General features: G+C 39.0%; 6 protein-coding genes, 3 long non-coding RNA genes and 8 other non-coding genes across 21 annotated transcripts; 7 read left to right on the forward strand and 10 right to left on the reverse strand.

The window, feature by feature from the left end:
- Positions 1–14,112: 14,112 nt before the first annotated feature.
- Trnaa-agc lies at positions 14,113–14,184 on the forward strand. The gene has a single exon. It is a non-coding gene; the product is annotated as a tRNA-Ala (tRNA).
- Positions 14,185–151,728: 137,544 nt separating this feature from the next.
- Positions 151,729–154,807, forward strand: LOC5571520 (aminopeptidase N). Its single transcript, XM_001659716.2, has 3 exons — positions 151,729–154,369; positions 154,433–154,511; positions 154,584–154,807. The coding sequence occupies exons 1-3, from the start codon at positions 151,764–151,766 to the stop codon at positions 154,731–154,733; spliced, it is 2,835 nt and encodes a 944-aa protein (XP_001659766.2). The 5' UTR covers positions 151,729–151,763; the 3' UTR covers positions 154,734–154,807.
- A 55,861-nt stretch (positions 154,808–210,668) lies between these two features.
- LOC5571512 (zinc finger FYVE domain-containing protein 9) lies at positions 210,669–250,604 on the reverse strand. The gene is made up of 8 exons (XM_021837278.1): positions 249,924–250,604; positions 243,452–244,261; positions 241,043–242,665; positions 216,546–217,502; positions 216,233–216,479; positions 211,692–211,812; positions 211,455–211,616; positions 210,669–211,394 (listed from the first exon to the last, which is right to left on the reverse strand). Exons 1-8 carry the CDS (start codon positions 250,060–250,062, stop codon positions 211,236–211,238), a joined length of 4,218 nt encoding a protein of 1,405 aa, XP_021692970.1. The 5' UTR covers positions 250,063–250,604; the 3' UTR covers positions 210,669–211,235.
- A 471-nt stretch (positions 250,605–251,075) lies between these two features.
- LOC110674635 lies at positions 251,076–251,700 on the forward strand. Its single transcript, XR_002499057.1, has 2 exons — positions 251,076–251,281; positions 251,345–251,700. It is a non-coding gene; the product is annotated as an uncharacterized LOC110674635 (long non-coding RNA).
- Positions 251,701–253,579: 1,879 nt separating this feature from the next.
- LOC5571518 (protein UXT) lies at positions 253,580–254,197 on the reverse strand. Its single transcript, XM_001659714.2, has one exon. It carries the CDS (start codon positions 254,076–254,078, stop codon positions 253,629–253,631), a length of 450 nt encoding a protein of 149 aa, XP_001659764.2. The 5' UTR covers positions 254,079–254,197; the 3' UTR covers positions 253,580–253,628.
- Positions 254,198–254,423: 226 nt separating this feature from the next.
- LOC110674032 lies at positions 254,424–260,863 on the reverse strand. The gene is made up of 2 exons (XM_021837286.1): positions 260,741–260,863; positions 254,424–254,742 (listed from the first exon to the last, which is right to left on the reverse strand). The coding sequence occupies exons 1-2, from the start codon at positions 260,801–260,803 to the stop codon at positions 254,473–254,475; spliced, it is 333 nt and encodes a 110-aa protein (XP_021692978.1). The 5' UTR covers positions 260,804–260,863; the 3' UTR covers positions 254,424–254,472.
- A 1,295-nt stretch (positions 260,864–262,158) lies between these two features.
- On the reverse strand, positions 262,159–780,942 carry LOC5571516 (mpv17-like protein). 5 transcript variants are annotated; one of them, XM_021837283.1, is made up of 8 exons: positions 780,573–780,942; positions 774,829–775,016; positions 667,778–667,818; positions 582,795–582,826; positions 494,325–494,350; positions 339,819–339,912; positions 262,929–263,121; positions 262,159–262,862 (listed from the first exon to the last, which is right to left on the reverse strand). In XM_021837283.1, exons 7-8 carry the CDS (start codon positions 263,078–263,080, stop codon positions 262,415–262,417), a joined length of 600 nt encoding a protein of 199 aa, XP_021692975.1. In that variant the 5' UTR covers positions 263,081–263,121; positions 339,819–339,912; positions 494,325–494,350; positions 582,795–582,826; positions 667,778–667,818; positions 774,829–775,016; positions 780,573–780,942; the 3' UTR covers positions 262,159–262,414. The 5 variants fall into 5 exon arrangements, with proteins under 5 accessions (XP_021692975.1, XP_021692973.1, XP_021692972.1 ...); XM_021837281.1 differs by having other exon boundaries at positions 780,542–780,942; XM_021837280.1 differs by having other exon boundaries at positions 774,829–775,082; positions 780,542–780,942.
- Positions 263,839–263,911, forward strand: Trnak-cuu. The gene has a single exon. It is a non-coding gene; the product is annotated as a tRNA-Lys (tRNA).
- Trnas-gcu lies at positions 356,284–356,365 on the forward strand. The gene has a single exon. It is a non-coding gene; the product is annotated as a tRNA-Ser (tRNA).
- Positions 384,175–385,560, forward strand: LOC110674031 (piggyBac transposable element-derived protein 1-like). The gene is made up of 2 exons (XM_021837279.1): positions 384,175–384,747; positions 384,803–385,560. The coding sequence occupies exons 1-2, from the start codon at positions 384,211–384,213 to the stop codon at positions 385,190–385,192; spliced, it is 927 nt and encodes a 308-aa protein (XP_021692971.1). The 5' UTR covers positions 384,175–384,210; the 3' UTR covers positions 385,193–385,560.
- On the forward strand, positions 473,888–473,959 carry Trnat-cgu. Its single transcript has one exon. It is a non-coding gene; the product is annotated as a tRNA-Thr (tRNA).
- Positions 579,684–579,755, reverse strand: Trnap-cgg. The gene has a single exon. It is a non-coding gene; the product is annotated as a tRNA-Pro (tRNA).
- Positions 587,526–587,597, reverse strand: Trnaa-cgc. Its single transcript has one exon. It is a non-coding gene; the product is annotated as a tRNA-Ala (tRNA).
- Positions 780,943–781,316: 374 nt separating the features above from the next.
- Trnaa-cgc lies at positions 781,317–781,388 on the reverse strand. The gene has a single exon. It is a non-coding gene; the product is annotated as a tRNA-Ala (tRNA).
- Positions 781,389–903,533: 122,145 nt separating this feature from the next.
- On the reverse strand, positions 903,534–904,196 carry LOC110674033. Its single transcript, XR_002498588.1, has 2 exons — positions 904,084–904,196; positions 903,534–904,017 (listed from the first exon to the last, which is right to left on the reverse strand). It is a non-coding gene; the product is annotated as an uncharacterized LOC110674033 (long non-coding RNA).
- A 30,517-nt stretch (positions 904,197–934,713) lies between these two features.
- Positions 934,714–934,785, reverse strand: Trnaa-cgc. Its single transcript has one exon. It is a non-coding gene; the product is annotated as a tRNA-Ala (tRNA).
- A 142,173-nt stretch (positions 934,786–1,076,958) lies between these two features.
- LOC110674636 lies at positions 1,076,959–1,077,892 on the reverse strand. Its single transcript, XR_002499058.1, has 2 exons — positions 1,077,517–1,077,892; positions 1,076,959–1,077,397 (listed from the first exon to the last, which is right to left on the reverse strand). It is a non-coding gene; the product is annotated as an uncharacterized LOC110674636 (long non-coding RNA).
- Between the last annotated feature and the right edge of the window lie 75,541 nt (positions 1,077,893–1,153,433).

The raw sequence follows: 1,153,433 nt of genomic DNA on the forward strand, positions 1-1,153,433 counted from the left end.
GGTCGCAATCAGCTTCAATTCGTCTCACAACTATCGGCTCATTGTGATATTGGTAAAAGGGTCAAAATAAAACGCTCAGTCCGAACGATGGACAACATTGTTCACATTCTCAATTATATGCGGTCGTTAAGAGAATTTCTAATAAAAAAAAGTGAATTATAGAAGTTTTACGGCGTGTGATTGAAATGACACCCTTCAGTGAAGATATACGAAGGTTTAACATAGTATAAATAAGGGCCCGGCGAAGAAAGTCTTACAGAGGGCTGGGAAGAAATATAGATCGTATTGGTGGTGTGGCTCATTCGATCGCTAATCTCTTAGCAGCCCCGTGAGTAAAACTCGATATTGGTTGGGACAGCATTAGCTGTAATAAATTTATTGCATTGAGTTCAATGTTTTACTTAGTTTAAGTTACAAATTTTGCTTACGATTTTAACAGTTTCTCCGTACTATTCCTTTAGTTTTAACTAGTTTCAAGTATTTGTGATCGTATATTGCAACTAAATCAACATTTTATATTCATAAGACAATAATTTCAAAGTTTTAGTTTTTAATTTACCCTTACATTTTAGTTCACAAGTTTGTTTACCGAATGGCAAATTCTTGCAAGATTATTCTTTTTACGGAATTATCAATTTCACCTTCTCTTATCGAAACCGCAATCTCATCGATACTGTCATTTCATTGCTCATTGAAATTTCTCGCATGACGGATCACCTTGCACGCCCTGTGGTATTTTGCAACCATAACGAGCCGAGGGGTACTCGTCGTCACATCCACCCACCCGTAAACCATCGTGACTAGTTTCCGGTTTACCTCAATCTACGACGTCGAGCAACGCCAGCTTCACTACAAGTCTCCGGAGAACACCATTCGCTGTTCGTATCCATGCTTGTCGAACTCGTCCATCACTTCTTTGTATTACTTTCTCGATTCTTACCCTTATCCACTGATTTAGCACCGCTCCATCAACGATCAATACTAGATCACCCTCAGCTACCTCCTTTACTTCGTTGAACCACTTCGATCTTCTCGGTAACACGGACAAGTACTCCTTTATCCATCTCCTCCAGATTTCGTCCGACAAGTGTTGCGCTAACGTTTCTCAGCGTTTCTTAATAGTCCGTTGGTTGTACCGGCATCTGCTTCACTCCGCTTGAGCTCCGCAACAGGAAGTGGTTAGGAGTAAGAGACTCCTGATCCACCGATTCCAACGGTACTTATGTCAGCGGTCGTGAGTTTATCATCGCCTCTGCCTCGATCACTACCGTCTCTAACACTTCACCGTCCGGACGTCGCTGCGTCTCCAGTATGCCACCGATTGTTACCTTCACCGAACGGACCATTTGCCGTATCTCGTTTACAATCGTCTTGCGGCTACGATGATGGAACCTATGATGGAAGTAGTCGACGAGTAGAATTGTGATGGGATGTTCGCGAGGAATAATTACCGGATACTTGGTATGGAAAGGTATCCAATCGAAGTTTCCTAAACGACTTCGTTTTCGCATCACTCCGGAGTCATCGGCAAACGGCCACAGCTTGTGTAGTGTGCTTGATGTCGGTAGGCCTTCATGAACACCTTCTGGGCTGCGTTTTGGTGAATTCGCTGCACATTTTGGACGAAGCGATACACGTACGCCATGGTGCAATGTAGTTTCTCCCATTCACTAAACCTGGCTACGTCCACCAGCGCTGACTGTATTGCGCCGTGAATGTTACACGCCACTATCTCCTCTTCCGTGGAATCAATCTGCACATCTCTTCCAGGCCAGAACGCTGTTGAGCAGACGGGATACCAAAACAGTTGCCTGAAGCTCGAGTCATGGAATCATCAACAGCTTCAACGGTGCTACTTTAGATTTCGCTGCTACGAGGTTGACATCCGGACCCTACAGCGTTTAAGCTCGGAAATACGCGGCAGCGGCATATGCTGACTTACCTGTATCGATGAGCACGTGGACCTGCAACTCGGAATAACTGCTTTCTGCAGCTCCACGGATGTAGTAACGCGGAATGTGGAGATTGCTCAACTCTGTGTGTGTGTGTGTGTGTGTGTGTGTGTGTGTGTGTGTGTGTGATCCATCTAACCCCCACTGTCCGGCAGTGGTATTATGGAAAAAAGTTTTTAGCAAATATGTACATTTTTGCAAAAAGCTTCAGTCCGGGAGCTAGAAGGTGATAGCTCTATTGCAGATCCGGTGACCCATTTCAGAATGGCTGGAGAGACACGTCCATTCAGAAGTCACTTTCACTAACAACAAGCCCCGCATGTATGCATTACCGTTATCAAATGGATAACGATAATACATACACACTTCCTGTTTCAAATATTTTTACTTTGAAACTGGCACGTATTTGATGTTTAGGTACAAATAAATATGTAATCAGAACAATCTCACCAAAATCCATCTAAGGCGGCGTTGTTAATCCAACCAGCAATCAATTTCCTTCTTCTTATTCTTCTCCATCCAATTGCTTCTCCATATGACGCATGCCATTTGTCATTGCTAGACCACATTGCGTGCATGTTTTATCACTATCATTTCTAATTCTTACTTTAAAATCTTTTGTATAACGTAACCACTTAGCATATTCACAAAAACATTTTTTTTATACTCTCGGAACCATTCGTCCGGGTGTCGTAGTAGCGTCGGCCGGAAAACAAGCGCAGCTCCAAAAAAAAAAATATCACGTGGGCGCACAAATCTTATCAAAACCAATTAGAACCAGCCAAAGAATATCACACTAAACGCGTCTGAAACTTTAATCACTGTTTAATATCGGCGTTTTTCCAATATTCACTTCCGAATTGAAATCTGGATGGCGTAGCACCAGCCAATTCACCGGCAACATCGCGGAAAAAAACGAGAGCACGAAAAAAACGCGTGGAGCAAAACAAAACACGACCGTTCGCGGGCAACGCCTACTGCGATCACTCGAATGTGGAGATTGCTCAGCTCTGGGATAAAATCGACCCTCTTATTCCACTGCATGCAGATCTTCTCGTTGTTCGGGTCGTCCCAACCAACACCAATCGCCAAATGTCTTGCATCAGAATACGCCCGTGAACCAGGAAGAAATTCTTCACTTGACGTCCGATCTTCACTGCTTCCTCAACTGTACCGAGGCTATCCAGGTAATCGTCCACGATTACTGCTGCTGCTCGTGGATACTCTGCTTCAAATTCTCTGGCGCACTGCTTGGTGAATAGGCCGAGCCAAAGATGGCTACGTCCATGACGTAGATTACTGGCTCCTCATGAACAGGAATCGCTGACGATCGTGAGCCCGGATAAAGAGTCGGTGAAACATTTCTCTGATGTCTCCGGTTAGGGCGTAGCTGTACAATCGAATGTTTCCAATGACCGCCGGTAATGAGGTTAGGAAGTCTGGCCCTATCAGCAGAGCAGTATTCAAGGAGACCCCGTCAACTGCTACCGCTGCGTCCCAGATCATACTCAGCTTGTTCGGCTTCTCTGGGTTCAGGACGATCCCCAACGGCAAGTACCAGCACTGGTCCGAACTAGTGGTGGAAAGTTCATGCGGCGTTGCTTTGTGCGCGTACTGCTTCACCTCGTATTCTCGAACCTGCTGCCCAACACGTTCGTAGAGTGTCGAATCCTTCTTCAGTCGTCTCTCCATGACACACATCCGTTTGTAGGCCATGCCGTAGCTACTCGGGAACCGTGGATGGTCCACCTTCCACAAAAGTCCCATTTCCCACCGATTCTTTTGGTAGTTGACTCCAGCAGCATTTTCGCCCGTTTATCCTCCTCGGACTCTAAGGCATATCGGAACACGTTACACCCGCGTTGTCCAGCGTAATGTAGTCGCGAACCAATTGATTGAGATTTTGCTCCTGATTGGCCCATTCTCCAAAATGAAGCATACACACTACCGTCGTTTCTGTTGTCGCCGCGCATCCATAGATGCTCCATCCGATGCGACTCTTGGCGGCTATCGGCTCTGTCCACCTTCCTTCTCCGATTTTCAGTGGTACGGTGAGCTTCAAGTTGTCAAGACCAATTAAGAGTTTTTTTTTTTTTTAAATGCGGATAACGACTGCACATTTCTTCGTAGTTCATCGTCCGGGAAGGAAGCAGCAATCCATCGACTGTACGAGCGTTGGTCAGCTGATACTGTTTCGATGAACCTATTCCGGAAATCGCAGCAGTGATACGTCTTGAATTTGGCTCACTACGCTTGATGTTTCCGGTCCACTGCAAGCTCCTCGACTCCAAGTTGATCCGCTACCGTGTCTTCCAATAGCGACCCTTCGTCCACGAACGCGTAGACGTTCACTTCGCAATCCATGCCGTACACAGCAACAATTCTAAATAAATGCCCCTCAATTGTGGTTGTCTCGCTCATATAATTTGCATCTTTGGTGCATAGGTCAACGAATCATAACAGCTTTCACAAAATTCTTCTTGGGAAATGAGTCTATATTGTATGTTAGTTCGAATATCCGCTGTAGTGGAACATTTGAGGTTTAATGCGACGAAAATTATGGCTTGCAACGAAAATTAGGGCTTGCGACGAAGTAAATCGAAATCATAAGGCAAAAGAAAAACGGATATCATCTTGTTTTTTTAAAATTTCTATTAAAGTGTATTAGGATAATAAGTAAAATAATAATTCTTTTAAATTCGATTCCAATGTGCTTGAATAAATGTACCAGGTTTGCTCCCATCTTGCACCATTAGAAGGATTATTCAAAAATTTCCCATCGTGTTTTCTTCGTCGTTTTCCTCCATGCTTTGTTCTACAAACAATCCCTCCTCCATTCACAACCATGTTCCGTCAGCCCCAGAGAACAATTTAAATTAAAACGAGTGCATCGTAAAAGTGCACCTCGCAATAAACAATCAAATTTCATTGCATCCAATTGTCCTCGTTCCGAAGACTAGAAAAACACAATATCAATGTCCTATATGCAGCAGTTTAACGGCATCTTACGGTCGTCTTAGCACGCCTTGTGATCTATGAAAACGATCCCGGAAAGTTCGCAGTTTATTTTTTTGTGTCGTCACCCGCCTTGGTCCCGTTCTGTTCGAGGCATCAGCAGGATTATGGCCTGCGACGACAACGTCGATAGGGTAAATTGGGACAAAACATCGAGTTTTTTTAACTAGAACATTGTAATTTGCAATGGAACTTTCATTGCATAGAACAAAACAATAATGAAATATTAAATTTTTATGTAAGGGCGTAGCTAGACCGAAGAACTTTTTGTTATCGCTATTTCATTATCGATTTTTCTCCAAATTCATTACAATCCTGCTGAACATACTCTGAACACGCATAACATAGAAAAGAAATAATCAATTGGTTAACTGCCCATAAAGGCATAACTGTCCCATATGGAAAAAGTAGGCATTGAGAAAATGGCACTCAAAGGTTGAAGTTTGCCTGTTCATACAAATATTCATAGTTTTCTAGTTTATTTCTACATACCATTTTAATTTAACACAACCACACAGACAACTCATTTTGCTTCTATTGATTATCGAAAAATATAAACTTGAACATAATTCACGTTTTGCAGTTGTTATTTAGGTTGAAAGTTCATATAGAGACTGTTTTGCCTTTATTTTTCAATATGGGACTGCATCAACTTCATATTTTTCCACATCATTTCCAAACAACGTGTGGTAATTTTTATATGCATGGTAAAATATACATCAAAACATGGATGTTGCGACGAAATAATGTGTTGGGTCGAAAATCAATATGGGACAGTTATGCTTTTATGGGCAGATTAAGGGCTGACAAAATCTTTTCAACTGTTATAGTTTTCCTGGACATATTGATTATTCCAAAAAAATCGAACTTTTGCCCCACCTTACTCTAAGGAGCGACCGGCCAGGTGGAAAAGCGCCTTCCTGCCAAGTGCCGTCGTCTTTGTGCACTATACAAACTCAATAAAATGTTTAACTGCTGCCCGGAGATACCTCTAGCTAGATGAATAAGCGAAGAATCGGTTTTTATTTCAGCGAATCAGATATCAAATCCCCTTCACTCCCCCGGTAGAAGCAAATAAAAGCACTCGCGGAAAATTGTGCAACTCAGGTAAGAAGACGCCATAGTTCGCGAGGAGGACGAACGAGGACGATGGACTGCATTTGGCATCCATAAAATTAAATACCGTTCGGTTGTAATTTAAAAAGCGTTGTGAATGACTTTATGGTGTTTGATACGGAATCCAGGCGGGATTGCGTTTCGCACTGCTGCAGTGTCGAAGTGATGCTGCATTTATTGTTTAAAATGCCGAACGTTTCCGGGGCGATGGAATGCGAAACTTAATCCTAGAGCCGGGCTATGATCTGCAATAAATTGCATTTCAACGGTGCTTAAGTTTCACTTGTATCAATATGTGTTGAAGTACAGGCTTTCATAAAACCAACTAACACAGTCAGATTTTTATTGATTATTTCTTTTAACATTCCACTACGGTTAACTTTCACCAATGCATTAGATGCCTAATCTAAGAAACATTGTAGACATCTCTGGAAGGATTCCTAGAGAAACTTCTGAGAAACATTTAGAAGATTTTCTACTCTGGACAGAACCTTGGAATAATTTTCGAATTTTAAGCTATTTTTAGCCAGTTCAAACCATTTCAAGCTATTATAAGCCAACCTAGGCTATTTCAAACCATTTTAAACCATACTAAGCCATTCAAAGCTATTTGAAGCCATTTTATGCCATATTAAGCCATTTTGAGACATTTCAAGCCATTTTTGGTCATTTAAAGCCACTTTAAGTCGTTATAAGCAATTTTAAGCCATGCAAAGCCATTTAAACCAATTTCAAAAATTGTAAGCATTTTCAGACCATTTTACTGCCGTGAATCGCAAGTCAGTCCCATCTGTAAAAAGTAGGCATTGAGAAAATGGAGTGTGAAGTTATCAAACTCGTCTTTTCCATACGAATATTCTAAAAATTCCAGAGGATTGTAACATGCTACAATCTTAATGAAACTTTCACAATTTGCTTTTCACTAAGATATCTTTCTGAGAAAAATATAAAGATGATCAAAAAACGGTTCATTTCTTTGTTACACGGTGCGAAAATCTGTAGTGGGACTGATATGCGATTACTTTCCATTATGGGACAATTTAACTTGCTGTTTTTTTCCTACTTTTTCCGAACAAATCTCATTATCTCATTAAGGTAGCTGAAAGAGCTTTGGAAGATATGTTGAAAACTGAACTCAACTCAATTTTGACGGAAATGCAGATGGGACTGACTGACGATTCACGGCAGTTTATGCCATTTCAAAATTACAAGTTAATTTGAACAAGCTTAAGAATTTTAGGCTATTTCAAATCATTTTCGACCATTTAAAGCAATTTCAAGTCATTTTAATCCAAAACTATTCAATGCCATTTTAAGCCAATTTTGGCCATTCAAAGCTCATCAAAATCATTATAAGTCAGTTAGAGTGTCCATCCCGGGACATCCCGGGACAAAAAATCCCGGGATTTGACAAATTTCGGGATTTCCCGTTTTCCGGGATTTTATTTCTGACTCTGATTTTATTCCCGGGATTCCCGAAACTTACGTAGAATTTGATGATAACCACTAAATTTCAATGAAACACAATGACATTTTTCCTCATTATCAACCTTATTTGATAAAGTAGAAGAGCATAATGAAAAGGAGAATAATCGTGTAATTATTTTCATGAAAAGATCAATTTACCAAGTAAGAAACGCATATTTATTTGTCTAGTTGCAAAGTTTTAATGCGTTTCTTTTCAACATTAGCCGATTTTATAATCATATGCAGAGATAACAAATTTGAAAGTAAACTGCCGCAAATCGCAAGTCAGTACCATCTAAAAAAAAGTAGGCATTGAAAAAATTGACTGAGAAGTTCTCAATCTTGTTTTCCATACACATATTCAAAAATTCCAGGAGATTGGAACATGTTTCGGTCTTAATGAAACATTAATAATTTACTTTTCACTTCGTTGCCTTTCCAACAAAATATTAAGATGACCAAATAACGATTAATTTTTATGTTACACGATGCAAAAATCTGCAGTGGAACTGAAGCGTTTACTTTTCATTATAGGACAATTCATCTTGGTGCTTTTTTTTCTAATTTAGCTGAACAAAAATGATTTTTGGTTAGTGCAGCTGAAAGTTCATTAGAAGATATAATGAAAAGTGATATCAACTCAATTTCGACAAAAAACGCAGATAGGACTGACTTGCGATTCACAGCAATAAATTTCAGTCAATAATTTTCAGAAATTAACTTTTAACATAGTCTACAATTTTTTCAATGATCTTTAATCGTTTCTTTTGTTCTAAAGTTTTTATGACTTTTCAAATTCAAACAAATTGACTTAAGTTTTTACCATACTTCCATTCATAAGTGTTATAGAGAATTTGAAAAAAAAATCATAGCAAACCCGTAATAAGTTAAGCTAAGTTTTGATTTTTGTTAGGTTACTTTATCAGAATAAGAAAGTCTTATGTGAAATGGGATATGCTTTAATTGACATATTATTTTAAAAGTTTCATTATCTGTTAATTTCATTGAAAAGAAATGTATTGTTAAATTTGTACTTCCATTTCAACCGAAATGCTAGTTTTATTGAAAATTTTATAAATCCTGGGATCCCGGGATTTCCCGAGACAAGCATAGGTTTTTGTCCCGAATCCCAGGACGAGCGAAATGACCGGGAAATGGACACTCTAAAGTCAGTTGAAGTCATTTCAAGTAAATTCAATCCGTTTTTAGCCGTTTTAAGCCATTTCAAGCCGTGTTAAGCTACTTTAAACAATTTTAAGCATATTTAAGCCATTTTTATCCGTTTCAGGTCATGTTAGGCTGTTTAAAGCCGTTTTAAGGAACGTGTTTTTTAAACCGTTTTAAGTCATAAAAGTCTAAAACGGCTTAAAATGGCTAAAAATGGCTTAAAATAACTAAAAATGGCCTTGAACGGCTTAACAAAGCCATTTTTAGTTATTTTAAGCCATTTTAAGCCGTTTTAGACCATTTTAAACCGTCTTAGCCGATTCAAGCCATTTTAAGCCATTTTCAGCTGTTTTAAGCCATTTAAGCCGTTTTAGCCATTTCAAGCCGTTTAAGCCATTTTAAGTCATTTTAAGTCGTTTCAAGCCATTTTGAGCCGTTTAGAGCCATTTTAGGCCGTTCTAAGCCGTTTTAGGCCGTTTAAAGCCGTTTTAAGCCGATTAAGGCCGATAAACGCCTTTTAACGGCTTAAATTGGTTTAAAACGGCTTGAAACGGTTAAAAATGGCTTGAAACGTCTTAGAACGGATTAAAACGGCTTAAAATGGCTTAAAACGGCTTAAAACGTCTTAAAACGGCTTAAAACCACTTAAACGGCTTGAAACGGGTTAAAACGGCTTTAAACGGCTCAAAACATCTTTAAACATCTTTAAACGGCTTGAAACGGCTAAAAACAGCTTAAAACGATTAAAAACGGCTTAAAACGGCTTTCAAAGGCTTTCAACGGCCTAAAATGGCTTTAAACCGGCCTTAAACGTCATTAAAAAGCTTAAAACGGGTTGAAACCGCAATTTTTTAAGCCATATTAAGCCATTTCAATCCGTTTAAGGCCACTTTAAGCCGTTTTAAGCCGCTTTAAGCCATTTTAAGCCATTTTAAGCCGTTTTAAGCCATTTTAAGCTATGTTCAGTGCCGTAGCGTGCGGTTGGCCAGGTTGGCAACCGCCAAGGGCGCCAGCCTTCAGGGGTCGCCAAAATGCGTGATACACTTGGTATAATTTATGGGATGCATACTTTATTTCGTAAAAGCGCCTCTGAGGCCACAGTTTCTTGAAAAAGGATCGTAGTCATAAATATGATAAATTGGAATTACATATTTCTGCTGAATAATTCGAAAATTGAGAATTTTCAAAGAATGATATCTTTAAAATGAACACAGCGAAACTGGTAGTTATAAAATAAGATTTTTAAAGAAATCTGATAATAATCTCTATGGAAAATATTGGACAGACTTTTCAAATTAAACATAAAAAATACTAATTCTTTGGAATTACTGTGTATTTCAAGAATGTTTTTCAAGCGTGTGCTAGAATAAGGGCGTAAGTCGCATGATCGATTTCTATTCATCGATCCTCGCTTCTGTGAATAAAGGTGACAAGATGCGGGTTTGTTAGCATTTCTTCACTTTAGGACGCTAGGCAGCGATGCAATCTTGCGTCCTGAGGTGAAAAAATACTATATAACCCGCATCTTGTCACCTTTATTCACAGAAGAGAGGATCGATGAAGAGAAATCGATCATGCGACTTACGCCCTTATTCTAGCACACGCTTAATTTATTATCTTGTGACAAAATTCGCTATTTCATTCTATGCTGCCATTGTTAGTAAAATTTCTAATGACAAAAACCCTCTTTTGATATCTTTGAGTGTTTCTTGAACTTAAGGTGAAGATCAATTGAAGCCAAACCTCAAATTTTCAAGAGCACGGATCTGGAGAACTAAACATCCGTTTAAGCTGAAAACTTAATCGATTGGTCACCACCAGCGAGTGAAAATGATCATCATCTTCACCTTAAAACAAAACTTTCTCTCATGGTTTATACTGATTCGTTGTAATACTTTGAGAATTTTTTTTATTCTTGATTATTGCAGAAATTGATTAAAAAATTCATTTAGCATATTCTGAAGTTGCCATTATAGAGAGAAACTGCATAATTCTTAAGAAATATTGGACAAATGTGTTAAAACCTATGCAGGTATGCAAATATCAACAATGTCTACAATAATCTCTTTAACACTTCAGAAGTCGCGCTGTTGTATTTTGAACAACACTGGTGGAAAAAGTTGCTGCCCGTACACAACAGCAGCGTGGTGGTTTTGCCACACGCACGACAACTGAAAGGTTAATAGTCTGCATATGACTGAAATTTTATCAGAGGTTTTAGGCAGAAATCTAGAAGTTTCTTCAAATTCATCTCTGGTCATATGAATAGTAATTTTAGTAACAATTCATTGCGATTTTTGCACCCATTTAGACTCACCAAAAATTTCTTATTATCGCAGTCGAATCTCGCATACAATTTCGCAGAGCAAAAGTATACGAGCAAGGTCTGTCATAAAATAGGTTATTTCAGCTTTTTGACAGATGGCTAGCTAGCCTACCTGGTTAAACAGATCTTGTTGTGAACAACTGTGTGATTAGTGCGCCGTACTGTGATAATCGTTGAGTCTAATCGGGAGAAAATGTCGCAGCGAAATCATGCTGGGAGGGATGTCAAAATTATCACAAAAATCTTAAAATTCGTGAAAGACCTGATATTTTGAACATTTTCAGTTTTATAATCTTGAAATCATCTGAACTTTCGAACAGTTTTTCTTTAGAAGAGATTTGGTCTTCATTTCGTCTTTGACGTAAACCTGTGAGAATTTCGGTGGACAAGTCGTCCTAGGCTTTCAAAAAGAATTCTTGAAATTTTTCGGAAATGTTGCTTGTAAACTCGTGCAAAACAATTGAGTATAGAATAAGGGGCGCTCAAATTGGGATTCGCCAAGGGCGCCATGAGCCCACGCTACGGCTCTGGCTATGTTTATCCGTTTTAAGCCAATTTAAGCCGTTTTAAGCCATTTCAAGTCGTTTCAAGCTATTTTGAGCCATTTAAAGCCATTTTAGGCCGTTCTAAACCGTTTTAGGCCGTTCAAAGCCGTTTTAAGCCGATTTAGGCCGTTTTAAGCCGTTTTAAACCAATTTAAGCAATTTTAAGCCGTTTAAGGCGTTTTAAGCCGCTTTAAAACGTTTTAAACCTTATTAAGCGGTTTTAAGAAATATTAAGCCATTTTAAGCCGTTTTAAGCCATTTTCTGCCGTTTTAAGCCGTTTTAAGCCAATTTAAGTCGTTTCAAGCTATTTTGAGCCATTTAAAGCCATTTTAGGCCGTTCTAAGCCGTTTTAGGCCGTTTTAAGCCGATTTAGGCCGTTTTAAGCCGATTTAGGCCGTTTTAAGCCGTTTTAAAACAATTTAAGCCATTTTAAGCCATTTAAAGGCGTTTTAAGCCGTTTTAAACCTTTTTAAGCGGTTTTAAGCCGTTTTAAGCCATTTCAAGTCGTTTCAAGCTATTTTGAGCCATTTAAAGCCATTTTAGGCCGTTCTAAACCGTTTTAGGCCGTTCAAAGCCGTTTTAAGCCGATTTAGGCCGTTTTAAGCCGTTTTAAACCAATTTAAGCAATTTTAAGCCGTTTAAGGCGTTTTAAGCCGCTTTAAAACGTTTTAAACCTTATTAAGCGGTTTTAAGAAATATTAAGCCATTTTAAGCCGTTTTAAGCCATTTTCTGCCGTTTTAAGCCGTTTTAAGCCAATTTAAGTCGTTTCAAGCTATTTTGAGCCATTTAAAGCCATTTTAGGCCGTTCTAAGCCGTTTTAGGCCGTTTTAAGCCGATTTAGGCCGTTTTAAGCCGATTTAGGCCGTTTTAAGCCGTTTTAAACCAATTTAAGCAATTTTAAGCCGTTTAAGGCGTTTTAAGCCGCTTTAAAACGTTTTAAACCTTATTAAGCGGTTTTAAGAAATATTAAGCCATTTTAAGCCGTTTTAAGCCATTTTCTGCCGTTTTAAGCCGTTTTAAGCCAATTTAAGTCGTTTCAAGCTATTTTGAGCCATTTAAAGCCATTTTAGGCCGTTCTAAGCCGTTTTAGGCCGTTTTAAGCCGATTTAGGCCGTTTTAAGCCGATTTAGGCCGTTTTAAGCCGTTTTAAAACAATTTAAGCCATTTTAAGCCATTTAAAGGCGTTTTAAGCCGTTTTAAACCTTTTTAAGCGGTTTTAAGCCGTTTTAAGCCGTTTCAAGCCATTTAAAACCATTTCAAGCCGTTTTAAGCCATTTTTGGCTATTTAAGGCTGTTTTAATCCATTTCAAGCTATTTTAGGCCATTTTAAGCCATATTAAGCCATTTTAAACCGTTTTAGGCCATTTTAAGCCATTTTAAGCTTTTTTAAGCCGTTTTAAGCTGTTTTAAGCCTAAAACTACAAATTAAACTTTAACACTTCACTTTTGCAAAAAAAAAAAATATTATCACTAGTAAGGCGAGCAAATACATACCTCTAAACTCTAATATGTGTTGCTTATCCTGACAGATAGGCCTATTTCGTCTGCGACTTACAGACTTCTTCAGTGTCGAGCACTCGACACTGAAGAAGTCTGTAAGTCGCAGACGAAATAGGCCTATCTGTCAAGATAAGCAACACATATTGGAGTTAAAAGGTGTTTGCTCGCCTTACTAGTGATTTTAGTAATTTTATTTTTGCAAAAGTGAAGGGTTAAAGTTCAATTTGTAGTTTTAAACGTACTCTAATAATCCCTCCCCTAAATTGAATATGAAAAGTGTAGCGTTTTAAGCCGTTTTAAGCCATTTTGAGCCATATAATACATTTTTGTCCGTTCTAAGCCGTTTTAAGCCATTTTGATTCAATTGATTAACTCATTACGCGTGCTAAAGATAGACAAATTATGGGTGAAATTATGAAACAAATTCACGTGCTCGGCTGGGATTTGAAGCCAGGACTCTTGTATGCTAGACGAGCGCTTTACCAACTAAGCTACCGAGCCACTTGGTGACCCAATAACTGAGTTGATTACAAGTTTAGAATTCAAATCCCTACAGACCACGCGGACCCCTTTCATAACCCATATCCATCCATCTCATGTTAACTACACACGCGGGAAGAGCGAGTGCGATTTATTTAGTGTTGAAACTGTTTGCCTATCGTACCTACATCGCTTCCACAACAACTGTATTGTGGAAGAGTAAAGATGTGGGAAGGCTATCAACGTGTCGTTCTCACTCAAGTGACGACATAACTACTACAGAGAGGCAGTAACACTTATATAAATTGACGCTTATATTGAGCTGTTCGGTAATCCAATCCGCATGGTTATTAAATTAATTAACTCATTACGCGTGGTAAAGATGGACAAATTATGTTTCAACACTAAATAAATCGCACTCGCTCTTCCCGCGTGTGTAGTTAACATGAGACGGATGGATATGGGTTATGAAAGGGGTCCGCGTGGTCTGTAGGGATTTGAATTCTAAACTTGTAACCAACTCAGTTATTGGGTCACCAAGTGGCTCGGTAGCTTAGTTGGTAAAGCGCTCGTCTAGCAGACGAGAGTCCTGGGTTCAAATCCCAGCCGAGCACGTGAAATTTTTTTCATAATTTCACCCATAATTTGTCCATCTTTACCACGCGTAATGAGTTAATTAATTTAATAACCATGCGGATTGGATTACCGAAGAGCTCAATATAAGCGTCAATTCATTTTAATTCGTTTTGAGCCGTTTACAGCCGTTTAAGCCGTTTTAAGCCGTTTGAAGCCGTTTTTAGCTGTTAAGAGCCGTTTTTGCCGTTTGAAGCCATTTTTAACCCATTTTAAACCATTTTAAGCCGTTTTAAGCCATTTTAAGTCGTTTTTCACCGTTCTTAGCCATTTTAAGTCATATTAAGCCATTTAAAGCCGTTTTAAGCCCTTAAGAGCCATTTTAGGCCGTTTTAATCCATTTAAAGTCGTTTTAAGCCATTTAAAGCCGTTTTAAGCTATTTATAGCCGTTTTAAGCCCTTAAGAGCCATTTTAAGCCGTTTTAATCCATTTAAAGTCGTTTTAAGCCATTTAAAGCCGTTTTAAGCCTTTAAGAGCCATTTTAAGCCGTTTTAAGCCGTTTTAAGCCATTTTAAGCAATTTTAAGCCATTTTAATCCATTTCAAGCCGTTTTAAGCCATTTTAAGCCGTTTTAAGCCATTTAAAGCCGTTTTAAGCCATTTTAAGCCGTTTTAAGCCATTTTAGGCCGTTTTAAGCAATTTTAAGCCGTTTAAAGCCGTTTAGAGCCATTTAAAGCCTTTTTAAGCAATTTTAAGCCGTTTAAAGCCGTTTAGAGCCATTTTAAGCCGTTTCAAGCCATTTTAAACAATTGTAAGCCATATTAAGCCATATTAAGTCGTTTTTAGCCGTTTTTCGCCGTTTCAAGCCATTTTTAGCCGTTTAAATTCATTTTAAGCCGTTTTAAGCGGTTTTAAGCCGTTTAAGGCGTTTCAAGCCATGTTTAGCCGTTTGAAGCCGTTTAAAGCCACTTTTAGCCGTTTTAAGCCGTTCAGAGCCATTTTAAGCCGTTTTAATCCATTTAAAGTCGTTTTAAGCCATTTAAAGCCGTTTTAAGCCATTTAAAGCCGTTTAAGCTATTTATAGCCGTTTTAAGCCGTTTCAAGCCATTTTAAGCAATTGTAAGCCATATTAAGCCATATTAAGTCGTTTTTAGCCGTTTTTCGCCGTTTCAAGCCATTTTTAGCCGTTTAAATTCATTTTAAGCCGTTTTAAGCCGTTTAAGGCGTTTCAAGCCATTTTTAGCCGTTTGAAGCCGTTCAAAGCCACTTTCAGCCGTTTTAAGCCGTTCAGAGCCATTTAAAGCCTTTTTAAGCAATTTTAAGCCGTTTAAAGCCGTTTAGAGCCATTTTAAGCCGTTTCAAGCCATTTTAAACAATTGTAAGCCATATTAAGCCATATTAAGTCGTTTTTAGCCGTTTTTCGCCGTTTCAAGCCATTTTTAGCCGTTTAGATTCATTTTAAGCCGTTTTAAGCGGTTTCAAGCCGTTTAAGGCGTTTCAAGCCATGTTTAGCCGTTTGAAGCCGTTTAAAGCCACTTTTAGCCGTTTTAAGCCGTTCAGAGCCATTTTAAGCCGTTTTAATCCATTTAAAGTCGTTTTAAGCCATTTAAAGCCGTTTTAAGCTATTTATAGCCGTTTTAAGCCCTTAAGGCCATTTTAAGCCGTTTTAATCCATTTAAAGTCGTTTTTAGCAATTTTAAGCCGTTTAAAGCCGTTTAGAGCCATTTTAAGCCGTTTCAAGCCATTTTAAACAATTGTAAGCCATATTAAGCCATATTAAGTCGTTTTTAGCCGTTTTTCGCCGTTTCAAGCCATTTTTAGCCGTTTAAATTCATTTTAAGCCGTTTTAAGCCGTTTAAGGCGTTTCAAGCCATTTTTAGCCGTTTGAAGCCGTTTAAAGCCACTTTCAGCCGTTTTAAGCCGTTTAGAGCCATTTAAAGCCTTTTTAAGCAATTTTAAGCCGTTTAAAGCCGTTTAGAGCCATTTTAAGCCGTTTCAAGCCATTTTAAACAATTGTTAGCCATATTAAGCCATATTAAGTCGTTTTTAGCCGTTTTTCGCCGTTTCAAGCCATTTTTAGCCGTTTAAATTCATTTTAAGCCGTTTTAAGCGGTTTTAAGCCGTTTAAGGCGTTTCAAGCCATGTTTAGCCGTTTGAAGCCGTTTAAAGCCACTTTCAGCCGTTTTAAGCCGTTCAGAGCCATTTTAAGCCGTTTTAATCCATTTAAAGTCGTTTTAAGCCACTTAAAGCCGTTTTAAGCTATTTATAGCCGTTTTAAGCTATTTATAGCCGTTTTAAGCCGTTTCAAGCCATTTTAAACAATTGTAAGCCATATTAAGCCATATTAAGTCGTTTTTAGCCGTTTTTCGCCGTTTCAAGCCATTTTTAGCCGTTTAAATTCATTTTAAGCCGTTTTAAGCGGTTTTAAACCGTTTAAGGCGTTTCAAGCCATTTTTAGCCGTTTGAAGCCGTTTAAAGCCACTTTCAGCCGTTTTAAGCCGTTCAGAGCCGTTTTAAGCCGTTTTAAGCCGTTTTAAGCCATTTTTAGCTATTTAAGGCTGTTTTAATCCATTTCAAGCTATTTTAGGCCATTTTAAGCCATATTAAGCCATATTAAGCCATATTAAGTCGTTTTTAGCCGTTTTTCGCCGTTTCAAGCCATTTTTAGCCGTTTAAATTCATTTTAAGCCGTTTTAAGCGGTTTTAAGCCGTTTAAGGCGTTTCAAGCCATGTTTAGCCGTTTGAAGCCGTTTAAAGCCACTTTCAGCCGTTTTAAGCCGTTCAGAGCCATTTTAAGCCGTTTTAATCCATTTAAAGTCGTTTTAAGCCATTTAAAGCCGTTTTAAGCTATTTATAGCCGTTTTAAGCTATTTATAGCCGTTTTAAGCCGTTTCAAGCCATTTTAAGCAATTGTAAGCCATATTAAGCCATATTAAGTCGTTTTTAGCCGTTTTTCGCCGTTTCAAGCCATTTTTAGCCGTTTAAATTCATTTTAAGCCGTTTTAAGCCGTTTAAGGCGTTTCAAGCCATTTTTAGCCGTTTGAAGCCGTTTAAAGCCACTTTCAGCCGTTTTAAGCCGTTCAGAGCCGTTTTAAGCCGTTTTAAGCCATTTTTCGCTATTTAAGGCTGTTTTAATCCATTTCAAGCTATTTTAGGCCATTTTAAGCCATACTAAGCCATTTTAAACCGTTTTAGGTCATTTTAAGCCATTTTAAGCCTTTTTAAGCCGTTTTAAGCCATTTTAAGCCGCTGAATGCCATTTTGAGCCTTGTAATTCAATTTAAGTCGTTTTTAGCCGAATAAGCTGTTTTTAGCAGTTTAAAGTCATTTTAAGCCGTTTAAGCCATTTTAAGCTGTTTTAAGCCGTTTTAAGCCTTTTAAGCCTTTTAAGCCATTTTAAGCCGTTTTAACCCATTTTAAGCCGTTTTAAGCCATTATAAGCCGTTTCAAGCCGTTTTTAGCCGTTTACAGCCGTTTCAAACTGTTTCTAAGCCATACGAAGTCGTTTTTAACCAAACAGCAAGTCAAATTGTCCCATCAGGAAAAGTACCCGCATATCAGTTACACGACATATTTCCGCAATGTGTAACGCAAAAATGAATCGGGTTTTGCAGTGGAAAGCAAATTTCTAAAGTTTCATTTAAATTTTAACAAGTTCCAATTCCTGGAAGTTTTTGAATATTCGTATGGAAAACTATTTTGGAGACTTCACAGCCCATATTATCAATGTCTACTTTTTACAGATTGGACTGACTTGCGATTCACGGCAGTTTTATTTAAGCCAGAAGAATGTCAACCATAGTGTTAAGCCTTTTAAACCCGAGTTTTTAGCCGTTTTAAGCCATCTTAAGCCGTTTCAAGTAGTTTTAAGCCGTTTATATCCGTTTTAGCCAAAAGTTTTGAGCCGTTTAAAGCGTTTAAGCCATTCCATGTCGTTTTAGATAATTTTTGTAGTTAAGGACTGTTCATTTTATAAAGTGGACACTTTTTTATGCTATATCTTTTTAAATTATTTATTAAATCATAATCGGTTTTCTGTGTACCGTTCAACTATTATTCTAAAATGCTATGAAAATATAAGACCTTAGAAAATGCTTTTGGTTGAAGATCTAAATAGTTTTTCCAAAAACTCCTAAAAATAGCTGTTCATCAAAGTTTAACATTATTTTTTGCAAAATAAATATCCTTATTTTTATGAACAAATTGTATGTTTGTATCCTTTACTATTCCACAAAAGGTATATCTTTTAAAAAATCAATTATATTCCAACATTCCCTGACAATAGCTAACCTTAGTGATTTACCCATTTATGGCCAAATTTGCTGATACACCATCCTTTCACTCCCAGCAAAAGAGAAAAGTAAAAAGCGTGTTCAAAACTAGTTTGGATTACTAAAAATAAACTATATTTGTATAAACGAGAGCTAAATCGTGAGTTTAAACCACAGTCTTAAGCATAAATTCTACTGTTTATGGTAGTTTTACTATAAAGTCTCATACTTCTAAAATTGTGTGCGCATATTTATCGATCTACAGCAAACTGTAAACGGTTTTCTCCGAATTTTTCAATTGATTATCTCAAAATAACATATTATGAAAATAATATGTAGAAAATAAAATCGATTTTATTACAGCAGTGTTGCCAATTTTGATGATTGTCAATCTTCTTAGATAGGTCTTCTAAAAAAATAAATCAATTGTGTTTCTATTGTGCTTTAAATGTGACGTGGGGACTTAATAAGTAATTCTATGAATGCGTAAGGTATGTTTCATATTAAAACTTTATTAGCACTCACGTCAGGACGAATTTTTAACAAAAAAAATCGACTCATATCAATTCCCTACAAATTTAAAACATTTTTTCTTTAAAAATATACGAGAAAAATGATTTTATTATATCTGTTAAATTGTTGCTCCAAAAATAACTTGATTTTTCCATCAGGCTTCTGATTGATGATGTTTTCGAAGAACAAGCCTTTTTTGATAAAAAAAAATTATATATTATCGAATTTTCCAGCCAATTTCTAATAATCATTGATTTTAATAACCTACAAAAATCGACCGTTCTAATTGTTGTTCCATATGCGTGTGAAATTTCATTATTTTGGAGAATTTTTATTATCACAACAATACTAGCCGAATGATGTGCAAAAAACAGATTGAAATTTCATTGATAAATTAAATAGATACAGCATGCACAAGGTGTCCACTTTTTAAAATGAACAGTCCTTATTTATTTTTTTTAATCTTGGTCCCTTTGGCACCGGTTCTGAGCGACCAATTCCAATCACACCAAGTTTTTCAGCTAGATTCACAAAATATAAGCCTAGACGATAATTTTGAGTATAAACAACATTTATATTTGGTTAAAAAAAACGGCTGCAAAATTCGTAGGTCAAATCCGGTCAATATGATCCAAACACTTTAAACGTGATTTTTTTAACACCTTAGGAAGGTTAAGCCATTTTAAGCCTATTTTGGAATTTTAAATTTGGAACTTTGAATTGGGAATTTGGAACATAACTCTACATTTTAACAATCTTCAATAATGTGCATTGATAATATACAACCTCTCGTAGCGTCGCAAAGCATTTGCATACAAACCGTAAAGGTGCCACATTTCGGACTAGAACATGACGTGAATGCTTTTCCTTTTTTGAATGTAATTAAGTTTAATTAAACGCAACTGATCCATGTTCGTCCACGTTTCGGGTTTGACTCAGACTGGAAAGGCACAATCCAATCAGTCGGTAACAAAAGATGTCATTAAAACTTTTCTCAACCAACGTCGCTGTCGTCGTCATCGTCTACGGAAAGCGATTAAATCCACAAAAGACGAAAGTTGACCATGAGAAGTTCAGTGTTTCTCAATCTTTGCGGATGAGAAATGTTTCAATAATTCAGTTTTATAATTATTTTTTTCTTTATTAGAACCATTCCAAACATTACATAATTTCATATATCTTGATGTTCTGTGTTAGAAATCCTTATTTGGTATTTTCAGCTTTTGTTACCATCATATTACAATTCATTTGCCGTAGCAGTTAAGAATTTTTTCAATGCCGAACTCGAAATCTCAAAAAGAATCTATTCCCGCACATTATTATATATTTTAAAAATTGTTTCTATATCACTTATTTCAACGAAATAATTTCCAACAGATTAATTTACATTCGAAACCCTCCACCATAACCACACACTTAGAAAAAGTCGCTCAAGTTTTCGTTATAGAAGTCCGACATATTAAAGCGAGTGATATGACGTAAATTGAGAACACAAATGACGTAATTTTCCATCACATTGCACTTAATATCGTTTGGATTGCTCAACTTTCTTGCCACAATGAACGTAGTTTTACAAGAATGACGTAGTTTAAGTGCAAATACTATCAAAATTATGTCATTTCATTTTTTACGTCGAGTATTTTGCTTAACGTAAAATTTACGTAATGTGTAATATTATTGTTTTTCTTAGTGAGTAAGTATAAGCTTCAGTCATATGTTCTTGTTGACGATAAATTTTGAATGGTTATATAATTATGAAAAGCAGTATAAAAGAAAAGAATGAACAACTGCATTAGTGCTTCCCGAAGCCAATGAATGAAATGTTATTACCAAGGTTTTGTTTCGCCAAAAGCATTGCATCAGTTGCATCTTGATGCATCCCCAGTTAACCATCATGGCTTGCATCTTCAGAATTAGAAACCCTAACGGATCCATTTAATCCAAAGGGATGCGATGTGGATTCTTGTTTAGAGGTAAATAGCACTTTATGCCTTCCACCATAGTAGTAACGAAACTATTTTATATTTCGGGGGAAATCCAACCCATAAAATGAGGAAGTAAGTTTTGCTCAGTTCATCAGCTCGGCACCGACAATCAAGAAGAGTCCCATTTGCTCGCTCTGGCTCTCATATCAACAACGATTCCAGTTTTATGACCCGGTGGTTGCCGGTTGGAATTTCACACCTGAAAAGTTTTATTTTCCACCTTTGATGATGATGGCGGTTCAGCGTGAAAGGGCGACGAAGGATATAAAGATGGAGATTTATGTACTTGAATCGCAACTGATGCCAAATTTCCACATCATTATATCAAGCATTTGAAATTGTTTCTGCTGTATTGCTTCACACCCTTTATCTTATGTTTGAAAATAGTTTTCTAGACTCAAAGAAACACAACCTTTAACCCCTTCTATAACCTTTAACCTCTACTACACTGTTCTTTTAATAGAAATTAAAAGAAAAACAAAAAAAAAGTGAATCGAAATCACTTTTTAACAATCGATTTTTTTTGCGCCTATGTTTATAAGTTTTAAAAATACTTCAATTAATTGATCTGTGTCTATTTTGATCTCTGGTTCAATGTTTCTGAAGATATTCCGAAATTCCTTGGGGGACTAACACGCAGCTATAAAAAAAATAAATTGCAATAACTTTTACAGATACCTTTTTCAACATAGACAGATAGAAACTTTTGAAGTAAGGTACGGTAGGGTAGGGGGTCGTCCATAGACTACGTAATTTTTTTCTGATATTTTTAAACCCACCTCCCCACGAAATATTTAAATGTACAAAAATTTAAAAATATCAAGAAATTTTTCCATTATTATCTTCAGAGAATCCATCAGCAGATTTCATTAAAAGTTCAAAAAGAAATTCTTCCAGAGATTGTACCAGGAATACTTATAGGGATCATTTTGAATTTGGCCAGGAATTGAATTTGACAATGATTTATCAAGGAATTCCCGTAAAAACGAAAGTTCATCTGGAATTCTTCACAGTTCCATCAGGGATTCTATCCGTAGTTCCTCTAGGGATCAGAAGCTTCTTCTTCTTGGCATTAGCGTCCCCAGTGGGACAGAGCCGGCCATTCAGCTTAGTGTTCTCATGAGCACTTCCACAGTTAATAACTGAGAGCTTTCTTTGCCAACGTTGCTATTTTCGCATTCGTATATCGTGTGGCAGGTACGATGATACTCTATGCACAGGGAAGTCATGGAAATTTCCGTTACGAAAAGATCCTGGACCGACCGGGAATTGAACCCAGACACCTTCAGTATGGCTTTGCTTTATAGCCGCGGACTCTAACCACTCGGCTAAGGAAGCCCCCAGGGATCAGAAGCTATTCTAGGGAATTAAACACGAGTTCATCCATACATTCCATCAATAGTATTATAGAGAATCAATCATGAATTCCATGAAGAATTCGTTCAGGAGTTCCTTCAGAGATTATATCAAGAATTCCTCGAGAAATTCCATCAGGATTCCTTCTGGTGATTTTATGAGGGGTTCTTCCAGGGGTTCTTCTAAGTGTTCCATCAGGAATTCCTCAAGGGATTCCATCAAAAGTTCGTACTGCGATTGCTGTACGGGATTACTCAAGGGATTCCATCAGAAGTATCTCTAGCAATTCCATCAAAAGTTTCTCCAGAGATTCCATCAGCAGTTCCATCAGAAATTCCACATGGAATTCTTCCATGGATTCTATCAGGAAATTCTCTAGGGCTTCTATCAGGAGTACTTTCAACAATATTGTTGCGACGAAATGTTTCGGACTCCTTATAGCAGAAACTCGCAGGAATGTTGCAGTGTATTCAGCTTAAAGCTACAAATGTAATTTATTACCCTATAATCTAATTTTCAATTCAATGGCATTTTAACTTACAATTTAGTCTCCTTTTCCTCAATCGCAACAGAGCGTATTGTTTATGTAAATTCAACAGATAGAAATTCACCTTATCAATTAATAATCTATTTACGTTCGACACAATATTATTCGGTCTACATACACATCTACACAACTCTTGCTGGTTCATTGGGTTTGATATTTGCCTATTACGGAACCGTTTAACTTGATCGAATTGGGCAATAACAGAGATGGTTGATACCAGGGCTGTTGCGGTAACAAATATCTTTAGAAATTCCTCCAAGAATTTTATCAGGAGTTCCACCAGCGATTTAATCAGGAGTTTTTTAAAGGGTTTTATCAGGAGTACCTTTTGAGCTTTCATCAAAGTTCTTCAGGGGTTTTCATCAGAAGTTCCTCGAAGGATTCCACTAAGAGTTCTTTCTGGGATTTCATCTGAAATTCCTCAAGAGTTTCTATCAGGAGTCCCTTTCGAGATTATATCAGGAGTTCGTCGAGGAATTCCATCAATATTTCTTCTAGGAGTATCATAAGGAGATTCTCTAGGGATTCTATCAGGAGTTCCATCAGGAATCTTATCAGGAATTCCTCCAGGGATTCCATCAGAAGTTTTTCTATGGATTTCATCAGGAGCTCCTCCAATGATTTCATCTGGAGTTTCTTTGAGAATAGCTTAAGGAATTTCTACAAGGATTCTATTAGGATTACATCCTTACTCCGGATTACATCAGAAGTTTCTACAAGGATTCCATTAGAAGTTCCTCTATGGATTACATCAGAAGACCCTTAGGGATTGCAGCAGGACTTTGTCCAGGGATCCATCAGGATTTCTTCTATTATTTATTTTATCAGAAGTTCCTCAAGGGAGTTTATTCTGAGATTCTACCTGGCATTTCTTCTGGTATTCCATCAAAAGTTCCTCTAATGATTACATCAGGAATTCCTCCAGAGATCACAGCACAAGTTTTTTCCAAGGATTCTATCAGAAGTTTCTCTAGGGATTGCATCAGTAGTTTTTCAATAGATTTCTCTGGTTTATGCAGGGATCCTCCTGGGATTCCACCATGAACACCTTCTAGGATCGCATCAGAAGTTTTGTCAGGAATTCTACCAGGAATTCTTCTAAAGGTTACTTCAAGAAAAAATTCTAGGTTTCATCGGGCCATTTATTACGGATTCTTCCTAGAATTAATTAAGGGATTCTACTCGAATTTTCTTCCACGGTTTTTTCTAGGGAGTTGTTCAAGAGATTCATCCGGTAACTCTTCAAGGTAGCTCTGAAGGAATTTCTATAGAAAATTGCTGAAGGATTTTCTGGAGGAACCTGTGGAGGAATTACAAGGGAAATCACTAGAAGAATCACTGGAAGATTTTTGATAGAAGCAATGGCTGGTGGAAATTTTTGGTGCAATTTTTGATTAAATTTCTGTATTATTTCTTAGAAGGAATTTTAAAGCAATCTTTTTAAAAACTTTCAGAGATTTGTCTTTTCTAACAGGAGTCCCCAACAAAGGTTCCTGGTGGAATCGCAGGAAAAATCCTGCTAGAATCTCTTTGAAAATTCCAGGAGGTTCACTGGAGGAATTCTTAAATAAACCTTTGGACGATTTCTTGGTGAATATCTTGAAGGAAGCATTGGGTGAATCACTGATGAAATCCCTCGAGAAGTTTGTGTATAAATCTCTGGAAGAATCCTTGTATTAATCCATTGAGAAGTATCTGACCCTTTCGGTTTTCTCAAATTTATGGACCCCTCGTACGCCAACTAAACAGTTTGCGAAAAAGCCCATTTTTTTATAAATCTTGGGTGTTTCTTCACGTGATTTGTCTCATATTTCCCTTGAAACACATAGCAAACTTAGTGACATCGTACAGAGAAAAGATATAGCTTTCAATTGAAGTTAAAAAAATGTTGGCGGTCATTTTGAATTTGGACACCATCTTGAATTTTGTTAGAAAAATAGGTTTTTCACCATCAGCGCACCGCTCGTTTTGAACTCTGAGATCACCATCAGAAAGCTGAGGAAAAATTGCATAAGATAGGCTACAAAAACTAGGTGAGCAATGGTATTCACCCTATAAAATGAACCATTTTCTAAATCATGTTCCACGATTTGGACGTATATGGCGAGTGCAATCAATGCAAACATTATTTTTTGTACAACAAATAAACAAGTTTTCAATCGTTGGTGCTTCAGTCGATTCAGATATAGAATAGGAGTATTATTTTGGGTGAAAAAATCTGGCGGCTATCTTGGATTTTGACGCCATTTTGGTTTTAAGTAGTGGAATGATAATAAATCTTCGAGTTGTTTAGTAGAATACCTATAAGTAAATGAAAAACCCGAATTTAGTACTATACCATTCAATTCCACTAGAGTTTGTATCCTTTGACAGATACGCGTATTTTGACCTCAACTGTAAGGCCGTCTTCAGTGTCGTGTACTAGACTCGACTTCACACTTCACGAGTCTAGTACACGACACTGAAGATAGCCTTACAGTTGAGGTCAAAATACGCGTATCTGTAAAAGGATACAAACTCTAGTGGAATTAAATGGTATAGTACTAAATTCGGTTTTTTCATCTGCTTAGTAGAATGAGTTTTCACCGTGTTAGCACTCAACATGTTGAATTTTAATGCTACTGTTACACTTACTCTTCTTATTGTTCTTCTGTTTCCTGACGTTACATCCCTACTGCTCCTCAGCTTAAAACACTTAATCAAATAGGATTAATGATCGCTTATTTGCTACCTAAATGATTCTTCTGCATATTTTCGAGTTGAAAAATAGTATTTTTTCTTTCATTTATTAGGTCTAAAACCATTGATAGAAATGAACAATCAGCTGAACAGCTTAGAAAAATTAAGAAAGAAAGAATCTGATTATTTTTTTAACGGAGGCCTCATAAGTCATGCGCTGAGATGGTAAAAAAAACATTAAACTCCTAAAAACCAATATGTCGTCGAAATCCAAGATGGCCGCCGGATTTTCCAACCTCAAAATTATACACATACGTTTCTGCATTACGTCCACATTAGAACAAAGCCTGCTTCTCATCTTTCAATTGTGCAATTTTTCACATGTATGTTGGGCGGCAGTAAAAACGTTACTTTATGGCTCAGAAAATTAAGAATTTTTTTACTCAAAAACTTAAGATTTCCATTCTAAATTATTGCACTTTTGGCCACAAAAGCCACAAGACTTACTAATGTCCCAACGCACAATCTATAAACACCAATCAATGAACAACAATGCATATGGTAAAAAGAAGTTTGTTTATTTCAATCAATGTTTTTGATCGGTTTTCATTTATTGAATTTGTTTAATCATTATTCCTGCATTCAAAGATATGTCGAAGAATTATTCTGTTATAAAAAATTGCATTATAAAAGAAAATTCGTATTAAATAACCTGTATTTATAACTAATAAAGCTGAGTATCGGGCTCGGTTCCGGTAGGGACGTAACGACAGGAAAATGAAGAATAATTAGAAGAGGACTATACGTAACCTTGTTTTTCTTGGTAGCCTCTGAACTCGACATGTTGAGTGCTATCAAGGTGAAAAATTAATTCTACTACTTAAAATCAAGATGGCGTCAAAATTCATTTTTTTTAACTTCAAAAGAAAGAGGGGTCCACCAATTTGAGCAAATCAAGAGGACCACCCTTAAGTTTTATCGAAAACTAGCGATCAGTGACATAAAATTGGAATTATAACGATGGGTGCCGATGGCGGCCTGGTTTCAGCGATAATTGCTCATTATACTTCAACTTTGTCAAATATTTTGGACCGTGGATGTATTTTTGGAACCTTCTTCTTCTTTTTCTTCTTGGCATTACGTCCTCACGTGGACAGAGCCTGCTACTCAGCTTAGTGTTCTTATGAGCACTTCTACAGTTCTTAACTGAGAGCTTTTTTTGCCAAAGTTGCAATTTTCGTATTCGAACCCAGACACTTTCAGCATGGCTTTGCTTAGTAGCCTTACTTAGTAACGGACTCTAACCACTCGACTAAGGAAGGAAAAACCTAATCCTTGTGATTTTAAAAGTCTAATTGAAGCTTAATGTTTTTAAAAGTCTAATTGAAGCTTAATGTTTCACGACCTCCTGTCGTGAAGATAATTTCGAGTTGAACTTTTAGGAAAACTAAAAAGAACAAATAAAATTGTAAGAAGAGGCGACGAATTCAAATTGAAGCTGCCCAACTGGGGGTTTTCTTCCTATACACCACGGTGTTTTCAAATACTCCAGACACAATCTCCATAAACCCAATAATTTGACCTCAATTCGAGTGATGCACCAGTCAGCCACCAGAAGTCGGTAGCAATTTGACCAAATTCCATCACACATTGCGTTTCACTTTTAATTCGAAGTCGAAGAAAAAAAATACACACAAATCCCATCTTGATGTGGGAACCACGACCCAAATCGTCACTCAGCGTTAGGAAGCAGCAGCAGGACGGTAAATACCGACCAACCGTCTGCATCCCACATGACGAAATTCTAAATTACACACTTCTGTTTGTATGTTTCGTTCCGGAGGCATCCAAAAACTTGGTCTACCGCACATCTCAACGCCTCACATGGACCTTTTGTTGTGCGGTTAAGGGCTATGAAGGAGTTGGCTGTTATCTCGATTATCTCTTCCTCCTTTGAATGGGCAAACAAATAAAATTACTCCCGGTGTAGTTGTTTTGAAATAGACATTCAAGTGAGCTCAACAATGCTGATTCCCGCAACGTTTGGCTTTTGGGAAGGATTGTCTGCGAAACAAGTCCTTGCGGTTGCTCTTCTCCAGTCGGTGCACAAAACATTCCACTCAGCAGCAGCAGCAGCTCGCAATCACACTTGCTGCACCGATGAGTGAGTTCTCGTCATCGTACCGTTTCTGGATTTCACAGGTTCAATTTGGCTTAAATGTTTCAATTCACGTACCGGTAGTTTGGTTGAATTGGGATGCTTCTGTACTGTCGATGAGGGGTTAGGGTTACCAATACTGTTCAAAGTTAAAGAAGATCTATTGGACTCAGTTTCGTTATTGAAAAAATAAATAAACAGGATATGATCTTTAGTAAATACTGTTTAGTACTATAATTGTGCTGCTCGCTCCTTGTGAAGTTGAGCAATTGAATTAGGATCAATCGTAATATTTGTTTAACATATTATTAAAATCGCTTATTGAAGTGAAATGACGTTAAGCAGCGAACCTTCCCACTAACTTTGCTCCCGTGACTTTCGTGGAAATTCAGAAAAGAACACGGTCTCCAAGCAAGCAGCAAAGATTCAACATTATTGTTTTCTTGTTCCCACCTGGCAGCAATGACGTGACCGGTGCTCTTCATTTTGTTTTTATTGTCATTTAAACGGAAAACATTGAAACAAAAATTTCAACATTTCGGTTTGTACTCCTAGATCAATGCGCATCACGACATTTTGTACGAAGCGAATACCATTTTTGCAGAGTTGCCTTCCAGAATTCTTGCAGCATGCTCTAACCGTCATATTCTTCTAGTTTTCGTAACCTTATGAATATTGGGTTCGTTGAGGAGTTTTCAAGAACACCACTAGCGCATGACGACTCACTATTGTAGCATGTCCGGAAGAACTTGAAAAGCTATTTGAGAACCAAAGCTATAGATCTACAAGCACTGATGATGAAGTATGGTTGTGATGTCTATGACCTCGGTCATCACGTAAAAAACAAACGGACATTGCTGTATCGTATTAGCACCGAGGAGGCAGCCCCTCTAGCACGATGTAGGTAGCGCAAATCTGGTTAGGTGGTTAATCGAAGACTCTTCACCAACCAAGAAAGGCAAAAGTACAGCAAACGGATTGATTTACGGCAATAAATAAAGGACAATGATTGAAATGTTGAATCCTGGAAAGTGAGAATTTTGAATAAACCCGCAGACTCCTGGCTCGTGAAATTAGGAATATCGGCGTTACGTGACAGGTTTCCAGGAAATACGTTGGCCAAAAAACGTAAATTCATTGCTGTGGAACCCATCGCCAATACTTCATTCAAGTGCCACATCTGCTACAGCAGCGGCAACATAGCAGAACGTGGGGTTGGCATCATAATGATTGGAAAGCAGATGAAGCGAGTTATTCGGTGGAAACCGGTAAGCGACCCAATCTGTGTGTTGACAATGAAGGGCAAATTCTTCAACTACAGCCTGATCAGCGCCAATGAACGAATTTACTGCATAAAGAAAAGGCAGCACGAAGAAAACATTGGTGATGGAGATCATGCTGTAGACCCGCCTACCATAGGAGAGGTTAAAAAGGCTACCAGTGAGCTGAAGAACTTAAAGGCTGCTGGGAAAGACGAGAGCACGGTTCAGAACCTCAAACACGGAAGTGATGAGCTTTACCAGTCGATCCACCGAGTTTTTCTGAAGTTATGGGAGGATGAAGAAATTCCCATCGGTGGGGCTCAATAGGGTAACGACAGTTTATTTCGTTCACAACCGCTAACAGTTGGCGGCACCGGCAACAAGTACAGACAGCAACCTTTCGAACATTCAGTTTCTCTCAATGGCCGCCGAGCGTCGACACTGATGTTTGTATTCTACTCACTGATCTCGCTACGCTGGATTCTCAAATTTCTCAAACTTCCAACACAAGTGCATGGTAGAATGGTAGTCGAGAGCTGTCAAAATGTATGGAAAATAATGAAAAACGTAAATTAATAGTAATTAGGAAACTGGATCGAAAAAGTAGTGATTATAAATCATGCGTTATGTGAATTGATAACTTTTTGTTTTAGTTCATCTTCCATGGTGGTTGCTTTGCTTCAGGATTTCGTTTTTACTACCACTGAAAAAGAGCCATCTATTGCCTTTTCAGTTTTGAATATCGCCCTATTTATAAGAAAGGATACAGGCTAGAGTGTGCCAATTACAGCAGAATTACTTTGCTGAAATCGACGAACAAAATACTGTCGCGCATCTTGTTTATCAGGCTGAGACCGCTCAAGGAGCCTGTTGCGGCGTGCAATTGGTATTTGCTCTCGTGAGCGTGAACGAAACGATCTGTTGATCGTTCGCTAACCTGTTGCTTGATACAACAGGGCACAGGACCGATAGCTCGACTAAAATGGGTTCGGAATGACTCAAGCCTTGAAAAAGGCTGTTTTGGCTTCTACTGGTGGAGGATGAAAAGGCGGTTTGCTCACTTTACTAAACTAGGGTTTCAATGCTAGTAATGGACCCCTTAGTAGCTGAAATTCATTCTAGACGCTTTTCCGCAATGATATCTCAGACGCATATACGTTTTGTGGAGTCTAACAACAAATTCAATGTATTTACTTCATAGTACGTCTATGAAACATACAAAATGATTCGATTTTTCCAGCGAAATATGCATTTGAAAAACTGTTGTCCGAATGCCTATTATGGACCCTCCCGGGGTCCATAATAGGATTGTTTACAAATTTGACGTTGCGTATTATGGACCCTCCATTTGATTTCCATGTAATCCGGCTCGCTACCGACGAGCCTATTATGGACCCACCTGTAAATGCGTATTATGGACCCTCTTGTGTGGTTTCATTTACAAAACTGTTCAAACATCTGTATTTATGCGTCTCAAACCAAATATTTTGCCTGAAACTGCTGACTAACAATGTAATCGAAGTTCCCCCGGTGGATTTTCATAGGAATAAAGTTGCTTTGAGTGTTAATTTTATGTTTTTCTGTAGGGGGTCCATAATACGCAAAGGGTCCATAACCGGCATCGACTCCCTACTATATTTTCGCTACTTGTTGTTCGTATAATGGTTGGAAGAAAACTGATTGTTGAAAAGAAACTTATGATCTTCTTGTGCATGCAAGCTCTTTATATAGGCGACAGGTAAACATAAACTTTGCATGCGCAGCGGTCTGGGGAATGATGGAAACTTTCACTGCCTGGACGATGTTGCAGTGGGTTCGATGATGACGATGATTGTTGTGCTGGTGGTAGTGCAATCCTTTTGGTATTTTCCGCTCCCTGTTTTGATGTTGCAAACCGGGCAGCGAAATATGATGCTGTTGATGATGGAATATTCATCTGCTGCTCGCTGCTAGCATTTCTCGGAATCCATTTGGTGACGTTTTCGTGAGGGTCGCTCGACAACGGACCAGACGTTTATCTCGGATCCGCCGGAGCTGCTACCGGATTCGCATTCGTCATTCCAAAACGACGAACGATCTCCTCGATATACGCCTGTTGGTCCAACGAAAGCTTGCCTTCACGTCGATCCCGCTGGATCCGAATGCCAAGGCAGTGTGTGGCCTCACCCAGGTCCTTCATTTTAAATCGCTGCATAAAAAAATCCTTTAGCCTCTTTTTCAATCGTCGGTCGTTTGTGAATATCAACAGGTCGTTTACGTATATCGTCACGAAAATCATTTTTTCTCCATCCAGCATCCAGTACAGGCACGTGTCTACCCGCGATCTTTGCAGGCCGAATTCTCGCAGCACCTCGTCCAGCTTCGCATTCCATACTCGGCTCGATGGCTTCAGACCGTATAAAGCCTTGTTAAGCTTGCAGACCTTGCCATTTGGAACCGCGAATCCTTCGGGCTGGACCATGAAAACCTGCTCGTCACCCACGTCCATCTGGTCCACATCCTAGTCGAACTTCGTTGCCACCGCCATCAGGTACCGAATGGTCGAATAGCGTACTACGGGGGCGTAGACTTCCTCGTAGTCCAATCCAGGCTTCTGGGAACACCCCTTCACGACAAGCCGCGCTTTATATCGCTCCAGGCTTCCATCAGGTCCTCGCTTGATAGCAAAAACCCACTTGTTTCGGATGGCTTTGCGTCCCTCTGGCAGATTCGATAACGTCCAGATCTGGTTTTCGCTCAATGACGCCATCTCTTGCTTCATCGCCGCGATCCAGCAATCACGATCAGGTCGCCGCATGACCTCGTCGTAGCTCTGTGGAACGTCCTCCACAAGCATCGATGGAGCAGATGGCTGGGGGGAATAACTTCGCCAGAAAACGTACCGTAAGCTACAAAATCATCATACTTGCCTGGACAAATGCGCTCCCGACCGCTGCGCCTCAACCCTTGTTGACTTTCTTCAACTGGTCTTAATTGTTGCGGTGGGAGTGCGTGGTCGCTGCAGGCGTCTTCAAAATCATCGCCAGACGTCTCCAGCGTGTTGTTGATTGCTGCACCTTCCTCCTCATCATCGGAATTGTTGGCGTTCACATCTGGACATTCAACGGGCACAATGGTCTCTTCAGTTAACAGCTCCGTGAATTGCACCGATCGAACCTCTTGAGAGCTCTCGGTTCGGGGAACCTGCCCGTTCTCGTTAACCGCTTCCACGTCACAACTGATCTCGAACTTGTGGCTCTCCGGGAGGTAAACCCGGAATCCCTTCGTGTCCTCGCAATAGCCTACGAAAACGCCCTTCACCGCCTTCGGATCGAACTTCCTACGCTTTACCTTGGGAGCATGGACCATCACACTCGTACTGAAAACCTTCAGGTGCCACAAATCGGGCCTCTTGCCAGTCCACAGTTCTTCCGGTGTCTTGTTCCCAATGGACCTGGCCGGTGATCGGTTCACCAGGTATGCTGCCGTCGAAATTGCCTCCGCCCAGAATTCTGCCCAGAATGCGCGCATCGTTCAGCAGACATCTAGCCTTCTCCACAAGGGTTCTATTCATCCTCTCTGCCGTGCCGTTCTGTTCCGGAGTGTATGGACACGACCTCTGATGACGGATGCCATCTTTCTCCAGTGTCTTCCGGAATTCGCCGTTCATGTACTCACGCCCATTGTCTTTCCTGAGGATTTTTAGCTTTTTACCTGTTTGCCGCTCCGCCTTCGCTCGAAAAAACTAGAACGCCGCCAGGGCTTCACTTTTTTCCTTCAGGAAGTAAACGGCCACTCTCTTGCTTGCGTCATCGAGAAACGTCACAAAATATTGACTGCCACCCATGGAAGGAATCTCCACTGGTCCGGTCCGCAGAGATCGGAATGCACCAGCTCTAGCAGTTCTGATGCGCTGGTTTCGCTCTTGGGAAATGGTCTCCGTGATTGTTTCCCTTCCAGACACGCCGTGCAATCCTTCACCTGCTCGCCTTGAAAATCCACGCCATCGGACACATTCTTGAGCTGCTTCAGACTTGAATCGTTCAGGTGGCCCATCCTCCGATGCCACAACTGAATTCCATTCGCCAGCAACGTTCGCTCCGACTGATTCAAACGGAACAGGCCGCCTTCTTCCTTGCCGGAAACGACCAGCTCACCGTCCTCATTCAGCACTTCACATTTGTCTGCAGTGAATTTCATGGTATGGCCTCTCTTGCAGATCGAACTTACCGACAACAGGTTAGTTGCCAAATTGGGAATTTTCAGCACTCCGTGAACATCCATCGTGCCATCCGGAATCTGCAACGCAACCGTTCCTCTATACATGGCCTCCATGCTGCCATTGTTTGCGGTCCCCATCGCGTGCTGCAGTGCTGTTTCGTCCATGAAAACCTTGTTCGGTCTGGCCATGTGACACGTCGCTCCTGAATCAAAGTACCGTAATTTCGGGTGAAATTGATCATTTTTCACGATTTTTCTAGTCTGTTTTCTATAATGTTAACAATGCCAAACAACTAAATACAGGAAAACAAGTACGAAGGTGAGCCTCATCGATTTATGTACCGAAATTTTCTAACAAATGTCATTTTAGTGTTAACAAATATCTCTAAAATAAAAAATCAGAGAATCTCATTTCGGGGTGAAATTGATCACTTGTCAATCCCATTATTGTTAGTTTTCAAAACAACTCTATATGATAAATTGGAGCTCCCTGAATCCGAATATGCTTGTCAAATTTTTAACAATGCAATATTTATATAAATAACAAACAGTTAAATTTCAAGAATAGCGCGGAAAACGCCTAAATGTATGCAATAGGGTCCTAAAGGCCTGTACCAATTTTAGTGCCAAACGCATAAGTTTAGGCCAAAAACACATGTTTACTCAATTTTTTAATGTTTTTCTTTTGTTTGAGTCCAAAAAACATTTTTTTTAGATTTCGTCACACTCCTTGGCTTAAACTTAAATTTTGGGTGTATTTTGCTTTCCGTGTCCCTTCCGAAATGTCAGATAGGAACAACCCCAGTGTTAAAACTATATGCCCTGTGGTGTTTTTGTCGATTAAGCGAACGTCAAACATGATCAAAAGTGTCAAGGTTCATTTATGGACCTAATTTTTAAATTAAAGTTTAAATATGATATAGCCGTCATTTGAGCGGGAAAAATTGCAAAAATAGTTGCAGTAACATGCTCTTTCGTGTCATTAAATAAAAACAAGATTTCATTCAACATTTTAGGACCCAATTTCCTAAGGAATTCAATGATATCTAACAGAAATTCAATTATTTCAATCATATGAGCGAATTGGTACGAGTTTTGGTGATGAAATCTGGTTTAGGGATATATCTCAAGCATCCTCACAAACTTTCAGGTTTATACCATGTTCAAATCCTTGCTTATGAATAGAAGTTCATAGGTGTTTGTCAATACTGCACCGTGCATGATTTTGAAATTTTACATTATTTTCATAGTAATAAACATTATTTAACGCAAAAAACTTCACAACACACAATTCGACAATAGTTACGACAAGCAACGTTCATTTACTGCAGCGCACATTGATATTTGTGCTCCATTGCGAATAAATAAAATCGTGTGATACGATGATCAATTTCACCCTCCTGATCAATTACACCCGATTTTACGGTACCAGGCGTCTGCTTGAACATCGCCGATCGCAAAAATACTGCAGAGCCCGCTCGACTTCGATTTCGTCTTGCTGACCAACTTGTCCGGACATTTCGACGCAAAATGGCCTGGCTTGCCACAGTTGAAGCACGTCTTCTCGGGTTTCTTCTTGGCTTGCCCCTTGAATTTGGTCGAATTCATGCCTCGCCTGTACATGGCACCTTCATCGTTGCTGTTCGTTGGTCCCCTCTCGAACTTCACATCTTGAAGGATTTTCGCTTTCACCGCATCCGAGGTCAGATTTGCTCCGGAGGCCTCCAGTCCCATAATCATGGGCTCGTAATGTTCTGGTAGCAGCAGCAACGCCACCAGCCACGAGTCGTCCACCTTGAACCCTATCGAAGCAAGCTTGTGGGTGGTGCTCATCAGCTCGTTGACGTATGGGGCTCTGCACAAAAATCTTTCTCTCTCTTTCACTCTTACATACAATTTGTAAACAACAAGGCCAGTAAACGTCAAAATCCTATGCAAAATCAAAACAGTGCAGAGCCCCATTCCTCCACGCTTGAGCTACTCACCAACCGGATGGACGTCAACTTCCGGAGAAGGCCGATTTTCCGTGTCAACCCGGTGTCTTGAAATGCTGTACCGAGTTTCCTCCATGCTTCCGCTGCATCTGCCGCGTCCTGGACGAGGCCATAATTATTAGACAGTTTCACAAAAATCAAAATTTATGGGATTCAACCAGTCACCCCCAAGTCCTAGTTGCAATACTAAAACAAACTACCAGACAAATTTTCATCCAATTTGGAGAAGATTAGGAGGTGCCTCAAGTCGAAATTGTGTTTTTTGGCTATTTTTTACATTCAAAATATTTTACCGAGAATTTGGAAAAATGAAAATCAAAATAAATACCACTGATTGAACGTATTATTTGTACCGTAAAGTTACCCCTTTGATAGTTTTTTCGAAGAAAACTTGAATATTTATGCATGCTGTTTCAAAGAATAATAATTTATATTTTTAAAACAAGTACTGGCATCCTAGCTATCGATTGCAGTCGATAGATTTCTAAAAGATTTATTTTGAATGGATATATAATTTTTCATATAATCGAAAGTTGGTTTTCTGTTTTGGGGTAACTTTGATAATGGAGTAAGAATCGAACAAAATTGAATGAATAACGTACATTTGTAGGGCATTGCATACCTCTAGGCGTTTAACGTTATATGGAAATTTCTGACTTAGATTACAAAAATGATCCCAGTTTGTGAAAATGCTATTCGCTAAGAGATTTGAGACCGTATTCATGTTCTATGATAACTAGGCTGTCAAAGATAAGTGGCCAACTATTCGAAACTACATCAAATAGTGATCGTAGAACAGATTGTTTGTAAGCGTTTCGAAAATGCTAAAATTGTGTCAATTTTTAATATTCGTATAAAAAGCCTCAAATGCACTTGATTCCAATGAAAATAGCTTTGACATGAAGTGTCATACTAATACTCTTTACTTTTGCATCCGTTTTGCTTAACTGATTGACAGAAACTTCGTTATTTCGTTTAATATGTTGTGGGTCTCGCACTATCAAAGTTATCCGCATTATCAAAGTTACCCCGTTTTACGGTACTTTACAACTTTTGAGTACACTGTATGCCGATAAGAGATGGTTTTGACCTCATAAAATTGATTAGGGTTTTCAGTCTCCCCTGATTCCAGGGAACCAAATTATAATGAAATAAATACCGCGTGATATTCTTTACTTGGTGATAAGGATACCAGACTCCATAATTCGTTAAATGGAATGGAATCCATAAATTTTCCATCCATATAGCTTTGAAGTTGAAAAGTGTTGCAAATTACTCTGTTGAACGGTATGACATCTATTGAATCAGTTTTCAAAAACATCAGAGCTTTAAAGATCCAATTAAAAACAGAACTATATATGAGTGTATCTGATTCAGTAAGTTCTGGAATATATGACTATAAATGCGCATTTTTTTTTTTTACTTATCTCGTTTATTTGGCAGGCTCAGGCGCCGTAGGGCATAACAGAGCCGAATATAAATGCGCATTGAAGCGGAAAATTATGATAAACATATATAATATATTATAATAGTCATATATAACATATTATAATAGTCTAACTTTCTAAATGACAACACCTGACTAATATCATTGGATACAAAATAGACCTTTATCTACCAGAACTTTTTCTAGTCATTACCAGTTGGACATATCTTTCCAAAGCGTCTATCTAATCCCTGGCTCCAGGACGACACTCCAGCAAGAAAATAATCACACTTCGTCACGCCGCCCCAGCAACCGTTTAACTCACTTTCGTTTGAGTCGTTGTTCGCAGGGATGGCCGAGGCCAAGCTGACGAATGCTGCCGTTTCAAAGTACACGGTGCGGAATGTGTTTACTTTCGATTATTGTTTTGCACACACCATTCCGGGCTAAAGCCAGCCACTATTATGCACAGAACCACGGAGGGCTTAGTCTGTCCGCGTTCAGGCCAGATTGGATGTTCGGCACAATTACACCCCAAGTTCTCCGACTGCGGTTCTCTCCGTTGAGGTACACCTAAAGCCATCAACTCAACCCAAGCGCACTGACTGACTGACGGACGGACGGACGAACGAAACGGTAATCTGCATGCGATGTTCTGGAACTAGTCTCTCCTCCTGCGCTGAACAGCCAAGCCGCCGCGTTCAGTCAGTAGTGGTTGGCCCCCACACTTCTCGCGTATCGTCCTTGCTGTGTGTGGTGTGGGGATATGCAAAAAGAGTAATTTGGCTCGAGAAGACCGTGATGACTGTCCGGGGCCATGTGCGTAGCTAGAGGATGGGGCAGGGGAGGGATGAAGGTCTTCAGGTCTGGACAATGAATAAAACTAAAATTATCTGTAAAGCCAAAAAAACAAATCATATATTACAATTAAAATTTATCCAGCGGTGAAAAAACAGATTGGTATCTGGCAAAAGTCGTAGGGAAAAAATTAGAGAAATTTTTGAATGCTGTCTATAGGAATCCCAAGAGAAACTGCTGGTGGAATCTTTGTTGATTTCCTTGGAAAAATCTTTCGAAAATCTTTATGAGCAACAACTAGAGAAATCTTTGGAGAAACTCTGAAGACCTTTTAAAAAAATATCTCGGAGCAATTGAAATTTGTCGTGTTTTTCAAAATTTTAGAATTGTCATACAATGAGAACCCAAAACGATCATTTTCGTGTGAAAAGCTTAAACTTGTTTTTATGGTAGTTCGCTCCTTCTGATGCAGAACCTGGCTACTCCCATGTTCCAATCCGTGCCATGCCATGCCGTGTGTTACCAGGTTGAGATTATCTGATGAGTGTCTGCTGATCTCCTACGAGCCCGAACTCCAAAGACTCCAAGTACCGAGAGCGATAATAGCTTTTAAATTATTTTGTACGTAAAAAATAAGAAAATAACCCTGCACTGATGGATGAAATTATTTCTCGCTCGTTGTTGTGGGGATTTTCAATCCATCCCGGCCGTTGTTCGATTCCGACACGTTTTCGCTATCTCTCTCCCTCTTGGGCCCCCCGACTTGAATCCATCCATCCGAACGATATCCCAAACGAAAATATTTAAATGCAAATGGTTTAAAATGTATCTACACGAGAATTAGATGTTATTATGCTGTCATGTCATACGACCGGGTGATTATTTTCCCTTTCGGTAGAGTTAGACCGGGGTGTGCCGAACCATCCCGGATTGCAGTACGAGAGTAGAGCAGTATAGATTTGCACGTTGTTACATGGGATAGGAACGAACTAGTTCTATGAAGTCTACAATAAGCTACAGATACGAGAGATGATGCCACTTTCAGATGATGAAAATGATACTCATCTGGTGGGAAATATGCGGTGATAGAAAGTTGACCAGGTGATTTATTTTTTAATGGGAAACAGAATTGAGGTCTACATGAGTGACAACGAATTGAAAGCTTCTTTTATCTTTTCATTCGTGTATTTTGTGGCAGGCTTAAGTTTAAATCATGCGATAATTAAATTTAAAAAAAAAATATTTTTTCTATCTTAACACTAATTTAACGAATATAACAGTTATTTTAATCCTTCATTAGTACCATTTCAAACATAACATTCATTCCTTATATCTTGGTGCTTTGTATTACGCAATACAGTAGTCTGAATTTGGTAGAACTAAATCAAACATATGTGAAAATATTGTGCAATATTAGTCCCAATATGCTGTCTTGAGGAACACCAGCCTCTTCAGGAAGGCTTTGAGGTTTGGAGTTATGATGATTAACCTGAAGTGTGTGATTGGACAGATAACTTTGGACTATTCTAACAATGTATGTTGGAAAATTAAAGTTTTTTAATTTAACGATCAAACCTTCGTGACAAACACTGTCAAATGCTTTTCCTATGTCTAGAAGAGCAAGACCAGTAGCCTTCAGATTTGTTGGAACGAATCAAATTTGTTACTCGAAAAGTTGGTGAGTGGTCGAATGTCCATGTCGGAATCCGAACTGTTCATTAGAAAAAAGCTAATGTTCATTGATGTGGACCATCATTCTGTTCTAAATGACCTTTTCAAAAAGTTTACTGATAGAGGAGAGCAAGCTGATTAAACGATAGCTGGAAGCTTCTGCAGGATTTTTGTCTGGCTTTAATATTGGTACAACTCTGGCATTTTTTCCATTTTGTCTGGAAATATGCCAACTGAAAACATTTGTTAAATCTATCAACCAAGAATGATAAGCTACTATGAGGAAGTTTCTTGATGAGGATATAAAAAATTCCATCACCGCCAGGAGCTTTCATATTTTTGAATTTTTTTGATAATAGCTCTCACTTCTTCCAAATGAGTCTCCCAGGAATTAACGAATACGCTCTCTTGATTGAGAATATTTTCGAAGTCCTGAGTAACTTGATTTTCTATTGAAGTAGTCAGTCCCAAATAATTATTTGCGAGCTTTCAAACTGAATAGCAAGTTTTTGAGTTTTTTCGCAACTAGTTAGTAATAATTTGTTTTCCCCTTTCATTGCCGGAATTGGCTCCTGATGTTTTTTTTTTCTAAATTTTAGATAATATCCAAAAGGGCTTAGAGCAAGGGTACAATTGATAAATTTTATTTTCAAAATTTTTGTTTTCTTATTGAGAAAATCCTTTTTATCTCTTTCTGTCAGTGAATAAATTGTCACCCAACACGCAGCAACAAAGACATTGTCACCTTCTATTCTTGTTGCAACCATTTTTTTCCGCAACATGAGTTTGTCATCACCTGAACAGAATATGACAAAGATCGATCACCACGTGCGCGGCGATTTTCTGGGCTTCGCATTGCAATTTTCGAGAACTTTCTCCGTGTTGGTAAACATTGACACATTATCAAACAGCCTCCATAAAACAAATTTGGTTTTGTGTTTAAAATTACTGCTTAATCGCGAGTTGAAAAAGTTGCAACAATATTGCGCTCTGTGATTGTCATGACAATTCTGCGTTTAATTGTGTCCTTATCCGCAACAGTTGTGACAAACGGTTGTGAGCGAGCTTGCTTTGTTGTTTGTTTTTCGTCTATTTTGATGATAATTTGATTCACTGCTTTCTGTAGATCCTGCCGTATCACTTCCGTATCAGGATCGCGAATGCGTTGAAATTGCCTTCTCCTCACGTTTTTCAGACGTATCAAGAGTTTAAGAGCATCGTCTATAATCACGGATTCCAAGTATACTTCACATTTTGGTTTTTTAATGCCCCCATTAATAATGGTATTTGCTAACGTATTGAGAGCATTGTCAATATCAAGTTTTGTTTGCAAAGAAATGATAACATCAAATTTACCATCAATGTATCTTTCATATGTATTCCAATAGGCTCGAAAATAATTAAATTTGGAGCTGATAGGATTGAGAATCATCAAATGAGATAGTTGGAATGTAACAGGGACATGATTAGAATCAAAATCAGCATGATTAACCAGTTAGCTACAGCAGGTGGCTATAGTCGGTTAAGACCAAATCAATCGTAGATGGGTTTCTAGAGATGAAAAACATGTAAGGCTATTAGGGTATTGAATTGAGAAATATCCTGAAGGGCACTCATCAAATAAAATTCTGCCGTTGGAATTAATTTACGAATTATTCCATGAGCGATGTTCGGCATTAAAGTCACCAATGACAAAAAATTTACTTATTGCGAGTCAATTTCCGCAAGTCAGTTTAGAGCAAGTTAACTTGCTGCCCAGAGCTTTGAAAAGGCAAATAGGCAGCTATGAAAGTATATTTACCAAGCTGTGTTTCAACAGAAACATCTTAAGTTTCAAAAACTTTGGTTCCAAATGACGAAAATAGTTGATGTTTTATACGCCTATGAATGATGATTGCAACTCCTCTACATGCCTCATTAACCTTTCTAATGCATTAAGAAAAAGTTACACATTATGCATTAAGGGTCAAAAATGACCCATGACTTTAATATGCTCACAAAAATCTATTTTTGAGAACAAAAATCTTCTTGAAGCTTTATATGAAAGATATGGAACTCTAGAATGAAACCCTGGGATTTGTTCCATTTCAATTGACCCATACCTCTTAGTTTGATCTTGCTGGAAAGCTGCACGTTTATCGCTAAGGCTATATGGCCCTCTCAAACATAAAGTTATCATACTCGAATTCTGTCTCCGTTAGTACCAAATTAGAAAAAAAAATGTAATATGAGGAATCGGAATCATTTTACAAATCATAATTCATGTTTTGGATAGGTAAAACAACATTTTACTGCTAGCGAATTATAACTTTAGGCACCAATCGGAATTTCGAGACCTGCTCGAATAGAGCATCAGACGTTCTTTTAGGAAAACGTTCAGAGATTCCTTCAAGAATTCCTATCTTAACACTTCAGCCGCTGTTGTATTTTGTACAACAGTGGTGAAAATAACTCGCTTTTCGTACGCAGCATCAGCGTGAAGCTTCTAGCGGTGGCAAACCGCGCGACAACTGAAAGGTTAATATATCCAGAGACTCTTCCAAAGAATTCTCCAGGACTTTTTCGACGATTCCTTCAGGGATATTGCAATTTCTTCACTAGGGCTTTTTCCAGAGAATCCAGAAATTCTCCAAGACCTGTTTCAGGAATTCTTTCAGGAAAGCTTCGGAATATCTCCCGAGAATTTTCAAACGATTTCTTCTGGTATTCCTTCAGAGATTTCTCTAGAAAATCAAGGATTCATGCAGAGGATCTTCAAGGCTACACTTTTTAAAATTTTTGGAGGGATTAATGTTTTAATGATTAATGATTCTATAGAGTATGTTAATGTTCAATTCGTGGTTTTCATATCTTCAAGGTTTCCTCCAGAAATTTCTCCAGGAGTTACACCAGGACAATTTTTTTCAAGGATTACTCAAGGTATTTATCTTGTAACTTCTTCAGAATTTCCTCCGAGGATCCCTCTACGGAAACATACAAAGATATTCCTAAGTAGTCCTCTCAAGATTCTTCAAGGTATTATTCCGGAAATTTATTTTCGGGATTCTTCCCCGGATCTCTCCAGGGATTCTACAAATTTTCAAGCAAATTTTTTACAGTTACTATTCATGGGATACCTCCAATGATTCTCCAGAAATTCTTCCAGAAGCCCTTCACAAATTCCTATTGGAGTTTCTCCAGAGGCTCAACCAGGGATTTCTGTAGTAAAATCTCTACTACAATTCCTGTAGACATTTCTGTAGTGTAATGAATAAAGCATATCAGATAAGTTGAATAGAAAGCAACATATCCGAACAAAATTATTTAGTTATTTTTCCAGTGTATTCTTTCTTCGCACAGATTTATCGAGAGCCGATCGAGAGGGACCTTGAAAGTGTAGAAACGAACGAACACGAAGATGTTCATCGATGATTGGGAAGCATGCTCACGCTGCGCCGGAATGATGCTATTCAGCGCGGCTACGAATTGGAGAGAAAGCGATGAGGAATGAAGCCAAAAAGAGAGAAAAAACAACTTCGAAGACGGGATGGATTTGGGGGTTCGACGAACATGATTGCGTTGAACCAAGTCAGTTTATTGGCGATTTTCTGCGCGAATTGTTGGTGCGTGCGGCGGTAGTGCGGTGTAATTTTGAGAAAAAAAAAGTGTTTTGACGCGATTTGTTGTGTTTATAAATTTAATTATAATTTATAATAAATGTTTCAGTTTATAGAAGTGGTAAAAATCATGGTTTTATTACTTTTACAAATTCGTCGTAAGTATGTGAGAAGTGCAACGGTTAAAAAAAAGTATATATTTAGTGATGTTATCATAGCGATGATGTGTGCTCCCTTTGGATACTACATGACGCAGTCGGTAGGTTATTCTGTATTATATTATTAATGAATTAGAATATTGTGCTTCATCGATGAAATGTAAGTAGAAATTGTATGAAAAACGCATTAAAATTGAATATTTAGATTATTCCACGCCAAATTTTATAACTATTTGCAGGACGAGTGGGTACCTGCATGTATAAAAAAAAAAACGAAACAAGAAGAACAGAGTAGAGCGAGTGGGCTACTACTCCATGTGCAGGACGAGTGGGTACCTGCATGTGTAAAAAAATAAAAAGAGAATGCAATAAATATGAGAATAGAGCGAGTGGGCTACTATTCCAAGATCAAAACAGGACGAGTGGGTACCTGTATGCTAATGAAGAGTAGAGCGGGTGGGCTACTACTCTAGGAGTTATATAGGACGAGTGGGATCCTATGTTGAAAACGAAAATTTTGATTATGAAAAATATAAAATAAAGTAGAGCGAGTGGACTACTACTTAAAGCTTTGGCATGGATTAAAGAAAAAGCGGAAGCGTGAGACAGGATAAATGTAAAGAATTATTACCAATAAAATAATAAGTAAAAAAACATCCTGAAAACATTTGGGTGTGAAATTTTCCACTAATCACTCTTTTCTATAGTACAGTTAATTACAATCAATGTTAGTGAGCTTGATGAAAGTTTCAAGATATCTTTCAATTGAAATGCGGTACTAATCTATTTAGTGTTAATGATTGACTATTTGCATGATAACTAATTCAAAATTATACCCATTTGAACTGAACTTTACCAAAATTAAGGTACTGGAAATTGAAAATACAGCATGAACTACGAAAATGAATCTCATGCTAGGCTTCATATGATTAGGATACAGATGTATTCCAAAATGGTTAATGTACATTGTGTTGTTTTCATTAATACATGAACTATACGGAAGAGCCTAAATGTATACTAATTGTTATGCTACAAATAGAGAGTGCGATTGATATTATGCTCTTTTTTATTACGGACTGTTTTAAAGTGTGGCATGTTCCATCCATGACTAATGAAAAAAAGAGAACATGTCAATTGATTATTTGTTTTAAAACACTATTTTCTATTGGGAAGTGCTTAAAAAAATGTACTGTTGAAGCTCATTCTTTTCTGGGCTTGTCATTCGTCAGATTATGGTATCGGTATATTTGGAGCCTGGTATATTTTATGCATAAAAAGCATAACATGCATATTTTTAGTGTGCAACATCAGTAGATAATTTTCTAGTTTTGTTACATAATCTGATAATGTTGGAGCTTGATAAGCTAAATATGTAAAAAGCGATGAAAAAATCAGCGACTTTTATGTGAGGAAGAACATGAAAAAATCAGCGAATAGAAAAACAGTTCAGTATCGTCGATTTCGAAAATTTGTTTAAATTTTATGTATTTGTTAGTCAAATGATCTTTATAAGCCAAGCAAGCGCTTACCTCGAGAAGTGATCAAAACCAGCGAATATTGTAAGTGGAAGAACATCAAAATATGAGATATAAACAATGTAAGAACGAAGCAACTTCGTTTGCTTATAAGTCAACTGAAGTTTTCAGGTTTTAATACAAGGTGGATTATTGGAATCCGGTAAACTCCAGATGATCAATATCAGCGAGCATTAGAGAGGAAGGACAAGTCAAGTTAAGAAGTGATCGAAATCAGCAAGTGTTTTACGAGGAAGAACAGATAAGTTTTATTAGTTTGGAGTTAGGGGAACTGAAGATCGATTAATTAGGGAAACTGAAGATTGATTAATCCAACGATTGTTTTAACATGAAAAACATACCAATTTAAAATGTGATGGAAGTCAGCATTCGTTTTGAATGCATAAATTTCACTCGTTCGGGAAATTGATTATGAATTGTCTTACTTTGTTGGTAGAGGTATAATTTTGGAGACTGGTAAGCTCCATTCATAATACGTGATCAATACCAGAACAGATAATGAGAAATTATCAATATCACCGAATACTTTGTGTAGAATTGAAATTTTCTAGTTTGGGTTTTCGACGAATCTTTTAAAACCGGGGACAAGCTCCATCCATAAGAAGTGTTCAAACATACAATTGAGTTTCAGGACGAACATATAAATTTTAATCAAAATCAGCAATAGTCTAGAGGAAGAACATACAAATTTCTTATATACACTCAAGTAAACAGCCCTCTGGAATACAAGTGTAATAGTACAAGCGTATTGTTAAAAATGTGGAAGTTAGTTGTGTTATTGTTAAAAGTGTGGATGTTAGTTGTGATTTTATTCAGAATATCTCTGATCTACGCGGCAAATCACCCCTTCAAGTGATGTGCATCATAAATACATTCGATGAAAGTGGCACATGAAGTGTATGTGTCAAGTTCATTGATTACATTTGAGGTAATCGTGCTTTCAATGCAAACAAAGACTGGCAATTCAGTATCGATTTCGCACACACTATCCATCCTATTGCAAAAATCCATGTAGTTTGGCACATGAATAAAATGGGAACTTTATCTTGAGTGTATGATAGGAATAACAAATTTGAGAAATGATCAAAATCAGTTAATGTTTCAGAGTTGAACTTTTACAACAGTCCATGTTACGAGATGTTCAAGAACAATCAATTTCTTATTTTATGAAAGACAGAAGGCGGTGTCGTAATGCGTGAAAATAGCAGCAATATCAACATGGTTGTCGTTTTGTAAAATTGACTGTTTTTTTGTTAGTTCAGGAAGTAAATTGAAATTTTCTGGTATAGTAATGCAAGAGAGCCTTTGAAGCCCGGTAAGTTTCATCTTCGAGAGGTGATCAAGCCCACAAATATTATGAGACTAAGAACATGTAAATTGGAGATGTGATCAAAATCAGGAGTGTTTTGTGAAGAACCTGTCGATTTCGTTACTTTAGGTAGCCCACTGATTTTTTTGGTTGCGTTCTCGAAAAAAAAAACTGTTTGACTTCCTTCAGAAAATTGATTATAATTTTCTTGGAGTTGTTACCTTACGGGTCTTTTAAAGCCTGACCTGTTTTATCAATGCAAAGTGAACGAATTTGTTTTGCGATGAAGAGTATGCACATAATGATCAAAATGTGTTAAAGGAAGAATGTGATGAGTAGGAACATATAATATCAGAGATGATCAAAATCAGTGAATTTCTTGAATGGAAGAATAGGACAATCGCATCAATTTGGGATTTTGGTTCGTTGGTTCGTTTGAAGCCTCGTATGTTTTGTCGATGAAATGGAACAAACATCAGGGAAGAAAGAACTAAATAAACAAATATTAAGTAAAAAAAAAGAACTTTTAGTTTTTAAAGTGATCAACTTCGGAAGGAAGTACGTGCAATTTGCGTTCATCTGCCAACATTATGAGGAGAAGGAAGATTCAACTCTTAGAGATGATCAAAATCAGCAAATGTTTTTCGTAGAGGAATAAGGCAATTTTGTTAGTTTAGGAAATGCATTGGAATTTACTGGTTTTGCTACTTGATTGATCTATTTTTGAGCCTGCATCAAATTATTCATTGAATTGAGAAAAAGAACTTGAAAATTGTAAAATAATCAAAATCAACAAGAGTTTTGCGACAACGAATAGGTCAACATGTTTCGTTAATTTAGGAAGCCCACTGAAATGTTTTGGTTGTGCTACTCGAAAACATATAAATGTTTTCCGTTCAGGAAAATGATTGAAATTTTCAGGGCCTGATAAGATCCATCCGTACAAAATTAAGTGTTTTAAGATGAAGAGCATACAATGATCATAATATGCAATAGTTTTGAAGGAAGACAATACACATTCGATTGAAAGTTTTCTTTTTTATCACAGCCCAGTAAGCTGTGTCAAATGGAACGATAAAAAGGAGTAGGTATTTATCATTTTTTAGAGATGATCAAAATCAGCGAAAGTGAGTGAATGTACATGACAATTTCTTAAGTTTGAGAAATTTTCAGTTTTTATTTGTTTTTATACTTATCGTATCTTTATTGAGCTTGTCAAGCTTCTGAGCTATTGTTTTCGGGAAGAACAAAAATTTTGCAAGTTTATAAATTAGATTTAAAGAACCACATTTGTGGTTCTGGTGAGTAAATGATCTTTCTGAAGACTGGTAAAATCCATTCAAGAGAAACGCTTAGTGAGGACTATTAAAATTGCCAAGAATCAGTAATGGTTGCTTTATCAATATGTAAATTTGTTTTTTTTTTAATGAAATTATGTGATATCAGGGGAATTATATAATATCAGGGGCCTTCCTTGGCCGAGCGGTTAGAGTCCGCAGCTACAAATCAAAGCCATGCAGAAGGTGTCTGGGTTCGATTCCCGGTCGGTCCTGGATCTTTTCGTAATGTAAATGTCCTTGACTTCCCTAGTCATAGAGTATCATCGTAGCTCATCTAGCTTATGGTTTTGGTATCTTTCAAATGTTTCTACCTACGACATATTTGTACTATAAATGCAGAATTGTTATTCGTCATTAGCAGGATATAAAAATTTTGTTACTTGATGAACATTTCTGGAGCCTGGCAAAAATTTACTCCTTAAGAAGTGATCTTAAGCAGTGATTGTTTTGAGACAAATAATATGTAAATTTGCTAATTTCTCAAAATCAACGAATGTTTTGAATGAAAGCATAGTTTTTTTTAAGTTTCGAGTAATTTACTATTTTGATTTTATTTCGTTACGCAACCTATTTTAAGAGCCTGGCAAGCTCCATCTATGAGAAATTGTTGTCCAAATCAGCAAGTGATTTTCCGAAGAAGAACATAAATGTTGTAAGATTATAAGTTAGATTAAATAAAACGGCCTTTGTTGCACAGTGGATCTTTCTCGAAACTGGTAGTTAGATTCAAGGGCAATGATTATTCAAATATCCAACAGTAAGTGATTGTTGCTGATCAGTGTTTAAATAGGTTATTTAATAAAATAACATGAGATTTTTAGGTGTGCTGCTCAATTTATCTGCCAACATCTAACTATGCTTCAATATGGAAGGAAATAACTAATGTTGTTTATTGAAGAATATACAAACTTTGTTGTTTCAAGAAGTTGATTAATATGTTCATGCAGCTTTTGCCTGCTAGTTTTTTTTTGTTGGTGTGTGCATGAGATTCAAAAGACAGCTTTAAGATGTTGTTTGAAATTTAATTGTTTGTTTTAAATAGTTTATATGGTTTAAACTAAATTTTAAAATTATACACATTATGAAAAGCCAAAAACGTTCTGTAGCAAACTGTTAGACAATTTCAGGCAAGCTTTAAAAAAATATATCAAGTAGTATTGAAAATTGTTCTAGCTATTATGTATTTAATATTATTATTAGAGTCACCTTTGGTTAAAATAAATTGAATTTAAAAAGTTGGTATTTGTGTTCCCTACAGAAGATTACATATTAATATAATTAAGCTTGGTTCAAATCAGTAGGAAGAGAAAATAATTGGACCGTACCTTGGAAATCAGGATTAAGATTGTTTGGCGGATTTAACCCATATCAACCCGTCCCATATTCGTACGGTCATGAAGCCCACTTTTATACGCCTCTAACATAACTGCATTGAATGTAGGAAAACCACAGTAGTCATAGTTGTAAAAAATAACAGGTAGTAATGCTAGGAATGACACAGAAGAGTGTACTTATATATTCTACACAGGATTAATATTTTAAGGAAAAAAAATCAAACATATGTTAGAATCAAAATGCAAATGGAGTACATAATTCCAATGTTAATTAAGAATAGGTAGCGAACAAAGAATTAGAAGTTTGATGTACAGAACAGTTAAATGATTTTAATTAGAAAACAAATCATTGAAGACATTGTATATGTGTTTGAATCATACGAGTTTGGATAACAAGATAATTGTTTGTAATAAATAGTTTTGGTTCCAAGAGTAGAGAAGAAGGCGAATGTAGTGTAATGAATAAAGCATATCAGATAAGTTGAATAGAAAGCAACATATCCGAACAAAATTATTTAGTTATTTTTCCAGTGTATTCTTTCTTCGCACAGATTTATCGAGAGCCGATCGAGACGGACCTTGAAAGTGTAGAAACGAACGAACACGAAGATGTTCATCGATGATTGGGAAGCATGCTCACGCTGCGCCGGAATGATGCTATTCAGCGCGGCTACGAATTGGAGAGAAAGCGATGAGGAATGAAGCCAAAAAGAGAGAAAAAACAACTTCGAAGACGGGATGGATTTGGGGGTTCGACGAACATGATTGCGTTGAACCAAGTCAGTTTACGGTGAGGCCATAGTAACGCGTCTGCGTCCGCGAACGCGATGCGATCAAAGGATTTCCTGTTGTTGATATTCTGCTTTGCGGGCTCGCACACGCGGACGCGTCGCTCGACGCGTTTACTATGGCAGCGCCCTTATTGGCGATTTTCTGCGCGAATTGTTGGTGCGTGCGGCGGTAGTGCGGTGTAATTTTGAGAAAAAAAAAGTGTTTTGACGCGATTTGTTGTGTTTATAAATTTAATTATAATTTATAATAAATGTTTCAGTTTATAGAAGTGGTAAAAATCATGGTTTTATTACTTTTACAAATTCGTCGTAAGTATGTGAGAAGTGCAACGATTAAAAAAAGTATATATTTAGTGATGTTATCATAGCGATGATGTGTGCTCCCTTTGGATACTACAATTTCTTCAGCTTTTTCATCAAGAATTTCACAAAGGATTGCTTCAGAAAAATCTCTAAATGATTTCCTCAAGAAATTTTCCAGAGATGTAGTGGTAGACAATCAACTGCATATATTAATGAAATATGCTTTTCTCTACGCAGTCCTTATTATAAAAATGGAGATGGAAAATTAAACATCTAGCCAAAAAGCATATTTTATGTTCCAGGGATTTTCTCATGAGTTCCTCCAGAGATTTCCTCAGGAATCTCTCGATAGGTTCCTACAAGAATTACTTCACAGATTTTTCCAGGAATTCGTACGTCATAAATCAGTGTCGCCAAGATGCCAGATTAAGCGTTACTGGTGCAAATTCTGATACTGTTGGAGAAACTGATCACTCGGCAACACTGACATCAGTTGACAGTCCGAATTCGACCTGACTTTGAAACGTCACAATGACAAACAACGACACACATAACGAATACTTAGACACACATATAATCTACACTTAGATTAAACACACTCACAAGACGCGACGCGAGACTGGACACAACACTTATTGTTCTTACAAACATAAAAAGGATTTAAACATTTACCTTTTTCGTCGACCGGTTTCGGGCTCGATGTTGCCCATCTACAGGACGATGTCCAACTGATTACATAGAAGAGAACAAAACAGCTTCGTACTTCCTTCAGTACACGTCAGAAAGAGATAACACTATTTGAAGTCCAGTTTCGTCAAGTGAAAAAGCGGCGAACTTATTGGGGCATCGTCGTCATTCATCAACGGTTGTTCGGCATTGGAGATGAACATAGATTCCCAAGCATTTAAATGGGAAACTTTTCGGACGCTCTTTTTAAGTTTCACCTTGTCCCAGTCTATGGTGTGTTTGAGTTCAACAGAATGTACTGCCACACTCAGGCTTCCCAAATGTACCGCCTCACGACAGTATTTCGACGGCTGTCATCAACTGCTTCCCATGACAGCCTTTTGAATGATCTATCCATGACAGCCTACCATGAGGTGGTCATGCGACATGTAACGATGCCGTCTTGTACAGCACACGGCAGTTTGGTCACATTGCCTGTAGTGTGTTCGTTTGCCGATGACAAGCTCGGTTGTTCATTCATAACATGTCTCGTACACCCGAGCGTCGTACTGGCAAAATGAATATGCAGTCGGGGCCTCTCGTGTTCTGTATTTTGCGGAATGTGATACGTCACGCTTAAGCATTTTCAAACGTAATTTTTGAATCTTTAAAATGTTTGCTCTGCAATCACTAGACTATGCGTCTACAAGACGAACATAGTTTTGAACATAATCATATTATCAATGATTTTCAAATCATATTACTCAAATTACGTTCATATTCTCCTTTTTGTACAACATTGTATTCTTATGTGTAAAATGTTTAGCGTGAATCTCAAGTTTCATGACAGCCCACGACAGCATTCTCGCGACAGCTGGCTTGAGAAGCCGAAGTCTGTCACAGCCCTTCGGTGGCTGCAATGTAAGACAGCCCGTTCGGCTCGCTACGACATGATCACGAATGCTGTCAGCTGAGTTCGTTTGGTAGCGACTGTTCCAATACAGCCAACATTCATGCGTGTGTGTCTGGTTGCCATTACGTTCAATGTTTGTTGCGAAACTTACAGCAGCAAGAGGCAGTGAAAACACACAGCGAATGTCGGCAGGGTGTTTTCGGCTGCTGTCGTGTCGAGGCTGTACATTTGGAAAGCCTGGCCACACTAGACTCATGGACTCGTTCGTTATCCACAGCGTTTCGGTGTTCCCTCAAACGGATTTTAAATTTCCTTCGCGTTTGGCCAATATAAACTGATGGGCAGTCTTTGCATGGAATCTCATAGATTCCAGACAGATCTTCCGCAGGGGTCTTGTCTTTGAGGGCACACAAATACTCCTTCAGTGTGTGGCCACTTTTGTAGGCTGCCTGCATTCCGTGCTGTTTCAGTATGCCTTGAATGGGGTTGGTTAATTTTGGATAAAACGGCAAACTTATCCGTAGGGGTTCTTCCTTATTGGGTTGAAGTGTAGTAGCAATTTGGCGATGTTTTTTCCGTTCGTGTTTCCTAAGTATTTTGTTGACAAATTCTTCATCGTAACCATTTACCACTGCAGCTTCATGAATCTTCATTCTCTCCTCAACGAATTCTTCTTTTTCCATGGGAATATTGAAAAGGCGGTGTGCCATTGAGTGGAACGCGGCTTGTTTTTGTGCTCCGTAGTGGTTAGAATCGGCCGTTATATACCGATCGGTGGATGTCGGTTTTCGGTAGATACCGAATTTCAAGGTGTTATCCTCTTTCTTGGTTATCATCAAATCCAAGAAAGGGAGTTTTCCATCCATCTCTTTCTCAACCGTGAATTTGATGGTGGTGTGTCGGGAGTTCAACATTTCGAGAATTTGTGACAAATAGCGTTCTTTCACTACTGCGAAAATATCGTCAACGTAGCGTCTCCAAATTCGAGGAAAAAGTTTTTCTTTTTGAAGGTCCGTTTCAAAATCGCTCATGAAAACGTCAGCCAATAGTGGCGAGAGCTTACTACCCATGCTGAGCCCAAAGGTTTGTTTGTAAAACTAAGTTATAAACTAACCGCCCGAAACCGGTCGACGAAAAAGGTAAATGTTTAAATCCTTTTTATGTTTGTAAGAACAATAAGTGTTGTGTCCAGTCTCGCGTCGCGTCTTGTGAGTGTACTATAGTTCTTACGTTAGCACAAAATCTTAAAAATGAGTTAGATTAAACAATTAGATGAAGTTAGACTTGTAAGTACACGACAATAAACTACATGCAGATAAAATAAATAATAGACATATAAAGTTAATGCAGGACAGACAGGACAGTTGCAAGACCAGTTAGACACGGACAATTAAATAACAAAAAGGACTTAAAATTGTAAGTAAACATCTGAGTTTGCTGCATAGAGCGTCCGAAAACCCGTGCCTAAGGCTGGCCGCAACAGATACAATACAAGAAGAAAACCAAAATTGAATACTCGAAGATGTTCTCATAGGTATCTTCGGATTAATGTTTGAACTTATTCTAGGAATCATTTCAGTAAGAACATTCTGAGAAATTCTGCATGAAAAAGAGTCTAATGAGACATCCATGGTATATGTTTTGTCAAAATTTTTTTGTTTTATCGCTTCTAAATCACATCCATGGAATAGTTTATGGAGAAATCTTTGCATTGACTTTCTTTAAAAGGTCATGAAGTTATGTAATCAATGTCTCTGATAAGATACTTAGAAATTTTCATAATTAGAATAGTCTCAAACAGGCTTGGGAACTGTGACCACAATTAACCACAGTTCATCGATTCTGCCAGCCAATCAAAACACAAAGCAGAAGCAACATCAATGAGCCTATGCATGCTATAAAACATTTGAATTTTACTGTGCGCCCTGTTTTCGAGTTGCCTGTGAGAGAGAGCGAGACCTTTTTCTATTTCTGCTGGGTTTAATGACAGTTTCAAATCTCACTATTTTTGGAAGGAAGTTGTGAATTCAGAGATGCGCTCTTTCAGTTTTCATAGTGCCAGACTTATGTAGTTAATATTCGGACGTGACCTTCTATACTAACAGGTTTTCCCAAGACTTTGTCCAAGAAGGATTACCATTGCTAATGGAATTTTACCTTCGCCAACAGGTTCAAAAAAAAAAAGAACGCAGATACTGGTCCTAACAAGGATACGAAAAACATCAATTTGTACACAAAATAGCACTAGAAGGTAACGTTTTTGTGGCACTTACAAAAACTGATTTGTTGCTTAAGGTAGTTTCAAAACGAAAGTACGATGCGCACTGCACAGTTTAATATTTTAGTTTGTACTTCTTATTCCATTCATTATGATTGTTTCAATTAAATTTAAATTAACATTGTTGGACACATGAAACATTTTTAATTTCACTAGCGCCCATCTTATGGGCATACATAACGAATGTGTTTCTACCAAAACCAGCCAACTTGTTCCGATACGTAAAATTAATAACTACTGGGCACCTGAGGCACTCTTCAGAATAAAATGAAACAAATCATCGCTGAATGCCGGCAAACATAAACCGAGACGAGCAAAAAAAAAATCTCAAAACAGCGTCATAAAAGTCATCGTAAAATAAATTTGTATTTGATTTCTTTTTACATTGGAACGGGCTCAAGCGTCTTTCTGGAGCCGACAAATTTCCACCAAAAAGATGCAATTGAGTGCTGGCAGGACGACACGTTATGCAACCGAACAGTCAACAGAACCGTCAGTAAAAAAGGTTTGCCTTTCATATATGGGAAAACTTGCGCCTGACTGCGCACTTCCTCATCAGTTGCGGTCATGGGTATGCAACCCGAACAGGAAATGGAATTAATGTGGAAACAAACATTGGTCAGGGAAGAACTTGCAAAGCGATTTCAACGGAAGAATTTTATTTGATAAGTGTTTTTCATGATATTTCTCAATTCTACTTGGTTTTCCTCTTCTAGAAACCCTTCTACGATTGATTTGGTCTTAACCGACTCTAGCCACTTTTGTTGCCAAATATCCCTTGAAGCGATTCTCAATCCTATATGCTCCACATTCAATTATTTTTGAGCTCAATCAAGAGAACATTTTCGAAAATTCCTGTGAGACTGATTTGGAAGATGTGAGAACTATTATTAAAAAAGTCAGAAATATTAAAGCTCCTGGCGATGATGGAATTTTCTACATCTTCATCAAGAAACTTCCAGAAAGTAGCTTATCGTTCTAAAGCTGTGAACCATTTCACCGATTCGTTTAACTTTTAGATAAAATTTGACAGTTGGATAGTTATTTCTCCTCCGGTCAGAAATAAGCGAACACTATGCTCTGGAGCATTGTTAAACTTTACAGTTCGAAAGTTATTTTCTGCCCCCGTGAATTGTGGAATAACTAACCATCTGTCAACTTTGTTCTGAACTTCTACTCGACTGTCAAAACTCATATGGGCCGACCGTGAAGTTCAATTTAACTATTTGAGGGGAAAATAACTATCGAAATGTCAAATTTTAACTAAAAGTTAAACGAATCAATGAAACGGTTCACCGCCTTAGTTGATATATTTAACAAAAGTTTTCAGTTGGCATATTTTCCTGACGAATGGAAAAGTTCCAAAGTTATAGTAATTTTAGAACAAGACAAAAATCCTGCAGAAGCTATTAGCTATCATCCAATAAGCTTGCTTTCCTCCATCAGTAAACTTTTTTGAAAGATCATTTAGAACAGAATGATGGTCCATGGAAACGAAATTCAATTTTTGACTATAAACAGTTCGGATTTCGACTTGAACATTCGATCAGTCATCAACTTTTACGTGTAACAAATTTTAACCGTTCCAAAAAATCTGAAGGCTTTTCTACTGGTCTTGCTCTTTAGACATAAAAAAAAAAACATTCTACAGTGTTTGGGATGCAGGCTTGATTATAAAATAAAAAAACTTTAATTTTCCAACTTATATTATTAGAATAATATAAAGTTATCTGTCAAATCGTACGCTTCAGGTTAATGATCAGAACTCCAAGTCTGAAAGACTTCCTGTAAAAGCTGGTGTTCCTCAAGGCAATATTTAGGGACCAATTTTATACAATAATTTTACGTCTGATTTAGCTGAGTTACCTCAGGGATGTAATTTTTTTCTGTTTGCGGATGACACAGGCCTCTTCGCCAAAGGACGAAGCCTGCGTGTCATCTGTAGTAGATTGCAAAAAAATTTGTATAATTTTCCTTCATACTTGCAGAAATGTGGGCAAAACAAATGTTACAAAATTCAAATCAATGGAATTACAATACATTCAACTACTCGGGTCTCCACAAACATGTACGCACACAAACCGCCCCTAGACACAGGAGCGGACATCGGATGTGGTGGTCAACAGCGGTGCAACCGTTCGGATTAAAGCCTTGGATCAACCAACATTTTAATTATGATTTTTTTTCTGTGGCCCAAACGAAGAGGTTTCTCTTGAATCATTGATATGCTTTTGATGGGTTTATGAGATTTATGATTTCTGGCGAAATTCTTGCTGGGATTGGAATTTTTTTTCGAATGGCTTTGCTTCCCATGATGAGGACGATGGAAAAGATTTTGTTTACTAACATGAGGAGAACAGGAGGACGACCAGAGAGGAATGTGATTGAATTTTGACTGATTCTGCGGACCGGGGTTTCGATTCGTGCATCTGATCTGCTAAGCGGTCAGCGTAGGACTCGGACAGGGCTGCTTATTCAAACAGACACATGTTTGCGTTTCTGTGGAAATTTCAATAATAACTTTATGCTCACTCGGAGATCAAGGCAAAAGAAGCACATTATTAAAAATATTATTTTGTTTTTAAAACGACACTCGTAAAAAAAGAGCGAACACACTTTACACACAGCAGTGCAGAGAGCGCGAAGCAAAAATAAATAAATTCAGAAATCGCTTTCCGTGATATCTGGTGGCTGGAAACTTTACTGGGGAAAACCATAAAATCGACTCTGTTGGGTTCTGGAAATGAGCTCCTCTTGTACGTAGTCATAACTAGGACCAAACTGACGGGCTAAGCAGGGATACGCGATCCGAGATCTTACACGCTACAGTAGAGGGCCAGAATTTTGACCTGTAACATTATTCAAAATCATTCTGAGTATTATATATAGCTATACCCATCGGCTTGGTGTAGGAATATGGGAGACAAAGGCAGGAAAAACTGAAAAATATGAAAAAAGTGTGTGGAAGACATTTCAACAAAATATAATGATATATGTTGGCAACCCGGTCTGACGCTCAGCCCGACACTTTCCACCAGGGATCAAAGCCGTAATAGTGACAGATAGCTTGAGCTGTCACATTAAATGCGTCATTGAAACAAATAATTTGGACAAACTAAAAGTGATGGAACACGTGAAAACCAATTTTCTAAAATGTTTCTTATTTGTTTATTATTACCTAACTATCGTCTACATACTATACGGAATTGTAAGAAATTATTATGAATTTGTTTAAACCTATTACTTAAACTTACTATTAAACATGCAGCTGATACAAGTTTGCTCAAGAAGCGTCCGAAACCATCTCCGCCCCGTAACAAAACTTTAAGAACATGAACGTTCTAACCTCAATCTCGTCCGATCGGAAGGAGAATTGCGACGATGGCAACTGCGTCAATGAGCAATATTGGCGAGACGACGAGCTATAGGGTAACCAATATATTTTGGACTCCTATGTATTTTGGACCCCCTTGGCCATTTTCCTGCAAATTTCCCAGTTTAAATCGAAATACCAACTCAATTTGCATGCCATTTGGATAGATAGGACTATTCCGCACTTGCATCAACCGTTTGTATAAAGAAAATGTGTTTAATTAATCTGAAATTGATTTAATTTAATCGGTGCATCCATGCAACCGTTACAACACGTTACACACAGAAATTGGAGCCGTCAGAAATTTTTCAAATGTAAACAGGAACTTTTTTCAAATTTCTGGACAAAAAGCGTAGAATTTCTTCGGATTTCCAGTGTCGATCGATTGATTAGACTATGGGCAAGCATATTATACATCCAGTGTAATGGACTTTGTCGCCAAACGATAAAAAAATGCCGGGGGTCCAAAATATATACTTTGAGGGTCCAAAATGTATTGGTGTGTCCAAAATAATGAAAAACAGTGCTTCACTATTCAATTATTTTCGACGTTTTTTGGACCCTACATGACCGTTTGGGCATTTTTATCTCATAGAGGAAGTTTTTCTCTACATTTTGACATGTTCTTTGACTTGGTTACGCTGTGCAATTAATTAATTGGGACACAAAACTAAAATCACTTCCTTAGGGGGTCCAAAATACGACCGTTACCCTAGATGTCGTGCGTGCAACCAGCCAGATGAAGCCGATAGCCGAATGGTCCAGTGCGACGGTTGTAATCACTGGTACCATTCCAAGTGCGCTGGAGTTGGGGACAGTATTGCCGATGAGAGCAGAACGTATTGCTGTGCTTTCTGTTCAGCATTGCCTGCAGCGTCAGTATCGACAACGGCTACTGCACGGGAAGCCAAGTTGAGGCTCGACATGCAACGTCTAGCGGAAGAACGGGAGCTGCGTGCGAAATTACTGGCAGAGAGGGAAAAGCAGGAGAAAGATATGCAGGAAATGGCAATGAAACTGGAAAAGGAGGGAAGGAAAAAAACCATTGCCGATCTAATGATCCTGGAGAAGGAGTTCATTGATAAAAAGTATCAGCTGCTACAGGCTCGATTAGAGGAGGACGACGACCGAAAGAGAACCGCAGCGTCCGTCATGGCGTAGACAAGGTTCAAGAATGGATGAATCAGCAACCAGGAGCGACGACCATGAGTTCCTGGGGGAACTGTCCCCACTGGGCTCACGTCTGTGCATCCACCATCTAGGTTCAACGCAAGCGGCTAACAGTGACATGCGGCAACTGTTGGCGAAATTTCCTGTGCTACTACTTTCGGCCCGACGTTCAAGGACCTCATCTCACCTGTGACTATGACACATTCCGGTTTGCCGGTAGAAACCATAACATCGTCTCCGAGTAATGTGCAGCCAATACCATTGCAGCAATCTACTCCAAGAAGTTCAGCAGCCAATATCATGGTGCCTGCTGTAGTGCTGCCACCAGCTCCGAGTGATGGTTCGTATGTCAACCTCTATTTGTCGTTCCCAAACGTCTCTTCTATTGCGGTAAGTAACGACCGACAATTCAAGCAAGTGTAGCCGGTAATTTGGGTCAACCGATAATCAGTGACGGCACTTCAAAGGCTATTTTCGGTGAAACTCACAATCATCCAACGAGTCGGCTTCCTCCAAGTAGCGTGGCAAATCATCCGATGATTCAACCAATCAGTTCAATCCCTATTGGTAGTATTTCTGCTTCCATCCCGTTAAATCCTTCACGATCAGGCCTTGTATATCACTCGGTGCTACCAGGCGGCTTGACACATGCCTCTGCTTTACCAAGTGGCGTTACACACCCTCCTTTGACTTCGAGTGTGCCTGTGATGTCGCAGAGTGCACGCTATGTCTGAACCAGACGATTATAAAAATCGAATGTACATCGGATTTTTTCTCGCTAGAGATCAGTATTTGGTCTATATTTTCATAATCGGAAGGTTTTAAAATATTCTATCGGTGAAATTTTTTCCATACATTTTGTATGGGCGGAAATGCGTCGAATACCTGATTTTCATGGGATTTATTATGAAAAATGGCTAAAAAGTGGAAAAAATCAAAATTTCACCGATGGAATATTTTAAAACTTTCCGATTATGAAAATATAACCTAAATACTAAACTCTAGCGAGAAAAAATCCGATGTACATTCGATTTTTATAATCGTCTGGTTCAGACATAGCGTGGAGTGGCATTTCTTCTTTTTTCCCTCTACCGTCTGATATGACTCGGGGAATATACAATTGGTCTTCGCAACAGTATCCGGGGATAAGCGTGTCTAGTTACCAAGCTCCAATCTTTTCGATGCCGGGACAATGATCTTACTGATCATTGGAAAGTGGCAAACGAAGTGCATCTTTGCCAAAAATGTTTGTATCCACATGGACGCTGGCCTTGCAAAGCCCCAATATATGGCGTAAATGGCTGTCAGCAACGTCATCACCGCCTCCTTTATCCTAGAGAGCCACAGTCGGAAGGTACAAGCGGCACTGTCGCTACCACTACGGGAACGGTTGCAGTGCATCGACATTTGCAAAGCAAAACACTGTTCTGCATAGGGTAGGTGTACCAATTATGGATGCAATATGTCAACAGTAGTGATAAAAATCAAGTTGTAATTGCGTTTCTAAGACGCAAGCATGACTTGTTGGTGTCAATTACTAGTTTAAAGCCTTGCGAATCTGTTGATTTAAACAGTTTTAGTACTAAATTGACTTTAAGCTTCTAAAAATTGATTTTAAAAAGCGTTGTATGTGTACCAATTATGGCAATAGCGTTCCTAGCATTCAACATAAAAGAGTACCAATTATGGACTATCGAATATTTGCACGAAATGAACTCAAACGCCATGAAGAGCGAATGATAATGCAACGCAAATATGTAATGAAGATATTTCTCATAAAATTTTCCAAAAATTTTAGGTTAAATAGATGTTAAATCAATTTTTGGCAATGGGTTCATGGGAGAAAATTAATTTTCGAAAAAGAAGTCAAAATGTAGTGTAAATGCACATTATGATACAAAACAGCATTAATGATCTCACATTACCTTTCCAGTGCCAATTTTTAACGAAAAAAGAGGGAAAATTCAAAAATTTAGTGTCGCTGAAAACCCCTCTCTACCATGAAATTAGCATCTTCCGCTCGCGAACGTTTTCGAACGTGTGATTGAAAAATCTTAGTAATTGAGTACAAAACATGATAATGCCTTACCGAACCGTCCCGTCGTGGAAGTCACCCGTAAAATAGCTTTACTTCTTTTATTTCACTGATCAAAAAATGTAAACAAACCGCCTCCAGAGTATTGCCATAATTGGGCTCTCATACACTCTTTGTACCAGTTATCGACATAATGGAAATAACACGATTTCCAACTTAAAACAGTAGAATTGATTGCATACCAGCTAAATTTATTCATTTGTTCTTACTAGGCAACATACATTCATCGTTTGAAACAGTTTATCCGGATGAAAACATACATTTCGTAACGGAGGTCTCTTAGCCAACTGCTAAGAAGGTGACATATATGTGAGGCAAAATTTTCAAATGTTCATTTTTCGAAGCTTATTGCACGAATGTTCTTTTCAAGGTTTAGTTACCATCAAAAATTAATAGTTTAATCATTCCTGTGAATATAAGCCATTATAGTCTAGTGAAACAATAAGAAAAATCTCTTTTTGTTCCCACTATTGCCATAATTGGTACTACAGCCATAATTGGTACTTCTACCCTAGTTCCTGTGCTGTTACACGCGAATGGAAAAACGGTGCAAACATTTGCATTCCTCGATAGTGGTTCCGATTCCACTCTGGTGGAAGATTCGATTGAGAAGCGATTGAGAATTGTGGGTCAGCCGACCCCCTTGTTTATGCGTTTGACAAATGGAGTAACGCGAATGGAAGAAGGATCATAGTGTGTTCAGCTATACATCTCTGGGATAGGCTCAACGAATCGTTTCGTCCTGAATGGTGTGCAAACTTTGAAAAGTCTGGGTTTACCTCGACAGTCGTTGGAGTTCAAGAATTTTGAACAGGATTTTCGACATCTTCGTGGACTTCCCGTAAGAAGTTACGATAACGCGGTTCCTGGAATTCTAGTGGGCCTAGACCACACCAAGGTAACAACAACGCTGAAAGTGAGAGAATGCAAGCCTGATGAGCCAGTAGCAGCAAAAACTCGCATCGGCTGGATTGTATTTGGGAGAAATGGCGGATCCAACAACGAGTCTGCTCACCACGTACTTCACCAGTGCAGCCAGTCCAGTGATATGGCACTTCACGATTTGGTGAAGGGTTTCCTCCGGGTGGAAGGAGCTCGAGTGTCATCACCAACTGCTTTGGACTCCACCGAAGATTGTCGTACTCGTGAAATCCTCGAGGCTACTACAACTCGGACTTCCAGCGGGCGTTTCTAAACCGGCCTCTTAAGGAAGTACGATCAGGTTGAATTCCCAGATAACAGGCCAATGGCGGAGCGTCGTCTACAATGTCTGGAAAAAAGGCTACAGACATCACCAGAATTGTACTGTAAGGTAAAGTAACAGAATGTAGCGTATCAACAAAAAGGATATGTTCACATTACAACGGACAAAGAGCTGACAGACACGGATCCAAAGCGAGTTTGGTACCTGCCCCTGGGTGTCGTCGTTAACCCGAAGAAACCAGAAAAGGTTCGCGTAGTTTGGGATGCAGCATCGACGGTGCGAGGAGTATTTCTGAATTCGGTGCTATTAAAAGGACCAGATCTGCTCGCTTCACTCTCGGCAGTGCTAAGTAGATATCGTCACAAAGAAGTGGCCATCAGTGGAGACATACGGGAGATGTTCCACCAGGTATCGATTCGTCCCGAAAATCGCCAAGCACAGTGCTTCCTGTGGCGTGACCATCCTTCGCTGCCAGTTCAAGTATACGTTATGGATGTAGCTACATTTGGTGCATGCTGCTCGCCGTGCTCACTACAGTTTGTAAAAATTTTAAACGCTGACGAACAGGCAGGCGACTTTCCGATGGGGGCTGGTGCAGTGAAGGACAACCACTACGGGGACGACTATTTAGACAGCGTAGATACAGTTGACGAAGCGGTGGAGCTGGTGAACGAAGTTAGGACTGCCCACGCTAATGGAGGCTTCGAGATTCGGCATTGGATGACAAATTCTACCGAAGTGATGGAGTGAATAGGAGAAATCAACGAAAAGACGCACGAAAACTTCATCGTAGATAAGTGCAGTAACACCGAACGTGTATTAGGGATGACTTGGAAGCCCAAGGAGGATGATTTCACGTTCTCAGTTCAGCTATGAGCAAACCTGTAGAATCTGAACGCCGGAGATGCAGTACCAACCAAACGAGAAGCATTGAGCCTGGTAATGAGCGTTTTCGACCCGTTAGGGTTGGTGGCTGTTGTTCTTGTTCATGGGAAAGTTCTGCTTCAAGACCTATGGAGAACAGGGGTAGATTGGGACGAGGCAATTCCGGCAGAAACGTTTATTCGTTGGAAGGCATGGATCCAGATGTTGAAGAAGCTCGACGAGGTGAACATATCGCGTTGTTATTTCCCTGGTTACGCGCCTCAAGCGTATGATTCGTTGGAACTACATATATTTGTAGACGCAAGGGAGTCAGCATATAGAGCCTGTGCATACTTCCGTGTGGTTGATCGGGGCATCGTTCGCTGTTGTCTCGTTTCCGCAAAAACAAAAGTCGCCCGCTTAGACCTCTGTCGATTCCTCGGCTAGAGCTTCAGGCCGCTCTGATGGGAGCCCGTGAGAGGAGAATTACGTGACGTTCCTATAAGTTGATTGGTATCACCGTACATACAGGCATGCCAACGACGAAACGGTGGTTAACGAGGTTATGCAGAAGTAGTTCTAATTCCGGCCTAGAGATTGCTTGTTCGAAGTATAGATACCCACTGCTGTTGGTGTAAAGTGTACAAGGCAAAACATCAAACACCACGGATGAGACCTTTGCCGGATGTGCGTCTTACCCACGTATATGGCAACCCCAATCCCACCTAATGGATTTGACAGCAGCCAAGATCATTTGAGTATCCGCATTGAAATGCATTTGAGTATCCAACGGTTGCTTAGAACATGTTGGATTCGAAAAGATGGCGGCGCCGCATACTGCTGGTTTTACCCCTTACGTACGTCGTTTTGGGCCCAATCACGGTGAAGATCGGCCGAAGTAATACAAAACGATGGGTGGCGTTGTTCACGTGCTTGAAGGTCCGTGCGGTCCATTTGGAGGTAGCATCAACTCTTTCTACGGACACTTGTAAACTGGCGATTCGGCGGTTCATTGCTCGCAGAGGTGCTCCTGCAGAAATACATTCTGACCAGGGAACGAACTTCCAGGGAGCTAGGAGAGAGCTTGGGGAAGAGATACGTGCAGTAAACAACTTTCTTGCTGAAACCTTCACCAACGCTATGACGCAATGGGAGTTTAACCCTCCATACGCACCGCACATGGGCGGAGCGTGGGAAAGGCTCATGCGCTCCATAAAAGTCGCCCTCAGTGCGACGCCCATAGGCAGAAACCCTGACGAAGAAACCTTAGCGACAGTGTTGGTGGAAATCGAAAATATGGTGAATACTCGTCCATTAACCTATCTGGCCCTGGAGAGTTCGGAGCAGAAGGCACTGACTCCGAACCATTTCTTACTTCTGAGCTCGTCGATGCCGTCTGTGAATCCTCGCCCTGCTCTGCGGTCTAACTGGAACCTAGCCCGCGCGATGTTGGATCGTTTCTTGGCACGTTGGATCCAAGAGTATTTTCCAGTCATATCGAAGCAAACTAAATGGTTCAACGAAGCTAGGCCTCTTCGAGTTGGCGACTTGGTAGTCATCGTGCAGGACAACATGCGAAATAGCTGGACAAGAGGAAAAGTTGTACGCTTCTATCCTGGGAAAGACGGACGTGTCCGGAAGGCGGACGTTTAAACCTCTACAGGTATAAGTTAACGACCGGTGACTCTGCTTGCAGTATTGGATGTTCAAGATTCTGGTGATGGTATAGCGGAAGGAACTTTGCGCAATGCGGGTGGGGACGTGTTGGCAACCCGGTCTGACGCTCAGTCCGACACTTTCCAGCAGGGATCGAAGCCGTAATAGTGACAGATAGCTTGAGCTGTCACATTAAATGCATCATTGAAACAAATAATTTGGACAAACTAAAAGTGATGGAACACGTGAAAATTAATTTTCTAAAATGATTCTTATTTGTTAATTATTACCTAACTCAACGTTTCCCAAACTTTGTTTTCGCGACCCCCCGACCTGTCAGCGCTTCGCTTTGTGTATACAACAAAAAGCGAGGTGATGAGGTGTTGGGGGGTCGCGAAACCCAAGTTTGGGAAACGATGACCTAACTATTGTCTACAAACTATACGGAATTGTAAGTAATTATAATGAATTTGTTAAAACCTATTACTTAAAGTTACTATTATACATGCAGCTGATACACAAACACTGAAAACAATCTGTTACATTACGACGGAGAAGAAGACTTATGTTGTAAGTACGCAAATTGTTAAAACTTAAATTTAAAAGATACAATAACGAAATTAAAATTTCCAGCTTAAAGCTTACTCAAACTTAAGACCCGAGTTTGCTTAAGAAGCGTCCGAAACCGTCTCCGCTCCCGTAACAATATAAATGGCAAAAAAATGTAAAAATTCTTTGGAACAATAAATGATAATTATTCATAAAATTGTTGTTTGAATTATCTCCAGATGTCAATACAGTGATGAATTTCTGATACAATTCTTTGGCGGAATTTTTCAATGGCTTTCTGATCAAATTCTGGAGTATCCAGATGACAGATCTCTTGGAAAATTTCGTAATAAGTGATAACTACAGAATTCCTTGAACGCTCTTCTTCTTTCTGGCATTACGTTATAACTGAAACAGAGCATGTTGTCCAGCTTAATGTTCAAGCAATGTTTGAGCACGATTCTACCTCATTACCCCGAATCCCATTACCCCGAATGCCATTAACCCGAACGCCATTACCCCGAATTCCAAAACCCCGAATGATCCATCACCCCGAATGACATTACCTCGAATTCCAATATCATGGGGAAATGTCATCAATATCATCATGTGAAGATAATTGTAAATTCGGGGAAAAAGCATTCGGGGTGATGGAATTCGGGGTAATGGTACATTGGGGGTAATGGAATTCAGGGTGGTGGCATTCTGGGAAATGGCATTCGGAGTAATGGGGTAGAATCTTTGAGCACACCCACAACACTCAACTGGAAACATTATTTATATAAATTATTTTTGTAAAAGTTGTGTTTTAGCGCTCCTGGCAAAATTTTAAAGGAATTTTTGGTAGACTACTTCGAGTAAAAATCTTGTATGTAATTTTAACTAGCATATTTAAAGTTTTTTCTTAACTGAAATTTCTGAAAGTCTTCAGTTCTTCGTGAAACGCTGTGTGACGAGTTAATTGAAAGCGACGCCAAATCCGAGCTGCCTCTGTACCGTTGAGTAGTGTGTATGCATTTATGTGCATGCTTTCGGGGGCGCAGTGAGGCGCAAAAGCTCGCTATTCTAGTAGGTACCTCCTATGTGTGAGCCCGTACCATCCCCTGTATTGGGGAAGTCGTCATCATCATTGCCGTATTCGTCGTTAGTCCACGGTCTGGTTTCTGCTGCTCCAGCAAAACTCCGCAACTTTGGGCCATTAAAATCTTTTTTGACGACTTTGGCAAACGATCCTTCTTGGTGGTGCGCTCCGTCATTGCATTGAACCACACCTCCTGCCAAATGGAAGAAGGAACGTCCCACCTAGTGTAGCGGTGGTTCCCAAACTGTGCGTCGTAGAACTTATTCAGGTGCGCCGCAAAGTGATTCATAGCTTACTTTGAAATCAAATAATTATATTAGAATTTTGTTTTAGAAATCCAACAATGATAGTCCTTGACTTTCTGAGCTACTTTGCAGAAGACGCTTTCTTCCTAAATGGTCAGGATTCAGAGATATCCGTACAACAAAAGCTTCATGCTCATTCATCAAGCGAAACTAGGCTTAATGACAAAATCTTGACTTTTTTGGCTAAAATAATGATAGCCTATGATCAATTGAACAATTATGCCGAAGACGCCACCTTTCTAAGTGGATAGGCTCTTGAGATAGGGTAAGTGTTCCCTAGGTTGTGGGTGTTCCTATAGTTGCGGTAGTGCCGTTTTCACTGATTTTATTACATTAGCCACAGATCCGACACTTCCAATCGACGTATTGGCTTGTTGATACACGGAATATTTGAAAAGAGCGTTAAAATTGCTTTGAAATTGATGAAATATCACTAAAATTGCTAAAACTGTTCTTGCTTGTACCAATAGTTACGATAAAGTGTTCCTATAGTGGAGGATCCCATAAGAAAACAACGGATACCGCAACTATAGGAACTCAAATTAAAAACATACCGCAACTAAAGGAACAGTGTACCAATAGTGGAGGTATTATTTTTCACTGACATGCCGTGGATTACTGCGATGAAATATTTTTTTCTCATTAAGTCAATGGTCGTTACTTCCCGTTACAACATAACCATGTACATTAATTGCTCTTCTTGAATTAAGGCGGTTAAATGAAGTTCAATAGTGCTTAGTACGTCCACTATTGGTACATCTACCCAATCTGCTAAACAGAAGTAAAAATTCCGTGCCTACTAGTGCCACATAGCAGTCATATGCCGAATTAAATGAAATACCATCAGATAGCGCTCCACCTTCAGAATAGTTTTACTGACCCCAAGCTCAGAAACATGCTGGATTTTGAGATATACCGATTTTAAATTGAAGTTTGCACGAACCGTATTTAGTGCGATCATTATTATGCAATTTCTATGTTGACTTGTCGGTGTTACCGTATTATCAAAGTTCATACTGTAAACAAAAACTGTTGATTGTTCTTGAAAAGATTCTAGAGAAGATTCTTGAGATTCTTGATACATTTTGGCTTACAAACTGATAACATAAACACAACTGTGGTACAAAGTAAAACAACGCGACAGGCCGAAAGTAAACTCGACAATTCGGAATTTATAAAGATGGATAATCCCAGATATTTCATATCTAGTGTTACTTTTAGGCTCCAAGATATTGTAATGTTGTACCTTTGAATAGGATATATACGAGAATACAAAATAAAATCTTTTTCCACAGGAAGGTTCTTCATCATCAGTGGTTTTTAAATTGGTACACCACGCAATTCCCAGAAAACTATCAAGGACGCCACGATTTGGGAACCTCTGCTGTATAGTATTCAGCGAATACTCCCACATCTCCCCTTGTCGGACGACTTGAGCTACGAACCGAAAAAGGAAATGCAATTTTCTATGTTCGTTCGTTTCCTCGTATGCAAGCGAGCCACCACCAGCATGGAGGGATTTATTGTTGCAACCAGACGCTAATGATAAATTTTACTTCGCACAAGGATATTAAAAAGTGTTTATGGCTCCATCAGGATTATTCTTAATGGTAGTAAAGGTGAATTTCGTGGTGTATGGCATTGGCGTCGGTCGAGCAGTGACTGCTGCCGGCTCTGTTGCAGCTCGAATGAATGCCATACTTACGGAATGGATATGGCAGTAATTTATAACCAAATGGATGAGCGAAAACTAGAACGGCAATCCGCATAACTGGGCTCAATCAAATGGAAACGATAGTAAAACAAAGCAATACTTAGGTTAGTCATTTCTTTTGTGGGATTTGAAAGACAAAGACTAGACAAAATCATCTAAAATTCAAAAGCATTTGTTATTGTAAAAGCTACGTAATTACCAAAGACTTATGCAAATTATCACCAATGTCAGCACTTTCAGTTTTCAATTTTTATAGAACACATCAGCGTGGTTTTTACGGTACCGAACCGTGCAACAACTGGAAGCCTCAAACACACCAGTATCCCGAAAATTCTCGTGCATTTAATAAAAGGATTATTTCAAAGCTTGGAATATGCTTCCCCTGGAAGCTTGGAAAAGATTTCCTTGGAAGCTTAGCTAAGCTTAGCTTAGACTGACTACACATAACAATGGTTGCTATTCCGTGATTGACCGAAGTCAGTGGAAATGCACAAAGAATCAACTAGAAGTTCGGCTGGGATTGGCCATAATCTTCTTCAATGTGCATAATTCAGTGCTTCTATTTATACAGGGTCAATAACGGCGCCGGCCACTTCCTTGCAGTCAGGTGGGATTGGGGGAAGGAATGTTAGTGTGTAACCTTTGCTATTTGGAGACCGTGTTTGCCTCTGCATCTCCACAAAGGTTACTGGGAGGGATGTTTGTTAATGGGGAGGATCATTGGGTCACAGGATTCACTTTGATAAGCGATTAGACCATGATAAATATTTTTTTGTGAGATATAAACATGCTTATATGTAAATATAATATTTTCATTTGATATGAACAATTTCTATGTAGAGGAAAGTGTGAAGAGACGAACCATTCAAAGTTTGTTGAACAAATACCTAAATGTAACATTCCTAACACTCTTATTCTCATGCCGACACTTACATTGGCGAGTTGTTGAATAAAGTGAACCTTTCGCAAGTCTACACTTGTAGTGTCGAACCATTCAAAGTGTTTTTAAATACAAAAATAAAGGTAAAAAGGGGTTTTTTGAAAATAAAAATTAACATAAATATTTCATAAATCAGAGTTTTTGTCGACACTCACAGTGACGAACCATTCATAGTTTGTTGAAAAATCATATTTACGTCCCACCGTTGTAACGATTAAATGTGCAGTCATACATATTTTATATATTAGAAATAGTAGCATGAAACGAGCTCACCAATTGATCCGTCATCCTTGACTGAACAGCAATAATCCACTTTCAGCTTCACTCGTTTGCTCGGCTATATAAAAGCACTCAGAGAGAATAGGCGCGCGACCCGAGAGAGAAAACAACTGACGACTTCTCGGGCTTTCTTGACACACTGCCCAGGAGCAAGCGTCAAGGTCGAAGGATCAAAATGAACTAATCGAACGCGGCACTTTTTCATTTTACTCGTCCGACGCGCGACATGTTTAATCCTGCCCTCATCGCCCGCCCCCGCAGGAGCAAGCGTCAAGGTCAAAAGATCAAACACTACTAACGAACCGCGCACTTTTTCACTTCTAACTACCGACGCGCGATATGTTCGATCCTGCCCTCATCGCCCGCCCCCGCTGGAGCAAGCGTCAAGGTCGGAAGATCAAACAGTACTCACTTGGAAAAGATTTCCTTAGTAACATGGAAGAAATCTCACTAAAAGCCTTAAAATGTTTCCCCTGTCCCCTGGAAATTATGAAAGTTACCTCTGGAAGTTTGAAAAAGCTTCCTCATGAGGCTTGGGAAACCTGTTCTCAAAATGCTTAGAAAGGCTTCCTCAGGAAGTTTGCATCTTAAAAAAGCTAGCTGGATTTTTTTTAAGGCACGCTAGACTTCCAAAGAAAGCTTAGAAATGCTTCTCCAGGAAGCTTGGCAGGGCATTCCTAGGAAGCTTGGAAGGACTTCCCCTAGGAAGCTTGGAATGGCTTACACAGGAAGCTTGAAAAGGATTCCCCAAAAAGCTTGAAAAAGCTTCACCAGAAAGCATGGAAAGGCTTCCCCAGGAGCTTGGAAAGGCTTCCCTGGAAGCTTGAAATGGTTACCCAAGGAAGATTGGAAAGGCTTTCCCAGTAAGCTTGAAAGGCTATTCTAGGTAGTTTGGAAAGGCTTCCCCATAGAGCTTGGAATGGCTTCCTAAGGAAGCTTGGAAAGGTTTCCCCAAGAATCTTGGAAAGTTGTTTCCAGAAATCTTGGGAAAGCATCCCCCAGAAGCTTGGAAAGGCTTCCCGAAGAGGCTTGGAAAGGCTTTCCCAGAAATCTTGGAAAGACTTCTCCTAGGAAGCTTGGAAAGGCTTCTCCAAGAAGCAAGGAAGGTTTTTTCCATAAATCTTGGAAAGGCTTTCTCAGGAACTTGAAAAGGCTTCTCATAGGAAGTTTTCAAAGGCTTCCCCAGGAAGCTTCGAAAGGCTTCCCCAGGAAAGCTTGTAAGAGCTTCCCCAGAAAGATTGGAACAGCTTCCCCAGGGAACTTTGAAGAGCTTCCCCAGGAAGCTTGGAAGAGCTTCCTCAGAAAGCATGGAAAGGATTCCCAGAAGCTTGGAAAGGCTTCCCCTGGAAGCCTGAAATGGCATCCCCAAAAAGATTAGAAAGGTTTTCACAGGAAGCTTGGAAAGGCTTTCTCCAGGAAGCTGGGAAAGGCTTTCTCCAGGAAGCTGGGAAAGGCTTTCTCCAGGAAGCTGGGAAAGGCTTCCACAGGAAGCTTGATAAGGCTTTTCTAGAAAGCTTGGAAAAGCTTCCTCAGGGGACTTCCACAGGAAGCTTGAAATGGCTTCCCCAGGAAGCTTAAAAAGGCTTCTCCTTAGATAGCTTGGAAGCTTGGAGCCCCATAAAGTATGGAAAGGCTTCCCCAGGAGGTAGGAAAGGCTTCCCCATGAAACATGAAATGGTTACCCCAGCAAGATTGGAAAGGCTTCCCCAGGAAGCTTGAAAAAGCTTCCCCATGAAACTTGGAAAGCTTTCTCAGGAAGCTTGGAAAGGCTTCCAAAGAAAGCTTAGAAAGGCTTCCCTAGGATGCTTGGAATTGCTTTTCCAGGAAACTTGGAATGACTCCCTCAGGAAGCTTGGAATAGCATCCCCAGGAAGCTTGGAAAGGTTCCTCAAATAAGCACGAAAAGGCTTCTCCAGGAAGCTTGGAAAGGGTTCCCCAGAAGACTTGGAAAGGCTTTCCCAGGAATCTTGGATAGGCTACTCCTTGAATGTTTTGAAAGGCTTGGAAAGGTTCCCCTAAGAAGCATGAAAAGTTTTTTGCCAGAAATCTTGGAGAGGCTTTTTCAGGAAGCTTAGAAAGGCTTCTTCTAGGAACCCGGGAAAGGCCTCCCCAGGAAGCTTTAAAGAGCGTCCCCAGGAAGCTTTGAAGAGCTTCCACAGAAAGCATGGAAAGGCTTTCCCAGGACCTTGGAGAGGTTTTCCCTGGAAGCTTGAAAAAGGTTCCCTGGAAGCTTGAAATAGTTTCCCATGAAAGATAGGAAAGGTTTTCCCAGGAAGCTCTGAAAGGCTTTCTCCAGGAAGCTGGGAAAGGCTTCCACAGGAAGTTTGAAATGGCTTTTCTAGGAAGCTTGGAAAAGCTTTTCCAGGGGGCTTCTACAGGAATCTTGAAATGGCTTCCCCAAGAAGCTTGGAAAGGTTTCCCGAAGAAGCATGGAAATGCTTGCCCAGGTAGATTTAAAAGGCTTCCCCATAAATCTTGGCACAGCTTCCCTAGAAAGGCTCACCCATGGAACTTGAAATCCCAGGAAGATTGGAACAGTTTCCCCAGGAAGCTTGAAAAATCTTCCCCATGAAACTTCCTCAGGAAGCTTGGAAGGGCTTCCAAAGAAAGCTTAGAAAGGCTTCCAAGGAAGCTTGGAAAGCCTTCCAAGGAAGCTTGAAAAGACTTTCCCTAGGAAGCTTAGAAGGGCTTCCCCAGGAAGCTTAGAATGGCTTTCTCAGAAATTTTGAAAAAGCTTTCCCAGAAATATTGGAAAAGCTTCCCCATGAAGCTTGGAAGGGCTTCCCCTGACAGCATGGAAAAGCTTTCCCAAGACCTTGGGAATGGTTCCCCTGGAAGGTTGAAATTGTTTCCCAGGAAGATTTTCCCCGAGGAAGCTTGGAAAGGCTTTCTCCAGGAAGCTGGGAAAGGCTTCAACAGTAAGCTTGAAAAGTCTTTTCTAGGAAGCTTGAAATAGCTTCCCCAGGGGACTTCCACGGGAGACTTGAAATGGCTTCCCCAGGAAGCTTTCAAACGCTTCGCCAGAAAGCTTACAAAACTTCTCCAGGAAGCTTTCAAAGGCTTCTCCAGGAAGCAAAGATTTTCCCAGGAATCTGACGAGGGCTGCTCTATTAAGCTTGCAACGGCTCAGAAAGCTTGGAAATGCTTCTCCAGGAAGCTTGGAAATTGTTCCCTTGAAAAGTTTGGAAAATCATCCCCTGGAAGCCTCCCCCAGAAGCTTTTCCAGGAAGCACGCAGAAGCTTCTGTCGGGAGTATGCAATTTTGTCCTATGTTATACATGAAAACATGGAAAAGCTTAATCCACAGGCTTCAAAACGCTTCACCTGAATGTTTGAAAATGCTTTGCCTGAACGCCATTTGGCCGAAAGACGAACTAACTGTTACTACGTAGAGCTTCAATAGAAAAATAAAATCGACTTATTACACGGTAATGCTCTTCATGTACTTCGCTTATAAGCACGAGGTGCAGCTTGAGCAGAATGTTTATACTTTTGAATTCTAGAAACATTTTCTTCGATTATACGAAATATTGACAAAGCTCTTCTTAATTGGAAAAGTTTAAGTCAAAAAAAAGCACGGAAATATCCTTCTGGATATCGAATATGATATGGCTTTACTTTAAACTCGTAATATCGTTGACGTAATCACAAATCTAAGGAAGCTCCGAAAAGGAGAAAGTGAACAAATTGTTTCATAGAAACACCAATAAAATTGTTACTTTGTAAAATCCGCTTGGTAACATTATACCGAACGATCCATTTCTCAAGAAAATGGTAATGCACAACATATGCATAGCATCGAAACGTAATCCAACACCATCGTTGATTATAATCATCTTTATAATTGATTGCACTGCCGGGCGATTTACACGCACTTGCACCAAACTACTTAAGGTCTTCGTAGTGTCACTGGTGGATTGCAAAACAGTAAAAAAAAATGAACTAATGCCGCACTGATTGCTGAATTCCTCCCAGGTCGTACTTGCTAATTAGCTGGCAACGAACATTCGAATCTCCGGACCCATCTGGCCTGGTCACTGCTATACGTGCGTTGGCTCAGGGCCTCATGAATCCGGCGGACAAATTGGACGACCACCAGCTCGCAACCAATTCCCTGCTTTAACTGCTCCCAACCGTGCGTTCGATTGCGAATACACTGCAAGCTCAATTTACGAACCAGAATGGGGGTTCGTAAATTGAATCAGTTCGTAAAACGAGGGAGTTATTATACTGGTAGATCTTTGGGCCCATCTTTCCAGACGTTTTTGAATGAATTAGAACTTTTGTTGTATTTACAGAGAAGTTCAATTAAATTCTTCACATTTCTGGGTAAGTACTGAATTCAAATTTTTTCAACAAATAAAGTTACACGTCTTCTCGATCTGCATCCATGAATCCTTCGCGGTGTAGGGATAACACGCCTAGATGAGAAGACGATTAACTTTTTCGCAAATCGATTTGATCATATAATCCAGTTTTTTGGTAGTTGTTGAACTCTATCCAATGTTTACGAAGCTTACTTCATTGAATTGGTTCGATCACGTGCTGCATCATAAATCGTTCATTATGTCACTTATCAAGTTCATAAATCAAAAGTCATGTGTTCCAGGAGGTTCTACATACAAACATTTTTTACAGTTCATTGATCAACCTCGTTGATCTAGCGACTAATTTCTAAAGAATTCTATTGAAGTTAAGAGCCAGTTCGCGAGAGCCGCAACCCCTTCTTGTATTGATGTTCTCCGATCAGGCTGAAATTTTCAGGGATAGTTATACTATATAAAAGATGATGTTTTGCAAAATTTTAGATTTTTATATTAAGGGGAAGTGGGACAAAATGACCCCCAATGATTTCATGTCACTAAACATGCAAAATCACAAAAACTGATATAACTCTAGTAAAAGTGCACGGATTATGTTGAAATTTTGCATGAATACTCTACGTTATATGAACTTTGAGATTGGCATGGTATATGGATTTTGAAAGCACTTCAAATCGAGAAAAATTAGTTTTTTATAAAAAATTTAGTGATTTTCAAATCGATTTTTTTCTTACCAACCGAACTAGGTCAAAAAACTAAATATGACGTTTTGTAGGGTAACTCATGGGCTTTCATTTGAGATGTAATCCAGACATGCTGTTTCAAAAATTTTCGAAAAAAATTTTTTTTTGAGGTAGTGTTTGAACTTGAGCCATTTTGCGAGTACCGCAACCGCCTTGTCTAGAGAGGTTGTATTGATGTTCTCCGATCAAGCTGAAATTTACAGGAGTTGTTTTCCTATATGAAAGAATATATACCGCAAAATTTCAGATTTTTAAATTAGGGAGAAGTGGCACAAAATAACCACTAATGATTTAATATACAAAAACATACAAAATCAATTAAGGTAATTGCGATAGTAAAAATAAACGAATTTGCATGAAATTTGGCATGTTTAATTAACGTTTTATGAACTTCAAAATGAACATGGTATTTGGATTAGAAATGTGTGTCAAATTGATAAAAAAACTGTTGTTTTTTTTTTAATAAAATTAGTTTTTTTTTCACATCGACTTATATTTTTGTCAATCGAACTAGTTCAAACAACTAAATATGAAGTTTTGTAGGGAAACTCAGGAGCTTTCATTCGCGGTGTACCGTAGTGAATCAAAATTCGGACGGTACCAATATCCGGACACTCTGATAATATTTACCAATAAAATGCTAAATTGACAACATTTCTACAACTATATTGAATGAAAAAATAGCTGTTTTTGTAGTTATTACGACGTATTGGCCTTTCGGAGGTATGTTCAACAAACTGATCAATGTCCCCGATGAGATCAGCTCAAAGTATAAATTTATTGGTTATAGATAATCGTATAGCATATTTTTATTACTTACATTTGGTCTCTTACTAGGCAAACAAATTCAAATTTTTAAATTTAATATAGGGTAATTCAGATCGCTATCTGTAATTATTCAGTTTTAATAAGCATATAGTAATAATATAAAAATTATATTTCACTTAATAAACAATTTTGCATTCACATCGATCAATCAACAATGAGAAGTTATTTTTTTCAATTCTCATTCCCTACTTGACATTTCCCCTATGCGTTCGAGGGGCGCTTAGATGGAGGCAATCGTCGCAGCAGTAGTGATTATTACATAATAATACACAAAATTATAGTTTAAAAGTTTAGTGACACCACATTGAAAAAATATGCTGTAAATATGGTTTAAAAAAGTAAAAAGGGGCTGTCCGGAATTGGAGCCCAATGTTTTTGAATCCGGACATTGCATTGGAATTGTATGTTTCGATGCCATAAGTACACAATTTTCAAATAAAACTGGAATAATACTTTGAATATCATCAAAACATGAGTAATATGTAATAAGAACAATACTGTGCGTCGTTCATTGAACCAATCAGTGATGATTGCAGTTTAAACCACCAACATGTCTGTCCAAACAACTAAATCACAAACATTGCTTACACAATATGTGTTCATTACTATTCAAAAAGAAACCCATTTGGCAGAACTACACTTTTTATAAGGGAAAAGTGGGTCAAAATGACCCCCAATATTTTTGTGTCGAAAAACACACAAAATCACAAGAACTACTGTACCGTTTAAACGGATTTTACTGAAAAATATGTTTTTTTTTGTAAAAAGCACACAATTTTCCGTGGAAATATGCAATTTTTAACAATCTTCGTCTCTCTTTTACTTTTTCGAGAAATTTACAAACATCAAGGCTAGTAAAAGTCAAAATTCTATTCAAAATATAAACAGTACAGTGTCTCATAGCAGCCATATGTGCAGTCAGTCTAAACTAAGCTAAACTCAATTATTTACAAATTGATCTCTAGCAAACATACCATCATACACACATACATGTGACCCTCCTAATCAAACCCATCAAACATTATCCAAATAAAAAAAATGCGGTAGTTGATTCCCTTTCAAACAGCGTGAGAAGAAACAACGCTTACTACTGAACCGCCGAAGCTGCTAACGAAAACATTGGTGCAATGACTTATGGTTATCCACATCATCACTTTTGCAAGAAAGTGACATTCCTTTCAGATACGGCAGCGGCAACACGGTATGATATAATCGGTATTACAACTACCGACAAGAGGCCTCCATACGCTGCTCATACCGCCCGGATTTTGATTTCCCACGGTACACCGCGGATGAAAGCCCTTGAGGTGTCCTACAAAACTTCAACCTAGTTCAGTTGACCAAAAATAAGTCGATTTAAAAAAAAAGCAATTTTACAAAATAACAGATTTTTCTCGATTTGAAACATTTTTTATCCAAAATGATCATTCATATAACGTTAAGTAAACATGCCAAATTTCATACAAATTCGTGCATTTTTACTATCGCTATTCTTCTTCTTCTTTCTGGCGTTACGTCCCAACTGGGACAAAACCTGCTTCTCAGCTATTAACTGAGAGCTTTCTATGCCGATTGACCATTTTTGCATATGTATATCGTGTGGCAGGTACGAAGATACTCTATGCCCTGGGATGTCGAGAGAATTTCCAACCCGAAAAGATCCTCGACCGGTGGGATTCGAACCCACGACCTTCAGATTGGTCTTGCTGAATAGCTGCGCGTTTACCGCTACGGCTATCTGGGCCCCTACTATCGCTATTATAGCAGTTTAATTAATTTTGTATATTAAATCATTAGTGGTTATGTTGTACCACTTCTCCCTAATATAAAAATCTGAAATTTTGCGAAATATTTTCTTTTATATAGGAAAACAACTCCTGTAAATTTCAGCTCGATCGGAGAACATCAATACAACCTCTCTAGACAAGGCGGTTGCGGTTCTCGCAAAATGGCTCAAATCCAAACACTACCCCGAAAAAAAAAAAATTTTCGAAAATTTTTGAAACCGCATATCTAGATTACACCTCAAATGAAAGCCCATGAGTTACCCTACAAAACGTCATATTTAGTTTTTTGACCTAGTTCGGTTGGTAAGAAAAAAATCGATTTGAAAATCACTAAATTTTTTACGAAAAACTCATTTTTCTCGATTTGAAGTACTTTCAAAATCCATATACCATGCCAATCTCAAAGTTTATTTAACGTAGAGTATTCATGCCAAATTTCAACATAATCCGTGCACTTTTACTATAGTTATATCAGTTTTTGTGATTTTGCATGTTTAGTGACATGAAATCATTGGGGGTCATTTTGTCCCACTTCCCCCTAATATGAAAATCTAATATTTTGCAAAACATCTTTTTTTATATAGAAGAACAATCCCTGAAAATTTCAGCCTGATCGGAGAACATCAATACAACTTCCCTTGGAAAGGGGGTTGCGGTTCTCGCGAACTGGCTCTTAAGGGGAAAGATTGACAAATCATATGTATTAATATTCCATAGATTAATTACGTCTCAACCAAACGACAAATCACATTATACTTGCGAAACTTTTCATTCTTGTACAAAATTTCCCCTCATCGTCTTAACTTTATTTACGAACCACATAAAAATAAAAGTTACGTAAATTGAATTTACGTAAAAATTACTTCATAAAACGAGTGTCCAGTGTACCTCGATCCGAATATGAAAGGCAAATGCTGAGGCCGATCCGTCCTCTACACGCTATATAAATTATAATTTGTGACTAATTCGTTTAAATTAGATGATGAATAAGTAATATTCATAATTTGAGCCAGTGCAAAACATTTATGCACTCGTTGCTACTGAAGCTGCTGCTGGTCTCTTATTGCTGTCTCGCTACAGGGCTCAATCGGACGGACGGCGATGACGACGAATGCAATGACTTTTGCAAAGTGCAAAATACACAAACGGCGACTCCAACCAAACGGCGACGATATGAATAAATAGTTCTGCACGGTGCGCATATATTATGTCTAGAGAAAAAGTGACATGTGATACCCTAGAGTAGGTGCACATTGCATCAGACAGCCCATCGGAGAGGAAAATTGATATTTTGAACGTAATCGGGCCAACGGCACTTGGTTTAGCTACTTGCGGCGGGTGATTGACGCCATCAAGTGTTGGTAAAAATGGGTACACATTTCTCGAGTCAGGCTATATTCATACTCAATACTGCAACAATTATGAAGAATGTTGGCTGTATGTTCAGAGGAAAAATACATCTGACGGACAGAATTAAATTTGTACGTTGTAAATAATGAATAAGACGTGAGTCGAACCTTGAATTACCAAACCATTTTTATTTCTGAAACGCAACACAAAACCAGATAACACACACTAAATAAATAACTTTCAATATTATTAGTAAAAGTGCTATGGCTTTTAATACTTTCCTTTTTGATTCCGGGAGCTACTTTGGACACTCATGTTTAAAATCTATTTGCAGCATAAATATCAATATGAGCAATTTTGTGTCTCCAGAACTTTTATTAAACAACTTTTTCCGCCTCTCGTTTCACGTGGGTGTACAAGTCTGCCACCTTTTCAAATGTTCGGCCGACAATGTCCATATAATGTGCAAAGCAAAGAAATTGACTAGATCTCGTAAAAATCGTACCCCGGTTATTAAGCCAGGCTCTCCGCATAACACCTTCTAGCGCAATTTTAACAACAGGCACGAAAGTCCAAAAAACTTGTAGTAGTCCCCGGCGGGATCCAAATGAACTGGAATGTTCGCGTGAAATCTTCACACAATTTTGCACACCTTCCATCGTCGCTCTTATCAGTCTCGTGAGCTTCCCGGGAAAGCTGTTCTCGTCTTTGATTTTCCATAGCTCTACGCGGTCGATACTATCGTATGGCGCCTTGAAATCGATGAAATGGATGCGTTGGGACCTGGTATTCATGGCATTTTTGAAGGATTTGTCGTACAGTAAAGATCTAGACCATTGTCAATCGACATTCAACAAAGCCGACTTCATAACTTCCCACGAACTCGTTTGCTACAGGTGACAAACGACGGAAGATGATCTGGGATAATACTTTGTAGACCGCTTTTAGAATGGTGATCGCTCGAAAGTTCTCACAATCAAACTTGTCGCCCTTCTTGTAGATGGGTCATATTACCTCTTTCTTTCACTCCTCCACTGGCGTTCTACGCATATTTGACCCGCGGTATATAAGATATAGAACATGGGACAAAAAAGCGTAGAAGGGCAGTGCAGTAGCTGTTTTGTTTTCCAGATTGTGCCTATTAGCCGATACAGACAAATGGCAAGCCTCTCCGGGTTCATTTTTATGACTTCAGCTCCGATACCATCCTTACCAGCAGCTTTATTGTTCTTGAGCTGGTGAATTGCATCCTTAAGCCGTATAGGCCTGAGTGAAAGCAAAAATACTGAAACCCTCACCGCTCAGCGAATTCTTAATAGATTCAAATGTTTTTTTGACAGTTCACTGGCTCACATATCTAGTTTCTAGAAGTAACCAGAGGAACTCGGAAATATTCATGTGCACGGAGTTATTCCGGTGGGTCACTGGGTCAAGTCGGGTAAAAAAGGGCTATTTTTTGGGACATGCCAAGTTACCTATATGCAACGGCAATCATTAAAATCTGATATTCAACATTATAAATGAAGAATTTTGCACCGTTTAAAATATACCGGATTTGGCCATTCGGACGTAATGTCGGGAAGAACCGGCTAAAGATTTTTGGACACAAAACCGTTTGAATTCTCGAAAAGTAGAAATCAAACATAAATGTACACTAAAATGCTTTCCCATAAGCTTGGCACAGATGTTCAGATACAAATTGGTCCCTTTATCTTAAGTTTGAGGCGTCCCGGGACCCGAAAATGGTCATTTGTAGGATTAACCAAATGCAAAGCTCATAGTTATCCAATTCAATCGTTTCTCAACAGGTTTACACTGATGCAATTTTCTTAAAAATCCGCCATGTAGTAGCAATTCCGGAAATGATCTGTGACTTGAAATTTGCCTACCTTCAAGGGGCACAAACGCACATTACCCTTCTCACCCGACCTGACCCAGTAATCCACTGGAATAACTCCAGTCACATGAAAATTTCCGCGTTCCTCTGTCCACTTCTAGAACATAGATATATAAGCCAGAATACTGACAAAAAATAATTTTGAGTCCATTAGGAATTCGCTGAGTGGTGAGGGTTCTAGAAGTTTTGCTTTCACTCAGGGTCTATACGGATTAACCTCCCTCAAAGTGGGGGCTGGTTGGTTTCCATCCTCCGCAGTACTGACCAGTGATGCATTTTGAACTGAACGCGAGCCAAAAGTGAACCGAACACTGTAGCTTAAAACACAAAAAAAATACATCAAACTATGTCGAATTCATATCATTCCAAATTGATGGTACCATCTAGGTTTCCTAGCATATTTTGTATGACTTTCGCATGGAAATGTGTTGTGTAAGAGCATTGGGAACAATTTTCCTTCCGCGTTCATTTTTCAGCTCCCATGGGTTCAATTTTTTGAACTGATCAATGTTCAAGCCTACTTGATCCCTCGTTCAAATATTTGAACTGGAACGCAAACTGAACGCGTTCAAATGCAACACTGCACAGTGGTCCAGGAATCAGTTTTACGCGGAAAGATGCATTTTGAGCTTTAGAATGAAACATTAGATGAAAACGGTCTTCTACATAGTTGTTTGTATTAGTAAGGCCCTTTGTTTGGAGTTATTGAAAATTAGGGTGGACAACGTTTTCATAGAAATGGTGAGACTAACTTTTTTATTTTTTAGAAATTATATCATACATGCTTCAGCAAAGTTGTAGACCATTCAATTTAAGCAAAAAAAGCCAAAAAAAGCCGAAGCTTTTTTTGCCAAAAAAAGTTTTTTTGTATCTCTTAAATTGACCGATTTAGAGCTTTTTTCCTACGGTGACATAGGGTGGTCCGAACAAAACTGGATTTCTGGCTCTAGAGTTTTCAATTCAAATTTCTCATCAAAGTAGTCTATGAAACACTTTTAGAGCTTTGAAAAATGCGTAATTTGATGACTGAAGAAACTCGCTATCTCCTTCCGTTTGGGAGTTATTGTCGTTTTTCTCACAAAAACATGCCTACTTTGATTGTGAATATCTCTGATTGGGGCAAACATAAAAAATATCTTTTGACGGCATTCAAAAGACAAAATAACAAAATTACAGATGTGTTATTTTTGTAACTCTAATAAAATGCCCTGAAAAAACAAAGGTTTTTTAGCAGAAAAACTTTAATAACTTTTGAACTAAAAAAAATATCTTCAATATTTTTGCATGAAAATTTGCGTTTTGTTGAGTTCTATAATTCGTTTATAAACCACTTTGACGAGAAATTTGAAATAAGAAAGATAGGGCTCTTAAAAACTATTTTGAAGATTTTCATAGTATGTATTTCTTTATTATTTTGCATTTTGAGCATGAAAATTAAATTTTAGACAAAAATGATATTCTACAAAATTGTTTCTAAAAAATGTAAGCTTTCATACTGTGTCATTAAAAACTAGGTCCACAATATCACATAAATAATATGATCAACTTTTTTATTTATAAAAATACTGGTATATACTATTAGACAAAGTAGTAGAACTTGAAGTTTTGATCAACTTTGCCAAAAAAAGTTTTTTTATAGCTCAAAATTTGACCAATCTAGAGCATTTTTCCTTAATCATCGCAGGGTGGTCCAACAAAAATAAGTTTTACAACTCTAGTTTTTTTAATATTAATTTCTCGTCAAAGTTGTCTATGAACGACTTTTAGAACTTAACAAAACGCAAATTTTCGTGTAAAAATATCGTTGATTTCTATTTTAGTTTAAAAGTTATTAAAGTTTTTGTGATAAAAAGTATTGTTTTTTCAAGGCATGTTATTAGAGTTACAAAAATAACACATCTGTAATTTTTTGATATAATATACAATTTTATTTTGTCTTTTGAATGCCGTCAAAAGATATTTTTTATGTTTGCCTCAATCAGAGATATTCACAATCAAAGTAGGCATGTTTTTGTGAGAAAAATGACAATAACTCCCAAACGGAAAGAGATAGCGAGTTTCTTCAGTCATCAAATTACGCATTTTTTAAAGCTCTAAAAGTGTTTCATAGACTACTTTGATGAGAAATTTGAATTGAAAACTCTAGAGCCAGAAAACCAGTTTTGTTCGGATCACCCTATGTCACCCTAAGAAAAAAGCTCTAAATCGGTCAATTTAAGAGATACAAAAAAACTTTTTTTGGCAAAGTTGCTTGAAATTGAATAGTCTATAACTTTGCTGAAGTATGTATGATATAATTTCTTCAAATAAGAAAGTTAGTCACACCATTTCTATGAAAATGTTGCACGGTGTGCCAGAAACCGTTATTAACAGAAAAAAATGTCCAAGAATTTGGCACCCACCATTCGAAAGATATATCACTCGAGCATCTTTTCCGTGAATTTTAAAATATTCTAACGAGAGAATCGAAAGTTATCGTGATTTGAAAGTTTTGAGCTCTTTTGGAAGGGAAATTCACATGCTTATGAATATTTCCTAACGGTGCATCATTATTAACTTGCAAACCAGCCAAATTATCACTAGCTTTGCATTAAGCATTCAAAACATGTGATATCCAAGCACCTTCTCTGCAAATTTGAAATCATTTGGTCGAGAAAATCTGAAGTTACAGTGATTTGTATTTTTATGATTATTTCTATGATGTTTATATAAGAGCTGATTTACATGCCTTTGTTATGAAAGTGTACATAATTAACAAATAACAATGTCTATAGGGCTGACCTTCGGCATTCAAAAGTAGTCAATTATCTTTGCAGTTAGTTTGAGAATATTTTATAAAAAGACAACATAACTAGGGTACTTTGAAGTTTTGGAGTAATTAAGATTTTTTTTCAATCGTCTGAAATAGTGTTGGCAACACGCATTTCATAATTTCGACACAAATTAACTTAACAGATTTGCATTCAACTTGTATCTTTCATTGAAGAAATCCAATGCTTCATTAAATCACAAGCAAATGGGTTCGTTTTTGTAAATTTTGTTTCATTTCCGCGTGTTTGGCGGGGCAGTGTTTCGTTATGGCCCAAATAAGCATATTGGTGAAACTGAATAATTTGAAAGTGGCACCTTGTTGCTCAGTCGAGTTTGGATTATCAACTGGTGAGATCGTTTTATTCTAGTGTTTTAAATAAGCTAAATATGATGGTTCACATTTTATTCATGACAGCGAAGGGGATACGTTTTTATAAGTATTTGCTCAATTAATAGTCAGTAGGAGTTTATTGTAGAAATTAACCTTGTTTCATGTTTTGCAAAATTTGTAAATGCAATAAGCCTTATATTTTGTTTGGTTCCTTGAATTATTCGATACTGTAAGTGTCGACTTTTTCTTTTATATACTGATAGATTATTTTTTGGATTGATGCTGCATGATTTGCATCATGCAAAATCTTTGAATGGTTCGTCATCAAAGGTATCGTAATATTGATTCTTCAGTCATGTTTTGGGCATAAAAAGGGTTACTTTTTATTTTATTATATTCATTATGTTGTTGACTTCATTATGTTTTGAGGGAGATATAACAGGGTATAACCAGAGAAAATGATGTGATGATCCCTAGAACTATTGTAATTAAGCGTTTTGTTTACCAAGACGAAACTTTAATATAACGTCTTCCAATTTTCCAAACTACATTGACTTATCGTGGAAGTGCAGAGGATTCCAACGGCTTACTCAAAGATAGTAACACGTAAATATTTATTCCATAACCCCAATTGACATGTATTCGGACGCAGCAGTACCGCGTCCTGCTTATTACAATGAATGAGAACTACATTACTTACACACCAAGAGTGGTGCGATTAATCCTAAGTAGCATCCGTTGGTTCCTTGTGCATGTATAGTTGCTCTTGTAATAACGGAGAAGCAACAGTAGGCGGTCATTCACGCTATTAAATCACATTGATCAACATATTGATAAGAATTTGTTGCAATTAGTAGTGGTTGAAACATTGAACATGGTAATTTAATAATCAAAATTTTATACAAAATTTATACTTCCAAAACTTCAAAGTACTTTAGTTATGTTGTCTCTAGATAAAGTATTCTCGAAGTAGCTGCAAAGATGCTTGAATAATACATCTTTTAAATGCCGAGTGTCAGTTGTATGGACATTTTTATTTGTAAAATCTGTGCATTAATATAACAAAGCCATAGAAAAGCTCTAATTTAAACTTCATAGAAATAATGGTAAATATACAAATCACTGTAACTTCTGATTTTCTCAACGTAATGATTGCAAATTTACAGGGAAAATACTTCGATATCACATGTTTTGAATGCTTAATGCAAAGCTGATGGTTACTTGGCTTGTTTACAAAAATAATAATGATGCACCGTTGAGGAATATGTATAAGCATGTGAATATCCCATGCAAAATAGCTCAAAACCTTCAAATCACTATAACTTTTGATTCCTTCGTTAGAATATTTTCAAATTTACGGAGAAGTTGCTTGAATACTCTATCTTTCGAATGGTAGGTGCCGAATTCTTGGACATTTTTTTCTGTTAATAACGGTTTCTGGCACACCGTGGTTGTCCACCCTAATTTTCAATAACACCAAACAATGGGCCTTACTAATACAAACAACTATGTAGAAGACCGTTTTCGTCTAATGTTTCATTCTAAAGCTCAAAATGCATCTTTCCGCGTAAAACTGCTTTCTGGACCATAGTGCACTGGTACTGACGAAGGCATTTACTGCCATTCAGCTGTTCGTCGAAATGCTGCTTCCGCCTTTCGATCACCTCACGCTTGTCCATCAAGATGCTCCCATCCTTATCCCTGCATATCTCGACTCGCGGCACGAAGCCGTTGCGGGATGCGTTGAGCATCTGATAGAATTTACGGGTTTCTTGAGACCGGCACAGCAGAGGGGCTTCATCCAGACACCCTGTTCCGGTCGTCTTTAAAGATCCGTTAATAGATGTAAAAATCTAAAAATTTGGTTGATATTTGAGATAAGTAAATTCGAAACGAATTTGTTTCATTTATATGAAAAATAACAGAAGCAATGTTTTCGTGAAGTTATCTTATGTTGAGAAAACTCAAGATACTTTTAGAATTTTACCATTTTGTAAAATGTTTTCTAGCAATCCCAAACCAAAGTTCAAACAAAAATTATTGTTTCCCTTCAAACCTTAACCCAAATTCTTCTTACAGAAGCAAAAAATTTTACTTGTTGGCACAAAATTTTACTTCGCAGGTTTTTTTCCATATTTTTTTTTTAATTTTGCATACTACAGTAATACCTCCATGAGTCGATGTTCCATGACTCGATATCGACTCATGGAACCATACTAAGAACAAAATTTCATGGTTACTATGATGGTCCCTAGAAACAGCTTTCCAAAGAGTTACTGTTCCATGACTCGATATTTCCATGAGTCGATGGTCCCTTCAATATCGACTCATGGAAGTTTCACTGTAGTTTTTTATTGAAAGTTGTGACATTCTTCAAAAAAAACACACTGAAAAAATATGGTTAATTTCCTCAGAGCTGGATCGACCAAAATTTTAAATCTTTGTGTCATTAGAATCGTATTCTTATATTCTTTGAAAAGCACCCTCGAAATTTGAAAAATCTGAACAGTGCTCAAAATCAAAGAAACAGTAATTTCATTCAAAATCGTGCAAAATATTGGGTTTATCCCGCAGTATGGTGAATAATGCGAAAGTTTGGGTTCACCTGAACCTACTTAAAACATGAAAATTTTGTGAAATCTCAAACCAATCATGTACGCGCTATTATTTGCATTTGAAAAAGCTATTAACTATTAAAATCGGTTGGAAAATGGCTGAGATATAAACCAATATGGATTTGCATGCGGCTCAGGTGATCCCAAACTTTTTCACTACACTGTTAAAAATAATGAAGATTACACGTAATGCAAACTTCATTTATGTTATATGTCATGCAATCACACATGGGCTTGATGGATTACATGACATATAATTGAAGTTTACATGACATCTCATGTTAATATCCTTGGTATTCCACGCTCCAATTATGTGCATTATATGTCTCAGAAATTTACACGTTTCGTTCGAACTGTGTATACTAGGGTGCCAATGGAATGTATGGGAAAAATTTTGCCATCGAATTTCAAAAAATGGTAGTGCTCAAAAGTTTTGTCTCCTCGAAAAAAGTCCCCATGCAAAATTTGAGCTCAATCGGACTTCATTAAGTGGACCCCCAAAGCGGTCAAAGTTTGGCTTTTTTGACTCATGAAAAATCTCCAAAGGGGGGGCGGGTACATGAAATTTCCGAAATCGATTTTTTTTTTGATGCCAGATGTCTTAGAAATGCATGAAACGTCGAGATCTGGTGTTATTTGAAAACAAATTTGTTTGAAAAAATCGGCCTTTTTGGGACTTGAGTTGAATTTGAAATGAACGATTGGAATTCAATTGCTGGAAATTCAAGGCAATAGAATTGAAACATATCCTATATCATTGCTGGCCACTGAAAGCATATTATATGTGATATTTCATTAGGGTGGTTCATTTACTTTCCATTAGGGTGGTCCTTTTTGTTAAAAAATAAAAACAATAAAAAATAGAATTTTAATTGAATATTGAAGACAATAGTATTGGAACATCTCTCACATTATCGTAAGCCATTTTCTACATTTAATATGTGGTATTTTATTAGGGTGGTTCACTTATTTTCCATTAGGGTGGGCCTTTCTGTCGAAAAATCATAATTTGAATGGGATATTAAAAACAATAGTATATTATCACCTCTTTCATCAGGCCATTTCCTTCATAAAATTCGTGATATTTCATTGGGAAGGCTCACTTATATTCCATTACGGTGGTCCTTTAAAAAAAAATTGAGAATTTGAATGGAAATATAAATACAAGAGTAATTAAACATCTCCTATGCCATCGTAGGCCACTGTTAACATATAATAAGTGATATTTCATTGGGGCTGTTGTCCTCAGTTTTGCATAAGGGTGATCATTTAATTTGTAAATTAAAAAAAAATATTCTCAACAGATCTAACAAATCAACTTTGTATAGTTTTGAATCATGATTCTTCATTGGCATGCAACTCTTCGTTAAGATATTTTCATTAAGGTTTTCTTTTGAATAGTTAAGATAAAACGTTCCAATAACAATAATCAATGAATTCAGTGAAGCACAACTCTAACTGCCATAATCAAAATACAGATAAAAAAGGAATGAAATAATTTTTGACGTATTCAAATTATGACAATAGCTTGATGGGCGACGATGGAGGGCAACAAAAGTGTTTAGTTTATATTTTCAAAAGAGATTCTCAGCCTTGGGCTCCTTCATTCCCGAAACAAAAGTACGTTCCCTTCTGCTTGCTATAGTACACGCGATTCGGTTGTGACAACGTTGGCAATTCCAGATTTAACAATCAGTTCTCGTTTATTCTTCAAAGATGTAACTAAGTTCCTTATAGAAATTTCGTCGGAATTTCATATGAATTTTTCCGTTGGAGTTTTCAACTGAATTTTCTTTGGAGTTTTCTTTGTAATTTTAATCGGAATTTCCTTAGAAATTCCTTTTAAAAATTTTTATTGGACTTTTCTACGAAATTTCCTTTGAAATTTTCTACGGAATTCTCATCAAAATTGGAAATTTATCCTGAATTTGCTTCGAAATATCCTGTGGAATTTTCTTCGGTATCTTTAGAAGTGCCCATTTGAATTTTCTGTGGTATTTCCTTCGAAATTTCCTATGAAGTGTCCTTCGGCATTTCATTCTGAACTTTTCATTGGAATTTTCGTCGAAATTTACTTCGGAGTTTCTTTTTGAGTTTCCTTCGAAAATTGCTTTGGAGTTTCCTTCCGAATTTCTTCTAGAGTTTGTTTCGGAACTTCCTGTGTAATTATCTTTGGAGCTTCCTTCAGAATTGTATTCGAAATATTATTTGGAATTTCTTTCGAAGCATTGGAATTTACTTTGGAATTTCCTTCGAAATTTTCCTTGGAGCTTTCTTCGGAATTTCATTTGGGATTTCTTTTGGACCTTTGAAATTTAGTGCGGAATATTCTTAGAAATTTCCTTTACAATTTTCTTTGGAATTTCTACAGAGTTTTCTTGAGAATTTCCTTACAAATTTGCTTTGGATATTCCATAGAAAATTCCTTAGAAATTTTCTACGAAATTTCCTTTTAACTTCCTTTTTTCATTGCAATTTGCATCGGGATTTGCTTTAGGATTTTCTTTGGAATTTCCTTTTGAATATGCTTTGGATATTTTTCAGAATTGTCGTCGGAATGTCCTTTGGAATGTGCTTCAGAATTTCTTTTAGAATTTTATTCAGTTTTTTTTATTTTTATTTTTTCGGGATTTTCCTTATATTTTTAAAGTTTCCATCGAAATTTCCTTTGGAATTTCTTTTGAAGCTGTGTTTTTTTCTTCGAAATTTCCTTATAAATTCCTTTTTAAATTTCATTCGGTATTTGCTTTGATTTTTTTTATGGAATTTCCTATGGAGTTTTTAGAATTTCCTTTGGAATTTTGCACGGAATTTCCTTTGGATTTTTTTTTCGGAATTTCCTTTGGAATTTTCTACGCAATTTTCGTCAGAAGTTCCTCTGAAATTTGCTTCGGAAATTCCGTTCGATTTTTTTTAGTTTCCTTCGGAATTTACTTTGAAATTTCCGTCGAAATTTCCTTAGGAGTATCCTTTAAAATTCCTTTGCAGTTTTCTTTGAGGCTACTTATCAAATTTTCTTCATAATTTCCTTTGGAATTCCTTAATTACTTCCTTCAAAATTCTCTTTGAAATTTCTTTCGGAATTTCGTTTGAAGTTTACTTCCAAATTTGCTATAGAGTTTCCTCGGAATTTCCTTTGGAATAACTTTTGGAATTTCCTATGGAGATTTCGGAATTTTATTTAGAAGTTTTGATTGGAATTTTTGACGGAATTTTTCTTTGGACTGTTTTATGTAATTTTCATCAGAATTTCCGTTGAATTTTCTCGGAATTTACTTTGGAATTTCCTTCGAATTGTTTTTTCGGAATTTTCTTGGGAGTATCCTTCAAAATTCCTTTGTATTCTTCGGAACTTCACATCTCATTTACTTCAGAATTTCCTTTGGAATTTCTTCATGAATTTCTATCAGTAAGTTGCTTCAGGAAGTTATTTTGGATTTCTTTGGAATTACTTTCGGAATTTCCTTCTTCAGTTCTTCAAAATTTTCTTCGGCGTTTCCTTTGGAATTTTTTTCGGAATTTCTTCTGGAATTGCCTTCGGAATTTCCTTTGGAATTCGCTTCGGAAGATCCTTTGAAATTTCTTATGGAATTTCCTTTGCAATTTCATTTAGAGCTGGCTTCGGAATTTCATTTGGAATTTTCTGCGCAATTTTCGTCCGAGTTTTCTTTGGAATTTGCTTCGGAACATCCTTCAAAAATCCATTCGGATTTATTTTTATGGAATTTCTTTTTGAATTTTGTTTGGAAATTCTTTCGAGATTTGCTTTGGAATTTCTTTTGGAGCTACCTTCGGGATTTGATTTGGAATTTTCTACGTTATTTTCGTCGAAATTTACACTGCAATTTGCTTAGGAATTTCTTCTGAAGTTTCCTTCGGAATTCCTTTTGGAGCTTCATGCTAAATTTGATTCGGAATTTCATTTGGAATTTCTTTTGAAGCTTTGAAATTATTTCGGAATTTTCTTCGGAAGTACCTCTATAATTTTCGTTTCATCTGGAATTTCCTTCGGTATTTTCTTCGGAATTTTCTCTGGAATTTCCTTCGGAATATCCTCTGGAATTTCCTTCGGAATTTCCTCGGGAATTTCCTTCGGAATTTCATTCGAAATTTCCTTTGGAATTTCCTTCCGTATTTCCCCTAGAATTTTCTTCGAAATTATCTCTGGAATTTCCTTTGGAATTTCCTCTGGAATTTCTTTCGAGATTTTCTCTGGAATTTCCTTCCGAATTTTCTCTGGAATTTCCTTTAGAATTTTCTCTAGAATTTCCTTTGGAATTACCTCTGGAATTTTCTTTGGAATTTCCTCTAGAATTTCCTTCTGTATTTCCTTCAGAATTTTCCTTCGGAATTTGCAAAACTAAATTGGAAAGGTCACTGAGGCTCAATGATTGATCTCTGAGATGAGTGCATCTGAAACCACGAAGTAGCAAGCGGATTTTGTATGAGACGAGGACTCCGAACTGGTTCAGCTTAGTAAAGTGTTGCATTCCGAATGAAAATCACGCAAAACTTTTCAAAAGGACCTTTCTAACAATGAGAGGCTTTCTAGAAAACTCTTTTGTTGTTAACTAAGTTACCTTTACATTTTTCGTCGAACATTACGCAAATATTATGTAGTAGTCCACACCATAATCTTTCGGTCTGTAGATATTAAGGTTGAAATTTTTACAATGACTCCATAATTAAGGAAAGTGGACGAGACTTTTTCGAGAAATCATGGTTTCAAACTGTACGGAAAATGATACACCCTTATGGAAAATGAGAGAAATTCCCTAATGACATATGTTAACAGTGTCCTACGATGATGTCGCATATTAAATGGAACTAGAGGCGCATGAATTCAGAGGCATTTAAAGCCACTCTAAACAAAAATGAAGACAATGGCCTACGATTATAAAAGAAGTGTTAAAATACTAAAAGGATCAAATTCAAAATTTCTAGATTTTTTTTAATTTTCAGCAAACACCAATGGAAAACAAGTGAACCACCCTAATAAAGTATCACGAATCTAATGAAGGAAATGCCCTACGATGATGAAAGAGGTGATAAAATACTATTGTTTTTAATATCCCATTCAAATTATGCTTTTCGACAGAAAGGCCCACCCTAATGGAAAATAAGTGAACCACCCTAATAAAATACCACATATTAAATGTAGAAAATGGCTTACGGTAATGTGAGAGATGTTCCAATACTATTGTTATTTATTCAATTAATAATATTCAATTTAAATTATATGTTTTATTTTTTTTATTTTTAACAAAAAGGACCACCCTAATGGATCCGATTGAGCTCAAATTTTGCATGGGGACTTTTTTCGAGAAGACAAAACTTTTGAGCACTACCATTTTTTGAAATTCGAAAAATCGATTTTCATTGGCACCCTAGTGTATACATACATCATACTAAGGGGTGAACCCAAACTTTTGCACGATAACTTGAATGACTGTTTCAATAATTTGGAATAGTTTTCAATCTCAAAATTTTTACGCTTAAATTTCGTGAGTGATCTTCAAAGAATATAAGATTACGATTCTAATGACATATTGATTCAAAATTTTGGTCGATTAAATGCTCAGTAGCATAGTAAATATCACCTTCAAACACTAGCGATTTTGCGGATGTTGACGTTCGATCACGAATTGGACCTGTAATGTAACCAGATTGATGGTAGAGGCGCTATTTCAAATAACTAACAGACAGTACCTCCATCTGTTGATTGCGTAATGAAACTTCAAATGTCCAGCCACATATGGCACCAAGGGGATCAAAGCTCTATATGATTGCACAATAGAGATTCAACACTGTAGAGGACGAATGTCGCTGCTGTCCCCTTTGTTCTTGCTTAGAAATATATAGGGTACATAACTGTCAAACTGCATACATTTTGTTGACACTTATAGCCCCGCCTATCTTCGCTCCGCCAGCAAAAGATGTTCCGACAGCGACGCCAGCGATATTCTTGCTCAATAGTTTATTATCTCTATTGATTGCATGTATACTGTAGCGATAACAGCAAATTTGCTGGTATATACAAAAGCTTCCAGAAAAACTCTGGAACGTAAATGATTTGTAGAAACCTGAAAGCATTTCTGCTTCTAAGATTGATTTCTTATCTGAACATATCCAACAATGATTGATGCATTGTTCAACATTCTAATTATTGCTGAAGCGTTCGGGTTTATACGATATTCACTAATAAAATTGTTATTGAAATTACCAAAATATCCATTGAATATTAAATTATTTAGTTTGAAGGTGAATTCGCTAAACACGACAAACAAGGTCAAAATAGGTTCAATTCCATGTGTTGAAGCTCTCAACATTTTTCATGACGCCTCAATTTTGCTTCAAAAGCCATGTTTTGTATAAGTAGGTATTATAAGTTAGAAGAATGTGTCCAAAATGTAGATTCTCGATCTCAATAAACTGTGTTCCTAACGTTCAAATACGGCTTACATGGCTTTATTTGTTGCAAAGATCGGAAGAATTAGCGGTTCATTCTGGAAATGTTTCGTCGAAAACAGAACACAGAATTAACTGCAGTGCTGTTCGGAAATCAAGGGTAAGCTATTTAATTGCAGACAACCTGCAATATCAACTAGCAACTATTATCATCCGACAGCCATTTCCACGTCGCATAGCTCTCTCTGTTTAGGCGTTGACAATGGCCGTTCTACTGTTTCGCAGAAGGAGGAAACCTTCTGTCGTTCGCCATTGATAATTACGGGTCCAAATGAATCTTTTCCGGTAGGTAACTAAATTAAGTACCCACTGTGTGTCTTGTTCAGGTTGTAATGCAGTCACATCACGCCCCGCCATAATGACAGGCGACGGTTGGTGGCAGTAATAATGATATTAATTTCACTGCGTTAGCCAAGTTTGGCCGGAGTTATTGAGCAATTAGCTCACGCCATGCGGGACGCGCCGTCATAATTGCTGTTATCTGCGTTGAGAATCGTCACACAATAATTCTGAGGCGGAGTTAAACTGGCCATTGCGGTCCGTTATCGTCATTGGCTGGAAATAGCCGGTGGTTACGTTCAACGAATATTTCCACGGCGTGCACCAATCCGAGGTGAGACACAATTGAAGATTGACTTGATTGCTCTGCCGCAATGTCAATCGTGCATCGTCTGGCGTGCGGGTTCTACGTGACGACTTTGGATCGTGTCAACCAAATGCGGACGTATAATTTAGCACAATTGAAGGACGATTTGGGCAACAGGAAGGTCTGATTGGAGGCAATTAGATTGGATGGGTCGATTATTATAAAGCTTACGTATTGAATTGAACCATTGGGTAATGGTAAAAACAGGTATTGGAGAAAATTAAATATTATATGTAATTATAATCAACTTCCTTGTGAATGGAAAATTTTGATTTTTTTTTGGTTCTGGCTCGGGGCTGTAGCTCTGGGCAGTGGTCTCTTGCTCTAGGCTCTGGGCACTGGGCTCTGAATCTAGGCTTTGGCGCTGGGCTATAGGCTCAGGGCTCTGGCTCTGAGCTTAGGGCTTTGGCTCTGAGCTCTGGGCTCTTGTTCTGGATCTGGCTTTGAGCTCTGGACTCTGGACACGAGTAACTGATACTGAAGAAGACTGCAAGTGATAGTTGAAATACGCGTATCTGTCAAAGATAAGCATTTCTCCTTCTTGTTGGCATTAACGTCCTCACTGGGAAAGAACCTGCTTCTCAGCTTAGTGTTTTTATGAACACTTCCACAGTTATTAACTGAGAGCTCTCTTTACAAAATTTGCCATTTTCGCATTCGTGTATCGTGTGGCAGGTACGATTAAACTCTATGCCCAGGGAAGTCAAGGAAATTTCCATTACGAAAAGATCCTGGACCGACCGGGATTCGAACCCAGACACCTTCAGCATGGCTTTGCTTTGTAGCCGCGGACTCTAACCACTCGGCTAAGGAAGGCCCCTAAGATAAGCATTTAGGAGCGGAATTAAAAGGTACACGGTACTCCATCTACTTTTAAGTTTCTCTATTGAGATTCTGCTCAGAGGATTCGAACATTAATAAGAGTCTGGACTCTTGTTCTGGGCTCTAGCTCTGGGATCTGGCTCTGGAATCTGGCTCTGGGTTTTGGCGGTAGGATCTGGCTCTGAGCTCTTGGCTCTGGCTCTGTGCTCTGGAATCTAGCTCTGGAATCTAGCACTGGGATCTGGCTCAGGAATCTGGCTTTGGCTTTGGCTTTGGCTTTGGCTTTGGCTTTGGCTTTGGCTTTGGCTTTGGCTTTGGCTTTGGCTTTGGCTTTGGCTTTGGCTTTGGCTTTGGCTTTGGCTTTGGCTTTGGCTTTGGCTTTGGCTTTGGCTTTGGCTTTGGCTTTGGCTTTGGCTTTGGCTTTGGCTTTGGCTTTGGCTTTGGCTTTGGCTTTGGCTTTGGCTTTGGCTTTGGCTTTGGCTTTGGCTTTGGCTTTGGCTTTGGCTTTGGCTTTGGCTTTGGCTTTGGCTTTGGCTTTGGCTTTGGCTTTGGCTTTGGCTTTGGCTTTGGCTTTGGCTTTGGCTTTGGCTTTGGCTTTGGCTTTGGCTTTGGCTTTGGCTTTGGCTTTGGCTTTGGCTTTGGCTTTGGCTTTGGCTTTGGCTTTGGCTTTGGCTTTGGCTGTGGCTTTGGCTTTGGCTTTGGCTTTGGCTTTGGCTTAGGCTTTTCAAATCCAAATCCAAATCCAATCCAAATCCAATCCAAATCCAATCCAAATCCAATCCAAATCCAATCCAAATCCAACCAAATCCAATCCAAATCCAATCCAAATCCAATCCAAATCCAATCCAAATCCAATCCAAATCCAATCCAAATCCAATCCAAATCCAATCCAAATCCAATCCAAATCCAATCCAAATCCAATCCAAATCCAATCCAAATCCAATCCAAATCCAATCCAAATCCAATCCAAATCCAATCCAAATCCAATCCAAATCCAATCCAAATCCAATCCAAATCCAATCCAAATCCAATCCAAATCCAATCCAAATCCAAATCCAATCCAAATCCAATCCAAATCCAATCCAAATCCAATCCAAATCCAATCCAAATCCAAATCCAATCCAAATCCAATCCAAATCCAATCCAAATCCAATCCAAATCCAATCCAAATCCAATCCAAATCCAATCCAAATCCAATCCAAATCCAATCCAAATCCAATCCAAATCCAATCCAAATCCAATCCAAATCCAATCCAAATCCAATCCAAATCCAATCCAAATCCAATCCAAATCCAATCCAAATCCAATCCAAATCCAATCCAAATCCAATCCAAATCCAATCCAAATCCAATCCAAATCCAATCCAAATCCAATCCAAATCCAATCCAAATCCAATCCAAATCCAATCCAAATCCAATCCAAATCCAATCCAAATCCAATCCAATCCCAAATCCAATCCAAATCCAATCCAAATCCAATCCAAATCCAATCCAAAATCCAATCCAAATCCAATCCAAATCCAATCCAAATCCAATCCAAATCCAATCCAAATCCAATCCAAATCCAATCCAAATCCAATCCAAATCCAATCCAAATCCAATCCAAATCCAATCCAAATCCAATCCAAATCCAATCCAAATCCAATCCAAATCCAATCCAAATCCAATCCAAATCCAATCCAAAATCCAATCCAAAATCCAATCCAAATCCAATCCAAATCCCAATCCAAATCCAATCCAAATCCAATCCAAATCCAATCCAAATCCAATCCAAATCCAATCCAAATCCAATCCCAAATCCAATCCAAATCCAATCCAAATCCAATCCAAATCCAATCCAAATCCAATCCAAATCCAATCCAAATCCAATCCAAATCCAATCCAAATCCAAAATCCAAATCCAATCCAAATCCAATCCAAATCCAATCCAAATCCAATCCAATCCAATCCAAATCCAATCCAAATCCAATCCAAATCCAATCCAAATCCAATCCAAATCCAATCCAAATCCAATCCAAATCCAATCCAAATCCAATCCAAATCCAATCCAAATCCAATCCAAAAATCCAATCCAAATCCAAATCCAAAAAAATCCAAATCCAACAAATCCAATCCAAATCCAATCCAAATCCAATCCAAATCCAATCCAAATCCAATCCAAATCCAATCCAAATCCAATCCAAATCCAATCCAAATCCAATCCAAATCCAATCCAAATCCAATCCAATCCAATCCAAATCCAATCCAAATCCAATCCAAATCCAATCCAAATCCAATCCAAATCCAATCCAAATCCAATCCAAATCCAATCCAAATCCAATCCAAATCCAATCCAAATCCAATCCAAATCCAATCCAAATCCAATCCAAATCCAATCCAAATCCAATCCAAATCCAATCCAAATCCAATCCAAATCCAATCCAAATCCAATCCAAATCCAATCCAAATCCAATCCAAATCCAATCCAAATCCAATCCAAATCCAATCCAAATCCAATCCAAATCCAATCCAAATCCAATCCAAATCCAATCCAAATCCAATCCAAATCCAATCCAAATCCAATCCAAATCCAATCCAAATCCAATCCAAATCCAATCCAAATCCAATCCAAATCCAATCCAAATCCAATCCAAATCCAATCCAAATCCAATCCAAATCCAATCCAAATCCAATCCAAATCCAATCCAAATCCAATCCAAATCCAATCCAAATCCAATCCAAATCCAATCCAAATCCAATCCAAATCCAATCCAAATCCAATCCAAATCCAATCCAAATCCAATCCAAATCCAATCCAAATCCAATCCAAATCCAATCCAAATCCAATCCAAATCCAATCCAAATCCAATCCAAATCCAATCCAAATCCAATCCAAATCCAATCCAAATCCAATCCAAATCCAATCCAAATCCAATCCAAATCCAATCCAAATCCAATCCAAATCCAATCCAAATCCAATCCAAATCCAATCCAAATCCAATCCAAATCCAATCCAAATCCAATCCAAATCCAATCCAAATCCAATCCAAATCCAATCCAAATCCAATCCAATCCAATCCAATCCAAATCCAATCCAAATCCCAATCCAAATCCAATCCAAATCCAATCCAAATCCAATCCAAATCCAATCCAAATCCAATCCAAATCCAATCCAAATCCAATCCAAATCCAATCCAAATCCAATCCAAATCCAAATCCAATCCAAATCCAATCCAAATCCAATCCAAATCCAATCCAAATCCAATCCAAATCCAATCCAAATCCAATCCAAATCCAAATCCAATCCAAATCCAATCCAAATCCAATCCAAATCCAATCCAAATCCAATCCAAATCCAATCCAAATCCAATCCAAATCCAATCCAAATCCAATCCAAATCCAATCCAAATCCAATCCAAATCCAATCCAAATCCAATCCAAATCCAATCCAAATCCAATCCAAATCCAATCCAAATCCAATCCAAATCCAATCCAAATCCAATCCAAATCCAATCCAAATCCAATCCAAATCCAATCCAAATCCAATCCAAATCCAATCCAAATCCAATCCAAATCCAATCCAAATCCAATCCAAATCCAAATCCAATCCAAATCCAATCCAAATCCAATCCAAATCCAATCCAAATCCAATCCAAATCCAATCCAAATCCAATCCAAATCCAATCCAAATCCAATCCAAATCCAATCCAAATCCAATCCAAATCCAATCCAAATCCAATCCAATCCAAATCCAATCCAAATCCAATCCAAATCCAATCCAAATCCAATCCAAATCCAATCCAAATCCAATCCAAATCCAATCCAAATCCAATCCAAATCCAATCCAAATCCAATCCAAATCCAATCCAAATCCAATCCAAATCCAATCCAAATCCAATCCAAATCCAATCCAAATCCAATCCAAATCCAATCCAAATCCAATCCAAATCCAATCCAAATCCAATCCAAATCCAATCCAAATCCAATCCAAATCCAATCCAAATCCAATCCAAATCCAATCCAAATCCAATCCAAATCCAATCCAAATCCAATCCAAATCCAATCCAAATCCAATCCAAATCCAATCCAAATCCAATCCAAATCCAATCCAAATCCAATCCAAATCCAATCCAAATCCAATCCAAATCCAATCCAAATCCAATCCAAATCCAATCCAAATCCAATCCAAATCCAATCCAAATCCAATCCAAATCCAATCCAAATCCAATCCAAATCCAATCCAAATCCAAATCCAATCCAAATCCAATCCAAATCCAATCCAAATCCAATCCAATCCAATCCAAATCCAATCCAATCCAATCAAATCCAATCCAAATCCAATCCAAATCCAATCCAAATCCAATCCAAATCCAATCCAAATCCAATCCAAATCCAATCCAAATCCAATCCAAATCCAATCCAAATCCAATCCAAATCCAATCCAAATCCAATCCAAATCCAATCCAAATCCAAATCCAATCCAAATCCAATCCAAATCCAATCCAAATCCAATCCAAATCCAATCCAAATCCAATCCAAATCCAATCCAAATCCAATCCAAATCCAATCCAAATCCAATCCAATCAATCCAAATCCAATCCAAATCCAATCCAATCCAATCCAAATCCAATCCAAATCCAATCCAAATCCAATCCAATCCAATCCAATCCAATCCAAATCCAATCCAAATCCAATCCAAATCCAATCCAAATCCAATCCAAATCCAATCCAAATCCAATCCAATCCAATCCAAATCCAATCCAAATCCAATCCAAATCCAATCCAAATCCAATCCAAATCCAATCCAAATCCAATCCAAATCCAATCCAAATCCAATCCAAATCCAATCCAAATCCAATCCAAATCCAATCCAAATCCAATCCAAATCCAATCCAAATCCAATCCAAATCCAATCCAAATCCAATCCAAATCCAATCCAAATCCAATCCAAATCCAATCCAAATCCAATCCAAATCCAATCCAAATCCAATCCAAATCCAATCCAAATCCAATCCAAATCCAATCCAAATCCAATCCAAATCCAATCCAAATCCAATCCAAATCCAATCCAAATCCAATCCAAATCCAATCCAAATCCAATCCAAATCCAATCCAAATCCAATCCAAATCCAATCCAAATCCAATCCAAATCCAATCCAAATCCAATCCAAATCCAATCCAAATCCAATCCAAATCCAATCCAAATCCAATCCAAATCCAATCCAAATCCAATCCAAATCCAATCCAAATCCAATCCAAATCCAATCCAAATCCAATCCAAATCCAATCCAAATCCAATCCAAATCCAATCCAAATCCAATCCAAATCCAATCCAAATCCAATCCAAATCCAATCCAAATCCAATCCAAATCCAATCCAAATCCAATCCAAATCCAATCCAAATCCAATCCAAATCCAATCCAAATCCAATCCAAATCCAATCCAAATCCAAATCCAATCCAAATCCAATCCAAATCCAATCCAAATCCAATCCTAATCCAATCCAAATCCAATCCAATCCAAAAATGGAAACAATTTGATATTCTTTTAGATTTCAGTACGATGTTTATTCTTTTTCCGACAAAACAGCAATTCATTTGCTCTTATCAAGATTTCAACGCGCAAAAATTGATTCTACCTTCAGAGAGACGACGGAACAGCTCGCAATCCGAAGAAGAGACCGTCACTTTATTCGTTGTTTGTCAAACATGAAATGCATTTTTGTCATTTGAATAATTTGATTAAACCTTCCAGCAGTGGAAAAATTCGGTTGCAAAAGGAATGCCGAGCTTGCACTGGAAAAGCAATGTACCATAAGCGACGTAGATGGCGGTCCAGAATGAAGAACGATGCAGTTGGGGAAAAATCGTATCTCCCATCGTTTCTACGGCGAGCTACGGCGAAAATCTCTCGAATGCATCTTGTTTATGTGATGGTTTGCCATACTAAATCAATTTCCATTCGCAATATCAGAGGGTTTTTCCCGAGAGACAAGTGTGATCGCTATTGCATTGATGAATTCAAGGGTGATGTCGATGGTGTAAGTGAAAATGGAATAAATTAATAATACATAAATGTTTGATTTGCCCAGATTCAATCCATTATAAACAGAAAGGATAACTTTTTGTCAAATCAAAAAAGGTTAAATTTCATATCAGGATTTAAGGTGAAGATACATCGAAACCAAACCTTGAATTTTCAAGAGCACAAATCTAGAGAACCGTTTATGCTGAAAATTTAATATAAATTTGAATGATTATTGCAACTCCACCACACGCCCAATCCAATCATTACGATAAACAAAAAAGTTTGGATATTCAAAGGCCCTTTAAGTACTTTTCAAAAGAATTCACCTCGAATTCTTTTCAAAGCTCAACAAGTATTCATCCCTAGACTTCTCCTGTAATACTGCCAAGTAATTGTTCAAGAACGTTTCTATTGAAAAACTTTCAAGGATGGGGTTTTTCAATAATTTCTTCACCAATTCTCTTATACAATTTTCCCAGATGTCCTCCTAGTATTTATTTCGAAATTTGTCCTCGAAATTTCCAATCTGGAAAAATCTCTCTAATCCAAATTTATTCTTAAATTTTCGAACAACTTGACCGGCGAACTTGACTGACTCAACAGCTCTGCTGTGCATTTCCACATTCTGAGAGATTACGCAGAGAAAAACTGCACAATAGAATTTTCAATTTCTACCTACAAATTGCATTGCTGTCGGTTACATAAATTGATCGTATAAAAAAAAAGTCCAATGTTCGCTGCTCTAGCTGGACTAAATTCGATTGTCTAGAACGAAAAATCGAAACCATAACAGAAGGCGGCGAAAAATATGCACATTCCATCGTTGTTGTTGACTGCTTTGTGTAGCTCCTGTATACCTTTTCGATACCAACAGAGGACAGTGTGCATTGTTTTCCGAATCCAGTCGATGATGTTTTTCTATCAGATCAATGTAGGGGTGGAACGAACGCGAGCTGTCTTTGATAGCGGTGCATCCCGAGCAGGAACGCATAACAAGCAAAATATTTTCTCTCAATTGAGAAACAACAATTTAGAAACAAAAATAATTTTGGTTTCTGGGCTTATAGCCTTTTGGAAATTATTTGAAAAAAAAACTTAGAAGCATTTTGGCATTTAGTTTTTTTCCATACTTCATTCAGATGGTCAGTATTACAAATTATTTTGTATAGAATACTTTAGTTAGGTATTCTGCAGCAATTTTCTTCTGCTCGGGATGTCATTCATTGGTCCAATGCGTGAATCTTGTACCATTTCCCACTAGAGACACAGCAGCACTGCAGCAGCCAGCAAACAACACTCTGCATAATTCTCAATTAGTTCCTTCGCCGATGCAATTCGCCATCGTAGAACGAACAGAAGGTCATTTCCAAACTGTCATCCCTTTGCCGAGATGCATCTGACTCTGGAGTCGTGTTTATCCAGGGCACGTCGTTACCAGCATGAAAAATGTTCAGCAGAATGAGGCGCCCTCAATCGAAGACCTCCCCGAATCCAGACCACATCAACAGCGCACTTCATTCATCTTTTCTGCACTTTGCATTTTTATGTTCCCCTCGTTGGCATGCTGCAGGGCAGCGGTTTGCAGATTGTGGTCCCCGGTCCACTTCTATACCTATCTACCAACTTTCGACTTTTGGCTTTAAAATATCCTAAAATTATCTAAATTCAAAGTTGATTGAGATGAATCAACCTATATTTGGATTTAATTTTTAAATCAAATAACTAATCAATGGGTTGGCTTCTCATTCATAGAATCGCGTGGGTGTCTTCATTTATTTGAATATCTTCAGCGCAATTATATTTCGAGCATTTTACTATTTTCGATGACGGCTCTTATCTGAAATTTGTACGTGCACCTTAACACGTCACACGTGCGCCATGTACAACTTTGTACAAGAATTTAAGACCAAATAAGCAATTTGTCACACAAAAAAAAACATTTGCTATGTTGTCTAAGTTGAAAAAAATCTATAATATTTCGAAACTGCTGTCGTTTGCATCAATTTCTTGAAATATTTAGCAAAAACCCATATACAGTTTCATTTGAATCCGGAATTGTTTAAGTTTTATCCTAAATCAATGAAATCAAATCTTTTCAGATAAGAATTTATTATTTAAAAATGATATCAAAATGTATAAAGTGATAACTAACCTTGGCCTTCCTTAGCCAAGTGGTTAGAATCCGATGCTATAAAGCAAAGCCATGCTGAAGATGTCTCAATTCTCTGTTGGAAATTTCCTTGACTTCCCTAGGCATAGAGTATCATCGTACCTGCCACACGATATACGAATGCGAAAATAACACAATAAGCTGAGAAGCAGGCTCTGTCCCAGTGAGGACGTATTGCCAAGATGAATAAAAACTTACAAAAGGCTTACTTCACGATTTTCGTTGCAATTATTGCATCCATTTACTCATGTTGATATCAGACGCAGTTGCGGCAATGAACAAATGCTCCGCACAATCATTTTATTAACACTTCAGTCGTCGCGCTGTTGTATTTTGTACAACAGTGGTGAAAAAAACCTCGCTTCTCGTACACAGCATCAACGTGGTGGTTCTGACGGTGGCAAACCGCGCGACGACGGAAGGGTTAAGTACCTATATGAAGTGTTTCGCGCGCCACAAAGTTTGAAAACCCCTACTCTTAGGGATTTGCATATCATTCACTTACAATAAGCAATCGCTTCGCTTCATCGCATTCCTGCATGTCGACCACGCCGCGCTTCCCATTGGAACTCGTGCAGGGCGGCGACATTGTAGATATGGTTATTTAATTACCGTCGGCTGCACATATATTTCGCTTGGTTTTACGGCCTCTCAGCCGAGGATAGAGTGGTCTGCTTCCTCGGGGTGTGACAAGTTTGGATGGGATGCAAAACGTAAGACGCGGATGTAAGGATGGGACTCTGCGACCAGGGTCGTGATGGGCACTCATTACAATTCATCGCCACTTGAGCATAAATCCATTACATTACAAAGCCGTGGCCGTGGTCAGCGGTGGAAAAGACAGCCATAAACACTAGACAAATATTAAAATAAAATATAAAAGATGAAAAAGAGGTTTAATATCCCTTTCCGGATCCTGACAAGTATCGTGACTAAATACCTTAGGGATGAGCAGTTTCTTTTTTATTTCATATTGAAACCGCACTATCGGTATCGCTCAACCGTGTATATGCTTCAGATTAGGTATTTATCGGTTACCAAAACAAATTCCCATATCCAAACTCCCAGCGTTTTCTTGTGAAATTGCAGAGCACTCCTCGGCTTCCATAAAGCAAGTAATTCCTCAACATTTCCCAAATTGACCTGCATTCGGGTGCACCAGTCCTAATTCAGTCTCAATTAGGTTTAGCCTCTACTATCTTTGTTACTGCTATCTTCTGACCCAAGGTCGGTCCTGCCATTTTGGGTAGAACCTGGATTGCGATTCAGTAGCGGCTCAACAAGCCACTATCACTTAGTCGCTAATCTACTTGTCCTCTACGATAGTGTCTATCGGATTTGGGTAGATCTTTTTTCGTCAAGGATTTTTCCATGTGAGTAGGTTGTGTCAACCTACTCACATGGAAAAATCCTTGACGAAAAAAGATCTACCCAAATCCGTCTTTATTCGATACCCTTATCTTCAAAATGAGCTGAACAATAGGGTTTCGAGAACAGTTCGACATGTCCGGTTGGAACCCGGGATCCAGTTCACCGGCGCCCCGCCGACTCAAAACCAGGGCTGTTGACTTTCATGATGAAGAAAAACTTGCCTGAAAGTTGTCACTAGACGAAGCTACATTTCATGTGCTCACTTCATCCCGTCGCAATGACGGAGCTCTCATGTGAGTAATTTTATTGTTGTTTTGCTATTGAAATTGGAATCAATTTTTGGAGAATTTAAGGTAGTAAATGTGTTTGATAAGTTAAGTGGATAAATGGCTGGGCATGGCGTACCATTGGTACCTCGCGTACCTACAGGAATAAAATAGACCCCTTTGTGCGTTTCTTAGCCTCTTGCCCAGCAACTCCAAAGCAACTGTAAATCTCTCAACTTCGTCGGGAGCACACGCATAGTCGCCGACGTGCTGAAGGACCGCGGATTCGGCATCGTAGCGTTGCAGGAAGTGTGTTGGAATGGATCAATGGTGAGATCTACCAGAGCTGCGGTAACACACACGAGTTGGGAACAGCTTTTATAGTGATGGGTGATATGCAAAGGCGCGTGATCGGGTGGTGGTCGAACAATGAGAGAATGTGCAAGTTGAGGCTCAATGGCCGGTTCTTCAACTTCAGCATAATAAACGTGCACAGTCCTCACTCTGGTAGCACTAATGATGATAAAAATGCTTTTTACGTGCAGCTCGAACGCGAGTACGACCGCTGCCCAAGCCACGACGTCAAGATCATCATAGGAGATTTGAACGCTCAGGTTGGCCAGGAGGAAGAGTTCAGACCGACTATTGGAAAGTTCAGCGCTCACCGGCTGACAAACGAAAACGGCTTACGACTAATTGGTTTCTCCGCCTCCAAGAATATGGCCATTCGTAGCACTTATTTACAGCACAGCCTTCCGTACCGATACACCTGGAGATCACCATAGCAAACAGAAATCGACCACGTTCTGATTGATGGACGGCACTTCTACGACATTATCGACGTCAGGACCTATCGTGGCGCCAACATCGACTCTGATCACTATCTGGTGATGGTCAAACTGCGCCCAAAACTCTCCGTCGTTAACAACGTACGGTACTAACGGCCGCCCCGATATGACCTAGAGTGGCTTAAGCAACCGGATGTCGCAGCTGCGTACGCGAAGCACCTCGAGACTGCATTACCGGAAGAGGGTGAGCTGAATGAAGCCCCTCTTGAGGACTGCTAGAGAACAGTGAAAGCAGCCATCAACAATGCAGCTGAGAGCAACGTCGGATACTTGGGATGGAGTCGACGGAACGATTGGTTCGACAAGGAATGTAGACAGATTCTGGAGGAAAAGAACGCAGTGCAGGCGATCATGCAGCAGCAAGAGACCTGACAGAACGTGGAACATTATAGACGGAAACGGCAACAGCACGGGTAGAAATCAGAATCCAAAAACAAGATTATGACTCATGATATCATGATTCCAGCGTGTTTTCGTCTTATGATGATGATACACCATGATTTGGACTCATGATATCATGAGTCAGATTGCCGTAACGCAACACACGCGTTAGGTTTTTGTAGCTGATCGCTCGGAATCATGATTCAAATGCCAAAAATGCTGAGTCGCGCATCCGTTTATGATCGACAAAATAAAAAAAGGTAAAAATAGCATACATTGAGATTCGAGCCAAGAACCTTCCGATTGTAAGCCATGTACTCTACCACTCAACCACCTTGTCATCTTGATAACAGAGTGATCAATACGAATGACATGAAGCAAAAAGCGCCGCTTAGTGTTTTCACACTGGATGTTACGCTTATGAGGAATCATGATTATGACTCCAGGAACCATGATTTGTGATCCTGATATTATGACCTAAACAATTTATGAATTTCATGATTTGTAAATCATGGTGTGGGGATCAGATATTTATCCGTGAGCAAACCCGCATTTTTCGGGAGAAAAACCGTCGCCTGGAGAAGACGGAGTGCGAGGAGATGGAATAGCTGTGCCAGTCTCAAGAAACACTTAAGTTCTATCAGAAGCTCAACGCATCCCGCAACGGCTTCGTGCCGTGAGCCGAGATGTGCAGGGATAAGGATGGGAGCATTTTGACGGACGAGCGTGAGGGAATCGAAAGGTGGAAACAGCACAGGCAATGAAGGACGTGACAATGGAGGAAATGCCTCCGTCAGTACTGCGGGCGATGGAAACCGACCAGCCCCCACTTTGAGGGAGATTAAGCATGCCATTCACCAGCTCAAGCACAAAAAAGCTTCTGGTAAGGATGGTATCGGAGCTAAGCTAATAAAGATGGGCCGGCAGAGGTTGGCCATTTGTCTGCATCGGCTGATAGGCACAGTCTGTGAAACAGAACAGCTACCGGAGGGATGGAAGGAAGGGGTATATGCCCCATCTACAAGAAAGGCGACAAGTTATATTGTGAGAACTTTCGAGCGATCGCTATTCTAAATGCGGTCTACAAAGTATTATCCCAGATCATCTTCCGTCGTCTGTCACCTGTAGTAAACGAGTTCATGGGAAATTATCAAGCCGGCTTTGTTGACGGCCGATCGACAACGGACCAGATCTTTACTGCACGGCAAATCCTCCAAAAATGTCGTGAATACCAGGTCCCAACGCATCTCCTTTTCATAGATTTCAAGGTGGCGTACGACAGTATCGACCGCGTAGAGCTATGGAAAATCATGGACGAGAACAGCTTTCTCGGGAAACTCACGAGACTGATAAGAGTGACGATGGAAGGTGTGCAAAATTGTGTGTAGGCAAACACTCCAGTTCATTCGGATCCCGCCGAGGACTACGACAAGGTGATGGAATTTCGTGCCTGTTGTTCAATATTGCGCTAGAAGGTGTTATGCGGAGAGCCGGGCTTAACAGTCGGGTAACGATTTTTACGAAATCCAGTCGATTTGTTAGCTTCGCGGATGATATGGATGGACATTGTCGGCCGAACATTTGAAAAGATGGCAGACCTGTACACCCGCCTGAAACGCGAGGCAGCAAAAGACAAAGTACATGATAGCTGGTGGGGCCGAGCGCGACAGGGCCCGCCTAAGTAGCAGTGTTACGATAGACGGGGATACATTCGAGGTGGTCGACGAGTTCGTCTAGCTTGGATCCTAGCTGACGGCTGACAATAACGTTAGCCGTGAAATATGGAGGCGCATCATCAGTGGAAGTCGGGCCCACTATAGCCTCCACAATTCACACCCGCGTCAAACGTACCATGTACAAAACACTCATAAGACCAGTAGTCCTCTACGGGCATGAAACGTGGACGATTCTCGAGGAGGACCTGTTTAGATGTTAACTAAATAAATGAAAAATGATATACGTGAAAAGTCATAAATTCGTGATGTTCTCTTATGTGGAGTATAAAACATGTATATTTTTGGTTCATATATCACATTTTTTTCAAGTGTTTTCTAGCAAAGTCAAATAGAATTTTGAATTAAAATTTATGTGAAACATCTCAGATGAAATGTATCTACTAATCAACCACGTATTGCCTTTGCATTGGTCTTTGTTGAATATCATCGTTGGCACCTGTTTGCAAATTTCCAGACTTTCTGTCACATCCAATTTTCAAGGTGAAGAAACTTTCTGCATAATTTTGATACCATCATAGTTGTATGACCCTTTGTAAAGACATGTATTGCTACCTTAGATTTGAAATTGTGGGTCATCCTCTTGTCTATCGTCTTCTGAACTTTTCCAATTGTCATCGAGAGATTGATTTGATTGACCAACGTAGACCTCATTGTCGATAGGAAAACCGACTTTGTGAACGCCAGCCTTGCTCAGTGTGTTAACCGGATCCTTGGTAGAGCCTAACGAAATCTTGAGTTGGTTGTCTCTGCTGGAAAACACCAAATCGATTCAAAAATTCCTTAGCTTAGCCCGTCATTCGTTTTGGCGGCCATGTTGACATTGAAGCTGAGCGGTTCCACGCAAAATCGTCCATAAAATGCTGAAATCTGACATGTACCATTCCGATTTGGATGAAACTGCGCAGATGTATTAAGTATATAAGACGAAAATTATCTCATATAATTGGGGATCGTTTAGAATCGAGAGTAACTTCTGATAAGGGCGTATGTATTTTGGCACCACCATTTAAAAAAAATTGTACCTCGGAAACCGTTTGTTATAGAGAAATAGTGTCTGAGGAGAGATGGTAGAAAATCAAATAGGCTTTGTAAAAAAAATATACACTGAAAAAAAATACTTTTATTTTCATGAAAAAAATCGAGATTAAACCTCAAAACACAAATTGCAAAAAATAGGTATCTTCGATTTTTTTCAATTTTTTTCTGTAAAGTTTCAATGTAAAACCAGATGTTTTAAGCACAGTTTCAACATGGTGCAATCTAAAACAAAAAAGTTTTTCAAAGAGCAACTTTAGTGCATTTCTGAAAATTCAATTTCTGGCCGTAGAAAAGACGTTTTGATGCTGTAATATGATTCTTCATCTAAAAACAATTCAAAATGCTGATAACAATGATCTTCCTAAAACTAGCCGTTTTCTAGATATTTAGGATTCAATTATATTAATATCATAAAACTTAAGAAAATACGCCCGTTTCATAAGTTACTCCAGATGCTCCACCAACAATGTTACGTTTATCTCTTTCCACATTAATATCCCATGTTTTAAGGGCAGTTTCAACATGGTGCAATTTTAAACAAAAAAATTTTTTTAAGGGCAACTTTTGGTGTATTTCTGAAAATTCAATTTCTGGTTATAGAAAAGGCGTTTTGATGCTGCAATATGATTTTTTATCCAAAAACAATTCAAAATTCTAATATCAATGATCTTCCTATAAGTTACCGCTTCACGATATTTGGGATTGAATTATATTAATATCATAAAACTTAAGAAAATACGCCAGTTTCTTACATTATTCCAGATGCTCCGTCTTTTCTACGGCTAGAAATTGAATTTTCAGAAATGCACCAAAAGTTGCTCTTTGAAAAACTTTTTTTATTTTAGATTGTACCATGTTTAAACTGTGCTTAAAACATCTGGTTTTACATTGAAATTTAACAGAAAAAATTTGAAAAAAATCGAAGATACTTATTTTTGCAATTTGTGTTTTAAGGTTTAATTTCGATTTTTTCATGAAAATAAAAGTATTTTTTTTCAGTGTATATTTTTTAACAAAGTCTATTTGATTGTCTACCATCCCTCCTCAGACACTTTTTCTCTATAACAAACGGTTTCCGAGGTACATTTTTTTTTCAATGGTGATGCTAAAAATACTTACGCCCTTATCAAAAGTTACTCTTGATATTAAATGGTCCACCAGTGGAAAAAACTTATTCTTTTATATCGAAACTATGTGCAAAATTCCATTTGAATCCAAGGTATTCGAGTTTCATCGTTTACCGATTTGGCGTGGAACCGCTCAGCTCGCAATTTCAAAGTAATAAAAATCTGTCCTCATAGTTGATATCGACACGAAAAAGTATCACTATATGCGCTTACATGCAGAAAGTATCCTGATACTTTTTCAGGTACGTCACTGCAATACCAACTAGACTACCCAGCCAACCAGAATGTACGTATAATGAAATCACCTTTTGCGTTATGCGATGCTTATTTGCGCAAAGTTTCAAGTATAAGATGATGTGAAAAGGCCTTATACGTACAAAAGTGGAGGCGCTATACGTGCATATTTTGTATGGTGAAAAATAACATGCTATGCGATTGTGTAAATTTTCTTGCAAACTAGTCTGTACTTTTATGCGACTTAATTTATCATAACAAAATTGATTTGACAGCTTCTATGGATTGATCCGACTTACTTTGTACGACTATACGGGACGAAACGTAATGTTCAAATGAACTCAGAAAATAGTGTTTTATGCGAGGAAACTCATCGATCAAACGATTTCATCTACCATGTTGTGCGAGTGTGATGAAATTTGTGCAAATAAACGACTTTGTTCGTAGACTGTTATGCGACTTCTGGTTGTCTGGGTAGGGCTAGAGCACATAAGGAGCGGTCCATTAATTACGTAAGACATTTTTCGAGATTTTTCAACCCTCCCTCCCCCCATAATAAGATTTTTTGTATGCAAATCCAAAATAAATTGTATGGTGCGTAAGAGATCTCAAACCCCCTCTCCCCCCCATAAACCCTTACGTAATTAATGGATAGCCCCTAACATAAGTGGAACTCGAACTCAAAAAGTGGCACCCACTTTAGTATTTGCATGCTAGTATAAGGACATTGAAATGTCAAAATAGTTATACCACCAATATATCAATCGACATTGTATTGAAATGAACCAAAGATAACATATATCCAGAGTAGCAACGAAGGGAAAGGAAATAACTATATATGGTACAACTTTAGAATCAGATTTACCCCCCTCGTATTTGAGATTATTGATTTAATTTATAAGGTATCTACAGTCGCCTCTCCACATCACGATATCGAAGGGACCATCGAGATAGGGAGAGATCGAGACAAAGAACTAATTTTTGATAAATACTAGATTGAAAAACACTCCGTTGCCAAGAAAGTAATACACAAACAAACGTCATTTTGCGCTCCTAATTTGTTTTGAATCCCAAAATGTTGGTCTAGTAACCTTCGATATTGGCCATATCGACATACGGAGAGTAAATTGAGAACGAAAAATCAACAGAAACACATCGAGACATGGAGATATCGAGATAAGGAGGATATCGAGATATGGAGAGTGAAAATGTATGCAGACTGAAGGGACTTATGAAATCATCGACATAGGGAGAGATATCGAGATGTAGAACATCGAGAAGTGGAGAGTCGACTGTATGTTGTTTCAAGCACATTGTATTTTTTAGGCTAATGTATGGAAGGATTTTGTAAAGCAAAAGCTTTTTTATGTTATGAAACAGGAAGTTTTTTGATATGAAATAATATTTTCGAAACGATTACATTTTGTGGTTATGAAACATTAATATTGTATAGCATGACAGAAAACAATTTCATTTTATGACAAAAATAATTTTGTTTCATCTTCAGACATTTCTTCCCAACGTTGTCGACCGTCCCCCGATCTTAATATATGTAATCTTTGCAGCAAGTGGTCTACTGCTCGAAACATATGGTTTTTGTTTACCATTGGCAATGACAGTTCGATGTCTTCTATACTAGATATACCACTTTCCAGCAGCTGGAAGTGGGTACAACTTTTCAACTCGCTTTCACATCTAAGTTCCACATATGTTATGTGGCTAGAGTCTGCATCCTGTGGGCGCTGAGATCTTATGCTGGAACGAATGATTCGATATATAGGGGATGACTCTATCGATGTTTGTAGCATCCTATAGATTTTGAAGTTAAACGATGAATTTTCTTCCCTGATGACAAGCAGATCCAAAAACGGTAGTTTTCGCTCCTTCTCCTCCACGTGGGTGAACTTGATATCTTTGCGTACGCTTTTGATTGTATTCATAATCCTAGGTAGGTCCTTCCGCTTGATAATGCTGCAAATGTCATCGATGTATCTCCACCATTTATCCGGTAATACTTACTCCTTCTTTACTTAAATTTTCCTTTAGATTCACCATGAATGGTTAACACAAAATCAAAGAGAGAGGGTTTCCCATTTGGGGCACCATCATATCATCATCCACGATGTTTCCTGACTCTCATAGCTTCAGGGAGAACTCCTGAGTATTATAACTGACTTAGGAGGGAAGGGATTCGGCATACTCTGGAATTACTTGATAAACCATTTTTTGGGGGATCCGTCTGCCAAAATAATTTCTCGCATCTTTTCCTGGTTTTTTAATTTTTGGATTCGTGGAAGAATGGGAATTGCCACTCTCACTAATAGTGAAGAAAGTTATAGGCGGGGTTTCTTGAGCATAGGCATTAGCATGAGCAGGAGCACAGATGACTGCTTCGTAGTTGCACCCCTTGATTGACTAAACGATCGAAGTTGCACAAATCTAGAGTTCAAGGTTTACAAGTCAATGACGGCATCTCCGCAGTTGTCATGGAAAGTGATAGAATATTGCGTTAGTGGAATATGGTAAGGATCTGGGGCTCACATCAAATGTATGCTAGAATAAGGGCGTAAGTCGCATGATCAATTTCTCTTCATCGATTCTCTCGTCTGTGACACTTTAATTCACAAGATGAAAATTTGTCAGCATTTTTTTCACTTATTGGAAAAAATTAGATAAGATAAGATGAAAAAGTTGACAAATTTGCATCTTGTCACTTTAATTCACGGAATAGAGGATCGATTAATGTCCATTGCTCGCCTGACTCCTATATTGATTGTTTTTATACACATAAAATATTCCGACTAGGGGAATTTTCGTATTGACGGCAGTCTAAGCAGATGCAGCGTTTCTTTTGCAATTTTCTCGGACATCAGCAGACAAATGACCTGTTTGTCTGTTTACATTTATGCGCTGATCAATTCTCTATCACTTCACACGGGCAGAATTGTTAAAAGCTTTTTGGTAACGTTTTACAACGCTTCGAACAGGTCTTGTCTGTGTGACTATATTATTTTTTCGGCAGCTTTTCCATAAGCACTGTAGGCGAATCTCTTCGGCAGCTCTGAATCAGCCGTGTTTTGAGGCGAGTTCGTTTGACTTGATCACATCTTTGGCGAAATTGTTTGTTCAGTCTCGGAAATCTCGTCAGTGAGAAGCTGAGAGAACAAATAATGATCTGAATCTGAATCATTGGTGTGTATTGTTAGAAAAATACTGTGTATTTGGCGTTTCGAATTTGGTTGCCAATAATAGCCGAATGGTGCCGAATCCGTAAATTACCTCCTCTTGTTTCTTCAAGCTAAATATCACTAAAGTTGTCAATATTGTTTATGAAAACACTATTTATTGAGTTTCATGACACCCCTACTATATTACTGCAAAATCCATAAGAATGCATCATACAAACTTTTTGCTTCGATAGGATATTTCCCAAATCCCCCTTACCAACATTCGAGTCAACCTTTCAGATCTAACCCGTGATCCTGTTCAAAAGTAAAAAGTATTACCTACCTACATATATCCATTTCAACCTAGTGTCGGTCGATGGGCTTCAAGTTTATGGACGTTTTTATTAATATTTAAATTAGCCTAATAAAAGTGTGCAAATAATACCGTCTGGTGCAAACGAACCTCCGTCAGTCAGTCCGACAAATGGATCTCTTCGGCATGGTCAGTCACCGACACCAGTCACCACCACCGTCGCCGCCGTCGTTGGGACAATAAAAAGAATATGTATATTTATTAGCGAGCTGCTTATGCGCGGAGGAAAACCAGCCGCCGAACCATCTTAAGTCCGGAGGCGATCTGGGAAAAATACACACCGCACGAACGCAAGGGAAATGATAATTATATGCACTCCTCTTGATTAGATGGAGTGCTATTTTCATTATTACTTTTTGTAGTTTTAATTGGCGCATTATTGCACCCGGTTCGGTTGGTTTGTATTCGGTTGACAAATAGGAAACCGAAACCGAGGGACTGCAAGCTTGGCCAGCGTTTCTCGAATAATAATGGAAACAATGCAAATTTGAATTAATTGGTTTGACAATTGAATGCATGGCTTTTCGTAACAATCATTACAGAGATAATGCTGACTCTTTTTGAATACTTATCAATCGCTTTGTCAACCGTGAAGAGAACTTTGACGTATTATATGAAAACAAACTTTAGAGAGTCCGTCTTTTGCCATAAATTAAGCAATGTGAGAGGACCCCGGAGCCTTCCTTAGCCGAGTGATTAGAGTCCGCGGCTACAAAGCTGAAGGTGTCTGGGTTCAATTCCCGGTCGGTCCAGGATCTTTTCGGAGCTGAAATTTCCTTGACTTCCCTAGACATAGTGTATCAACGTACCTGCCACACGCTGTACGAACGCGAAAATGGCAACTTTGGTAAAGTAAGTTTTCAGTAAAGAGTGCTCATAAGAACATTAAGCTGAGAAGCAGGCTCTGTCTCAGTGAGAGCGTTACTGTCAAGAAGAAGAAGAAGAAGAAGAAGCAACCTAAGTTTGCATATTGCTTTTTCAGGTATGCTAATGATCCATTTATTTAAAAAGCTGTTTTTGAAACTTCTCTTCTTAATTAAAATAGCATTTTTAATTATTAATTTTCTTCATATAGATAGAGAGAGCTTTGGCACCACATCTAGAAATTTACCAACCCCTGTGTCAGTCTAGTCGGTGGTACCGGTTCGCAATGACATATTTCACCAACTAACAGCAGGAATTGCATGATAAGTGAACCAAGTGCTGCTTATAATCAACTGCAGCTTCAACGTGGTTGAGGGCTTTGTGAACTCTAGTGTGTAGATAGAGGGAACGCGCTAATCCTCAAAATTGAAATAATCATCCTCATCTCCGGAGATTATTAAATTTCTCCCGTGTGCAATGCAGGTTCCCCGGTGATATAATTATTTGTTTGCGTTGAGGTGACTCTGGCTTCGGCTGTTGTCACAATGTTATCATAAAATTATTCAAAACGACACCCGGCATGGAATTAATTTGCCGATAGTGATGCTAGGAATAATTCGTTCTTGGGAATTATTACACCATGAAACGCTAGTATGAGCCATCCCTAAAGCGGTTTTATGGCACAAATTCAATCTCCGGATTCACAAAGAGACGTGAAATTAGGTGCAGATAAAATAACGATTTCTACTCTAATGGTCCGTCATTGATTTCAAAATTTTCAAAAGCACTTTTTTCGCTCAAAATTAAGAAAATTTACAGGAAAATGTGTTCACTGTATTTTATTCTCCAGCCGAAACACAGTGAACACATTTTCATCGGAAATGTTTTGGTCTTGAACCGAATAACTGCTTTTGAAGTTTCGATGATGACGATGATTACGATGACGGAGCGTTGAACGTTAAGATATCATGTCATATACAACATATCAAAAACTCAATTTGTTTTTGTTGTAAAACATATTCTGCAATAATTTTGCTTTATTTATAATAGGGTTTGTTATACTATTCTATTATTTAGTGTAAGCTTGTTAAGATTATATTGATCGCGTAAGGCTGAAATTCACAACTTTTGGCCCCATCCCCCTCCCCTTCGTAACGCTTTTTGTAAGGAAAACTACAAGCCTATTACTCCCTGGTTTTCGGATGCTATATTAACCTACTTAATTTTGTTTTGATTTTGAGACGTAACCGACAATATTTTGTTAGCGTTAGCGTTGTTACGGTATACTTCGTAGATTGGATACTAGCAACATTCGTGTTTCTTTTTAATAATCACATCCTAATATCCTGCTTTCAGGAACAAGGAAGGGGAGTATACCTTGTTCTAATCATAAACAAGAATATTAAAAGCATGAATATCGCTGTTCCCGGCCACGCCCATCTTTACCGTAACTTAGGATAGGGCAAGGATATGTTGATGTAGCACTTACTTAATGAGAGGCCACCGACTCAGCGATGCCCTCATAAGTGCTACGGAGGTGGGGGTTTGAAGGGGTATGAGATCACGTCAGGATTCGCATGAAAAGCTAGCGATGGACCCAGAGCATTTGTGATTAGGTGGTAATTATTTAGTCTTTTGAATGCCGGCAATCAAAAGAGAAAGCAACAGTTTATTGTATAAATAGTATTTGGAGTAATGATTGTCGGTTGTGCGGTATTATTTTTTTTTTTTTTTTTGCTCAATAGCCAGTAAAGAGCAAAACCGATCCCTACAGGGTCATCGTTTGTAAAAAAAAAAAAAAGAAAAAGGGTTTTTTAAGTTGAAAACTTGATCAATTGGTCACCACCAGAAAGCAGTGCTGTAAAACGGTGAACAGAGTCTCTTCAGGCACAATAGAAAAATGCTACCGCATCGGTGGTTCCTTTTATTCATATATCATTTTATTTTGATTTGCATTCATGCATCCGATTCCCTGTGTTATTTCTACAATAACACCATATATCGGTTGTTTTTATCAATACTGTCGTACTTTAGTTTATAATCTATCTATTATAATCATAATCCACCCAACTATTTACAAAAATAGCTATTAACGGAAAAAAGAACGGCTGTGAGCCGACTCTGCTCATCCAGCAATCACGCTCTTTTTACATTTGCACGCTAAACTTGTCACGCTCAGAAATGAGTGCCGAGTACACAAAATCAGCCTCTCTTCATGCAGCACAGATTCTGTGCAAAGGGGGCTGTACACAGTTTTGAGAAAACGGTGGTAAACAAACCGAATGAGTGAAATGCGCACAGAGGAGGAACGCTTGGAATGCGGAATTCGCGTCCATTTTTGTTTTGCTTCTGAAAACATTAAAAAAAACATTCAAATTTTCAAGTTTTCAGAGATTTTTTCATTCGAATAGCCGAAGCGGAAGCAAATGGGGAAAAAACTTCAACATTTGTGACCATCTTCCGGCTTTTCGCCTGAAAAAATCACAGCGTGTGTTTTGTTCTGGATCTCCGACGCAAGAATCTGTGAGCAAATCCGTCGCTGCACGCTAAGCCTGCTCAACGTAGCGCATGTGTAAAAACTACACAGAATGAGGCAACCAATGCAGGACTCTCTGGCTGAGTGAAAATTCTGTGTAAGTCGCACTCATGCTGTGTGTAGCCGATGTGTTGGCCTTCGGCTGTGCGGAGATCGATGGAAATGGAACTGTCAATCTCTCCCGCGCAGCAGCAAACAGTTGGCCGTTGGTAAGATGGGGAGTTTTCTGTGATTTTTTCAGGCGAAAAGCCGGAAGATGGTCGCAAATGTTGAAGTTTTTTCCCCATTTGCTTCCGCTTCGGCTATTCGAATGAAAAAATCTCTGAAAACTTGAAAATTTGAATGTTTTTTTTTAATGTTTTCAGAAGCAAAACAAAAATGGACGCGAATTCCGCATTCCAAGCGTTCCTCCTCTGTGCGCATTTTTTTTTTTTTTTTTTTTCTTCTAAGCAATGGGGGGATAATCTGCTCAACAGACGCCGTGTGGGGTTAGGGACCATTTACTACATGCAAACAGTAAACAGGACTACACCCCCGACCCACTAAACCATTTCCATTGCCGCCAAACCCTTCGTCTCTCCGGGACCACCAAGAAGGCATTGCTTCGAAGAGGGGCTATTGCACATCGCATCCTCCAGGTTAGCTGCGTAGCCATGCAGCAACGAACATCGATGACACGCTTAGGGGGGTCCACCAAGGTAGCATGCTGGCGCTTTGCCAGCTTCCCAAGTGGTCCTCACCTCCCGTTGTCCGCTGAAAGCGGGCAGGGTCGACCACTACGCCCGCGCCCAGCTGCACCGCAGGTATCAAGAACTGATACTGCGGGCTTCGCAATTTGACCTACTGAAGGCTCAGGCCCTATCAGCTAGCACCAGCTGGGATTGCTGACGAAGGGGCCTCCACCTGCCCCGAACAACCAGAGGCTCGTATCCACCCAGTAGGCCGGCGCCACGACAGCAGCGCTACCAGGATGTTCTCCCCGCGGCCACTTAATCGCTGTAAGGGTCGATTTCGACCGTAGGGCACCGGTATGACCTACGTGGCCGACTGCGAACCCTTGGACCACCTGTTGTTTAGCGTCTGCACTAGCCACTCCTCGAGTCCACTCGCCACCTCCTTTGCAGTTCCGAGACGATGTGGGTGATAGCCGATGAAACGGCATTCCAGCCAAACTCGTCTTCACACATCCTCTGGACCAAATTGTCCGGAGTCGTGTCCCGACCGCATGTGGCTAACATGCGGTCACGCATTGTGCGGAAACGCGGGCACACGAACAAAACGTGTTCCGCCGTTTCCTCTAAACCTGCACAAACTGGACATTCGGGAGAACCCGCATGACCGAAACGGTGTAGATACTGTCTAAAGCAACCATGGCCCGAAAGGACCTGTGTCAGGTGGAATGTTAGTTCCCCAATGGCGCCTATTGACCCAGATATCTAACCTCGGAATCAACCTGTGAGTCCACACTCCCTTGGTGGAACTGTCCCACGCACGCTGCCATTTGACCATGGAGGCCAGTCTGGCAGTCCTGCGTATGCCTCTTGTGCCGCGCATTTCGAAGCACTCTATGTCTTCCATGATAAGGATACCAATAGGCATCATACCGGTGATGACACAAAGTGCATCGTGTGACACGGTACGGTACGCGCTCGCAACCCTCAGGCACATTAGCCTATAAGTACTCTCTAGCTTGCTACGGTAGCTCTTGGTACTTAAGGCCGTGCCCCAAGCCGGGCCACCATACCTCAGTATGGACGAGGCGACACTGGCCAGAAGCTTTCGCTTGCTGGCGTACACCGCAGAGCTATTGGACATCATCCGGGACAGTGCCACAATAGCTGTGGAGGCTCTCTTGCAGGCATAATCGACGTGGCTACCGAAGGTAAGCTTGTCGTCGATCATCACCCCCAACTGTTTGACGGAGCGCTTCGAAGTGATCGTGCAGTCGCCTACACTGATCACCGCTTGCTGCACCGACTTTCGGTTGTTGACAACAACCGCCTCAGTTTTGTGGTGAGCCAATTCCAGTTTCCTGGAGCTCATCCACTCCTCCACAATTGCGATCGAGTGGGCTGCAGTCAATTCCACTTCTTCGATCGATTCACCGTAGACCTCCAGCGTAATATCGTCGGCAAAGCCAACGATGACCACACCCGCCGGGAATTTTAATCTCAACACCTCGTCGTACATGACATTCCATAACACCGGGCCCAGGATGGAACCTTGCGGGACTCCTGAGGTTATGTGAAAGCACTTCCGACCCACCTCTGTGTCATAGACTAATACCCGATTCTGGAAGTAACTTCCGAGAATCTTGTACAGGTACTCGGGTATCCCCAGACGCAGGAGCGCATCGGCAATAGTCGCCCAACTGGCACTATTAAATGCGTTCCTTACATCCAGAGTCACTACTGCGCAGTAGCGAATCCCCCTCCTCTTACGCTGGAGTGCTATCTCAGCGGTTTTCTTAACCGTCAGAATAGCGTCTACGGTGGACTTCCCTTTCCGGAAGCCGAACTGGTTGCTTGAGAGACCATTTACACTCTCAGTGTACCTCAACAGTCTGTTGAGGATGATCTTCTCGAGCACCTTCCCCGCCGTGTCAATCAAGCATATTGGTCTATACGCCGACGGGTCACCAGGTGGTTTCCCCGCCTTTGGCAATAGTACCAGGCTCTGCCTCTTCCACGCATCTGGAAATACTCCCTCGTCCAGGCATATCTGCATAGCAGATCTGAACATACCGGGAGCCTCCAAGATTGCGACTTTGAGGGCCAGGTTTGGAACTCCGTCCGGACCTGATGCCTTCCCCATGCTTAGGGATTTTGCAATCCCTACAAGTTCCTCATCGGTTACTCTATCCTCATCGCCAGCCCCAATCCCCGGCTGTCCTACAAAAGGAGGCCATGGGCTAGGGTTGTGGCGCGGAAAGAGCCCCTCGATAATCCCCTCCAGCATCTGTGGAGATTGCTCCGTAGGAGCAATTGCACCTCTTGTCTTCGCCATAACGATCCTATAGGCATCACCCCACGGGTTCACGTTGGCACTCTGACAGAGTCTCTCAAAGCAGGCCTTTTTGCTTGCCCTTATCTCGGACTTCAGCGCGACTTTGGCAGCGGTGAACACCGCCCGTCGTTCTTCACGCTCCTGCTCGGTACGTGCTCGCTGCATCCGCCTCCTGGCCCGTAGGCAGGCACGGCGCAGGTTCGCAATTGCTTGAGTCCACCAGTACGTCGGTGGTCTCCCATTTCTAGGGTGGACTTTCCTAGGCATGGTCGCATCGCACGCACGCGAAAGCACCGCTACCAGTTCGTCCCCGCTTAGGCCGAGTAGGTTACGCTCACGACGGAGCGCCTCCCTAAGTACTTCGTCATTGAAGTACGATGTCTTCCACCTACGAGGGCTTGGCCGTGACCTAGCCGCTTCCTCTACGCGCTGCCTGCTGTTGTTGTAGTCGATACTGTAGCGAACCGCCAGGTGGTCGCTGTGAGTGTAGGCATTGTCTACCCTCCAGTTCGAACTACTCGTTAGGCCAGGACTACAAAAAGTAACGTCAATAATCGACTCCGCTCCGTTTCGGCTGAAGGTACTTTTGGTACCAACATTAGCCAGATCGACATCTAGTACGGCCAGTGCCTCTAGCAGGATTTGACCTCGCTGGTTCGTGATGCGGCTTCCCCATTCCACGGCCCAGGCATTGAAGTCACCCGCTATTACTACTGGCCTTCGCCCTGTCAACACGGTCGTCATGCAGTCCAGCATCTGCGTGAACCGCTCGGTCGACCAACTCGGAGGCGCATAGCAGCTACAAAAGAGGACCCCGTTTACCTTGGCGATCACGAAGCCCTCGTAGGTAGTAGACACCAACTCCTGGACGGGGTATTTACCCGTCGTCCATATCGCCGCCATTTTTCCGGATCCATCCACGACCCAGTTGCCGTTGCCGGCGGGTACTCGGTATGGGTCCGATATGATGGCGATGTCCGTCCCCCACTCAGCAACTGCCTGGTACAGCAGTTGCTGAGCTGCGTCACAGTGGTTCAGGTTCAGCTGCGTTACCTGCACTGTGACTTTTCGTTAATGGCTCGTTTGAAGGTCGGGCACCTTGAGCCTCCCGTTGGATGATTGTTGTTCACGGACTTGCCGGAACAAATCAAGCACTTGGGAGGGTTCTTGCAGCCTAGTGCCTTATGACCTTCCTCACCACAACGCCTACACAACTTGGTCCTATCAGGGCCTTTACAGCCCCAGGACTTGTGTCCTGGTTCCCTACACCTAAAGCAGTTCACCGGTTGCTCATGTATGTTCAGTGAGCATACTGACCAACCAACCTTGATCTTGCCTACCTTAGCGGACTTATTTGCGTCCGCCACAGGTAGGTGTACTAAGGCCACCTGAGTACCTGCCGGACCTTTCCGTAGCTGAACGGCAGCGGTGGGCACCTGAATATCGCACTGTTGCCGCAGTGCTGTGACGAGCTCTTCTGCGTTGGTGATCTCGTCAAGGTTCATCACCTTCAGAGTCACTGACTGCGTCAGAGCCCTCACTTCGACACCCTCGCCAAGGACCTCTTCCGCCAAACTTTTGTAGGCGGCGCCCTTGCGCTCCTTGTCGCGCTTAAGCTCGAGAATCATTTCACCTGTACGAGTGCGTCTGACACTGCGTACGTCGGCTCCAAGATCTGCGAGCTTCGCGTCACTGCGCATCGCCTTCAGGACTTCCGAGTACTTGGACTCTTCCGTCTTGATGATGATCGCATCACCCTTTTCGCGCTTGGCACCTACCCTCCTACTTTTCTTAGGCCTGGTATCCCTGCGCTCCTGAACTTCCTGCTTCTCCTTCTTCTTCTTTCTCACTACGGTTGTCCAGGGGGCGTCCCCCCCTGATCCGCCCTAACCTGTGGTGATTGAGGACCTCTCAAAGGTCGCAACCCCCTGTTCCCATCACTCCGTGAGGGGCCAGCCTTTTCGGGCCCACCCTTCTCGGCTTTCCGGGACGCCTGGCTGGGGTCCGATTTTCCGGCACTTCTGCCGGTTTTCGGGGTTAATATCCGCCTGGCCTTGCGAGCGCCGCCGGGTAGCTCCTCCCCTGACGGCTGCCTCGCGCGCTTCTGCGATTGCTTGTTGTAAGCATTCGCTTCCGCACTTTTGGGGCTACCCGCGAAGACGAAGGGCTCCGTCTGGGTAGACTTCGGCACCTTCAATTTCACGGGTTCTGCCGCAGCCACAGTCGCCATGGGTTCAGCATGGTTCTGCTTGGCCGCGAACATCGACTTACGAAGTCTGAACAGGGCCTGCTTGAGGTCCTTGCTGATGTTAGACTTCGAGGACGCAAAGTCAATTATGGAGTCGAGCTGCTGTGCAGCCACTTCCATCGCAGAGAGCCCATCTCTACTTTTATTGATGGCCCTCATCAACCACGCTCCATCCATAACCTCACCCGATGCGTTAGCCGGGGATGAAATATGGTTTCCAGCACTGGCACTACGTGCACTGCTGCCTCCTCCTGCTTCCGCTCTCCTCAACGGAGACCTAGCTAACCCACTTCTTGCGAAGGGGTTCGCTTCCCTACTATTGCTACTACCTGCACTACTACTATTATTTTGATTTTGGTTTAAGTTTGTATTCATGATTGGATCCCACGAGTAGCACGGGAAAAGAGGTCCACCACGCCAGAGCCCTGCATTAACGCGGTAAGGGACAAAATACTGTGAGGGGTGCCCAGGTGCCCCACAGGCTCCGTTAACGGCCGAACATCTTTTTCACCCCTTCGACCATTCATTCCTCAGCACGGTTTTTCGCATCACACCTTGAATTGGGGTTACCCCGTTTGGTGGACTCTTACCACCGGAACAGGTCGTCCGTAGTTCTATTCTATACGCCGGAACTACACGGCTGTGCGCATTTCACTCATTCGGTTTGTTTACCACCGTTTTCTCAAAACTGGGCTGTACACAGAATCTGTGCTGCATGAAGAGAGGCTGATTGTGTGTACTCGGCACTCATTTCTGAGCGTGACAAGTTTAGCGTGTGTTGGTTCGTGAGCGTGTGAGCGTGGATCCTGCTTAATATTGGTTCATTTTGCGTAGGTATGATTCGTTCCACCACTGCCAGCAAGTGACCAATCGATTAAATTTTTAACTCAAACGGATGTTCGGTTCTCCAGATACGCGCAAGAAGAACCTGTGTTTTAAAGCATGTAAAATTTGTGTTCGGGATATACCGTTTTGTCTCAAATTCCGAACCGACTCATATTCCGAACACTCGGTTTATGTATGACGATTTGGTTGAAATGTTTCGCTGAAATATGTCATCGAATAACCAGGAAATGGTAATCAATTGCAACTCAGTTTTATCGTCTTCACGCTAAACTTGTCACGCTCAGAAATGAGTGCCGAGTACACAAAATCAGCCTCTCTTCATGCAGCACAGATTCTGTGCAAAGGGGGCTGTACACAGTTTTGAGCAAACGGTGGTAAACAAACCGAATGAGTGAAATGCGCACAGAGGAGGAACGGAATTCGCTTCCATTTTTGTTTTGCTTCTGAAAACATTCAAATTTTCAAGTTATCAGAGATTTTTTCATTCGAACAGACGAAGCGGAAGCAAATGGGGAAAAAACTTCCACATTTGCAACCATCTTCCGGCTTTTCGCCTGAAAAAATCACAGAAAACTCCCCATCTTACCAACGGCCAACTGTTTGCTGCTGCGCGGGAGAGATTGACAGTTCCATTTCCATCGATCTCCGCACAGCCGAAGGCCAACACATCGGCTACACACAGCATGAGTGCGACTTACACAGAATTTTCACTCTGCCAGAGAGTCCTGCATTGGTTGCCTCATTCTGTGTAGTTTTTACACATGCGCTGCGTTGAGCAGACTTAGCGTGTTTAAATCTGTTTTATATCTTCAGAGTTGTGATGATTCTCATGTTCGAGGTCAGCAAAAGTAGCTCAGATAAATTTATTTGCGAAATTATTCATTTGAATACGATTTATTCGTGCTGTTAGTAGAAGTGTTCGGAATATGAGACAAAATGAACACAGTGTTCGGCATTTGAATCAAATTGTTTTTCAATATTTTAATGTTTAAACAATACTAAACAAGTTCAGAGAGTTTAGAACATTTTTATCGGCACACCCAACAGCTAACCGTTAGACTTTGCCAAAAAATTATTTTTTTTCACAAATATCAGCTTGTTTATGCCCATTAAATGCATTTGATGTCAGTGTTTGCCTTAAGTGTTTGGAATATGAGACAAAACGGTAAACAGCTTTAAAAATAATGTTTATTGTAACATCATGTCGCAGCATATCTTGAAAAAAAAATGAGAAAGTACATTTTACGACTACCACTTTAAAGTTTTTAAGTTTGAAAATTCTGTATCAGCTTCACGAGAAAAATCGGCATAAGAACACAGAAGAAAATTAAATTTTAAAACATTCACTTTAGCTTTCATAGTTTAATAATTACTGTAAGAAACTGTTTCATATATATGTTCCATACACGCATAACAGTCCCTAGAATATGGAACTGTTATGCGAGTATGGGCAAAGAAAAAATAAGATTTAAAGGAAGGAAACATGTATAACTAAATTGTAAAAGGATCAAAGCCAATAATAACTGCAACAGAAAGCATTTCAAAACAGTGGGGGTTTGAAAGAAGGGGAATTTTGTAATCAAAAATTTATAATGTAAATGACAGTATTTGCAGCATAACCCAAAAGAAGGAGAAAACCATGATTGGAACATCATCGGCAAAAATGCAAAAAAAAAATCATAAGAGCATGACTCAAAAGAATAGCCTATGTTTTCAAGAAGGTAAAGTTTATATTTAGAATATTATCAGTTTCAACATGTTAAAGATGTAAAGCTGCCTCGAACATCCTATATATGCAAGAAAAGTTAGTGATTAATAATTTTTTAAAACCGAGATTGATACTAACAGCGAAATTAAAAATAAATACATTTCAATTTGGAACAAGTTAATTCTCTAATTAAAAAATAAAATAATAATTTTGAACAAATGCCGGGATTATAAATTACAACAATTCGTAGATAAATCCTTGGCAAAATATTTGAAAAAAATCGTCTACTATGTGTCAGAAACCTTTGGGAATCTCCATAAACTATCGAAGGAAAATATTTAAGGAGCACAAATGTTTAAGGGATTGCTGGAAGTAGATAAACAATGAGGATTTTTTTTGGAGCTTCGAGGAACATTAGTAGATTTATTATCTCCTTTTCCCCAGCACCGCTGCTGCCTCACACCATCAGGATCACCAATCGGTACTTAAAGAACTGCGTAAGCCACTGACCCCGTCGTAGACCCACCAAGAGCGCCACGAAGTAAAAACCAATTCATAGTCGAATAAACCGTTTGACCGTAGATTAGTTTGAAGAAATCGTTTGTTAATAAAATACTTTAAATACAGCAACAGCAACCAATTGAACTAACATTTTGACGAACAATGAATTAACCCACACATGGTTGCTGCGACCATCAGTTGCTCGAACCGTGTATTGCTGTTTGCGTTTGACTTGCAAATTCAGTCAAACTGAGCTTCTAATGGGGTAACACAAAGTAACCCAAGGATACTTAGCAACCATGATGCATATCACCTCCAACCTAGCAAAGAAAATCAAATTTTGACTTCGCCTTCCTTGTTAAAAATCTCACCGCATTTGGTGTTCCCGCTATTGATATTTGCATTTCAAACGCACACAGCAATAATATGGACGAACAATTCGTTCTTACAGAACCTCGAACAGTTCACACGAATCTTTTTGAACGAGTGTAGTACACGACACTGAAGACGGCCTTACAGTTGAGATCGAAATACGCGTATCTGTCAAAGGATACAAACTCTAGTGGAATTAAATGGTATACTACTAAATTCGTTTTTTTTTTCCTTAAAAACATGTTTTTTGGACTTAAACCAACGAAATTGGCTTAAAAATTAAGTTAACATGTGTTTCTGGCTTAAACTCAGGCATTTGGTACAAAAATTGGAACAGGGCTTTAGGACCCTATTGAACAATCACTTCATCCTTAATAATATTTCCACGAATTACTTCACCAGATGCCCGACCTGTGCCATCAAATTCTTGCACTCGATCGATTTGAACTTGAGAATTGATCTATCGTTGTATTTGCAACTTATTCAAGATTCACTATGGTAGTATCAAATAAAAACTGAGCTCTAACCAACCTTCAGGATCACGACAATGTTTCGCAAATTTCGAGATATTAATCTTTTACAGTCTACTAAATTCAAAATTCAAAAAAAAAGATCACTTGCTTCTATTTTCATTAACTCTGGCCTTATTTTTCTCGAGACTAATGCCTTAATTTCTCTTACGAAGTAAGTCGTCACTGTAACCTTAATTATCTGAGCTGAAAGTCTCATTAATAAAAATAATAATAATAACTGTAACCTTAACGTCATAAGTGACTGGGCAGTATAGTCTAAGGCATAACTTTCCCATATGGAAAAACTAGGCATTGAGAAAATAACTCTCAGTTTTAAGTTTGATTTCTCATACAAATGTTCATAATTTTGTAGTACATTTTTGCACGCCATATTCATGCAGCATTTCATTTTGCTACTATTGATCAACAAAAATTCTGAACTTGAACACATTTCATGTTTAGCAGTTGCTATTCAGGTTGAAAGTTCATATCGAGACTGTTATGCCTTTCTTTTTCAATATGGGACTGCACCAACTTCATATTTTTCCACAACATTTTCGAACAAAGTGTGTAAATTTGTATATGCCTAGTAAAGTATATGTTGAAACATGAATGTTGCGATGAAAAAAGGTGTTGATTTGAAAATCTATATGGGACAGTTATGCTTTTATGGACAGTATACCGGGGTTAAGATTAAATCCCAGATTTTTGGTATGATACATAAGTGCTCTAACCACTACTCCAGGCCAGGCCAGTCCCCAAAGATCACTGTTCCGTATTGCTGATTCGTTTTATATGTAGTGTTTACTAAGCCAGTTTCTGAGAGTGAATTTCCTTAACACTCTAGATAAACAAAAATAAACTTCCGGATGAGTTTCCTTACACACCACATAGTCCAACCTTTTTTGTTGTGTTTTGTTGTGTTGGTAAAATTCACTCTATCTAGACGATTTTTATTACGCATCAGATAACAGTACCGATTTTCCTCAGACAATTTTCATTACCTGTCTCTGGGGGCAGTATTGTGGAAAAGTCAATTTCTCATAACTCACGCTTGAGATTTTTCATGCGAGAGTTGTCAATCACGCAACTCAGCAGCAAAAAAAAATCATGGATGAGTTGGCTCACCTGTTTGACTCATTGTCTCGTATTTCCACAGTTTACTGGCACAGGCAACTTGTTTCTAATCTGGTAAAATAATATTAATCTCTTCTAACGTAAACAACAATATTAGGTTTTCATGTGTTTGTGACGGGTTTTGTGACTGAATCATTGTTTACGATTTTAGTTGATGGAGTAATTTTGCATAAAAATCTCAAGCGTGAGATTTGCGAAGCAGATCTCTGACGGGAGAGCTTATTGATTGAGATTTGAGTGTGAGTAGGATGCGTAAAACTAAAATTCGGTGGCTGGTAAACATTTCGTCTGTGGAAAAAAATCGTTTCCATCGAAATACCCCACCAAAACATCCGCAAATGGCAAACGTTGTACTTTTTTATTTAAGACAATCATGATTCATCAATGGGAGACATCACATTGCCGTTTTCTTACACCAATATAATAGAATTCATTTGCAATTTTTTTATATTCAATTCTCAGTTTCAGTGCATCTAGTTGAAATTGAATTTTGAAATAACACCAACACCCTCTTTCTCGTCACATTTGCTCTCATAGTCAGATTGGCTTCGTGCTAGCGAAGTTTGGCTTTGTTCGTTTTTGCACTGATCGAGAATCATTCGGCTGAATTTTTAAGGTACTGCTATCAACACTATCTGGAAGTTGTCCCAACATGCCATTTTCCCGAGTGGTTTCCATTACACATCCTATTTCTTTCCGGATTGTCTTGCATTACACACCCTATCATTTTCGAGTATTTTGCATAACACACTAAACTTTTTCAGAGGGTTTCTAATACATACCTTATTTTTATTAGGTTGTTTTCATTACACACAGTTTTTCTAAGGTAGTTTTCATTTTACGCCCTATTTTTCCAGGGTGGTTTTCATTGCACACCCTATTTTTCTCAGGTGGTTTTCATTACAAACTATATATTTTTCGAGTGGTTTTCATTGCTTTTTTCAGGTCGTTTTCTTTACAAACCCTATTTTCCCGAGTGGTGGTCATTACACACCCTTTTTTTTCCCGGGTGCTTCTCATTACACACCCTATTTCCATGGTTTTCATTGCTCACCATATTTTTTCCCCGGGGGTTTTCATTACACACCCTATTTACACCAGGTGGTTTTCATTACTCACCATATCTTTCCCCGTTGTTTTTTTTTTAATTACGCACCTTTTTTCCAGGTGGTTTCATTACACACCCTATTTTTTCCCCCCGGGTGGTTTTCATTACGCACCCATTTTTTTGTTCTGAAGTTTTTCATTACGCTTCCATTTACTTTACCAGGGTGGTTTTCATTACGCACCCAGGTTTCCTGATACACTTTTCCATCGGTCGTTTTTTTTTATTGCACGCTGCACCTTACACACTCAATCACAAATTGCTTGCTGTAGCACTATGTTTTTGATCCGCTTTTTGATTGAACTACTATTCCGAATGACTCTTCCCACCTTGGCTTATCAATAAGCTCCTGGCAGGATCGCAAATTTAAATACTCCACAATCACAAATTGGGAGACTGTCAGCCATCTTATAACACTGTGGAAGAATCACCTGAAATGCGACTTACTTCACCGGAGATCTATCATTGACTGACGCACACACTAATATTACGATCATAGTATACGCATGCATTACCGTCTCAGCTGTCAGCCAGTAAAGGTAAAAGTATTAAACATACACACCCCACAATATTATTATGTGATTCTGGTCGAATCTATGCCCAAAAATTTCAAGGGAATTACGAAAAGATCTTGGACCGACCGGGAATCTAATACAGGCACCTTCAGCTTGGCTTTGCTTTATTGCCACGGATATTATCATTAGGCTAAGGAAGGTTCCAGGTTTCGAAACCCCTTGCTACCCTACAAGTTATGATCACAGCTACATAGATAAGCTGTTAACAGCTCCTGAACCTTTAATTATCACAATTTCTAGTCTAGCTGCCACTTGATGCACTTAAAAAATATTGATTTGCACAAATATGTACTTTATTCTTTTTTATCTGTTATATATTCACTTGTATTCATATCTGGAATTCTTATGAATTTTATGATTTCTATTATGGTCCCTCCTATTTTGTTTCCATGATATCCGTCGCTTAATATGCCAAAAGAACAATCGTATGCCAACCTAGCTAATTTTATGTGAAGAGCATGTTTTACCTGCCCACTTCCTTATCACCTGTAACAATGTTTATTCAAATGTATAAAGATAACACAGTCCAGCTCTTTTGTAAGACCTTTGTTGAGTTTGACATTGATTATTCGTGTAAAACTCCATACCAAAAGCGACTGCATGAGATATACCTTTTGAAAGCTCACATTCCACATTGCTATTGAAAGACCATAAGAATCCATTGCAATTAGCACCTCTAGCTGTGCAACTGCAAAAGCCACGGACCACCATCGTTCCGTTCCGTAAGTGGCATGCCCTAATAAATGCAATCAATAGGACCACCATCCATCCATCCATTTCATCTCGAACGTCAAATTTCCCCCCGATTATTCACGGACTCAGTCATATGCTAATCACTTTTATCAGTGTTTTGCCCCCGGTAGGTGCCCACCATCCAAAGAAACCATTATTCAGTTTCGGATAATAGCCCTGTGCTTCTCACTACACTGAAAGCTCCTTTTACCTAACGCATTTCAGGCATAGCAGCTTTAGTTTGGCATATACTTATGAATGTTTTGAACATTTAAGCTTGCGAACAAGCCAAGAGAGAGCCGGCTGTATTCTTCGTATGTCTTCTTGAACTCCCGAAATCCTTGAAGTACAGGTATTCAGATTTTCGAAGTTAACAAATGCTTATCCGGAGCTTTATCGTTGCAACCAGGATTTGAATTCTGAGAAAATTGAGAGAATCTCTCACTTATCGCTCTCTTTGACAATCATCATCCGCATCTCATAATGAGAACTTGTTTATCATCTTCTGCTACAGCTCTGACTAGATCGGGGAAAAACAGTGCTTGATAAAATCTATCTAAGCAAGCTCCAAACATTCTTCTTCTTCTTGGCATTACAGACAGAAATAGAGCCCGCTTCTCAGCTTAGTGTTCCTTAGTGGGGGCCCAGATAGCCGTAGCGGTAAACGCGCAGCTATTCGGCAAGGGTCGTGGGTTCGATTCCCACCGGTCGAGGATCTTTTCGGATTGGAAATTTTCTCGATTTCCCTGGGCATAGAGTATCTTATGAGCACATCCACAATTATTAACTGAGCGATTTCTTTGCCAAATTTACCATTTTTTTATGGTATTCAGTTGGAGCTGCCTGACAGCTTAACTTGTCAAGGCTGAACCCTCGGTCTGGCTTTTGCCAAGTTTTCCTCTATCAGGACCAATACTCAGACGGACTAGGCTATGGTGCCCACATGAACACTGTTTTTTTATTAGTATTGTGACGTGGTAGTTTTTTTAAATACTCATATTCCCTTGCTTCTGACAAGGGAAGGTCACGATGGTGTTACACGGGGTTTTCAACCGGACAATTTTTGACAGATTCTACATGTCGAAATATGAAAAACCCCAAAGCCTTTCGGGTGATGGAACAGTGGTGTAGCCAGGAGGGGCTCTGAAAGGGGCAATTTTGTACGTATATTATATTATTAGGCTTATTGGAAATTTGACAAAAATGTTTTTTCAATATCTATTGTGATGGTAGAGAACAGAATTGACATTAATTTATGTTTAAAATGTATTTTCCATGCCATAGGCGCAATCGGGATGGGTTTAGTATTGGTATACTATTCTAATAAAACCAAATTTGTTTTGGTGTCCATATTCCATGATGGTTACGCCAATGGCATGGAAAATACATTTTAAACATACTTTAATGTCAATTCTGTTCTCTACCATCACAATAGATACTAAAAAAAATATTTTTGTCAAATTTCCAATTAGCTCAATAGTATAATATACGTACAAAATTGCCCCTTTCAGAGCCCTCCTGGCTACACCACTGGTCCATCACCCGAAAGGCTTTTGGGTTTTTCATATTTCGACATGTAGAATCTAACAAAAATAGTCCGGTTGAAAACCCCGTGTAACACCATCGTGACCTTCCCTTGTGAGAAAAGGAAGCATTGTGAAAATCAGCAGCTCCATCAGATTTTTTTGTTTAGTGGTGTCATTACTAATACTGTCTAGTCGAAATGGTTTTGAATAATTTGTCATTTAACCCGTTAACGCCCAAGGTATCTCACAATTGGAATTCAACTACGTTTTTGTTATTCATAGTCGTATTCCTATAATTTAAACCTTATTTTACCACAAAATTTCAAGTCTATGGTGGGGATCCAAAAAAAATCTTGAAAGTGTGTCGTCCATATTTAGTTGCTCTATAAGTTTATTTTCGAGATTAATCAAATATATTTTCATGCTCTTCGAGCCATTACAATGTAAACAAGTTGAAAAAAACTGCAGGTGAGGGGTAATTGATAAATTACGTCACGTACAGAAGAGGAAGGAGGGGGTTACAAGGAAACTAACTAGCCATATAAAAATTGAAATCCATACAAAAAGTGTGATATAGAGGAAAATTGAGGAGGATGAATATTGCAAAACTTTGCGTGATGTAATTTATGGACGTACCCTGATAAAGAAATTGCAACATAAAGAATACAAATTTCAGAGGCGCAAGATGCATGCCAGAACTAAATCATTTAGTGACTTCAATTCAATTTTCTGCTCTACCACGTAAGTAAGATACAGACATACATACATTTCCATACATGTACATGTACAATTATGCACACTTAGACCCTTTATACCAAAAACAAAATAAAATCTTACGTCAAATATTTTGATTATAAAAAAACTTACAGATGTTTAAGAATAGTCTTTAAAAAGATTCTATAAAACTTGCCAGCTGATAATGAAAATATAACTATCAAAATATTTTTTCTGGGTCAAGTTATTAGTATACAATGTGGCTCGGATCTGACAACGATCGAAATATATATATTTGGCAATATCAAAATTTTGTTAGTGCTAATCAAAAGTTAGTCCTTCATTCCAATGACAGTCATATATTGTACTCCAACTATTACATGCATTACAGACGTGAATATTTGAAGCCAACATTATTCGTCTATAATGTTGAAGTTACTGCATCACTGATGCATATGGTCTTATACACCGATAGAACCGAATCCACGCGGTCCAAGATTTTTGACACTAGATTGGCCGGGGCATTTGCCCCCTTGGCACCCTCCCAAATCCGGGCCTGCCCTTGATGTTTCGCACATAAAAGCAATTCTCGCGGAACATTACTAAAGGACCAATGTACAAATGAGAGATTCTCTCCTCTCTCGTTCTCTTTCGATTATAACAGTGGAACACTAAAGATTTTGGGAAGTTTTTCACTATAGATTGAAAGTCAATTTCCTTGACTAGCGTTTCATACAAAAAACGCAACAGAAGAGATTAATGTGACTCAGTTATTAATGAAAAGAAAGTAAACAAAGAGAGCCTCTCAATGTTAGATAGGTCCTTTAGTAATGTTACGCGAGAATTCATATCTAATATGTTTTTTTAGCAAAAAATATCTACTTTAGTTGATCATCGTTTTCGAAGATAAGGTACCGCGGGGCAAGTGGGTAAGTGGGGTAAGTGAAAATAATGTGTATATTTTACTGAATATGTGAATTAACGTTTCAAAATCATGCGTAAACCGTTGAAGCCATTCAGAACATTACGGTAGGTAAGAGATTCCTGAGATTTTTCAACCATTATTGCATAATAGAGCAAAAGATTGTTAACCTGTTAACTGGTACTCCGTAACAAGATGGCGGCGTGCAATCTTATTTTAATATTTTCAGTAGAAACAAGTTGCGGAAAAAAATATTCTGTACCACTTTTAAGTTGTCCCCTCTGACAGTTTTAAACTGCAATAAAAAAAGTTTTAGAATTAATTTGACATAGACCTAAAAATAACTAAATTGAAACACCGTCAATTTTCCAATCACGTGGGGCAAGTGAAAAGTTTCTCATTAGAGATTGAAGTTGTGTTTTCTCTCTAGGTAGCTATAAGTACACAAGGTTCGCAATTATCATAGAATAACAGAACGTGCTTATAATTCAAGAAACACTATACTAAAAGCGTTAAAAGCTATTATCATGGCCCAATCATGGAACTTCTCTAAAAATAAGGTTGCCAAATATTACGATATTAATATGTTTACTTCGGACAGCCGATCAAAAGGAAGACGTTGATTGGAAAGTTCCAATATAAGACAACGCACGGAAATCTCGTGGAATGTCTATGCAAAGCTAGCTCAAAACATAAAAATGGGGTATAGGTGTATCCACACAAAAAAGTTTCTAAATACTTTATTGAAGTATTCCGTTTGATTTCTTTTGAAGAGTTATCCGACGTCATATCCGACTTTCTTAAAAACAAATAACGAGCGGTGGAAAATCTAAAGAGCAGAAATGCAATTGCTGTCTCATGATGTAAAAATAAAAATTGGGAATATTGCAGTTATAATGTTGTCGAATCATTTCAACAAACATGACTAAACAGAAGAAAATTCAAGTAATTAGAATAAAATTTTCTTTGTATACATGTTACTTATGTTATTGTTCATTGAGACGCCTTAACAAATGTTAAAGGTAATAGAAATCGTGAATGTAACTGTTAGTTTTTGGATTTATTGTTCAAAACGATAAACTTTTCACTTGCCCCACCTGTGGGGCAAGTGAAAAGTAAGGAGACTATTTTCAAAAACTTTTTCTGTACTTTTTTCTTCAATTTTACATAAAAATCAGTATACTGCTTATATTTGGTGGGAGTCAAGCTAAACAATATACACGACCTCATATGTTTTAATTTAAGGTCTCTAGAATTTGAAGAATCCCAACTATGCAAAATCCATTACCCACTTGCCCCACGGTACCTTACCAAATTTTTCATCACTGGACTTCAATATAGACGAATAAAATATTTGCCGACTAGCGCCATCATGAGAATGACTTCCGAACTAAAAAGGTTTTAGGCGAATAGCTTTCTTTGGATTTAATCAGTGAACTGATATATTAGCGAATAAAATGTGTGCCCAGTAGTGCCATTTAGATGATTTCCGAAGTAATAAGTTTCCAGGCGATTAGGTCTCATTTAGTTCTTCAACTGTGTCAAAAACACTAACTACACAGTTCGAACGAAACGAGTAAATTTCTGAGACATATAATGCACATAATTGGAGCGTGGAATATCATGGATTTTTACATGATATATCATGTAAACTTCAATTATATGTCATGTAATTTAGCAGGATCTTGAGTGATTACATGACATATAACACATTTTTACATGATTTCAAACATAAATTTACATGACGTCATGTTTACATCGCATAAATGAAGTTTACATGACGTGTAATCTTCATTATTTTTAACTGTGTACGTATCCCATCACTGGATTGAGATATAATAATATGTTTGTTTACTAGCGCCATCTTGGGAGAGTTTTCCAAACTACCGTAAAACGGGGTAACTTTGATAATGCGGGTAACTTTGATAGTGCGAGACCCACAACATATTAAACGAAATAACGAAGTTTCTGTTAATCAGTTAAGCAAAACAAATGCAAAAGTAAAGAGTATTAGTATGACACTTCATGTCAAAGCTATTTTCATTGGAATCAAGTGCATTTGAGGCTTTTTATACGAATATTAAAAATTGACACAATTTTAGCATTTTCGAAACGCTTACAAACAATCTGTTCTACGATCACTATTTGATGTAGTTTTGAATAGTTGGCCACTTATCTTTGACAGCCTAGTTATCATAGAACTGGAATAGGGTCTCAAATCTCTTAGCGAAAAGCATTTTCACAAACTGGGACCATTTTTGTAATCTAAGTCAGAAATTTCCATATAACGTTAAACGCCTAGAGTTATGCAATGCCCTACAAATGTTCGTAATTCATTCAATTTTGTTCGAGTCATACTCCATTATCAAAGTTACCCCAAAACAGAAAACCAACTTTCGATCATATGAAAAATTATATATCCATTCATAATAAATCTTTTGGAAATCTATCGACTGCAATCAATAGCTAGGATGCCAGTACTTGTTTTAAAAATATAAATTGTAATTGTTTGGAACAGCATGCACAAATATTCAAGTTTTCTTCGAAAAAACTATCAAAGTTACCCCGTTTTACGGTACTATGTTTCTGGACAAATAGATCCCATTTAGTTGAACACTTTTGTCGAAGACACCAATTTAGAATATCATCGCTGGACTGATATAAAAAATAAAATGTTTGACCACTAGCGCCACCTTGTGAGTGTTTTCTGAATAAATAAGGTTTCAGGCGAATAGTTCTCATTTAGTTGGTCAACTTTAACGAAGACACCAATTTTGTATCTCATAACTAGACTAAGATATAGGCAAATAAAGTTTTGGCTCACAAGCGCCATCTTGTGAGTGTTTTCCGAACAAATAAGGTTTCAAGCGAATAGTTCTCATTTCGTTGATCAGCGCCATCTTGGGAGTATTTTCCGAATTTATAAGGTTCTATGCGAATAGGTATTATAAAGTTGTTCAACTTTGTCGAAGACACCATTTTTGTATCTCATTACTGGACTGAGATATAAACGAAGCAAATATTTGTACACTGGAAAGTTGTTTCATATGTTGCTTATAAATGCGACATTTGTTTGCGTCTGTTCGCCACCTAGTGAGTTAATTCTGAATTAAAATAGTTACCAAGTGGAAGTCAGTAGTCCTGTGATCAACTTTGTAGAAGACAGTTTTCTCCTAAACCTCTTTATTTTCAAGATATTTGCACTACAAGTACTGTCCTATTTATAGGACGCTGGGCGTTCGGGGCTTCTGTCCTATTTTTAGGACGCTGGGCGGATATGGGTTAAGTGCTATTCTGATTACTCCTGTCTTTTACGTAAGATTAGACTCTTAAATGTCAGTTGTCGTCAAGTCTTAACAAAGTTAGGCTGTTTAGTAGTAGTTCTAGTTAATTTCATTTTTGTTGTTAAAAGTATTTATTGGTCATTACGTTCATATATCCTTAAAGAAAAAAGTCGCTTTCCTTGTCCTTGACAATTTTTCGAAACTAGCAAGTGTACCCTAATGATCGATCTCAGCGTCTTACTTCCCATAGTCATTTTTATATTCCTTATTGAAGAGTAAAGTTACCTTAGGCTTCTATAACAGTCTCCTACAAAATTCACTTTTCGGTGGCAAATGCAATGCTTCACAACGCCTACTTTCTACTTGTAAATTTTGCGAAAATGAAGCTGGAATTAGATTACTTATACCGCTGTTACAAAAGAGGTATTTCTTATTATGGCAATGTAAAAACCACATTAAAATAAGATTGTCGCCACTTATATCTACTCAGTGAATCTACTAGTCATTTTCCTCAGAGTAATATTCCCTACGTCGTACATGATAACGATATGTATAACTAGCTAATAGTAAGAATGGCTACGGATCATTCTGGTAGGCAAAAGGCAAACTTAACGTCACCAATAGTATTAATGTCCACTTCGAATAGATTAATTATTTGAAATGGGCATCAATTTTATCAACGACGCAGAATGTCCGTTGGATCACATCCGAGATATTATTGCGTCTATGCCATATAGATTATAACGCGGCTTTAAGCAAAAAATGCCAAAATGTGATACCACCACTACAGGTTACGCCTTTGGTTTCCATCATATGGGCTAATGGATTATGCCCTCCCATCGCGGCAAGGTCGCATAACCAAGGGGAGGGAAAGATTATTCCTTGCACTTGAACCGTGAATCTTCTGATCCTTAGACCCAAACCTTACCATCAACTCTATTTTGAGCCGATTTTGCCAAATTTACCATTTTCGCATTCGTACCTCGTGTGGCAGGTACGATGATACTCCATGCCCAGGGAATCAAGGAAATTTCCATTATGAAAAGATCCTGGACCGACCGGGAATCGAACCCAGACACCTTCAGCATGGCTTTGTTTTGTAGCCGCGGACTCTAACCACTCGGCTAAGGAAGGCCCCAGAGGTATTAACATCAAATCCTCCGAAAGGTCACTGCTTACGCTTGCAGATCTGAAGGCCTGGTATTCACGGAGTTTTGGCTTACCTAGAACATCAAGATAAATTAACAAGTAATCTATTTGATATTACTTTACCATTTTTTAACTGAATTTCGAGGACAATAATTTTATTACATAACAAAAAACCCATTAACGTATTGAATCCATTTACGTAAAATTCTAATCACTTACCCCGACCCATTACGAAAATAGAGGCTTCAGTGTAATAGTGGGGCCTATCGGATAGGTGTTACTTCGGAGCCAACGTCGATGCAGCTAGAGCTATCCCAATCACTCATGATGGCCGAGACTAAGGCACACAGGTGAGGAGGGCAGTTTTACGGCATTCGTCCCGTATGATTAATGCTCCTTTTATGCAGAAAAGCTGCTATTCACGCTTGACCAGCGAATGCTCCGATCGGCGACCCCGTCATTTACAGCTCTATCTGGCAGATAGATCAGCAAATCGGCTCCATCACAAGTTCCCATTGCCCTGTTGTATTGCTTCGAGACCCGTACCCATAGGAGATATCATCTCGTGCTCCTTGCCGAGGTGCATTCATGACCGAGGCAAATCTCTGATTTTATTTATATCATTCGATTTACCATCTGGCTCCTTCCAGAGGGTTTGCCTCGGATTACAGGGCGTGTACCAAGAAGGGGCAAACACGGATGGAAAACTATTGGGAGAGTAGTACGTCAATGATGGGCTTGGTGGAAGTATGTAGGTATCTGCCGCCACGACAGGCTGGTACGCGTTGTTAAAGTTTTCCTCTGACTTGGTCCCACTGCTGGCATAAAACTCTCTGAATAGGGTGAATCCAGTTGAACATGTTCAAGATCTTTAAAAATTCTCGCGGAATTTCACTATGCAACAATGACGGATTTCCTCCTCTCTTGACCGTGTAATACTAAAGTTTTTTTCCTAAGTTTTCCACTATGGATCGAAAAGTAATACCCTTGGCTAGCGAATCTTACAAAATGCGAACGATGAATATAAATGTGGTTTAACTTTTGCTGAAAGAAAAAATGAACAAATAATGAATGTTACTTAGGTCGTTTAAAAAGTTTAGGAAGAAATCTATATTATTACAATAATGTTAAGAATATTTTGAACTATTATATTTTTCCAAAAACTGATTCAAACCATGAGAGTGAGTTGCGCCCTGCCACACCCTAGTGCAGGTATTTGTATGACGAAGCGCTATTGAAGGAGTCATGGGATACATCTATTTATGACACTGCAATTCCGTTACGACTGCACGTCGAGAGATCGATGGTCCTCTCTAACAAAGTACCGTTTGCTACCAAAGGCGTTGCGTTGCATTTGCGTATTTCCGTCACTTAAAGCGATAGCATCTGTCAACAGCCCACGCATCCACCACCATCCTTCATCTCTAAACTCTAGTCTATAGTAAAGCCCAATGAGAGCAAAAATTCAACAATTCGATTCAATATTTGTTTAAACTAGTCATCTGGCATCAAGTACACGTCCTACTAGGCATACCGACTTCATTTGCAATAGAACTCACATACGTTACTCACTTTGAATTAAATAAGCAAAATTTGAATACAAATTGATAATCACATAATCAAATGAGTCCGCAAACATTGGGACCGAAGAGCCGCAGTCATTTCCAGCGAACGCTAATAGATATCACCATGGCCCCTGTGTGGTCGAAATTGATTAAAGTGTTGATGTACAAACAACACCTCACTTGGACCGAGACCCACAGTGACCTAAAGCAGGCTAAGAGTAAAAAAAATAAGTTTGCAAATTATTTACTGATGTTTTTCCTGACTTTCTTTAGTATTGCTTAGCAATTTCCCAAAGCTGTATTTTTTTTTTGATTCACGTCTTGCCAAAATTGATTCCTTGTTTTTTTGTCAAATTTCATGGCCCTGGCACTCTGAACTCTATATCTTCAGAAGTGGCGCAACCAGAACGCCCTAGCGTGAGAAGTACCTCCAAACCATGCATTTAGTATCCATGCGGCAAAGTGTTGTTTCATAACCCCACTTTTGGCATTGAAGGCACTGAGTGGGGCTCTGGAAATTTTCTCCAGGTTTCTGGCATTGTTCCCATGTCACACGGACATCGAACATAAGTCTTGCTTTTTCTGAAGGTTTAACATTATTTAGATCACTTTTGTTAAAGTGAACTAAACAATATTCGTGAGAAAGTCCTTCCGAAGACTGCCAGATTGGGTTCTCTTTTTCATAATGATTACTTGGACTGGGAAAAAATCCAAGTAAATCATTTATTACATTTTTGATCTCTTCGGGTGACTTATAGTCACTTGAGAGACCTTTCAAGACAACTTTGAACAAACGTTCTGTTTTGTCGTCATAAATAAAATAAATGTGCTTCTTTTCTTCAAAATGTTTGAGAAAAAGTTCGCGATCTTTACGAGTTTCCAGCAAAACGCGACAATCTTCTTTCTTTGCGATTTGAAAAGAAACCTTGATTCCCCTAATGGAGTTCAAGATCTCCTGCCTAAGCCCATCAAATTAGGAACAACTGACCACGATAGGCGGCACTCTTTGCTTCCTCACTTGAATCAAAGAGTCTGGTCTAAAGACTGCTTCGATATGGTGTTCCGAAAAATGGTCTAAAGCATCGAAATGATGTAATTATCAACAGGATAAACTAGTGATGGTTAACCTTTTACTAAGGCATAATATCAATTTTGTAAATTAATAAGAATGTTTAAAGATTTTAGTGAGGCTTGTACTTTAGGCGAACATTTGTGTGGAGGGTGGCCACTGTGCTCCCGGAGGCTAACAGTTGCACGTGGATGGTTCATTGTCGGGTCGGTACGAAAACTACTGCGGGCAAATTTACGGATCCATCCACGTGTCAGAGAGCTTGATGATTCGATAGCGATAGCGATGATTCGGTATTCCTGTTACGGATCCAACACTAGCGACAACCCCCACGTTTATCGATACCTGCCGATGATGGAGGTAGGTGTTTGTATCTGGCAAATAATAAAATTCAATTTAATTAAAATTAAAATTGAAACTGGAAATAATTACAAATAAATCATAATTATATCTGCGGTTAGATTGTGTGGGAGCTAATTATATGTCAATACTACGGTTGGCACCCTTCTCGGTTGTGACATAAAGAGGTGCCTTCAGAGAACATTGTCGAATTGAAGAATACAAGGTTCGAATCTTGACCGGTCATGTAATAAAGTTCCCAGTTGAAAATCCTTGCAATTGACGTTGGAATCTCCACAGTATCCTCCAAATTGTATATCATAATATACGGTAAAACAGATGGGAAATTTCACAATAATCAATCAAAATTGCACTCATTGAACTCTAGCTAAGAACAATCTATGATACAATTTGGATGCACTTTCATAGAAAAGAAGAAGCAAACTAGGCCATATGTGCCATGGCCGTATGGTTCAATACTGCTAGGCACTCTCCCTCTGGGCAATCATACAAGAAAGGACATACCCTGAGGATGGTGAGAGATACATTTTCGCTGTGCAATAATTGACACGTGACGGAAATGCTTATATTTAATTGAAAACTGCTATTATGGTTTTCGTTCATCAAGGCATGCATTTGAAACAGCAGCCATGTTTATAGTTTAGACTTTTAGGAAAAGTGCAAACCCAAAACTTTTTCAAGCAAACCGTGTTTATACGAGATATATTAAAATATATGTTTAAGACCAAACAATGATATTTTTTTTTTTTTCAAATTACTCCCGGCTAGTTTTCAAGTTTGATATCAGTACGACGTGGTACATTCATCTATGGTAATAAAAATCATATCATATGCCAGAAAAGTGAGATAGAAACTTTGGTCCAAAACAAGGCTAGTAAAAAGGTATCGGGGCAAAATGAACACTTGCATGAAATTTAATGATTCCAATATATTGAATGTCTATCAGTCGTTCCGATGTGTATGAGGGCTGACCCTCTATCATTAGAACTAAAAAGAACCTTTCTGGGTTTGTTATTTTGCTCAAAAATTAGTTTCTCCTCTCCGCTATCTTCAGCCATTAAGCTGCACAGACTGTAAAACAACACTAGACAACGGGCGAGCATTAGGACAATTCAAACTATAAAAAGGATTGAAAACCCAATCTCCCTTATCTTCCTTACCATCTTTACCATAAAGGTAGAGTTCTGTGAAATTTTCAGCTTTTTCGGTAGTGATTTAAAGGTGGCCCTACAAAAGGTTCACATGGAAATTACTGTGGAGAAATTTTTAAAAATGTTCCAAACACGTACTGTAATGTAAGTACTAACTTATCACCCCAGAGTAAAAACTTATTCTTCAAACTTTAATGAAGGATGTGTGAAGAAACAAATCCCTTTTGAGCTAATTTTGTTTGGGAGTTTTGTAGATGTTTGCAGGGCTATACTGCCATACCCAAGTAACCACTAGCAGAACTAACAATCAAGTACTATCGTGATTGGAACATTTTTCAAAATTTCTCAATAGTTATTTCCATATAAATCTACATCGTCTTTGGGCCACCTTTAATCCACCAACTAGAAAGCTGAATATTTCACATTTCACACTTATTTAATGGTACTGTAAAACGGGGTATCTTTTATAATGTAACTTTGATAGTGCGGTACCCACCACATACTAAAATTTCTGTTAATCGGTTAAGCAAAACGAATGTAAAACTAAAGAATATGACACTTCATGTAAAGGATGGTACAAAAATTATGTCACGCAAAATTTCAACTTTTTTGACCCCCCTCCCCCGCCCCCCCCGTTTGATACGTTTTTTGTATTAGTCCTCCGAAAATTTTGTAAGGCTTGTCACGCTTATCTTGTCCCCCTTTGGAGCGTGACGTAATTTGTGCATGACCCCTAAGAGCTGTTTTCATTTGAAATATTAAAAATTGATACGATTTTAGAATTTTCGAAACGCTTACAAACAATCTGTTCTACGATCACTATTTTATGTAGTTTTGAATAGTTGGTCACTTTTCTTGGACAGCCATAGAACTTTAATATGGTCTCAAATCTCTTAGCGAAAAGCATTTTAACAAACTGGGACTATTTTTGAAATCTAAGTCAGAAATTTCCATATAACGTTAAACGCCTAGAGGTATGCAATGCCCTATAAATGATACGCAATTCATTCAATTTTGTTCGATTTATACTCCATTATCAAAGTAACCCCAAAACAGAAACTGAATTTCGATTACATGGAAAAAATATATATCCATTCAAAATATTTTTTGGCAATCTATCAACTGCAATCGATAGCTAGGATGCCAGAACTTGTTTAAAAAATATAAATTATAATTATTTGAAACAGCATGCATAAATATTCAAGTTTTCTTCTAAAAACTATCAAAGTTACCTCATTTTACGGTAACGATAGCAATGAAGATATAGAAGATTGAGTTTTCGAACTTTTTAAAATTGTAGCCCTAATTTAGCGTTGTTTGTAGTATGTTCGAAGGGTGTAGTAAAGTAAAATGACAAAAACCCGTTCCTAGCGTTGGGCGAATTTGTCTATAACATCGATGAACTTTAATATGGTCTCAAATCTCTTAGCGAAAAGCATTTTGACAAACTGGGACTATTTTTGAAATCAGTCAGAAATTTCCATATAACATTAAACGCCTAGAGGTATGCAATGCCTTATAAATGTTACGCAATTCATTCAATTTTGTTCGATTTATAGGGGAAGTGGTGGTAAAATGAACAGGGGTGGTAAAATTAACACCGCGCCTTTTACCGAGAAAACACAAATTTCGAAGAATTTTTATCACGCACGGACGATTTAGAGCATAAATCTGAGTGTTCGAGTTGATACGTAGGTCAATTGAAGTGAAAATATCAACGAAAACTAAGATTTTAGAAAACCACGTTTGAAAATTAAAACTGACGTAACTTTTAGCTCGGAAGACTTGAGGTTTTTCATTGAGGTGAATATCGTTATGATACGATATCAAATCTGATAACTTTAGATTTCTTTTTGAATGGGTTACAATCATTGAAGGCTGTATTTTCGGTGGGGCAATGAAAATTTTCAGAAATATTTGTTTTGCCCACGTTTTTTGCATGGTGTTCGTTTTACCACCAACCGCTGTTCATTTTACCCACATAGTGCAGGTAAAATGAACATTTGCATCGCTTTTTGATAGTGATGAAAATATGTGAAAATTTAGCTAATTTAGTCTGAATCCATGTCGCTGCTATAGATTACATCCCTATTTTTGATGTTGTGCGTTAGAACTCTACAAATTTCTCGTTTTTCTATCAGAAACAAGATGATTTCCTTAAGGTGTTCATTTTACCACCCCTTCCCCTACTCCATTATCAAAGTAACCCCAAAAACAGAAAACCGACTTTCGATTACATGGCAAAAATATATATCCATCCAAAATATTTTTTTTTTTGGCAATCTATCAACTGCAATCGATAGCTAGGATGCCAGTACTTGTTTTAAAAATATAAATTATAATGCTCGCGGAACATTACTAAAGGACCTATGTACAAATGAGAGATTCTCTCCTCTCTCGTTCTCTTTCGATTATAACAGTGGAATACTAAAGATTTTGGGAAGTTTTTCACTATAGAACGAAAGTCAATTACCTTGACTAGCGTTTCATACAAAAAACGCAACAGAAGAGGTTAATGTGACTCAGTTATTAATGAAAGAGAAAGTAAACAAAGAGAGCCTCTCAATATTAGATAGATAGGTCATTTAGTAATGTTCCGCGAGAATTCTTTGAAACAGCATGCATAAATATTCAAGTTTTCTCCGAAAAACTATCAAAGTTACCTCATTTTACGGAAACAATAGCAATGAAGATATAGAAGATTGAGTTTTCGAATTTTTTAAAATTGTAGCCCTAATGTAGCATGTGTAGTAACTTCTAAAGCTAACTACTTATAGCTTTGTAAAAAATGCTACCTTTTTATCGTTGCTATTCATACCAACGCGTTGTTTGTAGTATGTTCGAAGGATGTAGTAAAGTAAAATGACACAAACCCGTTCCTAGCGTTAGGAAAATTTGTCTATAACATCGATGTTACTGAATCGATTCGCATTTGAAGTGTCGAATTGATTCACCGATTTAATCGAATTCTTTGAATCGATGTTTTGGGAATCGATTGGAATCGAATTGGAATTAATATTCATGAGTTTGAAATGAGACCAGATGCATTTGCAACATTCAAAATGATGGATGTTGGACGAATTCCAGTAAGCATTTTGGTTGGTATAACTTTTGTAATACCGTAAAACGGGGTAACTTTGATAATGCGGGTAACTTTGATAGTGCGAGACCCACAACATATTAAACGAAATAACGAAGTTTCTGTTAATCAGTTAAGCAAAACAAATGCAAAAGTAAAGAGTATTAGTATGACACTTCATGTCAAAGCTATTTTCATTGGAATCAAGTGCATTTGAGGCTTTTTATACGAATATTAAAAATTGACACAATTTTAGCATTTTCGAAACGCTTACAAACAATCTGTTCTACGATCACTATTTGATGTAGTTTTGAATAGTTGGCCACTTATCTTTGACAGCCTAGTTATCATAGAACTGGAATAGGGTCTCAAATCTCTTAGCGAAAAGCATTTTCACAAACTGGGACCATTTTTGTAATCTAAGTCAGAAATTTCCATATAACGTTAAACGCCTAGAGTTATGCAATGCCCTACAAATGTTCGTAATTCATTCAATTTTGTTCGAGTCATACTCCATTATCAAAGTTACCCCAAAACAGAAAACCAACTTTCGATCATATGAAAAATTATATATCCATTCATAATAAATCTTTTGGAAATCTATCGACTGCAATCAATAGCTAGGATGCCAGTACTTGTTTTAAAAATATAAATTGTAATTGTTTGGAACAGCATGCACAAATATTCAAGTTTTCTTCGAAAAAAACTATCAAAGTTACCCCGTTTTACGGTACATCATTCTATATGAATCAATTCAATCGTATAGAATGCACGAAAAGGCTATATACCTACACTGAGGCAAAAATACTTAGGTTTTCCATAAATCAAGACATATGAACCAGCCAAATTATGGTTTCATTGCACGCCTAAAAATTTCGAAAATGGGATCATAAGTTTCATAAGTGAGAGCTTTGAATTCTTTATCAACAATTACTTGAAATATTTATCATAGCAATCGCTAGAAGAACTACTCCGCTTTCGATGTTGGCTACAAGTTAATCGAAAACAGATCACATGTTATCAAATCATATCGATTTTTGTGCACGCCTGAAATAAAATGCGAACAACGTTATCGATTGATAGTTCGATTTGCGTTATTATAATTGCCTTATTATCGAATTTCATTGATTGACTTATGAGATTCATTACTGAAATTCTTCACCAAAATCATAAGTAAAACTTACAAATTTCAACAATAATCGTTGTGGCGCCAAATCATAATTATTCCTTAAGAAACTATTAAGTTTTTTTGCCTCAGTGTACCAAAGTGGAGGCTATATGCGTACTTGGCACGACTTTTTCGGACTTTCTGCGATCAGATACACGATGCCACAAAATTTGGATGAAAATAAAAAAAAAAAGTTTCCAGCGAGTCTCTAACACAGGACCTCTGGATCAGGAATCGGGCACCTTACCACTGTACCACCAAGGGTTACTTATCTGACGGGTGATTATTTGCTAATGTTAATACAGTCGCCTCTCCACATCTCGATATCGAAGGGACCATCGAGATAGGGAGAGATCGAGACAAAGAACACATTTTTGATGATAGATTGAAAAACACTCCGTTGCCAAGAAAGTAGTACACAAACAGACGTCATTTTGCGCTCCTAATTTGTTTTGAATCCCAAAGCTTTCGTCTAGTTACCTTTGATATTGGTCATATCGACATACGGAGAGAAAATTGAGAACGAAAAATCAACAGAAACACATCGAGATATGGAGATATCGAGATAAGGAGGATATCGAGATATGGAGAGTGAAAATGTATGCAGACTGAAGGGACGTATGAAATCATCGACATAGGGAGAGATATCGAGATGTAGAACATCGAGATGTGGAGAGTCGACTGTACATGTTTCATGTACAGCAACACATACTTTATTGTTCTTTGAGGCCCATCGTCAGCAGATAGACAAAGTTTGGGTGGCAATTTTTACTAAGTTATCGCGATTTCATACGATGCTTACTGGATTGATATATGATCTGTCAGTTTATAAAACATAACGTGATTCTATGTTGCACTATTTACGACATGTTTTGTTGTCAACACAGATTGTCGTTTATGAATCGTATTGGGGATTTATATACAACTTGTATTGACATTGATAACGCTTAATATGGCATCTTGTACAATTCTGATTTTAGACGCATGAATATATGATTTTGGATGCACATTCTTATACGATACGTGGTTCACTGGGATATTACTGCCCCAGTTGGGCGCAAATTCACGAGAGCGAATTCGATAAGGCAGGCCTGGAGGAAAAGTCCATCGTCGCGGAAATGTCAACATTCGAAGTTCCAGTCTAGCAATAATTTCATGCACCTCCAGTTGATCGGTAATCCGCATCGACATCCAACAAGTCCTGGCAGACAGTTTTCGGCACTAGAATTTGTTCCATTGGACGATTGACTGTCTGCCAGGACTCGGTATGGTATGGCATTTGTTCTAACCCTCATCTAGATACCGTAATCCGGCGGCAAATTGATCAGTGGGGCGAGTTTGATCAGGTCGGTATCAAAAAACATTTCCTCCGAAGGATGCTGAAGGCTTCGTTGGCACCACAGATATTCAGTGTTTTCTAGTTTATGGATGTCTAATGGTGATGTTGCACTATTTCATTTTTATTAGGCTCAGTTTTGCATAAAAATATTCACACTTTTTGAAGGTGTAAGCAATACCGTTGGAAATGTGGGTACTAAACAATCTACTGGTGCTATGCGTACATGTCAACTTTGAGTATTTAAAATGTTGCGTAAGCTTAAGTATGAACTACTGAACTAATTTTTGATATCATACAGCATATCAAGTATAGTTTTTTGCTTATAAAACCGTTTATTCTAAAAATGATCAAAAACTTGAGTTGTAAGAATTTTGACATCATTTTCCGATTCAGGAGACCTAAATTTAGTAGATACGGTCATTTTTCATTCTTAAACCTGCTTTGTTATATGGTGATCAATTTCGCCCCAGTGTGTCATTTTAATTTTTTGATATTAAAACTATTTTTATGATATGTTAAATATTATTTCATGAAAAGTCGATTACATAAACTGATAAAGATCAATGGAGTAGGGGAAGGGGTGGTAAAATGAACACCTTAAGGAAATCATCTTGTTTCTGATAGAAAAACGAGAAATTTGTATAGTTCTATCGCACAACATCAAAAATAGGGATGTAATCTAAAGCAGCGACATGGATTCAGACTAAAGTAGCTAAATTTTCACATATTTTCATCGCTACCAAAAAGAGATGCAAATGTTCATTTTACCTGCTCTATGTGGGTAAAATGAACAGCGGTTGGTGGTAAAATGAACACCATGCAAAAAACGTGAGCAAAACAAATATTTCTGAAAATTTTCATTGCCCCACTGAAAATACATCCATTAATGATTGTAACCCATTCAAAAAGAATTCTAAAGGTATCAGATTTGACATCATATCATAACGATATTCACCTCACTGAAAAACCTCAAGTCTCCCGAGCTAAAAGTTACGTCAGTTCTAATTTTCAAACGTGGTTTTCTAAAATCTTAGTTTTCGTTGATATTTTCACTTCAATTGACCTACGTATCAACTCGAGCACTCAGATTTATGCTCTAAATCGTCCGTACGTGAGAAAAATTCATCGAAATTTGTTTTTTCTCGGTAAAAGGCACGGTGTTCATTTTACCACCCCTGTTCATTTTACCACCACTTCCCCTACTGATTTTGTCGAAATTTATTTGACAATATTTTAATTCCCAAGGGTAACACAATCAAAAGTTGTAAAAAAGTGATCAATTTGCCCCCGGATTACGGTACTTGCGTGGAAAAAAACTTCAGTTGCGCTTAACTCGACCTTGCGAACATGGGCAGTTAAGTACTTTAGCAATTTAAATACTTATTCCAAATAGAGTAAAGTGGGGCAAAAGTTTGAGTGGGGCAAGAGTTTCTTTTCAGGATTTCTAACTCAATTTAAAACAAAACTTATAAATGTTATGGTGGTTCGAATGCTATTAAAGTAAGAGACTTTCACTCCAAATTTTATTAAAATCGATTGAGATTTGAAAAAGTTACGGCTATTTGTTCTTTTTCGATGTGAATATTGTAATTTTTGGTCAAACTTTCGTAGCATGGAACCAAATAAAGATAAAATCTTTTTTAATATTTTATGTATGGGCGATTATTGGCCCACCATAAGGATGCGTTGAGGTGTATTAGTTTTTACATAAATGCTTGGAAACAATTTTTGGCTCATAGCGGGGTAAAAGTTCGAATCAGCGTGGCAAAAGTTCGACCCAAGTATAAACTCACAGAAAAATTTGCAAATTGCCTTAAATCCACATATTATCTTCAAATTTAGCGAAATTCGCCTGATCGTGCGAAAAAATTTACCAAAATTTTACATTTTCAGTCAGTTATGCGCAAAACTGCTATTTTTGTGTATATTAAAATTAACCCTATTTTGGACAATTTTTGATGAAAATTTAGTGTGTATTTTTCGGCAAACATAAGTTAACGGCTGGTATAAGGTATGCTTGTCATAAAAGTATCAATATTTTGTGTTTTTGCCAGCGAACTTTTGTCCCACACTAGATTCGAACTCTTGCCCCACCGGTGGGGTAAAAGTTCGTTTGAGACAATCAATTTTAAAACTGTTATAACAAAAAGTGGGTAAATATTTTGACAGAAGTATGTTCAGCAAAATTATAGCCAATATGTTGAAGGTTTACTGTATGGTATTTATTTTGTTTCAACTGCTACTGTTTGTTTGGAAACTTAGATGATACCTCTAAGGTAGAACTTTTGCCCCACCTTACTCTAACTTAACTTTCTTCGAATGTTTATTCAGGAATTTCTCTAAGGGTAGCACTACACGCAAACAAATTTTGGTGTATAATCTACCAAATCCATGGTAGAATTAAAAACTGCACCAACGATTTTCAACCGACTACAAAAATCTGTTAAGTTTACAATAATCTGGTAAAAATCACTGAGCAGTGCAGTAAATGTGACCATGTTCATAGCATACACTACAAAGCATTGTATTCCGATCCGTGACACCCACCGTCAAGGATGAGAAAATCGTTTCACATGACGCTCATTTTCAACTCTTCCATAAATTCTATTCTGAGCTGAAGAAGAATCTCGGCAACTCTGCATGTGGAACTTTGACAGCGTTCATCCCTGTTTATGTTTACCCCTTCATTCATTCCTGTACTGCACGCATCGGGCAATGAATGATAATGAAAGAAATCGCAAGTGAATGCAATCGTTGAATCAGTAAGATCCATTCCAGAAAAATCTTAAGCTCAGGGAAGAGGCTTCGTTTTGCTCGGGTTGTGCGGTATAAGTGTCTTTATTAAATAGCTTCCAACACCATTTCCATCGAAAAGTAAGTAGTTTTGTATCATAATTTGTGTTTCCATATCTAATTTCATGTGTCATTATTTTCAGCATGAAACGACGGTGCTCGCAGAAAAATACTCTGCTGCAGGCGATCGAGGCGGAAAACGGAAAGTTTTCCTGCAAAGCGGAGGCAAGCGGTAACTACAAGCAGGATATGTTCATGCCCGGGAATTTCAAGCGCCACATTTTCAAGATGCATCCGGCGGTATTCGCAGCTATGAAACCGTCGGCCGCAAATACACCTGAACCACCTAAAATAAGATCAAAAAAGTTGCAAGTGGAAACGAGTAAAGTAAAGATCCAGCTTGGCATCCCTACAGTTGGCTACTGTGAATAACCCGCCGCGGTCATTTTCGGAAATGATTGGATTTAAAACATTGGAAGGTGACCTCTACAAAGAGCCGAAATAAGTTTCAACCGTAAAGCTGTGAGAATTTTAGTGGAGATTTCATCCTCAGAAGCTCATTCTTCTTCTTTATGGCATTACGTCCCCACTGGGACAGAGCCTGCTTCTCATCTTAGTGTTCTTATGAACACTTCTCCACAGTTATTAACTGTGCCAATGACCATTTTTGCATAAGTACATCGTGTGGCAGGTACGAAGATACTCTATACTCTGGGAAGTCGAGAAAATTTCCAACCCGAAAAGATCCTCAACCGGTGGGATTCGAACCCACGACCCCCAGCTTGGTCTTGCTGAATAGCTGCGCGTTTACCGCTATGGCTATCTGGGCCCAGAAGCTCATATGAGCTGAATTAAATCAACAATCGCTGATAGCCATCGACATTGATGGAGCATCTAGAGGAAACCGGCATTTCGTTGGATCCAACGCGCGAATAATTGTTGATGAAAAAGTAAGCGTCCGTAACTAAGGTATGTAAGTATAAAATGTGATTGAATTTCTACCAACGACCCTCATACAACGCGCTGCACCTTAGGGGCCTTCCATTTATTAGGTAAGGGCTAGTGCGGGAGGGGAGTTTCGAGATTTCTTATGCGCTAAACAATTTACTTTTATTTTCATACAAAAAATCTAACTGGAGTGAGGATGAAAGGTTTTCAAAAATTACAAAATTTGTTTTACGTTATTGATGGACAGCCCTTTACACTTGCATGCGTGTTATTACACATGCATGCATGTTATTTTTAGACATTGGCTTCGTGACCAAATCGCTACCAGCCAATCACTTATTGGTCAGAAACTTTAGTGCGTGGTCGTCGTCCGACGAGATCGGATCTCGGTCGATCGATTACGGTAGAGAGACCGTTGTTCATATTAATTGCAACGTTAATTACAGTCACCCCACGGTTATGGATCAACTAAGGGTCTTTTTTCAGAATAAAATACGATTAAAAAATATGGTGAAGCTGTACAAAACAGAATTACCTCCCTGGCACTGCGAAATATAGTTGTTTTTGAGAGTACACCTCAAAATACCCGGTTATTTACGAAAAAGTGTCGATTTCGATAGAAATTGCAAACGATGTCCACCCCACAGATGTGGATCAGTGATAGAAGAGGATCCGTATTATGGATCAAATCGACTCATATTATGGATCAAAACACTATAATAGCAATTTATCTGCGAGATAATCGTACGGTGTGCTAGTGAAAGCATACGTTTTGGCGTTTATTTCGGAATCGTCTTATCTTTGATTCATAACTGTGGTGTGGATTTCAATGCTCCACAGTTATGAATCAACGCTTCTGGGAATACGCTTCACATTTTATTTCCTACGGACGGAAAAAATATGATAAAGCATATTACAATTTATTGCGATGCTGTAAAGTTTAATGATTCATGTTGGTACAATGTAATGATCAAGTTGTAGGCATTTCCCGCCTAAGGAATCCTGCTGTTATAAGGTTTTGACGTTTTGAAGTTTACATGTACCGTAAAACGGGGTAATTTTGATAATGCGGGTAACTTTGATAGTGCGAGACCCACAACATATTTAACGAAATAACGAAGTTTCTGTCAATCAGTTAAGAAAAACGAATGCAAAAGTAAAGAGTATTTGCATGACACTTCATGTTAAAGCTATTTTCGTTGGAATCAAGTGCATTTGAGGATTTAAAAACAAATATTTAAAATTACAAGATTTTAGCATTTTTGCTACGCTTATAAACAATCTGTTCTGCGACCACTATTTGATAAAGTCATAATGAGTTCGTCACTTATACATGACATCCTAGTTATAGTAGAATATGAATTCGGTTTCAAATCTCTTAGCGAAAACCATTTTTACAAACTGGGACCATTTTTGTAAACCAAGTCAGAAATTTCCATATAGCGTTAAACGCCTAGAGGTATGGAACGCCCTATAAATGTTCCATAAAATAATATATGGCGGCATCCACAAATTACGTAACGCTCTAAAGGGAGGGGGGGAGTATGCTCAAGCGTTACGGCTCATACAAAAATTTGAAATTTTTCATACAAAAAGCGTTACGAAGGGGGGGGGAAGGGGGTCAAAAATTTCCAATTTTAGCGTTACGTAATTAATGGATGCCGCCTATCAAGGCTGTAGACGGTATCCGTGTTTTTTACTCTGTTGTCCTGTTATTGGCTGCTGAACCGCATTTTAAGCAGTACTTATTTGATTTAATGTCAACTTTGGCAAAAAAAATTTGTTCAGCTTATAAAATCTTACCAGGGTGAATAAATTTTTCAAAAATGCAACAATTTTCAAAAGGACCTCACTGCGGACGGGTTCCTAGCTAGTCGCTGTGGGTTTATAATGAGCCTCACGTCAACCCCAACAGGACCACACAGGCCGTTCACGGTTAGTAACGTATCCACGTATATAGCTTGGGAAGGGTTTGTTTACCATCGTTGCTGCCACCATTCCCAACTGAGTACACCAACCAGTCACGTATCGATGATGATTGACTCGCCCTTGCTTCAGTTCCACCTGTCTGGCCACATAATGACGATGCAAGACTACATGCATGAGGTGGTACATCAGGATAAGGAAGAAATTAATCAGCCCAGTTCAATATAGGCTTATCGGTTTTTCGAATCATCATCATTACCGCTTGAGCCGAGGTGTGAACGTTCACACATAATTTACCCCCATGATGCAGAATACGCTCCTCATCAAGTGGCAAAGCCTTCGCTCAATCGAGCTCAATGACTGCGATTAAAACTGTTTTTTGGGAACTGATCCATGTGAAATATACACATTTTAACCGCACCACATATGCAGAACTGGTCCAGGACGAGTGGCGTGGAAGCATTTCGCAACTGATTATTGTTGATCGAGTGTCACTTGTATAAATAAAGCGCGAACCGTCGGAGGAATGCCGGGTATCGAAAAAGCGAATTTCGTTTATTTTTGAATCATTCAACACCAATTATGACCGGCTATGAATGTCAAGTGGGATCAGAGCTATAAAAATGCGGTTGTACGTTTGCAATTTAAGCGGCTCGATAATTGCTGATTACTTGCTGCTTAATCAAGTCTCGGTCCAACCGTCACCGTCTGTCTTTCGATTAGATTAGGTTTTATGCCGATTGGCAATTTTCCCATGAGCTTATCAGGCGGATGAAAAGGTATTATCTAACCCCGTTTTTGGACGGCTTAGCTCAGTTTGGGTTCTCGCTTCGCGATGACACCTTGGAATATTCTAATACTCTTCTGTGCCATTTCCGCAACATACGGATGGTACAGCCATCCTAGGGCCCGAGATGGATACAGTTTGCCGGATTTGATCAGTACTGACGAAAAGTTTGAAGCATACCAACGCCAGGATGCCAACGTAAGAAATCCGATTGAAGCCCCTTTCAGGATACCCAGGTATATCGTTCCATTCCACTACGGAATATGGCTTCGTACCGGAATTCACGAGGGCAATTTGACGTTCGACGGCCAGACGGATTTGTACTTCAAAGTGACAAATCCGGTACGTACAGTTTACGTACATAGTCGAGGGCTTGATTTGATTAACGCAGAACTTTACATGTTAACTGGAGATGGTCTCGAGGCTGATCGTGTACTCCTTGATAGGCCCAGATATACCATTAATCGAGACAGGGAGTTCATAATCTTCTCATCACAACGAATTCTAGTTCCCGAAGAGTCGTACGTGCTCTATGTGGAGTATTCCGCTGAGCTTAGGACTGACGACGATGGTATCTACGTTTCCACATATATGAACGAGAATAGAGTGCGAAGACATCTTATCGCAACTCAATTTCAAGCTATCAGTGCTCGAACGGCCTTCCCATGTTTCGATGAACCGGCGTTGAAGGCAACTTTCAATTTGCAAATCGTTCATCATGGAGAATACAGTGCCGTTTCAAACACTCCCGTCCTGGATATCGAAGAATACGAAGAAGATGGTTATCAAGGCTACGTCCTGACCAAATTTGAGCAAACCCCTCGGATGTCACCATATCTTCTCGCTTTCCTCGTGTCTGACTTCAAATATATATCACAGGGCAATCAACGAGTATTCGCCCGTCCAAACGCGATCAATCAAACAGAATTCGCATTGTCTTCAGGACTAAAAACTCTACAAGCCATGGATGATTACCTAGGTGTCCCGTATACTAGACATATGAGCAAGTTGGATCAAGCAGCTATCCCAGACTTTGACGCCGGAGCGATGGAGAACTGGGGTCTCTGCAAGTATAGAGAATCACTGCTACTGTTCGATCCTGCCGTAACCACTTATCGCACCCGCACGTGGATTGATACCATTATCGCTCACGAATACATTCACCAGTGGTTCGGAAATATTATTACCAACGAGTGGTGGAGCTACCTATGGCTCAACGAGGGATTCGCTACTCTTTACGAATACTACGGCGCCCATCTGGCTTCACCTGAAATGGAGTACTTCGAGCTGTTCACCCTGGATGTTACCCAGTGGGCACTAGATGCTGATTCTCGCGAGGGAACCCGACCCATGAGTTTCAGTAATGGTGCAACATTTTATGCCATTTGGGATCTGTTTGATAGTATAGCGTATTCGAAAGCTGGTGCCGTTTTGAACATGTTCCGTGGTGTACTTGGAGATGAAGTATGGCGTCTTATGAGCAGCGTTTACTTGTCAGACAATGAACTTGAAGCTGTTAATCCAGATGATTTGATCGCCGCAATGGAAGAAGCCTCCAAGGACATGGATATTTTGCCAGATGGTATTTCAATGCGTGACTTCGTCGAAAGCTGGACCGAGCAGGCTGGGTACCCGGTGCTGGAAGTCCGAAGAAATTATCGCACAAATGAAATTATCCTCTCTCAAGATCGGTTTTTCAACAACAAAGTGGTGAACAATGACCCTACTCAGTGGATTGTTCCGTACAACGTTGTCAATCAATCATTCGCTGATTTTGAATCCCTGAATTGGGATTGGTTAACTGAACGAGCTGTTCGCTTTTCAACTAACGTTCCCGACGATAGTTGGATTATCGTAAACAAGCTGCAAACGGGATTCTATCGCGTAAACTACGACGTCCAAAACTGGTACCTAATCATCGACGCTTTGATTGCCAACTGGGTCAGTGTCCATCGGTACAACCGAGCCCAACTTCTAGATGATGCCTTCCACTTGGCCCGAGCTAACCGCCTTGATATGGAAGTCTTCCTGGATTTGATGGTCTATTTGCAGAACGAATTGGAATATCCGTCGTGGACCGCAGCAAGCCCCATCATTAGCTACTTCTACAACCGACTTCGCGGAACGGAGCACTACGAGCACTTCCAGCACTTCGTACACAGCTTGCTGGAACGAGTCTACGGAACACTCTCAATCGACTCAGTCAGCGATGATGAAACCAATCTTCACAAGTTCTTGAAGCAAACCGTGTCCACGTGGGCCTGCAGGTTGGAATTCGATGACTGCGTCAACCGTACCCAAACTCTGTTGAGCGAAACCGTGGACCAGAGCGGACTGGTTCACCCGGACATCAGTGCTGTCACGTACTGCTTCGGGTTGCGTGGATCAACGGAGCGCGAATTCGTATATCTGTACGACGTATTGAAAACATCCGATAATCAAGCTCTGCGGACGTTGCTTATCGATTCTCTGGGCTGCTCGGACGATCGGATCGAACTGAGGGCATACCTTTACACCGCAGTGGGAGGTGAAATCCAAGTCAACTACACTCCAGCCGAACGTAGACGGGTCTTGAATGCGGTTATCGCAGGCAGTCGCGAAGGGGTGGACGTGATGATTGATTTCCTTGTCGATCTATACGATTACGTTTTGCTGTAAGTTTGTTTAGAGCGGGGATAGTTTGCTGGATGTCATGATAAAACATATTTTCCTTTCAGTCATATGGGTCAGGGTACGCTCAACAGCTTGGTAGCGAGCATTGCTTCTAGAACCAACAACGAGGAAGAACTTGAAAGGGTAAGACAATAATGGGATTTGAAAAGCATATGTTAATACTATTAACAAAAAATCATTAATCTCATTTCACAGTTGGAACATCTACTGGAGTCGCTTGGCAGTAGTATCCCACCAGCGGTGGCCAATTCGGCTCGTGCGACCGTTGCCCGTAATATGGCTTGGCGTTCATCCCGGGAAGGCTTGATCGTGACCAGTTTCCTGGAAACTTTCGGCAGCAACTAGCAAAGCAATAGATGACGTTACGTAGCGTGATGTTTTGTAGTTTTTTAGGATTATTAAAGTTTTCTTAAGGTTGATAAAGGTTTCTTCAATCGTTTTAAAAAGTGATTGCGACAACCTAGGTATTCCTGGCACAATATCCCTAATTTTCAGGATTTCAAAAGTTTTTCTGGGGTTTTCGACGAACTTCTGGGATTTCTTATGACTTTTTTTTTGGAGAATTCGTTAGGTTTTTTTTTTGTGAAATAGCTATTATAGTTAATAGTCCTACAGATTTCTACAGCTCAGAATTTCATAAGAATTTCTATTTGAAGTAGTGCATGGTGCATGGTACATGTAATTCGTACATAGTAACATTTTTTTTTGGCCATATCTTTTCAGCATAATGAACGGCATGAAAGGTTTTACATTTGCCTAACAGCCAGATTCAGCGCGCACACTTTTCTCTTAGAGAGTTTTGTGATATCTCTTATCAGGACATGATCATACATGTTTGAACAAAATTCTCCAGAAGGTCCGATTTGAACCAACCCTGTTCCAAGTTTTATCGTTTCTCCAATGGCAATTATAAAATAAAACTCAGAATTGATTGATATCAAAGCTTATTGAACTTTTTCTGTAAGCTCAAGCTATAAAAAAATCAATTTAATTCGATTCAGAACTAGCTAAAGTAAAATGTGAATTTCTTTAAAAAAAACGAGGGTGAAATCCGAAATTAGTTCAAAATTAAATACAGTCAACTCGATTTTGAACGGACCATCATGTATGGGAGATATCAAGATAAAGATCACATTTCTTTTATTTTGGATCTGTGTGGTAGTAATATCCCTCGAATAGGGATGTTAGCCGTGCAGCATTAAGCCGAACACCAATCGGCCTCTGAGCACGATTATAGCCGATGGGTCGCCCGTACACTCGGCAAGCAACAACGAGGTTCGATCGCTAGCAACGGTCGTCCTCTTTCTCATCGGACCATCAACGAGTGCAGACGCTTTTGGTAAGTAGCAAATCCATCCCCGAAGCTGGCAGCCAAAATCCGCACATTGGCGATTCCTGCCAGAATATTCTTGGATTAGAGATTGTTTCCTGGTATTTTCCAGAAGAAAACCGGTTTTTTAACCCTTGGAAACAGGACAATTTGTGAACGGATTACACCGATAAAAGTGCAAAGAAATCTAAGAGATTGCATGGTTGTGTTTGGCGTTATTGGTTTGCGGCCAAAAGGCCGCAAGGTGTTCTAGAAGAATACCGGAGGAGCGGATGAAACTTTTTTTTGTTTCTTCCACGGTTGCTTCGAGATGCGCATTGAGAATAATGACTGTATTCGTTTGTGACAAAGAAAATGTCACACGGTGTCCTAGAAGAACACCATAGAAGCGGAGGAAACTGGTATGTTTCTCCACGGTTGCTTCAATGTGCGTCTGTCTGAAAAATGATGATTTTATTTGTTTGTGAGAAAGAAAATATCACAAGGTGTTCTAGAAGAATACCGGAGAAGCGGAAGAGACTGACTTTTTTTCTTTCCATGGTAGCTTCAAAAATGCATTCAAGAAAATGTGATTGTTCTGGTTTGCAGGGGAAGCTTGCAAGGCGTTCTAGAAGAATGCTGGAGAAGCGGAAGAAATTGTTTTTTCTTTCCATGGTAGCTTCAAAACAAAAACAAACAAAAAAATGATGACTGTATCTAGCAAAAGAACCCACAGACTTTCCCAAAACTATGGAATAACTTGTTCGAAAATGTGTGTTAATCGATGAATTCCACTGTCTTTCATTTTTTGATAGATTACAAAACATGTTCAGTGGTGGCAAATACGTCTTGGCTCCTCCTGCCGACGATGGCACGGACGACAGTGAGAGAAATTCAATTTGCGCGGACGACTTAGAAGTGGCTGCTCACGAAACCGTGGAAATGGACGGTCCAAGCTGGGTAGAAAGCGAATTTGAAAATGGAAGTCCACGACGTTTAGGAGAACCGGGGGAAAATTCAGGGGGAAAACATCTGCCTGAAACTGATCCGATTCTTGATACGGACAACGTGAAGGAAAAGCAAGATCTTGAACATGCCCTTCAAGCTGGTCCTGCAGAACGGGGATGCAATATTCGTTGGGACCTCATTCCCAAGTTTCCAAAGGAAATCCCGTACAACAAGCTTTGAGAATACTAAAAAACTTCATCGAGAATTTTGAAATCGCTGTATCTCTTTCTACGTTCACCGGGCCTGCGGACCGTGCCAAGTTATTATATCTGTCGCTTGGAAAGACCTTACAAGATATAATCAGCGCGGCTAACTTGCAGCCGAACTATCGGGACCCAAGATGCTATGCAACCTTCGTCACAGATGTGAACAACTATTTCAGGTCAATGACCGACCCGGCAGCGGAACACGAAGCGTTATTGGCAATGCGTCAAGCGAAAGGAGAGTCGATCGTCACTTTCCATGCAAATCTCACGAAACAGGCTCGTTTGTGCGGCTACACCCCTAATGAAGAAGTCCGTTTCGTTCTTGCTCAGCTGCTCAAGGGGATGCAGAACAAGGAGCTAGCGAATACTGCAAGAACCTACGGACATAACGCAAGCATCATCGTGCAAGCCACCACCAGAGTTGAAGCATACGAAGCCGGCCAGCAACGTGTGGAGAGTCATGCGCCGGAAGTCCTTGCAGTAAACCGCAAACGGGAACATAGCCGAGACCGTGGACGGGACAGAAGATCTTTCAATAAACAGCGAAAGGTTGAACAGAAAAGAAAATACGAGAGGACAAGTTCGCATGCACCATCGCAGGACCATCGAAAAGGTCAGCGCAACCGCTGCTGGCGATGTGGATACCTGTACCACAAAAGAAATGTGTGCCCTGCTCTGGACAAACGCTGCAATACATGTGGTCAAGTCGGACACTTCGCACTAACTTGCCGCGGAGCAACCCGTAATACCGGCGTTAACAACATCCAGGAACCTCGAAACATTCCTCTCAAGCGCCATTCACCTAATTGGGCACAGGATTCGAATGACGAGCAAGTATAAATTTCATGTAAATTTCTCGTTGAGAGGCTAATAAAGTTAACCTTTGAAGTAATGGCTTATCTCTATTCAATATCTTTTTATCATGATATAGTCTGACACTTTATGACAAGTTTTTCCATGATTTTCTCCGTTTGTTCTATCTTCGTTTTAGCAAATAAATTCAGTTGTACCCATGAGCGATGCAATTGTGCGCTGTCGTCTTGGGTCATCTGCACCGTACGAATTCCTTGTTGACTCAGGTGCTGACGTCAACATCGTAGGTGGGTATGACTGGGCATCCTTAGAAACAGAACTTCGTACGGGAATGGCCAAATTGGAACCGATAGATCCAATCGAAATGAAGGAGCTCCGAGCATATGCATCTGAGACTCCAATGGTGGTGCGTTGTGCTTTCCGGGCGATGGTTGAAGTAGTTGATGCAACTAAACCCATCGTAACAGCAGAATTTCTCGTTGTTGATGAAGGGCGCCGGTCCTTACTCGGGCGACAAACGGCAATTGAAATGAAACTGTTGAAAGTGGGCCTCGCTGTGAACAGTTGTGGTCCATCTGCTACCCCTGGAATTTTTCCAAAGGTACCAAACGTAAAAGTAAGGTTCAGTGTGAACACATCAATCCCTCCCGAGAAAAACGCTTACTACAACGTTCTAGCGGCATTTCGTGAAGCGGCCAGAGAACGCCTCGAAGATATGGAAGCTCGAGGTATCATAGAGCGTGTCACGAAAGCGCCCGAGTGGATAAGCGGTATGTCGGCAGTGCCCAAAGGCAAAAATGATTTTAGACTGGTCGTCAATATGCGTGCCCCGAACAAAGCCATCAAAAGGGAGTACTTCCGTATGCCCTTAATCGACGAGATGAAGGTTAAACTTCATGGAGCTAAATTCTTCACGAAGTTAGATCTCAGTAATGCTTACTATCATCTCGAGCTTTGTAAGGAATCGCGTGACCTGACTACATTCCTATCTGAAAATGGCATGTATCGATTTACACGCTTAATGTTCGGGGTGAACTGTGCACCTGAGATTTTTCAGAGGGAGATGTGCCGTTTACTAGAAGAAGTCGAGAACATCATAATCTATATTGATGATATCTTAATATTCGCTGACACACTGGAAAAGCTTAGAGCAACAACTGCTCATGTTCTTAGAAAACTTCTGGCAAACAATCTATCACTAAACAAGGACAAATGCGAATTTGATAAAGACTTCATCGTATTTTTGGGACATGGCTTGGATGAGCAGGGGTTCCACGTAGAAGAAGCTAAGGTGAAAGCGATCCGACGTTTCAGACCTCCAGCTAAAGTATCCGAACTAAAAAGTTTTTTGGGCTTGGCATCGTTTGTCAGTCCTTATATCTGTTGGCCGGGACGGGGCCACGGATTCGGACACACTTCTCGGATTACACAGCGGACTCCAAAGACCGAACACCGACGGACACTTCGGATTCGCGAAATAGTGGAAGTTAAAGAAACACTTTTCACGTCTTTATTGTTTGATAGCGTTACAGGAATGAGCAAAACGGAAATGGAATCATTCGTTCTTTTTTCTTCTCTACATTGTTGGCAACCGTCATTGGCTGTCAGTTCTGTGACGCAGGGAAAATATCGCACTTGATTGCACGGAAAAACTAACACTCCTCCTCGATTATTTCACTGCGCATATCCCATCTCACTATTTTTACTAACTAGGCCCATCGCTGCTGAAAACTTCATCTGCTTAATGCTTCCAACGGGCTTTGTCAGTAAATCCGCTGTCATATTTTCCGATGCACAGTACTTCAGCATAGCTGTCCCGTTCTCCACAAGCTCCCGAGTGAAGTGCATTCGGGTATCAATGTGTTTCGACCTTCGTGATTGACGTTGCACTTCCACGAAGTTAATACAGCTTACGTTTTCTTCAAACATCACCGTCGGTCCTTCTTGCTTGCAGTTCATATCCTCCAAGAGACGGCGAATCCAGATCAACTCCTTACACGCTTCCGAGAGGACCGTGTACTCCGCCTCCATACTTGAAAGGGAGACACTCGTTTGCTTTCGGCTAGCCCATGATATTGTAGCCTCACCTAATCTGAAGAGGTATCCGGTGTTCGATTTCCGGTCGGTGACATCACTACTCCAGTCAGCATCGTTGAAACCACATAACTCCAACGGTGTCTTCCGGTCGGACTTCAAAACCAACTTATAATCACTCGTTTTCAGCAAGTATCTTACCACTCTCTTAAGCTCCATCCAGTCAACCTCGTTTGGCTCACTAACACTTCTGCTCAAAATTGAGACGCTCGCGGCCACGTCAGGACGCGTGTTCACTGCCACATATAAAAGTGCGCCAACCAAGCTGTGGTATTCCTGGTTATCCAATAACTTCTTGCTTCCCACACGACACTTGTAGTACCCGGGATCCAAAGGCATCTTCGATCCTTTCGCGTTTGCAAGGCCGAATCTCCCTGCAATCTTCCGAATGAACGTTTCCTGATCCAGAGCAAAGTATCCATTTTTGTCCTTCATTACACGAATTCCCAAAAACTGGTTCACCGCTCCAAGCGATGAAAGCTTGATCTTCCTCTGCAGTTCCCGTTCAATCTTGATGATTTCCGCTTCGCTGGTGCTCGCAATGATCATATCATCCACGTATATTAGCAGAAAGATGTCCTCGCCTCGCGACGAAGACTTCGTGTACAGGCAAGGATCAGCCTGCGCCTGGATGAATCCCATATTCGTCAAAATCTTGTCGATCGTATCATGCCAAACTTTGGCCGCCTGCTTAAGGCCATACAAGCTGCGGTGTAACTTGCAGACTAACTTCTCACTACCGCGGACCCCAAAACCTTTGGGTTGTTGCATAAATATCTCCTCTTCCAACTTTCCGTGCAGATACGCACACTTCACGTCGACGTGACGCACAGTCATCCGCTTCTGTCCAGCAATCGTTAAAAGAGTCCTCAATGTCGCCTGAGTAGCCACCGGTGCAAATACGGCATCGTAATCGACGCCATATCGTTGCGAGAACCCTTGGGCTACTAGACGGGCTTTGAACCGAGCTACGTTACCCTCGGCGTCTTCCTTCCGCTTATATACCCATTTGCATCGAACAGGCGATCGCCCCGCAGGCAACTCCACCAGCGACCAAGTTTTATTCTTCATCAACTACTCGTATTCATCCTTCATGGCAACTTGCCACAACGACTGCTCCGCGCTTCCCATCGCCTCCTCGTAGCTAGTTGGATCGAGCTGTGCAAACATAGCAACGTCAACTTCATAATCCTTGAGCCGCCGCGGAAGAACGCCTCGCGTACTTCGCATCGGCCGCTGTTCCATGATGGGGCCGTTAGCTCCTTCTTCGTTGTCTTCACAGTCGAAAAGTTCATCTTCCGACTCACCAGACTCCTCCTGAATCTGCCGCTGTCGTTCACTCGCCGGCTTGCGATGTGTCCTGCTACTCTGCGGCTTTCCAGCCGGCTGTTGCACCCCGGAAGACTCCTCCTGAACTTCAGCATCATTCTTCTTCGGCGCAGCATCAATCAACACCTCTTCCTCTCGCATCAGTGACCCGTTCTTCAGTTCTATGAATCGAGCATCTCTGCTCATTGTGATCCTGTCGGTTGATGGATCCAGGAACCTGTAACCTTTTCGATCGTCGCAGTAACCCACAAATACTAACTTTTGCGCCTTACTGTCAAGTTTCGCTCGCTTCACATCGGGTATGTGAACATAAGCGACACTACCGAAAACACGAAGGTGCTTCAGCGAAGGTTTCTCCCCAAACCACTTTTCGTAAGGTGTCGTATCAACTGAATGCGAGGGCAATCTATTCTGAAGGTACGAAGCAGTCATGATTGCTTCGCCCCAGTACTTTTTTGGAAGACCAGCGTCCAGGAGCATGCTGGTGGCCATCTCCTGCAGGGTGCGGTTTTTCCGCTCGGCCACGCCATTTTGCTGGGGTGAGTACGCAGTCGTGAACTGGGCTTGAATCCCTTCCTGCTCGTAAAACTCCTTCAACTCTTGGTTAGCGTATTCCCCACCCCCGTCAGAACGTATGACGCATGGCGCTCTGCCGAAACGATTCTTCACATGAGCCACATAGCGTTTGATGCAACGTGCTGCATCGGACTTCTGTCTCAACAGGCAGACTACCGTATACCGACTAAAATCGTCTATTAGGGTCATCAGATACCGGCAGCCCCCTGGAGTGACGTTCTCTACCGGCCCACATACGTCTGTGTGGACTAAGTCCAATACTCGTTTGGCTCTATTTCGTGTCGCTTTTGGAAAGGATTCTCTGTGCAGCTTACCTTGAAGGCAGTGTTCCCATACTAGCCTTAATCCGCAGTCCTGCACGACGAAATCTTTGCCGAGACTTTCGGCTTTGATGCGCTCCAGCACCATTGGGTCTCGGTGCCCAAAGCGCCGGTGCCAGATGTGCTGGCAGTTCTGCAGATGCATCTTTTCACTACTCACTTTTGCTTCTTCTGCCATCCGCAAGACGAACAGGTTGCCGCACAAATCTGCTACAGCTGCAACCTTGCCTTCACGATCCACGATTTCACACTTCGACGCACCAAAATGCACTGCCAACCCCTTCTGGGTCAGCTTCCGGACGGAGAGAAGACCGCTGTCCAGATCCGGGATATACAGGACTTCCGTGAACAAAATTCGTTGCATCTTACCGTCAACACCAAGGCATTTCACATAACCTTCACCGATGCCGGCGGATTTGGTGGTAGAGCCGTTCGCCAACACAACCTCGATTTTCACCGTATCGTTGAGCTTCTCAAAAAATGACCGGTCGTTGGTCATGTGGCTGGAACATCCACTGTCCATATACCAACGGCCCTTCCGACGAACACCACCAATGCCGAAACACATAGGGTTTTCCTTTTCGGCAATTTGCTTCGCTTTCATTCCTTCCTGCTTTCCACTGCTTGCTTCTCCGCTCTTCTTCTGCTGCTGCTGTAGCAGCCGGCAGTCCCGTCGGAAATGTCTGGGTTTGCGGCAATGGAAACAGACAGTAGTATCAATCCCTCTCATACCGATTCAATGCCAGCTGCCGCTCTCACACACCGAACGTTCCAACTGGACTCTCGCTCGATAGGCGACCGCAAACTTGCCGCACACACTAGCAGGCAAAATTTCACTACTACACTCGCGCCGTGCAGCCACCGCTGCTTTCGCATCGACCACGCGCCGATCAGCCGAATGGGAGCCGAGAACGAAAAAACGAACCACGCTCTAAAACCAATGTTCCAGCGTTCACTTCCACAAACTGGGCCGATAACCTGTTGGCCGGGACGGGGCCACGGATTCGGACACACTTCCCGGATTACACAGCGGACTCCAAAGACCGAACACCGACGGACACTTCGGATTCGCGAAATAGTGGAAGTTAAAGAAACACTTTTCACGTCTTTATTGTTTGATAGCGTTACAGGAATGAGCAAAACGGAAATGGAATCATTCGTTCTTTTTTCTTCTCTACATTGTTGGCAACCGTCATTGGCTGTCAGTTCTGTGACGCAGGGAAAATATCGCACTTGATTACACGGAAAAACTAACAATATCAAGGATTTTGGCAATATTTCAAGCATCCTTTGGGCCGCTTCTACTGCCAAAAATTGGAGCTGGGGGCCCGAAGAACTTGCAGCATTCAATACGATTAAAGAACGAATTACAAAATGTGCGACGACTCTGGGCTACTTCGCAGACAATGAGAAGACTATTTTGTACACCGACGCTTCACCGAGTGCTCTTGGAGCAGTACTGGTTCAAGAAAGCCCAAACAAGTCACCGCGCATTATTAGTTTCGCGTCAAAAGCCCTCACGGATACTGAGAAACGATACGCTCAGAACCAGCGTGAAGCCCTGGCTACCGTATGGGCGGTGGAACATTTCTCGTTTTTCCTACTAGGGCGGCACTTCACATTGCGGACCGATGCACAAGGTGTTGCCTTTATATTGAAACGTTCACGGGAAAACTCGAAGAGGGCTTTAACGAGAGCTGACGGTTGGGCCCTCCGTTTAAGTCCGTATAAGTATGACGTGGAATACATTCGGGGTCGCGACAACATCGCCGATCCGCCCTCACGACTATACATCGGCAACGATGAACCGTTCGATGACCATCAAAGCCCATGGGAGATAGCGACTCTAGAGGCGAATGCTGTAGGATTCTTGACGGTTAAGGAGCTACAAAAAGAAACAGCATTGGACGCAACCCTTCAGAATGTGATCGATGCATTGGAGACAAACATCTGGCCTGAGGATCTTAGAAGATTCCAGAGTGTGGCAACCGATCTATCGCTTGACGACGGGATTTTAATCAAAAATGGCTGCGCCGTGGTCCCGAGCAAGCTTCGAACAAAAACTTTGAATCTGGCCCATGACGGACATCCCATGGCTGCAAAGCTTAAAAGCATTTTAAGAGAGCGTGTCTGGTGGCCAGGACTAGCTACTGATGCAGAAGAATGGGTAAAATCCTGACTGAAGGAGAGCAGACCAGTTATATCGAATAAACGCACTGAACTGAAATTTATGTCGACCTAAAACTCCTGTGACATGTCGACTGAATTATGGGCCTGTTCACATGACGTCTCAAATCAGCTGATCGGGAAGCACTTTGACAGTTCTTCTATGAAAATGACAGGCCCGTGTTAGCACCGGTCCTCCACCGATGTAAATAAATGCATAGACGGATCTGTCACATGAAAAGGCCTATTTCAATTTGAATTATTTCTCGCGCAATTTTCGAAAAGGGCTTAAGCGATCATATAGTTTATGCTTCACGTACACGTGTTAAGTAAAATGACTTTTTAATCAAAGTGAATTTGAATATTATCGCGCTTATCTTAAATTCTCATTTGTTGACGGTCGTAACGCGCCAGATCAGATCCCGCCAGACCGCGCCCGTAAGATTTACACAAGGTTCGCATCCAGGCTAAAAATATTAAAGCAGCCGCCGAGTTGAGTTGTCAGCCGCCTTGTGTAAATCAAAGGGGCGCGATCTCATCGCAGTAAGCAGCGGCTGATTGTGATCATCAGGATCTGAGTGTTTATTATGGGATATACAATAAATAAAAGTCTTAATTTTGTGTGGGAGGGGGATGTGTGGTAGTAATATCCCTCGAATAGGGATGTTAGCCGTGCAGCATTAAGCCGAACACCAATCGGCCTCTGAGCACGATTATAGCCGATGGGTCGCCCGTACACTCGGCAAGCAACAACGAGGTTCGATCGCTAGCAACGGTCGTCCTCTTTCTCATCGGACCATCAACGAGTGCAGACGCTTTTGGTAAGCAGCAAATCCATCCCCGAAGCTGGCAGCCAAAATCCGCACAGGATCATTTAGTTATTTTGACAAAATACATTCAAAAAGCCATTTCAGCTTAGAATATTTTTTGGTTTATTGATTCCTTTATTTTTTGGTGGTCTACCGTATTTCTTAAATTGTTTCGAAGACTTTTTCTTAACCACACCAGAAACAAGGACATAATCGATCAATATCACAACTTGTGTAATTTTCTACCAAGTAGAGAAGAGTTTCACGAGGTGGTGTTCTTGGAATAGACTAAGTGCTCGTTGAAAATCAAGAGGTCCCTATTGGACCATATCAAAAGGTCCGGATTGGACCAACAATTCTTGGATTCCTCAATAGATTTCTAGAAGGAATTGTCCAAAAAGTCGTCAAAATAAAAACTTAAACTTGACATTTTACCAAACTTGCTACACTGAAAATATATATATATTGTTTTATATTACAAAATCGTTCGTTTGAACTACGAAATTATTCGTTGTTTTCTGCAACGAAACAGTTTCGTAATATGTATGCAACCAGCTTCGTAATATGATTCTAGCTCGAAATCAAAACAAACAATTATTGTCAGAATGTACTAAACATTTCGTAATGGAAATTCGTTGTTTCGTATTCAGACTGAACATTTAAACGCGCTTCTTCTTACCTCCCTCGGCTGCGGTCGTGTCATGTTGTATTTTACATAATGTGTCTACGAAACCTTTCGTTGCAGAAAACAACGAATGATTTTGTAGATTAAACGATCAGTTTCGTAATACTAAACAATTCGTAATACGAACAACACGATAACGCACATCAACGAATTGTATATCGTACATCTTACGAATATTTCGTAAAGTCACAGAATCACGAAATTCTGTCAAGTACAAATAATTCGTACAATGAATGAAAATAGCGTTATATGTACGAAATCTTGTTTTACGAACTGGATTTTGGATAAAATACGAAGAGGTGTTTTCAGTGTATTCTTTTTGTTATTTTTATTTATTTGGTTGTACATCAATTAACTAGATAAAACCTCAGCGATGGGCGATTTTGAATCGATGTTCCGAACATCAACTTTTTAGGTCCGATCAATCGATTTTTTGAACCGATGTTAGGATCACTCTGCATCGAGTGAATCGATACCGTCGATGGGGGTGACAATGGGTCTAGGGGGTGAGATTGGGTCAAAACAGAAAAATATGATACATGAAATATTTCAGCTAATAACGCCGATATTACTAAAATTTAGGATTCAAATGTTAGGGAACATATAATTACATATAATTAATCACAATATACATTTTTGAAAATAGTAGTTTTTGTTTCATATATCAATAAACTTGAGTGTTGAAACTAGAGAAAATTTACAACATTAAATTTCTCCTGTGCAAAATATTACGCATGTACTTTAACCTCTATGGTTATATGAGTAGATGGTCGAAAGTCTTTTCAATACATTTCAATCGTATTTTCCAAAATCTGTTTTATTTTTCCACAAAAATTTAATATTTTTTCTGTACAGTGTCTAAAACATTAAAAATGGGGGTGAGATTGGGTCATACAAAAACGATTGTGACTGAAATCACAAGTCTACATTTTTGTCGTTTTACGGTGCCGGGTGTACTCTTTCATCATTAGGTTGTGTTTATTCTTTCTAAATACAACATCCAGAAATATCAAACAAGTCTACTTGAGGATTCCGTGCATTGATTAACAATGCAACGCATTTTGACAATTTCTCAAACCAGCAACTGTTTTTCGTGCGCAGTAACAACGTAAAATTTAATCAAATGGATTTTTTGTTTTCAAATTTATTTTTTTTTTACTGTTTTCATATTGTAGAAGCATCTCACGGAAATACAAATGAATTGGATCGCTGAAATACCAGGATTATGACGTCAACAACTGTATGAAATGTATTGATCGTGGAAAGTCACACCGATATTTAACTATTTGCGAAGGTTTAAAATAGTAACGGTTTCAGTGCATCTTTGGGTAAACTGAATAGGCTTTATGGCAATAGGGATGAGACTTTGAAGTCAATTTAAAGGAAAAAAACAAGAAAATTTATATAAACTTGACAATAAATGCTGGGTTTATATATTTCTACTCATAGTTCTTCAATTGTTCGGTATAATCGTACATTAAAGTAGGTACTTGTGAAACATTTTAGATGCCTTTTCTTCTTATTTGCATCGTATTTCATCAATATTTTTTAGCTGTGAATGGTTTTGCAATCATATTTTCAAAAACAAGTTATTTCATTTACAGTGACCCAATGTCACCCCCTCTATGGGGTGAGATTGGGTCATTTTTCATTCACTTGTTGTGCCGTAGTGAATAAATATTTTTCTTTAATTTTTCGTACAGTTGTTAATGAAACATCAAAGTACATACACACCAAATTTGAAGTTTCTTGACGTTAAATTGCGATAGTTATTCAAGAAATAATTCGCACAACGACGGTATTCTTTATTTGATTTTTTGTTTCGAATTAAAAGAATAAAAATGATTAAATTTGATTTTGAAATTAAATGATGACGTGACGAACTATGAACGTAGTTGTTAACCAAACTTGGAACATTGAATGTATGATGCTCAAATTCGAACGTTATTTAATTGAAGGAATTTATTACTTGCATTTGGTCTTATTTTGAGAGCATATTTTTGTAAAAAATCATATGAGCTACAAAATCGAATCGATTCAAAAACATCGATTCAAATGATTAGATAAAATCTGTAAAACGATTTGACATGTCGAATTGTGATTCCACTGATTATGCGCCTTCGCATTTCCCGACTAACATTGTTATCAGCCGTTAACAAGGATCCAAGGTAGACGAACTCGTTCACCACCTCGAAGGTATCCCCGCCTATCTTGGCACTGCTTCCTAGGCGGACCCTGTCGCGCTCAGTTCCACCTACCAGCATGTACTTTGTTTTCAACGCATTCACCATTAGCCCGACTCTTGTTACTTCACGTTTCAGGTGGGTGAACAAATCTGTCATCGTTTCAAATTTTCTGCCAATAATATCCATGTCGTGCGCGAAGCAAACAAATTGTCCGGATCTCGTGAAAATCGTGCCTTGCCTGTTAAGTTAGGCACGATACCTTCAAGCGCAATATTGAACAACAGGCACGAAAGTCCGTCGCCCTGTCGTAGTCCCCGCCGAGATTCGAACAAACTGGAGTGTTAGCCCGAGTTCTTTACGCAGTTTTGCAAACCGTCCATCGTTACTCTAATCAATCTTGTGAGCTTCCCGGGAAAGTCCATGATTTTCCATAGCTCTACGCGGTCGATACTATCGTATGCTGCCTTGAAATAGATGAAAAGGTGATGAATTTGGACCTGGTAATCACGACATTTTTGGAGGATTTGCCGTACAGTGAAGATCTGATCCGTTGTCGATCGACGGTCAACGAAGCTGGCTTGATAACTTCACTCGAACTCGTTAACTTCAGGTGACAGATGAAGATGATTTGGGATAATACTTTGTAGGCCGCATTTAGAATGGTGATCGCTCGAAAGTTTCCACAATCTAACTTGTCGCCTTTTTCGTAGATGGGGCATATTACCCCTTCCTTCCACTCCTCCGGTAACTGTTCTGTTTCCCTGATTGTTCCTATCAGCCGGTGCAGACAAATGGCCAGCTTCTCCGGGTCCATCTTTATGAGTTCAGCTCCGATACCATCCTTGCCAGCAGCTTTATTGTTCTTGAGCTGGTGAATGGCATCTTTAACCTCCCTCAAAGAGGGGGCTTGTTGGTTTCCATCGCCCGCAGTACTGACGAAGGCATTTCCTCCGCTGTTTCGTTCTTCATTGCCTGTGCTCTCAGCGCCATTCAGGTGTTCATCGAAGTACTGCTTCCACCTTTCGATCACCTCACGCTCGTCCGTCAAAATGCTCCCATCCTTATCCCTGCACATCTCGGCTCGCGGCACGAAGCCGTTGCGGGATGCCTTGAGCTACTGATAGAACTTACGTGTTTCTTGAGATCGGCACAGCTGTTCCATCTCCTCGCTCTCCGTCTCCTCCAGGCGGCGTTTTTTCTCCCGAAAGAGGTGGTTCTGTTGTTACCATTTCCATCTATAACGTTCCACGTTCTGCCAGGTCCCTTGCTGCAGCTTGTCCGCCCGTGCTGCATTCTTCTTCTCCATAATCTGCCTGCATTCCTCGTCGAACCAATCGTTCCGTCCCACGTACCCGACGTTGCTCTCAGCTGCATGGCTGTTCTAAATGTTCTCCAGCAGGCTGTTCTAAATGTTCTCCAGCAGTCCTCAAGAGAGGCTCCATCCAGCTCATCCTCTTCCGGTAATGCAGCCTCGAACTTGTAGAGAAATTTTGAACAACCCTTTGTTTTTTGTATAAGAGTTTTTGAGATTTGTTTGAAAAATTTCTAAATGCATTTTTGAAACTTTCTGACAGACAGACTTCCTTCCTGATTTTTCCAAGGTTTTCTCCATAGATTTAAAACAGAATTTCTTATGTAAATCTCAAGAATTTCTCTCTCAAGGCAGTCTTATACGAATTTCACAAAGAATTCCTGCATGGAATTGTCCAAGATGTATGTACATAAAGAACTAAATACCAATCAGCCTAGATAGCTGTGTAGTGTGGGTAGCGATTGTTCAAATTGGCCAACACGACAGTCCGCATGTTTCTGTGGTAAAAGGTGGGCTCAAAGATAATCCTGCTTAATGGGATTTCATCAAAAACAAACTAGCCAAAAACAGAGTTTTTGGAGTACCATGGCGCCCTCCACAATGTTGTACCCAGTGCTGTAAACATTCGACACTTTGAGCGACGTTCGTTTCGTTGCCATGGTCAGCAGTCACAGCAAGAGTGATAGAATGAACGTCGACAAACAAAAAAAAAGTTTCAATTGAATGTCGTCTGATACGAGAAAATTTGCATAAATCATAAGTTTTGCATAGAATTCAGATATCGGATCATAAAAAACATGGATAATTTGATCTTGTCTGTTATGTCGAATGTGACACACATACAGTAAAAGCAGAACAGAAACAAACAACACCATAACGCTTCCTAACATAGCTATCGTGGTCAGTGGCATTCAATTGACATTTTTCTTTTCGACATTCGTTTGATCGCTCGTGTTGTGAATGTTTAAGCGAAGCGCTGCCGAATATCGTCGAAAACGTGTCGACTACCGTGATTGCTTACAACACTGGTTATACCTCTCCCGCGCTGCCCGGAGCATTGGTAGAGGTGTTTCGCTGAGATTATCGGAAGCTCTTTTTCACTCTTAAGCCTAAGCCTAAAGAGAAAAGAGAATATGTCCCAAGGTAACTCGAATCCAATTCACTATATATATCATATTATCCATCTTACACAGTGCACTATGGTCCAGGAATCAGTTTTACGCGGAAAGATGCATTTTGAGCTTTAGAATGAAACATTAGACAAAAACGGTCTTCTACAAAGTTGTTTGTATTAGTTAAGCCCTTTGTTTGGTTTTATTGAAAATTAGGGTGGACCACATTTTCATTGAAATTGTGAAACTAACTTTCTTATTTGTAAAAATTATATTATACATGCTTCAGCAAAGTTGTAGACCATTCAATTTCAAGCAACTTTGCCAAAAAAAGTTTTTTTGTATCTCTTAAATTGACTGATTTAGAGCTTTTTTCGTACGGTGACATAGGGTGGTCCGAACAAAACTGGTTTTCTGGCTCTAGAGTTTTCAATTCAAATTTCTCATCAAAGTAGTCTATGAAACACTTTTAGAGCTTTGAAAAATGCGTAATTTGGTGAGTGAAGAAACTCGCTATCTCCTTCCGTTTAGGAGTTATTGTTGTTTTTCTCTCAAAAACATGCTCACTTTGATTGTGAATATCTCTGATTGGGGCAAATATAAAAAATATCTTTTGACGGCGTTCAAAAGACAAAACATAATTGTACATTATATCAAAAAATTACAGATGTGTTATTTTTGTAACTCTAATAAAACGTCTTGAAAGTCAAATATTTTTTATCACAAAAACTTCAATAACTTTTGAATTAAAATAGATATCTACAATCTTTTTGCATGAAAATTTGCGTTTTGTTAAGTTCTAAAAGTCGTTCATAGACGACATTGACGAGAAAATAATATTTAAAAAACTAGAGTTGAAAAACTTATTTTTGTTGGACCACCCTGCGATGATTAGGAAAAAATGCTCTAGATTGGTCAAATTTTGAGCTACATAAAATTTTTTTTTGGCAAAGTTGATCAAAATTTCAAGTTCTACCGCTTTGCCAAAGAGCATATACCAGTATTTTTGCAAATAAAAAAGTTGATTATACGATATGTGTGATATTGTGGACCACCCTAGTTTCAATTGACACAGTATGAAAGCTTACATTTTGAGTAACAATTTTGTAGAAGATCATTTTTGTCTAAAATTTCATTTTCATGCTCAAAATGCAAAATAATAAAGAAATACATACTATGAAAATCTTCAAAACAGTTTTAGAGCCCTATCTTTCTTATTTCAGATTTCTCGTCAAAGCGGTCTATGAGCGACTTTTAGAACTTAACAAAACGCAAATTTTCATGCAAAAATATTGATGATATCTATTTTAGTTCAAAAGTTATTAAAGTTTTTCTGCTTAAAATCCTTTGTTTTTCAAGGCATTTTATTAGAGTTACAAAAATAACACATCTGTAATTTTTTGACATAATATACAATTTTATTTTGTCTTTTGAATGCCGTCAAAAGATATTTTTTATGTTTGCCCCAATTAGAGATATTCACAATCAAAGTAGGCATGTTTTTGAGAGAAAAACAACAATAACTCCTAAACGGAAGGAGATAGCGAGTTTCTTCACTCACCAAATTACGCATTTTTCAAAGCTCTAAAAGTGTTTCATAGACTACTTTGATGAGAAATTTGAATTGAAAACTCTAGAGCCAGAAAACCAGTTTTGTTCGGACCACCCTATGTCACCGTAGGAAAAAAGCTCTAAATCGGTCAATTTAAGAGATACAAAAAAACTTTTTTTGGCAAAGTTGCTTGAAATTGAATGGTCTATAACTTTGCTGAAGCATGTATAATATAATTTCTACAAATAAGAAAGTTAGTTACACAATTTCTATGAAAATGTGGTCCACCCTAATTTTCAATAAAACCAAACAAAGGGCTTAACTAATACAAACAACTTTGTAGAAGACCGTTTTTGTCTAATGTTTCATTCTAAAGCTCAAAATGCATCTTTCCGCGTAAAACTGATTCCTGGACCACTGTGCAGTGTTTTCTGTGCTTTTCTGCGCTTTGACGCCAATCAATAGATACCGATTTGCGATTTTTCGCTGATTTTGTTTTCGGTTCTGAGATCGATAAGAGCGTAATACATAATCTAGCAACCACTACCCCTCCTTTCAACACAAAGAAAATAGTCATATACCAATTGGTCAGACTTATTTTTATTAAAAATGACTGGAACGAAATACTGATAATCGATCAAAACTGTATACAATATCATGAGAGCATTTGCTCAAAAGAAATTCTACATGAGTGGATATCAAAAATGTTGTTAATAACGTGTTTTCCATTAAAAATTGCGGCAAGCAAAAATTCGGAATTTGAGTGTTTGGTGATGATTTCTCCTTCTTTGAACCAACTTTTGTGAAATCTTGTAGCAAACACGCTATTGAAGAAAATCATTATTTTCGGTGATCTGCTCTACTCAATATATAACATGGTGACTCATTTTCGTGTCCATAAAATCTTTCAAAATATACCTATGGTTTCGAATCCGCTATGAAACCCTATCAGTTCAACAATGTATCAATTTCACTCCAACTCTGATTCAAACGTAATGCCGTAGCATGTTAATTACCTCGGCAGCTACAAATCTTCGAACAGCCTATTAAAGTCACACTTTACTTACATGTGCTTAGCTGTTTAACCATTTCCAAATCCGAACACATGGTTCGTACTGTTGTAATACATGTTGCAGAAACGGGGAGAATAAACCTCATAAAATTAAAGTAAATCCACAGCCAATAGGAAGGCCAAACCATTCCGAGGTGGGTATTGAATGTCCCGGTTCAGCTGGAGGACATTTAACAAGTCTATAAAATAAATGCAACGTCGTACTTCATTTAATAACACTCTGTTGGCAGTCCTCCTCCTATGGCAAAAAAGCATACTGCTGCAAACCAAAAACCGAAAGAAACGGTCTTGTATCCCAATCCGTGGTCCTAGTCAATGAATGCTACTTGAAATTCGCGACACTTGCATCGGATAAATCCGCGTGAAAATGAATAATGCATATATGCCGCCCGTATACATTTGCTTCTTTTTTTCGCTTCGTAGTCGTATCCAGCAACTGTAGCAATACAAGTTTTTTGCTGCTCGTAAAATGAAGCTGTAAATGTCGCTAAAGCAAACAGGGACCTACATTGTGTGATTTGAAATTAAATTACGTCTCAATTCAAAAAATATGTTTTGAATTTTTTTTTTCAGTAAGACTTAATTCATCAGGATTTTCCTATTAAAGAGTTTCCTTTTGCTTCATGTTCCTTTCCTTATCAGTAAAATAGAAACCTCGTTAACAATGCGACCAACCGTAGTTACTTAGCAAGCAGACGTGAATTTAGGTAAGTAAACCACAAAACATGTCATTCCCACGTGGACACAAACGGCACCGTAGATCTTGTAGACAATCAAGAAGAAAAAAAGCATCCTGCAAGACACGATGCGGGTCCTCTCAAAGGTGGGAAAAGCCAAAATGCATGCATCCAACATGTAGGTTTGCAAAGTGTTTAACCGTTCTACCTGAATGCCTAAACCGCATCCCACTGTAGTTTTCCAGTTTTGAAGAACGATGTGTTAGGGATTAAGTAACTTCAAATGCAAATGCACTGCAAAAGGTTCAGTGGGATCTCAGCTGGAGAAGTTGCACAATAGCACAATACTGGCGACGATGGAGTTTCACTCTCCGGACTGGGCTTGGGTTTGCCTCAGAACAAGAACATTGTTAATCATCTCGGAGTCTGCTTTGTGCCGAGGGATGGCTTCTCTCAGTTTTCCAAAGCTGTCTTCTTGTAGAGCATGGTGTAGCTAATATAAGTATATGGAAAGAATGGAGCACCCAAATAAAACATCACTTGCAAAAATTTGAAACTTTTCACATACTCAGAAAAAATATGTTTTTCTACCCGCTAAGTACCCACATGCTTTGTTTTGGACGGATTCAGCACCATTGCTACTTTTGTTTCCTCACGCTTAAGGCAATTGTACATATGTGTCATCGTTTCAGATGTTTTTCCAATTATAACCATGTCATCAGCAAGGCAAACAAATTGACAGAACCTTGTAACCATTCATCGTCGCTCTATTCAATCTTGTAAGATTCCCGGGAAAGCTGTTTTCTTCCATGACCTTCCATTGCACTATGTGGTCGCAACTGTCGCTTTAAAATCAAAGAACAGGTAATGCATGAAGATCTAATATTCCCGATATTTCCGAGATACGACCGCCAAGTTGACGTTGGATGAAGTTAGCTTCTTATATTTCCGGGCTTTAGACCGTTACGAACTTATAAAATATTTCTACTTATAAAGATCCAATCAATTTTCATACTATTTGTTGCATGTCAATTCTGGCCTATTATGGACATTGTGTGTTATTATTTGTTTGATTCGGTTAGCACATCAACACCGATAGAATCGGTCGATGGAAGAAGAAGCATAAGCGATAATTCTTGCTCCCCACACAAATATTCCGGTTGCACGTTAGGTCCACGCATGATCCACTAAGAATGGTTGCTTTAGTGGGTTCCGAAGCCAGTTTGAGGTTGAGGTTGTTTTCCAAGAAGTCCGTGAACTCCATGTTCTCCTCTTTGCTCAAATCGATGTTAAAGTTGCCAGTCACGATGATTGGCATGATCTCCTTTTGATACTAGAAGAAGTTCCGCAGCGATTTCATCTTCTAAACTCGTACCAATTAGCTCATACGGTTGAAATAATTAAACTTCAGGGATTTATTATATTAGATTTGTGTTACCAAATTAGGATGATAGTGTTGTCTAATAACACAGAACACCTGGATATAAGAATTAATTATTTCTTTCTAAAAAAACTTCAGGGATTTCCTTAGGAAATTGCCTACATTTAAGCGTTTCCATTGCAACTCTTGAAATTAACTGTTCATTATTTCTTTAAATATTGCATTTTTCCGATTAAGGGAGCACATATTCATTAAGCAGAGTCGTTTCAAAAAATAAAAATAATTGCACTGATAAGTGATCAATTTCACCCCGATTTTCTATTAAAGGGATGATTTTTAGCACTAAAAACACATTTGTTAGAACATTTTGGCACATGAGCCAAAGAGGCTGACCGTCGTACTTGTTTCCCTGTATTCAGTTGTTTGGCAATTTCAAAATTATTGAAAACAGACAAAAAAAAACATGAAAAATTATCAATTTCACCCGAAATTACGGTACAGTCACCCCACAGTTATGAATAGCACACAGATATGGATCAGAATTGGATTAAAACGGGAATATCTCATCAAATAGAATTGCAATTACTCAGAACACATTTTGCCTACGTGAACCATAAATCTGTTCAGCATCGCAATCAATCATAATATGCTTAAGCATATTATTTCCATCCGTAGGAAATAAAATGTCAACCGTATTCCCAGAAGCGTTGATTCATAATTGTCATTAGCACATCATTCGTTTACCTCGCAGATAAATTGCTTTTATAGTGTTTTGATCCATAATATGTCGATTTGATCCATAATAGGAATCCTCCTCTCCCAGTGATCCACATCTGTGGGGTGGACATCGTTTGAAATTTCTATCGAAATCGACACTTTTTCGTAAATTACCGAGAATTTTGATATGTATTCTCAAAAACAAATATATTCTACAGTGCCAGGGAGGTAATTGTGTTTTGTACAGCGTCTCCATGTTTTTTCATCATATTTTGTTCTGAAAAACTACCCTTAGTTGATCCATAACTGTGGTGTGACTGTACATGTAAACTTCAAAACGTCAAAACCTTATAACAGCAAGAAAAATGTGCTTTTCTATGAAAAATAAGACTTACCTCGATATTTCCCAATTTTTCAATAGTTTAGTCATGAAAATCAATAGTTTTCATTGTTGGAGTTAATTCGTAGAAAGATTTCCAATCGATTGGTGCAACCCGCATAAACTGGAACTATACAACCACTATTTTCCGAACTGTCATCAACCATTTACGACAATATCTAAACAGTTTCGTATAACACTTAAATTAACAATAAATCAACACTACCGCGAACTGTTTTGACAATCTGTGAAACGGTAATTGAAAAAATAGCAATATGGGAAATAGGCGGTTAAGTTATGTAACCATTTGAAAACGTCGATTTTCCCGAACATTTTTTTCGCGTTACATTAATGGTTAAGGTTGACATACCATCCATGATTTCTGTGGAAAACAATATTGCGAACGGTTCAATAACTGTTGGAAATTAAAAATAAAATACCGGCCTAGGGTATCTTGTCTCATTTGCAACTGTAATTTATTGCTTTCATAAAAATACACAAAATATGTTTTATTAAACACAGAAATACAAAATACTTAAATACAATTCATACTTTACACAGAAATTAATACTTAAACTAGATAATCAAAGCACCTATTTATATGAAATCTTTGTTTATGTGTCCCAACCCGGCGGCTTCCACATGTTTTTCGATTTCTCTGGTACTAATCCTACAGCTCCAAGTTTAGCAGATGCGTTCCGTATTGAGCACCAAGCAGGATGCGGAACATGACAGTGTACGGGAAACTCAGGAGTATTGTATCACAAATATGGGATCCGTCGCTTACTTCACTTCGGCAATGGCAAGTAGCAACTAGGGAAGCAGCAGCGACAATCGATTTGGCTTCGGTTTCGATAATCCCAGCCAAATCCGGTAATGATTGGTTCCGTCGGCTTCTTGGAATTCCTCATTAGAAGCTCCCGATCGGTATGAGTGGCCTTATATAGGCCTGAAATTTAGCGAAAAAAGAATATGAGTCATGTATCCCAGGTTGATCGATAGAATTACTTACCAATTTAGCAGTTAAAGTAAATGATCCGGAAAAGTTTCAGGTTTTTCTATTAAAAAGACAATATTTATACTGGTTTCAATCGATTCAATGCAACAGCCGGATATTTTTTGTATTTTTTTCTGTTTGATGGACAACCCAAAAACAAACACGCTAAAACCAAAATAGACTGCGTGGGTTTCAAAAATGAAAAAAAAAAAAAACAAACTTTTTTTTAATTATTTTTGCAACATATTTTTTTTAATATAGAATAGTAACACATCGCAGAAGCAATGTTCTTTTCCTTTAAGGTTTTGTAAAAAGATACCGTAATCCGGGGTAACATTGATCAGTTTTTTTGGAAATTTATTAAATATTTAATTCAAAAATGCAAATGTTTCGAGTTTTATATTTTTAAAACAAGTACTGCCACCAATAGCTCGTGACTATATACTGTATTTTGGTTTTTGAAAGATTTAAGCATTTTTACGAAAATGTTTTATGTGATTTTTTTCATTTAGCTGATATGGGGTAACATTGATCATCCATGTAAACAACGTTCGGATATATTGAAAATGTCGTTACTTACTTAAATCATGGCCCCTGAAGCTGAATATGATGTCGAAACGCTTACATCTCATTAACTTTTTGAGTTATTTTAAAATTAAAAACACTTCGAACAGCGGAATACGCCTAAAGGTAGGCAATTTCCTAAGGGGTTTTTACATTCTTCACAGTAATTCGTTAACGTTGTTTAATTGAACATACCTGTAAAAGTTTTGACAGCGGAATCGTTTTTGGAGATGCCATTTTTAGTGAGAACCGCATTTTCCTTGCTCATATTGCTTGCAGAACTTATGTGAGACATGAATCTTCGGTAGTGTCATCCTTAACCATTGAAATCATTGTTTCGCAAACTTGACAAATTTACACATAAAGTTAACGCAATTTTTGCAAAAATCTTAATTTTTAATAGCTCAAAAATATAAGAAAGCGAAGCAACATTCATACTTTGGAAATGTTTCATCAATAAATTATGATACCAACTTATTACGAGGTGAGTCATTCCGATCAATGTTACCCCGCTGATCAATGATACCCCGGATTACGGTACAAGGTTTCATTAAAGGTTGGGTCCAAGGTATCTAGAAGGGAGGTAGCCCAATGTGCCAGATTTCCCATTCCGCCATTTTGAAATGCCAAGTGACAGCTAGCGAGTTTGTTTTGGTTGTTTGGATATCAGATGCATGGCGTGACAAAGTAGGTATATAATGTTTCTTTTACACCCACATCTGTGTGGTATACGCGGCAAAGTATCTGAATTTACTTCACTGTGTAATGCATTGATAGTAGAATTACTTAACTTACGAGATAAAGTTACAAGAATACAACCGTCATCGTCAGACGGCGACACCGTGGCGCATCCTCTCTTTCATCGGTAGACCATCGGTGGTGGGTGGCTCTCACCCACTGCACTATTCGAAATTTCCACATTTACATGCATTACATGCATTTGTAAACCAATTTTTCAAATAATCTGCTTTTCTTCGACAAAAAACACCGGAATACTACATTAAAGACGAAAATTTGATTCGCGACAAAATGCTGGAGAAAATTTTCACTTCACTGTGTTTATGTTTGTAGGAATAAACATTCCCTAACAACCCCATAGAAACGGTTGAGTACACAAACCCGCCAGCTAGCCAACTCGCCTGCTGTCACTTCCGCCTTCCCCGCAGCTAACCACACCGCGCACCCACTGACTGCTAAGATCGGTAAACCTGTCATTATAATAATCTTGGTTGGGTCGTTTGCGAAACCTGCGTGAAAATTTTCAAACGTGTACCTATAATGAACATCGTTCACAAAGACCAATGTGGGTAACAGTTTGCCAAACTGTTGTTTATAGGTTATATATATTAAAAAGCACAAATATATAAGTGTGTTACGCAAACAAAAGCACGCACCATTCGGCAGATGGTGGGCTTATATTGCCACAGTTTCCTAAAAGTGTTTATCCCCATACAATTTAACAACATCTGGACAATTTAACATATTGTCACTATTTGGTATCGCTTAAACAAATTGTTTTTAATAGTATAAGGCTTTGCCATTCAAATTGTTCAACATGTAAACAATTATTTGTGGTATATTAACTATAACGGATATAAGATTCTTAGTGTTCGGAAAATAAGACAAAGTGTACTTTTCTATGCGGGAAGAATCTTTAAAATCTATCCGGACGTTAGTAACTTATTAACAATCAAAATCTAATCACTTTTCGTGACGCGAACGATTTTTCGTTTTTCGAAATTGTACCCCAGTATATTGCCGTAAGACGTTATCCAACGTCAAAAATTACTTGGCGTAGTCCTACGTCGGAAAACACCGAGGCCAAAGTGGACCAATCAGTGAAAAATGAGAAATAAGTGGTTAGCGATTCAAAAATGAAAAAAGGTAGCTAGAATTACATTTTAAACGTTCGTTTTATAATTTCATTATTTTAAATTCCTCAAAAAGTTATACGAAGGGATTTTGATAGGATTACACACCTTTTACTGTTGATGAGCGGCTGAAGTCGGCGCTGGGCAGCACAGGGATCGGGCTCCTCCTTACATCCAGTCCATCATCGAGACGACAGATGAACATCATTCGGTCAATCGTGGTTACGTACTTAGCTTAGCTTAGCTTAGCTTAGACTGACTACACATATCAATGGTTGCTATTCCGTGATTGACCGAAGTCAGTGAAAAAGCACAAAGAATCAACTAGAAGTTAGGCTGGGATTGGCCATAATCTTCTTCAGTGTGCATAATTCAGTGCCTCTATTTATACATGGTCAATAACGGCGCCCCGGCCACGTCCTTGCAGTCAGGTGGGATTGGGGGAAGGAATGTTAGTGTGTAACCTTTGCTATTTGGAGACCGTGTTTTCCTCTGCATCTCCACAAAAGTTACTGGGAGGGATGTTTGTTAATGGGGAGGATCGTTGGGTCACAGGATTCACTTTGATAAGCGATTAGATCATGATAAATAATTATTTGTGAGACATTAACATGCTTATATGTAAATATAATATTTTCATTGGATATGAACAATATCTATGTTGAGAAAAATTATGCCGACACTTGAGGTGACGAACCTTTCAAAGTTTGTTGAATAAAGTGAACCTTTCGCAAGTCTACACTTGAAATGTCGAACCATTCAAAGTTTTTTTAAATCACAAAAATAAAGGTAAAAAGAAAAAGCAGTTTTGAAAAAAAAATTTTAGACATTAATAATTTATGGATCAGAGTTTATGTCGACACTCACAGTGACGAACCTTTCAAAGTTTGTTGAAAACTCATATTTACGTCTCACCGTTGTAACGATTAAAGGTGCAGTCATACATATTTTATAGATAAGAAATAGTAGCATGAAACGAGCTCACCAATTGATCCGTCATCCTTGAGTAGCAACAATCCACTTTCAGCTTCTCTCCTTTGCTCGGCTATATAAAAACACTCAGAGAAAATAGGCACGCGACCCGAGAGGGAAAACAACTGACCACTGCTCGGGCTTTCTTGACGCATTGCCCAGGAGCAAGCGTCAACGTCGAAAGATCAAACACAACTAAGCGATCGCGGTTTTTTTTCATTTTCACTCGACCGACGCGCGACATGTTTGATCCTGCCCTCATCGTCGGCCCCCGTAGGAGCAAGCGTCAAGGTCGAAGGATCAAACACAACTAAGCGATCACGCCACTTTTTCACTTTCACTCGATCGACGCGCGACATGTTTGATCCTGCCCTCATCGTCGGCCCCCGCAGGAGCAAGCGTCAAGGTCGAAAGATCAAACACAACTCTCGGTCAATCGTGGTTACGTACTTCTTAAAAACTGGGCACCCCTTGGAATGGCGAAGAGGGATCTGCTGGCACGCCGGCTTCGTTCGGAGAACTCTGACTCGTTGATGGGAAGAATCTTGCAACTTGGACGTCACACACCCTGATGGTTTCCGTTGCTCACGCCGACGGAACCCACGGACCACTTATGGCCCACTGGAGACTTGTCGCACTTCCCCGGCTGGCTACGGCGAAACCAGTGCTTCATCGTGGCCTTCACTTTTCCCGGCGAGTAACGGCGGAACCGGTGCTTTATCGTGGCAATCACCACCGACAGAGTCACGGAAACTTCCCACGCGGCACAACTGGCACTACAATGGCCGATTTTGGCCCGACTTTACTACTTTTGGTTCACTATGAGGAGAAATCAGAGCGGTTAAAAACACGCACCACTTTCGGTGATGAAAACTAGAGGCCGATCCATCGGTAACAAACAGTTTTATCCTCGCCGTCATCGTCGTCGTGTGCCAAGCGTCCACCAATACAATGACGCTAACGGATTTGAAGGACTGTGGCTGTGTGGCTGGATGTGACAGCCGTAACAGGTGGTGGGGAATAGGGACGTTCAAGGAAAATGGGACTTGGAAAGTCGATGTTTTTTTATTATTCAAACATGTTTTCTTTTAAGTTCTTGAATTCATTTTCTTACTTCTTCTTGCTACCTTAAAAATAATAATCACAGACAAACAGATGTCACACTCTCATCATTGTGCATCGACCACCTTTTTAACGGTCGATTCAAAAATATGGTAGGTGGCCAATCCACCACCTGCAGCGCTCGCATCGTTTTTGTTCGCGTTTGACGTTTACACACTACCGCCATCTGTTGGCCTGGCGGCCAATCGAACTATTTTTAGCATTGGGCGTACATGTCCTCGTGACTATGATTTTGATCGAGATTTGTTCTAAGTGTTACGTCTGTTTGTCTGTGTGATAATGATAGAAATGATAGTAATCAAAAGAAAACTATTTACAAGGAATATTTACAAGAAAATGGAACCTTTTTGGGAGATTACAAATTGCTCAACTGCTATTTTGAATACAAAATACATTTCATAGGGAGAAAATCCTACAATTATTTTCCATATTATAGGGCATGAGGTATCGTAAGGAAATATCGATATCACCGATATATTTAATAGAAAATATCGATACAAAAATATCAAATATCGAAATCAAAATATCGATATTCCGTTATATCGAAAGTATCGGAACGTTCCTAGGCAGCTGCACATTGGGGAAATCCGAACCCAAAGGTGGAAAAAATTGATAACTTTCACAATAGAGAGATAAAAAATAAGTTTTATAGCTTGTTCGAAAGGAAATTTTCTCAGGAATCGATTGGTGATAGTTTCATGAATGTGAGACCGCTCTGGGATAAGCTATGGTGCCCGTTATACCCCGATTCCTTGAAAATTTTTGATTTTCATGTTGTTTTGTGTAAAATTGTTTTATTGTGGAGAATATTTCCGATGAATTCCATCATCCCTAATTCATTCAACATTTTTTTATAGATAACCTTATGAAAAATGGAAATTTAGGGGATTATAGGGCCAAATGAACAATGAAATATTTTTTAAGAGGATTTATTTTTTTTTTTCATTTTTTCAACGTGTTTTTTTTATTGAAATAAATACAAAAATAGTAAAATAACCATAAATGTAGCTTGCAGAAACAAGTTGTAGTGAAATTTATAAGAAATGTATGATAATTAATTATGCTCTATGCACAATATTGTGAATAATTAACCTTCTTATATCACAAATTCCAAACATTTCCAAACGATATGCAATAGTTTGGGTACACGATATTGATCTAAATGATCGATTGCCGTTAGCCTCATTAATAGCAGGTAGTGGGAGCATACCCGGGTAGAGGAGAATTGCAAAAGAATAACAAAACTTACCATTAAAATAGAATGTTTGAATAGTAAAATTTGTTCTTTGTTTGTTTGAAATAAGAGATAAAATAACAAAAATAATAACTATGTTTATATGGCATAAAAACTAAATAATATCATATTTTGCCATTGTAATAACAAAATAATAGCAAAAATATAGGCAACCGTAAATAACAAAATATGTACTAAATAAGCTATTCACGAGTGGATTAAAATAATGGTAATTTTAGATCTTCAATATCTAAATTTAGCATGATTGAAAAACAAACTTTTTTCTTTCCTGCAAAAAACATTTGCTTTTTAAATCTTAAATGAATATCATACGAATTGTAAAATAAGCTATTATGGCAAAATTTTATGTTGGTTTGTTCTCATGGATTGTTTAAATAAAGTTTTCAAATATCAAAATAATGACATATTTTACTGTGATGGCGATGTTTGTTATTCTTTAGATATTTAATGTTTTTTTAGTATTTTTGCACAAATAACAAATTTTACCATGATGGTATATTTTGTTATTGATTAGTTATTACATGAATTTCAAGTATAACATATCAATGACAAATTTTGCTATGATTGTATGTTTTGCTATTAATGAGATTTTTATGTCATATATTAATAACATAATAATGGTTAACCTAGATATGATTGCAAAATTTGTTCTTATTTTACCATTATTTTGTTATTCACCTCTACCCGGGTATAGCTTTTTGGCTATTTTTGCCCTAATTCCCCTCAAACCGATTTAGTTCAGAATTAATTGAACAGATATCTCAAAATTAAATCTGTATCTAATACAATATTTGAAGCATAAAACGTAGGAGATTATGGGGATCTTTTACAAACAAATAAAAAAATAACCAAATAAAAAAACAAAAATGAATCCACCAAGAAACCATCTGTCGTTTTCTTCTGATTGAAACAAATTACATATCAGGTTAGTTACACAATCACTACTGTAGTAATTTAATGAAAGTTAAATTGCATTTTACAAGAAATTATTCGGGAATAATTTTGTCTATTTACGGATATTTGGTATTACAATATTTCAATTGTCATCATACACTAGAGAAAAAGTGACAATAAAAGTAAAAATGCAGTTGCTAACCATGCTCAATTCTAGACTTTTTCCAAAATCGATCATTCATTCAATTAGTATAATATATACTCTATGTTTGTTATGTTGCCGCCCTCTACAAACAGATTGCTTGTTAGTTGACATTTATGTCCCTCTTGGTGAATCATACTGTGTTAATATTGTAAACGGTTAGGCTGATACAAATATTAATTTTCTTTTATGTCACCCCCCCCCCCCTTCAAAAATCCGAAAATTTTGAGGGGGGAGAAAAAAAAAGATTCATCATTTTAGGACATCAGTTAGGTTTTTTTTAATTTTTAAAACGAAAAACAGGTAAAATAATGATCCAGATGACAATTGAAAAAAAGTTTAACAACTACCGTTAAAAATAGAAATTTAAAAAAATAACTTTTTTTTTATTTTAATTTTTTTGTTCCTTATTTATTTTTATCCCCCCTCTTGTACCTTCCAAGTGGTCTCGGACATAAAAGAAAATTATTATTTGTATCAGCCTTATTATGGTTACATCTGTTTGACTGAATGTTAAGCATGTTCAATAGCTTTCTAAAATGCATAACATAAAGAAATTATTTTCTTGTTTTATATGTTTTCATAGAAGAGTACGAACAAACTTGAATAACAAAAAGATAAACGCTGAGTAACCAGATAGCATGCATTTATATATCTTAGTTTGTTTTCATTTCGTTGAATAAGCAGGCCACATAACAAACAAAACATAAATTATACTAATGAAATGGATAAATGAGTTTGAAAAATATTGAGAATTGAGCATTGCAACTACTACATCTTATAAAATACAAATGTGCCATATTTAAATATATGGAAGACTTTGTTTGATCACTTTTATGACCACTATTTCTGTAGTAGGGTGTAGAGGTACCTAGGCACTTCCATGATTCACTTTGGCAAGGGGGATTTTTTCAGTTAAATTGTCTGAAACTTTGCAATAAGAAACACTTTAATACGATGCATACTCTGACCAAATATGAGCTTTGTAGTTTTCAAAAACCCCACTGCCAAATATTGTTATAATAAACATTTGTAAAAAGACAAAATTATTTCCCAAATAATTTCGTGTGAAATGCAATTTTACTCTCATCAAATTTCTACAGTTATGCTTGTGTAACTAACTTAATCCTGAGTGATTTGTTTTAGTCAGAAAAAAAAAACTGCAGAAGGTTTCTTAATGGATTCATTTTTGAGTTTTTTACTTGTTTTGTTTATTTTTTTTTTCATTTTATGTGTAAAAATCCCCATAATCTCCTATGTTTTATTATTGAAATACTGTATCATCCACTGAATAAACAATTTAGTAAATAATAAATTTAATTCGGAGATATCTGTTCAATTAATTATGAAACAAATCGTTTTTAGGGGAATCGGGGCAAAAATAGCCAAAAAAAACTATATGCTCCCACTACCTGCTATCAATGAGGCTAACGGCAATCGATCATTTAGATCAATATCGTGTACCCAAACTATCGCATATCGTTTGGAAATGTTTGCAATTTGTGATATAAGAAGGTAAATTATTCACAATATTGTGCAAAGAGCATAATTAATTATCATATATATTCTATAAATTTCACTACAATTTTTTTCTGCAAGCTATATTTATGGTTATTTTACTATTTTAGTATTTATTTCAATAAAAAAACACGTTGAAAAAATTAAAAACAAAAAATCCTCTTCAAAAATATTTTACTGTACATTTGGCCCCATAATCCCCTAAATTTCCATATTTTTATAACGTTCTCTGTTGAACATTGTTGAATGGACTAGAAATGACGGAGTTCATCGGAAATAATCCCCATAATAAAACAATTTTACACAAAACAACATGAAAATCAAAAATTTCCAAGGAATCAGGGCAAAACGGGCACCACTGCTTATTCCAGAGCGATCACACGTTTATGAAACTATCACCAATCGATTCCTGGGAAAATTTCCTTTCGAACAAGCTATAATACTTATTTTTAGTCTTTCTATTGTGAAAGTTATCAATTATTTCCACCTTTGGGTTCGGATTTCCCCAATGTGAGCTGTCGTACTCGCGTTCGAGCTGCGCGTAAAAAGCGTCTTTATCATCATCAGTGCTTCCAGAGTGAGTGCACGTTTATGATGCGGAAGTTGAAGAACCTCAATTTGCACATTCTTTCGTTGATCGTCCACCACCCGATCACGCGCCCCCAGCTCCAGCGTTCCCAGCCCACGTGTGTTGCCGCTCTCTGGTAGATGGTATGGTAACCACCGTGGTACTCGGACGATAATCAGCCGCCTCTGACATGGGGAGTAGATGCTGTTGTGAGCAGCTCCTGACATGGAGTACAGACGCTGCAGGTTTGCAGATGCAACTCCCTCCCTTCCCTGTCAGCATACGACCAAAGTTCCGACCGGGATTGGTTACCCGATCTTCCTTAAGTTTGCTCGTACCCCGGGCAGTACCGCGAGGAGATAGCGATAGGAGTTGCTGGCCAGGAGATTAAGGACCACACGAAGGGTCTATTTTATTCCTGCAGGTACGTGAGGTACCAATGGTACGCCATGCCCAATATTTACCGTGTCGTATTGCCGCTGCTCTGGTTGATGATTACCTCTGAATCATTGACAGAAATTTCCTGCAGGGCTACGATGCTGAAAGACCACAATTTCATTGCAAGCTGAGGAATTCAAAGTTCAACGTACCGTAAAACGGGGTAACTTTGATAGTTTTTTCGAAGAAAACTTCAATATTTGTGCATGCTGTTTCAAAGATTTACAATTTATATTTTTAAAACAAGTACTGACATCCTAGCTATCGATTGCACTTGATAGATTGCCAAAAGATTTATTCTGAATGGATATATAATTTTTCATATAATCGAAAGTCGGTTTTCTGTTTTGGGGTAACTTTGATAATAGAGTATAAATCGAACAAGATTGAATGAATCCCGGAACATTTATAGGGCGTTGCATACCTCTAGGCGTTTAACGCTATATGGAAATTTCTGACTTAGATTACAAAAATGGTCCCAGTTTGTAAAAATGGGTTTCGCTAATAGATTTGAGACCGAATTCATGTTCTTCTATAACTAGGGTGTCACGAGTAAGTGACGAACTCATTATGACTTTAACAAATAGTGGTCGTAGAACAGCTTGTTTGTAAGCGTTGCAAAAATGCTAAAATCTTGTAAATTTTTGATATTTGCATAAAAATCCTCAAATGCACTTGATTTCAACGAAAATAGCTTTGACATGAAGTGTCATACTAATACTCTTTAGTTTTGCATTCATTTTCCTTAACTGATTGACAGAATCTTTGATATTTCGTTTACTATGTTGGGGGTCTCGCACTATCAAAGTTACCCGCATTATCAAAGTTACCCCGTTTTACGGTACTGAGTTTTTAAACGTTAGTCATGTTTCGTCATACTGGTCCAGACCGATTGTTCTGGTCCGAATTACTCTGTTGGCGTTCCTATGCTGGCTATTATTTACGGTTTACTTTGAAGACCTGACATCAAGCCTCTAGATTTGCGAAGGACCATAGTTCGCAGATTAGCTTAGAGTCTCTCGCTGACGTTTTGACGATGATCAGCCACCCTTGACAGGAACATACGCTGTTGTGAGCCGCTTGTAACATGGAGAGCACACAGTTTGCGAACCATTCCTTCCCTGTAAGCATACGACCAAAGTTTTTACCGGGGTTGGCTACCCGATCTCAGCTATGATTGCTCGTACCGTCCTTGGTCAGTACAGTAAAGAAGTAGACAAACGGGAAGGGGTCTAAGGACCACAAAAAAGAGGGGTTATTTTATTCTTTCAGGTAGGCGAACTACCAAGGGACCAAGAAAGCTATCAGCTGTCGAATACTGTAGCACGCATAAGAACTCTAATGAGAAATGCGCAAAAGATGTTTAGCTTGAGTGCAATCATGCTTATCTCCGAGAAGTGAACCAACTTCAAAACGTATACAATTCATGCTGTTTCTACTCAGCTTTGAATTGTGTTTCTCAAAGAGTAACATCCAGCGGTCCATTTTGCTTTCGAACCGCACACATTGCATCTGAGTGACTACAGTATGAAAAAGACGAAAGCATGCCGTAAAGTAGCTTTATAAATATTGCTAGCAAATAAACATCCATCACAAATATATGCTCCGGTGGACCGGGCTCACGTTCGTTCTTCCGTTCGTCATTTGGAAGACCACCAAGATGTCCGGACGGGAAGCAGTGTGCCATACACATCCTAAATATGTACAAAACGAAACTAAAAAGCATTAATTCTTGCCGCGCACTGACTGGTGATCCTTGTGGGCCTACAAATCCTACAACTCTAGTTGAACTAAGGTGGTTGGTCTGTTCGCAGACTTTGCATCTGGATGTAGTGGCACTTGTATGATATGATGTATGTTTGTTGTTTATGGCAAAAGGAAACAGCTACCAGCAGCAGTGCGGTTTTCTTTAGTTTCGGACTCTCTTGGGAGCTTTTGCAGAAACCACAAACATGTCCATTTCCGGTTCTCTTAACGTAGAGGAACATGCTGATTCTTACAAACGATAAACTAAATATCTGCCACGTTAGCTGATGAATATCCTTTGTACCTCTATCAAGTGCAGATCAACTCGTTGATACACCAATATAAAACTCCGGATTCAAGTGGTAAGTACCCTTTTTGAAATAATATGTTACCCCTTCAGTCCATTATTGTTCTGCTCTCGAACCAAAATAAAAGGCAATGAGTGTTTATTTGTCACCCATCAGCATTCAAATGAACAGTTATTTGCACATTACAATTTGTCACACTGCTGCAGCTTCCGACACCCCTCTATTTTCAGGACTACCGACTACGAAGTGCAGCATACCTACCATCATCCTGGCCGTCTCGTTTCGTTCGTTATATGAAAAAAGCTTACCCGACCAGTGGATTATAATAAAATTGTATCACATACATATCAAAAATTGTTACAAATAACAAATTTTACTTCATTTTTTTAGAATCATGTTGAGTTTATATTTTCCTGAAGCACTATGAGGAAGTTATAACATAATTGAGAGAAAATCAGTTATAATAGCAGAGGCTGTTTTGAATGTGTTTCAATTAAAAACATGCTTAAAACATATTTTGTTATAAGCAATCTGAGAGCAATTGGTTTGACATAATTAATTTTATTTCATGTTGAGATTGCTACAAATTTTGTTTTTGTTTAATTTTCAACTTTGAGAGGCATTTTTTATGTATGCTTTATAACATATCTTGTTTTAACTTTGTTTAATGTAATGTAATTTTTTTCATATAATTTGTTATTATTTGTTTACTACTAATCAAGCAAAATTATAACAATTTTTTTTTAGAACAAGTAGTAAGTTAATGACAGAATCTTTAACAATCCTGTGTTAATGCACTGGTCGGAACAGCAAAGCGATTCACTGGAGCAAACACAGGAAAAAAGGGGAAAATACCGAGACATGATGCAATTGTGATACAGAATCAGAATAAAAAAAAACACGATGTCTCGGTGTCATCGGACGGCCCTTTGATGTTTCAATTAACCGACCGACTCCACTCCTGAACACGGACCATGGATGATGAAGAGTGCAATTGCGACACTCGCACTCACTCGACGCCACTTCAAGCGTGGTGTTGAGTGATGGGCTAGTAACGTTATTATTGTGATTTATTTCGTGATTCGCTATCGTTACGAATGGGAGGGATGCACTTGAAATGATGGACGGGTGTTTGGATCTCAGATGTAGGGTTGTCGCAAATTAATCGATTATTACGATTAATCGATTAATCGGCTCACTAATCGATTAATTTTTCATCGATACCTGGCTAACTCAATAATCGAGATAATCGATTAACTGCGGTCGATTATTTGTCAATTTTACCAAAATAAATTGTCCAATTCAAACTACGGTTATGTTTTCCTGTAAAACACTGTGTTGTGTGAGGTTGTGCACGAAAATTTATCGCACAGGCAATCATAAAACCACGAATATGTTGATAGATCTAGCAGTTATTCATTTTGATATTCTCTGTGCATTAACTTCAAATTGTCGTTTTCCAAGATCATCGGTGCCAGAATTGTTCGATAAACACAGTCCTATAGTCCTATACTGCCGTGAATCGCGTCCCATCTGCATTTTTGTACAATTTTAGTTTATACATGTTTTCAACATATATTCCTATGATCTTTCAGCTACACTAGCGAGACTACATAATTTGTTCGGTAAAATTCGTAAAAAGAACACCAAGTCTAATTGTCACATAATGAAATGTAACCTCATTACAGTCCCACTGCATAGTTTTGTAACGTGTTATACAAAAGTTAACGGTATTTTGATCATCTTAAGGTGAAGATGCATCGAAGCCAAACCTCTAATTTTCAAGGGCACAAATCTAGAGAGCTAAATAGCCGTTCAAGCTGAAAACCAGCGAGTGATCAATCGATCAAGTTTTCAGTTCAAACCGCTATCTGGTTCTCTAGATTTGTGCTCTCGAAAATTTGAGGTTTGGCTTCGATGCATCTTCACCTTAATATTTATCTCAAAAGGTATCAGAATGGCAAGCAAATTGAAAGTTTCATTGATATCCAAACATGTTTCAATCTCCTGAACTTATTTTAGTATTCGTTTGGATGGATAGATGGGACTCACTTGCGATTCACAGCAATATATTCTCTTTCAATTAATTGGCCATGGATCATTATGTCATTGCCCACGCTACACATTTTTACTACCATTTACATGTTTTACCTGTTTTACACTATACAACGGGAAGCGTAAAATATTCTGCTATTTTCTTAATTCACTTTTGGAAAGATTCTTACCTCCACTTTCAGCGTTTTCTTGGTAATTTTTGGACATTGCCACTGAAAAGAGATAGTTCTAAAATTTTCTTACTTAAGAAAACTAACTTTAGAAAAAGAACATCCAACGCTACAATGCTTTTAAACGCTCTCAAAAATCTATTTTTGAACCGTATTTGTTTTTTTCGCTCTAATGAAAATGTATGAGACCCTAGTATAGAGTACGGAACAGTTTTTGTAAAATTGATCATGTACACAAGGAAGTGGTATACACCTATGTTAAAAAATTTTAAACGTGTATGGCTCACATTTTTATTCTGATTCACAAGAGCATCAAGTCATGGACCTTTGGTTTGGCCATGGAAGAATGCCAAGAAGAAGAAGAAGATCTTTGTGTGGTCATTTTCTGAACATCATGTTGTACCATCGACAGCTCAAAATCCATGATTTTTATCCACATTCAGAGAGACGTCATACCATAGCAAATATTGAATAGGTTATATCCGAATCCTTCATTTTATGACAAAACATCAAGATAAAACGAAATTTAAACTTGTTTATACAAAAGTAAAAAACGTGAACCCTGCGACAAATTTCTGAGATCATGGAATCGGTACAGATAGAGCTACAGAAATTTCTGCAGAATGTTTAACAAATATTGCATGACAAATTTCCAGAGTGATTCTCCCGGTAATTTATTCAGGAATTCCTAGATTAATAAACTTGTATGGATATTTCCATAGATAAATCCAAAAATTGCTCTAGGAACCACACTGCGAAGATTTTTTTATAGAGATCTCTAGGAATATTTATAGCTGTGTAATACCTGTAAATGTCTGTGGGAATACAATATGAAGCTCAAACATGAGATTACTTCATATTTTTCAGATATTGCTTCAGAAATTTCTTCACGGATTCTTTCCAAAATTATTTCGTAATTCAACCAGGCATTTCTTCAAAGAATTCTTGGAATTTATCCAGGAAGTTGGTAGAGATTGTCCCGAATTTTATTTCAAGCAATCAATTAGGAATGTTTATGGAGATTCCTCCAGGAGTTTCTACAGTACCGCTTTTATAAATTCTAAGACTCCTCCAGGCATTTTTCAAAAAATACTGTCAAATTAATCACCAGCGATTCCCAAAAAACATTCCAAAATATTTCTCTCTCACTTCCATCAGGGATTTTTATGGAACGCTCTACTAGAAAACCCTCATGAAACCGTACACGGCGTCCTCTATGTGCGCCTGCAGTATTTTCCCTAAGAATCTTTACAGAAAATCCTCCAAGATTTCAACCAGGAGCCGTCCACAGATTCCTCCTGATTTTTTCAGGAAATTGTTCAAGGGGTTCCCCCAAAAATCCTATTAGGATTCCTGCGAGAATTCCTTCACAAATTTCTCCAGGCGTTACTAAGAGATTTGTTCTACGATTTCAAACAGGATACCTAATAAAAACTTTTCCTCGGATTTCTTGCAGAAATTCTTGGAGTATTTACTGAAAGAATTCCAGGAAAAAATCTTGAGGAATAGGGGACGGACCTGGGGTAGTGGTCAGAACACACGCCTCTCACGCCGAGGACCTGGGATCGAATCCCATCCCCGAGATAGTCACTAAAAAATTCAGTGACGACTTCCTTCGGAAGGGAAGTAAAGCCGCTGGTCCCGAGATGAACTAGCCCAGGGCTAAAAATCTCGTTAATAAAGATAGAAAAAAAAAATCTTGAGGAAATTTTTGAAGAAAACAGAAGAAATAACTGGAGAAATTCCGAAAGAAATAAAAAACTGTCATTGAAGAGTTTTCAGATGTATCAATGTAATGGATGAATTTTTAAAGGCATTCTTCAAAGAATTTCAGGAATAATACCTGTGTTTTTTTTACTAAAGAAACCCCGGAATGAATTTCAGGTCGAATTTGTTGAAGAATTATCGGTAGACTTCATTGAAATCTTGCAAGAACAAAAAGGGATTCCTGAAAAAAAAAACTTAACAAAATTCTGGCCGATTTTAGGAGGAATGACTGTAAAAAACAGGTAGAATCACTTGAAAAAAAATCTGAAACAATTCCTAGAATAAGGCGTAGAGGAATTGCTGGATAAATTTATAAAGGATAATCGTAGGAATTTCTTGGTGGAATTTTTGAACTCCTGATGAAATTCCTGGAGAACCTCTTGATAGAACCACAGGAAATGTTTTGGAGGAGCCAAGTAATATTTTTGAAGCAATGGTTGGAGAAATCCCTAAACAAATTTCCAAAAGAATTCTTGAAGGAATCCCTAGAGGAATTTCAAACAAAATACTTGCAGCCATCTCTGGAGAAATTTCAGAAGGATAAAAAGCAATCTCTAAAAGTTCTACTAGAGCCATTTATGAAGAAATCGTTGGATAAATTATTTAAATACTTGCAGGAATTTTAAGAGGAATCCCACAAAAGAAATTCTAAGTAAAATCTGAAGAAGAAAATCTGTAGCATTAAAACCGAAACGACTTGAATAGTTCCAAGCATAATTCTTAACCCCTCTACCGACAGCTTCATATTTTCACCCCAAAACAATATTCAAATCGCGATAACATTTTTGTTCCTCAATATTTTTGCAACTCTTTTTCACAAGTTCTCAAAAAAAAAACTATTTTTGGATTCTGTGTCGGTATTGACCCTTAGTCATCTAGTTTTAAATATATCCGGTATACCTTGGGGGTCCGACATTTCCAATTTGAAATTTCTTAGGCTGCCATTTTGTTTTTAGTCGATACATGATGTTTTTAAGTTTACAAGATCCTGTAACGGCTGGAGTGAGTGGTACCAAAAACGTAAAAGCTTATTGTTCAAAAAAAAAGGTTGCACCGATCGGTTTCATTTTTTCCCAACAGACTCTTGTCAAAGTATAGTTATGAAAAGCCAATTACCGAAAATAAGAAAAAAAACATGAGGTATTAACGTGGGTCATGGCTACGCGTCGGTCCCCCAAGGTATTTTGAAATATCTCCGGATCCGGATGACCAATGATCGAAACCAACAAAGATTATTAAAATAGAAGAGTTTTTTGAGAACTTGCGGTGGTGCAAATATATTGAGAAACAAAAAAGTTATAGCGATTTAAATATAAAGCTGCTGACACAAAATGCCTAGTGGACTTTAAAAAAATCGCGAAAGAAATAACTGAAAAAAAACTACTGAGAATTTTTGAAGAAAAACCTAGAATAATTCCCTGTAATAATTCCAAAATATATTTCTTGAAGAATTCATGGAGGCATCTTTGGAGGGGTTTCATGAGGACTCCTTGGATGTTTTGCTGGAGGAATCTTATGAGAATTTCTAGAGAACTCCCTGAGAGAATTCATGTGAGAATTTTTTCAAGCGAATTCTGTGAAGTCTTGAGATAAATTCTGGGAGAAATTTCTGTAAAAAATCCTGAAGGAGCCTGAAAGAAATATCTGGAACAAATCCTTGTAGAATGCATAGAGGAATCTTTGAAAGCGATCTAGAAATAATTTAAAAATATGTTTGGGAGGAATCTTTGGAAGCATGAGTAATGGTGAAATTATGGGAGAAATCCCTAAAAGAAATACTGTCGGTAGCATCCCTGATGGAATTCCTAAAAGAGTCCATGGTAGAATTCCTGCTGCAATTGTTTCAAGGTCATTGACCATTTTCGCCCTAAATTTTACTACAGAAACATTGTGCCAACTAACGTAACAAACTTTAAGGAACGAAAAACCTGCTAACACTTATTGTCATCATGTTTAAAACTTAGTAGTCATTTTGCCCGACCCGTTTTAGCTTACTCCGGTGTACCTTATAGCAGTAAGAACTCATATTTATAGAAAAAAATGTCGATTAATTCGATTAATCGAAAAATACTAGTCGATTAATCGTGATCGATAATCGGCATTCATGGACTATAACACTGCGGAACACGTTTTTGTCTCCAGCACCAAAATATCGCTATTCACTTAATTAAGGGTTGCTAAATCCATTGCCGTTTTCAGAAATATCATAGCACGTCTAGTTTTTGAGATATTGACTGTTGAAAATGCAAAAAATGACTATTTCAGTCAACTTGCATGCAAGTTTGCCAGCTTGTAAGGTAATATATTGGCTTAATTTGCCACAGAATTCAAACTTTATGTGTATAACAATACTTATCATCAAAGTTTGTATTACTTTCGATACGGAAATGTTATTTTTTGATGGTTTAGAGAATTGTTGTATTTTGCCATACAGAAGAAACGAAGAATTTTGTATGGAGACTGCAAGCATGTTGAAAAAATCGGTTTAATCGAAATTTAATCGCGCAATTTCAATCAAATTATGTCTGAAATGAAAGTTCAAATTCTATTTTGCATGTTTGGTGGATTAGATTACAAAAAAGTATGATAAATTGTACCTTAAATTTCATGTAAACATGAATAAAACCAGTGTTTTATACAACTTTGGCGACCTGTAGCTAAAAATTGTGACGTGCTGGAACATTTCTGAGACTGGCACCAGATTCAGCAACCCCAAATCTACTAGAGACACATAATTTGATCCTTGAGACACGCAAAAATGTCATTTTTGTTATGCTGTGTAATCGATTACCAACTAATCGATTAATTGAGATTTTGCGACTACCCTACTCAGATGCCAATCAAAGCGTGTATGTTTGCGAGATGTGGTGTGAATGGAGATATATGAAAGACAAGAAGACCTTACATTGAAAGTACGTTCAATATCATACATGTTTCACAAAAAAATGTCTTTTTTGTTACGTCACAATTGGGAAAGTGTCTGCTTCTAAGTGTTCTTATGAGTTTCTCCACAGTTATTAACTGAGATCTTTCTTTGACAATTTTTGCATTTTTATACATACCTTGTAGCAAGCATACAAAGATACTCAATGCCCCAATTTAAAAAAAATCTTCGGCTGGTGGGGATTCTAAGCCAAGATCCTCAAAATTGACCTCTTGAATAGCTGCAAATTCCGTCCAAGGGGGAAATTCCCCCGGTAGAAAACCACGTGTATTTGGGAATTATGTGGATTTCGAACATTTTTTTTTTTTTATTTTTCTAAATGATTGTCACAAACGTTAGCACATTAAGTAGTATTTGGAAAGCCATGACAAACTTGAACTAAAGTTGCACACACAAACAAGCAAAAATAATGTTAGAATGTAATCGCCTGGTGCCAACACACGGTATTAGGGCACGGTTGCTTATGTGTTCCAAATACCGTGTTTCAGTTATAATTCCAAAATGGCGAAGTGAAATATATATATTTTATTTCCCGAATCAATCATGCAAACCTCAATACGTTCTTCGAAACAAAAGTTTTATTTTTGATGTGCTTCGTTTGTTCAATTGAGAGATGTTTCAAAATGTGAGTCAGCAGTCGGGGTCAGATGCACGGTATTTGGAACACTGGTATGTTTAACAACATCAACTGTAACTATGGTTAAAATTTTCAAAATGGTTCAAATTATATTTTTTATGCAAAGTATATAAAACGGTTTACTATATAAAACATAAAAGACTTGAAAATAATCATACGTTATTTTTATCTGATCGATTGAAACTTGAGATTTTTCAACCTCACGGTAATAGAGCATGTCACGGTAGTTGAAAACTTGTGTATAAACAAAACTCAATCTATACAAAAACCTTAGTTATTATTAGCTGAACAGTATAAGATTGAGAATCATCATTCATGAATTGAAAATGTTCAAGGTGCCTACAATTTCGTGTATTTTTTCCATATGCTCCAATAAGAAGCAACTACCTGGAGTTCGGTTTTTATTGCGAAATGTATATACATTTTGGAACGCTGCGATGTTCTGGTACCTATAATGTTGGTTAATGCCAATCTAGACCAATATTTTTCTGTAAATTGTAAACGAAGGTAAATGATAAATTTACCCAAAAATAGTATAGCCATGAGTGACTCGCTGAGACCAGCGCACTATTTACACTTGGTCTTTCAAATTTATTCTCATTCGAAAGCTCCTGTCGAGTGAGTAAAGAAACTGCATTCGGTTGGTTAAATTGATTGACCCCTCGGTATTTATAATGAAAACAGTTTCTGAGGACCCCTCGATTTTTGACAATTCTTCATTCACTCAAACTGTCATTACTGTCATGACAGGAAGTCTAACTCATCCCGTCGATCAACGGAACCGCATTTCATTAAAATGAAGGCTATATGCCGGGGCTTTGAGGGTTAATCAAATCCGGGTCTCCCTACGATCGATGAGATAAGTTAGACTTCCTGCGAGTGAGGTTTTCAAACTGGAAGTTCAGGTCTGTACACGTTTTACAACCGGAAATAAGTGTTCCTTAGTCACATATTATACATCTTTAGCAACAAAACCAGTATTTAACGAAAGGTTTGAGTCATTACTATACTTTAAGTAACGGACGTATGTAAGAATTCATCATTTGGTTTATTTTCTAGTATGGGGCAAAAGCTGGAACCTGGTTTTGGAATACTTTCCGAGTAGGAACCGAGGCAAAGGATCTAATGTAAATTTGACCCAAAGCAACGTATGCGGCTATGTGAACATCATGAAATAATCTCCGAGAACCAATTTAATGTGTCAACTCTCAATATTGTCATTTTTACCATAAGGCCAAGTCTGGGTTGTAGCGTCACTTCCAGTGAACCAGAAGATAAACATAGATAAAGCCCAAAACTAGTCAAATTCCATTTACAAATTTGTTGGATACGCAAACTTAAACTTACTTAAAAAAATAAACCGATAGATTTTTACCGTAAAACGGGGGCATATTGATCACTATTTTACAACTTTTTGTTGTGCTGTCCTTCGGAATTCAAACATAGTCAAATACATTTCGACAAAATCAATACTCCTTTGATCTTTATCAGCTTATGTTATCGACTTTTCATGAAATAATATTTAACATATCATAAAAATTGCATTAATATCAAAAAAAATAAAATGACACACTGGGGCGAAATTGATCACCATACAAAACAAGAGGTTCAAGAATAAAAAAAATCCCTTTCTACTTCTTTCTACTTTTTTTTCTTGTCTAATATTGCATTAAACCAACGTTTTCTACTAGCTGAAATCAGTATAAACCATCTAAAAGCCCATGGCAATGTTGGAATTTTCTACATCCTCATCAAGAAACGTCCAGAAAGTCGCTCCTCATTTTTGGTTGATATAGGGTAACCAATATATTTTGGACCTCTATATATTTTGGACCCCCTGGGCTATTTTCCTGCAAATTTCCCAGTTTAAATCGAAACCATACAAATCGACCAATACAATCCGCATGCCATTTGGAAAGATAGGACTATTCCGCACTTGCATCAAGCGTTTGTGCATAGAAAATGTGTTTATTTTATCTGAAATTAATTTAATTAAATCGGTTCATCCATGCAACGGTACAACACGTTACAGACAGAAATTAAAGACGTCAGAAATTTCTCAAATGTAAACAAAAACTTTTTTCTAATTTCTGAACTTAAAACGTAGAATTTCTTCGCTTTTCCATTGTCAATCGATTGATTAGACTATGGGCAATATATTATACAACCAGTGTCGTGGACTTTGTCGCCAAACGATAAAAAATGCCGGGGGCCCAAAATATATACTTTGAGGGTCCAAAATGTATTGGTGTGTCCAAAATAATGAAAAACAGTGCATCACACTTTCAATTATTTTCGACGTCTTTTGGATCCTACATGATCGTATGGGCATTTTTATCTCGTAGAGGAAGTTTTTTTTCTACATTTTGGTATGTTCTTTGACTTGGTTACGCTGTGCAATTAATTAATTGGGGCAAAAATGTAAAATCACTTCCTTAAGGGGTCCAAAATACGACCGTTACCCTATTTAACAAATGTTTTCAGTTGGCATATTTTCCCGATAAATGGAAAATTTCCAAGGTTGTCCAATTTTGAAACCAGACAAAAATCCTGCAGAAGTTTCCAGCTATCGTTCAATCAGCTTGCTTTTCTCTATCAGTAAACTTTTTGAAACGGCCATTTTGAACAAAAGGCACATTGGTCGCAAAGCCATATCTAGGAAGACAAAAATTTAGCGCCTAAATCGTTAGTTTTAGATATATGATGTCTTCGGGAAAGCTTCTCCATATTTTTTAGACATGTTTCCCAGTCACGTGAAATTAAGGTAGCCCGCATGGTTCACGAGATCAGAATACAAGATTTTTGCTGACGAATACAAGCTTTACCTGCCATACGATATTCGAATGCGAAAATGGCAACTTTGGCAAAGAAAGCTCTCAGTTAATAACTGTGGAAGTGCTCATAAGAACACTAAGCTGAGAAGCAGGCTCTGTCCCAGTGATGATGTAATGCCAGGAAGAAGAAGATCATTCTAAAATCCCGTATTCCATGATATATACTATAACACAATTTATTATTCAAAATGTCATATGCAGGAAACAAAAATTCTAAAACAAGAAACTGTGGTGGACATTGTAATGGGCTAACAATAAATTTTGTAAGGAAATTTTCACCGAATTGTTACGACTTCGTACACGCATATGTTGCCATTCGCTTAAATTAAATTACTCAAAGAGTGAAAATCCTCGAAACCACACATTGTTCGGCGATTAACATTTCAATAGCGCTAAAGCGGATCCGATGAATGGATGAGTTTGTTTGGATATTGTCGAGCAGAAAAAAAAAAAAAAACAACATGCTGTTCAACTCAGCGACAAAAAAGTGTGAATGAACGGGAAAAAATCCACATTGTAAAGTAAATACAGCGCCTGAACGACAACACGAGGGCCTGGGAATAAAGGAGAACGAAGAACGGAATGGAACCAAAAAGTTGCGCCAAACAGCAACAATAACAAACAACACCCGCAAGAGAATGCTCGCATTCACCATATTTTGGCAATTTACATATCAAAAAGGACAGCTCTCGCGCGGATGACGTCTAGTCATATCGCGCGCGGCTTATATCGATTATTTCGATCGGCAAAGCGGTTGCAATATTGGCCATATCCGTGCAGGCAATTGGGTCCTAAAATTTGTAATGAAATCTTGTTTTTATTTAATAACACGAAAAAGCATGTTACTGTAATTACTTTAGCAATTTTTCCCGCTCAAATAATGGCTATATCATGTTTAAACTTTAATTTAAAAATTTGGTCCATAAATGAACCTTGACACTTTTGATCATGTTTGACGTTCGCTTAGTCGACAAAAACACCACAGGGGTTTTTGTTCGACCACTGGGATTGTTCCTATCTGACATTTCGTAAGGGACACGGAAAACAAAATACACCCAAAATTTGAGTTCAAGCCATAGGATGCGACAAAATCTAATAAAAATGTTTTTGGGCTTAAACCAACGGAAAACATTAGAAAATTGAGTAAACATGTGTTTTTGGCCTAGACTTAAGCGTTTGGCACTAAAATTGGGGCAGGGCTTTAGGACCCAATTGATGAATATATGCATATCGTTACTTTTCTTACACTTAGAAACAGAGGAAAAGGTGTAATATGAAATTAGAATATTCACAGCATAGAACTTAATACAGTAGTGTCCGATTTTGTCAGCCCCATGCTGAATTTAGGGTTGACAAATTCGGAAAAGAGCTAAAATCGGGATTTTTTTTCGACTGGTTTCAAGCTTTATTTTAACTTAAGGACTTAGTTTTAAAATAAACATTGTGTTTTTTACTTCAATTTTCTATGAACCGTGATGCAAGGTAACATTGAACAGTTACATGAATAATTATTGAAAATTTCAGATTTCAAAATTTTGGTCTTTAGACGATTGTATAGACGTGACTAAGGTCATAATTGACTTTATTCACCCAATATTGCCAGTATAGACGAACTTACTCTGATAAAAATAAATTTCAATTTTAAGGCTGACAAAATCGGGCAAAATGGATGCTAAAATCTGGGGTAGACAAAATCGGGTCATTACTGTATACTTTCATAGCTGCCTATTTGCAACCCCCTGAAGAAAGCGCTAGTTCTTGAAGCCTGCCACCATCTGTGTGGCGCTGGTGCTGAAGTAAACAAATTTAGGCTTTGCCCACATCAAATCCCGCGCGGATGCGACAAATGTCGTATGAGAAAAACTTTATACTATTGATAATCGTTTATCGTTGTGCCTAATAAAATGTGTCTTATTTATCTAGCAATTAAAGAAAAATCTGGATAAAGTAATACGCATTTAACACCAGATTGATAGGTAAGATATGAATGTCGCATTCGCAAACGAGTGTGTCTCGTGCCTAAAACGGTATTTTTGGACGAGCTGTCAAATCAGCACCTTCTCCAGCACCAAATTTTCGGCTTCACTTCAGTTGTTCGTGGATGACAGCCGTTTCAGTCCTGTGCCTATTTGTCTTTTGCTCTAATGCTCTGGCAGCAAGTTAATTTGCTACAAATTGACTTGCGGAAATTGACTAGCAATAAGTCATTTTTTTGTCATTGGTGACTTCAATGCCAAACATCACTCATGAAGTAATTCGCAAAGTAATTCCAGCGGCAGAATTTTATTTGATAAGTGCTCTTCAGAATATTTCTCAATGCAATGCCCTGATCAGTGCTGTTAAATACTGCTTTGAAAATTATATGGCAGGATCTGCAAAAAGAAATTAAAAAACAATTTTCACAATTGAGAGCAGCTCGGTAACGTAAGAAAGTCCAGTTATCACCAAAAAGGGATAACTATTTTTTTTTCTTAATTTTACTGCTGTTCGATTTCAATGCCAGTCACGTTTTGCCAACTGTGTTACACGTTGGGACCTCGTCTCCCTTCTCCTCGCAGACTCTGTTTGCGCACCAACGGTAGGATAGGGGCAACTTTGCCTTGGGCAACAGATTTTTTTTGCCACGGCCACCGTTTGTCGAGTTGATTAAATCAGGAAATTTTCCTCTATTCTTCCACACACATAAGCCACTGTGTGTATATTTTGCTGTTCGCATTCGTCGTCAAACCGTACGGCATTCGGAGTATGAAATTTATGCAAAATTTATTAATATGATGTATTCAATGTTTGTCTTTTTTTGCTCCTTTACGTTTGGCGCGCAAAATATGTGCATTCGCGCTTGTTGATCAATGGTTGCAAAATTTGCATGCATGCATATATGCACCCATGGATGCTGGAAAGTAGAAGAAAATGGGAAATCAGTGGAGTAAAAAATGAAACTTGCAATGCAGTTAGTCAAACCAACTGCTGATAGATAGAAGACGTGTAAATTAAGTTAGTGCCAATTTGAAGCTACAATTGTCCAGGTCAGAACAGAATTATGATTGATTGATTGGAGGCATAGCTAGTCCTAATTTGTTACAACGAATAACTCTCGGCCATATACCAACAATAATTTTCTTCTACTTGAAATAACCTCCCCGCTGGAACAGATCCTTTTTCAATATAGATTGTAAGAATAATTAAAGGTTATTTGTCAACTAGTTCACTTTCTGTTTTTTTTTTTCTTTTTTAAATTAATTTATTAGTATCATTCCAAACATTACATTCATTTCTTATATATAGGTGTGTTGTGTTAAAAAAAAAAAACACAATCATTCTAATTTGGCAAAACTGAATTAAGCTTTTATCAACATTTTGTTTTGTTTTGTTTTGCACAGTGAAGCTAAGAACTATTTTAATCCTAGACCCTGGACTGGAAATTGAAAGCTACTATATTTAAGAAGCTTAAACGCAAAAGGGTGAACGTGTAATTTTTATCGGGTTTTAAATGAGTTGAGGAAATTCTACAGTTTTCAAGCGGTCTAACGAAATTGAGGAGATTTTTCCGCTCAATACAAAAATTGATATAAATATTAGGGGTCATTCACAAATTACGTCACGCTCCAGGGGGGAGCCGAGCGTGACAAGCCTTACATCATTTTCGGAGGACTCATACAAAAAGTGTGACAAAGGAAGGTCGAAAAAGTTGAAATTTGGCGTGACATAATTTGTGTTGTATCCCTTAGGAGATTGGCTTGTTCTTTTGTGACTCGCATACAATTAGTATAGAATGAAAAATTGCTGAACAAAGTTTAAAGGAAATTTTCTCAAAACTAGGCTTAAATCACTGACACCCCTTTGTTTCTATCCCCCTCATTGTTCCAGTTTTGACAGGTTTCCTGCTCGATTGGAATGCAGATTTGTATGAAAATGACAGTTCACCGCTGTTCCGATTTTGACAATTCAAATCCACTCTAGTATACAAGATTAAGAAAGCTTTTCTAGTCCAAGACTCTAGGCCAGAAAATTCTAGTGGATTCCATTAAAATTGTTTTTCAGGATTTATATAAGATTTCAACTAGGGATTTCTGTAAAGATACCTTCAGCAATGGATTACCTGCTTTGCTCTTGTTCACAGTTGATCAGCAGAAGTTTTCTCATTTCATTTTGTATGGGGAAAGGCATCTAACTTCAAATTTCTCGAAAATGAAAGCTTTTATCGAAAATATATTTGGTAGACATGATAGCCTTCATCATTACGCACAACCGGTACCAAATATTTTTTCGAAAATATTTCCCAAATTTGAGAAATAATTCGTTGGATGCATTTCGCCATACAAAAAGTTTTCGCATTACCTTTTAGCGATTTTTCGCGCATAGACACTAGCACATGTGCGTTACTATGTGGTGAGTAGCGAATCAGGCCATGCATGTAACCGATTGATCCAGATATTCCTTCTAAGATTTCTACAGGAACTCCTCAAATAGTTCTTTGAGATTTACTCAATTTAGTCTTAAGTATTAATAAGTTTTTTTTCCGGAATGTCTCCAGGGAAATACCAAGAAAATTTTTCCTCAAAATACATCCATGAGGTTTGTCCAAAGAGTAACTTTTGATAAAACTTAGGTAAATTTTAAAGTCACCCTCTTGTGGAAGTGTTAGAAAATTTCCTAGACAATTTACTGAGATAATAAAAAAAATCAATCGAATCTCGGGATAGTATTTCCCAGCATTTTCTATTGTAACTTCTCGAACAACATTGGAAAGAAGCTCTATGGAAATTTTGTGTAGAAATGATCGGAGGAATTATTGGAATTGTAGCATGAACTGGTGTAAAAACTTAAATAAACTTTTGAAGATTGCATGAGATTTTTTTAGATACTTTGTAAGATATGGTTAATTAAACTGCAGGAGTAAAAGAAATGCTGGAAAAAAATACTTGAAAAAAAAATAGATTTGTCCAAATTTTGGATTTCTGGGAGAAAACGTGGATGAATTCTTGAAGGAATCCACATTATAATTGGGAGGAATTTTTGTATAGTTTCTTGTACAAACTCTGGAATAAAACTTTGTGGATTTCATTTGTGGAAGAAATTCTAGGAAGTTTTTTGAAAACAAGTCGAAATAATACCTTACGAAATTACTGGAGATAGTAGCTCTAGAGTTTACAAAGGCTTTTAGAGCGAATTCTGGAGAAATTCTTCCGAGCATCCTTTGAAAAATCGCTGGAAGAGTTTATGGAAGAATTGGTAAAGGAAACTTTAGAAGAATTTTTGGAGAGATCCCACTAGGAGAAAGTATTTTATAGGATTGCTATGTTTTTAATATGATAATTCCTGAAGCTTTTCCTCGGGGAATCTGAGACGAATTTCTTGAAGAGGCTTTTGAACCCGTTGTAGTAAAGTTTTTTTTGTACAATTTTCCATCAGGATTCAATACAAACAGAATAAGGAAAAAAGAGTCTTTAAATACCATTTTAGTTAAAATAAAATAAGAAATAGAGACTTGCATTAAAATTGACACCAAATCTCTATAAATAAACCTACTACCAGTCCTGTCGTTAGGTTCATTCATTGGATCAAGTTTTGTTATCATTCATATTGAAAAATATGAATATCTTTTATATTTGTATCCTTTTTATGTCAATTTTATTGAACAGATTTTAAAAATATAGACTGCTTGCCTTCACAACCAGTGAGGTTGAACCAATGGATGAACAGCAAACATACGTCATGCAAGTCGGTAGAAGCCAGCCGATTTTTTAAAATCGGTGATTTCTTGAAGTCATCACGATCAGGGGCCCAGATAGCCGTAGCGGTAAACGCGCAGCTATTCAGCAAGACCAAGCTGAGGGTCGTGGGTTCGAATCCCACCGGTCGAAGATCTTTTCGGGTTGGAAATTTTCTCGACTTCCCAGGGCATAGAGTATCTTCGTACCTGCCACACGATATACGCATGCAAAACTGGTCATCGGCATAGTAAGCTCTTAGTTAATAACTGTGGAAATGCTCATAAAAACACTAAGCTGAAAAGCAGGCTCTGTCCCAGTTGGGATGTAACGCCAGAAAGAAGAAGATCACGATAATTAGCAACCTGTGTTTGGTCATACATAATATAACGCTTTCAAAATCCGTTGAAACGTGGCTAAACTTGTTACAGAAAATTTGCAGTAAAGAAAGTAAAGAAAAGCAGATTTGAGTACTGCACACACTTGGAAAAAACTACCGACTTCGGTAATTAATTTACCGAAATCTCAACAGCTGAACGGTCGGTTATAAGTTCGGTAATGAACAAAATTACCGATTAATCAGTAATTTGGATCAGCAGGAGCAACTGTCAAAATTGCTGATTGATCGGTAAATTTTACCGAAGCAATTGAGCTTGGAATGTAATTCAGTTTACCGTAAGTCTGTAATTTCCAAATCAATGCTGGTTCATGGAATTACCAAAAAACTGGAATTTTTACAAGCCACCGATTTTTTTGTTATATTTTGAAATATACATAATATAGAAAAGACATGATATTCTGTTGAGATGGTCGAAATTTTATTTTTCATTTATATATACGTTTTAATAAATTCACTTCGCATCCATTGGAAACGCGCATGCAAAAATTTCATTCCGGTTGTAGTCAATCTGTTGGTGCTTGTAATCCTGCGATGAACAAAAATATTTTTTTGCCGGAGGGGTTTGGCGACACGTTGAAGACATCGAAACACTTCACAAATATGCCAAATCCAAACCCAGTTTTCAAGTCACCTCCAGGAATATCTATTGGACATCAGCAGACAAGAGATGGTCGGGTCTCGGGTTTGTTGGGCAGAGGTGGACACACCACAACGCAGAACAGGGTCACCGAAGCGGAACGCGGAACCAGGATTTCGGTAGGAAAGAAAACAACTACAAATCAACTACTGTACGCTACGAGAACTTTAATAAACACGTCTGAACGGATCGAACATCACATTACGGATGAATGGCAAACTTTCCATTCTCCCTTTCTTCGCTCACATTTGGCGCGCTCGCCGCCTGCCCTACTGGCGCATGCGTCGCAGCCTCATTCTCCAAATTCTACACATTCAGTGTTGCCGCTTTGCATACGAGGCACAATCATTGCTCACTCCAACACTCCTCCTCAATGTTGTCCTCGTACTCGTCCTTCTCATCTCTGCCTTCCATGCCGGGTTGATCTCCTCCTGCTTCAAGCATCGAAAACGCAATCTACCAACCGGCTGGGTCGTACTCCTCGATTATTCCTCCTGGATCGCCGAACTTCCCTCCAGTTATCAGCATCCGAATCTGGGCTTCCACTGTTGGACTCCGCCACATGCAGCGGCTCCACTTCCTCGCTTGAAGTGTCCACATCGAAATATTCATCATCTTCCTCACGTTCTTCGGCTTTATTCGGCTTCTTCTCCGAATACCAGCTCACAACATTGAATGGTGATCTTCTTCCACTCGTCGTCTTCTTTTCGCCGATTATCGGCCGCTGGCCCTCCACTTTCTCCTTTACTATCGCCAACTTCAGCCGATACAACGACCCTGACTTTTCTCCGATCACAACTTTCTTCCCGGATGCATTGCAAATGTCACAACCATCCTTCTTAAATTTCACCGAAAACTCTTTCGCCGTCAATTTGTCCACTGACACGAGTCCACTTGCCAATGACGGAACATACAACACGTCGGTAAGCTTTATTTCAACTTTGCTTCCGTTTCCGTCCACGCCATACACAACACCTTCGCCACAACCAGCGGCGGTAACCACTTTACCGTTCGCCAACACTACACTTGGGCCTTTTTCTTCCTTCAGTGACTTGAAAAAGTTCCTGTCACCCGTCATGTGCCTACTCGCTCCACTGTCAATGTACCAGCACTTTCGCTGATCCATTCCAGCCATAAAACACACATTACTGGCACCACAATTTTCGTCTTTCACTTGCTTCACATTTTGATTCACACGCACTCTGTCGTTCGGCGTCTTCTTCTCTTTACACTCTCGTTCTAGCTCCTGCTTCGCTAGCATAAACGAACGACAGTTGCGACGCAAATGACCAGGCTTGTCGCAAAAGAAGCATCTTCTCACTGGTTCTCTATTGCCGAGTCCACCCACGCTTTGCACTTCATTTTGCACTATCACACTTTTCATAGCTTTCGTTACACTCATTTCGCCGGAACGCTCCCTCCGACGCTCAAACTCATCGATCAGCTTCGACTTTACTAGCTGCATCGTGATGTCCGCATCGGCACGACTCTCCAGCGCCGTCACCAAACCCCCATACGAATCAGGCAAGCTACGCAAGATCATTCCAATCCGCAGCGACTCCTCTAGCCGTTGGCCTGCATTCGTCAAACGGTCGAACAAATCTTCCAACACCACCAGATGACTCTCAAGGTCACCTTCTTCTGCGAGATTTAACGAGCACAATCTTTTCAACAAAGACACACGCGACGTTACCGTGTTCTTCTCGTGGTAACCACGCAACTGGTCCCAAAACGCTTTTGCACTGTTTGCTTCCTTCACCAAACCGAACTGATTATCGTCAATACACAATCCGATAGTGGCACGAGCTTTTCGATCGTCCTTCGTCCACTGATCGGTCACTACAGCCGGCCTCGCATCACCGACCACATACCATAGCTCCTCCCTGGTCAGGAGCATCTCCATCCGGAACTTCCATATTTGCCAGTTGTGATTGTTCAACCTGGCAAACGCAAATTTGTTCACATCCGCCATTTTGTCCTCGCAAAATCACCACCGCGGAGAATCAACGCACACACACTCACACACGGCGTGATCACTTTCACTCTCGCGCAACCTTTTCCCTACGCAAACCGGAACCTTCCCTTCGGCACTGCTGGGCCAATAACCTGTTGGGCAGAGGTGGACACACCACAACGCAGAACAGGGTCACCGAAGCGGAACGCGGAACCAGGATTTCGGTAGGAAAGAAAACAACTACAAATCAACTACTGTACGCTACGAGAACTTTAATAAACACGTCTGAACGGATCGAACATCACATTACGGATGAATGGCAAACTTTCCATTCTCCCTTTCTTCGCTCACATTTGGCGCGCTCGCCGCCTGCCCTACTGGCGCATGCGTCGCAGCCTCATTCTCCAAATTCTACACATTCAGTGTTGCCGCTTTGCATACGAGGCACAATCATTGCTCACTCCAACAGGGTTTTCAAACCCGGTCGGGTTCGGGCTTGAAAAACATCGGATTCAGTCGGGTTTGGGTCGGATTTGGTGAAAATGGTGAACAGAGTAACAACCTAAAAGCTTACCTATGCATCAGAAACGATGAATTCATCATCTTTTCAAACTCGGATTCTATTCGGGTTGTTATTAGAAAACATGTTCAGGCTTCGGGTCGGGTTCGGGTTTGAACAGCGAAAATTTTTCGGGTTCGGGTCGGGTCCGGGTTTGCTTTTCAATTACAGTCTCGGGTTCGGGTCGGGTCCGGGTTTGAAGGAATAAAATAAGACGGGTAAGGGTCGGGTTCGGGTTTGAAAACCGACCATCTCTATCAGCAGACCGCACATCCATCAAACAGAGCCGGGAAATTTCCTCGCACTGCTAGCGACGGAGGGCATTTCTTCCTTACAAAATGCGCTCATCCTCCTCGCGTACATGTTTTAGCTCTTGCTCCATTTTTAATTACACTTTTCGCACTTTAAATTTTTGGAAATGACTTCCTCACTACTGGATTTGCACAGCCTGTGAAAAAAACGAATACGGAGGATTTGACAGTTCGTGCTGCAAAGTTACCGAATTCGGTAATCAGCGCTTTGTTTACCGAAAAGTCAGCTTTATATTTCACCGACATCAGTACTTTGACTTATTTACTGATTTGTCTGTGAAAATATTTACCGTATTCGTCAAATCTCAATAGACAAAGGAGGGTCGAAAAAGTTGAAATTTGGCGTGACATAATTTGTGTACCATCCCTTAGGAGATTGGCTTGTTCTTCTGTGACTCGCATACAATTAGTATAGAATCACTGACAGTCGGCAATTTTATTTACAGTTTTCGGTAAACAAGCTGCTGTTTACCGAAACATCTCTATTTTACAAGATCACCGGATCAAATCTGTAAAATAAGTTACCGAACTCAGAGAGTCTGTTTAAGTGTGTAACTGCTAGTTCTGCCCTCCTTTTTATTCTTTACATTAGGATTCTATTTATAGGGTTCGATTTATATTTACAGCGTTAAGTATTTCTTTGGTGGAAATGAATTGTTCAAATTTTCTTTTTCTCAAGGAAAGTTTTTGGCAAACGTAAAGGTGATTATAAAACGAAGCCAAACTTCGAATGCACAAGACTGGAGAATCTGACAACAGTTCGCGCTGAAAATCAATCAAATTACTTGCTTGCTGGCGGTGACCAATGGGATAAATTTTCAACGCGGAGCGCTGTTTGGTTCTCAAGTCTTGTGCTCTTGAAAATTTGAGGTTTGGCTTCGTTCTATAATCACCTTAACACGATTACACGTCATGCAAGTCGGTAGAAGCCAGCCGACTACATATTGAGATTCGGTAATTTCTGAATGTCGTCACGACAAGTATGATAACCACCCAATTATGAATGTGAAAACTGCCTTGAGATACACCTGGATGAGAGAGAGCATTTTTGTACTAATATATTAATAGTTAAAGATTAGTTAGTATCGTTAGCAAGTAAATGAGAAATAATTTACTCTATAAATTTTACATTTTCCTAATTTTAACCAAAATTTTGAGAACACAAAAACAAAAAATGAAAAAAATAATAATGATCAATTTTTATTGGACGTAATTAATGTACTTTTCTATCATAAAAATAAATGGACAATGATTTGGAAGGTATAGAAAAACAACGTTCCGAACGATAGCCATCAACATTCACCAGTATGGGATTATTCGGAGTATCTGAGGTAAAATGTCCTAATTAAGGCAAAGGTGCCTAAATTGATTGATAAATACTGTAAATTGAAAGAAAAGCTAAACGGTCGTGATATTTAAGAATACATATTATCACAATTAGGTTATTTAAAATGTATCAAATTCATAAGGGGTATTCATAATATTCACGTTCTATTAATAAGCAGTATTCTCCACTCGACCGTTGCTCTTCTCACCGAAATGCGAAGGCGCGTTTTGCCCCGGTAGTGTATATTACTCCAGACACCTAGCATTTATAAATACACAAAATTTCAATTTCCAATTGTGTGGTTTTTTGCCGACCAGCACCAACGCACAAACACGCGGTTCTCAGTGGCTGATTGTCAGCTATTAACACAGTATGGAAATGCCAATAGCACTAACACAAAAAGTGCATTCCATGCGCAATTTTCACACACGCAGTGCCACCCGCGACAAATCGCTGCTGGGTGGGTGAGAACATATCCCAACAAACGTTGCATCCACATGGGAAACACACCCTTTTCCATCGCCAACCACTGTTTTCAGGCAGGATGTTTCACAAATTTGCAATTATAATTGATCGACCCGTCCAGTTCAGAGGCTCGGACCGAAATTGACCGAAAAAAGGACTCCAAGCGGTCTTCCACAGCACAATCACATGTATACATTATTTGGCGCCGAAACTATTATTCTACGTCGCTATCGCGGTGCAATTAGCAAACGCATTAAGTGTCTTTTTGTAGCCGTTAGGCATGTGAGCGCTGAAATGATTTTCTTGTCCAAGGATTTCTCTAACGACGAACAAACAAGCGGGTCACAGTCATCGGTTTTCCAATAGCTCTGGTTTATTTTAAAATTTCTAAATAAAATATAAATATATTGTGTTGGTTATAATAGCAATAATAAATTTTCCAATAATTCAACTATAATACATGAAATATTCATACAAAGACAAGTTGCTTATCTTTGATTCGCTTCTTGTTTTTTTTTCTGCCTAAGTAGATTCCTCTCCTTGCTTGCCACTTGCCACTTTTTTACATAAAACGTTCTCGTTCCTAACTGCGCGCAATTGATTAAAACATAACCTACTAGTACTTTATGTTTCTTTTTGCAACTTATATCCTACAGATCAAATCATTGTTACGTGTTTTGTAAATAGTTGTATCAACACAGGTTTCCATCCATACTCTTCCTCTTTAATAATAGCAACAACAGTCTATATTTCTATTTTACATACATGCACTTTGCTAATATTGTGTCATCTAACGTGTTAAACTGCTTTTCTATGTAACCGAACCTACAGCCCTAACCACCTGGATGAAGTTATACGTGGTACATAGAATTGAACGCCGTTACAATACACCTCCATCTAAATTTCATCGTCGGATGACTATTTGTCCAGAATGTGAAAGATTAACTCGATAATGATTTGCTGGTCCAGATGTAAACTGTTGGCCTGTCGGTTCAGGGTACCTATCAATTCGTTGTCCAAGGCGTTCATGTACAGGGGACCCAACTTGTTGTACTGGCTACCCGCCTCGTAGGAAACCTGGAAGACAAAAGCCGGGTAATTCTCGGACATGAACACATCACAGTTATAAAAACTTACATTTTCCGAATCCAACATTATTCGCAGACCAATTTTGGTGAATCCGTTGGATGCTAGCAGATCGAGAAATGCAACCAGTGCCGTACAAGCGCTCTTCGCCACCTGCTCCGACAGTTTCGACATGTTGATGGGATCACCAGGATGGTTCGATTCTTCATCACCCTGTTAGGAATTAGCGATTAAGGGCGTCAGTGCAAAGGTATGTCTATTTATGCACCCCAGGTTTAGATGATTTACCTGAATAATGAAGACTTCGGTCCATCGGATAATGTGATTGGCATTGGAATAGTCAGTTCCCCGGTGCACACGTATGCTAGGTACTCCATTGAGAGGCTTTTTATCGATTGGAGAGAGAACCCTGTTATAAAGTAGAGATTAAAGGAACGTCAGAAATTTGTAAAATCTTAAAAAGGGTATACAATAGTTATAGACATCCTCATTTTAAAAAAAAAATGCGAATAAAACTATCCTTCAACAACATTGTTCGATACCGAAGGCCGCCTCGATATGGCTTAGAGCGGCTCAAGCAACCGGATGTCGCATCTGCATACACGCAGCACCTCGAGACTGCATTACCGAGAGAAAGTGAGCTTGACGAAATGGAACAGCTTTGTCGAGCTCAAGACACGCGGAGGTTCTATCAGAAGCTTAACGCATGACGCAATGGCTTCGCATCGGAAGGCAGCATCTTGACTGATGAACGTGAAGTGATCGAAAGGCGAAAGCAGCACTTTGACGAAAACCTGAATGAATGGTGAGGGCGATGAAAACCAACTAGCCCCCACTTTGAGGGAGGTTGCACCTTGAGAAAGACGTTCACCAACTAACGAACAATAAAGCTGAACTCGTAAAGATGCGCCTGGAGAGGCTGGCTGTTTGTCTACACCGGCTGATTGACAAAATCTGGGAAACAAACAGCAATCGGAGAAGTGGAAGAAAGGGACAATATAGCCCATCTACTAGAAAGGCAACAAGTTGTTAGAATTTCCGAGCGATCACCATTCTTAATGCGGCCTATAAAATATTTTTCCAGATCTTCTTCTGTCGTTTGTTTTTTTTAGCAAACGCAGTGTTTGAATCTCGATCCGAAAAGCTGATCGAACCATATTCATTGAGTGTAACAGTTCATGAACCATAACGAGTCGTGGCGCATTACAATCGGAGGGCCCTATGCGAGAGGAAGGGCGAGAGATCGTTCAAGAGCAGTAATTCTCACAGACTACAACGATATCGAGCCATTCGGGAGATTTATCCTTTACATAAAACTAGTAAAAACTTTCATATTTTCAAGTAATGCAACCTTAAATAACTTAATTATAATCTATTCGACTCTGTTTTTTTTATCAGAATGAGAGTGTCATAATGAGCATTTTTATAGGTTTTTTTTTCAATGAACGCGATAATAATGCTCATTATGGTAAAGTGATTAAGTTTTGAAACTAGAATGAGAGTGTGTCATCGAATGCAACACACTTACTGGGGTCGGTAAAATTTTACTGGGTTTGGAACTACCGAAAAAGTGAGTAAAATGAAAACTGTCGCCACGCGTAATTGAAAAGCAAATTTCACCATGTTTTATTTTTTATCAATATATGATATAAAAAGAAAGCTCTCTGCAAAATTTTAGTAAAAAATCTCTGTTTTTCGATTTCTGACATTTTTTTTTAGTTTACTGACTTTTTCGGTAGTTCCAAAACCCAGTTATTTTTACCGAACAGATTGAGTGTGAACACATGGTGTGTCTGTCTTTTTTCCTGCCGTGGCTCGTAATATTCCACGGACGATAAATGTCATGTGTGTTGTGTGAATGCAGGCGGATAAATGGGTTGAAATTTTGGTTTGGTTTGTGATCGTTAAATTTTCCCAAGCCTGAGTAAACGAGTCCGTGGAAAGTTACCAACCCGGCTTCGTTAAAGGATCGTCAATGGACTAAATTTTTACTGTACCGTAAATCCTCTAAAAATGTCGTGAAAAACAGGTTCCAACGCAACACCATTTCATCTACTTTAAGGCTGCATACGACAGTGTAAACCGCGTAAGGCTATAGAAAATCAAGGCCGGAACAGCTTGCCCGGGAAGCTTACAAGACTAATAGAAACGACCATGGAAAACGTGCATAATGTATGCAAATTTCAGTTCATTTGAATCCCGCCTGGACTACGACAAGGCAATGGGCATTCGTGTCAGTTATTTAATAATGCGCTAAAGATTTTCAACAGATCCAGTCAATTTGTTTGCTTCATTGGATGACATGGACATTATCAGCCAAGCATTTAAAGAGATGGCTAACCTGTTGAAACCTTTTGGAAGGGAAAAATAGCAGAGCGAACAATAAAACACGTCTTTACAGATCGAGGCGAAACACTTGAATAAGTTTTACTCTTTTCATTTCTTTCCATTCTTATTTGAGCTTATTTCACAGTCAGTTCCTTGCGTTCCTTGTACACTCGATGATCGCGCGATGCTGAATGGCGGTTCAGCGGTTTCGTAAAAATGTCCACCAACATATCCGCCGACGTAACATTCACGTTGGCGTTTCCAGCCAAATCCGCTAAACGAAGTGATATTTGGTGTTCACGTGCTTTGATCGCTTCAGTCCTGTATTCTGCTTCAAAATCTTGATGTAGCTTTGATTATCTTCGAAGATCTGAACTGGTTCCTGTACAGGCTCCCCGAAGTCCATCAATAGGGTTTTCAGCCAAAGCAGCTCCCGACAAGTTTCAGCCAACCCAATGTGTTACCTGCTTTGCTCTTGTCCGCAATTGATCAGCAGAGTTTTCTCGTTCAATTTTGTATGGAGATTATTCGAAAAAAAAAAAAAAAACATTTGGTAGTCGTGATAGTCATTAACATTACGTACATAGGGCGTCTGTTGCACGGGTTTCGTTGGCCGTGATAACCGCCTCGGCCCAGTAACGATAATGCAACCCAGAATCGATGATCACACAGCACGCCATCTCTACCAGCGAACGATTTATGCGCTCTGCAACTCCTTTCTGTTGTGGCGTAAACTGCTGCTGAATACCTTCCTGCTTGAGAAACTTGCCCAACTCTGAACTTCGGTCCTCCTTGATCCGACATGATCATCTTCGGAGGTCTACCGAAGTGTGTTTTCATCAGACAGTCCTGAACATCAGACAATATTCTGAACACTACTGTGCAGTGGGGTTCAACACTGCCTACACGGGAAAAAATTCTGTGGTAAAAATAACTATTTTAGCTGACTACGCCCATTCTTAAAACTACCATGGAAATTCAGACCAATATACTATGTTTACGGTACACCCCACCGCAATACTGGTACATTTGACAGAAATAATTTACAACAATCTGATTTCAACTACAGACATGGTAAAATCAAGCGCATTTCTAGTCTGCTGAAAATTGCCGGTGCGAGCGCTTAAGTTAACCCCCTAGTATGGTAGTTTTTACCGCACAATTTTTTTGCGTGTACCCACTTGAGAGATGTGAAAAATGATGCTTCCCGTGAAGTGAAAATACGCGGCCGCGAATAGTTCCTTTATGTGTTGAGGTTAAGCGGAAAGCGAGGGAAACGGGGGCTCAGTAAAAATAATAAACACGTGTGGATACCAGTATGCTTTAGACAAGAAAGAATTTATTCACGTTCGGTTACTGTTCATGTAAATAGCAATTTTGCCAGATTGGCTTTCGTTCAGATGTTGCCAGACGAATAGGGTCCTAAAGCCCTGTCCCAATTTTAGTGCCAAACGCTTAAGTTTAGGCCAAAAACACAGGTTTACTCAATTTTCTAATGTTTTCCGTTGGTTTGAGCCCAAAAAAAAAACTTGTTTAAAGATTTTGTGACACCCCTTGGCTTAAACTTAAATTTTGGGTGTATTTTGTTTTCCGTGTCCCTTCCGAAATGTCAGATAGGAACAACCCCAGTGTTAAAACTGAAACCCCTGTGGTGTTTTTGTCGACTAAGCGAACGTCAAACATGATCTTAAGTGTCAAGGTTCATTTATGGACCCAATTTTTAAATTAAAGTTTAAACATAATATAGCCCTTATTTGAGCGGGAAAAATTGCTAAAGTAATTGCAGTAAGATGCTCTTTCGTGTTATTGAATAAAAACAAGATTTCATTTGAAATTTTAGGACCCAATTGTTCAGTTCAACATTATATACCCAGCTCTTGTCCCGCAACTTGCAAACGCACGTGGACGTTAAAAGAAGCTAATCAAAAATCTTTTGAAGTTTTTAGGGGGGACACTTCTTGTTTTTTGGCGATATTTCAAAATCTACATTAGTTTTACCGTTTATTTTTGTACAGTTTGAAAAACTAGCAAAATTTCAAGTAAAAAACAACATGAGAAAAAAAATAAACCGTTACATTTATTTAAACATTTAAACTCCTTCTTGGTCAGCACCATATCAGTCGTATGTTGTGCTAGCGGTTGCTTCTATATAGGTGAGAATGTCTTCGGGAATCCAACGCGTATCTGACAACTTCTTTATCGAATGTTTTTTATGCGGTCTTGAAATGTGTTCTTAGGTGCAGTCAACTCTCCCTTACTCGATACTCCATATCTTAATATCGAATTAGAGAATCACACGACATAAAAATATACAAGGCAGGCTCTTTACTGATGTAAATAATATAATAATAATAATGATTTGGTCCACCGTGAGAGAATCATAGTAAAATTTGGTATTTATGGCTACCTCGACCTTCCCCCTAAACGTAAATTGAAGCGAATATTGTAATATCGTAATTGTAATATACCCGGTTCTGGCGCGAATCAAAGTAAGTACTTACCCAATATTGAAATTGAGATCGTTTTCTGTCCATTCGATGCTGACGATCTCCTTCTGGCTGTCTTCCCCTTCAATAGGTCCACATACTATCTTGTAGTCCTTCATATTCTTCAATGCATCCTTGATGGTGTTCATTTTGGCCGGTGGAACCTGCACCATTAGCCCGTCCTCCACAATACTACACTTACCCACCAAACCACTGTTCGGTTTCAACACTCCATTCAAAACCATGAAACTGGCCCCAGTCACTGCAAATGGTGGAAAACATTTGATAAGAATACCTAATTGTTGCCAAGCTTCTAATCAACACTTACCTTTTCTCGGTTGTCCTTCGATATTGATAGCCTGTGTCGAGTACTGCGCCGTTTCCGGACAACCCGAATCCGTGTTTTGAATGCACACCAAATGACCATCTGCTACCTTGCTGAAATTCCCCCCCAAGGCAAGAATCGTTTGGTCCTTTGTACCGCTCAGTACTTTCATTACCTGTTCGTACCGATTCCGCGGAATCAAAATACTCGTCTTTCGGTCTTCAATGTGTATTACCATGCCTCGAATGGTGGGAATGGTGTACGAATAGTTCCTAAAGTCTGCCAGCAGAGTTATGATCGTTTGGGCAATTTCCACATAAACGGATTCTCTTTCCCGTACACTCACATGCGGACTAGGATAGTACCGATACAGTGCTCCTAACCGTAGCATTAGCCGAAGTGGCAATATTTTTGCCCACGGTACTTCCCACCTGTGAATTAAAACTCCCACCAGATAGGGCGCATCCGGTATTATCACATTCTGCATACACTGATAGGTTGGCCTCACATACAGGAACCCGCCGTGGTTTTTTGAGCCGAGGAAATTTGGCATCCTCGGTGGACTGAATCCCAGCTCGGAGATGGTGTTGCCCCGGTCCGCATCCAGATAGATATCGTTCAAGTGTACGAAGATATCTTTCGGCAGCAGCTCAGAATCGCCCAGCTCCAGCAGAATTACAATCTCGTCCTGGCCAACGTAGTGCATTCCACGGGTGGTAAAGTTAATCACAGTCTTGTTGATGCAGCAGCTCAGCTCCACAATTGTCACCAGCACGTGGAGGTTGCGTTGCAGCGCAAAGGTTAGCGTACCGTCGCGCAGGCTCGCTATCAGCGCCGCGTCGTTATCCACATCGATGTGCTTGGTTTCGGTTTTGGTGATCTGCTTCACAATCGGTGGCAGCTTGTTCTCGCCCTGGGGTATTAGCGATTGGATGGTGCTCGAGATAGATGGGGGTTCCTCTGAAATGGGAAGATGAAGGCCAAACGTATAGTACAATGATCATGCTATATCTTCGAGGTAATAAATCTTCAAAAAAAATTAATCTTTAACACTTTAAGCTTAAGCCTTTTTCCTTCAGGACTATCTTTTGATGTGTTCCCTTTAAGGTGAAGATAAATCGAAGCTAGATCTGAAAATTTCAAGAGCCATTACGGCTATTATCGATCGATCAAATTTTCCGTTTATTCGACAGATCGACTGTCAGGTTCTCTAGATTTGTGGTCTTGAAAACATTAAGATTCGCTTCGATTCATCTTCATCTTAAAGCATTAAAAGCTTTTTAAAGCACCGCAAAATATATTATATACCATTATTCAATAATTCTTGATTACTTTTTCAAATCGACGTAACTAGCTTTCATACGGTTTTGAAAAAAAAAAAAATAAAGAGGAGCACAACCTGTCTTTTAAAACTGTTTTAAAATGAATCCCCTTTTTAACATTTTTTCGCCGTGTACATCGCATGCATGTGTTTGCATGCAATCAGCTTGCGTTAAACTACTAGGTAGTTCCTATCGTTTCCAACAAAAAATGTATGACAAAATGATGAAACGTTTCATTCAGTTACTTACGACGTTTTTGTACCAGTGTAAAATCAACTCATGTAGTGTTTTGTTTTAATTCGTGGTTAATTCATTTTGTCTCTCCATACAACGGAGCGGCGAAAGTTGAAAATCTTACTTACGCCGTTTTGTAAATCCTGATATTAATCGTTCTAAAAATGAAAAATTGATTTGGTTTAAAGCGGAACGTGTAGAATTTTGTTTGCAAAACACGTAGGATTGATAAAGTAAGTTTGTTTACTTTTCTGAGTTGAGTCTGTTTGAATAAGTTTTCGAGAATTAGAAATTTAGCTGCATGTGTTTAGGGTATAAAACTAATAAAAGTGTGACATATCAGAGAATAGGAATCACTAATCAGCACTCACGGGTAATGTCGAAATTATTTTGAAATCTAGGATGGAATTGTCAAAATACACTCTGAGTTACAGTTTCAACACCAAATGGAATTAGATTCGACCGAAATAAAATTGGCCTGACAATTTGACGGTGATCAATCTAATTCCAACCTAGATTTAAAGACGAAAACGCCACCCAGTTGCCATCTATGTTCAAAAAGGCGAAAACAAAAAGTTTATCTATTTCAAATAACCTATAGAAAAAGATTTATTGTGGTGTAGATGCAACCAGGCCAAATATGGAATTTATAAAAGCACAAATCTTGAAAACCAAAAGGTATTTTACGCTGAAAATTTGAACAATCGGTCATCTCAGGCGAGTTACCAATCGATCAATTTAGCAGCGTGAACAAATGTTTAATTGTCCAAAAATTCCATTTTCAAATTCCCGCTTTTTCTCCGTTTTTTTTCCAGAATTTTCCCAGTTTTTGATAATGCCAAACATGGAGACGGATCCTTTTCTTGGCACTTTTATTCACTTTCGTATATTTCGTAGATTTTTAACCTACTGAACCCATATTTGGTACAATATGTTCCTTGCTTCAGTGCATACTACTTTCAATACAATCGGTCGACAAAAACTCCGTATGCCAAAGTAAATCATTGAGGAACCCAAGAATTAACTACAGAGTTTTTCAACTTCTAATTCTTTGAGTTTTTCTTCGTGGAAATGTAGAAGTTTGTATCTCTAGGGGAGATCCCCCAGTACCGGATAGCACCCAACACCGAACATCGTCGAAAAACTGAGTTTGAAGCTATTATGGGGCGGTCCATTAATTACGTAAGACAATTTTCGGGATTTTTCAACCCCTCCTCCCCCCATGATAAGATTTTTTGTATGAAAATCCAAAATAAATTGTATGACGCGTAAGAAATCTCAAACCCCCCCTCCCCCCATAACCCCTTACGTAATTAATGGACAGTCCCTATGGAAAGCAATGTTTGCGTACATGCTTGTAATAAAGACTGGACTCGGAAAAAAATGAGACACACGAAAATGATCACCAAATGTTCATTTTAAATCGGAAACTTCTCAAATGTTCAGGGATTAAATAACTTTATATTAGCTATGTTTTGGTATACAGTCACCCTACAGTTATGGGTAGCACACAGATATGGATCAGAGTTGGATTAAAACGGGAATATCTCGTCAAATAGAATTGCAATTACGCAGAACATATTTTACCTACGTGAACCATAAATCTGTACAGCATGGCAATCAATATAATATGTTTAAGCATATTTTTTTCGTCCGTAGGAAATACAATGTCAACCGTATTCTTAGAAGCGATGATTCATAACTGTGGGGCATTGAAACCCTTACCACAGTTATGAATCAAAGATAAGACGATTCCGAAACAAATGCCTGAACGTATGCTTTCACCAGCACGCCATTCGTTTACCTAGCAGATAAATTGGTTTTTGTAGTATGAGTCGATTTGATCCATAATAAGGATCCTCCTCTCCCACTGATCCACATCTGTGGGATGGACAACGTTTGAAATTTCTGGAGAAATCGACACTTTTTCGTTAATAATCGGGCATTTTAAAGTGTATTCCTAAAAACAACTATATTCTACAATGTCAGGGCGGTAATTTTGTTTTGTACAACATCTCCATGTTTTTTAATCATATTTTGTTCTGAAAAATGACCCTTAGTTGATCCATAACTGTGGGGTGACTGTAATTTAATTATTGAATTTCCTCTCCCAAGCTGAATGTTCGTATATTTCTCTTAACACTGCTAATGAGATCTTGGGCGAGGCTTTGTCCATTTTTCTTACACAATTTCTCCCAGTTTTTCTTCAAAACTTCATCGGTTTTAATGTCTTTCCACTTTTCTTCAACTTTTTCTTCATTATCGCCCAAAACTTTTCGATCGGACGAAGTTGTGGTGTATTTGGTGGGTTCGCCTCCTTCGGGACCACATTAACGCCTTTCGCTTTGTACCAATCCATTACAGACATGGCGTAATGGCACGAAGCGAGATCCGGACAGAACAGCGTGGGACCACGGTGAGAGCGGAGCAAGGGTAGCAAGCACTTCTGCAAGCATTCCTCTCGATAAATCTGCCCGTTTATGGTGCCGGTTGTAACGAACGGCTTGCTACTTCGCAGATCGACTGCCACAACAGGTACTTTTTCGCGAATTTGCACATCTTTCTCTTTCGGAACCTCCATGCGGGACGTACCGAAAAAAAACTCGAGGCCGGGGATTGGTTTGGTGTCCGCCGTAATGCATGTCTCGTCGTCCATGGCGTGACAGCCTGGCTTGACCAACCACTCACGCCGCAGCTTCCGCGCACGCATTTTAGCCACCGTGTTTTGCTTATCAATCCGGTTTGGCACCTTCCTGACCTTAAAAACACGTAGCCCCGCCCGCTCCATGGTCTGCTGGACGAACCACTTCGACAAATTGAACTTTTTGGCCACGTCTCGGGTGTAAAGATTCGGGTTATTCTTCCACGCTTTCTCTGGGTATTCCGTTTTCGGTTTTCGGCCCCTTCCAGCGCGCCGCTCGATGGTTATCGTCTCCTGGAACATCTTCACAACGCGGGACACGGTGGAATGGTGGATTCCAAGCCTTTTGCCGATCCATCTGTGCGATTGACCAAGGTTATCGATCACCGCGCCCAAGATTTGCTGGCGTAGCTCTTCTTGTTTCATATGCATCTTGAAAACACAGATCGCGATAAAATTTTGCACACATAAACATAGAACTCTAAACTAAAATTACCCAAAAACCTACGCGATAAAAATTACACCCAAAACAAAGTGTCGCATTTTTTTTTCCCGAGTTCAATCTCTATGCACGAACTTCTCACAAAAAATTAGATATGCTTGAAAACCTATAAAAAGTTGACGTATCGCCTTAAATTTGTACTTAATAATGATTTAATACACTCATAATTTAAAAGTATGTTTATGTTTTGCACTATATTTGAAATAAATTTGGACCAACTACAATTTTGGTCATGCACGTCCTGTCCCCAAGTTTCAGACAGCTTGTTAGGTACATGATAGCTTTGTAATTTTTCGCACAAGTGTCTCAAAATACACTCATTTTTCATGGATTTCATCGCTCATGGTATCGAACATACAATAAAAATAAGATGGTTGAACATTTAGTACAACACTCTAAAATGTGTTAGTTTTCGTCATACGTGAAAGAGATTCACAAAAGACGTCTTACAGACTAATTATATATCTAATTATTCTGGTAAGTGTAGCTACTGCATTGAATTGGCAATGTAATACTAGTTTTTTTTTTGTCGGTAGCGATAGGGGTAGTACTGGCACTCTTAATCTGCCCTAAGCTCCTTCCCAGCATTTGCTTTTATAAGCCTCTATTGCGTTCATCACACAGACGTTCCTAAGCAATGTTGCTCAAATGGTCACTGTGTACGTTAGCAGCAATCAGCCCTTGCCGTAGTTTTGCAGTCTAGTAGTTCAGACTACTATCAAACTGTGATAAGGCCTGAAATGCTACTAGAGTGGTTAAAGTGAAGAACGAAATAGTTTTATTTAAAGGTCCTCATTCCCCATTTCATTTCATCACTCACTATCGTCACTTTTATTTTCGACACTATCACGTATATCACCGATTATCACTCATCAACTTTCGTAATACACTTCAGCCCAAGTAACAATTCCACAGCAATTTGGCATTCGTGTGGATTTATTAATGTTTTATGACAGTTACGTGAATGCTATGATAGCTATAGGCGACATTTAACGTTGCTAGAAGATGATATTTTGTAAGTCAGCTCTTAGTTGTTTTCAAAACCTTTCAGAGACAAACTATAAAGTTAAAATTTTGTGGCTACAAAACCAGATTTATTACAGCATGTAATACCTCATTTAAACTGCATATGGTGGCTGCTTGACACTTATTTGTGACGGCTATGGTAAAAGATTGATATAATACACCTTGTTGTCATAAAAGCTGCTTTTAAACTGATTGACTTGCACTTGAGTCTTGATAACTTACCTTATTTATACCTATTGAATCAGTATTTGGGATCTTTAGATGCATTGGGAATGCATTGCGATGCATTCCGAACACTTATTCCTGACGAAAAAAACGACAAAATTATGTCCATTTTCATTGTTTCTGCGTATATTCTTCATAATAGCATACCCAAACTGCATTTTTTGTTGAATGCTGCTTGGTTACCATGAAAAGCGAAAAAAAGCTGCATCATCTTCAATCAGCATTTGTTATGGCAATTTTACATCCACAAATGCCGAAACATTACAAGTCGCCCTTATTTGTGTATTTATGATGACAAAACAGCATTTGTCGATTACAATCAATCAATTAGGGTTCGCCATATTAATTTCACTCCGATTGCCACAATTTCACTTTCACAATTCATATTATCTCCATGAATTCGCGCATTTCATGCCATGGTTTGATGATTAAACTGACTGATTATAGTTTAAAGCACAATTACTGCCCAATCAAACCAAGAAATGTTGAATGTGTTTTATTCTTCACCTGGCGTTTTATTTTAGCAAATGCTAAATAACTCTAAATATACCATTTTCAGAGGGGGCACCCGCAATTTCACTTCTCTTTTATCACATTTCACAGTAAATCTGACTCGGCACTAAATATGTGAGCACTATATCCAAATAAACCACTTTAAATTTAAAGCACTACGTAATTCATTTTCACAGATGTGTTTTCCATTTTATTTTGTTTTGTTTACGTTTTAATAAATCCGGCACGATCGACGTTATGATAAAATCATTTTCAAGATGATGCAACATTCATCTAGAACAGGTGGCCTCAAAATAGCTACCATAAATGCTATTTTGCTTTATTCGTGTGACATAATTATACACTTCATAGCCTCTTTCAGAGTGGGCCAACTAGTCACGTTCTAATCTACAAGAGGTTTTGGGGGATGCGATTAAGGCAACAGTGCCTTGACCGTGGTTTTATGGGCGTTTATTTCTAGCACCCTGGAAGTAATTCGTAAAACTAAAATTGTTACTTGGGCAGATATACTTTCCATTATATCACTTTTCACAGCACACCATTTTCATATAAATTCATTGTTATTATTTACCATTTACCATCTGTTTCATTACTAAGTAATTAGAAGATAATCAATTGAAATTTTTCATTATTTTTATTGCTGTTGAGTTATTACTATTCAAACTACGATTTAGCACTACGATCAAGAAAGTTACAGTAAAAAAAATCACTTCGACCCATTCTTCTGCACTCGCTGTCATTATTAACATTTTTATCACGTTTGAAGAACTAGGCACAACTAGGCAATAAAGTTTATATTCAGAGAAATGATTGCACAATGTATTATGGCCATTATTAAATTAGTAGAGTTCACATCATTATTATTATATTTTAACATAACTATCATAATTACTTCCACTTTCATTTTCAAATTTTCATCACCATAGATTTTATTAATGATTTTATAATAGCACCTTCACAATCACTAAATTTAATAACGACGAGTGTAACGCACAGTTCCACCAAACACCCATTCTTATGTTGCATTATAAAAGATTGATCACACGTTAGCTTCGAAACTTAACCACCATTGCTGATTAGTACAAAGGATGCTACAGCTCGTGTAAACGAAGTGAAACATCAACAACTAGCACTAGTTTATAAGTAACTAATGAGCCCTGGTGGTCCCTCCGTTCGAAGAGGACCTGATAATATGTCGAAACGTATTAACAGATCCTCCGCTTGAATACAGCCGTTTCATGATAAATCATGAACCGTTGGAGGTGTGCCAAAGTATTGAGAAGGTGATATGTTTCACAGACGGGTATTATTATGGTGCACCTTCTACTTTGGCACCGTCAAACCCTGTGATCGTGTCCGGGACTACTGCATTGAATTGGCAATGTAATACTAGTGATCCTTTATATGAGAGATAAGTGGAAGTAAAATGGAATGATTTGGCAACAGATCAGCAGTACTGAGTTTGCTCGGCGTCGAAAATAATATCGTAACACGGACATTGTTACATTGTTAAAAAGTGTATTTTATTTCGTTATAGATCTTTGAGCTGATTTTCCAAACTAATAAACAGCAGAAAAAAATCAACAACTATATATCGCATTGAAACAATTCAAAAAAGCAAAATATTTCTTACTTTTTGCTCTACGTAGAACAATTTTCACCGAAAAAATTTTAAGCGGATTACATTACTCCTCAAGAAAAGTTCAAAACAAATACAACGCATGTTCATTTGGCTCACGCTTTGACAGTTCTCGCTGCTCGATTGGCTCACACTTTGACAGAAATGTCAGTGTCCGCGTATCTCTCTTATAAAGGTTCACTATACTATAATATTCCTCTTTTTTATGGTGCTAGCCGTACAATTAACACAGTCAACTTTCGTTCGTTGCACTAAATCCGTGGCCCACCTGGTGAAAGACTTTAGCGCAGTTGTTAATTACACCTATCGTTTCTCTGGTGAGTTGCACGCTTACTGTCAATGATGATGTCACGCTACACGATAAGTGTTCATCTGCAACAACCAGACAGCTCACCAATCCACCGCGAGGTGGATCGTGCTGAGTTGTTGAGTTGAAGGAGAGCGAAAGAAGGAAGGCACAAAAGTCTGTTTGACAGCTCTGCAGAAAGCGCGTGCGCACGGACAGAGCGCGTGCGCACGGAAAGAGCGCCAGTTCGGCTCGATTTGCAATGATCGGTTATTATTATTATTTTTTCGCTATTGGATATTCTATGGTTTGGTTGATCGATGTTAAAGTTTGTTTTAAAAGCAGCTCCACTTATTTTGAAACATATTGCCGTGTACAATAGTAGACAACACAACTAATTTAATTAAAATAATTTGAAATTATAATTAGTACATATACAAAAGGGGAAGAACGTTTAGGCTGGTTGTGCATTACGATAAAATCTCTTAACATAAGCAATGCTTGTTGTTGGTTCTTGTGGAAGGATCAACATGTTCGGCTTAAGGAATCTTATTTTAAATATCGAATAACACCACATGCAATTGAACAAAAAGGATGTGATTACAATAGACTTTTGATATTTTCAATTCTGAACCACCGCAAAAAAATATATTGGGAATCAAAATTCTCCTGAGAGGGATGATGTGGGGGAGGCTCATTCTAATTAATATTGTCGTTCAATTATGGGGATAAATTAAAATTGTTATTGTTCTATACATACTTATTTATTATAATTACCTGTAAATATTGATACAGCACAATTCAAGTATTTAAATATCAAATAGCAAACATAGATATGGTCGGTGTTCAGACAGACTGAACCAAGTGTTTTTTTTTCAATCGAGTAAGAAAAATGTACCCCAAACATGTGAAACATCAAAATATTATAGATATTTACTGTAATAATGGAACTTATCTATTTGATGATACATTTGTATCAAAATAACATGGAAGATTTAAAATTGATGGAGTTCTTTACGTATCCTTAGAGCTCCAAAATTCATCTAGTCTGGTCTGTCTAAACACCGACCATATGATTCTCAAAAACTCATGAGAATGGTATTTTACTCTTTGAACTGTTACTTAATTTGGATGTGTTTAAAAGATTTATAAATTTAATTTATTATTGATGTTACGAGCTATGTCTGTAGTTAAACTTAATGCTACACAAGAAATATATTTGAATCAAAGTATTTTTATATATAAATCATATGAAAAAAAAAATGTTCCAGAAAGTACTCTAGAATTCTTTGGGAGCGTCTCCCGGGATTCTTCCTTAAATCATTCATGAATCCTTCAAATCCTCTCTGGGATTGTTCTGCTGAAAATCTTGATATTATTTCTGAATATTCTTCCAGATATCGCTTTGGGATTCATCCAAAAAAAACGTTACCATTCCGGTATTACTTCTGAGATTATTCTGGACATCTTTTTGGATTTTTTTGCAGAACTCTGTATGTGATTTTGCGTTTATCTCCTTAAGGATTACTTTTGAAATCCAGGAAATTAAATTCTTTGAAATTCTTGAAAATTGTTTTCGAAATACTATGGAAGATTTTACCATAAATCCTGATGCAATCCATTTGGATATTTATAGAGGATTTTATCAAAAAATGTACGACTCTACTAGAAATTCTTCGAGAATTCCTCCGAAAATAACTCTAGATTTTTATCCGGAAATACTTCTGGTATTCTTATGAGAATGCCTCTGGTATTCTTCCAAAAATGACTTGAGATGCTTTCGGAAATCTTTCTGAAATTCTTCAAGAAATTCCACTGAGATTTTTACGCCAATATCTTTGAAATACTCCTGGGACTCCTACAAAAATCCTGTTGTAGTTTTTTTTTTTCGGATATCTTTCTATTTTAAATTTTTCAATAAATTTTGCTGGGATTGTGCTGTAAAACCTGCTAAGATTCATCCAAAAATACGACTGTCATTCTTCCGGATATCATTCAAGAATTCCACCGGAAGTTTTCGTGAGATTCAACCGTTCAAATCGTTCTGGTATTTTTCAGAAATTCCATTGAGATTCTTAAAAATATCCTTCTGAAAAATTTTCTGAGAATTGTTTTGGGATTATAGAAGGATTTCCAGAAGAATTCCAAGGCGATTCACAGAAACATCACTTCTGTATGAATGATTTGTTGGGGATAATCTAACCACTTTGTATTCAGTGTGTAATAATACCAAAACAAACCACCTTGTAGTAAACTCTTGATCTCGTGAATAAATATCATTCTTCAGTTAAACGTCAGAGACTGCGCGTGTTTTACTTTTCTCTCAGGTTATTGGCCCGGACTACGCCCTAACCTCAAAAGTACACGTTTTTCGTCGTTTGTTCTCGTTTGCGGGTGCGTGGAACTCGGTGGAGATGGAAGAGGACCGAAAAATTTACCTCTTCGATGGCTCCAACTATGCGAACTGGAGTTTTCGCATGGAGGTCCACCTGGAGGAGTTGAATATGCTCGAGTGCATTCAGCAAGAGGCAATTGACGTGCCGCAGTACCAAGTGGCGGCGACCGATTCCGCGGATATACGCAAGCAGAAGGCGGATAAATTGGCAGATCGACAGAAGCTGGATGTGAAATGCAAGTCGGTGCTTATCCGGAACATCGCGGATTCCCAGCTTGAGTGCATCAAGGGGAAGCGTTCTCCGGTGGAAATTTGGACGACGTTGCGGAACACATATGCTCGGAAAGGGATCTCTGGTCAATTTTACCTTCTCAAGAAGCTATCGACAATGAAGTTCGACGAGTCCGGATCGTTGCAGGCGCATTTGATGCTCTTCGATCGGATGGTGAGCGACCTCGACTCCGCTGGAATCAAGCTGCAGGAAAAGCTGGTAGTGTTTTACTTGCTTCAGACGATGCCTTCGTCCTACAGCCAGTTAGTGACAGTGTTGGAAACGCTTGCTGCTGATCAGTGCACGCTCGACTTCGTTCGTGCGCGATTATTGAACGAAAGCGTGAAACGAGATCACACCCACGAATGTGAAGGCGGTGGTGCATCGACAGCGTTCGCGGGGAAGAGCGGAAATTTCAGCGGAAAGAAGATTTGTGTTTCTCTTGTGGGAGGATCGGCCACAAGCGGTCCGATTGCCCGTCTCGGAAGGATGTGGAGTCGGGAAGAGACTCGAAGAAAAATGGGAAGAAGAAGCAAAATGCTCACTGTAGTGAAACAGAAGTGACATTTGTAAGCGATTCGCTCCGTGGAAACGATGGTGACAGTGCGAGATTAAAATGGATCCTTGACTCCGGTGCGTCTGACCATATGGTCTGTGCGAAAGATTGGTTACGTGATGTCCAGAAACTTGAAGAGCCAGTGATCATAAAAGTCGCATCGGGTCAAACCCTGCAGTGCCGCTACGTCGGCAAAGTGATTATGGTTGCGAAGATCGGTGAACAGGAGCTAAAATGCACAGTGGAAAGAGCGCTTTACGTTCCGGAACTGAGCTATAACTTGTTTTCCATTCGGCGCGTGAGTGAGCTGGACATGCAGGTAGTGTTTGACAAGGACAAGGCGTTAATCAAGCGCGAAGGTCGTGTACTGTGTACCGGTAGTCGTCACGATCGACTGTACGAACTGAACGTGAGAATCCAGAAAGTTTCGCAATCGGAAGTGTTTGTTGCTGAGAAGTCAATGGATGGTGAAGAGCTTTGGCACCGCAGATTCGGCCACATCGGCGGTACCGGTTTGAAGAAGATTTTGATTGCGGGTATGGTGAAAGGAATGGATATGGAGCAGAAAGCGGTGCGTGGTGACCATGTATGTGAACCATGTATGATTGGAAAGCAGACTCGGATGCCGTTCGTCGAGATGCCGCTGCCCAGAAGTACCCGACCCCTCGAGCTCATCCACAGCGACGTCTGCGGAGCGATGACACCTGCGGCGTGGAACGGTAAGCGTTATTTTCTAAGTTTCACGGATGATTATACGCATTTTTCCGCGGTGTATTTCCTAAACACCAAGGACGAGGTATTGGAAATGTTCAAAACGTACGTCGCTATGGCAGAAAACCATTTCGATAGCCGCATATCGCGTTTACGCTGCGATAACGGCGGTGAGTACGTTGGCCACAAATTTCGAGATTTCTGTAAGGTCAAGGGGATTCAGATCGAATTCACAGTCCCATACACCCCGCAACAGAATGGGGTCAGTGAAAGACTGAACCGTACCGTCATGGATAAAGCTCGGGCGATGATTGCTGACGCCGGTATGAGTAAGAAAATGTGGTGTGAAGCGGTCCTCACTGCGGTTTATTTGATTAACCGTAGTCCGACGGCAGCGCTTACAGAAAATCAAACCCCCTATGAAATGTGGTATAGCCATAAGCCGGATGTCTCAAAATTGCGGATTTTTGGCAGCAAGGCGTTCTGCTTGGTCCCAAAAGAGAAGCGTAATAAACTGGATTCCCGTAGCAAGATTTGTCACTTCGTTGGGTACGGGGTGAATGGGTACCGTCTATGGGATGGCCGGAAGATCGTAGTAGCGAGGGACGTCGTGGTCGAGGAAGTGGCATGGCAGCAATCAAACGGTGGTCGAAGCTGTACATCGAATTCGGAGCAACAAAGCGTGGATTGTCGTCGTTTGGCGGGACCGTTCGGTGAAGTTCAAGCGAGAGTTCAAGAACCGGAGGTGCTGCAGCCCGATCCACAAGCGGAAATCGAAGAAGAAGAAGCCTTGGTGGACCCAATGGTAGACCAGGAAGCGGAAGCAACACGACGAAGCCAGCGTACCCGAAATCCACCGGCAAGACTGAACGATTACTTGTGCGTCGTGGCGTACGCGCTGAACACGGAGTGCTTTGTGGAGGATGTTCCGGAAAGTATTGAGGAGCTGCAGAAGTTGGAAGACTGGCCGGAATGGAAGGTGGCTGTTAAAGAGGAGTTGCGATCGCTGGCGGAGAACGATACGTGGGAGTTGGTGGACCTCCCTAAAGGGAGAAAGGTTGTGGATAACAAGTGGGTGTTCCGACTAAAACTCAACCCAGACGGAACTATCCAGAGGCGGAAGGCACGACTGGTCGCCAAAGGCTTCACTCAACGATACGGCTTCGACTATCATGAGACGTACTCGCCAGTTGTGAAGATGTCGACCGTAAGAATGATGCTAGCCTTCGCCAATCAGCACAACTACGCTGTTCACCAAATGGATGTTACCGCCGCATTCCTTAATGGCACCTTGTCTGAAGACGTCTACATGCGTCAGCCCAGAGGATTTGAAGAGGGGGATAAGGTTTGCAAGCTTCGCAAATCCCTCTACGGGCTGAAGCAAGCCTCTAAATCGTGGAACGATCGCTTCAATGTCTTCGCCGAAAGGATTGGATTCCGCCGTAGTGAGGAAGATACTTGCCTGTACGTGCGCAACGGAAAAGCGGGGCCAGTATATCTGTTGCTGTACGTTGACGATGTATTAATTATCACCAAGGATGTTCAAGAAATCGAGGTCGTCAAGCGGCTGCTGCAACAGGAGTTTAAGATGCAAGACCTAGGAGAAGCGGAGATGTTCCTCGGTCTGCGAATAGAGCGTGATATGGCGGCCGGTACCATGAAACTCAGCCAGCAGGGATACGTTGAAGCAGTTTTGAAGCGTTTCGGGATGGAACTGTGTAAACCGGCGTCCACTCCGATGGAAGCTGGACTGCAACTACCAAAGGGGAGTGAAAGCGGCCATCTGGACAAGCCTTACAGGGAATTGATTGGTTGCCTAACGTACTTGATGACAACCTGTCGTCCCGATCTGAGTGCCGCTGTAGCGTATTTCAGTCAGTATCAATGTAATCCAACTGATGAGCACTGGATTCACTCCAAGCGGATCCTTCGTTACTTGAGCGGCACAAAATCGCGTGGCTTGGTGTACAAAAGAATGGATGTGATCGACCGGCAGATTGTGGGATTTGCTGATGCGAATTGGGCGACCGACGTGAACGACCGTCGTTCCGTTTCCGGATATCTTTTCCGGATTTACGATGCTACAACTTCGTGGACAACCAGAAAGCAGCGAACCATTGCTCTGTCGTCGACCGAGGCCGAGTGTTCGGCACTTGCGGATTGTATTTGTGAAGCGATTTGGATATGCAAGCTGTTTGAAGAACTCAAGATACGAGACCAGAATCCAGTGGAGATCTATGAGGATAACCAATCGGCTATCGCCATAGCCGAATCTGAAGCACCATCGAAGAAGCTGAAGCACACAGCCGTGAAACTGGAATTCATCAAGGAGTGCGTTGCAGAGCAGAAAGTGTCTGTGAAGTACCTTCCAACCGGAGATCAGCCAGCTGATATGCTAACGAAGGGACTATCACCTGTTGCCTTTAAGAAGCATTGCATTAATTTGGGAATACTAGAGTGATCAGCTTAAAGAGGGGTGTTGGGGATAATCTAACCACTTTGTATTCAGTGTGTAATAATACCAAAACAAACCACCTTGTAGTAAACTCTTGATCTCGTGAATAAATATCATTCTTCAGTTAAACGTCAGAGACTGCGCGTGTTTTACTTTTCTCTCATGATTGTCGTTAATATCTGAAATAATCCCATGAGAATTCTAAAACCAAATTACAGTGATATTCAAAAGAATCCCAGAAGTTATTTCGCCAGAATCCCTGAAAGATTTAAAGGATATTCACAGACATCCAGAAGATTTCATGAATATTTTCCAGAATAATTCCGATGTCCAGATGAACTGCAGCAAGATTCATGGAATAATTTCAAACGGGATTTTCGGAATCATTTGAAAGTAACTTTTAGAAGATCCTCAGAAAAAGAAATCAGTAATCAAAGTAATCGAAAAAATCTCATTATTTCAAGCAATGCTCGTTGGTTCATGTCGAAGGATCAACATGTTCGGCTTAACGAATCTTATTTTAAATATTGAATGACACCACATACAATTAAACTAGTATGTGATTACAATTTAGAATCATAATCCTTCTGAGAGGGATGATGCGGTGGATGCACATTCTAATTAAAATTGTCGTTCAATTATGGCGATAAATTAAAATTGTTATTGTTCCATAAATACTTGTTTATTATAATTACTTGTAAATATTGATATATGCTGTTCAGAAATTACTCCAGAATTCTATGGAATTTCCCTCCTGGGATTCTTCCTTAAATCACTTATGAATCCTTTAAAACCTCTCTGGGATTGTTCTGGAAATCTAAAGATTATTTCTGATTTTTCTCTAAGTTCTTCTGGAAATCACAGAATACTTACAGATATCGCTTTTGAACTCATCTAAAAAAATCGTTAGCATTCCGGTACTATATCTGAGATTCTTTCGGATATCCTTTGTGATTCAAATAATGGAAATCAAATTCGAATCGAAATTCTCGAAGATTCTTTCGGAAATTCAATGGAAGATTCTAACAAAAATCCTGATGCAATTCTTCTGGATATTTTTGGAGGATTTTGCCAAAAAATGTACTACGACTCTACTACAAATTCGTCGAGAATTCCTCCGAAAATAACTCTGGCCTTTTTCCGGAAATACTTCTGGGATTATTATGAGAATACCTCTGGTATTCTTCCGGAAATCTCATGCTTTCGGAATCCCTTTAGAATACTTTTGAGGATGCTTCCGAAAATCTTTCTGAAATTATTCTAGTAATGCCACTGAGATTTTTATGTCCATATTCTTGAAATTTGTCTGGGACTCTTCCAAAAATCCTGTAGGAAATCTTCCAGATATCTTTCTAGCATTCTTTCGGGAAGCCTTCTGGGATACTTTCGAAAATCTTTCTGAGGATCCTTCAAATCCTTCTGTTAAGGATTCTTGCAGAAATTCTTCTACCTCTAGACTCTGGGAGTTTCCTGAATTTTTCAAGGAAACTGTTATTATTTCGACTATCTCTCTAGGATTCTTTCGGAAATTCTTCTACAATACCCCCAGATTTCTTTCTGTTAGCCTGCTGGAGGACTTCAAAACATCTTTCAAAGATTCTTCCAGAAATTTTACTGGAATTTTTCAAGAAATTCTGCTGGGATTCTTCCGTAAAACCTGCCGAAATTCATCCGGAAATACGACTGGAATTTTGCTTGAATGATAAGCATTCAAGAATTCCACCGGAAGTTTTTGTGGGATTGAACCGTAAATTGTCCTGGTATTTTGTTTAAATACATTGAGATTCTTAGGGAAAAATATACAGGATTCTTAAAAATATCCTTCTGAAAATTCTTCTGGAAATTGCTTTGGAATTAAAGGAGGATTTCCGGAAGAATCCCAGGTCGATTTACAGAAGAACCACAGAGAAATCACTAAAATATTATCAGGGAGATTTCTAAAGGAATTATGTTAACGATTCTCGTAAATTCCTGAAACAATCTCAGGAAAATTTCGAATGGATTTTGAATGTTTTTTACAGTGATATCCAAAAGAATCCCACAAGTTATTTCGCAAGAACCCCTGAAGATTCAATGAAAAGTCACAGACATCCAGACGATTTCATGAATATTTTCCAGAATAATTACGATGTCCAGAAGAGCTCCAGAAAGATTTACGGAATAATTTCAAATGGAATTTCCAGAACCATTTAAAAGTCACTTTCAAAAGATGCTCAGAAAAAGAAATTAGTAATCAAAGAATCTCATAGGTATTTTTTTAAAGTCCCAGTGACTGTCCGGTAGTTTTCTTGGAGGATTTCCATTTGAAGTCAAGAGGAATTTTCAGAAAATTCTGCCAAGGATTTAAGAAAATTTTCAAGGAAAATCAATGATAAATCACGAAAAAAATCAAAAACACTTCCTTATGAATTTCCAGAAGAATCACAGAGTTTTTTTTTCTCAAAAAATCTTAGAAAAAAATTCTAAAGAATCACGAAGGAATTTTCGGAATAATTCTGGATATACAAAATTATCTCAGGCAGAAACAATAAAATCAATAGCAATAAATCTGTAAGAATATAAGAAGGATTTCTGTAAGAATATAAGGAGGATTTACAAACAATTACAGAGGAATTTTCGGATGATTTCCATAAATAAAGATTTATAAAAATCCCCGTCATCTGGAAGATTCTTAGCAGGATTTTCGGAAGTATTCCACAGGGATTTCTGGGAGAATTCCATTGGGATTTACAAAAGAATTCCAGAGGAATTTCCGAAAGAATCCCAAGAATTTGCACGGAAGAAAGTGAAGTGAAATAATAGATTTTTTTGATTATAGTCTCAGGCGTCTTTCCGAGAGTATTCTAGAATAATAGGTATAATCTAAGACATTTTTCGGAAAGAATCTCAAAGGGATTTTGAAGAACTTTCAAAGAGTTTCACGGAAGAAATACTGAAGAATTACGAGGAAAATATCAGAATTTAAATAATAATTTCGTTTATATTTCCAGAAGAAATCCCGAGAAATTTTGTGAGAATCCCCGAACCCAGATTTTTAAAATAGATTCCATTACACTGGAAAGCAATCATTAAATCATTTTCGGCAGAATTCCAGAATTTTACAGCAGAATCCTGAAAGGATTTCCATAATAACCCAAGATGGGTTTCTGGGATAGTCCAATAGGAAGTCACAAGGAGGTTATTGGAAAAATCAGAGCGATCAAAGAAATAACTACATATAATAATTTCAGAAGGGTTTCTGAAAGAATCTCAGTGAATTTTCAAGATGTCCTCTAGCAACACAACTAATATATACTAATATTTACAACTTGGGGACGGACCTGGTGTAGTGGTTAGAACACTCGCTTCTCACGCCGAGGACCTGGGATCGAATCCCATCCCCGACATAGTCACTTATGACGTAAAAAGTTATAGTGACGACTTCCTTCGGAAGGGAAGTAAAGCCGTTGGTCCCGAGATGAACTAGCCCAGGGCTAAAAATCTCGTTAATAAAGAAAAAAAAAAATTTACAACTCAATACTTAATTATAAATTGCGTTAAGGTGATTATAGAACAAAGCCACACCTCAAATTTTCAAAAGCACAAGACTTGAGAACCAAACAGCTCTCACCGTTGAAAATTTATCCCATTAGTCACCACCAGCAAGCAAGCAGATTGATTGGTTTTCAACGCAAACTGTTGTCAGATTCTCCAGTCTTGTGCCCTTGTTTGGCTTCGTTTTATAATCACCTTAAACTGAGTGTACGCCATCCAGTTTGGGGGCGGATTGACGGTATCGAAGTGGATTAAAAACAATTATAGGAGAACGTGTGGAAAATACATATGAACTGCGCAGAATACATCAGACCGATTTAGCATTGCTGCGCACTTCTAAAAGCATTTTATTTTTATTAAAATGTTTGATAATAGTAGAACGACAATGATCATCAGTTGATTTTCCGCTACTGTTTTTTTTAAAGCTAAGTATGCTGTTTCGCTCAAGAAAAGTAAAGAAATTCCTTGACTGAAAGGGTCAAGAAATTTCCTACAGAGAGCCCCCTTCGAAGTGACATTTTTTCTCAACTGCGTACTGCGATCAGAAAAAAGTGATTTTCTTGACCATTTCTTGGGAGAAATTTTCCACGCACGGAGATAGGCGATTCCTTTTCTTGTCAGTAGCAAACCGGCCTTAAATCACAATTGTTACTTCTTTCCGTGCACGCGCTCGGGAAATGAATCTGGCCATGGTGCAACAACCGCGCTACATTAGATGAATCCTATGCGACAAAAATTGTCGGCGCTATCCGTCAAATTCGCTCACCAAAGCTATTTTGGTGACTTTAACATCACAGCTTTTCATTAATCGGGCTGAATTTTGAGCTGTCAAAACACCGATTACAATAGAAAATCAGGGCTACCAACATAGACAAATTGTGGTTTATGTCAGAAAGTGACGTTTGCCTTCATTTTAGGTGGGCTATAGCCCACTCAACTGGAACCCAATTAAAACGAAGTGCAATTAGACGTAGTTCAACGAATGAAATTCGACTGTAGTTCTAAACTAGACAAAGATTAGCAGAGCGTGTAGCAACTAGCTGAGTGTGACCAATCGATCAATTTTTCAGCGCGAACGGTTGTCAGGTTCTCTAGATTTGTGCTCTTAAGAATTCGAGGTTTCGTGTCGATGCATCTTCACCTTAAGTTCATAATTGTCAAACTTTGGTAAATATAATGCGCTAGTGAAAATATCATTTGACTGTATATGGACCCTCCACGCCCACAGTTAAACCAAACCCCATTCGGTGTTGGAACCCTTTTGGCACCGGTTCACTGGCCATCGACAGTATCGAAGGAAGAAAGGTAGAGGATTCCGACATAGACTTTGGATAAGATAGAACGTAATTCTTCAGATGCAGCTCAACAGACGTACACGGAAGATATGGCTTCCAAGAACACACTGTTGAGATCTGTCTTAGAAGGTTACGGTAAAAAGTGGAAAAAGTTATTTTCACACTTTCACTTCACTTTATGGACATTAAATTACTTTATATCGCTATTCACTGGTAACACAGCGTACAAAAATGACATTTTTGTGTGTCTCAAGGATCAAGTTATGTGTCTCTAGTAGATTTTGGGTCGCTGAATCTGATGTCGTTCTCAGTAATGTTCCAGCACGACACAATTTTTAGCTACAGGCCGTCAAAGTTGTATAAAACACTGGTTTTAGTAATGTTAACATGAGATTTAAAGTATGCTTTAGCAAATTTCCTAGTGATCTAACCCACCAAGCATGCAAAATAGGACTTAGGGCCGATTTCTTCACCTTTGCTTAAGCCGTAAACCACGCTTACCCATACGATTAAACCAGGTTTAAGGCCTAAGCGGTGGTGAAGAAACCGCTTATTAAACTTTCAATTTAGGTATAATGTAGTTTAAATTGTGCGTTAAAATTTAGATGAAATCGATTTTTTTAACATGCTTGCAGTCTGCATACAAAATTCTTCGTTCCACTTCTATGGCAAAACCAGGCGTTGCAGAATTCGCTCTCATTTGAGAATGAAGCACGATCAAAGCAAGCAAAGAAAAACATCCCATCTGTTGCGGTCCACGATCGTCATTGTATCGCAAGGTGTAACAAGTCTGATAAATGGAAGCAGCGAGCGAGAGCCCCAACGAGAGAGCGATGATAAAATCCATTTTTCTCGCTTGTTTACCGTTGGGGATAGGTGTTTTTCTTTACTGGCACGATAAACAATCCACGAACTTCCAATAACAACAGTGTCCCCCAGGCTTGGAGCATGTTTAGAGGGGTTTTATCATGCACTACTATCCCCCCAATCTGATCAAACTTGTAGCAGTATACGATAAACAGTCTCTCATAATGTGCAGCATGTTATGATAGTTACAGAGAGCGATACGTGAGAGATTCTCTCAATTTTCTCAGGATTCAATCCCTGGGCAAAACACAATACTTTTGTGAACCACCGAAAGTATTACCATCGAAAGTATTGTGAAATTTATTGAAATGTATCATTTTACACATGAAGTTTAAATTCTGTGACAAATTAAGCAAATAAATTGCCATACAAGCTGGTAAACTTGCATGCAAGTTGGTTGCAATAATGAAATTTTGCATTTTCACAGTCAATATCTCAAAAACTAGACGTGCTATGATATTTTAGAAAACGGCAATGGATTCAGCAATCCTTAATTGAGTGAATAACGGTATTTTGGTGCTTGAGATAAAAACGTGTTCCGTAGTGTATTTACTATCGATACACCAACATTATTATAGCCATCATTTCTAGCCAGTGCAAAGTCACCAGTACCACTACTGCTTCATCATGTTAGTAGAACATCTCACTAAGGTCGGAACAAATTTGAAATCTTACTTTTGTCACCCCCCCCCCCTTCAAATTTTTCAAAAAGTCAGAGGGGGAAGTAAATAAAGTATTTTATTTTCAGTGTTGGTTTTCATTATTTTTCGTGTTTTTTGCTATTTTTGTATTTCGTCCTTACGATATTACACGAAATAACATGTGTTATTGGATTTTAAGTTTCAAATCTGTTTGTTAATGTTAATAGGTTTGGGATATTTTTTGGACGGTTTTCGTTTAGAATAATTTTTACACCATTTTAACTGTAAGAGTGTAGCCTTAGAGAATATAATATTTTAGTGAATTCCATGATTTATCATTTCCAAGAACATCTTGTCAAATCAATGTAGCAATTAATTCTTAAAATGTATTTGAATACATGTTTTCCTAATGGATTCTTTTTCTTCTGGCTGTATAAATATTGAAAGCGTAATCATCATCCACAAGCTGCGTATCAAAAGTCTTACTCTACCTTGTCTTTATTGTGTTGTGTAAACGTTATGAATCTAGTTTTCGTTAAGGGAAGTATGCACTTCCACAGAACGTCCTTCCTTGCGGCTAACGTCCCCTATGGGAACGGCTAGCCACAAGGAAGAACGTTTCAAGTAATACTGTTTAATATGGTATGCCCTCTTCAACATCTAATCCAATTTCTCTCGCCGTTTTCTTACGGTATCTATCCATCTAGTATTCATTGCTTTCTTCTCCATGGTCCCTCTTACTTCGAGCAAAATAGACCGATATGCCGGTAAACAAATTCAATATAAAAATTACACGGTCGATACCTTTGTATGTTGTTCCTGTTGATTTTATTTATTAGATATTTTCAAACCTCAAGATTATGGGTAAAAAACTTGAAATTCTAATTATGAAAAATAAAAAATATACGTGATAATAGTTTAAAACACTTTGATTGCCGGGTATATGTTGCAAAAACATAACATGGTTTTGCAGAATAAAAAAGGATAAATTTACCTGAATTTCCATTTTATTATTTATTGTCCCCCCCTCGACACATTTTGAGGGAAAGTGACAAAAGAAGATTTTAAGATTTGTTCCGGCCTACTGAGGAATGTAACATTAAGGTACCGTGGGGCAAGTGGGTAATGGATTTCGCATAGTTGGGATTCTTCAAATTTTAGAGACCTTAAATTAAAACAAATGAGGTCGTGTATATTTTTTAGCTTGACTCCCACCAAATATAAGCAGTATACTGAAAGTGGATTTCATGTAAAATTGAAGAAAAAAGTACAGAAAAAGTTTTTGAAAAACGTCTCCTCACTTTTCACTTGCCCCACAGGTGGGGCAAGTGAAAAGTTTATCGTTTTGAACAATAAATTCAAAAAATAACAGTAACATTCACGATTTCTATTACCTTTAACATTTGTTAAGGCGTCCTAATGAACAATAACATAACATATTTACAGACATGGAAACAAAGAAAATCTTATTCTTGTAACTTGAATTATCTTCTGTCCAGTTATGTTTGATGAAACATTCGAAATGACTGATATGATTCGACAACATTATAACTGCAACATTTCCAATGTTAATTATTACATCATGGAACAGCAATTGCATTTCTCCTCTGTAAAATTTCCACCGCTCGTTATTTGTTTTTAAGAAAATCGGATATGTCGTAGGGTAACGCTTCAAGAGAAATCAAACGGAATCCTTCAATAAAGTATATAGAAACTTTTTTTACATGGATACTCCTATACCCCATTTTAATGTTTTAACTAGCTTTACATAGCCATTCCAAAAGATTTCCGTGCGTTCTCTTATATTGGAACTTTTCAATCAACCTCTTCCTTTTAATTGGCTGTTCGAAGTAAACATATAATTATCGTAATATTTGGCAACCTTTTTAGAGTAGTTCCATGATTTGGCCATGATAATAGCATTTAACGCTTTGAGTATAGTGTTTCTTGAACTATCAGCACGTTCTGTTGTTCTATGATAATTGCGAACCTTGTATACTTATAGCTAACTAAAGAGAAAACACAAATTCAATCTCTAATGAGAAACTTTTCACTTGCCCCACGTGATTAGAAAATTGATAGTTTTTCAATTTAGTTTTTTTTAGGTCTATGTCGAACTAATTCTAAAACTTTTTTTTTGCAGTTTGAAACTGTCAAAGAGTAAAACTTAGTAATGGTACAGAAAATTATTTTCCGCAACTTTTTTCCACCGATAATATGAAAAGAAGATTGCACGCCGCCAACTTGATACGGAGTAGTAATTGATTGGTTAACAATCTTTCGCTCAAATATGCAATAATGGTTCAACAATCTCAGAAATCTCTTACCTATCGTAATATTCTTAATGGCCTCAAAGTTCTACGCATAAGTTTAAAACCGTAATTCACATATTCAGTAAGATATACACATTATTTTCACTTACCCCATTTACCCACTTGCCCCGTGGTACCTTAACTAAAAAGTCATATCGACACTCAAAGTCATCATTTTCATTTAAACAAAAATAGGATTCATGTTGCTAATATCACTACTAATCTCATTATTCAATTCTTAATTCAGCTTGATGGAGCTTCTTTTGAGGGCTGTTAGAGTACACTGATTGTTCACATCGCATGAAAGCGGCGTGAACAAGCTTTATTTAAAGGTAACACGGAAGACCGTGTTATTTTTCCTATCTTTTGTCTTTTTCCAACGATTGTCATCAAAATTTTGCAGTAGCATATCATAGTTTTATTAGACATATATAGAATTATGTATCATAATTTTCACATCTATATATTTAGTGTTCCAAAAATCGATGTTTTCATTCCGATTAATCGATTTTGTTGTATCGATGTTTTGAACATCTAAAATCAGGTGAATCGATTTTCTTCATTTGATTTTTTAATTCGATTCAGTTCGTTGAGATCCACAAATATTTCTTAATAATGAATTGAAAAACAGATTTTGAACTAGCAGTGAATTTTTATTCTGTTCTATTGATTATTAAAATGATTTTTTATGAAAGATGGTAAAATCGAATGCAAATGCATTTTATTCCATTTCCAATCAAATAATTTTTAATTAAAGTTCGATTCGAAAACATCAATTCAAAGGATTTGATTAAAACGGTGAATCGATTCTAAAGCTCAAATGTGAATCGATTCAGGAACATCGATGTTATAGAAAAATTTGCCCAACGCTAGATAGGGTGATTACAATGACTTTCCGTGCGGCCTTAATGGTCAGGGATTCCGTTTTTCTTCTGTGTTTGAATGTTAATGTATTTTCTTTTTCGGATTCTTGAACAAACCAAATTATATACTTATAAACTTTTAACTTAATATTCGTGAAATTCAAAAAAGGTAACAATTACAAATAACAATAAAGCTAACTACTTTTACTCACCGCCAACCGGTGTTTGGACGCGCCCTTTCCGTTTATCACTCGGCACAATCGAGGGAGACGTTTTCGGCTGGGAATCCCAGTTCTCGTCCAGTTCGGTCAAATCGCACCCGGGTCGAATGCCATCGCTGAAAATCACCGTTTTATCCTTTCGCCCCGTACGAGACGATCCAGCTCGTTTGAGCACTCCCACCGGAACCATCACCGAGATTGGCGATTGGGGTTGGTTGGTGGCCTGCTGAAACGGTGGCACCGTGGAGCAGTACTCCATTGGATTGTTGGGATTGGGCTGCCTCGCGGAGGACATTCCAGATGCTCCGGCGGCAATAGCGAACTGAGATCCGTACTGCGCTTCTTCTAGTGCCTGCTGCTGCTGGTTCAGAATGATATCGCAGCTGATGCAAACGCGTTGCTCTACATCGCCGAGGTATTCGAGTTTGGCTTTCAGGCAGCAGCACGCCGAACAGAGGAGCTGACCGCACGCTCGACAATGGTGACGTCGCTTGATGAGGGAGAATTTTTGGTTACATTGCATGCAGAAGTTGGTCGCGTTATCTGGTACCCAGTAGGGAGGTATTTTGCCAAGTTGCGGATGGGAAGCGAGAGGACCTGTGGGGCGAAAAGTTGGATGACCTCCGCTGGCTTCATGTAGGAGATCATCGCTCAGCTCTGTTGGAGGTGCCGATGGAGGAGGTGCTGGAACTATCGCAATCGATGGTGCAAAATCGTCGGAGCTCGTAGAGGACAGAGTGAGACCTTGATCGGAGTCGATCCCGTGCGATACCGACGAAGGAGGTGTATGGCCAGGAGAGCTTTGTTTATCAGCATATGTATCCGCGTGAGTTGGCAGTTCTAGAGAATTTGGTCTAGGTAATGGCGCTCGATCTGAAGCTGCAGCAGCTGAAGCTGTTTCAGCTCGCTCATTACCGTTGTCAGCACCAGCTCTAGCTTCTTCTACAATGGGAAGATCTTCTCTGACCATTGCCGATTCCGTTTCAGTACAGTCGATGAATTTAATCTCGCCTCCATCGTCACCTGGTTCGGCGAAAAATTCGGGAACGTCATTATCGGGGATGTCCTCTATTTCAATGTCATCAACTACATTGGCACCATTATTTGCCGCTTGCATTGCGGCCAGTTCGTTGAATTCGAGCGTAGATGCTTGAGAAATCAGATCCTCGTCATTCTCTCCCCGATTGGACTCCGGAATACTCTCATCGCTTTTGGTATCAATACTATTGCGACTTCCAATACTTATGGTATCCTTTCGATCCTTTTCTTCGATCGGTTTCTCTATTACTGCTTGCAAAACAAGTTCGGCTTCTACCACATTCGGGGTAATATTAGCCGATCCGGGTGCCACGGTCTGCTGCATGTCATACTCTTCCAACTCTTGCAAATAGCTTTCCAATTCCGTATCCGAAACATCATCCATCGTAGATTCAAATCCTACCACCCTCTTTACTTCGGTTCTTTCTTCCTCGATCACTTCCGGCTGAGCTAGCGCAACATCTTCTTTCTTGTTGAGTTGCTCCACCGGTACAGAAGTTTCCTCCTGACCTTTATTGTCTCCGGGTCCAGCACTTGTCAAATCCACCGCCACGATAGAGGATATCGATGAGATACCTGCAATTATAAATAATACACAAATTATTCACAGAGTTTATTTGGTGTTTCTTTTAAAGACTAAAGAATCCCTCCAAAAATTTAGTTTAAGCTTTATTCGGAAATTTGTCAACAAGTCCTCGAGAAAACAGTTTCCAGAAAAAAATGTTGAAGGAATTTTTGGATCACTATGGAAATGAAAGAATAACTAAAAATAAATTATCGAAGGCACTTCTGGAGGAATTCTTGGAATAAGCACTGTAGAAATCTTTGAAAGATCTGCCATAGAGTAACAATTGGAGAAATCGGTAAAATAATTTGTGGAAAAATCTCTGTAAGAAATACTGGTATAAACCCTGAGAAATTATTCAGAGGAATTCCTGGAAATAGTAGCATTGGATTGCTCAATATTTCGTAAAGAAAACACTCGATAAATTTATTTCCTAGAAAAATCCCTGGAGGAATTAGGTACTGGATGATTTTTTGAGAGAATTGTTGAAGGAATTTCGGAAAGGATCCCCGAAGTGGTTCTTCAAAGTATTCCAAAAGAAATTCCTGGAAAAATCGCTAGAAGAATTTTTAAATTTTGTTCTCAAGAAATCTTATAATAAATTTCGAAAAAAGCTATGGAATAGCCGCGTAAGAATATTTAGATTGTGCATTAGCATTTTGCACCATGGTTTACTGCGAGCATAAAAAAGTGACTTTAGAGGCAATTTTGTTAAAAAAGAAACTAGATACTTGCTATTGCATTAAAATAGTGACCAACTCTTTAAAGAGATCTGCTACTAGCCCGTGGGCACCCACCTTCCAAGTTGATAACGTCGTTGCTCAGCGTGTCCGAGTACAAACTGTTTTTGTAGGAAAACGCCGACGTGTCTTGCTGTTCGCTCGGGCCTTGGGGTTTCTTCTCCGCGACGACCAGACTTGCCGGTTGCTCCTCATTGGTTGTGGCCACCGTTGTATTCTCCGAAGAATCCAAAATGTAATCGCCGGCACTCAACGAGAGACCCTCGTTCAGCCGTTCATGCACATCGGCATCGTCCTCTTCCTCTCCGTCGCTGGTCGAAGTGGAGGACGAGGAGGTTGTTGAAGAGGCACTCACCGACGAGGAGTAGCTGCTATTTCTTCTGTGGCGATGGTGCTTTCGTGGTTCGGAACTGTTCGATGCCGTTGAGGAAGTTGAAAGTCGACGAACAGCTGTGGCGCTTGCATCACCTTCAACAACACCGTCATCAGCGCCTTCTATCGAGGAAGAAGTATGAGATTCGGCCGAAATCGAGGAACTTAATGGCGATATGAGAGGCTTGTTATCGCCGTTGGCGCCAAAATCCACTCCTGCCGTGAGGTTGTCCACTGGTGGATCAATCACTTTTTGAAGTTTTTCGTTCAAATCCGAGCCCGCGTTTACGTATTCGTTCAAACTGTTGAAAACGGTCGACACATTGACGACGTTGGTCTTCAGTTTGGAAACGTTGGACCCATTGTCCACGGTAGATGGTGATTCCCCGATACCTGGAGTTCCGTTTTCGTGGGTATGCTGTACTGGTTGCTGAACATTTTTAGCACTAGATGATGATGTCGGGGCTGGTGTTGATTGTTTCGTAGATGGTGAATCTGGGAAAAAAATAAAAATATCTATAATTACTCAAAGATTAGGATTAAAATTTAATCTGTTGCTAACTTCAAACAAAGGTCCACCGTAAAGCCAATCATAAACTGACAAAGTGGATTTTAGGAAGTAGGTAGATTAAAACGAAGTTAACGCTTCATGAACAATCCCGAAGTCAAATATGTTTTAGTCATAATTTCAATTTAGCGTATCTCACTCAAGCTAAGACCAGCCATAAATTGATACCTTCACATCTCAAGTAACAATTTTAGTTTATTTTTCACCTACTACAAGGCGTTGTTAACACCATATTGTTAAAACTTTATAGTCTTAACTACTTTAAGAAACCTTTGATAAAACTATTAATCCCGAAAAAGCTACAAGGGATTGTTTAAACTATTCCTTAAATCCTTTTCAAAACTTTGTTTTAAAGCGTATGGAATACATCTACTCTTGTAGTGTACTATTAAACATACATAAGAGGTAATGTATAGTCTTATCGAGTCAAACCGACAACATCCAAAAAAAAACAATAAATCACATAAGAGTTTACGATCTAACAAACATCGGCCAATCAGTTGTTTATAAAACAATATTTTTTATAATAATAAAACCACCAACGTCATGATTCCAGCTCAAAATAATAACTTAAAATAAAATTTTTTTGCTTCGTCAATAATGAGCAAATAAATAAATGAAGAAATTAAACCTAATAAAACTATAAACATGTAAGATGGATACACAGAACACCACGTGACCCTGAACCAATTTCACGAAAAAACATCATCCCACAAAGACGCTACCGCATCTTCCTCCACAGACACAATGTTCGCTGCGCGTTAATTCTCGAAAACTTATTCATACAGACTCAAGTCAAAAAAGTATACAAACTTACTTTATCGATCCTACGTGTTAAGCAGGCGGAATTGTACACGTACCGCTCTGTACCAACTCAACTTTTCACTTTTAGAACGTTTAATTTCCGGATTTACAAAACGACGAAAGTAACATTTTAAACTTTCGCAACCTAACCACTACTTTCGCCGCCCCGCTGTATGGAGTGACAAAGTGACTTAACCACGAATCAAAACAAAACACTACTTGAGCCGATTTTACACTGGTAGAAAAACGTCGAAAGTAACTAAATGAAACGGCTTATCATTTTCTTATAATTATTTTTGTGGGAAATAATAGAAACTACCTAGTTTTTGAACGTGAGCTGAGTGTATGCAAAATTTGAGCGAAGTACACGGCAAAAAAATGTTAAAAAGGTGATTCATTTTAAAACAGTTTTAGAAGATAGATTGTGATTTTTCCTAATTAATTTTCTCAAAACCGTATAAAAGTTCCTTACGTCGATTTGAAAAAGTAATCGAGAATTATTCACTTCATCCCATTACAGTCGACCGACTGAATGACGACCGTCTTAGAGCGAATGTGTAAATTTTTGCATTCTAGTGGATAGGTAGACGGAAACAACGGAAGCTCGACAAACCAGCGTTTCCCAAAGCATCTGTATGCAGCTCACGACTTGTGTTCTTGATCAAGATGAATAATTAGATCATTATTCATATTGTGGTAAATCATTAATTTCAAGCGAATCCACGTGAGGAGGTGCGAGGTATAACAAACGTTACGTTATATCAAAGTTATGTTATATCGAAGCAAAATATGTTTTTCCTTATTTTGTGCAATGGGTGTTTTTGATGACAAAATAAATCTAAAATTGATAAGTAGATGAAAAAACGAATTTAGTACTATACCATTTAATTCCACTAAAGTTTGTATCATTTGACAGATACGCGTATTTCGACCTCAACAGTAAGGCCGTCTTCAGTGTCGTGTACTAGACTCGACTCTAGTACACGACACTGAAGACGGCCTTACTGTTGAGGTCGAAATACGCGTATCTGTCAAATGATACAAACTCTAGTGGAATTAAATGGTATAGTACTAAATTCGTTTTTTTTTCATCTACTTATAGGTATTCTACTAAACAGCTCGAAGATTTATTATCTAAAATTGATGTTATTCTCCTAGTAGGTGTTTTAAGTCTGTTCTACACTTTTGTTTCAATATTTTCCACTGTTTATTTTTTTATTTTTTTTTATTTATACGCATCTATTACAGCAGTGCCTATTTCACGGCGAACTAGAGATTACTGGAAGGGGACGGACCTGGTGTAGTGGTTAGAACACACGCCTCTCACGCCGAGGACCTGGGATCGAATCCCATCCCCGAGATAGTCACTAAAATTTGTCAGTGACGACTTCCTTCGGAAGGGAAGTAAAGCCGTTGGTCCCGAGATAAACTAGCCCAGGGCTAAAAATCTCGTTAATAAAGATAGAAAAAAAAAAAAAAGATTACTGGAATATTCCCATGGGATACGACCTTTGGTCTGGTATCAAAATATTAAAATGTATTAACGATATTAATACATACATTCAAAATATTATCAGGTATGCATGAAGCTTTGCTTTTGTTTGTGATTAACAAAGCAGACATGCACCAATAATGCCCCTCAAATTATTATCTCATATGGTTATGATATAGGCATGCCTGATCCTGGTGGTGAGTAGTCTGAAGACCAATTAATCCGGAATACATTAGCAATTTCGAAGAAGTTATTGCTTTGGTTGGCATAAACATCCAGGTCCTTAATAGTGTGCTTTTTCCGAGAGGGGCTCACTCTTGGAGTCATTGATAGATAAGTTTAGAGATTGTGTCTTAACATCCAAATTTTCCTGTACTAATATCAGTCTGAAAATGAATAAATTCTTGTAAGTTGAGGAGTCCTGTAATGACTGTGGGAATTAAATTCACACTGGCGGTGTGGGCGAGATAAAAAAAGAGAGTAAAACCAGAAGAGATATGACTGAGGGAATATGTAGTTTAATTATCAAAATCTGTATATAACAGGTGAAAAACGAGCCCTTTCCCATCTTACATGGTGCACCCCGCTCAATGTTTTTATTATTATTTTAATATTCAATTGAAATAATTTGGACGTGTATTTCGAGGTAACTAAGACCGCTATCCGTTCCAGTCGTTCCGCTATCCGTTTTTACTCTTTCTGGGTTATGCCATGTGACTAGGATCAATAGTGCCATGTTAGACCCACCTATTCTGCTTATGCAGATCAACTTATGCCGATTGCCGTTTCGCAACAGGATTCCACATGGTCCGTAGAAAAGCTATACACATCACCCTAACCAATTCTCGGTGTCTAATCATCGGTTTCTGGAAAACTTTGCCCATTTCTTCTCCGCGTTAAGGTGATTATAAAACGAAGCCAAACTTAGAATTTTCAAGTGCACAAGACTGGAGAATCTGATAAAAGTTCGCGTTGAAAATCAATCAAATTGCTTGCATACTGGGTGTGACCAATAGGATAAATTTTCAACGCGGAGCGCTGTTTGGTTCTCAAGTCTTGTGCTCTTAAAAATTTGAGGTATGGCTTCGTTCTATAATACCGCGTCGTAACAAATTCCTCATCCTCTGCCACCATATCTCTTTCCAAGCTGAACTTTGGATATTTAGTTTTTTGGTGTATAAAAAAGTCACAGCCACCTCGATTAAAATTGTATATATTACAATATAAATGAATATTAAAAAGAATTATTTAAAGCCTACAATAAAAAAAGGAATATCCTTGAAGGATTTCCCATGGTAAATTTCCTGAAAGAATACCTGGTAGAATTATTTTCGGTATCCTGAGAGAATTCTTCGAGGAACTTGACCAGTTTTTGGAAAAATCTCTAAATACATTTTTGTAATAGAAAGATCTGTGGAAAAAAATCTGGACGCTTATTTTAAGTATTTTTGGAGAAACCACTGAAAGAACACATATTGAACTTTCATAAGAATTTCCTGGTGGAATCAATGAAGGATTTCATTGCACATAAAATTCTTGAATGAATTCAAGTAATACGTGATTCTTGGATATATACTTGTAGAAACTTCTGCCGAAATTCAGATTTTTCAGAGAATTGATTTTAGGTTTTTTTTTAACGAAAACATGGACAATTTTTTAATCGTTCCTAACGTTCCTCGAATAATAACTGAATTATTTTTAGAAAGAACCGCTGAAAGAATTCATGAAAAACCTGTCAAAGTTGACAGGTACTGACACCATTGTTTTTAAGTTTTGTGGAAGAGCGAAAGAGAGAGAATTCCGCCGTGCAATGCCTAATTGGATATTTCCTTCCTTATTTTCTTACGGCTCTAATATGAGCTAGGAATCGGGTATAATTTTTAGAGAAGACTAAGTAAATCTCACGCGGTAGAAAACTTTAAAAAATACTAAATTTATGAGCCCCGCAAAAAAATATGTTTAGGAAAAATGCTTTTAACGTTTCTAGACAAATTCCTGGAACAGTTTAAGTGGAATCCGTTTTGGTGGAATTAGCATGAGCATTAAGCAATTCGCATAAATTCGTAGGTGGTACAGTTCTAGACCGTTGTGTGAGGGTTGCCTCCTTCCCGTCCGTTACCATAGTCAGAGATTTGGGACTAATTTCTGACTCTTAGACAAGATTGACGCATCCTCCAACTGTCGAGATTTATCCTGGCCACGTCCATGCAAATGCTGGGGGAAATGGGGAGGAATGAATTATTGAACAACTACTTAAACAAGAATGGTTTATGGTTGATATATTCGCATTAGCTGCAGATTGGAACAAATTCACTTAATTCATATTTCGAAGCTCCGTTGCAATTCGGTGCTGCTTTCTCCGCAAGTTTGGCTAAAAACCTACATCCGGAGTCGCGAAAAATTAAACGCACTTGTTTACACATTCATGTAGCACTTTCCATCAAAACGCACGCATTGCCAAGCCCACTTGTTTCGGAACTTTATTTTACTGCTCCTTTTTGAGCTGCACGTCTAAAAGCTTTCCCGAAGTCTGGTCCGATCCCTTTCATCAACTAACATTAGTTGCCACCAAATAATTTTCTTCTATTTGCCGGGTCCCAGTTAGCCGTAGCGGTAAACGCGCAGCTAATCAGCAAGACCAAGCTGAGGGTCGTGGGTTCGAATCCCACCGGTCGAGGATCTTTTCGGGTTGGAAATTTTCTCGACTTCCCAGGGCATAAAGTATTTTCGTACCTGCCACACGATATACGCATGCAAAAATGGTCATTGGCACAGCAAGCTCTCAGTTAATAACTGTGGAAGTGCTCTAAAGAACACTAAGCTGAGAAGCAGGCTCTGTTCTAGTGGGGACGTAATGCCAGAAAGAAGAAGATTTGCCGGGTTGCATAGCACTATGAGCCGATTCAATTTTTACCTACCGAAGTTGAAAACGACGTGGAACGGAAACAAAAATCAAGCGGAATCCGGTTTGGTGGAATACATAAAAATTCGTTGATAAATTTCAGAGATTCAGAGAGCGGAATCTGTTGGTACCAAGTTGTGAATTTAAAAGTAAACTTTTGGTGTACTGTAACAGATCAGTTTTTTCAATGTTTTTCGACTATTTTGTTTTCCCTGACTTTAAATAAATTAAGCCATAATAATATTCATAATTGAAAAATTGTATCTTGACATCCTGCATTATGCTGATAAGAACCCTGATGCTGTTTAACCCTGATGCGAAGTTTGGAACCCCCTGTCGCTAGAATTCCAATGTAAACAGATATACTATACTATAGGAGACACATTCTTACCTCTCCCGGGCTCGATGGATGCCCCATTATCCACCGTTGGAACCGCAATTGCTGGTGCCACCACTGTCGGGCGGCGGCATGTATTGTCCTCATTCAATTCCAAATCGTCCAAAACCTTGTCTATATCCACCAGATCCATCTCGAAAATGGAGCTCTTGCTTCTTCTGCTTATTGTGATGACGAGTTTCTTCCTCCCTGCTCCGCTTTCGATTGATCTTTTCTCTCCGAGATGCTTCCGGAAAACGAAACAGCTCAGCAACGGTTACAGCAAACTAGCAGCAAAGAGCGCTTCCGAAAGGGATGCATCCGGACCCAAAAAATAAGGAATCGCCAACGCTGTGACGAACAAAGTTGAATCGCAGATCCGGAAGAAAATTGCACTTTTCGATTGCCCCCAGCAGCAGCTGCTGCTTCTTCTTGTTGCAGTGGGCCCTGAAAATGTTTGTTATCACAATCTTACGTCGCCGCGGAATGGTGCCGTTGTTATCATCTTTCTTCCCCGAATTACATCGCCAACGGCGAGATTTCCCTTTCGGTACGATAAACCACGCACTGGATGACCGGTTCGCGGGTGGAATTAAACGCGAAAACACTTATTTTATCGAAAAGAAAAACGAAACATGCAGAACGACGGAAAATCACTGCTGCTGATGCGCTCCCGACAAAATTTTGACGTTTGCTTTATAGATCATTGCACGCCTGACCTAACCTCTAAACTCCATATAAAAAAAATGTCAACAATTCCAGCAGTGAATGTCAACTCCATATAAAAAAAATCTAAACAATTCCAGCAGTGATTGTCAAAGAGCAGGACAGTCAATTGAGCGTGATGAAAGAGGGACAAAGAAAGAGAATTTTTCGTGACGTCACCATGCACTCTTCTATTTTTTCAAAGTCAGGCAGAACCGTCATCAATGATCATCATCAAACGAGGAGTGGGGTGTTGTTTGGGTGGTGCGATTTGGGAAAGTTTGACATAGTGGTTTCTGCGCTCTTGTACATACACGTTACATGTCACCAACACTACTTCAAGAATGCTGGTTGAAAATATAAACAAAGATCAGCTGTTCCCAGCAAAATCAAACGGCAGTATTTTCAACCAGCAAATTTGCGCACGTGTTCGTGACACCGCTCGGCGAGAGCTCAATTTCGACAAGATGGGAAGGGCTTCGGAAATTACCTGGCCAATAACATTAGTCCCATCTGGCAAAAATCTATGTAGTTTCACACATAATGCCTATATGGAGAATGAACCGTCATGAACATCGACAGACAAGGTCGAAACTGGACAGCAACCATTTTGTTGTTGCTCATACTTGTGTAACCGGCAGGAAAATTTTCAGTCAGTATTTAATTCAGTAAGTATCAAAGATACAACATTATCATTCAGTTTATTACAGAGCTTGATAATTCCATTTCAGCGATTCGTGATTACGGGTTTCGTTTGATCGAATTTCAAGTTTTGTGACCAACCTGAAAAATACCCAGTATCATAAGCAGCATGAAAAATCGGCAGCTCTTCACATTGTTCCTGCCAACTATTCCACCAGGGCCTGGTTTCCGTGGTGCAAGTAACTTGTTTCCCTTTTGAGGACCCAGATCATCTCCATCAACTAATTGCCGATGCCCTCGAATCTTTCCTTCAAACGAGTCGGAAGGTTCTGCCTGTACCATGCAATACAGTGTAACGCTGGATTCCAAATCACGAATTTTAGTCAACAGATTTATTAGCGGTAAATCAAATGCAAGAAAATAAATACATATAATTGCAAAAAAATAGTCTTCTGATTTAGAATGTCACTGAACCAACTCAGAATTAAATATGAAACCTGCATTCATTATAACCATTAGTGAGGTTGATGTTTTGTATTTGTGCTGACACATAAATTCAATATCCGTTAAAATGAACCCCAACTATTTGTATCACACATAGGTACCATTTGTTATTACAAATTGCAAAAATCTATGTGGGCCACACATGCTGACAATATGAGGAATTTTATCAGTGTCGATGGCAAAATTAAGAATTGCACCAACGATCTTCAACAGACTATATTAATCTGTTAACTCTAACAAAACAAAGTCAATATTACTGTCAACATAAAGTTGGGCATTATATTTTTGGCCACACTGTAATGCACGGTAGGTGTCATGGATCTGATTACAATGTTTTGTAGTGGATTCTACTATGGACATAGCACAGAAAAACAGACGTTACAGCTAGCACAATGGATTACCTGCTTTGGTCTTGTTCACAGTTCATCAGCAGAAGTTTTCTCGTTTAATTTTGTATGGGGAAAGGCATCTAACTTCAAATTTATCGTAAATGAAAGCATTAATCGAACAAATATTTGGTAGACGTAATAGTCCTTGTCATTGCGTACAACCAGTACCAAATATTTTGTCGAAAAAAGTTCCTAATTTTGAGAAACAATTCGTTAGATGCATTTCGCCATACAAATATTTTTCGCGTTACCGTTAAAGAATTTTTCGTGCATAGACACTAGCTCATGTGCGTTACTGTGCGGTGAGTAGCAAATCAGGCCATGCATGTAACCCATTGTCAATTTAAAACATAGTCACGTGAACATTACATACTTTATTTTACCAACCGTGAACTAGGTGGCGGTAGTGCGCAAACGTCAAACTCGAACAAAAACGATGCGAGCGCCACGGTGGCCTGTCGACCAACTACCAAATTTTAGAACTGGGCGCTATTCTGCTGTGCGATGAAATTAATTAGTGTGTTATGTCTGTGGACATAGTCACATTTACTGCACTACTCAATGATTTTTATCAGATTATTGACTGTTTAACGAGAAACTTGCGACGATCGACGCACCACCATAATTCATATAACGGAGGGTATAAGAACTAACTTGGAGGTGATGATTTCGCAATTTAGAGGTTAAAATCACCTCAAAACACTTGCGATTTTGCGGTGGGATGTTGACGTTTGATGACGAATAGTAAATTTGTTTGCGTGTACACCGAGCATTGAGCCTACACGAAGACGGAAACTCATTTTAGGTTGATTTAGCGCAATTCCTTAGTTACGCAAAATTACTCAATTTTGGATATATTTCCAAGGTCCTGACCAGAGAATACGATGACGCAAAAGAGACGATGGATGTGTGTTAGTGACGTCATTGATAAGCTTGGTTTTTTATGGTGACTAACAGGATGACACGCACACTAAAATATTGTTTGAATGCCCTCAATTATTGATAGTCATTGCAAATATTGTTTATAAACAAAGTCAAAATCCTCTCCGCGTTTCTCTAGTATAATCATATTCTCTGGTCCCGACTAGCTACTTTGCCTTTAATTCCATCAATTTCGGGTTGATTTAACGCAAAATTGAGTGCTTTCAATTTCAACATAAGAAAAGTTGCATTTATCCTAATTTGGCTTATTGGGCCAATAGACCCAGCTATCTATATTTTTGACAACATTCTTGAGGAGAAAAGGGAATACTGAGAGAGTTTGGGTTGAAGGTATAATCAATCTACTTATTTTGTGGTGAAAAATTTAATATAGGTAAAAAAAATCTTCGTGCAGATTGCAAGCATTAAAATCTGAGTAACTTTATCTTAGCGTGTCCTTAGAAAACTACTAGGTCATTTTTCATTCTGAACGAGTAAACACAATGAAAATTTTAATTTTGTACTTCGTATTTGAAATAATTTATTCAATTTAAGTCGGTCACCGCTCTGTATCAGCATACATCATATTTTTATCACCAATCACCATCAGTGCCAGTTTAATATTGGCCCTGGTTTCCACACTTTTGTCCCGAATCACATCCGCCTGTTTGGTCAACACCTTGACCTTCATGTCCACAAATTTGAGCGCTTCCTCCAAAGTAAACTCCAAAAAATGCTTCAGCCCGACGTCAACCAAAATCCTCTGCACCCGATCCGCTTTGGCCTTCATGAAAAAGTTTCCGCCGATGTTGACCTGCGTTTTGAATCCTTCGCCGGAATTTTCCTGGATGTTTTCGATCATGTTCTTGAGCTGGACGTATTCCATGATGTCTGCGTTCAGCCGGTTCAGTTGCTGTTCGTACAATTTCAAATCCTCCCGGAGGCAGTCGTTCACGAAGGATTCGATGTTTTCCGGTGCCAGACGGTCCTGCACCATAGCAGGAGTCATTTTGATCGTCAAATGTGTTCTCTACTGACAAATAAGTTAAATTTTTTCAACAAATAAATACGACTAACTTTGCAAGCACATCGCTATTTCCTCCGAAATCTAGAACTGAATGTAAATAATAACAAAAGGAAATGTGTCATCAGCTGTCATCGTCGTGTCGTCATTCAATCGAGGGAGTGCACACTTGAGCTTTTCTGTTACGCCTACCCGCGATTTGGGAATGATTGTTTGAAATTGATCGTCCTACTCACCGCCAGTTGGCGTTTTGAATATTGATTGCTTTTGAGAAACAGGTGGCAGCAAATGTACGATAAAAAAAAAACAGAAACCACAAAGAAACAGACGTTCATTTTCTAATTTTTTTATTTCAACATTTTTTTCTGAACCTAATGCTTTATGAATCCCTACCGGATGCCATCATTCGTTGACGAACCGTTTGGATGAGCTGCATTTCATCCATTCGGGTGCCACCTCCGCCCATCGGCGGAGATGCTAAGCTTTGCAGTATTGCCGGAAGCACCTGTTGACCGATGTTGATCAAAAACTGCGCCACATCGATGGCCGCTTGGATTTCACTGAGCCCTGGAATACCGGCACGACCGTCGGCGTCTCCTTCGATGGCCATCACCGACGATGAGCTTAGTTGGCGCCGCTCGCGGGGAAGCTGAGGAGAAATTCAGTTGGCATTAGAGGGATTCCACGGAGGCATGCAAGTCGATTCTGATCGACCATTTCAAAAAGATCTGAAACTTTGCACAGTTTTTCAGTTCCATCTAAATCGTCATTTTCCGATATCAAATCTTCAAGTTTAGTCACGACTAACTTTTCAAAAGGGTGTATGTGAAAATGGTTCAAAAATATTCAAAAAGCTGCACAGCAAAAACGGTTCGTTCGATTGTTAGACAACTAAAGAAACAAAGTTAGACAACTAAATAAAGATTCCAAAAAAATACACACAGTAAAAAAATATTTTTTTTTGCATTAAAAAACATCATTTTTGTCACAAAAACTCAAATATCTCAAAACCCTATCGGAATACCAACGTAATTTTTTGAGGGAAAACGGTCCATTATATTAGCTATCTACCATAAAAATATGGTGATGGTAAGCCAATAAACAAAAAAGTTATGACATTTCAAATATTTCACAAATTTGACACTTAGTGAAATTTTTTTTTTTCATTGTTAATTTTTTTTAGGACCGCAGTTTGTTGCTGAATTTTTTGTTAAGGGTACCACATGAGGTTAACAAGTTGTTTTCATGATATTTTATTTAATTATTCATAACTATTATAGCATCTATTAGAAAGTTAGACGCGATCCAGTGTTGTGATCTAAAGTCTTGATAGTGTCATATTTTTTATTGTACGTAACTGAAGAAAAATTCTCTCAATAGTGTTGAAACCTTTTGATAAAAGAAACCTATAAGAAATCTAATATTGAAGACAAAAGCTACAAAAAAAGTTTTCTATACAGGTATACGACTAGTTTACCTGCAAAAAGTTTACCTCGTAGAGAACAAGGCGGGTCTATACCCAGGTGATCTAGTATACGTAAAGCAGGTCGGTTTTTTCGGCGCTGGTTTTCTCCACAAAGTTAAAATCTGATTACACCTGGGTATAGACCCGCCTTGGTAGAGAATAGACTTTGTTAATCATATTTGGGAGAAAGCGAGTAACTTCTACAACATCAAAAACATGATAGGTACATACCATGAACATACTCACGAAAAAGCTAAAAATATACTACCACTATGGTTATAAAAGATTTAATTGTAAAATTTTTCTTCAGTCAAGCAAACGACACCAAACTAGTCAGTAAAAACTTAAAAGTGATTTTGTTTATTAAAATCTAACGAGCAACATGAGTAGTCGCTTTCTCAACTGTTGCAGGCCGTTTGCAGAAAAAAAGTGTTCGAAAGAGCTACGAAATCTCACCGAAAGCACCATAGATAAACTGAAAGCTGCTGGTTATGCTCCAATGTCTACATTGAATACAAATTTACGCATTTGTATGTCCTGCCGTTTAAACGTTGACAAACGGGCAATCTGTACATCAGGTTGCAGGAAGTTCGAAAACAACAACAACTGAGGAATTACTAGATGCACCGACAACAACTGAGGAGTTACCAGAAGTACCAAGTGCAGATAGTCTTGCCACGGTACCATCAGCGACATCTGTTTCAACAAATCAATCAGAAGATGAGTGCATCCAGAAGGTCAACATCGAACGCTTCAACGAAGGGATAGCTAGAATAAAAGTGACTCCGATTAAATGGACGAAGATGGGTTACGTCAATTATCCCGAGAAAAAATACCGTGAAATCAACGAAGCTGTACGAAGAAACCTCTTCAAATTAGGACCTGAGGATGTGGAAAATACAGACTACGATGAGGTAATTATGAATATGAAGGAAAGGTTCTCGAATCTAGCCACGACAAGGAAAGAAAAATTATTGATTTTGTCGATGCTGCCAAGCTCGTGGTCTATTCAAGACGCCATTGATGAGTTCAAAACCAATAGAAATACAGCAAAAGAGGCAAAACAATTCAAAAATAACTGTCTTGCAACCAAAAATGCTAGGTCGAGTACTTCATTAACAGATGAGACAAAAGAAAAAATAATTCAATATTTTGAAGACGATGAAGTAAGTAGAGCTATGGCTGGCCTAAAAGATTTTGTATCTGTAAAAAAGATGGAAAGCGTCAAGCAATCCAAAAACGATTAATGATGACTACTTTGAAAGAAGCGTATACACGCTTCAAGGAAATTAACGAAAATATTAAGGTAGGTTTTTCCTCATTTGCAAGCCTTCGTCCAAGGCAATGCAAGCTTCTATCCAATTCAGGAACACATAATGTTTGTGTGTGCACAACACACGAAAATATTAACCTAATCTAACATAGTTTGAAAAGAATCAATTCATCAAAGGATATTAAAATGTTAACTGGTAGTCTTTTGTGTGAAAATACAACATCAAATTGCTATCTACGATCTTGTTCGGATTGTCCAGATTCTTCATCATTGGGAAATACTTTATTCGCTGAGTTTGAAGAAAATTATATTGATCAGTTATCATTTGAGCAATGGGTGACCACGGATAGGTGTGACCTAGAAACTATTGTAAAACCTGTAGATGAGTTTGTGTCATTTTTTTTGTTTGAAATTAGAAAGTTTAATTCCTCACGACATTATTAAAACAGAGCAATCCCGCTTTTTAAAAAATACGAAAAATACATTACAAGATGGTGAATTTTAAGTCATTTGTGATTTTTCTGAAAACTATAGCTTTGTATTGCAAGATGAAGTGCAGTCCCATCACTGGAACGTACAACAAGCTACAATTCATCCATTCGTTATTTATTTCAATGGAAGTACGCAAATTGAACATTTTAGTTTTATTGTAATTTCCGAAGATTTAAGACACGACTCAGTATCTGTAAATTTGTTCATTGCCAAAATGATTAACTTTTTACGCGTTGATAAGGATAAGGAAATCAGAAAGATATATTTTATGTCTGATGGAGCAGCATCGCAGTACAAAAACCGTAAGAATTTTTCGAGCCTGTGTCAATTTAAATCAAAGTACGGAATTGATGCAGAATGGCATTTCTTTGCTACGTCACATGGCAAAGGTCCTTGTGATGCTATTGGAGGAACCATAAAGCGCATGGCCACAAGAGCAAGTTTAGCCAAAGAACGTGAGCATCCAATTAAAACTGCAAAAGAACTATTTGATTGGGCGAATCGCAGAAAAGAAGAAGATTTAACAAAATTATCATTTTGTTTTACTACTACTGAAGAGTACGAATTAACGGCATCAGAGCTCAGCGAGCAATATAATAACGCGAAAACGATCCAAGGAACCCAAAAATTTCACTATTTCATTCCATTGTCAGAAAATAAAATTAAAGCAAAACTATACTCGAACTGTACTGATAATGATGCAAAAGTGTTCGATATTGTAAAAAAATTGAATAACAATAAATAAATAAATAAGTATTAATAAAATGTTTTCATGATCTCATAACGCATACCCAAATACAAAACTTTTAAAGTTTATATATAACATTTAGAAACTCATCGATCATACTCTAAAAAAAAATATCCTGGTAAAAAAAAAAATATTTTCGTGTAATCTGTTAATTCATTTTAATTTATACATATATACATATACATATAATATTTATACATATACATAATATTTATACATATAATATACATAATACTAATGAATACATGAAAACGACTTGTTTAATTCACGCAAGGCCCTTAACAATAAAATCAGCAACAAACTGCGGTTCCCGTTATAATTTACACCGAAAAAAAAAAATTTTTCTTTCTACTAAATGTGAAAATTGTGACATGTTTGAAATGTCATAACTTTTTTGTTTATTGGTTTACCATCACCAAATTTTTATGGTAGATAGCTAATATAATGGACCGTTTTCCCTCAAAAAATTACGTTGGTATTCCGATAGGGTTTTGAGATATTTGAGTTTTTGTGTCAAAAATTATGTTTTTTAATGCAAAAATTTTTTTTTTTACTGTGTGTATTTTTTTTGGAATCTTTATTTAGTTGTCTAACTTTGTTTCTTTAGTTGTCTAACAATCGAACGAACCGTTTTTGCTGTGCAGCTTTTTGAATATTTTTGAACAATTTTCACAGACACCCTTTTGAAAAGTTAGTCGTGACTCAACTTGAAGATTTGATATCGGAAAATGACGATTTAGATGGAACTGGAAAACTGTGCAAAGTTTCAGCACAATAGAAAAAAATGAATTAAAAAATTTACCAAATTTTGGTGCTGTTGCTTGGAATCACTCAACAGCTCGATAAGGATTTAGCCACTTCCTGGGTAATTCTAATACTACTAGGTCGGATTGTAACAGAATTCGGAGTTTTATTTTTATAAAATACTAGACATCATCCTCACAGGGTCAAAAATTTCTGGGGTAGATTCTTCTGAATATTCTGGACTAGATTATTACATTGTTTTGGAAGGGACTCTCACAGTAATCAGCAAAAGAAATATTACAAAAAAATCATAAACTCATTAAAATAAACATCTCTAGAAACAAATAACATTTTGATTGTGCATCGTAAATATAAATAGATTCTTACAAAAATGGATTAAGCTGCATTGATTGCCGAATGATAACAATGACCATGACAACAATCTTCTTCCATATCTTGTGATTATGGGTGCATTGTCAAATTTCATAACACCAAAAATAATCAATTATGATCAACCAATAAACAAATCCCCTCGCTACGCTTTTTGTATAAATTTTACACTATTTTATTTTTATGAGTTGCTACATCTTAAGCACACCCACCCACCCAATCAGCATAATGGCTGTAAATGGTTCCGAACAATTTTCAATACAAAACAAGTTTCAAATGGCACACACGCAAGTTATTTTATGCCAAACGTTCATTATGCCTAACGTCCTTATGCTTAACGTCTTTATGCCTAATGGGGTATACTCGTGAAATTTCAATAACTTTCACATTTTAAACCTTTTTGAATGTTTTAACATCAAGATTGATCCTAAATCTTACTATTATAACACACAAAACTTTTCAAAAAGTGAAGATAGTCAAGTATGGCGAAATAGGGAACCACTATGTCCATAACTGGTACACCTACCCTACATCAATTTGAAGTCGACCAATTTTTGCCCTTTCCAGTTTTTAGAACCTTCGTCTTCTGGATAATAACAAACTAAACAAACTTTTTTTTTTATAAAAAAAAGACACTGGTACACGTTAATGCTTCCAGTGGACGATTTGCCCTTTTGAAGGAGGCACCACACTAGACAACAGACTGACATGCAACGCTTAGTGGCACAGTCGAAAAACCTTCGGCCATGAAGCCCACTTTGCCTTCCTAAACAACTTTGCCTAAGACTCCAACTTTCTATCTCATTGAAATGCTGAGAGAGAACTATTTTATAATGCTAAATGTCATATGGTCACTAGAGCCACTTTCTATGTTATCATGATCACGAAACAAAACTAGTTACGAGGGCTCAAATAAACATGCTCAGTAGCGCAGAACTTTGAACTAAACTATAAGCCTCCCGGACATCCATCAACTTCTGAAAAACTTAGCTGAAGACAAGAGATTTCTATGTTATCAGGATCACAAAATAAAGCTAGTTGAACATGTTCGCTAGCGCCACGTAGCGACAGGATTGCAAAACACCCCCAATCGCATGCACTGCTCGCTGCTCATCAACTTGCTGAAAGTCGCACGTTTACAAAAAATCAGGATCTTGAGATTATGACAATTGAATGTCATGAATATATTAAGGTGAAACAGTTTGGAATCAACCTCTAAGATTGCACTAAAACTTCAAAGGCACATATCTCGCGAAGAAAGCATTCAACAACAGTGTACTTTTTATTTTGGTTTTGTGCACTAGCAGAAAGTCTAAAATAAGAAGATCAGAAACGTTTGCCAGTTATTCCTCCAGTTTAGTGCCTTTGCAAACGTGAGCAGGGGCACAAGTCGGCCATTTTGCCGGCCATCTTTGGATTCCGAGATGTTTCACCTTAAGGTGATGCTAAACATTTTGAGGATTGGTTCCATATTCAGTGTTGCAATACTTTTTCAAGCGAGTTCGCACTTTTGACGATTAATGTAGATACTTTACCGTATAACCCAGGGTAGCTTGGAAAGCCACCGCCAACAGCACAAATCCGGCTAGAACTCGCATCTTTCCACTCTATTGATTCGATAAAATCTCGTTAGACTAAGAACTTGGTTGAGAAAAAGCGCTTACTTTTTATACCGATTCTAAGGTTCGGTCGTAATCGGTTTGAAATGTCCCATCATTTGCTGGAATTGCCCAATCGAAATGGAAACGATTTCGTTACAACACGCTGCCATCGTCCGCCAAGGGTAGGGGAGGGGATAAATTTGATAGTTTATGTAGTCAAACTCGGGAAAGCAATCGTCTCGTGTGTCCGATAGCGTTTTCCACTGCCGCCGACGACGATAACGACCCATCTAAAAAGTTTTCCTCTCTCATTTAATGGCCGCATGGCGTGGCGAGGGCGAGGGATATACATGTACAAAGAAATTTGCCTGAATGGCACCCATAAAACGCAACCGGAATGTTTAAAATTCGAGGTTTTAGTGACGGCAAACCCATTATAGAACCAACTTTTTGCTATATATGGGGAAGGGTGTTCCGGAGAAAAAAAACTGTTCAAATCGTTTACAGGCGAAGGACGGGAACAATTTTCTCAATTTGCCTCTAGACAAACAGTCGCACTCGCTATGTCCCAATGGAGTAGCACTCGGCGATGAGAGACAGACCTTACTATTGAAGCGTGTGTCTGTCTATAATTCGAGCAAACTGCAGACAACGCAAAAAATAACAGTCTCCCCTATTATAGTCTCTATGTCTTAAAACTAGAGTCTCCGAATACGGTAGTGCGGTGGGTATCCGTTTCCTGGCAGGGTTTATATGGAAGTCAGCAATTAAGGGAAATGGGCATTCCGTGAACGAATGTAATTAAGAAACTCATGGTATAGGAATTTAATCGGGGATAATCCGATGACTAGCTGGAAGTAGAGCTTGCAAACATTACTGAAAACTTGCATTCTTTGAAGTAATATGGTCTTATAGACCTATCATAAAGATTATGATAGTAACGAGTTATTAGATATTTTCGTTTGATATTTTCCCATGCTATTACATTATCCATCGAAACATTTTTTAGCGGTTCTCTACCCTGTCTTCTACCCTGTATTTGATTTTTTTCGGTATCGCCTGATCATGCTACCTTCCTCGTTGCAGGCCTCCTAGTTCCTACGTGATTCGAATTGGATACAAAAGAGGTGCTGTAATGAAAAAGCGTGGGGTAATGATCATTACGTAACTGAAATCAGTTACGTAATTGATGTTGATGTGATGAAAAACAGCCTATTTACTATAAGAAATTGCAAACATGTTCTGTAATTCCGTTCCGTATCAGCCTTCTTTATGAAACACATTTCTGCGACTTCTTGAACCGGAACTTGGAATACTTAAAGGGACCCTTCGGATTCAGTAGAACATTTAACTAGATGGTATGAGGCATTCTTCCCCACACATCAGAACATTTTCGATAAGGATCACAACCTTTTATTGTATAATTAGCAACCCTGCAAATGTTTCTAATTTAACTATCAATTTGTTGTTTATAAAGAAATATTTACAATTGAAATAAAAAAGCTAGAATAGCTATAAATCTTAATGTCACAGATCAATTAATAATAAAATAAAAGACTACATCAATACTACCACAGTTATTCATAGAACGTAGCAGTGCCTCATTCCTTACTCGTGGGACGCCACCCTGAGCCATCTTCTGCGTTCGGTCGGAGTCGATGGCGGCCCTATGCGCTCCTTCTTACCGCCATGAGTTTTGACATACGCCAGAAACGTGGTCCAAATCAGACTGAAGAAACCGGCCGCAATGATTTGATTCTTCGCCGGTACCAGCGAAAAGTTGATCGTCTGCACCATGGGCCAGTAGAAGAACCCGACCTTGTAGGTGTCCCAGAACTTATCCATGACCTCCTCGGCGGCCTGAGCTTGGCGTTTGCGCTCCAGAATGCTCATTCCGTAGAAGAAGAACACGATGGCAAAGGGGTCGTAAGCAACCTGCTCGGTGAACGCTTTGGTCATCGAAGAGCGGAAGTCCCTTCGGGGCCACATGATGTTGGCGACGCGCATCCATGAGTACAGCATCGGGGCGGACACGAACGTGCCGTAGAGGCTATATCTGTTAGGGTGAGAGACGTTGATCATATAAGAGAATCCTTCATTGCAAAGGTATGCTACATCAAACCTCAAACATCGTTGCCAGTCGTAGTCCTTCCAGCGTTTGCCTTCGAAGGTCTGCTGAAGGATGCAACCCAACGGCCAGAGAGCCGAATAGGATATCATTCCACGTAGAATTTTGTATTCATTGGTAAACTCGACAATGAATCGCCACCACATGGTCGCTTCAGGTAGATATTACACCAAAAGGAAGTCGAAATCTGCAACAGAAAACAACAACACAATTTAGATGATTAGATTTGATCATATGCAAATTTTGTTTTAATGCGATAAACGATTGCTAGGATTTTGTAATGTTGGGCGCCAAACCAGTCATCAAATTTTCATAAATCGGCCACCCATGATGAGTGGGAAATTCCAATGTCTCAACGAGAAAAAAAAGTGTCGCCCAACGTGACAAACAACCTTGACGTCATTCGAAAGATTTTTGCGCGTCTCCGACTGTGATAGACATATAAACGAATGACATTTCCTTGCGCGCCACCAGCCAATAGCGTTCCGCCCTTGTGCGTCAGTCCAACCAAAACATTCAGAGCCAATCTCGGAAGAGTTCACATGTTTGATCGGCATCATCTGACTGATGATGAAGACCGACCAAACATCAGCAAAACCGCTTCGAGACGATGGCAGACAACGGGACGGAAGAGGAAGGTCTTGCTGGGCTGGGTGTTGTTCCATACCTCACCGCCGTGTGTTGGATGACTGGCCACCGCTCTTCGATACGGCATGTCTGCCTGCCTTGAGTCACTACGAAGGAGCGAATGTAAACAAAGTCTGATAATGTTTCACGTGCTCTTCGCAGATTGGGTTAGGCACAGGCCTCGATGGATGAATTTTATGATGAGTTGGGTGTTTGGCGAAGGGACTGAAAAAGAATCTAAAAATTTAATTGAATAATATTTTGAGAGCTCGTATAAGCCCGGCTAGCTCAGTCGGTAGAGCATGAGACTCTTAATCTCAGGGTCGTGGGTTCAAGCCCCACGTTGGGCGGTATTTATTTTGCAATCTTTTTGATGTCATTATGGTCGTAATGCTGCTGAACCACAGCAAACCACTTTCTGTACTACATGAGTAATGGACCTATACACGAGTTTCACTGGTTACCATAACCTCATAAATAACACGGGACCGCTCAAACGTCAACGAGTGAACGCATGCATTGGTTCATAGAGCGCATATAATGCACGTAAACATTTTGCTATTCATTTATGCCAATGGACCGATGCACGAGTTCACTAATCTGACGTTTGAGCGGTGCCAAGTTCACCAGTTGCCATGGCCACGTAAATAACACGGCACCGCTCAAACGTCAACGGGTGAACGCGTGCACTGGTCCATGGATACCTCACTATTTCTTCAAAGCTAGTTCGTTCTCGAATATCATTAGTTATTAATGTTGTTTATCGTTTCTGTTTAGTAGCATTCTGATCTTGTATACGTAAAAGCCACCATGATTGAATACCTTTCTTTTTTCACCTTATCAACTGTCTCCGGTTTTCTGCAGGCCCATGACAACCATATATCGATACACAGTGTTCTTCGTAGCCAGGATGTCCCGGGCGATAAGTGAATATCGCCCACTGTCAGTTGTAAGAACTGTGAAAATAAAGACCATTGTTTTGTTTAATTGTTTGCTATAGCTTGATTATCAATTTTTGGTATTGTTTAATCAGCTAATAATGTGCCAAAAAGTTGAAGCACATTCAACATTTCGATGGTTTTGGAAGGAGAGCAAACATTAAAAGGCATCCTACAAGCCTCCAAGCAAGCAATCAGTGATTTGATTGCTACACTTGCTCGAGTATGGATCATAAACATCAAACAAAACTTCGCATTCTGATTGCACTCTCGATTCAAACTACCCGAAAATGAGTAAACACATAGAGATGTTGACTACGCTAAAAGTCGTCCCGTGCCATGGGCCTGGTTTGTGGGACGTAGCAGGTTTTCTATCTTGGCGGATCTGCTCTTGATCCGATGTTGTCACCTCGATAACCACTTTGACAGACTGGGATGTGTTCCAGTAGGCAACATAAATATTACACTCTAAGTTAGTTTAGTCAACATTGCTTTAATTTTTATACACATGCTTAAAAGTTTCTTTTCGTTTTGATGGCGCTACGTCCTTCAAGACATGACCTGCGTCACAATGTTACGCCGACAAACTCGATCCATGGCTGCTGACCTCCAGTTTCTCGATCACCCAACACTTCCAAGATTCTGCTCCACTTGCTCAAGCCACCTCACCTAGCTCGTTGCGCTCAACTTCGTCTTGTACCGGCCGGATTCGAGGTGACCACCACTTTTGCGGGATTATTGCCCAGCAATCTCACAACATGTCCCGCCCATCGTACTCTTCCAGCTTTGGCGACTTTCTGGATACTGGGTTCACCGTAAAGTTGTGCAAGCTTGTGATTCATTCTTCTCCTCCATACGCCGTTCTCACATACTCCGCCAAAGATCGTCCTAAGCACACGTCGTTCAGAAACTCCTAGCGTTTGCAGGTCCTCTTCGAGCATTGTCCACGTCTCATGTCCGTCGAGTACTACCGGTCTTATCAGCGTCTTGTACATGGTACACTTAGTACGGAAGTAGTTTTTACCTGACCGCAAGATCTTGTGAAGTCCATAGTAAGCACGACTTCCGGCAATGATACATCTTCTAATTTCTCTGCTGCAGTTGTTATCCGACGTTATCAATGATCAGAAGTAGACAAATACGTCCACCACCTCAAACTCATCTCCGTCGATCATCACGCGTCTGCCATTGCGAACTCTATCGCGCTAGGTTCCTCCAACCAGCAGATATTTCGTCTTCGACGTATTTACCTTCAATCCAACCCGGTCTGCTTCACGTTTCAGCCTGGTATACTGTTCAGAAACCACCTGGAACGTTCTTCTCTTCCGACAATGTCCACGTCGTCAGCAAAACAGATGAACTGGCTGGATTTATTGAAGATCGTGCCCCGCATGTTGAAGCCTACCCGTTTCTTAACACCTTCTAGCGCAATATTGAGCAGGAGGCAGGAAAGCCTTGTTGAAGTCCTTTGCGTGTTTCAAACGGGTCCGATAATGCACTCGATATCTTCGCACAGCACTGTACACTATCCATCGTTGCCTTGATCAGTCTAGTCAGTTTCCCGGGAAAACCACTGCCGTCTATAATCTTTGATAGCTCTTCGCGATCGATGGTATCATAAGCCGCTTTGAAATCGATGAATAGGTGGTGCGTAGGGACTTGATATTCGCGACACTTTTGGAGGATCTGCCGCAAAATAAAGACTTGGTCTGTCGTCGATCGCCCGTCCCCAAAACTGGCTTGATAACTTCCCACAAATCTGCTTGCCAGTGGCGATAGACGGCGGAAGATGATCTGGGAAAGTACTTTATAGGTTGCGTTAAGAATGGTGATCGCTCGATAGTTCTCACATTCTAACCTGTCCGGGTCCATTTTAGTAAGTTCCGCTCCAATACCAATATGTTCTTGAGCTGTTAGATAGCATCCTTAACTTCACCAATTGTGGGAGTTGGCACGTCTCCCTCATCTGCCGTACTGATGAAACCGAATCGATGTTTGCGCCACGATAGGTTCTGACGTCGATAATGTCCGAGAAGTGTCTTCCATCAATCAAAACGTGGTCGATTTGCGATTCAGTCTGTTGGGGTGATCTCCAGGTGTACCGATACGGGAGACTGTGCTGGAAGTAGGTACTACGTATGGCCATGTTCTTAGAGGCGGCGAAATCAATCAGTCTAAGGCCGTTTTCGTTTGTAAGCTGGTGAGCGCTGAGCTTCCCTATAATCGGTCTAAATTCCTCCTCCTGGCCAACCTGAGCGCTGAGATCTCCGATAACGATTTTGACATCATGGCTTGAGCAGCTGATCGTATTCACGTTCCAGCTGCACGTAGAAAGCGTTCTTGTCGTTATCGTCACTTGCTAGGTGAGGGCTGTGCACGTTGATTATGCTGATATTGAAGGAACGGCCTTTGATCCTCAACTTGCACATTCTGTTGTCGATTGGCCACCACCCAATCACGCGCCTCTGCATTTCGCCCATCACGATAAAAGCTGTGCCCAGCTCATGTCTGTTGCCGCAGCTCTGGTAGATGGTATAACCATCCCTATACGTACCGTCGACCCTTTCCAGCAAACCTCCTGCAGCGCTACGATGTCGAACTTGCGGACCCTCAATAATTCATGCGGGTACTTTCCAAGAAATTGAGAAACTTACAGTTCCATGATCCGAGTTTCCAATCGTTAGTCCGTTTTCGATGCCTGTGTCTATGCCGATTGTTCCGGTGCGAATTCAAATTGTATGCTTCCTGTACTGATGATTTTTACGGCTGGCTTGTAACGCCTGCACCAACCCCCTGTTTCGCCAGAAAACCATCGTGCACAGCAGAGTCCCACGCTGGCACTAGGACGATGATCAGCCGCTCCTAACATGGAGAACAGAAGCTCTTCTGAGCCGCCCCTAACATGAAGAACAGACGCTCTGATAAGCTACACCCTCAGAAGAGAGGAGCCCCCCTTCCCTGTCAGCATACGACCAGAGTTGGTTACCCGATCTTCCCTAAGGTTACTCGTATTCCAGGCGGCACCACGGGGAGGTAGGGATAGGAGTTACTGGACAAGAGGCTAAGGACCACAAATGGGGTCTATTTTATACCTGCAGGTACGCGAAGTACCAATGGTACGCATTGTCCAGTCATTTACCACCCACACACGCTTAAAATTTACATGCTAATCCGTGTGCAAATCAATTTGTGTCACACTTTTCCAAGCAATTTTTTGGAAAACTTTCTAGCAGAACCTAGACCCGAAATGGGGTAGTTCTCACTTTTTCCAAATCAGTCTCTCAGGAATTTTCGAAAATGTTCCCTTGATTGAGAATTTTTTCGAAATCCTGAGTAACTTGATTTTCAATGGATCATTCAGTGATGCATTTCAAACTGAACGCGAGCCAAAAGTGAACTGAACGCGTTCTAATTTTGAACGAGAACGCAGCAAACAGTGAACTTGCGTGCAAAATTATGTCGCTGCTCACAAAAAAAAAAAAAAAATAAAAAAAATGCACAGTGAAGCACAAAACTCTAAAACACTACCTTAAATAGGGTCGATGTACCAATAGCCGCATAGCTAAGAACAAAAATTCGTATAAAATCGAAAAATACCGCTAGCGTCATTATTTTTGCGTCATCTGAGAGCTTTTTATCTTGGTTTTGTGGGAAAAATATGAAAACTACGAGAACTCAAATATTTGTATTTATTACCGCGTGTGCCACTATAGGAATGCATGTGCCTATAGTAGCACTATTTCTAATTTCTGTTCCTATAGTAGCACTAGCATCACGGCGTTGGCAAAATACTTATCAAAACGGTATTTTTACAAAACATTTATATTTTTCCTACAAAGTGTGGATCAAAAGCTTTCGTTTGATGCAAAAAAGTTCTTAATTCATAAATTATTTCGTATAATAAAAAAATAGTTTCTCTCAGTAGTGCTACTATAGGAACAATAGGTTTACTATAGGCGCAAGGGAGCTCAAATTTTAAGCAAAACTAATTATTTCGATCATTTTTTGAACAAAATCCAGCTGTGTATCAATGGTATTTAGCTAAATAGCTCCTGACCTTGATGTCAAAAAATGCTTTGAAGAGATTTATAGCCAAACGGCCGTAAAAAGCCACTAGTGCGACTATAGGGGACTGTCCACTAAGGGAGCACCGACCCTAACATTGAATTCATGTCTCGCATAATGTATGAAACCTTAAGTGTTCCATGACATCTTTTGCAAATCTTTCTACTTTTAAACATGTTTTAAATCTGCCACGAAAACAATTTACCTTTCGCGTTCATTTTTCGGCTCCCTTGGGTTCAAAATTTTGAACTGATCAATGTTCAAGCCTACTTGATCCCTCGTTCAAAAATTTGAACTGGAACGCAAACTGAACGCGTTCAAATGCAACACTGGGATCATTAAAATAACCAAGACGGCCACTATAAAAAGAACAGATAGCGCCACCGTAGCCTTGTGCGTTTGACATAAAAGCGATGCTGTCACAATGTTAAATCCCATATACTGTAGCGCCGCTGTTTTGATGCGGTGATTGCTGAATGAGTTACATTAAATGATGCATTGAACTAGCGAGTCCTAAATTAAAATCGATGTTCCATTTAGATTTACAAACTACCGGTCATTGGATGAACGGGCAACGTTGTGTTCTCCATTTGGGTTTGCTTATAAAAGGGGTTCCGCCCCGCATTAACCGGTGAAAAGATTGGCCGCACTTTTGAAAAGCAATGTCCAATGAAGTACGCACTCTCTCGACACTTATTACGAGTCTCCTGTAAACATCTACGGTTACAGAACGATAACAAGCGTAAGTGACGATGCGAGTCGGCCCAGTTCGGTTGGCGGCGTAACAACGGGGTCCGGCCAACGCCAAAGTAAATAGAAACGAATTTCAAAAGCCATTATCACACTATCGCTCTCTGATGCGCGGGATCGCTTGTCGTGTCCGAAAGTGTCCACCTCTTTTCGTCCGCAAGCGGATGACTATTTCTATAGATACCTACCGACGAAATTCGTTGTTGTGTCTACAACTGGGTGTGGATGCTATATTTACTAAATTAACAGTTCGGTCAGGATGGATTCAAATTTGAAGCGATGAGGTGGGAGACGAGTGTGATACATTGGTAGGTATGGGGAGAGACGGCTGTGGGCCACGTTCGCTTCCGTACCATGTTTATTCAAGTATAATTAGTCGTGATTAGCGAACGAATGCGAGATTGTTATTATCGTTATGCTAATACGGATTGTAAATTCAATTAATTCCACGTTCGGTGGAAAACTTTCGGGGATGCGTTGACGCATTCGGCGTAGCTTTTTTGATATAGTAATAGTAAGCGCTTTCTTATCGAACAATCGCTAAATAAGGGTAGTTCAGATATAGATTGAAGCCTACGGGTACTCTAAGGTTGTTATTAAACCTATTTCATGCGTTTTTATATATATTTGATATTTTGTAAAAATTGACACATTTGACTAATCGTAATAATTATCATGTTGTGTTGCTTTTTAATAGCAATTCACGATTGTCATAACGATAAAACCAAGATTCATATACATCTAGTTCGATACATTTTTTTTAACTGTCTATACCTCTCTTCCGATACGAACGGTGTTACACTATATGATATCTTCCACTCTAACATCCGTTCCCAAATCACAAAAGGCAAATGAATGAAACACAATTTATTAGCTATGCGGAAAGCATTTGCAAAATGAAATGCACCCCAGCACGTTGGAAACTATGTATTCACCCAAATACCAATTCAACTTCATCGTTCATCTCCGCTGTGCAAAGCTGGGGGCAACGCATTTTGCCCTGCACCATACGAATAATGTGAATGCCAAACTGTCATGCCAACCCGAGCAGCAACGAATATGCTATTGAGGACTGCTTTTATGAAAGTACATCATGTATTATTTATGAATTGCAATCCCTGATCCATTCACCAGTTTGGTGTTTGTAGAAAATACGTAGATATAATTTGAGGTATTTTACCTGTTATGTAGTGCTTTTTCATACAACATTCAGGTGGTAAGTATTTAAGATAATCTGGTTGAAAATCTTATAAGAATCATTAGAACACTATAGTATTCTGCGGTACCGACGGCCGCCCCTGTATGACCTAGAGCGGCTTAAGCAACCGGATGTCGCAGCTGCATACGCGCAGCACCTCGAGACTGCATTACCGGAAGAGGGTGAGCTGGATGAAGCCCCTCTTGAGAACTGCTGGAGAACAGTAAAAGCAGCCATCTACGATGCAGCTGAGAGCAACGTCGGATACGTAGGACGGAGTCGACGGAACGATTAGTTCGACGAGGAGTGCCAGGAGGTTTTGGAGGAGAAGAATGCAGCGCGGGCGGTCATGCTGCACCAAGGGACCCGGCAGAACGTGGAACGTTATAGACGGAAACGGCAACAGCAGATCCGCTTCTTTCGGGATAAAAAAACGCCATTTGGAGGAGACAGAGTGCGAGGAGATGGAACAGCTGTGCCGGTCTCAAGAAACGCGTAAGTTCTATCGGAAGCTCAACGCATCCCGCAACGGCTTCGTGCCGCGAGCCGAAATGTGCAGGGATAAGGATGGGAGCATTGAGGAGATCGAAAGGTGGAAGCAGCACTTCGATGAACACCTGAATGGCGCTGAGAGCACAGGCTGTGAAGGACGGGACAACGGAGGAAATGCCTTCGACGGTACTGCGGAGGATGGAAATTAACTAGCCCCCACTTTGAGGGAGGTTAAGGATGCCATTCACCAGCTCAAAAACAATAAAGCTGCTGGTAAGGATGGTATCGGAGCTGAACTCACAAAGATGGGTCCGGAGAGGCTGGCCATTTGTTTGCACCGGCTGATAGGCACAATCTGGGAAACAGAACACCTACCGGAGGAGTGGAAGGAAGTGGTGATATGCCCCATCTACAAGAAAGGCAACAAGTTAGATTGTGAGAATTCTAAATGCGGCCTACAAAGTATTATCGCAGATCATCTTTCGTCGTCTGTCACCTATAGTAAGCAAGTTCGTGAGAAGTTATCAAGCCGGATTCGTTGACGGCCGATCGACAACGGACCAGATCTTTACTGTACGAAAAATCCTCCAAAAATGTCGTGAATAACAGGTCCCTACGCATCACCTTTTCATCGATTTCAAGGCGGCATACGATAGTATACTCACGAGACAGATAAGAGCGACGATGGAAGGTGTGCAAAATTGTGTGAAGGTTTCAGGCGAACATTCCAGTTCGTTTGGATCCCGCCGGGGACTACGACAAGGTTATGGACTTTCGTGCCTGTTGTTCAATATTGCGCTAGAAGGTGTTATGTGGAGAGCCGGGTGCAATTTTTACGAGATCCAGTCAATTTGTTTGCTTCGCGGATGATATGGACATCGTCGGCCGAACATTTGAAAAGGTGGCAGACCTGTACACCCGCCTGAAACGCGAGGCAGCAAAAGTTGGACTGGTGGTGAATGCGGCCAAAACAAAGTACATGTTAGCTGGTGGGGCCGAGCACGACAGGGCTCGCCTAGGTAGCAGTGTTACGGTAGACGGGGATACGTTCGAGGTGGTCAACGAGTTCGTCTACCTTGGATCCTTGCTGACGGCTGACAATAACGTTCGCCGTGAAATACGGAAGCGCATCATCAGTGGAAGTCGGGCCTACTAAGGCCTCCACAAGAAGCTGCGGTCAAAAAAGATTCACACCCGCACCAAATGTACAAAACGCTCATAAGGCCGGTAGTCCTCTACGGGCATGAAACGTGGACGATGCTCGAGGAGGACTTGCAAGCACTTGAAGTCTTCGGACGTCGGGTGCTTAGGACGATCTTTGGCGGTGTGCAGGAAAACGGTGTTTGACGGCGATGGATGAACCACGAGCTCGCTCTACTCTACGGCGAACCCAGTATCCAGAAGGTGGCCAAAGCTGGAAGGATACGATGGACAGGGCATGTTGCAAGAATGCCAGACAGCAACTCTGCAAAGATGGTGTTCGCGTCGGATCCGCTTGGTACAAGAAGGCGTGGAGCGCAGCGAGCTATTGGGCGGATCAAGTGCGTATCGATTTGGCGAGCGTGGGGCAGAACCGAGGATGGAGAAATGCGGCCACGCACTGAGTATTGTGGCGTGAAATTGTTGATTGAGTGTTATCTGTTTAGATGTTAACTAAATAAATAAAATGAGTATTCTGCACTATACCGTTTAATTCCACTAGAGTTTGTATCTTTTTCAACTGTAAGGCCCTCTTCAGTGTCGTGTACTAGACTCGACACTGAAGACGGCCTTGCAGTTGAAGTCGAAATACGCGTATCTGTCAAAAGATACAAACTCTAGTGCAGTGCTTCCCAAACTTTTTCAACTTTCGCCCCCTTGGGTCCAATATTCATCTGAAATCGCCCCCCTGATATGTGATTCAAACATTTTATTTAGGCGCTGTACGCCAAAAAATGTCCTCGACTCGCATATTCATAAAATTATCATGTAATAACTATTAAGTACATTTAAACATATTTTCTTGAATATCGATTACCCACAAGTACTAGGAATGATTTATTGGATTGTAATTCATAATATCAATTTTAACTATATCTTGTGCGAATTACTTTTGTAATGTACATTTCAACTTATCAAATGTAATGTATGTATAGGCGCCTCATGACGTAGTTGGAGCGAAGTTCTCCAAAACTGAAGCAAATGCAATATTTGCCGAGCAAACGCTTTTTTTACATGAATATGTCGTATTTGGATCAACTGCATTGATTCTATTTATAATTGTTAGTTTTTGTAAGGTTTCACCCCGTGAATTGTGATTTCATACTGATTTATCTGCTATTTCTAAAATTACTTCAATAATTTTCAGAAATTGTGAATAATAAATATTTGACGTTTCTGGGAACGCTGTTTTTTGTCTTGTTTTGTCTGGAATCGTTGGTACACAAGTTTTGTTTACTGAATTTTTCAACACTTTTTTTCTAAAATGATTTGTACGATAATAGCTGATGAGAAAGAGTGCAACCAAAACATCAAAATGGGTACTGTAGGTTTTTTTCTTGTAAAAAGCTGGCATCTGCAGAATCTTGCGAAAATCTAAATCCTGTCTATTCTTAAAACTCACATATTAAAAAAAAAACTTTGGGAATCACTGCTCTAGTGGAATTAAATGGTATGGTACTTAATTCGGGTTTTCATCTACTTATAGGTATTTCACTAAACAGCTCGAAGATTTATTATAATTTTCATCTGCTCGGGAAGTCCTAGCTCGCTGTCGGAACGTTTTCAGAGACCGGAGATCATTTTCATGCAATTCCTCGTGTTCTGCGCGAGTCCGGAGACGAAGGACGGATGCGTTCGGACTTCCTCGCAGCCCAACTGGCTGCACTACTATCCGCACCGTGAAAAATCCTATTCCGGTGTGAAGCGGTACGAGGTGCTCCGGTTGGCGTGCTCGAAATAAAAATGATGATTGATCATATTTTCTGCATTTTAATGAGGGGCGTTTTTACAGTTGCTGGGGATGTCTGCCAGCCTTTGTAAGTAGCCAACAGCCGACAAGCGAGAGTGAAATAAATTTTGTAGAACGGTCTCCTGCATAACTTGCGTGTGCCGTTAGTGGCAGCAAAATCAGCATCCATTTCTTTCGGTTCTGGTCATAAGCCGGTGGAAATCCCTAGTGGAAAGAGGTCGTCCACATCGTACACCTACAGTTTTGCAGAAGAGTATAACTTTTGCTACTTTAATCCTGACACTGCTGAGCAAGTACTTTTGCAAAGGTTCGTGTTTGTTTTATGGCACTGGTAAATGGAGGTATATTGAAGAATTTATACCTTGGAATTAAGATTGAATTTCTTTATTGGCTTGAAAATAATTTGATTTGACGTGAGATCGCATAAGCGAAATGAGAGCATGTAGCTTCAAACCACAATGGGTTCGAACAGCGTCTTTAAAACTGTGCTGCAAAACACAAATGCACAAAGAGAACCCTTAGCTCCAAACAGCAATGGATCAAGAATAACAGGTGTCCTGAAGATTCAGACAATACATTATGAAAACCACCTTTAATATACAAGAAATCATAAAAAAAGGATTGTTTGTGAGCGAATGCTTTCCCAATATAGTATGGAATAGAAAAAAATTCACAGTAGACTTTCTTGGCTGGTAAGCTTGTCGATTCACATGAACCGGCATGTTTACCAAATAGACATCACGGATGTGATGATCGATAACATGTTCCAGGCATTTCAGGAGAAAAGAGGTCAGACTGAATGCTCTAAAACTCTTTGCTTCTTCATGCGACGGAAGGCACGCGTCGGGATTATATTCACAATAATTCACACGTAACATAACTGAGTATCTTTATCGGCTTGAAAATAATTTGATTTTTGAAACACAGCACGTTCGTAAGCCACAGTTACACCATTGCACAGTACCACCCTAGTGAGCTACTCGTAGCTCATAGGAAGTATACACACCCACTTGAATGTCTCTTCCATTCAGCTCGATGTTGTAACTTCTGAACGCTTCGGGGCATGTACTTTTTGAACACAGTAAATTGTTCTGAAGTGTTTTACTTGAATGATATTACTTTCGCCTTCCCTCCGCACATCGGAGCCATAATAGAGTTTCATCTTCGTACGAGTTGGAAATGAATTTTACGACCGCATGGCAGGCACAAGTAATGGCCAGAACACGGGACGAATCTTCACTCCGGACCGGACGACCAGTCCGGAAAAGTCTCAAAACAGGGAGCAGCTGCCACCACTATCATCGCCACACCGGAGCCCGTTGAAGGTCCTCGAACCTCCACCACCTTGTCCGGTCAAGTACTCCGCTCTGGGATGGGAAGAAAGGCAATAAAGTGCAAAATCTACAAATGCTAAATTACATTAATTCAGTGCTGGACGTGTTCGAAATCGAGTTTGAGTGTGAATGCACTTCGTTTCCACATTCCGCCATCCTACCAGCCGAGAAGGAATGGGGAATTCTGTGTGAATTTAACAGCCGACTGTGCCGGCCGTCCACCATCGAAAGACGAAACGTGCATACCAATTTTGCTCGTTTGCTGCAAATTGTTTGCCGGTGCTCTATTTGCCAAGTTGGCCGTACACCGACATTGAACGACCTACGAACTGCCTCTGCCTCGAACCGCCTTGGACTAACAGTTGGTAAACTTTTGCTATTTGTGTGTGAGCCATGTTCTCTCTGCTGTGAACTGTAATGGCATCATTCAGATTAATTAATTGCTTTTGTTTGGATGGACGACGTACGAGGGGACAGAGTTGCGCTCTAGAAAGATTCCACGATAAAGTTGTTGCTAACTTTTGGAGCGCTGGGCAGTAAAAAGACTGCTGCAATCAGGTAGGTATTGGTTGGCGTACCTTTTTGGCCGTGCAAATCGTGACGCCCATCGCTGATTGTACGCTAATAATAGCAGATCGCAAAAAAAAGAGACTGTCGCGTTTTGTCGAAAACTCATGAAGATCGCGAACTTCTTCTCAAACAGAATTAGCACACATCTTTACTTATGAGGACAAAACTGAACGTTTGTTTAAGGTCATCTTGAATGTTCAAATGACTATAAGTTACTTGAAGAGATCAAAAATGGAATAAATGATTTACTCGGATCTAAGTCTAAGCAGTTCCGGATTTGGGCTTCGGGGGGCCCGGGTCAGATCACATAAAGGGGGCCCCTTTATACAAAATTCAGCACGTTTTAGCATTTCACAAACTATCGAATTGAATTTGAGTTTTGAACAACATGGTCGGTCCAAACATATGAGGGGCTCAAATTCAAAGAAGTGTAAGTGACATTTTCGGTTGTGAGCTATATACATTGCAAAATTCGACTGATTATAAGTTCCAATGGCGCTTTGAGGTAATTTTTCCGTTCCAAGGTAAACATATAATAATTTTTCAGAAATTGGCTCGTTTTTTGACCTTATAATTTGAAAAATCGCTGAAAATCTTCAAAGGGTTTGTTCACAAATTTCATAACGCCAAAAATGGCCATTTTTGACACCCACCCACCCCTTGTAACACTTTTTATATGAGTATTCAACAAATTTTGTATGAGCTGTAACACGCCAAGGACACCCACCCACCCCCTTCAGCGTTATGAAATTTGTGAATGGGCCCAAAGCCGTTTTTCTCCAAAGCTCCTTTTGATTCTATTTAGTACAAGTTTCCAGTTTGTCTCTTGTTACCGCATTCACTGAAAAAAAAAACGTTTTTTTGGCAAGAATACACTGCCGTTATACGCATAATTGTCCCATGTTGCTTTTTGTGCATTTAGACTTTTTGTCATCAAACAGTTTAGTTTTACCTTTAGTTTTAGAAAACACTTACCAAAAATTAACTTTGTTCGGAAACTCAATGAAAAGCAAGCCAAGTCAAATTGTCCCATTGTTGAATTTCCACGCATAACTGTCCCACTACTGTATTTCTACGCATAACTGTCACACTACAAAATTCGCTGCGCTGATCTCGAACAAAATATTCAGTAGGCAGTTTTTTATTAGCTGGTGTTTGGGAAAATCGTTTTGAACATCTTCTTATGTTGGCTTTACATCCCATGTGGAACACAACCTGTTTTATGTGTGTGTGCCTGACGACAAATTTGATTGAAATTTTCAATATCAAAATTGTATTTCCCATCCGTTTTCCAATGCATTTCAGTTGAATTTTCAGAGTCGATCACCAAATTCTTCTTGACCGATTAGAACTTTACCGTAATTTTGGATTCATCACAGGGAGTACTGAAGTAATCCCACTTGAAGAATCAGTAACCGCTTTAATTTCGAGTCCATGGCTTGCGACAAATCAACTTCATGATTTTGCAAACCAAGTCTAAACAAAAATAGTTCGACCGTTTTTGGATGACTTGGCCACATGCTGGGTTGTTCCAAATACCGGTTCATTGGTGGAAGTGGCCATTATATTGGCAAATCTGAAACCTGGCTTGCGATATATCAATTTTCATGAATTTGCAAATCTAGTCAAAAGGTGGTTCAATTGTATTTGAATGATTTGACCAAATGTCGGTAACCTAGGGGAAATAGCCACTAAACTGTCATTTCTAAGACCTAGCTGGCAAAATCAAGCTTCATAAATTCCCTAATCAAGGCTAAAGAAGGGTAATTCAAACGTTCTTGGATGACTTGATAACATGCCAGATTGTTTTGGAGACCCTGTTCTCCAGAGGAAGTGGCCATTATATTGACGGTGCTGAGGCCCATCTAGCGACACATCAAACGTCATGAATTTGCAAATCAAGTCAAAAGAAGAATTGTTCAAGAGGTTTTTGATGACCTGGACACATACTGGGTTATTCCGGATAACTGGTTCTTCGGTGCAAACATTTAAATGTAAATATTTACTCCGCATAACAACCTTGAATTCGCAGATGAGTTTCTGTAAAGCCTGCAGCTGGAAGAGTCGATATAGGAATTTATTACATCTTATAAACTCTCTAACTTACTCATCCACTCTTTCTTTCACTAAACTCATACATTTTCTCATTATCACACATACAGAAAACATTGCTTTCCATCCCAAGCTTTAAAGTCGTATTTCTTCACTTCTTCATACGTGGCTCTCACTGGCTCCGTTTGGCACATGTCACTTGAGCCTCCATTAGGTGCCTTAACATAGTCTTGAGGATATACGTCTTCTACATTCGGTACAATCTATACGTGAGAACGGTTATCTACAGCAGTATGCTTAGCACATAATTGATCACTACTATCAGTGGGACTGTTATGCGTAGAAATTCACCAAAAACCCAGTATTTCTAGGCATAACAGTCCCACTTTGAATTTCGTAGCTAAATTTACTTTATTCCCATAATACAAACTCTTGACTCAAATGAACACGCTACTCTTTATACTATTGTAAAGATTTTAATTTAATTTACCACACACCTGGTCAATACGAGGCCTAAATGTGTTAAAATCTTTAAACGCGTTTTTCTCGAATGTATGTTTTGGAACATGGGACAATTATGCGTATAACGGCAGTACAGTACACAAAGCCAATTGACCTGAAAATTGAACTGCACGGTGGAAACAACTGGAAAAAATGAATCATCAAATTATATGCAAAAGTATCCAAGTTTTTAAAATCCACCCATGACAAAAAAGTCCAAATTTTGATACTTATATATTTTGAAAACAAACAATTTAGGATAAGCATAATCTTCCACAAAGTTTTGCATTTCATCTAAGTGAACAAATTTGCAGAAGCAGGCCTTCATCTAAATTTTCACATTTCAAAAATAATCAAATTTGAAAATTTCGGCATTATTTTTTAATAGCTTCCAAACTGTTGAATAGAATTTGGTTATTATCTCACAAATCACATTTCAAGTTGTAGTTCAAATTTTAGGTCAATTGGTTTGTTAGAAGCTGTTATACAGTTCCCTAAACTTGACCATTTTTGTATTAAAACCGGCCTTCACGTACTTTATTCTTGGCAGTACTGTATATTATATTAATTATATTCAAAGCTTACTCTAAGTCTTTACTGAATTCAAAGAAAACTTCATCAACTACGTAATACAAAATAGGAAAGTTTTTAAAAATAATCACAGAAGAATTTCCCTTACGCTTCATGTTTCTGATAAAATTGCAATGTTTAAATTTTAAAGTTCTGATAGGAACCAGATATTGAGCATTTCTTTAGAGGCTCAGCAGTATTTTTAAGAACCTGCAAGTGAATTTTTAATTCAAACATTTAAAAAAAACTAACTAAAGAAGAATTTCGAAGATTTTGGCTTAATATTCATCTCTTTAATGAATGTTCGAATGCTTTGAGCAGAATCTCAAATAGAGAAACTTAAAAGTAGATGGAGTACCGTGTACCTTTTAATTCCGCTCCTAAATGCTTATCTTTGACAGATACGCGTATTTCGACTACCACTTGCAGTCTTTTTCAGTGTCAGTTACTCGTATCCACTCCAGTATCCAGTGGATACGAGTAACTGACACTGAAGAAGACTGCAAGTGGTAGTCGAAATACGCGTATCTGTCAAAGATAAGCATTTAGGAGCGGAATTAAAAGGTACACGGTACTCCATCTACTTTTATGTTAATATTCATGATTTTTTGTAATATATTGAAGGATAACAATTGACCATACTGTGAGATTAGGTAATGAAAAAAAATAAAATATTGGAAAGTTCACTTTGACGTTAGAATCATATCTGAAGAAAAACTATTGTAAAGTATTTTAAAATGTTTTGGTTCTTAATTTTAGTTCCTCGGGGGGCCCCCTTTACCGGGGGGGCCGGGGCATTTGCCCCCTTGGCACCCCCCCAAATCTGGGCCTGAGTCTAAGTAATCATTATCAAAGAGAGAACCCAACCTGGCTTTCGTCGAAAATAAATTTCTCAACAACATTGTCAATTCACTTTAACAAAAGTGATCTAAATAATATCGAAGCTTTAAAAAGCAAAACTTACATTCGACGTCCGTGTGACATGGGAACATTTTCAGTAACTTAAAGGTACAAAAGTGGGATCATGGTACCAAACATTGCCGCAAGGATACTAAGGACGTCTGCCCTGTGAAGGAAGATACCAAAAAGTTTGTATTTAGGGGACAACCATAAGTCTGACTTTTGAGATTGCCCTTCACGCAAACGAATCGCAGGCAGATGAACGGTAACGTTTTTTGTAGCCGGAATTCCACAGGCAGAATCTCTAACAACTCTCATTTTTCACAAAGCAATTCCGACGGCATAATTTTATTTGATGAGTGCTCTTCAGAATATTTCTCAATTCAATCTTCTAGAAACCCTTCTATGATTGATTTGGTCTTAACCGACTCTAGTCTCCTTTGTAGCCAGCTGATTAATCACGCTGATTTTCCTTGATACATTTCAAATATCCCATGAAGCGATTCTCAATCTCATCAGCTCCACATTCAATTCTTTACGAGCCTACTGGAATACATATGAAACATACATTGATGGTTATATTGAGGTTAATACATCTTTGCAAACAAATCTTGATATTGACAACGCTCTGGACCTCTCAATTTCTCAATCGGACCCAAGCCTTTTTGGAATTTTCCTAAAATAAAAAAAACAAACTTAGAAGCGAAATTCGGCATTGAAAGAGGAAAACAAATTATAATTGCGAAAAATATCAAACATTTGCTTTGTAGTGTGAATGCACGCACAATTTTAATTTAGGACTCACTTGTCCAATTGAAAATGAAGTTACTTAGAATTTCGAAACCATTCTCAATCAAGGGAACGTTTCCGATTCCTAGGAGACTGGTTTAGAAGCAGTGAGATCTTTTATAAAAAAAAATCAAAAATGTGAAAACTAGAGATGGGAAAAACGGCACATTTTAGTTAACGGATCCAATCCGAATAAGTCAACCGGATCTTTTGAACGGTTCAGTGGCTCAGCAGTTTGCCAAGAAAGATCGAACTGAATCGAGCGAACGGAAAAAAGAGCGGTGTTATCCCTGTTGCGCGACATGCGTCATACCTTTCTTATGTTTCGCTCTCCCATTCTTCCACAGAAACTCACGATATACTCGACCATTTTCTCGAAGCCGAACCAAAAAGAAGAAGAAAAATGTACTCTGCCGTTCAAGTGAGCACTTTTTCTCTATCTTTCATCAGCCTGAATGCAAGTAGGCGGGGCAAATTTGTCTGTCTATGCTGAGAGCACGAAGTAGCAGAAAAAAATAATGTGCTTGCATGTGTGGCGTGGAGCGCAAAGCAAGGCACGTGACAAGCGTTATAATAAAGCCGAAAACCTAGCGAAGGAGAACAGGGGAAAATAATCGGCTCGTTCTTTTTGCGGGTCACTTTTTCTCTGATCCGTAGTGATCAAATAACGAACAGACTCTCGACAAAAAAGAGCCACGGATCACTCGTTTTTTTGAGTGATCCGGCGCTTTTTGCCCATCTCCGATTCTTTTTGCCCATCTCTAGTGAAAACCCCTGGCGATGATGAAATTTTTTACATCCTCATCAATAAACTTCCACCCTTCTTTTTTTAATAAATTTGACTTGAATCCGGACAAAAATCCTGCAGATGCTTTCAGGTATCGTCCACTCAGCTTGCTTTCGTCCATCAATGTGTAAACTGTCGCACTACTCGGTGGTTGTGGCAACACTACACTCAGAATCACGGGTAGTCACAGAATGACTAAATTTTAGTAATTTATGACTATTTTCTATCTACTTCTCTTTCATTCTGCAGGGAATTTTATTCCTATTTGTCAATTAACGTGGGTTGAAGCATCGCTAAGCTGCAACTCAGTCGAAATGGCAGTTAGTATGAAAATCCACAGCAGAATGAAAGAGAGGCAGATAGACTATTTTTATATCTGAGTGTAGGTACACTCCCGTGCAAAAGTTTGGGTTCACCCCCTCAAAAGTGTTCTGTCCATATCTCTGTGATTACACGTTCAATTGAAACTCTTCAAGTCGCATTTGAAAGGCAAAGAGTTATTCTTACTTCGTATGTATTTTTCCAATTTTTTTTTAATTTTTGTATACTAAATTTTTAATTAAAGTTGTTACATTTTTCGAAAAACACCCTGAAAAATCATATCTAATTTCCTCAGCATTGGGTCGACCAAAATTTTAAATCAAAGTGTCATTAGAATTGTAATCTTATATTCTTTGAAGAGAACCCACGAAATTTTGGCGGAAAAATCTGGAAAGTATTCAAATTCAATGAAACAGTCAGTCAAGTCATCGTGCAAAAGTTTGGGTTCACCCCTCAGTATGATGCAAATCGTGCAAAAGTTTGGGTTCACCTGATCCGAACGCACATAATTTTTGTCAATATCTCGGCCATTTCTCAACCGATTTTAATAGTTTAAAGCTTTTTTGAGAGCAAATAATAGCGCGTACATGATTGGTTTGAGATTTCACAGATTTAAGTAAGTTCAGGTGAACCCAAAATTTTGCACGATACACCATACTGAGGGGTGAACCCAAACTTTTGCACGATGACTTGACTGACTGTTTTATTGATTTTGAATACTGTTCAGATTTTTCCGCAAAAAAATTATGAATGCTCTTTAAAGTATATGAGATTACGATTCTAATTCTAATTTTTCAGTGTGTTTTTTGAAAAATGTCACAACTTTAAGTACAATTTAGTATACAAAGTTCAAAGAATTTTTTGGAAAAATACATACGAAGTAAGAATAACTCTTTGCTTTCAAATGCGGCTTAGAGAGTTTCAATTGGACGTGTAATCACAGAGATATGGACAGAACACTTTTGCATGTTTTTTAGGGGGTGAACCCGAACTTATGCACAGGAGTGTATAACTATTTTTGTTTCTTAACAAAAAGACTTTCGGTTTGTTACAGCCTCTTCTATATAGATTGGAAAATTTTCAAATCAATAATGAGAGAAATTCATCGAATACAGTGCCATCTATGTTCAAAAATGTAATGGATCATTGAAGGTAGTTTTTGCCAGTGCTCACCGCGTCAAAACAAAGGCGCCACTGAAAATGGGAATTAACATAGGCAAATTTAATGCGCCTCCATCATAGAGGTCGTTAATGAATAAGGAGAGAAATGTCATTGAAAATGTTTGTTTACGTCCAAAATTCAACTTTTCGACCCAAAAATTAGCTCATAATCAATTGATTATTAAACTATTTTCCATTGGCATAATCATTTTGACCATTTATTCTTGCAATACGCGTGATTTCACAACAAATTTAATTATTACCAAAGAATCCGGAAGTTTATAACCTATGTAGCCAAACATAAATTTTCCAATTTTATCCCACTAATCGTACATGAGCATTGACCGGATCTGTACATTTTCGAAGGAAAAAAAGTTTATCATGTTTTTCAATGCTCACTGATCGTCTACAGCATAACTACTGCGAGAAAAAGTGTAATATGTGTGTTCCTTCCTATGCTGCAAACGGTGTGTTCTCAACCCAACCTCTTTTATGACGGTTCTCCTACCAGCCACCATATGTCGAAGTGATCGTTTAGCTTTGAAACTATTAGCCTATTGTAATAGCATTGCTGTTCTGTCAAACACACAAGGCTACGGTGGCACTATCTATGCTTTCCATAGCGGCCGTTTTGGTTATTTTAATGATCCATTGGAACCGTTTTTCCCATGATCGATTTTCTCCACCCAAACATCAAGTAGCTCTCCTTTAGAAGTGATGGATTTCGCTCAATTTCCCACAGCAGCTTCTGGGAATCCAAATGAACAAATTTGGGGGATATAACTTAAGATTTTTATGGTTTGACGTATAAAAATGGACCCTAACATGCACTTATGTAAGGGTAACAGAAATTGGAAAGTTTGTTTTTATACCTTTGAGGCCTCAAATAAAATTCCTTAAGTAATCCATTTGTTAGCATAGTAAGCGTTGCGTTTTATGATTTGAGATAAGTTTATACTTGTGTAAGCTCTCTACCTGACCAGTCGAGTTTTCTTTGTTATCAGGTTATGGGCCGTCTGTAGAAGTGACCATAGAAACGGCCGATCAACATGCCGAAAGTATTTTTTCACCTCAAGATTTTTTCACCTCAAGATTCTTCCCTGCAAGATTCAAATTGAAAATCAAGAGAAAATGGGCGGAGTGAGTCGTTCCAACGGTAGGGACGTTCCGATATTGCAAAGTATCGATATTTGATTCGATACGATTATCGAAACAAAGTATCGATACCACCGATATATTGATTCAAAATATCGATATATCGGAATATCATATGATATATTTCAATGGATCAAAATTCCTATATTACTTAGTGACTTGTCGTTTAATTTCCTAAATTTCGACAAAAAATACTCAAGATTATTGATGATTTGACCGACAATTACAGAAATATCTTCTGTTAACATACTTTCTAGTACAATTCGAACGGAAACTGCACTGGGTTTTCTCCAAATCTAATTTATGTCTTGTATTTAAACAAGAATTATGTTATATGTGGAGAAACAATTGTTTTTCACTTAGAGCTTGTAGAGGTCTCGGCAACTCTCGTCAGATCGTTAAATAACTTTTATTTACGCAGATTTTGCGAACCAATTAGGCAAGTTTTCTGCTGGATTTATTATTATTATTATTATCTTTATTAACGAGATTTGCAGCCCGAGGCTGGCTCATCTCGGGTTTCTGCTGGATGTAAATTGGTATCCGGTCAATTATCTTTTCATATCCTTTCGCAAGGATATGGCCAAGACAATTCCCAATTGCTGAAGGATGCGTCAATTTCGGCTTAGAGGGATACTTCTCCCAAAACGTTGTCTATGGTAACTGTCGCGAAGGAGGCAACCCTCATACAGCGGTCTAGGACTATACCACCTACAAATGCTTAATGGTTGTGCTAGTGCTAATGCTAAAACCCTACGATTGTTTTCTATATTTTAGTTTACGATATATCGGAAGAAAATATCGATACAGTACTGATCCGATTTTGTCAGCCCCCGATTTCGTCAGCTTTTTGACCCGATTTTGTCAGCCTATTTTAAATTTGTCAGAAATTGTTATCGTCATCATTTTTTACAACGTTTACATTAAAATTAATGATGATGTTTGATGTCATGCCCGCATGGGCGTAGCCAGAGGGGGTAATGGAAATGCCTTTTATTAAGTGTTAAAAATTGATATTACCAATATAAGGGAGGGGGAGCCTCTGATAAAAAAAAACTGGCTACGCCCATGTCCATCGACCCCTTAAAAGTTCATGCAACCATGTAGCACGTCAAAATTTGAAAAACAGGAAAAAAATAATATGACCCGATTTTGTGAGGTACCCAAGGGGTGTATCACTCTTGATGCATTTGATATATCAGAAGATATGGATTTTCCATATGGAGATGAACCAGCCACGGGCTGAAAATCTCCCTAATAAAGCTAATAATAATAATAAGATATGGATGCATTCAAATGCATTTAAATGTACTTGTTCTTTTATAATCCATGGATTGCTACAATGTTTGACTGTTATCGTTGTTGATGTGTCAAACTAGTTCTTCCACATACTACAACAATCTCTAAAACTGTTGGTAAATACTTCAATTGAAATTCAATGCTTTGTTGACAAGTTTGTTAGTCTTTGCAGGCGGATCCTACAACATTATGGTCGTGTATTCTCTAGTACTCTTTGTAAACTCGGATATCGGCGGTGGAGTAGCGGATATTAATTGAGGAAATCTGAAGCTCCCCGTGGACATTTTCTTATCCAGTCACAGAGAGATACCTCTGCATAATATATAATGAAATGTTCTTCGTTGCCGCTTTCAAGTTCAAAATGACGGATTTATGGGATGAGAGGAGTCAGTCATACCATGGGGTAGTTCAAATGCTAATAGCGAATTTCTGGATACCAGACGGCAAGTAAAGATTTATTGTACGAGGATTCTTTCATAGAGTGGTGCAGGTCCGATAGATCCCTGGACTAAAAGATCAGTAAACATTTAATGAATAAAGGAAAGCCTGACCAACCAGGGTTAAAATTTTTGTAATCTTAAATACAAGACATAATTCAAATGTACAGTGAATCATTACCAATTTTTAGAGTTGTCACTAACGTGCTTTATGGAAATTTTAAAAGCACTCTTAGAATTAGGGCAGAACGACATTTTTTTCTATGGCGAACAGTGACGGTAATAGACTTATTCTTAGACTGAGTGGCTCAGACTTAGATTCGCAGCTCCAGGACATTCTTTTTTTTTTTATCATATGGTCGGAATTTTTTAGGTGTATGCTATGCAAAAAGCTAATCTATGCGACACAGAACTCCAGCTACATGCAAGCTTGTGGGATTAGGAAGCAGTAAATTATTTAATGATTTAGACATAATTACATCCCCTATTCCTTTTGAAACTTCATTGTAGGGGAACCTGGTCCAATTCGGACCCTGTTCTAATTCGGACCATCAAGCATTTCTCAATACTGGCGCTACTGTAAAGATCGTGGGTACCGTTTTTCTGCTCACCGTTTGGCTTAGATCTAACACAATAAATTTGACGCCTTTCAGTTATTACGTTTGATTTTTATATTAGTTTATTGTTTTGAAGTGCTCAGGTGTACTGTCGGTTGGCGTTATTTCCAAGCTTCTATAAGCGACAATAATTATCCAATCTCTCTGTGTTATTTTATAATCGAATCACCCTAGCCTAAGCTTTCATCTGACCATATGGTTTTGATATGACTATGCACCGTTTGTGCTCAACGAGTTTGAAAATCTCAAAATGTGTGTTGGTCCAATCCGGACCTTTTGATATGGTTCAATACGGACCTCTTGTTTTTCAACGTGTACTCAGTCTATTCTAAGAGCTCCACCCCGTGAAAATCTTCCCGACTCAATCGAAAATCACAGAATTTGTAATATTGATTAATAGTGCCTTTGTTTCTGTTGTGGTCAAGAAAATGGCTTCGCAAAAAATCTAAGAAATGAGGTAGATTACCAAAATCTAAAGGAATCAATAAATCAGCAACTTGAAAAGCACCTTCATCAATACCACAGCCAAGCTTTATCCAAAATAGTTTGGCAATACGCTATAAAAAACGTTTACGAGTAGTATATAAGAACAATACAGTCAACTATCCCTTATTCGATTTACTGTGTTTTTGTTCACAAGCTCGAAGGAAAACGCAGTCCCTTCAATATAGTGTACTTCAATCCATAAATATAAGTAGGTACTTCTCAAACTTGAATTTCCGAGACTTCGAGTCTGTTTGTTGTCTGTTTCAGTTTCCCATACAAGTTCACCTTTTCAACCCGATATTTCATAGCAAAGTTTCAATGTAGGGAAAATTTTACAATATTCAACTTCAAAATTACTTTTTCGAATGTATTTTGTCAAAATAAATAAAGAAAAGCTCTAAAATTTGAAAATATGTGTACTTCATCTCGATAGCTCCCATACACGATAGTCTGTTCAAAATCGAGTGAGGAATAGTTGGCCGTACCCAATTTTGAACAAGTTTCCGACATATTTTTTAATGAAATTCATATTTCACTTGAGCTTGTTCTGACTCGAATTTGTTTGAAATTTCTCATACATTGAGTTCATTTTTTATACTTGCGCTTGCAGAAAAAGTTCAATAAGCTTTGATACCAAACAAATCTGAGTAATATTTTGTTACTAACATTGCAAATAACGATGAAATTTAGGGTGGTCCGAATTAGAACATGGGGGGTCCGAATTGGAACAGGGTTGGCCCAATTCGGACCTTTTGGAGAAGTTGGTTCAAACATGTCTAGCCATGTCCTGGTAGGAGCTATCACAAAACTCTCTAAGAGAAAAATGTGCGCGCTGAATTGCGCTTTCTCGAAAACATAAAACTTTTCATGCCATTCATCGTGCTGAAAAGATATGGCCAAAAAACTGTTACTAGGTTCGAATTGGACCATGTTCCCCTATATTATTGCAATATTCTTCTTAAATTTACATTTCTCATTGACCTAGAATCATCCATGGCACTGTTTCATATCATACGAATGCATAGACCGTCTTTCACAAAGATCTTGAAGTGATAGGTCACCGGTCATCCCAACAAATTTTATGTTTGACATGATCTTGATGGCTGGTTCAAATTCAATTGATGACCTAAAAGATTTAAATGTTATGTTAAAATATATGTGATTACAATTAATGGATTAATTAATAAAGTTTGTAGCTGACCAAAATTTAAACTACGAAAATTTTTCACAAACAAACAATGTCGTGTTTCTATGTTGCTATGATGATGTCAGGGCTAAGTTGATAAAAATTCAGAAAAAAAAATGCATTTGATGCATATCGATGCACATCAAATGTGCACTGGAAAAGTGATCCACCCCTTGGAGGTACCCCATTTTGTCAGCCTAAAATTCATCGAGGGGCTGACAAAATCGGGTCCTTACTGTACCACCGATATATTGAATAGAAAATATCGATACCAAAATATCGAATATCGAAAGCAAAATATCGATATTCCTATATATCGGAAGTATCGGAACGTCCCTATCCAACGGTGGAAAAGGAAATCCAGCAGGGAACGGCAACGGTGGTGATGCAGCAGGTGGAAGTGATTCCGGAAATCAAATCGGCGGAGGTGGAGACATTGAACCCGAAGGCGGACAAGCGGATGGCGTTCCAAGATTTCCAGGTGATGGTATGTCATTCCATGCGTTTGGTGATGATCAGCGAAGGAACGTGGCGGACAGTAGATCCTCCAGAGAGCACCCAGGTGGATGTGAATCTTTCGGAGTGAGTCCTTGCGACGATTTGTCTCAGCATTGAACCCTACAACTACAGCTTGGTTCAAAAGGCGAAAACAGCGAAAGAATCATGGTCAAGCTTGAAGACAGCTTTTTAGGAGTGCGGAAGAACTAGGAAGATAAATTTGCTTCGTAAGCTGACTCGGTTGGAGCTTGAAGATTGTTCGTCGGTGGAGTACTTCGTGGACGAGATAATGTCCACTAGCCACAAGCTCAAAGAGATCAGCTTCAAGCTGGACGACGAGTGGTTTTAGCTGATGGGCTTGCCAAGGCGGAGGCGACATGAACCCACGATCATAGGGCTTGACGCGTCAGGAGTCAATCTGACGGCGGACGTGGTCAAAACGAAAATACTCCAAGATGTGACCCGTGATCAAGATGCAGGATGCGGTGTTTCGAATGGAGCTTTGCTGGTACGCAACAAGAAGAGAAACATCGGTAAAAAGAACAAGTCCGTGCGGTGTTTCAAGTACGAGGATCTAGGGCATTTTGCATCAGAATGTCAGCAGAAATCCAAGGCAATCGGACGTTCTTGTCGTCATAAACAGCCGGCCTCGCTAACGTAGCACAAGCCGGTGCATCAGATGGAAGACTGGATCCTGGACTCTGGAGTGGGCGGCATATGTGCAGATCCCAAACGGCTCTCGTGGCTCCCACGAAGACATCGCAATCAATTTACATGATCAATGCTCAAGAGATTCCTGTGGCGGATGTTGGAAGCGTGAAGCTGCAAGCCGACGTGGATATAACTATCGTGTTAGTTAAAGAAGGGCTGCACTGAAACGATACCATTGTGATTGTTGGCAGCAATAAATAGGACGGGCCAGGACTGAATGTTGCAGTTGATATAGAGGAAGAACAAGAAGCCGACAATCTAAAGGCAGAGGCAGTTCGACCAAAGACAAAATAAAGACCTTCATGTTCCTTGCAGTTGCTCAAAAGTTTATGGCACGTAATGGAATAGGGCAAAATCTGGAATGCCGTGAAAAGTTTACTGTGATCTGTCAAACTTGGGTACCTTTTGCAGTACCAAGGGTCCAAATGCAGTACTAGAAGTAGTACCCAATCTGAACCCGAGTGGGTAGGACCTGGTTCGACCATCCGCGCTCCCTCCGCATCTTATCCGAAATAGTGTTAACACTACTCCGAGGCGCAGCGAGAGGGAGCACCATCGACCAGGCAAGTATTCTGATTTAAAGCCTGATTTGCTGCTAAAAAGGAATCGCTAAAGGAATTTCTTGCCGATTTCTTGCAGAAATTTTCTACGGCGACTCCCATTTGAATTGACATTTTTTTCAACCGCGTACTGCGATCAGAAAATAGGCGCTTTCTTGATCGATTCCTTGCAGGAATTTCCAATGCATCAAGATAGGCTAAGAAATTACTTGTCAGCAGCGAATCAGGCTTAAGGGTCACATACAGTGTCCATCATCCGAAACTTGTTTCTTCACAGGATTGTGGCAATCAACCAGGACGATGCAACTCAAATGGAAACAGCTTCGCGCTCCCGTCACATTCGAAAGAAGGAGATTTTCGTCTGCAACAGATTTCTGATCACAGTGACTGGGAGCGCTTAGTCGGAGGCAAGTGCATCTCAGCTTCCATTAGAAACAGCAAATCTTCGGAGTCAAATTGTCCACAGAGCCAAGATGATCCAGAAACCGTCCAGGAAGCGTTGAGGCGGTGCGATCGAGATCGTTGAATCGAAGCGATGGAGCCTGAGATGAGTGCGTTGAGCGAGAACGGCACATGGCGTTAGGACGATCTGCCCCCAAGACGGAAAGCGTTTAAGAACGTGTCAAAACGAACGCGGATGACTCCTTACAAGGCGCGACTTGTGATCAAGGGTTGTTCGCAAGTGAAAGGCATGGACTATCAGCCACCTACTCGCCTGTCGTTCGCTACGAAACTATGCGTTACCTCCTTGCGTTGGCAGCAAAGTTGGATCTGGAGGTGCATCCAATGGACGCGATAACCACTTTCCTGCAGGGCGATTTGGACGATGAAGAGATCTTCATGGAACAGTCAGAAGAATTTCGGGACAATGAAGCACCGAGGAAGGTTTGCAGGCTTCATAAGGCGTTTACCGTTTGAAGCAAGCCAGCAGAGTATGGAACCCGAAGCTGGACACGAAGCTCAAGGAAATGGATTTCATGCGATCCAAGTGCGACTACTATCGAGTGGTGGAAGGAAAGGTCGTCATCGTCGCAATATACGTGGACGATTTCCTGATCCTTTCAAATAATCAGCGATTGAACCTAATCAAGCACGGAGAAATCAAAGTACTCAAAAATAAGTTTTTTTATACTCAAAAATAAGTAAAGGCAGTCGAACTGAGGAAATGGGTGATTTTCATTCTGCCAAATAGGTAAATTTAACCCAAACTTTGAGTTGTTTAACGCAAACTCAAATTTGAGTAAAAATATACTTGTCTAATTTATTGCGCTGTACATTTGTTTTATTTGAATTGACGTACTTTATTAAAAATATTTTGTTTAAGCATATGCAGATATTCAGCGTGTTTGAAATCGCTCCAAAATAGCAGCACAACTGATTAATCACACAAGTATGTATGCAAAACAATAAGCGATTTGCCAAACACTTAAAAAACGCAAAGTTGAGTAGAAATAACTCTACGTGGGGCATTTGAGTTGCGTACTAGCCGTTGAGTAGTTTAAACTCAATTTTGGATGAAAAAAATCGCCAGCCATTTTGAAATGTCAACGCTAATCATTTCAAAACAGTCATCGTCATAGTAAGACTTCTTAGTGCAAAAATCGTAATTTTCGTTAAATTAAAATCCTCAAATTATTAAAATTATGTTTGAGAGACATTATTAGAGCTAAAATACTGTTCCTGGCATCGTATTATAAAAGCTCCCGCATCTGGTCAGCAAATATTCCGGTTTTGCTAAAGGTAAATATCCACAGAAAAATTTGGTGTGCCAAAAAAGTAATAATGTTAAATTTTTCCTTTCTTTTTCAGGAGTTCATTTGTCTTGGACCAACTATTCTCGGAGTGAAGAAGTGGTTGTTCCCGGTTACTAACATCCCGTTTCAACTTCTGTGCGCCGTTCCTGCACCCGTCATGCACGATTTCCGGAACCGAGAAGCTGGTTACTGCTTCCATCTGTTGTTGCTGCCGCTTATCCGGTTCGTTCGCTTGCGTTCCCGGAGAACGATTGCAGGAACCGACACGCAGATTGATTGAAATGTGACTTCAAAGTGATTAAAATGAACAAAATGAAATGTTATAATAATTTCGTTAAATAAAACAATATATGGTTGGTTCGTATTTACGTATTATTAAAATATAACTTGTGCTTATTTTCGACTATTTGTTTGTCCAAATTTCGCTTCGATTAAAAAACTACCTATTTTTGAGTTTTTTCCCTCGAGGTTGCGTTGGGTAAATACTACCCACTGATACAGTTTAATGCATCTACTCAAATTTGAGTACTAGGCTATTTACTCAAATTTGGGGTAACGCACAAACGTGCCGAGTTGGGTTGAAAGAACCCAAATTTGAGTTCTTCATTTTCTCCGTGAGCAGTAGTTTCGTGCGGAGTTCAAGATGAAGCATCGGACGGCGTTGTGGCAATCATCCAAGAACAGTACATCGACAAGCTGTTGGCGAAGTTCAATATGGTCGACTGCAATGCTGTTCCAACTCCTCTCGATATGAATTAGTGGCTCACCAAGAAATGAAGAAGAGAAGGCGAACATGAAAAACATTCCATTCGGAGAACTCGTTTGCGCAGTGTACCAGGCCGGACATCAGTTATGCGGTAAGTCTGGTCAGCAGCTTTTGCAACAACCCTGGACCGACGCGTTGGACAGCACTATGGGCGGTTTCCATACAGACTGGCGGCCAAAAATATTTTTTCCATTTCATGTCGTATTTATGAGTGTTATGATACAAATTTGATGTTTTATTTTCAAAAACAAGTTTTCGAGACTAACTTTTGAATAGGGCCTATAGCGAAATATTAAACTTTGTTACTTATAATTCATATAAGCCATTTATGCGATTAACGTTGTGCAAACCATTATATATATTAAAACTTACATAGAAATGATGATATGAATGATTTAGCGAAATTCAGTTATTTTCTGAATTAGTTTTTAGCTGTTTTTAATAGAAAATGGTTAAAAATATTGGAAAAATTCAAGAAGCCTTAAATTAAAAAAGTGCAAATTTGTGCAGCTAAGTTCTTCACGATCCTTTAGTTTACATCTCAAAGTACCCTTGGAACTGGATTTAAGCCTGGGACAACTTGGGACAAAAAAGTACTCGATGTGTTAACTATAAGCTTATTCGATTTTTCGAACCGCTTCATAAAAAAACATCATAAAAGCCACTATTTTGAAGCTGTTTTTTATTTTTTTTATTGTTTCTAGGAAGCCGTTTTTGTAAGCTTTCAAATGGTGTAAAAATATTTTACGTAAGTATTATAGAAAAAAAGTTATATTCATTTGAGTAAACCATAGTTTTTGTTAATAAAAACAAGTTTTTCTTCATAGGCTCAACTTTGGCACCTCATATCTGAGTGTGCAATGCAAATCATGCGCTAATATTTTGGGGATTTCTTAGCAGACATGTTTACAATGAAATGGCGAACAAGAAATAAAATTTGAGGCACATCACTTTTTTGATTATTGGCCACCTGATAAGCCATAGTGGACAGCGGCCAAAAGGATACTTCGGTACTTGAGGGGTACGAAGCACGAAAAGTCGACGTACCACGGACTGAAGAGACGAGTTTCCACAGCTACAGCGACACTGATTGGGATAACGATCCCGATACACGACGGTCTGTGAGAGGGTACGCGTTCCTGGAGAATGATGGCGTTGTTAGCTGGAACTTGAAGAGGCTATCTACCGTTGTTCTTTCGACAACCGAAGCGGAGTACATGGCTCTGTCTACAGCGACACAAGAGGCCATGTGGTGGAGAGGATTTTTGCTTGAGCTTCACGGGACGAACGGTGCTCTAGTAATACATTGCGACAACAAGAGTGCTATAAATCTGGCGGAACGTGAAGTTGGCTACTCGGCACGTAGCAAACATATTGACATCAGGCATCACTACGTCCGGATTCAAATCAAACGTAAAACCATCAAGTTGGTCTACGTGGCATCCGAACTTCAAGTGGTTGACATTCTACCGAAAGCGTTATCTGGTCCGAAACATATTGAAGATAAAAAGAAACTTGGGGTTCTGAAACTTAACGCTTAAAGGTAAGAAGCCCGTCATTAGTTTTGGCAACAATGATGACTTTTCAGCTTGCATTTCAAAGTGATAAAACTCAGTCTTGATAGTTTATACTGACTTGAAAAAGTATCACTGTACGTGCTTACATGCATAAAGTATGCTGATACTTTTTCAGTAGTGTCAGTGCAAAACCAAGAAATTTTCTTTGATTCTAAATCGTGAGATGAATTAGCAACAATCATCAACGACGCGTACAGATTTCAATTACGGCCTTCTTTGCCTAAAGGTGGGATGTTAGCATAGTAATCGTTGCGTTTTATAATTTGAAATAAATTCATTCGTGTGAAAGCTCTCTACCTGACCAGTCGGGTTTTCTCTGCTATCACCATTAGCGGACTTTGGGGCAAGTGTGACAACCTTGCTGTTTATAAAAATTACAATATATATTTTCCTTTTGAGATTAACAATATGTTCTCTAATAGTTCACACAATGATCAAAATATTATGAAAATTGCTCTATTTTTCACGTATTTACATCGACTTTTGCAAAGAAAACCAAATTTGAGTGGATTTTTATAACATTTCGTTGTTTCTTAATAGCATGGTAAATGGTAAATTATTATCAGATTTTTCTAACGTACTGTATACCGTGAAACTATTCAAATGTATAATTATTGAGGCATGCAGTTGTGGTTTCTGAAGTACAGTAGGGGAATAACTGACATTTTGCCCCCCAAAGTGATTTTTTTCTCAAAATATTCAATAACTAGTGGTCCCGGCAAACTTCGTCTTGCCATCAAGTAGGCTGTTGAAAAACGCTTTTGATCGTCCCATGTAAAATGACAGTTTCGTTCGCGTTCGTTTTTCCAACTTTCCCGGTGAATTTCCTGGGATTTTTATACACACAAACACGTCGGAACCCTTGACGAACAAAACTGAGAACAAATCATTCAAATCCGTTGACCCGTTCGTAAGCCATACAAATAAACACAATTCCATTTTTATTTATTTAGAAGATAACATGTTTTTAGGCTTATTGAGTACTGTTTTACTAATATAAGGGTACATAGGGGAACTTACGTATTCTCGGCAGTCTAAGCTGATGTCACGCTTCTTTTGTAATTTTCTCGGACATCAGCAGTCAAATTACGTGTTTGTTTGTTTACATTCGTGCACTGCTCAATCCTCTATCAATTCACACCGACAAACTTGTAAAAATCATTCTGGAAACGTTTTTACAATGCTGCGAACATTTCTTGTCAGTGTGACTATTGTCGGCAGCTTCATTCTCTTCGGCAACTTTCCCATAAGCGCTGCAGGCGAATCTGTTCGGCAGCTCCAAATCAGTCGCATTTTGAGGCGTGTTCATTTCATTGATAACATCTCTGGCAAAATTGTTTGTTCTGTCTCGGAAATCTCGTCAGCGGGAAGCTGACAGAGCAAAGAACCATATGAATATTTTCATTGGTGAGTTTTGATAGAAATATACTGTGTATTTGGCGTTTGAAAATTGGTTGCCGATAACATTCGAATGGTGCCGAAGCCATTAGTTTCCCTATATTGTATTGAATAGAGACAAAAATAACCATTTTAGTTATTTGAATTGAGTAATAGAGAGTTACGCATGTTTTGAACCTTGTTATAAAGCATCCACTTATTGCGGTAACCTTTAAATTATTTTTTTAAATTATCTATTAGTGTCTGCTTTGTAAGTAATATTAATATGAAATAAATAAAATTCATTACAAGTAGAATTACATGCGATGTTCATTCGGTGGCCGTCTTGCCCCATATGGGTGGCACACTTGCCCCATAATGTCGAAAAATAGGTTATTTTCGATGATATTTCAGAAACTCCAAAACTAATACTGTTTGGCATTATTTTCTTTTTAAATGACACAGTGGTTATGAAAAGATGTGAAACTAACATCATGAGGCTAAATTGGTGGATTTTAAAGGCTTTAAGAAAAGTTAGAAAACAATTTGCTTAAGATGGCACACTTGCCCCAAATTTCGCTAAATACTTTTATATGAATTTAGAAAGACATGATCCCTCATTTTAGTTTATGCACCGAGTTAAGTGAATTAATTATTCCATAACACATTTTAAATTTGCATTTTTATTTTCTGAGTTATTCATAAGATCTCTGTATAATTTTATTTAAGCTATTTCAAACAAATTACTCCGGAAACATTATACTTTAAACTTTATACAATCTGATAGATTTATAGCTCTGACAGTGTCTTGCTTATAGACGAAGCATTGCATCAAATTACTCAGTTTGGACAAAGCTATTTTAGATTTCTAGAAAACAGGATAAGATCAAGTCTCTCCGGGAATTGAGGCTACCCAGTCTTCCCTATAATAAACTCTCCATAACTGCGTATTCAAGGGACCATCGATTTATAGAATTATTGACTTATAGAATATACTATGCAGAATCTCATAAAGTCAAAGAAACAAATTTCTGTATTTCGAATATTTATATGATACCTTATGCGAGCAAGTAATATGATTTTTGTTGAACATATTTGGAAAAAAATTGACAACTTGTTCGAAAATGCTTGGAAAATCATGATTATAGTTTTGGCAAAAATCGTTGCAATTTTCCATTGTCACGATAATAGCTTTGTTTTATTATGTTAAGGTCATCAATACAGAAATATCGTTTCCTGTGTTATTTGTTCCAACTAAAAAACACGTACGAGATCCACATTTTCGGATCGATTTTTCCCATCGTAAACTGCCGAAATCCTGAATGAACGGAATACCACGGTTAAATTTTTGATGTTGTTCCATTGGGCGTGATGCGCATAGCAATCATCCTGACCCAGCAGAACGTGCGACCACACTGCTGTGTAATTTCAGAGGTTTACTATTTTCGACATAACGTCGTCGTTGTCGTCGTCGCCGGGAGCCCCTTTTCCGGGAATCTCGACACTTTGCCATCGTCGTCCGGCGTAGTCCATGTCTTTCATAGAAACCATTCAGCACTTCAAAAATAGCCATTCGCCATGCAGTCAGAGCTGCCAGAGTTCGTTGGTTGGTGGCCGAAATAATTGTTTCCGTGGATTTAGGGGCCCACCTCTTTGGGGTCGACCAACGAAGATGATGACGATGAAGGTTATCATTTTATGAAATTTATGGTCCGAGTTTTTATTTATGGGATATAAAATTAATTATTTTTAATGCCGGTGCGGTGCTATGTGCATGCTTGCGCGAACCATCCTCTCGAAGGGACGGCCCACGAAGCTGACTGGCGGCCTTTCGAGCTGCAGCCAAGAACTGGTCGACAGGGTAAGGTGAGATAATCGACGCCCCATTGCGTGTTTTTTTCTTGCTGACTTCAGAATGGATACTTGATTCTATGGGGGCACTCAGACTGGTGTGGACCTTTTTGCAAGCTTCTTCCCCGTGGCCAAGTGCTGGAATCACTTGTGATGGCTTTGCGTGTTTCTGCGGAGTCTTTTACGGGTGTACATAAATACATATGCATGGGAGGAATATGGACATGATCTCCGATCAGCTTTCATTTTACGACTTGTTTTACTCACGAGGAGCGTTAGAATTTAACCTTTTATCGCCGCTAATAAATGATGATTTTATGCCGCAATAAAGTCTTATCGATCTTAATTGTTGACGGGGGCTGCTAAAAGGTTCGTGAGTGCGATGTCCCACGAATGATGCTAAAATTATTAATCCAAAATGAAGGTTCTCTTATTGTACTGATAGAAACAGTTATCTGAAATCGGAGGGTTGATCATTCAAAATTATAATTTAATTCCGCTATTGCGATTCCCTTTTGGATTTTGAAAGCTGTAGCAAGCGGAACGATGACGGTACGTCCATCTACGGCTGAGTACATAATCCCAATTGTCGATCTGACCTGTCATCATTGCGAACAAGCCACGAGATTTCATGCACTTCGGATTGGATTGGAATGGGGGGCAGCTCAATCCAGAACGACAGCCCGTCCGCATATGCCATTTATAGGACGTCATGCAACTTCCAACGGTTCCATATTCCATTCTCCTGTGCTGGATGTGGAGGTCGGGTCGTGGCAGCTCTTCAACCTACTGAAATGGGGGAATAGAGAGGCACATCCGTACGGCAAACGTGACGCTCGTCAACCGCAGCGACATCAGAAATAACAATAATAAAGTGAAACTGAAACACTGAACAATCCTGTGTGAGGGCCGGACATGCTGTGGTCGAGGTTCATTTATTTATGGCAATAATAATAACAGATGAATAAATAAATACATGCGCAAGTAGACGCTCGAGTTTGTTCCCGAATTCATAAATATGTGTCTACATAGAGATATATCGAACGGGCTTCTATTCCTCGGCTCGCTCGATTCCAATTCCCCGATCCGAACCTACCGCTTCGAATCCGATGTTGGTTTAAACGTTGCCGTTCGGTACTACCGGGGCTTTGCGGGGACAAATCATGCATGAAATTCAAATTTCAAATATTAAATTGGTTCAGAATGCACCGTATACCGACCCTCCCTCTCTATTGGAGTGGAGCTATGAACTAATCTACGATGACGTCACGCTGCAACTTCCAGCGGGAAGAAAACCTTTACTGCGGGCCGTGTTTACAAAAAATGAACGATTTCGTTGTACATTCATCCACTTCGTGTTCATCCGGTGAACATTCGTTGTCCGGATGTTGGTCCGGATGTCATTAAATGTAAACATTGCCCGCATTTAGAGCAGAAAAGAAAAAGAAAGTCGAGGATAAAAGAAGACCGTGGATAAGTCCATGGCAGGAGACGAAACGATGCGAACCGGCAGCAGCAAAACCGCAACCAAAGAGCCGCATACTAAAACTTGTAGGGCATTATGGTTCAAAATGCACTCACGGGGTAAAATGGCCCAGTTTACATTTTGATGATTAATATTTACTGTTTTCGTAGTTAAGATCATTCCATTAGTAGTATAATGGACCTATGCACGGGTTCACTATTTGACGTTTTAGCGGTGCCGTGTTATTTATGTGACCATGGAAACCAGTGAATTCGGCACCGCTCAAACGTCAAATTAGTGAACTCGTGCATCGGTCCATAGGGGGATTCACTTAAAGCTGCGTAACGTGCGATTTAGCGTAATTGTAGCGAAGAAATATTTCAAATGAAATATTCCCCTTCTGACTCAGTGCGATGTCAAAAGAGTGATGAATAATCTAGTTACCCACAGCAAACGTATGTCACTTCAACGATTGTTGTTGTTTGATTTTGAAAAATGGAATGGAATAAATGTGAAAACGGAAGGTTTTTGTTCCTCTGTGCAGATTTGGCTGCTGTATTAATAATTACTGAAAATCATGCATGTGATAGGGTAACCAATATATTTTGGACCCCTATATATTTTGGACCCCCTTGGCCATTTTCCTGCAAATTTCCCAGTTTAAATCGAAAGACCAACTCAATTTGCATGCCATTTGGAAAGATAGGACTATTCCGCACTTGCATCAACCGTTTGTACAAAGAAAATGTGTTTATTTTATCTGAAATTAATTTAATTTAATCGGTGCATTCATGCAACCGTTACAACCCGTTACACACATAAATTGAAGCTTCAGAAATTTTTCAAATGTAAACAAAAACTTTTTTCAAATTTCTGGACTAAAAGCGTAGAGTTTCTTCGCTTATCCATTGTCAATCGATTAATTAGACTATGAGCAAGCATATTTTACAACCAGTATAGTAGACTTTGTCCCCAATCGATAATAAATGCCGGAGGTCCAAAATATATACTTTGAGGGTCCAAAATGTATTGGTGTGTCCAAAATAATGAAAAACAGTGCATCACAATTGAATTATTTTCGACGTTTTTTGGATCCTACATGACCGTTTGGGCATTTTTATCTTGTAGAGGAAGTCTTTCTCTACATTTTGACATGTTCTTTGACTTGGGTACGCTGTGCAATTGATTATTTGGGACACAAAACTAAAATCACTTCCTTAGGGGGTCCAAAATACGACCGTTACCCTAGGTGCACTTCAGAGCTGAGAAATGAGTGTCGCAAGATCAAGAGTCATTTAATTCTAAAGTTGTGTTGCAAAATATGCAATTAAATGCAAAAAAAAAATCGAACCGAATTCTATTAAAAATGGGATTCGAATTATGAAAAATTGGATTGCATGAATTGGGTCGAGCATTTATTTAGGAATGTATTTAAAGAATTTAACACACTAATCGTTCTTGAAGTCCAAACACCATCGTCATTTGCATCTCTATCTGCTCTCCTGGGGCCACCTCCTACAAAGGCCATCCAAATTATTGACAATATTCAGTTTCCATAACTGTTCTTCAGACATTTCAGACCACCTATTAATCAAAATTCTTACTCGTGAATCTTAATCCATGATTTTCTGACTTCATTTCCCATATGGACCAATGCACGAGTTCACTATTTGACGTTTTAGCGGTGCCGTGTTGTTTACGTGTCCATAGCAACCAGTGAATTCGGCACCGCTCAAACGTCAAATTAGTGAAATCGTACACCGGTCCATTGGAAAAAAAAAGTTTGTTTGTTATTCTCATGATGACAACGAAACAACAATAAACAACGCCTTCCTAGATTAAAAAACTGACGATTTTCAACAATTTGAAATGTTTCCTTCATAGTTTACGCGATTTCGTGAAAGATTTATGTTAATCAGTTTATCACGATATACGCGGGGATTTACGCCGTTAAGTGAATACCCCTAATACCATTCTCAAAACTCTTAAATCTGGCTATTACACTTAAACGGAATTTTATTTTACAAAAAAATGGTTCTGCAGTTCTTTTTTTTTCTTTATTGCATACATAGCTGAAAAGTTAATACAAACTGTGTACAGCTACTTATCTAGCGAATTCAATTATGTTCAAGTATCACTAAATTAACTTAAAATACGCTAATACACTTAAAACTACACTCCATTTTCAAAAACATATATCTTTAGGTTTCTTTTGAAATTTACTATATTTGTCTCATTTTTTAGTCTTTGAGGTAGTGAATTAAAATTAATGACTCCGGTATAAAAAATGTTTCTTACTGCCAATTCAGTACGAGGTGTACTAGTAAAAAATCTTTCTCTGTTTCTAGTAAAATGTGAGTGAACTTCTGTTGCCGGCATTAATTCAATGTTGTGTTTGATAATTCCATTTTTGATTTTGTATATAATAAATACAATGCTGTATTTGTGAAGATTAATTAGAGATAAAATTCTTGCAATTGAAGGGGAAAGAACAGGCAAGCGTTTAATAATTTTAATATCTCTATTTTGAAGAACTTTTAAAACATTTAATTGACTACTATCAGCTGAACCCCAAAGGCAAATTAAATAAGAGAGGTGAGGTAAAATGTATGAATTATATAAAAGCCAGCAACTTTGTAAACCAAGACATCTACGCGCTTTTCTAATAGCAAAAATGTAGGGCACAATTTTGCTTTTCACTTTTTGTATGTGTAATTGCCATCTCAGCTTAAAGTCTATAATTAAACCTAGGTAGTTTGTTTCGCAAACTTGCTTTAAAGGTTTGTTATCTATCATTAGGTGGGGCCCAGATAGCCGTAGCGGTAAACGCGCAGCTATTCAGCATGACCATGCTGAGGGTCGTGGGTTCGAATCCCACTGGTCGAGGATCTTTTCGGGTTGGAAATTTTCTCGATACCCAGGGCATAGAGTATCTTCGTACCTGCCACACGATATACGCATGCAAAAATGGTCAATCGGCAAAGAAAGCTCTCAGTTAATAACTGTGAAAGTGCTCATAAGAACACTAATCTGAGAAGCAGGCTTTGTCCCAGTTGGGACGTAATGCCAGAAAGAAGAAGAACACGTAACGCATAGGGGCTAAACTATTAACGAGCCGACTGGCTTGGACTTTACGAAGCATAGTCCAGCAAGGCGATAAAAAACTTCTCCGACGACGCAAAAGTAAGCGAAAACAAAAACAAAACTTCTCCGACGACACTTAAATGAACCGTCCTATTTGGACTTCAAGAAACACTCATCAGAGCAGATTAATGTCATTAGAACTTTTATGACCGGAAATGTACTCTTCAACAAGACTTGTTCTCGAATTACTGGATGAACAAGAAAATTTCTTAAAAAAGTTCAAAAACAAAATCAATACTCGCACAAAATTGTTTGATTGTAAATATTGTTGTAAATTTTCACGAATCACAAAAATGGTCTGTTCATAAACCACGTGGTGATCTATGGGGGAGCATTTTGAAGCTATCATTTTTTAACATTTCGACATTGATTTCTCATTGGAGCTTACTTTCAATCAAACAATAAGATTCTTTGAACTAGTAGTTTTTTTCATAAATCATTGAACAAAACTTATAAGTAAGGCCTTTTTAAATTGTTACTTTAGGGATTCCATAGAAAATCTCGCTTTAAGGTGGATGTAAACTGTGTTTGAAATCTCACATGTACATCATATCAATTGTTATAAGAAAGCTCTAAAGTTTTATAATTATGATTTGTTCCTATTTCAACATTTACAAATATGTAATCCATGAACATATTCTCATAAATACGAGAACTTGCGACAGTTGTTCGAAAATAAATCCGGACTTACGCATTTTCGAGCCAATCTCACCCCCAACGACGGTAAGATAGAAGCGTTGCGGAAGTATTTATTTTTCAAGGATGAAAAGAAATCGATGAAATCAGATAAGCCCTTCTGAAGCAACAGTGTCCTTTTTACTAAATCTCGAAAACGTATTGAAACAGCCGTAAGCCAGAAGAGTTAATAAACTTGGTTTATCAATACTACGTGTTTCACAGATAAGAATCTAGACGTTCCACTCAGAACCAACTCTATTTTCACTTCGATTATATTATATTTTCGAAATTACAAAACGATATAGGGAGACTTACGGCTTCGGCACCATTCGACTATTATCGGTATCCAAATTTTAAACGCCAAATTCACAGTATTATTCAATCGAAACACGTCAATGAAAACATTCAGATGATTCTTTGTTCTGTCCGCTTCGCACTGACGAGATTTCCGAGACTGAACAACCAATACCGCCAGAGATGTCATAAATTCAAATAAATACGCCTCAAAATGCGACTGATTTGGAGCTGCCGAAGAGATTCACCAGCAGTTCTTATGGGAAAGTTGCCGAATAGAATGAAGCTGCCGACAATAGTCACACTGACAAGAGATGTTCGCAGCTTTGTAAAAACGTTTCCAAAAGCATTTTGACAAGTCTGTCGCTGTGAATCGATAGGGGATTGAGCAACGCATAAATGTAAACAGACAAACACGGAATTTATCTGCTGATGTCCAAGAATATTACAAAAGAAGCGCAGCATCGGCTTAAACTGCCAAGAATACGTAAGTTCCCCTAAACAAGCTTTTCAACTTTTGCAACCTAACGACTACTTTCACCGCTCTGTTATATAGAGAGACGAAGTGACATAACCACGAATAAAAACATAACATATCGTAAGCAATTAAACAAAAAAAAGTGTAGGTTTTCGTTCTATTATTCGTCGTATCAAACTTAAAATGTAACACTTCGGCGGATATTCAAACTTACCTGCAACATAGATTCATTTTCCATGTGTATTTTCGTGTAATTTCGTGTAATTTCGTGAAAGCTGTTAGGGTTCGTACACTTTTACACCAAAGATGCAATAAAACTACTGTTTTTCGATAAATAACTTCAGTTCAATTATCTACTTTGCATTTTTTTCACTGAAATCGCATGGACCAACACGGTTTGAGAGAAATGCTTAGGGATCAACTGAGCCACACCACTTCACGAAATAAGTGACTTACTTCGCCGGGCACTTATTCTCACTATGGAAGACCTTCGTACTTCGTACTTCTTCTATAATTCATGAAATCTCGATTACTTTTTCAAATCGACGTAAGTAACTTCCATACAGTTTTGAGAAAATTAATTCAGAAGAATCACAACCTGTCTTCTAAAACTGTTTTAAAATGAATCACCTTTTTCACATTTTTTCGCCGTGTACATTGCTTAAATTTTGCATACAAATAGCTCGCATTCAAAAACTAGGGAGTTCCTGTTATTTCCCACAAAAAATTTATTACAAAATGATAAGCCGATTTATTCAGTTACTTTCGACGTTTTTGTACCAGTGTAAAATCGGCTCAAGTAGTGTTTTGTTTTGATTCGTGGTTAAGTCACTTTGTCTCTCCATACAGCGGAGCGGCGAAAGTAGTGGTTAGGTAGCGAAAGTTGAAAATCTTACTTTCGTCGTTTTGTAATTCCGGAAAGTAAACGTTCTAAAAGTGAAAAATCGAGTTGGTTTAGAGCAAAATGCGTAGAATTTCGTCTGCGAAACACGTAGAATCGATAAAGTAAGTTTGTATACTTTTTTGACTTGAGTCTGTTTGAATAATTTTTCGAGAAATTTCCTCAACGATCACGTATTATTGAGAATGTAAACAAAGTTTAATCCGTCGTACAGAGAAAAAACTTGTGCTCATCAATGTGTGCGCGATGCTCGGCGTAATAAACGGTTCCTTTGATTGGTTTTCCCTGCAATGTGAGCAGCTGTCATGATTGTTCGGTCAAAAGGAATTGTGTTTATGTGTTTGGGCTGAATTTTGATGGCGAACAATGAATTTTAAATTAAAATTATATATTTCATCATGCTGAAGGAATGGAGGGAGATGCCCGTAGATCTATATATTCTAGTAAACTTGGAACCACTGCACTACATAAAACACGTCTATTGCACACGGACGCCTGATGTTAGCTGCCTAATTTATGCAAGGGCTGCTGATTTTCAATTTTCGTACATTCCGTCATACGATCAATTCTTATATTTTAGCCATCCCTTCTGTCATGTTGCAGCATTAGTAGCAACAAAAAACATTCACAGTGGTACAGGATCCTATCACTACCGTGGTATTTCTGCTGTATTGCTGTGTGCGTTTGAAATGCAAATATCAAATGCGGGAACACCAAACGCGGTAAGATTTTTAACAAGGAAGGCGAAGTCAAAGATTGATTTTCTTTGCTAGGTTGGCGTTGATATGGCTAATGGTTGCTAAGTATCCTTTGATTACTTTGTGTTACCGCATTTGAAGCTCTGTTAGACTGGATTTCCACATCAAACGCAAACAGCAATATTTGCACAAGAAACGTGAAGGGTCAGATAGTCAACATAACAAAAACAAAAAACAACAATTCGTTTGCTTTGATCGTTCTTCTAAATCAAATGAGAACAAATTCTGCAATGCCTGCTCATAAGTGATAAACTTCACCCCATTTTACGGTATCAGTAAAAACGTAAGTTGGCATTCTGAACCATCTTACCCTACCCAACCAGGCCAGCAACGCAACGCACCGATAGAGACAGAATGAGCCATAAAGTGGCTGGGCTGAAAACGGGGAAACAGCATATTTATTCAAACATTTGCGTATTTGCGTATGCTGATTGCCGCGCTGCGCGACGAATGCTGAATACTGTAGGTTGAAGGTTGGGATTCGATTCGGTTTGGGAGCCTTTCCGGTTTCCTCGTTGCCCCCGTCCCCATCGACCCAACCCTCTTCTCCTTGGCAAATGATTGCTCACAGAAGATTTCAATTGAATCGATAAGCCGGGTGCTGCTCTCAGCATGTAGGTGGTGCTGGTGGTATAAAATTGAAATAAATGCAAATTTCGACATGACAGTGCTCCGACTCGAATGTGTGATTGGTTCGAGTCAAAAAATGGAACATGGTAACGTATAGATACATGTGTTGCTTACATGGCGGTTGTGGGATATAGTCCTTCCAATCGATTTCTGATGAGGTTCTGATTCAGCTTTGGCATTCAAATATGATTTCCGATGTTTGCCCCATTTTCGGCAGAGATATTGATTATTTCAATATTCGTTATTCGTTTTAGTCAAAAAGTATCTAGTTCATGTAAAAATGTGAATATGAATGACTTAAATGGGAATGTGTGGAGTAACAGTTATTGACGGTCAAATGGTTTTCCATAGATTATTAAATAAACTAAAAAAAACTGAAAGGCTGCTTGTAAGGATCTGCTTTTGGTCGAGATTTTCAAACATCAAGGTTGGCAAATGCCCATTCATTATTTCTGGAGGGATGAAAGGAAACACAAAAACACAAATGTAGAGCTCGGAGCTACGTAGCCTCGACAAGTGCAACTTGCATTATGTTTCATATTCTTTTGCGAACGAAGCAACTTTTTCCAGATGTAATTAGGAACAGCCCTTCGGGGTACATAAAATAAACATGAAACCTTAATATTAATAATAACATTACGCCACCCCTCTCTGCTAACATCAACCATATGGCGCATACAAATTAACACCTCGTCCCTTCGGATTACAATCCCTCGTTTCCGCACAGATGAAGAATCGCACTCTCATCGTTCACACACGACGACACGAGGCCCAATCGTCGAATTTAGCACAGCCCATTTAGTTCGACCTCGCGCGATAACGGTCTTTGAATGGGATGGCTTATTGAATCCAATAAAACTCTCATCTTTGCTCTGAGGGCTTTTGATTTAGAAACATGGCATAGCGGCCAACTGCCGACTGACGACGTCAAGGACGAAAGCGATAAGACGGTAGGCAAAGCACCCCTCTTCGCCTGGCTGACTGTGTGGGCTCTATAACAAATGCACGAAAACCATTTTCCCGTATGCGAAATTTACCCGAATGGAGAAATACTTTCAGTGCTACTTTCTACCTATTAAGCATCTGTAACTTACCTCGTTCTAGTTCGGTTGCATATCAATATCAAAGCTTATCATGTTTCATTTACGTTCCAATGAACATGCCTTTCACTCCTTGTTTGACGCTTTTATAGTTCATTGGCTGTTGGAGTAGTGAGTAGAGGAGAAGATTGGCGATTTTGAGGCCGGAAGTTTGATTCTCGTTAATATTTTTGTTTACATTTATTTTTTTCTCAAGTATTTTGTAACAAATAAGTAATTTCGATATAACTTAAGTATATTGCAAACAGACTCCGCCTCTTGCGATTTTTGTGTTGCTATTCAGTACAATTGTAAGTCATATTTTCAACCATTGAAAACTCGGATTAGTTTCAAGAGATATTTTTATTCTTGAATTGAAACAAACTGTACTGCTTGGGAAAATTTTCTGAGAAAATGACTTCTTTTTTCATTCATTCACTGAACATGGTTGCATCTACGAACAAAAAGACGAATCTCTTAATTCTGAAATGGAGGGTTGCTGATTCTCCGGGATGCACGCTTTTTTCCAAGGTTGAAATGATGAATGTTGATAATTGTATCGAAATGAGCAATCAGTTCGATGCTTTAGACAAATTTTCCGAACATTAATTGAAATAGCCTCTAGCCCAGGCTCTTTGATTCAAGTGAGGAAGCAAAGTGTGCCGCCAATCGCGATCAGTTGTTCCGAATTTTGAGTATTTAGGTAGGAGATCTTAAACTCCATCAGGGGACTCAAGCTTTTATTCGAAAAATCGCAGAGAAAGGAGACTGTAGCGTTTTGCCCGAAGCTCTTAAAGTTCGTGAACTTCTTCTCAAACACATTGAAGCATATTTTATTTACTTATGACGACAAAGCTGTACGTTTGTCCAAGGTCGTTTTGAATGATCTCTCAAGTGGCTATAAGACTAAAGAGATCAAAAATGATATAAATGATTTAGGGCCGATTTCTTCACCTTCGCTTAAGCCGTAAACCACGTTTACCCATACGATTAAACCAGGTTTAAGGCCTAAGCGGTGGTGAAGAAACCGCTTATTAGAGAACCAAATCTGGCATTGTTCGGAAAAGGCTTTCTCAAGAATATTCTTTAGTTCATTTTAATAAAAGTGATCTAAATAATATTGAAGCTTTAGTATAAAAAATGATCAGCATAAATAAGCACAAAAACAAAAATTGTTTCAACACTTTTCTTAAAGACGTCCAAAACTGCAAAAGCATTCATATTGTATATTGCAATACCAAATTATCTCAGATTTATGCAGAAAAATGGAAAAACAAGAATATCAAAAAACAAATTCCGGATAATCATCGAGTCTAAAATTCCGAATAATCGCGACACCGGATAATCGCGTCACCGGATAATCGAGTCTCCGGATAGTAGAATCCGACCTGTATTCCAAAAATGTTAGAACAGTTTGTTTCAACATTATCATCATCTTCAATACCGTTATTCCTCACTCCTTATTCCTCATTCCTCGTTCCTCACTCCAACCACTACTCAGAAACGATGTCGGATCCGTTGAATCTGTTGTTTGCTCCTTAGTGGGCGAGCGACGGAATCCGGATCAATTGTGTTCGATTCGCGTTGCGCGGAAGAAATACAAAAACGAAGTGTGCAGGAGAAAAAATAAAAATCGCGTCAGTAGTGTTGGATCCGTTGAATCTGTTGCTTGCTTCTTTGAGGGTGAGCGACGAAATCCGGATCATTTTTGTTCAGTTCGCGTAGTAATCGCACTATCTGTATCGGTCATCCGTGTATATGCTCGCATATTCATTTCATATTATATGTTTATCGTTTACCAAAACTAATCCTTTCCTACATCAAAATTCCCAGTGCTTTCTTGTGGAAGTTCAGAGGACTCCTCAGCTTCCTAAAAGCAAGTAACACGTTAACATTTCCCTCCTATCCTCAAATTGACCTGCAATCTGACGAAGCCGGCGCTGGTATTGTTTGCTATAATAATGAGAGCACCAGTACTTACACACTGAAGATGCTACTGATCTTGAGTAGCACCTGTGTAAGTACAGCTGATCTTGCGATAACGAAGTAGCAATTGCGAGCGGTCAATCATGCTCATGCTCACTCCTCACACCTCGCTTCTTATTCCCCATTCCCAGCTCTACAAACCTCACTCCTCATTCCTCACCTCTCATTCCTCACTACTCACTCCACATTTTTCATTTCTCATTCCTCATTACTCACTCTTCATTCCTCATTCCACGCTCTTCGCTCCTCACTTCTCATTCCTTATGGTTTACTACTATTCCTCATTCCTCACTCCACACTCCTCACTCTTCAGACCTTACTTCTCATTCCTCATTCCTCACGGCTCATTCGTTATTCCTCATTTCTTACTCCTCACTCTTCACACCTCATTTCTCATTCTTCATTCCTCACTCCTCATTTCTCATTCCACATTCCTCATTCCTCAATCGCCACTCCTTATTTCTCACTCTTCATTCCTCATTCCCTCATTCTCCACTCTTCACTCTCCATACCGCACCCTTCATTTCTAACTCCGGATTCCTCACTTTTCAAACCTCATTCCTCAACCCTCATACCACATTCCTCACTCCTCATTCCTCATTCTTCACTCTGCACACATCACTCGTCATTCCTCACTACTCACTCCTATTTTTTCCTTTTATCACGTCTCACTCTTCATTCCTCATTCCTCGTTCTTCGCTCGTCATTCCTCATTCCTCATTTTTTACTCCTTATTCCTCATTCCTCACTTCACACTCTTTACTCTTCAGACCACAATCCTCATTCCTTATTCCTCACGGCTCATTCGTTAATCATCATTCCTCACTTTTCACATCTCAGTCCTCATTCTTCATTCCTCACTCCTCATTACTCACTTCTCATTCCTCACTCCGCTTTACTCAACTCGTCACTCCTTATTCCTCACTCATTTATTATTCTTCTTACTCTTCACACCTCACTCTTCATTCCTAACTCCTCCTTCCTCACTCCTCACTCTTCAAACCTCATTCCTCACTCCTCCTTCCGCAATCTTTATTCCTCATTCTTCTCTGAGAGTTGATTTTCCCTCTCGGGGGAATTGCTTTATCCTCTCGGAGAAATTGATTTACAGTTTTGGGGGAATTACTTTACCCTCTCGGGTGAAACTACAAATGAACTTTAACACTTCACTTTTTGCAAAAAAAAAAAAATAAAATACTAAAATCACTAAGGTGAGCAAATACCTTTAAACTCTAATATGTGTTGCTTATCTTGACAGATAGGCCTATTTCGTCTGCGACTTACAGACTTCTTCAGTGTCGAGTGCTCGACTCTGAAGAAGTCTGTAAGTCGCAGACGAAATAGGCCTATCTGTCAAGATAAGCAACACATATTAGAGTTTAAAGGTATTTGCTCACCTTAGTGATTTTAGTATTTTATTTTATTTTTTTTTTTTGCAAAAAGTGAAGTGTTAAAGTTCATTTGTAGTTTTAAACATACTCTAATAATCCCTCCCAAAGTTTAATATAAAAAACCTCTCGGGTGAGTTTATTCTTGATGTATTTGACCTTATAACAAATCATTTAACACAACACAATAAAGTCGGGTTTATTTGAAGGATTCGCACAATATAAGTATGTAGTTCTAATGGTAGAATTTTATTTGATGAGTGCTCTTCAGGATAGTTCTCAATTCAATACCCTGATAGCCCTACTTAATTTTGCTCTTCTAGAAACCCTTCTACGATTGATTTGGTCTTCACTAATTCTAGCCACCTTTGTAGCCAACAGTTACTGGTTATTCATGCTGATTTTGAATCTGATCATGTCCTTGCTACATTTCGAATATCGCAAGATGCGAATCTCAATCCTATTAGCTCCACTTTCAATTATTTACGAGCTGACTGGAATACATATGAAACATACATCGATAGTAATCTTGATGTTAACATTTCTTTGCAAACAAAACTTGATATTGACAATGCACTTTAACTAATCTCATTGTTGAAGCCAAAGGCATTGCAATACCAAAATGAAAATCAAGTTACTCAGGACTTCATAAGCATTCTCGATCAAGAGAACGTTTTCTCAAATTCCTGGAAGACTGATTTGGAAAAAGTGAGAACTATTATTTAAAAAAAAATAAAAAAAAATATGAAAGCCCCTGGCGATGATAGAATTGTCTACATCCTCATCAAAATACCTCCAGTGAGTATCATTTTTGGTTGATATAAATCAACGACTTAGACTCCTCAAAGTGTAACAAATTTGATTCGTTTCAACAAATCTGAAGGCTGTTCTACTGATCTCATTCTTCTAGACATAGATTACGTATTTGACTTTGTTTGGCATGACATATTGATTATAAAATCAAAAAAATTTAATTTGCCAACAAACATTGTTAGAATAATCCAAAGTTATCTGTCAAATCGTACACTTCAGGTTAGTTATCATAACTTGAAGTTTGAAAGACTTCCTGTACGAGCTGGTGTTTCTCAAGGCAGCATTTTGGCCCAATTTTATACAATATTCTCACATCTGACTTACCTGAGTTACCCCAGGGATGTCAAAAATCTTTGTTTGCGGATGACACTGGTCTCTCCGCCAAAGAACGAAGCATGCGTGTCATCTGTAGTCGATTGCAAAAAAGTTTAGATATTTTTCTTTATGGAAGACTTTTCCTAATGCTTCCAAAACAAATCTTATGAAATTTCCATGTAGACATGTTTCAACGATTTCTGTATCTATATATAGAACCTGTATACAGGTATGTTCCGTTATTATCAACACGATCGGCGATTTTCAGTTGACAAAAAAGGAACCGTGACAAAAACGGAATAATTTTCTTAGACAAAATATTTTATAAATTTGAAATGAAAATTGCAGTTTTGTCAGGATAATACACATTTTCATCATATTAATGCACAGTATTGACGTTTAAGAGCTTTGACGACCATTTAGATTGTTTATTATTATAGGCTCGTAATGAAAGTTGATTGCAGATTCCTATCAATCAATATGATTTTGATATAAATCATTAATAGTTTCAGTTTTCTTAGATAGAATTTCAATAAAAGTAATGTAGAATATTGAAACGATAATCACATAAATGTCCTATGCATCACAAGCTACACCATATTTGTAAAAATAACTACAAGGAAGTGAGGCAAGCTGATCATTTTTTTTAAAGAAAGATTAAACAAGAAACAACTTCTTTTTCTACTGTTCATCCTCATCCTTCTTCTTTTTCTTCTTCTTTAAGGCATTACATCCCAACTGAGAAAGAGCCTTCTTCTCATCTTAGTGTTCTTATGTACACTGCCGCAACTATCAACTGAGAGCTTTTTTGCCAATGTACCGTAATTCGGGGTGTAGTTGATCAGTGGGGAGAAGTTGATCATTCCCGTACCCTCATGTATAAACTGTCAATCCGAAACTATGATGTGATTTCAAATATCACAATTTATGTGATGTCGCTTTACCTGATATGCTTTCACTTGATGTTCCTAAATTATTTGACATTCAAGATAATTATACCACGGAAAACAGAAGTTTTAGGAAATGTTTTATGAACTGTATAAAGACACCATTTAAATAAACTGTTTCATACATTCCATATATGTTCAGTGAACCCAGTTTTTAATTAGCATTGAGGATTAAAATTAATTTTCAGAGAAAAAACATGTTCTTTTAGTGAGCGGGTTACTAATTTCGAAGAAAATTGCATATCTTTACGCGTTTAATGTGATGTATTCTGCAATTAACAACATTTAATTCTAAATTTGACTGATTTATTAAAAAAAAATTGATTATTCGAGTTTTGATTCGGATTTTGTTGACTCAAATTTAGTGAATAACATATCTCTTTAATTTATGAAACCTATCGCAGTTACTGATCAACATCACCCCGGAATCAAGAACTCCAATTCTGAAAAATGTTTCTGTTATTACGATAAGATTTTGTCAAAATTCCGTTTGTAAAATTCGATACCTACACATCCATTCAGTACAGGTTTAAAAAATATTTGGATGATAAATACATGCATCCTACTTGGAATTATAGAACAGAATCTCTCAAAAGTGATGAACTTCACCCCATTTTACGGTACATTTTTTGCATTTTTGGTCACAACCGATTGATGATTAAATGTGGAGTTATGTTGCGAAAGTTTTGCAATTGGAATGAATACTTACACAGTAAGAAAAACCCATGTAAATTTTAGCGTAAAATCATGCACATGAAGGGAATGCCAGAAATGTCGCAAATTTACACGTCACATCGTGTAAAATTACAATAACATCATGTAAGTTTCCGTTAGATATCGTGTAATCTAACATGGACTCTAACCGATTTCACGACAATTGGCATAAATTTACATGATGTTGGTGTAATTTTACACGATGTGTCATGTAAATTTGCGACAAATCTGGCATTCCCTTTATATGCATTATTTTACGCTGAAATTTACATGGATTTTTCTTTCTGTGTATGGTTTCCTGAGCTTTGAATTGCCAAATTTAACATTAAAATGATTGCGGTGATCTTTCTTCTAAAGTTATTACTACCAACTTCGACAAGGATGCACTAATCGCCAATCTAGAACAGCACCATTATCGCATTTTAGCTTTGTACTCAACAAAAAACTACAACTTAAATTAGTTTATTGCCAGTCTATTTGTGATCTTACGTACAGTTCTAAACGCAATGATAGCGGAACGGTAACGGAAAGTGGAACCAGTTCGCCAGCATGAACTGTAGCATGCTTGTCGACCCAGACTAGGTTCACTTTCGTTAACAGCTCAGTTGAGATGGTGTGATTTATGGTGGTGAACCGGTTCCGCTTTTCGTTGCCGTTCCGCTATCATTGCGTTTAGAACTGTACGTAAGATCACAAATAGACTGGCAAAAAACTAATTTAAGTTGTAGTTTTTTGTTGAGTACAAATAATATTAAATAACTGAGAAAGAGGAGACAGCTGGCTTAGATTGCGAGCTCCCAAAAGTTAAGGGAACCTGTCACCAACTGTCACTGGAAAACCAACACAGTTATTACAGATAATTTTCCAAATTTTCTTGTTTGATCTCTGGTTTGCTGGGTGGCCAGAGCAACTCTCGATTGTTTAAAGATGGGCCAATCTTATCCAACAGAACATGCTACGTTTGAAAACTCAAATTGAATAATTGCATAAGAGGAAGCCAAACCTTATTAAATCGTATATGACTTGACATCTACCATGTATCGCAATACATCGTAGATACTCAATATTAACAAAATAGCGAAAATTCAACTCTGTGGCTATTAAAAAGCATTTCAATTGATTCAAAATAAGTATTTAGTTTTTATTCGAAACATTTTGAGAATTTAAAAAAATCAATTTTTTGTGTTGATAAAAACGGAATAATTTGTTGACAAAATCGGAACGTGATAAAAACGGAACATACCTGTATTATAGAATCACTAGAGACTCTAATATACCCGTTCGGGTATTTGTTGTTCGAGTATTTGTCCATCGGGAAAATGGTTTTCGGGTTTTTATCATAGAATCGCCTACCCTCCAAAAAGCAATACAAACGAAATCATTTCAGAATAATATCCCCATTGATTCAAACTGTCGACGACCCTTCCTAGCCAACGACGGATGCACACGCACGCATAGTTACCGAATGCCTGGTGCTGCCACGTGGAAATAGGATTACAGTCGCATAGAACATCAAACACCGACCGAGAGGGAAACGGTTGCGCCACGTGCCCGCCTACTCCCCCACATCTACAACGACAACATCGCATCGCAAAGGATGAAATTGACCTTTAATTAAGTGGCCTTTCGCGACCGGATCAGAGCGTGTCTCTCTCTCCCCCCCCTTTCCGGTTATTATCCGGAACAGCAAGTGGACGACGACGACGACGTCGAATGGAATTATTAATTTGGTTTTGGAAAATTCATCATCAAACGGATTGCTACCATAACGCAACGATAGGGGGATGGCTGGCAAGGCAGAAATTGAATTCATTTCCTATCGCTCGGGGTCAGAGCAATTTCCTATTTCGGGACTGTTTTAAACCGGAAGTTGCCAGCACCGATGCGTGTGTGTATGACGTGACCAATCATTTGCTGGACTGATTGAAATGCGTGGCGCTCTAAATAAATAAAACGACACTGCAGAGCTTCGTCGGCGAAGGACAGTTTGCAACGGGAGGGACACGTTGGCGAAGAGGGACATTTGAGTTGATTTCGAATTGAATGAAGTCTGTAATTTAATTTGAAACGCTGAAACTGTTATAAATAATATCTGTTTTGTATTTAACACAGTTTGCCTACAGGAATAAGTATGAAAATATTATTTGCTTTCAAGGGTGTGTATGCTTTATACTAAGTACAGGTATAAAGTTTTTATAATATGAGTTTTTTCCAACATATTGTAAAACTATTGGCTTTACGATGAATCTGTATCTCTGATGATTTTGTTAGAATGCATATCATACGCCAACTTCCCTGGATATCTGAACATAGTATTTGCAGGTGAACCAAACGTTAGTTTCTTTTACTACAGAAATCATTAAATGGGATTTAATAGTTTTGCTCCTTTCAAATCTCCAGAAGCAGATGACATTTGGTCGGCGTTAAGTCAGAGTGGACCAAGTGTAAAACTTGAGAAAATGAGCTTATTCTTCCATTAGATGCGAAATTACCTTAACTCCATTTCACTTTGATCGGATTTGATGAATGCGGTAAACTGCGACAGATATGTAACAAATTTACTTTGGAAGATCAATAAATTCCAGCAGTGTGCAGTCAGAGTGGACCAAGTCCTTGTTACCATAATAGCGAAAATGATCAGCGCGCTGAGGAATGCGAGGAAATGAAAAACATTTCAAGAGATTTGTCAGATTTTTCAACATCGAATGACTCTTCTACTTATCCATCAATAGAAATTTATGAATATTACTTAATTCGATGCATATGATTTTGATTTTTGACCATTTACCATATTTAGATGGGTGGTCAGAAATTGCAACTATTTCTGTGCAGACAGAGCGGACCAAGTGTTGAAAAGCAATGAACTGATTGATTATTGCATTTTTTTAGTCAGTTTCAGAGTCCGATAGAAGTTTATGGTAGTTCTATGGTGTATGTATGGAATGTGCTAGAACCCGCTTATTGGACCAGTGTATTTTGGTCGGTACTCAAGACTACCATGCAAGCATTAAATGATTGATATTTTCCTAGAAATTGATCAGTCAGAGTGAACCAACTCACTAAACGGTGGTCTTTAGTTCAGTCAGAGTGGACCAAGTACACATAGTCCATCAAAAAAATCGTTCTTTCAGATGTTTTATATATCTGGTCAGTTTATCTTAAAAGTAGGACGTACATCGCATGAAAAAGCAGTTTTAGACCAATCATGTTTTCTTGTGAAGTGCCTGGATTGCATTATCGATTACCGTTAAACGGGGTAACTCGCAACAGCAGTGAAACTTACAAATCATCAATATGATACCGAATAAATGTTTTTGGTAACGTGAAGCAATGTTTTATAATTCATTACAACCGTTATAATCTGAGGTTGTGTTTCTGTTCTTGTTGGTTTGCTGGAGATCAAAATCATATTTCACGCTTGGTTTCATGAAAACACCCAGGTAATCAACAAGCACTTAAAAAGCACTCTTTAGCAGTATATGCGCCTTTACTGCTGGTCATTAAATGTTAGCAAGCCGTTTATACGCCTAAAATGATACTGAAATGCAGATTTTGGCCAGATATACGGCTGATACGGCCTTCAGAGATTTCGTGTTCGGCTGTCAAAAATGATAACGTCCAGAATAGACCTGTTCATATTTGTAAAAATGTCTGGAAATCTGCCGCTAAAGCTGGATTCTGCATTCTCATACTAAGAAAAATGTCTGGTCCAATTTCCTGCTCATTTGATAAAGATTTCAGTATGGTTCAAGCTGTTTTGGGCTAATTTCAAGATTCGAAAAATCATAACTAGCATGTGGAAAATAAAAAAAAAATACTTGCTATTACCACTATTTGAAAGCTAATTCTATTCTGTTAGAGTTTGTCGAACACGCTGATAAGATTAAATTGAGTATTAACATTGTTTGATCGAGATTTGTTCTCTGAGTTTTCTGAACATATATGGTATACAGAACACACATTAATATTAGTTTGTCAGGCCCTTGACAACGGGAATCGAACGTTATAAATTTATAAATTCATTAACGATTGACAGTTTACATGTTGCTTTTGGCAATACATTAATGCAGAACGTAACGCTTATTGCGCAAAACAAAAATATATATTTCTCTCTTTCCTCCTTCAATCGTTCGTGCCTCTATGTCTTACCTTAAGGCACAAGTAAAATGGGGCAAATGTCACTATGAATTAAGGAAAGGCAATAAGAAAAACTTACACATTGTGTATTATGGGTCAAGAAAGCCCCAGGAAATCCCAAAAAAAATTCAAAAAAATTTAAAATGATTACTTAAGTATTCCTCGCGAAGATATTTTCAGAAATTTCTCCGAAGACACTTCCTGTGATTTCTCCTCATTTTTCAAAGATTTCTCAAGAGGTTTTCACCTGAAATTCATCCGAGAAAATCTACAATAATCTCTACAGCGATTCCTCCGGAGATTCCACTATGGAAATCACAAAGGTTTCCTCTGGGAAGAAGTTTTGTTCACTATGGGTTTTGAGACCAGCTCCAATACGGCTCCAGGAATATTTTCAACAATTCTGTCAGGAGTTTCTGTAGGGATTCTTCCAAGGATTATTGCAGGGATATCTGCAGAAAAATCTCTTCATGAATTTTTCTAGAAAATTCGTAAGGAGTTTTCGCAGGAATGCCATTAGTAAATCCTTCACAGATTCTTCGAGTAGAATTTTTATTAACATTTCTCCAGGAATTTCTCCAACGGTTCTTCCAGGAATCCTTCGAGATATTCCTCCAGGAATTCTTCAAGCGAGTTATTCTGATATTCTTTTAGAGTTTTCTCCAGAGAGTCCTTCAAAGATTCATCCAGGAAAAACTTCATAGGGACCCTCGCAGAGATAGCTCCAAATATTTCCCCAGATATTTCATCAGAAATTTTTTCATGGATTCCACCAAGGATACATGCAGGGGTTTCTCCAGGTAGTCCTCTTCAGGACTCTATGGATTCCTCTACGGATCGCTCTTAGGATTCCATCAGAAATTCCTTCAGGGATTCTTTACTTCACGATTTTTTAAGGGATTCCTCCAGGAATACCTTCTGAAAAATCGCTACGAGAATACTCAGACGTATTTTCCAAGTAATCTTCAATGGATTACTCAGAAATTTCTTCAGAGATTCGTTTTAGCCTTTCAAAAATTCCTCCGGGGATACCTTCAAGAACTTCTCTAGCAATTTCTCCAAAGATAAACCATCGAATCAACCTCCAGGAATTTTATCAGAAAATAATCCAAAAATTTCTCCTAGGATCACATAAGAAAGTTTCTACCATGATTCCTCTTGATTAGACTCACTCATGGACTCTTCCAGATATGAGCGGTTCCATTTGTATTTTTTGATTTGGCTGAAATTTGGCATATGCCTTCTTTATACCCAAAAATGCCTATTTGCATCATCGGTTCGCCATTTTTACCCTAGCGTTACTTTTGAGAAGGGCCTCAGAAAAAAAGCCTTAACAATTTTCAAAAAATTAAAACTCAGATACTATTTGTCTGATCGGTTTGGTGTCTTCCGCAAAGTTTTAGATTATTGTTGGAACTATCTGGAAAAATATACATATTTAGACCATATTGAAAAATCAACCTTTTTTTAAAAAATCAAAACTTTTTTGTCCATGATTTCTCCATCTTGACCCACTGTGCAAAAGACTTCATTTTTTGTCTACTTTAACAAATAATAAAATAAAAAAAATCCAAAATACGATTTTTAAGAAAATTGATTTTTAAGTTTTATTTTCGATATATATAAAATTACAACATTTTTTTTACAGTGTCTATTTTTTTCCAGATATTCCCAACAATAACCTAAAACTTTGCGGAAGGTACCAAACTGATCGGACAAACCGTTTCTAAGTTATATTTTTTTGAAAATTATTAAGTATTTTTTCTTAGGCCCTTCTCAAAAGTAAGGCTAGAGTCAAAATGGCGAGCCGATGATGCAAAAAGGCATTTTTTGGCATAAAGAAAGCATGTGCAAAATTTCATCCAAATCAAAAAATATAATGAAATTTGGGAAAAAAGTCGTCATTTTCTGTGGAACCGCTCATATTTCTCCACCGATTTCTGCGGAAATTTCTCATACAAGGATTTCTCATATTTCCAGGGTTATCTCCAGAAACTTATATGCACGGATTTCTATGGCATAATCTTCACAGTGATTCTTCCACGGATCCTTCAAGGATAACTCAATGTATTTCTGCAGGGATGCCTCCTGAGATGCTCCCAGGGATATCTCCCGAAATTTATCCAGGTGTTGTTTCAAAGATCCGTTCATCAATTAACTCAGGTAACCTTTCATTGATTCATTCAGTATTTTTCCCAAATAATCCTTCGGAGATTCATACAGGAATCTCTCCAAAGATTCTTCCAGTGAATTACCCAGTAATTTCTTCAGAAATTCCTCAAAGAATTACTCCGGAAAAATTTCATAGGTTACTCTAAATATTTACCCAGAGATTTTATCAGGAATTCCTCCAGATTTTTCCACGGGTATTTATTCAGAGACTCTGAAGCATAATTTTTCGCGGAATCTTAAGAGGTCTACCTGGGGAAATGTCTGCAAATATGATTGAAGGAATTTCTGTACAGATCACTGGAGAAATAACAGGAGTAATACTTTAAGGTTCCTGAACTGCCCATACTCGCATAACAGTCCCATTTATATATGAAATCCCATATAATATGGGACTGTTATGCGAGTATGGGCAGTGAAGGAATTCCTGAATAAAGTCAAGGATTTTTGTAGAGCTTATAATGGACGGATTTCACGCCAACTCGACAAAGGGATTGGCAGCACCCCTTCAGAATTCAATGAAACTTTCTGGGTGTGAAGACTATGTGAAACTAAGATACTTTGCACATTTTTTTTTCAAAATAGATCTAGGCTAACATTTGGAAAGGGTCAAAGTTATTTTTCCTTTTTTTTTATAAGCCCGTTTAACTCGAAAACGGTAAGACCTTCAAAAAAGTGTTGAATGGGGGACTGTTGTGAAATTTCCTGAAGTTTAAGAAAAAATAAATATTAAACTTATTCAGTGAATCCCCCAAATAAAATGTAAATATTCATGTACAGATACTACGTTTTAGGATATATAGCAATGATAAAAATAATAATGCACGATAAAAAAACATAGCACGACTTTTTTTTTCAATAGCATAATATTGACCCTTTCCAGACACCTGTTAAAATTGGCTTTAACCAAATCAGAAACGAAATATTATCGTGATATCTTTCCAACCATAAAAAAAAACCATCGGATTGTTAGACGGAGTTGATTTTCTCATAAGCGGTTTGGTGCGAGATCAATTGTATTTAATTAAAAAAAAACTCTTGTATAATTACTTTCTTTTTCTTTTAAATACTCCCAATAAAACAAATATAATCTATTTTGTGATTAAAGCTCATTTATCACTTGAAAATATGATCATATTAGACTATTTAGAGCGAAATAAAAATAAAATAAAAAAAATGATTTCGGACTTAAAAAATTCGATGTTAGAAAAACTTTTTTCCCTAAAATATGCTCTTCCCGAAGGAGTTCTCCAATCAATATCTTTAAAAATGCATCATTTTTTTTCCTAAAATTTTCTTCGTTGATTCCGTTTAAAAAACATTATTTTCTCAAGATGTCATATGACTTTCAAATCATACAAAATGCCCATCATCCATCGCTGCACACTAACATCATTTTGTAGACCCCATAAGTATCATTGACAAAAATTCCAAAATGCATCACCAATGGCATTTTAAAAGACATAAAATGTCTAGCTTGAGGAATGAAATCCCAATGTAATATTCAAAAGATTTTTTCGAAGAATGTCTGCATGTATATTTTGAACAGATATATTTAGACATTTTTCTAGCAAACTTTGAAGGAGTGGCCGGAAATTCTTTGGAGTAATCACTGTAGAAATCACTGGACGAATTGTTAGAAAATACTCAAGTGAGTATGTCTAGCAAAACTGTGCTATAATTATTGCTGTACGATATTTTGGAGAAATGCATAGAAAAGAGCATCAATAAAATATGTCACGCAAAAATACCCATTTTCAACCCTCCATCACCTCTCTATCACTTTTCACATGAAACCTTCAAAAAATTTGTATGGATTGTTATGCTTCCCCTCTTGACGTACTTTATGGGTAGCCCCAGCGATTTCTTTGGAACATTCCAGGAAAAACCTTGAAGGAATTCCTGTAAAAATAGTCAGCAGAATTCATGAAGAGTTCCCGGAGCATGGTATATGATATCGATCAGAATATTAGAGCGAGTTTTAACATGACTGACCATGTTTTCCGGAACCATTTTACGGAAATGGTCATATTTCTGAAGATTTCCAACCAATCTTGTTTTATTAGTTATTAGTTCTAGTTTCTAGGAAAATAGTAAACATCTATCCAACTTTACACCGCACAAAAATACAAGTGACAAAAAAAATGACATTTAGACATGACCTCGGAAAATCCGGAACATCTCCGGTGTCCAGTGGCCAATATGCATGGCCAAGCATGTTCCTGAAAGTAGACCAAATTTGCCGTCGACTGCTTCTAGATGCATCCAATTTCATCAATTTTTCATAAAGTTATGAGCATTTGAATTTAGGCAAAATTTTGCCTATCTCAATCATTTTGCCTATCCCCTGTAAGCTATAAGACATCGAAAACTGCATGAAGTGTTGAACATTTTCGCCTAATTATTCACTTCTTAATTCCGTTGTCGTAAAACTCAGTTGGTTAATCGACAAAGCTGCAAAACGCTGAGCCAACGTCAAATTGGGAAAACGATACGCAAAATATCGAAAAATACATCGCGATTGAACATTGAACGCCTAATCTGCGGTGACACCGCAGTCCGCTAGAGAGACTGTCAAAACATTTCAAAAAAGCTTTACAATTAAAGCCATTTCCCGCATTGAGTCACGCCCCGCAGTTCTGATCGTGCGCAATCTTAATACCAAGCAAATCGCGCCATAAGCTTCCGTCGCCGCCGGTCGGTCACCTAATTTGGCAATCAACCCTCGATACGGCTTAGTCAGCTTAGCAATTGATCCATCGGTAGATTGTAAGATTAGCAGCGCCATAACTGGAAATATTGAACTGCGTCGTCGCCATACCGCAGTTAATCGCATTCAGATAACAAGCAGAACCAACTCAAGAAAGTGTAGCCGCCCCAAGCCTAGATGGCTCAACGAAGGAAACCCCACTGCTTTCGTCACTACTGGGTAGGTAGGTCAATTCATCCACGCGGCGTGTCTGGTAGGACGATATTAATAAAAAATAAATAAATAAAATAGGCATTGCCAAATCTTTCACTATTCAAAAACATAGATTTTAAGCTTCACGTATTTCTTTAAATTTTATGTTTTGTTCCTTGAAGAACATTATTTTAAAATGCAATCATTTTAGAATACAGTTGTATTGCTCTCAAGGAATATGTTAAGAAGTCAATGACTCCAGTAATTCTGATCTTTTCGATGCAATTCTAATATTGATGTTTCATCAAACTGATTAGTTTTAATATAATGATCAATGATACAAATATTTTGTTATTTTGAATGCTTGGAGTACATTTTCCTGAAATCATTAAAAAGCACTTGTTCCAGTCTGACTTAAGACCGACCAATAGAACCAATAGAACAGTATCAAAACTGCCTTATCTGCAACATCACCACATTTGTAGTAAAACCAATAGTCCAGTAGGAACAAATGCCAGTTCTCTGCTGTCTCACTCCATAGCGATTTGAAATAAGGGTAAAAAACTGCAATTAAAACGGCAATCATTAAACCTTATTTTTATGAATCGCACAATAATTATATACTCTTCATACTAAATTCAGCTGAATACTACAAATCAATGACGCAGCCATTACTTCAGAGCTTTTGCTGCTCGCTTTTGTTTAAGTGTCGTGTGACGATTTGCAGTTGTCGTTACCGTATACTCACAATTATATGGAACTTTATTCATCTTGGCCATTTGAAGTTTTATTATGCAATCAACAGATGACAATACCGCAGACAGACGTTCAAGTTTGTTCCTGCTTAACGTTCAACGCTCCGTCATCGTAATCATCGTCATCATCGTAAATTTTGAAATCACTGACGGATCCTGCCCCCTTAAAAGTCTGTCTGCGGAATAGAGATAGAAAACTATAGAGGACGAATGTCGCTAGGTGTTCCCTTTGTTCTCGCTCGGAAACATGTCGGGTACTGTCAAATTTCATACATTTTCGCGTTGACATTTTTAGCCCGCCTATATCCGCCAGCAAAAGATGTTCCGATAGCGACGCCAGCAACATTCTTCTACTATAGTATATAACCTCTATTGCCTATTGCACGGGGACGTCATAAGAAAATCGCTCTCTGTCCCTTCTTCGAGAAATCTGAAAACAACGGTGCCAATACCTGTCAAATTTGACAGGTTCTGGCACCATAGTTTTCAAGTTTTATTGAAGAGCGAAAAAGAGAGTATTTTGCAGTGAAATGCCTGATTGTCTGCGGCAATACTAGGGCTGTTGCACAGAGAACAAACGTACATCTTTAATCGTCAGCGTGTGTAAAGCTTTGTACTGGTCATATCAAAGTATGTCGTTATGCTCCTGTTACGCGGCGCTGTCATCAGAATAGGGTAGCTTCAATTCCGCCGCTCTATACATTTTGGCGCTAGTGTCACCATCAAAAATTGCCACTTGTCGCTAGCGTTGCTTTGTGTGCTAATGTATGTTGACGTTACTACTGCCATCGTGTGGTCGAAAGGCATTTGTATGTCGGGCTGTCTGCGTTGGCGGCTCTGATGTTTGATTCTAAACTTTACACATGATTTTGATGGAGTTTTGTTCGAGCCCCAATGTTCTCTGTGGCTGTAGTTAATCCAACCTATCGTTTTGTTGGTGAGTTGCAATGACGATGCTGCGCTACACGATAAGTTGTTCATCTGTAACAACCAGACAGTTCACCCATTCATCCCGAGGAGGATCGTGTTGAGTGGATGAGATGTGAAGGAGAGCGAAAGAAAGAAAGCACAACAGTCTATTTTGACGGCACCACAGAAAGTGTGCGCACCGCACGGAAAGAGACTGGCGCTTATTATAAATTGCGTTGGAAACAGGACTCCCCATTAGCACAGACAAACAGACATCACACTCTCATCATTGTCCATCGACCACCGGTCTATTCAAATATATCGTAGGTGGTCAACCCACCACCCGCAGCGCTCGCATCATTTTTGTTCGCGTTTGACGTTTACACACTACCGCGCCATCTGATGGCCCATCAGCCAAACACACCGATTTTAGCATTGAGCGAACATGTTCTCTCGACTATGATTTTGATCGCGATTTGTTCTAAGTGTTACGTCTGTTTGTCTGTGTCATAAGCGAGGAATCGTAAATAAGAGTGCGCGATTACGTCGGATCAGTTTGGTTTGGAGAAGAAATAAGAACGATCCGACTTAATCTCGCACTTTTATTCGCAATCCCGCACTTCTAACCACTTATAACAACCTATTTTGTGCACTATTCCGCTATCGGAATATGTTCTATGCTTTGGTCGATGTAAAAGTTTGTTCTAAAAGCAGTTCCACATATATTGCAACATGTTTCCGTGTAAAATAGTAGACAATAAAACTAATTTAATTCAAATGATTTGAAATTCTTATCAGTACAAACACAGGGAGGAAATGTTTATGCGGGATGCGCATAACGAAAAAAAAAATCTTCCAGAAATTACTCTAGAATTATTTGGGAAATTTCCCTGGGATTTTTCCTTAAATTTCTCTTGAATTCTTCTAAAACCCCTCTGGGATTTTTGTGGAAATCTTGGGATTATATCTGATATATTTCTTAGTTCTTCTGGAAATCTCGGTATTCTTCCAGATATCGCTCTGGAACTATTAAAAAAACATACGGGTCCTTTTGGTATTACTTATGGCATTCTTCCGGACATCCCTTTGTGGTTCTTCTGGCCACCTTTTTTGAGATTCTTGCAGGAATTTCTCTCTGATTTTTGCGTGTATCTCCTTGGCTTTTTATTTTGAATTAATGATAATTAAATTATATCGGAAAGGTGTACAGGTCGGACTCGATTATCCGGAGACTCGATTATCCGGGGACTCTATTTCGATTATCCGGAATTTTAGACTCGATTATCCGGAAATTGTTTTTTCTGTTCTTGTTTTTCAATTTTAATGCATAAATCTGAGATAATTTGGTATTGCACTATATAATATGAATGTTTTTGCAGTTTTGAACGTATTTAAGGAAAGGGGGGTTTGAAATTGTTTTTTTTGTGTATGCTGATAAAATTTTCGTTTTTCTTGTAAAGACTCCTACTGTTCCTAGAAATAATTTCTGGTAACGCCACCGCATCATATAGTCAAAACAACGAAAGAAGATAATATTTAAGTTCTTTTATCGGAGATTTCAATATATTTTTTAGTGTTTCGATTATCCGGAGTGAAAAAAAATCGATACCTCGGATAATCGAGTCCGACCCGTACTACGGAAAGTTCTACCGAAAACCTTGATGCAATTTTTCCGGATATTCCTAGAGAATTCTTTAAAAAAATATCCTACTACTTTACTAGAAATTCTTCAGGAAATATTTTTCAAAATGTTTCTAAAGCTATTCTGGAAATACTCCTCGGATTCTCTTGAGAATGCCTCTGGATACTTCCGGAAATCATCCGAGATTAGGCTTATTTGATGGTATCCCTTGGGAGGACATGTCCTCCTTTTTGATCATGTGTCCTCCCGTCCTCTCTTAGACTGAAAATGTCCTCCTTTTTCAGAGTGAGCAAATATAATATTTGATAGCCATTCACATCTTTTCCTTCTGTATTTTTTATTTTTTTTTTTTTAATATTTCTGTCTTGAATAAACTTTGTTGAAGATGCAATTTGAAAAAAAATGGGTGTAATAATAGTTTTCAAGTTTTTAAACTCTTCTATTATTCAAATCGCTGTTGTTTTTATTAAAAAGCGAAATGTTTCCCGATTTTTTTTATTTTGTTTTTGTTTTTGTAAGATTACACTACTTTTGAATTGTTTTCGGAGTATTGTTGATATGCTTATACTTTATAACTTGGAAGTCAAGCACACCCAATACGGTTACCCTTAATGTATCGTTATCCAGAATGTTAAAACCCCGAGAGTACTCTTATCCTGAATTTCTGTAAAAATATATGGCTAGTGAATTATTTGGGGTTAAAGTCAATTCCGGGATCAGTTGGGTGCGATAATATCTGATTTTATACGGGTTGCTAGCATTTGGGATATTGCAGAAGAATCAATGGCATCTGCGTCAGCCTACTAAACAGAAGGCCATGATTTCAATCCAATGACCATATTTTACAGAAAAAAAAAGTTTATGAAACCTGTTGCAAGGACGTAGCCAGAGCATTTCTCAATTTTGTAAAAAATAAATCAATGTCATCCTTTTTCAAAGCCAATCACACTAAATGTCCTCCTTTCTTAAATTTTCATCTGGTAAGCCTAGGTAAGCCTATCTATAGTCCATTTTACGAGACGTTTTTGAACAGCTGATCGCTTATTTTATGAATGAAATTTTGACAGTAGGCGGTGTCGTAACATGTGAAAGTAACAGCAATATCATCAGTGTTGCCGTTTCGTAAAATGGACCATCTGGTTACAGTAAAGGGGATCTTGTCTTATTAATGTTAGATCAAAACATTAAAAAATTTAATAATAATTTCGTCCAGATAACTATTTCTTATAAAAAAATAATTGTTCGGGATCCTTCGGTAGATTTTTGTTAGTAATATGTACAATAACAGCAAAAACCCTGTATTTTCGAAAATTGAAAGATTTTGAGACGCCATTTTTTTGTAACAAATCTTAGCCGTATACACGCCGTGATCCAGTCCAGAAGGTGCGCTGCCGTGGCAACGTGACTGCGATTGTTGGACTTTGGAACTGTACCGTGTTCGCCTTCTTGGGTTGGCCAGAATTGAAACCACCCAAGGGCAGTAGCCGGCTAAGACGTACCAACCTATTTTGAACGGGCAAACAGGCGTAAGGCGGTAGGCAAAGTTTCTTATCTCCCAGGGCGTGTTTGCTTCTGGCGGTGGGTGCAAAAGTATGAAACATTGCCTTCGTAACCACCAGGCAACGGTCGTGGACGTTGGTCTAAGTATGGAATTTCTTCAGAGAAACATAGCGTGAGATAAGGGATAATGAATGGCAATTCAGGTGTTGTATTAATGTCCAAGGGGGCTGATTTGTGTATTTGGTTTGTTATCACATCGAGTTGGCAATGTTTTTGAACCTTTGTTTTAACAAATGGCATCAGCTGACTGTGATCAGCTGTCGAAAACACTGACTGGTGACTGGCTGATAGGAAGGCATTGTGCATTTCGTTCAAGCATGAAGATTTACAATGATGTATTTATGGCTTAAAATTGGTTTTCTTAGCCTAGTACCTGGATGCGATTCACGAACTTTCTACGCTAAAAATTGTCTTAACTTAATAATTATTATTATTGTTCAAAACCACCCTAGATATTAAAAAAAATAATGTAATGTTTGAAATGACACTAATAAAGGAATTAAATAGAAAAACTAACTCTATAACTGCAATAATTACTGAGAAACTCGTTCGTTTCTTTCACGAATATAAAAGTAATGGATGCTCAAGATGTACTACGAGTTCACCTTCAGGCGTGCCCGGAAAGATACTGTGTCGTAAAACTGGAAAACTTTTCTCTCCGTATAAAGTTATAAGCATCGTTTGGAAATAATTAAAAGCGAAGTAAAGTTACCATAGTTCGAGTACAGATCCAGCAGTGGGCTGAATCTTGTGGGTTGCATTATTCCTCAAGCCAGAATTGCGAAGCCAGCGCAACGGTAAAGAATGCGTTTCCGAAAATTCCGTTTCCGTTGCGATAAGTGTTGGAAACAATGTTATGAGAAGTAAAAATTTTTGCGAGCTCAAAGCTCTTATAAAAGGGCATTCTTCTCGGCTCGGAATGAAAACTTCGCATCGGGAATGACTCAACCCAAAGCGAACGTCCATAACGTAGCAGAGGGGGAAAGTTTACGTGAGCGGACTTGAATTGAATTTTCCTTCTGCTCCTTGGGTTGGGGATGTGAATGTTCTCTAGAGGTATTCCAATTCCAAACTATAACTCTCTTCCCATTCCTATTCTTCGAGCTCCGACCAACTCTTACGTGCACTGTTTCTTCGGTCACGTTGGTGTGGGTTTGAGGTTGAAATAAAGTTGGAAAATACGGCCACTTATGTTCAGTTTTATGACTTTTATGGAAAATTCCAATGCACTCAGAGAATTCTTCGCTTGACGGCGACTGGAGTGTTTGCTGTTCCGTATGGCATTTCACCTTTTCATTTCAAGTTGGTAAGTCAATCCGTAAGAAGACGAACGCCATATAAAATCGAGTGGATGCAGTTCGATGTTTCGTCTCACTCTCAGGCGTATCGTGTGTCACCGTGATGCACTTGTTTGACGACAAAAACCTAGACTTACCAACCCTGCTCTAAAAGTTCAAATTTCCACTGCATCCGTCCCCGAGGGAGAATTTGATCTATCAAAGCCATGCTCATGTTGCACTTTTGCTTCAAACCAATCAACTTTTGTAGTCGTCGTACGAAAGCGAGACTATTCATGCGTACATCCTGATTAAAGCATTAATATTAAGAACTGAGACAGACACTTTTTCATCTCTTTGGACCACGATTCAAAATCATCGTTCATCCCTAGGGAGTGGAAAACGAATCCTTCTTTCACAGTTCATCATTTAGAATCCGACCAAAGCCTTAAAAACCACAACGGAAAAAAATATTGAATCATGCTCATTTCTTTGGCATAATTTATACCGTATTTCTCAAACCCCCTCCAACACGCGGACAGTGGATATCTTCAGAGAGCTGCTATTAAGTATTTCCATGACAGAACGCCAATCGCGTAGACACTATCTTTTCCAAATTGAATGAAACTTTGCATATATTATTCATGTATATTCGTTTTTGTTCGATTCCACAACCAACTAATGACAGGAACACTAGCGTACTGAGAAGAATTCAAAACAATCAAAGGTTTACAGTAAATCTTGTAATAACCTTTCTTTATTCAAATAGCAATCCAACAAAACTTGTACTTTTCTCCATACTCTAGACAACAATAACATCCACATGCACTTCTCAATGTTCTTTAACCCGTATACTGCCCATATTCGCATAACAGTCCCATGTCGACTTATGACCATTTTGCGATTTTTGCACAAATCAGCTCAACATCGTCAGAACCCCAATAAAAACTGCTAAAATAGAAGCCTTTGTTTCTAACTTTTCATGGAACCATACTAGAAACAAAATTGTTTTATAGTAAATTTGAGCCATCCCGGTGACCCGAAAATGGTCATTTCTAGGGTCAGTCAAATGCAGGACGCATGGTTATCTTATTCAATAGTTTCCAAATGGTTTACGCTGACGCTTTTTTCTCTAAATTCCATGATAAGGTGGTCACATTATAACCGATTTCGGAAACTATCTGTAATTTGAAATTTGCCTACCTACAGCTCAGTACTCTTTTCATCCGACCTCACCCAGTGACCCACCACAATATCTCCAACCACAGGAACATTCCCGAGATCAGTAGGCTGCTTTTAGAAACTCGATATGTGTACGACTATGCTGACAAAAAATAGTTGAAATCCGATAAGTATTCGCTGAGCTATGAGAGTTTTAGTATTATTTCTTTCATTCAGGCCTATATGGGTTAAGGACATTGGAGTCTTTCATTATCCTACCAGGGTCGGACACTAAACTGAATAGCGCCTTCTGATCAGGGATTGAATCCTGAGAAAATTGAGAGAATCGCTCACGTATCGCTCTCTGTAACTATCATAACATGCTGCACATTATGAGAGACTGTTAATCGTATACTGCTACAACTTTGATCAGATTGGGGGGACAGTAGTGTATGATAAAACCCCTCTAAACATGCTCTAATCCTGGGGGACACTATTGCTATTGGAAGTTCGTGGATTGTTTATCGTGCCAGTAAAGAAAAATAGCTATCCCCAACGGTAAACAAGCGAGTAAAATGGGTTTTATCATCGCTCTCTCTTTGGGGCTCTCGCTCGCTGCTTCCATTTATCAGACTTGTTACACCTTGCGATACAATGACGATCGTGGACCGCAACAGATGGGATGTTTTTTTTGCTTGCTTTGATCGTGCTTCATACTCAAATGAGAGCGAATTCTGCAAAGCCTGCTTCTGATTTTTTACCAGTGCACTGTGTTTTATTTCGTCGATTTCATGCGCTTTTTGAATAGCGCCCAAACCGTTGATTTTAGCGATATAGTTTGTTCGGAGAAGTTTCTTGGTATATTAAAGCGCATCTTCTGATGAAAAAACTTTTGTGATCAATTGGCTCGCATTGGCAGACGCGTGATGATCGACGGGGATGAGTTCGAGGTGGTGGACGAATTTGTATGCCTCGGATCATTGATAACGTCAGATAACAACTGCAGCAGAGAAATTCGAAGACGCATCATTGCCGGAAGTCGTGCTTACTACGGACTCCACAAGACCTTGCGGTATGGTAAACATCACCTGCGGACGTTTAGAAGTAATCATACCATCTACCAGAGCTGCGGCAACACACGTGAGCTGGGAACAGTTTTCATAGTGATGAATGATATGCAAAGACACGTGATCGGATGGTGACCGATCAATGAACGAATGTGCAAGTTAAGAATCAAAGGCCGATTCTTTAACTTCAGCATAAACATTCCGAAAGCACTGATGATGACAAGGACGCATTTTACGCGCAGCTCGAACGCAAGTACGACCGCTGCCAAAGCCACGACGTCAAGATCATCGTAGGAGATTTGAACACTCAGGTTTGCCAGGAGGAGGAATTCAGACCGACGATTGGAAAGTTCAGCGCCCACCGGCTAACGAACGAGAACGGCCTACGACTGATAGATTTTACCGCCTCCAATAATATGACCATTCGTAGCACCTATTTCCAGCACAGCTTCCCGTATCGGTACACCTGGAGATCACCTCAGCAGACAGAATCGCAAATAGACCACATTTTGATAGAGGGACGGCACTTCTCCGACATAACCGACGTCAGAACGTGGTGCTAACATTGACTCCGACCACTACTTGGTGATGGTGAAACTGCGCCCAAAACTCATCAACGATGTATGGTACCGGCGCCCGCCTCGGTACAATCTAGTGCGACTGAAACAACCGGATGTCGCCAATGCGTACTTGAGGCAGCGTTGCCGGATGAGGGCGAGCGCGATAGGGCCCCTTTTGAAGACTGCTGGAGGACGGTCAAAGCAGCCACTAACGACGCTGCCGAAAGCATTGACGGATATGTGGAACGGAGCTCAAGAAACGATTGGTTCGACGAAGAGTGCAAGGAGGTTTTAGAGAAGAAAAATGCAGGGCGGGCTGCAATGCTGCAGCATGGTACACGACAAAACGTGGAACGATACAGACTGAAGCGGAAACAGCAAACCCGCCCATTCCATTCCGGGACAAAAAGCGCCGCCTGGAAGAGGTGGAATGCCAAAAGATGGAGTTGCTGTATCGTTCTCAAGAAACGCGGAAGTTCTATCAGAAGCTCAACACATCCCGCAAAGGCTTCGTGCCGCGAGCTGAAATGTGCCGGGATAAGGATGGGAGCATCTTGACGGACGGACGCGCGGTGATCGAAAGGTGGAAGCAGCACTACGATGAACACCTGAATCGGAGCCGAACTCATCAAAATGGGCCCGCACAGGTTGGCCGCTTGTCTGCATCGGCTGATAGTCAGAATCTGGGAAACGGAACAAGGCGTTATTGCTGATGGCTTTGGAAGTTTGATTTTTGATGCACTTTGTCCATCACACTTTTTTCTTGTGCACACACAGTTGCCAGAAAACAAAATGTAAATTTGTCAATTATTAAACTTTTTATATGAAACACTTTAAAAAGTCCATGCGACTGGCAACTCTTCTCATCTGTTCGACAACAATAAAAAGAAGTAGCAAGTCAATAACAACGAACGTATTTTTCTGTCCTCGACCGTGAACAACGTTTCTGTGTTTTTGATTTGTTTTGAGGTATTTATATAAAAATTGTGGTAAAACAGTTTGGTTTCATACGAATTCTGGTGATTTTGATAATTTTTTAGCTCAATGGACGACGACGTAAGAAGTAAATCCATTGGATGACGTGAACTAGGAGGACGATTCCGACAACTACCCAGTTGAGGCCCTGGACGAAGACGATCATCCCATGGTTCTTCCCTTGGATTACGATGATGGAACGGACGATTCCATGTTCAAACATGACGTGCATGATGACCCGATGGAAAAATCTGTAACCGCGAATCAAAAAACCAACTTGTCGCTGTGTGCCTCTTTCTTCAAGCGTTTTTCAAACTAAACAAGAACACCCAAGAAACACAGGAATGATGCTCTAGGGCGGCGAACAAATTCCCACGATAAACTAGTCGTTTCCCTTTAGCTCCATAGCCGCGGTTCCTCAACACACCTTTGTTGTCTAGCGGTACCTCATCGAGGAACACTAAATGATAGATGTCCCAATCGAATGAGTTCATTTCTGCACAGTATCGAAGAATTTCGTATTCTTTAATTCGAATAACCCTACGTTCTAATGCCTTCCAAGTGAATCCTTCAGTGTGCAGAATTCTACAAATACTGGAACCACTGATTTTTACCTGTAAATGTTGGTAGAATAGCTCTTGACGTTCCTCCAGGTATAGCACCGGATTTTGATGGTACAAGGCCACGATCCATTGCCGATGTTTTGCACTGAATTTGCGGAACACTTGGTGGCGCTGCTTTGAACAAATTAAACCATTTTCTTCGTAGGAGGCATCTATCCAGCTACTGATGGTTGATTTTCTCTTCCGGTATATTAGGGCAAGCTGGATCCTTGTTTTTCCGAGAAAATAATAGTCTTAGAGGCAATGATACTTTATATTCGTGCTGGCGTGTGTATGCTGAACATTCTGGAGAATTGCGTTGACCATTTTGAGGACAGAATGTTTTTTTTTCAACAAAAATAGATCGAAAGGTTTCAGAACCAGAAATTTAGAAACAATCAAAACAAAACAGTCACTTCAGTCCATACAACAGACGTTCAATTTTGACATTAGTCGATGTCAAAATTGTGTCAGATCAACATGGTTGCATTGATGATCACACTTCGGTAACCGTCACACTTCCATACTGTGCGGTTCGATTTGGTAGGAACAGCGCAATATATGTCCTATCTACAAAAAAGGCGACAAACTGGAGTGTGACAATTCTCGTGCAACCAGTATCCTAAACGTCGCCTACAAAGTGCTATCCCAGATTATCTTCGGTCGTCTATCACCTATAGCAAACGAGTTCGTGGGAAGTTATCAAGCAGGTTTCATCGACGGCCGCACGACAACGGACCAGATCTTTTTCGTGCGGCAAATCCCCCAAAAATGCCGTGAGTACCAGGTCCCTACGCACCATTTGTTTATCGATTTCAAGGCGGCATACGATAGTATCGACCGTGTAGAGCTATAGAGAATCATGGACGAGAACAGCTTTCCCGGGAAGCTCACAAGATTGATCAGAGCAACGATAGATGGTGTGCAAAACTGCGTGAAGATCTCGGGCGAACACTCCAGTTCGTTCGAGTCTCGGCGGGGACTATGACAGGGCGACGGACTTTCGTACCTGTTGTTCAATATTGCGCTTGAAGGTGTCATACGGAGAGCCGGACTTAAAGTCGAGGCACGATTTTCACGAGATCCGGACAATTTGTTTGCTTCGCGGACGACATGTGTATTATTGGGAGAAAATTTGAAACGGTGACAGATTTCTTCACCCGCCTTAAACGCGAAGCAACAAGAGTCGGGCTAATGGTGAATGCGTCGAAAACAAAGTACACGCTGGTTGGCGGAACTGAGCGCGACAGGGCCCGCCTAGGAAGCAGTGTTACGATAGACGGGGATACATTCGAGGACGAGTTCGTCTACCTCGGCTCCTTGTTGACGGCTGACAACAAAGTTAGTCGGGAAATACGAAGGCGCATCATCAGCGGAAGTCGTGCCTACTATGAGCTTCAAAAGAAACTGCGGTCAAGAAAAATTCACCCCCGCACCAAAGGCACGATGTACAAAACGCTCATAAGACCGGTAGTCCTCTATGGGCATGAGACGTGGACTATGCTCGAAGAGGACTCTTGGGGTTTTCGAACGCCGAGTGCTAAGGACGATCTTCGGCGGCGTGCAGGAGAACGGCGTGTGGCGGCGAAGGATGAACCACGAGCTCGCTCAGCTCTACGGCGAAGGTAGCTAAAGCTGGAAGGATACGCTGGGCAGGGCATGTTGCAAGAATGCCGGACAACAACCCTGTAAAGATGGTGTTCGCTACGAATCCGGTCAAAGCAAGAAGGCGTGGGGCGCAGCGAGCTAGGTGGATTGACCAAGTGCACTAGGACCTGGAGAGCGTGGGGCAGAACCGAGGATGGAGAGAAGCGGCCATGAACTGGGTAAATTGACGAAATATTGATGGCGATGTTTTGTCAAGATAATTGATGTAAAACCAAATAAATAATAAAATAATGGTAAATAAAATATGAGAAACTGGATTTTTAAACTTTTTAGAATTTCGAATCGCCTTGAAAAATATTCGAAAAGGATTGAAAACGGTTAGAATTAGAAAAAAAATCTTATAACCAAATTGAAAGAAAATTGTGCGTAGACGCTGTTTTGCAAACAAATCGGAAATATGTTTGAGCATTTGACAATTCTAAACTTTACTATTATGACTTTAATAGACCTTAAAATTCTCAAGAAAAAAAAACCGAAGCAGATGGTATTGGGAAAAACGGATTTATATTTATTTTAACAAGGAATTACTATGATTTGTCCTTAAGCGTATTTTTTAGAATCTTGGTTGTTTATTGTTTCTATAGTTGTAAATTTCCAAATCATAAATATCCTTTCCTTTATAGGGCCTTTTCAATACGTAGTCTTGTGAATTTTAAATGTTATATTGGAAGGCTATAAACACACTTGAAAAGTTTAAATTACATTGAAAATAATCAGAAAAAGTCATTTTACTTGCGTTCCGGGCTGGAAAAGCTCTATTGCTTGTTCTTTTGGAGATTTTCCTTGGAATGGAGAACAATTTCAACTGCTCCACGCTAGTCGAATGACCACAACCACAGCCATCGCTGGATTTCATTATGTTTCAGCTATTCAGTACATCCAACATCCATACTTTGCGGTCGGCAACCGCAAGACTTCTCCGAGGCGAGCATACCGTCCGTTAAACCCCCTCACTCCCCACCACGCTGTCGACGGCGGTTCAAAAGGATACAGTACAGAGACCTTCAATGGTGGACTGCTTGCATTGGAATGACTTGAACTCGAATGGGAAATATGAAGCACCGCAGAGGAGCGCCAGAGAAGATGCCCCGAGAAAGAAACCACAGCCGGAGCCGGAGTCTGGGCGAGTGATGGTTTTTGAAAAGGTTCCTTTCGTTCCATTCGAAGGGATCAGGATGGTGGGAGAAGGCATCTCTGTATGCGCCGTTTGAATGTTGTCAGCCACAGAAGTCAAATTTGTCTTACTTGGGACCCGTCATTGCAGTTTATTTACTGTGAAAAGTTGTGCACTCCTCCAAAGTATAAAAGTTAGAAAACATGACTTTTCGTCAGAATTGTTTTTCTATACTTTGGCGTTATGGATTTATACTTTATTAAAAGTTGAACCAGCATACTAGCCAAATGTTTATTCAAGTTAATAGATAGCTTCCAAAACGATCTTGAACAACGTACAGTTTTGTCGTAAGCATAAAAATTGTGCCTCTCCAAAATGTTTGAGAAGTAGTTTAAAACTTCCGACAAAACGCAGCAGTCTTCTTTCTATGCAATTTGAAAGAAAACTTTGGTTCTCAGAATGCAGATTTTGAATCCCGCCTGATTTCAACAAATTCGGAAATTCTGACCACAATTGGCATCTCCCTTTGCTTCCTCACTTGAATCGGCGAGCTTGAGCATGAGATCTGCTTCAATTTGCTGCTCGGACAATGGAAATAATTTTCTGCAATATAATCTCTGAATCTTTGAATATTGTGAAAGCAAATGCTAATGAATATTATTATGCAGCGTTCTCCAATATCTTCTCTAAGAGTTTTTTACAAAGACTTTTCATCGATTGTTTTAAGGGATTGTTTTAAACCTTTGGATTTCTCTTTAGAGATTTCATATGGGGGTACTCAGTTCATTCAAGAACTTCTTCGGAGATCCCACCAGGGATGCATCTGAAGTTTTCTTTAGAATTACATCCAGCAATATACTTCGGCCTATAGGAATATTTTTTAACAATATTCCTATATTTTCAATGGTCCATGATCGCCTCTCCACAGTAGTGGTGGAATAATTTATCTGGAAGCAACCAGAAACTTTGGTTACTCGTACCGTTCCGTTTCGGCTGTGTGCAACTGAAGTACAGTTGGTACTTAGCCACAGAATAAATAAAACGTGTTCTCAAACTTTGAATAATTACAAAGTGCTTTACCCCATTTATTGTCTCGCTGTGTGGAATCGCTGCGCTATACCAACATTATTGTGTGGCCATCGTTTTCCTCCGGGCTGTCGGTGTAACGTGACCTTTTGTTGTGAGTTCCGAAAGTTATGGAAAGTTAAGCACTATTTTTCGTTCTGATAGGGAAAATTTTACCGCTTGGTACTCACTGGTGCCAGTTTGGTCGTATGTATAATTCATGATATTTAAGTTTTTATTGCAACGTGTTCGTCTGGGACTCGCTCATGAGAACGTGCCATAGCCACGGGTAGTGCGACTTTGAGTTCTTTTTACATCAATGGTGGCTGTTACGACAAATGCAAAAGGCAAAAGTATTCTTAGACAGAGGAAAATACATAATCAAACAGAAATTATGTTCCATCGCACAAGAGATTCGATGCAAAATAAATCGTAACGAATCTCACACTTCAAAGGTAGTCATTTTTCATTTTCCAGATTTAATCCAACTTAGTCCCCTTCGAAGCGTGGGTAACTGCAAGAAGGAAATCCAATCCAAGACCTTTTGCCATCGCAACTCCCCTTCTGCTTCAACATCCCAACAGAATTCGCTTCGTTCCCAACTCGAAAACGTTCCGTATTAAAGCCATATAAGTATACATAGACCGCAACGCTCGGTAGATACCGAAATGCTCCCAACTCATCCCAGAAAACCGTTCGACGATTGAAGAGACGCTCTTTACCAGTGATCCTCAGCCTAATTGATGGTGCGGGCCACTGTGGTGCTCACAGAGCTTAGCGCGGGCCGCATTTACCACTCACCGCCCACAAATTACATAACGCTCAAAGAGGGGGAGAGGTGGGTTCAAGCGTTACGACTCATACTACATTGTGAATATTTTCATCCGAAACGCAGGATGAAATCTTCTAATGTAAGCGTTACGTAATAAATGGATGCTGCCTAACGATTGATCAAAACATGACGCCAAATTGTTTAGTAAACATAGAAGAGTTAAAACTCGAACTCTTGAAAAAAAACTATTTGAAAAATTGAAATTGGAAGCTTGAAAATTTATAAAGTTTGACTGAGATTCAGCTAACAAATGATCAAATTTCTTGGTAATAAACCGCAATTTAATGATACTCGGCAGTTCATTACGGGTATCAGTTTTGTTTGCTGATTAAAAAATAGTCAGTACTGAAATTTAAGTGTTAGGAAAATCCACGACACAAAATTCAGCGTGATCTCAGAGTTAATAAGTCGGTATGATTTGAATGTATTTCTATAATTACGAACTCCAGTTTTCCCGATTGAGCTTGATGTCGGCTGTAAGCAAAACGTTTGTTTAAGCAAGAAATTCAAAGAACATCCAATAATTGAAATCAACCTAATAGCAAAAATTCCATTTCAATAGAACTTCTTTGCTATCAATCAACTTAGACATCTAAAGAAATAACTGTGAAACAGCAAAATCCGTACCTGAATCGAAAAATTCTGTAAAGTGTGCTCTCATTGCCTGTCCTGACTTTTCAAACGTTACAATTTTCAAAAGACTATGATCATTTTTATATACTAATTCCTCATTTTCTGAGGTCTGAGACTAAGGGAATCGTTTTTCAGATATTGAGCAAATTTATTTCGATTCCTGATCATCATTCAAATAATTGACATGTAGAATTGCTAATAATATTATTCCATGATTTTAGTGGTATACTGCTCTAAACCATGTCATCATAAAATCATATTCTGCGGGCCACATTACACTAATTTTCAAAATCAGTTCGCGGGCCGCACAAAACCTCTCTAGGGGCCGCATGCGACCCGCGGGCCGCAGTTTGGTGACCACTGCAGCTTTCCCATCTGGCTTTGATGTTGTTCTCGCTCAAATTAAATCATAATATTTTGATAGCATTAAATCACAGGGAGTCCTCTTTTTGTCCCTTTTCTGTATTATATAAATATTGCTCGTCCGACACGGCACAGTGCAGAAGAGATCATGGAGGGAAACTGAACGAGACGACCTGACCCGTTGTTGGTTGCTGAATGAAAGTATTCGATGAGGAATGGGGTGTTGCCATGCCAAAGTTGAGCTAGCTGTCCGTAAAATTCGATGTTATGTCACCAGGAAGCATTCCAACTCCAAGGGAGAGAAATGGTTGGATTTTTACTCAGGTAAACGGGGAGCATGGATGCCAAAACAATGCTACAATTAAAGAAAAAGCAATAAGACCACTTCAGAAAAACAAGTTTTACGCGCTGATTTTTGTTTGACCTTCTTTCAAATAATACATTTTTATATAACTGTTCTTTCAAGTTATCACTCTTATGGTCAATACTCAAATTTATATAATAAATTAATTACTACGGCTAGAAAAATAGACAAATTTATATTTGAGTTTAGAAACATGAGAGTCAAAAAAAATTAGAGCAGTACAGCTAAAACTAAATGGTTTAAACATTTCACAAGACTTCAATGTAATTTATTATTGTGGTGGAATGTTCTGACTATATATAAGAGTTACGTAAATTTCTTCGACAATAATCCAAACAGTATGTGTAGATTTAACTGTGTAGATGCGTATTTACCTTTCCATAGTACTCTATTAATAGCCTTTTAACATGATTTAACAAGCCAAACATTTTATTTTAGTTGGTCGTGGGTATATGAATGAACTCTGATATATTAACGGTTTCTGCTACTCAGTAGCTAAGTCACAAAATGGTATCAATTTAATAGCTACTAAATCATCTCTACACAAAGGGTCAGGCATTGCAGAACTCGTTCTCATTTGATTTGGAAGCACGATCAAAGCAAGCGAAGAAAAACATCCCAATGCGGTCCATGATCGGCTATGTTTCGCAAATTGAAACAAGCTTGATAAACAGCAGCAGCGAACGAGAGTCCCAAAGAGAGAACGATGATAAAAACCACTATTCTCACTTATTTACCATTGGGGTGTTTTATTGTACTGGTATGATAAACAATCCCCGAACATACGATAGAAATAGTGTACCCCAGGTTTGAAGCTTGTTTAGATGCGTTTTATCATGTACATTTATCCTCCGATTTAATCAAAGCTGTAGCAGAAGATGATTAACAAGTTTTCATTATATGTTGCGGATCATGGTTGTTATAGAGAGCAATAAGCGAGAAATACTTTTCTTCAATCCCTGTATCTGGTACAAAACGAAAGACCCACGAAAATTTTAAAATTTAGCAATATATTTCGGGCTACATTGTGGACTGAAAACTGAGAATTTCGTTAGTGGGATTGTGTATATCAGATAAACATTTCAGAAAATAATCTGGCATCATTGAAATCAAAGCAGAACTAGAAGTTAAATTATAGAATTGAAATTTATTCTACATGTGCAGTGAAGTGACACAGTTGGTCTCGCCAAACGGACTCTCACCGCTCCTCTCACACAAACCTAATAAGCATTATTGTAGAAACAGCTTCCTTCCACTTACCACAAATTTATCTTCCAAATCGTCCCCCAACTGACAGCTCTCTCTTTGCAAGCACTTCGGTATATCCGGTGGGTGTATTGACAGGGCCTCGGATCTGAAAAGAGAGATAACATTTTCATTAAATCTTCTTGAACTAATTTCGAAAATACTTGAAACGGAACTCATTCAATTTGAAACAACGATCATAATGCTGAGTCGAACGTGGATAAAACAACGCAATGAGGTGCGAGACGAATGAGGAGAGGGAACTGTTGGGACGTAAAAGCAAATACAGTGATTCATTTTCATATTCGTACAGTGAAAACAGTGTCACACCAAGTTAGTAAAAACTATTAAATAAAGCATCTAGTTTAAAATAATCTATCAATAATGAAGAAACAGGATTCACCTACAGGTCGATAATAATGAACTGATTCCAATTAATTGCATCTTCGGATTAATGGAAAATTATTAAATTTTTGTTTGAAAACTAAAGTTTTTATGATTGTTCAAATCCTTCATATAATTGTTCACATTTATTAGAATAGCAAAGGGATGTATTAAAGAAGGTAATAGGTGTAGGTGACAAAAACCTAGTTTAAAAATCACTAGATACCTTGCAGCGACTCAACAACGAAATCGCGGCGTTTTTTTGTCGTTGTCGCTGAAAAAATCGCTTGGATTTGGGGGAGCCTTCAGAAACCCGGATAAAATATACAATACAAAAACAATATAATGTATTGTAACAGCACCATTCAATATATTGGAAATACAATACAGTATATTATAAAATGACAATACAACTACAGAACAATATATTGTTTTGAACAGTTCACTGTATGATATATGAGAATTTTGCAATATAATGTATGGGTGGTTAGGTATCGTAACAATACAAATATAGATATTTTCTCATACATAAATTTTGAAAATACAATACGATATATTGTTTATGTATTGTCTTGATTAGCAATTCGTTTATTGTTGTACAATACAAAAACAATTCAACGAACTGTATTTCAATTAGTGGTGAAAAGTATAGAATTTGTATTTTGTATGGATTGTCCCCCAACTTACCGGATATTCATACCAAAAGTAACAAAATAATTTTAACTTTTATATAAGTAAAGATATATTCGTCGTTACAGCTAATGTCAAGTGACTTCTAAAAATCTACTTAGTTTTACATTTTGAATATTTTTCACCCAACATTTCTTGCTTTCTGAATTTGTTTTGTTTACTTCTTTCAGCAAAGCTACATAGAAAAAAGCAACAGTTGTTTTACGCGAAAATAGGAATTTGTTCAAAATTGTAAGGTATAAAACCAATTAAAAACAATACAGTGTTCTGTTACAATATATAATATTGTTTTTGAATTGTATATCCAAACAAGAATAATGTTGTTTCGATATTCAATTACAATACGCTGTATTGTATCCAATACATTATATTGTGCATTAATGGTTTATTCCATTCACTGAATGATACGTTTTTATCCGGGAATCATGTCATTCACCATTATTATTTGATTTCTGAAAATAGTTGTGTAATGATTAATAACATAACTCCAAACAGTTGCGTTATGAGAAAGCATTACGTAATATTCAATACAGAATATTACCGCACTGCATAATTCAGTGCAGCAAAGTAGGCCGTTTTATGGCATATTGACGTGATGAATAACAGCCTATTACGATGAGAAATTGCGAAAAGTTATTCTCTGCAATTCCGTTGCAAATCAGTCAACTTTTCATTGAGAAGATTCACAACATAACGGCCTGCTTTTCCTACAGAAGAAAAACAATGATGAAAAGTGCTATTTTCAGTACTGTTTTCGGTGCTGATACACTCTTAAAAATAATGAAAATTACTCTGGACGTAATTCTGGTTATGACAGAATGACACTTGATGTAAGTGATGGAACGACACAAAAACGTGTCCTTGAAGACGTATTGAACAAAAAATGTAATTTTACATGTTAAAGGACACGAATATGACGGTACTGTGATCGACATTTCACGAACCAGACACTAACGTATTTGAAATTGAACACAAATTCACGTCATTCGGCTCGCTTCTTTTATGTGCATCCCAAAAGACGTAAATCACATTATTTTTTGGTACTGTGTAAGTAACACTTTTTAGTACTGTTTTGGGAGGCGCCAATCAAATATCTCGGTATTTTCTACCATAGCATCTGATTTCATATCCGATGTGTGATCCGATCCGATAAAAACTGGTGATACTGGTTTGGGATCGGATCGTCCAGCATTCGTAGAGGTAGTAGCAGAGCCCGTTACTGTGCGCGTCTTACTTGTTCTGTCCTCTAACACTTGTCCGCCTAACATATTCGTCACTTACACGGACGACGAAGCCTCAAAATCAGTTGGAACGCTAAATTCCACCCACTATATCTCGGCTGTCCTAAACCCGATTTACAAAATTTTGGCACCTACAGAAATGTATGGGCTTCTAGATTCATGATAGATTTTTGAAATATTTTTGGAAACTACTGTTTGATTTGTAGTACTTAAAACATCGGAGCAAGTCCTAAAAAAAACGAAATTTTGCAAATGCCTGTACACAACTTGAAATTTATCGCGATAACCTCTAGATTTTTGTATTGTATGATGATTAAATTAGCGTAATCAAACAATTGGCATTGAATTTTTGATTTTAAGCCATTCAAATAACTGCAATATATTCACAAAACTGCGTAGAATACAGAAAAAATGCATTTTCAACTATAACTTGAAATTTATCGCGATGACCCAAACATTTTATGATCTTAAAATATACTTATATTTAAGGCCATCAAATTTGCAGAACACTGATAATAAATTTCTGTACGGAAAACTACAATATTTTCTCAAAATACTGAAAAATACAGAAAAATATAGGTTTTCTACAGTAATTTCTTATTTATCGCAATGACTCATCAGTTTTATAATTTTAAACTCTTTGTATATTCATGAGAAACAAATTTGCTGAACATCATTGATAGCTGTTTATTCAAAGAAATACAACATTTAAACAAAATCTTGTATAATACAGAAAATTCTCAAATTTCTTCTGCAATTTATTGATTGTCTTTAGATCAATTAAAAGATTTGAAGTATTTTTAGTTATAAAAATAAGTATATTTACAGAACATTTTTGATATTTTTTAAAGAACTACAACAGTTTCACAAAACTATGAATAATTCAGGGAAATTACGATCCTAACAACAGTTTGAAATTTATTGCAATGATACATGGATTTTGTGATTTTAAAATATTGTCATATATAGGGTTATCAAGTTTTCACAATATAATCGATGAAACTTTATTGAAAGAACTACAATATTTTCACAAATTATCATATAATACAAAAATATTCTGTTGCTACCGAAGTTTGAAAATTCTACCATCTATATAATTTTCTAAATCGTTGTGTATTTTCAATAAAAACAAGTGTGCTCAAAATTATTAGAAGCTGTTTGTTCCAAAAACTACATAATTTCCACAAAATTATGTATAAGAACTTTTCGTTCGCTGTCAATTCTCACCTTTCGACGTTTCGTCACCCAACCACAAAAAACAATGATGAATCCAACCAGTTTCATCATTTCAAACATTACATTAATTTCTTATATCTTGCTGTTCTGTGTTATTAGACAATCAACTAATTTGTATATGAAAAAAATAGCTAAAATATGGAAAAATCAAAACTTCACCTATGAGATGAACCAACCTAGGGTTGAAAGTCACAATAATAAAGAAAGAAAAAAAACTTCACCAATATTGTAAAACTTTCTAATTATGAAAACATAACCCAATTACTGAACTGCAGCGGAAATAACATTCGATTTGCATAATCTGCTGATTTAGGTGATAAATTCTAGCAATATTAACAACTTCAAATGAAGTCGTCTGACTTTACATTTATGTGACATATTTTGTATGTTTCAATAATCGCTCATTCAAAAAATTAATTATTATGTATACTGATTATTTTTGCTGAAGTAGGTTATAATTATAAAACTGATGAGTCATTGCGATAAATAAGAAATTACTGAAAATATTGTATTTTTTCCAACAGAAATTTATTATCAGTGTTCTGCAAATTTGATGGCCTTAAATATGAGTATATTTTAAGATCATAAAATGTTTGGATCATCGCGATAAATTTCAAGTTATAGTTGAAAATGTATTTTTTCTGTGCTCTACGCAGTTTTGTGAATATATATTGTAGTTCTTTGAACAAACAGCTATCAACGATGCAAATTTGTTTCTCATGAACATACAAAGAGTTTAAAATTATAAAACTGATGAGTCATTGTGATATATAAGAAATTACTGTAGAAACCCTGTATTTTCCTGTATTTTTCAGTATTTTGTGAAAATATTGTAGTTTTTCCAACAAAAATTTATTATCAGTGTTCTGCAAATTTGATGGCCTAAAATATGAGTATATTTTAAGATCATAAAATGTTTAGGTCATCGCGATAAATTGTAAGTTATAGTTGAAAATGTATTTTTGCTGTATTCTACGCAGTTTTGTGAATATATTGTAGTTCTTTGAACAAACAGCGATCAACGATGTTCAGCAAATTTGTTTCTCATAAACATACAAAGAGTTTATAATTATAAAACTGATGAGTCATTGCGATAAATAAGATATTACTGTAGAAACCCTGTATTTTCCTGTATTTTTCAGTATTTTGTGAAAATATTGTAGTTTTTCCAACAGAAATTTATTATCAGTGTTCTGCAAATTTGATGGCCTTAAATATGAGTACATTTTAAGATCATAAAATGTTTGGGTCATCGCGATAAATTTCAAGCTATGGTTGAAAATGCATTTTTTCTGTATTCTACGCAGTTTTGTGAATATATTGCAGTTCTTTGAAAGGCTAATAATGAAAAATTCAATGCCTTTTGTTTGGTTACACTAATACGATCATCATACAATAAAAAAATCTATAGGTTATCGCGATAAATTCTAAGTTATCTACAAATTACTACCGGTTAGAATTTTTTTTAGGACTTGCTCCGGTGTTTTAAGTACTACAAATCAAACAGTAGTTCCCAAAAATATTTCAAAAATCTGACATGAATCTAGAAGCCCATACATTTCTATAGGTGCCAAAATTTTACAAATCGGACTTAGGACAGCTGAGATATAGTGGGTTGAATTTAGCGTTCCAACTGATTTTGAGGCTTCGTCCTCGGTGTGCTAACAGAATGTAGATCTGTATGATGGGAACGAGAAAATTTGTGACATTCCTAGATATTACTGTATCACACACTCAATCACGATTTGCTTGTTCGGTATTTATATACTGGGTACGAATTGTATATCATAAAAAATACCGACCTTTCAGCTTTATGATTGAAAACTTCTGAGATTCAGTAATAATTTTTACTTTTTACTGAACTACGGTAGCTGTCAGACCCAATTTTGCAACATCAACGAACAGGAGAAATCGAGTGCTGGAGAAATCGTTTTCTGCAACGAGTTACGTACAACATTTTTTTTTTGCAATTTCATAGAAGACCACTTGAGGGTATCAGAAATTATATCGGAATGCTTTCAAGTTTTAAGTGCACTTATTCATTGTGGTTCAAATACGTTGAGATGATCCGTTGCAAGCGTGCACTTTATCACACTTTTTCTGCACTCTTCCAATTTTGCAATAGTCCAGTTCGGGGTGAAGTGCGCAATAAGTTGGTGGACGCTGTTGCACTTACAAGTTTGCAGCGGCTGTCGATTGTTTTGCTGTTGACATTAACATTATTCGTCAATTAAGATCCCAGTTTATATTTGCCATTGGTCAACAAATAAAATGAAGATGAAACTTGTTACGGCTTTTGTGCCGGTAGTTTCGTAATGAACCATGAAAACATTTTTCAAAAGTCAACATATCAAGCGCCACATCTTTAGCAGGAACGCGAACATTCGGTGGTTAGGTTTGTACGCAAAATGTTGTTTCGAGCATCAATTGAATTGGCAAATGGTCTCTGGTCTCACAAAATGCTCGCGGATTGCTCTGCTGATGTGGAATTTGGAACTGGGACATCTGGCTTCCAAAGGCCTTTTGTGGGCTGCTCTGTTATAGGACGAATAGTTGAAATCGGCGACGAGTTGGCAAGCAAAATCTTCGCTCATAGTCAATCATTTCTGGTTCTGCATAGTCAGGGTGAAGGCTTGCAAGTACATTCCGGAACGTCTAACACAGGCCTGCCCAACCTTTCTGAATCGCGGGCCAAATCTATGAAACAATATCGCGAGGCGGGCCAACCTTTTTTTAATACAGCAATTTCAAAATTAGTTAATAAAATCAAATAAAAGTGATACCAATTCTTTTGGAAATATTGCAAACAGACGAGATAATCTTGCCCTAAATTTTGTGAGAATTCTGCTCCTGATTACGGCAGAATCCAACCAAGGATTGCCCTGAACCCTGTAATTATGTTGTCCAGGATTTTATACAATCATTCTCAGAATTCAATCAAACTTGTTTAAAGGATTTTGTCAGAATCTAATCTAATATTATTTGAGAATCCCTTCCTGTTTTTTAGAAACAATTCCCTACATTTGCAAGATTAAAGCATTGGATTCTGTGAAAAATGTTCTCAGCACTTTTTCAGAACCCAACCATATACACATTTTCGTTCTATAAACTGAAGAAGTCTGCGCTGCTCAGTATTCTGTAAGAAATTCATTTACCTTTCTAAAAATAATGTCCCATATTCGCTGTAATCCTCCAGGGATTTCAAATAAAATCTTGCTCTACCGTTTTTGTAAGAATCGTGCCTGAGTTTTCTTTGAAATTTATTTGTGAATTCTGTATATGATTTTATAGCCTATTAATTCCACTAATATTTGATATAATTTTCTATGCTCAAGATGTAGTGAGAAACAACCTTCTGATTTAGTGAGATTCGGTTCGGTCATAAACTTTGATTGACAATGTTTGTTGGAACTTGATATAAAATCAGTTTTGTTTCTTGATTGTTAAGAAAGGGCCCATTCACAAATTTCATAACGCTAGAGGGGATGGGTGGGTGTCCTAACGATGTTACGGTCCATACATAATAGTCCATAATAGTCACGATTTCATGACTTTTAGTCATGATATCACGAAACATAAAATTTTATGAATTAAGGACTTTTTGTTCATGAATCCTGCAACGGATTTTTTTCTGTGTACACATGGAGATTTCTCTACCCACTACTAGCGTGGTTTTTCTTGAAATGTTTGTTTGTGCTTTTGGAAATAATCCAGCTAAAATAAAAATTTTATTTTTTTTTGGAATAGCAAAAAATGTTGCATGCAACTCGTTGCAAAACTCGATTTTTTCAGCACTCGATGTACTTATCCAGTTCGGTGAGCCTCGTTGGATGAATATACAAATCGTGCTGAAAAACAACATTTCGCAACTTGTTGCATAAACAACTGTTAACGGTATGTCACATCACTGTTAACATTAACTGAACATTCCTCACTAAAATCGTAAAGAGGAATTAAATATGTTCAAAATATATCTTTTATAGCATAGCATAGCATAGCAGACTGACTGTACATGTCAATGGTTGCTCTTCCGTGATTGATCGGAACTGGTAAGAATTGCAATACGATTCTGATGAATAAGGGATGGGAGTTTCCGCTTACTCTCGAAGTGCAATTTTAGCAGACCTAATATTATTGGCCAATAACGGCGCCGGCCAAGTCCTTACAGTCAGTTGGGATGGGGAAGGAATGTTAGGGTGTAATGATTGTTGCTTCTAGAGACCAGAATACCTCTGCATCTCCACAATCACCACGGGAAGGGTGTTTATTAGTGAGGGAGGAAAAGATCTGGAAGTCACCTTTGGTCGGTTATGCGTTGTGAGTGATGTTTTCGTAGGAGTGGCTTTAGCGATGATATTGTAGTGTTAACTAATGTGATCGACTGTTGTTTATTCATAGTATGCTGTTTGAAGTCCCGATTTATGTGCTGGTTATGGAGTTTGATGATTATTGATATCCTAGTGCTCTCTTATGGTGCTTTAATATTCTTATCAATTCAACTGTGAACGCCATCATAGCAACGTTTCTCACGTTCATCATTATCTGCTGAGAGAAAGGTAACACACGGGTTTGTTCTCGCTCTTGCCCTTTGTACTACTATCACGCGCCTAAAGCAATTGATATGTGTACTGGCATGACCTCGAATACTATGGATTATATCGATGGCCAGCTGAAGCCGGGCTCCCATCTTTCAACGTTGGACGGTTTGCTGAAAAAAGTTCTTCATCTTTGTGAAATAGAGTGCTCCACCGTTAGATCTAAATTTCAAGATAGCGTTTCTGATATCAGAAATCAAATTTCAATTGTGCAAAATGAAATCGCGTCATTACAAACTGTTTGTTTACATAATGTGAAAAAAAGCTGCCGCCGTTTCAGCAATTGAAAAAGATCTGGAGAAATCTAGGAAAGAAAGAATCAACAGGTCTAACGATCTCATTGTTTCTGGTATCCCATATGTCCCCAATGAAAACTTAAATGATATGGTTCAAAATATTGCACAGCATCTCGGATATGAAAACAACAATCTCCCAATTGTTTATGCTACTCGATTACCAAAAAGAACTAGGAAATATAGGGAAACCACACCCGTTTATTGCCAATTTATCCAGAGAGCAAATTTTTCGACGTTATTTAGCAAAGCGAGATTTATCACTGCAACACGTAGGCTTCAATTCTAGACAGCGTGTATATATCAATGAAAATCTAAGCCCAGTAGATCGACAAATTTGGCGCTATGCATGCAAACTTAGAAATGATGGAAAGCTGGTTAGGGTACATTTGAAAAATGGTATTGTTCTAGTTAAACGCTCTAATGATAATCATTCAACTCCGATACATTCTATGACACAGTTGTTTGTGTTTATGAAATTTGAATCTTAAATCATGAAGTCATCGTTTCAGCCACCAGCTTACCATTCGAAAATAATAATAATTATTAATTGTACTTATATCATGAATTCATCTGTAATCCTTCTGTTGATCCTCTTTGCGCTCTGCGTTGCGTGTTCATACTACTATTACCACGATGTCAGATAACATGCTAAACAACGTCAGTTCAAATGAAGGCCTATTCACATGACGTCTCAAATCAGCTGATCGGGAAGCACTTTGACAGTTGTTCTATGAAAATGACAGGCCCGTGTTAGCACCGGTCCTCCACCGATGTAAACAAATGCATAGACGGATCTGTCACATGAAAAGCCCTATTTATCATATTCCTTGTGCTGTCATGAATGCGGCTCTTCGTAAAGATTTCCTAAATATTTGCCACATGAATGTGCAAAGTATTTGTTCACGGCAACTTAGTAAGTTCAATGAGTTCACTTCCTGTTTTCAGAACGGAAAAGTTGATTTGATTTGTTTGACTGAGACATGGTTGACTAACGATATTTCTGACGATACTATCGCTGTAGAAGGTTTCAAATTGATTAGAAATGATCGCAACTATGGCAGAGGGGGAGGTGTTTGTCTTTATTTTAGAAGTAATCTTAACTGCAAAAAAGGTTCTGCTTCAGATTTATTTTTGGGGCTGGGTGATGCCTGTAATACTGAATTTTTGGTTGTCGAAGTATCAACAGGGGCTGACAAGTTTTTGCTTGGAATTTTCTACAACCCTCCACGTGTCGACTGCTGTGAACTTATTTCTCAACAGTTGAGTGATCATATCTTAAAGTACAAAAATATTGTTTCAATAGGCGATTTCAACATGAACGTTAAGAAGGTTTCTCCAATAGTCAATCGTTTCTGTAGTGTGTTTGATCATTTCGGGTTTACATGCGTTGGAAATGAGCCAACTCATTATTATTCTGGCGGAAGTTCTCAAATAGATTTGATGTTCACAAACGATCCTGAATTTATTCTCAATTTCAACCAAGTGTCCGGACCTGGATTCTCGGCTCATGATATAATATTTTCTTCCTTAAACGTAGCTCGATCATGTTTCAGTAGCGCAGTATTATTTCGTGATTACAAACACATACATTTTGAATCTCTAAATCACATTTTAACTACAATTGATTGGTCAATTCTTTACTCTATCAATGATTCTAATTTAGCTTTAGACTATTTCAATCAAGTAGTTTTATCACTTTTTGATCATTTCGTACCTCTTCGTTCTAGTAAGCTTGTCAGACATAATAAATGGTTCAACAATGACATTTCTAGAGCAATGGTAGAGCGAGATTTAGCGTATCGTTTTCGGAAGCGGACTAAAGGTCAACAAGAAAGAGACCAACACAAACGCTTACGAAATAGAGTAACAATGCTAATCAATCAAGCTAAATCTGTTTATATTTCTCGTTCATCTGAATTATCTCGTTCAAATAATGACTTGTGGAGAAGACTGAAAGAGATAAATGCTAAAAAATCTGGTGCTGGTATGCTTTTCAACAACTCTTGTGATGAGATCAACAACTATTTTGCGTCTAACTTCACCGTCGATAATTATTTTCCTCGATTATCACCACCGAACGAAAATGGCTTCAGATTTGTTACTACAAATAAATACGAAATCGATAAAATGATCAATAGTATTGCCTCGGATGCTGTTGGATTAGATGGTGCACCTCTTAAATTCATTAAATTGATCTTACCGTTTGTGATTACACCAATTACTCATGTCTTCAATACAATCATTTTGACTTGTAACTACCCACGAGCATGGAAAACAGCTACAATTTTGCCAATTCGTAAAAAATCTAGAGACTGCGATTTAAAAAATCTAAGACCTATAAGCATTTTAAGCGCGCTTTCAAAGGCTTTTGAAAAAATACTGAAAAATCAAATGCTTGAATTTTTGAATAATTTTAATCTTTTAACGGATGTTCAATCAGGCTTTCGTGCGGGGCACAATACAACATCTGCTCTTTTAAAAGTCCATGATGATATTCATCGTACAATTGATAGGAAAGGAATCGCTTTTTTGCTTTTAATTGATTTTTCGATTTGACCGAGTCTTATTATCAACTGCTTCGCAAACTTTCGGATCAATTCAACTTTTCTGCTCCCGCCGTGAATCTTCTGCAGTCCTATCTAACGGATCGTTCACAACAGGTTTCAATTGATACAAACTTTTCTGAAATAGCTCAAATTGTCTCAGGCGTTCCGCGAGGATCAGTTTTAGGCCCTTTACTGTTTACCCTTTTATATAAATGACCTACCGTCTATATTGAAATATTGTTCCATACACATGTTTGCTGACGATGTTCAAATTTATTTTCACTCCTGCAACCTTTCTTCGTCAGAAATGGCTCACCTTATCAATGAAGATTTATCAAACATCTACGATTGGTCATGTCGCAATACTCTACCTATTAATGCTTCTAAAACTAAAATAATGCATATGTCAAGGGCTCGTCAGTCCCAGTTAATACCGGTCATTTTCTTAGGAGGTGAAATTCTTTCTTATGTAAATCATGTTTCAAACCTAGGGGTGATATTTCAACATGATCTAGAATGGGATTCCCACATTAATATTCAATATGGAAAAATTGGAGGTTTAAAACACCTTAAGCTCACGGCTAATATGGTTTCTGTTGAAATTAAGGTTAGATTGTTTAAATCACTTATTCTTCCGCATTTTTTGTATGGTATAGAGCTATTACATAATGCTTCAGCTCGAGCGCTGGACAGATTAAGAGTTGCACTTAACTGCTGTGTTAGATGGGTCTATAGTTTAACAAGATTTTCTAGTGTTTCACAACTACAGCACAATTTATTAGGTTGTAATTTTTATGATTTTTTTAAACTACGTTCTTGCATAACACTCTTTAAGATAATCAAAACAACTTCACCGCATTAACTCTTCACTAAACTGCAACCATTCCGTAGCATGCGTACTTGTAATTTTGTTTTACCGCAGTATGCTACATCTCATTATGGTGATACCTTCTTCGTTCGTGGCGTTGTGTTTTGGAACCAACTACCTCTAGAAATAAGATCTATTGATCGATTGGATAGGTTCCGAACAGAGTGCAGAGAGTTTTTCAACAGAAGGAATTAGTATTAGAAATATGAAAATAGCAACGTATAAGTGAACAGAATTCAGAAACTGTTATGTTTAGTTTTATGTGTTTCTGTAACTAAATGAATTCGGAATGCAAAAATTGAAAAAGGTGTAACCTTACATTGCAAATTAAAAAATATAAATAAATAAATAAATAAATAAAATTATATGAACCAGGAATAATGCCGACACTTGTAGTGACGAACCATACATAGTTTGTTTGAAAATTACATATGAGTATTGTCTCGAGATGGTAGAAGTTTTTAAAAATACGTCAACATTCCCAATGTCAAACAATTCAAAAGATATTTTAATAATGTCAGAAAGAGAAAAATATATGTATATTGAAAGTGTATAGAACAAGCATAATGCCGACACTTATAGTGACGAACCATACAAAGTTTGTTTTAATATTACATAAAAGTTACGCTTCAAGAAAAAATTTGTTATCATAAGCATAAAACGAACTCACCAGTTGGTAATCCATCCTCGATTGAACACAAATATCTCTTCGTACTCACACAATGCGAACAGCAAAACTTCTTGGCGTCCCGAAAACAAACCGTCCTGCTTGGGCTTTCCCAAACACCTACCCAGCAAAACGCTCGAAAACAGGAAAAACAAAAATTCTCCGGCGACGAAAACACGCGCGAAACCGAGAACAAACCCCTCCGACGACGCAAAAATCGAACCGTCCTGCTTGGGCTTCACAAAGCACTACCTGCCCGGCTAATCGCACGCAAATCGAGGGAAAAATTGAAATACCAAGCAGATTCCTGTTCAAAATATATCATTAATAAGTTATTAACTAAAATGTAGCACGTAAACTTCAAATAATTGAGGAAATTGTAAATATGTTCTTATATTATTGTCATGCATGGCAGAAAACTACTTTATGGGATGGAATTATTTTCCAAAACTACTAAATTCGGTAGAAATAACAAATTAAATTGAATCAAAATAGAAAAATAATCGTTCTCATAGTGCATTTTAAATTTCATCTATGTCTATGTTCAATTTTGAATTCGTATTTCAAAAATAAGAAAACAAAAAGCATATATAGAAAAGATAGAACTTTACTCTCCTTCTTAAACAATTACGCAATCGGAGATTGATCTTTTTTGATTAAAATACCTTTTTTTATGTTTTTTTTTATGTTTTAGTCAATAATACTAGGACAAGAGATCTACCACGCATAGCTGTTTTTTTTCTGTTCTTTACTACCCACCCCCCCGATGACCTTTGAGAGCTCGATCTGTTTTTAAATCATTAATAAGCAGATACCCACACTTAATTCGTCGCTAAAATAATCAATTAAAATAAGTACTATACGGAATCTAATTACTCATATCTTAAATACGACTAATATCTCCTCTTTGATTGCCGGCAGTCAAAAGATTAAATTTAAAACACTTAAACAAAAATGCCCTCGGTCTATCGCTAGCTTTCAAAGCGAATCCTGACTTTTTACCTCTCCCAACCTCCACCTCCGTAGCGCTTATGAGGGTGTCGCTGAGTCGGTGGCCTCTTATGAAGCAAGTATTACATCAACATTTCCTTCCCCTATCCCAAGATACGGTAAAGATGGGCGTGGCTAGGAATAGCGATTTTTATTATATTGATCTTCTTGTTTGAGATTGGATCAAGGAATAATCCCTATCCTTGTTCTTGAAAGCAGTCTGAATGAGATTACCGTTTTGATTCATATTACGGACACTTGACGCCCCTGTGAAGTATAACCGATCGAAAAGCATGTAAATTGAAACTTTATGTATGATACCTGTGCGTTATCAAGCTACTAAAACACTTAACTTTCGAATGGTAGGTGAATATTTGGATTCCACTGCTTGGATTACCTAAAACAAACAGAAATTAGTGATATTTCCATGATTCTTATTCTGGACGCAACCTCACTTTTGCTTCATATTACGGACACTTTGTTTCGAACTCCGGACAGCTCACCAAAAGCAAAACTAAAATAATTAAATTATTAATTAGGATTCCCAGCCGTAAGAGCAACGTCAAAACTAGTTGTACATTGTAAAATTTCATGGATTGCTATGGAAAATGCTTATTAAAACGCGCCTGGAAGTTGGGAACTTTTAAACTGAAAATTTTTGAAACATTTCGAGTGAAATCTTTCCCATACAAAGTAGAGTGTCCGGAATTTGAAGCTGTCTGGGATTCGAATCAAAACGGTACCAAGAAGAAACATAAATGTTGCTAGTATTCAATCTACGAAGTATACCGTAACTACGCTAACGCTAACGCTAAAAAAACCTTTTTTATGTTTTAGTACTATTCTAAAGCGACCATATATGTCGACCATATATACGCCCTGTCAGATCTCGTTCCCAATCAAACATTTTCCGTATTAGATACGTATTCTACAATCATTTTAGGCCCAAAACATGATCTAAATGCTTTTTTCAGTAAAACAAATACATTTGACGCTGTAATTTTAAATTGAAATTTACGCTGTCCCGCGAAACGCGGGACGTCTGGTTACTTTATACTATTCTCTAGAAAAATGTTTGAAAAGTGAAAAGTTAAACTTAAGAGGGATTCGCGATAAGGGCCTATCTGACAAATCAATAACAATGAGAAAATAACCAATGAAATTCTCATGTGCAATTTTTATTCCCAATTGGAGAAACCTAGTTTTAAAATCCTCATCAATACCACTCAATACTCCTACAATTTCCCTAGCTATTTCGTACTAAAAAAAATATTATAAGGTTTCGCCTTAAACGCACTCAAGGATGCCAGTATCGCCCAATATTATGAGCCTGTAATCGATATTATTTTCAGTGTCGCCTATTACTTTTGCGCCGTGTTTACATTCTGGTTTCAATAAAGCCCGCCATGTACGCTTTGTTTATTTTTTGTTTGCAGTGTCGCCGTCTACTCTCGCCGTGTTTTGATTTCGATTTCAGATGCGCCCATCACTTTGATAAACAAAAACACAGGCGTAATCAATAAAGTGTGTGGTTTGGCATGAGGTGAAGTTTCGTCTTCTACAAATTTGCGTTTTTTTAATAGTTAAATTATCGATAGGGGAAAAGTTCAAGTGCAGTGAATAGACAATCGAGCTACAATTCCAACGCTATATTTTCTTAAATTGTGTGCATTTTGTCAGTTTCGCCTGATTCGCGAATCTTTCTAGGTTTTTATTCTGGTGCTTGTTTTGCTAGGTCCCACTCACCTCGGGTATAACGATATGTTGGGCTAAGTTAGACCATAGAATTTTTCATATGACATGAAAACAAAACACCTGTTTATCGTAAGCAGCTTGTAATAATTCTTAAAACTGTTGCTTACTGATGGTAATTCGATTTATACCACCTTTTTTTTGTGCGCTAATGCAAAACGTAAAACCTGTTACAATTTATCATGGGAGTTGAAAATGGCGCTGAATTGACAACTGTTAAACGAAGCACATGATAATAATAATGACAATATTTTTTTGCTCTAAATACATTTCGTAGCACTATATATTCAGTTTTCTAGAAGAATGCCCCCTTGAAATACGTTTCCAAAATGAGCTATGACGGAAGGTCCCACTTACCCCGGATTCTCACTTGCCCCGGGGTACCTTAACAGTCTGAAGAAGCGGACCATCGTTTTACCAACATGATGTGAAAACAGTGCTCTGTACAAATCAAGGTGTGTACATTTTACTCTGTAGCCACTCTGTAGAGAATATAACGCGCCTTGGTACAAATATGAATTATGGTCACTGTATAAAAACGTAATAATGCTGTGCGCCATTCAGGAGCACACTCGTAGGTAGTGGTAAGTAGATACATCGAATTTAATCTCTCCCATCCAACAGAAGTGATGGTGCGGTGATGGCAAGCCATCCGATGCAATTAGATTTCCCAAGGATTCAATGTCCCGCCCAAGTGCGACACTTTAATCTTTCGAACCAGAGCAATTTTAAAATTCACCGAAGGTTATGAAGGAAGCACGAGGCACGAGAAACAGCAGAAGCGGCTCGTGGAGGAGCGAACTAATAACAGAAACGAAAAATGTGATAACGACAACCGGCGGCGGACGCTCTTTCGAAATGGTATATTATGCCGGCGCCAATCGCGCTTCGTTTGGTTTGTTTTGATGTTGACACGCGGTAGCAGCAGATAGGAGCAATGCCAGTTGTAGGTATGCATAGATAGGTAAAAAGGAAGAGGCGATGAACTTTTGCCTGTGTGTTTATCACCAATCAGCTGACTGACTGACTTGCTCGCTAACCAGGTTGAACGAAGAAGGCGAGGCAATCGGGTTATGTGGTGGATGGAGGCTTTGTTTGCGAGTTGCGTTTGAAAAAAGAACGGTACCGTAAAACGGATTGAATGATGATGATATGGAAGAGGGTTGCTTTGGTACGGAGCTTCTCTTGTGTTTGTGGGAGCCGGCAGACCCAAGCGACGAGGTGGCCGAGTGGTTAAGGCGTTGGACTGCTAATCCAATGTGCTCTGCACGCGTGGGTTCGAATCCCATCCTCGTCGAAAAGTTTTTTTTTGTGGGAGGAATATATTCGCATTCTGATTGTAAAGACTTTTAAATTAGTGACGGTTTTTCTGGCTAGGAAATACTGCATCGTGTTGAAAAATTGGTTAATCAACGTGCGAAGTTTAATTGTTGACCAACTTCGCCGCATAGCAAGTCGATTCTCAATAGTGCGCATAATGCACACGGAGCAAGGCATAGATGCGCAGTATAGCGAAGCGGAAATCTCCTGCATGGACATTCGGAAAATGTGACAACATTTTAAAACCGTGGCCGTGAAGATCAATATAATAAAACGTAGCTTCTATATTTATGAACTTGCCTTTTTGTCGTACAAGAGTGGCCCATCCAATTACAGCATCCATTAAGATTTGCTGGATATGATTTCGAAGGTTTCGTTGTACGCAGTCTATTTCGAGGCAAAAATGTGTATACCCAACAACCTACATTAAAAGTAGGAACAACCATCACCATTTCCAGTTTCGTCGTACCACAACTGTGCGTGTCGTTCGACAGTCAGTCAGCCGTCGTTCGGAATAAATTGTGTGCACTTTATTATTACTCTTATATTGTTATTTTCAACAATCGATCATTATTCGTAATTTTATGTTTATGGCAATATGAATTAAACATGTTTCATGATGGGGACTGACGCAGCCGAACAAGGCGGACGTAGTAGAAATATATGTTTATTTTCATTATGGAATCAGAAAAGGGACGTGAGGTGAGGTAAACCCTCCGACCGTCCGACATTCGAGTTTCATTTTCCGTCAATGCGTAGACGTATAGGGAATGAATACCGCTGCATGACACTCGGATTTCGTATCGCGTTTTTTTTTATTCAGTAATATTGAGCGAGGGGAAGTGGAAAACCTGAATTGTATAAATTATTATGTGATCAGGCTTGGCAGTCTCTTTCTGCACGATTGGCGCTGTTTCGGGTGGATTGAATGCGAAACCATGCGGCAACATGCTCCTAATTTATGATTAATAAATTTATGCTAATTAGCTGCAAACACATGAAGCGACTAAATTGGATGACGGCAGAATCGTGGTGCGACCTTTTCGAAGTATGAAACACAACCAAGCGGTTCAAGTGAAAATGCATCAATCAATCATATGGAACCTTCCACTAATGCCAACTGACACTACCGACAGATGAGCTCCAAAGTAATAACGCGGCCCAAGTGGTTACGGCCAACGATTAATTTCGATTCTATCTCACTCGATTCCCAATTTTCAAGTAGCAAATAAGTAAAACTAATCTCCAGGGGTAAAATCGGCTACGGTTCCCGGTGATTTGAACACTGGAAGCAACATGCTAATTTGCATTCATCGGTGACATGCTATTTTGCCTTCACAAAAACTCTTTGCATGCACCATGGGCGTAGCCACAAGAGAAGGGGGTTGCATCCTTCATACCAATGGAAAAATTTCACTAAACTTGAATTTGAATAGGGTAAGTGTTCCCTTAGTTGTGGGTGTTCCTATAGTTGCGGTAGTGCCGTTTTCACTGATTTTATCACATTAGCCACAGAACCGACACTGCCAATCGACGTATTGGCTTGTTGATGCATGGAATAGTTGAAAAGAGCATTCAAATTGCTTTAAAACTGATGAACTACCACTAAAATTGCTTAAACTTTTCTTACTTGTACCAATAGTTGCGGTAAAGTGTTCCTATAATGGAGGATTCCATAAGAAAACAACGGATACCGCAACTATAGGAACACAAATTAAAAATATACCGCAACTAAAGGAACAGTGTACCAATAGTGGAGGTATTATTTTTCACTGACATGCCGTGGATTACTGCGATGAAATCATTTTTCTCATTGAGTCAATGGTCGTTACTTTCCGTTACAACATTAACGTGTACATTAATTGCGCTTCTTGAATTTAGGCGGTTAAATGAAATTCAATCATGCTTAGTACCTCCACTATTGATACATCTACCCTATATCAAAGATTCCGGGCCTAAAAATGGCCACGAATGATTCAAGCGTTTCATCAATAGTCCCCAATAAGCCTTGTGATTAATCTGGCAAAAACTTGTTCTGCAATTAAAATGTATTTTCTGTCAGAACATTGATAGCAGAGCAGTTAGTGTGACTTGTTGTATTTTTGGCAGCTTTGTTCTCTTCATCGTGGACGGTTTTATAAAAAAAATATTGGGTTCAATATTTGCATCAATACTTCCTGCATATGAGTGCATGCATCTTACTGCAATTTTCAGAAGATTTGGCTGACAAATTCCTCTTAATCTTTTTTTATCCTGTTCCTGAGATTCTTCAAGGGATTACTTCAATAACCACTCCAAGTCTTCTCAATAAATCATATCTGCGTGTACCTTTATTTTTTCCAGTGAGTCCTCCCCAATTCTTTTATGTATTTTAGGGATGCCACTGAGAAATCTGTTGGAGGTTCTCTATAAATCCCTCTGAGAGTTTCTCTTATGGTTACTCCAAAAATAATCTCTGACATCCTGATGGATTTTTTTTTTCTCAAAAACACATGCTTCTTGAATGGAACAGAATAAAAACTATTTTTTTGCAATTTCTCATCGTAATAGGCTGTTTTTCATCACGCCAATCTGTCATGAAATGGCCTACTTTCCTGCACTGAAGTATGCAGTGTGGGAATAGTCGTTACCTAACTGAAACCAGTGCTGTAATGATTCATTACGCAACGCTTTCTCATTACACAACTGTTTTGAGTTGCGTAATGAATCATAACAACAATTTCTCAGAAATTGTAAAATAATGGTGAATGCATTCCGATATAATTTCTGATACCCTCAAGTGGTCTTCTACGAAATTGCAAAAAATGTTTTTTGCAATTTCTCATCGTAATAGGCTGATTTTCATCACGCCAATCTGTCATGAAACTGCCTACTTTCCTGCACTGAAGTATGCAGTGCGGGAATAGTCATTACGCAACTGAAATCAGTGCTGTAATGATTCATTACACAACGCTTTTTCATTACGCAACTGTTTTGAGTTGCGTAATGAATCATTACACAACAATTTTTTCAGAAATTGTGAAATGATGGTGAATGCGTTCCGATATTATTTTTGATACTCTCAAGTGGTCTTCTACGAAATTGCAAAAAATGTTGTACGTAACTCGTTGCAGAACTCGATTTTTACAGCACTCGTCGTAATTATCCTACTCGGCAAGCCTCGTAGGATAAATTTACAACTCGTGCTGTAAAAATCAACATTCCGCAACTTGTTCCGTAAACTACTAGTACGTCACTCGTTGCAGAACTCGATTTTTACAGTACTCGTCGTAATTATCCTACTCGGCAAGCCTCGTAGGATTACAACTCGTGCTGTAAAAATCATCATTCTGCACCTTGTTCCGTAAACTACTATTTGTAATAGATGGAGAAGCCACTTTTGTAGTAATATCATTTCAGCATTGTTTTTTCATAAGGGCTTATCTGAATTCATAAATTCATAATATGCTCTAAATTGATCGCCCCGTAATGTTAATGTTGGCAAATGTTCTAATAAACGCCTCAACGTGTTCAATGGTGTTTTAGATGCTTTATACACACTATTTGTATGAGTGGGCTATGTAAAATCAATAATCGCATAAGTGACATTTATTCATGAACTGGAAACGGCATTATTTTTTTTTTATTTAATTAAAATAAATAATCAGTTTAACTTTAAGGCATAAAAGCCAAATTTGATTAAATTTGATAAGTTTTGAATTTCTCCTTTAATTTATTTCATTTGAGCATTTCATAATGAATGATTGAGTGCAAACAAAAGGACAAACATAAACATTCAAATCTCATTATCAATGAATGCGGCTCGTAACTTTGTAGAATACACAAATAAGCTTCTTATCATTTTTACTTGAAATGAGTTTAAAATGAGCTTGATATGTTTTACACCTACCTTATGAAATTAACGTAAATTTACAGGATCCTGTTATGAAACGTCAAGAGCCTGATATGAATCTTCAGGTGCTCGTAAGAAATCTATAGGAAAACGCGAGGGCTCTGAAGCATCTTGCTGAGAAATCGTAGGATATCGCCTAGAATTCTCAGGACCTCGCTAAGGATTTTACTAGGAATTAAAATTTTAGGATTCCTTTGCGATATTGCTGAAAATTCTCAAGTTTACGATGAAAATTTTCAAAAGAATATTATTTTAGGCTATCGCTAGCACTCTTCAAACATCTCTGGACACCTTTTCAAAATCCCCTAGATTTCGCCAGAAACACTAAAAATATCACTAGAAATCCACATAATCCCGCTAGGAACTTACAGGACACCCAATAATCAATTAAACATTCTCTGGATCCCGCAAGAAACCTCCAGTGTTCGCTAGGAATCTGCAGACATTCTAAATAATCTGTTAAAAATTCTGGGAAGTCCCCTAAGAAGGATTCTCCAGGGTACAGTTAGAAATCTCATAGACCCAGCTCGCAAGGAACATTTTGATATGTTGAAATTTGTATCCTTTATTAAAAATTTTGTATAGAATTCTGGTTCGTCTCTTAACAAATCTAATGTTTTACAGAATCTCTAACAAAGAGGGAACGTAGCTCTAAATAGTTAACGCAGAACACACTAATACTACAGAAAAAAAGATAAAATAATCTCAATCGTATTCATCGCACGCTTCAATGATATTATTGAGAATAAAATGTACATTGGAATATGTTCACATTTGTCATGGTGCCGGTATTAAACGGCACATTGAAAAATGATATACAATATAGTAAAATATACTCTTCTCTTTCTATGGATTATATGTTAACACTTCTGCGAATCACTAGAATAACGCAATTTATTTAATAAAATTCCTTAAAAGTTATGATACACGACAGTTTGCTTTATTTGTGTCTATTAATGCCGTGTGTTTTTACATACGCAATGTATGTAAATGTAACTATATATCAATAAAAATAGCGAGCTAAAAAGGTGAAACAAAATGTATGATTGCAACTCTTTGTGAATCATAGACTCATATTAGCTTTTATGTCAGTGCTTGTGGTTTGTTCAAATAAGCTGTTCCAAATCTGAAAAAAGCGTTTTAAGTATATCACCTACTGGCAGACTCAAGTGAGCTGGTCACTCAGTATGAATGTCTAAAAAAATAGATTGGTCTCTAGTTGATATGCTGATGGATATTAATGGCCTCATAAAACGTTGCGAGTGCATGACCAATAGAGTGATGCAAATTTTGAAATTTTGGCTCCCCTATGCTCAAACGATTTCTTTTATGGTAACTAGCATTCTCCCAAAGTTTGAAATGATTTGGATGAAATTTGACTGTGCACACGACATTTGAAGTTTGTATGGAGATTACTATGGAAAACGCCAACATTTTGTGTTCAGCCCTCTATCTCTTCATTATAATATTTTATGGAAAAGTGAATACACTCTTCTCATATGAAATCCTTCCGGCTACAACTTTGCCGAAGACCACATTTTGATTGGACGTCTGGATAAATTGTTATTCATAATCATAAAGTGGGTTTGCATTTTACATGCTTCACCAACTGTTCGACAGGCAACAGTGGAGCTCCGGGCGGGAAGAATAGATCAAAGTAATCCAGGCTACTATGTTCTACAGCAAAAAGGCAGTGTTGCTCAGAAAGTAATTAAATAATCATCTCAGCGTGATTTAGACTTTGTTATCAATAATATCAAATTATCCTTCGTCCTATCAAAATGTGGTCTTCGGCAAAGTTGTAGCTGGGAAGATTGCACATGAGAAAAGTTTGTTCACTTTTTCATAGATTATTATGACGAGCAGTTAGAGGACTGAATACAAAAGGTTTGCGTTTTCCATAGTAATTTCCATATAAACTTCAAATGGCGTGTGCACAACCAAATCTCTTCCAAATCACTTCAAATTTTGGGAGAATGATTTTAATCATAATTGACACCGTTTAAGCATAGGGGAGCAAAAACTTCAAAATTTGCATCAGTCTAATGACCAATGACCATCCCGAAGCAAATAAGCGCGTACGGGGGAACCCTTAGTAGCTGGTGAGATTTGGTGGAATATCGACGAAAATTGAGCTCTGGAATGTACTCGGTGTGTAGTTAACCTACTATTCAAATGATTAAAGCAACAGACACGATTGTTGAAAACACTAGCGAGGGGCCCCGATATTTTAGCAAGGCAATGAAACACGACATCAATTCGGTTAGCCTATGCTGTAAAGCTGAAATTTATTGTCTTATAAGTTATATTTTACAAGTAATAATTGCTAAAATACTCACAAAAAAGTAGTTCCTTTGCGCCCGTGCTGCATCTTGTTTTCATTACTTTTACATTGATCTATTTTGACAGCACGGGTGCAAAACAGAAACCGAAGAATGACATACACGACATATAAAGTCCGACAATGTATAGGGGTTCACAAAACATTTCTTACGTAACAACGATATTATTTACAAAAAATAAAAAAAATAATGGTATTCTAAAATGTTGCCAAAAACGGATCCATTTTGTTGCCAAAATCGGGGGGTGCCAAAAATGGAGCATGCCAAAAACGGAATCCCACTGTATACGGATTATCAATATTTTACAAATTTAGATGTTGTGCAATATGTTAAGGGTTGCAGACACTGGTTTGGACCTAATCACCATATTTTGGTTTGCATGGAACCAAATTTTAACAAAATTGCGGTTTTCCATATATTTAGAGGCTTTTAACTTATGCACAAAACGAATGTTTGGGCAAACTTAGGCAAAAGCATTATTCACTTCTACATATTCAACTATTTAGAGTCAAAACATGAAGAAAACCAAATTTATTTTGATGTTGTGTTATGTGTTCTTTACTGTTTGATATTATAGATGAATGTTTGACTTTGTTTTACAAATAAAAACTGATTTGGAAATTGGGTTGTAACCAGCTTTTTGGAAAACTGGATATGCATCTTAGAGGTTTGGTGTCTTCGACAAAGTATTTTGGAATAATTTGAACTACATTTTGGCTTATTCAGATTTGGTCTAGATAAGTTACAGCTGATCTAGATCAGTTTTATTTTTGGCAGGTGCGTCCTAGCAAAAAACTTTGTTCTGCAAAGTTGTTCATCTAACATGTTTGACATTCCTCTCGAAAACACTTATGCTCTATCACTGACGCGTATGGCACTGTATGATACTTTACTAAAAATAATCAAAAATCAATTTTGACAACATTATTCGTGCAAAATATATGCGGAAAAAATTGTTTTATCAAGATTTTTTTCTGTCTTGTCGCGTAGACAGTAAAGCAAATATTCTTGACTAGCCAAAGACAAAAAAATAGCCGCTTCATGAGTTATTCAAGATTTTGCAAATCACTGTTTTTTTACATTTTTCACTCAAATTACCATTCAATCTGTAAATTGTGTTGATGTGATTTTTGCACGAAAAAATATGGTCGAAATAGATTTTTTGATATTTTTCAAGGTGATATTTGCTAGAGTACCAACATGTTCTGACACCTAATTTTACCCCCCTCCTCCACTTTCCACAGAGAGCGTTCACAAACAATATTTTTGGAAGTAACTAACACTATTGTAAAGAGATGGTTTTGTAACTGAAAGCATTCCATAATGCGTTTTTCACAATCCTTCAGTTTGTGAATGCATTCACGCAACAATACAACTCACTAAAAAGTTACTTCTTCTACATACACTGTGGTGGCTTTAGCCGGCTTTTTAGTACCCGTTCTAAGACACACTTTTAATTTTATTTGTAGTCACCGTAGCAATCCAAACATCTGATGCGATACTTGAAACACTTTGCTCTGTCCCGCACTATGCTTTTGGAAGCAATAGTTCACTTCACACTGAGTAAAACTCACTTGCGTTCTAAAAACAGAGTCAGAATTTGAATTCACTGAGACAACATTGTTTATGAATGGGATGCGCAAATCTCACTGGTAGGAAGTGATGTCAGTTTTTATATTTTTGGTTTAAATTGTATTCATGCTGTTGTTGTTGTTTGTTGTTTGAGAGGGACTTTAAACCGAAGGTCATTCGTCCCTCTTTGTATTGATGCTCATACGCTTGTTTCAACCTTGTATTAAAAACTCTCAAGAGGTATACAATCTCTCAAGCGGCTCAAAAGGTTTTTATGCTTGAGGAAAGCAAAATAGAACTCAATTGTATTTGAATTTTTCAATATTTTTTTTTTTATAAACTTCATAATCTATGCAAGAAAACATATTTCCGCTACAAAATGTTTTTTTTTGAATATATTGATGAATTCATATCGACAATAATACCTGTTCCCGCTGATAGGATCCGGTAGAGAATAATTACGCGAAGCAGTCAAACCAGTTGCTAAGGACAAAGTGCAGTATAATATAAAATAGCTAGGTTAGCAATAATATGTTTCAACGATATAATAAATCCAATAAACGATTAGTCTCTATCAGAACTCCGTCCGAGTAAGTTTGGTCTTTTTTTTTAATCCCCGAAACTCCGTCTCGGATGTAACTTACATTCTAGTAGTCTTTTGTTGCATGCAATGTTGTATGAACTGTTATACAATGGCTATTATATTTTTTTCTAGAACTGTCAATGTGACTGTATAAAAGACAAACAACAACGATATTGTGCTCTTACGATCGAAATGGTAAGTAGATTCTATGATTAATTCTAATGTTTTACTGATACTTTCTGTTTTGTTTCAGGTATGCTAGATTGTTTTGTGTTCGCCTTTCGATCTGTAGTGAAAAACTTCCCAAAAGCTTTAGCGAGAGAGGAGAGAATCTCTCAGTTGTACATAGGTCCTTTAGTAATTTTTTGCGAGAATTGTTGAAGATGAATACAGTGTTGGCAAAACAGCTGATTTGTGGTGTTTTTGTGGCCTCAACATGAGGCATGTTCGTCCATCGGTGTAGTGCGGTATGTTGCACTCCGGTGGATTGTTGTTGGCCACAACAATACCTTTGTATGGAACGTGTACAAGAAATACTGTCTATTTTTTACTCTGGATGGAGATACACTGTGTTAAAAAAATATCCGTACAGCGTTCTCTAGTGTAAAAAGTTGTATGAATCATATAAAGAATGTTAAAGTCGCCTCTCCACATCTCGATATCGAAGGAACCATCGAGATAGGGAGAGATCGAGACATAGAAATTTTTTTTAACGAATACTAGATTGAAAATCACCCTATTGTCACGAAAATCAAAAACAAACAGATGTCATTTCGTCTTCACAAATTGTTCTAAATCTCTAATATCTAGTCTAGTAATTTTTGATAATGGGCATATCGACATACGGAGAGAAAATTGGGAACGAAAATCACATCGAGATATGGAGATATCGAGATAAGGAGGATATCGAGATATGGAGAATTAAAATGTATGCAGAGTGCAGGGACCGAAAAAATCATCGACATAGGGAGAGATATCAAGATGTAGAACATCGAGATGTGGAGAGTCGACTGTATAATATTTGTTCATCATTTGCTTCATTCGATGCTAAACTAGGTCCTTTTTATTTGTCAGTCCTCGAAATTCGATAAAAAATCATCTAGTGTTTGTACAAAAATTGTTTGTCTTAAAAAGCCCTAAAATCGGCGGCAGAAAATTTTTCGAACAATTAGTATATTTTCAAAAGTTAATCCTGTAAACAATCTGTCAGTCTGTTCGAATCAACTGTGTGCATCACTCTGCAGCGAAGCTTTTTGATAAGTTGTTCGCAACACTAGAAGTTATTTTCCTGACATTTTATATGCAATTTATAAATATTCAGTGCTTCTTTAGAGAAAAATGGCTGCTCCGCACTCCAAAATTCCGGTTGCAGTTCGGAAACTGATCATTGCATTGATTTCAAGAATGACGGTAAAAGCTTGTCCGAAATTGCCGGCATAGTGAAACGGAAGAAGTCGTTCATCTCTGCTAAAAATATCAAGAAGCGACTGGAATATGCCCAAAAATACGTGGTTGAACCAGAAGAGTTCTGGCAGAACGTCATATTCACGGACGAGAGTATATTCAACATTTTTGGGTCAGACGGATTGGTAAGAGTGTGGCGAAAATCAAATACAGAATTGAAGCCGAAACATCACGCCACGTTATGGTTTGGGGTGCCTTTTGTGCAAATAGGACCGGAAACCTGGCTTTCATTGAGTCTTCCATGGATCGATTCATGTATTTGGACATTTTGAAGAACAACTTGAAAGCAAGTGCCGCGAAATTGGGCCATGAATCCAATTTCCATTTCGTCCAAGACAATGATCCGAAGCATTCTTCTAAGCTGCTTAAAGAGTGGCTGTTGTACATCGTTGAATCAACGCTACCGCGTCCTCCCCAATCTCCAGACCTTAATCCTATTGAAAATTTGCGGTATCACCTTGAGCGAAAAATTCGAGAACACCCGATCCACAACAAAAACCAGCTAAAAGAGTTTCTCATGGAAAAATGGGAGAAGATCACCCCTGTGACAACCCAAAAAATAGCTTGTTCGATAAAAAGGCGTTTGCAAAGCGTAATTGCAGCGAAAGGTGGACATACGAATTATTGACTTGGCGGTTCGGGTCCGTTAACCAGTGTTTTATGCACTGTACGGACATTTTTTGACATACATTTTGCTACTGGTTTGCGGGCATATTGCGCTGTACTATGTCCAATTTGGGTGACTCAAGAGGGTGTTTAATGGATGGTTTGAGTGGGCGGAAACATTATGTTTACGTACTGTTTACATAACTCAATTAAGTATCTTTGGAAGAAATGCCAAAAATATCTCAGTGAACAACTTTATAGAAGGAAGTTTTTTACTAGGAAGCTCCTATCAAGAGATAAAACTGATCAGTTATAACTTATCTAGACCACATCTGAAGAAGTCAAAATGTAGTACAAATTGTTACAAAATACTTTGTCCAAGACAATAAACCTCTAGGATGCGTATCCAGAGTGCCGTTTTGATTTACGTTACGGACAATTTTGAATTCCAGACATTCTACTTTGTATCTAGGACAGGACGTGAAAGCTGAATTAAGACTGCCCCGTTGTTTTTCAGTCGATAGTCTTGATGATACAGGAGCCAGTGTTACCAGTATCCTTTATAAAGAAATCTTGTGAACAAATTCAAATATTTGGGCGCATTATTTGAGTACCGTTTTGTCTCCGAACAGACTCATATTCCGAACACTCGGTTTTTGTATGGCAATTAGGTTGAAATGTTTCGCTGAAATATGTCAACAAATTACCAGGAAATGGCAGTCAATTGGAATTCAATTTTAACGTCTTCAAATCAATTTTATACCTCGGGAGTAGTGATGGTTCTCTAGCTCAAGACCACATAAATTTATTCTCGAAATTATTCATTTGAATACGATTTATTCGTGCTGTTCGGAATTTGAATCAAGGTGTTCGGAATATGAGACATAATGAACGCAGTGTTCGGTATTTGAGTCAAAATGTTGTTCCAAACTTTTACGGAAAAACAATACTAAACAAGTTTAAATGAACATTTTTATCAGTACACCCTACACCTAACGGTTAGACTTTGCGAAGAAATTAAAATTTTCACCTATATCAGCTAATTTATGCCTATCAGATGCTTTTGAAGTCACTGTTGGCCTTAAGTGTTCGTAATATGAGTCAAAACGGTACTTCTTGAACGCTTCATTCATTTAGTGCACTAGAGAATGCAATATTTAAAAAAAAACAGTTTAAAATTCAAAACCGACGGTATCTAGAGAGAAATGACACAATTTCCATCATATTGGTCTCAATTAAGTATATTTTACTTAGGGGCGGTCCATTAATTACGTAAGACAATTTTCGGGGTTTTTTAACCCCCCCTCCCCCCATGGTAAGATTTTTTGTATGAAAATTAAAAATAAATTGTATGACGGGTAAGAAATCTCAGACCCCCCTCCCCCCACAAACCCTTACGTAATTAATGGACAGCCCCTTATTTACATCGGTGGAGGACCGGTGCTAACACGGCACTGTTATCTCCTCCATAGAAGAACTGTTAGAGGGGCCTTCCTTAGCCGAGTGGTTAGAGTCCGCGGATACAATGCAGAGCCATGCTGAAGGTGTCTGGGTTCGATTCTCGGCTGGTCCAGGATCTTTTCGTAATGGAAATTTCCTTGACTTCCCTGGGCAAAGAGTATAATCGTATACCTGCCACACGATATACGAATGCGAAAAATGGCAACTTTGGCAAAAAAAGCTCTCTGTCACGATGGGAACCCTGCCTCATTGTCATCGGAGTAATATCATGGTACGATGAACAGTTGTTCAAACTGACCGCCGCACACTGCCATGCGGGCGAATACAATGACCAACGGATGACCAGATATCAACAGAACGATACTGGACAGAATAGTGGAGGGCAAAAGTGAAAGTCATCATTAAGAGATATTTGGGCTGTTGCTATCCCAGTAGAAATTCTCGCAAATTGTAATACTATCAAAATTCAATCAATTTATATCTGATTCACACTTAAATTTAGATAAAACTAGTGCTGGAATTGAACTCATATTAAAATAAGGGCTAAGTGATGAATTGTTGTGGATCTCTTCGTAACTAAAGAATAACGAGGGTAAATATGCTAAAATTTACTAACAGGTTGAATTAATTGAAGAAGTACTGTAAGTATAAGAACGGATCGATTGAGATTCAATGGTTAGACTACATACTATATTCGTGCAGGAGACGTATCGTTCAGAATGGTCCAGAAAAGTGGAATCGTGATCTTATTTATAGAAGGGTTTCACCAAAAATTGTAAGTAGAGATAATTTAGAGAAATGATGAAAATGCTCATAATAAAATTGAAATTGCAGCTTAAAGCTAACCACATAAAAAAATGGTTAGCTCATAGATTTGGGAAATCATCCGTACACTCTCAGTTAATAACTGTGGAAGTGCTCATAAGTACACTAAGCTGAGAAGCAGGCTCTGTCCCAGTGAGGACGTAATGCCAAGCAGAAGAAGAACTGTCAAAGTACATCAAAATCAACGGATTTGAAACGTCTTGTAAAAAGGTCTATCAGCATCAATTTTTGGAATAGGTGAAAGGTGAAAATAAAGGCTCTGGGTAAAGACATGTGATGGAATGAAAAATGTTAGTTTGAAGAAGGAAGTGATTGAGAGAAGATGTTTGAGACTTGTCAACTTGTGAAAAAAAGTAAACTAATATTTGATTAGTGAAATCATGCGTTCTGTGTAATTAAGTAAAGAAATCTGATAACTCCTTCTTGAACTGCACAAAACACAGCGTTTTTTCAATTAAATTTAAAAGTATCTTGGTTACTTACTGTTGTCTTTGAACAACCCTCTTGAACTCTTTGGAAAATGACTGCAATATAATGAATTTACTACAGACAAAACTTCAAGTTATATTTAGACATTAGACATTAAAGAATTCCTCAGATGATTGGGATTGTTAGGAATTTCACTAGAACATTTTTCCAAGCACTTCTTTTCAGATTAAAATTGCAATTTTGCAACACATTTGGGAAAATTTGGTAGACTGGTTCCCACCCTATTTTCTAGGAATCAAAAAAGTTGTATAAAAGCAATTCTATGAAAGATAATTCCGGAGAAAAAATTCAGTAGATGTTATTAGAAAGGTTTCAATAAACTAATCAGATGAAGTAAAATATATAAGGCTAGATACAGTTTAAACTTAAAAATACCACATTGATGGTACCGTAATCCGGGGTAACATTGATCATTTTTTTGAATGTTTCTTAAATATTTTGTTTAAAAATGCAAATGTTGCAAATTTTATATTTTTAAAATAAGTACTGCCACCTATAGCTCGTGACTATATACCTTATTTTGTTTTTTGAACGATTTAAGAATGTTTAAAAAAATGTTTAAAGCGATTTTTTGATATAGCTGGTATGGGGTAACATTGATCACTTATGTAAACAACGTTCGATAATATTCAAAATATCGTTACTTACTTAAATCGAGGCCTCTGAAGCCGAATATGAAGACCAAACGCTTACAAGTCATTTACTTTTTGAGTTATTTTGAAATTTAAAACACCTCGAACCACGGAATACGCCTAAAGGTAGGCAATTTCCTAAGGGAAATTTACATTCTTAACAGTAATTAGGAAATGTTGCCTTATTGAACATACTTATGAAAATTTTGACAACGGAATCGTTTTCGGCGATGTTGTTTTTAGTAAGAATCGCATTTTCCTTGCTCATGTCGTTAACAGAACTTATGTGAAACATGAATGTTTGGTAGTATCATCCTCAACCATTAAAATCATTGTTTCGAAAAGTTGCCAAATTTACGTATAAGGTAAACGCAATTTTCACAAAAATCTTCACTTTTATTAGCTCATTAATATATGAAAGGGAAGCACCATTCATGGTTTGGAAATGTTCCATCAATAAATGATAATGCGAACTTTTTACGAGATGAGTCATTCCGATCAATGTTACCCCGCTGATCAATGATACCCCGGATTACGGTAACAAAATGTCTGTATCCACTTATTGACAGAAAATCTGTTAATTTTATTAAGTCGATTGCCCCTCCTTCATGGAAATCAGGGGTACGACCATGTCATGCACCCATGAAAATGCAAACGGGACAACGTTAGGTATACCTATCTGGATCTGCACAACCGAAGAATGTTCCGTCCAATCCAAAATTCCATTCTGCATACCCATAAGCGATGCAACACTTCCCCCAGACAGACGGACCAATGATGTTGTGCAGCACAGCAGCTGAGAGAAAACAGGGATGCAGTAATTAAAATTAAATGCATATCATAATCAAGATATAAATTATTCAAACTTTAAATAACAGTCTTGTTCGAAGCCCACAGCACACATTACAAAGCGAACAGACATTTTCCTGGGAATTTGTCTGGCTGGGACTTGGGAGTGCTGCACTTATGGGTAGAAGCATTCAACTCTTTTGCGTCGAGAGATGAAACGAGATGAACCCAGTCCAGATGAATGGAGAAGGACAATGGCAGCTAGCCTCTGTGGTATGCACATGCGATGGTTACGTGACTGTCCGAAACCGATGCATCCTCTTTGTCCGAGTGCAAGAGAATAGCATCTATTAAGAATAAACAGTTGTTCGTTGCTACTGACCATGCTTTGTAGGGAGGGTTTCTTCAACCTCGCAGGATTAGGCGATTCGAAATTTAAGGAGAGCTAGAACTGCAGTCACAACTATATCGTGCGGTGTTCATTATTATGCATTGTTTCAAACAAAAAACGTGGATGAATCTTAGGTACTACCCTTCGCCTTCTACTAATTGCATGGAGTTATAAGGAGGTAGGCATTGGGTTTCACATAGCAGTTTTAATTAAAAAGCAAGATTTTTTAAGAGAGCGAATCATACTCTTGGGCTGTGCGTACACAAGTATTTCTGCTCACCAATTTTTTAATGCTACCGAAATTCAGTAGTACATTTCGGTCATACTTTCAATACCTATAGATCCCTATAGATCTATTGTGATCTTTGTTAGGACCAATGCGATTGACCCATTAGCGAAAGTAATAATTCTCCCTTCCTTTACTATGGTTGCTACCACGAACAATAAAAGGGGGGCTCTCAGAATTCATAACTTGCCATTCGAAGTAGCCTCCAGAGCCCAGGCTCCCCGATTCAAGTGAGGAAGCAAAGGGTGCCGCCAATCGTGGTCAGTATTTCCGAATTTTGGTGTTGTTTATGATCATTTGTTAGGCAGCGTCCATTTATTACGTAACGCTAAAATTGAAAATTTTCAGATTTACAAAAAAAATCTACAAAAATGTTGTTGTCATGATTATAACAGCTTCTGACAGACGAGTCCGTTGCAGTTCTTCCTTCCACTGAATTAAAATACCCAATTATTTTCGCTGGCTTGTACTAACCTCCTGCGTCGGCTATGGGAGCAAGTGGAACAGCCTGCAGATTGATCACATGTGCAAAACCTTCACGATCAGGTTGGTTTAACGTAGGTTTGATTAACAGCTGTGGGTCATCGCCGAGCGGACGAACGTTGATCTGAGTCGGGGGGATAAACGCTGCGAAACGTTTGACCTTATCTCGCAATAAACGCAAACATGGTCGAACATTGTATGCTCTTAATTGTGACCAGGGTTCTTCTTTCAATCAGATTGCAGCTCGCAATTTGTATTCCTTTCATGATTTATGGTTATTCCAGAAATAATATCACACCGCGCCCCTTGGCCATCATCGATCGGTGACCTCAATGCAATCACGCCGCGCAGTCACTATTTGGGTTGTATAATTTTATTTGTTCTTTCAATTTGATTTATGATTGTTGTTTTGGCTGCGGGCAAGGGCAGTTTCACCGCAATATACGAAAAATCCGGGGAACATCAGAAACCATTCACACCATTGTGATTATTGGGAAGTTTGAGAAGCAGAAGGGAATTGTGCCGAGGGTGATGGTTGCAGTCTGCAAGGAAAGCGATGCGTTGATTAAATGAATAAAAACAAAAATCAATGCATAAATCAATACTGATGACTGACAATGCAATCCAAATGAAAAAACGGCCTGTGAGAGCTCGCAGGCAATATATGTTGGATAATGGAATAGCCAACAGCAAGAGGGAGGATATTCGCATTTATATGTTGGAAACTGAACCACAATGGAACACAGGATTTCATTGACCATTGCAAAGCATTCCAGAAACCATTAATACACTGAAACCTACATTTACGTAATGCTACTTACAGTGTTTGAATTTTCATCCGAATAAGCCGATCGAACTATATTCGGAGAGTGTAACAGTTCGCGAACCATAACAGTTCGTGGCACATCGCAATCGGAGAGCCCTATGAATGTAAATATTCATTCTCTCGTTTGGTACGAGGCGCGAGAGCGTTCAAGAGCAGCAACTCTCACAAACTGCAACAGTATCGAGACATTCAGGTGATTTGTGTTTTGCATAAAATTGGTGATAACTTTCTTTTTTTCTGGTAATGCAGCCTTTAACAACCTAATTATAATCTATTGGACCATTGAACACCCCTTTGGTTGCAAACATAGCACAGAAAATAAAAAATATTCGCCACTGTTTGTTGATCAGAATGAGAGTGGGTCATCGAATGTTACAAGTGTTGACCCACAGTGATCGGCACCAAACAGTGGGTTGTATGTGTCTGTCTTGTTTTCGTTCATGGCTCGTTATCTTCAACGAACCTTAAATGTCATGCGTGTTGTATGAATGCAGGTGGATAGAGAGGATCGTTAAATTTTCCAAAGCCTGGATACTTACCAGTCAGGCTAAGGCCTGAGTGGCCTTTGCTGTACGTAGGTTACGTCTTCATTCGACTCGGTCCATGGCTGCTTGTCGCCACTATGGGCGATCAGGGTGCCAATAATCGAAAAATTGACTTGTTCTGATAGGTTTTCCATGTACATCATACCATAGTAAACACTTCTATTAAGATATTCCTGCAGCTGGTGCAATTTATGGTTCATCCGCCATCTCCACGTTCCGTCTTCCATCTGCACTCCGCCGTAGATGGTCCGCAACACCTTCCGTTCGAAAACACCAAGGGCGCGTAGATCCTCTGCACGTAGGGCTTACGATTCATGCCCATAGAGGAGAACCGGTCTAATTAGCGTCTCTTAGATGCTTAACCTTCCAGTCGTCGCGTGGTGTGGCACCGTCAGAACCACCCCGCTGCCGTTGTGGACGAAAAGCGAGGATTTTTCAGCAGTGTTGTACAAAATACAACAGCGCGACTACTGAAGTGTTAACTTCGTGCGATGGCGAACTTTACTTGATCAAAGAGTTCTGCGGAGTCTAAAGTGGGCACGATTTCCAGCAACGGTGCGTCTCTGAATTTCTCTGCTGGCGTCGTTGTTGGCGGTCACCAGTGAGCCCAAGTACATAAATTCTTCGACCACCTCGATTTCATCACCGTTAATATAAACTCGAAGTGGGGGGGGGCGTGCCGTGTCCTCTTTAGAGTCCCTCGCTATCATATACTCCGTCTTCGACACATAGATGTTCAGTGCGACTCGCCTAGCTTCAGGCCTTAGTCGGATGTCGGCGAAGCCAAGTAATTGTGATCGCACGATAATTGGCGCAATCTAACTTGTCGCCCATTTTGCAGATGGGACGACACCTTCCATCCACTCCTCCGGTAATACTTCCTCCTCCCAAATCTTGAAAATAAGCCAGTGCATCACCACCATATTTTAGCAGCTCACTCGCCAGTTGGTCCACTTCAACGGCTTCGTTATTTTTCAACCGTCCAATCTCCGTTTCCACTTCTTGGAGATCTGAAGGCTGAAATCTTTCGTCCTCCTTTCAAGGTTATTTCAGTGCTACCTTCACTACTAGCCACATCACCGTTAAGGTACCCATCGTTTTGCTGCCGCCACCTTTTGACCACCTCACGTTCGTTCGTGAGAAGATTTCCGTCACAGTCTCTGTACAAGTCGGCTTGTGGCACAAAGCCTGGTTGCACCAGGTTGAACTTGGAAACAGCCCAGGTATCTAACATCCAAAAGCATTGTGTACATGAGACTATCCAGCAATTGACAATAGGGATGCGACACAGGATTTGCAGCTTGTGCGGGCAGCAAGCAGCCTTTCTGCATCGAGGTATTGACGGGATTGCTGGTCTGCATCCCAAACATCGTCAGCACACGGTCCACAGCAGCTTTTTGCGTCAGGTACATACATCCAGTAGCGTGATCGTATCGGATCTTGATTCCGAGAAAATAGTTAGCAACGCCGCAATCCGTAAGCTGGAGCTTCTTGGAAAGAGCACGCTAGATCTACTTTACCAGGTCCAGTCGATCGCCAGCGATGAGCAAATCGTCTACATTAAGGTCTACGTAGATGATGATGTATACGCCCCTCGATCGTCGGTCCTGGTATACAAACAGTAGTCATGCCGGAAACGGCTGAAGCCGAAATCCAGAAGAAAGTCGTTCAGCTTATTGTTTCAACAGCGAGGGCTATGCTTAAGTCCATACAGCGATCACTCCAGCTTGCACACGAGGCACGTGACTCCTTTGGGTACGACCAAGTAGATATCTCCTTCAAGCTCGTGGCCAACTTAGCTACGGGGGAATACATTTCGTTGTAGTCGACTCCGGGCTTCTGCTGGAACCCCTTCGCTACCAAGCGCGCCTTGTAATAAACTGGTTCGCCATGCTCGTCCGGCTTGATTCGGAAGACCTATTTCGACTTCAGTGAAATCACACCAGCAGGACATCTCACCAGTCGCCAAACATAGTTGTAGGGTAAGATGGTCCAAAACGCACTGATGGGGTAAAATGGCTCACCTCATTAAATCATTCCTAGAATCTTTCAATTTGTATTCTTTGCCAAACGGTGTTAAAATATGTTTACCCAAGAGTTGCCGCCACAACCTTCGGACATAAACTCATAGATTTCTCCTTAATTTTCCGGTAAAATTCAACATTTTTCCCTTTTTTGCCTAAATATTAAGGTTTTCCGATGATTTCATTAAGGAATAAGCGTTTCCATACCACAGAGCAAACTCATGGAGAAACTTGGTTGCTAACTACTAGTTCTCCATACTAAATGGCATTCTACCCCACCCATTTGGTCATTTTGAACCACCCCCATTTGTAAACCAACTTTTCTACACGATTTAAACTAGCAAATATTGTAAAGTTACTGTTAGGACTGCGAGTGGCGTTAATATGTAGATCTCATTAGGGGAAAACGACCAAATCCTTAAAGTGGCATTTTGGACCATTTGACCCTACGCTAGCGACTGCAGTTCCTCACCGACCGCTTGTTGCCAAAGGGCTTTGTCGGCTCGTCCAGCCATACGCCTCATGCACATCGAAGATCAAACGCTCGGCCTCATCTTGTCTCTTTGATTCCTTTGAGCTGAGAGACGGTTTGGTGGGAGGCTCGTCAGTACATTTATGTACTCCTGAGAAATATGTAACTCTACCCATAACCGGAAAGCAGAAAGGAATTTTTTTAACTAGCTTATGTGGAGACTTGAACAGGAATGAAAAAAATTGTACCGTTGTTTATTTAAGGAAACTTCGGTTGTTAGGGAACCGTCGATCATCAGCTCACTGCATTAGCATTAAAATTAGCATTAAGCATTTCGCACACATTTCGTAGGCGGTACAGTCCTAGACCATTGTATGAGGGTTGCCTCCTTCCCGTCCGTAACCAAAGTCAGAAATTCGGGACTTACCTCTAACTCTTAGACGAGATTGATGCATCCTCCAATAGTAGAGAGCTGTCCTGGCCACGTCCTTGCAAAAGCTGGGGAATGGGAAGGATGATTGATTGAACACCTACTTATGAAAGATGCAGAGAACTCTACGACCTTTCATAGGTGTTACGGGTTTGTTGTGGAATGTTGATGGAAGGGGTAGTGCCACAGCATACGTTCGGTAGACGTTCTGGCCGACAAATGATTAATATTCACGCATTGTGATCATGCGCTAGTGGGGCCTTTCTTAGCCGAGTGGTTAGAGTCCGCGGCTACAAAGTAAAGCCATGCTGAAGGTGTCTGGGTTCGATTCCCGGTTGATCCAGGATCTTTTCGTAATGGAAATTTCCTTGACTTCCCTGGGCATAGAGTATCATCGTACCTGCCACACGATATACAAATGCGAAAATGGCAATTTTGGCAACGAATGCCTCAGTTAATAACTGTGGAAGTACTCATAAGAACACTAAGCTGAGAAGCAAGCTGTGTCCCAGTGAGGACATTAATCCAAAAAGAAGATCATGTGCTGCTGATCAGAACAAACTCACCAAATTCCTTTTTCGAAACTCCTCTGAAATCCGTCGCTTCTCTAAGAATGAACAATAACGTGAGCTGTAACTTAGCGCTGCCCAACAAAATGCACGCACCGCACGAAAAACCGACAAAAAACTGCAGTTCATAATCCATCTTGAACCGAGCATCCACGAATTATATTCAATTTTTGAATCAACATGTTTAACACACACAGGAGATAAAAAAGAGTCGCGCAAAAAACTGCTACGCCATCCGGATAGTTTTGTTTTTATATTTTTGCGCGACTGGCGACGTGGAATTATTTAAAAGTTTAGCACACGAAGAGCAAATCTTTCAAATGAAAAATAAAAACACTTTTATCACTTTAACAGCATGTTTCCACACCATCCATATTTGCACGTGGCATAGCGCCATCCACCGAATCAAATTCTACACCAGCCGAATTAAAAATAATACGCGGGATGAAGTAAACGTGACACACAATTCAAAAAGCAGCTGCCCGCGCGCGCGGCTTGCTGCGATCCGGTCATAAGCTCACTGCGTTACAGATTTACTCCAACACATTGGCCGATTTACTCATAATGCTCTTATTATGTTACATTATCGTGCTTACTGGTTAGGGGCTGTCCATTAATTACGTAAGAAAATTTTGGTGGTTTTCAGAACCTCCCCTCCCCCCATAGTAAGATTTTTTGTATGAAAATTGATAAATAATTGTATGGCGTGTAAGAAATCTCAAATCCTCCTCTCCCCATAAACTCTTACATATTTAATGGACGACCCCTTACTTGGGACGTTTGTTAAGCCAATGTATTGTACTCAGCGAAGATATTAAATGCCAGCTGTTTAACTCAAAACTTGCTAGATTATATTTGTTGGAGTCTGCTTAAGTGTGAATCATTGATTACCCCTGTAAACTTGTAGGCCTATACTCAACGATGCTTTTGGATTACTGTAATTAATCGTTGAACTCGAAACATGTCAAGAGCCTGTTTGGATATAAATCCCATTATTCAATATTGGATAGGTTACATGTTACGTTTGTAGAACTGAAATCCTTTTTTTCAAATGAGTTCTTGGACAATCTTGAAAACATCCCAAGTAACCACCAAGCATTAAAAAAAGCACAGAGATGGCAATATATGCACTTATAGAACAGCCGGTTTAATGCAGCATAACGTTATAGTAGCCTGAAATGCTACCCCAATGCCACTTTTGGCGAAATAACGTGCTCTCCCAATGCTTGATCCCACTTCACAACGCCGCCAATGTTAATTGGCTGTCAAAATATTGGTGACGCTTAAGCGTAACGGCTGCATTGCGTCAGCGACAGAACTGCTATTGTAATGTTGTTTACATAAATAAAAAAAAAAGATAATTTGCTTTTTCTTTTTTACTCATATTGCGTGATCATTCGTCGTGTAGTGTCGTTCATCTCTTTCTATTCAATTCAGTCCTGTTAATTTCACATTTATTTTCCAACGGTGGTACTCGATCCTTTCATCCTTGCCTTGTGTCGCCAAGTGTTTTGTTGTGCCTCTAGCCGAAGACCCACGAGATGTGTGTGGATTGAGTTGAATTTTTGCCAACTTAAATCGTATCCATTAAAGCCTCATTCATCGTTTGTTGAGTCTGACTAAATCCCGTAAGTATTTAATTTCTCAGTGAGAAAACGTTTGTTTGAATGACGATTTCATTTTAGGAAACATGTCCCGTAAAAATGCTGCGAAGAAGCGCTCTGCTGCTGCTTTATTCAATGAGCTGAAACAGGAGAGCTCTGACGAGATAGAAAACGTCCAAATACAGAAACAATTCAACGATTCGAGCACTCAAACGGACCAGGTTCCCTCAACAACCGAAACAAACAACATCGACATCAAACTCAACAAGGTACTGACTCTCTTGGCCCATGCAAATTCTAAGCTGGATGCAATCGGATCTGGTAGTTCCGCCGAATGCCACCACAAATTCGAGTCTGTTGCACTTCGTAAAATCAGTTTGGATCCAGTAAAAACTCTCGAAGATCTTGAAGCGCTTCAGGAGAATTGCAAAAGAGAAGAGTTCATCAACGAGATCGTTGCGTCGATAGGTCAGTTGCACGGAAAACAACGGTACACTACACGAGGTGGAACTGTTTGTTTGCGGATAGTCGATTACTTTTTCGACCGTCAGTTTCTTGTACAGTGCTCATGGACTGGAACTGGTCGCAAACTCAATGAGGACGATCAAGTTCCTAGAAAAACACCCTTTTCGAGATACGAAAAGGTGATCAACCTCTTCTATCAAACCGTTTTGCATTCTGATCCAGAGTTTTCTTTGGATGAGTGCAAGAACTTCTTACATCGATGCTTACGGAACGCAAAGCAAAGACTGGAGGAGCTGGGAGGAACCAGGAAGTCAGTAGCTCGAAAACGCAGACAACTTCGAGAGCTGAACGAACAAGATTATCATGATGAGCCTGATCGAGAAGGCGAAGTAGCTGAAACGGTGTGGACTATGGAAATCGTTGCTCCGGAGTGATGGGACTTACATCATTGATTTTAACTGTGTTTATTGATTATTTCGCCAAAAATGGTTTGAATTCATCGACCTATTGTGTTCATTGATTCTTTTTTTTCTTTCTTTGAAATTTAAATGAATTTCGGTAAATGAATCCTAAAATACTGACATTTATTCATATGATTTCTTAATAAGAGATATAAAAAAATCGTAATCGTGTTTTATATTTTTCCTGTCGGTAACGTATGATGCAGAGGAACGAATACAGTTTTTCCATGTACAGGTACTGCTACTAGTTTACATAATACTTCACATGTAGAAAATAACTTCCCTGGTAGAAAACAATTATCGTTTTTTGAACTAAATACATTTAAATTGATTGATTCGAGTGGACTTTTAAAATGAATTCCGACATATTTGAGTTCCTTCCCATATACTCCGTTAGCAGTTGCATGAATCATTGCCACCACAGATTTTTGCGAATTCAGAAACCATTTATTAGAAAAGTCACTGGCCATATAAACCCATCTTTCAAGACAATATGTAAGAAAGAGGAACTGTCTTCCTTACTAGGATATTTTAGGATTGGGTAATTTTTGTGCTGCTGCGTATCCAGATCATTTCGTTGGTTCTCAGTAATACGATTGATAATTTGGTTTAAAGGCAATCGGCCAGATCAAACCAGGTTTTTGATTTGAAAAAATTGATTTTCGAACGGGTACGATGCAATAGTGCCCAAGACACCGAATCGGTGCACTTCATCAACTACGTGTATAAGATTATGCTGGTTGCTAGTAACTGCTTTAACCTTTACAGTACCAACATAAAAAATCGATCAAATTTTTATTTTCAACTTGCGTTAACTTTGTCAATTTTTAACCGATTTCGATGATTCAACCACGGTTAGATCAGGAATCTAATATAGTTTTCAAAACAATTCAAGAAATTTAGAAAACTGGCGTTATTTTCAAATAGGGCCAAAGTCCCGTGGGGTACCTACGGTAGCGAAAACAGAATAATCAACATAAATTTCATTGAATGTCTTTCAAACTTTATAGTAAGTGTTGTACGATGGACTCTTAGGCATAAGAATACCTTCCTTAGCAATTTAAGAACATATGGGACAGTTACGGTCAACTGGTCTTCTGGTATAGGTTCTGGTAGGGAACCTAAGGGGACACTTAGAGAATGTTACATATTGGTAGCTGGAAGTTCATGATTTTTCATGACGAATTGGAATAACATAATGCCATAAATCAAAAGTATGCCTTGTCCATATGCGAATATTCCGAAAGCGACCCGAGCGAGTTCAGGTGAAAAAATGAGCCTGCTCATCAAGTACTCATTGACGAACAAAATAAATATTTTTTCATAAACAATTTATTGGGCATGATACTAATAGACGAGTATATAACATTCTTCTTCTTCTTTTTGACGTTACGTCCCAACTGATACAGAGCTTTCTTCTCAGCTTTGTGTAGTCTCAACTTTTCGCTTCCTTTGACAATTTTACCATTTTGCATATGTATGTGGCGGGTACGAAGATACTTGATGCCCTAGTAAGTTGAGAAAATTTTCAACCCGAAAAGATCCTCGACCGGTGAGATTCGAACCCACGACCCTCAGATTGTATTGCTGAATAGCTGCGCGTTTATTGCTACGCCTATCAGGGCCCCTAGAGGACATTATAGTACGTGAACTTTATGAGACAAAATGACGTAAAGACGTTTTCACGAACCCGAAGCCGACTCGCAATTAACGAACGAATACGAATCCAGGTTCGTGTCAAATCGACGGTTTTATTCCTACCTTCGAACTGTCAGTCAAACAATGTTATCAAATATCTCTTCTGTATGTGAAAGCATAAAGACAAAATAGAGCTTCATTGATAATTTAATGGATAATGCCGAACGCTTTCGTAAAAAAAAATTACAAATATGTAAACAATCCATGTTTGACAGTCGGTAGAGGGAACCTCATTGTGTTCGGGTTGAACCTAGGGCAGATTCGGGTTCGACTCGACCCAATAAAATACATTTTGACAGCTGTTGATGCCGATCCAGGGCAAAACTAGGTTTGCTCCAGTAATAAACGAAAACGCCATTAGTGATGAAAACAGCCTAATATACCTATATCTTGACTTCTTTTGACTCAATTCGGCTCTTCCGAGGTTTAACCCAAATTTGGCAACAGCGGAAAAAAATAAATCAGTGCAACAATATTTCTACCCAGCGTAAGCTTCCGAAGTCGGGGTAAAACAACGTCCCCCCCTCTCTCTCTCTCTCTCTCTCTCTCTCTCTCTCTCTCTCTCTCTCTCTCTCTCTCTCTCTCTCTCTCTCTCTCTCTCTCTCTCTCTCTCTCTCTCTCTCTCTCTCTCTCTCTCTCTCTCTCTCTCTCTCTCTCTCTCTCTCTCTCTCTCTCTCTCTCTCTCTCTCTCTCTCTCTCTCTCTCTCTCTCTCTCTCTCTCTCTCTCTCTCTCTCTCTCTCTCTCTCTCTCTCTCTCTCTCTCTCTCTCTCTCTCTCTCTCTCTCTCTCTCTCTCTCTCTCTCTCTCTCTCTCTCTCTCTCTCTCTCTCTCTCTCTCTCTCTCTCTCTCTCTCTCTCTCTCTCTCTCTCTCTCTCTCTCTCTCTCTCTCTCTCTCTCTCTCTCTCTCTCTCTCTCTCTCTCTCTCTCTCTCTCTCTCTCTCTCTCTCTCTCTCTCTCTCTCTCTCTCTCTCTCTCTCTCTCTCTCTGTTTTCGACAACATTGCTGTTGCGAGGGAGGAAAAGCAACCTAATTACAGGTAAACACTAATGCCGTTTACTCAATTTTGAATTGAAGGAACTTTTTTTTGGGTAGTATGATTTCTACGTGTATAGCCGTCTGACAGCGAATCCTTTCATCTGACGTCACGATTATTTCACTTCATTCATGTTTCTGTTCCCTTTTTCAACGGTCGCATTTTTTTCTACAAGGTTCGGCCGTTCCATTCAGAGTAACCGTAATTTGATAAAAACTGTGAGAATATCATTCTGAATTTAGTTGTTTGCTGTTGTATTAGTGATACATACTAACAATCGGTTGGATTGTACCTTTTTGTGTTTCAAGTACTCGAAAGTTCAAAAATGAGTGACGAATCGGATGTTTCAAGTGTGGTAGATTTTGAAACTGCGGACCTGGAAGACGATGTGAATGTTGTTGATTTGGAAAACGATTTTTTTGAGAACCTAGTTGACGATGATTCAAATATTTACACATCAAAATGTGGAACCATAGAGTGGACATCGAATTCCAAACACGGTCCTATTGTGATGGAAAATCTTGCCGAGAACGTTGAGGATTTCAAATTTTTGATTGATATACGACAAGTGAAGAGCCCAAAAGATGCATTTTCTGTGTTTTGGGATGATAAAGTGTTAGAAACTATCTGCAAATTCACGAATAATGAGGCGAAATCGGATGAAAATTTCAAACCTTTGGGGAAAACCGAACTGCTAGCATGGATGGGGATTGTCATTGCGGCGGGGAAAAATCACGATTCAAAAACCTGGTTGAAAGATATGTGGTCATCTGATGAAATGACGCGTCGGCTATTTTACAGTGCTGTTATGGGAAGACATAGGTATTTTCTAAAGATAATTCATAATTTCTTAATAATTATCAGAAGTATTTTTCCTTAGATTTGAAGACATTTATAAATACATGAGATTTGACGACTCGATTTCTAGACGGCCACCTCGAAACCGACCAAAAGAGGAACAATCATCCCGATCTAGATCGCGAGAACGAAAAAGTGCAGAGATTCCTCAAGAATCATTGCTTACTCAGCAAACTGACAAATTGCGACTTATCCGAGCTGTTTCAGACAGAATTCAGCAGAATATGCTCAATGCATACAACCCTTCAAAAGATTTGACCGTAGATGAACGCATGATTCCATTTAGGGGACATTGTGCATTTAAAGTCTACATGAAGAATAAACCATGCAAATATGGCATTAAGATGTGATGCTGTGTCGATCCAAAGACATCGATGCTGGTAAATTTTGACATATATGCTGGTGAGTATATCAAATCTACATCTGTTAACGTTTCTTGTTTATATTTTGTACATATAAACCTAAAACCTTTTTTTTTTTTATTTCTATGTATTTTGATAAAAGTCATTTTATATAAAGGGGGTTCCTCCAGGAATCGTTGGAAGTATTCAGAGATTGATTAACGCCGGAGTTCCTCTAGGAATTACACTGAAGATTTCTTTATGGATTTCCTACAGGAATTCATTTAGGCTGTATATGCCTCTGGGCATTCACTCCAGCTATCCCTCCAGAAATTTCTCTAAGCTGTTTGTCTAGGAGTTTTTGAGATGATTATAGTACAGAAATTTATAAAGTATTTCTATTTGGTAAGAAAAATTGGAGGAATACCTGGAGCCAATTATGGAGGCATTCATGGAGGAGGATCCCTCCCCGAAGGATTCCTGGAGAAAAATCTTAAAGAAACTCATGTAGGAATTCCTAGAGATCTTTCTGGTCAAATTTCTGTTGGAACTCCAAAACGAATTTCTGAAGTAATTCCTGGTGCTATTTCTGGTGAGAAATGCCTTGAGAAATTCCTAGAAGAATCCCAAGTGAAATTTCGGGTTGAATCGGAAGTAATCCCTGGAAAAATCCTCGGAGTAATGGTGGAATATTCAAAGCAATATTTGGTGGAATCGTTGGAGGAATATCTTGTGGAAATTGAGGAGAATTTACATAACGGGTTAAATGTTGCTCATGAGGTTGTAATCGCCTTAGAAAAACTCATTTTCTTTTCCGTAGGAAAAATAAACAACAAACCGGAAGTTAACCAAGGAAAACGAGTAGTCACGCAACTAGTCCAACCGTTCTACAATTCGGGACGACGTGTTACGTTCGATAACTTTTTCACGAGTATTCCTCTCGCAGAAGATCTCCGATCTAATGGGTTTTACTCAATTGGAACGCTTAGATCGAATAAGAGAGAGCTTCCGAAAGAATTTCTACCGGATAAGAAAACTCCAGCCGGCACTGCGAAGTACGCATATCATAATCGAATGATGATCGCTTCTTGGACCGAGAAAAAGGGAAAATCAGTTTTATTCTTGTCGACCGATCCAGCTACCCTGCCAGACGGCAACATAAATATTGAAAACATGCCTCCGGTAAAATCCACAGATGTTCAGCAACCTACACCAATGGTAACATTTATTTCTATTATCAATGGATTGATTATAATCAAATTTTATTTCCTAGGTGAAACCAAACGTCGTAAAAGTATACAATTCCTTGAAGGGAGGAGTTGATACTTTGGACAAGGCAACTGGCGGGTATTCATGTAAACGCCGAACGAATAGATACTCGATGAGTATTATTTTCAATATTATTGATCTGTGTTCCCACAACGCCTTTCATACATTTAGATCTGCACATCAAGATTTTCTACCAAAAGATCGTAGCAGTAAGTACAAGTTCCTAGATTGGCTATCAAAAGAATTGGCTCTAGAGTACGTGAAAGAACGAAGCAAAAATGACAAACTGCCTCTTGAAACGCGAGCAAAAATCGACAAAACTGGAATGATATGTATGGTGCAACTCAAAATCCGATTGCTAAGTGCTTTACCTGTGAAGGAAAATGTTCCCTAAAAAAATGCGCTGGATGCATGACTGTAGCATGTGGCAATCATTATCACACAATCGATGTATATCAATGTCCGGAATGCGAAGATCAAACGGTAAAATTAAATAAGTTCGAACGCTCGCCATTGGTGAATAAAAGGTGTGCATTTTGTCGACGATCGAAGGATGTGAAGACAAAAGTACATTGTATAAATTGTGGGAAACCAGTGTGCAATCGGCACGACAGTCGAAAAATCGTTTCTGTAGATATTTGTAATATTTGCTATAGCAAGTAATGTAACCTATTTTTATAGAACACATTTTGAAATCACAGTACATTGGAACACAAATTGAAATCCTCCATTTTATCACAATAAAAGTTATCAATATTTCTACACATTTTGTATTATCTTCTAACGAACATGACTTCATTTCCAGTTACTACCTAAAAGTTATTCGCAGTTCATTTTTGAAAGAAAACTTATATGTTGTCATATACAACGGTATAGAAGTTTCTGAATAGTATGCTGAAATGTGATGAACATGCTTTATTTTAAATAAAAACTCTTGTGCTATTGTACAGTATTCTCGCACCGCCACCAAACCGGATCACGCCAGTGAGACTCGCGACGCGCCTCAACTCGCGCGATTTTGAAATCAGTTTTTTAGTGTGGCGCTGCATTCTCATGATTTTTATGAACACAGCGCACTATTCACATATTAGCTGCGACGCACGGGGCCTGAGAAAACAATAATTATAAATAAATGTTGGTTTTGATTTCTACCGGATACATAATATTGGTACAGAGATTTTGGAAACACAACTGTGTTAGTCTTAATTAGTAGAGTAACTTTTGATTCGTGGCATTATGTTATTCCAATTCGTCATGAAAAATCATAAACTTCTAGTAGTCACAAGATATCGATACAGACAGAATGTTCTAAAATTGTTCCGCTGGAGCCCTGCCGGAACTGATTTCGAAACATCTGGCATGGCCATTTATTCTTATTGGACTGCAGCAGCATTTCGGTTTGCTTCTAAATGAAAAATCATGAATTTTAAGCCGTCGAACGCTACCAATATGTAACATTCTCTAAGTGTCCCCTTAGGTTCCCTACCAGAACCTATACCAGAAGACCAGTTGACCGTAACTGTCCCATATGTTCTCAAATTGCTAAGGACAGTATTCTTATGCCTAAGAGTCCATCGTACAACACTTACTATAAAGTTTGAAAGCCATTCAATGAAATTTATGTTGATTATACTGTTTTCGCTACCGTAGGTACCCCACGGGACTTTGGCCCTATTTGGAAATAACGCCAGTTTTCTAAATTTTTTGAATTGTTTTGAAAACTATATTAGATTCCTGATCTAACCGTGGTTGAATCATCGAAATCGGTTAAAAATTGACAAAGTTATCGCAAGTTGAAAATAAAAATTTGATCGATTTTTTATGTTGGTACTGTAAAGGTTAAAGTATTTTGCATAATTTTCAACGAAATTTTCAAAAAGCAGCTGAGCCACAGGTAGGAACCGTTTGTAACAATCGTTCGAACAAATTGTCACAGCACAGAACAAATTGATGAAATTTTCAAATTGGCGTTTGTCTACAAATTCCGGTAAAATGGCTATACCTATGTAGTTCAGAAAAGATCCACATTCGGAGGCCTTCCAATGACTGAGATATTGTAATCCACGAACTTGCCGATGTATCTCAATCGGAAGTTTGATTGTGTTTAAAATTTTGTCGATAGAGGTTACAACATCTGGTGACCACTTTTTATGGTGCATTTGGCCATCTTTGTAGATTGATAATAACTTCTTGGTGATACCAAGATGCAATAGATGTAATGAGTCACTGACTATAACGTCTTCTACCATATCGATTGGCAGTCGCAAGAGGGGAGTTTCCACATAAATCTTCTTAGATTTTCCATTTTCACGAATTGTGTACATCTGATGATGACCGTCGTAAGCTTTGCTGCGAAATCCAGTATCTGTACGCCTTGGTGCAGCTGTTGCAGGAAAAACGTTGGTATGTAGTGCGTTTTGTCGCTCTCCGACAACAGTGCATTTCAAGCATCCGTGGAAAGCATTGAAGTTCACAGATCCTGGATGAAGATTATGTTAAAAATAACTATTACGAAATGAGGTCTTTGATAAAGATATTACCTTTAATAAATGCTCTGGCTGGCGAATCGCATATAAAGCAACGTATTGTTACTTTTAACAGATTTCCATTGATAACTATTCCGGATGACAAAATTGGTAGAGCTTCTTCAACGAAAGGATTCAGATATTCTTCCACGCGCTTTGGTTTTGATTTACCATAAAATATTCCTATTATCATTGGTTTTAGACATGTTTCTTCTTGAACATTGAAGAGTATTGGCCACACCTGATCTGTACCATTTTTAAATAATGGTAAGCCATCAATATTGATGTTGATCGAAATATGTCTCGCATAAGTAAGGTCTCGAAATGCATAACGTAGACAGTTTTCTGTAATTGATATTATACGATAGATTTAAGTTAAATTTGAGTTACATATATTCAGACTTACCAAGACCTTGATGCCAGTACTGGCCTCCTTCAATGTCAATTACATAAGCAGACTTTCGTGGTGTATCTAACAAACGCCGCGGATCTTCTGGCAAGGTTCGGTCGTATTGCGATAACCGGGTCAATAAAGGCTTAAGTGCAGCATGAGATATTTTGTGTTCTAAGCTCCATTTTTGGAGAAAAGATGTTAAATCTGACTCGACACTGTTAAGAATTACATTTTTATCGTTCAAATCTTCATCCGGGCTGTAGTAATCTTCAAAGGCAACAGACTTTTCCTCGTCGCTAACTAATTCCGATACTTCATCACCTTGGACTTCAAACGAATCATGCACGTCGTTTGTATTTTTCCAAAACTCCGGTGAAGATACACTTGGATCAATTTTAACTGTATTAGCTTTCGCATTGCTCACAGCTTCTGTTGGACATTTATTTACGTTTAACTCAAGTAACGATAAGTCACTGTATTTCTTCAAACTTCTATTATAAGTACCACTTTTTATAAACTTATTCCATTTGCTCATATTATCCATGTTGATAAACTTTTCAGCGATTGCAAATTTCTGGAAACTTTTAATCAGCTTTAAACAAGCATTTTCTAGGACCAAAACAAAAAAATCATTCAGCATCAATAGTGCTGACAAAGGGCGACCAAGCCTCCAAAATGCTGCATAAAATCAGTTGAAATTTGACGTGCATTGCAGATGCCAGTTAATGATCAACAAGCATGTCAATGGCTGGTAAAAAACAGAAAGCATATGTCATGCGAACCAGCTGCTAGTTTACAGCGAATTTTAATGCTTGGTGGTTACCTGGGATATCTTAGATTGTCGCGAAAGAAATATGTATGTGCTAATAGCACATGGCGGAAATGGAATAACGTGAATGGAGTTTATGTAAATAAAGGATTCAGTGTTGCAAGTCAAACGAAATATCTGCGGGAAATTTCAACATCCAACAAGCTATATTACTTCTCCTGATTTGAAAATAGTCTACAGCGCATTGTAACTGTAGACGCTTCAGAAACATGAAAAGGATATCGAATGGAATCAAAAACGTATCCAAACATTTTGTGCAATTTGATATGCACATAAATACTCATACACAAACACACACCCGGAACGGAACGGAAGGCCCCCGAAAGACCGACGAAAAAGGATGCACTCGGATCAGAGGTCTAGATTGACTATGCATCCCGGAAGTTTTAAATCAAAAAGCTGATACCAGCATTTCGGAGGTACGTATTACGTACGTGGAGGAGGTGGTACACGCGAAGGATACTCTTTCATTCATCCTGTTCGTATAAAAGGGTATGTACAGTATTGGGCAGTATATTTGCAACTTTTTTGATTTTCCATACAAAATGGTCAACTTCGGAGGCTTAGATCTAAGTCATTTATGGACTGTTGTAAATAAAATATACACAGCACTTCACATATAGAGTAGGTGTACCAGTTATGGACACAGTGGTTCCCTATTTCGCCATACGTGATTACTTTAATGTCTTAAAATTTTGAAATTTTCGTGTGCTGTAGTACATTTCCCTTTTGTTCCTTTCACGAGTTCAGAATCTATGACGGTTTGACCATTTTATAAAGCAAATCGAAAAAGTAGCTACTGTATCGTCCAATACTGTACGTAGCTCCATCCTCATGGCGGCGGGTTATGCCAGGGAGATGGGATTAGGTATAGCGGGAAAATTTCTTCTGCCGTTACTGTCGTATTCATATAAGCCATATGCTGCTACTTCTGCATTCATTTGAAGTATACATACTAACTAGGAGTCTGACTCAAAAAAGAAGGTTGGTTCGGGTCGTTGCATGCTGGCGAGCATTGCATGCTTGCTTAAATTTCAATATAATGTATTTCTCTTGCCAAAGGAGTAGCTATAAGCTTCTTTTTTTTGGTTTGTAAAGATCAGGATTCATGCTTTATGCAAAGAGCATTGCCAGGCCATGGGAATGCATGTGAGGGGCTTCTTTTACGGCTCGTAGAAGAGCCCAGTTCCTTATTCTTCCACATTTACCAAAGGGCCCATTCATAATGGCCTTTCATCTATAGAGCGTAGAACTTTGTTCTGATACTTTCTAGCTTCATTCCTGGATGGATAAAAATATGCAATGGGTAGATGGACATGCCGACTGCAGTATAATTCGATTCAGAATTATTTCCATCTTAAATAGTAATCCAGGTGAAAGCTGCCTGAATTAGATAGACTGTTTCAATCAGTTGCTTCTGAATCATATTGTTTCCGTTTCAAATATCTCCTCAAACTAACATTAGAATGATATCGGCAGCTTTGAGAGCCTCAGTATGCTAGGCAAACAAGCTTTAAATATATATTTTTTTTTAATTTTGTCAGTAAACAGTTATTTTAAGTATCCAATGGTCCATTATTGAGTTTTCAATTTAGGCATATGTGCACAGCCCACAATTCGACTACGTTAAACTCTATCGACTGGTTACTCTATATAATATTCCATACAGACACCTTATAACTACGAAAACTTCCATCGTACATTGGAATCTGAAAGTTAAAAATAATCTGAATGCTTCATACGCTCAAAACATTTCAACCGCAATCAATGAATACCCAGCGATCAACCAGGATTAAACAGCATTAAGAAGAGGACCCTACCACTGCATTGTTGTGCATCGATAATTGACTCCCAAACGACTTTTCCTGATGGGACATTAAGATAAGGCGAGATTGATTGTGGGTTCTTGCTGCGGAATATCGAGGGAGTGGCCAGGCGTGCCGTATTTCTCGATATAGATAAGGAAGGGTGTGCGCTGCTATGCGAAGAAACCGAACGGCGTTTGCTTGGGGTGACTGCCTCGGGGGCTGATTGAAGATAAAAGAGGATAATTGGTTTTACGATTCCCAGATCAAAGCACCTTACTGCATAATTTAGTGTGCTCCAGCGGTTCAACTTATAACAAAGTTTTCCATTTCAGATATATCTTATTCCGGGAAACAGGTGCAAAAGTTCTCTGATCTCCCACGCCCAGCACCACGTGATGGCCCCATCAAAAGTGCGGTTACATTGCGCACATAAAGCGACAAATCGTTAAAAGAAGAGCATAACGAACGAAAGTGACATGGCAGGCAAGAGCGCTTGGTGCTCGGTGGATTGGCATTAAAAATAAAACTCATTCGGCGTATTTAATTTTCCCTGGTACCGTGTAATTATACGAGTAATAAATTCTGAATGACTTCCTCCCACAAACGACCGATGAACGAACGTGAAGAAAAAAAATGGAAGGGAATTAACGAGCATGAAGAGCATGTACCCATATGCACTTGATGACGATTGCACACACAGAGGGACATGGGCGTAGCCACGTAGTTTTTATGCGATGCTGTTACATGCGTGTAAGCATTATAGTGCTATTATAATACCTACATGCATTCATGATGCTGGGCATCTTTTTAGTGCTAATGGTTACTAGAGTATTTTCCCACTGTACAACGGTTCAACGAGTAGCTCAGGAAGATCTTGAATGCCTATAACTGGCCAGGAGTTTAGTCACCCCCGCCTGCTGTAAATCCTGGCTACGCCCATGCCCAGAGAACTTTAGTAACGAAAACCCGGGGTATTCGACTCTCGAACTCTCCCAAGACACCCACATTTCCATTTTCCCACAGCGCACATTAATTTAATTTCCTAACTCCCGACCATCGCGCCACCACCCCAAGTTTCCCACTTTGACAGCCACCCCTGCTGTAGCAATAAAGTGCATTATTTTAGCTTCCCCTGGTTGACCGTTTCTTACAACAGTGAATGTTACTTGGATTTCAGGCAAATTTAGGTTTTAGCTTGTCATTTACCACCCCAGCCTGCCGGCTCTTCTACGAGTTGTCCTCTCCGGCTTTGGTTTGACATTCTGCAGAGGGATAAATAGATAGTCGTCCGGTATTGCGGTTGAATGCGGTTGTTTGTCCAATTGCAGACAGGCAGATAGGGCCACTCGGAAGGTGCATAAAGAACATGTGGTGCATGCATTAGAGAAGAGCTGTCCTGTCACCTTCTCCTTCTTTGGTGTTACATTTTACACGCCAGCAGTGACGGGACGGAATGCCTTTTGGTGTGAATTTAATTGCATTGAAACATGTGCATTATTCAGCAACATATGCACTATGGGTTCTGGAAATGGATGCATTGTGTTTTTTTGTTTCTGTGGTTGGACATAATGTGTTTTAATATATTGATGCAAAGTGATATATTTGCCCTATGCTGAATGGATTAATAATACGATTGATGCCGCAGTTGAGAAAATAATACATACAGTGATACAAAGGGTAACTTCATCTTTGGAATTTTAACAAAATTTATTGGGTTTGTAAAACCGTTTTTTGAATATTCTCTGGATAACATAGGCGCATCTTACTGCCAAAAATCAACGATTTGAGCGCCAAAACCCTCCACGACGAAAAAACAACACTAACAAATAAACACAATGGAGTCCTAAGGCTCTGTTCCAATTTTACCACCAAACGTTTGAGTTTAGGCCAGAAACACATGTTTACTCAATTTTTGAATGACGAATAGCATTCTGTGTTAATATTGATTATTGGACATCTGGTTTGAAGATACTCCGATGTTCCTTGGAGAGCGACATTCACCATATAAAATTACTTTGGTTGCCATTTTGTTTTTTGTTAATTTATCAAATATATTGAAAAGTTGGATACATAGTAACATGTAATAAGGAGCTTCACTGAAATAATCATACAAATCAGTTGAGTTGTCTCCAAGAAATCTCAAAATTACAGTAGAGTAAGAAGGGTTAAAAGTTCGACCCTAGTGGATTAATCAATAGTTCCAGAAAAAAAAACTACAGCACTTGAATAAAAAAGAATACCACAAAGTGAGCTTTCAACAAATTGGCTACAATTTTTCAGAACAAACGTTGGTGACAATATTTACCTACTTTTAGTTATAAGAGTTTTAAAATTCATTGTCTTAAACGAACTTCTGCCCCACCGGTCTGGTGGGGCAAGAGTTTGAATCAAGTGTGGAACAAAAGTTCACTGTCTGAAACACAAAATATCTATTCTTTGACGGAAGGAATGCTAAATTTTCATCACATAATTATCCAAAACATGGTTAGTTGTAATACACCCAAAAATAACAGTTTTTCGCAAAACAAAGTAAAAAATGATTTTTGGTTATGTTTTTAGCACGATCAGTAAAATTTCGCTTAATTTAAAGATTATACAGTCAAACCTCCATGAGTCGATAATGAAGGGACCATCGACTCATGGAAATATTAAGTTATGGAACACATTTTACAAGGAGAGCTGTTTGAAGGGACCATCATAGTAACCACGAAATTCAGTTTTTAATATGGTTCCATGAGTCGATATCGAGTCATGGAACATCGACTCATGGAGGTTTAATTGATGTGGACAACAAATAGTCATATTTTTTCCAAATCTCAATCGATTTCTATAATATTTAAAGTGAAAGGCTCTTACCTGAATAGTATTCGCATCACCACGACATTTGAAGCAATTGTATTGAATGCGGCTAGAAATTTTAAACAGAAACTCTTGTTCCACTCAACCTTCAGCCCTACTTTACCCAATGATGTTTTTGAAATTTTTAAGATCCTTATCCTTATTTGCTTACACAGTTCGAACGAAACGTGTAAATTTCTGAGATATATAATACACATAATTGGAGCGTGGTATATCATGGGTATTTACATATGTCATGTAAACTTCAATTATATGCCAAGTAATCCAGCATGATTCTGTGTGATTACATGACATATAACACATTTTTACATGATTTCAGACTTAAATTTACATGATGTCATGCTTCCATCGCATAAATGAAGTTTACATGACGTGTAATCTTCATTATTTTTAACTGTGTAGGTATTCAGATCAGGCTAAAACTACAGCTATTATCAACGACGAACTCCATCTACGCGTTTTTCATGTAGGACGAAAAACCACATAGATGAAGTACCCTCAACTTTTGGGATATAATCTAAATGGTTCCTTTTGTTAGAACGTGTGCCTCCATGCATTCACCTCGTCTGCATTTCAGTGAACGCTGGAGTGAACACATTGTGATTGTTGCCATGAGGAAACTCATTTGAGTCATTGTCTCGTATTTCCATAGTTTACTCACACACGGCAATAACTTCTTGTTAGTATGGTAAAATTATAGCAAATCTTTCTAACGTAAACAACAACATACGGGTTTCACGAGTTTTTGACGGGTTTTGCGACTGAATCATTTTTTTACGGTTTGAGTTGATTGAGTGATTTTACATCTAAATCTCAAACGTGCGATTTGCGAAGCTGATCTCTATTGAGTTTGCTCTCACAAGAGAGCGTATTGAATGGGATTTAATCGTGAGTCTATCAACACTGCCTACGCTTTGCTTTATCTTATGTAGACGCCTATACTACTAGCGTCAATATATGATAAATTATTCTTGAAAATGTTATTATTCGTCAGCCTTTTTGAATTGGTAAACGAAACGTTTTATTTCATTCAGTTTTGTAAAAGTTGAAAACTAATTGCGCTCAACGTTATTATGTTGAATTTATTATTCTTTCAAAATATCATCATTCTTTGTGAAAAAACTCCTAAATTTTTTTGTCGTTCAGTTATTGTAATATTAAACATTTTTGAATTGATTATTCTTTCAAAATGTCATCGTTCTTTACATAAAATTGTTGATATTCATTCAAGTGTAATGTGACTTAGGGTAAGAATTTCGAATGCGGAAACTACACCTGATATATATGGACATAGAACAATTGCGATATCTAAAATAGTCTGCATTTATACGCAGTATAAAAGGGTCAATTTTGACAGCCGCGGCGATTTTGACGAAGTGAACTGAAAGTACCTGTGTACTACGTTTTCTTCTCATGCTGAATTGTTATTATGATTGTGGCTTTCAGCAACGTGACTTTCTAGAGTGAACATTAGTGTGGGACAAAATTTAGATTCTCGCTCCAGTCCACTTTTGAATTGCATTTAGGTCCCATAACAACTGTGCAAAATTTCAGCTCGATCGGTGAAACTATATTTACGCACCAGCCGTTAAAAGTTTGTATGGGATTTACTATGGGAAAACATACTTTTGCAAATAAAAATCGCCATAGGTATTCCATTGACCTCTATAAAAATTCTGAACACAAACCTCGATAGGTATTTCTACGATGAAGAATATTGCCGAAGACCGCGAAACAATCCGACACTTGTGAAAAAAGTTATTCAATGAAACCCTATTGGCAAGACGACGTTGATTAACACGTAAAGGAATAACAATAATAACAAAATTGGGCAAAATTTCCGAATAGTATTTTCTTAATAACTTTTTTCACAAGCATCGGATTGCTTTGCGGTCTTCAGCAATGTTGTTCATCGTAGAAATACCTATCAAAATCTGTGTTCAGTATTTTTATAGAGGTCAATGGGCGACCTCTGGCGATTTTTCTTTGCAAAAGTATGTTTTTCCATAGTAAATCCCATACAAACTTTGAACGGCTGGCGCGTAAATATAGTTTCACCGATCGAGCTGAAATTTTGCACAGTTGTTATGGGATCTGAATGCAATCCAACAAGTGGACTGGAGCGAGAATCTAAATTTTTCATATAACCGTGTCCCAGGCTAGTGAACATGTGGCTTTTAAAATGATTGATAATAAGTTGATAATTATTTCAATCTAAAATAATCAAAAGATAATTGTGTTTATCTTGTGTATTGCGAGAGGTGATACGAGTTGGCTTATGTAACAAGTTGACTTGCCTCCATTTGAGATCAGGTCGTCGTGATTCATCGGACCCGCAGAATAAGCCTGAATGAGAAAAATGACATCAAGTAACGTCAACAACGCAAGAAGTCGATTGCACTCTATAATATTGTCCTAGCATATGCAACCTCTAATAATAGCACTCTACTATGCCTTCCCCTTTTCTAATGATTATCACTGTGTTTTAACATCAAAACGACACTTTGTAAAATAATTTGAAAAAAACCCTATTTGACTAAATTTTCTACCAAAAATCATTTTTTTAAATATATCATGCTTCTAGAAGAAATTAAATTCTAATCGACCAAATAAACTTTCGACGAAATGTAATTCGACCAAACGTCATTCGATAAAATGTCATAGATTCGCGCCAGGCACACTGTGTAGAGTGACCACTCCCTTGATGTATTCGTGTTTTACATGCAAAGCATTTCTTCTGATAAGAGGAGGAGGTGCTATGGTTTTTACCCCCTCCTCCTCCACGTATTGATTTGAGTGATTTTAACATGTTTACAGATTTATTCACTTACAAGTACTAGAAGAATGAACAAAGTCGCAGATGCTATACAATAATGGCTTTCTACGTGTTTTGTTGATCAGCCTACTATAATTATACATTTAACACTTGAAATTAGGATACTTGACAGCTACCATTTGTTGTTGATCAAGTTATGTTTTGGTAAACTTGACATACGGCACATAAGAGGTTACCACCAATCTGGTCGCAAACGGTCGAAGCTGCATTTATGTGCAAGTAATAATACAACTTCATAGGTAAGCTTCATAGAAGAACGCATGGAGGGATTTGGAGGGGAAACATTCTTATCGGCTTAGTGAATGTTTCTAGAATTTCGAGTTTTTTTTTTCTAATTTAGGCTGTATATCAGCGATGTAGTGTCCAAACAAAATATGCAATTTTTAATTTTAATTTTCATAGAGATCGATTAAAACCTTATTGAAAACCAGTGCTATTAATAGCATACTTGCAAAGTATCATTCACATTTCGGACATCAATAATGAAAAGGTTAAAAATGTTTAAATTTTTATGATTTATAACGCCACTTAACTCATCTCACTTAGACGACCCATATTGAATCGTAAAAGTAAGAGTTCGGCAAATACAATTATGGAACTTTGTTCTATAAGTATTTGACATGATATCATTGAAAAAAATTCACGATTTCGATGAAGCCGAATTTTTAGATTTATGACCTATGGCGGAACCACTGTGCAATCTAGCGCGACTGAGACAACCGGATGTCGCCAATGCGTACGCGCAGCATCTTGAGGCAGCGTTGCCGGATGAGGGTGAACTCGTCAGGGCCCCTCTTTAGGACGCTGTCGAAAGCATTGTCGGATATGTGGAACGGAATTCAAGAAACGATTGGTTCGACGAGGAGTGTCTGGAAGTTTTGGAGGAGAAGAATGCAGCGCGGATTTGCTGTACCGTTCTCAAGAAACGCGGAAGTACTATCAAAAGCTTAATTTCCGCAAAGGCTTCATGCCGCGAGCTGAAATGTGCATGGATATTGATGGGAGCATCTTGAAGGAAGGACGCGAGATGATCGAAAGGTAGAAGCAGTACTATGATGAACATATGAATGGTGCAGAGAACACAAGCACAGAAAGTCAAAACAGCGAAGAGGATGGCTACGTCAGCACAGTGGAAAAAACCAAACCAGCTCCCACAATGGAGGAAGTTAAGGATGAAATTCAACAGCTCAAGAACAAAAAGGCTGCTGGCAAGGATGGTATCGAAGCCGAACTCATCAAAATGGACCCGGACAAGAAACAGAACAGCTACCGGAGGAGTGGAAGCAAGGCGTTCTCTCAGCTCTACGGCGAACCCAGTACCCAGAAGGTGGCCAAAGCTGGAAAAATACGCTAGGCAGGGCATGTTGCAAGAATGTCGGACAACAGCCCTGTAAAGATGGTGTTGGCTTCGAATCCGGTAGGAACAAGAAGGCGTAGGGCGCAGCTAGCTAGGTGGATTGACCAGGTACACCAGGACCTGGAGAGCGTGGGTCGCAGTCGAGGATGGAGAGAAGCGTCCATGAGCCGAGTGAATTTGCGAAATATTGTTGGCGAGGTTTTATCAAGTTAACTGATGGGGAACCAAATAAATAAATAAATAACGATTTCTGTGTGACTATTGTTCAATATTGAATCTCGAAATTCTCCTTCAAGAACGGTAAGGAGTCTGTAGAAAGATTTTCCCTACCTGAATCCATGTTGTCGTTCGTCTAGTATAAACCTTGATTATCAATCTGGTAAGACAAACAGCGATTTATCATGCGCTCCATAGTTTTACTGGCGTAACTTGTTAGGGATATTGGGCAATACTTAGAGGGTCCCTCTGAATCTTTACCTGGCTTTGGAATTGGAATGAGTATTAAAATATCCAGTGTTGCATATTCAGTTTATTTCATACAGTAAAGTGTGTTTCACATGTAAAAGCAATCTACAAATCATGTCATAGTCAATTCCGTCTGGCCCCGTACTTGAACCACGTAAGGTATCTATAACAGGTAAGGTGCTGGATCCTGTTTTTGGACTATTGATTCACTTCGGCAGTCGGGTTTTTCGAAAGCTACTGAGCTCATTTCAAGCGTGCGGTAGAGGGCGTAAGTCGCATGATCGATTTATCTTCATCGATCCTTTCTTCTGTAAATAACGGTGACAAGACGCAAGTTTGTCAGCAATTTTTCACCTCACCACGCAACATTGCATCGCTGCCTAGCGTCCTGAAGTGAAAAAATGCTAACAAACCCACATCTTGTCACCTTTATTCACTGAAGAGAGGATCGATGGAGAGCATTCGTTCATGCGACTTACGCCCTTATTCTTGCACACACTTGATTTGGCCACAATATACGAATGCGGGATAATGAAGTGCTTCTGACTGCAATTTTTCAGCCAATTCGGCCGAGAAAAACCCTCCATGCCAAAGTGAATCATGGAACTGCCCAAGTAGCTCAACACCCTATAGTAGTTCATGCATTTCAAAAGGTTAATTGTAGTTAGCGATAGTCGAGGAGCATGTGTTGGGTTGCGAGACTCAGATTGTATTTTGTTTCTTGTAAATCAAAGTGGTTTTCCAGAGTATTTGCAACATCTGTTTGTTCGGTTACGAGACGGTTCTCAGACAGAAGACTTGGTATCGTAAATGGTCGATTATTACCCTGCAGAGAACTGACTGTTCTCCAAAGCGTTGTTATTGAGGTATCCTTGTTTATACTACTGACAATTTCTTCCCAAGATTTTTTCTTAGAATACCGCATTAGTTTGCAAGCATGTCTTTCAGTGCAATTGAATTCTTTTTTATCCTTTCTTCCAGGGTGTCTGTATGAGATCCATCATTTAAGTATGAGGTTTTCTTCATCAACAACCTGAAAAATGATCTCGCAATCGGGTGAAATTCGACTGCTTCCCCAGGCTGAGTTAAGATCTTCTAGTACAAGATAGGGCTGCGGAAGTTGTGTTAACAGAGTAGTTAGCGCTTTTCTAATGGTGAGGTCGCTATACGCTTTTCTGTCAAAGGATACAAACTCTAGTGGAATTAAGTGGTATACCACTACTGGTACTAAATTCGATTTTTCATTTACGTATAGGTATTCAGATCGAAGATTTATTATCAAAATTAAACATCATAATCACCAAGCTCAGCATGACTACAACTTCATAAAGAAATGATGGCATAAAGCTTTCCACAGCGAATTTTTTACCCATACTCAAAAGTATACGTAAAAATACTTTGTCTTACATGTTTAGTGAAATTAGTGGTTTAAAAAAATAGAAATGCAGAGAGAAAGGTCTACTATACACAACAATATACGCACATTCTGGATATGTTCTTTCGATAATTAGCCTCCCCCAGTCCTTACGCCAATGGGCATACTTCAATCGTGTTTGATTGCTTATTCCAACAACATTTTTCAAAAACCACGATGGTATTATGTGGTGAAAGCATATACGTTCAATAGACCAACCTGCAAATAGATTATTCAAGCATGCATGAGTTCAAACGATCTTATTGGGCATAGTACCAGGAAAATCAAAATTAAACTGACATGTTTTCTGATGCCTTCAGCTTTCCAGTAAAAAATATCAAATGCAAAAACATTCTGTGTAAAGAGTACATTTGCCTAATCTTCAGCTCGATGGTTTCCAGCCATCGTTTGCCACATCCATGTGATGCCGTCAGTTCAGAAGTATTGACTTCAACGGCACACTCTCTGTTTGACATGAGAACCCCTTCAGGCAGCAATATCTTCGTCATATCTGGCTTTGAAATTCATCCATGCGGGGATTCATGCGGTGAAACGAGAGTAGGTACCGAAAATCTCCTGTCGGGAAGAGGGTTGAAATTTGAAATTAAAATTTTTGGTTGGCTTCCCTCGCTTGTTCAACTCGTCACGAGGTTCGACAGCAGAGACTTGGAGAAATGATTACATTTTTTTTGGCTGCATTTGCGTCCGGAATCGCTTCGGGTAGAGTTATTAGCTTGAAAATGTCTCTTTCGTTGCTATGCATAATTGATTATTCAAGGCGGAATTGTGTCGTCCCCGGCTCAGCCACCGCCGGCAAGAGCTATCAACCCGCGTAACCGCACTTGTTTACACAATGCACGCTCGCTGGCAGGATAAATGCTGGAAGAGGGTGGGGGGAAACTGTTTGCGACTATCTCTTTAACATGCACATAAACTCACATTGGTGCATAGTGGTTCTATCTGGAACAAAAGTATAGGCCAAAACCTCTAACCGTCAATAAAATTAGAAATATTGTAGTATTTTAGTTAAGCTTATGTATTTGGCATATTTGTGTTAACAAAATCTTTGGGTTGTTTTGTGAAATATCGAATCTACCACTATTAATTCCACTAGAAATTGTATCATTTGAGAGATTCACGTATTTTGACTTCAACTGTAAGGCCATCTTCAGTATCGTGTACTAAATTCGACTATATCGAATCTATGAAATTCGGTTGAATGACATTTAGTCAAATGACGTTAAGTTGAGAGTACGTTTGGTAGAATGTCAAAATTTAGTCCAACAGAAAAGTTTCAAATTATCGTACAGAGTGACATTTTAACGTTAACACACAGTGACAGCTGTTGGGTATGCTTGTTAGTTTGGGACAAAATTTAGATTCTCGCTCCAGGCCACTTTTTGGATAGCAATTAGGGGATCATGCACAAATTACGTCACGCTCCAAGGGGGGGGGGGAGGGGGTCGAGCCAAGTGTGACAAGCCTAACAAAATTTCCGGAGAACTCATACAAAAAGTGTGACATAGGGGGGGAGGGGGTCGAAAAAGTTGAAATTTAGCGTGACATAATTTGTGTACCATCCCTAGGTCCCATAACAACTGTGCAAAATTTCAGCTCGATCGGTGAAACTATATTTTAGCGTAAGCCATTCAAATTTGGTATGGGATTTACTATGAGAAAACTTACTTTTATTTATTTATTTATTTGTCACTGTCTCGAATTATTGAAATCCCACAGACTGTTTCTTAATCTAAATCCTTAATCCTATTCTTAAAAACATACTTAGATACATTAAAATCGAACAAAGCACTAACACTATTAAACAGACGAAGGCACTTGGACAGCGGGTTGTTGAATCCATAAGACGTTCTATGCCGCCTGATGAGTAGCAAGTCCCGTTCCCGCAAATGGCGATTGGGTGCGTAGAATGGAACATTGTCGAGAAGCGATGAACAATCTAAATTCCCCTTTAAAAGGTCGAATACGAAAAGTCGCTGTAAATGGATCATTAAAATAACCAAAACGGTCGCTATGGAAATCATAGATAGTGCCACCCTGAGAGAGACTCGCGAAGAGGAAAAATATCAACGTCATATGCAGCCCAGATTCCCCTCTCACGAAACGTCAAATGCAGCCCACCGTTTTTATGGCTGAAAAAGTGAAAAGTATTGTGTTCTAAGTTAATTGTTATTGAAAACCTCAGTCAGCGGAGCAGTTTTTTCCAAAGTTGCTGATAAATCTAAGCAGAAGATTAATTATTGCTAATGTATGCTACGTTTGCTGGCATGTAATTTCACTAACGGCTATTTATGATTCGATGTGATGCAAACTCCATCGTTTTTTGCTGAGAGGTTCATGTGAGGATTTGAACGGCTTGCGCATAATTGGTATAAACACAAAGTGGAATAAGAAAAAAACTCAACAATCACAGAAAAAGAAGACCGTCTTCGCGAGTCTCGTCTCAGGTGCCACCGTAGCCCTGTGTGTTTGACAGAACAGCAATGCTGTCACAATGTTAAATCCCATATACAGTGGCGCCTTTGTTTTGATGCGGTGAGCACTTGCAAAAACTACCTTCAATGATCCATTGTTGCGTCTGGAAGCAAGTGTCTCGATATCTATCAGTCTACAGCGGGCTGGGTATTCTGGCAGGTTTACGGGATCAGACCATGGCAGTTGACGAAGAGCATATCGAATAAAACTTCGCTGGACTCTCTCCAACCGGACGATTTGTGTCGTGTGATGCGGTGACCACACACAAACTGCGTATTCTAAAATACTACGAACTAAAGAGCAGTAGAGCAACTTGAGTGCATATACATCCTTAAAATAATTGGTGGTGCGACGAACGAATCCTAGAGCGGCAAAAGCCTTTGCAGTAGTGAGGGAGACATGCTCATTGAAACGTAGTTTGCTGTCGACAGTAACTCCAAGGTCGCGTATTGATTCCACGCTTTCGATCCGTTCTGATCCGACCATATACTCAAAATCAATTCGTGAGTGTCGACGAGAGAATGCAATAGATTTACATTTTTTTTATATTCAGCTCCATACCGTTCTCCTGGCACCAATTCACAAGCTCATCTATATCGTTCTGTAGCGCACAGCAATCCAAATGAGACTTGATTACCCTGTAAATTTTCATATCGTCCGCGTACAAAAATTTTCCTGATTTTAGTCGGAAGCAGAGGTCGTTGATGAAGAGAATGAATATCAGCGGTCCTAACACGCTACCCTGCGGCATGCCCGACGTGATTGAGATAACGCGAGAATGCTTACGCTGCGTTAGATAGGACTGCAACCATAGAGCTATCCAATTTGGAAAACCTAGGTGTCTAAGCTTTGCAATAGCGAGATCATGCGGGACTTTATCAAATGCTTTGGAAAAGTCGAAGTAGATGGCGTCTACCTGGTGCTTATTTTAGATTTCGGTCGAGAGAAAGTTTGTGAACGTCATGAGATTTGTCGTAGTTGAACGCTTTTTGACGAATCCGTGTTGAAATTCTGATATCAGAGGTTGACATGCAGTGTACAAAACGCTATGGATTAATTCTTCAAAAACTTTCCCCAGGCAGCATAAAATCGAGATTCCTCGATAGTTTTCAACTGCACGAGTAGAACCTGCTTTGAAGATCGGAGTGATCGAGGCTGTTTTCCAGAGCATCGGAAAAGTGCTGTCATGGAGCGATCGATTGAAAATTATCGTCAGCGGAATTTGAAGAGAATCAGCGCACTCCTTGAGAAACAACGGAGGAAGATTATCTGTCCCTGGTCCCTTTGTGATGTCGAGTTTTCGCAAGGCGGACGAAACATCTTGCTGTGTGACATCGAAACGTGCGACATTCAAATCGAATGCTGGACAATTGCTAACACTGTCAGGCGAGAACGTTGGTGAGTTTGTGCAGTACACGCTTTCGAAAAATTCTGCAAACAAATTAGCAACGCCTTCGGGAGAGTTGGCGACGGTGTCATTGAATGTCATTTCGGCAGGGAATCTATTATCATGCTTGCGATTCCGAATAAACGTCCAGAAGCCGGAGGGATCCTGTTTTGCAGTCGTTTCCATGTTGGTAACGTAGTTTCGGAACGAGGTTTTTTGACATTCTTTGTAACGGGATTCGATGATACGAAGATTGTCTCGATTCTGAACGGTCCGCGATCGAAAATAGCGTCTACGAGATTTGCGCACAACGTTGCGAAGGTGTTGCAACTCGGATGTCCACCAAGGCTGTTTGTGGAAATGTCGTCGGCGTCGTCTACGTGGAACATGCTCGTCCAGAATTTCGTACAAAGTTTCATAGAAAATACATACCGTTTGATCAGTGTCCATGCCGTGAAACAAAGAATTCCAATCAATGGAAGAGATAGCAGCTTCTAGCTCAGCAAAGTTGCATCGTCGAAAACCAAATTCATCGGCTTGATTTGGATTACCTGCCAACTGCCTACGAATATCGCTCACGTCATTACGAAGAACAAACGGCCTGTGGTGGCGGTCCACCCGGAGGAGAGAAGACGGTGGCTCGATCAACTCAAAGTCGTTTACTTCATTCACGAATGCAAGGTCCAGCAAGCGGTCATTTGAATTCGAAAGGCTATTGTTCTGATGTAACCCGGAGGCAACCATTCTTTCAACCAAGGTGATCTCTTGTTCGGAGGAGGCGTTAGAAGGAAGCAAACTGCCGACGTCATCATCCATCTGCCAGACTAATTGAGGAAGATTGTAGTCCCCTACAACAACGATTGTGTCAGAGCTTGAAATGCGTTCACAGAGTTGTTGAATGGCTGCAGAGTGCAGAGTGTGAGGCGTAGAGCACCGGCAGCGAGTTGGGGAGGAGATAGATCCCACAAACGTGAATCGACGACTGCTGGAGCTTCACCAGTACAACAGTTTGCTCGAGGTTATTGCAGTTTTCTAACACTACTGATCTGCAGTTCTATGCGGCTTTCACGGCAATCAGGACCCCACCGCCTCTCTGAAGGTTGCTAGTGGCAGAATTCCGATCACACATGAATATATTGTAGTTTGCAGCAAATTCCGCATTTGCAATGTCAGGACGCAGCCACGTTTCTGTAAGAACTAAAATATCATAGTCGGAGGACGATAAACTCAAAAAAAGTTCTTGGTTTTGGTTCGGATGCCCCTGACGTTTTGGTAGTAAACTGTCAGGTAGTTCCGAGTAGCGGCAGTAGATCTCGTAGAACGGCGGTTTAATTCAGAGTGATGCAGGGCTGCGTTGAGGCTTGCTAACTGGATTGGAGTTGATTCGATGATGATGCTCCCGGGTCTATGCGCTGCGGGGGCTTCCAAAAATGTCGGGCGTTCGACTCTTGGTCAACAAATTCGCGGAACTGTATCCCTTGGGGCCAGGTAGCGGGATCCATCGCTTTGGATTTGTGGCCTTTATTAACTCCAACCTTGAAGGACACATATGAAAGCATAGATAATGGCTTTCCACGTGGAACTAGTGATTTGGCCACGACTTCGCTAGTTTGTAGGAATTCTTTCGCAAGATTCAGCACGTCGTTTTCAGAGTCTTCTGGTGAAATTCTCGTCAGATACAACCAAAATTTATCGTCCGGGCTTGAGGTTGACTCACTTAACACATTGCTCGATGATTGACCAGTGCCACAGAAGATCTTCGGTGGATGTTCCGTCGGCCCGGATGTATCGTCATCGCGCATTCGCTTAGGTGTTGCACGATAGTTGAATTGGAAATGCCGAGGAACTGGAGAAAGCACTGCAGGGGATAATTTGTTGAAGCCGCCTTGGATTTTCTGCTTCAGCTCGGCGATAAGGCTTTCTTTTATTTCCGTTTTCAAGTCTTCGACCACCTTCTGGTAAGAATCCTTGAGTTCCAAAGTGGCAGCGTTTGTCGACGTCATAGCGTTTTTGAAACGGGCGCTCTTCATTAGATCGCAGCAACCTCTACAGAACCAAAACACAGCTGGGTTACCGCAAGACTCCGACAATTTAGCGCATTTATAATGGAAAGTTGCTTTGCAAAATCCACTGCATACAACTTCCGGAGCATTCATCATTACTGCGCAGCTGTTGCAAATTTCCATCATCTCTTCAAACTGTCGATTTAAATCGGCGAAATAGAAGCGCAGAAGCGTCACCCAAGCGTTACAGCAATAAGCAAATCAAAAGTCGGCGGAACTGGCAACACTGGCGATGACAGATGCCGAAATGTCGTTTCTCTGTCTTCCTACTCACAAAGCTGTCGGTGAAGTTTGTATTGTTTACCTTGGCAATCGTTAGCAGAGCTAAAACGATGAAGTTGCAGCGATGTGGAAATTGATGCAATTTGGGTTCGGTCCTCTATGCGGGGTTGGTGGGAATTTCGGACTGCAGAGCGAGAAGAACAGCAGGAGCAAGTGAAGTTTTTTGGCTCAGCTGATACAGGTGGGTGAGTTTGGAGCGATAATTAACTGCAGTTGATGCGCTGCTGGCAGGAGCAATGGATGATTGTTTATGTTTTGGCGAATGGTGTAATGCACGGGGCTTGCAAGAGCAGCGCAGGTGGAGAGTGGCGAGGTGGGAGATTTTTATTGATGGGGCAATGGCGGAGAGCGATCTTCTCAATACCACACTCGAGCCAGCTCGGAATTGCACAGAATTCACTGATCCTACCTGGCTGGGAGTAGCAGATTAATCGTGCGGGAAAAGATTGGCCGGGTTCAAGCGATCTGACGTTGCGTAGATGAATTGTGGGTGGCGTTTTTGATGAAATATTGATGTTTGCAAAGAAAAATCGTCAGAGGACGCCCAATCTCCTCTGCGAGCGAGAATCTAAATTTTTCATATAACCGTGTCCCAGGCTAATGCTTGTGCATAGTCCAATCAATCGATCAAAAATTTCCGACGGCTCCAATATCTGCGTGAAACGTGAATTGTATGTAATGGTGTTATGGATGATTAGACTGAATTATATTAGTTTTAGTCAAAATAAAGACATTTTCTATGCACAAACGGTTGATGCAAGTGTGAAACAGTCCTATATTTCCAAATGACATGTTATTTGATTTAAGGTGAAGATAAATCGAAGCCAAATCTAAAATTTTCAAGAACACAAATCTGAAGAACCAAAGATCCATTTAAGCTGAAAACCTAATCGATTGGACCCTAGCTGGTGATGACTAATCGATTAAGTTTTTAGCTTGAATGGATGTTAGGTTCTCCAGATTTGTGCTCCTAAAAATTTGGGATTTGGCTTCGATTCATCTTCACTATAACTGAGGAAATTTGTTGGGAGATGGAGGTACATAATATATTGCTTACCTTTTATATATTGTTTCAAACTTTTGATTTTAAAACTTGTTAGAAAAAACCGGAAAAAATACTGCCAATCAGAAAAACCTACTTTCATTTTTGAGGTTTTGGCCGCCCTCGAACCACTGTGCTGAGCCTCACCCTCCGAAGACCATCCATCCGAGGATTTGCTTGCACCCCTCCTAGTTACGCTCCTAGAGCGGGTGTTGCCGAGGGCTCTCTATAGGGGGTTCTGTTGGTAGGTAAAACACGCGCTCTCTCGCACAGACACACACGTTATGCGGGACACGCGGGATACATTCATATCCCACTTGGCACGTCCGGGGCATAAATAAAATCATAGCGTAAATAATGTCATGATAAATGCTTATGCGACGTTCTGTCACAGGAGAGTCGTTGCGAAACCGCGCCGCTGCCAGAACAATAAAACACGTTTATCTCGCGTGCATATGTCCCCATTACCAACGCCCACCCGCTCCCTCACCCATTTGCATTGGCGGAAGGATGGCGGGTGGATACCTCTATCTGCTATCCGCCAACTAACATAGATTTCACACATATGGAGTTCTGGAGCAGCGACTGCCCGACAGTGGCATTGCAGTTCAGTTAGTCAACAGCAACTACCGTTCTTCCATAAAATGTGAAGTAGCAGAGCTGCTGACGTTCTGTACCAGTAGTCAGCAAGCAGCAACCCAACACACGTTTTCATGGAACAAGATATATAGTAAATGAGATTGATGTTGTCAGGATTGTGACAGAAACTCTACTAGCAGAACATCTTTTACTACTGTCTTGGACGATTTCAAAGAAAACTTGTGGTAGGGTGATGTGCTAGTGTCCAGTCCATAGTACACATCGTATAAAGCTTTGATCAGTGAGAATCTGCAATTTTCCCAGTATTGCAGTGAATGATGCTGATACAAACCAATGCCAAACAATTCTTTCCCAAAACGGCTTTCGCATTGTACAATAAGATTCTGATAAATGTGGATCGTTTATTGGACATAATGAAATTATTACTTGCCGTTTTCTCTATTAGTCGTATCGTTTTCATTTCTGTCGCAATCAGTTTTCAGATTCGTCTCACATCTAACACTGTGAAATAGTAAGTGGTCAAAATACAACATATCAACGCTATAATAAAATGTTTTACTAGAATATATAGATCTACGGGCAATTCCCTCTATTTCTTCAGCATGATGAAAAATATTAATTTCTTTCAAAATTCATTGTGCGCCATCAGAATTCATCTCAAACATTGAAACACAATTCCTTTTGACCGAACAGTTGCTCATAGTGCAGCGAAAACAACACAATCAAAGGAACCATTTTCTACGCACAAGTTTTTTTTTTTCTCAGAACGATGGATTGAGCTTTGTTTACATTTTCAATCATATGCGATCGTTGAGGAAATTTCATACAATTTCGTGAACTATAGAAGTTTTACGGCGTGTGATTGAAATGAAGAAGTACGAAGGTTTTCCAGAGTGAAAATAAGTGCCCGGCGAAGTGAGTCACACAGGAGGGCGGAAGGAAATTTGTATCGTTAAGTTTTTTTTTTTTTTTTTTTTTTTTTTTAATTTCTTTATTAGTATCATTCCAAACATTACATTCATTATTTCTTATATCTAGGTGTTCTGTGTTATTAGACAACACTATCATCCTAATTTGGTAAAACAAATCTAAGCTTTTATTAACATTTTGTTAACAACATATTACATTTCATTTGCCGTAGCAGTTCAGATTTTTTACAGGTGAGTTGATTTCACCTGCTTATAAGAGAAAAAAAAAAGTTTTTAATATACTTAACCTAACTTAACCTAAACATATAACGCATTAATCGTGGCAATAGAAGATTGTAACGATTTTTGCCTGAAATTATTGATTATTTTATTTGACATTTGTTCCAATGTTTCAACATTGGATATCCTATGTAACTCATTGGTACTATACCAGGGAGGAAGCCTCAGAATCATTTTCAAAATTTTATTTTGAATTCTCTGCAGAGCTTTCTTCCTGGTATTACAACAGCTAGTCCATATTGGTACAGCATACAACATGGCTGGCCTGAAAATTTGTTTGAATATCAAAAGCTTGTTCTTAAGACAAAGTTTTGATTTTCTATTAATAAGGGGATAGAGACATTTTACATATTTATTACATTTGGCTTGAATGCCCTCAATGTGATTTTTGAAAGTTAAATTCTTATCTAGCATGAGTCCTAGATACTTAACTTCATCTGACCAATTTATTGGAACCCCTCTCATCGTGACAACATGTCTACTTGAAGGTTTCAAATAAAGAGCTTTTGGTTTATGTGGGAATATTATTAGTTGAGTTTTGGAAGCATTAGGAGAAATCTTCCATTTTTGCAAGTATGAAGAAAAAATATCCAAACTTTTTTGCAATCGACTACAGATGACACGCAGGCTTCGTCCTTTGGCGGAGAGGCCTGTGTCATCCGCAAACAAAGATTTTTGACATCCCTGAGGTAGCTCAGGTAAGTCAGATGTGAAAATATTGTATAATATTGGTCCCAAAATGCTGCCTTGAGGAACACCAGCTCTTACAGGAAGTCTTTCAGATCTGGAGTTCTGATAATTAACCTGAAGTGTACGATTTGACAGATATCTTTGAATTATTCTAACAATGTATGTTGGAAAATTAAAATTTTTCAATTTTACAATCAAACCTTCATGCCAAACACTGTCGAATGCTTTTTCTATGTCTAGAAGAGCAAGACCAGTAGAGTAGCCTTCAGATTTGTTGGAACGAATCAAATTTGTTACACGTAAAAGTTGATGAGTGGTCGAATGTCCATGGCGGAATCCGAACTGTTCATTGGCAAAAATTGAATTTTCGTTGATGTGGGCCATCATTCTGTTCAAAATAACCTTTTCAAAAAGTTTACTGATGGAGGAAAGCAAACTGATTGGACGATAGCTAGAAGCTTCAGCAGGATTTTTGTCTGGTTTTAAAATTGGAACAACCTTAGCATTTTTCCATTTGTCAGGAAAGTATGCCAATAGAAAACATTTGTTAAATATATCAACTAAAAATGATAAGCTACTTTCTGGAAGTTTCTTGATGAGGATGTAGAAAATTCCATCATCGCCAGGAGCTTTCATATTTTTGAATTTTTTAATAATAGTTCTCACTTCTTCCAAATCAGTCTCCCAGGCATTTTCGAAAACGTTCTCTTGATTGAGAATATTTTCGAACTCCTGAGTAACTTCATTTTCAATTGGACTAGTAAGTCCTAAATTAAAATTGTGCGCACTTTCAAACTGCATAGCAAGTTTTTGAGCTTTTTCGCAATTAGTTAGTAATAATTCGTTTTCCTCTTTCAATGCCGGTATAGGCTTCTGAGGTTTTTTCAAGATTTTAGATAATTTCCAAAAGGGCTTAGAGCCAGGGTCCAATTGAGAAATTTTATTTTCAAAATTTTTGTTTCTTAAATCTGCAAAACGTTTCTTGATTTCTTTCTGCAAATCCTGCCATATAATTTTCATAGCAGGATCACGAGTGCGTTGAAATTGCCTTCTCCTCACGTTTTTAAGACGGATCAAGAGTTTAAGATCATCGTCTATAATCACGGATTCAAATTTTACCTCACATTTTGGAATTGCAATGTTCCTGGCTTCAACAATGGAATTTGTTAAAGTTTCAAGAGCATTGTCAATATCAATTTTAGTTTCTAAAGAAATGTTAACATCAAGATTAGAGTCAACATACGTTTCATATATATTCCAGTCGGCTCGTAAATAATTGAAAGTGGAGCTGATAGGATTGAGAATCGCTTCATGCGATATTTGAAATGTAACAGGGACATGATCAGAATCAAAATCAGCATGAGTAACTAATTGGCTACAAAGATGACTAGAGTCGGTTAAGACCAAGTCAATCGTAGATGGATTTCTAGAAGAGGAAAAACATGTAGGGCTGTCAGGGTATTGAATTGAGAAATATCCTGAAGAGCACTCATCAAATAAAATTCTGCCGTTGGAATTACTTTGAGAATTATTCCATGACCGATGTTTGGCATTAAAGTCACCAATGACAAAAAATTTTGACTTATTGCGAGTCAATTTTCGCAAGTCAGTTTGAAGCCAATTAACTTGCTGTCCAGAGCATTGAAAAGGCAAATAGGCAGCTATGAAAGTATATTTACCAAACTGTGTTTCAACAGAAACACCTAAAGTTTCAAAAACTTTAGTTTCAAATGACGAAAACAGTTGATGTTTTATACGCCTATGAATGATGATTGCAACTCCTCCACATGCCCCATCAAGTCGATCATTACGATAAACAAAAAAGTTAGGATCTTTTTTAAGTTTGGATCCAGGTTTTAAATAAGTTTCGGTAATAACTGCTATATGCACGTTATTAGCTGTAAGAAAATTAAACAGCTCGTCCTCTTTACCATTCAGAGAACGAGCATTCCAATTTAAAATATTTAAATTATTATTTGGATCCATTAGAAAAACGTAATCCAATAACAATTTGATTTGTAAATTTTACACCTACTTGGACTGCTTCAGTCATAGTGGTGGCTTTGAACATTGCATCAATCATAAGATTCAATTGTTCAGTTAGAAAATTAAAATCAGAGGCAAACATATCATCTGATGATTTCCCATTGGAATTTTCGGTAGACGAAGAAGCGGGGTAGGAGTTACCTGTGGCGGTAGGGTTTTTTCCATTTGATTTGAAACAAGTAGAATGGGTACTCATGGAACGAACAGGGGAAGAGTTCAAATTACCTGCTACGATATCGGCAAAGGATTTACCGTGGGTAGATACATTCGAAATTGAAAGATTCGAACGGCTACCCGACGGATTAAAATTTGTTTGTGAATGAGCATGATTATGATCTTCCTGGTGGGTATGATTCATGATCAAGCGATCGTTAACTGAAAAATGAGCATTGTTCGATACTCTACCAGGCAAATTCCGGAAACGACCGTTATCGTAACGGATATTATCCTTCATCTGCTTGGCACGAGCCTCAACGACTCTTTTGCGTGAAATGCATTCCCAAAAGTTAGCTTTGTGAGGGCCCTTGCAATTGGCGCATTGGAACTTTCTGGTATCTTCTTTCACAGGACAGTCGTCCTTAGCGTGAGAAGAACCTCCGCAAATCATGCATTTAGCATCCATGCGACAATTTTTTGTACCATGACCCCACTTTTGGCACCGACGGCACTGAGTGGGGTTCTGGTAATTTCCTCCAGGTTTCTGGAAATGTTCCCACGTCACACGGACATCGAACATAAGTTTAGCTTTTTCTAAAGCTTTAATATTATTTAGTTCTTTTTTGTTAAAGTGAACTAAATAATATTCTTGAGAAAGCCCTTTCCGAACAATGCCAGATTGGGTTCTCTTTTTCATAATGATTACTTGGACTGGGGAAAATCCAAGTAAATCATTTGTTCCATTTTTGATCTCTTCAGGTGACTTATAGTCACTTGAGAGACCTTTCAAGACGACTTTGAACAAACGTTCAGTTTTGTCGTCATAAGTAAAAAATTTGTGCTTCTTCTCTTCAAGATATCTGAGAAGAAGTTCGCGATCTTTAAGAGTTTCCGGCAAAACGCGACAGTCTCCTTTCTTTGCGATTTGGAAGGAAACCTTGATTCCCCTAATGGAGTTCAAGATCTCCTGCCTAAATCCCCCAAATTCGGAACAACTGACCACGATAGGCGGCACTCTTTGCTTCCTCACTTGAATCAAAGAGCCTGGGCTAGAGGCTGCTTCGATTTGGTGTTCGGAAAATTTGTCTAGAGCATCGAACTGATTGCTCATTTCAATACAATTGTTCATTTCACCCTTGGAAGAAACTTCGCATTCCGGGGAAGCGTCCTTTCTTCCATTCTTGCCACGTGTAGTGACAGTTTTAAAACCCACTTTTTTGGAAGGAAGTAGTGAATTCAGAGATTCACCCTTCCTTTTGTTAGTTGTTGATACCATGTTTAGTTAATAAACGAGAAAGACGTGACCTTCGAGAGGTTTTTTCCCAAGACGGTGTCCAAGAAGGATTACCACCGCTAGCTTTCGCCAACGGGTCCAACGAAAAATCGAAGGCACGGGTCCAAACAAGGATCGTAAAGGGATCAATAGTAGAAAAAATAGTACTGAAAAGTACTGTTTAAGTAGCACTGAAAAGTACCGTTTTTAATTTTAGCACTGAAAAGTACTGTTTGTGTAGCACTGAAAAGTACTGTTTTATTGCTTTAGGTAGTTTTTAAGAAAACTTCCAAGAGCAGAGAGAATTCGTGTACGCACAGCACGAAGGTACGATGCGCACTGTTTGTATCGTTAAGTGGTGTGGCTCAGTCGACCGCTAAGCATTTCGCTCAGATTGTGTTCGTTCATGCGCACTTGGTTTGTTTCTATATATTCCACTAGCGTTTTACCACAATTTTTAACTTATTTCTTTAGCAAATTCACCAACAGTTCTACCTGTTATTCCATCGAACGTTCAATAAGAAATTCCTCCAGGGATTGTACCAGGAGTTCCTACAAGGCATTTAACCAGGAATTACTCCAGATAATGCTGCAAGAATTTCATTAAGAATTCTACCAAAATTCCTTCATGAATTTCATCGGTAATTCCTCCATGATTCCACCAAGTATTCCTCCAGAAATTCAAGCAAGGTCCAATAAGGATTCCCTTAGAAATTTCTTCCGTAAGTTCACATGAAATTCCTCACGTGATTTCATCAGGAACTCCATCAAAATTTCCTCCAGGGATTCCATCAGTAGTTCTTCTAGGGGTCAGGAGATATTGTAGGCATTTAAATACGAGTTCGTCCTGGCATTCCATGGTAATACTTCTCATACTTCTATCACGAATTCCACAAAGGATTCTATCAGGAGACTGCATAGGGGTTTCATTGGAAGCTTCTCTATGGATTTCACCGGAAGTTCCTCTAAGAATTCCATCGTAAATTTCTGTAGGGATTCCATCAAAAGTTCTTCTGAGGATGTCATCAGTAGTCCTTCGAGAGATACTAACAGGAGCTCCATCAGGGATCCATCTGGAATTCCTCCAGGGATTCCATTAGGAGTTCTTAAAGGGATTTTATCTGGAACTCCTCTAGGGATTTTATCAGGACTATCTTAGAGATTTTCAGATGTTCTACCTGTAATTCCTTCATGGATTCTATCAACAGTTCCTCAAGGGATTTCATAAGGAGTTCCTCCAATGATTCCATCAGGAAATCCTTCAAGAATGTCTTTAGGTATTCCATCAGGTGTTGCTATAGGGATTCTATCAGAAGAAGCTTTAAGGCTTCCATCAGGGTTCTTCTGAGGATTCCATCAAGAGTTCCTACAGAGATTACGCCTGGAATTTCTCCAGAGATTCTGTTAGATGTTCTTTCATAGATTATATCAGAAGTTCCTAGAGGAACTCAATTTCTTCTAGGGATGGTTTAAGGAGCTCTTCAAGAGATTCCATCAGGAGTTCTATCAGGAATCTTATTAGGAATTCCTCCAGGAATTTCATCAAGAGTTCCTCCAGTGATTCTATCAGAAGTTTTTCAAGAATATCTTTAGGAATTCCTCCAAGAATTTTCTCGTGGAGTTCCTCCAGGGAATCCATCAGGAGTTCCTATAGAGATTCTATCATAAGTGCCTTTAAGGCTTACATCAGAGTTCTTTTGGATATTTTATCAAGAGTTTCTCCTGAGATTCCACCTAAAATTCTTCCAAAGATTCAATCAGGAATCCCTCCAGAAATTATATCACGAGTTCGTCGAGGAACTCCATCAGGATCATTAGGGGTTCCTAAATGGATAACATCAGAAGTTCTTCTATGGATTATATTAATAGATCCTCCAGGGATTCCACCTGGAATTCCTACAGTTCTTCCAGAAAATTCTCTAGGGATTCCATCAGGAGTTCTTTCGCAGATTGCACTCAGAATTTCTCTAGAGATTATATCAGGGGTTCCTCAAGGAAGTCCATCAGGATTTCGTCTTGTGATTTAAAAGGAGTTCCGCTAGACATATTATCAGGAATCTCTCCAGAAATTTCATTATGAGTTCCTATAGGGATCCCCTCGAATGTTCCTTCAGAGATTCTATTAGGAGTTCCTCCAGTAATAACATCAGAAGATCTTCTCGGGATGACAGCAGGAGTTTATTCAGGGTTTCTATTAGTTGTTCCTTTAGATTCTACCTTCTTTTAAGAGTTTCGTTAGCAATTCCATCAGGAATTCCTCCAGGAATTTCATCAGAAGTTCTTCAACAGATTTCATTAAGAGTTTCGGCAGCGATTCCATCAGAATTTCTTCTATGGATTCCATTCGAAATACTTATAAGATCTCATTTTGAGATACATAATGGACACCTTCTTGGATTCCATCAGAAGTTCTGTTAAGGATTCTATTAGGATTTTTTTAAAAGTTCCTTCAAAAATTCCTCTAAGGTTGTTCTGGGTCAATCAGTCTATTTACTACGGATTTCTCCCGAAATTTGTTGGTGGATTCTACCAGAATCTTCCAAGAATATCTCTTAGGAATTCTTCAAGGAATTCCTCCAGGAATTCTTTATTGGATTCCTCCAGGAATTCTTTATTGGATTCTTTCCAGAATTCCTCAAGAAATTTCTCCCAGAATTAATCAAGGGATACCTCCCGAAATTCCTCAAGGAATTAATCTCGGAATGCCTTAAAGAATTCCCCCCAGAATATCTCCAAGGACTATTGAGGGTTATTTGGAGAGATTTTACCATAAATTTCGTATAAGAATTTCATTACCGGTGTTGTTCAAAAGATTTCATTAAGGGATCCTTCCCGAAATTATTTAAAGAATTAATCCCGTAAATCCTCAAGAAGTTCCTCCCGGATTTTTGAAAGGAATTTTCCGTGGAATATCTCCAGATATTCTTGGGGGGTATTCAGAAGTTCGTCCAGCGATTTTACTGGAGGATATAAGGATTTGACTAGTAATTTGGGAATCCACCAGTATATCCTCCAGTGACTCTATCAGCAGTACTTCCTGGGATTCAAAAAAGAATTTCCTTCATAGATTCCTCTGAGAATTCCTTCAGTAATTCTACCAGGAATTCCTTCGAAAATTCCGATAGGTTCCTAGGAATTCTTACTAGGATTCTAACTAAAGTTCCCCTAAATAAATCCTCCAAGTTTCTTCATGGATTTAATCTGGAATTCACCCAGGTGATACCTCAGGAGTTCCACCAGGAAAACTTCCAAGGTTTTCAGCTGAAATTCTCATAGGGATTTAACTAAAAATTCTTTCAGAAACTCCATCATTTTTTTTTATCGAGAATTCAAAAAATCCTTTTGAGTTTCTTCCAAAACCTTCCGGGAAAAATTCCTAGAAAATGATCTCCAAGAATGCCACAACGAATTTCAGGGATTTGACACAATTTCCTATGAAGATTTCACCAGTAATTCCTTCAGAGACTTCACCAGTATTTTCTTTAATTATTTCACCGTTCGAAAAAAAAAGTTTTTCAAGGAATTTAACCAGGAGTTTTTCTAGGGTTGACGCTGGGAATATCACCAAAGCCTTGAAAGAATTTTCACCGGAAAAATGTACCAGAGTTTCACCAGTAGTTCTACCAGAAAATACTTCGAAGGTTTTACCAGCCTTTATTCATGGTTATCAGAAATTCCTCCAGAGAGTTCATTAAAAAATTTCCTAAACAGTCAGCAAGATTTTTTTTCTAAAAAACCACCAATATTTCCGCGAGAGAATCGATCAGGAATTCCACGGAGGATTGAGCTATGCATTTCTCCTTTCTCAATTCTAGGTATTACATCAGGAATCTTCTACAAAGTTCCAAGAGATTATTCCTGCAAGGATTCCACTTCCCTACCACTGCTTCAATGCCGCACCGTGAGCAACCGTTCGTGGCATCTCATTCGCTATCAGCCGGGAGGAAACCCCAGTTCTGTCAGGTAAGAGCTGGTATATGTCTGGCCGAAGTCAGTGATGCTGCGCGCCAAGTAAAATTGGGAAACCGTTCTAGAGAAAATTAATAGTAGATGGAGTACCGTGTACCTTTCAATTCCGCTCCTAAATGCTTATCTACCACTTGCAGTCTTCTTCAGTTTCAGTTACTCGTTTCCACAGTGGATATGAGTAACTGACACTGAAGAAGACTGCAAGTGATAGTCGAAATACGCGTATCTGTCAAAGATAAGCATTTAGGAGCGGATTTAAAAGGTACACGGTACTCCATCTACTTTCAAGTTTCTCTATTGAGATTCTGCTCAGAGGATTCGAACATTAATAAGAGAAACCGTTCTAGTTTTTGCTTATCTGCTGCTTCCCTACATCAACACATCTCCATACATAAAATTCTTAATTAATATCAGAAACTTGTAACATCAGTTAAAATACTACACTTCCTTAAAAGAGCAACTATGCTCACTGGGATGTGTGTTACAACATAAAAATGAAAAGATGAGGAGGTTTTATGCCTGGTGGAGGAAGATTCTGAAAGAAGATCACCTCCAATGGGCTTTTCCCTGCTTCATAAGAGAAGAAATTAAAAAAAACTGGCGTTCCTCATCAATTTCTATTTGTTCCGGTACCCTAATTTTGAAAGTTCTGCCCTTTCTTACAACGATTATTGCCCAAAAATAGTAGCAGTCGGTGAATTCGAAAAAATACAATCCAATATCCACCAGACTTTCCGATGGTCCCTCGAAATAGCTTTCTGAAGGATTTCTTGAAGGCGGATTCAATGTTGGTCAAACCGTCTGAGCGTCTGTGGGCTGCATAAGGCCAAGAAAACCAAGAAATAAGAGCCACTGGATAGCCCGAACCAGGCAGTGCATCCACAGAAATATGATTTAGGTACCGAAATTATCGGTAATGCCGAACCGAGCGCGAACGGAATACTCTTGACTTGACCCTAGATCGGTCGCATGCGTGTACTGAGTACACGCACTTTGAAAAAAGCTCGCTTTTCATACACAGCTCAAGCGAGGTGGCGCTTGCGATGGTTGAATGCGCGACCGCTCTTGAGTTAAACGGTGAAGAGCTAGTTGCTGTGATATCACGAGCGTGTGATGCATCATGCCGAGAAAAGCCTCTCCCAGAGAGAACAGGCCGCCAGTGTACTGGTGATGCGAATCAATAGGGTACCGACTGTTTATTTCGTTCATAACCGCTAATAGTTGGCGCCAGCGGCAAAAAGTACAGACAACAACCTTTAGAACATTCAGTTTCTTCCACTGGCCGCTGAGCGACGACACTGTTGTTTGTATTCCTTCCACTGATCGCGGTACGCTGGATTCTCAAATTTCTCAAACTTCCAACACAAGCGCATGGAAGAATGGTAGTAGGAGAACTGTCAAAACGTATGGAAAATAATGAAAAACGTAAATTACTTGCAATTAGGAAACTGGATCAAAATAGTAGTGATTAGAAATCAAGTGTAAAGTGAATACATAACTTTTTGTGTTCAGTTCATCTTCCGTGGTGCTTTCTTTGCTTCAGGATTTCGTTTTTACTACCACTGAAAAAGAGCCATCTATTGCATTTTCAGTTTTGAATATCGCCCTATTGCAAATCTTCAAGCAATCTTCCTCCGGACTAGACGAAGAATGCAACGCGTACGCACAGTAGCAGAAAGAGAAGAATGCGGTGCAGCATTGAGAGAGACAAAGTTAGCTTTCAAAAAGGAAATTAGGAAAGCCTTTTGATGGTAGGATTCTACTGCAAGACACATTGGAGGGGCAGAAAAGCGTTCGAATTACCGCGCAAGTACCTCAAGGTTTAATCCTGGGCCCGCTGTTATTTAATGCAATGTACGATGACGTACTGAGGCTGCCCCTTCCGACGGGTGTTAAGATTATTGGCTTCGCCGATGATATCACCCTAGTGATCCATGGCGAATTGATGGAGGAAGGAGAGTTGACAGCAGTGCACTCTATTTCCATAGTTGAGAAATGGATGAAGTCTAGGAAACTAGGACTGGCCCGTCACATGACTGAGGTGGTGGCGGTCAACAACCGCAAGTCCGAGCAACGAGCACTTATCTCGGTAGGTAATTGCAGTATAGAGTCCAAGCAATCCCTTTGGCATCTTGGGGTAATGATCGATGACAAGCTCAGCTTTGCTAGCCACGTTGAATATGCCTGTGAAAGGGCATCTACGGCTATAGCGGCGCTATCGAGGATGATGTCTAACAGCTCTGCTGTAATTGCCAGCAAACGCAAGCTCCTGGCGAGCATGGCGCTGTACATACTAAGGTATGGTCAAAAGCGCTTAGAACGAGCAGAAAACTAAAGCGGTTGGAAAGCACGTACAGGATCATGGGCTTCAGAGTAGCAAATGCATACCGAACGGTTTCCAAAGAGGCCGTGCGCATCATAGCCGGGATGACGCCCTTGATAATGAGCTCATCAAGGAAGATGTTCAAAACTTCAACAAAAGAGGTACCAGAGGAGTCCACAACGCGTGTAAAGAGGTGTACTCAGAGGTGCCAGCAGGAATGGGATAACTCCACTAAAGGTGCATGGACTCATCGGCTTATCTAATACCAACTGTGTCAGATTGGTATGAAAGAAACCATGGGGAAGTGAACTTCCATCTGACGCCGTTTATGTCAGGACATGGTTGCTATACGCAGTACCTGCATAGGTTCAAGCACTCAGAAACTCATGCGTGCCTCAATTGTGCTGGTGTGGAGGAAACAGCAGAGCATGTCGTGTTCAATTGTCCTCGTTCCATTGTTGTGAGAGATCGCATGCTCGCTACATGCGGAGGGGACACGTCCCTCGACAATATAATAGAGATAATGTGTGCGGATGTCGAGTGCTGGAATGCAGTAACTACGGCTGTCACGGCTGGTGGGGAACGTGCCTTATGAGCCGGCCTTCTGATACGGCTGTCACTCACATTATGTCAGAACTGCAGCGCCTTTGGCGCGCCGACCAAGAGTTGGCTGCAGAGGATTACCCCTGTCGAGGCTGGTCCCTTGTAACATTGCTTAAGTCGGCTAGGAGAGGCTACCCAGGTAACCAATGAGCACTTTAAACAGCATCCAATCAGCATTATATTTGCATATACGGCAGTGCATTTAATGCTCATTGACCGTATAGCTGCATGGCGTGCTATCTCAAAGCAGGTTTTGGCGAAATAACGGGCTGCTTCAGAGCTATGCCTTCAGGAAAGTCTTATGCTTCTGTCAAAAAAGCGTAACGCCTCAGATAAGGCAAATCAAAACAAAAATAATTTCTCCCTCTTTTTTTGTCTCTCTCGCTTCTCGCCGTTGCTGATTTTGTTTTATTCTATTCAATGTTGTGGTGCATGTTTTTTGCTTCTTATATTGATAATTGGGACTCAGACTGATGATCTGGTGATTGCTGATGCTACTAGAAGTGTCGCGCTGCAGTGTACACTACAGATGATGTAGTGCTGACTGCTGATTGTATGCATTAATTAAGATAAGTTCTGTGTGAAGGTAAGTTCAATTAGCGACAAGCAGATTACGAAAATCTTCAGTGTTCGATATGCGTAGTTATGATCATTAAATGCCAATGTGAGAACAAATTTTGTGTATTTGGATACAATCAAAGTAAAAACGATTTAGATTAATCATATTCATTCCCTAATGCCAAATCAACTAGCGAAATATGTCATTGAGATACCAGCCAGCAGCCAGCTCCCGATGATAGAAGAAATTGGTACGTTCGCGCAGGCTAATTTCTGTCACGACACATTTTTTTTTTTTGCTTTGAAAATGAACACAATGTACGAGTATGAGCGAGACAAAATACAATGTCAAATATGTAACATACATCCTGCGCTACTCTATCACTGCATTTGAACAGCAACCAAATGGCATCTCCATTGCTAAATTCCGAAAATATCCTCTGCAGTGGAAACAACAAAGAGATTTTAAAAAGCAAAGCTAGTACTGATTCAAGGCAGCCAAGCAACCAAACTGCTTGAATAAAACAGCAAGCAGATCAAGTGCTGTAAGTAGTCCATAACCCGGCTTATTGGAATGCTTAATGGTTACCTGGGTACTTCTGCTACATGTATTAAGTGCTATATGCACTGGTCCCTCCCCGAAGAAATATCGTTAGGTGGTTCCGGAGAGAAAAGGGACTGAGGTCAAGGGTAATGTTTGTGCATTCTGGAGAACTTTGGAGAACTGCTTCAATTACGGGTTCGCTTAGCTCTACGGCGGAACTAGTATTCAGAGGGTAGTGAAATCTGCAAGTATACATTGGACAGGACAAGTTGCAAGAAAATTGTCATGTCGCCTGCAATTGAGGTGTTCGCTTATGTTTCACTTACTTTAGGATTCCTTGGAGCACAGAGTTCTCGTAGCACAGCAAAGGTTTTAGCACAATTGTGTAGGCATTTCCATTATTTCTTAGTTATACATATGATGTTATGTATTTGGGTCCGATGAACGAATTGTTGAACTGATTCGACTCAACTGCATCAATTTATGCATTACTGTTTTTGTCGATCTAATTTCCAACAGCTAAATTAAGAACCTCTGCGCTAGAGTCCCGTACTACTTCTCATGATAGTCAACTCTCGCGGGTATGCAACCAACGTACAAACTCCGACTACTCACAATCAGTACCGACCAGATACGGTTTGGAACGTTTAAAAACAGCGAAGCGGCAAAAAGCGCACAACAATGTAGCGCAATAATGGCATACAAGCAATTCACATTCTCGCATGTACGCTCTCCATAAGTGGGAAATGCATCCGAACCATCCTGCCCGGCAACAACACCCCGATCCAGAAGAAGAACATAAAACTAGGTCCATCTTTTAACATCTTTTCGCACCGCTTCCATGGCACATTTGGCTTGTCTGCTATCATCGCACAGCCACCACAACACAACAGAAGAAGCAAATTCCACCTCGCGTGAACTGACAGAATTTTTAAAGAACATAAACCACTGCCCGGCTGCGGTAAAGTCGCTCCTCATCTGCACCATTCCGGCAGCTTCGAGTTACGAACGACTGACTCGTCCGGACCTTCTGTCTGGGTCAAAGAACATGCTACGTTTTCTGTGCCTTGGAGTCATATTTACCCCGGTTTCAAATCGATGGATGATTTATTTTTTGTTTAAAAAAGTAAGTGGTTGTTTCCGAGATACGACCGCCAAGTTGACGTTGGATAACGTTAGCTTCTTCTGTTTCCTGATTTAGGACCGTCACGAACTTATGAAAGATTTCTAGGTACTGACAAAAAATCTAATCAATTTTCAAACTATTTGTTGCATGTTAATTCTGATCTATTATCTAAGTCAGGTGCAGAGCTTGGACACTTCCATGATTCATTTTGACAGGGGGGGTTTTTCTCTGCCGAATTGTTTGAAATTTTGGATTATGATACCAACCATTGTCGCATGGATGAGGAGATTCTTCTCATGCTAAGAATGTCTGTCCGGTGAAGGAAGATACCATAAAGTATGTACCGGGTACCCCCGTTGGTTTGATCTCATTTAATCTGAACACTTTTTAATCTGTACCCCGCTAATTTGCACATCGTTCAGATTAAAAATGGTTCAAACGTCATTTAGCTCATGGAACGGAGTGAAGTGAGATGGAACACTGTGGAACGGAACGCAGAATCAAAACAAAACAGTGAAAGAGGTAACCAGAAACACGTTTCTAGGGTGACTAGATGTTCAACTTAAAAATGAACCCCGATGGTTTGCATGAGGTACCGTTCAAATTAACTGGGGTGCACGGTATGCGCAAATTGCGGGGGCAACCATAAGTCTAACTTTTGGGATTTCCCTTCGCGCAAACGAATGGCTGAGGTTTGTACCAGGCAGATGAACGACAACAATTTTCGTAGCCGTAATTTCCCGGGAAGAATCTCCAACAATGTACATTTCTCAGGTAACGATCACTTGCCTCATAATCGTACCTAACTGGCAAATTATAATAAGGCTTATTCAAAAGCTATTTTTTTCGACGGGTTCAAGTCTTTTAATTTCGAATGGATTTGCCCATGGAAATTCCTATGCCAATGTTGTCGCAGGTAATTTCTATTCGTGTGAAAACAATATTCAATCGGTTCACTAATAAATAAAATATTGACATATTGACCCCAGAATACAAACAAAGGGTTAAGGACTGAAAAAGCAACTCTCAGAACAGTGTACACTCCGTCCGTTCAGACGTTGTCTGATGGCTGCAATCGGTGGCCATATGGGTACGGAGCTGTTGTTGATTGTGCTGGCATGTCAGGCAGGTATATGTTATTTAATTAAACTACACTATTTTTTATTTTTATGTTACAAGTGGGGGTAGCGCTCTTCATATCTTCCATACGCCGCCGGAGGTACATGAGGCAAATTGTTATTATGACGATGTGTTCTCAACTATGGCACTCAGTAGCGGGGCTCAGTCAGTTCTTCGGCGCTCCGCCCATCTCGATTGGATCTGGTTCATGCGATGAAAGGTGTACGATCCATTAGTGCCACTTATGAAATGTAGCTCGTAACTGCGGTACTAAGAGAGGCGAGGTACATACATGGCCGGACCCAAGATGCTCGTCAGGTTTTATGATGAGGCACAGGCAAGTCAATAATTGCTTAACATCTGACTGGCGCAAGTGCAAGATTAGGGTTTGATGGATGAGTGAGTGGATTGCGAGCCGGAATCATTAACATGTGCTTGAAGGATGTGAACTGGAAGGAAGGTAACGTGGAGTGAGTGCATTTGAATTAATGCCATTTGGTTGAATGGAGATGAAGGGGCAATTCAATTTAGTGCATAATTTTAGAATTGAATGGCAGCACGTTTCACTCAAATGTTTATGATTGAAGTGGACTGAATATCAGTGAAATTCCATTTACATACCTAAACTTCATGACCATCAAAGTCAAGTACCATCAAAAAAATTGAATGTGATTTAACCATCATTAAAATAGTGCATTTACTACGAGGTATTGCATTAAGATACCATCAAATTTGAAGACATCTGAATAGCAAGTTCAATAAAAATAAATAAAAGACTTATGGTGACTTTGATCACCTCCGGCATATTCCGAGTTATAACCTGAGAGCTTTATTTGCCAATTGACCATTTTTGCCTTTGCATATATTTCTTTCGTTCCAGCAAATATCTCTATTTTCGCTTCCTTTACTATATTAATTTCGATTTATGGTGAATATACCTTGAAGCGTTGATTTTTTATGAATAGGTACTTTGTATGAAACACTTTCAGAACTATCAATTTTGCACATTTTTGTAGAAGGCACCAAAGAGCTATTTCGATTACTTTTCAAGTCATTTTTGTTTAAAAACATATTGTTTTCTAAATTTTGTTAATATTTTCAAACAAAAAGCCGTCCCCTCTGTGTTTTCACCATGAATAGAGAAAAAAGATTGGGACCTTCCTTAGCCGTGTGGTTAGAGTCTTCGGTTACAAAAGCAAATTCAAGCGATTCCCGGTCGGTCCACGCTCTTTTCGTAATAGAAACTTCCTTGACTTTCCTGGGCATAGAGTATAATCGTACCTGCCACACGGTATACGAATGCAAAAATGGCAACTTTGGCAAAGAAAGCTCTCAGTTAATAACGGTGGAAGTGCTCATAAGAACACTAAGCTGAGAAGCAGGCTTTATCCCAGTGAGGCTGTTAATGCCAAGAAGAAGAAGACGAAGAAGAGAAGTAGATAATCATTCTAATGGCGACAAAAGATTGAGCATCCGTTTGGGCCTCTCAGATCCGATCTCGTCGGACGACGACCACGCACTGAATTTCCTGAACAATATGTGATTGGTAGGTAGCGATTTGGTCACGAAGCCGATGCCAAAAAATAACTCTCGCTCGTTTTGACGTATACATGTGCACGACGATGTATGTGTCAAATGTACATACCTCTCAATTATCCGAACGAAGCTTAGACTGCGAAATGATGATCCCATGTGCTTTGGGGTAATCGAGTGCAGTTCGCCTTCGAGCGTTGGGGTCTCTCAAGGGGCTCCGCAGCTTGTAGGTTGAAGCGCCCATCTAGCGAATAGGGAGTCGTGGGTTTGATCCCCACCGGAGCACGTGGTTTCTTTTCGCAGTTCAATTTCAATATGTACATTTGACACGTGTTTCGTCGTGTACATGTAAACTTCAAAACGTCAAAACCTTATAACAGTTTAAAAATCTGGCTAATACGCCTACATGTAGGCAATTTTCCTTGCAATACGCACATTATTCGAGATGAAACGGTTTTATGAGCAAATAACTATACACCCTTCTGTTTTTGCACGGGGGATTCAAAAACCGTGCAAAATAAGTAACACCATTTCTCTACGTTTCATGCAAAAATAAGATATTGGTGAAATAAAATTTACCGTAAAATGGGGTGTTCAGAACTCGTGGGGTGTTAAGGGATTGAACTTCTCCATCAAGTTTGGCAAGTCACGAACACGTCGAAAGTCGATATATCAGTCATCTGAAATGCCTCATTTGTTCGGAGGATTGTGCGCTGCATTATGTGATAGGGGATGTCTTTTAAAATAATGTATTGTAGAGTCTACATGTTGAAAACGTTTCAAAACATTTTTGTTCGAATTTTATAAGTAGAGTAGAAAATGTGGAATGTCTGTGGTCCAATTAAACCTTCAGCATTCTTGGAAGGAAATGTTTTTTGGTACCTGATCAAATTCGCCCCACTGATCAATTTACCCCCAGACGGTACCGTTAAGTCACAAGTCACCGTGCGGGCTTGTGACTTAACGGTACCGTAAAACGGGGTAACTTTGATAATGCGGGTAACTTTGATAGTAAGAGACTCACGACATACTTAACGAAATAACGAAGTTTCTGCTAATCAGTTAAGCAAAACGAATGCAAAAGTAAAAAGTATTAGTATGACACTTCATTTCAAAGCTATTTTCGTTGGAATCAAGTACATTTGAGGATTTATATGCAAATATTGAAAATTTATAAGATTTCTGCATTTTCGAAACGCTCACAAACAATGTGTTCTACGATCACTATTTGATGAAGTCATAATAAGTTCATCGCTTATCCTTGATAGCCTAGTTATAGTAGAACATGAATTCGGTCTCAAATCTCTTAGCGAAAACCATTTTTACAAACTGGGACCGTTTTTGTAATCTAAGTCAAAAATTTCCATATAGCGTTAAACGCCTAGAGGTATGCAACGCCCTATAAATGTTCCGTAATTGATTCTATTTTGTTCGATTTATACTCCATTATCAAAGTTACCCCAAAACAGAAAACCGACTTTCAATTATATGAAAAATTATATATCCATTCAAAATAAATCTTTTGGCAATCTGTCAACTGCAACCGATAGTTAGAATACCAGTAGATATTCAAGTTTTCTTAGAAAAAACTATCAAAGTTACCCCGTTTTACGGTACTTGTGTTTTTGTATTAGTAGCACTAAATAAACATAAAATAACTAGCTTACCCAGCGTGGCTAGCCACGCTCTCACAATTTGGAAGCGGAAAGCTATGCATAATCTTTCAAAGATTGATAATGTTTATGTTTAACTGCAAAATGACAATATGAACTAATAAATTGCTCTGTTTATTATCGTGAACGTGCTGTATAAAAAATAAACTGAGAAACACACTCCGTCCCAGTGGAGCTGTAACGTTAGTATAATGATTATAATTTTATTACCATGACCCGACATTGACATGCATGATACTAAGGGGCGGTCCATTTATTACGTAAGACAATTTTGGCGGTTTTTAGAACCCCCTCCCCCAATATTAAGATTATGTGTATAAAAATTAAAAATAATTTATATAACGCGTAAGAAATTTAAACATAAACCCTTACGTATTTAATGGACAACCCCTAATGATTGCCAAATCGCCTAAATTTATGCTCTGACCATACTCTATTGAGCACGTGACCTTAATGCTGTTGTAATGTTCTAATTTGGATTTTTTTTTTTTTTTTTTTTTAATTTCTTTATTAGTATCATTCCAAACATTACATTCATTATTTCTTATATCTAGGTGTTCTGTGTTATTAGACAACACTATCATCCTAATTTGGTAAAACAAATCTAAGATTTTATTAACATTTTGTTAACAACATATTACATTTCATTGGCCGTAGCAGTTCAGATTTTTTACAGGTGAGTTGATTTCACCTGAAAATTTGGAATAATTACAGCTCTAATGCTGTTGTAGTGTTTCTTCAGCTGTGAAACATTTCGAAAATTCCAGAACATTCAATGCATTATGTCGAATTCGTTTTTGAACCTAAGTTGGAACTGGCGCAACTCATTCTGAATCACAGTTTCAACCCCAACCCGATTCAGGTTTGATCGAACTACATTTTCTTGATGTTTGTTTGTTTATGTGTTGATTACCGACCCAGTACCTAAAAACAAAAACGACATTAGAGAGATTAACCCAACCTCGAATATACTACTGAATAGCTGTTTAATTTATTGTTATCGTTCAAGATCACAGTTGTAATGACGAATGAAAGTATCGACTCATAGAACAGGAATGCTTTAGAAAGCTGTTATGGGGGACCATCATTGTAACCATGAAATTTTGTTTTTAGTATGTTTTTAGTTTCACTGTAAATTAAATAACAACTCGTTTTTGCGAACAATAATCTGATTCATGTGTATATTGCTTTTCCACATGTCAAACTCGTATTTATAAGTTGGAACTGTTGATGGGGTTTCTAAATTACATATTTAACCTCAACCCAATCCAAGTTCGACCGAACTAAAATTTGCTTAGAGGTGGTTTATTTACGATTTAATCACCGAACAACACGTTTAATCGAAGTCACACAAAATTGAAAACGATTCAAGCAAAATCTAGCGTTTCAACCAACACATCATGTGTGTAATATTAACACGTTCTGAAAAACTGCTCTTATGTTTGATTTGTTTCGCTTTGTAATATGAAGCTTTTTGATGTAACATGAAATTTTTGAAAAATAAGCATATATTGATTACGATAGCACACAATTGATTTTGCAGCATCAGTAAAAATTACACATAGATATATTAATCCAGAGGAGCTCGATTTTGTTTAACTTTTTTTTTAAAAGAGTAGTTCCCAAAAATGAAAACAACAATCATGAAAAATTCTAGAACATTCTACGAATGAGGAAGAAATGTGTTCCATGAAACTCTAGAATATTCTGTCAAAAAAACTGTTGTAGTGCCCTAAAATTGCCGTTGTAGCTCTCAGTGAAACTTTTCGGTGAAATATTTCAAAGCGTTACTGACAGACAGACAACTCTGGGATTTTATGCATATGATTGTTACTGTGTACAAATTATCAAGAGTTTTTTTTTGTCGTGCCTTTTTGACATTGACGATTGTTTACATGACAACCTACGACAGGACATGACAGCTCAACTAAGACTGCCCGGTTGTTTTTCAGTTGATAACCTTGACGATACAAAAGCCAGTGCTACCAGTATGTTTTTTAAGCAAATCTTGTGAAAAAATTAAAAAATCAAAGCTCATATTTTGGTTGTTTCTTGCACACTTAATTCATTCAGTGCAGTAGAGGGTGCTATACTTTTCTAATATTAGGGCAATATTCAAAACCGGAGATGTTTTTCAAGAAAATTATAACCATTTTCAATATATTGCATTTTAGCATTGTAGAAGCACGTGAGGTAAACTTAACAATGAATATAAATAGATTTGAAACAAAAAGATTTCATGAAAAAAATTAAACTTTTGATGAAAATCCTAATGTATGAACTAGCAACACGGCCGGGCTAGCAACAAAGTGCCCTGTTGCAATCCAACTCAACGATGTGAAAGTAGGCCTTTGCCAAAACGACCAATGAGAAGTGGCCTTTTTTTTTTTTTTTTTTTTTAAGGCGCTCCGTGCTTGTGGCCAATACTGCGCCGGAATCAGGTGATCTGTAGCTTCTTTACCGATACGATCTATTTTCAATTTATCTATATTTACATCTTCTTTCACTCTCTCCTACTCTGTCTCTCACACCGAGCAGGTAGGAGAGAGCTCTGTTGTTAGTGAGGCTAGCTGCCTGCGAAGAGGGTCAGTTTGTCTCAGTCACCATCTGATACTGACGGAGGATGGATGTGCTCTCCAAAGCACGGTCCTCCGTGAGGCGTCTTCTGGTGGCTGGACGGGTTTTTTGTGGAGGGGCTTGGAATCGGACCCATGACCTTCCGCTTATGAAGCGAAAGCGTAACCTCAAGGCTACAGACCCCCCTTAGTGGTCTTTTTTTGACAGGCAATTTGTTTCATTTTTGTACTTTGACCTGTCACGTCTTATCTTAGATGACAACATGGGCCGATGCACAAGTTCACTATGTGACGTTATCTACATGACCATGGCAACGAGTGAATTCGGCATCGCTCAACCGTCAAATTAGTGTAATCGTCGATTGATCCATTCTTATTGAGTGTGCTCGTGCGATTTAAGTGATTAAAGTGAATACTGAAGAGATTTATTGTTGTAAAATACCGTTGAATTGCGGAATCAGGTATGTATTTTGATTTCTGTATAAAATATATCTGAAATCTTTGTTTATTTTTGAACCACAACAAAAATAAAAGTGTACGGTGAATGGAAACGGTAAAAACTAGTTGTATATATTCACCGTACACTGCATACTGAATTACCGGGAACATAACTACTTTCGTTTTTCACAGGATGAGTCAGAAAAAGGTCCAGAGGCAAAGCTATTTTGGAGACGATTTGGAGAAAGCACTTGATGCCTTCCGTCGTGGATCATCGGTCAGCTCGGCAAGCCGAGCATTCCATATTCCGGTTCAAACCATTCGTGATAAAATCAACGGCAAGTACCCGACCGGATCGAAACCCGGTGGTCTGTTAGTGCTATCTGCGGATAAAAAGCGAAAAATTGTGGATTGAGAATTCTGCTCGTTCAAGGCTCCCTATCACACACAAACGGGTCCAGATCAATGTGAGACAATTTGTCAGGCTGAGGAAGTTAAACACTCCGTTTAAAAATGGAATCACAGGTAAAAATGGATATCCCTATTCCTTGAAAGACACCTTCCAGTGTCCGCCAGGAAAACGAACGTATTTGGAAAGCACCGAGCAGCAGTCACAGAACATCAGCTGAGAAAATGGTTCCAGGAAGTGTTTGAGCAACTCACAGACGAGAAAATGGACCACCTGCTACAATCGCCGAACCAAATTTTCAACCTGGATGACTCTGCATTCCAATTGGTCGTGCGAAACAAAAAAGTCTTAGCTCCGAAGGATATCAAGCATGTACAATCCGTGTTCGAAAACAGCGACAAAGAGAATTATACGGCACTATTTGCGGAAAGGCTACTTCCTCCATTGGTACTATTTCCGAATAAGTGCCGACTTCCTGGGGAAATCGCCAGAAATGTTCCCGAAGACTATGGTGTGGGGATTACCGAAAGTGGTTGGATGACAGGTGAGGCTTTTTATAAATATTTGGAAAATATTTTTCTACCCTTTTGAAAAAGGAGAGAATCCCGTTTCCTGTTCTATTGTTTGTGACCAGTCGCTTTGCGATGTCCCCCTTTTCTCATAGAATTTCAGCCCTACATTTTCGCTCAAGTACAGATCGAGGGTCGCCATGCTCTTCGATCCGACGGATTTGCAATTCATGCGACAGCTCACCGTCGAGGAGATGAGCAACGTTCATTCCAAAATACTGGAACATGAAGTGATCCATCGTGCAGTGTCAACCGAACAAAATTTGTTAAAGTGCTAAAGAGAGTGCCTACGAAAATAAATTTCGTACTTGCCAAACAGTGTTGTTTTCATCCAATTTAGTTCAAATGAATAAACATTGATAAACAATACACTTAAATTTACAGATCGATCATTGTTAATCTAAGAGTAAGAACTTTCAATAAATTTTAATAAAGCATACTTCTATTGCAAATTATGAATGAAATATTAGAATCACAATTCGAAAGACGTCGTATAGCAAACTACTTCTACTTTGCCGCGGCGACAATGTCCAGTGATATCAATTTGTATCGAAAAATGGGCCCGATCATTCATTCAGAAACTTATCATTGTCCAATTTGTAGCTGCTTAAACAACTTCAAATCAAATCAGATGAAAATTTGTACTATGGTAAGTAATGGGGTTCGTAGTTGTCATTTTGACCATTGAAGGTCATCAACATTTGATTATAAGAATACTCTCATGATTAAGCGCACGGATCCACAAGCGTAGCTTGGTCAATTTGCCCAGATCAAATATCATTTGACGATCTGGTGAGCAAATAGTGTATAGAGCTACACAAAATATTCGTGCATTTATAATTTTCTATTTCTAGGTACCTCTAACATTTAACATTATAACATTTCCACTTACTTTTATCTATCCCGGGATATTTCTAGTGGTTTTCTGCTGAAACTCGCTGGTGTGACGGGACAGGTTGATATTGGGTCTCCAAACATCTTATTAACGATGACCACAATTACAAAACACCTAATCCACATAATAACGACATTCACCAGAACTAAAACCAGACGGCCAAAAGAGCCATGTTACTCTAATGAGTACTGATTTCTGCATCCGTAATCAAATCGTCTTGATTGCTTTGTACCCGAACTCTACACAACTTACTCAACTTCTCGATGTGAGCTTTTTTAGGCCACTAAAAAGTATTGGGAAACCACCATCCCCAACGAGCGAAGTCATCGTGGGGCTCAGACGATCCCAAAAGCAGAAATATGTCCAAACATAAAACGAGATTTGAAGGAAAAGAAACTGCTATCAGAAATAGATTCCAAAAAAGTGGAATTTTTCCATGGACTCCGGATGCAGTGGATTATGCATCCCTCCCTTCCAGTGCCAGTCATAAGACGGTTACTTCGAACATCATTGCTCCTGAGCGCTTAGAACCTGAGGAAGTCAAGCTCTTGGAAGTAATTGAAGGCCGGCTAACCATCAAACAGTTTTCTGAATTTCACAAGGCTGAGAACGACGTAATCTGGAGAGGACATGTTCCGGATACCAATCTGTTTTACCTATGGCAAGGAACCCAAACAACTAGAAGTCGCATAGCAGTATACGAACAAAGTCGTTTATTTGTACAAAGTGCATCACTCCCGCACTGCATGGTGGATGAAATCGTTTGATCGATGAGTTTCCTCGCATAGAACGCTATTTCATGAGTCCATATGTACATTCCGTTTCGTCCCGTATAATGTTACAAAGTAAGTCGGATCAATCCGTAGCAGCTGTCAAAAAAACTTTGTTATCATAAATTAAGTCGCATAAGAGTACATACTATTTCGCAAGAAAATCTACACACCCGCATTGATTGTTATGTTTCATCATATAAAATATGTACGTATATCGCCTCCACTTTTGCACGTATAAGGCTCTTTCGCGACATCTTATACGTGAAACTTTGCTCATATAAGCGTCGCATAACGCAAAAGGTGATTTGATTATAAGTACATTCTGGTTGTCTGGGAATGAAAAAAGATCAAACTACCTGATTCAAGTCCCACAGAAAAAGCTACAAGTGAGGTTGGGAACAATGATGGTTCAATTTTAGCTAGTAATAATAAGGGCTTTTTTTATAATGTTCTTCTTCTTCTTGGCATTAACGTCCTCATTGGGACAGAGCCTGCTTCTCACCTTAGTGTTCTTATGAGCGATTCCACATTTGTTAACTGAGAGCTTTCTTTGTCAAATTTGCCATTTTTGCATTCATATATCGTGTGGCAGGTACGATTATACTCTATGGCCAGGGAAGTCAAGTAAATTTCTATTCGAACCCAGACACCTTCAGCATGATTTTGCTTGGTAGCCGCGGACGCTAACCACTCGGCTAAGGAAGACCCCTTTTTATAATGTATCTTCCTTTTTTAATTTGTTATTTTGTTTCATCAGGCGTTAAATCTACAACAGACGTAAAAGTAGGAGAACTCAGAATGAATGTGTTAATTTATTGTCAATTTTGGATGATGAAGCAGCATTCATTTTACCTTTCCCCTTGCCAAAAACTGAAGCTTCCTCCCAAACGACGAAGAAACGTGAAATCAAGCATCCATCGTCAGTTGCTACAAGCAAAGCGTTCGTTGAGTTCATGAAAGCAAAAGAACGAGAGAAGAAAGCTGTACGGGAAGCGAAACGCACTGATAAGAAAAACAAGGCTATGGCCGAAAAACCGGAACGGTAAAAGAAAAGAAAAAATAAAGCTGCATCATCAAAGAAAGCTTCAGAATCAAGTAAGGGTCAGAATTGACTGATTTTCAGGGACGATTTTCACATGTTTATGTGTTTAATTTGAAAATGTTTTAATTTATTTTGTTATCGTTTGAATTTTCTAAGTCCATATTGAATTAAACACAAATTGTTTAAGTCCACTTTGTTCGATGTTTTTTTTTTTACCATTTATTTACAAATTAGAAAGAATCCTGAGATGCACGGTGAATGGGTTCCAATATGCACGGTAAATGGTAAATCCAACATGAACGGTACCTAACAGGCGACCTTAGTGTGCTTCAATAAATGTTCAAAATCTTGTCAAAAACTCACTTGTTTGTTATTGTTGCTATCATTACAACCTATAATAAAGGCATTCAGCATTGGTCTCAATTCTCTACATGGAATAGTTGAAAATTGAGAGCCATTATTCGCCCCGAATTGGCTCAAATGCACGGTAAATGGTGTTTTACCGGGACAGATGGTTAGATCGGTTAGTTTTATGAAACCATTTTTTTTTTTTTTTTTTTTTATAAAATGGATGGATAGTATCTTTGGCAAAGTTGAAAAAGAGGATACCATCCTACTTTGTTTTCGACGCATTCACCACCAGTCCGACTTTTGTTGCTTCGCGTTTCAGGCACCGTTTAAAATATTCTTCCGATTATATCCACGTAATCAGCAGAGCAAACAAATTAACTGGACCTTGTGAAAATCGTGCCCCGGCTGTTACAACCGGCTCTCCAAATGTAACCCTCTAGCGCAATGATGAACAACAGGCACGAAAATCCATCACCTTGTCTAAGTGGCGTGATTCGAACGAGCTGGAGTGTTCGCCCGAAATCTTCACGCAGTTCAGCACATCATCCACCGTCGCACTAATCACTCTGTTCTCGTCGATGATCCTCCATAGCTCTATGCAATTGATATGCGGTTGATACTGTCATATGTCGCATTTGCCGTACCTACTGTAAAGATCTGATTCGTCGTCGACCGGCCGTCCACAAAACCGGCTTGATAACTTCCCACGAACTCATTTGCTTTTGGTGATAGACGTCGGAAGATGATCTGGAAGTTTACTTTTCAGGCTGCATTTAGAATAGTGATCGCTCCATCCACTCCACAGTGGTACCGCCCATAGGTCATAAATCAAAAAACAAAATATCTTGTATGTCACTCCTTTACCTTTTCATGGATCAATTATGATCCCAAGATTGTAAAAATATAAACATTAATGGCATTCCTGTATAATATTCATAGTAGGGCTATGAATGATGGAGTGTATTTTTCATGTGTTAAAAATACGTTGAAAATTGAGTGATTTCAGCACTTTGTTTATTGCCTTCGCAATCCAAAATCAATTGATTTTTCAATCAGTTTAGATTACAGAACCTTAGTACAGATGTATATCTATCACTTCCAATACATTTTAGAGTGTCATGTGACATCTAAGAGTCAGTATTGATGTGAGTAATGAGGATAGAAATATACTCACTTGATAACTACATCACTTTTTTTGAAATACGTTTTTGTATATGTTCTTAATCACATTTAATCAAACTTCTGCCATCACATGATCATGTTTCAGTAGGAAAATGAACTTGTGAAGGTTCTAGCTGCAAATATTTGCAAATAAGTTAGCAGCGTGCTTTCAAAGTTGTTAGTTTTTACCAATAAAGACAATGACAAAAATATTCATAGAATTTATTACACACCAGTATAATTGTAGCTAACTGGAATGAATGCACAAAATAATAAAATTTTAACTACTAATACTTCAATTCACTATGAATACACTTGCAACATTGTACTTTGATTTAATAAGTTGTTTTAGTGAGGGCGCTGAGACAACAAAATCCGTATATATAGGTAATGGTACAACAGCCATTCTAATATATATGACATGACTTTCCAAAGTGTGGGAGAAAAACATGAAAATGTTATTTATTGTGTACATCAAAACAAGATCTTCAACGTAATTCCAGTATCTATAGATCCAGCGCTAAAAAAATAAAAATGTGAGATTAAAAAGTATATTAAGAAGAAAAAATATATCAACAAATAATTTATTAGTTGTAAGTATTTGAAACATGGAGTTAATTACATTAGGTGACATGTTCGTTATTTGGTTTTGGTAGAAATTTGATGTGAAATTGGCCTTATCAATTAATAAATATTTCATGTATTTATTTGGTATATACATCTCCGGCACTCAGAAAAGTGTTCAATAGCTTTTTATATCCACATACTAAAAAGTAGGCTTTTGAGCATGTGAAGCAACTCTGAGCAGGGAACCTTCTCAAGTTGGAAAAAAATAATCCTGATATTTGCTTTCAATGTATAGATTGCATGGGGCCCATAGCCGTAGCGGTAAACGCGCAGCTATTCAGCAAGACCAAGCTGAGGGTCGTGGGTTCGAATCCCACCGGTCGAGGATCTTTTCGGGTTGGAAATTTTCTCGACTTCCCAGGGCATAGAGTATCTTCGTACCTGCCACACGATATTACGCATGCAAAAATGATCATTGGCATAGAAAGCTCTCAGTTAATAACTGTGGAAGTGCTCATAAGAACACTAAGCTGAGAAGCAGGCTCTGTCCCAGTGGGGACGTAACGCCAGAAAAGAAAGAAGAAGAAGTATAGATTGCATGGTCCTTTTCAAGATATTGAATACTTTAGTTAATTTTGGACACGGAAAGGGAGATAATTGTAAAGCCGGTTTTATGCACATACTCTCATTCATATAACAGAGCCTTCGCATTATAATCTCCGCATCCTAATCAGAATTTTTGAAGTAATATGAACTACGACATCAACCTCGACGGAGTTTTAACAGTCAAAAATAATTAATTTGGCAATTTCTCATGGTATTTGCCACCTGATATTGAGTAAAATGATTTATGACCGCTTCGTAGAACAAATGGAACCAATGGAGTGCACAGTCCGGTAGCTGTTATGTCTCCCAGATTCTGACTATCATCCGATGCAGACAAGCGACCAACTTCTCCAGGCCCATCAGTGTGGATCCTAGGGTTTTAATGTGGATCGCAGAATTTCAGTTTGGAAGCAGTGAATCCTGGGATTCCAGGGATGAGCCAGCCTCGGGCTGCAAAACTCGTTAATAAAGATAATAATAATAATCATGGGATTGTTGTGTAGATCGTATGATTTCAGAGTGGATTCCGGAACTGTGGTGTGGATCTTAGGGTAACACTGTAGCTCTTGGCATTCCAGTGCGGATCCTAGGATTCCAGTGTAGATATTAGGATTCCAGTGGGGCTCTTGGGGTTACAGTGTGGATCCCAATATTCCAGTCTGGATTCTGATATTCCATTTTGGATCCTTTGGTAAAAGTGTAAATCTTAGGATTATATTGTTGATCTTGAGATTGCAGTGTGGATCTTAGCAGTGCAGTGTAGATCATGAGATTCCACCCGGGATTCAGGTATTTCAATGTAGATAATTTGATAACAGTGTGAAATTTATGATTATGGATCGTGGGATTTCAGTGTGAGGCCTGGATTTCCATTGTGGTTCCTGGGACTCCTGTATAGATTCAGGGATTTCGATGTGGTCCTTGGAATTGTAATGTGAATCGCAGGGTTTCAATGGTTTTCGGCAGGGATACTAAGTTTCCAGTGTGGATCCTGGTATTCCTGTGGATTTTGGGATTCCAGTGTGAAACGTTGTATTCCCGTGTAGATCTTGGGCTTTCAGTATGAACCTAGGGATTCCAGTGTGGCTACTGATATTTGAGTATGGATCCTCGAATGATAATTTGGATCCTGGGAATAAAGTGTAGATTCTGGGATTTCAGTGTGGATGTTGAGATTCCAGTGTTCACCTGGTGTTACATTATGGATCCTGGTTTTCAAGTATGAATCCTGAGATAGTTCTAGAAATCTAGAAAAGCGTACATTAACGAATGTTCTAGTCCAGGAATTGTATATCATTGTCAAAATACAGCAATGGCTATACTAGTAATTTGAACTGTACCCATCAAAAACCTTTGTTCATATGTGACGAAACAAAAAAAAACACGCTTTATGAAGTTGTTCTGAATATTCATTCTTCTCATGCTGTTCCAGGTTGTTGTACAGATATGCTCTATCGTGTTCGGCTGTTTAATTTCGTTAAAGTCCTCTAATACCATTAACATGAGTATGAGCTTTTATTTTACAATTAACGACTGACCCACTCACATACGCATCGATTTCTGAGTTATGTACTGCTTTGAACCAAGAAAAAATCGACCCCAACACAATTCACCCATCCTCGTCATCCGACGCGAGCTAGAAAATCAATCACTCTGATCTCGTTAGTAGATAACTTTTAACAATTAATTACATTGTGTGGCATGTTTGCATGTGCTGCCGTCCAGAAGGATAGAGGGATCCATTCTGCTACATACCTAAATGGCGAAAACCCTCTTCATGACACGTCCGTGCCAATGTTCGTGCCGATAGTGAAGTGTTCTGCTGATGCCATTAGGCAGCACGGGGGAGAGGACTCATCAGCATGAATTTGACAGATGATTGCTTTGTTTGCACTCTCAAAATGGCAAACTTCGAAGGTTTTCCTGAAGCGGCCTACAACTCTTGGGTGAACGGCGTTTCTATTGCATAAAGGTTATTAATTGTTCTTCTTAAGGCAGTGTGCGGTTTTTGAAATATGATCCATCATGTTGTGCTGATGTTTTTTTCCGATCCGAAGACGACTGGTTTTGCAGTAAATAACTTCGCACCAAAAGAGCCCCCTCAAAACAGCGGGAATCGATTGGAATGAAACCTGTTCACTGTGGTGGAAGGTTGTGGTTGCTTATTGCTTTTAACGGGCGACGTGCGGTCGTCCAGGTTGGGATGAAATGACATGCTAATTAGCATAATGCTTCAAATTGGACAAGATGACTCTCTGGATGGGACGGAATCTGAATGGTGTAGCGTAGCCAACAACACTTTGTCTGGCTTCACTCGATCATTACGTTTAGGCGAAGAGCTGGTGCCACTCTCAAGAGTTTGTCTGGAAAAGGTGCGGATGCTGTATGAAGAATGCTTCTTACGGATTGATGATGATGAGAAGAGCATTTCAAGAGGATAATGTTTTTGGTTTTTAGTGCTGCTGCTTTATGGATTAGGTAAAGTAAAAGTGTTCTTACGATTGCATTTAAGTGGTTTTGAGTTTGAAGATTATGCGATTGGGTCGAACATTTACGTTTTCCAATAAAACTTAGTGATGAAATGATGATCGAACACAACATTCACTTTCCATTAATACAGTGCGCTCTTGATTAAAACAACAAGGCGAGAGCTTTACGATGGCAAACCTGGGGTGGAAATCAACTCATAGGAACTTAGAAAAAAACAATTTGACGATTCGACGTTCTTGCAAACTTGAAAATATGATTTCTTCAATTTTAAAGCTCAACATGTCTCGTGCAAAATGCAAGGAAATATTTTCGCCAATAGAATAACCTTCCATTTGAAAAAGCTCTCTGAACGTCACCGAAGAATACCATTAAATTGGAAAGGATTATCAACAACAGGATCTTCGAATATCATATGTAATGTAGCGAAGTGGGAGTTGGGTAAACTTTGATGGTCTCATTTCTTCTGTACAACTTTGTACTCACGTTAAATAGTGCGCAACGATGGTTCAATCAAAGCGTCACTCAAACGCTATCTACTTCTTGAACATCAGAGCCATTCATATTGTGAAACGATTTAGATTAAAGCAATCATGAATTTAGGACGTGAAACTGTTATTCCTCTCCATCATAAATTTGTCGATGGTATCATTGGAATGATTGCAAATCATTGCATCATTCTGAAGTCGTACTAAACCAATTAAACATCATTCAATCACCATTCACGAAAAGTTAGCACTCTCGCTTCGATAAGATGCCCGTCGTAACCGAAACTGTTCCATAGCAACTGTATTGTAACTTGGTACCCATGATAATTTCCGCAAACATGTGACTCGAATGGGCGATGCGCAAAAATCGAAAGACTTCCCGAAGTAGGTCTACCATAAAATACACATCATTTCCGTGTATGTTTACGTTTCCAATCAGTTCGAAACCGAAAGCGTGCCTGCCTAATAACCGCGGCGACGTCGATGACAACCGTAAGGGAGACCACGAGTTTATGTTTGCGCTGATGAAAGCCAAATATCGTCGCTATCGTCACGTTTGCAAAACGCCCAGGCATTATCGGTATCAAGTTTCATGCAGCTCGTACCGATATGGAGCAATTCCAACCGAAAACAAAAATATAAATGGTGTTTCAGACTGACTCTTTTCAATGTAGATGAAATTCTGAGGATGTATCAGGAGGTTATTCTGATTTATGATGTATTCTAAGATATGATAAAGAAATGTTACATATAATTTGCAAACGGTGCATTTGATTACTATTTTTTTTTATTCTAATCGATTTGAAAAAGTAATCGACAAATTGCTATCGGCTCCGTGATTCTTTTCATGCCATTAAGCATCATATTATCGAATTTTGCAAAAAAAAAATGTGGAAGATTATAAACAAAATCTTAGAAAAAAATGAATACAAAGAAAAGGAGTCTTCAAAAACTACTTTAGCTAACAAGATAAGTATGGTTTTCAATACCGTATACTTCGAGTTTTTTTGGTGTTTGATTTTTATTTGTATTTTTTACCATAGAAGGCTGGTTTTACTCTGCAATACACAATGAATCCATGTTGAGTTATATATGAAAAAATTGAAGACGAAGAGAAATTATCTGAATGAACTATTTCAAGGAATTATGTCCAACACAATTATGCTGCTTTGTTTTGAATGGACTAATGTCAAACTTGAAGCTGGATTTAAGCATTTTCTCAATCGACTTCATATATAATTCAACGTGTATTCATTATGATTTTTTATTTATTGTTTCAAATAGTCATTGCTATTTACAGACACTTATCCTAAGACCGTTAACAAGTTCACCGTAATTTGAGTTACATATTTTTGAATTATAAGCATTCCGATCTTGGATAAAACTTCTTCTAAAAAAAGTCTAGAAAATTTGGCAAAATTTCAATAGGTATAGCTACCACTTTCGAGTTTTTGGGCAAGTGTGCAACCTATTTGGTAATAAAAATGCGTTCTAGTAAAAGTTATGAATATTTAAATTTCAGCATAAGAATGTAAGTAGTGAAAAAATATGAGGCATCGGTGGTAGTCGGTTTGTCGTTATCTGACCTTCATAATCACAGAGGTATTTTCAACGGTTTATGGACAAAAGGTCGAAAGACAAAACGTCGAAAGGACAAAAGGTCGAAAGTGATTTGCTTGGTGGGAAATTTTTCCTTCTTTGAGAAAGTATTTTCGACCTTTTGTCCCTTCTTTTTTGTTCTTCGACCTTTTGTCCATTCGACCTTTTGTATGTCGACCTTTTGTCATAGATTCATTTTCAACAAATATTCTATCTTAGCATGTTTTCATGCGTGTTGAGTTTTTTTTGTCAAGGAAATTCTGATGTACCTGAATCGCCTGTGCGTATCAATCTCTGGCTACAATCATGATATGTTACTCTAATTGTCTAGATATGCCGAAGTTTCTCCTGAAAAACCTCCAATAGTTAATTCTGCAATTCATTTGGAAGCGTCTTCAGGAATTTCACTGGAGGCTTCTATAGTTTTTTTCCGGGATTTATCCTGAAACTCCTTTGGCAGGTCCGCTAGAAGTTCCTCTGGAAATTTATTCGAAAGTTGCTCTAAGAGTCCCTCCAAAAAATCCTCTGGGAGTGCTGCCGTGAGTTTCTTTAGAATGTCTTTCGGAAGATCCTCCAGAAAATTTCCCTCTAAATTTGCACTCCAGAAGTTCCTACGGGAGTTCATCCAGAAGTTCCTGTAGGAGTTTCTCCCAAAGTCCCTATAGTAGTTAAGCTGGAAGTACCTGTAGGAGTTCCTTCGATAGTTCCTATAGAACTTCTTGTAGGAGTTAATCAAGTAGTTCCCGTAGGAGTCACTCAAGTTCCTGTAGTGGTTCCTCTACAAGTTCTTGTAAGAGTTCCTCAGGAAATTACTGTCGAAGCTCCTCCAGAAGTTACTACAGAATTTCCACTGGGAGTCAATGCAGATATTCATGTATGAGATCCTCTGGAAGTTCTACTGTACCTGAGAGAGTTTCACTGGAAGTTTCTACGAAAGCTTCTGTAAGAGTTCTTCTAGAAGTTCCTGTAGTAGTTCCTCTGGAAGTTCCTGTAGGAGTTCCTCCGGTAATTCCTGTGGAACTTATCGAAGCAGTTATTCAAAAATTTCCCTTAGGAGTTACTCAAGTTCCTGTAATAGTTCCTCTAAAAGATACTGTAGGAGGTCCTCTGGTAATTACTTTAGAAGCTCCTCCGGAAGTTACTGCAGAAGTTCTACCAGGAGTTAATCTCAAAGTTCCTGCAGAATTTCCTCTGGAGGTTCCTGTAGGAGTTTCACTAGAAGCTTCTATAGGAGATCCTTCGTAACTTTCTGTAGTTTCCTTAGGAGTTACTTATGTCCCTGTAGGGGATGGTACACAAATTATGTCACGCTAAATTTAGATTTTTTGACCCCTACCCCCCCTTTTGTCACGTTTTTTGTATGAGTCCTTCGAAAATTTTGTAAGGCTTGTCACGCTTGGCTTGACCCCCCCCCTTTGGAGCGTGACGTAATTTGTGGAAATTACTGTGAAAGTTCCACCGGAAGTTACTGCAGAGTTTCCACCGGGAATCAATGCAGAAACCTGTAGGAGTTCCTCTGGAAGGTCTAAGGAACCTAAGAGAGTTTCACTGGAAGTTTCTCCAGAAGCTCCTGTAGGAGTTCCTCTGCAAGTTCCTGTAGACATTACTCTGGAAGTTCCTGTAGGAGTTTCACTGGAAGTTTCTGTAGGAGATCCTCCGTAACTTGCTGTAGTACTTCCTCTGGAGGTTCCTGTAGGAGTTCCTTCGGTAATTCTTGTGGAACTTATCGAAGCAGTTACTAAAAAAGTTCCCTTATGAGTTACTCAAGTTCTTATAGTAGTTCTTCTAGAAGTTACTATAGGAGGTCCTCTGGAAACTACTGTGGAAGTACCTCCGCAAGTTACTGCAGAAGTTCCACCGGGAGTTAATGCAAAAGTTCCTGTAGCAGTTCCTCTGTAAGTTCCTGTAGTAGTTCCTTCGGAAGTTTCGGCAGGAGTTCTTCTGGAAGTTCCAGTAGGAGTTCCAATTGACGTTCCTATAGGAGATCCTTTGTAACTTCTTGTAGTAGTTCCTCTGGAAGTTCCTGTAGGAGTTCCTCCGAAAGTTCCTTCGTGAGTTCATGTAGAAATTTCTATAGAAGTTCCTCTAGAAGGTTCTGTAGGAGTTCCTCCGGTAATTCCTGTGGAACTTATCGAAGCAGTTACCCTTATGAGTTACTCAAGTTCCTGTAGTAATTCCTCTAGAAGTTAATGTAGGAGGTCCTCTGGAAATAACTGTGAAAATTCCTCCGAAAGTTACTGCAGCAGTTCCACCGGGAATCAATGCAGAAACCTGTAGGAGACCTTTGGCTTTGGCAGGTCTATAGTACCTGAGAGAGTTTCACTGGAAGTTTCTCCAGAAGCTCCTTCGGAAGTTTCTGCAGATGATCTTCTGAAAGTTCCAGTAGGAGTTCCAATGGAAGTGCCTGTACGAGATTTTCTGAAAGTATCTGTAGGAGTTCCTCCGCAAGTCCCTGTAGAAATTCCTCCGGAAGGTCCTCTGGAAGTTCCTGTAGAAGTTCCTCAGAAACTGGTGGAGAATCGACTGTATGGTTGTAATCAATTATGCTTTTCGGCTATGCTTCCCGTGTCGAAACGTCGGGCAAATAAATAAGCCGTTGTAAAAATTAAGACTGCGTAGCCGAAAAGCATAATGGGTTCCTCAGGAAGTTCCTGTAGGAGTTCTTCGGGAAGTTCCTATAGGAGTGCCTCTGGATGTTCCTGTAGGAGATCCTCCGTAATTTCCTGTAGTAGTTCTTCTGGAAGTTGCTGTAGCATTTCATCCGCTAGTTCCTATGGAACTTCTCGTAGTAGTTACTCTAAAAGTTCTCGTAGGAGTTACTCTTAACGTTCCCTTAGGAGTAACTCAAGTTCCTGTAGTAGATCCTCTAGAAGTTCCGATAGAAGTTCCTCTGGAAATTACTGTAGAAGTTCCTCCAGAAGTTACTTAAAAGTTCCACTGGGAGTCAATGCAGAAGTTCCTGTAGGAGATCCTCTGGAAGTTCTAGAGTACCTGAGAGAGTTTCAAGTGGATATTTCTCCAGGAGCTCCTGTAGGAGTTCCTCCGGTAGTTCTTATAGAAGTTCCTGTAGTTGTTTCTCCAGAAGTTTCTGTAGGAGTTTCACTGGAAGCTCCTGTAGGAGATCCTCCGTAACTTGCTGTAGAAGTTCTTCTGGAAGTTCCTGTAGCAGTTCCCCTGGAAGTTGCTGTAGGATTTCCTCCTATGGAATTCCAAAAGGTTTCTTAGGAGCTACTCAAGTTCCTGTAGTAGCTCCTCTAGAAGTTGATGTAGGAGTTCCTCTGGAAATTATTGTGGTAGTTCTGAAGAATCATCCTGTAACAGTTACTTCGGAAGTTCCCACATGAGTTTCTCCAGAAGTATCTTAGGAAGTTTCACTGGAAGTTCCTCTAGAAGCTGTAGGAGTTCCCGTAGTTACACCTTCGGAAGTTCCTCCGGAAATTCCTGTAGAGGTTCCCGTAGTAGCACCTTCAGAAGTTTCAGTAGAAGTTTCAAGAAGACTTGAAGTTCCTGTAGTAGTACCTTCGAAAGTTTCTGTAGGAGATCCTCCGTAAGTTCTTGTTGTAGTTCCTCTGGATGTTTCTGTAGGATTTTCTCTCGAAGATCTTGTAAGACTTCCTCTGGAAGATAAGAGATACTCCGTAAGTTCCTCCGAAAGTTCCTGTAACAGTTCCTACAGAAGATCATATGGGGTTCCTTCGGAAGTTCCTGTAGCAGTTCCTCCTATAGATCCTGTAGGATTTCCTCTAGAAGTTCCTGTAAGAGTTCTTCTGGCAGTTCCTGTAGGAAGTTTTCCGGTAGTTTCTATGGAATTTCCTATGTAAGTTCTCCAGAATGCAAAATGCAGAAGTTCCTCCAGAAGTTAATGCAAAAGTTCCTATAGACTTCCTCTGGAAGTTCTAGTATGACTTCTTCTGGAAGTACCTGAGAGAGTCTCACTTGAAGTTCCTCTAGAAACTTCCTGTTGTAGCTTCTCTGGAAGTTCCTGTAAGAGATTCTCCGGTTTTTCTTCTGAAAGTTCTCGTAGAAGTTTTTCTGAAAAATTCCGTAGCAGTTACTCTAAATGCTCCCGTAGAAGTTACTCATGTTTCCGTAGTTGGCCCTCTAGGAGTTACTCTGTAAATTACTGCAGAAGTACCTCTGGCAACTAATGCAGAAGCTCCTGTAGAGTTCCTCTGGAAGTTCAAGCATGACTGTTCCGTCTTCGACCTTAGCGCACTGGTCAACCACGATTGAAACGACCGTTCTCAAGTGGTCTATTCCCTATTCGCGACTCCGGGGAGCAAATTCTACCCGGAATGAACTAACGGTAATCACACTGGTAATTAGTCCCGCACAACGATGGGTAATCTTTCTACCGCACTTTTGAACACCAATAACTTCTGGGTACAAAAAACTTGAGCGTATTTATTGAGACGAACTGTATTTGCGACTGGTTTATTCGCGCACTGAATTGAGACTGCCCATACTATCTATATGATGGTATACCTACATTCTCCTATCTCCGGGTAACCGGAGAGATAGGTTGAGTGATATGGCTCTGCTGGATGGATGCTGCGAGAATGGGTGACTATTTAGCGATCATCAGGGAAGCTGATGATCGTTGCAGAGTGGGGAAAACTACTGTAATCGTGGCTTAAATTATACAATATTTTACAATGACTTCTTCTGGAAGTATCTGAGAGAGTCTCACTGGAAGTTACTCTGGAAGCATTCTGCAGCGGTTACTCCGGAAGTTCCCGCATGAGTTTCTCCAAAAGTATCTGAGGGAGTTTCACTGGAAGTTCCTCTAAGGGTCCGTTCGTTAGTTTATGTAGGAGTTACTTAGGAAGTTCTCTTAGGATTACTTCGGAAGTTCCCTTAGGATTACTTCGGAAGTTCCTCCAGAAGATTCTCCGAAGGTTCCCTGGAAGTTTGGAGTTTCTCTGGAAGTTCCTGTTGAAATTCTTATGGATGTTCCTTTTAGGAATTCCTCTGGAAGTTCCCGTAGAAATTCCGCTAGAAGTTTCTGTAGGAGTTGCTCCGAAAGTTTCCGTTAAAGTTCTTCTAGAAGTTTCTACAGTAGTACCTTCGAAAGTTTCTGTAAGAGGTATGTTCCTGTAGTAGATCCTCCGGAAGATTCTGCAGGAGTTCCTCAGAAAGTCCTTGTAAGACTTTCTCTGAAAATTACTGTAGGAGATACTCCGTTAGTTTCTGCGAAAGTTCCTGTAACAGTTCCTCTTGAAGTTCCTGTAGTAGTTCCTCCGAAATTTTCTGCACGAGGCTCTCTGGAAGTTCCAGTAGGAGTTCCACTGGAAGTATCCGTAGAAAATCTTCCGTAAGTTCCTTAAGCAGTTCTTCTGGAAGTTTCTGCAAGAGCTCCTCTGTAAGTTTCTGTAGGAGTTCCTCTGGAAGTTCCTGTAGGAGATCCTCCGTAAGCTCCTGTATAAATGCCTTCGAAAGTAACTGCAGAAGTTCCTACGGTAGTTGGTGTAGCAATTCATCTATGACTCTTTTTTCTAGAAGTTTTCCTAGGAGTTCCTCCACAGAGTTGTTCTGGAAGTTGCGGTTAAGTTTATCCCGAAATTTTATATCCGGAATCTTCCTGAAGTTCCTCTTGAAGTTTTTCCGGCAGATCCTCTCAAAGTTTCTTAAGGAATTTTACAACTATTTCTTCTGGAAACTCATTCGGATGCTCCCTTAGGAATTTCGCCAGAAGCTTCCTAGGATTTTCTATGGAAGTTCCGCTAAAAAACCTTCCAGAAGTTCTTGTAACTTCTACTTCGGAGTTCCATGACGAAATCCTATGGGAGTTCTCCTAGGAGTTGCTCTGGAAGTTCGTCAAGAAGTTCCTCCAGAAGTATCCCCAGTTCTGGAGTTCCTTCGGAAGTTTGTTTAGGATTTCTTCTTGAAGTTCTTCCTCAAGTTTTGCTAGGAAATTTCCCAAAAAGTTTTTCCAACAGTTTCACCAATTCTGGTGTTGTTTCGGAAGTTTCTTTCTTCTGGAAGTTTCTCTAGGAATTCCAATGCAAGTTGTCTTGAGAGTTACTCCGAAAATTCATCAGAGTTCCGCAACGAATACTTCCAGAAGCACAGATGTTCCGCAGGGATTGTCTCCTGACGTTCCACTAGAAGTTCCTTCGCAAGATTTGTCTGAAATTCTTCTGGAAATTAACCTATTAGCTTCTTCCGCAGTTTCGCTAAGAATTCCTTTGGAATTCCTTCGGAGGTTTCAGTTGTTCCTCCAGAAGTATATCTAGTAGTTCCTACGGAAGTTCTTCTAGGAGTTCTTACCGAAGTTGCTCTAAGAATTTGTTTTAAAATTTCTCTAGGAGTGGTTTATCCTGGGATTTGAACCAGTAGAAATTCTCAGGCGAATCCTCATATAAAATTACAGAGGAACTCCGAACGATTTTTAAGGGAAGTTCGAAATGAATTTACATTGAAATTCATCAAGAAGTTTCCTAAAGAATTTCCTTCAGGATGACCCCTATTCGTTCAAGAAAAAACCATTCTGAATAAATTATGAATTAATCCCTAAATTCCCTGAAGATCTTTTGGAGTTAATAGATGGATTCCTGGAAGATTTTTCGAAGGAAAACCTGGAGGAGTTTCAAGCCCCGGGGGAAGTTCTGGAGAAATTCTCCCAGGGGAATGTTTAGTTATTATTTTGCCGCTACGTGGCGCTAGAGTGCATGTAAATTTGGTGTAAGTTATTTTGGATGATATTTGAGAAGCTTCAAATCTAATACTAATAGAATTTCTCTTTTTTTAAAAGGACACAGTACTTATGCGAAGATTTGATAAGCTTTGGAGAGAGTTAGAGAACGAATTCCTAAAGATGGTAATCTTGCCTAAAATTCCACTTATAAATTCATGAAGTTTCATTCTTATATAAAATAGTCAGTCTGAAAATGCCATATTTCTTCACGTTTTGAGATGGAAATTCTCCATGAAAAGGACTCTCGAATTCGAACGGCTCATTGCTACCAAGCGAACTAAATACTAAGGTATCAAACACAGGGCCCATCATCATCATCATCATCATCGCCGGAGTTGTCGCCACCGCATTCGACATTGGACGACGATAAGTTCTAGGGCACGTCTTCTTCCGTTGCACGTGTCGGTCGACCCTTCGAATATGTGCTTAGCAGCAACAGCAGCACCAGTCAGTCATTGGATAGTGCCATCGAAGCAAAACATCCCCCGCGTCAATTAGGCTCTCACGATGCGACTCTCGGGACACGTTCTGCCGGAGTGTGCAGACTCTGTTCCTGTTGGCAGGGCTGTTTTGTTGCTGTTGTTGTTGTTAGATGGCACCATCTATTAAATTAAGCACCCGAGGAATAACATTCCGAAACCACGGGGTAGGAACTGTGGCCGGAGGGGTAAAGCTCTTGAATTGAGATATCATATAGCAGATAATTTTACGCAGGCAAATTCCTGATTAAAATAACAACCTTCTATCGTCGTCGTCGGTCGTTGGTTGAGAGGTGAGTTTTCTGATGTTAGCACTGGCTAGGGTCGGAAAGGTATCCTTTTCCGACCCGGAGGCATCCGATTTCTTGTAGTGGATATCGATCAGATGGGACGTCATAGGTGGGTTCGAGGGGTTAGAAAAGGTAAGAGCGTAATAAGAGTATGTGACGCCTAAATTCAAAAGTATAGTTAGGTTTAGCTTATTAACAAGGCTTTTTTTTATGAACAGATGAATTCAATTCATCAGTAAATATTCTGAACTGCTACGTTTCATGATACCTAGTATGTTATTATCACAGGTCGCAAACTCAGGCCAGGCCAGATAGCAAACGCTAATGCGTTTCTATTCTCTATCAACGAGATGATTGGCAGTGTTGTGGGACCACACTAACACACACAAAAGACAACCGGTAGGCATACTTCACTTCATATATCTCCTCAGATTGCCCCCTTCCTTAGCTCCGTCACTGTTTGAGATGCAATGCAAAACTTTCGCATAGTCAAATAGGTATCAGCGACAACTTTAAACGACACTCGGGTCCGGGAATACGATAGAACGTAAAAGGATAGTGAGTGTATGTAGGCACACTATTTGAGAAAGTTTTATGTTCGCCTCGGGGGAAATAAAATAAAGAGAAATTCATTACGTCGCAGCGATAAAATTTTATACAAACCACACGTAGGTGTACATGAGCATGGAGGTTGATATCTCGTGCTACGGAAGCCTAGAAGCTGCAAAAAAAAGCACTTTTTCAATTCCGATCCTCCGGCACATACACCACATTCACATTCTATCCTGATGACGGTTGGTTGCTTGCCATGAGCAAATAATACGGAGAATGGCCTCTTTGTTCAACCCAGATTTTCGGGGTACAATGCAAACCATCCCGCCGAGATGCCATATGGGAACGGATCCCACACGTGAACCCGGGTATCTACGGGTAAACGATTTCACAAAAAGCGGGCAGAATTTTACGGCTTTTTGGCTTCGAAATCGCAGCTCAAGTGCACCGAGACCCGATGGGAAGCGGAGCGCGCCGTCGATTTAGAATCCCCACGAGAGTCGAAGCATTTTAGGTGCTTGACGGCGGCGGCGGTGTCCGGATTTTGGCCGTTATCACGAATCTTAAAATTTGGAAACATGTTGCGAGCCTTAAATCATGCGTTTTTACGAGCACGACGTACCCAGTCCCGCACTGATTAGGAGCAGGATTAGTGACTATGGGCCGCAATCAAGCTGTAATCCGTTCGGGTAGCTCGACAAAAAACAACATGTGGCGAGGTTAATGAGTTCGGGCAATGATGACAGCCGAAATAAATGGGAATCCAAGTCGATTTGGGAACGTCAAGGTTGGTCGGTAGTATAATCAACTTAGGACGTAGTATTAGTATTGTTTCAAAATGAGCAAAGTTTATTAGGAATGGTAATCATATGTGATGGGGCAAAATGTCTGCCCCTTATGTTTATTCTTGATTGTACGTTGATTCCAGGAGAAGTAAAACAAGAAGATCCATCACAAATCAAAACGATAAGTTTTGATTTGCCTTTTTCAAGGGTATAGCTGGCAGCCGTGTTTTTTTTTGTCAATTCTACCAATAATTACCGTTTTTTGGTAGGGAGCTACCTTACACAATTTCAAACATTCATTGGAACACTGAGATTCTATAGCTAACATCAACGACTTGAATAACGCTTGACGATAGACGAACATAGGCCCAATAAAAGAGCCGAAACGTCGGGCAAACCAAAACTAACCGTTTTGCCAAATTTAACGTTTCGTCGTGTACATGTAAACTTCAAATGTCAAAACCTTATAACAGCAAGATTCCTTAGGCGAGAATTGCCTACAACTTGATGATCAATTAGCGTTGCATTTATAATGAACAACGGTCTCTCTACCTAATCGATCGGTCGAGATCCGATCTCGTTGGACGACGACCACGCACGTAAGTTCCTGACCAATAAGTGATTGGTAGGTAACGATGCCAAGGCCAATTGGTAAGTCACGAAGCCAATGTCTAAAAATAACATCTCGCTTGCTTTGATGTATACATGTACACGACGATGTATGTGTCAAATGTACATCTCATATATCCGAATGAAGTTCAGACTGCGAAATGATGATCCCATGTGCTTTGGAATTATCAATTCAGTTCGCCTTCGAGCGTCGAGGTCTCTCAAGGGGCTCCGCAGCTTGCGGAGCACGTCGTTTCTTTTCGCAGTTTCAATTTCAATTTATACATTTGACACGTGTTTTATCGTGTCCACGTAAACTTCAAAACGTCAAAACCTTATAACAGCAAATATAGTAGTTTAAGGTGCAATTAAAAATGAAGCAAATGTCAAAAATGAAAAAGCAGTCTTCCCCCTAAAATCAACCAATCGGGACAAATAAAAACACACAGCCTTTTTATTTCGAAAATAAAATGCTGTGCGTGTGTTTTTTTTTTCGATTTGTCGATTTTAACGGCGAAAATTGTTTTTTCATTTTTGACATTTGCTCCATTTGGGCCTTAAATCTCAAATACCCCAGTCTAATTTATCAACCATCGTTCAAAACATCCATAATACAGTACTGACCCGATTTTGTCTGCCCACGATTTTGTCTACCCCCGATTTTGTCAGCTTTTTGACCCGATTTTGTCAGCCTATTTTAAATTTGTCAAAAAATTGTCATCGTCATGTTTTACCACGTTTACATTAAAGTTAATGATGATGTTTGATGTCATGCACGCATGGGCGTAGCCAGAGAAGGCAATGGCAATGCCTTTTATTAAAAGTGAAAAAAATCGATATTACCAATGTAAGGGAAGGGGGAGCCCCTGATAAAAAAAAATCTGGCTACGCCCATGTCCATTGCCCTCTTAAAAGTCCATGTAACCATGTAACACGTCAAAATTTGAAAAACAGGAACAAAATAAAATGACCCGATTTTGTCAGGTTCCCCATTTTCTCAGCCTAAAATTCATCGAGAGGCTGACAAAATCGGGTCCTTACTGTATAAAAATAAGGTCTGTCTGAGCTACATTTATTTGGTCCTAAGAAAAAAAAAAGTTCTGTTAGCGAGGCATGATAATTTCATTGGGAAGGAGATGAAAACAAATTGTTTGTGTGTACTAATGTGTGTATACGAACGAATCACACTGCCTTTCAGCGTGAAAATGGCCACCATGATTCTACATGGCTTATCCACAACCTCATAGCAAATGATAATGAACATTAGAGACGAACAATTTTCTCACAAGAATGCTGCTACGCATCTGACGACGCGAAAATAGTACAGGAGAGAAAGGTTGATCAAATAACAAACATTTCGGCTATTTGCTTAAGATTTAGAAACCACATAAAACGTTTTGTATGCTGTAATTTGAAGCATTGACAACGAAATTTGGTAAGAATGTTGGCGTTGATGTGGGAAGAACACTTCATTTACGGACGAGTTTTACAAAATTGGTGATCAATCTCGAAAAAGCATCGTGAATACCATAATCGAAAATGCAAGAGCATTGATAGGAGACGAAGTAACCAACATGTTTCTCGATTTGTTAGAAGTTCAACCTTTATCAAAAGAAATTTTAGGATGATTGTTAGTGACTCTCTGCAAACAGGAGTTTTCAACAGACTTTTTGCGGTGTAGTTAGTTGGCACTGGGTTGTGACAGTGCTGGTGTAATATTGGATAAAAATCTAGGTTAGCGGTACTGCTGAAGACAAGCTTCACAAATGCCATCCAGTTTCATTGTTTGAACCACCGGCTCGAGCTTGCAATCAAAGAATCTGTGTCGGAGCTTAAAGAAGCTCAGCTGATAAAACGTCTCTTTGATGCTTTATATACACATATGAATTCATTGCCAAAAATGACACACCAGCAGAAAAGGATTTGTTAAGGCCTTGGTTTTCAATATCTCAAGTCCAAGCTAGTGCTCAGCACACGGACTCTACGTTGTCTAAAAGCTCTCGATTTTGTATGAAGACTAGGAGGAATTTATGAAGTAACTATTTCGGAAACGGCTATGACGACACTTTCAACGCGTGGTACTCAACTTAGTTTCTGTATAGGTAACTTGTCTGTTTTATTGGATACGCTGGCGATTGTTATGCACTTGTCTTTTGTTCGTTGAATATAATCGTGCAACGTTGTAGATGCCGACAGAGCAATACAGAACTATATTGTGCTGCTCAAAACAAACTTGAAGGAGTCTGACTGTAGAGGAGAACTAGTGTCAAGGGCAAAACAATAAAAGCGATTCCGGACATTTGGTTTGATCTGTAGGTACAGTCACCTCACAGTTATGGATAGCACAGATGGATCAGAGTTGGATTAAAACAGACCTGCCCAACCTTTTTGGCTCTTTTTCGACATAAATTGTTGGTGCGTTCGCAATAATACACCGATATGAACAAAATTAGTATCAAATGAAAGCTTGGTAGTATATCTGTTTAATCCATGCTGAAAATTTTAAATTTATATCAAATTCTTCGCTAGCGATGCAAGCAATGGTAAAATTCAGTCCGGCCCGCAGGCCGTATCATTTTTTGGACTTAATTGCATCAGTAGCAAAGAGGTTCATATACATTAAAAATTCGCAGCATGGGTTAGACAAATATACTACCAAGCTAATTTGAGTTCATATCGGCAGTGTTGCGATGGATCTTCTTCGCGAACGGTGATCGACGCATCTTTGCGATCCAATATTCGCCAAAATTCATTTTTCCTTTTTTGCGTCATGAAGAGCATCGAAAAAAGCGAACGGATGCAACGCCGAAGAACCAAAATGAACACACCAATAAATGGCTCGCGAAGCCTTCCCACTCGTAGGATTCGTTTATCCACGCGTTGTTCATTCTCGTGATTCATTGCAAGGTTGCTTCTTCTCGTAAAGTCAAGCAAACACTCTGCTGGTTGCATGGTGTACTGGGTACATGCAGACCAACAAAAATACGCTTGAAGTGCACAGCACGAGCGTGGCTGGGTGCTGCTGGCTATGGCTTGGAGAGTGACCGCTATTGAGCTAATTGCGCAACAATTTTCTGGTAATGTTTAGATACAATTGCAACATAAAATCGATGGCATGAATACGAATCGCAAAATGAACTGATTTTGACACTTATTATTAGTGAGATATAAAAGTATAGCATCAAACTATTAAAACAAAAAATGCTTTTGTTATTTTGTTGTTGAGTTTAATTAAATTTACCCAAACATTGTTGAAAAATCATGAGAGGTCTGGAAGATTTCGATTGCAGGTTTTCTACCGTTTAAATAAACCAAAGTAGGTACATGCAAATCAATTTTCTTTGCAAATTAATAAATCAATAAACCACGCGCATGATAAAAACCAGCACCAGCTTGTTGCGAGCCTGCATGAAGATGATCGAAGTGAATATTTTCCTGTTCTTCGCGAAAATCAGGCAGCGTGCATCGTACCGTTCACATAACCGAGCGATGGAAAATCACCAGATGATAGCGTCGGGAGAAACAGCGATCCGAAAATGAAACACGAACGAATGAAGCGCCCGAACGGTTGTTCGTGTTTATTCGCATATTCTGTTTTGATGCCTACGAAAATTCATCGTGCCTCGCGTTTCCGATCGCTGTTCAGCAACATTGCATATCGGTCTACTCTTTCGAACGCACCATTTATGTCGAAAAAGAGCCAAAAAGGTTGGGCAGGCCTGGATTAAAACGAGAATATCCCATCAAATAGACTTGAAATTACGCAGAATACATTCAACGTACAGCATTAAGCCTATTTTTTCCGTCCGTAGGAAATAAAATGTCAACCGTATTCCCAGAAGCGTTGATTTGTAACTGTGGGGCATTGAAAACCATACCACAGTGCACAGTCCACAGTTATGAATCAGACGATTCCGAAATAAACGCCTAAACGTATGCTTTCACTAGCACGTTTAGGCGTTCGTTTACCTTGCAGATAAATGGCTGTTATAGTGTTTTGATCCATAATGTTGACCAATCCAATGAGCAGGGATGCCAAGTCAATTTTTAAAAAATCTGGAAGATTTTGAAAAGTTGTCTGGAAAAATCTGGATCGCTTATCTCGCATATGGAGAACCTATTAAATTATTTACAAAACCTTACAAATTTATTTCTAATTTTATCTGGATCTTCCAGATTTTTGTAAAATGGGGGGCCTCAAAAATCTGGAATATTCCAGACAAATCTGGAAGGTTGGCAACGCTGCCAATGAGCCTCTGTACGTGCCATAAATTCTTTTGTTCTCCTGACTTTTACTGTGCGCCGTGTGCAGGTGCTGTCTCGCTCTCTCTCACGGGCAATTTAAAAACAGGGCGTACAGTAAAAGTCAAACGTTTTATAGCATGCGTAGGCTCAATGCCTGCGTAGTAAGAGGCGGTCCATCAATAAGGTTAGACAATTTTTGGCGATTTTTCAACCTCCCCCCCGCCATAGTAAGATTTTTTGTATGAAAATTGAAAATAATTTGTATGGCGCGTAAGAAATCCCAAACCCCCGTCCCCCATAACCCATTACTTAATAAATGGATGATCCCTAATGCAATATTGACAAAATTTTCTTTGTTTGCTGTGAGAACTGTCACAACATTGCTTTTGTTTGCTGTGAGAAAGCAAACATAAACAGAATTGCGGCCGAGCATTCACTTCTTTGTTGGACTGACGTTGACTGAAAGGTCAATGACGTCAAACAAACATCGATACATTTTCATTTTGAGGATTTGTTCTGAAAAAAGATCCTTACAGTCACCCCACAGTAATGGATCAGCTAAGGGTAATTTTTTAAAATAAAATTCGATTACAAATCATGGTGACCTTGTACAAAACAAAATTACCCGCCCGGTAATGCCGAATATGGTTGTTTTCCAGAATACACATAAAAAATAGCAATTATTTACAAAAAAGTGTCGACAGAAATTTCAAACGTTGTCCATCCTACAGATGTGGATCAGTGGAACAGGAGGGTTCTTATTATGGATCAAATCGACTCATATTATGGATCAGAACACTATAAAAGCAATTTATCTGTGAAGTAAACGAATGGTGTGTCAGTGAAAGTATACGTTTCGGCGTTTCTTTCGAAATCGTCTTATCGCTGATCCATAATTGTGGTACCGTAAAACGGGGTATCTTTGATAATGCGGGTAACTTTGATAGTGCGTAACCCACCACATACTAAACGAAATATCATAATTTCTGTTAATCGGTTAAGCAAAACGAATGCAAAACTGAAGAATATTAATTTGACACTCCATATAAAAGCTGTTTTCATTTGAATCGAGACCATTTGAGGCTTTTTACATGAATATTGAAAATTGACACAATTTTAGCATTTTTGAAACGCTTACAAACAATCTGTTCTACGATCACTATTTGATGTATTTTTGGATAGTTGGCCACTTATATTTGGCAGCCTAGTTATCATAGAACTTGAATACGGTCTCAAATCTCTTAACGAAAAGCATTTTCACAAACTGGGACCATTTTTGTAATCTAAGTCAGAAATTTCCATATAACGTTAAACGCCTATAGGTATGCAATGCCCTACAAATGTTCGTAATTCATTCAATTTTGTTCGATGCATACTCCATTATCAAAGTTACCCCAAAAAAGAAAACCGACTTTCGATTATATGAAAAATTATATATCCATTCAAAATAAATATTTTGGCAATCTATCAACAGCAATCGATAGGTAGAATGCCAGTACTTATTTTAAAAATATAAATTATAATTCTTTGAAACAGCATGCATAAATATACAAGTTTTCTTCGAAAAAACTATCAAAGTTACCCCGTTTTACGGTACGGGTTTCAATGCCCCACAGTTATGAATCAACGATTCTATGAATAGGGATTACATTTTATTTCCTACGGACGAATAAAATATGCTAGAAGATGTTATGATTGATTGCAATGTTGTACAGATTTATGGTTCACGTAGATAAAATGTGTTCTGCGTAATTGCAACTCTATTTGATGAGATATTCTCCGTTTAAGCCAACTTTGATCCATATCTGTGTGCTATCCATAACTGTGGGGTGACTGTAGTTTATTCATACCTGTGGGGTGACTACAATATTCCAGAACTTTGAAATGTTTTACAGCAGAACAAAAACACTACAACAGCATTTTATATGTGATATAAGTTCATTACGACAGCATTTATAAAACGGGTAAAAATAGTTTGAAGCATACATTTATTTGGGCGTTGTCATATTATATTAGAAAAAATTGTCATCACATTCCTCTACTTCTTGACATTACATGTTAAAAATTTGATCTTGCACCGGCGGTGTTGCAAATAATGTTCCGAATATTTGGTATCACTTTTTTAGTAAATTTTTTGGAACAGGCTAACTACCTGGTCCATTTTTGGTCGGATTTGGACCAAGATTCAGGGATGCCAAGTCAATTTTTAAAAAATTTGGAAGATTTTGAAAATTTGTCTGGAAAAGTCTGGATCGCTTATCTCGCATATGGAGAACCTTACAAATTATTTACAAAACCTTACAAATTTATTTCAAATTTTATCTGGATCTTCCAGATTTTTGTAAAATGGGGCCTCAAAAATCTGGAATATTCCAGACAAATCTGGAAGGTTGGCAACGCTGCCAAGATTTGAACTGTTCCTAAACTGGTTTGATACATGTTTGTTTACTAGTAAGAAATTTTCTCGCTGAAACATCCACCGTCCCTAGTTCCTACTAATTTGAGGTAAGTAAAAACAGGAACAATATTGCATCGCTGCTGAGGGAATCCACGGAGGCATGCAAGTCGATTCTGATCGACCATTTCAAAAATATCTGAAACTTTGCACAGTTTTTCAGTTCCATCTAAATCGTCATTTTCCGATATCAAATCTTCAAGTTGAGTCACGACTAACTTTTCAAAAGGGTGTGTGTGAAAATGGTTCAAAAATATTCAAAAAGCTGCACAGCAAAAACGGTTTGTTCGATTGTAAGACAACTAAAGAAACAAAGTTAGACAACTAAATAAAGATTCCAAAAATAATACACACAGTAAAAATTTTTTTTTTTGCATTAAAAAACATCATTTTTGTCACAAAAACTCAAATATCTCAAAACCCTATCGGAATACCAACCTTATTTTTTTGAGGGAAAACGGTCCATTATATTAGCTATCTACCATAAAAATTTGGTGATGGTAAACCAATAAACAAAAAAGTTATGACATTTCAAATATTTCACAAATTTGACACTTAGTGAAAAAAAAATTTTTTTTTTCATTGTTAATTTTTTTTAGGACCGCAGTTTGTTGCTGAATTTTTTGTTAAGGGTACCACATGAGGTTAACAAGTTGTTTTCATGATATTTTATTTAATTATTCATAACTATTATAGCATCTATTAGAAAGTTAGACGCGATCCAGTGTTGTGATCTAAAGTCTTGATAGTGTCATATTTTTTATTGTACGTAACTGAAGAAAAATTCTCTCAATAGTGTTGAAACCTTTTGATAAAAGAAACCTATAAGAAATCTAATATTGAAGACAAAAGCTACAAAAAAAGGTTTCTATACAGGTATACGACTAGTTTACCTGCAAAAAGTTTACCTCGTAGAGAACAAGGCGGGTCTATACCCAGGTGATCTAGTAAACGTAAAGCAGGTCGGTTTTCTCGGCGCTGGTTTTCTCCACAAAGTTAAAATCTGATTACACCTGGGTATAGACCCGCCTTGGTAGAGAATAGACTTTTTTTTTTTCTCAATTGGGTTGATCACACAAAATGTACATGTCCCCAAGCACGCAGTGTTTGAGGTGACGCTGTTCCCATGGTAATATCTGACGGATGGTGAAATCATAATAGGCATGGCCGTACTTATCTACCAGCTTATTCGGCAAAGTAGTCAATGTCTGTTGATAGATTTCTTGAGCAGACACTATGTCAGGTACTTTTAGCATGTTTTGAAGGATGATGCAACATACTATAGCGTCAGTGTCTCTCTCCAGTGTGACACTAATGCTAGGCGATAATGAAAGCCTCATCGAATCTGGTACTGAGATCTTCAAGGCTCTGTCTGAAGCTAATGTCGAATGGGTTGTGCTTATGGCTGAAATATTACTTAATTTAGCCTGAATACATATCGACAACCACTCACTCACTTCCGTGTGCTCAATGTCTTCAGGTGCGTAAACCCCGGTCAGATGATATAATGTATGTCGCAAGTTATCATGGTAACCCAGCTGTAGTCCCAACCTTAACAGAGAGTTTACTAAGGGTTTCTGATTTATACAAAAAGGTAGACCGTATGAAGTTCTCAATTTTTGATAATCTTGTAACGGCTGTAAATACTTCCGGAAATTCCCTTCTACATACAAGGCTAATGAGCGACCCTCTGGATTTGGGGTGGTAGTAACCTTCAGCGCTTTAGCCACTAAGGGCCGATTTCTTCACCTTCGCTTAAGCCGTAAACCACGTTTACCCATACGATGGTGAAGAAACCGCTTATAAGAAGCACTCCTTGTTCTCATGACTGCTATAAGTTGCTGTTACAATCTTTACCTCGTGATAATACATCCTCAGATTACTGATAGTCGCTGCGATCATCATTGTATTGTCAAGGAAGATCTTCCATATGCAAGCAGCAGGTTGTACTCTATTCACGATCTGCAATAGAGATGTAAATATCTTGATTTGGAGCTTGGGGTTGTACAAGCCTGAACCCTCTGCATCACACGTTAATAGAGCTGGACCCATGGGGAGGGCATTTATAAATCGTTCTATATAATTATCATCTGTCAAATCACCTCCGTATATCAGACTTAATTGTTGGTTCTTGATTTTATCCCGGTACAATAAGAAACTGCCTGGTACAAAACTCTCGTACCGTTGGGTGATAATGTCGCGAGATTGGAGTGAGTTATAATGTACTGGCCTGCCACTATAGGTCGCTATGGCTCTAGAGACACCTGCCTCCCCATCAGCGGTACAGACAGAGGCATTAGTAAACTGGATCTCTTCTTTTATGATGATTTGCATATATTTGAGGTAAGCTGTCGAAAGGGTCACTACTAACCTGGCTGACTGGTCACATCGAGTATACCGTTTGGTATCCTCTACCGGTCTCATGACCGCCATCTCGGATAGTGACACCCACATTCTATGTGTGTCTTCCGGCTGTTCAAATGCACAGGAGGCCAAAGGGTAATCATGATTATGAATTAAATCTAGGACTTTCTGCTCAATATCACAACTCGGAGGTGTTGGGACGCTAGGGGGTAAGATGGGTAAGCTATTCGGATTTCGGAAATAAAATTCAGGTGGATTTTTCATTATGCGGATTTTCATTTTGTGGATTTTTCAATATGCGGATTTTTCATTTTGTTAATCATATTTGGGAGAAAGCGAGTAACTTCAACAACATCAAAAACATGATAGGTACATACCATGAACATACTCACGAAAAAGCTAAAAATATACTACCACTATGGTTATAAAAGATTTAATTGTAAAATTTTTCTTCAGTCAAGCAAACGACACCAAACTTGTCAGTAAAAACTTAAAAGTGATTTTGTTTATTAAAATCTAACGAGCAACATGAGTAGTCGCTTTCTCAACTGTTGCAGGCCGTTTGCAGAAAAAAAGTGTTCGAAAGAGCTACGAAATCTCACCGAAAGCACCATAGATAAACTGAAAGCGGCTGGTTATGCTCCAATGTCTACATTGAATACAAATTTACGCATTTGTACGTCCTGCCGTTTAAACGTTGACAAACGGGCAATCTGTACATCATCGGTGGATCAGGTTGCAGGAAGTTCGAAAACAACAACAACTGAGGAATTACTAGATGCACCGACAACAACTGAGGAGTTACCAGAAGTACCAAGTGCAGATAGTCTTGCGACGGTACCATCAGCGACATCTGTTTCAACAAATCAATCAGAAGATGAGTGCATCCAGAAGGTCAACATCGAACGCTTCAACGAAGGGATAGCTGGAATAAAAGTGACTCCTATTAAATGGACGAAGATGGGTTACGTCAATTATCCCGAGAAAAAATACCGTGAAATCAACGAAGCTGTACGAAGAAACCTCTTCAAATTAGGACCTGAGGATGTGGAAAATACAGACTACGATGAGGTAATTATGAATATGAAGGAAAGGTTCTCGAATCTAGCCACGACAAGGAAAGAAAAATTATTGATTTTGTCGATGCTGCCAAGCTCGTGGTCTATTCAAGACGCCATTGATGAGTTCAAAACCAATAGAAATACAGCAAAAGAGGCAAAACAATTCAAAAATAACTGTCTTGCAACCAAAAATGCTAGGTCGAGTACTTCATTAACAGATGAGACAAAAGAAAAAATAATTAAATATTTTGAAGACGATGAAGTAAGTAGAGCTATGCCTGGCCAAAAAGATTATGTATCTGTAAAAAAAAGATGGAAAGCGTCAAGCAATCCAAAAACGATTAATGATGACTACTTTGAAAGAAGCGTATACACGCTTCAAGGAAATTAACGAAAATATTAAGATAGGTGTTTCCTCATTTGCAAGCCTTCGTCCAAGGCAATGCAAGCTTCTATCCAATTCAGGAACACATAATGTTTGCGTGTGCACAACACACGAAAATATTAACTTAATCTTACATAGTTTGAAAAGAATCAATTTATCAAAGGATATTAAAATGTTAACTGGTAGTCTTTTGTGTGAAAATACAACATCAAATTGCTATCTACGATCTTGTTCGGATTGTCCAGATTCTTCATCATTGGAAAATACTTTATTCGCTGAGTTTGAAGAAAATTATATTGATCAGTTATCATTTGAGCAATGGGTGACCACGGATAGGTGTGACCTAGAAACTATTGTAAAACCTGTAGATGAGTTTGTGTCATTTTTTTGCTTGAAATTAGAAAGATTAATTCCTCACGACTTTATTAAAACAGAGCAATCCCGCTTTTTAAAAAATACGAAAAATACATTACAAGATGGTGAATTTTTAGTAATTTGTGATTTTTCTGAAAACTATAGCTTTGTATTGCAAGATGAAGTGCAGTCCCATCACTAGAACGTACAACAAGCTACAATTCATCCATTCGTTATTTATTTCAATGGAAGTACGCAAATTGAACATTTTAGTTTTTTGTTATTTCCGAAGATTTAAGACACGACTCAGTATCTGTAAATTTATTCATTGCCAAAATGATTAACTTTTTACGCGTTGATAAGGATAAAGAAATCAGAAAGATATATTTCATGTCTGATGGAGTAGCATCGCAGTACAAAAACCGTAAGAATTTTTCGAGCCTATGTCAATTTAAATCAAAGTACGGAATTGATGCAGAATGGCATTTCTTTGCTACGTCACATGGCAAAGGTCCTTTTGATGCTATTGGAGGAACCATAAAGTGCATGGCCACAAGTGCAAGTTTAGCCAAAGAACGTGAGCATCCAATTAAAACTGCAAAAGAACTATTTGATTGGGCGAATCGCAGAAAAGAAGAAGATTTAACAAAATTATCATTTTGTTTCACTACTACTGAAGAGTACGAATTAACGGCATCAGAGCTCAGCGAGCAATATAATAACGCGAAAACGATCCAAGGAACCCAAAAATTTCACTATTTCATTCCATTGTCAGAAAATAAAATTAAAGCAAAACTATACTCGAACTGTACTGATAATGATGCAAAAGTGTTCGATATTGTAAAAAAATTGAATAACAATAAATAAATAAATAAGTATTAATAAAATGTTTTCATGATCTCATAACGCATACCCAAATCCAAAACTTTTAAAGTTTATATATAACATTTAGAAACTCATCGATCATACTCTAAAAAAAAATATCCTGGTAAAAAAAAAATTATTTTCGTGTAATCTGTTAATTCATTTTAATTTATACATATATACATATACATATAATATTTATACATATACATAATATTTATACATATAATATACATAATACTAATGAATACATGAAAACGACTTGTTTAATTCACGCAAGGCCCTTAACAATAAAATCAGCAACAAACTGCGGTTCCCGTAATAATTAATACCGAAAAAAAAATTTTTTCTACTAAATGTGAAAATTGTGACATTTTTGAAATGTCATAACTTTTTTGTTTATTGGTTTACCATCACCAAATTTTTATGGTAGATAGCTAATATAATGGACCGTTTTCCCTCAAAAAATTACGTTGGTATTCCGATAGGGTTTTGAGATATTTGAGTTTTTGTGTCAAAAATTATGTTTTTTAATGCAAAAATTTTTTTTTTATTGTGTGTATTTTTTTTGGAATCTTTATTTAGTTGTCTAACTTTGTTTCTTTAGTTGTCTAACAATCGAACAAACCGTTTTTGCTGTGCAGCTTTTTGAATATTTTTGAACCATTTTCACACACACCCTTTTGAAAAGTTAGTCGTGACTCAACTTGAAGATTTGATATCGGAAAATGACGATTTAGATGGAACTGGAAAACTGTGCAAAGTTTCAGCTCAATAGAAAAAAATGAATTAAAAAATTTATCAAATTTTGGTGCTGTTGCTTGGAATCACTCTGCTGTTTTATTTTAACAATATTTATTCCGTGGAGCAATCGACTGTAGGTATATTTTAATTGTGGAATTTACGGCTACGCAGTCTTGAAATGATTAAAACGAGTTTTATTTCAACCCAACGTTTCGACACAATCCCCGTGTGTTTATTCCTCTTCCAGCAATTACTCCTGCAATTCTTTCGGGGAATCCTCCAAGAATTCATACAGAGACTCCTACAGGATTTCGACCAGGAATTCCTCCGGAGGTTTCACACCGGAACTCCTTCGGGGATTTCCTCTAGGAATTTTCTCTAGGAATTCTCCCGGGGTTTTACCCCAGGAATTGCTCCATGGATTTTCTTCAGAAATTCCTCTGAATTTTTGTTCCAAGGATTCCAAGATTTCCATAGCAATTCATTCGGTGATTTCGTCCAGGTATTCAGTAAGAAATTCATCCGAAGACTCTCCAGATATCTTCGGAGATTTTTTCAGAAGATTTTCCCGGAGATTTCCTCCAGGTATTTTTTTGGGAATTGAACCCAGGAATTTCTCCGCTGATTTCTTCCAGGAATTGTCCCAGAGATTCCTTCGGGGATATCCCTCAAAAACTCCTCCGGTGATTTTCTACAGGAATTCCTCAGTGGATTTTCAATAGCATTTTCTCGGAGGAATGCGTCCAGGATTTTTTTTGTTAAGGATTTTCCCCAAGAACGCTTACGGGGATTTTCGCCAGGAATTTTTCAGGGGAATTCTAATAGCAATTCCTCCGGATATTTCAAGTATTTTTTCGGGGATATCCCCAAGAACTCCTCCGGGGATTTTCTCCAGGAATTCCTCAGGGGATTTCCAACAGCAATTTTCGTCCAAGAACTCCTCCGGGGAATCACAATAGGAGAGTTTTCCGGAGATTTGCTCCAGAAACTCCTTTAAGGATTATTTTCGGAGAATTAATCGGAAGAATTTTTCCAAGAATTTCCTCCAGGGATTCCTCCGTGGACTTCAGGGATTCCTCCGAAAATATCCTCCAAGAACTTCGGGGATTTTCTCCAGGAATTCCTCTGGGGATTTCCTCCAGGAATTAATCCGGGGACTTTCTGGAGGAATTCATTCTGAAATTTCTTCCAGTAACTCTTAGAGAGGTTTATTTCCCCTGACGATTTGTTGCAGGGATTAATCTGGGAATTCCTCCAAGCAATTCCTTCGGGTTTTTTTTCCCGAAAATTCTCCGGAGATCTAGGATTTTTTCCAGGAACTGATCCGGTAATATTCTTCAGGAACTAACCCGAATATTTCTCCCAGGAACTCTTATGAAGGTTGTTTTCCTCAGTCGATTTGCTGCAAGAATTAATCCGGAGGTTTCTACAGAGAATTCCTCCGGTCGAGAAAGTCTAGTATTTTTTTCCAATAATTCCATCGGGAATATCTCCCAAGAACTCATCAGATATTTTTTCCAGTATTTCCTCAGAGGGTTTTAAATAGCAATTCCTCCGGGGATTTTGACCAGCACTTTCTCTGTCGATTTCTTATTATCTCCAGAAATTCCTCCGGAAATTTCTCTGGGGATTTGCACCAGGAATTGTTCCGGAGATTTCTTCGGAACTTCTTGAAAGTTCCTCGAGAATTTCTCCAAAAATTCTTTCATGATTACTCTTTAAATTCCATCGGATTTCCTTCAGGAATTCATCCAGAATTCTTGCGGGGATTCCTTCAAATTCGTCCGAGACTTCTACTGTAGTTTCTACGGGAATTTCTTCGGGATTCCACCATGGATTCTCAAGGATTCTTTCAGTGTTCCTCCAGAAATTTCTCGGAGCTCCACCAGGAATTCCTTTGGAGATCCTCCAGGATTTTCTTCAGAGTTGCTCCAAAACTTCCTCCATAGTTCTTTTTGGAATTTCTTTGAAGAGTGTCTAAAAATTATTCCGCAGTTCTTCCAGCACTTGCTTCGAAGTCACTGCAGGAATTTCCTTGGAGGCCCTCTAAAAATTTCTTTAAGTTCCTCATGAAATTTCTTCGGAGATCTTAATGGAATTTATTTCGAGTTCCTACGAGAATTCCTTTGGATTTCTCTCTTATGTTCCCGATGGATTTTTTTTTAGTATTCTTCAGAGTTCCTATAGTAATTGTATAAAAATCCTCCGCATTTCATCTACGAATTCTTCTGGAGTCACTTCGGAAAATTCTCTACATTTCTTCCGGGAAATCTTCAAGAGTTCCTCAAGAAGAGTCTCGAGAAGTTCTCCGATAATTCCTCTAGACGTTCTCCTGTAACTCCACCAGAGTTCCTCGTGTAATTCCTCCGGAGTTTCTCCAGGATTTTTGTTTAAATTCTTCCAGAAATTTTTCCGGATTTCCTCAGGCGGCTCCTCTGGATTTCGTCAACAAGTTTCGGAACTGTTTTCAGATTTTCAAGAAGAATTCTTGCAGAGTTCTTCCAGAAACTCCTCTAGAGTTCTTCCTGCGATTCCGCTGGATTGTATCCAGTATTTTTTTGGAAAGTTCTTCCGGACCTCCATCGGAAATCTCTTCGAGTTTTCTCCTTATTTTCTACAGGAATTTTTTTCGGAGTTCCTCAAGCAATTACCCCGGAGTTCCTCCAGACACGCTTCCGGAGTTCCTCCAGAAACGCATTAGGACTTTTTTCAGGAACGCCTCTAGAATTTTTCCAGGAACGCCTCCAAAGTTCGTCCAGTAATCCCTTTAGACTTTCTATAGGATTTTGTCCAAAGTTCCTCCAGGAATTCCTCCGAAAATTTATTCAGCATCACCGGTAATTCCACTGAATTGCTCGAGAAATTCCAACAGAGTTCTTTCAGCAATTCTTCTGGATTTCATCTAGCTTTTCCTCCGGAGTTTCTCCAGAGCTCCACCGGGAAGTTTTTTTGGACTTGCCTCATAGCTCCTTTTGGAGTTATTCCGTAGTTCTTTCAGGAATTCCTTCAGAAATATTTCCTGATTTCTCCCATGCATTCCTCCATCAATTCTTCTGGAGTTCCTTCAGAAATTTCTCCGGATTTTCTCCAGAAATTCATCCAGAGTTCCTCCGGGAATTCCTCCAGAGTTGCTTGTGACATTCTTCCAAGAGTTTATTCAGACTTCCTCTAACAATTTTTCCGGAGTTCCTTCAGGAATTTCTCGAGAAATTCTTTCAAATTTTTTACTCCAGGAATTCCTTCGGTTCTCCACGGGAAATTCTATCGGATTTTTGCCATGGATCCTCCAGGAATTCTTCCGGAGTTCTTCCAGAAATTCCTTTGGAGATCCTCCAGAAATTCTCCAGATTCTCCAGAGTTCCTCCATAGTACCTTCAGGAATTTCTTCGGAGTTTCTCTAAAAAATATTTTGCGGTTCCTTCAGTAAATCCTTTGGAGTTCCTCTAGGAATTCCTTTGGAGGTCCTCAAAGAATTCATTCAGAGTTCCTCATGGAATTTATTCAGAGTACCTCCGGGAATTCCACAGATTTCTTTTGGAGCTCTACTGGGAATTCTTTTGGATTCCTGTCATAGTTCCATAGGAATTGTATAGGACTTTCTCCAGGAATTCTTCAGAGTTCCTCTAGTAATTATTTGGAAACCCTCCGGCGTTCCATTTGCAATTGAACTCTTACTTACTCTGAGAATTCCCCTAGATTTCCTCCGGAAATCTACCAGACTTTCTCCGAGCTCCCCCTCGAATTTCTTATGAGTTTTTCCTAGAATTACTCCGGAGTTATTTCAGAGCTCCTCCAGGATTTTTTTTCTTCCAGATATTCCTACAAAGTTCCACCAGAAATTCCGATGGATTTCATCCAGAAATTCCGCTGGATTTCATCCAGAAATTCCCCTGGATTTCATCTAGCAATTCTTCTGGATTTCATCCAGCAATTCATCGGGATGTCATCCAACGATTCCTCGGAATTTCCTCCAGAGTTCCACCGGAAATAGCTCCAAAAATTCTTTTGGAGTTCCTCTAGAAATTCTTCTGGATTTGATCCACCAATTCCTCATTAGTTCTCTTGGAGCTCTACCGAGTATTTCTGCGGATTTTCTCCATAGTTTCTCCGGGAATTTCTTCGCAGTTCCTCAAGCAATTACCTTGGAATTCCTTCAACAACGATTCAGGAGTTCCTCTAGGAATTGCTCCGGGGTTCCTCAACCGAATCCTCCGGGAAGTCCTTTGGGAGTCCACCGATTATTCCTTCAGATTTTTTAAATGGTTCCTGCAGCTATTCATCGGGAGTTCCTTCGAAGTTCCTTCAGGAATTTCTTCGGGGTTTCTCCAGGAAGAAAGAATATTTTTTTATAAGAATTTTGTTAACACTTCTTTTAGAAAACACTCCAGAGTTCTTCCGAGAAGTTCTCCAGAGTTCCTTCAAGAATTCTTCCACACCACCCACACATTCTTTCCAGCAATCGGGAATTTCTCAGCAGTTCATCTGGAAAATTCTCCGAAATTCCACCGAGATTTCATTCGGAGCTCCACCGTGAATGCCTCGAAATTCATCCGGGAATTTCTTTGGAGTTCATCCAGATACTGCTTGAAGTTCCTTCCAAAATTCATCCGGTGTTTTTCCCGGGATTTTTTCCGGAAATTCCAACGAAGTTCTTTCCCACTGGCAGTTCCACCAGGAATTCTACCGTAGTTTGTCCAGGAATCTTCCCAGGTAATCCTCGAGGAATGCTCCTGGGAATTCTCCAGGAATCCCCCTAGGAGTTGTCCAAGAATTCCTCCGGGAGCTCCTCCATAAATCCATTTCTTATCGGAAGCTCCATCAAGAATTCCATCCAAGAATTCCTAACTCCACTTCACATTGGCAGTGGGTTTTTTGTAAGCTATTGACCTCATATTCGGCCACAATATGGGTCGCATTCAAGTGCTTCTTATTGCAAAGTTTCAGACAATTCGGCCAAATAAAACCCCATGCCGAAGTGAATCATGGAAGTGCCCAACTAGCTCCGCACCTTGCCTCCAGGATGAATGAGCTCTGTTTCGGTGGATTCGCCAGGAATTGTAAATTTGTAAATTTCGATATGTTCTAATGCACGTTTTTACGTGAATGTCTACAGAAATTCCTCCAGGGATTTAGCTTGCATTTAGCTTTATCCTAGCATCACCAACATGTTTGTTTTTGTTGATCATGTTCGAAATCCATTTCGAACAAAATACAACAACCGGTGCATGCGCGTGCGATTTAGTCTACTTTTACTGGTCTAATTAATTTGACAGGTCCATTTTTGGAATTAATTTGAACCGAAAGATGGATCACTGGTGAAGTTGCCCTTAGTGTAGTGTTCATACATGCATCGCTACGCTATTATATATTCATATAATTACTACTTTGCAAATAACAATTTGAATAGATTTCGAGATAATTTTTCAGTTGAAGAGAAAGTTTATCACAGAAAATGTGATACAGTGTCTTACCGATTTTGGCAACAAGGCTCGATTTTTATGTTGCCGAAATTGGGATGTTGTCAAATTCGGGAATTTTGAAATGCTTGTGTTTTTATCATTCTAATCTCTGAAAGTATCAGAAAATGCATGGCAATTACTACGAATGATGTAAAAAATGTCTGGGAGCCTTCTTCAGTTCAGCTTCTGATTTAAAAGCAGAAACATGTACTGATTATATGCGCCATCATCGGTCTACACAGTACAAGCGTGGTATTACTTCCAGTGGCCATTTGCGACTGTTCCAGAGCGCAAATGTGCTTTAAAACCAGACCATATCAAAAGTAGCAGATTATGAATACGGTTGAGGATCCTTTCGGGTGGGTTTATTTTAGAGATTTTTTGAACATAGAGCGCAATTTTGATGACCACACGTCTTAATAATGAAGAAGGTTCTAAGTGAAAAAAGTGGAAGTTTTTCTAAATAACTTCTTAGGCCGGAACAAATCTTAAAATCTTCTTTTATCACCTTCCATCAAAATATGTCGAGGGGGGGGACAAAAAATAATAAAATGGAAATTCAGGGAAATCCATCATTTTTTATTCTCATATGGTGAAAAACCATGTTTTGCCACATATATCCGTCAAATCAAAATGTTTGAATAATAAACACGACATTTTTTTCGATGTTCGTAACATCGATCGCATAACATTTTTCATAAAACGGCTTTCAAATTGTAGTCTAGCTTATAGCAATTTCAAGAAGACTACGAAAATGTTTCACTTATATGCAACTTGAAATCATATTTAGATTGTATCAATTTGGTCCAACATGTGTAACATTACGGTGATTCAAGTCTTAAAAATGTTTGATAATCCAATCTCTCATATCTTTCTTGTAATCTTCACCATAAAAATAGTGTTCTGTGAAATAATTAGCTTTGTAGGTGGTGATTTAAAGTTGGCCCAAAGACGATGTAGGTTTATATGAAAATTAATATGCAGAGATTCTGAAAAATGTTCCAATTACGTTAGTACTGTTAGTACAAACATATCATTCCATAGGGAAAACTTATTCTTCAAGTCTTAATGAAGGAAGCAAATTTTGTTTGGGATTTTTGTAGATGATTGCAGGGCTGTGAAGCTAAATAATAGCTAATAAACTCATGAATATCTTTTCTCCTATCGGTCGGATTGAATTGCTCTCTTCAGCAAACTTCTTTATTATGGTTTGAAGAATGAGTTTTTACTATGGGATGATAAATTTGTACTTACATTCAAGTACTAACGTGCTTTGAACATGTTTCAACATTTCTTCATAGTAATTTCCATATAAACCAACATCGTCTTTGGGTCACCTTCAAATCACCACCTAGAAAGCTGAAATTTTCTCCAAACTCCATTTTTATGGTACCGTCGATGGGGGTGACAATGGGTCTAGGGGGTGAGATTGGGTCAAAACGGAAAAATATGTTTTGTGAAATATTTCAGCTAAAAACGCTGATATTACTAAAATTTAATAATTCATATGTTAGGGAACATATTATTGCACATAATTCATAACAATATACATTTTTAGAAATAGTAGTTTTTGTTTACTACGTCGATAAACTTGCATGTTGAAACTAGAGAAAATTTACAACATTAAATTTCTCCTGTACAAAGTATCACGCATGTACTCTAGCCTCTATCGTTGTATTAGTAGAATGTTAAAAGTCTTTTCATTACACATCATAGGTATTTTCCGGAATCTGTTTGATTTTCCCACAAAAAAATCATTTTTTTCGGTACGATGTCTAAAACTTTGAAAATGGGGGTGAGATTGGGTCAAGCAAGAACGTTAGTAAATGAAATTCCAAGTCCACTTTTTTGACATTTTACGGTGCCGGGTGTTCTCTTTTTTCATTAGGATGTGTTTATTCTTTCTAAATTCAGCATCTCTGAAACATCAAACAAGTCTACTTGAGTATTCCGTGCGTTGAATAACAATACAACGCATTTTGACAACTTCCCTAACCAGCAACTGTGTTTCGTGCGCAGCAACATCGTAAATTTTTATCAAAAGGGTGTTTTTTTCTGAATTTGATTATTTATCAGTTTTTTCATATTATAGAAACATCTCACGGAAGTACAAATGAGTTGGATCGCTGAAATATTGGGATTATGAAGTCAACTTCTGCCTGAAATTTATTGATCGTGGAATGTCGCACCGAAATTTAACTATTTGCGAAGGTTTAAAATAATCACTGTTTCAGTACACCTTTGGGGAAACTGAATGGGCTTTATAGCAATGAGGATGAGACTTTGCAGACAATTTGAGGGAAAACCAAGAAAATTTATGTAAACTTGACAATAAATGTTGGATTTACATATTTTTTCTCATAGCTCTTCAATTTTCAGTATAACCTTTCTTTTAAGTGGGTTTATCATACTTGTGAAACATCTTAGATATCTTTTTGTCTTGTTTGCATCGTTTTTTGTCAATATTTTTTAGTTGTGAATGGTTTTGAAATCATATTCTCAAAAACAAGTTATTTCAATTACAGTGACCCAATGTCACCCCCTCTATGGGGTGAGATTGGGTCATTTTTCATTCACTTGTGGTGCCGCTGTGAATAAATATTTGTCTTTAATTTGTTGAACAGTTGTTAATGTACCATCAAAGTACATACACACCAAATTTGAAGTTTATTGGAGTTAAATTGCGACAGTTATTCAAAAAATAAATCGCACATATCCCTTTTTGACCCATTGTCACCCCCAACGACGGTAAGGATTTTAAAAAAGATATGGGAGATTGAATTTTTAAACTTTTTTTAAATTTTGAACAGCTGTAATTTAACATTCCCAGTCGGTCCAGGATCTTTTTGTTATGGAAATTTCCTTGACTTCCCTGGGCATTAAGTGTCATCGTACCTGCCACATGATATACGAATGCGAAAATGGTAACTTTGGCAAAGAAAACTTTCGGTTAATAACTGTGAAAGTGTTCATAAGGACAATAAGTTGGAAAGCAGGCTCTGTCTCAGTAGTGACGTAATGCTAAGAAGAAGAAGAATTCATTTAAATCATAAAAAAATCTATTTTCATAGGCAACTCTGTTACAGTAAAACAAACAGATTGAGGACTTGTTATCCAATACCACCTGTTAGCTCATATAATATAGTAAATACGAATTACAAAGCTAGCAAAAAACACGAAGAATAATGAAAATCTACACTGAAAATAAGATGTTTTATTTATTTTCCCCTTCTGATTTTTTGAAAATTTTGAAGGGGGAGACAAAAGTAAAATTTCAAATTTGTTCCGGCCTTACTATCAATGTTATCACGGTTGAAATGTAATGTCAACTTTTTTATCAAGACTGGCACCGCCATGCACCGAGAAATAGAGTTAATGACGAGTTCTTATCAAGCATTATGATCATTTGCTGAGATTCGGGAAAAATCAAGCTGAGAGTTGCAAAATTAATTATTAGAGGGGCTTTCCTGAGCCGAGTGGTTAGAGTCCGCAGCTACAAAGCAAAGCCATGCTGAAGGCGTGGGTTCGATTCCCGGTCGGTCCAGATTTTTTTCGTAATGGAAATTTTCTTGACTTCCCTGGGCGTACTTGCCATACGATATACGCATGCAAAAATGGCAACTTTTGGCGTAGAAACTTCTTAGTTAATAACTGTGGAAGTGCTCATTGAAACTAAGCTGAGAAGCAGGCCCTGTCTCAGTGAGGACGTAATGTCAATAAGAAGAAGAATGATTGGAAGATATTTCTTGAAACAAAAAATCATGTTATAGAAGAAATAATGTGTGAAGAGCAACGCGAGGAGTTATATTCAAACTGAAAGTTATTGAAAATTTTGCTGCCAAAATTTCAAATTTCATTCATTTCATTGCGTCTTATTTTTCAAGATTTATTTATTAGATTTTTTTACGAACTCGTCAAGAAACTGCTTGCAAAATCTCTATTGTGCATATGAATTTACTCAAGGATTTCACCATTTCATGCTTCTGGTAGAAATACAATCGCTACATGTATCCCTAATGTTTTGATTTGTTTTCTGTAAGATTCTGTAACATCCGTAAAAATGAAAACGGATAGCAAAAAATGTAGCTTAGATGCGAAGTCAGTGGAAAAAAATTGTAGTACAGGTCGGACTCGATTATCCGGAGTATCGATTTTTTTTCACTCCGGATAATCGAATTCTCCGGATAATCAAATCACTGAGAAAAAAATTAAATCTTCGATAAAAGAACATACATATTATCTTTTTTTTTGTTGTTTTATTTATATGACGCGGTGGTGTAACCTGAAACTATTTCTAGAAAAAGTAGGGGTCTTTACAAGAAAAAAAAATTTTTTTTTGACCAGCATACACAACAACAACTTTTTTAGACCCCCCTGTTTTTAAATATTTTCAAAACTGCAAAACCATTCATGTTGTATATTGCAATACCAAATTATCTCAGATTTATTTATTTATTAATTTATTTATTTATTCACCATCTTCGACTTTGTCGTACAGACTGATTTCTTAAAAACTATATTATTCTATACTTCTTATTCTAAGTTTGAACATATCTTTCGAGAGGTTAAAAACAAATGCGTTGCTTACATCGTTAAATGATCTTAAACACGAGTTTAAAGAATTATTTGAACCATAGTTCGTTCTGTGGAAAGGGACAGCAATGTATTTCGGAAGCGTCGAGGTGGTGTGTTCCACGGAATCAGCTTATGCATAAATATTGAAAAACAAGAACATCAAAAATCAAATTCCGGATAATCGAGTCTAAAATTCCGGAGATTCGAATCCCGGATAATCGAGTCCCCTGATAATCGAGTCTCCGGATAATCGAGTCCGATCTGTATTCATTTATTTTTTCTTCTTTTTAAGGTGAATATAAATCGAAGCCAAACCTCCAATTTTCAAGAGCACGAATCTGGAGATCCAAAAATCCGTTTAAGCTGAAAACTTAATCGATTGGTCACTAGCTAGTGGTGAAATGTTAACAATGGCCAAAGAATTTTGAGCATGGGCTTTTTACTCACTCTTAGAATTCTTCTAAAGAAGTTTTTCAATGACTACTTCAAAACCCATTCTCAACAATTTGCCCAAATTGTCAACTAGTGTTATGAACAAACTTTCTCGATTTTTCCTCAATAACTGTTACTAAAATTCCTACAGAAATACCCAAAAGAAATCATTCATCAATTATTCAATAAAATCTTCTACGGATTAACTAATCAATGATCACGAGACAATTTGAGGATCTTCAAACCACCACACATAATCCGATTTGTACATTAATTACAAGCACATAACAATAACAAAACATTAACGATGAACACAGTAAAGCTTATCATCTTAACATTTGATACTTTTATTACACTTGTTTTTACTGTTGATTACTATCCTATTCCACCAAATTATTATGCCTTTAAACAATGTAGTATTTATTTTTACAGCTTGCCTGCTTTATGTCAATTCCCCTTTGAAATATGCGCGTTTTACTTATAAGTACATTCAACATTAGCTTTCTAAGCTCGCAATGGTCACCAACATTTTCATTTTGACTTATTTTTGCTTTGTTTGAACTCACAATATTAGTTTTCAGTGCTTAATTATCATTTGAAAATATTTTTCCATGTGTTGCCAAAATCGGGAAGAAAATGTTGCCAAAAACGGGTGTTGCCAAAATCGGAGGTAGACAAAAGCGGGTGTTGCCAAAATCGGGAAGGCACTGTAATATGTCAATTATTGTACAATGCATACATTCCTTATGAGGCTACAATTGGCGAATAACCCTACAAACAAAGAACCTCAAAAAACGAATAATCAATAAAATCAATTTCCTGTCGAGATGATATTGTTGTTCCCCTTCATTCGCTTTTTATCGATATCTGTTCCGATCGGATCGTATCGCCGCCTCGACCGCCAGCGTCATATTTGCACCTTCTTCCGTTTATTTTGTACACGGTAAAAAATAGACACCATGCTATCAATAGTTCTGCACTTGGATTTGCACTACTGTTGAATCTTGACAAAATCAAGGTAACAGCACTTGAATTCAACGTTGCATGTTTTGATTTGAAATTAAAAAAAGTTAAAATAAACATTTCCGCCTGACCCAGATTTGAACCACCAACCTTCGGAGTGCAAGTCTAGTGTCTTACCTCGACACTAACTCGCATCTGTTGAAATGGATTGAATTGATCTCAATCACTTTCTACAACGAGCTGTCAATGATTGCTCTCATACAAAAGACATAATGTTCAAAATCAACGTCTTTTCACTTCAGAGTCTAGTTCTAGAGACAGTAGAGCAAATCCAAAGTTGAAACTCTTCAAATCATGGTGATTGGTGTTTTGAATTGAGTCAAGTGATCAATCTATTCAATCGAACGTGCTGATTTTTTACCGTGTATATCAACCAACCGAGAGAACAGCCGTTCCGCACAATATCACATCACGCTTTGCTTTGCGATACCACTTCACATGTTCATTACTAGGTCAGTCGGTTTTTGTCGCTATACGCTGCTATACGCAGGAGGCAGCTGATGAGGTAAACATCAATAAATAAAAACGACAGGGAGAGAAGATTCTCTCCGTTTATTTTTATCACCAGTGGGAAACGTAAGCCTCTTTAGCTCAGTGGTAGAGCGCTGGTCTCGTAAACCAGCGGTCGTGAGTTCAAACCTCACAGGAGGCAGGGGATAATATTTTACCGGGTTGGTCATCGGAGTATTAACATAATGAATTTATTTATCCCTATTTCTATTCCTTTGTGAATAAAATATGTTTTCAGTATACATATAGCAAAACAAGAAATGTTGTTTAATAATTTACCCCCATTTCTTATTCATTAAGCATGCATTCAGTTTCAATTTGCATCTGTTGAATTCAAGACATTTACGAATAAAACTAATGGAATAAGTAAATTTAGTAAATTTCGTTTCTTAATTCCCCCTCCCACAGAGCTCTATACAAAAATATATTCCTTGCATATTTTTGGACCTTCCTCAAATTAAACCAAGCCAGATGTCTCCTACATTACCCCTCTAGAAACAGCTCATTGTCCCATCCTGATGTGACTCGTTTACCACAAACAATAAAACGATTTAATTTATCTTCAGTTGGCCTAATGCGGCAACAGCAATCCGGACATCGACGCACATATTAATCGTAATATTATAGCGGTCGTAAAACATACAAACAGACTGCAAAGCAACCACTCAAAGTCAGTCGGTCGGTGGGTAAACTACAGCGGTAGGGACGTGGCCGACACAGCACACGGTGCAGCAGGGACGAACAAGACACAAGGCGTGAAATGGGTTGTGTCTTCTTCGCGTGCTTCCCGGCCGCAAATCCATCGCCTTTTCCGTGGATTCCCTCTTTTGAGATAATATCGATTGCTTGTTAAAGTTGGACCGATGGCTTCGGATGAGTAACTCGTCCCTGCTGCTAACTGTCCGTGTTCAAATGCGCCAGGGACTCTCAAGCTGGTTTTTATTTTAATTTCGTACAGTACAGAAGAAAATTTCTCTCAAATGTGTATACACCGGTTTATTTCTATGGCTGAACAAAGCAGGGATAAATAAAAAAAGTAGAATAATGATTTTTTTTCTGTAGGGGAAGACGAGGTAATAATAACCGCCCGCCCAAGCAATTTAATTTATAAGTCAAAATAAAGAATCAATAAATTCTTTTTCGACGCAGCATGTCGTTTTTTGAAGCCTTAGCCATGGTAAAAAATATCACAGGTGTTGTATTTGTAAAAAAATATTTATTTCTTGAAGCTTGAAAAATTGATGTCTTATTGCGATTATTTTTAGCGACGGGGTAAAACCACCCACCCACGGGGTAAAAGCGACCACCACGATTTTCGTATACCGTAATTTCGGGTGAAATTGATCATTTTTCACGGTTTTACTAGTCTGTTTTCTATAATGTCAGCAATGCTAAACAATTGAATGCAGGAAAACAAGTACGAAGGTGAGTCTCATTGACTCATGTACCGAAATTTTCTAACAAATGTCATTTTAGTGCTAAGAAATATCTCTAAAATAATAAATCGGGAATTCTCATTTCGGGGTGAAATTGATCACTTGTCAATGCGATTATTGTTTGTTTTCAAACCAGCTCTATATAATAAATTTGAAGTTCCTGAATCCGAATATGCTTGCTAAATTCTTAACAATACAATAATTATAGAAATAATGAATAGTTAAATTTCAAGAATTACGCGAAAAACGCCGAAATGTATGCAGTTTCCTAAGTAATATCTCGATATCTAACAGAAATTCAATTATTTCCACAGATTGACCAAATTGGTACGAGTTCTGGTTATGAAATCTGGTTTGGGGATATATCTCAAGCATCCTCACAAACTTTCAGGTTTATATAATGTTCAAATCCTTGTTTAGAACTAGAAGTTTATGGATGTTTGTCAATAATGCACCGCACATGATATTGGAATTTTACATTATTTTCATATAAATAAACATTCTTTAACGCAAAACACTTAACAACACACAATTCAACAATAGTTACGACAAACAACTTTCATTCACTGCAGGTTACATTGATATTTGTGCTCCATTAGGAAGAAATAAAATCGAGTGACACTGTCGTCAATTTCACCCTACTGATCAATTTCACCCGAATTTACGGTACAGTTTTGCGAAAAAATATATGAGTCTCCTGTGATTCTAAAAAGTATAATGTTTTATTAATTCTGCATGGATTACCTTGGATATTGAATCATTTTTAGGATTCAATATATCAAAAGACATAGATGTATATCTATCATCACCTTGAGACACCCATGTTTTGGAAGACATATGCGCATTTGGCTTGTATATTTAACAAAATTCATTTCACTTTACTCGAATAATAATGTACAATGTAGTTACAACTTATCATATTGTTGTGACATTTTATTGTGAATGAAATAGTGGTGGCGGTCTTACGCCATCAACAGTGGTCGGTTTTACCAAGCTTTTGCAATTTTCACAACTATGGCCTTATTTGAAAGCTAAATATTTACAATTCACATTTCACTTCATTGAAGTATATTTCACATTTCTGTTAAAGCATGGACGGGTAATTTGTTATGTTTTTACTATAAAATCTCATCCGAAACCCTTAAGTGAGCATCTGTTAAATTTAGATCAAATTCATTATCGACGAGCAGAAACTTTGTTTTCGATATTTGTTATAAAAAAGTAATGTAAATATCACCCTAAATGGTTCGGAATGTCTAAAATTTTGGTTTTATGGAAAGGCATGATGAACTTTTAAGAAAACCGTCATTTTCATGCCAAACTGAAGGTGGTCCGTCTTACCCCGGCGGGCGCTCTTACCCCGTCTTCCCCTATTGCAGTGAATGATGCTGATACAAACCGATGCCAAACCGTTCTTTTCCTAGATGATTTCGGTTGATCGTTTATCATGCAACGAAATTATCTTACCGTTGCCTACATTCGTTGTATCCATTTTCATATCGGTCGTAGTCAGTTTCGATTCGTCTCACAACTAAGGGTTTACTGTGATATAGTTTGTGGTCGAAGTACACCACTGCAACGTTCTAAAAAAATGTTTAACTAGATTATTCAGATCTACGGGCATCTCTCTCCATTCCCACAGCATGATAAAATATGTGAATATCTCTTAAAATTCATTTGCCCCATCAAAATACAGCCCAAACATCCTAAGTACAATTACTTTTGATCGAACAAATGATGGCTCGCAGTGCAGCGAAAACATGCGGTCGTTGAGGGTATTCCTAAAATTTCGTGAATTAAATTAGTTTATCGGCATGCTGATTCCCAGGTAACCAATAAGCATTTGAACAAGCCGCGTTGTAGTAGTCTTACAGCATTTTATATGCTTCCTGCCCTATCTATACAGCATGATTGGTTAGCTACCGTAAATTAGCAAAAGCATTGCTATTCAAAATCTTTTGGTTATTAATAAGCATTTCCACAGCACAGGTTGTTTTCTGTTTTCAGCCATCGGAATGCTTTTTTGTTGCTGTACAAATGCAATCAAGGAGTAGTGCAGAGTGTATGTTACATATTCAGCATTGCATTCTGTCTCTCTCACACCTTAGCGCCCTCGCTTTGACGGCTGATGCTACCGATTTTGGGGGAGAGGAAAACATATTCAAACATAAATGATGGTTGCAAAATGAATTAGTAGAAATTTGTTTTATCGGAAGGGGTACGCTTACTTCACAAACAAAATGTTATCAAATATTCCGACATGGGAAAAAGAAAATTGAATTATTTTTTCATGAGTTTATCTTTTCAAACCTCCAGCTATCAATGTTTTGCCATACCACACATGTTCATAATGTGCTTTTTGTTAACATCCTAACACAACGTTCCTTGATAAGGGTATAAAATCAGCGCTCCCCACCACATCATTTGCAGCGTATACTGCAACGCGAGGCATTATCACCAACAGCAGCAATCACCAGGTCCCAAATTCCAGCCGCACTCAGCTTAGAAATACAAAAAATACACCAAACAGCGTACAGTATCCGAAAATAACCCAACACAAGTGCCGAGCCGACGAGAGAAGACGACAGAAGGAGGTGAAGAATATTTTTGTTTTGATTTGCTCCTAGCGGAGGCGTTACTCTTTTTTGACAGCAGGATTCAACGTTCTTGAAGGTGCAGCATTGAAGCAGCCCGTTATTTCGCCAAAACCTGCATTGAGGTAGCACTATATGCAGCTATAAGTTCAACTAGCATTAAATGCATTGCCGTGCGGGCACATATAATGCTGAATGAATGCTGTTTTAAGTGCTCCTTGGTTACTTGGGTTGTAATGAGATCCTTCAGTGAAGATGTTCGAAGGTTTTCCATAGTGTAAATAAGTGCTCGGTAAAGTACGTCACACAGGGAGTGGGACAAGTACGTCTTCGTCCATGTGTCCATACAATATTGCATTTCTTGATGACATTTTAACCTTCCTTGTGGGAACTTTTACAAGAATTCCTCCAGAGATCTCTCCGAAGATTCTTCAAGCGATTTCTCCTAATATTCTTTCAAAGGCTTTCTCCATATTACACTACGACAATCTGTTCAAGGATTAATTAAGATATTTCTCCAGTGATATATGCAGAAATTCATCCATGGACACTTGCAGGGATCCCCTCAGGTAGTCCTCTCAAGATTCCTTCAGGAATTATTCCGGTGATCATGAAAATTATTCAGGGATTTCTCCAAGGATTTCACCAGTAATTCTCCCAGAGTTTCTACAAGAAATATGTTTACGAATCCCTATGAAAATGTTTAAAGAGCTGCCTTTGGAAATTTCCCTACACGGGAAAAAAATCGGTGGTAAAAATTACTATTTTAGCTACCTCCATTCTTGAAATTACCATGGAAATTCAGACCAATTTACTATGTTTACGGTAAACCCCACCGCAATACTAGTACATTTGACAGAAATAATCTACAACAATCTGATTCCAACTACAGACATGGTAAAATCAAACGCATTTCTGGTCTGCTGAAAATTGCCGGTGCAAACGCTTAAGTTAACCCCCTAACCTAAAATGGTAGTTTTTACCGCACATTTTTTTTGCGTGTAGGGATACCTTTAGGAAAATTGCTGCATGCATTTTTCTTAGGATTTTTTTCAGATATAGATTGGACTCGGAGAAAATACGACACTTTGTTTTGGGTGTAACTTTTTATCGCGTGGGTAAAAATATAAAAATTTTGAGTAATACTAGCTTAGAGTATTATGTTTATGTTTGCAAAATTCGCGATCGCGACCTGTCAAGTAGTTTTCAAGATGCATTCGAAACAAGAAGAGCTACGCCAGCAAATGTTGGGCGCGGTGATCGATAATCCTGGTCAGTCACACAGATGGATCGGCAAAAGGTTTGGAATCCATAATTCCACCGTGTCCCGCGTTGCAAAGATGTTCCAGGAGACGAAGACCATCGAGAAGAGCGCTGGAAGCGACCGAAAACCAAAAACGGAATACCCAGACACGGCGCGGAAGGTAAGGCAGTACTTTAAAAATAACCCGAACCTTTCACCCGGAGACGTGGCCAAACAGGTCAACTCGTCGAAGTGGTTTGTCAAGCGGGCTGGGCTACGTGTTTTTAAGGTCAGGAAAGTGCCAAACCGGACTGACAAGCAAAACACGGTGGCCAAATTGCGTGTGCGGAAGCTGTACTGTGAGTGGCTGGCAACTGTAAGGGATACGGAGGTCTTTATTTAGTCATTGGGCAAATCCAAGATCTCATGAGCAGTGTAAAGGGAAATGTAGGAGCATACAGCTTGGGGGAGGAAATTCAATAAATAAATTATGCCAAAACATAGCTAATACATATATTTTGCGTCCCTAAAAATTTGAGAAGTATCCGATATAAAATTAATTTTTGGTGATCATTTCCGTGTGTCTAATTTTTTTTCGAGTTCAGTCTTGAATTCTCCAGGGATTCGCTTTGGAATTTCTCCAGACATTCGTTCTCGGGCCCCAAAAAATCCTCCGAAGGTTCCTCCAGGATTTTATTTTTGGAAATTCCTATAGAGATTCCGGATAAATTCATCCAAGTATTTTATCAGAAATTATCTTGGGTAATCATTCAGGTATTCCCACTGAAATATCTCCATAGATTCGTTCCGGACCTCCAAAAACTCCTCCGGGGATTGCTCCAAGAATTCCTCTAGAAATTCCACCAGGAATTTCATCGGAATCAACCCTAAGAATAGCTTCAGGATTTTCTCGAAGAATTTTTCTAGAGTAATCCATCCCATGAGGAATTCCCGGCTTAATCACTGGAGAAATTCTTGCAGGAGCCTATGGAGGAATACCCGAGGAGAAATCTCCTGAGTAACTCCTGAAGAAATCTCTGGAACAATTTATAGAGGAAACCATATAGAAATTTTTCTGGCGTAATTCTTGGTGAAATTCCTGAAGGAATTGATGGCAAAAACTCTACAGGAATCCCTGTAGAGATTTTTCTAGATAAATCCTTATGGGAGTCTCTGGAGAAACTCCTGTAGTTATCCCTGAAGGATTGTCTGGGTAAATTGCTGAAAGAATCTTTAAAGGACTCCCTGGAGGCATCTCTGAAATAATCCCTTGTAAAATTTCTGAAGAATCCTTGGAGGTATCCCAGGAAGAATCACTGTAAAGATTACACCGAAGGCATACCAAGACAAACTCCTGGGAAGATTTCTCTGTGTATATCCCTGGAATCTCTGGGAGAGTTCTTGGAGAAAATTGTGGATACCTTGGACAATTCATGAAGTTATCCCAACAAACATTTTTGCTGAATAAGTGTTGAACAAATCACTCTCAAGCTAACTTCAGTGGTATAAACTGTTATTCAGCAACTAATGTTACTTGGGATGTCTTGTAGAACATCATGAAGAATTCCTAATGGAATCCCTGCAAGTGTTCCTGATATCATTCCTGGAAAAAATCCTGAATAAATCTCCGGAATTGGAAAAATTGCCCTAGTATAAGCCCTGGGAGCAATTTTTTAAGAAAGCATTGAAAACATCTCTGCAGGAATCCTTGGAAAAATCTCTGAGAGACTTTTTAGAGGAAACTCTGAAAGAATATGCAATATCTCTGAATGGTATCCTTGTGGAGATGTTTCAGCAGCAATCCCAGGAATAATCCATGCACCAATCCTCTGTTGCATCCCTGGAGGATCTCCTGAAGGAATTGCTGAAAGTTTCGTGGAGTCCCATCGGAACTGATCCCAAAAAATCTTGTAGTAAACAAAAGTTCTTCTTGAAGGAATCTTTGGCAAAATCCCCAGTAGAATCCCTGTAGCAATCGATGGAGAAATTACGGTAGAATTTCTGGTAAAATCCTTGGAGGTATCTTCGAAGCAAATCCTGGAGAAACCTTTGAAAGAGTCTTTGGAATTGTTTCGTGAGGAGTTCTTGAAGAAATCTCTGGAGTCCTGCTTGAACGGATCTCAATAGTACGAATGTTAACGAAAGTTATAATTCTTCAACGATGAAAAATCTTTCTATGAACTATGACTAGTCGAGTGGTGTCTAATCGTTATATTATAGTAGTGACGGAAATGGTATTCAGATATAATCATTTTATGTTATGGGTTCGAATCTCTCCAGTAGAAAACATTGCTGGACTGTTCTCAGAGAATAACTGCAGAAGTTCTAATAAAACGCTAAGCTGAGAAGCAGAATCCATCCAAGTAAGGATGTAGCACCAGAAACTAAGAATTTCTTCAAAATTTCGTCCGCGAATTACTCTTGCAGTTAAGTTAGTGATTTAACTAGAAAATCCACCATGAAATCCTCAGAAAAATGGGATTTCTTAAAAAATCGTTTCATGAGGAATTTTCAAAAAAATATCATGTATGTTAACAATGCCTTACCGATTTTTAAAGGAATTTCTTCGAAAATTCAGTGGAGACATCCCTGGAGTCCTGAAAAAAAAATCTTTAAATATTTTCTTTAAAAATTGGAGGACTTTTAAAAAGAATCTTGAAAGGAGCCTCTGGAGTCCGAGTCGGAAAATATCAAAAAAGAAAATTGTATTTCACATTTTCTATTGAAGATTTTACTTTAAACAGCATTGCCAACTTAAGGAATTGAACATCTGAATGATATGATCAGGGTCACCTATCTTTTTTCAGAGGGCGATGAAATTCATAAAATTCTTATGTCATTTAAATTAAAAAACATTCACATTTAGAAGGCTGAAGTAATTTCTGAAAGTATTCTTAAAGAAATGCTTTGTTGAAATCTAGAAAAGTCATGAACGATAATTTCGGAGCGCAGTGGTTCAGATTCAAAAATTCATGGCAAAAGTTACGCATTCTCAATATTTGACAAAAATTTAACTTAGTTTCTAATAAAATTCCTTAAAAAATGTTGACAGAATACATGCAGTAATTCTGGTCGCAAATTGCCGAATAATATTTGTTGCAATTATTAAAAACGAATAACCATAAAGAAATACTGGCAAGATTATCTGCAAAAAAAACAGCATGATTTTATACCCACGATTTCTATATGGTCTCTATTTGGTTTCTACTAAGTTTATTTTTATTTCCAGTTTGGTTTTTTTTACATTGTTTCTCATGTTTTTTGCTTCCTAAAACAAGTTATGTAAAATCGCAAAGTTTCTTAAACGATACATTGTGGAACGAAGCTTTTTATTGTGCTCTAGATGTTAATCGTTATTTGACCAATTTATTGGAATCCCTTTCATCGTGACAACATGTCTTCTTGAAGATTTCAAATAAAGAGCTTTTATTTATTTATTTATTTATTTATTTCATTTATTAAATTCATGTAACTTAAGACATTCATCTTTTTTAATGTTACAATATGGCGTTAAACTAGAAAAGCACTTAATAATCTCTTAACAATATGTTCTCTTTAACAACACCTATCTACTGAAAGTTCTGCAAGAGGTTCTTCTTGAAGCTAGGAAATGAATTGATGGTTTTTATTGAAGCTGGTAAACTGTTCCAGCTAACAATGCTCCTAACAAAGAATGATTGGCTATAGTAAGAAGAGCTATGCTGAGGTACTCTATAGTTTTTTGTACGTGTCCCTCGGAAGGGAACAAGGTTTTCAAAAAGATATGGTGGAGAAGAAGTTTTAATAATCCTGAATAAATTCAAACACGACCTGTACTTATAAAAATTTACAAATGGGCATCCAATGAGATTTTTTTGCAAATGTGACACGTGTGAAAATCTAGAAAGTTTGTAAACATAACGAACACAAGCATTAAGAGCAATTCTTAATTTATCTGTTGATCCAGCCAATGCATTAGTGTATATGAAGTCGCCGAAAATAAAGTGAGGTAAAATCAGAGATTTAAATAATTTTAATTTGGTGCCTGTATCACAATGTCTAGTTGTTAGGTTTAATCTTTTCAATGATCCGTAAATTTTAGAGCACTGCATATTAACGTGAGAGTCCCATTCCAAATTTTTGTTAAATATAACACCTAAATTATTAACACGATCAACAAATTGGACTTCCAAGCCACCAAATAGAATTTGTGGTGGCTGGGGAGGAGTTTTTTGTTTAGATATCAACATCGCTTTAGTTTTATCTGGGTTGATTGGAAGTAGGTTATCTTTGGACCATTTCATAACCTTGTGAAGATCATTATTCATCAAAGATCCTGCAGAAGACAGATCGGTGTTCTCATCAGTACAAATATAAATTTGTACGTCATCTGCAAACATATGAACTGAACAGAAATCTAACACAGTTGGTAGATCATTGATAAAAAGTGAAAAAAGGAGCGGCCCAAGGACCGAACCCTGAGGAACACCGGAAATCGTTGGTTTAAAATCAGACAATTTTCCATCGCAAATCACTGCTTGATCTCTATGGCTTAGGTAACTTGCGATTAATCTTGCAGCACAATTTGAAAAATTGAACAAAGTAATTAGTTTATTTATCAGTTTATTGTGCGCAACACGGTCGAAGGCCTTAGCAAAATCAATCAACAAAAGAATAGTGACACCATTTTTGTCAATTGATTTTGCAATGTCATCATGCACCTTAATTAATGCAGTTTCAGTGCTATGATTGTTTCTGAACCCAGATTGGAAAATGTTGATATAGTTCATACGATTTACATACTCTAAAATTTGAATTTTGATAAGCTTTTCGAAAACTTTTGAGACTGTAGACAATAGGCTTATCGGTCTTAGGTTAGAAATTGAGAGAACGTTAGGTTTCTTATTGATTGGAATAACCTTTGCAGATTTCCATTGAGATGGAAATTTATTCGAAACTATGATTGAGTTGAATAGGTGTTCAAAAACTGGTAATGCAAAAGAACAAACAATCTTTAAAAAAATGACAGGAATGCCATCAAACCCAACAGCATTGGACTTGACACTGAAAATCGCATTAATGATTTCATAGTCGACTATCTGTCTAAAACAGAAGCCATTGTCATTTGATGAAAAACGAATAGTTTCATTATCATCTGTTGTAAAATTTGAAGAGAAATATTCATTAATGTCGTTCGCAGAATGTTGGCTCACTACCGGAAAGGATTCTTTAGTTGAAACACCAAGGCTTTTCACATTGTTCCACAGCTGCTTTGAAGGAAGATTCAAATTTAACTTTTGGCGATCATGCACTAGTTTTGCATTTGATATCATAGAACTGACTAAGTTTCTCAATCTTTTATAATGCATTTTATTTTCAAAAGTCTTACAGCGTTTCCAGTTGCGATAAGCAAGATCTCTGTTAATCATAGCTGTCTCGATATCATTATTGAACCAAGGATTCTTGCGAAACTTATGAAAACGTAAAGGAAAAAAAGTATCATGAAGAACTGTTAACTGATTATTCAGAATGCTTGTCAGTATATCCGGATCATCAACGCAAAAATATCTATTCCAGTTGAATCTAAAAAAATCATCGTAAAGAGAATCATGATTATAATTGAAATAGTCTCGGTACCAGTAACCTTGGTTTTCTATTTTATTAGCATAGTTTAGAGAAGCAAATAAGAGATCATGTTTAGATATTCCGGGCATTGATATTTGACTAAATCTTAACACAACATCAGGAGTATCTGTCAAAAATAAATCTAAAAGCGAACAGCCCGAATTGTAGAAAAACGTAGGTTCTGAATTGATCCTTGAAAAAGACATACTGTTTACGACATCATTGAAACACGAAGATTTTCTATTTTGTTTAAAGGGATCAGTATTGAAATTGATGGTTGATGTGGGAAAATTAAAAGTTGAGTTTTGATTATGCTTCCAAATTTTTCATTTTTGCAAGTATGAAGAGAAAAATATCCAAACTTTTTTGCAATCTACTACAGATACCACGCAAGCTTCATCCTTTTTTCAAGAATTTAGATAATTTACAAAAGGGCGTAGTGTCAGCATCAAATTGGAAAAAAATATTTTCAAAATTCTTGTTTCTTGGTTGAGTCAATTGCTTTTTTTGCAGATCCTGCCACATAACTTTTATAGGAGGATCGCCAGTGCGTTGAAATTGCCTTCTCCTCTTATTGTTAGGACGGTCATGAGTTTAACTTCATCGTCTATGAATAAAATTTCACACGTTGAGAACCTCTGCGGTAGACATTTGTACAATTACGAGTGTCACGATGGAACCCGCACCATAACCGCAAACACTATCCTGCCGACGGGCTCTTTCTTCTCCATGCTGGATAAGGATGATTTCCAACGAGGACGACGACGACGGTGATGACGATGAGGCATGAGTGCAAATTACACCGGTATGCCATCTGTCGTTGTAGCGTTGAAGAGCCAGCAGAATTGCGTCGACATCGGTCGGCGCGGTGTGAAACTAGTCGCGAAAGGGTGATGAAGACGAGGCTCGACGACGGACGAAACGTGTCCCGGTGAGTTAAACGACGAGTTGGCACCGATTGGCGCGCATTGCATCAATAAATACGGGGATTAATTTCGCAACCTCTGTGGAATATAATTTATGGTACATCGATAATAAATTACGACCGATTATAATTGATTTAGCGTGTACGCCGAGATAAACCTGTGGGCCTATATACCATCCACCATTATGCCAGGTAACAAATGATAATTCTCCCAAAAGCGGCAACGGCAATGCGTCACAGTTAGGTATGGCCATTGTGATATTGCAGATGCATTTGAAAACGGTGCATAGTGATTCTGTAGCCCAGATCTTCAATTCTTATTGTTGTGGGAACACAGCGACTATTTTTGCCGAATTCTTCATTCGCTTCCAAAACCTGTAGATTGCTAGCTGCCAGAAATCATCCTGCAACCAGGGTTGCCTCACTTAAATCTGTACTTTTTGCATGAATTATCTGCATTTCTGTATTCTTGAGTAAAATATCTGTATTTAAAATCTGTATCCTTAGGAACAGTCTGTACAGTATTTTTACTAAAGATGTAGGTAAATAAAAAAATAAATAAACATTGAGATAGAAATAAAAATTATACAACTTATTCAAGGAAATATCAATTATTTGTAACTTCAATGTGAAATTGTCACATTTCAGCATGAATTATAAAGTTTCTTAAAAGTATATATTTCAATGTTTGCTACATACAGATTCTTCGTCAAAAATATTTGAGAGAACCTTTAAAATGTAGATGTAAATCTTGATACGCGGCAACCCTACCAGCAACACTTAAATTCTGATGTAACATTTAAGAAGCGCAAATCTTGCTTGACTCTACACAGACCTGTTCTTCATGATATCTGCAAGAGAAGAAGTGTTAGACACAGTCTTCCCAAACGAACACCGAACACGTTGGTTCAGGCGGTTTCGTACTCTCCTTGTACTCTATTGTACTTGTACAAACTTATACATAAAGCTTCTCAAAACCAGTCATGAGCTTACGAATTGGCATGTGTTTGCTGAGAAATCCTTATCTGATTACCCATACATTTACTTTGAGTATAGTGCCCATATTTGCATGGTTGTCGTAACCAGCAGTACTATTATTGCTGGAAAAACGAGTTTTTGTGTTCCAAGCTGCATTCTTGAATCGCTCAACAATTTCGGTTAATTAATCTGAACATTTGCTAAAGATTTAATTCAGAGCTAACTGCAGGAAACTTTTTGATTAATTTCGTCCTCTTGTCATCTGACAACGTATACGTCAGTTTTTACGTACAATCAGAGACGTTGATGAACGATTATATGCATGAATTGACGTAACCACTAGGTCACTGTCCTAGCAAGATGGTTTATAGCTTAACTATCTGAATAAACACTAGGCAAACCGGTTGTTTCTTCGGATAAGTTGGTAAAAGGACTGTCCATTTTATAAAGTGGACGCTTTGTACATTCAATATCTTTTTGATTTATCGATGATATCGCAATCGGTTTTCTGCACATCGTTCGACTAATATTGTAAAATGTTGTGATAATAAAAAAGCCACCAAAAAAGCTAAATTTCATACTAATATGACCTAACGTAAAAAAAAACGTTTAGAACGGTCGATTTTTTGAAATATCTGTAAATAATCAATAATTATTAGAAATTCCTGGAAAAATTAATAAGCTATATATTTTGTTTTCTGAAAGAGCTTGTTCTTCGAAAGCATCATCAATCAGAAGCCTGCTGAGAAATATCAAGTTATTTTTGAAGCAAACATTTTCCAGATGTCTTGATCAGATCTGAGATCATTTTTCACCGATTTTATGAAAAACAACCTAAGCCTCCATAGAGTTGCTTATTTAGTCCCCACGTCATATTTTAAGCACAATAGAAAAACAAATGCTATATTTTCAGAAGATCTCAGTCTAGCTCTGTCCTACTTGGTCTAACACTTGCCGATTTCTACACTGATACACTTCATGTTTCATGGGCATGTGAACACATATTTTTTATGTATACTGGATGACTGGACATTGAGTACCATAGGTATTTCACGTACCTGCAAGTATAAAACAGACCCATGAATATTCCCCATTTGTGGTCCTTAGCCTTTTGTACAGTAACTCCTAACTAGAGATAGCAATACGCGCTCATTATAGTGAACGGATCTTTCAAACGGTTCAGTGGCTCAGCCAACTGAGCGAACTGAACCGAGCCAATAGAAAGAAAAGAACGTTTCACTCCCTCTTGCGCGACATGCGTCGTACCTTTTGTATTTCTCACTCTCTCATTCTTCCCCAGAAATTCACGACATACTCAGCTGATTTCTCCTACCCGAACCAAAAGAAAAAAAAAATAGATAAAGCTTTGCCAACTGCTCACTTTTTCTCTCTACCTCTGCCTGTATGCAAGTGAAGGGGGCAATTTAGTTGTTTGGTTGTGTATGCTGAGAGTGCTGAGCTGCATCAAACTTTACTTGCATGTGTGCAGTGGCGCGCAAAGCAAAGCACTTGTCACTTGTCTGCGGATCTTTTGTACGGCTCCGATTCTTTTGGCGCATCCTAATTTTCATCCCTACCTCTCCGCGGTGCCATCTGGTGTACGAGTAACCATCGGTAAGATCGGGTAATTGTTGTGACCTTGGTCGTATGCTGAAAGGGAAAGGAGTTTCTCTCTTCTGAGGGTGTAGCTGATCTGAGCGTTCATGTCCATGTTCTCCATCTTAGTGGCGGTTCAAACCAGCGTCTGTTTTGCATGTTAGGAGCTGCTGATCATCGTCCTAGAACCGGAAGTCGTGCTTACTACAGACTCCACAAGACCTGTAAAACTTCACCTTCGTTTTAAGTGTACCATACGCTGATAAGACCGGTAGTCCTCTATAGGCATGAGCCGTTGACAATGTTCTACGAGTACCTGCAAGCGCTAGGAGATTTTAAACGATGTGTGATTAGGACGAACTTTGGCGAAGAACGTGAGAACGGCGTATGGAGGAGAAGAATGAATCACGAGCGCTGAACCAAGTATCCATAAAGTCACCAAAGCTGGAAGAATATGCACGGAATAAATCTGATCCCCAAATCATGATATAAAAGTCATGAAATTCATAATTTGGTTAGGTCATGATACCAGGACCACAAATCATGGTTCCTGGAGTAATGGAATAATCATGATTCTTCATAAGCGTAACATCCAGAGTGACAACACTAAACGGGGTGCATTGCATCATTTCATTCGTTTTAATCACCCTCATTTCAACAAGATAAACTGAGAGTGTGGTATGATACGGGACTCTCAATCAGCAGGTTCTTGATTTGAATCTCGTTCTAGCTTTTTAGTTTTTTTATGTTTTCGATCATAAACAGATGCGCGACTCATGATTCTAGGCATGTGATTCATCAGTCCAAGCAATCCGCAACAAAAATATAACGCGTGTGTTGCGTTACGGCATATCATGGTTTATTTTCATAAGCTGTAACCATTCTGAAGTCATGATATCATGAGTCATAATCTTGTTTTTGGATTCTGATTTCTACCCGTGTGATGGGCGGGGCATGTTTTGAGAATGCCGGACAATCTCACAAAAATGGTGTTCGAATCCGGCCGGTGCAAGATAAAGAGGAGTGGTGTAAAAGCAGCCATTAATCCTTAAAAGCCCAAGACAAACCTTGAATTTTTAAATGACCACAATTCAAAGACTAGTAGATCAATTAATTTGAAATACATTTTGAAATAAATGAGATTAGTTGGTCTTACAATCCTTGGGTGTGACATCCCCCTGACCCCTCCCCCTTCTCTTGGTAACGGAAAAAGCGTGAACAGGAGGGGTGCAAAATTGGTTTTAAACGGATATCTCAACATCTAAATGAGATAGAAGGTTGGTGTCTTCGGCAATGTTGTTCAGCAGATCAGAAGATCTGGTGATGGAAAATCTGATTGAGAATTCATCCACTAGATGGCACTAGTGACGAATTTCTTTCAATCATCCGTATCTTAAGTTCCTTATTAGCTAGAAGGTTGGTGACTTCGGCAAAGCAGTTCAGCAGATTAAGGGCTATCTGGCGGTGGAGAGTCTGATTGAGAATTCTTCCGCTAGGTGGCGCTAGTGACAAATTTTCTTCAATTGTCTGTATCTCAAGATCCTTGATAGCTAGAAGGTTGATGTCTTCGGCAAAGTTATACATCAGATTGAAAACTATCTGATGGTAGAGGGCCTGAATGAGAATTTATCCACTAGGTGGCGTTAGTAACAAATTTTCTTCAATTGTCTGTATTTCAACTTGCTTATCAGCTAGAAGGTTGATGTCTTCGGCAAGGCTGTTCAGCATCTGGCACTGATTCGGATTTCTTGAGATACAGGCAATTGTATAAAATGTGTTACTAGCTTCATTACGAGTAGATGTTTGAAGTTCAGTTTTTCCTTATTAAAATTTTTAGCGAGATTTTGCTAACTTCAGCGAAAAAAAGGGTTTGAGGAGGTGAAAAATCTAATTGAGAATTTATTCGCTAGGTGGTTATGATGATGATGATGATGATTATGATAATGGTCCCGCCACGTACCCCTACAAAGGATGAATAAGACGATATATCTCAAGGATAATTCATTCTGATAATTTTAACGAGATTTGCAAACAATAAACGGTCTGATTGTTTTTACAAATATCAATAGCTTTATAAATTTCCATAGTACAGGTCAGACTCGATTATCCGGAGTATCGATTTTTTCCTTCTGGATAATCAAATACTTCTGATTATCGAATCACTAAAAGAAAAATTAAAATCTGCTATGAAAGAAGTTAAATATTACAGTTGACTCTCCACATCTCGATGTTCTACATGTCGATATCTCTCCCTTTGTTGATGTTTTCTTCAGTCCCTTCATTCTGCATACAATTTCCCTCTCCATATCTTGATATCCTCCGAGATGTAATTTTCATTCCCAATTTTTTCTCCATCTGTCGATATGACCATTAACTAAGGATACTAGACCAAATTGTCGTGAATCTGTAGGATTCTAGTATCCATTAAAAGTGCGTCCTTCTCGATCTCTCTTTATCTCGATGGTCCCTTCGATATCGAGATGTGGAGAGTCGGCTGTTCTTCCCTTCTCTTTACTAAGTCCAACACAGCTAAACCATTCATATTGTATAACGCAATACTAAATTATCTCAAATTTATGAAAAAGAAAACAACAAAAAACATACTCCTGATAATTGAGCAAAGAATTCCAGATAATCGAGTCGCTGGATAATCGAGTCTCCGGATAATCGAGTCCGACCTGTAAACTGCAAAAATAAAAATGGCAAAATATTGCTGGTCTAAACCACATTTTTTTTTTATAATTTTTACCAGTTGAACAAAATTGAAAACATTGCCAGAATTAATAACCCCGAAGCTATCTGTAACATTCGCATTTTCAAGAAATTACTGACATTCGTCCAGATAACCTACTACTGATGCATGACATCCTCTAATAGCCTAAATACTCAATTCAAATATAAGTAATCAAATAGTCGTTTATGTTTGTGTATCGTTTATATAAATTTAGATTTACTTAAATTCAATTTGAACTGTTAATACTTCAATTGTTTACCCTAAATTAATCTAGTAACACATTTCTTCAGTTGCCTGTATCTCAAGAATTTCGAATCACCCCTAGATAGCCCTTCATATGCCGAAAACACCAACCTTTAGCTGATAAGGATGTCAAAATACAGACAACTGCAGAAAATTTGTCACTAGCGCAACCTAGCGGATAAATTGTCATTCAGACTCTTCACCACCACTGAATATCTTTGCCTAGCTGTTATGAACTTTGAAGTAAAGTAGATCGTACATTTCTTTTTACTAGCACTACGTAGCGCATGTATTCTCAATCAGACTCTTCTCAGCCAGATAGTGCTGAACATCTTTTCCGAAAACCCCAACCTTCTAGCTTTCAAGGTTCTTAACATACAGACAATTGAAGAAAATTTGCTATTTAACGCCACCTAGTGGATAAATTCTCATCCATGCCCTCTACCACTAGATAGCCTTCAATCTGGTGAAGACACCAACCTTCTAGCTGATAAGGCTTTTGAGGAAAAGAAAATTGAAGATTCGTTTTTACTAGTGCCACCAAGCGGATGAATTTCCAATCAGACTCTTCACTGACAGATAGCCCTTGATCTGCTGAATAACTTTGCCCAAGACACCAACCTACTAGCTAATAAGGATCTTGTGCTACATATGATTGAATGAAATTCGTCACTAGTGCCATCTAGCGGATGAATTCTCAATCAGATTTTCCATCGCCAGATAGTCCTTGATCTGCAGCAAGACGAAGAGGGGCGCAACGAGCTAGATGATTTGACCAAGACAAGGATCTTAGAAGCGTGTGGCGATCGAGAAACTGGAGGCTAGCACCCATGGACCGAGTTTGTTGTCGTAACATTGTGGCCCAGGTCATGTCTTGATGGACGTAGAGCCATCAAAAGTAAAGCGAAGTAAAGTAAGGATGATAGTGTTTTCTAACACAGAAACCACCTATGTAGATATAAGCAATGAAAGCAATGGTTGACATGATACTAACGAAGGAATTAAAAAATATGAATAATGTTGCGCTTATCATATTGTTGCCAGATCTCTTATCACACCTTCAAACGACATCTATCGTTTACCGGAAGTAACTGACTCTCCAGACCTCATCACATTTCAATTCAAAATTCCCCGACCAAATCGCACTTCCCTCGTCGAAATTTGCGTGTGCAAGTTCTCCCAGTTCACCCTCGCACATGAACAGGTAGGTACAGAGACGGAGGGCGAACGTCATTATACCTACAACGCAACGACACCCCATTCAGACGATTTGTTTCCTTTTCTGTCGTGCCTCTGTTTGTTGTTTTGAAGTTTTATTTTTCCCCGCGTTCTTTTTTTTATCGTTTATTCTCTTCAACACCTCTTCAGTCATTTCCCATTAAATCGTCGAACGCCAGTCGAGGCGTCGTCCATGCATGCAACCTGGCAGCGCACAGAGGTCCAGTTTTCTAATAAAAACAAATTTCCAAACATCTTCTAGCTGAAAAACAAAGTAATACATTCAACTGTAATATCAGACGGCTCAGATCACATTAAATTTTGAAAAGATTTTTTAAAAGTTGTGACTCAATATAGCTACTTATGGTCAAAAATCCCTTATTATTATATTATTATATTTCTTCAAAACTCAACAATGTTATCTCGTGTACATCTTGTTTTCCCTACAGTTTTTATCAGCTCATTTTTATCTAGATTCAGCATTTCTTTTAAGTCTAAGAACTCGCTTACAGAAGAACTCTCTTGCCCAAATTTACTTACGCATTCCTTTTTACAATAATTTGAGAGTCTCAACATGTATGAAAAACAGAATTTTTGCTGAAATGACATAAATGTGTGAAATAGTTAGAATGCCTAATTTTTGCCACGATTTTTTTCAAATCTGGACCACTGTGCAGCGCACCTCTCGTACGCACAACTCCATCAGCACCACCAAATGGCATTCGTCTCGTTTCGTGCGAGGGAGCATTCCGTCGACGTCAGCCGTAATTATGACATTTATATTATTTTGTCATTAATTTTAATACTCTCGTCTGTGTGTATGCACGACGTCCCCATATGGAACCCTCGGCGCGTTTTGAATGACGCTGTGTATTCGGAGGAAGTGGTGCTCTTTTTTTTATTGTTCACCGGCTTGTGTCACCTTACTACAGAAAGGAAGAATGGTAGGTGATGGTAGGAAGGTACCCTACCCAGCCATTTTTTTACATTCGAAGAGAATACCACAAACGCACCACATCTTGCACGGGATGAGGAGATCCTCTTCTGGTGATGTGGAAACGATTGTAAAGTCGTTTTCTTCTGAAATCGCTGGTTGTTTGCTTCCCATCGTGGAAGCGAGTTTTTTCCCTTAATCTTTTTGCTGTAACCTAACCAACGCAATGTTCAAGGTGGTTGTCATCGCCGTGGTTTCCCGAGGCTGCTAGGCAGAGTCCCATTAGTCACATCACGCTGACAGTCAGAGAATTTAATTACTTTTCTAGGGGTTGTCGTTTCTTCTTTGGGACTTCATTTTACATAAACGTATTGCTGTTGCATGGAAAGGTTGTCTTTGAGGTTCCCCAGAAATCGATTACAACTTGATACATTTTCGCTACGGATAGGACGTTCGAATACTAAGTCGCTTTCGAATGATACGTAATCGAAGAAAATTGAACTTTATAACCTACTAGCAAAATATTGCATTCCCAATCTAGTGAATATGCCAAATCAACTGCATTTATAGTTATCTCCAAAATTAACTATAAATATTGTTGATTTGATCAAAACGTAATTATGAATAATCTTGTTTGTTCGACATTTCAACATTTTTTGTTTTCATGCACAACTTATTGAAGATAAGCATTTCGGATAATGCGGATATTCATAGACACTTTGCGTCATTTACCTACTCGTAGTAGACATCTTCATAGAGAGTAGAATCTTCTAATTGATTAAAAAATTATAAAACGAATTAATGAATATAAAACTAATAACTCCTATGTTAAGCGGATATTATTTCATGCTGCTCGGGCACCGAATCAAGCTTCTGCGTAAATAACTTCAAGGAATTCATTGGACAATGCACTAAAAAAGCATACGATTCGAAACTATTTCAATAACGAAATGCATAGAGTCGACTGTAGTTTTTGAAATTATGTACAGATAATGCACTTACATATCGGCTACGGTCAGTTCTCAAATCTGAAACGAACAATAAAAAAAATCATTAGAATCAGACTATTTTGAAATGATATCTTCTCGAAAAACGATGAGTGTCTCAATACAAACTGTATGAAATTAAAAAAAACTCTCATGTCTATCTAATCTAAAGAAAAACACAACCGTCCTCGTTCACACACCAGCAATCGTTCCACTTAATTTATTTGTCTCGCGTTTAATTGCCTGAGAAATGAGAAAAAGTCAACCAAAGTCTGATGAAACGAAGCTCTGTAGCTCCGGCCCAGGCGTTGTTGGACTCAACGCGGAGCGTGTGTGATGATGATGCCCCATTGCTTCACTCATAGGATGCGTACAAATATCCAAACCGTAATGGGGCGTGAAGATGTTCAGCGGTCAAAGTGTGAATACGTTTGATTTCTAGCATAATTTGTGATCTCGCCTTAAAAGCCATTGGTAACCGAGTGTATAGCTTGTTGTTACCGAGCAAACGAATGGATTTACACGTTATTAAACAATGATACAATGAAGAGAAGATACTCCTCTATCTCCCAATGGTGATAGTTGTCATCCTGGACTTTTCATTTGCTTAGAAACAAGAAGCTACACACTCGGTTGGTTACCAATGGCTTTTAGGGCGAGATCACAGTTTATGCGAGATTTCAATACCTTACAAATATAAGAGATTTGAAATAAAAAAAAGTATTTTGTTTAAGTGATTAATGATGTGATTATATAAGTGTGAGCTTTCTTTGCCAATTTTCAATTAATGCTTTAAATCGACTTAATTCGATTTAAATCTGACCAACCCCACTTCATTTTACGGTACCCAAGAGGCCTCGATTGGCGGCGGTGACAATAGGGTGGGGCTTATTTCGAAAAATCTTCCGTAGTCAAGATTTACAAAGTGGAAAATGATCATCGGTCCCAAAATAATATCCTGTGAAAAAATGAGAATTTTTGGTGAAGGTTTAGAGGTGGCGCAAAGGGCGTATATGCAGTTTTCCCATTTTAGTGAACTCTGAAAAATTTTGGTATGCTTTTCAGCTTGTTTTGGTGGTTTTAGGACCCTTAAGGGCAAAAAATCACCTCAAAATTGCGATATCTCCACTCCTTTAGATGATATTTGATGAAATATATTTTATGCATGCGATTTTTGGCCCTTGAATAGGTTACAATGACTGATTACTATGAACCCGAATAAGCATATGAATAGCTGGGGAGGATTCCTATGCTAGTAGAATGGAACAAGGAGCAAAGAAGAATGAGAGAAAGAACACAGAAGAATGTAAGGTGGGGTCGGTTAAACAGGGGGAGGGTGTAACTGATGATATTATATTAGAATCAACTACGGAGCCATGAAAATATCTCGGTTGGATGTATGAGATGTGATTATATGCAAGTTTAACACTAATTTAGTGTTTTAGAATGTCCGTTTGATATAACTCCAGCAATTGCTTTTATAATCTAAAAGAAATTATAGAGGGGGATCAAATCCATACAGGCTCAAAATCCGTACACTTCATACAAATAGAAGGAGTTTTATATGAAGTGGTTTCTTAGGTGTTCGGATTTTGATCCTACACGATATATCCTTATTAGGTAAATCCATAAACGATTTTTGCTTTCTAGCAATAACACTTCTTGTTAGAATTTCCACAGGAATTTCTGGATTATGATGCCATTTCAGCAATTAATTGCGTTTGGACTTCCAATACTTCACTTTCGCCACAACACCTTCAACATAACTTCGGACAAACGAAAATGCAGATGAAAGTTCAATACATCGTTCTACATCTGTATTTGAAATCGATGTATATAAACAACAGCAGAAGGAAAAAAAATCGGTAGTCAAAATTCAAATTAGTGCACAAGCAAGAGATAAACCACTTCAGGTTGAAAACCTCTCAAATAAAACCAAAATTAAGTCGCCACAGTTCTGAAACATATTTTTTAGGACAGAGCTACATGAAGGAATTTCCACAGGATGTCCTATTTATATATAAATAATTATATAAATTGGTTATGAATTTAATAGATACTGCGTGAGGATGAATTTCCAGGATGTAAATTTTGCAATGGTCCCTTTCGATAAATTGCTATCATCATTCAGAAAAAGTGGCGTGTTTTTATCTATATCTACCAGGAGAATAATGATGAAACTTCGTATGGAATTAAGAACATTTTGGCCGTTACTGCAATTTTTCCATAAAGAGTAATCTAAAATCGTATGCATGGGTCAAAAACTAGAGATGGTTTAAAAAGTGATGCTCTTTCCCTACTTGAAGAAAAATTGCTCGTAATATTTCTGAAGTAGGTAATATTAAATAGAAGTCAAGGTGTCGGACCTGGTGTAGTGGTTAGAACACACACCTCTCACGCTGAGGATCTGGGATCGAAACCCATCCCCGAGATAGCCACTAAAAATTTTAGTGGCGACATCCTTCGGAAGGGAAGTAAACCCGTTGGTCCCGAGATGAACTAGCCCAGAGATTTTTCAAGGTTCCTCAGTTACGCTCAAGACATCACTAGTTTCACCCTCCCACCTGTTTAACTCACCCCACCTTACATTCTTCTTTGTTCTTTGTTCTTTCTCTCTTTCTTCTTTGCCCTTTGTTCCATTCTACTAGCATATGAATTCTCCCCAGCTATTCATATGCTTATTCGGGTTCATAGTAATCAGTCAGCGTAACCTATTCAAGGGCCAAAAATCGCATGCATAATATATATTTCGTCAAATATCATCTAAAGGAGTGGAGATATCGCAATTTTGAGGTGATTTTTTGCCCTTAAGGGTCCTAAAACCATCAAAACAAGCTGAAAAGCATACCAAAATTTTTCAGAGTTCACTAAAATGGGAAAACTGCATATACGCCCTTTGCGCCACCTCTAAACCTTCACCAACAATTCTCATTTTTTCACAGGATATTATTTTGGGACCGATGATCATTTTCCACTTTGTAAATCTTGACTACGGAAGATTTTTCGAAATAAGCCCCACCCTACGGTGACAGTCGTTGTCAGTGGCGACCGGGGCCTTTCGTCGGCAGTCGGTCGGCTCCCATCAAAGTCCGTTTGAAGCAAAATAATATTAATTCAGCTCAAATGGCTTTTAATTCGAAACAAACAGTCGCCTCTTATTGGCGCTTCCTCCTGCTCTTGTGCCGGCCGTCATCATTCGTTCACGTCACGACGTAGGTATATCTGAGATCGTTTCGTTTCGTTTGATCTGCATGACTTGAGGCAGTCGGGAGGCATAGACTGTCGATGAATAGTGGTGACGATGAACGTATTGCAAGCTGACTGCCTATCTTTACGCCCTCAGGTACAACATCTAATCTTGGATTGAATTTGCGAAGGATACATGCGAGATATGAGAAACATGCGAGACATGAGAAACACTGTTGAGCACTTCCTATGTGTCTGTCCCCAGTATGAGTTCTCACGTCAAACATATGGACTCTCCAGCAGTATCCGGGAAATTTTAAGTTACGATGCATCCGCTACAACCTCCCTGATCTGTTTCCTCAAAGATGCTGGCCTCTTCTATAGGATCTAACTGTGGGCAGCCCGAGATCATTTTCGTTGTTATAGTGGCCTCACCACACATTAATAGGGCAAATCTTGTGCAAACACTTTGGATTTGGAACATTAGCGCAAATAGGTATACTAGAATAACAAATTATAACACAGTGAAGTAATCCGGGAACGTCAGTAACATTAAGAGATTAGCTACAAAACCTTTGGCGAGACCCCACGGTTGGGCTCGAAGACGGACCCTTATGGTTCGCCTTACTTTCCCCCGTTACACGAGTGCCCTTCAGGCACCTCATGTGGCAGTGATGAACTAGCCAAACGAGTCAAAAATCACTTTAATAAAGAAAAAAAAATGCGAGATAAAGCGAGATGAGCTAGTTAAGGTTATGCTTAGTAGTTGATGAGTATCAGTAATTTTACGTTTATTTAACTCAAACATCAAATAAAATTCTGCCGTTGGAATTGCTTTGGGACATATTTCCAATTATGACGTATTGCAAGTCGTATTTACGCAAGTCAGTTTGAAGCAAATAATTTGCTGCCTAGTACATTGAAAAGGCAAATAGGTAGCTATAAAAGTGTATTTACCAAGCTGCGTTTCAACAAAAGCACTAAAAGTTTCAAAATTTTCTGTTTCAAATGACGAAAAAGTTGATGTTCTATACGCCTAGGAATGATGATTGCAACTCCACCACATGCTCCATCTAGTCGATCATTATGAAAAACAAAAAAAAGGTCTTTTTTGAGTATGGATCCAGGTTTTTTATGAGTTTCTGTACTAACTGCATTATGTATGTTATTAGCTGTTAGAAAATTAAACAGCTCGATCTCTCTACCATGAATAAACCAGCATTCCAATTCTAAATATTAAAAAAATATAAGGCTCTATCAGAGAAATGTTATCCGATAACGATTTTATTAGTAAATTTTACACCATCTTGTACTGCTTCAGTCATTGTGGTGGGTTTGAACATTGTATCATTCATTTGATTCAATTGTTCAGTTAAAAAAATCAAAAACAGGAGGGAGACATTTCACTAGAAGTAGGTGCATTTTCTAATGATTATTATTGGGACCAGTGTCGTAAAAATTCAGCCGAATGATACCCGATCAGTGCGAAAACGAACAAAAACAAACTCCGCTAGCAAGAAGCCAATCTGACTTCGAGTGCGAATGTGACGAGAAAGAGAGTGGGTGCAACACACGCACACATTCAGTTTCACCCACTGTTGGTGTCATTTCAAAATTCAGTTTCACCTTGAGGCACTGAAATTGAAAATTGAATATAAAAAATTACAAATGAATTTTATATTACTGGTGTAAGAAAACGGGAAAGTAATGCCTCCAGTTGATGAATCATGATTGTCTTTTAATAAAAAAATACAACTTTTGCAATTTGCGGATGTTTTGTGGGGTATTCTGACGGAAATGATTTTTTTCACTAGTGAAATTGAATTTGAATGTCAGTAGTGGATGAGAATTAGTGTAGCAAAAGTAATTGAAAAACTGAATGCACGTTCTACCAGATTCGTGCATGTATTGTCAAACAAACATTCACACAAAGAAGAATTCAACGATGACGGAGCCTACTGAGGATCGGCGTTGTTGACTGTATATTGAAATATGCAGACACTGATTGGGACTATTCATTAATGAAGAGACGGAATAGAAGTTGCCTTGGGAATTCCAGGAACGAAAAACGTTACCGTTCATCTGCCTGGTACGAGCCTCGTAGATTCGTTTACGCGAAGAGCAATCCCAAAAGTTAGACTTATTGTTGCTCCCGCAAATTATGCGTACAAACTTTTTGGTTTCTTCCTTCACAGGACAGATGCTTGAACACATCACTGGAAAAAAAATACTGGAGGAATCAATTCCTGAACAAATCTCTGGAGGAATTACCAACATCTCTCTTGAAATCCTGCGCATATTTCCCTAATGTTCATATTTTTAGAGGAACCTTAGAGGTCATTTCTCCGGGGAATCCATAAGGAAATTTTGCAGGAATTCGTCCAAGTATTTGACCATGAAATTCTACGGGAGTTCTTGCAAAGATTTTCCAACAAAGTACTCTAACAGATATCTCCAGGAACTCGTCCAAGAATTCTAGCGAAGTTCCTCCGATATGTATTACAGGATTTTATTCAGGAATTCCTCCGGGGATGCAGAAATTCCGTCGGGGATTTCCTCCTAGGATCTCTCTTGATATTCATTTTCATCTGGGAATGGGACTTTCTCCAGGAATTTCTCCGGAGATATCCATCAAGAATTCTTCAGGGGTTTCCAAAGAATTCCACCGCAGATTTTTTCTAGGAATTCCTCTGAGGATTTCGTCCAGAAATTCATGAAAAAATTCCTCCGTAAATTTACTCCAGGCATTCCTTTGAAAATTATCTTAGAGCATTTATCTGGAGATTTACTCCAGGAATTTCTCTGGAGAGTTTCACCAGGATTTTTTTCCGGATATTTTCTCCAGCAATTCTTCCGGGGATTTCCTCCAGGAATTTCTCCGGGTATATTCCATAAGAACTCCTCCAGGAATTCTTGAGGAGTTTTCAACAGCAATTTCTGCGAGGATTCCGTCCAGAAATTCTACCGGAGATTTCCTCCGATTGAATTGGGAAATTCCTCGGAGGATTTTCAAGAGAATTCATTCTATGATTTTCTTCTGGGGATTTACACCAGCAATTTACGCGAAGATTTCCCTCAGGATTCCTCCGAGGATTTCAAGGATTTCTCCTGGGATAAGAATAAGAACTCCTTCCGAAACATTCTCCAGGAATTCCCCAGGAGATTTTCAATAGCAATTTATCCGGAGATTGCATGCAGGAATTATTCCGAGAATTTTTCTGGCTCCTCTGACGATTTGCTCTAGAAATTAATCCAGGGACTTCTTTCAGAATTTCATCCAGGGATTTTCTCCAAAACTTTCTCCTCCGGGGATTTCGTCTCCCGAAATTCCTCCAGACATTTCCTCCAGAAATTCTTCCGCGAATTTCCTCCAGGAATTTCTCCGGGGATTTCTCCCAGGAACTCCTATGAAGAATTTTACAAGGAAATCCTACAGGGATTTCCTTCAGAGATTTCCTTCAGAAATTCCTACGGAAATATTTAACTGGAATTCTTCCAAAGTTCCTTCAGAAATTTCCTCAGATTTGCTCCGGACATTCCGCCATAAATTTCTTCACAGTTCTATCAAGATTAGCTTCGGAGTTTCCACTAGCGCTCTTTCAGCTTATTGCTGGAAATTCCTTCGGAGCTCCACCAGGAATTCCTTCAGAGTTCCTCCGAGAATCCTACCGTAGTTACGACGGGAATTCCTTTGGAGCTCCAGCGTGAATTCTTTCGGATTTCCTTCATGTATTCTCCAGGATTTTTTTCAAAGTTCTTTAAGACTCGGAGCTCCTCCAGGAATTCTCTTGGAGGTCCATTAGGATTTTCACCTGAGTTTCTCCAAAATTTCCTTCATAGTTCCTTCAAGAAATTCTCCCGAGTTTCTCTAAAAATTATTCAGCAGTTCCTCCGGCAATTCCTTCGGCGTCTCTGCAATAGTTTGTCTTTGGAGTTCTTCATGGAATTTCGTCGACGTTCCTCCGAAAAACCCTTCAGATTTACATGGAAGATTTTTTTTGGAGAATTTTTTACAAGCCCCACCGGGAATCCCTTCGGATTTTCTACATAGTTCCTCCTGGATGTTTTTCGATTTTTTTCTAGGAACTCTTCAGAGTTTCTCTAGTATTTCCTCGGAAATTCTCCGGGATTCCATTAGGAATTCTTCTGGAGTTACTTCGAAAAATTACCCAGATTTCCACCGGGAATTCCTCAGAAAATTTCTAAGATTTTCTCTTGGAATTCTTCTAAACTTCCTCCAAAATTTCTTTCAGAGTTTCTCAAATAATTCCTCCAGGATTTTTTTTAATAACTTGCTCAAATTCTTCCAGACTTTCTACGGAAAATTCCTATGAATTTAATCCAGCAATTCCTCGGAACTTCGTCCGGATTTCCATCGGGAATTCTTCCAGAGTTCTTTCAAAAATTTCTCTGGAGTTTTGCAATAGATTCTTTTGGATATCATCCAGTAATTTTTGGAAAATTCCACCGGAGCTCCATCCGGAATTCTTTTGAATTTCTTGTATGAATTATCGGAATTAACGAAGTCACTAAATCAATCTTTTTAAGAATCCACGAAGGAACTTCTTACTGAAAACCTAGAGTAATTCTTGCAAGACTTCTGAAGAAATCATGGGAAGAAAAAACCGGAGCAGTATCTTATTTCGCCCAGAAATTCCTCCGAGGGTATCCTCTAGAAAATTGTTTTAGGATTTCCACTAGAAATTTCTCCAAGAATTTCCTTTAGGAATTCCTCCGGGGATTTTTTGCTGATTTTTTTCCAGAGATATCCTCAAGGATTTCTTCGGGGGTTTCCTCGAGGAAGATTTCGTGCAGGAATTTCTCTAGAGATATCCACCAGGAATTCCTCAGTGGATTTCCTCCAGGAATCCCTCTGGGGATTTTCTCCAAGAATTCTTCTTAAGAGTTCCTCCAGAAGTTCGTCTGGGGATTTTCACCAGGAATTCCTCCAGAGATTTTTTCCAAGAATTCCTCCGGGGATTTTGTCCAGATATTCATTAGGAAATTCCTCCACGGATTTTGACCAAGAATTCCTTTGGGGATTTTCTTAGAGAAGTTATCCGGAGGGATTTCTCCAGAGATTTTTTCCAGAAATTCCTTGAGGGATTTCTGTCAGAAATTCCTCGGGGGATTTCCAATACCAATTCCTGAGAGGATTTCGTCCAGAAATTCTTCCGGGCTTTTTTTTATAAAAATTCCTCCGGGGAAATTTCTTCAGAGTTCCTCCAGGATTAGGTTCGGAGTTTCATTAGGAATTCCTTCAGAGTTCCTCTATAAATTTCTTCCGGAGTACCTTCAGAAATTCTTTCAGTTTATTTGCTGGGAATTCCTTCGAAGCTTCATCGAGAATTCTCTCGGATTTCCTCCATTAATTGTCCAGGGATTCATTCAAAGTTCCTCAAGAAATTCCCTGGACTTCATTCAGAAATTCCTTAAAACTCATCCAGGAATTCTTTTGAAGATCCTCCAGGATTTTCTCCAGAGTTCCTCCGAGATTTCTTTCATAGGTCCCTAATAACAGTTCACACAACTACACAACCACACTCGGAAGAAAAATCAGCACACATCAGATGCGTCAGCTTTGACAACTTTCGGCGTCAGCGTTTTTAGTACATGCGTGGATTTAACGCAACGCATCTATGTGGGTTGCTTGATTGGAATCATTGCCTTAAACCGAGCTGTCAGTTAAACTTGACGGTAAAATTAAAGTTAGCGAACCATTGTGGCCCACGCTTTGTAGTGACAGATAAAATCTCGCTTTTTTGCAGAATTTGATTCACCCTTCCTTATGTTCATGGTTGCAATCATGTTGAGTGAATAAACGAAAGAGTTTCTCACTCTTCCATCCTCACTCCTCATTCCTCATTCCTCACTCCTCATTGCTCATTACTTACAGCTCATTTCTCATTCATCACTCCTCATTCCTCATTCCTCACTCCTCATTCCTCATTCCTTATTCCTTATGCCTCATTCCTCATGCCTGACACCTCATTCCTCATCTCTTACTCATTCTTCACTCCTAATTCTTTACATTTTACTTCCTCGCTTCTTATTCCTCCTCATTCCTCATTCCTTACTCCTCATTTCTCATTAGTAGCTTCTCACTATTCATTCCTCGTTCTTCACTGCTCACTCCTCACTCTATATTCATCGCTTCTCATTCATCACTCCTCACCCTTCACACCTCATTCCTTACTTCTGATCCCTCACTCTTCATTACTTACATCTGATCCCTCTCTCCGCATTTCGCACTCCTCACTTTTAATTTCTCATGCCTAACATCTCATTCCTCATTTCCTACTCTTCATTCCTCACTTTTCATACCTCACTCCTCATTTCTCACTCTTCACACCTCACTTCTCACTTCTCACTCTTCTTACCTCACTCCTCATTCCGCATTCCTCAGTTCCCATTCCTCATTTCTCACACATTCCTCATTCTTCGCTCCTTTTTCCTCACTTCTTACATATCATTCCTCACTCCTCATTCCTCATCTCTCATTTCTGGCTCCTCATTCCACATTCGTCACTCCCCATAGATTTACCCTCTCGGGGCCTTGACGTATTTCATTACATACCGTACCATTGAGCCTAACACAATAATGTCGGCTTTATTTGAATAATTCTCACAAAACTGTTTTCCGACTGTGTTTCAAGTTAGTTATTTACATTACACTGTATCGCACAATACACTTACCAACTGTGCTATAGTAGTGCCCGGAGGGAGAAACCGGCACATGCAAACACGGTGCCCCGACAGACCGTTATTATGCAAAAAAATTGTCCATCAAATCTGAGCACAGGGCTCGATTCCTGAGGTCATTCTGCACCTCTGGGCCAATTTTTAAAAAAATCCCTAGGAGAAATCTCGAGTAATGTCGATTTTAAGTTTTTGACTAAAAATTTCAATATAATCCATATTAAAATTTTGCAATAGCACTGAAAAAAAAAACTACAAAAACGCTAAAAAAATTGGCCAAACTGTTCTCAATTAGTATAACATTGTTACCGTTGTTATAATTACAATTATTTACAACTGACTTAACTTACCAGAGTGGCTTAAGTATGCTTTTACATGGCGTAAACCAGTAAGCTTAGTTTAATAAAATAAAATCAATAAATACATTTCATTATACTATTGATGTTACGTTCGATAAACGTGAAACATTCAATGCTGAATATAAATGATTAACAGCTTATTTTTCGACTTTTACACTAAATGACCAGCCCACCAAAGTCTGTCGTATTTATTTTGATTAATAAAATTTTCTTCTTTGTTCATCTGATACTACTCTTGATGTACACAGATAAAAATATTTAAATTTCAATGTAGCGTAAACAGAAGATTATAGTAAAAGTAAATCAAATTCGTCTATTGTTACAGCATCACGTTTAATTTTCAACTTAAGATGCTTGAATGTTGTATGATCGTGTACATTTAAAGAGCATTCGATTGAAAAATAAGCGATTTATCGTTGACATTCCAGTTTATTTTGATGCTCCAATTATGTACATGAAAAAAAACTAAATTTACATCATATTTTTAGCTGTGTATACGTCTAGTTTTCCACCGAGTATTGCCCTCAGCACTTTACGTAAAATATCCTGTTCAACATTCTCAGCCTCAACAGGATTCTAACTACACGGGAAACATAATTGTCATATGTCACAAGTGTTCGAAGATTAACAAAGTCTTTCACAACTTCAAACAAATCCCCATTAAGTACAACTCATTTTTATAGTTTGCACTAACGTAAGAACTACACGACATTCACGAGACGCGACGGAGACAAGACATAACACTTATCGTTCTTACAAATCAAGACAAGACATAACACTTATCGTTCTTACATTAAGTACTACTTAAGTATCAACTTCACTTGGACTTGCACTCTATATACCTGCAACGATTTACTTCGTTTTTTTTTTTTTCAAGATTCATCGTCAATCTGTTTATTAATTTCTAGGTCGCGTTCGGCTCAGTAACAAAAATCTAGCTGTTGCAAATACAATCAAGTGTAAGAATTGTAGTCGAGGAACCTTTATTTGTAAATTACATGGAATGAAAAAAGATGAGTTTCCAAATTTACTGTTTAATATAACGTTTTGTCGCTTATACTCAGCGTAGACAATCGTCGCCGTCAAATAGAAAAAGTCGGCGACGAAACTAAAAGAAGCGTTGACATCGTCACTCAACCAGCATCGGATGACGATTTGCCGCAGAGATCCAGTCACATAGGCTCGGCGCCATGACGAACAAATGCGATTTCTTCGTTCGGGAGCACCAAAACGACTAAAAATATGAATCGTGTCTTCGACAGATTATGAGTATTTTTTGCAAAAATAAACCACAAACAAAACAACAAAACGCGTCTGGAATCGAAGAAACGATCTCTCAATCGTCAACTCCACGCGCTTACCAACAGAACTATTGTAGAATCGCAATTATGTGATACCTTTCGTTGTTTGATGCGTAGCAACCGAATATACAGTAAACGCTTTCTTCATGTATGTAAGGGTAGCAAGCGGAATAAAGAAACATTTGCTCGTTGACGATTATGGGTTAAAGTTAGTCGTGCGTTCTTTCGTCAATGACGAGACGACGACCTGCCAGTGTTGTTATACTGGATGACGATGGTTTTTTTTATTTCGTCGTTGATTTTGAAGACAATGACTTTATTGGAATCGATCGCAGTTTAGTAAAGCAGGGTTTCACTATTTTCAAGATGGACATCTAAGATAAGCTTGTAATACGATTTACTCTACCCGAGCAGAAGAAAAAAACTTCTGAATACCAAACTAAGGTATTCCATACCAGATAATTTCCAATACTTACAACCTGAACGCCCTGCATAAGAGGTAAAATACCTCGAATAATATCTCGAATAACGAATACCAAACTAATAATTAGATTAGGTATTGTAATACCTAAATAATACTTGATGGATTTTCATATAAAAGTGATATTTTTCAATAGTAGTTCAATACCTTCAGCAGACCTCAATAGCTGTCTAATGAGGTATTTTTAATTGTTTAAAGATTATTTTTCAATTCCATTATAATACTTAATTGAGGTATTGACAACTGAACAATACCTAATTTTGGTATGATACCTAAATATGGTATTAATAAGTTATTCGGGAGTTATTTGTCCCTCCTCGGGTACCCAAACGTATATGGTCGCATGAGAAAAAACAGGTTCAGATGTGTTGGTGCTGAGGCAGTTCTTGATGGAAATGTAATTAAAGTTGTTGAAGAGCCATACAAAATTTGTGACGTATGATAATAATGTTTCCCGTGCAGTAAAAACACGTGTTCTAGCTGCGAATATCTTCTTTTATGGATTACGTAACCTTAAGCTGACTTCAAAGATCCATTATTTCGTTAACAACTTCGCCAATACACTTCGCGATTCTTTATCGTGAACACTGAAAAGTGTTTCGAAAATTAAAGAAATTTTTTAATAATAATGCAAAGAGAGCAACGATTAATGCAATCTTGCCTAAATGAAACATCATTGTCAATTTGCCCTGTATAAAACGCTTATTATTGGCTCTCTAAGCTCATATTTTTGAGAACAGGAGCGAAAACTATTGAGCGAATAAAATAGGCAAACTTCAGTGAGCTGGTCATTTAGTACGAATGCCGGAAAAGATGTAAATATTTCTAATTATAATAACGGTAACAATGTTATACAAGTTGAGAACAGTTTGGCCAACTTTTTTAGCGTTTTTGTAGTTTTTTTCAGTGCTATTGCAAAATTTTAATATGGATTATATTGACATTTTTAGTCAAAAACTTCAAATCGACATTTCTCGAGATTCCTCCTAGGGATTTTTTTAAAAATTGGCCCAGAGGTGCAGAATGACCTCAGGAATCGAGCCCTGTGCTCAGATTTGATGGACAATTTTTTTGCATAATAACGGTCTGTCGGGGCACCGTGGCAAAGTTAATTGCTTGATCAGCCGAATTGCAACAGGAGCCATTCCAGCGCAATTTCATCGCTCGTAACACTTTACAAGATTGACGTGTCATTCGTCTTTACCCGCTTACTTAGTTTTTCCTTGTTACTAAAACTATATGCCCATATGCTTAGTTTATATCTTCTCTAGTACCTCACTAAATCTCTACACTTCTAAGATTATTTTTTTACAAAGGCGGTGTCGAAGAAGGATTACCACCGTTAGCATTCAATAACAGGTCGAACGAAAAATCGAAGGCACGGGTCCAAACAAGGATCGTAGAGGGATCCTTTAGGTGTTTTTAAAAGCTTTCCAAGACAATTTGTAAACGAACAGTACGAGGGTACGATGCGCCCTGATTCTAGGAATGTATAGTTTCTTGAAATATTTAAGACATATTTCTTACAACCAGACTCCAAAACGCAAAAGCTCGTTTTACGAACTGATTCAATTTACGAACCCCCGATATAGATCATAAATTAAGCTTTCAGCGTTCAACAATTCCTGACGATACGATTCTCTTCATCATTAGAGAGAAAAGATGCAATACCGTCGTTTGGACTTTAAATCGCCCGAAAAAAAAAGCTTCAAAGAACGCCTTAATCTGCTGCAGGCAATCCTCTTCGGCTTCACTTTCCGACGCCGCCGCGCGCTTGATGATGATCATTCAAAGTAATTTCGCCCATTTATTTCGACTTCCATTATTCCCGCCCAAGACGGCACCAGACCAGACCGAAGATGCGATGGCTGCTAGGAAAGAGCTTCTGCCCGCTTACAGAAGAACCAACTACGAAAAGCATAATTAACGACGAACGAATCGTGTCTGCAAAAGTCTTAATGAATTAAGAACTTCTCGTCAGCCAGCAGCGCGCAGAGAGTTTTTCTTCTGGCAAGGTCTCGGTGCTCCATAAATATAGAGGACTATTTTTTGCACCGCGAAGACAGAGCACCGCCTGCAATCTTCTTCCATTTTACTATAGGTACTTTGTATGATGGTAATTTTTCGCTTCAAACCTCCCGGTACCGATCTGCAACTTGGTTGTTAGGCAAGGGCACCTACCTATCAATTAAAAAACTTCTTTCCCGACTTCGGAATAGAGCTTGGGATACAACCTACGGGAACCGATGCCGCGGCGGATGCCACTTCCCTTTCGCTGTATATAGGAGTAACAGGAGAAATTTTATGGCAATAATGTATGAAGACGTTCAAAATGGCCTGTTACACATTTTGTAAGTTGTAAGAGCATATATTATAGTGTTTTGAACACATTTTGAATAAAAAATCATCATTATGTTCCATTGTTGGTCATTACCTGTTTTTCAGTTGCGAACATCCGATAGCTATAGTGTCCCCCAGGCTTGGAACTTATTTAGAGGGGTTTGATCATGCACTGCTATCCCCGTGGTCTAATCAGAGCTGTAGCAGTATACGATAAACAGGCCCTCATGATGTGATCCAAATCATGATTGTAATAGCGAGCGATAAGTAAGAGGGCCTTTTGTTTTGCCGAGTGGTTACAGTCCATGGATACAAAGCAAAGCCATGCCGAAGGCGTCTGGGTTCGATTCCCGGTCGGTCCAGGATCTTTTCGTAATGGAAATTTCCTTGACTTCCCTGCGCATAGAGTATCATCGTATCTGCCACACGATATACGAATGCAAAAATGTCAATTTAGGCAAAGAAAACTCACAGTTAATAACTGTGGAAGTACTCTTAGAACACTAAGCTGAGTAGCCGGCTCTGTACCAGCGGGGACGTTAATGCCAAGAAAAAGAAGGTGCTCATTGAAGCTGAGAATCAAGCTCTGTGCTAGTGAGGACGTAATTCCTAAAAGAAGAAAAGAAGTAAGTTTTATCTCAATTTTCTCAGGATATAATTCGAGAGCATACCTCTAAGTTTTCAAGAAAAATTAAAGACATGTCAAAATCCCCACCAAGAATTTCGACTTATGACTAGCAATTTGGCCCAGTTACTCCTATGCACACCGTTTCATTTGCTGGATGGCTGTCAAGAAATTAAGTTTCTTTTTTAATTATAAGGTATGAAGCACTTTGCTTCTGTTTGTACCTCCTCACTTGCCCGGGTTGGGTGGAAACGGAAACCGAACGAGGACCAGGGGTGCACGTAATGATGTATTAGAACCCGAGACTGAAAAGCGATCGATAAGTGCATGATGCGGTTCAGGAAAAGTGCTTTACCATTGCAATGGTTGTTGGCGAGGATTCGAGAATTGATGGTAACTGTTGATGATATAAGGAGAAAGGGATAGAATGCATTTCGACCTTATGCTTTCAACAAACTCTGATATCGATAGCAAATGGAAGTGGAATTGAAAAACACGTATCCTCCAAAGCCGATTCTTGTATTGAGTGAAAAAAATTACATACTTTAAATCAATGACGTAAAAGCTAAAAAATCTGCTAGTTTTGTTTTGGATTCACAAGTCCAACTTAAAACCAAGTTACTCAAGATGTACAATGCATTGCGACAATTATTGGAAGGAAAATTTGGAAGAACTGAGAACTATTATTGAAAAATTCAAAAATAATAAGACCTCTGGCGATGATGGAGATCATCAAGAATTTTCCAGAAATTAGCTTATTGTTCTTGGATGATATTATTAAACAATGTTTTCAGTTGACATATTTTCTTGACAAATGGATACATGCCAAAATCGTACCAATTTTAAAACTGGACAAAAATCCTGCCTATGCTTCTAGCAATCGTCCAATCAGCTTGTTTTCCTCTATTCCAGGTAGTCGAAAATTTCTTCGAGATGGAAATTTTTCCGTCTTCCAGAGTATAGCGTATCTTTGAGCTCTCATTCAATAACTGTGGGAATGATAATCTGTAAAGCAGGCTTTGTACTAGTTGAAATGTTGCATCAAAAATAAATAGAAGATATGCTTGGAGTTATCGGTGTGTAAAACTAGGGAGAAATTATTTGGATTTCAAATTTCATTAAAAAAAAAGTCTGAATTGGTTCCTTATGATTTTTTTAACAATAACACTCAAAGGCATATTTGTAGTAATTGTTGCGATAACTTCTGGTGGAGCCCTAGACTAATATCTTTATGATAAATTCTGCTAAAACTTCGAGATATAATCCATAGAGCTGATTTTGAACAAACTTAAACAAAAAGTAATTTGTGTTGTAATTCCTTGAGGTAATCAAGATATAAAACTCAATGGAATTGATTCAGTCTCACATAAAACCTCTAGGATGCTCTATGGAACTCTGCTAATTAAATCTTTTCTGAGGAATCACCAAAAACTCAGGGAAGAATTATTCGAGGATTTTTATGAAATAAGTTATGGTGGCATTGTGAAGTTATTTCTAGAGACCCCTGAAAAAAAAAATCATGACAGTAATGTCTATAGTCATTCCAGGAAAAAAAAACAACAAACGTATTCATGAAATCTGCAAAGAATCGCCGAATATCGAAAGGTTTTTTGTCAGCTTCTTGAAATAATCTTAGAAGGAATTCCAGGGGCCAACTCGTAAATGAATACTTGGGAAAATGTCCGGAAGATTTTTCTATGGAATCTTAAGGTGGCAAATTGACAGGATATGGATATCAAACTACATCACTAAATTAGAATTAGAATCGAGCGGACGAGGGAGCAATATAGAGCTTTCAAACACAATCAATGGGTCACGAAATACGATAGCAATTTTGAAAATGAATCCCAGCCTAAATCCCAGCTGCCTATTTGCTTTAGCGATAATGTCGAAGTAGTGAATATTGAAAGTCAAAGCTGTGCCGAGATGGAGTCCTAAATCACGAACGTTATTAACACGTTGTAGTAGTTGATTGCCACTCCTGTATTCATGTAGAATCGGCTTCAGCTTGCGGTGAAAGGACATAACATAGCATTGTGACGAACTCAGTGTAACGAAGTTTGAAGAGCACCATTTCTCAAAGCTGTTGATCATACCTTGCAATCGAAGGCAGACTTCGGCCCATTGAACGACTAAATATAATTTGATATCGTCAGTATAGAAAAAGCGACTCCCTCATGGAAGAATAATTTCGACTTCGTTTATAAATATACTAAACAGCAATGGCCCTAGGTTACTGCCCTGAAGCACCCCTGACCGATTAGTAAATGCATCCAACTGAGCAGAACCAAGTTTCACACAGAGATCACGATCAGTTAGGTATGATTTCAACCATCGAACGAACTGCGAGGACACGCCTAGTTTTACTAACTTCGCCAGCAGTATCACATGATCAATGCAGTCAAAAGACGCTTTAAGATCTGTATGAGCCTCTGTACGTGCCATAAATTCTTTTGTTATTTTGACTTTTACTGTGCGCCGTGTGCTGGTGCTGTCTCGCTCTTTCTCACGGGCAACTTTAAACAGGGCGCACAGTAAAAGTCAAACGTTTTATGGCATGCATAGACTTATAGACAACATTAGCTTGCGTTACAGCATCCTGCTTCGGAAAATTCTACGATCATTCACACACGGACACGAGCCATAATTTCATCCCATTTATCCGCCTGCATTCATACAACACGCAAGACATTTATCGTTCGTGGAAGATTACGAGCCATGAACGAAAACAAGACCCCAAGTAACACGCGAAACATGCATTCTAAAAATGGTTTCAAACATGTATCAATAAAAGCATCAGTAACTTAGCTAGTTCTAGTTCCATTGCATATCAATATCGAAAGCTCATATAATTTCATTATTGTGCCAATAAACTTGCATTCCACCCCTTGTTTGACGTTTAACTTTATCGAAACAACGAGATGTTATGTTTCAAATTACCTTCAATTAAACCAGCCACAACTTGAGTTTATAGCATTCAAGTTCCGTTTCAATGCCCGCTACTCAAGTAGATTCATCCGAGTTGCGCGAATGTTGCACTTAACTACGTGTTTGACAGCTAGACGTTTGTTTGTTTCAATTCAGTTGCAATATAGTTGAGTTTCACATTACGCACCATGTAACTACGAAAACATGTTCTAGTAACCGTTTGTCTGTTTAAATGATATTTCTCATATGTTGCGCGAAAGTTTTTGCAATAAATTTAGTTTATTTGAGGTGTGGCCTAATTTCGCCAGAAATAATGAGTTTGTATACAGAAGGGTGCAGTAAAGTAACAACCAACAAGCCTTCATTAACAGGTAATGTGGTCGCTTATATATTGGATTGGCGATGCAATTGTTCGAAGAGCTGGTGGAGTAGTGAGTAGAGGAGAAGATTTATTATCTTGAGATCAAAAGTTCGATTCTCGTTTATTTTTTTGTTTTCATTTATTTTCTCTTAAGTATTTTGTAACAAATAAGCAATTTCACTTTAACATAAAAATGTTGCAGACTCCGCCTCTTGCACTTTTTGCGTCGCAATTCAGTGCAATTGTAACTTATATTTACAAGATTTTCTTGAGTTGAAACAAACTGTGCTGCTTGTGACAGACACACTGTATGGTGCCGAGCACTGTTTGTCAACACTTGTAACATTCGCTGACCCACTCTCATTCTGATCAAGAAACAGTGGCGAATTTTTTAAATTTTCTGTTTGTTTGCAACTAAAGGGGTGTTCAATGGACCAATAGATTATAATTAGGTTGTTAACCCGTATAGATCTAAGTGAGAGCAAAAATATTAAAACCCTCACTGCTCAGCGAATACTTAACGGATTCAAATAATTTTTGTCAGTATATTGGCCCACACATCTAGTTACTAAAAGTGGCCAAACGATCTCGGGAATGTTCCTATGGTCGGAGATAATCCGGTGAGACACTGGGTCAGGCCGGGTAAAAAAGGCTATTTTTCGGGACACGCCAAGTTCCTTTATTTATTTGCAATGGCAATCATTTTAATTTGCATAAATCAATAAGATCTGATATTCTACATTATAAATGAAGAGGTTAGCACCGTTTATAATGTACTGGATGTGGCCACTGGGGCTTGATGCCCTAAAGAACCGGCTATAGATTTGTTGAATACTAAACCGTTTCAATTCTCTAACAGTAGAGATCAAACATAACAGTTTACTGAAATACGTTCCCATAGGCTTGATACATATGTTAAGATACAAATTGGCCACTTTATCGTAAATTTGAGGCATCATGGGGACCCAAAAATGGTTATTTCAAGGGTCAAACAAACGCGAGACACAAGGTTATCCAATTCAATCGTTTCTCAAAAGGTTTACGCTGATGCGTTTTTCTTAAAATTCCTTGATATAATGGCCACATTATAGCCGTTTCCACAAATTATCTGTAACTTGAAATTTGCCTACCTCTAGGGGCACGGAAGTACAGTATCCTTTTCAGCCGACCTGACCCAGTAACCCATCTGAATAACTCCGGACACATGAACGTTCCCGAAATCCTTAGGCCACTTTCAGAAACTAGATATGTGTGCCAGTATACTGACAAAAAACAATATAAATCCGTTGAGTACTCGCTGAGCGGCGAGAGTTTTAGTAATTTTTCTTTCACATGGGCCTATACGGGTTAAAGGCTGCATTACCAGAAGGTTGGTCAATGGCTGGGCATGGCGTACTATTGGTACCTTGCGTACCTGAAGGAATAAAATAGACTCCTCTGTGCGGTCCTTAGACTATTGCCCAGCATTTCCTATCCCTACCTCCTCGCAGTACTGGCCGGGGTACGAAAATCCTTAGGGAAGATCGGGTAACCAAGCCCGGTGGGAACTCTGGTCGTATGCTGGCAGGGAAGGGGGGTGTTCAAAACACTGCAAATTAAAAATGAAATTTCTTGATACACAACACATTGTATATACACTCCTACACTTCATGCTGAACTACACTTTATAATATAAGAAACTGAATTAAATAGACTTGACCCGCACACCGCACCCAGTGTGCAACAAAATGCGCAAACCTGCAACACACCTAGCTGTCAAAGCGAAGCATAACAGCATAACCAAAATGTAAATAATAGCATAAGAAATAAAGTTAGTTGAATTCCGCTTTCCACCGTGTTTGAACGCAACGTTCCCGTTTTCGGTTTTTGTGGTGTCCGAAAGTACCAAGCGCGAGTTCAATTTACTTTCCACATAGTGCCGTGTGATTTGTGCGATTTCCAATGCCAAATTGAGCTGGAAAGTGAAAGAAACGAGGTTTCTGCGCTGGGAAGTATCCCACGATCTATTAGGAAGAAGAGTGGTTAAGTGCTAAACATAAATTTGGTCCTTCGAGCCGGATATTCGACCGCCGGTGTAATAAAAGTTGTCCACCGAAGAGTCTGGAAAGGCTGTAATTTGCCACCGTGAAGAGGCAATAAATTGTCAACAGTGTTGGAATTGATCGCCGTATCTGCCGGCTAAAAGTGCTAATTTGCGAATTATCGCCTCGAAGAAGAAAAATAGTGCGTGAAAAGTGATTCCCGGTAGCGTCTGTAGGCCAAGAACCGCCATCGTGGAGCCGCCAGTGACCAACAAAGGTACAATTTCCCCCCCAAAAATCCCCCATTTTGCGCAAATTACTTTACCGTGAGTGCTAGTGAACGATTGAGCAAAAGGAGTTCGTCCCCGTCGTGTGATCACCGACGGCTGGTAGAGTGTGTGCGCTACCGGTGAACAAACAAAATGGCGGAAGAAGCGAAAATGATCGAAGAGTGGCAGCAGAAGAAGCAAAACGTGATAGACTCTGTAGCGTTGCTGGAGTACTATGTGAAGAATTTCGACAAAGAGGAGACCCGGAAAGAGCAGGTCGAGGCTTGGGCTGAGAAGCTCGAGCGTTTCTACGACGAATTTCATCAAATGGCTGTCAAGATGGAAACATTATCAACCGAGGAGAATCCCATCGATTTGAAAGGTGAGCGTCAGAAATTTGATAGTCGTTATTACGTCCTGCGAGCTTTCTATTTGAAACAAATGGCAAAGACCACCAGTTCCTCTTCTTTCAATCATTCCCAACCTGCCAAGCCAATGAATATCCGGCTTCCTGAAATCAATCTGCCGAAATTCAGCGGCCGGTTGGAGGACTGGTGCGTCTTCCGCGATTCATTCCAATCTGCTGTTGGTTCGCGGAGTGATATCGGTTCCGTTGAGAAACTGCATTATCTGAAAGGTCTTGTGCAAGGTGAAGCTGCTAGGATTCTCGACCCGATTAAGGTTAGCGAGCAGGGCTACAAGGACGCATGGCGGACACTAACACTGCGTTTCGAGAATAAGCGGCAGCTCATCAAGTGTCACATCAAGACACTCTTCGATACTCCAGCGATGCGCAAGGAGTCATCCGAGGAGCTTCTGGCGTTGGTCGACCGTTTCGAGCAGCAAATCTCTGTGTTAAAGAGTTTAGGAGAACCAGCGGACAAGTGGAGTTCTCTTCTGGTTTACCTCTTGACTATTCGCCTTGATCCTTGCACGCTCCGGGAATGGGAGAGTTACTGCACTAGGCTCGACACAGACAACATCGCTTCGGTTCTAGGGGGAATCGCTTCGACATCTAGCACTACCGTTGATGAGTCAACTTCTATGCCGTCTTACGTCCAGATGGTGAACTTCCTCCAGAACTATTCTCGTGTCTTGCATGCAGTCGCCCCAGCCACAGTAGATTCTCCTTTTCGTCACAAGCCCAAGCCTTCGACAAAATCAGCAGCCTTTCCAGTAGCATCATCGCTGAAAAATCCATCCAGCCCGTTACCAGCCAGTTCCAATTCTAGCATGCCAGAGAAACCGTGTGAGAAGTGTGGTCAGGGCCATTACCTGTACCACTGTCCGGAGTTCCAAAGGTTGGATGTCGGTCACCGGACCGAACTGGTTAGGCAGAAAAACATTTGCTTGAACTGTTTACGATCATCCTCCCACTTTGCTCGAACGTGTTCGGGCACCCGCTGCCGAGTCTGCTCGAGAAAACACCACACGCTGCTTCATACGGATAGCAGCGATATCGACTCCAATCCAAGCCCTCAGTCTACTGATTCTACTTGCTGCGTAGCCCTCGATCAAGCCCACCCAAATATTACGTCCGATTCACAAGATTTCCAACAGCAACCGTCAACTTCTGCTACTTCCGTTGATCATCACCTTCGTGTTCACGACACTTCCGGATGTCCACAGTATGCTTTGGTCTCGCAATCCCAAGCCGCGATCCCCGGAACCGTCTTCCTTCCAACTGCGCTCGTGAACATTCGAAGTAGTAGAGGACGTATGATTACTGCTCGTTGCTTGTTGGACTGTGCTTCCCAACGAAACTTCGTCTCCGTCGGACTGTGCGAAAAGCTTCAGCTGCCTCGACTTCGACTACCCCAGCCTATCACTATAAGCGGAATCGGCAACACCAGCACGCTCGTCGAACATGAAGCAAGCGTGACAGTTTTCTCCCGAATTTCAAATTTTTCCGTGAAAAGCTCGATGCTGATTCTTCCGTCGATCACCGTGAAGCTTCCGCAGTTCTCCGTTGACGTTCGTGAATGGTCTATACCAGAGCATATTGACCTCGCCGATCCGACGTTCGCTGTCACCAATAGCATCGACATGATCTTGGGAGCGGCTCATTTCTTCCGTATTCTTCGTTACGGTCGAATTTCTCTCGGCAACGATCTGCCTCTGCTCCAAAATACCGAATTTGGCTGGGTAGTTTCCGGGGAGTGTGCGCTGGAAAACCACGACCACAATGATCCCCGTCGGTGTCAATTCAGCAATCCCTGTATGATCGATGAGTTGGTTAATCGCTTCTGGCAGCTGGAAGAAGTGCAACACTCAAAGGGCTGGTCTCCATCCGAGCGATACTGCGAAGAACATTTTCTCCAGAACGTCAGACGTAATTCCGAAGGCCGTTACATCGTACAACTTCCCAAGCGAGAAGAGCTGTTACCGCTGCTAGAGGACAACTGGTACAACGCTACGCGACGTTTCTACTCTTTGGAACGATCACTAGCCAAAGATCCAAATAAGAAGGCGATGTATCAGAAGTTCATTCACGAATATCTTGCACTTGGACACATGCGAGAGATTGACCCCAATGAGCGGAATAAAAAACCACGTTACTACCTTCCTCACCACGCAGTGATCAAGATGGAAAGCACAACCACCAAGCTCCGTACAGTTTTTGATGCATCCTGCCAATCCAAATCTGGTTTGTCTCTCAACGATGTCCTTCTCGTCGGGCCTACTATCCAAGACACTCTGGTTACGATCGTCATTCGCTTCCGAATTTTCGAGTTTGTTGCCTCTGCAGATATTGAGAAAATGTATCGCCAGGTGCTTGTGGCAGACCAGGATCAACCGCTCACTCGAATCGTTTGGCGCGATCATCCGGACCTTCCGATGAAGATTTACCAACTACTCACTGTCACATATGGCACTAGCTGCGCTCCATTTTTGGCAATCAGGATATTGAAGAAGCTAGCAGACGACGAAGAAGATCATTTCCCTCTGGCGGCACCAGTGCTCCGCCGCGATTTCTACGTCGATAATCTGTTGACGGGTGCCAATAATGCTTCATCTCTCGCTGCTACCTGCAAGCAGCTCATCGCGATGCTGGCTTCTGCAGGCCTTCCGCTTCGGCAGTGGTCCTCGAATAATCAAACTGTTATAGACTCCATTCCGCGGGACCTTCGGGAGACTAAAACGCTACTCGACTTGGACCGCGAAGCCTCTGTCACGACACTCGGATTACGCTGGGAGCCAGCTACCGACTTCCTTTCCTTTAAACAACCGAAGTGGGACGTGCACTCCAGGATTACTAAGCGCGAAATCCTTTCGCAAATCAGCAGTCTATTTGACCCGCTGGGACTAATCGGTCCTGTGATCTCGAAGGCAAAGATTCTTCTCCAAGGCTTGTGGAAACTTCAGCTCGATTGGGATATCCAAGTTCCCCCCGCAATCATCATTGAATGGCAAGATTTTCAACAGAAGCTCACCGGTCTTATCGATTTGCGAATTCCTCGCCATGTTCTTAGCCCAGGTTACGCACGCTTGGAAGTTCACGGTTTCAGTGACGCTTCCGAAGTAGCATACGGTGCGTGCTTGTACCTCCGTTCGATCACCTCGACTGGATCCTGCTCCGTTCGACTGCTGATGTCGAAATCGAAGGTGGCTCCGATAGACACGAAGTCGATTCCTCGCCTTGAATTGTGCGCAGCTCATCTTCTCGCCAAGCTTTTAGTCCATGCTATGGATAGCATTGACATTTCTGCCACAGTATATCTATGGACAGACTCCACCATTGTTTTGAACTGGCTCGCCGCAACACCGTCGACTTGGAAAACGTTCGTAGCTAATCGCGTTGCTGAAATTCAGGAGCTCAGCACACACGCAGTCTGGAATCATGTTCCGTCCAAGGAAAATCCAGCCGATCTCATCTCTCGAGGTATGACTCTCGAAGAGCTAACCGAAAATGTGCTTTGGTGGCACGGACCACCATGGCTAACCAGCTTGGACCTCCAGTGGCCGACTAAGTACGTTCCGACAAAAACACCTGTTTCTGAAGACTTCGAAGCCCGCAAGATCATCGTCCTTCCAGCGATTGAGGATTCTCCGAACGATCTGGTGTCTCGCTACTCCAATCTCCGTCCTCTGCTGCGAATCGGTGCTCTCATTCGGCGGTTTCGCGAGAACTGTACCCGCCATAAGAATAATCAGGATCGTCTTGTTGGCCCGCTAACCACTACTGAAATTGATCAGACCCTACTTGCTCTGATTCGTCAAGCACAACATGATTCCTTTGAAAAGGAACTCCGTCAACTATCATCCACTGGGAAGGTGGATCGCAAATCCAAGCTCCGCTTCCTGTACCCACAGTTGGTCAACGGGGTTATTAGGCTTGGCGGCCGGCTACACAATGCAAGCATTCAAGCCGATGAAAAGCATCCGATTCTTCTTCCGGCCAAGCACCGCTTAACGGAACTTATCGCTACGAGAGAACACCAAAAAACACTCCACGCTGGTCCTGGGTTGCTGCTGTCGTCCCTCCGTCAAAAATTCTGGCCTCTGGGCGGCCGGAACCTAGTCCGGCAAGTCGTCCACAGGTGCATAACGTGCACCCGTGCAAGGCCAACTCCGCTTGAGCAGCTGATGGGCCAACTTCCTCCGGTGCGAGTCACCCAAGCGTACCCATTCGAGAACGTCGGCATAGACCTTGCCGGTCCGCTATACGTGCGCTCGCCCATCCGGAGCAGAAGCTCTCCGTTCACCAAGGCGTACATTGTGGTGTACGTCTGTCTTGTCACCAAAGCAGCGCATCTTGATCTTGTTTCCGACCTTAGCACTGAGGCTTTTATTGCTAGCCTCCGACGATTCACTAGTCGCCGAGGCAAACCTGCGCGCATCTTTTGCGATAATGCAACCAACTTCGTTGGTGCTCGGAGAGAGCTAGAGGAGCTTCGAAAGCTCTTCCTGACGCAGCAGCATAAAGATTCGGTATCACAAGACTGCGCAGATAATGGAATTGAATTCAATTTTATTCCACCTCGATCTCCGTCCTTCGGCGGCATATGGGAAGCCTGCGTAAAATCCGTCAAGACCCTGCTCCGCAAGATCCTCGGCAATGCCCATCTCACGGAGCCCGAACTTCAAACAGCGCTGATCCAGGTTGAGGCAATGCTGAATTCTCGCCCCATCACACCGCTACCAGACGACCCGTCCGAAGCGCAAGTGCTTACTCCGGGGCATTTCCTGATCGGCAGACCGCTGAATGCGGTGCCCGATCCCGACTATCAGGAGGTACCTGAGAATCGACTCTCTCGGTTCAGAAGAGTCCAAAAACTCACTGGACATTTTTGGTCTAGGTGGCACAAGGAGTACCTGGCCACCCTGCAAACTCGATACCGCTGGAATCAAGCTCTCGACAACATTGCCATAGGATCTATCGTCGTTCTCAAAGAAGAAAAAGTTCCACCACTAAAGTGGCCCCTCGGTCGCGTGATCAGCGTTCATCCTGGTTCCGACGGACGAGTACGTGTGGCCACGGTGAAAACCAGCACGGGTACAACTCAGCGTGTTATATCAAAGTTGTGCCTTCTTCCGATTGAAGTTGATCCTGCTGCCGTTGCAATATCCGCAACAAACTCGCCAAAAGATGGCCCTCGCTCGGGGAACAGAGCCGCCGGACGAGATCCCGGCCCTTGCTCAGGGAATAGAGCCGCCGGACGAGATCCCGGCCCTTGCTCAGGGAATAGAGCCGCCGGACGAGTTCCCGGCCCCTACTCGGGGAAATGAGTCGCCAGACGAGTTCCTGGCCCATGCTCGGGGGAATCGAGCGGTTCCTGGTGCATCTGTAACGAGTTAAGCCTTCCATGTGGGTTCGCCCCATGGACCGGACTTAACACAAGTTAAGTACCACCTTTTCTATTATTCGTATCCAACAATCTGGCCACAGATGTTCCGCTTTTCCAGCAATCATCCGCAACCATCCATCGTGATCCCGGAGCTGGAGAGTGGCCTGTGTCAGCGCACCACGCTCGAACCCGACGCCCTTCCCAACCGAAGATGTTTCGCTTCAAGCAGAAGTGCATCCGCCGATGATTGATGAAATCGTGAAATTTCATTGGCGGCCGGAATGTTCAAAACACTGCAAATTAAAAATGAAATTTCTTGATACACAACACATTGTATATACACTCCTACACTTCATGCTGAACTACACTTTATAATATAAGAAACTGAATTAAATAGACTTGACCCGCACACCGCACCCAGTGTGCAACAAAATGCGCAAACCTGCAACACACCTAGCTGTCAAAGCGAAGCATAACAGCATAACCAAAATGTAAATAATAGCATAAGAAATAAAGTTAGTTGAATTCCGCTTTCCACCGTGTTTGAACGCAACGTTCCCGTTTTCGGTTTTTGTGGTGTCCGAAAGTACCAAGCGCGAGTTCAATTTACTTTCCACATAGTGCCGTGTGATTTGTGCGATTTCCAATGCCAAATTGAGCTGAAAAGTGAAAGAAACGAGGTTTCTGCGCTGGGAAGTATCCCACGATCTATTAGGAAGAAGAGTGGTTAAGTGCTAAACAGGGGGTTTACTTTTGCTTTTGCTTCTGCAAACCTTGAGTGTCTGTACTTTATGTTAGGAGCAGCTCACAACAGCGTCTGTTCCCCATGTCAGGGGCGGCTGATCATCGTCTGAGTGCCAGAGAAAAACTCTAAGCTAAACTGTGCACTATGAACCTCTGAACATTTAGGGAGAATGGTCCTCCGGAAATCAAGGGGGTTGGTGTCAGGCCCTGCAAGCCTGCCGTAAAAACATCAAGCAACGAATAATCAACGAGAGAATACAAACCGGGACAATCGGCAAAGACCACAGCGACGTAAAGAGACTAGCGATTGGAAGCTCGGTACGTGGAACTGCAAATCTCTCAACTTCATCGGGAGCACACGCATACTCGCCAACGTGCTGAAGGACCGTGGATTCGGCATCGTAGCGTTGCAGGAAGTGTGTTGAAAGGGATCAATGGTGCGAACGTTTAGAGGTAACCATACCACCTACCAGAGCTGCGACAACACACACGAGCTGGGAACAGCTTTTATAGTGATATGCAGAGGCGCGTGATCGGGTGGTGGCCGATCAATGAGAGAATGTGCAAGTGGAGGCTCAAAGGCCGGTTCTTCAACTTCAGCATAATAATCGTGTACAGCCCTAACTTCAGTAGTACTGATGATGATAAAGACGCTTTTTACACCTGGAGATCACCACAGCAGACAGAATCAAAAATCGACCACGTTCTGATTGATGGAAGGCAATTATCGACATTCAGGACCAGTATTGATAGACTCACACTCAAATCTCAATCAATACGCTCTCCCAGGAGAGCAAACTCATTACAGATCTGCTTCACAAATCTCACGCTGGAGATTTTGTTGCAAAATCACTCAATCGACTCAAACCGTAATAAATGATTCAGTCGCATAACCCGTCAAAAACTCGTGAAACCCAAATGTTGTTGTTTACGTTTGAAAAGATTACTATAATTTTACCAGACTAACAAGACATTATTGCCGTGTGTGAGTAAACTGTGGAAATACGAGACAATAAGTCAAAAAGGTGAGCCAACTCATCCATGATTTGTTGACTGCTGAGTTGCGTGATTGACAACTCACACATGAAAAATCTCATAGGTGAGTTATGAGAAATTGAGTTTTTCACAACACTGTTCAGGACATATCGTGGCGCTAATATCGACTCTGATCACTATCTGGTGATGGTCAAACTGTGCCCAAAACTCTTCGTCGTTAACAACGTACGGTACCAACGGCCGCCCCGGTATGACCTAGAGCGGCTTAAGCAACCGGATGTCGCAGCTGCATACGCGCAGCACCTCGAGGCTGCATTACCGGAAGAGGGTGAGCTGGATGAACCGCCTCTTGAGGACTGCTGGAGAACAGTGAAAGCAGCTGTGGGCTGAACACGTTCAATGCCCTTCCCCTCACATGCAACACTAGCAGAACCGAATTTCATTGAAAATGTATGCGTGTGCTGCGTTCGTAGTGTGGCTGTGTTTGCCATGACGGTGAGTGCATTGACCGACGCTTGGTGTTGACTCGCCAGTGCAGCATTAGTTTCTTGGGGAGGTAAGTCGTGTCACATTGGGAGCGTCTGGCTAGCGTTCCAATTGATTCTTCCGCAGGGAATATATATGGCTGCGAATCAACGAACGAGAAATATAGAATATTTACAGCAGCCATCAACGATGCAGCTGAGAGCAACATCGGGCACGTGGGACGAAGTCGACGGGATGATTGATTCGACGAAGAATGTAGGCAGATTCTGGAGGAGAAGAATGCAACGCGGGCGGTCATGCTGCAGCAAAGCAGAACTTGGAACGTTATAGACGAAACGGCAACAGCAGACCCGGCTCCTTTGGGAGAAAAAAAGCCGCCTGTAGGAGACGGACTGCGAGGAGAAGGAACACCTGTGCCGGTCGCAAGAAACGCGTAAGTTCTATCAGAAGCTCAACGCATCCCGCAACGGCTTAGTGCCGCGAGCCGGGTTGTGTAGAGATAAGGATCGGAGCATGGCAATAAAGGACGGGACAACGGAGGTACCTCATGCAAAGCTACGGTTTTTACCGTGTTTCTGGTTACCTTTTTCACTGTTTAGATTTGATTGTGCGGTCTGTTGCACAGCATTCCATTTCACTTTACTCCGTTCCATGACGGTTGAACCATTTTTAATCTGAATGATGTGAAAATTAGCGGGGTACAAATTAAAAAGTGTTCAGATTAAATGTGGTCAAATCAACGGGGATATCTGGTAGTGTGAAGCAAAAGTTAGCAAAAGACAAAGTGTGTCACTACTGCAAGAAAGAAGATGGGCAAGGAAAAGATAGCTTCTGTTGCTGCTGAGCGTAAAATGGAGTTTGTGTTTGGTATCTTGATTCTGGTGTCACCTCCCACATTCCTTGGGAAACTCTACGAGTCTAGAGAAGCGTCTATTTGCTTGGCCTATGCGAACATCGTGAAGCCAACTTGCGCTGGTACTGGACATATTTCTTGCGTGAACGGTAAACGGCCATCGTATAGTCATCTGCAGATCTTCGGTAGTGACGCATGCGTGCATGTTTCGAAGGAATCGGTTGACGCCTGCAAACCGGAAGTCACACTCCAACCGAAATTGCAGAATCAACTCTGACAATGGGCCGACCAACGTAGAGTCGTAGTAGGATGAGTCCTCCACCAGGGTCTATAGCGAAATAGCACCGGCAAATGGTCGTCATGGCGCCTGTGAACCAGAAGTTTCCCTCGGCATCTGCTCAGCCAGCTTCGGAGTAGCCTAAGACCACCGTCGGGGACTAGTTAAGTAGATCGCGTTGTTGCACCGGCAAATGATCGTCGGGGCGCATGTGAACCGGAAGCTTCCTACCATCGGAATAGCAGGAACGACCTGCCTGGATAGCATCGGTTCGGGAGATCTTCCGCTGCCGGGGAAATCTTCGTCAGAGTAGGATAGATACACCGCCGGGGACGTCGGAGCGCCAGTGAACCAGAAGCCATCCTCCAACCGGAATCGCTGGACCGACCTCGGCATTCGACTGGTCAACAAGGAGAGCTCGAAAAGCAGCAGCGGAGAACGAGTCGCCGTAGAGTAACGAAATGTACATGAGCGTCCAGTAGAAGTTTTTAGCACCCTACTTTGAACAAAAAAAAAACAATGTTCCGAAGGAAAAGCAGAATACCGTAAAATGGGGTGTTAAGGACTCGTTGGGTTTTAAGGGATTGAACTCAACCAAGTTCGACAAATCACAGAAACCTAGAAAGTCGATATGTAAGTCATCTGAAATGCTCGATTTGTTCTGAGGATTGTGAACTGCATTATGTAATAGGAGCTGTCTATTGCTATGAAATATTGTGGTTTCTAGAAATTGAAAACCTTTCAAAACATTTTTGTTCAAATTTTATGGTCTAAATACATTTATCTACAAAACCATGAAATATATTTGAGAAAAAGTCGCGTGTAAGGTAGAAGATAAGGAAATTTAATTGAGATCATAGTACAGACAAAAACTTCTTAAAATTATGTCTGGGTTTCGATTTTTAAAAACTTTTATGAAAAAAAGTCTTGTTTTGAAAATAAGTGGGGTGTTAAGAAATCATCTATTATAACTTTTCTAAGTAACTAAACTCATTAAATTTATGCCGTAATATATTTCAATATAGTTTTGAGTTGTTCCGTGAAGTTGATCTTTACGTTGCAAAGTTAAGGGATCTATTTAGTAAGACACTAAATATCACCAAATATGACTTATTTCAAAATTTGGTAAAATTGGTAGGAAAATGTAGATAAAAACTGATTAATGTGAATATGGGTTTTTCATGATGATATTTTCAAAAGTTGTTCACATTGGTGAAAAGTTTGCATATAAGAATGATTATCTTATGTCAGATGCTTTTGGAGCTATTATTTCTATTAAACATTACCTAGGTCCTGGATAAACAATTATAATATAAGGTTGTTTCCGAGCTCTTTTTGGAAAATATATAGTGTGCGGTATAGTGTGAGAGATTTCCGCTCTATATTGGAAAATTTTCGTTAGGATTTTTCTCGATCATGCCACTGGGTGTTACATGCAAATCCGTTATTTGGTGCAGAGTTGCTCGCTGTCACTATCAACGCTTAAAATTTGCTGATTTGTACAGGCCGACTGCGATACAATTCGGTTCATTCTATATAACATCAACATCATGCTGTCTACTCCATCTTCAGTGCATTGATGGCGATAGACTATGGATATCACTTATGGGTTAAGTTTAGCCTAAAATTAGGCAAATAAAATGGCAATTTATTAGTATGATGTTTTTTACAGTGCTGCAAACAGATTGAAATTACGTGTTAGTCACTGAAAAACCTTAAAAGCATGGATAATTACCACGTGATCACTCATTCTGCAGTGATTATGATCTAGATTGCTATGTCGCACAAATGCTGTTGGATGTCAAATCAAAGTGATATTGATAGCTCGCAACTGATATTGATAGTTTTAGAGAATCAGCCATCAGCTGATACTTTTTATATTAAGGAACTCTGAATTTGGTGTGGTATCAGGTATCAGAAGGCCGGCTCCAAAGGCACGTTCCCCACCAGTTGGGAGATTTGTGCCATCGCCATATTTGAGCCTATTTCATCATCTACCCGATGGGAGAGGAAAGGGAAGGGAAAGATGGGAGGAAATAGGAGTGGGTCCCTTGAAGAGGGAAGATCGCATAAGCGAAATGAGAGCATGTAGCTCCATACCACAATGGGTTCGAACAGCGCCCTAAAAAGGGCACTGCAAAACGCGTGAGCGTAAAGAGAGCCTATAGCTCATTACCACAGCGGGTTAAGAATAACAGGATGTCCTGAAGATTCAGGCTTCTGTATTCAGTTTCACTTAATAAGTGTTTACCAAGTAATTGGAATCGCATTTGCGCAAAAACTGGACAGTTACATATCAGGTGATACGAAGTTCCATAATCGGAGTCACAACTATCACACACAAATGAGTCAGCACGCTGAATATTTGCCATGTGATAGTTGAGTCGGCAGTGGCCTGTCAACGCTCTGACCAAGAGACTGCAATTCTGCTTTGACAGATTTGTTAAATACTTCGCCACCTTTGGAGATGGCTCAGTAATATACAATTTTGTTTGACGACACGACTCCAAACTATTCCAATATTGCTTGTGCTGAGTTGCCGCCCAAGAGTTTATCTGAAGCTTCACCCAGCACTTCGAAATTGGAATAGCCGGCTCAGGGCCAATGAAGTCATGCGATGCTCCATCGCGAGCTAGCTCATCAGCCAATTCATTTCCAGCGATGGAAGAATGGCCAGGTACCCATACAAGGTTTACAGAGTTGACTGAATTCAGTTCCTCAATTTGAGTTCGACATGCGATAACAAGCTTCGACCTTGAGTTGGCCAAAGCGAGAGCTTTTATAGCAGCCTGACTATCTGAACAGAAGTATATGACTTTACCCATTACGCGCTGTTGAAGTGCTGATTGCACTCCACACATAAGAGCAAATATTTCCGCCTGAAAAACGGTGCAGTTTCTACCAAGTGAGTAAAACTGATTCAGCCTTAGCTCACGAGAATATACTCCTGCACCAGCTCTACCTTCAAGAAGGGAGCCATCAGTGTAACATACTATATTGTTTGATATACTTCTTTCCAAATAGCCAGACGTCCACTCTTCCCGTGAAGGGAATTGTGTGGTAAATGTCCTGTAAGGAAAGTTACAAGCAATTGTGAGATCACTTGGAGCAAGGACAATTTTGTCCCAATTCACCAAAAGTGGAAACAACGAAGTGTGTGTAGATCTACGATTCACTGGATTTTTCTCCAGTAGATCCAGTACCCATAAACGGTAAGAGCAAGAAAGTGCTTCTTGTTTAAGATATATGTGTAGTGGCGCAACGTCGAAAAGGGCCTCGAGCGCTGCTGTGGGAGTTGTAGAGAACGCACCAGACATCGCCATCAAGCACATCCTTTGGAGATGGCCCAATTTTGATTGGATTGTTCTCACTTCGCCCTTTTGCCACCACACAAGACATCCATATGCCAATATTGGTCGAACAACTGTTGTGTAAATCCATTTGATATATTTGGGTTTGAGGCCCCAAGTTTTACCAAAGGTTCGCCGGCATTGACCGAAGGCCATGCAAGCTTTTTTGACTCTGAAATCAATGTGAGGTGTCCATGAAAGTTTGGAATCTAGAATGACTCCGACATACTTTACTTGATCAGTCACATTAATCTCAGTGCCAAAAAGACGTAAAGGTCGAATTCCATCGCGGTTTCGTCTTTCCGTAAAAAGAACAATAGATGTTTTATTCGGGTTAACCGAAAGGCCATATTGGCGACACCAACTCTCGACTACCTGAAGAGCACTTTGCATCAGGTCGAATAGGGTGCTTATGCACATACCAACTATCAGAGCTAGATAGTCGTCGGCAAATCCATAAGTTGGAAAACCGCAATTATTGAGTTGCCTCAATAGCGTATCTGCTACGAGATTCCACAAAAGTGGTGACAAGACTCCCCCTTGGGGGCATCCGCAAACACTCAATTTTCGAATCGCTGATTGACGCTGTCTGTTGGATGTCAAATCAAAGTGATATTGATAGCTCGCAACTGATATTGATAGTTTTAGAGAATCAGCCATCAGCTGATACTTTTTATATTAAGGAACTCTGAATTTGGTGTGGAGCTTTATTTAAAAGGCAAATTGGACACTTACCCTATTCACACTTAAAGCTTATTGAAATTACCCTTCTTTTGACAAGTCATGACAAGATTGCTCTGCACTGTTCTAGGATACGAATACTGCATATAAGTATACAAATCTTTTCAAGACAATTGTGCGATGCACTGATAACTTGCTTGAAAATAGAATCAATAGGTATGAGAGATTTAGCAGTTAGGAATAGCGTTTTCAGGAGTTCAAACTTGAATTATATTGAAATAATATCATCATTACATTGAACAAGACCTTTAGAGTTGAAGGGACACATCAACGATGTTGACCAAAATATTTTGTTTTGCTGTTGGCAAAATATAGTTTTATATACAAAGCTCAAATTCCTTAACACCCCATTTTGCATTTTCGCCAAAAATCACTCATTTTTATGATTATCTCAGAAATCTGCCATAGGATCGTCTTCATTGTAATTGTCTTTTGATATACACGCCGGGAGAATGGTAGCACTTATTTTGTTTAATTATTGGCATACTAGAAGTTGCTCGAATTTTAAGTGGAATTTTTTTTTCATCCCTTAACACCCCATTTTACGGTACTCTTGACGCAAAATCCGTGAAGTTAGTGATGAGAAGGCTATGAGGAGGGTCGAAAGATATATCATTTCTTGCATGTGCAGACGGGTTAAATTACCATAAGTAGAGATGCGCAATTTTTGAACTGCGTTGTGCAAAAGAACTCATCATTGAGTGAAGCGAGCCAGGAATTAGTATGGCTTCTGAAGTTGTTAGATGATTTGGATGAACCATACGACGGACCTGTGAAAGTGATGGAGGATAACCAAAGCTGCATCACATTTGCTAGCTCGGAGCGAACAACTCGGCGCTCAAAGCATATTGAAACGCAGCTGCAGTATTGTCCAACGGAAGATATGGTAGCTGATATTCTGACGAAGCCCCTTGGTACGATTAAGCAAAGGAAGTTGATGGATTTGTCTGCAAGCGGTGGCAACAAATGTTGAGGAGGAGTAGGGTAGAAGTACCAATTATGGCTATAGCACCAATTATGGCAATAGTGGGAACAAAAAGAGATTTTTCTTATTGTTTCACTAGAATATAACGGCTAATATTCACAGGAATGATAAACCTATTTGTATTTGATGGTAACTAAACCTTGATGAGATCATTCGTGCAATAGGCTTCGAGAAATGAACATTTGAAAATTTTGCCTCACACATATGTCACCTTCTTAGCAGTTTGTTAAAGAACATCCGTTACGAAATTTATGTTTTCATCCGGAAAAACTGCTTCAGCCGATAAACGTATATTGTCTAATGAAAACAAATGAATAGATTTAGCTGGTGAGCAATCAAATCTACTGTTTTAAGTTGGAAATCGTGTTATTTCCATTATGTCGATAACTGGTACAAAGAGTGTATGAGAGCCCAATTATGGCTATACTCTGGAGGCAGTTTGTTTACATTTTTTGATCAGTGAAATAAAAGAAGTAAAGCTATTTTACGGGTGACTTCCACGACGGGACGGTTCGGTGAGGCATTATCTTTATGTTTTGTACTCAATTACTAAGATTTTTCAATCACACGTTCGAAAACGTTCGCAAGCGGAAGATGCTAATTTTATGGTAGAGAGGGGTTTTCAGCGACACTCGATTTTTGAATTTTCCCTACTTTTTCGTTAAAATTAGGCACTGGAAAGGTAAAATGAGTTCATTAATGCTGTTTTGTATAATAATTTGCATTTTCACTACATTTAGACTCATTTTCAAAAAATAATTTGCTCACATGAACCCATTCAAACAAATTGATTTAACATCTATTTAACACATTTTTTTTGAAAATTCTATGTGAAATTACTTTATTACATATTAGCGTAGCATTATCATTCGCTCTGGATGGCGTTTGAGTTCATTTCGTGCAATTATTCGATAGTCCATAATTGGTACACTTTTATGTCGAATGCTAGGAACACTATTGCCATAATTGGTACAAAGACAACGTTTTTTAAAACCAATTTTTTGAAGCTAAAAGTAAATTTAGTACTAAAACTGTTTATTTCAACTGTTTCGCAAAGCTTCAAACTAGTAATTAACACTAACAAGTCATGCTTACGTTTTAGAAAGGCGGTTAAAACTTGATTTTTATCCATCCAGTTGACATATTGCATCCATAATTGGTACACCTACCCTATTGGAGAGAAAATATTCGTGACACTTCTATCCTGTGTACGACTCGCGTGCACACCCCTACGCCCACAGCAGCGGGCCCCAAAGTGTAATGCAATCGCCATCTTATTATCCAATATTAAATGTGCTCTCGCTGTGTGGCGACTTAATTCCACTGCAACATACGTCCCAATACTCACATACAGTACCGGACAGAATAAAGTACGCATTGGCCGTTTTTCCATACAAAATGATCTAGTTTGGAGTCTTATATCTCGGTTTCTAGTTGTCCGATTGACCTAAAATTTTCATCGCAGCTTGAAAGTAACCTCAAATTTGCTAGGCTAGAAATTCATAGTTTTTCATTAACGAACTTTTAAGTTATCGCAAATCTCAAATTTCGAAAAAAAAATGACAAAATTTTAAAGTAAAAATAATTTTTAAATGAAAATATTTAGAGCAATATGTCCTTCTGCAAAAATGTACAATTTGATAAGACACACAAGTTTGCAGAACATCATTTTTCGGTAAAACTGATTGTTTTCAAAATATTTTCAAAATTAAATATTGCGATTTTTTGCAAATTGAGAGATTTTCAATAACGTAAAAGATTGTGTTTCAAATGCAGTGATATTTTAATTGAGTATAATCTATGTTATATCTAGGCTGTGGTGAAAATTTCAGATCAATCGGACCACTAAATGCTGAGATTCAGATCTCCAAACTTGACCATTTTGTATAGAAAAACGGCCAATTTTATTCTGTCCAGTACTGTATGATATTTTTTAATTCATAGACAAATTTGAAGAATCTTCTAGACAGTCGAAAACTAGTTACACCCAATAGAACATCAACGCTATCCCAAGTGTCCTGTTGATTACTTGTGTAGCAATTCATATCGATGGAGTTCTTGGAACATATAATGGAATGTATCTGTAACGAGTAAGTATAAATTGCATTTATACAGCTGTATATCAATAATAAGGGTAGTAAACACATGACTTGTGAATAAGACTATCGTAGCAAAACCAGATTTTTGTGAATAACTACTGTAAAACTGTATTATATAGCAACCTTCGATGAAATACATTCTGAGAATTATAATGATATCTCTGATCCACAAATCGATGCATGCCACGATTGTACATCATCATCAAAAACGACGATAATCTATGCATCCACATCCCCATTAAAAATGCTATCGGCACTCGCATCTATCTGCCTCACAAATGCACGCAAATGCCACTTCACAAGCAACCTTCGTGATCTAGACGATAAACATTCTCGCAAAAAAACGGCACAAACAGAAATTATAATGAAACTCAAACACGGTAATTATTAGCACACGGGCCGATTATCTGGCCTTAGTCACTCTCACTCGTCGATTTTCTTCATCTAAATGCTTTCGTTTCTTCGTTTAAGCGCGCAAAAACTTTTTATCCACGACAGCAGTTAGCAATCTTCCCACCAGCCAGCGCTTGAAATGCCAACTCGATAATCTCCATCGTCCGGATATCTCCAGCCTGTGCCAAACACCCATCGATGACGCTGAACCTTTGCCGGAAATTTTAATCCGAATCAGCAAAATCGATAGCGTAAAGCTTTTTAATTTCTTGAGGGGAAATCCATGTATATTTAGTCCCATAAGCACAAACTCAGCCGTCAATCGTCCATCGGAAAACGACTCCCTCGAGCGTCAAACGAGCCAATCATAATGGGATTAAGAAGCCGGGAAAAGAACGTAATTTATTCAAATTGTATAAAAATTATAATAATCGGTTGTGGGTTATGGGAAGCAACAAATTTCGGTGATCCTACAAGTTTGACGCCACACGCAACGGTGGTATCCAAGCAAAATGAGAACGAGATAATCTCCGATTTCATACTCAAATTTGATGACACATTGATGATGACATTCGAAAAGTACCAAAGCCAGATCGATACCTATTTTATTGTTGCATATTAACTATCTATTTTAAAACGATAATGGATTAGTTTTGAATATCATCGGTGTATACCTTCTACCTGTATACCATTATGTATTCAATAATTGAAATTTCAATTACAAAAAAAAATCCAATTCAATTTGAGGAAGATTCACACCGAATGTTTCAAGCGCGTGGTATAATAAAAGTGTAAGCAACATGATCGATTTCTTTTCATCAATCCCCTCTTCTGTGATAAAAAGTTAACAATATGCAAGTTTCGTATCATTTTTGTAAACCAGTACGCAAAATTGCATCGCTGCCAAGAGTTCTGAGGTAAACAAATTCAATCAAACTAGCAGCTTGTCACCTTTATTCACGGAAGAGAGTATCGATTAAGATGAATCGATCATGTTATTTACGCGCTTATTCCAGCATACGATTGGTTTAACATTTGCTTACTGCGCTACTAAATTCCAATGAATAGCTTGTCGTTTGTTTTACATATGACTCAATGCAATGGAATGAATAAATTGGAAACACTGTCATCGAACTGACTGAGAGGTTTCGCATAACTTTTATTTATTTAAATGAATGGATCAAATAATGAGTTGTCTGGACAGTATCGCTGGTTATTCAAAATGGTGGTTATATATACGTTCCCGCTCATCTGAACAATTCAAATGTATAATGACAGTACATTGTCTGGAATAGTCATACTGGATGAATATGTGAAAGGCAGCCTCATCAACGTTTCCATGCCGTATCATCAATACACGCATAGAAAAAGGTGTGGTGAAAAATATCGTATAACGGGAAAGGGTTATGGTCCTACTCACAACATGTTGAAAATTATAATTTTGGTAAAAAATATTTCTTTATGATGTGTATGCAGATCCTTAATAACTATTAAGTTGCAAAATGATGATTTTGTTCAGCACGAATTGTACATTTATCCAACGAGGCTCGCCGAGTTCTGCATCTGTGCGATCTGAGCTATAGAATCAGATGCTATGGCAGAATAGACTAGGATATTTGGCTGATGCCTCCCAAACAGTACTGAAAAGTGCTACTTTTCAGTACCGGAAACAATGCTGAAAAGTAGCACTTTTCAGCATTGTTTTTTTTGGTAGGAAAAGTAGGCCATGGAGCAAATTATCAATGAAATGTTGATTAAGGTGAAGTAGGCTGTCATTGAAATTTGTACGCGTCGTTGATGATTGTTGCTAATTCATCTCACGATTTCGAATCAAAGAAAATCAATTGGTTTTGCACTGACTCAGCTGAAAAAGTATCAGCATACTACATGCATGTTAGCGCATATAGTGATACTTTTTCAAGTCAATACAAACTAACAAGACTTTGAAATGCAAACTGAAAAGTCATCATTATTGCCAAAACGAATGACGGGCTACTTAGCCTTAATGGTTGAGTTATTTAACCTTCCTTAGTTCCTAACAAAAAGTTACAAATTGAGATTTAGGGTCGTTTTCGACCCGAAAATTCAAACAGCTCGCAAAAATAAGTGTGTTGGTCGAATTTAGTTTTGCTGGGCTTAAATGAAAGGCACACATGTCTAGTTTCAGAAACGCTCCTGGAGACCCGGATTTGATAACTGTGGCCACCAGGAACCTGCTACACCTAAAAAAAGCGCTTTAGAGACTCTTACTTTGACAACCTGTAGTTCGTAGCTAAAAAAGTAATCTGAACCGTCCTCATACGTGGACTATGAATAGAGACTTTCAAATAACTTAGTAATTCATATCCGGTTCCGGTTCAAACCCGGAACATCCGATAAGTTATTTTCCATAGCAGTTTTGTATATGTAATTCACATCGGTACTATTCGGTTGATGGATATTCAGGCAAAAAAATTCTCTGTAATAAGGAACCAATTACCCGCGCACATCTCCTGAAAAATTCGGTCCAGTATGGTCCATGCGGAACCGGTTCTTGGAGTCCTGGAAGGTGGCAATTCGATGTAGTTACTCGGTTTTATGCCCCAAAATCAAATGAATTGTGCCCAATTCCTTACGATTTTTTTTATGTTTGGATGTATTTTGCCAAAAGGTTAAATGGATAGCTTTTGAAGTCTATTTGGAGCACCGGAATGGCCACCGAGAAACCCATCATATGGGATCACTATGTTTTAGCATCAAAAGTAGGCATGCGACGCACAGTGATTCCTCTCCATACAAAAGGTGGAAAAAAGTCTTCAAAAGGGTTTCTCTTATTCTAATGATCCTATTGAGGATTTTTAAGAACTATTTATCACCATCGCATGGTTGACCCATTTTAGGGGATTTTTTCATATATCATAATTCTTTGTTATCAACATGTGATATTGGCTTCGTCAAGCTATACGCCACTTGAGCCCAGCTAGCGAATAGTTTGAAAATAGATTCCTTTAGTATCGTTGTATTAGTATCTTATAAAATGATTTTTCATCAAATATGTCTTTTTATAGGCACCCAAACAGAAAGTGTGTACATCATTAAAAGCAATAAAAATACAAATTACAAGGTTTTTCTTGGAAAACAATGAAATAGGCGCTTGGGACAGTGTTCCAATTATGCGTATACTGTATGTAATTTATGCAAATCAAAGCTCTTTTGACCAGAAACAACTTTCCCATCCATACCAAGGTGCTCGAGTCTCATAATCTTCCAGTTTTGATTTTTGTCTCGCATCTCCATACATTCAACGCACTGTGCGACGGCGCAATCTTAATGATTTTGAATACATGTGACTCTTCTAGTTCAATTATAGATAAATGACCACTCTGGCTATATGTAACCACCGAAATAACCCAGGAATGACCACCAGTTATATCTATACAGCCACGAACAACTGATCTAGTGGGTCACCGAATTCCGTGAAAATTTGCTTATTTTTTCGTTATCCGAAATAAGGATACACGTATTTTTGGATTTTTTTTATTAGGGTGACTATTGCTGTTCTCATTTTTTCTTGAAAGTTCAGAAAATTTAATGTTTACTGTCAAATTTTTAGCGATGCACATTTTTTTAGTTTTTGAGATATATTTTTTGAAAATTAAAAAATATTCATTTTTCATCGGCACACACTATAGGTGTTAGCGCATTAGATTTTTTATTTAAAAAAAAGTCATAACTGTTGAACAGCTGAACCTATTTCCAATCTTTTTTTTATGGAATAAAAGCTTAAGATTTCAACTTTTCAGAAAAAATATATAGTTATATATTTTTTCCGAAAAGTTCAAATCTTAAGCTTTCATTCCATAAAAAAAGATTGGAAACCGGTTGAGCTGTTCAAAAGTTATGTTTTTTTTAAATAAAATATCTAATGCGCTGAGACCTACAGTGTGTGCCGATATAAAATGACTGATTTTTTATTTACAAAAATATATGAAATTTTGACAGTAAACGTAAAATTTTCCGAACTTTCAAGAAAAACATGAGAAATGTGTTGCAATAGCCCTACGAAAAAAGGGAAATTTTTGTTTTTTTTTTCAGATAAAAAACATGTTTGTGAAATTTTATATTTTTCTTGAGAGATAAAAATCTTTAGCTTTCATTTCGTTCAAGAAAATTGAAAATCGGTCAAGCAGTTCAAAAGTTATAATTATTGAAATTTTTTTTTCAAGTCGCGATTTTTCTGGTCACCCTTTTTTGGAAATGGTCACCCTAATCAAAAAATACAAAAACACGTGTATCCTAATTTCGCATTACGAACAAAATAGCAAATTTTCACGGAATTCGGTGACCCACTACATCGGTTTTTCATGGAATGGCTGTTTGAGAAAGTTTGGCATGAACTCCGAGTTTACATTCTTTGGAAATAGACTTATATAAATACATTTTTTTCCTATTTGCAGAAATCCCAAATAAACTTTTTAGGGGGGACAATTTTTTTAATATTGTGGTAGGAGCTGTAGAAATTTACGGCGAAAATATTGACGTTATTTTTTTAGAATGCTAAGTATCTCATGGTGAAATCCTTATTGTTTGATTTAACTGAATCATGATGGAAAGTTTTGCATTACATCGAAAATTTGTTGAGGAATTTCTAATGGAATTTCAGATATCAGGAACCATACGTATAAGAATTCTGTAGTTTTTCGAAATTCCTAAAACTTACCTTTTCTTGTTAAATTCTTAAAGTTCAATTTAATTTCTTTAAAATCCAAAAACAAAGATTTGTATTTGGTTCTTCAAAAAAGTGTCGAAACAACTCACGAACTTCCTAATCTCTAGTTAGGGCGCGTTACCCCTACGCCATGAGAGGACTCATGAACGCAGAAGTTAACCTGAATTCGATTTCAGCTCAATAATGTCCGTAAGCTCGATGTCCGTGTGACATGGCAACATTTCCAGAAACCTGAAATAAATTTCCATATTACCAAACATTGCCACATGGATGCTAAATGCATGATTTGCGAAGGCATTGACGTTTGTCCTATGGAGGAAGACACCAATTTTTTTTGGGATTGTCCTTCTCGCCAACGAATTGTTGAGGCTTATACCAGGCAGATGAACGGCAACGTTTTTTGTAGCCAGAATTCCCCGGCAAAATCTCCAACGATTCTCATTTTTCAGATAACGAACGTTACAAATTCCATGGTTGAAGCAAAGGGCATTGCAATACCTACATGAGAAGAAAAATTCGAATCCGTAACTATAGACGATGATCTTAAACTCTTGACCCGCCTTTAGAACGTGAGGAGAAGACGATTTCAACACAAACGCGATCCTGCTATGAAAATTATATGGCAGGATCTGCAAAAAGAAATAAAAAACGGTTTTCTCAATTAGGAAACAACAAAATTGAAATAAATTGGGCCCTGGCTCTATGCTCTTTCGGAAATTATCGAAAATCAGAACCCAATTCCGGCCTTGAAAGAGGAAAGCAAATAATTACTAACTAACTGCAGAAAAACTCAAAAGGTTGCTATGCAGTTTGAAAACGCGCATAATATTAATTTAGGATTCACTAGTCCAATTGAAAATCAAGTTTCTCAGGACTCCGAAAGCATTCTCAACCAAGAGAACATTTTAGAAAATTCCTGATAGACTTGAAAGGAGTAGCAACTATTATGAAAAAAAAAAATCAAAAACACAAAAGTTGATATATTTAACTTGTGTTTGCATATTTTCCTTAAAAATGGAATGCCAAGGTCGTACCAATTTTAAAAGCAGGCAAAACTCCTGCATAAGCTTCCAGCTATCATCCAATCAGTTTGCTCTCAACTATCAGTATACTTTTTGCAAAGGTAATTTTGAACAGAATCGATTAACGAAATTCAATGTTTGCCAATGAACAGCTCGGATTCCGCCATGAACGTTCGAACACTCATCAATAAATTTGATACGTTCCAATAAATCGGAATGCTATTCTACTGGTCTTGCTCTTCTAGACACAGAAAAGGCATTCGAAAGTGTTTGGCATGATGGCTGGGTCGCCATCTGCCAATTCGTACGCTTCAGGATAATTATTAGAAGTCCAGGTCTGAAAAACTTCCTGTTAGAGCTGCTATTCCTCAAGGCAGAATTTTGGGACCAATATAATAAAATATTTTCACATTTAACTTAACTGAGTTACCTCAGGGATGTCTAAAATCTTTGTTTGCGGATGCCAAAGGACGAAGCCTGCGTGTCATCTGTAGTAGATTGCAAAAAAGTTTGGATATTTTTTCTTCATATTTGCAGCAATGGTAGACTTTTCCTAATGCTTATCTTTATTATTAAAGGACTGCTCTGAGCCCATGTTACTCCAATGCGGTAAACAATTATTATCATCCCGCTTGCCAGAATTACATTGTTATCGCTGATTGGTTGAAATTCAGATGAATTAATAAACCACTTTATCAGTACTCATTTGATGACCAATCCGATTGGCAACAAAGAGGCTTCTCCATCACAAATGGATAACAATTCCCGGACATATCGTTCCAGAATCGTGTTGCAATTTGCTACTTTTTAATATCAGTTGCACATTTTTTCTCTTGTTCGCTCTGCATCGTTTGTCACTATCTGCACCACATGCCTGCATTCCCATCGCAGTCATCATCGCGTCATTATAACAAGCATCATATGCATGATGCACGCAGGTCAACCCGTGCCACAGTGGCGCTAAACTGGATAAATCCGATGGTAAATAGAATTCTTGCGTTCGAAACCTAATGTGTATGCAATCTCATAGCTTGATATCTAGCGTTGACAGGCTCACACTCAAATTTCAATCAATGAGCTTTCACGCGAGAGCAAACTCAATAGAGATCTGTTCAGAAAATCTCATGCTTGAGTTTTTCGTGCAATATGACTCAATTATACTCAAGCCGTCAAAAATGATTCAGTCGTGAAGCCCGTCAAATAGTCTTGAAAACCGAGTGTTGTTGTTTTCGTTAGAAAGAATTGATATAATTCTACCAGAACAGGCAACCTTTGCTTTAAATGAGTAAACTGTGGAAATACGAGACAATGAGTCGTACAGATGAGCCAACTCATCCATGCTCATATGACTGCTGAGTTGCGGGATTGACAACTCACGCATGAAAAATGTTATTTGTGAGTTATGGGAATCTGAGTTTTGCCCAATATTGTTGGTATCGATCACATTAATATTGATACCGTGGCTTGTGTAATGCTATTTTCTAATTAGCCCTGTATCTCAGGATCACATATCTGCTGAAATTTTAGTTGAACTACGTTTAGGAAGGTGAACTTCTATCTCTGCCTTCAGTTTCTGTGCAAATGTTTTCTTCAAATTTTATCCAAGAACAGACTTTTTTCTCTAAACTTATCAAAAATGTCATCTGTGCGTTTTTTGTTCATTTCCATGAAGATATCTTTCAGGTTCAAGGGAATTTAGTCAATTTTCGTTTTCAGTTGAGGATCACTTTCGAGGTTTTGTACGACCTTTGTATGAAGACGCACCACTCTGCGTCTGGCGTAGCAAAACCTACTCGTTCGCTCCACTCTTCCTGTCGCTCAGACTCGCATATATTGTGACTGTAATTACTTCAATCAAAATTACTGGCATCAAACCAAATGGAAAACAGAACTGCAATTACGAACGACGACGAATGTGCTCTCTGGTGAATTATTTCCACCCTTCTCCCTACGTACCCAGCCGCCTTGTATCCCGGGAGTCATCCGGAATGTGCGAGTGCAGAGAGGCTTTTTCACTGTACTTTCCGAAATTATACGTCGTTTGTTGTTCCCTCGTCTGCGACAAATATGACAGTTTCAGCAAACGACAGAAAAAAAAAACCGTAATTATGCTTCATATTCGCCGTCGTTGACGTTGTTGCTCTTGATGTGTTTTCCAAATCATTAATTACTGCTGGAGCTCTGCGCGAGCAACATCTGTCTGTTTAATAACCGCTGAGCTGATTGAGGGGCAAACATTGCAGAAAAATGTACTTTTTGCTGATCTTGTCGTGAAAACCTGTCCACACTTTGGAAGTGTTCGAAAAAAAAATATCAAATATTGACCCAATGTGAGGGCTTGACTAGAGAAACTGGAGATGCCTGGTCATCACGCAAATTGGCCAAGCTGCGGCGACACACTTAATTGCAAATTATCGATAATTATTGGTGCGAGTTTATTGGTCATTTATTGTGCACATGTGGCAACTTTTTTTTTAATTTTCAAACCACCACGTTGCTAAAGGGAAATTATTTTGATTAAATAATTATTGGCGTTTGCTACTTCGTTTTCGACAGTTTGATAGACATGAGACTATCCTATGGCTAGACTACGCTACTGCTTCATCATGATGAGTCATGTCTGTTTGTCCATGACCGTGTCCATGGACTGATGGATTAAAAAGGCTACTCATCACTATACTTCTTAAGTTGATCTTCAATTCCTGTGTTTCGCTCAATCCTGACATTACGTATTGTAATTCATGGGCTTGCTATATATTATTTTATTTCGTTGAACGAAGGCAAATTAGTTTCGATGTTAATAAAATATGCTCCTTTCAAATCTCTGTTCTGCTCCAATAGGAATTTCAGTTTATTTAAACATATATTGAAAATACTTTGTATTAACAGTTGGACAACCTGGTATATTTCCAGATCATGTCCAACTGTCCAGTTTGTATCAAAGAAGCACGAGTACCAATCAGTCAAACTTCTTTGCTTTTGTTATGATTTGCACACGTCGAAAACTCAAATGCTCAACAACCGACCAACCAAGTGGTGTCTCGTCCTAAGGTGCACTTGGAGCACTACACAGTCAAAGATTTTCAAACTAATGAATTGAAAATATATTTTATAATTCTCAATACATGCAACATTCATAATATAGCCCACAGACCAGCATTGACTCCGCCCCCAAGTTGGTCAAACCGCTTTATATTGATGCAACCGTTTGACCAACTGTCAAAGTTCGTTGCAGCAACACGATATTTCTTCGCATATTTTGAATGATCTTGGCAAGTCTAGTGGTTGGTAAATGGCTGGGCATGGCGTACCATTGGTACCTCGCGTACCTGAAGGAATAAAATAGACCCCTTTGTGCGGTCCTTAGCCTCTTGCCCAGCAACTCCTATCCCTACCTCCTCGCAGTACTGGCCGGGGTACGAGTAACCTTAGGGAAGATCGGGTAACCAACCCCCGTTGGGAACTTTGGTCGTATGCTGACAGGGAAGGGGTTTGCTTTTGCTTTTGCTTCTGCAAACCTTGAGCGTCTGTACTCCATGTTAGGAGCGGCTCACAACAGCGTCTGTTCCCCATGTCAGGGGCGGCTGATCATCGTCCGAGTGCCAGAGAAGGACTCTAAGCTAAACTGCGCACTATGGTCTTCCGAACATTTAGGGGGAATGGTCTTCCGGAAATCTAGGGGGTTGGTGTCAGGCCCTGCAAGCCAGCCGTAAAAAAATCAAGCAACGAATAATCAACGAGAGAATACGAACCGGGACAATCGGCGAAGACCACAGCGACGTGAAGGGACTAGCGATTGGAAGCTCGGTACGTGGAACTGTAAATCTCTCAACTTCATCGGGAGCACACGCATACTCGCCGACGTGCTGAAGGACCGTGGATTCGGCATCGTAGCGTTGCAGGAAGTGTGTTGGAAGGTCAATGGTGCGAACGTTTAGAGGTAACCATACCATCTACCAGAGCTGCGGCAATACACATGAGCTGGGAACAGCTTTTATAGTGATGGGTGATATGCAGAGGCGCGTGATCGGGTGGTGGCCGATCAATGAGAGAATGTGCAAGTTGAGGATCAAAGGCCGGTTCTTCAACTTCAGCCTAATAAACGTGCACAGCCCTCACTCCGGAAGCACTGATGATGATAAAGACGCTTTTTACGCGCAGCTTGAACGCGAGTACGACAGTTGCCCAAGCCACGACGTCAAAATCATCATAGGAGATCTAAACGCTCAGGTTGGCCAGGAGGAGGAATTCAGACCGACGATTGGAAAGTTCAGCGCCCACCGGCTGACGAACGAAAACGGCCTACGACTAATTGATTTTGCCGCCTCCAAGAATATGGCCATTCGTAGCACCTACTTCCAGCACAGCCTTCCGTACCGATACACCTGGAGATCACCACAGCAGACAGAATCGCAAATCGACCACGTTCTGATTGATGGTCGGCACTTCTCCGACATTATCGACGTCAGGACCTATCGTGGCGCTAACATCGACTCTGACCACTATCTGGTGATGGTCAAACTGCGCCCAAAACTCTCCGTCGTTAACAACGTACGGTACCGACGGCCGCCCCGGTATGACCTAGAGCGGCTCAAGCAACCGGATGTCGCAGCGGCATACGCGCAGCAACTCGAGGCTGCATTACCGGAAGAGGGTGAGCTGGACGAAGCCCCTCTTGAGGACTGCTGGAGAACAGTAAAAGCAGCCATCAACGATGCAGCTGAGAGCAACGTCGGGTACGTGGGACGGAGTCGACGGAACGATTGGTTCGACGAGGAGTGCCAGGAGGTTTTGGAGGAGAAGAATGCAGCGCGGGCGATCATGCTGCAGCAAGGGACCCGGCAGAACGTGGAACGCTATAAACGGAAACGGCAACAGCAGACCCGCCTCTTTCGGGAGAAAAAACGCCGCCTGGAGGAGACGGAGTGCGAGGAGATGGAACAGCTGTGCCGGTCTCAGGAAACGCGTAGGTTCTATCAGAAGCTCAACGCATCCCGCAACGGCTTCGTGCCGCGAGCCGAGATGTGCAGGGATAAGGATGGGAGGGAGGTTAAGGATGCCATTCACCAGCTCAAGAACAATAAAGCTGCAGGTAAGGATGGTATCGGCTGAAAGGCACAATCTGGGAAACAGAACAGCTACCGGAGGAGTGGAAGGAAGGGGTAATCTGCCCCATCTACAAGAAAGGCGACAAGTTAGACTGTGAGAACTTTCGAGCGATCACCATTCTAAATGCGGCCTACAAAGTACTATCCCAGATCATCTTCCGTCGTTTGTCACCCGTAGTAAACGTGTTCGTGGGAAGTTATCAAGCCGGCTTCGTTGACGGCCGATCGACAACGGACCAGATCTTTACTGTACGGCAAATCCTCCAAAAATGTCGTGAATACCAGGTCCCAACGCATCACCTTTTCATCGATTTCAAGGCGGCATACGACAGTATCGACCGCGTAGAGCTATGGAAAATCATGGACGAGAACAGCTTTCCCGGGAAGCTCACGAGACTGATAAGAGCGACGATGGAAGGTGTGCAAAATTGTGTGAAGGTTTCAGGCAAACACTCCAGTTTGTTTGGATTTCACCGGGGACTACGACAAGGTGATGGACTTTCGTGCCTGTTGTTCAATATTGCGCTAGAAGATGTTATGCGGAGAGCCGGGCTTAACAGCCGGGGTACGATTTTTACGAGATCCAGTCAATTTGTTTGCTTCGCGGATGATATGGACATCGTCGGCCGAACATTTGAAAAGGTGGCAGACCTGTACACCCGCCTGAAACGCGAGGCAGCAAAAGTTGGACTGGTGGTGAATGCGGCCAAGACAAAGTACATGCTAGCTGGTGGGGCCGAGCGCGAAAGGGCTCGCCTAGGTAGCAGTGTTACGATAGACGGGGATACGTTCGAGGTGGTCGACGAGTTCGTCTACCTTGGATCCTTGCTGACGGCTGACAATAACGTTAGCCGTGAAATACGGAGGCGCATCATCAGTGAAAGTCGGGCCTACTATGGCCTCCAGAAGAAGCTGCGGTCAAAAAAGATTCACGCCCGCACCAAATGTACCATGTACAAAACGCTCATAAGGCCGATAGTCCTCTACGGACATGAAACGTGGACGATGCTCGAGGAGGACCTGCAAGCACTTGGAGTCTTCGAACGTCGGGTGCTTAGGACGATCTTCGGCGGTGTGCAGGAGAACGGTGTGTGGCGGCGAAGGATGAACCACGAGCTCGCCCAACTCTACGGCGAACCCAGTATCCAGAAGGTGGCCAAAGCTGGAAGGATACGATGGGCAGGGCATGTTGCAAGAATGCCGGACAGCAACCCTGCAAAGATGGTGTTCGCTTCCGATCCGGTTGGTACAAGAAGGCGTGGAGCGCAGCGAGCTAGGTGGGCGGATCAAGTGCGTATCGATTTGGCGAGCGTGGGGCAGAACCGAGGATGGAGAGATGCGGCCACGAACCGAGTATTGTGGCGTGAAATTGTTGATTCAGTGTTATCTGTGTAGATGTTAACTAAATAAATGAAATGAAATGGCAAGTCTAGTGAGTACCCAACTAACAATTCAGAACCACAAACAAACATGCATGTTTAATCATTGTTCAATAATGGTAATGACAGCTGAATAAAAAATTTGCTCTATAAAGAGCTGAGAAGGTGCTTTTTTAACACAAACTTAGGTCAATGTTCAACGTTATGCATTAGAATGAACAAAAGTTGAATCGCCACTTATTAAACATTTCCAAAGATTCTCATTCGACTAGTCAAGATCGTTTTACTAATGAGCTGAACAAGACATGTTTCCCCCAATTAAAAAGCCAATATTCCACTAGACAAATGTATATGTATAAAAGGATATTCAGAAGACGAACTAACGTTTTACTTGCGTCGCACTTCAGCTATTTCCACATGTTTAACATAAGCATGAATAAGATCTGAATAAGTATCTTATCAAATCCTAATTCAGCTTCAGTGTATTATAAGAACAGTTGATCCAATAGAGGCCAAAATGACGATTAACAAACACATTGTTCAGCAATAAATAAGCCTTGTAAAAGCGATCACACTATAGCTAAATTTCATAAAATGGACAATATATCCAAAATTCGTGTTGAGTTCCGAATGCATTTCAAAGCTTATAACTTATGCTTTCTCAAAATTTTTAAAATAGCTGTTCAGAAAATAAACATGGTCAGCCTCCAAAAACGTAGAATTATTTAAAAAAACAAACATTTTAGCTAAGTATTCCTAGCAGGAGCGAAGTACTGACAAACAAAGAGTGATATTGACTTGATTGACATAAAAGATCTGAAGAGAACATTTTCAGATCTTTTATACATTATATCTATCAAGTTAATATCACTTTTAGCTATCCATATTATAGTTTGCTATTGCTAAGCTTCTTTCGCCTGCTCGAGATGTTGTTCCGTACAAGAAAAGTGGAAATTTTTTGACAGAATTGATTAAATAAATTTCTATAGCGAGCTACATTTGACAACTGAATAGTGCGATCCAAAAGAACGATTTACTTGGCCATTTCTGAAAAAAGTCCCGCGTGTCAAGATATTCGAACATTTTTCTATTCAGGCGCATAGTCCTCAGAACACTTCAAATGTTTTAAATATATTCATACAGAGGACTATTTCTTTAATGCATAAAACTCGAACCGCTGCGCTGTCTGGTTCTCTAGATTTGTGCTTTTGAAAATTTGAGCATGGATGCATGTTCACCTTAATCATTTCAGACAGATTTCACTTTGTGTGAATAAACATTATTTTTGACCATCATTGACATAAATTTTCTCACTGTGCGCTAAAAATAGCTGACTGAACGCAGCTTGGATCAGCAGTTTCAAATTAGCGTACCATGTGTTGATTAGACGATGTCGAATAGAAGCTCAAACATGATCAATATTCAGCTATGAGAGGTTTATATTTTGTACTGAACGATGTATTCATCAATTCTAGGATGGCGCAGATGGCAAGGTATGCTGCGATTTTTAAATATGGTTGTTATATCATGATAATTGTGTACACTACATTTGAAGCGCCAAGAAAAATATTTTTTGTTTTTTTATTAAAACAATTATTTTTGGACTAGTCGTATAAAAGCTAAACTAAATGCTTGTAAAACGTTTCAAACGCTGAAAAATAAAGCTGGAATTCAACGACATGCTTTAAAGTTTCTCCAAATTTGTGTAAACAACGGCTGAACGAAGGTTGTCCATGAAAATTATTAAAATGTTATTAAACATGATGCTGAATAAAACTTCCATAATAGTGTTTGTTAAGTGAGTGAATGTTAGTTGGGTATGCGATTGTTATTTTTTTTTAATTCTGTGGCTGTGGGGGAGAATATTTCTACGATTTTTGGGCAATAATCGTAGCAAGGAAGAACAGAATTTTCAGAATTTGAGTACCAAAAGCATGAAGTATTCCGACAAAGCTCTAAAATTATTAGAAGTCTCTGACGGGGATTGTTTTGAGCAGTCATCGATATGGGAATGGCTTTGGGAATATTTTCAAACATTCTATCCAGAAACTTTTAGTGGTTTCGTCAAGCTATTCTACTTTGAAGATTGTCCAGGAATCCATGGGTTATACTAGAGATTCTATCAAAAATACTTCCTTGGATTTTACTAGGGATTTTATCAATATCAATCTAGAAATTTATACACAGATTTCACCAGAAATTCCTCTGGGGAAAATTCTTTAGGTGGCATTCTTTCAAAGATTCCTCTCCAAAGGTTCTCCTACAAATTATTCAGGATTTCCTCCAATGATTCCTTGAAAGATCTATTCAAAAAAATTCTCATTAAATTTATCCAGTAATTCTGTAAGACTTACTCCGAGGCTGCCTCCAATAATTCCTCCAGAGATTGCTTAGAAAAAATCTTCAAGATTCCTTGAGGAACTCCTCTAGAAGTTAGTTCCAAGGAATCACATCACCATCTCTTTCAGATACTTCTCAAGGGATACCTCAAGAAATTCATCACCAGAAATTCCCCTAAAGATTTCACCAGGACGTTTTTCAGGGCTTCTTCCTAGGATTCCTCTTCAAATTCCACAAGAATTTTCTACAACGATTCTTTCAAGCAATTTTTTTACAAACTCCTCCAAGGGTTAATACAAAAACTTTCCAAGTGATTTCTTCAGAAATTCATCCAATGCTTCCTTAGAGAACTTCACCAAACAATCCTCCAAAGATTTTTTGGCATTTCTCCAGTAAAACTTCAGGATTTACTGAACGAATTCTATCAGGATTACTTTTTTTTCCTGCGATTTCATCAGGAATATCTCTACAAATTCTTAAAAAGATTGATCAAGAAATCCCTCCCAAGAAATTAAAACAGGAATTCCATTCATAATTTCACCAGGAATTGCTCTTATAAAAAAATCATCCAGTGATTCCTAGCAATTCTTCCACAGGTTCCTCCAGAAAATCATTTACCGATACTCTCTGAAAATTCCTTCAAAAATCGCTCCAGAAATACTTGCAGCAATGTACTCCAGGCACTATTACGATGATTTTACACCGATTTTTCAATTTTTTTTTTTATTAGAGGTTCCTCTTAATTTTTTGAGAGGTTCCCCCAAGTTATCCTACGGTTTTTTCAAGAGAATCTTCAATAAATTATTTTATTAATTCCACCATAGTTTCCTTCATAGATTCTTCTTGAACCTCTGAAGGGACACTACGAGGCATTCGTCCTGGGATTTCTGTAGGAATTACTTCTAAAATCTACCAGATGTTTCTCCGAGGATTCCTTAAGGAATTTATCGATCAATTTTTTCCAGTATTTCTTGAAGGATATCCCCAAAACATCCACCACGAATTACCTTAGAGAATCCATTAGAAACTCTTTTGGGGATTGCTTTAAAAGTTCTTCCAGATACAAATTAAAAAATCTCTCCAAGGAGCTCTCTGAGAATTTCTCCAGTGATTTCTTTGGTGATTCCTCCAAGGATTTCTGAAGAAATTGCTTCATGGAGTTTTCCAGAAATAAAAAACTTCCAGGTGTATTTTTTTAAGGAATTTAACCTGAAGACATTCAGAGAAATGCTTTGTTTAATTCTCTGAGTAAATATCAGTTCATTCCCTCGAGGAATTTCTGATAACCTTAAAGGGAAATCCTAGCAAAACTTTTGAAGTATATTATGGTAGAACTTTAGGCGAAACTCTTTTAGATTTTTCAGGTGGAAATTCTAGCGAAACTCTGGCGATATTCTCATTTTTGCCCCAAGAAAAATTCCTGGTCACATTTGAATCTTTTGAAGTTTTCCTGATGTAAATCCTGGAGAATTAACTGGATGAATTCCAGATGAAATCCACGGTGGTGGAATCCTTAGATGAATCCATGTAGGATTTATGTGGCGGATTTTTAGTTGAAATCATTAAACGAAATCCTAGCGGAATTTTCCAAGGAATTCCTGGTAGAATTACTGAAGGAATTCTCAGAGAAATCCCTGAAGGAATTTCTGTTTTGAATCCCAGGGGGAACTCCTGGCATGATATACTGGTGGAATTTCAAATCTCTGAAATCCTTTTATGGAATACCTGGTGATTCTTGTAACAAATTTCTGGTAAAATCGGTAGAGGATTTATTGAAAACCCACAAGAATCCCTGGATATATTCCGACTGAAATTACTTGAAAAAATCCGGGGGAATGCCTTGAGAATTTTCGGGATTGATTATATAAGGAATTCCGAGACGAATCCCTTGATGAATTCCACGACAACTGTTGCGAATAAGAACACAATTAAAAGAAGAATTGTCATGACAATCACAGAGCGCAATATTGTTGCAACCTTTTCAACTCGCGATTAATCAGTAATTTTAAACACAAAACCAAAATTGTTTTATGGATGCTGTTTGATAATGTGTCAATGTTTACCAACACGGAGAAAGTTCTCGAAAACTGCAATGCGAAGCCCAGAAAATCGCCGCGCACGTGGTGATCGATCTTTGTCATATTCTGTTCAGGTGATGACAAACTCATGTTGCGGAATAAAATTGTTGCAACAAGAATAGGAGGTGACAATGTCTTTGTTGCTGCGTGTTGGGTGACAATTTATTCACTGTTCTTATGTAATCCTTGGAAAAACTTCTGATGTAATCCCTGGAGGAATTCCTGATGGAATCATTAAAGAAATCTCTTGAAAGAATTCCTTGAGGAATTCCGGGAAGAAACTCTGAAAGAACTCCTAATGGAATCTCTGAAGGAACTCCTGACGGGAACCCTATAGGAATTCCTGATGAAATCCCTGGATAAATTCCTGGTAATATGCGTGGCGGAACTCTTTATAGAATCCCAAGAAGAAATCTTGATGGAATTCCTTGAGGAATCCCAGATAAAATCTCTAGAGGAATTCCAGGTGCATTCTCCAAGGGAACTCCTGATGGAATCCCTCGAGAAACTTCTGAAAGAACCCCTCTAGGAATTCCAGATGTAATCCCTGGAGGAACGATTGATGTAATCCCTAGCAACTTCATAGAATCTCTCGGGGAATTCCAGGATGAATATCTAAAGATAATGCTAATAAGATCCCTAAAAGAACTCCTGGTGTAATCTCTAGAAGAACTTCTGATGCAATCCCTGGAGAAGTTTCAGGTGGAAACTCTGAAAAAATATCTCATGTGATATCTAGAGAAACTCCTGATGGAATCTCTCCTGTTGAAATTTCTGAAGAAATTACTGATAAGATTCCTAAAGGAATTTCTGATGGAATCTCTGGAGGAACTCCGTATGCAATCCCTTTTAGAAATCCTAATGCATTTCCATGAGGAACTCATGATAAAATTCCTTTAGGAGCTCCTGATGGAATCCCTGAAGGTATTCCAAGTGGAATCTCTGAAATAACTTCTGATGGAATCCACGGAAAAACTTCTGATGGAAATGCTTGAGGAACTCCTGATGGAATTCCTAGATGAGTTCCAGGTGCAGTCCCTGAAGGAACTCCTCATGGGATCTCTTGAGGAATTCCAGATGGAATCCCTAGAAGAACATCTGATGAAATCCTCAAGAGAACTCCTTATGGAAACCCTAGAGGAATTACCGATGGATTACATAGAGGAATTTGCAATGGAATCCCTAGAGGGATTTTTGATGGAAACCCTGAAGGAACTCCTGATGGAATCCTTCGTGGGATTGATGATTGAATCTTTAAAAGTACTTCTGATGGAATTCCTGCACGAACTCGTGTTTAATTCGCTAGAATAACTCCTGATCCCTACAGGAACTACTGATGAAATCCTAGGAGGAAAATTTGATGGAAATTCTGGTGGAATCTCTGAACGAATTCCGGGTTTAATCCTCAAAATAACTTCTGATGACAACTTTTGAAGTTCTCCTGATGGAATACCTGGAAGAACTTTCTAAGGAAGGATGATGGACGCAAATAAGATTGAAGCAAAGCACACCGGAGACAGAATGGGAGTTGCCTGCTGCGGCAGGAGTTTTTATATTTTATTTGAAACTATTGAAACGGTTATACGAAGGAAGACAATTTAAAGGGGAGGGGCTAAAACTGCCTGCTACAATATTGGCATAGGAATTTACTAGGGCCAATCCATGCGAATTCGTTAACTGAAAAATGAGAAATTTTAGAGATGCTGCCTGGGAAATTCCGGCTACGAAAAATGTTACCGTTCATCTGCCTGGTACGAACCTCAACGATTCGTTTGCGAGAAGAACTATCGCCAAAGTTAGACTTATGGTTGCCCTCGCAATTTACGCATACAAACTTTTTGGTATCTTCCTTCACAGGACATACGTTCTTAACATGAGAAGAATCTGCGCAAATAATGTATTTAGCATACATGCGTCAATGCTTAAGTAACATTGGTAGCTTAATAACAGCTTATGCAGCTAAAAAAACTGTTTAAAAAGCCTCCCCAAGTAACAATGAAAGCTGAACAGCAAGAGTATTTGCTGAATATTGGCTGATCAATGGTGTACAAGGCAGAACACCGTGACAGCTGAACAATAATTTGAAGAAAAGCTTATTAAACACTCTTATTCAGCAGTATACTCAAAGCTGAATATTGAGTTGAACAAACTATTTTTCATCTACAGTTTTAGCTTTTGTTCAGCCAACCTGAATGATATTGATTAAAGATTATTTAAAGCTTTAATCAAATCAACAGCCATTTTCGAAAAATTGTTCACCTGTATGTTGATAAAAATATACATACCGAAATATATACCTACATTGGGTCGAACACTAAATTAATTATTATAAAACTGTTTCATCGAACAACACATTTTTCACATCCCGAAGCAGACATGCTGTAAACGCACACGGGCCTATCATTTGTCGAAAAAAATCCTGAATCCGGCATCGATGACCTTGTGTAACAACAAGATAGAACACTACACTCGATGACGCAGATTTCTTCGTAACATTTTTAATTAACTGTACGAAATCGAAATCATTACCAACTTGCGTTGACAACAATTGAATAGCAGAAATTAAAAATTACCGAGGATTCTATTTTGAAACAAAAATCACAACACACTTTGATAGCTAACTCAAGTGTTTTTGCATAGCGCTGTAATCACTTCTTCAGCCTCAATGCAGCCTTTAAAATAGCCCTTATTCAGACAAAACAATATGTTAGTCCCTTGCTGTTGATGATGTTCACACAGTCTCATGTGGAGCAGATGTCAAGGTAAGTGGTTATAAATCAGCGAATCCCAGTTCAAATCTCAATGGCACATATTTACTAATATTCATCTTTAAATTCCAGCACTTTTCTACACTATGTGTTTGAAATAGTTAGATGCGTTAATAAAACCCAAAACTAAAAACCTGAAAATACTTTTAAATTTTTTTTGGTTAATTGTTGAATAATGGATGAATAAGCGATCGTTAAGCTTTCGAAGGTTGCCATCTGTTCTAAAAATAGAATTATGGTTATTGAAAGAGGCCTGAATAAGCGCTTGCTAGACCTTTATTCAGCCTTCTATATAGCTTCAATTAAGCTTAAGGCTGAATAAATTCGCCAGAATTAGATGTTTAACAGCTGAACAACAGTGAATGCAGGCTATGAACAGCTTTTGTTCAAACAAAGGCTGAATTGAATTAGCTATAAAAGCGTTTGAGCAGCTTCAAATTGTTACCTTTTTAGCTGAATCTTTTTAGCTGAATAGTACCATGACCTCACTTTTGGCACCGATGGCACTGATTGGGGTTTTGAAAATTTCCTCCAGGGTTTTGGAAATGTTTCCTTGTCACAATATTTATCATTAAGATTACTTATATTATTCTGATTACTTTTGTTCAAGTGAACTAATCAATACTCTTGAGAAAGCCCATCAGAATACTTTCGGATTGAGTTCTCTTTTTTATAATGATTACTTGTACTGGAAAAAATACAAGTAAATCATATGTTCGATTTTTGATCTCTTCAGGTGACTTATAGCCACTTGGAAGGCCGACTTTGAACAATCGTTAAGTTTTGTCGGCATAAGTAAAACAAATGAGCTTCTTTTCTTTAAAATGTGTTAGAAGAAGTTGAAGAACATTAAGAGTTTCCGGCAAAATGCGGTAGTCTCTTTTCTTTGCGATTTGGAATGAAACCTTGATTCTCCTAATGGAGTTCAAGATCTCCTGCCTGAGCAACTGACCACGTTTGGCAGCACTCTTTGTTTCCTCACTTGAATCAAATAATCTGGGTTAGATGCTGCTCCGATTTGATGTTTGGAAAATTTGTCTGAAGCATCGAACTGATTCCTCAGCTCGAAGCAATTATCAACATTAATCATTTGATCCTTGGAAGAAATCTCACATCCTTGGAAGAAATCTCCTTCCTTTTATTTGTACCGTAATCCGGGGTAACATTGATCTCTTTTTTGAATATTTCTTAAATATTTCGTTCGAAACTGCAAATCTTGCAAATTTCATATTTTTAAAACAAGTACTGCCACCAATAGCTCGTGACTATGTACTGTATTTTGTTTTTTGAATGATTTAAGCTTGTTTATAAAAATGTTTTAAGCGATTTTTTGATTTAGCTGATATGGGGTAACATTGATCACCTATGTAAACAATGTTCGGTAATATTGAAAATGTCGTTACTTACTTAAATCATGGTCCCCGAAGCCGAATGTGAAGGCCAAACGCTTACAAGTCATTTACTTTTTGAGTTATTTTAAAATTAAAAACACCTCGAACCACGGAATACGCCTAAAGGTAGGCAATTTCCTAAGGGAATTCTATATTCTTAACAGTAATTCGTTAATGTTGCCTAATTGAGCATACTTATGAAAGTTTTGACAACAGAATCGTTTTCAGCGATGCCATTTTTAGTAAGAACTGCATTTTCCTTGCTCATATAGTTTGCAGCACTTATGTGAGACATGAATGTTCGGTAGGGTCATCATTACCCATTGAAATAATGGTTTCGAAAAGTTGACAAATTTACGCATAAGGTTAACTCAATTCACGCAAAAATTTTCACTTTCATTAGCTTATGAATATAAGAAAGAGAAGCACCATTCATGATTTGGAAATGTTTCATCAATAAATGACGATACGAACTTTTTACGAGATGAGTCATTCCGATCAATGTTACCCCGCTGATCACTGATACCCCGGATTACGGTAGTTACAATTATGTTTAGTGAATAAACGAAAAAAGAAATGACCTTCTAAAGGTTTTTTTTTCCCTAGACGGTGTCCAAGAGGGATTACAACCCTAGCGAGACCACCTAAAATTCGAACAAGGATAGAAATGGGATCAAAAAGTAGCACTGAGAAGTACTGTTTTATTGCTTAAGGGAAGTTCTGAAAATTTCCGAGATCAGAAAGAATTTGTGTACGCACAGCCCGAGGGCACGATGGGCACTGTGAAGACGGTTCTGATTGTCATCATCTAAAGGTAAAAAAAGTCTCCGATCCGCTCCAGATAGATTCCCATGCAGAAGCTAAGAAAACTATCACACAAGTCTGCCCCCCCAGCTGACACATTGCAGAGCGCGTCCAACGTTGCAACTTCTCAGCAGCAGAGCGTTGCAAAATGATTAAGCGATTCACAGAATGTGATAAGTGTGTGGAACGACGTGGTGGCGTGTGTCTTGAGGAAGCGCACACATTTACCCCAGCGAGAGCAACCGAGCCATGAAGGAACGACTCTCTGACATTAAGGTTGGTTGGCAAACTGCTGTTGGCAGCCCCAGCATCTTAGATGTGACACTAGAGCGGGAGCTTAATTTTTAAAAATTAAGGTTTATTACAGCTTGCTTCTCCCGGCAGACGACTTTGACGACGAGTAGCGCAGTTAGACAGGCTGACTCAGACACTTAGTGCTCGGCTCTTGATGATACATTATTTTCGCCAGAAGTGTCTGCCATCCCCAAGACGGAGGACGGAAGTTTTAAATCTAATATCTCCGCATCATAGCTGTGCAAGATTACAGCGTAACACCGAGGAGATACATTCCGTGTGGATGTAGTAAAGAGGCGTAGCCAGAATTTCAATCAGGGGAGGGGGAACGACCTCACGTAGCTTTTTAAGAGAATAGAGGTAGACGTATGGAATTCTTTGAATTTTCCTAACTTCCGAAAGGACTTTTCCTAACTTCATTGGGATCGCAGTAGCCGTAACGATCGGACGTGCGCTTACTCGCTCTGGCAGTGATTTGACAGCAGATTTTTTCGTGGTAAAGAAAATTGCCGTGTCGTGCAGGAAAAAAAGTGGTGGCAGCTGGAATTGTAGGAATTTTCAAGTCGTCGGTTTGCTGGCTGGCACATCTTTCATTGTTCAATACCAGATAAGTGTTTTTCATTGTTCCTTTTATTATTAGCGGTATCTAAAAGCCTTAAACTCCACCCTTATTGTTTTATCCATTATATTGTTATTATTTTTTCTTTCATTAGTTTCTGTTTTACCATTTCGTTTTAATCAAAGTTTTTTTTTTCAACTCTTTTCAATAAAGTCAGAAGGGATGTTTTCGTCGAGAGACGGTAACATCCCTACTGACACATTTCCGCAGCAAGAAATTGCCTGCGGTAATGTTGATATGGACTCTCATACTGCAACTATATCTAAACACGGATCAAGCCTAACACAACCATCTAAGGAAACATCCATTCAACAGTCTCATTCTAAACAGTGTGATGTTGAGAATGAGAACGTTCATTTTTCACAACAACCGAGAATACGACAATATGTAGATGATCCGAACCGCGAACGTTGGGTGGTTTTCATTCGGCGTGTTAACAAAAAGATAAGAGTGAAACAAGTTACCAGTGATCTGATTAAACATTATCCTTCAGTGATTTTTATTACTGAAGTCAATCGTGATAAACTTAGGGTGGTTTTCACAAACTATAAAGAGGCCAATGCTGTTGTCAATGATGATCGCTTTCGTCTAGAATACCGTGTATATGTTCCAGCAAAAGTTGTAGAAATCGATGGTGTAGTTACCAGTGACAGTGACCTGTCTCCAAATGATTTTAAGGAAGCTGTGGGTGTGTTCAAAAACCCAAATATACCCCCAGTAAAAATTATAGATTGTCAACAACTGAAGAAGGTAATTAAAAATGGATCTAACTCACAGTATGTACCATCAGGATCATTTCGAATTACTTTTGAAGGTTCTGCACTTCCACACTATGTTACCATGAACAAAATCTTACGTTTACGTGTTCGATTGTATGTTCCAAAGGTTATGAGTTGCACAAATTGTAAACAGCTTGGACATACAAAAAGCTTTTGTTCAAATAAAGCAAAATGTCTCAAGTGTGAGGGCCAACATGAAGAAGATGCTTGCCAGAAAAATGTAGAGAAATGTGTTTTGTGCGGTCTAGATCCTCATGATAAAAAGGATTGCCCTAAATTTCAAAATTACTCATCAAAGCTAAAGTACTCTGTCAAGGAACGTTCTAAGCGATCCTATGCGGAATTGGTAAAAAAAACCTTAGTTTCAAATATGTTTTTGGAACTATCAGATTCTGATGATGACTCTGATTCAGATACTGAATATGATTCCTTACCATCGCAGAAGGGTAAAAGAGGTAGAAAGCATATTCCCTCCTCTGTTATGTCAAAGAACAAGCAAAAAGTAGCTAGGATTGAGAAAGTTCATACTCCAGAAAAATACAATCTTGTTCCTCGAGATTCTGTTGAATTCAACAGAAGCTTCCCACTACTTTCTGGTATTGCTCATCGTGATACATCCTCAACTGAACCAAAATTTCAATCACAGAAAGAAAATACTATGTTCACTGGTTTTTTGAAACTTTCAACTATTATTCAGTGGGTTTTGGATATTTTAAAAGCACCAAAACCTATTCAAGATTTATTGTTTGGATGTATACCGATGATAGCTAACTTTGGTAAACAGATGACTATTCAGTGGCCCATTTTATCATTAATTGATTTCGATGGCTAGATACGCAAATCAATTGACTCATCACGTTTCAGTATTACAATGGAATTGTAGGAGTGTTATGGCTAATATCAACTCATTGAATTTATTAATATCAGAAACTAACTGTGATATTTTTGCGTTATGTGAAACATGGTTGACTCCTGAATTGACGATTGATTTGATTGATTTCAATATTATTAGACTGGACCGAAGCGATGGCTACGGAGGGGTTTTAATTGGTATTAAGAAATGTCATTCCTTTTATAGAATTGGTGTTTCTAATAAATCCAAAATAGAAGTTATAGCATGTCATGTGAATATGAAAGGTAAGGACTTTTCTCTAGTTTCCTTTTATATACCTCCAAAAGTAACTTTTAGCTACAATGATCTTGAAACAATACTTGATACCATTCCTGCGCCTTGGGTAATCGTTGGTGATTTTAATTGTCATAGTACTGCATGGGGTTCTGACCACGATGAGAAAAGAGCGATGCCAATCCATGATATGTTAGATTGTTACAATTTATGTATTCTGAATACAGGAAATGTAACAAGAATTGCAGGTCCACAAAAAAAGGATGCTGTTTTAGATTTATCATTCTGTTCATCTTCAATGGTTTATGATTGTTCATGGAAAGTAATTGACAATCCGCATGGAAGTGATCATCTACCAATAGTTATTTCAATTCATAATGATAATCAAAGAATGAGGGAATATGTGAACATTGAATATGATTTAACTAAAAACATTGACTGGAAAAAATATAGTTCGATAATATCAGAGGCTCTTGAGAATCTGGTAGATTTATGTTTAGAGGATGAATATGATTTTATTGTGAATTTAATTATAGATAGTGCCATAAAAGCTCAAAATAAACCGATTCCAAATAAAAAAATAGTAAATCGCATACCAAATCCATGGTGGGATAAAGAATGCAATACTGTTGTAAAAGAAAAATCTGCTGCTTTTAAAGTTTATCGAAAAGTGCGTTCGAGACAATCTTATGAGAAATATATTTCACTTGAACGTAAGTTTAAAAATTTAGTGAGAGCAAAGAAAAAATCCTATTGGAGAAAGTTTGTCGGAGAATTATCACATGAGACCTCTATGACTGCTCTTTGGAAAGCTGCTAAAAATATGAGAAATAAATCTTCAGTTAATGAAGATAAAGAGTATTCACATGAATGGATCAAAAAGTTTGCTAAAAAAATTTGCCCGGATATTGTTTCAGAAAACCAAATTTGTTTTGATACTTCTGAGGATAGTGTACCAATGTTCACAATGATTGAGTTTTCATTAGCTCTTCTATCAGGGAGGAACAATTCTCCAGGGAAAGATGGTATAAAATTTGATCTATTAAAACATCTTCCAGATGTAGCTAAAAAAAGATTATTGAATTTATTTAATTGGTTCCTAGACCATAATGTTATTCCAAATGATTGGAGAAAAGTCAAGGTAATTGCGGTCCAAAAGCCGGGTAAGCCACCTTCTGATCACAACTCTTATCGTCCCATTTCTATGTTGTCATGTATACGAAAATTAATGGAAAAAATGATTCTGAACCGTTTAGACAATTGGGCTGAATCAAATAAGTTTATTTCAGAAACACAATTTGGTTTTCGTAAAGGAAAAGGGACTACCGATTGTCTTGGTTTGTTGACAACTGAAATTGATATAGCGTTTGGTAGTAAACAACAAATGACCTCTGTATTTCTAGATATAAAAGGGGCCTTTGATTCAGTTTCCCTTGATATTCTTACTAAAAAATTGCATAGGAAAGGACTTTCTCCAAAACTCAATAATTTTGTGAATAATTTATTAAGGGAAAAGCACATGTATTTTTCTAGTGGCTCAATCTCAGAATACCGAGTAAGTTATATGGGTTTGCCTCAGGGCTCTTGCCTGAGTCCACTTCTGTATAACATATATGTGAGTGAGATTGATAATTGCTTGGCTGAAGGATGTACTCTCAGACAATTAGCTGATGATTGTGTTATTTCTGTAATAGGTAAAGATAGAGAAGATATGCAAGCTCCGCTTCAAACTACATTAGATAGTTTGTCTTCATGGGCAACTGATTTAGGAATCGAATTTTCACCAGAAAAGACTGAAATGGTTGTTTTTTCTAAAAAACATCATCCAGCAAAATTTGAACTACAGCTATCAGGGAAAAAAATTAATCAATCTTTATCCTACAAATACTTGGGTATTTGGTTAGATTCCAAGTGTACATGGAAAAAACATGTTCAATATATAAAATCTAAGTGTGAGCAAAGAATAAATTTTATCAGGTCCATTACTGGAAGTTGGTGGGGAGCTCATCCAGAAGATTTAATTAGGTTGTACAAGACAACGGTACGATCTGTGATAGAGTATGGAAGTTTTTGCTTTTATCCAGCTGCACGTACACATATCCTTGTTTTAGAAAGGATTCAGTATCGATGTCTTCGTTTAGCATTGGGATCTATGAATTCTACTCATACTAAAAGTTTGGAAGTCCTAGCGGGTGTTCCTCCTTTAATGATTAGGTTCTATGAGCTTGGGAGTCGGTTTCTAATTCGCAGTGAAATCATGAATCCTATTATCATTGCAAACTTTGAAAAACTTCTGCAATTAATGGTACAGTCCAGACGAATGCCACTTTATTATTGGCACATGTCTGAAGATATTTCACCTGATATAATCGATTTTGAACAGCTCAATATGAATTTCCTTCAGTTAAACAACGATAAAGTTACATATGACATTTCTATGAAACAAGAAATAAATAATATTCCAGATTACTTGAGATCCAAAATAATACCTTTAATATTTTCATCGAAATATGGAAGACTTTCTTCTGACAAATGTTTTTACACTGATGGCTCTAGCATAGATAATAGTGTAGGTTACGGTGTTTTCAATGAAAACGTTTCTACATATCATCAGCTTAAGAATCCATGTTCAGTATTTGTTGCGGAGTTGGCAGCGATATATAATGCTTTAATTATCATCCTTAATCTATCGGTTGGCAGCTATTACATATTTTCCGACAGTCTGAGCTCTATTGAAGCTTTAAAATCAATAAAACCACAAAATGCAACATATTTTATTATTGAAATAAGAAAACTATTGAATACATTAACAATGCGCTCTTTCAGCATCACTTTCATATGGATACCATCGCATTGCCTCATCAATGGTAATGAAAAGGCAGATATTTTAGCCAAAAAAGGTGCCATAGTAGGTGAAATTTTTGAAAGAAAAATTGATTTTAGGGAGTTTTTTCAAACATGTCGTCGAAAAGCAATTGCTGAATGGCAAAGATCTTGGGATGAAGGATCTATGGGACGTTACTTATACGGTCTTGCACCAAAAATATCAAAAAAATCATGGTTTAAAGATTATAATCTGACTAGGGACTTTATTAAGGTTATTTCTAGACTAATGTCGAATCATTATAGATCTAAGGCTCACCTTAAGCGTATTGGTTTAAGTGATACTAATCATTGTGACTGTGGTGAAGGATTTGAAGATATAGAACACGTTGTTTGGGTTTGTTCTAAATATGAAGTAAAAAGACAAGAATTGATTGATTCCCTTCCTGTTTTATGGAAACCACCCAACGCAACAGTCCGCGATGCTCTGTTTTCTCGCAATCCCAATTTCCTAAATCCTATATATAAATTTCTAAAAGCTATTGACTTTCCTATCTAATTATTGTCTTTAACAGTGAATTACTATTACCTGCGACTTGAGTGATTGACGGATGTCTTAAGCCACATATCAAACCGATTCCGTTTCCTCAAATTTTCCTCAAGCCACCATTTTGAACTGCACGACGCCTCCAATAATACCATTGAGCTGATCATCACCATCTCATCTGAGCAACTTCACAAATCCATTGAGAAGATGGAGTGACAAGAGAACCGTCCTACGATGCATCCCAAGCCCCGAGTTTAGAACTTCTAACTTGTTGTGAAAGTATGACAAGATGTAGAAGCTAAACAAAATTATTACAAACATTGTATATAACGTTATTGAATCGGCCCCTAATACTTTATGGTAAGGGCCTAAATAAAGATAGGTTTGAGGGTTTTATGCCTATAGGAGAAGAGATTTTTTTTCACTCCTACAGGCTTTCCCTCATTCCAAAAAAAAAAAAAAAAACTTCAGAAAAAAAACTGAAACATGTCATATTCAGAAGTTCATACACATTTGTGTTACACCTGTTCCAATTTCATGGTTTTTCATTCAGATTTACAAGAGCATCAAGAGGGCCCACAATATTTGGCCGGATTTGGTCAGAATATCCGAAACCAGTTCCAGTTGGGTGTGATGTGGATATTTATTCGAAATATGAAATTTTTACTTTTTCTCTGGCGTTTTGTCAGAAAGTGGGACAGAGCCTGTTTCTCAGCTTTCGAAACTGTAAAAAAGGTATTCTGGAGGTGGAGCGCTATCTGATGGTACCTCACTTAATTCGAAATTTGAACACAAGGTGGCATTAGTGAGTATGAAAAGTATGATTTTGTTTTGCAGAAAGATGGCGTTTCGGCCAAAGCTGTACAGTTATTCAGGGGCTATCATTGCTCGAGTAAGTTGATTCAAAATGTTGCCATCAGGCGGCGCTAGTGAGCATGAAACTTTTATGTTGCAGATATCTCATGAGCCTGACCACTTAGAAAGATGACGTTTTCGCCAAAGTTGTTCAGTAGTTCAAGGACTATCATTATTCTAGGCAAGAGATTTGAAATTTTGTCATCAGGTGGCGCTAGTGGGCATTTAATTTTCGTTTTGTGTTAATCTAGATTGCGAGGTATTTCACGTTGAATATGAAAAATCAAGGAAGTTGTACAAAGTACAAAAATTCGGACGACAACCGAAAAGTTAAATCTTTGCAGCCTAAAGCTAGAGTAGTCTTTTTTTGAACAAATAGAACTTCAGAAGATCCTTCAAGGAATCCTCTAGAAATTCCTTCATGATTTCTTCTCGAAATATCTTCAGGAATTTCTCCAGAGATTTATCTAGCAGTTTATTTTCCGATTTTCAAGGAAGAGACGACAGAGAATCTTACAGATGTGATCAGAAATTCCTCTAAGATAATCTCTTCCGTAATTCACACAGTGATTTCTCTAAGCATTCCACTAGAGATTTCGTCTCTAAACTTGGGAAAGAACTTTGTTCATTACAAAATTTTCTAGACCTGTTCGGATAGAGCTCCAGAAATACCTTCAGAAATTCCTACAGGAATTTTGCAAGGAGTTCATCCAGGGATTTCTTCAAGGAATTTACGCTGGAAATCTCTACAAAGCATCCTCTAGAGATTTCGCAAAGAGTTTATGCCTCAATAGACTTCTTCAGTTAAATCGTTACTGGGATTTCTCCATGGAGTCTTTAAAAAACTTTCTCAGGAATTCTTGCCGAGATTGCTCCTTCAGGGGTTTTTTAGATTTCCCCTGATATTCCTCCATAAATCATTCCAGAGGCTCCTATGAGGATTCCTTCAGGAAAATCTACAGTGGTTCTTACATAAATGTCTTCAAGGTTTTCTCCAGGAGTTCCTCTAGGGGTTACACTAGAACAATCTCTTCAACGATTACTTCAGATATTATCTCCATAAATTCCTCAATAGATACTTGCATGGATTTCCTCGAGAGGACTCGATATACTACCAGGAATTATTCCGGAGATTTCTTCAGAGATTCTTCCAGGGACCCTCCTGGGATTCCACCAGTACTTTCTCAAGGGATTCAACAGCAAGTTACTTAATGAATTCTTATAGGAATTTCTCCAGAGCTTCCTCCAGTGATTCTCTCTCGGATACCTCCAGGAGAATTTCTACATGAATTATTCCAAGGATTTTTCCAGGTAATATTTCTCCAGAAAATCAATCTGGGCCTCCGGGGACTGCTCCATGAATTTTTCTAGAAATTTCTCCAGAGATTGCTCCATGAACTCCTCCAGGGATTTCATTAGAATTCACTCCAAGTCATACTCCAGGAATTACCCTAGAATTCGATTCCGGGCTTCAAAAATTCCTCATATGATTTATCCAAAAACTCTTCCAGAAATTGTTCAATGAATTCTTCTAGGTATTTCATAAGAAATTATCCTAAAAACTACACGAATTTTGCCAGGCATTTCTATAGAAATTCCTCTTCTGAAGAAATTTTTGAACAAATCCCAGGAAAAAATCTTGCAGGAGTTTCTGGAGTAATCTTTTGAGGAACCTCTAGTAAAAATTAATGAGTAATCGTTGTAACATTTTATGAAATAATTCCTAGAGGAATTCCATGAGAAATACCCATTTAAATCCCCAAAATAATCTCTGGAAAAATTCTGGCAGGAGCCTATGGAGTAGGGTGCGGCTTATTTTTAAAAAGTTCACAAAATCAAAAATTCGTGTGCTCTTATGAATTCAAATCATATTAAAAGAGGAACCTCAAAGTTTGAGCTAAAATATTAAGATTTAGTGGTGGTGCAAGCGTATTGAAGGTGAATTTTCAAGTTATAAAATATGGGCTTCAGTGAAGTCACCATAACTTCGTAATTTTCTAACCAATTTGAAACTTTTAGCACCATTATCTTCAAAATTATATTCGTAAAAATTTAGTAGAACACCAAATTTGCCTAAAATCAAAACTAGTTTTAGTTCAAAGTACAGCCAAACCTCTTTTTACGCCCCTAAATGGGGGAGCGCAAAAGGAATCCGAGCGCAAAAGGAGGGAGCGTAAGTTGTATTTCGGAGCGTAAGTTGGAATTTGGAGCATAAAAAGTGGGAGCGTAAGTTCGAATTTTGAGCGTAAAAAGAATTAGGGGCGTGATAAAGCTTTTCGTTTTTTCTCGAGAAGTTTTGCGAAGAGGTGGGGTTTATCCGTGGTACTTCTCAAGGGTATCAATAGGGATGACGTTAACCACAGTCTGACGCCATTTTGAAATCCAAGATGGCGACTTCCGGTTTGTGAAAATAGCTTGAAACCTACGGAACCGATGGGTAGATGACGGAAATCGATGTCCGACGCCGTTTTGAATCCAAGATGGCGAATTCCGGTTTAGGAAAATCATTTGACCCATCAAATATGGATATGTTTGTAACTGGACCGATGGGTAGATGACGGAAATCGAGGTTTGACGCCATTTTGAATCCAAGATGGCGACTTCCGGTTTGTGAAAATCACTTGATTTCCGGCATCTACCCATCGGACCGTTCCAAAAATACGCTACTAAATTGGTTCTTGTGGGTCGTTATCAGGCAGGAGCGTAAATGGAATTTTTGGAGCGTAAAAAGAGGGATTGTTATTTGGAATTTCGAGCATAAAAAGAGGGAGCGTAAGTTTGAATTTGGAGCGTAAATGGGAGGGGCGCAAAAAGAGGGAGCGTAAAAAAGTGAGCGCAAAAAGAGGTTTGGCTGTAGTTTACTCCATTTTTTTCATCATTTTACTTAAATTTGTATCTTTGTATGACCATAACTTCATGAATACTCAAACGTTTTCAAATCTTTTCGAATGATTTTGAAGCTTATTTAATTGTTAAGTTTATAGAAAAAATGCAGTTTCCGATGAATAAAAATAGAAAATCCAAAGAAATTTATTTTTTTTTTTTTATAAAAAAAGCATGTTTTTGGGTAGTTTTTGTTAAATAACTAAGTCAAAACCATTTTTTAGAAAAATGTGTTATACGAACAGTTTGAAAAGATTTGAAATCGGTAGTGTATATTTACCGTATTGTTTAAGCAAAGATGATTTTTTTTTCAGTAAAAGAAGGGAAAAATTGGAGAAAACTATTCTTAACTAAGACTAGTTTTGATTCTAGACAAATTTGATGTTCTACAAAGTTCTACGAAGTTATGGTGAAAATTCACCTTCAAGACGCTTGCGCCACTTCTAAATTTCAATATTTTTAGCTCAAATTTTGAGGTTTCTCTTTTAATGTTATTTGAATTCACAAGAGCACACGAATTTTTGGTTTTGAGAACTTTTGAAAAATAAGCCGCAGCCTACTATGGAGGGATACCCAATGAAATCTCTGAAGAAGTTCTCGAAGAAAATTCTGGAACGATTTGTGAACGAACCCATGTGGATGTAATCCTTTGAAAAATTCCTGAAGAAATTTATGGAGGAATCCCTGTAGTGATTCTCCCAGAGGAGTCCCCGAAGGAGTCTCGGAGGAATTTTCTGTAAGATTGTTTGGGTAAATTTCTAAAGGAATCAACGAAGGGTTACCTAGGTAAACTGTTGATGTGATCTCCGACGATTTACCTGAGTAACTTACTGAAGGATTCCATGGGAGCATCTCTGGGAGAATCCCTGGTGTAATCTATGTAGAAATTCCTGAAGTAATCCGTGGAGCTATTCCTGTTAGTATCACTGAAGAGGTTTTGCTGGAGCAGTCCGATGGAATCCAAGGAGAAATTTCTGAAGGAATTCCAAGAGAAATCTCTTGAGAAATCCATAAAGAGATATTTCTAGAGGAATTTATCATAAACTTTACTGGAGGAATTCTTGTAGAGATATTCCAAATGTGATTCTTGAAGAAATTTCTCAGAAGAGCTTCAAGAAAAAATCTTAGCTTAGCCTTGACGAATACTTGGAGGATTTCTTTGAAAACATTTATGATGTGACGTGAATGATTTTTGAAAAAAGTGGAAAATATTTTGTTGTCATTTGGAACCATTATTTGTTTGGAATATTTTAGAAGCATTTCCCAAGGATTCTTGATGAAAATCATGGAACAGTTATGGAACAATTCTGGAAGAAATTTCTGTGAAAATACCTGAAAATAAAAAAAAAAGTCCTTAACAAATACATCGTCCATCCTTCCTGAGTGGATTTTTTTAAAGAAAATAACTTCTGGCAGCAAAATCCTTGGCGGAATTCGGCTGAATTTAATCGTAATATTACTGAAGAAGTCATAACGGAATCGAATGATCCCTGGCTAGGCTTCCCAGATGGGATCATAAGTTCTCCCTTCATTCTTTGTACCTAAAATGTTCTCCACTTTCAAAGTGATTTTTTGTACCTTTTTTGACTAAGACTAAAATGCTTGTGTTTTGTTAAATACATCATTTAACCGAACGCTAGCAAACAGAATACCATTTGTGATGTATGTTGCCATGCTGCAATGTACAATCGTCCGAATCAACAATTTACAAGGAAAACAGTGTTTTTTCTGTTCTTGACGGTTTTAGACGTTCGATGTCTTCTGAGCAGTTATTCGTAATTGAGTTTTTCATCATCTAAGAAAAATGTTGAATAGGGTGGCCCTTGTTTAAGTTTAAATTTTGACTCAAACTTTTATGTTTGTTGAAATTTGTGGCTGCACTCTTATGCAAACTTTTAGGAAATGTGATTAAGAACGACTTTTTCGAATAACTTTTTTTCATTTGAGCTGAGTAAATTGATTCTGAAAGTTTTAACTTAGGATAGACCCGAAAAATCAGCTATTTTGGTCACATTTTTTTTTGTTTGAGGTGAAGTGCTTTGATTTTTTTTTTCTTTTAGTGACATTTGAAAGGTCATACAACAGGCAACTTTCACTGCAAAAACTGTGAGAACGCCATGTTTGTAAATTATAGAAAATTCACTTATTAATAAATTCAAAAACTCAAAATTACCTTTCGAATGCCGCGCTAAAAGAAAAAAAATTGAACCAACTCCATGAGTCACGGACATCTAAAGATTTCATAGTTTTTCATTTAAATTTTCTTATAAGTTCAAAATAACAAGTATTACAAACTTTCTATATTGTATCATTACTTCCTCTGCATGTCTATCATTACTTCCTCGCAACTCTTTTGAAGACTACATTCACGTTAAACTGAAAACAAAACAGTTAGACCAAAATATCTGAATTTTCGGTACCAACCTGAGTTGAAGTATTTTCAGAATCAATTTACTTTGCTCAAATGAAGAGTTAGATTAAAATTGTCGTCGACAAATTTGTTCAAGATAACATTTTCTATGAGTTTTCAGAAGAACGCAGCCACAAATTTGAACAAACAAAAAGTATGTGTCAAAATTTGAACTTAAATAAGGGTCACTTTTAAAAATTTTGCTTAGAAGATGCAATTCTCAATTACGAATAACTTCTCAGGATGTCCAAAAACGACGAGAACAGAGAAAACACTTTTTTTTAGTAAAATGTCGATTCGAACCATTGTGCATGGTTTGTTCATTTGAACGCTGAATCATTTTTTTTTAAATTTAACCAAAATATCTTGATTTGTTCTTTGTAAGAAACCAGTTTATTTTGAACTTATTTTCCGTCATCCGAAGGGAGAGGTAACAATAGCCCCCTTTCCATGTTATTTTCATGGTACGCCCATGGTAAAGAGTATAGAAAAAGACATGGGATGATTCATATCAGAGGACAAACGAGTTCTTGTCCATTTTTATACTTTTAATTATGTTGACGCTCGCATTCTTTCGGAGACTATGGACTGTGTGCGATAGTGCAGAGCCATTAAGCCACGGTGCGCAGAGAGCAGTCATAATGCGAGCGAGATAGCATTTTATCAGGATTACCCTCTCCTAAATAATTTAAGACCTTTCCGTTCCCGGGGCCCGAAATGAGTTTGGACCGAGCTTGGCGTCGTCGTCGTAAATCTATCCGATCGAAATTTCTAATCTAGAGCAACGTATAGGCCGGTGCATTGTGGTGAACATGCGAACAAACCTGGTTGAATTGCTGATAGGGGGTTGGGGTCGTAAATTTTTCCACAACCACCGTTCGAAAACAATTCCGATTAAATTAAAATGCTTCCCACTTGTGTTTAGAGTGCTTAATTGTAGGAATTCCAAACCTCGCCGCGTGCGCATGCATATAACTACCTATGCTCTAGCAAACACGGAGAAGAGCATTGATCGAATTTCGGGAAGCCCCTGATGCATCCGGCGGACGATCAGACCATACGTTTTAATTATCGTAATACTGCGCGCGCGATGTTCTGTTTATCATCCGGCGCGGATCTCAAATATCAAACGGAGCTACGGCTTTGTGGCAGGCAGCCCGACTGCTCCGGCATACCTCTCTCGTCTGATTTGATAAATAGAGCAATATGCAGGAGATTAATGTTATGCGGACAGAGAGAAAGGGCACCAGCGCTAAGCAGACAGGAATGGGGTTTTGCGTTGATGCTGATGTTTAACTGGAAATTGGCGTGGGTAAATGCATCCTGACGTATGTAAGCAATATTTGAACAGCAATGATGTGAAATAAAAATTTGATACACGATAAGCTGGATGGTTTGCCATATATTACGATGAGGGAAAAAAGTATCCTATACTCGAGGATTTATTTGAATAATAATCATGTTCAAGTTAATCATTTATTTTACTCTTTATCTTTTTATCCACTTTAGAGACCTTTCAAGACGACCTTGAACAAACGTTTAGCATTGTCATCAAGGCTAAAACAATCGTGTCTCTTCTCTTCAAGATGTTCGAGAAGAAGTTTATAAAGGGTTTCCTATAACACGCGGCAATATTCTTTATTTGCGTTTAAAAAAAAAACCTTGATTCCCTTAATGGATTGGCCACGATTGGCGGCACCCTATACTTCCTTACTTGTAGAATTGCTAAGAATGTTAGTGCACACTCCATTGTTGTATGTTTTCCTTTTCCTGGGATGGAACATAGGGATTTCGGCCGTATGCCCTGGCTCTAAATCCTTGGCTTAAGCACCATTACTCGCTCTCTGAAAGGAAACCATCCCTATTCCGTTATGGTGTTGCAACAATTCAAAACTGTTGATGGGTAGTGAAGTATTTACTGTGCCACTCTCGATAAAAACAACGCTTCCATTCGTGGCACCTTAAAAAAAAACACAGCCACCAATCCAAACTGATTCCGTTGTTAAAGCCACCACTGAAAACCGCGATTTAGTGAGAGACAATCTTATCTCAATTTATTCCATCATACAGCCAGACAGGCTTACGATGGGAAACCATCAACGCACCCGTCTAGGGTGTGGAGAGACTTAAAGCTTAACGTAATCACCGAAAAGAAATAAACACTCTCCAACACAATGTGACCTCACCAAAGCCATCAAAGACATCACGTACCTAATCAGCAATTACTAATCGGCATCTGCATCATTCATTCGCCCGTTTCGTCGGTCGGTTTTGGTGGATTGATCATTTCCTCGTCATATCAAACAGTCATGCAGTTTCAGTTTTGGCAGCCAAAACGCTTTACTTGGCTCGACTTGGCCGGACAGAGCCGTAACCTAATCCGTGAAATGAAATATTTAATAATCCGACTCGACATGTCGGGGAAGCAGCGAGCAAACGAACCCAGAGACAAATGTCGAGTCTAGCGTATTATGCAGAGACCAGAAATGATGGGCTGTCTCGAATTCGGACCAACTCAATGAGTAGATAAGGCCTGACGTTAGCCGGCTCCTCCGATGATTAATTTTCGGTTCTAGTAGGATTTCTCCATGGGGAAAACAGAAGACCAGTGAGCATATAAATAAGCTTGGCTTACGCCTCCAAACACCATGAAAAATCCATCCGGATTAGGCGGGGCTACACTTTAATTCCTATGCGAGCATACCGGGCAGAGGCAGAACTGTATGTCATTGTAAGATGCGATTCGGTTGGAGATTCTTTCACGAGTCATGCTTTGTTGAGTTCTACAGATGATCTTTTCAATTGTGATTTTACACAATTTTACCATTACCGCACGGTAATCATCCTTAACCTTCTGTCTGTGCTAAAAGAAGGTATCGTTGTCTGTGCTTTGGGGTCATATAGACCTCAAATTCAGTTCATAATTCCTTTTTTTTCTGAAAATATAGTACAGGTTTTTAATATATTTTTTATTAATTTTTATTCCTATATATTTTTTAATTTATAGAAGAATATGAAAGGAATAATTAGAACGGGGTCTCAGAAACAGATTTAAAAAAAAATAAAATTTTCCAATATATTATCTTCCATACTCTGGGCACTTTGGGGCCTCACAAACAAAGGGTTAAAGTAGACTTATTACGATTTGCGATCATTTGTTCGACTCAATTCCGTTCTGGCAGTGGCTTCCTCGCGTATCCGTTCGTAACTTATCTTTGCCCATATCAATCATAGCTTCAGCCAGGCGTGTATGCATATTAGGGCAATTCAAATTTTAAAAATGTTTGAAAATCCAATCTCCCATATGCTCCTTACCAACCTTACCATAAAAATAGTGTTCTGTGAAATTTTCAGCTTCCTAGGTGGTGATTTAAAGGTGGCCCAAAGACAATATAGGTTTATATAGAAATTACTATGGAGAAATTTTGCGAAATGTTCCAAACACTCTAGTATTGTAATGTAAGTAGAAACTTATCATCCCATATTGAAAACTCATTCTTCAAACCTTAATGAAGGATGTTGCTGAAGAAACAAATCCCTTTTGAGCTAATTTTGTTTGGGATTTTTGTACATGTTTGCAGGGCTATAATCCCATATTAGGCTAAATAATAGCAAACAAACTCATGGATATCTCTTCTGCTATCGTTCGGATTGAATTTCTCTCTTCAGCAAATTTCTTCATTATGGTTTGAAGAACGAGTTTTCAATATGGGATAATAAGTTTGTATTAATATTACAGAACTACCGTGTTTGGAACATATCTCAAAATTTCTCCATAGTAATTTCTATACAAACATATATTGTCTTTGGGCCACCTTTAAATCACCACCTAGAAAGCTGAAAATTTCACAGAACACTATATTTATGGTAAGGATGGTAAGGAGCATATGGGAGATTGGATTTTCAAACATTTTTAAATTTTGAACCGCCCTAATGCATATGCTCAAACAAACTTCCAATGATTGCTCGAGCGTTTTCTTCATCATCCTCAAACGGCCCATTACCGTACGTAATGCCGAATGAGTAAATAGAAATTATTTCGTGTTTATCCTATTACCGAGGACGAACGCCGAGTGTGGAAAAGCCATTAGCAAACAACGGGTTGAGTAGGAAAAAAACCCCTAGCCTAGTTAACTACAACAACTCGATTCAACTCATATTCGGAGCAAACAAAACTTCCTCTCGCTACCCCTTCCTCGCGCCAGATGAACATTACGGCAGCATAGACCTTTCCAACTCGTCATAAATAGAATATCGCATGTGCCATCACGTGCCGGAGAATTATTCAGCAAACACCGAGAGCATCCCGGCACTGAAACTGATGGTTGGGTCTCCTACCATCCGACTATTGGTGTTGCATCACGACTCGATGACAAATCAACCGACGCACACAACTGGTACCTTTCTACAGTATGGGCCATTAACAAGGCGAAAATCGTCGTATCATGTTTTCTGGTAGTTTGTGTATGAAAGTAACAAAACGATTGCACAGCGTAACAAAAATGACATTTTTGCGTGTCTCAAGGATCAAATTATGTGTTGCTAGTAAATTTGGGTCGCCGAAACTGATGCCGTTCTCAGAAATGGTCCAGTACGTTACAATTTTTAGCTACAGGACGCTAAATTAAAAAAATGCATGAAATTTTAAGAATGATTTATCGAACATTTTTATGATTAATCTAGCAATAATGCAGAATAGAACTTCCATTTTCATTTCAGACATAATTTGGTTAAAATTGCACGATAAAATTTAGATTAAATCGATTTTTTAAACATTCTTGTAGTTTATCTTGTAGTATATCTTGTAGTAGGGGGAGATCCCCCAGTGCCGGACAGCACCCAATACCGGACAAAGTCGAAACATTGAGAAATCATGGTTCAATCAAGATGGTGTATTAGTAAAAAAAACTATTATGTAGACTAATGTTTGCCTTTTGCATGCCTGCATGCCTTTTTAAAAAAGTAGAAAAGTTTGAAAATATTCAACAAATTGACGTATGCCCTTAATGTTGAGCCTATTTAGTAATTATTCTGAATATGAAAAAATACTTTAGATCACGCAAGCATAATCCAACATAATCCTAATTTGATATTATAAATGTATTTTGTACCATAATTGAACCAAATATGGACAAATTACAATTTTCGTTAAGTACCTCCTGTCCCTCAGTTTCGGACAGTCTCAAAATACATTCATTTTTCATGGGTTCCGTCGATCATGGTAACAAACATGCAATTAAATTAAGAAGAATGGACATTCAGAATAACATCGTAAAATTTGCAATTTTCCATCATATATGAAAGAGGTTTTTGATGGACATCTTGCAAACTAAGAAAAACTCAAATTGTTCTTGAAAATGTTGCAAATGCATTTAATTGGAAATTATAAACTATTCCTATAGTGTACACATTCAATAATGTTAAAAATTACCGGATTCGAGACATTTCCAGATCGTGTCCGGTATTGGGTGCCACCTTTCAAGATCGATTAATTTTGTACTAAAATAAATCATCAAAATGCAATATCGAAATTCATAGTTATATTTTCTAATTTATTGTTGTGCACTATAAAAATGATATTTATCATAAATGAGTAAAACCAGCCCATAAAATCAATATTTTTAGAATTAAAAATATAGTGGCTAAAGTGTCCGGTACTGGGAGATCTCCCCCTATATCTTGTAGTACAAAGTTCTTCGTTTCTCTTATAAGGCAAAATACAATACCTTTCTAAACAGCCAAAAACTAACTTTTGAGCGTTGAAAGTATTATGAGCTTTGCTGATAAATATTGTTATACAAGTTATATAAGTTTGAATTCTGTGGCAAATAAATTCCCATACAAGCTGACAAAACTGCATGCAAGTTGGCTGAAATAGTGGAATTTTCAGAAAGCAATATCTCAAAAACAAGCCAGGCCCCGATATTTTTGAGAACGACGATGGTTCCAGCAATCCTTAAGTAGGTTAATAACGGTATTTTGATGCTTGAGACAAAACCTTGTTTCGCAGTGTTGTTCAATCTAGCAAGATCTAGCAAGTTGTTTTATGTTTTGTTTTGGTCTTTCACTTTCCCTATATGACAGAGGATTTGGAAGCATACCTTGTGATTTATCCAAGTAACCATAAGCACTAATAATAAGTCCTAAATCAGACATATCCAAGTAACCATAAGGCCATAAATCAAACAAATGCTGACACGCCGTAAAACAACATTTTGGCCACAAAGGCACCATATTAATGCACCATTAATGCTTCTGATCCTGATGCATAGAGGTCATAAAAAGCACTATATTAGTTCTATATTTACTTGTTTCAATGCTGTCCATTGTATTGACGGATATATTACGTGAAATGGAAATATGCTCAGCTGTGAATTTGACACAGCTTTTAGTGAATAAACTGTTCAATTATCGCAACTCTTCTATTTTGACAAACAAAGCAAATTTTTTTAAAAGAAATATTTTTTTAAAGCTACTGCGCCAGAAGTAACATAAACCTACAAAGCCAATAGAAATAACCTTTGTATATGTTAAATTCAAGATCGCAAAATTTTCACTGTTTTATTGGGGTATACTGTAGAAACAGAGCTTATTCATGGTGACTGAAAAAATACGAAAACACAAAATAAATCGCCCCATTTATTACTTTGTTACGGTATACTTTATAACCAAGGGAGGGTGGCTAACGGGTGCTGCTGGTGTCTGTTGGCTTTTATTTGCACATCGTTTGTTTACCGCGGTGATTATGAAACAAACGCACAACTGCTGCGTGGTAGCAAGAACCCTTCTTCTATATATAAATTGTTATGTTTCCTAGTTTGAAATTACATTGCAACTGTCTTTTTAATCAAAAAATGCATGGAATAATAGCTTACGCAACATGGCTCAGGGTTTACAACAGAGTGATTATTTTATGTCGTCAGAGTGGAATTAGAGTATTGACTGAGCTAGATGTGAGATTGACCTTGCGCCGAACAGTAACCAAAATTATTTTTGACCACCTCCCTTCCCCCCATGGACAAGCGTGAACATTTCGTCAACCAATACCCCCTCTTTCAAAGGTCCACCAGGATCTCATAACGCATTTTTTTTGGATTTCTAAATAAGTTATCAAATGTTTAAACTGAGGAGGATATTTTGCAAAACAAACGTTTAGCATATACCGTTTTGATTCATATTACGGACAGCTTCAAATTCCGGACATTCTACTTTGTATGGGAAACATTTCACACGAAATGTTTCAATTCTTGCCGGTCAAAAGTTCTCACTTTCAAGGCTCGTTTTAATAAGCATTTTCCAAAAATATCTGTGAAAATTTATAGTGCCCAACTACCTTATGCGTCTCTCTAGTGGTTTGACGATTTCATTTGATGATTTGACTTTTCTTTTCATGATTTGTTTGACCTGTCCGGAATTTGAATCGAAGTGTCCGGAATATGGAGCAAAAGTAAGGCAGCGTCCGGAATAAGAATCATAAAAAGTTCACACATTTCTATTTGTTTAAAATTAATCATGTTTCGGAATCAAAATCTTCACTCACCATTCGAAAGTTAAGGGGTTTAAAGGTTCGATAACGCGGAGGAATCATACGGAGTGATTTGTTTTACATGCTTTTTGGTGAGTTATACTTCACTGAGGCCTTAAGTGTCCGTAATATGAATCAAAACGGTATGAGTTCATCATAATGTATCCTCTTCTGTGAAAAACTGTTCTATGCGAAATATCATTCATATCAAGCTCTATACAATATGCGTTTGTCAAAAAATAACAAAAACTAAACTAAGCAAAAAAATCAGAGGGGGTTGTGTACAAGACACGACCGCATGACGTTAACTACGCCAAGTGATTTTCTGCATTTGAATTTTAGTCGATTGTCATAGTTGCAGCCTTCCTTTAGTTCAAACTCTAACATGATATCGTAACGGTCGCAACATTATAGATTTTCAATTGACACCCAGTATATTGCCGTAAGACGTAGTTAACGTCAAAACAAATGAATCCAAAAGTATCATGGTAGTAGATAAGAAAAATCATAATATGAAAATGACTGAATTCCGATTGTTTGAACCGGTTTCTTGGAAACCCGGATACCAGTTCCTAAGTGCAGCTGCCCAGTAGATCTCATCAGAAGCGGACACATAGACGAATCCCAGACAACCAGAATGTACGTATGATGAAATCACCTTTTGCGTGATGCGATGCTTATATGTGCAAAGTTTCACGTATAAGATGTCGTGAAAAGGCCTTATACGTACCAAAGTGGAGGCGATATAAGTGCATATTTTATATGATGAAAAATAGCATGCAACACGAGTGTATAGATTTTATTCCGAACTAATCCGTACTCTTATGCGACTTAATATATGATAACAAAATTTATTTGACAGCTGCTACGAATTGATCCGACTTTCTTTGTACAAATATACGGGACGAAATGAATTGTACATATGAGCTCATAAAATAGCGTTTTATGCGAGGAAACTCATCGATCGGAAGATTTCATCCACCATTTAGTACGGGTGTGATGCAATTTGTATGAGTAAACGACTTTGTTCGTAAACTGTTATGCGACTTCTGGTTGTCTGGGATCACTGGTAGTTTTTTGTGCAAAGTGTGAACAATAGTCTTTGTTCATAAAAATAAAACGGATCTCTCAATTGTGTATTGAGCAGAAGAAATGGAGTCGACAAAGAAAAATACGTTGGTGTTTGAGTTTCCGAAGGATGTTCGAGATGAGTCGATTTGGCAAAAAATCAACCGCAGACCGAACGATGATGGACACGTGCTACAGGAATGCAGATGAAAAAAGCATTTACATCAGATTCAAGACAACAGAGGCTTTCAGTGATGCAGTGTTGTAAAATGGAGAGATACACACATACGAATACAATGATGGCTCGACGGTGCAGGTAAAGATGGCGGTAGCTGGAGGAATGAACAAGTACGTAAGAATCTTCAACTTCCCTCCGGAGGTCAGCGATGATGCCAATGGAAGGGTATTGGCACGATATGGGAAAATCAGGAAGCAAGTGAGGGAAAAATTTCCCCCAGAGTGTGAATTTGATGTCTACTCCGGTATTCGCGTGGTATATATGGATATTCAGCAACGCAAGAATTTATTACGAGGGTTTCAAGAATCGATCACCTGAAGATGATCACCTGAAAGTCAACTGCCCTCAGCTTCAGGAAGGGCAGAAGGGAGGTGCTGCAGAACTCACAAAGGGGAACAGTCCAACTGAGGCTGCGCATACTTTGTACTCAGATGTGGCAGCGGGTGCAAGTAGCCTTTTGGCGCAAAGGCTCGAGTAGGCAAGGAAGACTGGAAGCAGTGAGGTTATTTACCACGACGACTCAAACGATTCAACAAAAGAAGCTGACAAATCAAATGACAATGCGGAAGCAGCGTGCAAGGAAGGAACTAATTTTGCAGATGACCAGCAAAGTACGAAACATTGAGCTCGAACTAACCACTGACGAGGCAAGCAATGGAATCAAACGTGCTTTGAGAGCGCTACGGTCGACATCGGATGATTCAAACGATGAACAGGAGAGGGTATATCTTCAAAACTAGACCACCAATGATTAATATTGAAATGGATTCATAAACTAGAAGAGTTGTTTGAGGTCTTGTGAAAAAAAATGGTGTAAAAATATTGAGAAACAAAAAAGTTACCGCGATTCGAATATTTTTTTAGCGGTAAAAAATGAAGTTCCGGTAGAGGAGTTAATGGTATATTTCCTAATAAAGTTAAAATGTAGAATCATAGAATAAATGGGTTAGAAAATCACTGGTGTTAAAAATGTGGACAACAATATAGAATTAAAAAATGCGCAGAATCAAAAAATAATTGTAGTTTGATAGAGAGTATAGCTGAAAAAATCAATCAAAGTATGGTGCTCCTGAACAAGTTTTGATGAATGAAACAGTAGATAACTGTAATAACGAAAAAGCATTGCTTTTCATAGTAGGAGAAGCCATTAGTTATAAGATCAAACATTTTAAAAACGGCAGTTTATTCGACTTCTATAGGCGATTACGAAACTTTCGTTGGAATAATAGAAAATTTTTAGTTAAACAATTTGGTTCCACTCCTAATGCATTTGGGTGAAGTGTCTTTTTGGAGGGAGAATAATTGGAAACTATATAGGTTACTTACGAAATATTTTTTAAAGTAAATAATACTTATAATACTTCTTACATCTACACACAATGTAAGAAGTATTATAACGTTTTATGGAGGATGATTTTACATAAATAAAAAGAAAAAAAAAACGATTCCTTGGAAACCCGGATACCAGTTCCTAAGTGGCCATATGGGTTCAACACTGTGCAGCTGTGCCATAAATAGAAATCATTTGAAAAATCTTAAAATTAGATGCTTAACAGTATTGACAGTACCAACTGACTTCCAAAGAGTGGTCACGTAACGCCATGTAGTGATTGAAATGGATTTCTCCTCATCTGTTTACAACGTTATAGAGCAGTGTTTCCCTACCGGGGACCTTTAGGGGGACCTGACGATCACTCAAGGGGTCCTCGAATCAACTTCTCTCTCTGGTAATAAGAGATGCTGGATTTCGGAGCTGCACTGTGCTCTTTGAATTTCTTCCAAATTTTAAGAGGACTGCTGTTGATGAAATCTTTGAAAAATCTTAATTTTATGACAGGCTCATCATGGAAATCTTTGCACATTCCCTCTGTGGTTTTTCAATGTTTCCACTCGATCAGAGGAGACAATACAGAATATTAAGCAAATTTAACCTTCAAAAGCCCGGGACGTAACTTGTACGAACCATAACAGCTTTCACAAATTTATACTTGGAAAATAAATCTATGTTGCAGGTAAGTTTGAATATCCGCCGGAGTGGAACATTTAAAGTTTGATACGACGGATAATAACGCTTACGACGAAGTAGAACGAAGCCCTACGCATAATTTCATAAATAATTCTTTGGAACGGACGTTTCCAATTTGTTGTGATTTCCACAAATAACATAGTGGAGTAAAACAAACTCTCGGTCATGTGGAAGAAACAATCGGTCTGCGGTGTATTCATCCATACTCAATAACAATCCTTGAAAGCGAGATTAGCGCAGCTAAACTAAATTGATTCAGATTAGCATAATTCGCATCCTCAGCTTTCCGATAAAACAAATAAATAACAAAACAGAGACTCAAAAACATTTGAATGCCAAATACAATATCGAAAATTATCGAAATTCCCTTGCCTTCAAAACTTGACCTCATTTCACCCCGAATTGAAAAATGTCAAAATCAATATTCGCTTCAGTCCTCAACCTCGTCAACCCCGCACCACTCAAAGGTGAAAAAAAAAAAACAGACACCCAATCAGTCACCATCCATCCCTGTCGACCGACTGTGAAGACTGAAGAGTGTAAGGCAGTGACGAACGTGCGGAGAATGCCTCTTATTTACGTTTCTCGAAAACCCCCTCGAACCGTCGTCGTCAACCGCGACTCCCTTTCCGCCGTTTCATTGTATAATGGTGCGAAGAATGCAGCCTCAGCTTGCTACCGCGAGATTCACATTTCGCGCGCGTAAATCGCGCTCACGCTATTTCGTATCGCAGTCTTCTTCCTTTTTCCGCTTCCCCTCGCATCCTGTGGCTGCTTCCATGCAGTTGTTTCTTCTCAATATCGAAGGGAAGGAATGGATGTGTTATTCCAGGCTTACATTCTAACGTAAAACAAAAAAATCGGCTTCAAAATGCAAAATGAGCGGGATAAAATAAGAAAATCTGTCCTGATGTCCTAAACATCTAAACTATCATACAATCTTATTCAGTCTGTTGAAGTTAAGCATCTAGGGCTCATGCAAGATAAAAATTTAACATTCAAAAATCACATTGAGGCCATTCAAGCCAAATGTAACAAATATGTAAAATGTCTTTATCCAATTATTAAAAGAAAATGAAAACTTTGTCTCAAGAACAAGCTTTTGATTTTCAAACAAATTTTCAGGCCAGCCATGTTGCATGCTGTACCAACATGGATTCAAAATAACATTTTTAAAATTCTAAAGCTTCCTTCCTGGTATAGTACCAATGAGTTACATAGATTATCCAATGGTGAAACATTGGGACAAATGTCGAAAAAAATTATTGATAATTTTCAACAAAAATCGTAGCGATGTTCAATTGCCACGACAAATGCGTTATATATTTAGGTTGAGTTAATTGAAAGTGTTTTTTTTTTCTCTTAACGAACAGGTGAAATCAATCCACCTTTAAAAATTCTGAACTACTACGGCAAAGGAAATTTAATATGTTGTTAACAAAATATTATTACATTCTCAATTCAGTTTTGCCACATTAGGATGACAATGTTTTCTAACACAGCACACCTAGATATAAGAAATGAACGTAATGTTTGGAATGATACTACCGTTTTGTCTCAAATTCCGAACAGACTCATATTCCGAACACTCGGTTTTTGTATGGCGATTTGGTTGAAATATTTCGCTGAAATATGTCACCAAATAACAAGAAAATGGCAGTCAATTGTAATTAAATTTCAACGTCTAAAATATAATTTATACCGCGGGAGTAGTGATGATTCTCTAGTTTGAGACCAGTAGAATCAGCTCAAACAAATTTATTTGCGAAATTATTCATTTGAATACCGTAAAACGGGGTAACTTTGATAATGCGGGTAACTTTGATAGTGCGAGACCCACAACATATTAAACGAAATAACGAAGTTTCTGTTAATCAGTTAAGCAAAACGAATGCAAAAGTAAAGAGTATTAGTATGGCACTTCATGTCAAAGCTATTTTCATTGGAATCAAGTGCATTTGAGGCTTTTTATACGAATATTAAAAATTGACACAATTTTAGCATTTTCGAAACGCTTACAAACAATCTGTTCTACGATCACTATTTGATGTGGTTTTGAATAGTTGGCCACTTATCTTTGACAGCCTAGTTATCATAGAACTTGAATACGGTCTCAAATCTCTTAGCGAATAGCATTTTCACAAACTGGGACCATTTTTGTAATCGAAGTCAGAAATTTCCATATAACGTTAAACGCCTAGAGGTATGCAATGCCCTACAAATGTTCGTTATTCATTCAATTTTGTTCGATTCATACTCCATTATCAAAGTTACCCCAAAACAGAAAACCAACTTTCGATTACATGAAAAATTATATATCCATTCATAATAAATCTTTTGGAAATCTATCGACTGCAATCGATAGCTAGGATGCCAGTACTTGTTTTAAAAATATAAATTATTATTCTTTGAAACAGCATGCATAAATATTCAAGTTTTCTTCGAAAAAACTATCAAGGTTACCCCGTTTTACGGTACGTTTTATTCGTGCTGTTCGGAATTTGAATCAAGGTGTTCGGAATATGAGACAGAATCAACACAGTGTTCGGCATTTGAATCAAAATGTTATTCCATACTTTCACGTAAAAACAATGCTAAAACTAATTAAATCAACATTATTATCGGTACACCCACCAGCCAACAGTTAGGCTTTGCGAAGAAATTAAAATTTACACAAGTATCAACTAATTTATGCCAATCAGATGCATTTGAATTCACTGCTGGCCTTAAGTGTTCGGAATATGAGTCAAAACGGTAATAAAAAATCAAAAAGTGAGCGAACTGAGGGAGAGCAGCGGTGACCATCAACTCCGTTAGAACTCACTTCACTGCTACCGCGGTTACCAACCTACTTGAGCTATAGGCTACATATATAGATAGGTATCACCGCAATGGATTCTCCACGACGCGACGACGTCAGCGATGCCGACCGGGCGCTCTGCTGAGAGTGCAGCATGAATCGCGATAAAATTAAAAAACAGCTGACGAACCGTCGCCACCACCAGCGCCTCGCCTCGTTCACCACCACCCATCGACCAGACGCGACTCAGCGGCAGTGAAAATAACTCATGGAAGCAGGCACACAGTGGGCGTCATCCATCCAACGTTCGCTTCGCGCACTGACCTTCACCGGGTTTCTTCTATTTGACGCGCGGCTGCCGACGCGCTTGGAGATGTGTGACGTGGTACGGGTTACCTTTTGCTTCTTCTCTTTTTGTTTCTTTGGTTTCGTTGGTTAATGACATACTAACGCAAAGGGGATGATTTATAAGGGTCAAATTGGAATAAAAATAAATCACCTGGGCTCGTCCGGGAATTGAACCCGGGACCTCTCGCACCCGAAGCGAGAATCATACCCCTAGACCAACGAGCCACCACATTTGCGATTGACCAATTTTAAAAATTGATAACTCGAAAATAGGATAATTTGAACAATTTTTGGAACATATGTATTTGTGTTTCCGCCGATTTATTTTAGTGAAAAATATGTTTATTGAGTGCCTTACTGGTTACCAATATAATTTGGAGCCCCATAATTTTGGACACACTGGACCATTTTCCAAAAGATTTCATAAGTTAAATTTAAAAAATCAACGATTTTCGCATAAAGATATAAAGGAGAGCTAGACTATTTAACATTGCCTTCTGATTTTTTGAGGTTTAAATTGATTTAATTTAATTTGCCCGGAATGTATGATAGGAACAACCTCAGTTTTAACACATTCTAGAAAGAAAAACCCCGGTGGAAATTTTTTAGCGATGTGAACGTCAAACGTGATCAAAATTCACTATAGAATCAATTAAAAAATTTGAAGAATATGATAGAGCCGTCATTTGAGCGGGAAGATTTGCCAAAATAGTAGCAAGGACAAGCTCTGTCGTGTTATTTAATAAAGATAAGATTTTATTACAAAAAATTAGGATCCTATTTATACTATAGTCATATTTGGTACAGCTGCGGTATAAAGAAAAGCAGATTTGTTTTGTATATTTTTGGCTACGGTTATTAGCGAAAGAGAGTACTGATGAAAAAAAAAAATCGCCCATGACAGGCTTTACTGTTATGAAGGAATTATTTTAAAAACTACGAATACCTGAGTCTCATATAATGTGTGAGGTGGCTTATTTAGTGAAAGAGAATGTACCAGTAATAGTGGCGAAACGATTTCAAATATTTAGTAAGCAAACAATGAAAAACAATCAAATACTTAGATTAATTTGTTCTTCTCGCCTATAGTTGTGAGTGCTACGGGAAATCATTAAATAACCTGCCTGTGGTACAGACCTGGGTACTACAGACACCCTGATACAATATTTTTATATGGGCACAACTTTGTTGCAATTTTTCAAATAAAATCTGTTTTATGAATAATAAAACATGGTTAACATACAAGTAAATAATTGCGCTGATTGATTAATTTATGAAGATCAATTCCATGTTATTTGAACTTTCTCCAAAAAAGATGAATTTTTCTCAGCCACCACTGAACAAAATAAAAACAATAGCAAGATTGCGGTTCTTTTGTTGTTACAAAAATGCTTTATGAGTAAGTTAGAACATTTAAACACATGATTGATTATCCATATTCATAAAAACATTATTTTCATTTATTTGATTAATTTTCGATTTTTGTGTGTATAACATTGCATGAAATGATATGAACATCTGAAAAATATCACATTTTTGTACATTTTAGGCGTTCTAAATTGCCTAGGAAAGCAAATGATGTCATTTTAAGGTGAAAATGAATCGAAGCCAAACTTCAAATTTTTCCAGAGCACCGATCTGGAGAACCAAACATCCGTTTAAGCTGAAAACTTAATCGATTGGTCACCACCAGCGACTGACCAATCGATTAAGTTTTCAGCTTAAACGGATGTTTGGTACGCCAGATCCGTGCTCTTGAAAATTTGAAGTTTGGCTTCGATTTATCTTACCCTTGAGTTTAAAACTGTGGCCCGTGGTATATAAGTTTCCTGTGAAACCGTTAGAATATGCAACTGATAATGTAGTTTGAATCTAGGGATGTTTTAAATATCTGCATCTATGTGCCTTCATGATAACAACAAAACCATAAAAATACCATTTTCACTGAAATTGGACAATATATTTTCCTGTTTGCGTGTAAGAACCCTATCAACATTCACAAAGTTGTATATTTTGATTACACAGCGTAACAAAAATGACATTTTTGCGTGTCTCAAGGATCAAATTATGTGTCTCTAGTAGATTTGGGGTTGCTGAATCTGGTGGCATTCTCAGAAATGTTCCAGCACGTCACAATTTTTAGCTACAGGTCGCCAAAGTTGTATAAAATACTGGTTTTATTAATGTTTACATGAAATTTAAAGGACAATTTATCAAACTTTTTTGTAATCTTATCCACCAAACATGCAAAATAGAACTTGAACCTTCATTTCAGACATAATTTGATTGAAACTGCGCGATTAAATTTCGATTAAACCGATTTTTCTAACATGCTTGCAGTCTCCATACAAAATTCTTCGTTTCTTCTATATGGCAAAATACAACAATTCTCTAAACCATCAAAAAATAAATTTCCCGCATCGAAAGTATTACAATCTTTGATGATAAATATTGTTATATACATAAAGTTTGAATTATGTGGCAAATTAAGCCAATATATTACCTTACAAGCTGGCAAACTTGCATGCAAGTTGGCTAAAATAGTCATTTTTTGCATTTTCAACAGCCAATATCTCAAAAACTAGACGTGCTATGATATTTCTGAAAAAGGAAATGGATTCAGCAACCCTCAATTAAGTGAATAGCGGTATTTTGGTGCTGGAGACAAAAACGTGTTCCGCAGTGTTATTTACATCACTTTGGAGAACATTCTTATCATAGAAAACATCAACATTTAAAAATATTCGAATGAAACAAATGAAATTTATATGTATTTCGGAAGGGTGACCAGATGGGAGTTCTTACTAAATGTTCTGGTCACCCGATGTGCCTTATTATTTAAAAATTTTCATCCGAAGATATCATTCAAAAACCACAATTATTCATAAATTTCCAATTAACATTGAATTTTTACCCAAGTGACTGTCCACAAACCTCCTAGCCTCTCATGGCCTTTTGTTCATACATTTTTTTTTTTTTTTGTATTTGCATGGACCGTGGTCTTTGACCAGAACCCCTCGTAAATGACCCCGCGGTTTTTCGACGACTCCTAAGACGTGTTTAGATCAAATTTAAATAGCAAAAAAGATATTAAATTGAAAAATAAATATGCCGATATTGGTAATCAATTGATTTTACTATGTATCAGTGAAACCCGATTGATTTGGCTATGCGCCAGCAAGATAAACGAATAGTATCATGAAATTTGTTTTAACGAGCTTGAATACTGCATGAGAAAAACGGGAAAATGTATGTAATACTTACTTTTGAGGCAATAGGCTGTTGTCGAGTGTATTCTGAAAAAGATTAAAATATTTTTTAATCAATACAAGAAAAAAAGTTTGAAAATATTTTTTTCAATTCCCATTAAATTTACAAATTTGGGTGATTGTATGACATTTCATCTGGCATGATCGATTTCTCTTCGTCGACTTTCTCTTTGGATAAGCATACGTAATTGAATGGATGTTTATTTTATAATGCACTATGAGCCCAGTAAACAAAAACTCGTATACGATAGCGCATAGGAATACAAAAGTGGAGGCGATATACGTACACGCGCCATTAAGATGCATGCTACATGTACGTATATCACCTCCAAATTTGTGTACTGGGATTTATCCAAGATTTACTCATAAGGATATTACTAGGCATTCATCCAGAGATTTATTCTGTAATTCCTCTAGGAATACTTTCAGGGATTCTATCAGGAAGCCTTCAAACATTCTTCCAATTTGCATAGGGATTTCTACTGTGATTCAACTGTGAAAGATGTTATCATTCAAATATGATAAGAACTACAAGAAAGTGATGCATGAGAATGTTTCAGAGAATATATTGAAATGAATGTACAGGAGATAGAACCGTAGAAGGTTGCTTTCCTTTAAATTACTAGCTCGTAAAATACTGCGCCGTAAAGTCTTAGAAAGAAATAGATGTGCATGAATTCTACCAAAATTTCGCATGAGATGTTACGTCTACGAACCTAGTGCTGAAATTCATTATGAGTGCATTGCTGAAAAATATAATTTCTGCAGCGGCAATCTACTTATACAAATTGTACATTCAAGTGTTGTCTGCGGATTTCTACTGGCAGAGTGATAACTTGACTAGTTTCACAATATTGATCGTTTTGTACTCACTCACAGTATTTTATTGAACCCGTATGACGTCACCCATCTTCCCCTCAAAGTTTTGTTTTTACACTGTACTAATACAAGCACACAAGGACTTTCTCCTCAACTCTTCTATATCACATTGGATGTAAAAGTCATCCTGCTATCAAGAAGTCTGTTGGTATGCAATCTGACATTCAAAATAACAGATAAGTTTACTCCCATTTTACCGACTATTTCTGAGACTTTCCTATTTTTTTTTTTGCACGAGTACGTCGCAGCCCATTACGAAGGTAATAGTAAAAGATTTGTACTAACCAATTTTAAATTCGTTGACCCGTTTCTACGCCATTTCGTGACATACAAACACCATTCCACTTTTGTTTCTATAGATTAAATAGGCCATTTCCATTAGTTATTCGTGATTTTCCAACAAAAAGAAAGTCAGTTAAGAAAAATATGGCTTATACTCACGAAAAATTATTTAACTTGACGGAAAACGCGAATAACTAATGGGCATCGCCTATTGTATTATTTAATTAATATATTTTTGCATTAAACTTGAAATATCTAGAAAACAACTATTCTTAGAGAGGTGATCATGATAATCAAGGTTCCGAATTCTCACTCACTCTCACGATAATAGATTTCTCCCTTACAACAATTTTCAGCAAAAATTTCTCCATCGTGAAACTTTGTCCAACATATTTGTTTCCTATCAAGATTCTATGGTGAAAATTTTAAAAATATTCAATATGAAGTTTGTTGTATAATTAAAATTTAAGTTTTATTTTTGAATTTTTCTTAATGTTGTTTTTCAGTGTTAATTTTTTGCTTTAATTTATAGCGGTTTTAAATTTACAATTCATTCACCTCTTAGAATTTTTTTTCATTGTGGTCCATACGGTTCACTACAACTTTTCCATATAACATTTTTCTCAAAAATCAAAAGTTTTAGCACTAGTTTTTTTTAAATAAATTGCATGCAAAAACTCAGAGGCCATTTTCAAAAGTTGTTCTTAAGTGAAAATGATCCATTTCACGCTCGTTCAAATCTACCCAAAAAAGAGTAACTTTAACTTTGAGTTGTCAAAAGTGAGTAACTTTTTACTCAATCATGAAACAAAACGACCTTATTAACTTTCGAGTAAACACAAACATATTTGTTACTGGTATAATTATGTCCTGGTTTTGATCGAACAACCGCAAGTTAATAATCAGAAAGTTTCACCGTCTTATTTTTTATTGAACTAATTATCCATTCTTTACAGTCTAAATGGAAATGCTACTGGCTCGATAAACATATTTTCAAATTACATCCGCCATGACATCCATCAACCCCCAGAGATTTTCAATCTCCGGGAATCCACTCCAGAGCAGCGAAAATTTGGACACAAATCATTTTTATTACTTATAATATTGTACTATTACTTGTAATGTATGCATTATTCATATATTTTTGTGTGAGACTCACTTTCGCAAATTTCAGATTAAACAGAGTGATTAAGTGTTACTCTTATATTACATTTGACAACTGGTTCAACTTTGTTCCGAAGTGAGTCGAATTCTACTCACTATTGAGTAGATCTGAACGAGCGTGTATATAGAGCTTAGTGACATTTGAACTCACAAACATTTGCATACGCTCGTCATATACAGTTTGTTTTCGTTTTCCCTCGAGAAACTGGCGCTCCACACTCATCGATATGCATCAGGAAATACTACTCAATTTGAATTACAATTACACTAAAATTCTGGATGTTTTTCAAGACTGAGTGCATATTGTTTTTCTCTGAGTTTCATAAACACATCTACACTAGGGCACTCATACAATTGAGCGTAATAACCACTATGGAACATATTTCTCACGTTTAGTATCATACAGGCGTATCTGCAATGATCGATTTTCTCTTTGGGTTATACTCGTAGCGGAATTTGGAGCAAGTGTGCAAACGTAAGCTAATTTTTCTCTAACTTTGCCTAACGCTCATCAAATTCAGCAATTTATGATGTTAGTTTGATGTTAGTTTCTCATCTCTGTCTCCATTCCGTACGAATAGGCTGCCCATACGTACCGTATTTAACGGGACAGTACCGTTTTCATCCCCTCGACGGACTGTCCCGTCGTTTTATGGAAAATGCTCAAATTGTCCCGTATTTTAGGAAATGGAGAATTAGCACATAATTTTCAGCACCAGTAAAAAAATAAAAATAACATAACAAACAGTTTTTAGAAATATTTCAGTGTTTATTGTCTTACTCATCTATTTTCCAAGCAATTATTAGTTTCTCAAACAGAGTTAAACTTGACCCGTGCATGCTTCTGCTTAACTTTTTGCGTTTAATAACTCATATTTATGCCAAATTTTGGTGGATTTCCAAAATACGGATCTTCATAAGATAATTATTCATAAAATACCTAAAATGAAAAAGAACAACTATGTGTTTACTTCCGACACGCAATTGATTGGATTAACTGTTTAAAAAGTGGATATTTCAATAAAGTTTGAATTTGAAAAAATTAAAAGTGTAACAATTTCCTAAAAAACATTGCTTCTCGGCAATCAAAGAATGAGCTTCAAGATTCTTAAGTGATTTTTATTGAATCATACAGACATGTAGCTTGGGATTGCATAATCTGGTTCTGTTACTTTCCCTCAAATGGCGGTTTCCCGATTGTCGTTCTCCCAACGCCAGTTCTCAGAATGCTAGTTCCCCGAAAACCCCGTTTCCCCGCATAGCTCAGTTCTCCGAAAAGTTCTAACACTCATAATTGCCATAACGTTTTGCATTTCAAGGTGGTGAACAATATGTATTTTTGGCAATATGTATTTAGTCGAGAATGATCAAATATCTCCTTATAGCTTATCTTATCTTAGCTTATCGATCTTTATAATTCAACACTATCTCACTACCCGAGCAGAAGCAAAGTTCTGACCATTAAATCGAGATGTTGATTTGATTGACATAAGAGATAAAAGATCTGAAGATAATATCAAAATTTTATTCCTGGAACTTCTGAGCCATAGCTAAATTTGATGTTAGAACATCTAAGGAATAGCTCGCTGATATTGGTGAGATCTTCTTCTTCTTCTCCTTCTTCTTTCTGGCTTTACGTCCTCACTGGGACAGAGCCTGCTTCTCAGATTAGTGTTCTTATGAGCACTTCCACGGTTATTAACTGAGAGCATACTTTGCCAATGACCATTTTTGCATGTGTATATCGTGTGGCAGGTACGAAGATACTCTATGCCCTGAGAAGTCGAGAAAATTTCCTTTACGAAAAGATCCTCGACCGGTGGGATTCGAACTCACGACCCTCAGCTTGGTCTTGCTGAATAGCTGCGCGTTTACCACTACGGCTATCTGGGCCCCTAGTGAGATCTTATAAAAGCTAAATATGATATGCTAATAGTATTCCAGGAGTGGATTTTAGATATTATTTTTGGATTTTTTTATTTCTTTTATCTATCAAGTTAATATCACTTTTGTATGTCCATATCAAAATTTGCTATTACTTAGCTTTTTTCGCCTGCTTGGGTAAAGACTATTTTTGCAGTTTTTTGTGCTGCATTGCTTGACAAGGGAGCGGGTCATTCAAGGAAATGGCTTCTGAGAAACGGGCCATTCAGGGAACTGGAATTCGGGAAAAGTAGCACCATCGCATAATCTATGTCTTTTAAAATTGTCCCGTTTTTGTTTTTTATTTGTCCCGTTTTCATCTGGTTGGCTTACGGTCAGCCTACGTACGAAATATGTGACTTATTCTACCATACCGAAAACATATTAAAATTTTACTGCAAATCGAAGATCAATGAATTTTGCGACTGACTGAATTGACATGGAATTCGTCATGTATGGTAACATAAAAAATTTACCTTGGAGATACCGGGGATTGAACCCGGGACTTCTCACATGCGAAGCGAGCGCTCTACCACTGAGCTATATCCCCTTGCGATACCAGTGGTGCTATTTTTACCACGCGCAACCGTCTTCCTCGTGGTAGTCCATCGTGAGTGCTTGATTGCTCTCCTCTTCTATTTATTTGCCTGTTCTTACGCGGCTTAGATTCGGTTCTGCTTGATCATTCGGAAGAATCGTGATTTCGTAACACTATGACAACCCAATTAAAATCAGAACACAAACATATTGTTGTCGCAACTCGAAGGCCGATCATCGCTAGAACTATTTGCGACGAATTAATTTCGACCGAGTTTCTTGATAGTGTACCAACGACAGACCTGTTTTTCTTATTAATGGGATTGAGATTACGAGCTAGCGACCGAGCGGCTACACGCTCTTGAACAGCAACGGCAATGACGACAAAACGGATAATCGGGGGATCACGAGAACGGGGCATTAGAATGGAATCCATCAAAGCTTGTTTGAGAGCTATAAGCTGTTGATTCGGTGGGTTTCACCTTGGGGCCGCCGCCGCCGGTTTGACGTAAAGACCACCGTCAGTCAGTCAGTCAATCGGTCGGTGATCGCAATTCTTCATGACTGAGCGTGAGTATCATTGTTTTGGCATTGGCTAATGGGTGACGAAGCTACGGTAGTTGTTCTCTTTCCCTTTCGAGACGTCGTCGGGTGGCCTCGAGGGAAACGAACGAAGGAAAAACACGTTTAGCTGCAGGGATGAATAATTGGCAATTTAACCGGAACGTAAAATATTATCGCTTAATTTAAGGTTTTTGTCAAGCCGTAGATGCCATTAGCGTTCATTTAAATTCAGTCATTGTTGGCTGGTTTTTCGTGCAATTACTTATTTCGCAGTCACCTCAGGGGTTTCGGTGTCAAGTCACAGACCATCAGAAAAGAACTATGCGGCAACGAGTTTCGTTTCACTTTTCTGATTGCGCGGACAAATTCACGTCGCCGGCTATTTAAATCCCAATTTGGACCGTTCAATTAATTCAAAGTCAATCGGTTGGTCCGGCCGTACCCATTGCAACGCCCAATAGGCGTTCCGAAATTAATTAAAGCAAGCGACCGCTAAACAAGGCAATGCCAAAAACGAATAGAGACTAGACCTGTGCGCCGCACATGGGAGTAAGAGGGCCAAAAAGGCAGTAATTATCGACCTACAAGAATTTTGTGCCAATTTTCGGATTTTCATACAAAGTAAGCCAAAGTCATATGAATGGATCGAAAACTACTGTTGGGTCGAAAATTGATGCGTTTCAATGAAAAAAATAACATATTTTAACAAAAAAGAAATAAAAAAACAACTACAATCCTACAAAATATTAGGTGATTGCATTAGAAATTCCTATAAAGATTCTTACAGGAATTCGACAAGGAATTCTTCCAAGATTTTCTGCAGGCGTTCGTTCAGGTAATCTTTTGCAAATGATCAAGAATAATTCTGAGAATAATTAATCCTCGGTTTTATCCAGATTTTCCTGCAAGAACTTCTTCAGAAATTCTATAATTCTAGTCTTCCAGTGATTTCTTCAAAAATTTCATCAGAAATGTTTCTACAGATTTTCTAACAGATACAGAAGGGAATTTCATTTGAAATTTTCAAATAGTTCCTCCCTGATTACTTTCAGGGATTGCTCCAAGAAATCGTTCAAGTATTTGTCCAGCAATTCTTCCAGAAAACCCACTAGAAGTTCTTCCAAGCAGTCTTCCCAAACGAATACCAACAAGTTGGTTTAGGCGGATTCGCCCTCTCCTTGTACTCTGTTCTCGGGCTCAAACCGAAACGCTCGAACCTGAACATAAACCCAAACATGTGTAAAGTGAACATTGGTTTAAACACCTGTTCGAGCGCCGGATCATTTGTGCCTCGGTTGCAATCGCGGTTCAAATTTTACTACAAATCTTCGGTTGCATCCGAGGTTCAGAACGATGGCACAAAACAGACAGACAGAAAAGAGTTGAAATGCACGCTTATAAATTTCTACTTATCGTGTCTTGTTGTATGATATGGTAAATTCCTTTGCTTTCTCATAAAGTTACCGCTAAATGTTACCTGAAATATCGATCTTAGTTAATCTGCTTATAGATAAATCATTTATTCACGCCTCAAGGGTCTTGAAGTTTGTACCAGGAAGATCCATATATAATCGTAGAAACTTTTCCACGTGGATCCTGACAGTTTCCAGTTAGTAGTAGAAAGCTAATGGCGCTGTTCTCACAAAACTGAATTAGTTTATTATCACCTTTAACTGTATCTTTTCATTGTTTTTTCGATGCCATGTTGTAGTGGATGATTTTAAAATTCATTTGACACTTTGAGGACCGGTACTCAAGCTGTCAGCACGTGGCAAACTAGATGTTGGTAACACGAACAGTAGCGACATTAGCATTCTTAGGTTAATGCTTCTACTCATTATTTACACCTAAGTTCAAACCAAAGTACACATGTACTGGGTTTTGCGTGGTACACTGGTACAAAGACGAAGCGCGTTCGCGGTTCAACCCAAGTTGCAAGGTTCAAACCAAAGTTGAACATCGGTTCTGTTCATGGGAGGACTGCTGCCAAAAATGATTTAATGACGCTCATATTTAAAACTCTATCCGAGCAATTATCTTCAAAGATTTCTTTAGGGATTCGTTAGGTAAATATCATGAATTTCGCTTCGCAGATGTACAGTGCTTACAGATTCCGGCAAAAAAGCGTAAATTTCAAGTTGCCTTATCTGGGATGTAGCCAAATTCGGGAATTTTAAATTGCTTATATCTTCTATCATTGTAATCTCTAAGAAAATTTTTGGTAACTGCTATGAATAGTGTGGAAAATATTTTGAATACTTTTTTCTACTAGATCCTTTATTTGAGGCTCAATCCCATTGAACTCTTCACGGAGCTGAAATTCATTTTTTGTATTATTGAAAATTTATTCAATTTTTCAGTAAGAAAGTTAGTACGGGATAGAGACAGGGTACTCGTGACAACTTATGGTCAATGGTCACAATTTTTCAAAAAAGGACATGGTAAGGATTGGGTAAAGGGTTCTCTGCAGCTCATCTGGGAGGTAAATAGTGGTAGCTAGAGATGGGCGAACCATTCGCGAACGGTTCAAAAGAACTAGTTCTTTGCGGTGAACGAATGAGTCATAGTTCTTTTTTTTAAGAACGGTAGTTCACCAGGAACGGTTTACTGAACGAATGAACGAACGCAACGAACGTGGTGTAAAGAACATTTCGTTATGCATTCTTCCATCGTTCACGCCGACCGAACAGCATAGAAAAACGAAGCGAATGTAGAACGGAGACGAATCGGAGCGACGATTGAAATGTGCTTGTGTAAGTGATGATTTCTCGTAGCTTCGCTTCCATCATTTTATTCATTCGACGTTTGTCTGGATTAGCTGGATATGGTCAAATACGGACCGACAAGACTTGGCGCGCAAAAGAAAGCGCAATGAACGAACTTGTATTTTCATTTTATAATTCATTTCGCATTGAATCATTTGCTTGTTTCAAAATAAAATGCATTTTATTACATTTTATCTAATTCATATTTTCTGAGCAATAATAGAATCATAATTCAGATGACAATTTTGAGGTTCAATTAAAAGTCTTATATGAGTTATAATACATTAATCTTAAGGCGAAAATAAAAAGAAACTTTTAAAAGAACGAAAGAACGGTTCAAAAGAACTAGTTCGTTTCGAAGAACGGAACGAATGGGAACTGTTCATTGAAAAGAACTGTTTTGCCCATCTCTAGTGGTAGCTCGATTATCGTGCTATGGCGTTCGTACCAGTTTCATGTCGGTATTCGTCTGCCGGAAAGATCCTCAATCCAACACAAAGGAAACAACACAAAAAAAAACACAAGAAAATTAAACTTTTGTACAAGATAAGCGAAGGAAATCTTAGTCTTGAAGAATTCTCCAGTTTGTAATCCATCATCAGAAACATGATGTACTGAGTACAAGCTTCAGGTATCAGAAGGGCGACTCTAGAGGCACGTTCCCCGCCATTTGGGAGATTTGTGCCATCGCCATATATGAGCCTATTGCATCATCTACCCGATTGGTGAGGAGAGAGAAGGGAAAGATGGGAGGGAAAAGGGGGGAGGGCGGTCCCTTGAAGAGGGAATATCGCATAAGCGAAATGACAGCATGTAGCTCAATACCACAATGGGTTCAATCAGCGCCCTGAAAAGGGCATTGAAAAACACATGACTGTAAAGAAAGCCTATAGCTCATTACCACACCGGGTTAAGAACAACAGAATGTCGAAGATTCAGGCTTCTGAATTCAGTTTCACTTAATAAGTATTTGACAAGTAATTGGAATCGCATTTGCGCAAAAACTGAACAGTTACATATCAGGTGATACGAAGTTCCATAATCGGAGTAACAACTATCACACACAAATGAGTCAACACGCTGAATATTTGCCATGTGATAGTTGAGTCGGCAGTGGCCAGTCAACGCTCTGACCAAGAGACTGCAATTTGTTCAATATTTCGCCACCCTTGGAGATGGCACAGTAATGTATAATTTCGTTTGAAGACACGACTCCAAACTATTCCAATATTTCTTGTGCTGAGTTGCCGCCTGAAGCTTCACCCAACACTTCGAAATTGGAAAAGCTGGCTCAGGGCCAATGAAGTCATGCGATGCTCCATCCCGAGCTAGCTCATCAGCCAAATCATTTCCAGGGATGGATAAATGACCAGGAATTCATTCAAGTTTACAGAGTGCACTGAATGAGTAATGTTTTTTAGTAATCATTTGTGACTAGAGTGCAAATTTGCAGCTTCGAAACAAGACTAGTTGGTTCGATCGAGTGTCATTTTCGGGAGATTATTTTCATTTGACTCTCCTCAACATGCAATTTTGGCTACTATACTTTAAAATAGCAAAGAATATTTTCAGAAGAAAAAGGTGAAGTGATATACGTTACTGTGCTGAAATCAGTGGTGGTCTAGCTGGAATGTAATGTCAAGGGTATAAATAAACACAATAATTATTTTTCCCGATCCATGCATTTTTCTATGCTTTTCATCAAGACTGGAGTCCCATTTACCGTTCACTTAACCTAGAAATATTAAATTTTTCGAATACATTTTGCAGGCTTAACGTAGTAGATAGAACTTATGAATGCACTCTTTGAAAGCTTTCAAGACGAATTACTAAAAACTCCAGCAAAAAAAATCTAACAGATTTCATGCGTTTATTCTTTACAATGAGGAGGAATGTTTGATGCGATTTTTCACTTGTCATCAATTACATTATCGAGCACTTTTGTATTCAAATTTCTCCACGCCGATGTACCTACATCGCTGCCGACTTCAAAATTTGGTAACGGCGTGACACCGACGACCACGACGACGACGCCGCAGATTAAAAATATTTCGACGCACAGGTCTAATAGACACATTCCTCCACCAACGGCATCACCACAAGCTGTAGGTATAACAATCGCCATACGAACAAACGGGCAATCCCAAACTCATTCCGCATTGTTTCCGATTTGCTTGCGTGCTATTTGTTTGCCACAAACGGGCGACACACATTTAGACTCGGAGCCAGCTGCCGTATACGCAAAAGGCGCGCAGGAATTTGCATAGCATTGCTATACAACGCAACCGCCGTCGTCGTCGTCATCATTGTTGTTGGATTGTTGTCTTCGCTTGTGAGATTGGTTGGATGCTAACTGAAAAACAGATTGTGCTCGTATGTAGATTATCGGGCGAGACGCCCCGTGGCCCGACCCGTCTGTCAAATCAATTATTTCCTGAAGTCTACTTTTTTCGGAGTTGTTTGAATGCGGAGATATTCATACCGGCTGTTTGAAATTTGATGAGCATAGCATACAATAAAAATATTCTTGTACGAATTTAATGGAGGTTGATGCTATACTTGATCTGTGTCATCTGCAAGCAAAGATGTTTGTCATCCCTGAGGTAACTCAGATAAGTCATACGTGAAAATATTGTATACTGTTGGTCAAAACATGCTTCCTTGAGGAACACCACTTCCTACAGGAAGTTAATTAGCCTGAAGTGTACGATTTGACAGATAACTTTGAATAATTCTTACATCGTTTATTGGAAAATTTAAGTTTTTTTTGTATTTTAAGATCAAGCCTTCATGCCAAACACTGTCGAATACTTTTTCAATGTCTAGATGAGCAAGACCAGTAGAATAGCCTTTAGATTTGTTGAAACGAACCAAATTTGTTACACGTAAAAATTAAAGAGTGGTCAAATTTCCATGTCGGAATCCGAACGTTCATTTGCAAAAATGAAATTTTCGCTGATGTGGACCATCATTCTGTTCAAAATGACCTTTTTAAAAAGTTCACTGATGCAGGAAAGCCAGCTGATTGGACGATAGCCATATTTATGAATTATCTATTCCCGTCGGCCAAAGTTGACCCATCCCAACCCGTTGAATTTGTGCAAATAAAATCCATTCGAGTAAAAAAAAAAACACGTACACGAAATCATACAAACAGCAAATAAACGCCAACGTACAAATTGCATTAGCGAAATAACGAGCTTTCCAAACCAATATTTGCCGTACATGTGCTGTCAAACAAGCCCAGGGATTACCACCACGCCACGCCACACGTTTTGCCAACCCAACCAACCGTTTTCACACATTGGGAAGCTAATCTTTTACCGGCTTCGTTCGACTCGAAATGTGCGCAAAATGCAAATTACTAATAACACCGAACCGCACAGTTTGGTACCAAGACGAGAAGATCTGTGTCGTGACGCAAAGTGATTGAAAAGGATGATAGTCAAAAACTTTGCAATAATTCAACGCAAATGTCGCAATCAAGATCGAGTCAATTAATTCCGTGCAGGTTACAGTGAAATGCAAATTAGAATCGACCGACTGCCAGAAAATTATGATATGCCTTCTCTAGAAAACACGACAAACCACATTATCACCTGGCCGACAGCTATGGGCGTAGGGAGGGTTTTCATCAGGGGGCAGGATGGTCGACTGGCAAAGTATTATTCACCAAAATCTCACGTAATGACAATTCTCGTCATTTTCTCTCAAATCCGTACAAATTCTGCATCGAGTTTTTCGGATGATTCCTTCACCCAATTTTCCAGGAATTGCTCATAATTTTATCTCGAGATTGCTGTAGAGATTTTCTTCTTTCAAAAGTACAAGTTGTATTCTGAGAAAATTGACAATATCTCTCATTTATCGCTCTCTGTAACAGTCATGATCCGCAATATATTCTGAGAGTCAGACTATCATCTTCTGGTACAGCTTCACGGCTGATTGGCACGTCAGGAGTTAATCATCAAAATAAACCTCTTTTATTGGACCCTGGCTCCATGCGCTTTTGGAAATTATCTAAAATTTCCAAAAAACCTCGGAAGCCAATTCCAGCCTTAAAGAGGAAAATAAATTATTACTAATTAATTGCGGAAAAGCTCAAAAACTTTCTTGGAAGCGCGCATAATTTTAATTACGGACTCAAATCACTCAGGACTTCGGAAGCATTCTCAATGAAGAGAACGTTTTCGAAAATTCTTGGGAGATTGATTTGGAAGAAGTGAGAACTATTATTAAACAATACAAAAATATGAAGTCCCTGGTGATGATGGAAACTTTTTATTTATTTTGAGAATAATTCAAAGTTTTCTGTCAAACCATATACCTTAAGTTAATTATCAGAACTCCAAGTCTGAAAATCGGTTATAACCACAGCTCTTCATAAAGCTATAGGTCAGAAAAGTTTAAGAATTATTCACTCAATTATTCTCGATATAGCTTGCGAACAGCGAAGGGATGCTCGAAAAGTGCTGCTGTTGCGCTAAATGTAAGTAAGCTACAACAAATCATTAAAAAAAAGCTTAATACTTATTGCAAAATTCTTTTTATAGCTCTCTGCAAAATGAGTAGTGCTTGATCCTTCGACCTTGACGCTCCAGCGGGGCAGGCCTTGAGGGCAGGATCGAACATGTCGCGTTAGTAGTGTTTGATCTATTTATTCCGTCGCTCTACCTTATCCCACTAACCCAATATTCTTTCCATGACAACCGTGGAGATACAGAGGTGATCTCGGTCTCTAGTAATCACGGTAGTCACACTAACATTCCTTCCCTTCCCCGATGACCGTAAGGACGTGGTCGGCGCCGTTTTTTACTTTTATTTTGTAAGCTCTCGATTTGTGCACATTGAGAATGGTAAAATAATCCCAAGCCCCACTCATTAAATCTCTGTGCAACTGTTCTGGTCAATCACGGAGTAGCAACTACGAATTATACGGTTATATATGCTTATGCTTTTTTTTTTTTTTTTTTTTTTTTTTTTGTTTTTTACAAGGGGGAAATCTGCAAACAGATCCCCTGAGAAGATAACTCAGGGAATGCGGGGATGACGCACCAACGACGACCCGCTAAAACCAGCCTATGCACTGTGCATGAGCAATTCATTTAGAATTGCTCAAGTGGTGAACAGTGCATCGACATGACCCTTGGACTCAGACCCTCATCTCCCCGGAACCACCTTACGGTATTTCTTCGGGAAGGGACCAGTGCATATAGCACAACACGTGTAGCAGAAGTAGCCTAGGCAAACTGCTTCTCCTAGCCGACTTAAACAATGTTACAAGGGACCAGCCTCGGCAGGGCTAATCCTCTGCAGCCAACTCTTGGTCGGCGCGCCATAGACGCTGCAATTCTAACATAATGTGAGTGACAGCCGTAGTTACTGCATTCCAGCACTCGGCATCCGCACACATTCTCTCTATAATATTGTCGGGGGACGTGTCCCCTCCGCATGTAGTGAGCATGCGACCTCTCACAACAATGAAACGGGGGCAATCGAACACGACATGCTCCGCTGTTTCCTCTACACCAGCACAATTGGGGCACGCAGGAGATTCTGAGTGCCCGAACCTATGCAGGTACTGTCTATAGCAACCATGTCCTGACAGAAACTGCGTCAGGTGGAAGTTCACTTCCCCATGGCTTCTACCATACCAATCTGACACATTTGGTATTAGTCGATGGGTCCATCTACCCTTAGTGGAGTTATCCCATTCCTGCTGCCAGCTTCTGAGCGTTTCCTCTTTACATGTGTCGCGGACTCCTCTGGTACCCCTTTGGTTGAAGCATTGAACATCTTCCTTGATGATGAGCCCGATGGGCGTCATCCCGGCTATGATGCACACGGCCTCTTTAGATACCGTCCGGTATGCACTTGCTACTCTTAAGCACATTATCCTGTACGTGCTTTCCAACCGCTTTAGGTTTCTGTTCGTTCTAAGCGCTTTTGACCAGATTGGTCCTCCATACCTTAGTATGGATAGCGCCACGCTTGCCAGCAGTTTGCGTTTGCTGGCAATTACAGCAGAGCTGTTAGACATCATCCTCGAAAGCGCCGCTATAGCCGTAGATGCCCTTTTACAGGCATATTCAACGTGGCTAGCGAAGCTCAGCTTGTCATCGATCATTACCCCAAGATGCCTAAGGGATCGCTTGGACTCTATGGTGCAATCACCTACCGAGATAAGCGCCCGTTGCTCGGACTTGCGGTTGTTGACCACCACCCCCTCAGTCTTGTGACGGGCCAGTCCTAGTTTCCTAGACTTCATCCATTCCTCAACCAGGGAAATAGAGTGCGCTGCTGTCAACTCTACTTCCTCCATCGATTCACCATAGACCACTAGGGTGATATCGTCGGCGAAGCCAACAATCTTAACACCCGTCGGAAGGGGCAGCCTCAGTACGTCATCGTACATCGCATTCCATAACAGCGGGCCCAGGATTGAACCTTGAGGTACTCCCGCGGTAATTCGAACGCTTTTCTGCCCCTCCTCTGTGTCATACAGTAGAATCCTACCATCAAAATAGCTTTCTAGAAGCTTACACAACTGCACCGGTACCTTGAGGCGGTGAAGCGCGTGTGCTATTGCTTCCCAGCTTGCGCTGTTGAACGCATTCTTCACATCCAGAGTGACAACCGCGCAGTAACGGATGCCGCTCCTTTTATGCTCGATTGCCACCTCAGCTGTTTGAACGACCGACTGGATGGCGTCCAGAGAAGATTTACCTTTTCTGAATCCAAACTGGTTGTTGGACAGGCCGTCCGCACTCTCCGTATACGGTACTAGTCTGTTGAGAATCAACCTCTCCAATAACTTGCCCGTCGTATCTAGTAGACAGATAGGTCTATACGCCGACGGGTCACCTGGTGGTTTCCCCGCCTTTGGTAGTAGCACCAATTTCTGTCGCTTCCATACATCCGGGAAGATTCCTTGATCAATGCAGCGTTGCATCGTGGTTCTGAACATGTCCGGATCCGTGTTCACTGCCGCTTTTAAGGTGAAACTCCTTCGAATCCACTAATAACTGTATAAAAGTAGTGGTATACAAAAAATATTCTCCTATTTGTTGATAATAGTGAAATTATAATTGATAAGACGTTGTTGCCAGTAATCACTACTTAAATTTGAGTCTTTTCCCCTTCGACTAAATAAGATTGCTTGATGTCGTACGTAACCCTCAACGTATCTGACAGCCCTGCAAGCGAGCAGCCGGCGTAAAATTAGAAAAATAAAAAAAGGGAAATACTGTGATCAAGTGATTGTTTTTAGCACGGTTTGGTGAAATTTTAAGTTGTTTTCATCAGAAATCAACCAGTAATTGTTCTTTAATTAACAAGTAGTGAAAGTAAACAGTGTTGGAGGTTCTACGTTTAGCAAAAGTGGTAAAATTCGTCGAAAAGTGTTCTTCGTTCGCAGGCGGATAAGTGTAAACAATTGTAGCAAAGTTAAACGTCCGTGTTGAAAATTAGCACGGTTCATGAAATTTCCACCAGTTATTAGTGTTGAAACTACGGAAATCGTAAGGTAATAGTGTTCTGATGTCTCGTTAGCAATTTGGGAGTGAACTTAGTGTAGGTAAGTGGAATATTTCGAGAAATAATGTGAACTTCCAGAAATGTGTTTGTATATGTGAGGAAGCCATTTTCACTGCCATGACAGGGATTCCTTCCTATATGTCCTTAAGGCAACATTCGGGATACCATCGGGTCCCGGTGCCTTGTTTGACGCGAATGATTTCACGACTTCTGCCAGCTCTTCGTTCGTCACTCTCGCCACTTCTTCTCCTTCATCTGCCGCATACGGCGCTGGGGGCCATGGGCTTATGGGATGGTGCGGGAAGAGTACATCGATTATCGATCGCAGCAACTCGGGCGATTTCTCTTGGGGCGCTATGGCTCCTTTGGTCTTAGCCATTACCACTCTGTAGGCGTCACCCCATGGACTAGAATTGGCACTCTCGCATAGACTTTCACAGCATGCCCGTTTTCGACTCTTGATTTCCTTTTTGAGAGCCAACTTTGCCTCTCTGAATGCTGCACCACGTTCATCTCTTTGTGCTTCTGTGCGTGCGCGTTGCATTCTTCGTCTAGCCCGAAGGCAGATTGCTCGAAGATTTGCAATTGATTCGCACCACCAATACACTGGCGGCCTGTTCTCTCTAGGAGGGGCTTTTCTCGGCATGGAAGCATCACACGCTCGTGATATCATAGCAACTAGCTCTTCACCGTTTAGGTCCAGAGTGTTTCGTTCGCGCCTCAGGGCTTCAGTGAATACTTCGCCGTCGAAGCGCGCTGTTTTCCATCCTCGGGCTTTGGTCGAGTTACATCGCGCTGCCTTCTGCCCGCCTGGTATTATACTATAGCGAATCGATTGATGATCGCTATGAGTATAACCGTCATCAACGCGCCAGTTCATGGTACCTAAAAGGTTAGGACTACAAAACGTCACGTCGATGATCGATTCTGCACCATTTCTGCGGAAGGTACTCACTGTACCCACATTTGCCAGCTCTACATTTAATGCGGCCAGGGATTCCAACAATAGCTGGCCTCTTTGATTGGTGCAGCGGCTACCCCACTCCACTGCCCATGCATTAAAGTCGCCAGCTATCACTACTGGCTGCCGATTAGCTAGTTCGGCCATCATCCTGTCAACCATGTGGGAAAATTCCTCAATCGACCACCTTGGGGGCGCGTAACAACTGCAATAGAACACGCCGTTGATTTTTGCTATCGCAAAACCGTCATTTGAGCTAGAGACTACTTCTTGGATTGGGTATCGTCCTGTCGTCCCTATAGCTGCTAGCTGTTGAGACCTATCCGCCACCCAGTTCCCGTTGCTGGCTGGTATGCGGTATGGGTCCGATAATAACACCACGTCAGTCTTGGTTTCCGAGACAAGCTGCCAAAGCAGCTGCTGGGCTGCATCACAGTGGTTTAAATTTAACTGTGTTACAGGTATACCTCGATTTAGTGGACCCTCGATTATATGGACCCTCGATTTTATGTACTTCGATTTTATGTACATTTTACCTCGATTTTATGGACATTAAATTTTCATGTTTTGTTTTATGTCGTTTTACCATTTCTAAACATGCGTTTTGTAAACTAAAAAGTTTCTATGGTGTTTCCATTAAGTGCGCTATGCTTATAGAGTGGTGGGGTCCAGCCTGTCAAAAAACATCCATAAATGTACAACAAAGCCTTTACAAAATGAGAGTCTTTAGTCCTTTTTGTACATTCAAGGGCTTTCTATTCAAATTTTGTTCCAACCAGCGAATACTCTCTGCGTAATGTAAATAAAGGGTTATTTTTGATATGTTGCGATTTATATAAACGAACTCCATTTTCCACAATTTCGAATTTCTCATTCGTCGATTTTATAGGATTTACAGATTTTCCATGCGCTTTTCCAGAGTTTTCTAGAAGAATTCCTTTAAAAGTTATTTAATTAGATTCACCAAGGATTGATTATTTTGATAATCGTTTATCATTTATCAGGATTTTTTTAGACAAATCCACTGAAATTATTATGGTATTATTTTATTACTGTAAGTTCCTCTTGGAGCTCTACCATAAGTCTTTCTGCGGATTCTTCCAGAGGACAGAACATTATTTCCAATGATTCGTGAACAAATTAGTCCAGATGGATGTTTCAATTAAATTTTCCAGGTGCCTTCGAGAGTTTTCCCTGACACAACTTCAAAACTCCTCAATCAACATCCTCAAACTTTTTAAAGATATTTTCAAAGTAATTTATCTAGAAAACTTAAACAAAACTTTATTCAAAATATTTGTTCTCAGATACGTGCGTTACAAGACGTATACTGACGAAACTGGTCACACAGGAACATAATGAGAAACGACGAAACGGCATTCCACAAATCTTTTTCATTGAAAGCTTGTTAAAATGTTAATTATTTCTCATTCTTGTTCCATAAGAAAATATTATGAATTTCATAAAAGCTCATTATTATAAGAGCATATTAATTCATTGTTTTTTTCCATAAGAATGATTTAAATGCATTGTGCATTTTATGAGTTATCCAATTATTTTGATAATTGTTTAAGATTGACGAAAATATTCTAAATCAACTGGCCATACGTATACCATGTGTCATCGCAGCAATCACCCGATTCTCCATGAGATGATTTTTTTCTAGCAATTCATTAAGAGCTGTATGTAAAATTTGAAAATCAGATCTGTTTTCATAGACGATTATCTCGCGGATCTATTTGAATTGGTGAATTTGGTTGCTATAAAAAAAAAAAACAGTTATATAAATAACGATTATCGTTTTACAAATAATCTAAAACATTTTGTTTGCAATTCCTTTGCATATCAATCAACTTTTTATAAAGCAAATAAGCAACACAATAGCCTGCTTTTTCTATCAACTAAAACACATATTTTTGATGCTGAAAAATAGCACTTTCCAGAACTGTTTTGGTAGGCGTCAACTAAATATCTTAGTCTCTTCATACCATGGCAACATATTCTACTTCTGCGATTCAACTCAGCGAGCCTCGTTGGATAAATGTAACTCGTGCTGAAAAAATCATCATTTTTCATCTTGTTGCATGAATAACTATTTCACTTCAAATCGAAGCAATGATCATCAAAATCTGTCATTGCACTGCGTTTGCTCTCTGACATGCAGTGAAATGATACTGGTAGTTTTCTTTGAAATTGATCAAAATACTGGGTTTTAGTTTTAGTGGATTCTTGAGTCTTAAGTAGATTTTCATTTTGTGGGCTTCGTGGCCGTGCGGTTAGTGCCACCAAGCATTTAGCCATATCGATCTAGGGAGTAGTGGTTCCTTCAAAGCATGTCAATGAAGCAGGAGCCCATTTTTGTGAGGATGCAGAGAATAACCTAGCATAGCCTCAAAATTCTGAATCATCAAAGTTACGTAGCAGCAAATTGCCCACTTAGCTCAAAACCTTAAATTTTCTTTAGAAGTCATTCATACATACACTTTTATTACGGAGGGGAGTACCTCCAGACCCTATCCTTTAGATTTTTCTTTATTTCTTTTTCTTTTCTTTATTTGGGCCAATGCTCAAAATATTTGTTATCCCTCAAAGGGGCCCAGATAGCCGTAGCGGTAAACGCGCAGCTATTCAGCATGACCATGCTGAGGGTCGTAGGTTCGAATCCCGCTGGTCGGGGATCTTTTCGTAAAGGAAATTTTCTGGATTCCCAGGGCATAGAGTATCTTCGTACCTGCCACACGATATACACATGCAAAATGACGGCCTGCTTTCCTCAAGAATTTGTTAACTTAAGCCAGCCTTGAAACACTGAACCTTGTACAGTGAAACCTCCATAATATCGATATTGGCTCACGACAAAATTTCAAGGTTACTGTGATGGTCCCCTTAAACAGCTTTCGAAAGCATTTCTGTTCTATTACTCGATATTTTCATGAGTCTATGGTCCCTTCAGATATCGACTCATGGAGGTTTGACTGTATCGAAGATTAGTTTTTCTGCGATTATAATCCATTCTAATGAGCTTTAAACTTAAAAGAAAACAAAAAGTGAGATGATAAATTTGCTTCGATTTTATGTACAATTCGATTTTATGGACAATTTTGAAATCAAAATGTCCACTAAATCGAGGTATACCTGTACTTCCGTTTTGGCTGCTTTGATACTCCGCTTGTGCCCGGACATTTGGGTCCGCCCGTTAAGTGTCCGTTGTCTGCTCTGTCGACACATATTAGGCACTTAGCGATTTACTTACATATGCTTATGCTTACACTGAAACAAGCGTTGCAGTAATGAGAACCATGAACGTGTTTTTAAATTTACTATTCCAACCACGATTGAGCTATCATGAACGCTTTTTATTTGCGTTTTGTTCCCTCTTAATCTAACCGCGTCGATAGCCGAGCGGCTAGCGTTCGCGCTTGGAAATCACCAGATCCTCGGTTCGATTCTGGTCTGCTGCAAGTTTTTAACCATGATATAGTAATTTTTACTATACAAATGGTGCCATGGTAAAATGGAATGCACAAAATATTCTAAATAAATGCGAATTTAGTCTGCACAAATCAAGTGGCGTTGTGTATTTAATTTAACCCTCTGATATAGTATTTTCAACCGCAACGCTGTTCTCAGTGTATACTTATGCTTTATAACTCTCTGCATCAAAAAAAAAGTTCATGAATTCGATTGATTCTGGCGGCTGTCGCTACTATTTTCCCAACATTTTATAAATTCATTTTTGCGAATTGAGAGATAACAACGAAGCATTTTAAGGTTGAATACCAAAGCGGAGGGGAAGCCGCAACAACGAATATTCAACTGGCAGGCGAGCTTCCGGTGGACAAGGTAGTAGGATCAACTGCTCAGCTGTTTTTTTTTTTAAAGTAGGGTACAAAAAAGCTTCAGAAGCCAGGCCTGGTGTGTGTTGGCATGGTGTGGGACTCACGGTAGGCGTGCTTAACCACTAAAAAACTTTCCCTACTGCTCCTGTGCCTCGATCCCCCCCGGAACTAAGGACTGTTCATTTTAAAAAGTGGACACCTTGTTTATGCTATATCTTTTTTATTTATTGATGAAATCGTAAACGGTTTTCTGTGTATCGTTCAACTATTATTCTACAATGTTATGAAAATACAGAAACTTACAAAATGCTTTCGGTTAAAGAACTAAATAGTTATTGCAAAAACTCCTAAGAAAAACTGTTCGTCAAGTTTAAGCATTATTTTTCGCATGAAAAAAATCCTAAATTTAATGAACAAATTGTATGTTGGTATCCTTTACTATTCAACTTAAGGTAGAGCTTTTAAAAACATCAATAATATTCCATCAGTTCCTGACGCTGAGTCACTTTAGTGATCTATTCCTTATGGTCAAATTTGCTGATACACCATCTTTTTACTACCAGCAAAAAAGTAAAGTAATAAGCGTGTTCAAAACTGGTTTAGATTACTAAAGAAACTATATATGTATAAAAAAAGCAAAATCTTGAGTTTTAACCGCATTCTTGGGTACCAGTAGTAAATAAGAGTAAATCTCTTTATGGTCGTTTTATTGAAAAATCCCATACTTTTAAAATTATATACGCATGTTTATCGATCTAGAGCAAACTGTAAGCGTTTTTCTCAAAATATTTTGATAGGTAGTCTCAGAATAACACATTCTGAAAATAATACATGCAAAATAAATTTGATTTAATTCAAGCAGTGTTCCCAATCTTGATCATTGTGCTTTGAGTGGTCTTCTGAAAATAAATTATTTGTTTTTCTATCGTGCTTAAAATATGACGTGGGGACTAAATCAACAACTCTATGAAGGCGTAAGTTATTTTTATTATAAATACTATATTATTACTTCCGTCTGGACGTACTTTAAACCTTAAAATTCTACTCATATCAGTTCCATTTAAATTTAAGATATTTTTCTTTAAAAAAAATTTATAAAAAATGATTTTATGATATCTGCAAAATTGCTTCTCCAAAAATAACTTGATATTTTTTAGCAAGCTTCTAATTGATGATGCTTTCTAAGTACAACCATTTTTTGAAAATAAAAAACATAAATTGTCGAATTTTCCTGCCGATTTTTAATAATCCTTGATTTTGATAACCTCCAAAAATCGACCGTTCTGAACGTTGTGCCTTATTAGTGTGAAATCATATTATTTTGGTAACTTTTTTATTACCACAGCATTGTACAATATTAGTCGAACGATGTACAGAAAACCGATTTCGATTTCATTGATAAATTAAAAAGATATTGCATGTCCAAAGTGTCCACTTTATAAAATGAACAGTCCTTACATCAGGCAACTTCATCGGGGGCTGTGTTCATGCACTTCTGTGCTCATGCACTTCTTCAATCTCAGCCTCTAACTGTTCTGCTAGTTCGCTGTTGGAGCGTTTGGCCCAATTGGTGGTTGAACATCTCGCCGGGACTTTGGACAGCTTTCTGTGCGACGACGTATACTTCCCTTGGGATGGCCTCGCGTCAGAGCTCTGTTGATCTTCTACTGGACGCTCATGTGCATTTCGTTGCTCTACGACGACTCGATCTACGCTGCTGCTGTGCGAGCTCTCCTTGTTGACCAGTTGGATGCCGAGGTCGGTCCAGCGATTCCGGTTGGAGGATGACTTCCGGTTCACTGGCGCCCAGACGACCCAAAACTGGTTTGTGACGATCGATGCTACTCGGCTTAGTCCCCGACGGTGGAGCTAGCCTACTCCGGCTACGCGCTTCTTCATGATTCGATACCGGCCGGTGGAGTGCCGAAGTCGGTCCAGCGATTCCGGTTGGAGGATGGCTTCCGGTGCACTGGCGCTCCGACGACTCAAGCCGGTGATACGCTACGTACTACTCAGAGTAGTCCCCGGCGGTGGATCTATCCTACTCCGACGATGATTTCCCCGTCGGCGGAAGATCTCCCGAACCGATGCTATCCGGGCGGATGCCGAGGTCGGTCCTGCGATTCCGGTGGAGGGAAGCTTCCGGTTCACAGGCGCCCCGACGATCATTTGCCGGTGCAACAACGCGATCTACTCAACTAGTCCCCGGCGGTGGACTTAGCCTACTCCGTAGCTGGCCGGGCAGATGCCGAGGTCGGTCCTGCGATTCCGGTGGAGGGAAACTTCCGGTTCACAGGCGCCCCGACGACCATTTGCCGGTGCTATTTCGCGAATTACTCAGCTGGACCCCGGCGGTGGACTCCGACTCGACGTTGGTCGGCCAAGTGCCAGGGTCGGTTCTGCAATTCCGGTTGGAGGATGGCTTCCGGTTTGCAGGCGCCCCGACGACTATTAACCGATACTACGCTACGCCCGCTCTACTCGGTCTAGTCTCCGATGGAGGATCTAGCCTACTCCGATCGCGACCCGGAGCTCTCTGGTCTTCACGCCATCTCCTTTGCAGCAACGACATAATCGCCGTTATTCCCCTGTTCACCGCATTCCAGGTGCTTTCATGCTGGCACATGTTCTGCACGATGCTGTCCGGATTTAGGACGTTTGCGGTTTCTGGCATCATCTCGCTTCGTATATCCGTGAATCGAGGGCAGTCGAATATAACGTGCTCCGGTGTCTCCTCGATATTTGGACAGGCCGGACAATGTGGAGATTCTGCGTATCCGAATCTGTGCAGATATTTCCGGAAGCATCCATGGCCTGACAGAAACTGGGTCAGGAAGAAGTTAACTTCTCCATATTTTCTGGTCGTCCACACCGACACGTTAGGAATGAGCCTGTGGGTCCACCTTCCTTTCTCCGAGTTATCCCACTCCTGCTGCCACCTGGCCATTGTGTCCAACCTAATGGTATTCCTCACATTCCTGGTGTCCCTTTGCTGGTAACATGCGTCCTCAGCCAGAGTGATGCAGATGGGGATCATTCCGGCGATAACGCACACTGCCTCCGATGATATAGTGCGGTAGGCACTCGGAACCCGTATAGCCATGAGCCGGAACGCACCTGCCAGCTTATCTCGATTACGTTTGGTTCCCAGCGCTGCAGCCCAAGCCGGGACTCCATACCTCAGTATAGACGATGATACGGTCGCTAGAAGACGCCTCGTGCTGCTTCTTGGGCATGATCCTGGCTCCAATGTTGGGCATGATCCTGGCTACGGTGTTAGCAGCTTTCGCTGCCTTTTCGCAGGCATAGTCTACGTGGCTGTTGAAGTTTAGCCTGTCGTCGACCATTACTCCGAGATGCTTTAGTGAGCGCTTCGATGGCATTGCGTGCCCTCCGACGTTGATTTCTAACTGCTGTACCGCCTTGCAGTTGCTGACCAGCACCACCTCCGTTTTATGATGAGCCAACTGCAGCTTGACTCCAGTCATCCACGATTCGATGGTGTCTAGCGATTCCGCCGTCAGCATCTCCAGTGACAAGGTTAGCACTCCATCGTACATCATGTTCCACAATGTTGGACCAAGTATGGATCCTTGTGGAACTCCCGCCGTGACTTCAATTGACATCCGTCCCTGGTTTGTGTCGTAGACCAGTACCTGGTTTTGAAAGAAACTTTGCAGAACTTTACACAGATATCCTGGAACCCGCATTCTGTGTAGGGCTGCGGCGATAGCCTCCAAACTGTCACTTTTGAACGCGTTCTTGACGTCTATTGTTACCACTGCGCAGTATCGATTGCCTCTCCTCTTCTGCTTGGACACTTTCTCCGCGCACGCGATGACTGCCCGAATAGCATCCACCGTCGAAGTCTTTTTACGGAATCCGAACTGCCTTTTTGACAATCCGTTCTCGCCTTCCGTGTAGATCGTCAGCCTGCCGAGGATGACCTTCTCCAAAAGTTTGCCAAGAGTATCCAGCAAGCATATTGGTCTATATGAAGCAGGATCTCCTGGCGGTTTTCCCGGTTTTGGCAGTAACACCAGCTTCTGCACCTTTCATCTGTCTGGGAAGCAGCCTTCCGCTAGACACTTCTGCAACGCTGTCCTGAATATGTCTGGGAACGCCAAGATTGCTGCCCTTAGCGCGACTACTCAGCTGTGTGATGGGCCAGATTGTATGAACATGGTTCAGTGTGATGGGTGTAAAGAATGGTTTCATTGTGAATGTAACGGAGGAAAACGAGAATGAATCATGGAGCTGTGCCAAATGCGTTACCCTTATTCGTCAATCGTTGGCTCCCCTCGCTGTGGATCAAAACTCAGAAGTTCGAAAGCAGCATTCAAAAAATCCGTCCCAGCGATCTAGGTGAAGTGGGAATAGTATGCAAAGTGAGGCTAGGAGGAGGTTAAAGCTGCAGCTGCTGAAAATCGAAGAAGAGAAAAGCACTTCTAGGCGCTTCTAGAATTTGAAAGTGAATCGTCAACGTCTGTGAGTAGCTGTGAATCGGTTTTTGATAACACTTCGAAGATCGAATAGTGGATGGCCGATACAGATTGTTTCGGTGTCGATGTGGATTCCGGTCTAGCGGACGATTAACTCGCGTAAGCCTGAAGAGCATTCCGCTCGAAATCTCGGATATGATGTCTAGCGATCAGAGTATCAACAAGGTCAACAGCAAGAGCCGGCAGAACGAGGTTTGCAGTTCACTATAGTTTCTCTTTTTCGAGAAATCATCCAGCGCAACGAGCGCAATTCCTGCTGGAATCTCTTGCGAAGTACCAGGACGGACGGTACAAGTCTGGGCTTCTCTAGAAGTACGAAAACGTTCGTCTACCTAGACAGCAAAACAATCGCACTTAAAAGATGGGAGGATGAATAACGACCAACTGCTAGCGGAAGTCGTAAGAGCGAAGATCGAAGAGCACGTTGGAAAAGGGTACGTTAGAAAACTGACGGACGAGGAGGTTCAAGTGGAGTATCCTCGTGTTTGGCATCTACCAATGTTTCCGGTAGTTAATCCGAACAAACCCGGTAAAACCAGGATCGTGTGAGACGCAGTGGCAACCACCCATGGAGTTTCCCTAAATTCTGTATTGTTGAAGGGCCCGGACTTGCTTACTTCACTGCTCTCCGTGCTTATCCAGTTCCGGGAGTATAAGGTCGCAGTCTGCGGAAACATACGAGAAATGTATCACAAGGTCCTAATGCGAAATACCGACCAGCACTGCCAGCGTCCTTTTAGAAGGAAAACATGACTGACGCCGAGCCAAGCACGTACATCGTACAGGTGATGACGTTTGGTACATGTTGGTCACCACCGAGTACGGCGCAGTATATCAAGAACCTACACGACTAAACTACTTCACTTCCAAGATCTATAAACGCATGGACGAGATTTTTCTATCCGGAAGTCGCCGACTAACAAAGCGGGAAGTCCTACGTACTCTTATGATGGTTTTTGTCCCATTAGGCCTCATCGGCCATTTTTTAAGGATCTTAAAGACACTTTTCCAAGAAATCTGGCGTTCGTCGATCGGATGGGATGAAACGATCAACAATGAGACCAAATTGCAGAATTTTGTTAACGCGAGCAAAGCTGGCTTTGCAGCAGTAACATACCTTAGATTCCAAGAAGGGCCTAACATCGAGTGCACACTATTGGGATCTAAGACTAGAGTTTCGCCGCTAAAATTCCTGTCCATCCCCCGATCTGAACTTCAGGCCGCCGTCATCGGAGTTCGCCTAGCAGACACAATCTGCAGACGGCAACAGCACGATGGTTTAGCGCATCAACATTTATGTGGAAGTCAGCTAAACATTGGCCTATCTCCAGCACCAGCGAAGAACTTGAAACTATTGAGAACCAGAGCTACAGGTCCAAAGCTCTGATAAAGGTGGATGGTTGTGATGGCTATGACCGTGGTCATCATGTAAAGAACAAACGGACCGAGCAGGCAGCCCCTCTAGCACGATGTAGGTAGCGCAACCCTAGTTAGATGGCCTATCGAAGACTTTTCACCAACCAAGAACGGCAGAAGTAGAGCAAACGGATTGATTTTACGGCAACAGACCCGGCAACGAATAAAGGACAACGATTGGAAAGTAGGATCTTGGAACGTGAGAACTTTGAATGAACCCGCGCGTGTTGGGCTCCTGGCTCGTGAACTGCGGAATGTCGGTGGGAACGTGGCAACTATTCAGGAAATACGCTGGCGGAGAACCGTGAATTCCGAGCGGTGGACCCCATCGCCAACACTTCATTCAAGTACCATATCTGCTACAGCTGGCGACAGAGTAGAACGTGGAGTTGGCTTCATAGTGATTGGGAAGCAGATAAGGGGAATTATTTGTTGGAAACCGGTAGGCGACCGAATCTGTGTGCTGAGAATGAAGGACAAGTTCTTCAACTACAGCCTGATCAGCATATATGCGCCAACGAACAAGAAGCCCGATGACATGAAGGATGAGTTCTATGAGAGCCTGGATAAGGCCTACGGAGAGTGCCCAAAACAAGACGTCAAGATAGTCATCGGCGACGCAAATGCGCAGATCGGGAAAGAAGATTTCTTCCGACCCGTCATTGGAACGGAAAGCCTTCATTCCGTTACCAATGATAATGGCCTGCGGCTAGTAACCTTCGCTGCTGCTAGAAGGATGGCAATCAGCAGTACCTACTTCGCACGAAAGAACATTCGCAAACACACCTGGCGACACCCAAGTGGCGATGCCTGCTCCCAAATAGACCACGTGCTGGTTGATGGGCGACCTTTTTCAGATGTCATGGATGTCAGCACCTTCCGAGGCCCTAATATCGACTCGGATCATTATCTCGTTGTAGCTAAAATTCGGTCGTGGTTATCCAGCGTCACGAGTTCCAGAACAAACAGAACGCTGCACTTCAATATACAACGCTTGTCGACGGATGGAGTACCCAAGTAACTAGAAAGCATGATAATGCGGCACGATAACAGCATTATATGCGCATATAGGGTAATCATTTGATGCATGTCAGTTTTATATATGCATATAATGCTATTATAATGCCAGAAAAGGCAAAATAGCGTGCCATTATAGTGCCAAGATATAACCGTGCTTCTCTGCACTACTAATGCTGATATAAGACCACGTGAGAAACGTCAGTTGTTTTCGCCAGGTTTTTAGGGCGGATATTTTGTGCTTTCGCGTACGCAGCCAGAGAGCTTTCGCGTATGCGGTCAAGCAACTGGTACACGAGGTAAATAAATGAATGAATGAAAACGGAAACCTCTAATAGTATGCAAAAAATGTAATAAAATGATACAGACAGTACTTCTCCGTATCGGACATATTCGTTTTGGTAGTTTTCATCCTTTTGAGGACTTGCAATTGCCACATTTTGATCCTCGTTTTATGATGATGAAATTCCTCATTTTGCTTCTCGAACCTGCGACACCCGTATTGTTGAGTTGTTGTCCTGCTCCTTTGCTCCTACGGCCACATAAGATGAATAGTATTGGAAAGTAAAGTGACCAATTTAAACCATCACTTTTCCCCGTCATAAAACCTGCAATTGTAGTAGTGAGAAGATTTATGCTTGACTCCCTCTTACCACTATATGCAAACCCAAAGCTCGTGTTTTATCTGTCAAAACACTGGATGGCATTTAAACATGCCCTGTATTCGAATATAAAGCCAATATAGTGCTTATTTAATGCCTGTATGCATCAGGCTTAGAAGCAATAATGATGCTGTAATAGGGTTTCTATGCAGCGGAAGTGCTGTTATAAGGTATGTAAGCCTTTGTGGTGCTATTATAATGCATGTACGCATCTATGATGCTGATTAAGGGCTTATTATTAGTGCTTATGGTTACTTGGGTAGGTACCGCCATAAGCTAGATGAGCAGTTGGGAAGAATCAACGTTGCTGGAGATGTCAACCCTATCCACGAAGCTGTGACAACAACGGCGCGGGAACTGATTGGCACTGGTCAACGACGAACACGAAACGACTGGTTCGATGAAGAGTGCCAGAGGGTGACAGACATGAAGAATGTCGCCAGAAGCCGTATACTTGTGGCCGGTACCAGACAGAACAGAGAGCGGTACAAGGCAGCGAGAGCCGAAGAAAAGCGAATCCACCGCTGAAAGAAAAGGCAGCTCGAAGAAAGTTTGGTAGCTGAAGCTCAAGAAAGCATGAACCGGAATAATATGCGGAAATTCTGTGCAACGGTCAATGGTGCGCAGCACAGTACCGTACCAGTGCCCGCCATGTGCAATGATCGAGAAGGGAATTTGCTGACCGATAAAACGGCTGTGGCTGCCAGGTGGAAGGAGCACTTTCAGCAATTGTTGAACGGTGAAAATGGAAATGTAGCGAGGAACAGGATGAACATTGATGATAACGTTCAAGCTGTGGACCCACCGACCAAAGGAGAGGTTGAAAAGGCTATCAGTGAGCTGGAGATCTGTTAGATTGCTGGGAAGGACGAGATTCCGGTCGAGCTTCTTAATCACGGAAGCGTGCAACTTTACCAGTCCATGCACCGAGTACATATGAAGGCATGGGAGGACAAAAACATGCATACCGGCTGGTTAGATGGCTTTATATGCCCAATCTACAAGAAAGGGCACAGACTGCAGTGTACCAATTACAGAGGAATTACCTTGCTGTCGCGCATCCTGTTTAACAGACTGGGACCCCTCAAGGAGTCCTTCGTCGGCGAATACTAAGCTGGTTTATACGAGGCCCATTCGACAACGGACCAGATGCTTAACTTACCAATGATTTTAGATGAATTTGGAAAGTATAAATATCAGACTTACCATCTGTTTATTGATTTTAAGGCGGCGTACGATTCAATGAAAACGAAATGAGCTATGGCAAATAATGTTTGAACATGGTTTTCCGGCGGAACTAATAAGGCTAATACGCGCTACGCTGGATGGTTCGTAATCAAGCCTTCGGATAGCAGACGAGATATCAACCTCGTGTGTCACGTTAGACGGATTGAAGCAAAAAGACGCACTTCCGAATTTTCTGCTCAACATTCCACTGAACGGTGCTATTAGGAGATCTGGCGTGCATAGAAACGGCACCTTCATCTCACGGTCGCACATGTTCCTTGGATTTTGCGGATGAATTGATCGTAGGTCAGTGGAGGAGGTGCATCTGAAGAGGGAGACAGCGAGGATAGGCGTGACCATAAACTTTACCAAAAAGAAGTACCTGGTGGCAAGTGGAGATAGAGGTAGACTTGGTGGTGTAGGTGTGATGGAATCAAAGCAACTCGCAACTTCCGTTGCTATAACTGCATCGCTAACAGTAGCATTGAATATTGATGGCAACAAACTTGTTTTAGTCGTAGAAAAATAAAAATCATTCTCAATTGTTCTCTCAACCTGAACGGTAGTCTTTTCTTAGTTAGTACTTCTAACAGGTTATGGGCCTGCGCTTTCTGAAGTAGAAAAGATGGAGAGACCCGGCATCGCCAAGTTATCAGCCGAAAATTACGATTCCTGGAAACTAGATGTCGAATTCCTGCTCGTCCGTGAAGGCTTGTGGAAGTATGTTATGCCTGGACTGAAGCCTGTATTGACTGCCGACCGATCAAACGCTGCGGAGGTTGCTGCTTGGGACGGCGACCAGAGAGCCCGTGCGACGATTGGATTGCTGCTGAGCCGGAGTCAACATGGTCACATCCGGAACACTACAACCGCCAAGGCCGTGTGGGAAAATCTGAAGAAACAGCATGAGAAGAAATCGTTGACTTCAAAAGTTCACCTCCTGAAGAGAATCTGTTATTTGAAGTATCACGAAGGGGACGACATTGCAGATCATCTGATGAAGTTTGAAGATTTGTTTGCAAAACTGTCAAACGCCGGTACGAAGCTGGATGACGATTTGCAAGTGATCCTGGTGTTCAGAAGCTTACCAAGTTCCTTTGACGCCCTTACAACGAATCTGGAGAACCGATCTGAAGATGAATTTACGTTTGAAATCGTGAAAAATCGAATAATCAACGAGGTTCAGAAGCGAAGCGAATCTACATCGGCGGACTCCACGGTACTGAAGGCTGACGGGAAGACCAAGAGCATAGTGTGCCACTATTGCCAGAAGGTTGGACACATGAAGAGGAATTGCAAGCTGTAGCTGAAAGAGAAGGATTCAAGCGATTGCAGTCAGAAGCAGAACCGTCTGGCGGAAGGGGACAGAACCGTCAAACAACAACCGAAGGCAAGAATTGCGAAGTCCGATGAAGAGACGTTTGCATTCAGCGCCAGAGAAGACCCTGCAGTGAACTGGATCGTAGACTCAGGAGCAAGTTCGCATTTGTCCTCACAGTCTGGTGCAGAAAGGTGCTGGTGTCACTTTTGACGAGAACGGATGTACGATCAAGGGCGGAGAACGAATTGCTGCAGTTGCACCCCGGAGGAACGGACTGTACCACCTACGTCTGATCGAGAGGGTGAACGCCATCGTTGAACAATGCCAGCTGAAGGATTGCATCCATGAATGGCATCGCAAGCTGGGACTTCGGGATATTCAAGCTATTCACGAGCTGGAGCGTCAATAATTAGCGAGCGGAATCGGTGTCAAGCATTGCGGAGTGAAGTTGAACTGTGAAACCTGTCTTCAAGGTAAAATGGCACGTTCGTCGTTTCCGAAGAGTTCAAGAAAGAAATCGAAAGCTGTTCTGGACTTGGTTCATAGCGACCTCTGTGGACCAATGAACACGGTCACTCCTGGAGGTCGTCGATATTTCCTCACTTTTATCGATGACTTCAGTCGCTATTCAACGGTGTACCTGTTACGTGAGAAGTCGGAGACGTTCGAAGCGCTGAAGGATTTCGTGCAGCAGATGAAAACTCAGTTCGGCAGACCGCCGAAGATAGTCAGATCGGACCAGGGAGGCGAATACCGTGGCAAAGAGGTCAAGAAGTTCTTGAAAAGCGAAGGAATCCTGCAACAATTTACGGTGGCCTACACACCACAACAGAATGGCGTTGCTGAGAGGAAAAACCGTTCGTTAGTAGAAATGGCCCGGTGCTTGATCTTGGACAGCGGAATGCACTATCGATATTGGGGTGAACCAATAAATACAGCAAATTATCTGCAGAACATCTTGCCGTCGAAGTCAGTGCAGAAAACTCCATACGAAATTTGGAACGATTCCAAACCGGATTTGGAACGACTGAGGATTTTCGGATCACAAGCATACGTATTCATCCCGCAGCAAAAACGGAAGAAACTGGATCCCAAGTCAGTCAAGATGACTTTCGTCGGATATTCGGACCAACATAAGGCGTGGAGGTTCATCGACACAACATCCAACAAGGTAGTATTCAGCCGAGATGCGCGTTTTTTGACTTCAAGCTCAGCAGTGGTGGAGAACTCAACACTCAAGAATGACCTCGTGGACTTTCCATTGTCGCCGATTCCGTCTGGAGTGGAAGAAGAATTCCGGCCACCACGAACAACTGGCGATGAAGATGAAGAAGAAGACGCTGTTGGTGTCGATGACTGCAGCATGTACGAGGATGCAAACGATCTTGATGATGAATCCGGTGAAGAAGATGGTCCAATCCAGGAGGAGATGAACGATCTGCAGGAGGAGATGAACGAACTGCAGGAGGAGCCGATTGCTGAAATGCCAAGAAGGTCGACTCGAGCTACGAAAGGTGTGGCAGCTGAACGCTACAATGCAGATGGGAAAATGGTCCAACATCCGTCCGGAGAACCACGTACGTATCATGAAGCCTTCAGTGGTCCAGAAAAAGAATCCTGGGTGGCAGCGATGAAGGACGAACTTAAGTCGCTGGAACACAACGGTGTGTGGGAGTTATAAACATTACCCCCTGGGAAGAAAGCCATCGGATCGCAGTGGATCTTCAAGAAGAAAGAGGATGAGTTCGGAAGAGTCGTCAGGTACAAAGCTCGACTGGTAGTCCAGGGCTTTACTCAACGTTTTGGACTGGACTACGATGAAGTTTTTGCGCCTGTGGCCAAGGCGACCACGTTTCGGATGCTGTTAACCATTGCCGCGAGGAGGAAAATGCAAGTGCGACACGTTGACGTGAAGACAGCTTACCTCAACGGCGATCTGTAAGAAGCAATATTCATGAAGGTACCACGGGAGTTACTGGAGAAAAGGATCAAGTCTGTCGTCTCAAGAAAAGCCTGTATGGATTGAAGCAGTCTGCTAGGATGTGGAACCGGAAGCTGAATGAAGTGCTCCTGCGAAACGGTTTCAAGCAAGCTACATCCGATCCTTGCCTGTATGTGCGGAGGCAGAAGAATCAACTGACGTACCTCGTAGTGTATGTGGACGATATGCTACTGGTGACACTGAACGAGGAAACTTATCAAGATGTCATTCGTAAGTTAGGATCGGAGTTTCAAATAACGGAACTAGGCGATGCAAAGCACTTCCTGGGCATTCAAGTGATCCAGACGAAGCGCGGATACAGCTTGTGCCAGAAAGCTTACATTGAAAAACTGGCAAGTCAATTTGGTTTAGCGGATTCGAAAACATCGAAAATACCAATGGACCCCGGATATATACAGCAAAAGGAGGAGTCTAAGAGGCTGCCGACCAAGGACCAATATCAAAGACTCATTGGTGGTTTGCTGTATCTAGCCGTAAATACTAGACCGGACATAGCAATCAGTGCATCCATCCTTGGAAGAAGGGTAAGTGAACCAAATGTTGCAGATTGGACTGAAGCGAAAAGAGTACTGCGATACTTGAAGCATACCAGCGGTCATCGTCTACAGCTTGGCAACGGATCTCAAGGTTTGGAGGCTTATGCTGATGCTGACTGGGCAGGTAACGTTAGAGATCGGAAGTCAAATTCCGGTTATCTACTCCGTTACGGAAATGGAATAATCTCGTGGTGAGAAAACAGTCCTGCGTCGCCTTGTCATCAACGGAGGCGGAGTACATCTCACTCGCTGAATGCTGCCAAGAGCTGATATGGATCCAAAAGCTGCTAAAGGATTTCGGAGAAGAAGTGAAGAACCCTATCCGAGTTTTTGAAGACAATCAAAGCTGCATCAAGATGTTGACCAGCCATGGCGAGAAGCGATCAAAGCACATAGACACGAAGTTTCATTTTGTGAAGGATCTAACCGAACGCAATCATATTGATGTTACCTACTGTCCGACAGAAATGATGCTGGCGGATATACTAACGAAACCCTTGAATAGAGTAAGATTAGAGAAGCTACGTTTGAAGATAGGAATCCTGCCTGTAACCGATGAGGAGGAGTGATGGAATCAAAGCAACTCGCAACTTCCGTTGCTATAACTGCATCGCTAACAGTTGCATTTATTATTGATGGCAACAAACTTGTTTTAGTCGTAGAAAAATAAAGATCATTCTCAATTGTTCTCTCAACCTGAACGGTAGTCTTTTCTTAGTTAGTACTTCTAACAAGGTGCTAAGGTAGTGTATGATGGGGATATGTTTGAAGTTGTTAAAGAATTTATTTACCTTAGAACACTTGTGACATGCGATAACGATGTTTCCCACGAAGTGAAAAGACGAATTGTGGCTGCGAATAGGGCCTTTTACGGACTTCGTAACCATCTTAGGTTCCGCAACTTGCAAACGGACACAAAATTCGCCCTGTCTATGCAGTGGAATAGGATCTGGTGACTCTAAACGTTCAGAGCAAATGGAGTAGTATCATTCAAGACCGACGAATATGGAGCTCTACGATACGCCCGTCAATGGCTTGGCATTACGCTGTAGCTATCAAGGTACAAGGTAGTGTCTTCAATCAACCCTGACCCCCTCTGACTACGCCCATGCTTACGGCTCTCTCTATCTCTCTAGCTTAACTGCACCATGGCCAACAAAGTGGCGGAATCGATTCCACTGTTCGGAACCGGGTCGAAAACCTATTAGTAGTCAGTCAGCTCCAAGGGTAGCAATCAGCATCGACACAAGAATGGTGGTCTGGTCACACCATAATTGCTACTCAGCTGACTCAGCCCCAATTGCTGATTAGGGTTGCAAGATGGTATGACTTCAGCAGGGCCGCCAGAGTTCGTTAATATTCCGTTTTTTTTTTGCAAAACGATGACATCTGGGCTGGGTTTGGGGTGGTTCATGATGGTGCCGGATGACCTTCTTTGATTTCCTCCTGTGGGCAACCTCCCAGAAAAAGCCAGCAGAGAAACATTAAAGACTGTCATCATCAAAGAGCCATCCATCCATCTGAACGTGACGGAGCGCGATGCGGGTTGTCATTTGTGTCGCTGCGACAAGAGTCGAAGGTACATTGATCACACGATTAGGAATCATTTAGGGCTTTACGGGAATTTGGAAAGTTATACAAAAAATGTTATGTGATAAATTTGATTATAATTCTATCTTTTAAAAGTGTTGATTTTTGATAGAAAACATACCGACATGTTTCAGGCTCCTGCTGTGGGTGATTCCACTGTGTGGGGTGACTGTATAGAGGCCATACGTATCCGCCGTTTGCAGACAGCAGCAATAATGTATAGTGAATGCAAAAAGGAGGTTGTGGCAAAGCTACAAAACCGGAGGTTCAAAGGTAGCACCCTTTGTTTTTCAGCGCTTTACAGTTATTTATAGGTGGCAATTATGTAAACCCTCACGGGCAAGAAACTGTATCGATCAAGGTAATGGAAGGTTACTCGTTCGAGGTAGATTGCAAACAGTTTCAATGCAAAGTATATGGCGGTGCGTGGAAAATGCATTTGGGGTTGATTGCATTTTAGACAAAAAACTGTTTTTATTGCTATTTTATGCATACTTTATAGCAATTACGAAGTGGCGAATGTGTTTGTATCATGTAGTGGAATTCAACTATCACAGCATTAGATTGCCTCCAGACACCATCACGCTTTTCCCTATTTGTGAAACATGCTCTTTTAAATCACCACCTGTAATAAACTTCATGACTTGAACACTAAAACCAAGTTTTGTTCGCATTTACTTCAAATGAGATGCAAAACGCATTTATACCATCAAACTATAATTGTGTGATTCGAATATATTTTTCTGTTTCGATAATTTTGTTAATTATGTTATTTCTTAATGTCAATTTTTTCGTCAATTCAATCGTTATTTGCAAATGTGATCGATTTCAACTATGTTGACAATGCTTAGAAACAATGTAGTAATAGCGATGTTTCTCTGCATGCCAAAAACTTTTATCAATTGATCAAATTCTTGAAACTTCCATTTTTAGTTCATACAACTTAGTTTTCCGAAGACACTTTCCCTTGATTCCACATCGCTTGAAATTCCTTCGTCATACCATCGCACACTTAATATGTTGACCGCTCGCAGCGCAGAACCATAAATAAGCTAGAGGATTTCGAACGAAATTAAAAGTTAATACCAATAAAATATGATAATTAATTTCCATCTCCCCGTCTCCCTATCCGTCCCCTTATCCGACGATAACACAGCAGCTTGTGTGTCGGAATTGGGGTCTTTGTTTTTATTTTTTTCGTTTTCTGATTAGACCTAACCCGTTTGCGAGATATGTAGTTTAAATGCGTCTTTCTGTTCATCGGACCGCATGGTGTTGCTACCGTTTGGGCGACATTTCGGCCGAAACCAGACGCTGCACAGTAGTTCGATTTTTTCTACGAAACGGTTATAAATCGTCTTATACAATATAAATAATAGAATCAGAAATTGCCAAATACATTGTTTTGATTATCAACAACACTTTAAAAGCTGTTGATCACCCTATAAAAAATCTGATTAAAGATTTCTGCACATATAACAAAGGCAGATTAAGATAAGATTACAGATTAGATTGTAAAAAAATCTATACACTCGCATTGTGAGCCAAATTTTAACATATACACATATCGCTTCCACTTTTGCACGTAAATTGACAACATCTTATACGGTATCTTTGCACGTATAAGCATCCTATAACGCAAAAGGTGGTTTTGTTATGCGTACATTTCGGTCGTCTTGGCTACTAGTTTTCCGATTTTTGGCCTATGGGCGCTACCACCGTGTCACCGCGCGTAACCGGGTCGGTAATGTGTACATATTTTCACAGTCGGCCGAATGGCTGAATAAATAATGATGGATTTTGTTTCGATTTCATTCGGAGTTTGTGTGCGCGTGTGCTCAATTGGATTTCCATGCGGCTTCCGTAGCGCGGTAAAAAAGTTATGTTTTTTTTTTGTTTCACGGCACGTTGCTGAGGAATTTACGAAATCGGGCGGTCAACACCTTCGGTATAATCAGCTGTATAATTTCTTAAATAATGAGGTTACTCAAATCGGCTTGAGGCGTTGGAGCTGGTCGGGTGAATCCTTGCCCCATGGGGTTAACATGATTGGGTCATCCATTTGCCCTGTTTTGAGTGCGTATTTCCGTTTTAGGTTTGAATTCAAATCTGCAATCATTTACGCTTGATGAGTAAGGTCAGAATGGCACTCATGATAAGAAACCGATACCGTATACGAGCAATACTTTATTTGATGCAATCATTGCCACAAGTGGCATATAGCTTTCAGGTCGAACGGTTTTTCCCCTTTAAGATCAAATTTATCTTGCAAAGTGGTAAAAGTCCAAAATGAATTGTAATCTACATAATGTGTAAACGTAACTCATTGGCCTTGAGTTACCGAATCTTGAGATGAAGAAGGGTATATTTGTTTTGCAGCAATCTAAAATTTAATTTTTTAGAATACTTCTCACAAAAATTTGTAGGCTTTTTCCAGAAGTTTAGAATGGCTGGAGTAACTTCTCTTCCAGAAGCTTGAGAAGTTTCTCCCAGAAGCTTAGGAAGCTATTCCCAGAAGCTTGGGAAGCTTCTTCCAGAAGCTTGGAAAGCTTCTCCCAGAAGATTGGGAAGCTTCTCCCAGAAGCTTGGGAAGCTTCTCCCAGAAGCTTGGGATGCTCTTCCAGAAGCTTGTGAAACTTCTCCCAGAGGCTTTTGAAGCTTTTGCCAGGAGCTTGGGAAGCTTCTCCAAGAAGCTTGGGAAACTTCTCCCTGAAGCATGGGAAGCTACTTCCAGAAGATTGAGAAGCTTTTCCCAGAAGCTTGGGAAGTTTCTCCTAGAAGCTCTGGAAGCTTCTCCCAGAAACTTGAAAAGCTTCTTCAAGAAGCTGGAGACGCCACTTCTAGAAACTTGAGAAGCATCTCCCCGATGCTTGAGAAGCTTCTTCCAGCAGTTTGGGATGTTTCTTGGAAAGCTTCTCCCAGGAGCTTGAAAAGCTTCTCCCAGAAACTTGAAAAAGCTTCTTCCAGAAGCTTGAAAAAGCTTCTTTCAGAAACTTGGGAAGCCTCATTGAGAAACTTGGGAAGCATCTCACAGATGCTTGGGAAGCTTCTCTCGAAAGCTTGGAAGGCTTTTCTCTATAGCTTGGGAAGCTTCTCCCAGAAGCTTGGGAAGCTTCTTCCAGAAACTTGGAAAGCTTCTCTCAGAAGCTTGTGAAGCTTCTCCTAGAAGCTTGGGAAGCTTCTCCCAGAAGCTTGAGAAGCTTATCCAAGAAGCTGGGGAAGCTACTTTCAGAAACTGGGGAAGATTCTCTCAGAAGCTTGGGAAGCTTCCTTCAGAAGCTTGGGAATCTTCTTTCAGAAGCTTGGGAAGATCTCTCACCAGCTTGGGAAGCTTCTCTCAGAAGCTTGAGAAGCTTCTCCCAAAAGCTTGGGAAGTTTCTCCAAGAAACTTGGGAAGCACTCCAAGAAGCTTGGAAAGCTTCTCCAAGAAGCTGGGAAAACTTCTTCAAAAAACTTGGGAAGCTTCTCCAAGAAGCTTGAGAAGCTTCTCCCAGGAGCTTGGGAAGCTTCACCCAGGAGCTTGAAAAGCTCCTCCCAGAAACTTGAAAAAGCTTCTCACAGAAGCTTGAAAAAGCTTCTTTCAGAAACTTGCTTCTCCAGAAGCTTCTTCAAGAAGCTTGGGAAGCTTCTCCCTGAAGCATGGGAAGTACTTCCAGAAGCTTGAGAAGCTTCTCCCAGAAGCTTGGGAAGTTTCTCCTAGAAGCTCTGGAAGCTTCTCCCAGAAACTTGAAAAGCTTCTTCAAGAAGCTTGAGACGCCTCTTCTAGAAACTTGAGAAGCATCTCCCCGATGCTTGGGAAGCTTCTTCCAGCAGTTTGGGATGTTTCTTGGAAAGCTTCTCCCAGGAGCTTGAAAAGCTTCTCCCAAAAACTTGAAAAAGCTTCTCCCAGAAGCTTGAAAAAGCTTCTTTCAGAAACTTGGGAAGCCTCATTGAGAAACTTGGGAAGCATCTCACAGATGCTTGGGAAGCTTTTCTCTATAGCTTAGGAAGCTTCTCCCAGAAGCTTGGGAAGCTTCTTCCAGAAACTTGGAAAGCTGCTTTCCGAAACTAGGGAAGCTTCTCCCAGATCCTGGAAAGCTTCTCTCAGAAGCTTGTGAAGCTTCTCCCAGAAGCTTGAGAAGCTTATCCAAGAAACTGGGGAAGCTACTTTCAGAAACTGGGGAAGATTCTCTCAGAAGCTTGGGAAGCTTCCTTCAGAAGCTTGGGAATCTTCTTTCAGAAGCTTGGGAAGATCTCTCACCAGCTTGGGAAGCTTCTCTCAGAAGCTTGAGAAGCTTCTCCCAAAAGCTTGGGAAGTTTCTCCAAGAAACTTGGGAAGCACTCCAAGAAGCTTGGAAAGCTTCTCCAAGAAGCTGGGAAAACTTCTTCAAAAAACTTGGGAAGCTTCTCCAAGAAGCTTGGGAAGCTTCTCCCAGAAACTTGAAAAAGCTTCTCACAGAAGCTTGAAAAAGCTTCTTTCAGAAACTTCAAAAAGCTTCTTTCAGAAACTTGCTTCTCCTAGAAGCTCTGGAAGCTTCTCCCAGAAACTTGACAAGCTTCTTCAAGAAGCTTGAGACGCCTCTTCTAGAAACTTGAGAAGCATCTCCCCGATGCTTGGGAAGCTTCTTCCAGCAGTTTGGGATGTTTCTTGGAAAGCTTCACCCAGGAGCTTGAAAAGCTTCTCCCAAAAACTTGAAAAAGCTTCTCCCAGAAGCTTGAAAAAGCTTCTTTCAGAAACTTGTGAAGCCTCATTGAGAAACTTGGGAAGCATCTCACAGATGCTTGGGAAGCTTTTCTCTATAGCTTGGGAAGCTTCTCCCAGAAGCTTGGGAAGCTTCTTCTAGAAACTTGGAAAGCTGCTTTCCGAAACTAGGGAAGCTTCTCCCAGATGCTTGGAAAGCTTCTCTCAGAAGCTTGTGAAGCTTCTCCCAGAAGCTTGAGAAGCTTATCCAAGAAACTGGGGAAGCTACTTTCAGAAACTGGGGAAGATTCTCTCAGAAGCTTGGGAAGCTTCCTTCAGAAGCTTGGGAATCTTCTTTCAGAAGCTTGGGAAGATCTCTCACCAGCTTGGGAAGCTTCTCCCAGAAGCTTGAGAAGCTTCTCCCAAAAGCTTGGGAAGCTTCTCCAAGAAACTTGGGAAGCACTCCAAGAAGCTTGGAAAGCTTCTCCAAGAAGCTGGGAAAACTTCTTCAAAAAACTTGGGAAGCTTCTCCAAGAAGCTTGAGAAGCTTCTCCCAGGAGCTTGGGAAGCTTCACCCAGGAGCTTGAAAAGCTCCTCCCAGAAACTTGAAAAAGCTTCTCACAGAAGCTTGAAAAAGCTTCTTTCAGAAACTTGCTTCTCCAGAAGCTTCTTCAAGAAGCTTGGGAAGCTTCTCCCTGAAGCATGGGAAGTACTTCCAGAAGCTTGAGAAGCTTCTCCCAGAAGCTTGGGAAGTTTCTCCTAGAAGCTCTGGAAGCTTCTCCCAGAAACTTGAAAAGCTTCTTCAAGAAGCTTGAGACGCCTCTTCTAGAAACTTGAGAAGCATCTCCCCGATGCTTGGGAAGCTTCTTCCAGCAGTTTGGGATGTTTCTTGGAAAGCTTCTCCCAGGAGCTTGAAAAGCTTCTCCCAAAAACTTGAAAAAGCTTCTCCCAGAAGCTTGAAAAAGCTTCTTTCAGAAACTTGGGAAGCCTCATTGAGAAACTTGGGAAGCATCTCACAGATGCTTGGGAAGCTTTTCTCTATAGCTTAGGAAGCTTCTCCCAGAAGCTTGGGAAGCTTCTTCCAGAAACTTGGAAAGCTGCTTTCCGAAACTAGGGAAGCTTCTCCCAGATCCTGGAAAGCTTCTCTCAGAAGCTTGTGAAGCTTCTCCCAGAAGCTTGAGAAGCTTATCCAAGAAACTGGGGAAGCTACTTTCAGAAACTGGGGAAGATTCTCTCAGAAGCTTGGGAAGCTTCCTTCAGAAGCTTGGGAATCTTCTTTCAGAAGCTTGGGAAGATCTCTCACCAGCTTGGGAAGCTTCTCCCAGAAGCTTGAGAAGCTTCTCCCAAAAGCTTGGGAAGTTTCTCCAAGAAACTTGGGAAGCACTCCAAGAAGCTTGGAAAGCTTCTCCAAGAAGCTGGGAAAACTTCTTCAAAAAACTTAGGAAGCTTCTCCAAGAAGCTTGAGAAGCTTCTCCCAGGAGCTTGGGAAGCTTCACCCAGGAGCTTGAAAAGCTCCTCCCAGAAACTTGAAAAAGCTTCTCACAGAAGCTTGAAACAGCTTCTTTCAGAAACTTGCTTCTCCAGAAGCTTCTTCAAGAAGCTTGGGAAGCTTCTCCCTGAAGCATGGGAAGTACTTCCAGAAGCTTGAGAAGCTTCTCCCAGAAGCTTGGGAAGTTTCTCCTAGAAGCTCTGGAAGCTTCTCCCAGAAACTTGAAAAGCTTCTTCAAGAAGCTTGAGACGCCTCTTCTAGAAACTTGAGAAGCATCTCCCCGATGCTTGGGAAGCTTTTTCCAGAAGTTTGGGATGTTTCTTGGAAAGCTTCTCCCAGGAGCTTGAAAAGCTTCTCCCAAAAACTTGAAAAAGCTTCTCCCAGAAGCTTGAAAAAGCTTCTTTCAGAAACTTGGGAAGCCTCATTGAGAAACTTGGGAAGCATCTCACAGATGCTTGGGAAGCTTTTCTCTATAGCTTGGGAAGCTTCTCCCAGAAGCTTGGAAAGCTTCTTCCAGAAACTTGGAAAGCTGCTTTCCGAAACTAGGGAAGCTTCTCCCAGATGCTTGGGAAGCTTCTCTCAGAAGCTTGTGAAGCTTCTCCCAGAAGCTTGGGAAGCTTCTCTCAGAAGCTTGAGAAGCTTATCCAAGAAGCTGGGGAAGCTACTTTCAGAAACTGGGGAAGATTCTCTCAGAAGCTTGGGAAGCTTCCTTCAGAAGCTTGGGAATCTTCTTTCAGAAGCTTGGGAAGATCTCTCACCAGCTTGGGAAGCTTCTCTCAGAAGCTTGAGAAGCTTCTCCCAAAAGCTTGGGAAGTTTCTCCAAGAAACTTGGGAAGCACTTCAAGAAGCTTGGAAAGCTTCTCCAAGAAGCTGGGAAAACTTTTTCAAAAAACTTGGGAAGCTTCTCCAAGAAGCTTGGGAAGCTTCTCCCAGGAGCTTGGGAAGCTTCACCCAGGAGCTTGAAAAGCTCCTCCCAGAAACTTGAAAAAGTTTCTCACAGAAGCTTGAAAAAGCTTCTTTCAGAAACTTGGGAAGCCTCATTGAGAAACTTGGGAAGCATCTCACAGATGCTTGGGAAGCTTCTCTCAAAAGCTTGGGAAGCTTTTTTCTATAGCTTGGGAAGCATCTTCGAGAAGCTTGGGAAACCTCGTCCAGAAACTAAGGAAGCCTCGTCCAGAAACTAAGGAAGCCTCGTCAAGAAACTTGATAAGCTTCTTCCCGAAGCTTGGGAAGCTTCTCCCATAAGCTTGGGAAGCTTCTTCCAGAAACTTGGGAAGCTTCTCCCAAAAGCTGGGGATGCTTCTTCTAGAAGCTTGGGAAGCTTCTTCAAGAAGCTTGGGTAGCTTCTCCCATAGGCTTGGGAAGCTTCTCCTAGAAGCTTGAGAAGCTTCTCCTAGAAGCTTGGGAAGCTTTTCTCAGGAGCTTGGAAGCTTCTCCCAGAAGCTTGGGAAGCTCCTCCCAGAAGCTTGGGAAGCTTCTCCTAGAAGCTTGCGAAGCTTCTTCCAGATGCTTGGGAAACTTCTCCTAGAAGCTTGGGAAGCTGCTTCAAGAAGCTTGGGAAACTGCTCCATGAAGCTTGGGAAGCTTCTCCAAGATGCTCGAAAAGCTTCTCCCAGAAGTTTGGGAAATTTTTTCCAGAAATTTGGGAATATTATCTTAGAAGCTTGGGAAGCTCCTCCCAGAAGCTTGGGAAGCTTCTTCCAGAAACTTGGGAAGCTTCTCTAAGAACCCTGGGATGCTTTTCACATAAACTTGTCCCAGACAACACTTGAAAAGTTAAGGAAGCATAAACCGAAGGTTTAAGAGACTTCTCTTTGATCTTTTGAGGATCAGAATTTTTCGTCATACTTGAATTGAATCTTGGAGATCACACAAATGCAGGCTTTAGGAAACATCAAAAAGCGCATCCTAACATTATGTCATTTACACTAATTCCAGACACTTTGAAAGATACGTGTACAATACCATATGCTTGAAAATCGTTCACTATTCAGGGAACGTTAAACGACCAACTCAACTCGATGCTGTCTGCCACTCGTGAAAAATTAATTTGATGGATGGGCGAATGAGAAGTGCTTAAAACTGGTATAAATCAGCATTAAATCGTTATCTCCCTGCATACGCTTACCGCTCGCTTTCCCTCTTCCAACACGATTGCATTGGAAGCCACGATGGTTGTAAAATACATGGAGATCGCATTTCACTGCCACTCCACTCGGGTACAACTTTTCCTCGAAGCTCGGTGTGAATGTGCGCCGTAAATAAATAAAAATGTATAAATTTATGATTACTTTTAATATTTAACAACAATTCAGAGAGCTCCACTAAACGACCTATCAGTATGAGGGAACGAGGTCAAGGGATGTGGGATTGAGGAGAGAAGCAAGTATATCCAGACGGAAGTAAAGTGAAGAACTGCGAAGAATGACGTCGATGGTAAGGCGAGATGACCTGCTCTACATCGTGGACGGTTTTTGTGTTCCCAACGCCATAGTTCATTGTTGTTATTAAGTTCGTTTAAAATTTATAACACAACTTAGTGACTCCTTCATTGTAGTTTTGAGTATTGAGAAAGGTGGCCCTATAGGATGTCCTATGGGATACCGTTTGAATGGTATGAATCTCACAAAAGCTTAACTATTCGTTCAATTGAAGCACAGACAAACAGACGTAATACTGAAGAAATTTATATCGGCCACTCATTTAACGACCATTTCAAATTTGATATGTTTCAAACCTTACATTCAGAGGAGCGCCCAGCGTTTTTCTTCGGGTTTGACGTTTTACGCCATCTGTATGTCTCGTTGCACTATTTAGTGCAAATATGATTGCCAGATGATGATGGTGCAAACTGGTAGATGAATTTTAATGAAATTTGTTCTCAGAAGCAAAACTATATTGGACTTAAGGTGAAACAGTTTAGAATCCACTTTGAAGGCATAAATCTTTTGAAAAAAGCATCCAACATTGATGCACTTTTAAGCATAAAATAGAAGGATAAGGAACGTACGTTCAAGGTATGTCTACTATTTCTTCACTGTAGTGCCTTTGAAAACGTGAGTAAGAATCCGAGAAATTTCCCCTTAAGATTTCTCCATATGGACCGTCGTCATGTCATCCACACCCACTTCCCACTGTTCGATGTATCATCGCCTAAATGAATGTGTGAAAGGAAATGAGTTATTTTTTAATTGAAAAAGCGAACTGTATCCTCCTGGGTTAAATTGGTTTAGTGCTCACTCGAGCGACAGCCTACGCGAAGCCATTAAGCGAAATGATGCTTATGTGATATAGTCGAGCGAGTACCCAATATGATCCCGGGACAATGTAGAGATGATGTGGCAAACTGCGTTCTTATTGCGTAAATGCGAAAATTGACTGCTAAACGATTCATGAGAACGACACAGTTGTGAGAGGGATACGAAATGATTTTATATTACGAAAATGCACAAAAAAGTCCCCTACCGAGCTCTCTTCCGTATCAATAATCGAAATACCATTAGGGTTAATCGCCAAATGTTGAACGGTTAAGATAGACGTTTTTATGTTATTTGATTTTAATGGAAATTCTGATAGAAAGGTTGCTAAAAAATGCATTCAACACCGTAGGCGATTGTTTAACATTATTTTTGTTACAATTTTGGCACTGTAATGTCCATTTTTAAATAAAAATATATATATATATATATATTTATAAACATAGTTCTATACCCAATTGTTGAACGCATACATAACCCATCTTATCCTAGTGTTGAACGATTGTTGACCGCTTTACTCCCGCATTCATTCAACTTGCAAGTTCACGCTCCTCGTCGGTTGTGAGGACAGGGTAAGGTCCGCCAAGCACTTTCCCTGACCACTCTGGGCTGAGACGGAAGTGAATCGTCCCCTTCGGCACTCCATAGACTTTAGCGGCTTCTCCTAATGTACATTACCTTCAACATTACAGCATCAATCGCGAGATTGAGGTTATACACCGGAAAAATCGGCAGCCGATGCGTAATTTCAATCATGATGTAAACAAACAAACGGTGATGGCATTGATGCCATAAGGCTGATACAAATATTAAATTTCTTTTATGTCCGAGACCACTTGGAAGGTGCGAGGGGGGGGGGATAAAAATAAATAAGGAACAAAAAAATAAAAATTAAAAAAAAGTTATTTTTTCGAAATTATTATTTTTAATGATAGTTGTTAAACTTTTTTCGATCGTCCTCTGGAACATTATTTTACTTGTTTTTACTTTAAACATTGAAAAAAACCTAAATGATGTCAAAAAATGATGATTTTTTTTCTCCCCTTCAAAATTTTCGGATTTTCGAAGGGGGGGGGGGGTGACATAAAAGAAAATTAATATTTGTATCAGCCTAATGAAGATAGTGAAATTCGAAAAAGATTCAGGATATAGCCAGGGATGCAATTATTTATACTTTATTCAATTACGTTTTTCATCATTGCAACATACACCATTATAGGATTTTGTTAATAATAACTATTCAACAGATATTTAAAACAATAAACAATACTACATTGTGTAATGCAACATTCCATTTCAATATAGGTGTTTGCTACGAAAATAAAAAATCGGGCAATACTGTTGATGAAACCAAGACTATCATGTTATGCTAGTGTTCAACAAATGAAAAATGTACGTGAAACGAAAGTGCAATTGAAAATGTTTTTATGTAATTAATAGGTACGAGTAAATTGTACGGATGTTTGGAAAATAACTAAAGGAGACTGTTTCGACGAAAACATGGATTTTTGACGGCTTACAGCCGAATTCTTTGTAGCATATCGCAAACTCCTTTGACCTGGGCGCGAGACAGCTTTAAGCTGCAAATTTATTAGCTCATTAGATCAAATTGTTAGATATCAAAATATTACTTACATAATTCTGTATTTAGCTCATTTCAGAATACAATAAGTTCCTCCGTAACATTTCTTCTCATACCTGTGATAGTAGATTAAGGTTAGAATAATACATTTGTGATCGTCTAACAACTTACTGTGATATTAACTATAACTTCGTTTAATTCATTGTGCATGTTAATACTACTGGGGACTGCATGACTATTCACTACACTGCTTGGTACTGTAGTTCTCAAATCTCTTTTTTCCTATTATTTTGCTTTACCAATCACATACAAACATCTTTTAGTTTGAGCAGTGTTGGCAGCAACAGTGACTTTTACTGATATCGTGAATAGGTGCTTAACTTAATATACGTATTATGTTTCACTAGCTGTGTTTCATAGCAGCCCCAGCTTAAGTTTTTTTTTCTAAGAGAATTGAAATTTTCGTTTCACCTATCGATAAAAATTTCAATAAATATTTCATTTAAGAAATTAATGTGCTAATTAAATTTATTGTGTCCAATAGTACAGCTAACTTACAAAATAATATGTATAATTTATTGAAACTGTTTGAAAATGGTTCAATTTTCGGTTTTTACATGGTTTCTACAGATTGTTCAACATTTGGGTAGCGTTCAACAATTAGCGAATTATCCTAGTAATCTATTTCCATATGGAATATGGGTTATCTGAAAGGACGGTGTGAATGAGAAAAGTGCTTAAAGCGTAATTTGAAATGGAAGGTCTTCAAGCAAAGTCTTACAAAGAAAATGATTTACATATTTTGAAAAACTATCTCAACAACTGCTTATATAATTGAAAAAAATGTGTCTTTAATCAAGTTTCAGGAAATTATAGAGCTTTGGTATGAAGAAAGCAGATCCATCAAGGTAGGTACACAGTATAAAATTAATTAATAACGGCCGACGCGATTTTGTATCAAGAATCAAAACGTAATCAGATTCGACCAACAAAAATACCAAGAACCCCAATTCGAGTAGCAACAAAAACTTGTATCACATTTAACTCTCTCCGTGAGATGACCGAGAGGTATCAGAGGCAACTTTCACTTGCTAGACCAGGTTTCAAATCCCGGCTTTATATGAGTTCGGTTCGATGATGCTACGTTTAAACTGAGTCAGTACCGTAATCCGGGGTATCATTGATCAGCGGGGTAACATTGATCGGAATGACTCATCTCATCAAAAGTTCGTATTATCATTTATTGATGAAACATTTCCAAATAATGAATGGTGCTTCTCTTTCTCATATTCATGAGCTAATGAAAGTTAATATTTTTACAAAAATTGCGTTTACCTTACGCGTAAATTTGTTAACTTTTCGAAATAATGATTTTAATTGCTAAGGATGACACTACCGAAGATTCATGTCTCACATAAGTTCTGTAAACGATATAAGCAAGGAAAATGTAGTACTTACTAAAATGGCAACGCCGGAAACGAATAAGTATGTTCAATTAGGCAACATTACCGAATTACAGTCACCCCACAGTTATGGATAGCACACAGATATGGATCAAAGTTGGCTTAAACGGAGAATATCTCATCAAATGGAGTTGCAATTACGCAGAACACATTTTATCTACGTGAACCATAAATCTGTACAGCATTGCAATCAATTATAACATCTTCTAGCATATTTTATTCGTCCGTATGAAATAAAATGTTATCCGTATTCATAGAATCGTTGATTCATAACTGTGGGGCTTTGAAACCCGTACCACAGTTATGAATCAACGATAAGACGATTCCGAAAGAAACGCCGAAACGTATACTTTCACTTACACACCATTCGTTTACTTCACAGATAAATTGCTTTTATAGTGTTCTGATCCATAATATGAGTCGATTTGATCCATAATAAGGACCCTCCTGTTCCACTGATCCACATCTGTGGGATGGACAACGTTTGAAATTTCTATCGAAATCCACACTTTTTCGTAAATAACCGTGATTTGTTATGTGTGTTCTCGAAAACAACTATATTCGCCATTGCCAGGCGGGTGATTTGGTTTTGTACAAAGTCACCATGATTTGTAATCATATTTTATTCTAAAAAACGACCCTTAGCTGATCCATAAATGTGGGGTGACTGTACTGTGTAAGAATGTAAAATTCCCTTTGGAAATTGCCTACCTTTAGGCGTATTCCGAGGTTCGAGGTATTTTTAATTTCAAAATAACTCAAAAAGTAAATGGCTTGTAAGCGTTTGGCCTTTATATTCGGTTTCAGGGGCCATGATTTAAGTAAGTAACGATATTTTCAATATTACCGAACGTTGTTAACATGGGTGATCAATGTTACCCCAAATCAGCCAAATCTAAAAATCGCTTAGAAAATTTATTTTAACATGCTTAAAACTCTCAATAAACAAAATACAGTATATAGTCTCGAGCTGGGGGCCCAGATAGCCGTAGCGGTAAACGCGCAGCTTTTCAGCTGGACCAAGCTAAGGGTCCTGGGTTCGAATCCCACCGGTCGAGGATCTTTTTGGGTTGGAAATTTTCTCGACTTCCCAGGGCATAAAGTATCATCGTACCTGCCACACGATATACGCATGCAAAAATGGTCATTGGCATAGTAAGCTCTCAGTTAATAACTGTGGAAGTGCTCACAAGAACACTAAGCTGAGAAGCAGGCTCTGTCCCAGTGGGGACGTAACGCCAGAAAGAAGAAGAAGAAGTCTCGAGCTATAAGTGGCAGTACTTGTATTAAAAATATAAAATTTGCAACATTTGTATTTTCAAACGAAATATTAAAGAAACATTCAGAAAAATGATCAATGTTACCCCGGATTACGGTACCCAAAGTTTCATAATTTTCTGTGCCGTGGGACTATGTTCCCCGGGCCCACACTTTAAGGGGTCCCGCTAATGACGACTAAAAATACACGGTGTTTGGTTCCGGGTTTTTAATAATTTTAGGGTTAATAGGTCTCCGTGAGATATGAAAAAGTGCCCATGGAGCATATGGTCGCAAATCATTGCTATGTGAGTTATTCACGATTTAAACATTTTCAACTTATTCATCTTTGAAACCTTATATCTAATAAACTATGCGTCATACATTTAATCTTAGCACCTGAATCAAAAGCTTACAATCTCATCTATCTTAGTTTGTTGGACGTGATTTTTATAGAAAATGATTACAAGGCTTAAATTATGAAATATTTGCAAAATGTGACGAAAAAACAGCATTTTTCAATGTATTTTCATGAAATTTATTTAAATCACCGTTATTAATATTAATGTTGAAAAAAAAATCTTCTACAAAATATGCATTAACTTGTTAGCTAACAAAGTGTCTTTAAGAGCAAATGTGTATCTTTTGTAGATTCGTCACAATATAATTTTGAAAGTTGTGCTTCAAACAGCAAAAAATTTAAATAAATAACTGCTGGTTTCAAACAGCAAAAAAAAAAAAAAAAAAATAACTGCATGCTTCCCTATATGTTCGTCCGTTCTTTGGTTGATGCTACGGCGTGTGAATGAAGTGCACGGTGACGACAGATGTCGGTCGTGCGGAAGCGGAGGGAAATGAATTACCGTAAATTCGGGTGTAACTCATCGGTAGGGTGAAATTGATCACCGTGTCACGCGTCAAATACTTATAAATAATGTATATTTGTGTTTAGTGCAGTTTTTTGTGACACAGAATATTTATTTCAATGAAAATAATGTAAAATTCCAGAATCAGGTTTGCTGTGAAATTGAGAGACATCCATAAACTTCTAGTTCTATACAAAGATTTGGACTTGGTGTAAACCTGAAAGTTTGTGATGATGCCAAAAATATATCTCCAAACCAGATTTTACTATCGAAACTCTAACCAATTTGCTCGTTTTGTTGATAAATTTGATTTTCTGCTACAAAGTAGAGAAATAATTGGAAATTGCCTACATTTGGGCGTTTTTCTTGAAATTTAATTATTGATTATTTCCATTAATATTATCAGGTTAAGAATTTGGCAAGCATATTTGAATTCATTAGGCCCAAATTAAGTATGTAAAGTTAATTTCAAAACTAACAATAATCACATTGACAAGTGATCAATTTCACCCCGAAATGGGATTCCCCGATTTTTATTTTTAGAGCTGATTTTCGGCACTAATATCACATTTGTTAGAAAATTTCGGTGCATGAGCCAATGAGGTTCACCGTCGTACTTGTTCTCCTGCATTTAGTTGTATGGTATTGATAAAATTTTAGAAAGCATGCCAAGGAAACAGTGCAAAATGATCAATTTCACCCGAAATTACGGTAGCTTTGCAACATGCGTCATGTAATCTTCGCTGCAGCGTTTGGTTTGCAAATAATCGCGCAAATAGATTTAGTGCGCGCGCCGCACGACCATCTTAGTGGCGAAAGTGTGATTATAATGACTGATCCCATTAACACTGCAGTCGTCGCGCTGTTGTATTTTGTACAACACTGTTGAATAAACCTCGCTTTTCGTTCACAACAGCAGCGTGGTGGTTCTGACGGCGACAAACCGCGCGACGACTGGAAGGTTAAATTCCTCGCACTAGTAGCTGAGCTACGGTGCAAAGCAGATGGGGTGGTGCACGTGCGCGTGTAGCGAGAATTCAATTTATGCATTTCTCGCTTATGACGTTGCTCTGTGGATGCATACTGAAGGGTTTTAGGTTGTCTTCAAATTCGAAGAGATGGACAAGGGAGAGTGAAATTTATCAAGTGCCACGCGCACTGTAATACACGTACAACACTACTAAGAAAACCTCGCCCGCGTTAAACAGCACGAGCAAGGTGAATTCCCAGGTACGTTTAAAGGAATTTAGCTATCGTATCAATGCTAGGCGTGAGCTGTTGGAGCAGGAGGTTGCAATATCTTTAGAAATTACTGATCGCCTATCCTACTACAGCTCAGTCGTTGCATACAAGTTATGTTAGATGATTAAACGCTCAGTTAACTTTTTTTTTTTTATAAAATCAAATAATGACCTACATGAAATGTTTAATATCATTTGGAATCCAGTATTTAATGTTATGTAATATGATAATTTATTTTTTTCTTTTTGGCGTTATGTCCCAACTGAAACACAGCCCCGTTTCTCAACTTAGTGTTCTTACGAGCAGTTCCACAGCTGAAAGCATTCTAAGCCACTCAATCCCGTGGTAAGTTGAAAACACTTACAACCCTGAACGTTCCACATACTGCCGGACTGAACCCACGACCCTCAGTACGGTCTTGCTGAATAGCATATCAGATTTGTAGAAATGTGATAATCGCGTAAAACAAATTTTGGCATATCGTGCTGGTTGAAGACACTGGTCCATACAAGTTTTGTGTGAAGCGAAGTGGGGGTTGGAGTGTTCTGAAATTCCAAATAAAATGACCATTTGGTTTATGAATAGCCCAAAAGCACCAGATTACTCCTATTTTTATGACCATAAATCAATGCTTCTCATACAAGTCAAAAGCTGGATTACTAGATCCAAATAAAAATATTTATTCAGAAAATTTTCAAAAGTTTTCTTCAAACTCGATACAGTTCTTGTTTGGTCTTCACAGAAACTCGAGGAATTAATTAAGTTACAAAGATCGCGCTGTTTAGACTCTTCACAGATAATAAACTCAAAGAAGGCGAGCCCCTAATCAACAATAACACAGCGCAACAAAAAATACATTTTTGCGTGTCTCAAGGATCAAATTATGTGTCTCTAGTAGATTTTGGGTTGCTGAATCTGATGCCGTTCTCAGAAATTTCTCAGCACGTCACAATTTTTTGCTACAGGTCGCCAAAGTTGTATAAAACATTGATTTTATTGATGTTTACCTAAAATTTGAAGAATATTTTATCAAACTTTTTTGTGATCTTTTCCACCTATCATGCAAAAAAGGACTTAAACTTTCATTTCAGATGTATTTTGATTGAAATTGCACGATTAAATTTAGATTAAACCGATTTTTTCAATACGCTTGCAGTCTCCATACAAAATTCTTCGTTTCTCTTATATGGCAAAATACAATACTTTTCTAAACCATCAAAAAATAACTTTTTCGCGTCAAAAGTATTACAAACTTTGATGATAAATGTTGTTATACACATAAAGTTTAAATTCTATGGCAAATTAAGCAAATAAATTGCCTTACAAGCTGGCAAACTTGCATGCAAGTTCGCTGAAACAGTCAATTTTCGTATTTTCAACAACCAATATCTCAAAAACTAGACGTGCTATGATATTTCTATAAACGGCAATGGATTTAGCAACCCTTAATTAAGTAAATAAAGGTATTTTGATGCTGGAGACAAATACGTGTTCCGCAGTGTAATTGATTCATATTCTGAAAGAAACAAAACATTTGTACTGATATTCAACTATGCATCGAAAACCAAGCTTCATCCTCGCCCAGCTGTTTATATGTCTTTGGTTAAACTATTCTCAGTAAAGAACAAAAAATCCGGGGCTTATTTTCAACACAAGATTATTTCAAACAAGGAAGTTCGTTCGTAATAAAGATTTTCGCTTTTTCTTTGTATACAGTCATTGATCATTCAGATACCCCTAGCCCATTTTTATTTCTTGGGTCAACTTTAGCCTCGGCTGTTCTTTGTGGGCCGTTTTCTCCACCCTTGCTTAAACCGTAAACCACGTTTGCTTATACGATTGAAATGGGCTTAAGACTTAAGCGAGAGTGAAGAAATCGAAAAAAATGACCAACAAAAAGATAATGTTAGGCAATTGATGTTCAATTCAGAGACTTACTGATGATTAGGGCTAAATACTGCAAACCCTTAAGTTACCAGAACGATAACCCTAGGATGAGTCGTTCAATTCGGCAGATCATACCTCGTAACACACCATGTTGCGCAAGAGCAAAGATGACCGTGTAGTTGCTATTTCACGAATGTCCAGAATAATCGAAGTTTCACAGAGATTCAAAGAATGGGGCCTACCATTATCGATGTGCACAAATTGAGAGCTCAAAATTTGGAAATCAATAATGGCGCCGGCCACGTCCTTACGGTCATCGGGGAAGGGAAAGGAAGGGAATGACCTACATAACATTCACTATAATTTTTTATTCGTTTTTAAACATTCACATTGGCATCAGTATGGAGCTTGTGTATAATGTTCCACGCAAGAAATTCTGTTGTGTAACATTAAATTCAAGCATTCTGCTGTATACGTTGGGTGTTGATACCATGTTTTTTAACTGTGTAGATCATCTATTAGAGTATCTAGTGCATCTCTACACTTGTCATGGATAGGATATTGGTGAGTGGGATAACGTAGGGATCTGGGAGTCAGCTATAGTGGATTTTTGTGATCCATCTTTTGTTTATGCCTAAGCAGAATCGCGATATTATTCGATAATCGCATTGTAAGCCGCACAAGTTTTCATCGCTCATCGCCTTTCATCTTTTTTTTTAACCCTATTGAAGATTTATTAAGAGACCGCTCTTGGAATTCCTCCAAAATTTCACAAACCTAGCTCAACCTACGCTGATCGACGGCTTGTCATTCCATGTGCATTATTTATGATTGAATTTTAAGCGTGAAAATCATGTAAACCATGCCGTTTTGCATGCAACATTCTTCGAGAGAAGACGTTTCGCGTTCAATATTAAGGATTTTGGTAACAATGTTGTATATAATAGATGTGTTCATAGGTTTTATCATTGAATAATACATGAGAAATGGCTTTGCATGATTGAGGCTAATATTACGTTACGTGTAAATCTAAGATTTTTTTGGTATGCATGAAATTAGTAACATCGAAGATTACAAGAAAGATTTCTGTATTATTTACATTTTAAAAATGTGCAGTCATATACAGTAACTTGAAATAAATCATCAAAGTCAAAAGACAATCCTTCTACGATAGACAATAAAGATTCTTAACTATTAACACTACACAGCAAAAAAATCTTAGAATTCCACGTAACGTAATATTAGCCTCAATCATGCAAAGCGATTTCTCATGTATTATTCAATGATAAAACCTATAAACACATCTATTATATACAACATTGTTACCAAAATCCTTAATATTGAACGCGACACGCCTTCTCTCGAAGAATGTTGCATGCAAACGGCTCGGTCGATCCATCCATGTGCATTATTTTTGACAGAATATTCATCGTAGAATCATGTAAACCGAGAATTCTTGTTTGCAATTTCACTTTCAAGATGCAAGAAAGCATGCAACATTGGCGAATGTTGGATGGAAGATCATGAAATGTTTCAGTTTCACTCAAGTTTGCAAGCATTATCGAATGCAATGAGACAGTTTACATTAATTATCGTTGAATGTTCAGTTGCAACTCGTTTTACATGATTATCATAAAGAATTACGTGCCATGTAAATTTGAGATTTTTTTGCTGTGTAGATAATTACAGGTATTTCCAGGAATGTGCCTTGGGTTTTACATTGCAGGAATTCCTCATTTTTTTTTTTCGATGGAATGTTTCAAATAGTCATCAAGTGAAGTTTTATGGAATTCTACCAAGAATGAGTCCAAATATTTTTCAAGGAATTGCACTTGAAATATCACCAGCTATTCCTCCTCTGAAATTCTAGAAAGATTTCTTAGTATAATTCTTCCATTATTGAATTGGGTGAGATCCCTCCTAAATCGATTGATACAAATTTATAATGTAACTTAACAGTCTGTGTGAAAATTTTGAAAAATTCTCAAATTGATTTTTTTTGTCTATGACTTTTTTTTTGCACGGTACGAATCCCCCGTGCAAAAATAGAATCGAGTGCATTCAGAAGGTAATCAAAGCTGAAAAGACGAAATGCTTAAGATTTGGTGAGCTTGGGGCAGACCCGATAATGAAGAGATGTGACATAAATCGAGTATTATAAATGTTACTGTTCAGATGTTAACGAAATGCAAAAATAAAATTAATGTAGAATTTTTATCACTTATTTATATAGTCAATTTATCTCATTAGGATTTCTGAAGGCTAGTGTCATTGCTTGGGAAGGGCATACTTTCAATCAAAGTTCATTCAAAGTTCTTTATAATCTGCCACCAGGCCATCAAACTACCAAACCTTTCCCATCCCCAACTATGATCACTGTTTCGACTAGGAACTGCCACTGAAACGAATGCCAATTGTCTCGAACAGAATCCAACCGCCACTGCCGGGCTGCCATAATTAATTGAACAAGACATTAAGCTGCTTGGCCCCTCGAGCATCGGAAAAGCAAAATTTTACAATCTGATTTATTCAAAGCAATTTTATACATTTTCCACTCAACCCACGGATCGGGCGCAGCCACAGCCATAAATCCCCTGCCAGGCAATTAATCTCATATTTTATTGCGATGATAGATCTTCCTTTTTTCCGTCCAAAGTGTCTTTGCGCTCTTTCTCTCTTGAGATCTGTCAGGCTTTATGGTTTGGCGTATAGCTATTCTCGAGAAGAAAAACACGCCAAACCGTAGTCCAAATATAATTCGAAGAAACTCGATTTTATTGCCGTTGGGTCACCGTCGTCGTCATTCATTCCTTCGTTCTTTCTTCGAGCTTGGAAGTTGAGGGACCACGCCAAGAGCATATTTTTCATCCCAGAAACACTTTAACTCGACAACCCAACAACGCGTTGGCTGACGTTCGTCTCCCTGGAGAGGATGAATGATAATATAATTATTGTATAAGAGGCTCCCACTATTCTCTTTGCAAGAAAGAAGGATAGCGCGGGGAGAGATGGGTCCTTTGTTGTGTTCGCGTGTACATAAATTTGGGAGTTTGGTTCAAAAGATCTTCAGCCATCTTGGCCGTCGGAAATAAATCCCTTTTGCTTCCTCGAAAAAGGCTTTCTTCGCTGCTTACTCGATGTTGGTCGGGGGTTTTGGGGGGTTCCTTTGTCGTGGCCCATATTCGTGGCTGAATGGCGAGCCATAATTACAGTCGACAGCTCCCTCCCTTGTCCTTAGTATCTCTTGAGGAGGGTACTCAGCGACGATGACTATGGGGTATAAATTTAACCCATATGAAGCAGTTTGTAAATCTTGCACCGGCACCTCGTCATTTTGCTAAATGGCTTGCAGGAAGGAAATAGTGGTGCGATAATAAGCATCTTGTCTTGTATTTGTACATGCACTTTGAGGAGGACAACGCTTGTACAAGTTACATGCGGGTCATGGCGAAATATGTGCACATACAAGCTGGTCGTCGTCACCGGTTGGAAATTAGCACATCTGACGCAAGGGCACATGATGGATTCTTGAAGTGGTACGCAATGTGAAAGTGAAGTTGGTCTGTAGGAACTGAATGACACTTGACGGCAAGTAGTTGGTGTCGATTTTGATTTACCAAAGTACAGATGATTGAATAAACCTATAAGCTAGACAGATGACAGCAATAGGTGCGAAGGAAAGAGAAGGAGGAATGACAAATGTCGTAGATCTGTCATCAGTAAATATTTTTTTCGAAAGATGTGCGCTTTGCGAAAGAGGACCACGTACAGACCGAAGCTGGTGAAGTAAGTGCGGGATGTGGTCGAGACTGAGTCAGAATCATGCGACCATCCGAAAGCAGCGATTCGTTGGAGGATCGAGTAGAAAAGCAGCCAGCGTTGGTCGAAGCTCGAGAAGTAGCGAAGTTGGTGAGAGATCGGAGCGAGCCATCGGTCGAATTACGAGAGAGAAGCTTGCCGCTCGGAAAGCGGTGTCGCACGACCATCCGAAATTTCGTGGAGTAGCAGAAGTACAGCCGCTATTCATCAGTAGCTTTGAACACACTACAGCAGCGTGTGCATTCACGAATTTGGAGAATCTTCCGGTTAATTTTGCCTGATTCCGTTCCGGATGTTATACGGGACCTTCGAAGCCTATTCGAGAAGCCCGAGAAGCTATTGAAGACGCTGCTGACGAAGGTGAGGAGCGCTCCAGCGCCGAGAGCTGATGAGCTGGAGACGTTCATAAACTTCGGTATCACGGTGAAGCAACTGTGCGATCTTTTGGAAGCGGCACGGCTGAATGACCACCTCAACAACCCGATGCTGTTATAGGAGTCGACAAGCTGCCGTTAAGTTACAAGGTAGATTGGGTCCAGTACAAGTGGGGCAGAGTGGACAGTCCGCTGAGGATGTTCACAAACTTCACGACCGACATAGTTTCCGAAGTCTCCGAAGTGGTGGAATTCACCACACTATCGATGAACGACCGGGTGCGGCATGGGAAGGAGAACAATCGGAAGAAGGAGTTAGTTCTTGTCCACGAGTCCGAGCCGAAGCGAAGCGAAGGTAATCGTAGCGAGGCCTTGCTGGATTTGCAGGCGAACGGGTCATCTTATTAGTAACTGTGAAGAGTTCAGGTGAATGAACATTGCAGACCGGCTACGAGAAGTCGAGAGTCAGAAACTCTGTGGAATCTGCCTCGCCAAGCATAAAGCAAATCGCTGTCCTTCCAAAATCCGGTGTGTGATGCGGAATTGTCAGGGAGCTTATCATCCTCTGCTGTACCGGGTAGATGGATCGGTGCAGCTGCAGAAAGCGAAATCTGACTGCACGGTGGTTTTCCGGATGATGCCAGTGACGCTCTACGTCAGTAAGAGACAGTACGATACCGTCAAATTCCTTGAATAAGGATCCTCGATGACTTTGGTGGATGATGTGGTCACAAAACGGCTTAAGGCAGAAGGAACACTCTAGCCGTTGATCGTCACGTGGACCGGAAACATCAACCGGTTTGAGAACGAGCTCGGAGTGTTGAAATGATGATCTCGGCGAAAGGTTCGAGAGAGAAAGTTCCGCTGTTCAACACGCGAACGGTGTCTGAGCTGCAACTTCCGAAACAGACAACAGGCGGAGGAGAAGCGGGCTCGAGAGATCTTTGAGACGAAGACAAAGCGGATAGGCGATCGTTTTGAAACGCGATTGCTGTGGTGCCAGGATGAGAGAAGATTTCCCGACAGCTACCCAATGGCCGTTCGTCACATGAGAGCCCTCGACCGTAAACTGGAACGCAGCCCAGCGCTGAAGGAGAACGTGTGTCGGCAGATTGAAGAAGTACGCACACAAAGCAACCAACGCCGAGTTAACGGAGACGCCACAAGCAGCTGTGTGGTTCCTGCCGTTGTGGTTAAACCAAGAAAACCGGGCAAGGTACGCCTGGTCGGGGACCCTGCAGCGTCGGTGAATGGGATCTCCCTGAATTCGGAGTTGCTCCGGATATGCTATTCCCCCTTCCACGGGTAGTCTGCCATATCCGAGAGCGACCGGTCGCCTTTGGTGGGGAAATGTATCACCAAAACCGCATCAGAACAGAGGATAAACAGGCGCAGCGATTCATTTTCCTGTGCAACAGCGACGATGCTTCGCAGGTATACGTTATGGACGTAGCAACTTTCGGCTCCACGTGCTCGCCCAGTTCGGAGCAGTTCGTAAAGAAACTGAACGCTGAACAGTTTTCGGATCAGTACCCAGAGGCTACGGTAGTGATCGTCAAGCGGCACTACGTCGACGACTGCTACGAAAGCGTGGATACAATGGAAGAAGCGGTTCAGCGAGCGAACGAGGTGGAATACATCCACTCCCGCGGAGGTTTCCATATTAGGAACTGGGAGTCCAATTCAGGCGAGTTCCTGGAGAATCTTGGAGTGCGAAGTAGTGATTCGTCGGTGCATTTCAGCCTGGACAAGAGTACCGAGTGCGAGCATGTGCTGGGAATCGTATGGGATACGGTGCTCAGTGCTCTGCGGTGATAAACGCCCGATGAAGCGAATCGTGCTCAGCATCGTGATGGCGCAGTTTGATCCAGTGGGGTACCTAGCACCAGTCACCAAGGAAAGATGCTGATTCAGGACCTTTGGCGGACAGGGTGTCAATGGGACGAAGTGGTGAATGAAGTATCGTTCGGCAAGTGGAACCGGTGGACGGGCATTATGGCGGACGTTCGAGCTTTCAAACTGCCACGCAGTTATTTTGGCAGTGCGCGATCGCATATTTTTGCGGATGCAAGCGAGATGGCGTACGCGTGGCGTACTTTCGATCCGTTGTACATGGTGAGGTGATGTGTGAGCTCGTGATGAGTCGAGCGAAGATGCCACCGTTGAAGCAGCTGTCGATTCTGCGCCTGGAACTTCTGGCAGTAGTGCTCTGTGCACGGCTATCACATACGGTGTGTGAAAACCACAATCTCAACATCACGAAGGTGGTGTTTTGGTTCGACGTAGAGGTGGTGCTATCGTGGATCCGGTCCGATCAGCGTCGCTACAAGCAGTTCGTCACTTTTCGTATCGGAGAGCTCCTGAGCCTAACGAGGCCGGCAGACTGGCGATGGGTGCCGACGAAGTGGGATAAAACCCGGAAATAGACCCGAGCAGCGCGTGGGTACGAGGACAGCAGTTCCTGTACGTCAGGGAGGAGGAATGGTCGAAGAAGAGTTTGCCGCTAGCAAACACAATGAAGGAGTTGCGGGTTCACCTACTACTCCACGATGTGACGATTTCAGGAGTACTTGTGGACGGGAACCGATTCTCGAAGTGGACGGTCCTGGTTCGAACGATCGTTTCGAATTGCAGGCGAAAGAGGGGGAGGCTGCCGATTGAGACGCTGCGAGCAACGAGAAGTCAGCTGGAGGTGCTGATACCAACGCGGGAGCGTCAGCTCGCCTGCTACTGAAGCAAGATGAGTATGAGAGCTCCGCCTTCTGCTTGCTGAGAATTGCGCAATCGGAGGTGTTGTCGAAGAACAAAATTAGACCGGAAAGCCAGTGCATGACAATCGAAAAGTCCAGTCCGCTGTACAAGCTGACTCCTCTAGTCGAAGAACATGGCCTGATTAGAAAGGAGGGCCAAGTGGAGTGAGCGGAGTTTCTACCGTTTGACTTGCGGTTTCCAATGATTCTTCCGGATGAACACCGGATAACGTGGCTGATAGTCCAGCATTATCACGAGAGGAGCGGCCACGGATACCGCCAGGCGGTGAAGAACGAGCTGCGACAGTTGTACTACATTCCGCATGTAGACGCAGTGGTGAGAAAGGTGTCGTCCTGAAGCTCCGAGGATGGCCGCGCTTCCAATTCTGCTAGTAACGCCGAATTTATGTGCATTCATCTACGTCGGCGTAGATTATCTGGGACCGTACGATGTGACAATATGACGCAGGACTGAAAAGCGGTGGATAGCGCTGTTTACCTGCATGGTGACACGCGTGGTGGAGGTGGATTTGGAGGTGGCGCACGGGCTGACAACTCAGTCGTGTTTGATGGCTATACACCAGTTCATCAGCCGTCGGGGCTGGCTGATCGAGTTCTTTTCAGACAACGGGACGAATCTACGAGGAGCCAGCAAGTAAGTAGAGGAGGCTGCGCAGCGCATCAGAGATGACTGCGCAGACCTATTCACGAACGCGAAAACGAAGTGGACGTTCAATCCTCCGGCCGCACCGCACATGGGAGGGGTCTGGCAGCGGTTGGTCCGCTCAGTGAAGGAAGCGCTCTTGGCGCCCGACGATGGAAGACGGTTGACCGACGAAATTCTGCTAACGGTCATCGTTGAAGCGGAAGACATCAACAGCTGTTGTCCGCTGACGTACGTGTCACAGCAGTCCGACGAAGCAGAAGCGCTCACACCGAACCATTTCTTAAAGGGTGCTTCACCGAATCAGCCATGCGTGACGCTACCACCTCCCCATCGTGAGACGTGAGCCGTGAGCGACAGATGACAACGAGAGGTGAGAAGGAAAGACAAGGAGGAATGACAGATGTCATAACACCAGGCTATCGAATCGATGGAGACACCATCTTCTATGGTGACAGAGGGCTCGATTGGCTTGTCAGATGAATCGGGCCCGGGACATCCAATCTACTGCAAATCGCTGCAGTTGATATAGGACATGTCCATAGGCTACATAACACTGTCATCGGTGAAGATAGCTGTAAATAAAAACAACGGACGCGAAATGAAGTTGCACAATATTGAGCTCAATTACTCAAAATCGAGCTCTTCTGGACCAACACATCAGGAAGGTAATTTTAACACATGCTAGCACATGACAGAATCTCTCATTTTTACATAGGTCCTTTAGTAAAGTTCAGCAAGAATTCCAGCATATTCTATTTACCTATTGAAAGATGTGTTGCGAAAATAAATTGGGCTCTTTTACAGACTACAAGCTGTGGAGGATACAATGACCTTAAACATTCGGAAAAACTGCAGATGTGTCGCTCAAGCTCTGCGAAGCTCTAGCTTAAAGCAACGCTGTTCTCATTCAAATCGGTCCTGAACAAAGTTCATAGAAATTACCAACCGCTTCAAAACCTCGCATTGATCACGCCAATCTTTATCACGAATGGGCGCTGCTCAAGTGTCACAGTTCCCCACCAAGGTACTCAGCCGTCTCTCCGTCTATGACCCCTATAGACGCGAGGTCGCCGTTTCCTTCCAAGAGCACTTCCCCACCTATTCAGAGCCACGTCTACGAACAACCATTTGTCAAGTGCAATGAACATCGAGAGCAATCAAAGTGCCGGGCGGCCAGCAGGAAAAAAAAATCCCACTTCATTCAAGCACTTAGCTCGCTGTTCGGCTAAAGGTAGAGGCGCTTGCGTGGAAACGGCTTCGTTTGCATATAAATTATCGATACTGATTTGGTTTGAGCACCTCTCGGGTACTGGCCCGGCCTCTCGTGGCATCGCACAATGATACCGTCCATAGGCCAAAAAATTTGAAATAAATTGTATTGTTTTCGCTCTCTTCTCGTTTTCATCGATCAATTGAGGGGGTTAGAAGCAAAGGGGTGCAAGTAACAAAAGCCTAGTTTTGAGAAAATTGATTTGAAGTTTCTTTTGTATTTTTTTCTCCATACAGAATGTATGGGGGCCAGAAAAAGAAGACAATGATCATAACATAATTGATTTGACAACATCTAATGATAATTTTCATGGAATGTTTTGTAAGTTGAATAATGACCATTTCGCAGAACAAATGGAACCACTGTGCACGCGTTTGCACCGATGGAACCGCCGAGCAAGGTGGTAATTAATAATTGCGCACGATTCGCGGCCTCCGCGGCGCAGGCTGGATTGGAGGCAGTGCACTGAGGTGAAGGCGCAGATCGATTAGGCTGAATTTATGGAAATCCGATAGGTGTATAGTTGGCAATTCAATTTTCGCAATAACGACCACAATAGATTGCAATCGCGCACTTTGAGCGTCAAAGTTTCATTATCCGGTGTCGAGACGACCGGTTGAATGGGAATGAGTAATAGTGGATGACGTTGATAGCTACAACACGTTGTGATACTCAGGTGATTCACGCCTTAAGTAAACATATCAGTTGGTGGAATTTAGCAGTAATATAATAAACGGCAAACAGTTAAATCAACGGAAAGATGATGATTTGGCATATTGAATAAATACTGCCAACGAGTTTGATGAAATTTTTAGGTGAAACAGGCTTGTAACCAAATGATGAAATTCAAGACATCGTTGTGAAATTTGCGAAGAGTTATGCATTACCATTATCACCTACACCCATTGGATATGGATGATGTTCATACCCAAGTAACATTTGTAGATAAATAACAGTTAATTCAGCTGAAATGCTGTTTATAAATCCTCTTTTCAGCTGAATAAACTGTACACCTTTGAGAAATCAGTGGTTACACTTGTAGATCCGAAGCCATTTTATTGTCTAATAATTATTATTTCAAGAAAATATCACTCGTGACCATAGCACGAGTTATCGACAATCACAAATTTTGCTCAAATGTTCGTTCACTTGAAACATACAGAAATCCAACTTCCAACCTCGATCTATAAGACCACCTCGTAATTTAAAAATTGAGCAAAAATATGATTTTGCTTACACTTTTCAATTTATATTATCTAAACTTTCAGACATTTAACTTCAGCATTTTTTAGGAAGTTTTTCAAGGAATTCAGAAAAAATATTCTATGGATAAAATGTTGCCAAATACTTGCTTTCAATTTTATAGCTATGAGTCAGTTTTTCGTGGAGAGTACATGTTTTTGTTTCAAAACTCGTTTTTATCAGACATTCGAAACACTCAGTCCCCGATGTATTCTGAGACCAATTCCAAGAAATTGCGTTTTGAAACAAAAAGTACAGAATTTATGCCTAGTATCACATGAAATATTGAATTTAGTTAAAAAGTACAAGTTCATACTTTTTTTTGTGATAACTTCGTATGGAATTATCCCCATTCACATCTTACTTATGGCAAGAACTCATTTCATAATATTTGTTTCCCATAATAAGTTGTTTTCAGATTTTTATAAATAGTTGTAAAGGTTTTATCACTTCTTTCAGTCTTATACTTTTTGCTATTGCTGGCGCCTTAGCTGCAAAAAAAAAGAACAATTAATGGATCCAATAAATTTTTCAGAATCGTGTTTTTTTTTTTTTAATTTGAGCTATATTTTTAGCGTAACAACTTCCTCAATGCCTTCAGATTAATGTGTTTTATAGACTCTTATTGGTCCTTCAGATATTATATCTTAGACTAGTAGTCTTCTACGGGAATAAAACGTGGACGATGCTCGAAAAGGATTAGCAAGCAGGATTGATGATACTCTTAAATATCACCAGAGTTCAGTAGTATGCTCTAGAGCAGCGTGCTGTCTTTGCCTGTTTGTGAGAGAGCGAAAGAATAGTAAGCAGAAAGGCTACGTAAAATAAGCGAAGAGGATGCGACGCAGAACACAACAGAGGACAATCCCTTAAAAAAAAAAGACCATCCAACACTACGAGGCCTGTTTTGAACGGACGGGTCACTCAAGTGTTTTTTTGAAGTTTGAGTTAAAGAGAGAAAGTTTTCAAAAAAAACCCTCGCATTTCGATGCACTCTCAGTCGAATTGTTTGAGGATCCGTGTTGTGAATTCTGAGTTCAATTTACACTCCTCAGAAAAATATCTTGAAAAAGGCTCATTTTTGTGAGTACCGTAATGTCGAGTGAAATTGATCATTTTTCACTGTTTTTCTTATTTGTTTTCTGTTATGTTGATAATGTCAAATATCTGAATGTATCAAATCAAGTACGAATATTTTCTAACAAATATATTTTCAATACTAAAATCATCTCTGCAATTAAAAGTCGGGACATTCTATCACTTGTCATTACGATAATTGTTAATTTTAAAAACAACTTCACTTTCATAATTTGGGCTCCCTGAATCCGAATATGCTTGCTAAATGTTTAAAAACACAATATTAATGTAGGCGATTTCCAAAGGAATTTTTTATCATCAAACAGAAATTCAATTATTTCAACAAAATGAGAAATTCCGTACGAATTTTGAAAATAAAATATGTTTCGGGGATGTTAGCATCCTCACAAACTTTCAGGCAAATACCATGTTCAAAATCTAGAATTGGAAGTTTATTGATGTCTGTCAACACCACAACGAACATGATTCTGGAATTTTACATTATTTTCATAGAAATAAACATTCTCTGACACAAAAACCTTCTTAACACACAATTCGACACTAAATAAGTCAATCAAAAGTCATTTACTTCGGGTTACATTGATATTGAAGCTCTATTGATAAGAAATAGAATCGTGTCACACGATGATCAATTTCACCCGAATTTGCGGTATACCACATTAGGCATAGAGACGTTAGGCATTAGGATGTTAGACATACAATACGTTACCCAATAACAAATTCCATTACGCTGGTGGCGATGGATGGGTGTTTTTCAGAAGTAACAGCCCATCATAAATGAGTACTTTTGGAGTTGTGAAGTTTGACAACGGACCATCGCAATATATGGAGAGGATTATTAATTTCTATCCTTCTAAAATCAGCTAAATCAATTTTTGTTCATAACTTTTTATATTTGCAATGTGCAATCAAAGTGATATTTGTTTCTTGTAGGTATAATAGTAATAGTAAATGGTTCAAGTGAGTGTATGAATTTTTTATTATCTTACATAATTGCGATTTTTCTTAAAAAAGAGGAAAAATCTTCCATAAAATATTAGCACGGTGTCCGGCCATTTGGCCGAATGTCATCGGGCCGAACGGGTCGTTTGGCCGAATTAGTAATAAAAAAATAATAAAATTGCTACAACAGTGATGTGTAGGATTCACACGTGTGGTCCAATAACTGACCAGCTAATTAATTTGTTTGTTTTTATGATGTGACGGAACGTCATGTTTGTCGCCATATAAGTGCTCCTAGAGAATGATAAAATCAACCCGTTAATTCAGGACGAAGTTGTGAATCCCACACATCGTGTCAAGACTCGAAGCTGGTTGACTCGTCTCTGGATTACCAACGATGTGCTAGGCTTTCAAGTGTTTTTTTTTTAAGATTTCATCAGAATTTTTTCCTTCTTTTAAACATAGGTTATTCTTTTGAGTTACACTACTTTCATAACTGATGGCAATAATTTAGCTAATATTTTGATTGGGAATTTTACCCTCTTTAAATCAATTAGTTATACTGATATAATATTTTTTTGTATTACACTTGCTTTAATTTTCATAAGAGATTTTTCCTTCTTTTGATCATAGGCTGTTCTTTCAAGAGAATTTGTAAACTGTTTTAGTTGCTGTCAAAAGCTGACTACAAATACAATGCATAACCCTCTGATGGCCTTCTCTGGGGCCTTCCTTAGCCGTGTGGTTAGAGTCCGAGGCTACAAAGCAAAACCATGCTGAAGGTGTCTAGGTTCGATTCCCGGTCGGTCCAGGATCTTTTCGTAATGGAAATTTCCTTGACTTCCCTGGGCATAGTGTATAATCGTACGTGCCACACGATATACCAATGCGAAAATGGCATCTTTGGCAAAGAAAGCTCTCAGTTAATAACTGTGTAAGTGCTCATAAGAACACTAAGCTGAGAAGCAAGTTTTGTCCCAGTGAGGAAGTTAATGCCAAGAAGAAGAAGAAGAACACTCCGATGGCAGCTTTTATTGCTAGCAGACTAGTAATTGATTTCTTACATTTAGGATGTACTTCATTCAGCACGGACTGTTTCTTGAAGAAACACTAAAGAGCATATTGATTGTGTATTAATGATGATTTATCCTCTTTCAGAATAAACTGAATATGTCCTTTGAAATTCCTTACAAATGCATGCTAGCTGTAGTTCACTATTAGTTTTAAATTTCGGCCAAACGGCATTGGGCCAAGGGGCATCCGGCTAAATGGCATTCGGCCAAATGACCCGGAACCATTAGCACTTATAATAAAAATGCTTTTCTCGAAGGCAACATACAGGAGTAGTCAAAAAATTATGTTTTGAAATGTGACACCGTCTTCAAACATAATTTTGGGGTAGTTTGACAACCATCTTCTTGGCGTTACATTCCCACTCCAAGTCTGCTAATCAGTTTAGTGTTGTGAAAACAGGTTTTTTCCCAATTTTTCAAACCATATTTGATGATTTTCAATCAATTTTGATCTGATGCATTTTAAAAGGCAAGTTTATTGAAAGCTCTTTGAAAGTAATTCAAATTCGTCGAGTTTGAAAAGTAAAATTTGATTGAGTATATACTTTATACACAGAAGTCTATCTTAAATATAACATAGCACATTATTCCGCATTTAGCATGGCAGGTGTTCAGGTTCAAAACAATATTCCCGGTTTTATTGCATAGAGCTCTTACAACTTATCTCATTCTCAAGTGTTCCACATTCAAGAGTTACGATTATTTTATGGAAATAATAACATCTACATTTTCAATTACTATTGAAATAGCAAGAATCCAAAGAACAGCATATTAATGAAAAAAAAATTGACTTTTCAAATAGTCTATACATCCAGTCATTAAATAGCCAATATAAGTATAAGGGAAAGCCTATAATTCAAAGAAGGGAAAAAATATGATGCGAATATTTACAGCAATAATGACATTATTAAAGCTTATCTACAAGAGATGAAAAAAATCTGATTTAAACATAAACTCCAATTTTTTTGTCGACAGTATAACTTTAAAGAACAGCCTTCAATTTGAAGAAGAAATAATCTATGATGAAAAATTTGCCAGTTATATGTGTTCAACCGAACTTAGAAGATGAGCAACAGGTCGTGTAAAGCGTCGTTTTTATTTTCCTACGTATTTTTGGAACTATTTCCCAACAGAAATTCTCAGCTTAGTGTTCTAGGAGCACTTCCACAGTCAAAAACTAAAAGCTTGCTTTGCCAAAATAGCCGTTTTGCATTCTTATTTGGGCATGATGCACGAGCTCAATCACACTTTATGGCCAAGGAAGGAAAGAAAACGGAAAGATCCAGGATCGGAAAGGAAACGAACTCAGATATCTTCAGCATGGCCTTACTCGAATGATCGTGGAAGTTAGCACAAAAATAATGAAGGCCTTCTACAGCATTGTGATGCTATCAAGTTTTGTCCTAGACATTAACCTCAAAGGATTTACAACTATGGGACGACTGGAAAGCAACCGAATTTCAAATACACACTTTTGATATCTGCAGCCCTTCACAAGAATAAACAATTCAGCTCACTTTTCACATCAATGTTTTAAATTTTCGTTTAAGAAATTATGTCTATCGTTCACTATGCCTAACGTCAATTATGCCTGTCATATTTATGCCTAATGTCCGTATGCCTAACTTTTGTATGCCGAACGTCGTGCACCCCATTTTTACATCGCAGGGGAGTTTCTGTCACGCCTACTTGCAAGCTCTTGGGGTTTGGGAGTAGTGTGTGATCCATCGACCGCGACACTTGCTCCTGTGGGGCGGGTAAATTAGTCAGGATCAATCGTGTTACGCGCGTAGTGCAGTGGGAGAAAAAAGTGGCGTGATTCGCGGACTAATTCAGCAGTGTGTGGTCCTTCGACCGCGAGTAGTGATCCCTTAGTCACGTCGCTTGCTCCTGCGGGGGCGGGTGATGTGAGCAGGATCAATCGTGTTGCGGCCGCTCGCGTAGCACGGTAGAATAGTGTCGCGTTAATAGTGTTTGATCTTTTGATCGTATCGCTTTTTCTTGCAAGGGCGAGCGATGAACACTTGTTCAGCGAACAATGCGTTTATCGAATAATATCACAAATCAGGTAAGGATGGATCGCATAACCAAGAATAGATGACCCCCAGATCTTTACCTTATCCCACCAACCCAATATCCTTCCCATGACAACTGTGGAGATGCAGAGGTATATTTGGTCTCTAGTAACAATGGTTGTCTAACTACCATTCCTCACCTTTCTCAATGACTACATTGGGCGTGGCCGACGTCGTTTATGGCTTTCAAATTTTGAACTCTCGATTTGTGCACATTGAGAATGGTTAGTTAAGCCCAAGCCCCTTTCATCAAATCTCTGTACAACTTCGATTGTTCTGGTCAATCACGGATTGCAACTACGAAGCGGTCATCTATGCTCATGCTCATGCTACTTGCAAGCTTTTAGGGTTAGGATCATATTTAGCAGTGCGCAGGAGAATGGTGTGTGGCGATGAAGGATGAATCACAAGTCCGTTCAACTCTGAGACGTAGGACGAAAACTGGAAAGATAAGATGAGCGGGGCATGTCGCAAGAATGCCAAAGATGGGGAGATGCAGTCAAGAACCGAACATTGTGGTGCGAAAGTGTTGAATAAATAATATTTTCAGTCTATCGGCCCTTCGGCGTAACGATCCATCAATTTTATTTATTCATTTTGGCCAGATTTTCATTTCACCCTTATGATTCTTTGGTTCTGCTAGATCTTCCAACATAACCACACTTTCGACCATAACGATCCTTTGAACCTAAAGTTTAACCTAATCTAACGGTTCGGCCTAAAAGTTACAAGCTAACTGTTTTCAATATAACTAGATAACACCAACGCAAGAGAAGATTTTCAGTTGAGGAATCCTTACAAAATTCAATGTACAATGTCTTAAAAAGATTGTTGGAAGTTTGTGAGTTTTTGGGTTTCTTGAGAAATATAAAATAATTTCCTGCAAAATTCACTGAAAACAATAATTTTGGAAGAATATGTGATAAATGTCTTCAAAATGTTGTACTGTATCTTGAAACCCCGAAAGAATTATTCAAGAAATTTCGAAAACTTCCCACTTAGAAATTTAAAAATCTTTGGATAAACACTTGGAATATGTTTTAAATTATATCTGTGAGTTTTGAAATTGAAATTACTTTTGGAGAAATCATTGCAAAACAAACTTAAATAATTCGTAGTCACAATTCTTTAGATTAAATTTGGGAAAAAGGAATTTCTGGAGCATCATTCTTGTATTATTTGTGTCATAAAAGAAGAAAAGTTCCAGCAATTTCCTGGACTATTCTCTGAGACAATTCCTGAAAACCATATTGTTGTGACGCTTAGCTGATTTCTGCCGAATCGAAGAAAACGCTGATCTAGTTCCGTAATCCAACTTTCCTCACTCGCGAAAATACGTCTAATCGCTCTAACATAATCCGAAAGACTGATTTGTTCGTATCATGGCAGAGGCTACGCACCTTAAGTGCCTACGCTAGCTACAGATCAACGCGCTCGTTTTCGTTTTCGACTTCGTGGATCACAGCCTTTCCGACGCGGTATGTCACAGTCAACTCTCTCTCCCTTTTCCACATTCTAGATGGATGCATGCCATACATTCACATTGCGCCGTTGTGAACTACCCGAAGCCAAACCCTGTTATCTTCGTGTCTAGCGCCGCCGTCGCGCATCGTCTCTACCCAAACATAATCTAATCCGAAGTCACATTCGGAAGATCCCTGCAGCGAATGAACACTATAATCATTTTACGCAGAATGAACATCTGTTTTATAGCAGGTTTCAATTTAAAAATAGACACGGTAAACATTTTGAAGTCATGTCTCATTTTTTTTAAATGATATTTATAATGTAACCTATATCTACTACACATATGAGGCTTAAATGGAAAAATCCTAAACCAATATCAAGCGAAAGTATTAGACACATGAAGTTCTCAAATAAATTAGGCTTTCAGGCTTTTTCATTTTTTTGTACTATTACCATGAAGGCTTAGTACTTGGTTTCAACTGAGAGGTTCCAGATAAAAGATTTAAAATTTCTTTCTGCAGATCCTGTCTTATTATTATGTATGGATCAAGTTAAGATCGTCGTCAAAAACAACGAAAGTCGTCGCGCGATTTGCCATCGTCAGAACCACCACGCTGCTGTTGTGAACGAAAAGCGAAGTTTTTTCAACAGCGCGATGACTGAAGTATTAATGATCAAGTTGTAGGCAATAAGCCATTTTACGAAGCTGGTCAAATGACAGGAGACCTGGGAATAAAGATTGCCTTTTCAATCATCGTCATCAGTTTTCGCTAAACTTAAACGAAAAATATGTTTTTAAATATTTCTGATCACAAAAGTGCTTTTTTAAGTGAAAATGGATAACAAAGAGGTACAGCTGATACAATAACTAGGTGTATTCTTGCAGTAACTAAAATTTTTGGATCTCCGTTTTGCCATTTTTTCATGTACCCGTTTGGTAAGACGTTAAAAATCGCGCTGGATTTCATCAAAACAAAATCCCAGGTCTCCTGTCAATTGACGCCGTTGCGACGATCAGCTGTTCCGGAACGTCTCGTAAAATGGGTTATTCCCGCCTAAAGAATCTTGCTGTTATAAGGTTTTGACGTTTTGAAGTTTGCATGTACACAACGAAACACGTGTCAAATGTACAAATTGAAATTGAAACTGCGAAAAGAAACCACGTGCTCTGGTGGGGATCGAATCCACGACTCCCTATCCGCTAGGGGCGCTTCAACCTACAAGCTGCGGAGCCCCTTGAGAGACCCCGACGCTCGAAGGCAAACTGAACTCAATTAGCCCAAAGCAAATGGGATCATCATTTCGCAGTCTAAACTTCGTTCGGATAGGGTGCAGAGCTACTTGGGCACTTCCAAGATTCACTTTGGCATGGGGGGTTTTTCTCAGTCGAATTGCTGAAACTTTGCACTTCAATACGCCGCATATTGTGACCAAATATGAGCTCAGAAGCTTTCAAAAAATCCCACAGCCGAAGTGGATCAAAAGTGCCAAGAATTGGATTCGGCTCCCTACATGAGAACCTTATAACAACGAAAGAGAGTGACATTTCATATTGTGGTATGGCAATGGTTCAGCCCAAATAATCAGTAAGCACTGGAACAGCGTTATTATTTAATTTAGAAATTATAAAATCCAGAGCATTTCTGTGTCATATTGAATAGTTTTGCTATTTGTCTTTTTCATAACTACGATTACTTAGATATTTGTGATGATGATGAAAATTCTTCATTTGCATCTCGAACCTGTCACACCAAAATAGCTGAACTTTTGAAGTCCTGCTACTTTGTTCTCTCAGTCACAATAGGTAAATATTGTTGTGGAGAAAAGAGAGCATTACAAGCCATGATATCTCCTTGTCTTAAAATAAGCGATTGCAAAGACCTATCATGTGGTGTATCTTTCAAAACACAGTATTGAATGGTGCCCTATAAAGATGGGCCAAATTGTCGAAATTTAGGAACGAATCGTAGGTTACTCATTCACAAAAGTGAATCAACTCTTTTGATCGGTTCAGTGACTTATTGAAAACTTGCATCCCGATTTATAAAGCTAGGATTCAACAATTTTTAAATGAGAACACACTTCATATAACTAAATACTTCAATTACTTATACCGTATGGATGCCATTCACCGCTCATTTAACAGTATTTTAACACATTAAATTCTGTCAAAAATCAGTTTTTCGATATTTTTCGCAACTTTTTGCGCTAGATGCAAGATAAAACAGTGGACAACGTATAATAGTACCGAATAACATGTATGCCAATGATACATGTGTAGGGCGCCATTCACCGCTCATCCTAAGTATGAGGCTCTATATACACAACTAGTTGGAATTAATTTACTTTCATTAGCTGGTTGTTATCTTTGTACTATAGTACAATAACATATCAAAGCGTGGCAGCTAACAAGCATTTTTCGATCTGCCATAATAAAATCATTGTTCAACTCATGTTTACCGCTTTAAACAGCCTAAAATTATTTTCTATAATTAATATATAATATTAAATCATTTGAATTTCATTCTGATACAATCCATTCTGGTATAGTAATACATGTTGATGACTTTTATTGCGAAAATTTGTTCTGATTTTTCAAAATAATTCAATGAGCGGTGAATGGAGCATGAGCGGTGAATGGCGTCCTTACGGTACATGTCTGGTGTGCTAGACTATGTTAAGAGGAAAATAACCATCATCGGGCCTTCCTTAGCCGAGTGGTTAGAGTCTGCGGCTACAAAGCAAAGCCATGCTGAAGGTGTTTGGGTTCGAATCCCGGTCGGTCCAGGATCTTTTGGTAATGGAAATTTCCTTGACTTCCCTGGGCATAGAGTATAATCGTACGATATACGAATGCAAAAATGGCAACTTTGGCAAAGAAAGCTCTCACTTAATAACTGTGGAAGTGCTAATAAGAACACTAAGCTGAGAAGCAGGCTCAGTCCCAGTGAGGACGTTAATGCCAAGGAGAAGAAGAAGAACTATCATCGTTTCACAAATTTTCAATCCCAGTTTTGTTGCTTAAAATTAAAACAATGTTCGTGAAAATCTATCATTGCATTGCACTTGCTACCTATAATGCGGTGATAGATTTTCATGAGGATGACTTTAAATTTGAACGAAAGAACTGTTTTTTAATGATTGCTGATGAATGTTGGATATTTTAGCCTTTAGTGAAATTGATAAAAATATTTCCATGGTAATTTTTTGAGCTGATCTTCCATAAACTGTAGTGTTAGTGAATCATGACACTTTTGAAAAGAATCGTGATTCGTTCACTCATTTTTGAGAGTCAACTCTTTTGAATGATTCGTGAGTGAGTCGCCCATCTCTTATGCTTTATATGTAAATATAGATTGGAAACGATTAAATGAAACGGTGATCAAAACCACAACAAGAGGAGAAATAAAGAGCCAATACATTCAATATCTGTACGCATCAGGCTTAGAAGCATTAATGGTACAGTAATAGGGTTTTTGAGCACTGGAAATGCTGTTAATAGGCATGTCTGCATTTATGGTGTTGTCATAATGCAGATATCTAATCTAATGCGAGTTTGGGGCTTATTATTAGTGCTACTGGTTACTTGGGTGCTGCAACAATGGAATTTATAGAATGGATGGAAATTTCAACGTATTGTGTTTGGTATTAAAATCTCCATTGATAATTATTGCATGTCAGATGGGCATTAAAGTAAGCGAAGAAAAACATCGCATGTGTTTTGGTCCACGGCATATAATATAAATATTGTACACCGTGTATTGGTCCATGATCGGCAATGTTTTGCAAGTTGTAGCAAACTCGATGAATAACAGCAGCAAAGAAGAGCCCCAAAGAGAAAGCGATGATAAAGCCCATTTTTATCGCTTATTTACCATTGGGGGTAGGTGTTTTACTCCACTGGCATGATCAATAATTTACGATCATCTGATAGCACTAGTGGCCTCCAGGTTTGAAGCTTTCTTAGAAGAGTTTTATCATGCACTGTTATACCCCCCTGTTATCAGAGCTGTACCAGTAGACGATGAACAGACACTCATGATGTAGCGGATCATGGTTGTTACAGAGAGCGATAAGTGAGAGATTCTTTCAATTTTCTCAAAATTCAATCCTTGAGTAAAACTTATTGAATTATGATTAAGAAATCTCTATGTGGCGTTATATGATATGAAATTATATGATAACTTGGATAACATAAATCCGAGCAAATTAAGTATTTTACTTTCTACTTTTCAAGTGAATGTAACCGCTTTAGAGACTTTTCAAAATTATTTTAAGCAAATGTTCAGTTTTGTCGTTGTAAGTGAAAAGCATTTGCCTTTTCTCTTGAAGGTTGAAGGCGCAATTTCTGCGTACTTGGCTCAATATCCAGCACGAAATATTCTCATTAGGAAGACACCAGCAACATTGTACCCTAAGTGCATACCCAAGCTCAGCCCTTGCAGCTATGGCGGTCATCATCATTAACCACACCGCAAAATGATAATCACAACTTTCGCAAACGGCTGCCTTCGTCATCCGATGTGTAATGTTCTTCTGCCTACTGCAGATGTCTCCAACAGTCGGAGTTCTCATGATCTGGTCTGAACTTTTCGAAGTTGTGCGATTTTGGTGCATCGAGCAGACCGGCAATTTCCCCTTTTTTTCGACCAGGGCATCCACCAACCACATCATGATTTGCAACCCCCGAAGCGTTAACCGGTAACTACCTCGACCAGCGACTGTTTTATGCTGCAGCACAGTTCGGCCGAGCGAGCGTGTTTTCTATGCAGATAGGGCGAACGCATTAGTGCGACCCATGTAGAACAACATTTTCCCGCATAAATGTGTATCAGATCGGAGGAGGTACCGGTTGCATAAAAAATTAAAACCCTCATCTGTCGAAAAAAAATTACAACACAGCGCTGCGCTGAACTGCTGCATCAGCGAACCCGCTTGTTAATGCTATCAAAGTAGCTTTTAATGGGAAATCTCATTGTAATCACATTACAGTCGCTGGTTTTACAATGTAAAATTAGCCCCTCGCTCGAGCATGCGAACACTACGGAGCGATGAGCGCAGGGCCAACATAAAACTACAACAACAAGGGAACATTACTTGCATACATTAAAGTAAGTACAACGTTGCTGTTTTCGCGTCTGCTCCTGACGCCGGTGCCGGTGCATGATTGTGTCTGCCGGGTTCAGTATTGTTGTTGCTGCTGCTGCTGCTGATTTATGCGCAATTGACTTTGGCTCAATTTTGTGCAATCATTCTGTTGCTGTTTCGGTCTCTAGAGCGACGACGGATGGCAGCTCTCTGTGAGCGAAACTACTTATGGATTCTTGCGGGTCGTCGTCGGCTACTTGTTGGCATATATCATGTATAGAAGACTTTTGCAGCGCAGCGAGATGACGACGCATCATTCCGTTCACTCAATGAGTTAATGGATCCTAGTGTTTTTATGATAATTGACTTAATTTGAAGTATTTTCCTCGGTGCCTCAGCCTCAGTTTGGCTGAGAAGCACGTTCAAAGTGGCCGGGCTGCTGTCAGAGGAAATGATGAAAAATTGCCACTTTCCGTTGCCGCATATTACCCACGTCGCGCAAAGCGATGGTTTTTTTGTTGCTTGAAACGGCAGTTGCAATAAAAATAATTGCAATTGAGCGATTGGCACACTGCTATAGCGAAAAACAGTTGTCAACAGCTAAAATTTATGTTTCGAACCGTGCAATTTACTGAGAAAATAAATTTCTCGATTGTTATTCTTGCAGATTTTATGTCTTATGTAAACTACTTGACTGATTGCGACTGATGTTGATGTCGATGATCATAGATTTATTCTGATGCTTTAGTCGACAAAAATTCAAATTTCCAAAGGTGCAATGATTATTGTCATAGAAATTAGCAATCAGTTCGATGCTCGAAACAAATTGAAGTAGCTTTCAGCCAAGTGTCTTCGAATCAAGTGAGGAAGCAGAGAATTCATGATCAGTAGCTTAGAATTTTCTGTATTCGGGCAAGAGATCTTGAACTCCATTAGGGGAAGCACGGCTTTCTTTCAAATCGCAAAGAAGAAAGACTATCGCTGATAGCCGGAAGTCCTTGATCGTGAACTACTTTTCAAACATCTGGAAGAGAAAAAGAATATATTTTTCACTTATGACAACAAATAACTGAACGTTTGCTCAAGGTAATTTTGAATAGTATCTCATGTGACAATGAGTCATCTGATGAGATCAAAAATGGAATAAATGATTTGCTTTCTCAAAAATATTATTTAATTCACTTAAAAAAATGCATCTAAACAGTATTATAGATTTGGAAAAAGCTGGACTTATGTTCGATGTCCGTGTGACATGGGAACATTTCAAGAAACCAGAAGGAAATTTTCGGAACGCCAATCAGTGCGGCATGGTTGCTAAATGCATGATTTGCGGACGTTCTCCTTACGCTTAGGGCGTCTGTCATGTGAAGGAAGATACCAAGAAGTTTGTATGCGAAATTGCGGAGGCAATCATAAGTCTTACTTTTGGAATTTCCCTTCACGCAAACGAATCATTGATGCTCGTACCAGGCAGGTGAACGGCATCATCTCCCTTTGATTTTGATTTTTTGTAACTGAACCATAGAGTCAAATGATTGATGCAATGTTCAAAATCACCACTATGGTTTAAGCAGTCCATGTTGGTGTGAAATTTACCTTCTAGTGAAATGGTTATTAGATCACGTTTTAATCAACACCACAACCAGATTGCACTCCTTCTATGTATCAGGTATCGTCTACTCATTCCAGAATCCAATAGTCTATTCTTCCAAAATTGTTATCTAAATGTAATTTTTTTATTAAATTGTTGAACATGGGAATATCGTTATATCCTTCCTTCAATTAATAACTTAACATCAAGATTTTTCTGAGAATTTCTCTTATATTAAAAAAAATAATATAAATTTATTTTTTTTAAATAAAATACTTCAATTAATTCTTCTAGAGCTCTTCTGAAATTTATTCAAGATTTATCAAATTGGTTCCAAGTTTAATTTCCATAGCGTTGGTTGGAATTTCCGGAAGGAATATTACGAAACTCTGAAAAACCTTATGAAGCAGTGGCGCAACCAAGAGAGGGGTTTGAGGGTCAAAATCCCTCCCAGAGCAGAACATTCTTGTAAGAATTATCACATATATTTTAGAAATTCAACAAAAGAACACAAATTCCTGAGCAGTCAGTTGTACCAACAATTGTGTTGTGCTAAGATGAGGCTTTCTAATTAGAAGACCTTTAAGGTGTTTCAAAAACTTAATTTTCTCGCTTTTTTTTTTGAAAAATAAGAAGTCTGTCAAACAAACGTGCATATGCATATCGAGACCGTTTGAAAAGCTGCTAAATACAAAATTCGGTGTTTTAAAAAATCTGTCTGTCGGCTCAGCATTTAGCCAAATTTTATGACCTTCAGAGAGCACATGAATTTCCGGATAATCAACTCTTTAGTTTTTAATGATCACAAATAAAAAATCTTAGGAAAGGTGAATGGATATCGTGGTTCCGTTGCTAAGCTAAAAATTCACAAACTTTCGTTTACAATCTAAAAATGCTTCAATGTCTGCAATGCTGATTTGCCTTCGACAAACTACTAATGATAGTTGCAATGCTTCTTACTGCGACTTGGACTGAAAGATCATTCTATTCGTTGAAAAAGCTGAAAACGTATGTAAGGAACAGAACAGACGAAGAGGGTGTGTGTGAGGGTGTAGCTTGGATGAACTGTCGAATAAACTTCGAAAATGTAGATTTAAACGGTGATCCCGTTTATCCATTCATCTATGAAAAATAGAATCTAAGATAATGCTTGTAGAGAACGAAATGTTCTTTGAAACCCTACGGTTTTTTTTCATACCCAACATACGTATTTCGTAAAGCTTTTGAAAAATTTCACCTGGTACAGCAGACTTCCTTAGAGTAGCGTTGTAAATTCATCTAAAGTGGATGCTCAGAGTGGATGAGAAAAGCTTCAATTTGCAATACATATTTTTAAATTTTTCTGTTCGAAGCTTTTTACACTCTTTTTTTGTTATTTTCCCAGAAACACATTATCTTCAAGTACACAAACAACCCCCACCCCCCTTCCAGAAGCTAAATCCTGATTGGGCTACTGTTCTGAAGCATTAGTGAGTTTCGGCAGAATATTTAGGACTATTGGGACTGCGATAAGGAAAAGTCCTTTATTATTTCTGCATTGCTGGTGGAAGCTCATGGATTTGAAAAGTTTGTCAATCGAATTGAGACTGTTGGAAGACGGCCAAAAAATCCTGAAATTGTTTCAGGACTGTGACTGAATAGGTGAAAATGTTACACATTATCGTAGAAAGATATGCCAATATGGAAACAGAATAAGTAGAGTAAACTGAACAGTGTTAACACAACAGGAAATGCTCGGCTTTCATTTTGAATTTCAATAACTTCAATTATGTATTAAAAAAAAATCTGTCTGATATGAGAAATTTTATTGATAACTAGTGGTCCCGGCAAACTTCGTCTTGCCATCAAGTAGGCTGTTGAAAAACGCTTTTGATCGTCCCATATAAAATTACAGTTTCGTTCGCGCTCGTTTTTTCCCGGTGAATATCCTGGGATTTTTATACACACAAATACCCTTGACGAATAAAGCTGAGAAAGAATCATTCAAATCCGCTGACCCGTTCATAAGCCATTTCGTGACATACAAACACCATTCCATTTTTATTTATATAGAGAGAAGAGAGATGGATAGATATCTTATTAATTGGAGATGGCTGAAGACGTTTGTAACTCATAAAAACTTTGAGATTATTTGTGAACTAATGTGTGAACATTCTCTCAATAGGATTTTCTAGAAATCCTATTCTTGGCACTTTTTATTCACTTCGGCAGTGGATTTTTTCTTAGTTTATAAGGTTTACATAAACAGGGGATAGGCAAAATAATTGAGATAGGCAAAATTTTGTCTAAACTCAAATGCTTATAACTTTATGGAAAATGGATGAAATCGAATGTACAGTACTGGACAGAATAAAGTACGCATTGGCCGTTTTTTCATACAAAATGGTCAAGTTTGGAGATCTGAATCTCAGCTTCTAGTGGGCCGATTGATCTGAAATTTTCACCATAACCTAAATATAACATAGATTTTACTCAATTGGATTAACACTGTATTTGAACCACAATCTTTTAAATTATTGAAAATCTCTCAATTTGCGAAAAATTGCATAATTTTATTTTGAAAATATTTTGAAAACAATCAGTTTTATCGCAAAATGATGTTCTACAAACTTGTGTGTCTCATCAAATTGCAAATTTTTGCAGAAGGACATATTGCTCTAAATATTTGCATTTAAAAATTATTCCTATTTAAAAATTTCGTCATTTTTATAAAAATTTCAGATTTGCGATAACATAAAAGTTTGTTAATGAAAATCTATGAATTTCTAGCCTAGCAAATTTGAGGTTACTTTCAAGCTGCGGTGAAAATTTCAGGTCAATCGGACATCTAGAAACCGAGATATAAGCCTCCAAACTTGAATATTTTGTATGGAAAAACGGCCAATGCGTACTTTATTCTGTCCAGTACTGTATTTGGAAGCAATCAACGGAAAATTTGGTGTAGTTTCTGAAACTTGCTTGATCATGCATATTGGCCACCGGACACCCGAGATACTTCGGATCTTCCGAGGTCATGTCCAAATGGCATTTTTTCTGTCGCTTGTATTTTTGTGCGGTGTGAAGTTGTATGGATATTTTCAATTTTCCTAGAAGCTAGAACTAATAGGAAGTTGAATGCCACCGGACGCATTAAGATTCGTTGAAAATCTTCAGAAATACGGCCATTTCCGTAAAACTAGTTCCGGAAAATATGGTCAGTCATTTTTTTTGCATTTCCTATCATGTATATATTATCCAAGGCTATATCTAAGTGTGTATCAAACTTCAAGACGATGTTCCGGTTGCATATTCAGAACCATAAGAAGCACTGACCACTCTATAGTAAGTTCCAGGTGCCCTGGGGGAAGTGACCAATTAGGAACATGTTCGGAAACATATCAATATGGGCATCGAACTGCAAGATTGATTAGTGATGCTTCCGCAAACATTTCCAGAACCACCGACTGACATGACCACTCTATAGTAGTTTGAAAGTGCCCCGGAGAATGTGGCCAGTTTAAAACATGTACGGAAACACATCAATATGAATACGTGAATACATTTTTAAAGGTAATGCTTCTGGAAGAAACTGATGTCTATGACCACTGTATAGTAGGTTCCAGGTGCCCTGGGGGAAGTGGTTAATGAGGAACGTGTGAGAGCAAAAAGTTCTCCACAAAAAGGAACTGACAAAATCGGGTCAGTACTGTATTTAAAAAAAAATGTATTTTTCTGATGATCTTCGGGAAATAATTATAACTGAAATCGCACAGTTGACATAATGTGGGACATTCTAAAATTATGAATGGTTATTTGTGAATGCTAAAGACTTCTAACAATTTTTTTTTACAAAGTTAAGATTACCACAAATAAAGGTTGGTCATCGTGCAACATATAATGTGGAAAATTATTGGTTTTTCTCGGTGAAAAAGGATGAGAGTTGCTTAATAATCGTTACAAGTTTTAACCTAAGACTCTTCGGTCATCTTCAGACGTATCGATGTCATTACTAATTGGAGGAGACTTTAATGCATGGGCCGTGGAGTGGTGTAGCAGTTTAACCAATGCCAGAGGTTACAACCTGCTGGAGGCCCTGACAAAGCTTGATCTTCAACTGTGCAATGAAGGTACCGTTGGTACATTTAGGAAAAACGGACGAGCATCGATCATCGATCTTACATGGTGTAGCTCATCGCTGGCGGGAAACATGAACTGGAGAGTAAGTGAGGAGTATACCCATAGCGATCATCAGGCTATCCGCTATACCATTGGCCAACGGGACTGCGCGGCAACGCCGAGAAACACACCTATCGTACAGCAGTAGACTGTGGACCTCGTACTGCATACACTCGGTATACTCTTGGACGGGTTATCCTCAGCAGGGTGATGAAATGCACAGAGAGTGAGAACGGGCTTTCAGAAAGGCAGTTCGAAGAAGATCGACGGCGGACGCAATTCGGACAGTGCTGGAGAAGACCGAGAAAGCATTGAAACAAAAGCATAGAGGAGATCGTTACTGTGCCGTCGTCACGATAGATAGAAGAACGCGTACAACAGCGCCAGCTGGGAAGTCATTGCCATAGCGCTGCACAGAATGCGGGTTCCCGTCAACTTGTGCCAGATTTTGAAGAACTACTTCCAAAACCGACACCGGCCCGAAGGAGTTAAGAATAATGGCTGAAGTCCCACAAGGTTCCATACTGGGATCAACGCTGTGGAATGCGATGTACGACGGGGTCCTATCGTTGGAGCTACCCAAGGGGTTCGAGATCGTCAGCTTCGCCGATGACGTCGTCCTAACGGTAATAAGTGAGACGCAGGAGGAAGTAGACATGCTGGCAACGGAGGCAATTGGTCTGGTCCAAGATTGAGTGGGGGGAGACAAGCACAAGATTTATGCCCAACATAGGTGGTCCTAGAAGCAGTAAGAGGCGTCTTCTGATTGTCATATCAAAATCGCTACTAAGATACGGTGCGCCAGCCTGGGGTCACGGCTTCTTCAAGCAGGATCTGCATCGATTCGCCCATGCGTCTTCACCATTATGTCCTGAGTGTATGGAGATTGAAGAAACGCCAGAATATGTTGTTTTCGACTGCTCGAGGTTTAACATAGAACGAAACACGGTGGCGGTTGCTTTTAGTGAGTACTTCAGCGTAGGTGTGGTACACGGAATGATAAGTGATTTCGATCTTTGGAATATGATGACCAACATGGTGGTGCATATAGTGTCTGGCTTACAGCGCAACTTGCGAGCAGAGCAGCGAAACTAGACGCAGAGAGCAGCGCTTAACGTCGGATCGTCGAGGTGCTGATGAACCGGAAGCCAACCTCGCACCGGAATTGACAAATCAGTCTATTGATGAGAGGAGACCATCGGGCGCGATCGGAATAAGCTAGATCCTCCGTCGGGGACTAGTTGAGTAGATCGTGGAACAGCACCGGCAAATGATTGTCGGGGCACCTGTGAACCAGAAGTTTCCTTCCACCGGAATCGTAGGATCGACCTCGCAAATGCCCGAATAGCATCGGTTCGGAAGACCTTCCACCGCCGGGGAAATCCAGGATAGATCCATCGTCAGAGTAGTACGAGCATATCAACGTCATGAGTCGTCGGAGTGCCAGTTAACCGGAAGCCATCCTCCAACCGGAATCTCTGCGCCGACTTCGACTCTCTACCGGCCAACAACGGAGTATGAACAACGCGTAACGTTACCGGTTTCGGGAGATATTCCTCCGTCGAGGTACTCTCCATCGGAGTAGGCTAGCTTCACCGTCGAGAACTACGCCAAGTAGTATCGATCACGACGAACCGCCGGCTTTGGGTAGTCGGGGTGGTTGCGAACCGGAAGTCACCCCTCAACCGGAATCGCAAGACCGACCTCAGCATCCAACCGGTCCGCCCGTAGTGCATGACGAGCAGGAAAATTGAGTCAAGCGCACCTACAAAACACAGTAGCATCTATCGAAAAAAGTCTCACATGGCCCAGGCATGTGGTCGCCCCCAAAATGTGAGTGACGTTGAAGAGACAAATTGGAGCCAGATCGAATAGAGCAAGAGGTGACGAAAAGGCATAGAGGCATCAACAAGCCCTCCGCCCCCTAAAGTGATACCATGAGGTAGTTCCAGGGGGACATCGGACTTGTAGTCCATGCCAAAGAAAAGTGGCGTGGTACAGAGTTGTTTTCCCTTTTTTTCTCTATTGCCAGACGTATCGCTCTAACTTAAACCCCTCAATGACCAAATGGAATGCTCGTTTATTGAATGGTAAAGAAGACAAGCTGTTTAATTTTCTTACAGCTAATTACATATATAGCAGTGATTACTGAAACTTATTTGATAACTAACTAACTAAACTAACTGAGATTCATACTCAAAAGCGATACAAACTTTTTTTGTTTATCGAAATGATTGATTGGATGAAGCATGTTGTGGAGTTGCTATAATCATTCATAGGCATATGACGAATTCCACCCAGAATGAGTCTAAAAAAATAAAAATCGTGCTCGATAGTCTTCGATTTGGCTAAAATTTTGCACATGTTTTTAGTATGGTAGAACAAGTGTTTTCCATAGAAAAATTGATCTTTTTGACTCAAATGTAACTTTTGAAAATGGCCTATAATTTTTTGCATGCTACTTATTTGAAAAACTCTAACTCCGAAACTGTTGATTTTAGAGAAAAATGTTCTATGAAGAAGTTGTAATGAACCGTTAGGACTATAAGAAAAAAATATACACTGAAAAAATAATTTATTTATTTTTATAGAAAAATCAAAAATACTACAAATCAACTTCTTCATAGAACAGTTTTCTCTAAAATCAACAGTCTCGTAGTTAGAATTTTTTAAATAAGTTGCAAGCAACAATTTTTCTATGGAAAACACTTATTCTACCATACCAAAAACATGTGCAAAATTTTATCCAAATCGAAGATGGTCGAGTTCTGTGACTGACCGATTTGACATGGAATCCGTCATATAAAACATCAACTTTTTTCGTCATGACGAATACGCTTTTGCAACTTTGGGAGTTTCTGTTGAAGTACAGCTTGGTAAATATACCTTCATAGTTGCCATAGTCTTTTCAATACACTGGGCAATAAGTTAATTTGCTTCAGTTTGAAGAAGTATGCGGAGATTGACTCGCAATAAGTCAACATTTTATATACAGTCGAAATTGGTTATTACGACAACTTTTATAGCGACAAAAGCTCTCTATAGCGAAATTTTTCGAACCCTTGAAAAATATTTTAATGTTGTAACTTTCCTCTATAGTGACATGTCTTTATCACGACGGTATCTTGCGATGTCTTTATAACAAGCTTCGATTGTAATTCGCAAAGCATTTCTAACGGCAGCATTTTATTTGGTGAATGTTCCTCAGTATATTTTCCATTAAATTACCCTGATAGCCCTTCTTGTTTTTCCTCTTCTAAAATTTCTTCTACGATTGATTTGGTCTTAACCGACTCTAGTAACCAGCGTGTCAAACGGGCTACTCACGCTGATTTTGATTCTAATCATGTCCCTGATTTTCAATCCTATCAGCTATACTTTCAACTATTTCCGAGCCGACTGGAATACATATGAAACCTACATCGATAGTAATCTTGATGTTAACATTGCTTTGCAAACAAAACTTAATATTGAAAATGCTCTCGAAACTTCAACAACTTTTAAGCAAGATGACCAAAATATGAAGTAAAATTTGAATCCGTGATTGAAGACAATGATCTTAATTGATTTATCTTAAAAACTTGATGAGGAGGTAATTTCAACGCACTCACGATCCTGCTATGAAAACTATAGTCAGGATTTGCAAAACAAAATCTAAAACGTTCTACTCAATGAAGAAACAAAAATTTTGGAAATAAAATTTCTTAACCGGACCCCGGCTCTAAGTCCTTTAGGAACCCATGTTATATTAAACAAAAACTTTGGAAGCCGATTCCGGCATTTAAAGAGGAATACAAATTATAACTAACATATTGCCATAAAGCTCAAAAACTTGCTATGCAGTTTCGAGGAGTACACAATTTAAATTTAAGACTCATTAGTCGAATAGAAAATCAAGTAACTTAGCACTTCGAAAGCATTCTCGATCAAGAGAACTTTTTCGACAAATCTTGGGGGACGGATTTGGAAGAAGTGAATATTATTATCGAAAATTCCTCATTTTCTACATCCTCATCGAGAAACTTCCTGAGAGTAGCTTATTATTCGTGGTTGATATATTTAACAAATGTTTTTAGTTGGCACATTTTTCTGATAAATGGAAAAAAGAGAATGCATTCGACAGCGTTTGGCATGAAGGCTTGATTGTAAAATTAAGAAAATTTAATTTTTCAACATACATTGTTGGAATAATCCAAAATTATCTGTCAAATCGTACACTTCAGGCTCAGGTTCTTATAATTAACTCCAGGTCTGAAAGACTTCCTGTAAGAGTTGGTAATCCTCAAGGCATCATTTTAGGACCAATATTATACAATATTTTCATATCTGACTTACTCGAGTTATCTCAGGAATGTCAAACATCTTTGTTTGTGGATGGCACATGCCTCTCCGCCAAAGGACGAAGCCTTCAAGTTATCTGTAGTAAATTGTAAAAAAGTTTGGATATTTTTTCGTCATTATTGCAAAAATGAAACATTTTTCCTAATGCTTCCTAAACTCAACTTATAATGTTCCCACATAAACCAAAAGCTTTTAATTTGAAACTTTTATAGATCTGGTGTCATGATTAAAGATGTTCCAATTAATTGGCCAGATGAAGTTAAGTATCTAGTCCCTCCTTATTATCATAGAGATATACAGTATTTTATGAGACAACATGTCGGCATTCATTTTGCATAAGATTTCATGATTTATGACAGAAAAAAACACTATCTTGCTTGATGAGAAAGAAATGTTGCAAATTTTTTTGATGAGACGAAATTAATAGCAAAAAGAGAAGAGAAATCGATTGTCAGTTAAGCCTTTATGAAGAATCACTAAAGACTGTCCTACCGAGGATTTTTATGTGTAGAACATGTCCTACCTATCTTTTGTTTCTCGTGCCACCGATGGTTCAAATTGATTATGATTGATGAAAATAACTCAACTTAAAGTACCAACCTCGACAATTTGAAGAAATGATTCGTCGAAATCACTTGTGTCTGAAAAGATATAAGAAATATTCCAATTAGTAAGAATACAATTCACACGGCAAAGTAGAACATTTTTACGTGTATGAACCTAAGGGAAATTAAACAGACGATCCATCATTAAGCATAATACGTGAGTTTTCAATGGTTTACTAGTCCCAATCAAAAGCTTGGTTCGAATTTCTATCCGTTCCAAGACGCCAACCAACTGGCACAACCGAAGAGAGCCAAGAGCAGTTTTGAGTTTCAAGCATCATTCAACCAAATTGCATATCGCAATTCAGAACGCGGAGAAACCAGCACAACTTGCATAACATCATAACCAATTGCCAAAACGAGCAATCAGCGAGATAAAGTAGCGCGAAACAATACGTCGAAGAAATTGGATTCACAAGTACACGGTTGTTGCCGTGCTGAAGAAACCAGAAAAAAAAAAACAAACTCCACTAGCAAACATGAAAAATTTCCCATAACAGCAACATCACGATCAGTCCATTATCATCCATTGCTGTTGTGGCTGCTGCTGGTTGATGTTAACTGGTAATGGTTGTTACTGCCGACTATACGACGGAGGACGACGACGGCGGCAGGAGGAAATAGTCCATGCGCGATTGTGTCTGGTCATGTTCAACGATTCCAGCGCGCAAATAATCCAACACAAACCGCTCTGTATAACAGACACGAGATCACCTCGCTTGCCCTAGGCACTGTGGGCCGGAAATCTTTTTTTTATCCGAGTACTGTCATAATGAATCAATAAGAATCTCAAAGTACCCAAGTAACCATAAGCTCTAATAATAAGCCCAAAATCAGCATCATTAATTCATATAGGCATTATAATAGCACTACACATGTAGTTAGCGCTGAATAACAGCATTTTCAGTTCTCAGACACGCTATCACTGCACCATTAATGCTTCTTAGCCCGATGCCAACAGGCATTGAATAAGCACTATATTGGCTCTATATTCGCACATAGGACATCATTCATTGCTATCCTATTACATGCACTGTCACACTTTTATACGATTCTGGCCCATAGTGCGTCAATCGACGATGGATGACGGTTGATGAGGATCTGGCACATCTAGCAGCTACTTGCTAACAGCCTAATCACACATTCGTCCGCCCATCATCCATTTGGTACCGACCGACCGACCGAGCGACGGCTGATTCACTCAGGACGGGATCACGACCGTTTTGAATGGGCTGCTGCTGCTGCTAGATGTAGTGCTAAGTGGTAGCGGCGAGGGAGAGAGAGACAGAGCCGGAGTCTGTGTCTATCCCCTCGCAAAAGTGTAAATAAATGTGTACACATGCTATTCATTCCATAAATTGCTCCGCTCGCATCTTATAGAGTTAGGCCCGGTATGTAATATGTAGCGTGGAGTCTGTAGGTAAGTGGCTGTTGTTGATTTTTTCTGCGGCTCTTCGTTCCTCTTCATCCGCCGGGGGTATGTTAGTTTTTGAGATGATGCTTGATTTCTGCTGCTGATGGTGCTGATATGGAAACTTGGAGGACTTAAGACAACGACGCATTATGGTTATACAAATATCTGTATATCTTTTAACAGCATTAGAAGTTTATTTTTAAACACATGAAATTACCCGATCTTTTGCCTGCCATACCTATTTCATAATGGTTAACTCAGTAAACGTAGTAGTAAAATTCGTTTAACGAATCTGAAACTATCCATGTGCTTTAATCCATGAAGCTTAATACATAAGTGACCTTTCATCAATTTTGTTTCATTAAAAAACAATCCGAAAAATATGAGAAGTATGGAAGATTATTGCATGGCGTATTTCTCACTTCGACAAATTGCAAACGACTGTGTTGTCAAGATCTCTTGTGGGATACTCAGGACAATTTGTCAACTTGAGCTTCAAATCTGAGTATCGATTTCTCTCCAGAGAAAATGAGGATGGTTGATTTTTTAAACAACATTAACCTGCAAAATCTTTGCCACCTCACATGAGTCTTCTAAATATCTTTACAGCCTGATTGCACCCTGGGCGAAGCACATTGTTCAGCTGACCCAGAAATGCAGAAAAACAAATTAATTCAATGCTGACTATAATAATAGGCGGTGTCAATTTTGGAAAATTTTTGAAATTGAAAAACCGCATAGTCACAAGTGGTAGCAACTAGGCCCAAACAAACCCTTGCAAAATTTAAAAATTCTAAAAAATTGTTTAGCTACTCGGCAAGTGACTTGAAGTATAATATGGGAAAATGATTTATTAAGTATGGGAAAATGGAACCTTTTAAAATTAAATAGAAAAAGGTACTTTAAGGACGTACTAAAAATTCAATCTCTAGCTGGTAATTTAGGCTTTCTGTAGCTCTTCAAATAAACGCTTTCTAGTAGCTCTTCAAATAAACGAGTTAAACAATTTAGTAGCAGCGAAAATTTTATATGCTTGATATGCCCTTTTTGTAAACTGGCATCACGGTGCATTTTATGTAGGAAAGATGGTGACAAAGCCGTCTTGGATGGAGGTGCCAAGTAGTTATTGAAACTAGTTTAACTTCAATGTCAAATATTCTTTTGATTTTCACTAGATAGAAGAACAGTGTCTTCAGCAAAGTTGATACCTTGTTCAAGGACTACCCCTCAGTGAGCCTTCTGCAAAATTGATCAAAAGACTGCTGACTTTCACTTGGTACATGTTTTAGTTCAGAATCAACTTACCAGGTGGCACACAGACTCTAACAAACGTCGTATGTAGGAGCAACATATGGAACAAGTTTTCCGCGTATATACAACGACAAATATGCAACAGTGATACACAGCCCTGTCGTCGTAAAATTTGAGCTTCTTAGTCATTCCCTTTTGAGGAGGGCGTTGCTATAGCCCAGAGGGCGGTTGTACTCCCAGGCGTTAATGAGGGAGTCTCACACGAAAGTTGTATCAAATTAATATATATTCCAAAACACTTGAGAACTAATATGCATTTGCACGTGTTTAGTTTGTGTTCAATGCTCATTCCAATTCAAATGTGAAACAGAGAAACACCTATAAATTTAAAAAAATATATGGATTATGTTGAGCACTCTAGATATATCGGAATATCTTCAAAACCAGGGACAAATGATCAAAATTCACACAGTTTTTCAAAATGGAGAGTATTTGCTTCAACTCAATTTTTATTTCATTTCAACATGATGAGTATCATCATACTAAGTAATTCATGCTTTTGCTTAAAATAAAGACGGCCGTCAGATTTTTTACCCAAAATTTAATCCCATTTTACAGTTTACTCGAGGAAAGAACCAGCGATTTAATACTTTTTACTTTGTTGTACGAATTATGTTGTTTCCATAAATTTAGAAAATCGTTCATTTCAAACGGCTAATACCATTGCTCACCTAGTTTTTGCAGCTGTTCTAACTCAGTTTTTTCTGAGGTAAGTTTCAAATATGACGTCCATCATTTTTCGGGATTTCTAGACCCTCCACTCCCCTCTATCATGCCTTTTAATACCTAATAAAAGCACTGTCACACTTTCGTAGACCATCGCCCTCCCTCAAATGATGAATGTCATTTTTGAGTGACCCCTTACCCGAGCAAAGGCGGATAACTGGATGATATCAAAATGATAGCAACGTTCATTATCACTATTATCAATTTGATATTCTGTTATCAATGATAACCGAATGATAACAAAATTGGTTATAATTGTATCCGTGACAGCAGTGCTGGGAATGGTAATAGTAGTAGGCTTGAATTTTCGCGAAAATCACGTGGCTCTCCCAGTACAGTAGTTCAAAAACGTGAATCTCATCAAGTAGCCTCTGTTGGGTGCACGAATTTTCTGAATCATGAGTGTCATTGAAGGCTCTAAATGCGGGAAATAGAACAATTTTCTACAGTAATTTTGGGTTGCCCTTAGCAACGGGTGTTTTTCAATTTTCAAGGCATTTTGCCTACAGCAGCGATGGGCGTGAGTTTCACTGGCTTCGCTGACTGTGATTGGCTTCGTTTGGCTACTGTAGAGTGAATTTCAGATTATTTCCCAACCCTGCGTGACAGACATTATTGGTAACAGATTGATAACAAAGTATGTTACCGTAATTTCGGGTGAAATTGATCATTTTTCACGGTTCTTCTAGTCTCTTTTCTATAATGTTCACAATGCCACACAACTAAATGCAGGAAAACAAGTACGAAGGTGAGCCTCATCGACTTATGTACCGAAATTTTCTAACAAATGTCATATTAGTGTTAACAAATACCTCTAAAATAAAAAATCAGAGGATCTCATTTCGGGGTGAAATTGAAAACTTGTCAATGCCATTATTGTTAGTTTTCAAAACAACTCTATATGATAAATTTGAGCTCCCTGAATCCGAATATGCTTGTAAAATTCTTAACAATGCAATATTTATATAAATAACGAATAGTTAAAATTCAAGAATTACGCGGAAAACGCCTAAATGTATGCAATTTCCTAACGAATTCGATGATCTGTAACAGCAATTCAATTATTTCAACCATATGAGCATATTGGTACGAGTTTTGGTGATAAAATCTGGTTTGGGGATATATCTCATGCATCCTCACAAACTTTCAGGTTTATACTATGTTCAAATCCTTGCTTATAAATAGAAGTTCATAGGTGTTTGTCAATACTGCACCGTGCATGATTTTAAAGTTTTAAGTTATTCTCATAGTAATAAACATTCTTTAACACAAAAAACTTCACAACACACAATTTGACAATAGTTACGACAAGCAACGTTCATTTACTGCAACTTACATTGATATTTGTGTTCCATTACGAATAAATAAAATCGTGTGATACGATGATCAATTTCACCCTTCTGATCAATTACACCCGATTTTACGGTATCACACTTCTTTCCAATAACATTTTAACAAAGTGTGTGTTAATAAACAAAGTTGACTTTTCGCCATACAAAATTTTGTAAAATTATTTGAAGCATAAGTTTAATCCAAAACACTCACTTCCCAAAACTTGTCCGTGTTTTATGACCATAAATTTCATAAAAATATGATACTGTAAATTTAGTTATCAACTTGAACTCAAAGATAACATAATTTACTATTACTTTGTTATTTGACAAACAAATTTGAGTTCTCAATTTTGTTATGTTGGCTATTAATTCAGCCAAGATCATAACAAAATCAGTTATTAAATGATGATAACCAGGTAACAAGATTTATTACCATTTTGCTATTCAACTTTGCTCGGGTAGCTTTTTGATGGTGACCACAAAATTGAAAACGAATGGTGCACTAATGGGTTTTTTTTTCTGATAAAATTCTAGATGACCAAGTTTAAAATGACCAAAATTATTGCATATGAAAGCTACATACTTTGTCAGTTTGATTTGTGTTTTAGGATATGTGAAAAGAAAGATACGTGAAGAAATACCTGAAATGTATCAAAAACTTAGCTTCTCTTCAAATTGCTAGCTAGCGTAAGAGGGGTCCACTAATATGCTTGCTTCCCCCTGAGGAGATTTCCAACAAATAATTTCGCAAGAGTTGTCATTGATTGAAATAAATACGCCTCAAAATGTGGCTTATGTGGAATTGCCGAACAGATTTACCTGTAGTTCTTATGGGAAAGGCTGCTGAAGAAAACGAGGATGCCGACAATAGTCACAATTACATGAGATATTTGAAGTATTGTAAAAACGTTTCTAAAAAGTTTTCAACAAGCCTGCCTGTGTGATCCAAGACAGGATTGAGCAGCACATAAACGTAACAAACATTTAGTTTGTCTGCGTATGTCCGAGAAAATTACAAATGAATCACGGTATTGGCTTAGAATGCTGAAAATGCGTAAATTCCCTCATATTATTTTATATAAAAATAGAATCGAAAAATTAAGTTCGCGAACAAATTCTCAAGGTTTCTTAAAGCGGGACATCTAGAAAGTTTGAACCTTATTTTTGGATTAAACAAGAGCTTCGAACTTCAGCCAAATATATCGCTTAATTTTAAAATGAAATGTCGGTCTTGAAGTAATATCAAAGTACAAAAAAATGACAATTGCCCTGGATTTCAAAATATTACGCTTCTGTTTATAATAGGCGTTAGATCTATTAGTGGATTTTAGACTTGTTAATTATTCATTACAGCAGGTTTTCAAACTCATTTCGGCAAATACCGTTTTTGATGCGTACTTGATAATGAATTTTCGTGACTATCACATGAAAACTATTGGCCCAAAATGAACAAGAATACGAACTGATTGTCTTTAGAACATATTAGGTACATTATTTTTTTCTGCTTAAAAATTTCATGTAACTCATCAAACCTCAAGAGTTACTTGAGATGATTCTAAGTTACTGAGACAATATCAAATTAGTCCAGTGCGTTAATGCAGCTCGGGTTAATTTCGATTGTTGTCACAGAGGGCGTTAAAATGCAGCTGATCTAAAATTTACTCCAAGGGATTTATACAGCTTGGCAATTTTGATTCATTCCATACAGAGCGTTGATATGCATATGATGTACATGGAATTAGGTCAATATACTTCAGAGCGTTGATAAAGTTTGAAATATTTAATTGATGCCCTACAGGGCGACGAGATGCAGCCGATCTACATATAATAAAGTCAAGTTACTTCAGAACGTTGACACTGCTTGGAATTTTCAGCTTATGGCCTCAGGTCTGACCTAAATGAGACATGATCAAACTTCATGACTTTAATGAAGCTTAACAATACATTAACAAGGGCGTTAATATGCAGCTGATCTATGTAGGGTAAGGTCATATAAATCCAGTGCCTTGATACGGCTTTCGGACATTTCGTCGAATGACATTTGGTCGAATGACGTTTGGTCGAATGACATTTAGTCGAAAGTACATTTGGTCGGAAGGAAATTTAGTCGAATGGACATTTGGTCGAATTGCTTTGGTACATTTATTTTGGTTGAATGATTTTTTTTGAACGCAAATTTGGTTGAAAGCTTATTTTCAAATGGTTTATCATTTGGTAAAATTGATAATTTTTTCTAAGTTCTGCAAAGTAGGTAATATAACGTATTCTTTTGAATAATCTAAATCATCAATTGTTATTGAATAAAAAACGAGACATTTAATGTACTCTTATTTTTAAATTTCATACATCCTTCTATTTGTAGTTTGAAGTAATGTCAAAATGTATGATTTCAATGGTTTTTCTTAGAAGTAGTGTTTTTGTACATTTACTGAAATATTCAGCTGTAGTGAATTTATTATTCTTTCTAAATATCATCATTCTTTGAAAAACTGCTCAACAAGTTATTTTGCTATTTAACGATGTGAACATTATATTTTCATTATTTCTAATTTTTTTGATATGTTATCGTTCTTCGTAATAAACTGCTGATCTTCATCCGATGGAAGCATGCACTCTCTCTGCTCGGGTTCTTTCTTTGAATTCTGGGTCTTACAGCTTACGGGGTAAGAGTTTTGAATGCAGAAATCAGAATTAAAACGGCAGGAAAAATTTGCTTCAAGTGAATGGTAGGTGTTGGTAACTTTACTTATGGCCAATTGACTCATTGTGACTTCTATGTATGTAAGGGAAGACGAGTTGACTGTGGCAACAAAAGTTGGCTTGCTTTCATTTATCATCAGCTTATCTCGAATCGCAGAACATGCCTGAACGAAAAAGTAGCATGAAACGTCAAAAACGCTAAAGGTTGATCAATAAGCGTCCATCAAAATGAATAACAAAATTTTGCTAATGAGCATAACAGATTGTTGTTGGAATGGCCAATACTTTTTCAATTATTCCAGCACTCTTGTATTAGCGACAAAATGCTACTCTCGACAATAGTCAGACCGAACGTAAAACTTTGTTCCATACTATTTAGATTCGACCTCGTCCGTGAAATGTCAGTTCGACCAAATATAATATGCATTTTGTTGCTACTAAACCTTTTCGACCAAATGTCCATTCGACTAAATGTCCGTTCGACCAAATGTACTTTCGACCAAACGTCATTCGACTAAAGGTCATTCGACCAAATGTCTTTCGACCAAATGTCATAGATACCTTGATACAGCTTGAGATTTTCAAATGAAACAGAGTGTTAAGATGCAAATGATCTACATAAGACAATGTCAGATTACTCGAATGTGTTTTAGAAGCATGTATTTTACAATTGATATCCTTCAGGGCGTTAAGATGCATCTAATCTTCTTGAATTAAGGTCAAATTACTCCAGGGCGTCGATACAGCTTGGAATTTTTAATTGATTTAGGGCGTCAAGGCCCACTGTATCTACATAGGATAAGGTCAAATTTGTCGTATGTACTGATTAGAATTTGCAATTGATCTTAATCAGGGCGTTAAAATGCAGTTGATTCACATAACACAAGATAAAAAAATTCAGTGTGATGAATCAGCATGAAAAATTTCGATTGATTTTCCAAAGGGGTTTTTAGATCCTTCAGATCTTGCAAAGATATAGGTGAGATAAAGTCAAATAACTCAAGGGCGTTGATACAGCTTACCAATTTTAATTGATGTTGGACCAATTTTAATTTGATACAGGACGTTCAAATACACCTGATTTATTTGGAATACTATCAAATTTCTCCTGGGTGTTGATGCATCTTGTAATTTACAATTGAATTCTACAGGGAGTTAAGATGCACCTAATCGACAAAGGACAAATTACTCGAGGGCGTTGATACAGCAATGAATTTATTAAATGATACGTTTAGATACAGCTCATCTATTTGTGGCAAAATCAAATTACTCCAGAGCGTTGATACAGCTTGACAATCTCGATTGATGTTATACAGGACTATGAGGTGCGCATGATCTACATAGGACAAAGTCAAATAACCGTAGGAGTTAGATACAGCAAGAAAAAATCGATTGATTTGCTAAAGGGCGTAAAGATGCTTCAGATCTCGCCAAGATCTTTGTGGACTCTTACTTCAGGGCGTTGATACAGCTTGGAGTTATCAAATTAAGCCATAAAGGGCGGTCACATGCACCTGATCTACATGGAAAAATGTCAAATTAATTCAGAACGTTGATCCAGCTTAGAGTTTACAATAAATGTCCTACAGGGCGTTAAGTTGTATCTGATACACATGAAATAATCTCAAATTACTCCAACGCCCTGGAGCACGTAGGTTTGGATTTATTTTCTACAGAGCGTTCAGATGCTATAGATCCCGCAAAGAGCTGTGTAGAATAGAGCCAGGGCGTTGATAAAGATAGGAATTTACAATTTATGTCCTACAGAGCGTCAAGAAACACCAGATTTACATGGAATAAGATCAAATTCCTCCATGACGTTAATACAGCATGAAAATTTCGATTGATTTTCTACAGGGCGTTGAGATGATCCAGATCACGCAAAGATCTATGTGGAATAACGTCAAGCTACTCCCGGGCGTCGATACAGATGGATCGATTTATTGCATACAGGGAGTTAAGATGCATCTGATCTACGTGAAACAATATCAAATTACTGCACGGCGTTGATTAAACTTGGCATTTTCAATTGTTGTCCTACAGAGCGTTGAGATGAACCTGATATACATAGGGCAAAGTCAAAATACTACAGGGTGTTTATACAGCTCGGAAATTTAGATCGATTTTCTACAAGGCGTAAAGATGCTCCAGATCTCGCAAATTAGTCTAGGGCGTTGAAACAATTTTAAAATTTCGATTGATGTCCTACAGAGCGTCAAGATGCACCTGATATACATAATAAGGTCAAATAACTACAGGGCGTTGATACAGAGACATTTCAATTGATTTTCTACAGGGCATAAAGACGCATCCGATTTCAAAAAGATCTGTGTATAATAACGTCAAACTATTCCAGGGCGTTGATACAGCTTGATCGATTGATGTCATACAGGGCGTTGAGTCGCACCTGATCTACATAGAACATAGTTAAACTACTCCAGGGCGTTGATACAACTAGGAATTGATATTTTCAGACCGTAAAGATGCACCTGATCTACATAGTTCAAACTATTCCAGGGCGTTAATATAGCTTGTAATTATTCAATGATATCCTACAGGGCGTTAAAGGCCACTGATCTAATTGACACGAGGTCAAATTACTCCAGGGCGTTGATACAGCTTGACAATTTCGATTGATGTTACACAGGGTGTTTGGTTGCACCTGATCTACATGCAACAAAGTTAAAATAATTCAGGTCGATGAAACAGCTTGAATTTTCAACTGGTGTCCCAAAGGGCGTTAATAAAAAGTCTGAGAAAAGCTTCTTAGTCGTCGACTAAGCGCGACTAAGCAGGACGACAGGGCTGGTGATACAGTAACTACGTAAGGCGAAGTAGGCCGTCATTGAAATTTGTACCGCTCTTTGATGATTGTTGACAATTCTTCTCAAGACTTCTAAGTAAAGAAAATCCGTTTGTTTTGCACTGACTTAGGTGGAAAAGTATCAGTATACTTTCCACATGTGAGCGCGTGTAGTGATACTACTTCGAGCCAATAATTGGCATGCAAGTTTTATTAATTTGAAATTGCTAGCTGCAAAAACAAGTGACGGGCTACTTAGCCTTAATTCTGATATTGTAAAATATATAATTGGATCACTGTCAGATCACAGTCACACCGTGTACTTATAACTTGATTCAGAAAAAATATAACGATAAAAAAGTATTCATTATCAGCTGACAAGTTTTATAACATCTTTTTAATGACTTTTCTGACACATCTGTTGAACATCATCATCTGTTGACACATCTGTCAAAATTTTCGATGAAAGATTTTTAGTATCAATAGTGTAATTGTGCATAATTATACATGTATGGTTATGTATGCATTGCCATTGAGCGATAACGGGTTAAAATGCCGATATCGTACACTTTCCTTAAATCGTTACATTTCCAACATCGAGAAAATAATTTTAGAACCTCTTGCTTTTTCCATTTGATTGCCTCTTAGACGGCTTTTCGTCGAATGACATTTGGTCCGAAGTACATTATTATTCAATCACTCTTGCATTAGGGGATTTTTTTTATTTCCGTACAAAGTGGGCCGAAAGGTCTCAGATTTTCATGAAACTTTTTCCACAGGCAGGGCTTATCAATGTATAAAAATAAAAAAAATTGAAAAAAAATTCAGGGTCGCTTATTTTTCCGGAAAACTCAGTTAGAATTTTTTGTTTTCCTCTGACACTACTTACTTTGAAAAATCATAACTCAAGAACGAAGCATCGTAGAAACAAAGTTTTTTTAAGAAAATAAAAGCAAATTTACTTAGAAATAAAAAAAAAATATTGACTGGAAAAAGTTTTCCACAAAATTTTCCACCGTTGAAAAAATTCGTAAAGAAAAGCCAGAAAAACTATGCTCCAACTCGTGGAAAATTTTCAAAAAATATTTTTGAGAAGATAATTTTATAAACTTTAATCACTGAAATTTTTGAAATGGTATTTTTTTTTGTCTTTGAGTTATGGCCAATTTAGTAAAAAACGTGCAAATGTGCCATTTTGAGCCTTTTCTTTGAAAAATCATAACTCAAGAACGAAGCATCGTAGAAACAAAGTTTTTTTTTATGAAAATGAAAGCAAATTTTCTCAAGAATAAAAAAAATATTAACTGGAAACAGTTTTCCACAAAATTTTCCACCGTTGAGAAAACTCGTAAAGAAAAGCCAGAAAAACTATGTTTCAATTAGTGGAAAACTTTCAAAAATATATTTTTGAGAAGGTAATTTCATAAGCTTTAATTGCTGAAATTTTTGAAATGTACTTTTTTTTTCGTTTTTGAGTTATAGCCCATTTTGTGGAAAATGATCATATAAGCCTTTTCTTTGAAAACCCATATTTCAATCGAAGCATCGGAAAAACAAAGATTTTATTTTTTTCTATTCCTTAGAACATTTGCTCTCATTTTCATAAAAAAAAACATTGTTTCTACGATGCTTCGTTCTTGAGTTATGATTTTTCAAAATAAGTAGTGTCAGGGGAAAACAAAAAAAATCCAACTGAGTTTTCCGGGAAAATAGGCGACCCTGAATTTTTCTCAATTTTTTTTATTCATATATTGATGAGCCCTGCCTGTGGAAAAAGTTTCATGAAAATCTGAGACCTTTCGGCCCAAACCCGTACGGAATTAAAAAAAAATCCCCAGTTATCAACTGGCAGTTTTTATTGCCAAGGTACATTTTTTGCATTTTTGGCCACAACCGATTGACGTTTAAATGTGAAGTTATGTTGCGATAGTTTGGAAACTGAAAAGAATATTAATGGTTTCCTGTGCCAATATCTAGCAATAAGCAAACATAAAGTTCTAGTTTTTTGTTGAGTAAAAATATTATTAAATACTAGTGGTCCCGTCAGACTTTGTTTCTCCCATACAGAATGACAAATTAGTATTCAATTGTTTTTCCAATTATTCCAGATAGTTTTCTAAATCGCTTAATTCACTCAAGCACGTCGGAATACTTGACCAATGCAACAGTGAAATAATCTTGTAAGTGTAGGTTGTGTAAGTGGGCTTCGTGGTCATTAGGGTGCGGCCTATTTTTCAAAAGTTCACAAACCCAAAAATTCGTGTGCTCTGCTGAATTCTAATCACATTAAAAGAGAAATCTCAAAATATGAACCAAAAATATTAACGTTTAGAGGTGGCGCAAGCGTCTTGAAGGTGAATTTTCAGGTTATGAAAAATGACCTTAAGTGAAGTAAGCATAACTTTGTTATTTTTCAACTGATGTTGAAACTTTTAGCATCAATACCTTCAAAATTAAATTTATGAAAACTTTATAGAACTTCAAATTTGTCTGAAATCAAAAATAGTTTTAGTTAAAAGTTATTTATTCCAAATTCTTCCTCATTTTTCTAAAAATTTTAATTTCGTTTGACCATATTTTCACGATTACTCAACCGATTCCAAATCTTTTTACATGATTTTAAAGCTAATTCAATTGTTTTTCAAACCTTTCATACATCACATTTCACTAAAAAAATGTCTTGACCAAGTTTTTCAGCAAAACCTGAGGAAAAACGTGATTTTCTAACGAAAAATGCCAGTTTTTTCAAATGTTTGCCAGTTCAATATTATCTCTAAAGCTGAAACTGGTTTTTCTCATTTGTTAAACCTTTGTGAATGACTTTGCAACAATTTTTAAATAATTTTGAAACAAAAATATGTTCGCATATGTTAAAAAATATATGCACTATTCAACTCGTAATTAAGGCAAGATGCTTTATAAATTTAAGTTTAAATAACCAACAGAAATTTGATTTTTTTCATTGAAAAATCATGTTTTGGATAGTTTTTGTTGAATAACTAAGCCAAAACCATATTTTAGAAAAATGTGTTGTATGAATAGTTTAAAAACAACTAAATTTTCTTCAAAAACATGTAAAAAGATTCGGAATCAATTGAGTAATTATGAAGTTATGATCAAACAAAAATGATTTTTTTAGTAAAATGAGCAAAAGTTTGGATAAAAGCATTTTTAAATAAGACTAGTTTTGATTTTAGACAAACTTGATATTCTACAATGTTTGTTAAATTTTAATTTTGAAGGTATTTATGCTAGAAGTTTCAAAATCATTCGAAAAATAACAAAGTTATGTTTATTTCACTGAAGGTCATTTTTCATAACTTGAAAATTCACGTTCAAGACGCTTGCGCCACCTCTAAATGTTAATATTTTGGCTCATATTTTGAGGTTTCTCTTTTAATGTGATTTGAATTCAGTAGAGCACACGAATTTTTGGTTTTGAGAACTTTTGAAAAATAAGCCGCACTTTAGTGGTCATGCAGTTAATGTTACTAAGGATTTAGCCGCATCGAGTCAAGACGGAAATCGAACCCACATTCCCGCTTCAATTCGCAAAACTTTTCGTCAGGAACGTATTTTGACTGTGCCACTGGGCGTTGCATGCTAGTCCATTGTCAAGTGTGGTGCTTCCTTCAAAGAGCAAATCGTTCACTGGAAGCAAGCTTGATAGAAACTCCTCTGCGATGCATACAGGAGGCGATTTTGCCGTTTATCTGAGGAGAAAAAAAAACTCAAAATTTTCAACACAGATCCTCAAGCGATTCGAGTGAGAGTGCAACAAAATGCGAGGATTTTTTCAGGTACTCTCTCGCCCTCGTTGCGATGCTCACCATCACTCACACTTCAAACGAACTCTTGAGTCTGCCGCCCGAACAGACAGTCCTCGGGGAGTTGTGAGAGCATCATTTTTTGATGACTCTCTGCTTACCATTTTTTCGCTCCCTCGCAAAGAGGCAAAGGCAGCACACTGCTCTAGAGTATGTCACCGAACTCTGATGATGTTGAGGAGAATTATCAAGCCTGACTGGAAGCATTAACTTGTCAGTGTCAGTGTCAATTTCGTGACATACAAACACCATGCCATTTTTATTTATTTAGAACTTCTTCAAAAACACAGAGTGTACAAACTCTTAAACAAGCCTAATTAGAACTTTATGGTAAGAAGCTTTTTGTAAAGTTTTATGAATAAGCGTATAGCTGTTGGTATAAGACTCCTAATTAACCTTTTAATCTCTATGTGGGGAAAGGGGTTCATGTCTGCTCGAAGATCAAGATCCCATCAAATTTGGGATGGCAACGTGTGTGACGTTGGAACGTCCAGTATCAACAGTTTCTCAAATTGTCAGCCATTTCAGCCCTTTAGCATCTCCCTCGCTGCACTATTATTATATGGAGATTTCAAAATTTTCTATAGATTGCTTAGTTTTGCTGGCCCTCTTCTCCTACCCCTTGGAATAGGATCTAATCAACGGCTGTTTGCTAATCTGTGCAATGCTATCGAGTTTGAAAGATAGAAGATAATATCCAAAATATGACGGGTCGACAAACTTATCATAAATAAAATAAACTCGATCATGTTTCTTGTTATTGCCTATACATTCTTGAGTTCATTCTCAAGTGCATCCCTTATAAAAAAGAACTGAACATATATGCGATCGTCATTTAATCACGTGAGGGATTATGGGGGGTGGTTTGTTTGAGATATCTTACTTGTCATACAAATTATTTTTTATTTTCATACACAAAACCATACCATAGGGGCAAAGGGGTCGAGAAACCGCCAAAATTGTCTCACCCAATTAATGGATAACCCCTATATCTATCAAATTTACACAGAAAATAGTTTGATGCTTTGTTATATAAGAAAAAAAGAGGTCTCTGCAACTCTCTTAAGTACGTATTCAATTCATCCAATTACAACTGTTGCTAGGACGTGGCCAGAGCAACTGTTGAAGGATGGGTCAATCGTGTCTAACGGACCATGCTTAGTTTGAAAACTCCAATTGATTAGTGGATAGGAAGGAGTCAAACCTTATTGAATCGTATATGACTTGACCCTATACCAAATTAACAATTTAAAATGTATCCTAGGTACTCAACATTAACATCATGTCGAAAATTCAACTCTGAGACTATTGAGAAGCATTAAAATTGTTTCGAAATACGTATTTAGTTCATATTCTTAACAATTTGAAAGGTAAAAAAAAACTTTTTTTGTGTTCTGATAAAATTTTTTGACGAAATCGGAGCGTGACAAAAACGGAAGGAGTCATACCTGTATATTCAAGTTTTCTTCGAAAAAAAAACTATCAAAGTAAGGGTCCGTCCATTAATTACGTAAGACAATTCTCGGGATTTTTCAACCCCCCCTCCCCCCATGGTAAGATTTTTTGTATGAAAACCAAAAATAAATTGTATGGCGCGTAAGAAATCTCAAACCCCCACCCACCCCCCTGACCCCTTACGTAATTAATGGACGGCCCCTAACCCCGTTTTACGGTACCCAGTTTAGCAGTTCAAAATATAAAAAAGTTCAAATTCAACCCTCCATATCTTCCTAATTATCATTACGATAAAAATAGCGCTCTGTGTAATTTTAAGCTCTTTTTGTGGCGACTTTAAGGATGATGTTGTTTATATCGAAATAACGTAGATAAAAATTTACCATCTCATAGTGAAAACTCTTTCTTCTAACCGTACTGTAGGAAATTGGTTAAAAAAACAGAGCCTATTTTGTTTGGGATTTTTGCAGAAATTTACTGGATTGCAATGCAAAGTAGATCTAAATACCGTGCACCCCGCTAATTTGAACGATAACTCATACAAACTATCCCATTTTTAATTTGAACTTCTAGTCATGCTATTGCCTTTATTCTAATAACCTCTTTGGCTTCTTTGTTTTTGAAATTCATTCCACGTTGCAGATTGGCGGGGTGTAATGTTAAAGTTATCCGATTAAAAGCGGTCAAACCAACGGGGGTAACCGGTATAGCTAACAAATTCATGAATATCTCTTCTCCCATACATCGGATTGAAAAGCTCTCTTCGGTAACTTTCTTTATTACGGTTTGAAAAAAAAAAGGTTTTCGATGTGAGATAATAATTAAGTACTTACAACACAATACTTACGTGTGTGGAACATTTTTCAAAAACTCTCTATAGTTTTTTTTAGGGCTACGCAGTCTTGAAATGATTAAAACGAGTTTTATTTCAACCCAACGTTTCGACACGGGGATTGTGTCTTCCTCAGGGGAGCTGTAATTTGTTTAATTGTTAATATTGTTTTACAAATTTATGTCGTAATTTGTCGTTTTTTTTCTAGTGTTTGGTCTAACTTCAACTGTCTAAAAAATATAAATTTTCGTAAACGGTCTTACACTATTCGGAATCACTTTCAACTAACGTATTTTTTGTTTTGCACATGGCGCAATTTTTCCCTTTTGCTCAACCCTCCTCATGTGGCTCGTTTTATCTGCTTGACGAACTGCCCTATCGGAATAATCTAGCTCTCGGCTAAATTATCTTCACTGGTTGTTTTGTTTTTTCTACTAATATTCCTTATACTATGAAGTACTCCTGCATATGTTGTACTTAGGTTATCTATGTATGTTCGTTTGTTGACTGTGTTGTTGGTGTTTGTAATGTGGCACATTTCAAGGAATGGTAGTGTGGATTGTTTGTGGTTGTGATCTATAATTTTAGTTTGTTCTAGATTGAACCTGTGATTGTGTTCAATGCAATGTTCAATAATTGATGTTGTCGTTTCTACAAGTGTGGCTTTTGCTTCTCTAGTATTAGTGTTATTTTCGTCCATCAGTTTGTTCAATTTGTTAACATTTGATTTATGGCCAGCTAACCTTCGGCGTAAATTATTCCTAGTCATACCTATGTAGCAGCTGTTGTGGTCATTACAGGGAATTTTATAGATCACATTATTATTTCGTCTTTTTTTACAGGATCTTTCACTTTGGTGTGGAGTTGGTAGAATGTTTGATGTTGTCTGGTAGTTATAGAAATGTTTGGATAGTCTTTAGAGAGGATTTTCGTGATTCGTTCGGATAATGCTGGTATGTATGGAATGGATCTGTAGGTGTTTTCTTGTGTCGTTTCAGGTTGGTCTTGTTGAGAGATGGTTTGCTGGTCAACGGCAACATAATTGGATCTATTGGTCATTTGATGATTGAACGTGAGTGGTCCTGTTTTATTGATGCGATGGTCGGAATGGATGTCGTCAGTTGAATTGTGGCTTCTCTGGATCTGAGGATGACACAATCCCCGTGTCGAAACGTTGGGTTGAAATAAAACTCGTTCTAATCATTTCAAGACTGCGTTGCCGTAAATTCCAAAACTATCTATAGTAATTTATATAAAAATCTACATCGTTTTGGGCCATCTAAAAATCATTATCGAAAAAGCTGAAAATTCCACAGAACATTATATTAATCGTAAAGATGGTAGGAAGAATATATATATATAATATTCCTTTTTAACTAAAAAAACACTCATTTTTTCTTAATATACAGTTTTTCTATCATAAAAATGGTTGTACCAAATATATTTTGATTTGCGTTCAAGTCCTAGCAGTCACCATTTTTTACGACATACACATAACATACTGGTTATGTGTATGCCACAAAAAATGGTGAATGCAATGACCACCAGATTGTTGTTAGGCTCAAATTCTTAAAAGTTATTCAATATGGATTAACCAAATGTTAAACATCCAAGCGACATAAAAAAATTCCTAAAATTTAATATAATGAAAATCCAAGTTTCTTTCCTCTTGTACACTCGCTCATATTCCCAAATATTTATGCAGCCGAACGAGCCAACAACATTCACGAGGAAAAATAATCTATCGAACATGGACACGAACATTTTTCGAATGTTTGCTCGCATAATTCCCTTTTTCCGCCCGCCTCGATGTAGGAATGATTGCTGCATCAACGACACGACAAACCAAGGCTCATCTTTTCCCCCGCTTGCAGTCGACAATAATAAGGTATTCTCGTTTGGTGCGGCAGCGGCAGTGTGTTTACACTTTTCAATATTTATTTTCCGTCGTTCTCCGTTCGGTACTTTTTTTTCTGCTCAATGCAATGGTGAATGCACTCTTTGGAGTGATGGAAAAAAATATATCGATATTTTTCGTCGCATGCAATCATACTTCTCCAGTCGGTCGGAATGGGACATTTGGACCCGGTTATTATTTGTATATTTGTGTTTTTCTTTTGATGCGACTTAAAAAGCCAAACAACTGAATAAACATTTTCCTGGATGGAGTTACCAGCGCGACTTTTTATAGACTCGTTGGCTTTTTCAGTCGTAAATAAAATATTAGGCACAAAGTATAACGGAGCGTCGCACAGTAGTGGTTTGAAAGTGGTCAAAACCTGAAAGATCAAAGTAGTTTTGTACGAACGGTGATACGATTATACGTTTGCGGATTTAATTCTAAGTTTGAAGCAAATTTATTAAGTCAAATGTTCCTTAACTTGCAACATTGAATTACCCAATTTTTTTACCAATGGGATTACCCCTCGGCCCATGAGACCACCCTCCGTGATTGCAAATTTGACAAAAAAAAAAACAAAGAGCCCAATTGAAGCGAATCGTAGGCAAAAAACAAATATTTCGTTTAGATACAGTGTTGCCAGATGTACTAAATTCAATTTCAAAACTTTTAATCGAACATTCATCGGATAAATATATTTTGGTTTTGTGAATTTTGATCAGATTCTTAAAAACACTTAACTTTTCGAGTTATTGTCAACCAATCTTGATAAATAGCGTTTTTATTAAAAAAAAGGCCGAATTTTCCGAGTTTTAGAAAATCACAAGCAATTAGAAAATAATAAATGCAAATTGACGGTATTTTGAGCCGATTTTTTTTAACAAACAACGAACATTGACATAAAATGTTCACAACAATTTTTCCAGATCATCATTTTTTTTTACATTTATTTTATTTCTAATTTCTAAGTTTGAAATCCAGTCATTATATTAATACATAAAAAATACACTCGTATCAATTATGAGATGGAAGTGTTGCCAGATTTGCTATTTTTTATATATTGAACAAGCATTTTATCTCTCTGGCCCATAATTGGATTATATATTCAATGAGAGTTTAAGGTTTTGGCCGACATTTCTTTTAAATCGACTCACTGTGCGTCGGTCGTTCGGGGCGAGAATGCGCACATTCAGAAAGGGCTCATGCATTAGTCAAAAAGCTCGGCTCCGTCTGCGACTCGGTTTCCGACAATGAGATTCACCCGGATGCAGAATTAATGAAAGGAACCGCCCCGTCTGGGTCTTAGCACTCGGGGAATCAAACTTTGAAATTACATGCTAATTTTGGCCAACTTTACGCCTTTGGCCATGGCGGATTCGATCCCAATCGAAGCGCTCTAATATGGCGAGCCGCTCCTCTCTGGTGGAAGCTTATCGCTCCTTCGCGTTGGTTCAAAATGAGCTCATTGATCACGTACTAAAAACGTAACCGTAGATCAACTAAAAGGGTGAGCACGACTAGGATAAAGTAGCTCAAAATGCACTCATGAGATTAGGAGGGCGAGCTACATTTGAAAAAAAAAATATAAAATAGTTACAGTACATACCGAGAAGAAAATACTTCAAATCAAAGGGATCGTTCAAATATTACGTAACGCAACAGGGGGAGGGAGGGGGTCTAGCATAGTGTTACGGTCCCTACAAAAATTCAAAATTGTTCATACAAAAGCTGTTACGTGGGGGAGGGAGGGGGTCTAAAATTGGCAAATTTTGCGTTACGAAATATTTGAATGAACCCAAAGGGATTTGATAATATTACATCATTCCTTTGACTCTTAAAGTAGTTTTTGGTCAATTTGTTTCACACACAGCTGTGAATTCGACTTAATATGAAGAAAAACAGGGACGTCCCGATGTTCTCCATATATCGTAACATCGAAATGCTTCGTTAGATATTTGATAATTGTTTAAATCAAATTTGAAGTAGATAGAATCGAGTTCCAGAGCCGTTCGAGGAATTAATAATCATTAATAATAAGATCGTAATGCAGCCCACAGACGCTCAGACAGTTTGACCAGTATTTACTCCGTCCTCAAGTTAGTCAAACCGTTTTATATTGATGCAACCGTTTGACCGACTGTCATAGTTTGTCGCAGCAACACTATGTTTCTTCGCATGTTTGGAATTATCTTGGCCAGTTTAGTGGATATGTGTTTGTTATTTTTTCTGAATTCAAATTTCCAATTTCAAAATTTAAATACAGGAAAAAATGGATAATAAAATGATGAGGGGTCTCTGTCGGGGATTATTCTGAACAGTCATCGATATGGGAATGAATCTCTTAGTGATTTCCTCTAGTTATTCTACTTTGGAGTTTTTCCAGGTGTCCATGGGTTATATTAAGTATTTCACCAGAAATTCTGCCTGGGATTCTACCAGGAATTTCATCAATAAATTTTCTTAAAAAATATCTACAGATTCAACCTGAAATTCCTCCGGGAAAAAATCTTCAGACATACTTTTAGGAATTGATCTTGGCATTCTTCCAGATAATCTTTCCAAGTTTTCCCACATATTGTTCACAATTTCCGCTACTGATTCCTTCAACGATCACTCCAAAACAATTTTCAAGTGTTCTCTTCAGTAATTCTTCAGGGCTTACTCCAATGCTACCTTCAAGAATTCCTCCAAAGATTGCTAAAACAATTACTCCAAGGATTCCTTCAGGACTTCGTCTAGAATTTAGTTACAAGGATACCATCACGCATTACGAATTCTTTGAAAAACTTGTCCAGGGATTCCTTAAGATATTCATCATTTGAAATTCCCCCAGGGATTTTTATCAGGACTCTTTAAATTCCACGAAGAGTTAAATCAGAAATTCAACCAGCAATTTCTTAAGTGATTCTATCTAGTAATGTTTCTATAAACTCATCTGGAGATTTATCCAACAACTGCTTACAGGATTTCTTCTGTGGATCTTCCAAAGCTTTCTTCAAGAGTTCCATCAAAAAATCTTCCAAAGATTTCAGTGATTCCTAAACAGACTCTTTCAGAATACTTTTCCTTCGATTCCACCAGGAATTGCTCTAGAAATTCTGAAAGAGGTTGCTCAAATAATCCCTCCCAAGAAATTACTATAGCGATTCCATCAAAAATTTTACCAATACTTCTTCCTATCAAGAATCCTCCAGTGATTCTTTTAGTGTTTTCCCAGGAATCACTCCACAGTTTTTTCCAGAAAATCTTTCAGCGATTTATCCAAACATTCTTCCAGGAATTGCTTCAGGGAAATACATGCAGAGATTCCATCAGGATTTGTTTTTTAGACATTACGTTCGTATTTTTTGGAAAGTTCGCCCTCCAGGGACTCTTCTAGGGAATTTTCAATAAATTCCTTTGTACATTTCTCCAGTGTTTCTTTCAATGATTCTTCTTAGTACCCTACGAGACATTCGTCCTAGGATTCCGAAATTACTTCAACAATCTACCAGAAATTTCTCCGAGGATTCCTAAAGTTACTTATTCATCAATTCCTTCCAATATTTCTAACAGGATTTTTTCCTTCACTAAAAATACATTAGAGAATCCCTTAAGAATTCGTTCAGGGATTGTTTCAACTATTTTTCCAAAGATATATTTCTCCAGTGATTTATTTGGTGATTTCTTCAAAGATTGTTCCAGAAATTACTCTATGGATTTTTCCAGAAATTTTCCACAAAATCTTTCTGATTACATCAGGGATTCAAACTGTAGGCATTCAGAGAAATGCTTTGTTCAATTCTCTGAATAAATATCAGCGTAATCTCTGGATGAAATAATCTTATGGGTTTTTAAAAAATACCTAGACCTATAGACATGCACGATTTACATTTCTACGCGAAATTCCTGGTGGATTCTCTCGCGGAAATATTAATGGTTTTTTCAGGAAAAAAATCTTGTGGACCCTATGGAATTTTTTTGGTTAATTCCTTGGAGGAGTTTCTGATAAATTCATGAAGAGAAATCCTAGTAAAACCTTTGAAAAATTTTCTTGTAAAACCTCGGACGAAACTCTGAAAGATTTTTCTGATGGAAATTCTAGCGAAACTCTGGTGGTATTCCCAGTGTCATCCCTGGAAAAACTGTTGGAGACTCCTTTAAAATTACCCTTTCGTTAATAAAAATAGTTAGAAAAACTGGTGAAGGCTATGATTTTTTTGGAAGAACTTCTAATGACATCCCAAGAGGAACTACTGATGGATTCCTTGGAAGAAATTCTTATGTAATCCCTGGAGGAATTTCTGATGAAATCCTTATGGAAAATCTTGATAGAGTTGCTGTAGTAATTCCAGGTAGAATCTCTGGAGGAACTTCTTATGAGATCCCTGGAGGAACTCCTAATAAAATCTCTAGAAAAAATCCTGATGGTGCCCCTAGATGAACTCCTGCTGTAATCCCTAAAGAGACTTCCAATGGAAACCCTGGAGGAACTCCTTACGGTATCCCTATGGAAACTCCTGATGAAATCCCTGGATTCCTGATATTTTTCCTGACGGAACTCCTTATAAAATCCCAAGAAGAAACCCAGATGGAACTCCTTGAGGAACCCCTGATATTATCTCTAGAGGAGCTCCTTACGGAAAACCAAGAGGACCTTTTGGAAGAATCCCTGCAGGAATTGCAGATAAAATCTCAGGTTTAACTCCTGATGGAATCCTTCTTTTGATGTTACCCCTAGAAGAACTTTTGATCGCTGGAGTAATTCCTATATTGGAGTAAACCCTGGAGGCACTCGTTATGGAAACCCTAGAGGAACTTCTAGAAGAACTCTTGCAGGAATTCCAGGTGAAATCTCTGACGGAACCCCTGGTGGAATCCGTGGAGTTTAATCCCTAGAAGAACTTTTGATGTAATCTCTGGATGTACTGAGGGGCGTTACACCCGTCGAAGCTGCGCCAGAAATACCCACAGGGATGCTGAAAATCTGACGGACAGCTTGTCATGTTTTTGCTCTGATAAAGTAGGTACCGAAGAACAAAAGAAAACAAAACGATGAGATTGTTTCCGAAAATCATATAGTGTGACCGATGAGAGAAATGCTTACAAGTTTAATCGTCAGCCTATGAGTTTAGGAGTTTATACTCGAATTATTTCCCTGCGCTACACGTATATTGTGTGTAGTGATTGAGCTTCAATTATATCGTGAGTCAAATGTTAAAAATAATACACAACAATTAAATTACACTAAATTACACATTTTTAGGTTAGCTCTCACGCACAATAATACTCTTAAACTAATTGAATTAAACCTTAATTTCTTAAATTTGAATTGAATTCTACAATTACAGACTGTGAGTAAACTTATAACTATGACTTTGACTTATAACTAAGAAAATTGTACTTAAAACAGTTAGATTGACTAGAGATAAATATCACAGGACGGTTGTAATGACGTAAGAGAAGTTGACTAGAAGTCACAGATTTGTGAGTATTTGACACCTTCGAACCCAGAACCACAAGCAATAACAATTGTATTACACTTTTAGCTTTAAAGCTTTTTCATGAATAAAATGAACTGCTTCGAGAGCCGTGATTTCTTGATCTACGATATGACCCGTGACTACACTGGAGGAACTCCTATTGGAATCCCCAAAGGAACTCCCAATGGAATCCCTGGAGTAAATCCTGATGAAATCCCTGAAGGAATTCTTAATTGATTCCCTATGAGAACTCCTGATGGAATCCCTTGAGGAACTCCTGATTGAATCTTTTGAATCTCTGGAGGAATTCCAGGTAGAATATTTAAAAAACTTCTAAAGAAATTCCCGGAAGAACTCCTGATGAAATCTCTTAAAGAACTCCTGATGTAATCCAGAGACAAACTTTGATACAATCCCTGAAGGAGTTCGAGGTAGAATCTCCACAGGAATCTCTGATGTTGTCTTTAGAGTAACACTGATGAAATCCCTATAGGAACTTCTATTAATATTTCTGGAGGAATTTCTGATAAGATTCCTGAAGGAATCTCAGAAGGAACTTCTGATGAAATTCCGAAAAGAAATCCTGATACATATCCTTGAAGAACTCCTGATATATTCTCTGCAGAAACTCCAGGTGGAATCTCTGACAGAATTCTTGATGGAATCTCTGGAGGAATTTCTGATGTAATCCCGTGAAGAACTTCTGATGTAGTCCCTGGAGGATATTTACATAGAATCTCTGAAGGATCTTCTGATGGAATCTCTAGAGAAACCCCTGATGTAATCTGTATAGGAATTTCTTATGAAATCCCTGGAGGAATTCTTGATGGAACTCCTGATAGAATCCCTAGAGGAACTCCGTATTATATCCCTAGAAGAAATCCTGATGGACTTTCTAGAGGACCTCCTGATGTAAACTCTTGAGGAACTCCTGACATAATATCTAGAGGATTTCAGGTGAAATCTCTGAACGAACTCTTGATGGAATCCCTGGAGGAACTCTTGATGAAATCTCCAGAAGAACTCTGATGGACGTCCTAAGGGTACCTTTGAGACAATCCATATAAGAACTCCTGATGGAATTCCAGGAGGAACTTCTGATGAAATCCTTGGAAGAATCCCATATATTATAAATATATATTCCTGAAGGAACTTCTGATGTAATCGCAGGAGAAATTCCTGATAAGTTTCCTGACGGAATTCCTGATAAAATCCAAAATGATTCCATTAGGAGTTCCTTCAAGAATATCTTTACGGATTTTTCCAAGGACTTCATCAGGAGTTTCTCCAGGGATTCCATCAGGAGTTCCAATAAAAATTCTATCAGAGTTCTTTTGGAGATTTCATCAGGAGTTCCACCAGGGATTCCATCAAGAGTTCCTTCAGAGATTCCACCTGGAATTCCTCAAGAGATTATATCAGGAGTTCCTCAAGAAAGTCAATCAGGATTAGGGCTGTGCAAATATCGATATAATCGATAATATCGAAATTATCGGCTCGATTTTATCGATACGATATCCGATATTTGCCGACCCGATATTTTCTGATATCGATAAGACTATTGTCCATCCGATAATTAGGACAACACTCAATGATGTTGTTAAAACTAGTTCAACGGAATTTTATAAATGCGTTAAATGTAACATACCATAATTACAAAATTCAAATATTTGACATAATACAACAGTTGGTGCCAAATGAAGCCAGAATAGTCGATATTGCTTGAAAATCCCTTTATTAAAAATTATCGGGTATTGGTTCGATACCGATAATGTCAAATCCGATATATCGCCGATACCGATATTTAATCAATTGGATATCGCCGATACCGATAAATCGTCCTTGTGCACAGCTCTAATCAGGATTTCTTCTAGGGATATCATCAGGAAAGAACTCCTAAATATATTTTTCCAGGAACTCCTGATAAAATCATTGGAGGCACTTCTGATGAAATCGCTGAAGGAACTCCTGATAAGATTCCTGACGAAACTCCTGATAAAATCACTAGAGAATCCTGGAGGAATTTCTAATGATATTCTTGAAGGAACTCCTTATGGAATCATTGGAGGAACTCCTTGAATAATCCCTAGAAGATCTCCTGATGTAATCCCTAGAGATCCTCTGAAAGAATTCCAGGTGGAATCCCTGAATGTTTTTTTAATTGGAATCCTTGAGAAACTTCTGATGCAATTAGTAGAGGAACTCGTGATGGAATCCCAAGAGAAGTTCTAGGTGGAATCCCTGATGGATCTTTCACATCCCTGGAGGAATTTCAGATGAAATCCTTGAAGCGGTAAATGGCTGGGCATGGCGTACCATTGGTACCTCGCGTACCTGCAGGAATAAAATAGACCCCTTTGTGCGGTCCTTAGCCTCTTGCCCAGCAACTCCTATCCCTACCTCCTCGTGGTACTGGCCGGGGTACGAGTAACCTTTGGGAGATGTGCCGGGATAAGGATGGGAGCATCTTGAGGGACGGACACGAGGTGATCGAAAGGTGGAAGCAGCACTACGATGAACACCTGAATGGCGCAGAGAACACAGGCACAGAAGGTCAGGACAACGAAGACGATGGCTACGTCAGCACAGCGGACAGCGGAGACCAACCAGCTCCCACGATGGGGGAAGTTAAGGATGCCATTCAACAGCTCAAGAACAACAAGGCCGCTGGCAAGGATGGTATCGGAGCCGAACTCATCAAGATGGGCCCGGACAGGTTGGCCGCTTGTCTGCATCGGCTGATAGTCAGAATCTGGGAAACGGAACAACTACCGGAGGAGTGGAAGCAAGGCGTTATATGCCCTATCTACAAAAAGGGCGACAAACTGGAGTGTGAAAATTATCGTGCAATCACCATCCTAAACGCCGCCTACAAAGTGCTATCCCAGATTCTCTTCCGTCGTCTATCACCTATAGCAAACGATTTCGTGGGAAGTTATCAAGCAGGTTTCATCGACGGCCGCTCGATAACGGACCAGATCTTTTCCGTGCGGCAAATCCTCCAGAAATGCCACGAGTACCAGGTCCCTACACACCATTTGTTCATCGATTTCAAGGCGGCATACGATAGTATCGACCGCGTAGAGCTATGGAAAATCATGGACGAGAACAGCTTTCCCGGGAAGCTCACAAGATTGATCAGAGCAACGATGGACGGTATGCAAAACTGCGTGAAGATCTCGGGCGAACACTCCAGTTCGTTCGAGTCTCGGCGGGGACTACGACAGGGCGATGAACTTTCGTGCCTGTTGTTCAATATTGCGCTTGAAGGTGTCATGCGGAGAGCCGGACTTAACAGTCGAGGCACGATTTTCACGAGATCCGGACAATTTGTTTGCTTCGCGGACGACATGGATATTATTGGGAGAAAATTTGAAAAGGTGGCAGATTTGTTCACCCGCCTAAAACGCGAAGCAACAAGAGTCGGGCTAATGGTGAATGCGTCGAAAACAAAGTACATGCTGGTTGGCGGAACTGAGCGCGACAGGGCCCGCCTGGGAAGCAGTGTTACGATAGACGGAGATACCTTCGAGGTGGTGGACGAGTTCGTCTACCTCGGATCCTTGTTGACGGCTGACAACAATGTTAGTCGGGAAATACGAAGGCGCATCATCAGCGGAAGTCGTGCCTACTATGGGCTCCAGAAGAAACTGCGGTCAAGAAAGATTCACCCTCGCACCAAATGCACGATGTACAAAACGCTCATAAGACCGGTAGTCCTCTATGGGCATGAGGCGTGGACTATGCTCGAGGAGGACTTGCATGCTCTTGTGGTTTTCGAACGCCGAGTGCTAAGGACGATCTTCGGCGGCGTGCAGGAGAACGGCGTGTGGCGGCGAAGGATGAACCACGAGCTCGCTCAACTCTACGGCGAACCTAGTATCGTGAAGGTAGCTAAAGCTGGAAGGATACGCTGGGCAGGGCATGTTGCATGAATGCCGGACAACAACCATGTAAAGATGGTGTTCGCTACGAATCCGGTCGGAACAAGAAGGCGTGGAGCGCAGCGAGCTAGGTGGATTGACCAGGTGCACCAGGACCTGGAGAGCGTGGGTCACAGTCGAGGATGGAGAGAAGCGGCCATGAACCGAGTGAATTGGCGAATTATTATTGGCGAGGCTTTATCAAGATAATTGATGTAAAGCCAAATAAGTAAGTAGTACCTTGAAAAAACTCCTGATGGAATTCCCAGAATAACTGCTGGTGAAATCCCCAGGAGAACTCTTGATGGAATCCATAGAGATTTTGATGAAGTTCGTGGTGAAATCTCTGGCGGAATTCCTGGTGGAATCCTTACAATCACTTCTGATGGAAACTTTTGAAGTTCTCTTGATGGAATCCCTTGACAAAATTTTGAAGGAATCCCTAGAGGAACTGCTGATGGAGTTCCGTGAGGTATATCAGGTGAACCTTCGAAAGGAATTCTTACAGAAATCACTGGAAAAAATCTTGATCCAATTTCTGGAGAACAACCGGTGGAATCATGAAAGATTTACCAATGAATGCCACGAAGGAATTAAGCTAGAATTCCTAAAGAAATTCCTGGTGATATTTCTGATGGAATTTCTGATACAATCCTGGTTGAACTGCTGGTGGATTTGCTAAGGAAATAGAATAACCTGTAGAATAACCTAAAACGAATCATGCAAGTTGTGCAATAGTTGATTAATTGTTATTGTTGTTATTAATCCTGATTTCAAGTGAAGCCAAGTCGTGGTTTTGATCGAACAACTGCTAAAACAAAGTTTATGCACAGTTAGTTTTACCGTCATAGGCCTTTCCATAAGACGTTTCAAATCAGCTGATTCGGAAGCTGTTTGACAGTTCTTCTATGGAAGTGACATATCCGTGTATGCACTGCTCTTCGGCAGATGTAAACAAATGCATACACGGAGCTGTCAAGTGAAAAGGCCTATACTTTTTTTTTATAGAACTAATCATCAATTGTTTACAGTCTTTCCGAAAATGCTACTGGCTCGGTCTAACATCCGGATCAACATCCAGTGAATGAATGTGCACCAGATGAACATTGAGTGGATGAATGCGCAACAAAATCGTTAATTTTTGGTAAACACGGCCCGCAGTTTACTGCGAACCGTTAGATTTTCTTCCCGCTGGAAGTTGCCGCGTGACGTCATCGTAAATTTATCCCCCAAAGATTATAAAGGAGGATATATCCTCCGGGGATCCATTCCAGAGAAGAGAAAAAAATTAGACACAAATATCACAATTTTATTAATTGTAATATTTATGTATGAGATAATTAAATAAATATTATGCCTTTCAAATATTCTTTTCTGATTCCATTTATAAATAAAAATAATAAATTTATTTCTCAAAATATTATTTCTGAAGTGAGTGACATCTACTCACTTTCGCAAATTGTAGATTAAACGAAGAGAGTAAGTGTTACTCTAATTTTGACACTTGACAGTGGGGACGGACCTGGTGTAGTGGTTAGAACACTCGCCTCTCACGCCGAGGACCTGGGATCGAATCCCATCCCCGACATAGTCACTTATGACGTAAAAAGTTTTAGTGACGACTTCCTTCGGAAGGGAAGTAAAGCCGTTGGTCCCGAGATGAACTAGCCCAGGGCTAAAAATCTCGTTAATAAAGTCAAACCAACCAACCACTTGACAGTGTTACTCTAAAGTGAGTAACCATGGCTTTACTCACTTTTGAGCAGTTCCAATTTGTTCCGAAGTGAGTCGAAATCTACTCACTTTTGAGTAGATCTGAACGAGCGTGATACGAATTTTGACAGTTCGCGCATCGATGCGCGACTAAACGCTGTTCGTTTGTTTACAGCCAAACAAAAGAAGCATGCCAGAGTGCGCGTGAAAGCGATTTTTTCGCGTGAAACATGACCAATCAGTGCCTGGACTGTTTTTGTCGTGGTATTAGCGCGAAAAAGTTGCTTATTTTTATCATTTCTCAAGTAGTCGTTCAACATGACAGGCTTGAAAAATCCAGTTGAAAGTGAGCTGCTGATCGGTTCTGATTTTCATCGGAAGGAGCAATGAGGCCAATCATCCCGAGGCTACCGGAACCGTGTCGTAGTGGACAGTGGTTGGAAGGAACTCGCTAAAGAATTCAATGTTCCTGGTAAGTTGGTGTTACAAGTTGAATGAAACATAAAATCGCATATAATGTCGATCCTTATACAGAAGACTGATTGGGATGAACCTGCCTACGGTAGAAAGTCCGTCAATAAAAAAAGAAAAAAAAAATACAGAAGACTACCTATCTGAGGAAAAAAATGGAAAGGTTTATGGGATACTTACGGTTAAATTTAACGTAATGTGATGAAAATCATAATTCCAGTTGGTCGTACTTCAAGTGTATGGAGTTCTTAATCAGCCCTAAAAAACATCAAGGAACATAGAGCAACCTCAACCGACGCCAAGTGTGGATAATTTCGAAGAAATTGACCAGCACAATGATACAATAGATGCTGAACGAATTTTATCCTAAAGTTCTGGAGTCACAGCCAGGATGTTTTGAAGTGCCTTAGAGCACTGCTGCAGCAACGTCATCTGCAAAAAAAGAAGAGAATCTCGAAGCAGGCATAATCTGCATGAATGCTTGAGATTGAGTAAAGGAAATTGGAGTTGTTTGAGAAAAAACAAAACACATAGTGTTTGCAATCGTGCGAAGATGAAAGCTTTTTCAGCATTATGCTACATCAGGGGAAGAAATTTGACCCTAAAAGAACAGTAATTCTTTGTATGAAGTTGCAACAGTTCGTTTTCAACCATGTTTGCAAGGGTACAGAAGCGACATGTAGTGGAAGTGTTGAAAATCCTCTGCAAGAATTTGAATATGATTTTGAATCGCCTGTTTATTTTTCTCGATTGCAATAAAATGAAAATCAGAAGAGATTCCTCCACAAATTCCTCTTAATATTTCAAAAGTTACTCCAGAAATTCTCCCATTAAATTTGTGAGGATCCTTCCAAGGATTCTCTCAATTACTACTACAAGAAAACCTTCAAACATTTTGAAGAATTTTCAACAGACATTTCTTTTGGAACACCACCAGCAATTCCACCATAAATAACTCCATAGTTTTTCATAGAATTCTTTCAGGAATTTTCCAAATGATACAGAGAATCTTGGAGAAGCTCCTCCGGGGATTCATTTTGGAATTTATATAAGAAGTCCTCTACAAATTACTTCGTAAATGGGAACTTAAATCACCTGCTTACTTCACATGGAAACGTGCTCGCTCCAATCAATAGTTTTTAAGAGAAAAGCTTTAATTAAAAAAAGCTATTGGGGGGCTTTACAGCTACAAAATAATTTTACTTTTCTTGATCAACTGTTAATATGAGCGAAGCACGTCATCTATTTCTTCAGAAAATCTTCAAATAACTTTTTCACGAATTCGAACAAGTATTCCTCCAGGGATTCCTCAATAAACTTTTGAGGAGTTCCCACTTATACTCTTTCAGAATCTACAGGGATTCCTCAAGTTATTTATCCAGGGTTTCTTCCAGAGTTTATAAATGAAATTCTCCCAAAGTTTCTGTAGGTATTCTTTAAGAGTGTCGACTAGAAATTCTTCCAGTATTTTTTAAAGGATTCCTCTAACTATTTTTCAAGGAATCACTTCTAAGATTTTAAAAGAAATTCTCTCAGTGATGTCAACAGAAATTTTTCCTGGAAAGCGTCCAGAAAGTCATTCAAATAATTTTGAGGAAATTCTCCAAGACTACCTTTAGGTATTCTTCCATCTATTCCTCTAGAAATCGTTCCTCTAAACATTCCTTCAAAAATTCTGAGGGCAACTTCAATGGTGATCCAAATCATCGGTTTGGTAATTATTTTTTTTAACTATATTGAAAATTGGAGAGAGTTCCTCCACGAAATTCCTCCGTGGATTTCCTAAGAAAATCTTGGGATGATTCGCTCGAGGATTTACACTAGGAATTCTGCTTGGGATTTCCACCAGGAATTTCTCCGGGAATTTTCTCCAAGAATTATTTCGGGATATTCTTCCAGACATTTTTCGGGTTCTTCCTCAAGAAATTTTTTGAGGATATTCTCCAGGAATTCTCCGTGGATTTCCTCCAGGAATTCCTCTTGGATTTGCTACAGGGATTTCCACCGGGAATTCCGACATGGATTTTTTTACAGGAATTCCTCTGGAAATTATCTCCAGGAATTCCTTCTGGGATTTCCACCAAGTATTCCTCTTGGGATTTCCACAAGTAATTCATTCGGGGAATATATCTAAGTATTCTTTATAGAACTGTTCGCGCACGAATCGACCGCTCCGGTAGAATTCTCTAACAACGTAGGGTATCTCGGTGTAATACGCCCCAACGGGGCAATACGCCTCTTACAATTTCACGGGATTGAGGCTTTTTTTACACTTAAATATGATCACGTATCTTAACTATTCGTGAAAAAATGATGTTGCGCATATATGTTCTTTGAGAAGTATAAACAATCAATAGATATTTTAAAAATATCGAAAATCAGGTTTTTGGCCTAAAATTATGCATCCGATAGGCAAGGCTAGTCGTAAATGAAGCCCATTCTTTACTATTGTGCTTATTACAAAAACTTTTACCGGAAGCCGACTGCTAAAGGACCCCTTTAAGCATAGCAAGTGGTGGAATTCTCTTTGGAAAAATTTCTACAACGCTGTGGACCTTTTTTCTATGGGAGGGGCATATTGCCCGGGTTGTTTTGAAACGTAAACATTGGGACCGTTTACAAAAAAAAACATCTTATACGCTTTTTTGAAGCAACCTGGAAAGAGAAAGTTGCGTGCAGAGCATGACCAACTATATAAGGAACACCTTGACATAAAAAAACTTTAGAAGTGATGCATTTGCTACTGCGATAAAGCAGTTTTTCCTTAAGGGGGGGGGGGGCGTATTACACCATTTTACCTTACCACAGACACAGAAGGTTTCTCACAGAGCACGATTCACCACCCATTCGTCACCCACTGAATGTAAACAACATTCAACTGCAACGAAGCTGACTGATGACTCGCCCAGCTGGTGATGACAGCTGACAGTGAGTGAACGTCATCCAAACCGCACTCAACAGGGATGTACATCCATCAACGGATTGAGTGACTCGTGAATTACTCTGGCTGGCAGTGCATCTAGATTCCCGACTTCTCTTGAATGTTCAAAGTTGGAGGATAATGGAATAGTCTAGAAAGCTTCGAAAACAGCATAAAGCGCGATGACCAACCTGATAAGAGCGAATAGTATTTTCTGACCCGGCTAACGGTCAAGTAGTGAGTAGTGAAATGAAAGTGAACTGGCTAAAGCTAAAGTGTAAAAGTGAGCTGGCTAAAGCTCAAGTGTAAATAGTGTTACAGTGAAGCGGCATCTCAACATGTGGTCCTTCCGAACCAGATACCGTACCTGTGAAGTGGAGCCGACATACAGTCCCCGGTTCACTATCGTAGGCTTCGGTTGGTCAACGAGGAGACCATTTGAGAAATCCAATTCGATCAACGAGTCAATCGGTGCTAACGGTGACATTTTTGCCACCGGCAAGAACAACAAAAGGTGGAATCTCTGCACAACTTATCGTGAGAGGTTGATCAGCGAGAGGATCAATAGAAGCATCCGTTCTTCCTGGTTAACGAGGCGACCAATCGAGGAAATCCTGTCGAATAGTGAGAGATTCGACACCACTGAAGTCTCCTTCAACGAGGCGTACAGTAGAAGCAGGACCTGTTTACCCAGGACATAGAGGCGACCAGTCGAGAATTTCCCACCGATAAACGAGTCGATTGGTAGTACTGCAGTTCTTTACTGGTCAAAGAGGCGACCAGTCGAGGAAATTCCACCGATCATCAAGAGGATCGGTACGGAGCGTGACATTCTTGCCACCACAAGAATACCGAACGAGTGAGTGGCATATACCGGTCAGCGAGGCGATCGGTAACAGCGAAGGCTTCTGCTGATCTACGAGGGTATCAGTAGAAGCAAACCTCGTTTCCCCTGGTCAACGAGGCGTGCAGTAGATACGGCATCTGTGTCCCGTGGTCAACAAGATGACCAATTCAGGTAGTCCGGCTAGTCAGCGAGCCGACTAGTTCGACGAATCCTTGTCGATCTATCCCAGGAGCTACTAATCGCAGAGAGCTGTGATACCCCGCATGGATGAGATTCTTCTTCTTCCTCTTGGCATTACGTCCTCATTGGGACAGATCCTGCTTCTCAGTTTAGTTTTCTTTTGAGCACTTTCACAGTTATGAACTGAGAGCTTTCTTTGCCAAAGTTGCCATTTTTGCATTCGTATACGATGATACTCTATGCCCCGGGAATTCAAGGAAATTTCCATTACGAAAAGATCCTGGACCGACCGGGAATCAAACCAAGACACCTTTAGCATGGCTTTGCTTTGTAGCTGCGAACTCTAACCACTCGGATAATGAATGGATGAGATACCGAATCTTATTCAACTACGTGACCAAGTCACCTGAAAGGTCAGGTACGTCATTTGTACCCTGGAGGAGGTGGAGGCTGATCTGTCAAAGATGAGATCATCTCTGCTGCGAGTCTACGAGAAGAAGCTGGATCTGTACTATCGAGAGTACACGAGCTTTCATCGGGAGATCCTGAAAAGGGTACCAGCGACGGAGTTTGAAGAGCATGATGAGCAGCAACTAAGGTTCGATCAGCTTCATACCAATGCTCTGCTGATGATCGAGCAGCTAACCGCGAACCTGGCTGGTAAGTTGGTCATAGAAGAAAGTCAACGCCAAGTTTTGGAAGGCCTCCAGAGTACGGCCACGAGAAGCGCTCTGACGCGTCACGTTGCGACAGCTGAAAATCAAATGGAGTCCACGCACTCACATCCGTCCAACACGATACAACCGGACCGCACTAGAATCCCTTAGTGGTCCAGCCGAAGCGCGAGTTATACTGTAGTCAGAGTCCGCTCTGAGAGAGCTCTCTGAATCACCAAGAGCAAAAACGAGTGCTCCAACCCGTCTCACGCAAATGTGCCGAGTAAAGCAGCGCAACCTGCTCGAGTAGCCAAGTCCGTTATGGATTCATCGTCTGCCAGAGCCCACCAAGGAATAGGTCTTCGAATCATGCAGTGCCAATTCACGGTCCGGATGCGATCGGACTGATATCCAACCAAAGAACCCTCTAAACGAGCAAGTGAGAGCGATTTGACGTTCGACATATCAGCTATCAAGGCACATCAGCGAAGTGATTGCCTTGAACACCGTCAGGGAGCGACTAGAGAGGAAGCGTCCGAACAGCCAGATGTGGATTCATTGATCAGTGGAGTTAAATGTGCCAACCAAGTGGGACCCACTACCAAGGAGCAGGTCGCACATATCACAAAAGAGCAGTCACACCATTCAGTCACTGATACTGTGATGACCGGAACCATAATGAATCCAGAGTAACGAGTCTAGCTGACAAGGAGGTATTAGAGTCTGTTCGGGAGGAACACTCTGATCAGTCTTGTGCGATCCAGCTTCTTCACGAGATGAAAACTGCTGTACGACCTGATATCGATCATGGAGATAGTTATCTGTCATGCAGTTGAAATCTACAAGATGGAACTGTGGATAATACCAACCAAATGGAGCCCATTCCAGAGGAGTTCATTCAGGATGAGCACTGCAGACTGTCGTTTAAAAAAGTCAGCTGTGTTACACTTTACTGTGTTTTACTTTTGTTCCTATAGAAAATTCGTAAGAATTCTTCGACCGGCTTGTGAAAAATTCCTGGAGGAACTCCTGAAGAACCCCAACAGGAACTTCAATGAAAATTCCTGGAGAAACCTTGCCGGAACTACGGAAAAAAAAATTCTTGTAGAAACTCCGAAGTAATCCCTGTAAGAACTCAGGAGGAAATCCGCAGGGACTCCTGGAGGAAATCGGCAAAAATCCCTGATGAAATCGGCAGAAATTCCTGGAGGAATTTCTGGAGGACTTTCGGACATATTTCTGGAGGATCTACGGAGAAAAAAGAATGGAATTCCGGAGTAATTCACGGATAAAATCTGTAGGAATTCCTGGAGCAATGCAGGATTATTTTCTTCAGTATCTCTAGGGAAATTCACGGGGGTACTCAAGAGGAACTCCTGAAGAAACTTTGGAAGAATTCCTGAAGCTACTCCGAAGGAATTTCTGGAAGAACTGCGGAGAATACCTGGCGGAACTCCGGAGTAATCCCTGCAAGAACTTCGAAGGAATTTCTGGACGATTTTCGGAGGAATTTATAGAGGAACTCCGGAGAAATACAAGAAGCAATTCTCGAGCTATCTCTTGAAGAATTCCGGAGAAGTTTCTGGATAAAATGCAACCGAAATTAAGTTGGCACTTTCAACCATCGTCCCCTACATGCGACCAAGCGCTATGCAGTTTGCTCACCCAGTGAACTTTTATTTGCCCGATTCGGACAGACAACGGTCGCGCTGCGACTTCGCTCCTTGTTCCTCCGTTCTCACCGTGCCGTGATCGAATGCGGGGCACCCATAAACCAACCGACCACTATTTATCTTAATGAACGTACAACATGTAAAGCATGATTTATGAATCAGATTAATTATCACCGTGTACACAACACTTTTTCGCTGCTGCGCCGTTTCTTTGCCGTTTTATCTTCTTCGCCTTTACGACCACGAGTTAGGGAAACTGGAACTGGAAATACTTCAACTGAGGCGCTTGTTCGCTGGATTCATGCTGACGTCTACGGTGGGTTTAAATTTGTTACCCCTGTCACGTGGATTTAGCATTAGCATTGGCGTTGAAAAGCTGTGCCAAATGGTGGCGTAAACGGTCGAAAGGTCAGGACGGGTTTAATACAATGTCGGAGCTATTTTTAATAGAATTTTTCTAATTGTTCGAAGCGGATGAGAAACTACTGCTAAGTTAAGCAAACCTGTGCAAACTGTTTACAAAAAGCTGAATTTGTGGTTAAAATAAACCGAGTTCAAAACAACTTTTTTTCTGTGATGTACTCCTTGGATTTGTAACGACCTCTTTGGAATCAATCACAAACAGTAGAAGCGGCTTTCGATGCATTGATGAGGGAAACTGCGAACAGTGCGCATCGTACCTTCGTGCTGTGCGTACACGAATTCTCTCTGCTCTTGGAAGTTTTCTTAAAAACTACCTAAAGCAATAAAACAGTACTTTTCAGTGCTACACAAACAGTACTTTTCAGTGCTAAAATTAAAAACGGTACTTTTCAGTGCTACTAAAACAGTACTTTTCAGTACTATTTTTTCTACTATTGATCCCTTTACGATCCTTGTTTGGACCCGTGCCTTCGATTTTTCGTTGGACCCGTTGGCGAAAGCTAGTTTGGACACCGTCTTGGGAAAAAACCTTTCGAAAGTCACGTCTTCTTTCGTTTATTAATTAAACATGGTATCAACAACTAACAAAAGTCACTATAAGTCACCTGAAGAGATCAAAAATGGAATAAATGATTTACTTGGATTTTCCCCAGTTCAAGTAATCATTATGAAAAAGAGAACCCAATCTGGCATTGTTCGGAAAGGGCTTTCTCAAGAATTTTATTTAGTTCACTTCAACAAAAAAGAACTAAATAATATTAAAGCTTTAGAAAAAGCAAAACTTTTGTTTGATGTCCGTGTGACATGGGAACATTTCCAGAAACCTGGAGGAAATTACCAGAACCCCACTCAGTGCCGTCGGTGCCAAAAGTGGGGTCATGGTACAAAAAATTGTCGCATGGATGCTAATTGCATGATTTGCGGAGGTTCTTCTCACGCCAAAGACGTCTGTCCAGTGAAGGAAGATACCACCAAATTCATATGTTGTAATTGCGGGGCTAACCATAAGTCCAATTTTTGGAATTGTCCTTCACGCAAAAAGGTCATTGAGGCTCGTGCCAGGCAGATGAAAGATAATATCCGTTACGATAACGATCGTTTCCGGAATTTGCCTGGTAGAGTATCGAACAATGCTCATTTTTCAGTTAACGATCGCTTGATCATGAATCATACCCATCAGGAAGATTATAATCATGCTCATTCACAAACTAATTTTAATCCGTCGGGTAGCCGTTCGAATCTTTCTATTTCGAATGTATCTACCCACGGTAAATCCTTTGCCGATATCGTAGCAGGAAATTCGAACTCCTCCCCTGTTCGATCCATGGGTACCCATTATACTTGTTTCAAATCAAATGGAAAAAACCCTACCGCCACAGGTAACTCCGCTTCTTCGTCTACCGGAAATTCCAATGGGAAATCACATGACATGTCTGCCTCTGATTTTAATTTTCTAACTGAACAATTGAATCTAATGATTGATGCAATGTTCAAAGCCACCACTATGACTGAAGCAGTCCAAGTAGGTGTAAAATTTACAAATCAAATTGTTATTGGATTACGTTTTTCTAATGGATCCAAATAATAATTTAAATATTTTAAATTGGAATGCTCGTTCTCTGAATGGTAAAGAGGACGAGCTGTTTAATTTTCTTACAATTAATAACGTGCATATAGCAGTTATTACCGAAACGTATTTAAAACCTGGATCTAAACTCAAAAGAGATCCTAACTTTTTTGTTTATCGTAATGATCGACTTGATGGGGCATGTGGGGGAGTTGCAATCATCATTCATAGGCGTATAAAACATCAACTGTTTTCGTCATTTGAAACTAAAGTTTTTGAAACTTTAGGTGTTTCTGTTGAAACACAGTTTGGTAAATATACTTTCATAGCTGCCTATTTGCCTTTTCAATGCTCTGGGCAGCAAGTTAATTTGCTCCAAACTGACTTGCGTAAATTGACTCGCAATAAGTCAAAATTTTTTGTCATTGGTGACTTTAATGCCAAACATCGGTCATGGAATAATTCTCAAAGTAATTCCAACGGCAGAATTTTATTTGATGAGTGCTCTTCAGGATATTTCTCAATTCAATACCCTGATAGCCCCACATGTTTTTCCTCTTCTAGAAATCCATCTACGATTGATTTGGTCTTAACCGACTCTAGTCATCTTTGTAGCCAACTGATTACTCATGCTGATTTTGATTCTGATCATGTCCCTGTTACATTTCAAATATCCCAAGAAGCGATTCTCAATCCTATCAGCTCCACTTTCAATTATTTACGAGCCGACTGGAATATATATAAAACGTATGTTGATTCCAATCTTGATGTTAACATTTCTTTAGAAACTAAACTTGATATTGACAATGCTCTTGAAACTTTAACAAATTCCATTGTTGAAGCCCGGAGCATTGCAATTCCAAAATGTGAAGTAAAATTTGAATCCGTGATTATAGACGATGATCTTAAACTCTTGATCCGTCTTAAAAACGTGAGGAGAAGGCAATTTCAACGCACTCGCGATCCTGCTATGAAAATTATATGGCAGGATTTGCAGAAAGAAATCAAGAAACGTTTTGCTCAATTAAGAAACAAAAATTTTGAAAATAAAATTTCTCATTTGGACCCTGGCTCTAAGCCCTTTCGGAAATTATCTAAAATCTTGAAAAAACCTCAGAAGCCAATACCGGCATTGAAAGAGGAAAACAAATTATTACTAACAAATTGCGAAAAAGCTCAAAAACTTGCTATGCAGTTTGAAAGTGCGCACAATTTTAATTTAGGACTTACTAGTCCAATTGAAAATGAAGTTACTCAGGAGTTCGAAAATATTCTCAATCAAGAGAACGTTTTCGAAAATGCCTGGGAGACTGATTTGGAAGAAGTGAGAACTATTATTAAAAAATTCAAAAACATGAAAGCTCCTGGCGATGATGGAATTTTTTACACCCTCATCAAGAAACTTCCAGAAAGTAGCTTATCATTTTTAGTTGATATATTTAACAAATGTTTTCAATTAGCATATTTTCCTGACAAATGGAAAAATGCTAAGGTTGTTCCAATTTTAAAACCAGACAAAAATCCTGCAGAAGCTTCTAGCTATCGTCCAATCAGTTTGCTTTCCTCCATCAGTAAACTTTTTGAAAAGGTTATTTTGAACAGAATGATGGACCACATCAACGAAAATTCAATTTTTGCCAATGAACAGTTCGGATTCCGCCATGGACATTCGACCACTCATCAACTTTTACGTGTAACAAATTTGATCCGTTCCAACAAATCTGAAGGCTATTCTACTGGTCTTGCTCTTCTAGACATAGAAAAAGCATTCGACAGTGTTTGGCATGAAGGTTTGATTGTAAAATTAAAAAACTTTAATTTTCCAACATACATTGTTAGAATAATTCAAAGTTATCTGTCAAATCGTACACTTCAAGTTAATTATCAGAACTCCAGATCTGAAAGACTTCCTGTAAGAGCTGGTGTTCCTCAAGGCAGCATTTTGGGACCAATATTATACAATATTTTCACATCTGACTTACCTGAGTTACCTCAGGGATGTCAAAAATCTTTGTTTGCGGATGACACAGGCCTCTCCGCCAAAGGACGAAGCCTGCGTGTCATCTGTAGTCGATTGCAAAAAAGTTTGGATATTTTTTCTTCATACTTGCAAAAATGGAAGATTTCTCCTAATGCTTCCAAAACTCAACTAATAATATTCCCACATAAACCAAAAGCTCTTTATTTGAAACCTTCAAGTAGACATGTTGTCACGATGAGAGGGGTTCCAATAAATTGGTCAGATGAAGTTAAGTATCTAGGGCTCATGCTAGATAAGAATTTAACTTTCAAAAATCACATTGAAGGCATTCAAGCCAAATGTAATAAATATGTAAAATGTCTCTATCCCCTTATTAATAGAAAATCAAAACTTTGTCTTAAGAACAAGCTTTTGATATTCAAACAAATTTTCAGGCCAGCCATGTTGAATGCTGTACCAATATGGACTAGCTGTTGTAATACCAGGAAGAAAACTCTGCAGAGAATTCAAAATAAAATTTTGAAAATGATTCTGAGGCTTCCTCCCTGGTATAGTACCAATGAGTTACATAGAATATCCAATGTTGAAACATTGGAACAAATGTCAAATACAATCATTAATAATTTCAGGCAAAAATCGTTACAATCTTCTATTGCCACGATTAATGCGTTATATGTTTAGGTTAAGTTAGGTTAAGTATATTAAAAACGTTTTTTTTTTCTCTTATAAGCAGGTGAAATCAACTCACCTGTAAAAAAAACCGAACTGCTACGGCAAATGAAATGTAATATGTTGTTAACAAAATGTTAATTAAATCTTAAATTTGTTTTACCAAATTAGGATGATAGTGTTGTCAAATAACACAGAACACCTAGATATAAGAAATGAATGTAATGTTTGGAATGATACTAATAAAGAAATTAAAAAAAAAAAAAAAGGGAAACTGCGAACTGCGATGATACGCTTGACTTTCAATTCTATCGTTACACAGTACATGGTTACACGTAGAGATAGACAAAGGTCTAGTGATGTTGGTGCAAAGATTGGGTTAATGTGCTTCAATATGCCTGAATAATTTGCAAAGCAATGTGAAAAAGGCTCATTTCCTTCATACATTCCATTGACATTCGAATAGGCTGCTCAAAGTTCAACGGAACATGATTGATTTTTATTGAACCTGCAAAGCTCCCTTGGACGAACCGTTCCATCAGTTCCTCGGTGTTCCACACGTCAAACAGATCAAGAATATTCGAAGCGTTTATGCGCAGAAGATACTCTCACCAAATAAACAAACATCGGTCATTTTGGTTGACACTTCATGTTCTCCGTCCATCGCAGTGGACACTTGGAAACCATTCGTTCATCATCCATTCTGCGGAATACAGAAACCATACGTGAATACGTACATACGTACGTTCATTTATCATAGAATTGATGTTTCGAGCGACACGCTACAGATTGACCTGGTCCCGGGCTCTGGTCGGCGACATTTCGCTTCGTTCCCACATAAATGCACGCTCACAAACACCCGCCGTCAGAAATGTCTTTTCAATAGTGGCCTCTGCGCCAGATTTACATTTTTTTATTTTCAATTTTCAATTCCGTTCAGTTTCTATACAAGGCTGTCTGTTTGACGAATGACATCAGCAGAGTATAGGTACTCGACAGTCAACCAGCAGTGGAATATGAACTCACGTTCCTGGGTGAGCGACGGCGCGCAGTGGCCGCATTTAAAGCAAAATTTGGTCGAATGTACAAATTTTGCTCAAATCGCTTAAAAATCCTCATTGATCAACAACACAAGGGTTTAAAGGAAATTTATTGCTGACTCAAATTGAAATTTATGTGGCAGGCATCTAGCTTGCTGAGCTCCACCACCATCACACACCATCTTTGTAAGGGTTGCTGTCCGCCACAGAAACTCCAAACTACCTAACGTTCGAAGACTCCAAGTGCTTGCAGGTCCTATTCGAGCAGCGTCCATGTTTCATGCCCGAAGAAAACTACCAGCAGCTTCTTGCGGAGGTCATAGTAGGCCCGACTTCCAATGATGATGCGCTTTCGTATTTCACGACTAACGTTATTATTAGCCCTCAGCAAGGCTCCAAGGTCTTGTCGATCACCTCGAATATATCCCCGTCTATCGTAACACTGCTTCCTAGGTGAGCCCTGTCGAGCTCGGCTCAAGCTACTAGCATGTAAGACAATGTCTATATCATCCGCGAAGCAAACAACTGACTGGATTTCATAAAAATCTTTCCCCGGCTATAAGGTCGGCTTTCCGCATAATACCTTCTGGTCCGTTGTCGAAGCCGGCTTGATAACTTCCCACGAAGTCGTTTACTACATGTGACAGACGGCGGAAGATGATCTGACACTTTGAAGGCCGCATTAAGCATGGTGATTCGAAAGTTCTCACAATCTACCTTGTCGCCTTTTTTGTAGATGGGGTATATAACGCCTTCCTTCCATTCCTCCGGTAACTGTTCCCAGATTGTGCCTATACGCCGGTTCAGACAAATGGTCAGCCTCTCCGGGTCAATCCTTATGAGTTCATCTCCGACACCATCCTTACCAGCAGGCATCCTTTACCTCCCTCAAAGTGGGGGCTGGTTGGTTTCCATCGCCCGCAGTACTGGCGGAGGCATTTCCTCCGTTGTCTCAACCTTCGTTGTCTGCGCGCTCAGCACCATTCAGGTGTTCGTCAAAGTGCTGCTTCCACCTATCAATCACCTCGCGTTCGTCCGTTAAGATGCTACCATCCTTATCCCTGAACATTTCGGCTCACGTCACGAAGTCATTGCGGGATGCGTTGAGCTTCTGATAAATCTTCCGTGTTTCTTGAGACCAGCACAGCTTTTCCATTTCCTTGCACTCCTCCAGGCGACGGGTTTTCTCCAGAAAGAGGTGGATCTACTGTTGCCGTTTCCGTCTATAACATTCCACGTTTTGCCGAGTCCCTTGCCCCATTCTTCTCCTACATTCTGCCTACATTGCTCGTCGAACCAATCGTTCCTTCGACTCCGTCCCACATACCCGACGTTGCTCTCATCTGCATTGTTGATGGCTGCTTTCACTGTTCTCCAGCAGTCTTCAAGAGGGGTTAATCCAGCTTACCCTCTTCCGGTAATTCAGCCACATCTCGAAGCGTATGCAGTTGCGACATCCGGTTGCATTAACCGCTGTAAGTCATATCGGGGTGGTCGTCGGTACCGTACGTTTTAAACGACGGAGTTTGGGCGCAGTTTAAGGCCCAAGAGAAAACTGTTTTTTTTTTTCAGTTTTGACTTATGCTCCAATTTCACTTGCGCCTTAACCATCACCAGTGTTAAAAAGCATGTTCCAAGAAGTAATTTTGACCACAACAAAATTTTTAGCCCGAGTCCGATAGGGCCTAGAAGTGCTACCTGAAATTTATCCAGGAATTCTTTCAGGGATTTCACCATGGACTTCTTCAGGCAGTTCTCTAAAAAAACTTAGGAATTCCTCCAGTAATTTCTCCAAGGATATCTTAACGAAATTACTTCAGTTAGTCATTCAGAGACTTGTTCAGTGAAATCTCAGAGATTTTTTTTTGGAAATTTCTCCAAATATTACTTCAGGAAAATTTCCACATAAATTATCCTTGTAATTGCTCCACAGATTCCTCAAGGGACACTTTCAAATATTTTTTTCCGATATTCCATTAAAGATACTTCCTGGAACTCTTCCATGAATTTCTCCGGGAATACCTTGAGGGATTCCTCGAGGAATATTCCCAGGAATTCCTCCTTAAATACTTCCCAGGATTACACCAAAAAAATGCAGAGATATCTCTCCCTAAAGGAGTTTCTCAAGAAATGGAGATGTCTTCCGAATAATTCCTGGAAAAATCTATGAAGGAATCCTAGTAGATATTACCCAAAAGGAATCTCTGGAGAAATTCCTGGTTGATTCACTGGTGACACACCATGAGCCCTATAGAAATCCTTGAGAAAATCTCTTGAGAAATCCCTAAAAGAATTTCTACAAAGATTTTCCTAAAGATATCTCTGGAGTAATCCTTGAGGGAATATAAGGTAGAATAAGTGAAACTCTTGGAAGAATTCAAGGAGGTATATCTGCAGTTTCATTGGAAATGATCTAAAAATCCGTTTGTGATTAAAAGTTTTCTCTGGAGGGATATTTGGAGGAATACCCAAGGATATATGCTTGGGAGCAGTGTTGTGAAAAACTCAATTTCTCATAACTCACGCTTGAGATTTTTCATGCGTGAGTAGTCAATAACCCAACTCAAAGGTCAAAAAATCATGGATGTGTTGGCTCATCTTTTTGACTCACAGTCTCGTATTTCCACAGTTCATTCACACACGGCAACAATTTCTTGTTAATCTGCTAAAATTATAGTTATCCTTTTTAACGTAAACAACAACATTCGAGTTTCACGAGTTCTTGCGAATGAATCATTTTTTACGGTTTGAGTTGATTAAGTGATTTTGCATCAAAATCTCAAGCGTAAGATTTCCGAAGCAGATCTCTAATGAGGTTGCTCTCACGGGAGAGCGTATTGATTGAGATTTGAGTGTGAGTCTATCAACACTGCTTGGGAGTATCTCTGGAAAAGTCTTTGAAGAAATTGATGGAAGGATTGATGTGCAGATACAAATGGAGGAATTTCTAGAGACGAAATCGCTGCAAGATCATCTGGAAAAATAACTGGATTAGTTTCTGAAGAAATTCGTAAAGGAACTTCTTGTAGGTACTTTGGGAGAAACTCCTGAACGAATCACTGAAGGCTTTCCTGGAGCCCTATCTGAACCGGTGCCAGAAACGCGGTTACAGTCAAAAAACTCTAATGAATCGGCGGTCCAGATATAATAATTTTATCTTTGATATTTTAAATTGCGCCTTATTAGGTCTGATTGAAAAACGATAAAATTTTAACTGTCGGCAGGGGTTGGTAGGGGGATGAGCTAATTCACATCGAATTCAATTTTGATCAGTAAGAACCTGCAATTTTCCCTGTTTTCCAGTGAATGATGCTGATATAAACTGAAGCAGAACAATCCTTTTCCAGGACGGCTTTTGCATTGAGAAATGAGGTTTTGATAAATCTTGAGCGTTTCTTGGAAATAATGCAATGAAATTATCACTTTCCGTTGCCTATATCCGTCGTATCAAATTTTATTTTGGTCGCAATCAGTTTTGATTAGTCTTACAAATAACGGTTCACTGTAATCTAGTAAGTGGTCCATTTACAACACTTTAACTTTATAATAATCAATTAAGCTAAATTATTAGGGTATTCGGGCATCCCCCTCCATTCCTACAACAATATGTAGATTTCCCTTAAAATTATTGACCCCATCAAAGTATGGTCCAAACTTGTAAGCACGATTACTTTTGACAGAACAATTACAATTACAGCGAGAACAATTAAAATCAAATGAACCGTTTTCTATACCGAACATCACGCACACATTGATGAGCATAAGTTTTTTTTTTATAAATCCGAACGATGGAAAACTTTGTATATGTTCTCAATTACAGGCGCTCGTTGAGGGAATTTCTTAAAATTTCGTGAATTATACAAGTTTCACGGCGTGTGTTGGGAATGAAATCCTTCAGTGAAGATGTACGAAGGTTTTCCACAGTGTACATAAGTTCCTAGTGGATTCACACTGAGGGGCGGGAAGAAATATGAATCGACATGTGGCGTGACACAGTCAATTGCCAATCAGATTTCGCTCAGTACGTTTTCGTAATAGAAATATAAGTAGTAGAATGCTAGTGGCGCTGTTATCACAAAACATAATTATTTTATTAATACTTACTATTGATTATTTGTTTAGTGCCATGTTGTACACACTTAAACGGTTTCGCCGAGAACCCAACAGCTGATATCTCGGTAATAATTTGACGATTCTCGGTAAAACTTTTACCGAGATCTCGGTAAACGTTTACCGAATCTTGGTAACGTTCGCCGAGATCTCGGCAAAATTTTTGGATTGCCGAAATCTCGGTAAAATAAGTACCGAGATTCGGCGTTAAAATTTACCGAGCTCTCAGCTGTTGGGTTCCCGGCGAAAAATTTTACTGAGGTCGGTGAAAAAATTTAAGTGTGTAGAGAATGTTTTATTTTAGATAAAAAAGTTGATTGGACTCTTAAAGACCCGGTAATCAAGCTGTCAGAGCGTGGAAAACTAGATGTTGGTCACACGAACAGTCGCGACATTAACATTCTAAGGCTAATGCTTCTACTTTTTTTTTTTGTTTATTTATTAACGACACTTTACACTATAAGTGCATTCGTGTCAACATCTAATCATACATTGCTCTATAAACATCAATTACAATATTTAGCGATAAATTTGTCTTGCCGTTTTGAGCGTTTGTTGAATTTGACGATCCACCCTGCTGTATCTTTTGGATCGGGATCAGGACCTGAATCGGTGTCTGTATCCGTATCAACATTTCTTCCACTTTCCATTCCATCATCTTTGTCGTGTGTCGATGCTACGTTTTTGTCCACTTTCTTCCGCGGTGGTGAATTCGTTTCCATCGGACTCAACTGACGAAAGGTTCGCTTCGACTGCGGCAGCCGACGGTTTTGCGTTTGTTTGCATTTGCCGTCGCCACTGACTTCGTTGTTGCTGTTTTCGACTGCGGGATCCATCTGCGTTCGGTTGTCAGCCACACTTCGAGGTTTTGTTGTTGCTTGGGTTTTGTTTTCCGCTGCTGATGCTGCTGCTGCTGCATCGGAGCACTTTTGCTTGGGATGAGCTTTGCGCTCGCACCGCTTGCATGTGTGAATTTGCGAGCGGTAAGATACCGTCGTGAGATGGTCTTGAATGCGAATGAATGACGGTATTTGTTTCTGTAGTTCAATCCTCACTACACGAACACCGTTTGGGATACCAGAAAAGAATTTTCTCCACAATTCGCGAGCTACTGACACTATTTTTCCATACTGTTTGAGATGATCGGCGACAACGGCATTAGGTATTCCTGGTGGCAAATCGTGGAGGCGGACATTCGTTGCCATGTCTTCCATGTAGACCGGAATGTTGACGTTTCTCGGACCCACTAACATGGAATGCTTCAAGTGGTGTGAAGCAGCTACACGCTCTGCTGCTTCCAAATTGCACATCTCTATGAGAACGCAATTTCTGATGTTATGTACTTGGAGATTTTTGACGGAGGCCATCTCAACCCCCAACTTGTCACACAGAAACTTGTATATCTCTCCCGCATTTGGCCGCACGGGAAGCACACTAAAATCGACGACTAGGGTATTTTTTCGTGCGGTAGCCATTGTTATCCAACAACAGTGTTCCACAGCGATTGCAAAAAGCCGACCGAACCGATCGAGCGCTGGCTGACAACTGCTTCTACTGTTTTCGTCCATGAAATTGCGGTGAAAAAGTGCAAAGTGGATAATTGAACTGAAGTTGTTTATCGAAATACAGTAGTTTATAGCATTTATGGTATACAAGTGGTGAACCATAACAGCTGTCACCAAATTTTAAAAGTAATTTGCCTTTAAATCGACTTTTAGAGAGGTGACATGAAGTTTCTCTTCATGATTTTATTGTGAAAAGAAGTGATAAATGTTGGATTACACTCGAAACTTCTTGTACTTAAAAATACAAAAAGTGGATTTAAAACCTGATTGTCACTAATAAAAATTAAAAACAACTACAGTATTGACCCGATTTTGTCAGCCCCCGATTTTGTTTACCCCCGATTTTGTCTACCCCTGATTTTGTCAGCTTTTTGACCCAATTTTGTCAGCCTATTTTAAATTTGTCAAAAAATTGTTATCGTCATGTTTTACCACGTTTACATTAAAATTGATGATGATATTCGGTGTCATGCACGCATGGACGCAGCCAGAGGGGGCAATGGCAATGCTTTTTATTAAGTGTAAAAATTCGATATTACCATTATAAGGGAGAGAGGCGCCTGATAAAAAAACTGGCTACGCCCATGTCCATCGCCCTCTTAAAAGTCCATGTAACCATGTAACACGTCAAAATTTGAAAAACAGGAACAAAATAAAATGACCCGATTTTGTCAGGTTACCTATTTTCAGGGTTGTTAACGTTAATCAAAGATTAACGCCGTTTCGCTAATTCGTTAACGTTAACCAGTAACGGTTAACGAAGCTTGCGTTGATTCGTTCGAAAATCGATTTAACGATAACGTAACGGTAAACCGTTGATTTAACGTCAACGACTTCGTTTCAACGTTAACGAAGATTTTGATATCTATAAAATATAATAACTTTTGACATGTGATGTATTTAAAAATAAGTAACTCTGAAACATGACATGTCCTCGGAAGAGAAATATGCGTGATCTCATTGCAGTTTTTATGGAATGTTAACTGATTTCCTATTAGTGGGCTCCACAGTCTTGGAAGTAAGACAATCTGTTCCATGGCCATTGCCAGTTTCGATTTAAATGAAAACTTTTGTCTGTCATGTTAAGTTATGGCAACTTGTATTCGAAAATGGGAGATCGGGGTCATCCTGGGGGTGGTCACTCAGAAACATTTTATTTTTTTGCTGTGTAGAAAAAAGGATGCCGTGTGCTTCATGGAGGTAAAGGAAGCCGCTCTCTGGCAACGATTTTGGCCCATTGATGTGGGGGCTGGAACGATGAGAAGATACAATATATTGCTTGGAAAATCTTTGCAATTAATGAAAGTTATTCCAAGCAAAGTTTCTGACGTTTAAAATGGCTGACTGTTGAGAGCCAAATAATTGCTCTGCACAGTGAACTTAGATGTTTTAATGAATTTTCCTTAGATACGGGATATCAGCATAGAAACGTGTTGTTTATTGATGCTTCGAAACATTCTCTAGAAACCTGTATGGAATATAAGATCAACGCTTTGGTAGCGCTGATCGTTGACGTTGATTCAACGCAAACTCGTTAACGTTGACGCTAACAACCATGAAAATCAACGCAACGACGTTGCGTTGATCCAGAGCAATGATCAATGTTAGCGGCGTTTATCGTTGATTAACGTTAACAACCCTGCCAATTTTGTCAGCCTAAAATTCATCGAGTGGCTGACAAAATCGGGTCCTTACTGTACACATATGCAACTTAGTAAAAAAGTACAGTGTCCATGTTTGGGGTAAAATAAAAATTTCAATTACTCTCATAGGTTTTCTTGAGGAAAAAAAACTAAACACTTAACTCGTTTAAATAGAAAAAGTAATTATTGGAAACACCTAACATTTGTTAAACCTTGTTTTAAATCTGTTTGCCTGTTGAACGAAATGTATTGCTTTGACATGTCATTTTTTCGACATTAAATTGATCGTAAAGGTCAATTTAACGTTCTAAAGCAATAACAGATTTGAAATGCGCTTTAAATTTTATTTACCTTGCTTGAATATCAACATTCAAAGCAATCTCTAAGATGTCAATGAGCAAAAATAGTACTTTTAGATTACACTCACAATTTCTTCTCTTCTTGTTTTTCTGGCGTTACGTCTCAACTGGGACAAAGCCTGTTTCTCAGATTTGTGTTCTTATGAGCAGCGAGCCTCGGGCTGCAAATCTCTCAAATAAAGATATCTATCTATCTTATGAGCACTTCCAAAGTTATTAACTGAGAGCTTTCTTTGCCGATTGATCATTTTTGCATGTGTATATCGTGTGGCAGATACGAAGATACTCTATGCCTGGGAATCGAGAAAATTTCCTTAAAGAAAAAAAAAGAAAAGAAAAGATCCTCGACGAGTGGGATTCGAACTCAGCATGGTCATGCTGAATAGCTGCTTGTTTACCGCTATGGCTATCTGGAACCCACAATTTATAGATCTTAAAATTTAAGAAACATTATTTTTACTCAAGCCTGTTTGCCTGTGAATCAAACACAAAGCAATGACATAACATGTGTTTTTTTTATAATAATATTTAAAAGTCATCGTATTTAATTAAGATTTCCATAAAAGAGACAGTTGTTACAAGCAGGATTTTCGTAATTTTTAGTAAAAAATTGAGCATTCTAAATTTATTTTGCTTTCACGCAAACGCAGGTCGGACTCGATTAGCCGGAGACTCTAATATCCGGTGACTCGTTTATCCGAAATTTTAGACTCGATTAGCCGGAGTCTGTTCTTTTATATTCTTGTTTTTCTGTTTTTATGCATACATTTGAGATAATTTAGTATTGCAATATACAATATGAATGTTTTAGTCCTTTCTCTATACGATGCCACTAAGTTTGCTATGTGTTCCAAGGGAAATATGAGACATATCACGTGAAGAAATACCCAACATTTATCAAAAAATGGGCTTTTTCACAAACAGTTTAGCTAGCTGGCGTACGAGGGGTCCACCAATTTGAGAAAACCGAAAGGACCACCCTTAAATTTTATCGAAAACTAGCGATCAGCGACATAAAATTGGAATACTAACGATGGGTGCCGATGGCAGCCTGGTTTCAGCGAGAATTACTCAAAACGATTTGGACTTCATCGAATTGGAATCTTTGAATTTATACAACACACGTCGAGCTAATGAGTGTTCCCATATCTAGCACTACTACACGTCAAATTTAAAAGACAATTTACACTGTCTTCAGCCATAGGCTGCACAGACTGAACATAACTTACATTAGACAACGGACACACGGAACGACCAGTGGACCAATAAAGAATTTTTCGTTTGACGAAAAGTTTTCTCCGACTGGGTCGGGAATCGAACCCACACTCTGTAGCACAATACGCCTAAACGACTGACACCGCTAACCGCACGGCTACGAAGCCCACCAAAAAAATAATTAGGCGAATCAAGAATACCCGTTCTATTTTTCATCCATCAACCTCCCACATCGCTTTGTTTCTATATGCCTTCTCAAGTATTTCTTAACTTCTCCGTGCATTGTCTCTGAGAAAAGAGAATCAATGTACCGTTTTGACTCATATTACGGACAGCTTCAAATTCCGGACACTCTTCTTTGTATGGGAAATATTTCACACGAAATGTTTCAATTTTTGCCGTTCAAAAGTTCATACTTTCGAGGCTCGTTTTAATAAGCTTTTTCCATGAATATCTATGCAAATTTATAATGCCAAACTGAAAAAGACGTCTCTTTAGTAGTTTGACGATTTTAATTGATTTTTTGACTTCTCTACCAATGATTTCCATGAGCTGTCCGGAATTCGAATCAAAGTGTCCGTAATATGGGGCAAAAGTGAGGAAGCGTCCGGAATAAGAATCATGAAAAAGCCACACACTTCGATTTATTTAAAATTATTCAAGCTGCGGAAGCGTATTATTTACCCACCATTCGAAAATTAAGGGTTTCCAACGCTCAATAATGCTGAGGAATCATAGAGAATGATTTATTTTATAAGCCCTTTACTGAGTTAAACTTCCCTGATGCCTTAAGTGTCCGTAATGTGAATCAAAACAGTACAATAGTTGCACTGGTGCTCTTTACACTCATCTCCTGCGCAAGTATTGGCGTATTATGCCGTAAATGTTTCCTACGCAACACACCATGAAACGCTCAGCACACTACATATCTGGCATTCTAATCACACACTCAAAACTCATGCTACATTATCAGTGAATCACTGGGATTGACAGTTCTGAGTGAGCTTGCTTTGTTGTTTGTATTTCGTCCCCTTTGGTAACAGTTTGATTCACTGAACATGATAGATGCAACACTAGAAAAAATATAGCCGTATGTTAGACCACGATTTAAATACTCGTGATTTCAGAGACAAATTTGATACACAGAAACTATTCTCAGTTAAGTAGATTAAAAACCGAGTTTAGTACTATACCATTTAATTCCACTAGAGTTTGTATCTTATGACAGATACGTACGTCCTTACAGTTGAGGTCGAAATACGTATCTGTCAAAAGATACAAACTCTAGTGGATTTAAATGGTATAATACTAAATTCTGTTTTCATCTACTTATAGGTATTCCACTAAACAGCTCGAATATTTTTTATTATTCACAGTTGTCTTGCGAAAAATTACACTTAAAATAAATGAATTCACTTTTGATTTCAACTTTTCTTCATATTTCCGCACTAAATATTAAGACAAATGTCGGACGATAGTCAAAAGCATATCTCCTGCTAAGCAGTGCACCCAAAACTCCACATTGTCCTTCAACATATAGGGAAAAACTACCGAGAAGTTTTAGTATTGCACTGTTGTAATCGAAAGAGAGCGAGAGAGGAGAGAATTTCTCATTGTTACATGAGTCCTTTTGAAAAGTTGCGGGAGAATAGATCTCAAACATTGATAGGACTATTCGATACTAATCAATATGTCAAATTAAGTTTCAAACTTTTTTTTTTTCGATTTTCGGCTAACTTTAATCCACTGTGCAACGATGATGATGACGGTGAGCACGCGGGCTGGCATTTCACGAGAAATGCGAGCGTCAATCATGAATCAAAGGGAGGTGAACATAAATCAATTAAAATTAATTAAATCGAATTATTGTACTTTGGTGGGTGCATTGCGACGGCCTCATATTTCGTTGAAGGTGAGGGGGAAGTTGGAAAATGACGGCCCATAAATTGTTCGGCATGCTCGAGGGAAAATGGGATAGTCACGAATGAATTTTAATTTCGACGATGATAAGATCGCGCTCTGCTTGCTACTCCGGCACTGCGGATGATTGCCTGGATCTATTGGTTTTGATTGCATTTATCATCCCACAGCTCGAGTTCGTTTTAGTGTTGGTTTTATTTTATTATTGATTATATAGCTCGCTCGGAAATTTACCGATGAATCGAACCAAATAACGCTTTACGGGCGGTTTGCCGTAATGGGGTTATCTGCATCGAGAGGGCACATGTTTGATATTCAAATAAAGATAGCACGCATCGATTAGCATAACATGGGGTTTAACATTTGGGTTTCGTGTTCCCACTGCAAAATGTGGAATGATAAGTGGTTTCGATATTTACATTTATGATCGGCTTAAACATATAGTGGGATTCAGATTAGACGGAATGATTGTTGAAAATTAACAAAATTGATGTGATGGAACGAACATGAGTCACTTAGAAATTTTGTTGTCAGCATAAACTATACTTCAGGTAAACTTTGAGCTACATACTTATAGTACACCTTCAATACTTGCTGGTGTTCCTTAAGGCAGCATTCTAGGACCAATAATATACAATATTTTTACATCTGGCTTACCTGAGTTACCTAAGGGATGTCAAAAATCTTCGTTTGTAGATTGCACAGGCCTCTCCACCAAAGTATGAAGCCTGTGTGTCATCTATTTTAGATCGCATAAAAGTTTGGATATGTTTTCATCATACTTGCAAAAAATGGAAGATTTCTCCTTATGCTTCCTAAATTCAACTAATAATATTCCCACATAATCCAAAAGCTCTTTATTTGAAACCTTCAAGTAGCTCAACCAGAATTCAATTGCTTGTTATTTGCACATGCTGAGCACCGTGCATTGCGGGCTATTTCGGTAAATCTTCTTCTTCCTCTTTAGATAGAGAAAATAAATAAATGGACCAGCGACTAAATAAACTTTTACACCATAAAATGGAGCACCACGTGCAGTCCAAATTTTGACATTTCGAGCACAATTCAGCACTGAGCTCATTTATTCCAGTCATCCTCCATACTCTTCAACCGTATTCTGCACGCGGTTCAGAACAATACCTTCCATTCATTGCGTTTATCCGCAAAAGTAACATTCAATGGAATCCCTCCGGTGTGACCCGACCTGGCATTCGAAAAAACAAAACGTCCCAATGTATCACTCTGAATCAGCATCATTCATCGTCATCGTTAGAATTCAGAAAAATACGTTGACGAGGAGGACGACGAGGACAAATGCCACTAAGTACAAGACAAAGCCATGAATATTCAGAACCCCCACTGCTCGACCAGCCCGTCGGGGTGAGGCAGCAATAAATATGAATAGTACGGACTCTTGTAGAAATTCCTATGACGACGACGACGAAACAAAAGGAAAGTTAAATACGCGCCGGAATATGGATGGGGCTGTGTAACTGAAATTTCCAAATTTGCATAGAGATTGATGGAGTGTTTTCGAGTTTCCAAGTGGGCGAGAAACAGGGAGGAAACGAACGCTGCTGTGCAAAATGTGTGCGATATGGGATAGGCGCGCAAATTGACGCCTCACACGTTGCAATGGCACGATGCCTATGGCAGGGTTGGAAGCAGCGGGCTCTTTCTAAAATTAGTGTTTTAATACAAGTCTTTATAAAACCATTCTTTTTCTTGACATTAACGTCCTCACTGGGACAGAGCCTACTTCTCAGCTTAGTGTTCTTATGGGCACTTCCTCAGTGAGAGCTTTTTTTGCCAAAGTTGCCATTTTCGCATTCGTATATCGTGTGGCAGGTACGATTATACTTTATGCCCAGGGAAGTCAAGGAAATTTCCTTTACGAAAAGATTTGGACCGACCAGGAATCGAACCCAGACACCCAGAAATTGTAAACGTTTTTTTTTTCTCTCTTATAAGCAGGTGAAATCAACTCACCTGACAAATCTGAACTGCTACGGCAAATGAAATGTAATACGTTGTAAACAAAATGTTAATAAAATTTTAAATTTGTTTTACCAAACTAGGATGATAGTGTTGTCTATTAACACAGAACACCTAGATATAAGAAATGAATGTAATGTTTGGAATAATACTAATGAAGAAATTCAAAAAAGGAAAAAAAAAAACACATCCATAAAGAAGGAATGTAAAGTGTTATGATTGTTGCTTCTCGAGAATACCTCTACATCCCCACAATCACCACGAGAAGATTTATTTTAGTGAGGGATGAAAAAGATCGGAGAGTCACCTTTGATTTATAATGCGATCCAAGGATAAGTGAGAATATTACAGCTCTTGCATCTTTACATTGTATTTAACTTAAATAAGGATTTATGCTTTCACTTGAGTGACGAACCATCACTATGAAATAAAATTATATTAACTTAACGTTGCCACGATAAAAATGTGTTATCATTAGCATGAAACGAGCTCACCATTTGATAATCTATCCTAAATCTCAGGGAACCAGATACGACTGATCTTGATTCTGGCGCTCACTCCACAGAAACGTGCAGCAGAATCAAAAGATCACACATTCCGCTGAAACGAAATTCATTTGGCCGATGTGAAAAAAAAAAACAAAATTTCTCGCTTGGGTCTCAACGACGCACTCTTCAACGTTTTTTTTTAACCCAAAATGGTCTTTAAACTTACTTTTTCTTTATTATGTTTGCAGTGCATCCTGGCGCTTATTTCTAAATATTTTGCTCTCTAAGTTTTTCTTCTCAGATATTCGAGGTAATAATTCAAAAATTGTCTAATGTGTTTTCCAGAGTTTGTTTCTGGAATACCGTAAAACGGGATAACTTTGATAGTTTTATCGAAGAAAACTTGAATATTTTTGCATGCTGTTTCAAAGATTTACAATTTATATTTTTAAAACAAGTACTGGCATCCTAGCTATCGATTACAGTCGATAAATTGGCAAAAGATTCATTTTGAATGGATATATAATTTTTCATATAATTGAAAGTTGGTTTTCTGTTTTGGGGTAACTTTGATAATGGACAGGGTTCTGAATTTTCGTATCAATGATGCGAAATTTACGATTTTTCGCACGTAAGGAGAATGCTTTTTTCGCTTCCTCGCGTGAACATCTTTTATCGCTCACACTAATTTTCCCTGGAGCTACGATGGTGGATAACCGAAAATCACTCCACTCTGTGGATAATTTGTTTTTCACTCCATCATATTTTCGCTCACCAACTGCTCCGGAGAATTATCACTATGTGGATAAACAAAAACTAGTGCCGGCGACGGGATTCGAACCTAGAACATTGCTAAAAACAACCGCGATGCGTGCACGCTAACCACGCTACCACACCAACTTGACGAAAGTTCTGGTTAATTTGGTGCATAAAAGCAACTGCTGCTCGTGGCGATGGAGACAGGAAAAATTCTCCATGAATCGGAGAAAGAGAAAACAAACTTCTCACAGCTGCGGAAATGTGCAATTGTCTATTTTCGCTTTGTTTTGTGGACGGATAAAATCGCAAAGCAGCTGATCGCTGAAAATTGCTGTGAGGGATATATCCATTATCGTGAGAGTGAGTGAGAATTCGGAAGCCTGATAATGGAGTATGATTCGAACAAAATTAAATGAATAACGAACATTTGTAGGGCATTGCATACCTCTAGGCGTTTAACGTTATATGGGAATTTCTGACTTGGATTACAAAAATGGTCCCAGTTTGTGAATATGCTTTTCGCTAAGAGATTTGAGACCGTATTCAAGTTCTATGATAACTAGGCTATCAAAGATAAGTGGCCAACTATTCCCAACTACATCAAATAGTGATCATAGAACAGATTGTTTGTAAGCGTTTAGAAAATGCTAAAATTGCGTATTTTTTTAAATTCGTATAAAAAGCCTAAAATGTTCTTGATTAAAATGAAAACCGCTCTTACATGAAGTGTCATACTAATATTCTTTAGTTTTGCATTCGTTTTGCTTAACTGATTAACAGAAATAATGATATTTCATTTAGTATGCGGTGGGTTACGCACTATCAAAGTTACCCGCATTATCAAAGTTACCCCGGTTTACAATACTTTTATTTCTCGACCGGATTTCTCGACCAATTTTGCTAGAAAATATTTCAGCAATTATTTAAGGAATGCTTTTTGGAATTGCTTTAGAATTTGCTGCAAAAACCCTTGAGCATTCCAACATAACTATCTACAGTGGCTTTTTACGGGGATTAACCTGAATATTGTCCCAGATACTTTCCCGGGATGCCTTTCAGATATTTTGCGACTAATATTTCCGGTTTCTCTTCTTTCAAAGAATCACACAGGAATTTTTATTTCTAGGAACATTAAAAACAGTTTATTTAAAAGTTTTTAGAGAAATTTGTCAACTGTTACGCCCATTATCCCAGTTACTCGCATAAGAATTTATTCACTGGTGTATCCACCATTTTATTAAGAGATAACTCCTGCAGTTCTGCCAAACATTTTTCGAGTAACTTTTCAAGTAAAATTTCCATAGATTCTTCCCAAGTTCATTCAGTAGAACTGGTTAATGCTACAGAAAACGTATCAATTAGTGCTGCGATCTATCCTACACAAATTTAACACATTAACGCCTGTATTTTTTCACATTTATAGTAATCACAATTAATTGATTCTGATTCTTTTTGGAGTATCGCATAATTCTAGGATACACTGCGGAAATTCAAGGATCCGCACTAGAATCCCAAGATTTACTTGAAATTCAAGGACCCATGTTCCAATCCCAGAAATCACACTTGAATCGCAAAATACACACTGGAATTCCAAGTTCCACACTGAAATCCCAGTCTAACTGTAATCTCGAGATCCTCACTGAAATCTCAGGTTTCACAGTGGAATTCTACAAAACATTTTATATTTTCTGGATTCAGAGTGGAATACCAGGATTCACACTGGAATCCCAATACCCACACTGCAATCCTAGAATTTACACTGAAATCCCAAGATGCACGTTTACACACTACGAACCACACTACAGTGCGGATTTTGGTAATGAACTACAACAAACCACACTGGGATCCAAATATCCACATTAGAAGCCTAGTATCCCAGGATCCACACTGAATCTCTAGAATTTAGACTGAAACACCTGGATCTCAGGATCAACCCTGGAATCCCAGAGTCCATATTAGATTCCCAGAATTTGTACTGGATTCCCCGGATCCATACTGAAATCCCACGATTCGCAATGGAATCCTAAGATTCACACTGAAATCCCAGAACCCACACTGGAATACTAGGGATCACAGTATCCAACTTGGCACCTCAAGATCCGCACTGAATTACCAGAATTCACACTGGAAACTCGGGATCCACACTAAAATTCCAAAATCCATACTAGTAATGTAAGAAACGGCACGGGAATATAAGAATCCACAGAGGAAACTCAAAATCCCCACATCTGCACTAAAATTCAAGGATCAACTCCAGAAATCCTAGGAGTCACACTGGACTTCTTCTTCTTCTTTCTGGCGTTACGTCCCAACTGGGACAGAGCCTGCTTCTCAGATTAGTGTTCTTTTGAGCACTTCCACAGTTATTAACAGAGAGCTATCTTTGCCGATTGACCATTTGCATGTGTATATCGTGTGGCAGGTACGAAGATACTCTATGCCCTGGGAATCGAGAAAATTTCCTTTACGAAAAGATCCTCGATCAGCGGGATTCGAACCCACGACCCTCAGCATGGTCATGCTGAATAGCTGCGCGTTTACCTCTACGGCTATCTGGGCCCCATTCACACTGGAATCCCAGTGTTTATATTGAAGTCTCAGGACACTGGAAACCAGGATCTTTGTCGAAAACTACTGAAATCCTGCAACATTACAATCCAGAAATCCTACGATCCACGTTACAATCCTTAGATATACACGGAAATCTCAAGATTTACACTAGAGATCCAGAATCCACACTTAAAATCCAAGCTCCATACTATAATCAAAGAGTCATCACTGAAACATCAGGATCCACACTGGATTCCCACGAATCCACACTGGAATCCCAATATTCGTACTGGAATCCAAGAATCCACACTGCAATGCACAGTGGTTCGATCTAGAACAAATGACGGCCAAAACCTCAAACTCTCTTTAAAATAGCTGATTTGACATATTTTATGGCACATTTCAGTTATATGTACCTTTTTTCAATGTTTCTAGTTTTGGACTATTAATTAGAATATAAAGGTTTGGACAACACATTTGCAACTTTTTCAATCTTCCATACAAAATGGTCAACTTGGGCAGGCTAGTTCTCAGTTGGTTGGTGAATAATGGATCGCAATTATTAATTTTCTTTAAAAATCATGTCCACGATCCACTCAAAGAGTTGTATAAAATTCAAAATTTAATGAATCTTCTTCGAGCTTTGGAATTAGACCACCAACAATCTTTGGATTCACACTGAAATACCAGAATCCAAATTGGAGTTCTGAGGTCCACACTGGTATCCTGCGATCCACACTTCAATCCCAGGATCTTCACTGAAATTGTGCGATCCACGTAATAATCCCAGCATTCACACTGAAATCCAACGATCCCAGGATCCGTTTGGAAACCTCAGAACCCACACTGGCTTCCAGGGTCCATTCTGCAATCGTTAAGGAATCTCTGATTTGAAACCCCGCTTATTATAACATAAGACAAGCGTGGTGGTACCGCACGCTTCAGAGTTGCAGACCCTTTTTTGGGCGTATTCACCATATTTTGGTGTTCATAGAACAAATTCTTAACAAAATTGTGGTTTTTCATACATTTTTAAGGCTCTCAACTTTTTCATAAAACGTCATATTTAGGCAAACTTTAGCAAGATCATTCTTCTTTAATCGATTCCTTAGACTTTAAAGAGCATTTGGGCAAGATACCTCCGCGGGAGAGTGGCGGGGTGTGATTCGTATGACATTTACATGCGGGAAAGTAAAATCTAGGCAAAATGAGTTACTGGCCAGGAAAATGTATGCTTAAAACTTAAATTTCGCAAGTTTCGACGAAAATGAAAAACATGAGTTTTAAAACAAATAATTAAGGTTTTTGGACATGTCAAAACACGAAGAAACAATTATCTTTTTTAATCTTTGTATATCTTTATAACTATTAGATATTGTAGATGGGTGTTTGACTTTTTTTAAACTCAATTTTTAAACATGTTTTTATGTTTAAAAATTGAGCTTCTGCAAGCTTTTATGAAAACTGGACCAATGTGTGCCGGTAAGAGCTGCTGACAAAGTAGGAAAAACAAAGTTGGAATCCTCTTTGCTTAGTGAAAGATATCTGAATAAAAAAACCTGTCATTAGACTGCCATTGAGCTCTTTCACAACATTGCAGAAGATAACATCCTTCCATTTAGTCTTAAGGTGAATATAAATCGAAGCCAAACCTCAAATTTTCAGGAACACGAATCTGGAGAACCGAACACCCGTTTGAGCCGAAAACTTAATCGATTGGTCACCACCAGCTCGTGACCAATCGATTAAAATTTCAGCTTAAGCGGATGTTCGGTTCTTCAGATTCGTACTCTTGAAAATTTGAGGTTTGGCTTCAATTCATCTTCTTTAAAAATAACTGCATTCATAAAATCAACAGATCTCAGGCTTCTGATCTCAAAACTGATCACTGAGCGTTAATAAGGAATTGTGTCCGATGTTTTTCATGGAATTCCTCCAAAAATCTTGCAGAATATTGTCTAGAGATTTAATTAATTTAACGAAGTCCATAAATCTTACAGAAGAGAATTTACAAAAGTTTCATCAGATATTACTTTAGAATATTCAATGTAAGTATTTCATTTATTCTTTCAAAAATTAAAAAACAAAATCTAGTGTCTGGAAGAACATTTCTGGGAATTTCTAATCTTTTGAGTCAGTTCTTAGTGTAGCCTTAGACAAATTTTGGATTTAAATCTGAAGGAATTCCATATCGTGAATTTTGTAGAAAATCCTGGAAGAAGTAGTAGTAAGGTTCTTTGGAGGCATTTCTGTATACATTACTGGTAAAATTCTTAGATGCTCCAAACGTGAAACGTGAAACACGTACTTATACGTGAAGAGACATTTCATCGTTTCATCGATACCGCATCCTTGGGTCCGGATCAGATAGAGGTCCAGAAAAAGCATTGGCGGATTTGTCAGGAATACCTCCAGGGATTCCTCCAGGAGTTCTTCAAGTGATATATGCAGAAATGCCTATAGGAAGATCTATAGTTATACCTTCAGAGATTTTTTTCATGGATTTCTCCAGGTTTTTGTCCGCATGGTATTCCCTAAAGATGCCACAAGGAAGAAGTTTTGGCCACAAGCGTTTTTTTTCAGATCGGATTCGATAGGGCTCAATAAATAAATCCTTAAATCCCTGAATAATTTTTGCAGAAGTTCCTCAAGAGATTCTAACAGAGGATAATACAGAGATTCCTGCAGGGATTACCACAGAAATTCCTCCAAGAAAATCTCTACAGACTACCTTCATGGATTTCTCCAAGAATTCCTTCAGTGATTCCTACAGGGATTCTTCTATTGTTTCCTCCGGTGATTTCTCCAAGCATTTTGTCAAAGGTTCCTCCCGAAATTTTTCTAGAGACTTCTCCAGTGATTCCTACAGCAACACCTCAACAGGACTTTCCAGAGATATCTCCTGAAATTCCTTCAACTGCTTCCTCCAAGAATTTATCCAGAAAAATTTCTACTGAAATTCCTTCAAGGATTTCTCCAAGTATTCCTCCAGAAATTTCTCTTTCTGCGATTTATCCCGGAACCGGTTTCAATATGACCAAATTAGAACAATTTGATAATATAACGAATTCTGACCACTCGACGAAGCAAAATTGAGCTTTTCATCGCAGACCTATTCAAAAACCTCGACAGGAATTATTCCAAGGTTTTCTCCAGAGATTCTCTCCATGAATCCCTGTAAAGATTTCTCCAGGGATCCGTAGAGCGATTATTCCGGGTTTCAGAAATTCGTCGGGAAATTATTCTAGGGATTCCTCCAGGAATCAGGTATTCTTCCATGAAATCTCGAACCCTTGGCAGGATTTTTCTGGAGATTCCTCTAAGGATGCATGCAGGAGCTCTTCCATGAGTACCTTCATGGATTCAACCCTACATTTTCTTAGCGTTTGCTCTAGGAAGGCTCTGGTATAGTACCCGTAGAAATTTCTGCTTGACTCCCACTAATAATGTAGGAATTCTTGGAGAAATCCCTGTAGAGATTTTACTGGAAAAATCTCTAAAGAGCTTTTTCTGTAGTACCTCTCAAGGTATCCCTGGATGAATTCTCTGAGGAATTTCAGGAGTAATTTCTACAAAGATCTTTGAAGGAAACGTCCGGCTGATCTTGGATCAAAATACAAAATATACAGTATACAAAATACTCCACCTCGGTCAAAAGTTCCCAGCAAGCCGCACAATCGCCTCATTTGAACTTGTCTGTACATCAGTCAGCGTTTTTTCAGATAGCTTAACAGCAGCTCCAAGAGGGACCACCAGCCATGCTTGTCTTCTCGAAGTTGGTAACTGTTCCTCTGCAGTCCATTGCAGAATTCCAGAACCTCCGCTAATCATGGTAGCCTAATTCATCCTTGGTGTTGCGAAACCAAACCTTCTCCTGTCCTCCGGAGACCAGTGTGCAAAAAACCTGCTAGAATCGACGACCAAATTCCTCGGCAATCGCTACGAAGTAGAGACATGACAACATCCCACAGTGCACTATGGTCCAGGAATCAGTTTTACGCGGAAAGATGCATTTTGAGCTTTAGAATGAAACATTAGACAAAAACGGTCTTCTACAAAGTTGTTTGTATTAGTTGAGCCCTTTGTTTGGTTTTATTGAAAATTAGGGTGGACCACATTTTCCTAGAAATTGTGTAACTAACTTTCTTATTTGTAGAAATTATATTATATATGCTTCAGCAAAGTTGTAGACCATTCATTTCCAAGCAACTTTGCCAAAAAAAGTTTTTTTGTATCTCTTAAATTGACCGATTTAGAGCTTTTTTCCTACGGTGACATACACGCAAAAAAATTGTGCGGTAAAAACTACCATTTTAGGGGGTTGACTTAAGCGCTCGCACCGGCAATTTTCAGCAGACCAGAAATGCGCTTGATTTTACCATGTCTGTAGTCGGAATCAGATTGTTGTAAATTATTTCTGTCAAATGTACCAGTAATGCGGTGGGGTGTACCGTAAACATAGTAAATTGGTCTGAATTTCCATGGTAGTTTCAAGAATGGGTGTAGTCAGCTAAAATAGTTATTTTTACCACAGAATTTTTTCCCGTGTAGGGTGGTCCGAACAAAACTGGTTTTCTGGCTCTAGAGTTTTCAATTCAAGTTTCTCATCAAAGTAGTCTATGAAACACTTTTAGAGCTTTGAATAATGCGTAATTTGGTGGGTGAAGAAACTCGCTATCTCCTTCCGTTTAAAAGTTATTGTTGTTTTTCTCTCAAAAACATGCCTACTTTGATTGTGAATTTCTCTGATTGGGGCAAATATAAAAAATATCTTTTGACGGCATTCAAAAGACAAAATAAAATTGTATATTATGTCAAAAAATTACAGATGTGTTATTTTTGTAACTCTAATAAAACGTCTTGAGAGTCAAATATTTTTTATCACAAAAACTTTAATAACTTTAGAACTAAAATAGATATCAACAATCTTTTTGCATAAAAATTTGCGTTTCATTAAGTTCTTGAAGTCGTTCATAGACGACTTTGACGAGAAAATAATATTAAAAAAACTAGAGCTAAAAAACTTATTTTTGTTGGACCACCCTGCGATGATTAAGAAAAAATGCTCTAGATTGGTCAAATTTTGAGCTACATAAAAACTTTTTTTGGCAAAGTTGATCGAAATTTGAAGTTCTACCGCTTTGCCATAGAGCATATACCAGTATTTTTGCAAATAAAAAAGTTTATTATATGATATGTGTGATATTGTGGACCACCCTAGTTTAAAATGACACAGTATGAAAGCTTACATTTTTAGAAACAATTTTGTAGAAGATCATTTTTGTCTAAAATTTCATTTTCATGCTCAAAATGCAAAATAATAAAGAAATAAATACTATGAAAAACTTCAAAATAGTTTTAGAGCCCTATCTTTCTTATTTCATATTTCTCGCCAAAGCGGTTTATGAACGACTTTAAGAACTTAACAAAACGCAAATTTTCATGCAAAAATATTGATGATATCTATTTTAGTTCAAAAGTTATTAAAGTTTTTCTGCTTAAAATCCTTTGTTTTTAAAGGCATTTTATTACAGTTACAAAAATAACACATCTGTAATTTTTTGATATAATATACAATTTTATTTTGTCTTTTGAATGCCGTCAAAAGATGTTTTTTATATTTGCCCCAATCAGAGATATTCACAATCAAAGTTGGCATGTTTTTGAGAGATAAACAACAATAACTTTTAAAACGGAAGGAGATAGCGAGTTTCTTCACTCACCAAATTACGCATTTTTTAAAGTTCTAATAGTGTTTCATAGACTACTTTGATGAGAAACTTGAATTGAAAACTCTAGAGCCAGAAAACCAGTTTTGTTCGGACCACCCTATGTCACCGCAGGAAAAAAGCTCTAAATCGGTCAATTTAAGAGATACAAAATAACTTTTTTTGGCAAAGTTGCTTGAAATTGAATGGTCTATAACTTTGCTGAAGCATGTATAATATAATTTCTACAAATAAGAAAGTTAGTTACACAATTTCTATGAAAATGTGGTTCACCCTAATTTTTTCACAAATTTTTTCTCTATCTCTTATACTTTCTGAGATAATTGACTTTTTATATAAAAAAATGAAAAAAAATCAGTTTTTCACTCATCTACCATTTTTTACAAATTTTAGCAGCCTTCTATGTTCTATAAAGTTTTTGGTACTGTTATATTCTACAACTTTGGTGAATATACCACAGTTGTGTTTCTTCTGGTTTTCTTATTGTAGGAGATATTAATTTAAAATCATGCCGTATTACAGGCCAAATAACTCGCAAAGATGCACTTGAAAATGAACCTACCTGTCACACCGTGGCTCTACACCCCTTAAAGAGTATTTGAGTGAAATTTGGTGAATATATTATGTTTTAAGACTATTTTCAATTACGGGTGATTTGCAATTAAAGCACATTAATTAGTCATCTTTTCTATAAAACACACAAAAGTCATGGCCGCCGCGATTCAGCATGAAATAATCAACACCTGTTTAGATTTTGTAGAGTGTACTATATTTGTTAAAAAGCATAATTTTCAATACTTTTTCAATAATTCTTGCGCTTCTTCGTACAATTCCGAATGCTTCTGCGCGATTCGACGATTTGTCAGTGAGATCACTGGATCTGATGTGAGTAGCAATCGCAATTGTATTTTTTTGACATGGTTACTATGAGTGATTTCAAAACGACTTTAACTACTGTAATAATTACTGCTATACATAAATCAAAGACTCAAGATAAATAAATTGAATGCCTCTCAACTCTTGCAACATATTACGATTTATGACTTTTAATACGGCATGATTTTAAATTAAAATCTTCTTTGGGACGTTACGTCAGGAAGAAGAAGAAGACAATAAGAAAACAAGAAGAAATACAACTGTGGTATATTCACCAAAGTTTTAGAATATGATAGTATCAAAAGCTTTGTAGAACATAGTAGGCTGCTAAAATTTGTAAATAAATGACTTATGAGTGGAAAAATGATTTTCTTCATTTTTATTCATATAAAAAGTCAATTATCTCAGAAAGTAGAAAAATTTTATTCTACAAAGTTTTTTGTATTAAAATATGCTACAACTTTGCTGAACATACCAACTTGCTATCTTTTAACATAAAAAAGTTGGCGGATAGGACACTATTGCGATTAGTGCAGAAAAAAAATCCCTTTCTTACGAATTGTAGTGCAACTAATTTCGATATACTTCTGGGAAGCAACCTATACTCTAAAACCACAAAATGACGTCGAAAAGTTCATGTCCGCCTAAACTTGCTATCTGGACCATTGTGCATCCGCTTACCCAGTAATCGTGTGATGGCTCGCGCCGTCATTAGCAGCTGCAAAATAGATTAGAGCGAGATGAGACGAATTCGGTGGAAACCCTTCGCTAGAGACTTGCCAGACTATGTAGAGAAAGTCTATATGCCACATTCCCTCATCCGGTATTTACCCATATTCCCGGTGACAAACCCCTACAAACGGGTAAAATCAGACTTGTGTGGGATGCAGCAGCTAAAACTTTTGACGTTTCGCGGAATTCAGCTTTGTTGAAACCTAGAGACAACCGTGAGATGTTCCATCAAATCTTGATGCGAACCGGAAATCAACATTGTCAGAGATTCTTTTGGACCGACAAGACGAAGTAGTTGCTCTGGAATAAGCGCAGTCAACTTCTTTCATAAAATTTCTTCCAAAGTCTAGCTCGCTCTACCAGGTTAGCCTATGGTTAGATGAACAAGGTCTTCTGAAGATGAAGAGCAGGATCGGTCCATGCCAATACACTGCAGATGAAGCCAAACAGCCAATAATTCTACTTTGAGATCACCACATGACCGTACTGGTAATCATCACTACAAACTCCACTACTGCAATCACGAAACCCTTGTCTACGATATCAGGCAAAGGTCCCATATTCCTCGTATTCGTGTCGGTTGCGTCGGCAGCGGAATGCGTCATCCAAAATCGTCCATTGAGAGAGTCACCCTGTCACGTGCAGCATGAGGAATAGACATAACCAATATCCAGGCACTATGTGTCTCCCAAGCCCAGCAGCTGTGGGCGTATTTCGTAAAGAGACAGTACCGCTACGAAATCTACCGCACTGTATGCGAAGCTGACCACGGTTTCAGCGGCCTGCATCTAGCGCAGGAGGACTACCAGCTAAATTGAGAAAATAACCGTCGATGAGCTGATCGCAACGTGGAAGCAGAAGGAGTTGCATGGCACGCACCCGCATCAACTGGAGCTCGAGCACATCGATAAGGTGGCGTCAAACACGTGGCTGGTGTGGGATGACCTCTTCTCAGAAACAGAAGGTTTCATAGAAGCCATTCAGGTCAAGTCAAGTCAAGTCAAGTCAAGTCAAGTCAAGTCAAGTCAAGTCAAGTCAAGTCAAGTCAAGTCAAGTCAAGTCAAGGAGAGGAGAGTAAAGTAAAGACGAGTAAAGTGTGATAAAGTAAAGTAAAATAAAATAGATTAATGTAAAGTGAAATAAAGTAAAGTAAAATAAAGTTGATTACAGTAAGTTGCTCCTGTTTGGTCTTTAAAGTTTCTATTTCCAATACCCTCAGTCGCTACCAGCCCTGATCCTGCCTCCCTTGCGAAAGGACCGAATGAATCGAGTTACATCAGGCGCAGGTTTCAATTTTTTCCGACGACGACGACGGCGTGAAACGTGACAAGTGATGCTGATTGAATGTTGTTATCTTTGCAGGTATTTTCCTTTTGTAAATAGATTTGCAAGCATTGATGGCACATCTGGTGATGGCGGTGCAGAATTTCAAGCGATGATGACCTAGATGATACCCTTAGTACCAAGTAGCTCTGCTGAGTCATCTGTTTGCTCCATGCATCATTAAAATAAAAACAGACAGGCGAGGCTTCCTGGCAGTGCAGTAGACAACTTCTACACACAAGTTGGCATCGTTGAGGCAAAAGCAGAGCAAAACTGCTTACGTGAGCTAATTCTGCCGCACGTTTGTCATCTCGTACGTGTGGGGGCAAGCTCATAATTTCCCATCATATGCCCAAGGTATGTTGCTGCCTGACATGGACTGAAAACTTGCGCTTGGAGTGCTTTGCTCGACTTAAGCCATATGCCACGACGACTATCTCGGACTGAGGAATGTCAACAGCAAAGACGACGAGACAAACCATCAGCGTTAATGACGACGGCGACCATGTCAAATAATAGCACCAAACATGAAATTTCTGTTTTACTCAGAAAATGTCAAAATTACATTAACCAGATGCGTATGCGAGTATTCGAGCAACGAACGGTGCTAATTAAATTTCAAAGTAATGGTGGTGCTTTGTCGTGGTCGACGGTTTTTGCGACAACTCAGTAGGTAACGATGGGGACGATGAACAGGGAGTTTTCACCTTCGCCACCATTGCTTGTAGTAAGGTCTAAACTCATGATGGTATCCTGGTGCGACACCACAGCAAATTAGGCGCAGCCATCGAAGGTTGGAGTCTAACTAAAGGGAGCTGTGAAGGTGCCTAGCTTGAACCAGTAGAAATGATTACTGATATCATCTGTATTTTATCTTCTAGACAAGTTTTATCGTCTCAAATGGGTCTAAAAATTTTTCTGGTAAAATCAATCCTATTAGGATCTGATTATTACCATTGCCATTGGGGGTAGGTGGTTTACTTCACTTGCCATTAAACAATCTCCGAACATCCTACAGCAATAGTGCCCCCAGGTTTGGAACTTGTTTAGATGGGTTTTATCATCTATTATCACCCTGATATAATCAGGCATTGCAGCATTCGCTCTCATTTGAGTATGAAGCACGATCAAAGCAAGCAAAGAAAAACATCCCATCTGTTGCGGTCCACGATCGTCATTGTATCGTAAGGTGTAACAAGCCTGATAAATGGAAGCAGCGAGCGAGAGCCCCAAAGAGAGAGCGATGATAAAGTCCATTTTTCTCGCTTGTTTACCGTTGGGGATAGGGGTTTTCTTTACTGGCACAATAAACAATCCACGAACTTCCAATATCAATAGTGCCCCCCAGGATTGGAGCATGTTTAGAGGGGTTTTATCGTGCACTACTATCCCCCCAATCTGATCAAAGTTGTAGCAGGATACGATAAACAGTCTCGCATAATGTGCAGCATGTTATGATAGTTACAGAGAGCGATACGTGAGAGATTCTCTCAATTTTCTCAGGATTCAATCCCTGGATATAATAAGAGCTGTAGCAGTGGACGATAAACAAACTTTCATGATGTGTTGCGGATCATGGTTGTTACAGAGAGCGATAAGTAAAGTATACTCTCAATTTCCTCAGAATTCAACCCCTGCCAATTGTAAATAGTGGTCTCATCGAGAATTGCTCAGATATGGTTCAAAATTCAATGATTTAAAATGCGTAGCACGACAACATCAGTCACAGATCTCGCACAATATTACATCATATTATCGGCGAAACTCATCGCCACCAAGCATTCATCAGAAGACATTGGCAACAATGATGCCATCAGCGAACATTTCACATCTGACTCACTCACAAACCTTTTTATTTCTCATCATGACACTCCCCGCCCGTCATCTCCTGTCGTTCGTGTATGCAAATATCAGAAATATTATCTCGCCCCACAGAGTTGTGGGGGGCATTTGAATAATATCAAACAGACAGAATTCAATTTCCAATTTACCCCACACTCGGCTGATTCGATGTTCAGCTGAATGTCAAACGGTGACAGGTACTTGTGGAGAGGGTATCATTTTGGATGGGGTGGTTCATGAAGAGCAGACGCATTTATTCCGATTCAAATCAGCGCGACATGCGGCGCTCGAAATATGAAAATTTCGACATCACATTTTTCGCTAATAACCTAAATGTAAGGCCGAGTGGTTCAAAAGCCATTCGTTTTGGTGTGCGATAACAAACAGCAAGTCCCCTCCCCATCCCCCTTGTGAGCGAATGTTAGGTTCAGGAGGCATAATTTAAATTACAAAAATGTTGTGTAAATCTCCGAGGGATTAATCTGCGATGCGATGTATTTTATTAAAATATTCCGTCTGGCAGTTTGTTATGTTTGTGGTAATGTCAGAGCGCATATATCAGTAGATGCTCTCGAAATTCACGCGGAGACCTCGTTTCGGATAATAAAATTAAAATTCCACTAACTAGCAAACTCCTTTTCTTTCGCCCCCTCTGATCAAGCTCCTCCGAGAAGAGCGCTTTGCACAGTGATAATGATAAATAAATTAACTTTCGAAGACACGGTGTGATGGAACTAATGCTTTTATCACCGATTCAAGGGGCTCGTATTTTTTAATCAACCCTTCCCTTGGTTTACTACCGGGGCCACGATCGAACGGCAGTCGAGGCGGGGTGCAGGGATGCCAGATTTCACAGCAGATTTGACAGAAATCTGGAATAGAAGACGTGAAATTTCAGCAGTCATATTTATCACATCGATGTTATTACAGCGTATGGTAATTTTTTTGGTCAACATGCAAATCAAGCAGCGGAATCTAGTAATTTACTGTTGGAATCAGGATGATGGATTGAACTTCAATTTTTGGAATGACGAGATCTTCCTCGAGCTAAGAATCTCAAAGGAACTTGCATCTAACTTTCGCAAGACATATTGAAATCAATCTGAAGATAAACATATCTCAAATATATTTGGAAGACAATTTGAAGAATTCTGGAATCAAAATTGAAAAGATTGGTTATGGTTTTCAATAGAAGCTGAGATTTTCACAAAAAAGCTTCATCCATTTATTTAGGAACTTAACAAATATTTCAGAGGAAAGTGTAGAAAATGTTGATGTATGGAATCAGGAATTAAATAGAGCATGCTTTCCGTGATATCTCCTTGGATTTCTTTATCTGACATTTATCTGAGAATTTCTTCAGAAAGTAACCTAGCAATTCATCCTGAATTAATTTTTCCAATATTTCTCTCTTATTCCCTGAAAATTACTTATAATTCTTCTACATGGATATGTCCAAAATTGATAAACAGATTCTTCAATGAAACTTTCAGATATGTCTTCAAGAGTTCCACCAGTATTCATAGCAGATTTTATTAGGACTTTTTTTTAAAGGATAGATTATTCCCATGAGTCCCTTTACAGATTCTTACCGAAAAATAATCCTGGCTTGTTGTTCAGCTATTGTTGAATGCTTGAAAGAATAAGCTAGGGCCTTCTCACAGTAATAATCAAAGAATTCAGTATATTAGTAGTCTTTGGAAGAATTCCTAGAAGTATTCGTGATAAAAATTACAACAATCCCAAGAGAAATTCCTAATGGAGTCCAGAAAAATATTCCGAGAAAATTCTTACAAGAACAAACGAATTATTTATTGTTGAACGCTCCGAACCCTAAGTAAATCACAGAAAGCACACTGTTGAAATGCAAAGCGGTCTGCTTTATGATGCACTAAGAGATGTTTCTCGAAGAATTCCTACAAAAAATGTTGAGGAAATTCGTTTAGGTTATTCCGGTGATGAGATTCCATAAAAGTTTCTGAATATATTTCTAGATGGACAGCTCTCTGGACAGCTTCATGGGCGTGTTCATAGAGGTGATTCAGGAATCTTTTTGAAAACTTGATAATGCATCACGGAAGAAATTCCCGGAGAGCTTTACAATGTTAGTTAGGGAAAAATCTTGCAGCAATAGAGGTCTACAAATAAACTGCCACGAATACCAACGCACAATCAATCTTACACGAGTCGATTGCCTCAGAATGAAAACGTATCGATGTATGTTTGACGTCATTTGAGCTTTCGGTCAACGTCAGTCCAACAAGAAAGTGAATGCTTCACAGCAATTCGGTTTATGTTTGCTTTCTCACAGCAAACAAAAGCAAGTTGTGACAGTTCAAACAAAGAATATTTTGTCAACATTGCACTACTAGGCAAGCAATTGGATTGGAATAAAGAATAAATTTCAACGTTCTGCAAGTACCTGGAATGTTAACGGTGTATTATGTTTAAAAGGATTCATAGAGAACTTTTTTAGGGAACTTTTGGATAATTCCCTGGATTATATCCTTTAATATCAACGGAGAATCAGAAGTGGAATTCCTGAGAGAATTCTTGTGAAAAATTAAAAAACACATTTTTGTGGTTTTTGTTTTCAAAACCATACTTGATGAAAAAAATGAGTGAAGCCTTTGGAAATTGAGTAATAAATTTCTTGATTACTATTTGGAATAAATTCCAAAGAAATTTATACCCCTTTTAGCACTAAACCGAATAGCGCCTTCCGCTTTTTTACTAGCGCTGTCTTCTCTGTACGTTAAACCTAATGTCGGAAGTAGTGCGCTGCAAAGTTTCTAGAAGAACCTTGGAAAAAATCAAAAGGGATCCTGAATTTCCTCTAGGTTCTTGCATGGTTTCTCCACAGGTTTTTCAGGAATTCATTCAAGATTTATCGAGGAAAAGCATACATATAGGGACTCATTCAAGGATTCACCACCGAATGGAATAGTTCGCTGCAGATCAAGCTCTGTCCCAGTTTGGATGTAACACTTGATGAAAATTACTTGATAAAGAAGGGACAATTTATTTGAAAAATATTAAAAGCTCTTATTCAAAGATCTATTAATGCAGAATAATGCAAAAACAGTCTATATACGAGATCAGATAATTTTTCGTTGAAAATGTTCAAGGCTCTAACGCAAAAACAATCTTCTCACAGCATAACTTAAATAAACAACACATTTAAAACAATTTATCTATTTTCGAGAGAAAGGAAAATTTGTGATTGAAATAATATTATTTCCAGCATATCTCGAAAGGAGATATTACGTTTGCAAAAAAATATGTTGAATATTGACACAACTCTTTGAAGATCAATGTTATCGATCACTGCCCTTTTGTCAGTTGGAAACAAAACTATATTTAAAAAAATATAACTCCAAAGATCAGTCTATGTATTAAAGAAGGTGAAATTTATTTAAATTTTAAGTCAACAGTTTTTATACCAATAATTATGGTTACATCATATTCGGAAAAAAATCATAGAATGATTGAAAGAAGGGTAAATTTGTGCTAATAATATCAATATCTTCAGTGCCAAAATTTATTCCAGTAGCGAAACTCTAAAGAAGAATTAATATTCGAAAGAAGGGTAATTTCTGGATAAATAATAAAATATGATTGTACCCCGTTTGGCATAAAGTCATTTGGCATAAGGTCGTTTGGAATAAAGTCGTTTGACATAATGGTCGTTTGGCATAAAGTCATTTGGCATAAGGTCGTTTGGCATAAAGCCGTTTGGCATAATGATCGTTTGGTATAATGGTCGTTTGGCATAATAATTGTTGAGAAATAATCCAAGCTATGAATGTCAAAAATTGTAGTAACATTAGAGAGCATAACTAAATAAAACTCGTGTCGGGTCTGGTAGAAGATCTTTTTGGAATAATAATTTTCTCCACATCCCAGAACATAAAGTATCGTTGAGTTGTTGCGATATACATATTTGAAAATAGTAAATTGGCAAAGAATATTCGCATATTTTGCTGCAGATCAAGCTCTATCCCAGTTTGTACGTAACACTTGATGAATATGACTTGGTAGAAGAAGGAAAAATTTATTTGCAAAATATTAAAAGATCTTATCCAAAGATTTATTATTGCAGCATAATGCAACAATAGCCTATATACGAGAGCAGATAATTTTTCGTTTAAAATGTTTAAGGCTCTAACACTAGATATCTTCTCACAACATAACTCAAATGAACAACACATTTTTGAAAGAAAATATATGTGGCGAAACTTTTGAACGATTCAATATAAATTTTAATTTTGAAAGTGTACATCAAAAACACTGTCTATTATTGAAAGGAGGAAAAATTTGTGTTTAAAATAATATTTTCCAGCATATCTTGAAAGGAGATCTTGTGTTTGCAAAAAATATGTTGAATATTTACAGGTTCTAAAGTAATTATTATTCTTACAGCACATCTTGCAAGAATTGCGAAATAAATAAATGGTGAACATTTAGCTTGACTAAATACCGTGCACCCCCGCTAATTTGAACGGTACCTCATGCAAACCATCGGGGTCTATTTTTAATTTGAACATCTAGTCACCCTAGAAACGTGTTTCTGGTTACCTCTTTCACTGTTTTGTTTTGATTCTGCGTTCCTTTCCACAGCGTTCCATCTCACTTCAGTCCGTTCCATGAGCTAAATGACGTTTGAACCATTTTTAACCTGAACGATGTGTAAATTAGCGGGGTACAGATTAAAAAGTGTTCAGATTAAATGTGGTCAAATCAACGGGGGTACCCGGCAATACAATTTAAAAGAGTATAAATATAAAGAACAGCCTATTTTTAGAAGAAGGAAAAATTTATGATTAACCCGTTAACGCCCAAGGTATCTCACAATTGGAATTCAGCTCCGTTTTTGTTACTCATAGTCGTATTCCCATAAATTAAACCTTATTTCACCAAAAAATTCCAAGTCTATGGTGGGGATCCAAAAAAATTCTTGAAAGTGTGTCGTCCATATCTAGCTGTTCTATAAGTTTATTTTCGAGATTAATCAAATATATTTTCATGCAGTTCGACCCATTACAATGTAAACAAGTTGGAAAAAACTGTTGGTGAGGGGAATTTCATAAATTACGTCACGTACAGAAGAGGAAGGAGGGGGTTACAATGAAACGTGACTACTCATATAAAAATTGGAATCTATAAAAAAAAGTGTGATACAGAGGAAAATTGAGGAGGATGAATATGGCGAAACTTTGCGTGACGTAATTTATGGACGTACCCTGATAAAGAAATTGCAACATAAAGAATAAAAATTTCAGAGGCGAAAGGTGCATGCCAGAACTAAATCATTTAGTGACTTCAATTCAATTTTCTGCTCTACCACGTAAGTAAGACACAGACATACATACATTTCCATACATGTACATGTACAATAATGCACACTTAAGCCATTTATACCAAAAACAAAATAAAATCTTACATCAAATATTTTGATTTAGAAAAAAACCTACAGATGTTTCAGAATAGTCTTCAAAAAGATTATATAAAACTTGCCAGTTGATAATGGAAACACAACTATCAATATATTTTTTCTGGTTCAAGTTATTAGTATACAATGTGACTCTGATCTGACAGTGATCGAAATTTATATGTGGCAATATCAGAATTTCGTTAGTGCTGATCAAAAGTTAGTCTTTCAGTCCAATGATAGTCAAATATTGGACTCCAACTATTACATGCTTTACAGATGTGAATATTTGAAGCCAACATTATTCGGCTATAACGTTTAAGTTACTGCATCACTGATGCATATAGTCTTAGGCAGCGTCCATTAATTATGTAACGCTAAAATTGGAAATTTTCGACCCCCCCTACTCCCCAGTAAACACAAACTCGTATACGATAGCGCATAAAAGTGCAAATGTGGAGGCGATAAACCTTCATGCGCCATAAGGCTGCATGCAAGATGTACGTATATCGCCTCCACATTTGGACTCTTATATCACATCATATATAACGGTGTGTTTACTGGGTCCCCCCTCCCCCTAGAGCGTTACGTAATTTATGGATGTCGCCTTATTCACCGATAGAACCGAATCCACGCAGTCCAAGATTTTTGACGCTAGAGCTGGACAGAATACCTGGGGAGCATACGGAAGCGTGCCCGCTCAAATGTCACAATTCTTGGACCGAGTGAGTTCAGCAAGGAAGGCTCTTTACTGCTACCTGAACGCGTCGCTGGTTCTAAAAGGTAAACAGCCATACAAAACTACGACCAAACAATGGCGAAGGCGTAATCAATTTTCTCGAAAACATTCATTTTGGGAATTAAGTAGAATTTTCTGATTAAATTGGCAACAACGCACTGCAGTAGCGCGTAGTAAATAACTGCTTGCAAACAATACCTTTCAAGCGCATTTATTACCTGTAATTTTGCGAATAATAATTTTTACTTTTCCACGTTTAAGTCATAAAACTGGTTCTGGACTTAGGTTGGCGGCTATTCAATTTTACTCTCATTTGACAGCCGCCCTTCACCATTGGAGTTCATGGATGGATAAGTCAATTTGTCCGTTTTTTCGTTCTTCACTCCCTTCAAAAGATCAAAGGATCTAAATGGTGTCAAGCTTCATCTAAAAATGTAAGGAGCATTGCATCCGAAATAAGCGATTGTTGCTCGAATCGATAGTAAGTATCCATTGTTTTTATCTAGGCAGACCATTTTCTTGTAGGTTGTTTCCTTGATGTTTCGCACATAAAAGCAATTCCCAGCTAATATGTTTTTTTTTTGCGAAAATATCTCCTTTCGAAGATACCAAATTTTTCATCACTGGACTTCAATAATGAGAATGACTTCCGTACTAAGAAGGTTTTAGGCAAATAGCTTTCTTTGGATTTAATCAGTGGACTGATATATAAGCGAAAAAAATGTGTGCCCAGTAGTGACATTTAGGTGATTTCCAAAGTAATAAGTTTCCAGGCAAATAGGTCTCATTCAGTTCTCCAACTTTGCCAAAAACACTAACTTTGTATCCAATCTCTAGATTGAGATAAAAGCAAATAATGTGTTTGTCTACTAGCGCCACCTTGGGAGAATTTTCCAATCTACTATGTTTCTGGGCGAATAGATTCCATTCAGCTGAACACTTTTGACGAAGATACCAAATTCGAGAGTTCGATTTTTTTCAGTCTCATCGCTGGACTGATATAAAAAAAATCAAATATTTGACCACTAGCGCCACCTTGTGAGTGTTTTCCGAACTAATATGGTTTTAGGCGAATAGGATTTATATAGTTGTTCAACATTGTCCATGACACAAAGTTTGTATCCAATCACTTGACTGAGATATTAGCTAATAAAATCTTTGCCCACTAGCGCCATCTTGTGAGTATTGTAAGGTTTAATGTGAGTAAGTATCATTTAGTTGTTCAACATTGTCGAAGACAACAATTTTGTATCTCATAACAGAACTGAGATGCAAGCAAATACAATATTTGCCGACTAGCGCAATTTATTGAATGTTTTCCGAACTAATAAGTTTTCGGGTGAATAGATCTCATTCAGTTGAACACATTTGTCGAAGACACCAATGATGTACCTCATCACTGGACTAAGATATAAACAATCAAAATGTTCGATCGCTTTCGCCATCTTTTGAGTGTATTCCGAACTAAAAACGTTTTAGGCGAATGTCTCATTTAGTTGATCAACTTTATCGAAGACACCAATTTTGTATCTCATAACTGGGCTAAGATATAAACAAATAAAGTTTTGGTTCACTAGCGCCATCTTGGGAGTGTTTTTCGAATTTGTAAGGTCCAATGCGAATAGGTATTATATAGTTATTGCACTTTGTCGAAGACACCAATTTTGTATCTCATCGCTGGACTGAGATATAAACGAAGCAAATATTTGTACGCTGGAAAATTGTTTCATATGTTGCTTATATATGCGACATTTATTGGCGTCTGTGCGCCACCTGGTGAGTTAATTCTGAATTAAAATAGTTACCAAGTGTAAGTCAGCAATCTTGTGATCAACTTTGCAGAAGACAGTTTTCTCCTAAACCTCTTTATTTTCAAGATATTTGCTCTACAAGTACTGTCCTATTTATAGGACGCTGGGCGTTCGGGGCTTCTGTCCTATTTTTAGGACGCTGGGCGGATATGGGTTAAATCAATAAAAGTTTGGACGCCAAAAACTATTGCGGCATAATAAAACGAAAAGACATCAAAAATTGAGTTCAGAATTATAGCTCTTGTCCTACATTTCCCCGAATGTCGTTTCTCTGAATGTCGGTTCCCCGAATGCCAGTTCCTAGAATGACTCGTTTCCCCGAAAAGTGATGCAGTTTAAATAGGTGCTATAATAGTCTTTAGTGGCTGGAAGGTAAACGAGCAAGAACGATAAGCAATCAAAAGAAGCAGGTATTCTGTCATTCTTGGCTATACTCTTGGTGGAAAAAATATTGAGGACGGTAAAACTCGAAAGAACCGCCAATTAAATAAAGAAGGGTGCATATCAGATGGCCCTGAAATGTTTAAAGTTGCGACAAGTATGAGTGTCACAAACTTTTCAGGGAAGTGGACTTTTTGTTGAAGCGGAATATTCGGGGAACTGGTATTCGGGAAACTGGCGTTCGGGGTAACGACATTCGGGGAACCGACCTTACGGGAAAAGTAGCACAACCCATCAAAGTAACTGCAGCAATCGATTTCTCTTTTCGCTGATAACTTGAGCAGATCAATGTTATCAATTGCCGCCATTTTGTCAGTTGAGAACAACAAAATATCTAAAAAATAGAGAAATCTTAAAAGAACAGCCTATGTATAAAAGAAGGTGAATTTTGTTTCAATTTCAAATCCACAGTTTTTATGCCTATAATTTGGTTGCATCATACTTAAAAAAAAATCCAATGTTTGAAAGAAGGGTAAATTAGTCCTAAATATATCAAAATCTTCAGTGCAAAGAAATATTCCAATAGCGGAACTCAAAAGAAGAATTATTATTTGAAAGAAGGGTAATTTCTGCATAAATTGTAAAATATTATTGACAATAACCTTCCTAATATGCTTTAGTTTATTCAAGAGCATATGCTAGTAGAATAAAGTGACATTTTGTATCAATTATTGTCAATTATTGACTCCACAACAAGCCTGATGTCATCAGAAAGATTCAGTAGAAACGTTAAAACGAATCTCATCTTAAGAAATTCTTGGTTTCAGACTCATTATGCCAAACGACCGTTATGCCAAACGACTTTATGCCAAATGACCATTATGCCAAACGACTTTATGCCAAACGACTTTATGCCAAATGACCTACCACTATAAAATATTATTGGAAATAACTTTTATTATATGCTTAAGTTTATTCAAGAGCATATGATTGTTTGATATAGTGTCATTCTGATCAATTGATCTCCACCACAAGCCTGATGTCATCAGAAAGATTCAATAGAAACGTAAAATCTTAAGAAATGTTTGATTTCAGACTTATTATGCCAAACGACCATTATGCCAAATGACTTCATGCCAAATGACCATTATGCCAAACGACTTTATGCCAAACGGCTTTATGCCAATGTGCATACTAAGCATCAGAGTTTGAATTTTATAGAGGGGCTTAAACTTTTTTGGGGGTCTTAGACCCCGTGCCTCCCGTATTTAAGTTAATGGATAAAATCCGTTGAGTTCCGTAGCAAAATAAAATCGATTTCCGTCATTTTTTCTACGGAATCCGTGGATCCGTAGAAACTCTTCGATTCCGTAGATCTGGCATCGCTGACGGGCTGATGATGACGATGCTGCCTTGGTACGCGAAGGCTATAATCTATAATAAAGGCCTCCTATAAAGCCGGGTCTCACCGGCGGCGGCGGCCTCCATACCTATGATTTGGAACTTTTTTGTCGACTCGAGGTATCACCCGGCTCGAAGGAACTTGCTCGCTACCGCAGCGGCAGCGGCAGCAGTTTGACTTTCCTCCCCTTCTCAATAATTTATTTCCGTTGTTAATGTTAATTGCCTCATTAATTGATAGTTATCTACACGCCACACCATTGCATCGCCTGCACATTCCCCTGGCGCTCAACCTCTAATGTGCACTTATTCCTCATCAGCAGCCAGCAGCTCGGCTAATGACGAGGCTTGTAGATTGCTACATCACTTTGGTAGACTAGACCAGCAATCGTCCAACAACCAGCAGCTATGGGGGTTCGACAGAGTGACACTGCCAGGTGGATGAGTTCGAACCCGTAGTCGCGGAGCTGATGTGACTGCTGTTGTTTTTGTTTGTGACTCGGTTGTGCATAATTTGTGTCACACATTTTGTGATTGGCCATTGCGATTGTTATCTGCTGCTGGTGTTACTGCCGGGAGGCGGGCTATAAAATCGTTAACTAGTAAAGGGTATAGCTACAACCAAAACAGGTGATGTCGCCAGCAATCAACTGTCAGCCGTCGTCGTTCGCCAGCGTGGTCGAAGTGTCTCCTCTCTCTCTCTCGGACATGGCTTAGGTGGTGGAACCGTCGTAGATCTAGATGTGTGGAGTCTCCGGTTTTTGCCTTCGCCTCCTGACTGGCGAATAGCGACACATTAATCACCTTAATGAAGGAGTTTGCATCACGGGGAATTTTGATGGATGGCTGGATAACGTGGAAGTGGGATAATTTTATTCATGAAATTTAATCAATCTTTTATGATGGTCGAAACCCGGCGTGATGATGGCGTTGGACCAGCTGCTCGAAACGAGTAGGTTGTGGCTACTATGCGTATGGTTTTTACAATAATAAATATTTAACGTTGGGATTTTTACATTAATTTGCAATGAAACTTTGAAACTTTCCAAATATCTGATAGCAAAAATGCAGCTTTTGTTGCAACGTTTACTTCCGGTTATCCATGTGTGCCACAGCTCTAAATGATGGCCCCAATTGGAAAGTTATCGTTAAGCATCTTTGGATCTGCCTCTGCTCTGGGTTGCAGTCTAATGCATGTTTACAGCTTTTACTTCTGCCCCTTAGTGGAGTGTGACCGACCAACCTCCACTTCGGTTTTCAAAACCCAGTTGCTATCGACTTCAGCTGATGTCATCGTTGATGTAGATGTAGCTGTGAATCGAGATCAGCGTGCTCCGCTAATACCCACACTGTCAAACCTGTGTAGGACCTGCTTATGAAAATCATCTCCTGACAGAAACTGCGTCAGGTGGAACTTCACTCCCCATGGTTTCTTTTATACCAATCTGACACATTTTGTATTAGCCACCATCTTCCTTTAGTGGAGAGATCCCATTCCTGCTGCCAACCTCTGAGCGTTGTCTCTTTACACGCGTTGCGGACTCCTCTGGTACCTCTTTGGTTGAAGCATTGAACATCTCCCTTGATGGTGAGCTGGCGTCATCTTGCTATGATGCACACGGCCTCTTTAGATACTGTTCGGTATGCACTTGCAACTGTTTTGCACATAACCCTATACGTGCTTTCAAAACCGCTTTAGTTTTTTGCCCGTTCTAAGCGCTTGGTCCTCCATACTTTAGTATGGATAGTTCCACGCTTGCCAGGAGCTTGCGTTTACTGGCAATTACAGCAGAGCTGTTAGACATCATCCTCTAAAGCGTCGATACAGCCGTAGATTCCCTTTTACAGGCAAATTCAACGAGGCTTGCGCAGCTGAGCATGTCACCGATCATTATCCCCAAGATGCCAATTGATCCCTTACACTTGGACTCTATGGTGCAATCACCTACCGAGATAAGCGCCCACTTCTCGGACTTGCGGTTGTTGACCACCACCATCTCAATTTTGTGATATGCCAGGTCTAGTTTCCTAAACCTCATCCATTCCCCAACCTTTCAAATATAGTGCATTGCTATTAACTCTACTTCAACCATCGATTCGCCATAGACCACTAGGATGATATCGTCGGCAAAGCCAATAATCTTAACACCCTTCAGAAGGGGCAGCCTCAGTACGTCACAGCACATCACATTTCATAACATTGGGCCCAAAAATAAACCTTGAGGTACTCCCGCGATAATTAGAACGCTTATCTGCCCCACTTCTGTGCCATACAGTAGAATCCTATCATCAAAATACCTGTCTAGAAGCTTACACATACAAAGGTATCAACCGTGATAATTATATTTAATTTGTTTACTGGCATATCGGTCCATTTTGCTCGAAGTAAGAGGGAAAAGAAAGCAATGAATACGAGATGGATAGGTACCGTAAGGGAACGGTGAGAGAAATTGAATTAGATTTTGAAGAGGGCATACCGCATAAAACAGTATCACTTGAAACGTCCTTCCTTGTGGCTAACGTCCCCTATGGGAACGGCTTAGCGTGTTGTTCGAATAACACTACCAAGACAGCCTGTCAGGCTAGAATCCATTGCGCGCGATAACAGCGATGATGATGATGATGACGTTGAGCTTCATTTGACGGCGGTTGCGTGCGCGCGCGTCACTCATGAGTGATTGTTGACATCAGTGCGTGAACGCAAAGCTGCTTGCTTCGGGTGGGTTGGATGCTGCTGAAGTTGCTCCCGCATTTGACTTTTCTCCTCATGCTCCTTTCTGTAAGGGAGAGTGGGGAAATTTTGCCTTTTTGGTCGATTCAGGTGCGAACATACTCCCCCCCCCCCGGGCTGGCAAGAACTCGTGTCGAATCACAGGCACACTGATGTCAGTTGTCTTCTCTGGGTTCCGATTGGCCGTAACAGTCTTTGTTCCTTCGTCGTTTGAAGGACAGAAAGCGGTACAGGGTTGGCTCCGAATCCCCGTCGACCAGTCTTAGATCTCCTCGTGTATTTGCTGAACCGCACACCAGGCTTGACCATTTACGAGCTGATGCAAGAATCGCCACGGCTGAATCTGCTGCTGCGCAGCATAACACAACTGGTCTATTGGATGCATGTTGTAGGACGTCCTCTGCTCGATAGAATGTAGCTGGATTTTACTCCAAAACTTCTCGGCAATCGACGCTGGATGACACTTTGGGTCTCCGGTCGTCCCTTCCTTGGTGAGCGCACACTGACGCTGATCGAGACCTGTGAGACGCAATCCGTTGCTACTCGATGCCAGGCTACCTGAGTTGGTATCCTTTTCATCAGTTGGAGTTCAGGGAGACACCGGTTGAGACGTCCTTTTCGTTGGTTAACCTGCATCAAACAGATAAACAATCTAGTGTGCTCTGCATTTAGGGTGGCTCGCATAAGTGACAGGTGGTGGTTTGACTGGTTTTGTGTGCCATTTCCTCGCTGTTCTTGGTTGAAGGTGACTCGGTTCCTCACACACAACGCAATTCCTTTCCAAGAAAGCAACAGGTTTGGAAGTGTCAGCTCCATGTCCATATTTTCCGAAGTAGGGCACTTTTTCCGGTTCAACAAGTACGGGCCTCTACATCGCGGATGAGTGAAGAGCATCAGCTGAATTGGTCAAGTCTCCAAATTTGCTAGTTGCTCCGAGGCCACCTAAGCAAGCTTCATTAGATTGGTAGCTGTCGTAACACATTGTCGGATTTCCACTAGATGCCAGGTGACGCTCTTTACGGTCGAACTCCGGTTGTACAGCAGATGTCACCTCGTGGGTCACACAGGAGTTTCTCTCGAACAGTCTATGATACACCCTTGGCACCAGGAGACTCGTTGGTAACCATATCGGGATTTCATACTGCTTGTGTCTGCTGTGCTCTCTCGGGGTGAAGTCCATTTTATCGACGGAAGTCGCAGTGTGAAAGGGCTGGATCACACTGGACGGGCCAGAGATCTCTATCAAAGTGGACTCTTCATTCACCATGGTTGTAACCGTCTCAGTCTCAGCGCATGAATGGCGTGACAGCTCTTCTCTGGAATGCGCGGACTGCTCCTTGGTAGCGGGTCGCACTTGGTCGGCACATGGCACTCCACCGATCGATGAATTCATATCTGGCTGTTCGGATGCCTCCTCTCTAGTCAACTAACAACGGTGTTCAAGGCAATCACTTCACTGATGTTCCCTGATTGCTGGCATGTTGAACGTCGCAGTACGTTTCGGTGACTCTACTCTGGGTGAATCGGAGAATATTTGCTCCTTTGGAGCTCGGGATGTGTTCGAGTGAGTCGGCACTGCACGACTCGGAGACCTCTTCTTCGGTGGGCTCTGGCAGACGATGTATTCGGGATGATTTTGGAATAAGGGTTACTTCACTAGCATGGGACTTGGCTGCTCTAGCAGGTGTCACTGCTTTACTCAGCACATCTGCGCAAGACGGGTTGGACCATTCTATTGGAGCAGTCTTCGATCGGTAACGACTCCGGGCCCTAGTCGTAAACCGAATCTCGCAGGCGGTAGATTCAAAGAGCGTGCTCACGAGTTGCTGCGGATTATACTCCGACAGGATCTCGGGTTTCGCAGCAATGTGCGGCGTCTTTGCTTTTGGTGTGTCAGAGAGCTCTTTCTGAGTGGTCACTGACAGCTGTTCCACTCGGAGTTCAGCTGGTGGCTTGTCAGGGATTCCAGTGTGGTCCAGTTGTATCCTGTTGGACGGATGATAGTGCTTGAAGTCCGTTTGATTTTCGATCGTCGCAACGTGATGTGGTGTTTCCACGTCGGACGTATCAGAGCGCATCTCACGGCCGTACTCTGACCGCTGCCTATTTTGGAAGCATTTCAAAACTGGGCGTTCATTCTTAGCCCTTACCGACTTACCAGCCAGGCTCGCGGATAGCTGCTCAATTCGCAGTAGTGTTCCGGTGTGAAGCTGGTCAAACTGTATTTGCAGCTTATCACCCTCGTTGATCAGCAAAAGGCTTCACTGTTACCGATCGCCTCACAGACCGGTATATGCCTCTCACTTCTTTGGTATCCTTGCGGTGGCATGAATGTCACGCTTCGAATATCTCTCGCTGAAACTCCTGGTCGCTTCGAATACCTGGGTGAACGTGTCCCGCTTCTACTGTGTGCCTCGTGGACCAGAAGAAGGCTTCGATGGTGTCGAACTTCTCGCTATTCGACAGGATTTTCCCGATCGGTCAACGAGGTACCGCGGAGAACGGACGCTTATACTGTGCGTCTTGTTTACCAGTAGAAGGCTTAGACAGTAACGATACTCTCGCTGATCGATATGAACCTCTCACGGGCTGTTGTGCAGAGTTTCCACACTCAGGTGTTCTTGTCGGTTTATGGACAAAAAGTCAATAGACAAAACGTCGAAAGGACAAAAAGTCGAAAGTGGTTTGCTTGGTGGGAAATTTTTCCTTCTCTGAAACAAGGTTTTCGACCTTTTGTTCCTTTTTTTAGTTCTTCGACATTTTGTCCTTTCAACCTTTTGTCATAGATTCGTTCTTGCCGGCGGCTAGAATGTCACCGTTGGCACCAATCGTCACATTGATCGGCGGAGATTTTTCGGCTGGTCGCCTCGATAACTAGGAAAGAACAGCAATAAGACCGATCGACTCCTTGATTGGCGGGAATACCTCGGATGGTCGCCTCGTTGATCAGCGAGAACACTTCGATATCGAACCAGGGAATGTAGGTCGGTTCTACTCCACAAGTACGGTATCCTTTTAGGACGAACCAAATGTTAAGGCGCCGCAGTGTCTCAAGCGAGATTTTCTTTCGCACAAGAATGAAAACACACGGAAGTACTGTTCCACTTGCACTTTATTATACTTTCACTATTTACACTATTTGAACTACAGCCAGCTCGGTTTCACTTCACTTTACTTATACTGCTTGACCGTTCACTGGGTCTAAATATACTGTTTTCTGAAGCGACGTTTCCACTCGCTTTATATACCCTCCCCGAAGGCATCTAGAACATTCAATTCTTCTCCAGATTGCACGGATAAATAATTTCATACTAAAATGCTTAAAAGTTATACTAAAACCATATTCGGTCTATTCACCCCTTGGAATGCATATAATTGCTTTATACTTTCATAAGTATAATCGGCGTTTAAGATGCATAATGCTTAATGACGCTTAAATGATTATGATCCCGTTACGGTTTTGTTTACTTATCAGACTCAAATCAGAACAAAGGAAGGATCGAAATTAAGTTAATGAAACAAATAGATGAAAAGACATTTATTTTTATAAATATTCTGCTGAACATCCAACTTTACACATTCCCTGTAACGCGGCGTTCTAATATGAAGTTCCACACGCGAAGATTATGACCTTGTTAGATTGTTCGATTGTGGTGCCGTTCCCAGTGGCTACAACCAACAGGTCTCCATAATTTCACATTTTTCCGCTTGTGAGGAACCTTCCTTTGGAATCGCTGACTGGTATCGGTCCACATCAGGTGAAATCTAAGGTCTATCAAGGAATTTGATGAAAAAGATAGCTATAATTTCAATTGTTCGGCATCATGGTGGTTGGAGTGGAAACTTACTTTCAAATAGCTGAAATTGGTCCTCTTTTTCACTCCTTCCTTGACTTCTTCTTACAGACGATGAAGTTTTCCCAGTTAACTTTCATAGTAACACGAAAGCTGAAAGTTCTATCAGTTTTCATTATGAAAAATCACAAGAAACTAGCAAAAACTTTATTTTTTCTAAAAACGTGTGTTATCCTGCAACAGAATCTTTTAAAAATATCACCAAGTCCAAGGTATAACACAAGGTAGCTAAAAAATCATTGAAATTTATATTTTTCGAAAATGCATGGTAAAGTATAAAATAATAAGCTTTGACATGCTTAATATCCAAAAAAGTGAGAAATGTAATAATTGTTATTCTAATTAGCATTTCCAAAGTTCTCCGTGTGGAACATTCTAGATAAATCGGGCATCTGGATGCCCTGCTGCTCACGCTGTCACAATCCATTGCGCGCGATGACGCTAATGACGTTGAGCTCCATTTGACAGCGGTTGCGTGCGCGCGCGTCACTCATGAATGATTGTTGACATCAGTGGATTCGGGTGGGTTAACACTGAACGAAAGCTCCAGCCTCACATTGAATGATTTGTAATACACAAGGCTGAAAATATTCGTATTCCTTATTTTGAATGATTATCAAGGAATATGATGCATCCTCATGCATCTGAACAAAAATCATCCAATTCTGAAATGACTTTTATTATATTTCCGTATGACATTAAGTAGACAGTTTAATTAAGACAACACAAATGAATACCATGCAATAACTGACGGATTTTATTTTCTACCATGCTCCTAATCAATAATCATTCAACTATCGTGTGAAACATCATACGGAAAACTAACGATCCTAAACGTCAAATTGTTCTTGGAATGTTTACCTAAAAATGGTTGAAGCAGCGTGGTGTTCCTAGTTTTGCCTTTTGGATTCCACAGGTAATTTCATTTAATAAAAGATTTTTCCAGAATTATTTCTGTAGAAATTATGTTTATTACTTTCAAGCTCGCATTCAAGTGTACAAAAACCACAAATCGTGAATTCCCATTAGAATTCTGGAGTCACATCAGCAGCCGCTTCATGCAAGTGTCGACGCCTGCGGCTCATGCGGCCATGAGATCAATAATTCCTGGATTAATGTGAATTTGTGATATTGTTAATTTACAATAAAATATAATGTGTATAAAACTATATACGTTTGGTTATTGTTTAAAGTCGATTTGTATAATTTTTATTATTACCAAGCATGTAATGACGGTTGTTTACATTGACGTATGAAAATTATTCAAACTCGAGCATCTTTTGAAAGGATGAAAATACTTTCAAGGTAGGATGAGTTCCATACAGTGCGATTTGTAAACAGATGATTTCACCGGAGATGAAAATCATTTTGAATGTGTCTGAAAATAGGTATGGGGCTCGGATGAGGCAAAAATCATTCAATCTATGGTGGGAGATTTCGTTCAGTGTTGGGGATGCTGCGGATCCTGCTGGTGATGATGTTGCTCCCGCATTTGACGTTTCTCCTCATGCTCCTTTCTGTAGGAGACATTGGGGTAATTTTGCTATTTGTAGGGGACAGTGGGTCGATTCGGACGCGAACAGTCGCCGGTTTCTATTTTTCTCATTGCTCTCCAGTGTTGCCATGTCTTCCCGATCGCTAAACTTTTCTATCGTCAGCAGGCGTTGCAGAATTCGCTCTCATTTGAGAATGAAGCACGATCAAAGCAAGCAAAGAAAAACATCCCATCTGTTGCGGTCCACGATCGTCATTGTATCGCAAGGTGTAACAAGTCTGATAAATGGAAGCAGCGAGCGAGAGCCCCAACGAGAGAGCGATGATAAAATCCATTTTTCTCGCTTGTTTACCGTTGGGGATAGGTGTTTTTCTTTACTGGCACGATAAACAATCCACGAAATTCCAATAACAACAGTGTCCCCCAGGCTTGGAGCATGTTTAGAGGGGTTTTATCATGCACTACTATCCCCCCAATCTGATCAAACTTGTAGCAGTATACGATAAACAGTCTCTCATAATGTGCAGCATGTTATGATAGTTACAGAGAGCGATACGTGAGAGATTCTCTCAATTTTCTCAGGATTCAATCCCTGATCGTCAGTTTTTCCGCACTGGAGGACAGCCGCAAAGGTCGCAATTTCAGTCTGGCTGGAATATTACTGCATTCCCGCTATACATCGCGTAATCGAGCATGAACACAAATTCATGTAGGTTATTTTACACGATTTGTATTGTAAATTTGCGATAAATCAGGAATTCTATAATGTGCATGTGAATTTTTTTAATGATTTGATATCAGAGATTTGTTTGAGAATTTTTGAATTTTAATTAGAAATCTGTATATGGAGAGACCTTGAGATTATAGCTACATAAAATAAATAGATTTTTTAGATTCCAGTATTGAGATTCTGATGTAAAATCTGAAAATCTGATGGATTCTTACAGTAATACCTTCTCAAAGATTCCAAAATAATTTCGAAAGATCAATAACAGAATTAAATACCGGAATCTTAATATTAACAAACGAACCTCAGAATGATTTCCATAATTCCAAAAGTATTTAAACAAATCTGGAATGTCTATCGGAATCCCAGAATTTCTTCAGAAATTCCGGATTATCAAAGGATTTACTATCGAGAATGTAGTAAACTGCCGTTATACGCATAATTGTCCCATGTTCCAAAATATGCAATCGAGAAAAACGTGTTTAAAGATAATAAATCTTCGAGCTGTTCAGTGGAATACCTATAAGTAGATGAAAAAACCGAATTTAGTACTTTACCATTTAATTCCACTAGAGTTTGTATCCTTTGACAGATACGCGTATTTCGACCTCAACTGTAAGGCCGTCTTCAGTGTCGTGTACTAGACAAGTCGAGTCTAGTACACGACACTGAAGACGGCCTTACAGTTGAGGTCGAAATACGCGTATCTGTCAAAGGATACAAACTCTAGTGGAATTAAATGGTAAAGTACTAAATTCGGTTTTTTCATCTACTTACGTGTTTAAAGATTTAAACACATTTAGGCCTCGTATTGACCAGGTGTGTGATAAATTAAATCAAAATCTTTACAATAGTATAAAAAATAGCGTGTTCAATAGATTCCAGAGTTTGTATTATGGGAATAATGTTAATTTAGCTACAAAATTCAAAGTGGGACTGTTATGCCTAAAAATACGAGTTTTTTGGTGAATTTCTACGCATAACAGTCCCACTGATAGCAGTGACCAATTATGTGCTAAGCATACTGCTGTAGATGATCGTTCTTACGTTGTACCGAATGTAGAGGACGTATATCCTCAAGACTATGTAAAGGCACCTTATGCAAGCTCAAGTAACATGTGCCAAACGGAGCCACATGTGGGGAAGTGGAGAAATACGATTTTATAGTTTGGGATGGAAAGCAAAGTTTTCTGTATGAGTGATAATAGAAAAAATATAATAGTTAGTGAAAGCAAGAGAGCATGAGTAAGAGTTTATAAGATGTAATAAATTCTTTTATCGACTCTTCAAACTGCAGGCTTGACAGAAACTCATCTGCGAATTCCAGGTTTTTCTGCGGAGTAATAATTTAACTCAAAATTCACGACACAAATCTTCACACGATTTGACAGTTCTTTGGACTTTGTTTGCAAAATCATGATATTTGATACATCGCAAATTAAGTTTCAGAATCACTAACATGTTTGCCACTTGCACCGAAGAGCCAATTATCCGGAATAACCCAGTATGTGGCCAGGTCATCTAAAACCTTTTGAACTTTTCTTCTTTTGACTATGACTTCTTCAAGTTTGATAAGTCGCAAGATAGGTCTCAGGACCGCTAATATAATGGCCACTTCCTCTGGAGAGCAGGGTATCTAAAACAACCTGGCATGTTATCAAGTCATCCAAGAACCTTTGAATTAGCCTTCTTTAGTCTTGATTTGGGAATTTATGAAGTTTGATGTTGCCAGCTAGGTTTCAGAACCGACAGTTTAGAGGCCATTTTCCCCAGGGAACCGGGAATTCGGAACAATCCGACATGTGGTCAAATCAATCAAATACATTTGAACCACCTTTAGACTTGATTTGCAAATTCATGAAAATTGATATGTTGCAAGCCAGGTTTCAGATTCGCCAATATAATGGCCTAAGACAAGACGTGACAGATCAAATTACAAAAACGAAACCAATTGCCTGTCAAAAAAGACCATTTCTCATTGATCGTTATGGCAAAAGCCTACTTTCACATCGATTTGAGTTGGATTGCAACAGGGCACTTTGTTGCTAGCCTGACCATGTTGCTAGTTCATAAATTAGAGTTTTTATCAAAAGTTTGGAAAAGTTTCAAATCTATTTATTTTCGGTATTAAGTTCAAGCATGTGTTCTTACAATACCAAAATAAGTAAAAAATACCTATTTGAGATCAATATAATGGAAATTGTGTCAATTCTCCCTTGAATTTGAATTTAAAACTGTTTTTTTTTTTCAAATATAGCATTCTCTAGTGCACTAAATGAATGAAGCGTTCAAGAATTACTCAAATTATGAGCCTTAATATTTGAATTTGTTAACAAGATCTCTTTTTAAAGGATACTGGTAACACTGGCTCCTGTATCGTCAAGATTATCGACTGAAAAACAACGGGGCAGTCTTAATTCAGCTGCCACGTCCTGTCCTAGATAATGGCCACTTCCACCACACTGAAAATAATCTACACGTTTGATCCATATTCTTTTCAACGTAGATCTATCGTGTCAAATGGCAAGGTGAAATAACGTGTAAAACTTGTAATTCTGCTAAGGTTTGTCTTTGGTTCGATAGCAAAGGCTTTTACATACAATTTCAACGTGTTTTACAATGGCGATTTCAGTCACTAGTATAACAAGTTTGCCTAATATAGCAAGGACTTACATTTGTCATCAACGCCTGACATGTTTATTAACATGTTAGTTTTGTTTTTGAAAATCGTGCGTCCGTAATGAGTGCTTGGTAACAGAAAAACAAGGAATCGCTAATACATTCTACAGACAACTTTTCGGAAATTTGTAAATTAACGTGTTATAACTTTTGAATTCGAATTGCCGATAGCGACTGGTTTTACATCATCGATTGATGTGTTTTACAATTAGTGAAAATTCACGTGTGAAACACATTGATCGTGCTTGTAGAATGTTTTCAGTGCAGTGAACCGGTATTCGGAACAACCCCGCATGCGGACAAGCCATCCGAAAACGGTCTAACTATTTTTATTTAGACTTTGTTTGCCAAATCGTGAAGTTGATTTGTCGCAAGCCTTAGACTCGAAATTAAAGGGGTTACTTATTCTTCAAATGGGATCATTTCAGTACTCCTCGTGATGAATCTAAAAGTACGGTGTATTTCTAATCGATGACCGCAGTTCCAAAAACTAGAAGAATGTTGTGATTGACCCTGAAAATTCAGCTGAACTTCATTGAAAAACGGATGGGAAATTTCAATCAAATTTGACGTCTGGCTTGCATGAATAATTAATGCATCCCGATAAAACAAACACATAAAACAGGTTGTGTTACACATGGGATGTAAAGCCAACGTAAGAAAATGTTCAAAACGATTTTTCCAAACACCAGCTAATTCAAAAATGACAACTAAGTATTTTGTTCGAGATCAGCGCAGCAAATTGTACATATGCGTAAAAATACAGTATTGGGACAGTTATGCGTGAAAATTTAACAATGGGACAAATTGACTTGGCTTGCTTTTCATTGAGTTTCAAAACAAAATTAAATTTTGGTAAGTGTTTTCTTAAACTATACGTAAAAATAAACTGTTTGATGAAAAAGAGTCAAAATGCACAAAAAGTAACATGGGACAACGGCAGTTTAAAACTCAACTTCACTACATTTTATTCATACCGCCTTCGTCGGTCTTGGGGTGATACTTCTTCAATTGCTCAGATTGTTGAGGGTTTCCAGGTCCAACAATCGCATACTGGAGAGACGCGATGCAATTATCGAATCGAACGCTGTGTGCTCCTCGTAGTGTTACTTCAAAACAAAAATATCCGTATAATCATGCAAAACGCTGTTAATGAACGTGAAGGGTGCTAAAAACGGTTGTTTTGCGTGAAATTCCTGAATGTCTTCGAGGTCGTTCGCCTCTCGGATAAAATCCTGACTAAGCTCTAGGTTCGTCACTGTACCCATAATGTGGAGTGGTTTTATTCGTAATATTCATTTTTTTTTGGGTTTCAACTACAAGTCCGTCGTAGCTACGCCTTGTTGCTAAGTAAGTTGTTAATTAAGGCAGTTATGAAAGTTGTTACTCTGATGCCTTTTATTTTTTGGAGAACCGGCGAAAGTTAGCCGAATTGCAAGCGAAATTTGTCTATCGCGGGCCAAGAACTACCATTATTTGCAATCAGTTATTGTTGTTTTTAACCATCACATGGTAGCTCTTCACTTTTTTCTCCAACCATCAAAATACCGCTTGCACTCCATGCTGCACTTGCAAGCCCCAAGCAAAGTGCTTGAGCGAGGACGACACAAGAGCAGCGACGGACGAAAGGCGACCCAACCAAACATGTTTGTTATTTTTACGGGAATGCACTGCGCTCTGCTGAATGTTGTCGTTGCTGATGGCAGCAATAAAACTGTAGTTATTCGGTTATGTCCACGGATGGCCTTTTGCAACATATTTACTGTTTCGCCTTGTGTGGGGCCATGTGTATTTTATAAATTTTATTGCAAGTCTCCGGGTTGGATACACAATGCGAATGTAAGCTTGACACATCGAAAACAACGACCGCGACCGGCGAGGTGTGGTTTTGTGACCTGAAGTACCACACTGTCTATGAAGATAAGGCTTTCGCACGCAATCGCCTCTCGAGTCACTAAATGACTCTTTTGCAATGTATATACGAAGTCACTCCCTGGAAATCGATTCGTAGTTTCCAGCTGACGGCAAATGACTCGGCAAATAGCCCGGCCCTATGCTGTAAACCACTCGTTCGAGTTCCCAGGTAGAGTTTCCTAATTTTCCAACCGAGTGCCCTCCATCCATCAAAGGCTCTTCTTTCGTAATAGTTTCCACTCATCGGAGACCAACAAGACACGAACTCAAGGGTCGACAGCAGCAGCGAAGGCGCACAGAACAGATTTTGAACAAGTGTTCAAGAAAGCCTTCGACCCCCCTCTTCGGCCACCCGCCCAATAGCCCCAGTTCCCAGGGAAGCTTGACTCAAACCGGCGCCGCCGCTCTCGAATATCCCAGGCAATACTTCTGGAGCCCTCTTAATCGTTGAAATTAAATTAAATTCTCGCAAAAATCTCTCAACCCCACTCCACAGAGCCGCAGTGCACCGAGCAGGAGCGACGAGGAAGATAAATAAAACGATAATTAATTCAAAAGACGACGTTGTTCGTTTGCGCTTCAGTCCTCTTCTGAAGTTTTTCGGGACTGGCTTCAAAAGCATCTTGTTGAGTCGTCGTCGTCTTCGCCGCCGTCGCCGCCAAAGTCTTCTCTCTGGAACTGAAAGAAACCATTCATCCGAGCACTTTTCCGAACCGGCCTCTGGAGCCGCATTCCTTCCTCCGTCGTCGTCGTCGTCGGAGTCTTTCAGCACATACACTTTTTGCACTTTGGGAAAAGAGCGAACTTGTTCAAATATTATATTTGAAGAATAAATAAGTTTCGTCCCTCTTCAGGCCGTCGTCATGAAGCTATTCATCTTGTCGCTCCTCTGCGTGGCGCACCTATCTTCTACGAAGAAAAGCGAAACCCGAGACAAGATGATAGTCACTCTCTCCCGGTGCACTGGATGCTGGCACTGCTGCTCCTTGAAGGTTTCCGATTCGTCGCTCTTCCTCTGAATTTATGCAGAATCCGAGAGCCGGAGCTGGAGGGATGGTTTTTGTCCGACTTGTAGAACGATTATATTCGCCGGGTGAGCTATTGTGTTGTGCATGTACTCGTTCTGTCGGTCGGATGGATGGTTTTTGCCAACGTTGATGGTGAAGGATCCGGCCCCGAAAGGTATCTCCTTTTCTTGCCAAGATGGGTGGGGGTTTACCGAAGAAGGAGAAGCAGCCTTATGCTGTAGTGTTTTGCCGTTGCTCAAATTTATGAATGGTTTCCTTTTAGTTCAGTTGCAAAGCTAGGAATGATGAGAGAAAACAGATAACAGCGTTCTGTGAGGTGCTTTTAATTCTTTGCACTGTAAACATAAAGAAAGGAAGAAATTCTTGGGAAGGGTTTTATGCAATAAAGCAGTTAGTTTAATAAATCAGTGTTGTAGCAGACAAACCCACCAAAATCCTGCCCAAGCAGCTTTACAGTCAGGCTACTTATAGCGTTTTAAACCTCTTCTTTGGTCGGTGAGTCTCATGAGTCTCAGCTCGACCGGCATGATCCATTTTTTATCCATTATCCATTTTTTCGCTACATTTCCATTTTCGTTATCAACAACTGCTCAAAGTGTTTCTTTTCATCTAGCAGTCACAACCATTCTATAGCCAGCGTATTCCTCTTTCGATCATTGCACATTGATCGTAGCACAAAATCTCCAAATACAATTTCGGTTCATGCTATGTTTCACAATTTCTTCAGCTGTCGCTGCTCTGCATCGTTCTCTACTCTGTCGAGTATCGGCCACTAACATAGATTTCTGGTGGCATTCATCACGTCTGTCAATCTCTGACACTCTTCATCGAACCAGTCGTTTGGCCTTCGCCGTTGACCAGTGCCAATCACACCCTGTGCCGATTTGGTCACAGCTTCGTGGATAGGGTCCCACAAGATGCTGACGTTCCTATAAACCAGTGTTGATAGACTCACACTCAAATCTCAATCAATACGCTCTCCCGTGAGAGCAAACTCATTAGAGATATTTTTCGCAAATCTCACGTTTGAGATTTTGACGCAAAATCACTCAATCAACTCAAACCGTAAAAAAAACGAATCAATCGCAAAACCCGTAGAACTCTCGTGAAACCCGAATTTTGTTGTTAACGTTGGAAAGGATTACTATAATTTTACCAGACTAACAAGAAATTATTGCAGTGTGTGAGTTGCCTGTGGAAATACGAGACAATTAATCAAAAAGGTGAGCCAACTCATCCATGATTTTTTTGACTACTGAGTTGCGTGATTGACAACTTACGCATGAAAAATCTCAAGAGTGAGTTATGAGAAATTGAGTTTTTCACAACACTGCTAGAAACGTTGAATCTTCTCTGTTAGTTCTGAAACTCATTATGCTGAATAATCGCGTTCGAATTTCAGCTACAATGAGATGATAATCAGAGTCGATATTAGGGCTTCAAAAGGTCTAAGACATCTGAGCGGTTCCATTTGGATTCGAATGTCGGTTTACTTTTTATTTTTTGATTTGGCTGAAATTTGGCATATGCTTTCTTTATACCCAAAAATGCCTATTTGCATCATCGGTTCGCCATTTTTACCCTAGCGTTACTTTTAAAAAGGACCTAAGAAAAAAAAGCCTTAACAATTTTCAAAAAATTAAAACTTAGAAACTATTTGTCTGATCGGTTTGATGTTCTCCGCAAAGTTTTAGGTTATTGTTGGAGCTATCAGGAAAAAATATACACTGTAAAAAAAATTTTGTAATTTTTTTTTATTTCGAAAATAAAGCTTAAAAATCCATTTTCTCAAAAATCGTTTTTTTGATTTTTTTATTTTTCAATATTTTAAAGTAGACAAAAAATGGAGCCTTTTGCACAGTGGGTCCAGATGGAGAAATCATGGACAAAAAAGTTATGATTTTTCAAAAATAAATGGTTGATTTTTCAATATGGTTCAAATAAACTTTTTAAATGCTTTTCGACCCGATTTTATGAAAGAACACAAAATTTGCAACAAAAAAGGTATATGAGAAAATTTTGCTAATTGCTACCGTTTCCAAGATACAGCGATTTTAAAATTAAATTTATTGAAAATTCACAACTTTTGGTTGTTTTCGGATGTTTTACGAGTTGATAAAATAAAAAATATTTTTTTCTGAAAGCATTTTATTTCATATTCTTATGCAATGATGGAGCGTCCTATTTTGATACAGATTTCTTACTTTTTCATAATGTTTACAATTTTATTACTATCATTACAGTTTGAAAATTGCCTAACTTCATGGTTTCATGGTTTCATCATCCTCGTAAAATTGCATAACCGCGTGCTTGATAATTTCATCCAGTCCAGTGGTTGCCCTTGGACTAAAAGTAGAATGCACGCCGATTTTGTTCAGTAATTGTTTTGCTTTCGTTGCCGTGTATAAAGTTGTATCAAATGTGTTCTTAATTGTCTCGGCTGTCCATGATTTAGGCAATACAGTTAAGAGTTGATATTGCTCTGCCCTTGTTGTCCCTTCACTTGTAAACTTTTCTTTGAGCTGCTCAATTATTTCATAGAATTCGCCGGTTCTATTTTCATCCAATTTAGCTTCCTTATTTAGTGCAAAGATGTTTTGTCTAATGCTGTTGACTATCTCGTGATATTTTTTCGTGACATATTTAGTAGAACTAATTTTTGCCTTATCGATCGGCGCTACGAGTATACTTGATATTGACTCATTGAAAATATCGATATTCACTTTTTGGATGTACTCAGGGACGTTGGAATCCGTTGTCTCAATCGATGTTGCTGACGTTGCTTCTAATGTCTCCTTACTAGAAACATTCAAGTTGGAGTTCGTTGATTCTATTGAAGTTGCTGACGTTGCTTCCAATGACTCCTGACTAGGAATATTCATATTGGAATCCGTTGACTGAATTGAAGTTGCTGATGCTGATGCTTCTTTTGTTTCCTCTTCCATGCAAACATCTTCCTCTTCACTACTTGATAAGTCATCACTGCTTGATAATGCTGTTCTTTTGGCCAATTGTAAACGACACGAATCGCAAATTTTAAATTGTTTATTAAGCTGCTTTTCATCTGCAAATCCTAGTTCAACTAATTTGGCAATTTTACTTTCCGTGAGATTTCGGTAACTTTTTGAACACTTTTTTGAAAACACATTTACACAACCTTTGTTGATGGTGTTCATTTTATACTTCATTGTTCTAAGCTATCTTTTACTTTTCACTTGATTATCACTTGCTTGTTTATCACTTGCTTGTGTCTTTGTTGCATCAGCTCTTTTTTATACCAACATGGGTACTTGAATCAACTATTAGGTCCGTTTATGTCCGAGCACAAAAATATATCAACGTGCTTTACTTTAAGAAAACATCAGGTATATTTGTTTGAGACAACTGGGTACGTTACTCCTCTACTCATAAAGCTTTTGTTCTCGAATGGAAATACTTCATCATCTTAAATCGATATAAATGCATTTCACGTATTGATTGCTTTATATTCGTTATTTTGTTATTTATTAACTTTTAACATTTTCTTGATAATTACATATCAAAATATCACAATGTTGAATGTTGAAGTTGTGTTTCGTTAAAAAAAAAAATAAATCATTTTTACAGGGCTTATTTTTTATTTTGCCTCATACCATGAAAATTTACCAAATCAATATATTTTCAAACATTTTAGTAAAAAATTATCTGCTCTTTCAGACAATGAACAAATTTCTAGGCTTATGAGCCTCGAAAACCTTTCGAAAATGACCAAAAATTGAAAATTACATCATAATTTTGCATTAAAATCGCTGTATCTTTAAAACGGTAAACGTCAGCATGATTTTCCTGTATACCTTTTTTGTTGTAAATCGAGTTAAAAAACATTTAAAAAGTTTATTATGACCATTTTCAAAAATCCACCTTTTAATAAAAAAAATAATAACTTTTTTGTCCATGATTTCTCCATTTTGACCCACTGTGCAAAATACTTCATTTTTTGTCTACTTTAACATATAAAAATAAAATCAAAAATAGGATTTTTGAGAAAATTGATTTTTAAGCTTTATTTTTGAAATGTAAAAAGTTACAACATTTTTTTTACAGTGTATATTTTTTCCAGATAGTCCCAACAGTAACCTAAAACTTTGCGGAAGACACCAAACTGATCGAACAAACCGTTTCTAAGTTATAATTTTTTGAAAATTATTAAGGAATTTCTCCTTAGGCCCTTCTCAAAAGTAAGGCTAGAGTCAAAATGGCGAACCGATGATGCAAAAAGGCATTTTTGGCCATAAAGAAAGCATGTGCAAAATTTCATCCAAATCAAAAAATATAAAAATGAAATTTGGGAAAAAAGTTGTCATTTTCTGTGGAACCGCTTATCTGTGAAATGTCGCCCAATAATTAGCACGTAAACTCTGGTGCCGCCACGTTTATTGTGCTACTTACATCGTGCTCTTTCCTCGGTGTTCACAAGATACAACATTGTTTGTTCTTAGCATGATGAACACGGTCAGAGACATTAAAACCATTTATTTTTAACAGGCTTTCAGATCTGTAACTCTGGTTCTCAAAAATGGCAAATTCTTAGAATCGGAATTCTCAGAGACATTAAAAAGGAATTTACTTAAGGTTAAGATGCATTGAATCCAAACCTCGAATTTTCAAGAGCACAAATCAAGAGAACCAGGCAACCGTTTGTGCTGAAAATTTAACTCACTGGTTACCACCAGTGAGTGACAAGTGAGTTAAATATTTAGCACAAACGATTGTCTGATTCTCTGGATGTGTGCACTTGAAAATTCGAGGGTTGGCTTCGATGCATTTCCACCTTAAGAAATTCTTAAAGTATTAGCATTTGTGACTTATTACGAAAAGCGTAACTTCAACGATCGATTTTTCATTTCAAAGATTTTCGTTTTTATCAAATTCCCCGGCCGGGAGAGTGTTTTCCAACTTTTTTTTCCGATTCAGTATAAATCAATCATCGCCATTCTTTATGCTGCAGTGCACTGCCCATATTTGTAACATTCGACAAAAGTAGGCATTGAGTAAATGGGATACCAAGTTTGCATTTTATTGCAGTATGGGAGGGAACTGATATTTTAAAAAATCACTAGGAATTTACAAGTGCTTTTTTGAGGCTGAAATTTTGTACAACTCTTATCGCTTATTGAGTGAATAGTCAGAAAAAAATTCTGATAGAAATTTCGTTGCCACTGCATTATAAGGCTCATGTATAATCTCAATGTGACTGTTATGCGGTTACAATTGCCAATGTGACAAAACAACTTGGTATTTTTTTTCGAATTTTCTAGAACAATCTCACAGATTTTAGTAAGTGGATCGAAAGTATTTGTTATTTGATGACTCTCCCCGTTATTAACTCGAAATTGTCAAAAATGTCGAATGTGACTGTTATGCAGTTATGGGCAGTGCAATAAGTGACGAAAATCGTTTGATTTTCATATACGTACCTAAAGGAAAAATCAACGAAGAGAAATCAGATATGCCAGTATGATACTTAATGCAAGAATTGCAAGGAAGATCCCCTACTGAACAATTTAATTTTAAAATTCTTGAAAACATCCTCAAACAAGTATACACAGGTGTACCGTTTTGTCTCAAATTCCGGACATGGTTCATATTCCGAAAGGGGGTCATTTCAATTAAAAAAGAATGGCATTTTCACCATTTTTAAATTCAGAAAACTTAAATCATAGAAAAATTAATTACACTGCGGAACACGTTTTTGTCTTTCAAATTTTAAGAAATCCTCTTGAAAATCTATCATTGCATTACACATAGCAAGAGCAATGCAACGATAAATAGAGCAATAAAACTGGTGTTGGGGCAGGATCGTGGTTTCCGGCTGGGATTGGGCTCCCACACGGACAGGGTTGGACACTACCGGGGGTGGTCACTATCGACGGAATTGGGCACCACAAGATTCACCACTTAAACAACTTTTCTCTTCTCTGGCACTTCAACTCACTTTATTTCGCTTTAAGATCGGTTAACTTTACTTCTCGAAGATTCGATTTCAACTGACTAAAATTTATTGTCTTACATCTACTTTTAACCCTACGTTGTGTGAAATAATTCCATTTTGAATATACCATAAACTCTACCATAAATTTAAATATTTCAGGCTGCTGTCAGTCTCACTGACAGCATGGCATACCTGCTTTAAGCAGCTTCCAGTTTTGAGAACTGTCATCGCCGCCACCTGAAATTCCTGAATTTCACTACCTGACTCCTATCATAACAAACCAATTCATTCAAGGAATTCAATGATACAATTTTGTTGACATCAGAATTTTAGGCATCATTCGTATCTTCAAAGGGCAGCAAGCAAATCTTGGTGATTGGGCGACGGATAATCCCTCTGCTGGTTCGCAGGTCCACAACTCGGATGAGTCCATCTGGTCCAGGGATGACATTGACGATTCTCGCTAACGGCCACTTCACAGGAGCGAGAAACTCATCGACGACGACGACCATTCTTCCGGCTTGTATCTCTGTGTTCGGGTTGATTCGTTTGCTTTCTTTTTGCAGTTCCTGTAAATATTCCGCTTGCCATTGGTGCCAGAATTGTTGGACACGATGACGAAGACCTCGGTAATGATCCAAGCGATGGATGGGAATTTGGCTGCAGTCATCTTCGGGGATAGCAGACGGCGTTGTCCCGATGAGGAAGTGTGCCGGGGTGAGGACGGCCAAATCATTCGGATCTTCGGTGAGCGGTGTCAAAGGACGTGAATTCATCGCAGACTCGATCTCTGCTAGTGCTGTTGACATTTCTTCGAAGGAAAGTCTTGAATCGCCAAACTGCCGGTGCAAGTGTCTCTTGGCAACCTTCACTGCCGCCTCCCATAACCCACCGAAGTGTGGGGCTTTCGGTGGAGTCATGTGCCATTGGATGCCCTGGTTTGCGCAGAAGGTGGCGACATTCCCGGACGATTCTTCCTCCTGTAGCAGTTGATACAACTCTCGCAGTTCATTTCGAGCACCCTCGAAGTTTTTTCCGTTGTCGGAATGGATATGCGCAGGACAACCTCTACGAGCGATGAATCTTCGGAGTGCGGTGATGAATGCTGGAGTGGATAAATCACTGACAAGCTCAAGGTGTACTGCTTTGGTGACGAAGCAGACAAAGACGCTGATGTAAGCTTTCGTCGGTGATGCTCGCTTGTGGATCGCTCTTAAGTAGACTGGTCCGGCGTAGTCTATGCCAGTGATGGAGAACGGACGACTCGGGGTGACCCTCTGCATTGGAAGCTGTCCAGTCTGCTGCTTGGCGGGAACGGGCGATGCACGAGCACAGCGGTAGCAGTTTCTCATGACGGTATTAACTACACGTCGTCCTTGTATGGGCCAATATTCTTGGCGGATGGCTGCTAGTGTAACACGGCCGCCACCGTGGAACAATCTTAGGTGGTAATGTTTGGCAACTAACCGTGTAAGTGGATGGGAACTAGGAAGGAGGATGGGGTGTTTGGTAAGATAGGGCTGCTCAGATAGACGCAATCTACCTCCGACTCTGAGGATTCCATCCGGATCGACGAACGGACTCAATAGGCGCAAGCTTGAATGTTTGGATACCGGCTTCCCCTTCCCCAAGTACCTTATCTCTTCTGAAAACGCATCAGTTTAGGCTAATTTGATTAGTAACATTCGGGCTATCGACATTTCTCCCACAGTGATCGATTTTGGTATTGAATCCAATTCGGGTTGAGATGACATTGACACTTTGCGTCGGCAAGCATTGACAAAGCGAAGACAGTATGCTGTCACTCTAATAAGGCGATTGTAGGAGGATGACGTGTTGAAAATTGGATTCGCTACGGGTTGGTTTTGGATCGCCGCCACCATCTTTCGCCGTTCCAGAAAGTCTTCAGGTGCACTCAGCTGTCCCATTGTAACTGGCCATGCTGTTTCAGGATATTTCAGCCACGATGGTCCACAATGCCACAGATCGCTGTTAAGGAAATCGTCCATCTTCATTCCTCTGGTGATAAGATCAGCAGGATTGTGTTTGCCAGCGACGTGATGCCAACTAGATCCCTGTGTGGTGTTCTGAATTTCGGAGACCCTGTTGGCAACAAAGGTGTTCCAGGTGTACGGAGGTGAGCGTAGCCATTCCAGGGTGACTGTCGAATCGGACCAAAAGAAGGATGCGGAGATTGTCATATCGAGTGCTACGACCACTTTTTGGTGCAGCTGTGCAGCGATGACGGCAGCGGACAATTCCAATCGGGGGAGAGAAATTCTTTTTAGGGGAGCCACCTTAGATTTGGCAGCAATCAGCTGAATCTTAGTTTTGCCATGGGAGTCGGTGGATCGCGCATAGATGCAAGCGCCGTAGGCTTGCTGGGATGCATCCGCAAATGTGTGCAATTGAACGGAAGCATTTGGTAAGAAGGCAAAACGGTCAGTTCGGTAGGAAACGATTTTCGGTAATTCGGTGCGGTAGCTGTCCCATTTTGCTCGCATGGTGTCAGAAATCTCCTCGTCCCATCCGCAGGGTTGCAGCCAGAGCTCCTGCAGTAGCATTTTGGCTTTTATGACTATCGGAGCTGTGAGTCCCAGCGGATCGAAATGCTTCGATACTGCTGATAAAATTGACCTCTTTGTGGGCGGGCCATTACCAAGCTCGGGAGCGGAATCAAAGCGCAGTTTATCGGTTCCTGGCTCCCAACTCACTCCAAGTGCCTTCGTGGATTCGTTGTTGTCCAATTTCAGGGTTGGCTGGGTACCAATTTGTGATGGGTCGAGTCCATCTAAAACTTTGGGATTGTTCGATGTCCACTTTCGTAGTTGGAAGCCCCCTTTGGCCAGCAACTCGTCCAGCTCCTCTCGGGTTTGGATTGCCTCTTCTTCCGTGTTCGCTCCCCCTATGTAGTCGTCCACGTAAAATCCCTTTTTAAGCGCTGGTCCACCGCGTGGGTAGGCGCTTCCTTCGTCTGCCGCCAGCTGCTGCAACGTTCGGGTGGCCAAGAATGAGGATGGAGCCAACCCGTAGGTAACTGTTGCCAACTCATAGGTTTCAATTGGTTCGTTCGGATGAAATCTCCAGAGGATTCGTTGCAATGGGGCATCGTCAGGATGGAGTAACACCTGCCGGTACATTTTTGCTATGTCCGCGACCAGTGCTATCGGATATTTTCGGAATCTGATAATGAGGGTCAGTAGTTCGTCCTGCACAATTGGACCTACTTGGAGGGCATCGTTGAGGGAATATCCGGTGGATGTTTTGGCCGATCCATCAAACACTACACGGACCTTTGTCGTAGTGCTGGCCTCTTTTAGGACGGCATGGTGGGGTAAATAGTGCACCTGATGTGGTTCGATTTCGCATGGTGGGACAAGTCGCATGTGACCGAGAAACAGGTACTCCGACAAGAAAGAGTAATATTCATCCTTCAGATGTGGTTCTCTGCCCAGTCGTTTTTCGAGTAAATGAAAACGTCGAAGAGCTGCGGATTTCGATTCGCCGAGCATATGATCGAAATTCTCCCGACGAGGCAGACGGACGACATATCTTCCCTCTGGAGTGCGGGAAACATGGGACGAGTAATGGGTTTCGCATTGTTGTTCTTCTACGGAGTAATTTGGCTGATTTTCGACTTCTTCGATGCGCCAAAAGCGCTCTAGTGCTTCATGGAGTGGATCGGAAAGTGAGACGTGACATGCTACGGGGGGCGATCTGAGGGTTTTCTGATTCCTACCGGTGACAATCCAACCAAACACGCTTTGAATGAGGGCGGGATTTTCACCTTCTTCGATACGGGGACCAGGGTTGACATAGGTGAAAAAGTGCTCTGCTCCGAGGAGCATATCGATAGCACCGGTCTTGTTAAAGGTAGGGTCAGCCAAAGGGAGATCATTTGGGACACGCCAGCCTTCGGCAGGAGATGACACAACAGGCAAGTCAATCGTAATGCGGGGCATAACGAGGAAGTCGAGTCCGAGTTCGAAGTCAGAATTTCTCGATTGGATAGTGGCACTGACGGAGTGATTCACGCTCGAGGAGGACTCACCGACACCGAACACAGGGATGTTGATTTTTCTCCGCTTTAGTCGTAGAAGTTGGCATAGACGATCGCTGATGATATTGGATTGCGATCCATTATCCAATAACGCTCGTGCGGGGTGTTTTTGTCCATTGCAATCGAGCACCATCAACACAACGGTCGAAAGCAAAACATTCGCGTTTGATGTTTGTGAGGAATGGGTTGTCTGGGCAGTGACAGCATTCGTGGATGTGGGTGATCGTTTGGTGCTATTTATTATAGCATCTTGCTTGACGATGGGCTTAGGTGTGTATGCTGCTGTGTGCGAGGTGGTGGATGGTTGATCGGCATTTAGTGGGTGGTAACCGGGGTGAAGCAATGAATGGTGTCGTTTTTTGCAATGACGACAGGAGAATTTCGATTGGCAATTGCGAGCGAGGTGGTCTTGACGAAAGCAATTGAGGCAGAGGTGATGTTCATTGACAACTTTGAGGCGATCAGCGATGGACATTTTTTCGAATCGTGGACATTGGAAGAGTGGATGGTGTTGGTCGCAAGAATAACATTTTCGGAGAGTGGCTTCGGTTACAGCATGGGAAACGGTTTTATGAAACGGTGGGCGGCGAAACATAGTTGGTTGTTGATTGGATGTTGGCTGCGCTTGGTGATTCACCGACATGGATTCAAGTACGCGGATGCGTCGCTGAAGAAAATCAATGAGACAACTGTAGTCGGGGTTTGTGGCTGTCGTAGCGAAGTCTTCCCAAGCCTTTTGAGTGTTGTCGTCGAGTCGGAGGCATAGGAGATGCTCCAACATAGTGCTCCACGAATCGATTGGTTCACCAAGTTGACGGAGGGTTTTAGTGTGACGCTCATATTCGTCGACGACTGAATGAAGTGCAGCGGCGGACTCTTTCTTCATTCGCGGGCAATCGAGGAGGGCTTGCAAGTGGCGTTTCTTAAGAAGGTAGTCGTTAGCGTAGCGAGAGACGAGGGTTTGCCATGCAATGGCGTAGTTGACGGAGCTAATACCGATCGATTCTATGAGTTGGGCCGCTTCTCCTTTTAGAGCAGCGCGGAGATAGTGGAATTTTTGTATGTCGTGAACTTCGGGATTGGAATGAATCAGGGCGACGAATGTATCATGGAATGGTAGCCACTGATTATAGTCGCCGTCAAACTCCGGTAGGGATATGGTTGGCAATTTGATACCGGACAGTCCGGAAGTAGACGATTGGGGGATTGCGTTCGTTGTAGGAGGTACATTGGGGAGGAATGATTGCAGAGCAGCTTTGATTTGGAAATAGCGGGTTTCGTTATGGGAACGGAAAGTGAGGTTTTGTGCCATACCTTGATTGGTTAGTTCCATGTCCTCGAGTTGGGTTTGAACTTCTTCTAGTCCCATCCACACGGTATCGAGGTTCTCGAGACGTAGTTTCACCTGACCTCGGTCCCGTTCCGCCACGTATTTCTCGACGAACTGTTCTGCTCGTCCCAGCGCAGCGATGAGAGTGGTACGGCGGTTGATGAGCTGCTGTCTCGAACGTTCTTCCGCCATTGCGGAGTCGAGTTGCACTGGATAGGGGATACAGAGAAAGACCCGGTAGAGCCGGACAAGCGGAGTAGAGATGTAGGAACGGTACTAACCTTCTCAAGGCTAGATTTAAGCCTTGTATTTTATTCGAATCTGCTTACGAAACCGGCGTAGTAGGTCCTCGGATGAAAATCGGTAGACGGATGGCAATGGCGTAGCTTACTTGCTAGCAGCGACAGCTGAACGGTTCCAGAAGGTTCGGCGAAAACTCCGGAACGAATAGGAGAAAAACAGGAAAAAATCTCAAGGCACCCGCGGTAAACTTCTGCGCACTTCGGATTTATACGTACCGAGTGCCTAATTGAATTAGGCCTTGTATTAAAGAATTCAATCGGGAACTCCGGAGAAGCTTCTCGATGGCGGGTGGGCACAATAGGATCCGGGGAAGATGACGATCTTATGAATGCCGTCGGGGCACACAATGGTGCGGAACGATGGCGGAAGATAGCGTCGGGGTCCGTAGTATGATGGCGGGAATTCTGGGAAGAAACCTGATCCTGGTCACGGCACCAAGATGTTGGGGCAGGATCGTGGTTTCCGGCTGGGATTGGGCTCCCACACGGACAGGGTTGGACACTACCGGGGGTGGTCACTATCGACGGAATTGGGCACCACAAGATTCACCACTTAAACAACTTTTCTCTTCTCTGGCACTTCAACTCACTTTATTTCGGTTTAAGATCGGTTAACTTTACTTCTCGAAGATTCGATTTCAACTGACTAAAATTTATTGTCTTACATCTACTTTTAACCCTACGTTGTGTGAAATAATTCCATTTTGAATATACCATAAACTCTACCATAAATTTAAATATTTCAGGCTGCTGTCAGTCTCACTGACAGCATGGCATACCTGCTTAAAGCAGCTTCCAGTTTTGAGAACTGTCAACTGGTTTTGAAAATTGGTAAGACGGTGATGGTTTACCTCTGCAATATGTTCTTTGAATCTTATTTCTAGAGTTCGTTTTGTTTGTCCTATATAGATTTTATTACAATGGGGGCATGAAATTTTATATACTCCTGCTCTATTCAGTTTATTAATTCTATCCTTTGTTGTACTAAATCTAGATTTAAGCTGACTACTCCTACTGCTGAAAACCAATTCTACTCCATATTTTCGAAATTTCTTAGCCTAAGGCTTTGTAATCTTGCTATCAACGTTCACCGCTACTCTTTTTAAATCCTCTTTTTCGGCAGTAAGTGTTGTCATACTTTTTCTATATTTTTCCCTTGCTCTCTTATCTATTACTGCATGTATTGTACTATTCCTATATCCGTTAAGCCTAGCCGTCTCAAAGATAGAATCCAGTTCTTTTGATTTTCCAGTTTCACTTGAAGGAAGGGTTTGCATTCTATGTATCATATGATGAAAAGCCACCATTTTATGTTGATAAGTGTGGTTGGATGTACTCGGAATAACTCGCATAGTATTAGTTGGATTCCGGTAAATTTCAAATTCAAACTGAGACGATTCTCTAGTAATTAGCAAATCCAAAAAAGGTAGTTTATTATCCTTTTCCTCTTCATGAGTAAATTTTATAACATTGTGGATACTGTTAATTGCCTCTAACATTTTTGGCAAATAATCCTTTTTGATAATGCTAAACACATCATCTACATATCTCCACCAACGCTGTGGTAACAATTCTTTCATTTTCTAAATTCTTTCAAAATTGGCCATAAACAACTCGCTCAAAAATGGAGACAATGGATTACCCATAGGTGCACCTTTTGTCTGTTTACAAAAATTACCACGGAAGCTAAAATAGTTCTCTTCCATACAAAGTCGGGTTAATTTGATATAATACCGAACTTTGTTTTTCCAATTTGACTCATTGTGTTGGTTAAGTAGCCATTCTTCCAAAAGGTTTATGGCTTCTTTAACTGGCACACTAGGATATAATGCTTTAACACCAAAAGAAACCGCAATTTCATCATCTTGAATATTCAAAGTTCATGTAGAGACTTATATGCCTTTATTTTCCGATATGGAGTGTAGTCCCGCATTGAAAAATCTGAATCTCTATATTTTACCACAACATTTTTAAACAAAGTGTGTTGAATTTTGACGTATTAAAATGATACTGTAATTATGTAGCCAAATTAACCGTTGTTTACATGAAAATAAATTTGATTTACTTGTTTTCAAATGTTTTAATATCTGAGTGTAATGTAATGCTAGGAGCAATCCTGTAGAAATTTGAATGATTAAACTAACAAAATAAAGGTCCAAAACATCATCAAACAGAAATATTAAGTATATAGAAGGAGCAGGAAGATCGATCAACACGAGCGTTATTTATTTCTCAGTACATTTTCCAAACAATGCTCACCTTACTCGTTGAACTCGTTGAAGGTCGCTCCTACAGCTGTCGCCGTTCAAGGTCGTTTCCCTTTGTCCAAATCGGCTTCGGTTCGCTCCCGTCAAACAATCATTCGACAGCGTCCAACGTCGTTTGAGCACTTGCGTATACGAACACTGCTACTTCCACCCGAATCACTCGCTCGCCACTTGCTTCGCCTACCAACAACATGCACCGTGACAATACATCAAAGCTTTGACGTCATCCGGCAGAGCACTAATCTTCTGTAAGGGTATGCGATATGGATTTTTTCCATGTCGATACGAAACGAAACGATACGCGGAATATCTTGCGCTGATAATGACGAAACGAAACGAAATTTAAAAATGTTTCGTGTAACTCGATACGAAATCAAATATCTCACGGAATTTTTCGAAACGAAACGAAATTTTTGAATTTGTTTCGCGGAATACACGTTTAAGTTTTTTTCTTGTCAAAAGCTGGAAATTCGACCATAGGTATAAAAAACGTATTTTTAAATCCTCTACCATATGGAAACCTTAGTGTTGCTCAGCGGAATCCTCACATGTTTTGGTAAGACTCTTTTCTGTTTGTTTGAAATTTTCTGAATAACTTTATAAGGTTTCATTTCAACATATCTGACATTCACACAAGGAAATGAGTGGGTTTAATTTAAATGTTACAACTAAGAAGTGGGTCGAAAAGCAGTTACAAACATTTAAAACAATCTCAAAAATATTGAGAGGAGCCCAAAATTAATTTGATTTTTAGAAATGCCTTACAATTTTTTTAATCATGTGGATGTGATGTTATGCTAATATATACCATAAAACATGAAATAATGATATTCTTTTTTTACTGTACTGTATGCTTTGTGGCATGAATGAATCGACACAAGTCGATAAGTGATTATGAAAACATTAAACTGAGAAGCAGACTCTGTCCCAGTTGGAACATAACGCCAGAAAGAAGAAGAAAAATAAGTAGAACATAGGAATCACTGGAATATTTGCTTTAGTATTTGCTGGAGTATTGAATTAAATTAAATTGTAAAGAATCCATCTACACATACCTAAGAAATCAATCAAGATAAATTTAAAAGAACTGCAAAAGTTATAAACTCCAAGAGATATTGCGGCAGCAACTTAACCAGGATTGCCTATTGGTGTTAATTTAGAAGTTCCTAATATTTTTTTTTGGAAAAGCCTTGATTAACTGTGAATTAATTCTTGGAGTGATCAAATTTGGAGAAAGCAAACTTTTAGAGTAAACCTTGTAGAAAATAATAAAGTTATTTCTATCATTTTGAAGAGCAAATACTGGAGAAATTATCCTATTCCAAAATCTGTGAAGGAATTTCTGGACGATTTCTGGAAGAATTAAGGATTGTCGATAATATCTTATTTTCAGATTCTTTGTTTAAAACTGACTACAAAATCACATTTTCACTCAATTTCGTGCCTCGAGAGTATTTTAAATATATTCAAAAATATCGAAAAAAAAAAAGCTTTGAACCTGTACTACATAGCTTAGAGGAACCGCAAATAAGGCTGACAAGTTCACCCATGTACGTTCAGACAATCCGTCTTTCAATGAGCTAAATTTAATGTTTGGCTCATTTTTTTTCTCGGGATTTAGATGATTTAGATGTGCGAAAATCGAAAAAAAATGTTGCGCTTTTCCATTGTGAAATACCCTAGGTACCCCACCAAACTTGAATCTATATCCGGAACCAATTTTGATGGTCCATGCAATGCATGAATCAAATTTATAACTGATTTGGCGAAACTAGAGAATTTTGAAACTTGATGTCGGTATTGAAAAGGTTAAGACTTTTGCCTTGCGGCATTTGGCTTCTATACTTGTAGTGATATATTATCAATATTCGCATTTTTTTTATTGGAGGTCGTGAGGAAATTTTTATATCTTGTAAATAAAATAAAAAATAATATGTTAATCAGTCCACAGTCCGGGAAGTCTGCCTTCTGCGCCTACGGTAGTCAGTATTTATAGCTCAGAAATCCCGTAGGTATGAACAAGTAAAAGGTACCAAAATCATAAGGAATATCACTTGAGATAGGTAGACATTATAGTCCTTTCCCCTTTAGAAACTTTCTAATAACTCTTCAAAAAGCCGCCTTCACGTTACAACAACTCATTCAAAGAACAATCGAAAATATACCCAAAAAATTCCAAAACTGTAACTTCAAATGACTACAACAACAAATTCAAATCATTCATGCTGCTCTGCTCAACATTATATTTGTCAACTTCGTCAACACTAAAGAACAATTTCGTCCATCTCAATATAGCAATCGCTTCACAAAAAAAAAACAACTATGTTCACAATATACGACAATTTTGTCAGCTCTGAAGTACAATTTAGTTCAACTCAAATTGGTAATAACTCAAATAAATAAAATTGGTAATTTCACCACACTCAAATTAATAAAATTGGTAATTTCACCACACTCAAATAAATAAAATTGGCAAACTCGCCACCTCAAAGAAAAACGATAATCGCCAAGACACGTTTCCATGATCCTCGTCGCCACTTTTATATCCTGTAAATAAAATAAAAAATAATATGTTAATCAGTCCACAGTCTGGGAAGTCTGCCTTCTGCGCCTACGGTAGTCAGTATTTATAGCTCAGAAATCCCGTAGGTATGAACAAGTAAAAGGTACCAAAATCATAAGGAATATCACTTGAGATAGGTAGACATTACAGAAATTATGTCACGTTATAAGAGGAGAGAGGAGTTGGTGGTGTGGTACAGCGTGAATAAACCTAGATTCACTTTTCGATAAAAAATAATGTATGCATCTTCCTTGTTTAAGGTGAATATAAATCGAAGGCATACCTCAGAATTTCAAGAGCACAAATCTAACGAACTCGACAGCGGTTCAAGCTGAACACTTGATCGATTGGCCATCGAATAACCAATCGATAGAGTTTTCAGCTTGAATGGACGTCTGGTTCTTTAGATTTGTGCTCTTGAAGGTTTGAGGTGTGGCTTTGGATCACCCAAATCAACGCGATTTTTTACGGCGATAGCGACAAACAATCGCTGCGATTTCGCTGCTACATATAGAATTTTTTTACACAACAACGAGATCGCGGCGATTTTTTGTCGCCATCGCGGAAAAAATCGCGTTGATTTGGGAGAGCTGATCTTATGCTAAGTGACGTCATAGCGGGAAAGCAAGAGAGAGAACTAATGCGCGCGCATCAATAATCTGCACCACCTGAGCAAATCCAGAACATCAGGGACTCACGCTCCGCAGCTTTTTTTACATTTGTGTACAAACAGTTTTTGCGATATATTAACGGATTTGCTCAACAGGACACGCGATGTTTCCCGGAGGAAACCGTGGTTTTGCTTTCTTCATTCTTATGGAAGATAACATTGCGGTAGTTCATCAAACGCAGTTGTTCCTTTCCTGGGCTATTCGCTGCGAGTAATTTAGGACAAATTGGCAATTTTGGAAATTTTACAATGCAGTGCAGTTTATCATATCCTGCGGACCAGTCAATACTACAGTCAGTGATGCATTTTGAACTGAACGCGAGCCAAAACTGAACGGAGCAAGTTCAATTTTTTCTCGAGAACGCAGTAGACAGTGATCTCCCGAGCCGGAGCCCACTGCTGCTCAGATCGCAATGCACTGCAATGGTAATCAAAGCATAGATTTAGGTTTTTAACAAGAAAAGATTTCCTGAATCAATAGTGAAACCAATTAAGTTTGAAATAAATATATTATGTCTTGCTTTGAGTACCTTTTAAACAACTTTAGCGCGGTAAGATTCCGTGAATGCTGGCAGCACAATCTGCGTTCAGTTTTTTGCTCACTAGCGTTCTAATTTTTGAACTGAACAATGAGCAAGCCTACTTGATCACTCCGTTCAACAAATTGAACTGGAACGCGAACTGAACGCGTTCAAATGCATCACTGACTACAGTCATCCAACAGTTATGGATAGCACACAGATATGGATCAAAGTTGGATTAAACGGAGAATATCTCATCAAATAGAGTAGCAATTACGCAGAACCTATTTTACCTACGCGAACCATAAATCTATACAGCATAGCAATCAACAATAACATGCTTAACCCGTATAGGCCTGAGTGGTAGCAAAAATTCTAAAACCCTCACTACTCAGCGAATTCTTAAGGGATTCAAATGATATTTTGTCAGTATACTGGCATACATTTCTAGTTTCTAGAAGTGGACAGAGGAACGCGGAAATATTCTTGTGGCCAGAGTTATTTCGGTGGGTCACTGGGTCAGGTCGGGTGAGAAGGGTACTGTGCGTTTGTGCCCCTGAAAGTAGGCAAATTTCAAACCACAGATAATTTACGGAATCGGCTATAATGTGGCCACTGCATGACGGAATTTTAAGAAAATTGCATCAATGTAAACCTTTTGAGAAACGATTGAAATGGATAAGTATGAGTTTTGCATTTGATTTATTCTACAAATGACCATTTTCGGGTCCCGGGACGCCTCAAACTTATGATAAAGTGGCCAATTTGTATCTGAACAACTGTGCCAAACTTGTGGGAACGCATTTTAGTGCACAATTATGTTTGATTTCTACTTTTCGACATTTGAAACGTTTTAGTATCCAACAATTCTACAGTCGGTTCTTCCGGGCATTACGTCCAAATGGCCACATCCGGTATATTTTAAACGGTGCAAAACTCTTCATTTATAATGTTGAATAGCAGATCTTAATGATTTATGCAAATTAAAATGATTGTCATTGAAAATAAATAAAGGTAACTTGGCATGTCCCAAAAAATAGCCCTTTTTTACCCGACTTGACCCAGTGACCCATCGGAATAACTCCGGCCACTGGAAAATTTCCGAGTTCCTCTGGCCACTTCCAGAAACTATATATGTGGGCCAATGAACTGACAAAAAATCATTTGAATCCGTTAAGAATTCGCTAAGCGGTGAGGGTTTCAGTATTTTTGCTTTCACTCAGGCCTGTACGGGTTAAACACTTTTGTTCCATTTGTAGGAAATTAAATTTCATACATATGCTTAGGAGCGTCGATTCATATTTGTGGGGCATTGAAACCCATACCACAGTTGGTCGGTGTTCAGACAGGCCGGAGTAGATGATATTTTGGCGTTCTAAAGATACGTTAAGGACTCAATCAAATGTGATTTTTCCTATGCTATTTTTATACAGATGTATCATCAAATAGATAAGTTCCATTATTACAGCAAATAACACAAATATTTGGATATTTCACATGCCTGGGAAAAGTTTTTCTGGAACCATGAAAAAACACTTGGTTCAGTCTGTCTGAACACCGACCAGTTATGAATCTAAGATAAGACGATTCCTAAAGAAACGCCAAAACGTATGCTTTCACTAGCACACCATTCGTTTGCCTCGCAGATAATTTGCTGTTATAGTGTTCTGATCCATGATATGAATCGATTTGATCCGTAATACGGACCCATTTTTGACTGTAGCTAGGAGTAGAAGCGAACGCTTTGCCTTTTTTTGTTCGAAATTAAACTCGAATTTCGCGAAATTCCGTTTTATTCCGTTTGTTTTCAATTTTCCGTGGAAATATTTTAACAATTTGGCGAAACGAAACGAAATAGCAAAATACAAATTTCGCCTGTGAGAGTTCCGTGGAATTCCGCGGAATTTCGTTTCGAAGCGTATTTGACGGAATCATTCGGTATTTCGCATACCCTTAATCTTCTGCCGCTTGTAGCACTATACCGCTCATGAACTCAACGTGAATCCCGTTTCAATACACGCCTAAAACACAATGACAGCACTAACGGATTACACTTTGGGTAGCACGACACGACACCACACGACACAAGGACGAGGACGCACGCTTCCGGTCACGGTGTTCCGACTTCCGGAATCAATCCAAACCGCCCAATCGACCCGTGAAGAAAACCGTAATTCACACCCGCACACACAAATTTCACAACCAAAAAGGGACGACGGTAATAATTTTCGCACCTCACACCACGAAGTGCACGCGATCGATTCGTTGCCGCGCGAAACCGAAAAGCGCAATTGGGTGCACTCAATAGATATCTAGTCGGTTTTTGAATTCGGTTAGTTGGTCGTTAGTAGTTTTGTGATGACCCGTTGGAGATGCTGACGAGGACACGATGACCGAAAAAAGAACATGAGCAGCACGTGTCGCGAGATGTGTTCGTCATTAGGCCGGCCACGAGGTACGGTGCCAAAAACTTACATCGTCACAGTTATTCATAGTGGGTATGGCAATTCGGATTTGGATTAGGGCCATCATCAGACCAGACTGTGAGGAATGTAATTTATCACCGCTCGTGCACACTTTTTGAAAGCCGGTCAAGTGCATCGTCGTGACCAAGAAAAGAGATTCGATTGGCGTGTTTCGCGTTTCAATGCTTGATTGCATTTATGCTTTTCTTGCTTCGAAGTGGATTGAAAGGTTATTTTTTTATCATGTTCAAAAAATTCAAGTGGAGATACCGGGGATTGAACCCGGGACTTCTCACATGCGAAGCGAGCGCTCTACCACTGAGCTATATCCCCTCATACAATTGGGCAAAAGTAGTATTCTGAAATTGAACGTGACATCATAACATGATAAAAACAGGACAATTGAGATGGGTAGGTAGTCTCGAGCTCAAATCGTACTCAATTTTGTGTAACTATACTTAAGTGTGTAGTTGTTAAAATCAGTTTATTTTGTATATCACAGAATAAATTAGAAATGGAGCTCAGTGAATTCCAAGAAAGTTTTTTTTACAATACAATACGAATTCCGATGCTACTAAACTCCCACCTCCACACATGCCAAGGGAAATTGCATTCGTCAAATATCATAGCACAAAGGGATGGCCAATAAATCAGCTTCAAATTGAAATTAATTTCCCTGTCCGCTATAAACACTCAGCTGAGGGCTTGAGTGAGTGGTCCCACGGTCGCTTCAGCGTATCGCTCTCTGTGTGTGGCTGACTAATGCCGCCTCTTCGCTCAAGTCAGTCCCATGGAGTCAGCTCCACGCTACTTGAATTGAGTTTAAAATATGGATGCCATATAGGTCGCGTTACGTTCGCTCGAGTCAACTCGAGTTAACCCTATTCCAACGGCCGTCTACGTAGGTACCTACATCTAATATCTTCCATTTGCTTGCTGTTACCGGGAGTCCCGTACCAAGTCAAGTCGTGTGTGACGTCTTCTTCGCCGGAAAGCTGACCAGGCCAGGTCAAAGCAGTTGTTAGTGCTGTTGCACAATCCATCTATCCCATCCTCGGAGGCGGCAGGCAGCGCCATAAGTCTGCTGACGTCTTTCGCTACCATGGTGCATCATTACGTGCCCCGTTGGAACTAATTTCGTTACTCTATGCTGAATGGTTGTAAATTTTATGTACATACATATCCACATTTTTGCCGGCACTTAGTTGCGTCTTCTGGATGCCGTAGTCGTCTTGACGATGGATGATGCTTTGCTCCTACAGTGTAGTAAGCTCAATCTACATTCTCGTATACCGAGAATTATAAAATGGGAACAAGACTGATGAGGAAAAGTCATCTTATCTCCGTTTGAGCACATGCTGAAACGAATGACGTGTTTTCCATAAACTTACCCGACAAACTTCGTGATATCACGCTCCAGTTTTCGACAAATCGACCTCTGCGCCGCACAAAATGTACAACATTTGCTGAAATTTGCTACACTCCATAAACCGATATCTCGGCACGGGCAGCACATTTCTCCGGGCAATATGAGCCCCGTTTTCATTCATAAACAACCGCCGCCGCAAAGGCTCGGAAATTGAACACCCGCTAGTAAAACCTATACGGTTCCTGCCAAACGGCGCACAGTGGGAGAAATAGGCCTAAACCGGTACTTAATTTATGCGGCCTATTTGCAGTTCTTTTATAACATCTATGAAAAATGACAAAGAACCGAATGGTGACAGTTTCATTGGAAACTGTCGAATGTAATTGCCCGTTTCGCACCACGCTACTTGAATTGAGTCGAATGTAATCGCCCTAAAAATCAAATTGAACTGATTGCGGCCAACGCAATCTAAGCATTATTCATTATTCATGATTCATTAGCCCTGAAAGTGTGATTGTTTTTTTTTTCAAGAATATTAAACTGATGAAAAAAGTTAAAAAATGTATTTCCTGACGTAGAATCATCTATAGAATATGGTAATCCAATTATACTAATAAATAAATGCCCCGTTTGCCCCATTTTGTGCTAAAACATGGTTTTCTTTTAATTGGTAATATTACAATGCATCTTAAAATTAAAATCATTTTCATTCCATATGTAGAACAAATTAGGGATTAAAAATTATTTGAACTGATTCACTATAAGAACAAAACCAGAAAATCGTATCCGCTAAAGTTTCCTACGGCTTTTCAAAAATAGTGCATTGGACATTAGAGAGAGAGATGGATGGAATGAGGTTTTAAAATAGTATTCACTCGCCTAAAAGTGAGATTTCATCATAACATAAGCAACAAGTCATCAACAAAAGGCTTTTATTTTTCAAGCCTTTTCCTATGATTAAATAAAACTGACTACTTGTTACTGAGATCTTATTTTTTGGCGGTAGCTGTTAATACCTGTAAAAAACACCTATTTAAAATTTTATTTTTCCAATATTTGCTGATATATTTCAGATCATGTATCCTCGTTGAAGGTACTGCACAGATACAGTACGCATTGAGAGTTCTTCCAACAAAATGGTTAGGTTTGGATGGATCTCAGATTCGATTGACGAAGTTACCGCAACAGCTCAGAAATAATTTGAATTTTACATAGCAGAAAATTCACAATATTTCAAATTTTTTTCGTTATCGCATACATCTAATTTTATGGAGAATAGCATTACTTTGATTTGAAAATATGTTGAAAACAATTACTATTTTTATTACCTTTACTACCGATACTTTCAGCCTGAGGTGTTGAAAACAATCAGTTCTACTGGAAAATGGTACTCTGCAAACCTATTCGTCTTTTCAAATCGATCATCTTTGCAGAGAAGAAAAATTGCTCTTAATGTGTTCATAGTAAAATATGGCTTAAGGACATTTCGTCGAATGACATTTGGTCGAATGACGTTTGGGCGAATGAAATTTGGTCGAAAGTACATTTGGTTGAAAGGACATTTGGTCGAATGGACATTTGGCCGAATTGTTTTGGAGCATTTTTTTGCTGGAATGACGTTTAGTTGAACGGAAAGCTTATTTTTAAATTGTCCATTAAAATGGCTTTAGGACATTTCGTCGAATGACATTTGGTCGAAAGGACATTTAGTCGAATGGAAATTTGGTCGAATGGCTTTAGAACATTTATTATGATCGAATGATGTTTAGTTGAACGGTAATTTAGTGGAAAGCTTATTATGCATTTATTGAAAGACCATTTGGGAAAATTGATTATTATTTTCTAAATTTTGCAAAGTTGATAAGATAACGTATTCTTTGAAACAATCTGAAACATTATATGTTGAATAAAAAATGGGAAATTTTATGTAGTCTTAAATTTAAATTTCCTACACTTTTTTATTTGTGATTTGAATTTATGTCAAAATCTAGGATTTCAATAATTATTCAAATGAACTTTTTAGTGTTATTTTTGTACATTCACAGATACACTTCGCTCTAGTGAATTATTCTTTTAAAATATCATCATTCTTTGAAAAACTGCTCGACAAGTTATTTCATACCTCAACGATGTGAACATTATTTATTCTTTATTTATTATTCTTTTGAATAATATATCGTTCTTCGTAATGAAGGTCAGCTCATCTGATGGAAGCATTTGGAGTGTTTGCTCGGGAAACTTGCTTTTGATTCCGGGTTTTGCAGCTCACGGACATGGGTAAGATTTTTGAATGCGGAAGTCAGAATTAAAACGGCATGAAAAAATGCTTCATGGTGAAGTAAATGTTAAATGTTGGTGATTCTACTTATGGCCAATTGGCTTATTGTGACTTCTACCTTAATAAAATTCCACAAGCAAATATATTGCTTTGCTGACAGTGTTGATGACCTCGGGTGAATAACAGAGTTTGCAGAAGAAAATTTGGATTATTAAAAAAATGGTGCTAAGTGTAAGGGAATACGAGTTGACTGAGGTGACAAAAGTTGGCTTGTGTCCATTTGAGATCAGCTTATCTCGAATCGCAGAACATGCTTGAACGAAAGAGCTGCAGGAAAAGTCAAAAACGTAAGAGGTTGATCAATATGTTGGAACAGCGTCCATCAAATTGAATAACAAAATTTTGCTAGTCGCATATAGATTGTTGGTAAAATGGCTGATACTTTTTCAATAATTCGATCACTCTTGTATTAGCGACAAAATGCTGATCTCGACGGTAGTCAGACTAAACGTTAAACTTTGTTTCCATACTTTATAGATTCGAGCACTATCCTTTCCACGAAATGTCGGGTCGACCAAATATCATATGCTTTCTGTTGCAACTAAACCTTTTCGGCCAAATGTCCATTCGACGAAATGTCCGTTCGACCAGATGTACTTTCGACCAAACGTCATTCGACTAAATGTCATTCGACCAAATGTCTTTCGACCAAATGTCATAGATTCCATTAAAATATCACTTCGTGGAATTAATTATTGTTTTCTAAGATTTGCAAAGAGTGCTTCGTGAAGCCCAAGCAGGACAATTCGGTTTTACGTCGTCCGATAGATTTTGCTCACGGTTTCGCGCGTGTTTTCGTCGCTGGAGATTTTTATCCTGTTTTGGAGCTTCTTGCTGGGTAGGTATTTGGGAAGGCACAAGCAAGACGGTTTGTTTTCGGGACGCCACGAAGTTTTGCTGTCAGTGTCAGTTTTGTGTTCAGTCGAGGATGGATTACCAACTGGTGAGTTCGTTTCATGCTTGTGATAACACATTTTTTCTTGAAAGCGTAACCTTTGAGTAATATTAAAACAAACTTTGTATGGCTCGTCACTATGAGTGTCGGCATTATGCTTTTTTCTTATACAATTTCAATATACATATATTTTTCTTTTTGACATTAGGCTGATACAAATATTAAATTTCTTTTATGTCCGAGACCATTTGGAAGGTACGAGGGGGGGGATAAAAATAAATAAGGAACAAAAAAATAAAAATGAAAAAAAAGTTATTTATTTGAATTTTTATTTTTAACGATAGTTGTTAAACTTTTTCCAATCGTCCTCTGGATCATTATTTTACTTATTTTTTATTTAAAAAAATGAAAAACCCTAACTGATGTCAAAAAAAAGATGAATCTTTTTTTTTCTCCCCTTCAAAATTTTCGGATTTTTGAAGGGGGGGGGTGACATAAAAGAAAATTAATATTTGTATCAGCCTTACTAAAAATTATCTTTTGAATTGTTCGACATTGTAAATGGTGACGTATTTTTTAAAACTTCTGCCATATCGAGACAAAATGCACAGTAATACTCTTATGCAATTTTCAAACAAACTATGTATAGTTCGTCACAACAAGTGTCAGCATTATTCCTGTTACATACAGTATTGGACAAGGCATTTGCAACTTTTTCGATTTTCCATACGGGGTGACCAACTTTGGTAGGTTGGGTCTCGGTTGTTTGTGAACCGATTGGAATGAGGCTTTCACAGAACATGTGATACAACTTGGGTTTTAACGTATATTTTTGAATAATTTTTCCAATCACGAGTTTATAAGTAGTGGCGGTTTGACTAAAGTGTAATTTTCAACTAAAAATTCAAAACTTTTTATCTCAAAATCTAATAGCCCTACAAAAAACTATCTTCAGCAAACTTTTTCATCTCGTAATGCTGTATAATCTAAAATATATACATGTAATTTTCAGTTTTCGTCATTAATAAAAACATCTTTTGAATTGTTCAACATTATAGATGTTGAGGTATTTTTTAAAGCTTCTACCAAAAACTTCTCGAGACAAAAATACAAAACTAGCTTTAAATATAAGCCGTGTATTTCCCCCTTGTCCATGGATCGCATCATCGACCAGAGGTGATTCCCAGATCTTTTCCTCCCTCACTAATAAACACCCTTCCCGTGGATATTGTGGAGATGCAGAGGTATTCTCGGTCTCTAGAAGCAACAATCATTCCACCCTAACATTCCTTCCCCATCCCAACTGACTGTAAGGACTTGGCCGGCGCCGTGTTCTAGGATTTGTGAAGTTGGTGAGATAATGTATTATTTTAAGTAATCTTAATCCATTTCTGTTGTTGAATAAAAAATGGAACATTTTAGGTAGTCTTATTTTCAAACTCCATACATCTTTTGATTAAATGATTTTTTTATAAATAGTTTTTTTTTAAATATTGACTGAAATATTTAGCTCTAGTGAATTTGTTATTTTTTAAAAATAACATCATTCTTTGAAAATCTGCTCAACAAGTTTTTATTTTATTATTCAACGCTGTGAACATAATGCTTTCTTCATTTATTATCCTATTGAAATGTCATCGTTCTTCGTAATGAACTGCTAATTTTCATCTGATGGAAGAATTTGGAGAGAGTGCTCGGGATCTTTCTTTGAATTCCGGATCTTGTAGCTTGCGAAAGCGGGTAAGATTTTTGATGATTGGAATCATAATTAAAACGGCAGGAAAAATTAACTTTAAGGAAAACCTTTATGGCGAAGTGAATGTTAGGTGTCGGTAACTCTACTTATGGCCAATTGGCTTATTGTTACTTCCAGCTTAAAAAAATTTCTCAAGCAGTTATATGGCTTTGATGACCTCGGGTGAATAACATAGTTTGCAGTAGAAGCTTTGAATTATTAAACATGAAAATTGTGCTGCTTCTATGTATCGGGTTAGGGAAGATTAGCTAACTGAGGAGACGAAAGTTGGCTTGTTTTCATTTAAGATCCATCTTATCTCGAATTGCAGAACATGCCTAAAGGAAAAAGCAGCATGAAATATTAAAAACCCAAGAGGTTGATCAATATGTTGGGAGAGCGTCCATCAAATTGAATAACAAAATTTTGCTAATCACATAGAATTTGCTAGTGAAATGGCTGATACTTTTTCAATTATTCAATCTCTGCTACTGGTACTCTCGACTATAGTCATACTAAACGTAAAACTTTGTTTCCATACGATTTTGATTCGACCACTTTCCTTTCCTAGAAATGTCGATCCGACCAAATATCATATGCTTTCTGTTGCAACTAAACCTTTTCGACCAAATGTCCATTCGACGAAATGTCCATTCGACCAAATGTACTTGCGACCAAACGGCAGTCGCCTTAATGTCATTCGACCAAATTTCTTTCGACCAAATTTTTTATACCGTGGTGAATCAAAATCCGGACGGTATCAATATCCGGACACTCTGATAACATTGATTAAATAAAGGAAAAAATATATGTTAATATGTTTAATTTTATGCATCAATTTTACCTTTAATATTGTTTATCATTTTTACTAAAACTTGTGATCTAGTAATCATTGCCAAATGATTGATAAAAACAAAAACAGAAAATTTGCTCCAGTCAGACACTATTTCTTCGCAGTGCAAGTTCTTCTCGGTTACGCGTCGATGGAAGCTCCATCCAGTTCGGGTTGATGATATTGTGATTGATTTCAAGTTTTTCAAAGGTGTTTTCAACATAAGTGCGAACGGAATTATTGATTAACAATACAGTGGCATGAAATTTTATAAATTTGGGTTATATGCTATTATTTAAGTGTTTAAATTGACTGTCCGGGTTTGAAGACGAGTGGCTCGAAATCCGGACGAGATAAAATATTGCTGAAATTGGCATATGTGAACGAAAATTTTGATAGTATCTTGAAGAGAAAACTTGCAGAAGATCTAGTTAAAGTGTTATGTGGCCCCTCACTCCGTTTTCCTCTTAAAAACCTGTATTATTTATGTGAAACCGCAGTTCTAAACGCAAGCGTCCACAGGAATTCTATGACTTCAATTGAGGTAATTAAAACACAAATTTACTTATATTTCATATATTTTTGAGCAACGTAGAGTAAATGAGTACATCAATAACATAACAAGGTGGAGTTTGATTGGATAAAGGAACACTTATTACGTATTTTACGAAAATATTTCATGAAATTATACAGCTGTCCGGATTTTGATTCACAAGTGTCCGGATTTCAAGACAAGGCTTGTTCCAGGTGTCCGGATTTAAGGACAAGACAAGAATTATTTATTTAACTATGTAAATGATAAAATCTTAATTTTCAATCAAAAACTCCTTATTGTTACTTAGATAAGATATGAATCTATACGTTGCAACACAGAACATTGTTTAATTCTAGAGATAATCTATTTAAAATATAATTTGAACATAGGTCCCTGCTTAAGCGTCCGGGTATTGATGCAGCACGGTAGATTCATAAAATATTGCTTATTCAAAATATTGCAATATTTTTTATTGAAAGTGGAGTTTTGTGATAATTCAAAAGGTTTTTTTTTTTGAGTTTCTGTAATTTTATAGCTAAGCTAGTTTCAACCTAATAAAATTTTTATGTTCTTGTGATAAAAGGTCAACCTTACTGAAGATATGACAAAGTGATACATGATAAGAATTATTAAAAGCGATCTTTACAGTTCAGAGTATCAGAGTTGACTGATCGTTTATTTAACTCTAGAATCAGAACCCGTCGGCTCAACCAGATGTAATGCTAGGTTCAGACTACGGTGTTGTATCATGATACAAGCGTTTTTTTATTAATCTAGTGAAGTGATTATGGTGGTGGAAAATTGCAGAGAAAATAAGTTTTGTTTTGTGTAATTTTGCTGAGGTCCTGTTGCCATCTAGAAATCTAAGACCGTCTCTGCGAAAATTCCTATAGCGATTTCTGAAGATCCAGAAAATTACCGAGGAACACTTCTGATAATTCCATAATGGTTCCGAAAAAAATTTATGTTTAGATGAATCCAGGTTTTTTTCTGGAACAAGTTTTTTTTAGGCTCATATTTGACTAGGATATGCGTTGTATTGAAGTGTTTCTTTTTTTTTTGTATTTTTTTGTTTTATTGTTTACGTTAGCCTGTTATTTCGGAATATTCGTCCAGAAATTTCTCATGGCATTGCACTAAAAAAATCTTCTGAGTTCATGCAATTTCTCCATAAACTCCTTCAAGGTAAAAAAATCCGGAATTATGCCAAACATTGCCACATCATTCTTCTGGATATTCCTTCTGAAGTTTTAACAGGAACTCTTCAGGTCAGTTCTTCATGCAAGAGAATGGATCTGGAAGAATTTCATTAGAATCAAATTCCTTTGGATCTCCATTGGAATTTCACACAATTTCTTTCAGATTTTCCTTTGGATACATCATCGGAATTTCTTTCGAAATTTCCTTCGAAATTTCCTTAGAACTTCCATTGAAATTTCCTTTAAAATTTCGATTTAAATATACTTGAGAATTTTCTTCAGAACGTCCTCAAATGTTTTACCCCTAATTACCCTTGGAATTTCCTTCTGAATTTCCTTAGGCATTTTATTCTGGAGTCTCCTCAGGAATTTCCTCTCAAATTAACATAGGAATTCCCTTTGGAATTTTCTTCCAAAATTCCTTTGAAATTTCGAAAATTCGTTTGAAATTTTGTTCGGAATTTTCTTTGGAGTTTCCTTTGGATTTTTTTTCGAAATTTCCTTTGAGGATTTCTTTTAGAATTTCCTAAGCCTTTCTTGGAATAATCTTCAAAACTTTCTTCTGAATTTCCTTCGATTTTATTTTTTTTCGGAATTTCTTTTGGAATTTCCTTTGAAATATGCTTTGGTATTTACTTCGGAACTCCATTTGATATTCCTTCCAGAATCCTCTTCGGAATGCATTTTAGAATTTTCTTCGGATTTTCCTTAATTTTTTTTATGATTCTTTTTTTTATGATTCTCTTTGGAAATTTACTTTTGAATTTCCTTTGGAATTGTCTTCTGAAATTTCCATTGAAATTAACATAGGAATTTCCTAAGAAATTTCGTTCAGAAATTCTATCGAAATTTCGTTCGGAGGTTCGTTTGGATTTCTTATAAAATTTCCTTCGGAATTTCTTGGAATTGACTTCGAAAATTCCTTTCGGAATTTCACTAAGAGTTTTTTTCCGAATTTGCTTCGAAATTTGCTTTGGTATTTACTCCGGAATTCTCTTATGAGTTTCCTCCAGATTTTTTCGAGCTTCTATTTGGAATTTCTTCTGATTTTCCTTTAGAATTTTTTATTGGCCTTCCCTTCGAATTTTCATTGACATTTTTTTTTTCGGGATACCCATTGGAAAGACTTTTGGAAATTCCATTGAAATTTTGTTGGGATTTTCCGTCAGGATTCTCTTGTGAAATTTCTTTTAGAATTTCCTTCGAAGTTTTCTTTGAAATTTGCTTTCTTTTGGGGTTTCTATTAGAACTTATTTCAGAAGTTTTCAATTTTCTTCAGATTCTCATTTGAAATTTCTTTTGGAAGTTCTTCCAGAGTCTATTTAGGAGTTCCGAGTTCAGGTTCGGTTTCCGATCGTGCATCTCTTCGGAATTCCTTTTTAAATTTCCTTCGGAATTTCTTTAAATTTTATTTCGGAATTCACTTTGGAATTTTTTTTGAATTTCCCTTAAAATTTTCTTTTGAATTTTCTTCGGAATTTTCTCTGGTTTTCCATCGAAATTTCCTTTGAAAATAATATAGAAATTTCCTCAAATATATTGTTCAGAATTTTTATTCCAAATTTCGTTGGGAAGTTCGTTTGGAATTTCGTTAGGATTTTTCTTCGGAATTTCCTTTGAGGATTTCTTTAAAAAATTTCCTTCAGTATTTTATAGAATTTACTTTGAAAATTCCTTTCGGAATTTCCCTAAGAATTCCTTCCGAATTTCATTTAGAATTTCCTTCGAAATTTGCTTTGGTATTTACTTCGGGATTCCCTTTGGAATTCCCTCCGGAATTTTTTTGGACTTCCTTTTGGAATTTCTTCGGAATTTTCATTGAACATTCCTTTGAAATTTCCATTGTCATTCCCTTAGGATAATTTTTTTTTGAATATCCTTTGGAATTTCCTTTGAAATATCGTTTGGAATTTTGTTGGGATTTTTCTTCTGTGATTTCTTTTAGAATTTTTTTTTATCCAGCACGTGGCGTTGGATATCATCGACCAGCAACATCGCGGACGATCTGACGAAATGGAAGAGAAGCCTGGAATGGACCGTGGTCTCGAGGTCCAAATTTTCTTTACCAGCCGGAAAAATCTGCTTCACGACATTTCGATACTAGAGCCAATGGCCGTTGTGTCGCGCATATCCCGTTGGAAAGTGTTGGTCAGGACGGTTGCATGCGTCTATCGGTTCATATCCAACTGCGACCGGAAGAGAAAGGGTCCGGCGATCGAAGCGATTCCGGCAAAATCTAGAGTGCACAGTTTGGTGAAGAGAACTATACCAGCGGTGGCAGTTCCATTAATGCGAGAAGAGCTTCAGCGAGTGGAAGCCTACATGTGGTGGTCGGAACAGGCAGATTCTTAAATGGGAAGAAGTAAAGACGATGGTGAAGAACCGTGAAGTACTGTACAGCGACAGTCCGTTTTTGAACGATGATGGTGTGCTGAGGATGGATGGTAGAGCGGCACAGGGTTCGTCCCTTCCTTCAAACTCCGATTTCCGGTTATTCGGCCGAAAAAAGCCTCCTATAACCCGAACATTGCTGGAACATTACCATCAGCAAGCGGCACATGCGAATTCGGAGACTGTGGTCAACGAGGTCCGACAGTGTTTTCGGATTCCGAATCTCAGAGTGGAATTAAATGCGATAGTGAATGCTTGCTTGTGGTGCAGGACAAGGAAATACACTCCAAAGGTTCCGCGGATGGCACCTCTCCCCCTTGCGCGGATTACTCCTGGGTGAAGGCCATTCAGCTTCATCAGCGTGGACTATTGCGGTCCGATCATGGTCATGGTTGGGCGTAGATCCGAAAAGCGTCGTTCCCGTGCCTGACAACGAGAGCGATTCATCTGGAAGTGGCACACAGCTTGACGATGCAGGCGTTTCTGATGGCGATTCGACGTTTTGTGTGTCGCAGAGGCAAACCGGTCGAATTCTATTCCGACAACGAGACAAATTTCCAGGGAGCGAGCAAGGAGATAGTTCAGAAAATAGATGGAGAATGCGAAGAAGCGACGACGGATGCTCGGACTCGGTGGAACTTCATTCCACCAGGCGTCTGCAAGCGGTTAGTCCGATCCATGAAAGCAGCACTGACGGTGTTGAACGATGGCAGAAGGTTGACGGATGAGGTCCTGCTGACTACACTGGCCGAAGCAACCTTGTAAATTCGCGGCCATTGACGTACGCAGGTTTGGGACCCGATGCAGGTGAAGCGTTAACACCAAATCATTTCGTGAAAGGTGTAGACCTGGCTGTAGGCCAGGTTTCGAAGACAGTGAACGCGGGGCGAGATTCCAAATTCCAATCCCAAAACCAATAATGAATTAGAATTGCTGATGTTTTCTGACAATGAACTGTAGACTAGCGTCTCCCGTGAAATCGAAGTAACCTAAATAGGAGAAATGGATAAAATAGAAAGTATAAAATGTAAGTTAAAGTGAATGTAAATATTGCTGAGTACTGTTAATTAATTCAAATAAAATTTAGTTTCAAGCTGCTGTTAACAACCAACACTGCTGTGAAAATTGCGTTTCAAGAACTAGTCCAAACAAGCTCAAATGCTATCATTATTCTATTAAAGACATTTCGCCACCAGGCGGGATGGCGAATATGAAAAATTATTATTCTGATTAGGTCTTGTTTTCCCACTGTGCGTCGCTGCGACACGGAGTTGGTGGGGAAGGGAAAGGAGCACGCGGCGCAACTATAACGCACGTACCTTCTTAGTTTATAAGCATCTTTTGCACTCGTGGTCGTTAAGGGAACTCAGCCAGAGCAGAGCACTGGCAGCACAGCAGGAATCCATAAACATTCGCATTTATGCAACATTTTATTTTTACGACTATTAGCGCGAGCGGTTCGGTTCGGTTTGGAATGGGGCACAGATAGACACGAGAGGATATTAAATTTATTTATCTTCTTTGTTGGCTTTGCGATGGGTAAACCCTTCGGCACATGTAACAACTTCTCTCCGGTTAGGGGTATGGATTTTTGGCAGCGGTTGGTATCAGGTTTCCAGGGGTTCTATTTCACATGGATGTGTTTAATATTTTCTAATGCATGATGCGGTGATCTGAACTAGTCCACTAGAGGAATTTACTGAAAAACAAACAATATCTTTGGATAACATTTACCTATTTGGTTCTACATCAATAATTCTGATAGAACCTTGCCAACAATATTTCGTCAATTCTCTTGGTTCAAGATTGTCTTTCTCCATCCTTGACTGCGACCCACGCTCTCCAGATCCTGATGGACCTGGTCAATCTAACTATCTCGCTGTGCCCCACGTTTTCTTGTTCCGACCGGATTAGTGACGATCTTTACAGGGCTGTTGCCCAGCATTCTTGCAACATGCCCTGCCCAGCGTATCCTTCCAGCATTAGCCACCTTCTGGATACTGGATTCGCTGTAGAGCTGGACGAGCTCGTAATTCATTCTTCACCACCACACACCGTTCTCCTGCACCTAAAAGTTGAGTTTATGTCATTTGACTGGTGAAGTCAATAGAGGGTACACAGTTAGTTTTACTATCAGTGACCACAGGCAAACAATCTTATGGACATAAGCAAGGTGAGAAAATTGGCGAAAATCGATACGCTGGTCAAGTAGCCTTGGAAGAATGTAAACCAGCAGAAACTTTGGTACATGTTGTCTTCGACTGCCCACGAGGTTCATCATAAAACAAAGCACGGTGACGGCTTCTTATGGTGAGTACTTCAGCACGGAAGACGTGAGACACAGAGTGATAAGCAATCTTGAGCTTTGGAATATGATGAACAAAACTATAGTGAAAATGATATATGTCTTATAGAATAATTGGCAAGCAGAGCAGCCGAACGAGAGGCATAGAGCGGCACTTGAAATTGAGTCGTTGAGGCACCATCAGAGAACAACTCCACAATTGGAACTGGAGGATTTCGTTGGATACTGGGAGAATCAGAAGGAGAAAGAAGAAGAAAAAACAAAGATGCAGAACAGTGATAGAATTAGACGGTGGGAGAAAGATTCTGGAAAGAGCAGCGTTGCCAGCCGGGTACTGTCAGAGATACAGAAAAAACGATGAAGAGCTTCAAACTTGCAACAGCAGTTCAAATGGAGTACAAAAGATAACCCCTAGAATCTGTTTATTTTATGGACTATTTTATTTTGCGAATCCACAACATAGCTTGTCAATCGAGGGTTCAAGAGTACTTCTAACTCTTCAAACTAAAACTAAATACAAGGCCCGTTGAAAAATGACACCGGAAAGCTAATGTCGTGTACGTACAAAACGTGTCATTTAAATATATGAGTTTATAGATATGAAAAACCATATGATGTCCGTTCGTGTTGCCATCGCGCCGTGACCAACTCTTGGTGGCATTTGCAGAAACGAAAACGACGACGACGTCGACTGCGATGATGATGATGGCGGTTGCGCATATATAATGTGCTATTTGATTAGGCAGTGAAAATCTACACTCGGGTTTCGAGTTTTTCGAATCGGACAACATTTGCGGCACGTCCGTCTATGAATTTGCCCCGACGGCGGAGGCACAAGTCGTTTCATACATATATGCTAATGTAGATATACAATATTTTTGTTATTGCTTTCATGTGTGTTTTTTTTTGCGAAATGCTAAAAACGGTACCATATGTATAGAGCTAGGGAGAGATAGAGGAAGCGAGCGAGAGAGACACACGCAATCAACTTTGGCGGGACCACACCAAAAAGTCGTAAAACTTCAAACCGACAAGGCACTTGGAGCGCTGGGAATGGCAGACAGCTCGTCAACAACCGGGGTCGATGCGGTAGGATGCGTGAGTTCGCCATTTAATTAGACATAAAAGTTCCAACCGGGTCTATGTTGCGTATTTCGTGGGACATTTATTGCCACGAGGGGGTTGTCGAAAATGTTAAGAGGTTTTTGCTACAATCAAATAGTAAAAACGGACCATAAAATACATGATTAGGCTCCGCAACCAAATGTTATCATATACCAAGAAAGTTTTCAATTTTCTCCCTAAATCAGTAAACTCACTCACTCTGAATGGACAATTTCTTGAAACAAGTAAAATTCTTGAGTATTAGCCAAAGTGTTATATTAAAATAAGCGGGTTCTAGGATATTTTTCACAGAAACTATATAACTACCCAAATCTTCCAAAATTTATATTTTAAGAAGCAAAGTCAGAACTCAATTTTTTATCACTGTTCAACATAGAACAAAAAAAAAATTGAATACAAAAGTAATGGAAAAAGAATCTTCAATAGTTTAATAAGTTGAATAGTGAAAATTCTCCTGGATCAGTGGGAGCCAAATTCCGGCCTGCGATAGGATTCTAAATGTTAACCCCTCTACCAGCAGCTTCATATTTTTACCACAACAAATGTTCAAGCTGCGACAGCTTTTTCGTTTCTTGATATTTTTGCACAAATTTTCCACAAGTTCACAAAAAAACTCTTCTATTTTTGTAATTTTTGTCGGTATAGATCATTGGTCATCTGGTTTTGAAAATATTTCGGGGACCGAGATTCCTCATACAAAATATCTGTGACCACCATTCTGCTTTCAGTCAATTTATCAAAAAACTATAACATGGGCTTTACAATGTCTGTTAATGAAGAGCTTCTCTGAAAAAAAAAAAAAAATACATGAATCGGTTGAGTTGTCTCCAACAAATCCCTTCATAAGTTATAAAAAATATACACTGTAAAAAAGATGTTTTTTTTTTATATGTTAAAGTAGACAAAAAATGAAGTCTTTGCACAGTGGGTCAAGATGGAGAAATCATGGACAAAAAGGTTATGATATTTTGAAAAAAGGTGAATTTTTGAATATGGTCATAATAAACTTTTTAAATATTTTTCAACTCGATTTTATGAAAGTACGCAAAATTTACAACAAAAAAGGTATACAGAAAAATCAGGCTAACTCGGTCAGTCACAGACCTCGACCATCTTCGATTTGCAGTAAACTTTGCACATGTTTTTGGTATGATACAATAAGTGTTTTCCATAGAAAAATCAATCATTTTGACTCGAGAGTAACTTATGAAAATGGCCTATACATTTTGGCATGCAACTTTTTTGAAAAATTCCAACTCTGAAACTGTTAATTTTAGAGAAAAATGTTCTATGAAGAAGTTGTAGTGATCCGTTTGGCCTACAAGAAAAAAATACACACTGAAAAAAATTCTATGTTTTTTCATGAAAAATTCAAAAATAAAACTTCAATTTTAAATTACTCAAAAACCCCATTTTTAATATTTTTTAATTTTCACCATAGAATCTTGATAGTATACAGATGTTTGGGACAAAGTTTCAAGATGGAGACATTATTAATAAAACAGTTTTTCTAAGAACAACTCTTGGCCGATTTTCAAATTTTGGATTTTTTGTCAAAATTAATACGTTTTGATGATACAATAAGAATCTTGAAATTATTCTGAACCATAATGATTATATGAATAATTTGTCTAGAGGTGCTTATTTTCGAATTATATCGAGATAAATGCGAAAAATATTATTTAAATATTAAAATAGGTCATTTTTATTAATTATTCGCGATTCTCAATCAATAATAATATGTTTTCCTGAGAAAAGACCTTATTTCTTTCCACTTACTTATTTTCCTTGATGGAGAATCGCGAATAACTAATAAAAATTCTTTAATGAATGTTCGAATCCTCTGAGCAGATTCTCAAATAGAGAAACTTAAAAGTAGATGGAGTACCGTGTACCTTTTAATTCCACTCCTAAATGCTTATCTTTGACAGATACGCGTATTTCGACTACCACTTGCAGTCTTCTTTAGTGTCAGCTACGGATACGAGTAACTGACACTGAAGAAGACTGCAAGTGGTAGTCGAAATACGCCTATCTGTCAAAGATAAGCATTTAGGAGCGGAATTAAAAGGTACACGGTACTCCATCTACTTTTAAGTTTCGTTAATAAAAATTGTCTATTTTAATATTTAAATCATATTTTTTTGCAATTAACCCGATATAATTTGAAAATGGCTGCTTGTAGAGAAATTATCCGTATAATCATTATGGTTCAGAATCATTTCAAGATTCTTATTAATAATTTATAATTTTGACAAAAATTAAATTTTAAAAAAAGGGCAATAGTTGTTCTTAGAAAAACTTTTTTATTAAAAATTTATCCATCATGAATTTTTGTCCCAGACATCTGTATACTATCAAGATTCTATGGTAAAAATTTAAAAAAAATATTAAAATAGGGTTCTTGTGTAATTTAAAATTGAGGTTTTAATTTAGAATTTTTCATGAAAAAAACATAGAAAATTTTTTCAGTGTACATATTTTTCTCATAGTGCAAACGGTTCACTACAACTTCTTCATAGAACATTTTACTTTAAAATCAACAGTTTCAGGGTTAGAATGTGCAAAATTTAATCCTAATCGAAGACTATCAAGCACGATTTTTATTTTTTTTTCAACTCATTCTGGATGGAATTCGTCTTCTATCTTTCGAAACTCGTTTATCATAAACATTTTTCATAGATATCTATTAAAATTAAGAAAGCTCAACTGCTTTAGACTTTTCTCTATTGGTTGGGTAATAACAACGATATAATAATGATTTACTTCATAGTTCACTTTTATTGAAAAATTTTAAAATTTTATTGGAATTTTGTTACATTTTCCATGAAACAAAATCAATTTCAATGGTGCTTTACAGTTTTATTACGGATACATAAAATAGTCTGCCTTCGAAAATAGTCAAGTATACATGTTGAATGACTCGACGGCAGCAGAAATGAATGCCGTATTTTTCAACTTCAATTCAGTTTCAAATCGCAAAAAAAAAATCGTTTCCTACAGTGAAACAATGTTCAACATTCAGACACTAATCAAATTTGCATTACCAAGTAGCACAGAGCTCGCTGCTGCTGGCTGGCGTTCCGTTTGCTCAGTCCATTTATCAACTTAAAAGCGATTTGGGTGGCGTAGGAAGGATGCAGCGCGGGCACGATTCCGTTGGTGTCTTTTTCAATCGTTCTGAGATTTTCCTTGCGTCAGCATCAAGGGGATCCCGATCGGAAGAAAAAAGCGAGTTCAATACAATTAAATGTCAGAATAAGCTATGGTAACTGCACTTGAAAGTTTGTTAATTCATACTGTTTTAATAACATGGTTTGATATTTAGTATGTTAATATTTAGTTTTAATTCGATGCGATCGTTTGTCTTTTCGTTTCTGTTCGGGATGTCAGTGCGAAGCGTTGCTGGTTGGGGATCTCTTCCGCCTGTAATACATCCCGCCCCATGTAAGCGAAAACGTTCTCAGGAAAAACGATTTCAATTCCACTGCCACTATCTCCTGGGATGATGAGCTTTTGAAATGAATTTCCTTTAGCTAAGCTCGTCCACGGGCAGTAGTTAGTAGTCCGGCTCTTGCTGCTTAAGCTCATGAACAATGACTAAAAATTTTAAATTCTTTTCACTATTCATAATTTTGCTTGGAAACTGAAGCGCATATCTACCGCATCTCATCGCTCAAAGGCACCATTCAGCATGGTAGCAGTTTGCTTGAACTGAGGCGAAACAAAAACTGTAACTGGCGCTACTGGAGTAGCTGTGGGAGTTTTCAGAACGCTGTGAGAAGTTTCTGGAGACTTTAGTGATTTACAATTGTAATTAAGTTGCAAGGATCAACTGACATGAATTTAGCCGTTTCAAGAATCAATCATTGCAACTCTGCAAGATTTTATCGTAGATTTTATGTTACTGATGCACAATTAAGATTTTTAATCTTCAGTTCATGCTCTAAGTTTATTTAATTTTACAGCTGGTCTGCGAATTAACTGTGGTAATATAAATTATGAAAATAATTCAATATTTCAACGGTCACCATGTCTCGAACTGTCATGATCGTTATATCTTGGTATGCGGAATTACGTAAATCAAAGCAAAGAAAGCGCTGTGGACATGCTCATTGAACACTAAATTGTGAAGCAGGCTCTGTCCCAGTGTTTTTGTGAGCACTTCCACAGTTATTAACTGAGAACTTTCTTTGACAAACTTGCCATTTTCGCATTCGTATATCGTGTGGTAGGTACGATGATACTTTATGTCCAGGGAAGTCAAGGAAATTTCCAAAACGGAAGATTTTGGACCGAAAATTTTAAATTCTTTGCTTTGTAGCCGCGGACTCTAACCACTCGGCTAAAGAAGACCCAAGAAGAAGAATAACTTTTCCAAATGTAACTTTTCGAAGAAATGTGAAAAATACCCGAAATCCTTTAACATTACGCTGTAAAACTCCTCCTCCTCCTTCTCATGTTCCTCATTTCACAACTCCATTTTGCTCTACGACCCCGAGCCCAGTAGTAGTCCAGTAACAGCATTTAGAATCCTTCAAAATGAGAAAGAACAATTTCCAGCTAAAATGCGCTTTCCGATGAAAAATATGAATTTGAAATCTCTAAAACCAGTTGTTTGCGCAAGGCTTTTCCACCTACGATCTCTTTACAGGTTTGACCATCACTCAAGTTGAACTAAAACTGAGCAAGCAAGTATCTACCAGATATACCCAACCAAGCGCATTGCCGTCCCATGAATCAGAAGGCCTTCATTCTTTGAAAGAAAATAAACGAAAAAGCACCGGCATCGACAGACGATGGAACTTTGCCTTTTGTGTAACCATTTTTCTTTCATCGAATCAGCATCTTTCCTGTGGAGCTCTCAGAGCGACAGAAATTCCCGCTCCATTCCAACCTCCTTGGCTGCCGGACCCGAAGCCGAGCAAAAACTTTTCAAAAGCAATTTTTCAAAACAGTTCAAGCAAGCTTCGCTTTTCGTTTCGCCGGCAGGAGTCTAGTTCTTCTCCTCAGCGCCCCGTGGGGGGTGCCCCCTCAAGACCCCCTATCCGCCCCCACAAGGTGCAATTGTTATTCCGGATATGAAAAGGGAAGCATTCGTTCGCATTCATCTCATTCATGCGCTGCTGGTGCTGCTGCTAGTTTTTCTTTGGGGAAAATTTCTTCGCCTTTGTTCTATCGTAAATAATTCGATCGCATTTTTTTTCCAGTCTCTAGTTTTACTGTGCACTGACTGGCGGCCGCTTCTGTTCAATCGTGCTTGCAGCTTTTCGATTCGGAACGATGACGATGATGGAATGATCATGACTAAACGCTTCATACGCTGGAGCGCGCTCGAACGTGATTAATTTCCGTCTTTGGGAAATTCTGCTTCTGTTAGTTTGATGATGACTGGATGGTTTTTTTTTTCTAATATTAAAGTGGGGTAAAGTTGGATATTTTTTTTTAATTTCAGTTAATTTTTTACATATCAAACCCAACTTTAAAAACGTCAAAAAAAATTATGGAAAGCTGAAAACTTGATTGATTGGTCACTTGCTGGTGCTGACCAGTGCATCACTAAAATTCCAACCGAGATTGAATTTCACATATTGAAACAACACTACAATATTACCTCGGAAATCATTGAATATATTGAATAAAAGGCAGGCAAGCTCGTCACTTAGTTGAATCTTCGGAACGCATCATACTGAAGCATTGTTGCTCTTATCAATCGTCTAAGTTTGCCTGAAAAGTTGTTCTTGGCCATTATTGTGAGGAATTTTACTGCAGCTAGTACCACAAGGTTTTCTAGATATGGATGACTGATCATCTGTTTTTTTTTCGCTTAGATATGCATAGCACCAATGATAGTTCTTCAATTTGTCCTTGATTTTAGGCCCTCGCTCTATGATTCGTAATCATGGTCAATGAAATTCCTTTCTTAATTCGACAATATATCTTCAGTGTCTTTATTTAACAAACAGTCATTGCTATACTCGTTCTAAACCTTCTGACGGTTCTGACCAAGAAAACGTAGAAATAACAGCTACTCCGATTCAGTTTGTGACCGATTAAGTCCATCGAACGATAGTTCAGGCAAAGCAGAGGAAAAAAAATGTCTGCCGAATGAAGATGGTTTCATGGTTAGGCGAACTGGGTGTAAAATGCGCCGTTGGGGTAAAACGCGCCACCCTTTTTTGAACAAACGACGTGCTTTGGGACGCTGTAATTCACCAGAGATAATAGAAAATGTATTAAAATGCTTACCTATATATATTTTTAAGTGTTTTGCTGGCAAAAATCGTGAAAAACCCGAAAAAACGTTTTTTGCTGTTTTCGTTGTTATTTTTTGTTATTTTCTAGGTCATTTTTTAGGTTGATAAACAACTAAATTTTTGAAACTATCATCGAGAATTGACTTGTGCACTCCCATAGTTTGTATTCCATGTGAAAAAGGTGTTGAATTTATCCCTAAAAAGCGTATTGAAGGACTTAAACTTAAATCAACTCGTGGGGCAAAACGGCCACCCCTATTTCATAACACCAAAACAGCCGTTTGAATTCAAATTCCAGCAAACGTAATGCCAAACTGTTGTTACCTGCCAATTTGAACCTTACAAATGCACATTTTTCGAATCAGCATGTATACTATTATCGAACAATAACATCTGATCAAACGCCCTTATGTATGCAACATATTTGCAAGCATGATTGTGCATGCGTTCGCGCGAACGACTAACGCCGAGATCAGGTGGCGCGTTTTACCCCGTAAAAAATAAAAATGCAGATAAGCAAGCATTTTATGAAAATTGTTTTATTAACTTCAGAAAAATGAAAATGGATGGCTGTTTCTACTATTTGATAGAAAACATGTTTGTCTATGGGATAATGATTAAAAAAGAGCTTATAATAATGTTCTTTATAGCTAAAAACGCTTCCTTCCTTAGAGGGCGCGTATTACCCCCAGTTACCCTATTAGTCATTGGACTTCATCGCATGAGCTTGAGCCACCGCACCGAGACTGGCAGGCGAGTAATCTGGGGAATGTCCGTCGACGTTTTTGCTTTAAGGTGCAAGAAAAAATGGCACAAAAGTCAGAACTGAAAAAGCAGTTTTCTCCTTTTAAAACAACAAATTGATGAAAATAAAAACACACAGACTTTTTATTTGGCAAATAAAAGAGCTGTGTGTTTCTATTTTCTTCGATTTGTTTATTTTAAAAGAGAAAACTGCTTTTTCATTTTTGACTTTTGCACCATTTTTACTTGGGCCTTAATGGGATTTTGTGCTCTTTGTTTTCGATTTCGATCTAATCCCGTCTGTCGATGGATGATGATATCCGAGAGTGGCTTAGGGGAAAAGTCCAAAACAAGACGGATCAGATGGAAAGTCGTTTAAGTTCAGCAAGTGAGATAAATTTTTATATGTTTACCTGGAAAAGGCTACCGTGATTTCATTTTTGTAACCTTAGAGCAGAATAAATTTTTATCTTCCTGTTTATATATCTGCAAGACTTTGGTTTCTAGGAAAACTTTACCCGTGATCCAGAAAATTATCGATTCAAGTGAAGAAGCAAATAGTGTCGCCAAACGTGGTCAGCTATTCCGAATTTAGAAGTGATCTTGAACTCTATGAGAGGAATCCAGATTTCCTTCCAAATCGCAAAGAGAGGAGACTGCCGCGTTTTGACGGAAACTCTTCAAGATCGCGAACTACTTTTTAAACATCTGGAAAAGAATAATTCTTAAGGAGTTCTGTTTGATCTTTCGACATTCTGCGGGAGCGAGTGACGAGGGCAGGATCAAACATGTCGCGCGTCGGTCGAGTGAAGTGAAAAAGTTCCGCGATCGGTTAGTTCTGTTTGATCTTCGACCTTGACGATTGCTCCTTGGCAGTGCGTCAAGAAAGCCCGAGCAGTCGTCAGTTGTTTTCCTCTCGGGTCGTGCGCCTATTTTCTCTGAGTGCTTTTATATAGCCAAGCAAACGAGTTAAGCTGAATGTGGATTGTTGCTGCTCAGTCAAGGATGACGGATCAATTGGTGAGCTCGTTTCATGCTACTATTTCTAATCTATAAAATATGTATGACTGCACATTTAATCGATACAACGGTAGGACGTAAATATGATTTTTCAACAAACTATGAATGGTTCGTCACTGTGAGTGTCGACATAAACTCTAATTCATGAATTATTTATGTTTAACATTTTTTTGTTTTCAAAACACCCCTTTCTTTTTATCTTTATTTTTGTAATTATAAAAAAAAACTTTGAATGGTTCGACACTACAAGTGTAGACTTACGAAAGGTTCACTTCATTCAACAAACTTTGGATGGTTCGCCACTGTAAGTGTCGGCATAAGAATAAGAGTGTTCTATGATGTTCCAGCCAATCGAGTTTTTGTTTCTTTTCAAATAAGTAAAATATAATAACACATGCTTTCGTCCTGACAGCTGTAGTAATGTTACATTTAGATATTTGTTCAACAAACTTTGAATGGTTCCTCACCTCAAGTGTCGGCATAATTTTCCTTTACATAGAAATTGTTCATATCAAATGAAAATATTATATTTTCATAAAAGCATATTTATATTTGACAAAAAACTATTTATCATGGTCTAATCACTCATCAAAGTGAATCCTTTGACCCAACGATCCTTCCCATTAACAAACATCCTTCCCAGTAATCTTTGTGGAGATGCAGAGGCAAACACGGTCTCCAAATAGCAAAGGTCACACACTAACATTCCTTCCCCCAATTCCACCTGACTGCAAGGACGTGGCCGGCGCCGTTATTGACCCTGTATAAATAGAGGCACTGAATTATGCACACTGAAGAAGATTATGGCCAATCCCAGCCGAACTTCTAGTTGATTCTTTGTGCATTTTCACTGACCTCGGTCAATCACGGAATAGCAACCATTGATATGTGTAGTCAGTCTAAGCTAAGCTGAGCTAAGCTAAGCTAATCTGGAAAAGAATAATTCTTAAGCACATTTTTTCCATTACGGCCAATCGTTTTTTTTTTTTTTTGGTGAACATTAACAACTTTTATCAAAGCTTCAGGAAAAAAAAAAAAAAAAACATTTGTTCGATGTCCGTGTGGCATGGGAACATTTCCAAAAACCTGGAGGAAATTTCCAGAATTCCAATCAGTGCCATCGTTGCCAAAAGTGGAGTCATGGCACCAAAAATTATCAAATGGATACTAAATGCATGATTTGTAGAGGTTCTACTCACGCTAAGGGCACCTGTCCTGTGGAAGAAGATACTAAAACTGTGTATGCGCAAATTGTGCGGGAGTTAACTCCCGACTTTCATGGGAACCAGGAGACGTGCCGCAAGGGTAAACATCGAACCGTGGGACCAACGGTTTGCTGAGTCGACGCTGCTACCATGAGATCGTGAGACTGCCATCGCCTAGCTAGGGACCGTAGGTTACAAGGTAATTAGGATTAGAATAATAAATCAGTTTTAGTTTGAACACAGAACCGAACGTTTCGGCTTTTTATTTTTTGGGAACTCCCAACTTAAATCTTTTAACTGGCGCCCGAATAGGGACCTTGTTCGCGTCGCGGAAATTGAATAATCGATCAAAGTGAAAAATCCAAAGTGCAGCAAAAATATTAGTGAGTTTTCCAAAAGAAAACTATAACCGGTAGAAATAGCCGGGTTGTGTTTAACTGTTCGACAAAGTGCGGTGAAAATCTTATAATCTGATTAAGTCAGAATAGCGGTTCAAAGAGCTGTATCGTGCTGAAACAAGTCAACAGTTGGTTGAAGGAGCCATCACTGGATCGAAAAGCGGAACCTGGGACACTGTGGAATCTATCCCGATCGGTGTCAGGAACCTTAGTAGCTGACGCAAAAAGGACAACTCCGAAGCACCTGCCCTCGTTCCCTCCGCACAGCAAGGAAACCCGGAAAATCCAATGCTATATTTAATGTAAATAAACCTGTTTATCACCTCTTAATTTCTTTAAGTAATCTTTTACAAATTTTACAAATTTAACAAAAATTTTTTCCCAAAATTCTAAATTTAAAATTTTACCAACTATAAAAGTGATTCCTCTTCTGTGATTAGTGATCAGTGTTTAGAAAAAGTGTTATCAATCTGAAGCCAAATAACAAGAAAAAGTCGCGAATCGATATATATTTCGAACGTATCATGGCTCTAGGTAATGTGCCAGTCGCACCACCGTTATCAACTGATGAATTCATTAGTATCGGAAAAGTTCCCGATTTTGTAAGGGACATAAAACCATTTCACGGTGATCCAACTAAGCTGACAGATTGGATCGCTGACGTTGACTCCATTTTTCGTGCATATCGCGAGAAAGGAGCCACACCTGTTCAGATAAGCGTTTTAGAGAGAACCGTTAGACGAAAAGTTGACGGCGAAGCAGCAAACGTTTTAAATGCGAATAACATTTTAACCTCGTGGCCTGATATTAAGAATACTTTAATCCTCTACTACAAAGATCAAAGGGACGTAAAAACTTTGGACTATCAGTTGACTTGCATAAAAAAGTCAGCTAACGAAAGTATAAATTCTTATTATAGCAGAGTAAATGAGTTATTATCACTAATAATTGCCCAAATACAAACAGATCCCGTGATGCAAATGAATGCAGCGGCACATATTAATTATTTTCGAGACAAATCCATTGACTCTTTTATAAGAGGTCTTGAAAAGCCTCTTAGTATTTTGTTGAAAAGTACCAACCCAACTACATTGGGTCAAGCTTACAATTTTTGCCTCGAGTACCATAATATGGATATTCGTTCCTCACCATTCAAAAATGAATTTGGTGGACAACCAGTACCAAAACCCCGTGAACCACCGATGTTGCGTCCTAGGATGTACGCCACACAGCCAAACACATTTTTACCGCCACCGCCTCTTCCGAGACGACCCCCTATGAACCCATTTTTGACTAACCCATTTGCTCAAAAACCATTTCAACAAAATTCTTTCCGCCCAAATCCATTTCAATCAAATCCCTTTAGGCAAAATTATCCACCAAAGCCATCTCATTTCCCTCAACCGATGGAAGTGGATCAAAGTTTGAAAACAGGTGTAATAAACTACAGCAATAGACCTCCGTTTAATTTAAAACGACCCTTTCCTCCATCACAACAATACCAACCAAATGCTAAAAGACAGGCTTATCCATTAGAAGCATGTACATACCCAGAATACTATGAATGGTTTGATGATCAACCATATTGTTATGACGAGCGTTACCTCGATTATTATACAAACAATTATTCATCTGATGAACTTCTTCAAGCTGAGCAAGAAACAGAAGAAGCTTCTGGTGTCAATAAACCTGTCGAGTCAACAGCATCAGAATCACAAACGGCAAATTTTTTAGAATGGTGCCCACAATTTTAATACCAACGATGCCCTACATTAATTTGAAAACTAATATAGGAGAGTTTCCGTTTCTAATCGACACAGGTGCAAATATAAATCTTGTTCATCCAATGTTGGCAAACTATTATTCGTTCTCAAAACCTTACTATTTCAAGGCAAACAATATCGGAAGTGCAAATGGCAAGTTCAATGCTAATAAAGCAATTGACATAAATTTTTTCCATCCTAAAATTAATCATAGTGCTCAGTTCCTCCTCCACGATTTTCATCCTTTCTTTCATGGGATAATCGGAACGGGAATATTAAATGCTTTAAATGCAAACATAAATCTCGGATCCAACATGCTGCAGTTAAACAAAGATAATGAAACATTGACCGTCCCACTTCTACAATATTCGCCCGAGCATTCAAATACAAAACCAGTCGATAACCTACCTCAACAGAATCCACCACACGAGACTCAGATAGTTTGCCAGTCAAGTCATAAACAACCAGAGCACACGTTCAGAACATCCAGCCCTGTCGTCCTGCTTAGTCGCGCTTAGTCGACGACTAAGAAGCTTTTCTCAGATTTTTTTCTTAACGCCCTTTGGGACATCAGTTGAAAATTCAAGCTGTATCATTGACTTGAATTAATTTAACTTTGTTGCATTTAGATCAGGTGCAACTAAACGCCCTGTGTAACATCAATCGAAATTGTCAAGCTGTATCAACGCCCTGGAGTAGTTTCACTTTATTTTATGTAGATCAGGTGCATCTTAACGGTCTGAAGTTATCAATTCATAGTTGTATCAACGCCCTGGAGTATTTTGAATTTGCTCTATGTAGATTAGGTGCAACTCAACGCCCTGTATGACATAAATCGATCCATCCGTGTCGACGCTCTGGAGTAGCTTGACTTTATTTCACATAGATATTTGCGAGATCTAAAACAACGCCCTGCAGAAAATCAAACGAAATTTTCATGCTGTATTAACGTCCTGGAGTAATTTGATCTTATTTCATGTAGATCAGGTGCATCTTGGCGCTTTATTAACGCCCTGGAAAAATTTGGCTTTATTCCACACAGATTTTTGCGAGGTCTAGAGCATCTGAACGCTCTGTAGAAAATCAATCGAATCCTACGTGCTCCAGGGCGTTGATACACCTTAGAGTAATTTTAGCTTATTCCATGTATATCAGATACGACTTAACATCCTGTAGGACATTAATTGTATACTCTAAGCTGGATCAACGCCCTGGATTAATTTCACCTTTTTCCATGTAGATCAGGTACATGTAACCGCCCTTTAGGACTTAATTTGATAATTCCAAGCTGTATCAACGCCCTGGAGTAAGAGTCCACAAAGATTTTGGCGAGTTCTGAAGCATCTTTACGCCCTATAGCAAGTTTTGCTTGTATCAAACCCCTATGGTTATTTGACTTTATTCTATGTAGATCATGCGCACCTCATAGCCCTGTACAACATCAATTGAGATATTCAACGCTCTGGAGTAATTTGATTTTGCCTCAAATAGATGAGCTGTATCTTAACGCCCTGTAGGACATCATTTAATGAATTCATTGCTGTATCAACGCCCTTGAGTAATTTGTCCTTATTCTATGTCGACTAGGTGCATCTTAACGCCCTGTATAACGTCAATTGATCCAGGAGAAATTTGACAGTATTCCAAATAGATCAGGTGTATTTGAACGTCCTGTATCAAATTAAAATTGGTAAGCTATATCAACGCCCTGGAGTTATTTGACTTTATTTCACCTATATCTTCGCAAGATCTGAAGGATCTAAACACTGCTTTGGAAAATTAATCGAAATTTCCATGCTGCTTCAACACAGTGAAATTATTTGATATTGTGTTATGTGGATTGTCTGCATGTTAACGCCCTGATTAAGATCAATTTTAAACTCTAAGTGGTACCTATGACAAATTTGACCTTATCCTATGTAGATAAAGTGCGCCTTAACGCCCCAAATCAATTAAAAATTCCAAGCTGTATCGACGTTCTGGAGTAATTTGATCTTATTTCAAGAAGATTAGGTGCATCTTAACGCCCTGAAGGATTAAATTGTAAAATACAAGCTTCTAAAACGCATTAGAGTAATCTGACATTGTCTTATGTAGATCATTTGCATCTAAACACCCTGTATTATTTGAAAATTTCAAGCTGTATCAAGGCCCTGGAGTAATGTGACCTTATCCTACATAGATCAGCTGCATATTAACGCCCTCTATGGTATCAATCAAAATTGTTAAGCTTCATTAACGTCATGGAGTTTGACCTTGTCTCATTTAGGTTATACCTGTAGGACATAAGCTGAAAATTCCAAGCAGTATCAACGTTCTGGAGTAATTTAACTTTATTATACGTAGATCGGCTGCATCTCATCGTCCTTTAGGACATCAATTAAAAATTCCAAACTTTTTCAACGCTTCGAAGTATATTGACCTAATTCACAAAGATCATATGCATATCAACGCTCTGTATGGTATTAATCAACATTATCAAGCTGTATGAATGCCTTGGAGTAAATTTTAGTTCAGCTGCATCTTAACGCCCTCTATGACATCAATCGAAATTAACCCGAGCTGTATTAACGCACTGGAGTAATTTGATATTGTCTCAGATAGCTCATCTTAATTCCCTGTAACACAATAATTTAAAATTCAAAGCTTCATCAACGCCCTGCAGAAATTTGACCTTAATCCACGTAGATCAGGCACAACTTTACGCACTGTAGGATACGAATCGATATTGTCAAGCTGTATAAACACTCTGAAGTAATCAGGAGCAAATTAACGCCCTGTAGAAAATCAATTGAAATTTCCGAGCTTTTTTTTTTTTTTGTTTATTAAGGACACTTTACACCAGAAGGGTGCATTCGTGTCGGTGAAAGATGTTCAATCTAATTTACATGACGATATTCATTTTCGATGTTCACAATGTCTTGTACAATCCTGTTTCGTGTAGATACTTCAACAGCCTCGTTGTTCTCTCTAGATTGTCATCGAGGGCTTCTTTCAAGCTTAGCGTATCGATGCCGTATCTTCTTCTTTCGTGATCAAACTTCCTGCAGTGCAGAATAAGATGCCGCACATCAATTGTGGTTCCACAACACTCGCAAGTAGGCGGAGATTCCCTTTTCAAAAGAAAAGTGTGTGTGAACCGGGTGTGGCCGATTCTCAACCTCGTTAGCACGCGTTGGTCGGCAGCATTGCCACGTTCTGTCCATCTCTTGGTATCGTGCTTGATTTCTCTCAACTTGTTATCTCTTATTCTAAACCATTGGCAATCCCATCGGCGCCGTATGGCTGCTTTCGTCGCTCTCAGTACATCTTCGCCGGGGATAGGGATGTCGATAGCCGGTTGTTGTCGAGCTTCGTTGGCCAAGCGGTCGGCTTCATTATTTCCGGTTATGCCAGCATGTCCCGGGATCCAACAAAACCGAACGTTTTTGTTTCGCACTATGTTTTCAACCTCCTGAATCCACGGGTGCTTTGAAGATCCGGCCTCTAGGGCCTGCAGGCAACTCGCCGAATCCGTTAGGATCACCACCTCGTTCCGAATGTTTGGAATTGAAACCGCTTTCTTGATCGCATACGCTTCTGCAGAGAAAACGCTGCACTCCTTCGGTAGACTAAAGGTTCCGGAGATGCCGTTGTTATAAAAAGCGGCTCCTACCGTGTCTTCACGCTTTGAACCGTCAGTGTAGACGACGGTCGAGTTGCGGAAGCGTGTCGACAGAAGTTGTTGGACGACTGGGCGGACTTTCTCCGGAGGGTCACCGGCTCGAATATTTCTCTTCACGTCCCACACAATCGAAGGTTTCCGTTCATTCCAAGCACGATCGCCCTGTCTCTCAAGGTGACCGACAGCAGGGAGTGCTGCGTCGGTTAGTTCCTCCAAACGTTCCGAAGCGCGTCGAATCAAGGGAAGAGTGTTGTTACAACTGTTCTTCGTCAGAATACGGATTGCTATCCTCGCTACACACTGAACCGCTAGCAGTTCAAATGGTAGGGTTCCCGCTTCGGCCATGACCGAAATTATCGGGCTGGTGACAAACGCTCCAGAAGCAAACCGAACCATTTTGTTATAAGCCGGAGCGAGGGTCTGCAATGTTGCTGGACCTCCTCGGCTCACCAATCCGATACCGTACGTCAGTTTTGCTGTTACCAACGCCGATCCGACTTGTAGTAGACTTGTCCGATTGCCTCGCGGTAGTTTTGCTCCGATCATTTGGAGTATTCTCAGCCGTGACTCACATGCTTTCTTGGCCATTTTGCAATGCGGTTTGAATGTTAAGGTACGGTCCAGAGTGACCCCTAAAACCCTCAGCCGGTTGGTTTTCGGGATGGAGACTTGTTCAACCATGATGTTCCGCGCAGGCTCCCGACGCGCATTCGGGCTGCAGTAGAATACATGCGACTTGGCAGCAGACATGGCAAATCCAACACTATTCGCCCACTTATAGACAGCCTTCACGGCGGCCTGTAATTTCGTGTGTAGCCCTTCGTTTTTAGCTCTTTTGACGATGAGGAGGATATCGTCGGCGTATAAGAGTATGTCGACCCCATTCGGCAATACCCGGAAGATAGGCTGCATCGCCACCAAGAACAGCGTTACGGATAACACTGATCCCTGCGGCACACCATTTTCCAGCTTTTGTTCTCTGGACGTGTAACCACCCAACGACACCTGAAACGTTCGCTCCGAGAGGAAACTCTGCAGAAGATTCATCATCCGACCACGTATCCGCCATGATTTCAGGGAGCGAAGTATACCGTGTCGCCAGGTGGTGTCATATGCCTTCGACAAATCCAGAGATGCTATCAAACAGTGCTCGTCGGCGTTCGGTACAGACTTCTCGAGCTCGGCGAAGTAAGTGTCTGTGCCGCGTCCCACACGAAAAGCGTGCTGACGCTTGTCAAGTCGTCCGTTCGACTCCAGCTCCGTGATTAGACGACGGTTTATAATTCGCTCGAGTGTCTTCGCCATGCAACTGGTAAGCGAGATAGGACGGAAGGCAGCAGGACCGGAATCTTGGCAGTTCGATTTTGGAATCGGGACAACGAGAGCGTTCCGCCAGCTGGCAGGAAACTCACCGTTGCGCCAGATCTTGTTCAGCAGCTCCAGCAGTACAAATTTTACGGACACGGGAAGACGTTGAAGCAGCGGGTACCCTATCCCATCGGTACCTGTCGAGGCACCTCGCCCTTTGTCGAGAGCCCACAGAAGTTCGGCTAGGGTGATGTCAACGTTGTACGCGTCGCCGGTATTAGACGAAACATCTATGGACTCTCTCTCAGCTGCCATTTTCGCCATCCGAAACGATGGAGGGTAGCTGGACGTCGCCGATCTTTCGCCGTAGTACGTCGCTAGTTCTTCCGCTACTTCTTCGGGGTTGTCCGTGAAACCGTTAGGCCGTTTGAGGATAACTGAGCGTTTCTGCCGATTTCCACGCAAGGTGTTAACCGTGCGCCACAGTTCGGTCGTTGTACTGTGCGGGGAGATCTTCCCTACGAAGTTTTCCCACGATTTCTCCTTCGCTTCTTTAATCGCCTTTCGCGCCTCCGCTTTCGCTGCTTGAAATTCCGCCAACGCTTCGGGTTGATCTGGATTGACCTGCTGTAAACGTCGGAGTGACCGAAGACACTTTCGTCGTCGGCGAATTGCCGCCTTTGCCTCGGGGCACCACCATGGTACCGCTTTCGGACCGATTCGGCCACTAGTCCGCGGGATGGACTTAGACGCTGCTTCAATTAGTTTTTCGGTGAAGCTTCCTACATTCCACTCGACCTCTGGGCGGATGGTTTCTGCTGTAATCCGTTCGTATAGCTCCCAATCAGCCCGATCGTACAGCCATTTTCGTCGCGTTGTTTGCTGATTCGACCACCCAGGTATGGATACTGCAATCGGGAAGTGATCGCTACCGTGCGTGTCTGTTAAGGTTCGCCAGGTGAACCTCCGAGCCAGACTTTCTGTGCAGATGGTCACATCGATCGCCGAAGTGTTACCCGAAGCTGGGTCGATGCGGGTAGCTGAGCCGTCATTCAAGATCACCATTTGCTTCGTCAGGGTTGTTTCGGCTATGAATCGCCCAAGCGCGCTTGATTGGTGCGATCCCCATGCGATGTGATGAGCGTTGAAGTCCCCGAGGAGTAAAATCGGGCCTTCCAGCTGGTCGAATAATTCATCCAGTGCGGTCTGGCACTGAGCTGAACTAGGCGGAACGTATATCGACACAACAGTTGCCTGGATCGGCGCGTGAAGGCGAGCAGCAACGAGATGCAGAGAGGTATCGATTTGGATGCGTTCGAACGGTATGCCTTCCCGGATGGCAAGGCCGACACCATGTTGCCAGTAGTTGGCGTTCGTCGACTGTAGCAGCAACGTGTAGTTTCTGCCAACGAAGTCTGGCGGAACAACCGTCTGGTTCACCTTAGTCTCCTGCAGAGCTACGACGCACGGTTCGAGGTCGGAGATGAGAAGCTTTAGCTCGCTGATGTTGGCGCGTAGACCACGGATATTCCACTGGAGAGCGAAACAGCCACCGGAGCGACTATCCGTAGCTGATCGTGTGGTGGATGATGAGGTTGATGTTCTTCTGGTCGGCGTGTCTGTTGTGGGAGAAAGAGGGAGTGCGGTAGCCTCTGACGACGAAAGAACCAAACTGTCACTTGCCTGTGGGACGCTTTGTCCCACAGTGCCAGCTGCTGTCGAAACCATTACACTAGTTCTGCCAATACCGACAACAGCCGGCACTGGGGAAGCGCTTTGTGTAATGTTTCTGCGGTGAACTCTCGAAGGGCCTTCTCCGGGAGATAGGGGTGATGCGATGTATCCTGAAAGATAATCAGGCGCAGCAGCAACTGTTTGCGGTGGTAAAGTAGAGAGACTGACCTGTGGGACGTCTTGTCCCACAGTGCCAGCCGTTGCCGAAACTACTACACGATTGCTTCCAGAAACACCGGCAACAGCCGGCACTGGGGAAAGGCTTTGTGTAGTATCGTCGGTGAAATGGTTGTTGTTGGCGAGGCGATTGGTTGATGCTGGTTGATGTCGATCGAGATTCACTGTGGTTGGTGTGGTTTGATGTGTGCCTGAAAATATTGCAGGCGCAGCAGTACCTGATTGAGGTAGGGATAAGCGAAAACTGACCTGTGGGACGTCTTGTCCCACAGTGCCAGCCATTGCCGAAACAACTACACGACTGATTCCTGAACCACCGGCAACAGCCGGCACTGGGGAAAGACTTTGTGTAGTTTCTTCGGTGCGGTTGTTGATAGCGAGACGATTGGTTGATGTTGGTTGCTGTTGATTGGGATTTGCTGCGGTTGGTGTGGTATGGTGGGCATCTGAAAAGATTGCAGGCGCGGCAGTACCTGTTTGTGGTTGAGAATTCAAGAGACTGACCTGTGGGACGTCTTGCCCCACAGTGCCAGCCATTGCCGAAACTACTACACGACTGCTTCCAGAAACACCGGCAATAGCTGGCACTGGGGAAAGACTTTGTGTAGTATCGTCGGTGTTCTCGTTGTTGGTTTCGATGCTGTTGCTTGATATTGGTACGGTGTGGATGGTAACTCGGTGGGTTTGCAATGTCGTGGTGTCGTGTGGGATTCCATCGGCTACGGAGGTGAGCTCGTCATCAACGGGTTGGGGTAAGACGTCCCGGATGACTCCTTCATCCTGCCGTACTTGCGTCGGAAGAGGTACTACACTTTCCCTACTTCCGAACCGAAAAGTCTCGTTGTCCGTGTTCGTGCGAGGGTCTTCGTTGTATTTCGAACGTTGTTCAAGAGTAGGGTTATCGAAGACGCTGGTTAGGGGGTGTCTCCGATACCTCAGACTCTTCGCCGGAATACTCCATCTGGGTCAGGTCATGGGTGGTGGGTGCGGTCTTCTTTGGGGGCGGGCTGATGTCTGGCGAGGAGGCTGGTTTGGGATAAACAAATTTTGGAGGTCTTCCGCGCTTGGTCTCCTGAACGGCCGGGGAGTTGTTCCTTGAGCGTGTCATTGGGCCAGCCGTCGACTGGGCCACTCGTTGCTCTCGGCTGTGGCGGGGCTTCTCAGCGACGACGGTTTCGCTCACATGATGCACTCTCTCTGGGTTAGACTGCTGCTTAACCTGCTTGATAAAAGCCATCATCTGCTCGATCCTCTCCTCTTTCTTTTTATTGTCTTCCTGTAACCTGGCGATTTCCTTATCCTTTTGGAGCATGGCCGCTTCCAGCTCCTTCAGCTTCTTCTCGAACACGTTTTGTTGGGCGGCTACTTGGGCGTAACTACCGGATTGTTGTTCCACTCGTTTTCTCGCTTCGGGGAAACTAAGGTTTTCGTTCACTTTAATCTTAATCACTTGCACTTCCTTTTTATACACAGGACACTGGCGGTTGGTTGGCCGATGATCACCCTTGCAATTACGGCACGACGGGGCTTCACCGCATTCTTCCCCGTGGAAGTTCTGCGAGCAATTGACGCAGCGTTGCGGTCCAGGGCAACGGACACGAGTGTGCCCGTAGCTGAAGCAGCCGTAGCAGAGCATCGGGTTTGGAAAGTAGGGGCGAGTAGCGACACGGAGCAAGCCAACTTTCATATACTCCGGGTACGTGGTCCTACAGAACGTAAGGATCAGCGCCGGTGTATTGACCCTTTTACCACCTTCATTTCGGGTGATACGCTGCACACAAATCACCTTCTGGCTAATCATCTCCGTCAAAATGTCCTTTTCCTCCATCTGAATGAGGTCGAAGCACGAGATGACACCTACTTACATTTAGATTGGGGTGAGGGACAACCTCTACCTCGGTTCCATCAATTAGCTTCGTCAGCTTCAGCAATTTGGCAACTTGGGCTGGGTCCCGAACTCGCAGAGTGTACTTGGTACCCTGCGCTTCGGTCTTCGCACTTTCAATTGGACCGCCGGCACATGCCTCAACCGATTTCCCGGTAATGTACGGGTTGATCGGAAGTGGAGTTCCGTTTTTTCCAGACAACTGGAGGAACGTCAATTCACCAAATTGGTTCGTTGGATCCATAAATTCTGGCAATCTACGTTTGGCGGACCCCCCTGGGTCGCCGCTACTAGCGGCCGCCATGTTGTTTTAAGTGGAAAACACTTCCACTGGCAACGGTCACCCGTTACCTACCCCAAATTGACGAACGAAAAGTAAAAGGAAAGATCCTACCTTCTTTTATCCTCGGTCGTAAAAAGCGATGGCCAGGCGTTCCCAAAATTTTGTGCCGCACTGTAGGCACTACTGGACACTACTGTAGTGAATCCCTGATGTGGATCGCTCACTTTCTCAATTCCACTAATTTCCCAAACTTTCGACACTTTTTTTTTTTTTTTGTTTCAGCGAAGAACAAATCAAGCACACTGTGCACCACTGAATGCTGAATGCGAACGGCCGGGAAGCCGGCTGACGGCGATTTGTTTGGCCGTTTCAAAGCCCGTGGGTGCCACTTTTTATCACTGTTTTCGACCGTTTCAACACCGATTTTCACCAAACCTTCAATATGTACTTATTCTTCACCACCGCAACCACAGATACACACGCGTTTCGACCGCGAAAACCGCGAAAAACTCGGAAAAACACCTGGTTTAACTCGAACGTGTGAACGAAGACAACCGGTCAACACAGTGTGTCGGAACGATCTGAATTTCCGAGCTGTACGACCCCTTGTCACCACTGAATCTGAAATTCTGATATTCCTTTGGTGTGAAAACTAACATGTTTTTCGTGTGAAAAGAAAAATTATGTTGAAATTATTAATACGACAACATGAAACAATATCGATCGAATCATCTCTAGTAACTCTTAAAGTTTGATGAGATACATGGAGTTTTGAACCAGAAAAAAAAAATCGTCATTTCGTATTCTTGTTCATTTTGGGCCAATAGTTTTCATGCGATAGTGACGAAAACTCATTATAAAGTACTCATCAAAAACGGTTAATGAGTTTGAAAACCTGCTGTAATGAATAATAAATAATTTTTAAATCCATCAATAGATCCAACGCCAGACCATTATAATAAACAATAGCGTAATATATTGAGATCCAGGGCAATTGTTAATTTTTTTGCACTTTGGTATAACTTTAAGAGCGATATATTTGGCTGAAGTTCGAACCTCTAGTTTAATCCAAAATTAAGGTTCAAACTTTCTAGATGTCCTGCTTTAAGACACCTTGAGCATTTGTTCGTGAACCTAATTTTTCGATTCTATTTTTTATATAAAGTAATATAAGGGAATTTACGTGTTCAGCAGTCTAAGCCGATGTCGCGATTCATTTGTAATTTTTTGACATACGCAGACAAACTAAATGTTTGTTACATTTATGTGCTGCTCAATCCTGTCTAATATCACACCGGCAGGCTTGTTGAGTACTTTTGAGAAACGTTTTTACAATATTTCAAATATCTTATGTAATTGTGACTATTGCCTGCATCCTCATTTTCTTTGCCAGCCTTTCCCATAAGAACTGCAGGCAAATCTTTTCGGCAACTCCACATAAGCCGCATTTTGAGGCGTATTTATTTCAATCAATGACATCTCTGGCGAAATTGTTTGTTCGGAAATCTCGTCAGGGGGAAGCAGGCATATTAGTGGATCTCTCTTAGGCTAGCTAAACAGAAAGAAAAATCCATGGAAATTTAAGCGTAGAATCATGCACATAAAGGGAATGCCAGATTTATCGCAAATTTACATGACACATCGTGTAAAATTACATCAACATCATGTAAATTTATGCGAATTATCATGTAAATGGTTAGAGCCCATGCTACATTACACGATGTATAGCGGAAACTTACATGATGTTATTGTAATTTTACACAATATGACGTGTAAATTTGCAACATATCTGGCATTCCCTTCATGTGCATGATTTTAGGCTGAAATTTACATGGATTTTTCTTTCTGTGTAGAATTTTATATGCAATAATTTTGGTCATTTTAAATTTGGTCATCTTGTATTTCATCAGAAATAAATTCACCATTCATGCACCATTCGTTGTTAATTGACACCCATCATTTGAGGGAAAGGGGTGGTCTACGAAAGTGTGACAGTGCATGTATTAGGTATTGGAAACAAACACGCTTCAAAAAGAAATTCCGCAAAATCCCACGGAACTCATACAAGCGTAATTTTTATTTTACGATTTCGTTTCGTTTCGTCAAATTGTTAAAATATTTCCGTGGAAAATTAAAAAGAAACGGAATAAAACTGAATTTCGCGAAATTCAAAATGGCAACTTTGGCAAATAAAGCTCTCAGCTAATAACTGTGGAAGTGCTCACAAGAACACTGAGCTGAGAAGTGGGCTCTGTCCCGGTGAGGACGTAATGCTAAGAAGAAAAAGAATCCACTGCACACAAATGTAAAAAAAGCCTTTTCGCAATATTCTCGCGGGGCAGGACTCCTCAATGTTGGGCATAGAATGAGCATACAATTCGTAGTTGCAAATCCGTGATTGACCAGAATAATGGGAGTTGCACACAGATTTAATTAACGGGGGTTGGGATTAGCTTACCATTCTCAATGTCGCACAAATTGAGAGCACAACATTTTAAAGTCAATAACGGCGCCGGCCACGTCCTTAGGGTCATCGGGAAAGGGGAGGAATGTTAGTTATACAACCATTGTTATTAAGGACCAAATAATCGTCTGCATTTCCACAGTTGTCATGGAAAGGATATTGGGTTAGTGGGATAATGTAAGGATCTGAGAGTAATCTTTGATAGTTCATCCTCCTACTCTCCCGCTGTTTTTATCAAGAAAAACAAAATGAAATGGGATAGTATAAAATTCGGTTTTCATTTATTTATTAAAATAAAGTTATTCAAAATCCCGTGCGATGATCGCGATTAACTGACGACGATATGATGGAGCCGTTAGTTTACAGCCAACTAATGGACGAAACGGAAAAGATGAAGGTTGATTTTCACATGGTGGTATCGAGGTTCAGTTGAAAGTGAATCAATGCCACAAATCCGATATCAAAGTTTCAAAATTTTAATTGATTAAGGTGAAGATAAATCGAAGCCAAACTTTAAATTTTCAAAAGCACGGATCTGGAGAACCAAACATCCATTTGAGTTGAAAACCTTATCGATTGGTCAACACCAGCTAGTGACCAATCGATTAAGTTTTCAGCTCAAACGAATGTTTAGTTCTCCAGATCCGTGCTTTTGAAATTTTAAAGTTTGGCTTCGATTTATCTTCACCTTAATTCGATCGATTTTGATGAACCTTTTTCTTATAAAAAATCACAAATAAGTTATATTATGATTAATTGAATATTTTGAATTCGATCCACACCTTAGTTTCACACATCACCTTGAGCGATATTGAATTTGTGAATGGGCTTTTATCCAACAAGACATACGACATGTAGGCTTGTCCTTGAAAGTCAGAAAGGTTTCCAAAACGAAAAAATCCCAAACCGGATTGGGATACAAACCTGTCACCCTCAGCATGGTTGGCAATATTATCTTCGTTTGAATTTTTCATAGTTACTTACGACCCTTTTTAGTTCTGCTATGAAATTAAATATTCTTACAAGATTAAAAAAACTGTTCAAAGTTTGGCCGTATGGGTGCAATGTATGATGCGTATACTGTGATTGAGGGAAAAGTAGGATGTTTATTGCAGATAAGGGACCTTGTGTATTTTCGGCATCGGACATATTTGCACCCAATTCGACTAAATTTTAGCAGTGAGATGCACGTAACATAATAAAAATATTTTGAGCACGATGGGTCACAAAAAGACCACCCTCTCCTGACCAATTGAATAAACCTGTCAAAAATATTAGAAACCGCCTTATGTGTATGTTTATCAAAATTATCACCAAACACAAAACAATCGCGGAATATTTAGAAATATTCCGCATATCGTTTCGTTTCGTATTGCCATGGAAAATTCTCAATTCGCATACCCTTACGTGACAGAGGGTGTGGGGGTCTAGAAATCCTGAAAAATTATGGACGTCATATTTGAAACTTTCCTAAGAAAAAACTGAGTTAGAACAGCTGCAAAAACTAGGTGAGTAATGGTATTAGCCGTTGGAAATGAACAATTTTCTAAATTTATGAAAACAACATAATTTGTACAACAAAATAATAAGTAATCTTAATCAATCGCTAGTACTTTCCTTGAGTTAACAGTAAAATGAGATTAAATTTTGGGTCTGGTGGTTATATTGTATTATGACGCCATCTTGATTTTAAGCAAAAGTATGACTTATTTAGTATGACGATGCTTATCATGTTGAAATTAAATAAAAATTGACTTGAAACAAATACTCTCCATTTTGAGAATCTGTGTGAACTTTGATCATTCGTCTCTGGTTTTAAAGATATTGCGATATATCTAGGGGGCTCGACATTATTCATATATATTAAAAAAAAATATAGTTGTTTCTCTGTTTCACATTTTAATTGGAATGAGCATTGAACACAAACTAAACACGTACAAATGCATATTAGTTCTCATATGTTTGGAATATATATTAATTTGATATAATTTTCTTGTGAGACTCCCTCATTAACGCCTGGGAGTACAACCGCCCTCTGGGCTATAGCAACGCCCTCCTCAAAAGGGGATGACTAAGAAGCTAAAATTTTACGACGACAGGGCTGAGAACATCTCATCTTACCTCCAATGAAAAGGAACAGCTGCTAAGTGTGTTGAACCGACACGGAGAAGCATTCCACAAGCCAGATTCTAAACTTTCATGTAGCACAGTAGTCGAGTGCTCCATAAAAACCGTAGATGATACTCCAATTCATCAAAAAGTTTACCCCTACCCCGCTGCCTATGCTGCAGAGGTAAACAAACAGATTGAAAAACTTCTCCACGATGGAATAATTAGGCCATCGCGATCAGCGTGGACATCTCCAGTCTGGATTGTCCCAAAGAAAAACGATGCCTCCGGTGAGAAAAAGTTTCGTATGGTAATTGATTACCGGAAACTAAATGAAAAAACGATTTCAGATAGGTATCCGATGCCTGAAATCAATTATGTTATCGATCAACTGAAAGGCCAAAATTATTTTATTACTCTTGATCTAGCCTCTGGTTTTCACCAGATAAAGATGAAGGAAAGTGATATTGAGAAAACTGCGTTTTCAATTTATTTATTTATTTATTTATTTATTATCGTCAATCAAAGTAGACAACATGTTAATACTTAAATCTATATACTGCTATATCTTACAGAGTTTAACAACGGCAAATATGAGTTCACTCGTATGCCGTTCGGCTTAAAAAATGCTCCCGCGATATTTCAACGAGCAATCGATGATGTATTGAGGGAACATATTGGCAAAATATGTTACGTCTATATTGATGACGTTATCATATTTGGAAAAACTTTGGAAGAAGTACTTCAGAATCTTGAAATTATTCTAGCTGCATTGAATAATGCGAATCTAAAGATTCAGCTGGATAAATCTGAATTTTTGCATAAAGAAGTTGAATTTCTTGGCTACATCATCACCCCAGATGGCTTGAAACCGAATATTAAAAAAATAGATGCTATTGAACGATATCCGGAACCGAAAACCATTAAAGAATTAAGATCCTTCCTAGGAATGATGGGATATTATAGACGGTTCGTAAAAGATTTCGCGAAAATCGCAAAACCTCTTACCAACCTTCTAAGAGGGGAAGGATGTCACTCGAATAAAAAACTTGACCTTACTGAGTGTGAACAGAATTGCTTCACAAAAATGAAAAGTCTGTTATCCTCTTCGGATATTTTAATATATCCAGATTACAGCAAACCATTTCTCTTAACTACCGATGCTTCGGACTTTGCCATAGAAGCCGTTTTGTCCCAAGGCGAAAATGGAAAGGACAAACCTATCCATTTTGTCTCTAGAAGTTTATCAAAATCAGAAGAAAAGTATTCAGTACCAGAAAAGGAAATGTTGGCCATTTTTTGGGCCTTACAAACGTTTCGTAACTACTTGTATGGGACGCGTTTTAAAATATTGACAGATCACCAACCATTAACATTTTCTTTATCACCCAAGAACACCAATGCCAAATTAAAGCGATGGAAGGCGTATTTAGAAGAACACGACTACCAAATTGAATATAAACCAGGAAAATCCAATGTTGTTGCCGATGCATTAAGTCGTATTGTACTATCAATGACCGGGACCCAACACTCCGCAGACACTAGCGATGATATGTATATTATTTCTACCGAATCACCATTAAATGTTTTCCAACATCAAATAATAATAAAAAACGGCCCTGATAAAGTTGAAGTAAGTCATCCTTTTCCAAATTATACAAGAATAACAATACATATACAAAATATTAACGATGATTCTCTTTTACAGGTTATGAAGACCCACGTCAACCCTTGTAAATTAAACGGATTGTTAACAGATGAAAGGATTATGGGTCAAATTCAAGAAGTATATAAAAAGCATTTTGGTAGGGAAAATCTGTTAAAAATTCGTTACACTCAAAATTTACTCATTGACGTTCCCGATGAGCATACGCAATGGGAAATAATCAAAAAAGAACACTATCGAGCTCATCGAGGCCTAGAGGAAAATAAAATTCAAATCTTAAGAAAATTTTATTTTCCACAATTGAGCAAAAAACTACGCGAATTTACAAATAATTGCCAATTGTGCCAAGAGAACAAGTACGATAGAAATCCTATTCGTTACCCACTTCAGAAGACACCTATTCCAAATGCACCATTCCAAATCGTCCATATAGATATCATGTTCATAGAAAAACTGATTTTCCTTACTTATGTCGATAAGTTTTCAAAATTTGCTCAAGTTCATCCAGTAGAATCTCGAGCTGCTGTAGATCTTGTACCCGCTATTAAGGAAGTATTATCAAAATTTAAACTACCAGAAACGGTTGTAATGGACAACGAAAAATCATTTTTATCCGGTGAACTTGTTAACTTTTTCAATGAAAACAAAATAACTCCTTATGTAGTAGCTACAGGTCGAAGCGAGATGAACGGAGTAGTGGAAAGGTTCCATTCCACTTTACAGGAAATTTATCGAATAACAAAAGCTGAAAATCCGCATAAGAAACCAAAGCAACTAATCGAAATGTCAGTAATTAAATATAATTCGACCATTCATTCTTGCACAAAATTCACTCCATATGAGATTATAATTCCAAGCTCTAAATCATCTCATATAATCGAGTCAGTTTACAACAATCTCAAAAAGAAACAAACAAAGGATTTAAACTACCATAATAGTAAACTTTCACCACGTCATATTCCATCAGATAAGAATGTATTTGAAAAAACAAGGCGAAGGGTAAAAACCGTACCGCGATATAAAAAGATTAGAATTAAAAACATAAACAAAAGTACAATTATTACAACGGATAATAGACGTGTACATAAAAATGATTTGAAAATTCGTCAGAGCTAATTTGTATTTATTTCTTATTCAGATTAATTCTAGTACTCTACGTTGGCCTAAGTCAGCCCCAGACGATATCAGTTCAGAGATTGGATAACCAACCGCTTTTCATCTACCATCAAGGGCATGGACGAATTCAAAAAGGATATTATTACTATATACACCATTTCAATTTAGATTCTTTCAAAACACAGATTCAAAATTTAAAATCTCAGTTTAAGCCAATAGACAACAACCAATTCACAAATTTGATAATATCTAAATTTAACGATATTGATTCCAGTGTTAAGAGTCTTTTACCTGTCAAAAGAGTAAAACGATGGGATAGCTTAGGGACTGCATGGAAGTATTTAGCCGGAAATCCAGATGCCAATGACTTAAAGATAATTAACAGCTCTATTAATAATCTTATCAACAACAATAATCAACAAGTTCGGATCAACAGGGAAATTTCGCTTCAAATGAAAGAGGCCCTTTTTAAAACCAAAGAATCTATACAATTGTTCAATTCAAAATCCTCAGAATTATATTCCATTAACATATACTTGAATCTTGAATTTTTATATGAAAAACTTAATCAGATAAAAGAGACTGTAATGTTAGCAAAGATAGGATTGCTTAACGATAGAGTATTGAGTCCGGCTGAAATCGATTTACTTATAAAAGACTTAGCTAGGGAAAATATAACAGTCTGGAATACCGCCGATGCATTGACTTATGCCACCACGTCCATAGTTACCAACGAACTTGACATCGCTCTGCTGATCAAGCTTCCGATGCTGGAGTCTAAGATTTACAGGAAAATCTTTATCCTGCCAACCTGGTTTAAACATCAACAGATCTTTCTAATAACCATTACCTTAACCATGGGAACAAGTATTATATCGTTCACAGCCTTAAGCCAAAGATCTTCGAGACTACAGACATAACACCGGATGATACAGCATGTGTGCCCAACCTTTTGACCGGGAAACCAGCCAAATGCGAATACTTGGACAACCCTATGGAAGAGGTTGTATCAATCGATAATCAACATCTCTTTACCAATCTACAAAGGAATTTCACCATTCACACCACTTGTGGATTACCGACGAGGAATCTAACAGGAACCTATTTTATCTCATTCAGCAACTGTGAGGTAACCATTAATAACAGTACGTTTTTAAATCAAATTCAAAATACCACCGGTGAACCTGTGCACTTACCATTATTTGGGATTCCAATCGAAAAACAGCGAACAGTTGTCAACCTAAGTCTGGAACACCTGCATAACTTGCATTTAGAAACAAGGAAGGAGATGAAGGCAATTCGTTTAAATGCCACCAGTATTCAATGGCCACATTGGACAGTTTTTGGAGGGCTATCGGTCACTCCCATTATCATATGTGCTGCGTTCTTTTTATTTCTTTGTCTTAGAGGATCTAAGGTGAAGGTCCATATAACACAGAAGAAACGGACCCCGAAGGACGAAACTACGGTCGGTAGTATACCGATAGAAGAGACCATTCGTACGGAGCCTCATTTTTAAGGAGGGGCAAGTTAACTCCCGACTTTCATGGGAACCAGGAGACGTGCCGCAAGGGTAAACATCGAACCGTGGGACCAACGGTTTGCTGAGTCGACGCTGCTACCATGAGACTGCCATCGCCTAGCTAGGGACCGTAGGTTACAAGGTAATTAGGATTAGAATAATAAATCAGTTTTAGTTTGAACACAGAACCGAACGTTTCGGCTTTTTATTTTTTGGGAACTCCCAACTTAAATCTTTTAACTCGGGCAACCATAAGTCTAACTTTTTGGATTGCCCTACGCGCAAACGAATCGTTGAGGTTCGTACCAGGCTGATGAACGGCAAGGTTTTTCGCAGCTGGAATTTCCCAGGTAGAATATCCATCATTTATCAATCTCAGTTAACAAACGCTTGCTCAATAACCTACCCATCAGTGAAATTATAAACATGCTCATTCACATGCTAATTTTCTTCCGTTGGGTAACCGTTCGAATCGAAAAAAAACACTTAAGGTCTATAATAGCCCTATTTAGCACGAGACATGAAAAATGAACCGTCGCACGATATGTATTGGAGTTCAATTTCAATTGTCCCTCATTACAGGTTCCCTCTGGAACATCCGGTGGTCCCGAAAGTAGTCACTGTAGTCAACTATCCATTTTGAGTCTACGGTTGCCCTATTTATGACAAGACATGAAGAATGAGCCGTCGCATGATATGCTTTGGTGTCCAAATCTAAATGTCCGCTATGCAAGGTGCCCCCGGGGCACTTGGCGGCGCCATGAGTGGCCAAATCTGTACAAGACTCATTATCAACTTATAATAGGGTATTTTATGATAAGCTAGGGAGAAAACAATATTGTGCGACGTATTATGAGTGAATAAATTGTTTGATCCCAATTCGGATCCACTACCGGCACCGATTCCGGGGAAATGGCCATATCTTGGTTGTTTCTGGACCGATCTTAATACTTGGCGCATCAATCGCTTCAGAATTTGATCTTCTATCTTCATGTGTAGTAAAATTTTGATTTTTTAGCCGAAACCTTTGCTAAAAACACGTCATAATTTTACTGCATAAGACATGCTTCCGGAAATCCGGATTATCACCGGTATCCGGTGGTCATAGTTCATTTCCGTGGATGCACCTCAAAACTTGATTAGTTGATCCGTCCATTACTTCTTAAAGAATTGAAATCGATCAATTTTTGTCAAAGTTACAGCATTCCAAAGTTGGGGGCTCCCTGCAAATCTTATTACAACTCTTCATATTGTATTTAAAGTTGAAAACATTTTATGGCACATGAATTCTGCTGTCCTGAATATAAAACACTGTGTCGGTTTATTGATTAGATTAGATTTTTAAATTAAAAAATGCAAAAAGTTCAAGTATATTTTAAAAATGACCTGGGGCAGACACGAACATTCTGAAAACGCCATTATTTTTGTTTATTTTTATACTTTCAAGCCCGGGGTGTCCGGTCTCTGTGCATTCAGATCGACTTTTTTTGTCGAACAGTGTTATTGTTTCCCTAAGATTCTCCTGAAAAAAAAAAAATACGGAAATTCATCTAGAGATTTTTCTTTAAGCCACACTAACGATTCTTTTGTGAATTTTTTGAATAAATTTTTCATCGCATTTACTAAGATTTTGCAATTCATTCTTGAACTTCTCAAAACACTCCTCCAGAAGTAGAGGTGTGCGCCGAATCAAATTTATCGGCGGCGGCGTGTTCGGCGCTGAATTCATTTTTCTGGGCGTTAGCGGCGGTGTGAATCGGCCTAGCTTTTTCAAATCTCTCTTTTCCAGATTAAAAGTATTATTCGTTCAGATATATTATTTTCTTGTTGACCTTATTTCAATTCGGATCAAAAGCATGAAAAACAATACGTTTCCAATGTGTAAGAACAGAATCAAATGTACTTGAAAGCTTAACACGAAACTGAAACTTTTATTGGACAGAAGCTCATAATTATGTTAAATAAGGTCAAATTTTAATTTCTACCGAAGGTGCCATCATTTAGATAGAGGGTGCCAGAAAGTATGTTGGACTTGATAGATTAGTAATATTCACATCCAAATGGAACTCATACAATATCCGTAGGATGTTCAGACATTAAACTTCACAAGGGAGTGAATGACTGTGAAAAATAGCGTTATGAAATATGCGAGTCCTAATAGAAAACTTTGAGCAGAATTGAACTTTTTTTTTTCATATGATTTTTTGTTATAAATCCAAGTAAATTCTTAGGAAAAAATTTCAAGGAGGTATTATGAAAAAACCCAAGTAGCACGCGAAACATCTTCCAAAGAAATGCTTTTCAAAAATGGTTTCAATCGCGTATCAATAAAAGCATCTGTAACTTATCTGGTTCTAGTTCGGTTCCATATTCATATCAAGGCTCATAAAGTTTCATTGCCGTTCCAATGAACATGCATTTCACTCCTTGTTTGACGTTCATCATATTTGAAATGACAAAGATTTGTTGCGAATGTCCCTTGTAAATAGCAATAAAGTCAAATTTTTCAAGATGTTTTCAGCAACATTTCAAACAAACTCTTGATACTTCTCCCAAAATGCCGATTTTAATGTTATGTTTCACATTACTTTCATTTAAAGCATCCGCAACTTGCATTCAATTTTCGTTCCCATAGAAGATTCATCTCAGTTGCGAGAAAGTTGCACTAAACTTCGTGTATGACAGCTAGAAGTTTGTTTGTTTCAATCTAGTTGCAATATGGTTGAGTTGCACCTTACGTATCATCTAACAAAGAAAACATGGTCTAGCAACAGTTTGTTTGTTTAAAAGGTGATTCTCAAGTGTTGCGCGGAAGTTTTTGCGAAAAGTTTAGATTATTTCAGGCATGGCCTAATTTCGCCAGCAATGAACTTGTATTCCGAAGGGTGCACTCAAGTTATAAGCAACAAGCTTTGATCTTTGGGCCATGTGGTCGCTTTTATAGTGCATTGGCGAAGCAATTGTTTGAAGAGCTGGTGGAGTAGTGAGTAGAGGTGAAGATTGGTGATTTTGAGATCGGAAGTTCGATTCTCATTCATGTTTTTGTTTTCAGTTTTTTTTCTTTTAAGTATTTTGCAACAAATAAGCAATTTCGATATTACTTAAATATGTTGCAAACAGACTCCGCCTCTTGCGCTTTTTGCGTTGCTATTCAGTGCAATTGTAAGTCATATTTTCACCAATTGACAACTCTGATTAGTTTCAAGAGAGAATTTTATTCTTGAGTTGCAACAAACTGTGCTGCTTGGGAAGAATCATAAAAAATTGAATTTTAATATGAATGTGTCTGAAGTTTTATATGAAACGATCTCCCCTCAATGTCGGGATTGATAATTCTTCTTCTTCTTCTTTCTGGCGTTACGTCCCCACTGGGACAGAGCCTGCTTCTCAGCTTAGTGTTCTTATGAGCACTTCCACAGTTATTCACACTGAGAGCTTACTATGCCGATGACCATTTTTGCATGTGTATATCATATCGTGTGGCAGGTACGAAGATACTCAATGCCCTGGGAAGTCGAGAAAATTTCCAACTCGAAAAGATCCTCGACCGGTGGGATTCGAACCCACGACCCTCAGCTTGGTCATGCTGATTAGCTGCGCGTTTACCGCTACGGCTATCTGGGGATTGATAATCTGTAAATATTTGATAGTTGAAAATCCGGTGTTTTTTTACCATACCGATCTCCAGAATAAAAACATCTCGAGTTGTTTTTTTTTTCTGTCCATAAAAATAAAGGGCAAATTTTTTACTGACTTCACATTTTTAGAAATAAATTGAATAATGGAAAGCAAAATCGTGGGAGTTGAAATTTATATAAACGAAACGTGGTGCGAGACAAGACATAACACTTACTAATGTCAAGAAACATTACCTTTCCGTTGACCGTACTTACGTAAGCTCAATTTACACAACATTATAAAGAAATTTATAGCGTAATAAATTTTATAGGGCCCCGTATTCACGACACGAAAGACACACCCATATGAACATGTATGTACATGTGTGTATGGTCAATTAGCAATGAAAGCTTAGATAATAGCTGTAAAAGTGAAAGAACACTAAGGAACCGGTGGCTCATTTTTTGGTCCAAATTTATACCAAAAGTGGACCTGTCAAAATTAAATAGACCAGTTAAAATAGACCAATCCGCACTTGTATGCACCGATCGTTGTATTTTTTGTGTCCATTTCGAATGTGATAAACAAAAACAAACAAAAAGTTATTTGAACAGCAGAATTCTAAAGCAAAATTAATTAGACTTGAAGAATCTGAAAGGAATTCCGAAGTAGTACGTGGATGAACTCCAAAGAAATTCCCGGAGGAATTCCGATTGAATTCGCGGCACAGCTTCAAAAGAATTCCCGGCAGAAAATCTCTGGAGGAATTTCTTCTTTCAGGAAGCCTCCGGAGGAACTTCTGAAGGAAATCTTCGGAGAAAAATCTTGGGAAATTTTGAAGAAAATTCCCAGAGAAAATGCTATTGGAAATCCCCTTAGAAATTCCTAAAGAAAATTTCGGAGGAGTTCTTGGGGGAATTTCCCGGAAAAAGATGTCTTTGAAAAAATCTCCGGAGGATTTTCTGGAACCAGAGAAGTTTTTGGAGGATAACCTCGGATGCATTCCTGGATGAAATTTTCGAAGAGATTTCTGGACGAAATCCACGGAAAAATTCATGTAGGAAATCCCAGGAGGAGTTTCGGGAGGAAATCCTTGGAGGTGCTTATTGAGGAAATCCCTGGAGTAATTCCTGAAGTAAATCTCAGGAAAATTTTCTGGAAGAATTACCTAGACTAATAAATATTGAAAATCCCCTGAGAAATTCCTGGGAAAAAAATCCCGAAGTAGTTCCTGGGGATATCGCCGGAGGAATCCTTGAAATCCCCGGAGGAATTTCTGGAGAAATTCTAGGAGGAATTCCTGGAGAAAATATCGGGAGAAATTTTTGGACGGAATCTCCGGGTAAATTATCTGATAAAATCCTCGAAAAAAATTCTTGAGAAAATCCAGAGTTCTTTGGGGATATCCCCAGAGAAGTTCCTGGAATAAGTCCCTGGAGAAATTCCTGGTGCAAATTCCCAGAGATATTCCTGGGAGAAATCTTCGGATAAATTAAAGAATAAAGAACCTCTCAATGAATTTCTAGACGAATTTCCCAGAGGAATTTCTGGACGAAATCCCCAGAGGAGTTCTTTGAAGGAATTTCTGGAGAAAATGCCCGGAGGAATTCCAGGAGCAAATTTCCGAAAAAAATATCCCCGGAGGAATTCCTAGACGAAACCTCCGAAAAAAAAACCTTGGTGTCAATCCCCAGAGAATTTTCTAGAGAAAATGCTTAGACAAACTCCTGGAGGGAATCCCCGGAAAAAAATCTGGACGATATCCACGGAGATAAGTTTCTTAAGGAAATACAAATCCAAAGGGATTCCTGGAGCAAATCATCAGATGAATTCCTGGTAGAAATTCTGTTAGACACATCGGAGGAACTTCAGTAGAGGGAAAGCTGAAAATCCTGGAAGAGCTCCAGGAGATTTCTGTCGAAGTCCACCTCGTTGTGGAAACTTCAAATATATTCCCATAGAAATTCGTGGTGGAATCCTTAGATTCTCTGGAGAAACACCCTGATGATTCCTGGAGGTGTCCTGTATGAATTCATGGAGAAGTGCACTATGGAATAGCCGAATGAATTGCCGGAGGAATCGTGATGGAGTATTGCTCCTGTTTTTACTTACCTCAAATGAGTAGGAACTAGAGACGGTGGCAGTTTCAGCGGGAAAAATCCGAACTGGTAAACAATGTGTCCAATCTTGATCTAAATCCGACTAAAAATAAATCAGGCAATTAGCCTGTTCCAAAATCATTTACCACAAAACTGGTATAAAATAAATGTAGCACATTATTTGCAACACCGGAGCAAGTTCCAATTTATAACATGGTTCAATAATTTACACCAAACCAGTGATTTGGACCACCGGTGAAGTCGCGCTTAGCTGAGGAGCAGGCAGTTGGTAAGTAACGCCATGAATAAAAAAGAAGAACAATATATTTTATAATAGCTTTATTTAAATATGACATACAGATTTCCCAGAGTATTCCTAGCACAATCGACTGAAATAATTTTATAATAAATCAACCAATACAAAAAAAAAACAGTTTTATTTTATACATTTTTGGTGGAATTTGATTTATGTAATATCAATCCAAATATTTAAAACAAAACTTAAATTTGCCTCCAAAGTCGTTGTGGAAGTGCTAGTAGACATACTTTAAACAGATTGTCTAAAGCATCAGGATGTTGTCAGAGCAGATATTTAATATACCGTACACCCCCGTTAATTTGAACGGTACCTCATGCAAACCATCGGGGTTCATTTTTAATTTGAACATCTAGTCACCCTAGAAACGTGTTTCTGGTTACCTCTTTCACTGTTTTGTTTTGATTTTGCGTTCCGTTCCACAGCGTTCCATTTCACTTTACTCCGTTCCATGAGCTAAATGACGTTTGAACCATTTTTAATCTGAACGATGTGCAAATTAGCGGGGTACATATTAAAAAGTGTTCAGATTAAATGTAGTCAAACCAACGGGGGTACCCGGTATTTGGAAAACAAACTCCATTTTCCCATTTTGGAAGATTTAAATGAAGAACTTTTATAAAAGTCATTATAAACATCAGCTCTCTCGCTCTGTGTTTTTTAGGAAATTTGCATGAAGAATTATTAGCGTATTTTGAAAAATCTTTGATGTTTCTTTCATGTAGGTACATGAAGTAAATTTCCATCAAACAAAAACATCAATCAAGCTTCACAAGGGTTCTTCTTCTTGGCATTAACTTCCCCACTGGGCCATAGCCGGCTACTCAGCGTAGTGTTCTTATGAGCACTTCCACAGTTATTATCTGAGAGCTTTCTTTGCCAAACTTCCCATTTTCGCATTCGTATATCGTGTGGCAAGTACGATGATACTCTATGCCCAGGGAAGCCAAGGACTTTCCATTACGAAAAGATCCTGGACCGACCGGGATTCGAACCCAGACACCTTCAGCATGTCTTTGCTTTGTAGCAGCGGACTCTAACCACTCGGCTAAGGAAGGCCCCTAGGGCTTCCAGCAGATAAATTCATACTTACTCTACTGGATTTTGTTTCCTTCGACTTAAACTAGACTCGATTTTTTCTATACAAAAAACAATATCGAATGTGAATGATGTGATATTGAAAGCTATGCATTTCCTGAATGGTCGTCTTACATACCGAAAAACTAGACGGCGTGAAAGTTTTGAGATATGCATCGTGACAATTTTTGGAGTAATCGGAGCGCCGAAAAAAGTTCAGCGGCGGCGGCATGAATTAAAAACGGCGGCGGCGCACACCTCTATCCAGAAGTTCCATCAAGTATTCTTTTTGATTTTAGAAATAACTTTTTTCATAAAGCGGCTTAAATAAAATTCGGAAAATTTATTTAATTCCTGTCGTAAAATTCAAGAACTAAACAATAGAAATTCTGAAAACTTGTTGACAATGTACCTAATATAAAAGCTTAAGTGATCTTCTTCTTCTTCTTCTTGGCATCAACGTCCCCACTGGAACAGAGCCGGCTACTCAGTTGAGTGTCCTTATGAGCACTTCCACAGTTATTGAATGAGAGCTTTCTTTGCCAAAGTCGTCATTATCATCATTTCTCTACAGATTCCTTACACGCTATGCTAATTTCGGAAGAAAAAGGTTTCCTTCAAATTTACTCTGATGATTCAAAAACATTTTTTTTTTTCAATTCTTGAATAACCCGGAGATTTGAAGCAGAATTTCTAGAAAAAACTTCTACTCATATTGACGCAATTTGTGATGTATTTTGGACACATTTCTTAAGGACTATTGAAGAACTCCGCGGAAGAGATTGTAATATTTTTTAGGGAAATACTATTTAAAGAATTTCACAGAAGAATGTCTAGTAGAACTTTCAGCGAAATATCTCAGTATTAGATTTGGCAGAATCAATGATAAGGGAAAACTGAACTCTTGAAAGGTTAAGTAACAGTTTAAAGGTAAATCCGGGAACATTCCCGAAGCAATTTGCTAATGAAAATTAGACATAGAAGGAATGAATGTTCACCAGGAGTAATTTGCTTTAAAAGTATGAACAAATCCCACAATATTATTTTACTAATTTGAAAGAGATTTGCCACCCTTCCATATTCCTAAAAGAATCTCATTACCGTTTGTCCCATATTCCGAACACTGAATTCTTGTATGGCGATGCGGTTGCAATGTTTCGCAGAAATATGTCATCAAATTGCCAGGAAATGACAGTCATTCAAAATTCAATTTGATCATCTTCCAATATATTTCATACATCGGGAGTGATGATGATTCTCAAGTTCAAAATCAATACAACTAGCTCAGATAAGATTACTTGCGAAATTAACCATGCGAATACGATTTATTCGCGCTGTTCTGAATTTGTTGAAATAAACTAACGACAAAACAAAGCTATTCGCTCCACACCGCAGGCTACTGACTGATATCGCTACCAGTCAGCTCCTCTCTTTTATTTCACTGGCTGGGTATATATTACAATTCTTCTCTTACCTCTATCTTACAATATGTTTACCTCCAGACACCTCCACTACAGGGTGTGTAATGAATAAATAAATAAAATTATTAATGCGAAAATGCTTAAAAAATGAAAAAAGGGAGAATTTATTACTGAAAAATAAAACACTAAGGTCGATTTCGTTAAATTTTTTCACACCAGGTTCATTTTGTGCCATTAATCTGAACAAAACTTGGCCATGTCGAAAGTTAGCACTATTTTTGAAAGTTAAAACATGAAAGATTGAAGTTAAAGTATGGATTTCTGGATTTCTTTAACCCCTCTACCGGCAGCTTCATTTTTTACCTTAATAAAAATATTCAAAAAAATATTGGCGAAAAACAAAATCCCAAAACAAAGTCCCCCAAGGAGCATCGGAATATCTGTAAAACCAGATCTCCAATGGCAGATATCGACATAGTTTCCTAAACTAAAAGAGTTTTTTGAGGACTTGTGATAATATGGTGCAAAAATATCGAGACACAAAAAAGTTATCAAGGTTTGAATATTTTTATTGCCGTGAAAAATGAAGCTGTCGGTAGAGGGGTTGAGGAAACCTCGAGCATGGTATCCTGGAATACGGTTAATATGCTGAAACAGTTATATTTGAATTTAAAAAAAAACGCTTATCAAATTTCCAAGATATTGACGCTTTGTGTACCATGGTATGTTTTGTTACGAGGATTTCGAAAACTGCGCATCTTCACGTATACCAAATATTAAATTCGAACGTTTTGTACTCCATAATATGAAGTTTGTAGCAGACGATGAGAAACTAATTAATCTCCTATCGAACCATCGTAGTCATCGTCATACGAAAGAGGTAAGTATTCTGCTGACGATGAAGTATTGTCTTGCCTGACGAAAGCGACATAAATTACCGATGCGTGTGTTTGTTTTTTGCCGACCTGTTAACGTCTCTGTGAACTTACTATCGGGAAGACCAAATCTATAGTGTTCCGTCTATTGACTGATACCTAGATCTGTAAAGGTGCAAGAGTTCGCAAAAAGCCTCCGAGGCCATCGGGGAGCGTCCTCCGTTCATTGAGATCGATGTTCCGATCTTCTTGGACGCAGCAGGACGCTTCGTTTCGGGGCAATGGTGCGCTCTTGCTAGAAAGGTCTATTCGCAAGTAAACGAGTGCGCGAACGATGTTTCCGACGGACGCACAGAATAAGAACCATAAATTTACCCGGCGAGGCCATTTATCAGCCGTTCGGATCAGTAGATTCCATAAATGAAGCAATAAATTGGTGTAAAATGCACTCGGGACCTCCTCGGGACAATATGTGCATGTCTTTTCCGCCGAGTGCAAGAGATGTGTGGCACGAATATTTGTCTGTTTTATTTGAGCAGTACCAATGATGGTTGATTGTGGGCTGCATGGACAGGATAAGGTCTTGTGGGTCGGGCACTTTTAGTCCAATAGATTGAAAGAGTGATTGGGACCAATTGGTCAAGCTCTCTTGGTGTTCGAAGTTCGAAGCTGTTGGACAATGAAATTCAAGTCTCATATGGAAGGAAACTTTGAAATTAATTTACTAAAAATATTTGTGAAATATGACAGAGTTTCTGTCAAGCCTGCTCTGCCCATAATTGCATATCACTCACATTCGACATTTTTGACAATTTCGAGTTAATACCGTGGAGAGTCATCAAATGATGTATACTTTCGATCAACTTATTAAAATCTGTGATTTTGTTCTAGAAAATTCGAAAAAAATACCAAGTTGTTTTGTCACATTGGTAATTGTAACCGCATAACAGTCACATTGAGATTATTCATGAGCCTCATAATGTAGTAGCAAAGAAATTTCCATCAGAAATATTTTCTGACTATTCACTCAATATACGATGTGAGCTGTACAAATTTTCAGCATCAAATAAGCACTTTTAAATTCCTGGTATTTTTTAGAAATTTTATTTCTGTGTTTATATCCCGATTAACAGCAAATCAATAGCCCGACCGTTCGATCGATATCGAAGGCCTCTCTCCTCCCTCACATTAAGATTCTTAGATTTTTTGCTGCGCTTTCCGTGTCCTCCGGAGATTAGTTTTCGTCGGTTGATTCATTTGTTCGTGAGCAGAAGGAAATCACTTTCAAGCCGTGGGATAGTTTGCGTGGTCGGCAGCGCTTCCAGAAGTCGGTAATTTGGGGAAGAATTTCACGAAAGCCAATCCCCATAAAGATAGCGCAGCGAAAACGCGTTCCGTTCCAACTCCTTTCCATTCGAGGTGTAGATCGGTAGGCACAAAATCTATATGCGAACGCTTCCTTATCATCCGACGTTGCTTTTATTCGGTTCGGTTGAAATTGGTAATAATCATGAAAAATCGCTGCTCGAGCGCTCGGTTTGGATTTATGTGCAGGCTAGGATACACCGTTTCCCTTCTTCTTTTGAGCGCTCAGGATGTGGAAGAGATAAGTACCTACAGAGGAGGAAAAGGTGAGTGCTGTATGAGAGCGACCATAGAGCAACTTGGTCTCTATAAATCTGATGCAATTAGCAAATGGTAAAAGGGCAAACGAAATTGCTGTGCTTTGATGAGTTATTGCCAAGGCTGGAAGTTGGGCCAAAGTTTTTGCTCAAGTAAAGACCAGCAAAGATGAGGGGGTGTGTTGTTTAAGGGTATGCGAAATACCGAATGATTCCGTCAAATACGCTTCGAAACGAAATTCCGCGGAATTCCACGGAACTCGCACAGGCGAAATTTGTATTTTGCTATTTCGTTTCGTTTCGCCAAATTGTTAAAATATTTCCACGGAAAATTGAAAACAAACGGAATAAAACGGAATTTCGCGAAATTCGAGTTTAATTTCGAACAAAAAGAGGCAAAGCGTTCGCTTCTATTCCTAGCTACAGTCAAAAATGGATCCATATTACGGATCAAATCGACTCATATCATGGATCAGAACACTATAACATTAAATTATCTGCGAGGCAAACGAATGGTGTGCTGGTGAAAGCATACGTTTTGGCGTTTCTTTAGGAATCGTCTTATCTTATGTCGTTTTCGTTTTTAGGAACTGAGTCGGTGATCAACACATAAACAAACCATCGTCAAGCAAATTGTAGTTCGGTCGAACCTGAATCGGGTTGGGGTTGGAACTGTGATTCAGAACGGGTTGCGCCAGTTCCAACCTAGGTTCAAAAACGAATTCGACATTAGATTCATAACTGGTCGGTGTTCAGACAGACTGAACCAAGTGTTTTTTCATGGTTCCAGAAAAACGTTCCCCAGGCATGCGAAATATCCAAACGTTTGTGTTATTTGCTGTAATAATGGAACTTATCTATTTGATGATACATCTGTATAAAAATAGCATAGGAAAAATAACATTTGATTGAGTCCTTAACGTATCTTTAGAACGCCAAAATATCATCTAGTCCGGTCTGTCTGAACACCGACCAACTGTGGTATGGGTTTCAATGCCCCACAAATATGAATCAACGCTTCTAGGCACATGTATGACATTTTATATCGTACGAATGGAACAAAAGTCTTTAAGCATGTTATTGTTGATTGCGATGCTCTATAGATTTATGGTTCGCGTAGGTAAAATAGGTTCTGCGTTATTGCCACCGTAGATTCGGGTGAAATTGATCAGTTTTCACCGTTTCTCTGATCTGTTTTCTATAATGTTGTCAATTTCAATCAACTGAATGCAGGATAACAAGTACGACGGTGAGCCTTATTGGCTCATGTAACGAAATTTTCTAACAAATGTGATTTTGGTGCTAAAAATTATCTTTAAAATAAAAAATCGGGGGATCCCATTTTGGGGTGAAATCGATCACTTATCAAAGCGATTATTGTTAGTTTTGAAAACAACTCATAATTAAATTTCAAAAGTACCGCGTAAAACGCCTAAATGTAGGCAATTTCTAAAGGAATTTCGAATTAACTAACATAAATTTTATTATTTTAATCAAATGAGCGAATTGGTACGAATTTCGATTATAAAATCTGTTTTGGGGAAATATTTTAAGCATCACAGTACGAACCTGTAAAATTATAGCGAGTTAAATGTAATAAAAGGACTCCATCATATATGATAGATATTTATGTGCGATCTTAAAATTACATTGCTGCTGGTTTAAAAATAAGCTATAATAAGCTACCAAACTAGAAGAAAAAAAGTTCAAAACAGGTATCGAACTCGCGACCTCTGGAGCGATAGCTACACGCCCGAGCTTTCTCAGCTGTTCCACCATCTTAGTGAGCGGCTGATGAAAGTTGATTATGGTCTGCGTAAAATGAGTGTATCACAGAATCGTTTCGACGGTTGGTGGCTTCATCGAGAAGTTATTGAAATAGCAATCAACAATGCGGAGTGCTCTCGGTCGCGTGATTGTTGAGCATGGCTGGGTTTGTTTTGAGGCAGATTCATGTAAATTTCTAGTGGATTTAACTGAAATATGGCTGGAAAGGCCCTGATTGGTTGACAGATGGTCATATTTGCTTCAGCTGGTGGCTAACGCTTGTAATTTTCAAATGCCTGCCACAATATTCCGTCGATGTCCAAATTGCGTGCTGCTTAATATTCACAAATTTTTGCTGTGTTGTTTAGAACTAGAAGTTTATGAAAGTCCACGCCTTACATGATTCTGCATTTTCACAATATTTTCATAGAAATAAGCATTCTTCAACCCCTAAAACTTCACAACACACTATTTGACCATTGCTAAGACTAACAACGTTCGTTTACTACAATTAACATTGATATTGGTGCTCTATTAGTAAGAAATAAAATCATGTGACACGGTGATCAATTTCACCCGAATTTACGGTACTCTATTTGATGAGATATTCTCCGTTTAATCCAACTTTGATCTATATTTGTGTGTTATCCATAACTGTTGGATGACTGTAGTATTGACTGGTCCGCAGGATATGATAAACTGCACTGCCGTTGTAAAGTTTCCAAAAACGCCCATTTGCCCTAAATTCCTCGCGGCGAATAGGCCAGGAAAGGAACAACTGCGTTTGATTAACTACCGCAATGTTTTCTTCCATAAGAATGAAGAAAGCAAAACCACGGTTTTATCTTGATTGATTTCTTAGGTATGTGGTGATGGATTCTTTAAAATTTAATTTAATTCAATACTCCAGCTAATACTAAAGCAAATATTCCAGTGATTCCTCTGTTCTACTTATTTTTCTTCTTCTTTCTGGCGTTATGTTCCAACTGGGACAGAGCCTGCTTCTCAGTTCAGTGTTTTCATGATCACTTATCGACTTGTGTCCCCAATCTCATTCATTCATGCCACAAAGCATGAAGTACAGCAAAAAAAAATGAATATCATTATTCCATGTTTTATGGTATATATTAGCATAACATAGGCTGACCATAAGCCAATCAGATAAAAACGGGACAAATAAAAAACAAAAACTGGACAATATCAAAAGACATAGATTATGCGATTGTGCTACTTTTCCCCGAATTCCAGTTCCTCAAATGGCCCGTTTCTCGGAAGCCTTTATCCCGAATGACCCGTTCCCTTGTAAAGCAATTCAGCTCAAAAAAGTGCAATGATAGTCTTTACCCGAGTAGACGAAAAAAGCTAAGTAATAACAAATTTTGATATGGACATACAAAAGTATATTAACTTGAAAGATATAAGAGATAAAAGATCCGAAAATAATATCTAAAATTTACTCCTAGAATACTAATAGCATAGCATATTTAGCTTATAATAAGATCTCACCAATATCTGCGAGCTATTCCTTAGATCTTTCAACATAAAATTTAGCTAAGGCTCAGAAGCTCCAGGAATAAAATTTTGATGTTATCTTCAGATCTTTTATCTCTTATATCAATCAAATCAATATCTCGATTTAATGGCCAGAACTTTGCTTCTGCTCGGGTTGTGAGATAGTGTTAAATTGAATTCAAAGCTATTAAAGAAGGAGATATTTGATCATTCTCGACTAAATACATATTGCCAAAAATACAAATTGTTCACCACCTTGAAATACAAAAGGTTATGACAATTATGAATGTAAGAACTTTTCGGAGAACTGAACTATTCGGGGAAACGGGGTTTTCGGGGAACTAGCATTCTGAGAACTGGTGTTGGGAGAACGACATTCAGGAAACCACCATTCAAGGGAAAGTAGCAGAACCAGATAATGCAATCCCAAGCTACATGTCTTTATGATTCAATGAAAATCACTTAAGAACCTTGAAGCTCATTTTTTGTATTCCAAAAAGTAGCGTTTTTTAAGAATTTCCAATTTTTTACGTTACACTTTTCAATTTTTCAAATTCAAACGTATTTTTTTCTTATATTTTATTACTTTATTGAAATATTCACTGTTTGAACAGGTAATCCAATCAATTGTGTATCAGAAGTAAACACAAAGTAGTTTTGTTTTTTCATTTTGGGTATTGTATGAATAATTATTTTATGAAGATCCGTATTTTGGAAATCCATCAAAATTTGGCATAAATATGAGTAAAGAAACGCAAAAAGTTAAGCAGAAGCATGTACGGATCAAGTTCAACTCTGTTTGAGAAACTAACTATTACTTGAAAAATAGATGAGTAAGACAATAAGCTCTGAAATATTTCTAAAAACTTTTTGTTATTTGATTATTTTTATTTTTTTACTGGTGTTGAAAATGATGTTCTAATTCTCCATTTCCTAAAATACGGGACAACTCGAGCATTTTCCATAAAACGACGGCACATTCCATCGAAGGGATGAAAACGGTACTGTCCCGTTAAATACGGTACGTATGGTCAGCCTAGCATAACATCACATCCACATGATTAAATTGTAAGGCATTTCTAAAAATCAAATTAATTTTGGGCTCTTCTAAATATTTTTGAGATTGTTTTAAATGTTTGCAACTGCTTTTTGACCCACTTCTCAGTTGTAACATTTAAGGCTTAGTAGCCCGTCATTCGTTTTGGCAACAATGATGCCTTTTCAGCTTGCCTTTCAAAGTGATATAACTAAGTCTTGATAGTTTTTATCGACTTGATAAAGCATCACTGTACGCGCCAACATGTATAAAGTATTCTGATACTTTTCCAGCTGTGTCAGTTCAAAACCAAATGGTTTTATTTGATTCGAAATCGTGAGATGAATCAGCACCAATCATCAACGACGCGTACAAATTTCAATGACGGCCTACTTCGCCTTAAATTAAACCCACTCATTGCCTTGCACGGAGAAATATTTTTACCTAATTTTTAAGTTCACTTTACCCAAAATTAAGTATATCGATTATAGTTTCAACCCAAAATCTCTCGGTTTTCTCTTTCTCCCACACGAAAGTTATCAAAAATAGAGAGAGCTGCATCTACCCAATTGGGGTACTTTGGCCCAATAAGCCAAATTTGGGTAAATGCAACTTTTATTATGTTTGGGTCGAAAGAACTCAATTTTGCGTTTAATTAACCCAAAATTGAGTATATTTTTCTATTGGAATTAGAGCCAAACTACCTAGTGGGGACCTTGGAAATTTAGCCAAACTTGAGTTATTGTGCTCAACTACAGAATTGCGTTGAAACAACCCAAAATTGAGTTGAATTCCGTCTCCGTGTGTGTGAATGTCGGATATGTTGAAATGAAACCTTATAAAGTTATTAAGAAAATTTCAAACAAACAGAAAAGAGTCTTACCAAAACATGTAAGGATTCCGCTGAGCAACACTAAGGTTTCCATATGGTAAAGGATTTAAAAATACGTTTTTTTATGGTCAAATTTCCAGCTTTTGACAAGAAAAAATACTTAAACGTGTATTCCGCGAAACAAATTCAAAAATTTCGTTTCGTTTCGAAAAATTCCGTGAGATATTGGATTTCGTATCGAGTTACACGAAACATTTTTAAATTTCGTTTCGTTTCGTCATTATCAGAGCAAGATATTCCGCGTATCGTTTCGTTTCGTATCGACATGGAAAAAATCCATATCGCATACCCTTAGTGTTGTTGCGAACAGTAAGAATTTGGATTAAAAATTGCTCGGGCAAGTAGTCTTGTAGACGATTTTTCGTGAAGCATTGTAAAACAAGTTGAAAAAGAAGTATACACAAGTCGTTGGTCAGGGAAGGTATCCAACGCTCTTGTATGGAATTTGTTTCATTTCACTGGCTGAATATTTTTGCTACGTATCAATTGTTGTGTAACCAAAAAGCCGTCCTAGCCAAGGAATCGTACTGGAAGAACATGCTGTACCGATTGAAAAATATTTTGAACGAAAGTTCTAGATCATGTAGTTTGAAAATTCATCAATTTTGAATTGTCTACTTGCTAGTGATCCTGAAGGAAATTGGGTTGATTTTTTAAGCATCGTATTCCAAAATAATCGGAGAGCTACTAAGACGTCTAGCTTGGGAAAAAGCATTAATATGTTTCAGAATAAATTGAAACTAAAGATTAAAACTTTTTTTTTCAGCATTCGGGGAGAGAGCTTTTTATCGTCCAGAAAGGTAGCTTTTTCAGCTTTCTAAGAGACAACTTTTTCTGCTCCCCGAAAATAAGCTTTTCCAGCTTCCTCACAGAAAAACTTTTCAGCTTGTAAAAAGATACCACTTCTAATTTCCCCGAACCAATTTCTTCTAATTTACAAAGAGGAGGCTACTCCTGCTTCCTGGAGATTTTAAGTTCACTGAAAATAATTTCCAACAAAGAAGCACCCCCACCTTTAAAACGGAATCTTTTCCAGCTCAACAAGGAAGCTTTTAAAGCTTACAAATAGGAAGCTTTAAAGCTTACAAATAGGAAGCTTTAAAGCTTCCAAAATGGAAGCTATTCAGCTTTCTAGGAGGAAGCTTTTCCAAAATCCTGAGCCGAAGCTTTTCGAGCTTTGTGAAAGAGAGCTTTTCCAGCTTCCCGACCCGAAGCTTTTCCAGCTTCTTGAGAATAAGTTCTTCCCGGCTTATTGGGAAAAAGCTTTTCCAGCTTCCAGAGAGGAAGCTTTTCCAGCTTTCTGAGACGGAGCTTTTCCAGCTTCTTGGGAGAAAGCTTTTTCGCCTCCTCCTGAGTAGAAGCTTCTCCTGCTTCATGTGAGGAAGCTTATCCAGCTTCCTGAGAGGAAGCTTTTCAAGCTTCCTGAGAGGAAGCTTTTCCAGCTTTTCCTGAGAGGAAGCTTTTCCACCTTTTCTTGAGAGAAAGCTTTTCCAGCTTCCTGAGACGAAGCTTTTCTAGCATCCTGAGATGAAGCTTCACCAGCATCCTGAAAGAAAGCTTTTTCAGCTTCTTGGGAGAAATCTCCAGCTTTTTTGAGAGGAAGCTTTTCCAGCTTCCTGAGGAGACGCTTTTCCAGCTTCCTGAGAGAACGCTTTTCCAGCTTCCTTAAGGAAGGTTTTGAAACTTCCTGAGAGGAAGCTTCTCCAGCTTCTAGCGAGAAAGCTTTTCCAGTTTTTCATGAGAGGACGCTTTTCCAGCTACCTGAGAGGAAGCTTTCCAGCTTCCCGAGACGAAGCTTTCCAGCATCCTGAGAGAAAGCTTTTCCAGCTTCCTGAGACGGAGCCTCTCCAGCTTCCAGGGAGAATACTTTTCCAGCATTCATGAAGGAAGCTTTTCCAGCTTTTAGGGAGAAAGCTTATCCAGCTTCCTGAGACGAAGCTCTTCCAGCTTTTTGGAAGAAAGCTTTTCCAGCTTCCTGACAGGATACTTTTCCAGCATCCTTAGAGAAAAGCTTTTCCAGCTTCAAGAGACGAAGCTCTTACAGCTTCCTGAAAGGAAGCTTTTCCAGCTTCTTGGAAGGAAGCTTTTCCAGCTTTTCCTGAGAGGACGCTTTTCCAGCTTCCTGAGACAAAGCTGTTCCAGCTTCTTGGGAGAAAGCTTTTTCAGATTCCTTAGACGAAGCTCTTCCAGCTTCCTGAGAGGAAGCTTTTCTACCTTTTTGAGACGAAGCTCTTCCAGTTTCTTGGGAGAAAGCTTTTCCAGCATTTCCTGAGAGGAAGCTTTTTCAGTTATTCCTGAGAGGAAGCTTTTCCAGCTTCCTAAAAGATAGCTTTACCAGCATTCTGAGACGAAGCTCTTCCAGCTTTTTGGGAGAAAGCTTTTCCACCTTCCTGAGAGGAAGCCTTTTCAGTTTTCTGAGACGAAGCTCTTCCAGTTTCTTGGGAGAAAGCTTTTCCAGCATTCTCTGAGAGGAAGCTTTTCCAGCATTTCCTGAGAGGAAGCTTTTTCAGTTATTCCTAAGAGAAAGCTTTACCAGCATTCTGAGACGAAGCTCTTCCAGCTTTTTGGGAGAAAGCTTTTCCAGCTTCCTGAGAAGATACTTTACTAGCATCCTTAGAGGAAAGCTTTTCCAGCTTCATGCGATGTAGCTCTTACAGCTTCCTGAGACAAAGCTGTTCCAGCTTCTTGAGAGAAAGCTTTTTTAGATTCCCTAGACGAAGCTCTTCCAGCTTCCTGAGAGGAAGCTTTTCCAGCTTCTTGGAAGGACGCTTTTCCAGTATCCCGAAAGGAAGCTTTTCAAGCTTCCTGAGAGGAAGCTTTCTGCCCTTTTTCTGAGACAAAGCTTTTTCACCTTTTCCTGAGACAATGCTTTTTCAGCTACCTGAGACGAACCTCTTCCAGCTTCCTGGGAGAAAGCTTTTCCAGCTTTTCAGCTTTTTCTGAGAGAAAGCTTTTCCAGCTTCCTGAGAGAACGCTTTTCCAGCTTCCTGAGACAAATATTTTCCAGCTTCTTGGAAGAAAGCTTTTCCAGCTTTTCATGGGAGGAAGTTTCTCCAGCTTCCTGAAAGGAAGCTTTTTCAGCTTCCTGAGGGTAGGTTTTTCCAGTTTCCCGAGAGAAAACTTTTCTAGCTTCATAAGAGGAAGCTTTTCCAGCTTCTCAGGAAGCTTTTTATTCAATCGGATCGTTCAATACTTTATAGTAAATCAAAAATTGAAAAAAATCTTGCGCTATATTTCCAATGTATCTAAGTCAAGACAAGAGATAATCGATGAGTTCTCTCACCAATATAAGATAGACATGAAATTGTGACTTTTAAACGTATTCCATTTAAGGCGTATGAAACACGTTTGAAAGTCACAACTTCATGTTCGTTTGATCCTAAGGCAGCGGAATGAATCCGAAACAGAACATTATCATCTTCATCGGCAAGCACGGTCACGCATGTTAATCTCCGTTGAAAGGCTACCCACGGATAGTGCCTGATATGAAGGACTGTAGGTAGATAAAGCAAAAAGAATCCCGACAAACAACGGAAACGCTACCCAATTATCACCGAAAGATATCTGCGTCAGTCCAACCCATCGCACGAAGGCCGCCACCGTTGTTGGTTGCGAGTAATGGCCAGAGGGCATCATCAAAGCTCCGTCATCGCATCATAATCATCATCGGGGCACGGGTTGCCGGGTTTAGCGAGAGACATATCCGCACGGCTTAACCTTAAGCTAAACCACGGTCATCATCCAGTTCGTGGAAGGCAGATAGAAACCGGGCGGCAGTAGCTAGCTGTTAGAGCCCACTATCTTTATCGCTTATCTGAAATCCGTCGTCGTCGTCGTCGTTCTCGTTCGTTGTTGTCGTTGCTGTTTGGCGGCAGCCTTGATGACCGCGTGTTGTTGGTCGTATTCAGCGACATCGACACCGAACTGAACCGACCGACGACGACGACGACAACCGGAGGACACATTGTCATCATCTGTCTACTCATGGGCGTAGCCAAGAATTTTATTTGGGAACGACCTCAAATACGTGATTCATCAATTCTAAATAAATGACTATTCTCGTCACTTCCGCACCCTTTTTGTATATTCGAACTTAAAACTATTAAGACTAGTTCTGTCGTTGGATTAATAACAAACGGACAACGGAAATACGCTGGCCGAAAACCGGAGAAGGTAAATTCCGAGCGGTGGGTCCCATCGCCAACACTTCATTTAAGTACCACATCTACTACAGCGGCGGCGACAGAGCAGAACGTGGAGCAGGCTTCATAGTGATTGGGAAGTAGATGAACCCGGTAAGCGACCGAATTTGTGAGTTGAGAATGAAGGACAAGTTCTTCAACTACAGCCTAATCAGCATATATGCGCCAACGAACGATAAGTCCGATGAGCCTAGATAAGGCCTACGGAGTGTGCCCAAAACAAGATGTCATGCGCGACGCAAATGCGCAGATTGGGAAAGAAAATTTCTTCCGACCCGCCATTACCAATGATAATGGTCTGCGGTTAGTAACCTTCGCTGCTGCTAGAGGGATGACAATCAACAGTACCTACTTCGCCCGAAAGAATATCCGCAAACATTCCTGGCGACACCCGAGTGGCGATGTCTGCTCTCAAATAGATCAAATGCTGGTTGATGGGCTACATTTCTCAGATGTCATGGATGTCAGGACCTTCTGAGGCCCTACGGATCATTAATTCGTTTTAGCTAAAATTCGGGCGTGATTATCATCAGAACACTGCGCTTCAATATCCAACGCTTGTCGACTGATGGGGTAGCTGGAAAGCAGTTGGGAAGAATCAACGTTGCTGGAGATGTCGGCAGCCTGTGGGACCCTATCGACAATGCTGTGACAAAAACGGCGCGGGAAGTGATTGGCACTGGTCAATGACAAAGCAAAAACAACTGATTCGATGAAAAGTGCCAGAGAATGATAGACATGAAGAATGTCGCCAGAAACCGTATGCTTGTGGCCGATACCTGACAGAACAGAAGTGGAACAGTGCGGCGAAATAAAAACGAACCCACCGCAAAATGAAAAGGCAGCATGAAGAAAGTGTGGTAGCTGAACCGCAAGATAGCATGAACCGAAACGATATGCGGAGATTTAATGCAATGGCGCGTGGAACAATACCGTATCAGTGCTCGCTATGTGCAATGATCGAGACCACCGACCATAGGAGAGGGTAAAAAGGCAGTCAGAAAGCTAAAGAACTGGATGGCTACTGAGAAGATCGAGATCCCGGTCGAGCTTCTCAAGCACGGAAGTGAGCAGCTTTACCAGTCGATCCAACGAGTACTCTTGAAGGTATGAGAGGACGAAGAAATGCCCACCAACTGGTTAGATGGCCTCATATGCCCAATCTACAAGAAAGTGCACAGACTGGAGTGTGCCAATTACAGAGGAATTACCCTGCTGGATTCGGCGTACAAAATTTTATCGCGCATCCTGTTAAACAGACTGAGACTGTAGTGTCCGAAGGAAGGAACCGGCATATGCAAAATAATTGGCTCAATCAGCCAAATAGCAACATGAGCAATTCCAGCGCAATTTCAATGCTCGAAACACCTAATAAGACTGACATGTCATTCGTCTCTTCCTGTTTGCTTAGGATTTCATAGTAACTCAAACCTTCTGCTTATATTATAACTTCTTTAGTAACCCCCTACATTCTCCTCCTGCTCTACTCTTATAATAATAAGAATGTTTCTTCTATTATCTTTTAATAAAAAAATAAATTTATATTATCATTCCTTCATCTCTTGCTTTCCTTATTCCTCATTTCTCATTCCTCGCTCTTCACACCTCACTTTTCATTCCTAATTTTTCACTCCCCACTCCTTATTCCTCATCTTTTATTCCTCATTTCTTACTCTTCATTCCTCACTTCTCGCTCCTCATTAATCACCTCTCACTTTTCATACCTCATTCTTCTTTCATCACTCCTCCTTCCTCATTCCTTATTACTCACTCCTCACTTCTCATTCCTTATTACTTACTCCTCACTCCTCATTCCTCACCCTTCTTTCCTATCTCCTCACTCTACAGACATCACTCCTTATTTCTCATTCTTCACTCCTTATTCCTCACATCACACTCTTCATCCCTCATTCCTCGTTTTCCACTTCTCACTCCTAATTCTTCATTCCTCATTCCTTATTACTAACTCCTCACTCCTCACTCCTCACTCCTTATAACTCATTCCTTGTTACTTACTCATCATTCCTCATTCCTCAATCCTCAATTTTCATTCATCATCTCTCATTTCTCATTCCGCATTCCTCATTCTTCACTCCTCTATCCTCAATTATCACTCCTCATTTCTCATTCCTCATTCCTTACTCATCATTCCTTATTCCTCACTCTTCATTCCTAATTCAGACTGATTTGGAAGAAGTGAGAACTATTATTAAAAATTCAAAAATATGAAAGCTCCTGGCGATGATGGAATTTTCTACATCCTCATCAAGAAACTTCCAGAGAGTAGCTTATCATTTTTAGTTGATATATTCAACAAATGTTTTCAATTAGCATATTTTCCTGACAAATGGAAAAATGCTAACGTTGTTCCAATTTTAAAACCAGACAAAAATCCTGCAGAAGCTTCTAGCTATCGTCCAATCAGTTTACTTTCCTCCATCAGTAAACTTTTTGAAAAGGTTATTTTGAACGGAATGATGGTCCACATCAACGAAAATTAAATTTTTGCCAATGAACAGTTCGAATTCCGCCATGGGCTTTCGACCACTCATCAACTTTTACGGTGGTAGGTCATTTGGCATAAAGTCGTTTGGCATAAAGCCGTTTGGCATAAAGTCGTTTGACATAATGGTCATTTGGCATAATGGTCGTTTGGCATAATGGTCGTTTGGCATAATAGTCGTTTTGCATAATGAGTCTGAAACCAAGAATTTCTCAATTTTTCGTTTTTACGTTTCTATTGAATCTTCCTGATGACATTAGGCTTGTTTTGGAGTCAATTGATACAAAATGGCACTATATTCAACAATTATTCGCTCTTGAATAAATTTAAGCATATTAGGAAAGTTATTGCCAATAGTATTTTATTATTTATCCAGAAATGACCCTTCTTTCAAATATTAATTCTTCTTATGAGTTTTGCTATTGGAACAAATGTTTGCACTGAAGATTTTTATATATTTAGCACAAATTTACCCTTCTTTAATTGTTCTATTTTTTTATCCTAAATATGATGTAACCATAATTATAGGCATGAAAACTGTTGGTATTTTTGTTTCCAACTGACAAAAAGGCGGCAATCAATAACATCGATCTGCTCAAATTATCAGCGGAAAGAGAAATCGATTACTGCAGTTACTTTGATGGGTTGTTCTACTTTTCCCCGAATGTAGGCCCCCGAATGTCGTTTCCCGGAACGCCAGTTCCCCGAATATCCCGTTTCCTCGACAAGTCCACTTCCCCGAAAAGTTTTAGCATCCATAATTGTCGTAACTTTATACATTTCAGGGTGGTGAACGAACTGATCATCTAATATGCACCCTTCTTTATTTAAATTGCAGTTCTTTCGAGTTTTACCGTCCTCAGCATTTTTTCCAACATGTGTATAGCCGAGAACGACAGAATACTTCCTTCTTTTGACTGTTTATCGTTCTTTCTCGTCACTACTTTTCGGGAAAACCAGTCATTGCCGCAATAATTTTTGGCGTCCATTCTTCTATTGGTTTAATTGTCAATTTTGCCTTCTTCTAAAAATAGGCTGTTCTTTATATTCATACTGTTTTAAATTTAAGTATTCAGTGAAGCTAATTGTTAACCATTTTTATATTTTGCTGTTTTAGCAATTCTTGTCAGATGTGTTGTAAGAATGATAATTATTTTAGAACCTGCCAATATTCAACATATACTTTTTTGGGGCAAACGCGTGATCTTTTATTGATATACACTTCCAAAATATTTATATTGAACCGATGAAAAGTTTGCCACAAATATTTTCTTTTAAAGATGTGTTGTTCATTTGAGCTAAGCTGTGAAAAGATTTTTTTGCGTTAGAGTCTGAAATATTTTGAACGAAAAATAATCTGCTTTCGTATAAAGGCTATTTTTGCATTAAGTTTCATTGAAAGATCTTTGGATTAGAGCTTTTGATATTTTGCAAACAAAAAAACTTTCTTTTATCAAGTAATTTTCATCGAGTGTTACGTCCTAACTGGGACAGAGCTTGATCTGCAGCGAAATATCCTATGAGTTTGCCAATTTACTGTTTTCAAATATGTATATCGCAACAAGCCCAACGATACTCTATGTTCTGAGATGTAGAAGACCCGTCACGAGTTTTATTTAGTAATGCTCTATAATGTCACAACAATTTTTGAATTTCTTAGCTTGGATAATCTTTCAACGAACACAAAGCTTGTTTAGAACCTACCAATTTTTTTTTGCTATGGGCTCGGTGGTGGTGATCTCGGTAAAAGCTTAAAAAATGCCGATATTTATTTTAAGTCAATCATTATGCCAAACATCCATTATGCCAAGTGACCATTATGCCAAACGGCTTTATGCCAAACGACCTTATTCCAAACGACTTTATGCCAAACGAGGTACAATCAAAACTTTTACGTGTAACAAATTTGATCTGTTCCAACAAATCTGAAGGCTACTCTACTGTTCTTGCTCTTCTAGACATAGAAAAAGCATTCGACAGTGTTTGGCATGAAGGTTTGATTGTAAAATTAAAAAACTTTAATTTTCGTACATACATTGTTAGAATAATTCAAAGTTATCTGTCAAATCGTACACTTCAGGTTAATTATCAGAACTCCAGATCTGAAAGACTTCCTGTAAGAGCTGGTGTTCCTCAAGGCAGCATTTTGGGACCAATATTATACAATATTTTCACATCTGACATACCTGAGCTACCTCAGCGATGTCAAAAATCTTTGTTTGCGGATGACACAGGCCTCTCCGCCAAAGGACGAAGCCTGCGTGTCATCTGTAGTCGATTGCAAAAAAGTTTGGATATTTTTTCATCATACTTGCAAAAATGGAAAATTTCTCCTAATGCTTCCAAAACTCAACTAATAATATTCCCACATAAACCAAAAGCTCTTTATTTGAAACCTTCAAGTAGACATGTTGTCACGATAATTGGTCAGATGAAGTTAAGTATCTAGGGCTCATGCTAGATAAGAATTTAACTTTCAAAAATCACATTGAGGGCATTCAAGCCAAATGTAACAAATATCCACTTATTAATAGAAAATCAAAACTTTGTTTTAAGGCGAAGTAGGCCGTCATTGAACTGTACGCGTCGTTGATGATTGTTACTGATTCATCTCACGATTTCGAGTAAAAAAATCAGTTGGTTTTGCACTGACACAGTTGAAAAAGTATCAGCATACTTTATGCATGTTAGCCCGTAAAGTGATACTTTTTCAAATCAATATAAACTATCAAGACTGAGTTTTATCACTTTGAAATGCAAGCTGAAAAGTCATCATTGTTGCCAAAACGAATGACGGGCTACTTAGCCTTAAGAACAAGCTTTTGATATTCAAACAAATTTTCAGGCCAGCCATGTTGTATGCTGTACCAATATGGACTAGCTGTTGTAATACCAGGAAGCAAGCTCTGCAGAGAATTCAAAATAAAATTTTGAAAATGATTCTGCAGCTTCCTCCCTGGTATAGTACCAATGAGCTACATAGAATATCCAATGTTGAAACATTGGAACAAATGTCGAATAAAATAATTAATAATTTCAGGCAAAAATCGTTACAATCTTCTATTGCCACGATTAATGCGTTATATGTTTAGGTTAAGTTAGGTTAAGTATATTCAAAACGTTTATTTTTCTCTTATAAGCAGGTGAAATCAACTCACTTGTAAAAAATCTGAACTGCTACGGCACATGAAATGTAATATGTAGTTAACAAAATGTTAATGAAATCTTAAATTTGTTTTACCAAATTAGGATGATAGTGTTGTCTAATAACACAGAACACCTAGATATAAGAAATAATAAATAATACTAATAAAAAAATTTAAAAAAATCCAGAATTAGTTAGTTTTTTCCAGTAAGATCTGGTTAGCTAACTCGGAAATTTTTGTTTCACAATTCTGTGAGGCATCCTAAGAAAAATATAATCCAGCTATTTAAAAACGCTGCAGCAAACAGGCGCGCTTTCTGGTAGGGATTGGTCGATTTAAAGTTTGGCATGGGTCGCTTAATATTGAGCGAACCCAAGCCAAATATCAAATCGACCGATCCCTACCAGAAAGCGAGCCTGTTGATGGAACCATTCAGAGAATATGATTATAGTAGAGAAACGCGGAGAGGATTTTGACTTTGTTTATAAACAACATTTGCAATGACTATCGATAATTGAAGTTATTCAAACAATACTTTAGTTTGAGTGTCATCCTGTCAGTCGCCGTAAGAAACCAAGCTTATCAATGACGTCACTTACGTATCGCTTTCACTTACACACATCCATCCTCTCTTTTGTGTAACTTCTTTTTGAGTCTCATCGAATTTGCTCGTGTTTCCAGTTTGACGGTTCAATTGGAACCTTTGGTCTCAGAATTCGCGCTTCTCTATAATAAACAAATTCTCTGGAACCATTAGCGTTCGTAAAAAAAACTGGATAGACACAGAGCCGTAGCGTGGCCTCACGGCGCCCTTGGCAAACTTCCCTTTATGCGCCCCTAAGTGAATTTGGTTTTCATGATAAAATGATTTAAGTATTCATAATAAAATAACCATGCTGTAATTTATGTATATCAACGGAGTGCATTACTATATAACTACAATTACAGTGGATTTAGATCGGGAAAAGGCTTTACAAATGTCAATATATGTTTACTTGGGATACTAGTCAATTTTCATTGGAGATTTTTTTTAAATACTGCGACCAAAAATAAAAAAAAAATTAAGTATATTCAAACATATGTTTTTTTAAATTATGTATCATTTCAAACATTACATTCATTTCTTCTTCTAGGTGTTCTGTGCTAGGCAACACTATCATCTTTATTAGATAAAACCTAATTAAGCATTTATTAACATTTTGTTAACAACATATTAGATTATATTTGTTGTATCAGTTCAGAACTTTCACAGGTAAGTTGATTTCACCTGCTTATAAGAGAGTTCGAATATATGTTTAATAATATCAATAGAAGAAGTGCATGATAGTTCTTCTTGGGAACTGTTGAAGAATATCTTAAAGATGTTTTGAAAAAAATCATATAAAAAATATTGTTCATGAGATGCATCTGCAGAAAAAATGAGCAAAGTATCAAACATATGCTTGAAATAGCTGAACAATTTTTTTAATTTTTGAACACAATGTGCTAGCTATATTTTCATTTGTTGAAACAAAATTGCAGAGGCGTCTAGAAGATTTATAGTGATTTTGCTTTAGTTGTTCTGCCAAACGTCTTCCAATAAATGAAATTGATCAAAATTTGTCAAATCGTTAATATTCATCAAAGAAAGCTTTTTGTACAATTTAGTGTGGCTAAAAAAATGTTAGAAAATTTCTGTGTTCATCAAGATTGGAGTTTGCAATTTTCCCGGGAAACGGGAAATGAAATTGCCATTGCCCGGGAAATCCCGGGTAACGAGAAAATAAAGCAAATTTGATGTAATTTACTTTTGAGTTATTCGTATTTCATGTATATATATTTTATACCAGTAAATTTGTATGGTTGCTTCTCTTTTTTGTGTCGTCAGGTTTCAAATGAAATTCAAATCATATACATATACAAACATCAAAGCAATCCTTTCAAGCACTAGAATAAAAACCAACTAGAGTCTTATGTTGAAAATTGTTATTGTTACATCCATGAAAACTTTATAAGCCCACTCAATTCATGAAAAAAATTCTTCGAAAAATCCTTCGTTTACTATAGCTTATAATCATTTTTAGAAAAAAAAAAAAAACAGTGCAGCAGAAAACACTTTGCTTGCGTGTGTGGCGTGGCGCGCAAAGCAATGCACGTGCCAAGCGTTATGATTAAGCCGAGAAACAAACGAAGGAGAATAGGGGAAAATCGTTTCGTTGCTTTATATGATCTGAGCTGATCACATGAACCGACTCTCGCCAAAAAAGAGCCACGGATCACTCGTTCTTTTGAGTGATTCGGATCTTTTGAACGGTTCCGATTCTTTTTGCCCATTTTTAATGTGAAGTGTCTTGATACTTTTGGCGGGCCGCACAAAATGAAGCCGTGGGCGCGCATTGGGCAGCCCTGTTCTAACAAATGATCTTAAAGCTTTCTCAGTCTTGTGTTAATGACCAGCATGAAAACAGTCACTTTTAATTCGCCGTCTAGGATTCCATAAATTTGGATTTTTTTTTTGAACTTCCAACGATGCCAACCCTTACCCAATAAGGACGTGCCTCTGCTCGTTAACGTAAGAGAAGGGGGTTGTCTAAGCAACAGCAATATTTGCATGGTTTTCTTGCAAAATTGTAATAAAACCGTGCAGACACTGGTTGAGTGTGTTTTATGGACAAAATAGTACTGAAAACCTAAGGGGTGTGAACTCGAATATTTTGGCTTGGCTGCTTGCTGATACCCAGTTCGTACCCCTCAGCTAAAAACTATGTGTAAGTATTGTGTTTTTATGAATTCTGTGCAAATATTTTTTTAAGAAATCGTACAATAATTTCCTTATAAAAAAAAGCGTTTTTAAGAGGAATCTTTAGATAAAATATCTGCTTAAGGTGAAAAGCAAGTGAACATAGCCAGCGGTTGTACCGTGCATTTGTAAATAATAATAAATACGAGTAATAGTAGTTGTTATAAGGATGTACGAAAGTACATACGTAAACAAAGAATAAAATAAATGTTATTGTTATGACTGGACTATAAATAGCAAAGCAATAAACCTAGCTGGATTGTATTTCTATCTAGTGAACTGAACAATGATCTTGTTATTTGTAGAACATATCAGTTCCGTCTGAGATTTAGTTAAAATCTACAGAAATAAATTTGAATATATTCAGTGGATTCTTTTTTCTAGAAGAGTTAAGAAGTTCTTATGACAAAACTAAATGTAACCGCTCGCTAAAAATTCGCTGAAAGCATCAAATATATTTCCTGAACAATGTCAGAAAAAATGATGATGTAATACTTATGAACAACATTTGGAGGAATTCTCTTGAGCAGTGCCTTTCTGAATTCGTCGTACAACATTCCTGAGTAGATATATTTTGCCGAAAAAATGTAGTTCTGCTGGCAAGATCCTAGGCAGAATGCTGGCAATTTTCATTATAATTCGGAAAATTTTATCATGTCGTAACTTTTTTTTAAAAATGACTGCTGGACGCAATCTTTGAAAATTTTAAACAAACTGTTAACCAACCTAATAATCCAGTGGATATTGATTATTTTTCGGTCGGCCTACCCCTACCCTTTTTGGCTACGCCCATGTATCTACCCATAGAGCACAACTCGAGCATCACAAGGACCTTACGGCTATCTCTTGTGCGTTTTCGGCTCGAATGTGTGAAAGACGCCCGGGAAAAAGAGCGGAAGGGTCGTCGGTCGGAGTCATGTAGCACTTTGTTGTTAACAATAATTTCCGCAGGCTGTTGTCTATCCGGTTCAGGTCGAGCAGTACAATTGTACGGCAGGGGGCGGTTGTTGTAAATAGGCATGGAAAGAGAGACTGCACATATCTATCGTACCAAATCAAACAGACGTGAGGCCCTGCAGGCAACGAGCCGCAAGTGTGACATTATCTACAATGTAGTGATGCGTAATTGACGAATTGTCAACCGGTTGTTGGCGTTATCACGGTACAGCTTTAATTAGTTTCCGAACATGATTCTTTTTTCTGGAACTCACTTTAGAAATTGAATGGTTGACGTTCTGCATCCGTTAACCAATGAATGAGATATGAGACAGACAACTCGGCGCCCGAATTACTTTTATGACATTTATCTGACTTACCTGAGTAATCTCAGGGATGCCAAACATCTTTGTTTGCGAATGACACAGGCCTCTTCCGCCTGCGTGCTTCTGTAGAAGATTGCCACAAAGTTTGGATGTTTTTTATTCATACTTTCAAACATGTAAGATTGCTCCTAATGCTTTCAAAATTCAACTAACTCTTTATTTGAAGCCTTGAAGATATAATAAATAAATTTAATTATTGAAAAAATAATAAAACCGTGAAAAATATTGCGGCTTATCTGAACTCTATCCATCCATGCCTGGCAGCTGGAAACCGATCGATTGAAACATTTTTCTCAACCCAATCGCAGCATTGATTTCGCTTATAATGGCACTCTTTTTCCTCATCCGACATGACAGGTTTCGAACCGTAAAAATAGCCCACCCCGTCCAATTTAGGGCTGAGCGGTATCAGATGTCAACCTCTGGCTGAACCGTCATTCTCTGTATCGATTGGTACCTGCCAAGTTATTTGTACAACGTTCAAAAAGAAACATCGAGCATTGGGTGGCCACAGATAAACAGACGAAACAGCGACTAAATTTCGACTTTTAACGATCGCATCAAATTTGCTTCGTTTCATACTTCACAACTAGATGCACGAGCATAGTTTTACTTTGTGTTTGACGTTTGACATAAGCGCCTTCTGCTGACATTATTGCACATAAACGTATTTCGTGCAACATGGCCGCCAGGTAATAATTTTGTGAAGTGATTGATGAAAATCATTCTAAGTGTTCGGTCTGTTGATCGGTGGTATGACTGCTATTGCCATCTCATCCGCCGTGTGATGCAGTTGATTTTAGCCTCTCACCACTGCCAAAATCACAGAAACCCAAATCGATTTGAGGCGGTGTGGAGACTTTTTATAGCTAGCCGTAAATTCGGTGCTTGCCGTCCATCCATCCATTGACGATTTGTCTCTCGAAAGGCCACCTCGCCTCGGTGTGCAATTCGGTTCGAACGATTTAGAATATTTGATGAGTGGCATAAAATTTCAAACATGTGCTCGCGATAGTCAATGCAGTTTGCAGTCGGTTGTCGAGTCGATCGATGTCACACTCAACTGCAGATGATTGAGATTCCGTGTTTTCGTGTCGCTGTTGGAGTGGTCATTGATGGCGTAGCGGTGGTGTAATCGAACTTTTTCGTTTCTCTGTAATTTTATATAACCATAAAATGAACACATGAAAATATTTGCTGAACAGAAGTTTCTGCAAGTGAAATATATTGAAGGTATTGTTCACAAATAACGTAATAATGTATGTTTAGGGAGAGGATGTCTAGTGTTTAATCTGTCCATGCATAAGGAATGATAGAGCAGGAATTGTTCATCTCAGAAAGCTGGAAAAGATTCCTCTAAGAAAGAAGGCAAATTTTTTTCTCAAACAGATAGGATGGTCCTAGAGATAAATCACTCGTAAAAGTCTTTCTCCTGGGATGCAGGAAAGATTCCTCCAAAAAACTGGAAAAGTTTCTTCCGCGGAGCCTAAAAATCTGTCTCCAAGGGAGCTAGGAAAGCTTCCTATAAGCAAAAATCTAAAAACACTTCCGAATAAACAGCTGGAGAAGCTTTCATTTAGAAACGCAGAGAAGTTTTCCCCTGGATGCCGAAGCATTTTCCTCTCAGTAAAATGGAGAAGCTCCTTATTAGTAAGTCAGAGATGCTTCCTTGTCTTTCTTCAATAACCGTCTGCGGCAAAAAATCGAACCAAGTCACATGGTGTATCATGGTGCTCTCATTGAAGAGCTGTGGAGGTGTTCTTAGAACGCTAAGCAGAGAAACATGCTCAGTTCCATTGAGTACGTTCTGCCAAGAAGAAAAATTAAAAGCTAACATTTTTTCTTCTTTTTGACATTACGTTCCAACTGGGAAAAAGGGGGCTTGAAAATTGAGAAGCTTTCTCTACGAAAGCTGGAAAAGCTACCTCTCAGGTAGAAAAGCGTCATCTCATGAAATCGGAAAAACTTCTTCTCAGGACGCTGAAAAAATTACTCTCAGAAAACAGTTTCCTTTTAGGAAGCTGGAAAAGTTTGTTCTTAGGAAGTTAAGTTTTGCACATGGAGAAGCTGTAAGGAAGCTGGAAAGCTTTGTTTCAGAAAGCTTGAAAAGCTTTCTCTCAGAATGCTTCGTACGTTCTTTGTACGTATATATGGAAAGAAACAAAATACACCGATGAACTCGGAAAATAGCGTTTTATGCGCACGGATAGAAATCAGAATCCAAAAACAAGATTATGACTCATGATATCATGATTCCAGCGTGTTTTCGTCTTATGAAAATACACCATGATTTGGACTCATGATATCATGAGTTAGATTGCCGTAACGCAACACACGCGTTAGGTTTTTGAGCTGATTGCTCGGAATCATGATTCAAATGCCAAAAATGCTGAGTCGCGCATCCGTTTATGATCGAAAGAATAAAAAAAGTTAAAACAAGCATACATTGAGATTCGAGTCAAGAACTTCCTGATTGTGAGCTAAGTGCTCTACCACTCAACCACTTTGAGAGTGATCGATACGAATAACTTGAAGCAAAGTGCGCCGCTTAGTGTTTTCACACTGGATGTTACGCTTATGAGGAATCATGATTATGACTCCAGGAACCATGATTTGTGATCCTGATATTATGACCTAACCAATTTATGAATTTCATGATTTGTAAATCATGGTGTGGGGATCAGATTTTTATCCGTGCGGAGAAACTCGTCACTCAAACGATTTTCGACACCGCTTTGTGCGGATTTGATGTTATTTGTACAAGTAAATGGGTTTTTACGTTAAGTTTTGTGCAACCTCTGGTTGTTTGGATTCACAGCACATACTCATTTGTACAGACACACGCACCCCAGTAGTAAAAAGGATTCCTACAGTATTATACCATTTGAATTTTCAAAGCATTTTCATAGAAATGCCTGAGGCTTTCGCACAAACATCCAATAAAATTGACTCTTACATGATTCCCACAGTATTCACTCATTAATCACATTATATTCTCACAGAGCTCACACCGGATCAGTATTTCCGCAGTATTCCGACGACATTTGCACCAAATTTTAACAAAGGATTCCTACAATATTCCCACTGGATTTCCAATGTATTTCCTTACTATTTCTAAAGGACTTTTGATGCTTTTCTTAGAACCATAACGATAATCTAGACAGTCTCGTAAACATTCGACATCCCTCGCGACGTTCGTTTCGCCTCCATGGTCAGCAGCAGTCAGTTGATTTGTCTACCATCATCCGCTACCGTCACTTTTCAAACACAGTACGAACGGTAGAATTAATATCGAAATGAACAAAAAAAAACTCCCAGCCGAGCACGTGGATTTTTTTCATAATTTCACCCATAATTTGCCATTCTTTACCACGCGTAATGAGTTAATTAATTTAATAACCATGCGGATTGGATTACCGAACAGCTCAATATAAGTGTCAATTTAAAAAAAAACTGTGAATCTGTGATCTACTCTGTAATAATACGATACATACTACAATCCCGAGATCCACACTGAATACCACAATCCAACTGTTATGGAAAGATCTACACTGAAATCTCAGGATCCACACTAAAGTTCCAAGATCCACAGTGAAATCCTACGATTAATCAATCTCAAGATACACACTGAAATAACATAATCCACACAGGAATCCCATGGTCTGCGCTGGATTCACAGGACATCACTGAAATTCCAATATCCACACTGGATTCCCGAAATCCACATTGGAATCACAGGATCCATGCTGCAATCCCATGATCCACATCGGAATTGTAGGATTTTCTTACAGAAATCTCCGATTTGGAACCACGCTTGTTGTAACATAACGCGAGCGTGGTGATGGCGGCGAGAGCTGCCGACAAAACAGTCGATTCAATTGGAATATTGTATGTTTCCAGCGTAATCTACAGTATGGCCCATAAAAAATGCGAAAATCGTCATATCATGTTTTATGGTAGTTTTTACATAGAAAATGTGAATGAAACATACATATTATTCATTACTTGTATTGTTTAATCTATTTAGACTCAGTTTTTCGCTTTGGACATGATTTTTATCTGTTACATTCACCTTACCAGAGAAGAATTGGAAGCATACCTTCAAATTTGATCATGCGGACGTCGAGTTCAATATCTGTGTGATGAAAGCTTCTAAAACATCAACGATGGCGTGAGATTCTTCACAGGCCTTGTCTGTAGCATACGCCCATATCAAATGAAAGAATTGGTTCATACCTGGATAATTGGAGACTTAAAGCAACCCCCCTGCGAAGTGACAGATAACGCAATTTTCACGTACCAAGTCCATCAAGCATAATTTTAGTTTACGCCCTATTTTGAGCACACTCAATGATTTCATTGAGTTTGACAGTACCACGGACCAAAATTTTTCGGTACACTGACGTTGTACTGCAGCTGTCATGGTGCTCCCAGGTTGACTTAAAGCGAAGAGCCGTTGATTTGGATTCCCCGATCATGGTGAAAAAGTTCTCGCGCTTTGAGTAACGCACCACATAACGTCCTTCTTCGGTTCGGGAAACTGTTGAAACGTTATAATCCTCGCATGCCTTCTCCTCTACGGAATATGTGGATCTGGTGGCCAGCTCTTTAATTTTCCGAAATTTCTCGAGGTGATCCTCTAAAATCTCTGTTTTGCAACACACTTATTCCATGGATAGAGGAACAAGATGGGTGCCACCTGCTCCAGTTCAACCAAATTCGCTGTCAACTAATATCGGGAAAGTGGCCGACCGCTGGATTCTAGCAGCAGTAGGGAAGCAACCGAAGAAATGTTGTGATCCTAGAATCAAATCTACATCACTGGAATGGTTGAAGCCCGGATCTGCCAAGAACACGGATCTGCACTTGCACGTTGGGCCTCTGTCGTTTTAGTCTTACAAGCGTAGTGTTCCTTTCTATATACATCAACGATCTTCAGGACAACTGTCAGCAGGAACGTGGTGGGAGCGCATCACGGGCAACATTGCTCTTTTGGACGTCATTTGATTTTGTGGTTCCTGGACTGTACTCAAACCTAAATGTTTGAGGGAATGGTGACTCTTTCTACACACTCGACATGTGTAATTCTATGAGCAATCACGGGCGAAGTGATCTTGGCGGAAGCAATCTACAAAAAGGCGCTTTGAATTCACAAGACGCAACTTATCGGCGACGGCCATTACCATGAACCGAGAACATATTACTAATAGACGACGGTTGTCACAAGCATGGCACTTGGGAAACGAATTTTCCGTTACGGAGTGGGATGCCATCTTGATGAACGGTTTAAGGAAATGCGATCCACTCGGCTGGGTTGCGGAAGTAAACGCCATGATGGTTGGCGGAAATCGATTCGAGCATTCGAACCCGTTTGTCCAAAAACTCGACCAAACAGGAGTAGCTCTGGTCGTCGACGGATGCTGCATGGTCGTCACAGGCTTCAATGATGGCATCGGTTAATTTGGAGAGGTACATTACCTTGTACCTATACCAAAAAGGGCTTGAAATATTTCAAAAGCAGCAACGCGGATCAGGAACCATGGTGATATTACGACATGCAAATGACATCTACACAATGCCCATGCAAGGGCGGCCTCTATCTTCAACTAGAATGGCGATTTCCACCAGGTGTATCGTGGTTTTTATAACGTGATGACTGCTGAGTCACAGCTCTCACTAGCTAGCTTGGAACGATAACAGTGGTTCAGTCCACGATCCTGTTGTCGGCACCTGAAAATGTTTGGGCAGGGCGTTGCTCACCTAGGTCCGGATTCATGCAAATCACCATTGGGATGCTGTTCACCCGATCTCTTATCGTGTGCTGAGAGAGAGTTTAAGAAAATCTCCACTCGATAAGAGGTATCGGACCCCTATCTATAACAGATAATTTCGATGAAACAGAACACTGCCTTTGAATACTTCTTTTTTGAAATAAACTGTTTTCTTTTAGATTTGGCCTAATTCGGATCATATTACAGGTTAATGTGAAATAATTGTTATTATTGATACATATTATAGATGCAAACATCGGTGTCAACGCTCAAGTAATACCCGCAAAAACGTAGAAAGGCACTCAAATTTGTAGGTTGTCAGAATATCGTAGATATTTAACGTGAAACAAAATTATTTATGAAATCTAACACACTATTAAATCATAATAACGTCGAGGAAGAAATGTTTTCAAACATAATTTAAAAAAGAACTTTTTTACTTATGACCATTAAAATTTTTATGTCGTGAGATCGTTTTGGAAAACACTCTTCTAAGCCAGAGGACTAGATTAAGTTAACAACTGATACTTTATCCTCATTGGTCCAAACCACTCTATACTGTTCTATAAACCTAAAGTTCGTTAATATATACTTCAAGAGCATTCGTAACGATTTATCCGCAGCATCGTTTGAATATTTATCTCATCGACCAGCAATCATTGCCAGTTAATCTAATGACGAGTCATTGTTCCCCTTGAGAAGCATTGTGTATACAAACCGAGCAGATGGCCATAAAAACGTCGAACATTTTCGTCGCAGTAGATCATCTCGGCAGTGTATGCATACATATTAACAAGATCCTTCTTTCCATCCCGAAACCATGGCCCGCGGTTTATCAGTTGTCGATTTTTCAGGTTTATATCGCTTGGGCCTCATCCAGCCTGAGGCACGTCGGCCAGCCAGTCGTTTCGTCCGGATACGGCAGGATGATAAATTTCCCAGATAGGCCAACTGCGAGCAAACGACCGAAGACGACAAGAATCCATCGACGACGCTAGCAGATTCATGATTCAAAACAAACCTCCAGTGTGGTACAACATAAGGAATACATTAGCATCGTTGAGCCTTAGCCAGTCTCAACATCGCACAGTGGGCGAAAACTAACCAAAAGTATCGAAGAATCATATCAAGCCGAATCAACCGAATCAAGCTTTTTCCTCTCGTAAATTACTTAACCGCTAACCATACTCAACCATGACACGAAATATAAAATTCTTCACAGCTTTTGGACAGTTTTTGCCCACTGTGCATTGCCTGCCGTGCCATTGGTTGTTGCTGATATAGACGATCGCATGAATAATACGGAAATTCAACCCACGAAAAAAAAATCGTAAATTTATTTTCATTCTTTACCCGAACGATTCCTTATTCCTAATCACAGATCTCTTGATGTAAAACATGCGCTCGCTCGGCTCGGCATTCCCATTCTGCTGTTTCCTCTCTCTTCGTGCCCGCTTCTGCTGCCCGTCCCGTCGTGCGTGAATCCATTCATTCGTTTCGGAGTACTTATTATGGTCCTTTCATACCTACAACGTATCGAATCGCATCGGGGCTAAGGACCAGCAATCTTTCTCTCTGGGGCCCGCCGGACGGGAATCGTGTGCATCCCGCAGGTTTCGGTTTCTGTTTCTCATTTTCACGCTATTTATTATTCTTTCGTTCAATTTAATTTCTGGCAAAAGCAGGGTGGGAGGAGTGAGGGAAACGAGCTCAACGATGAGTCTGGTCTTTAAATGAACGGGAGAACTGTGAGGAAAAAGGCGTAATATTATAGTCTGTTCCTGATGCTCGGGATCCTGGTCTGGGAAAGGCGATTAGGCAGCAAATCCCAATTTAGATGGAAACAAAAAAGATTTGCCTTGCTCGATGAAGTTGGGCTTATTGGTGCGAACTAAATACGAAAATATGATTTACTGTTTTGTGCAGTACAGACGTAGAGTGAAGAACTACTTGGGCACCTTCATTTTTCACATCTTTTCACCCGGGATCAAACGGAATACACGAGAATTCGTCAAAGGTAGAATCCTCAAAGGATCGCAAGCACCCAGCCAACCAAAATGTACGAATGACGAAATCACCTGGAGGCTTTGCATGTGCAATTTCACTTATAAGATGTCACGAAAAGGTTTTTTTTTTGCAATTTCTCATCGTAATAGGCTGTTTTACATCATGCCAATCTGTCATGAAACGGCCTGCTTTCCTGCACTGAAGTATGCAGTGTGGGAATAGCCATTACCAGTGCTGGGAATGGTAATAGTAGTAGGCTTGAATTTCGCGAAAATCACGTGGCTTTCCCAGTACAGGGTGATTACTATGTCCTGTCAGTAAAATAAGTAATCATAGAAAAAAGATGGTTGTATGATTTTTTATTACCAGTGCATATCCAATTCTGGACATCTATAACATTTGCCCTCACTATACAAAGATAACAAATTTATTTGCGTTGTTACAGAAGCATTACAGTTAACACGCACGTTATTCAGAAGCATATTTTTTAACCAAAGAAGACATATTTTTTTCGCTAAAATTTTCCATAATCAGTCTTATGCTATTCCCTAGTAAGTCTGAAAGATTTTGGTAACATACTGTTTCAATCAGGCAAATTTTTCACCGGAGTTTAGTCAAAAATACATATCTGTGGAAAACGTGCGTGCCAAGTGTTATGCCTTGAAAACAACACATATGACAAAAAACTTAGGTAAATAAAAAAAGATTTAATCTTTACTTTGTCAAAACAAACTTTATAGATGTACAAAACAGAATGTACGCTGGAAATTAAAATTCATACATACATCTTTTATCTACGATCATTTACTTAACTGACAGGAATTAGTAATCACCCTGTACAGTACTTCAAAAACGTGAATCTCATCAAGTAGCCTATGTTGGGAGCATGAATTTTCTAAATCTTTAGTGTCATTGAAGGCTCTAAATGCGGGAAATGCAGCGGGAAGTAGAACATTTTTCTACAGTAATTTTGGGTTGCCCTTAGCAACGGGTGTTTTGCAATTTTCAAGGCTCTTTGCCTACAGTAGCGATGGGCGTGAGTTTCACTGGCTTCGCTGACTGCGATTGGCTTTATTTGGCTACTGTAGAATGAATTTCAGATTTTTTCCCAACTCTGGCCATTACCTAACTGAAATCAGTGCTGTAATGGTTCATTACGCAACGCTTTCTCATTACGCAACTGTTTTGAGTTGCGTAATGAATCATAACACTACAATTTTTCAGAAATTGTAAAACAAAAATGTGAATGCATTCCGATACAATTTCTGATGCTCTCAAGTGGTCTTCTCCGAAATTGCAAAACATGTTGTACGTAACTCTATGCAGAACTCGATTTTTACAGCACTCATCGTAGTTATCCTAAATAATTAATTAATAAATTAATTTACGACTCGTGCTGTACAAATCATCATTCTGCAACTTGTTCCGTAAACTACTATTTACGTACAAAAGTGGAGGCGATATACGTGCATATATTTTGTGATTAATAATAGCATACAAGGCGAGTGTATAAATTTCCTATCGAACTAACCTATGATCTTATGCGACTTAATTTATGATGCCAAATGTTGATGTGACATCTGCTACGGATTTTTTTAAATACACCTACACGTTAATGCTTCCAATGGACGATTTGCCCTTTGAAGGAAGAACCACACTAGACAATGGACTAGCATGCAACGCCCAGTGGCACAGTTGAAGTACATTCCTGACGGAAAGTTTCCGGATTGAAGCGGGAACCGAACCCACAACAACAAACTGTATTTTTAAATTTGGATTTATATTTTCGGTGTTACATGGGGAGGAGCCCCCCTTCCCTGTTAGCATACGACCAAGGTCCTACCAGGGTTGGTTACCCGATCTTCCCTACGGTTACTCGTGCCCCAGGCGGCACCACGGGGTTGGGATAGGAGTTACTGGACAAGAGGCTAGGGACCACAAATGTGGTCACATTGTCCAGTCGTTTACCACCCATTGTTGTTAATAAAATGTTAATCAATGCTTAATTAATTAATTCCGACGTTCCTACCTGGACAGCTGTCCTGTACTGGAGGAGTGAAGGGAGCAATATCGTTTTTCTCCTGCTGTATGTTGACGACATCATCTTGGTGTCCGACCGCCTGACAATTTCTGTAACGAAGAAGAAGTTGTCACCCAGATTTGACATGACAGATGTTAGTGAGCTGCAAATGTTACTGGGACTTAAAATCGATCGGAATCAAGCGAAAGTAACGATGAAAATCAGTCAACCGAAATACGTCATCAACTTGTTAGATTGGTTTGGCATGGCTGATGGTAGACCTGTAGCAACGCCGCTGGTGCCAAACCTCAAGCTAGAACGAGGAAGTGGAGCTGTGATCAACGAACCGTACCGTGAGCTGTTTAACGTATCTGGCTCTTGCACCCCGTCCGGATATTGGTGCAGTTGTTAACTTCTTAATCAGATATCAATCCAACCCGTCAAGCGAACAATAGAGTCATCTGAAGCGCATTCTCCGATACTTAAAAGGAACCGTCGATCACGGACTGGTCTTCTAGAATAATGCTGAAACGGTACCATTAAAAGAATACGCTGATGCCGTCTGGGGCAACCCAACCGACCGTCGGTCAATATCTGGCAACTTTTCCCACGTATTTGGCGGGACGGTTTCCTGGATGACCCGCAAATAGAGAACCGTCGCCCTATCATCAACTGAGGCGGAGTACGTTTCACTCAGTTATGCGGTATTTGAAGCTATCTTGTTGAGAAACCTTATAATCGAGCTCGGCATCAAACGAAGGCAGTTTGTAATTCTCTACGAAGACAACCAGTCGTGCATCTTCCTTGCTCAGGAGTAGAGTTACTGTGCACGTGCTGGAGACTAAGGCGCAGGAGCCTCATTGCTTGCAAGCGCACGGGCGCGCGGTACATTGTGAGACCTTTTTTGGTGCGTCTCATTTTTCTTAAGATGTGTCTCTCTGCGGTCTCATGCGCTCCGTCACATGTGCTGTTTAAAATTCAGCACAAAATTTGAAGTGATTACAAAAGTTTTCAATGAGGATCGAAATTGTAAATCTTGGATCGCGAGTCTTCGTCCATATCATGTAGGCCATCTAGACACCTGAATAATGAGGCGAAAATAGTTGTAGAGGTTCTTCGTTACTAAGCAGTTGTTTTACAACTTGGATACCGATGACGAGTCGTAGCGCCGAGCAGCGCATGAGACGAGTCTCTTGAGAGCACATCACTTAGCGCACGCTTTTAGAATTTTCGCGAGCCTCCGTCTAGCGCAGCACACTAGGATTTCGACGAGCTGGGAGACGGTTTGGTTGGAGGCTCGTCAATACATTTATGTGCTCCTGAGAAATATGTAACTCTACTCAGGAGTCATGTGACCACAAAAGGATGAAGCACGTGGACATACGAACAATTTCATTCGTGACAAGCTACAAGATGGTATCGTAAATTCGGGTGAAATTGCTCAGTAGGGGAACTGGGGGTAAAATGAACACCCTAAGCAATTCTCATGTTTTCTTGCTTATGAAGCTGTCAGATTCTTTTTCAATAGCTCAGAATTGAAGAAGGATGTTTATGCCATGTAACAAGTTGAAATATTGTGATGGAAATAGAATTTTATCAACATTATTATAGTTTAGAAAATTTCTTTCCATAAAGTCAATGTTCCAAACATGTGGGTAAAATGAACATGTAACGGGGATAATATGAACATATACTTGGGGGTAAAATGAACATACAATGGGGGTAATATGAACATATACTGGGGGTAAAATGGACACATGCTGAGGGTAAAATGAAAATGCAGTGGGAGTAAACAAACACCATTTAATTTGAACAGGTTGCGGTATGATTCTCGGCATCTGGTACATGAACAATGCATATCTCACAGACATTCTGGAACCGATGGAACGTTTAGCTGCGACCATTTCGATGGCTGCCGATGTCTGTCTTTGTATTTTCTCCGGAAAACTCTCGGCATCTGAAATAAAATCCGGTAATATTCGCCCTGCCATGGTGTTCATATTACCCCCATCTCGAGTGGTTCATTTTACCCCCAAAGAATCAACATATTCAAATCATTTGTTCTAAGAATTTAAAAGATAAAAATTCTTTCAATTTCCGTCTACTTATCATAAAAACCTTAAAGATATGATGTGCTACGCAGTTCAGTAGATTTTTGATGATTTTAGTCATAAAAACCTTAAATTCCAAGAGTGAAAAATTACATTACATGAGAAAACCAAGAGGCGTACTTTGTTTTTGTTTACTTATGCAGCTTTTGACAGTTCTAGATCGTGCTTGAGTTGTCGAAATAGTTTCTTAATCTGAGTATTAAGGATGGTGCCATGTTTTGCATAGATTTATAGCATAATTACCGTAAAACACAAACCTGTTCATTTTACCCCCCTGTTCATTTTACCCACAGTTCCCCTAGGGTGAAATTGATCACTGTGTCACTCGATTTTATTTCTTCCTAATGGAGCACAAATATTAATGTAACCGTCAGTGAATGAACGTTGTTTGCCGTAAGTATGTCCAAATTGTGTGTTGTGAAGTTTTTTGCGTTCAAAATGTTCATTTCTATTGAAATAATGTAAAATTTCAAAATCATGTACGGTGCAGTGTTGACAAACATCAATAAACTTCTAGTTCTAGACAAGGATTTGGACATGGTATGATCCTGAAAGTTTGTGAGGATACTTAAGATATATCCCCAAACTAGATTTCATAACCAAAACTCGTACCAAATCGTTGATTTGGTTGAAATAATTGAATTTTTGGTATATATCAGAAAATTACTTAGGAAATTGCATATATTTAGGCGTTTTTTGCGTTATTCTTGAAATCTAAACATTCGTTATTTCTATTAATATTGTATTGTTAAGAATTTGGCAAGCATATTCGGATTCAGGGAGCTCAAATTTATTATGCAAAGTTGTGGCAATGGCATTGATAAGTGATCAATTTCACCCCGAAATGAGATCTCCCTATTTTTTATTTTAGACATATATTTTAGCACTAAAATTACATTTGTTAGTAAATTTCGATACTTGAGTCAATGAGGATCACCTTCATACTTGTTTTCCTGCATTCAGTTGTTTGGCATTGTCAACATTATAGAAATCAGACACCGTGAAAAGTGATCAATTTCACCCAAAATTACGGTATTTTCAAAATCAAGTACATCCCAACAAGAAACCAGTTAGCAGACTTGTTCACCAAGGGGCTGCCTCATGGACCTTTTGAAACCCTACGATCTAAGCTAGGATTATTCGGTTGAGCAGGGGTGTTGGATGGCAACCGATAGCCTTGCGTTTAGCAACGTGGGATAAAAATCGTAGCAGTCCTAGATAGTAAATGTATTAAATTTTTCATGGCTTACCATTCTAATTGTGCACAAATCGAGAGCTTAAAATTTAAAAGTCAATAACGACTCCGGCCACGTCCTTACGGTCATCGGGGAAGGGAAGGAATGTTAGTTAGACAACTAATGTTACTATAAAGACCGAAGAATCTTCTGCATCTCCACAGTTGTCATGGGAAGGATATTGGGTTAGTGGGATAAGGTAATGATCTGGAAGTCACCTATCGTTGTTGATGCGATCGACGATATAATCACGCTCAACCGGATTTGTGGTATTACTGTGATTCTTTTGAGGAATCCAGTGTTTAGAAGGTGGCTACAATGGTAGGACATGCTGCAAGAGTTCCGGACAGCAAAAATGTGTCCGCTTCGGATCCGTGTGTTACCAAAAGCCGTGGAACATAGATCAAGTTCGGGATATGAAATTATGCAATCATGATTAAAAAAGAGAGAGCTGAACTATGTTTTAGCTCTGCCGAATATTTTGCTTAATACTATATTTTGAAATCAAGTCCTTGCATTTTACTAAATTATCATTGGATCTTGTTTCTACCAGAGACGATTCTTTTCACGACCCTCTTTTATCTTCAATATTGATTGGTCCTCTGTTACTGTTCTTCAATTTTCCGACAATCTGTCCTTAAACATTCAAGCTCAAATTTCCGAATAATTAATCTAGGATGTATCCTTTTTCACCAGAAAAAAAACCGTTGTCGACCCATCGGGTCAATCTCCAATAAAAAACTAAACGGCCTGACAGTAGAACAGCAAAACAAAAAGCAAACTCAAGTAAAGCCTTAATCAGCTTTACGATTCTTTCATTTCAACCCATCGAACACAGAGGACAGAGGACGAACGGACGAAGGAAACCCCTGCCTGGGCTCTCTGCATGCTGGCAGCCACGTCACCCAACATTGTTCAGATATGAAATCAGGAACCCGACTGAGAAGGAAACACGTTCCGATAAAATGAAAAAAACATCATCAACGCATCCGTTGACTCAGGTTTTGATCCCAATCCCTCCGGCTCGCAGTGTTGTTGTAATCCGAATCGGTCATAAAGTTGACCTGCCTCTGCCAGCCAGTCAAGCACAGACAGCACAAAAACGGGAAATCTGACCGGGCCGCATCGCATCGGCCGGTTGTTATAATCTCAATCTCGATAGGACTTCCCTCTTCAAAAAAGATTTCTTTTCCTCTGATTCCCGCACTTATCAAATGTTAAATTCCCTCACCAGACGTATCCCAGCTGACTGGGCCACGGGAATTAGTTTTCCTTCGTTCTCATCGCAAAGTGGCGCAAAGTTAATTAAAAGCTAGAAATTGTTTTGTTTGTTTTATCGCTGATATTTTCCTTTGCTTATTTTTAAGTATTGAATAGTAATTGCCTGTAAGTGTTTATATTGATTGGTGTACATATGAGCTAAATATTTAGTACAGAGCTGAAATAATTGATCTTATTTTATGTTTTAACGATGTTTCAAAATGTATTTGATATGCTTGTCATTTCAAAATATCAACAAGTGTGTAACTTCAGAAGTTTTCGTATTTTTTAGAAATGTTTTTGTAACGTGTTTAGGAAATTATCGAATGCTCCTCAATGTACTCTGATTGTGCCATAGTGTTTGATGTACCATTAATAGATTCGTATATTTGTTACATAGCAAATAGACCATCCAACATTTGCACGGAGTGCGGCCACTGTGCATCAGCCAGGTTTCGCATGGTTTGTGTGTATTTTATGTGCCATTGGCAGCTCTATAAAAAAAAAACTTTTCTCCTTGCTCTGGGCTCTGTAAATCAAAATAAAGGACATCAATTTATTTTCGCCGTAAAATGCGGCCACAATCGTGCTATAATGGGCAACTGCCGTTAGGAGGGATAGGGAAGGATGTGCGGAGGGGATCAATTCGTAAAAAGCGCCTCGAACCGGCGAACGAAAAGAATCCGGTGCAGAGCAAGAAACGACAAAAACAACAGTTGCCAGACGGGATTTTAAAGGACACACGCTTGGCAGCAGAATTTTTCCCCCTGCTATAAGCCATTAGCCGTTAGTGTAGCCGGCAGAAGCTATAGAAAGCATCATCCTGCATCGTTATCCTTCACGGAGGATTCGTTTTCATTCTCGGCTTTTTGGCGAAGGAAAATGGGTGGTTCTACAATTTTTGCGCTATTGTTAGACATCCGTTTTACTCACTGACTGCTGCTATTACCGGAGCAGGTTTCCCATTACTCACCGATTTTGGGTGTTTTTTTTTTTGGTGCTGATATAAATACCATTGTTAGCTCGAACGGTAGAAATAGAGGAAATGTTTCATGCTTTCCAGATTTGCTCGGGAGTACCTGGATGCATTGCTAGGCCGATTATTGCATCTTAGGCTTCATAAACCAGACTGCTTGACGGAACTTTACTGATTTATTTTAGAACTGACTGAAGAGGTTTATCTCCCTTATCTCTCTTAAGAAGACATTGATAGTGCAGCGGAAGAAGCCATTAGATACGTGGAAAGACATCGACGGAACGATTGGTTTCAGAAGATGTTTCAAACTGTTCGAGACGATATGAACACTGTGCAAGCAGATGAGGATACCCAAGCAACGCTTGGATTAATTAAGGTATGAAGCAATGGAGTAGTTGTGTCGCGCAATTCCTACAAGGAACTAAAACGCATCTCGCAAGGGCTACGTGATGCAAACCGAAATCTGTAGGGATACGAATTGAGGTATCTGACGGATGGAGGAGAGGTGATTGAAAGGTGGAAGCACTACTACGATAAACACCTGAGTGTCATGTAGGTTGAATATTTTAACAGGAGGTATAAGTATACTGATGTACGGCCGTCGAGGGTGATATGACAAACAGAAGTAAACGATGTTATTAAACAGCCTAAAAACCATAAGACATCTTGTAATCTTAGAAAGAAATTTTTAATTTGTTTACCGGCATATCGGTCTATTTTGCTCAGAGTAAAAGGGAGCATGGAGAAGAAAGCAATGAATACTAGATGGATAGGTACCCTAAGGGAACGGCGAGTCCCGTATGGGACCGGCTCGGTGTGTTTTTCGAATAACACTATCAAGACAGCCTTTATTTTTGCTGTTTCAAAAATATATCTGATTGAAAATGCTGTCTGTAAATTCAACAATATTTCTGTTTTGTTTGGATGAAAATCATTATTGTTACAACGCAATTTTTCAATTACAACAAATTGAGAGTGCTTGTTGAAAATAAAAAAAATCATTGTTTTGAATCGCTGTGCGTGCACCTAGAAAGATGGCGTCTTCTTCAAGATTGTTCAGTAGCTCAAGAACTATCATTGTTTGAGATATAAAATTCGAGATTTAGTTCAAGTCGGTAAAGTTGTTCAGTAGCTCAGGGATTATCATTGTTGGGGCCATGAAATTCAAGATTTCTTCTCCATGTGGCGCTAGTGAGCATGAAATCTCAAGATCTTGACGACTTCGAAAGATGGCATATTCAGCAAAATTGCTCAAAATTCAGAAACCAGGTGGCTCCAGTGAGCATGAAACTTTTGTTTTGTGTCAAAATTGTTCAGGATCCTGAGATATTCGCAGAACAAAAAAATCGTGTTGACTAGCACCACCTGGTGGAGAAATCTCGAATCTCTTGACTAGAATAATGATAGTCCTTCTGCTACTGAACAACTTTGCTTAAGACGCCAACTTTCTATGTGATATGATTCCTGCGATAACCGCAAAACAAAAATTCTATGCTCACTGAGTGGTCAGAATCATGAGATATCCGCAAAACAAAATTTTCATGCTCACTAGCATTACTTGGTGGCGGACTTTTACTTGAACAGTGTTGCCAGCTACGACAAAATTTTGAACCCTTCATAAAAACTGGATTACAGTTGAAGAGTATTGCTATGTTGCTATGTTGCATTCTATTTTTCTATCCCGCTCAAGTTTTATGGTTTTGATCTTTCCTAAATACTTTTTAAACAGTGTTGCCAGTCTATGGACATTTTTGCTTTGGCCGACTGTATTGTATGACTTACTTCAACTTTGGTGAACATTCGGTACCGTTATGTTTAAAATTTAGTGGTATCTGCATCTTACACCCCCATATAATTGGCAAATATCTCGGATCAGTAGAGGACGTTGCATTTTTCAAAAACATAACTATAACCCTGATTTTTTTTACGACCGATTCATTTTACGACCTCCCGTAAAAAGTGGTTGGGCATATAAGCTGATCTAAATTCCAATTGATAGTACTACAGTAATGTCCCGATTTTGTCAGCCCCATGCTGCATTTAGGGTCGACAAAATCGTGAGAGAGTTAAAATCGGGATAAATAAATTTCGACTGGTTTCAAATTTTATGTTTACTTAACGACTTAGTTTTATGATTTTGTTAATAAAAACATTGTTTTTCTACTCCATTTGCAATGAATCACAATTCAAGGTAATAATGATAAGTTTCTTGGATAATTATGAAGAATTTAAAATTTCAAAATTTTGGTCCTTAGATGATTGTATAGACATGTTACAGTTCATACCCAGGTGACTTTATGCACCCAATATTGCCAGTAAAGACGTGTTTAGTCTTATTAAAATAAATATAAATTTTAGGCTGACAAAATCGGGTAAAAAGGATGCTTAAATCGGGGGTAGACAAAATCAGGTCAAAAAGGGTGCTAAAATCGGGGGTAGTTAAAATCGGGGGTAGACAAAATCGGGGGCTGACAAAATCGGGTCATTACTGTATCTAGTAGACTGGCCCTTAAACAAAAAAGTTGTAAAACTTAACGGGGCACCCCCTAGATATGAGCCTTGGGGTAAGAAAAACGCTTTCTCAAAATTTCAACTCAATTGGTTGCTCCACCAGCTGGCGCAATCGTTATGAAGTTTGTATGGGGTATTCGTCTCAAATATATTGAAAATTGACCCTATGTCACTGTTTCGTTCCGTATACTAATTGTTCGCGTTCAAATAAGCCCAGAATGATAAATACACTAGTTGATACCCTAATGAACATAATTGCAGTAGGTTGTATCTGGATTTAATCTCATTTTCATTACTTTTTCAGTTGTTGAAAGTTAGGCTTAGATCAGCACTCCCGTACAGTCACTTATATGCATGCGACATGTGCCTCAGCTCGCCCAGCGTCATAGGTGGCTATGATGCGCTTAGTGGTTACCTCCAAGCTATGTTGAAGAAATACAAGCAGTATTGCATGATATACTTCAGATAGTTAAAACACCAACTTTATTAATTTGGATCGTGGTACAATCTTCTACAATATTCTTCGCTATTATATCAAGTAGTGCTTTTGACATTCTGGAACCAATTGAACGCGATCATCAATTTTCCTGAACCAAACAGTAGATGATGTGCTGTTGCTCATATGTTTGAGCTGAAAATCCAATATTAACTTCAATTCAAATGCGCCAGCTCATGGAACGACCAAATGAGCTGAATTTTTCAGAAAGGCTTTCTCTAGCCCTAAGAAATAATCCTGGGGGGTGCCCCGTGGAATCATACAACTTTATTTTTCTCCCATACTGAGCTAGGCCAGTTTAGTATCTAGTATTACTTCTAGATATTTAACATTGGAAGAATATTTTAAAATACATAAACGGATGCAATCAAATTTTTTAAATTAATGTTTCTCCTGCGAGTAAATGGCAACAAAGCTGTTTTCGATGAGTTAATGTTTAACACTTCATTTTGAAACCACTGCCAAGTACAGTTCAATGTTGATTGCATTCTGTCGGTGACTATATTATCAAACTTCTCACGAACTATTAAAACCACATCATCTGCAAACTGAATAACTTTGAAGCCTTTTTCTACTAGCTTATGAGAAGATCATTAAGAACAATCGACCATACACCTCTTTGTGGACATCCCTTAGTGGTTTTTATTGTTACTGAAGATTCTCCCAGATTCAGCAGATACTTGTCTATTATTCAATGTTTACAACGATCGAAATGCCTTATCACCATACAATTTCCAATAGATTTATAGGATGCATTACCAAACGCACTTTCAACATCCAGTAATGTCATAAGAGCTATTCCTGTGAAACGTAGATTCTTTTATTTGTAATCAATTCATAATGAGCTGAGACTGTAGATTTATTGGTTAGATAAGAAATTCGATATTTACTGAGAATATTTGTTTGTAAGTATATTGATTTTATTTTATATTTAAATATTATCTTTTCCATGATTTGAGTCCATATTTTTGAAACTAGGCCAAGACATATGCTAGCTTTTTAGTTCCGAAACTGTTAGTTTTGAAGGAAAATGTTCAATGAAGAAGTTGTAGTGATTCGTTTGGACAACATGAAAAAAATATACACTGAACAAATGTTTAATTTTTTTCCATTGAAAATTTAAAAATAAAACTCAATTTTTAAATCACACAAAAACCCCATTTTCAATTGTTTTTGAATTTTCACCATACAATATTCATAGTAAACAGATATTTATGACAAAGTTTCATGATGGAGACATTTTTAATAAAAAAAGTTATTCTAAGAAAAAACTTTTGGTCGATTTTTAACATATCGTTTTTTTTTGTCGAAATAAATTCGTTCTGATGATACAATAAGAATCTTGAAATAATTCTGAATCATAATGGTTATCTTGATGGTTTCTCTAGAAGTAGCCAATTTCGAATTATATTAAGTTTAATGTAAAAAAAATACAAACTAAATAACAAGATGAGCCATTTTCATTAGTTATTCGCGATACTCCATCAAGAAAAATAAGTAAATATAGATAAATATGGCCAAAACTTTCGAAAACGTATTTTTCTTGATGGCGAACCGCGAATAACTAATGAAAATGGCCTATTTTATTATTTAATTCTAGAGAAGTGTTTCATTTTATCATTATGGTTAAGAATACATTGAAGATTTTTATTGTATTATCGCGCGTATTTTTTTTGACAAAGAATCAAAATTTGGAAAATCGACAATAAGTTGTTCTTATAAAAACTTTTTTTTATTAAAAATTTCTCCATCATGAAACTTTGTCACAAACATGAATTAACTATCAAGATTCTATGCCGAAAATTTAAAAAAACATTTAAATTGAAGTTTAAGTGTTATTTAAAATTTTATTTTTGTTTTTGAATTTTTCATAGAAAAAAAACTTTTTCTCTGAAATTTACAGTTTCTGAGTGAGAATTTTCTGAACAAATAACATTCAAAAATGTGTAGGCCATTTTCAAAAGTTATTCTTGAGTCAAAATAATCGATTTTTCAACTAAGGCGAATAAAAACAAGCCATTTTAACTCAACACGTTTTTAAATGCTGAGATGTCCGGTTTACTCAAATACACTTTTTATGGGCATTTTTTTATTTATGTTGACCTCTTCCATTTCCCATCCTTACCTGTTCAGTTGTTAGTTTGGTTTGTTTGTTTGTTTAGTTTTATGGTCTAAGTACAACCAAATTTTAGCATCGTGTTATTTGTTTATAACTTAGAGCATACAGTTCGTAGCTGTAAATTGCAGCTGTTCAGAAAGATCAAATAGAGTTTGGTGGAATTGAATACCACTAGTTAAAAATGGGAGCAGGCCGTTAGGCCGAAATTACATTACACCATTTATCACATTCATCAGTGTTTTATCCTTCTTTTAAACAAAGGCCGTTCTTTCCAGTTAAATTTCACATAGGATATTGTGATTATTCTGACCTAACAACTCCCAAGTAACACCGAAAACATAAGTCCAAAATTAAAAATATGCAATTTGTTCTACAACAGTTGCTAGAAAGTTTTTGAAACATGTAATGTCTCACGTAAGTCGTCGTTTTGTTTTGTTAAACCTTTCAAAATTGAACTTGAGTGAAGATGTTTTACTAAGGCTTGTAGTTTGTTTTGCAATACAAATCTGCCATTTTTTGAGAAATGTTCTAATTATGTTTACTATGTTTCAACCATATTATGTTCTATAGCTGTCTTCTCATGTTTACCAAAACAAGTGTTTGCTCATATGTCTTATTTCGGTTGTTTTAGACTTGTACGAAAAACAAACACTTTCAATTTGTCATATTCCTGTCACATATATGTTATAATACATATTATTTTCAATCATGTTCTGTATAAACAAAACATGTTTATTTTCAGTCAAATATAAGTTATATTATTAGTCTATCAAACAAATGCAACAAAAGTGATATTTAATTCTTTTGATAGCATGGATGATACACTGCCGACCAAGAAATTCGCCATATGGTGTTCACTGAATACTCTTAAGCGAATGTTTCAAGAATATAATTATATTGAAAGCATGCTTTAAATACCGATCAACCAATTTAGATTAGTGTGGTGATTGTATGCCACTGTTTAGTACTAAAAAGATTCCACGAGATTACTTAATTCGCCCACAGTTGTGTTCGTGCAGGGTTTACTCGTTTTTTAATAGAATGTAGGAAAAACATAAATACTTGGACTACACTTTATAGTCACTTGGTATACGATTATTTTTGAGAAAAAATGACAAATGCAACGAAAGTTTTATCTTTTCTCAATACACTCGTCATGCAGTGTATCAATGGGACCATCTTTATTTCATTAATTTTACTTTGAATATTTACTCAAATTATATGATTTTTGCTTCTAAGTTTTGATGATGGTAAAAATAGTTTGAAAAAATTGATGTGTTTTCAGTAGAAAACGAAATTGATGAATTAATTTGTAAAAGGCGATGATCTCTACTTTCGAATGTTTACTTGGTCTGATGTAAAACAATGTATAACAAACGATTTATAAAGGCGAGCTGGTTTTTTCAAAGCAAAAGTGCATGTTTCACCATAATTTTTGATTCGCACATGAATTTACTGTTAAATAACAGTTTTTTGCAGCCATAATCCTGTAATTAAAATTGTCAATGTTGGCACTTTTGCATTTTCCATTGTCGACATCACAATACATTTACAATACCAAAAGTTATCAACATTTTGTTTTATTTATGGTTTGTTGAAAAAGGTAGAATACATATTTATGTATATCTTAACTCATATGATACATAATTTAGACAATAAAAATATGTTGCACAAGCTCCACCTTCTGCGCTTTTCCAATCATATATAAGTATAAATAACAGTTTTATCGCTATGAAGCAGAACATTCTCAGTAGTCATATTGGAGTCAATGTGATTTCTATGAGACATATTGTGTTACTTGGGGCTGGTAATTTCCTCTTGGTTTCTGGAATTGTTCCCATGTCACAAGGTCATCGATCAAAAGTCTTGCTTTTTCTAAAGCCTTAATATTATTTAGGTCATTTTGGTTATAGGGTTTCGTTCTACATCGTCGTAAGCGCTACTATTCGTCGTATCAAACTTTAAATGTTCCACTACGGCGGATATTCAAACTAACCTGCAACATAGATTCATTTTCCAAGTGCAATTTTGTGAAAGCTGTTATGGTTTGTACACTTGTACACCAAAAATGCAATAAAACTACTGTATTTCGGTAGTTCAATTATCCACTTTGCACTTTTCCACCGAAATCGCATGGACGAACACGAATTTGAGAGAAATGCTTAACGATCGACTGAGCCACACCACTTTCCAACACAAGTTTCTTCCCGCCCCCGTCCCAAGTAACACAATATGTCTCATAGAAATCACATTGACTCCAATATGACTACTGAGAATGTTCTGCTTCATAGCGATAAAACTGTTATTTATACTTATATATGATTGGAAAAGCGCAGAAGGTGGAGCTTGTGCAACATATTTTTATTGTCTAAATTATGTATCATATGAGTTAAGATATACATAAATATGTATTCTACCTTTTTCAACAAACCATAAATAAAACAAAATGTTGATAACTTTTGGTATTGTAAATGTATTGTGATGTCGACAATGGAAAATGCAAAAGTGCCAACATTGACAATTTTAATTACAGGATTATGGCTGCAAAAAACTGTTATTTAACAGTAAATTCATGTGCGAATCAAAAATTATGGTGAAACATGCACTTTTGCTTTGAAAAAACCAGCTCGCCTTTATAAATCGTTTGTTATACATTGTTTTACATCAGACCAAGTAAACATTCGAAAGTAGAGATCATCGCCTTTTACAAATTAATTCATCAATTTCGTTTTCTACTGCAAACACATCAATTTTATTAAACTATTTTTACCATCATCAAAACTTAGAAGCAAAAATCATATAATTTGAGTAAATATTCAAAGTAAAATTAATGAAATAAAGATGGTCCCATTGATACACTGCATGACGAGTGTATTGAGAAAAGATAAAACTTTCGTTGCATTTGTCATTTTTTCTCAAAAATAATCGTATACCAAGTGACTATAAAGTGTAGTCCAAGTATTTATGTTTTTCCTACATTCTATTAAAAAACGAGTAAACCCTGCACGAACACAACTGTGGGCGAATTAAGTAATCTCGTGGAATCTTTTTCGTACTAAACAGTGGCATACAATCACCACACTAATCTAAATTGGTTGATCGGTATTTAAAGCATGCTTTCAATATAATTATATTCTTGAAACATTCGCTTAAGAGTATTCAGTGAGCACCATATGGCGAATTTCTTGGTCGGCAGTGTATCATCCATGCTATCAAAAGAATTAAATATCACTTTTGTTGCATTTGTTTGATAGACTAATAGTATAACTTATATTTGACTGAAAATAAACATGTTTTGTTTATACAGAACATGATTGAAAATAATATGTATTATAACATATATGTGACAGGAATATGACAAATTGAAAGTGTTTGTTTTTCGTACAAGTCTAAAACAACCGAAATAAGACATATGAGCAAACACATGTTTTGGTAAACATGAGAAGACAGCTATAGAACATAATATGGTTGAAACATAGTAAACATAATTAGAACATTTCTCAAAAAATGGCAGATTTGTATTGCAAAACAAACTACAAGCCTTAGTAAAACATCTTCACTCAAGTTCAATTTTGAAAGGTTTAACAAAACAAAACGACGACTTACGTGAGACATTACATGTTTCAAAAACTTTCTAGCAACTGTTGTAGAACAAATTGCATATTTTTAATTTTGGACTTATGTTTTCGGTGTTACTTGGGGTGGGTGACTTACTTCGCTGGGCACTTATTTTCACTATGGAAAACCTTCGTACTTCTTCATTGAAGGATTTCATTCCAATCACACGCCGTAAAACTTCAATAAATCACCAAATTTTACGAAATTTCCTCAACCGCCGCGTATAATTGAGAATGTAAACAAAGTTCTATCCGTCGTACTGAGAAAAAAAGCTTGTGCGCATCAATGTGTGCGCGACGCTCGACGTAAAAATACGATTCCTTTGATTGTGTTGTTTTCGCTGTACTGTGAGCAAATGCCATAATTGTACGGTCAAAAGAAATTGTGTTCATATGTTTGGGCTGAATTTTGATGACGAACAATTAATTTTAAAGGAAATTAGTATATTCCACCATGCTGAAGGAATGGAGGGAGATGCCCGTAGATCTATATATTCTAGTAAAACATTTCATTATAGCGTTGATATGTTGTGTTTTAACCACTCAATACATCACAGTGAGCCTTAAGTTGTGAGTCGAATCTGGAAACTGATTGCGACGGAGTTGAAAACGATATGACGGATTGAGAATACGGTAAGATGCATTTTCTTTGCATTATTTTCAAAAACAGATCAAGATTTATCAAAATGTTATTGTACAATGCTGAAGCCGTTTCGAGAAAGAATTGTTTGGCATCGGCTTGTATCAGCATCATTCACTGCAATACTGGGAAAATTGCAGTTCTCACTGATCAATGCTTAATACGATGGATGCTAGCACATCACCCTAGTGAGCTAAACAACATTCTTGAGAAAGACCTTTCCAACGAATGCCAGATTGGGTACTTTTGTTCATAATGACTACTCGAACTGGAGAAAATCCAAGTAAATCATTCATTCCATTTTCGATCTCTCCAGGGGACTTATAGTTAGTTTAGAGACTTTTCAAGACGACCTTGAACAATCGTTCTGTTTTGTTGCCATTTGTGCTTCTTCTTCTTTTCAAGAAATTAGAAAAGAAGTTCGCGATCTTTAAGAGTTTCCGGCAAAACGAGACAGTCTCCTTTCTTTGCGATTTGGAAGGAATCCTTGATTCCCCTAATGGAGTTCATGATATCCTGCCTTAATGCTTCAAATTCAGAAGAACTTTTCGCGGCACCCATTGTATCCTCACTTGAATCTAAGAGCATGGGATAGAAGCTGCTTCAATTTGATGTTCGAAAAATTTGTCTAAAGCATCGAACTCATTTCGATGCATTTATCAACATTATCTATTTCACCCTTGGAAGAAAGTTCGCTTTCCGGAGAAACGTCCTTTCTTCCATTCTTGCTACGTTTAGTGACAGTTTTTAATCCTACTTTTTTGGAAGGAAGTTGTGAATTCAGAGATTTACCCTTTGTTTTGTTTGAAGTTGCAACCATGTTCAGTGAATAAACGAAAGAAGACGTGACCTTCGAGAGGTTTTTTTCCAAGACCACCGCTAGCTTTCGCCAACGGGTCCAACGAAAAATCGAAGGCACGGGTAGTCAATTGTAGAAAAAGTAGTTCTGAAAAATAATATTTATGTAGCACTGAAAAGTACTGTTTTATTTCCCAAGAGCAGAGAAAATTCGTGTACGCACAGCACAAAAGTACGATACACACTAAACTTTTGAAGTGTTCCCATTTTATCTGAAAGTCCTAACGAAAGAAACTGTGGTAAGCATCAGCAATCGAATAGAACAAACCGCAGAAATGGAAAGTGATATGAATATGCCATATCAAAATGAGAATGATCCACGAAACCATTGGGAGAAAAAAGAAGCAGTCCGCTAAACCACATTCTTCTCATATTTCTTTTCGGACGGCTTCAACATATCAAAGGCCGTCGACAAACCGGGAAGTACGAGGAAGCCATCAAGCAATAACGAGCTGGCGGCATCATCATTTTGGCTACTGCTCGAGCCCGATTCCGTCGAATAACCATTCCGTTTCGTGCCTCATGATAAGACACATGGCATTTCAATACGAAAGAACAGCGCCAGAAAGAGGAAGTAAAAACACATAAAAAAATCAGAAAGAAAAACATCACCTCGTAAAAAATAAGCAATAACAATACAAATTAAATGGGGTGAAAGAAGAACGACTGCACGGTGCGAAGATTGCGAGGAAAAAGAAGCAACTAAAATACTCGAAATGCCTTTGCTCATTTTTTTTTTCGTTCGTTCGCTCATCGCAACCAAAACGAAGGACCGGCTCTGGCCGAAGGGGAAGCAGGGGCCGAACAGCAGAGGCGAACAAAAAAAAATACGGATCAGATGTTTTCGTAATTAGAAGCAAGCGGCTCGGAGAGGGAACGTGATAAACAAGTTTCAGTCGACTCGAATGTTATTTTATACATTCTGTTGCCGTTGTCGTGTTTTGTTTTTTTTTGCGCAAAAGTATTTTCTACGAGTTTGAGCCGATGGCCCAGTAGAGAGACAGAAGCCTTGCTTTTGCAGAGAAGAAGGGTGAGTAAGCGAGAATCAGATTGCTATTCGCCAAATATTTTCGCTGTTTTGCGAGTAACGATTCTGTTGGGACTATCGCTGATAAAAAAAAATATTTGCGGGGATAGAATTTTTCGACTGAAATTTATTTTCTTTAAATTGTACATGAATCCACGAAGTTTTATATATGCTGAACATTTCTCAGTGGGAACTTTAACTCAAATGGTGAATTCCCAAGCACGCTGTTGGTGCCGATGTCGTCAGAGCTGCTGCTTTGCAAATAAATTGGACCATGGGGGAATATTTAATTGTGTCAAATGCACACAGGGAACTACTGACCACTGGGTGAGGTTGGGAACACGTTCGTGGTGGATTCCCCAACGAGCAATAATGTGCGTCCCAATTGACGGTTACGTGTATTTATAGTTTGCCATTAGGTTGGAAAATTTGTATTATTCAAGTAAAGGAAAAGCAAACAATTGTGCATTACATTGGGCACTATTCATTGGGTTAAGTTCGTTAATGTATAATAGCTCATCACAACGAGGAAACTATTGAAAGTTATGAATGTGAATTCCATTTGCATTACATATTTGAATCCATAACCTGTCGTCAGAAAATTATTGTTGATGCGAAAACCCCTCCACGACGCCAAAATTTCGATTATTATCGATTGTTTTTTTCTACGAGGGTAAGTATCCCGACAAAACATGAACATCCTGAATGTTAGAAAATATTCTGTCGGGAAAAATTGGATTTGTTAAACTTTTTCCCATATTCAAGACAAGCCCATTTTGCAGCTTAAACTGATTCTTTTTGGAAAAGTACGTGTCTAAATTCTATTGGGGACAAAGTTTTTTTCTATGAAAATGAAAGCAAATTTCCCCAGAAATAAAAAAAATATTAACTGGAAACAGTTTTCCACTATATTTTCCACCGTTGAGAAAATTCGTAAAGAAAAGCCGGAAAAACTATGCTCCAACTCGTGGAAAATTTCCAAAAAAAATTTTTGAGAAGATAATTTTACAAGCTTTAATCGCTGAAATTTTTGAAACGTACTTTTTTTTTCGTTTTTGAGTTATTTCCAATTTTGTAAAAATGCTTTGCTCCCAAAATGGATAGGAAACTGTTTCCAAAATATTATGCCCTGAACTAATAGTTTTCTGGTTCATCCATTGCCGTCACACACCGTTCTCCTGCACACCGCCAAAGATTGTCCTAAGCACCCGACGTTCGAAGACTTTGAATCAGGGACGAAAATACTCAATCTACCCTCGCCTACATTGATACTTGCTGGGTTGAATCTTCGTTGATTTTTATTTGTTTTTATCCTTACCTTGACAACACAACAAAGATAGGCAACGCGCTTGCGCAAGATTGTCAGTTTCCTTTTAACCTGCTGCTACTCAACCGCTTTTTGATAATCGGGAACAAAAAATGATATTCATTCTAACCAGCTTGACTTTTTTACATTCCGCTTCGGGAAGTTGTAATTTTTGCACGAGGCACACTAAATACGAGTCAATATAACCCATTCCGTGCATCGGATCCTTTATTACCCGTATAGTAGCATATTTTTTAATTAATTTGAACCTCATTGATAATCAATTTTCTAAAACTGACACTCTTCTGATAATCAAAAACACCAACGACATACGGGCATCGTTGTTTGTTTTGCCCATCTACTTTTGTGCCATCTTCATTGGTACAATCATATTGGTGGAGGTGCGGTTACTTTGATGGTGGCATAAATTCAGTCAATTGAGTATAGTGAGCATGATTTTTTTCGTCCCTGCTTTGAATGCTCTCATCACAATATGTGGATGATGGGGCGTGCAACGATTCCTAGTTATTAGCATTACTTTGATCTTACAGCATTTAAAGGAAGCAGATTTCTAATTGACCATAAAAATATCCAAGAAAAATCTTCGTATAGTAATAGTGCCATCTCCGAAACGGAAAGATCTGTAGCTTACATATTTGGAATATTTCAATATTTCAGGACACTTGGCAAATCGTTAATGAAAATAGTAAAAAGTAGAGAGGCCAAAATTGAGCCTTGAGGCAGACCTGATATAATGTCAATGATGTCTGAAAGCTCATCATTAACGTTGAGATCGATCAGTTAATACACTTGTATTAAAAGACTGCAGATCTAGAAAGCATGAGCTGTGATGAAAGCTTATGAATCAATTTCGCATGTGGCGCTGTAGTTGTACTGTGACCAGCCATGAAACCCAATTAATATGCAGATAGAAGGTTAAAATCAGATGTGTTGTTGGATCTGTAACTCCAGGATTCTTTCAAAAAATTTGGCAACGCGCTCAAAATACTGGTAGGTCGTAGATTACCAAGCGTTTTAGCTGAAGCCTTTTTTATAGGGATAACTTTCGAAGTCTTCCAAGCAAATGGATTTATCTATGAATCAATTATTAAATTAAAAATTGATGTGATTCGAAACACCATGTATGGAAGGATTAAACCAACGAACTTCAAAGAAATATTATTAAGTCCAACTGCAATCTATTTAATAGATGTAATTGCTAGTACATCATCTTGATCATTCACTGGAGAGAACTGGAATCTATTGACATCAGTGGGAGGCAGGGCCGCATTTACGGGGGGCCGAGGGGGCCATGGCCCCCGGGCTCCCACATTTTAGGGGCCCCCACATATATTGAAAAATTGGTATGAAAAGATCAAGTTTTTTCAATAAATCCGGATTAATAGGCGAAATTTTTGGAAATAAACTTTAATACATATGTAAAATTACTAGAACAAAATATCCAAACATTCTGAATGGGATTTTGTTGACTTTACAAGAAACAAAAAGATCAATGAAAATTAAAAAAAAAACATGTGGATAAACAAGTGGATTGCCATCCTCTTGCTCAAATGTTTAACGATTTTCTAACATGACTTTCCAACTACAACGAAAAATTGCTCAACGAAGTTTAAGACTAGATTCAAATGCAATTTATATAAATACAGATCAAGTAATAGTACTTAATTATTTAATTTATTAACAAAATTACACTATCGATCACATTGCAGGCCTGGCAGCGTTCAAGTGCCTTGAATATAGGAACATTAGAGAACTCTAAGTTCAAAAAATGGACCAAAAAGAGACCAGACAGGAAACAAAAAGAGACCAAAAATGGATGAAACAGAAACCAGAAAAACAAAATTTAACCTAAACTAAACCAGAAGGAAAGAGAATCAGGCCAGTCATTTTTTTTTGTTGTTATTCTTCATTACGACATTACGACAGTGTTACTGCTCGTATTACTGTAGGAGCCGGATCCTATTCTTGGGACTTTTGATTCACTTCGGCAGTGGGATGTTTTTGAAAGCTACTGAGCTCATATTTGGCCACAATATGCATTGTATTGAAGTGCTTCTTATTGCAAAGTTTCAGACAATTTGACCGAGAAAAACCTCCCATGCCAAAGTGCATCATGGAAATGTCCAAGTAGTTCTGCACCCTATGTATTTTGTCATGTTTTTATTCTAGGAATTTCGTGAGAATGTAGGTATTTTCCCAAAGATTCAGAGAAAATTCCAAATAGGTTATTAATCCCTGAGAAATTCCTCTAAGAATTTTATTTCGGATATCTCAAGAATATACCATGGATTTTAACAAGGATTACAATAGAAATTTCCCAGGAATTTCTTCGAAGATTCTTTTAGATATTTTTCAAGGAATGCCTAAGTCCTCCATGATTCTATCAGCTGATTCTTCCACCAAATTTCTTAGTAGCAACTGTAGAATTCGGTTGAAGGATTTGTGATAAAAAAAAACCTGGAGGAACTCGTTATATATTATTTGGAAAAAACTCGGGGTAATCCCTGAGGAAATAACTGGAGGTTGGAGTGCTCAAAGTTTTCTTGGAGAAATTGCGATCGCTGAAAGAAAAAAAACTAGAGGGATCTTACTATGAGTTTTTCGATGAGACATGTGAGAGGAAATTCCTAAAGAACCTCCTGAAAAGCTGTATTAAAGTCCTAGATATTTTTTTCTTTGGAGCCCGTAGAATTTTGCATCAGGATTCACTGCTACCTTATGCCGGAAAAAAGATACTCTAGAGAGCATTTTGATGAAAATAGATATCATAGAGATCTTCTATTGAAATAAGAGACTATTTAGAGACTTTCATTCAAATAGAGACCGTTCCAACAAACATTAGTAGCTAAATAACAATTTATTCAGCTGAAATATGTTTGAGAGTGGTTGGTTCAACTCTTATTGTGTGAAAATTTTTGTTGGGAAGTCTCTAGAAAAAAGATCTGTTACCGGCCCTAGAGAAATTTTTTCAACTCAAAAATGTTAAATAAATCTGCTTGTTCAACAACTTAAATATTCAACATGAATAGAATAAGCATAATTTGAATTAGGGTACCTATAATAAGAGAATCGTTAAAAGAATTTTGTTGTTGACATAGACAAAAAACATTGAATTTAACCTGTACACATATAAAATCTACTAACAAGGGAAGGTCACGATGGTGTTACAAGGAGTTTTAAACCGGACTATTTTTGTTAGATTCTACAAGTCGAAATATGAAAAACCCCAAAGCCTTTCGGGTGATGGACCAGTGGTGATGTCAGGAGGGGCGATTTTGTACGTATATTATATTATTGAGCTAATTGAAAATTTGACAAAAATATTTTTTTAGTATTTATTGTGATGGTAGAGAACAGAATTGACATTAATGTTTGGTTAAAATGTATTATATCCATGCCGTAGGCGCAATCGGGATGGGTTTCTTGTTGGTATGCTATTCTAATAAAACCATATTCATTTTGGTGCCCATATCCGTGTTAGTTACACCAATGGCATAAAAATAGATTACAAACATACATTATTGTCAATTCTGTTCATTACTATCCTAATAAATACTGGGAAAAATATATTAAACAAATTTTCAATTGACTTAATAATATTATATTCGTACAAAATCGACCCTTTCAGAGCCCCTCCTGGCTACACCACTGGTCCATCAACCGAAAGGCTTTGGGGTTTTTCATATTTCGACATGTAGAATCTAACAAAAATAGTCCGGTTTAAAACTCCGTGTAACACCATCGTGACCCTCCCTTGTAAGATGTTTTAAATACAAAAAAAAAAACATTGCCTACATTAATTTCAATTTCAATTTGTTCATAGGGGACTCGAGGTATTTTTTAACATTATAAAATAGTTTGACTTTGGTAAAGAAAACCTTATAAAAACATAGCAAATTTCTATTCTATGCTCAAGTATCAAAACGTTTTATTTTTTTTTCTGGGGAAAGGGCCCCCACAAGGTAATGGCCCCCGGGCCACCACATTTGTAAATCCGGCCCTGATGGGAGGTAATGCGCATATACTGTTATCTACCGTGCAATTAGAGGAGAAATAATATTTGATTTCTGAGCAATTATTTTCAAAACAATTATTTTAAGTTGAGCAAGTTTAACCAATAGTGTCATTTCGTTTCAATTTCCTCCAAAGATTCTTTGATGAACTAGATGACTCAATCCTATGAGAAACAAGGTTAGATTTGACCAATTTTATGAGGTCTGTGACCTTGTTCCTTAGCCGCTTGTACAGTTTGTGATTCGCTGATGTTATTTCGGACACCCACGAACGATACGCGATGTCCCGTTCTATCATGGCCTTCTGGATTTCATTATTTACCCACGGATTTCATTTCTGCTTAAGACAACAAAGTGGTGCAAATGTATCATGTAAATCATTCAATTTCGCACCAAACATGTTTACAGCAACATCAGTGTCAGTATTACTGTTAAAATTTGACCAGTGCACTAAAAACAACAACATCGTCCAAGGCTTGAAAATCGATATTATTATACTCCCTATAAATACGTTGATTGATTTTAATTTCCCGTGGAATATTTAAAGTAGAGAATATTATATCATGATTTGAAAATGCCGGAGCAGACACTTGTTGTGTATTCAAGATAAACACCGTAGTAGATGGTAATATCAAGTTGATTTGAGTGCACCCTCCAGGGTAAAAATGGGTTGGAATGGAATTAACACAGCTTAACCAAAAGAATCAACAGAGTTTTTAAAATTCAGTGTTTTCCTACACGATTTGATCCAATTTGTGTTAAAGTCACCTAAAATAATAGTATTGATATACCGAACAAACAAATCAGAGAGTTTATCAAACAAAAAATCTGAGCAATCGGAGTCAGGAGGATTAAAAAAACTCCCAACAAAAAAATATCACTGTTCAACTTCTATGAATAAATACTCAATTTAACAAGAAAATTCTGTACCAGGCAATAGTTCACAATGGCTGACAAGTGTGTAGTTTAAGTAGAACTTTAAATAAACACAAATTCCACCCCCACGACTGTATGATAGATCTAATCTAATCAAATTTTATCCATCAACAGCAATCAGATTATCATTAATTTTAATTAAATGCCAGCTCTCAGTTACACAGATAATATCTGTTTCTAAACCACATTTTTAAATCCTTAAGTTTGAGGATCTGACGCGCACAAATATTTTGAACATTATTATGACAAATATTGAGAAAATTTACATTTAGCACACTGTCAATTACATCACGAGGAACACAACTATTTGAATGGGCATGTCTTTGGTTACCCTGAATCAAAAAAATTCAATGTGATCGAATTTAAGCAAAATTGACCCATCCCAGTCAACGGCAACACATCAGCAACAAGACATATTAGCGAGTTTGCAAAATGAAAACAATCCATTAATGAACTTGTAAAATGATAAGCAGCCAACTATTTGTGAATTTAAGCGTACGAACAGATCGGATCTAACAACAGCAACATCTTGCAACAACAACAGCAGCAGCATTAAATGGCGAATACATGGAAAGAACTGAAGGAATTGAGTCATGGGATGCCATGAAGGAGTATTCAGAATCTTCAAGGAAGAGTTACTTAATTTATTTGATTTGACTTTCAAGAGGGGAATATACAAAGAACAAAACGACTCGAGTCATGGAATTCATAAGGAAGGATAGAGTAACTACATTGAAAAGGGTTTAAGTCAGCAACTGCTTCAGTGACAGTACTGGGACAGAATGCGGCACCTTCGATTAACCGGTCTAGTTTCTTAAGGTAGTGGTGATGGTGAAAATGCGCTCACCTTGGTACAATCTGACGCTACTGAAACAACCGGTTGTCGCCAATGCATACGCGTAGTACCTTGAGGCAGCGTTGCCGGATGAGGGCAAGCTTGATTGGGCCCCACTTGCTGGAGGACAGTCAAAGCAACCATCAACGACAAATCTGCCGAAAGAATTGTCGGATATGTGGAACGGAGTTAAAGACACGATTGAGTGCCAGGAGGTTTTGGAGGAGAAGAATGCAGCGCGGGCTGCAATGTTGCAGCATGGTACGCGGCAAAACGTGAAACGATACAGAGTGAAGCGGAAACAGCAAATCCACCGGGACAAAAAGCGCTGCCTGGAAGATTTGGAATGTCAAGAGATAGAGTTGCTGTACCGTTCTCAAGAAACGCGGAAGTTCTATCAGAAGCGCAACACATCCCGCAGAGGCTTTGTGCCGCGAGCTGGTGGTGGACTCAGCACTACGATGAACAGCTGAATGGCGCAGAGAACACAGACACAGAAGGCGAAGGTGATAGCTACGTCAGCACAGTGGACAGTGGAAAACAATCAGCTCCCACGATAGGGGAAGTTAAGGATGCCAATCAACAGCTCAAGAACACGGACGACAAACTGGAGTGTGAAAATTATCGTGCAATCACTATCCTAAACGCAACCTACAATGTGCTATTCCAGATTCTCTTGCGTCGTCTATCACCTACACTACCCGTCTGAAATAAGTATTGCAACACTCAGCTGAATAATGAATCACCCCCAAAAAGTTTAGCATCACCTCAAAACAGGTAAATTCACATAGCTATATCTCGAGATCCTTACGACTTGCAAAGAAGCGATCTTCAGCAAAGTTGTTCAGGGGATCAAGGACAACCGGAAAGCGAACAGTTTAGTTCGCGATTTTGCCGCTAGGTGGCGCTAGTGAGCATGCAAAATTGAGCATTTCAAACTAGTTCTAGCTTGTGATCCATAAGAGATAGAAAGTTCAGGTCTTCGGCAAACTTGCTCAGGGGTTCAAGGACGTCCGGAAAACGAACAGGTTAGTTCGCGATTTGGCCGCTAGGTGGCGCTAGTGAGCATGCAAAATTGAGCATTTTGAACTAGTTCTAGCTTGTGATCCATAAGAGATAGAAAGTTCGGGTCTTCGGCAAAGTTGTTCAGGGGTTCAAGGACATCAAGGTTCAAGGTTCAAGGACGAGCGGCAAAATCGCGAACTAAACTGTTCGCTTTCCGGATGTCCTTGAACTCCTGAGCAACTTTGCCGAAGACCCGAACTTTCTATCTCTTATGGATCACAAGCTAGAAGTAGTTTGAAATGCTCAATTTTGCATGCTCACTAGCGCCACCTAGCGGCAAAATCGCGAACTAAACTGTTCCCTTTCCGGATGTCCTTGATCCCCTGAACTACTTTGCTGAAGATCGCTTCTTTGAAAGTCGTAAGGATCTCGAGATATAACAATGTGAATTAACCAGTTTTGAGGTGATGCTAAACTTTTCAGGGTGATTCAATATTCAGCTGAGTGTTGCAATACATATTTTAGTGAGTCCGTATATATGACGGGTAGTGTATAGCAAACGAGTTCGTGGGAAGTTATCAAGCAGGTTTCCTCGACGGCCGTTCGGCGACGGACGACGGGTCATGTGGCAAATCATCCAGAAATGCCGTGAGTACCAGGTCACTACCCACCATCTGTTCATTGATTTCAAGACGGCATATGACAGTTTTGACCGTATAGAGCCGTGTAGAGTTAGATTATGAACGAGAACAGCTTTCCCGGGAAGCTCATAAGATTGATTAGAGCAACGATGGACGGTGTGTAAAATTGTGTGAAGATCTCGGGCGAACAATCCAGTTCGTTCGAGTCTCGGCGGGGACTTTGACAAGGTGATGAACTTTTGGGCCTGTTTTTCAATTTTGCGCTTGAAGGTGTGATGCGGAGAGCCGGACTTAACAGTCGAGGCACGATTTTCACGAGATCCGGACATTTTGTTTTCTTCGTGGACGACATGGATATTATTGGGAGGATATTTGGAACGGTGGCAGACCTGTACACCAGCCTGAAAAGCGAAGCAACAAGAGTCGGGCTAATGGTGAATGCGTCGAAAACAAAGTACATGCCGGTAGGCGGAACTGAGCGCGACAGGGCCCGCCTAGGAAGCAGTGTCATGATATACGGTATCCCCGTCTTTGAGGTGGTAGACGAGTTCGTCTACCTCGGTTCCTTGCTGACGGCTAACAACAAAGTTAGTCGGGAAATACGAAGGCGCAGCATCATCAGCGGAAGTTGTACCTACAATGGGCTCCTAAAGAAACTGTGGTCAAGAAATATTCACCCCCGCACAAAATGCACGATATACAAAACGCTCATTAGACCGGTAGTCCTCAACGGGCATGAGACGTGAACTATGCTCGAGGAGAACTTGCAAGCTTTTGGAATTTCCGAACGCTGAGTGCTAAGGACGATCTTCAGCGGCGTGCAGGAGAACGGCGTGTGGCGGCGAAGCATGAATCACGAGCTCGCCCAACTATACGGCGAACCCAGTATCCTGATACGCTGGGCAGGGAATGTTGCAAGAATGCCGGACAACACGAATCCGGTTAGATCGGGAAGGCGTGGTGCGCAGCGAGCTAGGTGGATTGACCAGATGCACCAGGACTTGAAGAGCGTGGGTCGCAGTCAAGGATAGAGAGAAGTGGCCATGAACCAAGTGAATTGGTGAGGTTTTATCAAGCTGATGTAAAACCAAAAAAATGAATAACAAAACCGTCGGAAGAAATTCGCGCAATTTATTCGAAACTATGTCAATTGTTGATTTCGATTACAAACTAGTAATTTACTGTCCATTTGATGAATATACAACTGATTTGTCTGTCAGAACCATAGACAATCACACCTTGTTCGATTACTCGCGATTAAATGTGCGTGATATTTTGGCTATTTTATATGGTACTTACTTGATACTTGATGTGCTACAATTCGCTACGATGAATCTGCGCCGAATGGATGAGTCTTCTCCACTGGGCTTGGTCCTGGGCCAATCGCTTCCAGTCGCCCTGAACGTTAAGTGCCCTTAAGTCGGTCTTTCACAAAGTCGGCGGCCTCGTCCGGGTTGTTGAATATTAGCTTTGCTTGTCGTTCTTCCGTCATACGGGCAACGTGACCAGCCCAACGCAGCTTGCCGTGTTTTATGCGCTTTTTAATATCAATAAATAAATAAACAAATAAATAAATATCCACCTCTTTATACACTTGGTACAACTCGTGATTCATGCGACAACGCCAGATGCCGTTTTCTAGTTTACCGCCGAGTATTGTTCGCAGCACTTTACGTTCAAACACCCCGAAAGTTCTCCGGTCGACTTCCTCCAATGTCCATGATTCATGGCCATATAGGTCAACCGGAAGGGCCAGTGTCTTGTATAACGCGAGTTTTGTTTTCGTTTGCAGGCTACGGGACTTCAGCTGGTTACGGAGTCCGTAGAAAGCCTGACTCGCAGCTGTAATACGTCTTTTCAACTCGCGGGTAACATCATTATCGCATGTCACTAGTGTTCCAAGATACACAAATTCTTCCACCACTTCAAACTTATTACCACCTAGCACCATTTCGCTACCACTAACGCGTCCGGACCCACCCCGGATCACACTTGATTTCGATCCATCAAGCGTTGCACGAATCAGTCTAATCAGCTTCGCCGGAAAGCCATGTTCGGACATAATTTGTCACAACTCGTTTCTCTTCACTGAATCGTAAGCTGCTTTGAAATCTACAAACAGATGATGAGTCTGCATGTTATTATCGCGGAATTTATCTAGGATTTGACGCAGGGTAAACATTTGATCCACCGTTGATCGGCCCTCTCGAAAACCAGCTTGGTATTCGCCGACAAAGGACTCCTCATACGGTCTCATACGGTGTTGAACAGAATTCCAGACACGATTTTGTACTCCGAATTAAGGAGTGTTATCCCTCGATAAATGGCGCACCCCTTATTACCCCTTAGTCGATGCCCTTTCTTGTACAAATGGCAAATGAGACCTTCCAACCAACTCGTAGGTATTTGTTCTTCCTCCCATATCCTCGAAATGATACGGTGAAGGAGTTCGTGTAGCTGCTCACTTCTGTGTTTGAGAAGTTCGGCCGGGGGCTCGTCCTTCCCAGTAGCCTTGTTGTTCTTCAGTCCATTGATAGCTTTCTTTACCTCATCTAGCGTTGGGGGTTCCACAGCCTGTTCATCGTCATCGATTTGGATTCTGGTACCAGATCCATTTTCCAATCTCCGTTTAACAATGACTCGAAATACTCTTTCCACCTGGCGGCCACCATTGCTTTATCCGTCAGCAAGTTTCCTTCACGGTCATTACACATGGCGGAAGATGGCGCTGTTTTTCTCCGCACACCATTTACGGATTCGTAGAACCATCGCATGTCGTTCTGTTCCGTAGCTTCTTGCGCCTTTGCAATTACTGCTTATTCATGCTCCTTTTTCTTTCTGCGATGGATCCGTTTTTCGGCTGCCCTTGCTTCCTTGTACCGCTCTCTGCTCTGACGGGTACCAGACACCAGCCGGATGCTTCTAGCCAAGTTCTTCTCGTTCGTCATTCTCTGACACTCCTGGTTGAACCAGGCGTTCCTTGGTCTTCGTTGAGCAGTACCTACCACTTCTCGCGCTACTGTGCTCACCGCTCCATGGACTAACTCCCACAGATCGCTAAGGTTGACGCTTTCGTTGATTTCGCTAATCCGCTCGTCGAGCTTTTGATGGTAGTCCGCTGCTACATCATCCGCTGATAGGCGTTGAATATATTTTTGGTATGTTCTCCAAAAGAAGCAAGCAGCTACGAACCTACTCAAACAGTCTGTCATGACGCGAATTTTTTCCACCACCGAAAAGATAATTGACCAGGTGAAATTGAACCTCTTTCAACATGGTCTTTCTGAAAAGATGCGCGTTTTCGTCATGTCTATTTTTTGGCTGCAGGTCTTGTGATCGGTTTAATAACAACTTAGTTGCTTTGTTACCTTCAGAGCATAACAAATGCTATTTCGAGCGGTTCTACGATAAGGTAGGGATATTCATTTCCGATATAAAAAGAGATCATCTTACAAAAAGCTTATAACAAATTAATAAATAAGTCATCATCAAAAATTAAATGTTGAACAAGAAAAACAATCAGTAACATTGGGCAACAGAGGTAACTCATAGTCACTAAGTGTGGAACTAAATTCAAAGGTTTGTTTTTGATCGCTACTTATGACGCTTGCTTTCCTGAAATTTCTATTTGTATGAGTGTTTGTTCTTTCGTAATGTTTGTCCATCCAACTTTCCATTCGACCTTTTGTTCATTCGAACTTTTATCCATTCGACCTTTTGTCAATCGACCCTTTGTCTTTCGACCTTTCGACTTCGACCTTTTGTCATAGATTCCTGAAAATGTAGTCTAAATTATGTATAATGGCGATAACATTCCTAGTTTGACCGTCCTAAAACTATACACGCTTCTTCAAAGTGTGATAGCACCTATCCCTGTAGTTCATGGTAACCTTCAATTTGTGGGACAGTCCAATTTGGAATGACGTATTCAATAATTTGTACAATCTCGATTACACTGTTTGACAAAAAAAGTCGTTTTGAATGCATAGAGACCGGACACCCCGGGCTTGAAAGTATAAAAATAAACAAAAATAATGGCGTTTTCAAAATGTTCGTGTCTGCCCCAGGTCATTTTTAAAATATACTTGAACATTTTGCATTTTTTATTTTAAAATCTAATCTAATCAATAAACCGACACAGTGTTTTATATTCCGTGCAGCGGAATTCATGTGCAATATTATGTTTTAAACTTTAAAAACATCATGAAGAGTTGTACTAAGATTTGCATGGAGCCCTCCCCCTTTTTTGTACCTTCCCCATTTTTAAAGTATCGCAAATGATGGAATATTTGACATAAATTTGACATAAATGACTGAAATAAGCGATTTTAATGATACTGCAATCCACTAGCTATCTCTCCAGAAATATCGTGGTTTATGAATAACTCCTTAACCATACTGTGCAGCCGTCTATAAATTGCGTGTTCATTTTAAGGGGGGAGTCTGTACAATGATTACGGTTCGTATGAATAAAGATAAAAAATTTGAAGAGTTGGTATATGAAGGGTCCTTGCAGGCTATTATGTTTCATGTTTACAATAATGAATTTTAGATCAAGGGACTATCCATAAACCACGTGGATTTTTAAAATTTGTATATGGACAAAAGGCCACAGATCAACGGACTTTGAACTAGTTTTTAATGTGTCCTATGCTTGTGTGATAACTATACCTTCTTATTAGACAGTTTCACAAAAATCAAAATTTCTGGGATTCAACCAGTCACCCCCTAGTCCTAGTTGCAATACTAAAACAAACTACCAGACAAATGTTCATCCAATTTGGAGAAGATTAGGAGGTGCCTCAAGTCGAATTTGTGTTTTTTGGCTATTTTTTACATTCCAAAAATTCTAACGATAATTTGGAAAAAGGAAAATCAAACTAAATACCACTAGTTGAACGTATTACACTCCAACCTCTTTTTACGACCGTTTTTTTACCGACGGTTCTTTTTCCGACCACTTTTTTACGACCGAAATTCAGATTAACGACCGTTTTTATAAATGATCATTATCTTAAAAAGTATTTAAAATAGAGGATCATGATGTTCAGCAAAATTGTTCAGTAGTTCAAGGGCTAACATATGGTAGTCATTCAATTGCGGAATTCTGCCACTAGGCGGCGCTAGTGAGCATAGAACTTTTGTTTTGCGGATAGCTCAAGATCCTGACCACTTAGAGAGATGGCGTCTTCGGCAAAGTTGTTCAGTAGCTCAAGGACTATCATTATACATGTTATGAGATTCGAAATTTTTCCACCAGGCGGCGCTAGTGAGCATAGAATTTTTGTTTTCCGGATAGCAAAGGATCCTGACCACTTAAAGAGATGGCGTCTTCGGCAAAGTTATTCAGTTGCTCAAGGATTATCATTATTCTAGCCAAGAGATTCGAGATTTTGCCACCAGGCGGCGCTAGTGAGAATAGATTTTTGTTTTCCCGATAGCTAGGGATCCTGACCACTTAGAGAGATGGCGTTTTCGGCAAAGTTGTTCAGTAGTTCAAGGACTATCATTATAATCGCTATGAAGTTCAAAATGTTGCCACCAGGCGGCACTAGTGAGCATGAAACTTTTGTTTTGCGGATATCTCAAGATCCTGGCTACTTAGAAAGATGACGCCTTCGGCAAAGTTGTTCATAGCTCAAGCGCTATCATTATAAAAGTTATGAGATTCGAAATTTTTCCACCAGGCGGCGCTAGTGAGCATAGAATTTTTGTTTTGCGGATAGCTCAGGATCCTGACCACTTAGAGAGATGGCGTCTTCGGCAAAGTTGTTCAGTAGCTCAAGGACTATCATTATAATCGCTATGAAGTTCAAATTGTTGCCACCAGGCGGCACTAGTGAGCATGAAACTTTTGTTTTGCGGATATCTCAGGTTCCTGGCCACTTAGAAAGATGGCGCCTTCGGCAAAGTTATTCAGTAGCTCAAGGACTATCATTATTCAAGCAAAAAGATTCGAGATTTTGCCACCAGACGGCGCTAGTGAGCATAGAATTTTTGTTTTCCCGATAGCTAGGGATCCTGACCACTTAGAAAGATGGTGTCTTTGACAAAGTTGTTCAGTAGCTCAAGCGCTATCATTATAAACGCTATGAGGTTCAAAATTTTGCCACCGGGCGGCTCTAGTGAGCATGAAACTTTTGTTTTGCGGATATTTCAGAATCCTGGTCACTAATAAAGATGGCATCTTGAGCAAAGTTGTTCAGTAGCTCAAGGACTATCATTATAAAAGCTTTGAGCAGGGTTGGGAAAAAATCTGAAATTCATTCAACAGTAGCCAAACAAAGCCAATCGAAGTCAGCAAAGTTGGTGAAATTCACGCCAACCGCTGCTGTAGGCAAAGAGCCTTGAAAATCGCAAAACACCCGTTGCTAAGGACAACCCAAAATTACTGTAGAAAAATGTTCTGTTTCCCGCTGCATTTCCCGCATTTAGAGCCTTCAATGACACTCACGATTTAGAAAATTCATTCACCCAACATAGGCTACTTGATGAGATTCGCGTTTTGGAACTACTGTACTGGGAAAGCCACGTGATTTTCGCGAAATTCAAGCCTACTACTATTACCATTCCCAGCACTGGATATGAGATTCAAAATTTCGCCACCGACGGTGCTCGTGCGCATGAAACTTTTGTTTTGCGGTTATCTTAGGATCCTGGCCACTTAAAAAGATGGCGCCTTCGGCAAAGTTGTTCAGTAGCTCAAGGGCTATCATTATAAAAGTTATGAGATTCAAATTTTTGCCACCAGGCGGCACTAGTGAGCATATAATATTTGTTTTGCGGAAAGCTCTGGATTATGACTATTCAGAGAGGTGGCGTCTTCGGCAAAGTTTGAGATTCAAAATTTCGCCACCAGGCGGCGCTAGTGAGCATAGAATTTTTGTTTTGCGGAAAGCTCTGGATTATGATTATTCAGAAAGGTGGCGTCTTCGGCAAAGTTGTTCATCAGCTCAAGGACTATCATTATAAAAGCTATGAGATTCAAAATTTTGCCACCAGGCGGCACTTGTGAGCATAAAACTTTTGTTTTTCGGATATATCAGGATCCTGACAACATAGACATGGCGTCTTCGGTAAAGTTGAGCTACTCATCAAGTTTGCCGAAGACGCCATATTTCTTAGTGATTAGGATCCTGAGATATCCGCAAAACAAAAGTTCCATACTCATGAGCGCCAGCTGGTGGCAAAATTTTAAAGCTCATAACTTGTATAATGATAGTGCTTGAGCTACTGAACAACTTTGCCGAAGACGCGATCTTTCTAATTGGCCAGGATCCTGAGCTATCCGCAAAACAAAAATTCAATGCTCACTAGCGCCACCTGGTGGAAAAAATTCGAATCTCATAATTTTTATACTGATAGCGCTTGAGCTACTGAATAACTTTGCCGAAGACGCCATCTTTCTAAGTGGCCAGTATCCTGAGATATCCGCAAAACAACAGTTTCATGCTCACTAGCGCCGCCTGGTGGCAAAATTTTGAATCTCATAGCGATTATAATGATAGCTCTTGAGCTACTGAACAACTTTGCCGAAGGCGCCATCTTTCTAAGTGGCCAGGATACTGAGCTATCCGCAAAACAAAAATTCTATGCTCACTAGCGCCGCCTGGTGGCAAAATTTTGAATCTCATAGCTTTTATAATGATAGCGCTTGAGCTACTGAACAACTTTGGCGAAGGCGCCATCTTTCTAAGTGGCCAGGATTCTGAGATATCCGCAAAACGTGCACACTAATACTGCCTGGTGGCGCAATTTCACTTAAGCAGTGTTGCCAGCTACGAAAAAAAATTGGAACCCTTCATGAAAAACTGGATTACAGTTGAAGAGTATTGCTATGTTGCTAAGCATCATATTTTTCTGTTCCGCTCAAGTTTGATGGTTTTGATCTTTACTTTACCAGTGTTGCCAGCCACATTAACATTTGTGATTCGGCCGACTGTATGGCACGCAACACTACCTTCAACTTTGGTGAACATTCGGTATCGTTATTTTTAAAATTTTTTGGTATTTGCATATCACACCCCCATAAAATTGGCTCTTTTGATAACAATCGAGCAGTGTTGCCATCTTTTACCAAAATATGAAATTTTTAACGGTCATTTTGAAAAGTTCTCAGGCCATGCTTCAACTTTGCCGAATATGTCGAATCAGTATTTCCGCATCTAGACGTTGCATTTTTCAAAAACATAATTATAACCCTGATTTTTTTTACGACCGATTTTTTTTACGACCCCCCGATAACGGTCGTAAAAAGAGGTTGGGGTGTATTAGTACTTTACAACTTTTGAGAACACTGAATGCCAATTAGAGATGGTTTTGACCTCATAAAATTGATTTCTGTTCATTAAAGTACCTGTAAAACATACATTTCTCTACAGTTTTTGTTTTACAAGATTCTTAACCGCATGCCTAATCATAAAAGTTCAACCGTAGTATCATTCCTTTGTTATTTCTGAACATTATTGTAGTACATCATTTTTGTATCCGAATTACAGATAAATTGTAAAAAATCGTCGGAAATACGACATTCCTCATTCCCCTGCATTTAGAGCTGCTGCCAAATGGCGCAATTGCTGACATGTTACAAAATTGAACATAGTAGCTTTGCTTTTTCAATGATGGAATTGAACTCCGATCCTCAAGATCGGTAGTCGAGAAGCTTAACCTAGGGGCTATATCACATATGTAATTGCTTGTCATCAAATGTGAATGTTGTTTGAAACACGACTGCGTTGATGACATTTGATAGCTGCTTTCTTCAATCATCATCCATCATTGAAAAAGCAAAGCTACTATGTTCAATTTTGTAACATGTCTGCAATTGCGCCATTTGGCAGCAGCTCTAAATGCAGGGGGAATGCGGAATGTCGTATTTCCGACGATTTTTTTTACAATTTATCTGTAATTCGGATACAAAAATGATGTACTACAATAATGTTCAGAAATAACAAAGGAATGATACTACGGTTGAACTTTTATGATTAGGCATGCGGTTAAGAATCTTGTAAAACAAAAACTGTAGAGAAATGTATGTTTTACAGGTACTTTAATGAACAGAAATCAATTTTATGAGGTCAAAACCATCTCTAATTGGCATTCAGTGTTCTCAAAAGTTGTAAAGTATTAATAATACGTTCAACTAGTGGTATTTAGTTTGATTTTCTTTTTTCCAAATTATCGTTAGAATTTTTGGAATGTAAAAAATAGCCAAAAAACACAAATTCGACTTGAGGCACCTCCTAATCTTCTCCAAATTGGATGAAAATTTGTCTAGTAGTTTGTTTTAGTATTGCAACTAGGACTAGGGGGTGACTGGTTGAATCCCAGAAATTTTGATTTTTGTGAAACTGTCTAATGTCAGCAATTGCGCCATTTGGCAGCAACTCTAAATGCAGGGGAATGAGGAATGTCGTATTTCCGACGATTTTTTACAATTTATCTGTAATTCGGATACAAAAATGATGTACTACAATAATGTTCAGAAATGACAAAGGAATGATACTACGATTGAACTTTTATGATTAGGCATGAGTTTTAGAATCTCGTAGAACAAAAACTGTAAAGAAATGTATGTTTTACAGGTACTTTAATGAACAGAAATCAATTTTATGAGGTCAAAACCATCTCTAATCGGCATACAGTGTTCTCAAAAGTTGTAAAGTACTAATAATACGTTCAACTAGTGGTATTCATTCTGATTTTCATTTTTCCAAATTCTTGTTAGAATTTTTTGAATGTAAAAAATAGCCAAAAAACACAAATTCGACTTGAGGCACCTCCTAATCTTCTCCCAATTTGGTTGAAAATTTGTCTGGTAGTTTGTTTTAGTATTGCCACTAGGACTTGGGGGTGACTGGTTGAATCCCAGAAATTTTGATTTTTGTGAAACTGTCTACTGGCTATGATGCGCTATGTGGCTATGTTGAGGAAATACAAAGCAGTATAACATGAGCTTAACAAATCTACTTCAAATAGTTAAAACACCAACTTTATCAATTTTAATCATGATACAACCTTCTACAATATTGTTTGCTATGGTATCAAGTAGTGCTCTGGGTGCAATTGAACGCGATCAACGATTTTTCCTGAACCAAACATTAGATGATTCGCTGAATCCCATATGTTTGAGCTGAAAATCCCATAGTAACATAGTCTATTATGCATATCCTATCAATATGGTGCCCGTAAACTGCTTTGTTCTAGTTATTAAATATCGAAGGATAAACAATGCTGAGATTGAAGCTGTTGGAAATCAATACATTTCACATTGATTAATTGTAAAACAAACAATACTTGTGCCACCTGGCCAACGATTTACAGGTAAGATAAATTTATAAAAACCGGTTGATTTTTGTTGTTGTCAAACTTGCTTTTTTCGAGTGGGTAGCTAAAACTCATCTTTTCAAACATCACCTCACATTCGGCCGTTGAGTTGATTTTACTTATAAAAATAATTTTACGGCGTGATATGTTTCTTCATTCAAGTAAAAAACAAAGTGTTAATTGTAAGGTGAAAATGGATACTTATAGTTATGATTTGGTTAGAAGTTCCAAATTTGCCACTGAATTCAAACTTCATGTGTATAACAATTATTATCAACAAAGTTCATAATACTTTCGACACTCAAAAAATATTTTTTGATGGTTTCGAAAAGTATTGTATTTTGTCATATAAGACAAACAAAGAATGTTGTAATTTTGAAAAAATCGATTTAATCTAAATTTCATCTTACAATTTTGACCAAATTATATCTGAAACGAAAGTTAAAGTCATATATTGTATGCTCCATGGATTAGATTACAAAAAAAATATAAATAATACTTTAAATTTCATGTAAATATCAATAAAAACAGTGATTTGTACAACTTTGCCGACCTGTAGCAAAAATTGAGACGTGCTGGAACATTCCTGAGAACGGCATCAGATACATCAACCCCAAATCTACTAGAGATACATAATTTGATCCTTGAGGCCGCAAACATGTCATTTTTGTTACGCTGGATTATCAATAAATTCCCTAATAATTAGTTGTTGATTCTGATATTATCACGATTTTTTATCCTACAAGCGGATGAGAATATAAAGGAATTTCATATTCAAAATAATACTCATAAAACAAATTAAATGGACCTCTGGCAGTTACTTTAAAGTAGTCTTGAAAATCCATTCAGAGTTTATGGCACCCGATTACCTTAGACCACAACTGTCGATAATAATCCTTGTGAGCGCCTCAGACCGTCATAATCATTTTCAATGTCGCGAATAGTATACGATGTACATTAGAGTGATGCAAATTTTGAAATGTTTGCTCCCCTATGCTTAAACGATTTTATTTATGGTAAATAGCATCCTCCCAAAGTTTGAAGTGATTCGGAAGAAATTTGACTGTGCACACGTCATTTGAAGTTTATATGGAGATTACTATGGAAAACGCCAACTTTTTGTGTTCAGACCTCTATCTCTTCGACATAATACTTTATGGAAAACAAATTTTACTTACCACCCACCAAAATGTAGTCTTCGGCAAAGTTGTAGCTGGGAAGATTTCACATGAGTAGAGTATGTTCACTTTCCATAAATTATTATTACGAGCGATTAGAGGACTGATCACAAAAGGTTGATCTTTTCCATAGTAGTTTCCATAGAAACTTCAAATGGCCTGTGCACAACCGAATTTCTTCCAAATCACTTCAAATTTTGGGAGAATGATTTTCAACATAATTGACACCGTTTAAGCATAGGGGAGCAAAAACTTCAAAATTTGCATCAGTCTAGTACATACATTGTACATACTTTCACATAATGGGCCGCAAAAACTCAATGAAAGAAGTTTTTCTTCCGCAATTCGTCACCCCTGTCATTGTCATCGCATGTGCCCGTATAATTATGGGTAAAAAAATCTACTGCCTACTTGGGCGCGAGGAAAAACTTTTTCTACGGATCGCAACTTTTCCTATCGCCCCATCCAGGAATTAACTCACGAACGTGAAATGAATGGAAACGTTGATTAAATTTGTTACGTCGACGAAATTACTTGGGGATGATGATGGGTCTCCTTTGTATGCCAGTTACTCGTTTGAAGTTATTCCTTATGAGGCTGATGCGGCTCTTCGCCAAGATATGATGTGTTATCTAATCTGATGGTGCAATTATGCTTCAAAAGATCATAAAAGTTGGTTGATGTCGTAGCAGCATTAATCATGCACCCCTTTGATTGAATAAAGTAAGGGACATTAACTGGAATCCAGCGGAGCGAACACATCATCACGTTTCCGTCCATTCCGCTGAAATCAATTCAACCATCCCGGCTGGCGAGGCAGGTCTTCGATTCGACTCACCTTGTCGGATCGAGGCTCTGTTGCTGATGCTATTCGGATGGATACAATAAACCATTCGAGGTCGAGAGTTTTTACGGGTATTGAAAATTAATCGTTAATTCATCGGTTCTCTACGCTTCTCCTTGGCCTTCGTCCCCTTGTCACCCAACGTAAATCCCATAGCTCAGCCCCCAGACAGAGTTATCTCTCACACTTTCCATCCATCGTCGAGTTCTGTTCGACGATGCCAGATCTACGGAAATATACGTAAATCTACGGATCTTCGATGACATTTACTCTCGTTTTGTGTTCTATAATTACTTATTTACTTACTTGGGTACATTAAATGATATACGATGTCAATGTGTTATCGACAAAGTGGCCGTAAATGGTAAATTTGAATTTCTGAGTTGATTTTTCCTTATAATAAATATCGTGCAGGATAAATCTACAAAATCGAAGCTCTGACAAACTGGCATCACCGACTTCTATTTGCCACTCAGCCATGCTTGTTAATTCTCTCTAATTTATCACACAGACGAATCTCTATTATTATCGTTTTACGCCCCGAGAATGTGTCTTCGGTTCCCTTTTCAATTTAAGTACCCTCCTCCTGGAACCGAGGCGCTGGCTGGTGTAGGATAACTCTGGATATCGGATCCAATAAGCTGCTCTAAAGCCTGAAAGGCCTTTCTCTTCACCCCGACGCGAAGGCTGCGCGCCTTGGCAATATCTCTTCCGTAGAAAACCCTATGGAACCGTAACACTGATTTCGTGCTTTTGTGCTTGATTTTGCCATTATTCATCCCTGGATGAGGAGCAGAAGAGAAGCGGGTCTCATATTTCCCATCAAACACAAAGTGAAGCGAGGTGTCGACGAGCACGTTCTTCAAACGGATGGCGAAGACGGAACACGGGAACTACGGGAGCGTTAAACTGAAGCAGGTTCTATCTCTCGGTATCTGCGGTTCGGCACACGTTTGTCGGCTCCCGGGGAATTTGAAATTGAGCTGAAGAAGATAGATATGGGAAGTATGAAAAAAATATTGCTAGGTATAGGGAGAGACTCAACACACTTTGATTACCGAGACCGGATTAAGAATAATGGAATCAAATAGAATATGCGCATGTGGTACTGTCAAAGGGCGTAGCAAGGATTTGACGGATTTCACGCCAACTCGACACGCGATTGGCAGCACCCCTTCAGAATTCAATGAAACTTTCTGGATGTCAAAAGTATGTGAAACTAAGATACTTTGCATACTTTGTTTTTTCAAAATCGATCTAGACTAACATTTGGAAAGGGTCAAAGTTTTTTTTACTCTTTTTTATAAACCCGTTTAACTCAAAAACGGTAAGACCTACAAAAAAGTGTTGTATGGGGAACTGTCGTGAAATTTTCTGAAGTTTGAGAAAAAATATTGAAAAAATAAAAACACATTTTCTACACTGAAAAAAAAATATTCAAAACTTTAAAGTCGATTTAAAAAAAAAACTGCCATTTCAGATTTTGATCATCCTTAAGCAAAAAGTTTCGTAAATAAATTTACTAAAAGTCGTCCATACATTGCAAATTGGGCAAATTTTAGGGAAAAAAGTTTTTCTAACTTCGAATTTTTTAAGTCCAAAACAGAATTTTTTTTTTCAAAGATTTTGTTTTAAACCGTCAAATATGATCGTGTTTTCAAGTGATAAATGAGTTTGAATCAGAAAATAGATTGTATTATTTATTGAGAATAGTTAAAAACGGAATTATACAGTGATTATGTTTTTTAAATGAAGGCAATCAATGGACTTCACCTCTGCCTATGAGGAAATCAACTCCGTCTAACAATCCGACGGATTTTTATGGTTCTAAAGGTATCACAACAGTATTGCAAACATTGAAAAGTTACAACCTTATCCATATCCCATTAAATTCTCTTCTAGAAAAAGTTTTGTGAAAATAACTTACTAAACGTACCTGCGTTAAACGCCAGATGAATAAGAAATAATGAATATGTTTGTATTGTTATCTACCTAAAAAAAAGTTGATAAGCTCATAACTCATGATTTTATTTGCAAATAACAGTCTTCTTTTTCACGAAACAAAAAAGACTCCTTAAAACAAGGTTAAATACTGGTTATTAGCGACTTTTCTGAGAATTATAACGCTGCTCAAGGATATCACTGGAATAATTCCCAATTCTAAATTTATCATAAAAAAGATAATAAATTGGAAAATATTAGTTTTATTATAATATCAGACCCATGACACAGTAGCAGTTCAGCCAGGTCCGTCGCACTCGGGCTCAGATTGGGTACCACTTCTAGTACTGCATTCGGTCCCTCGGTAGTGCAAAAGGTACCCAAGTTTGACACATCGCAGTACACTTTCCACGGCATTCTAGATTACCTTATGAGCCATAAAATTTTGGGCATTTGCAAGGGACATGAAGGTCTTTAATTTGTCTTTGGTTCAGCTATTTATTTCAAAATTGATAAATTTTGTTAAACAAATCAAAAGTTATTTTTAAGTCAGATGGAGCTGCAGCTCATTATAAAAATAGAAAAAAAAATTTAAAAAACTTTAAAGTTTTGAATTTTTGTTTTTCAGTGTAGAAAATGTGTTTTTATTTTTTCAATATTTTTTTTCTCAAACTTCAGGAAATTTCACGACAGTCCCCCATACAACACTTTTTTGTAGGTCTTGCCGCTTTCGAGTTATACGGGTTTATAAAAAAAGTAAAAAAAAAAATTTGAGACCTAAAAAATTCGATGTTAGAAAAACTTTTTTCCCTAAAATATGCCCAATTTGCAATGTATGGATGACTTTTAGTAAATTTAATTACGTAACTTTTTGCTTAATGATGATCAAAATCTGAAATGGCCGTTTTTTTTAAATCGACTTCAAAGTTTTGAATATTTTTTTTTTCCAGTGTAGAAAATGTGTTTTTATTTTTTAATATTTTTTTCTAAAACGTCAGGAAATTTCACGACAGTCCTCCATACAACACTTTTTTGTAGGTCTTGCCGTTTTCGAGTTATACGGATTTATAAAAAAAAAGAAAAAAGAAAATCGTTGGGACTTGAAAATTTCGATGTTAGAAAAACTTTTTTCTCTAAAATATGCCCAATTTGCAATATATGGACGACTTTTAGTAAATTTAATTACGAAACTTTTTGCTTAAGGATGATCAAAATCTGAAGTGGCCGTTATTTTGAATCGCCTTTGAAGTTTTGAATATTTTTTTTTCAGTGTAGAAAATGTGTTTTTATTTTTTTAATATTTTTTACTAAAACGTCAGGAAATTTCACGACAGTCTCACATACAACACTTTTTTGTAGGTCTTAACGTTTTCGAGTTAAAAGGGTTTATAAAAAAAAAGTTAAAAAGAACTTTGACCCTTTCCAAATGTTAGTCTAGATCTATTTTGAAAAAACAAAGTATGCAAAGTATCTTAGTTTCACATAGTCTTCACATCCAGAAAGTTTCATTGAATTCTGAAGGGGTGCTGCCAATCCCTTTGTCGAGTTGGCGTGAAATCCGTCATTTACATCAAGCAGGGCTTGTTCCTTAGGTTTTCTGGCCGCCATCGGCACCCATCGTACGAATTCAAATTTTATGTCATTTATCGCTAGTATATGCTAAAACCGTTTCGGTTTTCTCAAATTGGTTGACCTCTCTTTCGCCAGCTAACTAAACAGTTTGCGAATAAAACATTTTTTTGATAATAAATCTTTGAGCTGTTTAGTGGGATACCTATAAGTAGAAGAAAACCCGAATTTAGTACTATATACCATTTAATTCCACTAGAGTTTGTATCCTTTGACAGATACGCGTATTTCGACCTCAACTGTAAGGCCGTCTTCAGTGTCGTGTACTAGACTCGACTGTTTTAGAATATAATAAGAGCCCATCTGACTACGCCCCTGATAATAGCTGTTTCGAACGAATCACGTCCGGTGGCTTCATCGGGTTAATCGGAGAACTCCCTTGGTGTGGCCGGCCAGAACCCTACCCCTACCGTGCAGACACATAACCTACCATTCTGGTGCACAGTTCAGCCATACACATCGCATTCAATCAGCAAATTGGATTCACTGTGTTTGATGTTGCTGGGAACGAAACGAAATAATTAGCAGCAGTGATTAGTTTCCGAGAAGAAAATAAATATTTTGCATTCGTTGTGCAATTGGCAAATGGAAGAGAAGAGCGGAAGATCCAATCAAGCGAAGGGAAAAATTTAATTAAAGTTGTTATCTAGCATTCTAATTAACACCCTGCAGAGGCAAATCCGGAATGGTATTTATGAAATGGGACTATAGGTGGTTCTGATAGACGATTAGTTTAGCAAAGCTTTACATTTGTGCCGTTGTCAATACATTAAAGTACGATGTGTTCATGGTACTGATATACTCTGTTGTGATTGATTCCAAGAGCTTTCCCGATGATGAGAAATTACTTCATGAAACTTCTATTTGTCTCCATAGGGAAATTCGAAAACGATAAACACTTTGCCTAGACTAAATTTATTTTATTGCAGAATACACTGTAACCTTAATTTATGATCTAGATCAGGGGTTCGTAAATTGAATCAGATCTTAAAACGAGGTACATACTGAATTTTGAAATCTACTTGTAATTCGAGAAATTATGCTCCTTCAGCAAACTGCAGCATCACCTAGACTTATAATATTTATCGTGCAGTATCAGGTATCAGGTATCAGAAGGCCGGCTCCAAAGGCACGTTCCCCACCAGTTGGGAGATTTGTGCCATCGCCATATTTGAGCCTATTTCATCATCTACCCGATGGGAGAGGAAAGGGAAGGGAAAGATGGGAGGAAATAGGAGTGGGGTCCCTTGAAGAGGGAAGATCGCATAAGCGAAATGAGAGCATGTAGCTCCATACCACAATGGGTTCGCACAGCGCCCTAAAAAGGGCACTGCAAAACGCATGAGCGTAAAGAGAGCCTATAGCTCATTACCACAGCGGGTTAAGAATAACAGGATGTCCTGAAGATTCAGGCTTCTGTATTCAGTTTCACTTAATAAGTGTTTACCAAGTAATTGGAATCGCATTTGCGCAAAAACTGGACAGTTACATATCAGGTGATACGAAGTTCCATAATCGGAGTCACAACTATCACACACAAATGAGTCAGCACGCTGAATATTTGCCATGTGATAGTTGAGTCGGCAGTGGCCTGTCAACGCTCTGACCAAGAGACTGCAATTCTGCTTTGACAGATTTGTTAAATACTTCGCCACCCTTGGAGATGGCTCAGTAATGTACAATTTTGTTTGACGACATGACTCCAAACTATTCCAATATTGCTTGTGCTGAGTTGCCGCCCAAGAATTTATCTGAAGCTTCACCCAGCACTTCGAAATTGGAATAGCCGGCTCAGGGCCAATGAAGTCATGCGATGCTCCATCGCGAGCTAGCTCATCAGCCAATTCATTTCCAACGATGGAAGAATGGCCAGGTACCCATACAAGGTTTACAGAGTTGACTGAATTCAGTTCCTCAATTTGAGTTCGACATGCGACAACAAGCTTCGACCTTGAGTTGGCCGAAGCGAGAGCTTTTATAGCAGCCTGACTATCTGAACAGAAGTATATGACTTTACCCATTACGCGCTGTTGAAGTGCTGATTGCACTCCACACATAAGGGCAAATATTTCCGCCTGAAAAACGGTGCAGTTTCTACCAAGTGAGTAAAACTGATTCAGCCTTAGCTCACGAGAATATACTCCTGCACCAGCTCTACCTTCAAGAAGGGAGCCATCAGTGTAACATACTATATTGTTTGATATACTTCTTTCCAAATAGCCAGACGTCCACTCTTCCCGTGAAGGGAATTGTGTGATAAATGTCCTGTAAGGAAAGTGACAAGCAATTGTGAAATCACTTGGAGCAAGGACAATTTTGTCCCAATTCACCAAAAGTGGAAACAACGAAGTGTGTGTAGATCTACGATTCACTGGATTTTTCTCCAGTAGATCCAGTACCCATAAACGGTAAGAGCAGGAAAGTGCTTCTTGTTTAAGATATATGTGTAGTGGCGCAACGTCGAAAAGGGCCTCGAGCGCTGCTGTGGGAGTTGTAGAGAACGCACCAGACATCGCTATCAAGCACATCCTTTGGAGATGGCCCAATTTTGATTGGATTGTTCTCACTTCGCCCTTTTGCCACCACACAAGACATCCATATGCCAATATTGGTCGAACAACTGTTGTGTAAATCCATTTGATATATTTGGGTTTGAGGCCCCAAGTTTTACCAAAGGTTCGCCGGCATTGACCGAAGGCCATACAAGCTTTTTTGACTCTGAAATCAATGTGAGCTGTCCATAAAAGTTTGGAATCTAGAATGACTCCGACATACTTTACTTGATCAGTCACATTAATCTCAGTGCCAAAAAGACGTAAAGGTCGAATTCCATCGCGGTTTCGTCTTTCCGTAAAAAGAACAATAGATGTTTTATTCGGGTTAACCGAAAGGCCATATTGGCGACACCAACTCTCGACTACCTGAAGAGCACTTTGCATCAGGTCGAATAGGGTGCTTATGCACATACCAACTATCAGAGCTAGATAGTCGTCGGCAAATCCATAAGTTGGAAAACCGCAATTATTGAGTTGCCTCAATAGCGTATCTGCTACGAGATTCCACAAAAGTGGTGACAAGACTCCCCCTTGGGGGCATCCGCAAACACTCAATTTTCGAATCGCTGCTTGACGCAATGTCGAGAAGAGATGTCGGTTTTTGAGCATTTGATGAATCCAATTGGTAATCATTGTAGGTAGCCCATGGTTTCGTGCGGCTTCCAATATGGCATCGAAAGACACGTTATCAAAGGCACCCTCAATATCCAAGAAAACACCCAAGCACGATTGCTTCTGAGCGAATGCTTTCTCGATATCGTATACAACTTTGTGTAAAAGAGTCACAGTGGACTTTCCAGATTGGTAAGCATGTTGATTCACATGAAGAGGCATGTTTGCCAAATAAACATCACGGATGTGATGATCGATAATGCGTTCCAGACATTTCAGAAGAAAAGAGGTCAGACTGATTGGTCTAAAACTCTTCGCTTCCTCATACGACGCACGTCCTCCTTTTGGGATAAACTTTACAGTAATATCACGCCAGGACTTGGGAATGTACCCGGTAGCAAAACTGCTTACAAGTATCTTTTTCAAAACATGTTTGATAGACTCAAATCCCTTTTGGAGCAGAACAGGATAAATCCCATCCGCTCCTGGAGATTTGAAAGGAGCAAAACTATTAAGTGCCCATTGAATCGATTCAGTAGTTACGATATTGCGAGCCGAGGCCAGAGACTCGTAACTACATGAAAAGACATTTGGTTCATCCGTAGATGCTATGTCCACACATCCGGGGAAGTGTGTATTGAATAAACATTCTAAAACTTCTTCATCGGAAGAAGTAAAGTCACCATTAGGTAAGCGAATTTCGTTCACTTGGAAATCCTTAGATTTTGCAAGAATTTTGTTCAACCGACTGACTTCACTCAAACTGGAAACATTTGTACAAAGGTTTTTCCAGCCGGATCGTTCAGCAGAACGAAGAGCCTTCTTGTAAGCCTTGCGAGCTGACTTGAACGACTCTGAACCAGCTGAACGGCGTCTGTTCCAACTCCTTCTACATTGTTTCCTGAGTCTAGTCAGATCGGAATTCCACCATGGGGTCCCTCTTGTAGTCTTTACAGATCGCAGAGGACATGCTTCTTCAAAAGCTTCCATAATGTAGGATGTTGTAGTATCAACGGCATCATCCAGATCACTTGGATTTTCAATGGACGGAGAATATCCATGAAATTTGGTCGCAACCAATTCAATGTAGAGTTCCCAGTTTGTTGACCGGGGATTCCTAAAACGCAAAGTCTGCGCAGTTACATTTGAATGTTCAAAGAAGATGTAGCGATGATCAGATAATGATTCATCATCTGATACATGCCAATTCGTCAACTCGTGACTGATTCTATTCGAGCAGAGCGTTATGTCTAACACTTCTTCTCTATTAGAAACCATGAAGGTTGGGCGATTGCCTATGTTAAGTAATCCAAGGTCTGTACTACTTAAGTATTCCATCAAACTGGAGCCTCTCAAATTGATATCCGAGCTGCCCCAGATGATGTGATGAGCATTGGCATCACTGCCCACAATCAGCGGAAGGCCTTTTGTTACGCAGTGTACGACAACTCGTTTGAAGTCATCCGTTGGGGATGGTTCATCATGTGGTAAATATACCGAACAATAGACGTATTTCCTGTTGAGGTCACCAACAGAAACATCGATTGTGACAGCACATACATCTCTGGTAGTTAACTCAGAAATGAGTGTAGCAACGATTGCTTTATTAACGAGCACGCATGCGCGGGGCATGGAGCGCGAGTTTGCCATTTCAAGCTTGCTAAAAGTAGCAAAAACTGGGTCCACAAGGTTACCTAGATAGAAGTTCCCTCTACGAAAGTAGGGTTCTTGAACTAGCGCCACTTGGGCTGCACCATTTTGCATGAGTCTGCAAAGATTGATCGTTGCTGTTCTTTTATGCTGAAGATTGATCTGAGCTAACCTAACCGTAGCCACTACCCAAACTAGGCAGGATTAAGCTTTTTGCAATCTCAGCACGAAAAAGACCAGCAACGAAAAAACCAGATCGGTATCTATTTAAAGTCGCCAAAGGCGAAAGAGCACAGAATACACTGTGTAAAACGCATAATGCGAATCCATATAGGTGATAATTTAAATTAAATGTCAACATATTCATAATCCCACCCTTATTAAGCCTCAGGATAGAGACTGAAGAAGGGCAGCCGATTATCTCGGAGAAACACAAGGTCACCTGCACCATTGCTCCGGGTAGCACAGGAAGGACTCGATACTGTGGAGGGCGCCCTGGTACCCCACAGGCTCCGTTTGCGGTTAGGTTTTATTAGACCCCCCTAACCATTCATTCTTAGGCACGGTACGCATCACACCATAAATTAGGGGTCACCTGTGAGGTGGACTTTTACCACCGGAACAGGCAGTCCGTAGTGTTAATTCTTAGCCAGTTGAAACAACCGCTACCGACACTACGCGGCTATCTAGGCTGCTCGGGAAAAGGAGGTTAATATTGATGATTAACTCCTGACGTGCCCAAGCAGCCCGCACCTAGACTTATAATATTTATCGTGCAGTATCTCTGAATCCTTACATTCTTATGGGTGAAATTTTTGATGCATAATTTTGCTGCTACGTGGCGCTAGTTTGCATGTAATTTGGTCATATTCTAATATTCTAGCATGCCCTAGCTCATGACCCCGACTACTTAGAAAGTTCGTGTTAGCTAATAACTTTGCCACTACGTGGCGCTGGTGTGTATGTATTTGGCCACATTCCAGTAGACTCTAGTTCGAAATCAAGAACTTTCGTCGCTTTTGCCAAGTAGTTCAGAAGATTGGGAACAATTTGAGGCAGCTCTGTTTGGTTAGTACTTTTGTTGCTTGCGCTACAGTGTGCATTAGGGCGGTTCAGAATTCAAAAATGTTTGAAAAATTCAATCTCCCATATCTTTCTTACCATCCTTACCATAAAAATAGTGTTCTGTGAAATTTTCAGCTTTTCCGGCGGTGATTTAAAGGTGGCCAAAGACAAAGTAGGTTTATATGGAAATAACTAAGGGGAAATTTTGAAAAATGTTCCAAATACGTTAGTACAGTAATGTAAGTACAAACTTATCATCCCAAAGTGAAAACTCATTCTTCAAACCTTAATAAAGGGTGTTGCTGAAGATAGAAATCACTTTAAGCTTATTTTGTTTGGATTTTTTGTAAAAGTTTTCAGGGCTATAATCCCATATTAAGCTAAATAATGGCAAACAAACTCATTAATATCTCTTCACTTATCCATCAGATTGAATTGCTCTCTTCATCAAATTTATTTATTAGAAAGCTGAAAATTTCACAGAACAGTTTTTTCATGGTAAGGAAGATATTTTTGTATTCTGAGCCGCCCTAGTCATATTGAGGCAGCACAATCAATTTTCATGTTACGTGGTGCTAGTGTGCGTAAAAATTTGATCATATTGAAGCTGGCTCTAGCTCATCATTCTGGCCACCAAGAAAGTTAATGTTATCATCAAAATTGTTCAGAAGCAATTTCAACCAGCACTGTTAGGTAAGAATTTTTTTTTCATGTATATATATACAGCCATTCCATGAAAAAAAGATTTAGTGGGTTACCGAATTCCGTTAAAATTTGCTGTTTCGTTCCTTATCCGATATAAGGATACACGTGTTTTTGGATTTTTTTTATTAGGGTGACCATTTTCAAAATAAAAACCAGAAAAATCGCGATTTTGCAAAATTTTTATTTTTTTTTTTTTAAATTATAACTCGACAGATTTTTCAAATTGTCTTGGACGGCATGAAAGCTAAAGATTTTGACTTTTCAAGAAAAATATAAATTTTCACAAAAATTGTTTTTTTTTACATAAAAAAAAATCAATAATTTCCGATTTTTTGTATTTTGAAGGCCTCGGAACCAAAAAGCTATTGCTGTTCTAATTTTTTCTTGAAAGTTCAGTAAATTTTACGTTTACTGTATGTTTTTTATTTTTTGAGATATTTTTTTTTGGAAATAAAAAAATCAGTATTTTTTATCGGTACACACTGTAGGTCTCAGCGGAATAGATTTTTTATTTAAAAAGAAATCATAACTTTTGAACAGCTCAACCAATTTCCAATCTTAACAGCTTAAAAGCCTAAAATTTCAACTTTCTAGAAAAAGTTTTTTATTTTACATGACAATGTATAAAGTGTTCCTAAAAAACTAGATTTTTTTATATTTTTCCATTTAAAAAAAAAATGTTTCGGAGTTTTATATATATTTTTTTTTGAAAAGTTTAAGCAAACTTCAGGAAGAACTCTAAGCGTAACTTTTTGAGGAACTCATGAAGAAACTTTTGCAGTAAGACCTGTGGAAACTTGCAGCAAAACTCTGGAGGAAACATTCGGAGGAGCTTTAAGAGGAACTATCAGACAACTTCAGATACTTCCGGAGGAACTCAAAAACAAAAGAAACACCTTAGTGAACTTCTAATGCAACATTGGCGAACTTCCAAATAAATTCTTAGTGAATCTATTGAGAATTTTCAAAAACAAAAATCCCGAGCAACAATTTTGGAAGTTCTTACAGAAATTTTCTTCAAACTTTTCTGAGCATTTATCTAGAAACTTGCCTAAGAATTCCTTCAGCGTTTCCTTTAGGATTTTCTCAGTTACTCATTCTAGGGCGTTTCATAACATAACATCAGAAGTTTTTCACGATATTACTTCAGGAATACCTGTGAAGAATTATAACAAAAGGTATTCAGAGAATTGTTCCCAAAATTCATCTAAGAATGTTGAAGATTTATTCACGATCGTATAGAGGATTCTACTTGAAATTCTTCAAGGAATTCTTCCTGAAATATCCAAGTGAATTCGTACCGGCATTTTTAGGGAATTCCTCTGAAATTTGCACAAGAATCCGTCTGACAATTTCTATAAGTGCAATTAACAAAAAAAATCGGTAGAACTTCTAGAGGAATTTACTTACGAATTTCTAGAGTAGCTTCAGAAGAACTCTTGCTACACGAATGGAGAAACTCTTAGCGAAACTGCCGAAGAAACTCAGGGAAAATCCATCTGTGGAACTCCTGAGAAATCTTGCGTGGAACTTCTAGCGGAACTTTCGAAGTAAATCCTTGCAGATCCACCTGGAACAAGTCCAAGCATTGCTGGAGGAACTTTTAAGATAACTTACAGAGTGCTATAATAGACGTGAACTTTCAGAGGCTCCTCTGAAGGAACTGCAAAACTTCTAGAAGGAATCTTAAATAAACTACCGGAGAAACTTCAGAATTAGGGAACTCCATGGCAATCATGCGAATCCCTTGCTAAACTTTAGGAAGACTCTTAGGATAACTTCTGGAGAAGCTCCTAGTAAAACCTCTGGAGTAAGTCCTGGGGAAACTTGCGGCGGAACTCTGAAGGAACTTCAAGAGGAACTTTCAGACGAAACCTTAAAGATACGTCCGAAGGAACTTCCAAATGAATTCGTTGCGAAACTCAAAGGGGTTTTTGGAGGATCTTGTGGAGGATCTCCTAGAGAAACTTAGAGTGAAACTACCGAAAAAAAATATATTAAAGGAATTTCGGGAAGAACTTCTAGAAAACTTTCTGGAAGAACTGCAAGAGGAACAACCGGAATATTCCGGATTAATTACTACAGGTACTTCTGGAGTAACTCCTACGGGAAATTTTGGAGTAACTCCTAGTGAAGTTTTTCCTACAGGATTTTTTGGAAAAAATGCAACATGAACTTTCGGATGAATTCCAACAGAAACTACTGCTGTATCTTTCTGAGGAACTCCTTCAGGAACTTTTGAAACATCTTTCATAAGAACTTCTGAATGAACTCGTACAGGAATTTCCGGAAAAAGTCCTATAGGAACTTCTGGAGACGCTTCTGCAAAAATTTCTTGAGAAACTCCTTCAGCAACTTCCGGAACTTTCAGACGAAACCTTAAAGACAATTCCGCAGGAACTCAAAAACTGGGGATACTTCGAAGTAACTCCTTAGCGAACTTCCAGAGCAACACCTAGGAAAACTTCCAAATGAATTCGTTGCATCTTTTGAAAGTACTCCTATAGGAACTTATAGATGAACTTCTGCAGTAACTTCCGGAGGAACTCTTACTGGAAATTTTGGAGTAACTCCTAGGGATGTTTCCTAATAGTTAAACTATAGTAAACCCTGACGGAAGCATTAGACGAAAGCCTGAAAAATCTCTGAAACAATTTCTAGCGCATCTGTTGAATGATTCCCGTTTGAATATTTAGAGAAATCCTTAGAAAAATAATTAGATTATTTTTTAGTTAAACTACAGAATGATTCAAGAGTTGATTCATAAACCATTTTACCGAAGGGAGTCTTGGAAGATTCCGGAATCTCATTAAGAATTATCGAAGTACTTTTAAGTTGTTTGTTTTTCTTGAAATAATGCATGGAGCCTTGTGTTTTGAACAAGAATGGAAATGTAGTGATCATGACAAAATCCATGATGCATCGCGGTTGTTCTTTATCCTGCGATCATAGCAACAACGATTAACCTTTTGTCGTCAAATTATCATAACAAATATCCTGCATGTGTGCTAACGATCAAATGTTCGCAAGCCAAAGTCATAATTCAAGCGTGTGCTAGAATAAGGGCGTAGGTCGCATGATCGATTTCTCTTCAGCGATCCTCTCTTCTGTTAATAAAGGTGACAAGACGCAAGTTTGTCAGTATTTTTTAGCCTCAGGTCGCAAGAGGTCGCCTTTATTCACAGAAGAGAGGATCGATGAAGAGAAATCGATCATGTGACTTACGCCCTTTTTCTAGCACACGCTTGAATTGTTGAAGAATTTTTAAGCTTTTACTTCGAGATTCGGCTCCAGGTATGCAATTCTTGATCCGGAAGTTTATCTGGCATGGTTTGGGCAAAAATTAATGCCGTGGATGTGTTCCAATTTACATTAATCGCTACATGTTACATTATCCGACAAACGGTTTGTCCCGCGACAATCAGTGCATCAGATGTTCCATACATCTGAACCAAACGCGCGTAATGAGGTGTTGCAATCATGCTTTTGCAAGAACAACTGCCCTCTTAGACCGTTCAAATATTGTGTTGTTAGTCGCTAGAGACTCCATCCTTGGTTTTAAAGGAAATTCCAGAAGCACTACAAAGACTCTATCCCGAACAAAAACCTCGACTTATTGCTGAAGACTCATCGAAGAAATTCGAAGTATTCAAAGAAACAATTTCTAGAATAAACTTTGGAGTAATTTTTTTATGAAGTCTTTGAAGAATAGAAAGAAAAACATCTAGAAAAATCTGAAGAGGAATTTGCTAACGACTTCGCTAAATTAGAAAAAAAAATCGGTTTAATGCGATAATGCAAAGAGATTAACGTTATCTTCGATGAATGCAGATAAGACCTTATAAAAAAAAACATTGTCAAAATATTCGTATACAAGCTGGAAGGTTTCAAAAACTACAATGCAGTTACGCTTTGGCAGCCGGCGAGATCGCACGCTTTTGCAATTGTTCGGAGTTTAAAAGTGAAGCTATTATTTTGCCAGTCAATACAGACTGTGCTCATCAACACAACACAATACAACACGTGAGAACAATGGCCGTATCGCCATATCACCTCACCTCCAATGGACCACGAATCAATACTATTGTCATCGATTTGGCTACAGTGCCCACGAGGAAGGTCACGATGGACTTGATTGTACGTTTCATCAATCACAATTTGAAAATACAATTTTCGTCAGTTCAATCACCTCAACACAATACGGGGAAATCCTTGGTATTTCTGGAATGACAATCTGAAGAGCAAGCGTTGGCAGTTGCGGACAAAAACGATGGAAAACACGAGATCACGATCGAGAACATCAAGTATGCAGTAAATGTATACATGGAGGATGGAGCAACAACCGTAAGGATTCATGATATCTCACCGCAATCGGAAAATTCGGTTATTGAACAAGCGTTGGAGCAGTACGGAGACGTAATTTGGCTGAAGGAGGAAACATGGACTGAACCAGCTATTTTGAAGGGAATCAAGAGTGGAGTCCGATCGGTTCGTATCCGGTTGCATTCTGCCATACCGTCGTACATCAACATCCGGGGTGAAGTCACGTTAGTCACGTACAAGAACCAACAACAGACATGCAGGCATTGCAACAAACCGGTGCACTGGGGACGAAAGTGCATTGAGGCCAACTACATGGAGTTACAACTGCAGACCGGGTTGACTGGAAATATCAGCGATAGATTGAGAGCTTCTGGCGTAGATTACGCAGGGGCGTTAAAGCAAGTGGCTCAAGAACCCGTAACAAGCGTAGGAACAGGTAGCGCTAACAAACAGGTAAGTGCCAATTTCACAAGTCTCAATCAACTGCTCCGAGTAGAGCAGAATGCTAATACGAGCAAGTCGGTCGATCCAGTTATTCACGCTTCAAACTCAGAAATTCCTCACACGAAAAAAGGCAATTCCGTCACTATTCATCGCACCACGGATCCATCTGTGGGTAATGAGATGAACACGGAGAGCGTTAGCTCAGCCACCAAATCACCATCTTTCTTAGCAGAAGGCTCTCAGTTGGGAATTCCGACCAACAACACGTTTATGGCACTCATTTCAGACGACGAGTCATTGCATAATGACGGTACTCGGAGCAGAAGCACCTCTCCCTCTCACCAAAAAGTTCAGAAACGTAGTAGACCCAGAAAAACCTCGAAGTAATTTCGAAAATGAACGCTCTCTCGTATAACATTGGTTCCATTAACATGAACGGGATCTCCAACAAGAACAAGATCGATGCTCTCAGAGCATTCGTTCACTTAATGGAACTAGATATAGTTATGCTTCAGGAGGTTCCTGAGCAAATTGATTTTAATGGCTTTGATTCCTTTTCAAATATCGATCATAAGAAGCGGGGTACAGAGATAATGGTTAAGTCGCACATAAAAACATCAGGGATTCAACGCAGTATTGATTCTCGTATCATCAGTCTTCAGATAGATCAACATGTAACCATTTGCAACATATATGCACCATCAGGGTATGCTTTGAGGTCAGAAAGGGAGAAGTTTTTCACGGATACGATTCCACACTATATCAATCATGGTACTGGCGAACTGATTTTGGGGGGCGATTTTAATGCTGTTATCAACAAGAAAGATGCTAATCACACTTCTAATCACAGTAGTTCTTTAAAATTTCTCGTAGAATCTTTGAAACTGTCGGATGCATGGGAGCACGTACATAAAACGGTAGTAGATTACACTTTTGTTAGAAACGGATCCGGAGCAAGGTTGGACAGATTTTATGTGACAGAGGGAATTAAACAGAACGTAGTAGACATTAAATCTAATGTGTGCTGCTTCTCTGATCATAAATCAGTGATTTTGAAGGTGAAATTACCAAATTTAGGAAAGCCTTACAGAAAACAATTCTGGCGTTTCAACGACACAATTTTAACGGAGGAAGTTCTGTCAGAATTTAGAACTAAATGGTTGTGGTGGGTTAGACAGAGGAGGTATTATGATTCTTGGTTCTCATGGTGGAACGAGTTAGCGAAAAAGAAAATTGTTTCGTTTTTCAAATGGAAAAATAGCATTGCTAGGAAACGAAATCATGACACCATGGAATTTTATTATGCAGCTTTGAACCTGTTGCACAGGGAATATGTTAATAAACCAGCTTTGATTAGTGAGATAAATCTTGTCAAAGGTAAAATGCTAGCACTTCAGAAGCAAATATCAAACAATTTTTACTCCCACTCAAAAACAATGATCGCGGGGGAAGATGCTTCAATATTCCATGTCGGTGAGCAAATCAAGAACAGGGGGAAGGCGTTTATCAAATCACTGGATATTGCAGAGAACACGGAAAGAGATGCAGATAAAATAGAAGAAGAAGTAGTGAATTATTTTCAAAAACTTTACTCAGCGTCAGATGTTACATCTGATAATAGTTTTAATCCTCAAAAAACAGTTGATGTCAATCTACCTGCCAACAATGATTTGATGAGCCCCGTGACCGAACAAGAGTTGTTGTTGACAATCAAAACCAGTCAATCCAGAAAATCCCCCGGAATTGATGGTCTGTCCAAGCAGTTTTACTTGAAATGTTGGAATATTATTAAAACAGAGTTAGTTGAAGTTGTTAATGATGTACTCAATGGGAAAATGTCAAAAAAATTTGTTGAAGGTATCATAATCTTAATACATAAAAAAGGATCCAGGAGTAGTATTGAAAATTACCGACCAATCACATTGTTAAATTTTGATTACAAACTGGTTGCAAGAATTCTAAAAACTCGTCTAAGCAAATTTAGTCCGTTGCTCTTGTCTAAAGCACAAAAATGTGCTAATGCGCCAAACACCATATTTGATACAATTTGTGGCATCAGGGATAAGATACTCGAAGTAAATTGCAGAAGAAGAACTTGCATTCTCGTATCATTTGATTTCGAGAAAGCATTTGATAGGGTCAGTCACACCTTTTTAGAAAAAACTTTGGTCAGAATGGGAATTAATAACAGATTCATCGATTTTTTAAAACAGATTCATGCTAATTCATATTCCAGAATTAAGGTCAATGGTCATTTTTCTAACCAGATAAAAATTGGAAGATCAGTCAGGCAGGGCGACCCTCTTTCAATGTTACTTTTTTGTTTATATCTGGAACCTCTAATACAAAAGTTACAGAGATGTTGCAATGCTGAGTTTGATATGTTGTATAGTTATGCGGATGATATTAGTTTGATTTTGAATGATTTCACTAAACTTGAGGAGGTCAAACGTATTTTTGAAAATTTTGGAAAAGTCTCGGGGGCAAAAATTAACTTCTTGAAAACTAAAGCTATGTGTATAGGAACAAATAATACGTCAAACGTGCCGGATTGGATTCAGCTTGCCGAGAGTGTTAAGATCTTAGGCATTTATTATCACAACAACAGCAGAACAATGATGAATTTGAATTGGGATAACGTAATACAAAAGTTAAAATTTTCAACATGGAATAACCAGTTTCGGAACTTAAATTTGATACAGAAAGTTATCTTTTTAAATACATTTGCTTCATCAAGAATTTGGTATGTTTCATCGGTGGTGCCGTTGGACAAAAAACGGAATGCTAAGATCAGGAACATTTATGGTAACTTTCTTTGGTACCGTGCTACACTAAGAGTCGCTTTTGATCAATTATGCTTGCCTAGAAAACGTGGAGGTTTGGGTTTGATAGCACCCAACCTCAAAAGCAATGCACTTTTATTAAATAGATTTTTGCGCTTAGAGTCTGAATCACCATTTCTCCACAACTTAACTAATCAAATAGATAATCCTCCGAACATAAAAGATGTTCCCCTAAATTCACCTTTTCTCAAAACTGTATATCTGGAGCTTCCATACATTCCTGAAAATATCAGACAAAACTCAACAGCTAACGCTTTGTATAATCATTATATAGCTAGACTACCATCACCACATATCGAACAAAAATATCCACAGTGCACGTGGCAACGGATTTGGAAGAATGTTTTCAACAAAAAAATCATTTCGGAAAACCAAGTATCATGGTATCTTTTTGTAAATGAAAAAATCCCATGTGGTAAACAACAATTTCGTTTCGGTAGAACTGCAAGTGAAAGGTGTGTGTTTTGTCCTCAAGAGATTGAAGACTGGAAGCACAGATATGCAAACTGCGAAAAAGTGCGGAAATGTTGGTGGTATTCCTTAACCCAGATAAAATTGATAAATAGGAATCGAACTCGAAATTTGAGTTTCGACGATTTTAAATTTCCTGTATTGAGTCGCCTTAATATGCTTGAAAGAACGGAAGCTTCAAAAATATTTATTGAATATTTGAATTACATAAAAAGCAGAAGCAGAGAAGAACTGGATTTGTCCGAACTTGTATTTAATTTGAACTGTAAGACATGAAATTGGCACTTTAACAAAAATAAAACGAGAAGGGATAAACTCACTAACACATAATTAACATCAAGACGCAACCAATGTCAAACAAAATAGAAAAAAAAACACAAAAAACATACATACTTATTGTATTACAATATTAAACGGAAATAAAACAAGTTTTTAGAAAAAAAAAAAAAAATGCTGATTTACCTTCTACCAACTTTTAATAATAATCGCAATGTTTTATACTGCAACGTGATGCACTGAAAAATCATTCTCGACGTTGAAAAACTTGTAAATGTATTTATGGACCGAAATTGGCGAAGAGCATGGTGTACAGGTATTGAACACTATCACGTATGGGCATCCAAATAATGAAGAAACAGTTTTGTATGAACTTTAAAAAACCACATTCATTATCAAAATATTTAAATTTCTTTTATTTTATCTTTAACTTTAATTTTTCATTACATCATTTAACTCTAATTTTTCATATTTAAAATGTGAAACATATGCAAATTTTTGAACAAAAAAAAAATAAAAAATCCCGTGTAACACTAAGCTTCTTTCTCCCCCCTCAAGTGTATTTTGGAAAATTACATTAGATAAATCAGCCTCCTTTTTGCTAGTAGTGTAAGTTCATACAGGTGGTAGGTCATTTGGCATAAAGTCGTTTGGCATAAAGCCGTTTGGCATAAAGTCGTTTGACATAATGGTCATTTGGCATAAAGTCGTTTGGCAAAATGGTCGTTTGGCATAATGGTCATTTGGCATAATAGTCGTTTGGCATAATGAGTCTGAAACCAAGAATTTCTCAATTTTTCGTTTTTACGTTTCTATCAAATCTTTCTTATGACATCAGGCTTGTTTTGGAGTCAATTGATACAAAATGACACTTTATTCAACAATCATTCGCTCTTGAATAAATTTAAACATATTAGGAAAGTTATTGCCAAAAGTATTTTATTATTTATTCAGAAATTACCCTTCTTTCAAATAATAATTCTTCTTTTGAGTTTCGCTATTGGAACAAATTTTTACACTGAAGATTTTTATGCATTTAGCACAAATTTACCCTTCTTTTAATTTTTTTTTTCTAAATATGATGTTAACCATAATTATAGGTATGAAAAGTGTTGATTTAAAATTTCAATAAATTTTCCTTCTTTTATGCATAGGCTGTTCTTTGGAGCTATATCTTTAAAGTATTTTTTTTTGTTTCCAACTGACAAACGGGCGGCAATCAATAACATTGATCTGCTCAAATTATCAGCAAAATGAGAAATCGATTACTGCAGTTACTTCGATGGGTTGTGCTACTTTTCCCCAAATGTCGTTTTTTCCGAACGCCAGTTCCCCGAATATTCCGCTTCCCCCTCTAGCCCACTTCCTCGAAAAGTTTTTAGCACTCATAATTGTCGTAACTTTATACATTTCGAGGTGGTTAACGAACTTACCATCTAATATGCACCATTCTTTATTTAATTGGCGGTTCTTTCGAGTTTTACCGTCCTCAGCTTTTTTGCCAACATGGGTATAGCCGAGAATGACAAAATACTTCCTTCTTTTGACTGTTTATCGTTCTTTCTCGTCACCACTTTTCGGGGCAATGGCATTCGGGGAAAAGTAGCACAATTATTTTGATGATTCTGAACGCACTTTTTTATGCCTTTTGGTTTTATAAAACCGCAATAATTTTTGGCGTCCATTCTTCTATTGGTTTAATTATAAATTTCGCCTTCTTTTAAAAATAGGCTGTTGTTTATATGTATACTGTTTCAAATTTTATTATTTAGTAAAGCTAAATGATAACCATTATTATATTTTGTTGTTTTATCAATTCTTGCCAAATGTGTTGATAGAATGATAATTACTTTAGAACCTGTCAATATTTCACATATACTTTTTTGGGGCAAACGCGTGATCTCCTTCCGAGATATGCTGGAAAAAATATTATTTCAATCATAATTTTCCCTTCTCTCCAAGTTAACACCCATTCATTCGAATCATCAAAATAACACCGGATACCCATCGCCTGCGATGCGCTGACGCTGCACCACGCGCTGCAATCAACCCGTGTGGAATCTAGGCCGTTGTCAACGCCGATCTGCTGCTTAGGTTGCATTTTATGTTTTCATTTTAATTGAAATAAAATTATTGCTCACTTCTGTTTCGACCGTCAACGAGTCCGCGTTCTTTTTTAAAAACCCGAACAGGCCCCTCAGGTCTTAACTGGCGCCCGAAAACGGGACCCTTTTTACCCAGTAATCGTATAAGTGTTTAATCACGAAGCTGTCTTCAGCCTCCGGATAGGATCCTCATCGACCGGACCCAGCTCCACTCGCTATCAAATTGGCGACTTGCGTCTTCGAGGAACGGCGAAAAGACACACTGGGAAAAGGAACACCCGCTACCCCGCATCAGTGGCCACAAGAAGTCGAATCGCTGCCACCGACAGGGAAATGAACACCCTGCTTCTCTATTTGTAAGTAAATACTAAACATAGAAAGAAATTAGATTAAGATTAACACGACACTGCTTGCCGTTAGTGTCTTAAACCATAATCCCTACTAATTCAGAGTGACTAGGCCGGACCAACCGTAACCGAATCACTGAATATCACAGATTAATCCGAAAAACTAACCCTAAAAACTACTTCAAAAGATAACCGAAAACAAACCGCGAGTGACAGTGAAGTGAAGTGCTAGTGAAATCTTAGTTAGAAAAAAATGGCAAACCCACCAAATCCAATCCCTCTTTTGCAACCTGCACGTTTAACGGTGAGAAATAATTCTTCAAATCCAAATGCCACCCAGGCAACACAAAGATATGCAATCGATGCTTCTGTTAGCTTTTTAGATAGAGGTAAAATCCCGAGTATTGTGAAGGATTTACCTGAGTTCAATGGAAATGCACGAGATTTATCCACTTGGATTCTCGATGTTGAAGATTGCCTGGAATTGTTTGATGATTTCCGGGACAGTTTCGAATATCATCTAGTGATGAAAACAGTCAGGAGAAAGATAAAAAACGAAGCAAATGACATTTTAATTTCAAACAATACATCCAACAATTGGGATGAAATCAAAGAGGTTCTGCGGTTATATTATGCCGATAAACGGGACCTCATGACACTCGACAACCAATTGAAAACCATGGTTCGAAGGCAAAATGAAACCATCGAAACTTATTACAGTAGAGTGCGAGAAATGATCACCTTGATCAGCTCAGCCATCTCTACAGACGAAACTTGGAAAGGACATGAGGCCGCCTTGATAAAACTGTACAATATGATGGCGCTAGACACATTCATTAGAGGTCTAGGTGAACCGCTATCACTTTTTTGCAAAAATTACAAACCGAAATCCCTTGCTTCAGCCTATCATTATTGTGTTGAGTTCCTAAATTTGAATGCTCGCAATGCACCCTTCAAATCACATCCTCTACCACCTATCCCAGCTCCTCGAGGTAACATTCCGGTACCACCGCCAAAACCTATTCAAAGGCATCTTCAACAAGCACCACCGCCTCCACCCAGAAACAATTATCAGCCTCCACCAATAAATTTCAGACAACCACCCCCTTTCCAAACACAAACTCAAAACAAACCCTACATTCAAAACCAAACTCCATTTAGAGCGTATGCTCAAAACTCGCCTAACGTCTTTGCTCCTAATAGAAGCTTTTATCAACAGCAACCCAAGCCTGAACCAATGGACGTTGATAGATCGATCCATTCTCGTATGTTAAATTACGGAAATAGACCAAATTTCAAAATGTCTAGACCAATAACCGAATCAATGCAAGCTCATAACCCCCCGACAAAACGAGTTGCTCATCAACTGGAAGATTGTTCAAGAGAGGAATATGACGAAATAAGAGAATACAATTTCAACCCTCCCGCAGAATTATCAGATGCTTTAGAACCACAAGAACCAGTTGAGCCTCAAGAAGGTGAATCTGAAAACGAGCCAAATGTGAATTTTTTAGAGAACGATCTGGAATGGGTGAGCAAATGGTTCGATTAAAACCTACCATCTCTCCCCTTCCATACATTAAAATCCCTACTACTAGAGGTGAAATGAAGTTTCTGATTGACTGTGGAGCTAACGTAAATTTAATTTCAAAAAAATGGGCATACCACTCCGGTAAACCCGTATTCAAAATTCCAGATGCACCCGTAAAAGGAGTAACCGGTAAAGGTTTTATTTCCGAAATGATGCATCTTTCATTATTTGAGCCAGTAAGAAAAGAACCTTCAGAATTTTTGGTTTTTGACTTCCATACCTTCTTTGACGGTTTAATAGGAACCGAATTTATATTTGGGGAAAACTACAATCTCATATCTAGTTTATCGACTTTCCAAGTGTTCGGTAACGACACAACCCTTAACATTCCTTTGCAATTTTACTACCCTTCACCGAGCCCACGCAAAATTAACCACGTTAACCAAACTTCCGATATTAGAACTTCACATCTCACCGAAGAAGAAAAAAATGCTTTACTACCAATTTTGAATTCTATCAAACAAGTTTTTCACAATCCGGACAACAAATTATCGTGTACAACTAATGTTGAATGCGATATACGCACGGAAGATGATATCCCCATCTACCAAAAATCTTATCCTTACCCCGTCGCTTATAAAGAAGAAGTTAATGCACAAATTACAAAACTATTAGATGATGGAATCATTCGACCATCCAGATCTCCATGGAACTCACCAGTTTGGATTGTTCCAAAGAAGATGGATGCGTCTGGTAAAAACAAATTCAGACTTGTAATAGACTTTAGAAAACTAAATCAGAAGACAATATCTGACAAATACCCGATGCCGGAAATTTCTAATATACTAGATCAGCTTGGAGGTAACCAATACTTTACTACTTTAGATTTAGCCTCTGGGTTTCATCAAATAAAGATGAATCCTAGAGATGTTGAAAAAACAGCATTTTCCGTTAACCAAGGCAAATACGAATTTGTTCGTATGCCATTTGGTTTAAAAAATGCTCCAGCGATTTTCCAAAGGGCAATGGATGACGTTTTACGTGAACACATTGGCAAAATTTGTTATGTGTACATGGACGATGTCGTTGTATTTGGAAAAACATTGGAAGAAGCTACAAAGAATTTGAAAATAATTTTAAAAACATTACAGGATGCAAATTTGAAAGTGCAACCTGATAAATCTGAATTTTTGAAAAAATCTGTTGAATTTCTCGGATACGTAATTACAAAAGACGGAATAAAACCGAACCCAAAGAAAATAGAATCAATAGAAAAATGGCCTGAACCTAAAACAGTTAAAGAATTAAGAAGTTTTTTGGGATTAATTGGATACTACCGAAGATTTGTAAAAGATTTCGCTAAAATAGCAAAACCTCTTACAAATCTCTTCAGAGGGGAGAGAGACCCTTCATCTAACAAAAAAATTACCTTTGGAGATACAGAGAAGGAAGCTTTTGAACAACTCAAAACCATACTTACTTCCAGCGATATATTAACGTACCCAAGCTTTGATAAAAAATTTCTTATTACGACAGATGCTTCTAATTACGCTATAGGAGCAGTTCTTAGCCAAGGTGAAATAGGGAAAGACAAACCAATTCACTTCGCTTCTCGGACGCTGAACAGAACCGAGGAAAACTTCTCAGCTACAGAAAAAGAAATGCTTGCCATCTACTGGGCTTTGAAAGTTTTCAGGAACTACATTTACGGTCAAAAATTTGTAGTAATAACAGATCACCAACCCCTAACTTTCTCTTTATCTTCAAAGAACACTAACGCTAAATTAAAACGTTGGAAATCGTATTTGGAGGAACACGATTACCAAATCATATATAAACCTGGACGGACAAATGTTGTAGCGGATGCATTGAGTCGAATTCAAATTAATTCTCTCACTCCAACACAACATTCGGCCGAAGACGATGACAGTAACTATATTATATCGACTGAAGCCCCACTTAACGCATTTAGACTTCAAATTATAATTGAGCATACCAAAATTAATCCCGAAACGATAGTTACGACTCCCTTCCCAGGTTATAAAAGAATTTTGATAAAACGGACTCAATTTACGGAACAAGTACTTACTACCATTTTAAAAAACTTTTTTGTACCTAGTAAACTCATTGGCCTACATACATCTGAAACCATCCTCGGACAACTTCAAGAAGTATACAGAAAATATTTTAGCAGAGCAAATTTATTAAAAATCCGATTCACACAAAATCTCCTTATTGATGTAACCGACCCCAATGAACAAGATAAATTAATTGAAAATACTCACGAAAGAGCACATCGAGGCATCAACGAGAACAAGCAACAAATTTTACGCACACATTATTTTCCAAAACTCTCTGCTAAAGTGAAAGATTTCATACGAACCTGTGACACTTGCAATACAACGAAATACGACAGACACCCTTTAAAAATCCATATCCAAGAAACTCCTATCCCTAACCATCCTTACGATATCATTCATATAGATATTTACCAGATTGACAACAATTACTTTTTGTCCAGCCTAGACAAGTTTTCAAAATTTGGAAGAATGATACCTATTAAATCACGCCATGTTGTTCATATTCGTCGAGCATTTGAAGAAACCATAACGTCTAATATCATTCCTTCAGCCGTGACAACGGATAACGAGAAAGCATTTCTGTCGCCGGAAATAAAAAGCATTATGTTAGATCTGAATATTCAAGCATACGTTACCCCCAGCAATAAATCTGAAGTTAATGGACAGGTTGAACGATTTCATTCAACTATCACTGAGTTATACAGAATTCAAAAATCCCTAAACCCATCTTATCCTTGTCGAAGATTGATGGCAATATCCGTGAACAAATATAACGACACAATTCATTCAACCACCGGGAAAACTCCAAAAGAAATTCTTTTCGGTAAATCCAGTAATCCTGTCCCTATTGAAGAAATTGACCATGTAAGAAATAGACGCTACGACGAAGTTATTGTACAATTAAAAGCGAAACAAGAAAAACTTTTGGAAACACATAACAGGAAAAGACAAGAGCCCCCAGATTTAGAAACAGGGCAAGAGATTCTTGTAAAAGACAAAATTTTCAAAAGCAAACATAAACCTCTCTTCAAAAAACATTTTGTCCAAACCAATCAAAGAGTAACGGTAAGAAACGAGAAAAATCAAAATTTACATAAGTCAAACATAAAGAATATCAACATACGAAATCAAAACTTGTAAGATTCCAGCGAACCAATAATCCTTCCTCTAACACCGCACCATTCTTTTCATTCCAGCATACCCCCTATCCTTGCATCCCTGCAAATCCACAACCTGGATAAAAATCCCATTGCTATAGTAAAATTAAGAAACGGAAGAATATTAGAAGGCTACACAAAATTCATACACACTGTCAATGTGACGTCTATTCAAACTACTGTAACCTACCTTGAAGATATTGTAAATGAAAAAAATTGTTCTAATCCAATACTTACTCATAGAATCGAGACATTAAAAAATAACCGCACAAGTAAAACCCTTAAATAGCAAAAGAGTCAGAAGATGGGACGCTTTAGGTAAAGCATGGAAATGGATGGCTGGATCTCCTGATTCAGACGACCTCAAAAATATAAATAGTTCGATAAATCACCTTGTTGACAATAATAACGATCAAGTAGAAATCAACGAAAAATTAGAGAAAACACTTACAAATTTGACTATCTATTTGAATGACATAAGCCTCTTAGATTCTCAAAATTTTAACGAAATATCAAAGGAGTTAGATTCACTGAAAATTATGTTTCATCTAGATCTAATAAATGACGAAATCGAAGCTATTAGAAATGCAATAATATTTTCAAAATTGAATATTTTAAATAACAAATTGTTAAGTCCAACAGAAACCGAAGAGATTACATCCAGATTAGAGACACAAGGAATTCACCAGAACCTGATAGATGAAGCCTTGCAGTTCGCTACCACATCAGTCGTCACCAACGGAGAAGTCATCTTGTACATTGTAGGCATCCCCAACTTCAGCAACACTACATTTCAACAACTTCGAGTCGAAGCTGTGATCAATCAAGCAGAGCGTATTGTGATACCCGGCAAAATCTTCTTTAAAAGCGTGTCAAACCTTTATCTGTTGATAACACCATGTACGGAATTGGCTAATTGGACCATTTGCAAAACATCTGAACTTAAAGACGTGTCCACCGATAGTTGCATTAGCAACGTCATAACAGGTTCTCCAAGCAACTGTTCATACGAAGTCATCTACAATCATATTCCAGTCATCGAAATGGGAACCACAACAGTACTTCTAAATGATGTACACGACACTCTACAAAATACCTGTGGAGCGACGAACAGACAGTTACGAGGCTCATATCTCATCGTATACGAAAACTGTTCTATCACCTTTCAGAACTTTACATTTACAAACGCTGTAACCAGAATCGTAGAACAACCGTTCTTTGCACCATCAACCGACCTAAACATATCCAGGACCCAAACTTATCAAACTGTTGGCATTAACAGAATACACCAACTTCATCTGAAAAACATCAAAAAATTGGAATATCTGCACACAAAGACAGATGTAACATCGTGGTCATTGTGGGGAGGATTTTCATTCACCACAACATTGATCATTCTACTAGGATTCTACATCTTCGTTAAGGCACGTCAACAAACAGCTTCAGTTAACATCATCACACCTCAAGAAAAACCACAAGCCACTCCGCTACATTACATTTATCAACCACCGACACTTGCTGACACATACAGTTCTACCAGTCGTTGATCCAGGAGGCTCAACACTTCAAAGGGGGAGTAGTTAACACCCATTCATTCGAATCATCAAAATAACACCGGATACCCATCGCCTGCGATGCGCTGACGCTGCACCACGCGCTGCAATCAACCCGTGTGGAATCTAGGCCGTTGTCAACGCCGATCTGCTGCTTAGGTTGCATTTTATGTTTTCATTTTAATTGAAATAAAATTATTGCTCACTTCTGTTTCGACCGTCAACGAGTCCGCGTTCTTTTTTAAAAACCCGAACAGGCCCCTCAGGTCTTAACTTCCATAATAGACGATGTTTTTGGTGTACCCTTCCAAAATTAGAATTCATATTGAACCGTTCAATAGTTTTGCCATATATATTATCTTTAAAAGATGTGTTGTTTATTTGATCTATGCTGTGAAAAGATTTTTTTGCGTAAAAGCCACAAACATTTTACACGAAAAATAATCTGCTCTCGTATATAGGCTATTTTTGCATTAAGTCGCATTGATACATCTTTGGATTAGAGCTTTTGATATTTTGCAAAAAAAAAATCCATTTTTTTATCAAGTAATTTTCATCGAGTGTTACGTCCAAACTGGGACAGATCTTGATCTACAGCGAAATATTCTATGAGCGTTCCCTTGATAAATAACTGCGAACTTTCTTTGCCAATTTACTGTTTTCAAATATGTATATCGCTACAAGCTCAAAGATTCTCTATTTTCTGAGATGCTCTCTAATTTCACAACAATTTTTTAAAATCTTAGCTTGGAAAATCTCTGAACGAACACCACGCTTGTTTTTGCTATGGGCTCGGTGGTGTTGATCTCGGTAAAAGTTTAAAAAATGCCGATATTTATTTTAAGTCAATCATTATGCCAAACGGCCATTATGCCAAATGACCATTATGCCAAACGACCATTATGCCAAATGACTTTATGCCAAACGACTTTATGCCAAACGGGGTACAATTGTTCATACATGCTTTGAGCGGGTGAGGGTAACTAAAATGTGCCTATGATGTTTCATCCTTTTTTAAATGTTTGTAGATATATAAATATATATCAATTTTTCTTTTTGGACTCCTATTTTATTGTCCAAAACCCCCCCTAGAGCCAAATCCTGGTTGCGCTACTGAATTCCATTATCCATACTATAATTCAAGTATTCACACTGGAATCCTAGTATCAGCACAAGAATATCAGCATTCGCACTGAAATATCAGAATCTACACGAATCCAGAATCCAAACTGAAATCTTAGGATTTACTTTGGAATCCATGGACCCATATTGGAATCCCAATTTTTATACTGGGAACCCAGGATCCACATTGGACTCCCAGGATCCACACTGGAATCTCAAAATCCATACTGGAATCACAACATTCACCCTGGAATCCCAGGATCGATACTCTACAATCTTAGAATCTACATTTATATACCAGGATCCATACTGTAAGACTAGGATCCACGCTGGAATCCCAGGATCCTCACTAGTACTACAGCATACACACTAGAATCCAATATCTATACTGGGAACCATGAATCCATACTGAAATCCTAGGATTCACATTTGAATATCAGAATCCACATTGGGATCCAAAGATTTATATTGGAATCCTAAAATCTACACTGAAATCCCTAAGTCCTTACTTATTACAATCTCAGAATTAAATTTGAACTCCTACGATGCACGCTACAATTCCTGGTTCCACACTGGAAAACCAGATTTCGCACTGAAATCCCAGAATCCAGCACAATTCAAAATTTACACTGGAATCCTAAGATCCACATTGGAATCATATAATCTATCCTGAAATCTTAAAATATATTCTGAAATCTCAGAATTCACATTGGAATCCCGTAATCCACACTGCACCCAGAATCCATTCTACAATCTTTCAAGTATCTCTGATTTGGAAACCAAGCTTAATGTAACATAAGACGAGTGTAGTTATTCCGACAAGAGCTGCTAATGAAATAGTTAAAAAAAAAAGGGTTTCGGTGCCATTAGTGGACTACCTAACCTATACAAAAAATTATAACCTAATAACTAAAAGCCCTAAAAGAGATCGTTTGGCGTCAGCAGAAAGATTTCAACCTGTACTATATGGAAAAATATAGAAAGAGTATTGGTACAAAGACAAATTGATTTGTACACGTGTTCCAGTAGTTGCGCTAGTGCTCCAGTAGTAGACGTTCGGGAATGATACAAGGAATTTTAAACAAAAAAGTTAAACATCTTTCGAATAAATCATAAAGATCATCTTTGGGACTTTTCTTTATTTTTATACATCAATTTTGAAAACTACTTCCATCCGTTGATCCACTACTAAAACACGACAACAACTACTGGTGCAAGGGAGGACATTTTTTGCGTAAACTTAATTATTTATATGACTTTTTGATCAAATAAAAAGTCAAAATTTGGCAAATCGACAAACCACCAAAAATAGCGCGTGTCATTCTTATCGAAAAATGTACGTTTTATTTCATAGTCCAATCTACTGGTACATTATAACCATTATGCTTACAGCGCAACCTAGTGGGAGTTATCTGAATTAAAAAAAAACTGTGTATAAAGCCTGTCCACGATAAATTTCGGACACGGATGGCGGGTGTACCTCAGAAAGTTCGAGAATTTTACAGAAAGAAGGATTAACATCCTTGTCAACTGTTTATTTTGTAGATATAACTCTTTTATTCTGAAATAAACAATTGTTTTTGTTGAATTATGAGTAACTTATTTTTGCTGCCATTATTTGGGTGTCCGAAATTTAACGTGGACAGGCTTTAGACTGCCCTTGAGCACTTTCACAACTTTGCCAAAGATACTTTCCTTCCTTTTTCCCTAAAAAAAATGACTGTGTTCATAAACTATCTTATGAGATCTCGGGCATAAATTTAATTGTTTGGTGAAGTTGAAAAATTCTTCAAGGAATCAATCAGAACGCAATTAGTTTTGAAATATGGATGCTGAAAGCAACACCTGATTGCAACATTGATTTTTTTTTTTGCCAGCCAGCCTTCAAACGAGCCCCTCCCCTCTTCCACTGGCTATACCCATGTTGGAAGTCGCATAATCATAGAAGCGTTGATTCAAAATGAAAACCACACTACCAAATAATATAAGATGATTGCTAAATAAACGTCAAAACATATGCTTTTCCTTACAATACTCTGGACAAACATTTTAAAAACGGCACATAGACATTGGTAAACATTGGATTTGCAAGATGCTGTTGAGCCCAATACAACTCGATCACGCTCACCAATACCAGTATCAGGAAGAGCTAATACCAATCTTTCTAATAGTAGTGTTAGTTTGCGTGGGTGGACTAAAAAGGGTTCAACAGCAACGTTTCTGAATGAAGGCTCAAGACCTTATGAGACCTTTTCAAATGTTTGTCCAGAACTTTCCTTTAATTCGCAAATAAATTGCTGTTATAGTGCTCTGATTTATAATTCAGACGATTTGATCCACAATAAGGATCTTCATCTGCCACTGATCCATGTCTGAGGGATGGAAAGTTTTTGAAAGTTCTATAGAAGTTGACACTTCTTCATGAATTTAGAGGTGTACCACCTGAAAACAACTATATTCTGCAGTGGCAGGAAATTAATTTTGTTGTGAACAGCGTCAGAGCTATAAACAAATAATTAAAACCTAATTAAAACCTTTTAAGTGCGCATCGATCCACTCGGCTCTCCCTTCCACAAGTTGTGAAGCAGCGTTTGACGACGGAACGGACCACGATATAAAAACAATATTTCCGACGTTGACATTGGATGACCATTTGGCCGCAAAGTCCATAAAGGCAGTTAAGCATTATCAATGACAATCTTTTTTGTTTCCACCCCGGCCAAGTGCAGATTGGTCTCGTCCGGTTTAATGCGAAGCTACGTCATGCGAGCGACAAGAGGATATAATAAATATGATGCCCAGTTTATTGCCAAACGATGTTTCGCTAGTTATAAAGGCATCCGGGATGACAAGTTTCGCCGAGTGTAAAGGCTTTCTCGGTTTCATATTTAATGAGTGAATCGCTCATAAAAATTGGAGTTATTAAAATTCCTTTTGTGACATTGTTTATTCTGAGATGTATTTTCAACAAGTAATTATCACGAATTTAGTATCGAGTCAAACTAATACAAATAATTGAAATTTCCGGCGTTTAGCGAGTAAAATAAAATACTATTGAACAATTGCCAAATAGTTCCAAATCTTCAAGAACGTTTTCGATAATTCATGATTATTTGATTCAGTAGAAGTAAGAACAATTATTTGAAAAATCAAAAATACCAAAGCCCCTAGCAAGTGTGATAAACATTAAATTTTAGATAAGATTTCAACAAGAATTCAAAAACTTCATTAGGTACATCCACAGCCATGAGCAAAAAGAATATTTCGTGTGGAGATGCCGGGGATTGAACCCGGGACTTCTCACATGCGAAGCGAGCGCTCTACCACTGAGCTACATCCCCTTCGAGAAATTTGTTGCTCAGACCAATACAAAAACAAAGCCCCTAACCTATGTGAGCAATTTAAATTCCTCTGAACTTGACTCGCAAACAGCCGGCAAGAGAGCGGCCTCGATCAGCTGATGATGACGAACCGGTTCCCGGCTTCGCTCTCCATCTGTTCCTTCGTTCGCTCGCTTCATTCACACATTCGGGGCGAGCTCTGGTGCGGTGAGAGACTACAACACTACGCAGAGAGCGCATGCGCTCACCAGCTCTTATCACTCTGTCTGACGGCGACGGTCGAATCGGGTCTAAATATAGATTTAAATGCCCTCCCGGTCGGTGCTTGTGGGTATGCTTTTGTTACTGAAGACGGGTAGGTAAGAAAAGCAAAAGCGCGCGCTCTTCTCTCGCGTATTCTCGCGCGGAAATTCCATTCCGCAGTACGTGGTTTATTGGCTAATCGAGTAAATATGTTGTATGCTGCGTCGAGTCGCGGTGCTAGTGGGAAATAAACGGCTTATAATAGCATAAAAGAGATGGCGAAAAATTATGTTTCCTATGGGGCTGTAAATCACGCGTTAGCCTTTGCGGATGCCGTTTTTATTGAATATCTTCGGTTACTGCTGTTGGTGGAAGAGGGCGGGGGTTGAATTCACTTGAAAAGTTGAGCGCAAAATGTGGGTTTCCTTCGAACTGATGCAATGGTTTTGGGATTTTATTTTCTCTGCCAGGCAATTAGCTTTATTACGTTCTTAATAAATAAAAGCGTACAGCGAGCAAGCAAGTGCAAAGCGGAAAGCTAGAGATATAGATGGGTTTTGAGTGCTAAACATTGCTTTTTTCAGTTGAAGCTAATGGGGCAATACAGGTCGTTAAAGCCAACTGTGTTTACTTATATCATTCGACTTCGGCGGACGGTTGTTGGGATTGGGAATGAAGCGAGAACAAGAATGATTGGCTTTTCACTTTACGAAGTGGGACGCTTAACAGGTAATAGTGATGTATGGAACGCAAATGATGGTGTTAACAATTTCCAACTTACCGTAATGATTAGCAAGGAAAGGAACTAGTTTCTAGTAGCATTAGCGAAAATGACAGACACATTCTCAAACTCGACTAAAGCACATCGGAGAAAGTTGAAATGACTGGGGTACGATTAAAAAGTGAGATATCATTGGGAAATTTTATAAGGATGAGCAATTCAATAACATATATTTAAAGACAACGAACGATTCAAACTTCTAGGAATGAAAAACAAAATTTAATGATCTCATGTTCAAAACTTTGCGTTTTACCTTGCCTCACTCCTTTCAACTTGTCACGATAAACCTTAGAGATTTTTTTCTTTGCATTCATTTACTATACAGTTGGTTGGTTGGTTTGACTTTATTAACGAGATTTTTAGCCCTGGGCTAGTTCATCTCGGGACCAACGGCTTTACTTCCCTTCCGAAGGAAGTCGTCACTATAACTTTTTACGTCATAAGTGACTATGTCGGGGATGGGATTCGATCCCAGGTCCTCGGCGTGAGAGGCGAGTGTTCTAACCACTACACCAGGTCCGTCCCCACTATACAGTTAAGGAAACTCTTCTCATTTGAAACCTTCCAGCTACAACTTTGCCGAAGACCACATTTTGATGGGACGTAAGGATAATTCTTGCTATTTTTGATAACAAAGTCTAAATCATGCTGAGATGACCATTCAATTACTTTCAGAGCAACACTGCTTTTTTTGCTGCTCCTAATATTTGTTTAGTCATTTTCTGGCATTGCTATAACGTGTGAAAAGTACACTTGACGAATAAGGTTAAAACCTTCTCTATCCAAATAATTAAGGAAGCTAGGGTCCATGGATATGACCATTTAGCGCTCCAGCATATGAAATCCATGCTATGATAATGTTGCCCTATAATAGTTCTCACGTACTCACATTAGCGTAACTAGAATTTTTTTAGGGGCTTACCCATTTCATGTTCTACAAAAGTAATGTCGGTTGCAAGAAATAAGATTTGTTGCAAATTTCGTTGTTTGCATAGATTTATGTATTGTATTGCATAGATTTGAAAATTTCAATTTTAACTACGGAAAATATTCTTTCTTTGTCTAATCCATTGAAAAGTTGTATAACATTTTTCCTAAAGAACCAGGAATATCTCATGTGATTCTTCTACGATCGTCTCTTGTATTCAACCAGATTCCTCCAGATTCCAATTCAGATTCCTCTGAGAAATCCCACGGGGATATCTTCATGAATTATTTACGTACTTTTTCAGTCCTTTCTCCAATAACTCCAATATCAGTTTCTTCTGGGATTCCCACGGAAAATCAAGCCTGGGACCTTGCATAACTCGATATTGAAGGTACCATCGAGTAAGGGGGGAATCGAGTTACAGAACACAAAACCAGCCCAAATGCGATCCTGGGGATTTCTGATCTTTCCAAAAATGTCTCGAAAAATCTTTATCAAATTGATTTCAAAGAATTCCACCAAAAAATGCCTAAGATTTGTTACGTACTTATTTACTTGTCAAGATATACGTACTTATTACATATAAATTCCTAATTAGCTTTAAAATTATTCATCCATGAAAAAAGAATGTTTAAAATTTTATTGATTTACTGAGGATTACTCAGTAGAAGAAATTCTAGGAGTCTCACCCGAAATTGTCTTCAATATTACCAAGCAACGATTCATTCCACAAATAATTTAGAGAGTACACCAACAGTTTTTCTCACTATGCCTTTGCCAACGAAATACGTTCAACAGTTATTTCAAAAACCTTTGCCAAATTACTCGGAAATTTCCCCAGCAATTTGTTCAGGGATTTCTTCAGAGAATTAATTTATGGTTTCCTCTGGGATGTCGTCGTAGAATTTTTCCGAAAAACTCATCAAAGATTTATCCAAGTACCGATTCTTCGGATTTTTTTTCTTTAAACATCACTAGCGATTCTTGTGGGCAATTTTTGAAGGAATTTTTCAACAGATTTACTAGAGCGGTTTCAATTCATTCTCATGTTCATTCTCAATTCATGTCAGATTTATCACAAACAAACATTTTTTGGAGGGACTTATAAAGAAATTTGTTGGATAATTTCAGCTTAAATTAAATACAGAAAATTCACTAAAATCTTATAGGAAAATTCCACAATTCGCCGTGGAATTTCTGAAACTTTTTGACACATAAAAAATAAGTGATTTATTTTAAAATAAACTACAAAAATTTTTGTTCTTTTTTCTTTGTTTTTTTTTATAATGGATAAATGATTGGCATGGAGATGGATTTTTTACTGGATATGCTTGTATCTTACATCTTGAAAATGTTTGGTATAAACTTTCATTTCAAAACAAACAAATTGATGTAGAAACAATTTCACGAACAAAGAATTTCACAAACAGATTGTTGTAGAAACCATTTTTATTAATAGGTGAATGGTTACAGCACAATTATAACCCCTCTAATAAATTGAAAAAGCAAATTTCTCAAGAATTTCCATCAAAACTTTTATAGAAATTATACAGTAAATCAAGTAGAATTCCTACCGGTGAATTCTGCCAGAAAGCATTCTGCCAATAATTCATTCAACTATTTCTAAAGAAGGAAGATCCTTACAATTTTTTTTATGAATACCTTAATAAATCCCTTCCTTTTCCCAGTTGTTTTGATGAATATTTGTCCACAGATGCCTTAACCGCTATCTTGAGCAAAAGAATTTCAGTTTTTTGTCCTCTGAAGATTCGAAAGAAAAAAACTTTTCAAGATCACTTCATAGATAATTCTTGTAAAATTCGGGAGTTCGAACCAAATACAACATTCTGACGCAATTTGATGGTCTTCGCCAAAAACTACTTGGAGGAATTCACAGAGGAATTTCCAGTTGAAATTTCAGCAAAATGTCTCAGGAATTGCGAGGAAAAACTTTGAACTTTTGAAAAGTTAAGTTTTTTTTTTAAGTTTAAACCGGGAACATGTTCATCCGTCTGAAGAAATCTTAGCCATGTTTAAATTTCTTGATTATACATGTTGTTAATTATGCCTTGATTATACAGCGTAACAAAAATGACATTTTTGCATGTCTCAAGGATCAAAATATGTGCCTCTAGTAGATTTGGGGTTGCTGAATCTTATGCCTTTCTCAGAAATGTCCCAGTACGTTCCAATTTTGAGCTACAGGTTGCCAAAGATGTATAAAACACTGGTTTCATCAATGTTTAAATGAAATTTAAAGTATGAATTATCAATTTTGTAAGTGATCCTATCCATCATGCATGCAGAATAGGACTTCAACTTTCATTTAAGATATAATTTGATTTGAATGGCACGATTTAATTTTGAATAAATAGATTTATTCAACATGCTTGCAGTCCCCATACACAATTCTTCGTTTCTCTTATATGAAAAAATACAATACTTCTCTGAACCATCAAAAACTAACCTTCAAGCACCTTAAATGTTATGATCTTTGTGGATAAGCATTGTTTAAGACATGATGTTTGATTTCTGTGGCAAATTAATGAAATAAATGGCCATACAAGTCGGCAAACGTGCATACAAGTTGACTGAAATACTCAAATTCTGCATTTTTAATTTCTGAGAACGAAAATGGATTAAACAAGTCTAAATTAAGCAAATAGCGATGTGTTGGTGCTTGAGACAAAAACGTGTTCCGCAGTGTTATCGCCAAAATTTCTGGGTAACTGTTATCTACGAAGTATCTTTAGTAACTTTGCCTATCATTTGCTCAACACTGACAGTCTACTAAATCGGGTCTGTAGACCAAATTGCGTTTTGCTTTCTTGTGAAGATTTTATAATCATATATGTGTGGACATTTTAAATTCCGAATGAGATCAGATCTTTCTTTTTTGGATGACTATGTAGTCCGATTGATTTACTATTAAAGAGGGAGTAGTGTTTGATCTGTTTGATCAATTAAATCCGGTTCGTGAATAGGGTCCAAAAGCCCTGTCCCAATTTATGTACAAAACGCTTAAGTTTAGGCCAAAAATACATATTTAGAGTTAGAGAACCATAGTAAAAGTTGGATTTTATGGCTAACTCGATGGTCCTTTGGATCGCAGTTGCATTGGTTTTGTGTTCTGTAACTCGATACCTCACTAACTCGATGGTTCCTTCAACATCGAGTAAGGGAGAGCTGACTGGAGGAACCATTTTTAAAATTTAAGTTTAAATATGTTATAGCCGTTACTGAGTTGGAAAAAATACTAAAGTAGTTGCAAGAACATGCTATTTGGTATTATTTAATTTGTAATTAATTAAGTATTATTAATTATTAAATTATTATTATAATTATCGACTTACAGATGTATCAAACCCTGCTAGATCAAAGGGACCGTGCATTCCATCGAGTTAGGGGCAATATGGAGATACAAAACATCGAGTGAGGGAGAGTTAACTGTATGTAGGGACACTCAAACGGCTATTCGGAGTCACATTTTCAAAACTTGTTTTCGTTCCAAAAATTTATATTTTTTTTATTATTCGAAAAATAAAATGTAATTCAAGATCGATACCAACAATACGTCAAAAAATTTTTAATGCCTAATGGAACAGACTTGATTCTACCACTAATTAGAAATTATCTCCGTGAATAAAAAAAAAAAACAAAGTATATTTTTTCGAGAAATTCATATATTCGGCAGGTTGTAAAATGTATCTCAGGCTGAGCCAACTTTTAAACACAATATGTTCATACCTGTTATATCATGTAGTACTGCAAGAATAATTTATAGAAGAATCCGACGAACGGAAAATCATGGAATAAAACATTTGGTTTATGTACCTTTTCTGGGATTTTGCTAAATTTGATGGTTCTGGCCTAATTGTAACGTAATTGACTGACCAAAGGCAATTTGCTTTAATTTTGATCGTTTGAAAACTTTAAAATAATCACTCTGATAATAAGCCCTTGATAGTTTGAGGAGTCTCCTAAGGAATTGCTGTAGGAATTTATCAAGAAGGTGTTAAGTAATTTCCCTTGAAATTGATATGGAATTTAATCAGATTTGTTTTCTATAAATTTGTTTTTGTAGACTTGCTTGACTTGTGCTCCAAAAAATCCTATTTTTCCAGGATTTCCTCTCGACTTCTACAAGAATTCTTGCAGACGTTTTTTCGTGAATTTTCAAAATTTTACTTTACGCTATTTAGAAACTGTTTGTCGCGTTTTGCTGTGTCAGAAGAAACACTAATGGAAATTTCAACAGACATTCTTGGAAAAAATCCTTACCAAAGTGTGGTAAAAGTCCAAAGTGTGGAAAAAGCCTAGAAAAAAACTCATGAAAAATTGCAGATTGATTCACAGATGAAATTGTTGGCTATATCATCATGGAAGAGTCCAATGAAAATGAAAATCTACCACCTTGTCGAGAAAAGATTGAAAATCATATGTTTGCGAAAGTTAATGATAGATTCTTATGTAGTTTTTGCTGGAAACTCTCTACAGTTGGGGCAGATTTTCAGGAAAAGCTTCTGGTAAGAGTCCAGCATTGAAGTTTTAGGAGTAAGTCTTCGGAGAAATCCCCAAATCTGAGTTAGAGGTATCCTTATTATAGTGCTCTAAGAGCTGCTCTGCGAATTTTCTTTTAATCTTTCCGGGAACATATAGGAGAAATTTCATCAGCAATTTCTTAAACGTTTCATTCTGAGATTCTGTCTTCCCAAGTTTTTTTTTATGTTCGTATACATTTTTAGCAAAACTGATTGAAGGTACAATTGCATTAAAAAAAACATTTTATCATCCCTTAATTCTTTCAATTTTTTTCAGCATACTCGCGTTACTTCACAAAAGGACCTATCATCCCAAAACAATGTAACCATGAGAGATCCTCTCTTTCAATTATAACAGTGCAAAACTAATGCTTCTGACAAGTTTTTCATCAAAAATCATCGCGATTTTTTACGGCGACAGCGACAAGCAATCGCCGCGAGTTTGCTGATGTTTCGCTGCTTGTACAGTTTGATGAGCATGTTGAAGCCACAGCGATTTTCGGTTCCATATAAAAGTGCTTGCGGCGAATCAACATCGAAATCGCGTCGACTTTTGTCGCTGTCACAGAAAAAAATCGGGGCAAATTAGTTGTTTTACTGTACTTACTTAGACTGATGAGTTGCAGCAAACTGTGTTTGTATATGTGCCGTGCCGTGCAAAGCAAGATATGTCAGAAGCGTCATAATAAAACCGAGAAACGAACGAGTAGAATAGACCAATCCAATTGCTTGCGTGGTAGTGCAATGCTGACAAAATGTTCTTTGTTTGCTGTCAGAACTGTCACAACATTGGTTTTGTTTGCTGTGAGAATGCAAATATGAACAGAATTGCTGCCGAGCATCACTTCCTTTTCGGACAGACGTTGAAAGAAGGTTCGACTCTCGCCAAAAACGAGCCACAGATCACTCGTTCTTTTGAGTGACCCGGCACCTCATGACGCCCTTGGCGAGCAATCATTTTTGACTCCTTAGTCAAAAATTATTTCTGAAACTCTTGAGTGCCTGCTGTAAAACTTCTTATGAAGGTCAATAAAAGTATCATAAACAGCTAACATACTTCCTTATGTATAGAATAAATTTTATTATTTGGTGAACTTGGGCAAGAAAATATGTACACCCGATTCTGTTTTTGCACGGATTTTTTTTACACGGCCATGCAAAAAAAGTTTCCATACAAAATTTTCCGCCAGAACCTTATGTTTGCATGAAACGTCGAGAAATGGTGTTACTTTTTTTACACGGTTTTTGAAATTTTGAACTGAAAACTTTTTTTGCACGGTACGCATCCCCTGTGCAAAAACAGAATGGGGTGTATATCGTTTATTTTATTTATCTCAGAACTATGTTTATATTTAATGAAGACATGATAAATAAATACCTAAGAAAATTACTCTTCGTATGGCTACAAACAAATCTGCCGAATATGCTATAATAAACAACATTTTTCATTTAAAATTTTGATGCAATGCATACTCTTAGAGACATTTTTCCATACAGTATATTTTTGCTGTGTTTTCCAAATTAATCAAAAGTACATTCCTGAAACAGAATTCGTCACGTTCGTTTTATATGATTTTATAAACTTTCATATTTGGCTTCATAACTTTTTTTAGCAGCTCGTTTCAAAAATCAAAGACTGTAGAATTGTTTTACCAATACTTATACCATAGTTGTAGGAAAAATGTAAAAATTTCCGAATTAGGATAGGAGGGTTGAGATTTTAAGAAAAATCATTGGTTGCCTGATCTTCAAGGGAATTCTCAGAGAAAACAAAGAAAGTTCTCAAATTGATCTCTTCATATATTTTTATAAATTTCTCGTACACTTGGACTGGGCGTGTTCTCTAGGAGCTTCCTTTTAAAATAGCAATAAGGAATGAAATCTAAAATAATGTCATTAATAAACAATGCAGTAAATCAAATCTCAGAAACAGTTTTGTAGAGCTCTGAAACAATTTTGTACAACCCTATGAATTCCAACCATTTACAAAATCAATAGAATAGCTAGTGTAGTTGTATAGAGTCATTAATTTGTCAAAAACAATGTCTCTCAGAATGCTATAAGAATTTTGCTAAAAGAAAATATCACCCAGGAGTGACTGTGCGAATGTTGTCTAGAAATTATAGAAAAAAAAAGGTTGGGTGACAAATTGTCGAAAACAAAACGTCGAATCCCAAAATGTCGAATGCCGAAACGCCTAAAGGACAAAACGTCTAAAGCACAAAACGCCAAAAAAAAAAAGAGGGAAACTAGATTTCTTGGAAGAATGATTCTTTTACGAAAGAATAAATAATTCGTTATGTGCCAAACGTTATTTATGATCCCGATGTGAAAAAAGAAGTGTGGCAAGCAATGTAGAAAATTCATGGCTTTCGACGTTTTGGCATTCGAAGTTTTGTCTTTCGACGTTTTGTTTTTCGATATTTTGTCCCTAAACCAGAAAAAAACAGCTGTTTGTCACGTAAACAACAAGTTGTCACGTAAAATTATATAGCGTTCAATCAGAATCATATTTAAAATAATTTGCAAGACCTGCCAAGATTAAGCGAGCACTCTAACTCTGCACTTGTTATTAAACATTATTCCCAATTTTCGGTCCGCGTATACCGCAAAGGATTTTATTTGATTCATGCCAGAATTCTTGTAGGATATTTTGTTGAAAACCTTGTACAAATTGTCTGATGTTTCCATTAAGTCTACAAATTTCGTAGCCCTAATTTAATATCCACCTTCCAAAATTTTACCGAATGAGTCACAGCCCCCTTGAGGCTGCCGCACTCTACAGCGCTGATCTATGGTCCGGATCATTGCTACATGAGTAGCAAGTATTAACGGTACCATGTTGTCCGAGACAGTAGGCGTTATCGCCAGAATTATACCCGTCTGTAGCATTCCGGCTGAGGAGTTGAGTTGATGAAACTATGCGTGGAAAAAAAAGGAGAACTCACCAGCTAATTCCTAATATTTCGGTATGAGAGACCAGAAAACTAGGCGAAGGTAGCTTCTACTTGTAGCATTTCTTGTCAGACCACGGATTCTTTCGAAAATATCTGCATGAAGCCAGACAAACAAAGTCTCCATTTTGTCCAGCATGCCAAAATATCAAGAAGATACCGATTGCCCTCAAATCAGGAATATACGAAGCGAAATATGCTGTCAGATATTGCATGCGTTCGAAACCTCAAACAACATCGTGCAGTACGATTTCTAGCATGAAAGCACGTGGAATACGGTGAGCAGAGAGCAGTGTTGATAGACTCGCACTCAAATCTCGATCAATACGCTCTCCCGTGAGAGCAAACTCATTAGAGATCTGTTTCGCAAATCTCACGCTTGAGATTTTGATGCAAAAATCACTCAATCAACTCAAACCGTAAAAATGATTCATTCGCATTACACGTCAAAAATTCGTGAAACCCGAATGTTGTTGTTTACGTTAGAGAGGATCTCAAGCGTGAGTTATGAGAAATTGAGTTTTTCACAACACTGGCAGAGAGATAACGCAGATTATGTTACCACTGTAAAGGGCCATAATAAGCTTCTGGTATGAATGGTAATGGGGAAATTTGGTGTAAAAAGAATTATCGCAGGATACAGGATTTCCGGTGCTATTTGCATATATGGAACACTGTATTCTTGATAGATTTTTGGAAACATTCTGGAATGTGGTAAGAAATACCTAGTTATTCGATCAAATAAGTAAGAGGGAGGTTGCGGTCAAATATCCTCAAAATTTGATAATAAATTTCTTACGTAGGCCACAAGCTGGTAGCGATCTATGCCTTGCCTAGTAGGAGTTTCTGGATAAATCTGAATTCCTTCCTGTAAGCAACTACTGGATTGTACAAGGATGGTATACCAGCGAAATTTGAAGATTATTTTTAAAAAAGCGTTTCTTTGAAGAAATAATTCCTGAATAAGTGTTTTGGGGGATTCTTCCAAGAAACCAAGAGTAAATTCTTCTAAACATTTTTCTTGGTGAAATTCCAACAATACTTTGAGGTATTCCTGCACGTCTAGGAATTCCACTAGAAATAACTTGAAACTTCCTCTAGTATTTCTTCAACAAATTTCTTACCTGAGGTATTTCTCTAGGGATTTTTGATAAAATTTATAGCAAATTTTCCTTGAAAAATTCGTATCAGATACATTTTAAACAATTTTCCAGAATTCTTTGAAGATTCAGGGATTACTGTAGAAATGCTTCAATGTATTTCTCCAAGGTATCTATTATCAGTTGACATGTGAAAATTCCTTCAAAAAATCTTCCTGTTATTTGATTCTCATGATTTCTTGAGATATTTTTCGAGAAATTATTTAAAAAACTCACTTAGGAATCACTAAGGAAATTTTTGAAGTACAGTCAACTCTCCATAACTCGATATTGAAGGGGCCATCGAGTAAGGGAGGTATCGCGTTACAGAACAAAACCAGTGCAACTGCAATCCAACGGACACTCGAGGCAGCCCTGAAAACCAAAATTCAATATGGTTCTTAAACATAATATCGAGATAAAGAATATCGAGTAAGGGAGAATTAACTGTAATTATCTTATGAATTCCAGATTAAATGAAGATTGAGAGACATATCTTAAGAAACAGTTTGATGTTTTCCATGAGGGTACTGAACAGTACCAAAAAATGAACTTTTATATTAAAAGAAGTCTTGTAGTATTCCTGGAGTAATCATTGGATTATTTTTAAGATATTTTTCGCATGTACTCCTGAAAGAATTTAGAACAATTGTTGTAAAAACGCAATGTTAAATATTTGGATAATTTAGCCAACCGTATGTATGGAATGGCGTATTGGAACGCTTATTCTATTATTATCATCATCATTCGGGTTTTTGAGTACCATAACAAGAAGATCATTTTTTTAAAGGATCTTGAGCAACTAGGGTTTTCTATATGAAATTTCGACGGGAATTCATTATGAGGAAATTTTCATACTCCATCGAGGAATTTCTGCAGGGATCTTCTTTTTGTGAATTCCTCCGAGAATTTCAGCGATAATGTCTTCTAATCTTTTAATTTTTATACAAAAATTCCTCAGGGAGTTCATCCTGAAGCTATTCCTGCAGGGATGCATCCGGAAATTTCTCCAGGGATTTCGGTTACAATTCCTCTGGGGATTCCTCCGAGAATTCCTCCAAGACTTCCTCCTCGGATTTCTCCTGATATTCCTCCAGACATTTCAAGGAGAATGTCTCCAAGGATTTCTGGGACACTTCCAAGAAAACCCTTTTTGGATTGTTTTGGAGTCTCTTTAGGTATTTTTCAAAAGAATCCTTTCAGGTATTTCCCCAGGAGTTGCTCCAGGTATTTCTTCAGGAATACCTCCAACGATTTCTTAAGGATTTCTACTGGGAAATCTTCCAGAATATTATTTAGGACATGCTCCAGAGAATCCAAGCAGAATTGCGTCGGTGATACCACCATGGATTTCTCCAGTGATTTTCCTATAAATTCTATCAATAATTCCTTCCAGGATTCCTCGTGAATTTTTTTTCCTAAAAATATTCCGCATGGAATTACTCCAAGGTTTTATCCATTATATCCTCCATAGATTTCCTCGCCTATAATGCCTGAAGGCATTTCCTCCATGGATTTTTCCAGTGGTTCCTTCAGAAATCCTTAAAAAGATTTTCACAGTATTTTTTCAAGGATCTTCCGGGGATACCTCTTAAAAGATCTCCAGGAATTGTTCTATCTTTTTTTTGCAGAAACTCAGTAATTCCTCGAGACAATCTTGTTGAAATTCCTTCAAAGATTCCTCCAGTATATTCTCAAGAGATTTCTTCCTCAAGAAACTCCTACAGGGATTTATTCCTTCAAGAACTCATCCAGCAAGTCTTTCAGAGATTTCTCCAGAATATTTCAAAATCAAGGCAATTCTTCCACACATATCTTTAGGGGTTCCTCCAACAAATCCTCCAGGTGATGTTCTGGATATTTCTCCAGGAATTTTTCCGCATTTTTCCTCCGATAATGCAAGAGATTTCTTTAGGGAGTCTTTCATGATTTCTTCTAAGGATTCCATCAGAAAATCCACCAGGATAACGTAAGAACATCTATATGGTGGAATTTCTGGAGGAGTTTCCTGAATTTCCTTCTGGATGAATTCCTGTTTGAGTCGCTGGAAGGATTCCTTCAAAAATTACTACGGAAGTTTCTTCATGGATTTCTACAGGATTTTGCGGATTGTTTGAAGGAATTCGTTAAGAGGTTCCCATAAGAATTCCTAGTGAAAGTTATGATGGAATCTCAGAAGGAACTCCTGAAGGAATCGCGGAAAAAAACTCCTGAAGAAACTCTTGGAGAAATTCCTGAAAGAAATCCTGGTGAAATCCCTGAAGGATTCTCTGAAGAAACTTCAGGAAAAATGCTTAGAGGAATCCCTGAAAGAACTCCTGGAGGTATTCCTGAAAAAACTCCTGTAATAAATCCTAAAGAAACTTCAGGAGGAATCTTTGAAGGTACTCCTAGAAGAACACCTGGAGTAATTCATAGAGCATAATATCTGGAGAAACTCGTGAAATAATCCTTTATGGGACACCAGGAGAAATTCCTGGAAGGACTCCTTAGGGATCTCTAGCGGAACGCTTGGGGGAATCGCTGGGGAAACTCCTGGAGGAATCCCTGAAGAAATTATTGGAGGAATTCCTGAAGGAACTTCTGGAAGAAACCCTGAAGGAACTTCTGTAAGAATACCTGAAGGAACTTCTGGAGCAATTCCTGAAAGAATTCCTGAAGGAATTCCTAAAAAAACTGATGGAGAAATTTCTCCTGGAAATAATCCTGGAGATTTTTGACGTGTATTGCGAATGAATCATTTCGCAATACACGTCAACAATTCGTGAAACCCGAATGTTGTTGTTTACGTTAGAGACGGCGCGCGGCGTGCACGGAGATCAGATAACATCGAGTCGCGGCGAGGTCCTGCGCCGGAGAATAGACTAAGTGGAGCGGGCGTAACGTAGTCGGTAATGAGTCGTCTAGGCACCTGGAGACCGAAAGTCATCCGCAACTTGGAATCGCACACGTCCATAACCGGGGATAAGTTAGGCAGATTGTGAAATAGCACCAGTAAATGGTCGTCGGGATGCCTGCGAACTGGAAGTTACTGGAACGGTAAGACCGACTTCGGCGAATCGGGTCGGGAGATTTTCTGACGCTTGGGAAATCTACGTCGTAGATCTACCGCTGGGGACTATTCTGAGTATATCGTAGTGTATCACCAGGATGAGTCGTCGAAACTTCAGGGAATCGAAAGCCAACCCACAACCGTAATGGCATGACCGTCCTCGGTATTCAACTGATCAACCAGGTGAGCTCGTAAAGTAGCGAATAGACTGGCCCAGCTCAGTATGGGAGAAAAATAAAGTTGTATAATTCCACGGGGCACCTTTTCAGGATTATTCCTTAAGGTTAGAGGAAGACTTTCTGAAAATTTCAGCTCGTTTGGTCATTCCATGAGCTGGCGCAATTAAATTGAAGCTAATATGGGATTTTCATCTTGAACATATGGGAAACAGCATATCATCTCCTGTTTTGGTCTGGAAAATTGTTGATCACGTTCAATTGAACCCAGAATGTCAAAAAAAACTACTTGATACCATAGCGACCAATATTGTAGAAGGTTGTATGATGATTAAAATTAAGAAAGTTGGTCTTTAAACTATCTGAAGTATAGGTATTTGAAATTTTACTTCAACTCAGCTGAGTGGTAGCCACTGAGCGAATCAGAGCCACCTATGACGCTGGACGAGCTGTGGTACAAGGTACATGCACATTTATAATTTTACGGGAGTGCTGATCTAAGCCTAACTTTCAACAACTAAAAGGTTGATGAAAATGAGCTTAAATCCAGATACAACCTTCTGCAACTATGTTCATTAGGGTATGAACTAGAGAATTTGCCATTCTGGGCTCAATTGAACGCGATTAACTAATATACAGAACGAAACAATGACATAGGGCCAATTTTCAATATATTTGGAACAAATATTCCATACAAACTTCGAATGAGAGCTTTTTTCTAACCATAAGGCACATATCTAGGGGGTGCTCCGTTGAGTTTTTCATTTTTTTTTTTGTTTAAGGGCCAGTCTACTAGCGAATCATCAGCAATTTGTCGCAATGCAACAAGCTCAGAAGCGAGTAGTAGAAGTTGTGCAGGGCTCCGACGTGATTCTGTAAAATTAAACGTAGACTACAACCCTCATGATTTATGCTTGAACTGTAGTTAAAGTATATATTGCATCTTCATTCGTATGATAATCAAACATCGAACCGGAAGTTTTACTTACCTCAATACGATTTCATGAATGTTGATTTATTGATAAGGCTAATTACATCAAAGCCATAAAATTCCACACTCAGCTCATGGTCGCTTTTTTGTACTTCCTTTCTACCGATTGGACGCATGACCAATGACCATAAATAGTTGCATCACAAATGTTTGCATTAGCTACCCGCTCTCGGGTGCGGCTGCAGTCGGTTAGAGCAGCAGTATAAATTTTCAACGGAAATGCCCAACCACTCAACAATGGACAAACCCCTACAGCAGTCCGATAACAGCGATTCTCTCCGCCCGATACGATTCGAGACAACAAACGAGTAATGGAAATATCAGCTTTCGATGCCACACTGGTGAACCTGTTGTATGTCTGGTTTGGTGCGTTTTCAGGTACTCGATTCAGCATCTTCGGAAAAACACAATATGTATGACATGGAATTTCTACATGTTTGCGGTTTCAGTTATTAAATAACTTGGGAGTGTAATTTGAGACCAACATTGCAAATGATTCATGTGGGCCATGCTGTAAAGGTATAAACCTTCCTCTGAACTACAACATTCTCTTCGGTTGGCTGCAGCACGTCTTCAAACAGCACGAAGATTATAATGATGATGATAATGTTATTGATTGCGATGGAAATTGTCACGCACATCGAATTGGACATCCCCAGCAGCAGACAGCCGGGCATTATCATTCCATGATTAGTAGAAATTCCCCCTCCGGGTGTAGTATTTGCCGTAAGGCCAGGCCATTATTCCGCTTGGAATCTCTCGGAATAATCGAAGAAAGAAAGCATAATCAGCATTTCTCGAGAGACTCGGAGCCCCCATCTACGATTATAGGGGATAGAGAGAGGGCCCTATCTGGTGCTGGTGGTTCCATTTCGTCAGTTCCTTTTCTGATAGCGCTGCTGGTTGTTCCATCGTTTGATATTACATGCCTACACGATTCCAGCCAGTATCGCATAAAGCCATAAAAAACGACAACACCGAACCAAAAGTGAGGACATGGGCGTAACCAGGATTTAAATCAGAGAGGGATTGGAGATGCAATTTACCTCAGAAGTTTTTTCATGAATTCGACACACCATCGATGGTTAATAATACACAGCCTCTGCACTCTTTCTGCATGGAAACAATGGAACAATGGAGAATATCCTACTTCATGCACAGCAAAGTGTTGTCCAAAACGCGGTCCCATGAACCAATTACTTTGTCTTGGCCAGTTATACACCCGGTATCAACCTTCGTTGCTTGTTGTACACGATCGTTGAATTTCAGACAGGTCTTCCAAGAAATTTTTAAGTAAAACTTAATCAAAACGTCATCTAGGAATAACTCACAAATTTCTCCAGTTATTTATCCTCGAAGAGACACGTACTACAGTACAGCAGTTGTTATCCGACTTTACCAATGATCCAAGGTACACAAATCCATCCTTCATCTCGAATTCATCTCCGTCGATCGTCACACGAGTTTTCTATCGTTCATCAAGCCAACAGATACTTTGTATTCGACATAATAGCTTTCAGCAACCACCTGGAACGTTTTTTGCGACAATGCCCACGTCGTCAGTGAAACATATGAATTGGTTAGGTATTGTAAAAAGCGACCCGTCCGGTAACACCTTCTAGCTACAATGTTGAACATGAGGCAAGCAGACCATGCTTCGTCGAAATCACACAGCACAATTTCATCGTTGCCTTGATCAGTCTAATCAGCATTTCAGAAAAACCGATCTCGTCTATTATTTTCCATAGCTCTTCGCGGTTAAACCATGGGCTGCTTTGAAATCGATGAATAGGTGGTGAGCAGGAACTTGATATTCGCGACATTTTCGAGGATCTGCTGCAACTTAAATATTTGGTCTGTTGTTGCTCGCTCGTCAAAAAAAAGTCATCTTGATAACTTTCCACAAATCTGCTATCTGGGAAAGCTCTCAATAAGCTCCGTTAAGTATACTGATCGCTCAATTCTGGACAAACATTTCAAAAGGGCACATCGACATTGGTAAACATTGGCTTTGCAAGACGCTGTTGAGCCCAATTCAACTCGATCACGCTCACCAATACCACTATCAGGAGGAGCTAACGCCAATCTTTCTGATAGTGGTGTTAGTTTTCGTGGGCGGGCTAAGAAGGGCTCAACAGCAACGTTTCTAAAAAAAGGCTCAAGACCTCTTGGGCCCTTTTCAAATGTTTGTCCAGAATTGTTCACACATTCTTACCTGTAACTGTTCGCGTCCGAATCGACTGCTCCGGTGGTAATATTGTCCCTCTGTCCCCTACAGCAAGGAGCACGAGAAGAAACGTCAAATGTGGGAACAACATCCGCATCAGCGGCATTCAACCCAACCAAAGCCAGCAGCTGCGCGCGGTCACTCGCTGATATAAATAATCACTCATGAGTGACGTGCGTGCACGCAAACGCTGCCGAAGAGAGCTCAACGTCATCACAATCATCGCCGTCATCGCGCGTAATGGATTATGACAGCGTGAGTGGCAGTGCATCCAGATTCCAGACATTTCTGTAATGTTCGAAGCTGGACATGTCTCAAATGCTCTACATGGAGCCACAAATCAACCCAACTTTGACTTCTTTTGACGCAATTCGGCTCTTCCGTGGGATAACCCAAATTTGGGTAAACTGACATTTCGCTATCGTGAGGTAGTTCTCCTTTAACAACAGCGAAAAAAAAAACAACTCTGTGCACAAAAAAAAATACTCAGCGTTAACTTTCGAAATCTCCGTAGTGGGTTAAAACAACTTAATGTTGGGTAATCTCGAAAGAACCCAAATTTGGCTTATTCCATTGAACTTCGACGATGGCTCGGTGCGTCTCTCTCTGTTTTTGACAACATTGCTGTTGCGAGAGAGGCAAAACAACCCAACCGTGGATAAAAACTAAATGCAGTTTACCCAAATTTGAGTAAAAAGAACTTATTTTTTGGGTAATCTGATTTCTCCGTGTAGTTATTCTCGGGAAGATTACATAAGGCGAATGAAAACGTCGAATCGGAGAGTCATCATCATCATCATTCTTGTCCGTGTTTTCAACACGTGCACACGTTGTTCGCGAGTTCGTGATTGTTTTTCGAGAGTGAGATAGTAGGAGATGGAACTAGTAACCACCAAGACCCGGCTCAATCCATCGATTCCGGCACACACCATGGTCTGACTAGATCGGTCCACCCCAAGTGGCGGAGGTGGAGTGGCTGTCCTGATCAAGCAGCACATCCGCTACAAAATACTGCCGCATCCGAAAACCAGCGTCATCGGGGTAAAAATCCACGTACGCAGTGGTGACATCGTACTGTATGTAGTCTACGTTCCTCGACAGTGTACGGACCACGACTGCACATCCATCCAATTGTCGGAGGACCTCGGGAAGCTCACCAGCGGAACCGGCTTTGTGGTAGCCGAAGACCTTAACGCTCGTCATATCCTGTGACAAAACCACACCAGCAACAGGAACGGCAACCTCCTTGCCGACCACCAAAGCTCGGGCTCGTGCGTCCTTCCCGAACATCAACCCAGGACATTTTCCTCTCGGACCTGGACCTCTCGAAGCCAGTCACCCACCACGAGTTGAGTTCCGACCACTATCCAGTGGTATGCGAGCTCAACTGCAGCCCAACACCAACCGCGCCGGCGGTGAGACGGGATTACCATTGAGTCAACTGGGTGGCTTTTAGTCGCCTAGTGGACGCCCGTCTTCTAAAAAATCTTGAACTCCGGACTTCCGAAGCGATCGAGAACCAGCTCGGTCTGTTTGAGGATGCCGTGCACGCCGCAGAAAATGCGTGAATCCACTAGGTACTGGTGAGGTGAAAATTCACCACGATTGACGCCTACTCCCGACAGTTAATCCAGCAACGCAACCCTGTGAGGTGGCAATTCCAGCGCTTCAGATGCCCCCTCAAGAAGCACGAGCTCTCGCTCCTCAATTGGCGGATGGGGGACCGCATGACAACCATCCGTAACCAGCATTTTGCCAACAGCATTTGACAGATGGACGACCACTCGAGGCCATTCAGGAAGGTGGCGAACATTCTGAATAAACGGCCAACTGCAGTACCTCCACCGATGGATGACGTTAGTGAAATTCTCGTATCTCCGCCGGAAAAGGCTGAAGCTATCGTCGGAAAACTCGTGTAAGCGCACAATCATGGTGAGCCCGCACGAAGCCACGGTGCGGCGAACCATCAATCAACTGAACGATGTCGATGGCGCTCCGTTCACCGGTCAAGTCACCGAAGATGAAGTACGATCATTTCCCGGCCAGGTGGAAGATAGGGAAGGTCATCCCTATTTTGAAACCCGGCAAGGACCTAACTGCCCCACAAGCTACTGGCCCATAACGTTGTTCTCGGCAGTCAGCGAACTCTACGAGCGGCTCATTCCCCAGCGATTGATGGCACATATCGATGAGCATCAAATCATCGTCCCAGAACAGTTCGGCTTCCGGAAGGGATACTCACCGTCCACCAGCTGGTCCAAGTGGAGAACATCATCAATCGGAACAAGGCGCTCTTCTCCAACAACATGGCCATGGTTCTCATGGATGCCGAAAAGGCCTTCTACAACGTCTGGCACGACGGTCTCATCCATAAGTTGATGCAGGCAAACGTCCAAGACCACCTGACGAGGATGGTAAGTAGCTACCTAACTAACAGATCGTTCAGAGTCCATCTTACAGGTGCCTCGTCAACTCACCGAGCGGTTGCAGCGGGCGTGCCACAAGGCAGTCTGCTAGGGGCCATCCTGTACAATCTGTACACCTATGACGTCCTACAGTTGCCTGCAGGGTGCAGCTTGGCACTGTACGCGGACGACAGTGGGATTATCGCAAACGGTAGAGCCCCCACTCACTGCCGGTGCCGGCTTCAGCAAGGTGTGACGGCGTACGTTGCGTACCTTGCCACCATAGCATAGCATAGCATAGACTGACTGTACATGTCAATGGTTGCTACTCCGTGATTGATCGGAACTGGTAAGAATTGCACTACGATCCAAATGAATAAGGAATGGGAGTTTCCGCTTACTCTCGAAGTGCAATTTTAGCAGATCTATAATAATAATAATAATCTATAATCTATAATTGATCAATGACGGCGCCGGCCAAGTCCTTACAGTCAGTTGGGATGGGGAAGGAATGTTAGGGTGGAACGATTGTTGCTTCTAGAGACCGAGAATACCTCTGCATCTCCACAATCACCACGGGAAGGGTGTTTATTAGTGAGGGAGGAAAAGATCTGGGAGTCACCTCTGGTCGGTGATGCGATCCATGGACAAGGGGGAAATATACAACTTATATTTAAAACTAGTTTTGTATTTTTGTCTCGAGAAGTTTTTGGTAGAAGCTTTAAAAAATACGTCAACATCTATAATGTCGAACAATTCAAAAGACGTTTTTATTAATGACGAAAACTGAAAATTACATGTATATATTTTAAATTATATGAAACAGGAATAATGCCGACACTTGTAGTGACGAACCATACATAGTTTGTTTGAAAATGACATATGAGTATTACTGTGCATTTTGTCTCGATATGGTAGATGTTTTTAAAAAATACGTCAACATTCACAATGTCGAACAATTCAAAAGATAATTTTTGGTAATGTCAAAAAGAGAAAAATATATGTATATTGAAATTGTATAACAAAAAAGCATAATGCCGACACTTATAGTGACGAACCATACAAAGTTTGTTTCAATATTACATAAAAGAAGAAAAAATGTGTTATCATAAGCATGAAACGAACTCACCAGTTGGTAATCCATTCACGACTGAACACAAAACTGACACTGGCAGCAAAACTTCTTGGCGTCCCGAAAACAAACCGTCTTGCTTGGGCCTTCCAAAATACCTACCAAGCAAGATGCTCCAAAACAGGAAAAAAAAAATCTCCGGCGCCGAAAACAAAGCCAAACTGTCCTGCTTGGGCTTCACGAAGCAATACCCAGCAAGACGCTCCAAAACAGGGAAAAAAAATTCTCCGGCGACGAAAACGCGCGAAATCGCGAGCAAAATCTATCGGACAACGCAAAGCCGAACTGTTCTGCTTGAGCTTCACGAAGCACTCCGTACGTTGCGTACCTTGCCACCAGGAAAAATAAAGTCAACGAGTCGAAGAGCCAAGCCTTCCTTTTCCGACACCGTCCCTCGCCAAAACTGCTTCCACAAAATAAGAAAATAAAAATTAAATTCAATGTCAAATGTCAATGTCGCATCGGAGAATAGTTGTTTTTGACCAGGCAAACGGTCAAGGGCTAAGTAAGTGAAGTGATAAGACTAGAGTGTAGCGTAAAGTGAAGTTGAGCTGGCTAAAACTTTGTTAGTGAAGTGTTATAAAGAATTAGTGGAAAAGTTATGCAATCCGTATTTTGTTCACCGTGGAAAGAAATTCACGCTTGAAATACTGCGGCACCTCAATTTGTTTTTTGTTTAGGTGCTATGTATAGATGGAAAGTAGTGATCCTTTATAGAGAGATAAGCGGAAGTAAAATGGAATGATTTGGCAACAGACCAGCAGTGCTGATTTTGCTAGGCGTCGAGAATAATATTGTAACACGGACATGACTTCCTCATTGCTAAAAAGTGTATTTTGTTTCGTTATAGATCTTTGAGCTACATATTAAAACTAATAAACAGAAACAAAAATTCAAAAACTAAAAATCGCATTGACAAAAATTCAAAAAAGTAAAGCATTTCATATTTTTGTTTCATGCAAAATTACTTTTACCGAAATATTTTCAAGCGGATTACATTACTCCTCAAGAAAAGTTCAAAACAAGCATAACGCATGTTCGTTTGGCTCACACTTTGACAGCCCTCGCTGCTCGATTGGGTCACACTTTGACAGAAATGTCAGCTTCCGCGAATCTCTCTTATAAAGGATTTCTAATGGAAAGTGTGGATGTCCTACTATGATTGCCGGTATATGTGATGGTCAACGCCCTTGTTGGTCCTCGATAAACATCTTGCGACATGATTCTCAATCTCTTGAGAATTCTCAACTCCTGAACTTCATTCTGGTGCTCTAATGGCTTTTCCTCCATAATAGTTTCATCTTCCATCATTCTTGAGTTGTTGGGATCGAAAAGTTCTTTATCTGTTTCAGAAATAATGCTTCCAGTTTCTTCATCTGACTGGCTCACGGTCTCTGGGTATGCAATCTTGAAATCATCGAACTGGCACTCAATGGGCATTTCATCTCTTCATCATCTGGCATCATGTCATCTGGAATACCAGTCAGATTACTGATACCACACCCACTTCATCGCCTGTGCCGCTTGATAGATGTTGCTCACGTAATTCAGTCCTCTTTGTGCGGTCGTCGTGGCCGCAATCAATCCATCTTTCTCGATGGTGCATCTGTTGTTCTCAAAAATTACCTTGTCAGATTCAGATCTGACTGAGAAGGTATCCAGATCTGGCATAAATGATGTTCCGCTTAGCTTCAACAACTTTTTATCACCCTTCTCGTCCAACGTTTCTAGTAAGCAAGTCCCTACGCCCTAGGAGAGGATCTACTTGCCATCAGCCATTGTGACTTCTACGCCAACGCTTGAATTGATGTCCACGAACATGGATTCTTCGTTGCACATATGACAGGATGCTCCGGAATCTGTGGATGTCCTTGTATCATCTGCAGTCCGGGGTCTTGATAAAAACGCAAACTCTCCATCGCCTTTTACCGCTACTTTGGCTTTCTGGGGACTTCTCTGCTTCGGAAAAACTTTCTCCGCTTCTTCCGCTTTCTGTTGCTTCATCTTTTGACGACAATTTTTCCGCTTGTTCTCGGGCTTCTAACAAAAGTGGCACTGAACTGGATTCTTCTTGAACTCCGTCCTCAACGCTGATTTTAGACCACTTGAAGGCCGGCTTCGAGTAACTTCATTTACCAGTTTGCCTTGGACAAACACCTTCTTCAGATCCGTATCCCTTTGTTTCAGAAATATGCACGAAATTATGATCACCTGTCTTTCAATATGCTTCTCAATTGGAAATACTCGGATAAAGCTATAGGTAACTTTGGGGTTTCTCCAGGGAATTCTTCAAATGATTCACCCAGGAACTCTTCAAGGTAGTCCTCCCGGAATTAATCGAGGGATACCTCCCAAAATTCCTAAGGGAATTAACCTCCCGGAATATGTCCAAGGCTTCTCGAGGGTTATCATAAATTCTTGTAGGGATTTTATCAGAAACGTTTTATCAGGATTTCATCACCGGAATTACACAAGAAATTCTTTCCGGAATTTTCAAAGGATTCATTGCGGAATTCATCAAGAGCTTCCTCCCGGAATTCCTTAAGGAATCATTCCCGGAAAACCTCAAGAGATTCTCCGGATTTTTTTAAGGAATTTATCGTGGCAAGACTCCAGTGATTCTTGGGAGGTGTCAGGATTTTCTCCAGCGATTTTACCAGTAATTTCTAAAAAGAATTTCACCTGTAATTTGGGAATCCACCAGTATAAAATCCAGTGACTCTAACAGAAGTTCTTTAAGGAATTTCACGAGGAGTTCTTCCAGGGTTAACACTGGGAATATCACCGGATTTGCGCTAGAATTCCCTCATGAAAAATCTATTAGATTTCGCCAGTAGTACTGCCATAATATACTTCAGAGGTTTTAATATTATTATTTTTTTAAGTTAACTAATATTTACTCAGAGGTTCAAAAAACAAACATTTTTTTGAATGTCTTCAGGTTGAATCCCATAAGTAGGCATAACATATTTTTTATGGAAAACTTCTGAAAAAATCCATGGCGCTATTTCTTGAGAAATCATTGGAGGAATTACCAAAGAAATCATTGCAGAAACTCCCATAGAATTCCTTGGATAAGTTTCTTAATATTATCTGGAAGGACTTTCAAAGCAATCTCTGAAGGAGTTCCTAAAGGATACTCTAAAGTGATTTTTAGTGGATTACTAGGAAAAAAATCTTCTTCTCCTTCTTCCTGGCATTATACGTCCTCACTGGGACAGAGCTTGCTTCTCAGCTTAGTGTTCTTATGAGCATTTCTACAGTTATTAACTAAGAGCTTTCTTTGCCAAAGTTGCTATTTTCGCATTTGTGTATCGTGTGCCAGGTACGATAAAAAATACTTCAAGAAATACTTTGAAGGAATTCATGGATGAATTCCATTAGGAATCCTCGGAGAAAATTATGGTAGATCATTGAAATAATTCCTGCAGACATCTCAGGACGAATGACTCGTAGGGTCCCTTCAGAGCTACAAGGAAGAATCTTTGAAGGAAACACTGGTGGAATTTAAAATAAATTTATTGAACATTCCATAGAAGAATACCGGAGGATAACCTGGGGGAACCTCTCAAAAATTGCTAGAGGAATCTTAAAAGAAATTCCTGCTGATATCCCTTGTGAATAGTTTAAATGAATATTTTTGCAGTATTTCTCGTGGAATCATCGGTGGAATTCTTTGTGGAATCCCTGGAGGAACTCTATGATGAATCCTTGGAAAAAATCTGTACAAAATCATTGTAGGAGCTCCTGGAGAAAATCCTGGAGAAAATCTTTCTGTAGGAATTTTCGAAGGAATTTCTAGAGAAAATCGTTGAAGGATTTTCTGGAAAAATCTATGGAGGAATTACTAAGGAAATCATTAGAAGAAACACTGAAAATTTTTTAATAGAAGCAGTTTCTGGTGGATATTATGAAATTTTTGATGGAATTCCTGTATTAATTTCTTGGAAGGGATTTGTTGAGCAATCTCTTCAAGAATTTTTAGAGGAATTTCCGTTGGAACCGTTGGAAAAATTCTGATAGAATCTTTATGGAAATTCCTGAAGATTCGCTGGAAGAATTCTCAAATAAATCAATGAAGAAATCACTCGAAAAGTTTTTGTATAAATCCCTGGAGGATATTGTAGAAAAATTACTAGAAAGAATCGCTGATTCCTGGTGGAATTTCTGAAGCAATTCCTCGTGAAATTTAAGGAGGAATCCTAGGATGAAGCCCTGTACATAGTCCTGCTGAAATGCTTGGAGGAATTTTAAGTGATGATCCCTTGAGAACTATCTGAAAGAATTCGTGATGTGATTCCTGGGTAACGCGTTTTGAAGGATTCCTCAAGGAATCTTTGGAGAAATTGTTATAGCAATCTCTGGAGGAATTCTTGGAGGCAGCCTTGGAGTAAGTCTTGAAGAATTTCCGAAGAAATTCCTTGAGAATTTTTTTAGATTGATCTTTGAAGGAATCAGTGAAGGAAATCTACAATTATTTGTAGAAGAATCTTTCAACGAATCTCTGGAAGAATGCCACCTTAAAGTATGCCTGAAGAATTTTACCAGGAGGAATCTGTAGATACATTTCTAGAGGAATTATTGAGAAAATTCCTGGTAGAATCCCAGGAAGAATTTTTGACGGAACTCCCATGGATTCCTGGAAAAATTTCAAAGAAAAATAACTATAGTAAACCACTAAAAGATTTTAAATAGAATGTTTGAAAAAATTCCCATGGCCATTCCCATATCGATGACTGGTCAGAATATTCCCTGACTGAGGCGCCTCATTATTTGTTGGAATACTTATGATGAAAAATATGCTATTCTTTACTACGATTATTTCAACAAAAAAAAAATTGTAGAAATATTCTTCCCCACTGCCGCAGAATTCGAAAAAATAATTAACACATATTCACTAGACTTGCCAAGATCATTCAAAACATGCGAAAAAATATCGTGTTGCTGCAACGAACTTTGACAGTTGGTCAAACGATTGCTTAAAAATAAATTGGTTTGACTAACTCAGGGGGTGGAGTCCATGTTGGTCAAACCGTCTGAGCGTCTGTGGGCTGCATCAAAGACTGAAAGCTATGCCTTCAAACATCAATATCACATCGCATTCCCAAGAAAATATTTTTTTTTGAAGAAATTCCTTGACGTATTCTTCAAACAATTTGAAAGATGTATTTTATATTACTAGTGAATCAGCTGGTATCATCTTGGACAGAAACTATTTGAGTCAATAATTTTAAGTGGATTCTACGCTAGATTCATTAAGGAATGAACGAATTGAAAACTTGAAATAATTCTTCATAAGATCTTTACAGAAGCCTGATTATTTGATAATCTTCAAAAACTCTATATCTGCCCTTCTCGGGTTACGCCCATGAGTGAGGACGAAAGTCACGGCAGGAAAGGCGGCAGCAGCGCACAGTATAAGGCAAAAACTTTTGCCCCAAGATGATGTTTCGCTTTTTAAAAGGCAAGAACTGGGTTGTGCGGTTCTGTCCACATATAGATTGCCGCCTTCTGCTTCCCCGCACTTGGCTCCCAAACGTGGACGCCTTCAATGGCGAAGCGATGGGGCAAACTTGTACAAGCCGAATATGAGTGTAACATAAATTTTATCTCCATTCCGAGTGTGTGTGTCTGAGGAGCGGCAAAGGCGAAGTTCCCTTGACGTTGTTCTTCTCGTATTTCTCTGGAACATGTTCGTGAAGCCTGGTGCGCAAAAGTTGCCGAATTGAAACTACTGTTCGGTCGCACTCCAAACCCGATTAGGGGGTCTCCGGTTTCTTCCGAAACCGCTCTCCTATGTGGCTCGGGAGTAATTCTGCTTTTCACATCAAGTTAGAAGTAAGAAAAAAAACAGTCGCTTTTATGTGGTTGGACGGGGAGATAGAGAACTGGAGGAGAATGTGCACATTTGAAACCGCAAGCCAGAAGGCAATGACGGCGGGCCTCAGATTTGAATGTATGATACTGAGGATGTCGTTTTGATGTACGTACATATATTGGACCAAAAACTCTACAGTCTTCAGCGGTAACAGTGGTAGCAGACAGACGCCAAATGATATTACTTCATGTCAGCTCAACTTCCTGTTTTGGATAAAATACAGTGTTTTTGCTTTCTTTTTATTTCATACACAACATTGATAACATTCAATGAATGTAGAAGTTTAGTTTCATTATCAGAAGAACGCAAATTCTACCATAACGTTCTGGCCAGAAGGTTGCAAAGATTTTAAGAGAATTCCTTTGAATTAAATGAAATGCTTGTTCTTTGAATGGTAAAAAGGACGAGCTTTTAAATTTTGTAAAAGCTAATAACATACATATAACAGTTATTACCGAAACTTATTTGAAACCTGGATCCACACTCAAAAGAGATTCTAGCTTTTTGGATCATCGTTTATAGGTGTAGAAAATATCAACTTTTTTAGTCATTTGAAACTAAAGTTTTTGGAACTTTAGGTATTTTTGTAGAAGCACAGCTTGGTAAATATACTTTCATAGCTGCATATTTGCCATTTTAGTGCCCTGGACAGCATGTTAATTTGCTTCAAACTGACTTGCGAAAATTCACTCGCAATAAGTCAAATTTTTTTGTCATTGGTGACTTTAATGCCAACAATCGGTCATGGAATAATTCGCAAAGCAATTCCAACGGCAGAATTTTATTTGACGAGTGCTCTTCAGGACATTTCTCAATTCAATACCCTGATAGTCCTACATGTTTTTCCTGTTCTAGAAATCCATCTACGATTGATTTGATCTTAACCGACTCTAGTCATCTTTGTAGCCAACTGGTTACTTATGCGGATTTTGATTCTGATCATGTCTTTATTACATTTCAAATATTACATGCAGCAATCCAAATCCTATCAGTTCCACCTTCAATTATTTTCGAGCCGGTTTCGATAGTCATCTTGATGTTATAATTTCTTTACAAACAGTCTTTGATAGTGACAATGCTCTTGAAACTTTAACAAATTCCATTGTTGAAGCCGGGGCACTGCAATTCCAAAATGTGAATTCAGAATATCAGATAAATTTTCAATTATTTTTTTGGCTGCTGAACATCCTTGCCGAAGACACCAACCTCCTAGCTAATGAGGATCATTAAGTAGTGATGATTGGAGATTTCTTTTTACTAGTGCCACCTAGTGGATGGATTTCTAATTAGACTCTTTACCGCTAAATAGCCCCCAATCTGATGAACAACTTTGTCGAAAACACCAACCTTATAACTGATAAGGATATTGAGATACAGACGATTGAAGAAAATTTGTCACTTGCGCCATCTAGCGGATGAATTCCCAATCAGACTTCTCACCACCAGATAGCCCATGATTTGCTGAACAACTTTGCCGAAAACATTAACTTTCTAAGTGATAAGGATTTTGAGATACAGATGATTGATTAAAAGTTGTCACTAGTGCCACCCAGTGGATGAAATTTCAATCAGATTGCTCATGATCTTGATCTTCTGAATAACTTTTTCCCCTAGACACCAACCTTCTTGCTCATTCATATGTTGAAATATCAGTTTGAGGCCAAATTTGGACCCCTCGTAGCCACGCTTTTACGTTACCTAGAAAAGTGAGAGGCATCAGGCGGGATGTCTTACCCAACGATTGTAAGACCTACTAGCAGCATTTACTTCAAAATTTATTTCAATTTTATTGATCTACTGGTTTCCGAATTGTGGCCATTCAAAAATTCAAAGTTCATCTCGGGCTTTTAAAGTGAAACATCTCGGAATCCAAAGATGGCCGCCAGAATGGCCGACTTGTGCCCCTACTGATCTACCTACGCTTCTGATCTTCTTATTTTAAGCTTTCTGCTTGTGCACAAGGCCAAAATAAAAAGTGCAATGTTGTTGGTTCTTTTGCGAGATAAGTGCCTTTGAAGTTTTAGTACAATTTTAGGGAAATTTCACCGGTGGTCCAAATCATTGATTGGTTCTAAATTTTTGGATCAATTTTATTTTATACCACTTTTCTGATCTATTATTTAGAACAGGCTAACTGCCTGGTCCATTCTTTGATCGGATTTGGGCCAAGACTTGAGCTGTTCCAAAACAGGATTGACACATGTTTGTTCACCGTTTTATTAGAGGTAAGTAAAAACAGGAGCAATAATCCATCGTTGCTGTTTTTTAAACAATATTCATTCCTCTTCCAGCAATACCTCTGGCAATTCCTTTGGGAATCCTCTAGGAATTCATACAGAGATTCTTTCAGCAATCATCAGCTTATTTTTTCGGGGAATTCTTTAGAGATTGCTGCAGGAACTCGTACATGGAATTCACCAAAAATTTCTACATGAATACATCTCCTCCTCCGGCGATTTGCTTTTCTGCTTCCAACAGAGATTTTTTCCGGGGATTTCATCCAGGGATTCTTCAGGGGATATTTTTTATAGAAATTTTTCGGATATTTCCTTCCCCGAAGATTTCCTCCAAATTTTCCTGCTGAGATTTTGTTCTGGAATTCCTCCGAAAATTATGGAGATTTCAAAGATTCATCCGGGAATATCTCCAAGAATCCCTCCGAGGATTTTCGTCAGGAAATTCTCAGGCGAATTCCTATAGCAATCCCTCCGTGGATTTCGTCCAGGACTTTCTCTGGGGATTTCATTTAGGAATTTCTCCGGAGATTTCATTGTAAAATTCCTCCGGGTATTTTCTCCAGAAATTCCCTCGAGGGAGTTTTTAAGAGAATTTATCCGGAGATTTCTTCCATATGGAATTTCTTTAAAGTTTGTCCGAGAATTCTGTAGTAGTCACGGGAATTTCTTAGGAGCTCCATCGAGAACTCCTACGAGGTTGTCCATGGATTCTCAAGGATTTTTTTCAGTGATCCTTCGGGAATTCCTCAGATTTCCTCCATACATTTCTCGGAGCTCCTTCAGGAATTGTTTTAGAGATCCTCCAGAATTTTCTCCAGAGTTCCTTCCTGGATTTCCTCCATAGTTCCTTTAGGAATTTCTTCGCAGTTTCTCTAAATATTATTCCACAGTTCCTTTAGCAATTGCTTTGGAGTCCCTGCAAGAATTCCTGTGGAGACCCTCCAAAATTTCTTCAGAGATCCGCAAGGAATTTCTTCGGAGCTCTTCATTGAATTTCTTTGAAATTCCTCCGGGATTTCCTTCAGATTTCATCCGGAAAATCTTTTGAAGCTCCATCGGCAATTCCTTCGGATTTCCTTTATATTTCCTACTGGATTTTTTTTTTTGAATTTTTACAGGAATTCTTCAGAGTTCCTCTAGTAGTTCTTTGGAAATTCTCCGGAGTTCCACTACGAACTCTTCAGGACTAACTTCGGAAAATTCTCTGCATTTCCTCCGGGGAATCTTCCAAAGTTCCCCAAAAAAATCTCAATAGTTTCACCGTGAATTACTCTAGAAGTTCTCTGGTGATTCCTCCAAAGTTCCGCCAGGGGAACTCATAATGAATTTATTCCAGGCATTTTTTCCAGGAATCCCTTAGGGAATTTTTTAAGAGAATTTTTTCGTGCATTTTTTTCAAAAATTTCTCTTGACATTTGCACCATGAATTTCTCGGGGGACATTTTATCCAACATTTTCTCCGGAAATTTCCACCAAGAACTGCTCCGGGGATATTCACCAGAAATTCTTTGATTTCCAACAACAATTCCTCTGGAGATTATCTCCAAAAAAAAACCTTCGGAGATTTTTTGCAGCAGATTTACCAGGAGATTCCTTTTAGGTATTTCTCAGGAAATTTCCTCCAGGAATTCCTCCAAAGATTTTCTCTAGAGACTTTCTCAGAAGATTTCTTTCAGGGATTCCTCATAGAGCTCCTCAGTGGATTTTCAATAGCATTATCTCCGAGAGTTTCCTCTGTTTTTTTCCATGAAATTCTCCGGGATTTTCCCACAAGAACTCCTCCGGGGACTTTATCCAGGAATTCCTTCGGGAATTTCCTAGAGGGATTTTTTCCACGAATTTCTCCACAGGTTTCCCCTAGAAAACCTTCGGGGATTCTTTCCAAGAATTCCTCTGAGGATTTCGTTCAGAAATTCTTTCGAGGATTTCCTTCAGCATTTCCTCTGGGGATTTTCTCCACATTTTCAGAGAATTCATCTGGAGATATCTTCCAAGAAATCCTCCGGAGATTCCAACGATTCCTCCGGGGAAATGCTCAAGCACTTCTCTGGGGATTTTCGTTAGGAATTCGCATTCCACCGGTGGTTCTAACGTGAATTTTTACAGAAATTCCTCCAGCGATTCAGCTTGAATTTCGCATTTTCCAAGCATCACCAACTTGTTTGTTTTTGTGATCACGTTTATTAGAAAAATAAATAATGATTTTAAGGAATTTGTACGGTAAAAGTGGTACCAAAAGCCCAAATGCTTATTACTTAAAAACGGTTGTACCAATCCGCCTAATTTTTTAGCAACTGACTCTCATGATAGTGTTGTTATGAAAAGCAAATTAACGAACATGAGAAAAACTGCAGCTTGAGATATTCAAGTGGGTTTTGGTTTCGTATGTCCAGATTTGCTTAGTGTGATAACACTTTTTTAGTGGATTTATATAGTTTTTTAAACAAATGGTTCAAATATCAGTATTTTTCGAAAGTATAATTTTTTTTTACCGGTATAGTGTCCTCCTTTTTCAAAATAATGCAGAATTTCCTCCTTTCTGAAATATCCTTCTGATAAGACAACGTACACCTAAGGTGCTTTTGTTGTCAGCAAATCTAAGTTGGAAAACTACTTTTATTGAGCTACCTCAATAGCGTATCTGTTACAAGATTCCACAAAAATGGTGATAAGACTCCCGGAGGCATCCGCAACCATCAATCTTCTGAATCCCAGCTTATTTGTTTTTGAGCTATTCGCCAAAGCACTCCAGAGATTTTCGAAGAAAAGAAATCAGATTGGTTGGTCCATAACTCTTTGCTTCTTCGTACGACGCACCTTCTCCTTTAGGGATAAACTTCACAGTTATATCACGCCAGGATCCGGGAATATTTCCGGGAGTTTAACTGTTTGATACTTTCATATCCCTTCTGAAGCAGATCAGGATGATTCCCAGACTATGCTCATTGCATCGGTTCAGTAGTTGCGATACTGCGAGCAGTGGTGGAAATGTTCACGTTATAAAGCACCTCACGAGTGTAAACCAACGCAAAACAAATATGACAGACTCGCGAACAGGCTTGGTATGAATAAGTTTGCACCCGCCTGCTCGAGAAAACATACCAAATGAAAAGGCAAAAAATTCGAGAACTTTTACTCGCGAGTAATCGAACAAGGTGTGATTTATAATGATTTTGACGGACAAATCAATTGTATATCCATAAAATCGACAGTAAACTATCAATTTGTAGTCAAGATTCCTTGAAAACTAAAAATCTCGGTGGGAAAATAGACTTTTCCCAAAAGCGCAATTGACTTTGAACAGCTCCGAACACGTTCATGAATCACTTAAGCTTGTTCACTCGCGAGCACGACAGACGCGAGCAAATCAGCACTCTGATGCTCGCGAACATTTTCTTTTGTGTTTGTACCGATTCAGCAAATATGTTCGCCACTTTCCATCACAGACGGCGAGCCGTATCATAAATTTCTTTATCAGAAGAAGTAAAGTGATTATTTGCAAGGACTTCGTTCAGCCTCACTTGAAACGGGAACCTTTGTTTTCCAATCGGATATTTTATCAGATCGACGAGCCTTTTTGAATACCTTGGGAGCCGACTTGAACGACGCTGACCCGGGTGAAAAGCGTATCTTACAACTACTTCTACATTGTTTCCTGATTCTAGTCACACTGGAATTGCGCAAAGGGACCCCTCATGTAGTCTTTACAAACCGCAGAGGACAAGCTTCTTTAAAATCCTCCCTAAAGTAGGATATTGTAGTATCAACGGCATCATCAAAACCACTTGAATTTTCCATGAAACTTGGTCGCAATTAATTCAACATAGAGTTCCAAGATCTGTACTACTTACATGTTCCAGCAGATTGGAGCCTCTCAAATTGATATCTGAGCTGCCCCAGATGATGTGATGAGCATTGGCATCACTGCCCACAATCAGCGGAAGGCCTTTTTTTACGCAGCGTACGACAACTTGTTTGAAATCGTCCGTTAGGGATGGTTCATCATGTGGTAAATATACCGAACAATAGACGTATTTCCTGTTGAGGTCATCAACAGAAAAATCGATTGTGACAGCACATACATCTCTGGTAGTTAACTCAGGAATGAGTGTAACAACGATTGCTTTATAAACGAGCACGCATGCATGGGGCATGGAGTGCGAGTTTGCCATTTTAGGTTTGCTGAAAGTAGCAAAAACTGGGTCCCTAAGGTTACCTAGATAGAACTTCCCTCCACGAAAGTAGGGTTCTTGAACTAACGCCATTTGGGCTGCACCATTTTGCATGAGTCTGCAAAGATTGATCGTTGCTGTTGTTTTATGCTGAAGATTGATCTGAGCTAACCTAACCGTAGCCACTACCCAAACTAAGCAGGATTAAGCTTTTTGCAATCTCAACACGAAAAAGACCAGCAGTGAATCGGTGTCCATTGAATGTCGCCAAAGGCAAAGAAGCACAGAACACACTGCGTAGAACGCATAATGCGAATCCATATAGGTGATAATTGAAATTAAAAAGCAACATATTCATAGACCCACCCTTATTTAGCTTCAGGCTAGAAACTGCCGATTTTCTCGGAGAAACACAAGGTCACCTGCACCATTGCCCCGGGTAGCACAGGAAGGTTACAATACTGCAGAGGGCGCCCTGGTACTCCACAGGCTCCGTTAGCGGTTAGGTTTCATTTAGACCCCCCTAACCATTCATTCTTAAGCACGGTAAGGTTTGCGCCGCGTGTATGAGGGGTCACCTGTTAGGTGGAATTTTACCACTGGAACAGGCAGTCCGTAGTGTTCATTCTTGGGCAATTGAAACAATCCCTACCGACACTACGCGGCTATCTAGGATGCTCGGGAAAAGGTAGCTAGAATTGATGATTAACACCTGACATGCCCAAGCAGCCTGCAAGGTTGAAAACTGGGTCCACGAGGTAATTTACATAGAAGGTCTGCTAACAAAAGTTGATAGCAGCTAGTATTAGCATAATTGACTGTATACGATTTCCAAACATCCAAATTGTGCATTCAAAATTGAATTCCATTTTTTGCAAATTCCACTTTACCTTGAGACACAATAAAAATGTGCTTCGCTGTTTGGCATACAGCTCCAGCGCAAACACATGGCGACCATCAGCGGAATTCTCAATTGGCCACCCTGACCATTACCATTATTGGAGTGGGCACTCACAGTGCAAAAACACCGCAATGACCAACACAAAGCTGAAACAAGTCGGGTGATTCTCCGGGACTTGTCAGATGGTTACCATTTTCCCAAACAAAGGCAGGATGTAAAACTTATACCCGAAAAAGGAAAACAGTTTCCGGAGCTCTGCGCTTTCAGAAGTGGTTTTCTGCCCCCATAAGAAAGTCCGCAATAAGTATTTCATATACGTACGAACGTTCGTAGGATTCGCTTGATTGGGTCGGACAAAGTTTCCTGCAGCTGAATTTTGAATAACTAACGAGAAGCGATAAAAAAACTCTCGATTGTATGTTTTATGAACTTCAGGTCTGAACGAACGAACGAACCAACAGAGATATGACATGAATTGTGTTTTCCACATTAAATTATGAGTGTTGCTTTCAGCGATGTGAACTGACTGACGACGGCAATGATGTTGGTTTCGGAGATGGCAAGACATCAAGAGAGAGAGGAAACAAGAGAAGTTGGCATCATAAATTCTATAAAAGGGTTCCCTGGCAGATTGAATCAAACTGATATCTTTTTGTGTCGGATGCATTCAACACGAGCGCTGATGTTACGCATTCCTAAAGGCTGCTGCTGCTGCTGCTTGAGAGGCAACGTGCCATTTTAATGCCAACCCGATTCGAATCGAGAAGTTTTCTGCAGGGTAAACTGGTTCATAATGCTAACTTAACCCTAAATTACTATGAAATTATGCATCGGAAAGGCAAATTGGCAGCTATGAAAGTAAAGCAAGCTGTATTTCAACAGAGACACCCAAAGTTTCCAAAACTTCGATTTGAAATGACGGAAACAGTTGATGTTTCATACGCCTCTGAATGATGATATCAAATCAATCATTACGATAAATAAAAACGTTTGGATCTCTTTTGAGTTTGGATTGAATCCAGGTTTCAAATAAGTTTCAGTAATAACTGCTATAAGTATGTTATTAGCTGTTAGAAAATTAATCAGCTCATCCTCTTTACCATTCAAAGAACGAGCATTCCAATTTAAAATATTTAAATTATTATTTGAATCCATTAGAAAAATGTAATTCAATAACAATTTTATTAGTAAACTTTACACCAACTAGGACCGCTTCATCCATTGGTTTTGAACATTGCATTAATCATTTGATTCAATTGTTCACTAAAACAAATTAAAATTTGAGGAAGATACGAAATAGAAGTTACCTGCGACGGCATGAGTATGGCTATTTCCATTTGTTTAAAATAATTTGAACGGTTACCCGTAGGAAGAAAATTCGATGGGGAGGAACTGAAATTACCTGGGACAAATCAAAAGATTCAAACGGTTACCCGACGGAAGAAATTTAGCTTGTGAAAGAGCATGATTATAATTTACCTGATGGACATGATTATTAAGCAAGCGCTCGTCAACTGATAAATAGGAATTGTTGGAGATTCTGCCTGGGAAAATCCAACTAGAGAAAACGTTGCCGTTTATCTGCCTAGTACGAGATTCAACGATTCGTTCGCGCGATGGGCAATCCCAAAAGTTTTACCTATGGTTGTCCTCTCAATTTGTCCATACATAGTTTTTGTAATACTCCTTCACAGGACAGACGTCCTTAGCGTGAGGTTAGCCTCCTTAAGTCATACATTTAGCATCCATGTGACAATGTTTGGTACCTTGACCCAACTTTTGGGATCGACGGCTAGAAACTTTCACCTTCCCCCTCCTAATGGGGTTTAGGCTCTGTTCTCACCCAACGGTCTATTACGGATGCACGTCTCGAGTGTGGTACAGAGAAAAAAGAGGAAAACGATTCTGTGCCTTGCCACCTTTATTTGGCTTGGGCTCCATTTCGGCTCTGGCTGCGATTTGTCTCTGTCACGTCACTTACATTTTGCGGCCAGTCATACGCCTGGGCCATGACATAAAAAGTCTAATTATGATAGATGCTCATGTGCTTGTTGATTCTCTGGACTCCAGTGCGCTATGTGCCATGCTCTTCGAGCGGACCGGTTCCGCGTTGTTCTTACTCCGTTGTTGGTCGGTAGAGTGCCGAAGTCAGCCCAGCGATTTCGGTCGGAGGATGGCGTCCGGTTCACTGGCGCTCCGACGACTCAAATCGGTGACTCGCTACGGACTACTCAGAATAGTCCCTGACGGTGGATCTATCCTACTTCGACGAAGATTTCCCCGACGGCGGAAGATCTTCTGAATCGATGCTATCCGGGCAGGTGGAAACGCTCTGTTTAGCTTTCCGCAGTTCCGCTTTATTTCCAGTGCCTTGCCCAAAGCAGGAATTCCTTACCTCAGTATCGATGACGAGACTTTAGCTAGCAGACGCCTAGTACTGCTGCTGGGACCGCCTAAGTTAGGCATGATTCTCCCTATTGCCTTCTGTTCTGGTAGTAGCCTTCAGGATTTTGCACAGATAGACGAGTACCTGCATTCTGTGCAGTGCTGCGGCTATGGCCTCCCAGCTGGCGCTGTTGAATACGTTTTTCACATCTATTGTAACCACGGCGCAGTATCGATCTCCCTTCGTTTCTGCTTCGACGCATTCTCAGCACATCTGTTCGAATTGCGTCTATCGTCGATACTCATTTGCGGAATTCAAACTGCATTTTCGACAACCCGTGCTAACTCTCCGTACACTTCATCAGCCTGTTGAGGATGATTCTTTTTAGAAGTTTTTCGAGCGTATCCAGCAGGCAAATGGGCCTCCCAGTGGCTTCCCTGGCTTTGGCAGCAGTACCAGTTTCAAGATCTTCCATATTCCTGGGAAGTTGCCTTCGTCAAGGCACGTCTGCAACACCTTCATAAACATGTTCGGATATGCCAGGATGGCAGTTTTCAGAGCCACGTTCAGCTTTCTTAGATTTTAGGCTTTTTGTCGCTTCTAAAAGCTCGTCATTAGACTCTTGCCGGTCTATGGTACGTAAGATTTGGTTTGAAGGCGTTGATGAAGCCGTGTGCGGTTGGACTGATTTCAAGCAAAGAATAGCGAGCATTTCTATCAAGAATCGTTGTAGTGGATATTCATAGTGTTCTCAACAGGCGGATCAAGTAAGCAGATAAAACATACGAAAACTTTGTATATGACATCGTGGCCAAAGCAAGAATGGTGGACCTTACGGATGGAGCTATAATCAAATACGTCATCAATGGTATTTCGAACTCTCAATTAAGACTGGTGCTGAGTACTACAGGACACACATCCGTGGAGAGTTTGTTGGAAGCAATTCTTCGACATGAAAATCAAATACAAATGCAAACAGATAGAAATGCAAATCTTCAAGAACATATGCGGTCAAATGATGGTAACAGAAGTTGTTATAGTTGCGGAGAACGAGGTCATTTAGCAAGAATGTGCCCTCGGAAAGGTGGACTGCGATTTCAAGATGATAGGAATAATTATCGACAAAACTATGACGCAAGATATAACTTAACTCACTCAAGTAGCGATCAGCAAGTCAATGGTTTCGATAGTTTCCGTTATCCCGCTGGCCGTGGCGAAGGAAGATCTGGACATTAACGGTTTTCAAGAGGTGGTGACAATCGACAATTAGAGGGACGCTACTCAAATGCAATTTCTGCGGTAAAAGGAACAGATGCAATCCAAGGAGTAGCTGAAGCTGATTTTGAGCGATCTCGAGGTAGTATTGAGTATAGAGGTAGGAGTAGGTTAGAAAAAATATTTTTTCAAGATTTTCGAATTTTTATTGCTGTGTGCGTTTGAAATGCAAAATTCAAGTGCGGGAACACCAAACGCGGTAAGATTTTTAACAAGGAAAGCGAAGTCAACGATTGATTTTCTTTGCTAGGTTGGCGGTGATGTGGATCACGGTTGCCGGTATCCTTTGGTTACTTTGTGTTACCGCATTTGAAGTCCAGTTAGACTGGATTTGCACGTCAAACGCAAACAGCAATATAAGGAATGTGTAACATTTTTCGATACAGGTAGCCCAATTTGTTTAATTAGAAGTAGCGTTGTTCCTAGTTCAATTCAAATTTCAGAATATTCTGATAAAACGTTTTCAGGCTTAAATAATTCTGAAATTGACATTTTAGGGACATTTGATTCAGAAGTTGTCATTAATAATTATATTCACAAATTACAGTTTGAAATCGTGAGAGATTCTACCATGGAACCGATGTGCATTTTAGGAACGGACTTCATTAGAAGGAATAACTTATTAGAAGAATGAAGAACATAGGGGGGTTTTGAACGTGTTTGCAACTGAAAATAATTTTCGTAGCTCAGGCACTTTCTTGAATACTGATGTGGATAAACTAGATATAGGTGACGCTAGAATTCCTTTTAAATATATTACGGACATCAAATATCTTTCTAACAATGTATATGAAAACGGAATTGGACCAATAAAACCTAAAAATTCGTATTCTATGAAAATTGAATTGCAAAGCAATAAAACATTCAACTTTCCACCGCGTCGTTTATTAAATTATCAGAAATTAGAAGTTGAATCACAAATCAATAAGCTTTCACAAGAAGGGAATTCATCTTACGCTAGCAGAATAGTATTAGTGAAGAAGAAAGATAACTCTTGGAGGATGTGTGTAGATTATAGGGAGATAAATAAAATTACGGTTAGATATCCAATTACACATATTGAAGATCATTTAGATAGCTTACACAATAAGAAATATTTTAGCACTTTAGATCTTAAAAGTGGTTATCACCATCTATTAATTGATGAAAGCTCTCAAAAATATACAGCATTTGTGTGTCATTTGTGTCAATTTGAATATAAGAGAGTACCTTTTGCCCTATGTAATGCACCTGCAGCATTTATGAGATTTATTAACACAATTTTCAAACATTTGATTAAAAGAGGTGTGATAAGAATTTACATTGATGACATTATCATAGCAACCGAAACAATTGAAGAGCATTTAACAGTGATTAAACAGGTTTTTGAAATTTAAGTTGAAAATCATTTACAACTAGTGGTCCCGGCAAACTTCGTCTTCCTATCAAGTAGGCTGTTGAAAAACGCCATGCAAGTCCCGTGTAGAAAATGACAGATTAGTATTCTCCCGTTTTTCCCACTATCCCGAAGACTTTCCTAACATTTTTTTCGCACAAACACGTCGGAGCTCTGGACGAATTCAACAGTGAAAGAATCATGTAAGTCCAATCACCCGTTCTAAAGCCATTTCGTGACATACAAACACCATTCCATTTTTATTTATATAGATTACAATTGACGAAATGTAAATTTTTAAAATGTAATGTTGAATATCTTGGTTACAATGTCAATTCCGAAGGAATAAGGCCAAGTGAAAAGCATGTAGAATGTACAGGCGTTGCAGAATTCGCTCTCATTTGAGAATGAAGCACGATCAAAGCAAGCAAAGAAAAACATCCCATCTGTTGCGGTCCACGATCGTCATTGTATCGCAAGGTGTAACAAGTCTGATAAATGGAAGCAGCGAGCGAGAGCCCCAACGAGAGAGCGATGATAAAATCCCTTTTTCTCGCTTGTTTACCGTTGGGGATAGGTATTTTTCTTTACTGGCACGATAAACAATCCACGAACTTCCAATAACAACAGTTTCCCCCAGGCTTGGAGCATGTTTAGAGGGGTTTTATCATGCACTTCTATCCCCCCAATCTGATCAAACTTGTAGCAGTATACGATAAACAGTCTCTCATAATGTGCAGCATGTTATGATAGTTACAGAGAGCGATACGTGAGAGATTCTCTCAATTTTCTCAGGATTCAATCCCTGAGAATGTATAAAAAAACTTTCCGATTCCTAAGAATATTCATGACGTACACAAATTTATTGGATTAGCAAGCTATTTTTGAAAATTTATTTCAAACTTTTCAGTGATTGCAAAACCTTTTTATGATTTATTGAAAAAGGATAAAAAAGATTTCAGTTTAGGAAAAGAGGAAATTATTGCTTTCGAAATTCTTCGTGAGAAACTTACAGCTGAACCAGTTTTGAAAATTTATTCGCCTTTTGCTCTCGGATTTGGTGGTGTCTTAATGCAAGAGCAATCAGATGGGGTTCTGCATCCAGTAATGTATTATAGTAAGAAAACAGATTTACATTAATCAAAACTTCACTCTTTTGAACTTGAAACATTAGCAGTAGTGAATAGTATAAAAAGGTTCCACATTTATTTACAGGGCATTAAATTTACCATAGTTACAGATTGCATTGCACTTAAAAAAACCTTAAATAAAAAGGACATAAATGCAAAAAATGCTCATTGGGAACTTTTCTTATCTGAATACGACTATGACATCATTCATCGTAGCTCTTCTAATATGAAGCATGTATACGTTTTATCTCGTTTGCCGATAATCTGTGCTTTAGGAAGTAAAAATAATAACTTTGAAAGAGCTTTATTGGCTAGCCAGATGTTAGATCCTAGAATTAAGGAAATAAGAATTCAGTTAGAAAATAGAGAAGACAAAAATTTTGAGTTGCGAGATGGAGAAGTGTATAGGAAAAGCAAAGACAATAAATTATTATTCTACGTTCCTCAAAACATGACAAACCAAAGATGTATCATGACGACTTTGGACATTTTGGAGTTGAAAAAGTTTACGATTTAATCAATAAATCTTATTGGTTTCCGAACATGAGAAAGCAAATTAAAAAATATATTAATAACTGTTTGAAATGTATCATATATTCCAAGAAAAACTTCAAAAAGGATGGTTATTTGAGTATAGATACATATTGATCATTATGGGCCAGTAACTCTTAGGAATTGTAATTACAAATACATTTTTGTTATAGTGGACGCTTTTACAAAATGTTTAAAATTATATCCTTATATTGTCAAAAATAAAAAAAACGCTTCCTTATAATCGTTATGTTGTGAGTGATATTGACGGTATTCAGCTAACGCGTTTACCTTTCACAAGAATTTTCGATCCTGTTAATATGAAGGTATGGGATATGAAAAATGAATTAAATGCACATCGGGGCGATGTGGTTGTCAGGATGGCCGTGCTGTAGGAGTTTGAAGTAGGCAATACAATTATTAGGAAGATCATAGTAGGCTTTCAATAGCAAATTAGGATCATTTCTCAGTAGGGGAAGGGGTGGTAAAATGAACACCTTAAGGATATCATCTTGTTTCTAATAGTAAAACGAGGAATTTTTGTAGTTCTATAGCACAACATCAAAGGTGGGGATGTTATCTAAAGCAGCGACACGAATTCAGACTAAAATAGCTAAATTTTCACATATTTTTATCGCTAGCAAAAAACGATGCAAATGTTCATTTTACCTGCACATGTGGGTAAAATGAACAGCTATTGGTGGTAAAATGAACATCATACAATAAACGTGAGCAAAACAAATATTTTTTTAAAATTTTTATTGCATATGCGAAAATATATCCATTGAGGATGGTATCACATTCAAAAAGAAATTAAAAAATATCAGAACTGACATCATATCATAACGATATTCACCTCACTGAAATACCTCAAGACCTTCGAGCGAAAAGTTACGTCAGTTCTAATCTTTAAAAATGATTTTCTAAATTCTTAGTTTTCGTTGAAATTTTACTTGAATTGACCTCCATATCAACCCGATCACACCGATTTATGCTCTAAATTGTCCGTGCATGATAAAAATTAATTGAAATTCGATTTTTTTCGGTAAATGGCATGGTGTTCATTTTACCACCCCTGTTCATTTTACCACCACTTCCCCTTCTTCTTCTTTCTGGCGTTACGTCCCAACTGGGACAAAGCCTGCTTCTCAGCTTAGTGTTCTTATAAGCACTTCCACAGTTATTAACTAAGAGCTTTCTATGCCAATTGACCATTTTTGCATGTGTATATCGTGTGGCAGGTACGAAGATACTCTATGCCCTGGGGAGTCGAGAAAATTTCCAACCCGAAAAGTTCCTCGACCGGTGGGATTCGAACCCACGACCCTCAGCTTGGTCTTGCTGAATAGCTGCGCGTTTACCGCTACGGCTATCTGGGCCCCTCACCACTTCCCCTATGACATTCATTAATCCTCGAGACGCCAAATAAACAAGATCCATTTATAAGAAGCTCTCTGTATTTTGTACTTCATAAGCTTGATCTTCCGTTTGAGTGCAGTTCTAGCTACTCGAAAAGCCGTCCTTCTCTCCATTCCGTCCCTGCTCTTTGAGTCCACTTTCTGACCCTTACATGGTGCCTCAACGGATAGTTCTTTGTGAAAGGCTTTCTTACGGCCCCCACTTACGCTCGCTAGTTATTCTACCCATTGTTGCCGCAGGGTTCTGCTAACAAACTGTCCAGTTCATATTCATCGGCAGGAGTGCAAAACGTAACGTCAATTATGGATAACCCATCTATGTCTCCGAAATGTGCTAACGGAGCCTTCATTGAACAATCGTACGTCTAACTTCGCTATGGCTTCCTGCTGGATGTATCCTTTAGCGTTGGTCACTCTGCTGCCCCACAATACATCCCAGGCATTGAAGTATTTTGCCATGAGTATCGGCTTCCTTTCGATCCGCTTGTCAGCTAGCTGATTCACCATCTGGCTGAACTGCTTCAGCACTGGAGGTGCATAAAACAGCATACAACGACACCATTGATTTTGGCGATGACGAAGCATTTATCTGAAAAGTCCACCTTTTCCCGAATAGCAAATCTGCCCATAATATGTATCGCAGCCGTTCTCGTTCTATTCGCCACCCAGTTGCCAGTATCAGGTGGAACATATTTTCTGTCGTCGTTGACTGCCACAACAGCTGCTGTGCGGCCACTGCGAGCTCAGATTGTTCTGAGTTATCTCCATTAATATTGACGTTTTATCGCTCTACGTGCAGTCTTTCACAAGATGACACATTCCTCAAAAATTCCAGTACATTTTGGATCTGTCCGGCCCGTTGCAAGCGCCTGCCCGGTGTCCAAAGCTTACGCACTTTAAACATTTTTCTGCTTGCTTGTTCAATCGCGGAGCGACTCTCAATCGGCATTTCGGCCATCGAATCGACACTTTGCCTACCTCCAATCCCTTATTGGCAGAGATCACCGTCAGACGAATCATCGTTGTTTGTGTGTCTCCATGCACCTTTCTCAATCGGATCTCCATTTGCACGTCGCACAGTGGCGCATGGCCGGACAAAACCTCAAAAATTCATGTTCTCAAAATCACTCGTCAATGTTTTTTATAGACTTCTATACTATTGAGCGACAATTTCTCAAAGTTTGAGATTGATCTGTTCTGTTTTCAATTTTTGGCAGCATCTTTAGTGTGGGAAAGTCAGCTAAGTTGAACTGCTCGAAATTCATCAACTATGATTCACCTAGCAAACATCAAACAGCTGTATCTCAACGAAATCATAACCGATTGAGGCTCAATAGGTTCCATTTGAAAGCGTAGTTATAAGCCTTAGTTTTGGCTATAATTATATAAATTTTAACATATCAAGTTGTTATTTGTAGCAAAAAAGTTTCAAACAATCTTTCTCCAAAATTTTGTTAAATTTTCAAAACTTCGTACGTTTTATGTGAAGTGTTTCGGAAAAATGAGTTACTCACTATGAAGCAGCTAATGATCCATACTTTCAAACGTGCAATAGTTTTTCTTGCCCCTCTTTGCCCCTAGAGGTGAAAATTCCATTTTCATTTTATATTATAATTCATCGATTTCATCATTCAAATCTATATTATTTGTCATAACTCGTTTGAAACTTTAGTGGAATTACTAAAAGGAAGTTAAATTTGTATCTCTTGTTTGGGTTTATCCACAAATTTTTGCATTACAACAAAAAAAATTGTAGTAATAGCCTTTTTATACGATTAGATGAAAAAACTTTATTTGGACCAATTTCACAAGAAAATCGAATTTTCAATTTGACTGTTATTTCCAACGGGATGATATCAGGTATGCAAGATAATTATTAGATTACCATTATCAAGCATTTTGAGACGTATTTGAGGTTTTGTCCGACCTTTGTATGAAGGACCGCCACTGTGCGTCGCTTAAGTTACACTGTGACTGTAACTGCACCTCTCAGCTCTTCTTCTGGTGTAATTTCGTCCAGAGCCTTGCAGACATATACAATATCCGGGCATGGAGCTTTCACTTCTGTCTTATTACCCAGCGATTGAGCCATGCGCTTCTGAATAGCTAAACTGTCCATTGTAGGATTCTCCTTCAACTCATAGAGCATCTCACCTTTTTAGGTACGTCTGCCTTTGATCACGTTTTCGCCCAGATCCCTTAAAATCGGGTATTCTCTGATGCTTTGCGTACATCGTAGCATCGTTAGCATTGCCGAGTACGGCGTCCCTCTTTGGCGGCATCTGCCGAGTTTGAGGCTTTTCTTTCTTCTTCTGCTACATTTTTTGTACCTCCGTCCACTTTTGCTGATTTAACTCCCTTCTGTCAACGACTCTTGTCCACTCTTTCTTCCGTGGAGTGGCGTTCGTACTGTGCATCTCTTGGAGTGTCGTCCCTATTTTTTGCCACATCTGCTTCTTGAACCCACCTGGTCTCCCATCTCTCGGCGAGGTTCTGCTTCTCTTTGGAGTCATGGAAACTGGTGTGTTTTCCACCCCCACTGACCTGTCTTTCGATCACTTATCCGATGTAACAGCGAGAGCAGCTTTAGCTGTTTCGGCTCTCACAGCTGCCGTATCTTTCACCGCCGATGAGAGGGCCTTTCGGATCCGTACGATCATGAGCTTTATCTCCTTGTGGACGTTGTTTCTATTTCTACGTAACTGTGGAGTTCCTCTGCAAGGCACTTCGCCACCACTACCATTGTGGAACTGCGTTCAATCCACTGCACTCTGGATTCTGTGGTTTTGCGTCTTCTGTCGTTGCTGCTACGGCTATTACTGTCCATACTCCTGTTGCTACTGTTGCAACAGTATTAGAAGGACCTCTACTGCTGTCATCGTTGGAGATGGCCTCAGTTAACCACATTCACTGAGTTGTTGTTGTTATCTCATGTCATGCTGTAGGCCCACTCCAAACCGCTATCCCTACCCATGAGAATTTTTTTTATGTATAGTTAGGTACAAAAAAGCTCCAAAAGCCTGGCCTGTTGTGTGTTAGCACGGTGTGGGACTCACGTTAAAAAAAACTTTCCCTACTGCTCCTGTGCCTCGAGCTTCCCCGGAACTACCATCACGCAACTTCATCGGGGGAGGGTTATGCTCATGCACTTCATCAATCTCAGCCTCTAGCTGTTCTGCTAGTTTAATTTTGATGTTTAATGTCGTCAAAAGCGCTGCTCACTATGACATTTTTACGGTATCGCTATGACCTTTCGTTTTGCCCAATGGGCGGTTGAAGATCTCGCCGGGGCTATGGACAGCTTTCTGTGCGACGACGCATATTTTCCTTGGGCTGGCCTCGCGTCAGAGCCCTGTTGAACTTCTACTGGATGCTCATGTGCATTTCGTTGCTCTACGACGACTCGTTCTTCGCTGCTGTGATCGAGTTTTGCTGCCGAGGTTGGTCCATCGATTCCAGTTAGAGGATGGCTTCCGGTTGCTTGGTAAATGGCTGGGCATAGCGTACCATTGGTGCCTCGCGTACCTGAAGGAATAAAATAGACCCATCTGTGTGGTCCTTAGCCTACTGCCAGCAACTCCTATTAAGGGTATGCGAAATACCGAATGATTCCGTCAAACACGCTTCGAAACGAAATTCCGCGGAATTCCACGGAATTCATACAGGCGGAATTTTTATTTTACGATTTCGTTTCGTTTCGCCAAATTAAAAAAATATTTCCGCGGAAAATTGAAAACAAACGGAATAAAACGGAATTTCGCGAAATTTCGAGTTTCGTTTCGAACAAAAACGGCATATCATACGCTACTATTCCTATTTAGTATATCGCCCATAGAAATGTTAAAAAAAAACTTTTAGCAATATTATCGCGGGTCAAGAGTCCTCAATGCACACTGGTCCAGGAAGCTAATTTAGGCGGACATGAGGTTTTCGTCAAGATTTATTGAGTTTAGAGCCATAGTTTATTCTGATAATATGTTCAGAATTTTCAGTACTACAAAATGTACGGAACAAAAATTTTTTTACGGTGATCGCAAGAGTGACGCATACGCCAACTTTTTTATTTTAACGAATCGTGAGTTGGTATATTCAGCAAAGTTGTAGCAAATGATCATAGAAACAACTTTGCCGAACAAACTTTTTCTCGGTTTTGCTTCAGTGCCGAGATAATTAAGTATTTTTAATAAAAAATCGTTTTTTGCTCTTAAGTGTTTTATTTTTTAGTTTTATTGGCCTACTATGTTCTACAAAGTTTTCATACTTATCATTTGCTACAACTTTGCTGAACATACCAAAGTTGTATTTCTTATGGTTTTCATGTTATTTGAGATTTTCATCTTAAAATTAGCTATTTTGTATGCCTTGTATCTCAACTATGAGCACCTCAAAAAAATATATCTTTCCACCAAATGATTTTGCAGTCTTTCAAGTACCTGTGAGCAAAATTTGGAGAAGATGATATTTTTCTATCTCGTTTAAAATCTATTTTAATAATAGACGATATGAGATAAATCCATATTTATTGAATATTCATACATGTTCAACTCACAAAAGTCATGGCTACCTAAGCATATCAAACCAAAAGTAACACGTGTATTTATATAGGAATATAAAGTACATCGTTTTTCAGTTGTTTTCGATTAACTTGGAAGCTTCTGCAAGAAATTCATCGTCTTTTCCTCTTCCTGTATTTAATCTATTCCTAAGCAAGATCACCGGGTTGAAAGTCAACATAAGCCACTTCCGTGCAATAGTTGTAGACGTATCAGTTAATGTAACAGCATTCTAAAGGATCGCCACGAAAAGCCCTCGAAGGAAGGTTAGGGCTGAGACTGTACGAAGCTCTTCCAGCTGGTAGGAACTCAAATGGTCGTAACACGGCATGCCGCTTTTTAAGGGAAGTAGATATTGTATATTTCTTTCACTACTGAACTGCGAAGTGTGGCCTCATTAGTCCGAAAGTGTGAATAAAAGTGAGGGATTGCATTAAATCCTGTTGGTGTCTTCAGAGCACTTATTCTTCGATTTACGAAGAATAAGTCGATTTGATTCAATTGCGCACTTATGTTAGCGTTTCTGCACTTGTAATAACTTCTTTTCACGGATCTCAATCATTTTGAAAGTGGTCAACTTTAATCGGAAGATTAACGAGAAGGCATTTGAACCGTTTTTGTCAGAAACGTACTGTTAGTATCGCCAGTTCTACGATTGGTATGTACTCTCTTCAACGGTGCAAAAACTACTTTCGCATGGAGTGATGTTGTCCGGCATGCCGCCGAAGAAGCATAAAAAATGCGGAATAAATCCATCAGAAGATTCGATTCGATCGATGAATTTCTTGCAGAAGCTTCCAAGTCAATCGAAAACAACTGAAAAACGATGTACTTTATATTCCTATATAAATACACGTGTTACTTTTGGTTTGATATGCTTAGGTAGCCATGACTTTTGTGAGATGAACATGTATGAATATTCAATAAATATGGATTTATCTCATATCGTCTATTAGTAAAATAGATTTTAAACGAGATAGAAAAATATCATCTTCTCCAAATTTTGCTCACAGGTACTTGAAAGACTGCAAAATCATTTGGTGGAAAGATATATTTTTTTTGAGGTGCTCATAGTTGAGATACAAGGCATACAAAATAGCTAATTTTAAGATGAAAATCTCAAATAACATGAAAACCATAAGAAATACAACTTTGGTATGTTCAGCAAAGTTGTAGCAAATGATAAGTATGAAAACTTTGTAGAACATAGTAGGCCAATAAAACTAAAAAATAAAACACTTAAGAGCAAAAAACGATTTTTTATTAAAAATACTTAATTATCTCGGCACTGAAGCAAAACCGAGAAAAAGTTTGTTCGGCAAAGTTGTTTCTATGATCATTTGCTACAACTTTACTGAACATTCCAACTTACGATTCGTTAAAATAAAAAAGTTGGCGTATGCGTCACTCTTGCGATCACCGTAAAAAAAATTTTGTTCCGTACATTTTGTTGTACTGAAAATTCTGAACATATTCTCAGAATAAACTATGGCTCTAAAATCAATAAATCTTGACGAAAACCTCATGTCCGCCTAAATTAGCTTCCTGGACCAGTGTGCAATGTTGAGCATGAGCATGAGCACAGATGACCGTACAATTCGTAGTTGTTACTCTGTGATTGGCCAGAACAATCGAAGTTGCACAGAGATTGAATGAATGGGGCTTGGGATTAGATAACCATTCTCAAAGTGCACAAATCGAGAGCTCAAATGTTAAAGTTAATAACGGCACCGGCCACGTCCTTACGGCCATCGGGAAGGGAAGTATTGTTAGTAAGACAACTATTGTTACTTAAGACCGAAGAATCTTCTGCATCTTCACAGCTATCATGGAAAGGATATTGGGCTAGTGGGATAAGGATCTGGGAGTCACCTATGGTTGGTAATGCGATCCATGATATATTCACGCCTAACCAAATCCGTGGTATAAATCGATAACAGCATTGTTCGACAAACCACTATCTGTTTCTTTAGATATGTGCTCTTGATATTTTGAGGTATGCCTTCTATTTATTTTCACTTTGAACGAGGAAGATGCGTACATTATTTTATATGTAAAAAAACAAGCTTTTATAGCGTGACAAAATTTATTTGGTACCCAATTAAAAAATGCATTTTTTCAGAATGTTTAATATTAGGCATCGCTGATTACAAGTATCGGATGCAAAATACCGCAAGGCATTCACTTAATCTTTACAACAATGGAACCGACATCAAAATTTCAAAATTCTATAGTTTCAGTTAATTTTGATGATTTTATTTTAGAAAAAAAAATCACTATAATCAAAAATTCATACATTTATTATTTTGAATTTAATGATGGTTAAGGATTTAGGTTTAAAATTTGATTTGGGTATCTAGGGTACCATAAAACGGGGTAACTTTGATAGTTTTTTCGAAGAAAACTTGAATATTTATGCATGCTGTTTTAAAAAATTATAATTAATATTTTTAAAACAAGTGCTGGTATTATAACTATCGATTGCAGTTGATAGATCATCAAAAAATTTATTCTGAATGAAAATATAATTTTTCATATAATCGAAAGTCGGTTTTCTGTTTTGGGGTAACTTTGATAATCGAACAAAATTGAATGAATTACGGAACATTTATAGGGCTTTGCATACCTCTAGGCGTTTAACGCTATATGGAAATTTCTGACTTCGATTACAAAAATGGTCCCAGTTTGTAAAAATGGTATTCGCTAAGAGATTTGAGACCGAATTCATGTTCTACTACAAATAGGCTGTCAAGAATAAGTGACGAACTCATTATGGCTTCATCAAATAGTGATCGTAAAACAGATTGTTTGTAAGCTTTTAAAAAATGCTTATAAATTTTTATTATTTGTATATAAATACTCAAATGTACTTGATTCCAACGAAAATAGCTTTGACGTGAAGTGTCATACTAACACTTTTTACTTTTGCATTCGTTTTGATTAACTGATTAACAGAAACTTTGTTATTTCGTTTAGTATGTTATTGGTCTCGCACTATCAACGTTACCCGCCTTATCAAAGTTACCCCGTTTTACGGTATTTCGAATTGGAAAAGCACAACATTATTTTTTGCGAGAAACCAATGAATAAAATTTCGCTCAGTGAAAGACGAATTGTCTGAACGAAGATGGATGAAATTTTCACTCTAATTTGGAGTTCCTCAATGCTATGTTGTCCACGTTCAGAACTTTATTCATAATTTTCAAATAATTTTTGAAATACTTTTAAGTTTCAAATTTTATTGATAATTTGATTTTGAAGTTAGTTTTAAACCAAGAATCTTAAAATGACATAATCTCAAAACTCATCAAAAACCCAATTCTCGCAGAAATCGTTCAGAAATTATTTCACAGATTTTTGAATACGCTCATTTATCCAATATTTGCTCAAGAAAATTACCGGAAATACCTCTGAGTCCTCTCGTGGTGTAGGGGTAACGCGCCCTATCTAATGAACAGGGAGTCGTGAGTTCGATTCTCACCAAGAAGACGTGTAACATTATAAATTTCACATCCATTTTTCCATTTGATCCAATTGCAAAATATATGTAATGTTTAGTTTTTCGGTACATTATTTCATATTTAATGGAAGTTAGTAACATAACATCACCTCTGCATGGTTTTAAATAATATTGTAAGGCATATCTAAAAATCAAATCGCTTTTGGGCTTAACTCAACATTGTTGAGATTGTTCAAAATGTTAGAGACTACTTTTCGATCCAATCCTTAGTTGTAACAATTTAAGAACATCCACCTATCCCCTTGAGCGTCATAAAAAATGTATAAAATATTTTTTTCAAACAAGACATGAGACATGTGTAGGTAAGTCCTTGAAAGTCATGAAAGCTTCCAACGTGAAAAGATCCCAAACCGGACCGGGACTCAAACCAGTCACATTCAGCATGGTTTGGCTAAACCGTTTAAGCAACTGATTTTGCGCTGCGGTAAACAATGCGCGTTTGACTGAAGCAGTCAAAATATTTTCTTTTGGTCTTTTTTACAGTATTATGAAATTAAAATAGAATTAAAAACATTTTTTACAAGATTTTGCAAAAGTGCTCAAATTACTCCCCAGGGTCGCAACGTATGATGCGTATACTGTAATTGAGAGAAAACCGGATAGTTTATTGCAGATATGGGAACTTGTCTATTTTCGGTAGTATAGTTCTCTTCGTCATGGCATTTATTTGTCACCCAAATCGACTGCAGTTTAGTAGATGCACGTAATACAATTGAAATTATGTTAAGCCCGATGGGTTATAAAAAGACCCTCCTTCCCTGATAACGCTATGTTTATATACCAAAATTACCATTACACAAAAAAATTTCGCGGTATATTCAGAAAAATTTCGTTTCGTTTCGAAATATTTCGTGAGGATTTGAATTTCGTATCGGTTCTTACGGAATATTTCAACTATTCGTTTCGTTTCGCTTCTAACAGTTTTGAAAATTCCGCATATCGTTTCGTTTCGTATCGCCATTGAAAATATTCATATCGCATACCCTTAACTCCTATCCCTACTTCCTCACGGTACTGGCCGGGGTACGAGTAACCTTGGGGAAGATCTGGTAACCAACCCCCGAAGGGAACTTTGGTCGTATGCTGACAGGGAAGGGGGGGGGGGGGGTTTGCTTTTGCTATTGCTTCTGCAAACCTTGAGCGTTGTACTCCATGTTAGGAGCGGCTCACAACAGCATCTGTTTCCCATGTCAGGGGCGGCTGATCATCGTCCGAGTGCCAGAGAAGGATTCTAAGCTTAACTGCACACTATGGCCCTCCAAACATTTAGGGGAAATGGTCCTCCGGAAATATAGGGGGTTGGTGTCAGGCCCTGCAAGCCAGCCGTAAAAAAATCAAGCAACGAATAATTAACGAGAGAATGCGAACCGGGTCAATCGGCGACGTGAAGGGACTAGCGATTGGAAGCTCGGTACGTAGAACTGTAAATCTCTCAACTTCATCGGGAGCACACGCATACTCGCCGACGTGCTGAAGGACCGTGGATTCGGCATCGTAGCGTTGCAGGAAGTGTGTTGGAAGGGATCAATGGTGCGAACGTTCAGAGCTGCGGCAACACACACGAGCTGGGAACAGCTTTTATAGTGATGGGTGATACGCAGAGGCGCGTGATCGGACGGAGGCCGATCAAGGCGGTTCTTCAACTTAACCATAATAAACGTGCACAGCCCTCACTCCGGAAGCAACGCAACGGCTTCGTGCCGTGAGCCGAGATGTACAGGGATAAGGATGGGAGCATTTTGACGGACGAGCGTGAGATGATTGAAAGATGGAAGCAGCACTTCGACGAACACCTGATAACGTAAGAAATGCCTTCGTCAGTGCTGCCGGCAATGGAAACCAATCAGCCCACACTTTGAGGGAGGTCAATGGTGCCATTCACCAGCTCAAGAACAATAAAGCTGCTGGTAAGGATGGTATCGGAGGGTTTCGCCTGAAACGCGAGGCAGCTAAAGTTGGACTGGTGGTGAATGCGTCGAAGACAAAGTACATGCTAGCTGATGGGGCCGAGTGCGACAGGACTCGCCTAGGTAGCAGTGTCACGATAGACGGGGATACGTTCGAGGTGGTCGATGAGCTCGTCTACCTTGGATCCTTGCTGACGGCTGACAATAACATTAGCCTTAGTTAGTCGGGCCTACTATGGCCTCCTCGAGAAGCTGCGGTCAAAAAAGAATCACGCCCGCACCAAATGTACCATGTACAAAACACTCATAAGGCAGGTAGTCTTCTACTGGCATGAAGCGTAGACGATGCTCGAGGAGGTCCTGCAAGACTTTAAGTTTCCGAACGCCGGGTGCTTAGGCGGCGAAGGATGAACCACGAGCTCACCCAACTCTACGGCGAACCTAGTATACAGAAGGTGGCCAAAGCTGGAAGGATACGATGGGCAGGGCAAGTTGCACGAATGTCGGACAGCAACCCTGCAAAGATGGTGTTCGCTACGGATCCAGTTGGTACGAGAAGGCGTGGAGCGCAGCGAGCTAGGTAAGCGGATCAAGTGCGTATTAATTTGGTGAGCGTGGGGCAGAACCGAGGATGGAGAGATTGGGCTACGAACCGAGTTTTGTGGCGTGCAATTGTTGATTCAGTGTTATCTGTTTAGATGTTAATTAAATAAATAAATAAATAATGATACTTAATAGTGGAAAAGTTTATTTTGAGATATGTGTTTTATGTGAATTCGACAAAAGCTTCCAATATCTGTAATAATTTTCCGTAATAGCAAGAGATAATAGTTTCAGAAATAATATAGTACCATTGGAAAGATTTATAGTATTTACTACCCGGTAAGTACTGTTAATAATATTAATCTCATTAAATCTGGGTAATTTAACCCCGTGTGAGTGCACATTGAACCACTTTGCCCTCTCGTTGCACTGGCTGGTCGGTCGTTTCGAATTGAGCCACGCCGCGAGCGAAATTGACTTGACCGAGCGCGCAATTAGTTGAATCTAATCTAGAAATCAATGGCAACCATCTAATCGATTACCATTAAAAGGTTCAACGGCGACGACTACGACGACTTCGCGTTGGTTGTCGCGGTCTGCTCGAGTACGTGATCAGGCACTGGCAATAATAGCGAGAGCATGTACTACAATGCGACTTAATAGTAAATGGTGCCCTCCGCGATAGAGATCAAGTCCGGTCACATAACTTTGCGCTATATTTAAGTATCACGTTTCAGGGTGTCCACGTCGTGTCCACTTTGGTTGTCGCTTTTCGTTATGAAGCGGGTAGGTTCAGACGTACATATGGGCAGGTCGCATAGAAGTCCAGTTTTCAAAAGAGCTGACAAAAATCCAATTTTGAAACACGTTTTTAGTTGACAAACAAATTCAAACATGCATCAAGAATATCATATAATTACAGTTACAGTTGTGATTGGAACAAACGCAAAACAAACAACAAAGCTTTTTTTTTCCTTTTTTAAGGAAGTTAAGTTAAGAAAGTTAAATGTATGAAAAATAGCAACTCTGCTCTAGGAAAACCAAAATATAGTGACTTTGCTCAAAACAGGGCCTGCAATCTTAAAACATGTTCCATAACACTTGTCATGACCAAAACCTGCAAAATATTAATAATGCATAATTTTTGCCATGATTTTTTTAAAATCTGGACCCCTGTGAGTCAACCGGTGGGCTGTTTCGAGCCTCAAGTGGGTTTCACCCAAATTAATCGGCTGGCTTCGTGGCGTCCTTTCACCCGTTCGTTTCGTCGCCCAAATTGGACTGAGCCGATTTTTGATGGGGGATGGGGCGTACGAATGGTTAATCGATGCAAATCGTTTATTGACGGTCAATCAAGGCATACCTACCTACCTACATATGGTCGTGCCTAAATGTCAAAATCCATCCATCTGATTATCCGGCTGTAATGGGCACTAATTTGAAAGTATTTCTGGTTGGTGTTTTGGAGGTTTCCAGTGAACTATACTGAAGTAACCATAAGCATTAATAATGAGCTCTACATCAGATAAATGCATACAGAAGCTTACAAGCATTAGATAAGCACTTTATTGACTCTATATTCGCATATAGGGAAAATTCCGCATATTTTATGTCGAAATCAGAATTATACAACTTTGGTGACCTGTAACTCAAAATTGCGACGTATTAGAACATTTCTAAGAACAGTAACCCCAAATTCACAAAAGACACAAGAAAGCTATCCGGTCGACTTTGTCAAAGTCTCTTGAATCACATAACTTTCATCACGATACGCCAATATATTTGCATTATCAAAAAACCCTCTATGTCAAGAATTGCGTTTTAATAGTGTAACCATAATCCGTGTTCCGGGGGGAGAAAGTGATGACATGAAACAGCCCATGTCTGTCGCTTATTAAATATTAATATCCCCGATTTGACACGATCCGTTACCACAGTACCGGCTTGGCATGCATAATTCATAATGGGATTGCAATGCAAATGATAATGGGGCACCAAACAACATAAGACCCTGAGCCGCATATCGTCGACAACGAAATAAGATGCCAAAAAAGTAATTAATTCGGAACAATCCATCAGCTGTGGAGCTATGTGCCTATCGAATCGAATTAACCAGCAGCCGTAGCGCCCGCATCAGTGACTGTTGGTTTGGTTGAAGCAGAAGTGGCAAGCATAATGAAAATTCAAAACGTGGCTGATTTTGGCACCACCTTCCGAGGCGTCAAAGTACAGTGACTCAAGGTCAAATTCGCACAGGGCACTGTTTTTACATCAAGTTGATAAAATTCTATGAAATGATATATCAAATTTAAAATTCTTTATCAATAATGAAAGTCATAGTCATTTCCGACGTATGAGAGTACATTTGGATAATATATAAGCTGACAAGTTTATAACTCAAATAATATTTTTTCAATATTTTTTGCTATACAACCCAGAAACAGTAAATAGGTTAACAAGACGGGATTGGTGGTCACATGGTTGCCGCTTATATTTCAAAAGCAGAAGGTCCATGGGATGAATTCCAGACCCGTCTTTTTCCTAGTACTTCGTGATTGTTTCTTTAACTTGCTTCCATTTTCCACGCTTAATCCACAGACAAACATACGTAACAGTTAGAACTAATCTTGATCCAAATCATACTCATGAGGATATGTACATTGTACGCCCAATGCTAAAATTAATGTATTTGGTCGACTGGCCAACAGATGGCGGTAGTGTGTGAACGTCAAATGTGAACAAAAATGGTGCGAGTGCTGCGGGTGGCGGAATAGCCACCTATCATATTTTTGAATCGACCGTTAAAAAGGTGGTCGATGGACAATGATGTTACGTCTTTTTGTCTGTGCTTAATCCATCACAGTTGATCGATTCGTTCATAGCATTACTTACTTTTGCTGGCTTTACGTGCTTCAAGACATGACCTGCGCCACAATGTTACGCCAATTAACTCGGTGTATGGCTGCTATCCTTCAGTTTCTTGATCGCCCCACACTTCCAAGGTCCTGCTCCACTTGGTCAAACCACCTAGCTCGTTGCGCTCCCCATCGTCTTGTACCGGCCGGATTTGAGGTGAACACCACTTTTGCGGGATTGTTGTCCGGCATTCTCACAACGTGTCCCGTCCATCGTACCCTTCCCAAAGCTGGACCTTCTGAATACTGGGTTCACCGTAGAGTTGCGCAGCTCGTGGTTCATCCTGCCCCTCCATACGCCGTTCTCACATACTCCACCGAAGATCGTCCTAAGCACACGTCGCTTGCAGGTCCTCTTTGAGCATTGTCCACGATTCATGCCCAGGTCTTATCAGCGTCTTTTACATGGTACACTTAGTACGGAAGTGAAGTTTGCCAGACCGCAAGGTCTTGTGGAGTCCGTAGTGAGCACGACTTCCGGAAATGATACGTCTTCGAATTTCTCTGCTGCAGTTGTTATCCGATGTTATCAATGATCCGAGGTAGACAAATTCGTCCACCACCTCGAACTCATCCCTGTCAATCATCAAGCACCTGCCAATGCGAGCTCTCTAACGCTCGGTTCCTCCAGCCAGCAGATATTTCGTCTTCGACGTATTTACCTTCAATCCAACCCGATCTGCTTCACGTTTCAGCCTGGTATACTGTTCAGAAACCACCTGGAACATTCTTCCGACAATGAAGCCCGCCCGTTCCATAACACCTTCTAGCGCAATATTGAACAGGAGGCTGGAAAGACCATCGCCTTGTCGAAGAGACGGGTCCGGTAATGCACCCGATACCTTCACACAGCACTGTACACTATCCATCGTTGCTTTGATCAGTCTAGTCAGTTTCCCGGGAAAACCATTCTCGTCCATAATCTTCCATAGCTCTTCACGATCGATGGTATCATAGGCCGCTTTGAAATCGATGAATAGGTGGTGCGTAGGGACTTGATATTCGCGACACTTTTGGAGGATCTGCCGCAACATAAAGATTTGGTCTGTCGTCGATCGCCCGTCCACAAAACCGGCTTGATAACTTCCCACAAATCTGCTTGCCAGTGGCGATAGACGGCGGAAGATGATCTGGGAAAGCACTTTATAGGCTGCGTTAAGAATGGTAATCGCTCGATAGTTCTCACATTCTAACTTGTTACCCTTTTTGTATATTGGGTATATTATTCCCTCCTTCCACTCCTCCGGTAGCTGTTCTGTATCCCAAATCCTGGCTATCAATCGGTGCAGACAAGTGGCCAACCTGTCCGGGCCCATTTTAATAAGTTCCGCTCCAATACCATCCTTTTCAGCTGCTTTGTTGTTCTTGAGCTGTTTGATAGCATCCTTAACTTCGCCTATTGTGGGAGTTGGCACGTCTCCCTCATCCGCCGTACTGATGAGACCATTCCTCCTGCTATCTTAATCTTCCTCCTCTGCGCCGTTTAGGTGTTCATCGCAATGCTGCTTCCACCTTTCAATCACCTCACGTTCGTCCGTCAAGATAGCTCCATCCTTATCCCGGCACATTTCGGCTCGAGGCACAAAGCCTTTGCGGGATGCATTGAGTTTCTTGTAGAACTTACGCGTGTCTTGAGAACAATACAGCTGCTCCATCTCTTCGCACTCCAACTCTTCCAGGCGGCGCTTTTTATCCCGGAATAGATGGGTTTGCTGTCTTCGCTTCTGTTTGCGTCGTTCCACGTTTTGACGGGTGCCTTGCTGCAGCATCATCGCCCGCGCTGCATTCTTCTCGTCCAAAACTGTCCGACCCTCCTCGACGATTTCCTTCCACGAACCCAACGGCACCTTCCGCTGCGTTGTTAATGGCTGCTTTGAGACTACTTCAGCAGTCCTCAAGAGGGGCTTCGGTGAGCTCTCCCTCTTTTGGCAACACAGTTTCAAGGCTTTGCGCGTAATCAGTTGCGACTTCGGGTAGCTTGAGTCGTTCCAGGTTGTACCGTGGCGGGCGTCGGTACCGAATGTTGTTCACAACGGAGAGTCGTTGGCGCACTTTAACCGTCACTAGGTAGTGGTCCGAATCGATGTTTGCGCCGCGATAGGTTCTGACGTCGATATGACCATGACCATGTTTTTGGAGGCGGCAAAATCAATCAGTCTGAGGCCGTTTTCGTTCGTAAGCTGGTGAGCGCTGAACTTCCCTATAATCCGTCTAAATTCATACTCGTTTATAGCATTTACCAGAATCAAAGACGGATAAAAAAAAAAACCGTTTCCATATGCTTCCATTTCTTTCATCATTGTAGCACGCCTTTCCTTGCGCCTGATACATCGGCAGTCTGCTAATCAAGAACAAGCCTCAAGTGGATTTCGGCTTTATTAACTTTTGGATCTTGTTAGTAAATTAATTAATAACAACAAAATAAATATATTCATGAATTCATCGAAAAGTTCGCCAATAAAATCATTAATGAAATATTTACTCTTTTCTGCAGGAATAATCCCTCGAAGAATTATTACAAAAAATAGTTTTAGAGTACCTAGAATATAAGCAGCATGTCCTCAACAATACTTTTACGGAATGTTTGAGAATGTTTTCTAAATGTTTCAGGTTTTTTCTTCAGTAACTTATCAAGACATTCCATTTGAAATGTTTTGCCTAGAATAATTCCACACTCAGGGATCCTCCTGAAATTTCTTTTGTTTGAAATTATGTCAGGAATTTAAGACAAAACGCGAAGAGAAACTCATCAAAAATCTATGCTTCGATACCTCTGAGAACTCAAACAAAATATTTTTTGGTGATTTCTTTTGAAGTTCTTCTGATCATCTCATTGTAATTCTCATACAATTGCTAAGATGATCAAAGGACTCCTACAGGAATGATCTCATATATTTTCCAAGACAAGAACATGTCCACGAATTTAACCGAGAACACCTCTGTTGGGGAACCGGTGAATTACCTCCTTCGACTGCCTTGGGCGGCTCCTCAGCACTCGACCAGATGGGGTAGGGTTGGTTTGAGCGAATCTACCTTTCCAAAGGTGTAATAAATCATCTTCCTGGATGGAATTTGAGGTACAGTTCTTCCTTCGTAATTATTAAACTACACAAATCACTTCCGGTTACAAAACACTATATTTACAAAAGCCACAAACTACACGGAATACATTTATTTTCGCTTAATTCTTGCATGAATTCTCAAAGCTAAACACAGATTCCAGATACCGTTGGTCGTGCGTAGGCCTATACTCGGCACGCGTGCGTTCTAAAACAACGATCGATATTGACTGGTGTAGATATGACTTAGATTTTACGCCTAAACCTGTAATCGGGATCTCAGGAAGCCGAATCATGGGCAGTGAGAATGAGACCCTCTCTTACTCCTCTAAACATCTCATGCAGCATATTCACCACTGCGATTTTGATGGTCAAGCTCTCCAACTATCTCCCTAACTCTCATCATCTCTCTTTGACCATCCATCTCGATAGGTAGCCACGAATGACTGTTTACACATCCCAGATCTATCGCCGTAAGCCTATCTAACCAAAACAACTTGTCTGCTGTCTGGTTTGCAGTTAATCTATTACATGTAGCAGACTGAGGTTCGCAGTTAATACTGTTGAGATCCAGGGTCGTAGCTGCAGGAGGTTTGAGGTATCCTACCCCACAACAATCTCCAAGCATTGCTCGAAAAACTTTTAAGATATCCTAGGATTTTTACCCTGAATGCTTCCTGATGGCTTCCGGTTCACTGGCGCTCCAACGACTCAAGCCGGTGATACGCACGTACTACTCAGAATAGCCCCCGAAGGTGGATCTATCCTACTCCAACGAAGATTTTCCCGGCGCCGGAAGACCTTCCGAACCGATGCTATCCGGGCAGATGCCGAGGTCGGTCCTGCGATTCCGGTGGAGGGAAACTTCCGGTTCACAGGTGCCCCGACGACCTATTGCCGGTGCTGTTTCGTGATCTACTCAGCTAGTCCCCGGCGGAGGATCTAGCATACCCCGGATCGCGTCCGATTGTCTCCTCTTATCAACTGACTAACTTGTCGAGTGCCGAGTACTCACCAAAAGCTGCCGACACCGTATTTCGTATTATGTCGAACCTCGGGCAGTCGAAGACAAAATGTTCTGGCGTTTCTTAAATCTCCATACACTCAGGACAGAATGGTGAAGACGTATGGCTCATTCAATACAGATACTGCTTGAAGTAGCCGTCACCTGACAGGAACTGTGTCAGGTGGAAGTTCACTTCTCCGTGTTCACCCAGGTCGATAGATTCGGGACCCACAGGCTGTTCCATTCTTGTTGCCACTTAGCCAGCGAACGAATTCTTGCCAACTTCCTCGTTTGCCTGGTTTCACTACGCTGATAGCAGTCGATGTCTTCGGACAGGATGATGCAGATTGGGATCATCCCAGTGATTACGCATGCCGTCTCCGACGATATAGTTCTGAAGGCGCTCACCACTCGCAGAGTGATGAGTTAGAACGCGCTGTTTAACTTCTTCCAATTTCACTTGTGTAATCCAGTAAACATATAGGCCTATATAATCTTGGATCCCCGGGCGGTTTTCCTGGCTTCACCAACAGTACCAATTTCTGAAGTTTCAATATTTCTGGAAATTGACCTTCGTCCAGGCATTTCTGCATAACCTTTTTAACCATATCTAGATACGCAAGGACCGCTGCTTTAAGTGCGTTGAGGATTCCATCCGGAACCGGGTCCTTATTTAGCTTCAGCGCTTTCTCCGCTGCTATCGTTGGAGGCCTGACAAACTTCAAAATTTTCTACCTCTTCATTGCCATATGGTGTGACCGGCCACATAGTAGGGTCGAGCTTTGGGAATAACCCTCCACAATGACTCTCAGGTTGTCCGCACACGTTTCGACCGGCGTTGACGGGCCCTTGATGTTCACCATTATCACTCGGCAGGCATCTCCCCTAAGATTGGCATCAGCTGCTGAAGCAGTTAGACCAAAGGCAAATTAAAACTTGGGTACCTTTTTCACTACCGAGGGACCAAATGCAGTACTAGAAGTGGTACCCGATCTGAGCCCGAGTGGGACGGAGCTGGTTAGGCTTGCTAAGCTTAAAATCACTTTTGAAAGTCACTCTGACCTGCTGGAATATATTTCTCCGCTCTTCTCGGACTTTATCGTGTCTCGCTCTCTAATATCGTCTCCAGGCGTTAAGACAAGCAGCGCGAAGAGTGCAGAGTCATCCTTGTCAGCTTCACCGCATCGAGATCCGGGATATCGCTGTCTTCACGAAGTGCTTCGTCATAAAGGCCCTTGTCGAAGGCCGCCTTCTTCCACTACTGCACGATAGTTGGTTTCTCGGTGTTGCCGCTCAGTCCAGTCAGCCAATAGTATAGCAGATTGCCTGGTGATTGCTATGGGATACTCCTCACTTACCATCCTGTTCATTTAGCCCACCAGCGATGGGCTACACCATGTTAGATCGATGATCGATTCTCGTCCATTTATCCTTAATGTTCCAACGGCACCTTCACAGTTGGAGATTTAGCTTTGTCAAGACAAGTTGGTCACTTTCTTCGTAACCTCCTTTTTCTTGTCACTTCCTTCACCGTGTTTCTGTTTCTCTGATCAGCTTCAGGTTTGCCATTATTCATCGCTTCCTGCTCCGTTCAGTGGGTAGTTACCCTGCTCGTTTCGTTCGAGCCCGTTTCTTCTCCTAGCGAGTCTCTTTCACGCTTCTTCGACGGCTTATTGGCATGTTTATTAGGGGTTTTAGGCGTGCCAGTTTCTACTTGTTCCGTAGCATTTCATAAGCTAAGGAAATACCAAGCTGATAAAATGCTAGGGTTGACTTCATGGGGTACCGTATTTAGAGCCAGATCGGGCGCAAGACAGGAAACATTCAACTGTGTCTTCTTCCATCGGCTAAGGTGGCGGATTTGGAACGTACACAAAGGCTTGAAAAAGTTTTAACGGGACGGGGACAACCGAACTATTAGCCTACTCGCCGTTTCGGGGAGGTGTAATAGATCCTTACAAGGGAAGTGGCTATCAGCTCTACATCATCGGTGTCTATACGTATTCTTTAATCGTGTTCATGTTAGTTGCGGCTAGTATACCGTAATCAGGATTTTAGTGGCATGCATCCTGATGTACTAGTTGGCACGCCAGGGGGTTAAGGCATTTTGAATGCGGTACCAATTCGCTACTTGCAGAAACCTGTGTTTTTTTTTTGTAGAAATTCAGCAGAGCCCACTGATGAGCCCTTACTACATCCTAGGTAGACCATGCTTGATCTGCTTGTTAAATGGATTAGAAGCTCGGCCATCTCTCGGAGGAAATGCCAAAGGTGGTATTCCATATGGCTGTATGGATGAGTTTTGCTTAGGAAAGGCAAGAATCCCAAACTTCCACCTCAAGCTAAAAGGAATATGCGACCGTGTGATGATAGTGCCGTTTCTCTACACGACAGATCTCCTTATAGCACCATAGAGTGCAAAGTTGAACAGTAAATTCGAAAGTGTGTCTCCTTGCTTCAATCCGACTAACGTCACATACGAGGTTGACACCTCATCTGCAATCCGAACACTTTATTTCGAAACATCCAGCGTTGCACTATTAGACCAATTAGTTTTGCCCGAAAACCATGTTCAGACATTATCTGCCACAGCTCATTTCTTTTCATTGAATCGTAAGTCGCCTTCAAATAATTAAATGGATTATGTGTCTGCAAGTATTAATTCCGCAATTTATCTTGAATTATTCGAAAGGAAAAAAATCTGGTCCGTAGCCGACTGGCCCTCACGAAAACCAGCTTGGTCCACGAAGGACTCCTGGAGCGGTCTCAGTCTGGTAAACAGGATGCGTGACAGTATTTTGTACGCCGTATTCAACAGGGTAATTCCTCTGTAATTGGCACACACCAGTCTGTGCCCTTTATTGTAGATTGGGCAAATGAGGCCATCGAACCGATCGGTAGGCATTTTTTCGTGCTTGAAAAACTCGACCGGGATATCGTCCCTTCCAGCAGCCTTACAGTTCTTCAACTTGTTGACAGCCTTTTTAACCTCTCCTTTGGCGTTGTGTCCACAGCTTAACCTTTTCCCTCAATACTCACCCAGTTTCTCGGTACATTTCCATTTTCGCCATTCAATAACTAGTAGTTTTTAGCTACTGAAAGTGCTTCGTATGTTTATGATATTGATTCACTGTAGATGACCGGTGATCGACTCGCTGGAAGGTGCCAGATGCCAATCACCACCGCGCAAGGAAAGGTGCCATTTTCCCGTGCTCATGCAATCTTCACTCGATGGACACTCTCCGCTCCAATGGTAATAACAATAATAAGCCGGCGCAACAACAGCAACAACTATCCGAAAGAAATATAAAACTTGCCAGCGGATTAATGGTAATTTAATAAGAAGTCTGTGCATCGCGCAATGGCAGAAAAAAAAAGGAAAACAACATTAAAAGCATATAATTACGGCTCAAATTAATTATAAACGCTCGTGAGTGGTACTCGGTCGGGTTTCATTTCAGTCTTTTTAAACTGATTTGTTGCCGTTCGGTACGTCCCCCAGACCATCTTCCCTCTCTTCTAGCCCAAAGAGTGCTTCAGCCTGGGCTCTTATCTCGAAATTAGATTCGAAATTGGATGATTCTTGCCCAATTATTCTCTCACCCTGCTCTGTACACAAATTGCGGCAGCCTCTCTTTGGCCGGTTGCTAATGACGCTGCTTTGGAAAATTTTGAAGTACGCCGGATTCTGCCAATTGCACCAAATGGCTTGGAGATAATGCCTGCTTCTGTTCAGCAGCGCTGGGGTCTGCTCCTTTGAACCATTTTTGTTGGATTCATACAGCTCTGGAACATCCATTGGGTTTAGAACAGACTTCATTTAGGTTTATATGGTCTTGGAATTTTCTCATTTCACTAGGTATTCCATGGTCATGCGATCCTGGTTTTGGTTATGCCTTGTTCAGACTACGGAGTTGTATCATGATACAAGCAGCAGCGTGATACAATTGTATCACGAAACCCGTTCACACGGGATATTATGGTGATATTGTTTGACAGCTGATATTATGATTCAACTTCTTTTTATTCTTACCAAATTTTGTTGATTACTATCTCTTTGCTAAAATCTTACAGCCCCGGAAGTTCCTCTTGGAAGTTTTTTCTAAAAATCCTCCACCTCCAGGTGTTCATCGAAAAAAATCGTGCTGTTTATTCCATCAGGAAGTTCCTCCGGAAGTTCTTCTGGGTAGTTTCTCCAGCAGTTCCATCTGGCAGTGTATCCAACAGACTCCTCCGAAAGTTCTAAAAGTCAATTCCTCCAGGAAATTCCTTCGTGAAGTTCTTTCGGTATTTCCCTTAGGAATTGTGATTTTCTCTATAATTTCCTTCGGAGTTTCCTTTAGACATTCGGGTTCTCCGACATTACCCGGAAAACCATTACCCGGAATGCAATTAACCGGAAGACCATTACCCGGAAAACCATTTACCGGAATGAACCATTTACCGGAAAACCATTACCCGGAAGGACCATTTACCGGAAAATTATATCTCCATTTCTCGACTTTTTTCATTAACGTCCTTCAAACCGTTTTATGGTCATTCATGTCAGTATGTTGACTTAAAAATATTTAAAATGACCACCAAGTATAGGGCCTTAGTTCAAAATACACAAGCACCAAAGAGGAGTCTAAGATATCTTTATACTTGATAATGTCAATATGCACCATCTTCATATATTTGCATTTCATAAATGATTCACCCTTCTTTTAAAAATAAGCTGTTCTTTCAACTTATCTTTTCAGCTTGTCTTAATTTTGCTACCACTATGTAACTTTACGTTTAATATTAGACCGTCGATTCTCCAAGCTTCCAAATGTTAATAAATAAGCAAGGATTAGAATTTTCAATACTTTTCGCCAAGTGTAAATTCGCCGAATGCCGTTTCCGCAAACGTCAATCAACCGATTTTAAATACCCCGTATATTCCTTTTTCTAGAATGACCCATTTTGGATCATCAGATATTCACCCTTCTCTATTTGGTTGGCGGTTCTTTCGAGTTCCACCGATCTCGGCAGTTTTGGCAAAATGTGTTTAGTCGAAAATGGCCAAATATCTTATAATTTGATAAACAAGAAAGAACATTGTTTATTACACTGGCATTGAATTTCGGGAACCGACATTCAGAATTATGACATTCGAAGAAAAATAGCGCAATCAATCAAATTCAAAGGAAAAGAAGATCTATTGAGGTTCCAAAAATGGACGTTACAATGGCGAATAGTGTCCCTACTCTCAATCACCAAGGAACTCTTAGTTTTCGGCTTGATTTTTTAGCTTTCCCCAAACCATAAAGCTGACACGAGAATTGAACTGTTGCTTCTCTCGCAAGATAAGTGTTTTTTTTATATGTTGATACAATATTAAAATTGGATTCTGATCTGTTTTAACGTAAAGGAATAAGAAAACCATGATAACTCCAAACATTTTTAAATGCTGAGATGTTCCATTTACTCAAATGCAACCTATCTTATTTGTTATGCTTTTTTCGATTTCGATTTATAATGATGGTACCTTCCAAGTAGTCTCAGATTTAAAAGAAAATTAATAATTATTATAATTCTTTCTATCCTTACCTGTAATATTTAGTTTTATAGCCTAAATTAAAAGACATAGTTTTCCGATCTATATCAGGCGATTCTTTTCTAATTATGTCGCCAATAAAATTACATGTTCAATCAAATATTGGTATCGTGATATTCGTTCACAGTTTAAATCTTACGTTGCGGCAAAGTGAAGTTATTCAGAAAGATCAAGCTGAGGTTGGTAGAATTGAATACCGCCGGTTCAAAATTATTTCTGGATGACAAATTTGACAACGTTTCAGAGCTAGAGTACTTACATACTTGACAAACTATGAACGAATGCAAAAATGGTCGGTTGACATAGGTTCTCAGCTATTAAGGCGAAGTAGGCCGTCATTGAAATTTGTACGCGTCGTTGATGATTGTTGCTTATTCATCTCACGATTTCGAATTAAAGAAAATCAGTTGGTTTTGCACTGACACAGCTGAAAAAGTATCAGCATACTTTATGCATGTTAGCGCGTACAGTGATACTTTTTCAAGTCAACATAAACTATCAAGACTGAGTTTTATCACTTTGAAGAGCAAGCTGAAAAGTCATCATTGTTGTCAAAACGAATGACGGGCTATTTAGCCTTAACTGTAGAAATGCTCCTAGAACAGCTGAGAAGCAGGGTTTGTCACAGTAGAGCCATAACGCCGGCAAGAAGAACAGCATATTTGGTCCACAGCTGTTTGAAGATGTCTTTTGAAATAGTGTTTATAGAAACCGAGGGAGTCGAGAATGTCCATGGTTAGAGTGACAGAATTTGTGCTGCGCATCAATGAAAGGTCGTCGAAAATGAAAGATTTGGCTTTCCGGGTAATGGTGTATTCCGGTAAATGGTACGTTCCGGTAAATGGTTTTTCCGGGTAATGGTACATTCCGGTAAATGGTCTTCCGGTAAATTGCATTCCGGGTAATGGTCTTCCGGGTAATGGTATAGAATCAGACATTCGTTCGTAATTCCCCGTGGATTTTTTTCAGAATTTTATTTGGACTTCCCTTCGGAATTTTGATTGGAATCTACTTCAGAATTTTCTTTGGAATTCCCTTTGGAACTTCCATCGGAATTTCCTTCAGAATTTACTTTTGAGTTTGTTTACTTTGGAATTCAGAATCCCTGCTGTTTTTTCCGGAATAAACTTTGGACATGCCTTTGAAATTTCCCTTGGATTTTTCATCATAATTTCCTTTGATTTTTTTGTTTTGATTCGGAATTTTCTTCTGAATTCTTTTTGGATTTTCCTTCGGAATTTCGTTTGCCTTTGAAATTTCCTGCAGATTGTCCTTCAGCATTTTTTTTTTTTGAAATTTCCTTTGGAATTTCCTTCGGAATTCCTTGTGGATAAATTCCTTTGAGATTTATTTTGGAATTTCCGTAGACATTTCAATTGTTCAATTCTTTCGCAATTTCCTTCTGAAATTCTATCGGAATATCCATTCCAAAGAATTTCTTCTGTCTTTCTTCGGAACTTCCTTCTAAATTTCCTTTCGGAATTTCCATCGGAATTTCCATCGAAATTTCTTTGGAATTGCCATTGGAATTTCCTCTGGAGTTTCCTTTTGAATTTCCTTCGACATATTTTTAGAATATCAAAATTTTCTTTAAAATTTCTTTTGGATTTTCTTTCAGCATTTCCATTAGCATTACCTTTGACATTTTTTCGTAATGTACTTTGGAATTACATTCGGCATTTTCTGAGTTTTCTTTGGAAAATTCTTCAGCATTTCCATCGGAATTTTCTTCTGAGTTTCTCTTGGAATTTCTTTTGCATTTGAGATTTTTCTTCGGAACTCTCGTCTAAATTTCCTTTGGGATTTTCTTCAGAATTTTCTTCAAAATTTCTTTTGGATTTTTCTTCATCATTGCTATTGGATTTCCATAGAAATTTACATTGGAATTATCTTGGATTTTTGTTCGTAATTTTCTTCGGAATTTCCTTCAACATTTCCATCTGAATTTCCTCTGGAAAATCCTTCAACATTTCCATCGGAATTTTGTTTGGAATTTCTTTCGGGATTTCCTTCGGAATTTCTTTTGCCTTTGGGATTTTTCTTCGGAACTTCCTTCTAAATTTCCTTTGGGATTTCCGTCAGAATTGTCTTTGAAATTTGCTTCCTAAAGCAATTTCCTTTTGAACTTCCTTCGAAATTTCCTTCAAAGTTTATTTGGAGTTTCCTTCGAAACGTATTTGGGAATTTCGTTTAGAATTTTCTTAAAAATTTCTTTTGAAATTTCCATTTGATTTTTCTTTAGCATTTCCATTGCAATTGCATAGGAATTTAGATTTGATTTTTTTCGTAATTTACTCTGGAATATCCTTCGGCTCTATCTGAATTGCCTTTGGAACATCCTTCAACATTTCCATAGGAATATCTTATGGAATTCCCTTGGGAACTTCCGTAGGAATTTCCTTTGCAATTTTCATCGGAATTAGGAACTTCGAATTGAAATTTCTTTTAAATATTCCTTTGTCATTTCCATTGAAATTTCCTTCTGCATTTCCATTGAAATTTTCTTCGTGACAAGGAAATCCTTTGGAACTTCCATCGGAACTCCCATGATTTCCTGAGAAATTTTCTTTGGATTTCCCTTTAGAATTTTCATTTGATTTGTTTTCGGAATTTCATCTGCAATTCCCTTTGGAATTTACTTTGGAATTTCGCAAAGAAACTTTCTTCAGAAAGTTTTTCCAGAAAATGCTCTAGGGTTTCATTCAGGAATTTTCTTGTGCTTCTTCTTCTTCTTCTTCTTTCTGGCGTTACGTCCCAACTGGGACAAAGCCTGCTTCTCAGCTTAGTGTTCTTATGAGCACTTCCACAGTTATTAACTGAGAGCTTTCTTTGCCGATTGACCATTTTTGCATGTGTATATCGTGTGGCAGGTACGAAGATACTCTATGCCCTGGGAATCGAGAAAATTTCCATTACGAAAAGATCCTCGACCAGCGGGATTCGAACCCACGACCCTCAGCATGGTCATGCTGAATAGCTGCGCATTTACCGCTACGGCTATCTGGATTTTCCTGGATGAACTTCCTTGAGAATCTTTCTGAATGGACTCTCTGGAGGAACTTCTGGAAGAAACTTCAAAGGAAACTCCGAAAAAAAATCTCAACTAAGTTCTGAACTAAATTCAAATAGAAATTCCAAAAGAAATTTTGGAAGCAAATTTGAAAATAAATTCCAAAGGAAACTCCAAAGAAAATTCCAAAAGAAATTCCGAAGTAAATACCAAAGCAAATTCCGAAAGAAATTCCGAAGGCAATTCTAAAACAAATCCTCAAATTAAATTCCGAAGAAAAATCCAAAGGCAATTCCAAAGAAAATTCCAAACTAAATTCCAAACGGATTTCCGAACGAAATTTCAATGTTAGTTTCGAAGGAAATTCCAGAAAGAAATTAGGAAAAATATTCTGAAGAAAGTTCCTAAAGAAGTTTAATTGAAAATGGCAAGGGAAATTACAATGAAAATACTAAAGGAAAAACAGAAGGAAATTTGAAAGAAAATTCTAAAATTAATTCCAAAGGAAATTCCGGAAAAAATAAAAAAAAATCCGAAGAAAATTCCTAAGGAAATTTAAACGGAAATTCTAAATGAAATTTCGAAGAAATTATAAAATGAGTTCCGAACGAAATTCTGAAGGGAATCCTAAAAGAAATTCCGAAAAAAAAATCCAAAGGAATGTCCGAGGAGCATTCCTAAGGAAAGTGCAATGGAAATTCGAAAGGAAATTCCAAACTAATTTCCGAACAAAATTGCAAAGGGAATTCTTATATTAATTTTAAACGGAATTCCAGAAGGAAATCCCAAAGGAAATTAGGAACAAAATAGAGGTAATTCCGAGAAATAAATCTTAAGGAACTTTCAATGGAAATTGCAAAGGAAATTTCAATGGAAATTCTAAAGGGAATTCCAAAGAAATTTTCAAAGGACATCTGAAAGGAAACTCTGAAAAAATGTTTTAAAGGTAATTCCGGAGAAAATACCCAAGTAAATTTCAATGGAAATTCCAAAGCAAATTTCAATGGTAATTCTAAAGTAAATTCCGAAGAAATTTCAAAAGGAATTTCGAAGAAAATTTCAAAGGAAATTCCGAAGAAAATGCCAAAGAAAATTTCGAAGGAAATTGTGGAGGAACTTCTAAAGAAATTCCGAAAGTGATTTCAAAAAATACCGAAAGACATTCTAAAAAAATCTGGAAAATTCTAGAGGAAATTCCGAAAGTTACATTCTTAATCTTGGAAAAATGACCTGAAAAATTCCTGTAATAACTTCTGTAGTTATTTCCAGAAGAATTATGTTGCAATGCTTGGCAAAATTTCCTAAAAAATCCTCGAAGAAGTTTAATGAGGAATTCCATGAAGGTACAATCAGGAGAAATTTGAAACGCGATGCCCAGTAAAATTTCTGGACGAAACTAAAAGGAAATTTTGAAGAATCTTCCGCGATGTATTCCTGTGCAAATGCTTGGAAGATTTTGTGGAGGAAATTACTGGATAAATTCCTGAATACAGTTCCGCAGCATTGTCTAGAAAAATTACCGATGAAAAAGCAAAAGGAATGCCCGGTATAATTCCTCAAAGAGATCCCAGAAGAAATTCTGAAGGAATTACCAAAAGGGTACCTGGAGGAATTCCCATAAAAATTCTGGAGAAATTCCTGAAATAATCAGTAGAAGAGCATAGGAATTCCTGAAAAAAAAAATCCCCGAAAAGTTCCAGGTGCAACTGCTTGAGGATTTTCTGAAAGAATTTTCCTAGGACTTTTTTGAAAATTTTCCGGTCGATTTCCAGAGGAATTATTTTTGGAAATCTTCTCCTAGATTCCAGATTAATTACCAAAATGAATTGCTCGAAAAGTTTACTGAGTAATTATTGAAGGATTTCTTGAAGGAATTGTCTGAATCGTTTCTGTTGGATCTTCCAAGTACAGATTTGTCTCGGCCGAATTGTCTGATACTTTGCAATAACAAGCACTTCAACACGACGCATACCTACCTTGATACCTTGATGGCTACAGCGTAGCATCACGCTATTGCCGGGCGTATTATAACCATCTTCGTCGGTCTTGGGCGAAACTTCTCCAGTTGCCCCGAACGTTTAGGGTCGCCAGGTCCTCTTCCACTGCGTACAGCCAGCGTATTCGTGGTCTTCCCCGAAGACGCCGACCTTTACCTGGTTCCCTGCTGAATATTATTTTCGCAATTCTTTCTTCCGCACATTCGCACTAAGTGACCAGCCCACTGAAGTCTGCCGTATTTTACACGATTGATAATATTCGCATCTTTGTACACTTGATACAACTCGTGATTCATGCGTCTGTGCCACATACCATTTTCGAGTTTCCCACCGAGTATTGTCCGCAGCACTTTACGCTCGAAAACACCGAGAGCTTTCCGGTCTGACTCTTTCAACGTCCACGCTTCGTGCCCGTAGAGAGCCACCGGAAGAATCAATGTTTTATACAGGGCGAATTTTGTTTCGGTTTGCAAGCTGCGGGACCTAAGCTGGTTACGTAGTCCGTAAAAGGCCCTATTCGCAGCCGCAACACGTCTTTTCACTTCGCGGGAAACGTCGTTGTCACATGTCACAAGTGTTCCAAGGTAAACAAATTCTTCAACAACTTCAAACACATCCCCATCAAACACTACCTCAGCACTTACACCACCATGCCTGACTCTATCTCTACCTGCAACCATGTACTTCGTATTGGTAGAATTGATGGTCAGGCCTATCCTCGCTGTCTCCCTCTTCAGAGGCACGAAGGCCTCTTCCACTGACCTGCGATCGATTCCAATCAGGTCTATATCGTCCGCAAAGCCAAGGAGCATGTGCGACCTTGTGATAATAGTGCCATTTCTTTGCACGCCAGATCTCCTAATAGCACCCTCAAGTGCAATGTTGAATAGTAAATTCGAAAATGCGTCTCCCTGCTTCAATCCGTCTAATGTCACGAACGAGGTTGACACCTCGTCTGCGATCCGAACACTTGATTTCGAACCATCCAGCGTAGCACGTATCAGCCTTATTAGTTTCGCCGGAAAACCATTTTCAGACATTATCTGCCAAAGCTCATTTCTTTTCACTGAGTCGTACGCCGCCTTGAAATCAATAAACAGATGGTGAGTCTGCAAGTTATACTCCCGGAATTTGTCTAGGATCATTCGCAAGTTAAACATCTGGTCCGTTGTCGAACGGCCCTCACGAAAACCAGCTTGGTATTCGCCGACGAAGGACTCCTCGAGCGGTCTCAGTCTGTTAAACAGGATGCGCGACAGAATTTTGTACGCCGAATTCAGCAGGGTAATTCCTCTGTAATTGGCACACTCCAGTCTATGCCCTTTCTTGTAGATAGGGCGTATGAGGCCATCCAACCAGCCGGTGGGCAATTCTTCGTCCTCCTGTACCTTCAGAAGTACTCGGTGGATCGACTGGTAAAACTGCTCGCTTCCGTGCTTGAGAAGCTCAACCGGGATCTCGTCCTTCCCAGCAGCCTTACAGTTCTTCAGCTCGCTGATAACCTTTTTAACCTCTCCTATGGTCGGTGGGTCCACAGCTTTATCGTCATCATCTATGTTCATCCTGTTCCTCGCTACATTTCCATTCTCACCGTTCAACAATTGCTGAAAGTGCTCCTTCCACCTGGCAGCCACCGCCGTTTTATCGGTCAGCAAATTCCCTTCTCGATCATTGCACATGGCGGGCACTGGTACGGTATTGTGCCGCGCACCATTGACCGTTGCATAAATAACACGACGCATATTGTGGCCAAATATGAGCTCAGTAGCTTAAAAAAGAAACAATAGATAAAAAGTGCCAAGAATAGGATCCGGTTGCCTATATTCCAAAATAAATCTTGGAGTTTCTGGATTAATCCAAACAGGAATACTTTCGGAACCTCCGTTGAACTACCACAAGTGTTTTCCGATGATTTTCTAAATGTTCACTCAGAAATCTCTATAGGAATTGCTGGAGAATCATAGGTTCCTAGATAGCAGCAGGACCTCAGCAAAATTGTCCCAAGTGCCTCTCTGCGAAACTTCCTTTCTCTGCAAATTTCCACCACCATTATCACTTCACTGGATCTATAAAAAAAAAACACAACCATGCATGCCAAAATATTGAATATTGTTTTTTTTTTATCATTTCATCTTCCGATCACTTTGGCAAGGTAATTTTTTATTCGCCAGCTCCATCAAAACTTCCAGCAATCGTATTTTCAGTTTTCTCGTCCATCTATTCCGGAATGAAAACAAACATTCGGAATGGCATTTCTGTCAAAAAACCGCAGTGTTGCTGTAAAATTTGCAGTCGAGCGGCACATTCGAGAAGTTTGTATAACGATATTAGAAATATCACCTTCAAAATGTTTATATTGGAGCTGTCAAAAATGTATGGAAATATCACGTTCCAGAAACATGATATTGGCCTAATATCACGAAAACCGCTTGTATCATGATACAACTCCGTAATCTGAACATGGCATTGCATAAATATTCTTTTTGTATTATCGTTGCATAAAAAAATGAACAATAGATCGTTGGATCCTATTTTTTTTAATGTTTTTAATTGGAATGCCTTCTTTTTGAGCGGTAAATAGGACGTGCTGTTTAATTTTCTAACAGCTAATAACATACATAATACTGGAACTTATTTGAACCCTGGATTCAAATTTAAAAGAGATCCAAACTTGTTTATCGTAATGATCGACTGAATGGATCATGCAGATAAATTGCTATCATTGCTATCATCAAATTGCTAAACATTTTTGAAACTTTAGGTGTTTCTGTTGGAACACAGTTTGGTAACTATACTTTCATATCTGCATACTTGCCTTTTCAATGCACTGCAAGTTGATTTGTTTCAAACTGACTTTCGGGGATTGACTTGCAAGAAGTTAAACATTTTTGGCATTGATACTTACGCAGAACTGGTTGTGCTTGAATCTGCTAGACTTACACAGAATTTGTTACGAACTTCTTTCTGATTTTCTGAAGAAGTTCGCAACTCTCACTAGGCCTCAACTGTTTAAGAAGTTTCAAGAAGCATGACTGGAATTATAAAGTTCCTAGGAGTTCCTAAGTGCAGTAAACTAGTTGTTTGAACTTTTCTTAGTATGTTTTTGGATGCCATATATTTATTTTGCAAATTTAATTTACACTCTCTTGCTTTTATGCAAACCAAAATGTGGGTTGCTAGCATACAATGGAGATTATCATTGGCAACCACAACTAAAATCAATTTCCATCAGTATCATAGTAACAAACAGCAATCCAGCTCAGTAACGTACATTCAGCAATAAACCCTCAAAACCAATAATAATAAAAATGTATTAAAATGCCCGAATAGCTTCACGTACCGATAGCTGATGTTTGCTGCTTCTGTACTGTGCTGCATAGTTGTGATTGGCGGGGAGGAATGAAGGTGGGGGCTTTCAAATCGACTCTGTAAAATGCGAAATAACCGCAGCGGAAAAAATGAACTCCACCACAGTTCTCCGCGCTGTTGCTGACCGACAACCGTATCGTGCCGCCTCCCATTTTGAGCGTCCACAGTAGGGTGGTTCAGAATGATCAAACTATGAAAACCCAGGAGCTACCACGAAAGTTTAAACTTTGTTTGGAGAAACAGTTGAGTTATGAATAAAAAACTATCACAACTACATTTATTTCGATTTTTTTTCCATTATAGATTTGAAGATTCTCCAATTAATATAGAAGAGAATACAAAAATTTGTACCTTAGGATTTAAAATTCAAGTTTTGTCTCAAGATTTTTTAGTTTGAGTTTCCTCATAGAAAAATGGGCCACCTAAGCCCCCAGTCATTGAAAAACGAAAACACAATGTGTTGATAAATAACGTAAAATTAAGGCATAAATAAAGTCCGAGGTACGAGACTAACCGCGAGGTGATGTGTTTTGGTTCTTTTTTTCTTTTCTGTTATTAGGCATATCGGTGGGAGTACAAGCATCAGCCATGTTTCAATGAGAAAGGTCCACACGATACGGACCTCCGTCCATGGTCGATGGTGAGGGACCTTAAATCTTCATGGATGATGGTTTAGAAAAGTGCGGTCGTCGTCATGGTTTGGCTGCGGTCGTGGCCTCCAGCAGGGAACATGCTTTATGGGCAAAAAATGTGGAACATTGCTCATGAAACGAAGTTTTACCGTCGGACGATAAGATTTGTAGCAGATTATGCACACCGTAATTGAAATGGACATGGCGGGGTATCGGTGAAATCTGATTGTTGGCCGGAGCATTGGGGAGGTCGCTGTTCTTGTGAATGGCTCAATACATCTCATCAGATAATTATACGATATTGTTCAACTTTTTTTTGATTCAATGTTTCAAAATGAGATATTCTATGTTATTCATTAGTACTATACTAGGGACGGAGCCTCAGAATCATTTTCAAAATTTTATTTTGAATTCTCTGCAGAGCTTTCTTCCTGGTATTACAATAGATAGTCCATATTGATACAGCATACAACATGGTTGGCCTGAAAATTTGTGTGAAGATCAAAAGCTTGTTCTTAAGACAAAGTTTTGATTTTCTGTTAAAAAGTGGATAGACATTTTACACATTTGTTACATTTGGCTAGAATTCCCTCAATGTGATTTTTAAAAGTTAATTTTTTATCTGGTATAAGTCCAAGATAATTTCATCTGACCAATTTATTGGAACCCCTCTCAACATGACAACATGTCTACTTGAAGGTTTCAAATAAATAGCGTGTGGTTTATGTGGAATTATTATTAATTGAGTTTTGGAAGCATTAGGAGAAATCTTCCATTTTTTTTCAAGTATGAAGAAAACAATATCGCGCATGATGACGCGCCTGCCTTGAGGAACACCAGCTCTTATATGAAGTATTTTAGACTTGGAGTTCTGATGATTAACCTGAAGTGTATGGTGACAGGACCTTCCTTAGCCGAGTGGTTAGAGTCCGCGACTACAAAGCAAAGCCATGCTGAAGGTATCTGATTTCGATTCCCGGATGGTCCAGGATTTCTTCGTAATAAAATTTTCCTTGTCATCCCTGGGCATAAAATATCATCGTGCCTGTCACACGATATATGAATGCGAAAATGGTAACTTTGGCAAAGAAAGCTCTCAGTTAATATCTGTGGAACTGCTCATAAGAACACTAAGCTCAGAAGCAGGCTGTGTCTCAGTGAGGACGTTAATGCCAAGAAGAAGAAGAAGAAGCACTCAGCTGCGGCGACATAAACAGAAGTACTTCTAAAAAAAAACAATTCGAACATTTACTCGTAGGAAGAAAAGGGGTTGAACTAAAGTTATCTGCGACAACATTAGCATAGGAATGAACTGGGACATTGCCCTTCAAATTGGGAAGATTCTAACGGATTCCCATGTTGAAAAATTACCTGTGAATGAGCATGATTATCATTCTCCTGAAGGTTATGATTACTTAGCTATATACGCTAGCCATAAAACAACGAGGGGTGATTCGTTTTTGACGTTTCTTGCCTACTTATATTATTGCAGTATGTTAATTGTCTGTAATTCTAGTTTATTGTTTAAAATAACATTTTTTCCACTAATCTGTGAACAGGATCCGTTTGTATTCCAAATCATATTTTATTTTATTATCTTAGCAAGACTAATAACATTACTTATCATTATAGGCACCATTATTCAAAATTTTCGGTTCTATGAACGGTTTCAACATTTACATTTCGGCATGGCTTCTAATTGTTTTAGGCGTTAATTGTTATAGACATGTTGAAGTTGAACGCAGGAATTTCTTAGTATAAACCCACATATTTGAGACTCATTTCCCTAGCTGCCAATATGATAATGGGTTCAATTTGATCAGTACATTAGTATTCGTCTTTCCTTACATTTCTCATAAGTAATCTTAGTTCCTTATGGTGGCCTTCTATCACAGAACTTTTCAAAAAAATATTCTATTACTTTGAATTTGTGAACGACGGCGTTTCGTGCAGGATTCGGACTGTTTACAAGATGCTGCTTCTGAAGAAAATTTGGTTGCTTCTGAAGAAAGATGGTGCTTCTGAAGAAGTTTTTAGGCAGAATCAATAGTCCGTAAATAACGGCGAGATGAATAGTTTGGGATTGAAGAATGAAGCTTTTCGATTAGTTTTAGCTGCTGGACTTCGATAAAATACATTGAAATAGAGTATGAATTGCAAATAATCCCTTCAGAATGCTGTCTACAGTTATATTCTTGACTAGTGGTCCCGGCAAACTTCGTCTTGCCATCAAGTAGGCTGTTGAAGAACGTCAAGAGTCCCCCATACTAAATGACACCTTAGTTTTCTCCCGTTTACCTGATTATTTTGGATACTTTCCTGAATTTTTTCTTCGCACAAACACGTCGCATCCCTTGTGGAGGGCAACAGTGAAAAACGTGCATCAATTCGTTAACTTGTTCTCGAACCATTTCGTGACATACAAACACCACTCAATTTTTATTTATATAGATAGATAGATAATCTAAAAACATGATGAAGAAAATATTTTAACTTTAAAGAGATTTAAAAACAATCAAACCTGGACTTTTTTTTTTCAGATTTACGTCAATATTTAAGTTTTCCATCATTCAAAGATTACTAAGATCTAGCCATTAATTTTATAGTTAAGGCAAGAATGAGCCTCTGCGCGTGCCATAAATTCTTTTGTTCTCTTGACTTTTACTGTGCGCCGTGTGTTGGTGCTGTCTCGCTCTCTCTCACGGGAAACTTGAAAACAGGGCGCACAGTAAAAGTCAAACGTTTTATAGCATGCAAAGGCTCATGAGCCTCTCACGGACAACTTAAAAACAGGGCGCATTGCAAAAATCAAACGTTTTATAGCATGCAATGGCTCATTGTCATGCGGAGGTGATGCAAAGTTTTATGGAAGTCCAGCGTAAAAGGTTGGATTAACAGGCGTTCGTTTTCCGAAAAATTAGAATTGTTGTAGATTTGACCTGGGGAATTCCGGCTACGATAAAAGTTGTCCTTCAACTGCATGGTACGAGCTTCAACAATTCGTTGGCTCGATGGGCAATCCCAAAAGTAAGAATGATGGTTGCCACCGTAGTTTGCGCATACAGACTTTTTGGTATATTTCTTCACGATTTGAGCAAAGTAAAGCCCCTGAGCATTTACTCCAAACCGTATGAGTAAAGAGAGTAAGTTCGGAATTAAAACATAGCCTTTACTTTGTCAACAAATTGTTTTTGTTTTGGCTATCTGGTATTTGCAAAGAAGGAGAACGTCAGTGGTGCGATTGGTAGTGCATAGTGTTTATACAAGGGAGCAAACATTTATCTGCAGTTTAAACTGTGCCGTTTACTGCCGGCAGCAGATGGAGTTACACATTCCAGAGGAACGCAACTGAAGGCATCGCGTCTACCGGGAATGTGTCACCGAGCGTAAGGAAATGAAGCTGTTCTATGCGACGGGAAGTGCAACGCTAAACGCCGTTCCAACCAGCCATTTCGGTCATACATAAATCGGTACTCGAGATCCTACCTTAACCCCTTTACCGGCAGCTTCATTTTTTACCGCTCTTTTGTTTTCCAATATTTTTGCACCATTTTTTCACAAGTTCTCAAAAAACTCTTCTAATTTTAGGATCTGTGTGAATATTGATCATTGGTCATCTGGTTTTGAAGATATTCCAAAATTCTTTGGGGGACCGACGCATAATCAGAACACTCCGTCAATTTCTCAGGCTACAGAATTTTAACCGTATTCGGATATTCACTCTTCGAAACAATACATTAATGAGAGTATGTTGTGAAAAAATGAAGCAATTTGGTGCAGCCGTTTTTGAATAATGAGCATTTAGGTTTCTGGAACCAAGTTGGTTAAAGATTCCAAAAACTTCAAAAAACATTATATCGTAATTTTCAGATATCTCCTAGAATTCTAAATTGTTTTGTATGATTTTTTCAGTGTAGCTCCTTATAACTTGGCATTATATAGCCCACATTATATTTTTTTGATAAATTGATCAAATACAAAATGGCTGCCAAAGACATTTTATATGGAAAATGTGGGTTCCCTAAGGAACATCGGAATATCTTCAAAAACCGATCACCAATTAATAATATCCACACAGATCCCTAAACTAGAAGAGTTGTTTGAGAACTTGTGAAAAATATTGGAAAACAAAAAAGTTATAACGATTTGAATATTTATTTTGCAGTAAAAAATGAAGCTGCCGGAAGAGGGGTTAATTCTAAAAAAAAAAACCCATGAAATAATTGTATAAATAAAAACTTTTTCAATAATTCTAGTAGTTCATAAAAAATGCTGTGTGGTTTTGGTTTCGCCCAAAAACCACCACAGATTTTGCAAACACTGCACTTTGCAAATATCCTACTTTTTTCTTGGAATTATTTACAGCAAAACCATGCTTAACTATTCATTATCTTAAAATGAACTTATCCAAGTAATCATTGAGTTAGAGAGTTTTCAAAAAATTGCTACAAATAGATAACAAAAAATTTCTCAGAAGGCAGCTTCTGGAATTCTGTGAAAATTCGTGAAAAGACTATCTATTTTTATGAAATTCTTTTAAATATTAGGTGACTATTATCGACTAGAGTGAAGTGACTCATTGTGTAAATCAAAAGGACAATTTTCACCTCACGTTACTCGTAGAATGAACCCGAATATTTTGTTCTCAGAATATTCTCCCTTGGGATTTCTATCTCATACAATTCAATAAGTAATTGTTCAAGTATTCTTTTGTGGTTCTTTCAGAGTTTACTAACTTAAAGAATTTCTTGATATTCGATAGATATCTCCAGAAACTCGAGGAACGTGGGAGGATGGAATCTTTTCTGAAATCAATTTAAATTCTCTTACATTAGCAAGGATTTCCAGAATTTTATGTACTTAGAGTAAGGTGGGGCAAAAGTTCGACCTTAGTGGTATAATCAAAGTTTCCAGGAAAACAATAGCAGTTAAAACAAAACAAATACCATACAGTGAACCTTCAACATATTGGCTATAATTTTGCTGAACAATTTTGTGTCAAAATATTTACCCATTTTTAGTTATAACAGTTTCAAAATTGATTGTCTTATTCGAACTTTTGCCCCACCGGTGGGCAAGAGTTCGAATCTAGTGTGGAGCAAAAGTTCGCTGGCTAAAACACAAAATATCGATCCTTTTATGACAAGCATACTTTACACCAGCCGTAAACTTAAGTTTGACGAAAAATACACACTAAATTATGTTCAAAAAAATGCCCAAAACCGGGTTAATTGTAATATACTCAAAAATAGCAGTTTTTCGCAAAACTAAGTGGATATGTAAAATTTTGGTGACAGTTTTCACACGATCAGACAAATTTAGCTAAATTTGAAGATAATATGTGGATTTTAGGCAATTTGCAAAATTTTCCGTGATTTTATACATGGGTCGAGCTTTTGCCCCGAAGATTCGAACTTTTGCCCCACTATGGGCCAAAAATTGTTTTCAAGCATTTATATAAAAACTAATACACCTCAAAGCAACCTTATGATAGGCCTAGAAACGCCCTTACATAAAATATTGAAAAAGATTTTATCTTCAATTGGTTCCATGCAACGAAAGTTTGACCAAAAATTACAATATTCACGTCGAAAAACAACAAATAGCCATAACTTTTCCAAATCTCAATCGATTTTTATGATATTTGGATTGAAGGTCTCTTACTTGAATAGCATTCAAACCGCTATGACATTTATAAGATTTGCTCTGAATTGAGCTAGAAATCTTAAAGAGAAACTCTTACCCCACTCGAACTTTTGCCCCACTTTACTCTAAGGAGTCCTAAAGTAAGTTTAAATAGAATCTTCTGAAGACATTTTTGTGCCCTTAGAGGTAGTCATCTCCTCTGGTATTTATTGGATAACTTCTAAATCGATCACTAAACAATCTTTGAGCGATTTCTTGGTTTGTTTTTTTGAGTAATTATAAGTTTCAATTATTTTTTAGAAAATCCTGCAAAATTATCTCGAAGGAACTCTTATAGATACATTCTATAGGGTTTAAGTCATCGTCGATTGTAATATTTGGAGATTGTTGATATTTTTCGGTGATTACTACACTCTGAAACACGATTATAACGTTTCGGCTTACTGGTTTTCAGCCATCATCAGATTTAATTAAATCGGTCGTTCACCACCAGTGTGGTTTTATTACTCAATAATATTATTTATATAATATATTATTACTCAGTAATAAAACCACACTGGTGGCGAACGATCGATTTAATAAAATCTGATGATGGCTGAAAACCAGTAAGCCGAAACGTTATAATTGTGTTTCAGTGTGTAGTAATCACCGAAAAATATCAACAATCTTCAAATATATATCTTATGGATTTAGTTGGTAAACCCGCTAAATGAACTGTTTTATAAATCAATGGAGCAATGTTTCGGAAGACTTTCCTACCGTAGGTACTATGGCAATACCTTCGAAGCTCCACCGGGAATGCTCTCAGTGTTTTTTCAGTGTTCTTTTGGAGCTCCTCCAGGAATTCATTTGAAGATTCTTCAGGATTTTCTTCGGAGTTTCTCTAAAAAAAATTACGCGGTTCCTCCAGCAGTTGCTTCGGAGTCCCTACAGGAATTCATTCGGAGGTCCTTCAAAAATATCTGCAGAGTTCCTCATGGTATTTCTTTGGAGTTCTTCGTGGCAATTCTTTTGAGATACTCCAGGAATTATTCCAGATTTCTTTTGCGAATTGTTTTGGGACTCCACCGGAAATTCTTTCGGATTTCTTCTATAGTTCCTCCTGATTTTTTTTTAATTTATCCAGAAATTCTTCAGAGTTCCTCTGGTATTTATTGGAAATTCTCCGGAATTCCACTAAGAATTCTCCTGGAGTTACTTCAAAAAATTCTCTACATTTCCTCCGGAAAATATAGAGTTTCTCTGGGAATTCTTTTAGAGTTCTTTGTATAACTCCTCCAGAGTTCCTACGGAGTTCCCTCAGGATTTTGTTTAAAGTTATTCCAGAAATCCTTCCGCATTCCCTCCGGCAATTCATCTGGGTTTTATCCACTAATTGCTGGAAAAATCCTCCGGAGCTTCATCGGGACTTCCGTTCCCCGTAGTTCCTTCACAAACACCTCTGGAATTCCTCTAGAAACATATCCGGAATTTCCTCAGGAACGCCAGGAGGTGCTCGAGAAATTCCTACGGAGTTCCTTCAGCAAGATTTCTGGACTTATTCAGCATTTCCTCCGAAGTTCCTCCAGAGCTCACCGCGAATTGCTATGGATCTCCCTCATAGTTCCTTTTGGAATTTTCCCGAAGTTCTTTCAGAAATTCCTCTAGGAACTTTTATGCATTTCCCTCATGATTTTCCCCAGGAATTCTTCTGAAGTTCGTGGAGCAATTTTTCAGCAGCTCCTGCAGCAAACCATCCGGAGTTTCTCCATGAATTCTTTCAGAGTTTCTGCGGGAATTCCATCATAGTTGCTTCGGGGATTCCTCCGAGATTTTTTTTTTATCAAAGCTCCTCCAGGAATTCCCTCAGAAATTGTTTCAAATTCTTGGCGGGAATTCCTTCCGAGCTCCACCGGGAATCCCATCGGATTTTCTCCATGGATCCATTGAGAATTCTTTCGGAGTCCTTAAAAAATCCTCGGAATTATTCCAGGGTTCCTCGAGGAATTCCTGAGGATTATCTATGAGAGTATTTTCAGAATTTCCCCGGGAAATACTTCAGAGTTTCTTCGGGAAATAGTCCAAAGTTAATCTTGGATTTCTTCCGGAAAGTCTCTGAAGCTCTACCTAGAACTGCTTCGAAGCTCCGCAGGGAATTCCTTTGGAGCTCGACCGTGAATACCTTCATCCAGGTACTCCTTCGGAGTTTCTTAGGGAATCCTCATAAGTTCCTTCCGAAATTCTCCAGAGTTTCTCCCGGAGTTTTTTCGGTGTTTCTCCAGGAATACTAACATATTTTCTTCAGGAATTTCCACGGGAGTTGCCCCAAGAATCCCGCTGGAAGGTCCACCAGGAATTTTACCGGAGTTCCTGTACAAATCCCGCCAGGTGTTCTTCCAGGAATGCTCCCGGGAATCCTCCAGCAATACACCCGGGAGATATCCAGTTTTTCTTCTGGGAGTTCCTTCAAAAAAAAAAAAAAAAAAGAACCGTTAGGAGTTCCTCCATAAATTCTTTTAGGAAATCCTACAAGAATTTCTGAGGACTCCGTCCCCAGGTTTTTCTCTAGAAATCTCACGAATACTTAAGATTTCGAGTGTTTTGGAAAGCCCACTCAAGACACTTCGTTTTCGGGACGCCAGGAGATTGGTTTTCGTTTCGCGTGTTTTGCTGGGCAGTGTTTTGGAGAGCCCATGCGCTTGCAAGCGGGACTCTATACTATGCTATGCTATGCTAATTCTCACGAGTATTTAAGATTTCCTCCAAGAATTCCATAGTCTGTCTCCTAAGTCGTGATTCCTCCAGAAATTAAACGATACGTTTCACCAGTTCAAGTTCCACCAGAAATTATGCGAAAAGTTTCCATTACGCGGAGAATACTACGCCAAGAATTGCAATTATCAAATACCTTGAAGGTGTCAGAAACTGTCGGTTTTGCCAGAAATTATTTTTGAAGTAGTTTGCTATCCTGATGAAGATCCTGTCTACGTTCTTGCTCGAGAAACTAACGTTCTGTGGTCAGCGTTGTGCCTGCTATGCGAATTTCAAGTCTTGTGTTGATTGTAAATCCGGAGAGTGTCGAAATCCTCTTCAAACTGATGGCATGAGTGTAGGTCCAAAAATGTGTATCAAATAAACGAGAACCTGATTATCTTTCAGGCTCGTCCGCACATTCCTCAGCTGAAAATATGGAAATTTACCTTCACAGTCCAAATGAAGACGAAGTCCTTACTGCAGAACCAACTTTCTCGCTTGTTTGTATTCAACTGAGCATGGCCAGTAGCTAACTCAGGATTTCCAGGCTGAGTAGATGAGCTTTTACAGCTCTATTCATACTGATTTTCATGCTCGAAAAATAAATACTCAAGAGCTCAGTTTATCATACCAATCTGCAAATTTTCTCCAGGTTTCTGGAAATGTTCTCTTGTCTCACAAATATCGAACATAAGTCTCGCTTTTTCTAAAGCTTTAATATTATTTAGATCACTATTGTTAAAGTGACTTAAATAATATTCTTAAGATAGTCCTTTCAGACGAATGCCAGATTGGGTTCTCTTTTCATAGTGATTTCTTGGACTGAATTAAATCCAAGTAAATCATTTATTCCATTTTTTTTTTATCTCTTCTGGGTGTTTCATAGTCACTTGAGAGACCTTTCAAGACGTTCAGTTTTGTCGTCATAAGTACAACAATCGTGCTTCTTCTCTTCAAGATGTTTGAGAAAAAGTTCGCGATCTTTAAGAGTTTCCGGCAAAACGCGGCAGTCTCCTTTCTTTGCAATCTGGAAAAAAAATCCTTGATTCCCCTAGTGGAGCTCAAGATCTACTGCCTAAATCCTTCAAATTCGGAACAACTGACCACGATAGGCGGCACTCTTTGTTTCCTCACTTGAATTAATGAGCCTGGGCTAGAGGCTGTGGTATTCGGAAAACTTGTCTAAAGCATCGAACTGAATGCTCGCTTCGATGCATTTTTCAACATCATCTATTTTACCTTTGGAAAAAATGCGGTGATTCCGGAGAAACTTTCTCTCTACCTTATTTGCCACGTTTAGTGACAGTTCGTCCCTTTGAAGTTCGCGTTCAATCTCGTCGTTCGCCTCGTATCGTCGACATTATTGTCCTCTCCGTCGCCCCCTTGTCCTTTGATATCTTCTTCTCGGTTTCCGACTGATATGTACCTACACTGAATCCTCGGAGGAAATTTGATTACCGAACCGGTAGCTTATTCACATCGTTTTTCAAAGGCGACCGATTGTGTAAGAATACACCCATTGTGCTTTCCTTCTCTAACATGGTATCTAGCAGATGATGATAGCTGTTTGCCACAATGGATGGATGGATGGATGGTTGGATGAATGGCGCGCAACCGAAAGTAATTTAATTTGGTTCCACATTGGCGTTGAACCTACAACCAACCCAACCGAGAGACATATAAACTCGATCGTGGTGGTCCCCTTCTCGATTAGGGGATTGTGGGGTAAGATGGCCACCCTAAGTATTGTCGTTTGAGGAATGATGTGCAAAGTTTCCGTATAAGTTGTCGTCAAAAGGCCTCATTAGCGCCACGATAGGTCCTGACGTCGATAATGTCGGAGAAGTGCCGTCCATCAATCAGAACGTGGTCGATTTGTGATTCTGTCTGTTGGGGTGATCTCCACGTATATCGGTATGGAAGGCTGTGCTACGAATGGTTATATTCTTGGATTTCCAATAGTCGGTCTAAACTGCACCTCCTGGTCAACCTGAGCGTTCAAATCTCCTTATCATATTTTATTTATTATTCTTCATTATAAAAATTTCATTCTAAGTAAAATATATGCCAAAAACTTAAGATGTCCACATTGCCCCACATTCCTCTATTCGACGGTCTTGGAATATCTTTAAATCTATTAAACGTGAAATGAACGGTTTTTTTTTATTATGCGTTCGTTCTTTTCAAGATCTCCGTCCCGCAATTCTGCTTGGAGACGACGACGGTTAGATAAAGGAACGCGGATAGCGCACATTTGAATTGGATATGGTGGCCGCCGTTTGTTTGCTATTCAGCGTTCGTTTCGCGCCCTGCTCTAGAATGGATAAATCAGGAATGACCGGTCGCGACGGGCTTGTTTGTGTGTTACGGGCAAGAAGCGTATAAATTTCAGGCGGGAATGCAAATGACACTTGAATTAAAGAGGTATTATTCGAGGGTTTTTATAAGCAGCAGACGGTTTTAACAAGGAATGTATATTAGGGCGGTTCAAAAATTGAAGAAGTTTAAAAATCCAATCTCCCATATCTTCCTTACTTTCCTTACTATCCCCCCCTTTTACTACCATAAAAAAGTATTCTGTGAAAGTTTCAGCTTTCTAGGTGGAGATTTAAAGGTGGCCCAAAGACGATGTAGGCTTACATGGAATTTACTATGGAGAAATTTTGAAAAAAAGTACTGGAATGTAAGTACAAACTAATCATCCCATAGTGCAAACTCATTATTCAAACCATAATAAACAAGTTTGCTGAGGAGAGCAGCTCAATCTGACGGATAGGGGAAGAGATATTCATGAGTTTGTTTGCTATTATTTAGCTTCATAGGGATTATAGCTCTGCAAACGTTTACAAAAATCTCAAATAAAATTTGCTCAAAGGGGATAGGTTTATTCAGCAACATCCTTCATTGGGGTTTAAAGAATGAGATTTCACTATGGGATAAGAAATTTATACTTACATGACATTACTAACGTGCATGGAATTTGTTTCAAAATTTGACCACAGTAATTTCCATATAAACCTACATTGTCTTTGAGGTAGCTAAATCACTACCGTAATTTCGGGTGAAATTGATCACTTTTTACTGTTCTCCATGTCTGTTTTCTATGATGTTGCCAATTCAAAACAACTAAATGCAGGAAAATAAGTACGACGGTGAGCCTCATTGGTTTTTTATACTCAAATTTTCATACAGTTGTGATTTTAGTGCTGAAAATCGTCTCTAAAATAAAAAATCAAGGAATTCCATTTCGGGGTGAAATTGATCACCTGTCAAAACAATCATTGTTAGTTTTGAAAACAACTTAACTTATTTAATTTTGGGCCTCCTGAATCCAAATAGCTTGCCAAATTCTTAACAATGCAAAATTTATGGAAATAATAAACAATTAATTTTCAACAATACCGCAGAAATCGCCTAAATGTAGGCAATTCACGAAGGAATCTTCTGATATCTATAAAAAATTCAATTATTACGACAAAATGAACAAATTGGTACAAATTTTTATGATAAAATTCGTTTCGGGGATATATTTCAAGCTTCCTTACTAATTTTCAGGTTGACACCATGTCCAAATCCTTGTTTAAAACTATAAGTTTATTGATGTCTGCCTATACCACACAGAACACCATTATGGAATTTTCTATTGTTTTCATAGAAATAAACATTCATTAACACAAAAAGCTTCACAACATGCAGTTCGACAATAGTTAAGACAAACAACGTTCATTTATATAGGTTGCATTGATTTCTGTGCTCTATTAGAGGGAAATAAAATCGTGTGACAAAGTGATCAATTTCACCCTACTGATCAATTTCACCCGAATTTACGGTACCTAGAAAGCTAAAAATTTCACAGAACACTATATTTATGGTAAGGATGGTAAGGAGCATATGGGAGATTGGATTTTCAATTATTTTTATATTTTGAATAGCCATAATGTACATTGTACATCCATTGCCGGATTTGTCGTTCTCGTACATATAACAGTGCTGTAAAGCGAAATAATAAAAGACATGGTTTTGTTAAAAGGCTTTAACAATATGATGAACTGTTGGAATTTTTACAACAGCTTAAACCATGGTCGTCGATGAAACCAGCTTGATAACTTTTCATGAACTCTTTTGCTATAGACGATAAGCAACGAAACTGGGTTAGAACTTTGTAAGCGGCGTTTATGATAGTGATTGTACGATAGTTTTCACACATCAGTTTTTCGACTTTTTTTTTGTTAACGCCTCGTTTTCATTTATTTGGTAGCGGCTCCGTCTCCCGGATTCTGACTATCAGCATATGCTAGCAAACAGTTTACCAGTTGGACGAGCTCGGATCCGATGTAATCCTTGGCATCGTTAACTTTTTTCATCATGGTAGCTGGTTGGTTTCCACTCTCCGGTCTACTGACGTAGGCATCACCTTCACTGTTGTCTGTGTTCTCTACGTCATACAGGTGTTCATCATAGTGCAACTTCCACCTTTCGATCACCTGTTGCCTGTCCGTCGAGATGGTGGCAAGTGCCATTGAAAAAGTTGAAAATGTGTTGTCCAATACTGTATGTGGGTTTGGTTTCACCGCCTGCATTGCATTCTTTCTCGTGAGTTACGTTTATTTGCTACTGTCTCAAATTCCGAACAGACTCATATTCCGAACACTCGGTTTTTGTATGGCGATGTGGCTGAAATGTTTCGCTGAAATATGTCATCAAATTAAAAGGAAATGGCAGTCAATTGCAATTCAATTTTAACGTCTTCGAATCTATTTTATACCTCTGGAGTAGTTATGATTTTCTTGTTTGAGACTAGTAGAACTAGCTCAGATTAATTTATTTGCGAAATTATTCATTTGAATACGATTTATTTGTGCTGTTCGGAATTTGAATCAAAATGTTCGGAATATAAGACAGAATGAACACAGTGTTCGGCATTTGAATCAAAATGGTGTTCCATACTTTAACGTAAAAACGTTACTAAACAAGCTAAAATAATCAATTTTATTGGCACACCCAACAACTAACAGTTAGACTTAGCGAATAAATTGAAATTTTTACTAATATCAGCTAATTCATGCCTATCAGATGCATTTGAAGTCACTGTTGGCCTTAAGTGTTCGGAATATGAGTCAAAACGGTATATCGCTGACGGTAGCGCCAGATCGTCGGATGAATTCCGGGTCGTAGCTATCGAAGACAGCGAGACTGGTAAAGTATTAGCCTAGGCCGTTCAATATAACGATGTGTTATTGTTATCAATGACGAGTGTGGGCGGGGTGACGGATCGTTTGTCGCTAAGAGAGTTGACCTTAGCCCATCAGTTGTTGAGAAGATTGATGCTGTCGAGAAATTCCTTCCAACAAGAACGAACAGGAATGTTCGCCTGAAAACTTCACACAATTTTGCACACAATTACATCGTTGCTCTTATCAGTCTCGTGAGCTTCCCGTGAAAGCTGTTCTTGTCCAGGATTTTCCATAGCTCTAAGCGGTCGATACTATCGTATGCCGCCTTGAAATCGATGAAAAGGTGATGCGTTGGGAACTGGTATTCACGACATTTTTGGAGGATTTGCCGTACAGTAAAGATCTGATCCGTTGTCGATCGGTCGTCAACGAAGCCGGCTTAATAACTTCCCACGAACTTGTTTACTACAGGTGACAGAAGACGGAAGATGATCTGGGATAATACTTTGTAGGCCGTATTTAGAATGGTGATCACTCGAAAGTTCTCACAATCTTACTTGTCGCCTTTCTTGTAGATGGGGCATATTGCCCCTTCCTTCCACTCCTCCGGTAGCTGTTATGTTTCCCAGATTATGCCTATCAACTGATGCAGACATATGGCCAGCCGATACCATCCTTACCAGCAGCTTTATTGTTCTTGAGCTGGTGAATGGCACCCTTTACCTCCCTCGAAGTGGGGGCTGGTTGCTGTCCATCGCCCGCAGTACTGACGAAGGCATGTCCTCCGTTGTCCCGTTCTTCATTGTCTGTGCTTTCAGCGCCATTCAGGTGCTCGTCGAAGTGCTGCTTCCACCTTTCGATCACCTCACGCTCGTCCGTCAAAATGCTCTCATCCTTTTCCCTGCAAATCTTAGTTCACGGCACGAAGCCGTTGCAGGATGTGTTGAGCTTTTGATAGAACTTACGTGTTTCTTGAGACCGGCACAGCTGTTCCATCCCAGTGAACCACATATCGTATAAGAATGTGCATCCAAAATCACATATTCATGCGTCCAAAATCAGAATTGCACAAGATGCCATATTAAGCGTTATCAATGTCAACACAAGTTGTATATAAATCCACAATACGATTCATAAACGACAATCTGTGTTGACAACAAAACATGTCGTAAATAGTGCAACATAGAATCACGTTATGTTATATAAACTGACAGATCATATATCAATCCAGTAAGCATCGTATGAAATCGCAATAACTTAGCAATAATTGCCACCCAAACTTTATCTAGCTGCTGACGATGGGCCTGAAAGAACAACAAAGATGTGTCGCTGTAAATGAAACATGTATTAAAATTGGCAAATAATCGCTCTCCGACAAGTAACCCTTGGTGGTACAGTGGTAAGGTGCACGAATCCTTATCCGAAGGTCTCGTGTTCGAGACTCGTTGGAAACTTTTTTTTATTTTTATCCAAATTTTGTGGCATCGTATATCTGATCGCAGAAAGTCCGAAAAAGTCGTGCCAAGTACGCATATAGCCTCCACTTTGGTAGGTATATAGCCTTTTCGTGCATTCTATACGATTGAATTGATTCGTATAGAATGATGTATATCAAAAGTTATACCAACCAAAATGTTGACTGGGATCTCCTCCAGGTGGCGTTTTTTCTCCCGAAAGGGGCGGGTCTGCTGTTGCCGTTTCCGTCTATAACGCTCCACGTTCCGCCGGGTCCCTTGCTGCAGCATGACCGCCCGCGCTGCATTCTCCTCCTCCAGAATCTGCCTACATTCCTCGTTGAACCAATCGTTCCGTCGACTCCTTCCCACGTACCCGACGTTGCTCTCAGCAGCATTGTTGCCTTCACTGTTCTCCAGCAGTCCTCAAGAGGGGCTTTATCCAGCTCACCCTCTTCCGGTAATGCAGCCTCGAGGTGCTGCGCGTATGCCGCTGCGACATCCAGCCCAAGCAGCACATATTGTTACAAGTAGCTTACAGCAACGACTACTTAACATATCCAATAGTTACAATATGATACATTTGCAACTTGGAAAAATACTGCTATGTAACCAAAAAAGCGCAAAAAGTCGAGCCTTATGTAACTTGTGTGTTCGTTACATAAGAAGTTTACAAGCGACTGCTATGTAATTTGTTGATTACGCATGGGTTTTCCTGCGACAAAATAAATGAAACGGCGTTGAAGTTGTTGTTACTTTCTGACAGTTTTGGAACCGAACAACCATTTAAGAATTGAATGTCAGTAAAAGTAATACGTATGATTTTTGAACGCGTAATTATTCACAAGTACATAATGGATTTAACATGCCGATTTGAATTTGTGGTGAAATCAATCATTTTACTTGCTCAAAATTGACGCGCTCATAAAATAGATAATAATTTTTTATTGAATAACACATGATACCTGGATTGTTGAGTTATTATTCCATTAGAACTGACAAAAAAAAAATGGAAATTGACACTGTTACTCAAATCAGCAGTGTTTTTGATTTTAATTTAATTGTTTGTGAAGATTGTGATTCCAAAATCACGTTGTTTCGTGTCCCGCTGTTGAATTTTCTGGGTTGCCTATCATAAATCGCCATTTAATTTCATCTTGCTGCAGATACACTTCCGAATGACTGTTTGTGGATAGCCAATCTAAAATGATGAAAACTATTAAAATGCTGTTAGAGAGGCTGCAAATTGTAAATTCAACAATTTTAATTAATCACTGGAAAAATATCTATGAAAACAATAACTAGTCATAAAATAGTAAAGTTCTTATATCAAAATTCACAATATGTATGAAAATTTTTGACATGTAGTGTTGACCACTGTCAGCAAGTTACTCGTTAGTTACACATTAGTTACCCAGAAATCTTATGTTATTTTGAAACTGATGTGTAACTATACTGAAACTGCCAATAAATTACACTGCTGTCAATAGAGGAAGGGGTATTAAAATGAACACCTTAACGATATCATCTTGCTTTTAATGGGAAAAACGGTGAATTTGCGATAAATCATCAAATAATATGCAAATGTCCCCTAAGCCAATTGACTGGAACCTTACAAAAGTATGAAAATTAATTGCTCCGTCCAAGAAAGCACATGGTTTGTGACGTGCTCAAATGGTTCAAATAGCTCGAAAGAAGGCAAATTCAAGCGTGTGCTATAATAAGGGCGCAAGTCGCATGATCGATTTCTCTTCATCGATCCTCTCTTCTGTGAATACAGGTGACAAGATGCGGGTTTGTTAACAATTTTTCACTACAATACGCTAGGAAGTAATGCAATCTTGCGTCCTGAGGTGAAATAACGAATTCAATATAGAAATTGATCAATTTGTGGCAATATTAGGGACTGAGGGTAATATGCCCATTATAAGAAAAATAGCGATTTAGATGTGAAAAATATACTTTTTTTTATTATAATCGGATATACAAATATGTTCTCTATCAAATAGTAGAAACATCATCCATCCATTTGATTATTTCTAGGGTTAACAAATCAATTTAAAAATGCGTGCTTATGGATGGGTCATCCATAAACCACGTAGTCATTTATTGGGGGAGGGGAGAGATTCTGCCCAATGACCACGGTCCATACAAATTGTAAATTTTGTGTATGGACAGATGACTACTAGGGGGAAGGTGGGTCTAAAATTAGGAAAAAATTGCCGCGTTGTTAATGGTAGCCCCTTGTGCATTTCTGTGCTGTCACTTTAATAGGGCCTAACTAACATGAGTGATTTCTCTTCATCGATTCTGCATATATAATGCATACCTCCAGGCGTTTGTTCTGATGTTATTGTTCAATAAAAGATACATGCTGATGCGAAAATTTTACATTTGTAAGGTTCTAATTTGCGCGTTACTTCAGCATGGCATTACGTTTGGTAGAATTTGAATCTTTGAATTCAACAGCTGTTTTGGTGTTATGAAATAGGGGGGTGGGGGTTTTGCCCCCACGTGTTGATTAAAGTTTAGGTTCTTCGATAAGTTTTTCAAGGACAAATTTAACGTATTTATTGCACGTAATACAAACTATGACAGTGCATACATAAGTGGACCCTGTGGGAGTTGGAATCCCAGAACAAATTTGAACAAAGAAGCCAGCCACTGACTGCTGTCGTCTAAATCACAATCATTTACGGGATTGACTGTTTATCGAGAAGCTTGCGACGATCGACGCGCCACAATAACTCGTGGACGGAGGGTATTAGAACTAAGTTGGAGATGTTGATTCCGAAATTTTGACGTAAAAATCACCTCCAAACACTAGCGATTTTGCGGTGGAGTGTTGACGTTTGATTACGAATTGTCTAGAGGACCCAAACACTTTAACGTTGAAGGATCCGTCATCGTAATCATCGTAACTTCAACAGCCATTTTTCTGTTCAAAACTGAAATTTACTCGTCGAAAATGTGTTTACTGTATAATAAAATACAGAGAACACATGAATATATTCATGATTTTGAACGAAAAAACTGCGTTTGACGGATAGAGATGTTAATTAACGCAGCGACACGAATTAAGACTAAGACAGCTAAATTTTCACATACTTTCATCGTCATTAAAATGTTATGGAAATGTTCATTTTATGTTGGTGGTAAAACACACGAGCAAAACAAACATTTTTGAAATTTTTTATCGCAGTCCTAAAAACATCTAGGGTTGATGTACCAATAGCCGCATAGCTAAGAACAAAAAATCATAGAAAATCGAAAAATAACGCCAGCGTCATTATTTTTACATCATCTGAAAGCTTTTTATCTTGGTTTTGTGGGAAAAATATGAAAACTACGAAAACTCAAATGTTTGTATTTATTATCGCGTGTGCCACTATAGGAATACATGTGCCTATAGTAGCACTATTTCTAATTCCTGTTCCTATAGTAGCACTAGCATCACGGCGTTGGAAAAATACTTATCAAAATTGTATTTTTACAAAACTTTTATATTTTTCCTACAGAGTGTGGATCAAAAGCTTTCGATTGATGTAAAAAAAGTTCTTATTTCATCAATTATTTTGTATAATAAAAAATAGTTTCTCTCAGTAGTGCTACTATAGCCTTTGTGGGCTTCGTAGCCGTGCGGTTAGCGGCGTCAGTCGTTTAGGCGTATTGTGCTACGGAGTGTGGGTTCGATTCCCGCCCCAGCCGAAGAAAACTTTTCGTCAAACGAAAAACTCTTCACTGGTCCACTGGTCGTTCCGTGTGTCCGTTGTCTAATGTTAGTTATGTTCAGTCTGTGCAGCCTATAGCTGAAGACGGTGTAAATTGTCTTTTTTTTTTTATAGGAACAATAGGTTAACTATAGGCGCAAGGGAGCTCAAATTTTAAGCAAAACTAATTATTTCGATCATTTTCTGAAACAAATCAAGCAGTGTATAAATGGTACCGTAATCCGGGGTAACATTGATCATTTTTCTGAATGTTTCTTTAATATTTCGTTTGAAAATGCAAGTTTTGCAAATTTTATATTTTTAAAACAAGTACTGCCAGCCATAGCTCGTGACTACATACTGCATTTTGTTTTTTGGAAGATTTAAGCATGTTTAAAAAATGTTTTAAGTGTTTTTTGATTATGCTGATATGGGGTAACATTGAGCACCTATGTAAACAACATTCGGTAATATTGAAAATGCCATTACTTACTTAAATCAAGGCGCCTGAACCCGAATATGAAGACCAAACGCTTACAAGTCATTTACTTTTTGAGTTATTTTAAAAATAAAAACACCCCGAACCACGGAATACGCCTAAAGGTAGGCAATTTCCTAAGGGAATGCTATATTATTTACAGTAATTTGTTAATGTTGCCTAATTGAGCATACTTATAAAAGTTTTGACAACGGAATCGTTTTCGGCGATGCCATTTTTAGTAAGAATCACATTTTCCTTGCTTATATCGTTTGCAGAACTTGTGTGAGACATGAATCTTCGGTAGTGTCATCCTTAACAATTAAAGTCATTATTTCAAAAAGTTGATAAATTTACGTATAAGGTGAACTCAATTTTCTCAAAAGCATTAACTTTCATTAGCTCATGAATATAAGAAAGAGAAGCACCATTCATAATTTGGAAATGTTTCATCAATAAATGATAATACGTACTTTTGATGAGATGAGTCATGCCGATCAATGTTACCCCGCTGATCAATGATACCCCGGATTACGGTACCGTAAAATGGGGTGAAGTTGATCACTTTCGAGCGATTCTGTTCTGTAACTCCTAGTAGAATGTATGTTTTATTATCAATATATTTTTAAAACATGTACTAGATGGATATCTATCGAATTATACAAACCATATTTCGACGAAATGTTCATTTAACTACAAAAATATATTTTAAAAATCAAAAAGTGGAGTTTTTGATTCCGGGGTGAAGTTGATCAATTATTGCGATAATTTTCCTAAAATAAAGAGATATGCTTTTCACTAAACTTGGGGTCACTGAATCTGGATCAATTCTCAGAAATCTTACAACATAATGATATATCGGTCAATTTTAAATTTGAATGTTGTAAATTACAGAACACACCACATTAAACGCCTAAAGGTATGCAATTTTCTTTGAAATTAGCAACTCGCGCACAAAAATATACATTTTTTACTCAGAAAATGATTGTTTATCCACAGTGCAAACTCAAATCTGGGTTCACAGAACATATCTGGAATATATGAAATAGTTTATTTAAATGGTGTCTTTATGTAGCGTTGTCAATAGTCGATTGTTTGGCGAAGAACCCTTCAACAGTTCATCAAACATTTCATAAAAATCTGTTTTTCCCTGTTATAATTATCTTCAATGTCAAACCGAACTTAGGAACATCAAGAGCAATCATCAGGTAATACGACGTCACAGAAATTGTGCTAATTGAAATCGAATCATAGCTCTCTTGACAGTTTATACATGTGGGTACGTGAATGATCAACTTCTCCCCACTGATCAACTACACCCCGAATTACGGTACTTAGATTAATAGCTCCTGACCTTCATGTCAAAAAATATTTTGAAAAGATTTATAGCAAAACGGCCGTAAAAAGCCCCTAGGGGTCATGCACAAATTACGTCACGCTCCGAGGGGGGGGGGGGGGGAGGGGGTCAAGCCAAGCGTGACAAGCCTTACAAAAATTTCGGAGGACTCATACAAAAAACGTGACAAAGTGGGGGGGAGGGGGTCAAAAAAGTTGTAATTTAGCGTGACATAATTTGTGTACCATCCCCTAGTGCGACTATAGGGGACTGTCCACTAAGGGAACACCGACCCTATGAATGATTATAATCCCTTCGAAAACATTTCTAAGGTTTCTGCTTCGACATCATATCATTACGATATTCACCTCATTGAAAAACCTCAACATTTCCGTGCCTAAAATTACATCAGTTTTAATTTCTGACTGTGGTTCTGACTTAAATTTATCTCCGTATCAACAAAAATACTCTTATTTATGCTCTAAATAATCCGTGCGCAATAAAAATTATTGAAATATGTTGTTCATGCGTAACAAGTTTGGTGTTCATTTTACCATCCTGTTCATTTTTTCACCCCTTCCCCTATTACAAATGGTAAACAAACTTCATGCTGTTACACACATGTGACTTAGCCATCTGTATGTAACCTAGCGTGTTATTTGTTTCTTTGCAACCACAGATTCAATTTCAATGTAACTTATTCATTTTGACAGCTCTAGGTTAAGTTACATGCAAGGAAAAATGCAACACCTATGTAATGTAAACAAAGCGTAAGTTACAATGTAATAGTTTAGTAACCAAAATTGAAAATCATCAATAAGATATGCTACAAATTATCTGAAATGCAACGGCAATGTAATTTGTTTTATTTTTCTGAAATATTGCATTTGTTACCAGTGCTACTTGGGAGTTGCTTAAGCCGCTGTAGGTCATATCGGGGCGGCCGTTGGTACCGTACATTGTTAACCGCGCAGTTATGGGCGCAGTTTAACCATTACCAGATAGTGGCCAGAGTCGATGTTAGCGCCACGATAGGTTCTGACGTTGATAATGTCAGAGAAGTGCCGTCTATCAATCAGAACGTGGTCGATTTGTGATTCTGTCTGATGTGGTGATCTCCAATGGTATCGGTATGGAAAGCTGTGCTGGAAGTAGGTGCTACGAACAGTGCCGGATTTGCGGTCTTGGAGGCCCGGGTCAGATTTAGCGAGGGGCCCATTGGCGAACAAACTTCAGTGATATAGATGAAAAACTGCACCAGCTTTCATGCTGTTATTGTTTTATTTCAAATATAAAAGTAACAAAAATAAAAAAAAACATACAAAATCAGGCAAATCGTTGTCTTCTGCATTTCGCGTTTGAAAAGTCGTTGATACCGTGATGAATCAATACCCGGACGCTTAAGCAGTACCAAATGTTCTGACACTACTATCAATCAATATTCTTTGAATTTTTGAATGTATTACCATTTCGCAAATCATGTCGACATTGATCTACATGAAAATGAAAGTATTCATGTTAAAATAAAGATTTTAATACAAAAATGACGAAATCAGTTGCACTAGTCTTGTTTTTAAATCCGGACATATGAATCAAATTCCGGACATTCGTACTTAAGCTCGCTAAATTTATTTAAAATTCCAAAAAAATGCATTAAAATGCGACTATTTGACTACAATTTTCATAGTTCATTACATGGAAACACATGACAATGCCTTCAAGCATGACCTATTAAGAATATTCATGTTTCTTTTACTTACTTGCTGTGACTGTAGTTAGACTCAGGATTGCCCGCAATAATCAAGATTGTTGGAGCGAATTTCAGCAATTATCTATTTTTTCATCCGATCATACACTTTTTCTAACTTTCCTTTAGGTTTTCATCACATTTTTCTTCACAAATAGTTATCTTTTCAAGCAAAATATAATTCTAACGCGAGGCGTCCGGATTTTAAAACCATGGCTCATAGAACCGGACACTCGCTAATCGCTCGAAAACATATTCTTTTATACCATTTTCGCCGCTTTATTATGCTTATATTGTTTATTGCTAAATTTTTACACACAATTCATAAACAATGTATATTCAATGAATTATCATTCACTCAACTTGCACTTGATTTGCAGGCAAGCTTGAACCACAAAAACTGCACTGTAGAAAAACAGTGTCAGATTGTGGTTACAATTATGTTTTTGTATTTATTAATTTTCTGCCAATGATTACTAGATGGAAAAGTAAAGTAATCATTGGTGTAACAAAACTCAGATGTGAATAATTAAAACACATTATTATTCAAATTAATATTTTAATCAGTGAATTTTATTGGTGTGTCCGGCTATTGGTACCGTCCGGATTTTGATGCACCACGGTAAATTCTTCAAAATCAATCGATTTTAGAACATCGCTTTCGATATTCAACAAGCAAAGTGAAATTAACCTTTCGTCAGTCATAGTTGTTCGTAGTTTATTTTTAATCAACGCTAATTTGCTGAAAGATCTTTCTCCGGAACAATTAGTAATCATTAAGCTTAGATATATCCGCAAAGCAATATATACGTTCGGAAATGTATCAGCAAGATCTTCATCGTACAATAAAACTGCCTGTTGAGATGATGTGAGACACTTCCTTATCTTTGCGAACGCAGCAAATTGAACAATTTCATCCGCCAGCAGATTCGTTACATCATGGGGATATGCAGAAAGGGGCCGTCCATTAATTACGTAAGGGTTTATGGGGGGAGGGGGGGTTTGAGATTTCTTACGCGCCGTACAATTTTTTTTATTTTCATACAAAAAGTCTTACCATGGGGGGAGGGGGAGTTGAAAAATCCCAAAAATTGTCTTGCGTAATAAATGGATCGCCGCAAACCAGCTTCATTGCTTCAACCCGTAGCTCTGCTTCCGAAAGACTGCATAGATCAACAATAGCTTTGAATTTGTCATACACCGTTTGGTACGCTTTTCTTCTGTTTTTCAATGCTTGTTGAAGTTGTTGAATGATGACATTGAACGTGAGGCGCTTAAAGTTTTCTGTACTGGATCCTTCAGGTAAATTGCGGGGTCGTCCTTTGGATGGTCTGTATTCTGCATTATTACAGAGTGCAATTGCGGATTGCTCCAAATCGTCGAAACGGCTTTGCTCTCCAAGACTAGTGCAACTGCAGAAACACATCTAGCGAATCATACAAATCAACCACCTTTTTCAAATCGACATGAACGCCCTGCATGGCCTTGCTTGTCTCATTGAATCGTAACAGTATTTGACTCCAGATTTGAGTCAGTAACGCAGTTTCAAGGCGATCCATTCTTTCTCCAAGAGATCGTGCCTCGTATTTTGTTTTGGGGGACTGGTCTTTTGTATCTTCGATGTGCTTCAAAGCTTTTCAAATATTACTGTATCCTTCCAATAAAGCTTCTGCTGCATCGGCACGTGCAGACCAACGAGTATCAGAAAGGGACTTGATGGTAAGTTTCCTTTCGTTGTCTTTCAAATTACTTTCCAACACAGTCCAACGCCAGGTAGATGCAGAAAAGAACGTATACAGTTTCTGAAAAAAGCCAAAGTAACCAACAGCATCTGTACAGCAAGAGACAGCCGCATGGCCTACTAAATTCAAAGAATGTGCTGCGCAAGGCACAAAAACAGCACTTGAGTTTCTCTCAAGAAGACGAGCCTGCATACGGACCAGCCATGTTAGAAGCATTATCGTAAGATTATCCGCGACAATCATTGAAATCAATTTCTTGTTTTTCTAAGTATTCCAACAAACTGGTATATAAGTCTCCATCTTTATGAGAATTGGGCTGCAAAAATGTGAGAAATATCTCCACCGCATGTCCAGAAACGACATACCGTAAAATTACTGATAGCTGATCGGTGTGCGCCTTCAATTCCACCACAATATGATTTTGCACACGCTTTACCATCAGCATCAAAATTTCTTCCTAAGCTGAAGACGACAAATATGATTCTCGTCCACTTCCAGGATTCCCAAAGTTCTGTAAATGGCCCATCAAAATTGGGTCGAATTGTGCAATGAGTTCTCTAATCCCTAAAAAAATACCGTTGTGTTTAGAACCGATAATCTCGTCACTTCCTCTGAACGCCAAGCCTCTCTCCGCCAGAAAGGTGATAACTGTAATAGTCCGGCGCAGAATTTCTCGCCAGTACTTCCGCTTTTCGTTTGTTTGTTTTTCTAGGTCTTTGTCAATGCGGCATGAATCCGAACATCGAAGATTGAAGTTCAGTACAGCTTCTCGATGATTTTGGCCTTGCTCATGTACTTTGATTTTTTCTTCTGCTTTCTTCCAATTATTGAACCCATCTTCTCTTGAAAATGCATCTCGGCTCGATGACATCAATGAGCAGTACAAGCAATAAAATGACCCTTATAAAAAAAAATGCAAGTTTTACATTTCAATTAGTAAAAATACCTTTGGATACACTGTAGATTAGCCATTTTCTCAAAATATGCTCGCCATTATCACGTCTAGTGTAAAATATGGAGTTTTTGAAAAAAACGATGAATATCTGCCGAAGAACCATCCGCTGACGGATAGATTCGTCGTGACTCCGGGTAGGAATCTGTCGAAGTCCCAGGTTCAATTTTATCAACACGTTCAATTAGCATCCCAGCGGTATCTTCACTACAACTTTGCAGGTTCTGCTCTAATACCGTTGGATCGTTACATGAGACAGCGTGGTTCTCAGGTAAAGGGAGCTTTGAATCATGTTCGGATTTTGAATCTGCAGAGAAAAACTCCGAAAGACGAGGAGTTTTCGCGAGCACTGCTGCATCCTTGTCTGCCTTATGCTTGGCAGTTTTCCTTTTCTATGCACCGGAGAGTTGGATCGAACGAGGCATCGTTTGCAAGGAGCTAAAACAAAATCATTTGAAGAAAACATGCTAAAAGCTGGTGTTAGGTTTATGATCTTACGGACTATCTTACGCTTTCGATAATATTTAATGAATCGCCGTGTGGAACGGAGTTTTCTTTTAAAACCTATTTCAAACAAATAATGAATCGATTATTCTGAAGTAAAAACTGTTCGTTGACAAATAAACTAACTTATAGATGTTTTCATGTTCATCGATAAACTGACAGATGAACACACTGAAAAAACAGTCATATTTTCTTGAAAATATAAGACAATTGATTTGCACTTGCACTTAATTTATTTTTAAGGAGATTATATTAATGTTAAGATACAAACATTAATGTCTTATTAGTCAAGCTCATGTGTTTTAAAACTATGAGTAAGTACTAACAAGTTACTGAAACATTTTTTTTATTTGAAATATAAAACTTCAATTCCACGGGGGGCCTCCCTTAGTGGAGGGCCCGGGGCAATTTCCCCCTCTGCTCCTCCCTAAATCCGGGCCTGGCTTGGCCATATTCTTGGAGGCGACGAAATCAATTAGTCGTAAGCCGTTTTCGATCGTCAGCCGATGAGCGCTGAACTTTCCAATAGTCGGTTTGAGTTCCTCTAGCTGGCCAACCTCGCGTTCGAGCTGCGCGTAAAAAGCGTCTCAATCATTCGTTCCATATCATATCAAATCATACCGATCGGTTCGTATTCTGTCGTTGATTATTCGTTGCTTGATTTTTTTACGGCTAGCTTGTAGGGCCTGAATGTTCGGAGGGCCATAGTGCACTATTTAGCTTAGAATTCTTTTCTGGCACTTGGACGAAGATAAGCCGCTCCTTAATGGAGTACAGACGCTCCAAGTTTGCAGAAGCAATCCCCCCTCTCCCCCTTCCCCGTCAGCATACGAGGAAAGTTCCCACCGGGGTTGGTTACCCGATCTTCCCTAAGGTTACTCGTACCCCGGCCAGTACCACAAGGAGGTAGGGATAGGAGTTGCTGGGCAAGAGGCTAAGGACCACACAAAGGGGTCTATTTTATTACTGCAGGTACGCCATTTAGCCGATTACCGTGCCAAACTTGTGCTGAATTAAGAGCATTGAAATCAGCCTTACGAAAAGTAAACTGTCCTGACGCATCTGGTTCATCAAAACGTACTGGTGGCGAGCAATCCAGTGACGGAAGTATCTGAGAATGAAAAGAATCCTCAGAAACTAACGGGTCAGATATAGGCAAAAACAATTTACAAGACGCATATCATGTTTTTGATAACATTCAGCTGCTTGAGATCCAAAACCGGCTTCACATCTAAAAGAGTCGAGCTGGTTATCATCATATCAGCAAACTTATTTAATGCTGCTAAAGTAAGCCGTACCTTTGTAGACAAAAACTTGTTCCCGCAATTATGGGGAAAGAGAACGTCGTCAGTTCCGAGGAAAAATAACAGAATGTAACTCAGAAATATAACAATAACTGGTATTCGACAGGCTCAACCGCAGAGTCGTCGTCACCGTCCCCGATGTGATTTATTGTGCATAAATTGATTTTTAATGACCTCATTTTGGCCGTGATGGCCGCGGTTTTCTCCCTCTCGTTACCTCCCCCTATGAAGGCATTGTGTTTGTCCCTCCGATAATACGATTGCAGCCACAAGAAGGGCCTCCCCGCAAATAGATGATGGCAATAATAATCATGAACGCGCGCTCAGTTGAACCCCATATCTGCCGAGGGGGAAATAAATTAAGCATTGATAAATGAACGTGACCACGGCCAGGCCAAGCCAAGCGCAAGATTTAAACTAGCGATAACTGTTCAAGCTATGGGTAGGTACAGTACAGGATATTCATTTAACATGCAAGTATTCTTGAGTTCCAATCACAAGTTCAAAAGCAATAACGGTTAACACAATTCAAAAACCTAAAAGAATACCTTCATCTCTCAACAACAAAGTTATAGAATTGGACGAAATGAATAAGTATGCTGATGACAGTTTTTGTATGGAGCTTTCATATTTTTAGAGAAGAGTTATGTTTGATCCTTCTACCTTGACGCTTGCTCTTGCGGTGGCCGGCGATGAGGGCTGGATCAAACATGTCGCGCGTCGGTCGAGTGAAAGTGAAAAAGTGGCGTGATCCGTTAGTTATGTTTGATCCTTCTACCTTGACGCTTGCTCCTGCGGGGGCCGGCGATGAGGGCAGGATCAAACATGTCGCGCATCGGTCGAGTAAAGTGAAAAAGTGCCGCGTTCGATCAGTCCTTTTTGATCTTTCGACTTTGACGCTTGCTCCTGGGCAGTGTGTCAAGAAAGCCCGAGCAGTCGTCAGTTGTTTTCCCTGTCGGGTCACGCGCCTATTTTCTCTGAGTGCTTTTATATAACCGAGCAAACGAGTGAAGCTGAAAGTGGATTGTTGCTTCTCAAGGATGACGGATCAATTGGTGAGCTCGTTTCATGCTACTATTTCAAATCTATAAAATATGTATGACTGCACCTTTAATCGTTACAACGGTGAGACGTAAATATGATTTTTCAAAAAACTATGAATGGGTCGTCCCTGTGAGTATCGACATAAACTCTGATTCATAAATTATTTATGTCTAAATTTGTTTTTTTTTAAAACACCTTTTTCCTTTTACCTTTATTTTTGTAATTAAAAAAAACATTGAAAGGTTCGACACTACGAGTGTAGACTTGCGAAAGGTTCACTTTATTCAACAAACTTTGATAGGTGCGTCACCTCAAGTGTCGGCATAATTTTTCTCTACATAAATATTGTTCATATCAAATGAAAATATTATATTTACGCATGTTTATATTTCACAAATAATTATTTATCATGGTCTAATCACTTATCAAAGTGAATCCTTTGACCCAACGATCCTCCCCATTAACAAACATCCTTCCCAGTAACCTTTGTGGAGATGCAGAGGCAAACACGGTCTCCAAATAGCAAAGGTTACACACTAACATTCCTTCCCCCAATCCCACCTGACTGCAAGGACGTGGCCGGCGCCGTTATTGACCCTGTATAAATAGAGGCACTGAATTATGCACATTGAAGAAGATTATGGCCAATCCCAGCCAAACTTCTAGTTGATTCTTTGTGCATTTTCACTGACTTCGGTCAATCACGGAATAGCAACCATTGATATGTGTAGTCAGTCTAAGCTAAGCTAGCTAAGGAGCTTTCATATTTTTAGAGAAATCGTTTATGGTTTTTCTATGTGTGAAATTTTTCCTGTACATGTTTTCTAAATCGGTGAAATCATACTCCACCAAAGTTGACCCCTTTGTACGAAAATTCAAAAAAGTTGCAAATGTACTGTCCATCACTGTATCCACCACGACAGAAAGCCAATTGTGCGCGATTAGAAGGTCGTAAAAAAACTGCGGTGCGCAAGTTTCTAATAATTGGTCGCGCGACCTATTACTATGGGGGTAATGCAATCAACCGACCGCTTCAATTGTACCTCTTTAGGGTCACTCGCCCGCGACTTGCTCCCACCTTCCATCACCAATCGAAGCCTTAATGAGCACTCAAAGCGGCTTTCCTGCCAATGTACAATTATTCAAATTAGGTGCTCTTGAGCCATTTCGATTACTGCGGAGAGGGAAGGCTTTAGCGCACAACAAATGGACTTTGCAATCGAAGCCGATTATCGTTCGAAATGAACAAAGTCGGAAGTTGCTTTACGCTGTTCACAAACACTCCTAATGTACCGAATGATTTGAGATTAGTTTCATAAATAAAAACTTCTCGCAATCACCAACGGTATCCGAGTAGCTGCTAGTCAGCAACAACTGATTGGACAAGGCTTTCCAAAAAACACCATTGAGTCCCATTTAGAGGCGAACGCACGAACCGTATGCCTGAAGCCGACGATTTTTGGAGACCACGTCTCGACGGATGGATTGAACGCACTTTCGATTAAGTAATTAATGGGGCTCATTCATTACGTTCGGTTAAGCCTCGGCACCAACTACAAAGCAGCACCATTTACGAGTGGCTTTTGGAACGTTTTGTTCCATTTTCAGAAAACAGTAAGCTCTTGGTTTGGCTGACTAAGAGGTGGGCTCGTAAGTAGTTATCGTTTCGGCCTGCATGGCGTTTTAGCTGTGCAAACTAAGTCAGGCCATCTGTATGCGTGGTATTATTTTCTGTTACGTGTTTTGAAGACAATTAACCTAAATTGACGGTTCAAGATTGTTGATTGGAAATTACTATAAGTAGCATAATAGACAAAGCTACATATGTAAGGCAAAGATCTTTTGAATCTTGATTTCTTGGCTCTGTATCAGATGATAAGTCCAGTTGTCCTGGATAATTATCAATAGACCACTGTCAATGGCGTGCGGAAAAAAAACAGCGCCGTCTCCCGAGCAAAGACCGTGAAGGAAACATGCTGACAGACAAAATCAGCGACGATGGAAAAGCTATGGGGCTCCCGACGCTAAATGAGGTTAAAAAGGCTATCAGGAAGTTAAAAAACAGTAAGGCTGCTGCCTGCTGGAAAAGACGAGCTTCCGGCCGAATTTTTCAAGTTTGCACCGTACTTTGTTAAGGATATGGGAGGAAGAAGAACTGTCTGCTAGCTGGCTGGAGGGCCTCATCTGCCCTCTGTCAAAGAAGGGACACAGACTAAAGTGCGCCAATTACCGAGGAATAACGGTCCTCAATTCGGCGTACAAAATAATGTTACGTATTCTGTTCAATAGATTGAGGCTGCTTGAGGAGTCCTTCGTCGGCGAATACCAAGCTGGTTTTCGCGAAGGTCGATCAACAAAGGAGCAAGTGTTTACCTTGCGACAAATCCTTGATAAGTTCCAGAAATACAACTTGCAGGCTCATCATTTGTTTATTTATTTCGTACGATTCAGTGAAGAGAAATGAGTTATGGCAGATATAGATAGAACATGGTTTTCCGTCGAAACTAATTAGACTGATTCGAGCAACGTGAGATGGATCGAAATCAAATGCGGATTGCGGATGAGATTTCCACCTTCGACGAGATTCTTGACCTTATATGGATTGAAGCAAAAAGATGCGCTTTTGAACCTTTTGTTCAACATTGTCCTAGATTGAGCTGTTAGGAGAGTAGGCGTGCAAAGAAGCGGTACCATCGTCACGCGGTCGCATGTGCTCCTATGTTTTGCGGACGAAATCGATATAATGGGAATTGATCGTCGAGCCGTGGAAGAGGCATTCGTGCCTTTTGAAAGCAAGACAGCGAGAATTGGACTTACCGTCAATACAAGAAAAATAAAGTACATGATCACTGCACAGTGGTCCAGGAATCAGTTTTACACGGAAAGATGCATTTTGAGCATTAGAATGAAACATTAGACAAAAATGGTCTTCTACAAAGTTGTTTGTATTAGTTAAGCCCTTTGTTTGGTGTTATTGAAAAGTAGGGTGGACCACATTTTCATAGAAATTGTGTAACTAACTTTCTTATTTGTAGAAATTATATTATACATGCTTCAGCAAAGTTATAGACCATTCAATTTCAAGCAACTTTGCCAAAAAAAGTTTTTTTGTATCTCTTAAATTGACCGATTTAGAGCTTTTTTCCTGCAGTGACATAGGGTGGTCCGAACAAAACTGGTTTTCTGGCTCTAGAGTTTTCAATTCAAGTTTCTCATCAAAGTAGTCTATGAAACACTATTAGAGCTTTAAAAAATGCGTAATTTGGTGAGTGAAGAAACTCGCTATCTCCTTTCGTTTAGGAGTTATTGTTGTTTTTCTCTCAAAAACATGCCTACTTTGATTGTGAATATCTCTGATTGGGGCAAACATAAAAAAAATCTTTTGACGGCATTCAAAAGACAAAATAAAATTGTATATTATATCAAAAAATACAGATGTGTTATTTTTGTAACTCTAATAAAATGCCTTGAAAAACAAAGGTTTTTAAGCAGAAAAACTTTAATAACTTTTGAACTAAAATAGATATCATCAATATTTTTGCATGAAAATTTGCGTTTTGTTAAGTTCTTAAAGTCGTTCATAGATCGCTTTGACGAGAAATCTGAAATAAGAAAGATAGGGCTTTAAACCTATTTTGAAGATTTTCATGGTATGTATGTCTTTATTATTTTACATTTTGAGCATGAAAATGAAATTTTAGACAAAATGATCTTCTACATAATTGTTTCTAAAAATGTAAGCTTTCATACTGTGTCTTTTGAAACTAGGGTGGTCCACAATATCACACATAGCATATAATCAACTTTTTTATTTGCAAAAATACTGGTATATGCACTTAGACAAAGCGGTAGAACTTGAAATTTTGATCAACTTTGCCAAAAAAAGTTTTCTGTATTTCAAAATTTGACCAATCTAGAGCATTTTTTCCTAATCATCGCAGGGTGGTCCAACAAAAATAAGTTTTTTACTCTAGTTTTTTTAATATTATTTTCTCGTCAAAATCGTCTACGAACGACTTTAAGAACTTAACAAAACGCAAATTTTCATGCAAAAAGATTGTTAATATCTATTTTAGTTCAAAAGTTATTAAAGTTTTTGTGATAAAAAATGTTTGACTTTCAAGACGTTTTATTAGAGTTACAAAAATATCACATCTGTAATCTTTTGATATAATATACAATTTTATTTTGTCTTTTGAACGCCGTCAAAAGATATTTTCTATGTTTGCCCCAATCAGAGAAATTCACAATCAATGTAGGCATGTTTTTGGAAGAAAAACAATAATAACTCCTAAACGAAAGGAGATAGCGTGTTTCTCCACTCACCAAATTACGCATTTTTCAAAGCTCTAAAAGTGTTTCACAGACTACATTGATGAGAAACTTGAATTGAAAACTCTAGAGCCAGAAAACCAGTTTTGTTTGGACCACCCTATGTCACCGTAGGAAAAAAGCTCTAAATCGGTCAATTTAAGAGATACAAAAAAACTTTTTTTGGCAAAGTTGCTTGAAATTGAATGATCTACAACTTTGCTGAAGCATGTATAATATAATTTCTACAAATAAGAAAGTTAGCTTAATCATTTCTATGAAAATGTGGTCCACCCTAATTTTCAATAACACCAAACAAAGGGCTCAACTAATACAAACAACTTTGTAGAAGACCGTTTTTGTCTAATGTTTCATTCTAAAGCTCAGAATGCATCTTTCTGCGTAAAACTGATTCCTGGACCATAGTGCACTGGTAAACAGCCTGCTTCCAATCGTGATGTTGGTATTAAATTGTTGCTGGGTGGTGAACGATTTGAAGTAGTGGAAGAATTTACTTACCTTGCTACTCTAGGGACGTGCGATAATGAAGTTACCAGCGAGGTGAAAAGGCGTCTTGCAGCAGCGAATAGGGCTTTTTACGGGCTCCGTAACCAGCATACAGAAGCCTGCAGACGAAGACAAAATTCGCGCTATATAAGACACTGATCCTCCCTGTTGCTCTATACGGCCATGAATCGTTAACGTTAAGGTGAAGATGAATCAAAGCCAAAATAAAATTTTCAAGAGCACAAATCTGGAGAACCGAACATATGTTTAAGTTGAAAACTTAATCAATTGGTTATCACCAGCTACTATGGCCTCCAGAAGAAACTGCGGTCAAGAAAGATTCACCCCCGCACCAAATGCACGAAGTACAAAAAGCTCAGAAGACCGGTAGTTCTCTATGGGCATGAGACGTGGACTATGCTCGAAGAGGACTTGCAAGCTCTTGGGGTTTTCGTACGCCGAGTGCTAAGGACGGTCTTCGGCGGCGTGCAGGAGAACGGCGTGTGGCAGCGAAGGATAGACCACGAGCTCGCTCAACTCTTCGGCGAACCCAGTATCGTGAAGATAGCTAAAGCTGGAAGGATACGCTGGGCAGAGCATGTTGCAACAATGTCGGACAAGTCTTTTAGTTAATCGGTAGCGCTGCTGAAAGAAAAAAATCTCTGGAAAATTCTGGTGATTTTTTCGGAAGGATTCTTGGATGACATTCAAGGGGAAATAATAATATGTTTCTCTGAATAAACTCCTGAATAAATTGCTTGGGAGTTTTTTTGAGTGTTTTCATGATAGAGATTTTGAAAGAACATTTGAGCCTATTCCGCTGGAAATAGGAACGTTTGAATTTTTAAAATTTTCTCAGGCATTTCTGAAGAAATTTTTAAATACTATTTTGGAGAGAATTTGGAAGGTATGCAGGGGGCAACATCGTACTGATTTTTAGTGAAACCTAAAGAAACACAGAGAATTTTCTGCAATCAAATTTATCAAGAAATCCTTAAAGAACTGCCGAGATGAAACTGAAGAAGACTGCAAGTGGTAGTCGAAATGCGCGTATCTGTCAAAGATAAGCATTTAGGGTGGAATTAAAAGGTACAAGGTACCCCAATCTACTTTTAAGTTTCTCTATTGAGATTCTGCTTTGAGGATTCGAATATATTAAAAAGAGTTGGAAAAACTGTTGGTGGAATATATGAAGAATTTGTGAGAAATATCCTTGCTTGGTGATATTGATGACATTTTTTGCTAGCGCGAGGCTTTTAGAGTTTCTTGCACTGTTTCTAGGTGAATTCCTTAGTTATTCCAGATAATCATAAACAAATTATTAATGAACAACTCGATGCTTTTTCAAACTAACAATTGGGATTTATATGTAATAAGTACGTTGAGGATCTTTTGGAGAAATGATTAGAAGAATTACTGAAGCATACTTTGGTGAAATTCTTCAAGAGATTTTTAAAGCAGTTCGATAGAGATCTTAAGGTAATTTAGGAAAAAAAACCTGACGAATAAGAACTACTGAACCCGAGAAAGATTTTCCGTGGGAATCCCAAGAGGAACGCAGTGGAAACTGGTAAAGGAGTTCTTGAATAAAGCACTGAAAAAGTACGGAAATATTTCATAAAAAAAAAACACGTGGTGATTCTTAAAAGCACAAGCAGGAATATTTTTCATAAGTTATTTGAAAGATTTGTTGAATGTTGTGTTGTTGGATTGGACAAAACATGAAACTTGAAATTTATAAATATCACTAATGTACAGCAATATGAGACAAAATAACAAACAAATTAAATCAAATATATGCAAACTTCAAAATTTATGAAAATCGAGATAATTGCGATTGATATTACTTCTGTAGAATAAGAATTTGCTAGACCGCCCCCCCCCCCCTCCTAGGCCGGTGCTGGAAAATAATCCTAGCTACGCTAAGGTTGCCAAAAGCCTAATTCTGTCTAGTTTGGGTAGGGATTACCATTGATCTTTGGAGATTCATGCAAAACGGAACAGCATAAGTGGCATAATTCAGGAACTGTGTTTTCGATCTTCTATGTAGATAATCCTGTTTTTGCTACTTACAGCAAACATGATATGGCAAATTCATATATCACGTCTCGTCTGTTGATACTACGTATCAAAATCTGAGACATCAATGAAGCTTTCAATTGTAGGCACTGATGCTCATGTTTAACACATCATCTGGGCAGGAAAGCTTTGTAGTACATCATATTTGTCCCAAGTAAAAGCTACTCTTAGTTTAAAGAAGTTTCTCGATTTTTTTTAATTTACTAAAAAAATAATCTTTGTTTGACCATAACTTCATGAATATTCAACTGATTTCAAATCTTTTGTCCTGCTTTTGAAGCTCATTAAAATGTTCTTCAACTGTGCATGCAGCACATTTAACTGCGAAATGGTTTTTCCCAAGTTATTCAACAAATTATGAGCAAATACATGATTTTTTTAAGGATTTATTTTTGTTTGGCCCGGTAAACTTTGAAAACAAAAGTGGAACTGATTGTTGTCACCTTTGGAAAGGTCTTTGCAACAAATTTTGAATAATTTTGTATCAAAACAATTTTTGCATGTGTTAAAATACATATGCTTTATTCAACTCGTATTTATAACATGCTTAAGAAGCCTTAGTTTTATAGTAAAAAGGTAATTTCCGACGGAAAAACTCAATTAATTCAAAGAATATCGATTTTTTCATTGAAAACTAGTAGTTTTGTCCAATCACTAAGTCAAAATGCAAAGTTTTAAAACAATTAAATTAGCTTCAAAATCATGTAGAAAGATTTGGAATCGGTTGAGTATAGATGAAGTTATGCTCAAACAACTATGATTTTTTCGGTAAAATGGGTAAACCTTTCAAGAAAACTACTTTTAAATTAAAGTTGTTAAATGTTTATGGTTAAGACGAATTTGATGTTGTGGTTTTTTGTTTTGTGTGATTCTAATTTAGAAGAGCACAAATTCTCGGCACCCTAAGGACCAGTTACGAGTTGATGAATTCGCATATATCGGATGAGGAGCCCTTATCTGACCATCGATACATCTGTTTTTAACACATGAATACCTTCGAAGCCTTTGAGTTTTAGGAATCTCCAGTAAATGTCCAGGGGATTTTACATTGAATTAATTACAAGATAACCAGTGGAATGGAAATAAAGCCAACGAACATCGCAACTAACAGACTTTTCATCCATTTTATATTGAGCGAACCGAACACGCATTACAGCCCGGAACCATCTATTATAGAGTTTTTTGCCTTTTTGTGTCAGCACGAAACCACATTCTTTAGCGGATTGCGTTCAGTTTAAATGCAAACTTCCTCGCATTCCAACCGCATGGCACTGCTCGAAACAGGCAAACCAAACGACTAGGGGAGAAGCACAGGTGTTGGCCAACCTGTGAGTTTGTTTTTAGGATGAGAAAAGCACCTTATACGCAACAAATGGATGCTTTCAATTCATATAAGATTAAAGTGGAGCAAAACTCTAAGTGTAAAGAGGTTTATTTTTAGGATTTCTAGTTCAATTAAACCATTTAATAAAGGTCATGGTGGTTTGAATGCTATTTGGGTAAGAGATATTTATTCAAAGGGGCCTTCCTTAGCCGAGTGGTTAGAGTCCGCGGCTACAAAGCAAGGCCATGCTGAAGGCGACTGGGTTCGATTCCTGGTCGGTCCAGGTGGTCCAGGTGAAAATTTCCTTGATTTCCCTGGACATAGAGTATAATCCTACCTTCCACACGATATACGAATGCGAAAATGGGAACTTTGGCAAAGAAAGCTCTCAGTTAATAAATGTGGAAGCGCTCATAGGAACACTATGCTGAGAAGCAGGCTCTGTCCCACTGAGGACGTTAATGTCATGAAGAAGAAGATTGTGGCATTGAACGTGGAATTACAGTGTGGGTCCTAGAATTGCAGTGTGAATTCTGTGTATTCTAATATGGATAACAGGGTTCCAGTGTGGAACCCAGGATTCCAGTATAAATTCTGTTGTTTCAGTATGGATCCTAGATTTTCATTATGGAGCCAGGTATTCCAGTGTGAATACTGCGATTCCAGTGTGGATCCTAGAATTTAGTTTAGATACTAGGAAGTCAATGTGGATTCTGAGATTTCAGTGCTGCTGGGTTGCATTATGGTTTCCATTATGGATCCTGGTGTTACATCATGGATCCTGGTATTCCAGTGTGAATTTTCAGTTTATAGCATAGATCATGGGATTTCAGTGTGGATCCTGAGAATGGACTCTAGGACACTCTCTCCTGAGTGTGGACTCTAGGTTTCCTTTAAGGATCCTGGATTTTCGGTAAGCAATCTTTAGATTGTAGTGTGGAGCCTCGAATTCCAGTATTGATCCTGGGGTTTCAGTGTAGATTATAGAACTCTAGTGCAGATCCTGAGACTCCAGTGCGGATCCAGTAGTTCCAGTGTGGATGATAGGTTTCAAATGTTGATGCTGAGATTCCAGTGTGGTTCCTGGGATTATAGTGCGTAGTATGTTTTAGTGTGGATATTGGGTGGCTCTCGTGATGTATGATGAATGATCGATGCGAATGACTTGAAGCAAAGTGCACCGTTTTGTGTTGTCGCTCTGGATGTTGCGTTTATGAAGACTAATGATTATGACTCCAGGAACCATGATTTGTAGTTCTGATATCATGGCCTAACCAATTTATGAATTTCATGACTTGTAAATCATGGTGTGGGAATCAGATTTTGATCCGTGTAAGCATTCTGGGAATCTTGTATAATCCTGGCAATCTGGATCTTAGGGATTCTAGTGAATAAATATACACAATTAAATAAGACAATCAACTTACTGCATTGTGTATCCCTATAGCCTAGTATCTGGATTTTTTTTGTTAATGATACTTTACACCGCATTGGTGCATTCGTGTCAATAAAAAATCTTTATGCATACAACAGTTCACATGTTTACAATAGCAGTGCAATTTAAACATCTTCCTTTTTGTTCTTTCTGGACCTCGTGTTATGGATTCTCCACTCTGAACCAGGGTCACTCTTACTGCATGCTCGTTTCGTTTCATTTTCCAATATTCCATCCGCTTCAATTGACAACCACCGCTTTCCAGATTCAAGCTCCGATGTTTCGTTTCTACGTTGATCACCACGGTTGACGTTGTTGTTCGCAGTCTTAGCATGTTCGTCATTTGATTCTGCATCGGTTGTGTTTGACCCAGAGGGATGGCGTCCTATTTTTTCACTATGGAATTTGACAGCTTGAGCTGTGCCTCCTTATCGGGAGCATAATTTATACTCCAGAATCAAAACGATATGGACCAATACTGCCCATAAAGGCATAACTGTCCCATATGGAAAAAGTAGGCATTGAGAAAATAGCGCTCAAAGTTTAAAGTTTGTCTTTTCATACAAGTGTTCATAATTTTCTAGTACATTTCTACATGCCATATTCTCACCGAAATACCGCATAGATTACTTATCTTGCTTCCATTCATCAGCAAAAAATATAAACTTGAACACAATTTAAGTTATGCAGTTGCTATTTGGGTTGAAAGTTCATTTAGAGACTGTTATGCCTTTATTTTTCAATATGGGACTGCATCCACTTCATATTTTTTCACAACATTTTCAAATAAAGTGCGTCAATTTTTATATGCATAGTAAAATATATACTAAAACATGGATGATGCGACGAAAAAAGGTGTTGGCTCGAAAATCAATATGGGACAGTTATGCTTTTATGGGCAGAATAGGTCTGTGCCACAATAAGGGAGAGAGTCAAATTCCACTCACACACCTATATTTTTCGGATGTTTATCTTTTCCTACGAGAGAAAACAGTACAAATCGCATGAAGCGCAACAAAATCTGCTAAAGCTGATGATGGTAATGAGCTGCAGAAAAGCAAATGTTTCTTCGGATAATCAAACCATAACAGACAAAAAAGAGAAGTGTGAATCAATTTCTTCAGAATGAAACGCAAGTAATGCGTTGAATTTGTGTGCCGTGGTTCATTTCCCCACATTCGCACCAGCTACTTTGTTGATGTGCACATTCGTATGCGTGAGCTCCGCTATTGTTTTATAAGAGGCAACAGAAAACGATCTTCTTAGCAATCCCTTGGTATTCGGACTATGCGAACGCCGTTTGGCACGCCCGGGAAGAAGTTTTTCCAAACTTCGTTTTGGATCGAGATTACCTTTCCGTACTGCTGCATGTGTTTTGTGATGACGGTCTTGGACAGATGCGATGGAAGGTCGAGAATCCTCACTGTTGTAGTGGGGCCATCCACGTAGACGGGAACGTAGTAGTCCACTCCATCATAAACGAAAGAGTACTGTAGATGGTGCTGTTTGTGCAGCCGTGGAGCTACACCTGCGTCGATCATTTCAATATACACACACTTTTTCAAGTTGTGCAATTGAATGCTCTTCACATCGGCCATGTCAAGCTTGATGATTTTTTTTTCAGAAATTGTTCTACCTGGTCCAAAGTGGGTAACTTTGGCAGGACGCTGAAATCCACGACGTGTACGTGGACATCTTGCAACAGGAATAAACTTGATGAAAGAGAAAACTGTGTTCCGATAATGACGTGTGTCGCGCACGAAGGGCGGTTGCCAACTGAGTATCTGGATATTCTGATTATAATGTATTCTGTTTTGTATTTCAGTGTGGATCATAGAGCTGTAGTATGGATCGTAGGGTGTCAGTGTGGAGTCGTGAAATGTCGTCCATTTGTATAAGGATCTTGGGATTCTAGTGCAATTTCAGTGAGACTCCTGGGATAGTTAGATGGATCCTTGGTTTTAAAGGTGAATCCGGAGATTCCAGTGTGAAAACCTAGAATTCCGGTGCGAATTCTCGGAGTTCCGTGTAAATTCTGTGATTTCAGTATGGGTACTGGATTTCGGTATGGATACTGGGATATCAGTGGAAATTTTGAGTTTCCATTATGGATCTTTGAATTGCAATGATTACAGTATGGATCCTGGATTATAGTTTGGATTTTTGGATTTCAGTGTGGATCCTGGAATTCCAATGGGGATTCTGGTATTTCGATATGGATGTTGGTATTCCAATGGATTAAATGGGAATCCTACGATTCCTGTGAGAATCCTTGGCTTTACGTGGCAATACTTTGGGAATCATGTGAGAGTTCTGCTGAAATACTTGTCATATTTTGCGTAAATACTGCGGAAAAAGAAAGCAAATCATTTGAAAATAAATTGAGAATCTTAATGGAATGCTGGGATTCTTGTGAAAGTTATGTGGAAATCCTTTGGAAATTCTGAGAGGGTCCAGTGTAAGTTCGGAGAGAATCCTGAGAATGTTATGAGGCAAACAATTATAATTTCTTAGAGAATCTAGCGGAAATACTTTAGGAATCATGTAAGAAACTCATATGAGTCATATAAGAGGAATTACTACCGTGTGGTTTTTATGATCAACCTGGGGAAATTCCAATGGATTTTCTTTCGGAATCTTGCTGAACACTCAGTGGTTTTTATTATGAGAAAAATATGTGCTTGTGTGTATGTATGTTTTGTAACATTTCAGCATCATATTGTGGTGTAGTTTTCATAATTTTCGAACAAACCCGTTTTTTCACTTAATTTATGGTTATATGTTATTACCGATACATTATGTTTGTCACAATATCATGTCACTTTTTAACGCGCCATACCACCTTCAAATATTTGCGAAAATAATCATGTATGTTTCATTTTTTTTTTTAATATTTTGCGTTCAAATGACCCACCGTGTACTGAAAAAATATGTTACCTTGAGCTTGACCCTTGAATGGCCGTCCGTGGTTGCTACTTCAGTTTTGCCAAATCAGCTGCACTTACACAAGGAACCACTGCACTTACACAAGCGCTGGTGATTTTCTATTTTTAGGCGATAATGGCGCCTGCCACGTCAGTACGCAGATCAATGAGGGGTAGAAGACAGAAGACCATTATATACCACTGCATCTACGCCAGTTCATGCGAGAAGGCTTGCTGTTTGGTTAGCAGACTGCTTATGTATCAGGCATAAGGAAAGGCGTGCTATTAATAATGGAAGAATGGAAGCGTAGGGAAACGTTTTATTTTTTGTCCGTCTTGGGTTCTAGCGAATGCTATGAACTGTGATAGATCAACTGTGATATATTGAGTGTGAAAGACAGAAGTAAGTGAGATATACAACTACAAAGCACGAGGGAAGGTACGGGACAGGGATTGAACCCATGACCTTCGACGTATGAAGCAGAAGCGGTAGCCATTGGACCGGTTGATGGTTTTTAAATGCCATTATCCAGAAAGAAGCAGGTTATTACTATGAAATAATTCGGCCGTTAATGGATTAAATTGGGATTTGTATGACAGATCGCGCTTGAAAAGTCAATAAAATTTCACTTTTTTTATCATGGTTTTGCAAAAACTCCTGTTTTCGGTAAGGTACCGTGGGGTAAGTGGATACAGAAAAATCAATAGTCAACTTCATGGTTATGTACAGCTAACGTGAATACACCCGATTCTGTTTTTGCACGGATTTTTTTTACACGGCCGTGCAGAAAAATTTTCCATACATTTTTTTCCGCCAAAACCTTATTTTTGCATGAAACGTCGAGAAATGGTGTTACTTTTTTTGCACAGTTTTTGAAATTTTGAACTGAAAACTTTTTTTGCACGGTACGCATCCCCCGTGCAAAAACAGAATCGGGTGTAATGTAATTCAAACTTTTTTCTATGGATAACATATGAGGGACTGATATAATTCAAATCGTCATTTATTTCGATTTTTTCTGATTGTTATGTATTGAGTATGAGGGACTTAAAATTTGCGCCAAATGATCCACTTGTCCCACCGTGGTGGGGTAAGTGGATCACCAATGAAAAAAAAAAACTGTTCTCAAATCAAATGTGGTGTAATTATGTACAGTAGGAATGATATTACTCTCGTTCTTGTTATTAGTGCTAGTAATGTTACATTTTAACACTTCAAAATTAAAAAGCATCTTTATTTAATCAAAATATAATCAAAAATATGTATATATTAGTTCACTGTAATTAAAACAAAAAAAAACATCACAACTAGAATTTTTTACAGAAAATTCGTCTATTTGTACACTTACGTTATACAGAAGTACTGTGGGATTATTCCTAACAATGTTTTCGAAAAGCACTCGTAGTTTATAATTTACATGATCAAATATAGTACGATAATATGCTTTGAATTGGAAAATTAGTATACATTGCTCTTTTGCAACTCAGCCAAGTTAAAAGTTAAATTTCGTTGATCAATATAGTTCACCAGAACAATTTTATGCCACATATATAAGTTCGGTTCCTAATTTGTCCAATTACATTGCTAGTGGCCAAATTACATTGGCTAGATTGGTTATATGTGAGTTTATCCTAGAAGGATTATGAATCATTTTTTTTATATGTATTCTGATGAGTAAATGGATATAGCTGTGTTATGTGAATGGGTCTACTGAACACAAAAAGTTCCATGCTGATTTGCTTTAGAAAGCGGTGTAAATCCTTTATGGCTACCACTAGCGATATGGCCAAAATTGGTGCTTCTACCCCACTCGCAATAATAACCTTATCGGTGCGACCGCGCGAATAAAGACCTCCTCGCATATCGCAAATTGTGTGCTTTGTAAACCATCCGATCCGACGACGATGAGAGAGAAGGTACCTACCTACTACACCACACATCAAGTGTTAAGCGGTGACGAAACCAAATCGACTCACAATCAGCGTTCACCTTCAATTTCACCTCGCCGTTGGTTTACTGCAAGGGTGGCGAGATCGCAACTCGCAGAGTCCATCACACACCAGACGCCGCGCAGTATTGTTTCGCCCATATCGCCGCCGACGATGCCGCTGTGATATGCCAAAGCGATGCGATGCCGGTTGATGGTGAATTCCTAATTGTAAGCATGAAACCCCCATTCCGTGCTGCAAAAGCTTTGCGCGGATGCGATTTGTAGCGTCGTCGTACCTACTGAGGGCACGTCGTAGTCGGTCTAAATACATATCACACTTACGGCTTGGACTGTGAGAGCATACGCAGCACTGCGGAGTGCGGATACCATCGATCGGTTGCAACGGCAGCACCGGGAACTTCGCGCTACAGTGGTCCTTATCTAGAAAAAATTGTCGGCCAAAAACTCAAACTCTCCTTTGAAAGATATAGTAGGATTTTTACTGAATTTATATAATTGACAAATATCGCTGGCGCATGACGACTCATCATAGTAGCATGTCCGAAAGAACTTTAATCTGTTGAAAACTAGAGCTAAAAGTCCAAAGTTGTAGATAATGTTTGAACATGGTTTTGCAGCGAAACTAATTAGGCTGATACGTGCAACGCTGGATGGTTCGAAATAAAGTGTTCGGAATGCAGATCAGTACTTGTTTTAAAAATACAAAACTTGCAATAGTTGCATTTTCAAATGAAATTTTAAAGAAATGTCCAAAAACTGATCAATGCTATCCCGGATTACTATAAATAAATTCAATTCGAAATGTATTCTGATTACTCCAAGCACAAAAATTGTATGTATATTTGAGTTTGTATTACTTTTAGTTAGATGTTTGTTAATTGTAACAGTACTTATAATTTTGTCACGAAATTTTTATTTCTGGCCCATAGTGCATCGGGGGCTCCGCACGTTTCGCCGCTGGGGTAAGGGTATGCGAAATACCGAATGATTCCGTCAAATACGCTTCGAAACGAAATTCCGCGGAATTCCACGGAACTCGCACAGGCGAAATTTGTATTTTGCTATTTCGTTTCGTTTCGCCAAATTGTTAAAATATTTCCACGGAAAATTGAAAACAAACGGAATAAAACGGAATTTCGCGAAATTCGAGTTTAATTTCGAACAAAAAGAGGCAAAGCGTTCGCTTCTATTCCTAGCTACAGTCAAAAATGGATCCATATTACGGATCAAATCGACTCATATCATGGATCAGAACACTATAACATTAAATTATCTGCGAGGCAAACGAATGGTGTGCTGGTGAAAGCATACGTTTTGGCGTTTCTTTAGGAATCGTCTTATCTTATGTCGTTTTCGTTTTTAGGAACTGAGTCGGTGATCAACACATAAACAAACCATCGTCAAGCAAATTGTAGTTCGGTCGAACCTGAATCGGGTTGGGGTTGGAACTGTGATTCAGAACGGGTTGCGCCAGTTCCAACCTAGGTTCAAAAACGAATTCGACATTAGATTCATAACTGGTCGGTGTTCAGACAGACTGAACCAAGTGTTTTTTCATGGTTCCAGAAAAACGTTCCCCAGGCATGCGAAATATCCAAACGTTTGTGTTATTTGCTGTAATAATGGAACTTATCTATTTGATGATACATCTGTATAAAAATAGCATAGGAAAAATAACATTTGATTGAGTCCTTAACGTATCTTTAGAACGCCAAAATATCATCTAGTCCGGTCTGTCTGAACACCGACCAACTGTGGTATGGGTTTCAATGCCCCACAAATATGAATCAACGCTTCTAGGCACATGTATGACATTTTATATCGTACGAATGGAACAAAAGTCTTTAAGCATGTTATTGTTGATTGCGATGCTCTATAGATTTATGGTTCGCGTAGGTAAAATAGGTTCTGCGTTATTGCCACCGTAGATTCGGGTGAAATTGATCAGTTTTCACCGTTTCTCTGATCTGTTTTCTATAATGTTGTCAATTTCAATCAACTGAATGCAGGATAACAAGTACGACGGTGAGCCTTATTGGCTCATGTAACGAAATTTTCTAACAAATGTGATTTTGGTGCTAAAAATTATCTTTAAAATAAAAAATCGGGGGATCCCATTTTGGGGTGAAATCGATCACTTATCAAAGCGATTATTGTTAGTTTTGAAAACAACTCATAATTAAATTTCAAAAGTACCGCGTAAAACGCCTAAATGTAGGCAATTTCTAAAGGAATTTCGAATTAACTAACATAAATTTTATTATTTTAATCAAATGAGCGAATTGGTACGAATTTCGATTATAAAATCTGTTTTGGGGAAATATTTTAAGCATCACAGTACGAACCTGTAAAATTATAGCGAGTTAAATGTAATAAAAGGACTCCATCATATATGATAGATATTTATGTGCGATCTTAAAATTACATTGCTGCTGGTTTAAAAATAAGCTATAATAAGCTACCAAACTAGAAGAAAAAAAGTTCAAAACAGGTATCGAACTCGCGACCTCTGGAGCGATAGCTACACGCCCGAGCTTTCTCAGCTGTTCCACCATCTTAGTGAGCGGCTGATGAAAGTTGATTATGGTCTGCGTAAAATGAGTGTATCACAGAATCGTTTCGACGGTTGGTGGCTTCATCGAGAAGTTATTGAAATAGCAATCAACAATGCGGAGTGCTCTCGGTCGCGTGATTGTTGAGCATGGCTGGGTTTGTTTTGAGGCAGATTCATGTAAATTTCTAGTGGATTTAACTGAAATATGGCTGGAAAGGCCCTGATTGGTTGACAGATGGTCATATTTGCTTCAGCTGGTGGCTAACGCTTGTAATTTTCAAATGCCTGCCACAATATTCCGTCGATGTCCAAATTGCGTGCTGCTTAATATTCACAAATTTTTGCTGTGTTGTTTAGAACTAGAAGTTTATGAAAGTCCACGCCTTACATGATTCTGCATTTTCACAATATTTTCATAGAAATAAGCATTCTTCAACCCCTAAAACTTCACAACACACTATTTGACCATTGCTAAGACTAACAACGTTCGTTTACTACAATTAACATTGATATTGGTGCTCTATTAGTAAGAAATAAAATCATGTGACACGGTGATCAATTTCACCCGAATTTACGGTACTCTATTTGATGAGATATTCTCCGTTTAATCCAACTTTGATCTATATTTGTGTGTTATCCATAACTGTTGGATGACTGTAGTATTGACTGGTCCGCAGGATATGATAAACTGCACTGCCGTTGTAAAGTTTCCAAAAACGCCCATTTGCCCTAAATTCCTCGCGGCGAATAGGCCAGGAAAGGAACAACTGCGTTTGATTAACTACCGCAATGTTTTCTTCCATAAGAATGAAGAAAGCAAAACCACGGTTTTATCTTGATTGATTTCTTAGGTATGTGGTGATGGATTCTTTAAAATTTAATTTAATTCAATACTCCAGCTAATACTAAAGCAAATATTCCAGTGATTCCTCTGTTCTACTTATTTTTCTTCTTCTTTCTGGCGTTATGTTCCAACTGGGACAGAGCCTGCTTCTCAGTTCAGTGTTTTCATGATCACTTATCGACTTGTGTCCCCAATCTCATTCATTCATGCCACAAAGCATGAAGTACAGCAAAAAAAAATGAATATCATTATTCCATGTTTTATGGTATATATTAGCATAACATAGGCTGACCATAAGCCAATCAGATAAAAACGGGACAAATAAAAAACAAAAACTGGACAATATCAAAAGACATAGATTATGCGATTGTGCTACTTTTCCCCGAATTCCAGTTCCTCAAATGGCCCGTTTCTCGGAAGCCTTTATCCCGAATGACCCGTTCCCTTGTAAAGCAATTCAGCTCAAAAAAGTGCAATGATAGTCTTTACCCGAGTAGACGAAAAAAGCTAAGTAATAACAAATTTTGATATGGACATACAAAAGTATATTAACTTGAAAGATATAAGAGATAAAAGATCCGAAAATAATATCTAAAATTTACTCCTAGAATACTAATAGCATAGCATATTTAGCTTATAATAAGATCTCACCAATATCTGCGAGCTATTCCTTAGATCTTTCAACATAAAATTTAGCTAAGGCTCAGAAGCTCCAGGAATAAAATTTTGATGTTATCTTCAGATCTTTTATCTCTTATATCAATCAAATCAATATCTCGATTTAATGGCCAGAACTTTGCTTCTGCTCGGGTTGTGAGATAGTGTTAAATTGAATTCAAAGCTATTAAAGAAGGAGATATTTGATCATTCTCGACTAAATACATATTGCCAAAAATACAAATTGTTCACCACCTTGAAATACAAAAGGTTATGACAATTATGAATGTAAGAACTTTTCGGAGAACTGAACTATTCGGGGAAACGGGGTTTTCGGGGAACTAGCATTCTGAGAACTGGTGTTGGGAGAACGACATTCAGGAAACCACCATTCAAGGGAAAGTAGCAGAACCAGATAATGCAATCCCAAGCTACATGTCTTTATGATTCAATGAAAATCACTTAAGAACCTTGAAGCTCATTTTTTGTATTCCAAAAAGTAGCGTTTTTTAAGAATTTCCAATTTTTTACGTTACACTTTTCAATTTTTCAAATTCAAACGTATTTTTTTCTTATATTTTATTACTTTATTGAAATATTCACTGTTTGAACAGGTAATCCAATCAATTGTGTATCAGAAGTAAACACAAAGTAGTTTTGTTTTTTCATTTTGGGTATTGTATGAATAATTATTTTATGAAGATCCGTATTTTGGAAATCCATCAAAATTTGGCATAAATATGAGTAAAGAAACGCAAAAAGTTAAGCAGAAGCATGTACGGATCAAGTTCAACTCTGTTTGAGAAACTAACTATTACTTGAAAAATAGATGAGTAAGACAATAAGCTCTGAAATATTTCTAAAAACTTTTTGTTATTTGATTATTTTTATTTTTTTACTGGTGTTGAAAATGATGTTCTAATTCTCCATTTCCTAAAATACGGGACAACTCGAGCATTTTCCATAAAACGACGGCACATTCCATCGAAGGGATGAAAACGGTACTGTCCCGTTAAATACGGTACGTATGGTCAGCCTAGCATAACATCACATCCACATGATTAAATTGTAAGGCATTTCTAAAAATCAAATTAATTTTGGGCTCTTCTAAATATTTTTGAGATTGTTTTAAATGTTTGCAACTGCTTTTTGACCCACTTCTCAGTTGTAACATTTAAGGCTTAGTAGCCCGTCATTCGTTTTGGCAACAATGATGCCTTTTCAGCTTGCCTTTCAAAGTGATATAACTAAGTCTTGATAGTTTTTATCGACTTGATAAAGCATCACTGTACGCGCCAACATGTATAAAGTATTCTGATACTTTTCCAGCTGTGTCAGTTCAAAACCAAATGGTTTTATTTGATTCGAAATCGTGAGATGAATCAGCACCAATCATCAACGACGCGTACAAATTTCAATGACGGCCTACTTCGCCTTAAATTAAACCCACTCATTGCCTTGCACGGAGAAATATTTTTACCTAATTTTTAAGTTCACTTTACCCAAAATTAAGTATATCGATTATAGTTTCAACCCAAAATCTCTCGGTTTTCTCTTTCTCCCACACGAAAGTTATCAAAAATAGAGAGAGCTGCATCTACCCAATTGGGGTACTTTGGCCCAATAAGCCAAATTTGGGTAAATGCAACTTTTATTATGTTTGGGTCGAAAGAACTCAATTTTGCGTTTAATTAACCCAAAATTGAGTATATTTTTCTATTGGAATTAGAGCCAAACTACCTAGTGGGGACCTTGGAAATTTAGCCAAACTTGAGTTATTGTGCTCAACTACAGAATTGCGTTGAAACAACCCAAAATTGAGTTGAATTCCGTCTCCGTGTGTGTGAATGTCGGATATGTTGAAATGAAACCTTATAAAGTTATTAAGAAAATTTCAAACAAACAGAAAAGAGTCTTACCAAAACATGTAAGGATTCCGCTGAGCAACACTAAGGTTTCCATATGGTAAAGGATTTAAAAATACGTTTTTTTATGGTCAAATTTCCAGCTTTTGACAAGAAAAAATACTTAAACGTGTATTCCGCGAAACAAATTCAAAAATTTCGTTTCGTTTCGAAAAATTCCGTGAGATATTGGATTTCGTATCGAGTTACACGAAACATTTTTAAATTTCGTTTCGTTTCGTCATTATCAGAGCAAGATATTCCGCGTATCGTTTCGTTTCGTATCGACATGGAAAAAATCCATATCGCATACCCTTACGCTGGGGGATTCTAGGGCGATCAACTGCGCGCGAGTAATTAAATTAACAACACATTGTAATTCCATTTCCATTGGAATGAGTTTTACAGCTTTTCGATTTTTTTTTCGTACGTTCGTTCGTTCGTGTTTTGTTTCCAGTCCCATGGCGAGCCGCATGCTTGTGCTTGTAAAAGGCGTTTGCACGACTTGGGTTTTGCCGCGTTGCTGTTTCAATTTTTTAGCAGACGTTGCAATTCAGCTGTCGGCTGCTGTAATTCGAATTGCACCGCCGGCCGCTTCTGGCTGTAAGGTGATGGAATAGTTTTCCGATTTTTACTGCTCTGATTGATTGGGTCCGGTACCAGTCTGGGCCACAGACGTTGATCGATTATTATATCTAGATTATTTTTTGCTCGGTCTGAATTAGTAGAAATCAAATTTCCTCCAAGTGGTGCGCACGATTAATCCATTATATATTAAGTTGCTTATTTATGTTGGACAGCTGTCGGAGCGATTTTCAACGGTTTTGTTTTGCAGCGCGTTTCAATAGTACTAATTCCATTCTGTATCGAAGCAGGAAAAAAATAAACTACATAATTCAAATGATGCGAAGAGTTCTTGGACAGACGCACATGTTCTCTTTAGGCTTAAATTCTTCTTTATTAAGCACTATTAATTGTATAAAGCGGACAACTTGCTTGTATCAAATCTTTTTCATTTAAGCATAGTCCGCAGCTGAAATGTACTGTGCAAAAAGATTAGACAAGGAACGGTCACGGAATGATTCCGCTATCGAAATTACTCGAGCAGTCAACAGCTGTTAAGTAGTTCTATTAGTTAATTATTCTGCTGCTTTCTTCTTCTGACGGAAGGGCAGGGTTGCTGTCCGGAATTCTCCAGATCGTCCTAAGCACCCGGCGTTCGAAGACTTGGCCGTAGAGGACTACCAGTCTTATGAGAGTTTTGTTCATGGTATATTTGGTGCGAGTGTAAATGTTTTTTGACCGAAGCTTTTTGTGGAGACTATAGTAGCTCCGACTTCCACTGATGATGCGGCTCCTTATTTCACGGCTAACGTTATTATCAGCCGTCAGCAAGGATCCACGGTAGACGAACTCGTCGACCACCTCGAACGTATCCCCGTCTATCGTAACACTGCTACTGTGTCGCCCTGTCACGCTCGGTCCCACCAACCTTACACTTTGTCTTGGTCGCATTCATCATCAGTCCAACTTTTGCTGCCTCGCGTTTCAGGCGAATGTACAGATCTCCCACCTTCTCAAATATTCGGCTGACAATGTCCATATCGTCCGCGAAGCAAACAAATTACTTAGATCTCGTGAAAATCATACCCGGCAGTTAAGCCCGACCCTACGCATAACACCTTCTAGCGCAATATCGAACAACAGGCAAACAAGTCCATCACCATCCATGCATCCATGTCGTAGTCTCCGGCGGGATTCAAACGAACTGGAGTGTTCGCCTGAAATCTTCACGCAATTTTGCACACCTTCCATCGTTGCTCTTATTAGTCTTATGAGCTTCCCGGGAAAGCTATTCCCGTCCATTACTTTCCCTAGCTCTACGCGTTCGATACTATCGTATGCCACCTTGAAATCGATGAAAAGGTGATGCGATGGGACCTGGTATTCACAACAGTAAAGATCTGGTCTGTTGTCGATCAACCGTCAACGAAGTCGGATTGATAATTTCCTACTAACTCATTTACTACAGGTAACAGACGACGGAAGATAATCTAGGATAATATTTTGTAGGCTGCGGCTAGGATGGTGATCACTCGGAAGTGGGGGCATATTACCCCTTCCTACCACTCTTCCGGTAGCTGTTCTGTTTCCCAGATTATGTCTATCAGCCGGTGCAGACAAATTGCCAGACTCTCCGGGCCCATCTTCATGAGTTCAGCTCCGATACCATCCTTACCGTGGTCTCGAGCTTCATTGCCTGTGCTCTCAGTGCCATTCAGCTGTTCGTCGATGTGCTGCTTCCACCTTTCGATCACCTCACGTACGTCCGTCAAGATGCTCCCATTTTTATCCCTGCACAACTCTGCTTGCAACACGAAGCCATTGCGAGATGCATTGAGCTCCTGACAGAACTTCCATGTTTCTTGAGACCGACAAAGCTGTTTGATCTCCTCGCACTCCGTCTCCTCCAGGCAGCAGATCCGCCCGTAAGATGCGGACCTGCTGTAGCCGTTCACGTCTATAACGTTTCCCGTTCTGCCGGGTCCCTTGCTGCAGCATTCTTCTCTACAATCTGCACGCATTCCTCGTCTACTCCATTCCACGTACCCGACGTTGCTCTCAGCTGCATTGTTTCATCATCAGTGCTTCCGGAGTGAGGGCTGTGCACGTTTTTCATGCTGAAGTTGAAGAACTGGCCATTGAGCCTCAACTTGCACATTTTCTCATTGATCGGCCACCACCCGATCACGCGCCTCAGCATATCACCCATCACTATGAAAGCTGTTCCCAGCTCGTGTGTGTTGCCGCAGCTCTGGTAGATGGTATGGTCACCGCTAAACGTTCACACCATTGGACCCTTCCAACACACTTCCTGCCACGCTTCGATGCCGAATCCACGGTCCTTCAGCACGTTGGCGAGTATGCGTGTGCTCCCGATGAAGTTGAGAGATTTACAGTTCCACGTACCGAGTTTCCAATTGCTAGTCCCTTTACGTCGCTGTGGTCTTCGCCGATTGTCCCGGTTCGCATTATCTCGTTGATTATTCGTAGTTTGATTTTTTTACGGCTGGCTTGCAGGGCCTGACACCAAGCTACTATATTTCCGGAGGACCATTCCCCCTAAATGTTCGGAAGGCCATAGTGCACACTTTATTCCAGAGTCCTTCTTTGGCACTCGGACGATGATCAGCCGCCCCTGACATGGGGAACAGACGTTGTTGTGAGCCGCTCCTAACATGGAGTGCAGACGGTCCAGGTTTGCAGAAGCAAAAGCAAAAGCAAACCTCCTCTTCCCTGTCAGCATACGACCAGAGTTTCCAACAGGGTTGGTTACCCAATCTTCCCTAAGGTTACTCTTACCTCGGCCAGTACCGCGAGGAGGTAGGGATAGGAGTTGCTGAACTTAGCGATGGGCGATTTTGAATCGATGTTCCGAACATCGATTTTTTCGTTCCGATTAATCTATTTTTTGAATCGATGTTAAGATCACTCAAAATCGAGTGAATCTATTTTCTTCATTCGATTTTTGTTTCGATTCACAAGTATGAAATTGATTAAAATTTTTTAATGAGTTGATGAATCACAAGCTTAGTTTTAAAGCGTTGAATGTATAATTTTTAGTTTCAATCCTTATTTAATTGAAGGAATCTATATAAATAAAAATGGAGTGATGTTTGTATGTCACGAAATGACTTAAGAACGGGCCATAGTATTTTGAAATTTATCATATGGATGTGATCCTGAAGTGTTCCGACGTGTTTGTGTGTATAAAAAACTCTAGTTATTCACAGGAAAGTTAGAAAAAAACGTGAGCGAACGGAACTGCCTGTTTTGTATGGGACGTCCATGACGTTTCTCAGCAGCCTACTTGATGGCAAGACGAAGTTTGCCGGGACCACTAGTTATATATACAAATACAATTGCATTTGGTCTAATTTTGAGAGCTTGTTTTTTGTAAATTTTTATATGAGCCTGAGAATTGAATCGATTAAAAAAACATCGATTAAAATGAATCGATTAAATCGATGAATCGATTCACCATATTGAATTCGAATCGATTCAGTAACATCGATGTTCTGGTCAAATTTGCCAAACGCTATGCTGAACAAGAGGCTAAGCATCACACAAAGGGGTCTATTTGATTCCTGTAGGTTTTTCTCGATAAACACCAGTCGGAGCTTTCCACGCCTGGATAAGGCTCCCAAACCATCACCGACGATGCGTTTTGGAACCACGGGACGTTTATGAGGGACGAGAGGATGCGTTGGCGCCCACAGCCAATCATTTTCGATAATGTGCGGCTATTGCAAGACAAAGAATTTCTCATCAGAAAACACACACTCCTGACCAGCGTGCCGAAATGTCTCAGAATGGCCTCTTATTCGTTGTTGCCTCCGTTGTTCCATGAACCTTGCGTTTCTTGTACGGCTTGTATCCCAGGTCCTTCGTCATGAAGATGTGAGTTGTCCCGATCGACACATCCAGGTCAGCAGCGGTCTTCTGGATCGACAGGTGAATTTTTCGGCGCACTCGCTCCCTTACCACCTTGATGGCTGCTGGTGTCCTCGCCGAACGCGGCCGCCCGGATCTCACACAGTCGTCGGCCGAAAGTCCTTCTCCAGGTACCAACAAATGGTGCTATAAACTAAATTCCGCTTCAACCGCCCGAAATAGGTCACGTCAATTTTACTACGACGTCGCGCTTAGCGTTGGGCGATTTTGAATCGATGTTCCAAAAATCGATGTTTTCATTCCGATTAATCGATTTTTTGAATCGATGTTTGGAGCACCCAAAATCAGGTGAATCGATTTACTTCTTTCGATTTTTGATTCGATTCTTTTGGTGAAATTAATCAATTTTCCATAACGATTTTAAGAAAAAGAAACAGGATTTTATAGCCGCCATCAAGTATTTAGTATGGTCGATTGGATTTCAAACGGATTTGATTGAAACATGTTGAAAGCAAAAGCAAATTAATTTGATTTTATTTCAAATGTAATAAATTTCAATTTGAATTCGATTCGAATCGATTCAAAAACATCGATGCAATGGATTTGATTCAATCGGTGAATCGATTTGAGAACTTAAATTTGAATCGATTCAGTAACATCGATGTTAGGGACAAATTTGCCCAACGCTAGTCGCGCTACTCTTTTATCATGCGCGTCGGTTAGCCTATAAGTACTTATACTTATAAGTACGAGGCTAAAGCTGACACCAATACCAATACATAGAATGTACATGGTGTGCACCTACACAACCGCGATCGACCGCGAGGATCATTGCAGCCAACTTTCCACTGGTGACTGCAGTTTCAATAAACTGGGTCAGATGAACTAGCTGTTGGCGTGTGTCGTGACCACGCTTGAACCCAAACTGTTGCGCAGGAATGATGTTGCGACCTTCAAGGTGTCTTTCGATTCGAGACAAATGTTTGACGAACTGATCGTTCCGTATGTAGGAATGTTGCACGAACATCGACGTCAGCATGTCAAATTGAACCTTCGACGTCGCATGAACTGGCGATGCAGGGGGGGGGGGGGTTAGGGGGAGCTCTTGAGTTGTTTCTATAAATTGCACTGGCGGTTTTCCACAATCTTTAACCTTTGTGTTTAGCAAACACACCAGCAGTTACCAGTAATTCCACCAAAAGTTCAATACAGAATTCCAGGAATTTTACCAGGAACTCATCCAGGGATTCTTTTTAAAGGTCTTCGAGGGATTCCATCAGGAAAGTTTCCATTAGCAGTTATTGTAAGGATTATACCAGGAATTCCTTCAGAAATTCCACCAGGAACTTCATCAAAGTTTCCTCCAGGAATTCCATCACGAGTACTTCTAAAATTTTAATAATGATTTCCACGTAGGATTACATCAGGAGTTCTATCAGGGTTTCCATAAGGAGTTTCTCTAGGGATTCCATCGTAAGTTGCTCTAGGAATTCCATCGGAAGTTACTCTGGAGATTCCATCATGAGTTCTCGTGGGGATTTCATCAGATGTTCTTCTAGGGATTCCATCAGAAGTTTCTTGAGGGATTCCACTTGGAACTCCTCAAGCAATTCCATTAGGAGTTCCTCAAGTATTTCTATGGGAAGTTTCTCCAGGAATTCCACCAGGAGTTCCTTTAGTGATTCCACCTGATATTCCTCCAGGAATTCTATCAGGAGTTCCTATAAGGATTCCAACAGGAGTTTTTCCAGTGATTTCATCAGAACTTCTTTCGATGATTCCATCAGGAGTTTCTTCAAGAACATCTGGAATTTCTCCAGGGATTCCATCAGGAGTTCCTGTAGAGATTCTATCAGGGGCTATTTAGGGCTTCCATCAGAGTCCTTCGGGGAAGTTTATCAGGAGTTCCTCGAGGAATTTCATCAAGAGTTCTCTCTGTGATTTCACCTGGAACTCCTCAAGAGATTCTATCAGGAGTTCCTCAAAAGATTCTATCAGTAGTTCCTCGAAGAATTTAATCAGGATTTCTTCTGCGGATATCATAAAGAGTTCCTCTAGGGATTCTATCAGGAGCTCCATCAGGATTCTTATAAAAAAATCCTCCAGGGAATCCAACAGAAGTTCATGTAGGAATTCTATCAGAAGTTCTTCTAGGGAATTCATCAGGAGTTTCTCCAAAGATTCCATAAGGAGTTCCTTCAAGAATATCTTTAGGAATTATTTGAAGGATTCCATCAGGAGTTTCTATAGGGATCTTATCAGGAGTACCTCTGAGAGTTCTTCTGAGGATTTCATCAGGATTCTATGAGGATTTCATCAGTGAGATTCAAACAGGACATTCTTCATAGATCATATCAGAAGTTCCTCGTAGAATTTTATCAGGATTCTTTCTATGAATATCATACCAGTAGGGATTCAATCAGGATTTATGACTCTTATCTGGAAATCCTCCAGAAATTTCATCAGGAGTTTCTATTTGGATTCCATCAAGAGCTCTTCAAGCGATTTCATCAGTAGTTCCTCCAATAATTCCATCTGGAGTTCCTTCAATAATATCTTTAGGAATTCCTCCAGGGATTCCATTAAGAGTTCATATAGAGATTCTATCAACAGTACCTTTAGGGCTTCCATCAGTTCTTTTGGGAATTTTATCAGGAGTTCCTTCAGAAATTCCTGTAATTCTTCAAGATATTTCGTCAGAAATTTCTTCAGAGATTCCACCTGGAATTCCTCCAGAGATTATGTCAGGAGTTTCTCAAGGCAATGCATAAGGTTTTCTTTTAGGGATTACATAAGGAGTTTCTCCAGGAATTCCATCAGGAATTCCTTCAGGAACGTTATCAGTAATCGTCAATAGGAGTTTCTATAAAAATTTCTTCAGGAGTACCTCTAGAGATTACATTATAAGTTTCTTCAGAGATTCCACCTGGAACTCCTCCATGGATTACATCACAAGTTTTTCTAGGGATTACATCAGGAGTTCTTCTGTGGATTACAACAGGATTTCTCAGGAGTTCTTTCAAGGATTCCATCAGGAGTTTATCTATTGATTATATCAGGGATTCCTTAAGAAATGCTATAGGGATTTTTTCTTGGGATTTAAAAAGGAGTTCCGCCAGGCATATTATCAAGATTCCCTCCAGTGGTTTCATCAGGAGTGCTTATAAGGATCTCGTCAGAAGTTTCTTCAGATATTTAATTAGGAGTTCTTCCAGGGACTACATAAGAAGTTCTGGGGATTACTGCAGGAGTACCTCTAGGAATTCCATTAGGACTCTTTCTATGGATTTTATTAGGAGTCCCTAAAAGGATTCTATCAGGAGCTCCTTCAAGAGTATTAATAATTTCTGTAGGAATGCCATTAGGAGTAACTGACCGGAGATTTCATCTGGAATTCCTTTTATCAAGAGCTTATCTAGGGATTCTGTCATAAATTCCTCCAGAGATTACATCAGAAATTCTTCCAAGGAATCCATCAAGAGTATCTCCAGGGATTCCATCAGGAGTCTTTCAATAGATTTCATTAGGAGTATCTGAAGTTCTTTCATGGATTCCATTTGAAATACTTCTATGATTTTATAATCAAATCCTCTTGTGACTCCATCATGTACACTTTCTGGGATTCCACCAGGAATTTTTCTAAAGGTATCTTCAGGTTTGTTTTTAGGTTTTTTCTGGGTTCCATCAGGCTATTTACTACGGATTCCTCCAGGAATTTTATGAGGGATTCTACCAGAATTTTCTTCCTGGGGTTTTTATAGAGAATTCTCCAAGGGGTTCATCCAGGAATTTTTCAAGGGAGTCCTACCGAAACCAATCAAGGAATTAATATCTCCAAGGATCCTCTTGAGATTTAACCAGAAATTTCTTATAAGGATTCTCCCAAAATTTCTTATGAGGATAATCTCGCGAAATATCGCCAGGGATTGTTTGGGGTTAACAGGAATTCCTCCAGCAATTTTGCAAAAAGTTTCTTGTAAGGAATACATTAGTAATTTGGGTATCCAGTGACTCTATGAGAAGTTCCTCGTTGAATTCAAAAATGTTATTCCTTCAGGGATTCCTTTGAGAACACTTTCAGTAATTCCACTAGAAATTCCTTCGAAAATTTCGCTAATTTTTTCTCAAAGAATTCCAACCTAAAATCTCCCACATAAAAGCTCCAGCCAGGGATTCCTGTAAAAATTTCACCAGAAGTTCCTCCATGGATTGCATCTGAAATTCACCCAGGTAATTCATGATTTCTATCAGGAAAACCTTCAAGGACTTCAGCGGAAATTTTTTTGGGGATTCCACTAGTTATTTTTTTTTCAGAAACTCCACCAAATTTTTTCATTGATTTTTCTGGGAATTCAAAAAATCCTTTAGAGGTTCTTCCAAAACATACCAAGATGATCTCCAAGGATCCCAAAACGAATTTCTTATGGGAATTGACCACAATCTCCTATAACGATTCCATTAGTAATTCCTTCAGAGACTTCACCAGTATTTTCTCTTATTATTTCACCAGTAATTTTTCGCGTTTTTAAGGATTTTCTTCAGGAGTTTTCCAAGGTTAACACTGTGAATATCTCTGGAAGAACTTTTAAATCAATCCCTGAAGAAGTTCTGGTAGAATCCCTAGATGGATTCCTGGAAAAACTTCAAAGTAGAATAACTACAGGAAACCATCAAAGATACTGGATAGAATCATTGAAGAAATCATCACAGCCATTCCAGCTAATACCCACCAGGAAAATATGCAGTTTCGCTGCATTTTGAATTTGTATCCCGACGGTTTCTATTGCTCCTGTATTGAGGTCCAATTGTGAAAACTTGGTACCTTTTTTGATGGCAATAAGGACACCACCACCACGCTCGTTGTTATTTGATCTCCTGTCAGTACGAATTGAGGATATTCAAGATGGTGAAACGTACTCTTAGATGCTAGCCAAGTTTATGATATGATAGCAAAATCAATTTAGTGCTAATTTATAAAAAAAATCAATTCTCTTTGGATTGCTTTCAATAAATCACTCAAATACTTTTTTGCGTTGTAATACAGTGTGAGTTTAACAATACATAAAATTCTTAACTCTGCTCAAATTCGGAAATACGAAACTGGCTTATGGGCATTTCCCAAAAAAATGATTTTCCCATATCTTTTCCCGTTCAACCACTTGTTAACTCCAACGTCAGTCAGCCCATCAGAAAGAGGAAGTACAAATTACGCCATCAGCAGTTAACTTAAAGTTCAGGAAAACCATCGAAAATGTGTGTCGAAACAACTTAAAGTAAATGGCAAACAATAAAGCAGCTAAGTTGAGCTGCCCCCAGACTCGGGCTACCCCAATCGGTACCATCCAACAATAGGTCCAATAATTGCTCTCGCAGCTCTTCTGGAGGGTACGTACCGAAAATCCTTCAACTGCGCAAAGCCTAGAGCAAGTCGATTCTGTTTCGTATTGTTCGTTGGCCTATAGGATCCATTTCGTACCGGCGGCGGCGAGATAATTTGGAGCGATTGCCCGGCTGCCGCTGCGATTCAATCGGACTCGGTTGAATAGTTTAAAAGGTTATGATGAAGCTTAAAATTTAAGGCCTCTTTTTTCGCTCTTGCTCTTCTAGGCCCGGGCGGCCAGTTGTGTAATCGGGAGCTACGGGCGGCTGGCCGGCTTCGATCGCGGTCTGATTGCCGTAATTGCTGAAGTTTGGACAGTGGATGGTGCGAGGCGAGACGAGGAGTGCCTTTCGCTTCTTTCCGAAATGAGTGCATGCCTGGAAGGAATTATTATTGCCATAATGAGCAATTAAGATTCTCGCTGAGCAGCAAATTGAGGTGAGTTTCGAAGAAGAAAATAAAACTGAAATCGAAAGCTGCCAGTTTAGACTGGGGAAATGGGCTATTCGTGTGGAGTTTTTGATCTTTTTATTCTTGGGTGATTGGAGGATCAATACACTTAGTGGGTCTTCAGGAGTCTATTGCTCATTTTACTAAACATGGAGAATTTTCAAAACACCAGACCTTTAAGTAGTCTGGTTAACTAGTGTATTATTGGAAATTGAACACCTATTCTTACTTCTCCAAAGTGTTCAGTGGGATATATAGTGTACATTGCATCGATACTAGATATGCGAACAAGAAATAGGGAGTCCGAAGGCTTTGACTAGGGTTTCAAGACTTATTCATGTCCGATACTCAACCCTCAACTCTCAACCCCGATGATCTACAAGATCTACCAAGTGTTTCACTGTTTTCTTCCCAACAGTACATATCCATGTATGATCTGTTGGTATATTTGCTACACTACCAATATAGGAAGCTGGATCCTATTTTTGGCACTTTTGATTCACTTCCACAGAGGCTACAAAGCTCATATTTGGTCACAACATACTTCGTACAGAAGCACTCCTTATTGACAATTTGACCGAGAAAAACCCTCCATACTAAAGTAAACCATAGAAGTGCCCAAGTGTTTCTACGTCCTATGTTCTTACATATTTGATATAAATACTAGGATCTTCAAATCAACTCGAAGCTCATTTGATCTACTCGATTCAATAGGACGATGATGATGTCCTCGATAACGTAAATTATTCAATAAGGGTCTAGATGGAATGCTGCATAGTTTAACAATCGAGGCAACTTTCTGCGATAATCAAGAGTAGGGGACGGACCTGGTATAGGGGTTAGAACACACGCCTCTCACGCCGAGGACCTGGGATCGAATACCAGTCCGAGATAGTCACTTATGATGCAAGAGTTATAGTGACGACATCCTACGGAAGGGAAAGTGAAGCCATTGGTCCCGAGATGAAACTAGCCCATGGCTTAAAATCTCACTCATAAAGACGAAAAAATAATAGTACAACTAACGAGTGGCAAGATATTCCCCATCCTTGTTTCTTGTAGAATTCATGTAGGAATCATTGGAAAAGTTTTAAGGAATGTCAGGCGGAAATTCTGGAGGTATTTCTTGCAGAATACCTGGAGTAAGTACTGGAAAAACCTCTGAACAAAATTCTGGACAGATCCTTCAAGAAATTATTTGAACAATTTAGGGCGAAATACCCACAGTCATCTCTGAAAGAAATGGAGAGTCCCTAGTAGAATTACTGAAGAAATCGGTTGGTGAAAAACCGCTAGAGAGATTCCTGGATGGGGGAGTCACAAAAAAAAATGGAGGATTTTGGAAAACATAAGCGAAGCTTTTGTGGCTAAATTTCTAGAAGAATATCTGAAATAATCCCTGAAAGTATATCTGAAGAAGACATGCAAGATTTTTTTATGAAACTTTTTAAAAGAAAGCTGAACGAATCCGTTGAAGATTTCCTCGAGCTGAATTTAAATGAAGAAATATTAGAAATGAGAGAAATCTCTAGAGGTACTCCTAAAGAAATCTCAGAAGGAAGTTCTGAAGAAGTTTCCTTAAGCATCCCTAAAAGAATTCCTGAAGGAATATTAAGATATTTTTTTAAAGGAACCCTTAGAGAGATTCCTGAAGAAATCCTTGGAGAGATTCCTGGAGAAGTCCATGGTGCAAATTTCTCGAGGAATCCCTGGTGGAATTCTTGACGAAATCCCTGGTGATATTATGCCTTTATGGAATTAGTGGTGAAATCCCAGGTAGAATTTCAGGATGAATCTCTGGAAGAATCCCTAGAGGAATTCCTAGTGGAATTTCTGGAAGAGTCCCTAGTGGAATTTTTAGAAGAACCCCTAGTGAAACTCCTGGAGGAACCCCTAGTTGAGTTCCTGGAGGAATCTCTAGTATAATTTCTGGTGAAATCCCTAGTGAAATTTCTGAATGAGTTCCTGGAGGAATTCCTGGTGAAATCCTTCGAGAAATTAATGGAGAAATTCCTTAAGAAATTCCTGGTGGAATTCCTGCAAGAATTACTAGTTGAATTCCTGGAAGAATCACTGATAGAATACCCTGTTCGAATTCGTGGAGGAATTCTGGGTGAAATTTCTTGAGGGATTCCTGCTGAAATTCCTAGAGGAATTTCTGAAGGAATTTCTGGAAGAAATCCTGGTGGAATTTCAGGAGGATTTCGTGGAGAAGTTCCTTACGAGATCCCTAGTGGAATTTCTGAATAAATCCTTAGTGGAATGCCAGGTAGAATCCTTGGAGGTATACCTGATGGAATTATAACAGGAATTCCTGGTGAAATTCCTGGAGCAATCCCTAGTGAAATTCCTGGCGATATACCTTGTGGAATTTCTGGAAGAATCCCTAGAGGAATTTCTAGAGGAATCCCTAGTGGAATTCCTGGGGAAATCCCTAGTGGAATTCCTGGAGTAATCCCTTATGTAATTCCTGGTGGAATTTCTGGAGTAATCCCTTATGTAATTCCTGGTGGAATTCCTGGAGGAATCCTGGTTAGAATCCCTGTGGGAATACTTAGAAAAATCCCTTGTGGAATTTCTCGAATAAATCCCTAGTGGAATCCCCGGGGGAGTCCCTAGTGAAATTCCAGGAGGAATCCCTAGTGGAATTTCTGAAGGAATCCTTGGATGAGTTCCTGATGGAATCCTTGGAGGAATACTTGGTGGAATTCTTGGAGAAATTCCTGTTAAAATTCCTGGAGCAAGCCCTAGTCAAGTTCTTGAGGGAATCCCTAGTGGAATTTCTGGAATAATCCCCTGAAGAATTACTGGAGGAATACCTTGTGGTATTCCTGGAGGATTTAGTGGTAAAATTTGTGGAGAAATCACTAGTGGAATTCCTGGAGCAATTGTGGGTGGAATTCCTAAAGGACTTACTGGTGTAATTCTTAGATGAATTACTTGAGGTGGAATTTCTGGAGAAATTCCTGGTGAAATTCCTGCAGCAGGCCTTTGGAATTTCTTTCGGAAATTCCTTTGTAATTTTTTTTCAAGCCTCCTTCGGAATTACTTTCCCTTGGAATTTCTTTTGAAAATTCCTCTACGAAAAAAATGTTTTGGAATTTCCTTCGAAATTTCCCCTTGGAATTTTCTAAGGGATTCCTTCTAGAGCTTCCTTTGAAATTTTGTTTGTAATTTACTTCGGAATTTTATTTGGATTTTTTTCAGACTTTTATTTAGAGTTTCCTCTGAAATTCCCTTTGGATTGTTATTTGGAATTACATTCGAAATCTACTTCGATTTTTGTGTATTTCCATTTTTAGATTTTTTTTTCAATTTCCTTTGTAACTTTCTTTGGAATTTCCTTTGAATTTCTTCCGGTATTTACTTTGGAGATCCGTTCGTAATTTCATTCACAATTCACTTTAAAATTTCCTTGGAATTTATTTTGTTATTTCCATTGGAGTTTCCTTCGGAACTTCTTCTGAAATTTTAATTGGAATTTCGAAATTTTTTTCAAAGCTGCTTTCAAAATTTCCTTTGGACTTATGCTCGGAATTTCCAACGAAATTTCTCCTGGAATTTTTATAAAAAATTTTTTTAGAATAATATCTGTTTTTCCCTTCGAAATTTCCTTTGGTTGTTTTTTAATTTTCTACGGAATTTTCTTTTGAATTTCCTTTGAAATTTTCTTTTAAAATTCTTCCGGAATTTCCCTTGAAATTTCATTTAGAAATTTCTTTGGAATATCCTTGTGATTTTTCGGTAGAGATCTCTTCGAAATTTCCTTTAGAATTTCTTCCATAACTAACTTTGGAGTTCCTTTAGGGATTTCATTCGCAAATTCCTTTGGAATTTCCTTCGGGAATTTTCTTTGGAATTTCCATTGGAGTTTCCTTCGAAATTTCCTATGAAGTTTCCATCGGAATATCCCTTAAAATTTTCTTTGGAATTTCGAAATTTGTTTCGGAGCTTCCTTCGAAGTTTCGATTGAAATTAAATTCGTATTTGACTCCGAAATTTCCCTTGTGGTTTTCATCGTAATTTTTTTTTAGAATATCATTTGGAATTCTCTTAGAAATTTCCTTTGGGTTGTTTTTTTTTAATTTTCATCGGAATTTGCTTTGGAAAGTCCTTTAGAATTTCATACGAAATTTGCTTTGGAATTTTATTTATAAATTTCTTTGGAATTTCCTTTAGAATTTTCTTCGGAATTTCCTTTAGAGATTTCTTCCGAATTTATTTTAAAATTTCTTCCGCAATTTCCTTTAAAGTTCCCTTCAGAATTTATATTTGAGTTTCCATCGACATCCCTTAGAAGTTTCATTCGAAATTCCTTTAGAATTTCCTTCGGATTTGCCATTAAAGTTTTCTTCGAAATTTCCTTTGAAATTGCCTTAGCATTTTTTCCGGAATTTTCTTTGGAATTTCTCCTGTTATTTTCTTCATGATCTTTTTTGGAATTTTTTCCTTGGAGCTTGATGGTATTCCTGGAGGAATTACTGGTACAATTCCAGGAGAAATCCCTGTTCGAATTCCAGTAGGAATTCTGGGTGGAATTTCTAGAGGGATTCATGGTGGAATTCTTAGAAGAATTTCTGGTGGAAATCCTGGAAAAATCCCTGGTAGAATACCCTGTTCGAATTCGTGGAGGAATTCTGGGTGAAATTACTTGAGGGATTCCTTTCGAATAACATTTGGAATTTTCTTCAGAATTTCCTTTAGATTTTCGTTCAGATTTTTTTTTTGTATTTCTTTTGGAATTTTCAACGGCATTTACTTCGGAATTTATTTTAGAATTTCATTCAGATTTTTTTTGATATTCTTTTGGAGCTTCCTTTGGAATTTTCTTCAGAATCTTGTTTGGAATTGCCTTCGAGATTTCATTCGGAATTTATTTAGAACTTACTTTGGAAAATTCTACGGAATTTCCTTTGGAGTTTCCTTCGGGATTTCCTTTCGAGCTTCCTTCGAATTTTTTTTTCGGAACTTCCTTTGGAATTTCTTTTGAAGCTGTCTATGAAATTTACTTCAAAATTTCATTAAGAATTTCCTTCGAAGTTTCCTTTGGAAATTTTCTGTGAAATTTCCCTTGGAATTTCCTTCAGAAATCCATACGGAATTTCCTTTGGAATTTTCTTTGGAGTTTTTTCTAGAGCTTTCTTCAAAATTTTCTCTGAAATTTACTTCGGAAGTGTTTTTAGAATTGTCTTATTTTATTTAAAAATTTCTCCGGAATTTCCCTTAAGAGTTCTCTTTGGAATTTCCTTTAGAATTTCTTTCGGAATTTCCTTTGAAGTTCCCTTTGAAATTCAATTTGTAGTTTCCATCGAAATCTCTTTGAAGTTTCCTTCACAATGCCTTTAAAGTTTCCTTCGGAATTTCCTTTGAAGTTTTCTTAGAAATTTCCTTTAGAATTTTCTCCGTAATTTTCTTTGGAATATCCTTTGTTATTTTCTTCTGGATTTTCTTTTCGGAATTTTCTTCGGAATTTCCTTCGAAATTATCATTGGAGTATCCTTTGGAATTTCCTTTTGAACTATATTTGAAATTTTCTTCGAAATTTCCTTTGAATTTTCGTTCAGATTTTTTTTAAATTTACTTTTACTTATCATTTTTTTTAATATTCTTCGGAATTTATTTTAGAATTTCATTCAGATTATTTTTTGGAATTTCTTTTGGAGCTTCCCTTGTATTTTTTTCAGAATCTTTTTTGGAATTATCGTCGGAATTTTATTCGGAATTTACTTTGAAAAATTCTTCGGAATGTGCTTTCACGTTTCTTTCGGAATTTTCTTTGGAGCTACCTTTATTTTTTTTTCTTTTGATTTTTTTCGGAGCTTTCTTTGAAATTTCATTTAGATTTTCCTTCGAAGTTCCCTTTGGAATTTTCTGTGGAATTTCCTTTGGAATTTCCTACAAAATTTCGTCTGGAATTTCCTTTGGATTTTTTTGGAATATCCTTCGTAATTTCTTTCGGAATTTCTTTTGGATTTTTTTCGGAGCTTCCTACGGAATAATATGCATTTGGAATTTCTTCCGGAACTTTTTTCCGAGCTTCCTATGGAGTTTCCTCCGTAATTTCCTTTGGAATTTTTCTCTTGAGCTTCCTTCGGAATTTCGTTTGGAAATTACTTCGGAATTTTATTTGGAATTTCTTTTGAAATTTACTTTGTAATTTCAAACGGAAAGTTTTTTGAATTACATTCGGAATCTGGTTTAGAATTTTGTTTGGAATTTCCTTCGGAATTTCATTCGGATATTCCTTTGTACTTTTCTTCGGAATTTCCTTAAGAATTTTTTCAGGAATTTCCTATGAGCTCCCTTCGGAATTTCATTTGGAATTTGAAAATTCTGGAGGAATTCCTGGTGGAGAGATATTCTAGAGAGATTTCTGCAGGAATTCCTATGGAATTTGCTGGAGGAATCCCTAGGGAAATTTCTACGGGGATTATTGGAGAAAATCTAGGGGAATTTCAGGATAAATTCCTAGGAGAATTTCAGGAGAAATTCCTAGGGGAATGTCTGGAAAAATTCCTAGGAGAATTACTGGAGGAATTTCTGGTGGAAGTCCTGCTGGAATTCTTGGAGGCATGTCTGCTAAAATTCTTGGTGGAATGTTTGGTAGAATTCCTGAAAGAATTCCCAAAAGAATTCCTGGTGGAATTTCCGGAGGAATTTCTGATGGAATCCTGGAGAAATTCCTGGATAACTTCCTGTACGAAAACCTGCATAAATTCCTGTTGTAATTCATGGAGGAACTCCTAGAGGATGACTGGAGGTATTCCTGAAGGAACCCTGGAGGCATTCCTGCATAAACTCCTGGTGAATTCTTGGTGGAATTTTGGTAGAATTCTTGATGGAATTCCTTTAGAAATTCCTTCAGAAATTCCACCAGTTATGGAGGAAATCCTGACGGAATCCTGGAGAAATTCTTGATAAAATTCCTGATGAAATTCCTTGTGAACTTCCTGTAAGAATTCTTGGATGAACTCCTGGTGTAATTCCTGGAAGAGTTCCTAGCGAAATTCCTGGATGAATTCCTAGCGGAATTCCTGGAAGAATTTCATCAGATATTCCTACTAGGCGAATGTTTGGAGGAATTCCTAGGGAAATGACTGGAGGTATTCCTGATGGAATCCTGGAGGCATTTCTGCAAAAATTGCTGGTGGAATTCTCGGTGGAATTTTTTGGTGGAATTCCTGGAAAAATTCCCAAAAGGATTCCTGGTGCAATTTCTGGAGGAATTTCAGATGGAAATCCTCCAGGAATTCCATTAGAAATTTTATTCCGCCAGAAAATCTATTAGTTATGGAGGAATTCCTGGCAGAATCCTGGAAGAATTCCTGGCAGAATCCTGGAAGAATTCCTGGTGGAATAACCATTATTTCGTGTGGTAATGTAAAACCTTAAACCCCACAAGAAGCTCAGTGCATCGTCAAAAAACCGCACTTCACTTCCATCCCTTTTCCCAGGCGCGAGAAACGTACAAAAAAAAAACGAATCATCAGTCGGAAATGGGTTTCCCATGCAGCTACAAACAGCGCAGTAGCTGCTCATCAAAATCGTGATTGATTCATTTCGCTGATTTTCGATCTGGAAATTGATTCCTTTCTGCTGGCTCGTCTGCGTCCGCCCTACAAGGGTGGCGGGAAGATGTGGTAGATATGCTAAATTGTGTCTAACCCGGGCTCCGAACCGCAATCGGCCAGAATGATTATATTTCTATAAATTTGAATCCGCACAAGGCTTCGAGGCGGATCGAATTCACATCCCGTCATTTCGTCTCCCGGCCCGTCGCAACGGCCACCTCCCGCAAATACTGAATTGGTTCAGTTGGGGTTTGGCTACATTGGATGAAACGATTCGATGTGCATAGGAGTGAAGAGATAAATTTCTTGTCCAAAAGTAAGTCATTCCAGATTATAAATCATCATCATCGTATTGCCTTAATTGCTACCATTTCAAATGTTCGGCCGACAATGTCCATATCATCTACGAAGCAAACAAATTGACTGGATCTCGTGAAAATCGTACCCCGGCTGTTAAGCCCGGCTCTCCGCATAACGCCTTCTAGCGCAATTTTGAACAGCAAGCGCGAAAGTCCACCACCTCGCCGTAGCATATCTTCAAGTATCTCAAAAAAGGATTAAAACTAGTTTGAGTTATGTCCACGAATTTGGACCAGTTACTCCCATGCGCGATGGCAGGCAGACGGTAGGCGCGAGAAAACAGCAAATTTATTCGGTCGTGACCGAGGGCAATTTATCTCGGGCCGGTGAATTTTGTTCTTGTTTTTTTTAGTACGTTCAGCTTTAAAAAGAGACAGGACGACCTATGTTATATGTTGGATGGGGCCTTTTTCCATTCATTCTTTTTCTGGCCCATGATGATGATGATGATGGTAAGCAAAGCATAATAGGTACCCCTCGAAGGGTAAGGCTGCACAGAAAAAAATATTTAATTTTCAATGTGATGTAAACTGAAACCTACTGTAAAAATAAATCAAATTCGTGTGATGTTACAGCATCATGTAAACTTAAATGAATAAACATTCAATTTTCAATCAAAAATGGTTGAATATTACATGATCGTGTAAATTTAAAGTGAATTCGATTGAAAAATAATGGATTGGTCGTTGAAATTTAGGTTTATTTTGATGCTCCAAATATGTGCATCAAAATAAACTTAAATTTACAACATTTTTTTAGCTGTGTGGCGTTGATGACGGGGTCTCGTTTGTTCGCATGGCGCATTCAATAAATGAGAGGAAGCGATGGGTAATTGGATGACTTGGATGCGATTGAACAATCGACACGGCTCAAAGGATGAGGTTGGAGAATTGAATTGGATGGTTGGATGTGGGAAGTTACGCTTAGTTTGCAGCTTGATGAATTCGAATTACTATTTTGTATAGCGTAGCTTGTATAGTCATCAAAACCATTCACGTCCTTGATTTAGTAAAAGAGCTCTCCTTACTAGCACAACATTTGCGAAAAAGATTTATATGAAATATATAAAACCGGACAAAAATGTCAAAACTGCCAGCTATCGTCCAATCAGCTTGATTCCTCCATCAGTAAACTTTTTGAAAAAGTTATTTTGAATAGAACGATGGTTCACATCAACGAAAATTCATGTTTTGCGAATGGACAATCGACTACTCATCAACGTTTACATGTAACAAATTTGATTCATTCCTACAAATTTGAAGGCTATTCAACTGTTCTTGCTCTTCTAGACATAGAAAAAACATTCGACTGTATTTGGCATGAAAGTTTAATAATAAATCATACATTATAACAAAATATCTGAATCCAATTATTAACAGACAATCAAAACTTGGTGTTAAGAACAAGCTTTTGATCTTCAAACACATTTGCAGGCCAATCATGTTGTATGCTGTACCTAAATGGACTAGCTGTTGTTATACCAGAAAGCAAGCTCAACAGAGAATTCAAAATAAAATTTGAAAAATGATTCTGAAGCTACCAATGTGGTATAGTATTAATGAGTTACTACATAGAATATCAAATGTTCTTTGGAACATCTGACGAATACAATTATTTAGAATTTTAGACAATCTTCTTTTGTCACGATTAATGCGTTATATATTTAGGTCGAGTTAGGTTAAGTTGATTGAAAGCGTTTTTTTTTTCTCTCATAAGCAGGTGAAATCAACTCACCGTTCAACTCAGTTCCGTTGCCGCCACGACGACCGCTAAATTGCGCTTGTCTGTCTGGCTGATGTGCAAGGTTCGCAATTCATTCTCCATAGGTGCACTTTTTTTTATTTCGCAAATTTGCAATCCATTCAAGCTTATGATTGATCTATCAAAGCGTTCCCATTTCGAAGCGATGAGTTTGTTTAAATACCTCCCGTTCGCTCTCGTCGTCAGCACCACTGCTCGCGGATCGCTTGACTTCACGGAGCCACTGTATTGTTATTGTTATTAAGTTTGCTTCCACTCGCAATCTGCCCCCGAACCGTTCAACCAATCGTCTGTTTCGGCACAGAGTCGCTTCAGCAGTTTCCTTGTAGAGCAGCAGCAGCAGCTAAATGTACGGCCTGAAACGTGCCGTAATAATATTTACAATCGGTTAAAGAAAAACAAAGCCAATCTTTATGGGAGCACACGGAGGTTTGTAAAAATGGTGTGTTGTTTGTGTAACAATTTTTTTACCTACCCCAAACAACGATCCGGTTGAATCCATTTAACGGCGATATGCACGTCAAGGGAACAACGGGTTTGCGCAAATTTATGACCGGTTCGAGTGCAGAAGGGTGGTTTCCACGTAAATGCTAGGTAGGTACTGCCACAGAAACACACAGATGATTTCATCTGCAATGTGCAGTACTAAGAAACGGTTCTGTCTGATCGATATGTTCTCTCGGAAGCAGCGTGTTGATAATTTCATGATTCACCTCGTGTTATTTGATTATTTCGATTCCACATGCACCCAATCATGCATACGGGTCCCTTCTTAGCCTATGGTAACGCCAACCACTTTAAAGCAAAGTCATGTCGAATCTCTATGAGTTAGATTTCCAGATGGCTTTTCCACTGACATGCCGTGGATTACTGCGATGAAATCATATTTTTCATTAAGTCAATGGACCGATGCACGGGTTCACTAATTTGACGTTTGAGCGGTGCCGAATTCACTAGTTTTCATGGTCACGTAAATAACACGGCACCGCTCAAACGTCAATAAGTGAACGCGTGCATTGGTCCATGGTCGTTACCTCGGAGGGAGAAACCGATACGAAATTTATGTACATCAAGGTGAGCCGAGATTCTGCTGTCACGAACTGTCACTGTGAGCCCAGATCTAAAACAATGGACAAACATGATAAAAGCGCGTAATCGATTAAAACATCTGCATTTTATTAAATGTGACAAAGCTATTCATGCTTATTCAAAAGTAATGTCACAATAGCATCTTTTATTCTGATTGAATATACAGTTTTCAAATACGCATCATTTTACTTTTTTCCAATAAAAACGAAAATGAAATGCATAGAAAACTTAAGCCCTTTTTCCATGTTTGTCCAGAACGATCGAAGGAACACAATAAAAGAAAACTAGCGATTTTCATCAAGTCTGCCTTGATTGTCGTTGGCAAGCTGGAGTTTTCTTGCAGTTCGGAATAACTTTGTGTCATATTTTGTGTGTAGTATCGGTGCCCCCCTCCCAGGTCGTTACTTCCCGTTACAACATTAACATGCATATTAATTGCGCTTCTTGAATTTAGGCGGTTAAATCACGTTCAATCATGCTTAGTACCTCCACTATTGGTATATCTACCCTACCTTAATATAGTTCTGTGTAGAGTTGTGTTTGATCCCTCGACCTTGACGCTTGCTCCTGCGGGGGCCGGCGATGAGGGCAGAATCAAACATGTCGTTCTTTTTGATCTTTCGACGTTGAAACTTGCTCCTGGGCAGTGCGTCAAGAAAGCCCGAGCATTCGTCAGTTGTTTTCCCTCTCGGGTCGCGCGCCTATTTTCTCTGAGTGTTTTTATATAGCCGAGCAAACGAGTGAAGCTGAAAGTGGATTGTTGCTACTCAAGGATGACGGATCAATTGGTGAGCTCGTTTCATGCTACTATTTCTAATCTAGAAAACATGTATGACTGCACCTTTAATCGTTACAACGGTGAGACGTAAATATGATTTTTCAATAAACTTTAAAAGGTTCGTCACTGTGAGTGTCGACATAAACTCTGATTCATAAATTATTTATGTCTAATTTTTTTTTTCAAAACTTTTTTTTTCTTTTTACCTTTATTTTTGTAATTAAAAAAAACTTTGAATGGTTTGACACTACAAGTGTAGACGAAAGGTTTACTTTATTCAACACTCTTTGAAAGGTTTGTCACCTCAAGTGTCGGCATATTTTTTCTCTACATAGATATTGTTCATATCAAATGAAAATATTATATTTACATACAAGCATGTTTATATCTCACAAATAATTATTAATCATGGTCTAATCGCTTATCAAAGTGAATCCTGTGACCAAACGATCCTCCCCATTAACAAACATCCCTCCCAGTAACCTTTGGGGAGATGCAGAGGCAAACACGGTCTTCACATAGCAAAGGTTACACACTAACATTCCTTCCCCCAATCCCACCTGACTGCAAGGACGTGGCCGGTGCCGTTATTGACTATGTATAAATAGAGGCCCTGAATTATGTACACTGAAGAAGATTATGGCCAATCCCAGCCGAACTTCTAGGTGATTCTTTGTGCATTTTCACTAACTTCGGTCAATCACGGAATAGCAACCATTGATGTGTGTAGTCAGTCTAAGCTAAGCCTACCTTAATATAGTTCTGTGTTTTTTTGTATAAACATGTTGTTTATTTAGTCGTAGAACATAAATAACAAATTCGAACGTAAAAAAATAATTTTCTAGATTCAAAATGAATTCTAGCTCACCAACATCGATTCTATTATTAACATTATTATTAAGATAGTTGATGTCATTGAAATTTATACGCGTCGTTAATGATTGTTGTTAATTCATCTCACGATTTCGAATCAAAGAAAATCAGTTGGTCTTGCACTGATACAGCTGAAAATGTATCAGCATACTTTAAGCATGTTCGCGCGTACAGTGATACTTTTTCAAGTCAATATAAACTATCGAGACTGAGTTTTATCACTTTGAAATGTAAGCTGAAAATTTATCATTGTTGCCAAATCGAATGACAGGCTACTTAGCCTTCAGGATTCTACTTCTTCTCGTTGATGTAATGTTGGCCAAAGTCGGTCGGATGAGGTCGTCGAATGAAAGTGTTTGCCAACCACTGAGCATCATTGTTGTTTTTCGCTGTTTGTCGATGTGAGTATCGTTGTCCATTGTCTAGTGTTAGGTTACAGTCCGTGCAGCTAAATGGCCAAAGACGGTGACCTTGTCTTTTTATTTGACATCGAATGAAGTTGAAAAGTGATATATTTTTTTTACGGTTTTTTTTTCTATGCGGATTGGAACACATTTTCTCATACTCACCACCAGAGGTCTAAGTTTCAATCAAATAAGCCTATGAACTAATATACGATGACGTCACGCTGCAACTTTCAGCGAGAAGAAAACCTTTACTGCGAGCGATGTACACAGAAAAATAAACGATTTCGTTGCACATTCATCCACGCATTGTTCATCCGGTGAACATGTAACAGTGTTACAAGAAGAACACTTGGTTATCATTTCATAACGCTATTCATTCACGCCTTAAAAATAAAATAAAATTTAAAACCTAATTTGACGCATGGGACCAGCAAGGGTTAAACGATAACTTTTGTACAACATGAGCGCCTCTAGTGGTGGGAGATTGAACCACAATTTTAAACCACTCGATTGGTAACTTTGTTGTGATTATTTCATCACCTAAGAACGATGATCATCAGGCTCATCAGTTGGACTGCCAACTGAAGAGTTGTTTTTTCTAAAATACAATAGAACTGTAGAACAAAAAAAGGGGCTTAGCGTCGGGGGACAATTGAAAAATAATAACTACGATCAAGTCTTCTCAGTTCGGTCGTTGAAACAGTCAGACGTTCTTTAGACGAAAAGTTAAACTCTAAGGGACGATTCAAATATGATGTCCATCGTTTTTTGGGATTTCTAGACCCCCCCTCCCCCTTTGTCATGCTTTTTCCAATACCTTATACACGTACTGTCACACTTTCGTAGACTCCCCCCCTCCCCCAAATGATGGACGTCATATATGAATGATCCCTAAGTGGTGACATAAGACGATCAGAAAGTTAAAGTGCGTGTAATGTAATGCTAATTTTGAATCAAAATGTATTAATTAAACTAAATTATATTTACAGTAGGAGAAGTTAAGGTGGATAAAAATGAAGCTAAATTGTTGGCCCTAATGAAAAGATTTTGAGTACAAAGTGTGGGTAAAATTTAGAAAGTCATATGCAAATCAAATAATTATTAACTGAATTTATAGAAACATCCTGAAGTTACAAAAACTGAAAAAACTGCACAAAATTCTGTAGTGCAGGTGCAGAATTCCCTCGAGGACCAGGTATATCTCTCTACTTTTTATTTAATCCATATTGTAATGTGAATGTGAACAAAATTGTAATGCGAATGTGTATTATCTCATTGAAGGACACCAGTATCCTTCAAGTGAAGGTGTCGGTGTAGGGTGCAGGAAATAGCGACACGCCGTTGTTGTTTCTAGGGACGAATCCGAAGCCCGGCGGCTTGTAGTCCTGCCCTCGTCGTCGAGCCAGCATTCGACCCTCGTGCATCCCAGGGCCCAAGGGTATCCACGCCCTTAGGAGACGATCGGTCGCCAAATTCGTATCGTGCTCCGCGGTCTCGAAGGGAATATAAAGAGGAGTCCTCGTTCATGGATGCTCCCTCCATCGGTGCAAAGCGTGAAACCATCAGCATTTGAACTGACAGCATCGGGTTCGCTTAAAAGCAATCGAAGACAATCACCTGCGTAGTTCCGATCGTCGAGCCGCCGTGCAATTCGGCCATCAGTCAATACGCCGCCGAAGTAGTTTGGCCGTTGCACCATTCTGCCGAGGGTATAGGTGCTCACCACCGAGATCGGGTCCTACCGTGGGTGCCGCACACCACTCGCAACACGTTGCGACAAAGAGCCGTGAAACCGCCGCCACCGAGTGAACTTTAGTGTTGCACGACATACCGTATGTATCCCCCCTGCTGTGACATCGTTGAAATCAACCGGCATGCTGCTTAAACAGGTCAGATCTAGCTGATTAAGTTAAAATCCCATTCGCAAATGAACCCATATACACCAATAGTAGTTTTAAGATTATAGCGCTATACGTTTTAATATCCGTGGATAAGAAGCTTTTAAATTCACTTAAGGCTTGAAATATAACGTAAGGAATGAGAAAATTTGATCGTTGTCGGTACTTGAAGTTATAATTTAGTTCTTTCGGTTGATCGTCTTACCGATCGCCTTACGATTGGTTCGGGATTAGTCTAATTAAGAAAACACGACTCGCCTTGAGGAGTCTCGCTGGGAGATCTTGCTGATCCACATGTGGGTAGACTTGGTTTGCTCACTTGGCGCATAAGTGGATTAAGTTGTTATGACATTCTGACTTCGTGACGCGTAACCGTTACAAACATTCGTGTTGGCGTCGATGTAAACATATTTGGATCGGAAAAAAATCGACAAGAAAAGAAGCCCGCGGATAAGTCCATTGGATGAACTATCCAGCTTTTTAAAAGCGGTAATGGCTGCCAAAAGTTACCTTACTTTCTGGTTGGGATCCAACATATTGACGTTTGTCTTGGGTCCGGTCAATTGACTCGTCCACCGGTGTGATAAATTCACTCGGTTTTGACACTTTAGTGGGTCACGCTTCTAGATGCTTCCCACGTGTTTCCGTCAAGCAGGGCTGCCACATGCACAGATTTATCTGTATTACACAATTTTTTTTATTCTGACAAGGGATTAATTTGTATGGAACACAGATTTTCTTTCAACAATTTTGTATGGACACAGATTTTTTTGTATGGGACACAGATTTTCTAACCTGGTGGATACAGATTTTCTATCAAATCATCTGGCAGTTCTGCCGACAAGTGTCAAAATTGGACTGAGTAAATTTAGTGTACCGGTGGATAAGTCCATATCAAGCGACCCAAGTCAAACGTCAGATCACTAGATCCCTTTTTGTAAAAGTGGGCTAATTTTTGGTGATATTAGTGCTCGTAAAAACTGGATACATCATCCAATAAGCTTCTCTGATTGAAACTTAGACATTTGGTGGTAAGTATGAAAAAAGGTGTTCAAATCCGCAAAAGAAAATGTACTGCGAGTTGATCTGATCTCAGATTGATTTCAAGCTTATAACTACAGTCAATTACCCATAAATCAATGATCATCGTAAATATCTAATGGATGAATCAAATATTACTTTACGAAGAAATTTGCCAATTTAAACCCTGAAGTAACCGGTTTTGTATGGAAAATTTCAATTTATTGTATGGACCGTAACACAAAATACCCCGGTTACTATAAGCAACTTACATGATCACATCACACCACTATTCAAAACTCGCTCGTGGGCCATACAAAATCTTCCCGATGACCGTACAAATCCTTTCAGAGAATCGCTATTTGGTGATCACTCGTTTATAATGATATTACAAATGCCAAACAAAAATTCTAAAACTTTTTTTATGTCCATCAAGCATAATTCTAGTTTACGCCCTATTTTTCCACACTCCATGATTTCATTGAGTTTGACAGTACCACGGACCAAAATTTTTCGGTATATGTAAGTGTTGAACTTGTGGTTATTCCATGCAGAAACATAAATAATAAAAGCTTAAAAAAAAAAGAAATACTTTGCTGCAAAAAATCACTCAGTTTTTTGGACTAAAAATAAATGAAATGTGTCCTAACCAAGGCGATTCTGTCATTACCAGGTTACGAGCTTTGATATTTCTAAAGAAAACTCAAATATAGATATATTTAGATGCCTAATTGTCACAGTTTCAGTCTGTAATGAAATAGCTTGCTCAATCAAATGAAATAAATATTTTTTGCTAGAGATAAAAGTGTAAAATAAAATAAAACCTAACTCTTACTTCAATCACAGACATAACACATAGTACATATTTAAAAACAAAAATCCTTTAATCAATTCGCAGTACCATCATCTAATGAGCTGGTTGCTCGTAAAACTGTTTCGTGCAACAAGACCTACAGATGGCGTTAGTGTGAAACGTCAAACAAAAAGAAAAACGATGCGCGAGTCTGTGGTTGTGAGGCATGTTCTTCTTTTTTCGTTTTTGGCATTAACGTTTCCACTGGGACAGAGCCTGCTTCTCAGCGTAGTGTTCTTATGAGCACTTCCACAGTTATTAACTGTGAGCTTTCTTTGCCAAAGTTGCCATTTTCGCATTCGTATATCGTTTGGCAGATACCATGATACTCTATGCCCAGGGAAGTCAAAGAAATTTTCTTTACGAAAAGATCCTGGACCGACCGGGATTCGAACCCAGGCACCTTCAGCATGGTTTTGCTTTCTAGCCGCGGACTCTAACCACTCGGCTAAGAGAGGCCCTTGTGAGGTATGTAACAGTGTGAATTTCATCGTTAAATAATTGGTAGATGGAAATTTTGTCAGTGTAATGTCTGTTTATCTATACTTCAATGTTTTCATTTACACTGTAGGGTCAAATCAAGCTTGTAAAAAATCAGGATTTCAAACGGAGTAGTGATGAAGAACAGGTGCTCCGCGTACCAATTTTATTTCAAAAAGTGCTCCACGAGTCAAACAGGCTGGAAACCCTTGCATTACACTATTAACTATTAGTCGTTGAACATGTTTGGCGTTTACTTAGTCGACAAACATACGCCATTAATTCGGAAAAAGTCATCGGGAAAAAACATTTTCCGATGACCTTCTCCATTATTATTATTATCAATATATAATTGTCAAATTTACGTGATATTCAGTTGAGAACCGGTGAATTTTAATAGCAAGATTACAAGGCCCTTGGCTAAAAATAAATCGAAAATATGGTGTTGATTTGGTTTTCAGCAGTAGGAGTTGTCAGCTGAAATCTAGACTAGGATAAACAAAGGATAAAATTAATAAACTGAATTGACAATCTTCTATTGCTTGAGCTTGCTTGAGCTTGATTGGCCGCCTGTGGATGCTACTCCAGTATCGCCAGATCAGCTGCACTTTCACAAGGAACCAACCGAATGACTGCTTGGGACTAACAGACAACCTCAGTGTATAAGTGCTGGTGATCTTCTATTTTGTAACGTTGGGACGTTTTTTTTTCCTTTTTAAGCAAAATAATTTTGCTTTGAATTCGTTGATCTTAAGATAATATATTGATTTAGTTTAGTTGATGTTACAGAAAAACGGTTTGACGTTTTTCTCTTTTTAAGTAAATTTATAGTTTGAAATTGTTAAATAAAATTTGTAAATATCGACGAAAAGTATCTTGGATTGAGTTTTGAATTCTCATTTTGACTTTGCCTCATGGGAACGTGAAATAGAAACTGTATGTAATTGGTTTGTGTCTAAGCTAAATGTATGCCATAAAAAGACGTAGTGAGTGCAGTAATGGCTCCTGAATATATGTAACTCATATACACCATCTTGACGAACCTACAGAAGCGCTAAGATCGCCATTCGAAAGATTCGTTGGCGCGATTCTGTAGACAAAAAGGGGATTGTTTAATGTCGGTTTCTTTAAGGAAAAATGACTTAAGCTCGTTAATTTCGTTCTATACAAGGCTGGAGATTAGAAGTTATCGCGGTTTTCTAGTTCGTTTGTGAATTTTCTATTCTGTGCCCTTCGATAACGTACCGAAGGTAATTTGTGTAAAAAGGTGATTTTAGTGAAGTGTTTAAAACTGTTTTTTGTGTCTTTTGTGTATTTGTAGTAAATTGTACGTGTTTCCGGTTGTTTTGACCGTGGTCCCGCGAATCTTCTATTCGTGCTTGAGATTATTCGTACAAAAAGATAATTTTTAGATTTTAAATTTGTGTTTTGACAAAATATTAATTTAAGCCATTCACGTTGGACTTTCCAGCGCTTAGGCGCTTTTTGTATTACGGGCTGGTTGAGAGTTTCGACAAGTGGAGTCAGTTTGGGGTTCACCCGTGGCGTCTCCGTCGCCATCATCGTGAAGCATTCAAGCTCGGGATCCACTAAGGCCCGCCGTAAAGGTAGCTAAACGGAGGGAGGTGAAGTTCGTCAACCCTTCGAACGAAATACTCCGACGGTCGCCAAAAACCGTCGTAAGTTCACCTTATGCTACAACCCCGGTGAACGGAGTCCGAGAGCGCGATCCCCGTACGTAGCCAATTAACGTACGCCGGATCGGACCAAATCTGAAGGTGACGGGTTCATTTCATCGCGTGCGGTCAGAGCCCCCAAGGCAAAGCCGTGCGAAGGTACGATGGCCTCGACCCTGAAGAGGCGGTCAAACCCGGGAAGCACGACAATCTGTCGTTGCGGCTCTCGTAGCAGACCAAACCGGAAGCCTTCCGTCCAGCCTCCACCTCCTCCGCAACGTTAATTCGGCCATACTCCCCGAGCTCAGACCCTTCGTCGCTGCCGCCATTACAGCAGCGTCAGCGGACAAGCAACGTTCCCGCCATTGATCCGAGGAGCGATCAAACGACGACCGTCCTTCGCCGGCAACCGCCGTATACGACAGACGTCATCGAGTCACCGAAAATCCTGCGCAGGTACGTGGAAACCTTTTTCATGGACATGATAGTTTACCTTAATACCCGTCAGTAGATAGGTCCAACCCGAATGTGTTTTCGTTAATAAAGAGTAATAGAAGTTCTGAAAGACAATTGATTTTTCCGTTTTGGGCAATTCAGAGAATTCACCCTTTTATATACGTTTTGCTTTTCGTTTTATGGTAGGTTGGCCTTTCAGACTTCCAAACTCCATTTAGGTTACGATCGGGTTGAACGAGTTTAAGGTCTTGGGGTAAAACTTTTTGTGGGTCGAAGGTAAACTTTTGGGCGTGAAGTTAGGAGGTTCGTCAAGGTGAGAGAGAAGATAGTAAAGCCGTTCACGAGTCCCCTGAGGAAAAAGTCTCAAAGTAGTCGGGCAAAGTTGAAAACGACCGGTGGTCTCTCGGTTTCCGGGAGTGGCGCCTAAGCCACCGAGTTTACGCAAAACCTCGTGGAATTTGAACGGTTACAATTTTTAGGCTATAATGGCGCCTGCCACGTCAGAATGCAGACCAATGTTGGGAAGGGGGAGGAAATGATGTTGCACTTATACTAGCCCTAGAGTGTATGGATTGGGGGAAAGGCATGGCAGAGAGGTTTGCTGTTGTGGTTAGCAGACTATGTATCAGGCGTAAGGAAAGGCATGCGCGTGGAAGAATGGAAGCGTTAGGGAAACGGTTTCTTGTCCGTCTCTGGTTCTAGCGTTTGCTATGAACGAATAGTTTGAGTGTGATAGATTTAGAATGGAAGACAGAAGCAAGTGAGAGATATACAACTACAAGTACAAGTACGAGAAAAGGGACGGGCCTGGGATTGAACCCATGACCTTCTGCAAATAAATTGCCATACAAGCTGGAAAGCTTGCATGCAAGTTGGATGAAATAGTAAAATTTAGCATTTTCAATAGCCAATATCTCAAAAACTAGAAGTGCTATGATATTTCTGTAAATGGCAATGAATTCAGCAATTCCTAATTAAGTAAATAGCGGTATTTTGGTGCTTGAGACAAAATCGTGTTCCGCAGTGTAAGCAGGTGAAATCAACTCACCTGTAAAAAATCTGAACTGCTATGGCAAATGAAATGTAATATGTTGTTAACAAAATGTTAATTAAATCTTAAATTTGTTTTACCAAATTAGGATGATAGTGGTGTCTAATAACACAGAAAATCTAGATATAAGAAATGTAATGATTGAAATGATACTAATAAATAAATTGAAAAAAAAAACTGAATAGAGCAAGAGTAAATAAAATTTCATGCCCCCAATATAATAAAATCTATATAGGACAAACCAAACGAACTCTAGAAATTAGATTCAAAGAGCATATTGATGAGGTTAAACAAACGGGCAAGGAATTACAAAAGGGATTAGCGTATGACTTTAAATCAAAAGGTGCCGAACATGTTTTCAGGATGGATATCAAATGACAAGTGATAACATAGACATCATACGAAGCGTATCTTCATCTTGGAAACTAGACGTCGCTGAAAGTTTAGAAATTTACAAGCAAAAACCTTCAGTACTTCTTAATAGGGATCAAGGAAACGGACAGTCAAGGCTGTTAAAAGTTGTACCCAAGAAATATAATTGTAGATTATTTAATAGGTATGGTGTTAGTATTTAAAGGAGAGAGATGAGGCGATTTCTTCAGTGGATACGAGTGACTGAAGAAAACTGAAAGTGGTAGTCGGAATACGCGTATCTGTAAAAAATAAGCATTTGGGGTGGAATTAAAAGATACAAGGTACTCCAATCTACTTTTAAGTTTCTCTATTGAGCTTCTGATCAGAGGATTCGAATACATTATTAAGAGTTTCAAACTTTGTTCATTGGATGTTCATTGTCATTTCCAAATCAAAAAGAACAGGAGTGCGCGGTGGTATGACGCGGTGGACATTGAAATGTAAACCAATATTGTGTTATATTTTTTAAAACAATTATTGGTACTAAGCTGATTTCAATTAAAATTGTCCATTCTTGTAATGATAGGATAGTCTTTCCATATGTTAGTTAATAGGGAATAATCCACAAACCACAGAGTCAGGTAGGAAATACAAATTTTATTATTTTTGTACGACCACGAGGAGAAAAAGCGGTCTAAAAATCCAAGAAACATGACAGCCCCTAATCACGTATTTATTTCAAACGTCCATTCGGCAACACATTCCTACGGAATTTTATTGCTGGTAAGGGGCCTGACCACCCTTTCCACCTACTGTTCCTACGCCCATGATGGCTTCGCAATTAATAGCACATGAGAGCGTGCACGAGAAGTACGTGAGCGAACCGGCGTGCTGTTACAGTTTGGATTTACAACAAACAGTTTGGGAGGAAAGTAGCGAACAGTAATGGCAAAACTATGACTGCGATCGTTCATAATAGTAAACCAACAACCGACAAGCGACCGTCATCATAATCGTTGTTGCCATATGGCAAAGTGCACGTTCGAATGGGCGAGGGAAAGCAATTATAACAATAACGGTTGATTAGATTTTCTAAGCAATATATCGATTGAATAAATTGGTAAGAACTGATTGGGATCGTCACTGTTTGATAAAGCATTTTAAACACAGATTTAATGAGAAGTTCGTTCAAATAAATGATTAGCTTGGATTTTCCCAGTCAAAGTAATTATAATGAAAAAGAGAACCCAATCTGGCATTCGTTGGAAAGGTCTTTCTCGAGAATTTTATTGGGTTCGCTTCAACAATAGTGTAAAGCTATAGAAAAAGCACATCTTATGTGCGATGCCAATAAATTGGAACTTTTAAAGACCACGTTGAGGGCATTCAAATCAAATTCAATAAATATATAAAATGTCTGTATCCACTTATCATTGGAAAATCGAAAGTTTGTCTTGAAAGCAAGCTTTTGATCTTCAAACAATTTTTCAAGCCAGCCATGTTGTATGCTGCACCAATATGGACTAACTTTTGCGATACCGGAAATAAAGTTCTGCGGAGGATTCAACTTAAAGTTTTGATGAAGGTTCCAAAACTTCCTTTTCAAATTTTGAAACATTGGAACTTATTTAACATATTAACATTTGAACTAATGAAGGAATTTTAATACATGAGTAGCTCGTTTCCACATCTAAGCCTTCGGAACTAATCCTGAAGAACCACTTCGCAGCAGGGTGCCCCCGGTTATACAATCATCCATATTCACGTTCCATTCATCCCGATAATCGCATTCAGATGCCAAGGAAACCCAACGCGCTCTGTAATAATTGTGCGCTGGCCCTGACGACGATGTCGACGATAGACGAAGGCGAAGAACACACACTGCGTTCGCGCGTAATTAGCTCGCTATGTCTATCACTGAGGCAGCGCAGTCGGTCGACTGGCGCGGCTTCCAGGGAAACGAGTTACGATGACGGCTACGGTAAAGGCAGCAGCGCCATTGATGACCTCCCTTGGTTTTAACATGGGCAAGGCACGGCACAGCACGCGGCGAGGCGCGGTTCGAGAAGCCCTCTAAATAGGTTTAGCCGTATTCCCACTCGCTTCGGTGGATCGGAAGGTCGGGGAAGGGTTCCGGGAAGACACGAGTACCGATCAAAACAAAGGAACTCGTAATCAAGAAGTTGTTGGCAACAAGAAGACTCCGCTAAGTAATGTACGAGTGCTACTTGTGGATTAAGCTGGCTGGGCGAGAGGCGGTTGGGGACGGGGGAAGCCCTCGAAGAGTGCACGTAATGTGTAGCAGCGGCTTCGGCAGTACGGCTTTGGGCATAACAAAACAACATGCGGCAGGAAACACGAAACACTACATGATTCTTCTACGAAACCATGGAAAGCGCTACAGGGGAAGATGGTGCAAAATGCCCACTATAGCTCGATCGTATTTTACAGAAAAGTAACACAATGGTAAAGTCCGCGACTGCCAAGCAAACCCGTGCTGAAGATGTCTGGGTTTGACTCTCGGTCCATCAAGGATCTTTCGGTATTAGGCACAATCGGAAAAGAAAGATAAATATAACAAAAATAAAAAAAAAATATCCAGAAAATTTAAGTTTTGTTTAAGAACATCTTTTGATTTTTAAACAAATTTTCAGGCCAGCCACGATGTATGCTGTACCAATATGGACTAGCTGTAGTAATACCACGAAGAAATCTCTACGGAGGATTTAAAATAAAATTATGAAAATGATCCTGAAGTTCCTTCCTTGGTTCAATACAAATAAAATACATAGAATTTTCAATGTTGAAACATTGAAGCTAATGTTGAATAGTTCATTTTGAACCACTTTACCCTTTAACACTTCTCTGGCTGAAGCTGTGAGGATTGAGGAACTGCGAGCGTACCGTGGGTATGAGTGGGTGGTGGGTGGCTTCAGTTGCCACGCAGTTAAACTCGAACGAAGGATAGCCGTTGCCGTCGTCGTCGTTGTCGTGACAGCTTGTTCATGAAGTGAGCACGTACACGGCAATTGGCAACAAAACGAGGAATTAGAACAAGAAAGTGGGTACAGAAGACGAGAGGCCAAGGCGGTTGGTCGAAGGAGCGCAAGAAGGACGACGGACGAATCAGTCTAGTTTCATTCGTTTGGAAATAGCTTTTAATTAAAATGCTATACTCTCGAAATAGCCTCGTTTTTATTTTCGAGCAAAGTACCTACCCACTTTCGGAGTAGAGCACGCTGGCTGCTGCTCCGTTTTCTGCCCGTTTGCGTGCTTGAATGCTGTTTTGCAGCGTTTCTTCGCTTTGAATTGGTGGTGTTTTTTTTGGGGGGGGGGGTTTGAAATCTTAATTGGATTTATCGTTGAAGGACTTTCGATTTCGGGAAGGCACCAGATGATGTGCTCTTCGAGGGATATTGACCATGCTTTCTTGGGTTATTTGACTATTCCTAATCCTCGAGAGAATGTAGTGCTTTTGGAGTATTAAGAGTATCTTTGAATATCTTTGAATGTAAAACAGCAAAATTGTGTAAATGAATTTTGTGGCGTTAACCAAATTAATTTTTTTTTTTATTAACATCCAACCAAATTACACTGAATTATCAATTAAACGCTACTGCTAGATTCGTGGCAGCATGTCTTCATCCTCGGTTCTGTCCCAGACTCGCTAAATCGTCCTGCCCATCGTATTCTTCTTGCTTAGTCACTTTCTGGATTCATACTGGGTACACCGTAGATTTTGATAAGCTCGTGATTCATCCATCACCGCCACGCACCGTTTTCTCGTATATCGCCCGATGTTCAAAAATCCCAGGAGCTTGCAGGTCGTTTTCAAGTATAGTCCACTATTCAGGCCCGTAGAGAGCTACTGGTTTTATAAGCGGTTTGTACATGCTGGGCGAATCTTTTTAGACCGCAAGTTCTTCTAGAGTCCATAGTAGGAATGACTTCCACAAATTATTTGCCTCAGTATTTCACGGTTATTTTTTTTCAATCTTTATTAACGAGCTTTTTAAACCCGACGTAATTCTTCTCGGGTCCAATGAGTATAGCTCTTCTCGAGACCAACGGATATAATCCTTTTTGAAGGAAGGTGTTATTCTTAATTTATTCAAATTAACAATTGACTTTTTCGAGGATGGAATTTGATTTCAGGTCCTCGGCATGTGCTCCAACCAATATAATAGCTCGGTCCCCGTGAAAATGTTATTATCTGTCGCGCTTGGCCCTGACTACTAGGATGTACTTTATCTTTGACGCATACGCAATCAGTCCTAATTTGTTGCCTTGCGTTTTAGGCAGGTGTACAGCTCTGCTTACATTCGCGAAGCAAGCAATTTGACTGGATCTATTGAAAATAATTCTTCGACTCTCCGCATAACACCTTCTAGCGCATTATTGAAGAAACAAAAAGAATGTCTACCACCCTAGCATAATCCAAATGGACTGAAATGTTCATCTGAAATCATCACACAATTTTGCAGATCATCCTTCGTCGCTCTTGTCAATCTTGTGAGCTTCCCGAGAAAGCAGCTTTCTCAATTATTTGATTGTGTCTACGTGGTCACTGCAATCTTATGCCACTGTGAAATCTATGAGAAGTTGAAATATGAGATATATTGAGAGCTAGTATCCACAACATTTTTGAAGATCGTATAGTAAAGATCTGATCAGTTGTTTATCGGCCGTCAACGATGCTTCTTACGAATTCGTTTACTATAGGTGACAGACGACGGAAGATTAACTGGAATAATACTTTGTAGGCCACAAAGTCAGGTGATCACTAAGGAACCCTCACAATCCAATTTATCAACTCTCTTGTATAGAAGCCTTCTTACTTCTTCCTTCCACTCCTTCGGTTACTATCATGTTTCTCAGATTGTTCCTTTTAGACAATACAGACAAATTGCTATTTTTCCGCTCATTTTATAAGCTCAGCTGATGTCATCCTTACTCGCAGCTTATTGCTCTTGAGCTAGTTAATAAAATCCTGATAGTAGTGTTTGATCCTTCGACCTTGACACTTGCTCCTGCGGGGGCGGATGATGAGGGCAGGATCATGTCGCGCGTCGTGTTCGCGTCGTAGTGAAAAAGTGCCGCAATCCATTAGTAGTGTTTGATCTATTGATCGCGTCACTTGCTCTTGCGGGGCCGAGCGATGAACACTTGTTCGGCGTACAGTTCGTTTATCGAATTATTTCACGAATCCAGTTAGGCAATGGATCGCATCACCAAAAATTGGTGACTTCCAGGTCTTTACCTTACCCACTAACCCAATATCCTTTCCATGACAACGGTGGAGATGCAGAGGTGATGAATCGATCTCTAGTAACAACGGTAGTCACACTAACATTCTTTCCTTTCGCCGTTATTTACTTTTTAAATTTGAGCTTATACTTTTGCTCACTGAGCTGGTTAATAATATCCTGCACCTTCCTTCCTGCTTACGCGCTCAGCGCCATTCAGGTGTTCATCGAAGTGCTGCTTCCACCTTTCGTCCATCTACATATGTTCCCATTCTTAATCTTGCACGTCTTGGCTCAAGGCACGGAGCAATTACGGGATACATTAAGCTGCTGATAGGACTTCCGCGTTACATAACCGGCATAGCTGTTCCATCTCATCGTCCTCTACTTCATCTGAGAGGCTTTTCTTCTCCTGAAAGAAGCAGGTCTGCGGCAACAGCGACATCTATAACGTTCCACGTTCTTCTAAATCCCTTGCGGCTCTGTGGTGAGGGAGAACTTCCATTGTCGGGGAACTCTGTGGTTGTGTGCCAATCTACGAAGTATTCCGTAAATACGCTATAGCAAACACATTCTTCGTCGGAAAACTCTCCAGCGGAGTAGACTAGATGCACCGTGGTTAAACAGAACGCTACGAAACACTGGTTTTCGATCATCAGAGTGCCGGAGAACGAAACCAGTGAAACTATGAGGGAATGGAAGGCTTAGATGCACAGAAAAGTCTTTCGGTTACTGAAGTAATACCATGAGATAAGTTCCAAGCAGTGGTCAAGCTTCTGACATGGCAAAAAACGGCCATGTGCATATTCCCTACCCGATTGTGTTACTCTTCGTCAAATTCCCGAATGTCGGTTCATCAAATGCCAGTTCCCCAAAATAACCCACTTTCCCGGCTCTTATAATTGTCATAACTTTATACATTTTAAGGTAGTAAATAAACTGCCTATCTCATATGAACGCTTCCTTGTTTGATTGGCAATTTTTTCGAGTTTCACCGTCCTCAGAATTTTTGGCAATATACGTTTAATTAAAAATGTTTAGTCATTTTGATAAGAGTTTTTCGGGGCAAAATTTTGCAGTGTGATTTTTTTCGGCTCACGCAACAGAAACCCTAGCAACACGATATAGGTTTGACAACTTATTAGAACAGCTGTTGACAGATTTGATACCGTCGGAAGCTTGATGTTCGGATAAGGGAAACCAACGTAGACAACAAGCTCAACAATCTGTGGAAGTCTATCCACAGAGCGGTGGGCACAGCAGCGCAAGAGGTGATAGGTACTACTCAGAGACGATCCAGGAATGGTTGGTTTGATGAGGAATGCCAAAAAGTCGGCTTCGTAGCCGTGCGGTTAGTGTCACCGAGGCATTTAGCCGCATCGTGCTAAAGAGTGTGGGTTCGATTCCCGCCTCAGACCGAAAAACTTTTCGAGAGGAATGTTTTCCGACTGTGCCACTGGTGACAGATGAGAAGAATGTTGTTTTTGTTCCATGCGCAGAACAGCATGGAACAAAATTATATGTGGAGATTTTACGAAACTGTTAATGGCGTGTGGAGAACAACAGCGCCGTCCCCCGTCATGTGCAATGACCGTGAGGGTAACTTGCTGACAGACAAAGCCATGGTGGATGCTAGGAAGACTGAGCATTTGTTGAACGTAGAGAACATCAGAACAGATTAACCATCAACGACGACGAACAAGCTGTGCAGCCCCTGACGCTAGATGAGGTTAAAAAGGCAATCAGAGAGTTAAAGAACAGTAAGGTTGCTGGGAAAGACGAGATCCTGGCCGAACTTTTGAGCAAGGTAGTAAGCACCTGTACGAAATACTGCACCGTACTCTGTTAAGGATATGGAAGGAAGATGAGCTGCCTGCTAGCTGGCTGGAGGGCCTCAGCTGCCCTCTGTATAAAAAGGGACACAGACTGGAGTGCACCAATCACAGAGGAATAACGCTTCTCAATCCCACGTACACAATAATGTCACGGATTCTGTTCAGCAGATTGAGGTCGCTTGAGGAGCCCTTCGTCGGTGAATACCAAGCTGGTTTTCGTGAGGGCCGATCAATAACGGATCAAATGTTTGTCGCAAGTGTCAATCTTTGATAAGTTCCGGGAATGCAACTTACAGACTTGTCGTATGTTTGTTGATTTTAAGGAGGCGTACGATTCAGTGAAGAGAAATGAGTTATGGCAGATAAAAATAGAACATGGTTTTCCGACGAAACTGATTAGACTGAGTCGTGCAACGTTAAATGGATCGGAATCAAGTGTGCGGGTTGCGGATGAGATTTCGACTTCCTTTGTAACTTTAGATGGACTGAAGCAAGGAGATGCGATTTCGAACCTTTTGTTCAACATTGCCCTCGAAGGAGCTATTAGGAGAGCATGCGTGCAAATAAGCGGTACCATCGCCATGCGGTAACATATGCTCCTAGGTTTTGCGGACGATATCGATATAATAGGAATCGATCGTCGAGCCGTGGAAGAGGCATTCGTGCCTTTTAAAATGGAGACTGCGAGGATTGGACAAACCGTCAATATCAGCAAAACAAAGTACATGATCGCCGGTAGACAGCGTAGTTCCAATCGTGATGTTTGTAGTGAAGTGTTGTGAATAGGGCTTTTTACGGGCTCCGTAACCAGCTGAGGTCCCGTAGCCTGCAGACGAAGACATAATTCGCGCTATATAAATCACTGATCCTCCCGGTTCCTCTGTACGGCCATGAATCGTGGACGTTATAGGAGGTCGACCGGAAAGCGTTCGGGGTTTTCGAGCGTAAGGTGCTGCGAACAATACTCGGTGGTAAACTGGAAATGGCATCTGGCGGCGCCGCATGAATCATGAATTGTACCAAGTATATAAAGAAGTGGATATTATTAAGCTCTAAAAACACGGTAGGCTGCGTTGAGATGGTCACGTGGTACGAATGCCGGAAGAACGACAAGCAAAAGTAATATTCAGTAGAGAACCCAGACGAGGCCATCGACTTCCACTCACACGATGGATTTGTGCAGTAGAGAAGGACCTAAGAGCACTCAAATGTTCAGGGCGACTGGAAGCGATTGGCTCAGGACCGAGTCCAGTGCAAGAGAATCATCCATTCGGTGTAGATTCAACATAGCGGATTGTAGCCCATCAAGTAGCAAGTAAGTTAAAAGATTTATTTATTCAAAAGTCAGTATCGACAGACTTCAAAAGCCCTAATGTTAGAATAATCTAAAATTAAAAACATTTTAAATATTAAATATACTATTCCGCAAAATGCGACACAAAACGCCGACGCAAAGTTGACCGAGGCAGATGAAAATCTAATAATGCAGAGACTCGGTTAAAAACGCGCTGAATTCTACCAATGACACCGTTCAAGCTATCATTAGTTCGAGGAAGCGGGATTCTCAACATAACACTGCTACGCAGGGCTCGTGGTTGTACATTTATATTGATGTGCTGTAGTATATAGTTGTAGTTTGTTCGGCCTTGCAAGATGTCAGCAGCCAGGAGAGCTCTTGACGTATCCCTACAAACTCGAAGCATCTCCAGACCAATCAGCCGGAAATGATCCTCGTAACTTGGCAGACGGAATGGGTCTCTCCAAGGAAGTTTGCGCAAGGCGAATCGAAAAAACCGGCGTTGGACCGATTCATGTCTTTCTACTCCGTTGTTGTAATACGGATTCCAAACGGGAGAACAATACTCCAAAATGTCATGTGTTGTTTGTAATCAACTGCGAATCAAGGATAAATTTCAAGTCTTTTCTGTGAATTGTACGTTTGATTGTCATGTTGGACAGCTGGAAGTAGATGTGCTCTTCTTTCGTTGAAAACTTTATCACCGAACATTTCTCTGGATTAACCAACATACGTTTGATGCTGCACCAGTTCGCCAATATTCCGAGTTACCGTTGTAAGAAATGACAATCATTTACAGACTGGATTCGCAGGTAAAGCTTAAGGTCTTCTGCATACGATAGACGTGGGGCTTCGAGAACTCGGCTTCGGTATAAGCCGACTTATGTTTTTTGAGAAAGGCTGATGGAACTTCATATGGATTAAAAGAGCTTCAGTTGTGATGCGGCAGTCGAGATCATCTCAACGCTGATGTTTATAGCACGCAGAGTCTAAGCATACGGGGAACATTATTCGCCGAAATAGCGATCTGGTTATCATATAGAAATTCATCGCCAAACACATCAGCAAACTTGGACGAGAATGACTGACAAATCCGCTGAGGATCATTTCCGGTTAAATTGTTCCATGTCAATGACGAAGGAAGGTGTCTAGGCGTTGTTGTTTAACGCACTTCCAAAACGACTTCGGATGCGACCTGAGTTTTCCTTGGATATTTCATTGGTAACGAAAATAGCATAAACGACTAATCCGCTTGTACTCATAATTTAGTCTTACGTAGTGAAGTTTCAAGGAAACGTGCGATATTTTGTGTATATCCAAAGAGCGGCTGTTTTGACTGTTTTGAGCTGTTTCAATTTGCTTGTCAGCCACGGAAGATGGTTTAATTGTTGACTTTGACATATCCCAGAACATGTGAAAAAGTAAGAGCAGCAGCACTATTCGCATCATTGGTGTCAAAGATGACATCCCAATCGAAGCTAGTCAGCACACCGATTATGCTACGATGGTCGGCCTTCCGGAAGTCTTACGAAACGGGTTCAGGGAAATTTTTAAAGTCCAGACACTTTGGAAAAGGGTTTCGTTCTACTTCGTCGTAAGCGCTATTACTCGTCGTATCAAACTTAAAATGTTCCACTACGACAGATATTCCAACTTACCTGCAACATAGATATAAGCGAGACTGGTAGAGCGTAAGGTACTGGAACGCGAACCAGCATGAGGCGCAAAATGATCGATCGATGAACAGCTGATGTTATACTTCCGTGACAAGACAAGTAGGTAGACTCCAAATCCGCATCTAACCTCAGGGCCAGGACTATAAGGAATTCTGGCAGCAATGGGTGTGACTAAGTTAGAGGAACAGGAGCCACCCAAAATGCTTTATATGGTGCGTCCTGGATGTCCACAAATAATTGAAGCGTGTCCGATCGATAGTACGTCGAAGAGTCCAAACATTTAGTATTGAGTCAGCAGTTGATACAGTCCTAGAAGTCGTTTCTATTATTATTTAGACATAAAAAAATTCAATTTTGTATGGATCGTACGCTTTACTTAACTATCTTACCCCTAGTAGTGCGGAATTTTTCTTATCGTCACTGAGAAGAAGCGTTTTACAATTTAGGTTTTAAATTCTCCAATGAACAGGTTGTACGGCGAATGTTAAATGTTAGCTGACTTGAGAATTGCTGTTATAATTTCACAATGCCATAAATTATATCTTACATCAGATAGAACGATGTACTTCGTGTACTCACCGTGACAAGTTCCCTCATCCCCGGTTGCTCTTTTCAGCAGATTAGCTCCGCTATGGGAACTTCATTCGAGAACCGCAGAGAAGATGGCCTCTGCCATCGCCGCTGACATTGTGACGAAACGATCATATTTCACTTCAACCGCAACGCATCATCGCATGGTCGTACCATCGAGCGGGACCGCCACCGCCGCCAGTTATGATCATCTCATCTGAATCAACTTTGGTCCATCTTCAATAGGGTCCTAAGGTCCTTTCTCAATTTTTGTACCAAACGCTTGAACTTACATAAGAAATACACGTCTACTTTACATTCATATGTTTTGTATTGGTTTAATTGAACGTCAAACATGATAATAAGTGTCAAGATGGAAATGTCGACCATAAGTGACAAAGCTGCATATAGAACACGCTCTATTGTGTTGTTCAACAAAAACAAGATTTTATCAAACATTTAGAGCCCTATTGCAATGATCAAGTCGACTGCCGGACGGTTGATCCGGATGATTCTAAGCGTGCATGATCAAAACGGAGTCACGGAGTTCTGTGCTCCAATCGGTTACGATGATTAACAATGCTGGTGGTAGCCGGGAAACGGAAGAGGGTTGGAGTGTGGGCAGAGATCGGATCAAAAGACCACCATCACGACCATCGGGGAGGCCTCTGGTCGCCTCGACGTCAGCGAGCTGAGTTTGGATCAGAACCGCGACCGAGATGCGATTAACATGTAAATACAGCGAACACTACAACTCGGTTCGAATGCAGGCCTCCCGAGAATATATTGGCAACAACACGGAACGATGTTCTTCAGTCGGTTAGTTGGCGAAGATTGGGGACTAGGGTGGCTCATGATAAATAAAATAAAAATATCTTGAGTGACACTCTCAAATTTCTTCATTTAGACCCCAAGAATAGCATTCCGGTTCATGCTATCCAGAGCTTCAGCCGTCACATTTTCTTTGTGCTACCTTTTCTTTCTGTGAATGGACTCGCTTTTTTTCGTCACCCGCTGCCCAGTACCACTTTTTGTTCTGCCCGGTACCTTTCACTGCCATACGGCTTCGTGCGAAATTTATCACGTCTGTCACTCTCTGGCACTCTTCATCGAACCAGTCGTTTCGCCTTCGTCGTTGACCAGTGGCAATAACATCCCGTGCCATTGTGGTGGTTGTTTATAGAGTCCCATAGGCTGTTGACACCACCATAAGTGATGATTCTTCCAACTGCTCGTTGATCTTGAAATGCACAAAAAGTTGATTGGCAAAAAAAAGCTCTGAGTAAATGGCTGTGGTAGTGCTCATGATAACGTTGAGCTGAAAATCAGGCTGTTACAGTTCAATTTTTCCATAAAAATGGGCCACCTTAGTGAGGACTTTTGGCAAAGATGTGGATCCTCACAAAGGGGGGAAGAGAAGCGGCGTGGCATGTGTCGGTCCAACCGATGCCGTCGCTTTGCAAGAAAATCGAAACGACTGCTCGATGGCAGATGACTGGCGGTAAAGTTAATGTAGGACAGGCAACCTCACAGCAGTTGAAGTGGTTTCGTTGTCTTGACGTAGTACTACGGATCTCCAGGATAAAATTACTTGGATTTCTTTGAAAAGAAGTAGAATCCAATACATTCTTATTAGGAAACTGACCATTCTGGTCTCATGTGATTTTCATGCTAATAATATTAAATCAGAAATAATACGTAGTCCTACGTCAACATTGCGTCCACTGCTCAACCCATCATGTTCTTTTTTCTTGCTTTCGTGATGTGAGTTTTCCTTTCCGTTTTACGCCCGTTTCCGATCCGTCGGTACACTTCTGAATTGAACCGTGCACCTAAGGGGCCGGGGGAGGGATCCCCCGGGGTACAAACGATGAATGGTAGCCACTCTGCGAGAGTCACGCGGGAAATAGTCACTTTTGATTAATGAAGTGTGGGTGTTCTGTGCAGTGCACTATGGTCCAGGAATCAGTTTTACGCGGAAAGATGCATTTTGAGCTTTAGAATGAAACATTAGACAAAAACGGTCTTGTACAAAGTTGTTTGTATTAGTTGAGCCCTTTGTTTGGTTTTATTGAAAATTAGGGTGGACCAAATTTTCATAGAAATTGTGTAACTAACTTTATTATTTGTAGAAATTATATTATACATGCTTCAGCAAAGTTGTAGATCATTCAATTTCAGGCAACTTTGCCAAAAAAAGTTTTTTTGTATCTCTTAAATTGACCGATTTAGAGCTTTTTTCATACGGTGACATAGGGTGGTCCGAACAAAACTGGTTTTCTGGCACTAGAGTTTTCAAATCAAATTTCTCATCAAAGTAGTCTAAGAAACACTTTTAGAGCTCTAAAAAATGCGTAATTTGGTGAGTGAAGAAACTCGCTATCTCTTTCCGTTTAGGAGTTATTGTTGTTTTTCTCTCAAAAACATGCCTACTTTGATTGTGAATATCTCTAATTGGGGCAAACATAAAAAATATTTTTTGACGGAATTCAAAAGACAAAATAAAATTGTATATCATATCAAAAAATTACAGATGTGTTATTTTTGTAACTCTAATAAAACGTCTTGAAAGTCAAACATTTTTTATCACAAAAACTTTAATAACTTTTGAACTAAAATAGATATCATCAATCTTTTTGCATGAAAATTTGCGTTTTATTAAGTTCTAAAAGTCGTTCATAGACGACTTTGATGAGAAAATAATATTAAAAAAACTAGAGTTGAAAAACTTATTTTTGTTGGACCACCCTGCGATGATTAGGAAAAAATGCTCTAGATTGGTCAAATTTTGAGCTACAGAAAAACTTTTTTGGCAAAGTTAATCGAAATTTCAAGTTCTACCACTTTGCCTAAGAGTATATACCAGTATTTTAGCAAATAAAAAAGTTGATTTTATGATATGTGTGATATTGTGAACCACCCTAGTTTAATTGACACAGTATGTTAGCTTACATTTTTAGAAACAATTTTGTAGAAGATCATTTTTGTCTAAAATTTCATTTTCATGCTTAAAATGCAAAATAATAAAGAAATACATACTATGAAAATCTTCAAAATAGTTTTAGAGCCCTATCTTTCTTATTTCGGATTTCTCGTCAAAGTGGTCTATGAACGACTTCAAAAACTTAACAAAACGCAAATTTTCATGTAAAAATATTGATGATATCTATTTTAAATTCAAAAGTTATTAAAGTTTTTCTGCTTAAAATCCTTTGTTTTTCAAGGCATTTTATTAGAGTTACAAAAATAACACATCTTTAATTTTTTGATATAATATACAATTTTATTTTGTCTTTTGAATGCCGTCAAAAGATATTTTTTATGTTTGCCCCAATTAGAGATATTCATAATCAAAGTAGGCATGTTTTTAAGAGAAAAACAACAATAACTCCTAAACGGAAAGAGATAGCGAGTTTCTTTACTCACCAAAAAACGCATTTTTCAAAGCTCTAAAAGTGTTTCTTAGACTACTTTGATGAGAAATTTGAATTGAAAACTCTAGAGCTAGAAAACCAGTTTTGTTCGGACCACCCTATGTCACTGCAGGAAAAAAGCTCTAAATCGGTCAATTTAAGAGATACAAAAAAACTTTTTTTGGCAAAGTTGCTTGAAATTGAATGGTCTACAACTTTGCTGAAGCATGTATAATATAATTTCTACAAATAAGAAAGTTAGTTACACAATTTCTATGAAAATGTGGTCCACCCTGATTTTCAATAACACCAAACAAAGGGCTTAACTAATACAAACAACTTTGTAGAAGACCGTTTTTGTCTAATGTTTCATTCTAAAGCTCAAAATGCATCTTTCCGCGTAAAACTGATTCCTGGACCACTGTGCAGTGCTCTCTTCCGGCGGCCGTCCGTCCGTCGTCGCCTAATCTATGTCTCTCCATCTACCGACGGTAGCGACCGAATGGCGAGTTCTTTTTTTTTTTCTCTCCAATGTATCGGAGCTTCTGTTCAGTTTCCTTTTGCCGTTTGTCGTTGATTGCACCCAACGTGGAGAGTGGTGGGGTAGGAGTTACGAACATACAATTCGGTCGTTCTGAAGCTAATGGGTGTTTTTGTTTTTGTTATATCCAATGAACGAACAACCCCTCCGAAAGTTTCACTTCTGACCCATCCCTGAGAACATCCAACTTTGCCAAAAGGAAGTTTTTCTCCACCTCAGGGACTCTTCAACCAGAGCTGTAGTCTTGAGTAACTGTAGTTTTACCTTATCAACGAAATTTTAAACAATATTTGCTTGAAAACTATTCAAGGTTAATAATAGTCAGTGCGAATCATAGCCTCGTGATGTGCGTACACAAATTCTTTCTGCCCTCGGAAGCTATCAAACAGCACTTCTTAGAGCTACAAAAACAGTACTCTACAGTGGTACTTTTTATACCTATTGATCTATTTTCGATTCATGTTTGGAGTCATGTCTTTCATTTTTCGTTGGACTCGTTAGGAGCAGGCATTCACTATGGTAATACTTGGATGGTATAACTGTTGATATACATCATTCTATATGAATCAATTCAATCGTATAGAATGCACAAAAAGGCTATATACCTACCAAAGTGGAGGTTATATGCGTACTTGGCACGACTTTTTCGGACTTTCTGCGATCAGATATACGATGCCACAAATTTGGATGAAAATAAAAAAAATGTTTCCAGCGAGTCTCGAATACAGGACCTCTGGATCCGGATTCGGATACCTTACCACTGAGTGATTATTTGCCAACTTTAATACATGTTTCATGTACAGCGACACATACTTTGTTGTTTTTTGAGGCCCAGATAGACGAAGTTTGGGTGGCAATTTTTGCTAAGTTATTGCGATTGCATACGATGGTTACCGGATTGATATATGATCTGTCAGTTTATATAACATAATGTGATTCTATGTTGCACTATTTACGACATGTTTTGTTGTCAACACAGATTGTCGTTTATGAATCGTATTGGCGATTTATATACAACTTGTATTGACATTGATAACGCTTAATATGGCATCTTGTGCAATTCTGATTTTGGACGCATGAATATGTGATTTTGGATGCACATTCATATACGATACGTGGTTCACTTGGTGGACACCGTCTTGAAAAAAAAAAACCCTCACCTTTCGTTTATTCACTAAATATGGATGGTGGTGTTTTAAAAGTGTCACTAAACGTGAAAAAAATGGAAGAAAGGGCATTTCTCCGGAATTCCCGCTTTTTGCCGAGGGTAAAACGGTTAAGCAATCAGTTCGGTGCTTTTGACAAATTTTCTGAACATCAAATCAAGCAGCCTCTAGCCAAGGCTGTTTGATTCTAGTTAAGAAACAAAGAGTGCCGCCAATTGTGGTAAACTTTTCCGAATTTGGAGTATTTAGGCAGAAGATCTTGAACTCCATCAGAGAAATTAAGGTTTTCTTCCCAATTGCAAAGATAGGAGACTGACGCGTTTTGTCGAAAACTCTTTAAAATCGCAAACATTTTCTCAAACATCTTGCAGAGAAGACTCACTTATGACGACAAAACTGAACGTTTGTGCAAAGCCGTTTTGAAAGGTCTCTCAAGTGACTACAAGTCACGTGAGATCGAAAATGGTAAAAATGATTTTCTTGGATTTTTCCCGATCCAAGTAATCATTATGAAGAAGAAAGACATAACTACCCAGTAGCCGAGGAATGTGTCGTCGAAGATTTCTTTGTGGATGATGTCTTAACAGGAGCGGACAACCTGGAGTATGTATTGGAGAAACCTCGTCAACTATCCGCAATGCTTGCGTCGGTTTCCCGTTGAAGAAGTGGGCTTCCAATGTTCCAGAAGCGTTAGCTGACATTCCACCAGAAGACTTGGCGATCAAACCCGTGCATGATCTGCAAGATGATCAGTCGGTTTCAACCCTTGGACTAGTGTGGGATACAAGGACCGATATGTTACGGTTCAACGTCGACCTTCCACTATTGCCAGCCGTTCTCACGAAGAGGAAAGTTATCCCCTACATCGCCAAGATCTTCGATCCTCTCGGCCTTGTTGGCCCGCAATAGCTACGACAAAACTATTTATGGAACGCTTATGGAAGCTCAAGAACGAAGACAAGTCGTCGTACGAATGGGACCGTCCACTACCGGATAAGCTGCAAGATGAATGGAATCAGTTTCATGCACACTGCCTGATGTTTCTAGAACCGAGCTACATTTCTTCTTCGATACCTCCGAAGTAGCATATGGAGCTTGCTGCTACGTTAGTATACGTAGATCAATAGATCAATTGACATCGAAGTCAAAGGTGACTCCACTCGCATCGACGCACGCCATAGCGCGATTCGAGCTCTGCATCGCTGTTTTATCTACAAAGTTGTATCATAAAGTGCAGCAGTCGAGCAAAGCCTCAGCAGATGTCTTTTTGTGGACCGATTCGACCACCGTCATCTTCCACCGATGTCTCTTCTTGGTACAACGTACCAGGAATAGAAAACCTAGCTGACGAACTGTCCCGTGATCTCATCAACTATACCAGATGGTGTAAGGACCCGCAGTCGCTATCGGATTTCCTAAACCGTTGGCCCTTATTGAACGATCCAGTAGAAGAATCCGCCACAGCCATCGATGAAGCTCGGAAGCTAATACTCACCACGATCATCTCTCCCAAAGGGCAACTACTGGATCAGCTGTTCACTAGCGATGGGCGATTTTGAATCGATGTTCCGAAAATCGATTCTTTTGTTCCGATTAATCGATGTTTTGAATCGATTTTAGGAGCACTCTAAATCAAGTGAATCGATTTTCTTCATTCGATTTTTTTGTTTCGATTCAAATGGATGAAATTTATAAGTATTTTTTAATGAGTTGATGAACCATGAATCCAGTTTTGAATCAGCATTGAAGTGCTTAATATCTGATTTTAAATTTCAAACGCTATTCGGTTAAAGGAAATTACAAATCCTATGCAACTGCATTTTGTCTTATTTTAAGATATTGTTTTTATAAATGTTCATATAAACTTAAAAATCGAACCGATTCGAAAACATCGATTCAAATGATTCGATTAAATCGATGAATCGATTCGACATATCAAATTTGAATCGATTCAGTAACATCGATATTGTGGTCAAATTTGCCCAACGCTACTGTTCACACGTTATTCGACGTACACCAACTTCGCCGTGTTGTTGCGTACTGTGTGAAATACATCGTTCCCAATCACAACTCTACTCGGGAAAGCTAACCGCCGACAATAATTCGCTGAAGTCCTTCTCGCTCAAGCTGCTGCAGCCTCATTTCCACGATGACGGAAGACTTCATGTCGATGGACGCCTTTCGAATGCCGAAATTCCGGTAAACATCCCTTGGCACAACTGCTCGCTGAACACTACCATTCCAGACCGCAACTGATGCTGGCAACAATACGCCAGACCGAGATATTGAGTCATCGGCAGAAGGAATCTTGTTCGTAGTACGTATCACCGTTGTGTCAAGTGCTTCCGGAGTAAACCTATTATCGTTCAGCAAAGTATAGCAGATCTTCCCAAATCTCGTGCCACTCTGGCACGTCCCTTCGCCATCTTCGGCGTCGATTATTGTGGGCCTGTGTTTATCAAGTTGCCCATCCGCAATCGAGCACCAACCAAGGCCTATATCGGCATCTTCGTTTGCTTCGCTACCAGAGCTGTTCACATTGAGTTGATCACGGATCTCTCCACGCCAGCCTTCTTATCGTCACTCCGCCGATTCGTCGCCCGTCGTGGTCTTGTTCGAGAAATCCATTCGGACAACTCGACCACCTTCAAGGGAGCAGCTAACGCTCTCCATCGAATTTATTTAATGCAAAAATCCAGTGATGCAGACCGTAATCAGATCAATACCTCACCTGCGCTGAAAGGCAGATCCAGTGGAAGTTCATCCCACCCCGCGCACCACACTTTGGTGGATTGTGGGAAGCCGTGGGGAAGACAGCAAACCACCATCTCCTGCGTGAAAGCGGTAACATTAGTCTATGCAGCATGAAGATATGGTTACGTTGCTGGCGCAGATAGAAATGTGCCTCAACTCGAGGCCGTTGACTCCAATCCCGTACGATCCCGCTGATTTAGAAGTGCTGACACCCAGTCGTTTCCTGGTCGATACTCCAGACAACCACTGGCAGTTCACCCAGAAGCTGTTCCAGCGTATTTGGGTTCGTTGCTATCCCGAATACCTCGCACAACTCCAATCACGTGCGACGAAAGGTTGTAAAACACCAGACCCGGTCCGGGTGGGCCAAATTGTTATCATCAAGGTCGAAAATCTGGCTCCTGTGCAGTGGCCGCTTGGAAGAATCACCCAGTTGCATCGAGGGAAGGACGGAGTTGTTCGCGTCGATACTATGAACATTGCCAATGCCGACGGCTTAGTGAGGCCAGTTGTGAAGGTCGCAATACTGCCCATTCCAACGGATGTCGAACAGGAGCAAACGACATACAACAGTTCCTGATTCTGCAGTCTGTCTGTCCGAAACATTCTCAACGTGCCTTCGAAGCGCTATCAGGTGATAATTGTTTCAATAAGTTACCATATAAAGTACACCGGGGCAAGTTGAAAAAGGTGAGGCAAGATGAAATGCTAAGTTTTGAATATGATGCCAATAAATATTTGCAGGTTCTTCTTCCCTAAAAGTTTGTTCCATCTGTTAACTTAATGTTGCGCTAGATAATTTTCCTATCATTATAAAATTTCACTATGATACCTTGCCATTTCATCTTACCCCAGCCGTTTCAACTTACCCCGGTGTACCTTATCCGTTTCATCTACCAGGTCTTTCGTTGATTCTAGTTCGTCTATGCCAGTGTTTCCCAAACTTTTTTGACTTTCGCCCCCTTAGGTACAATATATTTTTGAAATCGCCCCCCTTGATATGTTTTTGAAATATTTATATTAGACGTTTTACGTTGCTAAACTTTTGACCAATCTATTATCATAAGTGTATATAATATTGGTTAAGTAATCAAGTATACTAGTGTAATATGTTGAACATATGCGGATTTAAAGCATGTTATACATTAAAAAATCCCTCGACTCGTATATTTATGAAAAAGTCAAACGATTACCTTCATATTCTTTGTTATTCTTGTATCAACAAGTCTTTCTACCATATTTTATTAACTTTAAAAATTATTATAATGTTGTACTTGTATACTAACCTAAGTGTATTACAGACTACTGGACCAGATTGCACTACATTAAATGGAGTTGGCTCACTTTCTTCGTTTCGGAACTTATTAATTTGATTGATTGGAAGTTATTTTCTGTTGTATTATCTTTTTTTTTTTTAAATCAGTGAAATTTTTTTTATGATTTTTCAGATATAAATGTTTGTCAATTTTAAAATGCCATAACTTAGAAAACAAAAAACCTTTGAAATTCCAAAAATGTGTTTATTATCTATTTCACTGTGTGTAACGTGGACAAGTATTTTATTTAAAAATCCTGATTTTAACATCAACTGTCCAACTCGAAAGTTTCTTTACAAAAAAATTCGAATTATTTCTTTTAGATTTTTTAACCAATTTCTAATAATTTTCACCTACTGTTAACTTTAAAAACACTTTAATGTTATCTGTAACCACAAATAAATAGCGTAGATCTGAATTCATTATCTTTTGGGAAAATTTAAGTTGCCGATTCATAATTCATGGTGGTGGTCACAAAAGCTTTAAAAAACTCAATACTTATCTAACATATTTCGTCATTGACATTGTTCGCCATCGTTATTATCAAATGAGTCTGTTAAGAGGTACAAATAGAAAGAAAAGTTTGATGTGCAATCAACTACTATTCAGATTATAAGAGTATAACCCTCAATTTAATCTCCAAATTTTATAAAACGTTGTTTTCAATTCCTCACTTTTTCGCCCCCCAAATTCCATTTTGCAAATTTTCGCCCCCCTGAACCCGAAAATCGCCCCCAGGGGTGCGAATTCGCCCACTTTGGGAATCACTGGTCTATGCCATCAGTTCATCAACCGATCGTCGATCGCCGTTGCAATTCGTTGTACCTGCCTGATCATCAGTACATCACCTAATCCGTCAAGAAGTCCAGCAACCAAGCCAAGAAGTCCATTAAGCATTCTGCATCGGTAGAGCAATCTGAAACTGATTCAATGCGCATATATAGCGCAATCAGGTGTTTAGCGTTCCTACACTTCTAGCCAGATCCGTTCGATCTACCGGGTCTTTTGTTGTCCACAGATTATCCTCCATGTCATCCGATAAATCGTGGCTCGCTCGTCTCTTCAATTCATTAAATCTGGTCCGGAGTCTACTAAGACCGGTAGAGCAGTTCAAAACTGCTCAATGCGCAAATTGAGCGCAATCAGGCGATTGTCACTCCAATATCCATAGTTAACCCGTTCGATGTACCGGAACTTTCGTAGTTCCAGATCATCGTTCCATTCATCTCCATCGTATCTCGTGTTCAATCAGCTGGACCGATTCCTCAATCAGACGTGAGGGAATGAATATTCCTTTTTTTCCATTCCATTTTCCATATTTTTCAATTCACCAATGTATTTGTTCCGTCAAGCACGTGAGGAGAAGCGGCCAATCTCAGAAGCCAATCGTTGGAGCAGTCGATGAGAGAGCACGAGAACGAGAGTAGAGTTATATATTTCTCAGGAGCACATAAATGTACAGATGAGCCTCCAACCAAACCGTTTCTTAGCTCATCGGAATCCTAGTGTACTGCGCTAGAAGAAAATTCTAAAAGCGCGCGCTAGGTGATGTGCTCTTGGGGAGACTCGTCTCATGCGCAGCTCGGCGCTACGGCTCGCCAACGGTCTTCCAGTTGTGAAACAACTGCTTAGTAACGAAGAGCCTCTACCAGGATTGGGAAAAATCATGAAATTCACTCTACAGTAGCCAAGCAAAGCCAATCACAGTCAGCGAAGCCATTGAAACTCACGCCCATCGCTGCTGTAGGCAAAAAGCCTTGAAAATAGCAAAACACCCGTTGCTAAGGGCAACCCAGAATTACTGTAGAAAAATGTTCTATTTCCCGCTGCATTTCCCGCATTTAGAGCCTTCAATGACACTCATGATTTAGAAAATTCGTGCACCCAACGTAGGCTTCTTGATGAGATTCACGTTTTTGAACTACTGTACTGGAGAGCCACGTGATTTTCGCGAAAATTCAAGCCTACTACTATTACCATTCCCAGCACTGGCCTCTACAATTATTTTCGCCTCATTATGCAAGTGTTTAGATGGCCTACATAATACGATAGAAAACTCGCGATCCAAGAGTTACAATTTAGATCCTCGTAGAAAACTTTTGTAATCCCTCCAATTATTGTGATGTATTTTAAACAGCACAAGTGACGGAGCGCATGAGATCGCATTGAGGCACATCTTAAGAAAAATGAGGTGCAGCAAAAATGGTCTTACGATGTACAGCGCGTCCGTGCGCTTGCAAGCAATGAGGCTCCTGCACCTAAGGCTATACAGCACGTGCACAGTAAATCTAAACGAGAGAGTAGTCCAGAGAAGAGAGTAGCGATTGAAGCAATACGATTGTTTCAAAGTGGCTGGAATGATCAATACTTACCGACCATAAATTTATAACCTGAATCTTGTGAATATATTGCAAATAAAACTTACCATAATGTTAATAAAACTGAATTTGATTTGAGCTATACGAACAAAAATTGACCAATCTTAATTGAGTCGTACGCTCGCGAGAGCAACGAGAGTACTACTCAGCAATGGTCAAACTGACCATCTATCGCATAATCTTATATCGAAGACCAAGTTAGTCAGAACTTCATCTCGGTAGCGTGCACAACAAGAATGCTGAGTTCATGGACCGTTATAATGGAATAAAGTGGTGCTACAAAAACGTGAAATTGAATTTCGTTGTCGATCCGAAGATATTTGTGGTGGTGGCCAAGGGGCAATATACAACTAATCAATTGACCAAGCGTTGGCAGTAACATACTTCGTGCGTTCACGGTAGCGATTTGCTGTGTGTACAGATCAAGATCTTCAGAAGAAGTGATTAGTGATATTGTTCTGCCTTCGGTGAAGAAGGAGAAGATTCCTCGTAAGGCCATCGAGTGGTGCTAATTGGTGTTCTACGTTCCTGTTCGAAGTTCAAACGAGAAGTAAAACCTTCGATCCCGTCACATACAGAGTCCCTGCCTTGTTCAAAGGTCCTTGACCAGAGGGATTGGAAATTACGACCCTTAGCATGATTAACATCATTCATAGGTTGTAAAAGTTTGCATTTTGTTCAATAAGAACTTAACTATTTGGTTGCAACGGTTGCATGGATTTGATGAGATAAATGCTGTACACTTCGATTCTGTAATTTCTGGAAAACAAAAAAATGTGATGAAAAATCATCAAATGCAAAGTCAAGATTATTGCTTTTATATGCGAATTTTTCATCGAATGCCTGGAAAAGCTCCTAGAGCAATTCTAAAGAATCCCTGGAGCAACTTCCAAAGGAATCAATGGAATTGGAAGAGAAAACAATTACTACAAGAATGCCTGGAAAATCCAAAGTGGACTTAATACACACAATCAGGGAAGAATTGAATGTTTTGGAATTTCTGAACGGAAGCAAGGAAGAGTTTCCACCTTGTACAAATAACAGAGTAATTTTCATTGGACAACGCCTTATTCCAATCACACCATTCAAAATGAACGGAATTTTGCAATTGTCTTTCGGAGAAGCTCCACTCATGTAGCAGGTAAATTTGGAGCTTTGCAGGGTCCTTCGGGGACTGCTGACCCATCACTTTCTCGAAGACAGCAATTTTTCACCTCATAGTGGATGAATTCGGAACTTTGCAGGTTCTCGCGAGCAAGCACTGCTCTTGATACGTGATACGAATAAAAAGCGTTGAACTTTACTACATGTAGCATCTACTCAAAAACAAAATCCACAAAGTTTACTACACTTTTGGTATGAATAAAAAACTTTTCGAACATGTAGTACCTACTACTTTCAAACATGAGCAGTGACTGATGCTGCGCGTGAAGAAAACTCCATTCAGAGTGCAGAGTGATTCTGCACGTAAAGAAAAATCTATTCAGAGTGACAATACAATCATGCATATGAAGGAAATGCATGGAATCTAATCGATTGATTTGATCTTTACCGACTCTAGTAATCTATATAGCAAACTGGTTACTTACGCTGATTTTGATTATGATTTTAATCTTGTTGTTAGCATTTCTTTGCAAATAAAAATGGATATTGACAATGCTCTCGAAACTTTAACGAATTCCATTGTTGAAGCAAGAGGCATTTCAATACCAAAATGTGAAGAAAAATTTGAAACCGTGACTATAGACCATTATACGATGACTTAAACTCTTGATCGATCTTAAAAACGGGAGAAGAAGGCAATTTCAACGCACCCGTGATCCTTCTATGAAAATGATATGGCAGGATCTGCAAGAAGAAATAAAAAAAAATGGTTTATTAAATAAGGCAACAAAAATTTTGAAAATAAAATTTCTCAATTGGCTCTACGCCCTTTTAGAAATCATCAAACATTTTGAAAAGAAACACTCAAAAACCAATTCCGACCTTACTAACTGATTTCGAAAATGCTCCAAAATTAGCTATGCAGTTTGAAAGCGCGCATAATTTCAATTTAGGGCTTACTAGTCCAATAGAGAATCAAGTTACTCTGGATTTCGAAAGCATTCTAAATCAAGAAAACGTATTCGAAAATTCCTGGGAGACTGATTTGGAAGATGTGAGAATTATTATTAAAAAATTAAAAATATGAAAGCTCCTGGCGATGATGAAATTTTCTACATCCTCATCAAGAAACTTCCAGAGAGTAGCTTATCATTTCTAGTTGATATATTTAACAAATGTTTTCAATTAGCATATTTTCCTAACAGATGGAAAAATGCCAAGGTTGTACCGATTTTAGAACCAGACAAAAAATCTGCAGAAACTTCTAGCTATCGTCCAATCGGTTTGCTTTCCTCCATCAGTAAACTTTTTGAAAAGGTCATTTTGAACAGAATGATGGCCCACATCAACGAAAATTCAATTTTTGCCAATGAACAGTTCGGATTCCGCCATGGACATTCGACCACTAATCAACTTTTACGTGTAACAAATTTGATCCGTTCCAACAAATCTGAAGGCTACTCTACTGGTCTTGCTCTTCTAGACATAGAAAAAGCATTCGACAGTGATTGGCATGAAGGCTTGATTGTAAAATTTAAAAACTTTAATTTTCCAACATACATTGTTTGAACAATTCAAAGTTATCTGTCAAATCGTACACTTCAGGTTAATTATCAGAAATTCAGGTCTGAAAGACTTCCTGTAAGAGCTGGTGTTCTTCAAGGCAGCATTTTGGGTCCAATATTATACAATATTTTCACATCTGACTTACCTGAGTTACCTCAGGGATGCCAAAAATCTTTGTTTGCGGATGACACGGGCCTCTCCGCCAAAGGACGAAGCTTACGTGTCATCTATAGTCGATTGCACAAAAGTTTAGAAATTTTTTCTCCATACTTGCAAAAATGGAAGATTTCTCCTAATGCTTCCAAAACTCAACTAATAATATTCCCACATCAACCAAAAGCTCTTTATTTAAAACCTTCAAGTAAACATGTTGTCACGATAACAGGATTTCCAATAAATTGGTCAGATGAAGTTAAGTATCTAGGGCTCATGCTAGATAAGAACTAAACTTTCAAAAATCACATTGAGGGCATTCAAGCCAAATATAATAAATTTGTAAAATGTCTCTATCCCCTTAATAAAAGAAAATTAAAACTTTGTCTTAAGAGCAAGCTTTTGATCTTCAAACAAATTTTCTGGCTAGCCATGTTGTATGCTGTACCAAGAACATCTAGATAAAAGAAATAAATGTATTGCTTGGAATGATACAAATCAAGGAGAACAAAAAGAAAAATTGTCAAAAAGCAAAGAAAGCTCTTAGTTAATAACCATAGCAGTGCTCATAAGCACAATAAGCTGAGAAGCAGGCTTCCAGTTGAAACGACACGCAAGAAAGAAGAAGATGAAGATGGACCGTGGCCATCGACACCTCCTTCCATATAAATATGACCACGTAGGCTATGCACGACTCCTGTTGAGAAACTCTTCTCAATCCAAATTCATACTAAATCCACCCTCTTCCTCTTAAACCATATTGAAGTTCGGCCTTAGGTCTAAGACTACATCCCTGACAGAACTAGCCGAATCAGCAAAGTTTGGCGAAAGAAAATTGAATTTGAAATTAGTTTAGGGCGACCGGCATGACTGTCTTTATATCTTGTCGTCCTCTACACAGCCGACAGTCCCGAAATCCTTTTTCCGCCACCACAAAGCCATGAAGACAACGCCTTACCGAACTTATCCAGCCAAAACGAATCAAGACGCTCACCATGTCGACGTGTGTTTCCGAACGTGACGAAGATGCTTGCGGTGATTAGTGAGTGGTGCTTTAATCTGCAGGGTCACCTCGGGTCAGAGAGACCATCATTTTGTCGAGAGAATTGTGTGGTTCCGTGCGTGCAAATATGTGGGTACCAGATATGGTGGATTTTCAAAAATATGTGGGGGCCATCATGGTTGATAGTTGACGGTACGACATGGCGAAAGACATTAGAGGGAACGTTATTAATGATATTTATTGTCTGACAGATGCCAACTTTGGCGGTTCGGCGCTAACACGAATGGGCGGATGTTGTTTGGTCTACTTTGCGCGGTGACATTCCCATGGCAATGAATGACGACGGCGACCGCGACGACAGCAGATGCGAGCGTGTCTCTAATGGTGGCGAATGTCATTTTGGCGTCTTAGTCAGATGAATTGTTGTTTTGGCGTTTTTTTTTTGTTGGGTAAATAAATTCCCAACGTCGGGAGGTCTAGCGAAAAGCACAAGGCACTTAAGTGTGTATTTTTAATGTCTGACACCCACGGTCTAAGTAATTGACGAATTATTTGCGATTGTCTCAAGATAAGGCACTACTGGGAATTTTCGGATTAGTGGTGTTGAATTTGAATCTATTGATATGTGAAGCCGAACACAATAATCGAGCACGGTCCAATTGTTATCATTAGGCATTGATTGAACAGCTTTCTCTTTAGGTTTTCAGAGACCGTTTTCAAATACATTGCTTTACCGGTTTTGGTAATAAGACGTTTGTTTTTGTTGAAAAATCCAGGAATATCTTTTAGCTTCTATTTTATTCTATTGCAAACTCTAAGTTTCAGGAAATGCATGACAGAATAGATTGTACTTTTCCCCGAATGTCAATGCCCCAAACGCCAGTTCCCTGAAAAACCAATTGCTCCAAATGCCATTTCCCAGAATGGCCCGTTTCTCTAAGAAATGATGCAGTCTAAAAATTATGGGGAATTTTTTTCCGTGACAGAGTGGTTAACTATAGAGAATGATAAGCAATCGAAAGATGGAGATATTTGGTCTTTCTTGCTTAAAACGAAAGATCCGCCGATTAAATAAAAAAAGGTGTGTATCATTAGACATGTTCGTTCTCTACCTGTAATTGTGTAAAGTAATAAAAGTAAAGTATGAGTACATAACGTTCGGGGAAGTTGAGATTGGCTTCTTAGTTAGAATTACCAAATGCAAATTTTCCAGATGTATACAGTAGATATAAACGAATTAGGATGGTGTGCTCAAAAGACTATGGACTAAAAGAAATTTTCCGTTATGTCGGTGAGTACGCGCAGTGCTTCTGGAAAAAAAAACACCCGATGTGATTTGTTTCAACGATTTCCGATTCCTGTAGCACTCCCGGAAGAAAGATCTCTGCCATCGGTTGTATCGCTATACCATCAACGGGTTGGAAACTGCCGCCCTCATACGGAATTCCACATGTATCTGAACCTTTGAAATCGCACCCATCGCGTTTTGAATTTATAGTCCTAGATAGTCTACAATCATCCAATTCGGAATCAGTCGTACCGAGGATGAGTCAACCGTATGAGAGTTCTGTAGATCAGCCAAGACCTGCACAACAACCATTTGTACCGAATCCTATTGAACCAACGCCCCTCGATCCTCTATATTCCGTAAGGCAGGTGTGAGACGTAGTAGTACCAGTCTGGGGACCAACAGCGCAGCAGCTAGCTGCGAGGCATGTGATAGTGAAGGAATTGTCGATCTTTTCTGGATATCCCGAGGACTGGCCGCTATTTATAAGCTCTAACAACAACACCACTCAGGCTTGCGGGTATTACTTGAGTCGGTACGCAGTCGTCTTCTGCTTCCACAGGCGGTTTCCCACGTCATTGCTACTTTGGAGACGCTGTACGGTCGACCTGAACTATTGATCCATACGCTTTTGCAGAAAGTTCGAGGAGTTCCAGCACAGAAATACGGCAGGTTGGATACGTTGATGGGATTTGAAATGGCAGTACAGAATCTGTGTGACCACCTGGAAGCCGGAGGTCGAGAAGCACATCTTAATAATCCAATGCTGCTATGCGAGCTGATAGAAAAGCTACCCGTGAACCTGAAGTTGGATTGGTCACTCTATAAGCAGCGATGTGGGGAAGTAAATCCTCGGGCGTTCGTTCAGCTGAGCTCAGTACATGTTCACCCTTGTGCGTGCACGGACGTGACGTTGTACTATGCTCCGTGACCATTGCAACATCAGCAGCGAGACGCGAGGCCTGAAACATGTTACAGGGATAATAACTTCTGTAGCGCACACTCTGTATCTACCTTGATAGCTACAGCGTAGTGTCACGCCATTGCCGGGCGTATTGTAGAGCTCCATCTTCGTCGGTCTTGGGCGAAACTTCTCCAGTTGTCCCGAACGTTTGGGGTCGCCAGGTCCTCTTCCACTGCGTACAGCCAGCGTATTCGTGGTCTTCCCCGAAGCCGCCGACCTCTACCTGGTTCCGTGCTGAATATTATTTTCACAATTCTTTCTTCCGACATTCGCACTAAGTGACCAGCCCATAAAGTTTGCCGTATTTTACACGCTTGATAATATTTTCGAGTTTCCCACCGAGTATTGTTCGCAGCACTTTACGCTCGAAAACACCGAGAGCTTTCCGGCCTGACTCTTTCAACGTCCACGCTTCGTGCCCGTAGAGAGCCACCGGAAGAATCAATGTTTTATACAGGGCGAATTTTGTTTCTGTTTGCAAGCTGCGAGACTTAAGCTGGTTACGTAGTCCGTAAAAGGACCTATTCGCAGCCGCAACACGCGGGAAACGTCGTTGTCACATGTCACAAGTGTTCCAAGGTAAACAAATTCTTCAACAACTTCGAACACATCCCCATCAAACACTACATCAGCACCTACACCACCATGCCTGACTCTATCTCTACCTGCAACCATGTACTTTGTTTTGGTATAATAAATGGTCATGGCCTCGCTGTCTCCCTCTTCAGAGACACGAAGGCCTCTTCCCCTGACCTGCGATCGATTCCAATTAGGTCTATATCGTCCGCAAAGCCAATGAGCATGTGCGATCTTGTGATAATAGTGCCATTTCTCAGCACGCCATATCTCCTAATAGCACCCTCGTGTGCAATGTTGAAGAGCAAATTCGAAAGTGCGTCTGCAGGGAATCCGTCTAACGTCACGCACGAGGTTGACACCTCGTATGCGATCCGAAAACTTGATTCCGAACCATCTAGCGTGGCACGTATCAGCCTAATTAGTTTCGTCGGAAAACCATTTTCAGACATAATCTGCCACAGCTCATTTCTTATCACTGAGTCATACGCCGCCGTGAAATCAATAAACAGATGGTGAGTCTGCAAGTTATACTCCTGGAATTTGTCTAGGATCATTCGCAAGCTAAATATCTGGTCCGTTGCCGAACGGCCCTCTCGAAAACCAGCTTGGTATTCGCTGACGAAGGACTCTTCGAGCGGTCTCAGTCTGTTAAACAGGATGCGCGACAAAATTTTGAACGCCGAAATCAGCAGGGTAATTTCTCTGTAATTGGCACACTCTAGTCTGTGCTCTTTCTTATAGATAGGGCGGATGATGCCATCCAACCAGCCGGTGGGCAATTTTTCAGAAGTACTCGGTGGATCGACTGGTAAAGCTGCTCGCTTCCATGCTTGAGAAGCTCGACCGGGATCTCGTCTTTCCCAGCAGCCTTACAGTTCTTTAACTCGCTGATAGCCTTTTTAACCTCTCCTATGGTCGGTGGGTCCACAGCTTTATCGTCATCATCTATGTTCATCCTGTTCCTCGCTACATTTCCATTCTCACCGTTCAACAATTGCTGAAAGTGCTCCTTCCACCTGGCAGCCACCGCCGTTTCATCGGTCAGCAAATACCCTTCTCGATCATTGCACATGGCGGGCACTGGTACGGTATTGTGCCGCGCACCATTGACCGTTGCATAGAATCTCTCCGCATATCATTTCGGTTCATGCTTTCTTGAGCGTCAGCTACCACACTTTCTTCGTGCTGCCTTTTCTCTCTGCGGTTAATTCGCTTTTCTTCGGCTCTCGCTGCCCTGTACCGCTCTCTGTTCGGTCGGGTACCGGCTACAAGCATACGGCTTCTAGCGACATTCTTCATGTCTGTCACCCTCTGACACTCTTCATCGAACCAGTCGTTTCGTCTTCGTCATTGACCAGTGCCGATCCCTTCCCGCGCCGTTGTTGTAACAGCTTCGTGGATAGGGTCCCACAGGCTGTCGACGTCTCCAGCAACGTTTTTTTTTTTTTTTAATTTCTTTATTAGTATCATTCCAAACATTACATTCATTATTTCTTATATCTAGGTGTTCTGTGTTATTAGACAACACTATCACCCTAATTTGGTAAAACAAATCTAAGATTTTATTAACATTTTGTTAACAACATATTACATCTCATTTGCCGTAGCAGTTCAGATTTTTTACAGGTGAGTTGATTTCACCTGCTTATAAGAGAAAAAAAAAACGTTTTAAATAAACTTAACCTAACTTAACCTAAACATATAACGCATTAATCGTGGCAATAGAAGATTGTAACGATTTTTGCTTGAAATTATTCATTATTTTATTTGACATTTGTTCCAATGTCTCAACATTGGATATCCTATGTAATTCATTGGTACTATACCAGGGAGGAAGCCTCAAAATCATTTTCAAAATTTTATTTTGAATTCTCTGCAGAGCTTTCTTCCTGGTATTACAACAGCTAGTCCATATTGGTACAGCATACAACATGGCTGGCCTGAAAATTTGTTTGAATATCAAAAGCTTGTTCTTAAGACAAAGTTTTGATTTTCTATTAATAAGGGGATAGAGACATTTTACATATTTGTTACATTTGGCTTGAATGCCCTCAATGTGATTTTTGAAAGTTAAATTCTTATCTAGCATGAGTCCTAGATACTTAACTTCATCTGACCAATTTATTGGAACCCCTCTCATCGTGACAACATGTCTACTTGAAGGTTTCAAATAAAGAGCTTTTGATTTATGTGGGAATATTATTAGTTGAGTTTTGGAAGCATTAGGAGAAATCTTCCATTTTTGCAAGTATGAAGAAAAAATATCCAAACTTTTTTGCAATCGACTACAGATGACACGCAGGCTTTGTCCTTTGGCGGAGAGGCCTGTGTCATCCGCAAACAAAGATTTTTGACATCCCTGAGGTAACTCAGGTAAGTCAGATGTGAAAATATTGTATAATATTGGTCCCAAAATGCTGCCTTGGGGAACACCAGCTCTTACAGGAAGTCTTTCAGATCTGGAGTTCTGATAATTAACCTGAAGTGTACGATTTGACAGATAACTTTGAATTATTCTAACAATGTATGTTGGAAAATTAAAATTTTTCAATTTTACAATCAAACCTTCATGCCAAACACTGTCGAATGCTTTTTCTATGTCTAGAAGAGCAAGACCAGTAGAGTAGCCTTCAGATTTGTTGGAACGAATCAAATTTGTTACACGTAAAAGTTGATGAGTGGTCGAATGTCCATGGCGGAATCCGAACTGTTCATTGGCAAAAATTGAATTTTCGTTGATGTGGGCCATCATTCTGTTCAAAATAACCTTTTCAAAAAGTTTACTGATGGAGGAAAGCAAACTGATTGGACGATAGCTAGAAGCTTCTGCAGGATTTTTGTCTGGTTTTAAAATTGGAACAACCTTAGCATTTTTCCATTTGTCAGGAAAATATGCTAATTGAAAACATTTGTTAAATATATCAACTAAAAATGATAAGCTACTTTCTGGAAGTTTCTTGATGAGGATGTAGAAAATTCCATCATCGCCAGGAGCTTTCATATTTTTGAATTTTTTAATAATAGTTCTCACTTCTTCCAAATCAGTCTCCCAGGCATTTTCGAAAACGTTCTCTTGATTGAGAATATTTTCGAACTCCTGAGTAACTTCATTTTCAATTGGACTAGTAAGTCCTAAATTAAAATTGTGCGCACTTTCAAACTGCATAGCAAGTTTTTGAGCTTTTTCGCAATTAGTTAGTAATAATTTGTTTTCCTCTGTCAATGCCGGTATAGGCTTCTGAGGTTTTTTCAAGATTTTAGATAATTTCCAAAAGGGCTTAGAGCCGGGGTCCAATTGAGAAATTTTATTTTCAAAATTTTTGTTTCTTAAATCTGCAAAACGTTTCTTGATTTCTTTCTGCAAATCCTGCCATATAATTTTCATAGCAGGATCACGAGTGCGTTGAAATTGCCTTCTCCTCACGTTTTTAAGACGGATCAAGAGTTTAAGATCATCGTCTATAATCACGGATTCAAATTTTACTTCACATTTTGGAATTGCAATGTTCCTGGCTTCAACAATGGAATTTTTTAAAGTTTCAAGAGCATTGTCAATATCAATTTTAGTTTCTAAAGAAATGTTAACATCAAGATTAGAGTCAACATACGTTTCATATATATTCCAGTCGGCTCGTAAATAATTGAAAGTGGAGCTGATAGGATTGAGAATCGCTTCATGCGATATTTGAAATGTAACAGGGACATGATCAGAATCAAAATCAGCATGAGTAACTAATTGGCTACAAAGATGACTAGAGTCGGTTAAGACCAAGTCAATCGTAGATGGATTTCTAGAAGAGGAAAAACATGTAGGGCTATCAGGGTATTGAATTGAGAAATATCCTGAAGAGCACTCATCAAATAAAATTCTGCCGTTGGAATTACTTTGAGAATTATTCCATGACCGATGTTTGGCATTAAAGTCACCAATGACAAAAAATTTTGACTTATTGCGAGTCAATTTTCGCAAGTCAGTTTGAAGCCAATTAACTTGCTGTCCAGAGCATTGAAAAGGCAAATAGGCAGCTATGAAAGTATATTTACCAAACTGTGTTTCAACAGAAACACCTAAAGTTTCAAAAACTTTAGTTTCAAATGACGAAAACAGTTGATGTTTTATACGCCTATGAATGATGATTGCAACTCCCCCACATGCCCCATCAAGTCGATCATTACGATAAACAAAAAAGTTAGGATCTTTTTTAAGTTTGGATCCAGGTTTTAAATAAGTTTCGGTAATAACTGCTATATGCACGTTATTAGCTGTAAGAAAATTAAATAGCTCGTCCTCTTTACCATTCAGAGAACGAGCATTCCAATTTAAAATATTTAAATTATTATTTGGATCCATTAGAAAAACGTAATCCAATAACAATTTGATTTGTAAATTTTACACCTACTTGGACTGCTTCAGTCATAGTGGTGGCTTTGAACATTGCATCAATCATTAGATTCAATTGTTCAGTTAGAAAGTTAAAATCAGAGGCAGACATATCATCTGATGATTTCCCATTGGAATTTTCGGTAGACGAAGAAGCGGGGTAGGAGTTACCTGTGGCGGTAGGGTTTTTTCCATTTGATTTGAAACAAGTAGAATGGGTACTCATGGAACGAACAGGGGAAGAGTTCAAATTACCTGCTACGATATCGGCAAAGGATTTACCGTGGGTAGATACATTCGAAATTGAAAGATTCGAACGGCTACCCGACGGATTAAAATTTGTTTGTGAATGAGCATGATTATGATCTTCCTGATGGGTATGATTCCTAATCAAGCGATCGTTAACTGAAAAATGAGCATTGTTCGATACTCTACCAGGCAAATTCCGGAAACGACCGTTATCGTAACGGATATTATCCTTCATCTGCTTGGCACGAGCCTCAACGACTCTTTTGCGTGAAATGCATTCCCAAAAGTTAGCTTTGTGAGGGCCCTTGCAATTGGCGCATTGAAACTTTCTGGTATCTTCTTTCACAGGACAGTCGTCCTTAGCGTGAGAAGAACCTCCGCAAATCATGCATTTAGCATCCATGCGACAATTTTTTGTACCATGACCCCACTTTTGGCACCGACGGCACTGAGTGGGGTTCTGGTAATTTCCTCCAGGTTTCTGGAAATGTTCCCACGTCACACGGACATCGAACATAAGTTTAGCTTTTTCTAAAGCTTTAATATTATTTAGTTCTTTTTTGTTAAAGTGAACTAAATAATATTCTTGAGAAAGCCCTTTCCGAACAATGCCAGATTGGGTTCTCTTTTTCATAATGATTACTTGGACTGGGGAAAATCCAAGTAAATCATTTATTCCATTTTTGATCTCTTCAGGTGACTTATAGTCACTTGAGAGACCTTTCAAGACGACTTTGAACAAACGTTCAGTTTTGTCGTCATAAGTAAAAAATTTGTGCTTCTTCTCTTCAAGATATCTGAGAAGAAGTTCGCGATCTTTAAGAGTTTCCGGCAAAACGCGACAGTCTCCTTTCTTTGCGATTTGGAAGGAAACCTTGATTCCCCTAATGGAGTTCAAGATCTCCTGCCTAAATCCCCCAAATTCGGAACAACTGACCACGATAGGCGGCACTCTTTGCTTCCTCACTTGAATCAAAGAGCCTGGGCTAGAGGCTGCTTCGATTTGGTGTTCGGAAAATTTGTCTAGAGCATCGAACTGATTGCTCATTTCGATACAATTATTCATTTCACCCTTGGAAGAAAGTTCGCATTCCGGGGAAGCGTCCTTTCTTCCATTCTTGCCACGTGTAGTGACAGTTTTAAAACCCACTTTTTTGGAAGGAAGTAGTGAATTCAGAGATTCACCCTTCCTTTTGTTAGTTGTTGATACCATGTTTAGTTAATAAACGAGAAAGACGTGACCTTCGAGAGGTTTTTTCCCAAGACGGTGTCCAAGAAGGATTACCACCGCTAGCTTTCGCCAACGGGTCCAACGAAAAATCGAAGGCACGGGTCCAAACAAGGATCGTAAAGAAATCAATAGTAGAAAAAATAGTACTGAAAAGTACTGTTTTAGTAGCACTGAAAAGTACCGTTTTTAATTTTAGCACTGAAAAGTACTGTTTATGTAGCACTGAAAAGTACTGATTTATTGCTTTAGGTAGTTTTTAAGAAAACTTCCAAGAGCAGAGAGAATTCGTGTACGCACAGCACGAAGGTACGATGCGCACTGTCTCCAGCAACGTTGATTCTTCCCAACTGCTCGTCTAGTTGCTGACGGTACTGCGCAGCTATCCCATCAGTCGACAAGCGTTGTATATTGAGGCGCAGCGTTCTGTTTGTTGTGGAACTCGTGACGCTGGATAACCGCGCCAGAATTTAAGCTACAACGAGATAATGATCCGAGTCGACATTAGGGTCTCGGAAGGTCCCTACATCAATGACATCTGAGAAATGTCGCCCATCAACCAGCACGTGGTCTATTTGGGAACAGGCATCGCCACTCGGGTGTCACCAGATGCGTTTGCGGATATTCTTTCGTGCGAAGTCATCCCTCTAGCAGCAGCGAAGGTTACTAACCGCAGGCCATTATCATTGGTAACGGAATGAAGACTTTCCGGGTCGGAAAAAATCTTCTTTCCCGATCTGCGCATTTGCGTCGCCGATGACTATCTTGACGTCTTGTTTTGGGCACTCTCCGTAGGCCTAGAACTCATCCTTCATGTCATCGGGCTTATCATTCGTTGGCGCATATATGCTGATCAGGCTGTAGTTGAAGAACTTGCCCTTCATTCTCAATACACAGATTCGGTCGCTTACCGGTTTCCACCAAATAATTCGCTTCATCTGCTTCCCAATCACTATGAAGCCAACTCCACGTTCTGCTCTGTCGCCACCGCTGTAGTAGATGTGGTACTTGAATGAAGTGTTGGCAATGGGGTCCACCACTCGAAATTCACGATCTCCGGTTCTCGGCCAGCGTATTTCCTGGATAGCTGCCACTTTCACGCCGACATTCCGCAGTTCACGAGCCAGGAGCCAAACACGCGCGGGTTCATTCAAAGTTCTCACGTTCCAAGATCCAACTTTCCAATCGTTGTCCTTTATTCGTTACCGGGTCTGTTGCCGTAAAATCAATCCGTTTGCTCTACTTTTGCCTTTCTTGGTTGCTGAAAAGTCTTCGATAGGCCACCTAACCAGGGTTGCGCTACCTACATCGTGCTAGAGAAACTGCCTCCTCGGTGCTGACACGATACAGCATTGTCCGCTTGTTCTTCACATGATGACCACGGTCATAACAACCATCCACCTTTATCAGGGCTTTGGACCTGTAGCTCTGGTTCTCAATAGTTTCAAGTTCTTTCGGACATGCTACTATGGTGAGCCGTCATGCGCTAGCGGTGTTTATGTTTGATATGACGAATAATAGTGCTTACGACGAAGTAGATCGAAACCCTAACCGGAAAATTTGTGAAATCATACATGTGTGTTCAAAAAAAAGATTGAGGCAAACCCAGAGAAGTCTCTTTGGTGACGTGAAATCGTTTCTCGATGATTTTTTTGCTACCTGTTTGGGTGAACACCGAAGTATTGATCCCGATAACAAATTGATTATGTATCACAAGCATTTCTTATTCTAAGACCCCCCCTATTTATTCCAGTTTCATCTAAAGTTTCTGCGTTGAAAATTCACATAAAGTAGTTCTAGCTCGAACTACACATATTACTACACATGTTGCAGTTTTACATGTTACATCTTTCTGGGTTTACGGTTTCCCCCTTGGGAACACATAAAATCGAGCCAACCCGTACCTCCGGCGCTTGGCCCCATTCGGAAGCTTCTAACAGTATAAGAGCAAATGCTTGTCGGCACGGAGCACACCGAGTTCTGCATGTAAAACCTACCATTTCCTCGTCGGCCGCCCAGCTTCTGTGGCCCGAGAAGAAGAAGTGCATTTCGGAAAATAAATTATACAAGAACACGATTTCCGAAAAGTTTCCCGAAAGCTCCCCCCTCCCTTCTTCCCCCCTCCACAAATTTGTCCGCTTCTTGGGAGCATATCTTCTTCTGCGAAAAAAGCACTATCCAAGAAAAATCGAGCACGAATTCCCGTGTTTGCCATTACGGGGTTGGGTTTGGCCCCAGCAAAAAGGGCGTTCGTGTCGGAAGGATTTTGGGTATTTTCCCTTCCTTGCACCTTCCCGACCGTGTGCGGCGCGACTCCGGCAGCAGTTCTATGGGCCTTCTTGCATTCGTGTCGTTGCATTGCATGCAGTTAGGGTATGCGATACTTCGAATGTAAAAAAGCCACCAGAATAATCAAATTTCACGTTAATCTGAACGAACGTTTAGAATTGTCGTTTTTTGAATGCCATCAAAATTTATGATTATTAGAAATTATATTGAAAAACGACTATCTATATATTTTTCATTATTAAAAACGGCTTTGTTCTTCAAAGGTATGAGTTATATTGATGTAACTTTTACTTGTATTACACTTGTTTACATTTTTATAAGAGATTTTTACTTCTTTTTACCATAGGATGTTCTTTTAAAACAGAGTTTTGGTTTTTTTTTATATTTGCACTTCAGCTGTAATCACTTCCATAATTGCTCAACGAGGAATTTGGTTTTGTTTTTATTAACCTTTTATCATCATTCCTTTCCTTCTCCCTAATTTTGACAATAGGCGCTACTCTTGAACAGGTATTTGTACTTCACAGCGGGTGGTGTTTTCTTAGCCGAGTGGTTAGAGTCCGCGGCTACTAAGTAAAGCCATGCTGAAGGTGTCTGGGTTCGATTCCCGGTCGGTCCAGGATCTGTTCGTAAAGGAAATTTCCTTGACTTCCCTGGGCATAGAGTATTATCGTACCTGCCACACGATATATGAATGCATAAATGGCAACTGGCAAAGAAAGCTCTCAGTTAATAATTGTGGAAGTGCTCATAAGAACACTAAGCTGAGAAGCAGGCTCTGTCCCAGTGAGGACGTTAATGTCAAGAAAAAGAAGAAGTGGGTGGTACTTACATCAGTGTTATAAATTCAGTATTGACATCAAAAAAATGCATATCACATACCCTTCACATGCAGTCTGTCTACGGAATGGACGTTGGATGGAAATTCCTATCTTGAGCCATCGAAACGACCAATTCGAAGAACCCTTAAAGCAATCAATTACTTTCCGTTCCACGGAATCGAACTCTATATGCAGTCAAATTACACCGGGCCCTGTTGTTCCTCCCGATATGCCCAACAATATTTATACCGATTCGATTCGAACAACCGTCAATCCATTAAGCGGATGATGATGAGGAGGTCGGTCGGTCGGCGGAACTTGGCCATGCATGGGCCCCAGCGTGTTACGGTAATCTCTTAGCTAATAGACGCCAATCGCACACAAGCTCGTCACGGCAAATCGGATTCCCGCTGTCAAATTTCATCCGGCGCATGGATAATCGAGAAACAAGGTCAACGACTAAATTAGGCAGTCCCCCCGCGTGCGTGTAGTCGCCGTCGTCCACGTTTAACGGACAGAAATGCAGCGCAGCCCAGCTCTGACGCTGAAACTGAAAAGTCAGTAATTTCATCCTCAGTCCAGTCACGGCCTGATCCGATTTGCTGTCGCTCGACTGACTGGCGTGCTTGACGAGAGCGGAAGAATGATAATTGGTGCAATCGTTTCGGAGATTGTGTCTGAGAGCATTGAACGAAACTCTTTCTTGTTTTTTTTTTCGATCCACGGTTGACGACTCACGATTTCTTTAATTCTTTTATTAGTATTATTTCAAACATTACATTCATTGTTCATACCTAGGTGTTCTGTGTTATGATATGTTCAGACTACGCTACGCAGTTGTATCATGATATAAGCGGTTTTCATGATATTGGACCAATATCATGTTTCTGGAACGTGATATTTCCATACATTTTTGACAGCTCCAATATCACCTTCTTGAGCGTGATATATCAAATATCATGATACAAGCTGCTCGAAAGCAAATTTGCAGCAACCCTGCGGGCATTGGACGAAATGCCATTCTGAATGTTTGTTTTCATTTTGATTCTGATTTTGTTTTTGTTTTCTCCCCGGAATGGTCGACACCTTCAATTTGTTGAAGGCAGTATTTCGGACCGCAGGAAGTTCTGATGGAGCTGACGTTAAAACTACCTTGACCGAGTGATCTGGAGGAGGAACGACTAAAAAACACCCCGATTAGAATGTGCGATTCATGGATCTATTGGAACAGTAGAAGCATTAACCTAAGAATGCTAATGTCGCTGCTGTTCGTGTTACAAACATCTAGTTTGCCACGAACTGACAGCTTGAGTACCGGGCCTCAAAGTGTCAGATTAATTTTAGAAACCAAAACAACAACATGGTATTGAACAAACAATGGAAATCCATAATTTAAGGTAATAATAATCAAAATCAGTTTTGTGAAACAACGCCATTAGCGTTCTACTACTAATATTTCTATTATTGGAATTGATGATGGCGGAGTACGGATGTTTTGCAGCGGGGCATTGTGATACTGAGGTCAAATTGGTGACAGTTTGCCGTTCACGTACTATGGCCACGCAGATTGAAGTTTCCTCCAAAAATCCTCTGCAAAGTTTTTCGAGAATACCTTAGGAAGGCCTCAGCGAAATATTTCATGAATTCTTCCGGGAATACCTGTAAATATTCATCAAAAAATCAGTTTTTCTCCACAAAATCCACAATTCTTTTTCTAATTCTTTAAAAAATATCCTGCAGGCACCTCTCCAAGAAATTTTTGGTGGTGGATTTCTCCGAGGATTCTTCCACAAAACGCTCGGAGGATTCTTCCACAAAGAAATTTTACCGGAAATTCTTCCAGAAATTCTTCCTCAAAAAAGTTTATTTATTTTCCGGAAATTATTTACGGAACTCTTCCGGGAAGAAAGAACTGTTCTGCGCATTCGTCCAGGATTTCCTTTGAGAGTTTTCTCCGGGTATTTGTACAGGAAACTTTTCAAAAATTTTATCAAAATATTTAGAAAACACAAATTTCTAAAGGAATACCTGCAGGAATTATTCAGGATTGCCTTTAGGAGTTTATTTGAGAATTTATGTAGGAATTCCTCTAGGTATTTCTCAATATATTGCTCAGGAGATTCTTCCACGAATAATTTTAAGAACTGCTACAAAAATTCCACCTTGTATTTCATAATTTTCCTCGTTATTTCTGTAAAAACATTCTGGGCGATTCCCCTACAAACTGTTTAGGATTTTTTTGCAGTATTTCCTGTTAGCACATCTATACGATTTTTTCTGCATTTTTTTATCCAGAAACTTCTCAGGGAATTTATCCAGGACTTCATCTTGGATTTTCAAAGTGAATTCCAGAAACACTTCACGGGGCTGCCTGCGACTGAGTGAGATTTTTTTTCAGGTAAATTTACGACAAGTGAAAATGTTTTATGCATTTTGCATTTTATTGAAAATTTACTATTTGATTTTTTCAGGAATTCACTTAGGGATTATTTCTTATGGAATTCCTCCACGAATATTCCTAACTAGCTCATCCAAAAATATAATTTCGATACCTCAAGAATACATTATGGTTTCTTCCAAGATTTATACCTTAAATATTCCATCAGGAATTCATCCCAAGATTTTTTTTGGTATTTTTTTAACAAAAAATCAAAGTCCTCCAGGATTTACTCAGGTGATACTTCATTCGATTCTCTAGAATATCTTCCAAGACTTCAAAAATCCGTCTTTGAGATATTTCTCAACGAAGTTTTCAAAAATTTGTCCAGGTATTCTTTTCAGGTATGTCTCAGACTTTTTTCCAGAGGAATTAAAAAAAATCATGTACCGTAATCCGGGGTAACATTGATCATTTTTTTAGTTTTTCTTAAATTTTTCATTTCACAATACAAATGTTACAAGTTTCATATTTTTAAAACAAGTACTGACACCCACCGCTCCTAACTATGTACTTTATTTTGTTTTTCGAAAGATCTAAACATGTTTAAATAAATGTTTTAAGTGATTTTTTGATTCAGCTGATATGGGGTAACATTGATCACCCAAGTAAACAACGTTCGCTAATATTGGAAATGTCGTTACTTACTAAAATCAGGGCCCCTGAAGCCGAATATGAAGACCAAACTCTTACAAGTCATTTACTTTTTGAGTTATTTCAAAATTAAAAACACCTTGAACCGCGGAAAACGCCTAAAAGTAGGCAATTTCCTCAGAAAATTCTACATTCGTAATAGTAATTAGTTAATGTTACCTAATTGAATAAACTTATGAAAAATTCGACAACGGAATCATTTTCGGCGATGCCATTTTTAGTAACACCCGCATTTTCCTTGATCACATCGTCTGCAGAACTCATGTGAAACATGAATTTTCGGTAGTGTCAGTGAAAATGATAGAAATAATTGTTTCAAAAAGTTGACAAATATGCGCATGAACTAAACGCAATTTTGGCAAAAACCTTAATTATCATTAGCTTATGAATATACGTAAGAGAGGCACCATTCATGGTTCGAAAATGTTTCATCAATAAATCTTTATTCGAACGTTTAACTAGATGAGTCATCCCGTTCAATGTTACCCCGCTGATCAATGTTACCCCGGATTACGGTAGTAGAAAGTTTTAAAGAAACCTCCGATTAAACTATGAGTTCTAATGGCATCCTAGATGAACAATGATTTCTGAAAGAACTCAAGGACTCGTGAAATCCCTAAAAAAATTATCTTATAATGATCCGAGAATTTTCTGAAAAAAAAATGGTAGTGTTGTGAAGCCTTAAATAGACTTTTGAAACTTTTTTTTTCTTTTATAAATGTTGAATTGTTTGGATCCAAAAGAAACTTTAGAGAATTTATTAGAAAAAAATCAAAAGGCAGTTAATGGTCACATCTAGTTTATTTTGGAATTTTCTGAAAAGTTCCTTATAGATTTTCTCGATAAATCCATTGAGGAATTTTCGAAACAATTCTTAGGAGTAACCGTGGATCGAAAGGCGTCGGAATTGTCAGAACAAATTTCACTCACATTTTTTTTTTTTTTTTTTGAATGTATTCTGTACGAGTCTTTGGAATATGTCTTCAATCTCTTCGTTTGAAGGATTAGTGGAAATTCCAGTTAGCATCCTATGAAAAAAATCGCTGGAAGAATTTCTGCCAGACTTGGTAAAGAAATCTTTAGCAGAAATTGTGCAGAGATTCCTGTAGGAATTTGAGAATAAATTGTTGAAGAATCAGTTGAACAGTCGCGTAATAGTCTCTTGAATTTGTAGATCCTTCGGAATTAGATGCAAGCAGAATAACAAAAATAAGAGACTTTAGAGACCTTTGTGATTGAAATAGAGACTTTATAGACCTTTTATTAAAAATATAGACTTGCATTAAAATAGATACCAATTCCAGATTTTTGATTCCTTATGGAATTTCTCCAGGAAGTCCTACAGAATTTTATAATGGAAACTTGTCAGTTAATTTCACCAGGAATTCACTGGGATTTCGTTCCACAATTCCTCGAGATTTTGACTTGAGATTTTCTTCAGCTGAAAATCCTGAAGAAATCCTTCAGGAAGTGTTCCTGCGGGATTTTTTTTTTGAGGATCCCTTCAGAAGTCTTGAAGATAATCTCTAGAACAATTCCATGAGGGATTTCTGAAAGAGTTTAAGGGGAATTTTCGAGAATTTAGTTCTATGAAGAATCTGCATAGAATACGCTGGTATAATTTCAGAAGAAAACGCATAGAGGAATGTCCGGAGGAACTCTTAGAGGATCTCATAGAAGAAATTTTAGAGGACCTCCTAGAAAAATTTCCGGAGGAATTTCAGCTGAAAGTTCTGAAAATAATCGAGGAACACTTCTACCGGGATTTTTTTTTCAAACTCTCCCTTAATTTTCCCATCCATTCTGGAATTCCATTGGACAATCCAACAGAAACATGTCAGAAAGTTACTTCAAAAATTTCTTAGGATAATCTTTCAGCAATTTATTCAGGTAATAAGATACATGGAATAACTCCTAGATTTTTATGAAAAAATCATCTGAAGATTAGTCAGGAAAGCTCCAAAAGTTTAAAAAATAGTTCAGAAAATCCTCAAGAAGTTGTTCAGGATTATTTGTTTGATTAATTTCTATGGTTTTCCTACTGATTATGTCAGATATTACTTAAAGACTTTTAGAAATTCTTCCAGAATACTCATGAGAATTCCTCCTCGAATCCTTCTGAGAATCCTTACAGGACTTCTTCAGGAATCAAATCGGGCATTTCTTTAGGAGTTCCTCGGTTATTTCCCCAGAATTTTTTTCTTAAAATGTCTTCTCAAGGATTTTTTCAGGGAAATTCTCCATAAATCCTTTCAAGGATGTTTTAGAAAATTTTACCAAGAAACCTCCCTGAATTCTTCCGGAGATATCCCTATGAATATGCACGGGAATTGCTTCATGAAATATTTCAGAAGTTGCTCTTGAAAGTTTCTTAAGTAATTCTTCTACCGTGCATTCCCGCTAATTTGAACGGTATCTCATGCAAACCATCTGGGTTTATTTTTAATTTGAACATCTAGTCACCCTATAAACGTGTTTCTGGTTACCTCTTGCTCTGTTTTGTTTTGGTTCTGCATTCCGTCCCAATTCACTTTACTCAGTTCCATGAGCTAAATGACGTTTGAACCATTTTTAATCTGAACGATGTGCAAATTAGCGGGGAACAAATTAAAAAGTGTTCAGATTAAATGTGGTCAAACCAACGGGGGTACCCGGTACCAGCGAATACACCTCGAGGAATTTCCTTCGGAAGGTGTGTCAGCAGTTTCTTCGGAAGTTCCATCGGAAGATCCGTCGTAAGCTTCTCCGGAAGTTTTTCGGAAGCTCCGTTGTAAGCTCCTATGGAAGTTCCGTCGGAAGTTTCTCCGGAAGCAGAGGATACAGCCGAAGGAAATTTTCTAAAGCAATTTCCCGAAAGAGTTTCCTGGAGGAAATTTCAAAGGACTTCCTTCAAAAACTGTTGGAGGGATTTCACAGATAAACTACCAGAAAGAACTTCCTAAGAAACTACTTTGAAGAACTTTCGAATGGAACTACCAGGACGAAGTTTTCCGATGAACATCTGGAGGTGGAAGATTTAAGAAGAAACTTCCGGAGCTGTAATATTTTGAAGAATAGTAATCAATGAAATTTAGTAAGAATATGAAGAAGTTGGAACATAATATCAGCTGTCAAACAATATCACCATAATATCTAGTGTGAACGGGTTTCGTTGTATCACGTTGCTTGTATCATGATACAACTCTGTAGTCTGAACAAGGCATAAGCTCGTACGGGAGCCCAGTGCCGGATTTGGGCTTCGGGGGGGCCGGGTCAGATCTCATAGAGGGGGCCCTTTTAAACAAAACTCAGCACGTTTTGGGATTCCACAAACAAACGTTTTGAATTTAAGTTTTGAACAAGATGGTCGGTCCAAAGATATGAGGAGCCCAAATGCAAAGTGGGTTGTGAACTATTTATATTGAAAAACTCAACTATTTTTTAGCTTTCCAATAGTGTTTTTACACACTTAGATATTTTTCACGAGCTCGGCTGTGCGAATCTCGGTTTCCTGATTTAAATCGACACTCAGCTAACAAATTGTCCGGTTGCTTAGCAACGAAGCACGATTTACTGATACTCGGCTATTATTTGCTGAGATCCCAGATAATTTTTCGACAACTAGGCTGTGTGGACCTCGGTTAAAATAAGCCGAGATTCGGCATTCTGAATTAAGTGTGTAGGTGATTTTTCCATCCAACGGGGAAAATATTACAATTCGTAGAATACTGGTTCGCTTTTTGACTTTTATTTAATTTGTATGGAGCGAAAAAGCCGTTTTTCTCCAAAGCTCCTCTTGATTCTGTTTACCTACTACAAGTTTCCAGTTTGTTTCCGATTGAAAAAGAAAATGTAAATACGTGGTAAGAGTAAAGTTCGCAAATCTGATTTTCATACAAAATTGTCAAGTTTGGAGTCTTTTGCTTCTAGCAAACCAACTGATCTGAAATTTTAACTGCGTTCTGGAGATAGCTTCACATTAGATCTGTAAATAAATCATCAAATTCTAGGCAAAATCGTCGAAGTTTTTGAAATTCGCCCATTTTGAAAAAAAAAAGTCCAAATTTTGATACTAAGATATATTGAAATCAAACAATTTACGATAAGTGTAATCTTCTACAAAGTTTTCATTTCATCTAAGTGAAAAAAAATTGCAGAAACTACTTCTAAAAATTTACATTTCAAAAATTTTTCAATTAGATTTCTTTTTGATTTTTTTTTTAAATAGTTTTTATTTTAATATCTTCCAAACTCTTGAATAGTATTTAAATAATTTCCAATGAATCCGATTTCAAGTTATTTATGAGATGGAATTCAATTTTCAGGTCAATCTGTTCGTAAGAAGCTCTTATACATTTTCCTGAACTTGAACATTTTGTATGAACATCGGTCCATATGTACATTTTTTTTTTCTTGCCAGTACTGTTAATTCTTTGGATTATATTGTAAACTAAGCCATTACTGAAGCAAAGCTAAGCCTACTGAATTCAAAGAAAATTTTATCGACTTTGGCATACAAAATAGAATAGATATTTAAAAGTACTGACATAAACTTCAAGTTTCTGATAGAATTGCAAATATGTTTAAATTTTAATGTTCTGATAGGAACCCAATGAACTCTTTAAATTGCACAGTGCTTAAAAGGTTTAGCCGTATTGTTGAAGATCATATCAGTGATCATGTTTCTCAAAACTAATAAGAGAAGACTTTAAAGATTTTGGCTTAACATTCATGTTTTCTTGTAATATATTGAAGGATAATCATTGATCGAACCATACTGTTTGAAATATATGTTCAAATATCTAAAGAGAAAATATTCAAAAGTATTTCAAAATGTTTTTTGTTCTTAATTTTGGTTCCTCAGGGGGCCCCCTTAATCCGGGCCTGCGGGATCCCTAATAGTTGCCGGAATTTCGGAGACTATCGACGTAGATGGTGCTCTTCAATGTGGTCGGTGTGAAAGTGATCTATATTTAAATGCCTGAAGCAAAAGACACCATGTTATTTAAAAAATTAAAAATTTTAATGGTACTCAAAAGTGTTGCCAAAAACAGATATATTTTGTTGCCAAAATCGGGGGTTGCCAAAAATGGAGCATGCCAAAAACGGAATCCCACAGTTGTACAATAGGGGCAGCCGGAATGAAATTAATATTCCAGAAAAATAATTGATTAGTTGCCATTGCTGTTTTGTCATGATGAATTAACAAGTAAAATCATAGGGGAAGTGAACACCGTGCCTTTTACTGAGAAAAAAAAATTTCAATGAGTTTTTATCACGCATGGACGATTTAAAGCATAAATCAGAATGTTCGGGTTGATACGGAGGTCAATTGAAGAGAATATATCAACGAAAACTATGATTTTAGAAAACCACGTTTGAAAATTTGAACTGACGTAACTTTTAGCTCGGAGGTCTTGAGATTTTTCAGTGATGTGAATATCGTTGTGATATGATGTTAAATCTGATACTTTTAGAGTTTTTTGTGTTGAATGGGTCACAATCATTTATAGGTATATTTTCGGGAATGCAATGAATTTTTTTTTTAAATATTAGCTTTGCTCACGTTTTTTGCATGATCACGTTTTTGCATGATTTTTTGCATTTATCACCAATAACTGTTCATTTTACCAACATAGTGCAGGTAAAATGAACATTTCAAAAGTTTTTTGCTTGCGATAAAAATATGTTAAAGTTTTGCAATTCAAGTCTGCTTTTCGTATTGCTACTTTAGATAACATCCTCACTTTTGATCTTGTGCTATAGAACTAAACACATTCCTCGTATTTATATCAGAAACAAGATAATATCCTTTAGATGTTCATTTCACCACTCCTTCCCCTAATGTTGTGATTAAGCATTGAATCTGTTTGAAAAAAATTCAGCTGTTTTTCACTTTTTATGGTAACCAAGCAGTATTTAAAAGTTTAACAGTTCGGGCGTGCTGTTATGAAGAATATAAGCAAATATATGGAACATGAATATTAGTTTCGCTTTATTACATTGGGAATAAGTGTGTATGAGATATAACGCAATGTTAATGATGGCATTTGTGAATTTTCAGCCGCGGCGTGAATCGGTGTGGCTTAAAATGGCTCTTCGTCGATTGAAACAAACGTTGTTGACGCTACACAGTTATCTAGATTAATTTGGAACTCGAGTTATCATTGATTCATAACATTCATCGAATCCCGCGATATTGAAATGAAAATTATTGCAGCGGTGCTCTCATTTCCATTTTGCAATACCATCACTTCAAGCTTTTCCAGGTTAATAACTTTGGCTATATGGCCAACCCTTTTCATGAGCATGAAATGGCTAAGAAAACTCAAAATCCGTCATAAATCCACAGTGTCTGAAATTCCACTTCCACCGTCTTCTGCCGTGCTTCCAAATCGCTTGAATAAACTGAATTATTAGTTTTTTTTGCCAGAAATAACGTCGATTTTCTGCACACCAACCAGCGCAGCGCTCAAATTTCCCCGGCTTCTAAACAAAAACATTGCATTGGCAGGGCAGTAATGGCATGAAACCGCGTTTTTCCTCACCGCCGCCGTCGGCAAAACCCTGAAATTCAATTTATCCACTGCTGCTGTTCTGGTAATATCGTGAGGTGCGGATGGCATTGACTGCGGACGCGAAGGGGGAAGGGGCTGATGGTTTTCCAGCAAATAATAACTCGTAAATTAACGCCCGAAACGAAGCGCGAAAATAGTAAAGTACTTACATAGCAGATTGGCGAAAAAAAAAAACCCGGCCAATGTTTGAAAACTGCCGGCCGCGATCGAACTCCAAATTCGTCGAGTGCAGCAACATCAGTTTACCGTCCATCGCACAGTGGGCAAAATTCGACCTGTAATTGCACTTATTTCGTATTGTTCATAATGTGTGAAGTAGTTTTCTTTATGTGAAAAATGCTTGGATATCCAATGGCGTTAACTTCATCTACCTCACGCCACCTCAAGTACCTCAATTACCACGTTTTCCGATTTTTTTTTGTATGAAATTGGAGGTTTTCTCGAAAACACGAAAAATACTATTCCACATTGGGTCATGCACAAATTACGTAACGCTCTGAGGGGGGAGGAAGTGAAGTCTAGCGTGACAAGCCTTACAAAATGTTCAGAGGTCTCATACAAAAAACGTGACAAGTTTTCTAATGTTTTGAGATAAAATTCCAGCATTGTACAAAGAATACGTTAAATCATCCGTAAACAGCAAGGGGTCGTCCATATATCTCAAGGTCCTGCATAGATATAAATATTTAAATTCCAATAGTGTAAACTGAGGCAAATAGTAAAAATAAACCAAATCATATTGAGACGGTTGGAGAATTAGTGCTTGCAGCGAACGAATATAAGGTATCGCGGGGCAAGTGGGAACGAAAAAAGTGATAGTTCAAACAAATTGTTCAATAAAATTTTCAAATGTCAATATTTTTAAAATCCAACTACACAATCACATTTTGGCAACATATTTGCTGGTGTGTGCATGAAACTAATCGAATAATTTCGAAATTGTGAAAACCTTGGAAGAAAGTTTTAGAATGAGCCAATGGACGCAGTTACCTCGCTAAGCGGGGCAAGTGGGACACATCCAGTTTCATGCGTCAATCCACATCAGTAAATCAACCATTACAATAATAGGATTGATAAATCATAGATTTTTAATTTTAAGTACATATTTGATGTACATAAGGGATCAACCATAAAATACGTTACGTTTTAGGAAGAAACCCTTTATTTAATAGTATGTCACCTCACATTTAATATTTACTGAAAATTCCTCAATAAAATCGTAAAGAGTAATTAAACATGTTCAAAATATATCATTTATAAGTTGTTAATTAAAATGTAGCACATAAACAATCAACGATTGACGAAATTATAAATATGTTTTGTTATTATTTATGTGCATGGCAGAAAACCACCTTATGGGATGGAATTGTTTTCCATCACTACTTAATTTGGTAGAAATAACAAATAAAGTTCAAATAACATAGAAAAGTAATCGTTCTCATGATGCATTTCACATTTCAGCTGTGTGTTTGTTCAATTTTGAAGTCGTATTTCAAAAATAAAAGATAATTAAAAAATAAAGAATAATAACACTTTTCTTCTCCCTCTTATGCAATTACGTAATTTGAGGTTGATCTTTTTTGATAAAAATCATTTGTTTGAATGTTTTAGTGCTACTCTCTAGCAAAATGTATGAAACGTGTACGAAAAGTTTTGATTCTGGTTTTTGTTTTGATAGGTCCCTCTTACCCCAGGTACAGATATATTTTGGGGTTAAATTTCATATGAAATCAAAAAAAAATACTGGTTTTATCGTTAGCAGCTTGTAATAATACTAAAAATTATAGCTTACTGATGGAAATTCGATTTAAAACACATTTATTTTTTGCGAGTCAATGCAAGACGTGAAACGTGTCACAATTTGTCATGCAAGTTGAAAATGGCGCTGAACTGACAACTATTACATGAACCACATGGTAATGAAAATAACAATATGTTTAGTACTAAATACATTTCTTGTCATTGTATCTTCAACTTTCTAGAAGAATACCTCCATGAAAAACTTTTCCTAGTTGAGATATGACGAAACGCCCCACTTACCCCGGATTCTCACTTGCCCCGGGGTACCTTACCCGGATTACATCGCTCGATTCCAAGACAGCCCAGGAATACCGAACTGGTCGGAATCACTGCTTTGTCAGGTAATTATACATAAGTTCGGTATATGTCTGGCCGAAGCAACCTCGCATGACACTAACGCCATCATTTCGATCATGCGCTGAAGAAACCGGCAATCCGCTGGTGTTGATCGCTTATCCGAGGATATCATCGAGTATTTCAACCGCTTGAATTTCTGCGGACGAAAACGGAACGACGAACGATTCCGCGGATAGCGTCAAAATACTCCTTCGTAGGTGAGTGCACTTTAAAGTATATGTACCGCCGAAGCAAGGCGTGCAGAAATACACTCTGGTAATTTGAATTCCTGTATTCTATTCATTTATTACTGCGCAATCCCTGCAAACTGCTCGTTAGAGCAAGTATGTTGGAATATTCACTAATTGCAACCTCCTCTTTTGGACACGGTTGGTGGAGTTGTTAGTCCTCCAGGTTAGTTTTACGGTATATGTCCTACCGAAGCAAAACCTACGAATATTACACACTTCCATTTCCTCTTCAATTGCTACTGTACACTACCCACGTTTGGAGCCCAAGTTTGTGACGATCAATTATTGGAACCCATCGCTGATTGGCATTTTGTGTTTTGGAATTAGTACCGCTGTTGGTACCTCCAGGTAGGTTGTCGCAGTATATGTCAAGCCGAAGCCAAGGTTTTGTGGATATTACACCCCAACTTCTCCTCTTCTCTCGCAAAATCTGAAAGTGAGCCGCCACTGATGATAGTTTGATGTGACGTCATTGTGCTTTCGAGACAATTCGCTGAATTTTGGAACATTTTTAGAACAGCCACCTGTTCTGTCAGGTCAGTGAAATAGGACAGTATATGTTCGCCGAAGCAAAACTACACGTGGCATACTACATCTCTGTTTTTTTCCCACCGCCAATCGACATCACATCATGCTACCCATTACCAGAAAGGGATCCACCCTGAGGCAGTTGAGGACTCAGCTGGAGGAAGTTACGGCTTCTTTTGACGACATCGCGGTTTTATCCAGAGGTTCGACGAGCATACTACCGCTTCTCAAGTCGAAGTTCGGTTGGAAAAAAAATGATGATTTGTGGGAGAAATTCAGTGAGACGTTAGTTGAACTGAAATCTCATAAGGATTTTGAAGATGAGGAGAAGTATTACCAGAAATCAGTGAATAAATTGTCACCCAACACGCAGCAACAAAGACATTGTCACCTCCTATTCTTGTTGCAACAATTTTATTCCGCAACAAGAGTTTATCATCACTTGAACAGAATATGACAAAGATCGATCACCACGTGCGCGGCGATTTTCTGGACTTCACATTGCAATTTTCGAGAACTTTCTCCGTGTTGGTAAATATTGACACATTATCAAAAGGCATCCATAAAACAAATTTGGTTTTGTATTTAAAATTACTGATTAATCGCGAGTTGAAAAGGTTACAACAATGTTGCGCTCTGTGATTGTCATGACAATTCTGCTTTTGATTATGTCCTTATCCGCAACAGTTGTGACAAACGGTTGTGAGCGAGCATGCTTTGTTGTTTGTTTTTCGTCTACTTTGATGATAATTTGATTCACTGCCAGAAATTATGAATGAATGAATGAATATCAGCGAACAGTTTTATGATGGGAAGTCCTTTCTTAAGGACAAGGCCAAATCACTCCATGAGCCAACGGATTTGGAGCAATCAGTCCGTGAACCTTCAATGTTGGATGTTCGCGACCATGTTCGGTTACCGCAAATTAAACTGCAAACGTTTTGTGGTGAAATCGATGACTGGTTGAGCTTCCGGGACTTGTTAACCTCTTTTAGTCATTGGAGAACCGACTTGCCAGAGCGATGTCTTCAAGGCGAGCCAGTCTGATCGACTCGTTGAAGATAACAAAGGCAAATTACCAAATCGCTTGGGACACTCTGTGCAAGCGGTTTAACAACAATAAATTGCTGAAGAAGAAGCAGGTTCAGTTACTATTCAAGCTTCCTACCCTAACCAAGGAATCCGTGGCCGAATTACGAAGATTAGTGGAAGGTTTCGATCGAATCGTCCAAACGCTCGATCAAATCGTGGAACCAGCGGATTATAAAACCTTTTGCTCGTAAATCTCCTTACTATGCGACTAGATCCATACACCCTTCGTGCTTGGGAAGAATGTGCAGTACCAGGATACTCTGGAGGATATTACCGAATTCCTTCGATAGCGAATTCAAGTTTTGGAATCCTTTCCGCCAAGGCCGGCGGACCAAAAGTTTCACCAACAACCACACTCGTCAAAACCCAAACCACCAGCAGTGAAAACCAGCTATAATTGGGTCCAATCAATCTTAGGAAGATCCCACACGGCTTGCAAGGATAGCCACCTTCTATACCAATGTTTCGCATTCCAACAATTACCCGTGGTGGACAGAGATTCACTGCTGAAATCGAATGGACTTTGCCGAAATTGCTTTCGCTTTGGACATCAGGCAAGAGATTATCAATCCAAGTTCTCTTGTCGGATTTACAGAAAGCGTCACCACACTCTGTTATGCTTCAGAGCGGAGAAGGACAATGCTACAACGGTAGTATCAGTTGCTGGGGGCAACCATCCTTCAACCTCCCAAGATTCCCATGGCTCTATGGGTCCCAATTCTACCCATGTGGCTAATATGGCGGCAACGGACGTTTCGCCATGCAATGTTACTCAAAAGGTTTCATCAAAGGTTTTGCTAGCAACAGCGGTAGTCGTTGTCGAGGATGACATCGGCGTAAGGTTCAATGCTTGAACCTTTTTGGACTCCGGGTCGGAGAGCAACTTTGTGTCGGAACGATTAACACAACGGACGAAAGTCTCCAGGAATAAGGTCGACATTTCGGTTCTCGGCACAGGGCAGGGAACCACGAAGATGAAACATTCGGTGCAAATGGTTCTACGGTCGCGAGTTTCGGATTTCTCGCGAGAAATGGCGTTTCTGGTATTACCCAAGGTAACTACCAATCTACCCACAACCTCAATCAATTCGGAAAGGTGGAAAATACCAGAAGGAATCCAATTGGCGGACCCAGCCTTTTTCCAATCCAAGGCAGTCGATATTGTTCTTGGCATCGAGGCTTCCTTGAGTTTTTCGAGGCAGGAAACGGTATCAGGTTGGGTAGTCTGCGGTGGCTGCTCAATTTCGATAGTATCCCAACAAATCAACTGTAACCACGGAACTGGAAAGGTTGATGGAAAGGTTCTGGTCATGCGAAGAGGTGGAATTCTCAAATTCCTATTCCCCGGAAGAAAAATTGTGTGAAGATATATTCCAACGAGGAGTTCAGCGAGGTTCAGATGGTCGGTACACCGTTCCATTACCCAAGAATGAAGATATTATCCAAAATCTGGGCGAATCACGGAATATCGCCTATCAACGTATTCTCGGGACCGAGAGAAGATTGGCAAGGGACGATAAACTACGAGAACAGTACGTCGCATTCATGAACGAGTACCTAACATTGGGACACATGGGGAAGGTCGAAAGCAATGAAGAAACCGTGAAACGGTGGTTAAGGAAGCCAGTACCACCACTAAAGTCAGAGTAGTCTTCGATGCTTCCTGCAGAACATCATCTGGAGTATCCCTTAACGATGCACTACTGGTAGGGCCATTTGTGCAGGAAGATTTGCGGTCCATCATTCTCCGAAGTCGGACAAAACAGATTCTCCTTGTATCAGACGTGGAGGAAATGTTTCGACAGATCCTAACTGCACCAGAGGACCGACACTTGCAGTCAATACTATATGGTTTTTCACCGAACGCGGAAGTTACGGTGTTTGAGTTAAATACCGTGACTTACGGAACCAAGCCCGCAACCTTTTTGGCAACCCAGACTCCTCAACATTTAGCAGCTGAAGAAAAGCGCAATTTTCCACTTGCGTCAAGAGCAATTCATGAAGACGTCTACATGGATGACGTTATTACTGGCACGGACACGGACGACGTTAATACTGCCATTTGTCTAAGAAACCAACTTTCGGAAATGATGGAATGTGGTGGCTTTATGATGTGAAGAAAGTGGTCCTGTAACATTCCAGCAGTTTTACGTGGATTACCCGTTGAAAATCTAGCGATTCGGGACAATACCGGAGTCAACTTGGATCCCGATCAAGCCGTCAAAACCTTAGGGCTGACTTGGATGCCCATGAACGACACCCTCCGATTTCAGTTTGATATTCCTCCACCAGAACAGGATGTTCCATTCACTAAACGTCGCATTTTATCATTCATCGCTACATTGTGCGATCCCCTTGGATTTATTAGAGCCACAACTGTGTCTGCCAAGATTTTCATGTAGCGACTCTGGACGCTGCAAGACAAAAACGGCAACCGATTGGAGTGGGATAGCCCGGTACCTCAAATGGTGGGTGAGGGTTGGCGGAAATTCCACGAGAAACTTCCACTTTTGAATGAAGTCCGCGTCAATCGTTGTGTTATCATTTCCGATGTTGTTTCGGTGGAATTACACCGCTTCTCGGATGCATCAGAAAGGGTGGCTTCAAATATGTGCATGAAAATAAACTGAAATTTACAACATATTTTTAGCTGTGTGGTGGAGTGAGAGGAGAGGGGCCATGGGGGTCTAAAAATTCAAGAAAAAATACCACGCGGATTATGGACAGCCCCTTATTGGAATACTACGTAAGTCTGATCTGCGGTATCTGAGGTATCTGCAGTTCACAAATTCAGAACCCAGATTTACGATATGATTGCGTTATAAGGTCGGATTTTTGCCCACTGTGCGTCGTCGAAGGAACCAGGCAAGCCAATTGAGCCCGAAGCGGTAAGCCCCTTCGGAGCCAAAACGGACGAAACGAAAGATCTTAAAGGCAAACAGTTATTAGCAATACTTTTATTTTGCCATCATTAAGAGTTTAGCTATTGTTTCAAGGGGCTGCTGCACTCCCGTCTCCGTAAGGTATTTATCTATCGGCGCTCTAGGAGCAGCGAGGTCTTGGCCAAATAACGGACTGGGAAAGCGGGGACCGGAGAGACTTTGCCTCGTTCGTGTACATACTTATTATCCACCTAACAAGATCTAATGGAAAAAGCCAACCCACAACGACGACGATCCGATTTGGAACCCCACAACTAGCTGGTGCCTATACTTATAACTACTTTTAGTTTGTACTTACTTCGGGGGTACGTTGTTGTTATTTGCTGTTGATTGCTTGCTACTTAGCCGTACACCATCGAGGAGGATCGATTCGGTTGTATGTTGGGTTGGGACCTAACCTGCCTACCTGATGGTGTACTTGAAGCATACTTTGTGGGTTGTAGGATCAGAGCCGTAGCGAGGCCATCAATATAACATGCACACAATTCGAACGAAACGTGTTAATTTCTGAGACATATAATGCACATAATTGGAGCGTGGAATATCATGCATTTTTACATGATATGTCATGTAAACTTCAATTATATGTCATGTAATCTAGCAGGATCCTGAGAGATTACATGACATATAACACATTTTTACATTACTTCAAACATAAATTTACATGACGTCATGTTTACATCGTATAAATGAAGTTTACATGACGTGTAATCTTCATTATTTTTAACTGTGCAGATCCGTACTAGGAAATTATGAAAATTTGTATGAGAAGACAAACTTCAAAGTCTGACGCTGTTTAATCAATACCTACTTTTTCCATATGGGTCAGTTGTGTTTTAAGGCTAAGTAGCCCGGCAACAATGATGACTTTTCAGCTTGCATTCTAAAGTGATAAAACTTAGTCTTGATGGTTTATATAGACTTGAAAATGTATCACTGTATGCGCTAATATGCATAAAGTATGCTGATACTTTTTCAGCTGTGTCAGTGCAAAACCAACTGATTTTCTTTGATTCGAAATCGTGAGAGGAATTAGCAACAATCATCAACGACGCGTACACATTTCAATGACGGCCTACTTCGCCTTAATTAAATGGCGTTATCAAAGATGTCTCTTCCTTAATTTTACATAAGTTCAACATTTTGGCACCCCCTGAAGTTTACCCCCCTCTGCCATGGGCCAACCTAGCCAACAGCACCAACAGCACGCTACGGCACTGTACAGAGGATATACCTATGCGTGGAATGCTCTCTCGGAAAATGGCTTGGCGTCATTAAAATTAGCAACATTTCGATGGCACCGCACACATCGCTTCGCATCGGTGGACCCCGGCCTCATCGCTGATGAATGTAATTAAAGTGTAATTATACCATAAAGTGCATTGTAACTAGGGCTTGATGCTGAAAACGACGACGACGACAACGGTTTGGTGGTTCAGTTGCTGCTGTTACTCTGCCACTACTGTTCAGCGGAATTAAAGCAATTAGGAAACATCGAGTCAAAAGAAGGGGAAATTAATCTACGCTGCTAATGACGTTCTTGGAAAAAGCCGGAGCGTGAATGCTTTCTCAATATGGTGTAGCTGCAGAGCTGAGCTGGCGACGAAGCAAAAAAAAAATACACTAAAATGATGTCATCCGGTTTATGTGCGATCAAATTATCTGTCGCATGTTGTAGTTTTTGTCGTGGTTGATTTTTCGGAACGAATTTTGCAGCTGTTCGTTATTTGCGATATGCATCAAGGCTATTCAGAGCAGGAAAATCGATTTATTCTGGGTCTGATATGATTTCAGATAAACGTTGCGGATATTTCATTCGGGGGTTTGAACAATGGCATCGTTTAATTTATTGTTTTAACAGTCAAAAGCTCCGATTAATGTATTTTCATTATGAACTTGTGAAATGATTACCGTAGACCAAAAAAAAAGACAACAAATTAAATCGGACTGTTTTAATTTGTTGTCTTTTTTTTTTGGTCTACGGTAATCATTTCAAATTTCTTTTTTATTATTTTACATCAAATTTTGGTATTGCTATGTCCCTTGCTTCAACAATGGCATTTGTTAATGTATTAAGAGCGGTGTCAATATCAAGTTTCGTTTGCAAAGAAATGTTAATATCAAGATTACTATCTATGTATGCTTCATAAGTATTCCAGTTTGCTTTTACATAATTGAAAGTGAAGCTGATAGGATTGAGAATCACTGCATGGGATATTTGAAATGTAACAGGGAGTCGGTTAAGACCAAATCAATCGTAGAAGGGTTTCTATCTATCAGGGTATTGAATTAAGAAATATCCTGAAGAGTCATCAAATAAAATCCTGCCGTTGGAATTGCTTCCCCAATTGTTCCACGAGCGATGTTTGGCATTAAAGTCATCAATAACAATAATTGTTGACTTATTGCGAGTAAATTTACTCAAGCCAAATTGAAGCAAATTGGCTTGCTCTTCAGTGCATTGAAAAGACAAATAGCCAGCTATGAAAGTATATTTACCAAGCTGTGTTTCAACAAAAGCATTTAAAGTTTCAAAAACTTTGGTTTCAAATGACGAAAAAATCCAGCCGATCATTACGATAAACAAAAAAGTTTGGACATCAACTGATCTTGGATCCAAGTTGTTGAAGTACAATAGATCATAGCAACCTGCGCTATCTACCGTTTTGCTTCGAATTGCCGGACGCTTCGAAAACCGGACACTATGATAATTTTTTACACTATTCATACAGTAAATTTGAATTTTACTATAATACTTATGCACATAACTATTATTCAACTTTAGTTGCATGTTATAGATGTTAAGGTATCGTTGTAGGCATCAAGATATTATTATTTAAAATGATAGAATAAAATGCGTATCGATACTCTACACATTTCATTGCGAGTAGGACTGCATCTCACATTTGCCATGAAGTGTGAGAATCGTTTTTGCCCAAACTTTCTATACATTTCTGATAGCTTCAGAGTTTGTCACGACTCGATACTTTTGTGATTACGTTTAGTAAACTGTTCAAGATCCTGAATTGTAGAGATGGTAAGTTGAATTTTATACAAAATATGCGAATATTTCGTCAAAAAGTAGTGTCCGGAATTCGAAGCAAAAGTGTACGGATTTCGAAACAACTTAAACAGAGTGTCCGGATTTCGAAGCAAGACACATCTCTTGGTTTTGCATATTTAAACGTGTTTTGCATTTACAACAAAAAAGGTTACGGAAAAATCAGGCTAACTTTTACCGTTTTAAAGATACAGCGATTTTAATACAAAATTATGATGTAAATTTCAATTTTCGGTCATTATAATATAACTTAGAAACGGTTTGTCCGATCTGTTTGGAGTCTTCCGCAAAGTTTTAGGTTATTGTTGGGACTATCTGGAAAAAAATATACACTGTAAAAAAAAATGTTGTAATTTTTTATATATCGCAAATAAAGCTTAAAAATCAATTTTCTCAAAAATCGTATTTGTGATTTTTTTTATATGTTAAAGTAGACAAAAAATGAAGTCTTTTGCACAGTGGGTCAAGATGGAGAAATCATGGACAAAAAAGTTATGATTTTTTTAAAAAAAAGGTTGATTTTTCAATATGGTCTAAATAAACTTTTTGAATGCTTTTCGACCCGATTTTATGAAAGTACGCAAAATTTTCAACGAAAAAGGTATACGGAAAAATCAGTAAACTTTTTGAATGCTTTTCGACCCGATTTTATGAAAGTACGCAAAATTTTCAACAAAAAAGATATATGAGAAAATTTTGCTAATTGCTACCGAAACATTTGAGAAGTTTATTATGACCATTTTCTACAAATTCACCTTTTTTTTTAAATCATAACTTTTTTGTCCATGGTTTCTCCATCTTGACCCACTGTGCAAAAGACTTCATTTTTTGTCTACTTTAACATATAAAAAAAATCACAAATACGATTTTTGAGAAAATTGATTTTTAAGCTTTATTTTCGATATATAAAAAATTACAACATTTTTTTACAGTGTATATTTTTTTCCAGATAGTCCCAACAATAACCTAAAACTTTGCGGAAGACTCCAAACTGATCGGACAAACCGTTTCTAAGTTATATTATAATGACCGAAAATTGAAAATTATATCATAATTTTGTATTAAAATCGCTGTATCTTTAAAACGGTAAAAGTTAGCCTGATTTTTCTGATTTCGTTGTAAATTTTGCGTACTTTCATAAAATCGAGTTGGAAAATATTTAAAAAGTTTATTATGACTATTTTCAACAAATTCACCTATTTTTAAAAAATCATAACTTTTTTGTCCATGATTTCTCCATCTTAACCCATTGTGCAAAAGACTTCATTTTTTGTCTACTTTAACATATAAAAAAAAAAATCACAAATACGATTTTTGAGAAAATTGATTTTTAAGCTTTATTTTCGATATATAAAAAATTACAACTTTTTTTTTAAAGTGTATATTTTTTTCCAGATAGTCCCAACAATAACCTAAAACTTTGCGGAAGGCACCAAACTGATCGGACAAACCGTCTCTAAGTTATAATTTTTTGAAAGTTATTAAGGATTTTTTTCTTAGGCCCTTTTCAAAAGTAAGGCTAGAGTCAAAATGGCGAGCCGATGATGCAAAAAGGCATTTTTGGGCATAAAGAAAGCATGTGCAAAATTTCATCCAAATCAAAAAATACAAAAGTAAACCGACATTCGAATTCAAATGGAACCGCTCTCCTTTGTCAACCACCAACCAGTAAAGGTGCTTTAATTAATTAGCTCTGCTAAAAGGTTGTGGACCCAGCAAATCCAAACCGAGAAGTTTCTGGAAGTCAGCCGAAAAATCTGCAGCGATGGGAGACGACGAAAAGTTCCTCAAGATTAAGCCTTTCGACGGTACGGGTTTCAACAATTGGAGGTTCAGGATGTTGGCATTCCTGGAACAGCTGGAAATCGCACACTGCGTCGAAGAAGAAGCACAAGAGGAATAATTAATCTTCGCGTTGTTTAGTAGAATACCTGTAAGTAGATGAAAAAACCGAATTTAATACTATACCATTTAATTCCACTAGAGTTTGTATCCTTTGACAGATACGCGTATTTCGACCTCAACTGTAAGGCCGTCTTCAGTGTCGTGTACTAGACTCGACTTACTACTTGTACTTCTACTTGTACTAGAAATCGAGTCTAGTACACGACACTGAAGACGGCCTTACAGTTGAGGTCAACATACGCGTATCTGTCAAAGGATACAAACTCTAGTGGAATTAAATGGTATAGTACTAAATTCGGTTTTTTCATCTACTCACAAGAGGAAGTTTTCTGGGAAATCCTGGAAACAGATTCAGCGGCTGTCAAGAAAGAAAAGGAGGAGAAGAAAGCGTGCCGGAAGAGAAAGGACAACAAGTGTCGTTCGGTCCTGATTGGAGCGGTCGCGGATAGTCACCATCAAGGCGCGTTCAATTCTCTAAGGTGTCCTATTATGCTCACTTTGTGGAGAAAACCAGACAGGGTAGGTGAGGAAGGGCTGGCGGTTTTGTTTACAAACATCTGAGACAGGTAGTCGAGAGTCGAGAGATTGACTCATGATTGGTTGGAGAAACAGTGTTGTCAAGAATTATTCCAATCTGGTCGCTCCTGCTCCTTGGGTGCACTACGCCTTTCTTTTTTTTTGTCAATTTCGTTCGCAGTGATGGCAGCACAGCTAGTTTCAGTTTCAGCATCATCCAGGCAAGGCAGTAATGTTTGTAAACAAAACGGCCAGCAAGTAAAAGATGGCCTCCAAGCCGCTTTCGCCAAGTGATTACACCTTACTCTGGCTACAGAGTAAAATGCACACACCTTGGTCACCATGAATACATCAAGGACAAGAGAAGTCCGAAGGAAATCTGGGACGGTATCCATGAAGTTTTCGAGAGGAAAAGCCTAATGAATCGTTTCATGCTGAAGCGGAAATTATTGGAGATGAAGCACGATGAGCGTTCAATTCTGGAGTCCCACATTCTTCGATTCGACCAGTTGGTTCGGGAGTTGAAGTCAACCGGAGCGAAAATACACGAGGAGGACATCGTGTGCCATCTCATGCTCACCATGCCGGTGTCGTATGAATTGGTGAACACCGCAATGGAGGCGGTATCGGAAAGATTGACCTTGGAATTCATAAGGGAATGTATTTGGACGTCGAATCGAAGCGCAAGGGAAGAAATGTACCGAGTAATCAAGAATCGGAGAACGTTGCGTTTGCAGGTAAGTCTGGCGGAAAATGTCGACTGAAGTGCAACGGCTGCGGAAAATTTGGCTACAAGCGTGCTGAATGCCCTGAGTCAGAACTGCGTCAAGAGCAGGGTTGGAACCATGACAAAAAGAAGCCTACAAAGGTCGGCGCTGCTGCGAAAACTGTGTTGTTTGTTGCCGGGTCTGGGTCAGCGTTGGATAAAGAGTCGCAGCGTTGGTACCTGGATAGCGGGGCATCAGACCACATGGCGAATCAACGAGAGCTGTTCCAAAAGCTGGAGGTACTCGAAAAACCCGTCTGGATAGCTACAGCGAAGAAAGGCGTCAATCTGGTCGCTAGGCAACGTGGAGAAGTTAACGTCTCGCGTTCAGTATCATAAGGGCGTAACTGCAGTGATCGATTTCTCTTCATCGATTTTCTTTTTAGCTAAATACTTGGCCAGCTAACCGTTTTCACCTGCTATTTTTCATCCATTAGTAAGTACTTATAGTCCTTTATCGAACTATATCGTAAAATGTTACGAAAACACATTGCATTTTGTGTAATAATAAAAAGAGAAAATCGAAGAAGAGAAATTGATCAATGCAGATACGCCTGTATGATACTAAACGCGAGACGTGCACTCGACCGTTGAGAGTAAGCAGATTCAAATCCGCATGGAAAATGTACTTTTTGTTCCTGAGCTGACGTTGAATCTGATGTCTCTGCGTCGGCTGGAAAGTGTTGGAAAGAAGGTTATTTTTCACAAGGAAAGAGTTGTAGTTGAGGACGATGACCAAGATGTCGTGGCAACCGGCAAACAAGTTGGTGTGCTCTACGGGATGGATTTTCATTACCTAGCAACGCCAAACAGTGCTATAGTAACTGAAAAAATAAGCAAGGGAATGGATTTGTGGCATCAACGCTTCGGTCACCTTGGCAGTAGAAATCTGATGAAGCTCATCGGCAAGAAGATGGTGGATGGATTGGACTTGAACAGCAACAAGAAACTTGAATGCTCGCAACCGGTGGTATGTGAGCCGTGCCTGGCTGGCAAGCAAACACGAGAGCCGCTCGTCAGTCGTATGGGGAAGCGGACAACCCGTCCGTTGGAGCTAGTGCATAGCGAATCCGACTGTTGCGGTGGATGGAAACCGCATTCCTTTTGAAGTTTGGAATGGAAGAAAGCCAAACGTGAGTAATCTGCGTATTTTTGGGGCAGAATGTTTCGTCCATATCCCGAAGCAAAAGTGGGCAAAGCTAGATATAAAGATAGAAAAGGCCAACTTCGTGGGCTACGCACCAGGAGGAAATCGTGTTTGGAATGGCAGGAAAGTGTTCATTGCTCGAGACGTCGTATTCAACGAATGCAAGATGAGTGACACTAAGATGGACAAAGGCAATAGTGGTGAAGAAGAGCAGTTGATTGTGATCCAAAATCGTGTTGACCCACTGGCTCGTGTTGTCGTTGAAGAAGCTGGTAATATGCCGCAAAACCATGATGAACTTGAAGCTATCACTGAAGATGACTTGGAAGATACACTAATCGATGAAGTTGCAGGATAAGATCCGGATGAAACTGAAGTTCGCAGGAGTTGTAGAAGTTGTGCACCTACTATCTGACATGAGGATTACAATAGTTCGGCGTTTGCGTTGAATGCTGAAGAATACGTGGATAACATTCCAAGCGAAATAGCGGAGTTGAAGAAATGTGACGACTGACCGCTTTGGATGGAGGCAATTGACCCGTTCAAGTTCTGTTTCATTTCGTGGCTCTGAAGAAGTACGGACCTCAATAGGTTATGGGCGACAAGCAAAAAGAAGTGGCTGTTCACGGAATCCCTCAGTTTTCCGGAACCAGCTACGATACTTGGAAGTTCCGCGTGCAAGTCTATCTCGGAGCCTTGAAGGTGTGGGACACAGTGGTGAACAATGTTCAGGCGCAGACCGGTGAAGCATATGGTGAATTCGAAGCGACATTTCATATCCGTGGAAGTCCTGAAGCAACCAGTGTACATCGACGTAGCAAAGAATGGAGAATTCCTGGTGGCCAAGGAAGCAGGTGTCATCAGCGGAATGAGCAACCGTGGCGTGTTGATGAGTGCGAAAGATGTTCTGTACGTTCCGACTCTGAGGGAAAATCTCATGTCCGTGAAGAAGCTTACCAAGGCTGGTGTGGAGGTGCTCTCCAACGACAAACTGGTTACGCTGAAGATGAAAGGTTAAACGATTGCACAACACAGAAAGAAGCTCGATGTGAAGAGTCGCCAGTTATTTATGGTCGGATACGCACACAATGGTTACCGACTGTGGAAATGTTCCGGTCGAAACATCCGACGATGATGATGAAGTCCAATCTGGAGATGACCATGAAGATGCAGCGGATCGTGTCGTCTAGCGCTCCCTTCGTATTCAGATCTGGACTTGTCCTCCGGCCCTAGTGATGAGCAGTTCACGAGGCGCAGCGAACGAGAGCGCTGTTTTCCGGATAAGTTTCTGAATAATCTTACCGGATTCATTGCCAGTGCTGTCGGGCTTCACATCTCCTCAGACGTTCCCGAAACATTAAACGAAATCAGTGCTCGTGAGGATCGTGACCTGTGGTACCAGGCGGTGCAGGGCGAACTCAATTCCAAAAAGGTCAACGGTGTATGGAAGTTGACGACGTGACAAAATGGGAATTCCGGCTCAAAGAGGACGAGACCGCAAGACAGGTGCAACGTAAAGCGCGACTGGTAGTCAAGAAATTCCTGCAGCGTTCGGGGAACGACTTTGAAGAGCTGTCTACAGTTCGCGTGGTGTTGGCCGTTGCTGTCAATCATGGTTTTCACGTGCACCAGATGGATGTCAAAACGGCTTTCCTCTACGGAGTGCTGAAAGAGGACTTATACATGGAAGTACCCCAAGGCGTGAAAGCGAAACCTGGTATTGTGTGCAAGCTTCAAAGGTCACTGTATGGTTTAAAGCAAGCCCCAAGATGCTGAAACAACAGATTCAACTCAACGCTATTGAAGCTTAGATTTCACAGATCCAACCATGATTATTGCCTGTATGTGTACACCGTGGAAGGTGATGAAGTCTACCTGGTGCTCTACGCAGACGACCTTCTGATAGTCGGAAGGAACATCCGAACAATCGAAAAGTTGAAGCGCCGTCTTTCTGATGAGTTCGAGATGACCACCCAGACAACCAAAATGTATGTATAACGAAATCACCTGGAGGCTTTATATGTGCAAAATTTCACTTATAAGATGTCGCGAAAAGGCCTTCTACGTACAAAAGTGGAGGCGATATGCGTGCATATATCATGTGATGAATAATAACATACAATGCGAGTGTATAAATATTGTACCGAACCAATCTGTGATCTTATGCGACTTAACTTATGATAACAAATGTTGATTTGACAGCTCCTACGGATTGATGCGACTTACTTTGTACGAGTGTACGAGACGAAACAAAATGTATAAATGAACTCAGAAAAGAAGTGTTTTATGCGAGGAAACTCATCAAACTGACGAGTTTATCCACGGTGTTTTACGGGTTTGATGTAATTAGTATGAATAAACGAGTTGTAACGTGAACTTTCATGCGATTTTTGGTTGTCTGGGCAATTGTGGACCAACGAAGTTTTTCCTGGGGATGCGAGTGGAGTACGACCAGAACCGTGGTGAACTTAAGCTATCACAGGAAGCTGCTGTTACTAACATCCTGGAATTGTATGGCATGACCAATCCAATGGAAAAAGACTTCAGCTGAGCCGTGAGGGAAGCCGTACTGTGCAGCCATACCGGGAGTTACTAGGCAGTATAATTTACCAAATAGTGTGCGTGCGGCCGGACCTGTGCTGTCCTGTTGCCAACATGGGAAGGTTTTTCGAAAGATCTCTTTTTTTCAAACGATCTACCTCCAGCTCCAGTTGCTCAACAGTTGAAGAAGTTGGTCGTTGGTAGTCCATCAAACTTTATTCTCAGCTCACTTTGCTCCCTTCTTACCATCCATCGAATAATCTAGCTTTTCGTATAAGAAGTTGTGAAACTTCCACAGGACTGAAACGGCTGTCATCCACGAACAACTAGAGTGAAGTCAAAATGTTGGTGCTGAAGAAGGTGCTAATTTGACAGCTAACCCAAAAATATCCGGGCTAGCTTGAGTGGAGATAGCACGTCCAGCAATGTGGCTTCACTTGATCAATGTAGATCACTGTTGAATAAACGATTGGTTCGCTACAAATTGATAAGTAGTATGGATAAACCAGTGTTGCCAGAATTTCATTTTGTTTTAGTTGCTCGAAAAATGAATCTAATCAATCGAACTGATTGCTCATTTTGAACATTACACACATTACATTACTCTCTGGAATTACTTTCTTTACATTTTTGACTCCTTTATCAATTGTTTAATAGTCCGCTAATGGAAGTATGTTGTGAGATATTAATTGAAAGATTCATTCTTCTTTTAAGGGGGCAGGATCCGTCATTGATTTCTGAATTTTCAAAAGCAGTTTTGTTCGTTTAAAATCAAGACAATTTACCTGAAAATGTGTTCACTGTATTATATTCTTCAACCGAAACACAGTGAACACATTTTCACACAGTGAACACATTTGAACAGAAAAACTGCTTTTGAAGTTTCGATGATGACGATGATTACAATGACGAAGCGTTGAACGTTAAAGCGTCGCAGCAAATTTGTTCAGTGAAAAAGCGCCCTGCAGCTTGTTGAGATGTAAAAGAAAGGCAACATTCGAACGGATTGTTCTGGCTGACTTGCATTCATGCCCCGAGGAGTGAGCATTTCTCAACTCAATTATTCAAAACTTTATCTACGAAGCCGAACTTCCACAGTCCGAGTTC

This window comes from Aedes aegypti, chromosome 1 (assembly GCF_002204515.2).
Source record: "Aedes aegypti strain LVP_AGWG chromosome 1, AaegL5.0 Primary Assembly, whole genome shotgun sequence".
NCBI classification, from domain to species: Eukaryota; Metazoa; Arthropoda; class Insecta; order Diptera; family Culicidae; genus Aedes; species Aedes aegypti.

What these genes read in the sequence shown, in the direction of transcription:
- LOC5571520 (XM_001659716.2), top strand. Translation starts at nt 151,764, where the DNA reads ATGACACCTTGGAATATTCTAATACTCTTCTGTGCCATTTCCGCAACA. An exon ending in CTATACGATTACGTTTTGCT is followed by an intron (nt 154,370 to 154,432) that starts GTAAGTTTGTTT and finishes TTTTCCTTTCAG; the next exon opens with TCATATGGGTCAGGGTACGC. An exon ending in ACGAGGAAGAACTTGAAAGG is followed by an intron (nt 154,512 to 154,583) that starts GTAAGACAATAA and finishes CTCATTTCACAG; the next exon opens with TTGGAACATCTACTGGAGTC.
- LOC5571512 (XM_021837278.1), bottom strand. Translation starts at nt 250,062, where the DNA reads ATGGATCTGGTGGATATAGACAAGGTTTTGGACGATTTGGAATTGAAT. An exon ending in CGAAGGACAACCGAGAAAAG is followed by an intron (nt 216,480 to 216,545) that starts GTAAGTGTTGAT and finishes CACCATTTGCAG; the next exon opens with TGACTGGGGCCAGTTTCATG. An exon ending in TAATGTTGGATTCGGAAAAT is followed by an intron (nt 211,395 to 211,454) that starts GTAAGTTTTTAT and finishes TTTGTCTTCCAG; the next exon opens with GTTTCCTACGAGGCGGGTAG.
- LOC5571518 (XM_001659714.2), bottom strand. Translation starts at nt 254,078, where the DNA reads ATGACTCCTGCTATGGTGCAGGACCGTCTGGCACCGGAAAACATCGAA.
- LOC110674032 (XM_021837286.1), bottom strand. Translation starts at nt 260,803, where the DNA reads ATGCGAGTTCTAGCCGGATTTGTGCTGTTGGCGGTGGCTTTCCAAGCT. An exon ending in AAGCTACCCTGGGTTATACG is followed by an intron (nt 254,743 to 260,740) that starts GTAAAGTATCTA and finishes ATTTCTCCTCAG; the next exon opens with CTTCCCCGCGAGCGGCGCCA.
- LOC5571516 (XM_021837283.1), bottom strand. Translation starts at nt 263,080, where the DNA reads ATGTGGTGGCGATTCATTGTCGAGTTTACCAATGAATACAAAATTCTA. An exon ending in GACTGGCAACGATGTTTGAG is followed by an intron (nt 262,863 to 262,928) that starts GTTTGATGTAGC and finishes TCACCCTAACAG; the next exon opens with ATATAGCCTCTACGGCACGT.
- LOC110674031 (XM_021837279.1), top strand. Translation starts at nt 384,211, where the DNA reads ATGGTGGAATATTCAAAGCAATATTTGGTGGAATCGTTGGAGGAATAT. An exon ending in TTCAGCAACCTACACCAATG is followed by an intron (nt 384,748 to 384,802) that starts GTAACATTTATT and finishes TTTATTTCCTAG; the next exon opens with GTGAAACCAAACGTCGTAAA.